Source organism: Taudactylus pleione, unplaced genomic scaffold (genome assembly GCF_031769625.1).
Source record: "Taudactylus pleione unplaced genomic scaffold, aTauple2 ptg000038l, whole genome shotgun sequence".
Taxonomy (NCBI): Eukaryota; Metazoa; Chordata; class Amphibia; order Anura; family Myobatrachidae; genus Taudactylus; species Taudactylus pleione.
This window is the reverse complement of record NW_028284440.1, coordinates 6,625,499-7,660,000: the sequence shown is the minus strand read 5'-3', so window position 1 is coordinate 7,660,000 and position 1,034,502 is coordinate 6,625,499. Positions and strand designations below refer to the sequence as shown.

General features: G+C 39.5%; 1 protein-coding gene across 1 annotated transcript; it reads right to left on the bottom strand.

The window, feature by feature from the left end:
* Nucleotides 1-66,955: 66,955 nt before the first annotated feature.
* Nucleotides 66,956-845,783, bottom strand: TRHDE (thyrotropin releasing hormone degrading enzyme). The gene is given in 21 exon segments (XM_088452538.1): nucleotides 66,956-67,662; nucleotides 69,871-69,952; nucleotides 70,241-70,381; nucleotides 71,253-71,420; nucleotides 132,021-132,128; nucleotides 134,200-134,297; nucleotides 141,186-141,333; nucleotides 179,970-180,025; nucleotides 180,125-180,258; nucleotides 206,906-206,994; nucleotides 221,712-221,899; nucleotides 222,273-222,338; nucleotides 290,231-290,296; nucleotides 391,986-392,012; nucleotides 392,014-392,064; nucleotides 392,066-392,125; nucleotides 428,389-428,502; nucleotides 433,905-434,059; nucleotides 558,888-559,014; nucleotides 722,110-722,383; nucleotides 844,593-845,783. Coding segments are annotated over 21 exon segments (3,060 nt in total). The 5' UTR covers nucleotides 845,354-845,783; the 3' UTR covers nucleotides 66,956-67,515.
* Nucleotides 845,784-1,034,502: the final 188,719 nt, after the last annotated feature.

Below are 1,034,502 nucleotides of genomic sequence, written 5' to 3'. Positions count from 1 at the left end.
TGAGGAGGCGAGTCGGTCGCTGCTTTAGGGGAGGACCAGGTCTCCATCTTATTAAGGGATCAGCACTTTACTAAATTAAGGGGAGATGGTACTACTCAAGATAGCTCGCACTTGGGGGTGGAATCTCCACCCCCATCTTAGTAATACATTCTTCATATGGGCTGTATACGAGTTAGCACTGCTTTTTCGCCACCATGCTCAAATTCAATTACAGATCAATTACAATCCAATTAAATAAATTTGGCTGCAACCTCTTTTTTTGCAAATCTATTCAGTTGTCAGTGTCGTTATTTTAGATGGTTAAGTTTAAGTTAAGTATGGTGAAAATAATAAAACTATGGGTGACTTAAGGCTCTTTTGTATGCATGCACATTATAAACATGTGTACAGTATTTATCACCAAAAAAATATACATATGTCTGACTTTATATCAGACCTAAACTTTATATAGTATATTCAACATATTGCTTCCTGAGATATGCATTAAAAAAGAGAGGTGAAATAGTTTTTATGTAATAGTTCTTGGCGTTCAAGAAATCAAGAATCAACTTACAGTATTTTTTTATTTTGTTATAATGTACCATTCACTTAATTTCTTACAAAGCATTTATTAAAAAAACTGCTTTGATTGAATTCCCAGTATATTTGTTTTTAGTTCACAATGGTTAAGTGTGCTGAAAATGTCATCTCAAACAATAAAAAACATAAACATTAAAAATGCATTTGACTTCTTCATGTAAACAATGATTATACACATTTCATGCTGTTATTGAATATTGTTTCAGAAACCCGGGAATATAGACTATTGAAGGCATTAAACCCATTAAAAAGTAATTTGAAATGTATTTCTTCTGAAATTATTTTTTACCAAAGAGCAACTTATTGCATTTATTCTAAATTACTATATTATGAGACTGTACAAAATGTCCACTTCTTCTGCAAAATGAATATATTTATTTACTTCCCTTCTGCACAATAGAATATTTAGAGAAAGCCCTTTACTGAGTCGAAGTGTTCAGTTTATAATTTTTTTATAGAGTACTGTAAGTGACAGTAGCATATATAATATTTCACTATTAACTTTAATCATGTAAAAGATATTACAAAATATATGGTTTTCAAAGCTGTAGTAAGTGTAACTGTAAGGTTTTAGATAGGAATTTGGAATTCAAATATAGGAAAAGTACTTATTTTTTTTTAAGATTATTATAAACTAAGCAATACAAGATAAACTAATTGAGTTTAATTAGCTGACATGGCAGTTAGATGCACAATTTACACCAAATGATAGACACAAATTATTTACTTTTTATTTGTTTTGTGCCAGTTAGATAATGAAAGCCTGTCATTTGAATGGCTGCTTATATTTATGGACTATTTTATTTAATAGATTGGGCTGGTGCAAAACTGTTAGGTAGCTGAAATTTGCACAGTGCACCACATGGTATTTTGTTGTATCTCTGGACACTTAAATGCTGTTTATTTGTGATTATTAATCCCATATTTGCCTACTCTCCTGGCATATCTGTTTGTGGAGAGTTTTCACACTTCAGAGAAAGTAACTCTTCCTCTTGGATTCTAACTGCTTCCCTAGTTAGGTGGGAAGTCTAGAGGTTTGGTGATGTGGTGCACAGTGCATTGCATCATCAATCATGGCGATACACATCACTCATAATGCCATCATTACCTTAATTATACAATAGGTGAGGGAGAGCAATGATGACATGATTCAGGCACCATGCCCTGAGCACCCCCAATCTGGATCTCCAGGATCTTCTATAGGGCACTAGTAAAAAATTATGAACAGTGCACATCTGCAATGATATATATATATAATATGAAGCAAGCAGTGGCATTGAAAGCAATAGCTAAAGTTTAATAATACTATCCCCAGCTTGCATTGTTTTAGTCTTATGTAATTTTATATTAGACCATTTAAATATGTGAATATTATATGGGAACATAATTCTTTTAGTGATAAACACCTTGCTATATGAAATAGAAAACAATGTTCCTGCCTTAATAAATGCAATATTTCCACCGTTTATCTCCATTTTTCTGTGAAAATAAATAATGGCCTTAATTTCAACAGATGACCATCAGATATGCCCAGAAGCAAGCTTATTGGTACCCATTAGGGATTAAATATAATTGAAAAACAGTCTCAATAATAACTTTTTTTTGGACCACCCATGTCAGGAAGCATGTGAGTTTTGGAGGGGGATTTCCTATAAAGAGATTGGAATCAGTTTAGTTTTTATTGCTTTGATTTTTTTTGCTACAGAGAATGTCTAGGGCTGGACAGTATAGGAGCTGAACATGCTTGTACATGTTTGGGTGACAGTGTTTCATTTTAACCTGTTATCTGATATTTTTTTTAAATCCCCTTTTTAACCAGCATTCATTCCCTCTCACCATATAGACAAAACCAGGTGGTTTCCAGTTGCCCGCAACCTCCCTTTCCTTCCCAATCTGGCCAGAGGCTTGATTGACCACAATAGCAGTTGTTTACAGTATGGTTTTAGTAGAGTTGCAGCCACAGCATGCAGTGTAAGGGACAGGACAGAGCTGTTTCAACCTCAGGCCTACTGCAGAGAACTTCATGGGGCTAGCTGCTATGACAACTGGACCCCTGTGGCATCTGGATACTTCACTGTAACCTGTGGCCCATCACCATTGTGATAGGGCTGGACTAGCTGGTTGTGTCAATTTATGACACGGTAGTCTATTTTCAACACCCAGAGGCTTTAACCACTACCTCACCACTGTAGACAAACAGAGGTGTTTAATCCCAGCTCTACCTCCCCCTAGTCCATATAAGCTACTCCCTTCATCTTGTGGTGTGGGTTTTCCAGTGTGACATCTGCTACCTACCAGATTGAGGACCCCCCTCCTATGCCTGTAGTGGTGACTTACAGATGAAACTTACCACAGCCATTCCCCCTATTCTGACCTTAGGGATCTCTGCTACAGGTGCCCCCATGATGCCTACTGCTCCCAATATACTTTGGTGACTTTGTCCTTGGGACCTCCTGTGCCCACTGTCTATGACACCCAGTGGACCAAAGTCATGTGAAATCTCTGCTTAGCTTTTACCAGGTGTGTGTTTCTAGATCATTATTTCTCTCTGTCTACTGTAAAGTGTATATCTGCTACTTGTGGCTTTATACACTGCTCTTGTTTGACACTTACTGTACATTGTATATCAAATATGTTTTGCTAACATGCACAGTTCAGGAGCTAAACCAAGAAGTCAGCCTTTGGTGAAATCACCTACCATTTTTCTAAAAGCAATAAATCTCTGGTTTCCCAGAATTATTTTTCATTCTTTTTCTTCTTTCTTTTTCTGCTTCTCTCTGTGGACCTCATTCAGAGTTGGTCGAAGCGGCCGCTCGGTCGTACAGGAAAAGGGGCCGGATATGCAAATGATTCCCTCGCAATTTGCATCCCTAAGATCGGTAGCTGGCCGACCAAGGGGAGGAAGCGGCCAGAAGACAAAAAAATACGCCTCCTTCTCGTACGCATTACACATCATCTCCGGGCATATAAAGATTAATCAAGACCATCGGGAACCATCGGAACTGGTCGTAGAGCTTAGGGTTGACCATACCCTCTCTTAAGCTCTACGATCATGTCAGTGTAAAAACCTCCCATGTCACATGTGCCATGATGCTACTTATGCACTCCCATAAACTGTATGCACTCCCATAAAACGCCATTCGCATAATTAGGCATGCCTGCGTTCGGATCTCCACTCCCCTGTTTTCAAGCACCTTCCCCTGTTACCACCCACAAACGCCTCAATATGTCACTCAAACTACTTACCTGGCTGTGTTCAAGGAGAGAGAAATTTCTGATCGTAGCAGCTAGTTTGCGCACGCGCATTGCGAACTTTATGCATGCGCAGTATAGCGAACATCGGTGGCGTACGACCGTGCGGCCGCTTTGACCGACTCTGAATGAGGTCGTGTATCTCTCTGGAATAAATGTTTGCAGAACTTATTGCTTTCCCTCAGTATTGTCCTTCCCCCCTGTGTACATATGCACCACTCCTTTTTTGTTTCACTGATTCCCTGTAGATATTAGCATTTGATGGGTCAAGGGGCTCCCTGTGTGGACATGGTTTTTACTCACTCTTCCCCATTCTCCTTTTGGGCTTTTCTGTTCTAAAGTCCCCTTGGCATTACTTTTTATTATGCTTCCCCTCTTTCCCTTAGCTGGTGCTTCAGAATCATCTGCTAAATCACTTATTGACCCTGTATCTGCACATATGGGCCCCCTAGCCTTATATTTCAGGATACATTTTGACTGTGGTTCTCTCTAGTTTTCATCCTACCCTCCTGCTCATTTGTGTAAACTTTTGAGTTCCTACTGTATGTTAATAAACAATAAATGTTTCATTTGTTTCTATGCATTTACTGTTGTTGCCCAGCTCTCACATCACCATTCGGGAACATCCAGCACCTTGCTTGCGGTGTTTACCTCTTCCCCATAATGACTATGACCCTTGACTAATCAACTGGCTTTCTACTTTCTCTCTTTTGGTGATCCAGAGTTCATTGGTTTATTTATTTCCAATTAATGTCTTTTTAAACAAATGACTCACTTATAACTATTTTTGTGCTGTGTGATCTTTGGCTATATGGATACTGCTTTGTCTGTATTCTCTGCAATTCCCATGGTTTACTGGTGTGACTGACCTCTTAATTTACCTACCCTACATTGCTTGATTGTTCATATTCTTACTTAATTTTTCTTGCCACTACTACCACCCCTTGAGGACTCATGGAGCTTCTGTTATCACCTCTTACTTTTCCCCTATGCACACTCATTCTGTTTTTTTTAACCTGCCCCTCCATTTGATTTTCCAGGGGTTGCCCTGAACCTTGAGTGAATTCCCTTGGGACTGTATAGTCCTACTTTCTGAGTGCTGCCCCTACTGTTTCCAATCTTATTTCTCTACCAATACTAAAAATTCCTCTTATGCCCCCCAGTCTGGGAGACCCATAAGGCTGTTATTAGGGGTTAGAAATTAGTTATGCCTCTCACAGCAACAAAACCCACAGACTTAAACTTGCTCATCTCACTTATAGAATCCAACAACTAGAAAAACTCAACCCAGAGAATGGAACTTTCATACACATTATGTTACCTGTCACAAGCTCAATATTTTGCTGTTAGAAAAGACTGAATGCTCTTTCCATTGGTTGAATCAACATTTCTATGAAAAGAGTAATAAAGCTGACACCATGCTGGCTAAAATGATGAAAATGATGAAACCCTGATGCCAACCACTCCCCCATTATAACCCTGCCATAATGTACCCCATTTTTAAGTCCTACAGTGAAACCCATTATAACACTGACTCTCCGTATGCCCTAGGAGCTGATACTCTACCAACTGTGATCACTGCATATCTTTATGCACTCTGCCCTTAGATGCATCTATTACAGATGAAGAATCATATGAAGCCATAAAAACACATAAATGGCTACCCAATGTCTAACTATAAAAATTTTCAAACTACTTTAGTCCCTTATATGAATGAAATATTTTTACTAAATTATTTTTCTACACATTTTTATCCTGATACCACCACTGCTAGACTCACAGTAATTCCTAAACCAGACAAGGATACTTCACTAATCTAATTACTGTCCAATTTCTCTTTTAAACATGGATTTAAAAATATTTGCTAAAATATTAGCTAATAGCCTGGACCCCTTGCTCCTCCCCTTCCTTCATTTATGAAGATCACGTGGCCTTTGTCCTGCCCATTCTAGCATTCAACAATGCCAGGTAAGCTGTCAAATTTGTCCACCACAAAATACAATTGCTTACTCATACTCTGTACATGGAGAAAGACTTTGAAAGGATTGCTTGACTTTTTATGATTCAAACATTATGGAACTTTGGTTTACAAGTCATTAAAGCTCATTATCAAAATCTTTCTGCTTTAATGTTGGCTGGAGGACTCTTACATGACTGGTTTTAAATAAACAACAGCTCTAGACAGGAATGTCTCCATCTCCCCTTATTTTACCTTGGTAATTGAACCATTAGCTTCCAAAATACAATCCAACTCGGACATCTGTGGCATTAATATGAATATAAATGATCCCTTTTAGCTGATGATATCTTTCTTACATTGACAAAACCTATTGATTCCCTCCTTAAATTGTTTAAAGTACTATATGGTCTTGACAAAATTAAATGATAACTTTTTTTAGGTGAAAACATTACTTCTCCTTAGAGCACATCAATGCAATTCAAATGAACATGCTGCCCACAATTCTTTACCATGGCTGTCCTTGTTTGTTTTATCCAAGCACAACTTTGTCTTCATAAACACAAGCTATCTAGGTTGGCAATAACTTGTTGCTTATGTCTCCCAATATTTCTCAGAATTTATTATGTCACAGGTGTTAGCTAAATGTTGGATGGGTCAAACTACAGTAGAGAATAATGTGAAGCAGGCCTGATCACCTTGGCTCAGATATTTATAAAGGGCTCTTTCTGATCGGTTCTGTCAACCTAACCTTATCTATTTGGGACAAAGTTAACTCTAACCTACAATTGTTGGATTATCCATCTCCCTTACCTCACTTCTAGAATCATACTCTCTTTTCACCTGGTCAACAACCTGATATGGCCCTCACATGATCCTCAGCTGGCATCACCTGCTTTCATCACATCATGAGCAAATTTGCTCCATGCACATTTAGGACAATTTAGATATGGAACCCCCTTTGAATGCTACTGTATGTATCATTCCACATACATAGAATCTATTTACCATTTGTATAATTTCATTCTGACTCCAGAACCCTCATCTTCCCTCACAAACTTTCATGGGATTCTGAATTGGGTCACACTTTAGGGCCAGACACCTAGGTTATCATCTGTTTTAAAACTTTTAAATGCTTTATAAATATAATTATTAAGGAAAACACTTTTAAAATACTTACTCATTTGTATCTTGTCTAAGAACGCCTTTATAAAATGTAACTGCTCATCTTTAATCTTTGTTGGAGGGATAGTGGCCTAGTAGGTACCTTTTTTCATACATTTTGGATGTGCCCTGCAATTGTCCCCTATTAAGCCATGGTGCACTAATAGCGAATCTTACTTATCATTCTTTACCCCTCTACCCACTTCATTTTTTACTATGTGTACCTGTCCCTCAGCTTCCTAAACATTCCAACAAGCTTACCCATTACATTGCCTACACAGCAAGATATCAAATCATTGAATGTTGAAAAATTCATGCTCCTCCTACATAGCAAAAAACACTAAATTGTCTCTGGTATGTTTCCCATATACAATATATCACAAGCCTACTTAATAATATAGTTGGCAAATTCCACTTTATTTGGGATCCCTGGTACTCATAAGAACATTCTCTCTACCACCTCCAGATTTTCTATATTTCCTTCCCAGATTTTTTGTTTCTCCTTCCCCTCCCCTCCCATCCTCAGTATTATACTCACGCCCGAGAATAATTATTTTCTTCTACTTCTCCCTCACCTCATCCGGCATACATTCCCCCACTTGCTCATATTCTGGTTGTCCCTTAACAGTTCTGTTTTTCTATCATTTTGACTATATGTGACTGATATTTGTTTATCAGTTATTTCTTAATTGTGTTCTATTTCTCATGTATTGCATCTAAATATGTATGTATGTTTCCTGTATTGATTAGTGCTTTTGTTTCTCTTTTGAAGAACAACATACACATACAATATATTATTCTACATTTTAAATAAAGAGAGTAAAAACAAATATGATAAATATTTTTTTTTTAAATTATCTAAAGTTAGACTCTGCATGTAGTAATTATGTGGGTGTTATTGTGAGTATTCACATATAAATATGTATTTGTTTCCTGGTAGCAAAATAACCTGACAAACTGGCTCTGTAGGGAGCACTCGGTGAAAGTGACTGGTCTCTGTCCATATTAATTAATAGTTATGCACTGATTGGAAGTTCCAATGATTTTTTTTTTGCCATTTAAACACTTTTTACAACATTGAAGTCTGCACAGATCAGAGTGATCTGTGCAGGGCTTCACCTCTGCAGCAGATTGACAATGGGTTTGCCATCATTCTACTGCAGTACAGGGGTTTCAAAACCAATGAGCATCAACATCAACTTTGAAATGTCAGTCAAAACTGATGCATAGTAAATGCTGTTTTTCTAAGACTGCAAACTGATGTCAATAATCATTTATAATCATTGATTTTGCTTCCAGGAGATACAAGCTCCCTAAGCAGCAGCCTATTAAAGTTTTACACAGAATAGGAGAAAGCACATTGACAGAGTTGATTTTCCTCCCTCTCTGCTGTCAATAGAGGTAGGTTTGCTTTTTAGGTGTATCACTCTATGGGGTAAATTTACTAAGAATTGTATTTGGGCGAGATTAAACTCAAATAGGTTCCCACAAAAACGCATGAGATTTCCCAGACCAAACTCACAAATTTACCAAGAAGTGAGTTATACAAAACCGTGTTTTTTGATGGGCATGCAAACGTGTTTTGTCGTGTGAGTTTTAGACAAAACATGTGTGAGAATGGATGTGATTATATAAAACACACAGGAGAATGAATGCAACATCCTAGAAACATGTTCTGATTGAAGCAGTCACATCATGTACACATTGTCTAAGCATATATAAACACCACAAACAGCCCAACTTTTGAGGGTTTTGTTGGTTTTAGGTTGCAGAGGGAAAGTAAGGAGTGTGTTTAGTGGTGCAGAGAGTTTGTGGCTACTGGAATAGATTGCTGGTTGGTATGTGGAAATTGTTTTGTGCTTATTTATTGTCTTGTCATATATCTGTTTGTCTCATTTTTCTGTCTTTCTTGATTGTGTTTTTTTCTTTTGTCTTATCAGTGTGTTTTGTGTGGCATGTGTTTGGGTAGTAGGAGAGGAGGTTTGTTTTAGTTTGTCTTTTTTTCTGTGAGTTTTGCATTTGTATAGGGAGGGTGAAAGGAATATGTCCAGGGCAGAGGAGAGGCAGGGAGAGAGTGAGGAGGAGGTTGCATCTCAAGAGGCCCTATAGGACAGTACAGGAAACAGTGATGAGGTGCCCAGGCAGAAGGGCAAGACCAAGATGGGATGCAATGTGAATTTTTCTGTGCAGTAGAACATGGTCCGAACATGGTCCTTGTGGAGGAGGTCATGAAATCCCACTCACATGGAATGAATACCAATGGTAGTATATACTGCCATTTTTGCTTCACACAAATCAATGCTGCTGATTTAGTACCTTTAAAAACATCATCATTGTTTTCCCACTAATTGTAACTTGAAACATCTGTGAACACATGCAAACACATCCAAACCCACGCAAACACTCACCTCAGTAGGTCATCTATTTGAAAAGTCAATTTTGTTGCGAGTTTGGTAATTTCTCATGCGAGTTTCAAAACTCAATCCTTGGTAAATTTAAGAGTTGTATGGTTTCCTATGGAAAGTAATTGTGAGTTTAGCTGATGGTGTACAGGTTGAGTCTCCCATATCCAAAATGCTTGGCACCAGGGTTATTTTGGATATCAGAATATTACGTATTTTGGAATATTTGCATATTATAATGAAATGTCTTGGGAATGGGACCTAAATCTAAACACTGAATGCATTTATGTTCTATATACACCTTATACACACAGCCTGCAGGTCATTTTATACAATATTTTTTATAATTTTGTGCATCAAAAAAAGTTTGTGTACATACATGAAAATCATTTATGTTTCATATACACCTTATACACACAGTCTGAAGGTTATTGTATACTGTATTTTAATAATTTTGTGCTTTAAACAAAGTTTGTGTACATTGCACCATCAGAAAGCAAAGGTTTCACTTTCTCAGTCATGCTGAAAATATTCCGTATTTTGGAATATTCCGTATTTCAGAATATTTGGATATGGGAGACTCAACGTGTTTTGTAAACTCATGCAAGTATTGATGTCTGTTTCCTGCGCATTCACATGTGTTTGCCCTTAGTAAATTTGCGAGTCGGAAAAACTGGCTAAACTAGCGTGAGATTGTAAACTAGCCTAAACACGATTCTTAATAAATTTCCCCCTAACTCTGTCTCAACATGTATGCCCCTCTGCACCTAGAATGTATGCATGTATGCACATATACATTCCCTTTGCATGCCTCTTTCCCCACGAAGTCTGTTTCTACTACCCACCTACTATTTATGTTGTTCTGTACCATTCTTACTACCCCTTTTCTTTTTTTCTCTCAGCTCATCTGTACCCAGGAGCCAATTTGAAGTAGATTTCAGTATCCCAGTATCCTGCACAGAATTGCAATAATGCCTTCCTGTTATCGGGCAACCCTGCAGATGCTTAATTAACTTATTTAAAATATTAACCAATATTTAAAAACTTTTATTCATTAAAAAAACTCTATTCAAAAAGGACTGCTGCAATATCTGTATTTGGAAACCCCCTCTGGAAATCCTGCATTTGCCTCTGAGCAGTGTCTATAAAGGAAAAAAACAGAGATGTGTCTAAAATCTGAAGTTTGACACACTTGTACAAAATCTGCCACACCACCCCCAATGCTTTGGGATTGTTGCACAATTCAGATCTTAATCCAATGACACCGGGGGACTGATACAAAACACCCATATTGAGTGCTGAAATGGACAGTTTGTTGGGCTGGAGAAGAAAGAGGAACTGTTGGGTGATCACATTTTTTGCTGATCACCCATGTGTGACTTTATGCAAATGCTGATAAAAAGGCCTTTCCTGGTGTACATCCATTCGTATAAATGTGCAAGGATGGACACATCCAGTTTTAGCATCCGTATGTGCTGTAATACTGCCTGGTGCATCTTTAGACAGCACTATTGGTCGCACCATTGAAAATTGCAATATCCAAATGCCTTGTGCAGATTTACCAACTGAGTATGGCCTCCAACTAAAACAAATGGACATTTGTGAATGCAATCACTTCAGTGAACTCCCTTTGCACGACCCTAAAGCACACCAATCATCTGTTTAGCCATATTTAAGTCATCACCTGGGAACATCCAGCACTTTTCTAAGACAATTCTGATACCATGCATCTCAATCGCAAAATGACCTTTGTGCATACACTTAGAGTTTATAGGGATATTCACGCACATGCAGTAGCAAAACATGACTCAATGTGAACATCTGCATTGTGTGTAGCTCTAAATCAGGCCCCAGATGTTTTATTCACTGAAACCCACAGAATTGCATGTAGTACACTCCTGCACACCACCCAGGGTGAGAATGGTAGAGCCATCAGCACAAACTATCATTTTCATTCACTCCCTGACAGTGATAATTAGTAAAAACAGCTTATTGTAGTAAAAAGACACCCTAATACAATCTGTTTAGTATCTACACTGCATTTCATTTCTGTGTAGGAAAACATTGCACTCAATTTATATTTCAGATCAGTACATCACATTGAACAGTAATACAATACAAATTTGAAACACAATTGTTAAGGTGGGTACACTCTAGAACAGGGGTGGGGAACCTTTTTTCTGCCGAGGGCCATTTTGATATATATAACATTATTCATGGGTCCGGTGCAGGCCACGTCGCCTCCGTGTGATGTCACATGGGGATGGAGCCACAATCGCCAGTGATCACAGCAATGCCTGGAGCATCCTGAGAATGTCCCAGGGAGCTGTAAGGGCAGTGGTGTGACCATCTGAAGCGTCCTAAGGACGATCCAGGTGGCACTGCTGCATAGATTCTGGGCACAGTGTGCCATTATAGGTATATATCCAGATGAGGTTAGCAGAAAAAAGGGGGCCAGGCCAAATGATTCTGGGGCAAATAAAGGCCCCCGGGCCTGAGGTTCCCCATCCCTGCTCTAGAATGACAGATTGGCCATCCGGCCGATCCGCTGTCCTATCTGACAATTGGTAAGTGCATACACACTTACCAATTGTCAACCTGATATGTCGTGCCTGATATCATAACCGAGCAAGCATTTAAATGTGCCCTCCCTTAGTGACTTTTAAAGCTAAATGAGTGTTGTGCTTTGCATTGCAGACATTTGTGTTACAGCTCTCTGATGTTCTAGGTTGAAAATGTATGCAACATAGAACAATTTGCTCATAATCCCAAAACACGATAACTGCATTTACATGTGTCCACCCAGTTGTGATGTCAGTTAACCACGGCCTCTGCAGTAAGTGTATAGGTGGTCGGCTGACCACCTGTACACACAGCATGATGATTTGATATATTGCCCATTGGCTGTGCTGTATAGACAACGCAATATGTTTGTGAACAACATTGTTCACATACATATCATCTGTACACAATGGCTGACACACACTCAATTTATTGGCCGTTCAGGGTGCATCCATCTTAAAACTAATGACCAAGTCTATTCTAATGAATCACTTATACAGTTTTTGCAGTGATTAAAAAGTAATAACCACAAGCCATTGATTATCTAGATAGACATGAGTATCAGAAATAATGGCTCTAAGATTAGATAATAGTGACTATTAAAGCTGTTTTGCTTTGCAGAGGTTTGTGTTACAGCTCTCATGTCAGGTAATAAACGTATGCAACATAGAACAATTTGCTCATAATCTAAAAGCATGATGACTGCACCACCACAAAACTCAAAATATATAGAATATGTTGCACACTTAAATAATTTTTTACACTAGACATTATTTAAAAAGTGTACCTAGAAACAGGGCCGGTTCAACCCACATGCATAGTATGCAGCTGAGCAGGGCACCACATAGTGGAGGGCACCTCAGCTGTAACCATGCGGGCCGTGGACAGACTGTGTCTCTGTGTCACAGCTGCACCACGCGTACAGCACTGACCGGACAGAGTTTAGTCAGCACTACATCTCCCGGCTCCCGCAGTGGGTAATGGGAGAGACGTCATGATGTCTCTCCCATAATGCAGAGCAGCCCGGCCCAGGAGGATGGACGGAGGAGCAGGAATTCAGGTGTTTTTTTTTAAATTGTATTATGAGTGTGTCTACTGGGGGGGCACTACAATGGGGACTCCTGCTAGGGGCACTACAAGTAGGGGACTACTATTGGGGGCACTGCATAGGGGGGACCTCCACTGGAGGCAGGGGACTGCTACAAGAGGGGAGTAATACTAGGGGCACAACAATGGGGGACTACTACTAGGGGGACTACAAGGGGGGACTACTACAAGGGGGGGACAGAGCCAGCCCTAGCTAATTTGGTGCCCTAGGTAAAATTTTGGCTGGTGCCCCCTAGCAGATATCAGGCCCCCAACCTGCCCCCCCCGGAAGTAATGATTAAAACCCTCGCATCCGGGGGGAGAGGGTGGTGATGCAATTCATGCTGAATTGCATCATCGTGGCCCTGCCCCCCGCTTCACAATGCTGAAATTAACATTTAAAATTTGTGATGTCTCTGTTTGTTTAATGTCACAGTGCATACACATGCTCCATAATACACATGCCGTGACACAGTACATACATATGTATCTTTAACTGAAAATAGGGACATTCTTGGTGCTGGAGAAACCTCTGAGAATGAGGACCAGATCAGTCCTTGCAGCAGCCCAACAGGACCAGGAGAAGTCATATCTGCAGAACCTCATGGCTCATTGTCCTACAGCTGGCACTAAAAGTTCTGCACCTACCATACAGCACACACAGTGCACATTATTATTATAGCACATGGCAGAGAGCCCTCCTCTGCACCCTGGCATAGGACTACAGTAAGGTCAGCCATAGAAGTACAACAAACTGGGAATTCAGGCAGCTTTTGGAACATTGTGCATGTGTAGGTGAGTGTCCCTTCCTTGAAGCATTCTCTTATCTCTCCCCTGCCCATATATGAAGCTGTCACTGTCAAGAAGATCTGACAGATCTGCTACAATACATTTAACACCCTCTGCACCCCCTTAGAGTGCAGTTCTATTAACCCATATTGAACTGTGTGGTCTTTCCAGACCGACACACATAACAAAACTTCTGACATATCCTGTTCACAGCCTCCTATTTTTATACAGGACAATATAAGTTTTTGCTGGTACCTGTATAATGTAAGTTGTTGCTGGTTGCAATAGCTGACACAGTGACTGAAATGCATGCCCATTTCCACAGGTAGTGAGGTGGTAAATGGGGTCAGTGGATACACTGCATCACAAAAGCAGAAGCAGAAGCAGCAGCATTCCTCTTCATAGAAGGTTTCCCCAGCAGTACTGGACTCCACTCACTGTTTAGCCGGGAAGCTGTAGCCAGACACTGCTGGTGCTGGGGGGCCCTCGAGGGGGTTGCTGAAGAACAATGCACTTCCTTATAATTTGCATGTATCCTGAAGAGTACAGAGAGGAGGAATTACCCTCAACACCCCCCTCCACTGGCCTGATCAGAGAGCTGAGCTCTTATCAATCTCTTCAGCAGCCAGCAGAGCATGGAATGCCCCAAGGAATTCCAGATGCCCTGGGCATTTGCTTAGAATGCCTATGCCTCGGGTCGGCTCTGGGGGGACTACTACTAGGGACACTACAAGGGGGGACTACTACGAGGGGCACTACAAGGGGGGGACTACAACTGGGAGCACTTCATCAGGGGACCACTACTGGAGGCACTATATAAAGGGCAATACTGGTGGTACTGCATAGGGGGGAAATACAATTGGGGCCACTGTTTAAAGGGCACTGCATAAGGGGTACCACTATTGGGGGCACTGAATGGGGGACTACTACTGGGGGCACTATATAAGGGGCACTGCATAGGGGTACCACTACTGGGGGCACTATATAAGTGGCTTACTACTGGGGGCACAAGGGGCACTGCACAGGAGGGACCACTACTGGGGGCACTGTAAAAGGGGCACTGCATAGGGGGATCACTACTGGGGGCACCACTGAAGCCCTGCATAAGGGGGATCTGTCCTGGGGCACAAGGGGCACTGCATAGGGGGAACCACTACAGGGGGGCACTGCATAGGGGGGACTACTTCTGGGGGCACTATTTAAGGGGCTAACTACTGGGGGCACAAGGGGTACTGCACAGGGGGGACAGCTACTGGGGTCACTGTATAAGGGGCACTACTTGAGGCCTGCATAAGAGGGACCACTACTGGGGGGCATTGCATATTGGGGTTACTGTATAAGGGACCCTACTGGGGGACTGCATTAAAGTGCATAAGGAATTGAAAGGACTGTTCCCAGAGTTACGAGAAAGGGGTATGTGTCATGGGTTATGGTTTTTTCCAGGAGACCATGGCCCCTTAATTTGTTTGGTCATGCGCAACAATATGAATGGGGGCGCAAAAATATATACTCGCTTACCAAAAAAATTGGGCTAGGGCCAGCCCTGCCTAGAAACAGAGAATTTGAAGTGTTTTACAAAAAAATCCTCCACAATAAAATTACTTTCACTATGCTTTATTATGTTATAGTATATTATATTATATATTTTGTTATAGCTGGGGCTGCACACACCCTAAATTAATAGACAATTTATTCTAAAGATACTTCAATGAATTGCATGAGGGCAACACAGATTTAATTGAAAAAGTAAAACAGAAAACATTTTGGGACGGTGCTGTAGATACTTACTTTTATCCACTTATTTAGTTTAAATTACTGTATTAGTATATTGTAGCTATACTGTATCTTAAATTGCCTCAGGCAGTGATCAACTTTGCTCCCAGGGTTATCTGAATTAAGTGAAACATCTAAAGGAGACATACACCATCTGTAGTCATTACTCACACTGTTTGCTAATATTCATTCTTAGGAATTAGAATAATATGGAGCAATAGAATGTAAGATTAAATCCTTGTGAAATATAATTGTCTGTATTATGACTATATTTATTTAACTCATGTTGAAAATACTATAAACCAGGCAAAATATTTTATTCACAATCTTATTAAATATACAGCAAAACGTGTTTGGATTTCTGAAACATGATCCTATGGCACAAACAACCATTTTCACTTAGCAAACACTTCAAAGACATGGGGAAATAAATAAGATGAATAATGAGTTTAAAGAGGTTGGATAACTGGCTGCAACATTGCCTCCCAGAGAAACATACTGACAGATGGCAGCAAAACAAATTATCTACTCAGATTATTGGTGCTGCGTAGGGATTGGCTGTGACAATGTCTGATGACAAAAACAACCACTCTTCCATCCTCCACTTATTGCAGCGCATTCCACATCATACACTCAGCTCAATTTGCAGATGCCGACTAGAAAAACTAATAGGACACCTCGGAGAAAGGTATATAGTTTTTACTTTCCCATTCTCCATTTGTAAACTGAAAAATAAACCACCTTTTGACTTAGTTATTTATAGAGGCAGAATATGTACACAAATACTAATTATATAGGGGTAAAAGAACAGATACACAGGAATCTCAATACTCATCATGTGTATATTTTTCAGCAAGCTGCAGTAGTTATAAACACATCATCCAGAAACTGCACATGTATTATCTCTATATTGCTGTCTACATGTCATGCAGATGAAGACAAATCATTTTGAGCAACGTCACAAATTGTCTAAACATACATAAAGTCAAAAAACAACCCTATGCATGAAATCTAGAATTATTGAATACATTTAAATGTGAATATATCTTTGGATAAATTTGAAATTCAACATTATGCATATGAATTGCACTCACACCTAATAATCCTTAACATCTTTGCTTTGCAGCTGTAATGATTAAAGGCTTCCCTTCACAACTTTGAAATGAATGCTGTTTCACTGTGTGAACAGGCAACTGTGTTAAAAATGATTCCATAAAATATTCAAAGGATAATGTCTACATCTTTTGCCATGCATGCTTGACAGAAAAGATAAAAAGCAAAAAGATACTTATAGAGTTTCTAATAAATAAAGCCTTAATTACTTCAACATGCATTTAAAATGTAATAATCTGCATCATTGAGGGTGTCAGTATAAAACAAAATAAAATCATAAAAGAGCAAGCGCACAAATAGGGACTAATTATTCTCCTTCTACAAAGTATTTTAGACTTACAAAAAAAAAAACCAAGCAACTATGGGGTCTAATGACTCTCTTTCTGCAGATTATGTATGTATTGAAGGCTGGTAAGGAATTGTATTACTATTACGATTTTAATTCTTACATTTCTTATTTTTGATTTACAAGTATTTCTATTGCTTCTAATACCCGTTTTACACCAGAGCTAAAACCTGAGTTATTGCAGGGTTAACCAGGGCAGTTCCTTGGTGTAAAAGGGGACAGGGTTGTATTCTCGGGTCGAGTGACTCAGCAATCCAAACCAGGTAACTTGCAGGGTTTAACACGGGAATGACCCGTGAAACCCTGCAGTATAAATGGCGTGATCCTGGTCATGATGACCTGGAGCGCACCACATGCCAGCTGATTGGCCGACTTTAGTGGAGCTTGGAGATTACGTCATCTCCAAGCATCCACTTCCACGCCGGAAGAGCCGGGTCACTGCAGACCCGGCTCCGGTGTGACTGGCGCCGACTTGGGAATTTCCTGGGTCGTCACCGGAACCCTGTTCCAACCTACGGGTCAGACCCAGAATTTAAGTATAATAATTCATGAACAAAGACAGAGCTGATGTCAATAGTCTGTAATTAAATTAAATGATTGTATGCCTGAGAGGATCCAGTCAGGGGCACCGAAAGTGGGGAGAGCATGTACTATTTACCCTGGGTCGGGTTTGCTAGAGGGTCCTTGCGGGGGCTCGAGCCCGGCGCCGCCCCCCTCTCTCTTACCTCACAGAATCCCAGCACATGCTGCAGTGGGAGATTGCTCACGACTGCTGAGCAGCAGCCGCAGCAGTCTCGTAGGCCTGTGGGGGAGAGCAATCAAACTGATTGTGCCCCACTCTGGATTTGCACTGGGCTAAGGGGCTCACATCGCCCCCCTACCCAACACAAAGAGCAAAAATTTATATTTTTTTAATCCTAAAGGGGCATGGCCATGCCTACCAGATTAGGCAACACCCCTTCCCCTGGGCCCGGCGCTGCTCTCTACGCCCCTGGATACAGTAGCACAAGCATTTAATATACTATATTTACTAAGAATCGTGTCTGGCCAAAATTGCATTCCTGTGCACTTCTTGCCTGATTTTGAAACAAGGATTTTACTAAAGGCAAATACGGGTGTATAAACATGATTAGTTTTGCAAAACATGGCCGAACACACAAATATAAGTCAGTACACCATCGAATTAACTTGCAAGTACTTTCCATAGCAGGGCCGGCCCGAGCCTTATTTTTTTGGTAAGCGAACATAAATTTTGGCGCCCCTTGGTGGAGCTCAGACATATGCTGCGCTACATAAGAAACTGTTAATAAATAAATAAATAATAAAGAGTTTGGAAAAGTAACATGACTAGTGCTATATTACAGATGCACTTATTAATATTGGGCCTGATTAAGAGTTTAATGCTATGCTGAGTTTCATGCAGTTGAGCAATTATCTGTGGTCTGCGCATGCATTAGAGACATATTGCGCACGCGTGGCAAATCGATTGTGATCAAGCTCGCTATGAGGATTCACTCGCAATTGATTGACAGGAAGAGACCATTTTGTGGGTGGTTAGAGGAAGTTCTGGCCAAAATGGCCAAAATGCAGGTGGGTATGAGGCATTTCTTGCACATGTAGTAGCCAGTGTCTGCAATTATGCATGTAGAGAACAAAGTGTCTCAGTTACCGCAGCCAATCTGAGTGACCATAGATTTATTTAACGTGTCGATGTTTTCAGGATCTGTGTCTAACGCTGCATTTGTGTAGCTCTGGTGGGCATCTCAATACAAATTCTGCAGGCTGATGCATTAGCATATTTCAGCAATTGCTAAGCAGTAAAATTTGCTAAAGCATTTGCATTATCATAAAGCTCTTAATCAGGCCCATTGTCCAATAAGGCCAGTCTGACCAGTATGAGGAAGGGGAAGATATATGTGTACTGTAAGCATTGGCCTAATCATACTTTGGGTACTTCCCAAACTACATAACAGTTGTAGTGAAACCCACACCATGTAGTGACTTCAATATTAGCAATCCCCTGATCACAGGGAGTGTTACAGGCTCACACAGAGGATTCTATAGCTTTGGAAGAAAATTATTGACACTTATTTGTGTGACCTCTGCCCTGTAAATGTTTGCACACACATATACTGTATGTATATTTATATATTATAATATAGCATATAATATAATGAATAGTTGGTTTATTAATTTTTGGCCACAAAAGGTTTGCAGAATAAGACTTAAGGGCCACACCTGACAAACAGTATCCAGAGCTGTTAGACTAAACTGTCTGTGAGAAACCAGTTACAAGAGACACAGCAGAAGAGAAGGTTGGGATGGGAGACAAAAGGGGAAGGATGGGTCTAAAAAAGAATACAGCTCATTGATGGCTGGTCCCATGGGAGGGGACAGACACCAGTAAGCACAGCACCATTTTAACAATAAAGCTGCCCTTAAAGATGTGATCACAGTCACTATCACAGTCCTAGACTGCAAGAGCACATCTGCACCTGCCCCCCAGGTCAGCCTGCCACTTTGCCTGGGAGACATTACAGCAGGGAGCTCAGCGAGGGTTTCCACAAATCAACAGTACAATGCCGGCAGTTAGTGTACCAAGGATGGAGGAAGAAGCAGAGGTCATACTGCCAGGACAGTGCATGCGTGCATCCCGTCACAGTCACACTGGAGCTGGCAGTGTGCTAGAGGGGGCAATTGCTGGTGTGAGGTCCCCACAAAAGCATAACCAGCCCTGGTACCCTGAGGCCATTTTGCTACTGGAAAATAGGGGAATAACTGACGTGGAGTTCTACCTATTTCCCTAAAACAAACATCGGGCTGATCAAGACCGTGGGTAATGCAACAGTAGGGAGGACACATTGGGGCATATTCAATTGGGCATGTGGTTTAGTGAGGTACAAAACCTTGTGCCCCTCGTGCCCAATTTTGGACTACCATGGGTATGCACGCTCCCGATACCCACAGTATACAAAAAAAAACCTGAGCCACGAAAAAAAATTAAAGAATTCTTCACTTACCTGCCAGGGGGTCTCCATTGATCTTTGCTTCTACCAGTGGCCTCCCCTCTATCTTCACACTGGAGAGGGGGCTGCTGGGAGACTCCCGGGGCTGGTGGGAGGGGCAAGGGCTGCTGGGAGATGTAGTTCTCCCAGAATCCATTCCAGGGGGGGCACACAGACACTATGGGGGCCACACACACACACAACACTCATACAACTCACCCACACACACACTTACAAACACTAACAAACACTCACACACAGTGACATACTCACCCTGCTGCAGAAGACACGGCTTCTGACGCTGGATGCAGAAGAAGATGCAGAAGACAGCGCTGCAGAAGGTAAGTAATTAAAGACTAATTAAGCAAATTGGAAGCTTCCAATTGCATAATTAGTCCTCATGGGGGGTGCCGCTGGGGGCCCTAAGCAAGTCCCAATGATTTTCCGGAAAAAATAAAGATTTATGAAAAAAATCAGACTTGCTCTGGAGGTGCGTGAAAAAAAACTCCCGGGGCTCTAAATTGAAAAAGCAAGCACCTAATTGAATAGCAAAAATCCTGCACCTGCAGGTAAAACCTCGCAGGTGCAAGATTTTTGTGATTCACGCACCCAATTGAATATGCCCCATAGTGTGGGGTCTTTCTACCAAAGCATTCACCAGCCCCATACTGGTTAGCCCAGGGCTGGCAATCCTCAGAAAGTGGGGTCCCCCACCCAAGGATCCACCGGCTTTTCCCTTCACCCCTGGAGATGGTGGGTGCAAGAATAATGGGTTAAATATAGAAATTATATTGTTCTTCACAGTTGACTTCAGGTCCCACAATGCCTGCCCTGCATCACTTGTAGAACCACAAGTGCCAGAAGGCCACTGGCAGTAGTGCACCCACTGAGAAAAATATATAAAAAAAGATAGGACATGGAGACCAAAGGTTTTAAGCCTTTATTACACATTATCTCATTCACCTGTATGCACCCTACATACTTACCAACTCCATGGTGCTTGTCGGGCTTTTTGCCCAGTAGACATCTGAATACCCATTCCAGTAGACATAGAAATGTTCTATAGAAATACTTTATATACAGTGCTTCCCGGAGACTGACATGACTCATGAGGTTTCCTGCATCTTTACCATGACTGTATAAAATGTTTTTTTTCCCAAAAAATTTCCTGTACCAGAACTGGCTCAGAGGTCCAGGATTGGTTATACCTCTTTTTCTTTGGGGGGGGGGGATTGCCATTTTATTTGTAATATTTAACACTTTACTACACCTATAGCACAGAAGCAGTGCACAGATCATACTGATCTGTCCAGTGATTCTGCTGAACATGCTGCTGACAGACAGGTCTATTTATTTTATCCAAATAAAACTGAACTCACACATGATCAAACATGATTCCATAGACCATTGGAAAACATGATTTAGTAAAACAGTCACGTTACCCAATGATGCCCAGCATACTTAATCTCGGCCAGACACGATTCTTGGCAAATATACCCTTAAGGGGCTAATGCAGTTTGATGAACATATCTTGCATGTTTTAACAGTGTTCAATATCATTAGAAGGGGAAATAATGGGGACGAGAATTTCTAAGCACTGGCAGCAATACTGGTAATGGGGAAGTGAAGGTGCTCTGTGAGAGTAAATGTAAGTACATACAGGTGTTAGAAACTGAAAAGGTTAGTCCTGCAACAGCCTTGACGGCTGGTAAGGTTTGGCTTGTTGCGGCCGTGGAGCAGCATTGAGAGTTGAAATAGCTTGGCTGGTTGTGGCCTGTGGGCCGTAGAACAAGATGCAGCCTTTGGGCCATGTAACAGCCTTGAGGGCTGGTGATCCTTGGCTGGTTGTGGTCTGTGGGCCAGAGGACAAAATGTGGCCTTTGGGCTGTGTAGCAGCCTTGAGGGCTGGTAAGTCTTGGCTGTTTGTGACCTGTGGGCCGCAGAACAAGATGTGGCCTTTGGGCCGTGTAGCAGCCTTGAGAGCTGGTGAGCCTTGGCTGGTTATGGCCTGTGGGCCAGAGTACAAAATGTGGCCTTTGGACCATTTAGCAGCCAGGAGGTCTGGTAAGCCTTGGCTGGTTGTGGCTGATGAAAGATTTGTGCCACCAGGTTGACACAAGTGACGATACACTGGATTGCATACTTTGGATGCTGGATTGTGGCCTGTCCCGCAGGATTGGCACAAGTAGTGGTACGCTGAGTTGCGTACTTTGGACGCTGGATTGTGGCCTGTGCTGCCTGGTTGACACAAGCGACTGAAAGCTGGAGTGCGACCAGTGCCGCCAGGTTGACACCAGCCGCTGGATGCTGGGTTGCGCACTCTGGACTCTGAGTGCACCCTGTGCTGCCTAGATGACACAAACAACAGGTAGATGTTATGCGGACCGTGCCACCTAGATGGTACATACGGCAGGCAAAACCAAAGCTGACAGGATAATTGGGTACTCAACTGGAAAACAGGAGACTTAGCCAGAACCAGAAACATGTAAAACACTATCACCAGCATTGGAGCAGCTTTCGCGGCAGAAGGAAATAGATGCAGGAGCCAATCCAGAATGAAGGATAGGAGGTAGGTGGGGTTCAGCAAATGCTCACCCAGTGTTGGTTTCATCCTGCATTTGCAGTGCGATGGCTCGTGACAACAGGAAAACATTTTCTCTACATAGGTACTCACTATCTAAAATGTACCCTATAATTGATATGCAATAAGACAATATTAATAATATGTCACAAAACAATATACATCAATGTTAAACTTGACCTAGTCCTAATACTAAGGAGACATTTTCAAGTTTCCCATAACCAATTATTAATTAACTACATCAGCCCCCATGTGAGGAGAAATGAAGTCCAGAACTTTAGTTTTAGCTTTAGTCTTTATGACATTTTGATGCCCAGCTGGGCATCTGGAACATCATTTGTGGGCACATAATAAGTTACTAAACATCCCAATTCATTACTAAATAATACATTAGTGGAAATATCCCCAGAAACTCCCAATGTCCTCATCCCGCTTCCACCTATCAATGCAAATAGGCTTGGGCCATAAAGATAGCTTGACTGACTCCAATCAATGTGACAGATTAGACCTTCCGAGGAATTAAATCTTTAGAGTCAACTAATGCCAGGGACATCACAGCTCCAGTATTTCTCAATCCAAATGTGATTGTGTCCTCCATGGTGGCTGAATGTTATCAGTGACAAATGGGCATGGAGGAAATGGTGAAAGAGTATTCTTTTTGTCTGGGCAAGAGAAACCTACATGCTTATGTTTGTTGCAAGTATCCAAATCAAGTTTAACTGAGGTGTAAAGGATTTGCCCTCATCATGATTGCTGGTTAAGGTATTCCCATTCGGCTAATCTCCTATCCAGTTGAAAACCCTGGGTTTCTAGCAATGGATGCTCTGTTGGAATAAGTATCTTTAATCTGTGCTGGCTGAGCACTGGTTCCTATTAACTGTCTAATACATATTGCATTATGTCCACAGAGCACATGTGCATAAATCAATCTTTAACTATTAAGTCTAAGTTTAAATGTTAAAATAATCAATAATTATTTAAGTAATATTTTTTAAAAAATTTTAATATAGCATGTCCTAATATATTTATTATATGCCATTTCAAATGTGGTGTATTAATATTTAAAAACACAGTTTCTCATAAGGTAATAAATCTCTAGTGTAAGGTTACTTTTTCGGATCAAGGTTTATTTTATAGCCTCATAAATTATAAAAAAAAAACTCCTGGGGAACGACTTCAAAGACATCTAGGACTTTGTCAGGTACCAAATACCTGGCCCATTCTACTGGTGGAAACTGATATAGCATGCAAGTATTTTCAAATCTCTGCAAAAAGATATCCAGGTTACCATCCTTAAACAAAGTATGGGAATGTTCCAAATTATATTTAAAAGCTGTTACTGGGCTCGCAATATTGTTTTGAATTGTTATGTCTTTGTAACTGTTGTCTGTAACTGAAACTCTGGGCCTGATTCACAGCACTCGCAAGTGGGTCAATGGTCCCCCACTGTGCATGCGCAAGACCCGGCCAGCTACAGGCACATGATCGCTATGGGTCTTGCACCAAAGCGGGGCAGCTGTTGATTGTGATTGACAGCTTGCCTTGTTTTGCAGGTGGGAGGAGGGGGGTGGCTGGCCAAATGGAGGCGTTCCTGAAGGAACAACTGCCATTTGGGGGTGGCCGCACTGACATCACGAGTGATGTCAGTGGGTGAGCTTCCAGCTCTATTAGAGCCAAAAGCTCACTGGGGCTTGCGGGAACGAGACCCTACCACAAGGGTCTTGTCGCAAGCCCCAATGGTCACGATGGTCGTGACCATTGCGACCAACACCTGGCCGCTTGCTAAAGCTGTGGGTGGTCACCCACAGCTTAGCAAGCAGCCAGGAGGCTGTCTTTAAAAAAAACAGGGACACCCTGATTCAGAGCGAGCACTCTCAAAGAGCATCCGGCTCTGAATCAGGCCCTCTGTCCCTGCTTGGGCTTTGTTTTCTGCCCAGAAATTGTTGCATGATTTGCAGTTTTGTAGCCGCAATACCAATATGCTTTCTGACCATGTGCAAGTAACAATAAAAATAAAGTTGGATTACTACACCAATCTCTCATGTGCTCAAAATTGAATTAAATTATAAATTCAGTAATAAATACATCCACAACTACTGCATAGAATAGATGGAGCATACTTTACTGTACACATATAAACTTAAAGGAATTTTTGTTACAGCACTGTTACAGAAAGTATTAATAGTAGTTTACTATGTATCTATTAATTTTCAGAAGAAAACGATACTAAGGGCCATATTAAATTTGGGAGTGAAAAGTCCGTGCTGGACTTTTTGCTCCACTTCGGAGGTTTTATGGGGATAAAGGATCGGGCGCGCGAAAACGGAACGCGGCCGAAAGGTAAGTATCGGGAAAAATAGGGAATTTTCGGGAATTCATCCTAGGACCCCCCTAAAGATGTCCTGACATAGCGGATCACTGTGGGTACCCCCATTTTTCCCTGCAGAAGGTAATTAGGGTTTTTAAATAGCCACGGCAGGTGTTTTTTCTGACTTTGAAGAAGTGATGAAGAATAACACTTAGGTTTCTTTTGGGCAAAAAATTACTATGCCCATCAAATTTGGGGTACATGAAAATGGGTGCAAGCATATTTTTAAGTCCCTAAAGTGCATCTTGAAAATTCTTCAAAAATGCACCTGCCGCTACCACCCGCATTCTTTTAAACACCTGCCTCATACTTGGGAACCCCCTCTGAATTTATTTTGTTATTTAAAAACTTGTTCCCCGTATTTATGTATTTTTAACCCCAAAATTAAAATTATTTTTTTGGGGTGTCCCTATTTTTTATTTTTTTTTGGACACAGTTCATTTTTAGGGGCTATTCCCAGTGGTGCAGGCTATTTTTTTTTAAGCCTGCACCCCTAAACCCTAATTCTGCACTTTTTTTCACCATGTAAAACATGGTGAAAACTTATCCCTGTTTTCTTTCTAAGACTTTTCGCACCGGCGAAAAGTTTGAAATTGAATACGGGGATAATTCAAACATGCAAAAATTACATCATCGGCAATAAATTATCGCAGATTCCGACTTTTCGCAGCCTAATTGAATATCGCCCTAAATAACCAATTAACTAAAAAAATAAAATAAACAACATAAAATAGGATACTCTATATGTATATTGGTAAAACAGTGGTATACACAAATAATATAAAAATATTGTTTTCTGTAAACCAGTATATTGGACCAGTCATTTTCTGTGTCACAAGCATGGAAAGTGCTTAAAATATAGGATCTGCATGGGTAGCTGTAGATCGGCATTGCTGCACTGTATGTCAGACGTAGCAGCCACTAAGAACTCTCCCTTATATCTAATGCACAAATGCAAAACTAATATTTAGGCTTGTTATATTATATATAGTGTAAATGTTTCAGCAGAAAAAGTTGGCAGCTAGTGGAGCACTAAAAATAAGATGTATTATATAATGTACCCACTTAGAAGTTAATTTAAGCTCCACTTTGAACTCTGTATTGTAGTTGTTCACTACATATCAATATTGCAATACCAAACAGAAGATAAAAAGTCAGTAATAATTATAAAGGGGCTGATTCTCAGGTAGGAGTAAAAAAAAAGAGCAAGTAACTTTGCACCTGGGTAAAACCATGGTGAATACATGTGTGGCAGATTTCAATGTGCAGAAAGATTTACATGTGAGAGAGGTGTGACCAAATTATACTTGCCTATCCACCCAGAACTTTGACTCTTGCCACCCAGAAGAGCATTTAAGTGTCACCCCCAGAGCTTTCCACTTCCCTTGTAAAGAAGGGGGTCCCGGCGGATGATGATGAGACTTTTTCTGAATTGATCCATCATAGCCATGTACAAAGCACTACAATGCTTTTTATGCTGCACCACACCCCCTGCATGCCCTCACCCCCTGCGTGCTGACCTGCCTGCCCCCAGAAAGTCGCCAAATTTATTATCCAAGTATTATCTATATTCTATTCAAGATTGCTGTATATAATCTAAACTACAGTGTTGTCCAAACTCTAGTCTAAGTTGCAGTGTAAAAATAAAGTTGTCCAGCATTTGGGGGCTACATGTAAAAGCAGCCAGTATTTACCCTGGATGCAATATAATAAATGTAATTCTACCCATTGCGTTGCAATATGACTTGTTCCAGATACAAATTTACTTGTTTTTTTTCTTCCCACCTCAGAATCAGCTTCTTGGTGTTTAGAATATTGTTTTCCATATAAAATGTAAGGTACCCACTGTTTCAAGTAACTCAAAGTCCTCTTATGTCCATATGGAGCATGGATAAACATACACTGTGGATGCAACAGTTGCAGTTTCATTGGCCAGCTGGGCCATCATTGTAAGGAGTCCCCCGTAACATGTTATATTAAATAAGTTGTTTTTAACAGGGTGACAAAACAGCATTCTGTAAAGTCCTGTAGTGTGGACAATTGCCATATCATAACCAGGTCTACCTTAGAATAATTGCTTAAACCACACGCTTATACTTGGAGATTTAAAATTAAGTCCAGGTTTGCTGGAAGCAATGCTCAAATAAATTTTAGGTGGGGAATAATTGATTGACAATCATATATTTCAGAAAGGAGTAATTTGATACCGGTTATATTTTAATATTTAATTACTTAAGTGGAGGTATTGTCCCAATAGCATCTCCTATTGGCAGGGTTGGACTGGCCCACAGGGGTACAGGGGAAATCCACGGTGGGCCCCACTGCCTAAAGGCCCCACCACTAGATTTAATGTCAGGTTCCAGACTGTGCACTAAATTTATATATTTCTGTTCCATTAGAGGGTCAGTTACATGGCCTCTAATGTCTGTCCAAGCCTCTTTGGGTCTGGCCTAATCCCCTGTGGTAACTGTCCACACCCCAAAGCATGGGGCCCTTCCACTGCATTCCCCTGGTGGGTCCTTCATGCTCCAGTTCAACACTGCATATTGGAACCATGAAACATTATGGATTTAGCCATTAAAAAACCCTGAAATATATATATATATATATATATATATATATAAATATATATATATATATATATAAATATATATATATATATATATATACAAGGGCTGGCTGGTAACTTTTAGCCTGGGGGGCAAACGCATGCAGGCGGCCCTGGCAGAGGAGTAGCGTGTAGCCAGGGTGCTGGAAGAACGTGAGTGCTACGGCGCCCCCCCCTCAAATGTTTCAGGGAGGAGGCGGGTCCATATGGGATTAATGTAAGGTAAAAATAAAGATTAGGGGCAGCCCCCTGTCATAGTGCCCATATGCAGTGCCCCCATGTGCCACAGGAGAGAACACCCTTATGCAGGCCTCCAGTAGTGCCCCCAGTAGTGATCCCCCCTATGCAGTGCCCCTTGTGCCCCTAGTAGTAAGCCCCTTATATAGTGCCCCCAGTAGTGGCCCCCCCTGTGCAGTGCCCCTTGTGCCCCCAGTAGTAAGCCCATTATATAGTGCCCCCAATAGTGGTACCCCCTATGCAGTGCCCCATATATAGTGCCCCCAGTAGCAGTCCACCCCCATGCAGTACCCCCAATAGTGGTAACCCTTATGCAATGCCCCTTAAATAGTGGCCCCAGTTGTAGTCTCCCCCCTATACAGTACCCCCAGTATTGCCCTTTATATAGAGCCCCCAGCAGTGGTCCCTTGATGCAGTGCCCCCAGTGGTAGTCCCCTCCCCCTATGTAGTGCCCCTAGTAGTAGTCCCCTCCCCCCTATGCAGTGCCCCTAATAGTAGTCCCCTCCCCTTGTAGTGCCCCTAGTAGTAGTCCCCCCCTTGTAGTGCCCCCAGTAGTAGTAGTACCCCCTTGTAGTGCCCCCAGTAGTAGCCCCCCTTGTAGTGCCCTCAGTAGTAGTCCCCCCTTGTAGTGCCCCCAGTAGTAGTAGTCCCCCCTTGTAGTGCCCCCAGTAGTAGTAGTCCCCCCCTTGTAGTGCCCCCAGTAGTAGTAGTCCCCCCCTTGTAGTGCCCCCAGTAGTAGTAGTCCCCCCCTTTGTAGTGCCCCCAGTAGTAGTAGTCCCCCCCTTTGTAGTGCCCCCAGTAGTAATAGTCCTCCCTTGTAGTTCCCCCAGTAGTAGTAGTCCCCCCCTTGTAATGCCCCCATTAGTAGTAGTCCCCCCCTTGCAGTGCCCCCTGTAGTAATCCACCCCCCTGGTAGTGCCCCCAGTAGAAATCCCCCCTGGTAATCCCCCCCTTGTAGTGCCCACAGTAGTCCCCCCCAGTAGAGAGAGACGTACTTTAAAAAAAAAATCACTTAAATGAAACTCCCGCTCCAGGTCCTGCCGCTATCAACTCCTCTGGCTGCTTTGCATGGGAGAGATGTCATTACTCATGACATCTCTCCCATTACCCACTGCAGGAGCCGGAAGATGGCTCCCGCAGTGGGAGCAGCAGCAGCCGATGAGATTCTGACAGACTCTCAGCGGCTGCTGATTACAGCTAACACACAGCTGCCGGCTCCGGTGGCTGTGTGTTTGTGCTGTGTAGCGCTGACCGAACTCCTTCCGGTCAGCGCTACACTCGCGGTGCAGTCTGTGTCACAGTGACACAGACTGCCCGTAGCCCGTGGCCATATGATGCTGCGGCCCAGGCGGCACATGGCACCCTTCCACCCAGCCCAGCCCGCCACTGTGTATATATATATATATATATATATATTAATTTATTAACTTGATCAGCTTAGAATGTAAGCTCTTACGAGCATGGAACTCTTCCCTCACGTGCTTCTCCTTCCCTTACTTATACCATAATTTACTCCTAACTTCCTACAATATACTCCTAACTTCCTACAATTGCACCTAACCCTTGTTGGCTGCTGCCTTGCTGCTTATTTAAGTGTTATGATTGCTAATGCAGCAATGTTTATAAACCATGTCCTTGCCCTGCATTGGTTTGTACTGTTAATAATTGTTTTATTGTGTGCTCATTTGTTCATGTACTTTGTATGGCACTGCAAAACCATTTTGGAACCAAATAAATTATGAATAATAATAATAATAATAATAATAATAATAATAATAATAATAATAATAATAATCAGAATTTAGAATATCTGTTTTTTTAAGGAAAGCTCAATATAGCTGTACTGAGTTACAAATGTTTAACTTTCACATTTTAGGAAAGTCAAGTTTTCCTCTAAGGATGTTGACATCTCCTATTGAGACAATTACATTTTTGTCCCTTGTTATAAAGGTTTTCTCAGCAGACATCAGCTGGAGAAGACATGGTACAGTACCCTACAAACTGTTGACAACAGGTCCTCGTGCTTGTAGAAAATAAATCTACTTGTAGCAGTATCTACAGTAATGTATTACATGTAATGTAATTACATGGTGGTGCGAAAAAAGATCTGATGTTCAGTATAATAGTTAAAGTTTATACTCATGAGTAATTATTTGCACAACGAGCAGACACCTATCTAATATGAACAAAATGAAATATGTATCGCCCAACCACAGTTCCTAAATCAGTTCCTTAATCTTGACTGTCCGGGCAGGACAGATTAAGCCCCATAAGAACCATATTTCTCTCTTCCCTAGCCAGTCATCAACCTGCCCAATAAGTAATTAGTTCTGTTGTACGTAAGGGAAGAAATAGCTGTACAAATCAAAACAAACAGCTGCCAGTATATTTTCCCAGACTGTCCTGACAAGGACAGTGTGTTCTTTTCTCTAATATATTCTGACAAGGATAGGGAATTCTATGCATGGTGACAGGATTTCACTGGGAATTTGGACAGAATGTAAAAAAATACTAATTCAATGTATCCTACTCAAAGTTTGTAAATTGCAAGTAGAAGGTTTATTATGATAATATGAAATTATAACATAAAAAGTGTGATGCAAATATCAAATCCAATTTAGTTTTTTTAAAAAGGGGACTTTATAATAACCTGTAGATATCTCCAAGTACTGTATATAAATAAAAATAAAAGTTGCAGGATTAAAATGCCATGAAAGTCTTGGAAATTTCTGTATGTCTGCAGACTAAAATGTATATACCATTCTACTGTAAACAAATTGTACATTTTAATCCAGGATTGTAAACTAAAATATGAATTACACTTTACAAATTAATAATTAGGTCTGTTTTGTTTCTAGTTAGTTGATCTATTTTTTTATTTTCTCATTATTTAGTGTATTAAAATTCAAACTGGTAGAGATCACTAAACAAATAAATTATACATGCTTTGTGCAAAATATTCACATTATCTAACTTACTTGCTTTTTCAAAATAATCATATTGTATATTTATGTTCAATGTTATATATGAATTTTGAGTTAACCATATTTAATTTGTCTACATAGAACCTATACTGTAGTTTGCAATTTGTATGCTCACATATACTTTTAATTAGATCACTTGCAATTTTAACATCCACATTACAGCATATTAATGAATTCACAAGTAATATGTTAGTAGAATTGGTATGATTTACTAGTAAATACAAACATTTGCAATTCTGAATTTGCATACAGATTATTTTTCTGTCAGTTTCAAGTTGTATCAAATTTGCTTATGTTTTAAGACTCTATATTTATTACAACACATTTGGAAAGATTGTACACATAATAGTCAAAGGATTCGGAAATTATGGAATACGACAAGGCAAGTGAAATGAAATGAAACAGCTGTTTATTACAAAAATAACTTTAATGCATATGAAACCATGACTGAAGAATATTTTATCTTAAAATATATCTTATCTGCATTTAGCTATTTACAATGCAAGATGGGTTACTATGAGATCCAATACAAAACATTGTCACAATATTAGCATTATGCCTTATTTTTTTCAACAACAATAATGTTGTCACATCCATGAAAAACCTTTTTATATATTGTGAGGTATTTCTAAAATATGCTATTTAATTTGCAACTGAGCACATTTGAAAACAGCATCAGCCACACACAGACAAAATTTTTTAAAGAAATTATATCTTCTGCATAACATTTCCTGCTCTTAAACCAATGGCACAAAAGACGCAGTGAATTTATGCTTTACTACTATATTACTGTTGTACTATTGTCTGTTATTATTATTATTATTATTATTTTTTTTTTTTTTTTTTTAATATGTTGAGACATTAATTGTCAACATTATAACATTATAAATTTGAAGTTACCCCCATATTCATCCACCACTCATTTACTTAGAGTAAAACAGTACAAATTTTGTCAGAAATAAAAGCATAGAACACAGAATACAGTTTATAATTGCATAGTTTATACAAAGTATTGCATAATTAAGGCAAATTTCCATGTTTCTTTAGTAAATTTGTAGCAAATATAAATATAGGGAAAGTTACCATTATGTTGAATTAATCCTAATTTTCTCTTTAAATATCAACCTTCCTGGATATCTTCATGGTTTCCAAGCAGTCAAAAACCTTTATATTTAAGCACACCTTTATATTCAAATATATACATTCTCCACTGCATAAAGTTAAAACAAACAAAAAACTTATTATATGAAGTGTTGTCTTACTCACAGCAAAAAATAATGCTTATCCCTTCGCAATGTTTCTCTTAACAAAAGCAAAGGTTTGGTCCATTTTATAAAGGATACCAAATCCATGCAGTTCAGGACCTTTTAATAAGCAGTGTTTTTTAAAAAATGCCATGTATACAGCAGTTTCAGACACTGGATTTAAAGGGGTTGGGTATGAGATCGGGATACCACTGGTCAGAATACCGACAGCAGCATCCCGACAGTCAGAATCCTGACACCCAACCCTTAACCCTAACCTTCCCTCCCCGGTGCCTAACCCTAAATTATCCCCTAGTGTCTAAACCTAACTTCCCCCTCCCTGCACCCTAAACCTAACACTCCCTCCCCGGTGCCTAACCCTAACCCTCCCTCTAAGGCCTAACCCCGCACCCTAACCCTACCTCCAATGGCCGATACTTATCTTCGGGATGCTGGCGGTCGTGATTCTGGGATCCCGATGCTGTTGGGATTTTGGTGCCGGTATTTCACCCATCAGCATCTACCTCCCATTTAAACGCACAATGATATTAGGTATAAACCCGGTCATTTTTTATATTTAAAAACCACCAAAGACACATATTAAAAGAAATGTAAGAAGTAAAACTGAAAAATCTTTTCATACATATGTAATTAACAAAATTATTTTAAGTGTATGTATATATATATATATATATACATAAAGTACAGTGAAAAAGTTTTAGACATTTTGTCTATTAACATAATGCAAAGTAAATGAACAGAAGAGAAATTTAAATCAGATCAATATTTGGTGTGACCACCATTTGCCTTCAAAACGGCATCAATTCTTCTAGGTAGACTAGCAAAAAGTCAGGGATTTTGTAGGATTATAGTCAGGTGTATGACTTACCAATCATACCAAACAGGTGATAATCATTTTCATATATAGGTTAAAAACACAGTCATTAACTGAAACAGAAATACCAGTGTAGGAGGCTTAAAACAGGGTGAGGAACAGTGCCTAAACCTAGCTCTCCCCCTGGTGTCTAAATCTAACCCTCCCCAGGGCCTAAATCTAACCCTAGCCTAACCCTCTCCCTAGTGCCTACCCCTAACAATTATCAAAAATTAAGTGGTTCTGGGAGGAGAGAAAGCCAAAACATAATTCTGCCCCAAAACACTAATTTCACTTTAGGACAGATCTGGCAAAGATTCATCAAACTCAGAATAAGATGATGCTAAACAATGCACATGGCTTTATGCTGCAACTCAGAATCAGCCCCATTATCTTTTTAATCATCATGAATTTGATTTTTAGTTTCCAAACATCCTTTTCTGACTGTGGAAAGAATAAGAAAAAGAAAATGAAGAAGCAGAAGTATTGTACGCAAGCATAAGTGCTACATATTGTATTTTTTCAGAAGCATCGTTTTGTAAAAAGAAATGGGTTTATACAAGAACATACTGTGTGCGTGTTTGTGTATATATATATACAGTCAGGTCCATAAATATTGGGACATTGACAGAATTTTCATATTTTGGCCTCTATTCACCACCACAATGATATTGAAATGAAACAAACAAGATGTGATTTAACTGCAGACTTTCAGATTTAATTTGAGGGTAATTACATCCAAATCAGGTGAACAGTGTAGGAATTTGAACGGTTTCTATATGTGCCTCCCACTTTTTAAGGGGCCAAAAGTAATGGGACAAACTAAACAATCCTAAATCTAACTTTCACTTTTTAATACTTTGTTGCAAATCCTTTGCAGGCAATTACAGCCTGAAGTCTGGAACGCATAGACATCACCAGACTCTGGGTTTCATCCCTGGTGATGCTCTGCCAGGCCTCTACTGCAAATGTCATCAGTTCCTGCTTGTTCTTGGGGCATTTTCCCTTCAGTTTTGTCTTCATCAAGTGAAATGCATGCTCAATCGGATTCAGGTCAGGGGATTGACTTGCATAACATTCCACTTTCTAGCCTTAAAAACTCTTTGGTTGCTTTTGCAGTATGCTTCGGATCATTGTCCATCTACACTGTGAAGCGCCGTCTAATGAGTTCTGAAGCATTTGACTGAATATGAGCATATAATATTGCCCGAAACACTTCAGAATTCATTCTGCTGCTTTTGTCAGTAGTCACATCATCAATAAATACAAGGGAACCAGTTCCATTGGCAGCCATACATGCACACGCCATGACACTACCACCACCATGCTTCACTGATGAGGTGGTATGTTTAGGATCATGAGCAGTTCCTTTCCTTCTCTTCTCTTCCCATTACTCTGGTACAAGTTGATCTTTGTCTCATCTGTCCATAGGATGTTGTTCCAGAACTGTAATGGCTTTTTTAGATGTTGTTTGGCAAACTCTAATCTGGTCTTCTTGTTTTTGTGGCTCACCAATTGTTTACATCTTGTGGTGAACCTTCTATATTCACTCTTGTGAAGTCTTCTCTGGATTGTTGACTTTGACACATATACATCTACCTCCTGGAGAGTGTTCTTGATTTGGCCAACTGTTGTGAAGGGTTTTTTCTTCACCAGGGAAATAATTCTTTTGTCATCCACCACAGTTGTTTTCCGTGGTCTTCCGGGTCTTTTGGTGTTGCTGAGCTCTCCGGTGCGTTCTTTCTTTTTAAGAATGTTCCAAACAGTTGATTTGGTCACACCAAATGTTTTTGCAATCTCTCTGATGAGTTTGTTTTGATTTTTCAGCCTAATGATGGCTTGCATCACTGATAGTGACAGCTCTTTGGATCTCATATTGAGAGTTGAGAGCAACTGATTCCAAATGCAAATGTCACACCTAGAATCAACTCCAGACCTTTTACCTGCTTAATTGATAATGAAATAACGAGGGAATAGCGCACACCTGTGCATGAAATAGCTTTTGAGTTGATAGTCCCATTACTTTTGGCCCCTTAAAAAGTGGGAGGCACATATTGAAGCTGTTGTAATTCCTACACCGTTCACCCGATTTGGATGTAATTACCCTCAAATTAAATCTGAAAGTCTGCAGATACCGGATTCAACCATGGTTTTAAACGTTTGATGACCTCCAAGATCGTGTAAATCAAGCGTTTCTCAAAGGAGGAACTGCATATACAAAAAAGACATTTGGAAGCCTCAATTGGTTCATCCACATTCCTCAAAAAAACTTGATTGGTAGAATCCACTTTAATCAAAGCCACATTGTTTGCCTTCAGTTATAGTGAATTTTTTTTCATTTTGAGCACCCTTTATTCCATCTTTTTTTGTTTATATATATATATATATATATATATACACATATACATAAATAGTTTAAAGAGACATCCTGTTAGTGTAGTAGTGGTAAATAAATAATCAAGGTGCTTAAATAAAATGTGCATACCGAAAATTAAATCTTTAAGACTTATGAGGTAGATTCTGTATTCCGTCAGCTGAAAACCTTAAAGCAGCTCATATGGACCCATGGTGAAGTACTTGTTGTATAAAAATTGTGGAAATAATAATCAGGACTGCATACCAGAGAATGCTGAAATGACAGCGTGTAATAATATACTACTGGAGGTTTATTCACTATCCCTCTAATATTTCAAAATATGTGTGCAGGTAGATGGGTAGCGGGCTTCAAATCAAATAGAAATTATCCCCCAATCAGAATTATTTTGCTACATCAAGCCATAGTGATCTTATACCGGGTGCTGTGCAGAGGCACTGGAGACAGTGAATATATTTACAGTAAAGTTATTTTGAAATTATACTCAAAAGCTGCGCCCTCCATTTCCTTTATATATATATATATATATATATATATATATATATATATATATATATATGTGTGTGTGTATATATATATATATATATATATACAACACAGCAAGTTGTCAAGCACAAATGGATTTTAAATCAATTTAGTCTGTATTACAGTCCAAAAATTATGTCAGTGCAGCACCTTTCTTTGGCCCCAACCTGAGGCCAATTTTACATGTAAAAGAGAAAAACTGAAGGGCACACAATGTGAGTAAATAATCAACAAATCGTTTTACTTGTATCAATGCTCACATACATCTAGGTTCAAGGTGTTCAGTATAAATGGGTTACCTTAGCCTTTAGGGAAACATCCACACTCCTGTCACTGGTTTACATAAGCATGGTTATTCTCCTGGCTACAGCTCAGCATTCCTGAAAGCGGCTCTGGAAAGCATCTCATGACATCATTGCGTCCGTCGCCATAGCCATGCTCAACGCATTTAATCACAATTCTGGACTTCATCAGGGTGTGTGGCATAACCTCAATCTAACCCTATTTATCTTACTCAAGTCTCATTTACATATTATGGACCTTTACAATTAATATCATATAAAATCATATCAGTCTGAGGTACACTATAAACCTCAGTAATTTGGATACATGTCACAAAAAAAGTATAAAAACAGTACAGTTTCTGCATTGATACAAGTTACAAAATACAAGTTAAAAAAATGAAGTTAAAAAATTTAGACAAACTCAAACACATTCATCAAAAAACCACAAGATGTGGTGGCAAAACATTATTCCATCTGTTTCCAACTAATTATACTCTTATTTGTTTCATCCATAATATATTGCATTATCTATTTATCATATCAGGACAACCCAGTACCTTACAAGTTTTGTAACATCTATAATATATGGCAGTGTCTATTTACTATAGCTTAATAGCCCTGTATCTTAAAAATAAAAACAACACACACTTTATTATATAATTAATAAACCAATAAAACTTATTTTACAAGATGTATAAAAAATGTATACTCCCTAGATACATAAAACACAGTCTGCAAGAGTAACTGACAAAACTATATTGCTGCAGCTGGTGAGCACACTTAGCTCCCCTTCTACATTGTGAAGGGGCAATCACCCAATTACAACACAATGTCAGAGAGCTCAAGATCACAAACTTAATGCAAAGAAGGTGTTATGTCATAACTGTCATTTAGACCAAATGGAATCAGCGTCTTTATTATATGTATCCAAAAGGCTTCTCTTTTGGATAAAAAGGTTCTGCAAATCACCTTCTCTTTCATCTAAAATTACATGCTTTATAGCCCTAAAACTAAAATTACTTAATTCCAATCCACAGCAGCTTTAGAAATGGCGTGGGACACTATGATTCCTCACATTATTAAAAATATTCCTTGTGTGTTCCAATATTCTAATTTTCAATTAATGTTTCATCTTACCTACAGTATATATCACTTACCGCACTAACATTCCAACATGTATATCAAATTTGTCATTTGGCAATTCATGATGCCCTTCATATCCCATGATTTGCTATTTGTTGAATTCCAAAACTTCTTTCTTTCTTTACTCACAAATCTATACATTTTGCACTTGTTACATGGAAAAATCCATTTATATTACTAATCCAAGATTATACCTCTATCTTTAGTAGGTTACTAGATGCCAAAATATTTTTCTGAATTTTTGACCTCCTAAAAACCACTTATGGTATCCCAGTGTTTTTTTTATATATTTTAAATTTACCTACTTTTTGTATTATATGTTGTAACAAAGGGAATAAATCGATCATCTTTCTCAGGAATCCTGTTTTACTGTATATTACAAGAGTTCTGATCTATTTACATTTCTTGCTTTTTCTCTACTTTTTATCAATGATGGAGGATACTTTTTCTCAATGAATCTTTTAATTTATATCTCAGCCTGTTCATCATATTTGATTTCATCAATACGATTTTGTCTAAACCGAATAAACTGGGAATGGGGAATATTAGAAAGCCATTTTCTGAAGTAACAGCTCTCATAGTGAACATAGCTATTCCTGGCAACCTTCTTAATGTGTGTGTATATGTATTAATTTGTTTTCCTTCAACCCATTCACTCATGTCCAGCACTAAGTCTATAAATTAAATCTTTTTTTTAAAATTTGAAGTGAACTGTAAATTAAAAGAATCATCATTTAAAATGGCAATACATTAATTAAAAATATGTTCATTTCCATGCCAGACTATCAGTATATTGTCTATATACCGTTTGTATAATTTTATATGTTCGATAAAGGGATTTTTATTTTCTTTTGTTAAGTTTTCCCACTTCCATAGATATAAACTAGCAAAACTTGGGGCAGAAGGTGTCCCTATCGGTGTCCCACATTGTTGGTTATAAATTTGACCTTCAAATTTAAAATAATAATTATTTAATATATATATATAATACATTTCAAAATAAAACTTTTCATATGTTCATTTAAGGTTTCATCCTGCAAAAGATAGAATTTACAGCATCAATTCCTTCCTTGTAAAATATACTGTTTTAGAGCTCTTCATCATCTATTGTACACCAATTATACTCACTATGCCAATTGATTTCTTCAACAGTTTTTAGAATCTGCATAGAATCTTTAACAAATGAGTTCAAAATAACAACATATTTCTTATAAAACAGTCAACAAACTGTGAGAGGTTGGCTGTGGCTGAATTTATGCCAGAAATTTTTGGCCTTCCCAGGGGTTTATTTATCCTTTTGTGTATCTTTGGGATATGGTAGAGTATTGCTATCATCAGGCAAGGATTAGCAATATATCCAATTCCTCCCTAATGATACATGTTTTCTTTATTCCATCTTCTAGCAACATATTAATTTCCTCTACAACTTTACTATTTGGATCATTATCTAATTTGCTATATGTAACAGGGTTTCCGATTCATCACAACTAAACCTCCCCCCTTATCGGCAATCTTAAAAACAATATCAAATTATTTTCCAGTTTTTTAGTTGCATCTCTTTCTTTTTTGTTTAGATTATCTGTCATTTTTTTCTTTACAGAATATTTCCTTAAAGTCCTTTTTAATGAGAGTAGAAAAAGTTTCAATATATCCACCTCTAGATTCTAGGGGATAAGTTTTATTTTGCCTTCAAACCAGTTTTATTTATAACCTCTTTATCTTTTACACTCATATTTGAACCAACCTCATTTTTCCCAAACTGTTGTTTTAATGTTAAGGTTCTAATATACTATGACAGAGTGGGTCTCTCCCACATTCTGAGGAAAGGGTTAACCTCCCTGTAGTCAGGGAGGAACCACACTCATCTCAATTAAGACCAGCTAAGGAAGAAATACCTGGTAAGTTTAATTAGTCCTTGGACATGTGATGGAGAGGTTGCACCTTTAGTAGCTCTCTCTATGCTGGACAATCTGAGCCATGACTCTGCTGGGAATACTCTGCTCATTTGAACTGCTGTCTCATGTAAGCTAAATTATTGTTCCTGAGCTGTGTTTGCCTTATGTAAGAAGTTATTGCACTGACACTGCCTTTTCAAGCCTGGAATAAAAAACTTACTTGTTTGCATCATCTCAGTCACCCATTGGTTGTCTGACCTTACCCACTACATTGTTTTGTCAGAAGTGGGATAAAGAGGGTCCTATGCCAGGGATCCTAAAGAGACCACAATGGAAGCCATTTTGAAACAAATGTTGGACTTTTTTAAACAGCAGCAAGCAAAAGTAAGTACTCCCCAAAATGTAGGCCTCAGATGATGTAGAGGCCTTTCTTACCACTTTTGGTAGGGTTGCTACCTTGCAAGCATGGCCCAAAGATTCCTTGGTTGTACAGATTGCCCCTCTGCTAACGGCGGAGGCCCAAGTTGCATAAGCTGCCCTCTCCCTGGAAAATTCAAACATATATGACCAAGTGAAGGCAGCCATAGCAAATCAGTTTGGTCTCTATCCAGAAGCATACTGGTGGAAATTAAGGTCTGTGTCCTATGATCCAGATGGAAGACCATGCATCCTTGCCCAGAAACTAGCTGCAGCCAGACCTACATAATTCCACCTGACTGGTAGAGCTGGTCACTCTGGAACAGTTTGTTGCACTTCTCCCTGCTTGATGGGTCCAGCTACATCGAGTTGATAATTTGGATTTTGTTGTCTGGCAAGTGAAAAGTGCTTTGCTGGTGCAGGATGGTATGGGGAACCTTTCTTCTTTAATTATGCTGGAGTCTCCCTGTCTGTCTCAACAATGGGGGTGGTCTTGGGATAAGGTGTCCCCACATATGGATTCGGATATGCACCAGTACCCCTCGCAGACAATGGCTCTGGAGATATTGAGGCCCACAGCTTTGCCCTTCTCGTCATGTAAAGAGGGTTTTCAGCCCAGAAGTCATTCTATGGGGAAGGTGATGGCCACCCATTTTCCAGAAGTAGGAGGTCCAGAGTGGAGGACTTCCCCAATAACTCATGCTCAAGTATGTTCCTCATGTGGCCAAGGTGGGGATCAAGAATGGGCATGTCCACAGATGGATTGCTCTTTTTCCTGTGTTTTTAATAGAGACCTGCCCTCATCCTCCTAGATTACAGATATGTGTGCATGTCAGTAATAGACTGGTCGAGGGCTTGGTGAACTCTGGCTCTGCTACTATGCTGATAAAAAGGGATTTGTTATCCCCAGAGATGTTGTTGCCCCTTGAACTAGCCCGGATCTGTTCTGTGCATGGAGATGTTTGAGCCTTTCCTGTTGCCGTGGTCCCTTTGATAATCAGGGGAAAGACTGCTAAACTATGTGTGGGTGTGTGTTCATGGTTACCAGCCCCTATGCTAATAGGTTGTGATTGGCCTCACTTCTGGGCTCTTGTTCTGGGGATGCGGTTAGCATCCAGACAACTGAACCCTGGCATCGGAATCCTGATCACCGAGACAACACCGGCGATGAAATCCCAACATGACTCGGGATGCTGACACTGGGATTCTGGCAGACAGCATCCCGATTGTAAGGACATCAGGGAAAGGTAAGCAACAGCCGCGGAGGGGGAGAGTTACGTTTAGGCAGCCCGGGGGGACTTAGGGTTAGGTTGTGGGAGGGGGAGGTTAAAGTTAGGGTCCGGGCAGGGGGATTAGGTTCAGGCATCACTGGGGGGAAAGGGTTAGGCACTAAGGGGGGAGGATTAGGTTTAGGCACTTTACCGGGAGGGTTAGGGTGTGGGGTAGGGAGGGTTAGTATAAGGGTGGAGGAAAGGAGTCTTAGGAGGTAAATAGGACAGGGGAACATTACTTACCATTCCCCTATCATGATTTGAACCATTGAGATGCCGCTCTCAGTGTACTGACAGCCGGCATGCCATCCATCGGTCTTTCATACTGATTCCCTTGTTCTGACAGAGAAACAGGTGCCTGCAGCAACCTTTGGAGAGACATTTCCCTTCTCCCATGATTTGTTTTTGACTCATGTAAAGGTTCCTAAATCAAAGAAACAAAGGAGAAGAGATCAAAGAGACTTGCTTGCTCATGATGTTTTGTTGGGAAAAAAAGGTCTCTTACCATAATGCAGTGGTCTCCAACCTGTAGCTTGCAGTTTTAATTTTGGTAGCTTGCCTAGCTGTAGTACTGCCATGTCAACTAGGGGGGTAGCTTGCCTAGCTGCAGTACTGCTGTGTCTACTAGGAGCCCAGTAGGTAAAAGTGACCTCTGTTGCATTTCTCCCCTATGGCATCGATGCCATGGGTGGAGCCACAGAGAAGTGAGTCAAGTGAATGTCATAGCTGCTACAATCACCTGACATGCTTCCCCGTGGTTTCATCCATGGCGGCTATACCACGGTGGAGAGGACCAATACGTGACTCCTGCCCAGCCCTCCTGGAAAATCCCACAGCAGCCCAGCCTATATCTTTTGCTTCTCTACTGCACATTCCTCCTTGGAGCCAGTAATGAACAGTGAAATTAGGCTGTTCTTAATCTTTATTTACAAATTACAATGATGTCTTAATGAAATGCATTGTTGTTTTCTATGAAATATTTTTTTCATTTTCATTATATGACCTTCAATTGTTCAGTTATTAACCAGATGTATTTTTTCTATAATTTTAGTAGCTCTTCAGGAGGTATAATTTGTCTTGAGTAGCTCACACCCAATTTAGGTTGGTGACCACTGCCATAATGCTACTGTTCACAATGTGCCTGTAAATGCTGATGTTCCTGTTCATGTCAATGCATCTGATCATTTTGATGAATCTATAGTTACTAATGTGCCTATGCAAGCTGATTTCCATTGTAATGCTGAGAGGTCTAGGAACACTGGGCCTGATTCTGACCCGCTCGTGAGCGCTGAGCGCTCGCAAGCGGGTCGATGTTGCCCAAGTGTGCATGCGCATGACAGAGGCAGCTCCGTCATGCGCATGCGTGAGACCCGAATAACGACGGCCAAGCCGTCATTATGGGTCTCGCACCAAAGGGGGCGTGCTGTCGATGGTGATTGACAGCACGCCCCCTTTGGTGGGCGTGCCGGGGCGTGGCTGCCCAGACGGAGGCGTTCCCATGGGAACGCCTACCATCTGGGGCTGGCCCCACTGACATCACTAGTGATGTCAGTGGGAGTGATTTCGGCTCTGATAGAGCCAAAAGCACTCCAGGGCTTGCAGCAGCGAGACCCTACTGCAAGGGTCTCATCGCAAGCCCAATGGTCATGATGGTCTTGACCATCACGACCATCAGTTTGGCCACTCGCTATAGCTGTGGGTGGTCACCCACAGCTATTCGAGTGGCCAGGGGGCCGCTCCAAAAAGTAGGAGGGACGGCCCTGATTCAGTGCGAGCGCTGTGTCAGAGCGTCCGGCTCTGAATCAGGGCCACTGTGTCTAGCAGCCCACCTAATCCTCATAGCATGGGGAATAATGCTGAGGTTCAATTAAGTAGTAATAATGTACATAGTCAGAGAAAAGAGAAGATTCAGCTGCACACTCCAAAGACTAAACACTGCCAATCAGTGTACCAGTTGTACTTACCAGCATATATCCTGTCATCCTGCAACCTGTTTTGCTTGGTTAATAAAACTAAGACCTGGTAAGTAAACTATTGTGTGGAATGACCTCCATTACACACTGCTGGCACCTATATCAACACATAGGTTCAGGCTTTGTACTTGCCTTCAGTGGTGTCACAAGGGGGGTGTGGGGGGTGCGGGCAGTACAGGGGGTCACCCTCCAAGGGGGCGACACCAAAAATCACACACTCCCCTGCCATCACACAGTTGAGCTGCCTGCAAGACCACTGAGAGGGGGCGGAGCACACCAGTAGCCACTGTAAGGTCCAGGGCAGGGGATTCACCCTCTGCCCGCCCACACCCCCACCCTCTTCTGCGGCTGCCGCTCATCCCGGCCGCCGTGTTTAAAAGGTTTTTTTTTTAAAGAAGGTGCATGACATCATGGCATCAAACTGTGCCACCGCTGCTGGAAGAGAGGAGCCCGCTGCCCACCCACCGCCGCCACTGCTGGAAGAGAGGAGCCAGCTGCCCACCTGCTGCTGCCACTACTGGAAGAGGGGAGCAATCAAAAAGAATGTAAGGGCAGCAAGAGAGCTGGCACTGGACAGAAGTGAAGGTAGCTGGCTGGCTGGGGACAGTAGAGGGGGTGGCTTGGTGGGGGCAGAAGAGGGGGTGGCTGGGGGCAGAAGAGGGGGTGGCTGTCTGGGGACAGAAGAGGGTGTGGTTGGCTGGGGACAGAAGAGGGGTGGCTGCTTGAGGACAGAAGAGGGGGTGACTGTTGGGGACAGAAGTGGGGGTGGCTGGTTGGGGACAGAGGAGGGGTGGTTGGCTGGGGACAGAAGTTGGGATGGCTGGCTGGGGACAGAAGAGGGGGTGACTGGCTGGGAACACAGAAGGGGCAATCTGTCTGGGGACACATAAGGGGGGCTAGCTGGATGTGGCAGGCTGTCTGGGGGCACAGAATGGTGGCAGGCTGTCTTGGGACACAGAAGAGGGGACAGGCTGTCTGGGGACACAGAAGAGGGGCTAGCTATCTGGGGACACATAATGGGGGCTAGCTGCCTGAGAGTACAGAATGGGGGCTGGCTGTCTGGGGGCACAGAAGAGGGACTGGCTATCTGGGAACACAGAAGGGGGCAGGCTGTCTGGGGACACAGAAAGGGGGCTGGCTGTCTGGGGCCACAGAAGTGGGGATGGCTGGCTGGGGACACAGAAGGGGGAACAGGCTGTCTGGGGACACAGAAGGGGGACTAGCTGTTTGGGGACACAGAAGGGTTGGCTGACTGTCTGGGGACACAGAAGGGGGGCTGGCTGTGTCAGGACTCAAAAGGGGGAGCAGGTTGTCTGGGCACTCAGAAGAGGGGAGCAGGCTAGCTTGGGGCACAAAAGGTAGGGCTGGTTGACAGGTTTTGTGAGATTATGTCATTATCTTGTGAGTCAATTTCTCTCTCTCTGCTCATGCACGCCAGCATTCTGGGAGGAGCACTGCATGTGTGAGGTTTTTTTTTTTGGTGGAGGGGGTAGTTGTCACCAGGAGTTATAGCATTCTTTGGGCTTGATTCAGAGCTGAACGCTCTGACAGGAGCGCTTGCTCTGAATCAGGGCCCTCCTACCTTTTTTTGAAGCATCCTCATGGACGCTCGCATAGCTGCAGGTTACCACCCACAGCTATAGCGAGCGTCCATGATGATGGTCGCGATGGTCTTGACCATTGTGACCATCGGACTTGTGATGGAGACCCTGCAGTAGGGTCTCGCTGCCACAAGCCCTGGAGTGATTTTGGCTCTATCAGAGCCAAAATCACTCCCACTGACATCACTAGTGATGTCAGTGGGGCCGGCTTGAGACGGTAGGCGTTCCCATGGGAACACCTCCATCTGGAAGGCATGCCCCCAGCATGCCCACCAAAGGGGGCATGCTGTCAATCAACATCGACAACATGCCCCCTTTGGTGTGAGACCCGGAGCGATGGTGAGCCCGTCGCTCGCCGGGTCTCGTGCATGCGCACGAGCTCCCTCCATCATGCACATGCGCAGTGGGGAACATCAACCTGCTAGCGAGCATCCTGCCGCTCACGAGCGGGTCTGAATGGCCCCCTTTGTTCCCTGCATTGTATTACAAGTATCAGCATGGTAGTACCTCTTATTATGTGTGCAGTCCAATCCCTCTCCCCCTTTATACTGTAGGCATTTAACAGATTCAGACAGTGATGTATAGGGTTACACAGATGGTGTGTGGACAACCAGGAGCACACACCTGTAAATACACAGAACAGTGGGGGGTGGTAGAATATTCACTGTGGTTGTATATAAAGGCCGTCTCTCTACCGAGACTCTCAGGTGTATGTCCTTCCTGTATGTAGGACAAAGCTGAAGACACACTGTACAGGTGCACATTTGCAGTATTGCAGTGGGGTTGGAGGTTGATGTGCCTCCATCACTACATGGTCCCAACACTAATGGGAGACAGGAGCCAGCATAGACCACTGTCCTCTAACAAGACTCAGATAGAAAGATGCCCTGGTCAGCTGATGACAGTACAGTAAAAAAGAAAGGTAAATACCTGAGGTATCAGTGCACATCTTTAATATATATAGCATATTATAAGTCACATGCTCCCTAGATAGTACAACCTGCAAACTCGCTATGGACACACCTGCTCCATGTCTACAGATAGAGGTAGTAGAAATAATTCAGGAGCCCCACCAATTTTTTTAGGTAAGAAAATCTTTTAAAAATATATGTGCATATATTTATCTACTGATCCTTGCATGAGTGAGGGAAAAATTGGAAATTTTGGAATTTAATGTTTTTTATAAATTTTTATGCAAGCAAGAGTTTCCCCTTTTCTGCTTCACTAGCAGCACAGAATAAAAATTTACATAATACACTAAAAAATACTCATCAAAACTTTCTAAGCAATGGCAAATTGTAGTATTTTACCATTGTGTTCAAGAGGATCATGATCAAGATAAAATACTATAATACAATTACTGTATGGGTGCACAATTTTCTGTATGTAAGTTTCAGAACTGAAAAACTCTTAATACAGTATAAATTGTTTTTAATTCTTTTTCTTGTTCTATGAACAACTAAGAGTGTGTTACTTGCCAATACAAAAGAACAGACTCCTTTTCTGATGTGGCAGAAAAAAATCTACAACTTAAGCACAGTTTTGCAATTAAATAATTGACACTTTGCTAGATAATTTCTACACATTTGTCAGTCAGTGTAAATGCTTATAAGCAGCATACTGTGTGATATAGCTGCTAATTCTTTACCACCTACAATGTTCTCTTTTGTCTGTATTCCATCCTCTTCAATTATCTCTTTTTGACTCTATCAATACTAATCAGATCAACACTACATTTATCAGTGTTTGTATGTTCCCTGTGATTTCATTGTTGAATGGGAGAGGGCAATAGTTTGCTGCAGAGGTATGCGGTCGAGTTGCCGATGGTATAAATGCCAACTGTCGACGTCCCAACTGTCTAACCCAGGCAAGTGTCCAATGACAGGCGTCAAAATCCTGACGCCCGTCATTAGACCTATGGCGGGAGCCCAACACCCAGCTTACCGATCAAAGGTAAGCCGGGCGCCGTGTGCAGACAGCATCGGGGGGAGGAGGGTTCCTAAATCACCCCCAGGAGGTTAGGGTTAGGCTAGGGGAAGGGGGGTTAGGGTTAGGCACCCCTCCCGGGAGACTTAGGGTTAGGCTGCAGGGAAGGGGGGGTTAGGTTTAGACACTTAGAGGCACTTAGGGTTAGAAACTTGGGGGGAGGTTAGGGTTAGACACCCCTAAGGGAGGGTTAGGGTGGTGAGGTTAGGTTAGTAAACATAAAAAATATGTACCTGTCTGGATCTTCACTGTTGGGCTTCCGCAGTCGGTATTTGAACTGTAAATCATACTGTTTCTGCTGCAGAGATTACCCTCATTATCACACTGTCTAACCACATAAGGGCTGACTCAGAGTTATACACTAACCTGATGGTTTACATACAACTCTGATATTTGGAGATTTGCTTATGACCAGGACCTGTAGTGCACATGTGCAGATCTCCTTCTGTGACCTCACTCACAGTGCCCAGACACTGCAGCCTGATTCACAGACTGCAGCTATTTGGGGGTGGCATCTGACAGCATCCAAGAAAATGGAGGCATGATGGCCCAGTTTTTTGGATGTGCTGAAGCCAGTGGCTGTGTCCTTGTATGCACCTTCACTGGCTTCTGATGCGTGAAAACATCGCTCTTCCTGAGTAATTTGAGGATTAGGGGAGAGGCCCTAGATTGCACACCCTCAGCACAATGTGAGGTGCTGCAAGCAAAAAAAGGGAACAATTACAAGTGCAAACTCTAACTAGAGTGTACTTGTAACTTGAGGGTTACTCAGATGACCGATGTTAATGCAGACTGATCCGATGGCTGCGTCTTCAGATGTAGCTGCGGATCACATAATCCAGCAGGAGGCATCAATTTATGCAAGATACCTCCTGCAGCATTAACATATTATTGCATAGCTTCTGCGTACAAAGTCAGCTGTGCAAAAGTGGACAACTCTGGATCAGGCCCATAATTACAACAATATGCAAATAATCAAAACTAGGCGCAATTACATACAAAACACTGTCAAATGAGTATATGTAATTGTAATCTAATTAAAGAGAGAAAAAAAACACACCATGATTCAGAGCGAGCACGCGTCTCAGTGAGCGGTTCTGAATCAGGCCCAGAGTCCCCTCCATTTGCATTCAGTTCCAATTCAGATGTAGTCTGCAAGATCTTTCCAGCAAAGGTATCCAGTCTGTTAATGAATGCCTCAGCAGAGTATAGTCTAGCAATTGTTCCAGTATAATTACCCAGCTTAAACTCAGCACTTTGAGGGTCATTCAGACCCACTCGTGAGCACAGGATGCTCGCAAGCGGGTCGATGTTACCCCAATGCGCATGCGCACGATGGAGGGAGCTCCGTCATGCGCATGCGCGAGACCTGGACAGCGACAGCCAAGCTGGTCTCACACCAAAGGGGGTGTGCTGTCGATGGTGACTGACAGCACGCCCCCTTTGGTGGGCATGCCGGGGGCGTGGCTGCCAGACTGAGGCGTTCCCATGGGAACGCCTACCATGTGGGTCCAGCCCCACTGACATCACTAGTGATGTCAGTGGGAGTGATTTTGGCTCTGATAGAGCCAAAATCACTCCAGGGCTTGCGGTCACTGAGACGCTACCGCAGGGTCTCATCGCAAGCCTAATGGTCATGATGGTCTTGACCATTGCGACCATCTTTTTGGACGCTCGCATATGCTGTGAGTGGTCACCCACAGCTATGCGAGCGGCCAGGAGGCCGCTTCATTTTTAGGTAGGAGGGCACTGATTCAGAGCGAGCGCTCTGGTCAGAGCATCCAGCTCTGAATCAGGCCCTTTGTCTCCTTGAGATATTTGCTGGTCCGATTTCAAAGGAAGAGAGAGACTCCTGCTGTAGCTTTTAATCCCTGGACAGCATAAGCAGCAGAACATTCAATGTGATTTACACAGACCTCAGTAGCTAGAAAGTCACTTGCCTTGACATTTGGGTTAGATCAATATAGTGGAACTCCGTTCAGATATCAGAAAGAACAGGTGATGGGAAAATATAAGCCCTTAACGTGTTTCTCTATCCAGGTACATAGATGGTTTTATCTGTAGGTAAGTATGAGATCAGGTAGTCAGTTTGTCGTTAAATACCGCTCTTGTTTTATCATAGGCATGTCTGTGAAATTTCTGATAGGAACCACATGTAGAGGAGTGGTAATTGTTCAACATTTGGGACAAGTTATATATAACACTATAAAAATTCATAATTTTTAGACATTTGACAGCCATACATAACAATAAATAAATTCAAAACATAAAACGATTGGTAAATAAAGATGCACCATATATACAATATAAACATCTTTAATATATCGCTCAAATATGCAATGGACCTAAAGGGAGAGAAGATCAGAGCTACGTATACAACAAAAATATGAGGCTCATACACTTGAGCTCTGATGGCACAGCTGTTAAGGTGCATGTATCAATAATAGAAAGGTCTCTGGATCTAAACCAGTCTGGGACACCAAAATGTTAATATACTTTTAATTTTTTTTATTTTATTTTATACAAGTACTAACATTTTGAAATAATAAAGCAACTACATTTAGCCTTAATCTTTAAAGAGGAAACTGCTCACAGTAGTGGCCCTGATTAGCCCTTAAATGTCCATAATCTTTGGTTCCAAGAATAATAAATAACAATAGAAGTCCACATTAGTTTGGGATGTGCGCTCATCCACCTAAATTCTATGGTTAAGCACCCACAAACATGGAGCCCATACTCACACTTTCCCAGGATCAAATCCAATCTAGTACAACCTCCGAACATCTAATTGTAATTGAAATTTATATATGTATATGTTATAATTAATTGACAATATGCACGCAATCAGCCAATTGTTGCATTCTGCACATGCGTATGCATCGGAGTGCATGAACTAGCCACTGCGAATGGGACTGCGACTGCAGACGCTATACAGACCAATGGCAGAGTGATTGACAGGAAGTGCCATTTGTGGATGGTGATGAGAGGTTGATCGTGGGAACGTAGGCGTGCCAGTGCATTGGGATGGCATTGCATGGGCATGCATAAATTATTCACTGTGGTACCAGATACCACCTGAGGCCTCATAGCATGCGCTAAAGTAAGAAATTCCTGATTGAGGTCTGACCTGCCTTAACTGTGCATATGGGTCCGATGTTACCCAATCATATGTTACTGATTGTTTAGCTAAGTTGTCAAAGCCTATGGATGTGAGTAAGGGGAAGTGGGCGTCCTTATGAGGCATACATTTTGCAGCTACCAGGTGCAACTGTACATGCTAATAACGATGGCACCGACAGCACTTTATAGCTGCTTCCGATTGGCTGTTTGCATATTAGCCCTTCCAGCTGTACTTAATTCATTAGTGTCAATGCTATATTACTGTATATTAAATGTTTTCCATCAATATTGTGAATTCTATTAATACTACAGTAGACAATAACTTACAGTAGCAGATAACAGATTGGATTCAGTTACATGTTATTTTTAAAAAGTAACTTTCACGTGTATTAATAACACTGTCAAGACACTATTTTGTCTTGTGTATAAAGTTTGACACTTCATTACATTATACTTTATTGTGTACAAATAGGGTAATGCAACTTTTGCATTAATAGCTAGCAATATGGGTAATTTAATTAGCCACAGGACTTACTGCGGACTTTTAGCTCTCAAATGCTGCCAGGTGACAAGTGAAGTAATTGAAAAATATTTATATTTAAGGGCCTCGTGTAACATTAAACTACAAAATGGGCAAAGTATAGTCCCACTCTCGCTCCCACATGCAGAAGTAGTTAGCTTACTGCTGCTATTTAACACTACTTCACAGTGCAGCGAGTGGTAGTGTTATTTTACTTGGCAGCATTTTTTTCTTTCTTATGGATGCCAATGAGTGAAGAGGTAAGCAGGATTGAAAGGGCAGACAGGTGGATGGTGGGAGCAAAGACAGAAGGGAGGGGGCAGAGAGTGGGGCTAAGAGACAGAGCTGCACTTCTTCACTATAGGTAATGTCCCAGATATAGGCTTCTTGTTGGGACATTACCCCTTGCCAAAGCAGCTGGATGCCAGGATTACTTTGCAAGTTTTGCCCATTACAACAAGCGGTAAATCAAAGACACCACTCATTGTTCAATATAAAGCACATATTTGTCTATGGCTGGGCGATAGGAGCTGAGGTTCTGCTCACTGCATTAAGATACATTGTGGTATCTGCCTTCATAGATACCAGAAAGGTGCTTAAACACCTTTTTGCTTTACAAATGAGTGATAAATCGCTTATCACTTGTTAGTAGATGGGGCCATAAGATTGAAATCAAACAGAGGAAGGATCGATCCAATTAGTAGACTATGGGCTTGATTCAGCAGCATACATAATTGCAATTATGTACATACATTGGATGATTGTTCACAACTGTGCATGCGTATAAGCCACACTTCAATCACACTGCAATTTCTCGCGCAGAGGAATCTATCGCAAAGTGATTGACAGGCTGTGAGCATTTGGGGGTGGTGACAGGGGAGTGGTCATAGAAATGCAGGAGTGTCTGTACGTTGGAACGCTGTTGCATGGGTGTACAGAAATTAGTGACTGCGATTGCATACACAGCTTGAGTACTCACTGCGAGCGATGAGACTTACAGTTTGTGTGGCTGGTCAGACCTGCTTGTAAATTATGCATGACGAGCCAATGTCCTTCGATGGTACTGATTTATATGCATCTGATACATACAAGCACATGTGATAACTTCTCTCTCTTATTTCTTTGTTCTCTTATTTCAGTCACTAACACATTTTTATGCAAATAGTTTTACCTACAGTTTTTGTCTTAACTTATCAATTTTTTCCATTGTAAAGAAACAATTGTACAACTATACTGTAATCATTGATGTCATAAGATGTTTTGTGATGTTTGTGGTCAGTATTGTAATGATGTTTGAAAAGAACACTGGAATTTCTGCTTCATAGAAAGAGGAACTTATAATTCTCATTTACTATGTGTGATAGAAAAAATATTTTTATTGCTTTTTGGGCTTTTTGGCATAACTCACTTAAAGACATGAATGATCTATTAAAAGGTCTGATTCTGAGTTGTAGACGTCGCACATCCCCACTTTTCCATATGCAAGAGCAGTAGTCATTATTATCATTAGCGATAACACATAGGTGCAAGAAATATACAGTAAGTTGCCTCTCAACATACCCATGACATAGAATTAGAATAGGTACAGTAGTAACTTTGGCAGCATGCCCACTACTCTCCCATGAGTTGGTTCTCTTCCGTATGTATACCCAGTTGCCCCCAAATTAACACCCAGAAAAACCTATTTTACAGATGCAAAGAAATAGGCAAAATGCATCTGACTCTGAATCGCCTGGAGATATTAAAAGAAGCATATATTCACTATGGCACATGTGCAGGTTGTTAAAACTTACTAATTGTGGCCGTATTCTAACTTGTGTACTTTATAAATAGGCTCTAAATGTCACCTGTTTGTCAAAATGTTAATCAGCACTGGATTTCCCTTTATGTGGAGTAGGCATCTTCCTGGGGCACAGTGGATCCTAGGGGGCTCATCAGCCACCCATTTCAGAATAATCTGGATATGTTTGAATAAGCTTTGTCATATAGTCTAGCAGCTCTGATACCATGAAGGGATGTGCCCTACCATATTCCAAGACCACTGCTAACAGTCTGCACTGCTGGATACCAGGATCACACAGAGTTGCTCATAGAATTTGTAAGCTGCAGCAGTTTGGAACATGAGAGCTCCAAAAGTGAACTTTCATCCCTGTTACAGCAGGACACTAATAAGTGATTGCATCAACCTAGTACAGCACATGAAATACTGAAAACACCAATATATTTGATATGATCTAGTCATGATATTCTACTACAATCACATGTTTGAAAAGGCCTTGTATGTGAGGGTGAGAAGTTTGAAGAGGTTTTTGTAGGGGAAGTTGAGACAGTGCAGGGCTTGGCAGAGAGGGGAGGCAAATGTGGAGGGGCCTGAAAGGAAGATAAGTCTAGTTGACGCATTGAGTACAGATTGTACAGTATATGAGTGAGATGGGAGCATGAGAGACCAGTGCGGAGGAGGTTGCAGTAGTCGAGATGAGAAATTATTAAGTAGTGGATAATAGTTTTGGTGGCTAACTGGGAGAGGAAGAGTCTGATGCGAGTGATGTTGTATAGCTGTAAATAACAGGATTGGGTAAGAAATTGAATGTGGGGGGTGAAGGAGAGGGAGGAGTCAAGAATAACACCTATGCATCTGAGTTGAGGAACAGAGGAGATATTGGTATTATTGACAGTGATAGAGAGGTTGGAAAGGAAAGAGACTCTTGATGCAAGAAAAAATCAATGCGCAGGAAAGGGGCACCATATTATTAACACTGGGATTAAATGAGTTATAGAATTTCTCTTTAAGCAAAGGCCACTGGTGACATTCAATTTACCATAGTAAATACTTTACAATGCACTTTTATGAGGGTTCTGTGAAAGTAGCACAACAGTTCAAAAAGATGTATACCTGGAACACATTTCTATTAGACAAATTATGTAATTTGGAAAGATTCTATCGACCAAAGTCATATTCTGCATCACATCAATTGTAACCACTTACTGTATTTAATAGTTAAAATATCAGACTCATTAGAAGAAGCACACAGAATAAGCAAAGGTTCGAAAAAGGCAAGGCTGATCGTGTAATGTTGTATTTTCTTTTGGAAATGTTAGCAAGGCTCATGATAATACCCATATAGCTAGTCATACACATTTAACCTTACAGGCTTATTCAAGTGTATGATCTTTTAGCTAATAGATGTAAAATGGCATTATACTGAAAAAAGTATGGCTATAGCTGACTTTGATAGGAAAGGCTGGGTCTGGGGGAAATTAACAAAATGTGGCTGGATTAACAAATGAACAGCACATTGACAAATTAGAATTTGGACACTTCTGGGATGTACCAGTGGGCTCCACAATTACCCTCATTTTGCTAATAAAATAATTTAATCCATATTAAAAACCCCATTCATTCACAAGAAACACTCTGGGGCAAATCCAATTAGCTGCGGGGTTTCACATGCTGCTAATTGTTGGGAAAAAGTCCTGCGACACGGGATTAGCTATTCAATTAAATAGCTTTTTCCCCTCATCGTTAGAACGGGAATCGCACGCGTGAACACACTGATTCTGCGAGAACTGCGGAATCAGTGTGTTATTCCCTCTCGCACGAGGCCGAATAGGACGGCTTCATGTGGATTTTATCTCACACCTGCATGAGGTGCGAGGTAAAGTCCATCAGCGTGGACTCGCGCACGGGGTCTCGGGGACTCCCATATGTGGAATCCCCGTTAATTGAATCCTGACCAGCGCGACAATTAGCTGCAGGGTAAACTCTGCGGCTAATTGGATATGCCCCTCTGTTTTTAGACAACATACACAAATTATTGCAAAGAATATTCAATCAAACATCTGCAAAAACAAATTTGTTACATTTCTTAAGGATTTTTTTTTCTCTTTGCCAGGTATATTTCAATCATAAATAATGGTTTGAAATTTATATATCAAGATTATACATGTGCCTGGCAGCCCCAGATCACCCCTTCATCCTCAGTATCCCCACGGGTCCTTGTCTCACTAAGCGGATTGGCAACTGAAAAGTGATTACATGCTGACTGTTTAAACTAGCCACCACTTGACACAAACTATAGTGTTCGGCATCTTCAAATGACCCCCCTTTTTGTTCATCAATCATTGGATGCATACTGTTGTATCTCACTGCACTGTACAAAAGTAGCACTTTTTGAAACATTTATGTAAAGTGCAGATACACAGTAGCTTGAAGCAGGCATTATTCTCTAAAGGGATTATCAATTACAGCGGCTTCCAAATTACCAATATATATGGATACATTATGGTGGCCGGATCTATAACACCTTAGTTGCTACAGCAATCAAAAAGTGTTGAGGGAGAACTTAATATTTGTTATACTAATATTTTTTACACTAATTGTTTACTTATAATTTGTACTCTTACTGTTTTTCAAATTAGTCGGACGCGGCTATTTAATAATTTTTTAAATTCTTGTTTTTTATTGTTCATGAGCTCACTTCTGCTCAGTTTGAAATGTGATATGCCTACATGCAGATAGACACATTGTTGATAAAAAAGTGAAACATTGTGTTATATTGCATATATAGAGTCTTAAGTACTGTATCTGCTTCTGACCTGTGATTACTGTTTGCTCATAGATCAAAGGTACTAATATCATATCATATCTTATACAATTATTGTTATTCTCATATTTTTTATTATTAGAAGATTTTGTTTTTATATTGTTTCTTATTAATATTTTCATTTTTGCCATTTGTTTTAACTATCTAGTATAATATCATTATATTGTTTATATTGGGCATTCTTTAAGCGCAGTAATTTCCCTTTTTTCTCTATACATACAGTATGTATCTGTTTGCAGTTTATTTGGCAGTTTTAATTGGCTCCCAGGTTAGTAGTCTATTTCCTGGAGTGAGGTGGGATGGAAGTAGTCCATGACTTGGGGGATGGGGCAGTCTCATTGCAGCACCTCCTCTGCCAGCTTCTGTGCACACCTATGTATATGGTCATGTATTGTACTTGATATATTAAATATTTAATTTAGCTATAGCATATGTGATTTCTATGTTTTAGTGTTCTATACAGTGCTGCTATATAACTTTTTTATTGGTTTTCCTTTAAGGATGTTGGAAACCACTCATAGCAGCATCCTTATAGAAACTATTTATTTCAGCACCTAGGGGTTAATTTTTTACTTGTTGGCTAGCTGACTTGGCCTTTATAAATAAATAAAACTGGTGCTAGGTGATGTTGCTATAGTAAAAAAAATATTAAATTAATAGCCAACAAATTATAAGGCTCTGAAATGGATGTAAAGTCACAATATCACATTTATTACATAAATTGACAATAGAAGAGGTACCAATAAAAATGCAACAGGAAGAGCACAATAAAAATAAATATAGGTGATAAAAGTCACTGCAAGGAATCTGCTAGTAGGGGGACCATGAATCCATAATTGGAGAATGGACACTAGCTGTGTGGGTCAAATGAATAGTTCCAATTAATAGGCACAGCAAATATTTACCAAGTGAAAGATGGATCTCAGTCCTATAGGTGAAAATTGCTGCATAATTTGACTGGATTGGTGTCCACTTATAGCTGTATCTTTAGATGGAAAGTCGGTGTAGTTTCCCAGACAGCAAATTGATGTTTCCAAAATAGTCCAGTGGAATGGTCCAGTGATAGGTCACCCAAAGATTGTAGCACTGTGCAGGAGGCTTAACACGTTTCGCTGGTTGGTAATGTCCAGCTTCTTCAGAAGCACATAACAAATGAAGTGCTCATTGTCCTTATATACCTCTTTCATTAAGAAAATAATAAACACCTGAGTGTCAACTAAAAACAAACAACATATATATACATCCGTTTCATATGATTTGTAATCTAGGTAATAACCTTAGCTAGAGGGCAATCCTATTTCACCAAAATTTGTTTATTATTTCATGAGAACAATACAAAACAAACAACATATAGTTATAAAAATGATACCTTATTCACATTACTTCCGGGTATTCACCCGATCATGTGACTAATATCATAGTCACATGTCGTGAGGATCTGTCAGGTGTTATAGTTTGAACCAATCATGGGTTCCTTAGTATAAAGTTGTCATATTGCTAGGCAACTTCCATCAGCTCTATTAGTTCAGAGCGGAGGGTATCGCTCAGTTCCGGGTATCAGCCAGTCATGTGATTGGTATCCCGGTCACATGGTAGGGGTATATGCTTAGTATGTTGCTAGGCAAAATCACTCCATTCAAATAGCACTTAAGTAACCTCCTACAGCTCTATTAATTCAGAGCGGAGGATAACACTTAGTTCCGGGTTACTCCTGGTCATGTGACTGGTCTCCAAGTCATATGGTAAGAGTGTATGTTTAGTGTGTTGCTAAGCAACCTCATTTAGTTGTAATAACTCCACTCAGTGGACAGAAAAAAACCCCCACAATTAATACATTCAATAAAAAAACAATAAAAAACAAGGATCAGTATTTGTTATGATTATATTATCAGTGCATATCGCAAATCATGACCATCAATCACCTGGCTTCATAGCAACTTAATAATATCAGGCCACTTTAGGATCGATCACATAACTAGTCACAAATCGAATCATATATAAGGTTTGATCAATACTTCTATACAATATATATCTCACATTTATTATATATGATCTTATATTCACAGTAATGGAGAGAGTCATTTATTGTCATTATGGGCATGTATGCCAATTATTCAAAGGTGGATAATATGCTAATGGTATTATAGTATACTAAATGGGTCTATCTATATCAAACATGAAATTGTGTGCATATATATAGATCTTTCATATTATTATTATCAATCAGATGAAAGACGACACATAATATGAACCAGATATAGAAAATTATCTGTATGTATATAAAATATATATGTATACCTATGTATAAATTATTAATGACTAATACAGAACTTTATATAACAGAATTTAGTTCAATGGTTTCATTTAACTGATTGGGGTGTAAATAATCAAATTGTAATGTCCAATAGACTTCTTGATGACATAGCCTATTGTACCTGTCTCCCCCTCTGGCTGTGATAGAGATAGATTATATGACTACAACTGAGAGACACTTGGGGTCACTATTGTGTATCTTGTTATAATGACGTGAAATGCTATGATGGGGATATTTATTAAAAATATTGCACCTATGCTCCATAAATCATACACGTAGGGCTCTAGTGGTATGGCCTATATAATGTAACCCACAACCACATTTCAATAAATAAATAATGAAACATGTATCGCAATTCATAAAGCTTTTCAAATGGTATTGTCCCATTGATGTGGGGATGGTAATATTGGTAGTCTTTCTGTCCATGTAGGTACACATATTACATCTGGACTTCGCACATTTATAAATGCCTATAGGTCTTTGTATTAACCAAGTGGTGTCCTCCGCTATTTTTGATGTTTTGGCAATTTTGAACGGTTTTACATGGCTTGGTGCTAGGATTGTTTTAATGGATCTATTTTTTCTATAAATAATTTGTGGATCACTTGGTAAAAGATCACCATGGATCTGATCATGTCATAAGATCTGGTAATTTCATTTTATAATTCTTTTAATATCACCTGCTCGGCTATTATATTTACATACAAAAGATAAATGGTTGTTATCAATTTATTTTTTCTTCTTCCTATAGGATTTTGATTCAAGTAATGATTTCCGTTCCATCCCTAACACCTCCGAATAAGCTTTTGCCAATAAGTTTTCAGGATATCCACATCTTTTAAAAGAGTCCATCATATCTTGAGCTTGTAACGAAAATACACCTATATCGCTACAATTGCGACAAAGGCGCATAAGTTGGCCTTTTGGGATCTTGGTCTTCCATGGGCCATAGTGGGCACTCTTATAGTGTAGATATGAATGGGTATTAACACTTTTAACATAATTAGAGGTGACAATTTGATTGTCTCTAATATCGAGGGTCATGTCCAGGAAGTTAACACTGGTCTTGTGGTAACAGTGAGTGAAGGACAAATTATAAGAATTGGTATTAAGAGAACCAACAAAAAAAGTGCAGAAGAAATATCACCATCCCAAATAATAAAAAGATCATCAATATAACGGCCATAGAAGACCCCACCTGCTTTCCCACACATGGGTGTTTTCAAATTCACCCATGTATAGGTTCGCATAGCTGGGCGCGTATCTGGTCCCCATGGCTGTTCCCATCACCTGTAAATATATTGTGATAAGCCTTTATGCTTATCTTTAAATTGCTGCACTAAGTAATGCATAAACTTGTGGGACTTATCGGATTAGTTGAAAAAATCACTACTGTCGCTAGACAAAATCATAAGAGCACTATGTGATAGTGGAACAGCATGCTTTCCAGAACCAGTCAATGAAGGCACCACCAAAATATCCACTGATACCTCAGCATGTTCCTTGTTGAGTGGTGTGCCTATTATTACTTGCCTCAAAGATTCCAAATCATCACTGCTGGAGGTCTGCTATAGTTTAGGAGTAACTTTGGTGACTTGCCAACTTCCAGTCAGAACCTGTGAGACATTAGCAGTAAAAGAACACAACAGAGCAACAGGGCTGATGGAAAAAATGGAGGAAGGGGCATGTACAAGAAGGGGTGGGTGTGAAGGGATGGGGCAGGTTGCTCCAGGGCTGGCAGGGACATGACAGCATAAGGATAGGACACCACAGTGGGTGTGGGGTAGAGCAGAAACAGCAGGCACATAAAAATGGAAATAAGGGCATACCAAGCCAGCATGACTAACAAACTAGTGATCAAAATGGTGGAAAGCAGGGGATAGGGCCAAAAAGATGTGATAATGATAGGGGGCTATTTTATACAGGGAAAGTGTCATATGACCATAATTACATTTTGGGAATAAAGAGGGTGGTGCAGCAGATGAAAAATATGGAGACCATATGGAGAAGCAAGGTACGCCAGCTGTATGGCTGCTGGGGCAGAAGAACCCAGGCAAGTCAAAGCTGTTGGAGAGATGTCCAGTCATTGAGCCATATTATTAGGGGAGTCAGCTCCCATTTGAAACCCCAGTCCCAGGGTCCCACCCTCATGTGCAGCTGCAGTATTATTCTGATGTTCAAAGGGGCTTAAAGACTGCTGGCCCTTTGCACTGGTATTGGCAGTGGAGGACAGGAACATCAGATGCACTTTTGGGGCAGAAAAGGAGCAGAGTACTTCACTTGTTTGATTTAAAAAGGCCACCATGGCAGAGGGAGCAGGGCCAGCCCCTGGTTTTGAGTGCAGCCTGTCAACTGCTGCTGGAGTGCAGGGGACCAAACAGGGCTTGCATGTAGGGCTCACAGCACTCCCCATGATCCATATGACCAATGTTCATGGGAATCCAAAGACCATGCTATGATCCTAGCATCTACTTAAGCAATCATCTCTGATGCACCTATGCTAAAACCACCCAGACTCTTCTTTTAGCAGCCAAGAGTGATGGATGGGGAAGAGAGGGGCATGGATGCCTCAACTAAATGGCAGAGGGGAGCATTGTGTTGGGGGCAGGGCATTGTGGGAACTGGACATTTGGGATGTAAAATAATGTGGCCAGCAGCAGCAGGAAATAAAATTAAATTAATAGAGGTGTAAAAGAAATTCGGAATTGAGAACAGAAAGAATAAAGGTTTGAGAACCAAACCAAACACAAGGACAGTAAATAAAGCCAGCCTATCTCTTTTTTGATCACTTAAACAGCAAAGTGTCAAATATTTCAAAGATTCTTTATAATTATTTTTAAGAACATTAAGTATAAGGTTTGAAAGTTATGATAAACATGACTTTCAAGATGAGTTTGTTGATTTTATTCTTTGTGACATTTTCATTAATGCAATATGGTACTGTGTGTATTTGACCATTGTGAATACATTTCATATCCTGAAGATGCTTTATTGTCTCCCTCTGTGAATTCTGATTTTTTGTAATGACAAACACAATAGCATTTCCGGTTACTAAACTGCAGTACTTGATGTTGTAACACACTTGAGGTCCATAGTGTAGACTGTGCAAGACCTATTCATTAAACTAGTGATGCTCAGTTTTATGAAACACATGTACTACAGTGAGTTTTATTAATTGTTGCAAAAGTTGCCAGTTTGTAGTAGGACATTTTAGCCAGTCAACACCCCAATACCACCAAACTGAAAAAATTATATAATAAATTCAGAAGTAATAAAATAATTATCCCCTGATTAAAAATTATTCTTGATTCTTGAGCTAGTACGTGGCAAATCTAGACATACCTAATTGCATCCATCTACCCAAGACATTTCTATTTTGAAACATAGGCAGTTTACTAGAGCAAGAGTTCAGATGGCTCCTAAAATACTTAAAGAGTTATATAATGTCACAGATCTAATGTTATAATTTTAATGGTCATGCCCCCAGACTGAGCACAAGCTGCTGAAATGGAGGGATAGCAACTTGCAGCTTCTTGCCTGTGTAGCTATTGGCAGGTGCTTCTCCAAGTAGGAAAATAACTCAGACTGTGGCATTAGACTATGAAGTGATGGACAGAACTAGACTAAACATCTTACAGAGGATACCACTGTTACCCTATCCACCCCAATCCACAGGAAGAGGTTTGTGGATCTGGACCTGTAGGGGTTGGAGGGATAGGAATGCCAGCAAACCAGCTGTGACCCATCATTCTTGAAAAAAATAACCATACACTTTTAAACAGTTAAAATAAATTGAGGCTTTTAATTAAAACTCTGAATTCTAATTGGTTAGATATAAACAAACAATGCATGCCAGCACAGAATAGCCTTACCATGCAAGACATATCATTTTCCCAAAGAAAGAAACACATTATCTGTTCTTCCATTTTGGTATTTCTAGTAAGAAGATAGACTCATCTACTTGTATTATTTCACTTGTTTTGAAGGAGTGTCATAACAGAATAAAATAGAACATATACTGAATGTAAAAACGCCTTGTTACAAGCAACATCTCTCTTTAAACTTGGTTTTTACAAATGATTAAAATGACAGATGTGTAGAAAACTATTTACAGTGTTTTTGAAATCATTAACTATATTACGTTTTCATTGACAAACCAGAATGAAAATAATAAAACTGTTTAGCGAACCTCCAAATAATTTCTCTAGCAAAATACTGTACATAGGGCCTGAGGGCCTGATTCAGAGCCGCTCATAAGCAGCCGCTCGTTCGCTCCGAGTGATGTTTGCCCAACTGCGCATGCGTACGGATCATTATATGCATGCGCGAACCAGTCAGTGCGGTCGAAAATCGTGTGCTCGCAAAATAGCGAATGCCTGATAATTTGAGTGACTGGAGGAGGCGTATGTGCGTGGTAACGGGGGAAGGTGCTTGAAAACGGGGAGTGGAGATCCGAATGCAGGCGTGCTTAAAGGTCAAAACGGGCATTTTAAGGGTGTGCATAATTAAAACAGCAGCATCATTGACCACGTCACTGGGTTATTTTATAGCCAGAACTGCTCGCAAAATTGTGGTAGCAAAAACCAACCACAAGAATAGCGAGCAGTTCATACCCTGGTCGATGTACTCGATTAATCTAATAAATAGCGGACATGACGTAGGATGCGAGCGGCCAGGGGGCATCATTTTTAAAAAAATGTCCGCAAGTTTTGTTCGCTCATTCAGACCCAGAGGCATGAACATACCGCAAAGAGCGAACGGTTCATTTGAATAGCCACCCCTATTTTCTGGACGAGCGAGCACTAATTGCATCCGGCTCTGAATCAGGCCCAGAGTCAGAGATGGGCACAATGGTGAATACACACACAAATTGAGCAATTGTTTGCCATCACACGTGTGTATAAGCTGCACTGCAATTACGCATGCTCAGAGGAATCTATCGCAAAGTGAGTGACGGGCTGTCAGCATTTTGGGGAGGTAACAGGGAGGTGGTCAGAAAATGCAGGCGTGTCTGACCAGGGGCGCCGAGAGGGGGGGAGCGGGTACAGTTTAACCCTCCCCGGTGCGCAGTGCCGCATTCTATTTTTTCCCCAAGGGGGCGTGGCCACGCCTCTCGCAATTAGACCACACCCCCTCTTTACTGGGGCCTGGCGTGGCTCTCTACACCCCTGTGTCTGACCATGAGGGTGAATAAATTAGCCCTTATGAGCTCCTACATAGCTCTGTGTGTCAGGAGAGCTGCAAAGGCTGTGGCAGGTCAGACCTGCCGCAAAGGAAAGATGACCACTCGATGCGTGTCGATGTTACTGATATTTATGCAGGTAAGTAACGTTATACACATATGAGAGGCAGCAGTGGGCGTCCTTATGCTGGCTGCCCTTTGGTATGTATTAGAATAATTTCACAGCTGTGTTCCGTACGAAATCGCAGCTGTGATCACATTAGCGTCCATCTCTGAATCAGTTCCTTAGTTGTTAAATAAAATATATATTATTAATTAAGGACTTTTAAACAATACTGCATAAATTATATCACATGTTGTATTTTATTAAAAGGCCATCTACATAATGAAATGTATTCAAATGATATACAGCAAACACATTTGTATTATCTTTTCCATTTTTGTAGGAATAGATAGCAGCATGTAAGGTCTTAGTCTACAGTCTACTCTGGCATAGAAAATGCATGATATAGTCTGTGCCCTTTTGTAGGAGAAACATTGAATAATTCATGAGCCAAACTGAGACATATCTATTTCTACATAGGTATTCTGATTGCATTTTACACCAAAGAAACTGTAGCTCTGCACTAGTAGTGCTTTGTTTTCTTTTACAATTGCCGAAATCATTTTATATTTCATATGGATTAGCTTTGGCTTCATATTTTAAGAGGCTGAAGCCTGACCCAGTTTTATGAAATGAATCACTGACTTGTTACAGTAACCAGTTGTATGCCTGAGGATCTGATTATAACAGAACTTTGTCACTCTCAATATGCAATTGTGTGCATGGTTTATATACAGAACAAATCCATATCCAGATCTATAAACTACATTTTTTTAAGACTCTAGAACATAGAAGAATAATTACTATTCCATATCTTTTGAAGTTGAATTTAAATGTTAATAGTGGTTGAATTATAAAGTATATGTTGATACAAAACAATATATGGCATCAAGTAAACAATTCAATGAGGTGAACAGCAACAGTACAGCAAAAAATGCAAGAATATTTTATTCTATACAGGAACTGAATGTAACATACTTTAAATGCATAGTATCTCAAAGAACCTCAAAGCTTATTTTTTTTTAACAATATTTCTGGAGAGACGAATAACCTGTAACAGAGACACACTGATATTTTTGCAATGCACCTCATATTTATTTAGTGACCATGACAACCTATAAACTTAATTGTTTTTTTAATTTATTTTGTATTCTTTACTTCCTTAATATTTGTAACTATTGAGGAAACTTTCTTCATCATTTTATAAAAGAACCTACATTCCTTTATTTTCTCTGTAAATTGATTGTTTAGGAAATTAGACATTGGCATACGATTCTTAAAGGAAAACTCCACCACAAATATAATGCAGTTGTTCACTGCAGTATTCCCTGATGCCTGTCCAGTAATTATGTTTTAGTGTACTGTATGTTAAAACTATTTCACATTTCCTCCCTTTCAAATTTGCCTGTGGCACATAATGTACTGTATGTTTCTGGAGATGAACACATTGAAAACATTGATAAAAGTCAGAGGTGTTTTTAAACTTAGGTCAACTGGGTGCTATGTCAGGTAGCAAGTTTTTGAGGTAGTAAGATGAAAGGTATAAATTGCAACACTTAATTACTTACTGCAAGGTTTCTACCTTGTTGGTATACCTCATTGTGAAGTGGCACTGTTAGAGTGCATAATACAAATATTAATGTTGGTTTACACAAGGATTAAAAGCCATTACAGTTGTGGCTACTAGCCAGGCACAATTGCAAAGCCAACCATAAAAGTTAATTAAAAATAATAAACAAGAAACTAATTAGAATGGCACATTAATAAAGAACTATGGCAATTGCTGCTTATGATAATTCATTTTTGTTATTAATTTAATGTTCTTCTAAAACAGATTTTTTTTTGCTCGATTCAAATACCAGAACAAAAAATAAATATTAGTAAAAGCCTTAAAGCATATAAAATCATGATGACAGATGATTTAAACCATTATAGTTTGCGAGTTGATATGAAATCCTATAAATGTCACAATGCATCCAGAATGGAATATTCAGATTACTCACATTGAGAGCTAAATTAAAAAAATAACTGTCAAATTGGATTTTTATATAAGTTTTGGGTTAACTTTTTAAAACATAATTTGCACAATTTAATTCCCAATAGTTTTTCTACATAGTTAAATAATCAATAGTCTATATTTAACATTGCTATTTTGTAACATGCTGTTAGCACAATTGTCTGTTTTTTTCACTTGCCACCACTTAATATAGGGCCTGATTCAGAAATTTCCGCAATGCTGATATTTACGCAGATCAAGTATTGTTAGCCATTGCGCAAGCGTGAAATCCATACTGTGCACAGAGGATTCATTTGCAAAGTGAGTGACAGGTACTGTAGGTAACGGGGGGTGGCTAGGCGAATGCAGGCACATCAGGACCATTTAAACTCCATTCATGGGCATGCATAAATTAGCCATTGTGATTTTCTTCACAGCATGAGAGCTCTCAACGTGTCAGGAGAGATGCAGTGTTGAGACAGGTCAGACTTGACTTAGAGGCTGTGTGGCTGTCCGATCTGCATTAATGTTTCCGATGTTTACACTGTTGCATATCATCAGATGGATATGAGAATGCAGCAGTGGACATCCCAATGCTCAGGGAACCTTTGGAAGTCATTAGCACATTAGCATATTTTAGCAATTGCGATCCATGAGAGAGCTCAGTTGCGATTGCATTAGCGTTAATCTCTGAATCTGGACCATAGCCTGAAGAATAATTGCTATTCACATTGTAACTGGCTCAGATAAACAATTATCCAAATTTATTATTCTTAAATTTTACCCTGTAATTTCCTTTAAACATGTCCTCTAATAAAATTCATTATGCTTAAAAAAATCTTAGAAACATCCTTTATTAGCATGAGTCTCACTACTATAACCAATAGCTTGCAGGATAAAAATTAACTGTCTTAAACTTAAAAAAAAGAAACAATATCATTGAAACTGTTATTTTTTCGCTTTTTTGAAGTTCAATGCACTTAATCATCATAAAAAAATAATTAGGTTGATTTTCTTGAATTCTTTAGCACTCTTTTTTGCATACTAAACAATTTTGACTTGATTCAGTAGATTTAACAGCTTTCACCCTGAGGCTGCATTGTTGTTATATTGGCTGTGAAAACACAAAAAAACCCACTACTATAGTTAAAATTGCCAGTGCATGCCCTAGCTGCTCATTATTCTGTAATTGATAAACTCAATGTTTAACTAATAAATGGCATGCACAATTTAATAAAATTAAGTAAGCACTTCAAGCTAGTCTTCCAGTTGCAACACTCATCACATTTCTTCACTATTTGGCGCAGAGTTTTCAGTTATAACAGCTGAGTAGTTTAATAGAATGCGATAAATTAGTCTGGAGGAGTTGATTGCTTGTATGAATAAAATAACAGACTATGGGCCTGATTCACTACATATTGCTATTGCCATCACAGCTGCGATTACACACAGAGGTCATCTGCGATAGTATGCTAATCCATTGTGATCGCTTTGCCATCGCAGCATAACATAAGGACACCCACTTTACCTTACACACATCCGTAATGTTTAGCAAGACTGCAAACCATTGGTACATTCGAGTACGATCGCAGCCTCACGCACACTTGCACAAGCTCAGACCTTACTCAGAAATTGCTAACTTCATCACAAGCTATGAGTCCTCAAGCTGTGCAAGGCATTGCAGTGGGTAATTTATGCATGCCCCTGCAATGGCGTTGACAGGCACTGGCACTATTGTATTCTGCCAACCACCCCCCCCCCATCACCACAAACGGCACTTCCTGTCAATCACTCTGTAATGGTTTTGCGTAGTCACTGCGATCACATCCCCGATTGCAGTGGCCGGTTTGTGCACTGCGATGGTAACGCAGTTGCAAACAGTAATGAATCAGGCCCTGTGTTCTATATTTCAGAACAATATCAAAGTTTAAACATTTACTAAATGTATTTTTGGATAATAATTACCCAAATATTATTTACCAGAACTATTTTTTAATTTGTTGTCTGTGACTACGCTCAAAGCAATCATTGTATTCATTCTGTATAGGAGATGAAGGTGAGTAGAGCTAGAATAACCTACACCCAATAAAAGTATTATAATGCATCACAGAGTACAGTATTTAAGTTCAGTACAGATGTGTACCCATGCTCTGACAAGTTTATAGTGGTAGGAATTATCCCTATAGTACATGTAATCAATCTGAGTATTTCAACATCAACCACATCACAGGTAGAGGATCAAACATAACCTCTATATAAAATACACTTCATACATCTCTTTGTTGCTATCATGGTTGACTGCTGTTGTTTGCGGATGCTTGGTCTACTTAAATGTATTTGGATGAGTTTACAGTATAACAATTCCTGTGGGGTTAATAGATAATGTTCTAAAATGCCATTAGAACCATATATTAATGATGCATGTTGCGAAAATACATTGAAGTGATGTCTATTATTCATTCTAACAAAGAGGATCATGTTTTATATCTCAATGGAAATGCACTAATATCTAATTTGAAAAAAAACAAATTTTGCAGCTAATAAACAAGATTACAGTATGCATCTGTAATGGCGGTTTAAATGCTTTGCATTTCTACAAATCTATTAAAAAACTAACATAAATTATTAAAAATACTTTTGACATCAGTTCTCCAAAATATTGACATGGACATAATAGAAAAGCAATATAAATCATTTTAATATGCATGTGTATATTACATCATTTAATTCTCAAAATATTTTGTTGTTTTTAATAGAAATAGCAATCACTGCTAGACAATCTGTTTACTAATACAATGAGATTATGCATATTTGCAGTAATAGTTGACTTGATCTCTTGAGAATAGTTTTTTTTTATCCTTCAGCTTCAATTCTTCATCACGCTGATTGTCATATATAGTCATTGTGCTTTTGCATAATGCCCACTCTTGATGTAACAGCAGTTTAAATACAAAACTGGGACAGTAAGGATAAGCATGCTGGAGTACACAGACGGACTATACAAACATGCACAAAATATAAGTTGAAAAATATACAGTTACATCAACATGCACTGTGTATGTAATGTTTTGCCTGGAAAGCCAGGACAAAATTCTACAGTTCTTGTAATTTCTCTTGAAAAATTTCCATATGATTTGAAAAAGAGCCAAGTGCAAAAATAGAGAAAGACACATTGTGCCCCATTTTGCTGTTTTCAATAAATTTTACAGCATGCATTCTGGTCTTTTCCAAGAAATGTGACTCAGGGTGATGAACCGGATTCAGCGCTTGCAGATTTCAAAGTTTATTGTTTCAAAGTTTTTCTTAACCACTGAAATAGTTCTTCCCTGTATAGGAGTTGCCATCGTACATTTGCCTCTACAGTTTCCAGTGCTCGAGACAAAGGAGACACAGCTGATCCTACTTTATGCAGCTGTATAAAACTTTTTAGCTGAAAAATACAACAAATTATCACATTACTAAGGATAATTGAGAGCAGTATAGTATTGTTACCATTAATAAAAATGTGACTTCTATAAATCAATGTGTTATTAACTTATTATATCATTTGATTTATGAATATAGGGGAGGGGGCAGAGTGTCTACTAATTACCCAGGCCTGGGCTTGGTGGAGGGGCCCAGGTCTGGTGCCGTCCCCTCCCTCCTACCTCACAGCAGCCCAGCACATGCTGCTGTGTGCTGGGCTGCAGTGGGAGACTGCTCACGGCTGCTAAGCAGCAGCTGCAGCAGTCTCCTATCTATGCCTGTGGGGGGAGCAATAAAACTGATCGCACCCCCTCCTGGTTTGTGCTGGACTGTGGGGCAGCTGCAAAAATGTGTTTTTTTTAATTAATTTATCCTAAGGGGATGTGACCATGCCTCCCACGATTAGGCCATACACCCCATGGGAACCACTGCAATTAATCAGTGACAAGAGTTTAAGATATTATAAAATAATTATAATAATTTGCCTCATTTCTCTTTTAATACTTACTATTCCCTTATAATTATTTTACAATTAGGCACGGCCATAGAACTTCTGCATATTTTTTTTCTAAATTACATGACTTGAAAACCCGCCTCTGTTAGTGTTCCTGCATAGTGTACTCAAATGTGCACAGATTATGTATACAAACAGATTAAAAGTCTTCCCAGGTCTAGTATTTTGAGCAGTATATAGAACATTTATATTAGTTTTTTTAATCTATTGTCCATTTGGCAGAACACATTGTAAAGCATATTTAGGGGATAGTGTTTCATAAGGCACACAAACACAACTATTGCTATTTTAGTGAAAGACAACATTTATTAAAAAGTTGTCCAATTTTTGCTTAGATCAGGTTCATTATTAATAATGTTTCATTTTCGTGACAAGTATTGACGGAAGATAAATTGTATAAGCAGTGTTGAGGAACTGCTTTAACAATAATGTCTATATAGCACAAAATTGTCAAAAATTTTATAGCAAAAGTCTAGAAAACTGTTTAATATTTACACTGCTGACTAAAATGTATAAAAAGTTTATACTCTGTGCTAAAATTATGTTATTTTCCATTCACTGAATTATTTGTAGACACGTACATCCATCTGTATAGTTAATATTTTACTCTTATTTATTTTAAAATGTGTTTTACTTAAATATTTATTGCTATAGAATTTGGTAAACTGCCTAAAAGGACCACTAAATGTAACATTTAGGCTTATACTTATATAAAATTATTTTAGTCTTTTCCCTGAACATGGGTATAAAATGCTTCAAAAGCTTAATTGGACTAAAGATACTTAAAATTAATTTTTTATTCATAATCACGTATCAGTTTATTGAGGGGAATTCAATTAGCCAAGGGATATAGGACCTCATTCAGAGCCGCTCGCTGCTGGCGGGTGCTTACTCTGAATGTGGGTGTTTTGTTTTTTTCTCCGGCCACTCACAAAGCTGTGGGAGACCACCCACAGCTTGTGCGAGTGGCCAGGAGACCGTCGCGATAATAGTGAACATCAGGCTTGCGACAAGACCCTGGGGTATGGTCTAGCTGCCACAAGCCTGAGTGGACTCCCTGCCCTAATAGAGCAGCAAACAAATGCCAGGCATTCCTAAGGGAACGCCTGCGTTTGTCCTGCCACCCCCTCTACCCGCCAACAAAACGGGGTGAGCTGTCAATCAACATCGACAGCCGCCCCGTCTTGTTGCGAGCCCCATAGCGACTGAACTTCAGTCGCTCAGCGGGGTTTGCGCATGTGCACACTGGATGAGGCGCATGTGCAGGGCATTAACATTGAGTCGCTTGCGAGTGCACAGTGCTTGCGATCAGCTCTGAATCGGGCCAATAGCCCACAGCTAATTGATAGTGCCATGCAGGTAAAAGCTATTCTATTAAGTAGCCTTCCTCACATGATAAACACTTGCTTAACGCGCACTAACCCATTGATTTCATATAAAATGCTGGATCTGTATTTTACCACAGAGTTTCTGAGGCTGCGAGGAAATATCCTGCACATGTGGTTCCCACAGCTATTTGAATTGGGCAGCGCAATCAATTAGCTGTGGGGTAAACCCAGCACATTTGACAGATAAACTATAGCTGATTCTTCAATTACTTAGTTACCATTTTTTTTGCATTTCTTTTGCTTGACCAAAAATATAATATTTGATATTTACCTCATTTAGTTCTTCTTCTGTATTGAGGAATTCTGTAACTCCACTAATAAGCTTTGAGTTCATAAACAATGCTTCTCCATACCTAAGTAGAAAACCATTATTTATCTCTATCTACGGTAAGTTGCACATAATAAAACATGATTATGTGTAAATCTAAGCAAACATAGCTCTTAAGCCCCAAGAAATATCAATAGATCCATTGGTCAATATCATTAAAGTATGTAACTTTTGTGCGGTTAGTTTTGCTTACATATAACAGTACAGTATTTACACAGTGGCTAATGACAAGATTGACATTCACACTTTAAAGGCAAAGTATTTAGACAATATGGTTACAAAAATTAAATACTACTGTAATGAATTTACATACCTAGCATTTAAAATGTTCCATTTATCCCTGAAGAACTTCCATGCTAAATCCCTTCCATGTGGATTTCGAGCCACATGAATTATCACATCAATGGCATCTTGATCCAGTACCACTTCTGAATTTAGGGACAAGTTGAGAAGCCTTAAAAAAAAAATAACTATTACAAGTTTATGCATAATATTGGTCATAATACACCACCATAAGCCTTAATGAAAAAATAGCCTCTTCTTGAGTTAGAGGAAATAATCACATGAATCTGTACTGTAAGTAGGCTCATACGATACGGTAACTGAGCTTACCAATATATAACATTGCAAAGTTACTAATTCACCCTTTGTTTTAATTCCTGTAAATGTAAGTTAAATTGACTTATTTTGCATTCACTCTGCTGAATATTGCTGTACTCCATCTATGTTTTCATAGGTCCCTATTTATGTATTTTCACATGCATAGAATGTACTGTAGACTTGTTCCTCTCTTTTTTTTACCAAAATGTCACTCATCTTTGTGCTTACTAAAACCACTGACTTTATGGAAGTTAATTAACCTGACCATCATATAAATTACATATAATAATTGACTTCAAACATTAATATCCTCCATTCTATTGAAAAAAACTAATGGCGAAATACTGCATCACTATAACCCTGCACCTTTGTCAAATAAATGAGTGTGATGTGTCACCTTGAACTATGAACTTCAAGAAAATCCTAGATTAGGAAACATTTTATTTTCATTATTGGTACACTACATTGACATTATAAATCAAACACATGTTTTGCAACCTTGTTTTGCCAATGCAGTGACATTTCTAATAGTCTATGTTATATATGAAATGGATAATGCCTCTAGTTCTCATTAAATGGTCTATTTGTTTATCTAGAACTATATGTATGCATTATTGCATAAAAATTATAAACTTTTAGAAAGCCTCTTCTATAAAATAGTACAGTGGGCGGCAATGCAGATGTTTAAGAAAAACACATTTTTAAAAACTCATTTATTCACACACCTGTTTAATAGGTTTCTATTATCACTGCAGGTCAATGCTTCCAATAATATTTTCTTTTCTGAAACAGCTGTGGTAGAATGAAATTTCATCCATATAAACTCCCATACATCTTCATCCATTAAAGAAACTCCTGTGCAGTAGACAATGTCCCGAACATTGGGTGGAATTCTGAAGAATAAATTAAATATACAATATCAGTTTACAATTCATAGGTGCTCAGTGCTAACACTGCATGTGTACAAATCTTATATACTGTAGGTCAGAGTCTTCCACTGATTGCACATCTAAACTTACCAGTAAATGCATGTTAGTATTGGATTTGTTTTGTCTTCCTGATATAAGTGATACCATGTCCAAATGAAAACAAGTGTTGGCACCTGTTTTGGAAGGCTGTTTGAAATACTATGGGTCAGGGTTAAATGACAAAGCAAACACAGGTGTGGTCATTTAAGACATTAGCAATATGTCAAAAAGACTAATCATAATTAATTCTGTATCTTAAGGCGCCATACATCAGGTGACATGTTATCCGATCCTGCGAATGGATCGGAAATGCAGATCTGGCGCTTGGAAATGCCAACTGGTGACCATCGATGTTCTCTGATCTGTTGGGGGATTGGTGAAATTATACATGTTAAATTTCACAGATTTGGAAATCATGATCATATTTATACAGTGATCAGCAAATCTGTGAAATCCAACATATTGGATTTCACTAATCCTCCAACCCAGCATCTGAGGATCACAACATTTCGGCAATCCATCGCTGGTATATGGACTCCTATACTCACGTACTGCAATGTTGATATTACAGATGCTGACAGCTACAGATATTAATAATGTTTTGTATGGAAACCTTGGATTTAAAATATTATTATTATTATTATTATTATTATTATTATTATTATTATTATTCAAATGTGTATTTCCATTGGTCCTGATTAGCCCAGTCAGTGGAGAAGCACTGGAATTCACTGTTGACATGGAGAATACAAATGAGAAGTTTTGGACTTTTTCTATTCCATAAAATTAATCAATAGTCTGTACTGTTCTATGCTCACTTTTATTAGGCTAAATGTCTCAAACATTTAACATTTATCAATGGTGTATGAGAATAGGGAAGGGGTTAATTAATGGATGTCACTGTGTACTTGGGAAATATTTCTGGACTGCACACCCTGAATAAATATATATATATATATATATATATAGTGGGAGGTGCTACTTGATGAGACTATTGCAGGTACAAAAACAGTCAAATCTCAGGTGCACAACTCCTAATTATTAATAATATATAAATGCAATAAATTTTGCAATCAATAGAGGTTTTTAGCATAATATTGGACAATGTTATGGGCCTACCCACCATATCCAGGTAACCTCTGTAGGGAAGGTCCCTAACATACTAGGATTCAAATCCAGAGCACAGGACACCATCAAACTAGCCCAGCTAAGCTGCCCCAAGGCACCTCCATAGTAAGAAAAGTGCAGTGTGAAAAAGATAGTTAGGAGCAGCTACTGCTGCATATAAAGTATGAATATAAAAAGTAAGGTACATATATAATAACAAACAGTGAAGGGTTAAAGTGTGTTATAAAAAAATGTGCTATAAAAGAAAAATGCGGTGCCATGAAACAGATTAACAAAGACAATCCAGGGGGACCCACGCCCCAAATATGAACCAAAGTTGCACTACAGTATATAAAACTTGTTTTATAACCCTTCACTGTTTGTTTGCTTAGCTGGGCTAGTTTGAGGATGTCCTGTGCTCTGGATTTGAATCCTAGTATGTTAGGGACCTACCCTACAGAGGTTACCTGGATATGGTGGGTAGGCCCATAACCTTGGCCATGATTATGCTAAAAACCTCTACTGATTGCAAAATTTTATTGCATTTATATATTACTAATAATTTGGAGTTGTGCACCTGAGATTTATCTGTTTTTGTCACTGTGTACTTATATACTCTGATTGAAAGATATAATACATAGTTTCCAAATGTTTGCCTTTGTATGACAGATGTATGATATATAAGGGTATATTCTGCAGCTAGATGTTCTAGGGCAAATGTTAGGTATGTATATGTATCACAGAACAACATTTTTAACAATACTGTATTAAAAAAGGCACAGCCTATTACAGTTCTACTTAATATTGCAATAATTTTCATAAATTTCAATAATCGATTGCATCCACTTCTCATAATCTGTAATTAATAGGTCTTAATTCTTAATTGAGAAATGGTTTGCTTTATGGATATATGGTCAGGGGTGCCAAGAGGGGGGGGAGAGTGTACAAATTACCCGGGCCCGGCCGTCCTGAGGGGTCAGTCGGGGGCCCGGGTCCGATGCCACCCCCCTCCCTCACAGCAGCCAAGCGCACAGCGTGTGCTGAGCTGCAGTGAGAGTCTGCTCGTGGCTGCTGAGCAGCAGCCACAGCAGTCTCTTATGCCTGTAGGGGGGGGAGCGATCACACTGATTGTGCCCCCCCTGGCTTTGCACCGGGATGAGGGGGCTCAGAGCGCCCTCCTCGCCAGCACACAGCGCCGCTCTGCGCCGCTGTTATTTTTTTTACAGAAGGGGGCATGGCCACGCCTCCCCCGATTAGGCCATGCCCCCTGTTACCCGGACCCGTCGCGGCTCTTGGCGGGTTTGTATATGGTGTCTGTGTAAACTGGATAACATCACCATGTTTTATTTTATTTTCACAAGCAAATACCAAACACGTTTATGCAAGCATCAAAAAAGCATTAGAATGAAACATTAAATATTAAATATTAACATGGAAGTCATGAGATTGATATTACCTCCTGTCTATCATAAACAGTTTTTCAGAATAAAACACATTTGCATTGTTCAATTCACACAAACTTTGAATGAGAAAAAATTGGATGAACAATTGTATGCAAATTTAGTGAACTGTGTATTCAGGCTCTTCAAATGATTGTCCCTACCCTGTTATCATCGGCATTGATAATATGTTTTCATTAAGTATTAGTCTCACCACTAGCATGCTAGCATGTAATCTTAGCTGCGCATTTTAAAGCAATTATCTGCATTTGTTTTAAAATGTTTGTTGACAGAATTATATTCTGTATACTTTTAGTAAGGGGTAGATAATTATTTTGTGTATAACAACATGCAATCAGGCTATGGATTTCTACATGACTGCACATAGAAGTACATTTGAGAAAATGTATGCACAATGTAAAAGTGTAGTAAAGTTGGTGAAATTTGTACAGAAGGAAAATTTGCTATGGGAATTGGACAGGTCGGCATATTTAATGCAAGTCCCTAAGGCAAAACTACAAGTACTAAACCATTTTGCAAATTGCTAAAAATTAATGCAAACTTGATAAATATTCGAAAAAAGCCAGGTGACCATCAGATCTGTGCTCCTCTTTCAATATCTGGCTGTGCATTTCATACTGGGTGGCAGAACAGGGTATGGCAAGTAACAGGATGATTTATGATTTAGTGCAGTGAGAGCTTACTAAAGATCTTACAAAACATGTATGTTATACATATATATATAAATATATTTATATATATATATAGACACACTATGTAGACAAAAGATATTGGACTCTGACAGCAAATTAATCAATGAGATTGTATTGACATCAGTACTTTGTAGGACCACCACATGCAGTGATTACTGTAGACACCCTTCTTGGACAATGGTCCACAAGTTCCTGGACAACAGCAGGTGGTATGTTTTGCCATTACGCTTTAAGTACAGTGGCCAACTGTGACACAGAAGACAGTTGAGCCGGTCTAAAACACACCTGTTGCTCCAAATTGTCCCAGAGGTTCTCATTAGGGTTAAGATCTATACTCTGAGCTGGCCAGTCCATCCAACTTTTCTGTATACCAGTCCAGCATCTACCAGTCCAGTGTCACCCTGGAAACATGACAGGTGGCATTGTCGTACTGATAAAAACATTTGTTGTTTCCGTAGAACTGCAAGTGTATGGGCCTCTCTCTGAAGTGTTCTTGTCAAAGAGCCACATTAGTGGCCACTTGGAACTCATGTGCAATGATATGCATGGTATGCATTTAGCTTGCACGGGGTTTCCAATTACTTTTGTCTACATAGTGTACATGATGCTTATCATCAGCATGGACCTTACATGACCTGTAAAATAATAATCTGATGCAGATTTGAACATACAGTATGCTTGAGTGAATTTGCACTGCTAATGCTCAGAATGTGAGTGTATGCAAATATGAGAATGCAAATGAAAACCATTCTGTATATGTGAGAAAATATGCGGTCTTTTCATGCTCGTTTATTTTGAGTAATATATGCACCATTACTTCCAGCTGAGCATCTGATTTCTCTATTTTAAGCAAAACAGTTGTAAATGTTTACATAATCTCTAACCAAAAATGGGTGCATAATGTTTATCCTGTGGAAGAAAGGTAAAGTGCAGAAATAGACAACCTTATGCATCATCCATTGTGATGGAAAAGTGGAACAGTGGCAGGGATTTCACAAGCATATTTAAATATGGAAGGCAGATGGAAACAGATTCAGCACAAACCTACCAAATTTGGCAACTCAAACCATTTACTGTTTGAAAACTTTGCTTTGCTCTATTTAATAGGAATCTGACATGATGCCATCCTAGAGATTACAAGACAGACATGGCAGACTCGTACATAAACTGGCCACCATGCTTGCTAACCAGTAGCTCCAATAGAATTTTGGATTTCTAAAGTGCATCTTTGACCAAACTCTACTACATATAGGTTGTAGGTTCCTTATTTCCCTTAAGCTAGTACTCAGCCTGCATCAGTAAATGTTACCAGCTGTCGGCCCACAGGAATTATTTAGTTTTCCAAACATAAAATAGCAAGTGGTCATGAACAAAATGTCATGCCACCCCAAGATGTTGAATATTATGTGAATCTAAAATTTTAAGGCCAAATGTAATAGGGTGAGAGTTTAGAAAATGTGAGGGTTTTCTCACACTTTTTAAACTCGGACAATATAATAGAGTCTGAGAACAAAGCAACAGAGCAAACTCGCATGTTTTTCAGACTCAAAAAATTCTCACAATTTAAAATCTCATCCAGATGTTTTCCCATTTTGTAGATAAAACTCGACCAATGTGAGAGATTACTGCTAAGCTCACATTTTCTAAACTCTCACCCTATTACATTTGGCCCTTAGTGTCATTTAAAAAGCGTTGCTCATTCTTAGATGACAATACAACACATTCTTATACTATTAAATTGAAAAGAAATATTAGGTGCTGCTGTGTGCATCTAACTAATGCTGGGCACACACTGTACAATTATAGTCAGATTGCCCAGATAATTGTACAGTGTATTGCCGCAAACAACCACTAATTATCAGTCTGCTGTATGTGCTGATATCTTCCAGCCTGTCCGAAACACTCAATAAGATAGTCTGGTAGTGGTTGTGCTGCCGCGGACAACCGCCCAACATTTTCCCTGTTCCTTCACAGTAGAGGAAAAGAGAAATGGCTCCTTTCCAGGGGAGGAAAGCAGATATTGGGCCTGATTCAGTGTTGAACTCTATTCCATTGTTCACACAGTTGAGTGATTATCGGTAGTCTGTGCATGTGTCACAGCCACATTGTGCATGCACTGCGAATTATTTGTGATCATGCTTTCTGTGAGGACTCACTCACAATTGAATGACAGGAAGGGACCATTTTGTGGTGGTTACGGGGAGTTTCAGCCAAAACGTGGGCATGTCGGGACCATTTCCTGAGCATGTACCAGCCAGAGGTTGCGATCACATACACAAAGAACAAAGCACCAGCGTCTCAGTTACCGCTGCTATTCTGAGAGACCATAGACTCACTCAAGAAATCCATATTTAGAGGATATGTGTCCAATGCTGCGTTTGTGTTGGCAGGTGCGGGCAGCTATGAGGGCTCCAGTGGGCATCTCAATACAAATTCCGCAGGCTGATGCATTAGTATTTTAGCAATTGCTAAGATGCAAAATACGCAAATGTGTTTGCATTAGCGTACGACTCTGAATCAGGCCCATTATGGCCATACACTGTGACATAGCTCACAGCGTATGGCCACAATATCTCATGGTTTCACCTTGTCAGATAAAATGTTTGTCAGTCTGACAAACATTTTATCTGGCAGTATATGCCTAGCATTACATGTTTTTTGAATGCTATACCATTTCACAACTACACTTACAGGCATCTGTCACAAGACAGGATGGTTTCTCTATTTAAACATGGTGCACTCTTAACTGCAATAAAATTTACAGCAACATACTGTATGTATATTGTGCACAAACAAGAGCAGGCTTCCCACCGATGCTATTGCTTATGCCAGAAGCCATATCAGTACCTAATGGCTTCAGTATATGTATATTGTTGTGAAACAACATCCCTAATATACCCACTTCATTGTCACACTTTAATTTTCAATCCTTTACTCCAAACTTGCAATATATATATAAAATATTTAATTTAGTAACAATAATCAAAATATTATACACAAGCCAGATTCATAGTGATAACAATTCACCATAGATATCTTTCTTTGGCTGAAAAAAGATCTTATAGGTTACTTGTGTCCTTTTATTTACAGTAAATTAGGTAAATGAACTAATATAATTATTACTTATCCACACAACAGAACTAGCATTTAGAGGCAAATGCAAATATATATTATAATGGGGCAAGATGTACTAAGCTCTGGAAAGTGATAAATTAGAGAGCCATAAATGACCAGCCACTCAGCTCCTGTCATGTCATAGCCTGTGTTTAAAAAATGACAGGAGCTGATAGGTAGGCAGTTTATCACTCTCTAATTTATCACTTTCCCGAGCTTAGTACATCTCCCCCAATATATGTTTGTAATAAGGTTGACAAATGCTACTACAAGTAATCCTACTCAGTTACATAATGTGTCATGGTTTAAAATTTAGGATATTTTAAGCCTATCTCTGGGGTTCTTTTTTTGTCACTTATCAGCACTTTTAAAATGCATTTGATATTTTTACATATTTATATAGTAATATAATTCTTTATTTTACAAGCTGCTCTATCTGCAATTCCAATAATAGGCCAGCTGAACAACTGTCGGAACAACCCTGCAGCAAACCTGTCATCACTGATCTTTCTTGTGCATGTCTTTTCATCTACAGTATCCTAGCTTACGTAATCATCTGTGCTGTATGTCAAAACGTGCAGAATGCTCAGAACATTTGTATCAGGCATGCTGGCTGGCCTGTGGAACATTTTTACATACTGTACAATAAGTGATATTGTATAGTATATAAAAGTTACTTCTACAATTACAGTATAATTACATTATCATTCTTACCTTTATAATTTCCCTACGAATTATACACCTTTACTATCTATGCTGGGCTTATAATAGTACAATTATTACTAGCACTGCACATGCAGCCTGATTTAGAGGTATTTGAAGAGATAAGATGCCTCCTGCCTGCATCTAAAATCTGATGCCTGCATCTGAAGATGCAGGATCGGATAAACATTGCAGCCATCTCCCTCATTTCCTGGAAAAGCATGCAGCATCACCCAATCCCCACCCTCAAGCGGCAGCAGCAAGTACGCAAACTATTGGGTTTTGGTACATCTCTGAATCAAGGCCATGGTGTGCTAATAACAGTCTAGCTCAGCTAATGCTAGCTGGCTATATGTTCAGGCCTGGGAGCCCAGAATCCTCTTACACATGATTAAATGGATGTAGGACCAGCCCAGTATTGACTTGCATGCAGCAGGCAAGCAGCTCAGAGTAGAGCTGAGGATAAGGCTTAGTGAGACAATTTTAGAGAGAGAAAGAGAGAGAGAAACAAATCTGCAGATACTGTACAGAGATAGAGGGGTCTATTTATCAAGCAGTAACAACCAATCAGATCCTACCTATTACTTTATAGACTGTACTTGATAAATGCTACTTGAAAGCTGATTGGTCGCTATGGGCAACTACTCTACTGGTTCACTTCTCCACACTTTTCACTGCTTGATAAATAGACCCCAGAGTGGCTTAGCTGCCCATTTCCTAAATAAGTATGGTAGTGCCCTGAATTAGGGCTAGGTGCCTATTCTTTTTTAATTCTATATGCTGTCAATTAAGACATTTATAAAAATACTTTATTACCACATTAAGGGCCTGATTCAGAGTAGTGTGCTAATGCCGTCATGACTGCGATTTTATGCAGCTGGTATGTGAAAACACTGGGAGATGTATTGAGACTCCCACCTGTGGATTTGCAAATCCAAGCATCTGCATAAGATGTCGCAGCATCTGTGTAACATGTCACAGTATCGGTTGCAGATCAGTCGATCATTGATCTACAGAGTAATCCTATAGTCCAACAGAATGGGCAAAGGAGCTAAGTTTCTGGCACCAGTTAAGATGCATACAAACTACAAAGACACAGTTGCTGGTTCCAATACTCCTAGAAAACGGATGTGACACTCCTGCATTATTCTAACCACCCCTTGGTTACGCCCAACAAATGGACCATAATTGTCAATCACTCTCTCTGTGAGTGACATTGCAGAGGTACCGGGACACATGCACTGTGTAATTTAGTAGTAAAAACTTTGGCTAACTGTGTCAATATCGCCATAGCATACAATTCTGAATCAGGATCTAAGATAGGGCGGTAAAAGGGCCTACACCTCCTCTACTGACATGAACAAAGGTCACTTTTCCTTCCCACTATCTGAAAACTTATAAAAACTAATTCTCATTCATCAATCTCTATTTCATCACTGCACTTTGCACCTACTCACACTACTTTCTCTCTTTCTCCACATATTATAAAGCTTTCTCCAAACTTATCTTCTATCTTCAGTATTTAATTTCAGGTCATTTCACGCACCTTGCATCTTCTTGTGGCTTTTGGTGACAACAGACCCAACCCCTTGCTCTGTGAAATCCCCAGTATCTGCTTGAACTCTTCATTCCTCCATAAAATAATGCCATGCTCACTTAATAGTTTTCAATCTCTTAAACATTAGCTGCAACTCACCCCTACCCAAGCTTATATTTCATATACACTCCTGAACTAAAAAAAAAGTCTGTTACAAAATTAGATCCACTTGATTTATTAAATTTAAAATTCATCAGTCTCATTGTCTCTACAAAAATCAGGCTTACCTTCAGCTTTATCCTATGATAACACTCACTCAACCACACTGCAAGATTTCGGAAACATTCAAGATGTTAGAGGAGGGATCCTACTTTCTCCTTTATCCATCTGAGTTACATTACTGATCATGGGGTATTTTGAGGGTTTAGGTGCTGGCACTTAACTGGTTTTTCTATTATAATCCTCTACCCATTCAACTCATCAGTTGTAAATCAATTTCTAACTGAGTAGGTCAGCAATGGGTGCCTACTATATATATAATGAGGCAAAACTTCATCTTTAAAGGACATTTTGGCACAGATGTCCTTGAAAGATGGCATTTTATGTAATTCGGAAATATAAACCTGACAGGAAGATCTAAGCCAAAACCAAACTGCTCTCCTCTTATAATATCAATAAGCGTGGGTAAGAATTAGCACCTTCAGTGTACATACATACAGCATACTCTATGCAGTAAAAATGTGAATTTTATGCTCCTCAGAATGATTCTTTATTCCTTAGTCCAAGAAAAATGTATACTGTATGATAGTGTAATACTGATATATCAAATTAGTGCTCTCAAGCAATTTCAAATGTAAATATCCATATACAGAAAAAAATTAAACAATAAACTAGAGACACCCAGGGTGCAAAACACATTAGCCATATTGTTTAGCTTAAGAACCAGCAATTCCAAAAGGTACTATATACTTCGTACTGGAACATTAATCACAAAAGTTTTGCTCAACACAAGAATCTATATCCAATATTCTGTGAGTGCTGCTGAGGCTGATATATAAAAATAGAAAGAGAAAGAAAAGACTCCAATAGTGTAGTAAGTAATATACAATTTTAATACAAATACATAGATGCAAAAGAATATGCTTATCTGCTGCATAGATTGAGGAATTTACCACTGCATTTCATCCGTTGTGTTACATCTGGGGAATAGATGTTGTATATGTAGAATTAGGCTAAACACCATCTTTTACGGACATCTCAGCACAGATGTCCATGAAAGATGTCATTTTGCCTCATTCTGGGATCCAAGCCTGTCCAGAACAGGATTTCATTCTTACCTGTGGCAGTACAAGTAGATTAAGGCAGTTCACCTCACGACTGCAAGCAGACTGAAGCAGGGTTGGAATGGGCCTCACAGCAGGGGATGCTGCCTTCTAGTAGCTGTGGGCTGCAGGTGGAAGTTGGGTGCACAAATCCAGGGGTGGTCCAGTGGTGTGGGACCATTTATCCAGTGGAACCAGAATGGTGCATGCAGGGGAGCTATCACCTGAAGATGTTCGAAGAGCAGTGCTGACAGTAACTGGACACCTGTGGCAGTACAAGTAGATTAAGGCAGTTCACCTCACGACTGCAAGCAGACTGAAGCAAGGTTGGAATGTGCCTCACAGCAGGGGATGCTGCCTTCTAGTAGCTGTGGGCTGCAGGTGGAAGTTGGGTGCACAAAACCAGGGGTGGTCCAGTGGTGTGGGACCATTTATCCAGTGGAACCAGAATGGTGCATGCAGGGGAGCTATTACCTGAAGATGTTCGAAGAGCAGTGCTGACAGTAACTGGACACACTCTATGCATGGCTTCTGACCATTATAGATCACATACAGGTTGGCAACAGGATGCATATGAGAACCAGGCCTTGCTACCTACTGTAAGGAGGAGTGGCTAGATCTATGGCAATGATTATTCATCATGACCCAATGAAAAGGTCAGAGTAGTGGGCAGATGTACACAGGGCCTACCTTTAATGAAAAGGGTTACGCACTGTGGTAAGACTGGCAATTTAGAGAAGTTGCAGCAGATGGAACAGTCCAACACCCAAAAAGAGACCTCATTGATGGCTATCTTCCCATTTCCCCTCAGGAACTTCTGATTGCTAGAGTCTGGGATAAGTGTCTGATAAGTTTCTTATATACTGTATATATCTTATTCAAATATTTTCATGTGTTACCTCTGTATGTATGTTGTGTAGTTTAAACACAGTAAACCCATTTTTACATTTGCGTTGATGCAAAATATTTCTTACTGTATTTAATTTTTTTTTTATAAATGTCATAAAAAGGGAACAGTGCCTGGCATTTCCGATTGTGTTTATGCCCAAAATTTATGATAATGTTTGACTACCAAAACATGGCTAGCAAAATCATTTGCCATTTAAATTGTTGGCATATACACAATCAGAAGTGCTGGGATTTAGAACCTAATGCTTCCTAAATATCCCCTACATCTGGAGGAAATAAGTCTAATTGTCATCATTTTTGCACACATTTTCAGGCTAAATTTCCAAATCCTCGTCATGCTGCCTGTGAGAAGGTCCATGATTCGCGAGTGGTTGTAAAGGTTCCAGTAGGCTCTGTGAAGGAACTGACTTTGGCTAGGTGATTGGCCCTATATATAGCTTCTATTATGAGAGAGAAGCTATCTAGGTTTGTTTCCAGCCACAGTAAAAAGGTAGCAAAAGACCATATGGTTTCACGAAAAATGGACCAGGGTGGGAGACAGACAGAGGATTTTTCTCCTCAGGTGTTAGGGTCCATGACACCAAGGATACCTATCGCCACATACCTATTTGTGAAGGGCATCAGTGCCTTCTAATATATCCAGTCAAAGGAATAAGTTTTCAATTCAGGGCACTGCATTTTGCGTAGTGACAGTTCCTCATATATTTACAAAGATTATGGCAGTCAGTGCAGTACTACTATTACCTATGGGAGTAAAAATTGTTCCTTATTTGGAATACCTGCTCTTAAAAGTAGATTGAGAGCAGTCTCAAAAATGTAATCTTCTAAGGGCTGTGTAAGTACTAGAATCTCATGTCTGTATTATCAATTGGCAGAAGTCCAATATAATTTCCACTCAGCTCATGAAGTTCTTAGGTTTTGTTTTTGATATCCAGTTACAAAGACTCTTTTTGTTGATAGACAATATCAGAGGCTAGATCAAGATTTTTTTTCAGTCCTTGTCTGGTGTAAGAAGTTAATGGGAAAGATGGTATTCTTATTTGAAGCAGTCCAGTATCCAAAACTGCATTCTTGGATATCTCAGGTTAACACTTTGACAAGTTGGCCTCATTCCAGCCATCGATGCTCAGCACAGTTGATCCATCTTTCATGAGAGACAAGGCAATCTCTCAAGTGATGGACCAGGTCAGAAAACTTGAGCTTGGGCTGCAGTTTTCTCAGTCAAGACTGAATAGTGGTCACTATGGACACCAGTCTTCAGTGATAGGGGGGCAGTTATACTGAAACTTCTTTTACAGGAACTTTGGTCCAGACAATAAACTAGGCTTCCAATCAATGTCTAGGAACTGAAGGCCTCATTCAGCAGTGAATGCGTCATTATTAAAAATCTGTGCGTGAACAGGACCCATTCTGTGCATGTACAGAATGGGTCCTGCGTGAACATATGCAGAGTGACAGTACACTGTCAGTAGACTGACAGTCTGCTGCCCTTTGTGGGTGGGGAGGGGTGGTGATGGCATTCATTTCCCAAAATGGAGGTGTGTCGCATATGTTGTGGGGGAGGGAAGAGGTCAAGATCTCTTTCGGCTGACATAGATTTCCTGACCACTTTCCCCTCATCTGCGACGGCTGGCTTGTGTGACCCAGTGGTCACTCAGCCAGCTGAGAATCATGCAACCAGTCCAAGGCTACATCCAAGGATGCAGCTTGAATCACTAATGCATGCATGATGCCCCCTGCTTCATTACCATATTAGCAAGGACGGAAATGCAATGTTGCTTGTGTGCAGCTTTGCAGTTCCATCCTTTGCTGAATTAGGCACTTAGAGAAATTGTAAATGCTCAGATAGTAATTTTGGGCAAGTCTATTAAAATCCAGTTAGACACAGTCATCACATACAGAAATCACCAGGGAAGAACAATTTCATATTTATTTATTATCTGTTACTTATAAAGCACCAGCATATTCCACTGTGTTTTACAATTGGGAAAAAACAGTAATAGAACAAAACTGGATAATAACAGACAGACATAAAGGCCCTTCTTGCAAGCTTACAATCTCTAGGGAAATAAAGATGTGCCCTGCTACATCTTTGCTCACAGCACAGCACTCTGGCTTTCCTGCCACGGCATGTCAATACCTGATATGGCAGACAAGTGCATTATAGTGTGGCATACTGTATGCCACAAAGACTACACACCATGCAGTATACAGTTTAACCGCACAAGTGGTGAATGCTCTATGGATGAAAACTATAGTACTGAATACAAAACAGTAGCAATGGATGGTGAACCGTGAGAGGCTGGCCAATCACGTTCAGGCAGTGTAAACAGCCACTCCTCCAAGTGCTTGAAATTATTACATTGTGTCAAGACTAAACTGGTATAGACATTATATTGTAATCATTATGGGCCATCCGTACTGTATACTGTAGCTACATGGTGTAAAGCCGTCTGACCTACAGATGAATGGGCAGTTTTTCATAAAGAGAGATCATTTCAGCTTCAATACTTTACAGTACTCTCCACAATTTTATACATTTTTCAACACTTTCCTCATCCCTTCATCTTCAAATTATGACATCCAGCTTCATTAGACTATAAACCGCTATTCATATTGTATTGTACACAATACATGGTGTTAAGTTGCACACTAAACAACACATACTCAGCAGGTGGGCTGTTGATACGGTTGGCATGTGTGGGTGAATGGTTAAGGTGAGCACCCTATAGAGCTGGCTCTTTATTCTCGAGGCCTGGAAAGGGAGAAAATAATTTTGTAAATCAGTATTTTTTATTTATCAGTTTTTTTAATCTACTATACAGGTTAAAATAAAAGATTAAATAGTTTGGTGTGTAAGTCCAATGTTGCTGGATGAGGCTCTTCCCTTAAACCCAAACCAATATGAGTCATTCATCACAAATCTCACAGGGGAGTGGAGGTGGGGAAGTTGGCTACAGTAAGAAAGTGTTACACACAGCAATTTGTGCCATGGTCCTTGCAATTTCGGTGGCCTCCAGGAGTGCTATTTGAAATTATCACTTTCCTCATCCCATCAATTCTTAAAGACAGAGCAATCTTTCATTTCTAGGTTATGCCACCCAGCTGCATTTTACTGTAAAATAAGGTACAGTACTGTACATACTGCACCTATTGTGGGCCCTCAGACTCTTCAGTCGCTGGGGGTCCACCGGACTAAATCACTCTATCTCCCTTGTAGCGAGCACACCGTCTTGGATCAGCCATATTTATACAATATGTCATGTTGAGCATTCATATATGCATTGCCCGCCATTTTTTTCAATGTTGTTGGCTAGTGGCTTGTCCGGCCAATGCAGAAGGATGAGCAACTCACACCTGCAATATGGTCTATAGTGAGCCACCATATTGTCAGGAATGAGTACGCACATAGGACTCACGATGGCAGGATGCAGGATGTAATGTGTACAATACAATGTCTAAAGTGGTTTAGCATGACATGCAGCTGTGTGGCATACAGTAGCATAGAAATTACAGGTACTGTAGGAAGTTTGGAGCAATGTATTGAGTTTGTCAGAGTTCCTTAAGAATACTGAACTTGAATTTCTCTGTCTTTATTTAATGCCGGGTGTGCATCTTCTGGCCAACACAGATATGAATTTTCATAAATGACAGACCTCACAAACAAAATAATTTAATTCATTATTTAATTCTGTATTGAAGAATATATATACTGTGTATATATATATATATATGTATATATATATACTGATGTACAAAATGACACTGTCCCTCTCTGGGCCTCGAACCCGCTCTGTAAAGCACTCACGTTACCCACTCATCCACACATGCTAGCTATATCTGCAGTCAAACCTGTTGGGTACAGTGGGCATGATTCAGAGCCGGACGCTCTGACAGAGCGGCCTTCTGTTTTTTTAAAGCGTAAAATGTAGCTGAGTGGCATACAGTAGCATAGAAATGAAAGGTGGTGGGAAGTTTGGAACAGGGGGTTCAGCAGAGTTCCTTAAGAATATTGCACTTGAATTGCTCTGTATTTATTTAATACTGGGTGAACATCTTCTGGCCAATGCTGATAACTCTTTATTTAATCCTGCATTCATGACAATGCTCAGTTTAGTACTACTGTGTATTGTAAAGAATGATAGGTTCTGTCAACCAATCAACAGATGGTGCGACAAAAGCTTCATTGTTTATTTGATGCATGCGCTGTGCAGTTAAGGAAAAGTGACTTCTGGTGGACAGAAAGTTGTATTACAAGCCCTGGCTTTTCCAGCGCTTCAGCACATTGCAGCATAATGTGATATAGAACACCAAGCAGTGACATGGCAGGGTACGACTAGCATGGATCGCTACATGGCATATGGAGCAAAGATGTAGCAGGACACATCTGTAGGCATTGATGTACAAGGATAGGTGCTACCTATTGCATATTGGTCCATCCACATGTTGGCCTAGGGTCAGGAATATATGAAAGTGAAAAATTTTAAATATATAAAGTTATGTGTGGACTGTATAGAGGGGATGCAATTTGGGATGACAGATCCTAGGGGTTATGTGAGTGGTTCTGGAATTTTATCAGCTTGTCTGAAGAGGTGAGTTTTCAGGAAACACTTGAAGGTTTGGAGACTAGAGAAAAGTGTTATTGTGCAGGGATTCATTTCAGATTCTGGGCCCGATTCAGCAAGGAATGCAGTTGTTAATATTCACACAATATGTGCCAGTGTGTTTCAACGGCATTGCAGGGGCATGCATAAATTAGCCACTGCAAAGGCCTGAGGCCTGATAGCGTACGTGGTTGTAAGCAATTTCTGAATAAGGTCAGGGCTTGTGCAAGTGTGTGTGAGGCTGCGATGGTCCTCGATTGAACCAGTGTTTTTGCAGTCCTGCTAAACATTACATGTGTGTAAGGTAAAGTGGGCATCCTTATGTTGTGCTGAGATTGCATTGCAATCGCAAAGGATCAGCATACTATCACAGTTGAACTGTGGGCCTGATTCAGATCCAATCGCGAGCGGCTGTCCGCTCGCAAGTGGGTCGATGGTGTGCACTGCGCATGCGCACAACGGAGGGAGCTCCGTCTTGCGCATGCGTGAGACGCGACGAGCGAAGGACTTTCCTTCGCTCGTTGTGTCTGATCAAAGGGGGCGTGCTGTCGATGTTGATTGACAGCACGCCCCCTTTGGTGGGCGTGCCGGGGGCGTGCCTCCCAGATGGAGGCATTCCCAAGGGAACGCCTACCATCAGAAGCCGGCCCCACTGACATCACTAGTGATGTCAGTGGGAGTGATTTTGGCTCTGATAGAGCCAAAATCACTCCAGGCCTTGCGGTTGAGAAACTCAACCGCAGGCTTCGGCTCGCAGTGGCGATGGTCGCGATGGTCAAGACCATCGCGACCATCATCCTGCACGCTCGTATATGCTGTGGGTGGTGACCCACAGCTATACGAGCGTCCAGGAGGACGCTCCATAATTATGGAGGTGGGCCCTGATTCAGAGCGAGCGCTCTGGTCAGAGCTTCCGGCTCTGAATCAGGGTCTGTGTGCGTATGCAATATTGCATACCATAGTGAATCAGGCCCTCTATTCCCTTCCTTCAACTACCTTCTCTAATGTATACTTTATTCTTTCATCTTACAAAATGATATATCAACACCTCATATTAAAAACTACTCCATAAACCTGTTCCCTCCCACCTCCTCTGCTTTATTTCACCCACTGCATGCATGAAACTAGCTCATCTCTTCAACCTGCCTTTGTCCACTGGCACATCCTTCCGTCTTTAAACATACAGGGGTTTATGAAAGTGAGAGTTTTTAGAAATGGAGATGTTGCCCGTAGCAACCAATCACATTCTACTTAACATTTATCTAGCACCTTCTAGAACATAATAGCTAGAATCGGATTGGTTGCTAAGGGCAACATCTCCACTTTTAAAAACTCTCACTTTAGTAAATATATCCCACAGTATAGTACTTTTGCCAATATAACAATCTAAAACAATCTGAACAGTGAATGTACTGCTCAAGTACAGTTTGACTCATTTGTGCTCGAAATATGCACAGGAAAAGAAGCAAACAGTACAACAAAAAGTACATTTTTTTCATATGTTTAGATTGGTGCATCTCAAGCTCTGAAAAGTGATAGTTTGCGAAATGATAAACCACCAGCCAATCAGCTCCCAACTGTAATTTTTCAAACACAGCCTGTAACATCAGTTGGGAGATGAGTGGCTGGTGGTTTATCACTCTCCAGTTTATCACTTTTCAGAGCTTAGTACATCTCCCCTATATACTTACATGCCACAATAGGCTAGGGTAAGCATAGAGATAGCAGTGTGAGTAGTAAATGCTAAAATTACATATCCTGCCTTGCATACAATATTATAATGTAATGCAATATCATATATACAAAAAAAATGTTTTAAAGTTATTAATACATGTGGCAGTTCCATTATTAAAGAGAGTGTACTGAGCAATGTTTGCAGATTGTATCACATTCTCCTCTGGCCCTCTACATAGCTGAAACCAATGGAGGAGAATCCCATAAGAAGGTGGCTAATGTTAGGCACACTGGTGTGAAAAGCTGGTGGGCAAGCTGGCATGTTAGGGAAAAGCTTGTGAGCACAGAGCATGTAAGGGAAAAGCTGGTTAGCAGCAAAGCACATATGAGAATATATGGTGAGGAGGACACAATTTACAGAAAAGCTGATAGGCAGGGGACACATGAGGGAAAAAGCTCATGGGCATGTGAGAAAGATTGGTGGGGAGGATGAGTGTGATAGAAAAGATGCACACGCAGCAGGTCAAGGGAAAATGTGAGAAAAGAAGGTGGACAGGGTACACGTCATAGAAAAGTTGGTGGACAGGGGGCATGGCAGTGTACTAGATGTGTGCTATTAGTGTGAAATGTATATTGTGATCAGTGTGTAACAGGGACTCAAAAAAAGCATCACCAAAAATAATATGTTGCCAGCTATTGTGACAAGTTGTTTGCTTTGGTGTGCGATCTAACATTTAAAAATCCCTCCCTCTATAAATGCTATGCTTGCCCTTGGACATTATTCTGCATCAGACATCAGTGTATCTGAACTGCAGCGACCAGGGGGAGGCAAGATTGAAAGAAGGGAGAAAGTTCTGCACTGTTAGATCTAACTGGAATATACAAGAATAGTGATAGGGGGAGAGGAGTGACTTAAGTGTGAAGAAAGTTTTTGGAAAGTAACATGAGAAAAATATATTAAGCACTACCCATTGAGAATTCCTGTGTAGCTGCAGTTGGCAATGATAGAATCAGTATGAATATGCACTGCTCTGAATTACCCCAGAATAGTGTGTAGTATTATTATTGAAAGTAGTTATTTAAGCCCTGGCTTTCTCCATTGAAAGGGTCTCAGTTGTATGTCAGGGGATGCAGTTAAGTGACCGGCGCCGGAATGCCAGATAGTGATTTAGGACAGGCGTCAAGATACCGACGCCTGTCAAAATACCAATACCGGAATGCAAAACTATGGGGGCCCGAATGAGGTAAGGTCCTCTTAGCCGCGTGGGGGGGTGTGTGTTAGGTTTAGTTTTAGGGCACCACGGTGAGGGTTAGGGTTAGGCTAGGGAAAGGGGGGGTTAGGATTAGGCACGCCCAGGGGGAGGTTAGGATTAGGCACCCCTAAAGGAGATTTATGTTTAGGGGGGAGAGGGGAGAGTTAGCTGCACTTACCTCCGCTGTCAGAATTTCCTCCCTTCGGCCAGCCACTATCGGGATTTGAACCGGCGGCAATACAGCCACCGGCAATACAATCCCATTCCGTATGTCAGTGCTGGTGTCCTGGACCTGTTACTGTACAGTGCACATAAATCATAAGTGATATTATATTGTTGTATTATTTAAAATCTATGCTGTGAGAAAATATTAAAGTACAGTCAAAATGTCTTCTACTTCTCTTTTAAAGTCCAACAGAGAATGTAAGGAATGGTTATCCTGCACTTTCACTTGAGAGTGTTAGCATATTCTTATTGCAATTTTAGTGCTGCCTGAAGTCCCATATTTTCAATATTAGATGGTAAAGCAGCAGTCTTTTCCAATAAATCTAACTTTGTAATCCACTGTATGATGTAAAGTGTTAAATGGATTATGTTCTCTGTGTATAAAGGATAATGAAATGTTTTAACTTTGCAGCTTTCTTCAGAGATAAGTACACCTCAACCTCTATACACAGAGAACAAAGGCCCTCATTCAGAGCCGTTCGCTATTTGCGGTCGTTCGTTCAAAAACAAGGGGTGGCTATTCAAATGATCCGTTCGCAAATTGCAGTCTGTTCACGCCTCTAAGTCTGAACGAGCGAGCAAAACATACGCTCGTTTATTTGTTAAAAACGCCCCCTGGCCGCTCGCACCATACGTCATGTCCACTATTTATTAGATTAATCGAGTACATCGACCAGCGTATGAACTGCTCGCTATTCTTGTGGTTGGTGTTTGCTACCACAAATTTGCGAGCAGTTCTGGCTATAAAATAACCCAGTGACGTGGTCAATGACGCTGCTGTATTAATTATGCACACCTATAATACGCCCGTTTTGACCTTTAAGCACGCCTGCGTTCGGATCTCCACTCCCCATTTTCAAGCACCTTCCCCTGTTACCACCCACATACGCCTCATTCTGTCACTCAAAATAGCAGGCACTCGCTATATAGCGTACAAACGATTTTTGGCCGCACTGACTGGTTCGCGCATGCGTACTTAAAACCGTACGCATGCGCAGATGTGCAAACATCGCTCGGAACAAGCGTACTGCCGCTAACGAGCGGCTCTGAATGAGGGCCAAAGTCCATAAAACACTTAGCACTGAGATTATTGAAATGAGATTCATGGGAAAGAAGACATATTTTTTATAAATTCCTTACTGTGCAGAGGGTCACAGCCATTTACACACTGCAAAATGTCCTAAATTATGTACCAGATCTGAGCTGGTGGTCTTTTGCTCTTACCCTCAAGTTTAAATTGATCAGTCTACATTGTACACTATGGCAAAAAAAGCTAATTTGCAGTTGCATTCTGAGAAAAGCAATAAATTGTTTTCACATTGCACATAATACCGTATTCATATCACTGGTTCTTATGAGTAATTTAATGGTTTTATTTAAGTCAGAAATTAGGCTACACTGAGAATTTTATATAAATAAACTGATAAGTTTATTTAATTGAAAATGCTAATACTAAAGTAGTAAGAGGTTGGAGTTTGATGTGATGTAAAATTCTTTAGAGTGCATTCTTACCACCTCTCTTCACATCCGGGCACATTTGTAGCTTGCAAAGATCTCTTAAAAAGGGATGGCACAGTAGATTAAGTATAGTTCATGCCATTGCTATTTGCTGTGATGTACTGTATGTGATTAGGTGAACCTTAGAGCTGTATTTCAGGGTTTGTTCTTACTAAAAACAAATTAAAAATACTTAAAAAAATATGAATGTGTTTTTCAATGCACATCAGTAGTGTTGATCTTATCAGGCAGATCTCCCTGTAAGAAATCTTTTGTATTTAAAATTATCTTAGCAAGCTTCAGTCAAATATAAGGGACAAAGCTAATGTGCTCTTCACCTATAGATGTTCTGGTTTTATTTAGAGATTCTTACTAATTGAAAAGATAAGGAGCAAAGCAAAGCAAAGGTCAGGGGAGCAAGCAATCAATTCAAGACAGGTCAGTACATAGAAAATTATAAATAATATACACCTAGGTATCTAATAAGAAAATTTATCATTGCATGACATAATAATGCTAGACATGAAGGTGCATTTATGCCTGAAAACTGTGTAATCTGTAAGCACACTGGTCAATGTGTCTACACAGAACACAAAACAGTAAGGATGCCTAGTGGGGCAGTAACAGGTTAGTGCTAGAACTTTGGAAACTTATAACAATGGACATTTATGTGGTGTTGGGAAATATCTAAATTGTGAATATGAGATTTTAAAATACAAAATAAGGTTAATTTAAAAAAGCCTCTACTAGTGAACAAAAAAAGTTGAATCATTTTGGTGAATAGTGAGACTGGATGGTATAGTTTTAGTAAACATATAAAGTTCACAAATGTAAATGTCCAGTAGAATGAGGACATTGTTATTAAGCCCACAACTGTGCTAGACTGAGCAAATAACAGCTAGTATGAAAATACTTTGCACTGTTTTATGTTCTGCTCTATAAAATGCTTATAAAAGAATGAGAAATTAAATATTAATAAAATTCCTAGTAAGTCAGACACATATTGAAAAAAGACAATTGTTCTGAGCATGAAAAGTTAAAATCACACTAGTCTTCAAGTAGTTAATTTGAAATGAGTTGGTAAACTCAAGGGACACCTCATTGGATAGAGAATTCATGAATGAGTCAGGATTCCAATTACATGGTTCAGTGATGGTTCATAGACTCAACATTCCAGATCCCCTGGGGCAGAAGAAATCATGCACTTCACACTTGCGATTTGCTTTGAAAACATAAAAATTATACTATAAATAATACAATTTTTAGACATTCACAACATTTCAATAGTTCATAATATGGTTTAGGATTGTTACTTTTAAAGAAAACTTTAAATGAAATTGCATTTTCTAAAATAAGGGACACATTTGTCTATTATTTAGAATGACAATTAAATAAATCCAAATGCCACTGGGAAAGAAGAGGTATGCAGGGGGTTTTCTGTATAAAGTATGGAAGCTTCTTTGTCCTGAAGAATAAGCCTTTGGCTACAGTACTCTGCTTCTTCCAGGTCTTAGCTGCCCACCAGGGAGAGGAGAATAAAGTAGGAATAGATAAAAAAGAACTCCATAGGACACAGGATAGTACTCCAGGAACGGAGCTGGGTCAATAGCAATTAATGTAATCATGCTAGAATTGTGAAGCAAAGGCAAAGTCAATGAACAAGCACTTGGATGGGATGAGGACCAATAATCAATTTTGGTGTACAGGACAAGATTGAGAACCATAATCAATAAGATAATGTTAGTCAGTAAGATAATGATAGTCAAACATAGCCCTGAATTATTACTGTGCATTTACTAAGAGCAAATGCCAGTTACAGTGAGGAAATGGGTGCACTAGACCTATTCCATTACCCTTAAAAACAGTGAATGTGTGCTATGCGGCCACAATAATTAAGCACACATGTACAGTATACACATCAGAATATGTTAAGATCAATGCAGCAGAATGACAAAAAGTGAATCTAAAATATTAATGTCTTTAAACTTAAATAGAAACAAATTATTTCAATGAGTTTTAGAATCAGAGTAATTATTTGAAATACACAAATTAATTTCTTAGCCAGTAAAACCACTCATTAAAACATATCAAAGGCTGTGTATTACTGGGCTGAATAATATACTTGAATCAACTAAAGTTTTTGCATTAAAAAATATAAAAAGTTACTCATCTGCACGAGGTTTCTTTATTAGGAGGAATATTCTTTTCTTAGACAGCAGATACTGAGTGACTGACATACAATATTGACAGACTTTGGGGCCTATGTATCAAAGCTTGATGAGAGATAAAATTGTGAGAGAAAAAGTATTAACCAATCAGCTCCTAACTGTCATTTTTCAAACACAGCTTGTAAAATGTAAGTTAGAAGCTGATTGGTTAGTGCTTTATCTCTCACCATTTTATCTCTCTCCAGTCTTTGATACATAGGCCCCTTGATCTTTATAAATACACTGTATAGATTGGTGGATTCATGTGCAGGGCTAGTGATATAAGTGCAGTATCAGGTTTTTAACTGCAACATATATCATAAGGATACAGTGTTTAAGATTTTAGAACAGTTTCAGTTATCTGTAATGTTGCTAGAAGATGCTGGCCATTCGGTATCCCAGTGGTCACAATCCCGCTGCCAACATGCCAACAGGGTTAGCATACCGATACTTGTCAGTCAGTATCCTAACCCTCCCTGGTGCTTGAACCTACTCTCCCCCCACCTAGAGGCTAAAACTAACCTCCCTGCATGCTAAACCTAACCCTCCTGTTTTAGTGCCTAACCCTAACACTCCCCCTAGTGTCTAACCCTGACCCCTAATGCTAATCCTCCCCCTAACCGCAGTACTTACCGTGCTGATGCTGGCACCAGAATTCTGACAGGTTTCAGGATTTAAACACTGGCATTCTAAGTGCTGGCATCCCGGCTGTTGGGATATTGACCAGATCCCATCTTGATCACATCAATGTTGCTTATTAAGGTGCTGAGGCCAAATGAGTACTATGCCCATTGACATAGCATATCCTGCTTAAAATCACTGATGTGCATGAACACAATTGGCTGGTGAGCGGATTCAGTTCTACTCGGTTCCGTTCGGTTTTAAAAACCGAATCATATTGGCTATCCAAAACTCGTGACAGCTGATACCCAATAAGATTCGGTTTTTAAATCCGAACGGAACCGAGTAGAACCGAATCCGCTCACCCTATGCACCCATGCAGATTTGCTTGATTCTGCCACTTACACCTGCATGTGCCTGGATAGTTGTTACTGGAGCATGCTAAGGTAGGTCAAGTACAGTAAGGTGTGGGCCAAATGCTGGTACAGTTTTGAAGATTTACACATTGGGGAAAAAAGGCTTATAGTTCTGAAAAAATTATATAATTTATGAGTGGATTTTCACTGGCTGGTTCAAATAGTGGAAAAAAAATTATGGCGATCTCCAAAACAAGTGACCTGCTTGTAATTATCAGTTTGTTCCGCTGAGAGAGAGCTAAAATTTGGTGGCACTCTGGGATTTTGAAAAAAAGTAAATGTAAACTCCACTCTTTGTCCAATTTGGACAAACAATGGAGTGTGATTTGTCTAATTTAAATACACCCACATGCATATTATAAACATTTAGACATTGCAATGTATCCAGTGTAATTGAACAAAATGTAATTTCTATTTTTATAGTATCCCGTTGGTTTCTATTATGTCTAGTATACATTAACAAATGTCAATAACTGCAGTCAGTGTTTTTCTTTAGTTGTTTTCAACATTTTACAGTACATTGTTTTAATGTTCAATGATGTTGCATTCCTTTGGCTATACATCTCAGGGTAGCACAAGGGGGAGATTGGTAATTTGCAACAAGGATTTATGTCTATGTCATTGAACAAACCAATACCTTTAGATTTATATTGTTCTTTGGCAATTGTTTTATTCTAACTTCTGCTTCACATCTATAATCTCTGGTTCACCTACTGTACACTGGCCCATGTTACAAACAAAGATGGTACTGCTATCCTTTTCTTTGTAAATTATATCAGTATAATGTTATATTATTTTCTATACAAATATACTTTGTTGAAGAATCCCTATATACATCATTGTTCTCCACCAGAAAAAAAGTACCCATAGAAAGGTTATACAAATCTTACAAATGTTGATTAATTAGCATATTTTTAATTTCAGCAAAATTACAATAAAATTATATACATTTGTAAAATAGAAGATATAATTACTTATCTCCTGGGCAAATTGTGTTCTAATTTCATAAAATGTAATTGAATGCATTTTATACCATTCTTTAATTAAGTGGAAAATTGAAATTCCACTTAGAACTGCAACTTTTTAAAAGAAAAAGAATCTAATCTGTGAGCTATTCTTTCACTAGTTTAAATCTGTGTCAGTTCTAAGAGTTATGCATAACAGCTCATTAATATGTATAATAATTTGAAGTGAAATAGTGTAATAAAAATTAAATTAAACTTGCAATCTGTGTATTAAAAATAGGCAATGTATCAATTTTTATTGAAGTTAGGAGATTGCAGTCCAAGTACAAGTGTCTTAACCAACATGTACAGTAATTGCTATGTACTATCAGCCTCTTGACACTAACATTTGAGTGGCAATTATAAAAGTTTTTTCAAATTATATGTTCATGTATTTCTATAATTATTGACTGTGCATGCATGTTTTATTTTGTAATATAACTCTGAGCAAAAGCTAAATCGAAAAAATTATTAGCAGTATAAGTGCGTAGTTAAAGTCAATGGATATACAGTAAATAAAGCATCTGAAAGCAGCAGTAATCACACTTAAATATTTGATATTAAAAGACTATCATTTTGTGACTTTCATTCTAAAAATATATAATGTACAATACAAAGCTACAGTATACAGAAAACGCCTATTGGTCACTCTCTGAAAATAATTATTGTATATGGCAAAAACTTTTGATGCACTGCTCAAAATGCTGTCATATGATCCATAATATAGGTGTACATTTTATCACTTGTTTCATTCCCATTATGAGTATTCTGGGTGAAGGTTTTGCCCCATTGTCTTGATAGATGACTAGTTTGACCAAAGGCAGCATTATGTGTCATAGCAAAAGAAATTTTACCAAGGTAAAAAAAATTAGGCACAATTTTGGATGTTGTTCTAAAAGCTGCTGCTAAAAAAAAGGAGTAGTTTACTCCAATAAACTAAGATCACAATAACAAAATAATTACAGCACTAATCAACACATGGAAAACATAATGTTAATAGATGTAAAAATGAATTCATAAATTTAATAAACCATATGAAATATCTATATGGACATAATCACGTACAATTGCAAGCAATCCTATCTAAAAACAATTGATCACATCAACTATAGCATAAAAGACCATCATGTCCAATAAGCATGTTGCAAAAGACCACTAGATGTGTTATAGCTTGTTCCTGTTAAAATGGAATGAACTAGAAAGGCTAAATAGTCAGTACTTGTGACCCTCTATTCAGTACAAGGGTTTAGTCCACACAAATGGTATTTACCATGTATATCACCATTGGAGGAAATGTCTCGTGAGCTGGTAATTGGAAAATCCACAGGAGTATGTCCTCACCAGGTACACGGTATCTTTATGGTGGAATCACAATAAATTGGAGGATAACGACATCCAGATTGGAGTCCAACTTAAACTTTGCCCATAGTTCAGTCCTGGTCCAAGCGTTCCACAGTGGTCAGCAGTAGGTCCTTACTTGTATGTGGAATTCCACATAACACGTTTCACTGCTATTCTGTGCAGCTTTGTCAAAGGTGACTGGCTGTATGGCTTGACCATTTATATATACCCTCTTCAATTAACAACTTATTTCTATCAAGTGCAAAACATCTACATAATCAAGTACAAATACATTTAAAACCCAATCATCAAATATGTGTGTCTACTTTACTTGAGACTCTTAGCGGGAGTCATACTGCTTAATCATAAAGTAATGTCACAGACGAGTTGGCTATATATTATTGGATATTATAACAAAATTATACATAGTAGGTCTGCCTCAAAGAGGCAATCATACTTGCATTTCTTGCTTGGAAATATCTACATGTGGCCACAGCTATGCAGCCATACCACATCAACCCAACATCTAGTGGAAATACAGTAGTCACCATCAGCATAGCCCTCAGAACATTTAGGGCCTTATTAAACAGTGCATGCTAGAGCACTGCTGAATGCAGATTCCCAATATTGCTCAGTATGGGTCCTGCATGTTTGCACGCAGTTTGGCAGAAGACTGTCAGTGATTTACAGCCTGCTGCCATTTGTGGGTGGGAGGTGGTGGCAATGGCCTCCCTTCCCTGATTCGGAGGTGTGTCACCGCCATTGGGGCTGAAGTAAGAGGCCAGGATCTCTGTCGGCTGATGGAGATTTCCTGGCTTCTTTGGTGTATCTGCAGCAGCCGACCATGGGTCATTCTGCTGGCCAATGTGATTGCAGATTATCTGATGCTATGTCCTTTGATGCAGCTCAGAAAAGTAATGCATGCAAGAGGCATGATGCCTCCTGCTGCATTAACATAATTGCAAGGATGGAATTGCAAAGCTGCTTGCGTGTGGCTGCAATTCCTTCCACTAATGAATCACTCCCTTAGTCTACAAGCAAAGACCATAATGCCATGCAGTCATGCACATTAAGCCACATGTGAAGATAAGACCACAGTTGCCTTAGGTTGCTTATGCTTGGCCATGAAACAAGTGCTGTGCTAAATCTGCTCTATCTGTAAACCGGAGCTGGGTCCAATCCTGCAACAAAAGCCTTTATCTGCAATCTATATCCTGTGAAAAAAGTGCCGGACAATGCCACTGTCAGTAACAGAAAATATAGGAGGAGCTTCTAAAATACTACACTTCATTGCCACTTAATGTAAAATTTTATGAACATGTTAATCCTTCTAGCTGTAGCCACAGGTTTGCTATATTCAATTGCACTGGTTGAACTGGCCCTGAAGTGGGTGTATGAGCAGTGGACTAATCAGAATGTATAATCTCTTCATTAAAATGTCTGATGAGTTCAATTCACACTCCCACTCTACAGGCATACAAGTGCTGAAAAAAGGTAGAAGTAGCCCTGGGAAAAAATAAATGCACATACTGTAGTAGCCCAGATTGCTCCATGCTAGGGCAGGCAATAGTATGTTATCTTCCCTTATAGATTTATATGTTGTTGTGAGAGAGGTGAATAATTAGTGCATAATGAATAACCAAAGAGGGACTATTAGCAGAAAATTTAGTCTTACACAGGATTCTGGGCTTCATTTATCAACGAGATATATTCTCTTGTTACTAATCTTAAATGGGATGCAGTTAAAATACAGACAGAGGGGATTCCGGTGGTCAGAATGCTGGTGCCTGAATCCCGACATCAGTCAGAATCCCAGGGCCAGAATCCCGACTGCCGGAATCCCAAAAGTAAGTAGCAGGTTTAGGGGGAGGGTTAGGATTAGGGGTTAGGGTTAGTCACTAGGGGGAGGGTTAGGGTTAGGCACTAAGAGGGGAGGGATAGATTTAGGGTGCGGGAAGGGGGAGGTTAGGTTTAGGCACTGGGAGGAGGTTAGTGTTAGGCACTGAGGAGGGAGTGTTAGGGTAGAAAGAGGGGGAGGGTCAGCATACCAACCGACAAAGTGTCTGTATTCTAACCCTGTTGGGATGCTGGCATCGGGATTCTGACCACCATGATCCTGAACGCCGGCATCCCGTACCCATTCCTCTTAAATAGTGCTCCAAACAATCACCTCCTAACTGTCATTTTTAAAAAACATTACGGTTAGGATCTGAGAGGTTGGAGCACCATTTAAGATTAATAATGAGTGATAAGAATAAAGTTGGTAAATGAGGCCCTCTATATCTATACATATTATTTTTACCACATTTATGTTTCAAGCACCATTCTGCCAAAACCACAGAACCAGATGTCCTTTAGAGTTTTTACTACTTTTACATTAGAATTTTAATATTTTGCTTTCACACTTGTCATCATTATATTATTTTAAAAGAATACCAATAAAGATTTATCACTTTAATGTGTCATAATAGAGTTGGAAAGTCACCTTACTTAGGAAGTAACCTTCCTTGAATTTGGATTGGTAAATATAGATACTGTATGCCACGGAAAGATTCATTATTTTTTGGCCAAAATTTGTAACATAGGGTACACAACTGGATAATATTACATAAGTTATTGTGTAATGAAGTGAAACAAGCAGAAATATTTGATGAACATGTTTTCTCCCTGCTCTCTTCATGTCTCAAACTGAGCTCCAAATCATAGAAAACATTTATAATCCTTTCTATCTGCCCTTCCCTTAGCACTGGGTCATTGAGTGATATTGTTTTTAACTGTCACTCACTACTGCATGTTGGCTAAGTACAGTATTACAGTGGTTGATTTTTTTTTCCCTTGTACTGTCTTTTTGTACCTTTTTATATTAAATTATGCTTTACTATAATTTTCCATATAAGATATTGCAGAAACTTGGTGGCACCATGTAAATACAAGATAATAATATTCAGGATTTCTTTACTCATGCACAGGTGATTTATTTTAATTGGCTTGGACCATGATTATCCTACCTGTTTCCATGCACAGATATCTTGAAAACATGAGCTAGTGAGGCTACAAGAGGACCAGATATGAGAAACATAAACATATGAGGGAAAACACTGTATTATATATGTTATTTTTCTCTGTTTTAATATTTTTATTACATATTTAGAAAGGGAGGCAATCGGGAAGTTGACTGCCTAAATACCGGCAGCCGGCTTCCCCGACTGTCATTTCCCGGCAAGGGTGAAATGCCGGGCGTCTAGATGTAGACGCCCGCATTTCCCAGATGCCGGGAGACCGGTGCCCGGCATCCCGATCGTAGGGATGCCGGGCACCGCGAGTGGACATCCGCGAGGGGGAGGGTTAGGTTTACGGCTCCCTGGGGGGACTTAGGGTTAGGCACCCCCCCGGGAGGGTTAGGGTTAGGCTAGGGGGAGGGAGGGTTAGGGTTAGGCACCCCCAGGGGGACTTAGGGTTAGGCACCCCCCGGGGGACTTAGGTTTAGGCAGCGGGGAAGGGGGTGGTTAGGGTTAGGCACTTAGAGGGGGGATTAGGGTTAGGCACTTGGGGGGGAAGTTAGGGTTAGGCACCCCTAAGGAGGAATGTTAGGGGGGTTAGGTTAGATTAGTAAATACTTGCCTATCCACAATCAGGATTTCCAGCGCTGTCAGGCTTCCACTGCGTCGCACTCTGCTCTTGTCGGGTTGCCGCTGACGGGAATCAAACCGCCGGCCACATGGCCGGCGGTATTTCATACCAATTCCTTTAGAAACATGCTTATAAATGCACTTTCTATACAAAAACACTTGAACTTCCTGACTACCCTTAACTTGGACTAACAGTCCATGTGATTCTCCATAAATTGTAGCATTGCACAAAAATAAGCTTGTTATGTTACAAACTAGCATTTTAACTGCACTTTTGTACATTTGTCAATGTTTTTTTTTTTAGATTAAATGCTGACAAGCTATATATGCAGTTAGTACACTTTGTAATATACTTATACAGTAGATGAATTTCAAAAATGTATCTTGAACTCAACTTTAGGTTTACATCTATCTATAACCCAAGTCAAGGCACTGTAGTTACTCCAATCCCTGATGTATTATGGGCAAGGATTAAATGAATGGGAATGTAAAGAAATGTGACTATTAAAAATGTAGTAATGGGAAGATAACATTAAGACCATAGGTGATGTGCATTTTGCCATTTAAAAAGTCATTTATTTTTTTCATGGAAATTAAGAAATAACCTGAAAATGACATAAATTAAATAATTAAATCAAACAAATGTCAATGCTTTCTCTACGTACATTGATACAGAATTAGATTTACTATGCATCTAGACTATATTGTCATAACATAGACAAACATTATTACAATTAGTAAATGAAAATTATTTCAACATTGGCAACAATTTTGCCATCTGTTGTAAACCTTCAGCTAAGAGACTCAGATACTAAAAATAAAGTAGCTGTGTGTGTCTCTAAACAAATAATACAATTTATTTATATATTATAATGAGGATCTAGATTTACAAAGAAGAAAATATATTCTCCCCCAAGAGTGGTATACATAGTGTATGTATTATGTACTGTATCTCATTGAAATCTCAAGCTAAAGAGTAGTACAGCATGGTCGGCTGTAAACATTGACCATGACTAGTTTATGAGGATCATGTGGATCAATGCCCAGATGGGGTTGCAACTTCAAGTATGTTATTTCATTAAGAACAGAAGAAATTAAATCTTTATATAGGTTGCCTAATTTTATAGCTCCTTAAAACATTTATATTCATGTGTATCCTTTCATTTTGTATTGATTTGCCTACTTGTAATTGATTCACCATTCATGTATACCAACTGTACTGAAATCTTGTATTCAACAACTGATGGAATATTGCTAGGTGTGGTTTTTAATCTTCCTGTCTGCATTTGGATGATTTTAAATCGATCTAAATCATTGTTGTGTTTCCAGGGCTAAATCACACATTTACTAACAATTAAAAAACCTAATCAAAAATGTTCTGATTTAAATGTGTGATTTAGCTCCAGAAACACAGCATCGATTTAAAATCAATTAAAATTTATTAGAATTGACATGTAGTTAATTTACCCCTAAGTGTTCAGAAAAGCAACTTTGCTTAGTTCCTCTAACTTGATGCCAGGGGCGTAGTTATAATGGGTGCAGGGTGTGCACCCATATTTTTTTATATTTTCCCCTCTGAAGTTCTGCATTGCCTTTAGCACTGCACAAAACAACGGGAAAATGGCTGCCATGGCCATTTTCCCAGTGTTTTGCACATGCGCAGTAGGGAAATCGTCGGAAAAATGTTGGCCATGTCATTTTTCTAGTGACTGCCGAATGCACAGTCGACTCTGGCCACAGACTAGTGCCCATAGTTTACAGTTGCTGTGACATGGCCAGCCAGCAGGGAGAGAGGAGGGGGACAAGACGAGGAATGCACACGGGCCCCCTCCTCTCTTAATACACCTCTGCTTGAAGCAGTCTGTGATTGTAGGACAACATACACTAGAGAAATTAATACTAAAAACAAACTTGAGATAGAAGATAAAAACATACAACTATTTGGGAGTCACTCTTCTGCTGCAAATTCATTCTGTAAGAAGCCTATTGTCTTTCCATAATGGCAAATTTCTAGATTACCATCTAGATTTCAGCAGAATTGTACATCAGTAGTCATTTACTCATTTGAATAGAAATCATCAGCAAAAATGTATATGTTTGAAAAAATTAAGTGATATAGTAAAGTGAATGTCTAGTTTAGTTTCCTCATCCATGATATTCATGTTCTGTATGTCTTCTTTAAATTAAGAAGCAAATAAAGTATTCAGTTGGATGCAGTGTTTTTAACTAATGATACCCATTACGTATTCTCTACTACATCTGTTTCATTTTGCTTTCCAGACTGAAATGCCTACCATAATAATAAAGATAAATAATATATGTTCTTAGAGTTCATATATTCTTTTCTTAGGGTCAATTTATATTTATGTGAATTGCATACATTTTTCTTTTACACTTATGGTTAAAAAAGGATAACATTTTTAAGAATTATGTTAATATAGTAATGGAATGTTCTAACGAGACTATAGATTTGGTGTAATAAACTGATTGGTGCACATTGATTTAACTGCTTTGTGGTCACACATGTAATTTGTTACTAGTATAGGTCATAACCCCTATTTGATACCACACTCCTCAGGGTCTATATAACAAATTACTTTACATCTAAAATTCCCAAATGACCATGATAGATTACTGTGACTCTATATTCCGTAAAACACAGTTACAAGTTTTGTGTCTCTGTTTTAGAATTATAAGGTTGGTGTTATAGGAATGCACACTTTTAATAAAAAAACAAACAGTTGTGATAAATATACTGTACCAAAACATATGGACATAAAGTATCATATGTATAACCTTACTGAATGTTATAAAGATATGACATAAATATGCCTCATCATAGAAGAAGGTAAACTGTACACATAATTATTACCATCACAAGAAAAAAAATGTGTGTCTGTCTATCGGTCAGTCTGTCTGTGCCCACAGCACTGATCCAATTACAAATTATATAAATATACACATATATATATATATATATATCTCCACTTAATGTCCGCACACTCAATTCCAGTGTTTAGCATTGGGGTGCTCCTCTAAAGACACAAAAGCCAGAAAAGGGGGCAGCACTCACCAATCTTCATCCAACAGGTCAAACAACATTTTATTTGCTTACATAATGGCAAAACAAAGTGTCAACATTTCGGTCCCACAGAAGTACCTTTGTCAAGACAGTATCATATCCACACCAACATCACTGTGCATCAGCTCCAAAGGTGCTTCTGTGGGACCGAAACATTGACACTTTGTTTTGCCTTTATGTAAACATATTAAATGTTGGTTGACCTGTTGGATGAAGACTGGTGATTGCCATTTTTTCTGGCTTTATATATATAGTATATATTTGTAAGATGGGTGAAATTACTGACACTACATGCATAAAGATAAGTACAAGGTGAAAGCTGGGACACTGGTTAGGTAGTGGGAAAGTGGGAAAAATGTAAATTTATTCCATGTTGTATTTCACAAAGAATTCGAATAAGCACATGTATTTTTATTGTGTGTTTCTAAAGCAATGCATAATTACAGCTAACCGCCCTGAGTTTGGAGTATGGCCGCTTGAATCCAGTATAATGAATGTGTGCCATACATAAGCCTTTGAAAAAGCTCCTAGCTCAATGTCATCAGGTAGATTGTATTATTTACAGGACATTCTCTCTAATTAGACCTTGTGATGCTATGAACTAAGAATATGTATGGAGAATCAAAATATTTGGGTGAATGTGCTTTATGTGACAAACAAAACCTGTGTATCTTTCTTTAATGAGAATTCCTTGTTATACCATGTACCACTATTAAACTACTTTGATCTTTTCTCTCTAGCCACAATCTGCTACTTCTTACCAGGGGGAAATACTGTAGTACTAGATATTTTGTTCTTTTTTATTCCAATATTTCACTGTATTATATCACTTTTAATAAGGTTTAAGAAAAATGAGTGCATGAAAATGTTAGTATTTCCCACTGCCCAAGTATTTAACTATGTGATATACTGAAGATAGTGTGTTTATTCAAAATTAATATCATACTGTACATTGTTTGAAAGAAAACATCACCATTTTTTTTTATTATATTTCCCAACTAAAGTAATAGGATTTACAAATTATTGCTTTTTTTTCTAATTCCTTCTGGTATAAATAATGCAACAAATCCACTGAGTTACATGAGAATTCAGAATTCACTTGTGTCAAGTAAATAAAGAAATTAAAATAATATTCTACTTGCCTTGATAGTTACAAACAACCATTAGTGGCTACATATCGTGTGCACTCCTGTCAAAAGAGCCAGACTGTTTATGAAGGCTGGGGTTTCCATATTGTGGCCAGGGATTGTTTTGTTTAGGTTTTGATAAAGCAATTATCATGTATGGCAAAATGTTTTAATTATTGGAGCTATAACAGATACTCAAAACTCACTTGGAGAAATATAAATTCATGCAGCTGTGGTATACAAATAAAATCCTGTTGTTCTATGATGTTATAACATATTAGGCATATTACCACAAAAATAATATATTGTAAATATAGAGTAAACACTTTTTTCTTGGTGATTAACTAGTCTCTCCATCTGTTCAGGGTTCGAATGAAATGCTCTACTGGAGAAACTGCATCTCCCCACATTCTGCCCTATCGTTTCCTCGGCTCCTGGTCCTTTAATTTAGGTCATCCATTTATCCTCATATGTATTATGTATTTGTATTTTGCCTTCAGCAATTGTTACGCATGAGAACACTTTAAGAACTTATACTATGTCGGCAGCTGTTGTTTTTATTTTACTTTCCATACTTAAATACACTACAGTACAACCTGAAAAAATATACTGACTTATATTTACTCTATGTATGGTACATATAATCAAACAACTAGAAATATTAAAGTTGAACAGATATTGATTAAATTGAAGCTAAAATAATTTATTTTTGTATTGTGAAAGCATTATTGTATGCTCCATGTCACACATACTAAAGTGTTATATTATTTATTAAACCTACAATCATTTTAGTGTAATGTGTATTAAGGTCCATTAGCAATATCATTGCACATTGAAAGAATCGAGGATCAATACTGCATTGAATTCTTAAAGTAATATGGATAAATTACAGAAGTCATGTAGTGTGAATAACATGACAAAATCAATAAACTGTTAGCCTGTACAAATGTCATAATTCATCCTACAATTTAGATAGAAGTCAACCAGTCAAAAAGTTAGCAGCAGTGAATAACAATTTATGTAGAGGCAAATGTACATAAATACAAACTTATATAAAATATAAAAGTGAACAAATGTTGATAAGCTTTCAGTTAACATATTATGTAGATGAGCACACACACTGCATTGGCTTGATGCAAGGGATGATAGAGTGTGCAGTTCTCCACAATGTGTACAGTTCTAAAAAACATTGTGCAGTTGCAAATCCAAAATGTGTACAGAGGTAATAATCCTATCCAATCAAAGCTCAGTAGACACTCCTCTGACCCCTGATGCTCAGCCTGTGATTGAGGCTGAGCCAGTAGAGACACTGCACTACAGAATAATAGCTTTTGCTGCACTTTTATAGCTGCCGGACAAGTGTCTTCATTCTGCCATCAGCCCTTTAAATTCTGGCCTGGTGCACAATCCAAATTTGCAGACACCCTCTCACCCAGTCCTCAGGCTCTGCCTGCTCATATGGAAGGTTATGCTAATAAAAAATAATTAAATAGTCAACAACAGGTTGATGACAGGCCCCCTAGGAGCCAGTGTTCAGTGTTGTATGCAGTGCTCACTGGAACGGTGCATACAAATGGGTTCAGCATTGTTTCCATTACCACATTATTTTTTCCCCCACTTGATTTGATGCTTCAGAACCCTAATCATATATTTTTTTCCCCATGGACAGGAGAAGCATCATCCAAATGGATTTTGATCATTCATGTAAAAACAAAGCTGCCCAATATTTGTGCACTGCATGCACAATCTGTCTGTATTTTCCACGCATGGTGAAAGTTGGGGGGGGCGGGATGATGAGCTGCTCAGGAATATTTGTACAGTTGTAATAAAAATCCCTGTTTAAAGGCCTGCCCTGGGACTGTCTTTGGAGGCAGGAGTAGACATATTCTGCTGAATGTTTTTTCTGCATCTGTTTTTTCCTGTAATCGTTAATTCACTGACCAGTTATAATTCTGCCCACTGCCAGTAATGGCACCACTCTGTCTCCCATTTACTGATGCTGGAAGTGAGCTGTCTGCCCTGAAGCAGGAAGGAAGTAGATTGGTTGAAGCAGAAAATGATAATCCATTGTAACTCATTTTATTTTATGTCTTTACTTGTTATTTTAAACATATCAAAATATAATGTATTTCATTAACATTAGCACTTTTTTACTTACTGTAATGACTGAGGGTGTAGCATACCTGAGATTCACATACAAAAAAAGCACTCAAATGTGTTGGTAAATACTAAATAAAGGTCAGAAGGACAAAAATAATTTTTATAGAAAGGATCAATACAGAGCAAATCCGTAGCGTGGAGTTGTTAAGCGAACTCAGGCAGCCCTTTAAATATTTATATTATAATTTAACAAGGGAAAATTGAGGAAGGATAAATTACTTACTGTGATATAAATCATAATAAAGGATTATTTAACATTTATTTTCAGAAAAGATCATTTGCAAAGCTTCAATCAAAATTGGTGAGTACTGCCATCCTCATAGCAATATAGAAATTATATATTTTCGAAATGACAAAAAACTTCCAATGCAAAAATATAATTATTATATTTATAATTCAAATCTGCTTACACAGTGTCTAATTTATCATTGATGATGTCATTATATAAGTAGATGCACATCCAGCAGTAAGTAGTTATCTGATTGTATAAACAATTGGAAATATATTTTATGTTATAAATATTTGCACTTAGGGAACCCAACTGATGAGACTTACACCTCTAGCAGGAGTAGCAAAGTCCTGCACAGACTATATGATAAATAAACCAGAATCTAAAAGGTATATCAGCCCCATAATGGGATATTCCTAATGAAAGGGTAATAATAGTTTGTCTGGTGGTGCTCCCCTAGAGTTTGAAGGCAAATACAATAGTAAAGAAAAAGAAATTTTTGTGGGGGCACTCTTAAAATTTAATTAAAACTTAGCATTTAATAGGTAATAAAAATAAAACTGCAAATGACAAACAACATAACAGACACATTTATATACAAACAAATCTAAATGTAAATCAAATCCGTAATAGGCAGCAAGTGTATTCACTGATCTAAATTATCCAGCAGGTGGTGAAGAATAGATATAACTCCAATAAAACAATGTAGTCATCAAAACTGCTCATGTGACTGGACATGAAAGAAATTCCATGACTAGCAACCAGAATTGTCTACAATTTAGCAGCAATGTCACAAGCAGCTATATCAGTTTAACAATTCTAATTATTATCAGGTACTCAGCAAATAGAAAGATAGGAAAGGCTCATTTACCAGGTGCCAGAATTCTACTTTCTATTGTTTGTAAGTGACATTCAACAACAAATGAGAGCATCTGGTCACACTGTCCACAAGTGCAGATAATAAATATAAAGTTAAATACAGTAGGGGTAAAATATAATTACTGTATGAAATGAAAAAGACCGGTAACAACAAATTCTAGACATCTGCTTTTCATTGTCTGCCTATATTGGTTGCATATATGCAGTGAACAATAGAATAAGAGTGTCACATTGCATAAGTGTACATGTAAAACAGCTGCATCTGCTGTCAACTGTCAGTAAGAATTAATGCGCTTCAAGGAAACCAAGTCGATGAGAGTACAGAAGTGGTAGAATAAAGTGTACATGATCTTCTGCTATAGTAATTGTTTTGCAATAGTTTGTGCCCTGGCATGGTCCTGCCGTGAGCACAGCGGGGAGCCCTGTACAAACTTACATATGTTTCACCAGTTACCTGGCTTATTCACAGACAAATCCTAATATTATAATGTCATACTATCATAATATAATTATAAGGATGCCTAATGGAGTGATATTACATTTTGTTTGGTGTGTGTAGTGGAAGTCATAATGGTAAGGCGGGTTAGTGGATGTTATACTGGTGATGGGGATGTGTGTAGTGGATATTATAATGTACTGGGGGTACTGTAATGTGGTATCATATGAAATGTGGCACTGCAATTTGGTCATAATTTTAACAGGGGTCAGTAATGTGGCAAATTATGAACTTGGATTGTTGTAATGTGACACAATACGAACTAGAAGCACTATAATGTGGCATAATATGAACTGGGGACACTGTATTGTGGCATAATATGAGCTGCGGCACTGAAATATGTCATAGTATGGGGATACTGTAATGTTGAAAAGTTTAAACTAGAAACAGTACTGTATACCGTAATACGAACTGAAAGTGCTATAATTTGATATAACTTGTACAGTATGACTGGGGGACACTACAATGTGGCATTATACAAACTGGGTGCACTTCAATGTGGCACAATGTTTGCTAGGGACATGTGTAGCACAATGTGAACTGGGGGGTACCATATTGTGCATTGGCAGTACTAAAATGTGGCACTAGAGGCATTACAATGAGTAATAATATGAACTGGGCGCACCATGTAGTATAATGTGAACTAGGGCAATAATATGGGGTATAGAATGAACTAGGACTTTACTAGGGGCATAACATTTACTAGGGTACTACTATGGTTTATAAACTGAACTAGGGCATAAATAGGGGAGCATAGAATGAACTAGGGCACCATTATGGAGCATAAAATTAATTAGTGCACCACTATAATGCATAAAATGAACAATCATTGTGGAGAGAGGTTTCTTTCTAGAAGCGTTGGGGTGGGGGCACTTCAAAATATTGCTATGAGGCCCACAAAGTTTTGGCTACAGTATTTCCCTGAATGGCAAAACATTATATGCATCTTGTGCACATACTGTACTGTATGTATGTATGTATAGACATATTGTAAAGGCAGGTTAAGAGTCAAGACCACAAAAGGAAGCATGTTACACTGCACATTTTCTTTCTTTTGTAATTTTCCCCATTTCCATTTAGTTAATAATAACATGTTACACAATTATTTTATTTTATTTAGTATGAACACTGCAGCTGTTTACTGTAGCTGATCAATAGAATAGTAATGAACAGCTGTTTGTTAAAGTCAGTGTATGTGTACTTTGTTTAAACATATGTTTATGTGAGATGCTGAGATTTCTCACCCATAGCACTATTCATCCAATTAACCAAACAGATTTCTAGTTAACTTGGTTGGAGGGACAGTTTAGGTTTAATGCTATTACTGGTAGTTCTCTTTCTCTATCAGCCTGATGCCAGGGAGTCTGCATTGCTTTTAAGCTCTGATGTGTACTGCCACTGCCATACCCTGTGCTGCTGCCCGAACCCCTGGACAACTGTATAGAGCCAGCCCAATGCTCACCACTTGGCACCGCCACATTCAGAAACATCTGCTGGCTGCCATATTTGGATCAGTGGCATGTGCTAAGCATGTTAACACTGACATAGTCTGCATTACCATCAGTAACAAATACACTGTAAAAATTAACAATTGCACTATACTGCAACGTTAGTATAGTCACTTTTTTTCTCTTAGTAAGCCATATTCCTGAATATGATGTATGATCATTTTCAATATAAGGTAGCAAAGGATATGCAGTTTTAAAGGAGAAAATCATACTGTTTACAAACACAATATTTAAAAATGTTCAATAAATTTGATTAAACTCATAGAAGAACCATAATACTGATATTATAATGTATATTGCATCCATTTTTATATATGTATTGTGTACTACATGTCTTCCTGCAAGGCTAGAGTTTAAACAATTCATCATGTAGAGGGCCACCAGATAGCAATTTCCCATGTCTAAAAAAGTTGCTAGTTCCTCTCTGTGGCTTCAATGATGTTGAACTGACCTCATGCAACTGCAGGTCAACTTTCAATAAATGGTAGTGATCATGATAGATAACTATAAGTTACAGAACTCAACACAGTTATAGTTCATAAAGGAGTCATGTAATGACTTCAAACCAAGAGCACATCCAAATATCAATAAACGTTTCATTCTATCACTCTCTTTTATGTACTGGCACTAAACAATGATATAAAAAGTGTCACTTTACATAAATACCTTTATTGTCATTGGCCCAATGTGCTATATGTCTAAGTTTTCTTTAAATAGATAAAATTAAATGTAGAGCAAAACATACAAATGTATAATAATTCAGAGCTACATGTTTTAAACTTTATACAACCTACTTCCTTAATATTGGGTAGATTTTGAACTTTAGCCATAAAATACTGTATGTACCTAAAAGCAAGTAATCAGCAAAAATGCTGTATATGTCCCTATTATTTTGACTAACATAATGTGCAATTATTGTAGGGTAGACATGTGTTTTACATTCAACTGACGTAAAGAGAATGATGGTTTTGCTTTTAAATTGAAAACAAAATTAATGTTCACTTATCTTTGATTCAGTAGTGTCTGAAAATGAATATTATATAATGCTTGCTCTTCTTTGGGAATGTCGTATACATTGTCATTGGCTCCAGTACCCAAATGAGAGGGAGGAGATTCAGCTAAAATGTCAAATCAGCCATTTATTTATGTCTATAGTATTGTTACAAAGATTTTCAAGTAAATCATGTCTAATTCAACATATTTTACAAAGGAGACAGAAGCAATTAAAAAGTAGTTCTATCTTTATGAATAAACTCTATATTATAGCTTAATGGAGAAAAAGGAAGTCTAAATGAGGTTACAGTAGTTGGAAGGAAAAATAATTTCAGCAATGTTTAGAAGAGAATAAAAGCAGAATATAATGTCGGCATCGTAAGTAGCATTAGAGTCCCTTGAGGTCATTAATGAAGAGCACTTTAACATCAGTGTATCATTACCTGCCTGTTAATGAAGCAATATGCACATACATATACTTGGATATTAAATATGTTGAGTTCACCTTGTACCATTGAAAAATAACTGGTGATGAATAGGGCACAGGCCCGGGTAACAGGGGGGTACTAAAGGTACCCCCATCCCGGGCACCAAAGTACAGAGTGGCTCCGTGGGGCCATGGAAGCTAAATTTGATTTTACGTAAATACAGAGTGCACAGTCCGTCCTTGTGGCGCGTCGCAACTAGATCCCCTGTGACCCCTTTGGAAGGGGCCCTTCCGCATCTGGAGTGTGCTGCGTACTGCACTGCACATGCAGCATATTAATGACTCGGCATAGTAATGTATGACGCTGCCACATCATTATATATTTATCCCTGCCTCCCTCTTTGCCACAGCGGCCTCGCTTCCCAGGAAGAGAAGGTATACAGTATATAGATATAAATATATATAGTATATATATATATATATATATATATATATATTAGGGGTGTGCATCGGCCACTTTTCGTGTTTTGTGTTTTGGTTTTGGATCTGGATCTTTCTTCGTGTTTTGGATCTGGATTGGTTTGCGAAAACCACCCTTCCGTGTTTTGGGTTCTGGGTATTGTGTTTTGGATCTGTATTTTTTTTTTTAAAAAAAACATAAAAACAGCTAAAATCACAGAATTTGTGGGTTTTTCTACTCCTATGCTATTATTAACCTCAATAACCTTAATGTCCACTCATTTCCAGTCTATTCTGAACACCTCACACCTCACAATAGTGTTTTTATGTCCAAAAGGTTGCACCGAGGTAGATGGATGACTATGCTAAGCGACACGAGTGGGCGGCACAAACACGTCGCCCATCTAAGAGTGACACTGCAGTGGCAGACAGGATGGCAGTTTGAAAAACTAGGCCCCAAACAGTACATAATGCAAAGAAAAAAAAGAGGTGCAAGATTGAATTGTACTTGGGCCCTCCCACCCACCCTTATGTTGTACAAACAGGACATGCAGACCTTAACAAACTAATCATTTCAGCGCCAGGGTCTGCCACACGACTGTGGCTGAAATGATTGGTTCGTTTGGGCCCCCACAAAACAAGCTGGCAATTAATCTGTCCCTGCACAAACTGGCTCTACAGAGTCAAGATGTCATCCTCATCCTGCTCATCCACCGATTCCTCACCTCTTCAATTTTGTGTACATCCTCATCCTCACAGATTATTAATTCGTCCCCGCTGGAATCCACCACCACAGGTCCCTCTGTATGTTCTGGAGGCTGGTCTCCCTGGAAGAGTTGATAATTCATTTTTATGAACATCATCTTCTCCACATTTTGTGGAAGCAACCTCCTACGCCTTTCGCTGACAAGGTTCCCGGCTGCACTAAACACTCTTTCGGAGTACACACTGGACAGGGGGGGCAATTCAGGTAAAATAGAGCCAGTTTGTACAGGGGCCTCCAAATTGCCTATTTTTCCTGCCAGAAGAGGTACAGACTGTCTGACATGCCTACTTGGATGCTGTCACCGATGTAATCCTCCACCATTCTGTCAATGGTGACAGTATCATATGCAGTGACAGTAGACATGTCAGAAATTGTTGCCAGGTCCTCCAGTCCAGACCATATGTCCAAACTTGGTCCTGCCTGCCCTGCATCACCGCCAGCTATTGACGTGTCACGTTCCGCTTCAGCTGACAGTGTTTTCACCAGCAGAGGTATATAAGGACCATGACCACTGCATTTGGGATATGCTTCTGAAGAAGCTCTACACTATTAACCAGCGAAACAAGTTAAGCCTTCTCCATACGGTGACTTATCATCATACTATCTTTACTGGACACTATTGGACACATCAATTTGCTGCCTGGGAATCTACATCCACCATCCATCTACAGCTACAGCTACAAGTGGACACCAATCCAGTCAATCCTTTTGCGGACTTCACCTATAGGACTGAGATACATCTTCTATCCACTTGGTAAATATTTGCTGTGCTCTATTGGAACTACACATTTGACCCATCCAGCTAGTGCCCACTCTACAATTATGGACCTTGGATCCCCCTAATAGCGGTTCTATTGCAGTAATTTTATATAATAATATATATAATAATAATATATATTTTTTATATTGCTACCCTTTTCCTTTTATATACTTTAACCGATATACTATTTAATTTAATGCTTGTCATCAGTTTTTGAAATAAATGTGATATTGTATTATACATCTGTTTCAGCATATAACTATAGATACCTATTTTCATCTTAATACCTAGCAACATTATTTAGTGCCAGTATACACCTATATTTATTATTCCTTATCTAGGGTCTGACAACCCCTTACTGGCTGCTGTCTTGGCAGTGCATTGGTTGCTCTGTGTATCAATGTTTTCACCAGCAGGTCTTTGCACCTCTGCAAGCTTGTGTCAGCCCTGAAAGACAGACACCACATAGGCTTTTAACCTAGGATTGAGCACGGTTGCCAAAATGTAGTGGTCTGATTTCAACAGATTGACCACCATGGAATCCTGGCAAAGTGAATGAAGGGCTTCATCCACAAGTCCCACATGCCGAGCGGAATTGTTCCATCTTAGCTCCTCCTTCACTTTCTCCAGCTGCTTCTGCAAAAGCCTGATGAGGGGAATGAACTGACTCAACCTTGAACAACACGGAAATCATTCTCCACTGCACTTGAGTCAGGTGCATACCCCCTCCTTTGCCTAAGTTATAGGTGGATGTATAGGCTTGAATGGCCTTTTGCTGCTCCTCCATCCTCTGAAGCATATAGAGGGTTGAGTTCCACTGCGTCACAACCTCTTGCTTCAGGTGATGGCGGGCAGGTTCAAGAGTGTTTGCTGGTGCTCCAGTCTTTGGCACGTAGTTGCTGAATGGCCAATGTGGCCAGAAATTTTTTGGGCCACCCAAAGCGTCTCCTGCACTGTCGCTTTTCAGAAAATTCTGCACCACCAAATTTATTGTGTGAGCAAAACATGGGATGTGCTGGAATTTTCCCAGATGTAATGCCTGCACAATATTGGTGGCATTGTCAGATATCACAAATCCCCAGGAGAGTCTAAGTGGGGTGAGCCACTGGGCGATGATTTCACTCAGTTTTTCTAAGAGGTTATCGGCGGTGTGCCTCTTACTGAAACTGGTGATACACAGAGTAGCCAACCTTGGAACGAGCTGGCGTTTCTGAGATGCTGCTACTGGTGACACTGCTGTTGTTGCTGCGTAAGGTGATACATCTACCCAGTGGGCTGTCACAGTCATATAGTCCTTAGTCTGCCCTGTTCCACTTGTCCACATGTCCGTGGTTAAGTGGAAATTGGGTACAACCACATTTTTCAGGACACTGAGAACACTTTTCTGACGTTTCTGTACAGTCTCGGTATCGCCTGCCTAGTGAAGTGGAATCTAGACGGGATTTGGAACCGGGGACACACTACCTCCATCAATTGTCTAAATACCACTGCACTAATAGCAGATACCGGATGCACGTCTAACACCAACATAGCAGTCAAGGCATCAGTTATACATTTTGCTTCAGGATGACTGCTATCATACTTCATCCTCCTCGCTAAGGACTGTTGGAGGGTCAATTGTTTAGTAAAAGTAGTGGTGTTCCTACTTCCTCTCTGGGATGATGAATGACTCCCAGCAGCAACAGCAGCAGTGGCAGTTGTAGGCGTAGCAATGCAGGATCATCCAAAGGAATCCCGGATAGGAGAGTCAGTCATTCCAGTGACATGGCCTGCAGGACTACTTCCGATCCATACTAAAGAGGAAATTGACGAGGAGGGAGTTGATGGTGTGGTTTGCAGGCACATGGATACAACAGGACAAAGGGATTTAGGTGTCCCTGGACTGCTTACGGTCTTAGCCAAAGTTTCTGAACTTGACAGTAACTTTTTATGAATGCACTGCAGGTGACGTATAAGGCAGGATGTTCCTAGGTGGTTAACATCCCTACCCCTACTTATTTAACCTTTACATATGGCAAGACAGTTTTTGTCCGGATTTGGATAGAAATTTTGCCAGATCAAAAAGGTGGAATGTTTGTTCTTCTGCCCAGGCATGACCGCGATGGGCTTTTTCATCCCACGGACAACAACTGTCTCCCCCGGAGCCTGATTTAAACAAACCACATCACCATCAGAATCCTCCTCGCTAACTTCCTCCTCAGTGCCAACTACACCAGTATTCTCATCCTGTTATACTTCAACAGTGACATCTTCAATTTGCATATCAGCAAGTGGACTGTGGGTGCTCCTTTCAGCACTTGCAGAGGGCATGCAAATGGTGGAAAGAGCCACCTCTTCCCTTCCAGTGCTGGGAAGGTCAGGCTTCGCAACCGCCACCACACTTGGACTCTCCTTGGGGATTTGTGATATCTTCTTAAAACACATAGAATGCACATTTCTTCACTGTGCTTTTGCCAGCTTAACTCGTTTGATTTTTGTAGCAGGTGGAGGGCTTCCATCGTTATGTGAAGCTGAACCACTGGTCATGAACATAGGGAAAGACCTTAGCCGTTCCTTGCCACTCCGTGTCGTAAATGGCATATTGGCAAGTTTACGTTTCTCCTCAGATGAGTTAAATGTTTTTTTAAGGACATTTTCCTGAACTTTGTCATTTGGGATTTTATATGCCCTCTACTATGACATTGGGCATCGACCTTGGCAGACGACATTGATGGCATTTTATCATCTATGTCATGACTATTGGCAGCAGCATCAGCACTAGGAGGAAGTGGTTCTTGATATTTCCCTATTTTATTTCTACGGGACAAAGTTTGGTCCTCCATTTATGTTATATTGATTGATATATACGTGCGGCTAAGGCGCACACAAACAGAGAAAATAAGAATTTAAAAAATTTTTTGGAGTGCACTTTGGGGATTACAGCACCCTTTAACGGTCAAGCCAGCCACCCTTGATTTATGACACAGGCGCATGCTTGGCGCTGCTCCTTTGTTGATGGACATGTGGCTACAGCACACACAATTCACAACACAGAAAAGAAGAATTTTAAAAAAAATTTGGAGAGCACTTTGGGGGTTACACGACCCTTTAACAGACTTACGGGACACAGGTGCATGCTTGGCGCTGCTCCTTTGTTGTTGCACATGCAACCACAGTGCACACAATTCACAAACACAGAAAATATTTTTTTAAATTTTGTTTGGAGTGCACTCTGGGGGTTACAGCACCCTGTAACAGTCAAGCCAGCCAGCCCTTGATTTATGACACAGGCACATGCTTGGCGCTGCTCCTTTGTTGATGGACGTGCGGCTACAGCGCTCACAATTCACAAACACAGAAAATATTTTTTTATTTTGGTTGGAGTGCACTTTGGGGGCTTACACCACCCTTTAAGAGATGAGCCAGCTGGCCCTTTGCTTATGGGACACAGGCGCATGCTTGGCGCTTCTCCTTTGTTGATGGACGTGCAGCTACAGCGCACACAATTCACAAACACAGAAAATTATTTTTATTTTGTTTCGAGTAGGGATGTGCAGGCTCGGTTCTACTCGGTTCCGTTCGGTTCTTTTTACCGGATCTTATTGGGTTTCAGCTGTCACGAGTTTTGGATAGCCAATAAGATTCGGTAAAAAGAACCGAACGGAACCGAGTAGAACCGAGCCTGCACATCCCTAGTTTCGAGTGCACTTTGGGGTTACAGCACCCTTTAACGGTCAAGCCAGCCAGCCCTTTACTTATGACACAGATGCACGCTTGACGCTACATGTTGATGCACGTGCGGCTACAGGTCACACAATTCACAAACACAGAATTTTTTTTTTTTATTTTGTTTGGAGTGCACTCTAGGGGTTACAGCACCCTTTAATGGTCAAGCCAGCCAGCCCTTTACTTATGACACAGGCAACGCTTGGTGTTACTTTGTTGATGCACGTGCGGCTACTGCACACACAATTCACAAACACAAAAAAATATTTTTTTGGAGTGCACTTTGGGGGAGCACCCCTGATGGACAGATCACTCTCTGGACAACACTACAGCACCCCTCTAGGACTACAGCCTTTATGGGATGCTGCACAACTCAGTCAAGCCAGCCCCTATAGACTTTGGAGTGGACACAACCCCTATGGACAACTGACTGCACAACACAGCCCAGCCAGCCCCTATAACAGCAGCACAACACAGCCAAGCCAGCCCCTATGGACAACAGCAGCACAACACAGCCCAGTCAGCCCCTATGGACTGAGTGGACACAGCCCCTATGGACAACAGCAGCACAACACAGCCCAGCCAGTCCTAGCTCCCACATTCCCTCTTCACTGTACAAGCCAGAGTGAGAAATGGCGCCGACGCGGGGACCCTTTATAGGATCCAAAACCCGTGAGATCCACAAGATGGGATGATGACGTTTTGCCTCGATTTCAGTTCCGAGTCAGGTGGGAAAACCCGAGCTGGACTCGGTTCCCGACTCGGATCGGGGGGCTCGGGGGGATCGGATTTCAGAAATCCGAACCAGCTCATCCCTAATATATATATATATATATATATTAGAGATGTGCGCCTACCCCCGTGTTTTGGTTTTGGATATGGATCTCCCCTGGTTTTGGATCTGGATTGGTTTTGCCAAAACCTCACCTCCTTGTTTTCTTTTCATGTTTTGGTTTTGGATTTGAATCTGGATTTTTTCTTAAAAAATAAAAAAACAGCTAAAATCACATAAAATGGCCTTTTTTTTCCTACTGTATTAATAACCTCAACATCATTCATTTCCACTCGTTTCCAGTCAAGTTTGACCACTTCACAGCTCACAATATTGATTTTTTTCATCTAGTTATAGGGCCAAAAGGTTGCATCCAGCTTGCTTGCTTAAAACTGTTTGATATAATTATTAATAGAGTTGATAGTTGATATAGTTGGTGCAGCCCCTGGCTATAAAATTCATAATAAATTAATTAAATTTCAATTCATTGGGTGCAGCCCCTGGCTGAATAATTAATAAAAAGCAATTCATTAGGTGCAGCCCCTGGCTGTAAAATTGATAATAATTTAATTAAAAAACAATTCATTGTGTGCAGCCCTTGGCTGAATAATTAATAAAAAGCAATTAAATAAAATTGATAATAAATTAATTTAAAAATAAATGATTGGTTACTAAAACAACCATAACATTAATTTAAAATGTCAGACAGCAATGCCCCAACCAGCACATAATGGAAAGGAAAAAGGTGCAAGATGGAATAGTCCTTGGGCCCTCCCACCCACCCTCATGTTGAATACGAAACAGGACAGTTTAACAAACCAATCATTTCAGTGACAAGGACTGCCAATTGTGCTTGAAATTATTGGTTTGTTTGGACCCCATAAAACAAGCTGCCAATGTGATATGGACATGGAAATGAAAATGATCCCATACACAAACTGCCTTTACATTACTAGTTGTTGTCATCATCGTCATCCCCATCAGTGTGTACATTCTCTTCTTCACACAATATTAATTTGTCCCCGCTGGAATCCACCATATGTGCCTTTGTAAATTTTTCATGTAATTGTTGGTAGAGGTCTTCCTCGTGGAATTTGTAATTAATTTTAATGAATATCATCTTTTCCACATTTTGAGGAAGTAACCTCCTATGCCAATCACTGACAAGGTTGCCAGCAGCACTGAAAACTCTTTCAGAGTACACACTTTAGGGTGGGCAACTTAAGAAATGCAAAGCCAGTTTGTGTATGGGCCTCCAAATTGCCTCTTTTTCCTGCCAGTAGTGAAAGGGACTGTCTGACATGCCTATTAGGATGTTATCTCTGAAATAGTCCTCCACCATTGTGTGAATGGAGACTGATCACACATAGTCACGGTAGAAGACATGTCACTAGTAGTCAGTTCTCTCAGGCCCGACCAGATGTCATTTTTTGGTGACTGATCTGCATGACCAGCAGGCATTCTGTAAGGAAAATTGAGTCTTTTCCTGGCAGCTGCAGAAACTGAAGGAGGAGATGATGGCGTTTCACACGTGCGGCTGCAGCTGACAATTTTTTTACCAACATCTCTTTGCACAGTTTTAGATTTTTGTCTGAAGCTGAAGCATATACATTTAGAGAGTAGAATTCCACCAAGTTACTGCCTCTTGCTTCAGCTGATGGAAGGGTAAATTTAACAGTACCTGCTGGTCATGCAATCTTCGACAAGTGGTAGCGGAATGTCTAAAATGTCCGGATATTTTGCGGGCCATCGTGTCAGTTTTTAAAAAACATTGCACCACCAAATTAATTGTGTGAGCAAAACATGGGATGTGTTGGAATTCACCCAGATGTAACGCTTTCTCAATATTGGTGGCATTGTCCGAAATCACAAATCCTGAGGAGAGTCCAAATGGGGTAAGTCATTTAGCAATGAATTCCCTAAGTTTTTCTAAGAGGTTCTCAGTGGTATGCCTCTTAGTGAAACCAGTTTTACAAAGAGTAGCCTGCCTCTCTATCAGCTGTGTTTTGGTAGATGTTGCTGCTGCTGTTGCTGTTGTAGGCAATACACCAACCCAGTGGGCTGTCACAGTCATGTAATCCTTAGTTTGCCATGTCCCACTTGTCCACATAACAGTGGTCAAGTGGACAGTGGGTACAATGGCATTTCTAAGGACATTGATAAGGTTTTTTTTAATGTCCTTGTACAGAGTTGGAATTGCTGTTCTAGCAAAGTGGAATCTAGAAGGGATCTGGTAGCATAGACCCAGGACCTGAATTAACTGTTGAAAACCCAATGGTAATGGTGGATATCGGATGCACATCTAATAGCAACATAGCTGTTATGGCATCAGTAATCCGCTGTGCTACCGTGTGATTGCTGTCATACTTGTATGCCCTTGCTAATGATTGTTTAACAGTTAATTGTTTTTTTGGAGGATATGCTACAAGTAGTCTTCCTCTTGGTCCCCTTCTGGGATGAAGATCCACTGACAGCAACAGCAGCAGCAACAGGCATAGTCATCAAGGATCCTTCTGAGGAATCATGGATAGGAGAGGAATCAATCATGCTTCGAATGCCAACATTGGATGCAGCAGGACTACTCCTGGTGATGAATGAGGATGTTGATTATGCAGGTGTTGGTGTTGGAGATTGAAGGTGCTTGGATCTCACAGATAGAGAGCAGGTAGGTGACACTGGACTTGTTACATTTTGAGTTTTGGAACTTGGCGACGTACACTTTGATATTTGATGAATGTGCTCCAAGTGACGTAACAAGGAGGAGGTTCCTAGGTGGTTCAGGTCCTTCCCTCTACTCACTCTAGCATGGCAATGGGCCCAACAGTTGTTCGGATCGGGGTGGAAACAATTCCACACGTGATAAGTGGATTTTTTTTGTCTTTTGTCCCGGCATAACAACAATGGGCTTTGGTTTTTTCAATCCATGGGCAACAGCTATTGCCTTACTTACAAAAAGGACATCCTCATCACCAACATCTTCATCATCAACATCCTCATTATCCTTAGCACCTTCAACTACCAAAATATCCTCCTCCTTGTGCAATTCCACAGAAGCATCCTCGATGACTACGTCTGCAAGATGTTGACTGCCCTTCCCCACATTTACAGAGGGCACACAAATGTTGGTAATTGGAGGATCCTCCAGTACAGTATTATTTAGGTCTGGCTCACACATGGCAACCGCGGACACACTTGCACTCTCCTTGGGGATTTGTGATTTCGATTTGTGAGGGCACACAGTTGTTTTTTCCGAAGCGCAATCAGCAGTCTTACTAAAGAAAGACCAAGGCCTTATCCTTTCCTTCCCCTTTTCGTGTAGTGAAGGGCATATTGGCAATGTTTTGTTTATCTAAAGGCAACTTGCCTTTTGATTTTTTTTACTTTACTTGTGTAAAAGTAGCTTTACCATATCGATGGCGTGAATTAAGCTCCAGGGCATGGACCTTCATAGAGGATGAGGAAGTTGATGGCCTTGCACTGCTGGCGGCAGCTACAACATGTGGTTCTTCTTGGCCTTGCTCTCCTGTCATGTGACAGCCCTCCATATTTTCTGCGGTCTTGAAGCAGTGTCACAAGCACCAATAGTGTAGCCAAGGTGCAGTTACAAAATTGACACACATGCAGTCATGCGCACACACTAAAATATTAGACCAAAAAAAGACTATTAGAAAAAAAATTTCAGCTTCGGAACTTGGGCCCAGAGCAGTGATTGATCACGACTGGAGTGGGGCAGCACTAGGTTGCAACAAGTTGCTTTGCTGGCTGGATCTTGTGCGGTACTGTGGATAAGCCTAACACGCATGCACACACACACACACAAAAATATAAAAGACACTTGTGTTTATGTTTTTTGTTTTTTTTGCACACCTGGACTCGGGCAGCACTAGGTTGTGCAACAACTTGCACTGCTGGCTGGATCTTGTGCGGTACTGCAGTTAAGCCTAACACGCATACACACACACACACAGAAAAATATAAAAGACACTTGTGTTGATGGTTTATTTATTTTTTTGCATGCCTGGACTCGGGCAGCACTAGGTTGTGCAACAAGTTGTGTTGCTGGCTGGATCTTGTGTGGTACTGCCATTAAGCCTAACACGCATCCACGCACACACAGAAAAATATTATTACAGACACTTTTTTTTTACAATTACAATATATTTATTTTTCTTGAGAGTCCAGAACTTGGGCCCAGATGGACGTAGCACCAGCCCAGATGTATTCTTCTGCACCAACCCAGATGTATTCTGCACCAGTCCAGATGGACACAGCAGACAGCAGAGCACCAGCCCAGAATGGATCAGCAGCACCAGGCCAGGAGGACACAGCAAACAGCAGAGCACCAGCCCAGAATGGATCAGCACTCAGCACTCAGCAGTATGGTTCACCAGCCCAGGACACAGCAGACAACACAGGACCACTCTCCCAGCCCTACACTACCCACCCTCCCTATTCAGTCTCCACAGCCAGAGTGAAATGGCATCTGCCGCGTGGTCCCTTATATACTACATTGACCATAGAGACGTAAGCTCATGAACTGCGAGATTTCATACTCTATGGTTTTGCCATGGTTTTGAGTTCTGAGGTGGGAAAAATCAAGCATGCTTGGATCCGACTTGTATCTGCAAATTCGGTGGGCTCGGTTCTCTTAGATCCAAACCCGCTCATCTCTAATATATATATATATATATATATATATATATATATACACAGTATATATATATATATATATATATATATATTACCAAGACAGCTACAAGAAGCATTGTGGGCACTCACCAAAGTCCAGCAAGGTGTATTAGTTAGATTCACATAAACTAAATTAATCATTTTGGCCCATACTTATGTATGTGTCAAGACATTTCAAATCAAAGCAACATATAGCAGTAAACAAAACACAGCAAGAACTATCAGATACATGTCCCTAAACATTACCTTGAAATTTATGTGATTCTATCAAATATACCTTGCGGTTTGGGGGTTCAGAGTTTTTAGACTGAGAGTGATGATGTTGGGGTAGAGGGGGTTTCATGGGGGGCCCCCAGAGACATCAGTGTACCGGGCCCCAAGATTTCGGTTGCAGGCCCTGATAGGGAAGAGGACTTATATAACACTAAGCTAATGTTGTTATCTGCCATTGGTTTTAAAGCTCAACATCTGAAAGATTGTCCCTTTGATAAAATGTTTACCTTTTACTTAGAACTAGTGTGCCTAATTTTATATACTGCACCTTACACGCTTATAAGGATGAATGCAGGAACGAAGTGGCAAATATGACATGTATGTAAATTTCACATATATGTTTTGCTTCAGTTACTCAAAAAAAGTGGACTGAAGATATATAGGGATACATTTACTAAAGGTCGGTTTTAATCGATTTTAAATCAATCTAAATGTGTTTCAGGGGCTTAATCACATATTTAAAACAGACGATTATTTATATTGATTTATAATTGTTAGTAAATGTTCGATTTAGCCCTTGAAACACAATTTTGATTTAGATTGGTTTAGAACTATTAAAAATTGATTACAATGGACCTTTAATACATTTGCTGCTTAGTTTTAATGCATCTCTAAATCACTAAGCTAAACTTTATTGAACCAAAAAGATGCACATCCATCTGTATGCACAGTTCAAACTTGATTATTCAGGATCATCAAATACTTAAAAAGTGATTACAAAAGGCACTCACACCCAAATATAGTAAGATGTCTGTGGGGACTCCAGGCTAGAGAGATTAAAAATGTAACAAACGTAAGTGGAATTTTACTACTGAAGCTTGATGAGCTGGAACTCCAACTGTGCAGAGATACAAAAATAGTGATGATACCAGTACAAGTTTCAAATTTACATGTGGTCTCTTTTATATATCTGGTGGAGTGCCTATGGCAATCAACATTACTTAAATAAGTCTCAAGGTAAATCATTAAGCAGGTCTTCACTTATACGTGGTTCAAAGTCAGTCACAGCCTGCATTCTTTTCCCAATGTGAAAAGCTTGTCCATCACCACTATGGAACAGTCTTTGTGCCATTTAGATACATTTCATGCTTCAAACTTATTTATATGCATAATGTGATATAAACAAAAAATAAAATTATAACCTTGTGTCTTTTGAAATAAAGGTAGCAACAATGGCCCTTTACTGTACTGCCATAGGTTATTAAACAAGTAAGCTGCAACAATCAATATATAAGGTTACAAATGATTTATTTTTATTAAGATGGGTCAAATACATTAGCAAGTATATAAAATTTTGCATAGACATCAATCAGTAAATGGGGTGAGGTTTCAATAACATAAAAGTGTAACTGCGTGCATGTCAGGTCTACAGTGATTCCACTGTGAGCTCATCTGAACATGAGCCTGCCCCAGAATATACTAAGCAGAGCAGAAAGGGTGCATCCCCGTTGCTGAGAACATATAAAATTTGCAGAGCCCCATCACGGCAAAAATTGTTGCTATGGAACCCAACAATACAGCTGCATTTTCAATTAAAATGTTGTGAAAATTCTTATTTCTAAATATGAAAAAGTGTAATTTATTATTATTATTATTATTATTATTATTATTATTATTATTATTATTATTATTATTATTATAGTAGTAATTAGTATTATTTCTAGTATCATCATTTTAGTTTATTGTACAGGATAGCCAGAATTCTGAAATGAAAAAAGGAAGATATATACCAGTCATGATAATTGTCTGTGTTTTGTATACTTGCCAACAGTATGAACTATGCTTTGCATTTTAGCCACTATGCTAGACTTTTTTTTTTTTAAGTTTTTTGTATTTGTATTCTAATAAACACAGAATTTTCTGTTCTATACACAAGTGAAATAATTCACTGCACTTCAGCTTTTCAAGAAATACCAATGGGTTTATTAGGCTTACAGCATAATAGCCAGAAAAATCAGCAACTATTAACTAACTGATCATACTTCTGCCTTTTATCAAGCTGTATGTTTCTACACTTACTATACTATTGTATCCACTGACAACCTACTACTATCTACATTCAGAGCAGAGTGATCAACTACTACCTGTTACCTACTACTAACTATACGTATATTTATATTTACACACACATTATATATATATATATATATATATAATTTATTAACAGTTTCTTATGTAGCGAAGCCAATTCAATTGCGCTTTATAAATTTGAATCAAGATTAACATTATACTGGGTTGTAAAAGACATACATACATGACATACATAAGGGTAAGAGGGCCCTACTCGCAAGCTTACAATCTATAGGGAAATATGTGTTGATACACAAGGAGAGGTGCTACATATTGCAAATTGGTCCAGCCCAATTGCAGATATTCTTGGTGGGCTGTATAATCCAATCACACTGGAAAGTTGGCCTAGAGTTAGGAGGATGTTCAATTGAAGAAAGAGAAGATGTGATAGGTGTTTACTATAAGAAGAGAATTAGATAGGGAGCTAGAAAAGGTTAGGTGGGTGGTCCTGGAATCTGATAAACTTGTCTAAAGAGATGAGTTTTCAGAGAACGCTTGAATGTTTGGAAACTAGTGCAAAGTCTTATTGTGCATGGGAGGGCATTCCACAGGGTGGGTGCAGCCCGGAAAAAGTCCTGTAACTGTGCATGGGAACAAGTAATGCGCGGGGATGAGAGACACAGATCTTGTGCAGAACGGAGATGTTGGGTTGGAAGATATTTTGAGATAAGTGAAGAGATGTATGTTGGTGTGGTTTGGTTAATAGCTTTGTGTGTGAGTATAAGTATTTTACATTGAATAAGGTAGAAGACCGGCAGCCAATGGAAGGACTGACAGAGTGGATCAGCAAACACTGAACATTTGGTGAGAAAGATCAACCTCGCAGCTGCATTCAAAATGGATTGTAGTGGGGAGAGCCTGTTTTTGGGAAGACCAATAAGGAGACTATTGCAATAGTCAATGCGGGAAATTATGAGTGTGTGTGAAACAGAGTTTTTGCAGTGTCTTGCGCAAGATATGGTCAAATTTTGGCTATGTTTCTTAGATGTATGTAACAGGATTTAGAGACAGATTGAATGTGGGGAGCAAAAGACAGTTCAGAGTCAAGGATCACACCTAGGCAGCGAGCTTGTGGGGTGGGGTTGATTGTCGAGTTGTCAACAGTAATAGAGATATCATGTTGATAACTGCTATTTGCTGGTGTAAATATAATTAATTCTGTTTTGGATATATTAAGTTTGAGGTGGCGAGATGACATCCAAGATGAAGTGGCAGAGAGACATTCATATATATATATATATATATATATATATATATATATACACACACTAGCTTTGCCGGGTTGAAGAATGGAACTTGAAATACATCTGCAGATTTGATTTTTTACACTTATAACCCCATTCCATTGGTCTCCATTGTTTGATAGGTCCCTTTCAGGGTTTTAGCCCTGAAAGGGACCTTTCTGTCCATTTATATAGAGTATTTAGATACTGTTACCTCAACATTGAGGTATAAACACTGTTGTTTGTTTTCCATTATGAGCCAGAATGAAAAGGCTGTTGGAAGCCCCCACTCTGACTGTTTGGAATGGGTTATATCTGGATCAGTGTGACTTATAGGACATAAATCAGAATAGTTTCCCAAATCACTGCAGTTTCAGAAATCACTGTAGAACAGAAATCAGTGCACAACAGAAATCATTGCCAAGCAGAAATATGTGCAGACCAGCATTCGGGTCCCTGGCATATGGAAATTAGAAACTGTCAATGAAGGTGCAGTGTGACAGACAATGCTCTTCAGTTGGAGCTCTGTTTGCCCTCCACTGGTACATATCAGCGTGCGCCTTCAGATCAGTGTTTTAGGCACTGGAAGATATCATGAACTTGCTTAAACCAAAATTTTAAATCAGAGACTCCTCAGCCAACTTGGTGGGCACCATGTAGACCTCCATGAACCTGATAAACTTCAAACATAGCCAAAAAACCTAATCCTGGTCAAACTACACCACCATGCCAAATTTGGTGGAGTTAGGTACTAAACTCTGGCCATGCATAAAGGACAAACAGACAGACACACACATACACACTTTCTCGCTGTGGACACCTCTATGTAGGAAAAACTACACTACAATTTAAAGAATGCATGGCCCTACATAGGTCGTCCATCAGACTGGCCCTGGAGGGCAGAGATGATGGACAGCCTGTGGCTAGGCACTTCAGGGAACATAGACATGCATTATCAACTCTGCATTATAAGATGATTGACTTTATACCAGAAAATTTAAGAGGAGGAGATAGAGCTAAAGCCTTGTTAAGATGTGAGGCATGCTGGATACACATGTTGAATACTATATATCCGTATAGTATGAATGAATATCTTGCTCTAGCTTGTTTTTTATAAACCTTGATTGCGTTAGCTTGATTATCTTTGTTGCAGTACATTGATGTTATGCTTGCCATATTTTCTTATTCAATTATCCTGATTAAGCAGTATCCTGCTCTTTTGTTCTGACTATGTGTATGTGGTGATGGTATCACTAGTATGTTTACTGTTGCCATAGTAACTTCTGATGGTCTGGCATCACATCTGCTTGCATTGTGCAACGTGATGACGTTGACATGTGATTCAGATGGACTCCGGCTCCAGCACACTTGGGGTAAGATGTATTTGTATATAGGTAAGTGTTTTTCATATGTAATGTATTCCTGATGAAAATCTGTAAAGATTGAAATGTCGAATTACATTTATTGGTCTCTGACCTGTTTTTGACATTATTTTTGACGAGTGCCACCGCTGATTGTGCTGTGTAGTTATTGTGTTGCGGAGGGCACTGCTTTTATATACGTGGATGGGGAGGAGCGCCAAGCCTGTGTTTGCTATATGGGGGGATAATGTATGTTATATTCCTTTGCTGAGGCACCATCCCGGATATTGTTAGTATCTCTGGACTGTCAAGTTCTGGACTATTTTTTCACCTGAAACTTTGTTATTTATTTGGATATGTCAGAACAGCAGGGTACGGCATGATTTGCTAATGTGGAATTGCCCTTAGCGGATCTATTTACATTTTCAAATACAGATGCAGAGAATATTCTATTCAAAGATAATCCGCTGCAGCTGGGGAGGAATCAATTGAATATCATTTTGCGGAATTGTTGCAGTTTAAAAAGTGTGAGACAGATTTTTTCTTACACAAAGTGACCCTGTCCAATTATTTTAGAATACAGAGGATGCCGAGGGGTTTTCACATTCAGAACATACCTACAATTGGACATTTTAACCCTGAATTTTGCCGCAGTGATTTTGAATAAAGCATCATTTGACCTAATATTTTTGGCTGTGGAGGAATCTGCAAGAGAATTTAATCTTGTGAAAGAAAACATAAAAACATTTGAGACAACACATTTTAAAAAATTGGTAGATGATCTTTCGGATGACTGGTTGACTAAGTTGAATACTCAGATTGATAAATATAAGAAAGATCTTATTAAATTTAAACAAAACAAATTAGAGATAGTCAATAGAGATTACGAAGAAAAGAAAGTATATTCCTGGGAACAAAATCCCTCAGGTAATAGAACACAATGTTTTAACATCAACAGACACTTTAGAAGATTTCCACTTGAGACTGACACCTCAAGTGGTATTAAATCCAGTGATTCAGAATGTGCTGGCACAAGTGGCAATACAGTTTATCACAGACCCCCTTTAGGGTTTACCACCAGGGTATGCAAAGACCCTGTTTTAGAACCTACACAAGACAGGGTAAACAGTGCCAAAGGCAAGAAAAAAACAAACAACAATCATTTGTCCTCAAGACTATTATCTGAAGATGAAAAAAACATTTTGCGTAAAGGCCTAAGTTTTGTCACCACAGAGCAGTTTAATTTGTTTGACAGTAAGATTGATATCTATAGACTTGGTAGACAACTAAGACTTAAAGATCATTTTGGTCAGAATGTCACGATTTCTAAAAATAATGTCAGTGATTGCCTGATTAAAACCAAGTCCAATTTTGATCATGGGACTCAAAACCATACTATCAGAAGTTTTACAAAAATCATGGAAAATACCATTGAAGATTGCATTACTTCGGATAATAAAAAACATCTGAATTTATCCAGAAATGAAATGTCAGCTCTTAAATCTTGAAGTGCTGATAAAATTATTGTAATACACCCCGCCAATAAAGGCGGGGGTATTGTTGTGCAGAACATTGCAGACTATAGGGCAGAGGCCTATAGGCAATTATCAGATAATACTGTCTACAAAAAACTGCAGGTGGATCCTACCCCAGTCTTTAAGAATGAATTAACTACCATCTTACAATTGGTGATTGAAAACATCTTTATCACAAAAAGCACATTGTCAGCACTTCTACATTAATCACCTAAGGTGCCCATATTTTATACGCTCCCCAAATTACACAAAGATTTACTTAATCCACTTGGGAGGCTGATTATTTTGTTGAGGGACTCCCTTTCTACAATGTATCAAGATATATTGACTGTTATCTACAACCTGTTATTCAACAAGTGAATACTTATCTTAATGACACTTAATTCTCTTTTCTCAAGAAAATACAGAATTTACGTGACATTTCTTCTGATTCCTGGCTTTGCATGATTGACATCGTATGACTTTACACCAATATCCCGCATAACAGGGGTATCTCTGCTACGAAACATCTAATAACTAATAATCTACATTACCCGGGTCCTGATCATACATTCTTTTTGGAATTGCTGGAGTTAATACTTACGAGAAATTATTTCATTTTTGACTATGCTTTTTATTTGCAGGTTCTGGGCGGCGCAATGGGCTCATATGCAGCCCCAGCTTATGCCAATAGTTTTATGTTTAGCATAGAAAAAGACTTATTCTTATGCAACAGTGAATTTTCTGAACACATTAAATTCTACACACGATATATAGATGACGTGTTCGTACTGTGGGGTGGAAGTAGGGAACAATTTGTGAACATGATAACACTAGCTAATGCTAGTGACCCGAATATTAAATTCACGTATGAAATTAACTAATACACTTCTTTGATGTACTAGTTACATTGAATGAATCTAAAATTATCACGTCTTTATTCAAAAAAGCTACGGATCACAACAACTTGCTCCTAGCTTCTAGACATCACCCTAATTCACTGATAAGTGGCTTACCCTACTCTTAGTACCTGAGAGCAAGGAGGATATGTAGTGATAAGGAAGATGAAGTCCGACAGATGGACTTAATTACAAAGTATTTTGTGATGAGAGGATATTCCTTGCCTCTACTTAATAAGGCTCATAGTAAAGCACTTTCAATACCTAAAGAGAATACCTTTTACTCCATGACACAGAAGGACACCAACAACAAATTGGTGTGGGTTAATAATTATTCCACAGGTAGCAGGAGGCTGACAAATACAGCAAAGCATTTTTGGCCCATGTTAAATTCAGATAAAGATTTACCACTACTAAAAGATATAGGTCTGTTGCCATGTTATAAACGTGATAAAAATCTCTGCGATTGGTTAGAACATACTGATATTACAGGAGTTAAACCTACTCAACCTGCTCATTTTTTGACCAAAAAAGCAGGCAAATACAGATGTCTTGGATGCAGAACTTGTGGATATCTGGAAACTGGCAACACTTTTGTGCATCCCTATTCAGGTAGAAAATTTAATATTAGACATGTGTTGACATGTTCAAGTCAATTTGTTGTAGACTACATCAGATGTTTGTGTGGACACCTGTATGTGTATGTGTAAACTACACCACCATGCCAAATTTGGTGGAGTTAGGTACTAAACTCTGGCCATGCATAAAGGACAAACAGACCGGCACACACATACACACTTTCTCGCTGTGGACACCTCTATGTAGGAAAAACTACACTACAATTTAAAGAATGCATGGCCCTACATAGGTTGTCCATCAGACTGGCCCTGCAGGGCAGAGAAGATGGACAGCCTGTAGCTAGGCACTTCAGGGAACATAGACATGCGTTATCAACTCTGCATTATAAGATTATCGACTTTATACCAGAAAATTTAAGAGGAGGCAATAGAGCTAAAGCCTTGTTAAGATGTGAGGCACACTGAATACACACATTGAATACTGTACATCTGTACGGTATTAATGAAAATCTTGCTCTGGCCTGTTTTTTATAAACCTTGATTGCATTAGCTTGATTATCTTTACTGCAGTGCATTGATGTTATGCTTTCTGTTTTTTCTTATTCAATTATCCTGAGTATCCTGCTCTTTTGTTCTGACTATGTGTATGTGGTGATGGCATCACTAGTATGTTTACTGTTGCCATAGTAACTTCTGATGGTCTGACATCACATCTGCTTGCGTTGTGCAATGTGATGAAGTCCACGCGTGAGTCAGATGGACTCCGGCTCCAGCACACTTGGGGTAAGATGTATTTGTATATAGGTAAGTGTTTTTCATATGTAATGTATTTCTGATGAAAATCTGTTAAGATTGAAATGTCGAATTACCTTTATTGGTCTCTGACCCGTTTTTGACATTATTGTTAACGAGTGCCGCCGCTGATTGTGCTGTGTAGTTATTGTGTTGCGGAGCGCACCGCATTTATATACGTGGATGAGGAGGAGTGCCAAGCCTGTGTTTGATATATATATATATATATATATATATATATATACACACATTCTTTGGTGAGTTGGGACACTTCCAGTAGAAAAAACAAAATTGCAGTTAAGGTTTTCTACAGATTATAAAATGATAGGTGCTGTAACACAACATTTCTACAATGAATGTGTAGTGTATGTGTATAATTTATATTCTCATGACACTACATATATTTACAATTCTGTGGGGTATTTTATATCTGGTGCATGTCCACCTACCTGTTTCTGTTGCTAGATATCCAGTCTGAGATCATTGTTGCTGCTTCTTGATGACACTGTTTGTTTCCAAAACTGCAAGCTAACATAATAACTTCTCTTCTGAGCTCCCTAGAGGACAAAGCAAAAAATTTGCAATGTGCATGTGAGTTTACCATATGTTTTTATAGAATATTATAACAATTAAAATAACTGTTTCGGTGTACAGTTTTGCAATAAACATGATATGACATATGTTTCACTTCAATGCAGTTCTATATTCCAAAATAATCAATTTTGATTACTCCTGACATGTGGCTGTGTTTTTTATAGTACATCCTGGGCTCATTTCCTAATTAACAGTTAGCATTGAGCAGCTACGATTTACATTAATATATTTATCATCTGATATTACTTTGCATTTTATGATCCTTACAGGTAAAATATTAAAGTTGCAGTTTATGGCTTGATATGGTCGTAATTTTAATTTTAATTACGTTAGTTTATTGTTTAAATGTGCATTTGCTAGACAGCAGCTTTGGAGAAAAAAAACAAGCATTTACAAATCGTGATGATTCTTTGTAAATGCAAATCTAGACTTAACATTTTCCATTTTAATTCTCAACAAAGAGTTGAAACAATGCATTTAAAAGCATCGGCAGCCAAAGATGGCAGCACTTCTGCAGTGAACTTTAGATGTAAAAATTACAGCTCGTGAAAGCGTCAAATAAATTCTGACATTTTAAGGAGACTGATTTCACTCTTATCAAAAGACTTTCACTTGAAGACATGTTTAGTACTTTTGTCATTGTACAAACCTGACATTAATGTAACAAGCAATAGGGGTGCAATCAGAAAACAAGCAAAATGTGCTAGTTCAATTTATTTTAGATCAACACATTTCTAACTGAGTTCTCACCAACAGCCGGAATATAAGCACTAAAAAAACAGAGGATTGTGGGTAGTAGACTGAGGCATTATACTAACCATTAGGAATTCATTTTCAAAAATGAAGAAAGATGTTTCTAATCAAAGTGTTATTGGTTAATTATGTTCACATTTTAATTGAATGTGAATTGACATACAGCAGGAAAAAGACACTGTCCATTCAATCAGAAGACTGCCTAGCAAAAAAATAGGTACTGTATATCTGAAGTAGGAATGTAAAGGGATTCAGCATTTGCTGTATGTGCATGCATTCTGGTACCCAGTGATAAGCATAAGTTCAAATCTCAACATCACTTTGTGGTTGTAACTCAAGAGATAAGCAGAACTTTGTTTGCTTTAAAAATGTCATGCAGGGGAATATAAATCTCAAAGATGCTGGGCCTCAGAGAAATGAAAATCAAACAGGAAAGACAGGAAAAAGGTGCCTCACGCTGCTACAGTCACACTGTGTAACACTAATGGAGCTTTCTTCTTTTGAAGCTACATTGTATGGCTTAGTATAAAAGATAAATTCCCTTAGGATTCAGAAGAGTAACTACAGCAGAAAATGTGTGAGGGGAAGGAAAACACAGGAGAAGACAAGTAACGAAAAGCTGTGGACTAATCCTTGTCAAAATATTTTCTGAACCTGTGCATTTGAATCATACATAAATAAGCAGAGAAGTCTTATTCTACTGTCTTGCAATTTAGCAGAGCAAATGCTGTCACTGAAATATCTCAGAGCACAGAAAAGCAGTATTTTTCAATGTAGTACTTAACATATAATGTACTAGACACATTACAGTAAATAGTTATTTTTCTGAATTATACCTCTTTTACACCAGAGCTAAAACCTGGGTTATTGCAGGGTTAACCCCGGTAGCTCCTTTGTAAAAGGGGACAGAGTTGGATTTCCGGGTCGAGTGACCAGGCAATCCAAACCAGGTAACTTGCAGGATTTAACATGGGAATAACACATGAAACCCTGCAGTGTAAACTGCGCGATCTGGGTCACGATGACCTGAAGCGCGCCGCATCCTGGCTTCAGTGGCGCTTGGAGATTGGCCGGCTTCAGTGGCGCTTGGAGATGATGTCATCTCCAAGTGTCTACTTCCACGCCGGAAGAGCCGGATCACTGCAGACCCGGCTCCGGTGTGAACAGCACCGACTCTGGAATTTCCTGGGTCGGTGCCATCTAAATTCCGGGTCAGACCCGGAATTTAGGTATAAAAGCAGTATTATTGTGATAAGTATGAATAAATAGATGATATCATACTCAGTCTGATAAGATGTCTGTATTATTGATCCATTGTGTCCATTAACTGGCCATCCAAGTCGGAAGTACATTGTTGCCACTTGTTTTAATACATATTCCTGAAAAGAACATATACTTTGTATTAATTATTTAGAAATTGTCAAATGCTTGTGCCTCATATAAATATAATGGAAATGCAACAACAAATGTAATCTATTACTTGAAAGCCAAGTATATTTTTTTAATACTTTGTTTAATAATAATTTGTGTGTGAACTTGACTTTTACCAATCTTTAAAAAAAATATATATATTTATACAAAGTTACAGATAACAATTAATAAAAAAAAGAGTTAAAATTTACAGATAACAATTAGTGAAAAATTACAGATAATTACATCTAAGCAAAGTTCTGATCACAAGTTACTTGTAACTGCTAAGCACAACTTGAACTTATTGTGGGCTGAAAAGATGTAATACCTGCCCACACATCCAAAGTGCTGACAAAATGCAAATCCCCAACTACTCAGAGGGGTATGGCAGGAATGATAGTTCTAATTAACAAATGTGAACTGCTGACTACAGTATACCAACCACTATAGTTCATCCAGAAAGCTGTTATACAAATATGTAGTCATTAAGTCATATAAGCCCATTACAGCTGAGGCAGGAGACACTCAGCTAAGATGTCCCTCACTGCATAAACTTGTGCTGCAGTGTCATCAAAGGGAAATGTCAGTGCTCTGTGGTCTGAATAGGCAGTGCTCTAATATGTACATTTTTAATACCTGTTGCAGCTATATGTGGCACCTAAACAGTTTTGGAAACTGCAGCAATATAGAAGTCAAGGAAGCAGTTGTGCCATACTGTCCAGCAAATATTAAAATAGTGCAGAAGACGTCTATAGGAAGAAGACGCCTCCCGACAGCAATAGCAATTCAAGTGCCGTGCCCATAAATGCAGCTTCGGATCACCATTGCGCCAATTGGTGGCTATGTCGGAAGGACTAGCCAGTCTGAGTAAGCTTTATCCTACTAAGGCTGGTAGCTTGCAAGGCCAGGAAATCTGTGTCCAATGATGCAGACCATGGCCATGGCACTCATGAAAAATGACTACCCCCATTTCTGGATACACTGGTCAGCCACACCCCTGCTTTGCCCCTCAAATTCAGCAGCATGTCAATCCTGCTGTTGCTTGAGGGCACTGTGAGTGAGATCACAGGACCTGTTCCGCACAAAACTGGGTCCTATATATGTACAGTTCTCTGATAATTGGAACACTGCGTTAATCCACACATGGAACAACCATCATCTGTAATCTGACTGCGGATCCAGTTGGCTATGGGTTACAACGCGACCCCCTCCCCATGGCCTACGCTGCAAGTGTGCGGGCAGTCGGCTGATCACCTGTACATGCAGCGCGATGGACTGCCATCGACTGTGCAGCACAGCCAATGCGATATGTCTGCGAATTACATCATTCACAGACATATCACTGGTACAAACTGGCCGACTGCCACACAATATATATTGGCCAATCAATTGATCAGCCAATATCTTTGTCAGTGTGTATCCAGCATTAGTGTATATTGTAGTCAGTACTAGACAGCAGTTATTTGTGGTAAAAGCACAGTTTGCTGTTGATTTTAGAACTTCTGTATATTTGAGGAAGCATAGGTTGTCAATTATATATCATTTTAACCCAGGTAGATAATCTGATTCTGTGTGGCAAATTTTCAAAGAATGAGCACAACTAACATTATGATACAATTGGGTTCAACTCCAAAGTTGGAAAAAGCTTAATTTCCTGGTCAGAAATCTGAACAATTGTAAAAACATTGATAATTGTGAAAGAACAGGATGGAAAAATCTCCTGCTGCATTGTATGCTTTATCTGTATATTAGGAACTGAGGGCCTAATTCAGACCCGCTCGTGAGTGCTGAGCGCTCGGAAGCGGGTCGATGTTGGCCAAGTGCGCAAGCACACGACGGAGGCGGCTCTGTCATGCATATGCGCAAGACCCGAATAACGACAGCCAAGCCGTCACTATGGGTCTTGCACCAAAGGGGGCGTGCTGTCGATGTTGAGTGACAGCACACCCCCTTTGATGGGCGTGCCGGGGGCATGGCTGCCCAGACGGAGGCATTCCTGTGGGAATGCCTACCATCTGGGGCTGGCCCCACTGACATCACAAGTGATGTCAGTGGGAGTGATTTTGGCTCTGATAGAGCCAAAAGCATTCCAGGGCTTGCGGCAATGAGACCCTACAACAAGGGTCTCGTTTCAAGCCCGATGGTCGCGATGGTCTTGACCATCGCGACAATCTTCCTGGCCACTCGCTATAGCTGTGGGTGGTCACCCACAACTATACAAGCGTCCAGGAGGCTGCTCCAAAAAGTAAGAGGGACGGCCCTGATTCAGAGCGAGCTCTCTGTCAGAGCGTCTAGCTCTGAATCAGGGCCTGAGCTCAAAAAGTGTATAACTTCATGAAGTGTATTAACTTTTATGCTGTGGAGGTCCTAGCACCCTTAGCTACATACTTGTCTTTGTAAATACACTTATTTGGAGCTAACAAACTTCTATTTGGTCATCTCCTGTGACCACCACAATAGTGTGAAACACTATTTAATTTTCTGGCTGTTCTGGGCAGAGCTCAGTGTCTCCAAATTCCAGAAACATAGCCTGTAAAGTGACAGTTAGGAGCTGATTGGTTGGTACTTTATCTTCATCCACTTTATATCTCTTCAAAGCTTAGTACATAGACCCCACAGTCTGTTATTAGATGGTTATACTTCTCAGTATTTATGGATTATACTATATGTGATAGCAATATTAGTTTTTCACTATAACAGTTCTGCTCTAGGGGGTAAATTTACTAAAGTGAGAGTTTTTAGAAGTGAGTTTTAGAAGAGATGTTGCCGATAGCAACCAATCAGATTCTACTTAACATTTAACTAGTACCTTCTAGAAGATATTAGCTAGAATCTGATTGGTTGCTATGGACAACATCTCTTCTAAAACTCACATCTAAAAACTCTCACTTTAGTAAATGTACCCCTTAGTATCATGGCAGCTCTGTTTATGCTTAGTTCTGTGATATGTGATATATATATTTTATTCATAAAGTCTTTTTAATTAGTTATTATCACATTTACTTGCATAGCGCCAACATATTCTGTTGTGCTTTACAATTGTTCAATTTTTAAAGATGTTTAGATGTTGTCCTTTAGGGTTGTTTAGCCATTTCCTAACCTAGTTATGGTATAAGCACTGATTAAAAAGACATGTATACTCTGTGTACTGGAGATGGAAGCTATCATAGTTAAAGTATGATGCTCTGTCTGTGGGTGTATTGTATTTTGAGATTTGTTATGTGGCATCTTTCCAGTCACTAGCTGCTAGCAATACTTAGCACAACCTTAACTCATCATTATGGGCTGAGAAATACAGTATGTACTGTAACACCTGCCCACACATCCTCTGTGTAGACAAAACATCAATCTTTAACTACGGTGAAGAGACCATTATTCATGGCAATTATAACTCTGCAACTTCCAGTATACTTAACCAAATAAAAACCTGTACATAGGTGCAGGGGTGCTGAGGGGGAAGGAGCAGGCCTGGGCTTGCTAGAGGGGCCCGGCGCCGCTCTCCCTTTCCCTCACTCACACCTCCCACCCACACAGCAGCTCAGCACACAGCTTCTGAGCAGCAGCCACAGTAGTTTCCTATGACTGTGTGGGGGGAGCGATGACACTGATCACACCCCCCTCTGGCTTTGCGCTGGGCTGAGGGGCTCACAGCATCCTTCTGCCCAGTGCACAGCGCAGAGTGGTTTTCTGCTTTAGCTCAAGGGGGCATGGCCACACCTCCCACACTTAGGCCACACCCCCTTCTCCTGGGAGAAGAAAAAGAAACAGTTTCTATTTCTTTAATGTGGAGCACATAAAAATAGACATGACACTCCAGTATACTCTACGGTGACACCAGGGCCGTAACTAGGATAGTGCGAACAGTGCCATGACACAGGGCACCGCAGGGCATGGGCACTGTTTGGCCCTGTCAATTTTCCTGTTTATTATCATTCTCACTTGTAGCTCCTCTTCTTTTATCCCCAGCATCTCCTGGCCTCCCTTATCTCTTCCCTGGCCCTTCCCCATGAAGCCATGGCCATTTTTCAGGTGCACTATCTTATGTCACTATTTAAAAATGGAGTGGGGGGGGCAATGCTCTCTTGGGCACAGGGCACCAAAAAGTGTAGTTACAGCTCTGGATGACACACTTGTAGCCCAAGCCACAGCCCACAGTAATATGAAAATGGCAATTCTAAAGGGCAGAACTGCAATTTCAAATGAAAGAAAAATCTGGTTATTTAAACTTATGACATTATGTTAACATATATTTACAGCAGGACTCATTCTAGGCCTCAGAGTGCAAAGTTTGCACTGTGTTTATTTTGCTAAACATCTCAAGAATGCAAGACTTTACCCTTAGTAACAGCAAAAAATCTAAGACCTGGGGTCAAATGTAATAGGTTGCAAATTTGTAAAAAAATGCGAGTTTAACGCTAAACTCACTTTTTTTACTCACTTGCAAATGTAATAGGGTGTGACTATGGTAAAATTAGCATTTTTCTGAGTTTACTATTACTCACAAAAAAGCATCTTGCATCCAGATGTTTTACCATTCTCTAGATAGAACTCGGGCAATGTAATAGAGTGTAAGTGCTTCACTGGCACATATTACTGACTTAGACATCGCCAAAACAATAGTGAGTTTATCCTGAGCAGGTCAAAGTAACACAGAAACATGTACATATCCATGAGATAAGTGTATGTTTCTGTATGTACATATAAAAATACTTTAAAATAAAAAAAATGATGTGCACCCATCTCCAAATAAGCATAACCAGCCTTTGCTGGTTTTTAAAATACAGGAGACAAAATGTGTAGGGGCCCCCTGTATTTTAACAACATGCAGAGGGCTTTTCTGATCCAGTCCTGGTTGTGTAAATACAGGGGACAAAATGAGTAGGGGTCCCTTGTATTTTCCATAACCAGCACTGGGCTCTTTCTAGTGGGGGTTAATGCCACAGCCACGGAAACCCTTTCACTGGGTCCCAAGGCCAAACCATTACCTCTGACTGTTAGTTAGTCAGCCAGGCCAGAAATCCCTGGGGAGGTGGGGACTGCTAAATAAAGTTGTCCCCCTCTCCAGGGCACCATAGGCCTGGGCTAATAGCCTGGGGCTATCCCCAGCATCCCTGGCCAGTGGGTGACAGGTTGATAATTTCAATGTTTACACATAGCCTTCCTCCATGCGAATGACTGGGACCCATGTATGCCCAGCCATTAAAGAAGCCACCAGCCAATCAATGGGCACCTCCGTAGGAGTTGCTCACTGATTGGCTCTGCACGGTCAGCCTGTCTCCCCCGTAGACTTCAATGGTGGAAAATCTCCATTGAAGTCTATGGTGGCAACTGCTACATTGTAACCAATGATGTAACAGCAAGGTTAATTGAGGTGAACCTTATGATTACCCATCTCCCCAGGTATCCCCGGCCTAGGCTAACTAGCGGTCAAGGGTAATGCTTTTGTAGGGAACCCAGTGAAAGGGTTTCTTTGGATGTGGCCTTACCCCCCCCCCACTAGAAAGAGTCCAGTGCTGATTATGGAAAATACCGGGAAACCCAAATCATTTTGTTCCATGTATTTTTAGAACCAGGACAGGCTTTACATAGCCTGGGGCTATTTATGCTTATTGGGAAGGGGGTGCACGTAATTTTTTTGAAAACATTTTAGGGTCACTTCTTTTTTTTAACAGACAGAAGCCTTCACAGATCTTACTGATCTGTAAAGGCTTCTGTATAACTTGCATCTTTTAATGCTAGTCGCATTAAAAGGTGTGAGTTTACATAGGAGATACTCGCGCACATTCACATAGTGTAGTAGCCTCAAGCTCCAAAGTTTGCATGCTTTTACTGTACCTGCACCAACTCGCACCTTGGATTTTAACTAAAACTCGAACCCTATTACATTTGGCCCCTAATATCTGTTTGTACTTTTCTGTAAAGTATGAGTCTTCATTCTCCCCCCTTCCCCATGTTCTGCTTTCTTTGCATTGCGTATGTCCTATATTCTGTTTATTAATATGAATATCATCTTAATTTGTAATATGACAGATTTTTTTTTTGCTTGTATTGATTTCCTATACAGTTAATAATATTTTATTCATTTTTGTTTTTGTATTTTTGTTTTTAAAGTGTTTCACCCTTATATTTTCATAGTAATATATAGAATGCAAACACAATAGAGCTATAGCATACAACAGGGCAACACAAATAAATAATATTTCCTTTGATAGATAAATGTCTAACACCCACATACTTTAAGAAAGCCAGAAAGACAATGCCGTGTACTTAGTAAAGTATGGAGAATGCCCAGGTTAATAAATGAAAGCTTGAGAAGCCCTTGTATACTTTAGTAACATTCCCACAATACTGCAGCTTCTTTAGATGTACAAACATCAAGAAATTTGGTGGGGTGGAGATTTACTACATTTTAAAAACATCTACAATGCACTATGTACAACATAAACATTGTAAAAGCACAACAATAAAATAATAGTAAACTTTTATGACCATAAACATATGCTATAACTAACTACAATTCAAGTATTTTATATTGCTTTTCAAATAGCAAATATGCCTTGAGGCTATGAATTTATGTCAGCATTTCACAGTTATATATTTCATTCTTACATTTTGTAATTCTATAATGATACATCTAAAAAGTTAATAAACTGCTTTGTTGACCAATTTCTGACTTTTTCATTTATTTCTACTCTTCGTACAATTGGGATATATTTATTTGTCACTAAAATATATTTCTTTGGCATTCATTCACTACAGAAACAGTCTACAGAAATAGCTAAAATTAAATTATGTATGTTTTCATGTGAGTAAAACCAAGGTCTTAACTACATAGTAGAAAATAGTTTATCTTTTACACTGAATATACTGTAGTCTTCGGTTCGGTCCAGCAATTTATCTAGAGGATAAAGTGCTCGGCTTGCAGCATGCCATGGAAGAAAATCCTTTTCTTCAGAAAGGTATTTTATAACCTCCAGGGGAATATTTTGTGTCAGATATCCAGCTCTGAAAAATTAGAGAAAGGAATGTTAAATATGATCTGTTGGAAAAGTTTGTTTGAAGTTATTTTTTGAGGAGCAGAAGAGTACAAGTGACAAGTTCTTGAAAGACAAATGACATATTGAAACCATTTAGGTAAAACTGATCTGAAGAATCATCCAGTGCATTAAAAGGACAATATCAGAAACCCATTTATGCATGTGTGATTAAAAATACTGATGATAAGTACTTTATTCTCTTAATTAGTTTTGTATGATAATTTCCTTTTTTCTTCTTGTTGACACTCATTCTCTTTTTACACCTACACCAAATGTCTGATCTACATCAAAAGGAACATCTAGTGAAATACCTTCCCCTGAACACGCTATCCATTCTGCAGGTAATTATTTCAAATTAATAAGAAAATTTAAATTTCAATGATTTTGCGCCATAGGTGTGTCTATGGCACACTGCTGCCTGAGGCAATGACTGAAAAATAACTGTTCCTATTCAAAATGCAAACATAAATATTTGCATTTGTGTATCATGATACAACACAGTTGTTATATTATTAATCATTATCAAAGCTATGCTACTATTACAGCCACACATTTACTTTTGTATGAAGACAGTTGTAACTGTTTGTCTATTAAATTTCTGCTTATCACATCAGTGATTGCCCGTTACACATGTACATTGTGCAGCATTACTTTACATTCACCTGTAAAACACACTGCGCCCAAACTAATGTGCAGTTTATACTAAAATAAGAAATAAGTAATCAAGGAGGCATTGTGAACAATAACCTTGTGGTAATCAGATAAATACAGATACATGCAGTTAGCAAATACTGTGTATTTTAATTTACACTAAATAAAAGGCATTATCCATTTAATTTTACAGTATGATACATAGGATAAACAAAGGAGCATGAATTTACTGTACAATTGCTCAGACTATCAGAAGTTAATATGGATATGTACTTATGAGGTTGAGAACATTATAGCCAAAAATACAAATGCCCTTGTTAATGTTAAACTCTTTTTTATTCTTATCAACTTTACAGATTGTTGACAATTGTATTTAATGATTGCCTGTTGACATTGTTATTCAGTGATATGGTGTTCCATGCCATGAGGTCTGATATATGCCATATATCTAAACATCTTTGAAAGGGTGACACAAGAAAATATCTATTTTTAACTGGAGTTTCCAATATACTTATATCCATTCCCAACCTACAGTACTCCTCCTGAGACAGTTATACTGGGTACACATTAGCCGATGTGTACCCAGCACGATATCATAGGCGGCGGGTCATGGCAGGGGTCCTGGTATCGACAAGTGCATACACACTTGCCAATGCCGGGGTTGATGGTGTGACAGTGGAGGCCATGCTGCATTTGACAGCACGGCCCCCCGCTGATGATATTGCCCACCGAACCTACATGCAGTCTGATGGGCGATGTCACTGAATACGCCCTGAAGACACAGCAGGTACAGACTGCCTAATTTGGATGATATGTCATCGATCCTCCAGATTAAACAACATATTGTGTAGTGTGTACCCAGCTTTACCTCAAGTTGCATTGTAATATCTATATTAGTGTATTTGACTGCCAAAAATTGGTGCTTGGAATACAATCATTGTTCAGAAATTAAGAAGAAAATGCTCACATGCTGGATCCTGTATCTTCAGTCTTCTATTATGCAACACTAAGACAAATTAGAGCTGAATCATACGTTCATATATGCCAATCAATATGAAGTAAGTAGAAGTTTGACTTGCCTTTGTTTTCAATGATAACATGATCTACTCTAACACAATTAGGGGGAAATGTAATTAGCCACAAAATTACTGTGTGCTAATAGATCCCCAGGGCTATCCATTTAACCTTGAAGTGAGGATGCCTGCAGCACTTGTTGTGGATTTTTTTCAGGACTTCTGCAGGCTCTGAAAAAAATCCCCTATAATTAGCCTGTTTTTGGGAAGGCGCCCGCAAAAACATGAAGGTCAGTGAACCTATCACAGATTCTATGTGTATTTGCCTGAAAACAGATAATATTTTGGGTGCAAAAAATTGGCTCTAATTGATTTCCCCAAATCTAAAAATGGGGATAATTCCCGTTTTTTGCCCCTGAAAAAATATTGCGGATAAATGAATACCCGTAATATTGTTATTTAGTTAGCTCTGGTCATTATTTTTATTAACTGAACCAACACAGATTGACCAACTGTGTGATAGTTGTCTGCAGCTTGCTAACCTCATGAGAGCATGCCAAATGCTATTATCCACCAACAGTAAATTCTCACACAATATAAATGCTTCATGCACTCCAAATGATACATTGATACTTTGATCAAATTCATTAGGCACACATTCTTTCATAGTTGCAATTAGTTAAAATAAACATTTTTCCATTAACTATATATATATATACACACACATGTACTGTAGTCCAATAGAGACAATCCGCACACCTTGATAATATGCCAAAAATCTTTTATAAATCCTTGTATGTATTCCATCAGTAAAGCAGATCTACAATAAAGAGTGCAATAGTGCAAAAAGTGCATTGTATTATGACTTACAGAGTACTTATCATCTCAATATCGTCTTAAGAGAGGATCAGTGGCAGAGGACCGGCAGCTGAACGTGTGTGTGAATTAGCAAATTAGCTGAGCTATTATTGTTTAGTGACACTGCTGGCTAGACCGCAGTTTATCGTCCACGTATTTGTGACTCTGCACTGCAGGTGGTCTGTCCGCACTTTCGCAGGGGTGCTTTGTTGTCCAGAAAGAAGTGGTGCTGTCTGTGTTGTTCATCAATGGGGCTGCTGCCTCGTTCAGGGGTGCTCTTCCCCAGTGTAAAAAAAATAAAAGTGAAAAAATTAATATTATCAAACCACAAAAAATAAACTAAAAGATATTTTTTGTGTGTGTGTGTGTGCATCAGCAACTTAGCTGAGCTGTTATTGGTCAGTGACACTGCCAGCCAGACCGCAGTTTATCATCCACGTATTGTGACACTATAAGTCATAGCACAGTGTGTTATTCTTATTCATAAAAATATTGTGGCACTAAGTGGTAGCGCAGTGTAATATTCAACTTTTCACTTCTTTCCTCAATTGTGAATAAATTATTATTCTACACACCAACTACTAGACCACAACAAAGTGCTAAATAACATGTGCTATATATAAAACATAATGCCATCACTGTAAGTGGCAGCACAGTGTATTATTCTTTTCTTATTCATAAAAAAAATCTTGTGACACTTTAGGTCATTGATACCGCAGTGTAATATTTAAAATTTGGTACAAATTGATGTGTGTGCTGTACCCCACTTCATATGTGTTTGTTGATATGGAGAACGATCAGTTGAGAGGATAGCAGGAACCACATACTAGTGCTGGTGCTGCTGCAAGTGCCACCAGTCATGATGATACTAGTCCATCTACATCATCTACTAAAGCTTATGCCCAAGGGCATATAGGGCTTAAGTCAGGGCATCTAAAATCAATAACCAATCTTTTACAGTGGTAAAGAAAAAACATCAAAGGGAAAGTTAGCTGCAGAAAGACATAAAATTGTCAATATGCCTTTCACCACACGAAATGGTAAGAAAAGGTTAAGGCCTTTATTTATCACTGGCGGTTCTGCCGCTTGTGACGATGTAAGCACAAGTGAATGTGCTGATATAGAAATCAAGGATGAGTCTGTGGAAGTGCACCAGGATGAGCAGGATATTTGTGTAGCTAATGCTAATAAAGATGTTGTTGATGAGGATGTGGTTTATGTAAATCAGGCACCAGTGGAAGAAACATTGTCATGCCTGGCACAAGACAAAAAAATTCACTTTATTATGTGTGAAATTATTTCTACCTAAGTCCAGAAAACAATTGTCAAGCCATCTGTACCCTTTGTAAATCCAGAGAAAGTAAAGGTAGGAACCTTGACCATCTAGGAATCTTCACCCTGTTACGTTATCTGCAGTGCATCCATCCAAAAAGTTTTTTCAAAATTCAGAAACTTTGGCTAAAAAAGTATTAACAAGTAGTCCAGCATCAGCGAGCTCCCTTCTCTCTGCTAGATCCAAGCACCTGCCATCTTCACCACCAACACCATCATCAACAATATCAATCATGAAGCAATTGGTTTGTTTGGGCCCCCACAAAGCAAGCTGCCAATTGGCAGCTGACATTGCTGGCAATGATCTCCATGTGCACAAACTGGCTTTACAGAGGCAAGACGTTGATGCTATGATCATCCAATTCCTCACCCTCATCGGTGTGTACATCATCTTCACACAATATAAATTTGTCCCTGCTGGATTCCACCATTACAGCTGCCTCTGTAATTTTTGGATGTAATTGGCATAGAATTTGTAGTTAATTTTGATGAACATCATCTTTTGCACACTTTGAGGAAGTGTGGAAAGGCTGTGCTGAAAACTCTTTCTGAGTACACACTGGAGGGTGGTCAGCTCAAGTAAAGGAAAGCCAGTTTGTGCAAGGGCCTCCAAATTGCCTTTTTTTCCTGCAAGTAGTCAAATGGACTTCTGACATCCCTATTTGCCATAGGGCGCTATCATTAAAATATGTCAAATAGTCCTCATCCATTCTTTGAATTCTTTGAATGGTGACTGTATCAGATGGAGTCACGGTAGAGGTCTCATTAATTGTGGGCAATTCCTTTAAACCCAACCAGATGTCAAAACTTGGTTGTGTTGACTCATCTGCATCACCAGTGGGTCTTTTGGGAAAGTTTAGTATGCACTTGCAGAAAAAACTGAAGGAGAAACCATTGCTGAATCACATGACACTTGAGCTGAAAATTTGCTTACCAACAGCTCTTTGCATTGCTTCAGATCTGTGTCCATTGGGAAGAAAGACACAACATGTGACTCAAACCTTGATTCTTAAATCTTGCATTTGCTCTGTTCAGCTTGTCCACATATCTGTGGTTAAGTGGACAGTGGGTACAACTGCATTTTGGAGGCCACTAATTAAGTTTTTTAATGTCCCTGTACAGGTTGGGAATTGCTTTTCTAGTGAAGTGGAATCTTGATTGAATTTGGTAGCGGGGAGAAAGGACCTCAATTAACTGTCTAAAACCCACTGCATTATTGGCAGATATTGGACGCACATCTAACACCAGCATTAATGTTATGGCGTCAGTGATCTGCTGTGCAACTGGGAGACTACTGTCATATTTTCACCCCCTTGCAATGTTTTGTTTAACAGTCAATTGTTTTTTAAAGTACTACTAGTAGTCTTTCTGGTCCCCTTCTGGGATGAAAAGAAACCCCTGCAGAGAAACAGAGCTCAAGGATTCTTCTGGGGCAAGAATTATGTAAATGATTTAAATATTTTTTGTAAATGCCTCCCCTCCTCCCTCATAAATTTGCTTCGGAATAAAAAAATTAAATAAAATTTACAACTAATCAAATCTTCCTTTCTCTGCCTTCAACTACATACATGCTCCAACTCCCTCAGGCCTCTTGAATAATAAAAACATTTGTTTCCTGATGTGCCATGTTGGAAGATGAACTGCCACAGCTGCTGCAATCTCAGACATGAGGTTTCTGAATGCCAAAAATGTCCAGAAATGTTAATGACCACAGACAGCATCTACTGCATGCCCCTTTAATTTTTAAAATTATTCTGAACCAACAAGTTGATTTTGTGGGCAAAATATTGTTCACTCATACTCTCCCCTCCTCCCTCCATAAATTTGCTTCGGAATCAAAAAATTTACTAAAATTTACTACCAATCAACCCTTCCTGTCCCTGCCATCAACTACATACATACTCCATCTTCTTCAAGCCTCTTTAATGAAAACATATGTTTCCTTATGTGCCATGTTGGAAGTTAAACTGCCACGAGTTTGTGCCACCCACTGCTGCTGTTTAGCTTAGTCAACCAGATAACGTAGAGAAAATGTTGGGCCTAAACTGGATAAAAACAATATTGTGAGCTGTGAGGTTGTCAAAATTGACTGGAAATGAGTGGAAATTAATGTTATTGAGGTTAACAATACTGTAGGAACAAAAAAGCCCAACTTATGTGATTTTAGCTGTTTTTATGATTTTTTAGAAAAAATACAGATCCAAAACGAAAACACGCAAGGGGCGGTTTTGGCAAAACCAAATCCAGATCCAAAACACAAGGAGATACAGATCCGAAACCAAAATCAAAACCAAAACATGGGGGTCGGTGCACATCCCAAAAATATATATATATAATATCCACAATGCAGCACTCTTCAAATACAGAAGAAATAACTTTGCCGGGTGCCATCCACAGTCAGACCACCAACACGAGCTGCTAAAATATAGACGTCCAAATAGCGGCTCAACGGACTGAAATAACTTGGTACACAGAGACCTGCTTAGAGCAATGTTTCAGCGAATTTATTAGTACTTTTGTCAAGCCAGCATGCTAATAAAGGCACTGAAACATTGCTCTAAGAAGGTCTCTGTGTACCAAGTTATTTCAGTCCGGAGTGTCGCTATTTGGATGTCTAAAATATATATATATATATATATATATATATACACACATATATATATATATATATATATACACACAGGATACAAAATCCGGCACTTCACGTAGACAGCCGAACCTTGCCTTGGTGCCCTCCCCGGGGGATTGAATCCCCACTCACAGGACTTCCAGTCAGGTTTAAATCATAGGATACTCAGGGATCCCTATGGAAAATTTCTAATAAAATAGATTGAAATGATTGAAACCTAACTGGAAGTCCTGTGAGTGCTGCTGTCTCCACTACATGTATATAAATATATATTGTCCAGCTCTCCCAGTAATAAATAAACTTGGGCAGGTGCAAACATAATACAATTGCATACTCATCAACCAGACGTGGCACTAATGGTACCTTATTTCAATTTTAATCCATATAATGTGCACAGCAATGTTTCAGTGCCTCTGCTATACTAGCACTGTCCTTAGGCTAACATAACAGCAGTTGTGCTCAGCTCTCAAATGATGGTCCATGTCCTCAACATGTTTCTCTGCACACCAACGGCTTTTTCAAGAAGCGGAAGTGGCCTCTGCTATACTGGCACTGTCCTCAGGCTAACATAAAATAACAATGCTCACCCGGATGTCACTCAGAGTGTGCCGCTGGTCCGGGTGAGCGGTACTGCGTTTGGCTATGATGCACGAGTCTAGACACGGGTGATGCAATTTAAGGTAGGAGCATTGTTATTTTATGTTAGCCTGAGGACAGGTATAACAGAGGCACTGAAACGTTGCTGTGTACATTATATGGATTAAAATTGAAATCAAGTACCACGAGTGCCGCGTCTGGTTGATGAGTATATATTTATATATATATATATATATATATATATAATAGTCTAGCCTCTTCAAGAAAGAAGAAAAAACACTCTCCAGATTTTCAGCAAGATTATTCAGTATTTAATGATTAAACCAACATCATTTGCCAACGTTTCGGTCCAATATGGACCTTTGTCAAGGCACAATAGCTTCTAAACATCAATGGTTCACTAAAAGGGAGTGCATATAAACAACGTAAGCATTCATAGTCTGACAGGTCCTTTAAAACACATAAGTTCAAAAATGTTATAATCCATGATCAATATGTATATGATATAGGGAGGGGTGTGCCTCATATAACAGTAACATGATATCCAATAGAAGCCCACACTGCAAGAGACTATTCACAGCGGTAGAAAAAAAAAAAATCTTTATGCAGCAACTAGTATTGAGAATACAGGGGTCGAATGTGCGCCCCAATGTAGATTATAATAATAGCAACCAGGTGGAGGGACAATTTCAGAAAGATAGTCATGTATCACACAGCATATACATAAAGGCCAAGTACATGGGGGTATGTGCAGTACAATACCCAGGTGTATATATTACACAAGTATGCATAAGGAGGCTGTGGGAGCCTGGAAGATGAAAAAAAAAGGATGTCTTACCTCAGTGTTGGTCTGTCAGAGAATGTCCTGGTGTGTATAGTCTGATGACAATGAAAGACATCACTCATTGTCTTCACTGCAATTAGTGCAATTAAAAGCTACTGCATCCCCTCTACACAAGCAGTATGAGCCCACCCTTTACATGCAATACACTGGACCCACTCCTGGCCAGGTTTTGACAGCAGTCCTGCTCTGTCCGACTAGCTCCGCCCCCTGTTCACAAGATAGTCACTCTCTGGGTAAAAAAAAAGGAAGTTGCCCTTAGGCATGTGCCTCCCATGTCTAGTGGGAAATCCGTCACTGACTGTGGGGCACATTGTTACTTGTGTAACAACTTGCCCCAAGTGACGTCAGATAATCAAGATGGACATAGTTCGATTTCCATGCTTCAATTAACGATAAAAATGATAATAAATACTGTACACTAATGGTCTGTGATTCTAACAAAATGAATGATAAACCTTTACCTTTAACATTCCAGCCAAGATACGACTTCAAACCTAGGTGAAAAATATTACTTTGGAACAAGAAAAACGACTTTGTTTAGGTACCTTTTACAAAAACATGTCTGCGTTAGCGTTGTTTCGCTGAGCACTGATGGTAACATGTGTAAACTTGTTCCCAGTCTCACAAGCCATGGCTGGTGAGATGTAGGCGTGGTTTTAGATTCTTCATTACAACTTGCCTCTGAAACAACTAGCCCCGCCTTCCCATATATATATATATGCAGTATATATATATATATATATATATATATATATATATTATCATAGAAACTCTGCACTCACTTTTCAAACTAATATTTCTTTAAATACAGGGAATATTAATTCCAATGTATTGTAAAAAATTGTCCAGCTGGCCAACCACGTCACAGTCTTCCCATCTTGCCGGTCCCTACACTGACTCTCAAAAATATGAGCATTGCTCTGCCACTTTTGGCTCCAGCTAACACACAGATTTGAAATACAAATTATGATTCATCCATGAGTATGGGTCCTGGCTTAAAGAGGCAGAACCACACCCAGACATATCACTTAATGAGCACCTGGGAATAAACTGACAAAGTTTGTCTTACATTTGAAAAGCCGTTTCAGTCTCCTGGATATCCCTGAGGAAAATCTCCAATCCAGGAAATTGAAACGTCAGAATAAATGTATATTTACTGTATATACATGATAGATAGATAGATAGATAGATAGATAGATAGATAGATAGATAGATAGATAGATATAGTAACAATACACAGTAAAAAATACTTTGTTTACTTGTATTAACTGTAATAATTATGCATACTTATTGTATCCTGACATGAATATTCAAAGATTATGATTCCCATATGGTCAAAAGTGCATTGCTTGAAGTGAACAGTAAAAACTGCATACATTACAGCTGCATGACTTAAAAATACTATGGGCCTGATTCAGCAAGTATCGCTAATGAGATCACGGCTGCAATCACGTACGCAAGTCTGCTGAGAGAATATGCTAATGTTTGCAAAGCACGGACAACATACAGATGCTCACTTCCCCTCCAGCACATCTTTAATACCTTGCAATCCAGCCAAAACATCGGTAACATCGAGTACCAGCGGAGCCACTCGCACAGTTAAGGCAGGTCAGACCTCACTTATAAATCGCTAACTTTCCTATACGCAGTGAACACTCAAGCTACGTATGGCATTGCAGTGGCTAACTTATGTACGCCCCTGTAACGGCGTTCATACGCACTGGCACACTTGGATTTGGCCGACCACTCTCCATAACCACACATAAATGGTTCTTCCTGTCAAGACCTTTACAATGAATCTGAGTGATCTCCGCAATCACTTTTCCGTACGCAGTGAGCCACTTGCACACGCACACTGAGATGCATACACATGCACAGAGAGTACGTATTAGCATCTGCAATCCTTGCTGAATCAGGCCCTATGTTTGTAGCTGCAGTTTGATTGTTGCATGCTGGTAATCTTATAGGCAATTTGGCTAGTAACCATCAGTTAATATTGAGAGTCTTTTAACAAAATAAAAGACTAGGAAGTTTAGAAGAGAAGTATGATCTATTTATAGGAATAACCCATGGGAGAAGTGTCTGTATTTCTTCATTGCTGAGCATGTATATCCAGTTATCACATCTGGGAACATTTATAATACACTTTCTCACTGTACTGTTATTGGATTGGATTTTCTATGGCAGTTGCTCTGATGTCTCCTACATTATCAGTTGTGACACCAATACTAAATAATAGATTTTGTAAAACCACTAAAGGGGGGTTTTATCATAAGTAATAATATGTGAATGATGGCAAGATCTACAACATAAATACAGTATTTGTCTTTAGGGCCTGATTCAGAGCCACTCGTAAGCGGCAGCTCGTTCGCTCTGAGCGATGTTTGCCCAACTGCGCATGCGTACGGATCATTATACGCATGCGCGAACCAGTCAGTGCGGCCGAAATTCATGTGCTCGCAAAATAGCGAATGCCTGCTAATTTGAGTGACAGAAAGAGGCATATGTGGGTGGTAACAGGGGAAGGTGCTTGAAAACGGGGAGTGGAGATCCGATCGCAGGCGTGCTTAAAGGTCAAAACGGGCGTTTTATGGGTGTGCATATTTAAAACAGCAGCGTCATTGACCACGTCACTGGGTTATTTTATAACCAGAACTGCTCGCAAAATTGTGGTAGCAAAAACCAACCACAAGAATAGCGAGCAGTTCTTACCCTGTTCGATGTACTCGATTAATCTAATAAATAGCGGACATGACGTAGGATGCGAGCGGCCAGGGGGCGTAGTTTCCCAAAAAACGACCGCAAGTTTTGTACGCTCGTTCAGACCTAGAGGCGTGAACAGACCGCAAACAGCGAACGGTTCATTTGAATAGCCACCCCTTTTTTCTGGACGAGCGAGCGCTAATTGCGTCCGGCTCTGAATCAGGCCCTTAGTTCAGCTATAGCTCATGAGCATTGTCACAACCATTACAAAAAATTACAATTACACATAAATAACTACATTTTTAATCAGTTAGTTTAACAATAAAGATCAAATGATGTAACATGTTAGAGATTATGGCCCTCATTCAGAGCCACTCGCTAGCGGCAGTACGCTCGTTCCGAGCGATGTTCGCACATCTGCGCATGCGTACGGTTTTTAGTACGCATGCGCGAACCAGTCAGTGCGGCCGAAAATCGTTGGTACGCAATATAGCGAGGGCCTGCTATTTTGAGTGACAGAATGAGGCGTATGTGGGTGGTAACAGGGGATGGTGCTTGAAAACGGGGAGTGGAGATCTGAACGCAGGCGTGCTTAAAGGTCAAAACGGGCGTTTTAAGGGAGTGCATAATTAATACAGCAGCGTCATTGACCACGTCACTTGTTTTTTTTTAACTCAGAACTGCTCGCAAAATAGCGGTTGAAAACACCAACCACAAGAATAGCGAGCAGTTCATACGCTGTACGATGTACTCGATTAATCTAATAAATAGCGGACATGACGTATGGTGCGTGCGGCCAGGGGGCGTTTTTATCAAATAAACGAGCGTATGTTTTGCTCGCTCGTTCAGACTTAGAGGTGGGAACAGACTGCAATTTGCGAACGGATCATTTGAATAGCCACCCCTTGTTTTTGAACGAACGACCACAAATAGCGAACGGCTCTGAATCAGGCCCTATGTTTCTTAGGGGTGATACATTTAATATTCCCCATAACTGCGTATTTTGATGTTAAATACTGTATCCCTTTGTTCCTTGGCTTAACACAGATACATTATATTTAAAATAGTAAAATGTATGGAAAAAGATGCATGCTATTGCTAACTTGAAAAAAAATGAAGTTTCTCATATGAATAATCTTAATTTAACAATAACTTCTTCAGAGAAGAGATTTACACATGTCTACTGCATGGTACTTGTGTACTTTACGGACTCATTGCAGAGAGAACCCAATGAATGTTTTAAATGTACTTGGGTACTTTATGTACACAAGTACCGAAAGTTGTATACACCTAAAGAAGAAAGTTGTCCACTCGCCACGCTTCGTGCTCGGTGGCTCGCTATGCTTGCCACAAAATTATATCTCCCTTCTATGCCCACTTGGATGGTAGGAAATGATGCTGGACACTGGCAGATGATGTCAGGGTCCTCTCCATGAAGGGGATTTAGGCCCTGATTCAGAGCCGGATGCTCTGACCAGAGCGCTCGCTCTGAATCAGGGCCCACCTCCATTAAAATGGAGCGTCCTCCTGGACGCTCGTATAGCTGTGGGTCACCAACCACAGCATATACGAGCGTGCAGGATGATGGTCGCGATGGTCTTGACCATCGCGACCATCGCCACTGCGAGCAGAAGCCTGCGGTTGAGTTTCTCAACCGCAAGGCCAGGAGTGATTTTGGCTCTATCAGAGCCAAAATCACTCCCACTGACATCACTAGTGATGTCAGTGGGGCCGGCTTCTGACGGTAGGCGTTCCCTTGGGCGTGGCACGCCCCCCAAAGGGGGCGTGCTGTCAATCAGCATCGACAGCACGCCCCCTTTGATCAGACACTACGAGTGAAGGAAAGTCCTTCGCTCGTCGCGTCTCGCGCATGCGCACGACGGAGCTCCCTCCATCGTGAGCATGCGCAGTGCAGACCATCGTCCCACTTGCGAGCGGACAGCCGCTCGTTAGTGGGTCTGAGTCAGGCCCTTAGACATTACTATGATTGATAATAATAATGAGTGTAGGACACTTGGGTTCTCTCTGCAATGAGTCCGTAAAGTACACAAGTACCCTACTGCATTATAAAAGAAAGTGCTTTTTTCTTCACACATAAGCCACTAGCATGTACTGTATTTGGATAAGGCCTTTAAGCTACAGTATGGACCACACTGCTGTTAATGTAAATAAATTATTAAACTACTATATGTCCGATCAGCGGGCACCAAACATGGAGCCTACTGCAGAACCCCAATTGTAAACAAGTACAAACTATGGTCTCCAACGACATCAAGGCTTTCATCTGTTCCTATATAACTTGCAATCTACAGATTTTGAGTCTGTACAGCGACTCAGACAACCAGAGAAAAAGACCGCAAATAACTCCTCTGCCCTATGAGTATACTGGAGAGCAAACACTACAGCTGGTGCAGCAGGATAGCCAGTCAGAAAGCTGAGTTGACCAAACTATCTGGCCATAAATACAAGCAACATAGGATTCTCATACACATCATTCAGTTTAAAACAAACAATAAATTTAAGGCACCATCAGGCATATAAGTAAATAAGAGAAAATTCCTCACAAATTGACATAGTGTGACAGTGGAGCCTCTCCTTTCTGAAGTCTAAATAAATATTGGTGGACATCTTGCTCCGCTATTTTTATATAAATTCAGAGTGCCCTTGATCTAATATAATGTGGCCCAGAAGTATAAGATAATTAGCAATCTGGATACTTTATTTTAGTCACACAACAGGCTTTTGCCCTTTCTTAAATGACAGTACTATAATACATATCACTAATTTGTTTATGCACTAAAGCTACTGTATTTCAAAGGAAAGGTTTTAAAAAAATCTCTGATCATCAAGTGGATTGTAAACCCTGGATAATACATATTATATAAACCTCTGCAACTACTAAAACAATTTACACATGGATGTCAGCCAGGGTGGTAATGATGGGTGAGCAAACAGCACACTACCCAGGTCACAAGGCTAAAAGGGCGCATGATTGCCTAGGTGCACCCTTTTCCACTTTGTGGGGTTTCTGAAGAGTCTTCCCTTTCTATAAATGGGCACAGGACACATCCTAAGGACATGCCTGGCATCCATTCTCCTGCTCCTAGTCTCCCCCGTTGCTTGTTGTTTGGTTCAATGCTATTATGTGTGCTGGTGCTGGAAGATACAGCAATGCTTATATACTATAGGGTGAGTTTTTATTTAGAGAAGACTATGGGCCTAATTCAGACCCACTCACGAGTGCTGAGCGCTCGCAAGTGGGTCGATGTTGGCCCAGTGCGCATGCGCGAGACCCGGATAGCGACGGCCAAGGGGGCATGCTGTCGATGGTGAGTGACAGCACGGCCCCTTTGGTGGGCGTGCCGGGGGCATGGCTGCGCAGACAGAGGCATTCCTATGGGAATGCCTACCATCTGGGGCTGGCCCTCCTGACATCACAAGTGATGTCAGTGGGAGTGCCTTCGGCCCTGATTCAGAGCGAGCACTCTGTCAGAGCGTCTGGCTCTGAATCAGGGCATATATCTTCAATAATTTAATAGAGCTTAGTTAATTAAAATAAACTATTTTTTCATGTGTATGTTGCTTCCACCTACTGCATGTACTAAATCATAGTAGAACACACCTCCTAATACACAAAATCAACATTATCATATAACCAAGGTGTGATTGATCTAACTTTGAATGCTGCCAGCCCATGCTGAACCAGTCAGAATATGCACCTTCATGCAAGTCAACATTTCGACTTCATATCTTGAAGTGAAGTTAACCATGCAACAGGAAATGCATTACATTATAGATGAACTAAGATCAAATGTGGCCAACAGATGCACTAGAAAGATCAACAAATTATGCAAATATCTGAAAACATTGGTAGAGCAGGATATTTTAAACTGTAATGAACTAGAAAAATTAAAAAAAAAACACATGTATACCTTTGTAATTAGACAAAGGAGAATTAATATAAATAACACTAAAGTCTGTGGCAGCCAGAGGCAGGGATTACCTTTTCAAGCAACTATATTTAGATTGTAATTTCAAAGACAGAGTTAATAACGATCTTTGGCCAAAGCTCACAAATGATAAAGAGGAAGTCTGGGCAGGGGCTGGCTGGCAACTTTTAGCCTGGGGGGCAAATGCATGCAGGCGGCCCTGGCAGAGGAGTAGCATGTAGCCAGGGTGCCCGGAGAACATGCATTCAAGTGTTCCACGGAGGAGGCGGGTCCTTATGGGATTAATGTAAAGTGAAAATAAAGATTAGGGGCATCCCCCTGTTATAGTGCCCATATGCAGTGCCCCCTGTGCTCCTGGAGAGGACCCCCTTATGCAGTGCCTGCAGTAGTGATCCCCCCTATGCAGTGCCTGCAGTAGTGATCACCCCTATGCAGTGCCCCTTATACAGTGCCCCCAGTAGTGGTCCCCCCTGTGACTCTAGTAGTAAGCCCCGTATATAGTGCCCCCAGTAGTGGTCCCCCCTGTGCAGTGCCCCTTGTGCCGCCAGTAGTAAGCCCCTTATATAGTGCCCCCAATAGTGGTACCTCCTATGCAGTGCCCCTTATATAGTGCCCCCAGTAGCAGTCCACCCCCCATGCAGTGCCCCCAATAGTGGTAACCCTTATGCAGTGCCCCTTAAATAGTGGCCCCAGTTATAGTCCCCCCCTTGTAGTGCCCCCAGTACTAGTAGCCCCCCCTTGTAGTGCCCCTTGTGTAGTAGTCCACAGTAGTAGTAGTAGTCCCCCCCTTGTAGTGCCCACAGTATTAGTAGTCCCCCCTTGTAGTGCCCCCAGTAGTAGTCCCCTCCCCTTGTAGTGCCCCCAGTAGTAGTAGTCCCCCCTTGTAGTGCCCCCAGTAGTAGTAGCCCCCCTTGTAGTAGTAGTCCCCAGTAGTAGTAGTCCCACCTTGTAGTGCCCCCAGTAGTAGTAGTCCCCCCTTGTAGTGCCCTCAGTAGTAGTAGTCCCCAGTAGTAGTAGTCCTCCCACCTTTTAGTGCCCCCAGCAGTAGTAGTCCCCCCTTTGTAGTGCCCCCAGTAGTGGTCTCCCCCTTGTAGTGCCAGCCCTCCCCCTATAGACACACATAATAAAAAAACAAACACTTACCTGAATCTCCGCTCCCGCCACCGCCATCCGCTCCTCCGTCTGTCCTCCCGGGCCGGGCCGCTCTGCATTATGGGAGAGAGGTCATGACGCCTCTCCCATTACCCACTGTGGGAGCCGGAAGATGGAGCGGCTCCTGCAGTGGGTGCAGCAGCAGCTAGTGAGAGTCTGTCAGACTCTCATTGGCTGCTGATCAAAACAAACACACAGCTGCCAGAGCCGGCAGCTGTGAGTTAGTCAGTTTAGCGCTGACCGATCTCCATCCGGTCAGCACTACACATGCGGTGCAGCCTGTGTCACAGAGACATAGACTGCCCGTGGCCCATATGGTGCTGTGACCCGGGGGGCACATGGCACCCTACCCCCAGCCCAGCCCACCACTGAGTCTGGGTGTCTGGCTGGTCCTCCTGAAATAAGCTTACAGACACACCATGTAAATGGTAGGTTATGTATACAATACCAGCTTCCCTGTTTGGAAAATGAGAAAGTTCATGCTTCTACAAGTAGAGAATAATTATTTTTACTATATCAGGTCACATGCATCAGTGGGTGATCATACAGTGTGTTAGAGTACCATCTATTGAGAATGTATACAGACTTTTTCAAGTGGAATCCTCTTCCTATGAACCACCAATGGTGGTGTCTGAATCGATAAGTGCTCTCTCTTCTGAAATCTGTTAGGCACCCATTCACACCCCTGTTGGGGGATATAATATATTTGTTTAACCCATTTGGTGTGGAGGATGAGTGGGGCTCGTCCTCCAGAAATACAGCAAGATTGCACAGGATGAGCCCCACTGGTCCTCGGCAGTGAAGGGCAAAACAAAGATAAAATCTGACTAACCTGTGTCTCAGTAGTCCTAAAAATTTGTGGGGACCCCCAGGAGCTGCTGGGTTTATTTGGAAAGCAATACTAGCATGCACTGTCGTCACTGTGGTGGTGGTAGGCAATATAAGTACAGTACCTCTGACTTCCCAACCCCACCACCTAGAAAGGTGGGGGAGCTTTCATGATCACCAGGCAATGTTATTATATGCTATAGAAAACATATGTATTCCATGTATGGGGACATGGCATGTAGTGCCCTAACACAATAGATAATGACAGTTGCTCCCATATTTGAAAGAGGGGAGTCTTTACTCAAACTAAGTGGCCTACTAGTAGCTATTGTCTGGTGATTACATGTAATCACCAGACAATATCACCCAGCTCTATGGAAAAAACTGGCCCAAACACATACAGTATGTAGGTATTCTGTTTTTTTAAGAGGGAGTATCCTCTTTAAAATGATATGCCCCATTAGTAGTTGTTTTCTGGTGATCACTAGATATTAACTAAAACCGTGCACAACAAAAATTAAATATGGGAGGATCTAAAACCCATATCTTTCCCATCTTGTGTCAAATATCTCCCAATTTAAGGAAATAGGTTCTCTAGATTTTAAAATGGTAGGCCTACCATATTCTTCCTACATGCAGAAAGTGTTTAAAATGAAACAGCAAAAAAAAATGCATTTTTATTTCAATTGCAGATTTTTATTGTCAAAACCTACACATAGAATGCTACTGTTTACTATTTCTGAAAGGTGGGTAGTTGGCAAAACAAGAACCACATAGTAATCATTTTTAGTTTTTTTATTATTTAGTATAAGACGGGAATTTGGATAATTAGCAAAACAATAACCACAAAGAATTTATTTTTGGTTTTTATTTTATTATAAGATAGGAAAAAAATCACATTGGCTTTTGGTTCCCTTTCCTGAAAATTTAATACTAACAAGTATCTTCACACACATATATAATTATTAGAAACTTCAATTTACAGTGTTACAGTATATAAACAGGACAATGCATGAATGTTACATTAGTATCAGTAAAAAGTAAAATATAAAGAGCTTACAGTAGTAACTGATACTAATGTAACATTCATGCATTATGTGCTGTTTATGTAACAAACTACTGTAACATTGTAATAGGAAGGTTCAAATTGTGTGTGAAAATACTTGCCTAGTATGTAATGTTAGTTGACTCAAGTTGCAGTATACATATCAATCCAGTAGATGGAGAACCAAGACAAATATCATAGAGTCCCTGCTCATGTTACATGCAAACTTTTAGTGTTACTGTAGGTTAAGTAGCAACGTATTTGGGATCTACAAGATAGTGCAGCTGAACTTTATGTGCACAGCATTGCACTGAAAGTTGGTGTTCCGATCATGCTGAACTTGACTTCTCCCATATTACACAACGGATCCCGACTTAAAGTCACTGCTCTACAGAGGAACCTAATTGAGGCACAGATTGTAACAGGATCTGGCGCAGGTGAGACTGTGTTTACACCATATATACCCCTTATTCCCAACAATTTTCCTTTTCAATTCAAACACCTGAAGTTTCCTGTAAGCATCTGCTTCACTATGATGATCAACAAGTTATATGGACAAACACTCAGGGCTGCAGGCATAGATCTTAGGACCAGCTTCTCCCATGTGCAGCCTTACATGGCTTGCTCATGAGTAAACTTTTTGTGTTAATCCTTGAAAGAAAAACTGCGAATAATGTTTACAAAGACAATTTGTGATAAATGTCTACAATATAAAATATACATCCCAATATTAGATGCCACTACTGTCAGAAATCAGTTCTGCTGAGCAATAGCAGTCATCCACACAAGCAAATACACTACAAGTGGCAGCCAGACGTGCCTATACACCAAATTATTGCCGGACACTTTCATCATCTATGTGAGAATACAGTGATGAGCATTTGAATCCATTTTTACCAATTGACTTTAATCAAAATTCAAGGATATTAGTGGAACTATCACATGCTATGGAAATCTTTTAATGGTCCCAAGAGTTGTTGCAACAATATATTACTGTGATTTTATTTTGTATCAAAGAGATACATTCTAACTACATTATATGTTATAGTTTGTTTAATAAATGTTTTATATGATTCAGAAAGGCTTAGGTGTTTCTTCAAATCAATCAAGCACTTATCAAATATACAGCCACAGCAGCGCAACTTTTTCTTTCATTTGTTCACTAGGTGTAGTTATGTCAGATTAGCAACTGACATCAAGTTTTGCAGCGCTGTGTCCTGTATCATTGTAACATTTTATTTACAACCATTTTTTTCATTGTTTAAATTTCAATTACAAACTTTGAGTAATGTTCTTTTGAGCGCCAGGAAAATTGAGGGTGTCTGGTTGACTCACCTCAACCCATTTTTATTGCTTCAACCACACAAGCAAAGCTGCAGGCAAATGCTAGTTCATAAATATAATTAATGCTATATTTTGACCTACAGTACTGTACATATATTGTTTTTTTAAGAATTTGATTGCTGGTGTTTGAGGTATGAGATTATTGGAGGAATGATTGTAGACATTGAAAACTCTGTGACCTTTACAAATTAAATCTGTATATGGTGCAGAATAGTGTAGATAACAAGGTAATGGATTAGCATTCCTGATTTCATCTAGCCTTCATCATTCTCCCAAATCCTCACTCTATTCCTCTGATGCCTATACCATCCATTTTTTCTATACTTCTTTGTTACAATCATCTATTACCCCACACTCCCTATGATCTCTCCCTTCAAATCCACTGACTCACTCTCATCCTTGGAGATTTCAATATCTCCATCAACAACCTTTATGACACTGCTGCATCTCCAGTAAACCAATTTCACTGATTTCATAATTTTGTCAAGTGGCTGTCTTATCCCACCCACAACAAGAGACACCCCTTGTACCTTATGTTAACCAATATATTTTCCATTTCCAACTCCCACTGTCCACACAGTGGCAGCTAAACATTCATGACTGATTAGTTTTATAGCCTTAATTGTAACACTCCTTCCTACTATTACTACCTTGTTCTGCACTTGCTGTCACTGCCCACCTAAAAGACCCCAGAACCAGACCCCGCCACTTACCTTTATGGGCACTGTCCCGCTGCACTCTCTGGCTCCCACGCTGTGCTGCAGCGGCTCTCCCCTCTCCGGCAGGTCGCGCTGGTCTCACCTCTCCACGCTGGTGCCTGTGGTCTCTCAGCTGTAGCAGGGCCAGCATTCCACATGATTAGGCTGCCACTCTCCAGTTCATGGGCGCAGCCATGTTGGGTTTGATCACGTGACTCCGCCTCCACCAATGGATTAGCTCCTTCACAGTCCTCCACCAATCAGCCATCTGCAGCCTCTATAAAGGGATACCTGTGGCAGTAACAAGTTGCCATTGCAACAGGACTCATAGCTTTTGTCAGTGAGCGTCCTTACTGTGCTTCTCAAGAGTGTATTTGCTACCTGTCTGTAGCTGTTTCCATTGGTATCCAACCATCCTCCATTTACTTTGGAGTCCAGTTACTCTCCAGTCCTGCCTGGAGATCCAGCCATCCTCCATATACCTTGGAGTCCAGTTACCCTCTGGTCCTGACCGGAGATCCAGCCATCCTCCATACACCTTGGAGTCTAGTTACCCTCCTGTCCTGCCCGGAGCTCCAGCCATCCTCCATATACCTTGGAGTCCAGTTACCCCCCGGTCCTAACCGGTATCTAGCCATCCTCCAATTTATATATATATATATACACCTGTGGAGTCCAGTTATCTTCTGGTTCTAACCGGAACACAGCCATTCCTAAATGTCAACTCATAGGCTTCTTCATGCTGTTTGTTCCTTCATGCATAGGAACTTCATCAAACCCAGTCTTCTCCAGAGAGCATCTGAGTCTAACAAAACTGATCCAAGATCCAGCCCGGGAACACAGCCTCAAATCTCTTCATCTGTGACACTTGCATTGCAGTCTATTTCTCCAAAACTACACTCACCGCAGAACTAGACGAGCTACTGTAGTTTTAGTCAATTCAGATAATTTCCAACTATAGAAACCCCATCCTTGGGACTCCACACTTAACAAAGACCTGCAAAAGTGCCCCTGCACATCAACCACTGATGGAAAAGTTTTCTCCATTGCTGACTTTTGCACTGTAATGTATCCTGACTCATCTGCCCTCTAATCAAACATACATGAAAATCTGAATATACAGTACATGAACTCCTCTTTTTCTTATTTCTCCTTCCCCATTGACCCCCATCACCTTCCAAAACTCTCACCCTTGCTGAACACATTGTCATATTTAGCTCATATCTTTAAACTTTCTCTTACCAAACATGTGATAATCTCACCTATTCTCCAAAAATAATTTTTTGACCCTACCAGTTTCTCCAACTTGATTCTATTCTGTTACTCTCAGGGCCAGTGCTACCATTGGGCAGCGGCCTAGGGGCACCGGCCGCTGAGTCCACAATAATAAATTAATTGCAGAATTAAATTCATATAATGAATTTGTGGCACAGCTGTGTGGCTTACTATGAATTTGTGACAGTGTTATGGTACATTATGATTTTGGTTCTCTGCTGTGTAGCATATTCTATATAGTATATTATAAATTTGGGACACTGCTGTGTGGCATATTATAAACTGGGGAGACTGATGTGTGTATATTATAAATTGGACTGAGCAGGGGCAGTTGGTGAAATGTTGCCTAGGGTGCCCGGAAACCTTGCACCAGCCCTGGTTACTCTCATACTCTTTGGTACATAGTACTTTGAGAGGCTTGTATATGACCATCTTACAATACCTTCCTCTCCTCTTACTTCCTTCTCTACCCTCTGCAATGAAATGTCTACCCACTGAGCTAAGTAAAAGGTTCACTTTCCATACTCATCCTCATTATCCTCTTCATTGCTTTTGATGCCATTGAACATCCATTTCTCTCGCACACCCTTAACTCTCTTGACTATGATGATACAGTGTCCTACCTTTCTTATTTCTATATCAATGTTTCTACTTCTGGAATATCCTCCCCTCCATCCCCTCTATTTGTTGAGGTTCTTCAAGGTTGTTCTTTGCTTTTCTTTTTATATACAGTATCTTTTTTTGGTGATGTAACATGCTACTTCAGCCTCTACCACTTCTAATCAGAGAATAGCCAAATCTACTTCTCCTCCACTAACCTATAATCTTCTATTTTACCTTTGTATACAATTGGTCTCCATCATCTCCACTTGGATGTCCCAAAATGACATAATACTCAACATGTCTAAATGTGATCCTTTTATCTTCATTTCATTCAGTGTCATGATTCCCAACTAATTTCCCTCTCCAATGTCAGCATCACAATATCCATTCTCAATTCCAATGACTTTGAAGTAACAGTTTTATTCTTTTCACTATTTTCCATTTCCATCTGCACTTACAATATCAAAAAAGGATTATGTGGCCATGCACCTATGTATGTACAAAGCAGATAATCGTGGCACATTTGCACATACCAAAATACATTTCAACCTTACATGTGTTTGAAATAACTCCCATTGTATACATTGTACAATGATTTATCTACCATCATCTCATGAATATTCCTTTGTACTAAATATATATTATAATACAATTCAAATATACATCACTTTCAGCAAGCCAGAAAATCAATTATTTCTGGCAATGCCCAATCAAGCAGCATGGACAACTATATTAATCTCATGCAGTAATACTGTATACTGTATGCCTTAAGTGATACATATTTAAGTTTTATGTAAAATTCTGTGTATTTACTTTTTGCCTTTTAAATATAAATGTAATTCATATACATGACTTGTTTATAAATTATATACACTACCATAATTTCTGAGCAATACAGGCTAACAACATTATCGACATCTTCAATAAAACAGTATAATGTAATTGAGCATAAATCATCATTTTAAATAAAATTATATTATATAAACAAGCTAAATAAATGTGTTGAGTTCATACTAAGTAAAGTGTATTTAATAAGATCCTTTCTAATATACGATTATTGTACTCTGCACTTTCCTTGTATTGATGATCTTATAGCAGAAAAATGGAGATTATACTGCAGTACATAAAACAAAGTGTTCAGAAAACTCAATGCATAAAAGCTGGTCTTTAATTATGCTGTGTAATACAGTCATCATTCACTGCACACAATATCACCTAGAAAAGAAAAAATGGTTCTGGGAAATAGTGGCATACCACAGTTACATATCCTTCTTGTATGCCAGCATGCTCATTTCATTATTAACATGAGCACACAGAAACAATCTATTCTGGTAATATATTCCCAAAGATACTAGAAGGTATAAAAGACACCAAACTCCTTATGTATAAAATAATGTTATAAATGCAGTCTCTTCTGAGGTGCTTTCTCCAGAAATATTTGACCTCTTAACATTCTATTTTCAAACTGCATGAGCTGCTAATGAGACAGACAGAGGTAGAATTAAGCCTCGATATATTCTACAGCATATTGACCTTGCTTTGTTCTTTAAAACAAGCTGCTGAACTCAGGGATATATCCTAGTGGATTAATTTTCCCTCTGGGGACAAAGTAGCAAATGGTGGTATAATTGCCTAGGGAAAATTATCACTGAGATGCGAATTATCTTCACAATAAATTCAGAAAATGTGAAACAAACGCAGGCATTAGAATGACAGGGTAGATTTGCAAGGAGATTGTCCACATCACGACACTACACAATAAGTGTTAACAATATAGTAGCACAGAAAAACCTTGCCTGTAAATTTACCTGTAAAGTTAAAAGGACTAGTAGGAACTTTATTAAAGTCATCAGAAACTTTAAGAGGCTTAAATAATATAGAACCTTTACAGCAATTGACTAATGTATATACTAAATTGCATTATATATTACATTATGTCAGGCTCAAACTGGCCATTAAAGATAACAGATGACCTCCTGATTAGTTTAAAAATTAAAAGGTCCTAAGGGTGTTTGATAAAAGGAAAACATGGAAAATGTAACCGTAATGCCTTCTGATAACCCTTGATAATAACATAAATATGCCCATGTTTTTGACCAATGCTTATTTATAGCATCAAGTTTGTGTGCTACATAGAATAAATAATTTGTAACGCTAGAATAGACCCTTGTAATGACTTCCTATTTACTGAATCACTATGCATATCCCAGTTTGGCCCCATGACACACAACATATAGTTTCCAACCTTTTAATTAATTATCTTATTTGAAAACAGGTGTTACCGAACCTTGGGGTAGATCTACAGTATTAAGCAGTAAAAAGAGTGAAGAAGTGTGCTAGTGGAGAAGTTACCCATGGCAACCAAACAGCTTGATAAATGCAACCTCAAAGCTGATTGGTTGCCATGGGCAACTTCTCCATTGGCAAACTTCTCCACTCTTTTCACTGCTTCATACATCTACCCCCATGTGACATATGTAACTGTATGAATGGATCTTGCTGCATATAATGCAGATCATGCCATGTCATCTAAACTTGTTTATATTGCATGTTTTGAAACATTTCCTTCTGCAATATTATGTCATAAAACTCCCAGAATTTGGAAATATTTTTAGAACTACAGTACTTTTAAAATATACTGTAAAGTAAGAAGTATTTTACTCTAAAGTTGTATAGTACTGGAAAGTGACAATTTTCATGGAGTAGTTGGAAACTGTATAGAAGCCTATAACCTGTATATCAAGTAAGCATTTATGGATAGAGAAGAATACTTTAACCATCACATATTAAGACTTAGGGCTTGATTAATTACAGATTGCAACTGCGAATGCAATAGTGATTACGCACGCAGTTCCACTGCGATAGTATGCTAATCCATTGTGATAGCTATGCCGCCGCTGTACAACATAAGGAAGTCCAATTTACCTTACACACATCCATAATTCTTAGCAAGACTGCGGAGCCATCAGTACGATCACAGCCTCACGCACACTTGCACAAGCTCTGACCTGAATCAGGAATTGCTAACTTCCTCACACGCTATGAGTACTCAGGCTGTAAAAGGCATTGCAGTGGCTAATTTATGCATGCCCATGCAACGGTGTTCAAATGGACTAGCACGCCTGCATTTCAGCAACCACCTGCCCGTAACCACCCACAAACAGCACTTCCTGTCAATAATTCTGAGATGGGTCTGCGTAGTCACTGCAATCACAATCCCAATTGCAGTAGCCAGTTCGCGCATGCGCATTGCGATACATACGCATGTGCAGTACGCAACAATCGACCGATTGCATACATATTAGAAGTTGCTATCCTTGCTGAATTAGGCCCATAGTTCATACCACTGTACTCTGCTATACATTTACTGAAGCTTTCTCAATTGAGGGCATGGAAGTTGAAGCAATGAACCCTTTAATACCTAGATATGCTCTTGCAATGAACATCGCCCGTGGTTTGAACACTTTAAATGCAGTATTTACTAAACAGCCTTCTTGAGTGTCTATTGTCTTTCAATGGTGTTACCCATCATTTTATTTTTCTGTCTAAAATCCTGTCAGATTGCCTCCTTTATGATGGACTTTGCTGTCAAATATAATTATGAATCTGCCTTCAATCCGCAGTAAATTCAAAGTACTGCAAAGATCAGTATGATATGTGCAGGCTGTATTATGTAATAGAGTAAATAAATGGTTAATGTTAAAAAACAAAAATCCATGAGGTCCCACCCCAAAATTATAACCAGCCCTGGACCTTTCAGCCTGGTTTGGTACTAAAAATTTGGGTGGAAAACCAGTGTGTAATTCCTCCAATTTTCCAATAACCAGCACCAAGTTGAACCAGCTGGGGTACACATGCTATACCAGGTAGACAAACTGCATGGAGGCCCCCTGTATAATGTAAACCAACCCCAAACTGGTCAGCCCAGGCCTGGAATCATTAAGAAAGTGGGGACTGCAATGGTGATCAGGGTATCCCGGGGTTCAGGGATCACAGTGGAGCGGGTTATAATTAAGACAAGATGAGCTTTATCCAAGTAGATACAGAAATCCACTAAAAAGCAAGCAGGGTTATACTAATAAAGTCCATGCAAAGTCTTTTCCAGTTGCCCTATATCTAGCCAGTGATGATAGCTGTAAAAGGGCACACAATGGCTGACCCCTGTTGACATTGAGAGGGGAAAACACCCCAAGAGTCAAACTGTACACACACACTTCCCCACAATTCTCTCCTGCTGGACTTCCCTACATCCCCCTTTCTGATTGATGGGCCCTGTTGTCAGTCTTTCCAGAGAGGAAGAAGGAGGGCTTTTTAACAGGAACAGTGTGAGATTACTGCAGACTGATGGCTTCAATTTAAGAACAAAGAACTGGGCCATAGGGTAAACTCTTTCCTTTCTAACATGCAGACAAGTCCTACAGGTCCCTCTCCCTTATCTGCTCACTGGACCTTCCCAAGAAGAAAGGGTCCCCCTCCTGAAGAACCCCCCCTGCACTGCTGGTAACTGATTGTGCAAAGTTAATGGTGTAAAAAATAGATTGTGATATTGTTCTTTGCAGTGAGACTACAGTTCCAAACAAGCCTACCCCAGCATGCTGGCACTTGTGGACTTCTTGTGGAACAAGTGCCAGCATGCCTGGACATTAAGAGCCAACTGGCACCTGCAGTCTGCCTGTAAAGAATGACAGTACACATGCACTGACTGTGGTAGTCCTTTATTAACAATAAAATAAATATTATACTGTACTCACCAAACCCATTGGATCAGCTCCTCTTTGGTCCATATAGAAGTCCTCTAGTCTTCAGAAGATAAAAAAAAAATCAAATATCCAGAGCCCTAAGGACACACTGCACACTCGTCGGTACAGTGCTAGCGCATAATGACATGTCATCTGAGGACATTGTCATAGGAATGAATGGGGAAGGGACTAATTAGCTGAGAGTGTGGGAACCACTCAGAAAATCAGTACTTTCCCAATCATTCTTTTTTTCTGCAGACCAGTAGACTTCTAAATGGACTGAAGCGGAGCCAATCCACTGGGTTTGGGAAGTATGATTTTTTAATTTTATTTTTATACATAAATCATATAATTCAATGATGTTATCATGGTACTTATTTGATATTCTGACTGGAATTAGGATTTCAGTTTTTGGTGTTTAATTCAGAAAGATTTTACTATGAAATTAAAATCATATGGCTGAAAAAAACCCTAATTAATGTCAAGTAGTAATATGCATAAATAAATATAAATACTTAGATGAGAGTGTGCTGCATATTAACTAACCTGTTCTATTTTTATATAATACATGCTGGTCTTAAGATGGGTACACTAGCTCGACCCGCCAACCTATCTGACGATTAGTAAGTGCATATAGACTTACCACCAGATGTGTATGGCCTGATGTTACAACTGGGCAGGCATTTACATTTTCCCACCCAGTTGAGCTGTCACTCACCGCCGGGTCCCTGCAGCATGTGTACAGGCAATCATTACTGTGTGCTAACACTCACCTGTGCACACCAGTAGATGCACCAATATATCTGCAGATATAGCGGCCACCTGCTGTGCTGCACAGCCGATGCGATATGTCTGTGAAAGACGTAGTTCACAGACATATCGGGGGGGGGCACACAACCGCTGACGTGCTCGCAATATAACGGCAGATATATTGCCCAGCTTTAGAAATACAATTATATCAAAAGCTCACAATATAATGACTGATACATTGTGTATACCCAGCTTTAGAAATACAATTATATCAAAAGCTGTGTGTCATCTTCTTACCCATAAAGTTTTCTTTATTTCAGTCATAATGGAAATACTGTATGTGATTATAACACATATATTATATATTGATAAGGATGATTGTTGTATAAGTCTTCCTCCTTAGGCTGTGTGCAAACCTATAGATATATCTATCCAATGTCTGGTGGGAAGGAATATCTAGTCTGTTTTCCAGTGTTTGGTAGCTAATTTCTATTAATTTATTTCTATTCTAGTTATTTTCTCCCATACATTATCAGATTTTCCTTCCCACCAGACAGATTGGACATATATATCTATAGGTCTGTATGCAGCTTTAGGTTATTGCCATGATTTGTTGTGAAACATTATATTGAAGTATCTAGTTATTGGTCCAACATTAGAAACAAAATGAAGCTGTCATAGGAACAGTCAAAATCTCATGTTTACATTTGCAAATAATGACAAAGTAGGCACTATCTCAAAAGGTGATTAGAGAGCGAAGGATCACAGATCATTAAGGGGTATGTTAAAAGTGATCTGATAATAGTTCTCTAATCAGAGGCTATGAATACTCTCAGTTTTTTCTAACCCTATTGTTTAAAGTGTAATTCTGCATTTGTATAAGAGTGGAAGTAGAACAAAGAAGAGTAATAGCATACAGTGAATGCTGACACGCATTTCGCTGTGATAGATTTGACAAGGCATTGACAAAGCTATCACAGCAAAACAAAGAACAATTCACATATAGAAATACAATAAGGACATATGAGGTTGATGGAGAAAGTGAAGACATGAGACAAATGTTCAAACTCATACAGTAAGAACTAGAGGGAGTCAAAAGTAGTGATTGTCCTTATGACTCTCACTCTTATAGACAAGGATTATAATCTAAAATATTTACATCATTCATTTCTATGTTTGATTAAGAGAAAAAAATACTTCTTACTTTTAGTCTTTTAAGACCATTATATAATGTATTTGATAATGTATTTGATAATGACAGTTGTATTTCAACAGAATAGTGGCAATAAATTATTTCTACATTTTAGGGCCGTATCCAATTAGCGGTGAAAAGCCATTTTCGTCGAAAAAGTTTCACTGATGACATCATTTCGCCAGTGGAAATTTATCCCCGTATTCAATTGTGGCGACTAAGTTTGCCTATTAATAGCTGTCGGAAAATAGTGCAAAATTGCAGTTTTGGGGTGCAAAGGTTGGGAAAACACCCTGCAACCTTAGTACAGGTCCTCAAAGGTAAACTGTGTTAAAAAAAAAAAAACACAAAGAACACCCCAAAAATTGACTTTGAAAAAGGGGGCAAAAACTTAAAAACTAGCGAAATAGACTTTAGAGGGGTCTGCAAGTATGGGGGAGGTGTATTTTTGATTGCAGGTGCTTGCTGAAGGTGCGTTTTTAATGCTTTTAAGACCTCGCTTTAGCTATTATTAACCATGCTTGCACCCATTTTCATGTACCCCAAATTTGCTGGGACAACTTATTTTTGCCAAAAAAACCTGCTAAATGCTATTATTCACCATTTGTGCAAAGACGCTAAATATCAGCTATTAAGAGCATTTAAGCACACCAATTACCATCAGCAGGGCTATTTGGGGGTATCCATAGTGATCCCCCATGTCAGTGCATCTTTTTGGGGCTCTCAGGCTGATTTCCCAAATCTGACATCACTTCTCGCCTGTTTGAGTTTCACCGGGACGCATTTTCGCATCTTTTGGAATTGAATTTGGAAAAAAGTGGCCGCACACACGAAAAGAGTTTTCTCCCAAAACACGTGATGTAGGCGGAAAGTCCGGCAGGCGAAAAGGACGGGACTTTTCGCAGCTAATTGAATACAGCCCTTAGTATGATTTTGGATGATGGAAATCATGTTTTCCTACTTGGGTTTAAAATACAATATGGTTTATTGTGTCTCATTACATACATATTGCTGGAGAAATGATTTATCAACCAATACTCTTTATATGTATTTAAAATTGTTAACCTTTTTATATAGATATAAACATATAATAGTGTTTTATGTATTATTGAATACAGTTAACATTTAGTAGCTAACAAAGGGATAAAAACAAAAATCTATTGCCTAGGCAATAACACTGTATTAGGTCACTGCTGTTAGCTTACCTTACTTGGAGGAAACTGCCCTTTTATGTGCCCTATGCTACAGAGATAATCATGTTATAATGAAACACCACCGATTAATAAAGAAACATCACTTAGAAAATATTTAATGAAGCTGGCTGCAGGTTTTAACACACAGAAATGTTATTTAAGTACAATGGTTCATAAGAGCAAATTTCTGAGGGAAGGCATACTCTTGCTGACTGAGAACTGCAGTGAACTTTCCAGAGCCAGACTCTTTTATATATACATTACAGGTAACTAATGAATCAATAAACTGTCTTGTAAAAAGAAAATATGAACAAATAATAATAATTTGCAAGAAATTTGATATTGTTCTCCAATGTTAACTATTATGGTCATATTCCAATGGCCATATTTCAGTCTTAATAACTTTTGTTAGAGGTTTAATTTCATTTGCACATACCTTTTTAATGTATAACTTATGGACTGTCCTGGAATTTAGTTTCAAAGCCACTAGGATTACATAAATAGTAACTGGCTTGAAAAATCAGTTTTTGTCACAAAAAGCAGAAAAAGGTCCAATACAATGCATATAAAATTGGCCACACTCAACTGTTTCAAAGCACCAGTTACCATCCAAATATTACTCCTTGGAGTGTTACCCACATAGAAAATCCATGCAGCCATTAAGAATTTGTTTCTTTTATCACAACAAAAACAAACAGGAAAAATGTTCCACTGCCACTTGATAGTGAATACTATTTTCTCATAGTATATTCTATACTTGAATGTTATACAAATAAAATTTGTATATGTAGCTTGTTGTTCTATATAGCTTTAATAAATAGTTTTATTTCCATAATCACAGATTTATTACAATTTGACATATTAATAAGATTATACTACTGTGTATTTCTTTATATTAATTTTTTAGCCCCCATCGAACATGTTCCACTCCAGTTGTGAGATCTAACATTAGTAGTTGCCAGGCAGCTATCATACATAACTTACTATAAGTAAAGCCAAGCAACATAATATTACATAGTCTGTTCTAGGTATTAGTATATCCATATTCTGATCAAGCCACTCATAGGGGGGATTCAAACAGTGCAATGTGCTGCTGGACATCCGCTATGTCTGGCTGTATACAGTAAGGTTTATTACTTTGCTCAATCTTCAACAATTTTAGCTAAAATGTTGGTTGTGAAGTGCTTTCATCTAAAAAGTTGTGGAGGCAGGTTGAATTGAATTCACCGTTATGGGTAGTGAAGAGTGGTTACTGTTATTTACTGATACTGAACATATCTACTAATTATCATAATAAAATCTCATTTTTGAGTAATACAAAATATGTTGTTCAGAAAAGGGGACTTAGTTAACAATCTAAAAAAACACAGATTCCTACTTGGAGCACACTTAGGTTGTTGATAATAAAATGGATATAAAGTTAAAACATGGCTCTTATTAATACATCTATAATAAAGAAAGGGACAAGGTAGATATCCAGACAACAAAAACAAATCATAGTCTGTTCCTATATAAAAAAAAACACAATAACTCAATCACTGTAAATAGTGCTGCTAAGGTTTATAATGTAAATTCCCTCTATAATATAAGAAAAAAAGATAAGTTAATTAAGAGACATGGGGCCATATTCAATTTGAGGCGAAAAGTCCATTGCCAGACTTTTCGCCATCATCTGAGGTTTTGGAAGAGAAAAAGTAACGGGCGCGTGCCCGCATATCCCCGTATTCAATTTGAAATAGGTGAAAATGGAACCCGGCAGAAAGGTAAGTAGCAAAAAGTCCTGTCACTTTTGGGAAAATCAGCCTGTCACCCCCCAAAATATGCACTAACATGGGGGATCACTATGGGTACCCCGAAAAGCTCTGCTAAAGGTATTTGGGGTTTTCAAACAGTCTCTACAGGTGCTTTAATGAGCCTTTAACAAATGGTGAAGAATATCATTTAGCAACACTTTTAAAAAAATAACTAGTCCCATCAAATTTGGGGTACATGAAAATGGGTGCAAGCATATTTTTAAGTCCCTAAAGTGAACTTTAAAAAATTGTTAAAAATCAACCTGCTGCAACCAAAGAACACCTGGTGCATACTTGGGGACCCCCCCTCAGTGTATTTTGCTAGTTTATAAGTTTGTCCCCCACCTTTTTATTTTCACCCCCAAAACAAAAGTACATTTTTGGGGTGTCCTGTTGAACTTTTTTTTTTTCTTTGACAAAGAATACCTTTGGGGGACAGTCCAAGGGGTGCAGGGTACTTTTTTATGACTTTGTACCCCAACAATTCTAAAAACATTTTCACATATCACCAGTAATATCAAAAATATTGTTGGCATCACAAAGATTGAAGGAAATTGGTGGGTGAAGGATTTAGATATATGTTTGGCGAAAGCAGAAATGAAATCTATATACAAGCTTAAAACTTTAGAACTGAAAGGATTGAAGAGTGACTTTGAGCTTACAGTAAATGGTTCTTATGAGACAGTATATTGCTTCCTTTGAGTACCCTGCTCTTCCGTATATATATAAATGGATCAGAGTGTGGTTCTATACCTGTATGTGAAGAATTTTTTATAAGAATTTTTTTATATTTTTTATATTTTATCCTGCCCTGTAATTTTATCACTTGTGATTGTATGTATGCTTAATTTTAATATTTTATATATTTTTTTATATTTGATATTGGTTGTTATTAACTGTTTGTTATGATGATAATTGATTTTAGGTGATATAGGTTACCCTCAGGTTCGCCCGTATGTAATAATGTCTTGCAGACCGACCAATTTATTCAGTTTTCAATATGTCTCTATTACATATATTAATACCTCATTCTCCTATAAGCATTTTTGTAACTATATCAAGAATATTTGCTATATGATTGCCGCCTTTTTTTCTCCTACACCGGAACTGTATCAATTTTCAGTGACACACTTCCGGCAACATTAACTGACTGAGTGGAAGATGTTGCCCGGAAAAACCAACTGATGTACTAGCCATGAAAACCAGAAGTCGATCTTTCAACCCGTGGAAACTGGAAGTCGCAACAACGGAATTTCCAGTCAGACGGCTTCCACTCTAACAACACGCGGCAGGCCACGAGTGGAACGCACAAGGTAACGCCCCCATCTGATGAAGGGGGTGGTCCAATAATAGACCCTACTTAAACCTATTCAGTGATCATCACCTCACACCTTGACAAAGGCTAATACAAGCCAAAACGCATTGGTGTGATGACTGCTGAACATCCGTTTGGAGCCTTGAGGAACACATGCTGATGGGGATTGAAGGGATTTACCTGGGTTTACCATCTACCCTTTACAAACCCTTACAGTGTGCCTTGCTCTATATGGCCCTATATGGTACACAGGAACCCCGTTCACCAAGGGATTCCTTATTGTTTTCTTGCATTGTTGGTTTTATATATCTATTTATTTAACTTACTAATAAAAAATGTTAACGATATTGCATTATATGGGACTCCCATTATATCTTTGAGGTACTCATCTTATGCAAGAAACAGCCAGAGTGAACCATCTCATATTACTTCAAGTACTGGCATTTGGAGGACCTTACACCTGTGGACTTGAGACCGGAGTAACCAGTTTCTATTTGTGACACTACTTTGATCATACTGACCCTAATTCCTAACAAGAGGAGCGCTTTTACCGAACTTTGTATTATTATTCAGACTTTTCAGGTGTTCTGTGGTTTTCACCTCTGGGACTTAAGCTGCACCTCATTGGCTTCAGGCGCAAAGTGTACTTATCTTGTTTCTTTTTCTAATACAGACCAATGAGTTTTATATATAATACTGATTTATTAAACCGCTGTATAGGAACAGTCTATATTATTCTAACCTTTTGTATTCCTTTGTGGGATCACCTCTTACCTTTTGCAAAGATTGTTATTACTGTACATTAAAAATATTTAAAGCAGTTAAAAGAAGATTTGACCATCGAGTTAACAAAAATCCAGCTATAGTATTAGCTTAAAATTGTAAATGTTCTGCTACAGACATTTGATAAATTCTAGTACTTTGCAAGTGAGCATTAATTAGAAGGCATACATAGAAATTCCAATCTGGTTTGAAATAACCCTAATATTTAGCAGTTCAAAATTTGAAGTTTTGGTTCAGCAATGACACTCAAGGGGCCTTATTCAGCAGAGCTGAATGCAGATTCCCAATGGTGAGGAATCTGTTCAGGCGCCAGACTCATACTGCACATGTGCAGTATGGATCCTGCGTGATCGCATGCAGTCCAGCAGTGATTGACAGTCTGGTTCCACCTGTGGGTGGGAGGGGGCGGCGATGGCCTCTGTTTCCCAAAACGGAGGTGTGTCCTTGCTGACAGATTTCCTGGCCTCTATTTTGTTCCTGCAGCAGCCGGCTTGCATGACCCCATCGGTCGATGTTATCGCAGATTATCCGATGCTGCGTCCTTGGACGCAGCTCAGATAATTAATGCATGCAGGAGGCATGACGCCTCCTGCTGTATTACAATAATTGCAAAGATGAAATTGCAAAGCTGCATGCGTGCAGCTTTGCAATTTCATCCTGTGCTGAATCAACCCCCAGGATTGCATGCACAGTTCATTATTCAAGTTTCATGTTCACAATAAAAACAGCCAAAATGATTAAAATTTTACTTTAATGTTACAAACAGGCTTTGCTTGACCATGTGCAAACAAGCTTGCAGAATGTAAACTAGTTTAAATACTGTCAAATAGGCTCCAACATATTTAAATTAAGCTGCTAGCCTTTTTACATTTTTTAACCTGTTACAAAATTCTACAAACTGCAACTGGTCCAAACATTTCTAGCACTGAGAACACTCAGTGACTTAGAACAGGAAGGAATTCAGAATTCTGACTAATGAAGATAACCATTGTGCCATCTTTCTGTTTAATTAAAAGCTAAACCTTTAAAAAGAGTCCCACTCTCTGATGCTAATCATGCCTCAATTTGCACTAGCAGATTAATTTTTCTGGAGCCAAGTGAATTATTATTTGTACAGTATGGTTCAAAACATCAATGCAAAAATTAATCATGCAAGCAATGAAATCCAATATTACACTCAGAAAGGCAGGTGATCACTTGCATGAGACAGATTTCAAAGATAAATTGCAAGAGACTTGCATAGAATGCGGCTCTTACAGTTATTGTAGCTATCAATGCCTGTAATTTTAGTAGAAAATGTGGTACAGTAGGTATGGGGTTGTATTAGAAGTGTTAGTTGGGTTAGTGTTAATGTATAATAAAACATAATTTTATAATAACTTTAAAAAAAACACTAGAAAAACTTTGACCTTTCAGTGCTTGTTCAATTCAATAGTGAGTTTAAAAACAGTGAATATGGGCCCTGATTCAGAGCTCGCTCTGAATCAGGGCCCACCTCCATTAATATGGAGCGTCCTCCTGGACGCTCGTATAGCTGTGGGTCACCACCCACAGCATATTCGAGCGTGCAAAATGATGGTCGCGATGGTCTTGACCATCACGACCATCGGAACTGCGAGCAAAAGCCTGCGGTTGGGTTTCTCAACCGCAAGGCCAGGAGTGATTTCACTAGTGATGTCAGTGGGGCCAGCTTCAGACGGCAGGCGTTCCCTTGGGAACGCCTCTATCTGACAGGCACGCCCCCAGCACGCCCACCAAAGGGGGCGTGCTGTCAGTCACCATCGACAGCACGCCCCCTTTGATGAGACACTCCGAGCGAAGGAAAGTCCTTCGCTCGTCGGGTCGAGCGCATGCGCACGACGGAGCTCCCTCCATCGTGCGCATGCGGAGTGGGGAACATTGACCCACTTGCAAGCGTACTGCCGCTCGCGAGTGGGTCTGAATGACCCCCATGGTCATTTGAATTATTTTCCAATGCACTAACGACAACACATTTTAATGTTGGCACTCGAAATTCAAACAATGTCAAAATGTATTGTGCTTAATGTGCTAAATGTAATAGGGTTAGAGTATTGAAAATGTGAGAGTTTAGCAGTAAACTCTTACACTTTTTAAACTCAGCCAATGTAATAGAGTCTGAGAATATGCAAACTCGCAAATTTTTAGACTAAAAAAACTCATGATTTAAACTCTCATCCAGATGTTTTCCTATTTTGAAGATAGAACTCGACAAATGTGAGAGTTTACTGCTAAACTCTCATTTTCTAAACTCTCACCCTAATACATTTGGACAAATATAGTTAATCTTTAGTATAGTAATTAGTTAATCTTGAAAATCAGGTAGCAGACAGAAGTGTTAGTGCTGGTTAATGGGGAGGTGGTCAGATACTCCATAAACACTTGCTGGAGCCCCGGCCAGTGGGGTACAGTGTAAGGCTTTCTATGAGAGAATGCAACACAGTCCAAAGTCTTACCCTTTTCCTTATACTAGAAGCTAACATTTTATATTGCATTCAATTATGAAAATGGATAATTTTTAACTGCAACTAATCTACCTTAACATATTCATCTGTATGTAAAAACAGAAGAAGCTGACACATTTATCTAGAATTCCAGTAATTTAAGAAATATACAGTACCCCATACTAATTATAATATAGTTTGGCATTTTAAAATAAACGTAGTCTAACATATTGTCACCAAGGCAGGAGATACACACCTATACAATTCTTGATATCTGGTGATTGAGCCGATGACTGTATTGGTGTACCATTGCAGGAGTGTTAGCTGATAAATGGCTTATAACACTCCTGCCATGGTTGGGATCGGGAGGTCGCATCTTATGTGCCCGTTATAATATTTATCACCCCGACTTCCCAATCCCATATAAGCCATACACACAGAGAGTGTATGTGGCTTGCAGGGGCTCACAGGGGGTCAAGCTGATTATGAGCATTTACTCTATCAGCTGAGTAATTGCATAGGTGTGTACCCATCTTAAGTCATTCTAGCCATACAATAATTTCCATAGAAAACCTTTCAACAGACAAACTACTCCAGGGTATATGGCTTAGGAACATAATATGCAGACCAGAATTTGGTATTTTTAAATAGAATGTAATCCGAGGCATAAAACCAAAATGTGTTTTTAGTAGGAGGGGTTTTGGAAAAATATTTTGTTACCTGGAATTCTCCATTAAGTGTTAGTAGCAACATAAATTAGCCTCTTTATTATAGTCACAGAGTTTTATTTTTAATTTTAAACCCGGATTCCAGATGCAATTATGGTGTTACCACATTAGTCCTGCTAGTTGAACTGCCTGGACAGTTTGCAGATATCCCAATTTAAAATTACACCCCTGAGGAAGTCACTGACACAATGAAATGCTTTGGGTAAAATGGGTGACTGAACTGTGTACTCGGCATAAGATCCACTGTAAGTGTGCACACTCAAGGGGTTCATATTGGACTTGTGACATCTTTGGATGGGAACGGGTATGAAGTCCCGTCGGTTGTATAGCTGCCGCGTCATATCCTGAAGGATGGAAATGCCAATAGTGGTGGTAAGTATGCTAACCCTGCCCCTCTGCCCCTCTCCCCCTCTAACCCTAACTTTCCCTTAGTGTTGCCTAACCCTAAACTCCGGCTGGGGGTGCTTAACTCTAACCCCATTTTCCCACACCCTAAACCTAACCCTCCCCCTGGGGGTACCTAAGCCTAAATCCTTGTCCCCAAAGCCTAACTCTAAGGCCTCCTAAGGGAGTTCCTAACCCTAATCTCCCCTGGGGCCCCTAAAACTAACCCTCCCCCAACGGTTAAAAGCTTGCAGGGCCCTGCTTACCTTTGTACAGGATCCCGGTTGTTGGGATTTCAGACATCGGGCTAAAGATAACTGTTGGGATTTAGATGCCTATCTTTAGTCCCAGTCATTATTCTGATATTGGGACTCTGACGGCTGGCATCCGACCACCGGTAAATTAACTACATCCCCTTTAGATGATGTAGATGTTCAGTACTGTGCTAACAAAAAGGGATTTTAAGTATGAGTACCTAAGTTGTTATTAAAAGTTGTATTGAAAGAGTTGCACAATGATTGGCCATGGTCCTTATTCCTCTGGTGCATTTGGTGGAAGGGTATTCCTAAAGGTTTAAAGTCTACAGGCTAAAATCATTAGTGTGTTAAATGTCATTCATTGAGGACATAAGGCATGATTCACAGGTGGACACAGTGTTGATGTTGGACACAAGCGGCCAATGTTTTCTGTCTGCACATACATCTGAGATGCACTGTGCATGCGTCCTGATGGTCTAAGATGCAGAATAAATGTCGGTGCAGAGAGAGTGATTCCCAGTGTGTATTTCTGGGTGGTAACTGGGAAGTGGCTAGCCAGACATTGGCGTGTCATGTTCATCAACTGTGTCTAAAGACGCAGCTGCAATGACACAGACAGCCATGTTCAGATGAAGATTATCTGACTCCATAAAGCTGGTGCCATCTTCGATGATGTGCTCAATGGTGCATCTTAATATGCACAGCAACAAATTAGTGCGACACCCAGTGGGTGTCTCAGTAGGTAAACCCTCAGCCATGGTATTAGCATAAAGACACAGTTGTGACTGCAGCAAAAAAAAACACAATCACGGCTGAAGCTACAACCACAAATGAATCATGCCTTTAGTGCAATAAAGGCTGGAAGACTTCCAAAAGGTGATTTTCACAGTGAAAAGATCATTCAGATAAGTAATATTACAAGTATTGAAAATGTGCTCCTAATATTTAGCAAACAATTTTCTATGGTGATTGAAAGTACTGCACAATAAGCACAGTCTTGGTTTAAATATATAAAATCAGGCTTATTTATTGTTTCAGTGAATTGAATAATCTCCCTGGAAATGTTGCATGCTATGTGAAAACAAAACAGTGCATTTGAAGCATGAAGGTATTTCCCTTGAAAAATGTAATATAACATCCTGCTCATTTTTAAATCAGTTCATTAGCAAAAGAAAAGGGGGAAGCTCATTAATCTTCGGCATAAACCTGCTGAAAAATTGATCAAGACTTTGAAGCTAAGGAAATACCCTGAAGCTGCTATTGATCAGCAAATGTGGTGAGTGCTTTAGACTGTGGAAGTATGGTGAGGAAAGGAACAAAAGAAGTGTTATGCATGGAGAGTCAGAAGAAAAATCATGCTTCTTCAAGTGTGAAACGTATCCACATAAATTGAAGCAAAAGTGGTGCAGCCCTATTCTCCACTAAAGCTTTCAAACAATAGTTGACAAGATTGCTCATTAAGTTGGACATCTGCAAGAAAACATACCTTGCCAGATTGAAAGCATCATCGATCAGTCCTGCTCGATTACTGACAGAAATGACCTATGAGAAAAATGGGACCATTTAGGATGATAATGCCAGTAGGGAGCTTTAGATCAAAACAAATCCCTGCAAAGCAATTTTAACAAGAACTTACAGTACCTCACAGTTCCTCATTAGCTGGTCAATCAGTAATCTCCAGTTCTTGACATCATAGTTAACCCTAAAGTAACCAATTTGATCAATGTTCCCCAGCACCCAATTGCTTTCATCCAGTGTGGGTATTCGATGGTATTCTAAAAGGAATGGAAATTGGAAATTATTTAGTGTGCTTTAAACTGTGCTGTTTTCTAAACAATTAGAGAAAACATGTTACATTAGAAACAAAAATGGATGATGAACAGTACTTTATGCTCATTAAGCTTACTAATTGTCTAAGGTAATTAGTTAGGCATTAGGAAACGAATTTCCACAGTCTAAATAACGGTGCATTTGAAATTATTTATACAGCATCTGTTCTCACTATCAGGAAAAAACCTACATCAATAATCTCAATTGGTTTAAACTTTCATATCATTCTTGTGTGGTTTATTGTAATTTTACAGTCAATACAATAAGACCCTTTTGCCAGTCTTATTTGTCTATGGCTATCGATCATGACTTATGTGAAATATACACATTTTCATCTAACATATACTGCACAGAAAACAATAATATTCCCTTTTTAAAATAACAGCTATTTGTTTTATGCAGAAAAATACACTAATACTGTGAGTGATGGTTCTTTATTCAATAAGTTTCATGTCTAAAATCTAAAGACCCGATGCTAAGCTGAATGCAAATTGTCTGTAAATGGACCAACATTGCCTGCATAGAAATTAATGCATACATTGCCTATAGGCAGAGTTTTATGCATTGTACGGTGCTTCTGCCCCTATCCATACTCTTAGTTTGCCTTTTGTCATGCTCAGATTCAGTTTAAGAGAGGAGGGAGCCCGTGTGCAGGCTCTAATCAGGGCCCGCTCCTCTCCGACAGTGCAGGAGACTCTGGAATTGTACCAGATTCTACTGCACATGGTCTATGGGAACATGGCATCAGTGCCATGTTCCTTGGACATTGCGTGAATCACTGGAAAATGGCAGCAGTGGCCATTTTCCTTGTGACTTCTGCAGCTCTGCAGCCAGCACCGGGCCAACAGAGCGGTAAGTATATTTGTATGAGTGCAGTGTGTGTGCCCCCTCGACAGGGCCGTAACTAGGGTAGTGCGGCCGGTGCCAGGGCACTGCAGGTCAGGGAGCGCTGTTTTGGCCTGTCAATTTTCTGTTTAATTAACATTCTCACTTGTAGCTTCCTCTTATTTCATCCCCAGCATTTCGTCTAGTTACAGCTCTGCCCCTGGACCCAGGGACCCATGTGCACTGCACACCTTGCACCCATTATAGATACGGCAGTGGTTACGCTCATAAGGACCCTCTTGCACCAGCCTATATACATATTTTACATGTTAGCAGATGTATTAACGCTTATGTCTAACTCTGCATAGCCCACATTTCCTTCTACATGTCCTCACTGAAGTTTGCCTAAAAGAGAGTGCCATGTTACAAAACATTTAGACGTCTTCAGTTGCAAGTGGCGATGCAATTGAAATGCATTCAAAACTACATTACCAGTATTTGTGTATGTTTGGTTCTGGAGCATGCTCAGTGTGAAGACACGCAAGACATGCTTCACAAACAGGCATACATTCAACTAGGCATCTGCCCACACATTTGTAAACTGTTTGGTTCTGGAGCAAGCTCAGTGTGAAAACACCCAAGACACTTCACAAACAGGCATACAGTCAACTCTGCATCACCCCCTAAATATACAGAGTATTTCTCATATAGCTACTAATTAGCTAATGACTGTATACCTGGATATTATATTTAAAGATCATCCTGTGATGTCATTCATTAACCATGCTCCCAAGTTTGGCTTGGCTAGCACAGCTGGGGTTATAAGTTATACCATTGTATCTTTTACAACATGAGGAAATATTGCTTCTAATCTCTTTTCCATTAAACATACTTTCTGATATTATGGCATAATTACTTGTGGTCTGGGGAAATCACCCTACTCCGTGCCACCATAATGGTTACTAATCAGACTAATTTCTGGTTATTATGATCAGGAAGTCTATAAACTGTGACTGCCTTGGAAATATTGGTAGCCATACAAGCTGTCTAGCATAGGTACTGTTTCAACTATTGCTAAAGATTGTATTTAAATATTACAGTTCTCAATTTAATTTACTTCTTACACATTTAGTTTTATTTTTTTTGTTTTTAAAAATACAATCTTATACATAAAATTAATTGGTTTGTATGTTTGTTTGTTTGTGTGTTTGTCTGTCTGTCCAGTTATGCATTCGGACACTTCAGCACCAATTGGGATGAAACCAATGTGAGGTGGTCCAGTTGTATCCTGGTCAGATTTTAGGTGGTTAGGGTTCTGGCTGGACCTTCTGTTGGCATACGCTGTGCAGAACTTTGATCCAGGGAGCCTGTTCTAAGCCTTCCACTGGATAGTGGAAACATTGGACCCCAGAAGACAGGATCAGTATGAAATACCACCAGATGCATGTTCAAATCCTGACACCAGAAGACTGGCAAGAGAAGATCTCGACAGGTAAGTTGTTTTACTATTACTAACCCTCTCCCCCCTAACCCTAACCCTCTCTTAGGGGTGCCTAACCCTAACCTCCCCCTCAAGTGCCTAACCTTAACCCCCCCTGTAAGTGCCTAAACCTAACCCCCCTTCCCGCAGCCTAAAACTGACCCTTCTGGGGGGGTTCCTAGACTTAACCTACCCCTGGGGGTGTCTAACCGTAATCCCCCCTTCCACTAGCCTAACCCTAACCCTCCTGGGGGGTTGCCTAACCCTAAGTCCCTTCTGGGAGCCCGTAACCTGACCCTCCCCCTGCGGATGTCCGCACCCACCGCCCAGCTTTCCTTCATTTGGTATGCCGGGCGTAGGGCTCCCGGCATAGGGATAATAATAGGTGTTGATAATTTGATGCCTACCATTAGACCCTTGATGGGATTAGACAGTCAGGAAGCTGGCAGTTGGTATTTCGACCGTCGGCTTCCTAACTGCATCCACAGAAGACATGCTAGGGGGTTGAGGTCCCGGTCAGACCTCCCATTGGTATATGCAGGACAGAACTTTGACTCAGGGAAAGTTCCAGCACAGGCTCCATGGTATATGCAGGACAGAACTTTAACTCGGGGATGGAACTTTGACCCAGGGAGTCTGTTCTGGGCCTCTCCCCTGGATGAATTTGGATGACATCACATAATTTGGATGAAAACTTCACAGAGTAGTAACATTGGGTCCCAGAAGGCATATTATGGGGTTGAGGTCCTAGTCGGACCTCCAGTTGGTTTACGCTGGACAGAGCTTTGACCTGGGGAGCCTGTTCTCAGCCTTCCACTGGATGCATTTGGAGAAAAATGTCACATTGTGGTAACATTGGATCCCAGAATACATACTAGGAGATTGAGCTCCTGGTAGGACCTCCCATTGGTGTACACTGGGCAGAACTTTGAACCGGGGATGCTATGCAGAACTTTGACCCAGGGAGCCTATTTGGGGCCTTCCACTGGATGGATTTGAATGAAAACTTTACAGAGGGACAGCATTTGGTATGGGATGCCTAATGGAGTGGTTGGGGTCAGACTTAACGGTGGAGTGTGTCGGGCAGAACTTTGACCCAGGGAACCTGTTCTGGGCCTTCCACTGGATGGATTTGGGCAACATCACATAATTTGGACAAAAACTTCACAGAGTGGTAATATTGGAAGACATACTAGGGGTTGAGATCCCGGTTGAATCTCCTATTGGTGTACGCTGGGTACAACTTTGACCTGGGGATCCTGTTCTGAACCTTGCACTGGATGGATATGGATGAAAACTTCACAGAGAGGTGGCAATTGGTACGGGATGCCTAATGGAGTGGTTGGGGTCCCAGTCGGACCTCATGGTGAAGTACACCAGGAAGAGCTTTGACCCAGGGAGCCTGTGCTGGGCCTTTCACTGGATGGATTTTGATGACATCACATAATAAAACTTAATAACTTGAAAATATAAACCCAAGTAATGCCAGGTATTTCAGCTAGTTTAACATAAAAAGCTTTAAAAATAGGAAATTTTTCTACTTGGGATGTGTACTTCTGATATGGTACACAAATCACAAGACAGATTCCACACATAGAATCTTTCAAATATTACTGGTGACTAGAGTTACACAACATTCTCATGCCTCCATTAGATCAGCAATGATGAAATATAACACTAAATAATGACACATAAGTAATACAATTAAAACCCTCAAATGCTAATATATTATATACTGTATATTAAGATATGAAGGTCTATTCACCATAACTAAAGGGTCCATTACACATGCAGAAACACTAGTTTCCATATGTTTCATAATGATCCCATTCATTAAAGGGGCCAAAAAGGGGCGCCTACAGTAGTGTTCAGAAAAACTTAGAAAACAGAAAGTTTGTGGAGCTTGTTTGCAAGAACCAACGCCATCTACAGATGGCCCTGGTTCCCGGAGCCATCTTCTTCCTAAGGGAAGATTATCTGGGCTTGTGAAGAGGGATCAAAGAGAACTTCTCTGCCACCTCCGCACAGCGTGACCTTTGGCTGTGTGCAGGCGTGACCTCAGATCAGTGTTGGGGATCATGTGGTCCAGTGTAAAGATCTACAGTAAAAAGGTAGACAATGTCTAGATAGACAACAGATATTAGAAAGTCAATAGTTCAACAAGGACAAAAGTTTGACAGGGACAAAACATTGACACGCTAAAAGTCAACATGTAAGAAGATAAACAGGTACAAATGGTTGACAGTGTTAAAAGGTCGACATGAAAATGGTCAACACAAAAATGGTTGACACATGATTTTTTTTTTTAGGGTTAGGCACTTACCGGAGGGTTAGGGTTAGGCACTAGAAGGGACGGTTATGGTCAGCCCACCTACCCCGATAGTTAGGCACCAGGAGGGAGAGTTAGGGTTAAGCACCAATGAGAGGGTTAGGGTGAAGATTAGGGTTACAAAACAAAAAAAACATGTGGCAACCATTTTTGTGTTGACCATTTGTACCTGTTGATCTTCTTACATGTCAACCTGTAGTGTGTCGACCTTTTGTCCCCTGTCAACCTATTGACTGTCTAACATCTGTTGTCTATCTAAACATTGTCTACCTTTTTACTGTAGATCTTTCAATCCACACCCATTCATACTGTAATTTATTAAAGTATCAGTGTTGCAATGCCAACTTGCTTTGTAAATAAGCAGCCAAATAGTGTACTTTTATGAACAGAGAAACTTAGAATTACATAAACACAATGAAATCTGATATTAATTGGCACAATATATTGGCACAATAGATTGCAGTGAAGTTTGGAAGAACAGGGGACAAAGTCAAGAATGGAAATTTAGAATGCCTATTTTGCCTGATACAAACACATCCGAATATAGGGGTTTGAGTGGAAGCGCGCCCCGGCTCAGGTCTTCTTGCCAACTTTGGATCCCAAAACGAGGCAAAACATCATCTTCCCGGCACCAGATCTTGCATGGTTTGGATTGCAAAACATGGCCATTTCACACAGCAGATCATAGGTAGAGGGTATGGACTGTGGGCTGAAGCACTGCGAGTCAGTTTCAGGCACTAAAGCCATTATGAGCACTATGTGAAAGAAACACTGTGTGATTAAAAAAAATTAGGAACACTGGGACTGATTCAGAGCCGCTCGCAAGCGCTGCTCGATGTTACCCCACTGCGCATGCGCTGCCTCTGGCGTGCACATGCGTGAGACCCGTCCAGCGACTGCAGCTCAGTTGCTATAGGTCTCGCTACAAGACGGGGCGGCTGTCGATGGTTAGTGACAGCTTACCCCATTTTGTAGACGGGAAGGGGGGGGTGGCTTCACAAATGCAGGCATTCCCTTTGGAATGCCTGTGTGGTCAGCCCTACTAACATCACTAGTGATGTCAGTAGTGGACTTCCTACTCTATTAGAGCAGGAAGTCCACTCAGGCTTGTGGAGACGAGTCCCTACCACAGGGTCTTGTCGCAAGCCTGATGGTCGCAATAATCGCAACGGACTCCAGGCCTCTTGCACAAGCTGTGGGTGGTCACCCTCTGCTTTGAAAGTGGGCTGGAGAAAAATAAAAATCATGTCTTTATTCAGAGCGAGCACTTGCTATCAGTGAGCATCTCTCAATCAGGCACACTGTGTTAAAGGAGCACGGTTTTATTAAAAATGCATATATGTGAGGCACTGTGTTTAAAAAAGACTGTGTTGCATGTTAAGGGCTTCAGGCAGGCACTGTGTTAAAGAAAAGCCATTAGGAGAACAGTGTTAAAGGGGCACTGTGTTATTAAAAACAACACTATAAGAGTGCCATTACTAGGAGAACTGTGAGGCACTGTGTTGTGTGTTCAGGCACTGTGTTAAAAAATAACGTCATTAGGGTGCCACCATTACTAAGAGCCAGTTGTTGTGTGTCCAGGACCATGAGACACAATTAAAAATTTTGAATACAATACTTTTGTGTTATACTAGAGGTGCTGTGTGGCAGTTTGTTGTGTGTTCAAGCACAGTTAAAAAATTTTTACAATAATACTTCTATATTAAAAAATATAACATCATTTCATACTCAGACTTTTTGGTGCACCTTATAATTGTACTATGGGGGTGTGTAACCCAATAAGGAAGGAGGTAGGAGGGCCAGCTTCTCTTGTAACCCTTGTCTGGAATTCTTGGTTATTAACATTGTATTCTTTTATGGCCTTTTCTCTTCTCAGGTGCTGCAAAACGGCTCTTGCAAGGCCACATCTCTCAATTTTAATACCATTAAGGATTCAATCAATGAACAATGCTTTTTTATCTGCCTTCAATTTCCCTGTACTGCCCTTGGGCCTCTGAACTAATTCCCCTCATACTCAGACTCTCTGGTACTCCTCATAAATGTACTACAGGAGTGTGTCACTCAATTAGGAAGAAGGGAGGAGGAGGTGGGAGTATGGCTAGCTTCTCTTGCAACCTTTATCAGGAACCATTGGCTATTAACATTGCATTCTTTTATGGCCTTTTTTCTTCTCAGTTGCTGCAAAATAGCTCTTGCATGGTCATCTCAATGTAATTTTTTAAATTATTCAATCAATCGATCAATCATTCTTTTTTTCCTTCCTTCCTCTACATATTCCACCTCCATTTCCCTGTACTGCCCTCAGGCCTATGAGCTAGTTCATGATTAATGAAAACATTCTATAGCTTAGCATTGTAAAGTTTTTATTAATCTGCTATCTTGTTTGCCACTGCAGTGCCACTCTGTTTCCCAGATGTGCTACAGTAAATTATTTTTTAAAATGCCATGTGTTTGTGCTGCTGTTCTATCACTTACTTTAGCCAGTCAGCTCGCTGCAGCCTTTGGTCAATATGGGTGAAAACAAAATAGTAAGCTATGAGGTGGTCAAAATTTACTGGAAAATACTGGAAATTAATGCTAGTGAGTTTAATAATACAGTAGGAATAAAAAAGGTCCAAAGGACAATGATTTTAGCTGTTTTTTATAAAAAAAAATTAAAAGTAATCCAGATCCAAAACACTTGTGGATGATTTTGGCAAATACAAAACATGATGGTGAATTAAAATCAAAACCAAAACACATGGTCTGTGCACATCTCTACAAAATACCTTACCAGGCAGCTTTGGTGTAGCCCACAAAATTAATATAATACAGTAACTGTTGGTCTTTTTTGTGTAAATAAAAACTAAAAATATATAGTGTGGTTATCTGAATTTATGTAATGCATTAGAACTAAGGGGACACTGGGACTGATTCAGAGATGTACACAAACCAGATATTTTATGCAGGACCCATTCTACACAATGTGTAGAACAGGCCCTGAGATCTTGCTCGCAGATGCTCCAAGCTGCAACAAGATTGACAAGCTCAGCATTTAGGGGGAAGTAATGAGACTGCCTCTGTTTTTCTGTCCTATAGGTAGATGTGGCAATGCTATGCTGGTTATTGTGAAGCTCATACATCAATGTGTCTGAACCTGTGGTTGGACTGCTGTAGTCTTCTTTGTTTGGTCACAGCGAGTGGAAGATCTTTATACATTTCATAATGGCGGGTGAGGAAGATGTGTTTGTGAGATGATGTCAGAGATGTGATTGAATTTTGCATTGAACTTGGAAAAAGAGTAAATGAAACTCATGAACTGTTACAGCAAGCATACTCTGGAGAAACAATTAGCCATGCTGCAGTATTTCGGAGGTGGAAGTGCTTCAAAGAGGGTAATACATGAGTGACTGATGAAGTGTGTTCTGGGAGACCAGCCACCATGGGTTACAATGTCAACATTGCCAAAGCTCTGGAGATGTTGCAAAATGAAAGAAGGTTAACTTTACATGAACATTCAGCTTCACTTGGCATCGCATTTGAACAGTTTCAGCATATTGTGACAAAGGCACTACATGTGTGCCAGGTGAGTACCCAGAAATGTCATAGAAGAGAAGATGCAAGGACGAGTTGAATCATGTAAGAACACCAATCTAATGTCAGAGAGGATACCCGATTTCCAAACATCGATTGTGATGTTTGACAAATTATGGATTCCTCATTATGATCCAGAATGCAAACAACAGTCCAGTGTATGGAAACACGAGTATTTGCCTCCACCCAAAAAATTCCATGTGATTCCTTTGGCATGTAAAATCAAGTATGATCCTACAGAACTGGGTTTCTTGTAGACAGACAATTAATGGTGGCTACTATACAAATGTCCTGAAAACACTTTTGCATGGAGCCATGAGGAAGAAAAGACCACATTTACTGAAGAAACAGTGGTTGTGCTCCAAGACAATGCCTGAGCACATGTTGGCAGCACGGACTGAAATTAGTGGGACAGCACTGGTGCACCCTCCATAAAGCCCAGACTTAGTGCCATGTGTTTTCAGGGCATTTCCAACCCTGAAAAAACAACTACGCAGAAAAAAGTTCTCAACAGATGAAGTAAAAAATGCCACAGCTGCAACACTAAAAGTGATGCACAAAACAATCTACTGCACATCTTTGAATTGTTGTTGAAACGCTGCAAAAATGTATTGAATGTGGAGGATGCTACTTTGAAAAAGAAAAATGTGCAGAGTCATCTGATTCTCAATTAAAAAATCAGTCTCATTACTTTTCAATCAGCCCTCGTAGATATAGAAATTATACAGTATATAACTTTCCTTTTTAGGAAAAAAAAATTTACAGGAAGAACAATTCTTGTGTGCATCAAGGGCTAACTCAAGTACAATCCTATTTGGCTACTTCTGTTGCTAATTGTTACAATAATTACTTTAGATCTGGATCTTGAATGAGCTTTTCAGTATAGTTGGTCTTACACCTTACAACCCAACAATCTGATTGTTCACTTGTCCAATTGTTAATACATCAACATGCATGTGAATGATAAAGTAACAAATACATCAAATTGAAATAGCCAAAGCAATCAGTACTTCAGTTGTATAAGATGGTAAATGTTCATCCAAAAAAAAGATCAGATTGAAGTGATTGTATTATTATTGTACAGTTACAGTCTAATAATCACACACATAATGTAGATATCAACAGCTACTTGTATTGTGTTCCTTTGTCTACCAGAATCTTTTCACACATATCTCATATACAGTACCTCTTTATTCTACCACACCCACATTTTACCGGTGTAGTACCTATACTGTAGCTAGGTTATTGAATTCAGCTTTGAAAGAGGCAACCAAATGAGCAGCGCTTTTGAGTTTACAAAAACATTTGGTTACAACAAGTAGGCCTTTATGACAGGAGCCATAAATCATTACCAGGGATTAGAACCATAGGTCTGAGGTTGATTGTAAAGGGTGGGTTAGAGTATGTTTTGCAATGATGTCAGAGATGTATGAAGTGCAGGAACTGGTAAGAACAAAGAGAGGATGAGAAGCTTGAATTTAATTCAAGAGGAATGGGGAGCTAGTGCGGGGATATTCATAGAGGTACAACCAATATGGAGCAATGAGAGAGGATGATCAATTTTGCTAGAATGCTTAGGACTGATTGTAGTAGGTAAAGACAGATGAGTGATTTACATATTATTGGTAGATATACTGTAGTAATGATAACATTGAAAATGTGCATGTTTTATAGGGGCATATTTATCAACTATTGGAAATTGGTCACGATAATTAATAAGGTTCACCAGGATGTAACATTAATCACATACAGGGACTGGGGCTCAAATACTGTGCCTGTGATATATTAGAAGTAAAGTGTTTACAAGTGATCACTTTACTTCCTGATTCGGGACTCATATTGTCTTCAAACAGTGCATGTTCAAGTGGATTGTTCCTACTGTATGGAACCCACATCCAGAAACTTTTATTGCTGTGCAGCCTATATGCTACAATGGCTAAAGCCATCTGAAGATGGCATTAGCGACCAGGGTCAAGCGAGTTTGGCACATTTGTAATTTTGTTAACATTTCATTAGTGTTTTAAAGATATACTGTACTGTACAGTGGTTCTACAAAAATAAAATCTTACTTGATAATATTAACCCTTTTTATACAGGCTTATTTTTTTGTTGCTAAAATAAACCTATAAGTTATATTCTACATATGCCACATGTACTAGTTTGACTCCATACAAAAGTTCTATGAAATAAGTAATACTACAGTTTTCTATAGAATTATCAACATCACATATAAAAATGGTTTTATGCTACTCATTACTTTTCAAATATATAGTTGCTGCCTTTCTGTGTGTTTCTGATCATGACATAAACAGCCTCCCACATAAACTTGCTATGGAAACTATTTTCCATGTAAAGTAGCTGTCAATGAGAGATAAACTAAAATAAAGAATCAAGGTGAGCTAAAGTGAAAAATAACTTTTTATCAAACAGGATAAGTTCACATTTCTAAAAGGAAAAGGTGTATTTTCTGGGTTCACCTATGTAACATTTTTTGGCACTTTTAAAAAATAATTGTAAATAGTTTGATGCTCTTGCTGGTATTTGAGATATTATTATGGGTCATTTGCCAATCCGTTAAGCATTCTAGCTTTAGAAAAAAGAAAATGGCATTGCTCTTTGTAGGTTAATGAATAATGAAATGGGAGCAAAAACAGCTATAGTAAACAGTAGATGAATAACTACCATTCATTCTGTTTCATTCACATTTTCTCCACTAGATGGTACTATTCTATTGGTGTCTACAATGTGTGAGCTCATAGTACTAAAGTATCTTTAAAAATTATTATTACTAACATTTATTTATATACAGTAGTGCCAGCATATGCTTCAGCACTTCACAAATGGGAGCATTCAGTAACAATGCAAAACTGAGTATAAACAACAAGACACACAGAGGTAAGAGGGACCTGCCTACAAGTTTACAAGCTGTAAGAATGAGCAGTACTGTATATGCATATAGAATGATCCACTTATTTTTAATCACGTAAAGTATGACATTTTCACTGGACCCTTCTGTTCCCCTCTCTAATCCTTATATTTATTAGAATGGGCAAATAATACAAATGTTGCATCTAATGTCATGCAATATTTTTAGACATACAGGCAATCTCCTCTAGTACATACAAGCAACTGAATGGATTATCAAGTTATGTTCTTCATTTAACTTGATAACCTATCCTAATTGTGTTGACCATGCATTGTGTTGGTAAATGTGGCTCATAACTGGGTTGACAGGTGATATAACTTATATAAATGCAAACATACTTGTGTATCTATTCTTCCTAAACTGTCCACATATTGTTCCAATTTTCTTTAATAATACTTAATATGTTATATTGCTATTTACTTTTCATAAACTTAAACGTAATATGACAATTTGACCAATATTAATGCTCTTTGTTGCACAGATGAAACATGACTCGGTATGCCTCAGTAAGCTTACACTACCTGCACAAATTAATAAGTTGATGCAATACAGGGTATAATGTACTTGTGGTTGATAGCATTTGGGATGTAGTTTATACATTTAGTCTGCTGGTCTATATCCTGACAAGGGACTTAAGATAGGTGTCGAAATACCGACGATTATCTTCATCCCGATGCTGGAATGCCGAAGGACGCCGGACCGATCGAGGTAAATCCAGCCATTCTTAGCACTTAGCCACAGGGGGGCAGGTTAGGTTTAAGCACTCCCTGGGAAAGGTTAGGGTTAGTCTAGGGGAATGGGTTCAGGGTTAGGCACCACTGCAGGAGGTTAGGATTAAGCACCCCCGGGAGGGTTAGGTTTAGGGTGCGGGGGGGAGGGTTAGGTTTAGGCACCCTTAGGGGGTATTTAGGGTTAGGCCCCACCCCAGGAGTTTTAGGGTTAGGGATCCCTAAGGGAGGGTTAGGGTTATAGGGGTAGAATGGTAGGGTTAGGGTACTTACATGCTCCATCTGGATTCTCCTCTGTTGGGCTTCCGGCATCGACATTTCATCCCTGCGGCTATTGAGCCGCCGGGATTTCATACCCAACCCGGATTTACTATGTAATGACATGTATACCTAAACTTCCAATCACTCTGGATATGTAACTCTTGTAGTAAAGCATAGTAGGAGTATAGTGAATATAATTGTTAACTTGTAATCTATCTTCATTAAATGCCATCTCAATTAATTATACAAATGGAAGAATTGGCATATCAAAGGACACTGTGATGGTTGCCCTTTGATATGCCAATTCTTCCATTTATATAATTAATTGAGCTGGCATTTAATGAATTAGATGACAAGTTAACAATTATATTCACTTTACTGTGCTTTACTGCAAGAGTTACATATCCAGAGCGATTGGAAGTTTAGGTATACATGTTATTACATAGTAAATCCACATTATATATGGGATATTGCATCCTCTACTTTGAAACATAAGGATATCAGAAGACCTTGTGAAGTTTCTGAACATATAATACAACAAAGCTGTAGACAGGGCCAGGACAAGTCACAGATTCACCAAATATCTCCCTACCCCACATTTGGTAGTGGCACACTGTCCCCCCACTAATAGTGTAACTCTAACATGGAGCAGCAGCCAAGAAGTTCTTACATTCAAGAAGCTGCTGAATACTTTTATGTTATCAGCCAAAACTCCATGTGGTGACAATGTTGGTGATATTGAGATCACTGAAAGAATGACATTATATTATTTATTCTATGTGATGCCTTGGCTATGACAAATAATTAATTCTGTTTAATAGTTGCACTGGCTGCATAGAAAGGTGTGCAAAGCTTTTCTTACCTTTGGGGTTCGGATGCAGTAATAAATATTCTTGATAGAACCACCTTGGTAATACTGTGTGTGGTGTAATTAATGGATGAAAAATAGGAAGAGAGGATGCAGTAGATAATTTAGAAAAGTCACAATAGGCCACGTCTTTAAAGCATAATATGGATGAGGTAAAGAACTCTTAGATGGTGCACATTGACTTTAAGGAAGTGATTTTTTACCAAAGAGTGTAAGTGTAAAAAGTAAGATGGCAGAGTTTGTGAAATCTCTGATGTTTACACTTACTGTTGGAAACTCCGGGCCTGATTCAGAGCCGGAAGCTATTTGCGCTTGCTCGTTCAGAAAAAGGGGCCAGCTATTTAAATTGAGCGCTCGCTCTTTGCGGTCTGTTGACGCCTCCATGTCTGAGCGAGCAAACGAAACATGCACTCGCTATTTTTTAAAGATGCCCCCTGGCCGCTCGCATCATACATCATCTCCGCTATTTATTAGATTAATCAAGTACATCAAAAGGCGTCTGAACTGCTCGCAGTGCTTGTGGTTGGATTTTCCTACTGCAATCATGCAAACAGTTCAGGCTAAGAAACAACCAAGTGACGTGGTCGATGACGCTGCTTTGTTAATTATGCACACCCTTAAAACGCCCGTTTTGACCGTTTGGCACGTCTGCGTTTGGATCTCCACTCCCCGTTTTCAAGCACCTTCCCCTGTTACCACCCACAAACGCCTCATCCTGTCACTCAAATTAGCAGCTGGTTTGTAGAGGCATGTCCTGAGAACAGAGATTCATCTTATACGCACAGCAATGCGAATATCACACAATCAGCTTCTTATGTTGATATTATTATTATTATTATTATTATTATCCTTTATTTATATGGCACCACAAGTGTTCCGCAGCGCCTTACATAGTACATAGAACTAATAAGTGAACAAGAAACAAGTAACTTACAGTACATTACAGTGCAGGACAAGGACACAACTTATATACATTGCTGAAATAGTGATTAAAGCACTCACAATAAGCTGCCGGGAGCTGGCGGTCCCGTGATAGGTGCCCTAATGGGGAGTAGAGAGTAGAAGAAAATGTAAAGAGAAGCACATGAGGGAAGAGGTCCCTGCTCATGAGAGCTTACATTCTAAGGGGAGGGGCAGACAGACAGGCGTGACACAGAAGGGGAAGATAGGAAGGAAAGAGCATGAGGTGGGTTAGGAGGAGTGCTGGAAGGCCTTGATGAAGTAGTGGGTCTTGAGAGCCCGTTTGAAGATTTGTAGAGAGGTGGAGAGTCTGATAGGGAGAGGGAGAGCATTCCAAAGGTAGGGAGCAGCACGGGCAAAATCTCGGATGCGGGAGTGGGAGGAAGTAATCAGTTGGCAAGAGAGGCGGCATGCATTAGTTGAGCGAAGTGGGTGGGTGGGAGTGTGAAGGGAGAGAAGGTCAGAAATGTATGCGGGAGAGGATTTGGTGAGGGCTTTGTAGGTGAATGTAAGAACCTTGAATTGGCATCTGAAGGGGAAGGGGAGCCAGTGTAGGGCTTGAAGGAGAGGGGAAGCAGATATAGAACGTCTGGAGAGGAAGATGAGCCGAGCAGCAGCATTGAGAACAGATTGTAGTGGAGAGAGGTGAGAAACTGGGAGGCCAGCTAGGAGAAGGTAACAGTAGTCCAATCTGGATATGACCAGTGAGTGGATGAGGGTTTTAGTGGCATCCTGGGTGAGGAAGGGTCTAATCCTGGAGATATTTTTTAGGTGAAAACGGCAGGACTGCGAGATGTGCTGAATGTGCGGTTTAAAGGAGAGGGAGGAGTCTAGGATAACTCCAAGACAGCGCACTTTGGGGCTAGAGGAGATAGTTGTGCCATCAATAGATAACGAAATTGTGGAAAGTGATGTAGTGGAAGAGGGTGGGAAGATGATCAGCTCAGTCTTAGACATGTTAAGTTTAAGAAAGCGCTGGGACATCCACGAAGAGACAGCAGAGAGACAGTTGGAGATACGGGTAAGGAGCTCAGGGGTGAGCTCAGGGGTGGAAAGGTAAATTTGAGTATCATCTGCATAGAGATGATATTGGAGGTCAAAGGAGTTAATGAGTTCACCTAAAGAGGAAGTATATAGGGAGAAAAGGAGAGGTCCAAGAACAGAACCTTGGGGAACTCCTACCTTTAGTGGAAGTGGAGGGGAAGAGGAGTCATGAGAGGACACAGCGAAGGAACGATCAGAGAGGTAGGAGGAAAGCCAGGAGAGGGCAGTTTCACGTAAACCGAGAGAGTAAAGGATTTGCAGGAGGAGAGGGTGGTCTACAGTGTCAAATGCAGCAGAGAGGTCAAGGAGAATGAGCAGAGAGTAGTGGCCCTTGGATTTGGCAGCAAGGAGGTCGTTGCTGACTTTCATGAGGGCAGTTTCCGTGGAGTGGAGAGATCGGAAGCCAGATTGAAATGAGTCAAGGAGGGAGTGGGAGGAAAGAAAGGTGGTAAGGCGGTTGTAGACAATACGCTCAAGGAGTTTGGAAGCAAAAGGGAGAAGAGAGATGGGTCGATAGTTTGAAAGTATGTTAGGATCAAGGATAGGTTTTTTAAGAATGGGGGAGACAAGAGCATGTTTGAATGCAGAAGGGACAGAGCCAGATGATAGGGAAAGATTAAGGAGGTGAGCCAGATGGGAACAGGCAGAAGGAGACAAGTGGGAGAGGAGACGGGAAGGGATAGGGTCAAGAGGGGAGGTGGAAGGAGGGGAGGACCGTATGAGGGCCAAGACTTCCTCTCCAGAAGCAGGGGAGAAGGATGTCAGAGTTGGTGAGACAGAAGGGGAGGGGTGGTAAGGGCAAGGAGGGAGAGGAGTGCTAAGGGTCTGATGGGATATGATGTCCTCACGTATGGAGTCAATTTTAGATGTAAAGTAGGTGGCAAAGTCGAGGGCAGAGAGCGAGGAGGGAAGGCGAGGAGGGGAAGGGCAGAGTAGGGAGTTGAAAGTGGCAAAGAGACGCCGGGGGTTTGAGGACTGGGAGGAGATGAGGTTCTTGAAATATGTTTGTTTGGAGAGAGACAGGGAAGCACTGTAGGAGGAGAGAATAAATTTGAAATGGAGGAAGTCAGCCTTAGAGCGTGACTTTCTCCACTGACGCTCCGCAATTCTTGAACACTTTTGTAGGTATCTGGTGCATTTGGAATGCCAGGGTTGTGGTGTGGATCTGCGAGAGTGAGTGGTTATTGCTGGAGCAACAGAATCAAGAGCAGAAGCAAGGGAGGAATTGTACAGGGAAGTAGCTTGTTCAGGACAGGAGAGAGATATGATAGGGGAGAGAAGAGAGCCCAGCAGGGAGGAAAAAGCAACAGTGTCAATAGCCTCAATATTACGCTTAGTAATGGTAGCCTTAGGAGTTAGAGGAGGGCAAGGAGAGAGGGATAGGTTAAAAGAGAGAAGGTGATGGTCAGAGAGGGGGAATGGGCAATTGGAGTAATCAGAAATATCACAACGGTGCGTAAAGACCAGGTCAAGTGAGTGCCCACTCACATGGGAGGGTGAGGAGGTCCATTGGGCGAGACCAAATGAAGAGGTGAGGGTAAGGAGTTTAGCTGCAGAGGATTCTGTGGGAATGTCAATAGGAATATTAAAATCACCTAGGATAATGGAGGGAAGATCTGAGGAGAGAAAGTGAGGGAGCCAGGAAGCGAAGTTGTCAAGGAATTTGGAGGGAGAGCCAGGGGGACGGTAAATGACAGCTACTCTGAGGTTTACTGGTTGGAAGAGTCGTATAGCATGAACCTCAAATGTGGGGAATGTAAGGGATGGTTCAGAGGGTATTAGCTGGTATGAGTAACTGGTGGATAGAAGGACCCCAACTCCACCACCATGGCGACCCCCAGGCCGGGGGGTGTTTGAGAAGGCAAAGCCCCCAGAGGATAGAGCAGCAGGAGAAGTGGTGTCAGAGGGTGAGATCCTAGTTTCAGTGATGGCTAGGAGATTCAGAGAGTTGGAGCTAAAAAGGTCATGGGTGGGGACCAGTTTTTACAGACTGACCTGGCATTCCAGAGGGCACAGGATAGAGAGATAGCATTTGTGGGGAGATGTGAATGAGATTGTCCGGGTTGCTGTAACGTGGAGGTGAGATTAATTTGGGGGACCGATATGAATAGAGTTTAGTGATGGTGCGGGCACCTGAGCTGGAAAGGGAACCAATAGGAGGTGGGCAGGGAGGGAGATGTGGATGGCAGTGGGGTGAAGTGACAGGGAGAGGAGTGTAGGAGGAGGGTTTGGTGGTGGGGTAGTAGGACAGAGGTTGGTAGAACAGGAAGAAAGTGGAGTAATGGGTGAGGAGTGAAGAGTAGGCAGACAGAGGAGGGGGGAGAAGGGGAGGAGGAGGTGGAAGAGATAAGGGGGAAAGGATAAAGGTGGAAGCAGGGGGCAGAATAGAGGATTAGGTAGAGACAGAGGGAAGGAGGGAGTTGATGAAAACCTTGTCATGGTGTTTATAAGTAAACAAGAGGAAAGAAATTTGGAAATGTAAATGAGATATGAGTGCAAGAGATTTGTAGGAATGCAAGTAAGAAAACAGTGACGTATCAAAGAACAGTGTATCAATATGTATGCAGATTAACAAGATTGTTATAGGGAGAAATAAAAGTGGGGTTCTAATGTGTGCAGAATGTGAAAAATAACGCAGATTGTAAGCAGACAGAGGATGTGAGGCTAGGCAAGAGAGCTGAGATAAAGGACAGTGTTTCAAAGTTGATAGATGTAAACTGACATGGGGAAAAGTACGATAAGCATTGAATTGTATGCTAGAATCAGAAGGCCAACATTATGAATAGCAATAGAAGTGTTCTTGCCGTGATTGTACAGGGAGTCCAGTTGTAGTCTGAGTCTTTAGATTGTTGGGGTTTGTTGCATGATGGACCTTTTTCTCCTTCTGTTTTTCCTCGGTTTAACGCAGGTCTAACGCTATGCGGCTTACCTATATTTTGTGTGCGACAGCGGGTGCATCTGCATGCCAAATGCTACGATACAGTCTCAGCGGCTGTGACATATAATCATCAGAAGCTGCTTGTACTGTACGTCCTATTCATATCGCTGTGCGAATAAGACACACTCAAAGGTAAAAAGTTGCATGAAAAGATGCTCGGTGCTACCGAGTCACGCCACAGCATGCCATGACTAGAAGAGCTGTTTAACGTGCAATGAGGCTAGATGTATAAGGACACATCTGTATAGCAACAATTTTATCTAGTTGTATTATATTTAATGTGTGTTGACTAGCTGGATATTTCACAGCTTTTACTATAATAAACCTTAAGTTTCATGTAATTATGAGTGCTATCATACTGAGGTTACTCCATGAGAAGAACCCCTTGGGCGTGCTGGTATTTACATGTCCTCTTCTTACTTAAAACTCATACAGAGAGCATAGATTTTTCCTTTACAGTAGCAGGCAAACAGAGAAAGAACTAAGCTGACAAATTAGCCAAATGAAAATCAATGGTAGCAGCAGTTATTAATTGGCAGAACATAACTGTTTAGCGATTCATTTGGATTGACATTTTAGCAAAAGGCGTCACTTTCGATTCTATGCATAATCACAAGTAATACTTTCAGGAGCACTTGTATGAACATATTTAAAATTAATATCTAATCCAAATGAATTGTTGCTCTTTGCTGTGCCTTCATTTACAGAATAGTAAAGGTCAACATAACCTATCCTTGATGAAGAATAATTGTATTGGTATTCATGAAAAAAAAACAACAATTGGTCCTGTATGTATAATTAAGAACACTCAAAATATAAAATGATCTAGATTGCATACATGTAGCCTCATTTACAGCTAGGAACAAGTCAAACTAAACAGCCCAAATTTGCACCTGGACAAATTGTGTAATAATACAAGGGGTACATTTACTAAAGTGAGAGTTTTTAGAAGTGGAGATGTTGCCCATAGGAATCAATCAGATTCTACTTAACATTTAAATAGCACCTTCTAGAAGATAATAACTAGAATCTGATTGGTTGCTATCGGCAACATCTCCACCTCCAAAAACTCTCACTAAAGTAAATTTACCCCAAGGGGTGCAAATATGATTATTTTATTTGCATGCAAGGAAAATGATTTTGCTTCTTTCTGAAACACACAAATACTTGGCAGCTTTATTTTTGCACTGCAATTTAGTAGTAAGGTAGGGTATGTCTCCCTTCCAACTCTAAGGGGTATATTTACAATAGGTCGATTGGATTTTGATCAATTTTAAATCGATCTTTATCAAAGTTGTGTTTCTTGGACTACATCACATATTTACTAACACTTAAAAAAACAAATAAAAAATTATCTGTTAGTAAATGTGTGATTAAACAACAGAAACAGGACATCAGTTAGGATTGATAACTATCAATCAAAATCAATTAAATTCAACTTAAGTAAAAATACCCCTATCTATTAGAATTTAACCCCTGTAGCTAAACATGGCTTTGCCAGCCAAGGTACAACCTTCACAAACTTTTTATCTCCTAAACTTTGTAAATTAAGTTCCCCCAAAAAAACATTCTTCCAGCTGCTCCTGAATGTCAGAGTTTTCCATAAACTACTTATCAGCTGATGTCAGCCACACTCTCCAGGCAGATAACAAACATACAGAAACTTAAATAATGACACGGACAAGGCCTGGTGGGAAAGGGTCAGGTTTTTAATTTATTTAAAGTGAATGAAAATGGAAAAAGTATGGTGTAGCTGTGCAGTACTCTGGGGACATCACTGTTTACCTGCATACCGCTGCACATATATGACCAGCTATTCCTCTATAAGCATTACCTCCACTACTTGTATTCAGGGGAGTAGGGAGTGTGGTTCCAGTGTCTAAGCTGACAGCCTGCCGGGCAGAGGCGGGCTGGGCCGGGGGGCATGGTGCCATGTGCCCCCTGGGACGCAGAGCCATGCAGGCCATGGGCAGTCTGTGTCTCTGTGACACAGCTGCACTGCGTGTGTAGCGCTGACCAGACGGAGTTCGGTCAGCACTGTGTGTGTAGTGCTGACCGGATAGAGTTCGGTCAGCACTACACAGTGACAAACACACAGCCGCCGGCACCGGCAGCTGTGTGTTTGTTTTAATTAGCAGCCAATGAGAGTCTGTCAGACTGTCACTGGCTGCTACGCCCACTGCTGGAGCAGGGCTGGATCTCACTCATGAGCTCAATTTTCCAGCTCCCGCAGTGGGTAATGGGAGAGATGTTATGACATCATGATGTTTCTCCCATAATGCAGAGCGGACCGGCCCTGGAGGATGGACAGAGGAGCGGATGGCGGCGGCGGGAGCGGGGATTCAGGTAAGTGATTTTTTTTATTTCATTATGTGTGACTACTGGGGGCACTACAAGAGGGGGGACTACTACTAGGGGCACTACAAGGGGGGGGGCACACTACTGGGGGCACTGCATAGGGGGGACCTCCACTGGGGGCACTACAAGGGGGGGGACTACTGCTAGGGACACTACAAGGGGAAACTTCTACTAGGGGCACTACAAGGGGGGACTACTATTAGGGGCACTGCATAGGGGGACTACCACTGGGGGCACTGCATTGGGGGACCACTTCAGGGGGCTCTGTATAAAGGGCAATACTTGGGGTACTGCATAGGGGGGGACTACAACTGGGGCCACTATTTCAAGGGCACTGCATAAGGGTTACCACTATTGGTGGCACTACATGTGGGACTACAACTTGGGGCCCTATATAAGGGGCATTGCATAGGGAGTACCACTACTGGGGGCACTGCATAGGGGTACCACTACTGGGGCACTATATAAGGGGCTTACTACTGGGGGCACTGCACAGGGGGGACCACTACTGGGGGCACTGTATAAGGGACACTGCATAGGGGGAATCACTACTGGAGGCCTGCATAAGGGGGACCTCTCCTGGGGCACTACTACAGGGGGCACTTCATAGGGGCACCACAATAGAGGGCATTGCATATGGGCACCACTACAGGGTGCTGCCCCATATCTTTATTTTTACTTCTCTTTACTTTAATCCCATATGGACCTGCCTCATCCCCGGAACACTTGAGGGGGGGTGGGGGCACCATAGCACGCATGTGCTTTGGGCACCATGGCTACACGCTACTCATCTGCATGTACTGATACTGTGAGTACAGCTGTACATCTGCAAATATCAATAAACCCTCTCTCACTGTGTGGCCCACTTAATATACCAATTTCGCTGGTGTCTACTATTAACTACTTAGTGCATACCACAAATACTGTAGTACGCATATATCAACAGTTTGAACTGAAGCCATGCCCCCTGCCACACTGATCCCCTGTGTGTGAGGCAGAGAGGGGCAGACTGTTTGGACATGCACTGACCAATCAGGGGATGTGGATGCCTGTGTGTGAACAAAGAGAGCAGACATTAATTACATCAGTTTGTGTTTTGTTAGCAGCATGGTGATTATAGTTAGTGAGTTGCCACATGAAGTGAAGTGACTGATAGCCAGATGATCATAGGTGACTGCAGGGCCAGCTTGAGGCATGTTTCATCAGAATGGTCAAACAGGGGAGCCACCCCATAGAGGGTACACCCCTCCCAACCGTTCCCGATTTCAGAGGGACAGTCATGTGTTTCGGACACTGCATCCACGGGGCGAAGTGTCCCATGGATGGTTGGAAGGTTGGGCACCTCCACATCCGCAGCTGTGCGGTGGTGCTCGCCCCAGAGAGGAGGGATGTATATTCAGTGCAGGAAGAGGGCTGGAGGCAGCCCAGCTACTGACATAGTGCTGGGCTTGCCCCCAGCCTGATGATAATTTGAGGTGTACCATATGGGCACGCCCCCAAATAACATAATTTAGGCGTGTGGCCTATGGTAATTAGGCCACGCACCCATTTTCAGCCGTGCGTAGGTAACAGGTGCCTAAGTCCCATTTTGCACAGGGCGTGGCTTCCCCTGAGTGAAGTCACTGATATATTGACTACATCCTGCTATAACAGCTACCAAATGGTCTCTGCTGTTGTAGCACTACAAGTACCAGCATGGCTAGACAACTTTGTGTTTCAGACATGACTGGAATATTTAGCTAATCAATAACAGTAACAATAACATTTCACAAGTCACAGTGATGTGTGCTCCTAGCTGCCCATATACAACCTCTGTAAAAATTGATAAAATATATATATAAGTGCTTTTTTCTAAGGAAGAATATGCACTGCTGACACAGATGTATGTGTGAAAGGATGTTCTAATTGTAGTGATGGGCTAAAACTAAGGAAAATATGCTTCTAACCATTAAGAAATGGTTGATATTCTATTTACTGCACCTCTCTCAAAAATGTGAAGGGGCAGGACTGGAAGAGGGAGGACTAATGAGTGGGGAGGGGAGAAGTCAGGATAAATTCTTAAACCGCCCCCCTCTAGAAGAAAAGTCTAGATATGTCCTTGACTACTAATGTTTGTCTTCTACCATCAGTGTTCCATCCACCTAGACAAAAGGTCAATAATAGCAAAGTTTGAAAGCTGGAGGTCATTAAAGTACCAGTAAGTGTATTGACTTCTAAGGGAAAGGTGGCTTGCTGTAGGTGAAGCAGTTCTAGGAATCTTTCTGTGCAGGTGTTACTCTATTACTTTATTATTCTAACATGCAACAGCAGGTACTGTAGTCGTTCTCAAATCACTGAAGGCAAGGGAAAATTAAATAAATTTTGTGCCATTCCTTGCACTCACTGTGGGAGCGCACAAAGTGTCACATACATGCCCTTATAATAATTTAAATAATATTAACCAAGTTTAGCTCCCGGAGATTTGGAGCCAAATCCTAAATATGCCACTAGTGCTTATTAGCTCTACTGAGAAATGTGTTGGTCTGGGAGAGGGTGCACTTAGTCAAAAGAAAGTGGAATCCTGGGGGGCATGACATTGCAGCTATAGAAGTCACTTAACTGGGGCTCCAGTTACTTCCATACCACTCTGGTGTCCCTGCTGCTCTCTATGCCTGCTGACCGACTGTTGGGGACACTAGGAGACTCTGCACCCTCCACAGCCCGCAATTTGGCTGTGTTCTACCTGGGACTTGGGCCTGTTTAATTTCCTGCATTCTTCAGTTAGTTAATGGTTACAGGCCAGTCCAACTACAGTGCTCCTCCTCATTGCAGGTGGCTGGTTGCACACCGGAGTGCTTCTGCTGGGCACCTTGATGACTACTCCTATGTCCTCCTAACTGCAATTTATTATCTCTGATGCCCGCGGCAGCATCCTGATATCAGCTTGGACCCCTCGAGGACCCGGTCTGCCTTATCATTGACTTACAGAGCTAATGCTGTAATTACTCCACCAGCATGTCCTCACTGCTGCCTATCCTTTGATACAGTGCTGTGATCTATATAGTTAACTTAGAGCATCAATTTGCATTATTTGAACTACCTCTTGAGTGCTGTGGTGCTGGTAAGCTGGACCTCTGTCAGTGGACTTTCTACTGTACACCTTCATGCCATGCTGAGAGTACAGAAACCATACTATGTCTATTACCTACAGGGGATGCGGGGCCGGATTCTGACATGACTTGGGATGCAGACGCCAGGATCCCCGGCAGGTGGCATCCGAATCATAAGGACCCCGGGGAAAGGTAAATATCAGTCACGGGGGGAGAGTTAGGTTTAGGCAGCCTGGAAGGATTTAGGGTTAGGCTCCGGGCTGGGGAGATTAGGTTCAGGCACCACCCGGGGGGGCTAGGGTTAGGCACTAAGGGGGGGGTAGGTTTAGGCACTTATCGGGAGGGTTAGGGTTTGGGTGCGGTGTAGGGAGGGTTAGTATAAGGGTGCAGGAAAAGAGGATTAGAGTTAGGGGGTAAATACAACAGGGGAACATTTCTTACCATTCCCCTGTTGGGATTTTAACCATTGGGATACGCTGTCAGTGTACTGACAGCCACTATCCCGTCCATCGGCATTTCATACTGATTCCACTTACTGTACATTACATACCTACTTTCTATTTTTACCATGATGTCCCCCGCCTCTGATGATATACTCAGCTGTAGTGTGTATGGTTTTCTTACTTTACCATTTATGTGACTGTTGCTGATTATAGAAGGGAGGCTCCATATTTCTTGCTCTCCTTGCCATGTTGTTTTGGTTTTGCTTTTATTGCTTTTTACATTGCCTTTATTGAGGCTCTCTGGCTGTCATCTCACAGAAACATCAGAAATATTATGTGACTCCCAAATCTAATATCCTCTGTGCTTGGGAGAGGTCTGTCTCTCTAGGTAAAATGTATCCTGCTATCAAAACAACTTCAAATTCAGAGAATTTGTCCCATTCAGAGGCACCGCTATAGCTATCGTTACTAAAAATTTAGTGTTGTGACACTCGTTATTTGAAAATTAAAATATAACTTTTAATGAATTTCATTAAAAAAAAATTTTAGTAAACGTTTCATTGTTGACCAAAATACATATCTTTAAAATATACCTTATATTTCTAGCACAATCAATCCCAAAATAATCCTATTCCAATCATTGATGGACAGGGAACTGTCATACCATATGGGAATGTATATAGAGTTTTGCAGTTGTCTAATGGGATATGTCATTAAGCATATTCCAGACATTTACTCAAATCTGGTATAAGGGCAAAAATATTACATTCAATTATAACTATATAGTAAAGACAAAATTATTTACTAAGTCTCTTAGTCACAGTGTGGTACTGTAAATACAATATCGTTTCAGAAATCAAAAAGAGACTCCCACATTATAACAATTAAATGTATGAAATGAGCAAGCAGCAGGTAAGTATTCCCAATGTTTGTCATTCCTTTAAAGTAATTATCCCAAATCATTATAATATTTGCAAATTAATTTGTAATATGTCCACTGTATGGAAATGGCACGTACAGTCAGGGGCATATCTATAATGGGTGCAGTGTGTACGGGGCACATGGGCCCCCTTGTCCAGGAGTGCCCCACACTGCACACCCTGGCCTGCACCCATATTATTTTAAACTTACTTGTCCGTGATCCCGCATCAGGTGTCAGCCATTTTTTCGGCATTCTGCGCAATAGACTCTGGGCACACTCTAGTGCCCGGAGTCTAATAATGCTCCGGTGGCTGGCCAGCCGCGTCTGTCAGCTGCCGGCCACCAGGGAGAGAGGAGGGGCCCCCCACACGGGGAGTGCACACGGGCCCCCTCCTCTTTTAAGATGCCCCTGCATACAGTAATCTGTCTATGCAGGTGATTTAATTAAACTGTTTGTCGTCACTATAGGTAACCACTCAATTACATGTGCAAAAAGTCCAAACAGCACAATTATGTCACACAAAATACATAAGAATGTCAGACAGAATTGTTCCCTTGTATAGACATACTGTATATTACTGACATTTGTAATGCAGGTATCAAAACTCAATTAAGGAAATGTAAAATACACAATTTGCAAATTAACTTAAGTGGGTCATCAATCTTGTAATAGGGCACTCGATTATTACATCCAAACAAGGTCTGCACCATATATACAGTAGTTTATGGTATTGTTCCCACATCCAGATAACCCTTGACTGCTACTTAACAATGCACTGCACCAACAGTTTAAATGTAATAATCCGATGTTACATACATTTTGTCATAGTTCAACACCTCTAAAATGAAACACATATAGTAATCCCCATAAACTCAATAGTTTGTTAGGCAGGTGGAGTGCAAACTTATACCTGTAACACACATGCGCTGTACTATTCACATACTTTAAGTGGATTATTTAGATTGAGAAAGATAAATCAGGGCTATAGGGTACACTGTCCTGCTTCTACTGGTCCTGTGTGTACAACAATGCAGTGAACACAGAGAGTGAGAGGGTATACTAGATGTCCCAGCCAAGACTTAAAAAAAGTAAAAGAGTGAAATCTGCTTTTATGAGAGCCTAGTTCTCCCCTATGATGAGAAGAAATTCCAGTCCAAAGGTAAGGCATACGGGATCACTATGAGATATCTTAGAATAAGAAAGAATAAATGTTCTTAAAATACTCAGTGCATGTCATATGAACAGTTATATATATATTATACAATTATAATAGGAGTCTACAGTCCATAAGTGTTCAACCCAAACAAGATCTGATATAAACTGATGGGCAAAGATTTTTCCCACCAGTTTATATTTTGGAATGTATGAACTGTCCATTAAGACACAAGATTATATTTGGACTATATGAACTATTACAACATTATTAAGCAACAACCTGCCTACAGTTTTTGCCTGCCAGATCTTTTTCAGAAGATCCAACTCTCTACATATACACATTTAAACAACAGTCAAAGAGATATCTAATAATCTATGACACTGATTATTCATGCATATCAATATTAACTATATTACATTAATAACAATAGAGCACTCTTATTCCCTCCCCCTAATTCTCCCCTCCCACTTCCCCCATGCGTCCCTTCTGCTGTACATCTCTTAATGTATCTCTTGTCTTTAAGAGGAGTTGGTGAGTTAATATACAAATGTTGTTTATTGTAAAAAAAACATTATATATTCCAATATGTTTCTTAAGAACTATATTTCTTTCTAGAAAACAGTAAGGCCATATTAAAATTTCTATAAAATTGTTTGTTTTTTTCATTTGTAGATATTCAAACATATTCTCACCTGATTTGTTGAACACCCATATAATTGTCTGGGGGGATATGTGGCTGATATTTCCTACTGCAATAGTTAATGGAATCTGCCAAAGGTAGCTGCAAAATAAATAGAAATAAAATCTGAACATCTCATTTATCAATAAAACAAGTCATACAAATCAAAATAAAGTTTTAAACTTATTTAAACATGATTTTTAAGTTCAGCACTAAATGGATTTTAGTAACTGTACAATCTCAACCAAAGTGAAAAATATACAAACTTCTTATAAAGAGTTCACTATTACCTAGTAACAAAAAAATGAAGAGGTTTTTCAAGACTTAAGGCCTATGTACTAATAATAGAGGAACTGCCACAATTATTAGATCCCAGCCTGGGAGGTTGCAGGCTGGGATCACCATCGTGACCATCCGACGGCCACCTGAGTAATAAGCCTCAGCTTAAGTAGGCTGGCCGGCTTGCGAGGCCAAGAAACTGCATACATGGACACAGCCCCTGGCCTTGCCACTCCCGAACAAACGGGGCTGACATGCCCCATTTCCAGGAACGCCGGTCGTCCCCGCACCCCCACGTAATACCTCTGCCTGTCAAGGGCACAGGCATAGCAGGGGCTGCATGCGATCATGCAGGACCTGTTTTGCATATTCGCAGAATGGGTCTTGCGTACACGAAGATTCACGATAATCATGCAATACTGAATCAGTCCCTATGTACGAAGGGAAATTTGCAGGGACAACTTTTGCGGTAACCGCTGTCCCTATGAGTCAAATCCCCAAACATTTTGTAGAGATCCCTCACATTTGTGAAAGACTTCTCCTGGGGAATCTGACACTGCACATGATTGCCTTCCCTTTCTGTACTCCTGGAATTTATTGAAGAAAAAGAAAATTAACTATTGAAACTAATGAAATAACATGATGATATGACTAAAGAAATCCATACTTTACAAATGCCCTAAAAGCAATCCTTTTTTCCAGCTTTCCTTTGACTGATATTGAGTTTTAGGATGTGTGAAATGTTTTATCTTCAAACACAGCTCTCAATATTCAAATTAACATTTTAAAGTGAATAAAATTAGTCCCCCGAAGCAGTTCTGCATTTTATTTTTGTTGTAAGCTAAGATTTGACCAGTATAAATTTTTATGTGCAGATGTCTTTACATTTTATAAATTAGAAAACAAATTACATGCAGGTGGTATTTCTTAAAAGTCTATTTGTAACTGACGTAAAATTTACTTTTTTTTTTATTCAGGGATGTTTTTTGTTTGCAAATCTAGTTGCAAAGGGAATTTGCTCTATGGTTAAGTAGGCTATTTCAAATGAAATATACAGTAATTAGAAATTATATACCGCTGAAATGGACAAGTAAATAAATATAAATTTGTAATTAATAAGCATACTATGCAGCGCACCAATCTATTTTGTGCTGCATCCTCAGTAACAGCCACCTGTACTGAGATCATATGCATGACACAATTAATTACTTGTTTCCCTTACACAAACCTCATAAGACTGCTGTTGGTAACCTTCACTTAAACCACAGCTTCTTAACATACTTAGAGAATGAGTAAACTCATGTGTGTCGATTGGGTTAAAATTAATATATATATATTTTAGGGGTGTGCACCGGCCACTTTTCGTGTTTTGGTTTTGGATCTGGATCTTTCTTCATGTTTTGGATCTGGATTGGTTTTGCCAAAACCACCCTTCCGTGTTTTGGGTTCTGGGTTTTGTGTTTTGGATCTGGATTTTTTCTTAAAAAATAAAAAAAAAATGCTAAAATCACATAAAATGGGCCTTTTTTTGTTCCTACGCTATTAATAACCCCAATAACAATAATTTCCACTCATTTCCACTCTATTCTGAACACCTCACACCTCACAATATTGTTTTTAGGCCAAAAGGTTGCACCGAGGTAGCTGTATGACTATGCTAAGCGACACAAGTGGGCGGCACAAACACGTGGCCCATCTAGGAGTGGCACTGCAGTGGCAGACAGGAAGCCAATCAGCGTTATGGTGCCCATTTGCATGTAGCACGAACCTGGGAGATCCGTGCTACATGCATCTGTGTGATTGGCACAGAGCAATGACAGGTCCATGAGACCCGTCTGTGCTGCTGTGGTAAAAAAAAAAAAAAAAAACCTGTGTAAAAAAAGAAAAAAATGGCGTGCACCCCCCCAAAAAAGAGCAACCAGCCCCCGGGCATTAGTAACCCAGTGCTGGGTGTGCTTAAATACAGGGGACAAACGACGTAGGGGTCCCCTGTACTTAAGCACAACCAGCACCGGGCTAGTCAGAACCAGCGCTGGTTGCCAAAATAAGGGGGACAAACGACGTAGGGGTCCCCATATTCTGCGCAACCAGCTCTGGGCTCTGATCCGGTCCTGGTTCTGGAAATATAGGGGAAAAAAATTAGTAGGGTTCCCCTGTATGTTCCAGAACCAGCACTGGACTTTTTCTAGCGGGGGGCTGATGCCACAGCCAGGGGAGCCCTTTCACCGGGCCCCCCAGCCATAGCATCAGCCCTGACCGCTAGTCAGCCCAGGCCGGGGATCCCTGGAGAGCTGGGGACCCCCCCAATAAAGGGGTCACCCTCTCCAGGGCACCCCAGGCCCATGCTGATAGCCCGGGGCGGGTTGATTGTGTGGTGTGGTGTAAATAAAGAATATCAAACATTGTCTTTACAAGTAGAACTGCAAGTCCCAGCTAGCCTGCCCAGCATGCTGGTACTTGGAGAACCACAAGTACCAGCATGCAGGGCATTAAGGGCCCACTACTAATTTTTTTCCCCTATATTTCCAGAACCAGGACCGGATCAGAGCCCAGAGCTGGTTGTGCAGAATACGGGGGACCCCTACGTCGTTTGTCCCCTGTATTTAAGCACACCCAGCACTGGGTCACTAATGCCCGGGGCTGGTTGTTCTTTTTGGGGGGGGGCACGCCATTTTTTTCTTTTTTTACACAGGTTTTTTTTTTTTTACCACAGCAGCACAGACAGGTCTCACGGACCCGTCAGTGCTCTGTGTCAATGACACAGATGCAAGTAGCACGGATCTCCTGGTCCGTGCGTGCATCTGTGTCATTGAAATACACAGCAGCACAGATGGGTCTCACTGACCCATCTGTGCTCTGTGTCACTGTCAATCACACAGATGCATGTAGCACGGATCTCACGAGTCCGTGCTACATGCAAATGAGAACCATAATGCTGATTGGCTGAGAGAAGTGACAGACGGCTCTGTCCGCCAATCAGCACTTAGCCCATTAAAGGCAAAGGCATTTTTTTTAAAATGGCCGCTCGATGCAAAACCTCGAGATCTGACAGCAGATCTCAAGGTTTTGCCTCGGGAGAGGGATCCGGGGCAGACAGGGAGATCCGAGCTTGGGCTGGGATTGCCCCGGATCCCCGAAGTTTGGGTGGGTTCGGTTCTCAGGGAACCGAACCCGCTCATCCCTAATATATATATATATATATATATATATTTTGTGACACAGTTAGGTTAGGGGGTCCCTCTCCTGGGTAGAGGACTCCTTCCTTACACACACACAGCAGCAGGTAAAGCAGCACACCAGTCTGGATGCAAGTACAAGCTGGTCGGCGCCAGTCTTTATTGTACAATGTCAGAAATATAAAGAAAACATAAGTATAAATCCTAGCCCTGTCGGGGCACTAACTTCACAGGTAGTTCCCTCACTACCAGAACCTGGCAGGGCCTAATGCCCTCGCCAGCATCAAAAGCACAGCACAACACTCACAGTTAGGTTTCCAAGTGTCTCTGAGCAAACTCCCTGCCTGCTCTCCCAGGTGAGACAATCAGCTATCAACACACTAGGCTTATATTGGCCACTCTCAGGTGGAAACCCTAACAAGCCTGTTACCAGGCTAAGAGAACCAAAACCTGGAGAGGCCATGGGTGGAGCCCTCCCTCTCCGCTCACCCACAACCCCCAGGTCCCAAACCGGCTTTTCAAAAAGCCAAAACTCAAGCCTGCTATACTGCAGACTTTCTCCTGGGGGTCTAAAACACATAAGACAGGAATCTGGGACAAATGTACCTGCCACAGACCACTTTACCAATGATCCTATCACATATCCCCCCCCTTTGTTACGACCTGTGGGGCGGAACAACTGAAGCCCCCAAACAATGAACGCGTGACAATGCATCAGCATTGGCCAGCTGGCTTCATGGCCTGTGTTCCACTGAAAATTTAAAAGTTTGTAATGTCAAGAACCATCTCGTCCAGCCCATCGGTTTGGGGGTGATAAACCAAAGTTCTTAACTGTTCAATTTTGAACAGGCGGCATAACTCTTTCATGACTTTTGACATAAACGGTGTACCCTGGTCAGTTAGTATCTCCTTGGGTATACCCAGCCTGCTAAAGACATGAACTAGCTCTCTGGCAATGGTCTTGGTTGACGTATTGCGCAACGGAATCGCTTCCGGGTACCTGGTAGCGTAATCCATTATGACCAGAATATACTAGTGTCCCCTGGCAGACTTCATTAAGGGTCCCACCAAATCCATCGCTATTCTTTCAAACGGCACCTCTATGATAGGCAATGGAACTAGTGGACCCTTAAAATGTGGCCTGGGAGCATGATACTGACACTCAGGGCAGGATGCGCAAAAGTCAGACACCTCTTTATGAAGCCCGGGCCAGAAAAACCTCTGCATTATTCGCTCAGTGGTTTTCTCTACCCCTAGATGGCCTGCTGTTATATGACCATGGGCCAGATCCAACACTGTTCTTCTGTAGGCTTTGGGAACTATTAGTTGTTCCACAATATCTTCCCCCTTCTTAGTCACCTGATATAACAAATCCTGACACATTGCCATGTGGGGATAGGACAAAGGACTATCAGGGTCTACGGGTTTACCATCAACTACTTTTACATTCTCCCTGGCTTTTACCAAAGTAGGGTCATTCAACTGCTCCATGGCAAAGACCTCTCTTCTGACCTCTAAATCAGGCAGATGATCACCTGGCCCAACAACACTTCCCACCTCAATGGGAGGCACATCAGTTGGCGGGCCACCGTCACGTTCCGCATTCTCTAGTTCGCCAACCATAGTAGAAAAAGGGAATAACTGACTCAGAAGAAACTCCCTCCTCCACTACATCGACAACCTTCTCAAATGGATCAGGGTTGTTCACCTCTGGAACAAAACGGCTTTCCCACAACTTCTAGAAGTGAGCAAAGTCTCTCCCCAATATTGCATCGTACACCAGACCATGCACCAAACCCACAGAAACTATAGCAGAGCTACATGGTGTCTCGATGCTCACCTTGGCCATAACATAATATCGAGTATCCCCATGTATGCAGGTCACACCAACTGTTTTCCCTGTATGCCTCAAGGGGTTCACCAGCTCAGCTTTTATAAGTGTCACCAAGCTACCAGAGTCTAACAGTGCCTCTACTCGGTTGCCATCTACAGTGAGTACACACATGTGCTTATCAGTCTCAGCCTGCCGGTCAGCCGTACAGGCTGTCTGTGCAAAGAAAGACCCCCTGCGGTAGACATGAGCAGTATCACATTGCATAGGTTCAGTTGTAAGCGAACAATTAGCGGCAATATGGCCGAAGCCACCACATCGGAAACACTGAGTCATATTAATGTCTAGTCGTTTACGGGGCAAGAACCTTCCTGGCCTGGCAGGCCTGTCTCCTGGTTCTACACCAGCAGTCTTAGGTACATTCCACCGCCCAGCACCCTTCTCCCCTGGAACAGTCTTACCAGTGTCTGTGGGAGTTCGCCGGTGCGCCATCGGGGCTCGGTGGGGCATACTCATCAGCTCCTCAGCTGCCACGTACCTCTCCACCAGCTCGACCAACTGGTCCATGGACTTAGGGTCTGCATGGCTCACCCACTTGCGCAGAGTCACAGGTAATGATCGCAGGTACCGGTCCATCACGACCCTTTCCACAATCTGTGGTCCCGTCAGAGTCTCGGGCTGTAGCCATTTTGAGGACAGATGGATGAGGTCATGCATATGTGAACGTGGAGGCTTGTCCCTATGGAACTCCCAGTGGTGGACCCATTGGGCACGAACAAAGGTGGTGACTCCCAAGCGAGTTGCGATCTCCTGTTTTAGTTTTTTATAGTCCTTGGCATCAGCCAGGCATAAGTCGAAATAGGCCTTTTGTGGCTCCCCAGACAAAAAAGGTGCCACCAGACTTGCCCACTGCTCCTTGGGCCAACTCTCCCTTTCGGCCGTTCTTTCAAACGCGGTGAGATAGGCCTCCACATCATCGCCCGAAGTCATCTTTTGGAGGAAGTGACTGGCTCGTATGGAGTGAGTGGGGGTGGGAGGACCAGTAGCAACATCTCTGGGCTGGGCGAGCAGGTGTTGTACCACCTCTTTTATGGCCTGGCAGGTTTCCTCGATGGTGACCTGTTGTTGCCTCTGGGCTGTCTCCAAGGCCAACAGTTGCACCCTGGTGGATTCCTGCTGAGCTCTGGTAGATTCCTGCTGAAGTTTATTTGTCTCCTGCTGAGCTGCTGTAGCTTGGAGCAAGGCCTTAATAATGTCCTCCATTTTGTCCTGGGGTGTAGGTTGGAAGCTGAACCTTGCCTCTCTGAGCATTGGCTGATGCCTCCTCTATGGGACTCCAAGGACACAGCGTTATTTCCATACTTACAAATTGGGTGTCTGTCCCTTTAATTTTTAAATGGAAAGTTTTCCTCTTGCTGCAACTTCAGTGTGTGTGGATGCCCGCATTCTCCACCATATTGTGACACAGTTAGGTTAGGGGGTCCCTCTCCTTGGTAGAGGACTCCTTCCTTACACACACACACACAGCAGCAGGGAAGCAGCACACCAGTCTGGATGCAAGTACAAGCAGGTCGGCGCCAGTCTTTTTTGTACAATGTCAGAAATATAAAGAAAACATAAATATAAATCCTAGCCCTGTCGGGGCACTAACTTCACAGGTAGTTCCCTCACTACCAGAACCTGGCAGGGCCTAATGCCCTCGCCAGCAACAAAAGCACAGCACAACACTCACAGTTAGGTTTCCAAGTGTCTCTGAGCAAACTCCCTGCCTGCTCTCCCAGGTGAGACAATCAGCTATCAACACACTAGGCTTATATTGGCCACTCTCAGGTGGAAACCCTAACAAGCCTGTTACCAGGCTAAGAGAACCAAAACCTGGAGTGGCCGTGGGTGGAGCCCTCCCTCTCTTCTCACCCACAACCCCCAGGTCCCAAACCGGCTTTTCAAAAAGCCTAAACTCAAGCCTGCTATACTGCAGACTTTCTCCTGGGGGTTTAAAACACATAAGACAGGAATCTGGGACAAATGTACCTGCCACAGACCACTTTACCAATGATCCTATCATAATATATATATATATATATATATATATATATAGTGTCCTATAGTCCGGCACTCACACATTTTAAGATAGTGTTCAGTCAGGGCGCACTTCAAGACCTAAGTCCATTACATAGAGATAGTATCCTCGAAATTCTTGGATGAAGGCACTCACTTTAAAAGAGACGTTTTTTATTTTTTAAGGTGTCTTGAAAAGGTCTAATTGTAGACCGAAACGTCGACACATATAGAATAGTGTCTGACATGAAGTATTATGTGAATAATTTTTGAACAAAATATCTCAATAAAAAACGTCTATTTTAAAGTGAGTGCCTTCATCCAAGAATTTCGAGGATACTATCTCTCTCTCTCTCTCTCTCTCTCTCTCTCTCTCTCTCTCTCTCTCTCTCTCTCTCTCTCTATATATATATATATATATATATAGTGACAGTGGGGCAGCGGCACTAAGCAGACTTCACAAAAAAGCAGCTTCAGACATGATCCCTTATATCATCAATGTTTCGAGTTTATTGCACCCGTCATCAGGATATAGTAACTGATGACAGTTTTAAATAAACCTGAAATGTTGATGATATAATGGATCGTATCTGAAGTTTTTATTGGGAAGTTAGCTGAGTACCGCTGCCCTGCTGCTACTATTGATTTACCTTTGACTGGCACCCCGGCTTGTGTTAAGTGGATGGGAGTGGCAGCTTTATGGATGTAATACTGTATAATGGATATTTTATATATATATATATATATATATATATATGCAGTATATATATATATATATATATATAATATCCGCACCAAAAGTTATCTAGCAAAGGTATATGAAGATTTTTGTATTTCTACTTCAGTAAAAAATACTTATTTGGATATAAATCAAATGGTGGTGTGCTGGTCTCCTCAAGTTTTGCTCGATAACTTTTGGTGCGGATATTGGATAAATTGACCTGGCACCCACAAATTTCATATGCAGGTGTGTGCGATCTGATACACAGTGGTGGCTACAGGGGTGAGGCTGTAGCATAATCCAAAATTCAAATAGGGGAGCCACACCAACTGCCCGTGAGTCCCAGCCATCTATGTTTGGCAGCATTTGAAATGGCAGTTGGTATGGGTCCCCTATTTGAATTTTGGACCTCTCGAGCCGCCACTATATTTTATATATATATATATATATATATATATATAGGATCCCATCTGTCCTTAGGTGTTTTTAATCAGCACTGGCTCTTGCATTGCTGTCTACATTTAGAATGGACACTATATGTGAGTCCTGGATAAAATGACACAATGTGTTAGTATTAGGGATGTGCTTCTGGGGTGTTGGTAAGAATTGTGCTGCTGGTGTTTTGTTGTTGAATGGGCTGTGTCTGGGTGCTGCTGGAGTATTGTTGAATGAGGGAGTGATTCCTGGATGCTTCTGGGTATTGTTAGTGAATGAGTGCAGGTGTCTGGGTGCTGCTAGGGTTATTGTAGGGAATAAAGTTGGGTTGGTGTGGATGATGCATATTAGTGATGATGTTAGTGGTGAATGGACTGTTGATGTCTGGGTGCTGCTGGAATGTGGATAATGAATGAGGAGGTTATCTGAGTGCTGCTGGGATTTTATTTGTGAACAAAGGGGCTGTGTGGTTGCTTATAGAGTGACAATGGTATGTAAGTGTGTATGCGGGAGGGGGCACCAACCAGTATTTCACCTGGCATGAATTTGGGCCCCTGCTACGGATTCATTAATTGAATTCACCTAAAAATGTAGTACCACTTAAATTTACATCTTAGAAATCTATTTAAAAATCAGTGACAGACAAATCAAATTACATCAAAGGAACAGACCTGAATACATTATTGAATGCAAGTAGACACCACTACCAGGTGTTATGGTGGAGATAACCTATATAATTTCAAATTATGTGGTTGGCCATATTACTATAAATATTGCTGAAACTTCACAGAATTTCGACAAAGTGGTTAAAATAATTTAATTATTTTGTTCTCTGTATGAGTACGCTTGTTTACCCACTTGGGTGCTCTATCATCCTTCTTACAATGAGGTTATCCAAAACTGTACCCAATGTTCACAATGTTGCCTAACTGATGATTTCTACACAAATAATATTGTGTTTGCACTTTGGGCCTGATTCACTACGAATCGCAATTGTGATTACAATAGCGATTACGCACACAGTCTCACTGCTAATGTATTCTAATCCATTGTGATAATTATGCCATTGCAGCATAATATAAAAATGCCCACTTTACCTTACACACATCTGTAATCCTTAGCAAGACTGCGAAACCATCGGTAACATCTGTACTATCGCAGCCTCACGCAACACTTGCACAAGCTTTGACCTTACTCAGGAATTGCTAACTTCATTGCATACTATGAGTACTGTGTATGGCATCGTAGTGGGTAATTTATGCATGCCCCTGCAACGGCTTTCAATTGCACTGTTGAGACTGCATTTCGCCGCCCCCCCCCCCCCCCCCCCCACCGTCACCTCTCACAATTGGTGCTTCCTGTCAATCACTCTGCAATGGGTCTGCAGAGTCACTGCGATCGCAATCCCAATCGCAGTGGCCATTTCATGCACGTAAACTGTGGTGCATACACAGAACACAACAATTGTCCAATTGCGTGCGTAATAACAGTTGCGATCGGTAGTGAATCTGGCCCTATGTGCATTTGTGTGTTGGTCGTAAATGAGGGTTGGTGTCTGAATGCTTTTGGGTGTTGGTAGTGAATGAGTGGGGGTGTCTGGATGCTGCTAGAGTGTTTGTAGGGAATACAGTTGGGTTGGTGTGGGTGATGCATGTTAGTGGTAAATGAAGGTGGATGTCTGGGTGCTGCTGGAATGTGGATAATGAATGAGGAGGTTATCTGAATGCTGCTGGGATGTTAGTTGTGATTAAGGGGGGCTGTCAATATGCTTATAGAGTATTAATGGTATGTAAGTGTGTGGGTGAGGGGGCACCAACCAATATTTCACCTGGCATGAACTTGGGTCCCTGCCACTGACTCATAAATTGAGTTCACCTAAAAATGTAGTACCACTTAAATTTACATCTTAGAAATCTATTTAAAAATCAGTGACAGACAAATCAGATTACATCCAAGGAACAGACCTGAATACATTATTGAATGCAAGTAGACACCACTAGCAGGTGTTATGGTGGAGATAACCTATATCATTTCAAATTATGTGGTTGGCCATATTACTATAAATATTGCTGAAACTTCATAGAATTTTGACAAAGTGGTTAACATAATTTAATTATTTCTTTCTCTGTATGAGTACGCTTGTTTACCCACTTCATCCTTCTTACAATGACGTACCCAACACTTTACCCAATGTTCACAATGCTGTCTAATTGATTACTTCTACAACGATAATACTATGTTTGCACTATGTGCATTTTTTCACCTTTTCAGGCATCCCAAGATTGTATTTGCCATTGCAGTCATTGACTGGCACTATGGATTTTTGTTAACTGCATTTTCCAGTAATTTTCCTGAAACATTGTCTCCAAATGTATTGCATATAGAGTATAACTAGCAAAGTTATTGCTATTTCACCCACATTTATCCATATTAAATTTTATCTTCCATTTTTACATGCCACTGTGCCACATTGTCTCTCTTTGTGTAGCAAGATACTGTACTTTCCAGCTTATAACCCTAGATACATTAGTTTCATCTGCAAACACCTACATTTCTATGCCATCTATAATATGATTTATAGAAAAAGCATATATTCACCCGCTGGGCAGGTTCTAAACAGGAATTTTAATGTTTGCAAATTAGATGCATTTTGATTCTCAATTCACCAGAATTTCTGAAAGTTTAGAACCATTTAAACATTATACTATCTGTGCGAATAACCTTTTATCCCTTTTAAGCCTGTAACATAACAATTTAAACTGGGACAAAAATTGTGAGAGGAAATGTGAGCACCAGTACGGGAATAATACCTTACTGAACCAAATTATACAAAACAACATAAACATATGAGTTGTTTTCTGAATAGTATAGCATGATTGTTATAATACATTGCAATTTATGAGGGACATTAATGTACTCTCTATATCTGTTGTACTCTTTTTAGTGTAATGAGGGACAAATTATAATGTAGGAACTCTAGATGAACCTTTCAAATGTCTGCTAAAATTCCATATTTTAAGACTGACAGACATTAATCAACATGGTAAACTACCAGAGATTTCAGTCACTTAATTCTTTCTATCAATTAATATTAATTGTAATTGACTTGCTTAAGAGATGAACTTAGCTGTAGTAGCTTTTGCCTGAAATTCTTGACCTTTACGCATCTCTAAAACTGTCACCTATGAGGGTTCCGACTGTACTAAGAGTTGGAAGTTTTCCAGTTGTCACTTTTCATAAGTAACATAAGTGTCAATTAATGATGGCTATGATAAATATGCAAGCACTGTCATGCTAATTCTACTGAATAATGTCCTGTAAATCATAGTTCATCTGCCAAAATATGTGACAGAATAATCTTTCCAACATCACATACTTGAACTACAAACTTGTGGAGCCCTTGAATTTGGCACTCAAATATATGTATATATCAGTGATATGCGGTCAGGTGAGGCAGGTGAGGCAGAGCCTTTTCTGTCATACTTAGGTATACTCCAGAGTTTTGACTTTAAAAATTATAAGAAAAATGTAAAGAAAATATTATAAATATCTTCTTTGTATTATTCTAATAATTTTTATAGTCAAAACTCTGAAGTATAAAGTGTATGGCAGGTGAGGCACTGCCTCCCCTGTCTACCTTTTTCACACATCCCTGATCAGCACACAACAAATTTCCAGCACTATATACTGCTGCACCTTTGTATAATGCCCACATGAACCCTCAGGTTCATATATGTATCTGGAAATCTGGCTCTGATGCTAGTAAGTCCTCCCCAGCCATTTACCTCATCGGATGTCACTGGTATATGTACAGTAATAGGTATATAATATGGTTCAGTACAATACAGTACAAACATACACAATGAATGGATCTTTTCAAATGTCAAAGCTGAAGTAGATAGTTTTAGAACTATTCTGTGAGACCATTTTCAAACTATGTAAAAAAGACTGGTACATTTCTTATTTAGGGCTAATTAAGAGCTTGTGTGTTTCAAAATTGGTTATTCTGATAAAGAAACAGTTTAATGATTTTGTTGCAAATATTTATTTTTAAAAATATTATCACAACTAATGTACGTGCCAGTAACTTGTATATGTCAATGACATATACAAATCTGCTTTATACACACTGAGATTCAGTGTGCATAAAGTCACATTACTATTTTTATTTACTCACTTTATTCCCTTTACTGATGAGGGTTTCCTTACCCCTGTGCTGATGCCATTTTTTTAATACAGTGCTCACACACATTTATCTTTTTTCAGCAGAATTTGTATTTTCAAAATATTCCACTAGTCTTGTGCCCATTCTAACATGTCAGATAAAATGTAAGCAAAATGGCCAATAAAATATATTTTTGTATTTTTTTTTTTTTTCAAATTGCAGAAAGTAGAATTTTAGGTGTAAGTTTTAATAAAAAAAATCTGCACTTGAAAATGTTAAAGGATTTTATTTTTTGCTAAGTACAAACATATATTTACTATGTCTAGGAATAATATACTGTAGTAACCCAAAAAGTCCTACCATTTTTTAAACTAGAGATGCTACTGCATTAAATGAAGGGACCATTTTGCTTACTTGGCAAAAGATCCCTCTCATCTGTGGAAAATATAATTTTTTGCATACTATTTTGTCATTGACTGGTGATCACCAGGCAATGACTAAAAAGAGAGCATATCATTTAATAGAGGGAATCCATTTTATTTTTAAAAAAGAGTACCCCAAGTGTGTTTGTGCCAGTATGGGGGTAAGAGGACACAATGTGCCATTCACCATCTATGGAAAAACATATTTTTTCCATAGTACAGGGTGATATTGTCTTTTGTTCACAGGTGATATCCAGAAAATAACTGATACCCTCTTTCAAATATCGGACCGCTACATGAGCAGGTGCTGTGATGGAATTATAGGGCACATGTAGAGCCCTCTGTCCATCTATTGAAAATATCTTTTTTTTCATAATCCAGGTTCATATTACAGAGTGTCACATGTGCTCACCAGACTATGATGAATAATTGGGCATATTATTTGAAAGAAAAACCAGTGACACTACCCACACATGTGTTTTTGCTCATTTGACAGAGATAAGATATATTTGGTGCCCTATCCTACAGTATCTATGGAAAAATGGATGTTTTCTACAGTATGTAGACAAAGGTGATTGGACACTGACAGCAAATAGATCAATAGCAGGCGGTATGTTTTGCCATTCCGCCTTAAGTATAGTGACCAACTTTGACACTGAATAAGGTCAAGTTAGCCTAGAATGCACCCGTCACTCCAATTCATCCCAGAGGTTCTCAATGGGGTTAAGATCTGGACTCTGAGCTAGCCAGTCCATCTGGGTTACCAAATTTTCTGTATACCAGTCCAGCGTCGCCCTGGAAACATGACAGGTGCCTTTGTCATCCTAATAAAAATATTCATTGTCTCCATAGAACTGCAAGTGCATGGACCTCCCTATGAAGTGTTCTTGTCAAAACCTCCACATTAGTGGCCATTTGGAACTTGTGTGCAATGGTATACATGGTATGTATTTTGCTTGCATTGGGGTGTCCAACCTCTTTTGTCAATATAGTGTACAATGCTTGTGATACCAGACAAGCACTAAGGTTCCCCATCATTTGAAAGAGGCAAACTCCTCTTCCTAATGTGGGTGCCCTTAGCAAGACCATGGCAAGGTATAGGTAGAATAGGCAGCTGCCTTAAGTACAACAAGGTTTCAGGGAGATCAGATACAGCACTTAATGCAATAGATTTTTCCTCCTTCAAATTTATAGCAGGAAACCTCAATGTGAAATCTGCATATGACCACCATAAATGGCATAAATGGCTTCCATTGCTTACTTTTCCATATAAACTCCACAATATTGCTGTACAGTGACCTATTGTGTTTAGGTGTACAGGTCTATACAGACAGCCCTGTGATTACATATTTGTTTTAAATGGCAAAAACATTTTTTCTTGTGAATGTCAGCATAGAGGATAAAGGGTAGTGTTAGCATGAACGCATTAGCTGTACATCATTTATTATTATTTTTTATTTGTTATTAATCAGGGCAGAAGAAGTTCTTTAAAAAACATTTAAAAAAAGTTAAAACATACATACAGTTCAAGTAAAAAGCTAATACAGGACAATAAAAAAAATAAATCTACAACAAAAATATACATAATTAAAAATGTAATGGCATAAAATATAATAGTTCATTTATAATTAATGTTTTTATATCTAGTAAAGAAAAATTCAGCCTACTCAGACATTATAAGTAATCATCTAAGACACATTTAGTAATGGATTTAAAAGCTACTTTACTGTACCTATTGTTCATCTGCTCAAGGTCTTGGATATTTGCATCTATATTGTATAAGAAGTGCTGCTGAGTAATTGTTATGCCATCATCCACAGTATCATTTCTTTGCATTGTTATGACAGGATATCCCATTTGAAGTGTCCACTGATCCATCACTTCTTGGATGTTAACAGATTTACCTTCATTTTTCAATACCTTTAAAATAAGTCACATTAGTTTGTCCCTGAAATCAACCACAGTTTGCTTTTACATTGCCTTTTGTTCTTATGAATATGAAGCAATCTGTCACCCATTGTCAGATTATAGCATGCACTACTGTATATAGTGCTGGTAATCCTCCATTTTTCTTTGAACAAAACAAATGAGCATGCAATGATTGTGTATGCATGACTGAGCTATGCAGCTAGTCTATGCTGTAATGAAAGTGAACTAATGGTTCAGGATTGTGGCCAGTGATTTTCTGTGAAATTTTGTACTCAACTCTTTACATGAATCTTTCACACTATGCCATATTGAAGGATGTTTATGAGAAATCTAATTCAGAACATAGCTACAAAATATATTTTACCTTCGAAAGTGTGTTCCACAGGTCTTTCCTTGCTGCGTTACCATACTTATGGGTTGTTAAGTAATCCTAGGAATAAAAATGTATGTTAACAATAATGGAGTTGGAAGTATATAACTAGCAGTATGATAAAGAGTGCTGGCCAAGACAATATTCTTCTAGCAACCCAAAAAGGTCAGCACTACAAGATTGGCTTGTTTGATATTGATCATTTTATTATTCGCTCTCATTTTATTTTAGCTGGTTTAGTAGTATTTCAGTACAATCGTCCAAACGATTTGGCTATATCAAACATATAGGTCAACCGATTATGAAAAGGCATGTTGTTCTATTTACAAATGTGAATGCAAGACTGACATTGTATATAGCCTTGTAATGTTACTCAATTCATGTTATTTCTTATCACAGTGATCACCCATTTTAGGATTTAAAGGAAGATTATTGTGCAGAGAAAAACAAATATCACAGACGTACAGTATTTCAATATCTCCAGTACTGATGTTTTGCAAAGCATTTGTAAATGTTATTTGAAGCCTTCAAACAAATGTTCAATTATATTTTAGTTGCATTGATCATTTAGTTATTGGCCTTCAGATTTGAGGATTGCTATAAAAAATTTATATCGTCTATAAGAATCAAAATATGTTAGTGAAATAAAAGAATATGAATAAGAATATAATTAATATTTAGAAGCATATAAACCTCTCGCAAATATTGCAATATATGAACCAAATAATTGTTTTCCCCACTTTTACAGTGCTCAGGAGCTGCCACGTTACCAGAGATATTGTCCCTGGTACTATGATAAATAAGGGACTCATAAAGCAGGTCCCTGTAGAAAAACTCTTTTTAATCACAGACAATAGCTGGACCCTGTTCTTCTTTTCATACAATTCCTGTAAAGTGGGACATAATTCATCGATTGTACACATTTTCATTTTCTTTATTTAAAGATCACTCTGTTCAGATTTATTCCACTTGTCATCTGTTGGTCTCTGCAATTTACCAACAATCTGGGACTGTCTCATAATCCCTGGATCATTTTCAGCTTGTCTACCTTCCTTGTCTTCTATTTCCCAATTGCTATTATGGGAAATATTTACATCCACTTGCCCAGAGAGCCACAGGTCAGTGGCTTATTTAAATTATAGAGTAGACACAAGGACTAATTACAGCAGGTGAAAGTACTAGAATACTTTCCTGCCAAAGGTCAATGTATTATTATTAACCTTCCACATATGAATTACACAGGATCTGTGGCAGACTCACAGGGACTAGCACCCTCATTCAGAGGCACTCGCAAGAAGCGAGCGCTCATTCTGAATGAGGGCGGCCGCTTCTATTTTTAAGTGCAGCCTCCTGGTCGCTAGCTAAACTGTGGGTTACCACCCACAGCTTAGCGACTGACCAGGTTGATGGTCGCGATGGTCAAGACCATTGCGACCATTGGGGCTTACGACGAGACCCTAAGGTTGGGTCTCGGCAGCCGCAAGCCCCAGGGAGCTTCCTGCTCTGATCGAACAGGAAGCTCCCAACTGACATCACTGCTGATGTCAGTGCGGCCGCCCACAAAACGGTAGGCTTTCCTTGAGCCGGCCCTTTTGTAGTGAGCTCCGGAGCGAGAGAGTTTCTCTCTCGCTCCGGGGCTTGCGCACGCACAGTGCGGCCGCTGCGCGCGCACAGGGCCTAACCATCGACCTGGTTGCCAGCACTCAGCGCTTGCAACCGGGTCTGAATGAGATTAACTGCATCAGTGTTAACTGCATCAGTGAGATTAACTGCATCAGTGTTAGAAATAGCTGCACTGTGCAAGAAGTTAATTTTATGTTAAACTATGAGGTCTTACGTATGTGAGAAAGCTGTAATGGGCATCTCTATGTTGGGCAAGTGGTTGCAAATATTAGCATATTTTCTCAGTAGAACTGCGTGCATAATCACAGCTGTGACCGCAATAGTAATCCATGCTGAATCAGGCCCATAGAGAGGTATAATTCATTGTTTTAACATATTTTAGCCCCCTTTATAGAGGAGGGTCCAGAGTGTGACGGAAGGGACAGGGTGATTAAAGAGTGGATGAGACTACGGTGTGAAGAATGGAGGAGGGTTATGGAGGAGAGAAGGGTCCGGAGTGTGAGGGAAGGAGCAGAGTGATGGAGCAAAGGAGGAACTGTGAGGGAAGGAGCAGGGTGATAGAAGAGAAGATGTGGCTGTGGTGAGAGGAAAGGAGCATGGTGATGGAGGAGAGGATGAGGCCGGAGTGTGCCGTAAGAAGCCAGGTGATGGAGGTTATTGGTGGAGGTCAAGGGGGTGCAGTGTCAGAGACTGTTACCGCACAGAAGCTGCTAAGCACTAGGACCCAGCAGCTCTCCACGGCGGCATAACCTCCGTCATGTGCCACATGCATATGTGCCACAAAGTGCTGCATCCTCCTTTCTGACCCACAAACACTGATGTGACCGAGTAGTCCTGCAAGTGTGGAAGCTCCATGAGACCCCAAAATCCACTGTGCCACCACTGAATGGGGGTGGTGCTGAAAAAAAGGAGAAGTGCTAAATCCGGCCCTGGGTCTACCAACATGTTTTGTACTAATAATCTAAAATGTAATACACAAGTAATAAATAAACTAAATTTGAACTACTATATGGGAAATAAACCTCTTCTGTGTACAGAGTACTCTCATTAGGAGAAATGTTTGCCTGTGATGGAGCAGTCCAAGCTGTAGGAATAGAAGGCATACACCACCGGTGATCTATTTAGGTTTTGGCCAAAAGAATACATTCATTGTTGCCTCACAGAACTGGGGTGTCATGGGTTTGATTCCAACTATGACCTTACCTGTGTGTAACCTGTACAGTATGTTTTCATTGTGTTTGTATGGGATTTTTCTTGGTGCTCCAGTTTCCTCCCACACTAGAGTGGGCAGCACAGATGGCATAGTGTCTCACAGCACTGATGTCATGTATACTGTACAATTCCCCGTCATGGCCCATAACTATGTGGAGTATGCATGTTCTCATTGTGTTTGTGTGGGGTTGCCCTGGATGCTCCTGGTTTCCTCCCACACTACAAAAAGATACTGAGGTTAATTGGCTTCTGACCCAAAAAAATGTACTCCAGTGTGTGCGTGTGTCGGTGTGAAAGGGAATATAGATTATAAGCTCCACTGGGGCAGGGAGTGATGTGATTGGATGAAATATTCTCTGTAAAGTGCGGCATAATATCTGTGCTCTGTATAAATAACTGTTAAAAATAAATAATACTATTAGGTTAATTGGTTTCTAAAACAGTAACCCTAGTGTGTATACATGAGAAGGAATATAGGGGGTCTATGTACTAAGCAGTGATAAGTCTGTGATAAGGTGCCAGCCAATCAGCTCCCAACTGTCATTTTTCAAACACAGCCTGTGAGATGACAGTTGGAAGCTGATTGGCTGGCACTTATCACAGACATCACTTTTCACTCTGTCACTTATCACTGTTTAGTACATAAACCCCATAGACTGTAATCTTCACTGAGGCAGGTATGATGTGGATTATTAAATACTCTCTCTGAAGTGCTTTGAATTATATATGCATTATGTAAATAACCGTTATAAAATCTAGAGCTCACACTTCACCTGTGTCCAAATCAGCAAACTACATAAATGGTGTATATAATAGGTGTACCTTATTAAAGGGATGAGTTGGTATTAGCTATACTTCTATATGCACACCATCACACGTCCAATTAATAATGTCAATGTCCATGTCTTTTAAGAGGACACTGGCTTCAGTGTGTAATACGTGCAATGTACAATAGTTGCTTTTTCTTCTAGTTAACAAAAGGGCACAAATAATGTATATATAAATGACTGTTATTACAGGATGCATCTTAAAAATTAAGCACAAATAACTCAGAGCATTGATTTGTCCTGTTGCCATTGGGATAAGGTCTATACTTTTCAGTTATCATCTTATGGCTAAAATTGCAGGAGCTGATGTCTCCAGAGACTTAAACACACAAAGAAATTCAGTCTCAACCGCAGTCATTTTGTACCTCTGCAAAGGTCAAACTAACTGACCATTACAGAAAACGATATATATTATTGATATATGAGAGGTGTTACAAAGAACTTAATAGAATCATGTTATCACACAATCCCCTAACCCAATTTAGTTCTCTTTAGCACGTAAAACAGAGTTTACATTTAATTAAATAACCATCCCAAGCAAGCTACAACCTGAAAGTTATTAAAGATACACAGTACATTTATACTCATATAACCATAATAATTTTTCAATTCATATAATAACAGATAAAACATGATAGAAAAAGTTCAAACTATTTATTACAAAATATGATATTTATTTTCAGAAGCAACACAAAATACTGAATGTAACTGCACCTAAAGTAATAGTGTCAGTAAAATTAGGCATTACATGATCTCGACCTTCTATAAAAAGAGGGAGGAATAGATATGTGCAAATAGACCAGCTCTTTATTAACAGGAACATCTAAGATAAAAAGTGGGACTAAGAGGGACTAAATAAAAAACTACCAGCCCTGATGACTCAGAAATACTGACTTTCACGACATGTATTTGTAATAAGTCTATGGATGTATTGCCTGGTCTCAGTGTTAATAAAACAACATCCACAATATGGTGTAAGAATATATCAAGCTTTACTTTTTGACGCTTGTAATTAAAACATAGGGCCTGATTCAGACCCACTCATGAGCGGCTGTCCGCTCGCAAGTGGGTCGATGGTCTGCACTGAGCATGCGCACGACGGAGGGAGCTCCGTCGTGCACATGCGCCAGACGTGATGAGCGAAGGACTTTCCTTCGCTCATTGGGTCTGATCAAAGGGGGCGTGCTGTCGATGTTGATTGACAGCACGCCCCCTTTGGTGGGCGTGCCGGGGGCATGCCTCCCTGACGGGGGCGTTCCCAAGGAAACGCCTACCGTCAGAAGCCGGCCCACTGACATCACTAGTGATGTCAGTGGGAGTGATTTTGGCTCTGATAGAGCCAAAATCACTCCGGGCCTTGCGGTTGAAAACCTCAACCGCAGGCTCCGGCTCGCAGTGGCGATGGTCGCAATGGTCACGACCATCGCGGCCATCAATCTGCACACTCGTATAGGCTGTGGGTGGTGACCCACAGCTATACGAGTGTCCAGGAGGACGCTCCATAATTATGGAGGGCGGCCCTCATTCAGAGCGTGCGCTCTGCTCAGAGCGTACGGCTCTGAATGAGGGCCATAGTGCTCTCTGAATGGTGCAATGGTAAATTACAGGCCACGCAGATGCAGAATACCCATTAGGCCACAGAGTTTTTATTCAAGATACATCAAAAATTTACTTTTCCTAGCACATTCTTGAAGGGACTGTGTTTCCCGAGTTTGGGAGAGCCACATCAGGGAAAGGGTAATGGTGGGGCATACAAGTATATCCCTTGCAGAGTAGCAGGTCCTTCCAGCTGCTCTATGTTTAGATACCCAGGGGTCAGAGCTACATCCTGATTGGCAGAGCTCAGCACAAGTTTCTCTAACAAAGGGCCGGGGGCTACACCAGCTTTTGCAGTCCAGGCCATTGGCAAGTAACAAGGAGGAGGGAGCTACTAGTGTCTCCACGTCCAGGTGAGAGAAAAAGGTGAATGCAGGGAAACACACTGTTGTGTGATCAACCATGTATGTGTGTGTCGCTCTCTATATGTATCTCTCCCTGTATATGTCTGTGTTTCTATATGAAACCCTCCTTGTGTATGTATTTGGCTCTACATGTGTCCTTCCTTATATATGTGTATATTTCTATGTGTGATCCTCCTTGTATGTATTTTTATGTACCCTTCCTGCCTGTATATGTATCTCTGTCTCCCTCCCTTTGTATGTGTGTGTTTCTTTATTTCACCCTCCCTGTACATGTGTGTCTCTATATGTAACCCTCCCTTTATATGCATATTTCTGTCTGACCCTCCCTGTATATACAGTATGTATGGGGCATATTCAATTGCAAGCTAAATTTTAATTTTTCCTGTGGCACAAGGTTTTTCCCACAGCCGCTAGGTTTTTCCTATTCAGTTGACTATGAGAAGTTCAGACATGGTAATTTCAATAGGAATTAACACAGCTCAGAGCAGGTGCTAAGTTGGGAAAAAAACACCATTTTAAGGTAAAAATGTCAGGACTCGGTTCTGAACCTCTGGGACACCCCTTCTAATGACTAATTAGGCAATTGGAAGTTTTCAATTAACTTAATTGGTCCAATGTCATTATTGGCGTGAAAAAAGTGGTCTAAATACACAACAAAATAAACTTTATTTTTCTTTTTTGTTTTAATCGTGGGTGAATGAAACAAAGTGAATGAAACAAAGTTTTATAATTTGTTTACATAGTTAAAAAAATTAATAAATCAACCATTTGAAACATTTTTAAAGCTCAACATTTTTGAACAGTAATCAACATCTATACTGTTACCCAATATATATATATTTATTTATTTTTTGGGGGGTCATGATTTGCACATTTTAAAAAAAAAATAATGTGGGCTTCTATGGGAAAAATTACAGCAACCAGTTTTTTCTTTCACTTGGATAATGCGGGAGTTGGGAGCGTGCATATCCACAGTAATTGGTCGTGATAGCTGTAATATTTTTACCTGCAAAAAGACTGCAGGTAACTGAATATGCTCCACAGTGTGTCTCTACCTGTATATGGGTGTCTCTATCTGTGACCCTCCCTGTGTACTGTATGTGTGTATCGCTATATGTAATCTAATCTTCCATGTATATATGTGTCTCTACCTATGCCCTTCCCTGTGCACTGTATGTGTGTGTCGCTATATGTAATCTAGTCTTCCGTGTATATGTGTGTCTATCTGTGATCCTCTCTGTGTACTGTATGTGTGTGTTGCTATATGTAATCTAATCTTCCGTGTATATGTGTGTCTCTATCTGTGACCCTCTCTGTGTATGTATTTTTCTCCAAAATTCTATAAGAATCAAATAAAAAATTAATAAAGTAGATGAATTGTAGAAAACAGTGTTGATATAAATATACATTTAATCATTACAGTAAAAAGCACCAACTGCGATGAATTAAATTTATATCAGAAAAGTTATACAGTATGTACAGTATAGCAAAATATGACATATGCAAAAGGAAGCATCCAATTTACCAACAAAACCAAAACATAATCCTCACTTGCCCAATGTAAATAAAAAAATATAATAAGCTGATCAGTCTTCCACTGCAGAAACAAGAGTCTATCTCCTGTGTTTTCAGTCCAAATACATCCACAATCTGTAAAGTCAATTTGCTACACTTGTACTAGGCCAGGGGCTGGCTGGCAACTTTAAACCTGGGCGGCAAACACAAGCATAAGGCCCTCAATTTTCTACCAAATAACTGCGTTTGCAAAAATAGCATAATAAATTTCTCAGAGGTGTGGTGTATCTAATATAGTTGTGGGTTAAATAGCAATAGAACAAACTTGTTATATGAAAGAGCTATAAACAAATACATAACCCACCAGCCCTATCTGATAAAACAGAATGTATACTAGTCATGTCCTCTCTTCAATACAGAGAACATAACAGTGACCTCTATAGAATAATTAGACATAAAACCAGATCCACAATCTGGCCGCCTCTACTTGCTCATTAAATATCTGCCCCTCCCCGCTTTTTAAATTAGACCCCAGATTAAACTGACCCAAACCTCCATTATTAAAATTCCTACCACAGATGTGACTCCCCACATTCCTGATTAAAAGCTGTACCTCAAATTTGATAACTCCCCTTCTACCTCATGAAATGTCAAACCACAGATTTGCTCTCTCAAACACATACACACACATATATACACACACACACATATATACACACACATACGGTACACACACACATACTGTACGCACACACATACATATACACACACACCTCCCCCATCAGTGGTCCCACAGCATGCATATGTAACTTACCTTAAGCAGTCTTCTTGTCTCCTCTCCTATTCAGAGCTCCTCAGACAGACGACAGCACCATCACCACAGCAATCTTGCAGGGAGTAGAGATTCAGCAGTTATCTTCTGCCAGGGAGCCAGCACAGGCACCTGGAGGAAGTGCCTTACAGGGCTGCCATAGTGGCGCCCCTCCAGGCACTGGCACTCATTATGACCACCCCCCATGTGACTTCAGGCGGTAAAGAGGCACATGCCAGTGCGGAGGAGTGGCTCTCTAAGCGACACAGGAAGGGCTTGTGAAGCATTCTACTGTGCTGCTAGCCAGATCAGATGAATGCTTCCAGTTTGCGTTCCAATGGAATGCAAATCCTGGAAGTGCAGCAGCTGGGAGGCTGTGTCAAATGGGCCGGCTGACACATTGTAAGCCAGCCCAGCAGAGGGGAGATTGGGACCAGCCCAGCGGGAAAAGTCCTGCTTTCCCATGTCCAATCTGCCTCTGTCGGGAAGCATCTTCTCTCCTGGCCACCGGGTATGTGAGGCAGTGTGCAGCCACCCGCCGGCCCCTATCTTTAAAATTGTAGCGGCCCGGGGGGCAGATGACACCCTGCCCCCTGGCCCAGCCCGCCACTGTACTAGGCTATAGTAATATATTGGCATTACATCTACAACATAATATATTTAAACATAGTAAAGCCTATGTAAATGTAAATATATATATATATATATATATATATGTTTATCAGCAGACTATAGATTTATAAATTCTACAGATATCTAATAGGGACATTTTTATAGGCTGAAGGTGCAATGGCGATCTGATGCTGCGTCTTTGGAAAGCAGCACTTAGATCTGTAATGCTTGCAAGAGGCGTCTTTTTTCCTCAGACATTTCCTACTACATTAGCATTTTAGCATCGTGGACATGTCCAAAACTATACGCGGTACATCTCTGAATCACCCCGTATGTGTTTATTGTGTGAATAGCACTTTCCTAATATATGTAGGGTAAGTAAAAAATAGTAGGGTATGAAAGTGTCAGAGGACAGGGTCCCACTGGATCTTAATCTAGATCTGGGGAAACCCTAGAAGAAAATCTTCAGTGAAGAGTCGTCTCTTCCTAATCCCACCTGTTGCAGTTAATGCTCCACCCCTCCTGTTTCCCTAATAGTTGGCTGATACACATTTCCTGGTAATTATACAAGTGCACTGCTGTACAGTAAACAATGCTTATTGAGTATACATGGCCTTTTTTTCGTGCACATAAGCAGTAAAAACAAAGACCTGTCCTTCAGTGGACTTTTGGTTTGTCACTAACAAATAGGTTTAAATGATAGTGATGTACATATAGATTGTAAGCTTGCAAGCAGGGTCCTCTGACCTCTATGTCTGTCTGTTATTACCTTGTTTTGTTCTATAAATGTTTCCAATTGTAAAGCGCAATAGAATATGCTGCACTATATAAGAAACTGTTAATAAATAAATAAATAAATAAATGTACAGGGGTGTCATGTGATGAAAGTCCCATCCTGATGAGTTGCATTGAGAATGTGTTGTTTGTGAAATGGTGAAAAATTCCATTTATTACATTAGAGTAATCTTTAAAGGAAAAAGTGCATGCAAATAAATATTCAGTAGTTTCAGAAACAGGTGGCCAATAGAAAGAATTCATAGAGATATATTTACATTCCTGCAGTAGGGTTACAAATACTGTATGAGAATGAAAGGAAATTAACCACAACAAGAAAGTCGAGATCCATCATTGTCACGTTGCACACAGTATACTACTCCAAAGATTTCTTGCTGTTGAAGGCCTCGCATCATTGTTGAACTTTTTGTAAGTGCTTTTCCATACTCTATAAAATAATATCTGTACTGTTTTAAATGTCACATATGAGGAAAATCAATTATCTCTGCACAATTAGGAAAGTAATTATCCCAGTTGTGCAACTTTTGATATAAAGACTGATTAGAAGATCCTTTAGACTTAATGCTAGTTAAGTATCACATTTATTGGTAGGAACTTATTGGTACAGTGGTGAGCACATTTGCTAATATATTTCTTTATTGTTAATGTTTAACATGAGGGTAATGTTGTTATTTGGTGTTTGCCAGGCCGCACTGTATTGTTTATGGGATAGCTTGGAAATTGTTTTTGTTCGTTGGGAGGAGTGCCACATACAGTAGCAACAGCTGGTGGGTGGATGAGCAAGCCTCCCGAATACCGCTGGAACAAGGTAAAGTGAAAACATTTCACTTACTTAGCTTGTCCCTACATAGAAGGGCGGGGCAAAGCATCTGCTCTCTGAACTAATGGTCATGTGACTGCTTGAGCCCATCCTCAGGTAGATTTTTCTACAGCGCTGACATGGGAGGTAGCTGGGTCTGCTTCTCTGACAGAATACTTATAGCGGTCTCCCATTGCTTTGCCATATTGTGACATTGTGATCTTTTACACTGTTATTTAGATAATCAAAAAGGGGAAGCCTATCTCCCAACATGACCATCTCCAGGAGGGACACAATGCTCTGGTCCTGGACTTCCCTGGTAAGAGGTGGAGCTGCAGAGCAGTTCAAAATTTAAATAGAGGAGCCATACCAACTGTCATTTAACTCGCAGCCAAACATCACTGGCTGGGACTCACTGGCAGTTGGTGTGACTCCCCTATTTGCATTTTGGACTGTACTGCAGCCCCACCTCTGGAGTCGCCACCAATCATAAATTACCAGGGAAGTCCAGGACCAGAGCATTGTGTCCCTCCTTTGAGCTAATATATCACTTGCCATTAACCCCTTTAAGGAACACTCCATCTGGGGTGCTGTCACCTCTAGTGCAGTAACAAAAGTTATGTTCCTACATTCCATAATGCATGCCACTCGTTGGTCCTCTGAGCATACATTTACCAAGCATAATTGGAGACCAACTGATCTTCCAAGTGACCACCAGGTATGTGGTAGTCTGCCCACCAGCCGTTGCTAGGTGGCAATCCTCCTGACAAAAACAGTAGTTTGCAGAAATCTATGACCTGCAAACTTTCTTTGTTCTAGGGAATAGGATTGCCACCTAGCCACAGTACCCACCCTACCCAACCTTTACCTTGCTAGGTCTGCTGGTTGCTCTGTCCAAAGTTGCTTCAGGAGATTGATACATTTTATCTTTTCTCCTGAGTGGGCCAGGGAATCATGACAAGGTATCAACTGCTAAAGACATAAAATAATTATCTCTGTATTACCATTTGGTTGTCCAAATTATGATCAAGTCAGCATCTGTTCTTTCTCCTTCATGCCATTTGGGTCTATATTTGTGCCTAGCCTGTGGATACTCTTCATTTTGCTATGTTTGTACTGTATAATTACTTCATTGCATTTATCAAAACTATGTTTTTGTTACCAGTTCAGTAAACAGTTTAACTGGGAAGATTCATATCAGTTTCTTCTCTCCTGTGTTTGAAATAATAAACTTTCCTTCATTATCTAAGTCTAGTCTTGGGATTGCCATCAGTAGGCTTATGGGCTCAAGCGGTCATATGACCATTAGGTCAGAGAGCAGATTGTCAGCTCCGCCCTCCTGTGTAGGGTCAAGCTAAGTAAATACATTTTTTTAACTTTACCTTGTTGTAGCGGTATTCGGGAGACTTGCCCATTCAGTTGTTGCTAGGTGGAGACTTTCCACCAGTTGTTGCTAGGTGGAAATCCTATTCTCTAGAACAAAGAAAGTTTGCAGGTCATAGATCCAGCAAACTACTGTTACTTTAATTGCAGGCCTACTCAGGTTTGCTATACTTATTATTATATAGGAAAGTCATGTGTTATCATGTATGCGGTTGATAGTAGTAGTCAGCACTGTAACAAGCTGGCCGGGCACCCTGTGCCATCCCCGCCCCCCAGAGCTCATGACATCATAATGTCATGCAGAGGGGGCTGGTGCAGCCAGCACTGTAAAGTGCAGCACTGCCCACAGCATCCTGAGGAAGCTAAGAGTGGCTACACAGACTGCAGGATGCCTGCCTCCAGCATCCAAAGGATGCTCTGGGTGGCACTGCAGCGGCAATACTGACTGCAGGTTGCCATTCCAGACACCTTGCTAGCCAGTAAAAAGGACCATGGGGCAGCAATGGTGCCACCCCCAGAGCCGTCTGCCCTGTGCGATGGCACATGTTGAACAACCCTAGTTACGGCCCTGGTAGTAGTAGTAGCTTATATAGGTAACTTGGCTAAGTTTTATTATGCATTTACATTTTAACATTATTATTTAAACTATTTAATATTGGCTCTTAAGAGCAATATATATTTGTCATGTTATTAAATTTGTTAAATATCCTTTTATTAGACTATCCATTTCCGACAAACAATGTGCCTGACATACATATATTTTTTTTATGCACTTGAAAAATAATATGCAGCATGTTCACATTATTACTTAGTTTTAAAATATAATGGTGAAAGACTTTTATCTCTTTCTCGCTTTTATACTATTAGCTGATGGCTAAAGATGATTATTTTAAACCAAGAGATCTGATTAAAGAGATATCATATATAAGAAGATAAATGCATTTTATATTATATCGCTGTTGGCACTTAACAATTTTTAATTTAAAGTATCTGTGTAAGACTAGCTAAAAAGCTAACTGAGGCAAACCCTAGTGCAAAGTAACATTGGTCACATTGTTTATGTATGTACACCTACAGGAAAGAGAGATTTGCACACACATTTGTCATGCACAGCACACAGAAATGTAAAATTAATCAAAACATACTGTACCATATTCAGTCTAACACAGGGGATGATGAGAACCAATCATAAAATGTTCACATACTCAGTTTAATTTCAAAGTGATGACATAATTATTATTTTCAATAAACAAATCAAGTTTCATAAAGGGAGACTAACAAAACACTGTCTGGCTTCTAATTTGTTTTGTGTAAATACCATTTAAGATATCAAGTAAATAAACTGCAGAGTAAATACACAATAATAAAATCAAGGAGGGCAAACATAAGTAATTCTTCTTTCCATAATCAAATGTTCAGCATCCAACAGAAGCAGAAAAAATTGCATGCAGTTACTGTGTGTGTGTGTGTGTGTGTGTGTGTGTGTGTGTGTGTGTGTGTGTGTGTGTGTGTGTGTGTGTGTGTGTGTGTGTGTGTGTGTGTGTGTGCCTGTGTGTTCATGCATGTGTGTGTGTTTTTTATCTTGACAATGCAAAATGAAAATAAATAAACTGACAGTCAACAAAAGTATACTATTTTCCATTTATATTATTTTATATACATTACAAAGACTGCAGTGACCCGTTAAGTCATCTTTCTTCCATTGTTCACAGTTTCTAAGTAAAGCATATATATGTATATTTGGTATTTGTGTAAATTGATGAAATGGAAATGTTTAACTATATATGGGAGCGCATGCAGCTTAGGATTCAATGGATTTTGTCATTGAATATTACCTTTCCTCCACTACAAAGTTCACATCTGCTGTAAACTTCATGCTAGAGAATGAAAGATAAAGGTACTTGGCTTACCTCTCTGAGTCTGTCTGAAATGTAAACTGATTTTCTGGATACTGGCTGCAGGTCTATACACTTTGTAAACAGTAACAAATGATTAAATGGTGATTTTGTCTCTTTATTTTAATGGAATGGTAATGTGCTGTAAGTGTTATCCCTGTGGTGTGCTGAGTTTTGTTGCCAAGGAAATTACCCTCAGATTGTGCTGATGTGATAAATCAACCAGTTCAAGTTACTAAAATAGATTAGCCTTCTGTCAAGGCATTTGTTTCAGCTCTGGTCCAACAAGTGATACAAGTGTTATATAAATGTAATTAAGCAGATGCAAACCGAAATTTTGCTCTTCAGCCTTCTCCAATCTCTACTGCCTCCTGCTCCTTTGTTAGTCTGCTTACCAGGGATACATTTATAATGTCTCCTGCCCCAACTAAATCACAATGCTCCAAGGCAGACCACAAAAAGAGAGACATTTTACACTATATGAGGGCACCCTTTATTTCATAAATGGAAATGGAAAACCAGGGGGATTGAGAGCCCACCATCACTGCATCTTTTACTGTAACCTCTACTGGCCTGGCAGAACTGACCTCAGCAGCACCACTACAGAATATGCTGACATGGTGCGAGAAATTCTACATACTAAGGACCAAACATTGGGGGTAATTCAATTCAATGCGATGTAGAATAGCTGCGGGACGGAGCTCCCGCAGCTATTCAATTCAACGTGCTGTTTGGGAGGGCAAAGGATTTCTTCTTGCACCCCCTGGGGATGCGAGGAGAGGTCCGACAAAAGTGCTGGGCACACAGCCTTTTGCCGGCTTAGCGCGGTGCTAACAGTCGCGCCCAGCACTTTAGTTGGAGAATGCCGGTTACCGCACCTTAACACCCAGGATAAGGCGCGAGAACCGTCATTCTCTGACTTACTTGCTTCCCGACAAGGTACACAGCGCATTGAATTGAATAGCTACGGGAGCTCCCTCAAGCTGCTATTTATCATCACGCTGAACTGAATTCCCCCCTTTGTAGACCTGCAACCAAACAGAGGTGAAAGATCAAAGGCTCAGGTAATTAATTCAGGGCAGTACTACTCTTTAGCAACACATTTCATCCTTACAATGACAACACCTACAGATGGTAACAAAATCAGCAACTTGGAGAATTGCTCCAGATGTAATACATTTTATTTAATATTCTTACCAAAGGACATTAAGGGTTCTCAGTTTTCTCACTTCAGACCTACTTAACTTATTGAATATCACACAGGACTTATGTAACTTCATAATTGAGCATGCACACTCCCTGGGCCGCACCAAGGACATGGCTATGTCACAGTTCTGCATGTTCATTTTTTAAATGTCTCAAATGCTCTCACAAAGTTACCTTATGGTATACTGTGTGGAATCTTGGCAAGATACCCTGGTATCGCCATCAGCTCCTGTATTTTGAAGACTGCTCCATGAAAGAAACTCAAGATGGGTAGGAGATGTCCCCATGTTCCACCTGCTTGGTCCAAGTGGGCCATAAATTTGCACTCCCATATCCAGCTTGTCTTAAGGTATATGCAGGGCTGGTTCTAGACATTGTGGAGCTCAGGGCGAAAGTTCCCAGTTGTGCCTCCCCCCCCCAAAAAAAATATACTTTTTTTAGATGGCGTTCCTCTGCATGTGCTCAAAGTGCGAGCTTTTCCAGAAAGGGGGAGTGTCTTTGTGGAACACCCCCAATGTATCACACTGTGGAGCATGCCCAGCACTTACGAAGGTGCTGGGCTTCCCCAAAGCTCTCCCCTCATGGCAAATATATGCCATGTGCAGTAATGCACCTTACACAGTATGTCTTACACAGTAATGCCCTTTATAACACATTATGCCAGATGTAGTAATGCCCTGTATAACACATTATGCCACACGCAGTAATGCCCTTTATAACACATTATGCCACACGCAGTAATGCCCTTTTTAACACATTATGCCACACACAGTAATGGCCTTTATAACACATTATGCCACACAAAGTAATGGCCTTTATAACACATTATGCCACATGCAGTAATGCCCTGTATAACACATTATGCCACACGCAGTAATGCCCTGAATAACACCTTATGCCACACGCAGTAATGCCCTGAATAACACCTTATGCCACACGCAGTAATAACCTGTATAACACATTATGCCACACGCAGTAATGTCCTGCATAATACATTGTGCCACACACAGTAATTCCCTTTATAATACATTATCCCCAATTTGAATTACACCACACAGAAGTCCCTTATTCATGTTATGACACACAGTGGTGCCCATTTTACACAATGCCCAAATTAGTGCCCCTTATACACAAGACCCACAGTAGTAGTGCCCCTAAAACAATGCCCACAGTAGTGGTGCCCCTTACACAATGACTCCAGTAGTGGTGCCCCCCATGCAGTGCCCTCATTAGTACTGCCTGCAGTGGTAATGCCTACAGTGTTAATGCCCCCATTGGTAATGTCCCCTATAGTAGTGCCCCCCTATAGATGTGCCTCCAGTAGTAATACCCCCAAGCCAAAAGCTTTTTACATATGGACTTTCATAATTGCTAAGTATTGAGTATTAAATGATCTGATGTACCCTTTTTATGCCTGCATCCTGAGTATTTCATGGTATAGTATCAATGTTTTAATCCTATTTTGACCCCTTTCATTTCTAAATAATCATTCTTTCATTGTGTAGGGGCTTTGTTATAGTTTTCTCAGGAGGCATTCATACACCCTTATGCTCATTTTTTGTAATGTCATTTAATCTATAGAGCTTTGACTCTGATCGATATATGTATGCTGTATTAATTTATACAGTACCATTGTTGTTCACTGTTTAGGACAGTTGCTGTATGGCTCATTCTATAATAGTTATTCCTTTATTCATATTGTTTTGCACTGGGGCCCTTGACTACCAGAACTACTATTATGGAATTTTATATACCAAAGTTGTATCTACATACATGTATCCTCAAAATACAGCAAATAGCCTTATTTGTCATGCAATTAAATATGTGACTAAGCTGCGCCATTTTTTATTTTTTTTTGCTGAATATTTTACTGAATTTCCTTCATGGCAATAAAAGTACAAGGCATGTACTCTGTAATACAACTAATGTATTTGTATGCTATAGCTGTGTGAAAAAGATACTAATCTGAGGAAAAAAAGGCAACAGAGTGTGGGTCAATATGACTGAGCTACTCCATGTTAGGGGTGAGCGGATTCGGTTCTACTCAGTTCCGTTCAGTTTTAAAAACTGAATCTTATTGGCTATCCAAAACTCGTGACAGCTGATACCCAATAAGATTCGGTTTTTAAATCCGAACGGAACCGAGTAGAACCGAATCCGCTCACCCCTACTCCATGTATCACACCATGTAGCATTTTACAAATTTACTCTGCCACATTTGTGAGAACAGAGCAAAACTAAGTCCCCAGTACACTACAAATCTGCTGGTGCAAAAAAGACACTCTGCAGTGCAAAAAAAACAAACCTAGCTATCCGTGGCACCTAAGTCGTGCCAAGTATCTTGCACCATATAGAGCAAAAATGCAAGGTGTATGAGAACACAATTGTAATATGTAATATCTTTCTTATGGCTGTACTGTGTGGCAATGTCTTTTTTTTTCCTTTCTCTTTTTTATACCTTTTTTTCACGCCTAATACTGAGACTCAAAAAGCTACATTTTAGAAGGACAGGCATTTTCCCTAGGCCCAATGCTCTACTCTGAACAAATCCATAAGGACATGGACACTGTGATTCTATACCTAAAACTACTTAAATCCCCATGAGTAACAGTAATTTTTTTACATTTTTAAACTTGCAAGTGATTGAAACCTTAACTGCCCTATTTAGCATTGTTATTACCCCATAATCACTGAATTACTGCCAGTCCAAATTAAATTCTTGCATAAAATTGGTTGATACACAACCTCCTAACATTTAACACCAGTGGTTAATGGGGATTATAAAATTTTCACAACAATTCTGGCAAAAAGTGTGAAATTTCTATACACCATCTGATCCATCCAGATAAAACTAGTTTTGTGTGGTGACAAAACTCAGTAACTAACATCCATAAAGTTTTACTGCAATGCAATCATTGATTGGTCAAAATGCAGGTGATTCCTCTCTGCTATTATCATTAGATACTGAGAAGGCCTTAGATTTGGTGGTATGGGCCATCTGTATGAAACTCTACAGTGTTTTGGCTTTCCCCCTTTCTTTATTGCCCTCCTCTGCACATTATATACTGACTGTCCATCCCAAACTGTGGCAAGCAGGTATATTTGAGAACCGGACCTGCCTGAACTTTGGGGATCCAGGGCGATCCGAGGCGCCCCTCGGATCTCTCCTCCTGCCCTGGATCCCTAATTGAGGCAAAACCATGTGATCCTCTGTTGGATATCGAGGTTTTGCCTCAAGCGACCATTTTTAAAAATCCCTTTGTCTTCAATGGGCAAAGCGCTGATAGGCTGACAGAGCCTTCTGTCATGGCTCTCAGCCAGTCAGCGTTAAGCCCATTGAATGCAGGAAAAAAAGAACAAAATGAAGATGGCTGGCACTGGTTCCCATTGCCGACACACCCGCAGTTGGCACCCCCCACAGCCAACACACCTGCTGCTGGCACCCCCACTGCAGACACACCAGTTGTTGGCACCCCCACTGCTGACACCACCGGCAGCCCCGCTGCTAACACCATTGGCTCCCCATGCTGCCAACACTGCTGGCACCCTGCATTGAGATCACCCCTGTACTGCTGATTCAGTCAGCAAATCTGCACTGAGGACACCGCTGGCACCCCCACTCTGCCAGCACCACCGGTACCCTGTACTGAGGACACTGCCAGCACTCCCACACTACCATTCCATGTACTGAGGACACCATCAGCAACCCCCTGCACTGCCGACACAGCCAGCAAACTTGCACTAAAGACAAAGCTGACACCCCCGCACTGCTGACACCACCGGTACCCTTCACTTAGGACACTGCCAGCACCGCAGCACTGCCATTTCATGTACTGAGGACACCATCAGCAACCCCCGCACTGCCGACACAGCCAGCAAACCTGCACTGAAGACACCGCTGGCACCCCCACTTTTCTGACATCGCTGGTACCCTGCACTGAGGACACTGCCAGCACCACTGCACTGCCATGCTGGCACTGCCATTCCATGTACTGAGGACACTGTCAGCAACCCCCGCACTGTCAACACAGCCAGCAAACCTGCACTGAAGACACAGCTAGCACCCCGCTCTGCTGACACAGTCAGTACCCTGCACTGAGGACACTGCTAGCACCACCATCTCATATACTGAGGACACCGTCAGTAACCCCGCTCTGCCGACACTGCTGTCACAGTAAGTGCACTATTGGTGTATCCAACCCACACTGTATCTGTGTTGGAAATTGGAAGCTGAACTGCCACATGTTAGTGCTGCCCACTGTGTAGCTTAGCTTAGTCAGCCAGCTAGCTAGCTGGATGCAACCTTTTGGCCTTATCTAGATGAAAAAATAATATTGAGAGGTAGTCAAAATTGATTGGAAAAGACTGGAAATAAATGTTATTGAGGTTAATAATACTGTAGGAACAAAAACAGGCCCATTTTATGTGAGTTCAGCTATTTTTATGATTTTTTAAGAAAAAATCCAGTTCCAAAACCAAAACCCAAAAACAAAACATGGAGGTGAGGTTTTGCAAAACTAATCACGATTCAAAACCAGGGGAGATCCAGATCCAAAACACGGGGGTCTGCGCACATCTCTAGTTTTATATTCAAAGTCGAACTTGACAGTTGCTCCTATCCCAGCTATTCTTCATCACAGCATTGGAATCCCTAGCAATTGCCCTTAGAGATAGCCTTAAATTCAAGGGTATTTCTGTAGGATCTCATGAAGTCAAACTGTCCATTTTTTGCTCTTGACATTCTGCTCAAACCCCTTAAACTCTAACCCAGGTTTCTCAAAATAGTTCCTATTTTGGCACTTTTGCAGGATATAAAAGTAATACCCTAAACTCAGAGTTTCTTCCTCTAATACACAAGGACATTGTGCATCATCCTTTTTTCTACCTTTTGTGTGTCTACTGGATCAATGAAGTATTTAAGTTCTATCTAGCCCCTATCCTGGAAAACCTCTATCCCTCTATTATAGAAAAGCTTCTGCACCTTCTCCTCAGTTGGATAAAGCTACCATGCTCTCTCTTGGGCAGAATTGTGACTTTAAAGAGTGTAATTTTCCCTAAACTATTGTATTCAGATGCATACTGCTGTCAATTAGAAATATGCTTTCAGCTGTATGCAAAGTGTGATACAATTAGCTTGGCAGGACAAGAAACCATGAACTGCATGCCCCCGATTTCTTCTTTCTAGACCCAAGAGGGAGGTTGTGATATTATGAAGTTACGGCATTCTCTAGAGCAGCTGTTTCAGCACTCCTTCAACTGCATTTTGAGCTTGGAACATTTCACCAGTAAGCAATTGAAATAAGGCTTATTTCTCTGACATTCATAATGTCGACATTAAAACTCACTGCTGGAATTGCTTCATCTGATGACTCTGTCAGATCTCCATGCTAGCTGACAGTAATACCACAAGACACTGCTGGTGCGGCCAGAGTAGGAAAATGAAACTGCTGCATGTCTACATTCTAATCATTTCAACATCAGTGTTGACATGATGAATATCCACATGCAGAGCATGTCAACATGCTGTATGCTGACATTATGAGCATGTTGACATCTCCTGTCAACATTATGAATGTCGACCAAACAAGCCAAACCTGACTGCTAACCTCACAGCATCAAACTAATATCATATAAAGTTTTTGAGTCAACCAACAAGTACTGTATCTCCTACTGTAGGTCAGATGTGACATTTCAACCAATGATATTGAAATTATACCTATCTGTACTCCTTAGGTATCCCAAGGATATGTACCCTCTTCTTTACTCTCCTCTCTACTCTGTCTCCTAGGGGTATATTGACTAAAGTGTGTGGTTTTCGGAATTGGAGATGTTGCTCATTGCAACCAGATTCTAGCTATTAACTTCTAGAAGGTGCTAGATAAATAAGTAGAATCTGATTGGTTGCTATGGGCAACATCTCCACTTCAAAAAACCCCCACTTTAGTAAATATAGCCCCTACTGAATTACGACTTATGATATGTGGATATTCTATATTTATATACAAAAACTCCCCACCTTCCCACCTTTGTCATAATAACTCTTCTCTTTCAACCTCCTTTTTTATTTTTCATCCTTTTCTGTTTGTTTTTCTTTTCTTTTTCTCCCTTGCTCTCTGCTTATGTTTACTAGTTAAATACCTACAATGCATTACTGAATACTAATGGTTTTAATCTGTTGATATTGCCTCATATCATGTTTTTGTCCTACTTTACATTGTTTAATGTATTTTTGCTGATTTCATACGTCAGTAATATTTATCTGCTTGCCATTTACATGCTTTCGTAATTAAGAGATAAATAAAAAGTATAAGTTGGCCATTCCATAGAAATAGATACACATGGATATATACAAATACCCCATTATTGCTTTCTGTAGCATTCCAGACAGATTTGCTGTACTCAGGGACATGGACCATTTCATCAAGGATCACTGCTTACATGAGGCCCAGTCAGTCTTGATCAGGAGAACACCTTTGATTGTGACTTGCATGAGTTCAAGGCAGGGTGTTGCAAAGAATTGTTCTGTGATTGATGTTCTATTCATATGTTAGCTAAGTATCTTGATATTTACAGTTTTTTGCTGGTGATAAATTGGAAGACTGACCCCTTTCCCAACAAGGCTGCAATCTCTGTATCAGGCAGAACCAAAATATTTCAATACTGGTGGAAAATCCCAAAGATATCCATTTTCATTACACTATGTAAGAAACAAATGTCAAAGGTACTTAAATGGTGAAAATACTTGTAAAGCAATACACATATATATATATATATATATATATATATATATATGAGTACAATCGGTCCGGCACTCTCATGTCCCATCTGTGTCTTATGGCCTGTGCGCCCTCCTTAGAATTGGATGGTAGAATGCAGAAAAAGCAGGCAGCACTACAGGACTTTTACATGAGCAAAGTTTAATGCCAACATTTCAGGACTTCACGCCCCTTTGTCAAGGTTACATACAAAAAGTATTTATATATATATATATATATATATATATATACTTCCTTTATTAGGTTAATCTTTTTAATAATAATAATAATAATAATAATAATAATTTTATATAGCTCTTTGTGGATTTACAGAAAAAAGTACAGTTGATTAAATTGGGCAAATATATTGAGTAAGTGGGAAGAGTGGCAGGAGAGGAATAGTAGACAAGGCGGTCAATGGGGTGTATGGAGAGACTTAGAAAGCAGTCCGTTTATTGCAGACAGAGGTACATGGTAAAATAGATTAATAACAGATGACAAAATGAATGAGGACAGATGCAGTAAGAAGAGTAATAATAATAGTCAATGTTAAGAAGCAACGTGTAGAATTACCAGGTTGGAGAGTGGAATTAAGGAGTAGTCGTATGCAGGTGTTGTACCATAGTGCTTGAGATCTTTTGACATTTTTGAGATTAGAGAGTGAGACAAAATATAGTCCTGATTCAGCTCAAACTTCAATTATAACTCTGCATCCATGAAATGGCATCCTTAAATTGCAGCCTTCACAATCGCTGGCCAATACTTTATTTGCCCCCAGAACAGATTGAAATCTTTGTGGCATGGATTCAACAAATTCCTGGAAACATTACATAAAGATTCTGTGCATTTTAGCATGATGACATTCATGCTGTGAATCTTTCATTCCACCACATTCTAAAGATGCTCTATTGGATTGATATCTGGTGACTGTGGAGGCAATTGGAGAAAACTGAAATCCTTGACATGTTCCTGGAACCATCTTGAATTGACAAGTTTTGTGATATGATGTAGTATCCCAAAATAGTCTTGTACATCTTTGTATACTGTGGCCATAAATATGTCCATGTCAGAAATAATAGGCTGAGACATTTAAACAATGCTTACTTGATGTTAAGGAGCTAACATGTGCCAAATAAACATTCTCCACACTATTAAATCACCACTAGCCTTAACGGTTGACCAAAGGCAAAATGAATCCATGTATTCATATTGTTTATGCAAACATTTTACTCCACAATTACAAAGAACCAGTAACTAGCATTGCACCTGTAATCTATAACTGCCCAGAGCCAGGAAATAGTGCTATACCTGTAATTATGAATTGTCTGGTGCCATGAACTAGCAATGATCCTGTAATCACCAAATACATGGAGTCAGCAAATTATGCTCCACTTGCCTGGAGCCAAAACAAGCACAAAGGCAGCCTGCATAAATACTTTTCTTTGACCACATCTACAATTGTTTGTGACATCAAGTATACACACACATCTAGTCCGCACCTTAAGTTGTTAAGCAGTGACATTTTTACCTTCTGTTTCATGCCGTTATATAACAATAGACACAGTATAATCGGATCAGGCGAAATATCGTCTAATGTGTACCCACCTTTACACACAATTCAAAGTCAGTTTCTGTTTTTAGTGCCAGTCTGATAGCTGTTAGTATTGTTAACTCTGCACATACAATTGAGGAACAGATAACTTATATGTCAATGCAACATACAAGGTTTTGGTCAAATGTACATAGCTGATAGGCTGTTAGTATTATTAACTGCACATACACACACAATTGAGGAATAGTTAGTAGCTCATCACTTCACACTTCAGTGAATCAATTCACTGAATGGAACTGCTCAGACCCCGGCTGAGCATTTCCATTGCCCATTCTGCTGATCTGCACAGCAGATGGGATGATGCGATGAATGATGTGGTTCTTTATATCATGTAGTGTGTATGCATGACTGCACATTAATGTACAGGAGAAACAAATAAATTGATACAATCCCCTTTCACAAAATATCACACTGTCGTTCAGAAGATACCATAGTGTGTACGCTCTATATTGTGTTTTCTGGGATTGAAGAAATTAGGACGACCATCACATCATATGTAACCTCATATAGTGTGTACCCAGCTCAAGATGCACCACTAGACTGCACTGATATGTGACACTTGTGCATCTGTGTGCGTCTAAGTCTGAATCTGTTTGTGAAGTGCCATGATGCAGCGGCCGCAGCTTTTTTCCATGCCAACTTCCATTGTGCTTCCTATACGGACTAAGTCACATTTTGGTGCAAAAACCATGCTCAGTGCAAGCAGATTCACACAGAACCTTGTGGCTCACTCATACCAGGTGTCTCGTGTCGCATGGCGTATTAGGGTTAGGTGTATGAGGACACATCTGCAGCTACCTGGCCTGTAATGTAGAGTCAAAAAATTAACAAACAAATGCATACCCGCCCCTTTCTACAATAGGCTTGGATCCAGGCACCTGTGGGCTTGTGCACCAACCTACCTATATTTATATATAAATGATGTCTGCATCATTACTACTGTACCTTACATGAAGTAATTCCATTGTCTCTCACTTTTTTATAAATCTCCTCCGGGAGGTGTGATTAGCAAAAGTGGTCACAACTATATGATGTAATTACAATGGCAGAAATCTATCTGACCTCCGCCATCAAGGGCAAAAGCATTGAGTATCAGTGACAAACTCTAGCCCTGGCTGTAGAAATGCTTCTTTTCTCAGGAGTCTAGGATGCCACACCATAATTCAGGAGCAGACAACACAAATATTAGTATGACACTATAAACTATGCTTCAGTGATCCACATCCAAACACAGAGCACCAGGACAAGGAGTACCAGCAGGAGCAACACATCATATGAGGTAAGTACACACCATTTCTTACCTACTTGCAATATAGTGTTCACCAGTATCCCTGATACTGTGCTAATGTATTGCATTTGAGGTGGAGAGGCGAGCAAGGAGGTCCATGACAACATCGAGCACACTATAAGAACACCCATCCTACAGATATCACGTTACAAACTTTTTAGGAGCTGCTTATTCACTGAGACTGTGTAAATACTTTTTGAACACAGGAGACAGCAGTTTTTGTGGTCAGTTACACTCCCGGTCAGGGTAAAAGCAACGAACACTATTGTGTCAGAATGCTCTACCTACAGATTGAAAGTTGGGACTTTGTGGTTACTTGTGACAGGACATCGTGTAGTCAATTAGCAAACAACACGCCTCCATTACATATTTTGTCTTTAATTCACCAATCTACACAATATCATTGCCCCAGAGCGCACCACCATTATTCCATTAACCATTTACTTAGAGAGGTGGGGGTACTTCTACTGGTGGAGCAGCTAGGGACAATCCTTAGGTAAGACTAAGAGCGCTGTAAATCCCCACTCTGTTATACAAATATTAAATTATCATAGGGTAAAGCAGTAAAGCAGCAGGAGAATTGACAACAGTGAGGTGATGGTGTTTGTTTTGGTGTTTTGAGGTTCCAGTCTCAAGGTTCCAGTCTAATTCTACTGTAGTACTAAGTAGGCTATACTACTGATCAGGCAGTGTTGGATAATCTCCTGATCTATGGCATGTACTAAAATAAGCATGCTTAGTCAGAGAAAAATGAAAATTGAATGAAGGTGCAATGTTGTCAACATGAGGAAGTGCTGCTTGTTAATCACAGCTTTGTATTCCTTGTCATAACAACTGAGCAGCACTGAAGACAAGTACTGACTCTTTCTTAGCAGTTCTGGGTGTTAAACAAGACAGGTCTCAGAGCTGTTGTTAGCAATACTGTACACAATAGATAACAAGCTTACACTAAAGGCATAGCCAAAATAGAAAAATATAAGACAAAAAAGGTTGACAGAGATCAGAAATGTAATCATCATGTGTAATGTATTAAATGTTTTATTTGAAGTGCAGATTGGAGCTATTTGTGCTAATGTTTTCCAAGATTCATTTAGCACTTTCAATGAGGGAGATAATTTATTTTGTGATCAGTGAATCTATAAAGAAGATGTGAAATAAAGAATGACTTGCAATGCCCCTGGAAGAAGCTGTCATAGTGAAACACATGTTGGGTACAATAGTTGGTCTGTACTGTGGAGAATCAATCAAACTACCCAGTGCACAGCAGCATTCATCATGCTGACTGATATCATCTGAGCTTAAAAAAACAAAAACCTGGAGCAGCTCCTGCTGGTAAATACGAAGAGTATATTTGTGATGGTTCTTGTTTCTGAGATGCATGGGAAGAAATTCACTGTTATTAATAAAAAAATAACCCACTGTTCTCACACACTGAAGCTATTATCCCAAGTGCAAAACCTTAAACACAAATAATTAATTCCCACTACTCTAACAGTTCATTAAAATTTAAGTTCAACATGTATATGCTATCATTAAAAAATAGACATATCTAATCTCCAAAATCAAAGCTGATGCAAACCATTATGTGATAAAGACCACACATCATGGAGCTCATGTAAAGTCAGACACATTTTATGCAAAAAGTGCAGACATAAAATGCAGCAAAAGAAAAAAAAAAGACACAATTACATGTGTAGGATGAGCCAGATGCAAACACTGAATGTCAGGTAGGCTGTAAATGCATCTATATTAGTTCAAAGGTGTCTGCTACATGGAGTTCTAAACCCTTTTTGTACACCACTCCCAATTGCAGTTTGAACATGAGACACTGAATTCTGGCAGGTGCGGTACATAGATGCTTGCGGAGGATTCTGATCAGGGGTGGATGATCAGTTTCCACAATGACTGGCCAACCATAGATACATTTGTGTAACTTTTGCAGTCAAACACCAATGCCAACTCATTTTAAATCTGCATATCTGGATTCAGTCACTGAAAGCTCTGGAGGCAAAAGCAACATGCTGTTACAGACTGCACCGAAAACCGTGCTGAGAGGCATCACCTGATATGAGGGATGAGAAGTGCAGCTCAAAGAAACGTAGAACAGGTCAACAAAGATTTCAGCTGATAGAAAGCAGAGTCAAGACTTGCACCCCAACACCAGTGTTCAAGTGCAGAAACTGACAAAGCGGAACAGTAGCCTCACTGTGTCAAGAACTTTGGACCTGATTTAGAAGTGAATGCTAATGCATGTACACTGCTATCCTGTATGCAACTGTTGTGCAAAAATATGCAAATGCTGCTTGTGTACACAGATGCACCATCGGCGTACATTTGCTGCAGCATCGAGGTTCTGAGCAACCCTAATGGTGCGTATACACGTTACGATAAAAACGCACAATATGAACAATAACTATATCGTACAAATTGTTCATTTTTAGGTGCCTTCCAACCTTCAAACGACAACGATACGCGGGGACGTATGGACGATAATGATATTGTCCTCATCGACCATGAATGCAGGCCAACCTGGTCGATATCGACCAGGTTATATAGGTACCATGATCGTTGATTATGGGTCACTGGCCCTTCGTTGGTGGTTTGGTGTTGTGCTGGATGAATGATAATGATCATCCAGCACACTGGGAAGGTGCAGGATGATCAGTCAGTAATATCATTATCGCTGACTGAATGTAATGTGTGTACGCATTATTAGGTTGCTCAGAATATCCATTGGAAGTAAGCCGCTGAAGCCTTAACCAATACTTACACATTTGCAGTCACAGACACACCCCTGAAACGCTCATAACACACCTGTATTTGAGTCGCCACCCCCGATACCTCCCACAAATGCCCTGTCTGTCAATCACATTGAGTTCATGTCTACACTGCGACAGCTGTTGGCAATAAAGTTGGCGCATGCGCAGTGCATCTCATATGCATGCACAGTATAAAAAAGATCACTGCACTGCACAAACATCAGTATTGCATCCACCTCTGAATCAGGTCCTTAGAGAGGTAATTTGTCATATCCAGTCTTATTGGTAGGATTGGGCTTCACACCATGTGATTGAGCAGTTGACCCATGTAAGAAATTTCTTTGACCTGAAATTAACATTCCTCAGGGTTTTGCTTTATATTAATAAAGCGGATTCGAGCGGACTCTCTGTAGCAGATTTTAGTGGAGCTTACCATGCTCTTGCCCCAAACCAGGATATCATTTACACTTATAATGACATTGTAATTGTTGTTTCTGTACATAGAATTCTTTTTGAGAAATGTACTCTTTGGGACTGTGTATGAACTATGGAAACAAACATTTTTTCTGAATTTTTGTTTGTTTGTCTGTCTATTCTGGCATCATGAAAAATCCTTGGGCTGAATTTGGATTGCATTTTCATTATTGTATAGCTTAGTCCCCTAGCAAGAAACAGGTATGTTTTATCTCAATGTGACATCAGGGAGAGGAGCAATGAAGGAAAAATCAGATGCTTGACAAAGATGTGAAGACTTTAGCATTGGGCAGCAATCACTTGTTCCACAGTTTCAAGGTGGTGATGTGGCCACGTGAGCAACTTATTTAAATGTACTGGGTCAATGCAGATGCACACAGATCCATCCTTTTTTACAGCAGCCACCATGACCAATACCCACTCAATAGCTTCCTCAATAGGGGCAATTACTCTGATTGCAGTCATGCAGTTAAGCTCAGCATTATACTTTGTTCCTCATGACAAGTGTAATACTTTAATCCTAGGAGCACATACTGTAAGTGTTACAGCTTCATTTAGATGCATGTTATAAGTGATGGCAGTTTCTCAATGGAACTATTGACAAAGAGGTCTGAAAACTCCCTGATTTCTGGGACAACTTGTTGAATGACATACTCATAAGCTCCCTTTGTGATTACTGTAAGCCAATGTTTACAACATCTGGTAGACAAAGGAGCAGCTTGACATCACAGTACAATTTGTGAAATTTCAACATAAATCTTGTACAACCATGGCCAAAAGTGTTGAGAATGACACAAGTATTGGTTATCACAAAGTTTGCTGCATCAGTGTTATTAGACTTTTCTTGTTAGATGTTACTATGGTATACTGAAGTAAAATTACAAGCATTTCATAAGTGTCAAAGGTTTTTATTGACAATTACATTAAGTTTATGCAAATAGATAATATTTGCAGTGTTGACCCTTCTTTTTGAAGACCTCTGCAATTCGCCCTGGCATGCTGTCAATCAACTTTTGGGCCACATACTGACTGATGGCCACCCATTCTTGCCTAATCAATGCTTGGAGTTTGTCAGAGTTTAGGATTTTTGTTTGTCCACCAGACTCTTGAGGATTGACCACAAGTTCTCAATGGGATTAAGGTCAGGGGAGTTTCCTGGCCATGGGCCCAAAATTTTGATGTTTTGTTCCCCGAGCCACTTAGTTATCACTTTTGCCTTATGGCAAGGTTATCCATCATGATGGAAAAGGCATTGTTCATCACCAAACTGTTCTTGGATGGTTGGGAGAAGTTACTCTTGGAAGATGTTTTGGTACCATTCTTTATTCATGGCTGTGTTCTTAGGCAAAATTGTGAGTGAGCCCACTCCCTTAGCTGAGTAGCAACCTAACACATGAATGGTCTCAGGATGTTTTACTGTTTGCATGATAATTTCAAATGATTTGTGCCCGCGGAAGTGTGCTTATTTATTTGCTGGAGATGTGTACTCCATTACAAAGCATGTGTGTTACATTACAAGGCATGTGTGTTACATTACAAGCATGTGTGCTGTAATGCATGTGTGTTCTGCATTAGAGGGTATCTGTACCCAAAGTTGTGTGTTGCATTACAGATGATGTGGACAAACTGCATGAACCTGGTGGAAGGAAGAGAGATACTAGAAAATAGTAGAGTGCAGCATAATTTTTATGCAGTCAGAGCTATAGAAAAACATCTTGGATTAGGGGGTAAATAATTTTATGAGAATACTGTTTGGCCATGTTTGCAGGATCTTTGTATGACCTTTGCAGATTTTATTTTATTTTTTACTGTTACAATTAAACAGTGTTTGCAAAACTTTAATACTTGGTGGCTGATTCACCATTGCTAGTGCAATGCTGAATGCAGATACCCTATTATCTGGAGCTCCTCATGTGTAGAATGGGTCTTGCATGATTGCACACCATCCCTGCTTTGCGGGGACAGCTGGCATTACTGGAAATGGAGGCATGTTGCCCCTATTTTCCAGGAGTGGCAGGACCAGGATTTGCATCCATGGACACAGACTTCCTTTCCTCTCAGGCTGACATGACCTGACCAAAGGGGCAACCATTGCGACCGATGTCATACACCTCCTGTTGCATTTGCATTTTTGCAGGACGGAATTGCAAAGCCACTTGTGTGCAACTTTACAATTCCATCCTCTGCTGAATCAGGCCATGGGAGTTTAAATGTAAAATACACATGAAAATAGTTATTCACTACACATTAATAATAAAAATAATAACATACCAAACTATGCAAAATGTGACTGTAAAAAATAAACAAATGTAAAGCACTTTACTATTGATGAAATATTGGCCTTGTACCTTTCTATAATCAGGGCCGTATTAACAATGGGGTGGGTGGAGTTACAGCTCCAGGACCCTTTATAAAAATAGGCCCTTACCTGGGAGCAGACAGGGCCCGGCCAATAAATTAGCTGTGTGTGGATAATTCCCGTACTGTGCTGTAGGAAAATTCTGTATTAGCTGCCAGTGCACCCGGTAGTCACCAGCGGGTGCTGTAGAATTTCTTTTATATTGTTCAAAAATGAAAGTAAACTAGGTGCTGGCTGCTCACTTTTGTCATGATCTGCGCTTGCACCAGCCACCCACTGTGTTTCTAGAGCTCTTCAGGTGGTGGGGAGGCATGCAGGAGTCTTGATGACCCCAGTGCCTCTTCTCCTGCTCCACTAGCCTGCAGTATCTAAACCAGGACACTCCTGTACTCCCCTGCACATGGAACAAGGCAAAAGTAAGTACAGTATATGATATATGTAGCTTCCTTCCCCTTTTTGATTTTCTCTTCTTTCTGTACCAGCCCCTCTGCCCTTTTTCGGCCTATGCTAGCCCTTCTGCACCTTTCCATCATATTATACCCTCTACACTTTTCCTGCTTATGCCAGCCTCCTGTTCTTGTCTGTGCAAGCCTCTCTGCAATTTTACAGTCTATGCCAGCCCCTCTGCCCTTCTCCTGCTTATGCTAGCCTGCCCCTTTTTAGCCTATGCCAGCCCCACTGCCCTTCTACCTATGCCAGCCCCTCTGCCCTTCTCCTACTTATGCTAGCCTGCCCTTTTCTAGCCTATGCCAGCCTCTCTGCCATTTTTCTGCATATGCCAGCCTCCCTGCCCTTTTCCTGCATATGCCAGACTGCCTGCCCTTTTCCTGAATATATGCTAGCCTCCCTGCCCTTTTCCTGCATGTGCCAGCCTCCCTGCACTTTTCTTGTATGTGCCAGCCTCCCTGCCCTTTTCCTGCATATGGCAGCCTTCCTGCCCTTTTCTCATATGTGCCAGACTCACAGCCCTTCTACGGTTTGTGCCAACCTCTCTGCCCATCCTTTCTGCTGTTCTGTCTGAACCAGCCATTATGATCTTATCCTGTCTGTATACCAGGTACCCTTCTGCACCAGCCTCTCTGCCCTTATCTGTCTGTGCTAGCCTCTATACCAGGTACCCTTCTGTACCAGCCTCTCTGCCCTTACCTGTCTGTGCTAGCCTCTATACCAGGTACCCTTCTGCACCAGCCTCTCTGCCCTTTCCTGTCTGTGCCCACCTCTACCCTTTTACTGTCTATGCCAACCTCTGCCAATCCTTGTTTGTGCCAACCTTTCTGTTCTTCTCATATCTGTGCTAGACATTCTGTTCTTCTCCTTTTTGTACCTGCTGCTGTGTCCATCCTGTCTGTGCTTGGGTCTCTGCCATTCCCTTGTCTGTGTCCGTCCACCTTTCTGCTTTGCCCCATTATTATATCTATCCCTCCCAACCATCTTCTGTCATCTTCCCCACCACACATTTTTCTCCTATGCCCCTAATACATTTTCTCTTGCCCTGCAAATTCTTCTTTCACCCCTTCCTCTCAACTTACCCTTTCTTTTATACTGAATTTGTCCTGCTAGTGGCCGATCAGAAGCAAAGTGGACGAACAGAGCGACAATCGTGTCCAACGCTACATTAACAAACTTGAAGATGACAGGTTAGCGCAATCTTATGAGTGCAATAGTTTTTATTGAGCAACTGAAGCAAGTGAGTAGTACATTTTTAAACTAAAGAACTGTTTCAAATAACTCGCTCCTGTGAACCAGGCAAGTAAGTGCTCCAGACAATGATTTTTGTTCACAGCGACACACCTGTGTATAAAAAACAGCAGGTCCAGGTCAAAAAAGGCCATTTTTCTTTTGTAGATTATATTAAAAAAAACAAGAACCTTTCTCCTATTTTAGTGAATCTGCTACTGGAAACCCAAGTTAAGGATTTCAATACAGTATGTATTAACACAGCCAGGTCAACCATAAATAGTGGGGACCTGGAATGATCGATAAGGCAGTAAAAGTATATTTACTAGGAATGACCATTAAGCATCAATGGTTAACCACCAAATGTTCAAGGGTTTTGCCATCCTGTCCAGCATAGGTGCATGCATGGAGCATGGAGCTTATCTCTGTCCCCTGGCCGTGCCACTATCTCCAGCCCCCTTTTCTGATTATATATATATATATATATAGGAAAAACTGAGAAGCTTCCAAACTTAAACTTAGTATACCAGTGGGTGCATGATCTTAAACTTAGTTAATAGCAGCAGTCCTGTTAGAGATGATCAGCACACCAAATTGAATGCAAAAAAGTCTTTATAAAGCACATAACATAACATATATCCCATGATCAGTTCCAGAAAGCTTCCAAGCGTGCAAAGACACTGTATAAACTGCATGAAAAAAGGGAAATACTTCCCATATAAATGTAAAAGCATTAGATACTCATCGCTTCATGTTAAGAACAGTGATCAGGGTAAGCAACCCAATGCCCATGCCCGACAGCAGCCGTTTCGGTGCATACGTGCACCTCCCATCTGGGGAAGCATAATGCATATAGAGCCAGCTCTATCTGATATACACACCAGGCCATCCGTCAACACTATATAATAAGTAATATAATATTATAATAAATATAATAAGTCAACAGTTCATGTGGACAACATTTTGTGAATTAAAGAAATCAAAGGTGGGGAAACCTTTTTTAAAAAATACTTGTAAAACAAATCCTGCGCTTCATTATTCTGAGTTTTATTGTTTTTGTTATGAAAAATATATTGTAAAGATTTTTTTATCGAAATAGATTTTATACTGGAATAAATATATTCATGAACTGTTGACTTATTATATTTTGGGTGTTCTTCCCTTGGTGCGAGGGTTTATTTCTAGTAAAAGGTTATCCACGAAAAAATTCCTTCCAGAGAAAGGTTACAACGTGGATCATACAGTCTCAGAGAAGACAACAAGAATTCTGGGTCATCATCGTATCTCCCTCTACTAAAAGACTGAATCATTAAAAAGAATAGACTGAGATCATTCATCATTTACAGACTGTAAATCATTATTATCGCCCCTTCCTATATATTTGGTGTGTTTTTCTAATCCTTCTAACAGGGGATTTGGTAAAGGGAGCAGCTTGTGAACTCACGAAGTACTGTTATTTATCTTCTATATATTTTATATTTGAAGCGCAAGTTGAAGGCATTGTCTTTGTGTGGTATATATATATATATATATATATATATATATATATATGTGTGTGTGTGTACAGGTTGAGTCTCCCATATCCAAACATTCTGAAATACAGAATAATTTTGGCATGACTGAGATAATAACACCTTTGATTTTTCATGGTTCAATGTGCACAAACTTTGTCTAAGGCACACATTATTAAAAATATTGTATAACATTACCTTCAGGCTCTGTGTATAAGGTGTATATGAAACATAAATTAATTTCATTTCTGTATACAAACTTTGCTTGAGCCACAAAATTATTGAAAATATTGTAAATTACCTGTAGGCTGTGTGTATAAGGTGTACATAACACATAAATGCAAACTGTGTGTATATTTGGGTCCTATTCCGAAGATATTTCATTATGGTATGCAATTATCCCAAAACACGGAATATTCCGTTATCCAAAATATCCCTGGTCCCAAGCATTTTGGATATGGGAGACTCAACCTGTGTGTGTGTGTATATATATATATATATATATATATATATATATATATAAATATATATATATATAAATTCTTCCAAGATGAGCAGCACTCCACGGACTTAATCATCAGACATGAGATTTAGTGATAGCAACGTTTCAGATGCTTTAATCCATCTTTCATCAAGGCTTAAGTAAGACCTATGGAGATTTAATAGAAATCTTAAACTTAAAGAATATTTTTCCGATGCTTTTGCAGTCTTGCTAAGGATTTTGGATGTGTGGGTAAGCTAAAGTGGGCGTCCTTATGTAGTGCTGCGGCAGCATAGCGATCGCAATGGATTTGCATACTATCACAGTTGAACTGCATGCGTAATCACTATTGCAATCGCAGTTGCGATCAGTAGTGAATCAGGCCCACTGTCTGTCACAAGTGTCAACAGTTCATTAATTATAATTGTATCCTTACATTGCAATAATCTCTTAGTATTGGTAAGGTAGTCACATCAAGAACATATTTTATTATAACATTTCTTGAATAGTGACAATTTCTTCAGATACAAATTTGTGAACTGTATAAATTTTTTGAATCGTGGTTTCAGTTGCAGAATCTTCAACTCACATTGAATCAATGAGTTGTGGAGTTGTGATTCTCTGTGTTATTTTATGGAGTGCATGTAGCTACCCTCCTACAAATCAGGAATTAGTCCTAGAGAAGTGTATTTTCCACCCTTTTTTGTGATTTAATAATTTTACTAAATAAAAAATGGCCAGTACTGCATATCATAGCTACAATAGGTACAGCCCACACTTTGCAAATCATACTTTTTCTCTACCCATCTTATTTATTTTTACCTATCCTCCTATCATGGCACAAACAGCCAGTGCAGATGCATCTATCATACTTTGCATTCAAACGAACAAACTGTACTCAGTTCTGTGGAAATATAGGCACATACAGTACACAAAAATGACATCAGAGATTTTGCATCACGCCTGATAAGTTTAATACTTTTTAAAGAATCTTCTAAATATTTATCCCAACATACAGTATCTCAATACTGTATGTTCAGCTAAAAAAATTAAACACAGCAAAAAATATATTTATGTTAAGTATGCTATCTAATTTCTTGTTTAATTTGCATAATACTTGTTTATTTCAAATCAAAGTGATATTACAGTATATCTGTCATAATAAAATACTTTTAATACTTAGTGCTTATTGTTATTTTATATCTTGAGCAGGTGAATGAGTGGTAACTTTTGGAGTTACAGTATACATTGCATATGTCCCCACATTTATGGGAGATACTGTAGTTGAATGCTTATGAGCTGCAATTAAACACACTCAAACAATACAAAAGAATATTAACAGGAAATAATTGAATAATGCAAATTCAAAAGCACTCTTTTTACAGGTGAGGAAGTTAATGGTTGGGAAAATGTTCTTAATATATATATATATATATATATATATATATATATATATATGTGTGTGTACAGGTTGAGTCTCCCATATCCAAACATTCTGAAATACGGAATAATTTTGGCATGACTGAGATAATAAAACCTTTGATTTTTGATGGTTCAATGTGCACAAACTTTTGTCTAAGGCACACATTATTAAAAATATTGTATAACATTACCTTCAGGCTCTGTGTATAAGGTGTATATGAAATATAAATTAATTCAATTTCTGTATACAAACTTTGCTTGAGCCACAAAATTATTGAAAATATTGTAAATTACCTGTAGGCTGTGTGTATAAGGTGTACATAACACATAAATGCAAACTGTGTGTATATTTGGGTCCTATTCCCAAGATATTTCATTATGGTATGCAATTATCCCAAAACACGGAATATTCCGTTATCCAAAATACCCCTGGTCCCAAGCATTTTGGATATGGGAGACTAAACCTGTGTGTGTATATATATATATATATATATATATATATATATAAATTCTTCCAAGATGGGCAGCACTCCACGGACTTAATCATCAGACATGAGATTTAGTGATAGCAACGTTTCAGATGCTTTAATCCATCTTTCATCAAGGCTTAAGTAAGACCTATGGAGATTTAATAGAAATCTTAAACTTAAAGAATATTTATTGGAATCCTCTGCCAATCCAATGGACTTGACACCTGGTCCTTTAAAAAGTAGATCCACTTTTGAACCCATCTCAACGAATGCCTCAATACAATGTTTTTCTCGAATGGTGGACCAGGAGGTGCTTTCTCATTCTGAAAATCTAGATTCAATAAAATATAATCTATCCTGCGATCAACCTGAAGCATTACATACATTGAGCAATGACAAGTCTATTGTCATCCGCCCCGAGGATAAAGGCAGGGCAATAGTAATTCAGGACACCGTATCATATTGCAGAGAAATATACATACAACTTGAGGACACAAAGGTATACAAGCAATTGACTAATGATCCAACTTCAATGTATAAAGAAGAACTGAATTGCACTTTAACTACTGCAGTGAACCACAATTTTATTTCTGAAAAAACTATGAAATCATTAACACAGGAACATCCGGTGGTTCCACTACTTTATACCTTGCCTAAGGTTCATAAAAACCTTGCCTCCCCCCCCGGGTAGACCGATTATATCGGCCTGCAATTCTCTGTACAGTTCAGTTTCCATATATTTGGACTACTACCTGCAACCGCTCAATCAGTTGCTGAGCAAATTGAAACAATTAAGTAATCTACCATCTACTCTACTTTTGTCTATCATCGATGTATGCAACTTATATACCAGCATTCCTCATCAAGAAGGTCTTGCAGCTATGTCTGAATACCTAACTATTAAAGAAAATTACACAGGTTCCAAGACTTCTTTCTTCTTGGAGTTACTTAAATTAACACTCAGCAGAAATTATTTTTATTTCGACGGAAAATACTTTCTTCAACTTCAAGGGTGTAGTATGGCCTCAAATGGAACCCCTTCACTGGCAAACATTTTTATGTTTAAAATTGAGAAACTTTTGTTTTTTGATAATCCTGATTTTGTACAACACATGGAATTTTCTATTCGATACATAGATGACATTTTTGTTATCTGGTCAGGGACAGTGGATGAATTTGAGAAAGCCATGTGTAAAATAAATTCCAGTAATGACACAGTCAAACTCATATTTGAATATAATTTTAATAATATCAACTTTTTGGATGTTGAGATCTTTTGGAATGGGACATTTTTGGAAACAAATTTATTTACCAAATCCACTAATAGAAACACGCTCCTGCATGCTGCTAGTCATCATCCCATCGCATTAAATAAATTACTTCCTTTTTCACAATTTATGCACATCAGACAGATTGTGACTAATGAAGAGGAGGCCAAATTACAAATGGACTTGATGTTAAATAAATTTCATCGCAGAGGTTATTCTTTAAAAGAACTATGTAAATCTAGAGACAAAGCTCTTATGATTACTAGAGACAAAAGTCTCCAAAGGTCCCATAAACAACAAACAAAAAAATAAAATGATTTTTGTTAATACTTATAATGCAGCCAGCAATGAGATTAACTCTACAATAAGAAATTGGCCCATCATAACTACTGACCATAGCCTAAAATGCCTAAAGGACTCTAGAGTTATGCAGGGGTATCACAGAGGTCCTAATTTGAGAGACCGTTTGATAAAAAAATATGTCACGGGATTTACTTCCCCTATAGTGGGGAATTTCCTTACCAAAAAGCCTAGATGCTATAAATGTCTATGTGTAACCTGTCGCTACATGGAAACAGGAAATTACATACTGCATCCTTATTCAGGCCGAAAGGTTCCCATCAAGCATGTTCTCACGTGTACCAGTTTCTTTGTTATCTATGTAATCAAGTGCCAATGTGGGTTGGTTTATATTGGCAAGAGCATAAGCCAATTCCGTGAGAGAATTGCCCAACATAGATCAGCCATCCGGCTGGCCCTCAATGGGAGAGAATCAGATCAACCTGTGGCCCGCCACTTTAAGGAACTTAAACATTCCCTAGCTACTTTATCTTATAAAGTAGTGGACCACATTCCAGTTTCACCCAGAAGAGGTGACAGGGAGACAGCACTTCTCAAGTTGGAAGCCAGATGGATATTTAAAATGAAGAGCATGGCCCCATATGGCCTTAATGAAAATCTGCATCTGTCATGCTTCCTGTAGTCATTTATTATTGTCTGCTCATATAGCTACAGGGCACATTACGAGTGTCCAGTTTATTAGCTTATATTCTATTTATCACATACAGTTTAGGACATCATGACATCATTTATCCTGTTTTCCATATTTATATTTGCTCTTATACACCATTTAGGATGTTTCAGTCTAACACATTCTAACGGATTTATCAGAGGAGTTTTATTGTAGTCATTTAGAGATTAATTTAATATGAAACCAGCGGGACATGATTTCAGTAGCAGGTAGCCAGCTAGTTTTCTTATATTGCCTTAGAGTTCGTTTGTCGCTACTAATATCCTTTTTAGGAGCTTTATCATCTGCTTACAGTTTATTCTGCAATAGATGTGCTTGTGTTTACTGTCTGAACACGTCTGTTTATACCTTTAGGTTTCTATTCTTCTTGAATATGGATAGTTATTGTGTTGGTGATGGGTTAATCAAATTGGTCACCAGACGCTGCCTGGTGTGTGAAGACGTTGCACGTCCTGTCAGCTGGGCGCAGCCTGATGACGTTACCTCCCCCGGCGCTGGTCTCTGAGTGCACTCTACACGGGTGAATGGTTATCTTCCTTTTTTATATAAATGTGTTGTCTTATGTATTTGATTGATCACTGAGGAAAATCTCTAATAAAAGAGATTGAAACGTTTGCAGATAAAAGGTCTTACTATCTCTTGATTTAAATTCATTGGAACCCCTGTGAGTGCTGCCATCTCTACTATATATATATATATATATATATATATATATATATATTTAGGCATACCATACTACCCCTTTAAACTGGTACACTCATGAATTACACAGGTTTTGTGGCTAACTGAAACCAGGTGAAATGCAGACTAGAATTCAGCCAGTCACAGAAGCAGTGTAATTCATGAGTGTCCTGGTGTAAAGGGGTAGTATGGTAAGCCTAAACATATATATATATATATATATATATATATGTGTATATATATATGTATATATATATATATTTATATATATATAAACATTTGTGTTCCTAAAGTTTACAGAGATAACAAATATCTATATAGGCGTATCTATAGCGCCTATCTCACACTCAATAAACATAATACAATTACAGTAATGGATTAAGATAAATAGATGGTCCAATATTTTTTTTCTGACAAAACCACTTGTGTGTAAAAGAATTCAGGTATACATTCTTCTAACAACCACATTTTTAGAAAATAAAAATTAGTGTGGAAACTACAGACTAAATAGTTACATCAATCAAAATCTATTCCAAGATGATTTTCCTCTACATACAGTATACATTTTACCACTTTCACAATTAATTACTAATAAAATGCTTCAGCTCTTGATGACCCCCAGGGAAAATGAGTGGTGTCAGTTTTAGACAGTTGATATATTTGAAATACAAAGTCTATCTCTGATCAATATTTTATTGCTGGTCTCAGAGAAGCTTTGCTAGTCTCATGTATTTAAATCAATAACAGATGTCAATACAAAATGAGAATACTGTAAAGAAGATCAGGTGTAGAGGAATGCATCTTGTGTGATCTGTCTATAGAAAATGTCATCAAAATGTGGTCCTCTCTAAGTTCAATTAGCTTTTCATTTCCATGTTAAAGACTGTGCTGTTCTGCTAAAATCCCCATATTACATTAAATTTACTTTGTCTATTTGCAGAACCAAATTAGCACATGAGATTCTGGATGCAAATACTACTGACGTAAAAAGACTCAAGGAAAATAAAACCACAGATGGGGATTCTACAAGAACTTGAGAACTTAAAGGAATATAGATTTTAATTAGCTGTTTGGCCTTTTTAGATAAATTTTACCAGAGGCAAGAATGAACTTTAGTTCAGTGTCCTTTGTATATACCCAATCAACAGGTTCTGTTCACATGTGTCATATTAATTATTTGTCCATGAGGAAAAAACATACCAGGGTTAGAAAGCTGTAAGAGATACTTATATACTTATAATGTTTCACTTTTAACTTGTTACAGTGTATTGCAACTTCAAGTATTTTATTTATCTAACTTATGCATGTACTGTATGTTTCAATTTACTGTATGTTTTGATTCTATTTCATGAAGTTATATTGGGCTATCACTGTTATTGCTATTCCACCCCTCAAACTCAACCCTTCCTGACTGCAATTTTATTTTAGTCAAGTCTTTATTTCTAAAATAAGACCCCATCTAGCAGGGAGCTGTAAAGATATAGTGTTCAGTTTGGACTATTGCAGCAGTTACAGATGTGCCCTTTTACACTGTGGCTTCAGTCTTGCCAAATAGCACTTCTCTGCCCATTATGTCTCATGTGACTTGGTCAGGGGAAGAGAAGGATGTAAAACCAACCCAGGAAATCTGTGGTAGCAGCCCTAATGAAGGCGGGTCTGTTGAGAAGGCAGGGTCTGTGAAAGGGGGCAGTAAACTCCCTCCTCAGAAGTAAGAGCTGTTTCAACATTGGAACTTCCATTCTGTACCCCAGAGCATGGGGTACACTCAGTTAACAAAAGCAAACAAATACAATTATCCATTTGACCAAGAGATCGACTGTATGTGACTGACTGTCCATGTATCAAGAGAGACTGACTGTCTGACTGGCAGACTACCTCCAAGGTTCTACTGCACAACTTTTGCACTCACCAGCACCTACCACACAGCTGAGATAGAGCTGAGTCTATGTACCATGCCACTGACAGTCCATCCACTGAGTTTGTGGGTATGAGCCCAAACAAAGAGCAGAGCAATCCATGGCCATGCTGGGGGCCAGAGGGTGTCTGTCAGCTGTTTGCAGGTTAACCAGAGATAGTGACTAGCTGACTCCAAAAGCTGACTGGTGTTGGAATGGAGCCACAGGCTACACATAGTTAGCTACTGGAGCTACTACTTAAGTCAGCTACCACAGGTAATCAGTTGATGAGTGCTGTAAGGAGGAGGATGTAGGGATGGCCATCAACCATCGATGATGCATAATATCCATCGATGGTAACCATACCGATGGCCATCCCTAGGAGCATAGGGTCAGGAGCTAAAGTGGGTGTTGGAAGGTGTAAAAGGAGGAGCTCTCAGAGGTAGTCTGCTGGCAGGTGCTGCCGCAGAGAATAAGCAAGTGATGTGAGGAGGAAGAGGAGGAGGAGGAAGGGGTCAGGAGTAGTGGAGCGGACCAGGATCATAACTACCACTTGGTAAGCCAGTGTACCTCATTTTCTGAACTATTATCAATGCACACAATATTAATATACTCCCCCAGTACACCCCACTAACACACACAGAATTAAGAACACCAACCCCCCCAGAAAAAACAAATATACCCCTCACCATTGCATTAATATACCAATGCCCATAGATAACATTAAAACATGTTACACCTCCTCTGGCACTTACTTGTCCAGAAGGAGGATCTGTGTTGTCCCTTATGAGCTCCAGTGGAGGAGTGAGACAGTAGGTTAGACAGGAGAGGAAGGGGCAAGGACTTGGAGTGAGGGGCAGGGTCCCAGGAAGGCATGGTAGGAAGAGTAACATAGGCAGACAGAGAAGAGGAGGGATGGGAACCTGTTTGAAGGGGCTAAGTTTTGGTCAAGCATATAAGGGAGTAGATATAGATTAGAATAGAGTAACTTTAGAGTGACAGGGAGAGTATATATAATGGGGAAGTGATTGAGGGTCTCAGGCAGGGAGGGAAGGGAGGACTTGCCTGGGCATCCACAGTGCAGCTTAGGCACTGGCAGCTAGTTCAGAGTAGGAAGGAACCACCAATCAGTATAACTACTTTACTAGCAGGGCCAGCTTCCAAACTATGCAGGAGGGTAGGTAGCTGCCTAGGGACAGGGGCGCAGAGAAGGAGGTCTGTGTAAGCCACTGAAGGTGCCAGGGATACAGCCTTGAGCTGACTCAGTGAGAATTATCCCATGCTCCTGGATGCCCCGGTCACCCCTGGGACTTGGCTTCACCAAGCGTCTTCTTTTGCAAATGTGCATTATATTTGCAGAAAAAAACAACTGTGAGTGACATTGTTAGCACTGAGGGCCTGATTCAGAACCACTAGTGAGAGCTGAGCGCTTGCAAGTGGGTCGATGGTGCCCAAGGGCGCATGCGCACAATGGAGGTGGATCCGTCGTGCGCATGCGTGAGACCCGAATGACGACGGCCAAGCCGTCGTTATGGGTCTCGCACCAAAGGGGGCATGCTGTCGATGGTAAGTGACAGCACACCTCCTTTGGTGGGCGTGCCAGGGGTGTGGCTGCCCAGATGGAGATGTCCCCATGGGAATGCCGGCCCCACTGACATCACTAGTCAGATGATGGAAGCAGAAATGGAGGCAGGGTCTAGTCCTTGGAGAGCAATATAGAAAAACATATGTAGCCTAAACCATCCTTAGGGTTACCCTTGGTCATAAGGATAAAACAAAAAAGTTGAAAGGGGAGTACAGTACAGAGACATTCTCATGTTGCAGTCCACATTAAAAGACCTGGCAGCAAAGACATATGTTAAGAATTATTGTAAAGGGGAAAAGTCGGTCTAGCTTCAAGACCCCATCATGGTTAATAATTATTTGTAGGAATTGGAAATGTATGGAATTAATCAACAGTACAAAGAACATGTAATTCAACAGTATTTTATTCCAAATATCTTGGTCTATTATTTTTTTTGTTATGAATATATTCAAATATTAAATATTCCTACATTTGCTTGTTAAAATTTTTTAACCAAGTAACACAAATTATTTTAAGAAATTTACATTTCTTAAAATAATTTGTGTTACTTGGTTAGAAAATGGTCACAGTGCAACGATGTAAATATGAAGAAGCAAAATGCAAACAAAACAAATTTTAAGATGTTCATGTAAACCATGGGTTCCCAACCACGGTCTTCAAGGCACACTAACAGTGCATGTTTTAAGGATAGCCATACTTGAGCAGAGGTGACTTAATTAGTACTTTGGTTATTTTGATTTAGCCATCTGTGCTAAGGTATGGATATCACTACAACCAGGACTGTTAGTGTGCCTTACTTTACTTTAAAGAGTGCTTTGCAGTTAACTATTGTAAGTATATGTTTAAACCCTAAGTCAAATTAAATACCTTACCTGCTCTTTCTAATTGGGCATCTGTGACCGGACGCCTTTCATCTAGAACAGCAGGAGAACGGAATAGCGTTTTGCGCAATTCTGTTGGTCGCAGGATACAGATGTAGTAGAATTTAAAGGCAAAAGGTGTTTATTGCTCTCAGTCTTAAAAAAGACCCTCCCTTCAGATTGAAGGGGAATATCAGCATACAAGATGTTACAGGAATTAAACAGCAGGTCTCCTCCACACAGGATTTTCAAAGATGTACACTTTTACCAGGCATGAAGCCTTCTTTTATGCCACTCCAAAACACATTTCTGCAGGGGTAAGCCCGCCCTGTGGTTTCCAACCAATCAATTTAAGTGCATGACCTGTGCATGTGCTAGCCACATGCACGTTTAACATTGTCCTCTATGGACAGAGGGGAGTGGTCACTCCCCTGAGCCTAAGACTACCTGGGGTTTTGGTCGCCACCAAGGAGTGAGCTCGTCTAGGGCTGGGGGAAGGTTTCCCTCCAAAACCTTACTTCCAGGAATCTGCTAATGGACCAAGCTTCCTACCTCTGCCTGAATCTGAGCTCCAGAGGTGGGCAAGCACGGTCCCAGGACATGGTTTCCTGGCCATGGAAGGGAAGCTATTTGAAGCTCCCTAAACCCACTTAGCTGACTGCCTTAGCCAGCTCCCTATGCACCCCCTCATACCACTTCTAGACATGAGGCTGCATAGGGAGACATTTTATTCCCCCTAGGGAGGAGGCTGGGGGACCCAGCAGCCCAGGGAGAGCACCGGAATCCCCTGGACCTCCACAGACCACAGCTAAGTGCACTCTTTACTTAAATTACACATTTAAAATTATACCTTTCACATACAATTTATATACACATTTTATTTAACATTATGTGCCTAGGGGTGTGCTTTTAACTGTGCCCAGCACTCAGTGCTGGGCTTTACTTAACTCAGCCCTTCCATGCTGGGACACTGGGAGCCAGGCTCCCAGTCCCCAGCATAGGGCTCTCAGCTCAGCAGCCTGGGACCATGCCCTGGCTGCAGCAGCTGCACCTTTGTTCAGCAGTGCTCAGCTGCTGCTCCCTTCTTGCCACCCTGGGGCACCAGGAGCCAGCACTCCTGACCCCAGTGCACAGCTACCTCAGTCTCCACCTCCGTGCAATGCACCGAGGGTTAAACTGCTGTCCATGCTGCCCATTGTGCTGGAGAGCTGGGAGCTAGGTTCCCTGCCTCCCGGGCTCAGCATGTCACATCCATCTGGGAGGCTGGGTTGCTGGAGCACCAGGAGCCACCGCTCCTGGTCTCCAGCTTGGAGCCACAGAGCATCTCCCTTGCCCCTGCCCTTCCCCGGTGTGGCTCACTAGGGGTTAAGTCCTTGTGCCACCACAGCAGCTTGTGCCTTTGCAGTCCAGGACAAGCTTGTCCCGGCTGCAAAGGCGTACTGCTGCTCTGGAGTGCTGGAGGTCTGGGGGCCCTGCTCCCATCCCCAGCAGTCAGCGGCCAGTGTACAGTCAGAGCAGTGGGAGCAGAGCTGCCCACCGCCGGCTGGAAGCGCTGAGCGGCTCCCTTGTTTTCCCCCTTTGTGGCACACCGGGGGTTAATGCTAAGCGCCACGGCCGCCTGAGCCAGTTTCCGGCAGCAGCGGCGCTAAGAGCCGGCCCCCAGCAGGCACACACTAGGCTGCCTTGGTCCCTCCCTGAACTGCGGCAGCTACACAGACCTTCCCGCCGAATCTTAAGAGAGAAAAATGGGTAAAAAAGCCTTTCAATATCGCCAACTAATGTAATGAGCTGCTCATGCAATGGGGTTCCCGTACACTGGTAGTGCTGCCCTAAAGCAAAGCAAGCTTCAGCCAAACTGAAAAGGCAGCTATATGCTCTCCACCCAAATCCACAAAAAATAGAACCTGTGGTGAAAAGTTTAAACCCTAAATTATAAAAATGTACACTGAAGACTGCCAATAGCAAACCCAGTACAGTCAATCCACAAGTCAGAATTTGAACATGGAGCTATTCTGGCTGTTGGACAGCTCCCTGCCTTCACTCTGTGCTCTAGCTCTGAATAACTGTTCTACTGATATTCCAGTATATTCTAGCTCCACCTCTTGACTTCCTATATAAGCCTTGCCTGTTCCTGTCTTCTATACCAGATTATTGTGTTCCTGCCAGTAATCTTGTTCCTGTTGATGCATCATATTATCTACTATTCATATACTTACCTCAATTTGTACTCAAATACAACTCTGCTTACACCATTTGCTCTTTTTGCTTCTATGTGTACCTAATCTGGCTGCCATGACCATTTCTGATTTGACTCCTGTCATAGAGTATAAACAGTGTAGGACAAAGCCCAACAAACATGCAGCCATGGAAATTGAGAAACCTTGACCAGGCAACCCTACCTGAACCAAGCTTAGGAAAAAAAAGAAGACAGACACAGAAAGACCAGGAGAAAAAAAATTGATATACTGTAGGCAAGGCACAGTGCAACAGAACACAGATAGAGATCACCCAGCCCATCAACCATACACCATTCAAGCCCCAAAAGGGGAATCCATGATTCAGAATTCCTCAGGGAACCACAACATGATTGAGACACCATCACAGGAAAGGGTATACAAAACAAAAGAAACATATACAAATCCCCAAGCACCCTGCCAAATAACTTGCACCAATGTAAACTCATCTAGAAGTGAACACAGAGAAACCAATAAAGAATAACAGGAGACCACATGCCACCCCCGCTCAAAAATCAGTAATAACTAGACAATGAATAACAGAAAGGTAAGCCAGCCCACTTCCACAGAATACAAACAACTGCAAAGATGGTAAAGAGAACCATAGCTGCCAGCCAACCCAACACGACAAAGACACAAAATGACCACTGTGTTAAATATGCATACCAATATAGAATGTCTGTAATCAAGGTACTATTAAAAAAAATGGAATATAACAGATACCCAAAAGTCTACACAGTCAACTGATTTCCTGCAACACTGCTCGAAGCATACAGACCTAACCCACACAGCTTACAATTAATTGAAACACAGAAAGACAGCAGCAGTAACCCAGCAGAGAAGACAAAAAGTCCAAAAACCATTCCACAGTACAATCCCAGTCAACAAGCTAACTGGAGCCCCTGAGCTCCCCAACACCAAAACAAGACCACAAACAAGACTGCAAAAGATCCACCCATATGACAAAGCGGAAGATGACTGAATAAAAAAAAGACCACAAGATTGCAAAGGTATAGTGACAAGCAAATAATCCAACACCAAACCAACTATCCTGCAATCTACCAGTGAATGCATCAAGAAAGAAGAGCATTGAAATAGGACATAATGAACTCAGCAATGAAAAATTATATTGGAATGTGTAAACTGCAGTGGTGTGCACATGAATCATGTAGAAAAGCTGTACAACAGCAATGTATAGATTATCATGATTACCAGGTACTCACAAAAAGCAACAAAATACAATACAGCACTGCATAGAGAATTAGCCAAACCTGTCCCAGCCTGAGGGTAGCCAACAAACAAATAATCCCAACCACATGGCCAAAGTCAGACTAGGGATGAGGCATCAGCAGGATTCCATTAACAAATTAGGGGCAGCAAGATCTGGGAGTACTGGAGAACCAGGAGGAATCCAACACAAAAACTGGAAGAACATACAAGCACAATGAAAACAATGCAGTACGAAAAAAAACTTCACTAGGATAATATATCCAGGAGGCCAAAACCCAAACAACCAAAGTGAAGGAAACAAATATTAAAGGAAAAATTGATGATCAAAGTAGTCACAGAAACAATAACAGGGCCCAACACTGAAACAGGGCATCATGACTAATTCCAAAAGACCCCAAAAAAGCATGCTACAATCAGTCACAAAATCACTCCCAGCAGTACAGTAAGCCACTAATATTGTCAAAATTGTTTCTGCATATAGTACTTGTCAACTACACTTCTCTGGAAAATGTTGTCCATGATCAAGTGACTCATTTTTATTATATATTAGCTACACAATGAAATCTTTGTTATAGTGAAAACAATTGTAGGTATTTTCTCTTATACTCTGTGCCTAGAAATACAGATACATGCTTACAATATAGATAACAAAACAATATGTGTTTTCTAATAAATTCCACATAACAAAAAAATATTTAACATACACTTTTGTGGTATTAGGGTAAACACTTGTGGCTAACCTATGGATTTCAAATATATCATGTTATAATTAAATATTGATTTATATATCACAAACAAGACATATGTTTATTTGTCATAGCATAAATTCACAGTGTATTTTTTCATTTTTATATTATACATGAATATTTTTAATCCACTTACAGGAAGCTGGCTTGGCAAACAATAGGCTGTCTTTCTTGTTATTCCCCGTATTGAAATAAGCTTATGCATAAAATTGGATTTCCATATTGCTTAAAACCAGCTTTGTGATCAAACAAGTAACAAACAACTGCAGTCAGCACTTAGATGTGGTACTTCAACCAAAGAAGGAGACACACTTAAACCAGTGATAAGTCATCTCTGTCTTTCTAAAAATAGTAAAAGAAGCTGAACATCTCATCCTAAAACACACGTTATTCAAATTAGGTATTAAAATATGCAAAATTCATGCTCAGTAACCAAAATTGCTAAATACAGCATGCAATCTAACTGCTGCATAGGCATTCATTAATGCCTTTTTATTATAGCACTCTGATTCCAGCTTAGGTAGGCATCAGATATCACAGACACCACTATAGCTGTGGAAAATAGTGCAAGTAACTAACTAACTGATAGTCAAAGTATAAATAATGTATAATATTGTAGCTTGTATTTTGGTGCAAAATAATTAGGGCACAATATATTTCATAACTGTTAAATGCTTTAATTTCAGTACTGCCAGTAGTTGAATAGAGTAAACAATAAAGGGCAACAAGGTGAGCTTCTCAAAGCAGCAAAAATCCACCAATAGGAATACCTGGCAACCTGTTTTCTAGGTGTGTTTAGGCATAGTCCCTTTTATATGATACTGCAAACTATGGTTGGTAGGAAAAAAGCATTATACAGCATCTTCCCTGGGGATGTAGTTCATATCCAAGCTGTTGGAATAACTCTCCCCCTAACCCCATCGGGCTAGGGTTAAGGGTTAGTGTTAGGCACTAGGGGGAGGACTAGGGTTAGGCTGCAGGGGAGAGGGTTATATTTAGGCTGCAGGTAAGAGGGTCAGGTTTAGGCTGAGAAAAGGGAGGGTTAGGTTTAGGGGTAGGGATAGGATACTTACCTGCAGGTGTCGGTATCCTAACCCTGTCAGGATGCTGGCATCGAGATTCTGAGCACCGGAATTCTGAGTGCCAGCATCCCGCACCCAACCTCTTCCCTGTTTTACACTTTTCGGCAGAGAAATCAGGCAAAGACCTTTTTGGAAATAATGGCGCAAACCTTGTAGATACCTCTATAATTATACTCTGACTTTAAAACGTAAATGAAAATAGTTAAATACAAAGATATAAAACATATGTACATGTGTATATAAAAACCCATATGTGGATTAAAAGCATCTGCAAGAATGAAATGCATACACACTGATTTTGTAGTCTAATGGCGGTATACAATTAGGACATGACATACTACACAAGAGAAAACAGACGACAACATATAAACAAAAAGTAGTAATAGTGCAAAGTTTCCAATTGTACCTAATGAAAGATAAATGAAAGCCACCCGTCTTGTGAGGGGTAAATGGCTAGTATAAGTGATGACACGCTTAGTGACGTGTTCCTCGAAAAAATAGTTATTGAAAGTGCTGATGTATTAACTTTGTCTGTGCTTGTAGATGGGAAATATTCCTTAGGATTCAGTCTTGTTTGAATAAGTGGAGCCACCCTGTGTCCTGGCTGGCTGAAACCACAAGTCTGTGTAGGTGAAAGTAACACTTGAATGAATAAATAGTGTTATACCTTATATTGCCTGGTTCTCATGTTGTCCTGCTATCCTCTTTTGTTGGATGGCAGTGATGCGCTGTTGTGCAGACAACACAGTCCATCCTGTGCAGTGATAGACAGATTTTCCAGGGTCGATGTGAGAGTTATCATTTCCTCGGGTCTGAAGCTTAAATCCCATCCATGGAGTCCATACTTCCACCCTTTTGAGGGTGCGCTGGCCATCTTAAATTATGGCATAGTTTAGTTTCTGCAGTTTTTAAGCATTTCTGTAGTTTTATTAGTATTTTATAAATTAATACAAAGAAAATATTTCAATTCAATAGTGATTAATTGAAATTTTCACTTATTTTACTTTTTTTTAGATATAGCTATTACCACTATTGTCATTTGTGTGTATCAAATAAATGGGACGTGATACAAAAATTCAGATTTTTCCACTAAATTCAGCATCCCTAAATTATTCACATGCCAGATGCAGATAATTTTACACATTTTTGATGAGTAGTATAATCAATCTTTCTTTCTTTCTTTGTTTAATATATATATATATATATATATATATATTGGGAGAAAGAAAAGCATCCTACTGCACACACTACAGGAGCTGATTTATCATATCCAAGATATTCTTTAGTGCAAAGCTTTGTAGACCAATTCATTCTTTAGTGGCTCTACAATAGCTCAGAGAAGGGAACAATTACATGATTATGGCAGATCCATAAATAGCTTTTATCAGTCTTTAGACACAGAAACAATAATCAATTACTATTGAACTAAACTAACATTATAAAGTTTTAACAACACATCATCTGCATTTGCTTGTCTCTGCGGATGTCTAACTGACTAGAAGGTGAAGGTGAATGTATGTAAATAAAGTAAAAGAGCAGCATTATATAATGTGTCAGAATAATCACACATGTAGACTCTTTATTTCTACATTACATGCCAAAGGATATTCTTAACTACATATTTGCTCTTTATGATGTTGAATAACGTAGAGTCTTTAGAGTTGTGAAGGTCAATTTGTGAATTAACATTATAAAGCAATGGGGCAAGCAACTACATACATGCAGTGTTGAACTGGCCCCACTGTTTCAAAACTCTACCCTCTACTGTAAGGGGACAGAGCCTATACTATCCACAAATTTTGCAAATGACAAAATTAATGATGTTATGACATGTCAGGTGAAAGTAATCAGTCTCAGGAGAAACCAGTATAAACCTGAGAGAGGAAGATGATGCAGTAATGTGTAGGAACTCCCATTAAATGTGCTATGAAACACCCAAGTCATTATTTAAGACCCCTAGAGCCATACTACAAAGGGCTTCTGCCTATAACAACCACCATTTTCCCACATACGGAGATGTGCTCACGGGTGCTGAGGTGCCACCAGGTCCTAAACTCAGGGCAGTAGGGGCTTATACAATCAATGGGTGATCACCGGAGTATTCGCTAAAGCTTATATTATCTGGATTACTTCAGCCAGGATTTGAGGCTATGGTGGCTACAGGCGATAAAATAGAAGCAAAGGGTAATCAAAGCACTGGCTGTGGTAGATTGTAGATGTTATGTGCAGCCAAAACAAAGAGGCAGTGAAAAGGTTCCAGATATAAGGCAGATGTCATCAGGCACCGAAGACATGGCCAGAGCACACAGAAGGAGACACCAGGAATTAGGACACCAGGAACAGGACCAGACAGCTAGACACCAAGACATAAGCTATAACTGGCAATGAGGTGCATGGCTGGCTGCCTTTTAACAGAGACAAGGTAAAATGAGAGGCAGTCAAAGAGTCCAGTCCACCTAATGAACTAATCAGTTTAGCTGGAATGTTGCACATACCACCAGTATCCCAGATGCTAGGTAAGAGCTGGGGCCAGGGTGGACACCTGGAATCCCAGTCGCTTAGCAACCATTTTGACCATAGGGCAGTGAGGCCATAATGATACAGTGTCCCGGTCATTTAGAAATGGCTGGGACCCTGAATGGAGATGAGTATGGCTGCTCATAACAAAAAGGGTGCCATTCCCCTGTCTGTGACATCTTTTCCTCTCCCCTGTCTGCAATGAAATCTTTGAATTTACCCCTTGTGCTCTTACCTCTCTGCAATTCTCCAGTCTGGTACTGTCTCTCTAACCTTCCTTTGTCTCTCTAACCTATCTGCCCCTCCACTGCCTGGGCAGACCTCTCAGTTCTTTCCATGTCTGCAGCAGCCTCTCTGTCCTTGCCCAGTCTGTGAGAGGAAAAACAAGGGTGGGAGTATGGTAGGCAATATACCATACAGATCCTTGGTCTTATCATCAGTGATGCCCCTGGTTAGGAGTAAATTACTGTATATTAAAACTAGAGATATGCACAGACTAATGTGTTTTGGTTTTGTTCCTAATGCATCATTGTGTTTTGGTTTTGCCAAAACCACCCTCATGTGTTTTGGTTTTGGATCTGGATTTTTTTTTAAATGATAGAAACAGCTAAAATCATGTAATTTGAGCCTACTTTTGTTCCTACAGTATTATTAACCTCAATAACATTAATTTCCCGTAATTTTTAGTAAATTTTGACAACCACACAGCACATTAAACATTGTGGCACAATAGTGGCAGACATGCTTGCAGTTTAATAAAATATACAACACCATAGAAAAAATGTGTGAACTAATAAAGAACTAGATCAGACAGAGGACCGAAGGCATTATATTATTATGTAGTGGAAGGCAGGTAAAGGATTGAGAAAATTAATGAGATGTGGTCTTGCAAGAGCTGTTTTGCAGCAACTAAGAAGAGAAAAGGTCATAAAGAAAACAATGTTAATAGCCAAGGATTCCTGACAAGGGTTGCAAGAGTGTCTTGTCATACTGTACAATATTCCCCATCCTCCCTCATTTCTAATTGTACACCCATATAGTACATTTATTGAGGTGCACCAGTGAGTCTGACTATGAGAGGAACTAACTGAGAGGCCAAGGGAAGTACAGGGAAATGGAGGTAGAGTATGTAGTGGAAGGCAGGTAAAAAAATGATCCATTGATTAATAAAAAAAAAAAAAAAATTAAGATGTTGCCATGTATCTTCTTGTTCATATTAATAAATAACACTACATATTCTCCTTAATTCGGTTATTTTTTAAAATATTTTGTGAGGCAGTACATTATTTGCATTAAAATATGCTGCAAATGAGTTATGTGTTAGAGCAATAACAAATAAAAATGTTTGTCTGTGCAAAAAGGACCATCACCAATTGTCGCCCAAAAAAACAGCCCAGAATACAGAGCAAAGTGGTCAATAATGGAATTGTCCTTGGGCCCTCACACCCTTATGTTGTACATTAGAAAGGACATGTACAGTTTCACAAACCAAGCAGTTCAGTGACAGGGACTGCCACTTTTGTTGCTGAAGTGCTTGGTTGTTTGAACCCCCACAAGACAAGCTACCAATGGTCTTAAGGCAGCTAACAGCATTGTTATTCATCTCTACACTGGGAAGATGTCATTATCATCCTCATTCTCCTCATCATCACACGATATTAGCTTATCCCCACTTGTATCCACCATTACAGAAGTTTCTATACTTTGTTGCAATTGGCAGCAAAGGTTCCTGGCTGTGCAAAACACTTTTTCTGAGTACACACTGGAGGGTAGGCAACTTAAGAACAGCAAAGCCCATTTGAACAGATTGCTTTTTTTTCCACCCAGTAATAAAAAGAACTGTGTGACATGCTAATTTGTACATTGTCATTAAAATAATTCTCTATCATCCTATTGATGCTTAGTGTATCAAATTGAATCACAGTAGAGGTGTCAATAAATGTGGGCTGTTATTTTATGTCTGACAAAATGTCAAAATGGTGTTTCATTTTGGTGTGCTAAGTTGACTTATAGGGCCTGATTCAGCAGTGCACACTAGTGCACTGCTAAATGCAGATCCCAATGTTTAGGAATCTGCATAGATGCATGACCAATTCTGCGCATGTGCTGAATGGGTCTGCAATCTTGCTTGCAGACTGGCATGAGTCTGCTGCCATTTGTGGATGGGGAGGCGGTGGTGATGCCATTTGTTCCCTAAAACAGAAGTGTCACCGCCATTGGGGGGATGGAAGAGGCCAGGATCTATGTCAGCAGATGGAGATTTCCTGGCTTCTTCATCTCAACTGCAGCGGCCAGCTGCGTGACTCCATGGGTCACCTTAGCTGGCCGATTTCCTGCAAAGTATCTGATGCTGCATTGGACAATGCAGCTTGGATAAATAATGCATCAAGAGGCATGATGCCTCCTGCAGCATTACCATATCAGCACAGATGGAATTGCAAAGCTGCTTGTGAGCAGCTTTGCAATTCTGTCTGAAGCTGAATCCGGCCCATAATCCACACCCCCAGTGAGTCTCTAGGAAAAGGTCAGCTATTTGCTGGCAGCAACATTTGCAGGAGAAACTGCAGCAGGAGATGGCATCATGTCATGTGTCATTTCAGCTGACAACTTGTTGGCAAGGAGCACTTTGCATCTCTTAATATCTGTGTCAGTTAGAAAGAAAGACATTACATATGACTTAAACCTAGAATCAAGCATGGTTGCCAAAATGTAGTGGTAGAATTTGTAAGATCTTGACAACCCTTTGGACTTGGCATAGCAAATAGAAGTTACTGTAATCTACAAGTCCAACATACTTAGCAAAATTACTTTGTTTCATTAATGAGGAGTTTGATGGTGGAGATTGCATAAGCTGGGATCTAGCTGAGAGCAGGGAGCTAGCTGATGCTGGACAGCTTGTTATTATTTTACGAGGTATTTCCAAAAATATTGCATGAACTCACTGTAAATTACCTAACAGGGAGGAGGTTCCTAGATGGTTAATGTCCCTATGTCTACTTATTTTGGATTCACAAATGGTACAGATGGCTTCACAAATGTCAGGATTTCTGTAAAAATAATTCCACACAAAATAGGTGGCTTCTTTGGTCTTTTGCCCAGGTATGATGATGGCCTTCTTTTTATCATGGGCAAACATGGCTGCCACTTGGAGATAACTTACTTAGACAAAAACAACATACTCATCATCAACATCCTCATCAGTGTCAGATGTACAAATATCCCCCTCACCCTGTTACACTTCCACAGCACCACATGCACACAATTGTTTTTTTACTCATCTACAGTAAGTATATGTTGATTCAGATGCACCTTGTGCTAGCATCTCCTTATGTTTAGTTAAGTGAAACAAGGTGGACTTGCAAGCATTGCAAAGTACAATAATGTATATCTTTTGCTGATGATGCCAATTTTAAACTGCTTTTGGTTGGCTAAATTGATCTTGATCCATCACATTGATATTACTTTTATTAATTTGGCTACTGTAGTGTATATTCATTATTTATTAGAGATTTGCAATCATTCTGCAGCAGGAAAACAAATTCTCATTTGTTTTATGTAAAGGGGTATACAACTGATGTTTTTATCTGTACTTAATTATTGCTTTTATGTTGTACAGTATTTGCCTCTGTAATTAAATGTACTTTACATGGTAAATGTAACTTCTTTATTATTAAAACTCTCCAGACTGATGGAGTCTTATAAATATACATGTGTGATAGTTCATTAAATTACTATTTTGTGTACATTTCAAGCAGAATTGAAAAAGGTGGCCATTGCAAGGAATACACATTACCTTAATTTATATTATTTTTTTATTAAAACATAACTTTTATTTTATTAGTTGTTAATATTTTTGTACTTACATTATTAAAAAACAGTGACATAATAAAACATAGGAAGACAAAATTAGGAAAAGTATTAAAAATGTGAGTTGTGCATCATCTTATGCTGGTTGTTTTGATCTTTTAAACATGTTGTGCATTTCTGATGATCTGTTCACCATATACTGTAATACAATTTCTAATATTAGGATATATTGCTAAAATGCAATAGAAAAATGTCCCATACATATAGTGAAGAAATGATGATAATCTTTGATCTCACAAGGATGTCTTATCCGATGTAGAAAGTCCTCCAGAAATTTGGATTTATAAAACAGAACAGATTACAAAACTGTGTAAATAATCTGAAATAAGATATGAAGAAACCACCATAGGTTATTTTTACACTCACAAAATAAGGGAGACTATATCCATACCAGATGTTATTAAGCCATATTAGATCTCCAAACAGAATGGAATCCAGTTGTTCGATATTGGATGTCAAAAGGACTTTTGGTCAGGATGAAATCTGTCTTCCTGTCACTCTTTCTAGGCATTTCGACACTCACTGACATCTTTTTGTGATGAGTGTTTAAAATGTATAATTTAAAAAAAATAAATACAGAAATTTTTATCTACACCATGATCTTCATCTTTTTTACATGCTCTCAAATCTTTGAAAAAAATTGCATTAAGTGGATAAAGAAACCTTTTTCTGTACCTTTTAAATGCTATATATATGTAAGCATAAAAGTAAGCACCTTTATGTGCTTCTCTCTATACACACAAGGGTGTATGGTTTCCTGAGGAGCACCTTTTTTGAACTGAGGAAGAACTTTTTGGGAACTGAATGAGTATATTTTCACTGCTTAACATTCTGACACTTATGGTGGTTTCTCTATATCTGATATCAGATTATTTATACAGTTTTTTATTCAGTTCTATTTTATAAATCCAACTTTCTGGAGGACTTTCTACATCAGATAAGACATCCTGGTGAGATGATGTGAGTGGCCAAATATTCTCTGTAAAAGCGCTGTGGAATATGTGTGCGTTATATAAATAACTGGTAATAAATAAATAAATAAATAATAAGGATTATCATAATTTCTTCACTATATGTATAAGAAATTTTTCTAGCATATTTTATTGGCCTTTACTCTTTTTGTGTATATGTCTATATGATCTGGTGATTCATTGTTATTGACCATTTTGCTGCTCTGAAGTGTTAGTGATGAGTTTTTGTATACATATTAGGAAATATTAGAGTATTGGTTCTCTAAGATGGTGAATACAGTTATCATTTGATGCTGTATGTGGATGGCCTAATTATGCAGTTCAGCTTGCATTAATACTGAGTATGATATTCAAATTGCTTGGCATGCATAGATCCTAATAGCTCACATAAATAATTTTTCAAATGTAAAGTGTATGGCATGATATATGGTACTGGACGGCCCCTGAAATGAGACACCAAATCACTATGCCATTGTGACATTATCTAGTACAATAGCATCATAAATAAAAGGCATAGAGCTTATACTGTATGACTATACAGTAAGTATGTTCAATATGTACACATAATAATAAGTGATATGATTTATTTCCAATACACTGTGTAATGGGGTTAATACATGTAGCACTTGATGTTTAATGGATAGCAGAATCTCCACTTGTACTTGTACTTGTAATAAATATGTAACAATGCCAGTTTTAAAATGTATTAATGCACTCGCTTTTGGATTGTATATTATACTGTATATTGCTACAGAGATAACAGTGGATAATGTAGTATTATTCTGATCCTTAAATGCATTAGCACAATCCCTTCATTGTCTGTTTCACAGACAGTGATAGTTATAGCTTATTCACTAACAGTGTATAATGTGATCAGAAGCAAGGTTTCATTCACATATTAACCCGTTTGTTAGCTGCTTGTGTAAAATCTGTAAATAGAACAATCAGACACATTATGGCATACACGTATATAGAAATTGTAACACCCAGACATCTAGTCTATGACTTGCGGGCTCAACTTTCTACCTATACTAATATGGCTGGCATCAGCACACACTCTTAAGTGTTAGTAAATAAATGCATACATTTAATACTAGCTGTACCACTGTCAAGACACCTCTTCTGGCATTAATGAGACATATAATACTATTATCTTGCTAACTGAGCACAAGTACAGTAGTCTTATTCTCCTCCAGGTAGTGCTACTCAGTCAGTCAGTTAAATAAAGGTTTATGCAAAGTAAAGTTAAAATAAAAATCTAACTGGAGTGCACTTCAAGCTAAAACCTATTTTTATTAGGATATCATAAAAAATGTATACGCTTTATTAATGCTCTAAAAATTTTAGAGAAATAAGACATACATTTCTTATAAAACTTAAGGTGGATGTATTGATTATTTGTATAGACGTTATAAATGTATTTATTTAAATATCATGGTAGCCATGTGTCCTTTACAATCTAAATATTATGGTGTTCACTTTTGATAACAATGTTTTAATGTCAGTGGCATTGCATTTGCCACTGTTCTGTCTTTGCATAAGACTATATATACAGTGGGTAACAGTAAGGTAGTGAAGAACTTGATAGAGCTCTTTGCTTCTACCCATTGTGAGATGTTTCTTGTGTGACACTTTGGTAATGAGAAACCTTTTTATATGCCATCAGTTGGGGCTGAACCAGCTTATATTAATTTGCACTGACAAGGGGTAGGATTGCTTTCTAATTACTGATAGCTTTCAGCTGGTGTCTTGATTTTCCATGCCTTTTTGCACCTCCCTTTCTTCATGTGTTCAATACTTTTCCCTGTGTCATTTCACATTGTTACACATAACTTAATTTATGGACACCTATGGTTTGATTTCTTTGTATGTGGGGATTGCATGGGTTGTTGCTGACATTTGGTGAAAATGTCATTACAATAGCCCCATTACAAATATATTTACTGAGAAAAATGTTGATGTGTTCAATACTTATTTTACCAGCTGTATATGCTATACTCCAGCACGCGAAATGCTTCCTAAAAGACATATCAGGAAGAAATGTCCACATCTGCTTTCTATCTCAATTACATATTTAATGTAGTCACTGAGTCTTGCCTACCTCCAACCCTCCTCTCTGGGATGTAAGTTAGACAAGTTAGCAATACACAATAATGTATAAATGGAGGTAACCATACAGTTGTTTGGTTTGCATGGGCAGGACAGAAGTGCATATCTTACACAAACTAAGCAGTCATGTGGCTAACTTTGAATTAGAGATGAGCTGTTTGGTTTTGCTGAAAACTGATAACTCCCAAACTTTGGGGTTCTGAGTCAAACTGAGTCCTGACTTGAATCACTTTTGGAGTTCAGAGACGAACCTAGTCCCTGCTCGGGTCTTCCCGCATGTCGGATCTAAAAACTGGATCTTGTGTGTTTTTCATTGCAAGTACGTGCCTCCCTTGTGATTTCAGGTGCCATAATTGGTCAAAGTAGGCTGGAAATTATTGCAAATTAATGTTATTGATGTTAATACAAATAAAATAAGAACAAAAACAGCTCAAGGTTACATGCTTTTAGCGGTTTTCAAAAATTTTATTAAAGAAATTCAAAACCAAAACCGAAACAGAACAAAAAAACTTGGCGGCAGTTTTGACAAAACCAAAACATTTGCGGGTGGTTTTGCCAAAACCAAAACATGGGGGTTCGCGCACATCTATACTTTAAATGAGTCAAGTAAAAATGTATTTGTCCTTGATGCAAACTTTCATATATATCATTATGGCAGCTCTTATACAGAAAAAACTGAGATTATAGATCATTATGTTTAACAGGGGTTGTAATGCTCTCTCTCTGCCATATCATTTACAGATGATGACTATTATACATATGGAAAAAATGGTGAAATAGCGATCAATTGTATACAGTTTATAAATTCACCTATTTGCAAATGATGATGGGAAATGTCTTGTGATAATGTTCCTTAATAATTACATCTAAATGAAATCAAACTACAGTAAATTATTTTCTGTACAAATATTTTAACAATCTATTTTGACAGAATCATGCTATGGAAAATTCTGAATGGAAAAAAAATTAACATATTAACTGACAAAAGAATGGTGCTCCCTTCATTTAGAATAAGGGCTGGATTTCTGAGATGGATGCATTGCTAAGGATTCATACTCAGTCGCACACAGGTATACAAGTGCTGCATTTCAATGTAACAGCACTGTCTCCTGGAGTGTCCTAGTCGCATCACATTGCAACTAAGGCTGGGTACACATGTAAAGATTTTCTGTCCAACCATCCAGCTAGTTGATTGGTTGGAATGAAAATCTGGTAAGGTATGGGAGTAACTGATGATCAGCAATTTGCTCCTAAATGCCAGAAAACAGATGAAAATGGTCGTCAGACAAGTTTGTTAAATGTTTGATCTAAACAATTTGTTCAAACAACAGTTTTTGTCCATTTTCCGGTATTTGGGAGCAAATTGCTGATTGTCATTTGGTTTCATACCTTACCAGATTTTAATTCCAACCAATCAACTAGTTGGATGGTTGGACAGAAAATCTTTACGTGTGTATGCACCATAAGACAATTTCAATGTATGAGGACACATCTGTATTTTGCATGAATTTGCACTGTACATTCTCACAAATGGGGGCACGGAACTAGGGGTGATGTAGAATGTGATTGCATCTTGCGATGTTTACATCTTTGGGCATAGCTGAATATACACACATTTTCCATGCACGTTTCTTTAGAGCAATAGGGCTGATTCAGAGTTCTATGCTTTTAGCATCGCTGCTGTGTATTTGGACACAGCAGCGATGCTACAATGTGCTAATGCCAAAGGAGGCATCTTCTGTAAATAGAGCCTCCAGACGACTTCTGTGATCCTCTGCTGCATTTGAGGGATGCAGCCATCGGACTACTTGCATGAACAATGGCCATCTGAATAAGCTTCAGGTTACTCAGAATGGCTGGTATTTTTATGCAGCAAAGGCCAGCTGCATCGGATGAAGTAGGCAATGGCCTCGGTGCGCCCATTATTAAGATTTTACGCCCCAAAGTGGCATAATCCCACTAGCCTAGCAAAGAGAAATAGAGTAATAGTTTGCATAACAACAAAACATATCCTCTATTGTTTATAACTTATGTTGGGTACTAATCCTTGGAAATTTGATTGATGGATATATAGCAGGCATTTAGGCTTAATATGGTATGTTAAGGAATGTACATGATTTCCTTCAGTTTCTTAGCTACCATATACCCCATTCAAGGTCACCAATAAATGCTAGTTAAGAATGAACTATAAAATAATGAACAGCATAATTCCATAAATGTATAAGCATAAATAAGCCCAGCTTGGTCACCTAATGTATTAAATCATATGTATGTTGATTAATGTTCTGGTCCACTTTCTATCTAATTTCTACAGTATAAAGAAAGTTAGAGGAAACTATATATACATTCACAAGATTCACAACTAGTCTGGGAACAAGTGAATTAAAAAAAAAGTTCTTAATATCTTTAATAAGCTTCCATAAGACAGATGACTAAATCTACAGCCATTTTAATCCTAAAAAACCTGTCTGTAAATGGTAATTTATGATTACACATGAAAACATTAATATTTTAGTTTTCAAATAGAAATTACACATAACTGTTCAGTTGTACCATATACACAGATACACTTATTAGACTCTAATAAAAACATATGGGCCAGGCTGTACACTATGTAATTATTATTGGCATTCATTCACATGACACAAGAAACACTGCCACATCTATTAAGTATAGAGTTTGACTAACAGAAGCTATCACAGATACACAAATAAATGTAAAACATATAGATTATGGTTATTTGCTGTTGACATTTTGAATCTTGTAACCAATCCAAAGACCTATTTATGAGTCTGCTAAATCAGAATTATTTGGTATAAATTTATGTTATCACCCAGGAATCACATAATTTTATGTATTGTTCCTATGTACTAAAAGCACAATGAAGGAGATTTCACAGAAATATCCGTCAAAGTGCTAAATAGCGATGCAGATCACAGTCCCCATTATTATCAATAGGGACTACATTCTTAGCCCTATGTACTAAACTCCAAAAAGCAAAGATGTAACCTACTGTAAGCCTATGGGGGCTCCTGGTGATGGAGATAGATCTTTTGATTTCTCCTCTGCAGCCACCGGCCAGCTCCAGAAGCTGACACTGTGCATATGCACAGTGTCAGCTTTCCCCAGAGAGGTCTTTCAAACCTGTGAAAGACTTCCACAATTTGCCTGGGATATAACTCGATGGGACAGCTGTTACCAGGTTCCCCTTGGTACATAGTGGGGATAATTTCATTAAAAATGAAAATATCCCCTGCAAGAGCGATACATAATAATTGTGGCAGTACCGCGATTATTAGTGCATAGACCCCTTAGTAACTGTCATACTCTAAAATATTGACAAAAATGGTAAACAATGTATTTGACAACTGGTAAACTTCATATAATTTGGCCAAGTCAATCCATATATTATTTGTGCAATTGGGATGAAGGAGCAGATCTACTTCACACATTCTGGATCTGCTCTGCAAGAAACATCTCACTGTAGAAACGTTTAACCATATTAAAAAACATAGGAACCGAACATTGAACTATAACCTGATACTGCCCATTTACACTGTTTTAATTTACCTGATATGTTCCATTTCAATTAAAGCTCCCCAAGTTAACTGTCTAAAGTGGCATATATAATAATAAAACTGTCATAGAACAGTAAACAGATTTAAATATAGAGAAAATGAAATAACCTGACCATTTATTTGCATAATGTATTTAAAAAAATGTGTAATTTGCTATTTTTGCATTGAACACTCTATATTAAGTTGCTTTAAGGAGGTTGTTGCTAATGTTTTCCAGATCAAAAGAAATTCTAATATTTTAAATTACATAGCAAATAAATGAAGTAAGCCCTTCAATTCCATTTATTTGTAAATATTGTTAAACTTCATTATCTACAATTCCAATGAAAATATTTGCTGCAAATGAATAAAAAAAATAGATACAAATCTATCAGAACTTAAGTTACATTAGTGACACTAGTTCTTGTGTGACTTCTCTGAATAAAAAATGTGACAGAACAGCTTAAGGCAAACTGCTGGTGATTGCTATAATGAACACCAGTTATCCCCGTTGTGACTATATATTTGCCTGTTATATTTCAAGAACATAAAGAGTAGTGAACAGAGGCCAAATAAGTGACTGATGGCAAAGATAACAATACAGGTCTATCCTCCTCTGCAATCTGTGGTGATGATATTTATTACTGTGTGCTTTTATACTGTGACAATAAAGGAAAGTGTCCTAAAGAACAACAAACATAAGCCAATCTGCCTTATACAGCAACTATTTTATTTTGTTATTGCCCAATTGTTGTCCTATTTCATTGTGAGTGCTCTACATAGTGCATTCCTTGTGGGAAGCCCCTTTATAGCTTGATAAAGTATTTTACCCTTTCAGTTCTCAGTCTACTGCTGAAAAACAGTTTTCTGTGGCCAATTGCTGGCTTTTTGACATCTGTAACTATATCACACACTATCACACTGTGTTGTTATAACATAATGAAGATACACTTAAGCAGGGGGGGAAACATTGATTCTAGAAAGTTTGGAAGTTGCCTCTTTTGTTTTAGGCCATGAAAAGTTTAAAATACAAATGGGTGCACCCATCCATTGCATTCTGCTATAATAAACTTACTCTGACTTTATGCTAATTGTTTAAAATTTTTATATCACAGCTGACATAAGCAATGCATGTACTTTAATTAAACACACTCTTATTTATTATTATTTGTATTGTTATTATCATAATCATAATCATCTACATGAGTCTGTATTGTGAATAGTAGAATCTAGTAATATTAGCCATAGTTAAAACATTTTTATTATAAGGAATGCTGTCTCGCACCTGTCCACTGATGCTACAGTATACAGTATGCAGTCTCATTTGGTTGACCCCATGGGAACTGCTTTTATAATGCTAGAGGTTATGTTTACTTTGCTTGATATACTTTGTAATCCACAAAAATTATCCTTTTTAAATGTGAATAGAGATAGGCTAACTGTAATCGCCTGCGAGCCAGCGCCGCTGTGGGAATACATGCCAGTATACCCATATTTTTAAAGTAGCAAGCATGTCAAAAGCTAAATCAAGCTGGTTTAGCCTTTAACATGCTTGCTCCTTTAAAAATATGGGCATACTCGCATGTATTCCTGCAGTGGCTCCGGCTCGCATGTGATTACATTTAGCCCATCATACTTCCCAGCAGTCACTGCAAATTTTCAATTCCTGAATATACTGCTAACTTGGTCTGCAAATCCATATGGTTCCCTGCAATGCTATGTGCCATTACAACAAACTAGGTGCAGAACAGCAGTTGTATGGCATCTATTATATAATGCTGGTAATGTCTGTCTAGCAACTGTGCACTAGAAATGAGGGTAGGACCTGCTCCCCTCAGAGAACTTAGTGCTGCAAGAGAGACATAATGCCAACTCCAGCTGCCTCTACCCCACCTCACCACACCTGCCTCTGGCTGCATCCCACTTACAAGCCACAGTATGTAAACATAGTGGACCCACCCCACCTACACTCACCTCTGTAAAGAAATTGTGCCAGCTCCACCTACCCCCCTGCACTATCTCCATCTGGCCCATGCCTTAAAAAAATTGCCCAGTCCATCTCTGTCAAGCCAAGAAAAGAGAACATTTACTTTTTACTTAGTAGCAGCTTAGACACTGCCCTCATTGCATTCTGCATACCCATGTAGTGATGCATATGTATGTCATACTGGCAACACTCACTGTGATAGCATTGGACTGATGCCACAGCCAGTTATTCTTCCATGAATCACCAAACATGGCTGCTCCTAGTGCCAGTACATCTCTAGTGGAGAACCTGCCTTTCTGCTCCCCATCACATGGGTATCACTCCTGTGTTTGTTCTGGCTAATGTCTAAATCATCACAGCCTGCTGAAGTTACTGCTGAAGCTTCCACTGTTTAAACCTGCTTAGCACAGTGAGTCCCCACAGTGAAATGCTTTATATTTGCCTACCATGCTTCAAGAAGCTTGTTGAATTGTTTTAAATTGCTACTGGGACACATTCAATAAGTGAGAACATACAGAAAGATGAGAGAGACTGATTAGGGTTAGATGAAAGGGACAGAGAACAGTGTAGGAATGACCTTTGGCTGTCAATAACCCCGCTTATTCCTGCCCCTTTCCCTGATTGGCCTTTTTATTATATCACTCAGCCCTACCCCCTTCCGTATTTGTCCTGCTGTGTCACACAGCAAGCCATCTAGTTCAAACCATCTATGTAAAACATCAATAGCACCATTGAATGTGACAATTGATGGTTAACCTTTTGATGGCCATCCCTAGAATATAGGTAGATGGGAGTTGGGGAAAGATAATAGTAGGAGATGGGAGGAAGAGTATGGAGAGAGAGACTAGAGGAGATAAGAGAAGCAATAAGAGATGAGATAGAGTGGGGGAGATGAGAGATGGGATGGAAAAGTCAAGTGGGAGACAGAAGAGGAGAGGAAGATGGGAGTGGGAGGGAAACCTGGGAGGGAGAAAGGGAGAAAAGAGGGAAATGGGAAAGAGGGGGATCTGAAAAATAGGGGGAGATAGGAGGGAGAAAGAAAGATGGCAATAATTGAGGGATATAGTAATAATTGGTGGGAGATAGGAATAATAGGTAAAATGGAGGAGGAAAAATATCTCGTAATATGTCAGCATTCACGTGTCCAAAATAAAAGTCATATATAAGTATTTGTGTTTCATTTCTGCTTTTTTATCAAAAAACATAATTCCATAGCACTAAAATAGAGGGAAATGGAACTAAATCTGAGATATAAATTCAGGAAACCAAAATGCATTTATGGATTCTTCCACACCTAGCTCAAATCCCAGTGAGGAGACTGGAATATCAAGCTAGTAAAAAAAAAACACAAATATCATCTACTGTGATAGAGAGGTTGATAATAGTAACTGCTTCCAGCACAAGGGAACATCTAAAACAAGCAAATCATTATTTAACATCAATAAAACAACTTACATATAGTTAGTAAAACAAATCATGTGTGTAAATTATACAAATTTTACTGTTTTAATAACTGTATGCAATTGTTTTAATTATTAAATAGATGGGTATATGTAAATAAGATTTGGTGTTTGATAGAAAATGGATAATTTCCTCAAATTATAGCATAAGAGAAAATTTTCTTTTTAAGTGGAAACAATTGCATTATTACAGATTATTCTACTGTACTATTCCTCTATATAGGGATTGATTCATAATTAATCCACACTAATATACAGTATGATCTAAGCCCAATAAATTGGGCTAACATATTCTAGTAGTTTACTCAAGTAATGATGTAAAGTGTTGAAACATAAATTTAAAAGAAATATAATATCATCCCATCATATTTAACCCCACAACACAAAAGTCCTCATTTAGATTTATATATAAATGTATCTGGAAAGTGCAATTTTGCACAAATTGCTAAATATGTGTTCTACATGCTGAAGCAGGCAAAACAATACATTTGTACCTCAGGTGCATTTTTGTACCATTTAGCTAAATTTACTTCTAGCTCTAAATGAGCTGCAAATTGAAAAACACTTCTTATTTATTATGCAGGTTGTAAAAACACTGTACACCAAAGTTTAAAATAGATTTATATTGTTGGTGAAGTAATATCGTTTACTGTCCACTAATCCTTATCTTATACAATATTACAGCATTTAATGGTTTCTTCGAAAGTATCTGTAGTAATTAACTCTGACAAATCATATTCAAGACAAGCTTCAGAATTCAAAAAAGGTAATTAATGCTTCTCTGAATATCTTTACTACTGTGGATATTTCAGCAACTCCCCCAAAAATAAAAATCATTATGTACAGTTCACTAACATTTAATCAGACATTGGCACCCTTTGTCACAACACAACTCCAGTTCTCATTTAGGCATATAACACACCCAAAATTATATGGCTGTGGCAATGGTAATATTTGCAAAGTCTTTTAATTTTCTTTCAAGTAATTGCAACATCACTTTTGTACTAGAATATATTAAAGTAGTTTAAAATAGGAAAAAGCTAACAAAGCTTTGAATCATAGTTTTAACCTTTTTAGCATGGGAAACAAGTATACTCTATGGGAATTAGTGTAACATTACAATAGCTTCCATGTTTTGTGTCTATAAAAGCTTTAATTAGACTTAGCTTATCAGAGATTCTCATTGTTACTACCAGCTTTAGAAAATATATAATAAGCAGATTTATACAGCAATCACAGCAATGTATTCTAAGAGATTATGGATAGCAGTTCACAAATTGCCTTATCAAATCATATTAAAATTATACATTCCAGCCCAACAAATTTAATTTTCAGTAGGCCATTTTTTGTTTGGCATAACCACGATAATTATTTTCTTTTGTTTATTTGTACATTTTAGTTAGTTTGAGGGCTAAAGTAAAGGTACTAAAATGTGACCTGATCCCAAATATAGTATATTTAAAATTCAAAATGAAAAGCTTACCTAGAACAGATAAGATTGATTGCTCTCTCTATCTTAGCATAATTGTATTTCAGGTGAACATCAATTTACTTTAAGGGACATTTCTAAGTAGCATACCACATTATAAATAATTCATCATCCACTGCAGCCTGTAAAATGATTTCCCCAAAACAGATTGAGAGATTAAATGACTGCCATTGTTTTGTTTATTTTTAATGTTCTTTCTGTTTGTTTTTAAATTGGGTAATATAGATTTGTTATTTCTGAAAACTTGTCATATAGCACTCACAAAACAAAATTTTAGATATGTTGCTCAATATCAACGTAAACTAAATGAATTAGAGGAAGTTGTCCTTATAATGTGTTAATAACAGTAGTAATGAAGATATAAACATCATAAAAGAGTGATATAATGTATTAATGATAGTTTTTAAAACAATGACAATAATAGTTTATTCAATATATGAAAACATATATAAAGTAAGTGGTTAAATAAAAATGAACAAAAAACAGATGGAACACATTTGAACAAATAGCTTGAATAGTGACTGATAAAACGAGGTGGGATTACTTTTCAGTAATCCTCCCTACTTCTGTGAGGCTGGTGTTTTAATCATGCTTCAAACTGTATGTTCTATTATCATCTCATTAAAATTTAATATATACTCCTTTTTTAAATGTATTAATACATTTTGAAATACAATTATAGTAATTAAAACAATTGTACTAATAATATACAATGCAACAAATAGTTAGCAAACAGTATTATTAAAACTCCTCCACCATAAACAATTGACATCATATTTTTCTGTTTAAAGCAAAGGTTTTCAGCCTTTGGGTTGGGACTGAAAACATGAATCACCAAGGCATTTTGGGTTGGTTTAAATAATCCTGTGTTCTAATGTTCCAACTCATATACTTAGTACTCCCTAATTACAAATTATATATATTTATTTAAATATAAAAAATAAATTCAATCTGAATGAATGGTTAGTAAGCTGATTTACATGTGTAATTTGAGGTTTGACTGAAAAAAGGTTAAGAACCATTTAAAAACAAATAAACATAGCATACTGCCAAGTTAGCAAAGGGAAGATTTTCTTTGTAATGTTTTTGTAATGTTTTTATTGACTTTATTAATGTGAAAAGCCCAGGATCATACTGTTCATGTCTTCATTTCTATTACAGTACAAAGTAATTTAATAAAGGCTTACCTATAAAACCTTTTAAATATACATTGGCCATTTTTAAAACAAGTACAGAATTGACAACCCTTTAAGTTCTTTAAAAAAAACTTAAACTAAACCTTGCATTAAGTATGTTTTTTGTGAAATTATTTTTTCTTTTTGCTGAAAATGTCAACCTTCTGAGTTAAATTTAACATCACTAGCTAATTGTTACTTCAACTACCTTGTGGTTCACAGTACACAGACAAGTGAGAAATCTAAGTGACTTTTTTTTACAAAGATAACAACTGCATTCATTTTCTATTGCAAGAAAGGATTAAAACATTTTCATTCACAATTTGTCCTTTACAATATAGATAACTATTCAGTGCTACAAAATTTGACAGTATACTCAAAACTGAATTAAGAATTTCTGTAGCCCTTAATCATAGTACATTTACCTAAATGTTAGTGCACACAAAAACTTTGATAATTGAAATGTCTGTGCAGGATATTTTTTGGATCATGCCAGTCTTATTATAGCCAATGGTTGAAGCCATTTGCCATGACATACTGCTTATTCTTTTTCTAGTGGTCTCTAGTTTTAAACCAACAACAAGTTTTTATGTAACCAGGTAACTATCCAACCCCATTTTTCGTATCATTCATCCTGACCATGGCTAGCACATGTAAGAATACATTAGAATTTACTATTACTAATATTCCTTTAAGATTTTTTTAACAATTGTGTACAATAATTTAAAAAAATACATAAGTGAAATCTAAAATTTAACTTACTTGCAGTCCTCTTTGAAATACTTTATGACCCATAAAATTTGCCAGCATCCGAATTAGGGCTGCCCCCTGTAGATAAAATAGATCAGTTAGTGTTTTAGACCCAGTGACAATAATTCAGGTTCACTGTTTTCTAAAAATGCAGACACAGCTGGCTGAATTCCAAATGCTATATTCAGAAGATTGCTTTGAATGTTTAACCTGCAGCTATTTTAACAGAGTGCTGTTTTATGTAACACCCATATTGCTAACTTAGCCTATTTGCTTTAATGTAATGCCTGAATGGTCATGTGAGCATTCATCTATCTTAGCTTAATACAATATATTTATTTGTTTTGCTTAAGCACATAAGTTATATAAGTAGAATTAAGCTAATGAAAATGTTAATAAGCTATGTAGCAACCTGGGTATTAGGAAATTTAGCCCAAAGACACATATTAAATATGAATGCAAAATAAACCTAAATATAATTTGAAAGTGTAAAGTGTAACCACACACGTACTGCATTATCCAGAATATTTGGTAATACTATGTTCTGTTCCTTGGCTGTACTGCAGAAACTGTGGATGTGGACATATATTTTGATAAATAATTTAACAAATTACCAGCCTACACTGTTAATTGGAGCTTCTTAGCAGAGAAGTGCATATGCAGGCATAGTCACCACTGTAGTAACAGAGATCCAAACAAAATGCAATTATTAAAATAATTAATAAAATATATAATTAAGTGCGGCATGACTCATCCCTCCTCCCTAGAAGTGACTCTGGTTTCCATTATAAACAGGAGATCCCATATTATAGTGAAGTCCAGCCTTTTATGTCAAATAATTTTTTTTTAAATACAGTAGATAGAAAATTAGCTTTTTCAAATACATGTATGTTTCCTAGAATACTCAATAAAAAGCAGGTTCATCACTTTAAGAAAATAACCTTTTTTATTGATTGATCATTACCCAAATGTGAAGAAAAAAATTGCCAATCATTATGAGAATCCTAAAATAACCCAACTCTTCTCTAGTGACTATGGACATATACTGGAGTAAACAGTCATTCAGTATGCTCATTCTGGGGGTAGGCACCTCTTTAAAATGTTAAACACATCCAGGAAAAAAATGTGTCATCATCAGCTGTTGTAACTATGGACTCCATGATTACCTACAGGCATCTTGGGTGACAGACATAGGCTGCATGGGGGACCAAAGGATTGTCAATTATTATTGTGTATTGCACAAAATTATGTTATTGCAATTATTTTTCTTACATGTCATCAGGAGACCCAGTTAAATATCAACATAATCATGACTACAACAAAAATGGGCTCAGCAGGTTCTGTAGGAATCAGGAGACTATAAGAGACCCAGAGAGTGTCCTTACAACAAGTATTTTCATAATGAATGCATGTAACAGGTTAAAATGGGGATGGCCCTCTCATAGCTATACACTCTCATGTCATTAACATTGGTTTCTATTTGAAATAAAGGAGAGAAATTATATCAGTCAGAACTTTGGATGTGCAGTATTGTATTCTCCCAGGAACATTGCGTGGATAAAATCAGAACTAGGGTTTTGTCGATTTACCTTGTATTGGTTTATAGAAAATGTTCTGCTATTTTACCATATTGTGTTGTTAACTTAACATACTGTATAATGAAGATGTTGTTATATATCTATTCTTGTCTGTGTCCCTTTGTTAGAGTACACCTTTTTACCTAGGGAGCTCTGGCACAAATACCCAGGTACCTCTCAATCCACCTCCCTCCCAAAAGAAAAAAAAACTTACTGGCACACAATGGCTGCCACTCTATGCAAAATTACTATAGTGTGGAGTTTCTGGGATTTCCATGTTCCAACCAGACAGTACAAGCATTTTACATGTTGTGATTGGCTGTAATGGTGTGGGAACTGGTTTTTCTCTTTAAAAATATAGCATGGAATTTAATATCCCTTAGCTTTAAACTGATACAGAATTTTGCTGTGGAGCAATCAGCAATTTCGGACACAGAACACTCTTGTATACCTTCTTTACCATTCTACAGGAAAACTCTGGTTTCTTAAACTATCAGCTACAGAAGTATTTGTGCTGCCAGTAACAGAGGCAAGAAGCTTGCCCAGGGACCTCCACAAAGAGGTTTGGGTTTTGCTGTGCTCAGTATGCAGCTCTGGCTCTTAGCATGACAAACTGGTCACAATAAATCTGACAGAAGTCATCAAGCTGGGGTCTGGTACAGTGAGAAGCCACAGGGATGAAGCAATGGAGAGTCAGGAACAAAGCCAATATCAGTACTCTGTGAAGTCAAGCATGCATCATAGGAAAAAGGCAGAATGGAATCAGGAAAAAGCTGAGTCATACACTGGAGCATACAATATCAGAAGCCTCAAAATCACTGGAGAATAGCTGTGAGTCTAATACTCTGGCAGATAAATTAATCTAAAATGGAGTTTATATAGAGAAGCCTCATTTGAAAACCATGCCACCAAGATGTCATCAGTCATTTGACTGTAAAATTAAATCTAGAGAAATGTTGTACTCCTTCCCCTATAAGAGAAGGGAATAGCTCCTACAACACAATTATCATGGAGCATGTGTAAACAGCATGATGACCAGCTACAAAAGGAGCCATATACACAATTAGCATGCAATGTGTGACATACTGTATCATGACAATAGACAAGGGTGCATGGCATAGTTAGATTTTACCTTCTTTAACATTTTTACTTCATGTAAAACTATCATGAACACTATAAACTTGTTTTGTACAGCATAAACAAGAAAATAGTCATTCACATATGTTTGTATGGTGTCGTCCAGTTTGAAAATAGTATTCTGGAACATAACAGGACTTAATATTGAGAAATATTATTTGTTTATTAACCTAATTAAGGAACAGTCTCACAGCAATGTTTATGTTGTAAGAAGTAAGCTCTTGGCTGTACCAAGGGCTGTCTGCATACCAGGCTACTTTCTTACAGTATGTATCCTGGTAAACAAAACCCCTTCAATCTATAATTAATGCAAGTAAGCTGATTCCTAAAATTTGCATTACATGTCTCAGTTGTGCTATTGCATTATGATTTTTCTTTCTTTAAAGTGTATAAATATCCTGCATTCATGTAATTTAACTATACTATATTATAGGGCTTTTTTATCTCTCCATGTGGAGATGTGTCAAAGCTTCTAAAGAGTGGAGAAGTGGGGAAGTTGCCCAAAGCAATCATTAGAAGCTTTCACATCTCTACTGAAGTCTGTTTCCACATTTCGACAAAGGATATTAATAAGGTTCATGATTGATATATGCTTCCTCTGCCTCAATAATCAATCCAACATCCAACTCCAATTGCTTTACTGTCCCAAAACCTAGGCCTGATAAATGCATTTCGATATCTTAATTCATGGGCTTCAATAGTTTCTCCATCTCTTAAATTAAACCTTCCTTATTCTGCTTTTGCCAGAAAGTTTATGGGATTTTTTTTTACTATCCGTCAGTTTGTCAAAGCATCTGATCATCAGCCACTTTGAATAACAGTTTTAAAACAGCAATAGGAATAAAGGCTAAACCAGGCATTTTTAGCATTATTTCCAATTACTGTGTCAAAAATATTGGTCAAAGCCACCAATGATCAGTGACATTGACAAAGTGATTGATAGTAAATATATCCTTATTTAGTTGATAGACTCCTAGATGAGTTTTCTCTGAAGAAACCAAGTAATCTTTGCAATGTGCTCAATATCTGCATACAGCAGACTGTAATATGCATTGAGACAATGTGTCCATAATTAAAGCTCTAACTAATAAGTGGAATGCCACCAAATGTAATAAGTATTCAATGAATGGGGAGAAGGCTTCTGTTAAAACAAAAAAGGTTTCAAAATCTGCTCATAGGTAAAATATGGCAATATACAATGTAAAATGCATGAAAAGGTACAAACAAATGTTCTGCTCTCTGAAGTGCTGTGTGCCTTTTTGATTTTGGAATTAAAATTTTGGGTCAGCTCAGTCTTTTTTTTAAATATGTACAAATATGAATTCTAAACACAATTTGAGGTTTCTCTAAGTTATCTGTTTGTTGGTACCTTTTTATGCATTTTACAATGTACAGCACCATATTTGGCAGAAATAGTTTGCTCCTCACTAAGTAACTATTTCAGCTCATGCATCTTCTCTTGTAGAGTGTTCCTGAAACTTGAAAACACATACTGTAGAACCTTTTCTGGACCATTTGGCACTACTATCAGGGTTTCTTTGAAACATTATTATAACAATATCTCTCTCTTTTACCCACAGAATTTACGTCTGCAACAAGTGAAATGATTTATTTTTTTACTTCCAGCACTCTTGGAGAGTATCAGTTAAGTTTACAACATCATCTTCATGATATCTGTGCTAAAGTTTAGTCAGATTATCCTTCTTTTATCCACTCTCTAAACCACACTGGTTAGGTTCAATTTAAGAGTCTCTTTCTTTTAACAGCAGAGTTTAAATGGGCCACTCTTTCCAGTCATTCTCGCTTTCACTCTGATCTTCCTTAATATACAGTATACTCTTAACATCTCCATTTCCCACTGCTTACTACCATAAGCCACTTATTGAAAAAAAATGATTGCACTTGCACTGCTGTAGACTACTTAATTGCTTTGCACTTGCACTGCTGCAGTCTCTTTTAATAATTCACATTCCTCACAGCACTTAGCTATGAGTGCTGGTTGTACGCCTTTCTCCTTACAAGCAATTAAAAATGTCTATTCATCTTGTTAGCTATGCAAAATACTCTTTTTAGGAGCCTTATTTCACTAAAACACTAAGAGTAAAGATCAAATTGTGTGTTCACAAACTTCAGAGATTCCTGAGGAGAGTCTAAGGGTATATGCACAAAGAGAAAAAAGGAAACTAGTGCTAGTTGCTGGGGCACTCATACGGTTAAAATACAACTTTTATTAAATATAAATCAATAAAATAAATGGTACCATATTTCCCCCCAAAAAATCAGTCTAATGTACATTAATCTGATTAGAGCACAAAATCCTGAGGTAATCCTCTGGCAAAATATTAAACAAGTTATTACCATTCCAATGGGTGTATAACAGTATTAATTAGCAAAAATAAAGATATTTTGCCATAAGGTGGGTAAAGCAAATAGGAGTATGATTGTGGTGCTCTGCCAATCGTCTTTAGGGTCCCATATATTCCTCTTTAGCCTATGGCACCTGGTATTCCCTGGGGGTCTCCCCTCCAAGTACTGGCCAGGCCTATCACCATTTAGCTTCCAAGATCAGACGAGATTTGGCACTCTAGTGATGTATGGCTGTAGTGATAGGCTTATGAGGAGAGGTAGATTATCCCCGCCTAGGCCAGAGCAAGAACACAACCAAATCATATATAAATGTAGGACTATCACAATGAGAAGTCCATTTTTTAATATTAAAATATTGTTTTACAAAAAAAGTTTATGCATGAGCATGCTTTAATTGTTACACATAGATTGTGAACCAACAGTATCAAATAAGTTGTGCAGATGAATATATATATTATGGTTATAATTCATGTAACAATTTTCAAAAGGGTATGATAAATCACAATTAAATCCGAATGGGATATTCACAGTGAATGCATATATGTTACCAGATATCACGCAGTACCCAATATGACTCATCCTTAATAGGAAATGTCATAAGATAGATAATTTCAACTGATAGTGAATATCACAATTACCTAAAAACTCTATTAAGATAGTTGAATTTCTTAACACACATGCGCATAGAGGGTAGCCTGCTATTAGTTAGATAAACACCCAAGAGGTTAAAGTTATATATACTTTACAAAACAGCGTATATATGAAGCTAGCTGCAGGACATACTGATCCTAAAATAGGTGCATGTCATATAAGTATAATAACATAGAGTCATTGCATCCATATAGATATTTAGTGTGTTTTTCAACATATATCTCTAGGTTGCTAGATATACGTGCAACACATGATGAAAGGTTAATTATAGGACACACTTATCCTAATGCAGGAGCATAACACTGTATCCCCTTACGTTGCTCAATATATGTATCATATGCGCATAAGACTAGTTGCAGAACATATTAATCCTAGAGCATGTGCATATCACAGTGGTTTAGTAATATTAGTCTTCGCAGCATGGAATATATAGCCTGCTCCAATAATAAACCCATATATAGCTAAAATAAAGCACATCTATCCTAGTTTAATAGATGTTAACCATCTTGGTTAATACAATACCATTCCCATTGTGGTGGGGCCCAGGGTCCAGTCCGTGCACTGACTGATAGGTTCTCCCACTGTGGTAAATGATGAGAGGACACGCGTTTCGACCGACTGAGGGCTTGTTCACCTCGTGTGTATTACGTCACACACAGCCGCTACTTAAATAGATAGGTTATATATATCTCCCGTCTTCTGGGAGATATCATTGGATAGTAAGACATTACCTGGGGGATAGGCCACGCCCATCGTTTCGTCCCTATGCAGTCATGTGAATGATCCATGCAGCCAATCTAAACACTAGTGGAGTAAAGCATGCTGGTATACGTAGTCTTATTCCACATGGTTAGCTATTCAGAATAGTGGAATGAAGAATTAGTGGAGTAAAGCATGCTGTTATACGTAGTCCTTTTCCACATCGTTAACTATTCAAAATACATTGATTATGATTATGACAATCCATGCAGCCAATCTCAAAACTAGTGGAGAAAAGCATGCTGGTATATGTAATAACAATACTGAATTTGAACCTCTATATATCCCTGCCTAAACCTTCTAATAATCCTTCCTATAAACCTCTAAGGATGATGCTAATTTGCGGACACAGTCATACAGTAAATAGAGACTCCAGACTTAGAACATGTGGTTCCAAAGCACAAAGTATTATTCAAGTAAAAGTACAGTCAGTTACACGCTATTGATCCAGACACAATCCGGCGCAAAGGAATTATACAGACCCAAGTACAGTATACATACGCAGTGCTTCCGGACCAGATGTTAGGCATCAGCAAGAAACCCCTCATCAATCAGCATTCAGCATGAAGACTCAAAACCCAGCACTGGAGCACACATATTTATACCCCCCAGGAATAGACAAAACAATAGAGATGTTTGAAGCTGATCCCATTGGTTCCCAAGGGGGATACATCTGTTACAGAGCGTTTAACAGGCTGATTCAAATAGACCCATCCTAGCCTCTGACAACTGGGGGTCTCTGGATTCCCGCCACATGCAACATCCTAACAGTTGTTCATATTATATACATTTTGTTGCTTGAAGTCTCTGCATCCATAAGTTGAGAATGCATGATGCGATCACCACACCGACAATACCGGAATACTGTGGAAAGAGTACGCATCAGTACAAAACCAAACACGGCTTACTTAGCATGTATAAAACCTTAGTTACCAAATAATCTTTATTTCATAGCATTTATACTAAATGAACGAACTTAAATCTTATACCTTAAACCTTATGGAAACTTGTATGTGGATATGTAATGTGTGAAAATTCGGGTTTTGATATAAAGACGCCAGTTAACTGGAGACAGATGCGTGCGCATTTAGCTACTAAACAGCGTTTTCATATATCTTATGCATTTGCTAAAATGCGACTAGTTAACAGTGCAATTGTGCGCATTAATGTGTATATGAGAAATGATGAAAGATGCAATCGCATGGTGCTTATAGTAATATCGCCATATGTACTAAATTGTGAGTTTATCTAAAATAGCATCTTGCGATCTCCTTTCCAAGATGGTTCTTGCGGCCAGTTGCAAGATGGCATCGCTGCAATTCAATTTTAAACTGATCTTGTCTCAGCCAATTATCCAGCTTCGACAGTCCACCCTTTGATAGCGAACAACATGCTATCACAATCTACTCTTTGAATTTAATTTAGGCTTACATTTACATATTATTTAGTGTTATTATGGAATGGCACATGGTGGTTCTTAATCCATCAATAATGTGTCTCTGGGTGGGGGCATAAAACTACTATTATATGCACACCGCGGATCTTGGAAGATCACGTGAAAGGTGTGGGAATGCACAAGTTTTATTAAAGCAGTCTTGAAGGGGAATTTAGACTTCACATTATCAAAGGTGTTTTAAAAATAATATTTCAATAATACATTCTATGTATTTCTAAATATGATACATTAAATGATGGTATTTCCTAGTTCAGGGTTGTAATGCAGTTCTATATTTACCTCGGCATTCATATTGTCATTTCTTACTACCATCATAGTTTCGTTCTTTTGTTTGTTTTACTCTATTTTTACACTTTCCACAATTCAACACAATAGGAACACACCCGACACATATGCCAATTATTATGATGACAATCAGTATAAGGATCAAGAATTATCCTATGCTGGTGATCACTTCCTGGACCCATTCCCCTAGACCTGAGAACCATTTTACTGGGTTCAGCCATGAAACCCATCCTTCTATCTTTTCCCCTACTTCAGCCACTGAAGCGTTATGGTTATTACGAAACTCCCATTTTAGCTGCAGAATTTCATTCATCTTTCGGTGTATCACCTCCTTTGGGCCGCTAGTATCATTGGTGACGTAGGTGCAACATTTTACTCCAAACTGGGTGGCTAACGTTACGCAATACCCTCCAGTAACAGCGGTTAAATTATTCAACACTAGCCTGTGTTGCACCAGTTCTTTCTTGTACACTTGCAATTCTCTCCCTATATACCTGAATGTGTCATCGTACATCTCGGTGATATTATCTATCAATTTAGCAAGTTCCTGAATATACCTAAAATTTAATGTACCCCGAGCAATCCTGGTGGGATCCAATGTGACTAAAACTTGAAAGCCAGTTGTCTCACTAATTAACTGAGTGGCTTTATGCACGTCACCAGGTATCATATTTCTTTTGCCTCTGTGTTCATATTGTGTGTGTAGAAATGGTGATGGTGTGTTTTTCTTATGTATACCAAGCATTTCAACATGTGTGAGGGTCATAACTTCTGGGACTACTTTTCCCAGGTAACACAAACCTTTGGAACTTGGGGAGAGCCACTTATATGCTTTTTTTCCACATATTATACATTTTCAGGGAGAACATAAGGGATTGTATGCATCATTATCATTAAGCACATTTCTCTTGCAAACAATCCTATTTCTGGGTCTTTCATCTGGTTCATGCAAGTCTATGGCTGTATTATTTTAGCACAATAACCATCTGGCACCTTACCAATAATTTCTTTGGTGGAACTCAATGTATACCGATACCTAAAATGTTTCCCACCAGATTTAATTGAGCGTGACAGATCATGGTTTATGGACTCATTATCAGCTCTTTGTGAGAAGGTCATCATCTGATTATTACCTGTCACTTCCCAACTCCCGGGTTTATTGGGGTTGGTTATGTTTAAACACAAAAGTGATCTATCTACTTGGAATTGATAGAGTTTGAAATGAGGTGGTTTGGATGAGAGGAACTTTCCATCCAATGTTTTCCCTTTCTGTAATTCTAAAATTTCTAATATTCAGCAGAAATGGCACCAACCCTACATTATGCTGTCCCTGTGGCATGTGTGAACACACCCAGAAATCAGTTTGATTTAACATTTTGCCTACCATGCTATGATAATCCTCTAAAGGATACCCACCCCAGTACGGGTTATATTTAGGTTGGCACCGTTGGATACAGTTCTCATCAACTAGGGACCAACAAAGCTCACAAATACAGGAATCTTCAGAAAATAAACCTCCACACCATCCCTGAGTATCCAGAATGATAGCTCTCTTAACAATAACAGTACTAAGATTGGTCAGACACTCCCCTGATTGGCATTGCACTCCTCCTGACTCCACTCCATCAGCACTGCCATCAGCTCCCATTTCCTCAATCAGTCTCCCATCACAGAAACTGGATATTCCCGAACCGGCCAGAATGGTGAACACTCTAAAAGAGAATATGAAAATGAACACAGCAGGCCCGTCCATTGTCACAACAAGACCTGCAAATTTCTCTTAGTTCAGGTATCTCACTATGACCTTTTCAATCCTCCCGGAACAAGCTCGCAAGCGACAGGTCCACGCTATCAGCCTTGTCTCCGACTTGTTTCTCCACCAGTTGATTGACCTTTCTGCAGTGAGTGGAATGGACCAAGGTATCTCTCTCGGCCACGTTCAAAGATGTAGTACTTGTCAGCAGCACCTGGTACGGACCTTCCCACCGATCAGTCAAACAACCTGAATGCAAGAAATTTCTGAACATAACATATTCTCCTGTTTCAACATCATGACAGTTATTTTCAGGCATATCATTGGAAACAATTTCGGTTTCTGCTGCTGTTGTTTTAACTGCTTACTCATTGATATAAGATACTTTACAGTTACCTCGTTGTTACCCTTCAGGTCTTCCTGTGGACTTATAATCAAATGAGGTTGTCTACCGAACAGTTTTTCAAATGGGGACAGATTTAGAGGGGGTCTAGGAGTGGTCCTTATGCTATGTAGGACCAAAGGTAATGCTTCTTGCCATCCTAGTCCAGTCTCTGCCATGATTTTACTTAACTTATCTTTAATAGTCCCGTTAATCCTCTCTACCTTGGCACTGGCTTGCGGTCGGTAGGGGGTGTGAAGTCGGCTATTAATACCCATCAGCTTACACATATTTTGAAAAACATCACCTGTGAAATTAGTACCCCTGTCGCTCTCAATGATTTTAGGGATACCATACCTGCATACAAATTCCTGAACTATTTTCTTGGCAGTAAATGCAGCAGTATTATTGGCCGCTGGGTAGGCCTCAACCCAATTAGAAAATACATCCGTGCACACTAATACATACTTAAGGTTCCTGCAGGGTGGTAATTGTATGAAATCAATTTGTATCACCTGGAAAGGTCCATCAGTCAGTGGAATGTGGGATGGTTTGGTTGGGATCGCTTTACCTATGTTCTTCCTCAAGCAGGTCAGAGAGGACATTGCTATCTTTTCTGCTTGTGAAGAAAAACCTGGTGCATAACAGTATGCTCTCACCAATTTGCACAAACCTTGTTTTCCCAGAAGAGTCAGACCTGTGCTGCCTCAGCCAGCCTTGGGGGCTACTGGCTTACCTTGTCCGTCCCTCCAGAGCCTGGAGGACTCTTGCCCACATCCCTTGGACTTCCAAATGGATTTTTCCTGAATTGAACACAAATTTTGCATCTCAATTAATTTCAGCATATCAACTGTTTGGAAAGACATAATTTTTTTCAGTTGGAGAAAACATTTTTGACCCTGCTGCCCATTTTGCAGCTTCATCGGCTCTGTTGTTGCCCAGTGACACCGGATCATCCTCACATGTATGGGCTTTACATTTAATTACTGCCACCACTTTGGGCAGTTGGATTGCTTCTAAAATATGTTTTATGTGTTGGGAATGTGCAACTGGTGTGCCTGCTGCTGTCATAAAATTTCTCAGATGCAATAGAGCCCCGAAATCGTGCACCACCCCAAACGCATACCTCGAGTGTAAATGTTAGCAGATTTGCCTGCTGCCAGTTCACACGCTCTAGTTAGTGCTACTGACTCTGCCACCTGGGCCAAGTGAGGAGGTCCAAGAGGTTTAGCTTCTATGATGTCTGTGTCATTTACAACAGCATGACCTGTACATAATTCACCTGTGTCTGTTTGTCTATGACAACTCCCATCTGTATAAAAAGTCACATCCACATTCTCTAAAGGTGTGTCATGTATGTCAGGTCTAGCAGTAAAGGTCTGATTCAGATTTGTCATACAATCGTGCGTATCATTATATACGCTGAAATCACCTCCAACCAGCAACTCGTCTTCTTCCACCCTCTGTACATGATGTTGTACGTATGGTAAATACGTTGCTGGATTCAGCATGCTGCAACATTTAACAGTGATGTTTGCGGGTGCGATTAGAGCTAGTTCCCATTTGGTAAACCTAGCTGAAGAGACGTGTCGGGTTTGAGCTGAGTTCAACAGAGAGATACAGCATGGGGAGTGTAGACAATCATATTATGACCCAGTACCACATCCTCACTATTACTCACCATTAGAGCGGTAGCTGCTACACTTCTCAAACAGGTGGGGAGTGATCGTGCCACAGTGTCCAATTGGGCACTGTAGTATGCTACGGGCCTACTGGCATCACCATGTTTTTGTGTAAGGACACCTGCAGCACAACCATTGGCTTCTGTACAATACAAATTAAAAGGTTTTTCATAATCAGGTATTCCCAATGCAGGAGCTTTTCTCAGACTATCCTTAAGATTAAGGAAAGCCTGCTCTGATTCCTCTGTGTGTATGACATGATCGGGCTTTGAGGAAGAGACTAATTCCTGTAAAGGTAAGGCCAAAATAGAAAAACCTGGGATCCACATTCTACAATATCTACACATTCCCAAGAAGGTACGAATTTGCTGTTGATTCTGCAGCAGTGTCATGTTTTGTATGGCCTGGATTCTATAATTTGTCAGATGTCGTAAACCCCTGGGTTAGGCAGTGTCCCAAATATTTTACTTTGGATTGGCACGGCTGTAGTTTGTCATTAGCCACCTTGTGTCCTGTATGCGAGAGATGAAGAAAAGTTTAGTATCATTCAAACATGACATAAACAAGTCAGAATATAGCAATAAATCATCCACATATTGAATTAGAATAGATCCATTGGCAGGTTGAAAGCATTGTAAACAGTCGTGTAATGCCTGGGAAGATACTGGGGCTGTCTTTGAAACCTGGGGGTAACCGTGTCCATGTATATTGTACACCTCTGTATGTAAATGTGAATAGATACTGACAGTCAGGATGGAGAGGCACAGAGAAGAAAGCAGAACAGAGGTCAATGACAGTGAAATGGGTTGCATTTGGTGGGATCTGCATCAGGATGACAGCTGGATTTGGCACTACAGGAAATTGGCTCTCTACTACCATATTAACACCTCTAAGATCTTGTACCAGCCTATAACTCCTCCCACCACTCTTCTTCACTGGAAAGATGGGAATGTTGGCTACACTAGCTGTATGAACTAAAATTCCCTGTTGCAATAATCACTAAATTATTGGAAAATCATTCTACCTCCTGTTTTAGTGGGTATTGGGGAATTTTTGGAGCGTGCCTATCGCTTTTTAAATTTACCATTACAGGGCTTACGTTTGCCATTAATCCAGTGTCCTGTCCATCTTTAGTCCAATGGGAATCTGGAATTTGGGACAACATTTCATCTACCTGAGATGGATTTTCATTTAAACTTGTAGAGTGATACATTATCCTTTGGGGAGAGTCAAATATATCCCACACCTCATGTGCAACTCTCTCTGGGATATCTAAAAATACACCATCAGGGGTGCAATATACAACACATCCCATCTTACATAACAAGTCTCTACCCAGCAGGTTAGTAGGAGTCGCAGCAGCCAGAAGGAAAGAATGTCTGGTTTGCAACGGCCAAATAGTAACCTCTGTGGACTTTGTTAAAGGATAATGTTCCACTTTACCTGTTACACCCATTGTTGGTACTGTCTCGTTGGTCACCTGTAAATTAATGGGAGATTTTATCACTGACCTGGTCGCCCCTGTGTCTACAAGAAAAGGATATTCAGTACCAGCTACATCAACCATCATGATGGGTTCTTCCCTAGTACTTCCCGTTAACCTGACTATCTGTAGACTACAGGTATGACCTGACCCCTAGCATTGGCTAACATTCTCCAATAAGGCATTTATGGCCACAATTGGAGCTGGTGCCTGCTGAACATTTGCTGGTCTCTGTGCATATCCCTTATGGGGATATCCAGGTCTTCCCTGATTTGGGGTTCCTACTCTTTTTACTGTACAGTTTCTACTTAAGTGTCCTGTTTGATTACAATTAAAACATGTCTGTGAATCAGGTAATATGTGTTGTTGTGAGGTTTGAGCAGAGGGTAAAGGTGGTGGATATGGGTAAGGATAGGGAGGAGAAGGGTATTGTGGGGGATATGAGTATGGGACCTATGGTTGTATTGGGTTAGTGGAATAGAGCTGTGTTTGTTGTTGCGTGGGATTAGTGAGGGCATATAACTGTTCAGGTGTAAGTGTGTGTGCAGGTGCGAGTGTGTCTGTTGCCTGTGATGTTACAGTCATTCTCTCCAGAGCTTGGATACTGACAGCCATTATTTTTTCACTCTGGGTCTCTCTCTTTTTTGAGATGTTTCTATCATGTTCTATGGCAGATTATATGAGGGTATCTATTGTGAGTCCCCTCCAGCCAGGCTGTGAGGCCTGAACCCGAGTCTTTAAATTATTTTTCAGACCGTCCATTAGTACCGTGACTATCATTCCCCTGTGGTGAGTGCTATCTTTAATATCTTCTGTCCCAGTGTACTGGGTGATAGCCTGCAGAGCCCGATCGCAATAATCTTTTGCAGTTTCACTCTCTTTTTGCTTAATGGTGAAAATTTGATTCCAGTTAACTACTAATGGAAAATATATACCCAATTGAGTTACAATGCGGGAAATGTTACCTTGGTTTACTTGGTCTGTTAAGGGAATGTCACCATCCAATACACAATCCGTGATAAATGTTGTCACATCGGTATTGCGTGGCAGACAGGCCCTTAACACCACATGCCAATCTTTATTAGTTGGCTCATGTGAACTACCCAAATTTTTCAAAAATCTTTGACATTTGGATAGATCCTTGTTGGGATCGGGGAAATCATTGATGATGGAATTTAGTTCTGCTCTTGTCCAAGGACAATGCATCACCACTTCCCTCGTGCGCACTATACCGTTCGCATCTGCATTTTCATTCAGAACGGTTATTGTCCGAATGGGATGCAGACCGGTAGCGCTGCTACCTTTGACCTGGTTACCTGGCTGGGGGTTTAATCTGCTGCTGCTATGTATGGTATGAACAATTTCCTCTACGGGTGTAGAGGGTGTTAGCACTTCCCTTGCTGTTACCGATGGAGATGGCGGCACCACCCATGATTGTGGTGATGCAGCATCTATCATTTGCACAGCATGGGAAATGGCAGACATTACAATAGGCTCATCTTCCACATCATAAACATTTTCTTTATGGTTGCTTAAGAGAGGGTACAAATTGCTTGTTACATTTTAATGGGTATTTCTGGTAACTGTACTTGCACCTCCATCCACATAAGGTGGGGGAGTTGAGCATGAACTGCTGGCAATACTCTCCACAATGCTACCTTGCTGCTCGTGCATGGCATTTTGCGGCTCTCCCGTATTGCAATTTAGCATTGCGGTTGTATTCTCTGGCAATGTGCTTGCGATGCTAGTTTGCATTGCTTGCACATTTTTAAGCCACGCATCCCCTTCATGCTGCCACAATTTGACACATTCATAATATTTAACCTTTTTCTCTCGGGAGCACATCAGACTGATGTGATCCCAGACATTATCTAATACATCTTTATCAAAACTACCAATTCTGGGAAATGGTCTAACACTCTTCATTGTCATTTTAAACCATACATCACAATACCTTATTGCATAAGTACCATACTTAGTATGCATAATACGACGAGCTGATCCGATTGGCACCTCCATTATCGGCACATCATTGTCTAACATCTCTACTGTTTGTGCGGCTCCCATTCTGAGACAAAATCCTATGCTTTTCAATAAGGATTTAAACTGGTGAAAGACAATCAAGATACTTTTACTTACCTGTGGACGATTTAAGTCGGCAGTGCCCACACACCTGGATAAGATTTGAAAAAGGCAACTTCCACACCCAGATAAGATTTAGTAAGACAACTTCCACACCTATGGAAGTTTTTATGTCGGCTACTTCCACGCACCTTTCTACAACAAAGACAACATGTACACCTGCTACTGTGTATAACACAGTAAACTACTTACCGAGCGGCTAGACTAACCCTTGTACCTAGCCCTTAAGGATCATATGATACCCTTAACTGTAGGGAACAAGTTACCCTTACCAACAAATACTCACTGCTACACACTTTTTTCCTGCACAGAAAAATACACGTTAACCCAGATATTGATAACAATTGAAAAATGTAAACCTCAACGGCTTTATTTAAACATGTGGTGGCACAACCGGAAGTATGTATAAGCTATTGTGCGACCAGTCGCATACACAATAATGTGACTACCACACAACCGTATGACAATTTTTTTTAGCTGCGTACGCAAAAGTGCGTCTTTACTGTGCGCAAAACTGCGACTCAGCCACGTACTCAATACTGCGGCACCCTTTTAAACGCTAGGTTCTATCAACAAAGGAAATGAAACTTTTTCCTCTCTTGTCCCTGGATTCTAGTCAGCTTCCTTGGCTCACACGGAAATGGATAGCGATCTTTCAGCACAAAGTGGTTGCAGGTAAACCCTGCATGTGGCCACTCCACCCTTTGCTGAGATATCGATAGCCATATGTACCGTGTCAGTAGGTAAGTGACTTCACTATGAGCCCCCAACTAACAATACTGAAATTGAACCTCTATATATCCCTGCCTATACCTTTTAATAATCCTACCTATAAACCTCAAAGGATGACGATAATTTGCGTACGCAGTCATACAGTAAATAGAGACTCCAGACATAGAACATGTGGTTCCAAAGCACAAAGTATTATTCAAGTAAAAGTACAGTCAGTTACACGCTATTGATCCAGACACAATTCGGCGCAAAGGAATTAAACAGACCCAAGTACAGTATACATACGCAGTGCTTCCGGACCAGATGTTAGGCATCAGCAAGAAAACCCTCGTCAATCAGCATTCAGCACGAAGACTCAAAACCCAGCACTGGAGCACACATAATTATAAACCCCAGGAATAGACAAAACAATAGAGATGTTTGTTGCTGATGCCATTGGTTCCCAAGGGGGATACATCTGTTACAGAGTGTTTAACAGGTTGATTCAAATAGACCCAACCTAGACTCTAAAAACTGGGGGTCTCTGGATTCCCGCCACATGCAACATCCTAACAGTTGTTCATATTATATACATTTTGTTGCTTGAAGTCTCTGCGGTCCATAAGTTGAGAATGCATGATGCGATCTCCACACCGATGATACCGGAATACAGTGGAAAGAGTACGCATCAGTACAAAACCAAACACGGCTTACTTAGCATGTATAAAACCTTAGTTACCAAATAATCTTTATTTCATAGCATTTATACTAAATGAACGAACTTAAATCTTATACCTTAAAGCTTATGGAAACTTGTATGTGGATATGTAATGTGTGAATATTCGGAGTTTGACATAAAGAAGCTAGTTAACTGGGGACAGATGCGTGCGCATTTAGCTACTAAACAGCGTTTCCATATATCTTATGCATTCGCTAAAATGCAACTAGTTAACAGCGCAATTGTGCGTATTAATGTGTATATTAGAAATGATGAAAGATGCAATCACATTGTGCTTATAGTATAGTAATATCACCATATGTACTTAATTGTGAGTTTATCTAAAATTTCACTTGGGCGGCCATTCACAAAATGGCATCTTGCGATCTCCTTTCCAAGATGGTGTCTTGCGGCCAGTCGCAAGATGGCGTTGCCGCGATTCAATTTTAAACTGATCTTGTCTCAGCCAATTATCCAGCTTCGACAGTAGTCTTATTCCACATGGTTAGCTATTCGGAATAGTGGAGTGAAGCACTAGTAGAGTAAAGCATGCTCGTATACGTAGTCCTATTCCACATCGTTAACTATTGAAAATACAATGATTAAGGTATATGTATATATATATATATATATATATATGTATATACAAACAACATTTTTTGGTCTTAGATAGATAGAGGGATTGAGAGGGATAGCAAAGATGAAAGGTATAACCCTCAAATTTTTCTTATTACTCGGTATAGTTCAATGTATTACAATACTATTTAGGGATAGATGTGGATAATTCTCATATAGATCAACAAGATCAATCATATATTAGAATATCTATCAGAATCCAAATTCATAGATCTTTTATAGTATACATAGATAACATTATAATGTAGTCAGATTGTATGGGTCTCCATCAAGAAATACAGCCCGTGGTCATTAGTAACATAATATATTATGTATTTGCTAAGCAGCAGACATCTAAGGTCTCATCTGCATCTTTTTAACCCTTCATACACTGCTGCTTAGTTTATCAAATTAGTGTGAATACCGTGTTTACTAATCAAATAGTCTGTATAGAGAAAAAGAAAAAAAGGTTATCTATATATTAACAAAAGTTGTTATAACATAGATATTTAATCTTGTCACTTTTAGAGACAAGTTTATTTATTTATAATACAGTGTGGTGGATAACAAATCCTCAGTCAGTGTCACTGACACATAAGTGCATAATAATATATAGAAATAGACAGAATGTGTGAAATATGTAAATAAATGGGTAAGTATTATACCGCTAGTGAAAAATATAAACTTGATTTAACATTGATATAATCAACAAGTGAACATAAGAACATACAGCATGTGGACATTACTAACACAATATATTATGTATTTACTGAGCAGCAGACATCCAAGGTCTCATCTACATCTTATTAACCCTTCATAATCTGCTGCTTGGTTAGCCAAATTAGTATGAATATCACATTTACTGATCAAATAGTCTATGTGTTAGTAAAGGTTAATATAGCATAGATATAATAAATCTTAACTCTTATAGAGATATGCTTATTTCTTTATAATACAATATGGTGAGTAACCATTCCGCAATCAGTGTCACTGACACAGAAGGTGCATGAAAATGTATAGAAATAAACAAAATATGTGAATAATGTGAATAGTTGGGTAAGTATTATACCACTGGTGAAAAATAATAAACTTAATTTATAAATGATATGATCATCAGGTGAACATAGAAATAGTAAAGAAAAAGTTATTGAAGAAGAAATATTTATTAAATAATGTATGCAAGGTGAAGTAATGTGTATAAGACAAAACATAGTAAGCAGGTAAATTGATCAAAGCAATTCTTATAAGTGGTAAAAACAACACGTGAGACAAAGTACACACAGAGAAAAGAAGAAATCTGGTGAACAAAAGAGAAGAGGGGAACGTGAAGGAGGGGGAAGAGAGAGTGACAGATCATGCACCCTTAATCCAGTATGATATTTTATTAAATAAAATCATGCTATAATTTACTAGTATCTATACCACATGTGTACCCACACGACTCTTATTTCTTATTTTTTAAAAGATTTTAGATTAGGTCTAACTAATTGTCAATTATATTTTTGAGCTCTGATCTAATTAGAAAATTATTATATGACCCTTAAAGTCAAAAACCCTAGATAGTGAAGCAAATCTATATCCTCACAATTTAAGTAATGTTATCCTTCGAAAAAGTGTCCTTCTGAGTAAGTCATGAAGGAATTTTATATCTCCAAGATAGTTGACAAGAAAAAGGTGTATTGGATTTGGTTATTTAGAGGAATACGCTGTAATTTCTATATTCGTTCATTCTGTGTGGATTAAGGGCACCCAATTTGAAAGTCCACATGCCTTCTCATCTGATTATTTCTTGTGTTAGATCGCCTCCTCGAATGCCCATATTGATCTTCTCTAACACAAATGCCTGAAGTTCTTTGTAATTATTGTTATGATGTGTATGGAAATGGCGTGCAACTGATGTAAGTTTCTTGAATTTAGCGTTGTCTGAGACAGCATTTCTTATTGTCCCAACATGTTCAAGTACACGTAATTTCAAATTTCTCGAAGTCATTCCAACATACCTGAGATTGCAGCTACAAGTAAGGCAGTATATCACACATGAGGTATTGCAATTGATAAAATCTCTTATTCTGATCTCAGTTCCATATTTATCAATCACTCAATCTTGTTTTATCATATATGGGCATGCCTTGCAAGTCCCACAAGCATAGGATCCTTGTACTTTATTGATACCCTTAGGACATTTCACATAGTGGCTATGAACAAGTTTGTCTCTTAAATTTTTCGATCGTCGCCAACCCATCGCTACTTTCTTATCCAGAATCGATGACAGGTCTTTATCTAAGTGGAGGACTGGCCAGTGTCGTTGAATGATGTCCTGAATGATTCTCCATTCTTTGCAAAAATTGCCGATAAATCTTAAGTCTTCCTTGTTCGTTTTTAGCTTCTGGTCATGTTGTGGTTGTTCATGATCATAAGACATCAACTTCTCTCTAGATGTTTCAGAGATGCATGCTTGTGCTTGTTTTATGCATCTCTTGCTATATCCTCTTTCTCTTAACCTATTCACCAGTTCCAGACTTTTAGTTTTGTACACATGTGCTTCAGAGCAATTACGTTTCAATCTTAAGAATTCCCCCTTAGGTAGATTTTCAACTGTAGGGGGAAAGTGTGCACTGGTCTGATATAGCAGGCTATTTGTTGCTGTTTCCTTTCTATACAGTTCTGTTTGCAAAATATCATCATCGGTTTTGTAGATTTTAAGATCCAAGAATGTTACAGATTCTTGACTGTAGAAATGGGTAAGTTTGATGTTACTTTTGTTATCATTAAGTTCTTGTATGAATTCAACGAGCAAGTCTTCTTCTCCCTCCCATATCATGAGGATGCTGTCGATATACCTCCACCACCCTCCTACATACTGGGTATATTGTTCTCTCATTTCACCAAAAATAAATTCCCACTCCCACCTGCCCATGAAGAGGTTGGCATATGTGGGGGCACAAGCTGCCCCCATTGCCGTACCTCTTTTCTGCAAGTAGAAGCGGTCCCCGAACGTAAAATAGTTCTCAGTCAAGATGAACTTTAGGAGGTAAAAAATAAACTGATGGAATTGAAATGATTCTTCCATTTGGAGGAAGTATTTGGCCCAAATCATGATTAATGCAAGTATATAGAGACACCACATCTAGGGTGACTAGATAATGATGTGTATCCAGTCTTATGTTGTGTAATTTCCTAAGGATGTCAGCTGTGTCTTGTATATAGGATGCTAGTCCTAGTACATGGCACCGAAGATGAAGGTCGATGAAACGACTCACATTTTCAGATAGTCCACCTAGTCCCGATATAGTTGGTCTTCCAGGGGGTTCGCAGATATTTTTGTGAACTTTGGGTAGCAAATACAGAGTGGGTATTTTTGGATTGGACACCTTCAAATATTCATATTCTTGTTTAAGGATAGTTCCTTCCTGTCTTGCTTGATCTAATATGCCATCATATATAGTGATGTAATTTTCTGTTGGATTACAGGTAATTCTTTAATAGCATTCTATATCTTCCAATTGTCTCATTGCTTCTTTCTGATATATTTGTATTGGTCAAATAACGACATTACCACCTTTGTCTGAGGGCTTGATGATTACGTCTTTCCATCATCTCATATTCATTAAAGCTTGAGTGTCTTGTTTACTTAAGTTTCCCCAGAGTTTGTTTAGTATTTTTCATTTTCATATACAATGTGTCCAAATCCCTGGACACCTGTTCCTGAAAAATGTTTACCTCCGGGCTGATGGAATCTGGGGGGAAGAAAATAGATTTTTTCTTACATATGGTCTCTTCTGAACCCCAGTATTGATGACAGGAAGGAACTATCCTTAAACAAGAATATGAATATTTGAAGGTGTCCAATCCAAAAATACCCACTCTGTATTTGCTACCCAAAGTTCACAAAAATATCTGCGAACCCCCTGGAAGACCAATTATATAGGGACTAGGTGGACTATCTTAAAACGCGAGTCGTTTCATCAACCTTCATCTTCGGTGCCAAGTACTAGGACTAGCATCCTATATACAAGATACAGCTGACATCCTTAGGAAATTACATGACATAAGACTGGATACACATCATTATCTAGTCACCCTAGATGTGGTGTCCCTATATACTTGCATTAATAATGATTTGGGCCTACAGGCCATTGAATACTTCCTTCAAATGGAAGAACCATGTCAATTCCATCAGTTTCTTTTGGACCTCCTACAGTTCATCTTGACGTTCGGGGACCGCTTCTTCTTGTAGAAAAGAGGTACGGCAATGCGGGCAGCTTGTGCCCCCACATATGACAACCTCTTCATGGGCAGGTGGGAGCGGGAATTTGTTTTTGGTGAAATGAGAGAACAATATACCCAGTGTGTAGGAGGGTGGTGGAGGTATATCGACGACATCCTCATGATATGGGAGGGAGAAGAAGACATGCTCATTGAATTAATACAAGAACTTAACGATAACAACAGTAACATCAAACTTACCCATTTCTACAGTCAAGAATCTGTAACATTCTTGGACCTTAAAATCTACAAAACCGATGATGGTATTTTGCAAACAGAACTGTATAGAAAGGAAACAGCAACAAATAGCCTACTATATCACACCAGTGCACACTTTCCCCCTACAGTTGAAAATCTACCTAAGAGGGAATTCTTAAGATTGAAACGTAATTGCTCTGAAGCACATGTGTACAAAACTAAAAGTCTGGAGCTGGTGAATAGGTTAAGAGAAAGAGGATATAGGAAGAGATGCATAAAACAAGCACAAGCATGCATCTCTGAAACATCTAGAGAGAAGTTGATGTTTAATGATCATGAACAACAACAACATGACCAGAAGCTAAAAACGAACAAGGAAGGATTAAGATTTATCGGCAATTTTTGCAAAGAATGGAGAATCATTCAGGACATCATTCAATGACACTGGCTGGTCCTCCACTTAGATAAAGACCTGTCATTGATTCTGGATAAGAAAGTAGTGATGGGTTGGCGACAATAAAAACTTGTACATAGCCACTATGTGAAATGTCCTAAGGGTATCAATAAAGTACAAGGATCCTATGCTTGTGGGACTTGCAAGGCATGCCCATATATGATAAAACAAGATTGAGTGATTGATAGATATGGAACTGAGATCAGAAGAAGTGATTTTATCAATTGCAATACCTCATGCATGATATACTGCCTTACTTGTAGCTGCAATCTCAGGTATGTTGGAATGACTTCGAGAAATTTGAAGTTACATGTTCTTGAACATGTTGGGACAATAAGAAATGCTGTCTCAGACAAAGCTAAATTCAAGAAACTTACATCAGTTGCACGCCATTTCCATACATATCATAACAATAATTACAAAGAACTTCAGGCATTTGTGTTAGAGAAGATCAATATGGGCATTCGAGGAGGCGATCTAACACAAGAAATAATCAGATGAGAAGGCATGTGGACTTTCAAATTGGGTGCCCTTAATCCACACGGAAGGAACGAATATAGAAATTACAGCGTATTCCTCTAAATAACCAAATCCAATACACCTTTTTCTTGACAACTATCTTGGAGATATAAAATTCCTTCATGACTTACTCAGAAGGACACTTTTTCGAAGGATAACATTACTTAAATTGTGAGGATATAGATTTGCCTCACTATCTAGGGTTTTTGACTTTAAAGGTCATATAATAATTTTCTAATTAGATCAGAGCTCAAAAATATAATTGACAATTAGTTAGACCTAATCTAAAATCTTTTAAAAATAAGAAATAAGAGTCGTGTGGGTACACATGTGGTATAGATACTAGTAAATTATAGCATGATTTTATTTAATAAAACATCATACTGGATTAAGGGTGCATGACCTGTCACTCTCTCTTCCCCCTCCTTCACATTCCCCTCTTCTCTTTTATTCACCTGATTTCTTCTTTTCTCTGTGTACTTTGTCTCACGTGTTGTTTTTACCACTTATAAGAATTGCTTTGATCAATTTACCTGCTTACTATGTTTTGTCTTATACACATTACTTCACCTTGCATACATTATTTAATAAATATTTCTTCTTCAATAACTTTTTCTTTACTATTTCTATGTTCACCTGATGATCATATCATTTATAAATTAAGTTTATTATTTTTCACCAGTGATATAATACTTACCCAACTATTCACATTATTCACATAATTTGTTTATTTTTATACATTTTCATGCACCTTCTGTGTCAGTGACACTGATTGCGGAATGGTTACTCACCATATTGTATTATAAAGAAATAAGCATATCTCTATAAGAGTTAAGATTTATTATATCTATGCTATATTAACCTTTATTAAAACATAGACTATTTGATCAGTAAATGTGATATTCATACTAATTTGGCTAACCAAGCAGCAGATTATGAAGGGTTCATAAGATGTAGATGAGACCTTGGATGTCTGCTGCTCAGCAAATACATAATATATTATGTTACTAATGTCCACATGCTGTATGTTCACTTGTTGATTATATCAATGTTAAATCAAGTTTATATTTTTCACTAGTGTTATAATACTTACCCATTTATTTACATATTTCACACATTCTGTCTATTTCTATATATTATTATGCACTTATGTGTCAGTGAAACTGACTGAGGATTGGTTATCCACCACACTGTATTATAAATAAATAAGCTTGTCTCTAAAAGAGACAAGATTTAATATCTATGTTATAACAACTTTTGTTAATATATAGATAACTTTTTTTCTTTTTCTCTATACAGACTATTTGATCAGTAAACACGGTATTCACACTAATTTGATAAACTAAGCAGCAGTGTATGAAGGGTTAATAAGATGTAGATAAGACCTTAGATGTCTGCTGCTTAGCAAATACATAATATATTATGTTACTAATGACCACGGTCTGTATTTATTGATGGAGACCCATACCATCTGACTACATTATAATGTTTTCTATGTATACTATAAATATCTATGAATTTGGATTCTGATAGATATTCTAAAATATGACCGATCTTGTTGATCTATATGAGAACTATCCACATTTATCCCTAAATAGTATTGTAATACATTGAACTATACCGAGTAATAGGAAAAGTTTGAGGGTAATATCTTTCATCTTTGCTTTCCCTCTCAATCCCTCTATCTATCTAAGACCAAAAAATTGTGTTCGTATATATATATAAATATATATATACACATATACCTTAATCATTGTATTTTGAATAGTTAACGATGTGGAAAAGGACTACGTATAACAGCATGCTTTACTCCACTAATTCTTCACTCCACTATTCTGAATAGCTAACCATGTGGAATAAGACTACATATACCAGCATGCTTTACTCCACTAGTGTTTAGATTGGCTGCATGGATCATTCACATGACTGCATAGGGAGGAAACGATGGGCATAGCCTATCCCCCGGGTATAGTCTTACTATCCAATGATATCTCCAAGAAGACGGGAGATATGTATAACCTATCTTTTTAAGTAGCGGCTGTGTGTGATGTAACACACACAAGGTGAACAAGCCCTCAGTCGGGCAAAACGCACATCCTCTCATCATTTACCACAGCGGGATAACCTTTCAGTCAGTGCACGGACTGGACCCTGGGCACCTACCACAATGGGTATGGTATCATATTAACCAAGATGGTGTTAACATCTATTATACTAGGATAGATGTGCTTTATTTTAGCTATAGATGGGTTTATTATTGAAGCAGGCTATGTATTCCTTGCTGCCAAGACTAATATTACTAAACCACTGTGATATGCACATGCTCTGGGATTAATATGTTCTGCAAATAGTCTTATGCGCATATGATACATATATTGAGCAACGTAAGGGGATACAGTGTTATGCACCTGCATTCGGATAAGTGTGTCCTGTAATTAACCTTTCAACATGTGTTGCATGTATATCTAGCAACTTAGAGAGATACATGGTAAAAAAAACACACTAAATATCTATATGGATGCAATGACTCTATGTTATTATACTTATATGACATGGACCTATTTTAGGATCAGTATGTCCTGCAGCTAGCTTCATATATATGCTGTTTTGTAAAGTATATATAACTTTACCCTCTTGGGTGTTTATATAACTAATATCAGGCTACCCTCTATGTGCATGTGTGTTAAGAAATTCAACTATCTTAATAGAGTTTTTAGGTAATTGTGATATTCATTATCAGTTGAAATTATCTGTCTTATTACATTTCCTATTAAGGCTGAGTCATATTGGGTACTGCGTGATATCTGGTAACTTATATGCATTCACTGTGAATATCCCATTCGGATTTAAGGGTGATTTATCATACCCTTTTGAAAATTGTTACACGAATTAAAACCATAATATATTTATATATTTGTCTGCACAACTTATTTGATACTGTTGGTTCACAATCTATGTGTAACAATTAAAGCATGCTCATGCATAAACTATTTTTTTTTTTAACACAATATTTTAATATTAAAAAATGGACTTCTCATTGTGATTTATATATTATTTGGTTGTGTTCTTGCTCTGGCCTAGGCAGGGGTAATCTACCTCTCCTCATAGGACTATCACTACAGTCATACATCACTAGAGTGCCCAATCTCGTCTGATCTTGGAAGCTAAATGGTGATAGGCCTGGCCAGTACTTGGAGGGGAGACCCTCAGGGAATACCAGGTGCTGTAGGCTAAAGAGGAATATATGGGACCCTAAAGATGATTGGCAGAGCACCACAATCATACTCCTATTTGCTTTACCCACTTTATGATAAAATATCTTTATTTTTGCTAATTAATACTGTCAAACACCATTGACAGCACGCGCCCTTTGGTGCGAGACCCTTAGCAATAGCTTGGCTGTCGTTATTCGGGTCTCGCGCATGCGCACAATGGAGCCGCCTCTGTCATGCGCATGCGCACTGGGGCAACATCGACCTGCTTGCAAGCGGGTCTGAAGTAGGCCCATAGTTAACATTGTATGAGCATTAAGACTGGGTGAATTGCAAACCATACTATGGTTAGCAAACACAATAAACTTGGTGGTTCAGCATTTCTTAAAAAATTACAGGTCCATGCAGGAGATGCTGGTTGTGACCCCTAAAATTTCTGGAAATTTTCTGCATTCAGCAACTACATATAGAATATTGTAACAAGGGCAAGAAAACATCAATTTGCCATGCCACATTCTAAAGCAAGACATATTAATCACATGGAATTCCACCCTTAGAATGCTTCAGTGACTGGAGGAACAGCAACATGCCATCATGACATACACATCAAGTCATAACATAGGGAGAGGGGGTACATCTTACCTTACTATAGCACACTGGAGAAGATTATCAATATTATGCAAGCTACTGAACTATTTGAAATTGTAACCTATGAAGTGAGTTCAGACACTGCCAGCCTAAATCAGGTTATACCCTTTATTAAACTACTGAAAAAGTTCTTTATTTGCTTTGCCAGGAAAGTAAAATAGTGGGGGAATGTCTGAAGGCTAAGAACTCTATAAGCCCTGAACTACAAGAAGAATAATTTTGCATTATAAAAAGTAACATCAATAAAAGTCACAGGTCAATGTCCTGGACAGGTCATCTCAATACACTGCCTGTTTAATGTTGACAATGTTCAAATAAATGTTTTAATTAATGTATCTACATGACATCATCAGGTTTTACTTCCACAGTGCAATAAATATTTGGGGACCATAACAGGCCATTAAATTACCATAGGTACATTAAAACAAAATGCATCATAAATGGACATATCATTTAAGTATTAATATCACCTTAAGAAATTGAAACACATTTAGAATACTATTAAAATTGTTCAATAAAGGGATAAAATATTTGAGCAATGAATAGAAGAGAATAGATGTGCAAAGTCTGAGCATGAGAAAGGCAACCTTCTAAGTACTTTCTAGGTAGCATTCTGCCTTAGGGATCCTAAAAACTCCATCCTGGTAATTGTTGTGCCTGATAGAATCAGAAAACAGCTAAGCCCTGTGTGGTCTGAATGGGCTGCCTTGCCTGATGTAAGTGAGGACAACTGATATCTCAATTCATTGGCATGACACTATTCTGATAGCTACATGGACATTCATACACACACATCCCTCATGCACCACTTATGGTCACTGCCCACCTTGCTGTATTGGTGTAAAGACTACTAATCTGTTACTATATCTCCATTTACTTGTACTACCCTAAGGCCTATGGTTTTCTGGTTGGGAAAGGTTGATATTATGTTTCCTACTAGGTTGTTACTCTGGCTTTAATCACCAGTATTGGCCTGAGGCCTATGATTTGATGTTTGTATTCAGTTTGCATTTAAAAACTCACATTTGGAAGCTTGTTTTTTATTAATTTGCTCCTGATTTATTTTCCTTATAGTAATACATGCTATACATTCCTCTAAATAGTCTACCTCCAATCACCTGTACTTGCCTTAGGCCTGTGATTTGCTGTTTTTTTTTTGTCAAATCTATTTTATTGACGTATTTTTCATTACATACAAAAACATACACATATAATGTACGACATATCTGGTGTATATAATATGATATAACCAAACCTTTACAGGCAACTTAACAAGTTTAATCTCCTTAGAACCGGGAGACCACAAAATCAGTGAAAAGAACATGTACGCCTGAGTAAAATGCAGGGAGATACATGAGACAAAACAAAAACGTGACACAAGAGGAAGGTGGGAGGGACATGGGAATATTCACCAGACAAATGCTTGGCGAGATATTGACAAACAAATATGCTTAGTATTTTTCGGGAATATGTCTATTCTTTTAAATATGAATATTATTGTATTGAGGAATAGAGTATAAATTATAAATTTACCCCTATGAACACATGGCAGTATCTAATAGATAAATAAACACCTTAGAACATCAATTCTGCAATTATTATGACCATATTCAGTTATTTGATAGCAATAAACTTCTATGCAAAAACCAGTCTGTGGAATTAAATATTTTAAAGATATGCTCTTGCGTCTGTTGATTCAGAGTGTCAATGTATAAGCCCCATTTCTTATAAAATTTGATTACTCCATTGTCAATATCTGGAATGGCGGATCTCCTGTCAAAGTATAATAATTGAAGAACCTTCTGTTTCACTTCGTTTAGGGTGGGGGAAGAGGGGGATATCCAGTGGATGAGTATTACTTTCTTTGCTACAGTTACAAAAATTGTTAGAGGTGGAATCAGAGTTTTCTTTCTAGGTCCTAAGTCCCAATTCTTAAAATTGGAGCAGAGGCATGCTAACCAATCTAAATGTAGGTGCAAAGAAAAGCAGGAATTTAAACTAGTTAGCACTTTAATCCAAAATTTTCGAATTTTATAGCAGTTCCAGAAACAGTGAAGAAACCGTGCATTATTCATGCGGCATTTTACACATTGTCCTGTTTCCAGAGGGACCATGTGCTTTCACTGAGCGGGAGCAATATAAGCTTTGAATATAACCCTTATATGTACTTCTTGAAGGTAAGAAGATTGTAATATTCGCAGTGTGTTATTGTAATGTAGAAATAAATCTTCAGATATAAGTGCGGATGAGGTTGATAAATTTACTAAAGTGGAGTATAACATTTTCGTCTTATAGGGGATTAATAGGATATGTTTTAGTAAGGAGGATATAGGGTCAAGTCGCATGAAAAAAGATATTGTTTTAGGAAGCATTTGAATGTAATGTCTCAATTGCAGGTACATAAAGAATTCTTGGGTAGGAATATGGTATGTAGATTGCAAATTAGCAAATGTAATCACATTGCCTCCTGGGTCAAAAACTTTGGCTATGCTTTTTAAACCTTTCAAGTGCCAATTTAGAAATTTAGCATTCTGGAGAGATGGAGGGAAGCTCGGGTTTCCCCAAATTGGTATATAAGGTGAGCTGAAAGGTTTCTGCTAAGTTTTTTATTTATGGATAACCATGCAGAGTATGTGTATCGAAACATTAGATGATTTAGGATATGGGGCGGGATATCTTCGCATGGAGTATGGAGAAGAGCACCAGGAGAAAAAGGTGAAAATAATTCAGAGTCTAATAAAAAGTCAGTATATGAGTTCTGATCCAATATCCAGTTACTTATAAATCTAAAAGAGGTGGATAGTGAGTATGCTGCGAAATCTGGTATTCCTAAACCACCCCTTGATCTGGTCAAAGTCAACTTAGACATAGCTATCCGAGGACGTTTTCCTTGCCACAAGAACTGGGAAATCATCCCTAAAAGTCGTTTCAAGTCTGCTTTAGAGAGGGTGATGGGAATCATCTGCATTAGGTAAAATATTTTAGGAAAGATTATACTTTTCACCACTGCTAATCTACCTAAAAGTGACAAGGGGAGACATTTCCAGCTCTCTAATAAAAGCGATATTTTAGAAAGCATTGATGTGTAATTTACGAAATATAACTGAGATAAGTTGAAAGGAATATATATCCCTAAATATTTAATCTTTGCGGTGTTAAACCCAAATTGGTTTATGATGGGGATATGTTTCAAATGCATAATTTGGGATAAGGATCCCGTTAGTGGTAAGATTTCTGACTTGTCTACATTTATCTTGTATCCGGATAGGAAGCTAAATGAATTTATTAAGTCAATAATGACTGGTATCGTGTTAATTGGGTTCGAGACAAATAGTAACATGTCGTCTGCGAATAGTGTGACTTTAAGTATTTTTTTACCTATCTCTAGGCCTTTAATGAAATCATGAGAGCATATAGCAAACGCGAGAGGTTTTATTGCTATGGCAAAAAGAAGTGGTGACAGTGGACATCCCTGTCTAGTTCCTTTTTGGATAGGAAATGGTAATGATTTATATCCGTTGCATATTATATGAGACTGTGCTCCAGTATACAGAACTCTGATTATATCAATGAAATGTTGTGGGATACCAAATTTATAGAGCGAATTAAACAAATGGGGCCAGAGTACAAGGTCAAATGCCTTTTCGGCATCAAGTGATATAATAAGGTTAAGGTCTGAAGTTTGGGAGGTTTTTAAATGCTGCATACTTCCCAATACACGTCTTATATTTACAACTGAATGGTGACCAAATATGAACCCTGTTTGATTGCTATGTATTATACTGGGTAAATGAGGCTTAAGTCTCTCTGATAAAATTTTTGTTAGTATTTTATAGTCTAAATTCAAAAGAGATATAGGCCTATTTGAGCTTGGTAAGGAAAGATCTCAGCCAGATTTGGGTAATACTTTTATGGTAGCCATATTAAAGTAAAGTGGGAGAGTTTTCTTTGTTATAATAGAGTTACATACATCAACTAGAGTTTCCCCTATTTTAGGTAAGAGAAGTTTGAAAAAATCACCACTGAAGCCGTCCGGTCCAGGAGATTTATTAGTTTTGAGACCTTTTATGACAGTGTTAACTTCCGTTAGGGTAATTGGCATGTTCAGAGATTGAGCCGTTTCGAGGGGGATTTGAGGATAGACCATATTTTCCCAAATATTAGGGTCAAGTGTAGAGGATATGTAACTATTCTCTGGGTCTAAAGAGGGAGTAGTATGTGAGTAGAGAGTGGCATAAAAGTTTTGCATCATATTAGTAATCTGAGAGTTGGATGAGGTATATGTACCATCTGACATTTTTAGAGGTTTAACTAGCATAGGAGGTTGTGTACCTTTTAATAAATTGGTCAAAAGTTGGCCTGTTTTATTACCAAATTTATGCTATTTATAATTCACAAAGAATAGAAATCTATTTCCCATTGTTTGCAAAAATTCATCGATCTTATTTTTTTCAATTTCATATGTGTGATTATTTATCTGAGTAGGAGTTATTTTGAACTTTTGGAACGCATCCGAGAGGGATGATTGCATTTTAATATATGTAGAAGTGTATTTCTTGTGTACAGAAGAGACGTAAGAGATTATAGCTCCTCTAATTACTGATTTGGCAGCTTGCCAAAAAAGAGGGGGATCCAAGGTGGCGTAAGTAAGATTGTTAACCTTAAATTCTTCCCAAACCATTTCCAATCTGGATTTAAATTTAGTGAAGTGAGCTAAATGTGAGGGAAATTTCCATGTGGAAACAGATCCTTTCTCTACCGCGATATTGACTGTTGACCAAACCAAAGCGTGATCTGACATAACAATTGGTTCAATTTCTATAATTAACACTCTAGGAAAAAGTGACTCAGATAAGAATGTGTAGTCTATCCGGGAAAAGGTATTATAAGTCGCAGAGTGGCATGTGAACTCCTTATCTATGGGGTGCAATGCTCTCCACACAGCCACTAGAAGTAGCTTGGAAGCAAATGAGGTAACTCCTAATTTCGGTAAATTATTTACCTTTGACATATTTTGAGATTTATCTAATATGTTAGAGGATACTAAATAGAAATCACCACATACTATGAGGGGTAAGTCCATAAGGGGAATTAGTTTAGCCAAGAGTGTTTGAAAGAATTTTTTGGAATAGACATTAGGGGCATACACATTACACAGGACATATGAAACATTTTGATAGGACACAAAAGCTATGACATATCTCCCATCAGGATCAGCTTCTACAGCCGATACTGTCAAGTGAAGAGATTTTTTGGCCAGGATAACTACTCCTCGTGCTTTGGAATTATATGAGGCTGCTGCAACCAATGACCATCCCAGTAGTTGGAGTTTATTTGTTTCCGCAAGGGACCAGATGAGATTCTTGAATAAATTATTGAATAAATGTCTATGTTGTGTTTAGATAAGTATATAAGAAGTTTCCTTCTTTTACATGGAGAATTGATACCACCTATGTTTAGGGTCCCCTATAGTCAATTGAGACATATTTGATATATAATGTTGTATAAATGAGGAAGCATATTCCCTATATCGACAAATCTGAAGTATAAACGAGAAGAGGGGGAGGGAAGAGACAGAAGGAAATCAACTACACAATGTTGGAGAGACATACACATGTAACAACAAAAACAAAAAACTGTGGCCAATGGTTTTGGCCAGAGCAAAGAAATTACATGGAACTTCCAGGAGAATACAATACACATAGATAACAGCTGCATCAGAATAAGAAATACTTTCTGGTTAATGCTCCCATTTTTGACCGGATATTAAACTAAACAGGTTATCACCACATTCACATTAGTAATAAAGTACTTTTAAATTTTTTTTTTTTTTGATGTGTTAATCTAAGATCTCATTAGGTAATGTCAGAACACAATAGGTATACATAAAGATCTCGTTACAGAGCAGTTCAATTAGTCTAACCATCTATTTTAGATCATTAGACAGCACACATATATAAAACAGCGTGACCAATCCAGCATAAGAAAGATACAGGCCACTATTGACCCTGTATCTTTTCCAGATATCAAAACCCGTAAACGGGATGCAAGAAGAATCTCAAAATACAGCAATACGTGAGGACCTTTAAGAACCGCGAACTCTCATGATGATAAGGTAGCAGGATCCGATATATCAGGAGCACGTTCATGGTCTTCCTCTTGGAGAAAGGCGTGTGCATCTTCTGGATTGGAAAAATCTAGGTAATTATCACCACGAAAATTACGGAGCCTAGCTGGGTAAATTAAAGCAAATTTCTTCCTTTCTTTGACCAATCGGGAACATATAGGTGAGAATGCTTTTCTAGCTCTTGTCAGTTCAACAGAAAAATCCAGGAAAATGAACAGTTTTTTCCCTTCCCAAACAATAGATTTTTGTTTTCGGGAGGCCCGCCAAATCGCCAGCTTATGTATGTAGTTTAGGCATCTAAACAAAGTCACTCATGGGCGACCTTCCGCTGACCTTGGAGTGGGACCAATGGAATGGACTCGGTCAATAATTAGATCCCGACATTCTTCTTCAATGCCTAATAGCTTTGGAAGTGTAGTACGCACAAATTGGTGGAGTGAAGGGCCTTTAACGGTCTCCGGTAAACCAACCAGCCACGTATTGTTTCACCGTGACCTATTTTCAAGGTCATCGACCTTATTCCAGAGTTGGTGATTGTCTTTTTTTAGTTGTTTTATGGTGTATTGCGCGTCAGCCATATCATGACAAACTGCTCCTATACGGTTTTCAGTATCTGCAACGCGATGTGTAAGAGTATGGATCTGCGCTGTGATGTCTGCTACCACTTGATTTAATAGAGGGGTCATTGTGGTATTTATTGCTGTCACTATTTCTTCATATGAGATAGGTGTGTCAGGATTGCGACATACCTGTGGTAGGTCACTGCCAGCGGAGCTCCCTGCAGCCTTTTTTGAAGCCGGGGAAGATGTCCGGGTATTAGCGTCTGGCGCCATATTGTTATCAGTGCATCGCTTCTGTTGCTGCGGCAGCGGTGCGCTCATGGTGGGCTGATTAGCCAGAAATTTGTCCATTTTATAGGGCTGAAGCCCAATTGTGTGTGATCTGAGGCGAGTCCTGTATATTGGAGTCCGGGAACGGACTTGTATAATGAAAATATTGCCGGCGATGTGAAGGAGCAGGACGGAGCGTGTCTTCACTCCATGAAGCCGGAACCAGAAGTCCCCCCTGTGATTTGCTGTTTATAGTAAGTTTCATGGTGATTTAGTTTTCTACTAGGCTTTCCTGTAGCAACAGTCACCTGTACTGGCCATGAGGCATGTCATGTGCTGTTTGGATTCAGTTTGCATTAGAAAACTCACATTTGGAAACTGGGTTTGTAATAATTTGTTCCATTTTTAGATTTACTTTTCCTTATAGTAATAAATACTTTACTTTCCAGTAAATATTCCATATCTAATTACCTTTACTGACCTTGGCCCTGTGATTTGATGTATTGAGTAAATTTGATGGTGATCGTGTTTTCTACTAGATTTTACTCCGGCAGCAAACACCTTTGCTGTTTAGAGAATTGTGTTGTAATATATTATATTTTATACAAGGCTTTCACTTTTAGTCTATTAGTTCTTGATTAATGATAACATTTTATAGGATTGTATAGTTTATTAACTCGAACCCTATCTGCCACTGCAGTGCCACTTTGTTTCATTGATGTGCTATATTAATTTAAACTGCCAAGAGTTTGTGTCGCTGCTCTGACATTTAGTTTAGCCAGTCAGCTCACTGCAGCCTTTGGCCAATGTTGGTGAAAACAATATTGTGAGCCATGATGTGTCCAAAATTCTGTGGAAATTACTGGTAATTAATGTTACTGATGTTATTAATAATCTAGGAACAAAAACAGGTCAAAATAACATGATATTTGCTTTTTTAAATTATTTAAAAAAAAATCCAAAATCAATTCCAAAAACAATTGAGGGTGGTTTTGTCCAAACCAAAACATGACAATGATTTAGAGCCACAACTAAAATCCAGGTGTCTGTGCTTATCTCTAATAAATCTATATAATGTGACAAGGTCACTGGCATCATAGTGGAAGGCAGGTATATTTGCCCTAGAATCCTGACCTATGTCTTTTGAAACCTCAGGAAGTGTTTGTGTTAGGAGCTTTTTGGGTTATTAGCTTCACAGGAGGCTAATTAGGGTTTTCAGCTGTGTGGCAGTTTTCAGTGCTAGGAGGCTGATCATTACAGGGAGACACTGCCTGGGGAAAGGACAGTCTTCTGTGTCTTGTGGGAGAAACAGGTAAAACTAAACCTGGAAAAAGCCTTCTTATACTTTGTTTATTAGTGAGCTAGGACCACTTCTGTATAGTTAGTGCCAGATGGCAAGGTGTTTATTTCTGTTTATTTTGTTTGTTTGCCTAATAAAACTGGTGAAGGCCTGTTGCACAGTGCCATCTACTCCAGGAGATGGTACCAGGTCCCTGACCTTGCTACATGTGGTGGAGAATGTGGGCATCAATGGTCTGCGCATACGTGAGGACAGCAGCAGCTCTGAGAGTTCTGCAGAAAGCAGGTTTGTGTCTGTCTGGACTGAAATTAAATGTGGCATAGAGTAAAACTGCAGGTGTGATACTGTGCAGAGGCTTTTGCACAGTGGGACATGCTGGAAGCTGTGGTGCCTCACACATAGAAGCAAGTCCAGGTGGTGCTTTGCCTTCAGAGTTGTGGAAACCGGTTCAGTTAAGGGCCCAGACCTTCCTTTATGCTGGAAATTAGTACTGATATATGTCCTTGGTGAAAGAGGCTACAAAGTTGCTGGAAAAGCCCAACAATATGGAGGATATTGTCAAGGCCTTGCTACAAGCGACAGCAGTACAGCAAGAAGCCTCAAGAGTACAGCTACCAGGCAACATCAACTGGAGTTTGAGGAGGCATGGTGGCAACACCAACTGGAGGTTGAAGAGGCATGACGGCAACATCAACTAGAGGTTGAAGAGGCACAGTGGCAACATCACATAGAGGCTGAGGAAACCCGGTGGCAACAGCATGAGGACCATGAGGTCCTAAAAGAGGTGGTGCAGCATCCTGCAGCATGGCCTGGAAAAGCTTTCTCAAATGTTCAAAATGGCTCCATAAGGGCAAGCCATTTTCTTAAAAAATGGACAGAGACTGATGATGTGGAGGCGTACTTGACTGCCTTTGAGAGGACAGCCAAGTGGGAGAGTTTGCCTAAGGATCAGTGGGCTGGATTGCTGCCCACTTTCTCTCCAGCGAGCCTCAAAAAGCATACTTTGACTTAAGCATGGCAGATGCTTTGTACTTTGAAAAGCTGAAAGCATAAATTCTGCCTCGCATGGAAGTTACCTTGTTGGTCTGAGTGCAACATGTGCATTGCTGGGTGTACTACTTGGACAAACCTGCCTGCTCACAAATGCACTACATAATTCACCTGACTTTCCCAGATCTACGACAACGCACTTCAGTGAAACCTGATAAGACTGTTCCATGGGAAAAGGGTCCTGGGCAGTTAAGGGAACTTAAAACGGAAGATATTGTGAGTGCTTGGTTTAAAGATGGGTCAGTGGGGCCAGAAAGGTCTCACATCCCTAAAAGACTTCACAGCTATGTGATTAAATGTTTTAGGAGTGGAATGCCATAACATGTTTTTGCTAATTGCCCAGTTGTTGAAGAAACTATGCAATGTGTTGCTGTCTTTGAACTTGCAGAATGTCTTTCTTTGCCAGGTTGGCCTGTACTGTTACACCTTCAACTGAGTCAGAAAAACAAATGCGTGAGGTGGCTATGGGAGGTAACTGGGTAAAGGCATTGTTGGACTAAGGAAGTGTAACCACCCTTGTGAAAGATGGTGTCATGACACCATGCCCAGCTTGCGCTCCGATATGCCAACCTGACATAGCTGGGTGGTTGTGACGTGGGTGTTACTTAAGCTGCCACCATGAAGAGTATTAAAATAGCGCTCTTACATTCACCAGACACATAAATCTCACTTAAACTCACAGTGATTACACAAATATAGCATAGACCTCTACAGGCACATGAATTAATTAGAGCACAGAGATAACGCTGATAAAGTTTTAGTATTTATTGAGAAATATCTCCAGGGTTAAATTACAAGAAAAATAGGTAAATAAACAAGACATATATATAGTAATAATAATAAATGCACAGATTGATTACATATAAGTAAAGGTTAGAAAGTCATAATCCTAAGGTATCTTACACTGAGATTTTAGGGGATCTGTGTGGAAGGAGACCACCATAGACCGACATGGGGAGCACTTCTTTACTATCAGCTATCCCTAGAAGTGAACACCTAGCAGTGTGGACTGCTGAGCATTATAGTTCCACATGCCCCCCTTTCCCTCAGCTGCCCCCACCCTTCCCAGGCTCAAAAGTACAGTCCTTTGTTCTTGAAGTTTCTTGTGTAAATGCAAATTAGCACAACTACAAGATCTGACACTAATATACTTCTCTGGAGCCTTTAGGGTATTTTATGATAGGAAGACTGCTAGCATGAGGTGTTACAAATGACCCTTCTCGCAGCCAGTGCAACTGCACTGCTCCTTGAGCAGGGCCACCTAGTGTGTGAGCAGACGTTACGTCCCTGAAGCTTTTCTTCAAAGGCTAGGTGTCACATGGCCATTTGCTCTGATTAGCTAAGGCAATCCAATTTTGACATACTGTATCCATTCATGGCAAGCAGCCATTCCAGAAATATATACTTTAGGGAATTATGCTAATACACACACTTTATACAAAGACACAAAATACGTACAGTCATGACATGGGCTTTTGATGAATCACCATAACCCATGGCAATGCTCAAAGATGGGTTGGCAAATGCTTTAAAGGGCCAATGAACAACTGTTGGTGTAACTTGCATACATGGTGACGCCCGTTATTATAATACTGCTGAGGTGAATATTGAGATCCCTTGTGGTTCAGCTGTGGTTAATGTGGGAATGATCCCCTCCTTGGTACATGATGTTATAATAGGGAGAGACTTTACCCATTTTTGGAAATTGTGGAAGTCCCATGTGGTCACAGAGGCGAACAGTATAGAGTCAGTAGACCATCTTGGTGATATTCTGGCTGCAGGTGTAACTCCAGAACCCTCAGATGCTTGCCCTGTTGCTAGTATGGCTGGGGAAGTGGTAGATGATTAGGAACAAAGTGAGGTACCGCCTCCAGAGGAGGCATAGGTGATAGACAGGGCGGAAAGCATACCCCCCTTGAAGTGAGAAAGGATTTGTTTGCTTCTGAACATTTAAAGGACTCCACCTTGATAAGAGCCAAAGAAAATGTGAAAATTGTTAATGGGAACCCATTAAACCCAGATAGCATGCTTACTTTTACAAACATGGCCCATAACAATGAGTTTCTTGTATCAAGTGACAAAATGGGGTGAGGTTAACTATAAAGTATACTGACCAGGCAAAAGGAAGTCTGAACAAATTTACCATGTTAACCTTATCAAACCCTGGAAAGATAGGTTAGCACTATTAGCTGAACCAAACCCACCTGAGCATCAGTCACTTTGGTTCCAGAAGTAAAAGTGTCCGAAACCCTGTCAGCCACTCAAAAGAATGAGCCTAAGGCATTACTTATTAGGAACAGAGATTTGTTTTCAGCACTGCTTGGCCACATGGCCATCTAAAGCATGATATCATTACATAGCCAGGAGTTCAGGTCAATCTAAAGTCATATAGAATTCCTGAAGCACAGTGTGAGGCTGTCTCTAAAGAGGTTAAGAATATGCTAGAACTGGGTGTCATTGAGGAGTCTAATAGTGAATGGTCCAGTCCCATAGTTCTGACTCCGAAAGCCTGATGGCAGCCTACGCTTCTGTAATGATTTTCGTAAGTTAAATGCAGTTTCCAAATTTGATGCGTATCCCATTCCACATGTGGATGAGTTGATAGAGAGGCTAGGGACAGCAAGATATCTCACCAAACTGGACCTGACAAAGGATATTGGCAAATACCATTAACTGAAAAAACAGCCTTTACCGTTCCATAAGGGCTTTTCCAATATAGGATGTTGCCTTTTGGGTTGCATGGGGCCCCCAGTAACCTTCCAACATACAATGGATAGAATTTTGAAACCCCACAGACAGTATGCAGCGGCCTATCTGGACAATGTGCTAATCCACAGTCCAGACTGGGAATCTCACTTAGTCAGAGTACAGGCAGTACTGGACTCAATTAGGAAGGCCGGCCTAACAGCCAACCTTAAGAAATGTTGCCTGGCAATGGAAGAGGTTCAATACTTGGGGTACACCATAGGGAGAAGCTTGATTAAGCCATACAAAACTGTCCCCGTCCTGCAAACAAAAAACAAGTTAGAGCTTTTTTAGGGATCACTGGGTACTACAGATGGTTTATCCCAAATTTTGCCATTACAGCAGTGCCACTGACAGACCTTACAAAAGGGAAACAGTCTACCTTGGTGAAATGGGGCTGTGAGGCTGAAGAAGCATTTCAGGCATTGAAACTGGCTTTATGTTCACAACTGGTGTTGATAACACCAGACTTTTCTCAAGAGTTAGTGGTTCAAATGGATGCCTCAGAAGTAGGTGTCGGAGCGGTGTTGTCCCAAAGTAGGAATGGGGAAGAGCACCCCATTGTTTATCTGAGCATAAAACTCAATGACCATGAATAAAGGTACACTGTTGTTGAAAAAGAGGCATTGGCCATTAAGTGGGCATTGGACACTTTGAGGAACTACCTCTTGGGCAGACAGTTTAAGCTCATAACGGATCATGCCCCATTAAAATGGATGTCAGTAAAGTGAGGCCAAAATGCCAGGGTAACAAGATGGTTTTTAGCTTTGCAGGAATTTACATTTACTGTGGAACATAGGCCTGGGTCCCAACTAGCTAATGCAGATGCGTTGTCCCGCATATTTAGTTTGGTGGCTACAAGTGTTCCGCCCCCTGGGTCGAAACAGGGGAGGGGGATGTGACAAGGTCATTGGCATTATAGTAGAAGGCAGGTATAGATTGCCCTAGATTCCGGACCTATGTCTTTTGAAACCTCAGGAAGGTGTTTGTGTGTAGCAGCTTTTTGGGTTATTAGCTTCACAGGAGGCTAATTAGGGTTTTCTGCTGTGTGGCAGTTTTTAGTGCTGGGAGGCTGATCATTACAGGGAGACACTGCCTGGGGAAAGAACAGTCTTCTGTGTCTTGTGGGAGAAACAGGTAATACTAAACCTGGAAAAAGCATTCTTATACTTTGTTTATTAATGAGCTAGGACCACTTCTGTATAGTTAGTGCCAGATGGCAAGGTGTTTATTTCTGTTTATTTTGTTTGTTTGCCTAATAAAACTGGCAGAGGCCAGTTGCACCAGACCAGTGGACTTTGTGTGATTTCTCAGCTGCTGCGCAGTGCCATCTACTCCAGTTCCCCAACCTTGCTACAATATCTTGGCTTTTTTGGAGGGGTCAAGTGTTTTAATGGTGAACTTTTACTGTACAAAATATCAGACAGAGTAATAATGAATTAGATGGGCACTGTGCAAAAACACTAACTCAAACTATTACCAGTCAGTCCACAACACATTCACAGCATCAATAAACAAGTGGCATAGGTTTGATTGAGAACTATTTCACTTCATTTGATAACTGGCATAATGATGACCCATGGGAGATAAATGAAAGACAGTGGGGTGGAAGGTTGTGCGAGGAGAAAGAAGTAGGGAGGGTTAATGAAAGGTGAGTGAGGGATAATGAGATGTCAGATCTTTATGTCATTAAAGTATACAGCAAGATAAACTCCTCTTGGCTGCAAACTTGTCTTGTGCTGAGTCCTCTTTGCTCTGTATCTTATATTTGCACTATCTTTGTCAACCTCATCTATAATTGTTCTTTTACTGAGTGTGAGTTTTGTATTTTGTATGATTTATAAAACTGAATGTCCAGAATTTTGTGAGGCCTAATAAATAAATAATGATTGTTATATTATGTACAACTGTGCTACTCACCTTCTCCTACACTGCTAACCCCTCCAGGGCATATTGGAGATACAGGGCCTGATTCAGACCCGGTCACAAGTGCTGACCCAGAGCGCATGCTCACGATGGAGCTGGCTCCGTCATGCGCATGTGCGAGACCCGAATAGCGATGGGCACTCCGTTGCTCTGGGTGTCGCAACAACGGGGAGTGGGCCGGGGGGTGGATGCCCAAACAGAGGCATTCCCATGTGAACGCCTGCCATTTGGTGGCGGCCCCACTGACATCACAAGTGATGTCAGTGGAGAGATTTCGGCTCTGTTAGAGCCGAAATCGCTCTGGGGCTTGCGGCCACGAGACCCTACCACAAGGGTCTTGTCGCAAGCCCGATGGTCATGATGGTCTTGACCATCATGACCATCAACCTGGCCACTCGCTATAGCTGTGGGTGGTCACCCACAACTATGCGAGCGGCCAGGAGGCCGCACAAAAAAAAAATAAAACACCCTAATTCAGAGCGAGTGCTCTTTCAGAGTGTCCGGCTCTGAATCAGGGCCACAGTACTGCACTTAAAGGATCTATTTCCCAGGTAAACACAGTTTATATTACTGTTAGCACTTTAATCTGCACCACCCACCTGTATTTCAGAACAAAAAACATTCATACAGTTTGAAGATCAAAATCTTCCAATATATAAAATTATATAGCAGAAAAGAGAAAGAAAATCAAAGTAATTATTCAGAATGCAAGGAATAAGAATTGAAAAAAAAATAGTGGGCCTCAACCTGGGGAGTCCCAAAATAATAAGTTAAAAAAAAGATAAGATTTTTGCTGAAGAACTAGGTAATTCCAAACTATGATTTGACAGTACATCTGTATATTCAGAATGTTATTAGCATGAACATTTTCAGCTACCAAATGTTTGAGCCAATGAGACTTGGAAGGAAACACATAGATTAGGCAAAAGAAATAATAGCTACCAAATGTATAGATTTGTTACCTATTGAAACTCTCTCATCTCTATGCACAGAAAATTCTATCTTTCTCTCAAATATATTGAGTATTACATATTTTAATGTGTTTAATTTGAAGCTATTTTGAATGACCTGCTGTTCTCCATTTATGGTTTGGGTGTCAAGGTCAAGCTATTTCCCTAATAGTATAAGTTTTTATCATTTTAGCAAACAGGTGAATTATTTTACAGTACATATCCAGTAATGGCTTCCTAATTGCTAATCCTAATAGCTTTTGCAATTAGGAGTTAGGGCTTCACTGACTTCTTTTTATGTTTCCTGACCTGCGCCTTTCTAAAGCCTCTCTGGATTTTTGACCTAAGCCTGACTGATTAATTCTAATTACTCCCCCTGCTTTCTGCAACTCTATTGTTACATTTCCAGCTCCTCTGTTTGTTATTCTTTGTCCCAGTGTCTGAGAGTATAGTTTCTCCACTTCCTACTAGTACTTTTCTAATAAATTACAGCACTACATTGCACAGATTCACATTCCTCTACTGAATAGTAACCAAGAGAAAAAAACAACAAATATAATAGTTATATCCAAAAGTACATATAAACACTAATCATTACTGAGATACTGTTCATCTAATTAAATATTTAAAAATAATACAATATGAAATCATCAATTACACTTGTGGGATACAGTTGAGGTCTTGAGGGTTTGGGTGCTGGTGCTCAGAATGCCAGCCCAAGAATACAGTAAGTATTGGGGATAGGTGGAGAGTTAGGATTAGTATTAGAGGTTAGGGTTAAGCACTAGGGGGAAGGATAGGGTTAGGCACTAGGTGGAGGGTTATGGTTAGGCTGTAGGAGGAAGGGTTAGGCTGTGGGGGAAGGTTAGGTTTAGGCTGCAGGGAGGGAGGGTTAGGGGTAGGGTTAGGATACTTACCGACAGGTGTCAGTACCCTAAATCTGTGGGGATACAGGCATCAGGATTCTGACCTCCGGGATTCTGAGCACTGGCATCCCGTACTCATACTAGTAGCAAATCCACAAAAGGATAGTTAAATATCTATATTGTAAATGACAGAGCCGTAACTAGACTTTTTGGTGCCCTGTGCCAGAAAGAGCATTGGCGCCCCCATCATTTTTCAAAGGGACATAATGCACCCAAAAAAGGGCAATGGCTTCATGGGGAAGGGCCAGGGAAGAGATAGGGGAGGCAAGGAGATGCTGGGGAAGAAATAAGAGGAAGTTACAAGTGAGAATGATAATAAACAGAAATTTGACAGGCCCAAACAGCGCCCCCTGACCTGTGGTGCCCTGTTCGATGGCACTGGCTGCACTACCCTAGCTACTGCCCTGGTAAATGGACAGCAATTAATAACCCTGTGTTTCAGAGACAAAGGGCCAAATGTAATAGGTAGTCTGTTTTGGTAAATTGCGAGTTTGGTGCTAAACTCACAATTTTTCACAACTCTCCAATGTAATAGGGTGTCTGTTCACTAAAACTCGCATTTTTCAGAGTTACTAAAACTCTCCATTCTCAAACTCGCATTCAGATGTTTTCACATTGAAAACAATCAACTCGCCCAATGTAATAGAGATATGTACATGTTTCTGTGTGTACTTATGTTAAATGTTATAAACTTAAAAAAAATGACATGCACCCCCTCCCCAAAAGCATAACCAGCCCCGGGCTTTATAAAGCCTGTTCTGGTTCTAAAAATACTGGGGCCAAAATGCGTAGGGGGACCCTGTATATTAAGAACCAGCACAGGGCTTTGTTGAGCTGGTCCTGGTTCTGGAAAATCAGGGGACAAAACGAGTAGGGGTCCCCTGAAAATTTCTGAACCAGCACCGAACTCTTTCTAGCGGGGGGATAATGCCACAGCCAGGGAAAACCATTCACCAGTTTCCCGGCCAAAGCATTTTCCCTGACTGCTAGTCAGTCCAGGCCGGGGATCCCTGGGGAGTTGGGTACCCCCCCAATAAAGGGGTACCCCTCTCCAGGGCACCCCAGGCCTAGACTGATAGCCCGGGGCTATCCCCGGCACCCTAGTGTAAAGTGAAAGTGTAAAATTAAACTTACCATATTGTCTTTATTTGTAGAACCACAAGTACCAGCAAGCCTCCCCTGCATGCTGGTATTTGGAGAACCACAAATACCAGCATGCGGGGCATTACGGGCCCGCTGGCACTTGTAGTTCCACAACTAAAGAAATACGTAAATAAACAAACTTACACCGTGAAAGTATAATTTTAAGAAAACATACATGCACACTCACACATACTCACCTATTATCTGAAGTAATCCATATGGGTGTACCTGAAAAAAAAAAACATACTCACCTCTCCTATGCGTAGATCACGTCCTCTTCTCCAAGTAGGCAATCCAGGGGTTAAAATAAAAAAATGAAAAAAAAAACGATCCATGCGGACTGAGCAAAGGTATGTGTGTACACATACCTTTACTCCGCGTAAATGACCGGGGCACACGTGTGCCCCGTCAGTGCAGGGGCCGCCAGCCAATCAGGGAGCATCTCCGTCGGAGCAGCTCCCTGATTAGCTGAATGCGGCCAGCCTCTGTCTCCCTTAGCCGTCTATGGTGAGAAATCCCCATAGCCATCTAAGGTGAGAGCCGCTACATAGTAACCGCAAGATTAATTGATGTTAATCTTGTGGTTACATCAATGATACAATGTCGCGACATTGGGATAATGCTTTGGCCGGGGAAACTGGTGAAAGGTTTTCCCTGGCTGTGGCATTATCCCCCTGCTAGAAAGAGTTCGGTGCTGGTTCAGGAATTTTCAGGGGACCCCTACTCGTTTTGTCCCCTGATTTTCCAGAACCAGGACCAGCTCAACAAAGCCCTGTGCTGGTTCTTAATATACAGGGGCCACCTATGCATTTTGGCCACTGTATTTTTAGAACCAGAACAGGCTTTATAAAGCCCGGGGCTGGTTATGCTTTTGGGGAGGGGGTGCACGTTTTTTTTTTTTTAACACACACAGAAGCCATCACGGATCTCACTGATCTGTGATGGCTTCTCTAAAACTCGCACCTTTTAATGCTACTCGCATTAAAAGGTGTCAGTTTACATAGTCCTAAACTCACCTGCACTCGCAAATGCAGTAGCCTCGAGCTGAAAAGATCGCAGGCTATTGAATTTGCGAGTTTCAGTACAAACTCACACTTTTTAAAAGTGCGAGAAAGTGCGAGTTTGTACTGTTACTAAAACTGACTACCTATTACATTTGGCCCAAAATGTTTTATGATATATACTGTACAGTATCCTTCTGCATGAAAACATCCAATAAATGATCTGCTATGCTTGCAGTTATAGCCATATACTGTATGATGTAAAGTTTGCTCTCTCTTAGGACTGGTTACCATGGTTGGTTCATAAATGGAAATTGTGGGTCTGATTGAAGTTTTAGCAAACTGCACATGCACCCTAACAAACATAAACATCATTGCGTATTGCTGGCCAAATCTGTTTCTCTCCATCTGTGGAAGAGAACCATCTCATGGGACTGTTGTGGGTAATATAGCCATCTGTGCTGTGTAAATGAAGATACAACAGTAAACCATGTTTATTGCAATGGAGAAAATGCAAACCTCCAGGACAACTACCAAAGTACTCAAACCATAGCATAGAAAATAAATACTTCTGCAAGCACTGTATGGAAAGCAACAGTGTCTACTGAGCAGCTCATTCTACGCTCATGCAGTGCTACCCTCGAACTAAAAGAGCAGTGGCCCTACATACCAGACATGCTCCCACAGAAAAGTAGTTTATTCATTAAACCATAATTAGAAAACCCAAGTTCTTTTAGCCATGTTGGCAATTAGGCACATTTTGTTTAATTCATTATTAATACTGGGTAGTGCAAATTAGCTAAAATTTATTACACAAAATGTTTGCCAGAATTGACTTGATTTTTACAAAAGCATGTAATAATTTGTTTGTGTATGTGTGTGTGTGTGTGTGTGTGTATCGAGATACAAACAGGGTTTCTACTAAAAATCAGTATAAAGCAATTGTAAAAATCCAACCAGCATCTTCAAATGCAATAGGCTAAGTCTCCATATTTGTCCCAATCAATTGCCATTATAACTATTTAAGTAACTGTTTCAAATCCAACTTTTCCCCACAAACTTGCTTCCCTGATTCATCAATTGTCAAACAGAATCCCCCCCCCCCCCCCACCACCACCACTGAACTGCATCTGCTTATTTTTGGTAACCTCCACTGCATATACTATAGATTATGTATGCTCTCCTTGGAAAACTCCAATAGCCATGGTGATCAAAAATTTGCTGCAGAAACCTGGCTTTGTTTTTCTTTTTTTAAATAGTCAGTGAAGCTCTTCATGGTTTTTTTATTTTCCTGGTTCTTGATTTTAACATAATTTTCTTTACTAACTGAATTGTTATCCTTAGTACTTGAAGAGAATTTTGTTTTAGTTTTCATATCAGTTTGCCAGTTGTCATTCTAAGACAAGTATCTCTTTAACACACAGTGTAATATGAACTCAATTGAGAGGAGAGGTAACATAAGCCTTTAAAGGACTTATAGAAGCAATCAAAACATTTTTAGCATTCAACTGCATTAAGAGCTGCAATTATTAACCAAATTAATCAATTAGTCTAAGGATCAATATCAATTTCTAGAGAGAGCCTACTTTAGTATTTGTCGTAGCAATTAAATCCCTTCCAAGGTTGTTTGCATTATCCACAAGGGTGACCACAAAAACTAAACATGTAGATTGACTGTAGAAATAACTCAGTTGCTGAAAAAGATCTTTAAGCAGATTTTCCCATCAGTGCTAAAGTTAAAGTTTAGTCCATTTCAGATAAAGGGGTTTATTTACTAAGCCTTGGATGGAGATAAAGTGAACAGAGATAAAGTCCAAACCACTCAGCTCCTAACTGTCAAATTTCAAACACACCCTGTGAAATGGCAGTTGGGAGCTGATTGGTTGGGACTTTATCTCCATCCACGAATTAGTAAATAGACCCCAAATTCATTAAACTACATCAATAGAGCAATGTATTCAGTGGCAGCAATAGATCAATTTCAGAGCAATAATAATAAAGACTAATGATGCACCTAAAAATGGGTACATGATGCTTTCTCTTATTTGATGTGGCAGATATAGAAATATATCATCCTTCAATAGCATGGGAATAAAAGGCAAAGTTATATGTTTCTTATGAATGCAAGTGAATATAAATACAATCATTTTTTAATTAAAGTAAACTGCATTTTTTAATAAAAGCAATCAACATAACAGTAGCCACTTCCGGTCAATGAAAATAATTATGTGGGGCTCATGTACATTTGCATGCATTGGTGCCCCAAATGTATATAGAGAATTCTTGTAAACACAAGAAAAAAAGCTGACTCCTTTGTGGGGCACTCTTAACAAATAATTACTGTATAGAGAAATAATGATAATATTAAAATATAAATTGAAGTAGTATACTCTTAAAATATATGAATAGTGTTCTATGAATGAACACAATTACGTTGTGTGATTATGTATAAGGTAACATAGAGTTCACAATGAACTCTTAAATATTAATGAAATATGGTGAAAATATTCATAATAAATATTCCTACACTGAAACATAATTGTTCATTTCCCCAATAAGCTGTGTAGGAAATAATTCTCTCAGTTATAAGCATAAATCGAATACCCTCACTTAATGATCTCTAAGCAATTTCATTCTAGTGTACAGATATTGAGGAGACTAAACTACAACTGAAATTACATGAAACATACTGTTTACACACTTAATGATTCCTTGTATTATAATGAATCTAAGATGGTTATAAGACACTTGCTCCTTTCCAAATAGAAATAATGTCAGCATGCCATAGACAGTTTCAACCTGACACTTCCCAGAGGTTTGAGAACAGACCGAAGATTATTAACTTTGTAGAACAGTATCTCAATAAGTGTCAGTTCAAGGAAGCAGTTGGTAACATAGATTGCATTGGAAACATTTGTTGCACTAGAAACATAAGCACAACTGAAATTACATGAAAAATACTGTTTTCACACTCAGGGGTCTATGTACTAAGCAGTGATAAGTGACAGAGTGAAAAGTGATAAGGAAGTGATAAGGAGCCAGCCAATCAGCTCCCAACTGCCATCTCACAGGCTGTGTTTGAAAAATGACAGTTGGGAGCTGATTGGCTGGCACCTTATCACTTCCTTATCACTTTTCACTCTGTCTCTCATCACTGCTTAGTAAATAGACCCCTTAATAATTACAGATTTTGTAATCAATATAAGATGGTTATAAGACAAATGGTCCTTTCCAAATAGAAAGAATGTCAGCATGCTATAGACAGTTTCAACCTGACACTTCCCAGAGTTTTGAGAACAGACCGAAGATTATTAACTTTGTACAACAGTATCTCAATGAGTATCAGTTCAAGGAAGCAGTTGGTAACATGGATTTCATTGGAAACATTTGTTGCACTAGAAATATTTTTGTGAAGACAATAACCAGATGTAAAAAGAATGTGCCCAGTAAAGCTGTCAATAAGCAGCAGGTGTTGCAATAATTCAATTTTACAACGTGTAATATATTGAACACTCAATAGTCACATAAAACTTGCACATTTATACCAGTAATGTTGAATATTCTGTGAGGCTTATGTCCCCTTCAAATCCAAGATAATATTGTCATGTAATTATTCAAGCCCTTATTATATAACAGGTGGAACCTGGCAATATGAGACACTCGTCTCTATGGAGACCAGGAAAATACAAATATATTATCTCAACTTGGAGTTATACTCATCAATAGGGTTATATTAATCATGTCTCAAAAAATCTTGTTAGTACATGAAATTGCAAACATTAACGTAATGTGTCCAATAATAACTATTTTCAACTTGAAATAGATATCAGTAAATGGCACATTGATAGAGATACATAGAGAAAAGTGATTCACAAAAGATGTCACTCCACTTCTGCTGTCACTTCATAAATGAAGTGATGAGAGAGTGAAAAGGACACGCAGAAGCAAATTTAATTAACATTGTTTCCTTTTAAAAAAATATTCTTTCAGTAATCCAAATGGAAATGTCAATTAGGGAATGCAAATGTTTGCACCTACAATATAGCCACAATGCCAATTAGTTAAGTCCTATCAGATGGAGGTCTCAATATGCAATTAGTCAATCAGAAGTGACTAAATAGGTGCTGACAGTCTTCTCCGTCATCATTGCGTATCATTGCCCTCCAACCTGTAACATAACCACCTCCTGATGGGTGTGTCTGCTTCTAGGCCTACTTAACTTGCAATATTGTCAACATGTCTTTACTATACTAGGCCTATACTTGCCTGTTCCTTTCCTCACCTGTCCCACCTCTGTAGGCATAATGTGCTTCAAGTATAAAACACTGCTAAAGTCTGCATATTAATACAGTGCACTGCAGGTAGGGTAGAGACAGGGCCAATGCTATACACTTAGCCAGCCTGCACATCAAGTGGGCACCAGGCTGGAGAGGCGCTGCTGCCTTCTTCAATTGCCGGACTCCTGGTGAAATTTTGTTACCAGCGGGTGCCTGTCAGCTTCTTCCCTACACTCCTGAGCTTTGGCTTCTGGCTCCCACAGTGAGTGTTGGGACATCTCTCCCACAGTGCTGAGCATGAGGAGCTGTTGGATGGTGTTGGGCGCAGGAGCAGTGCTTCTGGTAAGTACTGTTTGTGTGACATTATGTGTAAGGAGCACTATTAGTGTGGGCACTGTATAAGGGGCAATACTACTGTAGACATTGTATATGGGGCACTACTACTCTGTACATTGTATATGGGGCACAACTTCTGTGGGCATTGTATATGGGGAACTACTACTTTGGGCATTGTATAAAGGGCACTACTACTGTGGGCATTGTATAAGGGGCACTACTTCTGTGGGCATTGCATAAGGGTCATGCCAAACTACTATTGTGGGCATTGTGTGTAAGGGTCACTACTACTGTGGGTATTGCATGAAAGGGGCACTACTACTGTGTGCATTATGTGTATAAGAGGCAGTACTCGGGGCATTGTGTGTCATAACATGAATAAGGGACACTACTATGTGGGGTAATGTAAGTCAGGGGCACTATGGCCCTCATTCAGAGCCGTACGCTCTGAGCAGAGCGCACGCTCTGAATGAGGGCCGCCCTCCATAATTCTGGAGCGTCCTCCTTGACGCTCATATAGCTGTGGGTCACCACCCACAGCCTATACGAGCGTGCAGTTTGATGGCCGCGATGGTCTTGACCATCGCGACCATCGCCACTGCGAGCCAGAGCAAGGAAGCAAACCTACAGATGTGTCCTCATACGCCTAGCATCTCTATGCCATACAGAAAGATGCTCAGCGTGGCTGAACCACTCCTAGAAGTGTAGTGTACTCTCTTTTTCTTTACATTTTGCATCGTATTTGCATTGCAGATGGGGTGAAACACCAATCAAAGTGCACTATAAAGGCTGGGCTAAAACTTTAACAGCAAAGGAAGTAGTCTTAAACACATACAAAGTTGCAAATGAAGCACAACAGAACTTGGCACGAGAGTTGGCACATCAAGTTGATCAGTGCAATCTAACAGAGTAGTTTTGTCACTTACAGTTCTTTTATTTATGTGATTAAGATACACATTTTGAATAAGAAAGACAGTTGGAGTGGGTGAGTTGCCCGGTACCTGCCGCGCCAAGAGGGGCTGTTTTCCACAACTGTGGCCACAGTGTATGAGGACACTTTTGTTGGATTTACATCTTTAAGATGGAGACTTTGAGCCTTACTTAGAATAGACTGCTATCGGAGTCCCAGACATAGGGCCTAATTTGGAGATGTACAGTACACTAATGCCACCACAGCTGCAAATTTGTATGCAGTGGCTGCGTGAAAATATGCAAATGCCGCAGCCACCAGGATTTGTATTGAGAGCCCACCAGTGGCATGGCAAATCCAAGATGCAGCTTTGGTTGTAGATCAAAGAGAGGACTACTTAGCTGATATTGTGACTGATAGAAAAAAGAAAACAGAAAAAGTAGGACAGAGAAATAGTTCTATAAGGTTACATAGGTGATTGCCTGTGCATTGAACTGCAATATAGTAAATCAGTGCTATTTGTGGATATTGGGCATGATTCAGTATGGATCACAACTACGATAGCAATAGCGATTACGGAGCCAGTATCACTGCGAATATATGGTAATGATTGCGTCGCAATGCCATATGCAGCCTAACATAAGGATGCCCCATTTACCTTACACACATCTGTAATACTTAGCAAGACTGCAAAAACATCAGTAACATGGAGTACCATCGCAGCCTCATGCACACTTGCACAAGGTTTGACCTTACTGAGGAATTGCTAACCTCATCAAATGCAGTGACAGCCCAAGATGCATATGGCATCACAATGGCTAGTTTATGCATGCCCCTGCAACGGCATTCAAACGCACTGGAACACCTGTGTTTTGCCGACCACCACCCCCAAAGGGTACTTCCTGTCAATCACTCTATGATGGGTCTGCGTAGACACTGCGATTGCAATCCCGATTAAAGTGGAGTGTTCATGCTTACACATGCGCAGAACTCTGCAATCGGCCGATTGCGTGCATAATCACAGTTGCGATCACTGCTGAATCAGGCCCATAGAGAGTTGTCAACCCCTGTACTGATTTAATAAACATATATCGGCAATTTTAAAATAGTATATTGAATTCAGTGAGTGTTATTCATCGTATACTGTATAAAGGAGACATCATCCATGAAGCAAAAGTTCTAGCACAAATCTATATAGTTTAAATAATAATTAAGTGCCTGTAATATAAACAATTAGCCAAATAAAGCAAATATTGCTCTCACACGGTAGTATGCACTTAACTATTTTATAGGAATAATGTGCCATAAAGTGCATGTGCTGTGCTGCATACTCCATAAAGAGCAAGTGCTGCTTCAAGATATAAGTAATTGTAAAGAAATTAAACCAAACATATATGGTTAAATATACCCTTTAAATGTTAAGAAAATTAGTATCTATGCATGGTGCAGGGGTGTCCACATAGGCAAATGCAGGGGTGGTTTCCAGTTGCCTGGAAACCCACACCAGGACCACAATAGAAATAGTAATATAATAGAATTTAACTAGTGCTGCATGTTCTTCTCAGTATCACAATTAAATAGTCGATATTTTAACATGTGTCAGCCAGTAATAAATAGACCTGTGCACCAACTAGGAGATCTGGAAAACATGCACTGTTAGGGATACACTGCTATAGGTCATCAATAGGGCTAATTATTAATACTGTATAAAAATACACTATCCAGTACATAAATGTCCAGAGCAGTGCTAGGTTATTCTACTGTTCCCCGAGACTCCCGGACTGGCTCCAATGCTCTGGAATGGTGCCCACATCTAAAATAAAAACATTCAGCTCAGACAGGATGACCCTTCTGCCACATATAATGGCTAATTACTGTGATCACTGGTCCTGTATATGCTGGAATAATTACACACAATACACTTTGTATAATACATTTTAAAGCTGGATAAGTGCTAGTTATGCCCTCTACATGGACTGGCTACACTCTAAAATCAAGCATCTGGAAACCCCCCTTCTAGAAATCCTGCGTTTACCACTGTGTCCCGTACTGAGCAGTCACGGGGCACCCGGGTGAAGCAATGCACGTTTTCACTGTATGGCTTTTTTTTTTTTTTTTTTTTTTTTACAGAGAATCAACCTAAGCACAGCCTTATTTAAAATGTTCTTATTTTATTACATTTGTTTTACTTTGCTACAATTTTAACGAAGTACCACTAACTACTATGTGGTTATTAATATGAATTAGCAAAAATTTTATTTTAGTGTTACAAATCTGCAAGACTCTCTTTACTTTTTGCTTCATATACTGTAGTTGATACATTGTGTTTGAGAGAACTTGAAGTTTGATCACTCATTGTGGTTTAATAAGTGAAAACAACTAAAAAAATAATTATTAAATGCAGCAGACATACTGTACAGTACTGTTTGTGTCAGATATGTTCGTAAAAGCAAAGAGAGTGGAAAGTAAATATGAGTCTCCAAATATCTGGCAGTTGTTGTAAGTGCCAAGAAGCATTGTATAAGGACTACAGATAAACCCAATAAAAATCCTATAAAGCTAGCCTAAAAGAGACTAAACACATTAAAACATTGTAAAACCACAAATAAAAGAAAATATTGCATAGTCTGTAAAAAAGGTGTTACTTAGACACATTAGTGAAAGAGATATAAAGGGGAGAAATAGTAAAGATAATAACTCAAGTGAATGGATTTGTTAAATTAGACAACGTACAGTAATTGCTGACTGCATACTGTAAATATCTTTTTGTTCGGAATATACTGTTGAACATTCTAAGGTCACCTACAGTATATTAGAAGGGAAAATTCAACCTACGGTACTGCAGACAACTGTATATTTACTACTAAAGAGGTGCTACTTAATCTCTCAAAATGAGCAAATAAGTCAATGGGTCCAGATGGTATATATTATTAAACAGTAATAAACAGTATTAAATTACGCTATATTAAATTGTCTATTATACAATATAGTCTCCACAGTATTAAACTAAGTCTGAGTAGTACCTACAGTGCCATAAACCTCATTTTTTTAAACTATCACTGCAGACAGGTATAATTTTAGGTGACTGAAGAATGGAAAATATAAATCCACTATACAGAAATTGGCAGTAGAATGAGTCTATGTTTATTATAGACCTGCTTTCCTTGAATAGCTTTGTTTTTTTAATATTTCACTATTTAATGCTGGAAGTGTGTATCAAATAACCTAGTAGATTTTTTTTTAACTTAATGTATAGATCAGAGTTGATTTTGTTGATAAATTGTGCACTTGGGGTTTTGTGTCCATTAGTCAGTGCAAATAACTAAATAATAAGATTGTTTTCATCTCTTTATTTAATGCACCAGAGGTATGCGTCAGATATTTTAGTAACAGTAAAGAGAGGGGAAAGTAAATATATTTCTCCAAAGAACTGTCAGTTGTTATAAGTTAGGGGTGGGCAATAAGCCGCTCCCCAGCTGTTGTAGAACTACACATCCCAAAATGCCCTGCCACAGTTTTGCTATTTGGCCATGTAAAACTGTTGCAATGCATGCTGAGATTTGTAGTTCAACAACAGCTGGAGGGCTGCTTATTGCCCACCCCTGTTATAAGTGCTAAGAAAGCATCATACAGTATTAGAACAATAGATAGACCTAATAAAATGAGAATGAGATAGCATATAAAGTTAGTCTAAAAGAGACTAAACACAATTATTTTAGCGGTTTCTTTTATCATTTTCTAGAGGGATCCAAAAGCAAAACTGAAATTGAACCAAAACACTTAAGGGTGCATTCTCCAAAATCAAAACATGATAATGATTTACAGTAGAAGTAAAACCAAAACACTGGGTTCTACGTACTTCTCTAAATGGTACATATAGAGTATTAAAGTTAGAGATGTGCAGATTTGGTTCCCAGAGAACAAAGTCGAGTTCGGAATCACTTTGGGGTACAGAGTCTCGGTTCGGATCTTCCTGCAGTTCGGAACTTGGATTTAAAAACCGAACTTGAGTTTTGGATTGCTTGTAAACAGGTCAAAATTATATAATTTCAGCGATTTATTAAAAATAAAAAATAAAACAGATTTAAAATCAAAACACGTGAGGGTGGTTTTGCAAAACAAAAACACAAAGACAACTCTGGATCCAAACCATAACAGGGGGGTCGGAGCACATCTCTAATTAAAGTATGTCATTTTAAAGTACCTATTAAAGAATGCAGTCTCCACAATATTAGATAATTATGAGTACTGCTTGTAGTGCCATAAACCTTACTTTTCAAGCAGTCACTGCTGACAGGTACAGTATAATATCAAGTGATTGGAGAATCAAAAATATAAATCCACTATACATAAATGAGCAGTAGAAGGAATATTGGCCCTCATTCAGAGCCGTTCGCTATTTGTGGTCGCTCGTTTAAAAACAAGGGGTGGCTATTCAAATGATCCGTACGCACATTGCAGTCTGTTCACACCTCTAAGTCTGAACGAGCGTGCAAAACATACGCTCGTTTATTTGTTAAAAACGCCCCCTGGCCGCTCGCATCCTACGTCATGTCCGCTATTTATTAGATTAATCGAGTACATCGACCAGCGTATGAACTGCTCGCTATTCTTGTGGTTGGTGTTTGCTACCACAAATTTGCGAGCAGTTCTGGCTATAAAATAACCCAGTGACGTGGTCAATGACGCTGCTGTTTTAAATATGCACACCCATAAAACGCCAGTTTTGACCTTTAAGCACGCCTGCGTTCGGATCTCCACTCCCCATTTTCAAGCACCTTCCCCTGTTACCACCCACATACGCCTCATTCTGTCACTCAAAATAGCAGGCCCTCGCTATATTGCGTACCAACGATTTTTGGCCGCACTGACTGGTTCGCGCATGCGTACTAAAAACCGTACGCATGCGCAGATGTGCAAACATCGCTCGGAACGAGCGTACTGCCGCTAACGAGCGGCTCTGAATGAGGGCCATAGTTATTATTAGAGATGTGCGGTTCGTTTCTCCAGAAATCCGAATCCACCTGAATTTCGTGAATCCGGGTAAATCCAAATCGCGGTTTTAATCTTCTGAGGAGATCCGGGTAATCCGGGTTGTGGTTCTTATCTATTTGTGGTTCAGAATTCAGATTTTAAATCCCAATTTCGGGTTTTGGATTGCATACATTACATGATTTTAGCTGTTTTTAAAACTTTCTATCTAATTTTTATTTAAAAAATCCAGATCCAAAACCAAGACACTTGAGGGTGGTTTGCAAAACCAATTCCAGATCCAAAACCAAAACCCGGGGGTCGGCGCACATCCCTAGTTATTACAGACCAGTATTCCTCACATCACTAGAGGGAATGTTTTATTTTTTCGAATAGTTGACTATAGTAGACTATTAATAACAGTGAGTTTATATCAGACATGTATTGTGGACCTGTCATTCCCTGGGTTGCTAGCTATCGAGCTGGGTGCTGCAGGGATTTCTTTTATTCTTTCCCTTCCTCCACCTTCCTATCTCTATCCTCATCTTCCTCCTCTCTGTGTCATACCTTTGATCTCTCCTCCCGTCTTTAATTCTCCCTCCCTATGATTCTCTCTATCTACTTGTCTTTCTTTCCTTTGTCTCTCCTTTCCCTGTATCTATCTCTCCATCCCCATCTCTCCCTTTTTTGTCTTGCTCTTATGCCATATGATATCTGCTTATTAGTCATTGAATGCCATGTTTACAACCCATTAATGGCACTACCGTGTTTTATTCTGCAGAGTCTACAACATGATATATACATGACACCAATCATACTATGTACCCAGAGAGCATAAAAGTCAGAATCGGCTCACATAGTGTACAACTGTAGAAATATTCATACAAATCAAAAACACGTCTCCCACGTTGATGTTGTCTGGTTGTCTGGAGTTTGTCTTCAATGGTCCATTTTGGGATAAGACTTTTTATGCCCTTGTGGAGTTCTTTTGATTTTCATGAATAAATCATATGGTTTTACACCATGCTAGCCTGTTGTTGTTTTGAAGGTTTGTAGGAACTAGATTCAGATACTGATAAGTGTACAATCTGTATAATGCATCTGCTAAGTATAGAAAGGTTTCTAGAAGAAGAAAGATTCACATTTTTTCTTGACTGTTAAACATTTAATTCAACCTTGTGTTTCTTGTCCCTTTAAGAGACTTATTTCTGAAATGAATGATGGCCATTTTCTGCTACAAATAAATAAAGAAAACTATGTACTGTTAAGGTGAATGTTCATGTTTCCTTATCACCAGTTGCTATAAAATATCCACCCCTTTTTATGCACTTGCTGTGCTCTCTCTCAGACACCTTAGACTTTTCAAAATGTATTACAGAAGCATTACAAAAGATGTATTTCATCTGCTGAACTCTGAGAAGGTTTGTCACTGCCATGTAACACTGTTACTGACCATTTTAATCTGTACAGAGGGATATTGCAAGCTGTTTTTAGACAGCAACAGAAGGAGATATTTAAAATTAATGATGATGCAGAGTGAGCCTGATGTGGTTTCTGGCCAGTTGGCAAGAACACCAACCTCACTGTAACAGTCACCTTGACACCTCTTGAGCCTAGTCTATTAGTTATGTTGCTATAAAAGAGTAGGGGGACATGTTTGTACAAATGCCAGTTGTGATGTAACTGCTTATCACAAACTATATCATAAACACTCTCTCTTTCACTATTAACAAAGCATGCAAACCACTGATATGCAGTAAGGCTTAACACAATGTTTCACAACTATTTGCTAGACTGTATTGCACAGGAGTAGGAAACAATTCATACCATGATTTAAGCTATACAATCATATATAACATTTCATATAAATTTTTTAACAGCTGCAATTGCTGCATCATATTTCAAGTAATTTCACGCTATCTACTTCATATGCCTAATACATTTGCTCTATATGAATTATTTTATTGGAATTCTTTAGAATGCTTTGATACTGATCTCTTTATTTTGCCTCATGCATAATAAAGTTCTTTTGATAAATGTGTACATCAGTTCCAAATCAATCCATCTGTTATATCTCTCCCTAATTCATTATGCAATATTACGCAAATCGCCTGACCATCTGCAAGATGTAGCTCACCATGGTAATTTACAGAGCTTTACTGACTAGCTTTACAAAGCATTTCTATTTGTGTTTGACCTTCTTATAATTGTCTCTCTGGCAATTATATTGTTGTAGGTAAAAATCTAGAATTTGAATTATAGGTTGTGTAACAGCAGACACCTGTTTAGCTACTTGTTTTTCTGGTAAAATAAACATCCCAGCATGCCCTGTCACACTTCTGCTATTAGGAAATGCATTTTCCACAGCAGCTGGAGGGCCACATGTTCAGGGATGCTGAGAGGGGGGGGCAGGGGTACTTATTACCCATGGCCCAGGCTTGATGAAGGGGCATGGCGGGGGTACAGATTAGCTGCAGCCCTACCTCCCTCTGCCTGTGGTGGAAGCGTTCACACTGACCGTCCCCTCCCCCCGGATTTGCCTCTGGCTGAGGGGCTCACAGCTCCTTCCCTCCTCAGCATGCAGAGCTGCAACTCATTTTTTTCATTCTTTTTACAAGGGGGAGTGTGGCCACACCTTCCACGATTAGGCCAGTAGAAAGTTCCAGGGCCCAGGCAGGCTCTCTATGGCGTTGCACATGTTAACTATCCCTGATGTAGGAGAATGCAGATATAATTTTATTTCTATATGATAAAGTCTTATACTCAATACTAAGAGATGTCTAGCATGTTGCAGAACTAACAAAGAACGTTACTAATGAAAACCCTCTTTTAATGGTTTTTCAAGGGACAGCGCAAACTAAAATAGAAGATACTAAAACACTTTAAAGTAGCCAAACCTTATGCATATTTTAAGGTTTTTAAGTACTGAGTAGAACTGATTACTTAACTTTTCTTAATAATGTGTTCTGCTGCATGTGTAAAATTGTTTAATAAATAGCAATCTGCGTGTAGAAATGTCTTCCTCTCCTTTGTCCCCGAGCACTATATGATAATGCTATATGTCCCAGAGCAGCAGAGAGCTCATTAGTTCCCCTCTGAGCACTATGGAGTATATTTACTAAAGTGTTGGTTTTTAGAAGTGAAGTTGTTGCCCATATCACTAGAACAGTGGTTCTCAAACTCGGTCCTCAGGACCCCACACAGGTCATGTTTTCCAGGTCACCCAGCAGGTGCACAGGTGTGTTCAATACTCACTGCCACATTTAAAAAAATCCACAGGTGGAGCTAATTTCACTTGGGATTCTGTCAGGAGACCTGCAAAACATGCACTATTTGGGGTCCCGAGGACCAAATTTGAGAACCTGTGCACTAGAAGATAACTAGAATCTGAATGGTTGCTATGGCAACACCTCCACTTCTATAAACCCGCAGTTTAGTAAATAAACCTCTATGAGTCTGATTCAAGGGTGAATGCAAATCATCAAATAATGCTCCCACATTGCGTGTGTAAAACTAAATGCATACATTCAACAGTATGCAGAATATTACTTATCTTTGTGGTACCCATGGCACCTTAATAATGTGTGCGATTAGTTTTATAGCTATCATCATCATTAACAGTGTGCAATTACACCAGGCTATACTTGGTGCAAATGCTATGCCAGGTGCATGTTTTGCATCTGTTCAACTCTATATAGCCTGCATTACTATCAACACACATTCACTGAATTTTGTCTATGAAAAAATATCCTGTTATATGGAGATGCAATTGAAATGCATATAACTCTGCATGACCAGTACTTGTGTACACTCAGTTGCAGAGTATGCACAGCATGAAAACACTCAAGATATACTCTGAAATAGAGTGTATATTGAACTCTGCATCAGTTCCTATATCACAGGTCATGTTCTGCTGTGCTCTGATTATCAACCCCCGCTGAATGTAGAACTCTACTTCCAGTTATGTTAGATTGTAATCCTGCAGTGATTAATTCACTACAGCAGCATGATTCCAGCCTTATTACAATATCATAGCATGATTAGAAGTCAGGACAGACTCCACTTTCCGTACCTGCCTCTTCTACTCTGTAAGGGAAGCAAGGAATAAATGGAAGCAATAAAAAACAAGAGGGGACTTAATGGTGAATACTGAAGGATTGAGGTAAAGGAATGAATTACCAGAGGTTTTGTGTGATAAATACAGAGTAATGATGAATAACTAAAGATACGTAGTTATCAAGAATGGTGATATATAACAGGGATCATGAAGGAGGATGATGAATATTATGGGTGGTGATGAATGAAGATAATTAAGGGAATGATGAAACACAGAGGTGAGGGGGGAAAAGAGGGGACGGAATGAATGAGGTGATGAATAATTGGTGGATGTTTTGAAGGGAATGATAAATAACAGGATAAAGGGACTAAAATGAATATAACGATGAGTTAATGAATGTGTGAGAGGGTAATGAAGAGGCATGGTGGCCAGGCTGATGCGATAAAGAGAAACCACAATATACATATTTAAAACAAATAAATTGATAAAAAAATGATTGTGCAAAATCAAATAAGAGGAATAACTGTAAAGTGAATATACATTATAGCAGTGTCAATCAAAATAATCTATTAGTAATAGGCACGTACCATACATATCAATGTTTGTTTAATCAAATATCAGATTTATTACACAAAATGAAAATACAGATTAAATACACACCATTGGTGGCATGTAAAACATTGATAAGTAGTATGAAAAAAATATAATAGAGATGTGCGGTAAAGGCTTATGAGATATCTGACAGAACTGAATTTAATGGTACCGAGTAGAATCAAATCATGACTCAAATCTGTGTGTCAAAATTGGACCAAGTCACTAGTCAAAATGTGATCTCGGGTGTTTTTGATGACTTAATCCAATCCCAAGATGAAGCAGGTTAAATGGTATTTCCCACAGTTCTCTGCACTTGTAGGCAAAGGAGGAAGAATCACTGTCACTATTACTGAGTCAATGTTCATGGGCTGGCTGCTCTGCATCTATCACTTATTAGGGAGGATAAAGATAATTGAACAGTCTTTCTGCATTAACTTTTTGATACAATAAGACTTCCCATGTTGGGCTCTGGAATTTGTATTACCTATTATTAAGTTACTGTTCTCCACAATTATACTGAGGACACAATAATAATAAGAAATAATATTAAGACTGGATAACAAACTTTACGTAATACAATGAAGATAAGTGTGTTCCCTATGGGAAATTAGTTCTTTGTTACACACAGGAGTAATACTGGGTCCTACAAATTATCTTGGGAAGCATACATATTTAGGGGGAGATATGAAAAATATATGGAATCTCACAAGGAGTCCCTGCCAGACATTTGACTCTTTCAAATAAAAATGCTACTGAAAGCATAAACTATTTATTTACCTGACACTGCAAGCTTTATTTTAATTCACAACTCACAGCTGGAATTTGTCAGTGAAAAATAACCATTTCCAACAGTGTAAAATAAAAATAAAAAATCCTGTACTTAGTCTTCAATATTCATATCCTGTGCTGATTAATATCACAGTTTAACTAGGATTCTGCTAAAGTTTGGGTTGCTATGTTGGTATTTATCAGTTTACTTTTGATCCAAAAAACTCTTATTCACGGTGTTAATAAAAACACCCCCCTCTCCAAAAAAATGTACTGTATCTTTTATTTAGTCTTACATATTGGGCCTGATTCTGATTTGGGAGAAATGTAAAATACACAAATTAACTGTACACCTAGAAAATCCATGTTGCAATGCAAGGGGTGCAAATACAGCTTTATTTTTACAGTACAATTTAGATGTGAGTTTGGACACACCGTTCTCAAATCTACTGTTTATCTCTCTGCACATTTTACATCTGTCCCACCTGCAGTACAACATAACATGGTTTTGCCAATGTGCACAGTTACTTGCTCTTTTTGCTATCTCCCACCTCAGAATCAAGCCCATCGTGTGCTGAGGCCCTGATTCAGAGCCGGACGCTCTGACAGAGCGCTTGCTCTGAATCAGGGCGTCTTTTTTTTATGGTTGCCATCCACAGCTAATGTGAGCGGCCAGGATGATGGTCGCAATGGTCAAGACCATCGCGACCATCAGGCTTGTGATGAGACCCTTGTGGTAGATGGGTTCTAGGACATTTACAGTAGGGTGTAGATTATCATCTAAGAAGGTGAACCAGAGTAAGCCTAGTTTCTATCAATTGCCTGTCAAACAATCAATTGAAGGGGAAGCAAGTATGACAGCCATTGACCTTTTGCACAGCAGATCATCCAAGTCATGACAGCCATGCTGGTACATTATCTTCATCCAATATCTCCAATAAATACAATTTGCCGCTGGTTAGTAGAGGTCATGTACCCCCACTACTGTATTTCATCTCGATTCCATGTCTCTCAAAAATGAATCCCAATCCCATAGTAATACAGAGAGGTCAAAGCCAAAATAATGACTTCCCTTGAAAAGGACAATTTACTCACTATCCACCTAATTATGGATATGTGGAGAAGCAGCATTGGTCAAACAAAAGACTACATGACTGTGACAGCCCACTGGATAGATATATCACTCTTAGCAGCAGTGCCACAAATAGCAGTAGCATATTTATCTGTTACCAAAGCAGTGTTAGCACACAATGCCAACCCATTCACAGGCAAACTACATTATGTATTGCTGGCTTCACAAAGGCACATACCAATGTACACTTATTAATCTTTATAATCCAACTCAATTACATATAAGGGAATACACAAGTTATTTAATAATAACAGTGAACATATTAAAAAAGTGCCTTTCATAGGAAAATCAGCCAGTACAATATTACAGATGAAAACGGCATTATGCACATAAATGATACATTAATTTACAGAAGTAAACATCATTTTGCACATAAATGATACATTGATTCACTAATAATATGAGAAATTGTATAGTCTCTGTATCTTAAAAACAAATGAGTGTCCCAACACCTGTAGAGGTGAGTAATAGACATTTTTCTTGATATCAAGACATAAGTCTCTCCTTAGATTATGAGCATTAGCCAGGTCCCTTTGATCAATAGATGGTGTTATGTTAATCTTTTACCTGCTCCTTGTATAGAAAATGCCCAACAGTGTAGAAGCCAGCTCAGCACTAGTAGGGGTAAATTTACTAAGATGGGAGTTCTATTTAAGAAGTGATGTTGCCCATAGCAATCAATCAGATTCCAGGTTTTAAGGTGCTAGATAAATGAGAAGTAAAATCTGATTGTTGCTATGGGCAACATCACTTCTTAAATAGAACTCCCATCCTAGTAAATTTACCCCATAGTATCTCACTGTGAGAGTTCCATCAAGCAAGCCATCAAGAGCTACACATCTAACCATTATATAATTAGAGGGGAACATGTTACCTTAATGCAGCCAACAGGATAAGGCTTTCAATTGTATGCAAGCTACTCAAGCTATTTGAAAGTGTAACAAAGTCAACTTCTATGCCTAATTAAACTACTCAAAAGGCATTTAGAGATGCTGAGGATATCATGAAAAAGTATGTTGGCCTAGGAGATCAATGTCTTCATTCCCTTTGTAATGACCCAAGGGTGCACAATATCTTGCAAAATTACATCTACATTTTGTCAACCATATTTGATCCTAGTTTTTAGTCATATGCCATGGCTTTTTTTTCCAAATGACCCAGATCTTTGACAGACATGTAAAGAGATCCTTGCAAAAAAGTTGATTGCCCATATCTCAAGTGCCACCTTCTCTATTTCAGCATCTACTAGTGCTGCTAGTAGTAGTAATAATAGTAGTAGTTGTTGATTTAGTAGTATTTGTAATAATGCCAGGAAAAAAGTTTTATGTAGAGATTCACAGATGATGAATCAAAACATTTTTGTTATAACATCTGGGCAGGATTAACATTCTACCCCATCTTACTGTGATACAGTGTCATTTTGTAGAATTTAAAACAATTATAAGATGTTTGTTTTTTTTTGTCCACCTTGCAGCAAGAATAAAACATGTCATGGACTTATATTATATTTCTTTTGTGAGGGTCCTAAAAAACCCAAATACTGTCTGCAATCCAAAAACAAAAATCCATTCCCTCTGTCGGACAGAAGTGTCTGGTGGTTTGTAAATTAGAATTATTATTCCTTTTTAAAATAAAAGGAGGGGGTGGAGGACCCAAAGACCAATCCAATCCATAATTCAAAATGACCATTAGCATTGCAGTTACTTTAGATTCATGTTTCTTGTTGTGACTAAATGTTATATTTCTAAAATAAATACTAAATAATAAGAATAATGTTGCATGATGCTCATGTAATGCTCCCCAGAGCCCTGACTGTCTGCACCCCTACACCCCCCACATCCTCAAAGGCCCTGAGAGGAAGGGGGGTGCTTCAGGTGCTGACAACTAAGGCTCTGTAGACCACTGCACAAGCAGCATACAGCATAAATTTTTAAGAAAAGAGGTGAGGCTAGAACTGCAAGGTGAGAGGGCTCTTTCCACAAGAAGCAAATATTTTAAGTATTATGCATTATTTATAATGTTAGAATGTAGAAGGCCAAAAGCTAGCTAGACAACCATGGCTTATGGATCAAACATGGTGATTGGATTTGTGTCGAGAGGGAGAGGAGGCTGCAAACTGGGTGTCATATTATGAATAGGCCATTTGGGGATTGTTGATGTTTAAGGATCAGGCTGGTTATCAGTTTATTATATTTTTATAATACTCTGTTGCCATCTCTTGAAGGGTGTTTTACAACAGGCAGATACTTCTTGAGCACCAGGGGTCTGCTCTCTGGAGGGAAACCATATAGGTCAGATCCTTGTTCCACAATCTGTAGCTCTTCTCTCTCAAAATCCTCTAGTATAGATGAAAAAATTTAATCAGGGGTATCCAGATTTTATTCCTAAATCTAGCTCACCCATTTTGGTCCGGAAGCCCAGGATGGATGGTTTAAATGAGGAAGGCCTAGCAAAAGATAGGAATGGTCATCATCAAGTTCTGACCCCCTCAATGGATGTACACTAATACCCCTTTCAGACATACAACCTGGGAAATTTCCTGCTCAGACCCGGGAATTTATCCTGTGCAAATTCCGGGGTATTTGGTCGAGATCCCCCTTTCATACTACAATGTCTACCCGGGTAGCACCATTCAGACAAGAGCAGGGTTTTTCTGCTTACCTGCCTCTTCTCTGCCATCTGCTCCTCCTAGCCTATCCCCTCTCTGGCTGATGATGATGTTATCATTCTGCTGCCGAAAGCCGGTGAATCATAATGCAGATTTAAAAAATAAAAAATTCTTATTATTTTTGTTAAATTTCTTTTAATACCCTGGTGGTCTAGCGGGAGTGCGGGTGGCCCACTATGCCTGGGACCAGTCGGCGGTCTCCAGCACAGGTGTTCCCAGCATCCGGCTGGGGTCCTGTGTTGCTGACACAGTGACCGGCATGGCGGGCAGCCATGCAGAGACCCGCTGGCAGAGACCCGCTGGTGGGTGTCCCCACCGTCCGGCTGGGGTTCTCTGTACACAGCCGGCCGGCGCTGGGGGTATGTGAGCAGCAGCACTGAGTGTCCTATAGAATGCTCTGTACTGCCAACTCAAAGCAGCTGCACTGCCAACTCCATGTGAAAGCTGCTTGATGCTGCCCTGGAGTAGTAAATTTCCGGGTAGCACCATTCAGACAGAAGCAGGGTAATTTCCCAGGACTTAAGTCCCAGGACGCGGCTACCTGGAAATTTGGCTCGGGCAGGCAAAATTCCCAGGAATCTCGAGATGTCTGAAAGGGGTATAAGATGTATTACTTTACAAGTTGGCAGCAAGATAACAAAGACCACCATATTTTCTGTCCTTACAATTTCATAATTCAGTTTGTGTCCACAGAACCCAAATCACTAGCTGTCTGAGAACATAAGTGGAGCAGGCACATAACCATAGTGAATTCAGGCAAGATAAGATCCATGAATTCACAGAAAGACTCCAGACAGATAAATAATTTGCTTGTGGTGATTTTTGGTAGTTCCTGACAAAGGTGGGTGTTATAGCCAGATACTTTAAAGGCTGTAACTTTGAACTGTTTTATAGAAAACTTGTGAAACAATCCTTTCCACACTGTAGGACAGGATGCATATATACTTTGAATTTCAGCAACTAGAACATCTGTTTTCACATTCATGTGGTTATAGTCTCATGCCCTGGAGTATGGGCTAGCATCTGTCTCTTTTGTGTTGTGCCCTGGATTATTGACCACCATTTTAAAGTTCTTTCTTGTCATGCCCTGGGGTCTGGACCACCATTTTAAACTTCATTATAGTCCTGCTAAAATTGATTGTAAATGACTATAAATTAACACTTATGATATTAATAGTAATAAAAATGAAATAAAAAAAACTACAAATTACATAATTTTACCAGTTTTAAATTATTTTACCAGATTTTGACCAACCAATACCAAAACACACAAGGAATCTAGGCAAAACTGAAAACAAAACCAAAACACAAAAATAGTTTCAGAGCCAACACCAAAACACGGGTTCTGCACACATCTCTAACAAATATCTGAATGATGGTCTGCCTTATAATGTATAATGCAGAACTATAAATCTTTTATACAGGTGGAAGCAGTATCCCTGGTCTAGCAAACATTTTTCATACTTTCTGTGGAAAACAAAAGTTGAAATACTGGATGTACTCTACTACTCAAATAGAGAGGTTAATGGAAGATGATACAGTGCAGTTGATGAAAGTACTTGTTCAGGTACTGAATAGATATGCAATTAAGACACAGGTGCCTATCTGCAGCCAGGGGCTAGCTAATATGGGAGTGTGGGGTACCTCCATATTTGGATTAGAGGTTAGGAGTCAGGAAATTGAAGTTCATATTCATAGTTGGGAGGATTCAAATGTTCATTTTATGCCAACATTATATGTCAGAACAGGAGCAAAACAAAAAGCATCAATGATTGCCCAATACATCAGCTAATTCACCTAATTTTTGTCTACCCTAACATAGCAAAGTTAAAAATATAATGAAGGTTTTATTTTCTCACTCAAATTCATCAGAAATGGTTTTGTCTGTGTATTACATTTGTTCTAGGTAATGCATGATTAATTACATTGATTGTTGTTTGTGGAGTGCCCACAAGAATATATTTTATTATAGGTTAGTGGAACACATACAGTTAATAAGCTATAAAACACTACATGCTGCACTTTACATTACTAAAAATAAAACACTTTTTACAAAGAAAGCAAAGTTTTGGTAGCAAGATTTATTAAAGCAAGTAAATAAAGTACTTTCACTTTATGTATAAACTTGTTTAACTACTTAAATTACACTTTTTTTTCCCCCCAAAATAGGTTAGAAATTGCTTTTAGAAAATGTAATGTACATGCACTAAAAAGACTCTCGCATTCATGTTTCCACTTCCCTAGCTAGGTGTCATAGCGGGAAATCCAAGGTACTGTAGGCTTCTATAGACTTTCAGGACTAATTCATGTCTTGGTAGCTATAGATTGCACATGTTTTTTTTCTGAGATATCCTTAACACAGAACAGAGACTTATATAAATTGTTCTCACTTTCTAAATTTGCAGGTGGTCTGATGAGGATCTAACTTGAATGACAAAATACAGATTTGCAAATATATTGGGACATAGCTTGCAGAAGGTTTGTGTGGATACAAAACACTTCATCATCCATTACTTCCATATATACTTAGCTACTGAGATGCCTTGCCTAAATATGGGCAGCAAGGAATAAAAAAAGGCAACAATGCAACATATGTGGTTTGAAAGGTCAAATTTAAGATATGATTAAATAAGAGATTTATAGTGGTTCATTGTTGAATTTAATATAAAATTTGAACTCTCGGGAAGGAACTTGAGTATTGCTTCTGAGTGAGCTGAGCGACAACTTTTACAGTAGAAAACATGATATGGCATTAGAGGTCCCTGAAGTGGTGAGAGTCCAGCAGATAGTGTAATGACTGTATGTGCCTGTAATACATGTTGATGGAAATGATACTGAAATATAAAATATGTGAAATTAGCATTTTACCTTTTTATGGATATGATATAAATATGTGAGCAACTAATGTGGTGCAGTTGTGTGGTCCTAAATGTTAAATTGGTTAAAATGTGGGACAATCAAAAGCACTTAGGCAATGAATATAAGCCTCAAAACAGTTATATAAAAAATCTTACAGCACATGGGTTTGATAGGCTCATTGTCAATAAGGCACTGGGAGATGGCAAACAGCACACTCAGGGCCTGATTCAGAGCCGCTCGTAAGCGGCCACTTGTTCGCTCTGAGCGATGATCGCACATCTGCGCATGCGTATGGGTTTTAGTACGCATGCGTGAACCAGTCAGTGCGGCCGAAAATCGTGTGCTCGCAAAATAGCAAATGCCTGCTAATTTGAGTTACAGGATGAGGCATTTGTGGGTGGTAACAGGGGAAGGTGCTTGAAAACGGGGAGTGGAGATACAAATGCAGGCGTGCCAAAAGGTCAAAACGGGCATTTTAAGGGTGTGCATAATTAACAAAGCAGCGTCATCGACCACGTCAGTTGGGTGTCTTTTAGCCAGAACTGCTCGCATGATTGCGGTAGGAAAATGCAACCACATGAATAGCGAGCAATTCATTCGCCTTTCGATGTACTCGATTAATCTAATAAATAGCAGAGATGACGTATGATGCGAGCGGCCAGGGGCGTTTTTTACAAAAAAACGTCTGCATGTTTTGTTCGCTTGTTCAGACATAGAGGCGTCAACAGACTGCAAAGAGCGAACAGTCAATTTAAATAGCCAGCCCCTTTTTCTGGACGAGCGAGCGCAAATTGCATCCGGCTCTGAATCAGGCCCTCAGGCTTTACAGATTGTATAAGGTGTGTCTCTCAGATGTGGGAATGGAAAGTTCTATAATTCAATTTCATGAAACTGTGGAGAGGTTGGGAGCAGAGGCCAATATACAGTAAGTAGTGAAATGTCCTCTTTGTGATGGTTTAAGAGGATTAATTGGTCGCTATGCTTTTCATTGCTTGATACATAAACCCCCATATTCTCTCCACTGCTTTGTACAGTGGAGAGAATAAACTAGGGTGGTGTGGTATGGGTCACCGCACAGAGCGCAAGACAGGGATGGGTACTTGCTTGACAATGCATCTCCTTGCTAAGATCATGGCTCCTGCTCACAAGAAAGCAGGGGCACTGTCAGGTGCACATTACATTTGATTCCCCACTTTATTCTTATGTACAAGCAGCACTGAACCTCTAGCAGCTGGTCCCTCCCTCAGGCTGGTATCAGGAACACCATGGATCGGAGATCTGGGCTGATTCTATCCCATCTGAGACCTCTGCCTCCCCTGTGCCCTTCTTTCTACTCCTCCCTGTCTCCACCCCCTCCCGTCCCTCTCACTTCCCCCTTCAGGACTCAGAGCTGACATGTGTGAGGTATGAGGAGCTGCATCCCCTGCACTGGAGGAGCCCTCTGTGTATTGCACAAGGCAAGCTGGCCACTATAGAGGGGCTGCTGGTGGCCTGCCTCATCTATCTGGGCTGATGTCTGCTGAGATTAATTCATCTGGCTGTGAAACTCTCCAAAGCCAGTCTGTAGGTGTGTGTCTACCTAGTCCCTGCAGGGTTCCGGCAGCTAAAGGGTCCAACAGCCAGAGCCAGATCAGAGGTTGTGGGATGTTTATGTTTGTAAATAATTAGAGTTTTTGTTCCTCTTCCCATTCATCAAAGGCCTGGTCAGGGAAAGGGGGAACCTTTGGTCTTATTACCCTGAGAGTGCAAGCTGATAAACGTGCAGTGTGTTTGTTGTGTGTCCAGCAGATGATTTTTACTATAGCATTACATCAAGGCCTATGGTTCCTTTAGGCAACCTTAGGCAGTTGCCTAAGGACCTGAGGAGCAGCCTGCTGTCTTGCTTCTCCCAAATACCTCTCCTGCTGGCTGAGAGACCTCCTGAAACCTGCCTACTCCAGCGGCAGGCGTCAATCTACACCTGAAGGCAAACCACCTCCCCCTGACATACAAAGTGCAGAGTGAGACAGTGCTACTGCTGGGTCCGGTGCCAGTGACTTCAGGGCATCATCGGGCGGCCTACTCTGCTGCTCCAACTCCAGTATGCTCGGGATCGGGACAAGTGTTTCCCCTCTGGCTGCTGCCTCCCGCTCTCCGAGGATAACTTTTGTTGCAGAGATGTGGCATACCAAGTCCCTTCTGGGGGTCACTGAGCCTGCTCTCCCACAAGGTAATTTGCTGCTGTCCTGCTTCCGCACTCTTCCAGGGCTCCCAGGCAGACAGGTCCTTCAGCTGTTCTGCACTTCTCCTCCTGTGCTCTGCCAGGGATTCCAGGCTGACAGGTCTGCAAGCCAATTAGAGCTTGCGGCCCTGGGAGCCCTAGCAGAGCGCAGGAGAAGAACAACAGAACAGCAGCAGCTTACCTCGGAGTGGCTTAATGTTGGTGTTCCCCCATGGATTTCTAGTTGTAAGGACTCTGCGCTAAAATTTACCCTCCCCACACTATTCCCCACACTTTCTTCATGGCCCACTGACTCCGCCTTCCCCACACTGTTGTCACCCAGATCGAGGTTAGTGTCTTTCACCTGTGTGCTGCCTTTTGCTCTCCAGTCCCTTGGGGGCTCCTGCTGTTTGGGGGCAGGGGGGTCTGTGCCTTACTATCAATACAACCTGTCTCCTGCCTATTAGCTGCTTGCCTGCCTACTACCTACATACCTATCTACCTGCCTACTCTCTACTTACCTACCTACCCTTTGCCTACATACTACCTACCTACTATCTACTTACCAACTGCCCACTTTCCTACTACCTACATACCTATCTAACTGCCTACTCTCTACTTACCTATATACTACCTACCTGCTATCTACCTAACTTCCTACTGTGTACTTATCAACTGCCCACCTATCTACTACCTACCTTACTACTTATCTACAGTCTATCTACTGTAAATACTTACCTACCACTTGCTTACATACTACCTACCTGCTATAAACCTAGCTACCTATTGTCTTCTACCATACTACCCACTTTCCTACTACCTACCTTATTATTTACCTGTATACTCTCTACTTACCTATGACCTTCCTATATACTACCAACCTGCTATTAAAATTACTACCAATTGTCTTCCCACCTTCCACCTACCTACCTTACTACTTACCGATCTACTGCCCACTTACCTACTATCAACTACACAGGAGAGACTGGATTGCTGTGCATGTAGCGGTCTGTGAGCTACAATTGGCTAGCAGACAGTGCCAGATTCAAAATGGCTGTGGCACTGTGCCACTGTCTCTCCATGGATGCCTGCTGGGCCTGGCACCAAATACACACCTTCTGTTGCTGACACATGAGAGGGAGGTCAGCGGCCACTGCTTGATGTGGAGGTGAGAGGATGCTAGTGGAAAACGGCGAAGTAAGAGGCTGCGGGTAAGGGGAGCTTTACTGTGGGGCATAATGTTCTAAGTGGCATTACTGTGTGGCATAGTGTGTAAGGGGTACTAATTCTGCATGGCATAATTTGTAGAGGGCATTACTGTGTGGCATAAAGTTTTATAAGGGGTATTACTGTGGCATAATGTGTTATAAGGGGCACTACTGCTGCATGTCATAATGTGTTATAAGGGGCACTACTATTGTGGGGCATAATGTGCCTTAGAGGTACTACGGTGTGGTACACTACACTAATGAAAAGGTGGCGCATCTTAAGGACACACCCCTTCAGAAGTGACCACATCCCCTTTTCCAGCGCATAAGTATGACCTTATATATTCCATGCCCCCATTTCAAAATTTTCACTTCGACCACTGTATATATTTATGTGTGTATAATTATATATATATATATATATATATATATATATGTCCAAATTCAGCCCGGTACTCCCCTCCAATATCTGCAGACCGCTTGCTCCTGTGCCCTCCACTGGGGTACGAATCCCCCACAATATAGAAATGAAGAACTGGCGGCACTCAGGAGACTTTTGTAGAAATAATGAAAAACTATTTTTTAGATTAAAAGCACTAAGTTTTTCATTATTTCTACAAAAGTCTCCTGAGTGCCGCCAGTTCTTCATTTCTATATATATATATATATATATATATATATATATATATATATATATTTATTTATATTATGTATGTTGGAGGACAGCAGGTAGAAATTTTGCCTCGGGTGCCTAGAAGCCTTGCACCGGCCCTGCATCACATTGTAACACCTGATGTGAGCTGCTTCTTGTGCAATAGAGGGCCCTTATTTGTTTTTTTTCTTTTAAAAGTTGCCAGAACTTCATGAGAGGGGTTATGTTTATCTTTTCAAGCAGTCTTCCCACTAACTATTTGTGTAGCATACTGTTGTGCTATGGTTTAACATATTTTTATACTGGGCTTAGGATTGGCCCTTAAATTGTTGTAGAACTACAAGACCCAGCATGCTTTGCCAGCTGCATGTTTAATAAATGAGCAAAAATTATGTAATAAACTAAAAAAAGACATTTACAGTGAAAATTAAATTATATTCTTGGCAATAACTGCAAAATATTTGAATGTCTGCACCACTTGGCCACAGTTTACCTTGGATCCCTTAAAGGTGCATTGGAAACTTACTCCCATTCTCTCATCCATCAGGGACACTAGTGTCAGCCACTCGCCGCTCTTCATTCAGAACAAAGTAGAGTGTGACCAGCGATTGGCTGTGAGGCGACCTGCTGTAGGATTCCCTTGGATAAAAGACCATGCCCCTTATTTTATTTTTATTATGGGGGACGCCGATGTTCTTCCTAGCACAGGGCACCAAAAAGTCTAGTTATGGCTTTGGTGTCAACTATTATGCAATTTAATGCATATGATAACTGAGGGGTATAAAGTTTACCTGTGTACGGGTCATGGAACAAATTAGCCCTGTAATTCCTTTATATTTTGTCATAAAATAGTGGACATGCTCAGACGTAATTAAAGTGTACCATTTTCCACAATAAATCTGTGGCTAGTATATTTTTCATGTTGCTCAATATAGTATTATTATTATTATTATTATTATTATTATTATTATTATTTACACAGTTATGGCCAAAAGCATGTCATAAAAATATTGTTCCTCATTCAGTGCAAAATATTTTTTATGTAAAAAAAAATATTTAAGTGATATGTTGAAATGCTTATTAAAGATAAAAAATTAAACTGACATGAGCTTAAAGTACAACATACTGTAGATGTCTTATACTTGAAAAGTATGTTTCCACATAAGCTGTAGGTAAATATAGGAAATGTGAAAGGGGAAGATAATAAGATTTAGTGATATTGCAATTTTTACACATGAATAGTTAAGAACAATGTAGATACACCAAATGCTTTCAAAATTTAAACCATAAAAAAACTGTTACTTGAAGCTTGGTTAAGGGAAATATGTTATTTACTATAATATGGGTCCATTCTGTTAAAGTGACTGCTTATATAAATAAGATGCAACAAAAGTATAAGGCATATGAATAATAGAAATAAAAATACAGACAAAATGAAAACATATATGTTCATTATGTTTTTATAATAAATGGGAAATATAGGCAACTAGAGGATGTCAATATACAGGACAGTGTTGAAAAACAGCATTTGACAAAAATATGTAAATGACTTTAAACAACACTATACAATTGCATATGTTGATACTTCTGGCCACCAGTCAAAATTATTTTTCAGACTTTAGACTTTCCAGAAAATTATATGGTGGAAGTCATACAGTATGATCAGTTCATGCATTGCTAGTTGTCCTCTATATGCTTTGTTTCCATGAAAATAGATTTTTATTTTTAATTGGTGTTAATAAGCCTTCTTATTTACTATCAGTGACAGATTGCTAAATATCCTTATTACATTCATTACCACTGACATGAGGACATTACCACTGACATGAGGTTGTCATAAACACAGTGACACACTTTTGTCTCTGACATGTTTCCTTTTCTTGGTGTATGAATGATAGGAGAGTTTTTGTAAGCATTTCTTGGCAGCACACAAGCATTAACGCCCTTTCAGAAGTAAACATATTTATATGTGCCATTTGATTTTCTACACCTATAAAGCTAATCGCGCTAATAACACATACAGTATTTGATTTTAATTTATTTGTTTGCACCAGTCATTACAATGTGGATTGAGATCACAATGAATTGCCTGAGTATTGCTACACCTAGACAGCTACTGTCTCTAATGATAAGTACAGAAAACAATTGTGTTTTGGCAGCCAGTGAGTTCTAACATTCTAACATGAAACAAAATAGAAAAGAGAGGAAACATGTAATCCAAGTCAGAAAGAAAATTATGCAGTATTGTTTATACAATGATGTCACAGTCAAATGCATTGTGCACACCAATATATAGTAGCCCTGGCTATTAATATTCACAAACAGCATCCACAGATATTTTACCCAATGTCAATGCAGGAAGAATGAATGTCAGCTGTATGCCCTTTTTATAAGGATGTAGACATGTATCATTTGTTTATGCTTACTGATTGCATGGAAAATTAAGAAAGCAACACGATTGGCCTCATTCTCCAATGGGTGTTAATTATTTGGATTTTTTTTTTAAATCTGCTTAGATTTGTTTGTTATTATTGGAGGAAGTACTATAATAAAATGTAATGTCTCAAAAAGATGGAAAATAGATGCATATGCCGAAGCTTCCCCAAGGTGATACAACCAGGGGTGCCGAGAGGGGGGGGAGCGGGTACAGATTACCCAGGCCTGGGCTTCCTGAGGGGCCCGGCGGGGGCCCGGGTCCAACACCGCCCCCCCTCCCTCACAGCAGCCCAGCACACAGCGTGTGCTGAGCTGCAGTTGGAGACTGCTTGTGGCTGCTGAGCAGCAGCCAGAGCAGTCTCCTATGCCTGTGCGGGGGAGCGATCACACTGATAGCACCCCCCCTGGCTTTGCTCTGGGCTGAGGGGGCTCAGAGCGCCCCCCTCCCTGGCGCGCCTGCAAATCTTTTTTATTTATTTATTTTTTCGGCAAGGGGGCGTGGCCACACCTCCTATTACCGGGGCCCACCTTGGCTCTTGGCGGCCCTGGATACAACATATGAAATGATAAGCAAGGATCGCTGATAGATATCTGAGGAACAATAGAATCTCAGGACAGAATCTCATAGAAATTGGCAGTTTGGGAAATTAGGAACAAGGGTTTACAATTGATAGACAGAGGAAGACTGATATAGAAGCAGACAACCATTAAACTAAACATCAAAATTAAGATGGATAGCTACTCAGGTCAATACCAGGCATAAAAAAAGCATAAACAGCACACAGAGCCTGATTTAGCAGGGATCACAATTGCAAAGCTGCACGCAGGCAGCTTTGCAATTGCAATCCTTGCTATCATGCAAATGCAGCAGGAGGTGTAAGACACCCCCTGCTGCATTTGCGATCCCTGCACTGTGACAGAGTTGGATGGCACAGGGCCTCCGCCCATTTGAGTAAGCCTTAGCTTACTCAGACTGGCTGCCTTGTGAGCCCAGGACACTGCATTGATCAAGACAGATCCTGAGATGGCCAGATGCATACACTGCTGAATTAGGCCCACAGATGCAACAAAGGATATCAGACAAAGGCTGAACAAGGAATATCACAAACATATAAAAGAGGAAAACACCTGTTACATAAACCAATATGATAGAAACAAGTTCCTACTTTTGGGATTTTAGCAGTTATCCATACCTTTATGAATGCCCTTCAGTACTAAGATGCCCCCAGGACATGGAACAAAACATTGGAACTATTTTAGAGCAAAACTGAGAGTGACAGGTTCAATACACAGAAAATAGGCAATATAGCAGCAAATCACACAAATGCTAAACATCAGGACAGAGAAAATAGGATACATAAGACACAGGTAAATACAAAGATTTATAGCAGAATGCCACAAACTATGATAAAACCAAGGACTGAGACTAATACTAAGACAAATGATTCTCTTTATTAATTTTAATAATATCCCCACACAAAGTAACATTCCATATCATTGCATACAGTGGCAAAATAGATTACTTTTATTATTCTAAAAAGCCTCATTGGCTTTGCAGGTCCCCCATTAAAGGGTATTGAGTTAAACCAACTGAAGGTGGCATTACCTACTTAATATAGCATTTCTATCACTTGTTAAATTGTATAGACACCACTATTCCCACAGCAGATTATAGGGATCTAGTAATCTTCAAACATATAGGGAATGTTATGGAATATAGTGATTTTTTTGAGGTGTAGAAATTTCTGGAATAGGAGAAAGTGGTGGTAGCCCCTTTCTGTGGCAAAAAGAAAAGCTGGAAATAGGGGTAATCACTGTTTTATAACTTCATCCTGAGGTCTAAGACATGGACTTATACTAAAATTAGATACAGCAAGTTCAAATATGAAGACAAAAAGTGGGGTTAGAAACACACTGACAGACCACAAAATGTTCCAGCAAACTGGATGTTCTCATGGAGGTTTATGGTAACTTTTTCCAGTGAAAAAACAACAAAGTAATAGTGACCTGGCACCAGCAGTGGTGTATAAATACTAAGTGTCAAATGCTGCACACCTATACGAGAGAAATTTGCAATTCCTCTCACAACAAAAATCGATAAATTGTGTGCACCATGCATACTCTGCACCAAAAATACGTCCAATATAAAGTGAACAAAGCTCACTTCTGCCTATTGAGAATGCCTCCAAGCGAGGAGAAATGCGTTAATGACACAGAAGGAGCTCTGTTCACTTTATAGTGGATGTGGGACCAAGAGGCACTCCTGTGTATTTTCTGTGCAGAGTATGCATGGTGCACACTATTACAGCTAGAGACGCTATTCTCAGGGTACTGATGCTCCCCATACTTCACGCTGGGACTGGACCTATTTCGCAGCCATTGCTCTTCACTATTGATCGGAGACACCAGAGAGCTATTGGATCACACTGAGCCTCCTGACAGAGAGCCGCACAGCGTGGATGCAATACACAGAAAGCACCTTGGATAATTTTTACTCACTAGTTCAATGTTTATGCCTATGGAGGAGTCCAATTACATTTAAACGTTGATTTGGGACTGAGTATATGGATTCCAGATAAAGTCTGAACTATTACTATACATTTGGAAGAGCCTTAAAATACCATCAAAGATATATATTTTGCTACATATATAGCAGACTGCAGTATTGAGTTAATGCTCTAAATTTACTGAACTGTAGCAGATTATGATTCAATATCAAGTGGTTTGCTCTCAAATTCCTAAGTGTTTCTATAAATGTTTTAATATTTTGTATTTGTATTATTATATGCATGTATTATGTTTAAGAAAATATATTTAATATGATTGTCATATGGTAATTAAAAAGGGATATTGGATCTCTATATCATTGTGTGTCTTTATAGAACCACCTTATACATATATATCTTTTTGTAACTATTCCAGTGAGGCTCATTAAGATGGAGTAGACAGATGTAGAATAAAACAAAAACCTGTAAAAAGGCATACCACACACATAAGGTTATAGATCGGAACATGTTCCATATTTATTTCTGATTTATATGCATACAGTTGATTTACTAGTAAAGTGCAAATGAGCAACCAGCTAAACATCAAGTAGCTCTGATCTAGTATCAATGGTCCCAAGCATTTTGGATGTGGGAGACTCAACCTGTACCACTATATTCAACTATACTTTTAAGTTGACGTCTACAGACAGAAACCTGTCTGAAAAAAGCACACTTCCATCGGCCAATATCAATTGCAGTTAGGACTGCTCTACTAACCCAAGAAACTTAAAGTGAAGAATGAACACACATTAAATATGGTAAACAAACACAGAGAACTATTTCACAGAATAAATACTAATAAGGTTTTAATTGATTCATTTCTACTAACCAGGTGCTGCAATTTATCAGCTATGAAACTATTCATTCAAGCATGTTTTAGCTAGTAGGCATTCACATACTAATGTTTACCTGTTTTACTGTAGTTATGACTCCCAAAATGCTTAACTTAAGTGTTTTTTCATAAACTAATTGCAATGACAAAGTGTTGCATCAAGACTACTTGCATCCTAGTTGTGCTAGAACCACACATTCCTGTATTATTTAATGGGAGCACATAAATATTTACTCACTAAGGGATCTATTTACTACAATCTGCATTTGTAATGCAGATTGTAGTGTGATATTACCGACTGAATTCGCATTGCGAATTCAGGCAATATCACAGGGATTTACTACAAATCCCTTACAGTAACAGAGCTTGCGATAAAGCTCTGTCCCTGCAAATCCCCTCCGCACACTTATCACAGTATTTTCACAAAAAATACCGTGACAAGTGCTGACGCATGTGCCGACCGACCGTTGCAAAGCCCTACCCCCGGCACTGTGCCCCGCCCCCTGCGATCATGGAACCTGCAACCCCTCCATCCCTTAATTACACTTACCTGCAGTCATCGGTGCTCTGGTGATGTCCTTTGGGGCTTCGGTCAGCTGACATCCCATACTGCACTGGTACTCAGTCAGGTGACGACTGGGCACCAGTGCAGGCTGGGAGACCAGCTGACCAGAGGGAGGACATCACCCGGAGCCCCGATCACCGGTCCCTGGACTCAGGTAAGGTTTCTTTTTATATATTTTTTTTTCTCTTTTTTTAGCAGAGATCAGTGTGTGGTCTGTTTAGACCACACAGGTGATCACTGGGGCCAGCTCCCGGCTCTGCTCTGCCTGTTAGAGCGGATAAGGAGTCCAGTAACTGGGGGAGATCCTGGATAATGCCACCTCCAGGTGGCGTTATTATCACAGGGCTTCCCCCGGTATTTTTTCACATTTTATTTTTAGTAACTTTGGCCAGATCACATTTCCCATTACAATTATGGGAAATGCGATCTGCTTACTAAAATAAGTGATAATTAGGGCTTGGAGTAGAATTTTACGAAATCTACTCCAATTGCCCTGTAGTAACTTTAGGTGACACTAAAATAATGTGAAAAGGGTGTGAAAACACCCTTTTTCACTTTATTTTAGTAAAAATAATGTTAATAAATAGAGCCCTAAGAGCTGTAAAATAATAGTACTGTAGATAGATATGAACAAGGGCCGTGGCCAACTCAGTTTAATGTGGACAGCTCAGTTTAATTTCCAGCTATATTAATTTATCATATTGGGATATGCAGGCCACTAGTAATTCCAGATGAAAGTGCTCACTATACAGTAGGATAAATTATATCAATTTGGAACTGGGGAAGCTAAATACAATTTATATTATTATTATTATTATTATTATTATTATAATTATTATTAAACTTTATTTTAGGGTGCCACACATGGTCCACAGTGCCATACAGAGAGCAAACCAGCAAGACAGTACAGGGTAAAACAGTACAGTACAACACAATGGACAAGAAACAATTAGCACTGCAAATCTCAGCACAGTCACTGAGGCAAGGGGTGCAATGGAAAGACTCAGCATAAGCTGGAACTTGTAGCCATTGGCATGGGCGCATAAAACGGGCCTGGGTTGTAGGAGTGGAGTCAAGGGGCAGAGAACCCAAGGAGGAAGTGTATCGTATAGCTGTTGAGCAAGAGAATTAGGTAATGAGAAAAGGAGGGAGGAAAGACCTGCTCATGCTTACAGTCAAAAGAAAAGGATGTGGAGTTTTACTGTAATATTCAGATGTATAAAGTAAAAGTAGATAAAGTAGCTTATCAGTTCTCAGCAATATTAGTTCAAAATGATCAGACTTTTTTTTAGATTTTGTACTACAAAACACAGGGGAAGATGTACTAAGCTCTGGAAAGTGATACATGGGAGAGTGATAAACTACCAACCAATCAGCTCTTGTCATTTTTTAAACACAGCCTGCAACATGACAGTTAGGAGCTGATTGGCTGTTAGTTTATCCCTCTTCAATTTATTTACTTTCCAGAGGTTAGTACATCTCCCCACAGTCTCTGATCTACAGTGTATTAGAAGGGCTAATGAGAAGCAATATATGATAGAGGTGTATTTTAATTATGGGTTTGCCTATGCAGAATTATTTTCACATGTAAATTGCAGAAAATAAAAACTAATTACATAAATCATTGGTCCCTATGACAAAGCTCTTTCACAGTCACACATAATTAACAATTAATCCAGTGTGTAAATTTAGTTGTTTACTTGTTGTAAATTTACAGTGAATTTATTTCTTTACAGAGTGTTGAAGAACACTGCACTTTTGGCCCCTGCATATGAGAAAGCAGTAATTTTAGATATATAGGTCTTTATGGGCTCTAAAATGATACCTTAAAATTTAAAAAAAGTTACCTCCTCTTCATAACATTGTTAAGACAGGTACTACTACTTGTTAGAAATTCACATTTAAATCATTCAGAAAACTTTTAAGATTATGTGCCATGAGCAGTGATGAAAAAGATTTACATTACTATTGTATTTTTAAATGAAGCGCCCCTATAACATCAGCTGCCACTTGTTATAGCTATACTTTTATTTAGCCCTAGTTTTTTCTATTTTCCAATTATTTCTAAAATGTGTTCTTTACAAACCATGCTGTAGCTCACATGAAAGGATTGTCTAAGAAATAATATTGTTTGTTGTTCTCATTTTATTGACACACTGACATCTCAAAATGGTTTGCACAATGATTTTTTTTCCCCTTTGAATGAAAATGATCATTATAGCAGGAAGCAAAAATAATAAAATAGCTTTTAGAATTACTAAATTTATGTTTGATCTAGAATTGTTTTTGTGCACTGCAGTTGTGGAATCTATACTGATTGTATTTTTACAATTTAATTATGTCCCCATTGGTTCGTGTTACAACTTTGTTGAATGTGTTCGGTTCTAACAATACTAGATCAGCACCTCTATACACTCCTTCCTATACCTTCTAATATCCTGCCTATACCTTCTAATATCCTGCCTATACCTTCTAAAGATGACGCTAATTTGCGTACGCAGTCATACAGTAAATAAAGACTTAAGACCTGGAATCTGTGGTTCCAAAGCACAAGTATTATTCAAGTAAAAGTACAGTCAGTTACACGCTATTGATCCAGACACAATTCGGCGCAAAGGAATTATACAGACCCAAGTACAGTATACATACGCAGCGCTTCTGGACCAGATGTTAGGCATCAGCAAGAAACCCCTCGTCTATCAGCATTCAGCACGAAGACTAAAGACCCAGTGTTGGAGCACACATATTTATACCCCCCAGGAATAGACAAAACAATAGAGATGTTTGTTGCTGATGCTATTGGTTCCCAAGGGGGATCCATCTGTTACAGAGCATTTAACAGGCTGATTCAAATAGACACAACCCAGCCTCCAACAACTGAGGGTCCCTAAATTCCCACCACATGCAACATCCTAACAGTTATTTATATCATATACATTTTGTTGCTTGAAGTCTCTGCAGTCCATAACTCGAGAATGCATGATGCGATCTCCCCACTGATATCACCGGAATACTGTGGAAAGAGTACTCATCAATACAAAACCAAACACGGCTTACTTAGCATGTATAAAACCTTAGTTACCAAACAATCTTTATTTCATAGCATTTATACTAAATGAACAACTTAAATCTTATACCTTAAAGCTTATGAAACCCTGTATGTGAATATGTAATGTGTGAGTATGCGGGGTTTGATATAAGGACGCTAGTTAACTTGGTGCGGATGCGTGCACATTTAGCTACTAAACAGCGTTTTTCATTCGGGGTCTTATGCATTTGCTAATATGCGACTAGTTAACAGCGCAATTGTGCATATTACTGTGTTTATGGGAAATGAGGAAAGATGCAATCGCTGGGTGCTTAATATTAATATCGCCATATGTACTTAAATGCGAGTTTATCTAAAATGGCGCTTGGACGGCCATTCGCAAAATGGCATCTTGCGATTTCATTTCCAAGATGGCGTCTTGTGGCCAGTCGCAAGATGGCGTCGCCGCGATTCAATTTTAAACTGATATTGTCTCAGCCAATTTTCCAGCTTCAACAGTCCACCCTTTGATAGCAAACATGCTATCACAATCTACTCTTTGAATTTAATTTAGGCTTACATTTACATATTATTTAGTGTTATTATGGGATGGCACAAGGTGGTTCTTAATCCATCAATAATGTGTCTCTGGGTGGGGACATAAAACTACTATTATACGCACACCGCGGATTTTGGAAGATCATGTGAAAGGTGTGGGAATGCACCAGTCTTATAAAAGCAGTCTTGAAGGGGAATTGAGACTTTACATTATCTGAGGTGTTCTAAAAATAACATTTCAATAATACATTCTATGCACGTCTAAATATAATACATCAAATGATGGTATTTCCTAGTTCAGGGTTGTAATGCAGTTCTATATTTACCTCGGCATTCATATTGTCATTACTGACCACCATCATAGTTTCGTTCTTGCGTTTTACTCTATTTTCACATTTTCCACACTTCAACACAATAGGAACACACCGGATGCATATGCCAATTATTATGATGACAATTAGTATAAGGATCAAGAATTTGCCTATGCAGGCGATCACTTCCTGGACCCATTCCCCTAGACCTGAGAACCATTTTACTAGGTTCAGCCATGAAACCCATCCTTCTATCTCTTCCCCTACTTCAGCCACTGAAGCATTATGGTTCTTTCGAAACTCCCATCTTAGCTGCAGAATTTCATCCATCTGTCGGTCTATCACCTCCTTGGGATCGCTGGTATCATTGTTGACATAGGTGCAACATTTTACTCCAAACTGGGTGGCTAATGTTACACAATACCCTCCAGTAACAGCAGTTAAATAATTCAACACTAGCCTGTGTTGCACCAGTTCTTTCTTGTACGCTTGCAATTCTCTCCCTGTATACCTGAATGTGTCATCGTACATCTCGGTGATATTATATATCAAATTAGCAAGTTCCTGAATATACCTAAAATTTTATGTACCCCGAGCAATCCTGGTGGGGTCCAATGTGACTAAAACTTGAAAGCCAGTTGTCTCACTGATTAACTGAGTGGCTTTATGCACGTCACCAGGTATCAAATTTATTTTGCCTCTGTGTTCATATTGTGTGTGAAGATATTGTGATGGTGTGTTTTTATGTATACCAAGCATTTCAACATGTGTGAGGGTCATAACTTCTGGGACTACTCTTCCCAGGTAACATAAACCTTCAGAACTCGGGGAGAGCCATTTATACGCTTTTCTTCCACATATGAAATATACATTATCAGGGAGAACATAAAGAATGATATGCATCAATATCATTAAGCACATTTCTCTTGCAAACAATCCTATTTCTGGGTCTTCAATCTGGTACATGCAAATTTCTGGCTGTATTATTTTAGCACAAAACCATTTGGCACCTTACCAATATTTTCTTTGGTGGAACTCAATGTATACCTATACCTAAAATGTTTCCCACCAGATTTAATTGAGCGGAACAGATCATGGTTTATGGACTCATTATCAGCTCTTTGTGAGAAGGTCATCATCTGATTATTCCCCATCACTTCCCAACTCCAAGGTTTATTGGGGTTGGTTATGTTTAAACACAAAAGTGATCTATCTACTTGGAATTGATAGTGTTTGAAATAAGGTGGTTTTGATGAGAGGAATTTTCCATCCAATGTTTTCCCTCTCTGTAATTCTAAAATTTCCGAGATATTCAGCGGAAATGGCACCAACCCTACATTATGCTGTCCCTGTGGCACATGTGAACACACCCAGCAATCAGTTTGATTTAACACTTTGCCTACCATGCTATGCTAATCCTCTAAAGGATTCCCACCCCAGTACAGGTTATATTTAGGTTGGCACCATTGGATACAGTTCTCGTCAACTAGGGACATAGCTCACAAACACAGGAATCTTCAGACGATAACCCTCCACACCGTCCCCGAGTATCCGGAATGACAGCCCTTTTAACAATAACAGTACTAAGATTGGTCAGACACTCCCCTGATTGGCATTGCACTCCTGACTCCATTCCATCAGCACTGCCATCAGCTCCTATTTCCTCGATCGGTCTCCCATCACAGAAACTGGACATTCCCAAACCGATCAAGATGGTGAACACTCTAAAAGATAATATGAAAGTTACCGCAGCAGGCCCGTCCACTGTCACAACAAAACTTGCAAGTTTCTTTTAGTTCAGATATGTCACTGCAACCTTTTCAATCCTCCCGGAACAAGCTCGCGAGCGACAGGTCCACACTATCAGCCTTGTCTCTGACTTGTTTCTCCACTGGTTGATTGACCTTTTTGCAGTGAGTGGAACGGACCCAGGTATCTCTCTCGGCAAAGTTCCAAGATGTAGTACTTGTCAGCAGCACCTGGTACAGACCTTCCCACCGATCAGTCAAACAACCTGAACGCAAGAAATTTCTGAACATAACATATTCTCCTGGTTCAACATCATGACAGTTAGTTTCAGGCAGTTCATTGGAAACAATTTCAGTTTCTGCTGCTGTTGTTTTAACTGCTTACTCATTGATATAAGATACTTTACAGTTACCTCATTGTTACCCTTCAGGTCTTCCTGTGGACTTATCAAATGAGGTTGTCTACCGAACAATATTTCAAATGGAGACAGATTTAGGGCAGGTCTAGGAGTCGTCCTTATGCTATGTAGGACCAAAGGTAACGCTTCTGGCCATCCTAGTCCAGTCTCTGCCATGATTTTACTTAACTTATTTTTAATAGTCCCGTTCATCCTCTCTACCTTGGCACTGGCTTGCGGTCAGTAGGGGGCATGAAGTCGGCTATTAATACCCATCAGCTTACACATATTTTGAAAAACATCACCTGTGAAATGAGTACCCCTATCACTCTCGATGATTTTAGGGATACCGTACCTGCATACAAATTCCTGGACTATTTTCTTGGCAGTAAACGCAGCAGTATTAGTGGCCGCTGGGTAGGCCTCAACCCAGTTAGAAAATATGTCTGTGCACACTAATACATACTTAAGGTTCCTGCAGGGTGGTGATTGGATGAAATCAATTTGTATCACATGGAAAGGTCCATCAGTCGGTGGAATGTGGGACGGTTCAGTAGGAATTGCTTTTTGATTTCCCTATGTTCTTCCTCAAGCAGGTCTGACAGGACATTGCTATCTTTTCTGCTTGTGAGGAAAAACCTGGTGCGCACCAGTATGCCCTCACCAACTTGCACATACCTTGTTTGCCCAGATGAGTCAGACCATGTGCTGCCTCAGTCAGACTGGGGTAAAATGCCTTGGGGGCTACTGGCTTACCTTGTCCATCCCTCCAGAGCCCGGAGGACACTTGCCAACATCCCTTGGACTTCCAAATGAATTTTTCCTGAATTGAACACAAATTTTGCATCTCAATTAACTTCAGCATATCAATTGTATGGAAAGACATAATTTTTTCAGTTGGCGAAAACATTTTTAACCCTGCTGCCCATTTTGCAGCTTCATCGGCTCTGTTGTTGCCCAGTGACACCGGATCATCCTCACATGTATGGGCTTTACATTAAATTACTGCCACCGCTTTGGGCAGTTGGATTGCTTCTAAAAGATGTTTTATGTGTTGGGAATGTGCAACTGGTGTGCCTGCTGCTGTCATAAAATTTCACAGATGCCATAGAGCCCCAAAATCGTGCACCACCCAGAACGCATACCTCGAGTCAGTGTAAATGTTAGCAGATTTGCCTGCTGCCAGTTCACACGCTCTAGTTAGTGCTACTAACTCTGCCACCAGGGCTGAGTGAGGAGGACCAAGAGGTTTAGCTTCTATGATGTCTGTGTCATTTACAACAGCATAACCTGTACATAATTCACCTGTGTCTGTTTCCCTATGACAACTCCCATCCGTATAAAAAGTCACATCCACATTCTTTAAAGGTGTGTCATGTATGTCAGGTCTAGCAGTAAAGGTCTGATTCAGATATGTCATACAATCATTCATATCATTATGTCTGCTGAACTCACCGCCCGCCAGCAACTCCTCTCCTTCCACCCTTTGTACATCATGTTGTACATATGGTAAATACGTTGCTGGATTCAGCATGCTGCAACATTTAACAGTAATATTTGTGGGTGCGATTAGAGCTAGCTCCCATTTGGTAAACCTAGCTGAAGAGACGTGTCTGGTTTGAGCTGAGTTCAACAGAGAGATACAGCATGGGGAGTGTAGACAATCATATCATGACCCAGTACCACATCCTCACTTTTACTCACCATTAGAGCGGTAGCTGCTACATTTCTCAAACAGGTGGGGAGTGATCTTGCCACAGTGTCCAATTGGGCACTGTAGTATGCTACGGGCCTACTGGCATCACCATGTTTTTGTGTAAGGACACCTGCAGCACAACCATCGGCTTCCGTATAATACAAATCTAAAGGTTTTTCATAATCAGGTATTCCCAATGCAGGAGCTTTTGTCAGACTATCCTTAAGATTAAGGAAAGCCTGCTCTGATTCCTCTGTGTGTATGTCATGATTGGGCTATGAGGAAGAGACTAATTCCTGTAAAGGTAAGGCCAAAATAGAAAAACCTGGGATCCACATTCTACAGTATCCACACATTCCCAAGCTGGTACGAATTTGCTGTTGATTCTGCGGCAGTGTCATGTTTTGTATGGCCTGGATTTTATCCATTGTAAGATGTCGTAAACCCTGGGTTAGACAGTGTCCCAAATATTTTACTCTGGATTGGCACAGCTGTAGTTTGTCCTTAGCCACCTTGTGTCCTGTGTGCGAGAGATGAAGTAACAAAAGTTTAGTATCATTTAAACATGACATAAATGAGTCAGAACATAGCAATAAATCATCCACATATTGAATTAGAACAGATCCATTGGCAGGTTGAAAAGATTGTAAACAGTCGTGCAATGCCTGGGAGAAGATACTGGGGCTGTCTATGAAACCTCGGGGTAACCGTGTCCATGTGTATTGTAAACATCTGTATGTAAATGCGAATAGATACTGACAGTCAGGGTGGAGAGGCACAGAGAAGAAAGCAGAACAGAGGTCAATGACAGTGAAATGGGTTGCATTTGGTGGGATCTGCATCAGGATGACAGCTGGATTTGGCACTACAGGGAATTGGCTCTCTACCACCTTATTAACACCTCTAACCCCTCCCACCACTCTTCTTCACTGGAAAGATGGGACTGTTGGCTATACTAGCTGTACGAACTAAAATTTTGCTGTAGCAATAATCGCTCAATTATTGGAAAAACCCCAAATTCTACCTCCTGTTTTAGTGGGTACTGGGTAATTTTTGGAGCTTGCCTACCGCCTTTTAAATTTACCATTACAGGGCTTACATTTGCCATTAATCCAGTGTCCTGTCCATCCTTAGTCCAAAGGGAATCTGGAATTTGGGACATTTCATCTACCTGGGACGGATTTTCATCTAAGCTTGTAGAGTGATACATTATCCTTTGGGGAGTGTTCAATATATCCCGCACCTCATGTGCAACTCTCTCTGGGATATCTAAAATTACACCATCAGGGGTGCAGTATATAACACATCCCATCTTACATAACAAGTCTCTTCCCAGCAGGTTCGTAGGAGCCGCAGCAGCCAGGAGGAAAGAATGCCTGGTATGCAACAGCCCAATAGTAACCTCTGTGGAATTTGATAAAGGAAAATGTTCCACTTTACCTGTTACACCCATTGTTGGTACTGTCTCATTGGTCACCTGTAAATTAACAGGAGATTTTATCACTGACCTGGTCGCCCCTGTGTCTACAAGAAAAGGATATTCAGTACCAGCTACATCAACCATCATGACCGGTTCTTCCCTAGTGCTTCCCGTTAACCTGATTATCTGTAGACTACAGGTATGACCTGACCCCTAGCATTGGCTACCATTCTCCAATAAAGCATTTACGGCCACAATTGGAGCTGGTGCCTGCTGAACATTTGTTGTTCTCTGTGCATATCCCTTATGGGGATATCCGGGTCTTCCCTGATTTGGGGTTCCTACTCTTTTTACTGTACAGTGTCAACTTAAGTGTCCTGTTTGTTTACAATTATAACATGTCCGTGGATCGGGTAATATGTGTTGTTGTGAGGTTTGAAAAGGGGGTAAAGGTGGTGGATATGGGTAAGGATAGGGAGGGTAAGGGTATTGTGGCGGATATGAGTATGGGACCTGTGGTTGTATTGGGTTAGTGGAATAGAGCTGTGTTTGTCATTGCGTAGGGTTAGTGAGGACATATAATTGTTCAGGTGTAAGTGGGTGTGCAGGTGCAAGTGTGTCTGTTGGCTGTGATGTTACTGTCATTCCCTCCAGAGCTTGGATACTGACAGCCATTAGTTTTTCACTCTGGGTCTCTCTCTTTTTCGAGATGTTTTTATCATGTTCAATGGCAGATTCTATGAGGGTATCTATTGTGAGTCCCCACCAGCCAGGCTGTGAGGGCTGAACCAGTGTCTTTAAATTCTCTTTAAGACCATCCATGAGTACCGTGACTATCATTCCCCTGTGGTGAGTGCTATCTTTAATATCCTCTATCCCAGTGTACTGGATGATAGCCTGCAGTGCCCGGTCACAATAATCTTCTGCAGATTCACTCTCCTTTTGCTTAATGGTGAAAATTTTGTTCCAGTTAACTACTACTGGAAAATATATACCCAATTGAGTTACAATGCGGGAAATGTTACCTTGGTTTACTTGGTCGGTTAAGGGAACGTCACCATCCAATACACAATCTGTGATAAATTTTGTCACGTCGGAATTGTGTGGTAGACAGGCCCTTAATACCACACGCCAATCTTTATTAGTTGGCTCATGAGAGCTACCCAAATTTCTCAAAAATCTTTGACATTTGGCTAGTTCCTTTTTGGGATCGGGGAAATACTTTATGATGGAATTTAGTTCTGCTCTTGTCCAGGGACAATGCATTACTACTTCCCTCATGGGTACTATACCGTTCGCATCTGCATTTCCATTTGGAACGGTTATTGTCTGACTGGGATGCAGACCAGTAGCACTGCTACCTTTTGACCTGGTTACCTGGCTGGAGGTTTAGCCTGCTGCTGCTACATATGGTATGAACAACTTCCTCTACGGGTGCAGAGGGTGTTAACACTTCCCTTGCAGTTACCGATGGAGATGGCGGCACCACTCGTGATTGTGGTGATGCAGCGTCTATCATCTGCACAGCATGGGAAATAGCAGACATTACTATAGGCTCATCATCCACATCATAAACATTTTCTTTATGGTTGCTTAAGAGAGGGTACAAATTGCTTGTTACATTTTTATGAGTATTTTTGGTAACTGTACTTGCACCTCCATCCACATAAGGTGAGGGAGGTGAGCGTGAACTGCTGGCAACACTCTCCACAATGCTACCTTGCCGCACATGCGTGCCATTTTGCGGCTCGCCCGTATTGCAATCTAGCATTGCGGATATATTCTCTGGCAATGTGCTCGCGACACTAGTTTGCGCCGTTTGCACATTTTTAAGCCACGCATCCCCTTCATGCTGCCACAGTTTTAAACATTCATAATATTTAACCTTTTTCTCTCGGGAGCTTATCACACTGATGTGATCCTGGATTATCTAATAAATTTTTATCAAAACTACCAATTCTGGGAAACGGTCTAACACTCTTCATTGTCATTTTAAACCATACATCACAATACCTTATTGCATAAGTACCATACTTAGTATGCATAATACGATGAGCCGATCTGATCGCTGCCTCCATTAGCAGCACATCATTGTCTAACATCTCTACTGTTTGCGCGGCTCCCATTCTGAGACAAAAATCCTACGCTTTTCAATGCAGATTTAAACTGGTGAAAGACAATCTAGATACTTTCACTTACCTGTGGACGATTTAAGTCGGCGGTGCCCACACACCTGGATAAGATTTGAAAAAGGCAACTTCCACACCCGGATAAGATTTAGTAAGGCAACTTCCACACCTATGGAAGTTTGTATGTCGGCCACTTCCACGCACCTCTCTACAACAAAGACAACATGTACACCTGCTACTGTGTATAGAACGGTAAAGCTGCTTACCAAGCGACTAGCACTTAGCCCTTAAAGGTCATACGGTACCTTTAACTGTAGGGAACCAGTTACCCCTACCAACAAACACTCCCTGTTACACACTTTTTCCTGCACAGAAAAATACATGTTAACCCAGATATTGATAATAATTGAAAAAATGTAAACCTCAATGGTTTTATCTAAAACACATGGCAGCACAACCGGAAGTACGTATACGCTATTGTGCAACCAGTCGCATACACAATAATGCGACTACCACACAACCGTATGACAACCTTTAGCTGCATACACAAAAGTGTGTCTTTGCTGTGCGCAAACCTGCAACTCAGCTGCGTACTCAGTACTGTGGCACCCCTTTAAACGTAAGGTTCTATTAACAGAGGAAAACAAACTTTTTCCTCTCTTGTCCCTGGATACTAGTCAGCTTCCTTGATTCACATGGAGACGGATAGCGATCTTTCAGCACAAAGCAGTTGCAGGTAAACCCTGCATGTGGCCACTCCACTATTTGCTGAAATATCGATAGACGTATGTAACGTGTGAGCAGGTAAGTGACTTCACTACGAGCCCCCAACTAACGATACTAGATCAGAACCTCTATACACTCCTTCCTATACCTTCTAATATCCTGCCTATACCTTCTAAAGATGATGCTAATTTGCATACGCAGTCATACAGTAAATAAAGACTTAAGACCTGGAATCTGTGGTTCCAAAGCACAAGTATTATTCAAGTAAAAGTACAGTCAGTTACACGCTATTGATCCAGACACAATTCGGCGCAAAGGAATTATACAGACCCAAGTACAGTATACATACGCAGCGCTTCTGGACCAGATGTTAGGCATCAGCAAGAAACCCCTTGTCTATCAGCATTCAGCACAAAGACTAAAGACCCAGTGTTGGAGCACACATATTTATACCCCCAGGAATAGACAAAACAATAGAGACGTTTGTTGTTGATGCTATTGGTTCTCAAGGGGGATCCATCTGTTACAGAGCATTTAACAGGCTGATTCAAATAGACACAACCCAGCCTCCAACAACTGAGGGTACCTAAATTCCCGCCACATGCAACATCCTAACAGTTATTTATTTCATATACATTTTGTTGCTTGAAGTCTCTGCGGTCCATAACTCGAGAATGCATGATGCGATCTCCCCACCGATATCACCAGAAAACTGTGGAAAGAGTACTCATCAGTACAAAACTAAATATGGCTTACTTAGCATGTATAAAACCTTAGTTACCAAACAATCTTTATTTCATAGCACTTATACGAAATGAACAACTTAAATCTTATACCTTAAAGCTTATGAAACCCTGTATGTGAATATGTAATGTGAGTATGCAGGGTTTGATATAAGGACACTAGTTAACTTGGTGCGGATGTGTGCGCATTTAGCTACTAAACAGCATTTTTCATTCGGGGTCTTATGTATTTGCTAATATGCGACTAGTTAACAGCGCAATTGTGCATATTACTGTGTTTATGTGGAAATGAGGAAAGATGCAATCGCAGGGTGCTTAATAGTAATATCGCAATATATGTACTTAAATGCGAGTTTATCTAAAATGGCGCTTGGGCGGCCATTCGCAAAATGGCATCTTGCGATTTCATTTCCAAGATGGCGTATTGCAGCCAGTCACAAGATGGCGTCGCCGCTATTCAATTTTAAACTGATATTGTCTCAGCCTATTTTCCAGCTTCAACAGATCCTATATACTTTACAGCAATGTATTAATTTTACAACACAGACAGGAGCAAGTTAAATTAAAATATGATACATATAACATAAATGTGCTGCATTATATGGAAGAATGTGCAGTACTGATACACAAGAATATTTTAAACAAAAGTCTGAGTAGGATAGCATCATCATGGAAATGACCCCAAAGTACTCATCATGCTTACTAAAGAAATTCCGAGTATACCAATGAATAAATACTTTCAGAGTGTAATAAAGACAATAAATCAGACCAATGAAAGGAACATGTCTTATACAAGTCTTCTACAAGTGTGCTATTTTTAAACAAAAGTCTAAATCTTATTGGAATGTATACTGTATATAAATGCAATGGATAATTACAGATAAAAATGATAGCTACATGCAAAGGTTACATACAGATTATATATATATATATATATATATATATAGAGAGAGAGAGAGATAGAGAGAGAGAGAGAGAGAGAGAGAGAGAGAGAGAGAGAGAGAGAGAGAGAGAGAGAGAAAAAAAGGGGGGGTAGCACTCACCAGTCTTCTTAAAAACATCTCTTTATTGCATCTCAGTAAAAATGTTACACCATTTCAAAATCCAACGTTTCAGTCCTGTGCATGGACCTTTGTCAAGGTTAAAAATCAAGTGAAGTACAGCACATATATACCCATGTAGCTAATCAAAGAACTCCTCCCCCAATCACTAGAAATATTTCACCTGTTGAAAACAGCAGATAAATCTAACCAAATAATCATGGCAGCTAAATGAAATGTCAATATAAACAAGCATCATGTGAGGTCAATAAAGTAAAAAATCTACTAACCTCATACATTTCAACAATAATGTGTAGCCCTGCTGGCGTGCATCTCACATTCCTTCCACTTCCTGTGGTTTGAAACACACTGCATCTGGTTGTCAAGGTAACCAGAACACAACTTCCCCTGCACCAGCCCTCTGAATCAGTGACAGAGACACTATCCTTACCAGGGAACTTAACGTCATGATAAGCAACTACAACAGTGTCTGATCTCAGTCATGTGTTGCAAAAGAATCAGCACTATCATGAAACAAACAAGGAACTGATACACATCGCCCATGTGACCAAGTTAAATTTGCCCGCAGTGAATTTGAACACAGCTGATATAGCTAATGCATAACAGGAATTTGTATACTGGTTGCCATGACTACCTGACAGTGCAGCTGTGACCAAGACATTTACTTGGTCACATGGGCACTGGGTATCAGTTTCTTGTTTGTTTCATGATAGTGCTGATTGTTTTGCAACACATGACTGAGATCAGACACTGTTGTAGTTGCTTATCATGACGTTAAGTTCCCTGGTAAGGATAGTGTCTCTGTCACTGATTCAGAGGGCTGGTGCAGGGGAAGTTGTGTTCTGGTTACCTTGACAACCAGATGCAGTGTGTTTCAAACCACAGGAAGTGGAAGGAATGTGCGATGCACGCCAGCAGGGCTACACATTATTGTTGAAATGTATGAGGTTAGTAGATTTTTTACTTTATTGACCTCACATGATGCTTATTTATATTGACATTTCATTTAGCTGCCATGATTATTTGGTTAGATTTATCTGCTGTTTTCAACAGGTGAAATATTTCTAGTGATTGGGGGAGGAGTTCTTTGATTAGCTACATGGGTATATATGTGCTGTACTTCACTTGATTTTTAACCTTAACAAAGGTCCATGCACAGGACTGAAACTTTGGATTTTGAAATGGTGTAACATTTTTACTGAGATGCAATAAAGAGATGTTTTTAAGAAGACTGGGGAGTGCTACCCCCCCTTTTTTTCTACTTTTGCATGAAGAGGATTATTGTGATCCCATATGGGTGTGTCACCCCAGCAATTTACTATTGAAGATGAGAGTGTGGACCTATTTGGACCACACACACACACACACGGAGAGAGTACAACTTTATTTAAAATTTGACCGTCACTCTTACCTCCAATATCATGATACAGCTATGGAGTAAAAAACTTTCCCGCAGTTATGCTAACAGTTCTGAAGGGGGTGAATAAATAATTCACCACTTTGAGTCCAAGATCAATTATTACCTGTGAAATATACTGTAGGTAACCTTCTATTACTGTGGAATGAAACACATGATAAAATTCATCAGTTTATACAAGATTTGAATACTAATAGATGGAATATTTTCTTCACTTTCAATAGAAATGCTAGACATATATGCTACCTTGACATTGTATGAAAAGTTAAATATAATCAAATCATCACTTTGCCTTTTTTTTCCAAACTTGTTGTTTATTAAATTTAATAGTTGTCACTACTGTAAGTCTAAAAGTTATGTTTTCCATTTTCCCTCTTTTTTTTACTATAACATAGCTGAGTGTGACTTCCTCCAACTGTCTGAACAACTATGGGCTGGCGTTTTGGAGCCAGTCCCTAATAAAAAGTGCTTATTAGAAAGCTTTAACATTAGATAGATCTTCACTTTTACTGTGTAAAGAAAATACTAAAAGTAAGGAGGCTGACAGCCAGTGGAAGGTTTTCTTCATCATGAGATATAGCCAAGATAATAAAAAGAACTAATAAACATTGGACCATACGTTCGAATAATCCAGTATTAGGATCATAATTACTTAATGTTAATGTTACAGGAAAGTGAACAACTAAATGTCAAAACTGGCATCAAGTCTTCTTAAATGAGGAAAAGGTATTTAATTGGTTGGGTCAAATTAAGTGGGCATGTAACCTATGTCAGCACTGTTACATGAGGGTTAGAGTTTGATCATGTATTCCCCCATATAAACAGATGTTGCTCCCAGTTTTGTCAATATGGCTACTGAAAGGAACGTGGCTAAGAATTTCACTCATTGTATGCTTGACCTGAGTTTAGATGAACCACCAGAAATATCAATGACACAGTGCTATTGAGCCTCCTTAGGGTTAGCCATTAACATACACTTTTCACCTAATCCACTAAGTAAACTCCAGCTTTTTAATTTAAAGTTTAAAGTTCTGATGTTACAGAAGTGTATTTACACTGATATTTAAAACAATGGAAAACCTATGTAGACTATTCAGATAATTGTAAAAACTAACAGATTATAAAGAAACAATTGGATATGCATTAGCAATGCAAATTAATTGAAGCAACAAACATACAGTTATAATAAATTTGCTCAAATGGAATACTATTAGATATTGGATTATTAAAGATGTTAAAATGCAATATGCAAATTAAACAGTTGTGAGAAAAGAGAATTAAGGGCCTGATTCAGAGCCACTCGTAAGCGGCCGCTCGTTCGCTCTGAGCTATGTTTGCACAACTGCGAATGCGTACTTTTTGGGAGTACCACGACTCCACTCCATGTCCACGCAAAATTGAATACAACATTAATATATTCCCGAGCATTATTTGGCATCACTTACTCATCTCTCTCCCACCCGAGAATAAAATAAACTAGAAAGAAAGGAGAGGAAGTAATGGGGCACTCACAGATTATGATAATTGTGTTTTATGGTGTATAGTTGTATACATCCTTTCAGAATTTTTTTTTAAATTAAATTGTCACTATTATTAATATGAGCAATATATAGAAAAATAAAACATGATAACTATACAAAATATGAAAATTCAATATTGTATGTTATATGACACACAGAAAAATAAAGTTTTTTGATGTTTTCTTTATACTGAACTTCAGATATGATTATTGCATGCTATTATTCCCTAGATTATTTAACTGAGTATAATCTTACAGATATTATGGCACATATCTCATTTACCTAGCCACTTCTTTTCTGTGAATTCAACTTAGGGCCTGATTCAGAGCTGGACGCTATTTGCGGACGGTCGTTCCAAAAAGGGGGCTGGCTATTTAAATTGAGCGCTCGCTCTTTGCGGTTTGTTGATGCCTCTATGTCTGAGCAAGCGAAAGAAAAATGCTCATATTAATAATAGTGACATTGGTCGCGTTGGTAACAATCTTGGTTGCACCCTCGGACATTGCACCAGCCCTCTGGAGGCACAGGAACTCCATCTGAACATGGCCACTGGTGTCAGTGCAACTGTGGCAAAACCGCAGTCACTGATCATGACATGCCCACACCTGACTATCCACCCCTGTTACCAGCCAGAAACACCTAATATAATTGCCTCTTTCTACATCAAAATTCACTCTGATTCATTCAGACTATTATCATCAGGAGGCATGCATGGCCGTAGAGAGCCATCCCAGGTCCCATTACTATTGGGGGGCATGGCCGCTTCATGCGCTTGGGATCGTGGTGCTATGAGCCCCTTAGTTCAGTGCAAAACCAGGGAAGGAGTGTGATCAGTGTGTTCGCACCCCCCCCACAGGCAATGGAGGGGAGACTGTTGCTGCCTGGAAGCTGCTAGTTAAAAGAGGAGTAACATCATGATCCAAAACTTGATATAAACCTTAAGCTCTCTTTTTTCCAGAGCAGTTTGTGGGCCTGATTCAGAGAGGGATGCTATTGCACAGCTGCTGTGACTTTGTACCCCTCAGCTGTGCAATAATATGCAAATGATGCAGGAGGTGTCTTGTGTATTTAGACGCCTCCAACTGACTTCTCAGATCCACTGCTGTGTCCAAAGAAACAGCATCAGATCACCTGCATGAACATTGGCCATCTGAGTAACTCATGTTACTCAAGATGGCTGGTGTTTTCTTGATGGCGGGGCCAGTGAATCTGCATTGGAAGACACAGAAACTGGCCTAGGCACACCTTGGAAGCAGGGCCGGCACGCCCCAATTTTTTAGAACACTGGCCAACGCCGCTCGGTTAATCATGCTGCGACTTGGGGATACTGGCTGTAATCTCGCAATACAAGATCTGCGCATATACAGTGCAGCATCTGTGCATGTGCAGATCTCACAGCACTGGAAGTGTACGTAAACCATCCAACTGCATATCATCATACCTGATTGCTTCTCCTTAAACTTCAGCATCAGAGCTGCAGAAATTCATAACTGTATGTTTTAATGCCTGACCGATTCTTTTTATCTGAATATTGCTGTGACCCTGTCTTTGTAGACATTTGGAATTCCCGACTTTGGCTTGTTTTTGGACTTTGCTATTAGGGGTTGATATGGATTTGGGAGCAAAACAAAACTTTGCATCTTGTCACAACCTAAATACTGTAAATGAGAATAAGAGTACAAACTAAATAATAATAGCGCACTTAAAACACTGCTGCTATAAAAGCAGTAGGTGGCACTCAATCATCTAAAATACCAAAATAATTTTTACTTATAGCTCTTCCAGCGCTATGGATAATGATGAAAAAATCCTATCAATCTTATCAATATAATTTCAGCTCCTACATTTGCCCCCTGGTTTCGTGACAACATGCTTTTGTTGATGCAGTTAGATTATCTTTATTAAACTATGTGCTTGGCTATAGCAGGGCAAAATTCCCCACCCTGTGCTGGCTCCCATACTTGTGATGTCCAAAAGTCATGATTAGGGGATGGGGCCGCTAGGACCAGAAGGCGTCCTCAGTTTGCTCCAGATAACTCTGCATCAGTGACCAGGGCATCTTAATTATGCTCTGGGTGGCTCTTTATGCTAACTATGATAACATTCTTTAGTGTGTACTGTACATATATACACAATTAGTTTTTCAGTTATCTTTTGAGCATTACTTCCTGGAGATGTCACTTTGTTATCCAGGTTGTTGGATATCTTCTAGGTTTCACCTGGCAGAAAAAATTTACTAACTCGTAGATACAGAAAGACATGAGAGCTAATGAGTACTGATGAGCTGTCCCTTCTCTATAGAAAAAGGAACTGCTATAGGTGAACATCTGAAGCTTATTCAAGAGTTTTACATTGTAGCTAAGTACATTCATTGCAACTTTGCATACAATCACTGCAGAAGACCGTACAGGTTGTTGGTCTATGTATTGTGATTGTGTGAGGAACACAGGGCCTGATTCAAACCGATGGTGGCCCACAGCACATGCGCACGATGGAGCCGGCTCCATCATGCGCATGGGCGAGACCCGGCTAGCGACGGACACTCTGTCGCTCCGGGTCTCGCAACAAAGGGGGCGAGCTGTCAATGTTGAGTGACAGCTCGCCCCCTTTGTTGGGCGGGCCGGGGGGCTGGCTGCCCAAACGGAGGTGTTCCCATGAGAACACCTGTCGTTTGGGGGCAGCCCCACTGACATCACAAGTGATGTCAGTGGAGAGATTCCGGCTCTGTTAGAGCCGAAATCTCTCTGGGGCTTGCAGCCACGAGACCCTAATACAAGGGTCTCATCACCAGCCCGATGGTCGTGATGATCTTGACCATCGCGACCATCATCATGGCCGCTCGCTGTAGCTGTGGGTGGTCATGCATAGCTATGCAGGTGGCCAGGAGGCCGTTCTAAAAACAAAAAATACCCGGCCCTATTTCAGAACGAGCGCTCTGCCAGAGAGACCATGTCTGAATCAGGCCCACAGGTCTACACACTTTGGAAATAATATTTTGCATGAAGAAGAATTTAAGAAATAAAATGTTTAAGTTAAAACATATATAAAGGTTATACAGTATGTTTGGAGCCACAGTATTTCAAAAGCATTAACCCTACAAAAGAAATTTACTTTATTATTGTGCCCCCTTTGTAGTATGACCAACTGCACAATGAAATACCTCTTTTTATACATATTAAGGGGCATTCATACCCTCTACTCTTCCTTTTATAATCTTCAGAAGTCAATATTTATTGAAAGGTACAGTACATTGTAACAGAGTGTGCTGCTATTAAACTCAATAAATATGACATGATGGAGACTGTAGTGGCCCAAGTTGCACTAAGAGTGCATCAACAGCAAAGTTTCCCAAATATTTCAAAATGTTGGCAACTATGTTGCATGTTAGGAAAAAAACCAAATATGTTATTTAACACAAGATATTTTAACTATTTGAAATAAATTATTATTTAAAATAAATTTAAATAAATATAAAACATGTAGAGTTTAGTCATTTAATCCTATGTACCTTATCCTAATACTAATTCTCAGAAAGAGAGGACCTCTTTTTGAGATGTTCTTTCTCTGAAACTGTATGAAGTCAATCTGTAATCATCTTAAGCAGCATACATTGATTGCTAAGGCACAAAAATCTGAAGTTCTGATTACAGAACTATAGACATTCACACCGGGCATAATTTATTATAGTCATAGCACGTACAGCCTCTGGATTTCAGTTTTCTCCTGTGGGTACATCACCTCACCACATATAATGATGCAACAAGATACAATACAGTCTCCAAGATATTTCTGCATATTTTGCTACATGCATCTATGTGCCTATAAAATATATATATAAGAATTAAGGGTCTCATGTTTTATTGTATGATATATAAAATATATTCATATTCAGAGGAAGGTTACTTAAGAAATGAACTACAGAAAAATATTTTACGTATAATAAAAATAAACTTCAATATATTTTTTATTCAAAGTAAATAAATTAAGTATCTTTATACATTTGACTGACTTCATGTCTATACAATTAGCAGCACATAATGTTCTTATACTGAAGAGCTTTATTTAAAAAGCATATTTTAGACAACACATAATTAGGTTCATATCCCATCTGTGCTACAGGCTTATACAGTCTGCGTATTTTGTTACTGTCAAATCATATACAGTAGTATGCAAAACGGAACAAGTCCTAGAAGAAACCACTGGGTACTACAGTATAATATTATGGACCTCATCTTTCATTTATTATAATTTTTAATTCCCCGCCCCCCCCAATTTGTCAGTTATACAATACAGAAAAACTCCCTGTGAGGTCATGTTAGCATAAACACAAGTACAAATGGTATAAAAGCAAACTAATTATAGAATGGCTTTTGGTGCTCTTTTTCAGTGTATTATTGGTTTTTAAATTATACCCTCGATGTATGCTTTTTTTTATTTTTATTGTTTAATAAAAGTTTTGCCAGTTTACTTTATACCCAAGACAGAACAGTATTAGCTGGTCTCAGTCAATTATTGTAAGTACAAGTGTCTGTTCATTTTTGAAAGACATAAAAGTACAGTACAGGTCTTAAGTTGCCTTTTACAAAATACAGGAACTCAAGTTATTCTGCATAACTTTAAGCCAATTAAGCACATAAAGATGGGGTTGTTTGGGCCATGCATTCAATGATCGAAATTGTAGCTAGTTTTTCATATTTGTTTTTGTGAGTACAGGGACAATTGGACAGATATGAGGTTACCCACATGCAGGGGCTGTCTTGCAACTTTAAACCAGGGGGGCAAACACAAGCATAAGGCCCTCGATTTTCTACCAAATAACTGCGATTGAAAAAATAGCATAATACATTTCTCAGAGGTGTGGTGTATCTAATATGGTTTTGGGTTAAATAGCAATAGAACACACTTGTTATATGAAAGAGCTATAAACAAATACATAACCCACCAGCCCCATCTGAAAAAACAGAATGTATACTAGTTATGTCTTCTCTTTAACACAGAGACCATAACAGTGACCTCTATAGAATAATTAGACATAAAACCAGATCCACAATCTGGCCACCTTCTACTTGCGATTAAATATCTGCCCCTCCCCCCCTTTTTAAATTAGACCCCAGATTTAACTGACCCAAACCTCCATTATTAAAATTCCATACCCCAGATATGACTCCGCACATTCCTGATTAAAAGCTGTAGCTCAAATTTGATTACTCCCCCTTCTCCCTCATGAAATGTCAAACCCACAGATTTGCTCCCTCAAACACACACACTCACATATACACACACACATATACTGTACACACACATATACTGTACACATATACTGTACACACACATATATACACATATACTGTACACACACATATATACACATATACTGTACACACACACACATATATATATATATATATATACACACACTGTACACACACATACTGTACACACACATACATATACACACACCCCCTCCCCCCATCTGTGGTCCCACAGCATGCATATGTAACTTACCTTAAGCAGTCTTCTTGTTTCCTCTCCTTTCAGAGCTCCTCAGACAGATGACAGCACCCTCATCACAGCAATCTTGCAGGGAGTAGAGATTCAGCAGTTATCTGCTGCCAGGGAGCCGGCACAGGCACCTGGAGGAAGTGCCTTACAGGGCTGCCATAGTGGCACCCCTCCAGACACTGATGCTCATTATGACCGCCTCCCATGTGACTGGAGGCGGTAAAGAGGCAAATGCCGGCGTGGAGGAGTGGCTCTCTAAGCGGCGCAGGAAGGGCTTGTGAAGCATTCTACTGCATGCTAGCCAGAGCATATGAATGCTTCTGGTTTGCATTCCAATGGAACGCTAATCCTGGAAGTGCAGCAGCCAGCAGGCTGTGTCAAACGGGCCGGCTGACACATTGTAAGCCAGCCCAGCAGAGGGGAGATTGGGACCAGCCCAGCGGGTACTGTCCCGCTTTCCCTTGTCTAATCTGCCTCTGTTGGGAAGCATCTTCTCTCCTGGCCACTGTTCATGTGAGGCAGTGTGCAGCTGCAGCCACCTGTCGGCCCCTATCTTTAAAATTGTGGCGGCCCGGGGGGCAGATGGCACCCTGCCCCCCGGCCCAGCCCGCCACTGCCCACATGTCCTGTTGGTTGCTGACCCCATAATCATAACAATATTGCCTATGGGATATTCTTTTCACTCTATGAAATCACTCAAATGTTGATAATTTGAGATTGTTGTTTTGATATACTACAACCTACTAAATGTGCTACTAGCATTACCAACACAGTATCAGAAATATCTATGTAATGTATGTTGTATATGTGGCTATCCGTGAAATGCTATCCTATGCTAGCTATTTAGAATGTGCCAATGGTTTTGCATTCAAATAATGTATCATCAAAATCAGTTTTTTTTGTTTTTTAATGCTAAGAGCAAGGACTTATATTATCATATTTCATAAATAATATAGATACAGTGTAAAGAAGACAAAAGTTCTCTTTCTTGTTTAACTTGATTACATTCTTTGGGACTGATTCTGAGTTGCACACAGATTGGGTCTTCTGATGCAGCCTTTTCTGTGTCTTTATGCTGATGCCTCAGCCGATTTCTTGATATCTGAAATACCCACTTACAGTGTCCTGTACCTGAGGAAATCTGTCTCAGTATATCATTAGATGCACCATTGCAAGCACCACCCTTTGGTATGTGCAGTTTCTCCATCCGAGTACGGCTTCCTATGTGAGTGGTTGTGCATCTTTAGATGCAGTCACTGTCAGTGACATGCCCGAATCTGACTAGCTACTCCCTGTTACCTCCCAGGAAGGCCCACTAAAAACCACACTACCTGCATCCAAATTTAGTCTATGTCATGGTGCAGTAACATTCGGAATGCATGCTCAGTGCACCTCAAAACATCATCATACTGGCATAGCATGCAACTCTGAATCAGTACTTTTAAGTGAATATCTACAACACTTCAGTTTTTACAGTTTTTCCTACCTTTTTATATGCTATCCAGTCAAAGACCTCGATCGATATCTGTAGCCTTTAGAACCTCCTGAGAAACTGGATGCGAACCTGGCCAATCCATCTAATAGCATCACTTCATGTAAGACATCTGTCAGAAACCTTTGCTTTTCCTGAAATATTTATAAAATTACATTTGCATTAGGGTTATTAGCAAGGTCTTGGTGTTTTGTTTTCTGTTTTCTAATACAATGTCTACTAAATACAGCTCCCATTTGTGATAGATAGATAGATAGATAGATAGATAGATAGATAGATAGATAGATAGATAGATAGATAGATAGATAGATAGATAGATAATATCAATTCATGACATTACAACATTTACATAATTTTTATTAGATTTTATTTTCTGTTTTGGGTGGTATTTGTGAAGTACCACCTCTTTACGGTACTGATACCTGTGAAGAGAAATTAGTGAAACCAAATAAATATTTATTGTACCAGTAACAACATTATTATTATCCACATCCCCATGACGGCACTTTTCTGCACTCTGGACAGGCAGTGCAGGTGGAGATGGCAAGAGCACTGGGGAAAAAAACTGCAGTGCAGGAGGAAGCTCCAGTCTCTGGGAGCTGAATCAGATAATATAAGAGCAGTCGCTCACAACAGAAATCACTGAGTCTAACAGTGCAAACACACACTGGGCAATCTGTGTCATCAATTATTATAAACTCTTTATTTATACATCAGTCACTTAGTGGACTGGTGAAGAGGATGAAGTGCTGCCAGGAAAGGGGAGACCCATAAGTCCCTTCTGTTACCAAGGACATGCAGACCAGCTGCGCCCTATGCAGCAGCATATGTTGCACCACACCAGAGGCAGATTTAGACTTCATGGGGCCCTAAGCAAGAAATTATTTTGGGGCAGCAGTCCCTCAACTGCATGCAATTTTAAACACAAACACTGTTATCATAGCCGCACACACACACACTGCCCCATAGCCACACACACTGTCTCATAGTGGCACATATACACAATTCCCTATAGACACACACACACATGGCCCCCAAAGCCGCACACACACATTGCCTCCATAATCGCATATACACATACTGCTCCGATAATCACACACACTGCGCCCCATAGCAACATACATACACGCACCGCCCCCTAACTGCATGCACACACACACTGCCTTACTGACACAGACACCCCTAACTGACAAATAACACTTATTGACAAATACACACTGACAAAAACACTTACTGCCACACATACTGAAAGACACCCCTTACAGACACAGACACCCCTTACAGACACAGACACCCCTTACAGACACAAGAGCAAATTACAGGGTCAAATATTTCTACCTGGTAGTTTGCTGATCAACACAGGTATTTCTTCTGTCTGAAGGGTCAACCCAGGTTGAAATTCCCGGGTCTCTGACCTTGGTAAATTCCTGGGTCGAAGTCCCGGGAATTTCGACCCAGGTTGACCCTTTCAGACAGAAAAACGACCAGTGCTAATCAGCAAATTACCAGGTAGAAATGTGTGACCTGGTAATTTATTTTTCTGTCTGAAAGGGGTATTACTGATACGCACTTACTGACAATGACACCACCCCCTGACACATACACTTACTGACACTGACTGACACAGACATATTCATTTATTATACATTTACAGAGACAAAAAGACACAGGGCTCGATTCAAGTATCTGCGATGGGTGCGATGTGCCATTACAACGGCGTTAAAATGCCAGCAACGGCCCAGCACATCGCACCCTTTTGCAGCCTGACTCGTCACTGAAATTGCCTGACTTACAGGGGATTCCGGGTTGCCATCAAGAACAGCCACTGTCGCGATGACTCGCACACTAATTGGATTGAGCCCACAATCTTCATATACTTGCAGCAAACAAACCCTCCCACTTGCAGAACCCACTCCCCTCCCCCACATCCCCCATAGACTATAGCAGGAGCAGGTGGGTGATGAAAACATCAAGCACTCTCTCTTCCTTGTGAAATAAATTTCAGTAGACAGTCTGAGCATGGTATATACTATACAATGTACTGTATTTAGCTAAAAATGCTACTTCAGTTGTATTTACACATTTATTATTGAGTATTTTGCCCAGAAAAAACAACATTACAACATGCAAATCGGATGATGCCCAATGCCTAAATGTCCACTTGTCTGTGAAAGCCTATTTCTCTTGAGACTGCGGTAATATGGATACTACTTTGGGTATGTAAGCCACAGAGAGCGACCAGAAGGAGCACCAACAGTGCAGCAAACATCTACTCCAAGGAGACAGACAGTGAGTGCTGTGCCAAAAATGATGGCATCCCTAAAACTATCTACTACGTGTTTCCCCGATAATAAGACACTGTCTTTTTTTTCTTTTTTGGTCAAAAAAACACCATAGGGCTTATTTTCGGGGTAGGGCTTATTATAATTAACATTGACAGCAATTTCAATAATTCAATACAATTCTTTACTTACCTTTTATTTTTTTCCTCTTTTTCTCTCCTCTCCTCCGCGGCACTGCTGTAAATGACGCTGCCACGCACGCCAGCTGCTGCACGCTCTCTGTGAGAGAGTGAGACGCTGCAGCTGTGATTGGATGCCACTGTTAAATCTTTAACAGCGCCATCCATTTCATGCGGGGGTGGAGCTGGTGGCATTTTAGTGTAGCACAGGCAGGGACCGGACAAAATGGAGATTTTGTTAGGTCTTATTTTTCGGGTAGGGCTTATTTTGGACCATTTTCCAAAAGTAAGGGTAGGGCTTATTTTTGGCGTAGGTCTTATCGAGGAAAACATGGTAAATGGCTTTCTGTCACAGAAACAATAGGGGTGATTATAACATATAACTGACAATGACACCACCTACTGACATATACACTTATTGACACTGACTATAAAAGCATGATAGATATTTTAGATAGATACATAAACTTGGTTGTTATAAAACTGCTTACAGAATTAAATACAAAAAAAAGATTTACAAATATGAATCTTTTATTGTTGCCTAACAGCAAAAATTAAGCATTGCCCATGCTTCAAAAGAATGTTACAAGTGCATGCCCACCATCCTCATTAACATGGCTGAGTAAGAGAGGCAGATAGATAGAGACAGATTAAGACTCATGGGGCCATAAGCAAGATAGCAGTCTGGGACCCCACTCCTTCATTACATCCAGAATACAATGTATGTTATGTATGTTAGGTTAATGTACTCCATGATCCACATAGAATACATTGAAAAAGACAGTTCCACATAAAATACATAAAAAAAGCCAGATCTACAAAAAATACATTGAAAAACCCAGATCACTTGTACTGTAATATAATGTCCCCACTTTACATTAACCCACACAGTGCCCAAAATTCATATTATGCCACACAATAGTGTTCCCTATCACATTATGCCACACAGTAGTGTCCCTTATTTACATTACACTTCAAAGTAGTGTCCCTAATTCACTATATGCTCCACAGTAATGTCTCTTTATAAACATAATGCCACACAGCTATAGTGTGGCGTTAAGGAGTTTATTACATGGAGTTTATTACATGGAGGCAGATCATAGTCCCTATTGATAATAATGGGGACTGCAATATGAAGTGCTACTTAGCACTTTGCCTGAGATTTCTGTGAAATCTCCTACATTGTGGTATAAGTACATAGGAATGATACATAAATAAATGCAGAAACTGCAGTTTCTGCATAATTTTTTGTAAAAAAAATGACTTGATACATGATTGATTTTAATGATTTTTAATTGATCATAATCAATTAAAATGTACCTTTAGTAAATATTCCTCTGGGAGTCACCATTTGTAAGAGAAACAAAAATATGTTTATTACAATATTAAAAAACCAAGTCATATTGCAATACAGCTACTGTAAGTGTATCCATTCTAAATGTATGAATTACCTCACTGTATTAAATATGCTTTGTTAAAAATGTTTGCTCAGTAAAGCTAAGCAAGTATTCTATGATAATACAGCCACAGAGCCAGTCATTTAAGTACAAGTATCCAGATAAGGGATGTAAATTTTTACTGTCATTTTACAGAACATAAACCCAGTTGAGAAAGAAAATAAATTCCCCTATACTATATATCTCTTTCAATATATGTGGAATTTTATTGGACAATTTCTTTTTAATGTTTATGCTGCTATCAGACATGTGTTTCTGAGCACCTCATTTTCCCAGACAAATTTTCAATCATTCAGACATTGTTACATTCAATAATTCTATAGTATGTGCCCTTGCTGGACAGTATATCAGCATTTCCAATTGTATAATATGTCTATTACAGTTTTCTCATTAGATGGAAAAGCCCAGCATTCACTATAGCTTATGTGACATCCGCTTTGTTCTGCTGACTTTATACATCTTTTATACCAAGCATGAAAAGTACCCAAGAATCTTTCACTTTCTAGGGTGCTCTGACTATAACAACACATGTGTCCATTATGAAGAAACCTGAATGCATACTATCTTTGTTATTGAAGTGTCAGCTTGTACTGGGCAGTACTATTCTAAAATATCCTTATTTTATGCTACACAAAACAATATATGGTGGAAAATCAAATGGAGAAAGACTCGATAACATAATGATCAGGAAACATGCCACTGTTTTTAGCTGTTTTAATGATGCATACAAGTCTTACTTATCAAACAATATTTTAGTAAAGTAGAAAGTAAAGCTTACTCTATAGCTGCAAGAACTAATAGTTCACAATTTTATTAAAACTAGAGACTGATTTTAGAATTTTTTATATAACGTTTATTAAATATTAAAATATGTTTTGATCACGGCAAATTGTGTGATTGAGAGTTAGTTACATTAGTAAAATATGATGCCTGTTTAATATAATGGTATATAGTATATACTGTAAAGTATCAATTTTACTAATAATAATTAGAAGCAATAGTTATATGACTACATACTGTAAATGAGAAGACTGCAAAATGACCGGCAATGTCTATCAAGTTTATTTTTTTTCAAAGTGTGAACTGTTGATTAATAAATGTTCCATACTGAACAGGGTTACAGTAACATACAATGGGCATCCTGTTTTTCAAAATAATGAATTACATGCCATATAGGACACCCCTCTGTCCCAGCTGGGCTGGCCTACAATACTGACACTTTGACTAATTGGAAGCAGGGTCCTGGTGCCATGATCATTCATTATTATAATCAATAGGGTCTCATAGCAATAAATGCTGTGTGCCCTTATGCAGCATCTCTTTCTTCTGGTGCATCCACATTGTTTAATATTTACCATCCTGTTCCTGCACAATCCTGAAAAAACTATACAGTGTGAAAGCACCAGAAGGTTGTTTGTCCTGATGCTGATACTTGGCTTTAGGATGGAACAGACAGGGATAAAACTGTCAAGAACAGACCTTTGTGCAATATATAGTCAGCAATTGGTAGCTGTATTTCTGAATAAAATAGGGGAAGGTCATGGAAGGGATCTCTGTACAATATATTGATGGAAATTGTGTTGGTGCCTCTGTACAATTTATAGTTGACAAGGGGTCGGTTTTCCTGTCAATATAAATATAACTATGAAATGTATGGTTGAAATTTTGTAGGGAAGTTATTTCTGTGAATGTAATTGTTGGCAATGTGGGAATGTACTCTGGGCCTGATTCAGACCCGCTCGCAAGCGCTGAGTGTTCGCAAGCGGGTCGATGTTGGCCCAGTGCGCATGTGCACGATGGAGCTGGCTCCATCGTGCACATGCACGAGACCTGGATAGCGACGGGCAAACTGTCGCTCCGGGTCTCGTACCAAAGGGGGTGTGCTGTCGATGATGAGTGACAGCACGCCCCCTTTGGTGGGCATGCCGGGGGCGTAGCTGCTCAGATGGAGGCGTTCCCATGCATGATTCTGCATGTTCTTCTTCTTCTTAGAATTATTATTATTATTATTATTATTATTATGATCCTTTAATTTGTTATTGCACCACATGTGCTCCAGATTGCCATATAGAAAGGCAATTAACAAGACAGTACATGGTATAACAGTACAATACTGTGACTGTGCCCATTAGCATGGGTACAACTGACAGGTTTAGAGACACTGAAAGAGCTACAAAGACAAATAAGGAGTGGAGTTAAGGAGCAGAGAGCCCAAGGAGGAGGTGCACAGTGTATCTGGTGCAAAAGAGTTATTGGTAATAAAAACAGGAGGGAAGAGAGCTCTGCTTAATAGAGCTTACAATCTAAAGGGAAGGTGGAACTCAAATGGTTGACACATGTGGGTGAGCCACTGTAAGGGGATTTGAGGGCAGGAAGCAATAACTTGAGAGATGGAATATGAAGGAGGGTGAGGTATAATACACAGTGAATTGGTTGTGGAGGACTGATATGCTTTTATGAACAAGTAGGTTTTCAATGATCATTTGAAACTATGTAGGCTAGGGCATGGTTTGTTAGAATGAGGAAGGTCATTCCAGTTGTAGGGGCAGCATGAGATACAATCTTGGAGTTAGGAATGAGACGTGGTTACCAAAGAGGAGTGAAGTCGGCAGTCACTGGATGACTGGAGAGGGCTGGAGGGAGTATGTAAGGAATTGAGTTTGGAGATGTAGGGAGCAGTGGAGTTGGAGAATGCTTTGTGCATGAGGGTGAGGAGTTTGAAAAGGGTTCTGTAGGGGAAGTGGAGCCAGTGTAAGGCTTGGTAGAGAGGGGAGGCAGATGTGAAGTGGCAAGAAAGAAAGATAAGTCTAGCAGTAGCATTAAGTATAGATCAAAAGAAGAGTGAGTTGGTAGCGGGTGAGGCCTGTATGGAGAAGGTTGCAGGAGTCAATATGAGAAATGATGATTGAATGGACAAAAGTTTTGGTGACTTCCTGAGAAAGCAACTGTCTGATACAAGTGATGTTGCGGAGCTGGAAGTGACAGGACTGGGCAAGAGATTGAATGTGGTGGGTAAAGGAGAGGGAGGAGTCAAGAGTGACACCCAGGCCAACAGAGTTGGGGAGCCTAAGACTATTACTGTACTTCTAGGCATTTTCTATATAGAAAGCAAATGTGTTTGAAGCTGCTAATAAAATCAATTTGCTTGATATTATTATTACATATTTGCTGTAGAGGGAACATTTGTCAGATATAGGGTCTTTACATAGTATACTGGTCATCCAAGTAGGATTTTTTACATGAAAAACTGATCACCATTTGATGAGGTAATGTGTAATATACTGATTAACAAATTATGAAGATATGGATACTATTCTGGTAAAAATAAAGGGACTCTACCAGTACCATACTGTATCTAGGAATTGTGATGCCCCTGATAAAGTGAAGGACTTGAATAACTAAACTTTTTACTGAGTTGTGTTACAACATCATGACATTGCACATGCTGAACTTCTAAACCACAACATAATGGAGGCTCTGTTATGGAAGACAAAGACAGGAGCTTGGAGCAAATAGCAAGGTAATTTGCAGAGACTTTCTGGCACTGGCCAGCAGTGGTTGGCTGAATTTGGCAGTGCCCCATGCCACAACCAGTGACTGTAGTGAGTTATATCCTGACTATCTGGTAGGTATAGCTCTGGACTCTACATGGTATGATAATTGTAATGGGATCTCATTCTTTGCAGTTTTTCTCATGCTGTTGTGTTCAATAGTTTCACTTGTGTAAAATCCCATCTACTTCCAGAAATCATGCATACACTTATATGCAATGCATGACAGGAACACACTTTTTTTGCTATGTTCTGGGAAAAATAAGTACAAATGTGTGCTTTAACTCTTCGAAGTTCTAAACTAAGAAAACTTAAAATTAACAATACAATAGATTTAGTATACTTCAGGAAAGTTTACTGTGTGATTCTCAGCAAATGTTATCATATATTGAAGTTGGGAAACAGCAAAAGGGTGGAAGGGAGGCTTGCATGCAGGAACCATTTGCTAGTAGAAGAAAGAAGAACTCTCTACCTGTAAGTGTACATCATGTCCTTAATTAAATTGTCATAATGTGTTAGTATTAGGGATGTTAGGTACCCATCTGATGGTGTTCACCTTAAAGTGATTGATGGGCACATATTTTTAAACTAAGAACATTATTGATACTCCATGGTATTGTACAGGTTATCATAATTGTTTTGACTATTATTATTGTTAGAATATGCACCTGTAATTTCTTTTTCTTGCATGTAATTTCGTTAAGAACCTAATGCAAAAAAAAAATACACTGTCAAAACACTAAGGGGGAGACGTACTAAGCTTTGCAGAGAGCTAAAGTGGAAAGAGATAAAGTACCAAACAATCAGCTCATTTTACAGCCTGTGTTTGAAAAATTACAGGAGCTTAATGGTTGGTACTTTATCTCTCTCCAATGCTATTTACAGCTAAGTTATTTATATAGAATATTATAGTTAATTGTATCTGAGCATATAAAAGAGAGTAAAATGTTGATCTTTGTTGACAAACTGTATATGTGCTAGTTGTTTTATATACTGTATATAAACTCACCTATTTAATTTGAGTCAGATTTTTGCATAAGCATCTGTTTGGCACTCAAAATTGCTACTCACCATCCTGTCTATTCAACTCTGATCTCCTCCATTGCAGCTCATTTAGTGTGTTAGCAACATAACTGTTACGGTTTCCTAGCTGCATTATCTTGCATTTATCTTCTGCACCTTACTTTTGCAACATGCTCAAAGTTTTCCAAATTGTTATTTCCTTTAATATTATTTCCTTTAATAAATTTCACAAGATGACATATTTTCGCTAACAAAATGACTTCACTTTCATAGAAAAGAAGTACTTGATTCATATAGTACTTTATATATTCTCTTACTTGACTTTACCCAGACAATGAAATATTCAAAAAAGTACAACTTTTTACATCGGTCTTGGAGATACATATTACATACATGAGAAAGAAAAATGATAGATAGATAGATAGATAGATAGATAGATAGATAGATGGATAGATACTTTAGATAGATGTTGATGAGCTTATTAATATTTATAGTACAGTATATAAATGTATCTTTAATTTACATTTAATGTAGGACTACTTAGAAAGGGAATTCTTTGGCATCAGGATTTTATTTTGGGTTGGGTACGGAATACTGGGGCTCCCGATGCCGGCATCCCGACAGGGATAGGATACTGACACCTGTTGGAAGATATCCTAACCGTTCTCCTACCCCTAACCCTCCCTCCCCTGGTGCCTAAACCTAATCTCCTCCTCCCAGTACCCTAAACCTAACCATCCCCACCCTAGTGCCTAACTCTAACCCTTAACCCTCCCTCTAACCCTGCTACTTACCTTTGGGATTCCGGCGGTCGGGATGCTGGTATGGGGGATCTGACAGGTGTCGGGATTCAGGTGGTGTTATTCTAAGTCGCTGGCATCCCATGTGCTGGGATATTGAACGGATCCCCTTATTTTAACATGTTTTGCAATATAGGAAACTAATATTCAGTGTTTTTAATTCAGAGCATATCTTGATGTAGCTTTAATTAAATTACCCCTTTACTTCTCAGGCTTTTCTCACACTTGTTCTAAGCCTATGTTGGCACTTTTTGGGCTGGTCACTTTCCATCATCAATATCAGTATTAATTTTTTTTAATGAAGTTTCCAAACAATTTCTACTTTTTTTTAGAATACTGAGTCTTCAGAAGATGGCAAAGAAAATGTACCAAAAATGGGCAAAAAAAGTATTTTCATAGGAATTGCAAGACAGTGACCTGAAAGCAAATGTGTGTATATTATTTTTTCTATCTGGCCGTTTAGGAACAGGATGCCAATGCAATGCTGGAGATAAGTATTATGGATGCCGCTGATTAGCAGCACACACTGAAGGAGCCCCATAGTCACACAAGCCTGGAAATGTTTAGGGTGGTTAATGAGTTTATTGGTAAACCAAAGGAGTTTGAGTACAAAAGAAATAAAGTATACAGTAGAGGTTATAGTCTGTCAGTCAGTCATTAATGGAGATAAGGATAACTGAGTTCTATTTGTTTTGTTACTAATCTTTATTTGCAATAATCACTTTATATTCTTTTTCAAATTAAATTACAAACACCCTTTAGGAGGTATTCCATCATATTCTGTGTTTTGGAATATCCAGAGGGGAGGAAACACAGTTTAATGCACCTAAACTATAGGCAATACAGGTATCTCAGGACTGACTCCTGATGTACACCTGTTTTGGATAAAGAAAAGAGGTAAATGTAAAAGCCTGCATGATGCAGGCCGCAGCAAGTTTTTGGCAACTCTGCCCAATGTTTTAAAGGGGAAATCATTTAAAAGGCAAATATTGTTTGGTTTGACTTTTTAAATGATTGCTCCTTTAAATCATTGGCCAGACTCACTGGGATCTCATGTTTCATAGGCTATTACATTTACCCCAAAGGCTCTGCAGGGACACCACCAATTTTTAAAACCTACTATTGATGAAAACTCCATCAGTGCTATGTGATCCTGCATTGCAATTATCAGATGAGCAGGTGTTACATAATTTTACTTAAAATGTGTAGAAATAATATGTAGGACTAATATGTAGGCCAACCACTCTGAAAATAAATAACCTACTGCATCAAATGAAGGTACCCCTGAGTTTATGTAAGTCAGGATGGGGAGATCTGGGTGTTAGAATCTCCAGATGACTAGACTTTGTAATTCTTTGTGTAGAATATAGTGTTTTTGTCTTGTAATCTCCAAGAAATAACTAGTAAAAGGACACATTTTTTGAAAGAAGGGACTTGATGCACTTGAGTATGTAGTTGCCGGGGGGGGGGGGAGAACATGCATTTTTAGTGCCTCTGCCATCCCCTTGCAGTAATTTCTTCAGTGCATTAATATCAGACAAGAACTCAAACAGGCCACACAGTGTAATTTGAAAGAGGGACCCCATTTAATGTAGGATTCAGCTGACAGGGAAGACTTGCACATGAGTTGGCCAGCTTAATATGTATTGCAATATGGAGCTCGCATTCCCTGTTTTTAACACACAGAGAATAGCTTTAATACAGAGTACAGCTTAAAATACTTTGAATAACATTAATAATTCATCAGGTGAGATCCTTTGATCAAGCTGTGGGACACACAGGGAAACATGTCAGGAGCATTCTGTACTGAATTCTTTTACTGCACTGGGACCTTTATACTATCTTTCAAACACATCATCCACAAAAGGTTCATCTACAACAAGGGACTACCACCATGCAGGATCACTTCTTCTAATGAACCCCATGTGGTTGGACAATAGTGGTAATTATACGAGACTGTATGACTACCAACTGTATTATATAAGTGGCTCCCATTCCATCATTTGCCATCATAGAGAAGCTGTAATAGGAAAAGGTGTTTTATTTCAGTGCACTTCCCAGATGCTGATTTAATATTAAGCAAAAATCATGTTATTGAGATTTTTACATACGACAATATAGAGCTACATTCAGATTCATATTCAGGATATGATTTATGAATGTATACATATTTGTATGGTTTTACTAATCAGTTGTTTTATATTAAATGTGTTTATGCACTAAGGGGATATGTATCAAAGCATGATGTGAGATAAAATTGTGAAATATATATCACCAACCAATCAGCTCCAAACTATCATTTCTTAAACACAGCCTGCAAAATATAAGTTAGAAGCTGATTGGTTGGTGATATATATCTCACAATTTTATCTCACATCAAGGTTTGATACATATGCCCCATAATCCATTCCATTTCTTAAATATTTCACATTGTGTGATATTTCTAGTGCTGTATATTTTCATTTTCAACTTTTCCATACTATTCTGAGGTCTGACTAGCCTCAATTATTACAGCTGCTTCAGAAATACTGCCCCCTGCAGTGCCTGCACCAGAACCACTTGACAGTTCTCCATTTTTGCAAGAACTACAAACAGGCCACACAGTGTAATTTGAAAGAGGGACCCCATTTGATGTAGGACTGAGCAGACAGGAAAGACTTGTACATGAGTTGGCCAGCTTAATATGTCTTACCAGTAAGACATCCAAAAGCAGAAACGAAAAACCTGAGTAACGTGCCACTCACTTTGTTGTTTCAAAGGGTAAACTGTTACCAATCAATCTCTCACTCCTCATAGATGACCATTTGGCCAGGTGAGGAGCAGCAGAGTTGGGAGTAGTACTGTCTCACTGACTATCCTGATACTTCTCTTTATAAGTGATTTATTTGTTCCATGAGTAAAGCATCACACAGATTACCACAATCAGCACATGCACTTTACAATATTTTATGTTGCCATACATAACTGTCACAATTTGATGTGAAATACATGCACACTTATGATGATCTATGCTTAACCTGATGAGTACTAAGACCTTCCTTGAAACAATTGATTTGATGTTTGTACATGCTCTGTACACGAGCACTGGAGTTGCAGGACAAATGGGTTATTTGAATCCCTTATAGTTTAATACTGTTCTATATCTCTAATAGATTGGCGACTATCTCAGGGGAGTAATCATCTCATTGGATGTCCAATGCTTATTACTAAAACATCCAAAAGCAGAAACGAAAACCTGAGTAACGTGCCACTCACTCTGTTGTTTCAAAGGGTAAAATGTTCTCAATCAATCTCTCATTCCTCATAGATGACCATTTGGCCAGGTGAGGAGCAGCAGAGTTGGGAGTAACAGTACTCTCTCCCTGACTATCCTTATTCTTCCCTTTACAAATGATTTATTTGTTCTATGAATAATATTATGAATACAAACTTGGTTTATTATAAATGATGCTACTTAAGCTTTAGGTATGAAACTGATGCTATTTTCATACTTTGCCACATGATTTAGACTGAGGAAGCACATGTACTACATGCTTCCAAGTATCACATATTCTTTATTAGGGTTAATCATTTAATTTATGTCATCTATGCTTTCATTTGCATGAAACTGATGCTATTTAATACCTTGCTATATGATTGAGACCAAGGAGCACATGTACTACATGCCTCTAAGTATCTAATTTTCATTATTTATGGTTAACCATCTAATTTATGTTATTTATGTTTTTTATTTATTTAAATGTAAATAATAGTAAATGTTATGTTTTAATTGATTCCATTTCTCAAGAGTGCTCCTAACAGTTATTTTTGCTCTGCCTCTTTTCACCATTAATGCTCCTCTTCGCGTGTTGCATTTATTTGGGTCTTCCCATGTAAATGTAATGTTGATTAACATGAGAAATGTGTGTACAGTACATGCTGCATATAAAAATACCTCCCGCATTTACATAATCCTAAATATAGGTAAAATTACTCTAGACTGACAGCTTGCTACTGTTTTTCTTTAGTTGTCCTGTGTACAAATTCTGGACCATTTATTTCCATTATACTCATCCTTGTTTGTTTCACTTGCATTCTCATCTGTCTGCTTCATAAATAAATTAGTAAGCACTAATATCTCCATTCAGAAGTCCTGGCAGCTACAAAATAATGCATGAATAGCTTGTGATATTAATAGAAAAAATTGAAAGGCGGACATTACAAAAATATAGTTTTAAGAACTGTTTTACATTGTATTTGCTACACAAACCTTTAATTTGGGGACCTATACTAGATGAAAAAAGGTCATGCTGCTGTAATTTTAAAAAGTAAATAAGATGTAAAGCTGAATATTATATTTAAAAGTTAGATTACATTATAGGTCATGCACATACTTTCTTGGATGACATTCTAAAGCTATCCCCAGTTATCCATTTATATTGTATTCATTATTGGAATTATTATATTGTAATTCAAGATTTGTTCTCTAAAAGATGAACAGCAGTTAAACATTGGTAAATTAAGCAAGTTCACCTGAAATATTTGCTGATGATATGCCATATAACAATGAAATGTAATGCTTTTCTCCAATTATAAATCATTAATATATTTAAACCGAGAAAAGTCATAAAACAGAAAAGTGCAATGACATACAAGCTCAGATGTTCATTTACTCAAGGTTGTACAATGTAATATATGCACACCTTTTGCTAAATGTATTCTAATTTATTTTACAACCTATTTCTAGGCATGTTAGTACAATGTATAGCAAGTTCAGATAATTTTTCTACAAAATGTGTAATGTAATTTATGTTGTGTCAAAGAATAAAATATCAATTATTTAACTAATACTCTATACCATCTAATGCATTTTTAAGACAGTTTGAAAATTGTGTTATAGGAAATGTAGCATTAATGGAGGATAGAAGATTTGGTTATTACAGTATATAGTGAATTTTGATCTTGTACAACATAGCTTATAGGTTTTGAAAGAAAATAACTATGTTGTGTAGACATTAAGATCTTGTTGTTAGGTTTCATTAAAATACTCATGGTACAGGGATGGAAACTAATGTTTGTCTCACTAGAATATTAGCATCTATTGCAGACCTAGACCACCTGGGGCTCTCCCAGTGTAGGGAACCTACAAGTCACAGCATAAACATGCCAGCTGTCTGGCAGAGCATGCTGAGACTTGTAGTTTCACAAAACTGGCTGTCCAGGCCTTACTTTTTGGAACTTTTGCTAAGCTATTTTAAAGTGTAGACAGATTTTATAATGCTGACAATGTATTCTACCCCTATCCCAAATACACACTCCTGGCCACTACAAGTAATTGTTCTACTGTACTCTATTAACTAATATACCATTTTTTTTAAATGTCTTTGTGTTTTGATTGCAGTTATACAGTATTTCCTTTCAGTAGCATTATCATATATTCTAATTATAGAAAAGAAATAGATGTATCTCAGTATTAAACATAAATTATAATGGTCGGTTTAAATATAATGAATATGGATATGGAGGATATAATCAGGAACTTTGACATGGGGAGGGGGTGAGGGGCGACAAGTCATTAACTTTTCCAGGGGCGCCCTGGCTTACAGTTACAGCACTGACTGCAATGCATCTTTATGTGTGCAAGTGCATTTACTTCAAAGTGTTTAGAGACATCTATGTAAAATCATTCTGTGTCTACTATAGTTTACAAATTCCTAGATCAACTTCACAGGGTAATAACAGTAAAAACTTCACATGAAAGAAGAAATGTACTACATGTTTAGGACCACCCATTAATTTGAGCATGCAAAACTGCTGAAATAATCCTCATTTACAACTTTAATTAATAACGTGGTCAGCAAAGATCAGGACTGCCTTTGTTACATATGTGTATTTAATTCTATTTATATGTTAGGGCAATATCCATTCAGATAAGGAGATCCCTTAATGAGCTCTTCAACTATATGCTCAGTATGAAATATAAATGATAATGGTCAGTTTAAAATACAAAACAGTAGTTATTATTATGATATAATGGAATTACATTTCTTATGCAGTTGTATTTTTTTGTATACGAGTGTGCAATATATTGCACATGAACTGCAGTCAGGGCCAGATGTTGGTAAAGATGGCATCAGCCAGGGATGCTAGTGAAGGGGGTGTGCCATCCAGGCCATAAGCACAACTACAGCATTCCTCCTGGCTTGACACTCAACAGGACTCCTCTCAGAGGAGTCACAAAACCAAGGCTGTTGTGCCCCGCATAGGTGGTGCTGACATCTGTAGTCCCACCTCTCCCTCCTCCTTCATTGACCTGCATGATGATAATGAGACTTCACTTGGAAAAAGTGACAGGACGGGAGTCAAGACTGAAGCTGCAGCATATATAAAGATCAGCAACTTAGCAAAAAATAATATTGGGGACAGTACCTCACATAAATTGAATTGGGGACACTAATACCTCTTTTCCACCAAAAACCAAGGTCCAACCTGGGTTTTCAGTCATGGTTCCAACCCAGGTCAGGCCCAGGTCAGACACCATTTACACAGCACCATTGATCTGGGTTATTGTCAGGTCAGCCCCGTTCTCACTAAACCTGTTTCTGCCCTGCTAATCTTGTGAGGTTATAAAAAGTGGGAGGTGTCTGCTCATCAACCACCAATCTGCTCATTTAAGGTATGACCCAGGTTGGATAACCAAGGTTGTGCCATTTAAACTGCACCATTACCCAGGTCCATCCTGGGTCCAACCCTGGTAGCTACCTGGGTTGGATTGCAGGGTCACTTGACCCAGGTTATTTTCAGGGAGCCTTATACACTGAGCTGCAACCTGGGTAGACCCAGCAAAAACCCAGGTTTTTGCTCTGGTGCAAAAGGGGTAAGCGTGTCATAATGTGAATTTTAGAAATACACAGTGTGGCATATAATGTGAATTGGGGCATGCACAGGGTGGCATATAATGTAGCTTGGGGAGGAATATGCAGTATGGTATATAATGTGAATTGTGGAAATACACAGTGTGGCATATAATGTGAATTGGGGCATGCACAATGTGGCATATAATGTGAAATTTTAAAGTAGCCTAACATTTCAGTCTCCACTGTGTATTAATAAAGGATCTAAGATATAGTTCACAATATTAAAGTTATTAAATCTTCTGGTGGCCTTCATGGCCTGGAGGCTCCCAGTTATTCACTTCAAATTTAGATCCCACCATGACAATAATATTTATGGGCCAATTCAATTAATTGCACAAACATTGCTTAATGTGGCTAATAAACCCACAAACATGACTTTTGGCTATTCAACTTTAGTATCTCTGTTAAAATGTGTCTCAATTGGAGTTTACATTGATTTTAGTTTGCAGCCCCTATGTACTGTATGTGAAAAGTAGGGGAAAAATGTTAAGATAAAAATGTGCAGAACTTCTGGTACAGACACCCTCCCCTATAAAAAACAATTTATCCAATTAAGACATGTAATGTTCTGCATAATGCTCAAAAATGGGTTTAATTATGTAGGACTTGTATTTGGGGTGTTGTATAGATGGAAAATTGGTTTTACAACTTGCAGATGAGAGTCACAAGTGTTTTATGAGTATGGATTTGGAGTATATAATCAGGGACATTGACCAGGGGAGGGAGGAGCGTCAAGTCATTAACTTTGCCAGGGGCGCCCTGGCTTATAGTTACGACACTAACTGCAATGCATCTTTATGTGCGCAAGTGCATTTACTTCAAAGTCTTTACAGAAATCTGTGTAAAATCATTCTGTACCTACTACAGTTTACAAATTCCTAGATACACTTGACAGGGTAATAACAGTAAAAACCTCACATCAAAGAATAATGTACTACATGTTTAGGACCACCCAGTAATTTGAGCATGCAAAACTGCTGAAATAAGTCTCATTTACAATTTTCATTAATATTGTGGGTCAGGACTGCCTTTGTGTATTTGATTCTATTTATATTTTGTTAGGACAATCTCCATTCAGATAAGAAGATCCCTTCATGAGGTCTTTAACTATATGCTGCCTTTTCGATATTGTGCTACATGCCCACAGGTACTTGAATGCCCCCAAGTATTTAAGATGTGAGTAGTAGGGACTCCTCGCATCTTAAATACTTGGAATGTGACACTTATTATTGTTGAGGTAGACAGAACATGGTAGGAGGAAGTCCAATAATAATGTGGCTTACAAGTTACAGAAAAATTGGTCCATACACATAATATACGTACATGGGCACACTTAAGGGGATGGCTGCATACAGGACCAAGTTCTGTAACAACCTGAGGTAAGAAGTATGCAGGAGAACGATTATAGTCAGTGGTGGGTAACAAACAAAAGCTAGTCCAGTAAGCAGGTTGAGGTCATGGGGCCTACAGCAATCCAAATCAAGTCTAGGTTCAAGCTGAGATCAGGGGCTGGCAGCACTCAAAATAGTTTCCAGACACCAAGCTGAGGTCTAGGGCAGAAGACAGAAAAAGTCTGAGCCTCAACAGGAAAACACAGGATCAGCAGACTGGTAAAGAGCAAACATTCCCAAACACAAGGCATGGATGTATCCAACTGCATTCAATTCTAATTAACACCCCCACTGCTGCTACAGGTATAATAGTATTGAGTAGCAATATACTTTATAGTGGGTAAATACAAGCACTGGAAAGGGAAAGAATTTATGATATTTATTAACAAAAAAGTTTGTTATAATAAAAACTAATATAAGAAACAAAATATAGATTCATTTTAAAAGATTCCCATCTGCCATTATTTGTCTCTAATATGCTTCATAAAAGATCAAGTCATCTAAATGTAATAGATCCCTTTTGGGTATAAAAAAAATGTAGCCAGTTTAAGGTACTGATACAGTGTATCTATATAAGGAGTTGCTGGTATATTCCGCAAGTAAAATAAATAAATAAATACACATATGTAATATACTCCAAAGCAATAAGATGAAAATAGATTATAAATGCATATCAATACTGGCAAAGTTATGAATGTTTAAAAATCCTAATGGCAGGAGAGGACTCATAAAAAGCTTTTAAAATATATAATGCCAAAGAAATTAGGAAATATCAAAAAAACAAATAACGTCTAAAAACTCAGAGCCATCTTGTCCATATAGGCTCTGCATATATGCTGATAATAAAGTTAGCTGCATCCCGCTGAAAGACCTTACAGGTAAGGTAAAAGTATGTATAGGTGGCTGAAGTTCTGGTGCCAATATACTGTATATAGAGCCCTATGCATGTTGCATTTTGCTGGGTTCCCTTCCAATTAGATGTGCCCAGATATCTGCTGGTCCAGTTTGAATTTAGGGATCCAATAGCAATGTTAGGCAGGTGGCTCATTTTCATCCACTGCATAAACTGTCTTTGCTCCTGCCCACTGGAATGTACAAGTGTCTCTTCTGATCTATAAATACCCAGCGTGATCACGGTTCGGCTTCTACAAGAGTGCAGTGTGCAGCTAAAGAGTCTTACTGAGCAAGATATGGTCGGCTCCGATGATAGTTTAGCAGAAGTGTTGACGATATAAAAGCTTGTACCAAAAGACAGGTAACGTGTTTCACCCCACTGGGGACAATTGTATTCTCAAACACAATTGTACCCCAGAGAGAATGTAGTTACTATCCCAGCAGGCGAGAAGCCAGTGCTCAGAATCCCGTCACCAGATTCCCAACTGCCGGCATCCCGATGTATTAGAGTTAGGGAAGGGTTAGCTTTAAAGTTAGTGTTAAGCACTAGGGGAAGGTTAAGGGTTAGGCTGTGAGGGGGAGGGTTAGGGCTAGACTGAGGGGATGAGGGTTAGGGTTAGGCTGCAGGAAAGGTGGGTTAGGGTTAAGGGGAGGGTTGGGAGTTATGGTTAAGACAATTATCTGATTGGGTCGGGATTCTGACTGTCAGGAGGCAACTGTTGGTATTCTGACCACCAGCATCCCAACCACCGGGAACCTGTACCCAACCCCCCAGAGGAAGCCTAATAAAGTCTGAAGAGTAAATAGTAACAAGCCTATCAATTACATGTCCTGGGGAAGAAGATACTGTATACTAGTAACTGGAGGTGATGTCTGGCTGAGAGACACTAGCAGTCATTGATAAGCACTGCAGCACCAATTGGAACAGATGGGTGAAATTGTGACTGTAAATACACTTTCCTGCATTAATGCAAATGGGAGATACAAAGTAAAGCCCATTGTAACAACCCCTAACACCAGAATGTCAGATAGTGGAGAAGGCAAGATGTTTTTGGGGAATGAGAGACTGCACAGACTTACCATACGTAACAGAGCTGTAACTAGACTTTTTGGTGCCCTGTGCCAGAGAGAGCATTGGTGTCCCCCCTCCCATTTTTTAACTAACATAAGATAGTGCGCCTGAAAAAGGGTCATGGCTTGGGGAAGGGTCAGGGAAGAGATAGGGGAGGCCAGGAGATGCTGGGAATAAAAGAAGAGGAAGCTACAAGTGAGAATGATAATATACAGGAAAAGTGACAATCCAAACAGCGCCCCCTGCCCTGCGGTGCCCTGTTCCATGGCACAGGTCGCACTACCCTAGTTACGGCCCTGATACATAAAGCTGGGAATGCCCTTGTAAATGCACCTTCTCCACTATTATTTTATATTATTTAAATATTCCTTTTCAACAAGATGCTATTTCAGAAAGTAGGTCCCTATCCATACTTAGCAAGTTTTGTCTTCCATCTGCCCTTACTCTTATTGTTCAGTGCAAACAACATGCACTTCCCTGCAAAATTACTTACATTTACAGTTTATATATCAAACTTTCAAAAACCAAGGCTCTATACACCTATAATATGCAATCTTTTAATATAGGGCTAGCAACAATTTTAAATGTGTCAAGGTATTATAATGGAGCTACTATACATAGTACTGACATATAAATAAAAGGGGAGCACAATACATAATAATTATTCTATTACTATAATGTCTCAAAAAAAGACTATTTTGTTTTCTTTACTGACCACATAAATCCTATTTGGGTTTTAGAATTTTGTACTTTTGAATAACTTAATAGATATCACAGCAGAGCACATAATTAAATATATTTTTGTTTTTGAAGGAAAGACATACAACTATAGAAGTAAAGAGACATACAGACCAGTCTGAATATAGGATTAAGCCAGAAATTTACATCGTGATCAATAAAAACTTTTTTTCTTTTAGTTTAGTGAGCTTCATAATCGGAGAATTTAAGGGCACTTTGTCTGTAAATATTATGGCAATGTTAACTTTGATCAAAATAAATGTGTATTATCTCTTCCAGATTATGTTATTCATGATGTTTCCTCTGGAGAGGGAGAGAAACGTGCAAACAGCTGGTGTTTGTCATTTTAGACTAATGATGCTGAAGGTCTGGAAATGTTCTAGCGCTATTAAGAAAAAGAGATCTCCCATACAAAACTCATCTTGTTTTAATCCTCACTTGTCATCGTTGACGTTTCTCAAACAGGTAAAACCAATTCATTTTTTTAAATAAAATTAAAACAGGAATATTTAACTTTCTTCATGTGTGGTGAAGCAGTGTATGATGATGCAGTTGACACTTTCAATAAACAATTCAACAAAGCTTTACAATTTGAATGATTTTTTTATGCATAAGTAGATAGATAGATAGATAGATAGATAGATAGATAGATAGATAGATAGATAGAGTGGCCATACACGGTGAGATTCAAAAGTTGGTCAGTTCAGTTGTATGATTTCCCTTGAAAATTCTTCCCTTCAGATACAGGACGATTTGTATTTAAAATGCAACTATTTCACATAAGACCATACGATTTGATCAATCACATCACATAATGTGTGTCAATTCCTACACGATCAGTTGAGATCTCTCTGCAAAACCATCTGATCTGCGATCCAACTAGACGATGGCAGTGACGCGCATCGGGGTCGCAGAAGTACAACTATTTTCAAATGATTGGTCTGTCCAACCTGTAGAAACTGCCCAAATCGTGTGATCATGCGTCCCATGTATGGCCAGCAATAAATAGATAGATAGATAGATAGATAGATAGATAGATAGATAGATAGATAGATAGATAGATAGATAGATAAAATAAACCTTATACTGATTAAATGGACATATGGATGATCTAGTGTATTACATAAAACCTATTTATTTGAGAGTTTTGCTACTATTCATAACTGAAAATAATTCTTACTTATATGTTCAGGATTTTTCAGGGGGTGTGGAGAATGGATTTTCTTTTAGTAGCATTTTGGATTAAATATCCTATTAAATATATTTGAATACAGCATATATGCATAAATTGGCAAAAATAAGTAAATATACTTTTCCAGTATACTGCCAATGCTCACCCTTATGGTCAAATATTGTGAGAGAACCCCAATATGTGCAAATGGCCCAAAGTCTGATGACTAATTGCAAATAAATGCTTCCATTTTGCTTCACAGAGGTTTAGTTTTCCCTTCATAGTATGTAGTCATTGCACACTGTGCAGGGCAATAGCCAGCATATATTCTTATAGTGGTAATATGATCTAATACATTTCATGACGGAAACCAAAATCTAGAGAATGGCCTTATTTTGGTGTTTTTTGGCCAAATGTATACTACATGATATTGATACATTTTTATATTATGTAGTAAAACATTGACATTGTTGTCTTAAAGAATGGGTTGGGCAGAAACATGGAATATTTTATATATTATTTTATATATTACATAGTTTTCCATATTACTTAACTTGCTGTAGTTATGACATTTACATAAAAAGTATGGTTTCTGACTTCATGGAATTGGGTCTCATGTAAGATTGCACCCCATGTATTTATGTAGAGCCCTAATAATATGGTGTTGATGTACTGTTATTTATCACTGGAAATATGATGGCTGATTTGTTTTTTGGTAATACTGTCCTTAGATATTATTTTTATATTGTAAAAAGCAACATGGGGGCACCATTGCTGCCTCACAGTAATGATTTGTTTCCAAGCCGGGCCCTATGTGTATAGAGTTTGTATATTCTACATGTATAATGTTTGCATGGGTTTCAAAGTTCTCTTCAAACATGGACTAATGTAAGTGACTAAATATTATTTGTAAAGTACAGCCTGATATGTAAGTACCAATCTGTTAATAAATATTTTCTCAGCCTACCATTCGTGTTTCCAAATGAGATCCAGAATATCATTGCCCAACATACATTACATCCCCTCTATTTAATATATAAAGTATGGGAGGCCAAACTCCTGTTCAAGAATATGATGAAATGCCTCTAGTATCGAGTTTCGACTGTAGATTATTGCTAAGGCAAATTACATAATTTGGTTTCCAGACCTATCTGTATAAGTAATGCAAATCCAGTACACTGCATCACTGTGTCTATTTCTACAAATAAGTCTTATGTTTTCTGAGAACAAGCTTTCATTTATTTTATAATCATTTGTTATACAAAGTTATCTATGTTTTCTACACTTGGGGGCCATTACTATCTTTTTTGTTTATTTGTATTCTCTATATGGACATATGCGTGAAAGGGGGAATTAGTTTCCATTGCATATGCCTGCAAATATTAATCATTAAAGTACCTCATCCAGAAAAGCAATTCAAAGTACATTATTTATCTATAAAGATTACGAGTCTTGTTTCTGTGCTTTGTATATTGTCCCATTTCATTTTAGAATCTTCTGAGAATTAAGATTTCCAATTTATTAAAGGTTGAAGAACTGTCCTCATCAAAATAGATAAAAGCTGTTACAATGGCTTAAACCAGATAAGAACTTTATTTATAAACTTTTTGGCACAATATTCACCCCAGCAATGGATGTACACACTAAAAACTTCACCATTTTGCAACTTGATTGATTAGTGGAGTTTGTTTGTTCTCCCTGCAATTCATTAGGTTTTAGATTTTTCTCCAAAAGTCCAAAAACATACCGTTAAATTACTGGTAGGTAATTGTTCTTCTAACAAAATTAACACTAGTTGTATATAAATTGTAAGCTCTACTGGTGCATGGACTAAGGTAAAAAACAAAATTTTCTCTGTAAAGTGATTGGTATTCTGTAGTGCATGTATTTTATACTTCTGGTTTATTTTTATTAAACAGTTAACAATAAAGTTTAGCCTAATGAAATTTGCTGTAAGCAGACAAAATGCGTAAGTAATATCTAGATAACTAGAATTCTCTCTCTCACTGCTATTTAGCACACTGAATGTTCTTCCTGGATTGTCTTCTACAATACTTCTATGAGACTAGGTGCAGGTGTAGATTGACACCAGTCTTTATTGCAGTGAGTAGAATATTAGACACACACAAGAGTAACAAAGATTAGCTGGATAAGTATCCCAAAACAGAGAATAACAATAACACATGGCAGAAATAAGAGCAAGTATGCAAGTTTATCTAAAACTCCTTGCAGGTAAGCCTGCATACTAATGTATCCTATATGTATATCAAACTGTCACTCATGTCTAATGTATAGATAACAATGCATTGGTGCTACTGTAGGTAGTACATAGTAAATACCTTAGAAAGCTTAAGAGTTAAACAGGCATTCATGCTATTCACTGCCTTGAAACATCCTAGGAGGTCCATATCAATAAACATATATACAGACAAACTATACCCAGGTTACACAAGGATACAGTAGATGTCAATAAACCTATATTGTTAACTCTTATGACACATTGTTACAATGTATTATGTCTTTGTGCTCTAAAAGAGAAAGATAATGAAGGCACCAATCTTATTCACTACAATATTATATTATTTTCAGAGGCCAATATTAAGTAGAAGTTACAGGTCTGCAACCTCCCTAGTAAAATCTGCCACTCCCTGTGAGCCCCCAGTGAGGGCAGTGGCTTCATATTGGAAGGAATTTCATCAACTGATTGCATGCTGAACTGGTGGTCCCAAGTGGAGGTTTTTTCTCCCCCTGGGACTGCCAGTCCACACTGCAATTGCAGAAAGTGCTTCCACTGTGAAACCACTTCCCATATGCTTCCATAAACCATACCAGGCTTTTAGGGGCAACTGATGCTGTGCCTAGAAGTCACTTGATTTGTTTTAGGTTACCTTTAGTGACTGAGTGAAACAAAAAGCACCCGGAAACACTTAATACTACTGAAAATGTGAATTTGACAAGTCTACAGCACATTAATGCTCCCCTAGCCCTGAGAGTGAGTCTATAACAGAGAACGGGCACTGCATGGACCTGAACACTGACTTGCATAGCATCCACCTTAAGTCAAAAAGTAGGAGCTGCCATTGATTACATCCTATTGGAAGATTTGATTTAAAGATAATACTTTAGATGGATAATATTGATTACTATTAGATCAAGCAGATAGCCATAATTTCATTAACTTAATCTACAGCTCAGAATTTTGGTTATCATTGCTTGTTACAAATTTTACCGTATGAGGGGAAACATATAAGTGGTTGCAAAAAAGAAGTAAATGATTATGAATATACCTTTAACCTATATAATGTGACATCATAGAAACAACACTGACTATCAATTACTATGCAACACCAGAATTACAACCCTCAATTTAGTATCAGAGAATATCTTCAGGATAGACAACATACAGTTGTAATATAAGTATAATACATACTATACTTGCTATTATCCCTACGTATGTATATAGGAATCTGCTACATTAATCCTTAAACCAGTGATTACTAAACTTTTTGGAATCACGGCGCCCAAGTGTATCAGCATTGTTTTCACCCATAAGTTTAAGTTTGTTATTGAGAAATTCAGAAAAAAATTTAGTAAAATAGTAAAGTGAAGTAAATTGTGCGTACCTGCCATCCTTGGTGAACCTGTTATGTGGTGGTGGACAGGTTTGCACTTCTGTTTGTTCACATATTAACATTACATTAACCATAATTAATTTGAATTAGTGCTGGACCACCAACCTGAGGCACCCCGGCAAGTGTCCCAAGGCACCCCAGGGTGCCACGGCGCACAGTTTGGGAACCACTGCCTTATACATATGTCACAATGTTCAGTAAGAAAGATCATTAGTGATATATAAAAAAATTAACTACTGTCAGTAGCTTCTGAGTTGTGCATTGGTACTGTATAATTTAATTTGGGGTTGGGTATGAAATCCTGGCTGTTGGGATGGCGCTGGTCAGAATAACAACAGTGACATCCCAACAGCCAGAATCCCGACACCCATAGAGAACACCATTGAGTATTTTTCTAACCCCTACCCTAACCCTCCCTCCACAGTGCCTAACCCTAACTTCCCCCCTAGTGCATAAACCCTCCCCACACCCTAAACCTAACACCCCCTCCCCAGTGCCTAAAACCAACCTCCCCAAAGCATATATCTAATAGAGGGAAAGATTAATGATCTTGCTCAAAACTTATATATGCACCATGGGTTTCCAAACCCAGTCCTCATGGTTTACCATTAACAACACATATACAGTACAAAGATATCATGCATGAGCACAGGTGACTTAATTATTATCTCAGTCAGTTTAATTTACAAACTTTTGCTGAAGTCCCTAACTTCTGGAATGCGAGTGGGTCATGAGGACTAGGTTTGGAAACACTGATATACATTTTAAATACAGGGTGGTCCATAAGTGTGGAAACACCCTTATAAAAAGGAAATGACTAAGGAAATATTAATCCAGTGTCAACATATATGATATGGGAGTGGGAGAACATTTTTTAGGGTATGTCACTAGTATGGCAGCCATCTTAAAGTTAGCCATCTTGGATGCAACTCTACTTTTTTAATTGAGATGGTAGCCATGTGACACATCAAACAGATGCAGAATTTCATTAAAAAAACAATGGTGTTCTTTGTTTTAATGTATCTTTATTCATTTTTGAGTTTTATCTGAGTTTTCTTTTGCAGGTAGTGCCATTAATGAGATTGGCACTAAGAAAAACAGAACATGTATGAGATTGTCTTGATATCTGGAGAATAAAGCACACATGCTATTGCAAATTATTTCAACCATAGTCACCCAAATAGGCCACCCATTACTCACTGTGTAGCTGCCAAACTCTTTGCCAAATTTAAAGAAACCAGATCAATTGCAGATAAACCAAAAGTGGCCGACAAAAACTGTTACAGATGAAGCAACAACTGCTGTGCTGGCATAATTTTCAAAGAGCCTACAACGTAGCACTTGTCATCTGTCTCATGAATGTGTGGTTAGACATTTTGAGAATTTTGTCTACACATAAATGGCACTGCTACAAGATTCAGATGTTGCAATACCTGACTGAGGATGACCCAGACTTGTCAGGTGGAGTTTGGGCAACCCAGCAACTTCAAGTGAATCCTCATTTTCCACACCAGGTATTGTTTAGTGTTAAGGCAAATTTCTTTGTCAATGGTGAGGTAAACAAACAGAACCACAGGTATTGGTAAGAGACATATCCCCTCAATGGATGGATGCCTGTAGGGTTGTAGCCTCGGCAAAACATGGTGTGGTTTGTGAGATACCCTTATCGTGGGACCATTCTTCATTGATGGAACATTAACAGCAGCATATTACAAGAGTGTTGTTAGATGAAGAGACTTATCCCTAATTGTTATCAGAGGATGGTTTATATCCTAATTTCTTCAAGCAAGATGGTGCCCCACCTCATTATGGACTCAATGTCAGGGAATATCTTAATTTTCAATTTCTACAAAGGTGGCTTGGCCATAGAGGTCCAGTTCAGTTGCCACCAAGATAACCAGATTTAACTCCCTTATATTTCTTTCTGTGTGGTTACCTGAAGGAGCATGTGTATGCTGCAAAAATATAAGATCGTTATAATCTGCAACAATGAATTGTTGATGCTTGTTTTTATATTCAGCCAGACATGTTGATCAAGGTTTATCAGGAATAGGAAAAGAGAATAGCCCTAACAATGAAACATGGTGAACAGCACTTCAAACAAACCATATAAACTTTATGTTAAAACTCAAGAATTAATAGAGATATGTTAAAACAAAAAACACCATTGTTTTTCTCATGAAATTCTACATCTATTTGATATGTCACATGACTACCTTCCCAGTTGCATCCAAGATGGCTGACTCCAAGATGGCCACCATACTGGTGATATACCCTAAAAACTTTTCCCCCACTCCCATATTATATGTGTAGACACTGGATTAATATATCCTTGCTCATTTTCTTTTTATAAGGGTGTTTCCACACTTATGGACCACCCTGTATATTAAGATATAACTTAGTAACAAATAACCATTGTATGAACAGAATGAAAAACTTTTAAAACCCTTAATAATCAACAATACTGAATATAACAGGTCAGAGAATTACTTTCTAAGATAACTGGCCCAGGACTCTCCAAAAAAGCGTACCACACTCTTTTTGGAAAATATGGTATTTTTTAAAATATACATTTTCTAGATATGCTAATTATTGTCATGTTTTTTTTATCTGTCATGGTCTAATTGGATTTACCATTTTATAGGTAGATTGCCATTTAGAAATCAGACAATTGTGGTCTAATGATATATCAGAAAATGCTAATACAGAATTTAAATTTATGGGAACACAATTTTTATTGTCAATACTGAGAAGAAGTTTGATTGCAACACATTAAGTCATAGTAAAAACACTACATAAATTAATTTTGTTGGCATTTCTTTTAACTAAATAACATGCCTAATGTCAAACAAGGGGTTTAGATAAAATCTAGTACAGTCCAATATCTATTTGCCAGTAAATATAGACCATTGAGTTATAATTGATAAAATACATATCTTCTTGGCCTCCTCTAGAGTATTTCTGTTTTGTTTGATCACTGTGGCTATAGATTTTGTCATGCAGCATGAAGATCAAACTTTTTCTGCCCTCCACTCACCTATATTATGCATTGAAAAGATACAAAGTCAGAACATTGCAAGTGGGATTCACAAAGTGCCCTGGCTCTATTTCTGATGTTAACATAATTATATAAAGGTATTTTTCTAAGATGAAAGTATGCTTTTAGAAAGCCTACTCAATAGAATATGATAATTCATAAGAATTAGAAAATGGCAAGTATTTCAACCAATTTCTCCTTTTGGGGCACAGACAAGGGATGTATTTTGTTAACTCTAATATCTAAGATTGCTATCAAATGCCTAGCATCTGCCATGAATTCAGTTTACCATAATAAAACCCTGTAGACAAAGGAAATATACCTATTGTAGTTGAGCAAATCAACCTGTCCAAAGTTAAAAATTGTTTAAAATATTTTCAAATTTGCAAATTGGGCCTGACAAAAACTGTCACATACAGTATTACACCTTGAGAATCTGACCAATAGTTGTTAAGAATAATATAAATAGCCCATTCCAAAGAAACATTATACTGTAGCACTATAATAGGTATATCTACTAAAGTGCAGGTTTATAGAAGTGGAGATGTTGCCCATAAAAAACAATCAGATTGTAGCTATTATCTTCTAGAATGTGCTACATAAATGATAAATTGAATATGATTGGTTGCTATGGGCAACATCTCCACTTCTATAAACCCGCACTTTAGTAATAGTAAATATACCCCTAAGCCTTTAGAAGTAGATTTTAGCAAGCTTTATACATACTTCTGGGTTCATTTCAGACTTAAAGAGAAAGAAAATTGCTCATCTCATAACCACCTATACATTACTGAAATAGTCACTGAGGTTCGTGTGGTTGCAGATTTTTGGAATTTACTTAATCCTTATTGTGCTAGAAAACTTCCTGACATATGTATGCCTTAAATTGAGTTGTTTTATTTTATTTTTAACTTAAATAAAGCAGCAGAAGTGGTTGAAATTATTTTATTAGAATCGATATACTCAAAATAATATTTTTTCTAATCATTAGATACATAAGGCTTGATTTAGAAATTTTGCAGACTTGTATTTTGAGTTGCACAAAGAAGATATTTGCAGCATTAGATCTATCAAATATTTCAAGTGACCTTATCTAGTCTGACAAGGGAGCTGCTGCCTAACAGAACAGTGGTCAATTACAGGCTGAGGAAAAGGCTGGTTTAGGATCAAAACCAAGTTTGTACAAAAATATGAGATTGAGTTACAACCACTAAGCACACAAAACCTGTTGCTAAGACACTAGTTTAAGGGCTGAGCAGGTGTATACAGAAGTCAAATTGATTGCATCTTCCCATGCATCCAGCTTTTTGAAGTAGTTATCCTCACTATCAGAGCACATTTGCACCAGTCACATCTGTGGTGCAGAAGACCTATCAGAGATCACAAAGATTTCTGCATACATTCAACTCAGTATATCCAACAATTCTGCATACTGTACAAGACCATGACACACCCTCGCAAATGTTAGCCTATGTGCAAATGCCCAATTTCCACAGATACAACTATTCTACCACAATGTGTGAATTTGTTGTGAATTACTCCAAATTGTCCACAACTGCTTCTAGTTGTGGATGCAAGGCAACAGGGAATGTTCAGTGCCAAACTTGCATAAACTGAACTTGCACAACCAAATAAGAAGTAATGTGAATATTTAAAACAAGCAACACTTTCTCATAGCTACTATAATAATATATAGAACTTATAGAAATTATATTAAAATATTGTAACCACATTTACAGCTATATTTGAAAGAGTATCATTAAGTCAGTTGGTATAAAATATATTAAAATAATTTCAGTAACACCTTCTGCTCTCTTAATTGCACTAAAATTATTATTATTATTATTATTATGATCATCATAATTTATTTATATGGTGCCACAAGTGTTCCGAAGCACATTACAAAGTACATAAACAAAAAGTTGACCATGGACTTACAGTACAATACAATACAATACAGGACATGGATAGTATACATTGCAACATTAGTGACCATAACACCCACATAAGAAGCAAGCATAAGCAACCAAGTGTTATGTGCCCTAGGGGGGAGTAAGAAGTAGATGAAAGTAATCTAAGGAGAAGCATAAGAGGGTAAAGGGCCCTGCTCATAAGAACTTATGATTTTTTAAAGGTATACTATTTTACAATAAAAATAAACTACAGTATTAAAATAATTTGATCACATACCAAATATAGAATGTATTTAAATGAGAAACAGGCATTTATTTAAAAAAAAGACAGTGCCCAAGATCTTTCTTCCTACTTTAAAGACAAAATTGATAACATCAGACATGAAATCTTCCTTAGCCAGAAACCTGCTCAGTTGTTTCCCTGAATCTTTTTTTAATTTGATCCCACAAATGAAGATGAAATATCGAAATATCTATTTATTTCCTAAGCTACTACCTATCCTCTTGATCCTTTAACCTCACATATCAGTTGATCTCTCTCTCCTGTGCTTATCCCCCTATTTTAAATTAAATACATTATGTAATATCTCTCTCTACTGGTATCTTTTTGTCCTTTTTTAAGCATGCAGTGATCACACCAATTCTGAAAAAAATAAATTCTTGCCCAAATTCACTCTTAAATTACTATCCAATCTCTTAGCTATCTTGCGCTTCTAAGCTTCTTTTTTCTACATTCGCCTCACATGCTTTCTTTCCTCACAACCTTCATGATCCTCTTCAGTCACACTTTCCTTTCCAACACACCACAGAGACTGCACTGACTAATATGTTCAATGATTTGATCACTGCTAAATCAAAAGGCCATTACTCTCTCAAATATCTTCTGGATCTCTATGCTGCATTTGACACAGTAGGCCTCTCTCTTCTCATACAAATGCTAAAATCAATAGGAATTCAGTGTCCTATCCTGGTTTTCATCCGACTTATCAAAACTCTTTTTCTGGATTAACCTGCTCTGTGCTTTGTTTACAAGTTCCAGTAAAACAGAGCTCAGTCCAAGGTCCTCTGCTATTCTCTATTTATACAATGTATGCAGATGATACATAATTGGATCTCTCACACTCTGTATTAGACCATGTTACTGACAGTCTATGGCCATTACATTTTTTTTACTAAGTATATTCGAAACACTCAACAAAAAATTCACACCTGACACCTCTATCTCTTTTGACATCTCAGCAGTTAACCATACACTTCATCTCACTACCTAGGTGTTATAGTTGAATCTGAACTGTCCTTTTTTTCCCACACTGAATCTGGTACCAAATACTACTACAGACATCTAATAAAAATATTGAATTTATGCATTAATCTCACAAAAGACATTGCTTCTAAAATTTTATTTCATGCACTCTCAGTATCTAATGCATTGGCTGTTGCAACAGCCTCCTTACTGGTCTTTCCATAAACAGACTTTCACCCATAGAGTATATTTTAAATGCAGCAGCTAGACTGTTTTTCCTTGCAAAATGATCTCCTACTGGTGCTCAGGTTGGCTAGGTTTTACACTGGCTGTCTTTATTTTATCATATAAAACATAAAATACATCCACTTATATACAAGACAATATACATATACAAGGTCTACACCAACATACAACTCTTCTCTTGTTTCAAAATATCTCCCAACTTGACTCTTACACTCTGCGTAAAATCTGCATCCCTCATTTACATAATCTCATTACTTTCACCCATTCCTGGTTACAGAACTCTGTGGAATGCCCTTCCTTGAACAAGACCTTACTCCAGCCTACACACCTTCAAACATTCCCTGAAAACTCGTCCCTTCAAATAATATACCTAATTACATCCCCTCTACAAAGTTAAAACAAAATTAACATGTGTTCTTGCCATACTCAAACAACTGTTTGAACCCAGGCCAAAATTGCTGCCAACATTGCAATATATGACTGGATCATACAGCCCAATAAGCACTTTCTGCCCTTGTCAACTGCCGTAATCAGTATGGACTATGCAGCACTTCACACGTCAAATTCCTATTTACCTAGAGACTGTAGGCCTTTGTGCAGGGCCCTCTTACCTCTCTGTCTGCTTGTTAACACCCAGTCTTGTTTTATTATTGTGTAAAGTTCAACACAATATGCTGCCAATATATAAATAAATGTTAATACTTAACTAAATAAATACAGATGTTTTTGAGGACAGTTGGTGTTAACTATATGATGATCATTTCAACCAAACCTGAGATTTATATAAGTGAGTAAGGTCCTTGTAACTGTTTGAGTCAATTAAAAAATAAATAATTAACATTATATTGCTCTTGGCTGCTATCAATACATATCTGTTGATCATTACCGCATGTGCATTTTACAGTTTAAAAATGTATACAATTGTTATTATTCAGGTTTAGAGGGTTGTAGTTCATTGCTTTATTTCATACATTATCATCATAACAAAATGTATGTACAGTAAACTGCAGCTTCCAATGAAAAAAACATAAGACTTGTTAAAAAAACAAACTTTCTGGTAGTAAAACATACTATATAAAATTGTTTTTAACTGTGTGTGAGCCCCTTAAGATAAAGCTACAATCTATTCACAGTAAAAAAAAGTTGTTCCAATTTTTAGAATGTAAATTACACTTACAAAGTTACTTATTACACTATACCTATAAAAAACATACAAGAAGACACATTAAAAGATATATAGAAGTCTATATATAGAGACTTAGAAATGTAGACAGCAATGTATCAAGGAAACTATTTAGTGGACAGAGGCAGAGCTGTGCAAGAATCAAGATTGACTTTTTTATTTTCATACAACCAGGAAAAAATGCGTGAAAGTACAGTAGTTACACAATTTTTTCATGATGAATCATGTGATGAGGATTGCTGAATTGTGATTGTCTCTATTTTTTTATTAAGCTATTGTCCTGATTCTAAAGAGGACATTTGTTGTACCCAAAATTTCATCTAAATCAGGCCTGATTCACTGAATTATTAATGGACCTAAATTTAATCATTAAGTGTATTGATTGGCTTAACTATAATAGTTCAATGAGAAAATAATACTAAAGCTGAAAACTTTTTTATGCTATTTTAATTTATTGTCATACTGAATAATTGCCACAGTTCGAATATACCTCTTTTCCATTATACAGGAATGAAGGGGTGAATTGTGGCCTCTAGAAAATTACTTTATTGCTCTTGTCCCTACAGCCAACTGATTCAGAAAGAACATCCAAGAAATTGTGTTCAGGTCTGCCAGCTATGTTAGGAAGGTAACCACCTACCTTTTTTCTTTATAGCTTCTGACCAGACACACAAAGACCAATTATTTATCTTATGAAGAAGACCACACACTGTGAATTTTATTTTTCTTATCATAACACTCGTGAACAAAAAAATATTGTTTTCTTTGCCAAGGATTTAAGATAGGTGTGAGAGTACTCGCTGATCCTATTTTTGCATTAGATCTTTGCTATAGCTGAATTGGCTCCAGTTTTTAAATTAATTAAAAATTTTAAAATTCAATTATTTTCTCCATTTGAAGTACCTTATTAGTCTGGGTTTGCTTTACTTAACAGAATCAACTTAGTTTTGCTTTTTTAGCTATCCTCTTTGTTTTACTTGTGATAATGTAGCTGGTAGCCACATTTGAGACACATAGTACATTCAAATCTCCTCACTAATGCTGGGAGGAGGCATGGCCAGTGCACTGCTTAGCCTGCTGGGACATCCTCAGACCACAGCCAAGCCTCCTCCCAGCATACAGAGAGGAGCAATGGAGAGGCCCGAGTGACGCAGTTAGCACACCTCCTGTTCCTTTGTTCTTCCCTCTCTCTGTCCCACCAAATCCAATTTCCCACAGTTTGGGCTTGTTTTGTTCAGTACATCCTCAGCTTTTGTTGGAAGTTAACACTGAATGTGGGAAACAAAACATTTTCACCATAAAAATGAGTTCTTCTTGGAGACAGTGTATTAACAACCCTGATGTTTTTTGTTATATTTGTGGCAAATATAGTGTTTCAAAAGAAAGAAAAAATATAACTGCATTTGCAAAATAAGCATATCAGGCTTATTTTGGACATCATATAAGCCAGCAAGACAAGATTTGGGTGCCTCACAAAGTTTTAAAACCTGTATGGAATCACTCCGCAATTGGACTAATGGTGATTGAAAAGGACTTAATTTCAACACCTATGATGTGGTGTGAACCAAAAGATCACTTGAGTGACTGCTACTTCTGTGCTGTAAATGTGAAGGGTATGAATTGATTTAAGAAACGCAAATGGGAATACCCAAGTATGAATTCTGAAAAACAGCCGATACCACATAGCGAAGATTTACCTGTACCACCATTCAGTTCTTTGTGTGAAGTTGAATGTGATGATGTGGAAATGTTAATTTCATCTAGTGCAAGTGACAACATAGATGAAAGTGAGTTTTAAGAAAGTTCCTCTACCCCAAACAAATTTTCTCAAAAGGAACTAAATGACTTCATTTGTGACTTGAATTTATTGAAAAAAGGAGCTGAGCTTTTAGCATCCAGACTTCAAGCAAAGCACGGTCTTGAACCAGATGTTACTATAATGTTGTATCAAAATAGAGAGCAAGCCATACTGCCATTCTTTAGCCAAGATAACAATCTTGTTTATTGCAATAATATTCCAGAATTTCTCCAGATGTTGGGTTTACCAGAATATCGAGCAGAAGACTGGTGGCTTTTTGGATAGTTCTAAAAGCATCTTAAAATGCATATTACTGCACAATGGGAATAAATTTGCAATGATTCCTATCGGTCATTGAACAAAACTTAAAGAAAAGTATGAAAATATCAAGTTAATCTTAGAAAGAATTGCTTATTTTCAGCATCAGTGGTCTGTTTGTGTTAATTTAAATATGGTAAACTTTCTTCTTTGGCAGCAAAGTAGATATACTAAGTATCCTTGTCACATATGCTTGTCGCTTATGGGATAGTCGTGCAAAACAAAATCACTGGCAGCAAACCATATGGCTTACAATAGAAGTTATAACTGTAGAAGAAGCCAACATCATTCATGAGCCCTTAATTGACAGGAAAAAAGTCATACTGCCGCCTCTCCATATCAAACTGGATTTAATGAAACAATTTGTAAAAGCATTGGACAAGTCAGGCAATTGTTTCACGTATATTTGCCGAACATTTCCATCACTTAGTATTGAAAAATTAAAGGCAGGAATTTTTGACGGCCCACAGATATGGAAACTGAAACCAAATCTGAAGTATGGCTGAGTTATGTGTCTGTAATTCAAAAATTTTAGGCAATCACAATCACAAGGCAGACAACTATCATGAATTAGTCCACAACATGCTAAAATGTTTCAAGAAAGTAGGTGCCAACATGAGTATTAAAGTAATTTTTTGTACAGCCATTTTGATCACTTCCTGTCCAATCTAGGAGATTTAAGCGAAGAACAGAGTGGACGGTTCCACCAGGATATTCAGGTAATGGAAGAAAGATATCAAGGAAGGTGGGATACACATGATGGCCGATTACTGTTGAAGTCTGCAGTGGGACTGCCCACAACAAGAATACAAAAGAAAATTTTACAAAAAACTGTTCTCATAGCTTCCTAACACTTATGTATGTAATTATCCTGTGACAATAAAAAAAAATCTTTTAAGCCTTTTTAACATTGTTTAATTTAATGTTTTAAAAATATTAAAGACATATGCATATTTCAAAAACAAGAGCCAAATGAAAAATAAGCATGGCATATTCATGATCAGGAGCAAAATTAATCGAAATCAACTCTCAAATCTCTGGCAACAGATTGACTATTCCACAGTGTAAAGCATTCCAGCCTGGCTTCTTTAGAGAGGAATACAGCACATGACCTCTACAGAACCAGAATTTATTGCATTATCATTACTGTATGTTATTCTGCATATATTGTTAAAGATGGCCCCTCCTACTTATTACACTTCACCAGAAGGTTTATTTACTAAGTGTCCTGCATTTAAAAGGGTAATGCTTTTACTAACAAAGGACCCAGGAGTTTAAACTAAAAACGTAGCATTTTAATTGTCATTATCACCTGCTGGCTGTGTTTTGCAAAGAGTAGTTATTAGAGTTAAAGTACAATCAATTTTATAAGTAAACATAAAAAATTGTAATTAGCTCTCAAAGTATATTTGTGAAAAAGGTAATGGTGGGGCTAAAATTTCCCCAAAAAATATTTATAAATTATTTTGAATCGCACAAAAATTAATTTAAATAATATTTGTGATATATATACTTCTACATAGATGTACATGAGGCAATAACATGGTTCATTGGTAAACATCAAAGCTCTTACCATGTTCCATCCTGGATAGAGGTAGTCTGTTCCAACAAATTCAAAATAGTGAGCTAGGCCTTCCTTTAACCACACATCTTCCCACCATACTGGTGTCACTAGATCTCCAAACCACTGTAAGACAAAATATACCTTGAGAGTTACACATTATAATGACTTTTCAGCTGCTGGTCCTGTGTTGTTGTATTATTTTCATGTAGAGCACATATAATAATAAATATTGTCCTTTTTATATCCTAATAATCAGAGGGATAGACTAAAACCATAGCTAAAGAATCTGAAAGATAGGATTCAATTATTAAATCAAATTTTCTGAAGTGAATAATGACTACACAACTATTCATTGCATGAACTGAGAATAAACATCTGGGGCAGTTACAATGAATGCATTCATACACATCATATTTTCTGTTAGTAACTTTGTGCATATTAAGACAGTATAATTTGCATTATAAATGAGCACCCCTGACCCATATTGCTTGCAGGTACATTTGTGAATGTTCTCTCATTGTCATTTAATATATACATTAACATTTTACTGTAGGTCCATAAAATCAGAACAAATATAATGAAATGCATAAGTACAGTATCCATACATAAACATTAAATATCATAAAATGTAAAGCTATATACTGTATAATTCGGAGAACTAATTGCCCAAAAGTAAATGTGGAAAAATCTTGGAAAAATATTTTTCTTTTTTGATTTCTGATTTCCAAGAAATATCCATAGAGTTAAATATATTTACCTGAAGTAGTATTATTTATTCCTATTTAGAAAGCAAAAAAACATACAGTAGGTGGAGCAGTTTGGTGTTACATGGTTTCTGATTGTAATAGCGCCGAACTTGCAGCTACACCCAGCACTATACAGAAAAGGGCTCTGGTTCCAATAGCCCTGGAGCACACCACCTGGTTGGTGCTACAGACCTGAGTGCCTCTGCATTGGACACTGTTGCTGTCCAGGCTGATCAGTGGAACACAGAAGCAGGATTACACTGAGACAGACATCCAGCATCTCAGCTGCCAGTCATAGCACTGTGAACTAGACACAGACAGTGCTCACTTACACTTTAAACCTGGACCTCAAAGAATTTACATGAAGAGGAGGGTTGTAGTGATCTGCAGGAGCAAACTCCACAGGAAACTGTAAGCTTAGCATGCAGGGGACAGAAAACACTGTGATACCCTCAGGAAGATGCTAATAGATCCTGGGTGTAAGAGTCATCAATACTGCATCATAATTGGGACCCATTCCCAGGAGATACCCCAGAATGAAATCCAGGACAGAGACTATTGTGAGAATATGTGTGGGACACCACATTCATTAATGTATCTCTCACCCCCAAGTTTAGGTCTCTCACTGATAAACTCATAATACATCACACTTGGGAAATGTATGGCACTGACAAGATCATTAGCCATTCAGAAAAATGATCTTTGAAAAAGCATCTTACCCCCACACAATGAGCAGGTGATTGAAGCACCCACACCCTTATACTATCCTTAAATGGAATTTCATCATTTTAATACTGACCCTTTTACAATTGATCCTTGTCTGACCCTATTTATCAATAAACACAAGTAAGGTAAAAAGGCATTCAACAAGGTTGTATTCTCTTGCCAGCTTTATTTAATCTTTCACTGAAATGAAATGATGCAGTTTGGACGAGTCAACAATTGGAGTAAAAATCAGAGGTAGGAACATCAACAATCTACGATATGCCGATGACACGACTCTGCTTGCTGAAAGTAGAAAAGACCTAGAATATCTGGTCAGAAGAGTCAAAGAAAAAAGCGAGAGCATGGGACTGTACCTCAACATCAAGAAAACAAAGGTAATGACTATGGCAAGTGACGATGCAGTCCATATTGCAATTCGATAATGAGGAAGTCGAATCAGTATGAGACTTCCTCTTTCTGGGTTCTAAGATTGATCGCAGTGGAGAATCATCTACTGAAATAAAGCGACAAATTGCACGTGGCCGCAATGCTATGCTAGGAATGACAAAGATATGGAAGAGCAACAATATCAGCAGTGCAACAAAAGCACGCTTGGTCAATGCAATTGTTTTTCCGATCTTTATGTATGCATGCGAAACCTGGACACTCAAAAAGGCAGATCACAAGAGAATTGACGCTTTTGAATTGTGGTGGTGGAGGCTAATGCTGCGCATACCATGGACAGCAATGAATATGAACAAGGCCGTCCTAGAGCGGGTCAAACCATCATTAGATGGCAAAGTCACCAAACAATGACTCTCGTATTTTGGACATGTCATGCAGGCTAATTCCCTAGAAACAGCGCTAATGCATGGATTCATCAGTGGGTCCAGAAGAAGAGGGTACCAAAGAACTCATTGGCTGGACACAATAGAGGCTGACAAGAACATGCCCATAAATGATCTGAATAAAGCGGTCAGAGAAAGAGAAGCATGGCGTTCACTGATCCATAAAGTGTCCGAAAGTTGATGTCGACTAAACGGATAATCATCATCATCATCAAGGTAATACACCACTGCAATTGATTTGGTTTTTAATTTACGTCACATTTTAAGTTGAGCATATATTCCCCCACTCAAAGTATGTTGCCTGCACACAATAAGCGGAGTTATATTTTATTGTTTATTTAATGTCATTTAAAATAAACCTATAGTATCAATAAGGTCTATTTTTTTCTTTTAACAGCATTATTACTAAATTGGTTAGAAATACTTTGTTCTGCAATGAGCTTCAAAGCAAAATACTAAAATATTGTGGCAGTTTGTTCTAAAAAAAACTTATGTTGCATGGTTGTGCATTAATCTAAACAAATGATGTGATTTAATAAACTGTGAAAGCACTCACATGAAAAGAATTGACACAATAAAGGATCAATTTTTCTGTAAATGAATATGTAAACAATTAAAATAAAGAAATGTCAAACAGGTACTACCAACTACATTTACAGCTACTGTACATAAGTGCTACAGTATTTTATATTTAAAAATGTGATAGTCACTTGCAATGCTTCTTTTCAAAGCATTCTGTCTACACTAAAAGGTGGAAGACATGCTGATTGCACAGTAGGATATCATTCTTTTCTGGTTTGGAAGCCTATGATTATGGTTTTTACCTACTAAAAAGAAAGCTTTTTGTCCCTCTAGCAACCTTCCTTAATAACATTTGAGCTTAACTAGATACTGCTAAGTGCACTACGTAAAAAGAACAAAACTAAACTATGTCATAAAATTACTTCTACAAAGCTTATAAAAATCTTTTATACTGTCAAAAGTGGAACATCCTGTGCATACACAAGACTGATGTTTATCAATTATTAATAGAGGTTAGAGAGAGAACATAACTGAGCAACATAAATCTGCTCTTTGAGTTTTTCAGGATGGGTTAATGTCAAGCTGATTTCAGCCAAAACAAAGTTTGACATGTACATGAAACTTGGCCAGCACACTCTGGTGCTGCAATAAATCAGTTTCCTGGACTTCTACTCTGCCGTATCTCAAACACAAATACTATAATTGAGAAAAAGTTAAAGGAACATCGACTGAAATCCACATGGATTGCCATATGATAATGAAGTCCCATTACAGCTTAATAAACAATTTATATCAATATATAGCTATATACTGTACTTGTTGTAAACTTATAGAATTTTTTAAATATTTGTTAAAATTTTCTGTGTGACTATAAAGGGCAATGACTTACTTAAACAATGGCATATATACTGTTAAAACTGGTACACTACGGTGTATTCTGAATCTACACATAAAAAATGACTGATATTTGTTGGGAAGGTATCCCTTAAAAGCAAATGTTTTGATCAGGCTACTCTAAAACATGCTAGGTACTTTCTAAAGTTTGTCATATATGAGTTGACATGGATGTTGCATAGATCTAACAGAGGTGAAAATCTAGGTAGACACTATTCAAGTTTTTGATCAAACCAACAATTGTGGTGATTTTTCAGCAAATTCAGAGATTTGTTTTTAAGTTATCAATTTAGGCCAAGCCACACTGAATTTGCAAAAGTATTTAACATCTGTAATGGGCCCACTAAACATACAGAAATGCTAGTTTCCACATATTTAATGTAATGGGCTCATTAATTATTAGGAGCCCGATAAGGCCGCTTAATATACAGCAAACTCCAAAACTGAACATTTTCAGAGCTTGCATCTGAGAATCAATGCCATCTTCAGATGCAACTGATTTTTGGCAACCCGCTCCTTCCTATGGAAAGGAGCTCCTGGGTTGTGAAGAGGGATCAGAGTAGATCACTACACCACCTCTGTGGAGCATGATTTGTGGTTGAGCACATACCTGACCTTAGGTCAAACATGCGCAGTCAGGTGGCTTCGGAGGAGTAAGTAATGCTGCTACTGTCCCCTGTGCAGAAGTCCCTGCATTGGAGCAATAATAAATTGCTCCAGTACTGGCCCACGATGATGAAGAGGCCCCTATACAATAAATTATTGGTAAATCATCCCAACAATTGTATAGTGTGTGCCTAGCTTGTATTAATTCTACAGGATATGTTAGTAACTGTTGAGAATATGTGTAAAATTGTTTACTGTGTTTTGTAAATTTGTTTGCTTTTATCCCTATTTATTCTTTAGTTTTGCTTTAAAATGAAGAATATTTTGCATCTGCAGACATACTCATTTGAAAAACTTACCAACTGGTACAGCTAATGTAATCACTGACATACTCCATACTCCATATAAAGTCAAATATTGCAGCTAAAAGCTGTTATAAACTACTGTATCAACCTTAGTAACCAAAATACTAAACAACAGAACTACCATGTTTGATATAAATGTAAGAAGTATTTATTTCACATTTCCTACATGTGTTTTTTTAAAAGATTTCTGTAGATATAATTAAGAAATGCAGAAGCATTTTACTCTAGAAATAGCAAGCCAAAAAAAATCATTATTTTGTATTATTTATGCTTCAAATGCTCAAATCAAGTCATGGAATAATTTGTGTTAGTTGCATGAATGCAAATGCACCTAGTCCTTTTACTGTGCATTATCTAAAGACCTCACCCAGTTAGTACATTATACACCAACATAGACTGTTGTACTGAGAACTGAAACCCATTGACATTGTGGATATGGGGATAAGGGGGAGTCTGTAGGGAGTGGAGACAATGTGAAAGTGGTGAAATCTCTTAGAAACCAGTGCCAATAGCATTTTAAAATATCTACAGTAGTTTATTACAACCTGCACTATAAGGCATTTGGAAAATAGGAAAAAAAAAATCTTTGTCTTTTAAGACATTAAGAATGTGTGGCCAATATAGATGATCCTAAAGTTATCTTTTACCTATTTTATATTTATGAACCAATATAACTTTTAACACAGTAATGCTTGACATCAAATAACATATAAAATAAATATGATACATATTGCATAATAGGTTTAATGATTATAACTTAAAACAAAATTAATTTTCTCTCTCTGAAGTAATATAGAATGTTTACAGGTTATTTTACATCATCATTAAATGTTACCTACCTGATGACAAATTTCATGCACGATAACCATGGTGACATCAAGTAAGTAAGATATTGAAGATATTCTTTGATCAAGAAGAATTTTCTGCTCCACAAATACGCTCAATCCCCAGTTTTCCATAGCAGCATAAGGATGTTTAGGTACTGCTAATAAATCTATGATAGATAAAAAAGAACACATTTCAATAGTTTCCAGTTTTTTTTTCAATTTTAACATATCATGTACTGTATATCACAAGAAGACAAATTATACCAATACGATCATGTAAAAACAGAATAGAGGTATGGGATCCTTTACCTGAAAACATGTTATCTATACAATTTTAGTTAGAGAAAAGGATATAATTATTGTTGTGGTAGTGATTGATGAGGGGAATACATAGTGTATGTGTGCATAGATAGATAGATAATTTTTTAATTTATTATGTATTGAGCATAATGCTCCACAAAAATATGCAAACATTTAGATTTGAGAGTATGCAGAAAATAAACACATTTTAATCAGTTTTGAAGCACTAAAGATCTCTCTCTCTCTCTCTCTCTCTTTATATATATATATATATATATATATATTTATTTATTTATTTATTTTTGTTCTGTTATTTTTAAGATTTTTGATAACTGCCGAAACCTCCTCCTCAGTTATATCTTGGGTCAATTCTTCTCTTTGGGAAGAAGACAGCTTAGGCAGCCTTGCTTCATCTAATAAATTGTCATGTAGTTCAGGGAATTCAGGAATAGCAGTATATAACTATTTATAATATTTCTGGAATATAGATACTATATCAGAGGTACCAAAAACTCTGGTTTGAGTAGAGGGGTCACGTATTGCCTTAATAGAATGTTTGGGGCGTTCCAATTTGGCCATGTTTGGCAGAAGGTGGCCTGATCTATTTCCCCATCTATAAAATGTATTCTTAGTATAGTCCTGTTGGGTCCATGTGTTAGCCAACAAAACAAAAAGCTTTCTAGTAGCTGACGGTGATGATTATAGAGTATTAAATTAACATCTGATGGATCAGTCACATAACCCTCGTATGCCTCATTCATTGCCTTATGTAAACTATCATATTTTTGTATGATTTTCCCATTTCTTCCCAGCCATATAAGCCATTATATGGCTCAACACTGCTTTAGAGGTTTCCCAGAATAAGGGTGAATTGTCCCAATGTTCTAGGTTATCATCTACGAATTTGTTTCACTTAGTTGTAAGAAATTGTTTGAAATCATCTGATTGTCCCAAGAAAGATGGAAATCTCCAAAATCTAAAAGACCATCCTGGGGATCTAGTTTTGATATTTAAAGAAATAGGGGCATGGTCCAATATCATAATACTATGGATGTCAGGAGATACTGTTGAGGGGACCAAATGATCCACCACCATTAGATAATCAATCCTAGAAAAAGATCTTTGTACTTGGGAATGGAAAGACTATGTTTTATCCGTAGGATTAAATAGTCTCCAAACATCACATAGGCCATGAATCGAAGTGAACAATCCAATTCCACCAGTATATAGAGGAAGAGGAGGTGAGGAAGAAAACCCAGATATATCCAACGTCTCATTTGCCACACTATTAAAATCTCCTCCCATCACCAGATTTGGAGTAGGTCTCCTCAAAAGCAAGTTAGATATTTTACGTAAAAAATCCGTATTAGGGGAATTCGGGGCATATATATTAAGAAAGGTATAAGGATCTAGTTATCATAACATCTAAAAGTAAATATCGACCCTCGGGGTCTCCTTCTGAACTCAATATAGAGTCATCTAAATATTTATTAAACAGGATAGCAACTCCTCATTTTTTTGAAGTATAAGAAGAAGATATACACACTCCAATCCGAGGCCCACGTAAAGTCCCCTTTTCAGAATCCACCCAGTGGGTCTCAAGTAAAAAAACATCATCAGAATTTAGGCGTCTAAGATGGGCCTCTACCCGTCTCTGTTTAATAGGAGAATTTAAGCCCTGAACATTCCACGAGACTACCCGTACATTGTCTCGCATCTGAGAGAGAGGTTCGGATTGTTCATTATGTAAATTTATCATCTTATTTAAAAAAAAAAGCCTCAGTGGCAAAGAGTATAATTAGTATCCCGCCCCCTTCCCATCCCAGCCAGTGAGAAGTGCAGCAATTAAAAAAAAAAGAACCCTACCGACCACATCCAGCAACCACATAAAATGTAGAAACAAAAATACGTTTGAAAAACACAGTATTCTAATAAGTATGAAACTTTCAATCACATGCTCTGAAAAACTTATTTTTCCAACATTTTCCACCAAAAACTGTAAATGAGAAGTATGTGTCAAATAACATACTTCAAAAATTTCAAAAACAAACATTGACATATAAAATATTAAAACAGGAGAGAATAGAGCCCAAAAATGTGGCCATCTTCCATCCTGACAGATCAACAAATAATAAAAACATAGAAAAATAAACATATGCAATATACAATATATAGTCTCTCTATATCATAGTAAAATGTATGCATTTATAGTAAGTCAAGTAACAAGCCCAGAGGCGGAAGCAGTGAAAATAGACATTGAGCGTACATAATCTTGGGCCTGTTTAGGTTCATCAAACATATGTGTAGTACCATCGTTTGTGATTTTCAATTTTGCAGGAAATAGCAATGCAAATTGAACATGGTTATCATGTAGCACTTTACAAATAGGCGAGAATTCTTAACGTCTCTGGGATACATTAGCTGAGAAATCCTGAAAAATCAGGAGGGAATGACCGTCTACAATCAGAGAGTTTTGGCGACAATAGGATCGGAGAATCAATTCTTTATCTCTATAATTTAAGTATTTAGCAGTTACAGGACGTGGGCGTGAACCAGTAGCCGATCTCTCAGGTCCCAATCTATGCGCCCTTTCAATTATCATAAGGGTTGTTGATGATGTGATACCAAGGGCCACAGTTAATGAGTGTTGCAAGTATTCTAACAAATGCTGCCCTTTAACAGATTCAGGGATCCCAATAAATATAAGATTGTTACGGCGATTCCTATTTTCTAAATCATCGATTTTGTCGATGAGGGATCTGATAGTATCGCCTTGAGATATGGAGGAAGATTGAAGGGATATTAAAGTATCTTCCACGTCACTTGTACGTTGTTCCACCACATCTAGGCGTTTAGAATGTAAATCCAATTGGGAAACCACATTAGTAATAGTATCACGAAATTCTTTAAATTGTTGTTCCATCATGGGTTTAATAACTAACAACATTTCCTGAGCTTCTGCCATTGCTGAGGGAGCAGCTAACACAATAGAGGATTGTGTATCCCCTATAGGGACTAAAGGAGGGGTGTCTGGAGATGACATTGGTGAATTAGGGGAAGAAGGAGTTGATGAAGACATGGATTGTGTCATTTTTGATTGGGAAGAGTTTACCTTAGTAGATTTTCTAGTCATAGTAAAATATTTATACTTAACCTGTAAAATCACATTCAGTATGCAGGTAGTCAAGGGACATCAATATATAGAAACCCAATTTACATTAAAACAGACAGTTGTAACTCAAAGAGCGTAATGTATTCAGATATATTAAATAATTACATTTTGGTATGTATTGTGAGCAAACAACGCAGTCACCACTAGGTGGCAGCAATAAATCAGTCACTTTTTAGCAGAAATAAGCACAAGAATAGTCCAGAGGTGAAATGTGATATCCGGCATTAAACACACCATAATTCAATCGATAAAGCAGGCAGTATGGCTGGGATAGCAAATATTACTCACTCCACTACATATAAAAATAAATATTAATACATATTTAGTGGCACTGCCTGTTTCACACTAATAAATGTCAATCAGTCCAAATAGTAGGGATCACAACAAAAAAATTTCAGGATCTCTCCCATACTGAGAAAAAAAAAAAGAAAAATTGCGCCTCTCAGCATCTGGAAATTACCTCTCCTTTACCTCTGCTCAACCCCCAGCCAGGATCAGGATGTTAAGCAAGTCACCAGCTCTGTCAGAGACCTCTGGCAGCCATGATGAGATGCAACCCTATGGACCTCAGTCGCCATGCAGCAGGGTTTTACTTCAGTCAGCAGAAATGGCCACCCATACAGCACACTGCACCTGTGTTATTATCTGGTCCTCCAACTTCAGTCATCCCACAGTAGGATTTTTGTTCATAGACAGCCATTCAGGTGGCCTCTGGTTTTCAAACCAGCCTTTGCTCCAGCAGATAAGCGGCAACAGGTCGGCAATGTTGGGTATTCCACAGCAGCAGCAACATGCATCGTTACACGCAGAGACCACAGTAAGATGGTGGGTGGGGAGGCAGGAAAGCTCCCAGTAGGTGAAGTAGGATTCCAGGGAGCACAATAGGCATAGCAAGGGCTACCCTCCAGATGGTCTCCGGTTTTCAAGCCAGTCTTCTTAGCTGCAGGTAAGCCTTAATAGGGTGATCGTAATGGTTGTCCTGCATCAGACTGCGTCTCTGGGCCCTCACCGGCACAGCAGTAAGATGGTGGGCGGTGAGGCAGGAAAGCTCCTAATAGTTGGAACAGGACTCCGGGGAGAATACAGTGGGGAACTGGAAATGACCTACAACCAGTTCTCTGAAGGGTCACCACAGCGACCAGCACCATTGGAGAAGTCTGGATCAGCAATTTATTGCTTATAATTCATATAAAAGACCCAGGCATTCAGGAGCTCCTCTAAAACGCGGCTGCATACAAGGCCCGCCCACCGGAAGTCGATCTCTATATATTAAGACTAAAATAATAAAAAGTTTTTAGGACAAAAGGCTCTATTCATTATGTTATTATTGGGGTCTGAACGGACCCTGATAATAAACATTCCAACTCAACATGAATGCTTAAACAATTCATCATTGCTCCAGCGCTGTGATAGCTGATCCTAAAATCAGTTGTCTCCCCAAGTCTTTTCCCTGCTCCTTACAGAGCAGTGAATCTATTCACTGCTCCTTATGTAGCAGTTAAACTAGTGCGCCTGAGTGACCTACAGGTCATACATGTGCACAAAAGCACTGGCGCCTGGCAGAATGAGCCAGATAGGGGTGGAGGGATCCAAATGGATCCCCGCTCTGCAACACAGGACTCCTTTCCATAGAGAAGGAGTGGGTTGCAGGAGCAGACGCTACCTGAAGATGGCAAATGCTCCCGCAGTCAAGCTTCAAAAATATTGTATTTTTGGAGCTTGATGAATTCAGTCCCCGTACTAGTGTATGGGAACAGCGGGCCATTCTGGGAGAGAAAGGTAAGCTGGAGATATCTGTGATATCGCCTGCATTACCTTTTAGATGAATGGCCCAAAAACTTAATATCTACCGAAGCAGGGGAAAATGTTAATTTTCACTGCTTTTGTAGAAATTAATTGATGATGAATAGACCCAAAGAGATCAAACTACATAGTGTTCTACAAGTTGCAAACAAAATTGTTCCTCTAACAAAAAATACACTGACCAGTGTCATTGTTAAGGCTCTTCTGCAACACCAATAATTCTCACATAATCTTCAAGATAAAAGGGTCTTGCCCTTAACTGTCAGCTAGTCTCACAGAAAAGCTCAGAGTAAACTCTATATAAAAGACTGATAATTTCATAACTGAATGCTTATAGGATAGGTGGGAATGTATTTTGTTAACTTATTGGTTAAACTACTGCAAACTTATTGGTTAAACTACTGTACTGCATATACTAGGTTTCAAACACATTGGGTACTAACATTTCTGTGTATTTATACTGTTGGGGTGTTTGTCTGTTCCTTAGCTTTGAATATACAGTATATTTTTAATTCTGAAATGGCTATATTTTACTTTGTGCCTCTCTCTTTTAAGAAAACTACAATTAAATATCAGCATGTTCTGCAGGTCTCTAGCTTAGGCCATTTTTAATTTGAATTTATTAGAATGCCAGCTGAAGTAGTCTCAGCCATTTCTTTTCTATAAAATACAACTGCTGTTAGCTTATAGTTGGTTTAAAATAAGTAAATACTAATCCTTCTACGTTAATAAACCATGCATTTTAAGTGCCAATGTGTAAAAACCACAGCAGCACAACATTATACACAGTAGATAAATAAATAATGCATTAATAAAATATAATTTACCCCAAACCAAAAAAATGTGTATTGAAAGTGGTGGAAAGAGAGTGCATGAGTTTCCAGATGAAAAGTAGGGATGAAGTTGTTAAATAACTAAATATAAATATATATATATATATATATATATATATACACTAATAATATAACAAAGTAAAATAAATTCTTTATTATAATAAAATCAATAGTTTGGTTTTCTTGTCTATTTTAGAAATACTGCATATATAAATACTATATACTCACGTTACTTATTGCTGGCAATTTGATTTCAGCACCATGGACAGTAAAGGCATATAGTATAATAAATGCCTTCCTTTTTTAGGAATGCCTTGATGCATTTATTAAGATTTTATTGCAAAGGTGAATACTTAAAAGTTTAGTGCATTTTCAAGATTCTCTCTACATCTGAAATTAAAATGCTATGATGTAGAGGAATACTGATTATACATACTTATTCTAATTTATGCAAAAATGTCTACACCTTCTATACGAAAAGACTTAGTGAGCTCATTTAATAAGATTAGTACTTAACGTCAATATGCGCTGTTGCATGCTAATGTGACGTATTTGGTCTTTCGTTTTGAATGTATTGAAAGAGATTAATATCCATTTTGATACATATTAGAGTTTGATGGTTCATTCCATCTGAGAGAAAAACTATACAGTAAATGCTAACATTGCATTAGTAAAATTTATGACATATGTTTTCACTTTATCAGATTAATAGTATATAACATCCAGAGGTTTATTATCATAAGTAAGGTTATGTTAATCATTAATCTCAGTAACTCTTATTAATAAGTGTTGTAATGTAGATCTACATAAACATGAATTAGCAGCTGTCATTAAAAAATGGTTACGCTCCTTCAGTCTTTATTGGTGTAGCTGCTCCTGTGGCTTGTAGGGGAAAAATGTCTGAGATCTCATATTATGAGAGCTTTCTAAATGTTTTGATATTTGAGTTTGACTAAGGTCTGAGGAAAGTTGCCACAAGGGTGAGAAAAATAACAGTTATTGAAAACCAAATGTAATAAGACTATTTTTTTTAATTCATAATGGTGATCACTATATAAGAAAACATAAAATACAACTCAGGGTTCATTAATTTCACAATTCCACCATTAGCATATTTGTGTACAGTAGTGAGAGAGAGCCTATGAATAATTTATTATATTCAAACTTGGTACCAAAAGCATTTTATTACCTTAACAACACAATATTATTAGGAATTATAAGGTCCAGGTATAATATGAGTGCAGAGTTAATGGAATAAAATGTAAGCTATCCATGAAAACAGTGATAATTCTATTTTCCCTGTAGTTGGGCATTATTGAAAGCCTAAATCACTTTACAAACTTTTTAGATATGAGTAACTGAAATCCAATGCAAGCTATCAATGAAAGATAAGAGCATTCTGTAATTCCCTTTTGTTGGTCATTATTGAAAGCCTGAATTGCTTCACAAACAAGTTGGATATATGTACTTTATTTCAGAAAAGGATATATTTGACATATATATTGATACCTTTGACACAACAATCCGCCTAATGTACATTAGCAAGGCAAGAGCCTAAGCTTCTTCTACTACTGTAAATCAGTGATTTCTAAGTTGCTTCTTTCTTATTCCTCTCAACACACTGACAGTGCGACATGTGTTCTGCCCTTTATACAGTATGATGCCTACATGAAAAGACAGGTCACTGCCTTTCACATCATCACATTCATCTCCTAAAATATTATTTGCTGCTTCGAACATTCATTTAATCTAAAAAGCTACAGGTTTTTACATATTCATATTCAGCTGCTTAAAAAGTGGGACATTTGAGCATGGATGTAATTTCATGTAAATGTGCCTTTGTCCTCAAAATATTCCTACATCAGTATGACAGGTCCATCATATCACTACTCCTTCCACTACCTATCTGTTAGTCTGTGGATTTCCACTTACAGTATTTATATTCTCCTCTACACATCATGAAACTACCACCCTCATATGCAGCCCTTTCCACACAAATACACTGTTACAAGCCATCGTAGCTCCACAGGTCCAGGTCATTGCTAGGCATCCAGGACATCACAGTACTTCTAGTCAGTGGCTCCCAGCAGCTCGCAAGGCAACCAGGACACCTGGTGACTGTGGGGGGTTGTCTGTTCAGCTTTGAGATGTGAAGTGCTCAGCTGTACTAGATCAATCATCTAGGGAGCTTGTCTGGCCTGGCCTCCAGATTGGCTCCTTTTCCCTATATATTTTAGTCAGCCCTGCCAGAGCTAACCGGTTAGAGCTCTTGCTTGCTGCGTGAGCCCCTGGTCCTTGTTCCTGGTGCCTGTGGTCCTCTGCCTGCCAGTGGTCCTGTAGGTTCCAGTACCTGCATTTGGAGTAGCTGGCCTACTATAACTCTGATTCATATCCTGCATTGCTGGTTTGCCATTCTCCAGCTATAATCCTGAGTATCTAGCCTGCTGCAACTCCTATTCGTATCCTGCATTTCTGGTTTGCAAGCCTCCAGCTAGAATCCTGAGTAACTGGCCTGTTCCAACTCCGATTCATATGCTGCATTGCTGGTTTGCTATTCTCCAGCTAGAATCCTGAGTAGCTGGCCTGCTCCAACTCCGATTCATATCCTGTATTGCTGGTTTGCCATCCTCCAGCTAGAATCCTGAGTATCTGGCCTGCTATAACCCTGACTTGTATCCTGCATTACTGAATTTTCTAAACTCCAGCTAGTGCTCTGCATGCTCACACCATGCCTGCCTCATTTCCTGTTTCTGTGCAAGTACTGAGTGACCCAGCCAGGGGCTGCGATCTTCCCATCAGACACTGTGAAGTCCAAACTTTCTTGCAGTGGTTCTTGGTGAAAACTGCCGGTGGGTTAGACTCTGCGCCTCTGGTCTGGGTCTCCGCCAACACTCTGTGCTAGCCTTGGAGTCCTCAGTCTCTATCAAGCATGACTAGTATTGATGCACTCAGTCTCCTACTCATTGAGGACACCCAACAAATTAACCTCGCCTAATAACCCTAAGGGTCTCGTGAAGATTCATCTGGGTGTTTCTTAACATACACAAGTGGACGAGCCTACTACACAATCAGCAGATGCATCTCCTTTAACAATCTGTGCTGCTGTGTTCAGTCTGATTATCTGATTGGCTATAATTTGTCCTTTCCCTGCCAATTTACAAAGTGCTCTTGCAGAAGAAGAAAGCTGATAAACAAAACAGGTGCTCTAACCCAAGCAAATACACCATAACCAATACATTCAGAATGCAACTAATTTCCTCTGCACATCATTGATATGTATAGCTGAAATGTATTTACAACAGATTTCAATCATAAAACATACCCACAAATTGAATAGACATAATTGAATTAAACATTTAATTTGCCCTTTAATGAAAAACTATTCACTCTTTTCTTAAACAGTTCAATGTTCAGTATTGGCACTTTAAAATACTAGTTTATCATTATCATCAAATCTATAAATTTAAATACATATAACTGATAGGTGAAACTGATTTGAGCGACTAGCGTGTCTTATGTATAATGGTGTTTTATAACCCACTGGGTCAAGAATGAAGTGCAGTAGTGTTTATATATATATATATATATGTGCATAAGTCTTGTAGCAAAGTGTAGTTGTAACGTGCTTTGTGAAAAAAGTGCAGTGTGTGCAAAAATGTGCTACTAAAGTGCTGAAATAGACCAATAATTTAACCGTTTAAAAAGACCCCATCAAAATGGGAATGCTAAAGTGCTTTGTAAATACCAAAAAAATATACAAGTGATATGAACAGAGTGTGATAAAGATAAACATATAGCAATTTATTTATACATGAACAAAAATCCAAAAGCACAGTCTAGCAATGATCACAACCTCTAATCAACCCTTAATGAGTAACCAGGTGGATAATAAAGTGCAAAGTGCTGTGCAAGTATTATTAGACATTAATAAATTATTGGTCTATTTCAGCATTTTAGTAGCACATTTTTGCACACACCACTTTTTTCACAAAGCACTTTACAGCTACACTTTCCATACATAAGACATGCTAGTCGCTTGAATCAGTTTCACTTATCAAACTCATTTCTGTGCCATAAACCCCTACGCTATTATTTCTATTGGTTCAGCTGATGCTCTCAGAACAGAGAGAAGAGTGGCCTTTTCTAATAAATAGGTCTGCTCCTGAATTGGTGCCATTCCATACACAGTTTATATGTATTCACATAATCACATTTTGTTTAGAATTAAGTCAAGTGGTGTGATGCACCATGCTATATGCAGATTAGCATGAAACACAATTTGTGCTGATTAAAACTAAATATGTTATTTTTTCATGGTTCCTTGGTTTATACCCTGGTAATAAGAATACCTGAGTGTGGTTGTAGTGATTTTGAGTGTGTTTAGCGATTTATAACAAGGTTCCTGTAGTCAGCTGTGTCTAGATTGGGTTCACTAAGGCAAATTTGGTATGAAATGGGCCCAACATTGAAAAATAAATCTGAGATATCTGTCAAGACCAAAACTCAAGGAAGTTGTGAAATTATTTGACCTATATAGATATACCTTTAAAAAAAGTTCAAGATTCGAAATGTTTTGTGAGTAACATTAAGTTAGAGTGAACAGATGTACTTTACCTGTGATCTGCTCATCAAAGAGAAACACCACAGAGAACTCCAAATAAAGTGCAAACAGTTATATATTGTATAAAGTTGGAGCCATGCAGCTACAGTATATTTTGAAGTAACTATAGTCTACTGTACTTCTAGAGATCTGCTTATGTAATCGACTTATATTAGGAACTTTTGGGAAGGAAAGCTGGACAGAGGGATTTAGAAACTAAAGACTATCCCTTCAAAAGTAACACACTTGAGAGTTATGCTTTTCTGTTTCAATCATTTTTCATTTAATAAAAGCTCCAAAGTCACCAAGGGAATTTAAACAGAACACTTCTTTGAACTGCTTTAAATTTGGAGCCACTATATATTGTCTCAGCAATAATCTACAGTAATCCATAAAACCTAAATACAGTACTCATAAATGTTACTGCATGAAACACATTTTCATATGAAACTGTAAGGCTTAACCTACATACAAATTTTAACTTATTAAAATTAGACATTCAAAAAGTAGCATATTATTTAAAATAGCATTTTCCACATCACATTTTACACAGTATAGAAGCAATACATCAATTATAAGTGATAATTTATATACTGTACTTTCTCACTAGGGTGTTGTAAATATATACAGGGCAAGACAGTTTAACGTGAAGAGTGCTGAGTTATCAATGTCATTCAGGTAAACTATTCCTTGTACATGCTATTCAACATTTTTAATTCAATACATTCATTATCATATACTAGAACATAGAATAGTGTAAAATAAGTTATCTCTATCTTCAAAAGCAACCAAAGCCCAGCACTCAATAATTTCAAGTGGAATTTTCTGTTGCACATTGAGAAGACAAATTAATGACACAAAGGAGGTTATTGATGTATTTTTATGTTTCCTTAATGCAGCACAAATGCATCACATTACATTAAAAAAATATAAAAAATGGATTGATTTCACATAGCTTTTGGTAAAGGCAGCAGGTCCTGTATGCTTTGATAATTATAAAGTTAATTTTTCTTTATTATGCTCCAGCCAAATGACCACCATTTTCCATTTCTTGTTGTGTCAGTCTCACCATGAATAACCATTTACTTTTGAAAATTATCTAGGCACATTTTTCATTGCTTTTAAAAAAGATGTGGACTTTTTGGGTACAATAGCTGAAAAAAATGTTTTAATTCATGGCTTTTAGAATTAGAGAAAATCAAGAAAGGTCTAATTTCATGATTCTTCCCATAACCATGTTTATTTAAACCCACAAAGTATCAAAATATAACTGTATATTTTTGCTGCTAATTCTTACATTCACAGAGGAATAAATATATGTACTTTTTTGAAGATTTTGCTGAGTTTTTAAATAAATGATATAATTTGTTGTATAATTTATTTATTTTTTCTTACTTTTTAAAGCTGATTTTGTATTTTTTTGTTTTAAGAATTATTTTATTTTGCTATGCACAGTTTTAATAATACATGACAAAAACCTCCAAAACTATGTCATATTTACAAAATCTAAATTTTCTAACCAACAAACTCATTGGGATAAATCTACTAAAGTGAGAGTTTTTAGATTTGGAGATGTTGCCCATAGCAACCAATCAGATTCTAGCTCTTATCTTCTATAAGGTGCTAGTTAATTGTTAATCAGAATCTGATTGGTTGCTATGGGCAACATCTCCACTTCTAAAAACAATTATATACAAATATACCCCATTGTGGAGAGATAATCTAGGACAAAATCTGACCAGAAACATGTAATTTGGAAAAGACAGAACATTCAATGACTGCAGTGTCACCGTGTGCAGGACTTATATAGTATGTAGGTTTGTGCAAGCTTAAACAGTATGTCAATAGGTTGGCACTATTAGCAAACTAGGGACACTAAAGTGCAAGGATCAGATTCCTATTCTTAATTAATGGTACATTTTCTGAATCATTTTGATACAATGTGCATTTTGTTTAGATTTAGATTAATCTAAGAAAGACTTTTGTTTAATTCAAAGTATTTGTAAAAAGGTTGTGATGGTTTTTGATGAAGCTAATGGAAAGTTTAAATGTAATAAAAAGAAGAAAATAAAGTTCTGCTAATAATAATGAGGAATAAACAATTAAAAATTATACATAAGATTTATAATCAGTATAAATTAATAATATTAATAAATTAATAATAAATAAAGTTTCAATGTGTTCCTATTTCCTGGACAATCCTTGTCAACTATATGTTCATGTATACATTTTGTAACAACTGACTTTATTTCCACCTTTCAAATACAAGAACAATTGTTTGTTACTACCAATTTGATTAGCTGAAGACATGAAGGGTGAACTTTAGCACTTTCTTGTGGGGAACTTTTGTTTGGGCAATTTTGATCATGAATTCAAGATCAAGCACAGAATACAAGTCAATAAATATTGTTCAGTCTAATAAAGATTTCATATGAACATGTGAGGATGGGAGGAGCGATTTGTGCTTCTTTTAAAAGTATTTTATATTTATTTTATTAACCATATTACTATTTACTTGTGGCTTTTGTGGAACTAAGGGCCTGATTCAGACCCGCTCGCGAGCGCACAGCACTCACAAGCGGGTCGACAGTCCCCCATTGCGCATGCGCACGCCGGAGGCGGCCCCGGCGTGCACATGCGCAAGACCCGGCCAGTGATGGGCGCTCCATCGCTATGGGTCTCGCACCAAAAAGGGGTGGCTGTTAATTGTGATTGAGACTCGCCCCGTTTTGGAGGCGGGCAGGGGGGTGGCTGGCCAAACGGAGGCATTCCCAAAGGAACACCTGCCATTTGGTGGCGGCCTCAGTAGTGAGCTTCCAGATCTGTTAGAGCCGGAACCTCACTAGGGCTTGCAATGAACTAGACCCTACCACAAGGGTCTCGTCGCAATGGTCACGACCATTGCAACCATCACCTGGTCACTCACAAAAGCTGTGGGTGGTCAACCACAGCTTAGCGAGTAACCAGGAGGCCGGCTCTGAAAAATAAATGCCGCCCTGATTCAGAGCGAGCGCTCTGAAAGAGCGTCCGGCTCTGAATCAGGCCCTAAGTCCCATCATTGCAATTGAACAGAAGTTGAATAGCCATAGGTTGCCTAAGCTTTTCCATTGTTCGATACCAAGAGAGATAGGTAGAAAGCTAGTAATACAAGCTTGATCTCTGATTACTGTTAATGCTTCTCACCAATCAGTTTTGTTGTTATGGTATGACAATAACAGGCTTGCTGTTAACCCTTTCCATGAGGGCTATTATAAAAGATAATTACACAATTATGGAATGTTAAATCAAGATTGTGAATGACACGTACACTATGTAGACAAAAGAGATTGGACACCCCCGCACAACCGAAATGCATACCAGGCATACCATTGCACACATGTTCCACATGACCACTACTGTGGCAGGTTCAACAAGAACACTTTGTAGGGAGGCCCATGCACTTGCAGTTCTATGGAAACAACAAATGTTTTTATCAGTATGACAATGCAACCTGTCATGTTTCCAGGGCAACGCTGGACTTGTATACAAAAAAAATTGGTAATCCAGATGGACTGGCCAACTCAGGACCTGATTCATTATGGATTGCAACTGTGATTGCAATAGCGATTATGCACGCAGTCACTGATAGTATGCTAATAAATTGTGATCGCTATGACATCACAGCACAACATAAGGACGCCCACTTTACCTTATACACATCCGTAATCCTTAGCAATAATGCAAAATCATCGGTAACATTGAGTATCATCACAGCCTCACGCACACTTGCACAAGCTCTAACCTTACTCAGGAATTTCTAACTTCAACGCACGCTATGAGTACTTAGGCTCCATATGGCATCGCAGTGGCTAATTTATGCATGCCCCTGTAACTTTGTTTGAATGCACTGTTTCACCTACATTTCGCCAACCACCTCCTCATCACCACCCACAAATGGTGCATCCTGTCAATCACTTTGCAATGGGCTGTGCAGTCACGATCACAATGGCTAGTTCACACATTTGCATGCAGAGATTGCAACAATCGGCTGATTGCATGTGTAATCGCAGTTGCGATCCGTAATGAATCAGGCCCTCAGAGTCCAGATCTTATCCTCATTGAGAAACTCTGGGATGAATTGGAGCCACAGGTGCATTCTAGGCCATCTCAACATTCTTCATTGTCACAGACAAAATGGCAAAACATACCACCTGCTGTTGTCCAGGAACTTGTGGACAGTTTGCAAAGAAGGGTGTCTGCAGTAATCACTGCACGTCAATAAAATCTCATTGATCTATTTGCTGTCAGTGTCCAATCACTTTTGTCTACATAGGGAACATTGAAACACTGTGTGATAAAATGCCAATCTTAGTTGTTTGCCTGTAACAGCAGCTGCTGCTGTGTCCTGATTACTGTGGCCAGCAGTGATCAGCCAGCATTACTCCCTGTACTAAAAGTAGTAGCCGCGGTTTGGTAACCGTGGCTCCTGCTGTGTCCCTGTGCAGCTGGTGGGAGATCCTCCCACTGCAGATGCTGAGTAATAGTGATCACACAAATGATTAGAAACAGTAGCCGCAGCGCCTCCTGATAGTATCAGTCTCCTCCTTCTGGCCAGCTCCACTTTTTGTCCCCTATTTCCCCTGATCAGTGTGGCAGTGTGTTCAAAAGTATGTGTATATATATATATATATATATATATATATATATGAGATGATATGCGTACCTTGAATATTTGACCTTGCACCCTATTATTCACTACGAAGTGTGTGCGGTTCTTCATTTCATATATATATATATATATATATATATAATGAAGAACCGCACACACTTCGTATTGAATAATAGGGTGCAAGGTCAAATATTCAATGTACGCATATCATCTCAAAACACAAGAGATGGACCAGCACTCCGTCATCAAATGCAAAAGTATCAAAACAGCTTTAATGTGCCATAAAAAGAGTCAGAAACATTGGTAAACAGCTTCATATAATCAATATACTTAACGTCAAACAGAGAACCAAAATTTCAAGACCGTGCGTCTGAGCATTCCGTGGGCCATGCGGAGGCCCAACTGCTGTTTCGGTAATCCCATTTTCAAGAGGCAGCATACACCACTATTCCCAACATACTGGCTTAAATACCTATACCCCACTAAGTGTGCTCACCTGAAGACGTTTCATGGCACCATATATATATATATATATATATATATTTATATGTATGTGTGTATATATACATATATGTGTGTGAATGGTAAAATAAATCGCCAGTTAAGTGGTTAAGGTACTAAAAACTCTATTTTTGTAGTTCGTATAATGGATTATTAAATCCCTCTGGCGTCATGATGTATTGTAAAAAAATATGTTAATATTAACATTTAAACTACCCACAGTACCATAGTCTAGCACTGAGTGAACTTAAAAAGCAAAAGGTAAACATTGCCTTTTGTAGGTCACATACCTTAATGACATGCATTCATGTCTAAAAGGCAAAACATTTACGCAAGCATTCTTTGCTTCAGCAAATTGTAAGCATAAGAATGCTTTAATTGTATTTTATAGCAGTATTCTGTTTCCCACCTGTTAACCAGTGTTTATCCAGAGGGCAAGTACCTTGTATTACCTTTGTACCTATTTATGTGCAGTCAGGGGCAGGCTCCATTTTATTTATTGTAATTTTTTTCTACACTTTGAGCAAATTGCTCCAAGACATATAATTTTAGTTTATTAATCAATTCCAATATACTGTAGATGCATTTTTGTTTACCTCTTTATCTTTTTCACAAGTTTTTTTATAGGACGTCAAACTTGTCTCCATGCGTAAACTGTATGAATTACATGACTAATGCCAAGCGCAGGGGCATATTTATAATGGGTGCACGGTGTGCGGGTCACATGTTCACCCAGGTCCAGGGGGGCCCACACCGCACACCCTGCACCCATAGGTAATTATACTTACCTCTCCACCGATTCCCGAAGTGCTGCTCTGCAGCGCCAGACTGGCACTGTAGAACAGCAAACACTGCGGCCAATTTCCCAGTGATCTGCGCATGCGCAGAAAAGATGTCCCCGGGAAAGTAGGCACATGTGCCATATTCCCGGAGACCCATGCATGTGCTGTAGATTCTGGCTGAGCCACCGTCAGAGAGGAGGGGGCCCAAACGGAGGCTGCACACGGGCCCCCTCCTCTGTTAAAACGCTCCTAGCCACGTCATTGATTTTATAGCTACAGCTTTACACATTATTCTTTAATGTAACAGATTCTAGGATAGACATTTTATTTGTGGACTATAAATTGACACAATAGTTTACTGAAGCAGGGCTCACTTGCTCTCTTGCAATGCCACTCAGTGGTCTCTTTTGTTTTGCTTAAGAGATTAACTCATCTCCATCTTTAATTTTGTTGTTGATCTTAAACTGCATGTAACACTAGATATTGTGTCAGTGATTGACACATTGTGTGAATTTACCTCTTTAGAGGAGAACGCTGCATTGAATGGTGGAATGTTAATAAGGTCACAATTTGGGCACATTTACTAGCCTTGTATCTAATTTAGGTGAAAAAAGGCAGCATAAGAAATCTCATCTCTAGAGACCGAGTCCCTGCTCTGTAAGCACACAGTTACGCCTTTCCTCAAATATCTGTTTTGAAATGTAATTTCACTCAACTGCTACCAAAGAAGGCTAGCTATACATTAAGAAACATCAATGGTGCTTTTAAAATAAATAATTAAAGTCTTATACCTTACTTTTTAACAAACATAGGCAAATGTAATCCCTAAACTTGAATTAAGCAATTAAATCTAGCAAGGTACTTCATTTTCAAGACTCCTAGATAACAGAATTCCAGGATGGGGCCTTTTTTATATGACAATAACTAGAACATATGGATTAGTTTTCATGCTGGAGGGATAATACAATAGATGTCTGATGCTTTGAAGCTAAGCTTGCAAAGTTTCAGGAGAAGTACAGTACTGTATTTTGTTGAAACTGGTCTCATCAAAGTTTTAATTTCCAGTGGACTTATTGTACCTCTTCATCCTATATTGCAGCAATTAAAAAAGGGTCAAACCTAAAGTCGACTCGACAATTTTGGTACAAATAATATCAATTATGATTTTCTTTATAATGTAGGCATCTCAGTCACATGCAAAGTAATGAATAGAAAATAATGTAAATGAATATATTAGATAGTGATTTTCATCCTTTTCTACAATTAAAATCAAATTTCACTGTTATTTTTTATTTACAACAAATCACTTTTCTTTAGTGCCTTTCTTTAGCTTGTTCCATATTAAAATTAGGGGTGTGCACCGGCCACTTTTCGTGTTTTGTGTTTTGGTTTTGGATCTGGATCTTTCTTCGTGTTTTGGATCTGGATTGGTTTTGCCAAAACCACCCTTCCGTGTTTTGGGTTCTGGGTTTTGTGTTTTGGATCTGTATTTTTTTGAAAAAAAGCATAAAAACAGCTAAAATCACAGAATTTGTAGGTTTTTCTGCTCCTATGCTATTATTAACCTCAATAACCTTAATTTCCACTCATTTCCAGTCTATTCTGAACACCTCACACCTCACAATAGTGTTTTTATGTCCAAAAGGTTGCACCGAGGTAGCTGGATGACTATGCTAAACGACATGAGTGGGCGGCACAAACACATGACCAATCTAGGCGTGAAACTACAGTGGCAGACAGGATGGCAGTTTGAAAAACTAGGCCCCAAACTGTACATAATGCAAAGCAAAAAAAGAGGTGCAAGATGGAATTGTCCTGGGGCCCTCCCACCCTCCCTTATGTTGTATAAACAGGACATGCACACTTTAACAAACCAATCATTTCAGCGCCAGGGTCTGCCACACAACTGTGGCTGAAATGATTGGTTCGTTTGGGCCCCCACAAAACAAGCTGGCAATTAATCTGTCCCTGCACAAACTGGCTCTATGGAGGCAAGATGTCATCCTCATCCTCCTCATCCACCGATTCCTCACCCTCTTCAGTGTGTACATCCTCATCCTCACAGAGTATTAATTCATCCCCGCTGGAACCACAGGTCCCTCTGTACGTTCTGGAGGCTGGTCTCCCTGGAAGAGTTGATAATTCATTTTATGAACATCATCTTCTCCACATTTTGTGGAAGCAACCTCCTACGCCTTTCGCTGACAATGTTCCCGGCTGCACTAAACACTCTTTCGGAGTACACACTGGAGGGGGGGCAACTCAGGTAAAATAGAGCCAGTTTGTACAGGGACCTCCAAATTGCTTCTTTTTCCTGCCAGTACAGGTATGGACTGTCTGACATGCCTACTTGGATGCTGTCACCGATGTAATCCTTTAACAGACAGATGCACGCTTGTCGCTGTTGCTTTGAGGATGCAAGTGCGGCTACAGCCCACACAATTCACAAAGACAGAAAAAAAAAGAACAATATTTTTATTGTTTGTGTAGCACACTTTGAGGGTGTCACCACCCATTAACAGACAGATGCACGCTTGTCGCTGCTGCTTTGAGGATGCAGGTGGAATCTAGACGGGATTTGGAACCGGGGACACACTACCTCCATCAATTGTCTAAATCCCACAGCACTAATGGCGGATACCGGACGCACGTCAAACACCAACATAGCAGTCAAGGCCTCAGTTATACGTTTTGCTTCAGGATGACTGCTGTCGTACTTCATCCTCATCGCTAGGGACTGTTGGAGGGTCAATTGTTTAGTAAAAGTAGTGATGTTCCTACTTCCTCTCTGGGATGATGAACAACTCCCAGCAGCAGCAACAGCACTAGGAGGAAGTGGTTCTTGATCTTTCCCTATTTTATTTTTATCGGAGAAAGTTTGGTCCTCCATTTATGTTACATTGATATATACGTGCGGCTAAAGCGCACACAAACACAGAAAATATTTTTTTATTTTTGCTGGAGAGTAGTGCACTCTGTGGGTTACACCACCCTTTAAGAAATGAGCCAGCCGGCTCTTTACTTATGGGACACAGGCGCACGCTTGGCGCTGCTCCTTTGTTGATGCACGTGCAGCCACAGTGCACACAAGTCACAAACACGGAAAATATATATTTTTTTGGTTTGGACTGGAGTGTTCTTTGGGGGTTACAGCACCCTTTAACGGTCAAGCCAGCCGGCCCTTTACTTATGACACAGGCACACGCTTGGCACTACTTTGTTGATGCATGTGCGGCTACTGCGCACACAATTCACAAACACAGAAAATATATTATTTTTTTAGCACTTGGGGGGACCACCCCTGATGGACAGAGCACCCCCTGGACAACACTACAGCACCCCTTTAGGACTGGGACACTGCACAGGACTTTGGAGTGGACACAGCCCCTATGGAGAACTGACTGCACAACACAGTCCAGCCAACCCCTATGGACTTTGAAGTAGTGGACACAGCCCCTATTAACAACAGCAGCACAGCACAACACAGCCAGCCCCTATGGACTTTGAAGTAGTGGACAACAGCAGCACTACACTACACTACACTACACAGCCCAGCCAGCCCTAACTCCCACCCTCCCTCTTCACTGTCCACAGCCGAGTGAGAAAATGGCGCCGATGCGGGTACCTTATATAGGATCCAAAACCCGCGAGACTCGGATGGCGGGATGATGACGTTTTGCCTCGATTTCAGATCCGAGTCAGGTGGGAAAAGTCGAGCCTGACTCAGATCGGACTCGGATCGGGGGGGCTCGGGGGGTTCGGATTTCAGAAATCCGAACCCGCTCACCCCTAATTAAAATATATATAAAATCACCTGCTGTAAAACTGTTCAATCTGTAGTCTTTTCTTCTTTCCAAATCATTTCACTAGCTCTCATTACCAACCTTTTTGAGCATATTTTTTCTTCTCAGTTTTTATCAAGCACATGTTTGGAATATGGTATACTGTATGTTAAACTATTCTACATTATATCACCTAATGTATGTAAATCTATTATTTAAACTAATTAGAATTAGATAGTTTAAGTATTTTCCATGAGATGCAGATATTACTAAAATTCCATTAATCTAATGCAACTGTAGTAAAAAAACCAATAAATATACTTTTAAATGAATTACAGTACTTATTTGTATATTTTAGAAGGCTACCAAATAGCCTACAAGTCAATTACAATTTCTCCCATCTTATGGTGGATTAATTAACAAGGATCTGTTATGTAATAATTGTAACTTTATAATAAAGGTTACGGTCATATTTATCAATATTATTTTTACTAAAATAATGTGAAAAAGGTTGTTTTCACACTCTTTTCACTCACATTATTTTAGTATCATTTAAATGTATTAAAGGGCTTTTGGAGCAGTTTTCATAAAAAACTACTCCAAGCCCTTAAATTTGCATTATTTTCGTAAACAGATTGCATTTCCCATGCTTGTAATGGAAATGCAATCTGTTTCAGATTTACTAAAAAAGAAACTTGTAAAAAAATAATGGGTGAAGCCTTGTGATAATAACGACACTAGTGATAAAATTATTATTCAATTCCTGGTCACATGCAGCACCACACATGTGATATACCTTCTGTATTCCTATTTGGGTTGCACTACATGGGCAAGACAGAAAGGCAATTCAAAGAGTAGATGGCACTACATAGGTCAGCCATCCGGGCAGCGACTACAACAGGCTATAGCGACCAGCCAGTGGCAAAGGATTGCCTATTAGCACGACATGGAATGGCAGATATGGGAGTGAGGATTATTGATCATATCCCCACCAATATTAGGGGGGGGGGGTAATAGAGGAAAGTTGCTCCTGCAGGCAGATTCTAGGTGGACATTCTGCCTTAGAACTTTGGCCCTTAAGGGGTTAAATGAGACCCTCGGACTACATTGCTTTTTATAATAAATGTTGTAATATGTTATAATATGCTATAGTATGTTGCTGAGTGTTTGTTACAACATATTGATTATAGGTTTCAACAACAGGTCGTTGAAAATATATAGTTCTCATTTAGAGTTGTTTATAGCATGTTTATGGAGATAAATTATTCACAGTATAACGATATGCCTTTTGTAAGGAGACATGTATAGTTTTCGGAGAGACATGTAATATAAGGTGAATAAGCATAATATTTTCTCATTATTACTTCCATATCTTTCTAACATTTATATCATTAAGCTTGTTGTGATTTTTTATTCCATAAGTAAAACTCAGAGAATAATCCAGTTAAGTAAGAGGTAATAATAGTGTTTGATATTATATGTGTAAATTTGTAATAAAAGGGTGTTTATGTATTTATGATTGAACATAGCATTTCAGTTGTCATGACAACGGGTGATTACCCGCACATCCGCACAGAGTTGTGATGCTGTGAAGTCACCCAATAGCGACCCCATGGACATGGCGGGCGACTCGCAGTTAGGATGCACAATGGCATTACACAGGTGAGCACGATTAGGGGGTAATAATGAAGGGCTGCACATGTATATATTGACTGTACTTGAGTGTTAATGTATCCTTGATAATGGGCGGACACCTGAAACGTCGGAGAATACAAGATTTTTTGCAAGACACAGAGTGCCGCCTATCCATAATTGTTGTATATCGGAGAATTATCCTCCCAGGAAGTAACCAGTGCACAGAAGGTGGAAGTAATTGGAGAGTGCCGGGAATCTTGCTGCTTAATTATATACAGTGTATATATATATATATTAGGGGTGAGCGGGTTCGGATTTCTGAAATCCGAACCCCCCCGAGCCCCCCCGATCCGAGTCCGATCCGAGTCAGGCTCGACTTTTCCCGCCTGACTCGGATTCTGAAATCGAGGCAAAACGTCATCTTCCCGCCTTCCGAGTCTCGCGGGTTTTGGATCCTATATAAGGTACCCACGTCGGCGCCATTTTCTCACTCGGCTGTGGACAGTGAAGAGGGAGGGTGGGAGTTAGGGCTGTGTAGTGTAGTGTAGTGTAGTGCTGCTGTTGTCCACTACTTCAAAGTCCATAGGGGCTGGCTGTGTTGTGCTGTGCTGCTGTTGTTAATAGGGGCTGTGTCCACTACTTCAAAGTCCATAGGGGCTGGCTGGACTGTGTTGTGCAGTCAGTTCTCCATAGGGGCTGTGTCCACTCCAAAGTCCTGTGCAGTGTCCCAGTCCTAAAGAGGTGCTGTAGTGTTGTCCAGGGGGTGCTCTGTCCATCAGGGGTGCTCCCCCCAAGTGCTAAAAATATAATATATTTTCTGTGTTTGTGAATTGTGTGCGCAGTAGCCGCACGTGCATCAACAAAGTAGTGCCAAGCGTGCGCCTGTGTCATAAGTAAAGGGCCGGCTGGCTTGACCGTTAAAGGGTGCTGTAACCCCCGAAAGTACACTCCAGTCCAAACCAAAAAAAAATTATTTTCTGTGTTTGTGAATTGTGTGCGCAGTAGCCGCACGTGCATCAACAAAGTAGTGCCAAGCGTGCGCCTGTGTCATAAGTAAAGGGCCGGCTGGCTTGACCATTAAGGGTGCTGTAACCCCCGAAAGTACACTCCAGTCCAAACCAAAAAAAAAATTATTTTCTGTGTTTGTGAATTGTGTGCGCAGTAGCCGCACGTGCATCAACAAAGTAGTGCCAAGCGTGCGCCTGTGTCATAAGTAAAGGGCCGGCTGGCTTGACCGTTAAGGGTGCTGTAACCCCCGAAAGTACACTCCAGTCCAAACCAAAAAAAAAATTATTTTCTGTGTTTGTGAATTGTGTGCGCAGTAGCCGCACGTGCATCAACAAAGTAGTGCCAAGCGTGCGCCTGTGTCATAAGTAAAGGGCCGGCTGGCTTGACCGTTAAGGGTGCTGTAACCCCCAAAAGTACACTCCAGTCCAAACCAAAAAAAAAATTATTTTCTGTGTTTGTGAATTGTGTGCGCAGTAGCCGCACGTGCATCAACAAAGTAGTGCCAAGCGTGCGCCTGTGTCATAAGTAAAGGGCCGGCTGGCTTGACCGTTAAGGGTGCTGTAACCCCCGAAAGTACACTCCAGTCCAAACCAAAAAAAAAATTATTTTCTGTGTTTGTGAATTGTGTGCGCAGTAGCCGCACGTGCATCAACAAAGTAGTGCCAAGCGTGCGCCTGTGTCATAAGTAAAGGGCCGGCTGGCTTGACCGTTAAGGGTGCTGTAACCCCCGAAAGTACACTCCAGTCCAAACCAAAAAAAAAATTATTTTCTGTGTTTGTGAATTGTGTGCGCAGTAGCCGCACGTGCATCAACAAAGTAGTGCCAAGCGTGCGCCTGTGTCATAAGTAAAGGGCCGGCTGGCTTGACCGTTAAGGGTGCTGTAACCCCCGAAAGTACACTCCAGTCCAAACCAAAAAAAAAATTATTTTCTGTGTTTGTGAATTGTGTGCGCAGTAGCCGCACGTGCATCAACAAAGTAGTGCCAAGCGTGCGCCTGTGTCATAAGTAAAGGGCCGGCTGGCTTGACCGTTAAGGGTGCTGTAACCCCCGAAAGTACACTCCAGTCCAAACCAAAAAAAAAATTATTTTCTGTGTTTGTGAATTGTGTGCGCAGTAGCCGCACGTGCATCAACAAAGTAGTGCCAAGCGTGCGCCTGTGTCATAAGTAAAGGGCCGGCTGGCTTGACCGTTAAAGGGTGCTGTAACCCCCAAAGTACACTCCAGTCCAAACCAAAAAAAAAATTATTTTCTGTGTTTGTGAATTGTGTGCGCAGTAGCCGCATGTGCATCAACAAAGTAGTGCCAAGCGTGCGCCTGTGTCATAAGTAAAGGGCCAGCTGGCTTGACCGTTAAAGGGTGCTGTAACCCCCAAAGTACACTCCAGTCCAAACCAAAAAAAATTTTATTTTCTGTGTTTGTGAATTGTGTGCGCAGTAGCCGCACGTGCATCAACAAAGTAGTGCCAAGTGTGCGCCTGTGTCATAAGTAAAGGGCCGGCTGGCTTGACCGTTAAAGGGTGCTGTAACCCCCGAAAGTACACTCCAGTCCAAACCAAAAAAAAAAATATTTTCTGTGTTTGTGAATTGTGTGCGCAGTAGCCGCACGTGCATCAACAAAGTAGTGCCAAGCGTGCGCCTGTGTCATAAGTAAAGGGCCGGCTGGCTTGACCATTAAGGGTGCTGTAACCCCCGAAAGTACACTCCAGTACAAACCAAAAAAAAAATTATTTTCTGTGTTTGTGAATTGTGTGCGCAGTAGCCGCACGTGCATCAACAAAGGAGCAGCGCCAAGCGTGCGCCTGTGTCCCATAAGTAAAGAGCCGGCTGGCTCATTTCTTAAAGGGTGGTGTAACCCACAAAGTGTACTACTCTCCAGCAAAAATAAAAAAATATTTTCTGTGTTTGTGTGCGCTTTAGCCGCACGTATATATATCAATATAACATAAATGGAGGACCAAACTTTCTCTGATAAAAATAAAATAGGGAAAGATCAAGAACCACTTCCTACTAGTGCTGTTGCTGCTGCTGGGAGTTGTTCATCATCCCAGAGAGGAAGTAGGAACATCACTACTTTTACTAAACAATTGACCCTCCAACAGTCCCTAGCGATGAGGATGAAGTACGACAGCAGTCATCCTGAAGCAAAACGTATAACTGAGGCCTTGACTGCTATGTTGGTGTTAGACGTGCGTCCGGTATCCGACATTAGTGCAGTGGGATTTAGACAATTGATGGAGGTAGTGTGTCCTCGGTTCCAAATCCCGTCTAGATTCCACCTGCATCCTCAAAGCAGCAGCGACAAGCGTGCATCTGTCTGTTAAAGGGTGGTGTAACTCACGAAGTGCTCCAAAAAATAAAAAACTATTTTTTTAATGTGTTTGTGACTTGTGTGCGATGTAGCCGCACTTGCATCCTCAAAGCAGCAGCGACAAGCGTGCGTCTGTCTGTTAAAGGGTGGTGACACCCTCAAAGTGTGCTACACAAACAATAAAAATATTCTTCTTTTTTCTGTCTTTGTGAATTGTGTGGGCTGTAGCCGCACCTGCATCCTTAAAGCAGCAGCGACAAGCGTGCGTCTGTCTGTTAAAGGGTGGTGACACCCTCAAAGTGTGCTACACAAACAATTAAAATATTGTTCTTTTTTTTCGGTCTTTGTGAAATGTGTGGGCTGTAGCCGCACCTGCATCCTTAAAGCAGCAGCGACAAGCGTGCGTCTGTCTGTTAAAGGGTGGTGACACCCTCAAAGTGTGCTACACAAACAATTAAAATATTGTTCTTTTTTTTCTGTCTTTGAGAATTGTGTGGGCTGTAGCCGCACTTGCATCCTCAAAGCAGCAGCGACAAGTGTGCGTCTGTCTGTTAAAGGGTGTTGTAACTCTCAAAGTGCTCCAAAAAATCAAAAAAATTTTTTTAATGTGTTTGTGACTTGTGTGCGATGTAGCCACACTTGCATCCTCAAAGCAGCAGCGACAAGCGTGCGCCTGTCTGTTAAAGGGTGGTGACACCCTCAAAGTGTGCTACACAAACAATAAAAATATTCTTCTTCTTTTTTCTGTCTTTGTGAATTGTGTGGGCTGTAGCCACACCTGCATCCTTAAAGCAGCAGCGACAAGCATGCGTCTGTCTGTTAAAGGGTGGTGTAACTCACGAAGTGCTCCAAAAAATAAAAAACTATTTTTTTAATGTTTGTGACTTGTGTGCGATGTAGCCGCACTTGCATCCTCAAAGCAGCAGCGACAAGCGTGCGTCTGTCTGTTAAAGGGTGGTGACACCCTCAAAGTGTGCTACACAAACAATAAAAATATTCTTTTTTTTTCTGTCTTTGTGAATTGTGTGGGCTGTAGCCGCACCTGCATCCTTAAAGCAGCAGCGACAAGCGTGCGTCTGTCTGTTAAAGGGTGGTGACACCCTCAAAGTGTGCTACACAAACAATTAAAATATTGTTCTTTTTTTTTCGGTCTTTGTGAAATGTGTGGGCTGTAGCCGCACCTGCATCCTTAAAGCAGCAGCGACAAGCGTGCGTCTGTCTGTTAAAGGGTGGTGACACCCTCAAAGTGTGCTACACAAAGAATAAAAATATTCTTCTTCTTTTTTCTGTCTTTGTGAATTGTGTGGGCTGTAGCCGCACTTGCATCCTCAAAGCAGCAGCGACAAGCGTGCGTCTGTCTGCTAGAGGGTGGTGTAACCCTCAAAGTGTGCTCCACAAACAATAAAAATATTCTTTTTTTTTTCTGTCTTTGTGAATTGTGTGGGCTGTAGCCGCACTTGAATCCTCAAAGCAGCAGCGACAAGCGTGCGTCTGTCTGTTAAAGGATTACATCGGTGACAGCATCCAAGTAGGCATGTCAGACAGTCCGTACCTGTACTGGCAGGAAAAAGAAGCAATTTGGAGGTCCCTGTACAAACTGGCTCTATTTTACCTGAGTTGCCCCCCCTCCAGTGTGTACTCCGAAAGAGTGTTTAGTGCAGCCGGGAACCTTGTTAGCGAAAGGCGTAGGAGGTTGCTTCCACAAAATGTGGAGAAGATGATGTTCATAAAATGAATGATCAACTCTTCCAGGGAGACCAGCCTCCAGAACGTACAGAGGGACCTGTGGTTCCAGCAGGGACGAATTAATACTCTGTGAGGATGAGGATGTACATAACACTGAAGAGGGTGAGGAATCTGTGGATGAGGAGGATGAGGACGACTTCTTGCCTCCGTAGAGCCAGTTTGTGCAGGGACAGATTAATTGCCAGCTTGTTTTGTGGGGGCCCAAACGAACCAATCATTTCAGCCACAGTTGTGTGGCAGACCCTGGCGCTGAAATGATTGGTTTGTTAAAGTGTGCATGTCCTGTTTATACAACATAAGGGTGGGTGGGAGGGCCCAAGGACAATTCCATCTTGCACCTCTTTTTTTTCTTTGCATTATGTACAGTTTGGGGCCTAGTTTTTCAATGCCATCCTGTCTGCCACTGCAGTTTCACGCCTAGATGGGTCACGTGTTTGTGCCGCCCACTCGTGTCGCTTAGCATAGTCATCCAGCTACCTCGGTGCAACCTTTTGGACATAAAAACACTATTGTGAGGTGTGAGGTATTCAGAATAGACTGGAAATGAGTGGAAATTAAGGTTATTGAGGTTAATAATAGCATAGGAGCAGAAAAACCTACAAATTCTGTGATTTTAGCTGTTTTTATGCTTTTTTTCAAAAAAATACAGATCCAAAACACAAAACCCAGAACCCAAAACACGGAAGGGTGGTTTTGGCAAAACCAATCCAGATCCAAAACACGAAGAAAGATCCAGATCCAAAACCAAAACACAAAACACGAAAAGTGGCCGGTGCACACCCCTAATATATATATATATATATATATATGCATTTACTGTATATATTAAACTTAGCAACTTAGTAGTTATTTTTGGAATCTTAAAGTCAAAGTAACTGGTAACTTCCAGGGCTAGGTGCATTTCTGAAAAATGTCTGTGACCTCTGGTTGTCACAGCGACCTAGGGAAAATTTTAGCCTACCACCCCTCTTTCTTCAAATACCCTCACGAGTGACTTTTGGAAAAAATTATAATTCTTACCTGCTCCTGGATGGTGAGGCTGATGTCCAGATACAATGATATCTGGTGCAAAACGCTGTCCATACTCCACTGCTGCTGCTAGATTTTTAGATGGGGGCGGGGGGAGACTAAATGTTAAGACAAAGTGGCAGGCAGTCGTTAAGCTGGGTACACACTGGCCGACATAGTGGCCGTTAATTTGAATGGTTGATTTATTACATTACGCTGGCCGGTGTGTACAGATGTTATATCTGTAAACAATGTCGTTCACAATCATCACGTTGTCTGTGCAGCACAGTCAAAGGCCGATATATCTGCAAATTGTGCTGTGTGTGTGGGCGGTCAGCCGATCGCCCATACACTTGCTGCAGAGGCCACCGTTGACTAACATCAGATAAAACAGCATATTGCCCAGACGGGCGATCCGTGGTTCTAATGTGTACCCAGCTTAAGAAGAGACTTACCACATTAATTGATCACACATGCATATTGCACTGGAAGCCCCATCTATTGCTTCAAGGTGCAGATTCTACCTATCTATCTATCTATCTATCTATCTATCTATCTATCTAATAATATTTGAAGAGGAAATGGGTAATATTTCCTTGAGGGTGCCAGAATATAATAAAAGTTGTAAGTATTGAAAACGGCACTCATCAATGTTTTTAAATGTTTAATTTAATTAAAACATCAGGAAATGAACAGCAATGCCTCAGGAATAATTGTAGCTGCCCGAAATGTTGCTGTTCATTTCCTGATGCTTTAATCAAACACTTTGGTGCTTTTGATCATATTGTGAAGTGCCGTCTATTATATATATATATATATATATATATATATATACTGTATGTATATATATATATATATATTTATATATATTATGTATGTAAAGTTTTATATATTTTTTGAATATATTGAGATATTTAATTTTTTATGAGTGCATCGTATAGTATTTATTTATTAAGTTTTACTTCTTTTATGAGAATTTTATGCCTAGCACTAGTTTATGTTGTCTATATTAATAATTGCATTTCCTATTATATACTGTACGGTGTTGCATCATATGATCATACGCTGCCCAGTTTTAAATTATTTATCTACCACTAGTTCATATCCCGGAAATTGCCTATCCAATTGATACCTAAATATGTGAGACCTCTACAAAATGGTGTCAGCCTGCAGTATGGAGGGAACTACGATAAAATGGCGCTTACATATGGTATTCCACAGACATATAACAAGGAGAGGGTTCTCCCTGTACATATCAGAATTACCCTTTCTGATAGTGCTGGTTTCCACGCACGCGCAGTTAGTAACAGATAACACTAGAGACACCTCTGTAGTCACGCGAGGGTATGGATAACCCGTGCATGCGCAAATGTAATCTGAATATCCGGTGGAACCTTATTTGGTCCATAACTAATTGAATGGTAAAGTATAAAATACCAGGATGTGTACTTTTACTCTAAAAAAACCTCCTGACGAAGTCCAGTCGTCTTTGATGTAGGGAAATGAGACCCCTGCTTTTCTACCTGGTTAATCATCCAGATAAGCCTTTTGAATTTTGCTCTAAATTTAAATATATTTGTGTTGTGTGTATGTAAAAATTAAAATTGTGTTTAAATTACTACACTATGGGAGCACTAGCCTTTTCTTTTTATGTCTGAGCCCTGAGCCTAACCCAAATCAGAATACTGAGAACAATCAGAGGGGATTCATCTGATAAGATCTGCTTCTACATGCTCATTATTTTGAGCCATATGGTACGCATGTATACATGTGTGTTGAAATATTAATTACATCTAAATACTACACTATTAGGCACTGTTCTCCACCTTTTGTATTTCATATATATATATATATATATATATAATTCCCATACGATACTAAAAAGCACCCATCACTCCAGAGACTAACCTTTCACTGAAGAAGATTCTGTGTACTCTTTTTCACATTCTCTGTGTCACCCCACAAAGCTGGCTTGGGAGGAATCCAGCACAGGAGCAGGAATTGGCAGAGGCTTTGGAGGAAGGGGTCAGGAGGGGACTTGGAAGGGCTGGGAGAAGGGACTCAAAGAGAGCAGCACATTAGTGGCTGGTCACGGGGGAAGGAACAGCCACCATGTAGAGGAGGAGGGGACAGGTACTGCTGCTGCTGGCTGTGCCACACAGACATGTCAGACTGTGACATGTCTGCACTGCAGTCTCAGTCAGACAGCAGCAGATAAGTGCAGGGGCAGCGGCAATGGCTTATACAAACCATCATCACTGCCAGTGTTAAGAAAATTATGATCTCAGGTGCCGGCACCCTAGGCAGCTCCCTAAATCAGCCTAATGGTATAATGGTAGTGCCAGCGCTGTGTACTTACAAATTATTATAATGGAGTAGTCTGTATATCTGCACTAAATCTCATCTGCCTGAGTCTTTAGTCATATATTCAAACTATCTCTAAAACATGTGGGTACTGTAGTGCTTTCTATGTAACTTAGGTTGCTGTAGCTATTTCCAGTTAGAAGACTGTGTGTAGTTATACTATCTCCTTATGTTAGTTATTAAGGGTTATTTGTCAAACTCCTACATTGACAGAGAGAATTAGTAGTATTCTTTAGACACATTTTAGTGTCTACCAGGATATTGTGGCTACACCTCATCATTCTGGACTCGGTAAGTACAGTGTACTCCATTGTGAAACAGCATTTTGAGCCCTGGTTACACCTCCACTCTACTACTGTCCCACTTCCTCTCTTATTGGCCCTGTTTGGATACAGCACATAGAGATATTTTCTCTAATATTGGAATCTGTTCTGTTTAGGTAATATATAGAGCACAAGAAATGCACATTAATAATGTTAAACTTGCTATGTTTGTTTATATTTATTTTTGCTTTTTTTTAAATATTCTTGATACTTTTACTGAACATGCTAGAGTCCTGTTTTAATTTGAACAATCCAAAAAATAAAAATCCAAGCTGGGTACAAACCTTACAGATACACAGTATCTGCAGATCAAGTGATCTGCAGATATATCTGTAGATGATGTTTGTTCATACACACTGAACAACCATCATCTGTCACCTGGTCATGGGTTCCTCTGGTTGGGGGAGTGTTGCACCCCCTTCCTCAGCCTCTGCAGCAAGTGTAAGGTCCTCATGGGCCTGGAGCTGAAATGTATGAAGGGCCAATTGTGTGCTTCTGCAGGGGGCGTGATAACTGATATGAGGATGTGACCAGTACTGTGGAGGTGTGGTCTGTGCAGTGGGTTGTGACTAGCACTACGAAAGGTATAGCTACTCGACTACCTTCATCCACCTCAATCTCCCTCCCCTGCTTGCTAATATGAAGCATACAGCACCTATTATATTATTGACCATTGAATAAAAAATAAATAGTAAAAATACAAACTATGGTTATTAATAAAATGCAACAATTTTTATTTTATTAACAGAAATATACCTGATAATGATAAATTTGCCTTAGACATTGGAGCGCCATATAGACTGCATTTAGCAGACTGGCAGAGATCCATTGGATCCACACTCCCCATTCCCCACAAATTAATTGTTTGTCAAAACTCATACTTTTAAATTTATGATACAAGAAATCCAAAAGCTGACACAGACCATATTTGTGCGCAGTAATAGCCACCTCCCAGTCACCGGCCAGGAACCATCAGTTTCCCAAGACAGTTCTGATACAATGCATCTCAATAGCGTCTTTGTGCATATACACAGTGTGACGCATGCTGCATACCAATTTATAATGAGTTTCGTGCATGTGCAGCAGCAAAACATCACTCAAATACATCAACATCGGCATTATGTGCAGCCCTGAATCAGGCCCATGGTGCATTATATCCACATGTATTACGCACAAATATCAGCCAATTTTAAAAATACTTTGGATAAGAAATGCCTTAATTGTCAGCAGTGGTGTAGCTAGCGTATTTGGAGCCCAGGACAAATTTAAATATGGAGCCCCCCCCCGCCCCCTATGTGCGTGCCGAAAAATGGACATGGTCACTTAAAAATGGGGCATGTCAACATGACACACACCCTTTCTCGTCACTCTAAACATTCCTTTCCATTCCATATGCACCTTAATCCAGTGCCCCTTATACAGTCCCCCTATGCAGTGCCCCCAGTAGTTGTCCCTTTTATGCAGGCCCCCAGAAGTGCCCCTTATACAGTACCCCTAGTATGCAATGTCCCCAGTAGTGGTCCCTCTTATTCAGGCCCCCCAGTAGTGCCACTTATACAGTACCGCCAGTAGTGGTTCCCATTATGCAGCCCCTCATTAGTTCCCCTTATACAATGCCCCCAGTAGTGGTCCCCCTTATGCAGGCCCCCAGTAGTGGTCCCCCTTATGCAGTGCCCCATGTAGTGGTCCCCCTATGCAGTGCCCCCAGTAGGTCTCCTTATACAGTGCCCCCAGTAGCTGTCCCCCTTATCAAGGCACCCGGTAGCGATCCCCCCTCTCCAATGCATCTTATACAGTGCCCGCAGTAGTGGTCCCCCTTATGCAGGCCCCAGTAGTGGTCCCCCTTATGCAGGCCCCATGCAGTGGTCCCCCTTATGCAGTGCCCCATGTAGTGGTCACCCTATGCAGTGCCCCCAGTAGGACCCCTTATACAGTGTACCATTATGCTGGCCACCAGTAGTGATCCCACTTATCCAGTGCCCATTATACAATGCCCCCAGTAGTGCTCCCCCCAGTGCAGTGTCCCTTGTGCCCCCAGTAGTGAGCCCCTTATATAGTGCACCCAGTAGTAGATACCCCTATGCAGTGCCCCAGTAGTGGTCCCCTCTATGCAATGCCCTTTATATAGTGCCACCAGTAGTATTTCCCCCTTATGCAGTGCCCTTTATATAGTGCCCCCCATTATAGCCCCCCCATGCAGTGTCCCCAGTAGTGGTCCCCCGATGCAGTGCCCCCAGCAGTAGTCCCCCCAGTAGTGCTCCCAGTAGAGGTCCCCCCAGTAGTGCCCCCAGTAGAGCTCCCCCCTGTAGTGCCCCCAGTAGTAGTCCACCCCCCCATGCCATGCCCCAGTAGTAGTCCTCCCAGTAGTGCCCCAGTAGAGGTCCCCCAGTAGTAGTCCACCTGCCCCCCTCAACAAATACACACAAGTAAACAAAAAAGAAAAATAAATACACTTACCTGAATCCACGCTCTGGCTCAGGCCATTGCTGTTGCTGACGTCTGTATGTCAGTCCTCTCGGGCTGGCACGCTCTGCATTATGGGACAGACATCATGATATCTCTCCCATTACCCACTGCAGGAGCCAGAAAGCAGAGCTCATGAGTGAGCTCCAGCCCAGTTCTTGCAGTGGGCTCAGCAGCAGCAGCCAATGAGAGTCTGTCTGACTCTCATTGGCTGCTGATTAACACACACATCACTGCTGGTGTGTGTGTAAATGCACTAGCCTGAGCCAGCCTCCCACCCTCCACCTGGCGCTTTTGGGTAAGCGCTTAGGGAGAGGGAAGGGGCTCGGCTGTGCCACACAGGACTGCGCTGGGCACAGGGAAGCCTAGCACCGGTCCTGAGTAAATGTATAGTGCTGACTGCACTCACTGTGGTCGGCACTACACTGGCTAACTAGGATGGGACAGGACCATGGCTGGCGGCGCCCTCCGCACCACCGGTCCCAGGGCACGAGCCCCGGTGGCCCTGCCCTAGTTATGCCACTGCTTATCAGTGGCTGTTACCAGCCATCCATTAATGCTAGATAACCACCTTAACAGAAATAGGAAATTGTCTTTCAATGGATACTATAGAGTACCCAGAGGAAAGAAAGACAACTGTAGGGAGAATATACAATCTCCACACAGTAGGGGCCATGGGGGGAAATCAAACCCTGGACTTCAATGATGGGAGGCAGTAATACTGACCGTTACACCATCTGTGCTGCCCCAGAGATATTAATATAATTGCACCCACAGATGTAATATTCAGAATATTAAACCCATGCCACCAGCATACACAGCATTGCTCCCACAAATGTAATATACATAATATTACCCCCATACCAGCAGTATGTACAGTATTGCCCCCACTGATGTAATATACACCATACTACTCCCATAACACTGATATTGGGGTAATATTATTGTATATATTACATCTGTAAAGGGAAATGCTGTTATGAGGCAAACATTGTGTATATCATATCTGTGTGGGCAATGCTGTATTTACAGCATTGGCCCCACATATACAATATACAGTACACAATTTTACCACAGCAGTATATACAGCATTGCTTCAGAAGTATACTCAGTATACTCTAATGCTCTCCAAAATCTTAGTGTTTGTGCCTCAGCCCTCAGCCAGTCAGTCTGCATGCCCCAGTTATGATCAGCAGCTGACCTCACCTCATGCTGATTCTTCACTTTGCTGCCAGTCAGCCTTCACGCAGCTGCCCGTGAGACTGCTTCCTGTGCTGCTTCAGGTAGCAATAGTGGCGGGGCAGCAACATGGAGGCACTGTGTCAATATGAGTATTCCGAGCTGACCTGCGCAGGAACGACTGACATCCTGTATAACCACCGCTATGTGTGCTGCGCAAGACCCACCAGAGACATGAATGGGGAGAGGGGGCTCACGTCTCATAGGTGGGGGGCGGGGCATTGGACCGCTGACAGGCTGTTGTACAGGAAAATAAAATCCTGTCTACACCAGCAGATTAGTTATAAATGCTGTGGGCCTATTTTTATTGGGGGCCTGGAACTGTAGCTCCATCTGCTACATTGGTAATCCAGCCCTGTGTATGTGTGGTCGGCTGACCGCCCATACACACAGCATGATACCCCAATATATCTGCAGATACAGCATATTAGGCATCGGCTGTGCAGCACAACTGATGCAATATGTCTGTAAACCACGTTGTTCACAGAAATATCGCTGGTACACACTGGCCGATGCACAGACGATATATTGGCCAATCAATTGATCGGCCAATATATCTGCCAGTGTATACACAGCATTAGTTTACATAAACACAAATAAGCATCAGAAATCAAAAAGTGTTTTATTAAAAGTCCAGCATATTTCTCTGTGTTTATTAGCAGTAGTAATTTTACACACTAATATGTTTCTACATCTGTATGAATTGTTTTAATTCATTACTTAAGAAATAAGAAAAAGAAGAATGCAGAGCATACAGAGAGCATTCAATATGTAATAAAATGGTTTGACTATGGCTATTAATAATTGAGTGCTTAAGAACTGCTTGGCCTAAGTAATTGAAGGCAGGTGTCTTCATTTGTATTCATTTTTAAAATCGGACTATGTCATTTCTCTCTGCTTCTAGGTGTTACAGCATGTTTTATTGATGTCTTCATTTTTGTCAAACTAAAACAATGGTCACTATTGACTCTCATATAGCATACTGAAGAAAATCTGTTTAACATAAAATGTCCATTTGTAAAGTCACCAGGGTACATCTGGGGCTTAATTAATAAAATGACCAACAAGACTACTGTTTAGCATGACATATTGGTAAGGCTCCCATGGGTACCAATTAGCTTTAATTCAGTACCTTTGTTTTTTAATCTTTAGGGCCCCTGATACACATGTATTAATAGCCATTGTAGGATCTTGTGACTCTTTTGTTGGCACCAAAAAACAATGAAGGAGTTGCAATTATTGATTGAGAAATCATAAAGTCCCATAATTGCTGACTTACTCTTTCAAAAGTAAGGGAACATTCTCCACATTTGAATTAAGGAGTTGGGTATGGGATTCCAGCGGTCTGGATTCTGGTGGTCGGGATGCAGGCGGTCAGAATACCAACAGCGGCATCCTGACAGAATCCCGACCTAAGTAGGTAAGAACCCAACTCTAACCCCTAACCCTAACCCACCTTTCCTGCAGCCTAACCCTAACCCTTCCCCCCTACAGGCTAATCCTAACCATCTCTCCGCAGCCTACCCCTCACCCTAGTGCCTAACCCTAACCCCTAAATTAAACCTAACCATCACCCTCACCCTAATACTTACAATTGGGATGCCTGTGGTCAGGATTTTGGTGCCGGGATTCCAACTGCAGTTGAGATTCCGGAACCGGTATTCTGAGTACCGGAATCCTGACTGCCGGGATAGTAACTACATCCTGAATAAAGTTATCTGTAGCATTTTATTACTGAGGAGATGCAGCAGAGGATTCGGGCACCAGTATCCTGACTGCCAGGATAGTAACTACATCCCAGATAAAGTTATCTGTAGCATTTTATTACTGAGGAGCTGCTGCAAAGGAGTCCAGCAGCGGTATCCTGACTGCCAGGATAGTAACTACTTCCCAGATAAAGTTATCTGTAGCATTTTATTACTGAGGAGCTGCTGCAAAGGAGTCCAGCAGCGGTATCCTGACTGCCAGGATAGTAACTACATCCCGAATAAAGTTATCTGTAGAATTTTATTACTGAGGAGATGCAGCAGAGGACAGTGCACTGTAGCAGACATTGGCAATAAAACCTCCTTTAGAATTATGCATAATATTTTAAACATGTTCTTCCAATAACATATAAACCTATAAACTAAGGTACATAATAATTAGTAAAATGCAGTTTATTTGTCAGTATGCTCTATATTAAAATCTAGCACAAAATGCAGTTGATTTGTTAGTATGCTATATAATATGTAGCACAAAATGCAGTTGATTTGTCAGTATGCTACAGTATATAATATCTAGCACATTGGCAGTAGAATTTTAGATCAGTAATCAAACACTCGTTCCTGAAACACTTAATTAAAGTAGGCAATAATACAATAACGAATAATATATGCTGTTATTTTAACAAAGCTATGTAATAACTGGCCATATCATGCAGTGTAATGAAATGTAAGTTAAATTATAACATCAAACAGATGTGGATAAACACATACATGCATGGCCATGTTTTCTTAGATAGTCAAGAAATGCAAACAATTTTGTCTTCAACCATTTTGATTAAATGGATTAGGTAAGAAATACCACTAGCTCTTGTTAAAAAAAAAGAAAAGAGAACAAAGACAAACACTGCTAAAACCTGGGTTATTGCAGGGTTAACCCAGGTAGCTCCTTGGTGTAAAATGGGAAAGGGTTGAATTGCGGGGTTGAGTGACCCAGCAATCAAACCCAGGTAAGTTGCAGTGTTTAATGCGGGAATAACCCGCGAAAACCTGCAGTGTGAAAGGCGCACTCCAGGTTACGATGACATGGAGCGCATAGCATGCCAGCCTATTGGTCCGGCTTCAGTGGCGCTTGGAGATGGCGTCATCTCCAAGCATCTACTTCATTGCCGGAAAAGCTGGGTAAATGCATACCCGGCTCCGCTGTGAACTGCCCCAACTCAGTAATATCCTGGATTGGTGTTGGGGAAATTTCGGGTTGGATCCGGGTTGGAACTCTGGCCCTCATTCAGAGCCGTACGCTCTGAGCAGAGCGCACGCTCTGAATGAGGGCCGCCCTCCATGAAAATGGAGCGTCCTCCTGGATGCTCGTATAGCTGTGGGTCACCACCCACAGGCTATACGAGCGTGCAGTTTGATGGCCGCGATGGTCTTGACCATCGCGACCATCGAAACTGCGAGCCAGAGCCTGCGGTTGAGGTTTTCAACCGCAAGCTCCAGAGTGATTTTGGCTCTATCAGAGCCAAAATCACTCCCACTGACATCACTAGTGATGTCAGTGGGCCGGCTTCTGACGGGAGGCGTTCCCATGGGAACGCCCCTGTCAGGGAGGCACGCCCCCGGCACGCCTACCAAAGGGGGCGTGCTGTCAATCAACATCGACAGCACGCCCCCTTTGATCAGAGACAACGAGCGAAGGACTTTCCTTCGCTCGTCGCGCCTGGCGCATGCGCACGACAGAGCTCCCTCCATCGTGAACATGCTCAGTGCACACCATCGACCCACTTGCGAGTGGACAGCCGCTTGTGAGTGGGTCTGAATCAGGCCCACTGTTCCAACTCTGGGTCAGACCCGGAATTTCAGTGTAAAAGCGGTATTACTGTATTTTTTCCATTTGACTTGCACATAAGCCTTTATTTGATAAGCACAAAATGATGGTAAATCTACTTAGACAACAAACATTCCTGAGACATATCACCCACGTGATATGACCTTAGACAAGTCAGTTACCAATCTCTCCATTACAAAACAATGTAGCCGATCATTGACATAGAAGTGAATGAGCATGTACTGAGCAAGAATATTGACATACTCTGACAAATCAGACTGCACCCATTAATATCTAGGGTACTGGCCGGATCTTTGCTCTGGGGTCACTTAGAGACAAGTTCTACATCATTAAGGTGGTTATTGTTTGTCAAATAAGGGACGGGGATGCTACAAGTACAAAAGCTTACATTCTCATTGTATCTGAGTAATACATTGGTGAAAATGGGATGTGTGGTGGTGCATTTTTTCAATAAACGACTTATCTATTCATCGTCCATGTCCTAACTTTATTTAATACATTTATTGACAAGTGAACTGCAGGCACCAGAGGTCTCTGGATGCCAGGGAATGCTTGCATGTGTGGTTATCAACGATCCAGCATGCCCTAGCATCCAATTTCATTACAGGGCTTGCTAGTACATGTAGTAGACCAATACATTAAATATTATTGCTAGTACATGTAGTAGACCAACAAATGAAAAATATTTATTTCCCAAACACCCAATTCCAAGGGTGTTGCGGTAAGCCCTAATGCTGGCAATGGAAATTTCTGGGGGACTCTGCTTTTTGTCCTGTTACTATAAATATTTCAGTCCAGATTCAGCAGCTTATTAATATGACTCAGATATTGTGAATGCCCAAAGGAAGAAACTATTTGCCATTATTTTTCTTATTTATCCCTAAATGTTGCTGGTTTAAATCCACAGCTCATCACTGATGCTTGTTAATCTGCAAATTATTTATTAAACTGCTTCAACAATTATGGTCACATTTATGTTTTTGTCTTATTATCCTCTGTCCTGCACTCTACTTTAATTTGTGCAGCTGAATTGGTGTAAAAATTCCTTTTAGTAAAGTTCTCTAAAGTGTTTTAATGTATGGTGGTTCTTGTGCTAAAACATTTGCAAGTGTTGATTTAGACAAGGAGTTCCTAATCCATGAAATGTCTTAATCTCCCTGCATACTGTTGAATTATGTATGAATTCTCTTTAAATCAATATCATTCAGGGCATTTTAATGCTTGTCTTGTCTTCTTGAATCATAAATCCAGGTAACAGCAGCAACTCACAAAATGGTCATTTAATGGTATGCACTAAATTTGCTTAATGACATTTTACATGACAAACATTTCTCCTATATGCATTTAGCCAACAAACACACGCGCACACACACATATTATATAAATAATTTAAAATATATAATCCGACCATGCTGAATTCACGTACAGTTTTTTAGAGGTAAAAATTATCAGGTTCAGGTAATAAATAATTTAGCTTGTAGCAGTGAAAATATATTCTTCATTATTGTCAGGTTAATTGACTTGCTGTATCCTAGAAATTTAGTAAAATGGGTTAATTATGTTTTGATTCAATGTCATTTCAAAGACTGTGGATTTGGTGTTCAATTATTTATTGCATTTCAGTATTAGCCTCACAGACCAATGAATATAATATTACTGTATATACAGTGCATCCGGAAAGTATTCACAGCACTTCACTTTTTCCACATTTAGTTCTTATAGCCTTATTCCAAAATGGAATATATTCATTTTTGTCCTCAAATTTTACACAATACCCCATAATGACAGTGTGTAAAATGTTTTTTAGGAGATTTTTCCAAATGTAATAAAAAAAAACTAAGAAATCACATGTACATAAGTACATAAGTATTCACAGCCTTTGCTCGATACTTTGTTGATGCACCTTTGGCAGCATTTACAGCCTCAAGTATTTTTGAATATGATGCCACAAGCTTGGCACACCTATCTTTGGGCAGTTTCGCCCATTCCTCGTTGCAGCACCTCTCAAGCTCCATTAGGTTGGATGGGAAGAGTTGGTGCACAGCCATTTTCTGATCTCTCCATAGAACAACACGTGGGTTACTTTGACCTAGATTTGAGGAAGTGCAAAGAAGTGAAGGCTCTTATTATGGAGTCTTGATCTAAAGTAGGATTCTTTGTAAATTTGGGTATTTTACAAGGATGTGTCACTAGCCAGGGTCTCAATAAAATGGAAAAGGAAGTTCCTTTGGCAAAAGTGATGTATGTATATGTTAATGTACAGAGAATACACCCCTAGTAGTCACTTTGAAGCATACCATTATTATGGTTGTATTTTGATTTCAACATAATGTACCATGGATAAAGTCCATATAGATGGATAAAGAATAGGGGTCTAAATAGAAGGGACCAGTCTGCAGTTAAAGTTATTAGGCATAGTAGTAATAGTAGGGTTCAGTCTTGTTTGAAGTTGGTGCTGGAGAGAGAAGGAAAAGTACAGTACAGAGGGACAGATGTAGAAGAAGGATCCTAAGGCATCAAGGAAAAGTTAGTTTTACATTAATCCTAAAATCATATTTTTGCAAGTGTGCATATGAGTATTAATTGTTTATGTTTGCAAAAAGAGTTTTGTGTTATGTAATTAAGGAAGTATAAATATAATTAGTATATTTATCACTACTGTGCATTTTCTTTTCTGTTAATTTATCTTACTGGTATATAAAATTAGTTCATAGAGCAGAATTTCAAATCTTAACTTATATTGGAATCATAATTATTTGTATGAAAACTGCATAAATGTTTCAGGCTGCAATGTTGGTATAGTATTAATAATTTCACCCCTTAGTTATAACCCCTTTGTGATCCTGACATAATATATATGAGATATACAAGAGATATACAAATATATTTTAGATATACAAATTAAATATTATCAGATTCCACAATGCTGTGAACGATCTGAAATAAATGACTAATCATTCTGTGCACAATCAAAATAGTTTGTCACCTGTCCTGTCATTCCCTCTAAGCAGGAGATATGGTCATAAGAAGTTCTAATTCCCTGACAGATTGCTGGGAAGGTCCATATCAAGTGTTGCTAATGTCATCAATGGCTGTGAAAGTGAATGAGAAGTCAACGTGCACACCTCTCAATGCAAGATGGTATCTCCTCCTCTATCAGCATTCCAGCCAGCAGACCTGAAAGACTGAGCCCAGATACAGTAAGGGAACCAGTTATTTTCCCTATAGTACAAACCAATGAATCACAATAATGCCTGCTCTGGTCACCACCTTGTGGAGGCAAAGGGCTAACCTGGGGGCTCTCAGGAGTCCTGTTGTTCCACATTATCCAATGAAGGGTCTGCGCCAATCTCAGTATGGAATTTAACATTGTTTTCTCCCAGATTTTTATTTTCACCAGAAAGAGAGGACAATAATTATAAACAGAGGATCATACAGTCCACTTGACAAAGACACTCTAAGGAACAAGTAGCTTACAGATGTGTCCTCATATTCTGTGGCTTCAGTCATGCCAAATAGCCCCTCTTGGCCTCTCTCTGCATGTCAGATTGCACTGATCAATGTACAATTTGTACATGCAACATTTGTACATGTGTATGCAAATGAGTCTGAATCTATATACACAATACTATGATGCAGTGACTGTGGCCTTTTTAAAGATCTTAGGCCCTCATTCAGAGCCACTCGCAAGTGGCAGTACGCTCGTTCCGAGCGATGTTCGCACATCTGCGCATGCGTACGGTTTTTAGTACGCATGCGCGAACCAGTCAGTGCGGCCGAAAATCGTTGGTACGCAATATAGCGAGGGACTGCTATTTTGAGTGACAGAATGAGGCGTATGTGGGTGGTAACAGGGGAAGGTGCTTGAAAACGGGGAGTGGAGATCCGAACGCAGGCGTGCTTAAAGGTCAAAACGGGCGTTTTAAGGGAGTGCATATTTAATACAGCAGCGTCATTGACCACGTCACTTGGTTTTTTTTAACTCAGAACTGCTCGCAAAATAGCGGTTGAAAACACCAGCCACAAGAATAGCGAGCAGTTCATACGCTGTACGATGTACTCGATTAATCTAATAAATAGCGGACATGACGTATGGTGCGTGCGGCCAGGGGGCGTTTTTATCAAATAAACGAGCGTATGTTTTGCTCGCTTGTTCAGACTTAGAGGTGGGAACAGACTGCAATTTGCGAACGGATCATTTGAATAGCCACCCCTTGTTTTTGAACGAACGACCACAAATAGCGAACGGCTCTGAATCAGGCCCTTAATTTCTTATTGTTGTGAATAATGACTAGAAGACATTAAAGTTATTGGGTCTAAAACCTGATATTTGATAAATATGTCCCTCTGCCTCCTTCCCAATCCCTGACAGAATTATTTGTCTCTCCACATCTCACATTATAACCACAATGATAATGTTCCATTATCTACTGTGGTCCTCCACATTTGTTCTCATAGCTCTTATTCACCATATTTACTTGCCATATAACCTACCTGCTTCCCCATGTTTGTCAACTGATATGGTTCCCGCAATATTTTAACCTTAGGAATGTTTCTTGCATTATACTATTATTATTATTATTATTATTATTATTATTATTATCCTTTATTTATATGGTGCCACAAAGGTTCCGCAGCACCTTACACAGTACATAAATGAGCACATAAGAAAAACAGTTATTAGCCATGCAATACAATGCAGGACAAGGACATGGTTTATAGATATAGCTGCATAACACAAGCAGCAGGACATTAGCAACCAAGTGTTAGGTGCCATTGTGGGGAGTTTGGAGTAAATTATACTATAAGTAGGGGGATGAAAAGCACATGAGGGATGAGGGCCCTGCTCAAGAGAACTTACACCTTCTCTTTCACCACTGATGGCAGGGATCTGATTGTTCTCTTATGGGCCTCCTTTCATTTGCACTTGCATGGTTATGGTCTGCATTCCTTTGTGCATAAACAATGATGAACCATCACTGGTTCAACCATTAATGTTTTCCATTAATGACATGCCCTATGATGGACAACCCTACTTAGAAGAACTCCAAGAAGTGCACACAAGGTCACACGGTTAAATGTAACCAATCAGTGATCATAATTAGTCTTCTCAGTAAGAGATACCTTTTGTCACTGTTTAGAGATATTGGGTGAAATCTGCCGAACAACAAACCACTGCATGCTGCATCATGCCGAGTGTTTCAGGTCTGCAGGGTGGTTTAAACTAGGCAGAGAAATGTATTTTATTTTGTATTCATTTATAGCAATCATTATTATCTGTATGGGTTATAGTAATTTTATTAGTCTAAAATGCTATAATGCTCTGTGTAATATTGGTCATGTACTGTATCTGTTGTTCTATAATCTTGAGATTCTTTTCTACTTACACTTAAAACCACATGAATTTCTGTATGATGATGTGATTAGATATAATATGATTTAAAATAACTACATTTATAATTGTTGGTATTGGGTTATTTGTGATTATGGTTGCATAATTTAATTTGAAATAGTTGTTCCTATCTAATGTGGATTATTGGAATACATATTTCTGATGATAAGAAAAGATCAAAAAATGTTCAGGGGAAAGCACAACAGCTCTCTACCCATTGCTTTGGTGAGTAGACAGTGTCAGAGTCACTGAGGGGAAGAAGGGGACATAATACAGGCAGCACCGGTGGTAAGGATAATGCCTGTCAAGCAAACTGAGGGAAAAGTGCTCTACACTAAAGCTTACATTCTAAATGGGGTGATAAACAGTTTGAGGTGAATGGAGAAGGAGAAAAGTTGGTTAGGAGGAGATAGTGAGAAAGGATTTAAGAGGAGTGATGGTAGTCTTTAAAGAAAAGTTGTTTCTTCAGGAAAGATTTAAAACTGGAAATAGTAGTAGAAAGCTGGACTTGGCAAGGCAGAGCATTCCAGAGAAGTAGGGTAGAGAGGAAGAAATCTTCTAGATGTGCATGGGAAGAAGTAACCAGAGTAGAGGTGAGCCGGAAGTTGGGGCACTATAGAGGGTGGGAGGGAGTGTGGACAGAGGTGGGGTTGAAGATGTAGATTGGAAAGGAGTGATTAAGAGTATTTTATTAAGCAGTTTGTACTGGATTCTGTGGTGGATAGGTAGGAGGTTGCAGAGGGGTGAAGCAGATGTAGTGAGGTGGGAGAGGAAAATGATACAAAAATTATACGAGCAGCAGCATTAAGGATAGATTGGAAAGGAAGGTGGATGCATAGAGAGAGGCCAGAAAGGAGAAGGTTACGATAGTCAAGACAGGAGATGATGAGTTTTAGTACCATCTGAGGTGTAGAAAGACCAAATCCTAGAAATATTAAAGTGCAAGCAGCAGGACTAAACAATGGCTTGATTGTGAGGAATGAAAGAGAGTTTGGAATCAAGTGTATTTGGGGATGGAAGTAACGGTGATGTTGTCATTGCAGAGAGAAAGAGAGGGGGAGGTGAAGGCATTCTGTAAAATGGGAAAGCAATGGGTTTAGTCTTCACCATGTTGAGATTCAGGAAGCTCACTGTCATCAAGGATGAGGTGACAGAATGGCATTTACTGTAGGAACATCAGCAATAACAAAGGGAGAGAGGTCAGGGGAGGATGGGTAGATTTCAATGTCATCAGGGTTAAGATGGTATTGAGGATAAAGGAGTTGAAAAGATATCCAAGTGTGTAGGTATAGAGAGAGATGAGAATGGGGCCAAGGTCAGACCTTTGGGGACACCAACAGGTACAGAAAATAAGTTTTAGTTAAAGACAGAGACTGAGAAGGATTAGTTGACTAACTAAGTGTTCTTCATTGGTGGCATGGCCTGGACCTTCCAAAAAAATGGAGTGTGGGTATTGGGAATCACAGATGCCCCAGCTATCTTAATAGAGGATAGATTTGATTTGAGTAAACTTTGAAAAACAGGAAATAGTGTAATACTATATAGGGTGGTCTTAAAACATATAGTACCTGATTCAGAAGTGGAAGCATATGCTTCTACGTACGTTTGTGGTCTCCCATTTGCAACTTTATGCAAATGCCACTACAAAACCCTTCATTGGTGTACATCCATGTGTATGAATGTGCAAAAGCTGTAGATGCTATAATACCACCTGGTGCTTTTTAGATGTCACCATCAGTCACACCATCAAAATTTGCACAAGCCCTATGGCAGGTGTATATTTTCTGTCTCAGTATGAACTCCAATGTGAATGATTAAGCTTCTATATCAGAAAACATTTTAGTGACACACCCGTGACCCCCCATAACATGACCATTAGACAGGCCATAGCCACCTCTCAGTTACTGCTTTTCCAAGACATTAATGATACTGTGCATCTCAATTGCAATTGTGCATTTATAAGTACACACTGTGTAATGGGTATGTGTTCGGTATCCCATCGGTCTGGATGCCGATACTTAAATTACCGGCACCAGAATACTGATGCCAATCAGAATCCCAGCACCAGCATCCTGACTGTCGGGATGCCGAAGGTAAGTAACAAGGTTGGGGGTAAGGTTAGGTTTAGGGGTTAGGGTTAGGCACTAGGGGGAGGGTTAGGGTTAGGCACTAAGGGAGGAGGGTTAGTCACTAAGGGAGGAGGGTTAGGTTTAGGCTGCAGTGAGGGGGGGGTTAGGTTTAGGCACCAGGGAGGGAGGGTTAGGGTAGGGAAAGGGGGATGGTTAGCACACCAACCACCAAGTGTTGCTATGTTAACCTTGTCGGGATCCAGGCATCGGGATTCTGACTGCCTGGATCCCATCTGTAGGTATTACATACCGATTCCATGTAATGCATGTGTCATATGAGACCTTATAGATTCTCAAACACACATAGTAGCAAAGAAAAATTGCTTAACTCCATGAACATTGGCATTGTGTGCGACTCTGAAACAGATCCATAGTGTCATATATACAGACAACATAAATTGGAGTATTAATCAGTGAACAAAATTGAGACTGACATGTTGTTTGTCTGATTCTACATTTGGTCCTAATCAATTTCCCAGTAGGATGGTTAATTATTTTTTAAACTCAGTATAGAGGAAGAAACAACTAAATAGTGTAGTATTTTTACAAAAAATGTAATATCAAATCAACACACATTATGTACAAGAATACTCCTTATCTGGAGTATGTTTTATTAGCTTAGAGCAATTCTGCACATGAAAACAAGCAGAGTAAGGGCAGCCTATAAAACACATGTAATTAGTGTGAATGAGAGCTGCAGATCATTACCAGAATGAAGTGGATGAGTTAAGACCCCCATACACGGTGTGATTCAGAGTTGGTAAAATGAGTTGTACGATTGCCCTTGAAATTCTTCCCTTGAAATTTTTCATAAGATGTGGTCAAATGGTGTACGATTGATCGTTACGATCATAGGATAAGATGCATAGAAGTGCATCACATTGTACACGATTGGTTGAGATGTCTCTGCAAAACCATTTGATCTGCGTTCCAACTAGACGACGGTGGGGACGAGCATCGGGGTCATAGAACACATAAAATACACCTATTTTCACACGATTGGTCTATCCAACCTGTCTTAACTGGCCATATCATGTAAAAAAATCGTCCCGAGTATTGGCACCTATAGAATTTACTTTGAGACAAGGGAAGAAATGTGTGTTTAAACAAATTTGTTAATGGTTTTTAAAATCTAGTTTAAAGTATTTTTTTAACAATAACTTTATTGAAGAGTTTTTTATTTGTATATTGCAAAACAAAGAAGAGGGTTTAGGGGACAGGGTCAGGAGTAGGATTACAACATATACTTGACAAGCAGCCAAGAATTCATAAAAAAAATCAGTACTAGCAGATAATCAGAAATAACATAGAGAAAACATCATGACTAAGGGCCTGATTCAGAGATGAATGCTATTGCAATTCTCAAGTCGAGCGATTGTTTTCCATTGCGCATGCATATACGCTGCACTGTGTGTGCGCAGTGATCGCACCGCAATTGCAGATGCACATAGGAATCCATTGCAGAGTGAGTGACAGGTTGTCAGCGATTGGGGGTGGTAACGGGGAGTGGTTAGAAAAACAGGCATACATGTCCATTTAAAAGCAGTTACATGGGCATGCATATGCAGCCCTGCATGTCAGGAGAGCTCCCAAGGCTGCGGCTGGTCAGACCAGCCACAAGGGCAAAATGGCGCCAATGTGCTGTGATGTTACCAATATTTATATAGGTATGTGGCATCACATGCAGGTATGAAGGCAGCAGTGGGTGTCTCTATGCTTGGCTGATCTTTGCAGACAATAGCATGTCTTTGCAGCTGCATTCCATGCGAAATTGCAGCTGCGATCGCATTAGCATCCCAGCGCGCACCAGGAAAGTGTGCCACATGCCACAAAGGGGATGGCCACTGAAAAATGGGGGCTTGTACACATGACACACCACTGTTTCTCGTCACTCTGGGAACATTCCTTTCCATGCCATATGCACCTAAATGCCCCCAGTAGTAGTGCCCCTAATGCAGTGCCTCCTGTAGTAGTGCCCCTTATGCAATGCCCCCAGTAGCAGTGCCCCTTATGCAATGCCCCTGCAGTAGTGCCCCTTATGCAGTGCCCCCCGTAGTGCCCCTTATACAGTGCCCCCAGTAGTGCCCCTTATGCAGTGCCATTTATACATTGCCCCCAGTAGTGCCTTTTATGCAGTGCCCCTTATACAGTGCCCCCAGTAGTGTCTTTTATGCATAGCCCCCAGTAGTGACTTTCATGCACTGCCCCTGTTCAGTGCTCCCAGAAGTGCCTTATATGAAGTGCCCCCAGTAGTGCCTCTTATACAGTGCCCCAGTAGTGCCTTTAATGCAGTGCCTCCAGTAGTACCCTTTATGCAGTGCCCCAGTAGTAGTGCCCTGTACACATAACTACACAGGCAAAAGAAAACAAGCAAAAAAGATAAAAGTGCACAATTCCCAATAATGATAATATTAACAAGGACAATAACAATAATAAAAATCCTAAACTATAGCTGCTGTCCAAGTATAGGTATATGCTCTAACACCTATATATAAAGAATTAGCAAAGGATAGACAGCGCTCACAGATAGGAACAATTTTAATACATATAATTAAAATATGACATAAATACCATGACAAAATAAAAAAAAACAATAAATACAAGATCAAAAGAATAAGATTAAAAAAAACGACCGGTCAATGAAAAAATAAATAAAGTCCTTCAATTGAGAATGTAATATGGATAAGGCTTCAATGATGGCTACAACGTAGCTTGTGTTAGTAATCAAGCACAGTTCGCACATGATGATTGTTTAGTTGGTTAGTGAAGCATAAACAGCAGTAATATAGCTTGTGTTAGTCATATAACAAATCATCAATCATCCGAGCAACCATATATACTTTATATCTTATAGCAGAGCTCCAGCAAGTGAACAGATGGATGGTTTGGATATAGATCCTATTAGATGTGCGGGTATTTGTTAGTAGCAGCAAGCATGATTAATGCCAAGAAATACTTCAGACAGCGTTGCAGTAGGACTTATTTAGCCACATATATCACAGGTTTGAATCCACCTCTGTGGAAGTATTAGGACCAACCAAATCCAATCCTCAGCTCAAAAAAACGAGCTTGTACTCACAGTTCACCGTTCTCCCTGGAGATGCAAAAAATATATATTTAAACCAGCTGGTTGTATGATCAAGTGCAGTGTGATCAGATGTAGTCTTTCACTTTACGCGTTTCTCTGCCTCCTTGACGCTCAGCGGCTTCCTCTGCCAAACTGTGCATGATTACTAACACAAGCTACGTTGTAGCCATCATTGAAGCCTTATCCATATTACATTCTCAATTGAAGGAATTTATTTATTTTTTCATTGACCGGCCATTTTTTTTTATCTTATTCTTTTGATCTTGTATTTATTGATTTTTTTTATTTTGTCATGGTATTTATGTAATATTTTAATTATATGTATTAAAATTGTTCCTATCTGTGAGCTCTGTCTATCCTTTGCTATTAACTACACAGGCACCCGTATATTTATACTTACCCAAATCCACACTCCTGCACCTGCCACCGTCCGCTTGGCACTTTAGGAGAGACATCATGATGTCATGTGGGAGCTGGGAGGCGGAGCTCATGAGTGAGCTCCAGCCCAGCTCCGGCCGTGGGTGCAGCAGCCAATAAGAGTCTGTCTGACTCTTATTGGCTGCAGTGCAAAAACAAACACACCACTGGTGGTGTGTTTGTTTTAAGGTGTAGTGCCATGGACCACACTGCACTGTACTGGAAGGTGGCCCCGGCAGCATAAAAACCCCACCCCTCCGCCAATGGGTCTGGGCACGTGCCCCGCTCTATCCCCCTGGATATGCAACTGGAATTAGGCCATAAGTTATTAACAGAGAAATTAAGTAGAAATGTATTTCCTTATGTTCAGGCTTAGGGTTTAGAGAGAACAGAAGATCAAAGGACATAGGAATTGAGGCATTATTATTATGCTCGACCAGGGCAACTGAATGTTAAGAAGGTTATCACTTTACTTTTAACTATACTTGTGATGTGTGCAAGTGGACCAAATAGATTTTTCAGTAGAAGAGGGGGTGGATGGATCTGCAGCCTTTTAATAGAGCACTTTTTGTAGTGTTTAGCATAGTTTCTGAGTGTGTTTTAGCACAGGAGTTGTTCATGATAAAAGGAAATATGAGGGTGAGCTATAGTAGGGACTGGATTATTAGTGATAAGGAATATGTGATGATGAATTTCCTTCCACATTGAGCTATTTTTAGGCAATACCAGAATAGAAGGAAAAAAGTCCCTTTCTTGCCTTCTAGCACAACTGAGTGGTAGAAGGGAATATTTTGTAGAGACACTGCAGGACTAGGTAGCAATGCAGTTATATTTTTAGATAATTTTCTCTGATATGGCCAGAAGAAGATAAAGAATCAAGATTGCATATTTCTTTAGGCAGGGTAGTCCTCACACAGGGGAGTGAAGCCAATCAAAATACTCAATTGTTTCTCACTGGTGTAGGAGCCATGGATCTGTGGCTGAATGATAAAAGCTACAAATTTGGAAACATTGATATTGAAAATGCAAGAGAAAATGGTAGCTAGCCCTTGTATTGGTATAAGAAGGGGCTAAGTAAGTAGCAAAGTCAGCCATGTATGATCCATAGTTTGAAACCCAGTGTGAATCTGACCTGGGTGAGAGAAATAGAGGGGAGGATAAAAGGGAAAATGTTTCTGTAGTTTAATCCCTCACACTGTGGAAAAAAATAATGGTAGTTTCTTTTTAATTCTTTACATCTGAGAGTCTGAGAAACCAAGAAGAGCAGAGAATTGGAGACAAACTGCATTAATTCAAACTAAGGGCCTGATTTAGAAATTAATGAAATGGCAATTATGTACGTAGATCGAGCGATTGTTTGCCATTGCACATGCGTATAAGCCGGACTGCGCGTGCCCAGTGTTTGCATTAATATTACGGATGCATATAGGAATCCATCACAAAGTGAGTGACAGGTGGATAGCATTTGGGGATGGTAACAGGGGGATGGTCAGAAAAAAGAAGGTGTATCTTAGTGTTTAAACACCGTTACATGAGCGTATATAAATTAGGCCTTGCGATCTCCTACACATCCTGAGAGCTCTCTGCATGTCAGGAGAACAGCCGAGTCTGCGGCAGGACTGGATGGCTGCTCGATGGGTGTTGATTTTACTGATATTTACGCAGGTAAGCGATGCCGTACACATGTAAGAAGGCAGCAGTGGGCTTCTTTATGCCGGCTGTGCTTTGGCAAGCATATGTATCCAGCTGCATTGCATACAAAATTCACAGCTGCGATTCCATTAGCATTCATCTCAGAATTAAGCCCTAAGTTTTACACAGTCTCATGAAGTTGGGTTGGAGTAAACCCATTGTGTGAGATGATCTGTGAGAAAATAAAGGTGTATGTTAGGGACTCCCAGACAACCATCTTTAGCAGGTTTAAATAGGACCCTCCTTTTTAAATAGTTTTTATTTCCACCAGACCATAGAAAGTGGGACATTTTATGCTGAAGTAAGCAGAATGGAATGGAGACGAGACACACAGGGAGAACTTGTAAGACATAGAGAGACCTGCATAGTATATTCATTTTTACCATATCCCCCCTCCCCCTACAAATAAATAATTTGCAAGTAAAGCTGGCCATCCACTATACAATTATCTGTCAGATAATCTGTCCAAGCTGGCTGGATGGAATGAAAGCCTGGTAATGTATGGGAACAAATGACAATAGTCCATTTGCTCACAAACACTAGAAAATAGCCAAAAATGGTTGTTCAGACAAAATGGTTAAAACACACAAATTTAACCAATTTGAACAATTTTTGTTTATACTTTTTTCAGTGTTTAAAACCATATGATCGACTGTCATTTGCTCCCATACATTACCAGGTTTTCATTCCAATCAGCCAGATTGGACAGATATCTGACAGAAAATTGTATAGTGGATGCTCAGCTTTACAATGCATTTGTTGAGGTCTTCCAGCATAGTGCAGTACAGCTCAGGCTAATTGGCAGAGAAAAAATAGTTACTGAAAGAATTTTAAATTGGGTTCAGTAAGACACAGGCAACTATTATAGGAGCATTAGTAGAAACATTTTTTTAAAGGATAATTTGTTGTGTTCTTTAGCTGCTGCATTGAAAACAAATTTGTAAGTCTGGTTAGAGAAAGACCAAAAAGAATGGAATTAAAAAAGTCACTATAAGAGGATATGGATATATGAATTAAAAAAATGTCAGTGTCTTATGTGAGAGATATTCTGGAGATGATTCTCAGATGTGCGTAACAGGATTTGGAAGCAGATTGGATGTTACAACAAAAGATAGTAAGCAAGGATGATATCTAAGTTGCAAACTTGAGAGTTAGAGTTTTTTATTGTGTTGTCAAGATATATATTAATAGCTATTTTTTTTGATGAGATGACTATTCAACTTGGTGTTTGAAAGTTTGAATTTGAGGTGGTGAAACTATATCCAAGGTTAAATACATTTAAAAACAGTGGCCTAGATACAAGGTGAAAGATCCAGAGTTGACAGACAGTGAAGAGCAGAGGGCCTAGGACTGATCCTTGGTGATACTATAGCTGATAAATCAGATAGGAGGCGGATCCAGAGAAACAAACAAATGAGCAGTTTGATAGGTACAGTAGAAAGATAATCTGCATAGGTAGGATGAGAATCTGCATAGGTAGGTTGAAAATCTGCATAGCACAATGTAGAATTAAGAAATGCAGTATTTTTATGAAAAGTGATGTGACTGATGTGTTAAATGTCAGAGAGTTAAAATAAATGAATGGCCTAGATATAGCAGTTTACAAATCCCTGACCACCTTAATCAATGCAGTCTGACTGAAGGATGACAAATGGAGTCCAATATGTAGAATAAGGAAGGGAAGTGTATTAGTTTAGTGTAGGAAAGTCTAATAAAAAGAGGATTTGAGGGTAATCAAAGAGAGAGTTTGGTCAGAATTATTTTCTTTCTGAATAGGAGCAGTAATGCGCGTGCTTAAATGATGATGGAAAGATACCAATGGAATGAGATTAAAGATACGAGTATTATTAAGGGCTGTGATGAGCACAAGAGACACAGACAGATTAATTAGTGAGGGCATAAAGTTAAGTGGACTGGTAATAGACTGAGAGGATAACAAGAGAGTATGTACTTAATCTTTTTTTTGTCAGATCAAATGAAGAGAAGGTACCAGAGTTCAGGAATCGAGCAGGTTGTTTCTTCAAGAATGAGTATGTAATAATTAAGTATTAATACTCATGTACTCCATTTAGCATTCATTTTATTAAAAATAGGAAACCGATATACAATAGCAGTCAAAGCATATAATAAGATGGCCATAGTAAACAAGATCTATGATGTATGGATAAATGCATGGGTTAATTATAATGGATAAAATATAAAAATGAAAAATATTGTTGACAAACTGATTGGTAGGAGCAAGGATTAGTTTGTATATCTATACATGTCACATGGTTAAATATCTTAATCAGAGGGTGACTTAATGTAAGCAGAGTTAATTTGTGTGGGAGTAAATGTTTATACAGATGTGTCCTCATACACTGTGACTCAAGTCGCTTCAAATAGACCTCTCTGCACGCCAGGTCCCAGGCAACTTGGCTGCACCAAGCTGCTTTTCAGTAAAAATGTGCGTCTTATATGCACAAATCAATATACCGAGAGTAACAAGGTTGTATTGCTAGTGTAGGCAGACTACTGTGATTTGCAACATGTATACATCTGTGTATGAGTGAGGCCCTGATTCAGAGCCGAACGCTCTGAAAGAGCGCTCGCTCTGAATCAGGGCAATTTTTTTTTTTTTTTTGGAGCGGCCTCTGGCATGCGCATGCTCAGTGGCCTATCATCGACCCACTCGCGAGCGCATAGCGCTTGCGAGCAGGTCTGAATCTGGCCCTGAGTCCATAGCTTTGCAAAAAGGGCTCCGATGTGATTAGCTGCAGATTTCCTCACAACAAGAACCATTGTGCTTAATCTTAAACTTTTTATGTGTGTAAAACCATTTACTGTGTGGTTAAAGTCGCAGCCGAACAACTTTAGTAAACTGATTCTGCAATGCATATAAGAGTCAAAATTGTAAGAAAACGACTCCTCTCGGAGCATCTCAATCGTGCCGGCCGTCTCACAGCATATGATGAATAGATGCTAGTTGTTTGAGGACACATCAGTATGAATATATTGAATAGTGTGATAAAGCACAGTAAAAACATATTTTCTAAAATTGTAATTAATAACATATTTAGAAATTTGTCTAATCATGTTTATCCATACTTTTCTAGAAAATAACAAGTGTGCTGTTTTTACTGAAGTGGTTCATATAACCACTTTAGGAAACTTAAAAGGAAAATATGATTTTGCACCGGAACTCAGATATAATATCATATATATATATATATATATATATATATATATATATATATAGCACATCATTGTGATATGGCAAAACATAGTGTAGCTAGCATACGCTCCAAAATTATAGATCATGTGCCCACTAACATAAGAGGGGGAGACAGAAATAAATTACTCCTTAGATTGGAGTGTAGGTGGATTTTCCACTTGAATACAATAGCACCTAAAGGGTTAAATGAAAATCTTGGTCTGCAATGTTACATATAATAGACGATCTTGTGGGTTTAACATCATGTTTCAGACATGTGGTGACTTTGATTCAATGAACCAGCGTGTTTTAAATTGTGGTTTTATTGTATTTTGTTTCTTTAGATTTACTCTGATCGCAATGTATGCTTAATGGATTTCCATAGCAACCCATGTACTGCCTCATTGGATAGCCGGAGGGGCGCATCTTGATGACGTCACCGGATGATCCGTGTATACTAACATAGCGCGAGTCTCCGGTGAGCGTCGGAAGGTGATCCCGGCCGGCTGTCAGCAATCAGGTAATTTCTTGTGTGTATAAATGTATGTATTGTGTCATTTGCTCAGTTTCCCTGATGACGGACTAACCTCCGAAACGTAGGACATTAAAGGCATTTTAAATTTCAACTAAACCAAGTCTCCTAGTGCCGCCGAAATGTTTGCTGTATATATATATATATATATATATATATATATATATACATACACACCAACAATTTTTCTTAGTAAAATCCCACACTGAGATTAATTAGTTTTAACTATGTTGGTGGTGCGCCCAGAGTCAGTAATGTACAGTGGTAGATATTTGATTTTGAAGAGAAGAGAAAGACTCTTTGTTGGGGCATTCTTAATTAATTTAAACATATACACTGATAAAAAGTAACCTCTATCATTTATAAGTTAAAATGTTAATACTAATATCCCTTAAATAAACAAAGAAGAAAAGTATTGTTTTCAAATGTTCTCATATGTTCATTGTAATCCCCTCCAAAATCAACAAATGACACCCTGTGTGATGAGCAGGGAACTGCTCTATCACATTTGTAGGAGCTAGTCATATCTAGGAGAGATAGATAATGAGTGGGATAATAACAGTGAGACCCTTTCCATAAGTGATGGTATAGATTTAGCCTTACATCGATGATGGTGAAAATATTATTTATAGTACAATTCATCACTATATAAATAGTACATTTAAAAATTAAGGATTTTTACTTAATCCCAGGTTTTTTATGTTTGTGTATCAACAGTTGAGGGTATACATAACAACAGCTGGGGAATCAGAAAGGAAATAGCTTCACTAATCACAATTGATTATATACAGCAGAGCAAAATACAATAGTGTGTCTCTTGATAGCACAGTTCGGGTTTAATTGCCGCGTAGAGTAGAATCTAGCCACTATTATCTAGAAACCAGAGTAGAATCTAGCCATTATTATCTACTTGTCTGTGAAAGATATATAGGTGATATAGTGCCAGTGTTGCCATATAGTATAGATCAAACAAAAACTTTCATGGCATCAACAATATTTACATCAAAGGCAACAAATAGCATAACCAAAATGTCAATTTAATTAAACAAATTTAGGGTAAATAGCATTCCTTGCATGAATCTTTGAGTACATTGCTGAATCATATATATATAGAGAGACAGTATATTGCAATAACTGTCAGATAAGGCAGCCAAGTTTAAAAAAAAGTAACTAAAGCAGGTCACAGCTGTATCGGCACTGAACCAAGCACAGAGATGAGTTCACTTGGGAATCCAATGAGGGTCCCACTGAATATGCAACAAGAAATGTAGTAGAGTCAATAGGTCAATATGACCAACGATAACCAAATAAAGTCTGATTTATTACCTGGTGGTGCTAAGATTTGGTACACATGACTAGATAGAAGTACATGCAAACATTGATCCTCTTACATCAATTGTAAATAGTTAGTTAATCTTTATCACAGATGCTTAATTATACAAGTATATACCAGCGTGCAAGTAAGATAGAAAATATAATGTATTGCAAATGGGACCAATTAAGAATAAATACTGCCAATTCCAATTATAGGTTTCAAGATAGAAAAGAGTGCCAATTTGTGTATATAAATTAGATACATATCAAAGATGTAACCCAAAAAGGGAACAATCAACCTGATTGTTAGATAGCTGCGTTAAGAAGCTTAATGATACAGTAACTGTAAGACTAGTTTTACAACTTTGCTGGGCCATTCTTGGTGTATATGCACATGTGTGACCTTGACTTGCAAAATAAATAAAATGTAATAAAAAGAAAAAAAAAAAGAAAAAATAATAATATTCGAAGGAGATGAAGGTGGTATGTTCTGCTTAAAAAAAATGAGATATTTACAGTTAAAGATAAATTTGACATGTGATAGAAATTGGACATAGCACTTTTATCACTAAATATATCAGTAAATAGACTACTAACATTTAAAATAACATTGTTACTATGATCCCTAGGTCATAACACCTTCATCCATTAACCAAAAAGCATTTTTTCAGAAAATTGTTACATATCACCTTTATCCACTCACTTCTTAATTTATTATTTTTCCATTAGTGATTTTTTAAAATAGTTTATTTTAATAAATAAATAATTTTTCTACTTAATACTTCCTGAAACTGCCATCCCGAGATGACACAAGCAAAACAAGGATTTCATCAGTGTATGAATCACCAATAAATGTAATAAATATTGTAAGAGGCTTTCACCAAAAATAAGTAGACAAATTTCTTCACTTGAGGGGCTACTGCCAGTAATAGCATGGCAATAGCCTCTTTTAGTTACGGAGTCCTTTCCTGAGCCTAATAAAGCTCATTATGAGTTTAAAAGCAATACAAATATTTTAAGGATATAGTTCTATAATTGAATAAAAACATACAGTTTTTCAAAGGCAGCAGTAGTATAAGGAAATTGCAGTTATTGAGCATCAAATGTGTGCAGTGACTATAATATTGGTAATTCACAAAGTTGGTTATTGCTTCATACATAAGAATTAACTAATGGTCATCCGAATAATGGGCGCCCGAACTAATGAGTGCCTTAACTAATGGGCGCCCGACTGAGCAATTCAATTGTGCACAACCAACAGCCAAGCATCTAAAACCTTCTAAAGTACCGCTTTGGGCACACAAATTCCCATTTGGAGGAGGCAAGCAGAAATGTGTCTACCATACACATTTCTAAAATTAACATTGGGTGTAGACATTTAGGATTGAGTTATAAAAAAATATATAAAACTATAGTGCATCATGAAGGTAGTGTTGCTGGTTAACTTTAAATTGTTTATTGTAAATATTTTTATAATTGATTTATATCAGCTTTGATGTATTTAAAGTGATGTGTCACTTGTTATATGAGATTAAACTTTTCTGAAGTCATATCTAATTAAACAGCTAAAGGATGGTAAATGTCAGGATGTTTACACTCAACAAGCTTATATTCAGATTTAGGTTGCTTAATTAGACACAATATAATAATTAATAAAAATATCACTTCTGAACATCGCTTTTGGACAGTGCTTTTGTTAAATTCCACCTTTGGACAACCTTTTTGTCACTATTTATATAACCTTTTCTTAAATGAAAATGATATTAACATAAAGCAAATAGGAGTAACACAAAATAGTAAAAGGTTAGTCAGCTTGCACTGAACTATGGGCCTGATTCAGCTTGGATCGCAACTGCTAATCAGCACACAATTGGCCAACTGTTGCACACTGCACATGCATCGCAGTGTGTGCGCGAGCTGGCCACTGCGATCACAGTGACTACGCAGACCCATTGCAGAATGATTGACAGGAAAAGACATTTGTGGTTGATGATGGGGGGTGGTCGGCAAAATGCAGGTGTGCCAGTGCGTTTCAACGCCATTGCAGGGGCATGCATAAATTAGCCAGTGCGATGCCCTACACAGCCTGAGGCCTCATAGGATGCGGTGAAGTTAGCCATTTCTGAGAAAGTCAGAGCTTGTGCAAGTGTGCATGAGGCTGAAATGGTACTCGATTGTACAAATGGTTTCGCAGTCTTGCTAAACATTACAGATGCGTGTAAAGTAAAGTTGCCGTCCTTATGTTGTGCTGCTGCGGCATATCGATTGCAATGGATTAGCATACTATCGCAGTGAGATTGCGCGTGTAATCGCTGTTGCATTCGCAGTTGCGATCCTTCCTCAATAATGACCTATACTATTTTTCCCTGCAACAATAATGAGCTATGGGCAGATTGGGGTATATTTACTAAAGTGAGTTTTTAGAAATGGAAACATTTGGATAGCACTTTCTAAAACATAATAGCTATAATCTGATTGGTTGTTATGGGCAACATCTCCACTTCTAAAAACTCTCACTTTAGTAAATATACTCCATTGAGTTATCCAGCAAACAAGTTTGCATTAACGGTGGAGAAAATTAAAAAATGTCTAGAAGTGTATGGCATAAAGATGTTTGTGCCACATAGTGTGATGCACATGGTGTAACTTTGACACTACACCACAGATAATGATTTCTATTTTTTTTTTAACTTATTCTTGATTTTAGCATGTTATTGTTATTCACATTGTAGCACATACAAAGTCACTTATGAGTTGATTTGTATGTCTATGTTAATCTAATGAAAACAAATAAAAAATGACTGTATAAATCACTGCCCAAATCTCTCATTTACTAACATTCAATTTTAGAAAACAATTTTGAAATCAAATGCGATATGGGTTGATTTTTTAAAGTGTAAAAATGGTCTATTTGGACTTCTGCACTTCAAAATCACCAACAAAATGCAGGGACAAACTCAGGATTTTTACAGAGGGGTTTTTATATATATATATATATATATATATATATACTCATATAGTTTCCGCACACACTTAGTCAATTAGTTTGCTGGGGTGCAGCACCAATCCTTGATCTGGGATAACTCCACAGGAACAAAAAAATATATAATATCTTATAGGGGTGCACTCACCAGACTGATGCAGTGGTTTTCAAAACAAGATTGCTTTATTTCATCATACAAATAGATTCCAACGTTTCAGTCCTCATTCGGACCTTTGTCAAGGTCCGAATGAGGACCGAAACGTCGGAATCTATTTGTATGATGGAATAAAGCAATTCTTGTTTTGAAAACCACTGCATCAGTCTGGTGAGTGCACCCCTATAATATATATATATATATATATATATATATATATATATATATATATATCAGTGCATTGTCACATTAGTGATGCCAATAAAAATCATATTTTGTGTAAGATTGTGTGGCAAGTCACATGGTGTGGTTTAGTTGCATGGTTATTTGAAGATAGGTGCATATACATATACATCTGTAGTTGATTAAGAAGGGAGATAACAGTTTATCCATTTTATGCCTAATATATTTCCAAAAACTGCTCTGAAATTGTCAGGTTTTTTATGACTGAATTTGGTCAAGAACATCTATTTAAAACTTATCCAACATGATTTTATTTAAAAAAAATAAATATATATATATATATATATATATATATATATATGTAAATATATATATATATATATATATTATTTTTTAAACACAGTAAACCATAAAACAGCAATTTCTATATAATGATCAGCAATATTAATGGCTGATCATTTTAAACCATCAATATTTCAACAATCAATGGTTGAGTTCCGCATTAAAAAATTGATAGTAACGATGATCAAGACTGACTAGGGGAAATAGGGACTGCTATTTTTATGCAGTGAGTTGAGGCAGGCTGGCTTTCCCCAGTGGCTGCAACTCTGTATCTGCTGGGTTTACACCATGGGGTGCTGGCTTGCCATGGTGGCTAATCACTTTTAGCCTTTGAGTATACACCCAAGGGGGCTGGCTTTCCCTCATGACTGGCTCCTCTGTAGCCACCGGTACACACACTGAGGGGACTGGCTTTGCCCAGTGGCTGCTATCTTGTAGCCACTGAGTACAGTGTGGAGAGAGGCTTGCTGACATGTTACCCCCACGGCTGCTTCGCTCTGCAGCCGCCATGTACAGTGAGGGGCTACTGGCAGCATGTTTCCCCAGCAGCTGCATCTCTCTGCAGCCGCCGGGTACAGGGAGAGGAACCATTGGCAGCATGTTTCCCCGGTGGCTGCTTCTCTCTGCAGCCTCCGTGTAGACTATGGGGTAGAGGGGCCACTGGTGTCATGTCTCCCCAGCAGCTGCGTTTACCTGCAGCCACTGAGTACAGTGAGGGGGCAGGCACTACTTGCAGCATGCTTCCTTGGTGGCTGCTTTTCCCTGCAGTGAGAGGGCAGGCGCTGCTGTAGCCTGTTTCTCTGGCAGATGCTTTTCCCTGCTGCTGCTGGGTACAGTGAGGGGGCAGGTTCTGCTGAAAGGATGTTTCCCAGTGGCTGATTCTCTCTGCAGCCACTGGGTACAGTGAGGGGACAGGCACCGCTGACAGCATTTTTCCTCAGCAGCTGCTTCTTTCTGCAGCTGCCAGGTGAGGGGTGCAAGTTAGAAGGACTGGGAGGTCCCTATTAGATGGGTGGCTACTGGAAGATTATTTTCCAGAAGCATCCCACTGGGCGTTTCTGACTGGTTGCATCAGAAGTGACCATGTCAGGGAAAGCCGAGCCTGGTATAGTTGCATCTGATGCAACAATTCCAGGGAAGTGGTTAAGTAATTTTCCAAATAGTGAGCCTCATGTACTCTTTTATCAGATTAAGTATTTAACTGAACAGAATCATAGGGTTTCATTCAAAACTTTAGGGTCTACAGTATTTAACAAGTTGCAGTGATAATACACATTTTCTATTTTTTCAATAACTGCTTATCATATCTATATAAAGAAGCTGGATGTCATTAGTAACTCCTCTCTTACCTCTATACTGGGCCAGTGTGGAGTCAAATGTGTATGTACAACTGGCTTGCCAGATCATGCATGAGTACTGTCTGGAAGCCCAGACTATGGCTTCAAGTGCCACTTAAAAAAAAAATCATCAAACAATTAATGTAAAAAAAAACATTTTTAAAAGGGAGAATGGCCGCGGAACACTGAGGATGTCCACTTACACCTATTCCCAAACCTTGGATGTTTTGTAAACAAAACTCATATACAGTATTTTTTATGCTGGGCACACAATTAGCTGTCATGCAAATTAGAAGGATATTTCAAAAACTCTAGGTTTAAGTAAATTATCATTACTGTTTCTAGCACCAGTAATAGGTAAGAGAGTATTAGTGACATTGCCTGTTTATTTTTATTATTGTTTTTTTTAAGAAAAGAGCAAAAGCATTGATAGATAATTGGTCTATGGCAAATCAATAGGTCTCATATATTACATTTATATGCCAAAAATGCACTAAATGAAAGCATCCATTCAGCAATTACTGTAAATGTTAAAGTTTCCGTTAGGTTCAATGCAAATTTTTCCATCTAAATGCAATGTAAAGCTGGGCATCCACTATTCAATTATCTGTCAGATATCTGTCCAATCTGGCTGGTTGGAATGAAAACCTGGTAATGTAGGGGAGCAAATGACAATCTTCCATTTGCTCACAAACACTGGAAAATAGACAAAAATGGTTGTTCAGACAAATTGGTTAAACACGAATGTAACCAATTTGAACAATTTTTTTTGGACTTTTTTCAGTGTTTAAAACCATATGTTGGCCTGTCATTTGCTCCCATACATTAAAAGGTTTTCAATCCAACCAGCCAGATTGGACAGATATCTGACATAAAATTGTATAGTAGATGGCCAGCTTTAGTAAATGTGTCGTAAGGGAATATTTACTAATGGGTGGTTTAGTATCCACTGTAAAATCCAAGTCACAGGATTTATACCAATTAATTCAATAACAACTCATACCATGGAGCACGTGAAACTATTTTTCTTTCTACAGTATTTCAAACACAGTCTAATAGGCAAATATTTAATAGAGTAAATATAACAATGTTAGTTTGTGTGAGAATTACAAATCCACATTATAAACAAAATATAAAAATAAGATAACATGTTATAATAATATGCTGGTGTTTTATCAATATAATTGCTTTTGCACAGAAGGTGAAAGTGAAATTATGCACAGTTGAAAGAAAGTGTAAATTCCACTAGGTCTAAAATTGCACTGTGAAACATTTTATATAGCATGCTGCAGGTCCGTGCCATGTAAATTACAGCCTCACCAAGATTTCTGAACTGAAATAAAAGCTTGAAAGTTGGAATATTTAAATAGGATTCTCAAAAGTCTTCACTCAGCAATGGGGAAAGGTAAAAATAAAAAACAAATATAGATGAAGAGTGTCTCAAATGATATAAAACAAAAACAAGAGCAAGTTAATGTCCCACCACACTGAGAATTATCCAACAGGCATGTTGGTTATAGATCTTAAAACATCTGTGTAAACATATACAAAACAGAGCCAATTGTGAAGCCATGGAGGGATTTTTGTATCTGTATGCAGAAAATCAGACAAAACGTCAAGGAACTGCATGAGACTGTTGCTTATTCATTAAATGCAGCTGTGTAGCTGTGCACGGAAAGAAAACAAAATTAAGTTCAAATAATCAGAAGTTGTTGCTGTTGGGAGTTATTTGGCCTTATGTAGGTCATATGGAAATGGCACTTGAGGTCTCACAAGTAAATTATTTGTTCATAGGAAACATCACACTTCAGATTTAATTTACTAGAAATTTTTGGGCAGCTCAAGTGCACAGAATTCTTATTTGTAAACAGCAGGACTGTGATTGTTGTACTATCAACTGATCTAGTGTTGAAATAACAACAGAATAAGCAATCTCAGGAGACAGATGCAACTCCGCATGAGTAGAGCAAACCACATAGTATACTTTAATATACGGTAAATCACAAATGTGTTATATTGCATTTTCCATGTTTATCTATGAAAAAAACTTGATGACCTCTTAGAACTTTGGATAAATCAGAATGCATGGATTAGTTCCTTCATTTACCATTTCAGACAAATACATAAATATTAGTAGAGCTGTGATATTTATGTAGCACAGTATCATATTGCTGTACCTAACTACGTAGATAATATAAAAATAGGTATTAGCAAAATAAGCCTAAAAGTTATACTAATAATCAAAAGTGTATTTAATATTTACAAAATGTGTTTTTACAAAAAACGACAAGCTCTACATAATAGAGATTTAAATGATATTGTCATGCAAATCAGGAGAATAACCTGGTAAATGGAAAGACAGTAAAGTTAAGCATATACTTACATTAGTTACATAAAAGACTAACCATATTGAACAAACTTGCCAAGTTGACTATTTAAAGACTACAATAAAAAATAAAATACTAAATGTACTATTTAAAAAACTGTATGCAGGAGGCATACATGTGAATTTAGTATTAAGTGCTTGAACTTACAGGTGTTAAGTTTACACATTCAATGAATAAAGTACTGTAATGCTGCAAGTATAAAAAGTAATGTAAGTGAATGGACCTGTACATACAGACTTTATGGTAAGCATTTTGTTTCACTTTATGGGGGGGTATTTATCAAAGACTGGAGAGAGATAAAGCACTAACCAATCAGCTTCTAACTTACATTTCTTTCAAGCTGTGTTTGAAAAATGACAGTTAGGAGCTGATTGGTTATTTTGATACATAGGCTCCTATATCAGTTTTGATTTTATCTGCAGAATTTACAACTATAGTATGTGGAGTTCTGTCAGAGTGCTCAATTAGAATACAGGGCTACATGTACTAAGGGGTATTAGGGGCCAAACAAAAAAGACAGAGAAAAGCCCTGTACATATAACTTCTCAATATGTACTTACTGTCAGCTGTCTCCTATTGCACCAGCTTCATCACCTCTAGCTTCCTTTATCTGCTTCTGCTTACGAGAAGACTAGTGAGAAGCAGGAAGTGACCACTGTCACATTTGTCCGGTTGATAATGAAGTTTTGAAAATAAAGGGCCTGATTCAGACCCACTCGCGAGCGGCTGTACGCTCGCAAGTGGGTCGATGGTCTGCACTGAGCATGCGCACGACGGAGGGAGCTCCGTCGTGCGCATGCGCCAGACACGACGAGCGAAGGACTTTCCTTCGCTCGTTGTGTCCGATCAAAGGGGGCGTGCTGTCAATGTTGATTGACAGCACGCCCCCTTTGGTGGGCGTGCCGGGGGCGTGCCTCCCTGACGGGGGCGTTCCCACGGGAACGCCTTCCGTCAGAAGCCGGCCCACTGACATCACTAGTGATGTCAGTGGGAGTGATTTTGGCTCTGATAGAGCCAAAATCACTCCGGAGCTTGCGGTTGAAAACCTCAACCGCAGGCTCCGGCTCGCAATTTCGATGGTCGCGATGGTCACGACCATCGCGGCCATCAAAATGCACGCTCGTATAGCCTGTGGGTGGTGACCCACAGCTATACGAGCGTCCAGGAGGACGCTCCATGAAAAAGGAGCCCGGCCCTCATGCAGAGCGTGCGCTCTGCTCAGAGCGTACGGCTCTGAATGAGGGCCAAAATCTCATTGCTGAAGCTGCAAGGAAGACCAGAGGTCAGAGTCCAGAGGAGGATAGTTTTCACTAATGCACAGAAGTTAATCATGGTGGCAGAATATGTCTCTGTTGTCACCAGCGAAGGGGTGACTTTACATTTTCTGTCTTTGGTGGGGCTATTTTTAGTAAACTTTGCAGTAGCCACCTCCTGCTTTACAACGTTAACAGGTGAAGTTGGAGCAAATTTTTCTCCATGATAACTAGATTTTTAGTACATGGAGCCCAAAGGGCGCTATGCTGCATGCAAGCTTTAGGAACAAGCTGCAAATGCTGTTAAAAGAGTCAACAAAATATAAGTTTTGCTTCCACTTTAACAAACTTTTCTTTCATAGCACATGTGTATGTGTCCTTATATTAGATTTTGCATTCTCTCAAAGTTTTGGGAATTATTTTGCTCGACTCTCTCATGGTGGGGAGCTCTTCCTTATATAAGAAAAGCATGGAAAGTTGGATTATAGTTAAATTGCCTTGCTATAAATATCAACATATGTGAATGTTAATAAGGACGTGTGAAAGACTTTCACAGACAAAAGCATTGTTACATAAAAATCTATGCTAAATATCTACATTGGAGTTTGCATTTTAAACATGCATGTGACATGCCTCCAATTATTACTAACAAGTATACAGAATCATATATGTGGTCCAACTGCAATTTACCCTATAATATATGCCCCCTCTGGAAGTTCTTTTATTTTAATTATATTAACATATTTAATTTGTCTAACCTATAGCTAAATAGTATTGTTTACAACCTGCCCTCTATCAAAAAAATGCATATCATACAATCCAAACATTATCTTATTTACTGTCCCCCTTAGTCTAAAGAGGATATAAATGTGGTATTCAAACCGAATACTTTGCCATCCTAAAGATCTTGTCCACCACCACCTCCATGAGGGATGGGTAGTGCCATCAGCACTAGACTTCCAAAGAAGCAGGCTTAGAGGACAGCTAGACATATTAATCTAGGATCTTAGGTTTTAAGGTCTCTAACACAAAGAGACGGATTACATTGTGTAGGTGGTATGCAGCCTTTAAACTTTATTATTTATTTTTACATTACAGTTTCTGTAAATAGTCACATGTTCCCCAATTTATTAGTAATCTTGAAAACCACTCTACCATTTTAAATAATTATATTAATTTCACACTTCAATATTAAACCTCACATAGGTCTGCTCTAGTGTACACAAATAATGTCCTAACTGCACATCTTCTCTTATTGACTGATGCAAACATTTTCAATTTGTACAAACTCTGCTATACTGCCCCATAAAGAGAAGAATCAAGGTGTGTGATGCCATAACAAAGGATTTTGCCGTGTGTCTTAATAACTGTATTCATTGTCAATGACATCTGATGTGTTCATATCAACATCCCTTCATAGAATTCTGCTGATGTATTAAACTATTGCAACAAGATAATTGCAGTTGTAGTTCAATACCATATACAATCTAATTTAAAGTTTATTTTAAAATTGTGAGTGGTTTGGTTGTGTTTTAGGCTTTTGCTTCTTAGGGACCCCTGTTTATTTGTAATGGAATCATTGGGTTGACACAATGGTCCCAGTATTGTCAATTAATCTGGCCAACATATCCCAATGAGGTCAAGAACAGTTCACTTTAAATCATAGGACTGGAAGTCCCTGGCAGGGGCAGTGCTGTAGTAAGAAGCTTGAGGACATTTTTCATAATGACAAAAGAACCCCCAAATTGTGGTCTCCCCTTTATAGAGGATAACAGACCAGGCAATTTAGTGCTAAGGATTTGGGGAGAGTGGTGCATTTTCTAATTGCATGGTAAACATTTTTTGTACCAAATGTGCCTCTTTGCTAAATGAGTCCCATTAATATACTGTATATACTTTCATTTTTTTTAATTAATTACTTTTCTTTAAACACTGCCAACCCTATAAAATCAGGGTGGGTGGATGGGTAGGGGTTTGCTATCAATTTTCTAGTTTTCAAATGTGAGCAGCAGACACTATAATTTAGGACATTTGTTGTGAAATTTCGGCAAATTGCTTAAAATAAAATTTTTGTTGCATTTGAAACCTACACATTCTTGATTCATTTTGTCTATCAAAGTGTCAAACTGGCAAACAAGATATTTATTAACCAAATATTTTATTATAATATTGCACTGAATATTGTTCTTATAAAAAAAACATTTAATGGGAATCTCTTCTTTTATGTGGAGAGAAATATTGTTCCTTTCCAATGCATATTCCAACTATAATCTCCTCCTGAACAAATGCAATCAATAACCTTGTACATAAATAGGCTTGGTGAGATAAAAAGGTAATAAACACCTTAACAACATAATAGAACAGATAGCTTATCCTCTGAGTTAATAAAGAGGTTGAATCTGATTTATATGAAAATGAGATGGACATGCACACTAAAGCAGAAAAGTATTTAACTAATAATATTAAATACACACTTTTGTGTTTAATACTTTTATAGATAAAAGTCCATAAAAAGTGATTTAGTAATTGAATGAAATTTGAATATCTTGAAGAAAAGAATGCTAACATAATTATGCAACTCTGAAACAAAAGTGAAATCTGTATGCAGATTATGATATTTGATTGCTCTCACTTTTTCTGCTCTGCAATACAAACAACCTATGAAAAATGGAGTTATGCTGTGTTTATGATAAAAGAAATAAAGGGGTGTACGGTACTAGTCATTAAGGTTTAATTATTAATGCTGTGCAGATAGCATAATGTGATTTCTATCACAGTGACCTATTAACTTGATTTATTGTTGTGTTCTAGAGTTAGGTGCACTGTCAATATTAAGACATGGACTGTATAGTACATTTTAGAATATTGGTATTATAAAATGACAATGTTTAAAGAAAATTAAAATGATCAAATTATTACATTTGGTTCTTATGTATGTTGCTAAAAGCACATTACGCCAATGTATGTTCCTACTTATATTATCATAGTGAACTATGTTTTTCTGTAAATAGCAGCAGAAAGTACTAAATTCCTCTCTCATGCTGCCCGTTATTTGCAGGACAACAGTGTACTGTATATTTGCTTGGTTGCATATGCTAACATAAGCAGTAACAAAAAGTGTGTATCAGAATTTTGAGAGGGGCATATTTATTAAAGAGTTTTTGCCAGGTCTCATTGGCAATAGCTCTTCCACACAAAACACACAAGTACTGCTGCAAAATCTCAGGATGGTGATAACAGAAGAAAGTGAATAACAAAATGCTTTATACTTTGACTTAAGCATATTTCTACCAATAGTCAATGTTTTTAACATTATATATAAATATATATATATATATATATATATATATATATATATATACACACATTTTTACAATAGCATTGCCTAAACAAACAACAAATACTACCCTCGTGGTTAAATGTACTAAGACTCCTCTTATCGTGATGATAAAGCTGCTCCTGCTTCATCTGTTATTGGTGCAAAGCAGTAGGCGGCTTCTGCAATTCATACTGAGACTGGTTCTGCCAAAGAGAGTGAAAGAAAAGTCACCCTCTCGGTGGTGTGTGCACAGACACTAAGGGGTAAATTTACTAAAGTGAGAGTTTTTAGAAGTGAGTTTTAAAAGTGATGTTGCCCATATCAACCAATCAGATTCTAGCTGTTATCTTCTAGAAGGTGCTAGTTAAATGTTAAGTAGAAACTGATTGGTTGCTATGGACACCAACACTTTTAAAACTCACTTCTAAAAACTCTAACTTTAGTAAATTTACCCCTAAGTGCTTCCTGATGGGCTTCTGTGCATGTGTGAATCCCATCCACCAATCAAAATTGATCTACAAGGTTATTAGTTAGCTTTCTTCTTCCACCACCACATGACCTCTCAACCACATGCACAGACATTTTAAATGCTCAGCCTGGCCTCACACTATAAGGAATTTAAGATAACAGTAGCATTATGAGGCAAAGGTGGTGCTGGAGAAACAGTCAGATGGTCAGTGAACATTCACTTTAGTAAGATCTGAAACATTTAGCACTGCCACAGGAGTCTATGGCAGTGTGAAGCACAAACCATAACTTAGCGCAGGTAACTGAACAGCAGTAAAAATCCTTTAGTACATAATGAGAAGCAATATGTAGAGGGACTTACACTGCCTTTTTTTCTTTTTTGACCCTTTTCACCCATTAGAACATAGACACCTTGGTGCAGTATTAAAAGTAAAACTACTGGCATCCAGTCTTAAAAAAAATCCAATAATATCAAGTATAAAAGCAGCAGATTATCAAAGAAAAATGGGAAAAATCCCTAAATGACAGACAACAAAATTCAAACCTGTACTTCACATTATTTAAAATATTATAAAACAAATAAAATCATCTCATAAATACAGTATAAAATATTAATTCAATGACATATATAACCATATAATTTTAAGTAAGGTTTAACAAGTGGTAAAGTACATTAATAATTAGCAGAATATGCTAAAAGATTAATGATGACAGATTGACATTCTATACACAGGTTAAAATACCATAGTTCAAAATTCACAATATAGGAATTTAATTAAGACCAGAAGTGCAAGCTACTGGGAGTACAGAAACTAATTCCGCTGCAACTGGTCAAGTGCCCATAAACATAAAGTAATGACTGCCAGCTACTACTTTTCAGAACTGTTCCTGTAGAACTAGGATGATACCAGAGAAGAATTTTATCCTGTTAAATTTGGATTCAACAAATAGATAAGTGATACCACCAATTGATTCAACTACATCTGCATGTCAGTCAATAATATTAATCTGATAGAAAAGCATAGAGAGATTAAGAAAGTGTCTGAAGAATTTTCTAACCTTGCCTAAAGAGAAGAATTTTAATGGAGGTATGGAGGATAGGGTGCAGTGGGTGGAGCAAGAAAAGAGTCCTGTAATCGGGAATGTGAGCAGGTGATGAGTGTAAATGAGAAGCATAAATTGTGGGCTGATTGGATGAGTCAAGCAGATGGAGATTTTGAGAAAAGGGAAGATATGTATGTTGGTGCAGATTTGTTGGCGTGTCAGTATAAGTATTTTATATTTGTTCCAGTAACATACAGGCAAACAATGTAGAGACTGACAGAATAAAACAGTAGTAGAACATTCACCATTCATTTAAAATGGATTGTAATGCTGAAAGTCTGATTGGGGCAATACCACTAAGGAGACTATTGCAATTGTCTATGTGGAAAGTTTTTGCAGTGTCATGTGTGACATATGTGAGTGGAAGTATGTCTTACAGCAGTTGTAAGTAACAAGACTTGAATGTAAACTGTGGGGTGCATGTAACATTTCTCAGTCAATGATGACACCTAGGCAGCTAGCTGGAAGGACAGACTTTTTTTGTGTCCTGCACTGATATGTTATTGTACAATCCCTGGCTCCCAGTCAATGAGGAAGAGGGGAGAGTCTCTGGGGTGGCCCCGCATCTCCAGGAGTGATGAAAATGGTGGCATGCCATGAGGACCTGCCCCGTTCCCCTGAGAACATGCTCTTTTTCAGACAAACATGTTTGGTGCACTGTGTGACACCGACTCCAGTGACACAACTGCACCCTTGTCAGTTCAGCTTTGTGGAGGATTGGGAACAAAAGTCTGACTGAAGAGGGCCCAATCGGTTGTGTTAGTAAAGGAATCATATGAGGTAAGAGTAATTTAATAGGACAAATGAAAAATCTTAAACAAAATCATGCTACAGTATTAGTATGTACAGTAGATAATTCCTTATTGAGGAACATCACTCTTTCTAGATCTAGACCACAAATAACATTAATCAGAGCCAAAACGCAATCTTTAACACTGATTTTTTCTGAAATTGAATACACAGGTTGAGTCTCGGATATCCAAAATGCTTGGGACCAGGGGTATTTTGGATATTGGAATATGCCGTATTTTGGAATATTTGCATAATATAATGAAATATCTGAGGAAAGGGATCCAAATCTAAGCACAGCATGCTTTTATGTTCTATATACACCTTATACACACAGCCTACAGATCATTTTTGTTGAAGCTGCATAATTGGCTGAGACAAGATCAGTTTAAAATTGAAGCGTGCATGACGCCATCTTGCGAATGGCAGCTAGACTCCATTTTAAAAACAAGAATCTGCAAGATGCCATTTTGCGACCAGCAAAAGTTACAACTCACGAGCTAAGAACAGATGGCAATGTTTTTGATAATCTACCAAGGGCAACTTGGAGAACAGCCTCTTGAGAAAAAGTAAATAGAATAGACAATGCACCAGAAACTGTGAGTGCTTTACATACAAATTGGGAATCCCTGTATGCAGATAAGTATAGTTGTGGCAATTGTAATATAACCCAGACATTGATCTACACAATTGAATGTGTCTGAATCCTAAACAGGTTTTAGCCCCACACCCAGACAGAATGGCCCAAGCTTCACACCTGAAGGTAACACATTTGCATTGCAGTCTGAAACTGTGAGTGAGGAATGATATGTATGTGTATGTATGTACATATATATATATATATATATATATATATATATGATAAGTCCATCATAGAAGGAATCTCATGCATAAACACTACACATTACGCACAATTGAGCTGCTAACATGACGCCCAGTAGCGAATGCTCAAATCCTGCATGCGAATGCTGTTTATTAGCATCATGTGATTGCATATTTCACATACACACATTAATACGAGCGAATGCTTAAGATCCTGTATGAAAACGCTGGTTGTTTGCTTAATGCGCACGCATCTGTCCCCAGTTAACTAGCGTCTTCATATCAAACCCCGTACATTCACACATTACATATTCACTTACAAGGTTCCATAAGCATTAAGGTTATAAGATTTAAGTTGGTTCAGTTAGTATAAATGCTGTAAAATAAAGATATTTGATTACTAAGGTTTTATACATGCTAAGAAAGTCGTGTTTGGTTTTGTACTGATGCGTACTCTTTCCACAGTATTCCGGTGATATCGATGGGGAGATTGCATCATGCATTCTTGAGTTATGGACTGCAGAGACTTCAAGCAACAAAATGTATTAACTGTTATGATGTTGCAGGGGGCGGGTGGACAGAGATCACCAGCTGTTAGAGGCTGGGTGAGACTATTTGAACCAGCCTGTTAAATGCTCTGTAACAGATGCTTCTCCCCTGGGAACCAATGATATCAGCAACAAACTTCTCTATTGTCCTGTCTATTCTGGGGGGGTAAAAACATGTGTGCTCAAACACTGGGTCTTAGTCTTCATGCTGAATGCTGATGGACGAGGGGTTTCTTGCTGATACCTAACATCTGGACCAGAGGTGCTGCGAATCTATACTGTTCTTGGGTCTGTATAATTCCTTTGCGCTAAATTGTACACAGATCATAGCGTGTAACTGACTGTACTTTTACTTGAATAATACTTTGTGCTTCGGAACCACAGATTCCAGGTCTAAGTCTTTATTTACTGTATGACTGCGTAATTAGCGTCATCCTTAGAAGGTATAGGCAGGATATTAGAAGGTATAAAAAGGTGTGTATAGATGTTCATTTTAATATCGTCAGATGAGGGCTCATCGAGTGAAGTCACTTACCTACTCACATGGCACATACGGCTATCGATATCTCAGCAAAGGGTGGAGTGGCCACATGCAGGGTTTTCCTGCAACCTCTTTGTGCTGAAAAATCGCTATCCATTTTCGTGTGAGCAAAGGAAGCTGACTAGAATCCAGGGACAAGGGAGGAAAAAGTTTGTTTTCCTTTGTTGATAGAACCTAACATTTAAAAGGGTGCCGCAGTATTGAGTACGTGGCTGAGTCGCAGTTTTGCGCACAGCAAAGATGCACTTTTGCGTACGCAGTTAAAAAGTCATTATACGGTTGTGTGGTAGTCGCATTATTGTGTATGCGGCAGGTCGCACAATAGTGTATACGTACTTCCGGTTCTACTGGTACGTGTTTAAACAAAGCCGTAGAGGTTTACCTTTTTCAATTGTTATCAATATCTGGGTTAATGTGTATTTTTCTGTGCAGGAAAAAAGTGTGTAACAGTGACTATTTGTTGGTCAATGTTAAGGGTATCGTATGATCCTTAAGGGCTAGGTGCAAGGGTTAGTCTAGCCGCTCTGTAAGTAGCTTTACCATTCTAAACACAGTAGCAGGTGTACATGTTGTCTTTGTTGTAGAGAGGTGTGTGGGAGTGGCCGACATATAAACTGCCATAGGTGTGGAAGTTGCCTTACTAAATCTTATCCGGGTGTGGAAGTTGCCTTTTTCAAATCTGATCCAGGTGTGTGGGCACCGCCGACTTAAATCATCCACGGGTAAGTGAAAGTATCTTGATTGTCTTTCACCAGTTTAAATCTTTATTGAAAAGCGTAGGATTTTGTCTCAGAATGGGAGCCATGCAAACAGTAGAGATGTTAGACAATGATGTGCTGCTAATGGAGGCGCCGATCAGATCGGCCCGTCGTATTATGCATACTAAGTACAGTACTTATGCAATAAGGTATTGTGATGTATGGTTTAAAATGACGATTAAGAGTGTTTGACCATTTCCCAGAATTGGTAGTTTTGATAAGGATGTATTAGATAACGTCCGGGATCACATCAGTCTGATGCGCTCCCAAGAAAAAAAGGTCAAATATTTTGAATGTTTAAAATTGTGGCAGCATGAAGGGGATGCATGGCTTAAAAATGTGCAAGCGACGCAAACTAGCGTTGCGAGCACATTGCCAGAAAATACATCCGCGATGCTGAATTGCAATACGGGCGAGCCGCAAAATGGCTTGCACGTGCAACAAGGTAGCATTGTGGAGAGTATTGCCAGCAGTTCACGCTCACCTCCCCCACCTTATGTGGATGGAGGTGCAAGTACAGTTACCAAAAATACTCATAAAAATGTAACAAGCAATTTGTACCCTCTCTTAAGCAACCATAAAGAAAATGTTTATGATGTGGATGATGAGCCTATTGTAATGTCTGCCATTTCCCATGCTGTGCAAATGATAGATGCTGCATCACCACAATCACAGTGGTGCTGCCATCTCCATTGGTAACAGCAAGGGAAGTGTTAACACACTCTGCACCCATAGAGGAAGTTGTTAATACCATAAGTAGCAGCAGCAGATTAAACCCCCAGCTAGGTAACCAGGTCAGAGGTAGCAACGCTACCGGTCTGCATCCCATTCGGACGATAACTGTTCCGAATGGAAATGCAGATGCGAACGGTGTAGTGCCCACGAGGGAAGTAGTAATGCATTGTCCCTGGACAAGAGCAGAACAAAATTCCATCATAAATGATTTCCCCGATCCCAAAAAGGAACTAGCCAAATGTCAAAGATTTTTGAGAAATTTGGGTAGTTCTCATGAGGCAATTAATAAAGATTGACGTGTGGTGTTAAGGGCCTGTCTGCCACATAATACCGACGTGACAAAATTTATCACAGATTGTGTATTGGATGGTGACATTCCCTTAACAGACCAAGTAAACCAAGGTAACATTTCCCGCATTGTAACTCAATTGGGTGTATATTTTCCAGTAGTAGTTACCTGGAACAAAATTTTCACAATTAAGCAAAAGGAGAGTGAAACTGCAGAATATTATTGCGACCGGGCTCTGCAGGCTATCACCCAGTACACTGGGTTAGAAGATATTAAAGATAGCACTCACCACAGGGGAATGATAGACACGGCACTCATGGATGGTCTGAAAGACGACTTAAAGACTCGGGTTCAGACCTCACAAACTGGTTGGAGGGGACTCACAATAGATAACCTCATAGAGTCTGCCATAGAACATGATAAAAATATCACAAAGAAGAGAGAAACCCAGAGCAAAAAACTAATGGCTGTCAGTATCCAAGCTCTGGAAGGAATGACAATAACATCACAGCCAACCGACACACCTGCACCCACACACACCTGCACCTGAACAATTACACGTCCTCACCAATCCCACACCACAGCAAACACATCCTTACCCCACATATCATACACAACCACAGGCCTCATATTACCCACAAACTTCATACCTCCCACAATACCCTTATCCTTCACATCCTTACCCATACCCACCATTTTTTTCCTCTTGCTCTACTACCACAACAATCCTTTCATCCAACACGTTCAAAAATATGTTTTAACTGTCACCAAGTGGGACACGTAAGTAAGAACTGCAAAGTAAAGAACACCACACAGGAACACGAGTTTCCCATGTGTTCATAAATAACCCCAGTATCTTCTCCCAGGCCTTATATGACTATTTACAATTTTTTCAACCTATCAATGGATCTGTTCTAATGTAAAATGTGGATGATTTATTGTTGTATTTTAGGTCATGTTTAAATGATATTAAACTGTTGTGCTTTATCTCCCACTCATAGGACAAGGTTGCTAAGGATAAACGGCAGCCATGCCAGGCTGAGGTCGACTACTCGGAATACTATCCAACCCAGTGGCCCAGGCATTATTTAGAGCAGTAGCTATTAATAACAAGATTTAATTGCAGGAACCTGTATGCAGATACTATATCCCTAGAATTATTAAAAATGATGGGGGGACTTATTTTACAGGTGATGTTTCCAAGAACATGTGTAAGGTGATGGGTAACAACACTAAGATTATCCCAGACTGTCTTTTCCTTTATTTGCCCCCCTTGGAGATACTGTTCAAACAGGCAGACTCATGTGAAAATATGATAATGATGTTACTGTGCAGGGTCTCATGAAGATGAATGCGAATAACAGAAATTGAAAGTGTTATTAACTAACATATTTAATGCAAGCTGTCATGATGTCAAATCTGGAGAAATTGTTATCATCCAAATTTTTTTTTAGCTCAGGTTGTTTGACTGAACGGTGGAAAGGTCCATATCTGATGATATAGCATACTCAAAGGGTGGCCGAGGAAGATACATGGGTCCATTCCACTCACTATAGGGAGGTTAACCAACCGATGGAGATACAAGGTGGAGACAAGGCCGATAACGTGGACCTATTTATTGCGAGCTTGTGCCGGAAGGATTAAAAAGGTGATGGTGAGATATCTGAGCTAAAGAAATGTGTAGACCAGTGTTTCCAGCAATGGAGTGGCCTGCTGTGGTCATCCTAGTTCTTTTTTTTCCAGAGTTTTTGTCATGATTATCTGTTTGGGGATACTCAGTGTCTGTGATGGAGGACCGATTGAGGAAATAGGAGCTGATGGAGTAGAGTCAGGAGGAGTGCATTGCCAATCAGGGGAGTGTCTGACCAGTTTGAGTATTGTAATTGTTATGTTATTTGGGAAGAATACTTCCAGAAGTTATGACCCTCACACATGATGAAATGCTTGGTATACATAAAAACACACCATCACCATATCTTCACACGCAATATGAACACAGAGGCAAAAGGAATATGATACCTGGTGATGTGCATAAAGCCACTCAGTTAATTAGTGAGACAACTGGCTTCAAAGTTTTAGAGGCACTGGATCCCACCAGGATCACTCGGGGAACCCTAAATTTTAGATATATTCAGGAACTTGCTAAATTGATAGATAATATCACCGAGATGTACGATGACACATTCAGGTATACAGGGACAGAATTATAAGCGTACAAGAAAGAACTGGTGCAACACAGGCTAGTGTTGAATTATTTAACTGCTGTTACTGGAGGGTATTGCGTAACATTAGCCACCCAATTTGAAGTAAAATGGTGCACCTATGTCACCAATGATACCAGCGACCCCAAGGAGGTGATAGACTGGAAGATGGATGAAATTCTGCAGCTAAAGCATAACGCTTCAGTGGCTGAAGTAGGGGAGAAGATAGAAGGATTGGTTTCATGGCTGAACCCAGTGAAATGGTTCTTGGGTCTAGGGGAATGGGTCCAGGAAGTGATCGCCAGCATAGGCAAATTCTTAATCCTTATTCTGATTGTCAGCATAATAATTGGCATATGTGTCCGGTGTGTTCCTATTGTGTTGAAGTGTGGAAAATTTTAAAATAGAGTAAAACGAAAGAATAAAATCATGATGGTGGCCAGTATGAATACCGAGGTAAATACAGAACTGCATTACAACCCTGAGCTAGGAAATACCATCATTAAATGTTTAGACATGCATAGAATGTATTATTGAAATGTTATTTTTAAAACATCTCAGATTATGTAAAGTCTCAATTCCCCTTCAAGACTGCTTTTATAAGACTGGTGCATCCCCACAACTTTCACATGATCTTCCAAGATCCGCGGTGTGCGTATAATAGTAGTTTTATGTCCCCACGCAGAGACAAATTATTGATGGATTAAGAACCGCCTTGTGCCATCCCATAATAACACTAAATAATATGTAAATGTAAGCCTAAATTAAATTTTAAGATCAGATTATGATAGCATGTTGTTCACTATCAAAGGGTGGACTGTCGAAGCTGGATAACTGGCTGAGACAAGATCAGTTTAAAATTGAAGCATGCGCGACGCCATCTTGCGAATGGCAGCTAGACTCCATTTTAGAAACTAGAATCTGCAAGACTCCATTTTGCGACCAGCGTCACTTTAAGTTACAACTCACGAGCTAAGAACAGATGGCAATGTTTTTGATAATCTACCAAGGGCAACTAGAAGAACAGCCTCTTGAGAAAAAGTAAATAGAATAGACAATGCACCAGAAACTGTGAGTGCTTTACATACAAATTGGGAATCCCTGTATGCAGATAAGTATAGTTGTGGCAATTGTAATATAACCCAGGCATTGATCTACACAATTCAATGTGTCTGAATCCTAAACAGGTTTTAGCCCCACACCCAGACAGAATGGCCCCAGCTTCACACCTGAAGGTAACACATTTGCATTGTAGTCTGAAACTGTGAGTGAGGAATGATACGTGTGTGTATGTATGTACATATATATATATATATATATATATATAAATATGATAAGTCCATCATAGAAGGAATCTCATGCATAAACACCGCACATTAAGCACAATTGGGCTGCGAACATGACGCCCAGTAGCGAATGCACAAATCCTGCAGGCGAATGCTGTTTATTAGCATCATGCGATTGCATATTTCACATATACACATTAATACGAGCGAATGCTTAAGATCCTGTATGAAAAGCTGGTTGTTAGCTTAATGCGCACGCATCTGTCCCCAGTTAACGAGCGTCTTCATATCAAACCCCGTACATTCACACATTACATATTCACTTACAAGGTTCATAAGCATTAAGGTTATAAGATTTAAGTTGGTTCAGTTAGTATAAATGCTGTAAAATAAAGATATTTGATAACTAAGGTTTGTATACATGCTAAGAAAGTCGTGTTTGGTTTTGTACTGATGCGTACTCTTTCCACAGTATTCCGGTGATATCGGTGGGGAGATCGCATCATGCATTCTCGAGTTACGGACCACAGAGACTTCAAGCAACAAAATGTATTAACTGTTATGATATTGCAGGGGGCGGGTGGGCAGAGATCACCAGCTGTTAGAGGCTGGGTGAGACTATTTGAACCAGCCTGTTAAATGCTCTGTAACAGATGCTTCTCCCCTGGGAACCAATGATATCAGCAACAAACTTCTCTATTGTCCTGTCTATTCTGGGGGGGTATAAACATGTGTGCTCAAACACTGGGTCTTAGTCTTCATGCTGAATGCTGATGGACGAGGGGTTTCTCGCTGATACCTAACATCTGGACCAGAGGTGCTGTGTATGTATACTGTTCTTGGGTCTGTATCATTCCTTTGCACTAAATTGTACACAGATCATAGCATGTAACTGACTGTACTTTTTCTTGAATAATACTTTGTGCTTCGGAACCACAGATTCCAGGTCTAAGTATTTATTTACTGTATGACTGTGTGCGCAAATTAGCGTCATCCTTAGAAGGTATAGGCAAGATATTAGAAGGTATAGGAAGGTGTGTATAGAGGTTCATTTTAATATCGTCATTTTATACAATATTTTCAATAATTTTGTGTCTCAAACAAAGTTTGTGTACATACATGATATTAATTTATGTTTCATATACATCTTATACACAAAGCCTGAAGGTAATTGTATACAATATTTTTAATAATTTGTGCTTTAAACAAGGTTTATGTACATTCAACCATCAAAATGCAAAGGTTTCACTATCTCAGTCATGCTAAAAAAATTCCATATTTCAGAATATTTGGATATGGGAGACTCAACCTGTATTATACATTTACAGCAGTTTATATTCAGAATTAAAAGGGACAGGTTTTATGTACATAGAAAATGAAAGCATGTTATAGTGACTGTATTTGAGTATACACATTTATAATAAATTGATAATAATACCTGGAGGTTAATGAGAGTGAACAATTTAGCATTTCCTTTGACATAACATAGTAAATTATCTGTGTCAGGGTTGCTGACTCTCTTTCACTAGAGGCAGAATCAAAGCAGCAGCTGCCGAACACCACCCAATTAAGTTACAGCAACATACATTTTAAATAATACCACTGAAGCAGGACCAAAATCAGAACTTTCTTTGGAGTTTGTTAAAGAAAAATTAATTGATTAAAATAACCAAAGGAAGGAAATTGGAGCTGGAAAAGAGACTGTATGTAAGGCTTATTTGTAAAACACAACATATATAGGATCACACAGCTTCCTCAGTGGCATAACTACAGCCCCTGCAGCCCCCGTGGTGGCTTGGGGGTGCGGAGGCTTGTGGTGCGAGGTGGCTGCCTGCAGATTCCATGCGGACTGGCCGTCCGCATGAAATCTGCAGAAAATAGCCCTCCCAAAATGGCCGCCGCCTAGGAGGAGACATATGCTAGAGGTCCTACTGGACCTCTAGCATCTGTTAGTCACCCAGGCCGGGTGGTAGTGTGGATGGCACATAAGTGCCGTCCGCACTACATTACTAGCAACAAACACACAGCTACCGGTGTCGGCAGCTGTGTGTTTGTTTTAGCAGCTGATGAGAGTCTGTCAGACTCTCATCGGCTGCTGCGCCCACTGCGGGAGCTGGGCTTCCAGCTCCTGCAGTGCGTGATGGGACAGACGTCATGATGTCTCTCCCATAATGCAGAGCGGGTCGGCCCGGGAGGACGCTGCACGGAGGAGCATGCCGGAGCGGGGATCAAGGTAAGCAGAGTTTTATTTTCTTTGTGTGTGTGTGTCTCTGGCAGGGTGGGGAGCACTGCTGGGGGGACTACCACTAAGGGCACTGCTGGGGGGACAACCACTAAGGGCACTGGGGGGGGAGGATGGACTACTGCTAAGGGCACTGGGGGGGACTACTACCACTAAGGGCACTGCTGGGGGGGAGGATGGACTACTACCACTAAGGGCACTAGGGGGGACTACTACTACTAAGGGCAGTGCTGGGGGGGAGGACTACTACTAAGGGTACTGCTGGGGAGGACTACTACTACTAAGGGCAGTGCTGGGGGGGACTACCACTAAGGGCACTGCTGGGGGGGACTACTACTAAGGGCACTGCTGGGGAGGACTACTACTAAGGGCACTGCTGGAAATACTACTAGGAGCACTGCACACTGGTGGGACCACTACTGGGGGACACTGCATAGAGGGGGATAACTACTAGGGGCAGTGCTGCGGGGACTAATACTGGGGTCACTTCTGGGTTGGACCTCTTGGGTGGGACTACTACTGGGGGCACTGCTGGGGGGGCTATTACTGGGGGTGTTACTGTGGGGGGACTACTACTGGAGGCATTTCTGGGGGGACTACTACTTAAGGCATTGCTGGGGGGGCTACTACTTGGGGCACTGCACTGGTGGGACCACTACTGGGGGCATTGCACTGGTGGGACCACAACTGAGGGCACTGCATAGGTGAGGATTATTGCTGGGGGCACTGCATAGGTGAGGATTACTGGTGGGGGACTACTACTGGGGGCATTGCTGTGGGAGGACTGCTACTGGAGGCTCTGCTGGGAGGGACTACTACTGGGGGCACTGCTGGGGGGTTAGGACTGGGGGAACTATTTAAGTGGGTCTACTACTGGGGGCATTATGTAAGGGGCACTGCATAGGGGGACCACTACCTGGGGCCCTGCATGGGGGGGGCGTCAGAAAATTTTTTGGCAGGGGGGAGCAAAATTTATAGTTACGCCACTGTGCTTCCTTATTTGTGTAAGTACACATAATTGTCTGCCAAGTGTATATCAGTGTGTATACCCACTTTCTGGTCTTTAGAACCACCCCTTTAAAGTGATATGCATTAACAATGTGCATGGGTGAAGTAAAAACTTCACTGCAACGCCCAGCCTACCATCAATTTAGGACCACAGTTTAATGAATCAATAACTTCTTTCTAATGTATGTTATGTGATTTAGCTTGATAGATTTTTCTTACTGTAAAAGCAGAAAAATATTTTTCTGGTGCTTGTAGTTAGTATGTAATAATACGGTCAGTGCTACATGCACAAAATGAGAAAAACAGAAATTCTCCAAATACAAATAAGCAAACTGAACAATTTTGCACTAGTTGGTCCATGGATTACAGGGCTGTGATGACAGTATAACACCCACATGGAAGATGAATATAAATCTCATTCATTTTTATAGTCAGTAATCACACATAAAAAATTATTTAAAAAAAAAAATCACATAAATAAAAATAACATTAACAGTAGTAAGATATATTAACTGTTATATGAGATTCCTTTATACATTAAAGCATATATCATAAACACGCAAATACATTTCAATACACGCTGTGAGATAAAGTCAGTATATCATCTTGTATTTGGACCCAGGATGACAGAAATTTAAACTGTATGATGAAAAATACCACAAATACAGATAGTCTACAATTCAGAGAATTATCAGACAGTAGGAGACGAATACATGTGGTGAATTGTAGACAAGCTCAAAGTTCTCCAATAGCAGGACAGTAAAAATAGACAAGTGAGTATTAGCTCTGTTTACCAACAACTGTGCTGTGCACTCCATGTGACAGGATAGCGAGTCCTCCTCCTGCCCTGCTTGGCAATTTTACTGGGGACTGGTGTGTACCACCAGATCTTTACATGAGATAGCTTTTGATGGCATTTTGATAACAGAGCAAATGACAATGATAATTGCAGCTGTTTTCCAACTTACCTCAATATAACATATTTGACTTATAGACTCTTTGGTACAAAACTTGATTGTACAATTGTTCTCCTCCAACTGGACTGGTATTGCCTTTTCACTGTTCTGCTCCTAAAATTTTAATGCATGTAAAATGACTCTACCACTGCTTGAATTATATCATTCACTGCTTACTGACAACTTTAACTCTGATTTAACATCATTACATGCACATTGCTAGCTTTATGTCATTCGTACCTTGCTGCCAGGTTATGACTTGCCCTACTCTCATTCCCTTGCCCACCCTTCACACCCCAAAACCTTTCCCAGTATACAATCAACCCCTAACCACATTTCTCCCCATCCATACCTCCTTCTCTCATGTGTCCTTATAAATGCCAGGTCAATTTACAACAAACTGACCTCTACTCATGATCTATTTGTCTTTATATCTACCAACCTCCTCTATATTACTGAATCTCACCAGTTGACACAACTTCTCCAGGTGCTATCTCCTATGGGGCATCTCCTTTAATACCCCTAGACTCAAGGGCATTCATGATGGCATAGTTGTATTCATTATTTTCCCCCACTTTACCTTTGAAGTAATGTATTCCATCACTATCCTCCTCATTTTGAGGTCTATTCCATCTGCCTCATCCATTCTGAGCACCGTTTCTCTGCCAACATCTATCATCCCTTGGTACTGTCCCCAAATTCCTTGACAACTTCTCCACCTGGCTCCCCACATTCTCTACTCAGACTTCTCTCTCTCTATTTCTCATCCTTGTGTGGCCTCTCTCAATGGACCTACTCCAAATTGCTGGCAAAATTGGGGATGCCATTGGCTTAATCTTCTCTTACTTCTGTGCTGCCTACTACTTGAATAATTACCCCCTACACCCCCTTCCCACACCACAACCCCTCTAATATCACTCTCACTAGGTAAAATCTTGACCCCCATTAGCCCCCCCCAGTTTCTATGCTATTTCATTTGGTATCATCTTAACTGATTGGTAATCTTAATATCAAAATAATTGGTTTTAGATTTCTCTGTACGAAGGTGTTACTCCTTGTATATGATTGTAATTATAGAAGGAAATAATAGAGCTAAGGTAAAATGTGCATAAATGTATTCAGGTATTATAATGCACCACTTTGCAGTTATTTATTGTTTGGCTATTTAGTCAAACTGTGATAACCATTTATGCTTGCATTACAGCCCCTTTATAAAATGATCAATATTTAGTCCCCCCCAACATAATGCAGGCTTAATTAATGAAGCAATGTCACAGGTGTCATAAGACTAAAGAATCTCAGCTATGTATACCAATAATATGAGAGGGCTCCCTAGTCAGATCAGTTGTCACTAAGGGGCCTATTCATGTTGTTAATTATTGAGGCCAGAATGGACCCCAATAATTAATATTCTAACACCGCAGACTCTGGAGCAATTAATCAACTCAGCTGTCCTCGCAAGTGGCTTCACTGCTCCAAATCTTTTTCACTGCTCCTTTCAGAGCAGTGATGGAAGTGTTCATGCGCAACCTATAGGTCACGCATGCGTACAAGAGCCCTGATGCCTGGCAGAAGGAGTCGGATATGGGTGGAGGGATCCAAAAAGATCCATCTTTGCAACACACAGTCAAGCTCCAAAAATATAATATTTTCAGAGCTTGATGAATTATGTCCCCATACTAGTGTATGGGGACAGCGAGCTATTCCACAAAAGGTAGGTAAGTAGGAGATTTCTTTGATATTTCCTGCTTTACTTTCTTAATGAATGGCCCAATAACTTCATTTTTACAATTTCAGGTGACAATGATCATTTTCACCTGCTTTTGTAAAAATTAAGTGATGATGAATAGGCCCCTAAGTGGTGTATGTACAGTAAACACATATGCATTTCTGACTTTCCAAGATCTCTGTCCCTATAAAAAAAAACGCTGTAACTGCTCGAATATGTGACAGAAGTGGGTAGAGCAAAGAAATATTTGAAGTGAGAGAGCACACAATGAATGCACAATGTTTCACTGTGGAAGCTATGTCATGCCATCAAGATTCTTTGCCAGGAGTCAAGGTTTAATAATACAGCTTGCCAACCAGCACCAAAAATGTATTCCTTCCAATCAACCCATTTGACAAGATATAATCTGTGTCAGTGTGATATGTGTCAGTGGGGTCTGATTCTGACATGAACTAGAATTTTGTGGATATTGATTGGGGGAGACATGTAGTAAGAAGGCAAATAAACATTTAACTTATTTGTAGACATGTAATAAAAAGGCAAAGACCTTTTAACTTACAGTAATTGGTGCAAAATGTCAGTATGGCACACAGGTAAACAGTGAATATGACTAGGCACAGTACCACTAAGGATTCGAGTTATGTATTTAAATTGTGCTCTTGCACTTATGTCTTGTATTACATATAGTCAGTCCTGAAGGTGATGCACATGTTCTATGCATTTACAAAATTTTAGTGTCTGGACTAAGGGCCTGATTTAGCTGTGCACGCTAGGAATGGAGGCGTGTCACCAACATTGGAGGGGAGGGGAAAAGCCAGGATCTTATTCGGCTGATGAAGATTTCCTGGCCTCTATCTCTCATCTGTGGTGGCCGGCTTGTGTGACCCCATGGTCAATGTTCTTGACGATTATCCAATACTGCATTGACAGTACAGCTTGGATAAGTAATGCATGCAAGAGATACAGCGAAAAGCCACTTAAAGTGCATTAAAGATGCCAGGCTGTGCTATTAACTACACAGGAATTGGTTTTACACATGTACAAACTCGATTAAGCATAACGGAACTTGGAGTGGGAAAAATCTGCATCTTTCCACATAGGAGTCCTTTTTACACAGATACAGAGAGGTTATTTGTTGTGACTTGAGCAAAAGTGTATGAGGACTCATCTATACCTCCACTTTGGCCTTGCATCCAAACTATTTCTTAAAAGTTTTTTTAATATGACAGCTTTTCTCTTTTCTCTATTGTTGTTAGTTATAACCTGTAGGTAGATGCAACAGAATTATTTACCCAGAGCTGTTAATATGGGCGCCCATCTAAATGAGGAGTTCTTGTTTCGGTAGATGTGAATTCAAAATTGAATCAAAATAATCTTTTTTCATATATTATATTATAACACAACACTACAGAGTCATATTCAGAAATTTTTTGTGATCAGTATGCTTTTTTGTTTGAAGCGTACTTGTATGTGACACATTGTATACAATAATTAAATGGCAGTTTAGATATTACATTTATATTGACTTGTGAATTGCAAATGTATTATTATTATTACCAGTTATTTATATAGTGCACACATATTCCGCAGTGCTTACAGAGAGACTATTTGGCCATTCACATCAGTCCCAGCCCCAGAAGAGCTTACAATCTATAGTCCCTATCACATGCACACACACATATGCACTAGGGTTAATTTTGTAGGGAGCCAATTAACCTACCAGTATATTTTTAGAATGTGGGAGGAAACCCACGCAAGCACAGGGAGAATATACTAACTCCACACAGTTAGAGCCATGGTGGGAATCGAACTCGCAACCTCAGTGCTGTGAGGCAGTAATGCTAATCATTACACCGTCTGTGCTGCCCTATGTATTAAATTATATGAGTTGTTTTAATATTTTGAAACAACAGGTTACTTAGAAAAAACAACTCACATGCCTAGAAAATAAGTTTCTTTGAGGAACTAGGCCTAACCACATGAACAGATGTTAGTATAATGCTAGCTTCAAAGGAGACCACAACAATTGTATAATAAAGTGCATTGTGCTACTGTAAGTGTGACAATCCCTCTAGAATGACTTTGTAATTTTAGATTGTAGCTTGGTCTGGTGATCTAATGGGCCTAAAGACCTATTAACCAGTGAGGCATTTTAACATGATTGAAATAACATTGCACAAAAGATACTGTATCATTCAACAGTATTGGAAAAACATTATGTAACTCGCATCAGGTAACATCAAAACAGTATTCTGACTTCGTGATTTCATGCATGTGTATTAGAATAAAGAATGTGGTTTAAGACTATGAAATTTATTTCAGATAGACAACTGGAGACCAGCTCTCAATAAAGTATAACACTGTAATTTCTTTCCCATTATAAGAAATCTAGTTGCATCACTTCCTAGGCTTCTCACTTTATGTAACAGACTATTATGTGGAGCTAGCTTTTGCAAAATCCAAATATGTCACATTAATTCTCTACTTCCATCCTTTACTTGCCTTCCCTTTAAAACTGTCTCCTTTTGATGGTCTTATCTTGGTTGTGTATCACATCACTCTGGAGATTCCCTGATCACAGAGTACAACATTATACATTCCCTAACCTTTCCTGCACTTCATGCCAACCTGATACAGTAACCCTCTACCAAATATATTTCTAAACTATCAAGTTGATTTAATCTTTTAATGTTGTTACAAAATGTCCATATTGTAAAAAAATTATTTGCTTTATATTTTTCTATTGTTATATATATCTAAGTTAAATCAAATATTATAATTAAATGGCACTATTATGGGAATAACCAGGATTGGCACCACAGTATAAAAGAGGTCTGTGCCGGTTAGGAACTGTGGGCCTGATTCAGACCCACTCGCAAGCGGCTGTCCGCTCGCAAGTGGGTCGATGGTGTGCACTGCGCATGCGCACGATGTTGTGTCTGATCAAAGGGGGCGTGCTGTCGATGTTGATTGACAGCATGCCCCCTTTGGTGGGCATGCCGGGGGCATGCCTGCCAGACGGAGACGTTCCCAAGGGAACGCCTACCATCAGAAGCCAGCCCCACTGACATCACTAGTGATGTCAGTGGGAGTGATTTTGGCTCTGATAGATCCAAAATCACTCCTGGCCTTGCGGTTGAGAAACTCAACCGCAGGCTTCTGCTCGCACTGGCGATGGTCACGATGGTCAAGACCATCGCAACCATCATCCTGCACGCTCGTATAGGCTGTGGGTGGTGACCCACAGCTATACGAGCGTCCAGGAGGACGCTCCATATTTATGGAGGTGGGCCCTGATTCAGAGCGAGTGCTCTGGTCAGAGCGTCCGGCTCTGAATCAGGGCCTGTGTTCCAAATCTCGAGTCAGACCAGAAATTTAGGTGGAGAAGGGGAATAAGTATAAGTATTCCACAAATCTCTGCAGATTTTATGTAAGCAAAACTATTGCATCATTAGAAGGGAGAACCCAAACAGCCCAATAATGCTGACTTTCCAATATAGCACAAAGAGAAAAGAAAACATCATGCAAATTATACATATAAGCAGAGAGTAATTCAAAACAAACCAATGCATACCAAGAAAAATATGTAAGACTATTACATTTTAAGTGAGGTCTGATCATTGTTACCTGTTTTTTTCTGAACACTAAGAAAATAAAATTTGCTCCCATTCTCCTATCTACTTTGCTTTTTTACAACTAATAACTTTTTCTCTACCCACCCTGCTTCCAAAATTATTTAGAGCCTAAACACTCTTAGAAGGATGATGAAAAAAGGTTATCTTACTGCAAGTCATACTGAGTACAGAACACAAAATGACAAAATTGTCCAACTGATGTAATATGGCAGCTAGAAGGGGAGTTTTATTGCTTGAGCTTATGCACAAATAGTATAGTACCTGTTGTATTAAGCAATAGAAGGCAAAAATAAATTTAAATGCTAAAGAGAATGACTACTAGTGTGGAATGGTAGGGTGTAAGTGACTGGAGATTTTCTAAATTTGCTCTTTTTATTCTGAAACAACAATATTTAAGCAGAGATAAATTAGGACCTTAAGAAGAATATGTAGTTTATTTTTTTGTAAGCAAAACTCAATGTGAACTAAAAAGGTTATTGTAAAATATGAGAGAGAATTGGACATGAAAGACATTTAATTGATTTTAGCTGTAGCTTTATTTGTAGATAGGAAAAATATGATTTGGTAAACGTCTTTCTTCTTTCTAGGACCCTTTAGACCAGATTTATTGAAGTTTAATATCCATGTGGAATAAAACCTATGTGAAACAACTGCAACCAACTATTGTATTTTACCAGGAACATGGTGTTCTGACAGCTTGTGGTGTTTTCTTATTCATTAATAAAGTGCATTTTTTCACATTTATGCAACATTTTTATTACTTTCTTCTTCCCATGTGAACTGCTATTGTGCTATAAAAATCTCATTTATATGGAGACTGCCACAAAGCAATCACCACTGAAATTGAAGTTTTCCCTAAATTGTCTAAAATTTAGATGTTCACTTCGGGCAATGTTTTAACAATACTCAGTGCTATACTTGGGGTTGTAAGTACTGCACTACATATAATGAAAAAAACACCTAAGTGGATGCTTCATAAAGTAACTTTGCTTTTGCTGGGATACACTGCATTATATTTATCAACACATTGGTTGTTACTAGATTAGATGACTCCAAAATGCATTTGTAAGAGCTGACAGAGTAAACTGATATGTATTAATCTCTTTTATGTCTGATAAAAGCTTAGCCTCATTTTATTTTTTAAAATCAATTCTGTTTATTAATAATATTTTACAAGTTTAAAAAATATACAGAACAGCAAAAAGGAAAGGCAGTACTCTTTTGGTTGGGGCACTAATCCACCAATTTATATTATTTAATAAATATAAAACATAACTTTTAATGAGGCACATCATATAAAACCACATGTGAAACAGAAATAAACATGACATAAATAACAAGAACAAGTATTGTAGTACACCCTTGTAATATGGTCTAATCAATACATATCACGGATCACAAAGGTGCTGAAATAATGCACTGCTATTTTGAGCCTCCGGCGCATATACCAAAGTATGGGATTAAAAGCAAAATAAGTAAATATTATGTCCCATATTCATAGATTCACAAATCTTGCATTAGTTAGGAACAATATGCAAACATACACATAATATATAAATGTGCGGTATGAAAATCAAAAATAAGGAATAGATCAAATTTGACAACCCCCGGTGAAAATAAGGTAGGTTTAAAAATAAATCCACATTCATATCCCAAGAGACAACTTGCCCAGAAGTGAAAATCTTCATGGGCTTAGGGCCTGAGCTCTCTCAACTGATCATCTTGGTGAAACCATGATGCACTGCAGGTGGGGCAGATTTAAAATGTGCAGAGAGATTTAGATTTGGTACGAGTGTTTCCAAACTGACATCTAAATTGTAGAGTAATAATAAAGCTGTGCAGTAATTGTGGGATAAATGCAAAATCAGCCCGTATTTACCCCACATGTAAAAAAATTTATGTATTTACAATATGGTTTGTTCAGGTTCACAGTTGAGAGAGATCTCTCACTCTATTCCCAACTCTGAATCAGGCCCTTTGTCTCAAAAGATCTAAATATCTTATACATAACCACCTAAAAACACAACCACATCACTAACAATTTAACCAAAGAAGAGAGACTAGCACTACAAGAACTCAAAAGATGGGAGGATGTTAGTTTTAAACCCTCCGATAAAGGAGGAAATATATTCATCTGGCCCAAGGAATTATACCTTGCTGAAGCACATAGACAATTGGGTATTTTACAATGCTACAAACACCTTATTTTCAATCCCACTGATACTTTTGCCTACCTGTATACAAGAATGGTGGAAGATGCATACAAAAAAGGCACAATATCTAAACAAGAACTAGAATTCCTATGGGCTGACCACCCAAAAATTCCAACTTTCTACATGCTACCACAAGAGCACAAGGACCTGACCAAACCACCTGGCTGACTAATTGTGTCTGGAATAGGAGGCCTCCGGGAACAAGCTAAACATTTCAGACATCACATCATGAGTTTACCATCATATCTGCAAGACACATCTGATGCACTGAGAAAGTTGTATGATATAATCTTGGAAGAGAACCAATTATTGGTAACATTGGACATAGAGGCATTATAGACTAGTATGTACCACCATGTTGGCCTGGAAGCAGTGAAGTTATTTCTTCAATCTGAAGGCATGGATGACTTCCACAGCTTTTGCTGGAATTATTAGAGTTTATACTCCATCAAAACTATTTCACATTTGATGATAACTTTTACTTGCAAACCTGGGGAACAGCAATGGAAGCGGCATGTGCACTGTGGTATGCCAACTTGTTCCTCGAGTGGTGGGGGAAGGAATATGTCTTCTACGATGCCAATGATAAATTCATAAACCAAATCAACCTATGGCAGTGTTACATAGATTATATTTTACTGATGTGGCAGGGCACAAAAGAAAATCTTTTGGACTTCATCTCTTCTCTCAACCACAATGATCTCAATATATGACTAACACATGACATAAGTCAGGAAACTGTAATTTTTCTTGATCTAAGTATCTTAAAAGATCAATAAAATGCACAGCAAATAAGCAGTCTACTCCATCATGATAGATCCCACTTTCCACTGACTTTGAGGAACATACTAAAAGGGGAGTTTCTCAGGCTCCATTGTAACTGCTCAGATGACAATGCCTTTAAAATTAAAAGTATTAATTTGACCCAAAAGGTTGATGAATAGTGGTTATAGTAGAAGAACCATCAAAAGGGCAATGCACCATGCCTCCCACACCAGCTGGGATCAATTAATTTTACCTCCAAATCAGGATCAGAGAGATGTAGCTAACAAAAATAAAATTCAGTTTGTTGGTGATTTTAACCAAGATTGGCAGAATCTCCAGGCAATCATCAAAAAACTTTGGCACATCCTAATGCTAGACCACGATCTGAAAAACGTTCTGGATCCCCAGCCATTTTTTAGTTGGTGCTACACAGCAAATCTTCATGATAATCTAAGAAATCTGAAAAGACAACCGAAAGTCAAGGGCACATTTCCCTTTGGAGGATGCAAGGCTTGTGATCACATGATAAGGATGCAAAATGTGACAGACAGATTTGGAAACATAGTTAAGATACACCAATTCTTCCATTGCAATGCATTGGGAGTTGTCGATTGTCTTCAGTGTCCCTGTGGATTAAAATATGTAGGCATCACTACACACACTTTAAAACAAAAGATATTGAAACACGTTGGAAATATATCTGTAATGCTATCACTGACACTTAGGGTATGAAAAACATTACGTATTTTGCAAGACATTTCCTAAAAGCACACAAGAGATCCCAGAGTGATCTCAAAGCTTTCAACCTAGAACAGGTCAAACTGGAAACCACTTTCGGTATATACATGTGAGCAACTGACCACAGCAGTTGCAGGCAACCATTGAAAAAGTCCCAGGAGGTGAAATGTATGTTTGGCAACTGGAGGGACTGTAGGCACTGCCACTACCCTCCACAGCAATCACCCAGCACTTTAGGTTCAGACAGGTATCTTTTTCTTTTTCAGCCTGGGCACTGCTATCTTTCTTCCCCAGTAAAGTCTGCACTGCATCATTGCAACAGGCAGCCTAGGGACAGAGTCAGATACAGTATACCCCATTTACAATTTCTATATTCTGGGAGCCGGGGTTTTGTTTAGGGCCACTCACCCCGAGTTGTATGTGCCATTTGCACATACTCAAGGCAGCAGCACCCCAGTCCGGACACTCCTTTTCCACCTATTTTTATTTCTTATTTTTCTGGCACTCTCATTGGGCCATGATACCTTTCACTGCCTTGCATGCAATACTGTGCATCAGACACGCTGTATTAGTATCGGTCCAACAGCAGATGTCACTGACTTTTCTCTATACCCTAATACATTTAAATGTCTGCTCGCATGTCATCACTGCACTAGCATATGGCATGCAGCAGCCACTTGTGGTCTTTGTAAATGAACAGTCTCTTTGGACTCTTTACCTATAAGTACTATTTATTTAATCAGACAGATCTTTATTCTTAATAAACACATATCGAATTAACATTCACCTATTTAGGGTCAATCCACTGTCACCTACAGTAGAGTGGATTTCTGCTCTGTCTAATTACATTTGTATGCTGCGCTGATTACTATGCCTGCATTGACATTTCCTTGTTGAAGATTGATCCACTATTACCTACAGTAGGGTGGCTTTCTGCTCCTTATTTATTACATCTATATGATGTGTTGAGTATTATACCTGCATAATTCATTGATGACTGTGGTGGTTGTTGCTGAATTGACTCAGGGTTTTCCTGCATACCTTGTAACATTACTACCTTATTTTTACTGGGGGATAGTAGAATTTGATCTGTTCCTTATTTTTTTTATTTTCATACCATACATTATATATTATGTGTATGTTTATCTATTGTTTCTAAATATAGCAAGATTGTGGATCTATGAATATGGGACAGTTTATTTACTTATTTTGCACTTACTCCCATACTTTGGGAGTAAGTACTCAAAATAGCAGTGCATTGTTTAAGCACCTTTGTGATCCATGATATGTATTGATTGGAATTGGTATGACATATCGCCAGATGTGAGCCCAGCAGATTTAATTCCGATGCAGGAAGACAGAAGAGTGAAGATCTCGACAAGGTAAGTAAGTATACGATCCCTAATCTTCTCACCCCCTAACCCTCCCTTAGGGGGGCCTAACCCTAACCTCCCCCTAGTGCTTCACCCTAAGCTCCCCCCAGGGGTGCCTAAACCTAACTTCCCCTCCATGCACCCTAAAACTAACCCTCCAGGGAGGGTGCATAAACCTAACCTCCCCCAAGGTGTGCCTAATCCTAACTCCCCCTTCCCCAAGCCTAGCCCTAACCCTTATTCCCCCCAGTAGCCCCTAAACCTAACACTCCCCCCCATGGCTGTCTGCTTCCGATGAACGGCTTACCTTCGTTTGGTATGCTGTGCATCAGGATTTCGGCAGGTGGATAATGATAGGCATTGGGATTTCGATGCCTATCATTAGTCCCATGCCGGGATTTGACAGTCGGGAAGCCGGTGGTCAGCATTTCAACTGCCTGCTTCCTGACCACATACCATATTTATTAGACCAGTGGCTCTCGAACTCGGTCCTCAGGACCTCATACAGGTCCCATTTTCCAGGTCACCCAGCAGGTGCACAGGTGTATCCATTACTCACTGACACATATTAAAACATCCACAGGTGGAGCTAATTATTTCACTCGTGATTCTCTGAAGAGACATGGAAAACATGCACTGTTTGGGGTCCTGAGGACCACGTTTGAGAACCTGTGGATTAGACCATATTACTAGGGCGTATTACCACACTTGTACTTGTTATTTATGCAACATTTATTTCTGTTTCACATGTGATTTTATATGATGTGCCTTATTAAAAGTTAAGTTTTATTTTTATTATATAATATCAATTGGTAGATTAGTGCCCCAACAAGGAGAGTACTGCCTTTCCTTTTTGCTGTTCTGTATACCCTTATTTACTCTCAAGGGAGCACCTCCATGTATTATTCATGGTATTAACTCATAGATATTTTCTAACACATAGTCAATCCAACTTCACCATCCACCTTCAGTGGAGTTTGTGCACCACTGCTCAGGTCTTTTTCCCTTTCCCTTCCCCCTTTATACAAGTTTAAAAAATACAAAACACAAAAAACTTCCCTAAATTAAAAACAATACAAGATGTCTATTGTCCCAAAATCAGGTTAAGGAATGGAAATCAAAAGATGGCACCCCTAAGCATCGGACGATGACACTACCAGGAATTTCACAATATGACAATCTCTTACCAACAGCAAAAAAAAAAATGGGTGTCAGTCACAAATTTTTCACATACATGTTTATGGCTGCATTTAAGTGCAATGTTCAACTTTTCCACCATGTGTTGCAAGATCAGGTTAGGGAGTGCCACTCCTGGGGTAAGCAGCATACCCCAGCCACTCAGTAACACACTAGTCCAGGGCCTTGGTACAAGTTTTTGCAGCTAGTTATATTTGTGTAAGAAAAATATAAAAAAAAATAATACAAGCAAAGCAGATGTCTCCCTATCTAAGGGTGGGAAGACCTAATGCCTAACTCACACAAAACAGCATTTAAATACAGCACTTTTATAAAGCCTTAACAGTGTCTATCAACAGGCCTCTCAGCCTGATCTCTAGATATTGATAGAATTAGGGAGACTGTCACACCCTAAATATACTGATGATCCCGAGCATACCTTATTACATTGTTAAACCTAATCATTAGCTATTCTTTGAAATGAGTCTTCAATAATGGTTAATGAGATAAGCTAAAAAACAACAATGGAGAGCGCAGGAAAGAGGTAAAGAGTTTAATATTCTAATGATCAATATCAAAAGACATACAGTATAAACATAAAATGAACCATAAAATGCTGTATAAATAAAATGAATCCCAGACCAGTTAGGTATGGCACCTTAATTGATTATGAACAAGCAGTCAGTGCGCAGAAAGCAGCATGCAATCAACAGCTGATGGACAAACAAGTAATGGGTTGCAAAGCGTGTCATGCATCCATATCCAGCTCAGCCAGCACAGTAAAGTCAGAGGGTTAGTAGAAAAGAATAGCCTGCATGCATTTGCAACTCCAGCCAATATGCAGATAGTAATGATTAAACAATGAGCCACGGAAAGCCACGGAACTGTATAGATATTAGATGGAAGTGAGTTATTATCACCTATATTAGGTGAAGCTGCATGCCGGCATCCCAGCAATTGCAGCTGCGGAGTAACTGTCCTACCTCTCTACAGATCCAGACATAGTCTGGGGATCCTGCCATCTGGAGAGGAGTCAGATCACGCTGCTCACTGAGTGCCCGGCGGTGTAAACAACGGAGGGTAAAGATGGAGATGATACCTCCGTGTGTGGAAGTCCCGGTGGCTGATGAGACACAGCAGCGTGTCCATCTGTATGCTCGCTGGAGCAATGTGCATGAATCAGCTGGCGTGGCTGTGAGCCAATCGGGTGCTCTCTTGGTCCGAGAGACAGGGGGAAACAAGGGCCATTTCATCAGAGGTAATGAGATAAGCTGACTTTTAAAATGTTACCAGGGATCATGGTGTAGACACCGATGGCAGGATGCACCTTATTAAGATACATCTTTATGAACTCCGTAGCCAGAAAAACTGCTTATTTCAGTGTCCTGCAGTTATGTGACCATGAGCCAGGTCTAACACTGTTTTTCTATATACCTTATGAACTATCAATTGTTCCACAACATCTTCTCCTTTCTTGTACACTTGGTAGAACAAATCTTGATGTACTTCCATGTTATGGCATGACAACCTACTATCAGCCTCTACTGGGTTTCTATTAATCACTTTACATTCTCTCTCCCCTTTCCAGAGTAGGGTCTTTAAATTGTTCTGAGGCAAATATATATTTTCTTACTTCAAGACCAGGCCTACAGCTAACTGGTTCAACAGCACTTTCTACTTTAGTAGGAAATACATCCTTCTAAGTCCCACTGCTGCTCCCATCACTCTCTGACTCCCTAATCATGCTTAGAAGAGTGAACACTGCCACTGTATCAGTAACATTATAAAATGGATCTGGTTTATTTAGTTCTGTAATGAATAAGGTTTCCTACAGCTTCTAAAAATGGGAAAAATATTTTCGCATTATAGAAACATACAAAAAAGAAGGAACTAATCCCATAATTGACTGCTATGAGGCCACACTGTGTTTCTCTGTTCACTCCAGCAGTAAATAATACTGAGTATTCTCATGTAAGCAGCTTACACCATCAGTTTTTCCCTGACATTATAAGGAGTTCAACAGTTCATCTTTGGCAATAGTAACCAGGCTACCAGAATCTAACAGAGCATCTACCCATTTGTCCCCTACAGTGATTATACATATTTGTTTATTAGGCTCAGTCTGACAGTCTGCAGTGCAGGGTAGCTATGCAAAGAAAGTTATTCTGTGATTTACATTTGCAGTATCACATTACACAGTTTCAGAGATAAGCAAACAAATAGCAGCAACATGGCCCAAACCACCACATCTAAAACATGTGATCATATTTTTAACAAGTCTTTTTCAAGGTGGGAACCTTTCTGGCACAGATGGCCAAGCTCCAGGTTCCAAGCCTGCAGTCTCTGAATTTTTAAGTTCATTCCAGGTCCAGCACCCTCTCCCTCTGGAACAATCTTACCAGAAGTCACTGGTGATTACCGTTGAAGGACTATAGGCCTTTTGAGTACATTCAACAGTTCCTCTGCAGCCACATACCTCTCCACTATTTCCAAAAGCAGGTCTTCTGATTTAGGGTCCATGTGGCTCACCCCCAATCTATGTTTACCACATCTCTCCTAACCACCTTTATTGCTAATGGTCAGGGGTATCTATTGCTCAAGCCTTGATAGTTTACCCTGACCAATCCCTACCTGCACCTACATATCAAACCACTGCTGTTTTCATTTTACCTTTACCCTCGTCCCAGAGCATTGTGATGCTAATAAAAGAGATTTTATAACTACATTTCTAGTGGTACTCTTTTTTATATTGATACACTTAGTTAACACACTATACCAATTAACTTTCTTCTTGGCAACTTCACACACCTACAAGTGCATGCAGGCGCAATCCTATGAGATATGTTGAATACATAGAGCTACCAACCTCTTACTAAATAGAGGAAAATGGGATTTCCTCTCTAGGATTTGCTGCCCCCTCAAGTCAATTTAACTAAAAGGAAAAAACCCCAAAATGTGCACCTGGCAACATCCCATATTTGATATCATTGGCATCAGTAAGGCTCAAAATATGCCTTTTGTGGTTCCATTGACAGAAAGGGTGCCAAGTGGCCTGCCCACTGATTTTTAGGTCAACTTTACCTCTAACCCAAAGGTTTACAAATGTTGCACTCAAGGCACCCCAACAGTTTAGGTTTCAGAGATAACTATAGTTGGGCAAAGGTGGTTAAATCAAAGTGACTGAGGCACTAATTAAGTCACCTGTTGTCAAGCATGAATAGTCTTAATACCTGGACTGTTAGGGTGCCTTGAGTATGAAGTTTGGGAAGCTCTGCCGTATGAGGCTGCAGCTAATTGTGATTTCTGTGGAAGCATTTCCAGACAGTGCTGCAAAATGTTGCACTACCTTTTTTAAGGCTTTGCAGTCTCAATGCTGCTGTCTCTGGTTTTCCTCAGCATACATTTTCTGTTGCCTCCAGAGTTCATCAATTACCAATGGCTGCTGCCTCTGGATCTCCTCTACATCCAGATGCTGTTGCTTCCTGGCCTCCTCAATGGCCAATTGCAATACCCTGGTATTTTCCTGCTGAGCTGCTATTGCCTTTAGCAGCACCTTAACCATGTCTTTCATGTTATCTTTGTGGTGTAGATGGTAAGCAGACTTTGGCTCCCCTAAGCATCTGACTATGACACCACCAGTAATTTCACAACATCACAGTCTTTTCCCAAAACTAAAAAAATAAATTGGGTGTATGTCACTTTCACTTTACATTTTTCACATACTGTACGGCTGCATGTTAAAGGTAATGATCACATTCTCCACCATGTGTTGCAGGATCAGGTTAAGGCAGGGGTGGGCAATAAGTGGCCCGCCAGGTGCTGCCACAGCACCCTCCAGGTGCTATACATCCCACCATGCCCTGCCACAGTTTTGTTTTCAGGGCAAGCTAAAACTGTGGTAGGACATCCTGGGATGTGTAGTTTAACAGCAGGTGGAGGGTCGCTTATTTCCCAACCCTGGGTTAAGGAGTGCTACTCCTGGGGTAAACCCCCACAATCTGCATGCAGCAGCCACTTAGTATCATACCAGATCAGGGGCTATGAACAAGTGACTGCAGCTAGTTTTATTTGTGTAGCCTCTTTAAGGGTGGAAGGTCCTAATGTCCAATTTACACAAAGCAAAATTTAAATACAGCCCTTACATAAAGCCATAGTAGTGTCTCTCTACATGTCTGTCAGCCTGCTTAACCAGGTAGTGAAAGACTGACTAAGAAGATTGCCACACCCTTTATCAACCTCTTACAGGTGGTCTGAAAATCATAAGCAATATACAGTATGAATACATTATTTTAATCTATGTACTGTGCCTACTGGATTATTTTTACTATTGTTGGTCACTGTTGATAAACTGCATTAAATTAAATCAATTTTGCTGAAATTCAGCACTACTCTGGTTCAGGAAAAAAAACTGGAGGATGGAAGATCCTTATTAAAACTTTTTTGGAGATTACTTTTGGATAGACAGTAGATTGACTGATACATTCTGTGTTCGGTTTTCTTACTAAATCACCATATGGGGTGCATACTAAAGTCAAACCACAGATTATCCCAAAAAAACTAATTATAACTCACTGTTGAGTGAATACAGCTGACTCTACAACATGACCCCTTCCCTTAAGGCCCCATACATCAGTAATTGATTGCAGCAATTCTGCAATTTGCAATCGATTGTGTATAAAAATCTTTCCCTTTTTCAATCGATTGCAGATTGCCACAATCGATTGAAAAAGGGAAAGATTTTTTAGACACAATCGATTGCATATTGCAGAATTGCTGCAATCAAATGCTTGGAGCCACCTGTGTTGAAACATCCTTCTTAGAAATTAACTAGTTCCACACATGTGACTGCAATCATAAATTAGGTAGGATGTCCAAGAGCAGGGCATTTTGTCCCTCTTGGAAGGGGTCATGTTGTAGGGTCTGAGATAGTATTGTGTGTTTCTATTACTATTAATATACTATAAATACTAAATACTAGAAAATTATTTTTTTTATACGAGATATTATATTTTATTTAGAGAAATTCCAAGAGCTGCATTTTGGTAAATTCATTAAAATTAATATGTTTCAGGACAATTCTAATTGTGACAGTAATAAACACAGTGATGCATAGCTTGTATAGGATTAAAGCTGTTTATGTCTGCTTGACATTTTGCAAATGTGAAAGCAAATTGCATCTTTTCCAATAAAAAATTATGAAAATACATAAAATATCTATGTACGGAACATAATTTACATTTTGAGCATCTACTGAGAATAATATGTAATTTTCCTCACTATGAAAATTATAGTTATTGTTGCTGAGTGCAACTGCAACAAAAATACAGTCATTCTAAATGTTTATTTTTACAAGAGTAAAACCTTAGTGTTCTAAATTCTAAATTGCAATATGGTTTCATCCTGATAACAGGTGTTCCTATTTGTAAAGGCTTTTGTTTTCTCTTTCCCTGTGGTTTTTGTGACATGTAAAAAAATATCTCCTTTCTTTTACTCTTTGTTATACTTTTTTATGTTTTTGGAATTAAATTTTGTTACAAATCTAAAATATAAAGACACATTCCTTTGTGGTAATTTGGTGGATTGAGCTGATTATATTTCAGTAAGAATGCCAATTTGTATTATTTATTATGGCTGCATCTTATACGGTAGATGTGTGACAGTGCATATACAGTACCTGCCAGTCATTCTTATTGCTGTACAATTTGAATAATATAGTTCTGCAGGCAGCAACCATTCAGGAAATCTATGAATCATAGAAATTACTGAAAATGTACTGTATGAATGTTTGAAATGCAAGTACTGCATATTCTTACTACACTGGGGGAAGTTAAAATAAAGAAGCATGGATATGTACAGTATATCCACAGACAATGAGTATGCTGATTGGCAATAACACAACAACTATTGTACAAATAAATATTGCATAACAGTGTGGAACAATATGACTATTTTAAAGCACATTTGAACAGGTATTTTATGGAACAAATTGTCATGCATTCTTAAAATATTCATGTGGATCCTATTACAAAATATATTAGGGACTGCAAAAGTCATAAAAAACAAACAATGAAAAGATTTGAAAAGGAAGAATAAAAAAGGTACATAAAATAAATAAACCAGGACAATATTGTACAACTTCACTCTTGAAGTCTCTGAACATAGTTGGCCTTATGCAAAGTTGGATGTAGATTTGGTATACAGTGTGTGCTCCTACTAAGCACAAAAATACATGCACATACTGTAACTGTCTGTATGTAGCATTGCCCACATTTTGCGGTGCACCAATTGTTTGATTTGCAACTCATCATTAATGAGGACTTGCACTAGTGTAAACTTTTTACTCTACATGACCTGAATGTGCACCAACACTAAACTTTGACTATGTGACAATGCCCCATTACAACCCAGTCCTGCCCATTCTGTAAGTGGAGATGCACTTGAAATGCGTAGGAGTCTGCATTGCCTGTACTTTCATACACTCAGTTCTGGAGCATGTGCAGTGCGTAAACATGCAAAACAACGCTCCGTCAACAGGCATAGTTCAACTCTGCATGAGCCCCATTATCAGAGTCAGATTACAGGGGGGATGACAGGGACGGTCACCCCAGGGCCCCCACACACAGTCCTCACAATTGGTACCCATATACCAAAGAATAGCATTTTGCTGCCTCCAGTCCTGTCTTCCTCAGTGGCTCAGCTGTTATGTACACAATGGCCGCCACGGAGCTTCACTGCAGTTAGATCTCATCAGATGTTGCATCAGTTTTTCCACACCACCAGAGCTGAGTGAGAGGGTAGGATCAGGATATATTTGAACTGCAGAAGGAACAGACCTGAATCTTAGACACGGATGCCCCAGGTGCTCCTCAACTTGGCAATGATGGCATAGGTGTATGGGTGTTTTTGTGGTTAGCTGACAGGCAGGTAAGTTTCACAACTTTAGAAGCACACACATTATATTATATATATACTATATACAAAAAGGTGCAGCACTCCTAGCATTAATAATTAGAGACTCAATTTGTGGCCATTACAGCAGATTAACATTTCAGTGTATAGAAAAGCTTTTGTCAATAAACTGAAACATTGATCTGCTGTAATGGCCGCGACTTGAGCCTCTTATTACTAATTCCAGGAGTGCCGCACCTTTTTACATTTATAGTTTGTATCTGAGAGGGCACCAGCAGCAGCTCTTATTAGTCATTGGGAGTACCAGTCTATGATGGACTTTATATATATTATATAATATATATAGATTTCTGACACACACATATATATGTATCAAAAGATAGATAGTAATTGATAGGGGCCCCAACAAGCTTGTTAATAGGGGCCCCCACAGTCCTTAATCTGGCGCTGCTCATTTTAAACGGTTCGCATATTAATTTATCTATGATCGAGGTCATTTTACAAATGAGCCTGCAAATATGTAAACATTGAAATTTTTACAAATGGTTTCCATTTTTTGTAGCTGGTGCACAGGTGTATTCATTACTAGCTGACATATGTTAACAGATCTACAGGTGGAGCTACTTATTTTAATGTGATTCTGTGAGGAGAACTGGAAAACATGCACTGTTAGTGCTCCCTGAGGAATGGGTTTGCTAAACACTGCTTTAGTGGATCATGATTTATGAAACTGAGCTTTCAGGATAGAGAATGTAGAAACTGAACTTCTCTAAGGCTGGGTACACACCTAAATGACTGGCAATCGTGCCGATGTTCAGGGCGATTTGCCTTCAACCCGGACATCGCATGATTTCCAGTACACACTTAAAAGATTTAATGAACGACGGAACAATCACTGTTCCATCCTTCATTAATATGTACGGCCTCATATGCGATATCACGTGATTGACTGTGCAGCACAGCCAATCACACGATATTGCATGCGACCGTGGGAGCGCACACATTGGGCATACACAGTGCACTATATGCCCAATTTGTCATTATGATTTGGCCAAATCTGTGAAATTGTGCTGATATCATCCAGGTGTGTGGGTACACACCTGAACGATATCGGCCCTATTTGGCCAATTTGGCTAAATTGGATTGACAAATTGGCATATCATGCAGTGAGGATGCCCGATTTGCGCACTCTCACGGTCGCACAGCCAATCACACGATATCGCATATGAGGCTGTACATATTAATGAAGGATGGAACGGTGATTGTCTAGTCTTTCATTAACTCTTTTTAGTGTGTACCAGCAATCATGTGATGTCCAGGGTGAAGGCAAGTCACCATGAACATCAGCATGATTGCAGGTTGTTTAGGTGTGTACCCAGCCTAAGCCTCAATATTTATTTCCAAAACTTACACTCTAGCCATAAAGTGATGCACATTTACTCCTTTGTCTAAAAATACATATAGGAATTCAAACATGATACATTATACAGTAATGAAAAACAGTAGATGAATATACACAGATTTACAAACAAGAAACATATATACTATATATAACATTTCAAATCACACTGGATAACATCCACATTTCCACATCGTAAAAGTGGATCAGGGTTTAATGTAATTTAAGGTAGCTTAAGTGAACATATGTGAATACAGTAACTTTTATTGTAATTACCCAGCATTTCATAGACAGTTTCTCTTTTTATCCAGAGTTTGGAGGTAAAAAGCAATACAGTTTATTACCTGAAGTAACAGACATAACTGTTTAAACTACTGGCTAACAACAAAAGTCACGCAATTTACCTCCATACACACAAAAGGTTTATAGTCTTTCAAATATGACATATGTGCTTCTTTACTTATAGTTGAGAGCTGGAAGGGTCTTAGACTTCATATTGTTATCACTATACAGTATTTAGTTGAGCATGAGCCTTGACAAAGAAATCTCATGGTTACAAAACAACTGTCAATAATGCATTGTAGATAAAAGAATCTGTATTACTAGCTCTGAGTTTTCTTTTGATAAGTCATGAAATTTAAAAGCCATTGAATGCTGTAAAAATTGCCCTGTAAAATTGTTACTTTGAAATCATTTACAAAGCGACTAATTAAACTTTCGATTCTTTTATACTATTTGTCTGGTTTCTGTCATGACTACTTTCCTTAAAGTTGTACATTTCCTTGTGTAGAGCACAATGTACAGTCTGAAATTTCTGATAACACTAGTGTACCCAAAATGCACTTAAATCAAATACATTAGAGTGCTCCCTTACTAATAATGACATAGTTTGAAAGGATGAGCAAAATTGCCTGCACTTTGATAGTTGTAATGATCTCATTGTCAATATGTTTTTATTTTAAAATAATATTGTACAGTCAACATCAAATGTGATATGCTTGATTTAATACTATAAATACTGCTTAGATTAGAGCATTTCTTTCATTTGTGTCCATGCCATTGTGTAAACCAAACATGTTGCTAATAGTCACCATTAAGCCAATACAATAGGATACATTCAGCTCTTTTACTGAATACAGACTAGTGTAAGAATAAATGCATTTAAGTTAATTACACTTAAATTAAAACAGCTATCAAAGTCTAATACATGATCTAGAAGATGCAAAAAGCAATGCAGTGGAAAATTATCTAAACAAAAATCCCTGTAATTGCAAAATAAAAACATAATATTTCCCTTCCACTTATAAAGGAATTGCATTGGCTTCCTAAATTGCATACTGGAGGAAAGAATTCTCAATAGCTGAAAATATTCCAGGGTCATTAACATATTCTAAATTATTTGCATCAAAACAATTAGATGTAACATTATGCTTTTTTTTAAACAACAAACATCTTGGGCAAACACGTATCTGCACAGAAATAATTACTGTTAATTAAGTATTATCCAAACTTTAATCTTTGTACTTTGAACTGTAACTGACTTACTACTACCAAGAGTGCACATCACCAAGCTTAATATTGCTATTTTTAAATAAAATAAAAATATGTTAAAGCAATCAAAGTTCAATAGTTCATATCTATTTCCATTTTATTGGGGAGTTTGATGGCATTTATAATAAAATGTCCTGTAAAACTTGGAACCTAATTGCTATATAAATCACTATTTACTCCCATCAGTATCAAGCCATACTTTATATTAATCATAAACTAAAGGTGCGTACACACAGGGCGATTAGGAAAGACAGTAGGATTACAACATCGTAATCATACAGTCATTCCTGAACCCCTGTAGTGCCTACACTGAATGATCAGTCATTCAGTGCCGACACACTCCATCATTCCTGAACATGGCCAATCTGTCATTATCGTCATATTGGGCTGCATGTTCAGGCGATGGACAATGTCGGAAACGACCAGCGGGAGCATGCATCGCTGGTGGATTCCGACATTATAGTGCACAATGTCGTAATCGTGCAATTGCACAGTAATATCGCCCAGTGTATATGCACCATAACAGTTCTGGTAGACCGAAAATGTTTTTTTTTTCTTCAAAGTACATATGTGAGAAAGAACAATGCATGTTAACAGTAGCAGAATTCCTAAACAAGTTAATTTGATTTGCAATTGTGATATAGTAATTCAAGGTTGAAAAATGGGAAATCAGATTAAAGTTGCTGTAGGGATGATATCTCTAAAACAATGAAAATACATCAACTAATCATATATCTGACTGTTGACACTTATGATAGAGCACAAACATAAATATAGCCTGAACAAAGGCAGACATGAAAAAAAAGCAATAACAATTCAGTTCTATATTTGTTTTTTCCTTTCTTCCCATATATAGTAGTTATTTTGAACAAAATTATTTAATTTAAATTCTAATCATCCTTATTCTATTCATTGGTAATGACCCATCTATGCTCCATTATTTGGAAGGAGAATTGCCTGTCCTTATATATTGAAAAATGTTTGAATAAACTAACTGTGAGCAGAAACTCTTTTAACCACTTGCCTGGCATAGTCACATTGTTTGCATCGAGACAAGGATGTGCATTACCTGACATGGTCACAAACAATATGATCAGTTAGAAATGGATACTGGGTTCTTGCTGGAAGATAATCTTCCAGCAGCCACCAAAGGCACAGGAACCTCCTAGCCCCTATGCATCCCTGCAACCTCTCCCAGTGTCTGTCATGCATTCAATCACCGTTGCTAGGGCAGCACAGTAGGACCCGCCACCTGGAGGCTTCAGAGAAGAACGTACATGAGGTGTATACCTCATGTACAGTGTATACCTGGTGGTTGCTCAGAGCAGCAGCAGCCGCCGGGGAAATGTAAAGTCATGATGTTATGATAATCTGATCATCAATGGTCCGATATATTGATGACCAACATATTACAAATCGATGTTAATGTTATGTTTTTAAAGAAAATAATTAAAGAAAAAAAAGTTTTGGATAAGTTATACTGTAAATAGATGATCTTGCCTATTTCAATCATAAAAAACTCTCCCAACTTCAAAGCAGTTATTGGAAAAAATATTTGCCAGTTAAGTGGTTAAGTAATCTTAAAGAAATACTCTATTCTTACTCATGGGTTGCATGATTTACAGAATATATTTTGATATATTAGCAGCAATAACAAGCAACATTGCAGTTTACACTCATCCTGCTCTATTCCTATTCACATTTTTTAACTACAGTAGCTCAAATAATATTACAAAGTTATGATACAATTGATCATGATATCATACAAAAAAAGTTAAAATGAATAATGTATAAAAAAAATTATAAATTATAATTAGCATTATAATTATAGTAGATAAGGAGATAATAAAGAAATAATAATAAAAAATTTAAAACTTTAGTGATAAGTAGCCCCATAAGTCTTGTTTCAAACATGTTTTTGCTACATATTAGTGACTTCATCAGTGTGCTCTTTCAGTAAGAATAAAATGTAATTCTTAAACAAAAAAGAAAAATTACTTTTACTCTCATGGTCCTATATTTATCCACCACCAGCACACAAAGCTGTCCACCAATTCTAAGCATATTTTATTCTAATGTAACTGATGTAGAATACAAAGTTTATCTACTAATATATATATATATATATATATATATATATATATATATATATAAAGAAGTTTGTTGGCAAATATTTCCACAGCTTTCAAGGTAAAGCTGTGAATTATTACATGGTTATTTAGCATAAAAAAGTAAGCTTTTAGACCACATAGCAACAATGCCACAGAGTGCCAAATCTTATATATAAAATTCATTGGTCTATTTGTTTGTTTATGTGTCCAGTTATGCATTCGGACACCCCTGCATTGATTGAGATTAAACCAATGCACGGTGGTCCAGTTGGATCCTGGCAAGGTTTTATGGGGTTTAGGGTCTCAGTCAGACCTCCTGTTGGTGTACACTGGGCAGAAATTTGACTTGGGGAGCCTGTTCTGGGCCTTCCACTGGATGGATTTTGATAATAACTTCACAGAGGGGTGACCATTGGTCTGGGATGCCTAATGGAGTATTTGGGGTCCTGGTTGGACCTCACAGCGGAGTGTGTTGGACAGAATGTTGACCCAGGGAGCCTGTTCTGGCCCTTTCAATGGATGGATTTGGATGACATCACATGATAAACTTAACTTCATGATTTAAACCTGGGCAATGCTGGGTACTTCAGGTAGCAATGCATATAATGGACTCATTTACAGGTGGACACATGTCTATTTATTTGATGTAATATATATATATTTCTGTACTACTCATGCACACTAACAAATTTGCATGCATACAACCGTATTTACATTTTTGCAAAAATTTGACTTGCATCTCTCTATGCCTGGAGAACGGTAGGCTAGACCAAGTACAATAAGGTAATGTACATGTAATTGTGCCACAATTAGCTGTGGATGCAACCACAAATTTTTTTTAGGTGGCATATTGTTTACACATGCTGAAGGGCAAGTACAACAATACAGAATGATTTTGATAACTATAATAGCACTACTAGTGGTGGGCAGCCAGATAAATGTGAAAGGGCTGAAAGATGGCCTTTTATCTTTTAAAAGGGCAGCACAGTACCCTTATTATCAGTAATAAGCATATACAGTTAATTAGAGACACTTCTCTCTAATAATATATCAGCAGCATTTTAATGTAAGATAAACAAGGGTCTCAAGCTTAACAAACATATCTGACAAAACTGTCTGTCATCAATAATCTCATTGCCTGCTCCCATTCCAGATTACAGGATTTTTCTTGGGTTATATCCAAGGAATTCAATCCTTCATTCCTGGCTTCACTAGCTTCCAGAAATCCAAGAGTTCTATTAAAACTGAAATAATTGGGAAAGCTAATCAAACCTCTTGGCTACTTTACATAATTAACAACCCTGTACAAAGTTCACTTAAATCTTACAATTATTTTCCTTCTGAAACAACCCACTGCCCCCAAAACCAGTCTTTGTGTTACTGGATCATATAGGACCTTTAAAAATGTTTTCCCCATTGCACGCTGGCTGAAACAATATGTTATATGTGGTACCTAACTTTATGTAATAATAACTAGAGATACTATTCTTCTAAAGGTTAGGTGTAAGCATACATTTGAGTTATACAAAAATAGAAATGGTGTAGATCAGGGGTCTTCAAACTTGGCCCTCCAGATGCTATGGAACTACACATCCCAGCATGCACTGCACATAGTTTTAGCATGCTGTTATATCAAAAAGGTGGCAGTGCATGCTGGGATGTGTAGTTCCACAGCAGCTGGAGGGCCAAGTTTGAAGACCCCTGGTGTAGATGATCTTAAGTTCCAAATTTGTTGTGTTCTATGTCTGCAAGAACCGTGATAAAGTTTGCTTGTTAATACACCTACTGTACATAGGCTTAATGGCATGAAAGTGAACAGCAATGACATCCCAATTTAATTTTCTGTCTGTACTATAAATTGCTTTCTCTGAAACATCATGTTGTAGCTTAGCCAATTATAAAAGGTTGTAGTCCATTATAGCATGAGGTACCTAAAGAATGTTAAGTTTTCTCCTTGCAACAAATCTGTTTTAGTTTCAAATATGATTTAATAATGTAAAATTTAGAAAGTTAGCACTCTAATACTGAAGATACAGTTATCCCCAATACCCCACTTGGGGCCTTATTCTGAGTTGCATGTAATGCTGTTGTTCACAGAGTGATTTCTTCCTACTGTGCATCCATCTATGTCCCTAAAAAGTCACACAGTGCATATGCACAGAGGCTCAGTGGTGATTGAAATGCAGAGTATCAGAAAATGGTTCATCTGATGGGAGTTATGGGAGTATCACTGGTTGCGTACACAGATGCCTAATTGCTCACATTGGATATGAAATCTGCACCTACCATTAGGGCTGGCTCAAGTATCGATGTGCAAACGCAGGTAGCCTCTAAAGATGCACCCACTATGTCAAACAAGGTATATTCACATCTAACTTGCTTTTGAGTTAAATCGACTCAAGTGGAAACCAATTTAAAATGTTACCAACAATACTTCTCCCATTACATCCAAACTCTGATTAGCTGACACATTATTATAGTTAACATATTAAAATAGAAGAAAGTGCACTCAAATTCCAAACTAAAATTACCAGTAATATAGACTGATAATCAATACAGCAATAATTAGCATGTACTAGTGTATAGAGGGCAGACTATGAAATGTTAATAGTTAAATGATTAGTAATTTACAGTTAGTGAATGGCATTATCAATTAAGGAAATTTCATTATAATGCTCAAGTATGCACATATTTAAGTTTTCAACTTCTCAGCTGCACACTATTCACTTTCTTTTTCTGAAGCCATGGGTTGCTTTTACATCACATTTGCCTGTTGTTCCAGAACAGAACACAAACTGAAATGTGCTAACATATTGTAAAAGCAAGGTGCTGGATCCCCAATGTTTTCCTTTCACTACAGATAAAAAGATTCAAGAATGCACATGTTGAAGCTAGCCTACATATGTAATGTATTTTTGCTATATTAATTATAAACATAATTGGATAATCTTTCAGAAAGAAAGCATATAACATTTTTATCACTATTGTTTCCTTTTATGCTCACATCGATTATACTTTTTAAAATAAATTTTTTAGACTTTTGCAAAGCATTATGTGTAAAATTTATGTTACAAATATATGTAATGATAATGTGTGGATTAGATTTAAATTTTACTAAAGAAAAGAAAAACACTGTTTCAGCTAGCTGTCCATAAGTACTCAATAAACAAATATTCTACTTTTACAGCAGAACTTCATAACATGTTAAAACAAGTTTCAACACACACAGATTTGAAGACCACCGCACAAGCAAAGTAATTGCATGCTCAAGATTTACCATTTGCCGACTGCCTGATACATATATTAGCAATGATGTCTGAGCTGTTGTTTAATCACAGAGGGACATTAAGAAGAGTTGAATGCAAGTCAGCCATAATTACTCCTGGAATGTATAAATGGAATTAAATGATAATATTTGCTCGTGTACAGTTGTATGCACCTCTGCAGGAAGACCATCCATATCTGTTACCTTCGGTTAATACTCATCATCATGATCAGGATGCACTTGACACAGCTCTATCCTTGGTGCAAAAGATACATCTATAAACTTCCGGACAACTCTGCATATCTGTAATTCCATTCACATGATGTAAGTAAACATTGCCTACAGAAGAAAGCCCAATGACAGCCCTATTACTCCTCCAGTAACAAGTGGACACCAGACTGAAATACATTGATTATGCCTTATCCATACTTGTTTACGCTTAGTTCCTGAGAATGTGCAGAGTGAAAAAGTGCCAGTTATGCTCCACAAGTTCAAGTTCAATTATGCATCAAGCCCCAAAATGTCAAAGTTGCAAAGGTTTCAGCCCAACTGTGGTGCCACTGGAATAAATTGTTTTAGGTATGAGAAGTTTAGACAGGTGTCAGTAACAGGGGCTGGTTATATTTGGCCTCAGGGGAAAACGTGAATATGCAGCACAAGCTACATGGGAAACATGAGAATATATAATCACAGGTGCTTAACTGCACACAAATTACACATCAATACTCTAAAAATATAATATTACACATTTATTAAGTTCAAACAAATAATGCCCCTTTTGCACCGACCTGAAAATCCCGGGTTGATGCATGTGAATGCTCATCAACCCAGGATTTTGTCAGTTTAAATGGATCCATCCGTGTCCAGGGACCGGGGATTCAACTCAGGTACTTTGCAGGGTTGACCATGGGTCGTTCCCGTGTCACTCTGCAGTGTAAACAGCGCAATCCGCGTCATGATGACCTGGATTGTGCCACATGCTGCCTGATTGACTGGCTTCAGTGGCACTTGGAGATGACATCTTCCCCATGTGTCCACTGCAACCAGCGCTGGCTGAGCAGCATAGAGCAGCACACTCCACCCACCCCCCCTGCCTCTGGATGGCTGCGGAGTGAGGTAAGAGGGTTGGGGAGGGGGAGAAACGCTGCTCACCTGTACCAAAAGACCCGGTTCAGTGCTGATCCGGCTCTAGTGTGAACGGTGCCTGGGTTGGCGCAGCAGTGTATTCTGTTCTGGGTCTGATCTGGGTTGGAAACATGTTCCAATTCCCGGGTCAGACCTGGGACTTTGGTATAATAGGGTTATAACAAATCTTTCATGAGTGGAGTATAAAACAATTCAGCAATCTACATGCACTTTAAAAATGTGATTCATAAGAACCAAATTTATAATGAATAAAATACCAACATATAAACTCCTAAAGTCTCAAATTAATATAGTTACCATGGTCCTGGTCAGCACACTTATATTAATGTGCCACAGTAGCTGTCAGCTTGTTACAGAGTTCCTTGATAGAAACAATGTTTGATCCTGCTAGAGGCTGTGGAGACTCTCAGAGGTAGCTGCCATTCTCTACCTAGCTAGGTATTAAAGGCAATCCAGAAATAAATCAGTGTCTTAATACCACATCAGTGGATCCTCAAGTTAGAATAGTAAAGTCATTTACTGCTAGTGCCTGCGGTGTTCAATCAAAAATAGGAATATGAGCATAATCTCACCACAATACTAATGGTATATGTCCTAACTGTTTTGGTGATGCTGCTGTTTCAATGACCCACCGGGACCTGTAGTGCCATATATGCAGGGGCACAGAGAGGGGGGGGGAGCAAGTACAGATTACCCGGGCCTCAGCTTCCTGAGGGGTCCAGCGGTGGCCCATGTCTGACGCCGCCCCGCTCCCTCACAGCAGCCAAACACACAGTGTGTGCTGAGCTGCAGTGGAAGACTGCTTGTGGCTGCTGAGCAGCAGCCACAGCAGTCTCCTGTGCCTGTGGGGGGGAGCAATCACACTGATTGTGCCCCCCCTGGCTTTGCACCGGGCTGAGGGGGCTTCGCAGCACTGAAAATCTTTTTAATTATTACTGTTTTTCAAAGGGGGTGTGGGGGCCTCCCATGATTAGGCCACACTCCCTGTTACCCAGGCCCGCCGCGGCTCTTGGCGGGCCTGCATATATGAGAGCGGTTGTGGACACTTACCTGCAGTAATGGCTTTCAGCTGCAGGAGAATGGTGAACTGTGATCAAGGGAAATTTCTTTTGTAATCTGCAGTGGCTGTAGTTTAAACAGAGGTTTCAAAATACCAATGCTTGTCATAGCAGTGCCCCATAGCGGGTATACCTGGGCAGGCATGTGCAGAAAGCAGAAGCTGGGTCTCAGTAGTGCAGTGGCTGATAAGTCAGTATCCTTCAACATGTTTTGCTGCATCAAGGGCAGCTTTGTCAAGAAGCAGAAGCCCTGCTGACATGGTTTGATTAAATGTAGCCATGAATTGACTGATGATTTATCTATAGGCATATATTTTTTACTTTTCACCTCTAGGTATACATATGCAAGGGGCAAAGAAAAAAAAACATTCCTCCTTCACCCCCACTGGGCCTAATGACCTGGAGAACCACCTCTAGCCACCAGTATGCATCAGGAAGTGACATTGGCAACATCACTTTTAAAAAAAAAATGGTGAGGGAGGGACGTTTAGTCCCTCTAATTGCCTACCCCATTACATAAAGGATGGACTTACCCTCATTTAAAATAGGGGTGATCCATCTTTTAAATGGTGTGCCAAGCATAAGTTATGTCTGGTGATCACACTGAACACTAAGCATAAACCCCCTGCACTACAGAAAAACACTGTAGTCCAGGCACAGTGTAAGATCTTCCCCAACATGGCTACAAATATTTAAGGGGCAACCATTTTATAAAGAAAGGGTGCCTTCTTTCAAATGCTCAGCCCCTTTGTATGTATTGTGTTACCCCACACTATGAAAAACATATGTGCCTACTCACCCCCAATAATTACAGCTGTAACCACGTGGGCACCCACATTTGAAAGCGGGAAGTATCCACTTTCAAATTATGTGGCCAAACTAGTATCATTTTTACATGTACAGTATGTGTACACTAGCCTATGTGAGAAGGTAATATGTCAAATGGTGTTGAATTTGTTTTTGAAGTAAATGGCAAAGCCATGGCGTATGACGTAGGAAGGAAGGTGATGCAGGTCATCAGAGAAGTAATTTGGAATTGGCAACAAGATAACATTGAGTTAGAAGATTGGGTAGATATTAAAGAAGCTAAGTAGCATTGTTTGGCAAGTTAAAGGGCAGCTTATAACATGTATTCATTACTTTGCTTTCTACATCGTAAGAAAAAAAAGAAGCATTTTATACACAGAATTTTGTTCAAATATTCTTTTTATTATTGTGATTATTCTAAGATCTAGATTATTATTTGGTTGTATGGGCAGTACTGTATAATATAAATGTGTGTAGGGTGCAGCTTGTATAATTAATGGTTATTGTGCAAGGTGTTATGATTACATAATTAAGACTTATACTATAGTTTTGGCTCTTTAAACTGTTATCCCAACCCAGATCCAAACAGTAATACAGTAGCTGAAATATTATTACATTAAAATATATTGATTAACTTTACTTCCTTACCTTATCATGGGAGATTTAAGCAGTTTCATTTATAGAACTTTATTGAAACTGTCCAAAAACTCTCCAGTCACCTAATGGGACCATGTCCAATAATGAACTTATTGTTTTTTTGAGTCATGCTATTTCTGAAAACGAACCTCTTTAATGAATCAAATTAAAAATTGTTTCTGTGAGCCTACTTTCCTGGGGGCATATATCTATTTACTTTGGCAGATGTATATTGTTCCATTATTATGTTCTTACCTTGTCAGAATGGACCACCTTCTTTACAAAAAGAATGTAGACCAGAGAGAGGCTATTCAATTAGTTCATTACCACTTAAAGAGGTAAACATTGGATTACAATAATATATCAGGTTATACTTTCTAGGTTTTAGACAAAAGTTATGGATTTACTTACAAACATTCCTTTTACAAGGTGATATGAGAGACCTAATGAAAAAAAAACTTCCTTCTTGGCTACCACAAATAATATTTTTGAAAGATTTATTATCAATCTGTACTAGTTTTCATTTTGTAATTAGAATTCAATGCAACATAATATGGACAGTGCATTTCTGGGATGGAAGCCCTAACATGAAGTATGAGACACCAACAAATAACTTTTACATTGTTGAAATAATTTACAAGTCTGCACATTATAAGCATTACATTTGCAGGATTCCCAATAACACTAAAATATAACACTAAATATAACGTGTATGGCTTGTTGATGTAAAAACCTTTAAAGCAAAGTTACTAATTGAACTTACAGTAAAACAGTGATAACGAACAGATATCAAAGTTTTTGTTAGAAAAAGAAGAAATATTGTGCCGAAAAACTATGAAGCACACACCTAAATGGGATAATTTTTTATTAAATCAATTCCTTATATTTTGACTCCAGTGAGTGTTATTATGCATACTAAATGAGACTGCTACCTTTAAATTGTAAATGAGAACAAGGAAAACATTTTAGTCAATTGCTCTGAGAACCATTAGGGATTCTTCATTAGTGGGTTTTGTTGATGTCTGTTCACTGCACTAATGAGAAATGTTGATATAAAGAAGAATACATCAAACGTGACAATACAATAGTTTAATCAAGACAGTTCTCTACATTAATCTTTTATCTTGAATTTGCTATTCATTATTATTACATTTATTAACTCTTCTCCTGCCACAAAAGAAAAAACACTGTTGTAATCAGCAATATGTTTAATTTTCATCTAGCTGGAAAAAGGGTAATTTAACAAGGTAGAATGCCTTTGCAAGTCCACTGGGAAATGCTTTAAAACCATTTTCAAATGAATTGTCAAGTTTAGATTAGCTCAGAAAAGAATCAAAGAACCAAAATGAATTAGTATATTAAACTTTAGGATTTGGAAAATCCAGTTAATATTTATTACACAGGTGAAAAGGGCAAGTTGCTTAATTAATTCAGAACTAACAAGGGCTGTAGCTATGGAGTTATTTGGATGACCAGTCCCACTACCTCTAAATATTGGGGCTGATTCTAAGTTGGCACCAAAGCAAAAAAGATCAAATACATAACTGTGCATCTTGGCAAAACCATGGTGCACTGCAGGTGGGGCATATTTAAAATGTGCAGAGATTTAGATTTAGGAGGGGCATGTCCTAGCCAGGGATGTGTGGTCAAGGCAGGCAGGGGAGGCAGAGCCTCTCCTGTCATACTTACTCCCCTATCATACTCCCTGTCATGCTCCAGAGTTTTGATATAAAAACTGTGTTTTTATACATGTGTGCCTCCTCAGCCATTGACCTCACTGCAGGTCACTGGCCCTAGCTCAAAATGGTGAACATCTCAAACAGAGGAGAAAGTACCAGACAGGAACATGTAAGAGCAAGACACTGATACCGGGAGAGTCTAATAACCTGCAAATGTAAGCATAGCACAGGAAATGTAAGGGGATCAGTGCATACTTCTAGCCACAAAGTTTTATATTGCTGTGGATTATGCAGTTCTTATTGCAAATTTTATGATGCGTTTTTTGTAGGTTACATTTCATCAATATACAATAATATTGATATGTCTGTTTTGAAAGTAGGATATAATCCTTTATAAAATGCTGTTATGGATCGAATCACACACAAGCATTTTGACTAAAAACATATTGTATTAACCTTAGACTGAGTATGGCCTGCACATATATTGGCCTTATGTGTAAGGAAACCTTTAACATAAAAATTCCAACTGACTAGTAAATGCTATACAGTACATGAATGTTGCACTAACTGTGTTAATCAATGTATTTGAAAAGTGCTAATGTTTAGTACATGCATTAAAAATGTTACCTCACCAAACTGTTTAATGCTTTTCAATAACAATAACCAATATATTGATAAGCATATTTAAAAACAATCAAAAGTAATTCCAATAAAGATATTATTTAGGTTTCTCTATTTAATGTGCTACATTAGAATTATATAATAGATTTAGGGCAAACTGACTACTAATTTAAATTATCTGAAAAGCACCTTCTTATATATGCAATTTATTCAATAAAAATATTAAATACAATAGTTTCATGGAGACTGTGCTGCAGTTACCATATGTGGCATAGATATAAATAATTCATCATGGGCTTATAGTAACTCTTGGTACTTTTTTCTTCTATTACAGGGATATAGGTTATCAATATATAATACAATCAAGCAGTTCAAGGGTCAACAGATTGGCAACATACTGTATGAATAAGGCATTCTGCACAACTGTACTGCAGTTAGTTGACATGCTAGGTTCATGCCTACAGTTTTTCAAATGTGAACAATTGAAAGAACAGTTATACAATATATACTGTATATTCAAATGTGATATGATTTACATAGCTGATATGGTAATGCCAGCAGTCCTATTGTAATTGAAATGAATAACGGTGTGTGAAGTGCAGCCCATTGAAAGGTCAGTATGATGAATTTTGGCTAGGTCTTTGAAAGAGAAGACTTCCCTTAATTTCAGAGAAAGCAATATGCTAATTCCCACATTATAAACATGTGCAACTATGAATAACTGGGAACAAAGTAGTAATATCCTTAGTACATCCATAGAACCAGAATATATGTATGATGTATATCGTGGTCATTTTATTAAAAAAAAATATATATGAAGACAACTACTTATGAAATTTTGGAACATATAGAGTAGGGATTGTAAGTGCAATTGTGCATATAAACCAGAATAGCACATTTTGAAGCCATTTCTCTATTTCCAAGAAGTCAGATGATGTCTATGAATGCAACCATGCAGCAAATAAAATCTCGTCAAAACTGCCCACATGAAGGTGATGAAAACTCCAGCAGGAGTGTATTTATTTCCAGAAAGTATGAAGCACCCCATCTTAAGCTAAGTACACACTATACAATTATTGGGCCTATGTGCCAATAATCAGGCGATCGGTCTGATGTATTTGTATAGGGTGCATGAGCAATCGTTTCAGCGTTTCACTGATAAAATGATTAGAAAACATCCACAAACGCATTCCTTCAGTTATCCGATCTGTCGGTCAAGACCAAAAATCTTGGCCTCAATTTCCCATTATCGTGCAGTGTGTGTGCTTCCTCGATTATCTGCCCATATTGCCAATGTTATTTCCTGATTACCTCTTCATCCTTGTGAATATGCAAATTCACTGTGCAATTTGCCAAGTATTTTATTTAAATTATATAGTGTATAACACAGATATCAGGATTGTGATTTTGTCAAAAAATCTTCCCAATTATCATTTTGATCAAAAATTTGCATAGTGTGTACCTAGCAGAAGTGTCTCCAGAGGCATGTCCACTTCTTTAGGTGCTTAGGTAGCATTGTAGTTTTGAAGAGGTTTATAGTGTTTTGCTTAATAATAGGCAGATTGGGGGTGTTGCATCTATTATAACACAGAACAAATTGTATTTGTGCATCCTGACAATAAAAAAGGGAAATTGTCTGGGCAATCTTGGCGGTCGTTAATGGTGCTATAATTTCAAGTTCTAAGGCTAAGAGAGAATAAGTATGTTTCACATTTACAAGCATGCATTTTATTTTACATGGATTGGCAGAATGTTTCCAGAGATTAGTCATACATGTCATACATGTGTGTAGCAGGGATCCTAAAGCATCTTTCCCAGAGCAAATATTAAATACAAATGGATGGAAAAAGCTGGAGTAATAGATATTCCTGGCACAAAAGGAAAAGGATAACATTCATTAACATCACATTCAATAATGAGATGTCCGCATGTCCCCTAAAGCCAGAAACTACCAACTGATAAGAGTTAAATAATCATCGGCTGGTAGGGCTGGGTTGTATTCCCTTTAACCAATTAAGGGAAGTCGCAATTGGAGGTGACTTGACACATTTAGTTCCTATGTATAAAATCCCCCAAGGTACAGTATAGGAGCAAAATGCATCAGAGGACCTACGATTGTGACTTCCCTTACTTGGGATATGATCTGGTAGATGAACCAGTGTCTAGTGGACTTTGGCCCAGATTCAGGCCCGTTCGCTGCCGGAGGCAGCTCGCAGGTCTGAAGGGCATTTTTTTTTTGACCGACCTTCTGGCTGCTCGCTAAGCTGTGGCTGACCACCCATAGCTTTAGCGAGCGGCCAGGTGATGGTCACGATGGTTGAGACCATTGCGACCATCGGGGCTTGCGACGAGACCCTTGTGGTAGGGTCTCGTCTGCAGCAAGCCCCAGTGAGCTTCCGGCTCTAATAGAGCCAGAAGCTCACCACTGACATCACTGGTGATGTGAGTGGGGCCGCCCCCAAATGGCAGGCTTTCTTTTGGGAATGCCACCATTTGGCCAGCCACTCCCCCCCGACCCACCTACCAAACGGGTCGAGCTGTCGATCAACATCGACAGCCACCCCTTTTGGATGCGAGCACCAGAGCAAGTGATTTCTCGCTCGCTTTGGGGCTCGCGCACACGCCACGCATGCGCACTGCACAGCCATCGACCCACTTGAGAGTGGGTCTGAATCAGGCCCTTTGAATGGTGAGCCACTACATTGCAGTGATCTCTTGTGAGCCTTCTCAATATCTGCCCGGCAGTGCACCATCAGCAGTCTGGAGACTGTGGCCTGAACAATCAAGGACAGCACTGACAGTGACCGGCAGAATGCAACGTTTTAGTGCACTGTTAGCCATCTGTAACCTGTGGGCCGAAGAACCAAAGGCAATGCTGCCATTTAACAATTGTCGGCTGAATTCCAGGGGCATTCCCGAGACAGAGAGGATCTGTTTGCAAGACTGGTAATTATCTGGAGCATTCCCAGAAGTTTTCAAATATATGGTAATTAATTATATTACCTACAGACTCCCTGTGGATCAGATTTCATAATTGTTTAATAATCAACAGCTTGTGGACAAGATTTAAGTTGTTTAATACTGTTATATGGAACTTCCAAAGATATTAATTCTGCAAATGATTGCTACATTATACAGCAACCAATAAGACACTGGATACATTTTAATATGAATAGTAATATTTTACTTATATAGGTGTATGTATTGTATTGGGATGTATTGTTATTTGTGTTAATTGGATTAAATGAATTCCTTAATTATTAACATCTAACAATGTATTTGGTGTAAGATTAACAAGCGCAGAATCTGATTTGTTTTATATTTTGTGTCAGTTTCTGTCTTTTTGATAATTCGCAAGCTCTATGTGGATTCCTTATAGCTGCATCCATTATTGAGTCAACTAATCAGAAAGTTACATTGCAGCAATAAGTTAGGGCCAAAGTTTTCTGTATATTTTATTAGTGAAAATAAAATGGGCAAACCCAACACATAAATGGGCAAAATTCATCTCTTTTTATCTTTTCACTGCACTGAAAAAAAAATGAGAGTGTAATAAGAAAATGTTCATAGAAACTTGTGTTCATAAAGGAAAAAGGCCAAATGGTCGAGGATGTTAGACCAAGTTCTGAAAGCTGTTGGAGTGCACATAAATGTGCTTTGGGTGCAAAAAAAATTAAAGATTTTTTGCATTTGTGCTTTTTCAATTTGACCTCAATTAGTTGCTTTCCCTAGTCTCTTCTTTCAAATGAATAGCTGGGCATTATTCATTGTAATTATTTGTCATAGCAACGTTATATATTCACAGAGTACACAAATAAATTAAGGTTAAAGTATACAACTGCAAACAAGTAATAAACATAATTGTTGTTTTATTGTACAAGTTTTATTATGTACAATGATGCAATGTTTTTAGATATTTATATACAGTAGTTGCCATTTTTTAGGTCTTAGTTATTGTGAGGAAGGTGTAACAAAAGATTTTGCTTTTGTTTCTGTGAATCTTAGAAAATATAATTTTGTTAATAGCTTCAACAAATGTTTTTACATTTTTAACCAGAATGCACAAGAATGATTAAATAATATATGATGAAAGTAAGTACTCTGTCCACAGTAATGAAAATTAAATCTACATAATTATGTAATTAATATTTACCGCAGTCTTTAGAATGTATACATAATGTGAATAATTTAGGGACTTTATTAAATACGGTCTTAAATACTGACATTCTTAGGTTATGATATATAGTATCTCATAGGCTTAATGTATATATCAAAATAATGCAATTGCCTATGACTGCTAAAGCTGGGATACTATGAAAGTCAGAGAAAGGAAAACAGAAGTCAGTGTTAAAAAAATGAGACTTTTAATTTATATGTTACATTGAGCTACCTGTGTTCTACATAACCTTTGTGAAGAGAATTTAACTCTTAACTCCATGCAGATTGCTGGCCTGGATATAAACATCCTGTCAAACTTCAGTGAAGCCTGACAGAATGTTTATACATGTTTGGCCAAATTGTTCTCAGCATCAGAGATAGTACATCAATGACAGCGACTGTTTGATTAGATTCCCAGATTCTCAACAACAATAGTTATTTACTTACATGCAAAAGTGCTAACCCATAGCACAAATGCCATTTTGTGATTAATGATATCAGACAATGGGCTGCAGAGAGCACATTTTAAAGGAGTGTTCCCTGCTTTGTGGGACATGGGGCAAATCAGAATTTTTGGGGGGTCTAATGCCCACTGAAGCTAAATACATACATTCCCTAATGTGTTTAATGCTAGGGCAATGTATATATAATCAGGTCTGAAAATGGATCCCACTGTTTCAAATGATCAATCTTGCATTGTTTCAATGGCAGCTCCTACTGTGCATGTTTCTGCCCATTACGGTAGGCTGATTCAGCTTGCTCTCCATAGGCTGCAAGCAGCATCAGCTTTCTGGAGTTATCACATGGAACTGGCCCAGGAGCTTTCTATCACAAGATGATGTAAACTTCCATGACCAAACTCTGAAAAGTTTTGCTTTTTGGAGTTTGGTACATAGGGATCAGATCATTGGGCCTGATTCAGCATGGATCGCAATTGCGATAGCAGATGCCTTATCGCAGGCAATGCATAATAATAATGGGGACTGCGATCTGTAGTGTTAAATAGCACTCTGCCTGAGATTTCTGTGAATTCTCCTGCATTGTGGAATTAGTACATAGGGATAATTCATAGAATTAAGCAGAAACTGCTGTACTGTCGAAGTCAAATAATTGAATATGATCGCTTACAATTATTATCTGACGATCTGGTCATCGATAGACTGATGTCGAGTAAACCATGATGCTACTTTGCGTCAGTGCAATCCAATGCGCACAAATGCAAATCCACCACACACATACATTGATGCACATAACGCACACACATAAACTTATATGCGTACACATAGACGCTCACACGCGTATTAACATACATACATACAAACACTTCCTATTTCAATATACAGACGCACATATGCGAACGCATATGTATAAAATGGTTCCCATTCACAATAGTTACTAACCAGAGTTATTAAAGGTATTGTTAACTAATAATTATGATGTAATATGTACTTAAATGAGATCTAGGGTTTAGAACATAGTGGACATGTCATGTTTGGTATCATACTAAATCTCTGTTTATTTGCAGACTCCCATTCCAATTGGCAAAGGAGTCGTATCTTGCACCCGCTAGTTATGGATAATAGGGAGTTATTGCATTGAATGTTATTATCTATATGCAGTGTTGTAGCTAGTTTTAACCAGTTGTGTGGTGGGAAACAACACAATGTGACCATGTGAGGACTGAGCCATGCCCCTGATGACACCGTATGGATCAACCAATGACCAGATTATCCAGAAGCAAGAACCAATGGAAACCTGTCAACTAGTTCCTTTGTTAACGTTGAACTCTGTAAGGTATATAAGCAGTGACCCGACTCCAGTGTACAGACATCCTCTTTGATGACCACAGGCTTCTGGATTGATGACTGTATACTGGGACCAGTGCGCATGCGTATGTATCGGCTTGTACTATTATTGATTGCTTTTTACTCTAATTGTTAAATCTTTCATCGTGTTACTTTTTCTTTACAAAAATAACATTTTGTGCTTTGGAACCACATAATTGGACTGTAAAGCAATTCTTTCTTAAGCGACTTGCAGCGCTAAAAAGCGACAAGCGACTATTATGAATCAATAGTACATACATCATTTTATAAAAAATAAGCTTTATAAATAGGCTCCTTAGCATTTTAACAGATGCCTTGAAATGGACAGCTGATGGATTAGCACTGAAACATTTGACCATACACTCAGCTATAAACTCTAGCACGTCTCCTTTAACAAATTTTTTATTTTTCCTCAAGATTTGGCCTTATACTATATACCTTTATGCTATAGTAAGCTGTTGTGTAGCATATTTAAACTCTGCCACCTTGATTTTATATTGTTTGTATACTTTTCCAATTGTATGGCACAGCAGACATTTTGTGGTGCTTTATAAATAAAATAATAATAATAATAATGGGCCTCATTCTGAGTCACACGTAGCAGTGTACTGTATATTGGCAGCTGCTCATCTCTGAGTTTATGTAAATGTCACTACAAAGTTCCTACCTTGTGTACATTCATGAGGGTTCCATACAAAAGATTAACAATGAAAAGGCTGACAAACATTTGGTCGACACCAGAATGTCGATATGGCAAAAGGACGACATGACAAAAGTTACAGCACAAAAGGTCAACAGGTACAAAAGATCAATGGGTTAAAAAGGTCAAAATGCAAATAGTCGACACAGAAATGGTTGACACGTGTACTACTCGCATTAGCATAGTGTATCTTGTGTGATATTGCACTGCGTATGTGTAGAAAAGTGGGCACACATATATGATGAGCCTGTGCAGATTTGTGCAACTCTCACTCTTACGTCTATAGAGCTGGGCAGGGGGAGAGAAGGGGTATTCTAATCTAAGCTAAGTAGAGTTAGGGTGCTGCAAACACATGTAGTCATATACTACTGAGAAAGTGGATTTATTTGTAGGTGCTTAAGGGCACGTGCAAAAAGCAGCATATGATGATGATGATGATGCTTGACAGTGAACCGCTTTTAATTGGCTGTTTGTGAGTGTTCCGCCTACATTGATTGGTGCTATCTTTATTGATCGGGCATATATAATGCTTTTGTGTGGATGTACAAGCAAATTGTTTTTATTGCTTTTTATGCTTGTATGTGAGATGGTGAGTTGTTTCTGATGTATTAGATAAGTATTATTGATGTTCCATGTTGTAAACAAAGAAAAGAAAAAAGGCTGTAAATCTAGGTCATGTATGCCTGGTATAAACATGGTGCATATGCTACTGCAGTCCATATATTGTGATAGCGTCAGATACATGCAATTGCAGCTTTTAGTAAACACAAAGTCCACCAGCATTTTTGGAGCAATTGTAGCCAAATCAGCACCATGCAAGCAGCTGGAAAGAATTACTACCTGCAATAGAGAAGTGGAAACTACCTGGTGAGTGGTATGTTCAAAAGTGTATAAAACTTTTTTTTTTTAAAGTGTGTTCAATTAAAATAAGGCGTTGCATTTTTATACCATGAAGAATTGCAGTTCTCTCAGTAACTTATCACATTTTAGCCAGGAAGCATTAATTTGAATACATTAAAATGAATGAAACTGCAAAAGGTTTAATTTTGTCTTATTGAATTTTCCTTGAAAATCAGAATTCATTGCTTATACAATGACCACATACAGGATAATGATGAGTGCATTACAATGTTTTTATTACTACAGTAGTTTGTAAATATAGAAGTTTGTCTTCTGAGCCTTTGTAACGTCTTACCAATCTGATCAGATAGACTGACACTGCTCAAATCAAAATGGATTTGTGGCACCTAGTGCCTGATACAAAGATGTACGTTATTTCCTTTGCCAATGCGATCCTGTATGCAGCTGCTGTGCGAAAAAATGCAAATGTCACAGATGTTGAGTATTGCATTGAGACACCCACCTGAGGCTTTGCAAATCCAAGCATCTGCGTACAAAGATGCAGCTTCGGTCTCAGATCATTCGATTATCACAATTCTGAGTAACCTTAAGGCTATTTAGAATGGGGATACAGTCAGTATTTTGGCGTCAGCGATGCCAGCACTGATGTTACTGGGCAGTGGAATCCCAATGCCTATCACCATCCCAGTGCCGACATCCCGACCGCTGGGATACCGAAGGTAAGTAGCGGGGTGGGGGGGAGGGTTAGGTTCTAGAGCAGGGGTGGGGAACCTTTTTTCTGTCGAGGGCCATTTTGATATATATATAACATTATTCGTGGGCCTGGTGCAGGCCACGCCCCTCTGTGTAAAGTCACATGGGGGCTAGGCCACAATCGCCAGTGAATATAGCAATGCCCGGATCATCCTGAGGGCAGCGGTGGGACTGTCTGAAGCATCCGAATAGTGCTCCAGGCAGCACTGCTGCATAGGTTCTGGCTGCAGGGTGCCATTCTAGCTACCCTGCTAGCCAGATGAGGCTAGCAGGAAAAAGCTCAGAGGGTCAGACCAAATGGTTATGGGGGCTTTATATGGCCCCTGGGCCTGAGGTTCCCCATCCCTGTTCTAGAGGAAGGGTTAGGCAAAAGGGGGGAGGGTTAGGTTTAGGGTGCGGGGAGGGGGAGTAAGGTTCAGGCACTAGGGAGGAGGTTAAGGTTAGGCACCAAAGAGGGAGAGTTAGAGATAGCATACCAAACAACAAGTGTCAGTATGCTAGCCCTGTTGGGATGCCGGTGTAAGGATTCAGACAGTCGGCATCCCGACTGCTGGCATCCCATACTAATTCCTCAGAATGGCTGCGAAAACTGAGAAAGTCGCTTACGTACATAAATATTGGCATTGCATACATTGTCTATAAATTCGATAATAGGGTTCAACCAAAATATTATTAAGTTCAGGAACACCTCCAAATTGTGCTGATTTTGGCAGGACAAAGCCAATTTTCAGACCTCCAAAGGGGAGGAGCTTACATGAAAATGTGTGTTGTATGATCCAAATGTGAGAGTTTCAATGCAGATTGGGAAGGCTTTGGTAAGATCGGGATTGAGCCTATTTCATTCCTGATTTTGCATGACTATATGTTGAGAGGGATGAAAATGTAATTATTTTGTTGCATGGAAAGTTTTTCATCTATAGAGTCTATCTGTATATATCTAAAACATTTAAATATGAAGAAATTTCCCAATAAGCTAGTCAAAAATACACATAATAGAAATTAATAGAGATAATTACAAAGATGTATCCAATATGGAGCTATGCAAATCAATAACTCAAAGTACTTGGACAAAAATAAGTGTAGCAACTTAAAAATCAATGCCTGTCCTTGAGTGGTGGCGATCCCTGAGTTGTATCTGCTAGAACTGTCAAAGATCCAGCAAGTGATCACCAGGCTATTAACAATTCTCTAAAACTTGACAGAGCCGGGCATGTTTTCTTTTGGGAGAAACTGGGCAAAAAATTCAGCAATATAACACCTAAGTACAAAAAAGTCATAAAGTAGCATAAAGTAGTAGGTGTAAGTAAAGGCTAGCAGTATTTTTTATAAAAAATCATAACATTTAGGAATGAATGCAAATCCATTGTTTAAATGGAAAAAAATCTGATTTAACAATAATGGCTGAAGTGTTTTTAGACCTCATGTAGTTAGACCATGGGGTAGATTTACTAAAGCTTCTGAAAATTAAATGTGGTGGCATTACCCATAGCAACAAGAGTCTACAGTAGCTGTCATTTCTATATTGCATTCTAGAAAATGGTAGACATAATTTGATTGGTTGCTCTGGGCAACACCACCACTTTAGTGAATCTACCCCCATGTGTTTTTCTAGCTACGTACAGTAGCCCTGTTTCTGGCACTGAACATAGAGATGAAATATTGCAACTACTTTGATGCAATTATGTTACAACTCTTCATCTATGCATTTTAATACCTATCCTGTGATGCCCAGCATGTTAGTAAATTTGAAAAAATTATACATTAATGCAGTCCAAACATGAAGGCTTAACAATGTTGTAATTTGAAAACAAGTTACCTATATTGATTTATTTTTCCTTTAATAGACATCAAACAGCAAAAATGTAACACATTTTCTTAGAAAATATGACGTTTGCCAAAGTTTAATTACAGCTTTATACGTATGTGTCTACTTGCAAATAAACAAATAAAATAAACAGAATTACCAAAGCAAGAGATGGAAAGTAGCTATTTTACTACCCAAACACCTCTAATACTGCAGACTTGTTAGTAAACATTTCATTTGGCTAATTTCCTAGTACCTGTTTACACCATTTTAAAGTAACTGTTAAACCAACAAAACATAATCATTTTAAATACTGGATTACACATGTTTCAGTGTGTATTATTGGTTCATAAAATATATATATATCAAAATATATTATCTCCATTATCTTTTTTTATGTTGTGCTTGCCAATATGTGAATTGATGTAGTAAACTTCATTAAAATGTTAAGCAAATACAGAACAGTATATCACTAGAGAAAAAGAATACTAACTAGTATAACACTGTATAAAGAAAATGCAAAACATTGAAAATATACATTTGTTTTCCCTTACCTAATTTTGGCAAGGAATATGCAACCTTGAAATAATCTTCATAGAATTCCAGAAGTCTTTTTGTGATATTAAGTGCATAGTCCCCTGATCCTCTTCTGACTGCGTCAGGTCGTGCATATAATCTAACCTGAAAAGAAATGACACCACCAGTTTAGTAAACTTTTTACTCCTTGCCTGATATGTAACAGTAGCAGAAACTAGTATGCTGAGACATTTATGTGAATGGCAGCTTTGCTGTTATTAGAACCAGTATGATTCCTCCCACACAACATTGTAATAAAATTCTTTTTTCCTCAGTTTCAAAAATGATTTATGCCATTTTACAGTCAAGAACATATTTCAAAGGAATTATTCACATGTGTTAGCAAAAGATATGATGCTACACTGGATTAGCAAAATGGATGTCAATTTTATATGCAGGTAGGGTGCACTGGAACACTCAAAACGAAGGAATTTATTACTGTGCTTTTCCCCCTAATGCTTGAAAATAATAGTTGTCAGGAGAGAAAACTACTGCACAACCTTTGTGATATTTTCCCGAAGCATTTTATGCTTACAGAGCAACACTCTGCCAACAACAAACCATCAATAAACTTGTTTACATTTCTGTATTATCTCACCAGAAAATTAGCATACTTGTTGTGCACACTAGTAAATATTTATTTTTTCTGCATTTTGGTTTTTACTTAAACCTTATTACAAAAATCATTTCCTAAAATAAAATGATTAACAATTCATACAGCACTGATATAAGATTGCACATAGGGGTCTATTTATGATGTTAATTATTGGACCCTGATAATTAACATTCTAACTCAATGCGAGTACTGGAGCAATTCATCATTGCTCCGGTGCGAAGACAGCTGATCCGAAAATGAGCTGTCTCCGCGAAGTGTTTCACTGCTCCAAATCTTTTCACTGCTCCTTTCGGAGCAGTGACACTAGTAGGCATGCGTGACAAATAAGTCATGCATGCGCACAAGAGTCTCGACGTACAGCAGAAGGAGCCGTACACTCGCCATCTGAAAATGGCGAATGCTCCTGCACTCAAGCTCCGAGAATTTGGTATTTTTGGAACTTGATGAATTCTGTTCCCATAATAGTGTATGGGGACAGCAGGCCATTCCGTGAGCGGATGGTATGCAGGAGATATCTGTGATATCTCCTGCTTTACTCTCTTGATGAATGGCCTGATAAATTAATATCTTCAATTGCAGGTGAAAATGTTCATTTTCACATGCTTTTGTAAAAATTAAGAAATGATGAATAAGCTCCATAGTCACAAGCCAAAATAAATAACAGCTTTATATTCCAAGAACAATGTTTCTAAATAAAAGTAGTTTATAGTCTAGAAGGGAGAAAGTATCAATACATGAACACTATGGGACAAATGTAATAGGGTAAGAGTTTAGAAAATGTGAGAGGTTAGCAGTGATCTCTCACACTTTTAAAACTTGTCCAATGTAATAGAGTCTGAGAACATTCAAACTCACATGTTTTTAGGCCAAAAAAACTCTCACAATTTAAACTCTCAACCAGATGTTTTCCCATATTGAAGATAAAACTCGACCAATGTAACAGTTTACTGCTAAACGCACACCCTATTACATTTGGCCCTATGGGTTTGATGTATTAAGCAGTGATAAGAGTGGAGAAGTTGCCTATAGCAACAAATCAGCTTTGATGAAGCATTCATCAAGTACTTGTTATAAAATGATAGGCAGATGCTTATTGTTTGCTATGATCCACTTCTCATTCTTTTCACTGCTTGATACATCGACCTCTACTTTTACACCTGTTATGACAACTGGCAGAAATTCTGTGGGTGCACAGAGCTGAGTGGAACACAGTTCCCAGCCCCACCTTCCAATGCTTCCCTTCTGCCCCCAGACACCCAAAGCTCTACACAGGTCCTTATTCCACATGTGCAGTTGGTGGGCAGAGAAGTTACAATGGTTTTGCTTGGCCCATACCTAAATTTTGTCATAGGGGCCTGTTTCACCCCTGGCTATGGCTACTAATTATTGTTACTACTGTCTTCATATTATGTGTATATTGGAGGATCAAATTAAAACACTGGATTTAGGTTCTCTCACCAAGTAAGTTACATTAAAACTCTAAAACAAAAGCTCTGTAATTGTAAAACCCTTTTCCCATCCATAGTTATGTGATAAGTGATATTAACAGATTCAATTTAATACTGCATTCCTGGTAGGATTTGCGGTTAGCAAATCATCTTGGTGGTAGTTCCCATTCTTAGTGTTACTGGGATACTGCATCATGTCCTGTCCTTTTTCTGGCTTTTTGCAAGTAGCTGGAAATCCTGTCTTGTCTGTGTCCATTCATGGCCTGTCATTCATGTCTGTCTGTGTGTTGTTTCATGTGTTCACTAATTAACTAGCTCTCTCTGCAGAGCTCAGGTGCACACATGCCTTTGATTAGGAAGTGCTCTCTCCAGGAATTGGTTCTGATTGGACCCTGCTTCCTTTAAGTTTCAGCCAGCCTTTCACTTCACTGCCGGTTATATTGCCTGACATCTGGAGAGTGTTTGTGCTCAGAAGTCTGAATCCTTTGCCGGTCTTACCTTGTTCCACAGTTCCTGTATGCTGAGTTATTCTTCCAGTATCCTGCACCTGTCTGCCTGTTTAGGATTAGCCTGTGGACTATACCCTGCTACTGCCTGTGAACTTTCATTCCAGAGTCCAGCCTAGCTGTGTCAGTCTGCTTCCAGCCTGTGATCCTGTCGTGCCAGAGTTCATCTGTCTGCCATATTGCTCCAGACACACCTCACTCTGCATCTCATCTCGGCTCTCAAGCTGCATCTCGGCTGTCATAGCCACACCAAGTAGCATTCATCTAGCAGCCCCCACGCTGCCAACATTCATCATACGGCTTTTTAGCCGCTCCAGCCAGCTCCAGCACCGCAACATCGGCACAAGTACTGCACCTTCGCCACAACATGGGCACAGTTGCCGCACCATTGGCTCTCAAAGCCATTTCCAATCCCTAGTCTGTTTACCTACGGCTATTGCCGCAACATCGGCACCATCGCCACAACATTGGCACTATAGCCACACCACGGTCCACAAGGCCGCACCTTGAACTTGTTGCTTCAGCCACTGGTCCTGCCACTTTGTTGTTCATTGTCTGTCTAGTATTAGCTTGTGTTTTGTCTGTCTAGTTCTTGTATGTATCTTGTCTGTCCAATCCTTGTTTTGTTTTTCTGTCACTCTTGTCGTAGTCCTTTCTTGTCTAGTCTTGTCTTGATATCCTGCAGTATCGAGTCCTGGTCATTCCTGCTGTGCTGCCTGCTTAGGTTGTCCTCTCGCTTCTTGCCTGACTACCCAGCTGCACCATTGTCCCTAGACCTATCATCTGCCGCTGCTAGGGTATCCTGTCACTCACGTCAGTCCCTGTACTCATCATTTGCAGCCTCACTCCAGCTAGTAACAGTACAGGAAGCACTGCCACTCCTCAGCAGTCCTGCAGTCTATCATTGGTTGTGTAAGCCTCTACTGCTGGAGGCGTAAATCCAGGCGGCTACCTAAGTACCAATGTGTAAATAAAGCACTAAGGGAACAGCGGGTGGCTGTTATTGGTAGATGATCCTCTCCCTGGCTCTAGAGGTCTTAAACAACTGTGCGAGTATCGTAACAATTCCTGGACTTTACAATGTTCTCCCTCCTCTGTTCAAGCCCCCACTGAAACCAGTAAAAGGTGGGAATGGGGAAAAAGCAGAAGGACCAATCACAAGCCACAATCAAGAGATCACTGATAAAGTCCAGGTGCTCATGCTAGTATGCTAAGAAAATATATTTTGGAAGCCAGTATAAAAGCTATCGGGTAGCATTATACATTGTGGAAGAAAAACATTTATTTTTGTACATTATATATAAATGTCTTAAGTCAGCATTGTGGTATATAGTATAGCTTTATTAAAGGATCATTAAGCCTATAATGCATGCTGCCATAAATAAAGGCACTATTAATAACATTTACACATATGTATTAGTAGAAGTTTTCATTTTTTTGACAGACCTTGAAGATTAAATGTTTTTTGTTTTTGATTGCTATAGAGCTGAGTGGAAGCTATTGTTCATTTTTATTGATATTATTTAACCACAGACACCCTTTCCCAGTAAATGCTAGTAATTCTCCTCTATTTCTAGAACTTCTACAATCAGCACAAACTGACTTGTTAGCTTCTGTTATATTAAGTATGTATATTCTAAATTTTGGAATGTGTGCACCCAAAATTTACCATTCTCCACTCGTGGAATTGGTGAGCATAAAAATGAGTTTGTCTATACTAACAATCATGTAGCCTTAACTATACCCAAAACATATATTGCCACTTAATTTTTAATTATAAAGTTTATTAATGGATTGTTCTAAAATTCCTAGATTCAATAAAATGCAATCAATGACACATACATCTACATTTTGGCTACATGCAAATGGCAAACTTTTTTAACATTTTGTACTTTATATGCTTTCTCTATGAGAAAGCCTTCGGCGAAAGTAGTCAGAGGTTATTCCATTGTGCCTTTCCAAGTATACTGGACTCTGATTATTCTCTTTGTATTACCTTGCATGTGGGAAGATCTGTATAATGATCTCCAATACACTGGTTGTTAGCCACAGCTGTAACAGGGGTTTAAACCTGCCCAGCTTGCAGCAGCCCTTATCTAGTTGTCTTCAGGCTCATAACATTACAGAGAACTCATGAGCTCACTTTAGTGGGGCCCCTCCTTTGGCTTTATCACCAGTTCCCACATTCACCTTGACTGCACAATGAGTTAACAAAAGTTTTTCCATTTCTTATACATATACACTGATTACTGAGAAAAGGACCCAGAGTGGATTATTATTTGCATTACTGTGACATTTCTGGGAACTGTATACTATACACAAGTCCAGTACTCCATTTACAATAAATGAGAATCTTTGGGGGGAATTCAATTCAACGCGCTATTGAATAGTGACGGGAGGGACTCCCAAAGCTATTCAATAGACTGCGCTGTTTGGCCGTGCTAAGGATTTCTTCTTGCACCCCCCTGGGGATGTGATGAGAAATCCAACCAAAGTGCTGGGTGCGTGGTTGTTTTTCTTCATAGCGCGGCGCTAACAGCCACGCACCCGGCACTTTGGTCAGAGAATGCTGATTACCGTGCCTTAACACCCTTGTTAAGGCGTGATGACCGCGATAACCAGCATTCTCCGACCACACAGCACACTGAATTGAATCGCCCCTTTTATTAGAGATGTGTGGTTCGGTTCTCCAAAAATCTGAATCCACCCGAATTTCAAGAATCTGGACAGATCAGAGTTGTGGTTCTAATATCCTGAGGAGATGCAGATAAATTACAGTTCTGATCTTCCAGCAAGTCGGAATTCGAATTTAATATCAGAATTTCAGGATTTGAATTGCAAAAATTACATGATTTTAGCTATTTTTAAATCCAGATCCAAAACCAAAACACTTGAGAGTGGTTTTGCAAAACTAAAACACGAAGATAAATCCAGATCCAAAACCAAAACACGGCTGTCAGCGCACATATCTAATCTTTAGTTATTATTTCTAATTTATTAGCACTTTTAATGATTCATATTATTGACATCAGTTGTATATAAGGAATTATAATATCATTTCAGAGACATATATGATTATATTCTATTGTTTTTATAATAAGATAAAGCGCATATTTAGAAATTAAGCAGGTAAAATTCAGTTAAAGCCATATTAATTATATAGCAATACACATATTCAGCCTCTGATTAATGTGTGAAGAGGGTGTATCCCATCATACATAAAAAAGAGATAATAACTAAAGCCACTCATAGTTTAAGCAAAATTGAACTTCATTGTCAGTCATATATTTCACATAGATAACCCCCATTGCCAACTTTATGTTGCACAGAAGTTTCCCCCCACACACACATTTCACTTGCTCCCCAAAAGCTGGAATTTATCATACACAGTTCCTTCATATAAAGTACTGGTCATACATTTTGTATTTCACTACACTACCAGTCATCCACCATTGTCAGTCATTTCATTACTTGCTTCATACTTGACTACTTTTATTGGAATGTCCAGGAGAATAACTAATTATTGTGAGTTGCTTGATGTTCCAGGGAGAGCAGCTCACCCTGGTTCTCTCTTTTGAGATCTCCTGTAGGGGATCAGCCAAATATTGGTAAGTATGACTTACTTTAGTCCCAGCAAACATCCTATCTGACCCTCAATGCTTGTTGTTCCAAAGAACCTCTCTATGGACAGTAGGTTCCCTGGTTTGAACCACATTATGGTCCCTGGAAATGTGGGTGTCTGGTAATGTAAGTCTCTACCCTAATTGAAGTTGAGAGTTAAGGTAGGATATTCTCAAATGCAAGAAAAGTACATATTTTCAAGCAAACATTCTAAAAAGAATTATAGTTTAACTTATATATTATGGTTTTATATTAGTGCTTAGCAATTGCTCCAATGATTAATGGTGATTCTTAACAAATACATTTGGAAAGATTTAAAGAAAACCTTTCACAAATGAGCAGCTGCAGGACCAGTGACAACTATTCTGGTTTGCAACACCATTATTAAATTATTTGAGATTTGAATAAAAAAAAATTGCAATTAAAAATATACATACTTTGTGAGAGATTTGTACTGAAAATATATAAACCAAAGTAGAGACAATTAGCAGAAAAACAACATTCACTAAATGAAAATATAAGGTATACAGAGATATATGTCTTCTCTGACCAAGCCAGTGAAATAATATCATGGCCGCCCAATACAAGACATACCATTTTGAAAATGAGACAACCTGTCTAAGGGTACCCCTTTATTTATTGATGGAAAGATGGGGTGATCTGGTCTTTAGAACTCCCCATCTCCGGACTTAATGATTTCTGTAGTATGAAGTGTTATTGTCTGAAGTTCCCCAGAAAAGATCTACTACAGAGACATATTGTTTGATGGGGCTTCCCGCTTTCAAATTAGTCATGGTTCTGAAATCCTGAGGCGATCCGGACAGATCCAAGTCGTGGTTCTGATCTTCCTGCAGTTCAGAATATAGATTTTATATCTGAATTGTGGATTTTGGATGGCAAAAATTACATGATTTTAGCTGTTTTAAAAAAACGTTTTTTTTTCTAAAAATCCAGATCCAAAACCAAAACACTTGAGGGTTGTGCTGCAAAACCAAAACATGAAGATGCATCCAGATCCAAAACCAAACATGGGACTCAGCGCACATCATTTGTTACGCTCATTCCAGTCATCTGAAAACCATTCTGAATAGTGCACCAGTGCTTTGTTCCCACTGGTGGGTGTGTAACCTTCAAACATCCTCTCTTATGGGTATGTAGCACATGTGTAAAACAAAAATGTCTAAATGAATACAGTGCCTGAGTAACATGTGTCTCTAAGATATGGTAATGTTTTCACTTGCTTAAGATATGTGGTTCTGGGCCTCACCTGTAAAACTGCAATGATAAAGCATATGATTAATATGTGCAGATTGACCTTAAACTTGTAAAAATAAACTTTAAAATAAAATTTTGTATACATTTTTTTCTGTATTATATAAAAGATGTACATGAGAACCTAAAATACTTCTTACATTATATTATCTAAGCAAAAATGCAGAGATTAAATATACAGTACAGTAGCACTGAGTTATTTACAGCATTGTATATGCATATTTATGTGTCTGTGATCATGACTGGCATATAGAGAAATACTTCAAGCCTTCAAAACATACAATAAAAAATATATGCTACAATCCTATATATTACATGTCAAAGAAAAGATGCTTGTTGTGTTAGTCAAATATCACCTTTAGTGGTTAGGAGGTACTGTATATATTACAGTTTGGCAACATCAAGATCTCTCCTTCTCTGTAAGCTATTTTGATGTTAATTATTTTAAACAGGTTTAGATTAAAAGCACTGATATACTAATCATCTGTCCAAAGATATGAGCAATTAATAAGACATTTGTTATTTCAGTTTCTTATTTTAATTTTAATTCTGTTAGATATTCCACCAGGAACTGCCTGTATGCTAGTTCATTTACTATTTTCCCCCTAGAATGCACATTTTATTTCTAGAATTTTTAATCTAAATATTTTGTTTACTACCATATAAAAATATCTTTGTTAGAACAAATAAGAGATTAAGCGATATGAGCATCTTCTTACCCAGATGTATTACAGAAGAGTGAAAGAGACAAGTGGTGCTATCCACAATACTGACTGTTTTTCAGAGCTGTTAGCATAGACTAATTCAGCAATTCAAATGCTACTGTAAGTCTGAAATCTCCACAGTTCTGAGCTGTATATTGTAACGATTATGAAAATGTTGGAAATATGTATGTACAGGTACGTGGTATGGCAGAGTTATGTACACACCAGCGGATGCCTTATAACTACAGACAGCCCCGTTGTTTAATCTGTTGAATTGTTTATTTGGAGATATGTGATGTACAGCCATACTCACTGTGATGCACACTGGTTAAGATAGAGCGGGGTTTGATACACCTCACCAGCTGGGGAGTGTATACTGTAATCAGGTAGCAGTGCAGGATGCTGGAATGTTAAGCATTTCAGGTCTCTAATGGAGCTAAATGGGAGATGTCCATCTCCCACTGTGTCACTCTTACACAGTAACAAGATGTGCTGCACATGTGCAGTACAGACCTCGGAGGCCATCTTGTATCAGAGAATATGGGTAGCACTGTTGAATCTCCTTTGGGGGAAAACCCTAAGGGATATTACATAGAATCTCAAATTTGAAGTTCCTCAATTTGAGAAAAATACATTGAGGATCTCTATAATTTAAATATTATTTAAATCATAACGTCATTAATTTGCTGGCAACCATAACTGTTCCTCATCATTAATATGTATATTGAATTAAACTTCAACTTGCTAGTACTGAGCTTTCACTTTGTGCTGTTTAGAACATGCACTATTGTAGTTATAATACATCTCAGAGTAGGTATGTGATGGTGTATTTGGTTGGCATCTGACTCACAGCTCAAAACGGAGCTAGGACATTTGTTGCTGATGATTCCATCAATGAGACTGTGGGGCAGTGGCATATTAACCGTGGGTACAGGGTGTGCAGTGCACATGAACTTCCAACCAGGGGGACACTGCTGTCCACCCTTCAACTACTCTTTTTTCACTACTGCCAATGGCCTGTCTCAAGCCTTAAATGAAGAAATCAGAATCAAACAACTATTCAGCATCTTTAGTTTTAGATAAAACTGCTACTGCACCAGTGTGACTTTGCAGCTCCACCACTCTCTCTACATCTCATGCTGCAATTAGACTCCTACATACTCCTGGACCTGCATATACGGCAGGGACTTGATGATCTGTGCATTCAAGCAATTCCTAAAGAAAGTCTGTTACATCACAGACATAAGTGTATTTTGTTGCTTTTTGGGGGTTCAAGTGAACCAATAATTATGCAGATCACCAAGGTAGGAATAGAGAAAACATTGTGTTCCCTGGGTCCAGCGGCTGAATTAAGATGAGACAAAGAAATTATTCCCAGCGCAAACCTGCTCACACATCAACCCTATAAAATAATAATTATGTCAAAAACCTTCTAGTTTAAAATTGAGAAGTGCAATAAGGTACAATAACCAACTGCTATTCCAATTGTTAGGAGTGAAAGATATGAAATAGAGTCAGCATTAACATATGTCCAATATTTATTGACAAGACATTCAATTCACAAAGCCATAACAATATACTAAAATTAATTCAATTAAAACACTGTAATCAATTGCCTAATTCCAAGCACGAAATTTTAAATAATCATGGTAATATGGATAAAGATGTCTCATATACAAATAGGGTGCCGTTTGGAACAGTTAATTCATTCGCAGTACATATAGATGCTAATAATGCCTAATACCGGTAGAAAGAATTAGAATATCTATATCCGAAAGACCCCATTATACCTGTATACTATCTTCTTCCCAAGATACACAAGGACCCCAGGAACCCGCCGGGAAGACCGATAGTTTCAGGCATAGGTTCAGTAACAGCCAAAATATCAGGCTATGTCGATACATTCCTACAACCAGTAGTGATTAAACAGCAGGGACATTTGAGAGATACAACGCAAATTCAAAATATCTTGAAAAATGTTGTTTGGGAAGAAGATTTTTTGTTGGTAACATATGATATAAAATCACTATACACATGTATAGACCATACAATAGGATGTCAAAATGTAAGAAATAAATTAGTAGATGATTCAGGCTTAATAACCTCACAAATAGATTTCATTATGGAAGCAATAGACTACATCTTAAGACATAACTATTTTTGGTTTAACGGTAAATTTTACCTTAAAAAAAAGGTACAGCTATGGGCACAAAGTTTGAGCCATCTTATGCCAACCTTTTTTGTGGCACAGTGGGAACAAGAAAATATATGGGGAAATGAAAAATACAGAGAAAACCTTAAATTATGGGCCCGCTATATAGACGACATCATTATCATCTGGAAGGGCACAGAAGAAGAACTTTCATGAACATTCTGAACAACAATAAAATCAATCTGGAGTTTACCATGGAAAGCAGTAATAGTAGTATCAATTTTGTAGATCTGACTATTTTCATCAATAATAATATAGTGGAAACAAAGACATATTCAAAACCTACTGATGCTAACAGCTTTTTACATGCTTTTAGTAGCCATCATCCGAAATGGATATCTAACATCCCAGGAGGGCAGTTCAGAAGAACGAGAAGGAACTGCTCGAGGAAGGTGGACTATATAGAACAATCCAAGATTTTGGAAATACAATTTTTGGAACAGAACTATCCTAAAGAAAAATTAGAGGAAGCACGAAAGAAAGCAGAAATTCTGGACCGTAATGATCTTTTACTCTATAGAGATTGCCAAGAGAATACACAAGACCAACCCCTATTCATTTCAACATACTCAGCTCAGAGCAACCTGTTGGAAAGAAGCTTGCGGAAACACTGGCATATTCTTTTAGCGGATGACGAATTGAAAGAAATTCTACTGAAAAGACCTAGGGTAGTCTACCGTAGAGCACCAACGTTAAAATCAACTCTGGTCAGAAGCTACTATAAGACACAAAATAAGAATATGGATAGAGGAATAGGGAACACCTGGCTAAATCCAGATATGAAAGGATTTTTTTAGATGCGAGTCATGCACAGCATGTAAAAAAACAAAAAAAAGAAGAACACAAAAACTGATTAAGGAAGTAACATCTTTTACGAATGCAAATAAATATAAAATAAAGGAGTTCATAACATGCAGTACAAAGGGGGTTATTTATTTATTAACCTGCCATTGTGGCCTACAGTATGTGGGAATGACCAAAAGGAAAATACACACGAGAATTCAAGAACATCTATGCAATATCCATAACCGGAAGGATAACCACAGTATTCCTGTTCATTTTCTGGAGAAACGTAATAGTGATCCATCAAATCTTCAGTTTACAGGTTTAAAAATAGTAACTGCAAACTGGAGAGGTACAAAAATAGAAAAAGCATTGGCGAAAAAAGAAGCTGAAATGATATATACCATGGGAACAAGACACCCAAGAGGTTTAAATATAGATTTAGAAATTACTTCATTTCTTAAGGAATGACCACCAATTAGTTCCTCTTATATTGGCCAGTATTCCTATAGACCCTATAAGTTTTTTACCCTTCTTAAGATTTATTGATTCATTTTAATATTTTATTACATTGATAGGTTCATTGATTATTCATGTATCTATTCTATTCTAATTCAATTCATTAATAATTTAGTCCTCCTAACCCTTCTTTTTATTCTTTTATTCTTTCTTCTTTCTTTTTTCCTTTTTTCTTTTCTCTGTGAAACTCACTATATCCATCAATATTTGTAATTTTTCCTTTCCCCCTCTCCCTTCTTCCTCCCTTTCCCTCTTTTCTCACTTCTAATTAGTGTACTAGTCCATTTTCCAATATATCAAATTTATTTAATATACTCTGTTTCTATCCCATATATACATGAAATGATTATTATTCATCTATAGGGTTTACATGGGCTATCCCATATGTACCAATTAATCCATCACCATTTACTATTCAATATCATGTTACAAGACATTTTATATTGTATTATGTTATAGGTTATATGTTGTCTGTGTGTCTTGCTCTTAAATGAGGTACAAGTCATGCTTGGAATATTTGAATGGTAACTCTTATGACATGCCTCCCCAGAAGGTAAGAATCTGGCATTTAAGGCAAGTACTAAAGTTTTGTTGATGAGCTGTTGGAGCGTGGAATTACAAACATCTGTCACAATTAAGAGACCGCTATATAAAGCTGGACGGAGGAAGAGATCGATCACCTCTGCACTCCTGAGGAAGCCTGTGATCAGGTGAAACGTTGAGGAGGAGAACCACATCGATCCCGCTTCCACCACCCCGATAGACCGGCACGTCTAGCGAACGGAGAAATGGGTAAGTCTGCCGGCAGACATCTCTATTTACTGCCAAAAGCGGATCACCCATACTGTGCACAGATACCTAAAGCCAAGTAAGGAATCACGCACTGCAACAAACTGTGCTTACATCTCCCACTGACGGAGGGTACCTTTTAAAAGCCAGTTTGGCTCACAGGGTTAAGACTGGACATAATCGCGGACTCGAGAAGAGTACCCCATGCCGCAGTTTAACAAGGGTTATTAGACTCAGAAAAATAGGCTGAACATTCACTTGACTACGAGGATTCATCCAGCAGTTTCAAATGGGCTGTTGGTGACTATTGCTAAATACACAATATAATACACAGCCACTGTTTGCCTATCCATTATAACGGGGTAAGGTTAACACTAATAGCATACTTCCCTGCCATCTGGAGGATGGCATATCTAAACAGATTTTTTTGGATGCAACCATCACCATTTGCTAATATTTTTTAATATCTTTTAAGATTTTGAGGCAAATCAAGAAGACTATTTAGCTTATTTATTTTGTTTGTTTGTGGGCATTTGTCTTATGTTGTATACCGGTATTAGGCATTTTTAGCATCTATATGTACTGCGAATAAATTAACTGTTCCAAACGGCACCCTATTTGTATATAAGACATCTTTATCCATATTACCTTGATTATTTTAAATTTCATGCTTGGAATTAGGCAATTGATTACAGCCTTTTAATTGAATTAATTTTAGTATATTGTTATGGCTTTGTGAATTGAATGTCTTGTCAATAAATTTTGGACATATGTTAATGCTGACTCTATTTCATATATTTCACTCCAAACAATTGGAATAGCAGTCAGTTATTGTACCTTATTGCACTTCTCAATTTTAAACTAGAAGGTTTTTGACATAATTATTATTTTATAGGGTTGATGTGTGAGCAGGTTTGCGCTGGGAATAATTTCTTTGTCTCGTTCTATATTTTGGGGTTTGTAATGTCCCCATCTTAATTCATTCCATCAGCAGCAACTGCACTTCTACACATTGCCTATATGTCATAGAACTAGTGCAGTCTCCACCAAAAATTTTCCTGAATTAAGATGCTGTTCCAGCAGATCACTGAATACCTCTGTAATTTCCCACTACCTTCATACATTTTAAAAAAAATTGTGTGAGAAGATGATTATGAGGGAGGTAGACAGTGCTGATCTAAAGTGTAGCCATTTGTAAATTGGGATGAGTGTATGAGCAGACTGTTTAATCAACTGTACGACATGTTTTATTGTACTGCTGAAATAAGAGCTACCATTTAAATTTATTTTTGGAAAGGTCTATTGGACTATTTTAGTTTCCTTCAGTTATTAAGCTTTTCAACAATATGTATAATCATTATTTAAACTGAAGTATAGTTAGAAAAAAATTGGGAAAATATACAGTATTTTTTCTATCAATTTTCAAGAAAAATAATGCACAAACATCTGAAATATCTGAAAAAAAGATGCATGTAGGAAGAAAAAAGATAAAAACAAACATTTTATCGGGTCTTTAAGAGTGAATGTTTTATTACTGATTCTTATTTGTATTTTGTGTTTTTTAACATAATTATATTTTTTGATTTTTTTTCAAATTTATAATACTAAATTTTGTATTTAAGTTTTTCCACATTAGATGATATTTTACATGATTCAACAAATCATGTAAAAAATGTTCAAATCGTGAGTGTCCACTCATGATCACGATACTGATGTGCATACCCACGGGTTATCTGTCATGTCTTCAGATCTTGCCTACGGCAGGCAAGATCTGCCAATCTTGTACATGACGCACTGGAAATTGTTAAGGATGCACAATAGATCGTTGGTCAGATTAGACACTCTTTAACACCATATCATGTCCTGGAGTGCCGGTGGAGCTGCCGGGCAGAGTTCAAGGGAAATCACTCATGATATCGCATCATGAGCACATTGTCTAGTGTGTTCGCACCATTACACAACATCATACAGAACAGGACAGGACAAAAGTATTTCTTTAGATCTTTAGATCTACTACTTTTCTTGCCTAAGTATTCAAAAGTCATTTTCAATAAGTATGTGAAATAGTGATGTCATATTAAGCATCATTTATATCTTAAAATAATGAGAGTGAAAGACATTGGAACTGTCTTTATTATGCATCATCATTGTATATGTTATTTTTTGCATTATATTGATCAAAATGTGTTTCTACTGTACATTTCCCATATAAAGTGTCCCTAGATGGTAAAAAAAAGTGCCCTATTGAAAAGACACTTCAAGCCCAAATCTATTGTCTCAGAGGAAATATTAAAAAAAAAGTCCTTTCACAGTTTGAGTGAAATGCTCTGAGACTGTCCTCAATTCAGGGAATATCCTGTAAATGGGAATTTATGAAACAAAAAATATATGTATAAAAATTAGGCGCAACCAATAAAATACAATAATAACCAATTGTTAGCTATATAGCAGCTCACAATAGTAGTGCTGGAGACACTACTCAATTAAGATCAACATAAACCAAATGAGTACATATATGTATATACACCCAAGGGAGCGCTGAATTAATTGATAATAAATTTAATGCATATATAACATTACATGTAAATACATCAATAAAATTAAGTTAAAAGGTACAGTATAACCACTGATGGCTGGCAAATATTAGTCGCTTGAAATAGGTAATTCAAAGGATCCTTTGGAAATCCACTATTGGTATAGAAACTTGATTAGCAGAGCCAGTATGTTAGCATGATTTGCATCCATATAGTCTCACCACTCTTAGGGAAATCCTGAGCAAAGGCAAAGTCCCCAGATAGTACAAGTGGTAGGGCAATCTTCTGTGAATCACGTTCCTCGTCTGATAATCAGAATCACCGCTTGGCAATGTGATGACATCAGCAGCAGTGAGAGCAACACATCAGTGCCCAGATATGAGAAGAAGTCACGGCTCTTACATAAAAAAATGGAGGTTTGCATCCGTAACACCACAATGTTTAAACAGATCCATTTGTCAAGCAGCCAGTATTAAGTCCACAAACTTAACATGTTTCTCCATTATTAGACCATACAATGGTTTCCTCAGAAGATAAAATTGTGGCTCAGTCAGACCAGATATTTAAACAGTCAGTGTCCAATCACAGTAGACTGTCATTTTGCATAACAATTAATACCAGGTGATTATAATTGTTCAAATCACCAGCACAGCTAACAATACAATAAATTCATCATAAAAAAATATTTATATTCCTATAAAATGTTTTAACAAATCAAGTTTCTATACCACTAGTGGATTTCAACAGGATCTTTTGAATGACCTTTTTCAAGCAACTAATATGTGCCAGTCATCAGTGGTTATACTGTATCTTTTAACTTAATTTTATTGATGTATTTACATGTAATGTTATATATGCATTAAATGTATTATGCCTTGGGTGCATATACATATATGTACTCATTTGGTTTATGGGAATTTATGAAGCCTCAGGAAATATATTCATGATATTTTGGCAATAAATGATAGCGAATTTTATTCATATTCAAAAATAAAATAAGAAAATTACCCACCCAGACCTCAGTCCTGGTTTCACAAGATACTGTACAGTGTAGTTGCATGTTAGTAAAGTAAAAATTAATAAATAAAATGACTTTTAATTAGATCCATTAAACTGAGGATATATGCTGTATCTTCAATAAATTAGTCCTCACAGTGTTAAATAAATAATTTGGCAGCATATCACTCCTCTCTCCCAAGTCCTTAATTACTGCTCTAGAAAGTTATCACATCAGAAACAACACAGTCATGAAAACCAGCACCAGGCTGATCAATGTAGTGATGCTGCCTCCATGGTGAGGGATGCACATAAACTTTAGCAGAGATGTATCAAGCTTTATAAAGAGTGGAGAGGTGGACAAGTAGAGAAGTTGCCAATAGCAACCAATCAGCTACTATCTATCATTTTATAGACTTGATAAATGTAAGCTAGATGCTATTTGGTTGCTATGGCCAACTTCTCCACTCTTTATAATGCTTGATACATCTTCCACATTGTCTACCAGAGGCTACTGATCCCAAGGTGAAGAGCAATGAGGCTCTTCTCTAATTCATAGTGCTTAGGGGAGGTTAGAATTAGAAATATTGAGACACCTGGACTTGCAGTTTTGCTGTTCTATAATTACTTTGGTCGCTAAGATTCTAGTCCACTATACCATTATGTGTAGAATAAATAATTAACCTACTCAATGTAAAAAAACCTTAAATTTATTATTATTATTATTATTATTATTATTATTAGCAGAAGAATGACTTTCACGAGTGACATATTTTTAAGATGCAGGGCACATCATACACCAAATTAAAGGTCTTGGTCTGTAGATTTGCAGAAACAAATTTGTGTTGTAATTGGTTGCTTTAATTCAGAGATTTGAGTCGGCCTGCCATTTACAATGCATCAACATTGTGCTCTGGAAAATGTGACAGTTGGTGAACTCTCCCTGTGCACCTGCTGGATGATCTGGAACATGTGACCTGATGGGTGCTGTGGACACTGTTTTTGTTACTAAACTCTCCCTGTGCATCTGCTGCGTGACTTGGAACATGTGACCTGCTGGGGAGTGTAGAAAATATGACAGATATCAATCACTGACTGCTATCATTATTCACTTCACCTCACATTGTTTACACCATATATGCCTAGAGGCCAGCCTCAAGGATGTCGATGTGGTGGAACCCTTAGAGGCTGCCCAGAGTGTGCAGTTCAAAGATCTTAAACAACATACAGTATAACAAACTCAACTATACGTTGCTTGCATTGGACATTAAATATTCACCACAATACAATGCTTTGGGTCCTGTGGAAATGCAATGTGTTAACTGTGGTGCCCTACACTTCTTGGTAGGGGAGATTAATGGCAATTTTTCAAACTGCTGTCACAATGGAAAGGTTTTGTTGCCCAACATTGTTGTTCCACCTATTTAGCAGGACTCTTTATGACAAATACCTTCAATTTACATACTCATTATCTCCATAATATCCTCAGTAACTAATAATTATATCCTCCATAACTAAGGCGGTTAACACCAGGACTCCCATGTCTATATATTAATAGCAGAAGGAGGTATTTGATGAGTGACACATTTCTATGATGCCATTGTTTGAGCAGGGCACATCAAATTAAAGGTCTTTGGCAGTAGATTTGCAGAAAATTATTGGTGAAGTTTTTTTTATTTTTAGCGTTATGTGGCAAAATGTCCATCCACCATTTACAATGCATCACCATTGTGCTCTCAAAAATGTGACAGTTGGCGACCTCCCCATGTGCACCTGCTGGGTGGCCTGGAAACTCATCCTCCTAATTACATATAATCTTATTGGAGGCACATTTAATATGAGTACATTATATAAATTCCCATACAGTGTTAGCCCTGAAATAAAAATGTGAAGTTTCAAAATAAGGTGTTTTTTTTTTTATAATTAGGTAGGATTCAATTACATCCATTCCAAGTTTCTTAGTGCATATATGTATATGATTAATCACCCATTATTATAGGATCTACTATTAGACAATTTTGTATGACACCAATGGATTGAAATATACTGTAATAGTGGTCAATTTGTTGAAGATGTCAATGTATTTATGGAACAGTTATGAGTTTAGACCAATTAGATGAACAGAAGGATAATAATATTGGAGACAATAAAAAGTCAGTTAGTCAAAATCAGTTTGTTGGTTCAGGCTGATCTTTACAATAACAATTATCCTTTAACTTTATTATTGAAGATTCAGATTAGGTTATATAAAAATTAACAATGATGATATTCAGAACAACATGATCTAACAGTCATAATTTTAATTCACCTTGAAATTTAGTGTCAATTTTTTGGTGATTTTCACAATTTATATTTTTCCTTTGTATTAATACAATTAATAAAAGTAAAGTTTTAAAAATATGAGATGTAGCTAAAGTTCTGTAAGAGAATTATAAATTGAAATCATCTGTGAGTGTCCTATATAAGAAAATTTGTTTCTGTTTTTTTGTGTTGCTATAAGATTTGTTCTTTGGTGCACCTCCCACTTAAGACAAAGTATGATAGAAATTGATAGGGGAATAGATTTCTAAATTAATAGTTCCTGTGAGGATTTATTTTTTTGTTTGGGATGGGCTGGAAACTGTGTCAGTTACTGAACTCTCCCTGTGCACCTGCTGGTTGATCTGGAAACTGTAACAGTTATTTGCAGCCCATATATTAGCGCATTTTGCAAGGACCTAAATCACAAACTGCTGTGTTATTCACTTCTCCTTGCTTTGTTTACACCAAATATGAACCCTTACAGGTCACCCAGAGTGCACAGTTTAAAAATATTACAAGAATATTATTGTCATAACCAACATATAACAAGATCAACTGATATCAATAATGGCACCAATCAGGGTGCCTCTTATCCCCCTTGTGCTGTTCATGGAGGGTCTTGCTAGAGCTATTTAGCAGAATCAAAATATTTCACCCCTGATCAAATGGTGGATGCTCTTGAAACAGCTGACCTCCCACATAAGATACTTGTGGATAGCCTTTCTGTGATCTAATAGGCATCTCTTCACTTTGACTTATGATCCACTTCTCACCAAGATTTGAAGAGACCTGATTGTTTGGAACATACAGAAATTTTTCTGGTTTTAAGAGTAAACATTATCAAAATTAATATCTTCCCCAGAGTGCTTTATGTCCTTCAGATGATCCCTGTGAGGATTCCTCCTTGTTTCCTTGCTGAGCTTTAGAATTTGATCCATACCTTGTCTCTTGGGCTGGGTGGGGGCAACCCAGGTTTAAACATTAAGTTTTAAACTGGCATAAATGCCATGGAGGTTTACAGCTACCTAAACTTGATTGCTATCACCATGCTATTTTTTTATCCCACCATTGGTCCAACTTTGGTGTCACACATTTTGGTCTTAGCCCCATTTATCATGTTTGGCGGTGCCATCTCCTGGTCATCTCTGCTTTGCATGGCAGTCCACAACATTCCTGAGCACTGCTTCTCCACATCTCCATTGTAAACCAACAGTTTGGCTGCATTGGCATGCCATATTGTATTTCAGTCTATCCAGATCCCAGAGGCTGTACTGACATGATCTGTTTATCCAATGGTAACTGCACGCACCCTATTCAAACAAGCTCCAAAATCAAGTGTGGTGCCAGAACAATTAATTTTGTTCTCATAAGGATAGTTACCTGGCTCTGGGCTTCAGTTGCTTCTATGTCTGTTCCTGTGTTTCTCAGCTAGTGCTCCATTTACACTATGTGCCTGTTTATCAGCAAGTGGTTCAATTACACTTAGAGATTGTTTCTCAGCAAGAAATTTGCATTCTCCAAAGTGCCTGTTTCCTGGAAAAAAATCTGTATTTTTCAAAGTGCCTGTCTCTCAGCAAGTGCTCTGCTTATATCACATGCCTCAATTAACCGGTCCATTTGCTAGCAGACTATCAGTGGTAGGCAACTGGTCACTTTATTATGGGAGTCTGATAAGTGGGGCTAGCACTGAGTCTCAGGTTTCATTTCCAGTTCTGTGTATAGTATGAAGGTTCCAGGTCTGTGCACTTGTAGCCAGCTTGAAGTTCTGAGTCAATCATTCCAGCTCATAGGTCTGTTCTTGATTCCAGTTTTAGTTTATTTCATTGTGAGTTCCCATTGGCTGTATCTCTCTGAGTTCTTAGATTCAGGCAGGACTGAGCTCTCCATGATCTGATCCAACATACTGTCGCTGTGGGTTCCAGTTCCATAATCTGGTCCAGTTCTTGGTCTAAAGATTTATTTCCTTCGTCAGTGCTACTCTGGTTCTAGTACTTCATATATGAGCAGAGGTATTATCAAAACTCCCAGTTTCAGGTTCACTCCTGTTTCAGTTAGACCCAAGGGTCCTGATACAAATCAACAAAGACAGACATTCATGACACTCTGCACAAGACTGTCTCTTCAGTTTTTTCTCCCCTCACTTCTATAACAGTATGTTCAAATCGGATTTTCAACCTTGTCTCCTACCAGGTTCATTTGATTGGTGGACCCAAGCAGGGCCTTTGTGAGTCCAACAGTTGGTGCTTCATGGTCGGATACATTCATTCATGGATATACAAAAAAAGATTCTCTCTCTCAGATCATGAATGGTGTAGATTCTCCCAAGACTGCCAGATAGCCGTGGGAGACAGTTGTCTCAATTTAAAATTAAGTGCACACATAAGACTTCTCCAATACCTACAGTACTATCTGGGGAATTTAAAAACATCCTTTTGGAAAAAAACATATGATTTTGCTCTTCACTTCTCACTGGAATACAACCAAAACTTGGGAAGGGGTGGTTACAAATTGCCATGGGCTAAACTCTATCTCACTGTAATTTCTGCCCTGTAATATCCAAAAGTATGCTCCCACAGTTTCATTAGTCTGGGAGCCCACAGAGGTACTCTGTTCTATATTTGGTGGGACTATAATGCTCTTAGGTTATCTTGGATGGAGGTGATTAGGTTGTCTGCTTTAATTTTAGGACATTCTGTTTTAGGCTTCTCTCTCTGATATTCTCATCTCTAGATATAAGAGATCCCTGATCCCTGTTTTAACTCTTGAACAATGCTGTCAGGACTATAATCCTGGTGCAATTGCACTCCTCTTCCCCTCCCATGATAGAGAAATGGTTTTGTCAAATTGATTTTTTTTTTATTTCCATGGGTGATGTGTACCTCAGCAACAGACAAATAAACTCAAGTTTATTGCTACTTAGATGGTTTGGTTGGACTTCAAAGAGTCACATATTTATGGAGACAGTCTTGCAAATTCACTGACCCATGACAGCCTTTTGGGTGAGCTGCCTTCTTTGGTGCATCTCTAGTGCCAATTGCTCTTGACATTGGTTTTCTATTTTAGAGCCCTTGTATGCTTTTTTGGAACCACCTCACCTCCAACTCCCCGCCCGAAATTCCCCTCCATCCTCCTGTTCTTCACTTTGTCATAATGCACATATTTATGCTTTTATGTTATTTGAACCCTTCATTTTGTGTGTTCCATGCTTAGTGTAGTATAATGCTCATGTACACTGGTTTCAAAATTAAATAAAAATAAACTATATAAAAAACCTTTCATTTAATAAATGACCTTGCAATGTTCCCTAGTAATCAGCTTCACTGCCAGTCAATCTTTTTCTCATGCTGACCTAAAGTAGGAATATTTTTTGTAGGATTTTATTAACCTATTTCAAGTTTATTTAAAATATATGTGTGGTCTCCAGTGGTTAAAATTAAATAAATAAGTAAACAAACTGGTAATGCTCAAAATCGAGGAGGAAGATAAATAAAACCTTAAGGGTCCATGGATGTCTAATTAAACCAGTAGATATGGTATTTGTCCATCTAAACATCTATTTCTCCTTTATACAAGAAAACATAGTTATTTATTAAACAAAACATGGACATTAAAATATTTTTTTATGTATTCTGAAGAATGATTAAATAACATACATCTTAGTATTACACATTTAATTTCACTACTATTTTTAAACATTTATTTAGGTTGCTCACATTAAGGTATACACTTTGTAAAAAGAGGATTAATATGAAAGGTTTACAAAATGTTGACTCTGAGAATGGGGACAGTGTGAGTTCGAACCTTTAATGTCGACCTGGTTATAATTAGAGATGAGTGGGTCCAGTTCTCTGAGAACCAGACCCACCTGAACTTCCAGATCCAAGGCAAAAACTGAGCTAGGCTTGGGTTTTTTCACCTGACTCGGATCTGAAAACTCACAAAACGTGTCATCCTCCTGCTGTCAGATTCTTGTGGGTTTTGGATTATATAATGGTCCACGCAATCTGCGCCATTTTCACTCAGGCTGTGGAGAGAGAAACTAGCAGACATAGTCAGTCACTGTCAGACACTCAGTGTGTGTGTGTCCAGTCGGGGTCTTGGCCTGAAGGCTGCTGCTGTGTTTTCTACAAAGTGGCTTAGGCTGCAGTATATAAAGGAGGGCTTCCTTCAGTGGGTGCTGCAGCTGCTGTGTCACTTGTCCTGTCAATTAACTGTGGCTGCTGCTGTGTTTTTGTCCTGTCTATCAGGCTAGGGCTGCAGTCCATAAAGGGGTGTTGTGTTGTCCAGGGGGGTGCTCTGTCAATTAGGGTTGCTCTTCCCCAGTGTAAAAAAAAGAACTATTTTTTGTGTGTGTGTACGTTGGAAACTTAGCTGAACTCTTATTTTATGGTGACACTGTTGCAGTTTATTGTCAACGTATTTGTGACTCTGCAGGTGGTCTGTCTGCACTCAGCAGGGGTACTTTATTGTCCATAAAAAAGGGGTGCTGTCTGTGTTATTCATCAAGGGGATGCTGATGCCTCATTCAGGGGTGCTCTTTCTCAGTGTAAAAAAAATGAAATTAAATCAATATCAATCCACAAAAAACAAAAACAATTTTGTGTGTTTGCATTAGCAACTTAGCTGCACTATTATTGTACGGTGACACTGCCACAGTCCATCGTCCATGTATTTGTGACTCTGCAGGTGGTCTGTCTGCACTCGGCAAGGGTGCTTTGCTGTCCATGAAAAAGACATGCTGTCTGTGTTGTTCATCAAGGTGCTGCTGCCTCATTCAAGGGTGCTCTTCCCCAGTGTAAAAAAAAATATAGTTCAGTGACACTACCGGTCAGACCACAGTGTAAGGAGGATGATCATAGTAAGGAGAGCAGGAACCACATACCAGTCTTGCAGCTGCTGCCAGCAGTCATGATGATGATGCAAGGCCATTAAAGTATCTATGAAGGCTGATGCCCAAGGGCATAAGTCAAAATCAAACAAGCAATGTTTTACAGTGTTAAAGAAAAAAATGTAAATTAAGTTAGCTGCAGAGAAACAAATAATGGCAATATGCCATTTACTACAGAAAGTGGCAAGGAAAGGATAAGGCCTTTGCCTTTATGTATGGCTGGTGGTTCTGCATCTTATGATGATGTAAGCCCTTCTCCCTGTAGAAGTGTCAAAACAATTTTAATCACTAAAGGCACATGAACTAACTGTGTGCTCAGAAAAGTCACAAATCCCCGAGGAGAGTCCAAGTGTGTCCGCGGTTGCCATGTGTGAGCCTGACCTTTTTAATACTGTACTTGAAGAGGATCCTCCTTCCACCATTTGTGTGCCCTCTGCAAGTCAACATGCTGATGTAGTGATTGAGGATGCTTCTGTGGAATTGCACAAGGAGGATGAGGAGGACATTTCTGTAGCTGGCACTAACAAGGATGATGAGGATGTTGATGCCGAGGATGTTGTATGTGTAAATCAGGCAACAGTTGTTGCCCATGGTATGAAAAAGCCCATTGTTGTTATGCAGTGGCAAAATGCAAAAAAATCCACTTCTCATGTTTGGAATTATTTCCACCCAAATTAGTTGTTAAGCCATCTGTAATGTTTACCAAGCAAGAGTGAGTAGAGGTAAGGACCTTAGCCATCTAGGAACCTCCTTTCTGTTACATCACTTGCAGAGCATTCATCAAATTCAAAAGAGTTTTTCAAATTCAGAAACTTTGGCTAAAAAATGTAACAATCACTCCAGTGTCACCTTGCTGCTCCCTTCTCTCTGTTAGATCCAAGCAGCTGCAATCTCCACCACCAACACCTGCATCATCATCAACATCCTCAATCGTGGAAGTAGTCCTGCATCTAGTTTCATAAGAATGACTGACTCCTCTCCTAGCCGTGATTCCTCAGAAGGATCCTTGAGTGTTACGCCTGTTGCTGCTGTGAGTGGATCTTCATCCCAGATGGGGACCAGGAAGTAGACTTCTTTAAGAAGTTTAACAAAACAATTGACTGTCAAACAATACTTTGCAATGGGGAACAAGTATCACAACATTCACCCAGCTGCACTGCGGATTACTGATACCATAACAGCTATGCTGGTATTAGATGTGCATCCAGTATCTGCCATTAATGCTGTGGGTTTTAGACAGTTAACTGAGGTCCTATGTCCCTGCTACCATGTCCCTTCTAGATTCCACTTCATTAGAACAGTAATTCCCAGTCTGTACAAGGACATTAAAAAAACCTTATTAGTGTTCTCCGATATGCCGTTATCCCACTGTCCACTTAACCACAGATATGTGGACTAGTGGGACAGGGAAAACTAAAGATTACATGACTGTGACAGCCCACTGGGTAGGTGTATTGCCTCCAACAGTGCAAACAGCAGCAGCATCTAACAAATGCCAGCTCATTCAGAGGCAGGCTCCTCTATGTATCACTGGTTTCACTAAGAGGCATACTGCTAAGATTCTCTTAGAAAAACTCAGGGAAATCATTGCAAAATGGCTTACCCCACTTGGACTCTCCTTGGGATTTGTGATTTCTGACAATGCCACCAATATTGTACAAGCATTAACATCTGGGAGAATTTGAATACATCCCATGTTTTTCTTACACAATTAATTTGATGGTGCAACATTTTTTCAAAAATTACAGGGGCATGCAGAAGATGCTCTCGGTGGCCCAAAGATTTCGGGACATTTTTGACATTCAGCAACTGTATGTTGAAGACTGCAGCACCAGCAAGTACTGTTGAATTTGCTCTGCCATCAGCTTAAGCAAGAGGTAGTAACTAGGTGGAATTCTAACCCTCTATATGCTTCAGCAGATGGAGAAGCAGCAAAAGGTCATCAAAGGCTATACAATGGCCTTAGACATAGGGAAAGGAGGGTGAATGTACCGAGGTCAAGCACAGTGGAGAATAGTTTCTGTGTTGTGCGCGGTTCTCAAACCCTTTGAACTTGCCACATGAGAAGTTAGTTCAGACACTACCAGCTTGAGTCAGGTCATTCACCTATCACAATTTTGTAAAAGCAGCTGGAGAAACTAAAGGAGGAGCTTAAATGGAGTGATTCCGCTAAGTATGTTGGACTTGTAGCTCAAGCCCTTCATTTGCTTCACCAGGATCCAAGGGTCATCAATCTCTTTAAATCAGATCACTATATTTTGGTGACCATACTTGATCCTAGGTATAAGTCATACCTTGTGTCTTTCTTTCAGATGGACATAAATCTGAAATGATGCAAAGAGCTGTTGGTGAAAAAATTGTCAGCTCAAGTGGCACGTGACATGGCAGCATCTCCTCATTCAGTTTCTGTGGCTGCCAGGAAAAAACTAAATTTTCCTAATGGTGGATGATTATTTTAGTTAAAACATCCAAATAGGCATGTCAGACAGTCCATTTAACTACTGGCAGGAAAAAGAGGCAATTTGGAGTCCCTTACACAAACTGGCTTTGCTTTACTTAAATTGCCCACCCTCCTGTGTGTACTCTGAAAGAGTTTTCAGCACAGCCGGGAAACTTGTCAGACCTTTACCAGCAATTAAGTCAAAAAAATACAGTGGCACCTGTGGATTCCAGTTAGGACAAATTAATATTGTGTGAAGAATAGGATATACACGATGATGATGACATCTGATCTTACCTATGTTGTAAAGCCAGTTTATGTATGGGATTATTGCCACCAATGTCCACTGCGCATTGGCAGCTTGTTTTGTGGTGGTCCTAACAAACCAATCATTTCAGCCAAAGTGGCAGTACCTGTTGCTGAAGTGATTGGTTTGTTAAACTGTGAATGTCCTGTTTCATATATACAACATAAGGGTGGGTGGGAGGGCCAAAGGACAAATCCATTTTGCACCTCTTTTCTTTGCATTATGTGCTGTTTGAGGCATTGCTGCCTGACATTTTTAATTTTATGAATTATGAAAGTCCAGAAATTGGTATGGCCACAGGCAGCATTGCCTGTCTGCCTCTTTCATTTTTTTTCTTTTAAATTCTGAACCACCAAGTTGATGGGGTGGGCAAATACGAGCAGCATTACAGAACATCTTCCTGCCAGGATGTGTGCAATTAAGTGCAAATACGTTTAATACAAAAAGTAGTTGTGTATATTGGTCACATACATACATATTTACATGGTACATACAGTGCGTAAAGCAGACTGAGGTAACCTGATGCATGCCACCTGTTGTTGACAAATAACTTCCCGTAGACCCAGCAAACATCACAGATACTGGGAGTTCTAGTTCAGGCAGAGAACTATTAGATGTATAAAAATTTAAAAAACCTACTCCAGATCAAAAATGTATTTTAGGAACTGAAGAACTTGATCCTAGGTTGATCTTCCCTCCTAATTCTGTTTTAAGAATCAAAACCTTAAAATAAATAAATCAAAAACTAATTATTCCTTCTGTCCTTTCCCTGTCTTCAGTCCATAAACATATTCCAACTCTGTCTGGCCACTGACCTAGATAAGGAAAACACTATTCGTTTTATAAAATCCTAGGGGTCATATAGTTTATTAAACTGCCATCCTGTCTACCACTGCAATGCCACTCTGTGCCATGTTGGAAGCTGAACTGCCACATGTTAGTGCCGCCCACTTCTGTCGCTTAACTTAGTCAACCAGCTAGCTGGATGCAACCTTTTTTCCCTAAACTAGATGAAAAATGTATTGGAAATAAATGTTATTGAGGTTAATAATACTATAGGAACAAAAACAGGCCCAAATTATGTGATTATAGCTATTTTTATGATTTTTATAGAAAAAATACAGATCCAAGACCAAAACATGTAAGGGACGGTTTTGGCAAAACCAAATCCAGATCCAAAACACAAGGAGATACAGAACCAAAACCAAAACTTGGGGGTTGACCAACTTCCCTAGTAATAATGCATTAAAACACATTCTTAGTGTTGACATTTTGATTGTTGAACTGGTAACTCCCTACTGTAAATGTAAAGTGCAGTCTATTTGACTCATCATTTCTTCTCATATAAAACATATGACAGGTACAACAAAAAATATATAAATGGGCTTTAAAGTTTAGACCCTGATTATTTATGTTTTTTTTAAAGTCTCCATTTTTAAATATTAACCAAATGTGCTATATAACATATCTTATTTGGCATATTTATTTAATATAAACAACATCTCACTATATGTTGTTATTCTTTTGGCTTTATAATAAAAAACTTAAATATAAGTTTTTGAGAAAAAAATGACAACTTCCATCATGGTAAATATATATTTTTTACAAAATAACATACTGAGGAAGTTTGCAGTGCCCAGAGATCTGCTGGGACAACACCACATATGACACAAGCACATACAGCAATGATAACCAAAAGCAAAGTGTCCTGAAAATAATATTCAAATGTTGGCAATTAAAAAAAAATAATAATTATACTCTTGCCTACGTTAGTTTTAGATTCATACAATTCCAATTCCATGATTATTAAAAGCTTAAGAATGTAAAGCATTCCAATTACACAATACCATACAAACTTATTTTAAATTACACATTTGTCTAATAAACCTCACAGTTCTTAGTTACTAGATTGTACTAGTAGAAGGTTTGTCTTTCACGCCCACTAATCATCTTAAAAAGACAGGGAAGACTTGAAAGCATGACAAAACTCCCCACAGCATAGAGTTAATGATCCAAAATGGCCACATTACCATAGAAACAAGTAGTATGACAGATCATTTTTATTCACAAGTAAGTAACCACACTGCATCACATAGAGATGTAATTTAATGGTGCAAAATTGTTCACAGTCTTCTAACTTCTTACCACTGTGGATACAGAATATGCTGCCGGCTTCACTGAAAACACCCACCTAGTTTTATAATGAAACTGTATGTGATCTCTGATGTACACAGCAGGGCTGAAGAATGAAACAAAACTGCAATCTTATTTATTATAAATTTGTTCTAGCTAAGAAAGTTTGCCTTCTATTTATGTTGTGATTCATAAAATCATCCAATATTGGCATAAATAATTTGGGATTACATCCAGTTAATTACAAAAAAATAAGGGAAGCATTCAAGTAAACAAAGTTTAAACTTGAATAAAAAAAAACAAAAAACAATTGCTGTTATTTCCAGTTTATCCTCAAGGGGGAGAATATGGATTGAATTTGCTCCACTCTTCTACATCAGAAATATTATATTCCAATCTGAATATATTAAACTTGCTTCACTTGATACCCATTTCAGTAATAAACAGGGGCATAATGTGGGCAGAGCTGGTAGAGCTTGTGCTCCTGGCATCTCCTCTGGCTGGCAGTGTCATCTGGACTGCATTAGAAGTTTTTTTTTCACCCACAGCTAAGTATATACTGTACCACCAGGGACAGTTTCCCAACCCCAAGCAGAATGGAGTAGAGACAATGAGGGGACCAGTGGGAGCACCCCCTACCTTTAGAATATTTAGCTGGCCACATGCTGCCTATTGCACTGCAGCCTTTCCCTGGGCCTGATTTAGCAGTGATCACAACTGCAGCTACAAACGCAGGTTGCACATGTGTATAAGCCACACTGTGTGTGCACTGTGATTATGCACGCGCAGAGGAATCCATCACAGAGTGAGTGACAGGGTGTGAGTGTTTGGGGTTGGTGATGGGGGAGTGGTCGGAAAAACACAGGTGTGCCAGTCCGTTTGAATGCCATTGCTTGGGCATGCATAAATTAGCCACTGCAATTGCCTGTGCAGCTTGAGAGCCCACTGCATGCGAAGAGACTTGCAGTGTCTACGGCAGGTAAGACCTGGTGTAAATGCTGCATGAGTGGTCAATGTGTGTCGATGTTTACACAGAAGAGCGACAGTGGATGGATATGAGAAAGTAGAAGTGGGCGTCTTCATGCCGGCTGAGCTTTGGCAAGCTTTAACATAATTTTTGCAGCTGTGTTCAGTGCAAAATTGCAGCTGCAGTTGCATTAGCAATCACTGCTGAATCAGGCCCTCTGTTACCATGAGGGAGCGACTCTAAGGGGTCTATTTACTAAGCCTTGGATGGAGATAAAGTGAACGGAGATAAAGTCCCAACCAATCGACTCCTAACTGCCATGTCACAGGCTGTGTTTGAAAAATGACAGGAGCTTATTGGTTGGTACTTTATCTCCATTCACTTTATCTACATCCAAGGCTTAGTAAATGGACCCCTTTGTCCCTTTTCACATGCTGCAACCTGCTTTGCCTCTGCTCCTTCCCTTCTGTCATCTGCATATGCAAATTATTTACCTATAATCCATTCTGATTGTAATGTAATGTTGCCACTAACTGCCAGTTTGATTGACCTTAAAGATTCAATGAATGGTGATTAGCATGTTGTAACTATCATGAATGAAAATATATGTTTTAAAAATAAAAATAAAATAAATATATATATATATTCTCCCTAGTCCTAAAAGTGTATGATATATACTACCCCTAAATGTTATATAATTCTCTTTTACCTTCCTCCTTTGTGTTGAATATCTACATACTGTATGACTGCTGTCTATTACTCATGGGGATGGTGAACAGATAGAGGTATAAGGTCATATCAGAAGACATTACATCATTTACAATCAGAGTGGACTATAGGTAAAATAATTAGCATATGCATCCATTATGATTGTACAATGATGTAATGTTTGCACCAACTGTCTGCTCATTGAGATTCAATGAATAGTGATACGCTTATTTTAAGTATTATAAATGAAACAATTAAATAAATAGAACAATTACAGCTTAAAATTTGCATGCCAAGAGGACATATTTGTAGGAGGAAGAAAATTTATAGGATGCTGAACACACTAGCACCGGCCTTGGGGCCAGCCCATTAATATCTCAGTGCATCCATGCTCCCTGTGTGCATGTTTCACTCCACTGTGTGTCTGTCTCATCCTTATGTGGGTCTGTACTTTCTCCTTCCTCATGTGTCTACCTTTACCCCTCTTATTTTATCAGTCTTTTTCCCTTAACTTCTTTTATCATTAGTCAACTCCACATGATTTCCCCTGTTCCGTTCACAACACACTCTCTTTCTTCTAGCTAACTCCTTCTGCAGTGGTAAATCCCCTTGTAACACTTCTCTCCTGCCCCCTACTTTTGGATGTTGTATAGGACCGCATCTACACATCAGGTAGGGAGTAAGCAGAGACAGCAGCCTACATCGGACCCTTCCCAACCCGGCACATAGCAGTGTGATGTGTTTCATGAGATAACATGCAAACTATGTTAATGAAAAAGTAATATTACCAAGGCAAAATCTAAGGGTATTCCACTTGCAACCAGTCTAAGACATATCACTTAATGAAAACTGTTGTATTTTTTACTTTTACTGTATGGTGTATCGGAAAAATCATGCTTTATTTGGCAGTATGGATGGCCTATTGGTTAGCATAACTGAGTCGTGGCACTGTGATCATGAGTTCAATCCCAGATCATGGCCCATCTGTGCCGTATTTGTATTTTTGCTTGGGTTTACTCCAGGTGCTCTGGTTTCCTTCCTCACTAAAAAAACATACTGGTAGGTGAATTGATTTCTGACAAAGAATCTTACCCTAGTGTGTATGTCTGTCCATGTGATTCAGAACATAGATTGTAAAATTCACTGGGGCATGGACTGATGTGAATGAATATCTGTAAAGCACTGCTACATATAAATAACTGTTAATAAATGGATCAATCCTTAGTTTTGCAGGTTTAATGAGATTTGTTATTTGCAGAAATCTTTCTGTCTAAAGGTGGACTATCACTACAATGAATTCAGTCCTATATGCACTTAGTCTTTCATTGAAAAGTAAAACAGCATATATTGTATTAATGTTTAGACTTGTGATACTTATAACCACTTTTGGAAGTACATATGCAGGAGAGTAATTAAATAAAAAAACACATATGCCATTTTAATTTTATTGCTATGTCGCCTTTGAGTTCATTTATATTTATTATACCATGAAAAATTTGTTTGAGAGTCACCTCTCATCTTCAAGTATGCCCTGCATATGTCATATACAGTTGCCATCTAATTAAAGACAAAGGCATTAAGCATTGCAATTATAAACATGTTTAATTTAGTTGAATGCATTCCTGTTAAATGCAAGACAACCAGATCAATAACAACCTAATTAAAACTGTGCGGGACACAGAGTACTGGTGTGGGTTGAATAAGTCCATTTATTCCATAGTAAAGCTGCAAGTGGCAGTGAAAAATGTATCCATTCTTACATTTACTACAATAAATTACAGAGGACTTTGAACAGACCAATCAACATGTTCTGTTGCCTCTTAAAAAAATAATATTGTACAAGAGGTCACCAAGACTCTAGATTAATGTACACTGTTCAAACCGTGATTGGTCTGTCTTTCCGATCAGAACTTGGAATAGGATGGCATAAGGCACCACGTACTAAGTATTGATTTAGTGAGCAGAAAAAGAAGAAACGTTCTGTAGTGCAGTCTAATAAAGAGTCATTTATTTTTCTTTTTCTTCTTCATATGATGATGATGATGTTGTTGTGAAGGGCATTTTTTTTTAATTACCTTACCTTGCTTTTGTGTAAATGAAATGAGTTTTTTGGAGCTCATTAGAACATGACTCTAGGGATGGCATAAACTAGTTACCATCACATGTCTTCTCAGCAACCACTGAGGTGCACTTTCAGATCTAAAGCTTATTGAAATTAAACCACTGTATATTGCCCCTCTAATATAAACAACTTGCTTTAACTTGGTTACCATGATTACAGGGAAATATATGTGGCAGACTTTCTCAAAATCACTTGATCTCATCAAGAATATCATGACATTAATATTTCTGACCCTCTTCTTAATACATAAATCCCAGAGTGGGATTGGCAAAGGTGCCCCCTTTGAAGTGCCTAGTTATTTACCCTATCACCATTGACATTAGAGTGCTGAGGAAGTCCCAGCCTGGATTCCATTGTGGACAAGAAGGCTAGTGAGCTCACCAAATGTCTTGTGACAAGTACTGTTACAGAAACAGTACGGGGATGCATGCTTCCTTGTTAAATGAAATCTACTAAAAGCACAATACAAGTTAGCACATGCTTTATCTTTTTTTAATAACATTTTGAATAAGAATTTTTATACATATCTCGTAGGTATAATGTGTCTAACCTCAAAACCTAAAAAGATAATGATATTAAAAGCAAAACACTATATGTTTGCTTTTCATATTATTGCTGTTTTAAATCTCAGTGTTAAACACCCCAGGAAGCAGCAGGTTGTATGCAATAGCCGCCGCTTAGTTTATTTAACCCAAATCCTCATTAAAACAATATATTTCTTTATGTCCTGGGGGTAAATTTACTAAGATGGGAGTTCTATTTAAGAAGTGATGTTGTCCATAGCAACCAATCAGATTCCAGGTATTATCTTCTAGAAGGTGCTAGATAAATGAAAAGTATAATCTGTTTGGTTGCTATGGGCAACATCACTTCTTAAATAGAACTCCCATCTTAGTAAATTTACCCCCAGGAATCTATTTTAAACCAGCCCACATTTTAGACTTTTTTTATTTATTGAAATAATGTTATTTTATTAATATCTGTAGATATATGGTATTATAGTAAATCACATCGAGAAAAACAATATTCTAAACAAACCGTCATATAAATATACAGGTAGACAAGGACTTAATAATTAAGCAGTTTGCCAGCTCTTGATGCAGAGAACTGACTTCGTAGTGATACAGCAAAGCAGCCTTTTTTCTGTGGATGTAAAATACTTAAATTAGAGTCAGTCAACGAACTAACAGATAGCAAAGGTCATTATTCATCTACAGTGCCTGCCAAGTAATAAGTATTCCCTATATGTTATTATAATCTCATTTATTTAAGCAAGTATTCCTATTGTGTCTGTACCTGCAAGGAACAAAGTGAAGTGCATAGATCAATCTTTCTATGGCTGTAAATGTATTGTTTCAAGTTGAAGCATAATTACATGGAGACGTGAGTCGGATTGAGGTATTTATTTATTGTTACTGTAATGGCCAGCTACATCATTAAATTTAATTTTGAAAAAAAATATGATATATTACCGCCAGGAACAATAATATTCAATTATTTTTGTGTTTTTGCAAGTTACTGAAAATGACAACATTTTTCTAGATTAATTATACTAAGTAAAAAGGAAACCACAGATAAACAACATATCTAAGCTCTTACTTGTTTAATGTCACTCTAGAATTATATTGTTGAGAAACATTTCATATAGACAATTGGAAAACAATAGTGTCATATATGAAAATTGCATTTTGGGCATTTTACTCACCTTATCTCATCCACCTTATTCTCTGTTTACATCTCTTTTCAAGAAAACAGTATCTTCAGGGAATATTTAATTATACATGGGAGAACTAGCATACTTCACTGGACTTGTAATTGCTTAAGTATTTTCACTTATACTGAACTACATAACAGTACCTCCACTATAGCACAACAGACTAATAGAAACCAATGAATGCCTTTATATTACATGTCACAGGTAATAATAGACAAATGTAGGGGACTAAATTACTCAATTTTTTTCTACTCACTGTTAAAGAAAACCAACAATCAATGCACTGGCAGTGTGACTGTGTGCACTGGTACAGCATCTAACTGCCCCTGTGTCATAATGACATCACATAGTAAGCTCCAAGAGTGCTACAGAGAAGCAGGACGGTGGCTACCCTGTTGCTTTCTTAGTAGCAGGGTGCCTCTCAAGGAACCTCACAAGATAAAACAGTGTGGTGGGGTGCCGTCAGGTTACCGGCTGTGCTGCCCCTTTGGGCTTGCGCCTTGTGTAGTGGCACCAGTCACACAACTCTTATCATTAACCTGCCAACAATTCTAATAGAGAGGTGTCCTCATAGATCTAGCCTCAATAAGCCATGCAATGTGACTATCTGGTGTGAGTGAGCTGCCAGGTCCCTTGCCACTATGGTAGTGTCGGGCATCGTTTTTTGCTAAAAATGCATCTAAATCGCAATGTGATGAGAATAAGATGCACCAGCAGACTGTGCTGATTAATTTATTTGTGACACTTGTATATCTGTGTACATCTACTAAAACATATTGGATGGCTTTATGAGTTGTAGTTTGCAGTTCATCACTTCTATCCCATCATTATGTGGTTACACCCTCTATAGTGTTTTATCTAATGTGTTAGCATGAGTTCTCAAAGGGAAAACTATTTTAAATTGTTTTGGCTTTATATGTAAACCTCCTTCTTCTTTGCACCATTTTTCTGTTAATCTAGGTGTGCAAAACTCCAGTGACATCAGACAAATGGTTCTGGTCAGTTTGTGTAGTTTATATCTAATTTCCCTGAAATTATTTATTTTTGAAAGCAAGATACATGAGAAACTTTACCACTTCTATCCTCATTGTAGCTGTTATTGTAATCAGTAGATCATCACACACAGGTTGATAGTGGTCACATTCTTATTATATTTAATAATTTGATCAATAGTAACACAGGCCTGCATTGAAAATGTGCTTGAAAAATGTTCAGACATTTCCATAGATCTTTGGGTGCTGATTTCAGTTAAAATGGGGGAAAAAAATCTGTCACATTTTTTTTCTTCAAATGAAAATTGTATTCATTGCTTTGTCTATTCTTATGTGTAAACCTATTATTTTAATATTAGCCCCTTGTTTACAGAATTTAGTATCATTTGACAAATCTACTGTAAAAATATTATTTTAGAACAAAAAAAAAGACATGGTGGTAGGTAAGTATAGGTACACAATGGCAGCAAGTATGCTTCAGTCCCAGTTGGTCATTCTGTGTACCTGAAAAAGGTTCTCCTGAAACACAAAACATACACAGCTGACACTCATGGTTATATAAATATGCTCTAGTCTAAACATTAGGAGCATTAACATCTCAATGTGTGTTAAGGTAATCAATGTTTATAATTGAGAATGTTCAAACTTTTTTGACAGATACTCCTTGGAGGGACACACTGTCCAAAATATACTTTGGACTCATCCATGTTTAAAATAAAGTTTCCAATCCATTAACTGTATACCATAAGTTTCATTTATACTTTGCAGCAACTGTGCTCCTGATTAGATGTCATGTATTATCATACAAATTGTGCATTTATAGTTAAATAAGTGCTTTTAAGAATTTTATGTGCTGTTTATGCCTAATAAAATATTATCTGTAATAGGATATTGACTTGTTTAAGCTTGATGATAGAAGTAGTTTGTGTGTTCCATTAGATCGTTAAATAGGTGCAGATCCTATTATAAGAGTTGCTTATACCACAGAATAATTGAATTAAGTAATCCAAGAGTACCTTTTGTCTTAGTTTTTGATGATGCTCAAATATAAAGATCAAAGATGGATGATATTTGGTGATCTTGAAATGCTGTCCATGATCCTTGGACAGCAAGAACGATACATAAAGTTACAATGCTTTTTATTTGAATAAACTGGACAAAAACCAATTGCCAAGCAGAGCCTGTTAAAACCTGTATATAAAAATATTATCAAAGAAAGTGGTTGTTCACAATAATTCTCTCCTTCTCCCTCTTCCCATCAAACTAGACTTATAAAACAGTTTGTAAAAGAAGGAGAGTGTTTTAAGTATCTGTTTCAAATGTTTCTGGGACTTTCAGATGCTCAATTAAATAAAGTAATTTTTGTTGGACCACTCATTTGAAAACTCATGACAAACAATAAATTTGAAAGAAAAACAAAAGGTAACAATTGAAAGAGAAACTTGGAATTATTTTAAGGAAGTTGTAAAGAAGTTCCTGGGGAACTTTAGAAATCAAAAAATACAAAGCATAAGGTTGTTTGATGAGCTTGAAAGAGCGCTTTCTGAACAATCACTTGGAATACTTTCCTGAAAACCTTGAGACCATTAATGATTAGCAAGGACACATATTCCACCAAGACATTAAGGAGATGGAACATTGGTACCAGGGAAGATGGAACATCAACATAATGGGAGACTGCTGTTGGATGCTGCACAGAGAACGGCAGGCAGTGTATAGAAGAAAAAGTACCATGAATGGAAAAAGGAAGGACTTGCAAATGTAACTAACACTATAAACTGGTTCATTGTTTCTTTTTTAAATATCAGAATATTTTTTAAAAAAGTTAATAAAGAAAAAATTTAACCAGACTACATGTTAATAGACTATTTTAGAAATCAGTATTTTAGATACTTTTGGAATCCGCTACAGACAATATTCAGTTTATACTCTTAGAGTGCTCATGCACAAATTATTAATATGACACACAAAAAAAACAATAAAAGATTGATAATCAAAGCTAATCGCAATGTATTGATGTGTATTTAACAATTTCAGATAGATCCAAAATATCATCCTGGACCCTTCAATTATCCATCCCTACTGTATTGTAAGCAGAGGTGAAGTGTGTGTAACTAGGAAGCAGAACAAACCAGTCATGTGCTTAGTGTCACCTCTATGTCATTGGGAGGCTTTAGAGAGGAGGGAAAAATGTAGCTGCCTAATGTACAGGGGAAAGCGAGTGAGTACTGTCAGTGTTTCTGTTTCTGCTTTCTCACAGCACTCAGAGCTTTTATTTTAGCACGGTCAGCGTGTCTGCCTGTATTCTAGCACTGCCAGTGTGTATTACTGTAATATGTTTCTGCCTCTCAGCACTGTTAGTGTGTTTGTCCCTCAGTCCTGCTTGTGTTTCTACTTGTACTGTCAGTGAGTCTATGTCTCAGTGAGCCATAATGACTTTTTCTTTAAATTTGCATTGCTGGCCCAGCAAAACACAACTCAATATATACCAGAGATGCTGGGCTGTGACTTTAACCAAACAGGAATTAATTTTCAACATGTACAAAATTGCAGATGAAGCACAATGGAACTTAACGTGCAAAAAAAGCATGCCTGCTGCATTGCAGCACTTCATATACAGATTCAGACTCATTTGCACACATATGTACAAGTGTTGCATATCAAATGAATCAGTCCAGTCTGAATAACCTGTTCACTTACATGATGCTTGACGAAGCCGATTCGCACAGGATCTGGTGCACCAGAAAGGGCTGTTTGGTGTGACTGTGGCAATAGCATATGAGGATGTATCTGTATGTGTCCCAGTCTTGTCAGTAGCCCCTGCACAAGCTAGGTTGCTGTTATAATGCAGAGTAGCAGTTCACCACCAAGCATGAGCATATGTAATATTGACTGTGGTTGTAATATGTATGTTTACATTATTTGGTGTAGCTCACATATACTAAGTAACTATGAAAAATGTAAAACAATAGTTTTCCACTTGTAGTCCAGTCAGTGACATTGACCACAAAGTCGTAACCATACCTCCTGTCTCCATGATAATAATATTTTGCTACATACTTTCTGCAGTACTGAACATTCCTGAAAACACACTGTGTGGTGGATGTAGGCAGAGCCGACCCTAACCAGTTTGATGCCCTAGGCATGATTTAGGGAGGTTCCCCCTAGCATCGGCACTAGTTCTGCCTCTGACCCAGCACCCCTCTCCCAGCACAGAATTAACCAGCAGTACAGATCATAGAAGCAGCCAGCAACATCCACAACTCCTCACCCATTGCAATCCTCATCAACAGAGCTGTAACTAGACATTTTGGTGCCCTGCACCACCAACAGCATTGGTGCCCCCACCCCCCTGTGTGTCTCCCTGCAGACAGGCCCAGCCTGCTGGACTCTGCAAAGGTACATGAGAGGAGGAGATGCTGCTGCTGGGCATGTGCCTCAACCCTCCTCCAGAGGTGATTTATGTTACTGCACACTACCCCCACTGTCTCTGCTTCCCACTCCCACTGCTGCCAGCTGTATGAGATGACACCTGATCAGACCTGAGCTGAGAGCTCTGATCGTGGTCAGACAGCAGGAGCAGAGGCGCTGTCCACCCATCCCATTCTGCCACTGCCCCCTGTCAAGTTGAGCTGGCACTAGGCTTGGAATGCATGCCCCTAGGAATTTGCCTAGTTTGCCTATGCCTAGCGCTGGCTCTGGATGTAGGCAACATAACCACAGGAAATATGTTAAATTATAGTGTGTAAACATCATTTTACCCATTTAAATTTACAGTACTTTTACTCTATCTACAGTAAATAGGACTGCTTGAATCAGCAGAACATTGGAATTCTCTATATACTGTATGTAAAACAATTAACTGCAAAAAAGAATCTGTCATACCGTGCAAGTGTTTCTTTACTTTGTTCCAAAACCACTCTTTCTGAAATCCACTCATAGAAATCCTATATTTGCCCCTGAAAGCTGGGTGACATGTGGCATATTCATTAATGTACCCCTAATGACAGGGTTATATGACCACAGGTGTCAGTTACCAAATCATCAGAGCAATTCAATATTGTTCCTTTGCAGGGACAGCTGTTCTGAAAATGAGCTGTTCCTGCAGAACTATCTCTGCTGCTTTAGTTCACACATTAACACTACCAAAATGGATGCAGGGTGGAGGGATCCTTATGGACCACTCTTCGCAACCAGGACCTCCTTCCCATAGGAAGGAGCAGGACTCAGGGAAGCAATGCCATCTAAAGATGGTAAAGGTTCCCGCAGTCAAACCCTGACATTTTTTTATCTTTGGACTTGGAGGAAGGAAGGTCCCAATACTACATACTACAGTATTGTGACTGAGGCCAGGATAGGAGCTGAAGAGTAAGCAGGAGATATCACTGATACTTATATCTCCTGCATTACCATTGTTCTGAATAACTCTGATACCTGGAGTTTACAAACATTAGTGAAAAAGATAAGATTTTCTTTTATGACTGTTTCTACTTCACTCATACACACATGTATTACATATTGCACATAATGAGGAACTAAACTAGTAATAATAAATCAGCACAAGAAAAATATATTTCAGTGTATAATTATGGCAAAATTGTTATTATGTAATTAGTGTTATTGCTATAACTCAGCAAGGACAGATAAAACTTTTAGAATATATAAGACAATGGGTAAACCAGAGAAGACATATCATTTAATAAGAAAGGGGATACAGCAGTAGCTTTTGCTTTTATTAATCTAAATGGAAATCCTTGCAATGAAGTGATACATTCCCTGCTTATTTCTCATTCTGATCATAGTAAGCCTGGCGTCACTCTCCTGATCTGCAGCTCTGGGCAGCAGTTCTAATCCAAGGCACACATTACCCTGGTCACAGAGGCGCACACACTGTGTTGTTGAGAGGTAGAGATTAGCATTTTTCTCTTTGTATATACATTTACTGTTATTTTAGAGGAGGCTTTACGGCAGGGATGGGGAACGTCTGGCCCACAGGCTGAAATCATTTGGTCTGGCCCTGCCAGCTGTGGCTCTCTCCCCCTCAGCATTGGCAGGCAGTGCAGTGGGCATGCAGAGCTCTCTCCCCCTCAGTGGCAGCAGGCAGTACAGTGGGGCTGTACAGGGCTGTCATCAGCAGGGCCGTGCTGGTTACATCAGTGCTGGACTGAGAGGACCCCAGGGCTGCCCTTTCACCTTGCCTATTACAAAACCATCAGGACTGCCCCTCCAGACTCTGCATGGTGTTGTACAGACAGCCTCCCCCTCCTCTTGGCTTCCTGGGCCCACCAAAGGAGTAAGTGAGATGGTGGTCCACCTGCCCATATTGTGATTCAGAGGACAGTCAGTGTCAGGCAGGCTGGGAGTGTAAACAGAAGCACCAAGGGGGGGTGGGGAGTGGATACTAATTACCTGGGCTTGGGCTTGATAGAGGGGTCCAGTGGGGGCAAGGGTCCAGTGCCACTCCCCCTCTTATCTCACAGAAGAATGTGCTGAGCAGCAGCCGCAGCAGTCTCCTATGCCTGTGGGGGGGAGCGATCACAAACGTGTCCCCCATCTGGTTTTGCGCCGGGCTGAGGAAATCACAGTGCGCTGCGACTTGATGCTACAAAAAATATTATTATTTTGTTTTTTAGCCTAAGGGGGCATGATCATGTCTCCAATGATTAGACCACACCCCCTTCCCCTGGGCCTGGCGCAGCTCTTGATGACCCTGCATGTACATACACATTGCAAAACTGTTATCACACAGTGAACTCCAGTAACTGGATAGGTATTAAAAGTTAAGTGGTGTGACATCCTGCAAATAGCGACTACAAAAAAAGAAAAGTTAATGCAGAGTGTCGATCTATCCAAGAGAAATGGACACATTATAATTTTGAAGTCAAAGGCAAGCCTATGTACCTAGTTTGTGGTGATGGGTTAGCAGTCATGAAAAAAACAATCTGGAGCATCATTACAGCTCAAAACATACTAAAAAACTCAATGAATTGGGAGGCCATATGCATCTGGATAAAATCAAAGCTCTTCAGCGGAGTTTGGAATCACAACAAGCCACGTTCACTAAGCCTTGTTATGACCGAGACAACGTTACACTGGTGAGTTATGTAGTGAGCGAGCTAATTGCGAAGAAGCTGCGGCCTCAGGTAGAGGAAGAGTTTGTGAAAGAGTGCATGGTGGCTGCTGCAGAGTTGTTAGCACCAGAAAAATAAAATCAATTGCGATCACAGCTGCGAAATCACACACAATGCAGCTGCGAAAATATGCTAATGCTTGCCAACGTTCAGCCGGCATAAAGACGCCCCACTTTTACTTTCTTATATCCATCCAATGTCGCTCTTCTGCGTAAACACTGGTACTATCGACACACATCGACCACTCATGCAGCATCTACAACAGCTCTAACCTGCCGCAGACACTGCAAGTCTCTTCGCATGCAGTGGGCTCTCAAGCTGCATATGCAATCGCAGTGGATAATTTATGCACGCCCAAGCAATGAAGTTCAAATGGACATGCACACCTGCATTTTTAATACCACTCCCCCGTCACCATCCCCAAACACTCACAGCCTGTCACTCACTCTGTGATAGATTCCTCTGTGTGTCTGTAATCACAGTGTGATCACAGCACACACGCAGTGTGGCTTAAATGCATGCAGAATGGTTAGCAATCGCTCGATCTGCGAATGTAGCTGCATTTGCGATCGCTGCTGAATCAGGCCCATTGTTCCATATCAAACACACTGATTTCTCACTGCAGCTTTTGAGGTGAACTGTTCTATAGATCTTTTACTAACATGCTACAATTTATGCAAGTAAACTTGTACCAAAATAAATAATCAATGAGTCTTATATTTTTATTGCAAGACCGCGATCTTATATGTTATCCAGACTGGAAAGTTAACCCATGTAGATATCTAAAACAAAAAATTGACATACAGTTTAAAAAAGAAAAGGAGATACAATAGTGTGATATAATATAGAAAGAGTGGAAATAAAAACACTTAGGTAAATATGCATACCAAAAAGGAATCTACCAATACTATTATATACTTCATCTACACTATTATAGCTCATTTTCTCTTTTAAACTATGGGGAATTCAATTAGCGGCATTATTGTGGTAATTTATCGCACACTGATAACCCTTTTACACTGCTGCAAAAACCCGGGTTATTGCCGGGTCTACCCGGGTCGCAGCTCAGTGTAAAAGGGTCCTTGAGAAATAACCTGGGTCAAGTGACCCGGGAATACAACCCAGGGTTGGACCCAGGATGGACCCAGGTAATGGTGCAGTGTAAATGGCGCGATCTGGGTTATCCGACCTGGGTCATGCCTAAAATGATCTGATTGGTGGTTGTGGAGCAGTCACCTCCCACTTTTTATGACCTCACAAGTTTAGATGGGCAGACCTGGGTTCAGTGTGAACTGGGATGACCTGAGATTAAAGGTGCAGTGTAAACGGGGTCTGAACTGGGACCCGGGTTTTTGTGGAAAAGAAGTATAAGTTTTTGCACCCTTCACGCATGAATTCCGCCTATTATGTCTAAGCACGCACCCGTTTTTCATGCAGTTCAATTCCAAAAGTTGTGATTCTTACTGGTTTTACCTGTGATAAGTATTGGTGAAATTGGGGAATCTGCCAGTAGCACAAAAAAAAGGCAAAGTGGTATAGGATAACAAAATAGAAGTGTTTTATTGGCCCTAAAGAAAGTATTATGGGTTCTTAACTTGTGTCTTAAATTGTGTCCAATGGCTGTTATATGCATATTTCTAAATCATTCAAATAATGATAGAAAGCAGGTGTTTTTTGTCAAAATAAATGTGCTTTTTAAATTGGGGGTGCATAAAAATGCCAATAAGTATATATTTGTGTCATTCAAACATACTTTAAAAAAACCTTCAAAATATGCCTCTAACACCCACATGAAATCTTAGAAACACCTGTCCCATTCATACAGCACACCCATATACTTGTCCCACATAAATTAAACCGTTTTACCTGCACTTTGCACATTTTCACCCCAAAAATGATATGTAATTATTGGCTAAATGAAAAAATTAATTTTGCCTAATTAGTAATTAAGTAGGGTGTCCAAGTAGTCCTAAACCAAGGGCCCAATTCAGACCTGCTCGCAGCCTGACGATGTTTGCAATCTGCGCATGCGTATAAGTTGCAGTGCACATGCGCAAACCAGTCCATGCCATCGGGAAGCATTCGCTCGCTGCGCATAGCCAGCTCGCTAGATTGAGTGACAGTACAAGCCGTTTATGGGTGGTGACAGGAGATGGTGAATGGAAACGGGGTGGTGTGAATGCAGGCATGTCTGAGCATCTTAACACTGTTTCAGAGGCATGCATAATTGAAACACAGCATCATAGTACACGTCACATGGTTGTTTTATACACTGCAGCACTCGCAGTGCTTGCGGTAGGGTATGGTCAGCCACAAGTGCTGCGTATGCTTCTGATGGTACTCGATGTTACCAATTGTTGCATACACTTCCTGTAGCTGATGTGGAAAAGTGGGCATCTTAAGACAGGCTGGTGGGCGTCTAAATACACACCACGGTCACTCGCCAAGACATAGTGAGCGTGCTGATGCCTTGCCACGCGCAAGCGGGATTTGCATACTTTGGCTGCTTGCGAACATATCTAGCTAGCAGGTCTGAATTGAGCCCCAAGTCCCAACATTTTTACTTTAAAATAGGGATTTTCCTATAAAAATTAGACATTTTTTCCAAAAAAGTGGTTTATAACGCTAATTGAATTCCTCCCTATATTTAAAATTATTGGAGAACTATACTTCAGTTAATCTTCCCAACTAGAGAATACCAAAGATTGTAATCTTACAAAAATCAAAGTAATACATAAGGGAGTATTCACATAAGGTTAATCCATTTTGTAAAAATGTTCCTATTATTTATGTAATGTTATAAACTTCTGTATTACAAACAGTAATAATGACCATATAAGTAATGATGGTGAACCCGGAAATATCACAAAATCACAAAACAAGAAGCACTCAGTGTTATTAAGCTAAAATGACTACATATATATGGATATGCATTAAAATTAAGAAACTACTGACAGGCAAAACATAAGAGAATAGAATAAGTAGTGATAAATGAATGGATTGTGAAAAAAATATATTAAAATTGCTATTATGTATAAACAATTTTATCCACTAGTAAATATTTAATAAATTACAATAAGATTCCAATATTCACCATATAATTAGGCCATCTTTAATCAATTCTAACTAATTATGGCTCAAAATAATTACATATTTACTCCCAAATATACCCTCAGCTAATGTTCATGATATATACATACATCCTCATTTGACAAGTCCAACCGATTCCGTAATGACATCAATGGTCATTGCCTATCAGACTGACAGGAAACTGATAGAATGGTTTATGAACTTTCCTTTAAAAATCCTACCTAAATTATTAAGTATTCCAACTCAATGTGATTATTGGTTCAGTTTACATCATCCCTGCAATTCATGATCTGACTGTAACGTACCTTCATCTGCAATATCAATAATATCAACTATTGCCAAATGGCCTTTTACTAATATTTAACCTAAACTAGTCTGATATATCACTGGAAAATAATTAAATATCTCTGCTTTATCCACTGACATGAGTGCTGGTCTTGTCCTTATCCTGCATTTTTTTTTCTCTCTCCCTCTCTCTATCACACACATAGAAAAGTCATTTATTAGGCAGTATTCCACAGTTTTAAATGAAACATGTAATGCAGTCTGTTGAATTAAAACATTTCAGATGTTTATTACATCTTTCATCAAAGATCAGCCACCCTATGGTGGTTCAATAAATAAGGTAAAGAGACCTCTCATTGCATCAATTTATTCAACTTGTACATACAGTTTATATATAATCAGTAGTATGGCCTTGGTACAGATTATTTTTCTTCATAGTCCCCATACTTGTCTAAGCATTTTTTCCAACGATACACCAAGGCATCTATCCAGGCATAGAAGAAATCAATGTCTAGTTCTTGAAGCCAGGACATGATGGCTTGCTGAACTTCACTTTTGGTTGCGAATCACCTTCCACCCAGGAGCTTATTCAATGGTAAAAAGAAATGGATATCAATAGATGCTAGGTCAGGGCTGTAGGGAGGATGCTCAAGTACCTCCCAATTGGATGGATCGTTGCTCATTTTTAATGTCTGTCCTGCTGTTATCAAAGGCAATACACGCAACCCAAACCTGTGTGAGGCTTGACATGATCACCGTACACCTCAAGAAGTTTGCAATTAATTTCAGCTGCTGATGTGCCCGTTAGATGCAAAAATCTGATCACACTACACACCTCAATGTACATATATGGAGAGGATTTCCTCATAGCAACCAATCTGGTTCTGACTATCATTTATTTAGTAAATACTGTACTATAAGAACAATATTTTTGTGAAGCTTGTGTGTTCTCTTCATAAATGCATGGATGTTCTGAACCAGGGCTGCCGAGACATATGGTGGGCTTGAGTGCTAGAGGAGGCATGGTTAAACATATGGGTGTGGCAGCACCAACTCCTTAATATTTTGACCTAAAATATTATTCGTCACCATGGTGTGCACCTAGGAGAGGCATTCCACCTCATCCATGGCTGGCCTGAGTTGCCTCCAGACTCTCACAGACAGACCCCTGCCCATGCAATTAGTTCTCTTGTCAACCCCCCCCCCCTCTCTGTGCCCCCTGCTGTGTTCTGGTTTCTTTCCACAGTTCAAACCATACAGGTACTGTAGGCAAATTAGCTCCTCACAATATGGAGCTAGAGTGTGTGAGTGCCTGTGTTTGTTTGTAAAATGATTGATGGCAAATAAAGAATAACAATAATGGCAATAATATTACTTGCATATGATTGAATTAGAAATTTATAAGAGAGAAAATTATTATTCTACAGATGTTTTTTTTACCATATGCTATTATATTGCCTGTGTTTTACATTTTGCCTCTGTTAACTTGATCAAAACATTGTAGTCTTCACATGGATATGAATTTAATAGTGAATATGTTGTTTATAACTCACAAATTATGTAGCAGCAAATCATTTTTATACTGTACATCTATCACCTTTCTCACAATCACCCAAGTTTGATCTAGCATGTCTTCTCCCAAGAATTAGTGTCAAGTGTTTAAAAGCTGAAATAACACGTTTCACCCACTTGCCATAGGCTCATATTGATCTTAATCTATCAAGCTATTTACTTTACAAAACCTGTTTCAGCATTTCTTTCCAGTATTGCACACATTTTGCATCAGATATTGGGTGATGAATTGTACTTGTGATACTGCCATATTGATGTACAAATCCTGTGAAAATAAATCAAATTCTATTTTTTTTTGCTAAATCCTGCACTTTTTAAGGTATGCTGCTCACAGTTGGCCTAACTGAATGGTTAAATACTTAAAGTCGTATATCACTTTGACAGGATAAATTGTATATATATATATATATATCTATATATATATATATCTATATATATATCTCCACAAAAAGAAAGCCTTTAAACTGCGCTAAATTTGAAAATATAAAAATATATAAATCTGAAAAGAGCTTCAATGAAATGATAAATAAATAGCTGCAACCCCTTATTCCCTTGACCCCCTGTTAGAAGGGTCTACACATCCAACACAAGAAAATATATAGAAAAGGGTGCGCTTCAAAGATAATAATAAACAATATTATATATAAAGTCCTTATAACATCACTAAACCTTAAACACAGGCCCAATTAATAATTAATTTTGATTGGCATAAGTTAAAAAATGCTATGATTCCAAATTGTCACTATAGACTAAATTCCAAACGGTCTTTCAAGTAAAAGTGTCCTCCAAAAGTCAAACGTGAGAATGATCTTCTAACGATGTCGATCCAAATCGAATCTTTATGATATTGATGAACAAATATAGCACTCCTCTTTAGGGTAGTGGAACCTTCCTTGTATTTGATCTAGAACAAAAACCCTCTCACCAAGAGAGAATCACCTAAGAAAGCCAAAAGGCCGCTATTAGTGTTGTACAAATATGTAATTTATTGTAACACAATAATTTCAAAATTTAAAAATACATCTTATAAGATGTATTTTTAAATTATTGTGTTACAATAAATTACATATTTTTTGGAGGACACTTTTACTTGAAAGACCGTTTGGAATTTAGTCTATAGTGACAATTTGGAATCACAGCATTTTTTCACTTATGCCAATCAAAATTAATTATTAATTGGGCCTGTGTTTAAGGTTTAGTGATGTTATAAGGACTTTATATATAATATTGTTTATTATTATCTTTGAAGCGCACCCTTTTCTATATATTTCTATATATTTATATATATATATATATATATAAATAAAACACATACACAGACATATTCCGCACTGTTAAAATACCTATAAACTACACTATCATTACTTTATTGTCTCATACAGTAAAACACATATTTACATTCCCATTGTTTTGTTGTTTTTTTAACTAGAGACTAGAGGATGAATCTAAAACACTCACCTATACCTGATGTCATAATATAATGGTAAAATCTTGACTTATGAAAAGAAACATGTTTTTATATTACTAATGTAATGAGTATGACCACACATACATTTTAGTTCTTAAGTTAACTGTATAATACTGTACTTAGAAATAAAAATAAATATTTTCCAATTGTAATAGCAAACAGAAATTAGTTTGGGGAATACAAGTTGACAAAGACCACCTGTGTTCCTATGTTCAGTCACTAACTCTTAACTGGTTCTAATAAATCTGTGAAAAGAATCAAACTGTTTCTGTTGAATGATATAGATTTCATTAAAGGGGAAAACAAGTATCATAAAGAGCTAGTAAATATTAACTAGAATAACATTATTAGGGCCTTAAGGAGGCTGATGTACAATTAGAATTTAAAGGCTGACTTAGGGCCTGATTCAGACCCACTCGCGAGCGGCTGTCCGCTCGCAAGTGGGTCGATGTTATGCACTGAGCATGCGCACGACGGAGGGAGCTCCGTCGTGCGCATGCGCCAGACGCGACGAGCGAAGGAAAGTCCTTCGCTCGTTGTGTCCGATCAAAGGGGGCGTGCTGTCAATGTTGATTGACAGCACGCCCCCTTTGGTGGGCATGCCGGGGGCGTGCCTCCCTGACGGGGGCGTTCCCACGGGAACGCCTCCCGTCAGAAGCCGGCCCACTGACATCACTAGTGATGTCAGTGGGAGTGATTTTGGCTCTGATAGAGCCAAAATCACTCCGGAGCTTGCGGTTGAAAACCTCAACCGCAGGCTCCGGCTCGCAATTTCGATGGTCGCGATGGTCTCGACCACCGCGGCCATCACAAAGCACGCTCGTATAGCCTGTGGGTGGTGACCCACAGCTATACGAGCGTCCAGGAGGACGCTCCATGAAAATGGAGCCCGGCCCTCATTCAGAGCGTGCGCTCTGCTCAGAGCGTACGGCTCTGAATGAGGGCCTTAGTTGCTAAATTATTTTTTTAGATGTGACAAATAGTATTAAATGAAGCTCTAAACATGGTTGGGTACAGAATATCGGCATCCAGAAAGGGTTAGCGTTACCCTACTCCTAACCCTCCATCCCCGCACCCTAGACCTAACCTCCCCCCTAGTACCTAACCTTCCCCCTAGTGCCTAAACATAACCCCTAACCCTCCCCTTAACCCCACTACGTACCATGAGGATGCCGGCACCAGGATTCTGACTGGTGTAGGGATTTCTGGCATAGCATTCTGAGTACTAGCATCCACAAAGCCGGGTATTCAACTACCTCCCTCCAAACATTCTGTTTCCTGTGTTTAATACAAATTTAATTTTAAAACTTAGAAATTACTGTAATTTCCATTTATTTTTTTTTATTAACATTCTGCTAGTGAATTGCAAATCCTTTGGATGCCAGCTCTGAGTCACCCCATTCTCTTCCCATTAGCCATCAAACATCTACAATCTTTGGATTATAGTGAAACTCCGTTCAGTTCCTGTTCATGAACAGGAACTGAACTGAGTTACACCATAATCCTTTTATTTATTTTAACATGTCATATTTATTGCAAGCACTTTAATAGATATTTCTGCATACTATACAAACATTTAAAGATTGAATAAACATTCTGTTTAATTTTTGAAGCTGTCCATCATTGATTTTTGTTTACCTTTTTGCACTGGTATTATATTTATCTTGTTTAATCTGTGATTATTGTTGGGACTGACTACCCCTTTTACCGGCTGCTTTGTGACAGCGTGTCTTGTTCTACTTTTTACTTAATCTACAATCTTTGGGCCTGATTAAATGTTATATGGTATTGTACAGATGCAGGGAAGCTGCTGTGAAATACATACAACTTATATGCTAATGCAGCAGGAGGTGTCTGGTGTAAGTAGATGCCTCCTGATAGCAGAGCAGATCTGAGTGCTGGGTCCATAGATGCAGCATCAGATCTCCAGATCTTCTTATGAGGTTACTCAGATTGCCCCTCACAGCTCCATAGCTGAGGCCATGAAGTCTGCATCAGAAGTCTGACCTTGGCACTCCCAGAAAACAGTCTTCCCACAAATGTCCACAGCCTGCGGCTTTGGGGAACTGCAAGAATTCTCACAGTAGAAGATCCGCACATGCAAAGTACAGATCATTAGCATGAACTGACCTTCTAACATAGTAGTAGTACACAAACCATTAGGTTTCCATACTACTCTAGTCCCGGGGCCCTACGCCCAAATGCTCACCCCAAATGTAAAATATACCAATTATAAGGCCTCATGATAAAGGCACATATATAATTTTGTCAAATGTAAGGCCTCATGATAAAGGCACATACATAAATGCATCCAAATTGAGAGCCAGCTTACCTGGGAGTCACCCCTGGGAACTCCAACTAGCATTACTAGAACCAGCATGCCCTACTAATGCTGGCTCCTTCATGCAACTCATAACAAACAAACAAAAATGGCAGCTGCTCAATCAATCTAGCAGTACTAATCAGGTGCATGAAAGGGAGGGGTCATACCAAGTAGAAAAAGGAGGGGGATTTAACCCCCTATTGTACCTCAGCACACTGAATAATACCTGCAACAATATATGAAGACTATATGGTCATAGAAATTCAGAGATATTAGTTGCATGCATTTGCAAATACATGGGAGGCTGCTGGGCCACGTCACGGCTTCTCTGTTACCAGCAGTCCCTAACACTAAGAGGTTCACGTCCGGGGCGCAGTGCACCCCAAAAAACGTCCAGCCCAGGACCCCCCCAGGGCATCACACGAAAATGGAAAAAGAGTGACAGTGCAGTGTAAAGTATAGCTGTGTGTGAGTAATCATTAAGTGTGGAATGCAACTAATATCTCTGAATTTCTATGACCATATAGTCTTCATATATTGTTGCAGGTATTATTCAGTGTGCTGAGGTACAATAGGGGGTTAAATCCCCCTCCTTTTTCTACTTGGTATGACCCCTCCCTTTCATGCACCTGATTAGTACTGCTAGATTGATTGAGCAGCTGCCATTTTTGTTTGTTTGTTATGAGTTGCATGAAGGAGCCAGCATTAGTAGGGCATGCTGGTTCTAGTAGTGCTAGTTGGAGTTCCCAGGGGTGACTCCCAGGTAAGCTGGCTCTCAATTTGGATGCATTTATGTATGTGCCTTTATCATGAGGCCTTACATTTGACAAAATTATATATGTGCCTTTATCAAGAGGCCTTATATTTGGTATATTTTACATTTGGGGTGAGCGTTTGGGCGTAGGGCCCCTGGGACTGGTCTGGCTGGGCCTCCTCAGGGCATCACCACTTAATATACATAGTTGCTTTTCACATCACCTTTTATGTTTGTTTATTATTCATGTATTTTTTCACATATATTTTAACCTCTCATTCCACACTTAATGATTACTCACACACAGCTATACTTTACACTGCACTGTCACTCTTTTTCCATTTTCGTGTGATGCCCTGGGGGGGTCCTGGGCTGGACGTTTTTTGGGGTGCACTGCACCCCAGATGTGAACCTCTTAGTGTTAGGGACTGCTGGTAACAGAGAAGCCGTGACGTGGCCCAGCAGCCTCCCATGTATTTGCAAATGCATGCAACTGATATCTCTGAATTTCTATGACCATATAGTCTTCATATATTGTTGCAGGTATTATTCAGTGTGCTGAGGTACAATAGGGGGTTAAATCCCCCTCCTTTTTCTACTTGGTATGACCCCTCCCTTTCATGCACCTGATTAGTACTGCTAGATTGATTGAGCAGCTGCCATTTTTGTTTGTTTGTTATGAGTTGCATGAAGGAGCCACCATTAGTAGGGCATGCTGGTTCTAGTAGTGCTAGTTGGAGTTCCCAGGGGTGACTCCCAGGTAAGCTGGCTCTCAATTTGGATGCATTTATGTATGTGCCTTTATCATGAGGCCTTACATTTGACAAAATTATATATGTGCCTTTATCAAGAGGCCTTATATTTGGTATATTTTACATTTGGGGTGAGCGTTTGGGCGTAGGGCCCCTGGGACTGGTCTGGCTGGGCCTCCTCAGGGCATCACCACTTAATATACATAGTTGCTTTTCACATCACCTTTTATGTTTGTTTATTATTCATGTATTTTTTCACATATATTTTAACCTCTCATTCCACACTTAATGATTACTCACACACAGCTATACTTTACACTGCACTGTCACTCTTTTTCCATTTTCGTGTGATGCCCTGGGGGGGTCCTGGGCTGGACGTTTTTTGGGGTGCACTGCGCCCCAGATGTGAACCTCTTAGTGTTAGGGACTGCTGGTAACAGAGAAGCCGTGACGTGGCCCAGCAGCCTCCCATGTATTTGCAAATGCATGCAACTGATATCTCTGAATTTCTATGACCATATAGTCTTCATATATTGTTGCAGGTATTATTCAGTGTGCTGAGGTACAATAGGGGGTTAAATCCCCCTCCTTTTTCTACTTGGTATGACCCCTCCCTTTCATGCACCTGATTAGTACTGCTAGATTGATTGAGCAGCTGCCATTTTTGTTTGTTTGTTATGAGTTGCATGAAGGAGCCACCATTAGTAGGGCATGCTGGTTCTAGTAGTGCTAGTTGGAGTTCCCAGGGGTGACTCCCAGGTAAGCTGGCTCTCAATTTGGATGCATTTATGTATGTGCCTTTATCATGAGGCCTTACATTTGACAAAATTATATATGTGCCTTTATCAAGAGGCCTTATATTTGGTATATTTTACATTTGGGGTGAGCGTTTGGGCGTAGGGCCCCTGGGACTGGTCTGGCTGGGCCTCCTCAGGGCATCACCACTTAATATACATAGTTGCTTTTCACATCACCTTTTATGTTTGTTTATTATTCATGTATTTTTTCACATATATTTTAACCTCTCATTCCACACTTAATGATTACTCACACACAGCTATACTTTACACTGCACTGTCACTCTTTTTCCATTTTCGTGTGATGCCCTGGGGGGGTCCTGGGCTGGACGTTTTTTGGGGTGCACTGCGCCCCAGATGTGAACCTCTTAGTGTTAGGGACTGCTGGTAACAGAGAAGCCGTGACGTGGCCCAGCAGCCTCCCATGTATTTGCAAATGCATGCAACTGATATCTCTGAATTTCTATGACCATATAGTCTTCATATATTGTTGCAGGTATTATTCAGTGTGCTGAGGTATAATAGGGGGTTAAATCCCCCTCCTTTTTCTACTTGGTATGACCCCTCCCTTTCATGCACCTGATTAGTACTGCTAGATTGATTGAGCAGCTGCCATTTTTGTTTGTTTGTTATGAGTTGCATGAAGGAGCCAGCATTAGTAGGGCATGCTGGTTCTAGTAGTGCTAGTTGGAGTTCCCAGGGGTGACTCCCAGGTAAGCTGGCTCTCAATTTGGATGCATTTATGTATGTGCCTTTATCATGAGGCCTTACATTTGACAAAATTATATATGTGCCTTTATCATGAGGCCTTATAATTGGTATATTTTACATTTGGGGTGAGCGTTTGGGCGTAGGGCCCCTGGGACTGGTCTGGCTGGGCCTCCTCAGGGCATCACCACTTAATACACATAGTTGCTTTTCACATCACCTTTTATGTTTGTTTATTATTCATGTATTTTTTCACATATATTTTAACCTCTCATTCCACACTTAATGATTACTCACACACAGCTATACTTTACACTGCACTGTCACTCTTTTTCCATTTTCGTGTGATGCCCTGGGGGGGTCCTGGGCTGGACGTTTTTTGGGGTGCACTGCGCCCCGGACGTGAACCTCTTAGTGTTAGGGACTGCTGGTAACAGAGAAGCCGTGACGTGGCCCAGCAGCCTCCCATGTATTTGCAAATGCATGCAACTAATATCTCTGAATTTCTATGACCATATAGTCTTCATATATTGTTGCAGGTATTATTCAGTGTGCTGAGGTACAATAGGGGGTTAAATCCCCCTCCTTTTTCTACTTGGTATGACCCCTCCCTTTCATGCACCTGATTAGTACGGCTAGATTGATTGAGCAGCTGCCATTTTTGTTTGTTTCCATACTACTCTGAATCATTCCCTTTGTTGCATCAGCAGGCAGCACAAATCAACCAGACAGGGTGCTTAAAGAATAAAATTAAGTATTTTTTTATATTTCCTTTAGTTAGCAGTTTTGTTTGCATTTGGAAAATCATGTTGACTTCTATTTGAATTTTATTAGTACAATAAGTCTTTTAATTATTTAGTAGCTTTTTTAATATTTGATAATTTTCTATAAATGTTAAAGTTCATTTATATTTGTTTTCTTTTTTTTTTGCTATAGGAGTTTGCTTTAAGTAAAAAAAAACAGAACACACTAAATTGTACAGTACCTGCAACAATACTTGAAAACTATATGGTAACAGAAATTCAGAGATATTTGTTGCATGCATTTGAAAATACATGGTAAGCCACCAGATCAACTTCATGGCTTCTCTGATAACTGGTGGTCCCTACACGGCATGATAACAGTACGCCTCTGGGCCATGTAATTTTTCCCTTGCTTGGGGAGTTAAGTGCACAGTTTTAAAATGTACACAATAAATTATTTCTCTGCCTATGCTGACTTAATTCAAGATGGCTTGTCCCTTATATAGAAGCGGTGAAACTAATGACAGTAACAAATACAAATTATGGTGTTGATTTACCCTATATTTTGGTACTTTCGAATCATTCAATGAGAAGAGAAAGGCATATATTGTCTCTTTACATACTTAAATAAATAAATATCACGTGATATTTTGCTCAGAAAAGTATAATCAAAATTTTGTATTTTTGCATGATCTTGCAAATTTTCAACTGTAAAATATACTGCACTTACAGTATTTATATATTGTGTTAAATCAGTTATAGTGAAAGCAAAACAGCATCTATGGAGAAGAAAAAATTAATGTGCCCCCTTCTAGAAGCCACCAGACACACACTATGAAGCACTGGGGATCTTTCCAAACCCATTAGGTTGTTACTAGTTTATAAAGGGCAAAACAGAGATTCAAAAATGTTATTATGATCTGAACTGTCAATGTGGACTAGTCAGTGTCAAGATACACACCCTGTGTGAATATTAATCATAGAACAAAATCCTGAAAAAAGATATAAGATTCCAGCTGTCTCTGGTTCTCCATAATTATTGCAATGTTTAAGGACTAACCTGCTCACATTCAAAGCTGTGCTAAAGAGTAGCCTCTATACATATCTGGCCTTGTAACAACCTTATGGGCCTATGTATCAAAGTTCGATGAGAGTTAACATGTGAGAAACTCGTAAATCACCAATCAATCAGCTTCTAACTTACATTTTATAGTCTGTGTTCAAAAAATGACAGGAGCTGATTGGTTAATACTTTTTCTCTCACAATTTTATCTCTCATCAAGCTTTGATACATAGGCCCCTTAGTTCCTGTTTTCTGATATCAGCTGACTGGTTTTCTGCTGCTGACCCCTGGCCTCCTTTAACTTTACTGATTTCTGGCATCCCTAATAGCAAATTGTATTATGGATATTCTATATCCTGGGTTCCTGGCCTCTCTTTTGTTCCTATCTTGTCTCCTGTTGTCCTAGAAATTCTATCAGTACATTTCCCAGGGCCTGATTAAAGTTTATGGGGGCCCATGGACAACAAACTTGTGGGAGCCCCTTCCAATAAAATCATCAATATGATGTTGGTGATTTAATTAAAAAATATAATGTGTAAATACTCCCAGCACCACAAATGTATTAAACGCACTGTAGTGCCCACAGTCCACACAAAAACCCCAGTTCACATATGCTATAGAGCCCTCCACACTGGTGATGTAGTGGTGTGTAGGCATCCCCCATGTGTGGAAGCCCCTGGGAGACAGTATGGGGACCCCTGTTAGACTGTTTCAGCAGACAGACTCTAATTTCACTGCAGTACAGCCATTACAGCCCTATATTGCATAGTAGAAAAGGGAGGGCTTTTTTTGTTTTTGTTTTATTTGTTTGTGAGCACTATATTGCACCCTTGCTTGTGACAGCTTCTGTTGTCATTATTCTTTAGCCTGTAACCATTTTCCTCTCCAGAGTACAGGTGCATACACATGGTACGATTAAACAGGACAATATGAATGATAATGATATTGATCATATTGTTATCGATCATATTGTCCTGTTTTTGGGCCTTCCAACCCCCAAATGATGGTTGATGCGCGGGCACGTATGGTTGTTATCGATATCGACCATCACTCATGCATGCAGGCCAATCTGGTTGATAATGACCAGGTTAGCATGGTTACTATAGGGACCCGCGATCATCGATTGTGGGTCGTTATAGTTGTGCGGGGGTTGTACATGTGCTGGATGTTCAATATCGAACATCCAGCACATGCAGGATGATCAAACAATGATATCTGATTGTTGTCTGATCACTCCGTGTGTACAAAGCTTACCTGTTCTACCTGGCTACCACATACTGGGCTCCATCCAGCATAATCTGGACAATACAATTCCTGTTCATTCCATTATGTGCATCCAGTAACATTTGAGTTAACAATAATCATAATGAGTACATAACTTTGTGTGTTTCATTTCTTGCTAACAAACCATTACTTTGTCTTAACAGATGTTTGTGACATTTTGGGAGGTACTCTTCTTCACAGAAGTCATCATTCTCTATACAATACATTATAATGTGTTGTCATCGCACTAAGGTTAGCATCCTGAGACCATTCATGTGTGGGGTTGCTTCTCAGCCAAGGGAGTGAGATCACTCACAATTTTGCCTAAGAACACAGCCATGAATAAAGAATGGTACCAAAACATCCTCCAAGAGCAACTTCTCCCAACCATCCAAGAAACGTTTGGTGATGAACAATGCCTTTTCCAGAATGATGGAGCACCTTGCCATAAGGCAAAAGTGATAACGAAGTAGCTCGGGGAACAAAACATCAAAATTTTGGGTGCATGGCAAGTAAACTCCCCAGACCTTAATCCCATTGAGAACTTGTGGTCAATCCTCAAAAGGTGGGTGGACAAGCAAAACCCCACAAATTCTGACAAACTTCAAACATTGATTAGGCAAGAATGGGCGGCCATCAGTCAGAATGTGGCCCAGAAGTTGATTGACAGCCTGCCAGGGCGAATTGCAGAGGTCTTGAAAAAGAAGGGTCAACACTGCAAATATTGACTCTTTGCATAAACTTTTTGTAGACAGTATGTCAATAAAAGCCTTTGACACTTATGAAATGCTTGTAATTTTACTTCAGTATACCATAGTAACATCTGACAAAAGGTCTAAAAACACTTAAGCAGCAAACTTTGTGAAAACCAATACTTGTGTCATTCTCCAAACTTTTGGCCATGGCTGTATATGTAAACTAAACATATTTACCCTAGTTCAGTAGCTAAGAAATCCAATTACATGCCAGCCACTTTTGATAGTGATATATGTAATGAGAATTCTAAGCATTACACTGGTAATTGCTGTGAAAGTATGCAACCTATTTCATCATTTATTTGTATACAGTAGTGTAACCATATTATGCAGAGAAGAGCTTTACAGATAATATTCAATCATTCACAACAACCCCTGCCCCAGCTTACAAACTAAGTTTTTAACACACAAATGTCATGCCCCATATTGTTAGCAGAAAATGAACATGCAATAAGATTTTTTGAATTCTGAATAGAAACTGGAGTACCTGGTGGAAACCCACGCAGAGAGAGCATATTTCCAAAACTGACAGTGCCCTAGGTTAGCTTTTTCTCAATTCACTCAAATAACAAGTCCTAGATCGATGACAAATCCTGGGAGAGTGATTATTGATTTCTCACTTTTCACATTTTAACCTATTTTCAACCACTGCAGCTTTTGCATACTCAAACACATAAACAAAGATAATCCCGCACCAGTATTCTAATTATCCTAATGTACAGATGTGTCCTCTCACATTTTTGCTGCAGTCACGCTGAATAGCCCCTCCCGGTGTCTAGGTCCTGTGAGACTCTGCTGGCGCCGGGTGTCTATTTCGTGTCTTTTTTTGCCAAAAATCCATCTAAGTCGCAATGCAATATGAATAGGACACATCAGGAGACTGTGCTGATTAATTTCATACTGTATGCAACACTTGCACTATAGGAACCAGCATGTCTCTCAATAAGCATGCAAAGTACTATGATGCAGTGGCTGCAGATTTTTTCCATGTGAAGTTCCATTTGCAGACTATGGGGGGTATTCAATTACGGCGAAAAATGGCCGTTTTTCGACTAAAAACTGGAAAAAACTTCTCTCCAGCCTAGGGCAGGCAAATTTTTTTTTATAACCACTAAAAATCTGCCTGCACCAGCCACATGCGATGTTTAGAACACTTGGCGAATCCTTATGGCCCTCCGAAATACCAGCCCCAATACGTTAAACGCATTTTTCACATAAAAATAAATTTTGACCGAAATTTCAGCGGTCATTTTTGCCAAAGTGCGCTACTTACAATTTTTTTTCCGCTAAAGTATCATTTGGGGAGGGGGTCCAAAGGGCTCTGAAAGAAATCCTCACATTTATAGCCAAAAATAGGGATTATGAATTTTTTTTTCACCTGATCTGGGATGGAGAAAACTTTTCTCCAGTTTTTTCTTGCCAATTGCGTTTTCGCCTGTTATTTGGTGAAAATATTGCAGTTTTTTGGCGAAAAAAACTGACGTTTTCGCCGCTAAATGAATACGGCCCTTAGTCGCACGCAGGTATACAATTGTCACATATCAAATTAATCAGCACAGTCTTCTGGTGCGACCTTGTTGCATCACATTGCGATTAAGACACATTTTTGGCAAAAAAAGACGCCCAAACCTAGCAGAGTTGTATGGGTCCTTTCCTGCTCTCTCGTGCCAGGCATGTTGCATACTTGTTTGCTATAAATTCTATATCATTTTAAGTCATATTGAAGTATTTTTTAAAAGCAGTGTTTAAATCTAAAGCAGAGTAAATTTACATTGGTTCATTGTGATAGCATTTTCATAATATTGGCCTGCATGCAATGATTTAAATCTCAAATGTTTATTTTTATTATAGTGTAAATATATTGGATGTTTGTATCATTACAAAATACAATTTGTTATAATTTGTCTCTTTTTCTGCAATTTTCACAAATACAAATGAAGAAGTTTGTAAAAACAGAAATTACTGAATAAATTTGCTCATCTCTATGTAAACGGAGCTAAACAAATAATAATGAAGTTGTATTTTATTAATTCTAGTTATATTTTGTTTACTGGGAATAAGTAATGTACAATTATTTTAAATCCAGTGTCATAATAAAATATGTCACTATTGTTATTACAATCTTAAACAGCATTTTAAACAAAAATTATATTTATCTTTATGCCCTTGTGTGGATGGATTTATAGCCTCTACCTCTTGTTCTGACGAACACAATCCATTATTTATTTGACAGTTTTATCAGAGTCAATCCTTAGTCCATTTCTACTTTGAAAACAGGTGCACATATACCATATCAGTACCCACAGTAAATGTATTTGTAAATATTAAAATAAAATATTCTATTATATTTTGCAGAATACTCCTAGTAAACACTGATCATTATCATATATTGCGTGTAATATAGAGTAATTCCTCTAGAATCATAATTACATTAAAATATCATGCTAAATATGGAGTAAAGAAATGTTTGTAGTACATGCGTGGGAAGCAAATGAAACAATTGTAGGATTTAGAATTACATATGCAGTACAATAATGTAATGTATATTTGAATGATACATATGAAGTGTACTATGCACTCATAATCTGGGATTCAAATTCAAATTATTTATTCAAATTCAAATTATATATTACCAGTTATTTATATAGCGTACACATATTACGCAGCACTTTACAGAGAATATTTGTCCATTCACATCAGTCCCTGCCCCAGTGGAGCTTACAATCTATATTCCCTACCACATGCTCACATACACACACACACACACACACACACTTGAGTTAATTTTTGTTGGGACTCAATTAACCTACCAGTATATTTTTGGAGTGTGGGAGGAAACCGGAGCACCTGGAGGAAACCCACGCAAGCACAGGGAGAATATACTAACTCCACACAGTTAGGGCTGTAGTGGGAATTAAATCCACAACCTCAGTGCTGTGTGGCAGTAATGCCAACCATTACACCGTCTGTGCTGCCCATATGTTAATAGTCAAATGTTACTGGTTCTATGGAACTCCTTCAGTTTACAAATATTCAGCAGCAGATTTCAGCTTTATTATTCACCAGCAATGTGTTGTTGCAACAGCATTGGAATGCCAGCAATGGCACACCTAAAGCCATATTCTCCCCTGAAATCACACACTTTTGTTTGCAACTCCAAAGCAGTGTGTCCAAAAAACGCAATCTTTATGGTACCACTAGGGTGCAGACATCACCAACATAGCTGTTATCCAGTGTTGGCAAGAGGTCCTAGGGGGCCCCAGAGTGTAACTGCTACCTGCACTGGTGCAGTGAACAACAGGATGCAGGCATGTATGGGACCCCTGCTGATCACTGCAGCAGCAATGTAGGCAGCGGTTCAAGGTCTGTCCAGTGGGGAGAAGCTGTATTGCACTGGCAGTGGGTGGTGCAATAAAGTCATGACGGCACACGCTCTGCACCACGGAAAACAGAGGAGCCACGGGAGTTAGACATAGAAAGACATAAGTGTGAGGGCATGGAGGGACATAAAGTGATATTGTGGGGGCATGTAGAGACACTGTGAGAGCATGAAGGGACACTGTGGAGGCATGCAGGGACATTGTGGTAGCTTGGAGGGACACAGGAGCTCATTCAGTCCCGCTCGCAAGATGCAATCACTCGCTGGCCAAAAGGGTCCAGATATTTAAATTAAGCACTTGCACTGCGTCACGTAAGGACACCCACTGTGTGTTAGCAGGCTACGGCAAAGTGCACTCGCAAGTTTCTGAAGACGCCCCCTTGCCTCTCGCAACACACATCATCTCCGGGAAACGTATGATTAATCGTGACCATCGTGAGCCATCAGAGCAGCTCGCAGCCCTTGGGGTTGCCTTTCCCTGCCACAAGCACTGCGATCAGTGTGGGCTGAAATACATGCAGGTGACGTGTACAATGACACTACTTTGTTATTTATGCACATCCTTTAAACGGCTTTTTGGGGGACTGACACGCTTGCGTTCGCAACACCACTCCCCCATTCACAAGCACCTTCCCCTGTTACCACGCACAAACGGCACTGTCTCTCAAAGCAGCGACCTGATAGTGGCTTATGAGCTACCAAAATCAGATCGCAACAAATGGCTTGCGGAAGCGCACTGCGAATTATACGCATGCGCAGATGGGCGAAAATCACTCACAGTGAGCGATCACGCCTTAGCGAGTGGGTCTGAATCAGGTCCACTGTGCAGGCTCCGAGGTTCCCCAGAGAAACCACATATAGGGTAAGGCAGACTCTCAAGCGACTGGCCTGTACCTGCCAGGGCCCCGAGGATGTGGGGCTCCTATAAAAACAGATTTCTGTTTCCAGCCCTACTGTTATCACCAGCAATTGAATTGAATTCTAAGAAGTATATATCCTCTGTGACTTCCTCTTCCAATTACAGTGATCTTCATAGGACAGAAATACATACAGAATAAAACAAAGACAGGAGGTGCTTCAAGGGTGCAAGACTCTTGACTTTTAGTTTGAATAAAAATGCTTTCAAAATTTAAATGTACAAGAGATCAATAAAAAATATATATTATTATAGCAGCAGGATTGTACAATATAACTGCCTTTCTGTAGTAGATACAGTTCGGTCAGGAACAGCATTTTTTTATACTCAGACAAGACATACTGTAATCCAGTCCACACCTCCGATACCTTTCCTCATAGGACTTTATAAGGGATGATAGTTTAGAGTATTCTAGGGCGGGTTTAAATTGAACACTAATTAAGTATAAAGGTAAAGCATAAGTTCTTGTTACATGGCATTACACACACAGACTATAAATCCTCTTTGCAGTATTAAATCACATAAAGGAAAGTAAATCGATGATATGATAGAATAAAATCAAAACCATTTGATATGATAAAATAAAAATAAAAACCATCTTCACCTACCCCTGAAGAAGGTGACACGAAACAGCTGTCGGGACTGAGTGGGTTCATTGAGCATGGCTCCCCACGCACTAGCCCTCTTGGAGGCCAGAAAGCTATATGATTTGTGCTGAGTATTTTTTATATACTTACAATATGGCTGGATTAACTCTGATGGTATTTTTTCTTAAATGTATAGAATCTTTTCCTTAAATGGTGTGCTGGATCTCTGTCTCATGAGGACTTGGCTGTATATATATATATATATATATATATATATGTGTGTGTGTGCTGAGTTATACATATACAAGCCCTCTGAGTGTCGCCTGTTATTTGTATTAAAAATGCTGAGTGATTATTAATTACATTCAATGATACTGAATCGATTATAAGAATTTGTGAGGGTGGAAACTCTCTCTCACCTGGTAGTACGTGAGATCAATCAGTTTACAAGCTTAGAGCTGTGCAGGCAGTGTGGTGGCCACCCCTTCCCTTTCCTTCAGTCCTCTCCTATACTGGGGTCCCCCCAGATTACACAAGGAGTTGCTGCTGGAAGAAGCCCAGTAAGTTATCTCTATAATGGTTTCCTGATGAGGAGAAAGTATTGGTGTGTGTCTGCCCCTTGTCCTAGGGAGCGAGTCCTGTTCTGGACTTCAAAACTTTGCAAAGTGCACTCTTTCCAACAAACAACATATACAGTTTATAGATATGTTCAAATAGTCACATTTGTAATACTAATATGAACTTTGCCAGACACTAATGTGTATTCAAGTCCGAAATACAGTTTACGTCAGACAACATCAGCTAAAATGTGGGGAGCTAACCTGCACACAAAAATTGAAAATAGAAAAAGAGGGGAAGAGAAACCACTGAAGTTTGAAAAGCATTTTACTTCATAAAAATGATACCATTAATAATTATATAGCACAATATAATACAATACAATCAATAAATTAAAATAAAATAGAGCAATTATAGAAAGCACAGGTGCATGAATAAATGCTCAAACTGTGTGCACACAAACAAAAATGTTTGAAAGTACATTAGCTGGTATTCTGAGATGCAATTATTCAGAAAACGTCAAATTATTAATATTTTTTTAAATGAACGAACCTTTAGGTTAGCAAACAGTAGTCACATGCAGATATAAATCCAAGCAGTAGCGTATTCAATGTACAGTCAGGTGCATAAATATTGGGACATTGACAGAATTTTCATATGTCGGCCTCTATTCACCACCACAATGGCTTTGAAATGAAACAAACAAGATGTGCTTTAACTGCAGACTTTCAGATTTAATTTGAGGGTAATTACATCCAAATCAGGTGAACGGTGTAGGAATTACAATGGTTTCTATATGTGCCTCCCACTTTTTAAGGGGCCAAAAGTAATGGGACTATCAACTCAAAAGCTATTTCATGGACAGGTGTGGGCTATTCCCTCGTTATTTAATTATCAATTAAGCAGGTAAAAGGTCTGGAGTTGATTCTAGGTGTGACATTTGCATTTGGAAACAGTTGCTGTCGACTCTCAATATGAGATCCAAAGAGCTGTCACTATCAGTGAAGCAAGCCATCATTAGGCTGAAAAATCAAAACAAACCCATCAGAGAGATAACAAATATATTAGGTGTGGCCAAATCAACTGTTTGGAACATTCTTAAAAAGAAAGAACGCACCGGAGAACTTAGCAACACCAAAAGACCCGGAAGACCACGGAAAACAACTGAGGTGGATGACAGAAGAAAGATTTCCCTGGTGAAGAAAAACCCCTTCACAACAGTTGGCCAAATCAAGAACACTCTCCAGGAGGTAGGTGTATAAGTGTCAAAGTCAACAATGAAGAGAAGACTTCACAAGAGTTAATATAGAGGGTTCACCACAAGATGTAAACCATTGGTGAGCCTCAAAAACAGGAAGACCAGATTCACCACCACAATGGCTTTGAAATGAAACAAACAAGATGTGCTTTAACTGCAGTCTACAGACCACGCATATGTGGTGGCCATTGCCACAGTGGGTTCCAGAGGTGGTAAGTTTTATGAAGTGTAGCCCATGGGCTACAGCAGCACAATGCCATCTTAAGATGGTGTAAGCTATGTGGACCAAGCTTGGTAAATCTGACAGCATTGCATCTGTGTCCTAAATGATCTAAAATGTAACAGCTGAATTATTATATAAAACAGTACCTATATTCTTGATATCTTTATTCAAAAAGTCTCCTTTAAATTAAAAATAATTAATAATCTATTAACTAGTTTATGAACCTTTAGCTAATTAATTCAATTCATTTTTAATTTAAGTTTTAAAGTTTCATGGATTTTCCCTAATTTGTGGATAAGAAAAAAAAACATTTTAATCTAAAGGTGTTGATCTTATGAAACTAAAGATTGCTGTGGGTCATATTTATGAAATAAAATTTGCAGGAAACAGCCAAAACCAGCCATTTTAGAGGGATCCCTGGAAAAGCTAACAACATTAAGAAGGAGGAACCACAGTCTCTCCATTTCTGATAGCAAAAGTAGCCCCCAAATGTTTCTAGGAGGGGCTGCTAAACCATCAGATTTACCAAGCTCCAGATTTACCAAATGTCTTCTACAGGTGATGTTAGCCCATGGAATCCTACGGAAAACTCTAACACATCTTTTTAGACAGGGATCCTCCTGATCACTCTCTGTCAGCCTTGCTGATGTAGGCACAGCCCAGTAGCTGCACAGGCAGGTGCAACATGCTTGCCGAGTCCAAACGCAGATGCAAAGTTTTAGCTGTGGCTATAACTTTGCTTGGGTTGGATATGGGATACCGGCATTCAGGATCCCAGTGGTCAGAATCCTGATGCCGGAATCTTGACTAGGTAACCATCTGGCTCAAGGTAAGTATACCTAACCCCTAACCCTACCCTAACTCTAACCCTCCCTCCCCAGTGCCTAAACCTAACCCTCCCTCCCAGGTGTCTAAACCTAACTGTCACCCCTTATTGCCTAACCCTAACCCTCACCCTTGTGCTTAACCCCTAACCCTCCCCCCAACCCTGCTACTTGCCTTCAGGTTTCCTGCGGTTGAAATGCCCATGCCAATATTCCAATAAGTGTTGTGATTCCAGCATCGGCATTCTTACTGCTGGAATCCCCACTGTTGGAATATTGAACATATTCCCTTTGCTTCTAGCCTTTCTCCAGGACAGAGCTTTTTGGAAGCTTGGTACAAGCCCCCCACCATGATACATACATGTGAAAATATACATTTATGTATATTGCTAGTTGGGGCATAATTATCTACTCAAAGCGTATTAAAAATGCAGCTGGTAAAAAATAGGCGCCATGAAAGATTAAAATCTCGATGGAATTTTTTAAGATTAATATACATTTCATCCTCAATTTTGTTGATTTTCTTATGTACGTCTATTTTGAATCTCCTAAAGGATTCCTAAATTGTATGTGACTACTGTATAAATGAAATCCTAACAATTTTTATATTTTTCAAAAGTCCTTAAAAACCGTATTTTTCTCAAAGAGATTGAATACCAATAATTAAAATATTACTTATAATATGCAATGCCATTCCTTTAAAAAGTCCTATTTAGATTGACCAAAGGTGGGTGATTTTGGATCTTAAGACAAATTAGAATCCTTCATATATTTTTTTAAAACAATAGATCCTAATGTGCCAATCAAATTAAGTCTTTTACTTACACATTTCTATGAGAGGTGGCCCTCTTGGGATACAAAAATTAAATTAACTTATCAAATAGCCTATACAAGTGACCCAACTTTCTGTACTCTACTATGTACTAAATGGCACTGAAAAAAATAATCAAACCAGCTTAACACTGTATATACAAAAAAAGACCATCTAAGAGGATTCAAACCCAAGGAATTTATCTATCATGTTTTACTGCTTTCTAAGTTCAGTAATGTGCAGAGATCTGATGAACCACATGACATTGTTCATGGGTAGGTGGCATTATATCCCTTTGTAAGCACTGACACACAAGTGCAGGTGATAGATAATTTTACATCCAATGATGATATACTGTACACAGAGAAGAGATATTCCAAGAAACTAATAACAAAACAGTTTAGCAAGCTTGTTCACAAAACATGTTTAGAAACACAGATGTCATATTTGTGATGTTTAAGTGAATAATAAAAATAAAAGCTCTAAAATCTTTCTGATTTCTTAGTCTTTCTTCTTGAATGACTATTTCATCCACTATAAGTAATTACAGTAGTCATTATTTCATCATTCTTATGAAATTTATTTTGAAAACTTTGAATAGTGTAATACCTGTAAACAGTCATTTATTTATTTATTCTCTATACAATAACTGTAATCTAAAACACCGTATTGTCATTGACAAGTACATAGTAGAATTTAGCAAAGTTGTAACAGAATTTTGCAATACACAAAATATTGCGGTGTTAAGTTCTGATTTTGCTTTGCTCTCATGATATAGAAGTTTGTATCATTGTTAAACTGACATTTTTCAGAACATTTCTATTATTACAGATTGTACAATGTTCAGTTCATTCTGCTTTGTGGTATTGTTGTGAAAGGACTGTGAAGAATTTTGAAAATTTTGCTCAGCAAAGCTGTAGAAGGGTGCAGGAGGCAGCCTGGGACAGCACTCCCACCCCCATTGCACATGTCAGCATGACAACACAAGTGCTTGCAGCATAAAGATGGATGTCAGGCACATCCTAAGGACACACTCAGCACCTTTCTAAGCAGTGGTATGCTTTGCCGGGGCCCTTGTAAACTTTAAAAGGGTGCAGTTGGGATAGCAAGTATACCAACCTCTTCGACCTGCATTGTGGATGGCTTCATGGTCACCCTCCCCTCTTTTGAACCTTTTTTCTTATCTCTCATATATGATACCATAAAGTGTTGATAACAACTGCCATTAAACTAGGGATGTGCGCCGACCCCCTTGCTTTGGTTTTGGTTCTGTATCTCCTTCGTGTTTATATCTGAATTTGGTTTTGGCAAAACCGTCCTTGCGTGTTTTGATTTTGGTTTTGGATCTGTATTTTTTTCTAAAAAAATATAAAAACAGCTATAATCACATAATTTGGGCTTGTTTTTGTTCCTACAGTATTATTAACCTCAATAACATTTATTGCCACTCATTACCAGTCAATTTTGACCACCTCACAGCTCTCAATATTATTTACATACAGTTGAGGCCCATAATTTGCACCAATCTATCTAGCTGGCTGACTAAACTAAGTAGCAGCAGTGGGCGGTACAAACACATGGCAGTTCAACTTCAAACATGGCACATAAGGAAACATATGTTTTTATTAATCAAGAGGTCTGAGGGAGATGGAGTATGTATGTAGTTGAAGGCAGGGAAAGGAAGGGTTGATTCATAATAAATGTAATTTAAGTTTTTGATACCAAAGCAAATTTATGAGAAAGGGAGGTGGGAAGTCATTTTCAAAGAATATTTGACTCATTCACATCTGTCATTGCCCTAGTTGAGCTCTTGTCGTGGTCCAGTTATAAAAAATTAAAGGGCATGCAGGAGATGCTGTCTGTGGCAGCACACAAAATGGAAGCTCTGAACAGGAATTGGACAGAGGGATTTTTAAAGTCTGGTACTAAACATCTATTATCATTGTGCTTCTGGGCTTATGGATGGGAACACTGGGATGGAAGGAGAAAGAAAATCTCCAGATATCATCACAAAATAGCCTTTCCATTTGGTGTTTGAGTTGCATCTGACTAAACATTGCTGTTTAGATCAAGGAAAAACAAGCCCACCAGGTTGGTATTTACAAATCGAAATTTAAAAATGGCATAAGAGTATTTTGCAAGTATAACTATTTGTGATTTTAGTTGAAATAAATACAGTATAAAACTTTAAAAAAGTAAGCATTAGAGCAACAGCACAAAAGCACAGCAGTTTAAAAAAATCTAGGCTATCTATTAAACTTTTGCAACACAGCAGTGGGAGACAGGATAGCAGTTTCATAAACTATAAAATTAAAATGTCAAACAGCAATGCCCCAAGTATCACGTAATGCAAAGAAAAGAGGTGCAAGATGGAATTGTCTTTGGGGCCTTCCACCCACCCTTATGTTGTATATAGGACATTCACAGTTTAACAAACCAATCACTTTAGTGACAAGGACTGCCAATTGTGGCTGAAGTGTTTGGTTTGTTTGGGACCCCACAAAACAAACTACCAACGGGCAGCTCACATTGCTGACAATGATCTCTTTGTGCACAAACTGGCTTTACAGAGGCAAGATGTTGTCACCATCATCAGCTGATTCCTCATCTTCATCAGTGTGTACAATATCTTCAAACAATATTAATTCATCACCGCTGGAATCCACCATTACAGTCTTAAGTGCCTCTGTAATTTTTGGACATAATTGATGGTAGAGGTCTTCCTCTGGAAATTTGTAGTTCATTTTGATGAACATAATTTTTTCCACATTTTAAGGAATTAGCTTCCTACGCTGAACGCTGACAAGGTTCCCGCCTGTGCTGAAAACTTTTTCTGAGTACACACTAGAGGGTGGGCAGCTCAAGTAAAGCAAATCCAGTATGTGCAAGGGCCTCCAAATTGCCTTTTTTAACCACCAGTAGTGAAACAGACTGTCTGACATGCCTATTTGGATGCTATCATTAAAAAAGTCTTCAACCATTCTTTGAATAGTGACCATATCAGATGGAGTCATGGTAGTGTTCTCATTAATTGTACGCAAATTTTTTAGACCTGACCAGATGTCAAGCTTGGTTGTGATGACTCATCTGCATCACCAGTGGGTCTTTTTTAGGAAAGCTTAGTTTTTTCCTGGCAGCCGCACATCGCTGCATCATGTGCTGCTTGAGCTAACAATTTGCTTACCAACATATCTTTGCATCTCTTCAGATCTGTGTCCGCTGGGAAGAAAGACACAATGTATGACTTTAACCTAGGATTTTGCACTTTTGCCAAAATGTATTGCTCTGATTGGAAGATCCTGACAGCCCTTGGATCCTGGTGAAGTGAATAAAGGACTTGATCTACAAGTCTGACATGCATAGTGGAATTGCTTCATTACAGCTCCTCCTTCAGTTCCTGATTACCTGACTCAAGCTGGCAGTGTCTGAACTCACTTCACAGGTGACTACTTTGAAGGGTTTAAGAACTCTGCACAACAAAGAAAGTATTTTCCACTGAGCTTGTATAAGGTATAGTCCCCCTCCTCTTCCTATGTCATACTTTGTTATGTAGCTTTGGATGGCTTTTTGCTGTGCCTCCGCCAACTCAAGCATATAAAGGGTGGAGTTCCGCCTCATAACTACCTCTTTCTTCAGCTAGTGACTGGGCAAATTTAACATTTCTTGCAGGTGCTGCAATCATTACATGCACCTGCTGATTGGCGAAAATGCCCAGAAATTCCTGCATCTCCTTGTCATTTTTTAAAATAAATTGCACCACCAAGTTAATAGTGCGAGCAAAACACGGGACGTGTTGGAATTCACCCAGCTGTAATGCTCTCACAATATTAGTGGCATTGTCAGAAATCACAAATCCAGAGAAGAGTCCAAGCGGAGTAAGCCATTTTGCAATTACTTCCCTGAGTTTTTCTAAGAGATTGTCAGCAGTATACCTCTTAGTGAAACTGGTTATACACAGAGTAGCGTGCCTCTGAATAAGCTTTCTTGGTGCCGATGAAGGCAATACATCCACCCACTCGGCTTTTACAGTCATGTAATCTTGCGTTTGCCCTGTTCCACTTTCCACTTACCTGCTGTTAAGTGGACAGTGGTTACAACAGCATTTTGGAGGACACCAATTAAGTTTTTTTAATGTCCCTGTACAGGCGGGGAATTGCTTTTCTAGTGAAGTTGAACCTAGATGGGATTTGGTAGTGGGAACACAAGACCTCAATTAACTGTCTAAAACCCACTGCAATAATGACAGATATTGGATGCACATCTAATACCAGAATAGATGTTATAGCGTCAGTGATCCACTGTGCAACTGAGTGACTGCTGTCATACTTGCTCAACCTTGCAAAGGTTTGTTTAACAGTCATTTGTTTTTTTTAATTACTACTAGTAGTCTTCCTTGTCCTTTTCTGGGATGAAGATCCACTCCCAGCAGCAGCAGCAGGCATAGCACTCAAGGATTCTTCTGAGGAATCCAGGATAGGGGAGGACTGAGTTACCCTTATCAAATTGGATGCAGGAATAGTTCCGATCATGATTGAGGATATTGTTGAGGAAAGTGTTGGTGGTGAAAATGCCAGGTGCTTGCATCTAGCAGAGAGAAGGGAGTTAGCTGATGCTGGACTGTTTGTTGCTACTTTTTTAGCCAAAGTTTCTGAATTTTGCAAATACTTTTGATGGATGCACTGTAGATGATGTAACAGGGAGGAGGTTCCTAGAAGGCTAGGGTCCCTACCTCTACTTACTCTGACATGACAGTAAGTACAGATTTAGATAGAAATGATTCCACACATAAGAAGTGATTTTTGTTGTTTCTGCCCAGGCATGACAATGGGCTTTTCCTTATTATGTGCAACATCTGTTTCCACTGGGGCCTAATTTACACAAGCAACATCCTTATCATCAGCATCCTCATCATCAACATTCTTATTAGCATCAGCTACACAAATATTATCCCCATCCTGTTGCACTTCCACATCCTCAATTTCTATGTCAGCATGTTGACTTGTGCTGCTCATCCCCATATTTGCAGAGGATGCACAAGCTGTGGAAGGAGGCTCCTCTATGAGTACAGTTTTGGTAAGGTCAGGCTCACACATGGCACCCGCCAACACACTTAGACTCTCCTCTCAATTTGTACCAATTTTAAATATTACACTGTGGTATCAACGACCTACTGTACAGTGTCACAATATTTTTTATGAATAAGAAAAGACTGTGCTATGATTTATAGTGTCACAATCTGTGGATGATAAACTGCAGTCTGACTGGCAGTGTCACCGAACTATAATATCGAAACTAGCGCACACAAATTAAATACTGAAAAAAATATATTTACTTTTCTTTTTTTGTGGAATGCTAATTTTATTTTACTTTTATTTTTTACAATGGGGAAGAGAACCCCTGGACAATGTAGAAGCCCCTTGATTATCATTTATGGAATGATAATTATTAATTTTAATTAGCTTTTAATATTTTTACACTGGGGAAGAGCACCCCTGGATTGACAGAACACCCCTGGATGATACAGCACCCCTTTATGTAATGCAGCCCTAGCCCCTTGATGGACAGGACAATGCAGCAGCACCCATTTATGTACTGCATCCCCCCTTTATGTACTGCAGCTCCAGGCCCTTTATGGACAACACAGCAGCATCCCTATATTTACTACAGGCGCCCCAGCCCCTCAATTGACAGCACAACAGTGATGCAGCAGCACCCCCCCTTTATGTACTGCAGCCCCAGCCTGACAACACTGCTCTCTTGAACAGACAGTGCAGCACAGAGCACGTCTGTACACTATCCACAGCCAGAATGAAAATGGTGCCAATCACCAGCAGCTCTATAGAATCCAAAACCTGCGAGAATCCGACAGCGTTTTCGATTCCAAGTTAGGCTGAAAACTTTTGCCGGACTCGGAACCAACTCAGATCCCCTATGTTCGAATGGGTTCAGTTTTTGGAAAATCGGACCATCTCATCTCTAATTAAAAATGGTGTGGAAAAAGTAAAGTCTCTATTTTATAGTCTCCATACCACATATGACAGTAAAGTGAGTATTATAAATTATACTGTACATATATGCATCTTACAGCAACACACTATTATATAAAGTCTTTTGTTTGTAATGCCACTCACATATAAATTCCACTAGCAATAATTGAGATTACAGCACTTAATTCATTATTATAGTGATTTTGTTGCTGCAGTAACCATGTGAACTACAGCCCTATGCATATAATTTCATATCTTATTTCAAAACTGTGCTTTCAACATCTAATTCATCAAGCAATGCATTAAGTATTTATAAGCTTATAAACATATACAATGTAGAGCTTTATATTTCCACTTTACTATATTGTATGTTCTTTTTTCAATCACCCTTAAGAAATGCATCTTTCCCACTCCTTGCATCTGTAAACTCTAAAGCAAAACCAACACAAACATTGTCTATTTAGAATTACATCTAAAGTTGGGTATACACTGGAGTAACGGGCATTCATTCTGACATCAGAATGAATGCCCGTCAACCCGGAATGAATGCCCGTCAACAGTGATTGTGTGTCCACATTGGACAACTTTAATGAATGACGCAACAATCTCTGTAATGTCCTTCATTAACAATGCATTGGCCATTAGCGATATCGCTAGGTTTGATGTGCAGCACATCAAACCTGGCGACCATTGCTAGCGACCATGGGAGTGCACAAACATGCATACACACTGAGCGATGTAGGTGATATGTTGTAAAGAAACAGATAATCATCCCGACATTGCTCCAGTGTGTACCTAGCTTTAGTATAGTGCTTAGGAGCCATCATTTTTACCTATTCTGTTTCTATAAAATGTTGCTAAAATTGTAAACCTTTGCTGGTGTCCTTTTAGAATAAATAAAAGCAATGGATCTGTAGATATTTGTATCCCATCTTCACCCACTGTAAGTGGCTTCTGACTTACAAAGTATGCAGAAAGAAACATTATGAACAAGAGTCACTTACAGTACAGAACTATGCAGGATATGGACATAATTTATAAGCATTGCTGCAGCAGCATGTATAATTCCCAAGGGTTCGGTGCAATTGTAGGCAGTGGGGAGGAAAAGATGGTGTGAGTGAGGGAAGACAAAGCACATGAGGAAATAGTGAGACCTTATAGTCTGACACCAACACAGTAGCAGCAGACCCTTTAAGTCCTATGAGTTGCAAGTTGGGGCCTACATGGCTTGGAGTTGTTTTTCCAGCATATCCCACAGATTCTTAATCAGATCTTTTATCATGGCCCTCAAACCATTCCTGAACAATTTTTGTAGTGTGGCAGGTTGCATTAGCCTACTGAAAGAGGCCACTACCATCGGGGTGCCATAAAGGAGTGTACTTGGTCTGCAACAATGTTTAGGTAGGTAGTACAAGTCAAAAGAACATCCACACAAATGCCAGGACCCAAGGTTTCTCAATAGAATATTGCCTAGAGTAGTGGTTGCCAAACTTTCTTGAATCATGGCACCCTAGAGTATCAGTATTTATTTTCATGGCCTTCCTAGGCCCACATTTCTTATTGAGAAAAAAATATTAAATTAAGTAAATTGTGCTTATCTGTCATCCTTTCAGTTATGGGGTGATGGACATGGTTACGCTTCTGTTTGTAAACATTTTTTGATTGGCAGCATGGTTTTACCCATTGCACTGATCATAAATAATTTGATTTGGCCCTAGATCCCAAACCTGTGGCACCCCTGCAAGTGCCCTGAGGCACCCTAGGAGCCACGGCACCCAGTTTGGGAACCACTGGCCTAGAGCATCACACTGTTTGCCTTTTTACCATAGTGCATCCTGGTGCCATCTCTTCCCCAGATAAATGATGCACACAGACTTCCACATGGTCTAAAAGAAAATATAATTCATCAGATCAGGCCACCTAGTTTGATTGTTCCCTGGTCCAGTTCTGATGCTCATCTGCCCATTGTAAGCTCTTTTGGAAGTTAAGAGGGGCCATCATAGGCTCTCTGACTGGTTTGCTATTGCCTAGCCCCGTACACAGCAAGCTGTTTTGTGCTGTGTGTTCTGACACCTTTTTATCATACCAAGCATTCACTTTTTCAGCAATTTGTGCTACAGTATCTACTATGAGAGATATGATCAGTTGTGATAGCATTCACTCCCCATCTGCAGCAATGAACCTTGAGTGCCCATGACCCTGTCGCTGGTTCACTAGTTGTCCTTCCTTGACCCAATTATCGTAGGTACTAACCACTGCATACTGGGAACACCCCACAAGACCTGGCATTTTGGAGATGCTCTGACCCAGTCAACTAGCCATCCTAACTTTGCCCTTGTCAAAGTCGCTCAGATCCTTATGTTTGCTAATTTTCTGGCTTGAAAAAAAGAATATAAAAATATATATACTTTAGATGCTAATAAAACTGTATGGATGTGAAACTTAATTTCCACTGGTTTGAAAAATAAAATTGGAGTGATTTTTACCTATGTAAAAATACACAAATATGTGAAACCATGAATATTAGGCTGCAGTCACCAAATGTAAGTTTGTGGAAACTCACTAAATACTACAAGTGAATGTTAAAAGGAAAAAAGAAGAAACTGTGCCAATTAGTTAATACAATATCTCCATGCAGAGATGACCACTCATGATATCTTTAAACATTGAAAACATTTCATGACACAATCACAATAAAAATATGTACAGTATAACAAAATCCATACAGAGATGACCTATATGAGTATTAATAATTATTCTATTAAACAACTAATATGTTTCTTGTATACAATATAGAATTTTGCACTGCAGAAAACATTAATATATTATGATATACATGCTGATGTACCCGGTTTCACCCACCTACCTACCCAGGGCCTGAGCTGACTACCATGGCTTTCTAATGCTTTGGCCGAGGGACGCGTGAAGTGGGTCCCATGGCTGTGGCATTACACCTCCACTAGAAAGAGTCTGGTGCTGGTTATGGCTAATATGGGGAACCCCTACTCATCCACCATATTTCCACAACCAGAACTTGCTCACTGAGCCTGGTGCTGGTTGATGAATATATGGAGGACCCCTAGGTCTTTTTGCAGGGCTATTTGTGGTATCCATAGTGATCCCCCATGTCAGTGCATCTTTTGGGCTGTGTCAGGGTGATTTCACCAAATCTGACAGGACTTTTCACCAATGTCAGTTTCACCGGAACGCGTTCTCGCATCCTTTGCAATTAAATAGGGCGAATCGCGGTGATGAGCGCAATACTTTTTTCAGAGCCAAAACTTGTGATGATGTTGAAAACTCTGGCATGCGAAAAGTCCAGAACTTTTTGCCGGCAATTGAATACGGCCTTTGAAATTGCTTCATTTTCTTGTGTCTCCCAGCAAACAGATTCATGTAATTTAGACTGTTCTGTTAAGTTTTCCTTTTTTGTTTATAAGAAAATTATTTGCCTAAGACTAATGTTTGTATGTCATTCTTATTAATTGTTTTTGTATATACTTAAAGCATGGTCAAAATCGTTCTGATGTTAAACTTCATTTAATAAGATTGGTTACTGTGATTTTCATCACATCCATCCATTTGGCTGTGGATTTGGTAAATCCATGATAACTGTTTCATAATTGCAATTGCGTAGGGAGATCAAAAAATTCTTACTTGGCGTGTGGTGCTCCTGAAATCCTTTCTGTGGTGGCAAATATTGGGAAATTATTAGTGAATGGGACAGACACTGGGCAATGTAATCATTTCTGTAAGCAGACATGGTTGTTGTTTTTGATTAACTCTGTGTCAGACCCACTTCACGCAGGCCCAAGTGAGTGCTAATCTTGACAAAGCTATTGACAGTAGTTAGAGATTGGAGTATCTTTGAACCGGGTACACACAAACAATTTTTATTACTTTTTCCATAGGAATGCACATACAATGTGCAATGGAAAATAACTGACAAATGTAATTTACTTATAAAACAGTATTTATCACTGCTAACAAGTAGCACAGTGTTACAAGGAGATCACCTTACATTTCGCTAAAGGGATTCAATACACATAAGTCGTGCAAAAAACATTTCTTAACATTGTAATGCTCATTTACCTAAAACCAAAGCAACTAATCTGACACTTGCATTTTTGCTTTTATTGCAATTAGCTTTTATTTGTTTACTTACTCTATACAAATAAATCTAATCGCTGATTACGTTTTGTGGTTTAGTGTAATATAAATGATTGCAATATTAGTAAAAGACCCCTTCAGAAATCATTGTGCCCAATTATGATGTTATCACTAGCACATGATGCAATCACTGTACCTTGACATGATGCCATCTCTGTACCCTTAACTTATTTCCTCACTGCCCCACATGATATTTCTGTATTGTGTCATGTAATAAGGTATCAATATTGCTCCAAATGTTATGACTGGTAGTCCCATGTACAGTAGATGTAACATGCTTGTTATGGGTAGACCCCAATGCAAACAGACATTAGTTCTGCCCAATCACATATAAATTCAAGTAATTACTCAACTACCTTTCTTACCTTTGTGTGAGCTCTCCCAGAGCTCCTTACTGGTATAGAGTGTTGATTTGGATAGCTGGGACAGTGGTGGAAAAATATCCATGCTAAATTATTTAGTATTAATCATAATGTAAGATGTAGCTGCCCATAGGTTTTTTTGGCATATGGTTTTTTAAATCAAATACTATAAATAAATAAAACACCAATGTTCTACCGCTGACAGCATTGCTTGAATATATATTTTACTGTAAAGTTGCATATTTTTTTTGCACTGATTCATTGCTTCACAGATTTGTCTTTTAATAGCACACAGTTGAGACTTATGTTTGTCCCCGTTCATTTTACTTTATACAGCTGGTTTAGCAACCTAATGTATAAATTTAGGTAAAAACAAAAAGTGATCTTAATAAACTTACTTCACCTAGCAATATGCAAACCTAGCAATTAATGGACCAAGGGAATCATATTAACCTAAGGCAACATGTCACTAAAGAATATATAGCTGTGTCTGTAAATTAAAAGTCAAAATAAAATATAAAGCCTGACAGACATGCATCCAAATTATAATTAATGGTATAAGATTTGTTTGACTTAATAAGCATCTTGTAGATCACAAGGGTGTCAGGCAAACCACTTTAATCTTTTTTGTATGTGATTTTCATAATTGTCTTGCTCTTAAAAATTCAGGCTAACAGCAATAGTTATTCTTTGAATTGATATAATGTAACAAAAATCCTAATAATCTACAGTGACAGCCACAGTGTTTGGAATAATTGCCAACTAGAAATTCCTTTCTTGTTCCCTGATAATTGATCAATGGGGATGCCGTTGACAATATTCCTGATAATGCTGCTCTTGAACAGTCTTATGCAAAAATCTCTCTTTCATATATTTTATTATTATTATTATTATTATTATTATTATTATTTTTCACTCTGGGTCTAACATTCTGTTTTTTTGTAAAATCAATTTGATAAACAGTCCAACTGGGATATTTTGTACCAAAATAAGCAAGTATAGGACCTATTCAATAGAATTTCTGAGTTCCATTAAATATTGCAAATAAAATGACATTTTGTATTCTGCACGAATTACACCAATTTTATGAGAAATAAACTTGTTCATGAGTAGTGAAAGCTTACTTGAATGAAAAACTGCTCTCTGACCAAAAGTATTTTCCAAATCATAATCTACACAAAGTACTTAATGTTAGACTGGAAACTGGTTCACAAAACTATATTTTCAATTTTGTAGCAATTGGCTTTTTACTATTTCATGTCTGGTGCTAAGAGGCTTTCTGGATTTAAATGACAGTAGTGATGAAAATAATGGTGGTCTAACATTACCTTAAGGTCCTGATTCAGAGGTACATACTAAGTGCAGGCAATGCTGATGAGCACGTAGTTGAGCATTTATTTACTACTGCACATGTGCAAAATATTCTGAAAACCCTTAAGACGCATGCATTACTCTGAGTGTACACACAAATATACTGTTGCATATAGGACTGCTGCTATCAGAACTGGCAAGGGAAAACCATGGGTATGACTGGGAGGTGGCCTGTAGTGAAGCAAAAAACTGTGTTGCATGTGCGTGCTATGGCAGTGTTTTGGGCATGTCAGTGAAAACTGTTCTAGCCACAGATGGAGTTCAGATGGGAGCACTGCACCTGCCATAGGCTGGTTTAAGTTGCAAGTGTGCGCCAATTGTGGATTGTTCAGAACCACCAGCAGGTTTGCGGGTATTGAAAGTGGGTGTCTCAAGGCTTGCACATTCCAGCCTGTGCTTGAAGCAGCCTGGTAGGGGCCTGGGTCTGATGCCACCCCCTCTCTCTTACCGGTCAGCAGCCCGGCACATGCTGCTCTGTGTGGGGCAGCAGTGGGAGACTCAACAGTCTCCCCTCCTCTACCTGTGGGGGAGCAATCACACTGATTGCACCTCTCTGGATTTGTGCTGGGCCGAGGGGCTCACAGCATGCATATCCCCCAGCACGCAGTAGGTTTTTTCTTTTGTTTTCTAATGTGGCGTGGCCACTCCTCCCCATGAGTAGGCCATGCCCCCTTCCCCCGGGCTGGCTTTTTATGGCCCTGCTGCCATCAGGCCTCTGAGCTAGTTCTTGATTGATGAAAACATCCTATAGCTTAGCAAGGTTTATAGTAAACTGCCATCCTGTCTGCTACAGCAGTGCCACTCTGTTTCCTTGATGTGCTAAAAAAAATGTAAACTGCTTTATGTTTATGATGCTGCTCTGTTGCTTAGTTTAGCCAGTCAACTCGCTGCAGCCTTTAGCCAATATGGGTGAAAACAATATTGCAAGCTGTGAGGTGGTCAAAATGACTGAAAATGATTGGAACTTAATGTTATTAAGGTTAATAATACTGTAGGAACAAAAATAGGCATAGATTCCATGATTTTAGCTGTTTTAATAAAATGTTAAAAAATTCAGATCCAAAACCAAAAATAAAAACCTTGAAGGTGGTTTTGGCAAAACCAAATTCAAATCATGACAATGAATTAGAACCAAAACCAAAACACAGGGGTCCACACACAATTTTCTAATTTGTTGTTATAAGAACCAGAGATAACCCTCAATGATCAACTTGAAAGAAAAACTTTGATACAAGGGGTCTCTTGTCTCTACAGGACATCAGGTGGGCTAGGATAAACATTTTTTATACTCTCCACTTCAAATTTTAAAAATTAAAAGTCCAATTGGGGACTCTCTACCTAGAGCAATCTTAATTTTTCACAGTCCTGGCTTACCCTCATGTATTTCTTAAATTAATCATAAGAGTAACTAAACATTAAGACTATTTTAATTTTATGTGTCACTATTTAGATTACTTTATTGTATTGGTTGAAATGCACCTGGAAGACGGAAAAGGCATTTGACTAAAAGGGCAAAATTTACTAAGCGGAGGGCTCTAAACCCTGGAGGTTTGGTGGCGGTTTTGCTATCCTCAGATTTACTAAGGCCAAAACCGCTGTCAAGACACATTTTAGAATAGAATAGAACAGGGCTAGGCCTAAAATTACTAAGCAGTGGTTTTGGTGTCATTTAGAAACCGCTACAAAACTACCGGGGTTTGGAACCTGCCATCAAACCGCTAGGTTTTAGAACCCATCGCATATGCTGGACATACACTATACAATTTTCTGTCAAATATCTGTCCAATCTGGCTGGTTGGAATGAAAACCTGGTAATGTATGGGAGCAATTAACAGTCGATCATATGATCTTAAACACTGGAAAACAGACAAAAAACAATTGTTCAAATTGGTTAATTTATCTGAACGACCAATTTTGTCTGTTTTCCAGTGTTTAACACCATATGGTTGATTGTAATTTGCTCCCATACATTACCAGATTTTCCAACCTGCCAGATTGGACAGATATCTGATAGATAATTGTATAGTGTATGCCCAGTATTAGTAAATTTTGCCTTAAGTATCTTGATTTCTGTTAACTCTAAAGAAGTACTTTTAACATGCAAGTCCTTCCATGGGAAAAAAGTTGCACCTTGGTCAGATGTATCTTCTTCACCATCTCTTTTTAATATACTGATTCTGCAAAATGAAATATTGTTTTGCATGTAGGGACATAACTAGGCTAATTCATGTGGGAAGACAGAACTCAGTAAACAATGCTCATTCTTTCTTCCAATTGAAAGATACAAACATTTAGCATCTCTCAGACACTGCTATCTTGGCACACAAATCCATTCAATTTATATAAAAATATTTGATTTTGCATCTTTAATTACTGTTTCTTTAATCTCTCGATTTTAACTTTGCTGCAATCTTCATTTTCTTTGTGTCCTGAAAGCTTTAATGAAACTTGTGGTTATATATACAAATGTACATGTAATATTACCTAATTACCATATTCATGTAATATTTTTTTATGAGGTACATTGATTAATTTTTATATTTTTTTTCATCTTTGAATATGTAAATGAATATTTGTTCACATTCTCAACTCAATTCTTTATCATGATAATCTTTTTTTCAGCACTAAAGCATGCTTAACAGAAAAAAATACAGTTTTGAATATGTGTAATATTGTGCCATATAAGTGGTATATTCGGTCTGCTCATTAAAGGCAAAATTGATTTATATCTGGTGTTTCTTAATGGAACTAAATGTCACCTGGTGACACTATCAGCACTCAGTAAAAGCAGACTAAAGATGTGTCTAATGATTAGAACATCTAACAACAGACATTTGAAGATTATTACCCTCCCCTTCCACTAGTTATTCAAATGATCACATTTTATTTTTCCCAATTCTTCCGTATCAGGGACATTTATTTTGTTCTTTATCTAAATTGCTATCTGCCCACAAAATTTGAAAACAGCAGTTTACGAGCAATGACATACTAAAGCTCATTAAATCGCTTCTTCTCTGTTTTGAATTGAACCATCTGTAGCTTAGGAAAACAAAGAATATAAAATACTTTTGGATATGTGTTAAGGCCATACAGGAACACATGCTTCCCAGTGCTAGGAATAAAAACACTATTGAAAATGTTTTTTATTGTTGTTGTCTAGTTGATCTATTACCATTTTTACATTTTTCCAAATTTGACATAAATCTTTCTATCTTGCTTCCAAAAAAGGTGCAAAGATTTACTCCTTAATAACTTTGTCATTAAAATAATTGGTTTTCCTGAAGTAGCACTTTCTCACAAATAAAACTGTTTTGTCTGCATGCAAATTAAGATGAACCCTCCTGAATCAGCTCTATGATTAAAGTACAGTGACAGTTGGCATACTTTTCTAGCAAGTCAATAGCATACTGCTGGGCTGGGTTTAAATGATGAGTGCAAGCAGATTTTCTGTCCCAGCAGTACAAGCAAATTGACCTACTGTACAAATACAAATCTGTATCATTTAGAGGGCCATTTTGCAAACAAATTACACACTGTTAATTTAATAAAGACTCTAGTTATCTGTAAAATGTTCCTTTTCCAATTACTATTTTCAGGAGAAATCATTTTTTCAGTGAATTTCTGCAAACATTTTGAAAAATAAATATGTACAGATTGATAGATGAGAAGCTCAGCGCTACCTCTGGTCATAGCCAAGGACACTAGGACCCACTGTGGCTCTTTCCTAGAGGTCTGACCTCTGACATGCACTGCTGCAGAAAGTGTGCCTTAACTGCATGTCTTTTTCCATTGGCGTTCATGTTGCATGGATGGAGCCCTGAACTCTACACTCCACAAAGACATAGAAAGCCCTACAGTGTACCCATTACCCTGTGCCACCACCACTTACCAATGGGAGCATACCGCTACATACCACCAGGCCATATGCGCTAATACCATGTAGCACACTACAACGCCCAGCATATTGTATATGCTCCAGACTGTATCTGGCACCCTATCAGCAACCTGTACCTGTGATAAACCCCATGTCTCATGCCACCTGTTTCTACTTTGTTAACAATAAATCTTCCACCTGGTTAAGTTAATTATTGCGGAAACTAACTGCCACTCGCACATCCACAGTGCATCCAGTCCAGAATCCCAGCACCCTGCTAACAGATTCTAAGTAAGTCACAGGTGCTATCACTCTGTGAATGCAGATTAAGTATTTAGGACTGAGCACTAACTGAGCTGCTGGAGACACACCTGCTTGCACTGTACTAACTTCTCCAACCTTTTTGGGTTATCAGAGAACTGAACCCACCCGAACTTTCAATTCCGAGCTGAGACCCGAGTCGGCTCGGGTTTTCCAACCTGACTCAGATCTCAAAATGAGGCAAAATGTCATCATCCCGCTGTCGGATTCTCGCGGGTTTTGGATTGTATAAAAGGTTTCCCGCGATCGCCGCCATTTTCATTCCGGCTGTGGACAGTGAAGAGGATGGAGGGGGCTGTGATCGGTGTGCTGACAGGGGCTGGCTACTGTTGACAGTGAAGAGGAAGGAGGGGGCTGTGATCACTGTGCTAATAGGGGCTGGCTACTGTTGTCACTTGTGTCAGGCACTGGCTGCTTAATGTCCATAGGGGCAGGCTGGCTGTGCTGCTGTTGTGTAGGGGGTGCTCCCTGCTTTGTCCATCAGGGGTGCTCTTCATCTTCACCCCCAGTGTAAAAAAAATTGTGTGTGCACGTTAGACACACTTATCAGCAACTTAGCTCTGCAGGGGTGCTGCCTGTGTAATTTATCAAGGGGCTGCTGCCTTGTTCAGGGGAGCTCTCCCCAAGTGCCAATAAAAATTAATCAAACAATAAGTGTTTTTAATTCCGTGTGTGTGCACATTAGCCACACTTAGTACCAGCAACGTAGCAGCACAGGGGCGCTGCCTGTGTCATTTATCAAGGGGCTGCTGCCTCATTCAAGAGTGCTCTCCCCCACAAGTGCAAAAAATAAATAAAAAATCAACTGTTTTTTTTCTGTGTTTGTGTGTGTGCGTGTTAGCCAAACTTATCACCAGCAAATCAACTTTTACCCTGTTATAGAAAAAAAAATCTAAATTTAAGTTAGCTTTAGAGAAACAAAAAATTGGCAATATGCCATTCACTACATGAAGTGGCAAAGAAAGGATAAGGCCTTGGCCGTTATTTATGACTGGAGGTTCTAGTGATGATTTAGGCCCTTCTGCTTGTAGGAGAGGTACAAAAAAAATTAAATTGTTAAGACGAGTAAGACTCTGGAACCGACTGTGTGCTCTGAATAGTCAAAGATCCCAGAGGAGAGTCCATGTGTGGATCCTACTTCCACCATTTGTGTGCCCTCTGCAAATGTGGGGATGAGCAGCACAAGTCAACAATCGGACGTAGAAATCGAGGATGCTTCTGTGGAATTGCACCAGGAGGATGAGGAGAATATTTATGTAGTTAGCAATAACAACAAAGATGATGAGGATGTTGATGATGATGATGAGCATGTTGATGGTGAGGATGTTTGTGTAAAAACTGTAAATCAGGCAACAGTTGTTGCCCATGGGGTGGAAAATTATTTCCATCCAAATCCAGACAACCATTGCCAAGTCATTTGTAACCATTGCCATGTAATAGTGAGTAGAGGTGAGGATCTTAACCATCTAGGAACCTCCTCCCTGTTATGTCACTTGCAGCGCATTCATTAAATTGGAAAAGGTATTTCAAATTCTGAAACTTTGTGGACAAAAATATTAACATTAATCAGGCCAGTTTCACCTAGGTGCTCCATTCTATCTGGATCCAAGCACCTGAAATCTCCACCACCAACACCCGCATCATCATCATCATCCTCATTTGTGATCGGAAGTAGTCCTGCATCCAATTCCAAAAGAATAACTGACTCCTCTCCTATACATGGTTCCTCAAAAGGATCCTTGAGTGCTACGCCTGTTGCTGCTGTTGTGAGTGTATCTTCATCTCAGAAGGGGACCAGGATGAAGACTACTTATAGTTTAACCAAACAATTGACTGTCAAACAATCCTGGTGAACAAGTATGATAGCAGACACCCAGTTGCACAGCAGATTACTGACACCATAACAGCTATGCTGGTATTAGATGTGCATCCAGTATCCATCGTTAATGCAGTGGGTTTTACACAGTTAATTGAGGTCCTTTGTCCCTGCTACTGTGTCCCTTCTAGATTCCACTTCTCTAGAATAGCAATTCCCAATCTGTACAAGGACATAAAAAAACCTTATTAATGTCCTCCAAAATACCATTGTACCCACTTTCCACTTAACCACAGAAAGTGTAAAAGTGGGACAGGGCAAACTAAAGATTACATGACTTTGACAGCAAACTGGGTAGGTGTTTTGCCTCCAATGGTGCAAACAGCAGCAGCATCAACTAACAAATGCCAGCTCATTCAGAAGCAGCTACTCTGTGTATCACTGGTTTAGAGGCATACCGCTGAGAACCTCTTAGAAAATCTCAGGGAAATCATTGCAAAATGGCTTACCCACTTGGACTCTCCTCAGGATTTGTGATTTCTGACAATGGCAGCAATGTTGTGCGAGCATTACATGTGGGCGAATTCGAACACATCCCATGTTATGCTCACACAATTATTTTGGTGGTGCAGCATCTTTTTAAAAAAATTACAGGGGTGTGCAGGAGATGCTCTCGGTGGCCCGAAAGATTTCTGGCCATTTTCGTCATTCAGCAACTGCGTGTCAAAGATTGCAGAACCAGCAAGAACTGTTGAATTTGCCCTGCCATCAGCTGGAGCAAGAGGTAGTAACTAGGTGGAATTCTACCATCTATATGCTTCAGAGGATGGCGGTGCAGCAAAAGGCCATCCAATGCTACACTATGGCCTATGAATAGGGAAAGGAGTGGGAATGTACCTTAGTCAAGCCCAGTGGAGAATAATTTCCATGTTGTGCATGGTTCTCAAAGTCTTTGAACTTGCCACATGTGAAGTCAGTTCAGATACTGCCAGCTTGAGTCAGGTCATTCCCTTAATCAGACTATTGCAGAAGCAGCTGGACAGACTGAAGGAGAGCTGAAATGGAGTGATTCCACTAAGTATGTTGGACTTGTAGATCAAGCACTTAATTCGCTTCACCAGGATCCAAGGGCCATCAATCTATTGAAATCAGATCACTATATTTTGGTGACCATACTTGATCCTAGGTTTAAGTCATACCTTGTGTCTTTCTTTCCGATGGACATAAATCTGAAAAGATGCAAAGAGCTGTTGGTGAAAAAATTGTCAGCTCAAGCGGCACATGACATGGTATCATCTCCTCCTTCAGTTTCTGCAGCTGCCAGGAAAAAACTACATTTTCCTAAGAGACTGGTGGTGATGCAGATCAGTCAGCAAAAACTAATGACATCTGGTTGGGTCTGAAAGAACTGCCTACATTGAGTAACATGTCTACCATGACTTGCCTGATACGGTCACCATTCAGAGAATGGTGGACGATTATTTTATGGACAGCATCCAAATACTAGGCATGTTAGACAGTCCGTTTCACTACTAGCAGGAAAAAGAGGAAATTGGGAGTCCCTTACACAAACTGGCTTTGCTTTACTTAAGTTGCCCACCCTCCAGTGTGCACTCCGATAGAGTTTTCAGCACAGCCGTGAACCTTGTCAGTGATCGTCGTAGGAGTTTACTTCCCCAGAATGTGGAAAAGATGATGTTCATCAAAATGAATTACAAATTTCATGAGGAAGATCTTTACCAGCAATTAAGTAAAAAAAATACAGCAGCGTCTGTAATGGGGGATTCCAGCGGGACAAATTAATATTGTGTGAAGAGGATGTACACACTGATGTGGATGATGATGATGACATCTGATCACCTTACCTATGTTGTAAAGCCAGTTTCTGTATGGGATCATTGCCATCAATGTCCACTGTACATTGGCAGCTTGTTTTGTGGGGGGTCCAAACAAACCAATAATTTCACCACAGGTGGCAGTCCCTGTTGCTGAAGTGATTGGTTTGTTAAACTGTGAATGTCCTGTTTCATATATACAACATAAGGGTGGGTTGGAGGGCCCAAGGACAATTCCATCTTGCACCTCTTTTCTTTTTGCTGTTTGGGGCATTGCTGCCTGACATTGTTAATTTTATGGTTTATGAATATCCAGAAATTGTAATGGCCACAGACAGCATCTCCTGCATGTCCCTTTTATTTTTTTTAAAGAAAATTCTGAACCACCAAATTGATGGGGTGGCCATCTGGCTGACATCACCTCTGCTGGAACAGGATTGGTGCATCCTCCTTTTTCTACCTTGCTGTTGCATTGCTCAGGTGCCAGTGATAGCATTCACATGTTTCCACCAGTTCTGCTGTGAGTCTCCTGTTCAAGTCGAGTATCCAGTTCCATAGTCTGCATTGTTTTGCTCCTGCCATTTGTGTCATCCAGGCAGCATGGTGTGCACTTCCACCACTTGCCATTTGTGTCATCCAGGCAGCACAAGGCGCACCTCAGCACCCAGTGTTTGCAATCCAGTGTGCTGCTGCTTGTGTCAACAAGGCAGCACAAGCCACACTGCAGCATCAATTGTACGCAAGCCAGCATACTGCCGCTTCTGTCAACCCGGCAGCACAAGCTGCACATTAGAATCAAGTGTACACAAGCTAGTGTACTGCTGCTTGTGTCAACCCAGCGGCACAAGTCACACAACAGTGACATTCAACCATGGGTTCTCAGCCCTCAAGGTTGCTACACGGCCCAAAGGCCGCATCCTGCTGCATGGCCCAAAGGTCACATCCCACCAAGAGTTCTCAGCCCTCAAGGCTGGTACACGGCCCAAAGGCTGCATCCAACTTCACTGCCCAAAGGCCACCTGTCATTACTCCTCACCAGCTCTGAAGGCTGTAACGGCTGCAACTTGTCAAGAGTTCCAGCCCTCAAGGCTGTTGCAGGTCTGGCTCCTAATCATAGCTCTGTATTCCTTCCACTACTACTCAGCCCAGAGGCTGCATCAGCAATTAACTGTCAACAATCAGTTCTTACTTCAGCCAGTGGCTGCACCAATTATCAAGCATCAACTCTTCTTTCTTCAGCCAGTGGCTGCGCCAACTATCAATTTTTAGCGAGTGGCTGCACCAATTATAAACTATCAATTCCTCCTTCAGTCAGTGACTGTATCAATTATCAACTATCAATTCTTCAATCCTCAAGGGGTACCCCAACCATCATCTTTGCACCGTCCTCAACTCTATTTTTCACTCAGTTTGAGCCAGCTAGCTGGATGCAACCTTTTGGCCCTTAACATAATGAAAAAATCAATATTGTTAGCTGTGAGGTGGTCAAAAATGTGGAAATAAAAGTTATTGAGGTTAATAATACTGTAGGAGAAAAACAGGCCCATTTTATGTGATTTTAGTTGTTTTTATGAGTATTAAAGAAAAAATCCAGGCCCAAAAACAAAACACGGAAGGGGGTTTTGGCAAAACCAATCCAGATCCAAAACCAGAGGAGATACAGATCCAAAACCAGAGGAGATACAGATCCAAAACCAAGATATGGGGGGTTGGCCAACATCCAGCAGCAGATTGGGGTTTTAAAGTGGCCCTGGAAAAAAACATGATAGTGGCCCCATGTGTGCAATATTGGGTGTGGACTTGTGGAAAGGGGTGTGGCTGCACATGAAATGCTATGCCCGCAAGCCACTCCCCTTGTTTTCATTATGCTGGGGGCATGCCCACCGCTCCTGAAGCTGATGGATATGACCCCCATCCCTCTCTCCAGGGAAAAAACACAGCGAGCATGTGAATAAGTATTTTCTTACCTATATGATTTCTCTGCAACAAGGAACCTCTGAAAGAATTGGACAGCCAGCGTCTTGAGTCAGTATTCACTATGCATGCAGGATATCACATGGTCCGGAAGCTGCCTGTTAGCATAGGAATAAAGACTGTCTTCGACATGCAAGGAGCTGGAAGGGGTCAAGACGTGGTGGCTGCAGCTGCAAGAGGAGCTCAGGATCCACACTACAGGCTGCGCTGGCCACCAAGCAAGGGGAGCTACAGACAAGTGGATCCTTAATACTGCTGGGTGCTGCTGCTGCAGGCTGCGATGGCCATGGGGTGAATGGACAGGTGCTCCAGAAGGAACTGGTCACCAGACTGCTGTACAGGGGAATGGTCCAACTGTGATAGACACAGTGTGGCATCCAAAGCAATGGTAGTGTGCACGGGATCAGGAGGTGGTGGATTGATCCTGAAGCACAGCAATAGGTGGCTGGTCCCTTGGGTAGGAGGGGCCAGCCACCATCAATAAATCAATTTCCATTTCAGCTAGCTGCCAATTAGTGCTGGCCTGGTCATGAAAAAAAAAAAAACACAGAAAAAATTTGCTAATTCGTTTAATCGGCCAAAAAACAGACCGGCCCACCGGGAAAAATCCCACAGAGGTCTACAACCAATCCACCCCTGCCCACATCTCTAATGGATATACTATTAAAGGGCTGTGGAATTAAAGGAGGACTATGAATTAAACACCATAATTATTAAGCTGTGATATACCCTTTTTGAACAGAAAAAAGGGGTTAACAATGTTTTCACCAATTGACTATCAGGGGTATTCAATATGGGAGCGATAACATCGTTTTTGCGTTAATATCGCACTTTTGACGTCATTATTGCAGGTTTGACTTTTACACCGTATTCAAAGACAATTTCAAAGACTTATCGCAGTTTTGAAAAGTCTTTGATAAAGAACGGGGATAACTTTTCACCATTGAATAGGTGTCGAAAAAAAGTGCAGAATTGGGGTTTAGGGGTACAGGCTTAAAAAAAATAGCCTGCACCCCTGGGAATGACATTTAAAAAAGAAATGTGTCAAAAAAAGTTTAAAAAACAAATAGGGAAACCCAAAAAAATTAATTTAAAACTTGGGGTGAAAAAAAAAAATGGGAAAAAATAACCTAAGTGCTCTTCTGCATCACTTCTTCAATGTCGGAAAAAAACACCTGCTGCGGCTATTTAAATCCCTGACTTTCAATTAAAGGCTAAAACGGGGGTACCCATAGTGTTCCCCCATGTTTTTACTACTTTAGGGGGGGTCTTACAATTTTAAGGAAAAATTCGTAACTTTACGCAAATCCAACTTCGGAGTTTCCCATTTTCGTTAATTTTATATTGAATACGGGTATAAGCGGGAGCGCGCCCGATACTTTAACGCAGGTAAAAACTCCGATATGAAACGTTAACTTCGACAGTGAAGTTAACATTTCATATTGAATACCCCTCTATATGGGTTACTGATGAAAAATCACAGATTTCTCATGCAGATCTGTCTTTTTCACAGGTTATTGCATCCCTGTAAAAAGTTAAGGGGAGCGCAGTTTGTGGTCAATTTACTAATCTGCAATAAACTAGCCCTATCACATTTTTCCAAGGAAACATAACACCATCTCTGGATGGCATTATGATTACTTAATTTATGGTGCCCATTTGATGTTTTCTTGTGAAGTACTGCACACAAGTTCAGTATGGAAAATTCAGGGAATTTTTCACTGAGAATGGGCAGCTCTTGCATGCCCAGTATGAAGATGTGAGAAATAATTACTCTTCATGCACAATAGACCTTTAAATGATAACTGCAAAAAAAGAGTACCTCCAGAGCATTATGCTTTCAGCAGAGGCTTTAGAGAGAAAACCTAATTAATTGTGGATTGCTGCAATAATGGGAGCCTTTGTTGAATTGCAGAGGTAACCCATTTTGTAACGCTGTAAAACCTTAGCTACTACTACAGTAATGGATTTTACATAAATGTGTGAAATCTATTTGATTGGGCCATTTGTCTCAAACAATCCTGCTCCATCAACACAATGAGCTGATGTAAAGTGAGTACTACATCAGTTGGCATAGTAGAGCTTGCATTCACAGTACACATGCCCGGAATAGTGGGTACACACATACACTATGCACCCATGCACATTTGGATGACTTTTACCTTATGTCTGGGGCAGTATGGGGGCATTCTAATGCAGGCCAAGTAAACTAAGGCTGGGTACACACCTAAATGACCAGCAATCTTGCTGATGTTCAGGGCGATTTGCCTTCACCCTGGCCATCGCATGATTGCCAGTACACACTTAAAAGATTTAATGAATGACAGAACAATCATTGTTCCATCCTTCATTAATATGTACAGCCTCACATTCAATATCGTGTGATTGGCTGTGCAGCACGGCCAATCACACGATACTGCATGCGACCAAGGGAGCTCGCAAATCGGCCATACACACTGCACAATATGCCCGATTTGTCGTTCCATTTTATCCAAATTGGGCCGATATCATTCAGGTGTGTGCCCAGCCTAAGGGTATGTTTGCACAATTGAAAACAATGCAGACCAGTAAAAATTGCACATACATAGAATTTTTTTTTTTAGGTATCGGGCAGGGGCAAAAAATGGCTGATAATGATGGGCACCATCATTAATAAAGTCCACGTGATTGGCTGTTGTAAAAATCTGTTGACACTGAGTCTTTATTCACCACTCATTCATAGGGCCTGATTCAGCAGAGGATGAAGTTGCTATCGCAGCTGCTAACATAGTAGCAGCTGTGATAGCACTAATATGGTAATGCAGCAGAAGGCATTATACCTCCTGCATGCAGCATCGGATCATCTGGCCGACCCATGAGGCCATGCAAGCCATCCACTGCAGATGTAGATAAGAGGCCAGGAACTCTACATCAGCCGACGGTGATCCTGGAAAGCACTCCCCTCCAATGACAGTGACATGCCTCCATTATAGGAAATGGAGGCTGTCTGTCAATCACTGATAGTCATCTGCCCGACTGAGTGTGGGATCGCAGACACATTAAATTGATAAATGTGGAATTCAGAATTTATAAATATTTTCCTGAATGCTGTTACACAGAAGCGAATGCAGAATGCAAGATTGTGTTGTTAAAATTCTATGGGAACTTTGATCATTTCTAGATAAAGGGATGTGTAAGTATTATCATTCACAATTTGGGGGGAAGTCAATAATTTATGCATTCGAAAAACTGGACTTTTGCGTGTTTTTTTGGACTTTATTGCAATTTTTTTCCCACACAATTACATCTTGCAAAAAATGATCCCTAATGACAAAAAAACACATAGTTCATGGACCTATGGGTTTTCATTTTTGCCATTGCAAAAACGGCCTATTTATCGTGGATTTTTTTCCAGAGCCTGCTGAGGTTCCACAAAAAAAAAAATTCCAGATACAGTAGCTGCGGCCGGGTTGACTTCAGGGTTAATTGGACAGCTCCAGGGGATCAATAAGTGCAAGGTAAATTACCATGGCTAATTGAATTCCTACCATTGACTGTCAAATACTTGCTAATTCTCTCCAAAGTAATTTTTTTAGGGTAAGTTCAATGGAATTGGTATGAATTACCTAAGGCCGGCAGATGAAATACCAATGCCGGCACATGAAGATCCCGACTGAGGTAACTAAAACCCCTAACCCTCCCCTCTCCCCCCTAACCCTCCCTTAGGGGTGCCTATCCTCCCCCCCTAGTGCCTAACCTAGGGGTGTCTAAACCCAACTCCCCCCCTCCCAGCACTCTAAACCTAACCCTCCCAGGGGGGCATGCCTAAACCTAACCTCCCCCCAGTGGTGCCTGACGCTAACATCCCTTTCCATAGCCTAACCCTCCCAGGGGGGGTGCCTAACCCTAAATCCCCATGGTAGTCCCTAAACCTAACCCTCCCCCCCGCGGCTATCAGCTCCCGTCACCAGGCTTACCTACTTTTGGTATGGCGGGCATCGGCATTTCGGCATGGGGCTTATGATATGCATCGGTAATTAGACACCCATGCCAGGATTTCACTGTTGGGAAGCCGGAGATCGGCATTTCGACTGCTTGCTTCCTGACTAAATCCCATGTCCAAAGCATATCTTCCCTAGTTCCCAACATATCACAACCTCTCCAATGCTATAGTGATAGATCTGTATGCATTACAAATAAAACAGTTTGCCATTAAAGAAATACTATGTATATTTATGCCATGATATATACTATTTTTATTGTTATTATCAATTTCTTATATCGCTCAGCAAATTCCATTGCACTTTACAATTGGAAATATGAGTAATATTACAAAATGGGGTAATATACTATAGGGGAGTATTTTAATAAAGAGCAGGTTTTTAGAAGTGGAGTTGTTGCCCATACAGATGGGCCCAGCTAGTTTGTTGCTCATAGTGCGCCATTCAGGCCTCTGTTGCGCCATGGAACATTACGTGATGGCTAGAATTTGGTGTACCGTGGTATTCAACAAAAGATACGCTACGGCATGTAATACAGTGCTTAACCGCTGTGTGGCGAGTGCTCCACTGTTGTAATTTGTACTGAATACCATATGGTTAAATTGGATGGATATCACATTCACACACTGTATTTGCATGTTCGCATAACCAATCTTTTTAATATCACATAGGGGTCTATTTACTAAGCAGTGTTAGGAGACAGAGAGAAAAGTGATAAGGAAGTGATAAGGTGCCAGCCAATCAGCTCCCAACTGTCATCTCACAGGCTGTGTTTGAAAAATAGTAACAATTTAGCTTTATGAGGGTATGTGTTGCGGCGCTCCTAGGGCCTGAACAATAACTGAAGAACATTTAGCAGCCTTGAACCACTTAGGTCCTTTCACCCGTAAGAACCAGGATATAGAATACTATATACTGAAACATTAAATTTGTTAAGATTAGTAGGGGCAGCGCCAGTGAACCACTTACCCACATTTTCATACATTAAGTGTGTTTGAAAAATGACAGTTGATTGCCTGGCACCTTATCACTCTATCTCCTAACACTGCTTAGTAAATAGACACCATAAGCTCTTAGAGCGGGATGCAAATCAGTACACATACTGTACAGTAGTGTAGTTGCCGTGTTGTTATGACAGTATAACCGATACTGTAGATTAATGAGATGCACGCACAGCTTTCAATGAGATGGGATGAATTATTCTCTAATGGTGGGGTACTGTGTATATATGTACTAGTATAATATTTTGAAAGGAAGACACTTTTTTATTAAAAACAGCAGAGGGTGGGTGGAATGCACAAAGATGAGTCCGCTATGTGTGGGCTAGAGGTTAGGTGAATGCTTTGCAACAGTGCTTGTCCTGGGTTCGAGCCCTGGAAAAGAATATTTTTTTTTGGCACTTTTGGCGCTGTACCAGACTTAGACACTATAGTGAAACTAGTAGTGGGCTGTTTAAAAGTGAGGTATTACAAACTGATTGTGTATTTTAAAACGCACACTTGCGGCACTATCGGCAAGTCGTCAGTGTGGTGGCTGCCAGCTCTGGGGGTTGCAATGGGATCTCTGGCGCATGCCCAGAGGAGCCGCTCCATACACCAGTCACGCTATGCTGTGGCGTATGGAGAATCATAGTACTACACATGCCCAGTGGTTCGGAAGTCACACACAGTGCATCCCAGACTTAAACACTATAGTGATTTCAGCTGTGGCGTATGGAGGATCATAGTACTATGCATGCCCAGTGGGACAGAATCACACGCAAAGAAAGTGGAGTATCTGTATTACAAACTGAAGTGCGTTTTAAGATGCACACTTGCGGCACTGTTCTAGACTTGGACACTATAATGATTTTTTTTTACTTTAGAAACTAGTAGTGGGCTGTTTGAAAGTGGGATATCTGTATTACAAACTGACAGTGTGCTTGAAGACGCACACTTGCGGCACTGTCAGTGGTGTCCCAGACTTGGACACTATAGTGATTTCATGACTTTAGAAATTAGTACTGGGCTCTGTTTAAAAGTGAGGTCAATGTATTACAAACTGACTGTGCGGTTGAAGTAAATGTCGGCACAGTCCCAAACTTGGGACTCACGGATTGCATTTACTATACTGAGGTGGCGGATTTTACTGGGGGGGGGGCATTGAATTGCTGGCTTCTGCATGGGCTTCAGAGAAGGATGAATCTTTAGTCATATATACTGATGAACATGATCAGGAATGAAGCATACATGCAGCATGAATGTTCAGTAAACAAATAAAATGTTGGAAGTTGTTCTTGCAGATATGGTTGCACAGTAGATCACAGTAGGTCAATTATAATTTAAGAAAGCCTGGCATCTGCAAGTTTTAGAAATGTATAGAGGCACATTTTTGTAGTTGTGCAGATATACTTCAACTACGAAGTATAGATATGCCATGCATGTTAATAAAGTCCAATGAAAATTGCCATTAGTCTCTAAATACTATAAAAGCCAAAAGGACATGTGGTTTTTTTTTCTATACAAATCTTCCAGAAGGCCTGCACCATATAGATGCGAGCAAGACTGCAGAACACACATTTAAAATCAAACAGTCTGCAGCAGGAGAAAGCTTATTAGTTGCTCAGTGATTTCAGGTCTGACAATTTACACTGGTGCCTGAAAAGACATTTCAATTGAAAGGAACCCATTACAGAAAGGCTGTTCAAAACAGCAAAATAACAGAAACATGTACAGTAAAATATTATTTTGTGTAATATTTTATCACATTAAATGGACAAATGCATTTATTTTTAATTTCTTAATTAGAATATTTGAAACCCATATAAATATAATATTCTCCTTAGTTTTACATTATTAATTCATTTTAGTTCAGAAATGAAATTATGCTGGATACCCACTGGAAGCTCAAAGTCTACTGACACAGTGCGTGAAAACATGAATACAGTAGGTTTGACATGTTGTGGGTAACGAGCACTTGTATGTGTGGGGAAGTAAAGGCATGCCACTGACCTTAACACATTCCACTTGCATTGAATACAAAAAAAGAAACATGCAGTATCTACAAAACTGTGCTGCCCCACTGTGCAAATGCAATGCTCTATTTCACAAGTACAAACACCAATAGGTATGGGGACATTGTAAACTCAGGGCTCAAAGTCACGCACCCACGTTTACATGCAGTGTATTGGTTGTAACAAAAATCTAGTAAATGCATATATTTTAATACTAGTGTATATGAGACCTTCAGGGCACACATTCACACCAGAGACTAAGCAAACTGTTCTGGGTAGATTTCAGGCAACCATTAGAAACTGAAGTGTTTGAAACAGGTTAGCTTTTATTCCAGTATAAAAAAATTCAAGTGTAATGTCTTCTTACACAGGGTACCATTAGTAATTCAGAAACATAAAGTACAGCTTCAAGTAACAATATTCACAGGCGCACAGCAATCAGGTAGATCAGGCTCCATAATGTCCAGCACACATAGCGGTTCATACCCTCCTACTGTAGTTCTCACACTGACTGACCCATACATACAGGATAATATATCTTAGTTCCTCTTAATTAAGAAAAGGTGTGGTTCTCTCCTGAGCCAGCGAAGGTTAACCCTTTCTTCAAATGTGGAAGGAGTATCACCCTGCCACATTCCTCCTTGAAATGCCTCTGGGTAGTGGGTGGCATTATCAACCCACTAGGGGCCCACTAAATCAACCCCTTTTATTTTAAAGGGGACCCCTACAATTGGAAGGGGAATCAATGGATCAAGGGCTGCCCTATTTACTGCTGTCTTCTAAAACTCTAAGCAAGCAGCATAAAACCAAGAGACTTTAGTATAAACAGCTAAACACCTAGCCAAAAGAATCGTGTGGTTCTCGTTTTCACTGTCTTATTATGGCCTAAAATACCCCCAAAAATTGCATGGGCTAAAACCAAAATCTGCTTTTTGAAGGGGCCTGGAAGCACTTAAGGTGCGTACACACCAGGCAATTAGGAAAGACAGTACGATTACAACATCGTACACATACAGTCGTTCCTGATCCCCTGTAGTGCGTACACTATGAGGGGTATTCAATATGGGTGTTTTTTGCATTAATATCGCACTTTTTATCGTTTTTGCGTTAATATCACTGGTTTTAGTTTTACACCGTATTCAATTTCAAAGACTTATCGCATTTTTGAAAAGTCTTTGATAAAAAACGGTGATAAGTTTTCACCATTGAATAGGTGTCAAAAAAAAGTGCAGAATTGGGGTTTAGGGGTGCAGGCTTAAAAAAAATAGTCTGCACCCCTGAGATTGACATTTAAAAAAGAACTGTGTCAAAAAAAGTTAAAAAAAAAAATAGGGACACCCCAAAAAATGACTTTAAAAAATGGGGTGCAAAAAAAAAAATGGGAAAAAATTGTTAAACAATAGGCAAATAGGTTCAGGGCTATTCTGCATGTATGCGGCAGGTGTTTTCTAGAATAGAAATTATAGCGGCAGGTGCACAAATGCAGAATTTTTAAAAAATTACTTTAGGGACATCAAAATATGCTAGTACCCATTTTCATGTACCCCAAATTTGATGGGACCACTAAAAAAAACGAAAAAAATAACCTAAGTGCTCTTCTTCATCACTTCTTCAATGTCGGGAAAAAAACACCTGCTGCGGCTATTTAAATACCCGACTTTCAATTAAAGGCTAAAACGGGGGTACCCATAGTGTTCCCCCATGTTTTTGCAACTTTAGGGGGGTCTTACAATTATTTTAAGGAAAAATTTGTAACTTTACGCAAATCCAACTTCGGAGTTTGCCGTTTTCGTTAATTTTATATTGAATACGGGGATAAGCAGGAGCGTGCACCATACTTTATCGCAAAAAAAATCTCCGATGTGCTCCGTTAACTGCAGCCTTCAAACTGCGAAGTTAACGCATTTATATTGAATACCCCTCTATATGTTGTTCAGTGTAGGCACCCTCCATCATTCCTGAACAAGGGTAATCTGTCGATATCGGCAGATTGGCTTGCTTGCTCAGGCAATGATAGATGTTGGAAACGATCAGCGGGAGCGCGCATCACTGGTCGTTTCTGACATTATAGTGCACAATTTGTGCACAGTTACTGATGTTGTAATCATGCAATCACTCAGTAATATCGTTTAACCCTTTCTACAAGTGTGGGAGAGTTCCACCCTGCCACACAAAACCTATTGTTTAAAACCTTTCTAGGAAAAAAACAAGGGTAGATGCAACATTTAATGTTTAATTTACAGTATCAGCATATAACCAAAATTATGCCACTGTGCATGCTCTATGACCCTTTATACAAAGATTATGTTTAATAAACATATGTTTGCAAATTGTTTTAATGTAAAGTTACATAACTATTGTGAACAATTGTAACAGTCATGCAATTAACTGCATATTTACTGTATTACAATACTGCCAACTACCAGTGATGAGACCTAACAGTACAGAAATATATGTTCAATGTAAACTATAATGAACAAGCCCAGGATTAATAATGGGAGATATGCAGCATATAAGAAAATGAGAACCACATTCAAGAAAATACATAAAACACATAATTAAACAGAACAGGTTCTCCATTTATTAAATACAAGTGTAATAATATAGGGGGTGATTCAGAAGAGGATGGAATTGCAAAGCTGCACACAAGCAGCTTTACAATTCCATCCTTGATAAAATGTAAATGCAGCAGGAGTTGTCTGACACCCTCCTGCTGCATTTGCGATCCCAGTGCTGAGTCCGAGGTCGCAACCTTAGATCACCATTGTGACCATAGGTTGCGATATTGTATGACACTGGCCAGTTAAGTAAGCCTCAGCTTACGCAGGCTGGCTGGCTTGCGAGGCCAGGAATCTGTGTCCATGGATGCAGATCCTGACCTTGTCAATACCAAAAAATGGTGGCATATCAGGAACATAGACCATCACCACCATGTAAATGCCTCTGCCTGTCAATCAAGGCATGAGGCATTTCAGGTCCTACTTGCGATCACCTGGGACCAGTTCTGCAAATGCATAGAACAGGTCCTTTGCATGCACAGATTCCTGATAATCAGGAATCTGTGTTCAGCAGCGTACATAACTGCTGAATCAGGCACATAGTAATAAGAAAGAACACTGTAACTATACTCAGTGGGTAGCAGAGGCTCCAAAGAAAACAATACAATTATTTATTCCTAAATTTGTCCTTATTACTACTTTTGTTTTCTGTTGAAATAGAACTTGTGAATACTTTATGCCAGTAAATAATAAGAGTTGTAGTCCTTACACCAAAATATTTTCCTACCTATTTTTTGCTGGAGGTGGGAGTAGTCCCACATTGCCGCCTCCCAGGTAACAAAACAAACTGCTGGAGTGACATCACCATGCTCTTATAAGCATGCACAAACTCTGTTTGCAACATTGTGTTAGAGTCTCAAAGTGCTGTGTAGATATTCAGCTCATAGCTCCCAGAGACTTGTTATTACTGCCTACCACTATCACCTCATTATCTCTGAGTTTAGGGCTGTTACAATTAAACTATCAAACTGGTTAAGGACATCTGTGTGGACTAACATCCATTTCACATACCATTGACACCTACAGCATTAATGTACTGTAGGTTCTACCAATAGGTTATGGGCCCAGCACCACGAGTGTGAAGAACACAAAAAATTCCTTTATTTGGATCAGAGCGAAAATGTACAGTGTAAGGGTCAGCATGAGCTTTGTAAAACATACATGAGAGGCTCAGAAACATACAGTATGCCACATGGGAATTTGCAATTAAAACAGGAAAAGTTGTGAAGGATTACAAATGAGGAAAGGGAACAATCCAAATCCTGATGAAGTGGAAATAGCCATTGAAAGCATTGGCTTAGCTGTGGAATAGCATGTGTATTTCATAATTCACATGAACGTGTTAGCACACAACATTTGGATATCTCTGCAGGCATCATATGAAGATAAAGATCTGATGAGAAGGATAAATCTGATGCATACACTGTATGGTACCAAACAAGATGTTGTCCATATCTCAGCTATTTACATCAGTAGGATTCCAGACAGATGACAAAAATGTTGCAATGGAGATGATGCAAAATCTGACACCTGAATTCTATTTCTTCATTGTGGATTTGTAGTCCTGTGCTACCAAACTATCAACATAGGTCATAAGGGCCATGCTGCTGCAGTTTCAAGAATGCCAGTTGAACCACATGCTGAGGACTTGTTTTGCTCACAACGGAAAGGCCTAAGTCAATGGTTCCAAAACTGTGCACCGCTGCACGCAGGCCAAAACATCGATCAGGATCTACCAGAGCTCCTGCTGGTAGATTGCGATCAACTTTCCTACAGAAACTGGATCACTGGCCTCTGAAGCTATCAGAGGCTAAAGCATTCCCAGTGATGCAGTACGCGGTAGCATGGGTGACGTCATGACATCACCCGTGCACCCGCGGCCCCACACAATGCATCACTGGGAACTTTTGAGGATCTTGCATGGATCTAGCTTGATCCAGTCAGCGCAGCTGCAGTGGGAGTGACAACAGGAGGAGCTGTCCCCAACGTGAACTTCAGTCAGGTAAGTTCTGCACAGGGATATGGGGCACTGCCTAAGAGGCACTACTACAAGGATTACAGCATAATGGGCACAACTACAGGGGCATTGGATAATGGGCAGTACTACAGGGCAGGGGGCACTACATAAAGGGCAGTACTACAGGGGACATTGCATTATTCTTACATAAGGAGCACTACTACAGGGGGCATTGCATAAGAGGCACTACTACTGGGGGCATTGAATAATGGGCACTACTATAGTGGGCAATGCATAATGGGCAGTACTACAGGGGGCATTGCTTAAGAGGCACTACTACTTGGGGCATTGCATAATGGGCACTACTACTGGGGGCATTGCATAAGGGGCTCTATTACAGGGGGCATTACATAATGGGCACTACTACAGGGGGCACTACATAAAAGGCAGTACTACAGGTAATTAATTTGGCTTAGGGGTGCCTTGAAAAAAAGTTTGGGAACCATTGGCCTAAGTATAAGGGGTAAATTTACTAAAGTGAGAGTTTTTAGAAGTGGAGATGCTGCCCATAGCAACCAATTACATTCTACTTAACATTTAACTGGCACCTTCTAGAAGATAATAGCTAGAATCTGATTGGTTGCTATGGGCAACATCTCCACTTCAAAAAACTCTCACTTTAGTAAATTTACCCCTAAGTGTTTCATATGTCACAAAATGGGAAATAAGGCGTCTAAATGCAGATTGATAGATTTATATGGAGGAGAATTGTATGTTGACAGCCTCTAATTCAAACCAGTCTATGGAGTTGTGGGATAGGTGACTGGTCACCTATGGTAACACAATGTCCAGAAATTCCTTGATGGTTTGGTTACAGGACTAGCCATGAACAATCCAGAACTGGTGTGTAAGAGCTGTATAAGGGGCAAGCAAACCCATTGTTCCTTTGTGAAGTCAGCAAGCAGAGCTGAGGCACCATTTGCGTTGGTGCATACAGACATTTGTGGTCCGATGGAGCTATTTCCTGACATTCATCAATGACTTCAAGAGAATGACACATTGTTACATTACTTCATTAAAGCCAAAATTAAAGTAGTAAACAACATTACAGAATACAGGAGTTTGGTGCAGACTCAAACGGCTCAAAATCTGAAAATCTAGACATCTGATAATATGAGAACAAAAGCCTAGCCATCTTCTTGAAGCAATATGGCATAGTAATCTTTGCATACACACCAGAACAGAATGGTGTCAGCAAGCGGGCCAACCACACAATTGTAGAGAGAGCACAGACTATGCTGAGTGACGCAGGCCTAGAAAATACTTTTTGGGCAGAAGCAGTGTTCATCGCAGTATATTTGAAAAACTGTGATCCCACAGTAGCTGGGAAAAGTAAAACACAGCAATAAAAAATGGTCTGGAAAAAAGCCAAGCATCAATTATCTCCTAGTCTTTGGGTGCAGAGCAAATCCAAACATCCCTAAGGAAAAAAGGTCAATTGAGTGTATAATGCTTGGATACTGTCAAAAAATAAAAGGTACAAACTAGGGGTGTGCACTGGCCACTTTTCGTGTTTTGTGTTTTGGTTCTGGATCTTTCTTCGTGTTTTGGATCTGGATTGGTTTTGCCAAAACCACCCTTCCGTGTTTTGGGTTCTGGGTTTTGTGTTTTGGATCTGTATTTTTTTTTTAAAAAAGCATAAAAACAGCTAAAATCACAGATTTTGTGTGTTTTTTCTGCTCCTATGCTATTATTAACCTCAATAACCTTAATTTCCACTCATTTCCAGTCTATTCTGAACACCTCACACCTCACAATAGTGTTTTTATATCCAAAAGGTTGCACCGAGGTAGCTGGATGACTATGCTAAGAGATACGAGTGGGCGACACAAACACGTGGTCCAACTAGGAGTGACACTGCAGTGGCAGACAGGATGGCAGTTTGAAAAACTAGGCCCCAAACAGTACATAATTCAAAGAAAAAAAAGAGGTGTAAGATGGAATTGTCCTTGGGCCCTCCCACCCACCCTTATGTTGTATAAACAGGATATGCACACTTTAACAAACCAAACATTTCAGCGCCAGGGTCTGCCACACAACTGTCGCTGAAATGATTGGTTCGTTTGGGCCCCCACAAAACAAGCTGGCAATTAATCTGTCCCTGCACAAACTGGCTCTACGGAGGCAAGATGTCGTCCTCATCCTCCTCATCCACCGATTCCTCACCCTCTTCAGTGTTGTGTACATCCTTATCCTCACAGAGTATTAATTCGTCCCCGCTGGAATCCACAACCACAGGTCCCTCTGTACGTTCAGGAGGCTGGTCTCCCTGGAAGAGTTGATAATTCATTTTATGAACATCATCTTCTCCACATTTTGTGGAAGTAACCTCCTACGCCTTTTGATGACAAGGTTCCCGGCTGCACTAAACACTCTTTCGAGTACACACTGGAGGGGGGGCAACTCAGGTAAAATAGAGCCAGTTTGTACAGGGACCTCCAAATTGCTTCTTTTTCCTGCCAGTACAGGTACGGACTGTCTGACATGCCTACTTGGATGTTGTCACAGATGTAATCCTTTAACAGACAGACGCACGCTTGTCGCTGCTGCTTTAAGGATGCAGGTGCGGCTACAGCCCACACATTTCACAAAGACAGAAAAAAAAAGAAGAATATTTTTATTGTTTGTGTAGTGCACTTTGAGGGTTACACCACCCTTTAACAGACAGACGCACTCTTGTCGCTGCTGCTTTGAGGATGCAAGTGCGGTTACAGCCCACACATTTCACAAAGACAGAAAAAAAATAAGAATTTTTTTATTGTTTGTGGAGCGCACTTTGAGGGTTACACCACCCTTTAACAGACAGACGCACTCTTGTCGTTGCTGCTTTGAGGACAGTATCATATGCAGTGACAGTAGACTTGTCAGAAATTGTTGGCATGTCCTTCAGTCTGGACCAGATGTCCAAACCGGCCCTTGACTTATGACACAGGCGCACGCTTGACGCTGCTACTGTGTTGATGCACGTGCGGCTACATCGCACACAAGTCACAAACACTTAAAAAAAATAGTTTTTTATTTTTTGGAGCACTTTGAGGGTTACACCACCCTTTAACAGACAGACGCACGCTTGTCGCTGCTGCTTTGAGGATGCAAGTGCGGCTACAGCCCACACAATTCACAAAGACAGAAAAAAAAAGAAGAATTTTTTTATTGTTTGTGGAGCGCACTTTGAGGGTTACACCACCCTTTAACAGACTGACGCACGCTTGTCGCTGCTGCTTTAAGGATGCAGGTGCGGCTACAGCCCACACATTTCACAAAGACAGAAAAAAAAAGAAGAATATTTTTATTGTTTGTGGAGCGCACTTTGAGGGTTACACCACCCTTTAACAGACAGACGCACGCTTGTCGCTGCTGCTTTAAGGATGCAGTTGCGGCTACAGCCCACACATTTCACAAAGACAGAAAAAAAAAGAAGAATTTTTTTATTGTTTGTAGAGCGCACTTTGAGGGTTACACCACCCTTTAACAGACAGATGCACGCTTGTCGCTGCTGCTTTGAGGATGCAGGTGGAATCTAGACGGGATTTGGAACCGGGGACACACTACCTCCATCAATTGTCTAAATCCCACTGCACTAATGGCGGATACCGGATGCACGTCTAACACCAACATAGCAGTCAAGGCCTCAGTTATATGTTTTGCTTCAGGATGACTGCTGTCGTACTTCATCCTCATCGCTAGGAACTGTTGGAGGGTCAATTGTTTAGTAAAAGTAGTGGTGTTCCTACTTCCTCTCTGGGATGATGAACAACTCCCAGCAGCAGCAACAGCACTAGGAGGAAGTGGTTCTTGATCTTTCCCTATTTTATTTTTATCGGAGAAAGTTTGGTCCTCCATTTATGTTATATTGATATATACGTGCGGCTAAGGCACACACAAACACAGAAAATATTTTTTTATTTTTGCTGGAGAGTAGTGCACTTTGTGGGTTACACCACCTTTTAGCTGGCTCTTTACTTATGGGACACAGGCGCACGCTTGGCGCTGCTCCTTTGTTGATGCACGTGTGGCTACTGCGCACACAATTCACAAACACAGAAAAAAATGTTTTATTTGGTTTGGAGTGTACTTTGGGGGTTACAGCACCCTTTAATGGTCAAGCCAGCTGGCCCTTTACTTATGACACAGGCGCACGCTTGGCACTACATTGTTGATGCACGTGCGGCTACTGCGCACACAATTCACAAACAAAAAAAAATAATTTTTTTTTTGGTTTGGACTGGAGTGTACTTTGGGGGTTACAGCACCCTTTAACGGTCAAGCCAGCCGGACCTTTACTTATGACACAGGCGCACGCTTGGCACTACTTTGTTGATGCACGTGCGGCTACTGCGCACACAATTCACAAACACAGAAAAAATATTATTTTTTTAGCACTTGGGGGAGCACCCCTGATGGACAGAGCACCCCCTGGACAACACTACAGCACCCCTTTAGGACTGGGACACTGCACAGGACTTTGGAGTGGACACAGCCCCTATGGAGAACTGACTGCACAACACAGTCCAGCCAGCCCCTATGGACTTTGAAGTAGTGGACACAGCCCCTATTAACAACAGCAGCACAGCACAACACAGCCAGCCCCTATGGACTTTGAAGTAGTGGACACAGCCCCTATGGACAACAGCAGCACAGCGCAGCACAGCACAGCACACTACTCTGCACTACACTACACTACACTACACAGCCCAGCCAGCCCTAACTCCCACCCTCCCTCTTCGCTGTCCACAGCCGAGTGAGAAAATGGCGCCGACGCGGGTACCTTATATAGGATCCAAAACCCGCGAGACCCGGAAGGCGGGATGATGACGTTTTGCCTCGATTTCAGATCCGAGTGAGGCGGGAAAAGTCGAGCCTGACTCGGATCGGCCTCGGATCGGGGGGGCTCGGGGGGGTTCGGATTTCAGAAATCCGAACCCGCTCACCCCTAGTACAAACTTTGGGATATTACAAATTAAAGGATGCTAAAATCCAGGAATGTGAAGTTCCATGAAAACAGCACCATCTAGTATGAATCTGGAATGAGAACTTCAGCACAAGGGAGGAATGGAATCAGCAAAAGATCAAAAGATAACATCTTTGCCCACTAGGTCCATCCTGCTTGATTTGATTGTTATAGCTTAAAACATTTGTTTAAGATGTCTGCTGATATGTTATTACTTATGTCTTTTTGTTTAATTAAATATATTGCTTTAAATTATTGCTGAGATTAAGAGTAATGAGCAGCCCTTCTGAAGGTTAAAGGTTGGCCTCTGATATCAGGTTGATTATAACTGATTCTATTCTGATAAGAGACATGACTATAGCAAAAGGGCAATATTTTTGGTGTGGTCAGATAGATCAATGATAATAAATATCTCTGTAATATCTGTCATTCAGGAGAAATTCCAATGTGGACTTCGGTTTGTTTAATAAATTAAGAGTCTGGTAATAAAATATCATGTTCCCCGATTTATATTCTGGATGTAATTTTATGCACAGAATCATTCTGCAGTTCTGTGGTGATTTGGTATGACAGAGACTTGACTGTAACAATTTTGAAACATTTAAATGTAATGTTTAATCCGAAAGTCAAGTAAACCCATATTTTTGTCAGCACTTTGTAATTCTCTTTTTAATGTTCCTTGATAATATATTAATATAATGAAAATGTAATGATAATATAATATGTACAGATGGCAAACACATAACGGCAAACATGCACACGCATTGCTCCATGTGACTTGCCACACACGTGTTTGCTAAAGTACGCCAGCCCACAGCAGCGTTCGCAGTATGCAATCCTATAGAGCGTGGGTGCAATTGCAGCACGTGCACCTGGTTGTGGGTGCGTGACTCGCTGCATATGTGGCACGACTTGCTACATCAGCGGGAAAGATACAAGAGGACACATCTGTAGCATAACTTTATCATTTACTCATTAGACAATAACCAGATATTTTGGGGGTCACGGAATAATGGCACACTGACATTTTGTGTTCCAGCAATGATAAAAAAAATAATAATAATTATATATATAATTCCCACTGCTTTATGATGTTCTACAGTTTGACAATGTCCAAAAAAACTTCTAAGGAGCAGAGAGAAATTCAGCAAATTCAAACCTATAATTACTCATGTATGTCTAGAAGATGGCTTCTATCACTAAAATTCTGACAGACGTGTAAAACATACGTAAAAATGTTATCAATCTAAATTCTATTTGTCCATCTTACTAAATAATAATATTTCAGCTTGAAAATCACTAATATTGCTCTGCTTTGTTGAGAGGTTAAAAGTAAAATTCACATCTACAATACTAATATGCAGCAATAGTCTTTTATTTGATATAGCAGCCTGAGCACAAAAGTAAGAGTGTTTAGTGATTTCATTCTAACAATTTACCAAAGGGAAGCATTTATTCCATGCAAGATAAACTTTAATCAGTAGATTTCCTTAGCTAAAGTGGATGCTCAGAAAATACAACACAAACAAACTTACAGCAGCATGAACATTTAAAACAATAACTATAACCATAGGAAGTATAAATTTCCAGCAAGAGAAAAAAAACATATAAACAACTTTTCCAAAATAATACATATACACACCAAAAGTGCTGAAAAAGTAAAATGACAATAATATGTTCACAAACCAATATATATATCGTGATTAAAATAAACTCAAAGAAAACTTCATGGCATAATAATTGAAATGTATTTCGAGTATTGTCAAACAATTCTATAATTGTTGTTATTTATAAAATGTTATATATTCAAAAGATGCAGGCTAAGATAAGCAACTATCTTTTGTTCCACATTCCTCATTATTTAAAGTAGTATAGCATCAGAACTTTAATTGTATGTTTAGTTGCATGCTAACATATATTGTATGTTTAGTATCACGTAGCTTGCCTGATGGCTCAGAAAATGTGTCATTCTCTGATATATCTTCAGAGTTCTCAGAGGTTAAGCCGTATTCAAAATGATTACTTTGAGAAAAAAAATTCATAAACAAATTATTGTAGGACTTTATGAATTTATGAGGGGAATTCAATTGCACCTTTAAGTTAAATGGTCCTAATTGAATGACATTTATTCATGTCAGATGCAATAAAAAAAACTTTATTGAACCAACTGCCAGTGGTGCATTTAGATATGCATCATGGCCGTCAGAGGAGCTGCGGTGTGTAAAAGAGCAGGATGATGCAGCCAGAAGACCCTGGAGAAGGTAAGTGGAACCAGAAGGATGCAGGGGCTGGCTGGAGACACAATGGTTGCTGGCTGGAGACACAATGGTTGCTGGCTGGAGACACAATGGTTGCTGGCTGGAGATACAATGGGTTCTGGCTGTAGAGACAGTGGGGGCTGGCTGAAAACACAATGGGGGCTGGCTGAAGAGAGAGTGGGGGCTGGAACTAGACACAATGGGGTCTGGCTGGAGAAACAGAGAATGGGGGACTGGCAGGGGAGACAAGGGGATGGCAATGGGGGGCTGACTGGAGACAAAGAGGGAGGCTGACTGGAGAGACACTAGGGGTTCTTGCTGGAAAGATAGAGGGAACTGGCAGATGAGACAGTGAGTGCTGGCTGAAGAGACAGAGGGGAGCTTGCTGGAGAGACACTGGGGGATGGCAGGAAAGGGCACTGAGGGCTGGTTGAAGTTAGAGACTCACAGCAGGTCTGGAGCAAGCTAGAGCCTATGAGGGGGAAGGGAGGGCACCACCATCTATTTTGCCTCTGGGCACCTGGCATGAACTTATGCCACAGGAATGCTCATGCAGCACAGGAATGAATGTTTTCTCCAGAACAAAAAGAGGGAGAAGGGTCAGTTGAGATAATAGTATATAGTAAAGGACTAATGTCTTGCCATTTCTATAACAATGAGTGCTGGCTCCAGAGTTGGGGCTACAACGCAGTCCAAAATACAACTAGGGGAGCCACACCAACTGCCAGTGAGTCCCAACCAGGAATGTTTGACAGTGTTCAGATGGGCACTTCCCAAATGCTTTCAAACATTGCTGCTGCAGCCTTTCCTATGGAGCAATCGCTTACAGTGACAGGTTTATCTTCTTTTAGTACAGAGATGGACTGGGGCTGTAGATCAGCCCTAGCAGTCCCCTCTGTGCTCGTGCTGTAGATGCACACTTGTGTAAAAGGGGCTTGACCTTGTTGCATGGGGGTGTGGTTAAATTTCATAAGGGGGTATGCCATGAGTCACAGGGGCCTGGCCTGGCCTTGTGGCACACCCCAGTCTCTCAGTATCCCAGCTGAGCAAAGCATTGGGAGGCAGAGCTGCTTGGCCAGGATTTTAAACCAGACCAACCAATCAGGCCTTTAGCCTTTCTGGCATTTGTCAGAAGTGCCAGATGGCCAGTCTGGCCCTATTCCAGTATCACCTAAATGTATCAGAGGGCCTTTGGTGTAGTTTTTGTAAAACACTCCTCTATACCCTGAAATTTGCATTTCCCAAACCTCTAATGGGTAATGTGATCTGTTCAGATTTACTACAAGCTGGGATATCTGGTGTTGTCTGGGTTGAAGACTGGACCCTGAAGTACACCTGTAGCCTTCATTTTTTACATTGTTCTTGCCTATAACCTGGATACTGTAACTATGCAAATTAGGAGTAAATGACAGGGCAGGCAGACATATTCTCATATAGTTTGGAATTGGGCATATCAGGAGAAGACGGATTTACAGAACAGAAATCGGTATATCTTCCATAATCACTATTCGACCATTAGGAAGTTTAATAGCAAAGAATGTTTTCAATAATCAAGAACAAGGCCAGAGCCCCAAAGGAGTTGGAATATGTTTATGGAATGAAGACATGGAAAGGACAGAAGGATTGATTAGTTTTCACATTTATTAATTTTAATGTTTTGAATCTTAAAAAAATGTGTGGGCTTCTTCTCCCCCTCCAGCACCGATCTGAACTGGGCTTCAGAGTATTACATCATCAGCTACGTCATGGTGAGGAAGTCTGTACGGGCAAAAGAAAAAAAACAAAAATGGCAAGAGGAATGTGCTGCAATAGCAGCTGTGTGTGCCAAGGTGCAAGCAGCCAATCAGCAGGGTGACCTTTTAGGAGCCTTTCCAGTCTTTAAGAAAAAGAAGTTTGACATAATTGGGTCGAATCTGTCTATAGAGTTCTGCAGAGTAACAGATATGGACCAGAAGACTCTAGACTGGGTATTTGAACTCACAAAGACAACTATGCAGCTATATGAACAGAGCAAGTGCGGATGACAGGAGCGGGAAAAGCATGAATAGCTGACAGATTAATGTGCCTGGTACCTTATTGCCAGAGATGAGATTTCTGCACCTGTTGCTTTTGTTCACTTCAGATTTGACGTGGTATGCAGGGATGAGGTTATGAGGTGCGGTTGGAGATCTGTGTCCACAGGAAAGAAGTGGTGAAATTCCTGGTACAAATCTTACAATTGATGGCAAATAGCACCCAGATGAAGAAAGTTATCCTTACACAATCACAGTGCTTACCAATTCTTCAGAGACGCTTTACAGTTTGAGATAGATGAGACCTCTCCAAGTGTTTTGGGGTGCTGCAGTGATGATTGCATATATGAGATTCTGAGCCACAAGACAAAGTTTGGAGACACTCCCCATTCACATTCAGGACATTGTGAATGCTTCTGCCACTGAATAAGGTGGTGGATTGACACATGAGAAATTATGGGGGGGAACAGCGATTATCAATATCTTCTGTTTTGTGGGGGGGTGTTTTCTACTCTTCTAGTTAATTTTTTTTAAAAAATTAGTGATGTTTAAATACTGTGATATTGTGCACATGCATGTGACTTACGTCACCGCAAGTCCTTTTAGCAGTAAATAAATTTTTGTTAGAATAAAAAAAAATTATGAGGAAAGATCAATATAGGATCATGTTTTTCAGTTTATGAAAGACATCTTTGATTTGGGTGAGGTTTTTTAAACATCTAAAAGAAATGCACTGGCCTTGCTTGTGGAGGTGCTGCTATTACACACTGTTAACAGATGTTTACTATGTGCTAATGGAGGTTGTTAGGGATAATGGGACCAAGGCTTGCTTTTTACATCAGAGGAAAACAGCTTGTAGCTCTCTGGTTGAACTAGAACTCCCAGCATCTGTGATGTTTGCAGGGCTTACTGGAAGTTATTTGTCAACAACAGGTGGCGTGCCTCAAGTTAACTCAGCCTGCTTTACCCACTGTATGTAACATGTAAATATATATGTGATGTGAGTGATCAATATGCACAACTAATTTTTGTATTAAATGTATTTGCACATTATTGCACCCTACCTGGCAGGAAGATGCTCTGTGCTGCTGCTGATATTTCTGGTCTCTATCATGACACCCACCATCTACAGTTAATCTGCTTAGAGTTATCAGATGGAGTCACAGTAGAGGTCTCATTAATGGTAGGCAATTCTTTTAGACCAGACCAGATGTCAAAACTTGACTCATCTGCATCATCAGTGGGTCTTTTGGGATTTTTTTTTTTCTGGCAGCAGCACTTGCTGGAGAAAATAAAGGAGGATCCATTGCTGCATCATGTACTGCTTGTGATGATAATTCCCTTACCAACAGCTCTTTGCAACTCTTCAAAACTGTGTCTGTTGGGAAGAAAGACATGACGTATAACTTAAACCTCAGATTGAGCATGGTCGCTAAAATGTATTGCTCTGATTGGAAGATCCCGACAACCCTTGGATCCTGGTGAGTGAATAAAGGACTTGATCTACAAGTCCGACATACTTAGCGGAATCGCATCATTTCAGCTTCTCTTTCAGTTTCTCAAGCTGCTTTGCCAACAGTCTAACGAGGGGAATTAACTGACTCAAGCTGGCACTGTCTGAACTCATTTCACAGGTGGCTATTGCGAAGGGTTTCAGCACTCTGCACAACATGGAAAATAGTTTCCACTGAGCTTGAGTAAGGTACATTCCCCCTCCCCTTCCTATATCATGCTTTGTTGTATAGCTTTGGATGGCTTTTTGCTGCTCCTCCATCTGTTCAAGCATATAAAGAATGGAGTGCCACCGTGTAACTACCTACTGCTTCAGCTGGAGACAGGGCAAATTCAACATTTCTTGCAGGTGCTGCAATCTTCTACATGCACCTGGTGAATGGCAAAAATGCCCCAAAATTTTGCGGGCCAAAGAGAACATCTCCTGCACGGACCTGTCATTTTTTTAAAAAAATTGCACCACCAAGTAAATAGTGTGAGCAAAACATGGGACATGTTGGAATTCACCGAGCTGTAATGCTCTCACAATATTAGTGGCATTGTCAGAAATCACAATTCCTGAGGAGAGTCCAAGCAGGGTAAGGCATTTTGCAATGACTTCCATGAGTGTTTCTAAGAAGTTGTCAGCAATATGCCTCTTAGTGAAACTAGTGATACAAAGAGTAGCCTGCCTCTAAATGAGCTGCTTTTTCCTAGATCCTGCTGCTGCTGGTGCTGCTGAAGGCAATACACCCACTCAGTGGACTGTTACAGTCATGTAATCTTGTGTTTGCCCTGTTCCACTTGTCCACATATCTGTGGTTAAGTGGACAGTGGGTATAACTGCATTTTGGAAGACACTAATTAAGTTTTTTAACGTCCCTCTACAGGCTGGGTATTGCTTTTCTAGTGAAGTGGAGCCTAAATGGGATTTGGTAGCAGGGACACAGGACCTCTATTAACTGTCTAAAACCCACTGCACTAATGGTGGATATCAGATGCACATCTAATACAGCATAGATTTTATGGCATCAGTGATCCGCTGTGCAACTGGGTGACTGCTGTCATACTTGCTCCCCCTTGCAAGGGAATTAACAGTCAACTGATTTTTTGAACAACTACTAGTAGTCTTCCTGGTCTCCTTCTGGGATGAAGATCCACTCCCAGCAGCAGCAGCAGCAGCAGGCATAGTGCTCACGGATTCTTCTGATGAATCCTGGATAGGGGAGGACTGAGTTAGCCTTATAAAATTGGATGCAGGACTTTCCAATCATGATTGAGGATATTGTTGATAAAGGTGTTGGTGGTGAAGATGGCAGGTGCTTGGATCTAGCAGAGAGAAGGGAGCTATCTGATGCTGGACTGCTTCTTGTTACTTTTTTCACCAAAGTTTCTAAATTTTGCAAACACTTTTTATGGATGTGCAGTAGATGGCTAAATAGGGAGGAGGTTCCTAGATGGTTAAGGTCACTACATCTACTTACTCTGGCTTTACAGTGGGTACTGATGGCTTGACAATTGTTGTCTGCATTTGGGTAGAAATGATTCCACACACAAGTGGATTTTTTGTCTTGTGCCCAGGCATGACAATGCCCTTTCCTTTTTTGTGGGCAACAATTGTTTCCACTGGTGCCTGATTTACACAAAGAACATACTCATCATCAGCATCCTCATCATCAATATCCTTATTAGCATCAGTTACACAAATATCCTCCCCATCCTAGTGCACTTCCACAGAAGCATCCTCCATTTTTATGTCAGCATGTTGACTTTTGCTGCTCATACCCACATTTGCTGAGAATGCACAAGTGGTGGAAGTAGGCTCCTCTTTGAGTACAGTTTTGGAAAGACCAGGCTCACACATGGCACCCTCCAGCACACTTAGTCTCTCTTCAGGGATTTGTGACATTTCTGAGCACACAGTTGGTTCCTGTGCCTTAACTATTTTCATCTTTTGATGAAGGGCTTATATCATCAAAAGAGGCAGAACCACCAGTCATAAAAAAGGCCAAGGCTTTAGCCTTTCCTCTCTACTTTGTGTTGTGAAAGGCATATTGCCCATTTTATGTCTTTCTGCAGCTACCTATCATTTTGATGTTTTTTCTTTACCACTGTAAAGTATTGGTTCTTTGATTTTAGATGAACTGACTTAAGCCCTCTTTGTAGATGTCATTGACGGCCTTGTATTGTCATCATGACTGCTGGCAGCAGCTGCATCTTTATTATGTAGTTCCTGCTCTCCTCTCATTTGATCATCCTCCATATCAACAAACTTACACTGCGGTGCGGCTAACAGTGTCACCAAACATTAATAGCATAACCAACGCACACAAAAAAACTTAAAAAAATATATATATTTTTTATATTTTGTATGATAATTTTATTATTTTATTTTTTTTATACTGTTTAAGAGAACCCCTGTATGAGGCAGCAGCTTCTTAATGAACAATACAGCATCCCTTTATGGACAACAAATCACCCCTGCAGAGTGCAGATGGACCACCTGCAGAGTCACAAATATGTTGATGACAAACTGTGGTCTGGTTGGCATTGTCACCGAACAATAACAGCGTAGCTAACACACCAAAAAATTTTTTTTTTTTTTTTTTTGTGGAATGATAATTTTATTTAACTTTTATTTTTTTACACTGGGGAACAGCACCCCTCGATGACACAGAACCAGTTTATGTACTGCAGTCCTAGCCCCGTGATGGACAGGACAACATAGCAGCACCCCTTTATGGACTGCAGCCCCAGATCCTTTATGGACAACACAGCAGCACCCCTTTATGTACTACAGCCCTAGCCCCTTGATGGTACTGCAGCCCCAGCCCCTTGATGGACAGGACAACACAGCAGCAGCCCTTTATGTACTGCAGCCCCAGCCCCTTCATAGTACTGCACCTTTGAACAACAGAGAAAGAAACAAGGATCATATGCACAGACAGAGCAGCACAGAGTACGTATGTTCTGTATACTCTCCACAGCCGGATTGAAAATGGTGCCAATCACTGGGACCTTTATACAATCCAAAACCCACTAGAAACTGACAGTGGGATGATGACGCTTTGCCTTGTTTTGGGATCCAAGTAAGGTGGGAACACCCAAGCCGGACTCGGATCCCGGCCCGGATTGGGAAGTTAGGGTGGGTTCGCACCTCAGAGAACAGGCCACCTCATCTCTAGATTTTATGTCTTCATACTATTGGGGACAGGGGACAGATAGGAACTGAAAGGTAAGCAGGAGATATCAGTGATAGGGACTGAAAGGTAAGCAGGAAATATCAGTTATATCTCCTCTGTTACCTTTATAATGTATATTATAACGTAAATGTTAATTTTCACCTATTTTTGTAGTAAATAAGGGATAATAAATAAACTCCACAGTGTCTAACTTTTGTTGTTTTACAATGTGTTACTACTTTGTGGGCATGTTATAAAATGTTAATATTCATATTGAATGCAGTACAAAACAACTTGTGGATGGCTGCAGTTCTAAAGATCACTACATTAAATGAGAACCTTGAATCACAAAAAGCACAAAATTTTTTGTAACTGTAAAAATGTAAATTCATCAAAACTGCACAATTTTAAACTATAGAATAGTAATGTTAATAGTCAAAGGGGTCAATCCAATTACACGCGATGGCCGGACTTTACGGCAGCCCAAATTCGCATAAAATTGCTCACAGCCCCATAGGGCTCCAAGCAAAATTATGCAAAGTCAGTCTCAGAGTGGGCCGCGATATACATTGCTGTTACTGGCATTTAAATGCCGTAGCAATGGCACATTGCACCCTTTGCAAGCAATTTTATTGAGCCCTTAGATTGAAAAGTTTTATCAATGTTAATAAAACTGTTTACCATTTTTCTTGCATTTTAATAATAATAATAATAATAATAATAATAATAATATTGCTTGTAATAATAATAGCAGTACTGTTCTACCAACATTAAAGTAGACAATTTAGTCTGTTGTGTAGCAGTACACACTCCTATTTAATTACAAAAAAGTGCAAAAACACCTATAACTTCCCACAATTTATGAATAACATTTTTATGTGCATAGAGAATACAAATAGGAGTGCTGCTATAATAGAACTAATAAACTTTATTTTAGTTATTACAGTGGTCTCCAATGAAGTCATAAATTCTGTTCAGTAACTAGTCATCTACTGTTCTTTTGCCAAGAACAGATTTTATACTTCAGTAAAGAAGGTTGCAGTGCAAAAAAGAAAACAGACAACTATAATTAGTGACTAGCAAACCCTCCTCGATATTTTAGTGACCTCAGGGCAAGTCTACAATATATTTAAGAAGCAGCAGATTTTTTGGCAACAATAAAAGCATTCTGTGGGGAATTATGAGAGCATCCCTCCCATCTCTTACAGGACCAGGTTCCAGAAGTAAACATATTTTTTAACAAATGTATATTCTGTCTTGGTTTTGAAACTATCTTGGAAAAATACTGTATATCTTTCCAGACTGTCATATTGCTCAATTTCTAAGGTAAGACGATTTTCACTTTCTATAACCTTTCAAATTTGACTTGTTTCTTCTGAAAATCCTGTATTCCATTTTATAGAACTTCACTTCTGCCCACCCCTGGTGCGCTGTCCCTTATTGAGTCAGGGACCAACAGCACCTTATAATGTCACTGTTGTTCTCCTGAGCTTGTATTCTAACTGAACTCTTGTTCTCCAGGAAATTAAAGTTTGCCTTCTGGAATACATGGTAACCCCATATGATGAAAGTAAAGACATATTTATATAGTTTTAATAACCAACAGATAGGATAAAGATAAGTAATCCCCATCCCATTAACCAGCAAGATTGTTATTCAGTTCCTTTAGTCATAGATGCCATGTCTTAGAGTTTCTTCCTCAGACATTTTTGGAAATATTTTTTAAATGCTCTATCACTGTTACTATAGAATATTGTGTGATTTAGTTAATGTATGAATCATTGTAATTTTAATTGGTTACAGTTGTTTACTGTAGAGATGTGCGCTGACCCCCTTGTTTTTGTTTTGGTTGTGGATTTGGATTCATCTTCGTGTTTTGGTTTTGAAAAACCACCCTCAAGTGTTTTGTTTTGCATCTGTTTATTTATTTTGTATAAATACTGATAAAAAAGTTTTTTAAAACAGCTAGTGAAAAATCACATTTTGCAATCCAAAATTTGGATTAAAATCAAAATTCCTAACAGAGGGAAGATCAGAACCATGACTCGATTCTATCCAGATCTCCTCAGGAGAACAAAACTGCAACTCAGATCTGTCCGGATTCATGAAATTTGGGTGGATTAGGATTTCTGGTGAATCAAATCTCTAGTTTACTGTATACCGTACTTTTACATACTCTATTATTTTAAAACCTACCCAGAAAAAAGTGAATTTCAGTAAAATAGGAAGCACATTGAAAACAGTAAAGAGAGATAACCTTCTCCTCCAGAACTTTCAGGGGCTAATGCAGTGATGGATGCATACATAGGCATTCAAACGTATGCTCTACAAAAGTGCACATAAAAGAAACATAGACATCTGATCATACTGTACATCCACCTCTGCACAAATTGCAAATGTGTCTGGTTTACATCAGGCACACTTACTATACACTCAGATACACCTACAACCAATAAATATTTTGTAACATTTATTTTGATAGAGAAAAATGATTTTTTTTCTGGTTTGATTCACATTAAAACCCCTCTATAATAAAGCGCATGTTATAATCGTTATCAGAGAAAGAATGAAAGTAGCAAAATAATAATGTGAACATACTCCCATTGCAGATGCATTATTAGTTAAACAAAATGCATATAACAGCTTCATAGGTGAATTTACAATTACAAATTCAGGACCTATTAACTAGTGCTGGCACCAGCCCTTAGTGAGAGAAATGGAGATGCTGCCCATCGCAACCAATCAAATTCTAGGTATTATCTTCTAGAAGGTGCTAGTTAAAAGTTAAGTTGAACCTGATTGGTTGCTATTGACAACATCTCCATTTCTAAAAACTCTCACATTAGTAAATATAACCTTTACAGATTGGAAATATTACCACAATATAGAAATACAGTGCTTGCAGAGTACTCTATCACAAGAATAAAAAATGTTTGATTTGTACGTCCAGTGTTCAAAATCCCCTCTAGAAGCTACAGGTGAAACTTATACTACAATTTTTAATGTTCTCCAGCTCAACAACAGAAATCTAAAAATCTGCAAGTAACCTTACAGATGATGCAGTAAATGTATATATATACAGGTTTGAAACATTTATATTGATGATTTATTCACTATCACCATGTTTACTGCCAATGTTTACATTCTGCTGCCACCCACATCCTGTTTACATTAAATACCCCTTATGGCACTTCTTGAAAGATCCAATTGGGTGTTCTAATTTGCAGTTCAGGAAAATAGTCTAAAATTCATCCAGAAAGGCTGGTGATTACATCTCTCTTCATTCACATGTTAAGGAGCAATGGCATAATATTTCATTAGGTCAGCAAGCTGGTTTCCACACTACCTAGTGGGATCATGTTCTCAGTCCATCCATGTAACTGTTAAGAAGCAGATCTCTTTTTTACCCTACTAGTTGGTCATAAAGAAATTCATAAGCCAAGTAAAGCACTAGAACCACACACACATACTTCCACCTATGACTCATACAGTGCCTCATTGTAATTCCTTGCAAGTGCAGCAACCATCAGACAAGTTGACAAATTTAGGTCCGTATTCAATTTGAGGCGAAATGTCGGAATAGTCGATAATTTGTCGCTGATGTCGTCATTTTTCGCTTTTTTCATTTATCCCCGTATTCAATTTTCGCCGGTGCAAAAAATCAATGTGAAAAAATAGGGAAAAATAGGCGAAAAAAAAGTGCAGAATTGGGGCTTAGGGGTGCAGGCTTTAAAAAAAAGCCTGCACCTTTGAGAATGCCCCCTTAAGACGAAATGTGCAAAAAAAAGTAAAAAATAAAAATCGAGACACCCCAAAAAATGATTTTACATTTTGGGGAGAAAAGAAAATAGGGGAACAGTGTTTAAAAATAGCGAAATAGGTTCAGGGGTATTCTGTAAGTATGCGGCAGGTTTTTTTTAGAATAGGCTATTAGTGGCAGGTGCCTTTTTGCCGAATTTTTTAAAAATTACATTAGGGACTTAAAAATATGCAAGTGCCCATTTTCATGTACCCCAAATTTGATAGGACCACTTTTAAAAATGAAAAAAAAAGCTAAGTGCTCTTCTGCATCACTTCTGCAATGTAGGGAAAAAAACACTTGCCGCGGCTATTTAAAAATGCAGAACACATTTTGCAGGGCTAAACGGGGGTAGCCAGACTAAAACCCCATGTCTGGACATCTTTAGGGGGGTCCTAGGAACAAAACCCGAAAATGTACATGACTATTCACCGATCCAGGTTTCGCCAGTTCCCGATTTCACCTACTTTGGAATTGAAAATGGGGAATAGTGGGCACGCGCGCGATACTTTTCCACCTGGAAAACAGGCGAAGGAGGTGAAAAGTCCAGTAGGCGAAAACTCTGGACTTTTCGCCTCAAATTGAATACGGACCTAAGAGGGAAAATAAGAGTCAAAGAGGGAATGGAGCTCTGCCAGACTTTTCAAACTCTTTTGCTAATTTAAGATGGGTACACATTTATACAATCATTGGTCCATTATTTCCATTTAACATTCTTCCGATTCGACCAGATGAGATAGGACCAAAAGTGCAGTGTGTACACACTTTCGACCATTCTTGCGATTCTACACCCACAGCAGCGCTGCCTCTGTGGTTGGCACAATCATTTTCTTTTGATATTTTGGCAGCCGGGGATTGAATTTCGGTACATGTTGAGTGTCCCATATCCAAATATTCCGAAATACAGATTATTCCGAAATACAGAAACATTTTGGCATGACTGAGATAATGAAACCTTTGATTTTTGATGGTTCAATGTACACAAACTTTGTCTAAGGCACAAATTATAAAAAATATTGTATAAAATGACCTTCAGGCTGTGTGTATAAGGTGTATATGAAACATAAATGAATATCATTTCTGTGCACAAACTTTGCTTGATCCACAAAATTATTGAAAATATTGTATAAAATTACCTCCAGGCTGTGTGTATAAAGTTCATATAACACATAAATGCATTCTGTGTGTATATTTGGGTCCCATTCCCAAGATATTTCATTATGATATGCAAATATTCCAAAATACAGAATATTCCGTTATCCAAAATACCCCTGGTACCAAGCATTTTGGATATCGCATACTCAACCTGCAGTATGATTGTATAGGTGTGTATGCGCGTATTGGCACTGTGGTCAGTACTTCCGATTGGAAGTGAAGTTGATCAAACCATCACATCCAAAGAGGGATCACAAAAGTGTGTACTCAGCTTAAGATATAACAAACATGACTGACACTACTTTGCATTGACATAGAAATTGACAACTAAGGAATAGAAAGTTTTTGAAATGTGAAACCATGTGATGAATCATTCTGCAATCTGATTGTTACATTCTCTGTTCTAAATTTGTGAAATTATTTGTAGATCTGATATCAACAATAGACTCTTGAAACTTAAATAATTTGTTTTTTGTCATCTACCTGAGCTATTAGCCATTAGGAGCTGCAATATTGATGACTTTCATCTATAAATTGTAATGCTTCGTATACCATGGGTTAGTTTTTGTCAGTTTCTCCACTTTAGCCTTTCAAGATCTCTTTGACTTGACATGACACCTAACATTTCCCTTTTTCATGCCTATGCTCATTTATGTAAATATATGCGCTGTTCATGTACAGATATAGCCTTTAATGTTGTTCCACATGACATATTGCAAATGGCAATACATTTCTTTTGTATTCCACTCGTAGCTTTTCTGCAATATTGCCTGGCAGGTGGTTTGTTCCCTGCTACTTTAAAGAGTCTATTATTTATTTGAATCCTCCATCTTGCAATTACAGAATAAAGTCAGATGGAAATAATCCTTTTGATCAGTGCTATACTTGAGATAAAAACTGTATGCGTCACATTTTTACTCAGTTGGGCACAATGTAGTACATTCCCTTTACCTTACCTCAAAATTATAGCGTTATGGAGACATAATAGGTATAACAATATATTTTACTGATTCCCAGCATTGCCTATATGTGCATTAGATACTTCCTAACAGTTTCCGTTTTGGCCATCAACTTACACCTTTAGACAATTCACAATTGTCCTACATAAAAATACATTTAAATATCATATACTGCACATGTGGATAAAGCTTTAATGTGAAAACATAATACATTTTAAGATTCATGCCATTGTATACTTACCCTTTTTGTGCTGTAATAAACAAACAAAATTAAAAACTTTCACACCAAATTTATTCTAGGTTACATCATTTATAGTCACATGAATGTGATCATCTCGATTTAAACAGAAAAAAGATTCAGTGAGAGTGTGTATAATACTACAAAATCAGTTCTCATAAGGGGAACGGTCACCAGCATAATTAGTGCAGGTCTGGATCCAATATGGGTTGTGGAAGGCAAAAATACAGCATGCACAGAAAAGTTCTGGTGCTCCTGGTTCTACATGAGACGAGTGTTCTCAATATAATGGAACAAGATCCCTATCACTACTATATACTGTATCTTACCAACACTGTAAAAAAAAAGTAGTATTGTAAAATAAAAGTTAAATTTAGAAATGTCTCTGTTTTTGCAATCCAAACTGAGAAAACATCAAGTAGATGCAACTTTTGGCCATCAGTGCACACTGCTGAGTGTATTATTCAATTAAACTTTCTTGAAATGTTTTTATTTGTTAGTCTCTAACAACATTCCCAATATTCATTGGCAGTCATTGACTAGAACGAACACTGGTGCTTGTGGTTCGACAAACACCAGTATACCATTCCAGTAAATGGATGCCAGTGCATCCTGGAACATGTAATGCCAGAATAGATGGCAGCAATTCTACAATAGCTGATGCTATCAGCAAGGTGGAATCTGCACTGCTTACAGCAGAATGGAAAACTCTTAGGGTTTTTAAAGAATACAAAATAGATGAAATGCAGACTGTGTAATAAATTGTTAAGGGCAAAAACTAGATATACCTTTTTTGTGTCTGAAAATCACAATAAAAAACACCGGATTGATTTATCCATATCCTGAAGACCAGAAACACATTTATTCAACCTATATAAAATGCAAGGTGTCATTCTGTCAACAGCTTTCTCTAGGCTGTTGAAGATGCATCTAAAATATATAGGATTGCCCTGAAGTAACAACACAATTAAATTTAATAAATACAAATATGCTCTGTAATTAAGACAGTGATGGCACATTTTAGTCCAGTAATCTATTAAAAATAGAATCACTTGTCAGACTCTACATACAGTAAAATTTTATGTCTAAAAAAAAGATCCATTAAATGTTGTTGATTTATTACAGCAGTTTTTACATCTAATAACATGGCTGGAGTCCAATGAAGAGAACAGGGCTGTAACTAGGAGAGGGCGAGGGGTGCTGCTGCACAGATCGCAGGGCTCTGTGGGCAGTACCGTTGCCGCCCCATGGCCAAAACTCACAGCTCTCACCCCCTGCCGCTGAACAGTATTGCATGGCACCCAATGTGATGTTTTGCTAGTTATTGCCTGGCTCCTCACTACTTAAGTACGTATCTCCAGGCTCCTCTGTAGCAGAGGGACAGCCATCCAGCACTGCAGCAAGCAGCACGGCCCCTCAGGATTTGTAGTTGCTGATGCTGTCATGCTTCAGCACTCCCAGCAGACTACAAATTTCCATCATGCAGTGCACCATGAGCTCCAAGGCACCTAGACTGGGGGAAGTAGTGTTGCCAGTGATAGTTGCAGTCCCCCCCAGGGGCCTGTCCTGCACACAGTGTGCATTGCCCTGCCACAGCCAGTGTGTTGCCCAGGGATTGGGCATCCACAGGCAGATACATCTAATACTCATTAGATCCCAGTGCTCCCCATCACCTCAGCTACCTGCTGCTGAATTCATCTTGGTAAAGGGTCTAAAGGTGCCTACACACTTAGCGATATTTTACACGATTTGCCCAATTTTGACGCATCGTGACGACAAATCGTGTAAAATATGCCCAAATTGTGAGTGTCCACTCATGATCACAATGCCGATGTGTGTCCCCGCAGGTCGTACATCGCATCTTCAGATTCTATATGCTGTAGGGCAGATCTGATCGTCTCAGTCATGATGCACTGGAATAGTTAGGAGGCACGATATATCATGTATCACATTGGACAGTGTTTAACATCAAATTGTGCCCACGACTGCCGGGGAGCTGCTGGGGAGCACATCGTCAAGTGTGTAGGTACCTTTACCTGTAAAATACATATATGGTGGGTGATATATAGTATCACCCCCACACATGTATACACATACTTTATTTATACTCTATGGCTGCTAAATGGGTATTTCTGGCTGGCAACAATACAAACTCACATAAGAGAAACATCAGATGAGTGTGTCGGGGTGTTTTGTGGGTGTATAGCCAAAGTTACTAACTATTCTTATGCATTCTGGATGCCAAATTCGGATGTATCTCCTGTACCTAGCAAAAGGTAGGTGTAAGTGCCAATGATAATGATGACGTCTGTCCTTGCATAGAGGAAAAAAGTGTGGCGTGAGATCGCATAGATGCGTATATATTCACATTCTGTTTGTAAGCCATTCTCAATCAGAATGCAGACAAATTCAGACCTGTGAGTGACTCTGAATCAGGCCCTTGGACTTTAAAATAAAGCTACAGTATATGTTACCGGTAAGGCTATTTTGCACAGAATCCCCCCATACGTCCTCGGTTTTGCTATACATTGCACACGGATTTGATGTTATTAAATTGAAGATACAAAATTCTGTATTGCTGCAGGAAACACATTTAAACATTAATTTTATTAAGGTTTGGTGGAGTAAAAAGATAATTAAAAACAGTTGCAACAAGGGTTGTTTAAGAAATGGTTTTTAAAATGTTGTGAATTTTATATACTGTATATACTTTATTGTCTGTTATAGGATTCACCCTTTCCTTATAATTAAATATGTTTATTCATAGTTTGTTTTAAAAATGAATGGCCAGGTCTAAAATAGTTAATTGCACTAGATACTTAAATATCAGTCATTTCCATATGAAACCCTTTTTAGGTATAGGTCATAACGAAGTAGAGATGTGCAGGTCCAGTTCTCGGAGACCGAATTGAGTCTAACAGAGTCCAAGTTTGGAACCACTTTGGGGTACCAAGTCAAACCGAGTTCCGGTTTGGATCTTCCCGTGGTTCGGAACTCAGATTTAGAAACCGAACTGGGGTTTTTATTGCTTGCTAACATTATTTTAGCTGTTTTTTTGTATTTATTTATTTTTTAAAAATACAGATCAAAAACAAAACCACATGAGGGTGGTTTTGCAAAACCAAAACATGAAGATGAATCTAGATACAAAACACAAGGGTCGATGAACAGCCATAAATTGTCAAAAGTCAGATTGATGACAATGAGAAGGAGAACAGCATTATGTTGACTACGCAGTAGTTTTTTTCATTTCTATTTGCTGTCAGTTGCCAATGGCATTTAGAACTGCAAAAAGCTACTGACATCGACGTTGGGTTTTAATTGAAGCTGGAACCCACTGATAATAAATAGCCAGTTTTTGCACTTCTAAACAATGGTAATATCCCAAATTGTCTGTCGGTTTTGGTAAATTTACCCACAAGTATCAGATCAGAACTAGGCAAATGCCTATTCTTTGTTTGTTGTTTTTTTTTGGGGGGGCACTGAAAAAAATTGTGTACTTTGCACTAAGCAAACTGCCATACACCCAACTCAAAATGTGCTAATCAGTAAGGAAGAGACAGAATGAGCAGTTCATCTGGACAGTTTAAAGAAATAGTTTTAAGGTTTGGAAGAGATTGTAGCAGCTGTGAAATCATGCTTGATGAAGGAGACATTCATTTGGTAAATAAGAACTAGATAGCTTCCAATTTTCTGGAAATAAGAGTTCTGAAATTAAGCCAAGGACATTTCTCAGAAAATATGTGTTGACTATAGAATTGAATGTAAAATAAAATAAAATAAAAAAATCTGGTGAACGAGGTGTTTTTAATGAAACTCTGAATGAAAGATTAAAGCATGGCGTTGGACGTGGACACAATAATTCTGGAATATCATTAAATGGGCTAAGATTAAAAAGGCAAATGAACAGAAGAAGAGAACAGGCATCGTGGAGATAATATATAGTAGTAAATGATAATGGAAAATATAAATGAAATAGGAAAGATACAAGGACAGGTAAAGAAAACCATTTGGAAGTTAGGAATGGTTTAAATCATTGCCCAATAAATTCCTACAGAAAATATTGACATCAGGTGTGATTATAGCAAGGAGTCAAACTAAAATATGGTGATTATATTAAATTAATGGGTTTTAGGGGCTGATGCAAAGTGAAACCTCAGCCAGTCTGCCAGCATACAGTATGTGCATATGCAGTTTGGAGAGATTCTGACATAATCACCTGCAACTGGAGAGGTAGGAGGGAAGGGATATTCTTATGTAGACTTAGTACAGTAAGTTCATGTTCACATAATTACTACTAGATGCCATCTGGCACACAGACCCATTATATACCATCATATGTAAGTGCCTAGGGGCTGGTGCAAATATGCAATAATGTTAATGACAGTTGCCAGCAAGAGCAAACCATTTCTAAATGCAGTGTCTTTGACCTTCACTTATTTATCTTTTATTGCCATTTATATTTTAAGGTTATTGTTGTAGTTTGGGCTGCTAGTCACACTTTTTTTGCACCTATACCTTATATCTCCATCTACTAGTGCATTTCTAAATGGCTATTTGCAAATGTAATGCTGATACTGATAGGCAGTGGCAGATCTAGACTTATCTTTTAGGGGGGGTGGCTTATCATTTAGTCCTGGCTCCTCCCCTCTCCAGTCCCAACTCCATCCCTCTCCAGTCCCACCTCTCCCCCCAATGTAAACAGCAGAAGCAAGGATGAGTTTGGGAGAATAAGACAGCAGCCCCCAATTAGCTGCAGCATTAGGCTCACTCCCCAGGGGTGGGCATGGCATTTGAGGGTATCTATAAGTTCCTGATAAGAAATATCAGGGAGTGTGTAGCCCCTATAGCTGTGAGCCCAGTACAGGAGCCCCCACCCCAGCAGTCATTACTCCATGCATTTAATGTGCCACTTACCCTTCAGCCCCAGCAACAGCATCCAGATGACCCAGCAGCCAGCACTCCTCATCCACAGAGTGAAGTGAACCCACCACCTGACACCCAGGTGTGATAATATTGCACCAGCCCCAGCATTGAGATGGATGTCAGCACCCTGTTTGGGTGACTGGCGAGATGAATGTCAGAGGCCCAGGAAGGATGCGCACAGTCCAGGTGATCAGGTAATTTGGGTTCAGAGCCTGGGACCCCTGTTGCTGTATGCCTGGTGTAGTCCGCACCCAGCCCGCCCGCCGCCGTCTCCATTGTCCATCCTACAGCCACACGTGTTCCTCCCTCTTCATAGACAGAACGGTCTCCGGGTAACCTGAGGACACCACCTCCCACTGTGCCTGGTCACCAGCCAATAGGGTAAGTGGGGAGGAGGAGGGACACGTGAGATGCTGCAGCAGGGAGCTGAGCCTGGCACCGTGGTACACAGCTGACAGGCCAAATGAGAGAAGGTCTCGGAGAAGAACTGCCAGTCACTGTATGTGACTGCTTGCAGTCACACTGGAAGCAGCAGTGTTAGGGGTGGCGATCACCAAAATCACCCCCCCTGGATCCACCACTGCTTGTGCATGTATAATGTATTGTGTGTGTGTGTGCATTTTTTTTAAATTTTATAAGTATATAATAATGTATAGAGAATTGTTTCTGCTGTATTAGAGAGGTTGTTGGTTTTAAGCCTATTATCATATTCATATTTTGCAAGCAAAACAAATAGTTAAAAACATGAGTGTAATTGTATTAGATAAATAGGATATAGATAAATGCTTGGCAAAAACCTTGTTCATATGCTATTGGTGCAGAAGTACCCTCAGGACCTGGCTGGCCATCTGGCACATCTGGAAAATGCCAGAAGGTCCCTGCCTCCTTTCACTCTGCTTGGCTAGCAAGCATAGAGATGGGGGTATGTACCCCTGTGATGCCTCCTGTGAGGCATGACCATGCCCCCTTTTCATGCCAGCACACCTTTGGTGCACACATAGAGGGATGCTGGTGCCAAATTACATCCCCAGTCCTTCTATGTGTGCATGTATAGTTTCAGCTATGCACATGCCTGAAATTGTGGCCATTGTAGTGAATGCAATTTACACCCGTGATTTGGGATGCAATTTTGTCCAATGCAGTCTTGGGGCCTGATACAGAGGTGTATGTTAACCCGATAATTAACATACATGTCCAATGTTGAGGGGTCCGCGCCTGTGCAGGACCCGTTCTGCACATGTGGAGATTGGATCCTGTGATCAAGCTCGCAGACCCCTTCAAACCACAGCATGATTGGCATACTGTGGCATTTGGGTGGTGGAGCATAGATGTGCCTATTAACTGTTCCTGGAAATGGAGGTATATTTCTCCCATTTTCTGGGAGGGATGAGATGAAGGTCTGCATTGGTGGACGCAGATTCCTGGCCTCTTAATTGACCAGAATTCAGTCAGGCAGGAAGCTTCAGCTCCTGCAGCCTGGCAAAGGAGCAACCATTGTGACCATCGATTCCAAAGGTTGTGATTGTAATCCCAGCCTACGACTTTGGTTGCAGTCCTGGAATCGCAAATGCAGCAAGGAGGTGTCTGACACTCTCTTCTGCATTTGCATCGGAGACGGATAGAATTGCACAGCTGCTTGTGTGTAGCTATAAAAATCCATCCATCTCTGAATCAGGCCCTTAGTCCTTTAGTTACTGCACAATTTGTGAAACAACTTGGGTAGGAACAACAGAGTTATGGCAGACATTGTGGTTCAGATCAGTTTTTTTTTATAAAAGTTGTCAAAATTAAGGTTGATCCGCTTGCATTAAATTCTAGTGCTGTCTAGTACATAAAAGGATGAACAGAATACACAGAAATGATCCAGCGGTAAAAAAAGAACAGGCACTGAGTGGTGAGGTATTTGAAAAGCAAGAATTAGAAAAGTTATTTATTGTAGAGCTAAAAAAGAGGCTAATGGAAACTAGGTAATACAAAAGAAGATTAGGAGAAGGCTAGGTAACACAAGTGCATGAACTAGTACATGAAAGAAGTAGAAGAGAGATTGAACAGGTTCAGAAATACCATTTAATAGATTAAGGGATTATGGAACGCAGTATTTTAATTGAATAAAGATTAGAGACTAGGAGCTAAGAATGATTAAATTAGGGTTTGGACTCATATGACAAGATGGTCATTGATATTGGCTTGGTATAGTGACACACATTAAATAAAAGTTTATATAAGTGGTGAGCAGATTTAATTAGGAAATACAGTACGTATCTCAAATTGAATGAATGCATTACAGAATTTGAAATAATTAATTAATTACTGAATAATACAGAATCAAAGTGATTTATATGAGGATCGGAACTAGGAACACAAAACTAAGTACAGGGTGCTTGATTTAGATGTAATAACTGTGAAGCAATACTAAATGCTCAAAACTTAATTAAAGTGTTTTAATTGATAGAATGATGTATCAGTGAGATGTTACTGCCTAATGGCTGCGGTTGTATAAACAGTTTCAGCCGCTCCCTGTCGCCGGAAAGTTATAAGGATATATTTTCAGCATGTGAAACTTTCCTTCACTGCTCATTTGGCCTTGTCACAAAGTTCTGAACATGATATGGTACATTGGATGCATATAATTTTTATTCTGGGCACATAGATAATATTAGGTAATTCGGCAAGATATCACAGCTCATGTGGCCAAGAAATTACAGCAATATTTGAAAATAATCTGATCAATTAGACCAATGATATCTTGTTTGTAGATGATGTTGCCAGACTTTGGCATGAGGAGCCCACTGAGGGAGTCCAATGATAGAGGCTCATTATATACTGTGTGTGCTACTACTAAGTGGTAGCATGCTGCAGAAGATGCTTTTAGGCAAGATATGGGCAATGTGATCTACTTCAAGGACCCTCCAACCTGTGAAAGAGCTACACATCACCCTTAATTTCAAGAATTAAACAGCAATATTTGCACTTACACATCACTCATCCCAAACTACACTCCCAGGCCTGTCACTTTGTTCAAACTCAAAACCAAGACACTTGAGGGTGGTTTTGCAAAGCCAAAACATGAAGATGAATCCAGAACCAAAACCAAAACACAGAGGTCAGTGCACATATTTAGTTCAGAAATGAATAAAATAAGTATCTGCACACTTATCCAGAGTATGAAAGCAACTATAACTCTTGCATCAACTTGTAACTTTAGGCGAGTACCAGCACTAATAGTGAGTATGGAATCAGTATGAAATACTGACAGCAGCATCCCGATAAATAAAGATCCCCACAGGGGTGGTAAGAATACCATCCCTACCCCTGTCCCCCCCTTACCCTAACCCTGCCTTAGCGGTGCCTAACCATAACCTCCCCCTAGTGCCTAACCCTAACCCCCCTTCTGGCACCTGAAACTTAACCCTCCCAAGGGGGGTGCCTAACCCAAACCCGCCTTGGGGGTGCTTAACCCCCCCTCCCCATAGCCTAACCCTAACCCTCCCCGGGGGGTGCTTAACCCAACCCTCCTGCCCACGGCTATCACTTAACCTGTCCATACTTATCTTCGTTCGGGATGCTGGCTGTCAAGATTTCAGGATGGGGCTAAAGATAGGCATTGGTATTTCAACTCCTATCTTTAGTCCCGGGTCGGGCTTCCACTGCCGGGATTCTGATGGCCGGCATCCCGGCTGCCGGTAATCTGACTACGTCCCATAAGTATAACAGTTTGTCTCTTTCTCTACATCGAAGGAAGAAGTACAGAGTCTGTTCGTTGGCTGGAGGAGGCAGACTGCAGAGGAATTATGAATTACAAAAAAGAAAGACCTCTGCTTTCATTATGGAGTCAACTTACTATTCAGATTGTATTCTCTCCTTCAGCAGCTGCCCCTGCTAATTTTTTCTATTATACACCACATATACACAACATACAAATTTAGGGTCTGATTCAGCAGAGATTGCAAATGCAACCACGTACACAGGTCAAGCGATTGTTAGCCATTGCGCATGCGTAAAAACTGCACTGCTCGTGTGCTGCGATCATGCACACACAGAGGAATCCATCACAGAGTGAGTGACAGGCCGTGAGCATTTGGGGGTGGTGACGGGGGAGTGGTCAGAGAAACGCAGGCCTGTCTGTTTGACCGCCATTGCATGGGAGTGCATTAATTAGCCACTACGATTGCATACGCAGCTTGAGTACTCACTGCATCCAATGAGAATTGCAGTTTCTGCGGCTGGTCAGACCTGCTGTAAATGTGTGTGACGGGTCGATGTACATCGATGGTACCGATTTATATGCAGGAGTGTGAGGTAGTGCGGATGTGAGAAAGGGGTAATGGGTGTTTCTATGCCGGCTGAGCTGTGGTAGGTATTAGTATATGTTCGCAGCTGCCTTCCATGCGAAATTGTAGCTGCATACGCAATTGTGATCCGTACTGAAACAGGCCCTTAGAAGTAAATTTACTAAAGTGCAAATTTTTAGAAGTGAGTTGTAAAAGTGATGTTGCCCATAACAACCAATCAGATTGTAGCTATTGTCTACTAGAAGGTGCTGGTTAAATGTTAAGTAGAATCTGATTGGTTGCTATGGGCAACATCACTTTTGAAACTTACTTCTAAAAACTCTCACTTTAGTAATTTTACCCCTTGGTCTGCAACAAAAACACTCAAGTTTAAGGAAGGGTTTGAAATAATAAAATGTTCTTAATTTGACAAGTAGTAACAGTAGTTACAAAGTAGACATCTTATACTTTGTCCTAACATTAAACTGTGTTAGAAGTGCATTTGTTCCCAGCAGCATATGCTGTGTACTTAATGAACATTCCCATAGGATGCCACTTTACTGTACTGAGCGCTAATGCTTCTGAATGCTGCAGACAACATTGAAATCAATGAGAAGCAAGCGCTTGTCTGAAAGAATCTGGGTACAGGTCCATGTGCTTAATTTTTTTTCTTTACAATTAGCATCAACTGTTTAAAATAACACCCATATGTATGATATCTAACAGTATCACATTCTGCTGTTCAAACATCCAGTGCATGTTCTCCTAAAATAGTGTCTAATATTATGTATAAAGTAAACTCACAAGAGCACCTCATTCTGTTATCTTCTGTTCAAGACTATTCTTTATATCAGCAATAAAGCTCTGTCCCTGCGAAATCCCACTGCATCCTTATCACTGTATATTTCGGAAACAATACAGTGACAAGGTTCAGAACATGCGCGACCCCCCCTTACTTTTAATTATCTCCGGTGAGGTCATCGCTGCTACGATGATGTCCTCCCTCCTGGCTCCTGTCAGCTAGTCTCCCATCCTGCACTGTGACCCGGTCAGTTGTTTAATGCAGCAGCTGACCAGGGTCACAGTGCAGGAGCCGGGAGACCAGCTGACCAGAGGGAAGACATCACTGGAGAACCGATCACCAGCCCTGGCCTTAAGTAAGGTTTTTTTTTTAGCATTTTTTTTCATGCAGTGATAACCTTGTGGTCTGTAGACCACACAGCTGATCACTGGGCAGGCTCCGGGCTCTGCTCTGCCTGTTAGAGCAGAGCAGGAGTTCGGTAACTTGGGGAAAGCCTAGATAATGCCACCTCCAGATGGCATTATTATCACAGGGCCTCCCCGGTATTTTTTCACCAAAATGCTGTCTCTTGGTCAGTGGCCAGGAGCCAGATACTGCACTGTAATGTTATTGTGCAGCACACGGCTCATGGTCACTGAGGTGGAGCCACCAGTGCATGTAGAGTCTCTGGGAGAAGCCAGTATCTCCAGAAGTGCTGGGCATGCCCCAGAGTGGTGAAACAGGGGGGTATGCTGTAAGGCTATGCCCCTTCCCCATAATGCCATTACCTCATTTTGTCTATTTTATCCACTGGGTGTCACCAACCCCAGTGATGCCACTGGGTAAATGCAGATAATTAACTAATGCTGTGTTTCAGTTTGTCTGTTTTCTCTATTTGAGTGTCATATGGAGGAAGCATCCCTAGATGATGGAGATAAAAACACAATATATTATTTTACCCCATAAGTGGACTTATAATCACTTCCATATTGTTTGTTCATACCAGATTATGTCTGTATTTAGATTTGAGTGTATCTTAGACTTGCAGCCCCTTACACCTCGAGAGGCAGAACAAGGTATGGCAAGCATAAGTTGAATACAATAACAACTGCACATGTGATTGTAGCATACCTTCTGAAGATTCAATCTATTGAGGCTAGGAAGCAACCCCAGATGATGGAGATAATTATGATGACACTTTTAAAACTGAAATTTTTGCTGCACACTTTTACGTGGACATTTGGGGCATAAAATGACTGAAAATCTACACCAGGGCTATCATGTTCTTAAAAACACAATATATTATTTTAGTAAATGTTATACACACATATAAATATAGCATGTGCATGAATTGTTCTACAGAGTTTAAATTGTTACTATACTGAAGTGCTTTAAATATTTTTTAGCATTACCATTAGGTTTACAGCAGGGGTGCACAACCTTTTCTAATCAGGGGGCATTGGGAGACTCATTGAAGGAGCCATAATAACATTTTACTTACTTTAACATGTAAAATACATACAATACTCTAGTTAAAAAGATTGTGCAACATGATTAAAAGTCTGTATGGGGACACAAGTGTGTACAATGCCCTAAAGCAGGGTGAGCCGCCATCGCATGTGTAGCCATCCCATTTAGCAACACATTACCATTTTCCAATTAATTTCCTCACCTCTGTAGCATCATCATCACAACCTCATAGCAACACATCCTCTTGCCCTGCCATTGCACCCTCTCCTTTCAGCTCCCAACTACTGCAGGCTTAATAGTGATGCCATCAAACATATGCAATTCTGAGGCTCTTAGAGAATAATTGTGCTCCGTGGGACATTAGATTTTTAAAGGTTTTTTTTGCCTCAGGCTTGTAAATAAACATGGGCTTGCATACTGTGCATGCAAATATCTGCTTTAATGTCCCAGTCTGGCTCTAAATATGAGAATAAAAATAATTTTACAAATCTGTCTAAAATACAACAGAAATCAGCCATTTGTTGTTAGCAAATAACTCTAATTACTTTATGTTTGTTTTTTCTAAAAAAGAAAAACATTACTAAATTGATTGCCTGAGTATTTGGGCTTATTTTTTAATGCAATGTATTATAACTTTAATAATGATTAAGTGTGGATATCCATTAAAAACATACTTACAGTTTCTGAGCTAGAAGCTGTGGCTTAGTCTGTCACAGTAGATCTGGAGCAGGAAGCAGGAAAGCACTTTGGGGTTTAATATCAAGCAGTGAAAAGTATGGAGGAGTGGACCAGTGAAGAAGTTGTCCATACCAACCAATCAGCTCCTACCTATTCTTTTATAGACTGATTGGTTGCTATGGGCAACTTCTCCACTGGTTCACTTCTTTATGCTTTTCACTGCTTTATACACAAACCCATTAGTGGCAGTCTCATGATATAATGATATAATGATGACAATATCAAAACTGAGAGATCTGCGGCCACTTCAGATGCATCGATGCTAACTTTATTGGCTGCCAAGGTACTTGTCACAGGCAATTCCCGGTCTGCAGTCGGGATGCCGACAGTCTAAATGCCAACCGTCAGCATCCCAAAGAACAGCCGGACATGCATCCAGCGGTAAATCATACTGATCCCGCAATTCCCATCTCATTAAGTAATTCACACCCATCTCCTGTTTCCAGTACAGAAACAAAAGACAAATCTTTATAAGAAAGTGAAATTAAATAAACACCACCACAGTTGTGGTCTTGCCTGTGGCTCATCCAGCAGGCAGTATAGAATGTGAGCTCGTGCCTCATTGGCCCTAGTGTCATGGGTTTTGTACAGCTAATTTACAGCATTCAGGTATTAATCATATCCTGGTACATTTATCAAGAATGTGTGCAAGTATGTGCAAAAAAGTGCTAACAATAAAAGTAAACTTGATAAAACCTGACAGCATATCTTCTTTTTTTTAAATAAAAGTTATTAAGATTTCATGAGAAAGGTTTTATTTTTGCCACAATGAAAAGCTTCTCCACATCAGCCGTTCTACATTCATCAGCCTGTTGTGCACCATAAGGGTTATTGTGAGTTGCTGCTGCCCAAGCTGTGGCAGAGGACTGGTAGAAAAGTTATGCAGAGTTTGCAGAAGCTCTCCCTCACCCTCCTGGTGGCTACTCTCTGCTCCCTTATTCTCAGGTCTCCGAGAAGTTGGAAGTTGGTGAGCACTTGTTCTGTGTGCACCCCCTTACCCTCTCACCAGTTGCTCCACATAATAAAGAATGAACTAGCCCAGAAGCTGCAGAATGGGCTAGTTGGTGCTGGGCTTGACTTGGTGCTGGAGGATGCCAAGCCATGCACAGCCAGGGGATAGTGAGGAGGAGAAGCCATTCTCTACCTGCACCAACTCCAAGTTGAGGGCCAAGCTGCACCAGAGGAATGAAATTAAGGCAGGGAACATGGTAGCACCCAAAGGGAAGCATGGAGTGAGAGCTGCAGGTGATGATAGAGGGAAGGACAGAGTGAGAGATGCAGGCAGTGAGAGAGGGAATTTTTGTGAGAAGTACAGTGGTAAAGATGGATGCAGGGGCTGAAAGGAAAGCAGGGAGTGAGAGGTGCAGGGGTTAAGTAAAGGTGATAGAGAAGCAGGTGATCAACACAAAAGAGACCATGTGGAAATAAGAGGGTTGTGGTATGAAGATATGAGCACATGAGGAGAGTGACAGACAAAGGAAACAGGTAAGAGAAAGCAGAAGAGTGGAAGGCATAAGCGAGAGGTGAATGAAGTGTGTTTACCAAACCCAGGGGAAACCTAAGAGATAGATACTATGGGAACATGTGAGACATTAAGGAAAAGTGAACACAGGGTGAAAAGCCTTACATCATATAATATGTTTTATGCTCCACTACATAGTGCTAAAAGCATCTAAAATTAATCTCAAACTCCCTAAAACTTCAAGAACATTTAACTTATCAATAAAAATGTTTTGACACACATAACCCAGCTTCTATTCATAGGTGACACCCTTTTCATTGTGCATGGCTAAAATAGAAGTCTAAGGGGTGGTGGCTGTTATACTTTTTGTACCCTCTTGAGTCTTGACATATTTCCTCTCACATACTGTATAGCCAATAAGGCAAGATGGCATTGTTTTACATAGTCTGTTGGTATTTAACATCCATAAACAGTGCATGAAAATTACTATTGATTCAAATAAATGTCCGCATGATATGGGTTATACAGTCAGGTGCATAAATATTGGGACATTGACAGAATTTTCATATTTTGGCCTCTAGTCACCACCACAATGGCTTTGAAATGAAACAAACATGATGTGCTTTAACTGAAGACTTTCAGATTTAATTTGAGGGTAATTACATCCAAATTAGGTGAACGGTGTAGGAATTACAACAGTTTCTATATGTGCCTCCCACTTTTTAAGGGGCCAAAAGTAATGGGACAAACTAAACAATCCTAAATCTAACTTTCACTTTTTAATACTTTGTTGCAAATCCTTTGCAGGCAATTACAGCCTGAAGTCTGGAACGCATAGACATCACCAGACGCTGGGTTTCATCCCTGGTGATGCTCTGCCAGGCCTCTACTGCAAATGTCTTCAGTTCCTGCTTGTTCTTGGGGCATTTCCCCTTCAGTTTTGTCTTCATCAAGTGAAATGCATGCTCAATTGGATTCAGGTCAGGGGATTGACTTGGCCATTGCATAACATTCCACTTTTTAGCCTTAATAAACTCTTTGGTTGCTTTTGCATTATGCTTTGGGTCAATGTCCATCTGCACTGTGAAGCGCCGTCCAATGAGTTCTGAAGCATTTGACTGAATATAAGCATATAATATTGGCCAAAACACTTCAGAATTCATTCTGCTGCATTTGTCGGCAGTCACATCATCAATAAATACAAGGGAACCAGTTCCATTGGCAGCCATACATGCCCACGCCATGACACTACCACCACCATGCTTCACTGATGAGGTGGTATGTTTTGCATCATGAGCAGTTCCTTTCCTTCTCCATACTCTTCTCTTCCCATCACTCTGGTACAAGTTGATCTTTGTCTCATCTGTCCATAGGATTTTGTTCCAGAACTGTAATGGCTTTTTTAGATGTTGTTTGGCAAACTCTAATCTGGTCTTCCTGGTTTTGAGGCTCACCAATGGTTTACATCTTGTGGTGAACCCTCTATATTAACTCTTGTGAAGTCTTCTCTTCATTGTTGACTTTGACACATATACACCTACCTCCTGGAGAGTGTTCTTGATGTGGCCAACTGTTGTGAAGGGGTCTTTCTTCACCAGGGAAATAATTCTTCTGACATCCACCACAGTTGTTTTCCGTGGTCTTCCAGGTCTTTTGGTGTTGCTGAGTTCTCCGATGCATTCTTTCTTTTTAAGAATGTTCTAAACAGTTTATTTGGCCACACCTAATGTTTTTGCTATCTCTCTGATGGGTTTGTTTTGATTTTTCAGCCTAATAATGGCTTGCTTCACTGATAGTGACAACTCTTTGGATCTCATATTGAGAGTCGACAGCAAATGATTCCAAATGCAAATGTCACACCTAGAATCAACTCCTTTTACCTGCTTAATTGATAATGAAATAACGAGGGAATAGCCCACACCTGTCCATGAAATAGCTTTTGAGTTGATAGTCCCATTACTTTTGGCCCCTTAAAAAGTGGGAGGCACATATAGAAACCATTGTAATTCCTACACCATTCACCTGATTTGGATGTAATTACCCTCAAATTAAATCTGAAAGTCTGCAGTTAAAGCACATCTTGTTTGTTTCATTTCAAACCCATTGTGGTGGTGAATAGAGTCCAAAATATGAAAATTCTGTCAATGTCCCAATATTTATGCACCTGACTGTATGTCATATTTTATTTAATTAGCACTTTGCACTGCTGGTTAAAGTGTGCACTAAATGAAAAAAGCTAAGTAAAACATTGATAGCCTTGTATGAATAATTCTATGCACAAAAAAAATTCCACTGTGGTATTAGTCTTACCTGCAACTACAGAGGCAACTACATGTAGGCTCCATCAAATATCATTAGCATTAGAATTGAGGTACTTTGAAATGCAGCAGTATCTCAGCTTAGCTATAGACATTACAATCCAGAATCAAAATGTGCAGTTATTGTCATGCTAATTACTTTAATGTTGCTAAAGACATGATGTCAGAAGAAGTAAGACAAGAAAAAAGTATATCTTAGAAAAGAAACACTAATATTGCCTCAGCTAACCTTCTCCCTTAACAATAATAAACCTGAAGTGACTGAAGGATATGTTAAAGGCTTTTTAAAATTATCTTGAATAAGTGTTGCTTTCATTTCGGAATTGTTAACATGTTACATTGGAAACGTAAGATAATTGTAACCTTTGGAATAAGAATAATCATTGTTGTCTCTCTCATCAACAGCTTCATTCTTCAGACAGCAATGGATATTGTGTACTTATATCGTCACTAAGTATTTATATAAAAAGGTGTTTCTTTTTCCTCTGCCTTTCCATACAAATCATGTTTTGTTTAGTTTTTTTTAACTGTTTACCCCATTTATAAAACTTTGAAGTCATATACTCTGCAAAGACTGATTTTGTCTACATTTTCACTGGTTAAGCACATTAAATTCTATGTAAAGGATCTTTTACTGTATGTATACTGATCATTCATGGAACTTTTCAATGGGACTTTTTTATTTTCTATTAAATTTCACTTTTGTTGAATTCAGATTATGCTGCAATGGGATTATAAATCAATAATTATGACACATTTTTGACAAGACTTTTTTTCACTCAATAGTTTTTCTCTATTTTGTTGGAAACCTATGAAGTGTAATCACTTATATGGTGAATTAAATAGTAAAGTGTTTGCAGAATATTTCAGAACTGGATATATATGCCACTAAATGTTAAGCAATCATCAATAACATAAACCACCTACAATTAGAACAAAACATTTAAGTTCTGAAAGCATTAATTGCAGTTAAGTAATTAAACTGAATTTCTCATCAGATCCCAGCAATCAAAGAGCTAACCTTTATAATGAGGTTTTTTTAATTAAATGAAATTAACCCATTTTCTCTTAAACATATATAATATCAGGAGCTCAAAGTCTTCCACAGTAATATATATGACAAGTATTTTTGCTGCTTTCTTGTTCAAATGATCAACAGAGAAAGTGGATGGTGGTGGGATGCTTAGGACTAGGAGAAAAGAGTATTCTATGGTCTGATAGACAGTGGGTGAGCTACAGTATTCTTAGTCATTTGTATGTAAGGCAACATTCAGTTCAGCATAACGTATACATTCCTTTTCACTAACAGAGACACTACTCTCCCAAAACATACATGACCAGCTAAAACTATGCACTAGATACAAGTGACAAGTGCAAAGCTGGGCTGCAAAACATTTTCCTCATTCTGCCATTAAATTTCATGTTTCATGGCAGAAATTAGTCTATAGTATGTCCAGTCCTTCCCAAACAATACCACAATATGACTTGCTCTACTCTAAACCTGAATTTACATGACATTTTGCCACATTTTAACTCATCTACTATCTACTAGTTGTGCTAATACATTTATCCATTTCATTTTGGCAGATGTTTCACTGTACTTTGGATAATTGTGTTTAATTATTAATGATATGAACAAATAAATTAATTAACACTAGATATGAGCAGTTAAAATTCCTTGGAATCCGAACACCCCTGAACTTCTGGGATCCGATGTGATTCGAGCTACAGCTTGGATCTCTCTGTCTACCCGAGCCAAAACCTCGGGATCCTGCTGTCAGATCTCACGGTTTTGGCTCAGGCACCAATTTCAAAATTCCCATTGAAATGAATGGGCTGACCGTTGATTGGCTGAGAGAGCTGTCTGTCACGGCCCTCAGCCAATCAGTGCTTCCCCATAGACTTCAATGGGGCAAACAGACCCAAGATAGTGGCCCCCACTGCAGCGAGGACACTGCCACCCACAGTGCCAACATAGCCGGCATCCATGCACTGAGTACAATGCCGGCACCCCTGTACTGTTGACACTGCCACCAATTTTGCACTCAGAACACTGCCAGCACTCCTGCACTGAGGACACCGCAGCCACCCTCGAGCTGCTGACATCGCCAGCACCCCCAAACTGCTGACATCACCAGCCCCCTGAATGGTTGACACCACCAAAACTCCTGCACTGAGGACACCGCCGCCACACCCACACAGTCAACACCACCAGCACTCCCGCATGGCCAACACCACAGGCACCCCTACACTGAGGACAATGCCGGCACCCTCTGTCACAGTAAGTGCACCATTGGTGTATCCAACCTCCACTGTATCCAACCTGCCCTGTACTTGATCTACACTGTAACCAACCCACACTGTATTAGCTTTTTTTGTGAATTTTTGGAACAAATCCAAAACCAAAACCAGTCACAGCATTTTGGCAAAACCAAAACCGGATGACAAATTAGAACCAAAATTAAAACCAGCTAAATTGGATGGCGCACATCTCTAATTAACACTACTGTAAACTGTACACTTGCTTAGAGCAGGGATTCTCAAGTACATCAGTCCAACAGGTTGTGCTTAGAAGATTTACTCAGGAGGTGAATTTTATTTATTTGGGCCATTAATGATACCATCTGCTCCCTTAGAGAAAAATAATCAACATAACACCTGTTGGATGTACAGGACTGAACATGAGCAACCCAGATTTGAAGGATGGCTGTGGTTTAAACAGAAAACATATATATTTAATAATGGATTGTGAAATATGTTAATTACATTACAATAAGTATATGGTAACACAAATCACTTTCAAGTCTGCAAAGAATATAGCAGCAAGGATCAAACAGCGATGCAGTACTGTGCTGCATATGTCACATTGTGTACTGATGCACCAAAGATCACACCATAATGTTGTTTCTGCAACTGAACCATTTGAAAGGTTCTGTATCATGTATATTACACAGAACTATTACCTCAATTTACAGTTCTTTGGTGTTCTTTATGGTTTTCAGCTTTTTAGTGTTGTTAGTACTCATTTGTACTTAAATGATGACTACACCTAAACTACAAGTTGTCTAATAAAATGGAACTGCCGATAACAAGCTTATAGTTATAATTTATGTATAGAGCAGGGATTTATGCTGTTGACTGACAGCCTACAGTATAACAGGTTAGGGCATGAATTTTTCAGGGTCATATAGTAATCCCTGTAAATCATTAATTCTCTTGCCTGCTGGAAACCGTCCTTCCTTCCCTCCTTCCCTTTTGGATGTTGTTTCTATTTCTATTTCTGGTTGTGGTGGCAGGAAGAACGGCTGTTTATATGAGTTGTCCGTTATTCCTTAGTTCAGTATTCTCTCCTCAGCCAATGATATATGATGATTGTCTTGGCATTTGACATTGACCATCCAGGTGTGTCTAATCATGGAGAGTTGTACACCAATGATTGAATTTGGAATGCACCACTGTTTGTTTTTATATTATATTATTATTTTATATCTGTTTTTGTTGTCTGTGACCATACTAACGTTAATTATTTGAAAGAAACGCAATTCATTTTCATATAAAATTTCAACACATTTTCAGCCAACTCCTGTAATCATGTTTTCTTTCAGTAGATTCAGTAGATAAGTATGTTGTATATCTTTATTGGGTATAACTGCATTAATATCAACCATTAGTGCAATTATTTAAAAAAGTACAGTATAAAAGTTATAGCAGCTTTTTTAAGAGCTGAAAACAAGATAATATTCTGGTTGTAAGAAGAGCTATTTTCATGCACAAAGCAGAATTCTTGTCCATAATCTCATTGAGGGTCACATCATGCATATTTTATTATCTGGCCTACAGTAGATCTGGGGAGGACCAGGTGGGATGCTTGGTGTTGTGACGCTACCAATTATGACTGCTTTGTTCCATCCCCATGAGATAATGCAGCATATTTATAAAAGTTTATTTTCAATTATATAAATGTTGCCCAATCATTTTCCATGCACACCAGCTGCATTATTATTTGTTCAGTCTATTGGTAGACATTCATATTAAATACTATGTTTTTTTCCCATAAAGTTCAAAAACAGTAATGGTTAAGTGGAAGTTGTTCCTATTATTTCTAAAATAAAGTGACAAATGAACTAAGAAATAAGTTAGATATTTTATATTGAAAATAAATGATTAAATGTGAGCATATTTTATACATGAAACCATTTAATAGCTTCTATTCAAGGTTGTAGCTATAGCCTTTGGTCCTGATTCTAAGTTAGATGTGTTTACTAAAATGGATGCATCTTTGTCTGCTGACTGCACATACATGAAAAGCTAAATATTGGGTCTACACATTAGCAAGTACTGTAGCTTTTTCCATGCCGCATCTTGAGCAAACTGAGCCTAATATGAAATAGGCATTTCTAGGCAGTGACTGGGTGTGATTTTTTTTGGGATTCATGGAACAGCTGTATCTTGTCGGTGTGACATAGGCATGTAGCCATACTTCAATTTTCAATTTCAAGCATAGGAACACAAATGGGACACCTGTTACAGATGGATCTTTTGTACCAAGCATGTTCCAATACTAATGATGATGTCTGCGAGCATAAAACAGTTGTTGGTAGTGAGTATCCATGCAGATGCATGAATATTCACATAGACGAGCAGATATCTACATTAGCATGCCATAGTAAGTTCAGTAGGCTGCAATATATGTGAAATAGGGCCCATTGTACTGTACCTGTTGATGAATTCAACTAACTGGTTACATACTTAGTTAGATCTTAAAGGACACATCTGCCATTTTTTTGCTACAGCTCTAATATGTTCCTCTTTTGATCTAAACTTCTAAAGTTGTCCATATATATTGCATTTGTAATAGTTGAAGACTTAGCTATTTACAATGTGCCTTGACTGCTTATTATGATCAATATGTTATCAGATTCTTTCAGATTTAGAATTGTCAGCTATAAAATGTGATTAGATAATGACTGTAGTCACCGCTCCGTAGAACTAATCACCCCATATGAACCAGTCATTTTGCCCAAGTACAAAATAGTGTTTTTTTTCTTAAGAATTGATTAACTGTGCACATGGCCAAATCATACACATTTTGTATATTGGCATTTAAAGAGTCCAAAGCTGTATATATTTTCAGGAGGAACATAATTATACATGATAACGCCAAGACCAGCCAAGAGAATTTGCATAGATCTTCTAAAACAAATTGTATAAATTACATTCTCAAACTGCATAATTAATTGTTTATTAGCATTCAATCTATTGACAACAATGGTGCATTGCTAAAGGTTCTAATAAAATAGATTATAAGGGTAATTTAAAATCTGCAAAACAGCAGTAGCACAAATGTACTATTGGCACATCACACGCTAACTTATGAGCAACTGCATGGATTTGCAAGCTACAATGTAGGTGTCTTTTGGGTGTAAACATTTGCACTGGACTTTGTCAGGAGCATGATAGATGGAAGGATGGATGGATCCTTTTTGAGCATGAATTAAGTGTATAAGTGCAACTAGTTTTACACCAGCATGCAGAAGATATTCATTAAATAATAAAGAATGGTGCATTCTCTGCTTTGCAGGGGGCAGAGAGACCGTTATGCTCAGATCAGATCAGATACATTCTTTACTTTCTTTGGGAAGCATTTTATACATTCAAGTTGCACTTTTAAAGGTGGTCTCACATAGCCGATGAAGTCAATAAAATGCTATAAACATCAACAAGTCACACATAATACGATCCAAATGTCACCCCACTTTCAGGAGTAATTTAAGACTGAAACTAAACTAATATGTAGGAGATAAAGGAAAATGTTTCAATTATTGAAAGAGGTGGTCCTGAAGTACTAGTGAGTTGAATGTTCCTTTGGGTTTTTTTTCAGGTGTATTCATAAAGCCAAATAACAGTAATTATAGAGTTGCCTAAATTAGCAGACAAGTAGGCACTTGCACGCATGAGGAAGCATTGCGGGTCTCCATTCGTTATGGTTCATAAATGATTGGTGCTGTTTCAGTATTATTAGAAAGTCATAGGGATGGTGTTTCTTATTATCTTGTAATAGGTTACATCCCACAATTCATATCATTCCATTTTAATTATAAAAATCATGTTTTATGATGTGATATACAATGTAAGCAAGAGTATTAAAAATCTGTTCACTGCAAGAAGAAATAAACTGCCATTCTCATAAAGTTTAAAAAATGTGTGCAATGCTTTTACTTTTACTTATTTTCCTTCACAATTATGTACTGTATTATCAGATGCTGTTTAATCAGCGTGATAATAAAGTTACTGCTTAATGTAAACTTAAAAGGAGAGAATTGATTGAGCAATTTTACTGCACTTCAGACAGTATTAAAAAATGTTTTTTTCTTTCTTTCCTTATTGATACATATTTTACTAAATGCTATGATAACTACATGCAAATAAAAGAAAATGTTATTGTTATTTGTTAAATACTTACAATCTCTTTTCAGAAGCAACCGTATCTGCAAAATAAGGCTAAGTACACAATGGCAAACTTAACCCAAAAAATAGGGGGGTGGGGTGACTCTTTGGATACTACCACCTCAAAACCAGTAAATAAAAGTTGCTTATCTTTTAAGATGCAGATCCTTGAATGAGACTAGTGTTGACCTCCATTACATGACATAAAAAGAAATCATACAACAACCCAAAGCATAATTTAACAGAAAATATGACACATGAAAATATTAAGATCCCTTTAATTGTGCCCAAGACACTAGCGCTACTGATTATCTTGACAATGAAGATCACCCTTGGTTTTTCACTTACTTCAAGTTCAGAATATATTGTATTAAGCATAGGGTGTAAGTCTTAATACAAATTATTTCAACCTCCCTCCTTCCTTTCACAGGGCCTAAGGCCAAATATATAAAGATACAGATGAATCCTCATACACCTAGCTCAATATTCCATGCGGCACAAGATGCCTGGTGTGAATGAACCATGCTGAAGAGTGTAACATAGCAACTTTACTTTAAATTTGTATCTTCTTTGCAATACAGATGCAGCAAAACCCCAGTACATCTGTACCAGAGATATGGGGCTGCGAGTTCAACTACACAGGAATTATTTTTAAATATGTACAAAGTTGCAGATGAAGCACAATGGAACTTTGCATGAAAAAAGCCATGGCCACTGCATCATAGCACTTTGTATACAATTTCAGGGGCCTATACATCATCATCACTAAAGGGCCCGTTATACATGCTGAAATGATAGTTTCAGCATGTTTTACATAATGGACCTATTCATTATCAGGGGCCTTATAGAGCCTCTTAATATTTAGCAAATTCCAAAAACTGAAAGTTTTTGAGAGTTTGCTTCAGAGAATCAACGCCATCTTCAGAAGGTGCCCATTCCCCAGCATCCTGATCCTTTATTTGGGAAGAAGTTCCAGGGTTGCGAAGAGGAATCCAAGCAGATCTCTCTACCGCCTCCGCACAGCACATCCACTGGCAGCTACTGTAAATTATTTAGGTCTGTTCATATTACTTAATTGACACATTTTATTTGGATTGTGGCTCGGGCAAAGATCCCCATTTTATTTTCAAAAGGGAAAATAACAGAAGTTTATAGTTAAATTATAGTGAATTTAACTTATATTTGTAATTCGTATTTGTGTTTTTATATAAGTAAATGTTGAATGATAAATGTATTAATAACTGTCAAGACATTATTCTCTGTTGCAGTTTATTTCATGACTATATTGTGCATAAATAGAGGTCATTTTAGCATTTACTACACACAATATTAAGCCACAAGTATATGCTTTCTCTATGCTAATGTGGTACATAAGTATACACATTGTTGTTCCTGATGTAAACATGGTGCATATGCTAATGATGTACAGCTGGATACATCATGAGAGGTGTTTGGCTGGAAAATATATCCAACTCTAGGTGACCCCCTTTTTGTGTACATAGACTATGATTTAATACAGTATTATTATTATTATTATTATTATTATTATTATTATTATTATTATTATTATTATCATCATCGTTTATTTATATGGCACCACAAGTGTTCCGCAGCGCCTTACAAAGTACATAAACAAATAATTTGACTTAATATGGACTTACAGTCAAAAATAGGACAAGGACATGGATAATATACATTGATACATAAGTGACCATAACACCTAGATATGCAACAGAGCGTAAGCAACCAAGTGTTAGGTGCCATGGTGGGGGGTAAGGAGTAGGGGAAAGTAAAGTAAGGAGAACCACAAGAGGGTAGAGGCTCTGCTCGTAAGAGCTTACATTCTAAAGGGGAGGGGCAGACAAACAGGTGTGACACAGATGGGGTAAACGGAGGAAGGAGCATGTTGCAGCAAGTTAGGATGGGAGCTGGAAGCTTTGATGAAGTAGTGGGTCTTGAGAGCCCATTTGAAGGATTGTAAAGAGGAGGAGAGTCTGATAGGGAGAGGGAGAGAGTTCCAAAGGTTGGGAGCAGCACGGGCAAAATCTTGGAGGCGGGAGTGGGAGGAAGTAATCAGTTGGCATGAGAGGCGGCATGCATTGGTTGAGCGAGTGGAGGGAGATGAGGTCAGAGATGTAAATGGGAGAGGAATGGGTGAGGGCTTTGTAAGCAAGTGTGAGAACCTTGAATTGTAAATATAAAGAGTAGACAGTAAAATATATTATAGAAAACCTATGAATAGCAAATAATATATGAAAGAAAAAGCATATAACTGATTGTAAGTACTTTGAAAAAGCATTGCATTGTGGGTTGGGTATGGGTTCCCAGCGGTCGGTATGCCACCAGTCAGAATACCGACAGTGGAATCCCAACAGTTAGAATCCTGACACCCGTAGGTAAGTATATTACCACTAACCCTAACCCCTACCTTACCCCTAACCCTTCCTCCCTGATGCCTAAACCTAACCTCCCTCCTAGTGATTAAACCTAACCTCCCCCCTAGTGCCTAAATCTAACCTCCCCCTCCCCTCCCCGCACCCTAAACCTTACCCACCCCCCTTAGTGCTTAGCCCTAACCCTAAACCTAACCCTTCCCTAACCCCCGATACTTACCTTCAAGATGCCGGCAGTCAAGATACTGGAGTCGGGATCCAGACGCTGTCGGGATTTCGACCATCAGCAGCCTGCATGCCAGGATGCTAACTAAATCCCTTGCATTGTATACCGTCACAATGTACGGACCATAGTTTTATTTGTACATACCCCTCTGTACAGACAAACATGCCACTTGCACTGATCCAATTGATATTTGCAGATTTATAGAATATACGAAAGCTGCTTCTTAGATTACTGCCCTAACCTCTGCCAATATCTAATTATATGTCATTGAATGCACTTATCATAGTTTACATTTGCTACATTATAAGAATGAGAAAAAAACAAAAACAAACAGAGAATGAGATATTTCACCCTGCATGAGTATATCTCTACTAGTAGCCAAAAGCAATTTTATCTAATGAAATCATGGGCCAAGCTTAGCGACTATCCCTATTCACACAACATCATACAACTACATATTTTACATTTTCCATGAGATGTGAGGTTAGCCCTGCAATCGAGTTAAGAGGATTTCTAACTTAAGATGTCTAACCTACAGGCTAGTACTGTACATGCCATCCTTCAGGGTTTTCTTTTTATAAATTATTTTTTCTTTTTAGTTTCCTTATACATATCCATCATACATTGTTTTTTTTATTTTAGCTATGACACAAAGATGCTCGTTGACCAAAAAAAGAAGTATTTCTGCATTATTGTATAAAGGCATGTCTAAACAGCAAGAGTTACAGTAAAGAAATGTATTTAGTAATAGTAGCAGGACAGCAAGTACAAGCCAGTACATTAAGATAATGTAATAGCAGAAAAACTTCACTTTCATATTTTAATATTCTTGATTTTTTTCTAACCATCTTAGAGTTTGTAACATGGCTTTTAAAATTAAATAAATGAAAAAATGTGTGCTTATTACCACAAAACATGTCTGAAAGTGATGTGGTGTTTTTATTTTAGAAAGTAATTACTTTAGAACACAACCAGAGAATTTAGGATGGGAAAACCTACCATTAATGACATTGAAGATATTAAATGTATATCAAGGGATGTTTTAATTTCAGTGAATATAATTAGTAATGATAAGTACTGTACCATGGTTTAAGGAAGTGAAAGGTCGTGTTGAAGTACCCTCATTAAGGTATCAAGGGAATCTTTCAAGAAAGTAGACTGTCACTGTGAGGTGCTGGGAATGGAACATTTTGCAAATATATGTTTATACCGCACTGGGTTATGTACACATACAATAAATTGTTAAATATTGTTGGTTTTCTTTTTCTAATTTTTTTCAATTAAATGTAATTAAATTCAATGTAATATTTATACACATGTTATGCCACAAATATAAAGCATATAAAACATTGGACTTTTCCTCTTTGAAGTTCACATCATCCATTTACTGCATATATGGTTTTCTAACTTCACGTTTCTCTCATTTGATCAAGTTTTTTTTAATTTGTGGACCTGTTTGCTGCCTGGCGCACATGTTTTGGCCTCACTTGTCTCATACAAATTTTTTTTTATATTTTTATTGGCAATCTCTTTGCTGCCACACTTTTTTGGCTTACCTTTTGGTCTATTATAGTGGACTTTGGTGTTTATTTGGATACATTATAGTTTAAATTAGGGGTGAGCGGATTCAGTTCTACTCGGTTCCGTTCGGTTTTAAAAACCAAATCTTATTGGCTATCCAAAACTAGTGACAGCCGATACCCAATACGATTCGGTTTTTAAATCCGAACGGAACCGAGTAGAACCGAATCCGCTCACCCCTAGTTTAAATAGGTTAATGGATCATTTTGTTTGGTCAATGTGTAAAGTAAATTATAACCAAGTTATCACCATCGCAGCTGTCTGCAACTGTGTAGACATATGCAGCATCGGACAGAGATCATGCAAATATCAAATTCCTGAGTGAGTATATGGTCACTCAGAATGTCTGCTGTAACTGAGATGCCGGAGCTATGCTTACTGCCTACAGGATCACAGTTGTTACAGTAGATGGTACATGTCCTAAATATGATCTTGACATGCCCGCATTTTTCTCCCCACTCCCAGTTACATCCCACAAAATTGCCCCTTCCTGTCAATCACTTGCTAATAAATCTTCTGGGCTGGCTTATTCATAATTCAATCACTGCGCATGCGTATTGTGGCTGTGATGCATGAGTAGCTGGCCAATAATTGCTCAACTGCATGAACATCGGCAACTGCTTTCAACGACACGCCCACACCCTGAGTCACATCGGACAACTAAATGAACTAACCATCTTACTGTCTAAAAATTTTTCATCACCAATGATCTTCATTGTGCCAGACCTGTTTTGAATGGATGTACAGGCTCTATTTCAACAATTTCTGATAAGGACCCTTTGAGGTTAACTTTAAAATTACACTTTCCATGTTTAGATTTGTTATCCTCTTTTTTAAATGTTTGAAATTTCCCTTCTTTTGGAGATTCTGTTGGATAGAGACATGTTGATATGATCCTTGCCCATTTAGTTCAAGTAAGGGTAGAAATACTAACTGGTGTCTGGACACTCTGATCCTTTAGTGTGGAAAGATCACAAGGGGTGGTTTCAATTATTTTTGTAATGCATTATCTATGTCTTTTATGGTTTTATTATATGTACACATTGAAGTGCCATAATATCTATCTATGAGAACATAGCCCACAGCACTAAGAAGGAGTCACTTCAAAGAAATGTCAAATTGATTCATAAGATATTAAGTGTCACCTATGGATTCTCACTGCAGCTGTCAGGTATGCTGTTATTTTTCATAACTAGATATTATTCTGTTATGAAGAGATGTAACTGGTCCTGTCTACTTCTACTGAATCTTTGGTAGAGCCCCATTCTTCATTATCACCCTTGGTAGCGCAGTACAATATACTCTTCTGGATGGGCACCTGCTTTTGGCTCCTGACAGTGACTTAATCTCATTGACATGCATGACATTGACTCTGATGAGAATAGACACTTTGTTATTGTTCCTTTATAATATCCTCTTTGATCTCTGAAATGATGAAGTATTTCATATGAAAATAATTCCTTTTGTGACCCTGTGTTTACAACTGAATACAAACCTTTGATTTCCTTGCTCTATTGCTTCCTCAATTGTGGTATTTCTCTGATTTAAAGTGTTATTTAACCAATAATAATATAGGATAACATAGTTTCCCAGACAGTGCTAATTTGTACATAGAATGTGTTCATATTTTTATCAGTTTGCTACATAAACTATAAGGATTCAATCCTATATTAGTGCTATGCTTCTCATCTTGATGTTAAATATCTCACTGAGATTTAGGTCCAACAAAGCACCAGTACCACTGCTGAAATGATTTTGGCTTTCTAATATACTGCGGAGTTTCACCCTCACCTATTCATAAAATATTCTAGAACACCATCATAGTTGATATCCTCTTGGACCCATAGGGATCCCTGAAACTGTTAAAATTTCACAGCTACTGGATCTCCCTGTGAATATTATCCAGCAGACAAGGAGGCCAAGCAGTGAAACAGCATGTGCAAACATTGCACTCTCTTTGGTGGGGGGCATAGTTTGAGCTTATTATGGTAACAGGGGGGGTGTGAGCAGAGGGGTTGAGGCAGCTCCAGAGGTGGGGTTGCAGCACAGTCTAAATTTCAAATGGGGGAACCACACTAACTGCCATTTCAAACGCTGCCAAACATAGATGACTGTGACTCACCGGCAGTTTGTGTGGTTCCCTATTTGAATTTTGGACTGCACTGCAGTCCCACCCCTGGAACCGCCACTGGTAGTGAGTATGAATGGAGACAGAACAATGTTCAGGAAAGTCCAGTATATTTATCAAATCAATTTCACAGTGCATTATGGAGATACTGTAGTGAATTTAGAAAGGTATAAACTAATATATCTAGAGAAGTATAAACAGTTGCACTACATCCAAAGAGTGAACAAAGATATTCAACTCTGTAGGATGTTAAAATAAACTTTAAACTAGCTAGAAACTATAAAGAGTAGATAGCAATCATGGCTACTTTAGCCTCAAACATGAAACTGTAAAGACGTCAAAACATAAGGATGGACATCCAGAACAAATGACGAGGAACGATATACAATAGTGTTATATAATGCCTATACGTAAATTAAATGGAAATATAGCCTAGAGTGAAAAAAATACAGGTAAAGAGCAATTAAACATTATTGGCTATGGTATAAATTAAAAGTGTGCAAAGCCCTTGTAATACAATGCCATGTCCAAAAAATAAAAACATGTTTACAGTGCTGTGACTACAGGTCTACCCTGCTGCTTTATAGGAACCACTGCATCCTTATGGTTAGTGCCCTCAAGATCTAACACTTTCTAGGCTTTCCCATCATGCTTATTTGTACATATTTGTTTTCCTTTTCTTATTTCATCTATTCTTTCCCATTCTACTGCATTTTACTGATTCTCTATGGATGCTTTACAGTCCATGAGAATACTTTTGAAGCTTTTGAGGAATTAAGACAAGCCCCAGGGGTTAAAAATAACTAGTATACATATATTGAATGAAAAATGAAAAGTATTTTATACAATTAGAAATGACCAGATTTTGCTCTTATGTATTTATTTAAGTATGACTATTTAAAAACTGCTTGAAGTATACAATACGGGCCTGATGCTGAGATTAATGCATACATTTGTAAAGTCGCCCTTATGCAGACTTGTATTAATCTTAGTGATGCACCCATCCCTATCTGTATGCTTGGTTTGATACTTATCATCATCATCATCATCTGAGCACTCTGGGAAAGGCATAAATAGGCTTACAGTACATCCAACTCTGAAAAGCCCATAAAGACCCACCATCTATTAAGTATGCCTATGTGAGAACACCCCAATTAAATCCCAGTTACACATCTTCAGTTGTAAGTGGGGCTTGATTGCAGAACATGTGCAGTGTGGAAACAACGATATGTATGATCCACAAAATCCCTCATTCTCTATATATTTTACAACCAAGCCTTATTTCATTGGTACACAAACATTATTCATAGAGTATAGTTTAAATTGAACAAAATCAAAAGACAATACCCTTTTGAGAAGATAATATTATATACAGAGGAAGAAGGCAAAATTTAAAGGGCAACAATCCAAAGGTAATGAATATATTGACTTTTAAAGTAGAAATGTTGCATTTGATCACAATTGCTTTTTTAAAATCATTTACACATATTGCTTTCTCAAACTGATATACAAAAGCTGAGTACAGCAAATAATGTTGAGCTAAGTTGCGTTATATAGTATATTGTGATACTAACAGGTTATTTTTCAATCAAGCTTTCATGTAGTTTGTTGTTTATTTTACACTTCAATAAATAAAACATAAATATAGAAACTATCACTCAAAACTGTACAATACAAGTTTAACTAATAGTTGCAATAAACATAAAATGCATAAACTTATTTATTAGAAATTAGATTGCATTTGTAAGTGAATTGTTTTCTATACATTTTACAAAATACTGCATGAAGCCAAACCTGCAGTGAATACTATTCAATTTTCAATGTGTTATGTTTAATTAATGTTGTATTGTTTTATTCCTATATAATTGGGCTCTATTGAAAAAGTCCACTACCTTATTTGTCCATCAAAATATTAAAGTACAAATACCAGAAAGTTTGTAGACTGAAAGGGTTATTTTATTTACGTTAACAAAAGAAAGTTACTTGGGGAAATGATTGCTACAATCTCAGACTATTGAGATTTTCTATAAGACAGAGCATTTCATAAAATCCACATTACAGTTGCAGCTCAACTAGCCAGGATTTAAGGGATTTTCAATTTATGTTTAGCAAAACAGGGCCAATATAATTTCTTCATTCAACATTGGATTCTACATTAACTTGGTACTCATTCATTTACACCAGTCAATGGAGTTTAGAATCACCTAATGCAGTTCTGGTATCTCTTTTCTGGTTTACATGGGAAAAATATTTTTTTAGGAAATTGGATAAATATAGAACCAGATAATGCCTCCATTAGTTATCTCTGTATTTTAGCAACAATACCTAATTAATAAATAAAACAAGTGTCCATATACTACACTTACAGACACTGAAGGGTCTCCCCCATCATTCACCATTGCTGTGTCAGCACAGGTCGAACCAAATCTAATCAGTGTAACTCTGTAGCAAAAGGTAATCATTCAAATATATGTCAATATTTGTTAAAGGCAGCCTTTCCTGTGTGTACCCTCATGCTTTTTAACTTGTTCTATTTTATTCCTAAAATGCATGCCATTTTAGAGCATTAACAGTGTTAACAGTATTGCATAGCTGTATCAACAATGAACAGCCTAAGACACTGTAAGCATGCAATTCTGAACTGAGTGGTGCTACAACAATTGCAGGTCACTGCTCCTCATATCATGAAAATCAGGAACATTGTTTAATGATGCGTAAAGAACAGGCACTGCAAGAGTAAGCAAAAAAGTTCTTCTTTTTGAAATATCACTGACAGTTTTTCATATGTGTAATTTTTCTCCAACAAATGAATAGATAAATTAATACATTTAACAAATGTTTCATTATTGTATTTTTACTATACTAATTATTTATGTATAAGGCATCATTTTTTAATATTAAGCAACATGACAATGCAAAATGTTATATTTATCTATAAAATATGCCTTTAAAGTAATCCTTAAAGTGTTCAATAGTTATGTATACTTTTTAAATTAAAAAAACTACAGTATAAGAAGACAATATTTAAGAACTGATACCACTCCTCACCACACTAAATAGCACAAGAAGGTTAGCATTTTATTTTGGTATTAACATTTGTAATTTTTTAAATTCAAATATTATATGAAAAATATGACATAAAGAACAAAAAGTAAACGGGAGAAAACAGGGGAGAAGATGGGGGGGGTAGAATATTCAACATCAAAGGAATACATTGCAAAAGTTGAAGTCACCATCTCAAAACTAATATGTGTGTATTGCAAAAGTGATAAGCAAAATGTTGATAAGCATAGTACAGTGGTGAAATTATGGAGAAGGCTAAAGTGTGGCAATGTATTCTGTATAATATGAAGGTACTGTAACCATTTTATAAAAGCAAAATTGCAAAAAAAGATCTTAAAAACAAATAGTGTCCATATCTTCGCTCTTTTGAATCTTAGCTATAATAGTGGAAATGGGCCAGAGACAAAGAGTTTTTTAATATTGAGCTATTGCTACTCTAGTGGTTATAGGAGGATATTTCATATGACATATCTGTATAAAGTATAAAGCTTTAGAGGATAATGATGTATGAGGGCAGGGTCTGGAGAGCAGGAGACATTGATTTGAATTACTTGCTGTATGAGGTCAAAAAGTTTGTTCCAAAGATTAAGTAATTAAAGTAAACTCTAATATATATATATTAGATATGTGCGCCGACCATTTGTTTAGGTTTTGGATCTGTATCTCCTTCGTGTTTTGGATCTGGATTTGGTTTTGCCAAAACTGCCCTTGCATGTTTTGTTTTTATTTTGGTTCTGGGTTTTTTTCAAAAATTTATATAAACTGCTAAAATCACATAATTTGGGCATCAATTTTTTAGCTCCTATAGTATTATTAACTTCAATAACATTAATTATCACTCATTTCCAGTCAATAGTGACCACCTCACAGCTCACAATATTGTTTTCATCCAGTTTAGGCCAAAAAATTACACCAACCTAGTTGGCTGACTAAGCTAAGCGGCAGCAGCGGGTGACACAAACACGTGGCAGTTAAACTTCCAACATGGCACATCAGGAAACAAATGTTTTTATTAATCAAGAAACCTGGGGGAGATGGAGTATGTATGTAGTTGAAGGCAGGGAAAGTTAGGGTTGATTCTTAGTAATTTTAACGTATTTTTTTATTCTGAAGCAAATCTATGAGGTAGGAGGGGAGGCATATACAAAAATGTTTTTAATCATTCACATCAGTCCTTACCCCAGTTGAGTTCTTTGGTGGTTCCACATTATTTGAAAAAAAAAAAAATGAAAGGGACATGTAGTAGATGCTGACTGTGGCCATAAAAATTTCTGGATATTTTTGGCATTTAGCAACCGCATGTCAAAGACTTCAGCAGCTGTGGCAGTTCAATTACCAATACAGCACATCTAGGAAAGAGAATGGCACTGCAGTGGCAGACAGGATAGCAGTTTAATAAACTATAACAATAATGTTTGTCATCTACACAAATGCAAAGAAAAGAAATGCAAAGAAAAGAGGTGCAAGATGTCATTGTCCTTGAGCCCTCTCACCAACGGGAGAAATGCCATTGTCACACCTGCCCATTTTGATTCTTAAACAGGTGGATGAACTTCTGTATTAATGTGACAGCACACAAAACAGAAGCTCAGAACAGGAAGGGGCAGAGGGATTTAAATTCTGATACTAAACATCTCTTATCATTGTGCTTCTGGGATTAAGTATGGGAAGCCTGGGAGGGGAGGAGGTATCTCCAGATACCATCACAAAATAGCCTCTCCATTTGGTACTTCAGTTGCTTCTGACCAAACATTGCTGTTATGATCAAAGAAAACCATGCACACCAGGTTGGTATCTACAAATCAAGGTTGAAAAATTGCACAAAAGTATTGTGCAAGTATACCTATTTGTGATTTTAGTTGAAATAAATACATTATGAATCAAAAATAAAAAAGTAAGCATCAGAGCAGCTGCACAAATGCACAGTGCTTATATGGATACACTGGGGTACAGCCTGCAGCAGCACAGTGCTTATATGGAAACACTGGGGTATGGAAACATACACTGGGATACAGCCTGCAGTGTCACAGTATTTGTACGGATACACTGGGGTATGGCCTGCGGCATCACATCACTTGTATGGATACACTCGGGTAAAGCCTGCAACGTCAAAATATTTGCATGTATACATTGGGGTATGACCTGCAGCATCACAGTACTTATATGGAATCTGGATACACTGGGGTATGGACAGCAGCATCACAGTACTTATACAGAATCGAAATACACTGGGTATGGCCAGCAGCATCACAGTACTTAAATGGAATCTGGATACACTGGGGTATGGCCAGCAGCTTCACAGTACTTATATGGATACACTGGGGTACAGCCAGCAGCATTGCAGTGCTTATATGGATGCACTGGGGATCAGCACAAAAAATATATCTAGTTTTAACTTTTTTTAACTTATTATTTAATTTAATTTTTTTTTTACTTATCTTGACTTTTTTTTTAACAGCCCCTGGATGAATAGCACACCCTTGAATGGACAGCACACTGGATGGATAGCACACCCCTGGATGGACAGCACAACCCTGGATGGACAGCACACTGTCCATCCCCCTTAGGCTCTTGTATAGCAGTTCTTCGTGAGGTGTCAAATGGAAGCCCAATAGGTCCGATAAGTTGATTATTATGTTTTCTTACCTTTTGTCATTTTTTTTACTTTCCCACTGTGGTCTATGTCTGGTGGGTCTATTCCTTGATTGGAGAGTTTGGGATTTTGTGGTTTTCCCTAAAAAATGTGCAGCAGATTCACATTGATGTCATAGATCACTGATGTCTTTGTTACTCAGTGATGTGTCACTTTCTTTCAAGGGTTGTCCTCAATTGTGATGAAGTCTCTAGTGTTGATAATGTATGTGCACGTGTTTGTAATTTCCATTGGTGCCCATCAGCCAGCACTACACTCTGCATTTGGTTTAATCTTGATGAACTTTGCATAATGTATCTTTTTTAAAGGACAATAAATGCACTCAATGTTTATCTGTGATGTTCTTTAGTTTAATCTACCAGTTTTATGCTGGGTCTGAAAAAGTATTGTTAGTGATTGTGATTCTAATGTGTTGATTTCACTTTTGGCTTTATTGACCTCTCTATCTAATTCTTTAATAACAAGCAGCATGTAGTTCAAATATAATTTATTGGGGATTGATATCCAATGCTTACAAAATTCAGGGTTCAGCCTTTCAATAGTGGATACATTCTGGATGCTAAATTCCCTAGGAATTAACCTAGGCATGGATCTTATAATACAATGCCATACCATCCAAATGGTGGAAAAGTGAAGTACTGTAATATCATGCAATCAGCAAAAAATATTCAGTAGAGTCTATTCCCAAAAAAACAGAAGTGTAAATAAAAAGCAAAAGCAAAAAACAAACAAACAATTAGTACAGACCAACCAACACAGAAAAATGAAAGAAAAAACTTGCTTGATGCTAAGGAAAGTAGTTCTTAAAATGTCTGGGTACTCCACAAAGGGAACTAATAACAACAAAATAATTGTGCACTCCAAGAATATTGTTGTTAATATTGGGTGATATTCTCACACTCCATTTGCTCATTGCTCCTGATGCCGGACAAACTGGCCAGGCGATAGACCAGGGGTGGTGGTTAGCATTAGGGTGCCAGGAGCTGGAAGGTCCAGAGACATTAGCACAAGGAGTGCTGGGACATTTACTTTTATATTTATTTGCTTGTTTTCTGTTATGTGCCTGTATGTATCCATTCTCATGTATGCTATGGTGCAGTGTCTGCTACCATTAAAAGACACTGCTTTACCATGTACTGCTTGTCTGGAGTCCTCATTTTAAGTACCTTTTTTACAGTATACATAAGAGCGGCCACAAACCTTGAATGACATCATGTACATGCACATGGCACAGACAGATATGAGCTTGAAAAAAGGTCCTGTGGGACATGTAACCATGAGAATAATCATCTGTTTAAGCATCAACCTTGGAGTGCTGTTGCTTTTTGTTCTTATATCATACCCCATGTTATAATTGGATGAAACACATTGGAGAACATTCTTTTGCATATTGGACACTCCTTCTTTGGAACGTTTCCTCTCATCTATACTTATGACACAAGCTTGAGCATGTAGTAGCAGTTATCAGGCAAACTTTATTTATTTGAAGTTATGTATCATTATGTTCCAAAGGAGAGTTCTATCATTTATAAAACCTCTGACTACACTATAACTGTTTTTTGTTGAAGGGCACATCTCTTCTAATGTATATTTGAGAAAGGGGGTTTGGGCAAGGAATTACTGAATTTGTAAAGTTCGAACAGGAATTGAAAAATTGTCAGTTTTGGGAGTCTATCTTCTTCTGATGATTTGTCCATACAATCCAGCCTGCACATGGCAGCAAATTGCTCAAAAGAGTGTGAGTGCTATTGCTCTTTCATTTCTTTATATACTGTATGTTCCTGATTCTAAATCATATGCAAGTCCAAAAGCGGATGCAAGTAGTGACTGTTAGCAAACTGTGTATGTGCCTTTCCATGCATGTGCATGCATACACACCTTGACAGAGGCTCAGTGCATAGCCGGTTTTCTCTATCCATGAAATGGGCATTCTGGTCAGCAACTAGACTTGTGAACACACAGGAGAGATCTGTATTGTAGGAGTGTCATGGGAGTGTCTTGGTCATGTAATTAGGATTCCTTGTTATTTTGAGGCACGGGTGTGATGAAGGGACACCAGTTTTTGATGGATATTTTGCACCAAAACATAGAGTGGGTATAAGTCCCAAAATTAATGATGATGGTTGTTGCTATGGATGGAAAACAGTGGGAGGTGCAATTATACACATGAAACTGCTTGAATACTCAAACTAGCATACGTTAGTAAATCTGGCTGTCTGTACTTGTGGCAACTTTGCATGCACCTGTGACTTTGTCATTCTAAAGTCCATTTAATAACATTCTGTAATTGTATTCTTAAATAATTCACATAGGCTTGGTTTTCACAGCAGGGAATAGTTTGGTCCACAGTGTCAGATTTTGAACTAAATATTAGTGATGGCAGGACTTTAAGTTTAATATAGAGTTAGAGATTTCATTTTGAGAATTTAAGTCATTTTTAGATAAACCAGGTGGTTTTGTTTTGCCCTTTCACACCGACATGTGCAGATGGATCTTGCTGTTTCTTGTCATGCCTGAGCTCAACTCTAAATTGCAGTGTCAAAGCAAGCAGTATTTTCCCTGCATGGACAAAAATGCATGTGCACTCCTTGAATAGCAACATTGTTTGTCCAGGTGAAAATTTCCACTCTTTAGTTAGATAATTCCTAAATGCTTAATGAGGTCACTTTTGTAGATTAAATGCAATCTCTTCAAATTAATTGCATGTACAGTAGAAATGTATCCATTATGTAGGGAAGTAATTCAATTGTGCATTCATTCTAAAAATGTTCAAGAGCTGCCAGTAATGTTTAACTGGGAACTGTCTCTCTCTTGAAAACTAAAGAACTTATAACTACAGTACCGTAACTAGAAATTAGTAAAGTCCCTGGTCAGAAATGTGATAGGCCAAACCTAGGCCCAGATTTATCAATGACTGGTATTCTTTTTATGTATCATTCATTACTAATCTTAAATGGTGCTCCAACCAATAACAATGACAAGAGTTAATTGGTTGGATCACCATTTAAGATTAGTAAAGAGAGATAACAGAGATGTCACTTGTTGATACATTTTGGCTCTAGTCCCACAAAGGTCAATTTTACTGGTATAGCTCAGGTAAAGAAACACACAAATTGCAGTACCATTGTAATCAACAATATTCTGTCTATCCAGAACCACCACTGTGCCTCTTTACTAATTTAATACACCATGTGCCAACCAATTACAGACATGCCATAAGACAAACACTTGATTCAATCCATCCAATCAAAACCTTAGATATTAAATACAATCAGGCAGACATTCCCTACCACTACATTACTACTCATAGGAAGCCTGGCTAATTGAAAAATAAATCAGAATCCAAGCCTACCACAGTTATAACACAGCACTACCAGAGGAAATAATTATACAAATCTTGGCAACTTCTTTTCATGGAAATTAAGTTACCATGTCCAAATAATGTACATTAATACAGCTTAGTTACAAGCTATTTAATGGACCGCACTGAAATGCATTACCAATGTTACTCTCTTTCAGAAAATAAAAAAACACTGTCACTGTTGTTTAATAAGATTTAATGGTGAATCATAGTATTACAGTTAGCAAAAAGACAGCTTAATAAGGATATTCCCTATATTATTTTCCTGTTGTATTTTGCATAATTTTAGCGGTGACAGAGACATGGTATTAGATTGCTATTATTTAGCTTCATCCAGAGGGTTAATGCTGTGTGTGAAATCACTAGAGGTCATTTTATCCAGCAGTTAAGGTTTTCACAAAAGGTTATAAATCCTGTAATTTCCCGTGGCTAAGTGTAAGTCATCGGGCCATCACAGTGTTTGCCTTCCTGTGAAGTGACAAGCGATAAGTGTCGGATAATTTAACTGAAAATGTATACTGCAGTTACAGCTATGGCATAATGATGCCACATAGGACTATACGGAACGGGCTACGCCATAAGGATGCCATAGCATCACACATTAAATAAAAAAAAATATATATGATTTAAACAATATCTCTATGTATTTTCCTATGTGTCACAATACAAATTGCACATAATTATTTATTGATTTGGGATAGACAGCCAGAAATTCCATTATTATTGTAAAGCAAATTCTTTTTTATTGAGTTTATTTTATTAAAGTTTCAGTAAAATCTCAAACTTCAATTTGTCAAAGGCTACAAAAATACAGTAACAAATAGTCACTAACCTTATCAAGCTGTAAGCAAAAAAATACTTTCAGAAACATATTAATATATAATGTCATCATGACTTGTCTCTCAGCTTACAATGGTTAAAAAGGACCATGGGTTTGCAGATGTAGATCCACTCTGTCCACATTACAGCTGAACACACTGGAGCTAAGGCCCTGATTCAGACCTGCTCGCTAAGCCATAATCGCACAATGCCAAAAGGGGCCGAGTATGCAAATTCCGTGATCGCACTGTGTGGCTTAAGGACACCCTCTATGTCTTAGAGAGCGATGGCAGTGAGCGTACGCAGGTGTATAAAGCCACCCACCTTTCTCTCTTAGAAGATGGCATCTCCAGGAAGTGTATAAATAATTGGTAACATCGAGAGCCATCGGAGCTGCTCGCAGTCCTTGAGGTAACCCCTACCCCACAACAAGCACTGCGATCAGTTTAGGCTAAAAAATAACCAAGTGACGAGTTTAATGATGCTACTTAGCTAATTATGCACACCCATTAAACTCTGTCTTGACGCTCAGACATGCCTGCGTTTGCACATCCACTCCCCCGTTCACAAGCATCTTCCCCTGTCACCACCCACAAATGGCGTTATCTTTCACTCAAAGTAGCATCCAGTCTGTGTACTATGGGCCTGATTCAGAGCCGGACGCTCTGACCAGAGTCCTCGCTCTGAATAAGGGCCCTCCTACCTAAACTTGGAGCGGCCTCCTGGCCGCTCGCATAGCTGTGGGTGACCACCCACAGCATATGCGAGCGGCCAAAAAGATGGTCACGATGGTCAAGACCATCGGGACCATCGGGCTTGATATGAGACCCTGTGGTAGGGTCTCGCTGCCGCAAGCCCTGGAGTGATTTTGGCTCTATCAGAGCCAAAATCACTCCCACTGATATCACTAGTGATGTCAGTGGGGCCGGACCCAGACGATAGGCATTCCCATGGGAATGCCTCTGTCTGTCAGCCACGCCCCCGGCACACCCACCAAAAGGGGCGTGCTGTCAATCAACATCAACAGCATGCCCCCTTTGGTGCGAGACCCGGAGCGACAGCTTGGCTGTCGCTATCCGGTTCTCACGCATGCGCACGACAGAGCTCCCTCCATCATGCACATGCGCATTTGGGTACCATCGACCCGCTTGCGAGCGTCCTGCACTCACGAGCGGGTCTGAATGAGACCCCATGAGCGCACGATTCCCGGCCGCAGTGACTGGTTTGCGCATGTGTACTTTGAAGCATATGCATGTGCAGATGTGCGATAATCGCCCCTAGCGAGCAAGCGCAGCTTAGCAACCCGGTCTGAATCAGGCCCTAAGCCAGAAAGTGAAAAACAAACAATGTTTGTATTTAACTGAACTTAATCAGTTATTTAATATATTTGCATCTCTATTAAATTGTATTTTAAATGGTAAATGCAACGTAGTATTTATTAATAATCAGGGCCATGGCAGAGCTTTAATGCACCCTGTGCTGGCCCCAAACTTTTTCAGGACCAGCCAGCACCCAGATGTGCGGCACTGCATGAGGCTTCTAGAAGATGTCCCTTGCAGCTGTATACACACCAAGGTACCTGCCTGTAGCCAGGAGCACTGAGAAGGGGGGAAGCAGATACTATTTACTTAGGCCCGGGCCTGTTGGAGGGGCCGGCGGGGGCTCGGGTCCCGGGTCCTGCATCCCACCACATCCACTCCCCTTGCTGCCACTACTTAGGGCAGGGAGAGAGAGGGCTGACTGCTGCTGCAGCAGCCTCTCTCCCCAGCCCAGTACACATGCATTGCTGTCACACTGTCTGCTGGACAGGCTAAAGAAACAGGCTGCTGCAGAAGCAGTTAGCTCTTTTGCATGCCCAGCATTATATCCAGGGGGGGAGCAATTGTGCCCCCATCCCCGGACACATGCACCCCCTGTGCGGCGTGCACGCACCTGCTTCATGGCCGCGAGGACATTATTATTTTTTTTTTTTAGTAAGGAGGGGGTCTGGCCACACCTCCCCATGTTGACCACACCCCCTCCCTGTACCTGGGCCTGGCAAAGCTGTTGGCAGCCCTGCCTGTAGCATCCACAGGATGCTACGGGTGGCACTACCACAACATAACTGGCTGTAGGGTGCTGTATCAGGCACCCTAATTAGAAGCAAGGGCCATTGGGCAACAACCGTTCTGCCCACAGTGCCCTGCATTCTGTGTTGTAGCACCGGTCGCACACCCCTAGTTATAGCCCTGTTCATAACACTTTCCAAACACAGACAGTCTTATGTATATGATACTTCAATAAAGGTAACTGAAGGTTGTATAAGCCTAATGCTACATAAGGGGGATGTAGTTATGAGACCGGCGGACACTCAATCCCGATGCTGTAATCCCAGCAAGGAATTTAAGATAGGCATCAAAATACCAACATCTATCTTAATCCCAATGCTGGAATCCAGGAGGATGCGTGCCCAAATGAAGGTAAGCCGGGGTGCCCTTAGTGTTAGGTGCGGGAGGGTTAGGTTTAGGTAAATTAGCGGGGTTAGCGTTAGGTTTTGGAGGGGAGTATAGAGTTAGGAACCCCTAGGGGGGGAGTGTTAGGGTCAGGCACCATGGGGGAGGGTTAAGTTTAGGCACGAGGGGGCAAACTTAGGTTTAGGCACTAATGGGGAGTGTTAGAGTTAAAGTGCGGGTGGGGAGGGTTAGGGTTAGGCTACAAGAAGGGAGGGATAGGATTAGGAGGAGAAGGGGGGAGGGTAAGTATACTTACCTGACCCCGGTCAGGATACCAACCATTGGGATGCTGCTGTTGGTATTGTGACAGGAGACATCCCAACAGCCAGCATTACATACATTCCCATAAGGGGTTACCCGTGGAAGCTGATGGTTAGTTATAGTATTGTTATATTAGGCATTTACATTTAGCTTAGAGTGACATGTTTAGAAGTGGGTTAGTTAGCCTATGTTAGTGTGGCAAGGGAGTTACTTAGGAATTCATATCAGCATACTGTACCCCCAACTATCCCAATTTCAGCAGAACAGTCCCACTTTTTTGGGCATTTAACCACCCATGGAATGCAGGGGATTGAGTGGACACTCTAGCACTGCTGCTCTGCATCAACACACACTGTGCAATAATTGGGAGAGGCCCTGTGCTGTCCAGCAGCTACCAGAGCGCTAGTCAAGCCCTAAGCATGATGAAAATGGTGTGTGGCACTTTCTGTGAGGCCACACCCCTTGCTGATAAGCCACACCACCTAATTTCGACATCCACCTCATAAACGTTGGAGTATGTATCACAGAGAGACAGGTTCAGTCACTTCCTCTTTTTGCAGGATTTCCCACCAATCATTCCCAATGTATTTTTGTTATTTTGTCATTGTTAGTTATATTATACAGTACATAGTTATAGTATACAGTTATACAGTATTTAGTTAATCAAAAAAGGCTCTATTTGGTAGGAAAGCATTGCTTCTAATCGGTCAATAGGAATACAAGTGGTAGATGCAGGGCAGCTCAGATTTCACAGGGTGAACTGTCTTTGCCCAAAGGGTGGACCTGGGCTTTTACATTAAGGTTGGCCCCCAGTAGTGCAATGCTAATAGAAAGGGGGGTGAAGGCATAGTGCCACCTTTCATTGTTAAGTGTATCAAGGATAGAGTTGAGATTCACAATACTTTCTTAGGCCAACTCTATCCATTCATGATATATAATTAATAAAAGCTGTGACTTTATTTAAATCCCAATACTTGTGTCTAGTCTGTTTATTTCTAGGGTATTGATTATGGTTTATATTATTAGAAGTAACAACTCATGATGTTCTCAGATTATAGACAACTTAAATATTATGTGGGATATGTATCAAGTAGTGAAAAGCATGGAGAAGTGGACCAGTGGAGAAGTTGCCCATAGCAACCAATCAGCTTTGAAGTAGCATTTATCAAGTGCAGTCCATAAAATAATAGGTAGGAGCTTTTTGGTTGCTATGGGCAACATCTTCTGGTCCAGTTCTCCTTGCTTTTCATTGCTTGATACATAAACCCCTAAATTGTCTATGAATTGTGTACTGAAACTTTTAGTACTTACTACTAACACTGGCAAGCATTATCTCCTGGCATAAACCAGGCACATTTTTATCTTAGTGTCAACCTAGTGTATATACCAGTGAAGTGTAGTCAGGTGAGGCAGGTGAGGCAGAGCCTTTCCTGTTATACTTAGGTATACTCCACAGTTTTTACTATAAAAATGTATACTAAAAAATGAAAGGAAATATTATAAATATCTTCTTTGTATTATTCTAATCATTATTATAGTCAAAACTATGGAGTAGAAAGTGTATGGTAGGAGAGGCACAGCCTCCCCATCTACCTTTTCCACACATCCCTGATCAAAACACACCAAATTTTCCAGCACTGTATACTGCTGCACCTTTGTATAATGCCCACATGAACCCTTGGGTTCATATATGTATCTGTAAATCTGGCTCTGAAACTAGCCAGTGCCTCCCCAGTCATTTACCTCACCGCATGTCACTGGTATATACCTTGTTCTTTCCTGGAGTAAAACATTCATAAATAATACCTTTGCAAGGCTGGACATTTAGTGTGGGAAATGACAGTAAAATTTTTACACACCACAGTATCCTCCTTCAATGTAAGCCACCCGTCGTGACAAGGCATGTCTGTTCAGGTGGTCATATGCTACAGTACTTTGGTTCATATATTCATTTATTTCTAAATTGAGAGCCAACTAACAGGGATGCACCCCAGGATGCCTCACATTTCTGTGAAACTGTCATGAAAATCAATTTTTACAAGGTATGCAGCTACTTTGCTCATGTTAACTATGAAAATAAGAATCTTCTTTCAAAGAGGTGAGTCAATTTGATTTGCTTAAACAGGTTAAAAAAGCATAAAGTACTCAATAAAGAATACTAACCTTAATCTTAATGTAATAATAATTGTAAGTCTTTACCTATACTTAAAATTAGTCTAAGCCTTAAATATGAACCAATAATAAACTTTCGTCTTAGACCATGCATAGCTTAAACCTTAATTCAAAGTTAAATATTATAGCATAAATCTGCTGTTGTGCAACCCCTAATACAAGCTTCTAATAATGCCATCTCAAATGATAAAACTATAACTATAAGAATTATGTAAGAAAAGCTTACAAATATATGTAGTTCAACAGACTGTTTGACCCTTGCAAAATAAAGGTCAGTTGCAAAGTGCATTTATCACAAGGGTTAAAAATTAAAATGCCTTGATTTTGCACCAGTACACTTAACTATTGAGTCAGCACAGAACTTGTACAAAAATTCCTTTTGCAGAATATAAATTCCTGGATGCTGATCTGTAAATTAAGGAAAACCTTTATCTAATTTCAGTAATTTTGCACCATAGGATTAAATCTCATATTTGCACTCCTAAGTGTACTGGGGCTTCTAACCCATGCTTTAAAATAATGTTTTCTTACCGTCTAATTCCACCCTTGTGCTGCCGAAAACAATTTTCTGCTACAGTATATCACATCTATTTTGCACATTGAAAATAATCTGCAGTGATGCTTTATTCAGGTTTTCTTTCTATATTAATGTGTGCACTATTCGACAAAGTTAGAAGTTTAGCTGCCAATTTTAAAGTCCAATTGACGAAAAAACATATTGTGGCATATCAACTTAGTATTTATCTCAAATTTCAATCTTTTACGTTCTCCACCTGAAATTTTTCTTTACAAATGTTCACATTTTTATTTTAAGAAATAGTTTTTAAACACGTTTTTACATTCTCTATATACCCACTCTCCATTTTTATTTTCATGGTCAGAAGAGAAGCTAGGGAGTAGAAGATTTTACAAGGCTTATACAAAGCAAGAGGAGAAGGATTCAGTGAAAAAATTATTTAGTCCTAAAATCTGCTGATAGAGGAAAACATGGCACCATACAAGGGTAAAACTGAAAAATGGACAGAAGAGATTATATCAAATATTGGGAGAGGGAGATGATGGGAATGGAGAGAGATAAGAGAGATGGACCAAGCAGGATGGACATAGGCAGGGAAACAGGCAAAGATGAAGATAAGGATACGGGGATATTAGAAAGCTAGTTAAGGTATAGGATATGAGGAGATAGGCACAAAATATAGGGGAAAGGGCAAAAGACATAGAAAGTGAAATTGAAAACACCAGCCAAAAGTACATGTGTCTGTGCATATACAATCATATATATTAGTACTTCTCGGAGGATAATCTGTAATCTTCACTAGTGCATTTGTCAAAATAATATATTTCATACAAATCTGAAAGAAAATACATTTTCTTTCATTTTTATTCATACAAATATATAAATATATAATTTGTACTCGTATTACTTAATTAGTGAACAATCAACAACAAATATATCAGAAAAAATTTATGCAAATATAACAAAATTATGCAAATATATACTTACTACAACACCACTCCGAGTGATAGTTTCACGGTAGGTGAAGTTGCATACTGCCCATGCGAGGTAATATGTAGACATTAATGGGGTTTGTGAAAAATGATCAGTAACCCATCCACCTTCTTCAAAAACTGAGGTCTCCACTGGCATATTAGACAAGGACATATAGGATGTTTGATGCTTGATACTTATTTTGAATGTAGCCTTGTATATCGGTTCATCAAAGCAAGGGAAAGCTTTTCTGGCATGAATAGGGGAAAACTGAGTAACGCCAATTGACCTATGAAAGGAGATAAACAAACAAAATGTAATTATTTGAGAAACAATAAAAACTATGTACTGTAAATTTATGACAATGTTTTACTTTTATATTTAACAGAAAATAATGTAATAGTAAAATTAAGGTTTTTGGCATATACAATAACAGAGAACACCTTGTAAGGGCCCTGAAATCAGTTAAACTCAGCTGTACTAGGAATCTGTAAGTATTCCTAAAAAATTACTACCAACAAGAAAACAATTCAACAGCCCTTGAAAATCAAATTATAAAATTGTTACTGCAAATTGAAACAACTAAATGCTATTTTTAATTGTAATTAAACATGGACAATTTGGAAGTTCACACCAGTCTGATGCATTGGGCTTAACACTGCTTAAAGCTACAGTATATCTAAATATCATGTTTATTATTGATCAACTTTACTGGTCAGACTCAAAAGAGAGAGCTGAATTTTTTAGCAAAGATGTAGTACTCAGGGGTGCCGAGTGGGGGGGGGCGGGTACAAATTACCTGGGCCCGGGCTTCCTGAGGGGCCCAGCGGGGACCCGGGATCGGCGCCTCCCCCCTCCTTTCTTACAGTCTCCTATGCCTGTGGGAGGGAGCAATCACACTGATCATGCCCCCCTGCTTTGCGCTGGACTGAGGGGGTTCAGAGTGCCCTCCTTGCCAGCGCGCAGTGCCACTTTGCGGTGCTGAAAAGCTTTCTTTTTTAAGGGGGCATGGCCATGCCTCCTGCAATTAGGCCACGCCCCCTGTTACCCGGGCCCGCCGCAGCTCTTGGCTGGCCTGACAGTACTGTATGATCAGTCTTGACCAGTTTTATGTGAAAGTCCTCTTTTAATACAGTGGGTCAGTTAGTGCAAATGCTCCTATATTCAACAGAACCAGAGATCAGTCCCAAACAGCTTTAGTAAAACCAAAGGATACAACTACTTTTGTAGTTGTACTGTATAACAACGTAATTAGAGGAATAATTCTCCTTAACCTCATATAGTGTGATTTTGTAATTTCTCCTGCAGCTGTGAACAAGCAGTAAAAAATACAGATGATAGAAGCCTGTAATTGACTGTCATACTGCCACATATAAATATATATATATATAATTTTAAGTTCTGCACTCATGTCTCTATCTTGCCAGGTCCTTCCTTACCACACCCACATACAAATTAAAATAAGATATCGACTCCATTGTTTAATGGATTTTATCATCTATATTCTAATTTGTCCCAGTAGTCTATATTACATTGATTTACTTCCAGAGGAGTCAGAGAAAGGATGGCAAACCATAGGACATCCATCCGCACAGCATTGCAGACCCGGGTTTCTGACAAACCTGTGGCCTGACATTTTTTAGAGATGGACCATCAGGTCTTATCTCTGAAATGCAGGATTATTGACTGGGTCCCCCCTCTGGTACGAGGAGGTGATCGTGTGAAGAAACTGCAACCAAAAGGAGAGTTAGTGGATCAGTCGCCCCAAGAGGCCTTAATGAACTCAATCTCCTAACAGGATTTTTACCATAGGTTTTCCTAATACTCGAGAGTGGTTCAACTAATCGTTATGTCATTTCCTTGACAAATTTTGTCATAATTGCAGATCTTCTTCTATAACCACAAGGGGATCTAGTGTGATTTATCCTTTGGTTTGCACTCAGCCATATTGCGCTATCATATAATGATCACATTATATCATCTATATGAGAATGGATGAGGTGACATTTCTTATTATAGTTAAATTGTAGCAGTGTCCACTCTTATTTGGTAAGTGGGTGATCTGCATCGGTATTCCTTATATTTTGCTGTAGAGCTGTATTGATAGTTTGTAGACATCCAGAAAATCATTAAGAACATATTTATGACTAGTCTTTTAGACTAGTGGTGATATATGTAATAGATGTAGATTAATGAATAACATGTTTTTGATCATTTCTAGAATTATTTTCTGATTTTTTACATATGTATTTTTTTTATTCTTTATTTTTTATGTTACATATGTTTGCTTGTTTTTCTGAACTTAGTAGATGATCTATTTGTATTAAGTATCTGCTTATTTTTTGTCAACTTGCCTGGTCCAGAAATTATGTTATCCCTAGAATTATCTTTCTGATCCATGAGCCACTATATTATCTTGGTTTACTCACTCATGAAATACATGTATATGGTGCTGTATGAATCCCGCAGCTGTCTCACTGCCATATTCTACTATATTGAGCTTAGAATGCAAGGCTTGCATTCCATCTGCTGAGCCCCGTGACTTCCAGGTATGAGCCGAGCTGGCGCATCACATGTTGTTATACTTGGCGCATATGCAGACCCCTGCATTCCAGGAGTGCGATGCTGGGCTCCGGCGCTGCCAGTGTACTAGTGATGCATACGCGATGCAGTGGCTACCATGACACATGAATGGCTGTCATGGCTGGCATGGGCCCGAGGAGTACTATGTGAGTAATTAATTGAATTCAGCTTTACGGATTGTAACTGATGTTTTAGTGGTGTGGTTCTATTCAACACTAATGTGTGGGGAGGGGTATAAATATCCAGGGCCCAGCTAGGCACATTTGTTGATGGTGGTCCGACTAGCATGCAATTTACTTTATGCTATCTGTACTATAACCTGATGATTTGGGATTGCATACCTTGAAAAAAGTCTTTGCTGAGACTGAAACGTTGGTGGATTATGTGCAACCCTGTCTGATTTTTCTATTAAACAAATGGATTTTGCTTTATGTGGTGAGTGCCCTTGCAACTACTCCTAGTGTGTGGTGCCTGTGCAGCTTATATGTGAAATTCACTCTCTTTGTCTCTCTCGAAATTTGCTCTATACTGTAGGAGCGATCATGTAATTGGCAGCTAATTGATCTGTTTAATATTGAGTGGTGAACAAAGTCCTTCAGTCAGAGCTATTCTTGATAATTATGGTTAATTTGTTTCAACAAGCAATACTAAATACTATTAACACATTCAGGAAAACAGTCTATTTTTAAATAGAAATGGATCTTACAGACTGTTCTTTATCACAGATAAAAGCCACTTACTAACTTAAGTGACAATATATAATTCCACTAAATCACACCCTCAAATAATTTTGTACAATTGCAAGTCAAAGTTAACTTAGTGAAATGGCTACATTTGGCTGAATACACCACTTGATTTATGTTCATAGCTCTCAATCAGGCTCAATTACATAGAAATGTAATCTCCTTAATTATTAGTTTTGTCAATAGAGATAATCAATATTAGACAGGGTGTTTTTATGCAGAATTAAGCAGTGTTATAGCCAATATGTCAGAATAGCTTAGGCTTTCATAGGGAAAATATAAAATCTTAAATTTTTATCATTTTTCATTGTTATTAATAAACAAATAATTGCCTTTGACTATTACTAAGAATTTACAGTTACAGTAATATACTTATATTTTTTAATCATTTTAGTTTATGTGTATATTCATTTAATATCTTATATTGCATGTTTTATATATTTAACTAGAAGTGCTGTCCCATGTTTTCTGGTGACCCCCAAGTTCAGAGTAAGTAGCAAATGTTTAACTAGATCTGTAAAGTTCACTATGCTTCAGCCATTGTTTAAGCAAGCATAGTGCAATTATCTAAAATTAGAGTATTCCATTTGTATAGAAAAGCTAATGTGCACTTAGATAATGTATATTATCATTTACAAATGCAAAATGGCAGCAGAAAAATTATAAAGTTTCAGGAACCGTGCAAGAGTTTAAATTTTACGTGCTCTGGTGCAATCCTGCTGAATATATTACATGCAAGATGGTGTCACACACAAATTGTACGGGGGAGATCCAATGCAGTATTCTACATGATGTTGGTTCAGGGACCCCCTTGACCCAGGGACTAGTGTGCGCTGCACACTCTGCACCTATTATAGATATGCAGAGTGAATGCATGCCTAGTGAAGTTCAGATTAGGCAATGGGGTATCATATTGTAAAACAGAGCAGAAATGAGACTACTGTACATTTTGCATAATGAGAATATTCTTATAAGATAAACTGGTATACAGGGCACATTTTCTGGGGTATTCCTTGCTGTGCATTACTATTCCTATTTCACATACAACCTTGTCCCCTCTCATTCATTATTTGTTTAAGGCATAAATTTGGGTAGAAATACAAAGAAATTTATCTTGCGCTAAAAACAAGCACCTGTTAGTAATTATATCAGGTACCTATAGCAGCCAAAGCACCAAGCATGTGGAGAATGCCAGACTCCAAACATAAAAACTAGAAACCAGAAAACATGTGTGGTGCTAAATGGCGCTAAAAATACAAGATATACAAACTCCAAATAATAACAATTTATTAGATAAATGGTATGAATAAAATTCAGTAGAATCACAAGTAAATAGCTCCCAGGAGTAAAGAAATAATTTACAATATAATATTCATAAAGAAGAAAAATAAATAATCCTAAATAAAAATAAAAATAAATTAAACCAGTCAATTCTATAAAAGATACACAAATAGCAATGTTGGGGATAAATGTATTCATAAGAAGCAAAAATAGACTAGGACACAGTAAGAGTCTCTAGCACCAATCTGGAAACATAGTTCTCAAGATATGCCTTTGGTTGTCATTCCATGTTTGAATGGTGTAGAGAAACACTGTAATGATGAAAATTCAAACTCTCTGAACTAATGCCCACTTGGTAAAAATAGAGAATACTCACGAATTAGAGTAGGTGAGTTTCAAGCTCCAGCTGAACCTCTTACTCTAAATGATCAGTGGAAAATGGGAGCTACCTAAATTTGGGTAAACTGGGCAGTATTATAAGAGTAAATACAGAAATATATATATATATAATTGAAATGATTGGTACTATATGTGTAAGAGGTTGGACAATGGTGTGATATGTTTGCATATATTCTAGTACAGGTTGAGTCTCCCTTATCCAAAATGCTTGGGACCTGGGTTATTTTGGATATCGGAATATTCTGTATTTTGGAATATTTGCATACCATAATGATATATATATTGGGAATGGGACCCAAATATAAACAAAGAATGCATTTATGTTCTATATGCACCATATATACACAGCCTGCAGGAAATTTTATACAATATTTTCAATAGTTTTGTGGCTCAAACAAAGTTTGTGTACAGGAATGAAATTTTTTTAATGTTTCATATACACCTTATACACAAAGCCTGAAGGTGATTAAATACACTATTTGTAATAATTTTGTACCTTAAACAAAGTATTTGTACATTGAACTATGAAAATTCAAATGTTTCATTATCTCAGTCATGCCAAAAAATTCAGAATTTCTGAATATTTGGATATGGGAGACTCAACCTGTACGGATTTTTTATCCCCTCCACACAGGAAGGCATACTTTGAGATTTGACGTGAACCTTGAAGTATGCTGTGCAGACCATAAAGTTTCACCAGTGCATAATCTATTTTATTATGTACAGATGGAAGCCATATTCATTATATAAGCCTCACAATCGGGTCCTTGTCATAGAGCTGATCATGCTACCTACCTCCAGAGTTTGACTTAATTTACTTTTATACAATAAACACTAGATGAAACTGCAAAACATTATCCCCTAATTTAATATAGCAATCACAGATTGTAGTGATTTATCCCTGGAAATGTCCCTGTATGGTTACCACTTGCACAAACCAGGCTCTTTATTTCTACACACCTGCTTCAATTCTCACCAGCTATTCTAATTTGCCTGATGGTATATGTTAATACTTACTGATGTCAAATATTTAAAGTGCAAAATATTACTTTATGATAAAGTCCATACAACATGTTATGGTAAGAATTGTAGTGCAAAAAAATGCCATCTGTACAGCACATTTCACTAGCTACTCACAAGCAAATTCTCCATGGAAATTTTTTCAAATTTTGGGAAATATGTAATCTGTATTGTACGAAATTATGCATGACATGAAGATAACTTTTCAAAGAAAAATAAAATATACAGTATCATGGCAATAAAAAACATCACATCAGTTATCTGTATTCAGTATTACTCATGGTATGTCACACTAATTAATCTGAAGCCATGTTTAGCTATCCTGGAAATGTCATGCCATATGTTCACTAAAAGTGCTGCAAATTTCTTTCATCCACAGTATAAAATAATTAAAAGTCTGCTGTCAGTAACATTACAAAACATCATATAGTGTAGTCTAATCATGTTTATTGTAAGCTGCTATAATGCTTCTGTTTAACACTAAGTTACTGTTATGGAAAAAGTAATTGGCCACAGTTAATATTATTTTAATGCACTTTTTAATTTGAAAATTCTGATAATTTATATATTTTTTTACACAGCTAATTATCAAGACATCTAATTAAATATACATGTCTGACTCTGTAAATATGTTTTTTTTTTGTTTCTGAAAGGATACTTAAACAAATGTACAAAGTTATTCATAATAAACTTTAAAGGGAAAATATACTGTGTTTGAAAGTCAGGTTTATCACTTCAGTAAAACAAACACAATTTAATTATTGATACAATCCCATCTGGATCTGGTAGCTACCTCACATCCGGTAACATTACCATACAATAAGAAAGTCTGATCCGGATCTGGTGGCCATTTCAGAAAGGGTAACACTACCATATGATACAATTTGTTCCAGATCTAGATGCCATATAATGTTGACATGGTCTGAATGTTGACATGTTCAGAATGTCAACATTTAACATGTCTATATTCACAATGTCGACACTGACATAATGTGGACATTTTCAGAAACTCAACATTGTGAATGATAACAGAATTTTGGCAATGATATTTTAGCCTAACCCTAACTTTAACCCTACATGCAGCCTAATCCTAACCTTAACACTAATTTCATGTGTCAACATTCTGACTGTTGACCAGTGGCAGCTCCAGAGGTGGGGCTGCAGCACAGTCCAAAATTCAAATAGGGGAGCAACAACAACTGCCAGTGAGTCCCAGCCGGTGATGTTTGGCAGCATTCGGAAAGGCAGTTGACGTGGTTCCCCTATTTTAATTTTAGACTGCGCTACAGCCCCACCTCTGGAGCTGCCACTGCTGTTGACATTAATAATATCAACAATTTAAACATGTTGACCTTATGTCAATGTGAACATTGTGATTGTTGATATGTTAAATGTCAACATTCTACAGTGACAGTTTGGAGCTGATTGATTGGGTTTGTTTTTTTTATCTCTGTCCAGTTTATCTCTCTCCAAGGCTTAATACAAAGACCCCTAAGTGTTGAGTTCCTTGACCTTATGTACAGTAAAGTCATGAAACTTCTCTATCATTTCTAAAATGTTTATAGTGCACAAGAATATCAATATATGTATAAAACCCTGTAAGTAATATCTGTATAACCTGTGAGTTATGATGTAATCACTTATTTGCTTATAACTGGTGAATTCTGAAGTCATTACTTTAGTGTTTGTTAGGAAAATTTGTGTTAATTTGAAAACTGATATATTTTCACTGCTTCCACAACTTCCAGTTTGAAATTTGTGACTCGTATTAACCTTTTAATTCTTGCCATTCTTTGCTCCAACTCAAATTATTATTTTTTATTACACAGTCAGAATAAAAATGATATCTTAAATTATTATAAAAGTGTCTTGACTTTCTTTTAAGTTTGCTGTTTTAGGTTTGCAATGCACATTTAAGATTTGCAATAAAAAATACTAAATATTTCAAATTTCATTTGAACAGTCAAACATGTACCCTATCATCTTTTTCAAATTGTTTTAACTGATTCTAAAATTAGAGAAAGTACTTAGAAATTGTTAATTTTAGGTCTGATTCATTGAGCCTATTTGAAAAATGAAATTATGACCAGTTTAATAATCTCCAATTATAAAAAATAATGCACCCCCTGCTGTAAATTATTTTAGATGTTATCATTTTAATTCAGATTTCTTGGGAATGTATAAAATCACTCAGTGTTGTGCATTTATATGATCAGAAATTTTCTCAGCGACTTCTAATATACATATAAGTTTTAGGAGAAATTGGATAAATTAAACTCTATGGATCTGGGTTGGAAGCAGAGTAGAAACATAAGAACAAACTGCATAGATAAGTGTATTTTAGCTGTAAGATTTCATAGGCAAATGCAGAGGGGTTTCCATCTGCCTGTTTCTATTGTGGTCCTGGTGTGGGCTGGGGAGGGGGGCTCCCCAGCCCACATCATGACCACAATAGAAATAGTAATATAATGGAATTTTACTAGTGCTGCATGTTCTTCTCAGTTTCATAAATGAAAAAAATAGCACCACCTGTGGATCTTTTAACATGTATCGTCCAGTAATAAATAACCTGTGCACCAATTAGGGAATTTTGAAAACATGCACTGTTAGGGATGCACTGCTATAGAGCCCAATAATTACATATATTTCCAGGGTAGTGCTAGGTTCTTCTGCTGCTCCCCCAGACTCCTGGACTTGGTCCCATGCCCTGGAATGGTGCTCACATCTAAAATAAAATCATTCAGCTGAGGCAGGATGGCCCTACTGCCACATTTAAAGGCTTACTGTGATCGCTAGTCCTGTATATGCTGGAATTATGACACACAATACACTTTTGTATGATGCATATTAAAGCTGGATTAGTGGTAATTATACCCTTTTCATGTACTGGCCACATTCACTCTAAATTTGGAAACCCCCCTCTAGAATTCCTGCGTTTGCCACTGGATTTGGCCATATGAAAGTTTGGGTCCATTTCCAACCCTATGATTAAGGGTAAAGAGGCTAGTGATAAAATACATATTACATTCCTATGTGGTGCTCCATCTCCAACTGCAGTTTGTGCAAGACTATATTTGCTGTATTATATATTTTAAAATACTGTAAACTGGTGACTAAACCCATTCACAAATAAGAGTCATCAAGTTGGAATTTATTGCACTTTGAGTACACCTACTATGATTTTATAACATTCAGAAAAGTACATTAGTTCCAGATCAAATTTATTTGCTAAATTTTGATGATCTATGGCATAAGACTCTTTGATAAACTCAGAATCTGCAACTTTTGAATCATGGTTGTTTCAGTATAGGTCAATCTTGTTAATTGTTATGATCTTTGTTTTTGCCCTAATCTAATTTATAATTTATGTTGTTCATATTTTATAGAGAATGTCCTTCAATCAACAGCTTATTAATCTTTTTTAGAAGATCCATACACCAAGTGCTAATTTTCATTTTAGTTTGTGTGCAAGTTTCTAATTTATCCAGTTATCATGCAGGTTGTTGGACTTATTTTGTATAGTGTCATTAATATCAACTACTCTAAGGTGTGCACCCAATTGTTTTAGATACTCCAAAAAAGGACACATCATTGCAAAGACCTTCAAATGGATCACTGTATTTTCATAAATATTTTATACTAACTTTAGCCATGCTAATCGCAACATGAGTTAGTACAGTATATCTACACTTGGTGGTCATACAACATATGGCTTCTAATACAGTATTTACAGATTTAGAGGGTCAAGTTACAAATATGGTTTAGCTTTACATACTTGGCACCAGATATAGATCAATGTATTATATATATATATATGTATTGTATACTTGGCATGAGATGTGGATCAGCATATGGCAGATTTTAACTTTTGGATTTGGTTCTTAGATTTGTTGAGAACTTCTCATATTGCAAGTGCCTTTGAAGTATGGCCTGTTAGCTGTTTACTGAACTTGAGTTGAAATACAAAGCTGTTATGCAGTCTTAAAGAGTCAGCTACTGTTTAGGTTACATGCAGCAAGACAGACTATGTACCAATGGGAAACTTGCAGGAGTCATCTGGAACAGTACTAAAATGTAAGAAAAAAAAACATGGTGGATTGTAATGAATGTCTGTAAATGGTTAACTAAAAGGTGCAATGGGGACATAGTAAGCTAAAATGCTATGGTCATTGTACATTGGCATGGGAAGCATATTGACTTGGAAATACATGTGTTTCAGGATACACAAATTTCCATTTCTGCAGTGCACATACAGGCATCTGCTTAGATATATATGGGGGATATCTATCTAAGCAGATGCCTGTATGCAGATTTTGCTACAATTTACACTTAGGTCTGTTTACACTTGGAGATGCAAGTATATGCCAAGTACAGTAAGAAGCATGTACACATAGTTGTTACTAAAGAAAACCCGGACAGAGAAGCATAAACATCTCTCAGAAGGCACACCTCCTGTGGGTGCTGAATTGCTGGTGCAGTGAAACACAATGATAATAATGGCAATCAATACCACTAGCATCCCATTTTAGATTGCATGATTGCAGATTTACCTCTTGAAGATATAGTACTTAATTCATAAATGTAGCTGCTATATTACATGAAGCAATGGCATTCACATTAGCTCATTGATAATTCCATTTGGACAGTGGCAGGAAAGATCAATCTTATTTGATTTTTAAACAGAGAAAAAACAGATGTTTGGATTTAGTTGAATTTTATTTATTATCATGTATTTGTAGTATGTATTTGTTTTTGTCTTTAATTCTTTTTCTATGCTAAATTAATGAAAATTAGTAATGTACTGTATATGCTAATTCAATACAATATTATCTAGTGTACAGAGTAAAGTGACTTTCCAATGCAATGTTAACACTATCAAGCCATATCTTCCCACTTTCTCTATTCTTTCTCTACACTATTGTGAGGTGTAAGTATATACATTTGTCTCTCCAGATGTAAACCTGGCACATAATGTATTAACGTACTGTTGGATACATCTTGAGATGCATCCAACTGACCATATACACGGAAATGCACATTTCATGTGCTCATCTTATCCTCCATATGGTTGGCAAATACATCTGTCTCTGCATGCGCTCCTGAATGTGTGAATGCAGTGCATATGCATGAATTTAGTAAATAACAAGAGATGTGAGAACCCTTTGCTATGGGTCCCAGTGACTTCTAATTATGCACAGCAAATTAAATAAAATACTTTAAAAGGTCTATGTAATTCAAACATACAAATCAATTAAAATCTGGATATAGGCTTAATTTACTTTTATTTCTGACAGATTTTTGCTAAACATACAATTTGTTTGTGCTTTAACACTGAAATTATTATGTCTCATTAGAGTGCAGAAGTAATGGCTAAGACACAAATTGTAAACATACTGGCAAATACCTCCTCCCTTATTTAAGAGTCTTTAATATTCTTCAATGATACAGACTTACTTAAAGATAAGTTCATTGAATAAACAATGTGTTTCTGGGACTTTTAAGCATCTCCTTGAAAGTTTTTGCATTGTGAATGCTTAGCAACCTTTTCATCTCCAGCATCAGCGTCTTTGTAGCAGAGAGCACATATTCTTAATTATTTGACAATTGTGCTCAATCTGTCCCCAGAGAGTTTACACTACATACACATTGCAAATTGTGTTGGTGGCAAGTTCATTATGTAAAGTTTGGTGGAAGGTGATGAATGTTGAGTTGTCTGCATAAATGCATCCAAAAATTAAGCTCTAAACAGCTATGCATAAAAATAGCATATTTACGCCCATGTGCTACTTTGTTTGCCTTCCAAAGTTTGATGAATTGAAATTTATCAATTTAAGCTCAAAAATGTTCATCGATCAGATGGGTAAAGGCTTGAACATTGTCTAGCAGGCTTGAATATGGTCGAATCTGTTCAACCTCTTTGGAATTAGATTCAATTTTTTATTCTGTCAATACAATTAGAGAAATTCCAGCATTTGTTTTTACTTTTTTCAACCATTTTGGCAAATCTGTTTGATGGACCATACGTTCAATTCAAACATATCTAATAAACATATTAACATTGTGTGCTCTTCTAAATTATTATTCTACATTATGCATATGCTGCATTCAGTTTGCAATGAAAAAGGTCTGTTTACCTTATTAGGAATGAGTATTGTATTTAGGTGCTATTTTAATTGGCATTACATTATTTCCTTCAGTTCTCTCTCCACATTGAATAGAATGCAAAACTTACAGTCTGAAATACTGCTTTTTAACAAGATCAACTTAAATCAATCATTGAAATGTTATTGTGGGACAGAAACAATTTGACAACATTAGACAAAAGTACTAATAACCGAGAATGAAACATTACGCAGATATAATACAAGCAAGAAAGCAAATTCTTAATACTGAAAGACTGCATCTAGAAATGACATTTTGAGTGTGGAAGGAAAATGAGAATTCTCCCTGCCTATCATTCAGTGTCATGATAAGCTTGAGTTTAATTTGATTAGCATCAAATGCAAACTGAATTTTGACCTTAAGCTACTCTATTAGCACAAAAATCCATATTTAGCCACCAACTATTTGGAGATTCATTGCTTATTCCTGAATCAGCATGTTAGTTAAGGAATAAAAATCACTTCTGTACATAAAAAGTCAGGATATTCCACAGTGCAGCTTCCTGGTTTTATGTATCTACTGAAAAAACAGCTCTGGTATTAAAGAAAATAACAAGTGCTTTTGGCTTTGTTTTCAAGTTTTTAGATATTTTCTGAAATAATATAGAGTGCTCAGAATCTATGTAGAAGGAAGAAATGTCTTTAACTTCATTGAGCAGAATTTCAATAAAAATGTGTATGTGATACACTGTAAGGAAACATACTCACAGGTGGTTTAATATCTGCTTTTGGAGCTTTGCCCTAAAATGTGTTCTGCTGAGAGCAAAGTCAGCATCAAAGCTTGCCAAAATAGTGCACTATTAATCTATAATAATATATAATGATTTTTAACTATAGCATTCCTTGTAACTATTTTTAAATACTATGATTACATACTGTATGTCGGGAAGAGCATGGACACTGGATCACAATTAATCTAATTTATTACTATTGTAAAGTACAACATTGAATGGTAAATTATGAGAGGATTATAAAATAGAAAATTAAATGAAAAAATTAAATAACACACGATTAAAAACTGCAAAATATCAAAGAAAATAGCAGTTTCATGATCAGGATAGTTTATAATCAAATGTAGAATTTATAATGAATAAATTCAGTGCTTGTTGTCAGTATAGATGAGTACAGTATATACTGTATGATGCATGGAAGTTATACGATTGGCATAATTATTTAAATAAAATAAGAAGTGACCAGATAAGAATAATAAATATAAAAATAATATAATATATAAAATAATGCCAAATAAGGCTTTGTTACTCCAGTGATCTAGTACATCCTCTCACCAGCCATTTGGTGGATTTTATATATGATTTACGAAGAATTTGTGTTACAATAAATTGTGTTCCGCTACTGTATGTAGAAAACTTTTATCTGTGTTTCATTTTGAGGAATATCACATACTCCATCTAAGATGAATATTAATCCAAAACAAGAAATTGCTATGTGGATTTATTCAAGAAATCCATTTTTGAGTAGTTCCAGCTACATATTGGATATATGTTTAATTTCTTTCAGATATTTTTGATAGAATCCAAGAAACTTCCCTTGAAAATTAACCAGACTGTCCTACTGTATATCTCAATTAGGAAAGTGCTGTACCACACAATTGCTGGTGTTTGGTCCTATGTGGAAGGTGTAGTGATAACTTTTGTGGGATTTAACTGCTCAATTTGGTTGCACAGAAGTTTGCATATTGTATTTGTTAATCCAAGCAGGGGTGTTTCTAGTGGTTGAAGCAAAATAAGATACTAGTGTCCCCCCTTCATATTCTAAACAGGGATAGTCCAAAAGTTATATGTGTGTCTCTAAGAAGGTATGTGTATTCATTATGGGCTATAGCATATGATGAGAATTTTTACCAACTGGGGCAGATTGGCCAGAGTGTCTGGGGTTCCATCTCCCAGGGACACGTGGTGAGGAGGGATCACTAAGCCAGGGTATGCATGGGTGCGGGTTAGAATCAGGTAACTGCAGGTATTTGGGGTACTTCTTATTGTATAATTTTTATGACCCGTATATATAAATTAGGTGTGTGGTTATATTTTTTCAAATGGGACATTTTTCCATTAATGGGAACCAGCACTTGGCAAAAAAATATGTACCACCTTTGTCACCATTACACACAGCATTACACCACACACACACTTCTAGCTCCTCTGGCAGCTCTCTCAGGTATGAAGCAAAAATGGCAGAACTGTCACTGTACAATTAACATTTACATCTGTGACTAAACATCTCTTATATGGATTTTGGAATAAGTCGATTTATTAACTTACCCCTTCTTTCTTGGCTGCCCTAGCGAGGCTGTGCTATTTGTGTGCTACATGTTGCTGGCACTGCACATTCATCATCTGGGGAGTTCTGCTTAATGCATAATAGCCTGGCAAACATCCTCCTGAAACTCCACCCCTTTTACATAAGTCCCGCCCCACTAAGGTCTGAGATTCTGTTTTTTTTATTGCTGGAATAAAGATGCTCCCTTGCCTGTAAGCCCCCAGAGCTTGTTATCCAAGTTACCTGGAGCACGAGCTCTGGGGGCTGACAAAGGCAGGGTCACTCTCCTCACTGGATGGGAGCTGGTTGTTTCACTACCCCCTGGCTGCGTGAAGCACCACCAGGCAGCTCCCCCTGGCTGGCACCCCTGGCAAGTGCCATACTGGCCAAGAGGTAGATATGCCCCTGAATCCAAGTAGTGTGTCCAATGCATGGGTAACAAAACCAGGTATCACCTTTGACTGCTTTCACTTCTTTCCTTGAGAAAAGAGGCAAAACAGGTCTATAAAGCAAGTTTATTAATTTAACACACATGATCAGAGCATCAAAGGGTTGTGGCCTCATTATATAGTTTAAACCAGTATCTAAATAAATTACCATCATAACTTGATCCTAAAGAAGGTAAGCATATGAGAATGGGGAGCAAAGGAAAAACAAAAAGAATAATTAAACAACAGTGGATAGTGAATATCTGAGTATTTGCCAAGAAATTCGAGTCTTGTTATTTTAACACACTGTTCAATTATACTGTTTTGTTTAATACAACAGGATTTATATTAAACATCCACATTAACTTTTTCCTAGAAAAGCCTTGACAGCTTTCATCTACTCATTTTGTAACTGATTTTTTTTTCAATTCCTGTCATCTATAGAATACAAAAACTACCATGATGGTGGTCTAAAAAGTGTATTTGTACAATATGATTTATGACCTAGTTCAGTATATTTCTATGGTGTTACCTACAGGTGAGTACACACCAGACCAAAATATCTGCAGATTGACTGATCTGCAGATATAGCTGCAAACTGACAGACTGCATACAGACTGACCGATGCATCAGGACTGACGTCAAAATTAGGTAGGCATTCACATACGCCCACCTAGTTGAGCTGTCAATCACTGCCAGGCCGAGCAGCAATATTGCCGGGCCATCTGCAGATATATTGGACATCGGCTGTGTAGCACAGCTTATGTGATATGTCTGTGAATGACGTCCTTCACAGACATATTGCTGGTACACACTGGACAACGCACACACACAATATATCAGCCATTTAATTGAGTGTGTACCCAGCATAAACCAATTTTTAGGAGGTCTCTCTCCTGATATGATACATTAGACATCTACACTACAGTAAATAAGAAAAAAAGTTGGAATCGCAGCTTATGAACTCCTAGTTTTAGTAGCATTAGAAGCTAATTGTTTAGTTTTGTTCACAGCATGTTTACAAGTGGGGTATGAATTCCTACTATATATATATATATATATATAAATATATATTTATAAATATATAACCTGCAGGGCAGCAGGGCCAAAAGTCCCTCTGATAGATACCCCTTGTATGGGGTTTCCATATACACACTCCAGATATGGCAGCGCTCAGTTAAAAAGGATCAATATAGGCAGAAATATGCCAACATTTTTATAGTTTATTCTATTGTCATCAGGGTATAAACATACATTATACAACACTCACCTTAAATACCCCATAACCCATGTGCAGCTACAGCATGCCGGAAGTTGGTGAAGATGCCCAATTATGATGTGATACAATGGCTGCCATTGTCATAGTGATACAATGAACATATCAACCATCATAGCCATGGAGTAAAATGTAACAGTTTACAGAATTCAATTACATCATTAAAGCACATAACAAGGCCAGCAAAAAACAGACAATAATGTATTACTATAGGCAATATATGCAGTATACAAAAGATACATTCATAAAAAACAATGCACTCCAAGACTATCATTCAATCATCAGCGTCCCTAGCCTGAGGATCCAAATGGACTCACATCTGAGCAATTTAAAGGATCTGTCACCACCACATTGGGAAACTGGGACATGATCAATTATCATGTAATGAAGAGATGCCAGGTTATGACTGGCCTGCATAAATTGCCATGCCACCTCTTGATTGCTATTCCCAGAGCTAATAGCTGCTCTGATCGATGACTGGTCAAGAGCTTAAACACTATATTGTTGCTATGGGAGGAAGATCCAATCAGGAATGTCACATGCTGGACACTGATGAAACTGTTCCTTTCTTTGAGAAACCTTCTGCATTTTTTTCTCAATAATGGTTCTAAAAAAGACCCTCTCACCAAAGAACACCCAGAAAATTTGACCAATAAGGCCTCACATTAGAAGATATCCAAATATTATTTATTTTTCAGAAATTTTTATTAAAATTCACTAGTCATATGACAAATTTTAAAAATATTACTTTATTACTAAAAAATTTCTTACATCAGTAATGATCCAATGCCACAGTTTGGTAGAAAAAAAGTGTCCTGCTTTTACCCACACAGGGGTTAGATCTTTTATAGCAGGTTCCTCCCTTAGGGCAATAGGATTCCACAGATTAATACCCTATGTGTTTCATCTGAGAGGACTTCATCAGGGATGAACAATTCAAAATAAATTCTGCAACCAATCCTGATTATAAGTTGGTTAAAAGAATATCCTTATATCAGTTGGGACTTGTAAGGTGATCTATATTCACTCCTGTGATGAGCTCTGACCTGTTCCCAGGGTATGTATATGTGAGATGTGCACAGACAGAGTGTTTTGGTTTTGGATCTGGATTCATCTTCACTTTTCGGTTTTGGTTTTGCAAAACCACCCTCAAGTGTTTGGGTTTGGTTTTGGATAAAAAATTATAAAAATCAATTAAAAATCAATAAAAAGTGATAAAAACAGCTAAGATGTCTGAATTCAAAACCTGAGTTTGGTTTTATAAATTTGAGTTCCAACCTGGTAACAGATCCAAACTGGGACTCTGGTCGAACCGAGCCACAAAAGTAAATCTGAACCTTGACCTGGTGCTACTAAGAATTTTTAAATTTGGGTGTGTTCGGATTTCAGAAATCCGGTCTGCACATCTCTAATATATATATTACAGACTGCATGGAGACACATGGAGCCATGATGGTGTGGGCTTCACCCACACCATCATGGCTCCGTGTGTCTCCATGCAGTCTGTAATGTATTGCTCTCATGCACTTATAACATTTAATATGTGACTGAAGGTATTGAAACTCTGGAAGCCATTATTTATATGCACAATGCAATTTTTTCAAACTAAGGTGTGCTGGTTGTCCTGCTTTGGATATGCTGCTATATTACTTTTATAACCTAGCACCCTTCATTCATCACTATCTGTGAGTGTGCGATCCTTGCATTTTTTACTATATATATATAATTTATCATGTCCTGTGCCTGAGAGTTAAAGGGTTAAATTGTGAAACAATTTATCCTCATAGTGTTCCTTTTGGTATATTACATTTCCTGGAGTACTGATGCACTATTGAAGTTAAGGTAATTGTTAGTATTTACAGTTTTACAGTAATTGGATGTATTGATTATATTATCAATAATCTTGAATGATACATCTGGGAAATTGACAAAGGTCCAATTGAATGTATAAATGAAAGTAATGAGTGTGCATAACTGACAAAATCAAGTGGTGTAGAGGATGCATCACAAAACCTAAATAGATTAGCTATATTAAGGCCATATAGCACCAGGTTCATTTTAAATACTCCCCTCTATATATATTTGGACTTTAATTCCCCCATGTAGAAAGTGGAATAACTGGATGCAAACCTTATACCGATGGTCATTCCCATCACTTGCAAATAAAAGGGGTCATTAAAAAGATAATAGTTGTGTTTAATAATAAAGATAATATTGTACAAGATAAACTTTGGTGAGGCATTGTCGAATTGCCTCAATACTTACTTAATGTAAGATGTAAGTGTCGATGCTGACAAATCAAGTATCAAAAAGGCATACATTTCATGATATACTGTACAATATGCTGAACTTGGTTCAAAAAAATGAGTGACATTCTGAATATGAGAATCCAGAGCAGACACCCTATTGCTGCCCATCCACTAGGCGATTATACCTAGCGATTGAGTGATAATGACCATCGTTATAGCTCAATTGCTTGGTAATTGCCCACAAATCAGGCAGTTCAATGTAAAAAATGACCAGTGAAGCGCGTTCCCGCTGGACATTTTTGCCATCTATCATCGCCAGTACATGCTGGTCAACCTGACTATCACGTTAGGTTCAGCATGTACGGGGATTATGGATGTACCTACACCAAATGACTGAACATTCAGTGTAGGCACATCACAGACATAGAAATGACAGTACAATTAAAATGTTGTAATTGTGCTGTCGTTTCTATGTTGTGTAGTGGATGGGCAGCATAAGTTTGTAAAAAGATAGATTAGAAGAATTGATGCTGAAATGATGGGGCACAGGGGCCGACGTGAAATACGTTTTGCAAGGTTATAATGAATAGGAATAGTGGGAATAGAAATGAATAGTAACCTTAGTACTTCCCTGCATAGTACTCCTCAATCTACTGTAGAATCTAAAAAAGGAATTAAAGTTGTTCCAGATTGTCCGAGTTGGATTAATGTAAAGTGTTGTAAAACCTTTGGTATCCTGTAATTGTTCCAAGGGATAATTATTACTTATTTTCATTATCAGTTACTATACAACACACATAATTTATGCAGGGGTTTACAAAGAATCTTTTAGTCATACACATCAGTCACTATGAGGTTTAAAATATATATATTACCTGAACACATATACACTAGGGTTTTTTTTTTAAATCATGAATAAAAATACATATTTTCAGGTTAGTACATGTTTAACAAATGGGAGCTATGTATATATGTATGTATTTTATGGATAGTCTCCTCCTTATACCAAAGAAAAATGTTCCATAAATTACAATTCAACATTAACTGAGAGTATAAAACTAGAAATTATTCTGAGGAACAGTGGCAATTGTTTAAGGTAGACCTAGTGGCTTCCAAGTTTTGGCAAAGCATTGGGAGTTGCAATGTAGATGTTAGTGACAGCTGTCCTCGATCAGTAACAAACAGATGGCAGATATGGAAAATTAGTCCTACCATGGTTATCTTTCTCAAACTATATAGATGCTCATAAAGTGAGTGCACGCATAAACAGCACATGCATTCACACAATTCTGCCAGCCGGGCCTAAATGGGGAAGGGGAGTTCTTGCATGGGTCGAGTACAGTAAAGGGATGATGAAATACACATATACAGTACGCTTGTTAGAAGACATAACTTATAGCAGGTGTAATACATGTTGATGATGATGGCTTGTTTTTAACCAGGTTAACTCAATCCAACCATGGTCCTAAAGGCACACTAACAGTCCTGGTTTTAAGGGTAGCCATACTTGAACACAGGTGTATTTATTAGTACCTCAGTTATTTTGATTTAACCATCTGTGCTCAAGCATGGATATCATTAAAACCTGGACTGTTAGTGTGTCTTGAGGACTAAGGGCCTGATTCAGACCCACTCGCGAGTGCTGAGTGCTCGCAAGTGGGTTGATGTTGCCCAAGTGCGCATGTGCACGACAGAGGCGGCTCCGTCGTGCGCATGCGCGAGATCTGAATAACGATGGCCAAGCCTTCGTTATGAGTCTCACACCAAAGGGGGTGTGCTGTCGATGGTGATTGACAGCATGCCCCCTTTGGTGGGCGTGCTGGGGGCGTGGCTGCCCAGATGGAGGCGTTCCCATGGGAACACCTACCGTCTGGGGCCGGCCCCACTGACATCACTAGTGATGTCAGTGGGAGTGCTTTTGGTGAGCCAAAAACACTCCAGGGCTTGCGGAAGATGAGACCCTACCACAAGGGTCTCGTCGCAAGCACGATGGTCGCGATGGTCTTGACCATCATGACCATCATTTTGGCCGCTCACTATAGCTGTGGGTGGTCACCCACAGCTATGCAAGCGGCCAGGAGGCCACTCCAAAAAGTAAGAGGGATGGCCCAGATTCAGAGTGAGCGCTCTGTCAGAGCGTCCGGCTCTGAATCAGTGCCTGAGTTTGAGAAACACTGGTGTAGATGTATTATTTGCAGATGTCTACATCTCTGCATATTGGTGGAAATCCGCTATTTTTCCATACTCCCTTTTTCAGAGCAATTAAAGCCCATTTTGAAAACAACTACAAATTCCATAGTATTTTAGTGAGCTACATATAAAAAGTTGACTTTAGTGTTCAGTTTATTTTTGCCCAAACATGTCTAATAACCTCACTTATAATCCATGTTTCTTTTTAGAGTTTATCAGGATTTTTTTATCTATCATTGTTCTTAGTACCTATAGAGTGCACCTGCATTCTATGTCCCCTGTATTGTACTACAAGTCCCAGCATGGCAGCACCCCCATATGTTTAAAATTAGGGTGTGCAGTCCAAGCCCCCCCCCTTACTATTATATTTGTGTATATTTTGTACACTTTGAGGTTGAGACTCCTTCTATATGGAATTTGTACCCCACCCATCTGCCCTCAGGTGTTTTTAATCACCAGCCCAGGTTCCTGCATTTCTACCTACATATTAGAATGGGCACTATTATAGGTAAGTCCTGGATAAATTTAATGTAATGTTTTAGTATTAGGGATATTAGGGACCCATCTTATGGGGTTCACCTTGACGAAGTGGATGGGCAAACATTTTTGGCCAAACATTTACTAAGAACCTCACTTATACTCTATGTTAATTGTAGAATTTATCAGGATTTTTTTGTCTATCATTGTTCTTAGTACCTAGAGTATGCACCTGAATTCTCTGTCCCCTGTATTGTACTCCAAGTCTCAGCATGGCAACACCTCCTATTATGTTTAAAATTAGGGTGTGCAGTCCAAGTTCCCCCCCATTTTTTTTAGAACTTTAAAAGAGCCTGAGTATTTGTGTAGATAAGTTGAAGCAGCAGAGAAGAACCAAAAGCACACACAAAGTTCAAGCCTCAACACTCTCTACAGAGTATGCTCTAATCATTTTATCAAATATTAGTTGATAACACAAAACAAGTGCAGTATTGATAATGTATCCTCTTGAGATGTGTGTTGGTTTTGGTATAAACATCCTCTCATGTGGAGAGAACCGATAGGTTTCTGAAGTCAATGGTGGGAACCATTCATTGACAGAGAGGTGGAGGCTCACCTCTCTCAGCCAATGAACACTCAGCCCGGGTATTTCTAAGAGAAATGCTGCAGCTGACCTGTCATTCGGGAAGTACCTTCCTTAGAGAACGGCAATAAGTTCGTGGTTCTGGCTCATCGTTTTTGGAGGTAAGTACGTGTGTGTGTTTGTGTGTAATAAACTTATACTTTCACCGAGTGTCAGTGTTATCTTTATTTTTACATTTCTTTTACTGGTGAAATAGAGGTACCAGTGGGCCCTTAATGCCCCCATGTTGCTACTTATGGTTCTCCAAGTATCAGCATGCGAGGGAAGCTTGCTGGGACCTGTAGTTTGACAGTAAAAGACAATGGGCTGATTCATTACTGATCACACCTTTGATTATACATACAATCAGCCAATTGTTGCATTCTGTGCATGAGTATGCATCGCAGTGCACATGTATGAACCAGACCCTGCGATCAGGACTGCGATAGCAGTGGCTATGCAAACCCATCGCAGAGTGATTGACAGGAATTGACGTTTGTGGGTGGTGACTGGGGGTGGTTGGTGAAATACAGGCATGCCAGTGAGTTTGAACGCTGTTGCATGGGCATGCATAAATTACCCACAGCGATGCTGTACACAGCCTGAGCACTCATAGCATGCGATGAAGTTAGCAATTCCTGAGTAAGGTTAGGACTTGTGCAAGTGTGCATGAGGCTGCGATGGTACTCAATAGTACCAATGGTTTTGCAGTCTTGCTAAACATTACGGATGGGTGTAAGATAAAGTGGGCATCCTTATTTTGTGCTGCAATGGCATAGTGATAGAAATGGATTAGCATACTGTTGCAGTTGAACTGCATGCGTAATTGCTATTGCATTCGCAGTTGCGATCGTTGCTGAATCAGGACCAAAGTTGTTATAACTTTTTTTACACACACTTTACACTATCAACTGGCCATGGGTCCTGAGGATAGCCCCAGGCAATCAACGCAGGCCTGGTGTGCCCTGGAGAGGGGGACCATTTTATTGGGGGTTTATCCACCTCCCCAGGTTTCCCCAGCTTGGGCTGACTAGCAATCAGGTGTAATACTTTGGTGGGTGACCCAGTGAAAGGGTTCTCCTGGCTTTGGCATTACAACCCCACTATAAGAGTTCAGTGCTGGTTGTGCTAAATACAGTGGACATCTACATCTTTTGTCCCCATATATAGACAACCAGGACTGGTTCTGAAAAATCTGGGGCTGGTTATGATTTTATGGGGGGAACCCACGTAATTTTCTTTTTAAATTTTAAACTTTTGAAGCTTTTTACACACAGTTGCATGCACGGATCTCACTGGTCTGTGCATGCATCTGTTTCAGTCTTACCTGCTCATGCTAAAATCGAAAGCATGAAGCAGGTCTATTATTTTGGGGACTTGAAGTTCGATTTTAAGTTTGATTTGGTGTTCCTTTTCAAATCAAATCTTAATAAATGTGGAATTTATATGTTGGTCTATGTAAAAGTACCAGTGTTTTTCCAATGTTCGATTTTGAGTGGGATTTGGTTTTATGTTTGATTTGATATTTGTTTTTGCCTTAGTAAATCTCCATATACAAAATCAAATGCAAATCACACTAAAATCAAAATCTTACATTAGTAAATATACTACCAGATTTCAAAATGGTGTTTCACTTTGGTGCGCTGAGTTGACTCATCATCAACACTTTTAGTGGGTCTCTTAGAAAAAGTCAGTTTTTTTCCTGGCAACAGCATTTGCAGGAGAAATTGATGGAGAAGACATCATCATATCATGTGCCATTTGGGCTGACAACTTGCTGGAATGGAGCTCTTTGCATCTCAAGATCTGTGTCAGTTGGAAAGAAAGACATTACATATGACTTAGAGTAAACCTAGGATCAAGCATGGTTGCCAAAATTTAGTGATCCAATTGAAAGATCTTGACAACCCTTTGGTCATAGCAAATCAATTAGAGAATTTGACCTAAAAATCCAACATACTAAGTGGAATCTCTTTTCATGTCCTCTTTCAGTTTCTCTAGCTGCTTTTCCAGTAGTTGTATTAAGGGAAATAGTTGTATTAAGGGAATCACCTGACTCAAGCTGGCAGTGTATTAACTCACTTCATCAGTTACTACATAAAATGTTTTTAGTAGCTTGCGTAAAACAGAGAGTATTCTCCAGGATGCTGGACTAAGGTACAGTGCATCCAGAAAGTATTCACAATGCTTCACTTTTTCCACATTTTGTTATGTTACAGCCTTATTCCAAAATGGAAGAAATTAATTTTTGTCCTCAAAATTCTACACACAATACCCCATAATGACAATGTGTAAAAAGTTTTATTGCGATTTTTGCAAATTTAATAAAAAAACAAACAAACTAAGAAATCACACATACATAAGTATTCACAACCTTTGCTCAATACTTTGTTGATGCACCTTTGGCAGCAACTACAGCCTCAAGTATTTTTGAATATGATGCCTCAAGCTTGGCACACCTATCTTTGGGCAGTTTCACCCATTCCTCTTTGCAGCAACTCTTAAGCGCCATCAGTTTGGATGGGAAGTGTCAGTGCACAGCCATTTTCAGATCTCTCCGGAGATGTTTAATTGGATTCAAGTCTGGGCTCTGGCTGGGCCACTCAAAGACATTCACAGAGTTGTCGTGACGCCACTCCTTTGATATCTTGGCTGTGTGCTTCGGGTTGTTGTCCTGCTGAAAGATGAAATGTCACCCCAGTCTGAGGTCAAAAACGCTCTAGAGCAGGTTTCCATGTGGGATGTCTGTGTATATTGCTGCATTCATCTTTCAATCTATCCTGACTAGTCTCCCAGTTCCTGCCACTGAAAAACATCCCCACAGCATGATGCTGCCACCACCATGCTTCACTGTAGGGATGGTAATGGCCTGGTGATGAGTGGTGCCTGGTTTCTTCCAAACATAATGACTGACATTCACGCCAAAGAGTTCAATCTTTGTCTCATCAGACCAGAGTGTCCTTCAGGTGCATTTTGGCAAACTCCAGGCAGGCTGCCATGTGCTTTTTGACTAAGGAGTGGCTTCCAACTGGCCACTCTACCATACAGGGCTGATTGGTGGATTGCTGTAGAGATGGTTGTCCTTCTGGTAGGTTCTCCTCTCTCCACACAGGAATGCTGTAGCTCTGACAGAGTGACCATCTGTGCTCATTGGGACCTTCAAAGCAGCAGATATTTTTCTGTACCCTTCCCCAAATTTGAGGCTCGAGACAATTCTGTCTGAAAGGTCTATAGACAATTCCTTGGATTTCATGCTTGGCTTGTGCTCTGACATCCACTGTCAAGTGTGGTACTTTATATAGACTGGTGTATGCCTTTCAAAATCATGTCCAATCAACAGAATTTACCACAGGTGGACTCCAATTAAGCTGTAGGAACATCGCAAGGATGATCAGTGGAAACAGGATGTACATGAGCTCAATTTTGAGCTTTATGGCAGACTGTGAATACTTATGTACATGTGATTTCATAGTGGTTTTTTTTATTAAATTTGCAAAAATCTCAAAAAAACTTTTTACACTTTGTCATTATGGGGTAATGTGTGTAGAATTTTGAGGACAAAAATGAATTTATTCCATTTTGGAATAAGGCTGTAACATAACAAAATGTGGAAAAAGTGAAGCTTTGTGAATACTTTCTGGATGCAATGTATATTCCCTCTCCTCTCCCTATGTCATGGCTTTCTGCATAGGTTTAAATGGCTTGTTGCTGTTCCTCCATTTGCCAAAGCATATAAAGGGTGGAATTTTACCTGGTTACTAACTCTTGCTTCAGGCAAATTGAACTGTTCTTGCATCTGCTGAAATCTTCTACTTGCAGTTGCTGAATACCAAAAATGTACAGATATTTCTCTGGCCATAGACAGCATCTCCTGCATTCCCCTTTTATTTAAAAAAAACAAATTGTGTAGGCAAAACATGGGACATGTTCAAATTCACCCAGTTGAAATGCTCTCACAATGCTACATGCATTATTGGAAATCAGAAATACTGAGGAGAGTCCTAGCAGGGTAAGTAATTTTGCTATGTCATCTCTGAATTTTTCTAACAGGTTGACATTGGTATGCCTCTTAGTGAAGCCAGTGATACAGATAGTAGACTGCCTGTGAATGAGCTGGCATTGAGTGTCATGGAATATTTTATTTGACTAGTACTGCTTGTCCACATATCTGTGGATGCAATGGCAATTTCTAGGTCTAGAACTAATTTTCTATTACCATCCATGTACAGGTGAGGAATTGCTGTTCTTGTTAAATGGAATAGAGATGCAGGGACACAGGACCTGAATTAACTATCTAAAACCAGATGCATTGATGGCAGATATCAGATGAAGATTTAATACTAGCATAGCCATCATGACTTCAGTCATCCGCTGTGCAATTGGAGGGATAATTTTGTACTTGTTTCATTTTGCAAAGTATCTTTTCATGGTCAATTGTCGATTAAAACTAGTCTTCTTGGTCCCCTTCTGGGATGAAGATTCACCCCAAGCAGCAATGCCCTACTGCTCAAAGTTTCTTCTGGGGAATCCTGGATAGGGGAGCAGTCAGTCTTCACAAATTCGATGCAGGAGGATTACCTCCAATCATTAATAAAGAGCATGATGATAAAAGTTGTTGACAGTGGTGATTGCATGAGCTGGAATATAGTGGAGAGCTGGGCCCTAGCTGATGCTGGACTGCTTGTTATCATTTTACCAGATTTTTACAAAAACTTTGCTGAACTCACTATAAGTAACATAACAGGGAAGAGGTTCCTAGATGGTTAACATTCCTACTTCTACTTACTTTGGCTTTACAAACGTTACAGATGGCTTGACAATTGTTGTCAGGATTTCAGTAAAAATAGAGGTGGATTTTTTGGTCTTATTCCCAGGCATGAAATTGGCCATATTCTTATCATAGGCAAGAAATGCTTCCACTGGTGCCTGACATTCACAAACAACTTCATCATCAGCATCCTCATTAATGCCATTAGCTACACAAAAATCCCCCTCATTCTCTTGTTGCACATCAACAGCACCATCCTTAATTTGTATATCACCATCTTTACTTTTGCTGCTCATGCCCACATTTGCAGAGGGTGCAGAAATGGTGGAAGTCTTCTCTATTATTACAGTATCAGAAATGTCAAGCTCATACATACACCCTTAGATTCTCCTCAGGGATTTGTGACATTTCTGAACACAATTTGTTCTTCAGTGTCAGTTTTTCTCAGGACTGATTTGCCTGTTTTACATTTGACACCTCTTCTAGTCTCTGAGTGAGAAGGTGTTGCATCATCATGTGTGGTTACAGAAGAAGATGACTGACTGACAGCAGATCTAGAACCACCACTCACAAATAAAGGCCTGAGCCTTTCCTTGCCATTATATGATGTGTATGGCATGTTGCCAATTCTATATATTTTTTGGCAGTAAAGTTTTATTATTAGAGATGATGTATTATTAAATATTGTTTTGAATTAATGTGCCCTGTGTTAAACCCTATATGACCTTGAACATCAACTTTAGCAGATTTTGAAGGACTAGAATCATCTTCTCTGGCAGCAGCTACAGCACTAGTACTTGGTTGCTGCTCCTGCTCTTCTATCGACTGATCATGATCCATATCAACTCACAGCGCTTCTAGTAATGGTGGCATTGCACCTACTGAAAGTTATTGTTTAACACAGTGCACTGCCTGAATACAAACAAGTTTTAGAACAAAAAAGTTTTTTTTTTTTTAACAAATGACACAAGTTCACACTGCGACTCACAGTGCTTATATTAATGGTGGCATGGCACCTACTGAATGTTATTTTTTATCACAGTGCACGGAAACAAAATGTATTTTTTCACTGTGGCTGCATATAAATTGGTTAAGTTCGACAAACAGTTCAAATATGTTAGGGTATTTACTTTGGTCTTTTTTTGGTGCATAATTAAGACCCTTCTGTAGTAGTCTAATTTGGTTCTCATTAAAGAATTTTCCAGAAAGATTGAATATATTGTTGCTATTTAATCACCCCTTTGTCTTCTTTCGTGATTTCAGACCACTTCCCTCTTGGTCTCAACCCCCTTTGGCTGTTCCAGGAGCAAAAGGCACATAGGGTTTTGAATATGTGAAGTTGCCTAACTGGGGTTCATCTTATCAAAAATCATTAGACCTGTAATAAGTGCTGGTGTATTTGCTTTGTATTTTATTGTTGTCTTTGAGTGTTGGTAGCTGCAGCTTAATTGGTCCTTGGACTATAAGAGTTGAATTTGGGTGATCAAAATTGGTCACATATCCCTAGAGTGCGGGAACTACTGGATCTGTGTCTATTGTTAGGGTTTCAAAAATTTGAGATCAAGCAAAGGAGTGGCATTCCTCGTGTTGGTTGAGGGGGAATTCTTTGTGTATAAGGGGACTGACCTCTGATTCTAATAGGCCCTTCTTTATAGTCTTGATTTATTCATTTTTACTTGTACTATAAACACTATAGTACTACTGTTCTACTACAGTATTTATGTTTCATATTGTTCTGCTATTCTGATGTTAATGCTATCCCTTTCTCTAAACAATGGGGAGTGTTTAAAGATGGACAGATTTTTTTAGTCTCTTCTATTTTGTCAACAGTCTCAGTGACTTTTTTTATCATGGCAATCTATAGAAAGTTACATTCATTTGACAAAACACTTATCTAATGTAGAGTTCTACTTATTGTAGTTGTTAAAGAGGGATCTTCTTGTATGGAAAGTGTTTTTAAAGAGTCTTAGGACCTCATTCAGAGCCGGTCATTGCGGCCGCACGGTCGTAAGGGAAAAGGAGCCAGATATGCAAATGATGCACTCGCAAGTTGCGTCCTTTAGATCGGATCATTAGCTGACCGACCAAGGGGAGGATGCAACCATAAGACAAAAAATACTCCCCCTTCTTGTACACATTACACGTCATCTCCGGCCATATAAGGATTAATCGAGACCATCGGTAACCATCAAAACTGGTCGTAGAGCTAAAGGTTGACCATACCCTCTCTTAAGCACTATGATCAGGTCAGTGTACAAACCACCCATGTCACATGTGCCATGACACTACTTTGTTAATGATACACTCCCATAAAATGCTGTTCGCATAATTAGGCACACCTGCATTCGGATCTCCACTCCCCCGTTTTCAAGCACCTTCCCCTGTTACCACCCACAAACGCCTCATTCTGTCACTCAAACTACCGACCTGGCTGTGTTCAAGGAGAGAGAAATTTCTGATCATAGCAGCTAGTTTGCGCACGTGCATTGTGAACTTTACGCATGCGCAGTTTAGCGAACATTGGTGGCGTACGACCGTGCGGCCGCAATGACCAACTCTAAATGAGGTCCTTAATCCCTTGGGAATTTGTTTTTTAGAAATATATTTCTTAAATTTGACAGTGTCCCACCAGTGATGCATCTCATCCTTAACTACTTGCCTGGCATGGTCACATTAGATGTGACCAATCAGAAATGCCCAGCCAGTGGCTACTGGAAGATAATCTTCCAGCAGCTGCCAAACTCAGAGGGATGTTCAAGCCCCTCTGCATCCTTACACCCTGTAACAGTCAGCATCCCTCACCTGGCGACTGCAGAGAGGAGCTGTCACAGAGGAAATGTAAGTCACACAGCCCTCAGCCCCCCAGTGTTACTTTGGCAACTGCAGAGAGGAGCAGCCACTGAGGAAATGTAAAGTCGCAATGTTCAGATGATTGATATTGCAATATATTATCGGTCGATATTTAAAGGATCAAAATTGATGTTGTATTTTTTTTTTTAAATATTCTTTTAAAAATAAAATCATGTTGGATAAGTTAGAAATAGATGTTCTTGACCTAATGCAATAATAAAAAATTGACAATTTCTGAGAGGTTTTTGGAAAAAATGTTAGCCAGTAAATTAGTTAAATAGCTTTTCTAATTTCATATTTGTTTGCTATTAAATTTCTAAGTGCTTAATTATTATGAAAAGTTTTTATATATTTTATATATATATATAAGTTAACAAACTTAAGATGAAAAAACAAAAAAATTGAATAATGTCCAAGAATAAAAGAATAATATAAGAATAAAAAATAGCAGCCAGACACTATAAAAACAAAAACACAATTAGTGACCAGTCACTGATAATATAATATAGGAGAAATAAATAAAATTCACATAATGCTGTGAACCTATCTCCACCATTTTCATACTAGCAATATGCTGTACTACCACAATAGAAAAGTCATGTGGGTCCCCATTGTGAACCAAAGTGAAGTGTTTAGAGACATTATGCCAGAGTTTCCCAAACACTGCCTTTAAAATTTAGGTTTTAAGGATATCAAAATTGGGCACAAGTGACTTAATTAGTGCCGCAGTCAATTTGATTTAACCATCTGGACTCAAACATGAAAATATTTAGGGGTATATTTACTAAACTGCAGGTTTATAGAAGTGGAGATGTTGCCCATAGCAACCAGATTCTACTTATTTATCTAGCACCTTCTAGAAGATAATAGCTAGACTCTGACTGGTTGCTATGGGCAACATCTCCACTTCTACAGACCCGCACTGTAGTAAATATACCTCTTAGAACCTAGAGTTATATGGCAGAGTTTGGGAAACTGCACTATGCTATTCAAATGTTTTAATGATATTTTAGCGGTGTTCCCTAAACCTGTTTTTATTTGAAGGTATATTCTGCTATAATAATATATCAGACCCAGTTGTTTCATTCATATTTGTTTGCTATTAAATTTCTAAGTGCTTAATTATTATGAAAAGTTTTTATATATTTTATATAAAGATATTACCTATATATAATTATTTTGATGGGTCTTGAATTTGTTCTGCCACATTATTATACTTCAATTTATATAAGTACATTTCCACCAGTGTTTTTTTTTATAATTACACACAGACTTACATTTGCAATTTGCAATGTCCAATTTAATTACACTCACTTTTGTGAATTTTATTTCTCTTATATTATCAGAGCCTGGTCAATAACAGTTTTCTTTGACATTCCAATCATGGCAACAGCAGTGTTGACATGATGAATGTCAACATGGTTATTGCTGACATGCGGAGCATGTTAACATGCTGTATGTTGACATAACGACCATGTTGATATTCACATGTTGATATTAAGAATGACAACATTATAAATGTCAACAAAATATACCAAACCTGTTCTACCAATCTAATAAAAATAGATTAAACTTGATTCTCCTAGTAATATTTTTTTAAATTGCTTTTCTTCTTACTGTTTGAGAATTTCTAACCTACTCCATAGTTTTAATCAATGTATCTTTTCTGTAACTTATTTTCTATTGTATTCTCTATGTTTCAAGATATGTATTCTCAAATCAGTGTGATTTCTCTGTATGTGGTATGACATATTTTTACATGTCCTAGATACAATAACACAATATTACCTGCAATGGGCTTTCTACTATTTTTACACCTGCACCTTTCCCTTCTCAACATACTGTAGGTATTTCCGAGAAATATGCTGAATGTTTATCCTACTTCATGGTAAATCTGATGTTTGCCTGAATGTTATTGATTGCTATATATTGTTCATCATGTTATTGGCAGAAACCAGAGAGAAATTGTTCTTTATCCCACTGTGCAATATATAGTCATGTATATGCTGGAGTAAACCACTCATAGATTTGTAGCAATAGGAATGCAACATACAAAATAAAACAAAAACAGTCTGCGTCAAAGAGAATAAATATATATTTTTTGTGCTGAAATGAAAAAGGTTAAGATTGAGCTATTTGATTATTGAATCATATTAACCAATTTAATAAATATTCATATTGCATTTTAATATAAAATATTAAACATTGCTATTTGGACATTGTGTAACATAATCATGCATGTATCTGAATAAACATTTGCCTATCAACTCTTTTTAATTACACTGTTGAGGTGTTGCAGAGTTCTAAATTGGAAGCTCAGTCACTATGTTTTAAATATAAATAATTTCCAAATTCTTTATCAGAATCAAATTATTTCTCTGACCATACAGAAAATATCACAATATATACAAATGGATGTTTTATGAATTTAGGACAACTTTATATTTTTTTTGTATACTTAATACCAACTTGTGTTCATAAAACAAATTACAAATATTTTAGAAAAAGTTCCAAAATTTGTTGAAATATATCAAGACATTAAAAAACACACTTATAATTAACATATTTTAATTTATTATTTACAACTGGTATGCTATTTGTTGCTCAAAATAACATTTCAAGACAATTTTGTTGCAAATTGTAAAACTTAAAAAGGAGTAAATTGTTTTGATATCTACAAAATATGCATGTTCCACATGTACCGCTGGCGTCTGGCTAAGTGCGGCCGCGGGTGATTACATCAGCGGAAGGAGCCGGCAATGCGATCGGCTTTGCAGCCAGAATAGTCCAGAACTGTTTGCACGTCACCTTCTACCTCCAACGCGTGCCTGTAAGGCATGAAACACATTGGAGGCAGAAGGTGACGTGCAAACAGTTCTGGACTATTCTGGCTGCAAAGCCGATCACATTGCCGGCTCATTCCGCTGATCTACTCACCCGCGGCCGCACTCGGCCAGACGCCAGCAGTACATGTGGAACGAGAGCCAAGGCCAGGATCAGCTCCACGCACCATCTCAGCCCGGACCTGACCCGCAAGGAGAAGACATCAGAGGGATATGGTAGGGACAGTCAGGGCTGATAGTATCACAGCAATAGCGATCTTGAACCGAACTTCACCTCAAACAAATTCTCCTATAAGGAGCTATAAACATATGTTTTTTTAATCTGTGATTTCTTTTTACAGGTGCCATGAGTGTGTTTAACCAATATATAATGGCGCTCATAAAAAGATTCACTTTGGATTATATCTGATGAAGACAAAGTACAATGAATTTGAGTAACTATGATTACTGTAGAAAAACAGTTGGTATGTAAAGGCTGGATAGCTAAGTTAAAGTCAGAACTCATTTGCCCATATGGGATAAGTGAAATTAGAGTTAGTTAGAGTTAGAGTTTCATGCCCCAACTGGGGAGGTAGACATTGGTCCACCACTACAATATAAAATGTGGGACAGAGAATAATCCCAGAACAGAAGAAGTTATTGATATGATCTGAAAGGAGTCTGAAAGAACATACAGTACATAGAGGCAGCATAAATTCGGCATTACCCTATATGCACATGGCAGATAATGTGGCCAATCAGAAAGGATGTAATTTTATTAACATCTAGCCTTATTTCATGGTACTGAAGACCAGGAAACTACACAGTAATTCAAGGCATTAGAGATATTGGTTTAATAGTTTAGACCACTAACTTCTAAAATTAAATCTCAAAGCAATCTGAGCATTTAACTGATCAACAATATTTTGAGAGGGGGCTTAACAGGACTGATGTACTCAGATTGCCATCCAAGCACATTGCTTCGCCTGAGAGCATTTCTGAAGGCCTGACAAAAATGTTTCAGAGGAGCTCCATATCTACTTCTAATTTTACTAGCAGGACTTTTATTCCAAATGGAATCTCTCTCTCACCTTTTGTTCAGCATGAAGTCCTCTCTCGATAAGCCAATAGTTAGTGGTCATTAACTTTGAAACTTTTTCAAAATGCCACAATACCTCAATAGGCATCAATTTAATTTTTAGTTTATAAACAGAAGGCTTACTTAAAGCACTTTTTATGCATTCATATTTGTTTGTGCTCATTTGAAGTTTTTGTTTTTAGCATTAATCGTGTTTTTGTTACATTTACAATATTTATATACTACTCACCCCTAATTGTATCAGCATCTTATATTCTATGGAATTCTTTACTAAATCCCCAGCTAAATCACAGAGCACTACAATGGACAGTTATCATGCCAGTTCTGTGAAATGCAAAAACAACAGAGTGTGAAATTATTTAAATAATGAAACTCAAAGTTTGCATCACTGAAACTTGCACTGCACCTCTGCAAACAGTCTGCTTTTGAATCCCCAAGATCACACCAAATCAGAGGTCAAGGTCAAAATTTACTAAGCGGTAAGCTCTAAATCTCAGCAGTTTGGTGGTGGATTTGCTTTCCTACGATTTACTAAGGCCAAAACCACTGCAAAACCGATGAGAAAGCAGACTTTAGAATAGAATCAAATATCAAAGCACAATCAATATGTTAGACCACAGAAAGAATAGAATAGAAACACCAGAATTATCAAGTGGGAATATTGAAAACCACCTCCAAACCACCCAAGCTATAGACCTGCCTTTTGTAGGCGAGTTTGGAAGAAGCACTACACAGATCACTATGATTTGCGCAGGTTTTGTTATATTTAAAAGTGTAGAAATTGTTAAATTTAAAGAAAAAATTTGTGTGGTCTCTCTCTAATTTAATAACAACCCATGGACCTCTAAGCCTGGTCTGGTATAAGAAAAAGGAGAAAAAATTACATGGGGCTCCCTCTAGTTTCCTCTTACCTGTACGAGGCTAGATAATGATATAGCAGGGAGACACACAGTGTAGCCCCCCTGCTACAACATTAACCAGCTCCAAACTGGTCAAGCCAGGGATGGAATGCCTTAGAAAGTTGGGACCCCCCCTATTTAGCTTTTAGTATGTCAGTGATAGTGATTAGTTAATAACATTGTTTTTTGCATGTGGACTAAAAGTCCCAGCAAGCCTGGCTCAACATGATGGCACTTATATACAGTGGTGCTTGAAAGTTTGTGAACCCTTCAGGATTTTCTATATTTCTGCTGAAATTTGGCCTAAAACTACCTTAGAATTTCACGCAAATCCTAAAAGTACATTAAGAGAACCAAATAAAACAAATGAAACAAAAAACATACTCATTTATTTTTGAAGAAAATTATCCAATATCACATATCTGTGAGTGGCAAAAGTATGCGAACCTTTAGGCTTAGCAGATATTTTCATGGTGAAATTAAAGTTAGGTGTTTTAAATCTATGGGATGACAATCAGGTGTGAGTGGACAACCTGTCTTTTTAAAAGAACAGGGATATATCAAAGTCTGATGTTCACAACACATGTTTGTGGAAGTGTATCATGACATGAACAAAGGAGATTTCTGAGAACCTCATAGGAAGAGTTGTTGATGTCATCAGGCTGTAAAAGGTTACAAAACCATCTCTAAAGAGTTTGGACTCCACCAATCAACATTCAGACAGTTGTGTGCAAATGGAGGAAATTCCAAACCATTATTACCCTCTCCAGGAGTGGTCGACCAACAAAGATCACGCCAAGAGCAAGTCATCTAAAAGTTTGCAAGATCACAAAGGAACCTCAAAGCAACTGAAGGCCTTTACCACATTAGTTAATGTTAATGTTCATGACTCCACCATCAGGAGGACACTATTTAACAATGTGTGCATGGCAAGGAGAAAGCCATTTCTCTCCAAAAAGAACATTGCTGCCAGTCTGCAGTTTGCTAAAGATCACCTGGACAAGCCAGAAGGCTATTGGAGCAATGTTTTGTGGACAGATGAGTCCAAAATAGAGCTTTTTGGTTCAAACGAGAAGCGTTATGTTTGGAGAAAGGAGAACACTGTATTCCAGCATAAAAACCTCATACCACCTGTGAAACACGGTGGTGGTTGTATCATGGTTTTTGCCAGTTTTGCTGCTTCTGGCCCAGGACAACTTGCCATCATTTATGGGACAATGAATTCTGAATTATACCAGAATATTCTAAAGGAAATGTCATGACATCTGTCCATGAGCTGCATCTCAAGAGAACGTGGGTCATGCAGCAAGACAACGACCCAAAGCACACAAGTCATTCGACTAAAGAATGGTTAAAGAAGAATAAATTTAAAGTTTTGGAATGGCCAAGTCAAAGTCCTGACCTTAATCCAATCAAAATGTTGTTGAAGGACCTGAAGCGAGCAGTTCATGGGAGGAAACCCACCAACATAATAGAGTTGAAGCTGTTTTGTATGGAGGAATAGGGTAAAATTCCTCCAAGCAGATGTTTAGGACTAATTAACAATTACTGGAAATATTTTAGAAGCAGTTGTTGCTGCACAAAAGGATCATACCAGATACTGAAAGCAAAGGTTCTCATACTTTTGCCACTCACAGATATGTGATATTGGATTACTTTCCTCAATAAAAAAATGAGCACGTCTAATTTTTTTAATCTCATTTGTTTGATTTGGTTCTTTTTATCTACTTTTAGGACTTGTGTGAAAATCTGAGGCAGCTTTAGGCCAAATTTCAGCTGAAATCTAGAAAATTCTGAAAGGGTTCACATACTTTCAAGCACCACTGTAACCACAAATGCCAGCATGCCAGACATTAAAGGCCTATGTTGCCATTAATGTCACTAGGTGGACAAATAACCATATTTACTGAGTAGAAAATGTTAAAAGAATGCATATTCGGTTACAAAAATGACTTTCATATGTACACAAAGCAGTTTGTTCTCTGATACAGCATGGACAAAGAATATGAAACTGGGTACATTCTTCTGAAGTAGTAATATGCCCAGAAATATGCACAGCAGTCTCCACAACATAAGAAAAAAAACAACCAATATGTACAGCAAGAGTAGTTCACAATAATTTCACATCTATATGCTCAGTGATAACAACTGAAGCCTAATTTTGTGCCCCACATCTGTCTTTTACTTACCCTATGACCTGGCACCAGTCAATATTGTGAGAGTGCTAATCACTTGGGTTTATTTTGCCATGTGCATTAGCTTACTAGGACCTGGTGCCATAAACCTTGTCATGTCAGAGGCAGAAGCAAAGTAGGTGCAGATATAGCCTCAAATAAATCAAATCAGAAATGTATTGGTAAGTATCATAAACTGATTTTTAAAGCTGTTTAGAGTACTTCTAACTGCATCCATTTGCTAAATTCTTGTTGCAAACTCATGGGTGGATAGTAGATGCTAGCCCATACTTTGGGATTGACAAGACCCAGGTCTGAGGCACGGAGTCTAACATACCAGTTATATTCACCAGGGACCCAGCAAAGAGGTTTGGAAGTACTTGGGTCAGACATGCAGGCCATGGCCCTCAGGCTTGGTTCCCTATTACCGGTTCTGGTGTTCTCTGGATTGGAGTAGAATAGATGGAGGCATACAAATGTGGTCGACAAGCCGGGCCTGATTCCCTGCCCTCTTTCCATCACTGGCAGGGACCCCAGTGACACCGGACATGGTAAGTGACGGTCAGGAACACTGTGACAACTCTATTTCAAATGAAAATTATACATGGGAAGGGTTTCCTCTTGCTCTCATTCAGCATCAGGTCCACTGTATGTTAGCTGACATACTAAGGTATCTCAGGGGTAGATTGGATATTCTTGCCAGGTCTCTTACATGGTACCATCATACCATCATGCATCTCTCATGCTCTTTATAGCATCCACTGGGTTCCCTCAGAATAAATACTTATATAACACTTAACTGTCAGTTCACTTGGTAACACAAGCTCTAATATGGTTTATATAGCATCTATATACCTGTGGACAGTTATTACCAAGAATAAATCAAGGGGACATGAAATTTGCAGGATGATATCTTAGCACTTCCACATGATTCAAGTCTCCAGACAGACTTTTTTTTTAGGGATCGGGCTATAATTATTTCTAATACCTAGTAGTCACCACACATCATTAGTCACACAACATAATTGGTCATGTTTAACCTACTAAAGGTCACATGCACTAATCCATCAAAGCGGGGGATTACAGTACATAGTGGTAGTGGGTTATAATGCCAAGTTCTGAATTCAAGCTTGTAGAGTTTGCTTAAAAACGTCTATGTGTGCATTGTTTTGCTAGAGTATATATTTATAGTCTCACATTGTCTCCTGAGCTGCACTGCTCATTGTTTGTCATTCATTCAAAGTAAATCAATCTCAAAAAAATGATTTTGTTCGTCACAACCAAGATATGAATTGGCTTTGATTTATTAACCAATGTACTTCAGTTTGAAGGAAAATAAAGTCTTGTTATAATACAATCTTCTGTATTTTTATTTTCTGCCTGTGGCTATATGCATTATATTAACTTTGTTATATATTCATGCTGTATGTGAAACAATATTGTGACATAAAATATAATAAATAACGTACAATACTGTCAGAAGGCAGATTTCCTGTGAGGTTGTATTTACTTCTTTGTAATGATATCTATGTAGAAAGTGTATGCTTCAGAGAGGGAGAATGTTCTGTGGAGACAAACTGCATCATGGTGCCCAACAGTATAGGTTAAAATATATGATGGCATACCATATTATCTCCACCCATTCACACAGCAGGACCTATATAGTATGTTTAGTGGGGCAAGTCTAAATTTTGTTGAAATGCTGACTTTGGTTTGAATAGAGTTCACTCCATCTGTTTGTAAGAACACATTTTTATCTTGCAAAAGATCATTTTCTTTCTGTTAAGAAATAAAGTTGTAATATGTGGCATGGACCAATGTGTATAATTAAAAGAGGTTGCTTTATTTTTGAAAAAATGGTCTTTATTTTTTAATAATTTTTTCTAAACAGATAACAGTAAGTCTATGAGCAAATGCATTTCAATATTTTTCTACCCGCACAAAGTATTTCAACAGATAGAAATTAATAGTTAATGTCAGCTGGAGCCATATATAACAAACTTGCTAATTGAGTTTCTTAAATTTGACACCCAGGTTCAAGCTATTAAGCTTGGAATTGCTCTAGTCTTGCTAAGATTAATTGAAACAAGAAGAGAGGGACAAGCCTCCATGTGGTAATATAAATAGTGTTTTACTTTTGGTTGAATAAGTAATGCACTTGGAACAAAAATAATGAAACATGCTTATTGCAAAAGGCCTGGCGGTCATGAAATGTCAATAAATAGCTTGCAGAGTCAAGAAATGCACAGGTCAATTTTGAAAAAGAAAGCTGTCAATACTGTATGTATACTGTAGCTGCTGCTTCCAATTTCTTACAACAGAATATATATTAGAATTTCCAGGCTGTAGCCCTGTCCAACCAAAAAGCAATGCTAGCCATTGTTGCTGAGAGGAACTTTCACATTTGCCACATTACAAAATATATTATTATTAACAAAAAATGACATCATAAAATAATATTGCAATAGCAGTATTATTGTCAGATTTCATCCTCATATAGGGATAGGTTAGCTGGGACTCATCCTGTGCCATCAGTCTATCCTCAACAGCCCTGAATCTGCAGGTAAAGTTGTTCTTATTAGTGCGCTCAGCATTACAGTGGCTCCTGTCCCTAGCTAAGATGCACAATGGCTTTTATAGCTGTGGAGCACGTTGCACATTTTTGTTTCTCTAGCCTCCTCCATTTATGTGAGACAAGTCAGGAGGAGTGCCTGTTTGCAACAATGTAACAGTACATTTGCCACATTTAGCTACTGGTGAAAACTGATACTAAAGTTTTGACACAATATTTGAAACTACCTATGCTGAAAGTGGAAAGTCATACCTTAGTGACACAGATTCTCAAACATTATCGTTTCCACCCTGTAAAAAATGCTATACTCTTTTTACTAGTATATTTACTTAGATTGAGTTTAGAGATACCTATCTGTAATAATATATCAGCAGACCTTTTAAACAAGCATTATAAGCTATGACAAACAAATAAGATAGCATATCAAGGAGAAGCTGGGGATTCAATATGAATGCCAGGACCCACAGTTTTCCAGCAGAACACTGTCCAGAGCATCACACTGACTTTGCTGGTTTGCCTTCTTCCCATAGTGTATAGTGCATCTTGGTGTAATCTCTTCTCCATGTAAATGATGCACATGCACCCAACCATCCACATGAAGTAAAAGAAAATGTGATTCATCAGACCAGGCCACCTTCCTCCATTGTTCCATGGTCAACTGTATGTTAGCTGACAATTGGCACTCTGACCAACCTGTGGCTATGTAGCCCCTGTGATGCACTATGTGTTCTGACACCTTTCTATCATAGCCAGCATTAACGTTTTCAGCAATGTGTGCTTCAGTAGCTCTTCTGTGGGATAGAACCAGACAGGCTAGACTTCACTCACCATGCGCATTAATGAGTCTTGCGCACCCATGACTCTTATCAGCTCACCAGTTCACTAGTTGTCCTTCCTTGGAACACTTTTGGTAAGTACTAACCATTGCATACTGGGAACACCTCACAAGACCTGCCATTTTGGAGATGCTGAGACCATTGTTTCCACTTTTGGGATTTTTTTCCTGGTTTTCCTGGTGCCATTGTAATGAGATAATCAATGTTATTCACTTCACCTGTCAGTGGTTTTAATGTTATGGTTAATCAGTGTATATAAAATACATATTATAAGTATCATATGCTTTTCAAGTTTACCACTTAACTCAAATGAAATGTATACTGTGTCAGTGTTGTTTTCAATCATCCAGTTTTCTGCATGAGAGACATCAGAATGCAGCTCATTTTTAAGTTCAGAGATGTTTGTGCTGCACACATACAATCTCAACATTAATATAGACAGAAGCTGATTTAAAGAGTTATTTATCAATATGAAAAAGTATTATATGGATCGCATATGGATCTTCCTGAAAACATTAGCACTAAAACTTGATTAATAGAATACAGTAGGAAGAGCTACAGTATCAATAGTCAATATCCATATTACATTCAACTCTAAATAATACGGCAGATTTCAAATAGGGTTGTTAAGTGGAATGGTTCAGTCAATTAAATAGACAGATCCATAATCTGAAATAATGGTTCTGTCACTAGTTTTGTGGATGACTCTATCCATTTTACATGCCTTCAGAATTTTACAGATGACAAAATAGAGTTTAGTAAGTAGGCAAAAAGTTCAGTAATGACCAGAACCCACATTGGATGTGTCATTTGTCAATTTAAACTTGAGCTTAACCTGCCTTTTACATAATGGAGTAAATGGGAATTTGTGTTTACAACTTACAACGTATTTGTTGAATGTGCTGGCAATTGCGGTGTTGTCAGATACAATTGTGTCACTTTTATTTATACCAGTGTTAGCAAAGAGATATAAATTGATAATGAATTACCTTGCAGATTTTTGCAGGATTTAGAAATGTTTTGATCAAAATTGTTAGAATACGTTTGTGCTATTGCTGCTCATGTTTGAATTACATATGGGAGCTCTTTAGTAGAGCCATTAAGTATCAATCTCTTCTACAAGGCATCTCTGAATTGGTATGTCAATAAAATTAGATGTAACCTACCAAATATGATTCCCCAGGCTCTCTGGAGTATGTGAATCACAGAGTTTAAGAAACTCTGATTGAAAATATGCAAATTCAGAATCAAAGTCCAGTATCAAATAATTATAAACCAGGGAAAGTTAGTTGGGTTACCAAGAAAAAGCACAAGACTTTAGAATTTGATTTAAAAAGTTGGACTTTATGTACACAATACACAGAGGATTGCTCTAAAGCAGGATGAAGGATCTCACTTAAGAGTGAATGATTGTTGGAATAGAGATTGATTTTTTTTTGTTGCTTGGAAAATTAGTAGTGTTAGGTTTAGAGATTTGATTTGGACAATGAATTTGCCACAGTCAAGCAAATTCAGTTAATGGTTTTTGAGAAACAACAGGGAAATATACAATATCAATTAGAGTCTGAACAGAGGTTTTAGGGGTCAATAAATGACAGCACTAATTATTGGATTACAGAAGTGAACACACACTGTTTCTGCTATGTATTCAAATGTACAATAGATGGAGCACATGGTTACTTACCAGTCTAAAATTAAGGGAGTCCTCTACATAGTGAGGTTTAGAATATGTCCTAAAAAATGTTGACTGCAGTGTAAATATAAAGCTATCCACTATTTCAGAGCTATTGTACATGCAAAAGCAGATATTATTTATCCTGTATGCATAAATAAATGTATTTGCTCCGATTGCATTGCAATATAACAAACCTAAAGGAAAGAATGAGCCAATCGAAGCTTTTGAATTAGAACAATATGGTTTTCCAGGTACAAAGTTGCTCTGAATAATCTTCTTAGTTTTCTCTTTCCTAAAAACAAAATATCTGTGATTGCCGACACATGCCCAGTTATAAGGCTCAGCCACATTTCTGTAAAAATGACAACATTAACCTATTGCACAAATGTCCTGGCCCTTATGCTTCATTGAAGGTTTCTGTCCTCCCTGAGCTCGCCTTAAGGACACCCGCATTACAGTTTGGCAGGTGTACTACCCCAGTCAGAAATAGGCTGCATCAAATTTTGATGCAGAGAAGAATTACATATTTGTAGAAATTATAAGAAATAATTTTCTTTGTGTTCTTTTTCCCTTTACTGAGGCAGAAATTTCCATGTGAAATACAGATGTCAAATTTTCAATGAAATTAATTGTAAAGTATCACATGCCTTTGTGATGTTAATATAAAGTTTGCTGTATTTGCACATATACCATGATGCAATATCTCTCAACAAACCACAAGAAGGTACAGTATTTATATATATATATATATATATATATATATGAATAATTGTGACAATGCACTTCGTCCATTCAAAATTATCAGAACTTCATCCTCTTGATGAAGTCCTCATAGTATTGAATGGACGAAACACGTTGAGATATTCCACCTGTAGGACTGTTCCAGGTTTTGCTGGTACTCCTGCTGTCCAGATAAGCTTGACAACTTTTACTTATTTATTTATTTATTTGTTATTACTAATTTATTTTATATAGTGCACACATATTCTGTAATGCGTTACAGAGAGTACTTACAGTACATCCTGAAAGTATTCACCGCACTTCACTTTTTCCACATTTTGTTATGTTACAGTCTTATTCCAAAATGGAACAAATTCATTTTTGTCCTCAAATTTCTACACACAATATCCCACAATGACATTGTGTAAAAAAATTTTTGGAGATTTGTGCAAATTTAATTTAAAACAAAACCTAGGAAATCACATGTACATAAGTATTCACAGCCTTTGCTCAATACTTTGTTGATGTACCTTTGGCAGCAATTACAGCCTCAAGTCTTTTTGAATATGATGCCACAAGCTTGGCACACCTATCTTTGGGCAGTTTTGCCCATTCCTTTTTGCAGCACCTCTCAAGTGCCATCTGGTTGAATGGGAAGCGTTGGTGCACAGCCATTATCAGATCTCTCCAGAGATGTTCAATCAGATTCAAGTCTTGACTTTCACAGAGTAGTTCTGAAGCCACTCCTTTGATATATTGGTTTTGTGCTTAGGGTCGTTGTCCTGCTGAAAGATGAATCGTCACCCCCAGTCTGAGGTCAAGAGCGCTCTGGAGCAGGTTTTCATCCAGGATGTCTCTGTACATTGCTGCATTAATCTTTCCCTCTATCCTGACTAGTCTCCCAGTTCCTGCCACTGAAAAACATCCCCACAGCATGATGCTGCTCCCACCATGCTTCACTGTAGGGATGGTATTGGCCAGGTGATGGGTGGTGCCTGGTTTCCTCCAAACATAACGCCTGGCTTTCACACCAAAGCATTCAATCTTTGTCTCATCAGACCAGAAAATGCTGTTTCTCATGGTCTGAGAGTCCTTCAGGTGCATTTTGGCAAACTCCAGGTGGGCTGCCATGTGCTTTTTACTAAGGAATGGCTTTTGTTGGGCCACTTTACCAAGCCTGATAGGTGGATTGCTGCAGAGATGGTTGTCCTTCTGGAAGATTCTCCTCTCTCCACAGAGGAATGCTGTAGCTCTGACAAAATGACCATCGGATTCTTGGTCACCTCCCTGACAAGGGCCCTTCTCACACAATCACTCACTTTAGATGGCCGGCCAACTCTAGGACGGGTACTGGTGGTTGCGAAAGTTCCATTTATGGACAATGGAGGCCACTGTGGCCATTGGGACCTTCAAAGCAGCAGATACTTTTCTTCACCCTTCACCAGATTTGTGCCTTGAGACAATCCTGTCTCGGAGGTCTACAGACAATTCCTTGGACTTCATGTATGGTTTGTGCTCTGACTTGCACTGTCAACTGTGGAACCTTATATAGACAGGTGTATGCCTTTCAAAATCATGTCCAATCAACTGAATTTACCACAGGTGGACTCCAATTAAGTGGTAGGAACATCTCAAGAATGATCAGTGGAAACAGGATGCATCTGAGCTCAATTTTGGGCTTCATGGCAAAGGCTGTGAATACTTATGTACATGTGATTTCGTACTTGTTTTTTAAATTAAATTTGCAAAAATCTCAAAAAAACTTTTTATACATTGTCATTATGGGGTATTGTGTGTAGAATTTTGAAGACAAAAATGAATTTATTCCATTTTGGAATAAGGCTGTAACATAACAAAATGTGGAAAAAGTGAAGTGCTGTGAATACTTTTTGGATGCACTATATATGTAGGTTTGGATATACACTTCATAAATTGTGTTTGTATACTTTCTAATTATATGCCAATTATTTGTATGGTCTACTACTGAAAATACAAGCTCATGATAGCAAGAATTTGTGGTGGGAAAAAAATACCCAAAAGGTCTTTGCTGGCAAAAATTAAAACCTTTTGCCTTTTCACATGGTATGTGTGTACTTAATTATTTAATTTATCACTAAGAAGAATATATGCATATTGCACTTGGAGGCACTTTTTGTCACAATTATTTTCAGATTCCCAACCAATGTGAGCCATTGTATTTGATCATAGAGCTGCCACCGAAAGCAAACGGGGAGTGCACTATACGGAAAAAAGGACGTATTTATTATATTGTTTATATTCAGAAATTTGTTCACTTTGGGTTGATTTTATTTATTAGCGCCATAATCATCACTGTTTGCACATATATAATACATAAAACATATATATATATATATATAATAAAAAGATGCAAGGATCGCACACTTGTACAATAATAAATGTTCAAAAAGGTACTTGGTCATAGCATGTTATAATATAGTATATCCAAGATAGGAAAACCAGCACAAAATAATTTATATGAAAATAGACAAATTGTATTAGACATATGAAATGGCTTCCAAAAAGTACCTTGAGTCACATATTTAAAGTGCATATGGTGCATGAAAAATATACATTACAGACTGTGTGAAGCCATGATGATATGGAAATAGCCCAACGGCCGTTTCGGTGCACAGCGGCACCTTCGTCACGGGGCACAGAACCACAGGGCACAGGACCAACTGGGTGGTGGAACGAAAGCCATGGAGCTGTTCTGGCGGTACACATGCCCACCAATTAGGTTAATATGTTAGTAATGCCTATGGTCTATAAATAACCTATCAGTTATCCTCCTGATGAAGTCCATAACAATTTGAATGGACAAAATGCATTGAGGTGATGCATGTCATGACAGGTGATATCCTCTACCAGTGACATATGTGATGATACATATCTACAGATAAGCCTTGATATTTTATTTTTGATGTACAGGCATTTGATTTTGCTATTAGTGTGTAATAAATTTATTTGTGTAGTACTACACTATGGTCCTCTCTTTTCCTTCCAACGCATGTTTTGATGAAGTGAAAAATTGAGAAGTTTTAGTTTGTGGAAACCAGAGGACTCCCTTGGTTGTTCATGCTGATATATAAGTGGAGTATTCCACTTGATAAGGTACACCCCCATTCACACAGAGGGTGACCACATCTGGTGAAGGTTACCGATACATAATAATATATATATAAACCCTCCTTTTCTCGAGTAGGTACAGGGCCACATCTAGGGGTGGTTGAGCAATGCTGCAGTACAGGGTGCAGGGCCTAGGAGGTGGCACCCTTGGTTCCCTATGGCACCAGCATTATACATTCAGAGTGCCCAGAACTGCAGCCTAGAGAGCCACCTGTAACATTACTTGACCACTTTATGTCAGGTCCAAGCTTAGAGTGCTCAGCTATTTTCTGATCCCAGTGATCACGCCCCTTATCATAATGTCGCAAGTCAGGGGCAGGGCTGGAATATACCAGAGTATCCCCCTGTACATCTCCCAATAAGTGAACCTAAATTTTAACTTTTAGTCAATTTCTAATTAACTGATTTTCTTATATTTAAATATAAATACTGAAGAAATTTGTATGTTTTTGCTAAATAAAAACTTTTGCTGAACAATTGTGAAAAGTATTAAAAACATTTAACTTGACTAACAGACCAACATATATGCTTAGCAGAGATTTAACCAGCTCTTAAAATCTCTATTGTGCATTCTCTCTGCACAGCTAATTGAGCAGTGAACCAGGGGGTAAACTACTGAACAGAAGTTTCCCAAAAATGCAATGTCTGGCAATGTGTGGCCAGTGTAAGTAAGCAATGCACAGCAGGGTTTTTGCTAAGGAAAGTCATGCAATGATGCCTCTTATGCTTCTGTGCTATAATGATCCTTCCATGATAGCAGAACCAGCTTATATAAAATGGAAAATAAGAAAGAATGCTCTCTTACAACAATACAAGATGTTTGACCAAAGTGTAATATAAATTTATGCAGGAAATGGTATTTGATTTAGTCACAAAACAGAATTTTTCTATTATTGTTGGAGGTACCCACCTGTCTTGCCTTCATCCTTCATCTAACAGGTAGGACTGAGCAGATAGTCACTAGGGCCTGCCGAAGCTCAATCAGACAGGCCTGACCCCAGACACGCTGCTGCACATGCATGACATCTATGCACATCTTTACTCCCTGACATTCCATGAGAATGGATGGACCAAGGAGACTCTCACAGTATAGAGCCACCCTGAGTCGCATAGCATAGTACAGGGCATCACCACCACCATCTGCTGCTGTATTAGTCACTACCATGCCCGGCGTATTAAAATACCCAGCAACACCCTGAGCTCCAGGCTATATATATATATATATATATATATATGTAAAATCTATCCGATCCAATAAATCTAAGGGCTGTTTAACCTGCACCACGTGTGGACTAACCTGCACCAACAACTGCATTACATGTTTATAACACAAGTACCTTGGCAAAGTGCATTATATCCTGGTTTAACTATTGTCTGGGGGACTACTGCTCATAGCACAATCGGCTTCCGCAGTACAGTGACAGCCTACTTTGATTTCAGATCATACCCAGCATGCTGTCCCCCGATACATTGCAGATACTAATAATTATAACCATGTATAAATCATCTTTTCAAAGCAAATGCAGCAAACACTAATTTGACTACTTAGACCAAGACATTTTTCTATAGAGAAACATAATATACATTAGGGCTCGCTGTCAGTGATGACCCAGCAGAGGTAAGCATAGTTACCTTTTCACCAGCCAGTCAAGGTTGTTTTTGTGCATGTATGACCCTGGACAGACATGCTCACTGCACTGCTCTAGAATTTTGCCATCCTGAGACGGCAATAGCATTGGAATACAGCCTTAATAAAATTGATGTAAATGTCCTTCCCTATGCTTTGTATAGGAAAGATATAGCAGGAGTGCCCCTACAATAGCCGTCATTGGCAAAATCCAGTGATGTTTTCAAAGGTCTTAGGTATGCCTTTGATAAATTGTCCCTAAAATATTTTTACATCAGTGTTACAGCGTTCTGTGCTGTTACCATTTAGATAACTAGACCGGCCTAGCCTCTTTCACAGCCACTCTGAATTAACATATGGGCATACAGGAGGTCGCTGAGCTCCTATTAACAGTCTGGTTTATTATTGTCAACAAAATGTTCTCACCCCACTCACTGTATTCCCTGCAAGTCTGTTTGCATACAGGTTTTTTTTTTTTTTTTTAAAAAGCAAACAAGACATTAGAAACTCTATTCCTAGAGAATGCACTTAACAGTTATCTATGCAGAGTGCACAGGAGGAGGGGGTTGTGTCAGCAGTCCTTTTCAAGAAAGAGCTAAGGCTCTATCAGCTAACCACACCCCAGCCAGCCAGTCTTCAGTGGCCTCAGACATATTAATAAATAATTGAGGTCCCAGATGTAGCACATTTGCCATTCATGAAATCCCTGTAAAATGGTCAAGAGGTCTGTAAAAATTCTTACCATTATATCTACACATGTAAAGATAAATATAATACATACACTCCAGCTTTAAGTGTGTAAACTGACTTCCTACAATACTCTTTTACAAAATAAATTACAATTTCAAATATATTGTTGATCTTTGTTCAGTGATATACAGAAGATGAAGATTGAGGATGACAATGTCATTCAACTGATTTAAGTGTATTAATTATGTACAGTAATCTGGATTTGATCTGGCAATAGCAGAGGAGCAGAGTCTAAGGATCCCTGGTCTTCCCCGGAGTCCAAGGTGATTTGGGCTATTCTGCTGGAGGCCGTCATGTTGAGACTTTCAGACATTTTTCCAGTTATGACTTGTCAGTGACAAGAACTTGGAAAATTCACCAAGCCATGTCTGGTACATATATATGCATGTTGAGAATATGCCAAGTGGCACAGTCAAGAAAATAAAGGTCAGAACCAAATGGGCAGAATCAGTGCTAATCAGCAGACAGGAGAAAGGTCAGGAGTCAAGCCAGATCAGGTACATAGGAAATAATATGAGATATGGTAAGAACTTACCCTTGTTATCTCTATTTCTACGAAGTCCATAGGGTTCCACAGGATACCTTGGGGTATAGGTGTGACGTCAGTCGCAGGGCACCAAAGAGTTAAGCTTTCAGCCTCCCAGGATGCACTAGGTCCCCCTCCTATACCCCGCCCCCGAGCCAAGGCACCTCAGTTAGTTACCAAGCCATAGGCCGGAGGAGGAGAAGGAAGAGAGAGAACAAAGATCTGGACACATACAAGAATCACATTCTCACCAGAGGGAGACGGAAAACCGGTGACCAGAGCAAAGCCCATCTGCAGCACAGGTGCGACAGGGCGGGAGTCCTGTGGAACCCTATGGACTTCGTAGAAATAGAGATAACAAGGGTAAGTTCTTACCATATCTCATATTTTCTACTTCAGGGTCCATAGGGTATCCACAGGATACCTTGGGGATGTCCCAAAGCAGTATCCTTTAAGGGTGGGGACGCTCCTGTGCAGAAAGGAGAATCCGCCGCCCGAAGGAAGCATCCTGAGAGGCGAAGGTGTCAAACCTGTAATACCTCACGAAGGTATGGACAGAAGACCACGTAGCAGCCTTGCAGATCTGAACTGCCGAGGCACCACGTCGAGCTGCCCACGAAGGACCCACAGACCTAGTGGAATGAGCCTTCAGAGAAGGAGGGACCGGTAGGCCTTCATGAAGATAAGCTTCAGAAATAGCCATACGGATCCAGGCTGCCAAAGTTTGCTTTGAAGCAGGCCAACCCTTTTTACGGAAGCCAAAGAGGACAAACAAAGCGTCCGACTTCCTAAACGAAGAAGTGCGGTCAACATAAGTCCTTAAGGCCCGCACAACATCCAAAGAGGCCTCACCCACGGAAAGACCCGGTGAGTTAAAGGCCGGAACAACTATTTCCTCGTTAATATGAAACTGGGAAACAACTTTGGGAAGAAACTCGGGCCGAGTGCGGAGCACTGCCCTGTTCCCATAAAAAACCAAGAAAGGGGGTCTACAAGAAAGAGCCCCTAACTCAGAAACACGTCTGGCCGAAGCAATGGCCAGAAGGAAAACAGTCTTAGCTGTTAGCCATTTAAGATCCACTGAGCCCAGTGGTTCAAACGGCGGTCCTTGGAGAGCCCTCAGGACCACAGCCAAATCCCAAGGCGCCACAGGTGGAACAAAGGGCGGCTGAATGCGGAGAACACCCTGCATAAAGGTGCGCACATCCGGGATTGTAGCAATCCTACGGTGAAACCAGACAGATAGGGCCGAAACCTGTACCTTCAAAGAAGCAAGGCGAAGCCCATGATCTAGTCCCGCTTGCAGGAAGGCGAGAATCCGAGACAGACGAAACTCCCGCGGTGCATAACCTCTCGGTCGACACCACTGGAAGAACGTATGCCACACGCGATGGTATATCCTCGCGGAAGACGGTTTCCGAGCTCGTAACATGGTACGCACCACAGAGCTGGAAAACCCCCGGGACCTCAGCATGGCCGTCTCAACAGCCACGCCGTCAAAGACAGCCGAGTTAGGTCCGGGTGAAGGCAAGGACCCTGAGACAGAAGGTCCGGTCGTAGCGGCAACCGCAGAGGAATGTCCACGGACAGACCCTGAAGGTCTGAGAACCAGTGCCGTCTGGGCCACGCGGGAGCTATCAACAGGAGCGTCCCTCCTTCCTGTTTGAATTTCCGGATTACCCGTGGAAGAAGGGAGACCGGAGGGAACAGGTATGCGAACCGGAACGTCCACCGGACGGACAGAGCATCCACCAGAGACGCCCCTTCGTCTCTTGTGCGAGACCCGTACACCGGCAACTTGTTGTTGTGCCGGGACGCCATGAGGTCGATTTCTGGAAGACCCCACCTGTCCACCAGTAGTTGAAAAACGTCCGGGTGCAGGGACCATTCCCCCGGATGAACGTCCTGGCGACTTAGAAAGTCCGCCTCCCAATTGAGCACTCCCGGGATGAAAACCGCTGATATGGCCGGAAGATTGCGCTCCGCCCAAACCAGGATCCGAGAGACCTCTACGAGAGCCGCCCGACTGCGAGTTCCTCCTTGCCTGTTTATGTAGGCCACGGTGGTAGCGTTGTCCGACTGGACCTGCACCGGGCGACCCTGGAGAAACCGCTGTGCCTGCTGGAGAGCATTGAAGACCGCACGGAGTTCCAAGATATTTATTGGAAGCTCCGCTTCTGTCGGCGTCCACCTGCCCTGGAACAAGTGTGGACCCGAAACTGCTCCCCAGCCCCGAAGACTGGCGTCCGTTGTCAACAGGACCCAATTTGGAACCCAGAACGGACGTCCCTTGTTGAGGTGGGTCGTCTGTAACCACCACGTAAGGGACAGGCGAACCTCCTGGGTGAGCACAATCGTCTGGGACTTCAGAGACTGAGTCAGCCCGTTCCACTTGGACAGGATCAGGTGCTGCAGAGGTCTGGAGTGAAACTGGGCGTATTCCACCATGTCGAACACCGACACCATGGAGCCCAGTAACCTCATCGCCGAGTGTAAGGACACCCGGCGGCTGTGCAGACAACTGCGCACCCTTGACTGTAAAGCAGAGATCTTGTCCTCCGTCACGAAGATCCTTTGCTGTCCCGAGTCCAATAAGGCTCCAAGATGCAGAATCCTCCGAGACGGGATTAGAGTGGACTTCTGCCAGTTGATTAGCCAGCCGTGCCGTTGCAGCAGTGCAATGGTCAGGTCCAAGTGGCGTAACAGGAGCTCTGGAGATCCTGCCACCAATAACAGGTCGTCCAAATACGGCAACATGCGGACTCCCTGCAGCCGCAGAGAAGCCGCCATGACCGCCATCACCTTGGTGAAAACACGTGGTGCTGTTGCCAGGCCAAAAGGTAACGCCCGAAACTGGAAGTGGTCGCTGCTGATTGCAAACCTGAGGAACTGTTGATGGCGCCAAAGAATAGGGACATGCAGGTAAGCGTCCTGTATGTCCAATGACACCAAGTAGTCCCCAGGTTCCAGCGCCAGAATGATGGACCGTAGGGTCTCCATCCGAAACTTCGGGACCCGCAAAGACTTGTTGAGTGCTTTGAGGTTGAGAATCGGACGATATGACCCATTGGGTTTCTGTACCAAAAATAGATTTGAATAGAAACCCTGGCCCCTCTGGGAGAATGGAACCGCCACTATAACTCCAGCCTGGAGCATAGTGTGCAATACCTTCCGCAGCTCCGTAGCCTTGTTCCGGTCTGATGGGAGACCCGTGGTGAAGAAGCGAGCCGGGGGTCTGTGCCGGAAGGAGAGGGCGTATCCGTGGGAAACCACCTCCAGAACCCAAGTGTCTGTCGTAGTAGTCGACCAACACTGGGCGAACTGTAGCAGGCGGCCTCCCACCCTGGGATCCCCCAAAGGGAGGCCCGGACCGTCAGGCCGCAGGCATGCCATCTGGCTTGGGGGCCGGACGTCTGGTACTCCATGCCTGCTTCCGGGGCTTGACCGATTTCTTAGGGCCAGCCTGTCGAGGAAACGACTGTGGCTTGGGCCTGCCCTGGGCCCTAGATGACCGAAAGGACGATGGTCCCGAACCAGAAGGAGCAGCGGCCGACGGGAGACAGGCAGATTTGGCTGCCGCCAGCGTGGCCACAATCTTATCCAGATCCGGACCGAAGAGAACTTCTCCGGTAAACGGCAACGCTTCCAGACCTTTCTTGGAATCTGCGTCCGCCTTCCAGGATCGCAGCCACAAGGTGCGACGAGCAGCTACCGCTGCTGAAGAAATTCTAGACACCAGAGTACTAATGTCTAGAGCCGCCTCGTTGATGTAGGTGGCCGAATCACGGAGATTGCCAATCAACTCCGCCTGATCGGCCGGACAGTCGGATTCAAAAGAAGCCTCTAATGAATCCGCCCAGCACTCCATCGCTCTGGCAACCCAGCAAATGGCCATAGCCGGCTGTGCTGCCCCCCCTGCAAGGGAATAAGCGGACTTCAGGCAGATTTCTACCTTGCGGTCCGTAGCATCCTTAAGGGAGGACATGGATGGCATCGGCAATGTGGCACTACGGACAAGACGGGTCACGTGAGAATCCACCTGTGGAGGGGATTCCCACTTCGCAAAATAATTATCCGCGAACGGATAAGCCACCGCCAGGCGTCTCTGCGGCTGGTATCTTTTGCCAGGTTGTTTCCACGCCTCCTCTAAATGGTCCACCAACTGACCCGAAAGAGGAAAGACTGTGGCATCGCCCTTCACATCTTTGAAAAAGGCATACTTAGATTTAGCCGCTGGGGGACCTTCGTCCTCAATCACCAAGGCTGTGCGGACCGCCCGAATAAGTCCAGGAATATATACTTTGGACTTAGCATCAGCGTCCTTAGTATGGAGAGGTTCCTGATCGTAAGGATCTAGAATCTCCCCATCATCAGACGTCCCTTCGTCATCCTCATAAGGAGCGGACAGAGACGCCACCGGCCTTTTATGAGACCGCATCACAGACTCCCCTTGCAACACATCCGACAAGTGCTGTACAGAACTCGTCAGGGAGTTAACCCACGCTGGCTCCTGAGAACCCGGGAGCGGGGAAATAGGGAGACTGTGGGGTACCACCAATTGTCGTGGGAACCCCTGCATGGGTGACGACACCACAGACTGCTGGGACAAACCCATCGGAGTAAACGCGGGCTGCGGAGCTAACTGGCCCACTAAAGCTGTTAACGCCTGAGCGAAACAAGCCCAGGGCGGCTCCTGTACCGGTGCTGTAACCGTAATAGGCCGCGCCATGGACAAACACTGCCGGCAAAGGCCCTCCGCGCTACCCTCCCCCTCCGCTAACGGTACTTTGCACGTGGTACACTGTAGCCGGAGGGGAAAATCACTTTCAGACATGATGGCACCACGTATGTGACCTCTCTCACCAATTAAGTATTAAATAGGCGAGAGACCACCCTGCAGCACCGCACCGCAAGGGCTTTAGCAGAAAGAACAGGGACAGTAATAAAGCTGACAGTTTAGAGAGAAAAGATTACAGGCAGCAGCGCTAGCACAGTCACATACAATGCAGAAAAATAACAATTCCTGCACTAACAGCGCTGATCACTCAACTACACAGACACAGGGCCTGGTAGGACACAGCGCTGCATACACAGACCTGACCACAGCGGAGGAGAGGTATGCGGGGGGACCCAGACCACGATGCTTCCTTCCAGCGCTTCCAACAGCGTTCACCATGCGTTCTGGAGAAGATGGCCGCCGAGGAGCAGAGAGGAGGCTGGCCTGGGGGAGGAGCGCTGCCACAGGACCAGTCGGCAGCATGCAGAGAGGGCTGTGTGCAGCGGGGGAGGCGCCGGCTGTGAGACAGGGAAGGCGCGCTCCCCTGGCATGCATTTAACCCCTGGGACGCCGCAGCGCTACCGCTCTGCTGCGGTCCGCTGTCCCAGGGGGTAGTGGAAGCGCAGGTTGGTCACCTGGCTCCACGCTGCAGCCAGTCCCCAGGGAGCCCCCTGCCTGGGGACTTAGGACCATGTGATCAGCGGGGACCCACCGCGGGACCCCGCTGCTTACCTCTGTCCCCCTTGAATCCGGCCATGGTCCGGAGCATCTGGGGTCACCGCTAGCTGTGACCCCAGACGCCCACCAGCATCCCCGGATCAGTACCGGCGTTCTGGTACCGGCGGGGTGTAGGGAAGACAGCATGGACGTCAGGACTGACTGTCCATGCTGTTCATCCAGTTGTGCAGCCACAGCTGCATGAAGAATAAGCTTCAGGGGCTCTTCTAGCCCCCACTCCAACAGGTGCACCCGACTCCGGCCGGGCACCAAACTAAACTGAGGTGCCTTGGCTCGGGGGCGGGGTATAGGAGGGGGACCTAGTGCATCCTGGGAGGCTGAAAGCTTAACTTTTTGGTGCCCTGCGACTGACGTCACACCTATACCCCAAGGTATCCTGTGGATACCCTATGGACCCTGAAGTAGAAAATCAGAATTCAGAATACGGATAACCAGGACACTAAAACCCAGTCCCTCAGTACAATAACCAATTCTAATCAGCCAGGCCATATGGCATCATATCAATGTGCCAGTCCCTATCGCATGTGGACTGCAATAGAACAATAGCATTGTGAGGAGATGGGCAAAAGAATGAGCATCTAGAACTTGGAGGAGAGAGAAGCACAACAACTGGACACAGTAAGCGAATCCTGGATGTCTTGTCTGGCGGCACCTGGTAGACAATCATAGATGTTGTTTGGAGGAGAGTTGGTTTTGCTCCTTATGGATTTTTATTTTTACAATAAACAAATAAATATTATCGGAATGGGAGTATTGTACAGTGCAGGGGTAAAAATTAGCATCCTTTGAAAGATCAATTTCCACAGGGTCAAAGAGCTTGGGAAACTCAAGAAGTGGCTATTTTATTTTTGTGTCTCGCTCCCCCATCAACTACTTTAGGCTTCTGGCTATGTGCTATGTAGCCCTGGAACAGACTAACTCAAGTGCTGGTTTTAAAAATTTAATGAGTAACCCTTTGTTTTGGTAGTTTATTAAACAAAATTAAGGATATCAATTAGAAAATAAATAAAAAATTCAGTGTATACAGGCAAGCACTTATGGGGGTTTCCAGTTGCCTGGAAACCCCTTTCTCTTCAGCCCAGAAATAGGGAGATGGATTGACTGATAGGCTGATTCCTCCCTCAGGACCATACAATTCACTTTATATGGTCACTGATCACACAGACCCCTTCCTTCCCCTCTGTGTGTGGTCACCTTCTCCTGCTGATGACATGTACATTGTGCGTCACTCAAAACAATATGTTGACCTTTAGGTTGAAGTGTTTCTTAATAGTTAGAGCTTACTGAATCAGCATAAAGGAAGCATGTTCATTTTTTTATTTATTTTCCAAATTATGCTAATTTTTTCTTCTTTCCTCCTCTTTTCTATAGCTCCCTATACACCAATAAACAAGTGACTGTAGTGAAACTTTTCTGATTGGCTTGCTGGTATCATGTTGAACAAACAGACATAATAAAAACCATGGTGAATATTAAACAACCTCGACAGAGGATGAATTCAACAATGGCCTAGGATACTACTATTTAGAGAAAACAAGAAATGTAGAACTGTTTTGTTCAAACTATGGGGGATTGATAGCTCCCAATTTGTAAATCCATTTAGTCTCAATGGGAAGTAACAGACTCTTCAATGCACATGTTATTGACCCTGTACCAGTACATATCTGTGACGGAGATAGGTCTATATCACTGCCATAGGTAGGAACCAATATGTGGTCAATAACCAAGTGTTTCAAAGAGTGTTTGAAACATGCCAAATGGTCAGCTACTGGTTGGTCTCTAATACATGCATTAAGGGTCTTATAATAGCAGATTGATGAAGTGCAATCCTTTCTCTCAAGGTCCATTCAGTTTGTCCCTGCAATATATTTTACTTTGGAAAGACTAGTATATAAATCACAATGCTGCTGAAACAAAATAATAGGTATTTTATCACAATAGGGTTTAGGATGCCCAGGGTGGGTGAATGTATTCCCCCTTATCATGGAGCTACAAGTTATACATTTGACACATCCAGTTCAGCTGGATGATGTGGTCTTGGAGGAAATGGCCTTGTAGATGTGTCTCAAAGAGGATGGATAAGGTTGGATCTCAGGTGTTGCCCATGTTGAAAACTCAATCAATTTTTTAAGTCATATGAGTCCAGTAGGGACTTGTCTATGTTTAGTGCAGGCCAGAGGTTCTTGACTGTCTTAGATAGATTTGCTGATTTAGTGCTGAACTTTGTTACTATAGGAAAATCATTAACCATCCTCTTTTGGTGTGTCTTGGGAATCAGAAGCGACTCCAAGGTGATAACATATTTGATAGGTCAGTTGATTAGTGATCTACTGTAACCATGCTGAATACATTTCTTGACCATCTTGATATCATCTCCTGCAATGCTTGTATCAGAGGTAATCCTTAATATTTGTAAGAACTGGGATCTTGGAATACTTTGTTTGAGCTTGCTTGGATGGAAGATTCAAGCTAAAAAAGTACTATTGACATAAGTGGGTTTGGTTTAAAGGTAAGTGCAGTCCAGGTAAGGGATTGATATCTCAGTATTTGGTTAAGGAGGTTAATAGGTCTTTCCAAAATCAGGAATATATAATTGAGGTAGAGATGGAAGAAACTGATGTGGGGACCATATGTTGAGTGAAAGAAATTTTCTGGTTAAAAAAATACATATAAGTACTCATATACGCCGCATTGCTATTTTGGTGGTTTGAAGATAGAACTTTCCTTCAAAATATTTTTTGGTAAGGACTGCCCTTAATAGCTAAAGCAAAAAGTCTACTTGTGGTCCCTGATAAGTTAGATTGTCTATTATTGGCTTTCTGACATATGTTATACCATACTCATGAAGAATACATGTATATAAGCTAGTGACATCCATAATGATGGTGTCAGTCAGTGTTGGTAATTCCTCCAGAGTTGTGAGGAAAAGGCTAATATTACATAAATAGCTTGGAATATTGATGAAACTGGGCTGTAGTTATGTGTCAATGATTTGTGCTTTTGGCTGATTCAGTAATCCTATAGACAAATATTAAATGACCACTTGGTTTGTCCAAACTTTTATGTATTTTTGGCTATGTGTAAATATACACCTATTTTAGATATGGGACAGTCAGAAAGGTTTTTGAGAGCATTCCATTACTTTTTGGACAAATTTTGTTGTTTTCGACAAGGTAACTCTTCTATCTGGTTAATCAAACATATCAGCAATGTGTTTATGGATGCATTTTGTGTGTGGGTCAAAATTGGACCTTTTTTAATATAAATTCATACTGGTGTCAATAGTCATATTATTATTATCCTTGGTCTTGCCATAGAACTCCCTTAGGTGTAAATTGACCTCCCAGTCAAAGGGGGAAGAATTGTTAGTGGGAATAAGTGATTACTCCCTTTGTAATGCCTTGCACTCCAGGTCTATGAGAGTGTGGTTTAACAAGTTACATATTAGGTCCTCTTGCCCTTGCCTGTTTTTTGGGGTGTATTTCCACTGTCTGCTGTGCCTGGTTGGTCTGGATTTTCGGCCAATTTGGTGTGCTATCTAGAAAACAGGTTAAATTGTCTGAATGAAGACCCATGTCACTGTGGTCAGTCCCACTGTATGAAGACAGGCTGATAACTTGGTCCTGTGAAAGATCTGATGGTTTTCTTTGAAAACATCTGAGGTGATGTCTTCTACTAAATCTGGATTTATTGTCAGAGCTGCCAGTAAGCCACCTGTGCACACAATGTTCACCATAGTCTTGGCAAACTTTGTGCAGTTTGACCTTCTTAAAGGCCAGCAAATCAGCTCTGTGATTCTCTATCTGGTTGGCAATTTTGGTTTGCCAGTCAGTGAATTGTTCATAGGAGTTGGTGTTGCAAATTTGTGATTCCACAAAAGCAATCTCTGTTTTAAGTCTTCCTTATTAGATTCATCAATCACTTACATCATAAGAGGGTATATTTACTAAAGGTTGATTTTGGTAGATTTAGTTGTTTTTTTTTGTATTTATAGGTGAAAGTAAGTAAATTTAGCAAATCAGGGATTTACTAAAGCCAAAATCAATTATAAAATCACCTGAAAACTGGTTCCTGATCAAAATCGACCATCAACCAAAAATTGGCAATTTACTTGTCGCATTACAGGATTCCCTTATTTACTTACAGTCGGATAAGAAATCGACTAAAAATCGACTTCCAAACCAACTTTAAAAGCACCCAAACAATACACCTGCCAGAGGCAGGGGAGTTCGGGAGAAGCATGCAGAGATCACTATGATCTGTGCATGCTTCTTAGGGTTAAAATATGAAAAAGAAATAAAAGATGCAAAAAAAATAAAAACAGTGTGGGGTCTGCCCCTAAACCCATACTTAGCCCTGGACCTTTGAGGTTAAAAGGTCCAGGGCTAAGTATGGGTTTAGGGGCATGGAAAATCAAGAGAAAATCCAACATGGGCTTCCCCCTATTTTCAATTAACCAGAACCAGGCTAACCAGTGGGGGCTGTATTGCCACAGCAGAAGGACACACAGTGTGGGGTCATCCTGCCAAATCATTAAAGCAGACACATGCCATTTTACTCCCTGATTTCTCCAGACCAGGCTAGGAATGGTTATGGATTTAGTAGGGGACCCCATGCTGTTTTTTTTTCTTTTAACCCTTTTTTAACCCATTAGAAGCATGCACAGATCAGAGTGATCTGTGCTTGCTTCCTTTTAACATGATTCATCCTGTTTTTTTAGTTCTATTTGCATTCACTCAAAATCGTATGCATCTCAAAACCAACTCACATCGCTTTTAATTTTAAAATGGGACTCAAAATGAAATGTTTGTAAATCAGTGTTTTGGAGAGTGCATTATAGAGTCTATTTTGAGCCAAATTCAGTCGGTTTCAAAAGACAAAAAAATTGAGCTAAAATAGACTTTTAGTAAATTTAGCACTAGATCCATGGATAATTTTTTTAAAATACAGGTCCATTTTCTGCAGAATTCTGCATTTAATCTTCCAATCATTGGAAAGTTGTTTATCCAAAAACAAGGAATGAGACATACTTTGTAGTGGTCAAAGAGAAATTACATGTACATCTTAGTCCACTTCTATTTTCTTTAAATTAATTAAGGTCAGATAAAAACTTTTGAAACCGACAGGTGAAGTCTGTTGAAAATGTATTTAATATTTATCTTTATATATTCACTGGATTCTCATGTTTTTGTTTATTGTACTAAAAAAGAGCATCATAATAAGGTATGCAATGAAACATAAGCATAAGTAATATTGACTGTTGTAAATATATAATTTATAAAGAAGGGCAGTACAGAATATAACAAGTCATGTTGTACATACAGTAGTCCAGGATATGTAAATTTATGCACTAAGGGGTGGGCTGGCATGGCTAATGCCTGGGGTTCTGCAGCCTGGGTGCAGCCACAGTCACCCCGCCGGTGTCATGTAGTCTCTGGTGGTCAGGCACTGACTACAGCAGTCAATCATTGACTGTTAAGATCATGCCTCCTTACTGTCACTGGTTCAGACACCTTCTCATCTTCCTGAATGTTGGGCATGATGATATCATGCAGCGTGACCGGACATATTTTAAGATTAACAATATACCACTGTTTTTCATGTTATACCTCAGAATATTTATTAGAGATGAGCGGTACGGTTTTGGCTCAGTTCATTTTTCCAAATTTGCACAAGTTTGGATAAGTTCGGATTTATCTTATTGACTATCCAAAACACGTGAGAGCCGGATAGTCATTATGATGCCATTTTTGAGATACAAACATAACCAAGTAAAACCGAACCACTCATCTTTAATATTTAGCTAAATAAACTTCACTCTTCATCTGTACAAACCCTGGCAAAATTCACCAAACCCCACTCAAATCCTCCTTTAAATATAAGTTTTGGATAGCCCTGTGTAGTGTGTGAGGCTATGTGGACAGCATGTGTGTGTGAGGCTATGGGGCAGCATTTGTGTGTGAGACTATGGGGGGTGCTTGTGTGTGAGGCTATGGGGGTGGCATGTGTGATAAGCTATGGAGCATTACAGTATGTATTAGGCTATGGGGCTAGTGTGCGCATGAGGCTATGGGGGCAGCTTGTGTGTGAGGCTATGGAGGCAGCATGTGTGTGATTCTGTGGGGGCAGAGTATGTTTGTGTGAGGCTATATGGGCAGGGTGTGTGTGTGAGGCTATGGGGCAGCTTGTGTGTGAGGCTATGGGGGTAGCATGTGTGTGACGCTATGGGGCAGAGTATGTGTGTGAGGCTATGGGGGCAATGTGTGTTTGTGTGAGGCTATATGGGCAGGGTGTGTGTGAGGCTATGGGGGCAGCTTGTGTGTGAAGCTATGGGGGTAGCATGTGTGTGAGGCTATGGAGGCAGCATGTGTGTGATGCTATGGGGGCATAGTATGTGTGTGAGGCTATGGGGGCAGTGTGTGTTTATGTGAGGTTATATGGGCAGAGTGTGTGAGTGAGGCTATGGGGGCAACATGTGTGTATGTTAAAAGCTATGTATTCAGCATGTTCGAGTGGGGCTATGTGGGCAGAAAGTGTGTGAGGTAATGGGGCCAGTGTGTGTGAGTCTATGAGAGCAGCATGTGTGTGTGTTAGGCAATGGGGCCAATGTGTGTGAGGCTATGAGGGCAAAGTGTGTGTGAGGCTATGGGGGTAGCATGTGTGTGAGGCTATGGGGGCACAGTATGTGTGTGAGGCTATGGGGGCAATGTGTGTTTGTGTGAGGCTATATGGGCAGGGTGTGTGAGTGAGGCTATGTGTATGTGTGTTAGGCTATGGGGACAGTGTGTGTGAGTCTATGAGAGCAGCATGTGTGTGTGTGTTAGGCAATGGGACAAATGTGTGTGAGGCTATGGGGGAAAAGTGTGTGTGAGGCTATGGGAGTAGCATGTGTGTGAGGCTATGGAGTCAACATGTCTGTGATGCTATAGGGGCAGTGTGTGTTTGTGATAGGCTATATTGGTAGGGTGTGTGAGTGAGTCTATGGGGCAACATGTGTGTGTGTGTTAAAAGCTATGTGTTCAGCATGTTCGAGTGAGGCTATGTGGGCAGAGTGTGCGTGAGGTAATGGGGGCAGAGTGTGTGAGGCTATGAGAACAGAGTGTGTGTGTGTTAGGCAATGGGACCAATGTGTGTGTGAGGCTATATGGGCAAAGTGTGTGTGAAGCTATGGGAGCAGCATTTGTGTGTGAGGCTATGTCGGCAGCATGTGCATGTAAGGCTATGTGGGCAGAGTGTGTGTGTGTGAGACTATGGGGGTAGCTTGTGTGTGAGGCTATGTTGGCAGCATGGTGTATGTGAGTCTATGGGGGCAGCATGTGAGTATGTGAGGCTATGGGTGCAGCGTGTGTATGTGAGGCTATGGGGGTACCATGTCTGTTTGTGGGGGGGAAACATCAAAGACACTGGGCTCTACATGGTATAGAACTGTCCCTGCATGCACTCACCCATGCAGTGGCAACAAAATATTTGAACCTCTTGAAATTATCTGGATTTCTGCATAAATTGGTCATAAAATGTGATCTGATCTTTATCTAAGTCATAAGAATGGACAAACAGTCTTCTTAATCTAATAACAAATCTCCGGCAGCAGTGGCAAATGCAGGATTTCTAGAGGGGGGTTTACAAATGCTTGATTTTAGAGCAAGTGTGGCCAGTCCATGACAAGGGTATAATTAGCACTGATCCAGCTTTAATATGCATCATACAAAGTATATTGTGTTGCATAATTCCAGCATATACATGACCAGCGATCACAGTATGCCATCAGATATGGCAGTAGGGCCATCCTGTCTGAGCGGAATGTTTTTGTGCAGATGTGAGCATCATTCTATAGAGTCTGGGGTAGCAGCAGAAGAACCTAGCACTGCCCTGGACATATTTGTACATATTGATTTCCTTATGTACTGGATAGTGTATTATTATACAGTATTAATAATTAACCCTATTGATGGTCTACAGCAATGCAACCCTAACAGTGCATGTTTTCCACATCTCCTATTTTTTCACAGGTATACTTATTACTGGCTGACACATTTTAAAAGATCCACAGGTGTTGCTAATAATTTAATTTGTGATACTGAGAAGAACATGCAGCGCTAGTAACATTGCATTATATTACTATTTCTATTGTGGTCATGGTGTGTGCTGGGGAGGGGGTTTTCAGGCAGACGGAGACCCCCCTGTGTTTGCCTATGGGCAGAGTGCTAATTAGCACTGCAGATCGCATTCCCCAATTATTATCAATGGGGACTATGGAGCTCATTCAGACCCGCTCACTAAGTTGCATACTCTCACTGCTGCCGATGGTATACAGTGTGTATGCATCGCAGTGCACATGCACATACCTTAGTGAAAGTTCACAATGCACACACTCCCTGCTCATAGACAGCCCAGCAGTGTGAGTGACAGGGGAAGCCATTTGTAGGTGGTAACAGGGGCTGGCCATTAAAAATGGGGGAGAGGAGGTGCAAATGCAGGCGTGCCTAAGCTTCTCAATGGCGTTTTAGAGGTGTGCATAATTAAAAGACAGCATCATAGTACACATTACAAATGGATCCAGGCGCTGCAGAGTAGAAATCGCTTATCAATCTCTAAATGGTTGTATGAGGGAGTCAGCCTCATTAGTAGAAAAACATGTAAATGATAAAAAAGGCAACCAAAGAGAGAGAAAGTGTTAAAAAAATCAGTTAAGTGTATATATAAAAATATTAAATTTATTCTAAAAATCAACATAGCCACATGACATCACATGTAATACACAAATCAATGACGAATGCATAAAAGAAGCCCAGAAAGTCCCTGTAACCAGGAGAAATGTTACTTGTATCCAACTGTATCAAATTGAGAAATTAAACAGTCAGTGTTCTTTTGCAATAATAAAGAAAAGTTCTCTTATAACATCCATATCAAATCACAGCCTTTTGAATGACACAGGCGCTCCTTGTGCCAGAATTAGAACTTCAACCCCACCAGTGGGGAGTGTTAGCAATTGAAACTACCAGAGGGAGTTCGTATGCGGTGATTCTTTAACAGCCGCTCATAAGACAGTCCTGTGCTCACCTCGGCTTGTGATCTTCAAAGTCGCAGTGGTGTAGTGGGAGCCGCGATCACGGTGGCTGGCAGGTTAAGCTCTACCCACTCACTTGGGAGCTGATTGGAAGCTGCTCGATGTGCTGTGTAGAGAAGTAGCCAGGCTGGTGTAATGGAGCGTTCCTGAGGCGTGAAGAGAGCATGCAGTCGGGCTCCTTGCAGAAGTAGGCTAACTGAAGGCAAGTCCGCTGGCCGGGTTGAAGTTTTAATTCTGGCACAAGGAGCGCCTGTATCATTCAAAAGGCTGTGATTTGATATGTATTTTATAAGAGAACTTTCCTTTATTATTGCAAAAGAACACTGACTGTGTAATTTCTCAATTGGATACAAGTAACATTTCTCCTGGTTACAGTGACTTTCTGGGCTTCTTTTACTCATTTATCATGAATTTGTGTATTACATGTGATGTCATGTTTCTATGTTGATTTTTTGAATAAATTGAATATTTTTATATACACCTCACTGATTTGTTTAACACTTTCTCTCTCTTTGGTTGCCTTTTTTTATCTTAGTACACATCACCTGGCTTTTTTTTTAACACTGAAGTGCTCGCAGTGCTTGCGGCAGGGTATGGTCAACCTCAAGCGACGCGATAGCATTCAATGTACCGATGGTTGCATGCACTTCCTGGACATGACGTGCACAAGTGGGCATCTTAAAACAGGCTGGTGGGTGTCTGCATACATGATGTGATCGCTCTCTAATAAATACTGGGCGTGCTAATGCATTTCTGTGCGATAACACTGCCTACGCAATTTGCATACACATCGTGCGAGCGATCGCATCTAGCGAGCGACTCTGAATCAGGCCCTATGATCTCAGGGCTTGATTCAGAGCCGCTCGTAAGAGGCCGCTCGTTCGCTCCGAGTGATGTTCACACATCTGCGCATGCGTATGGGTCGTAATGTGCATGCGCCAACCAGTCAGTGCGGTCAGAAATCGAGCGCTCGCAAAATAGCGAGTGCCTGCTAATTTGAGTGACAGGATGAGGCATTTGTGGGTGGTAACAGGGGAAGGTGCTTGAAAACGGGGAGTGGAGATCCGAACGCAGGCGTGCCAAATGGTCAAAACGGGCGTTTTAAGGGTGTGCATAATTAACAAAGCAGCATCATCGACCACGTCTCTTGGTTGTTTCTTAGCCTGAACTGTTCGCATGATTGCGGTAGGAAAATCCTACCACAAGCACTGCGAGCAGTTCAGACGCCTTTCGATGTACTCGATTAATCAAATAAATAGCGGAGATGACGTAGGATGCGAACGGCCAGGGGGCATCTTTATAAAATAGCGAGTGCATGTTTCGTTCGCTCGCTCAGACATTGAGGCATCAACAGACCGGAAAGAGCGAGCGCTCAATTTAAATAGCCGGCCCCTTGAATCAGGCCCTCAGCTTTATGTACCAAACTCCAAAAAGCAAAGCTTTTCGGAGTTTGTCCCTGGTAGTTTACACCATGTTCAGATGGCGCAAGCCACTTTAAGCCTATGGAGGCTTACAAGCAGAAGAGAGATCTGCCAATCTCTCTCCCGCAGAGAGATTGGCAATTTTAAAATCTTAGTACATGTATGAACCAACATTGCTTCACCTTATTCAATTTTTCTGTAATAGTGAACTCTTCATAACACAAATAATATTTTGAAAATTCTGTAATTACTAGATTTATTTTAAAAAAGACCTAATAAATAGAAAATAAGTGACTTATGTATGAGTTATCTAAAAACATGATTAGTAAATGAGAAAGTTCCCATCTTATTCGTTGAGATTTTTTATTCAACCATACTAATATGAATATGGAAATATTTTTAATGCACAGTAAGAAAAACAAATATTTGTGACATACTAAACACAGTTCAAGCACACTTTTATATTGAATGCCATCTGTGGCCATATGTGCGGCCCCAGGAGCAAATTACTGTCGGCAAGGATGCATCTGCCCACTAAGAGCACAATTATGCCTGTTCTAATTATGCGTGGAGTGGGCAGAAGCTTTGATGGACAGGCTGTCTAAGAGCGCAGAGAGAAAAGACGTGTGTACTTGAGGTGTATGCACTTAAAAATTGAGGCTATTATATTATATGAAAGTTGTGGCTATTCAGTGGTATCAGTTATAGATTCATGTAACTGTGAATTTGTAGCAAACATTCAAGTTTAAAAAGCTGTATACAAAGTTAGTGTTGTTAGGATTATTAATCTAGGAGCATGATTAACCCAACAAAAACAGTACAGCATTTAATTAAAATACATGGTCTTTTCTAAAACATACACATTTACAGTCAATAAAAATATTTATTTAACTTTTACATAGTAATATTGGCAGCACTAAATAGTCATGCATGCAGTATCTGCTAGGTTTCAAATTGAGATATGTGTCAGATAGTGTGTTAAGGGCCTTTCTATCAATGGGGGCCGGCTGGTCCCCGATAATTAAGTATTCTACTTGCTGTGAGTTGTGTCGGTGGATACTTAACTACCCAAGCAATTCAGTATTTCCCCAGTGTGGTGACTTCTGCTTTGAAAAGCAGTTGTTCACGCAATCACTAATACTGCTACAAAAGTAGTAATGATACTGACCCATGTCAACCCATAATACTGCACATGCGTTACCTGATTTCACGGATGCACATGGCCGCAGGTTTTGTAGTGTGGAGGCAGTGGAAACATCTGCTTAGATCCCAGTGAGGCTCTAGGAATCAACACCATATTCTTGTATTGGAGTACTTTAAAGAGTAATTTTTTTTTCTATTTTTCTGAGCCGTGAATGACTACATGGAATGTAGACTCCCCATACAGTTGGACTAGGTGAGCATTAAATATGAGAACAAGGGTTTGTTTGTTTAATTCTGTGTTTTTCTTTTTTTTACTTAATTTCTCCATTGAACCTTATATGTTTATATAATGATAAAATAACTGAGCGATAAAGTAAGCATGACAGCATAAAAACCTCAAGGCTGGGACATGTTGTGTGTAATATGTCATTACTTGGGTTCTTATTTAGGATTGTGGTGGATTGTCCGCCTATAGCTGTGTGGTAGGTGGAGATTAATTGGTTTATAGTGGCTATTTGGCATGTGATCTTCCTTTTTGTGATCTTCCTTTTTGTGACCTTCCTTTTTGTTTCTAAATTTCCCTTCCTCCCTCCCTTCCATTTTTTTGGGGGGATGTCTTTTGTCAGCTTTGTAAGTTAATGGCAGGAAATAATGGCAGTCCAGTAGGCATCTTGCTGCACTGGTGATGTGTGCTGCCCTTCCATACACTGGGTAGGCTCATATCACCCTACTGGGGTCAGCTTCCCACCTGTCTGGGTGGGCTTTGGGTTGTGTATTTGGTATAGAAGTCTGAGACTTCTCACTTCTCTGCCATTGTTCTTAGGGCAATTGGCCCATGCAGATGTTGTTTGAAGTGAACTTACTTAAGTCAAGGGGCTCGACTGATTAGTTGGCCATTATTTCTTTCACCACCATACTATTTTATTATAGTTAAATAATAAAGCTGGCCAATTTCACGCTATTTATGTGTCATGTCATTATTTATAATTATATGTTTATATAAGGTTTTCGGTTATACATTAAGACTTTGAAGCAGAAGCTGTCACAAGCCACTAGAACATTTATATGAGAATCATCCAAGCATATAAAAATAGCCTTGTGCTATTAGTACTGGGGTGGTTCCTATGGAATAGAGCCTGGTACTGACCAGCCTAAGGCTGCTTTGTACTATAGCCTCACACTGCCAGTTTCCCTGCAATAGTGCTCCAGCCCTAACTGGCAAAATATTGCCATTACCAGTTTAAACTATCAACACTGGTGTTGGATACACATTTTTTGTAGGGGGACCATTATTTAATTTATTTTGAAGTTCTTTTTTTACAGGTAATGCAATATCATCATCAGACTGGATTTTGCACTGGTAAAAACATTACATATGGTACGGTACGTTAACTAACCCTTACTGTACTTGGGTTATATCAGCCTAACCCTTCCATCCACAATTCCAACCATTTAAGCAAGAGGTGCAATGGGAAGCTATGTCGCAGTCTGCATACAGAGCATACTTCTTTTTACTGTGTTTCTCTGTTGGACATAAATACAGCTCTACATGAGCCTCACTTTGTGCAATGATTGGAGAAGAGATCTAAAATGTATGTAACCCAATGCAAACATACTGTACAGTCAATAGCAGTAATAAACACTGTCTCTCCCCCGTGGCCAGTAACTGATCAACAAAATCATTGATCAGGCTGCAGCCTATGGTGCCAAGACTTGGGGGAGGGGCATCACCAGTGGTGGATTGGCTACAGGATTTATTAGGACTTTATCTAGAAAAACTGTCTGATGTGTTTTTTTTTTTAAATTTGAAATTTTAGAGTTAGTGGATTGTCCAGAGCTGTCTGAATAGATTAATTAATCTGTCCCTTTGCAGGAGCTGTGCACTTTCTGCTACAGTGCATAGCCCTGTCTCATGTCTGGTGGCACTTGACTAATCTCCAAAATTGCCCTTCACCCTCACACACCATGGCAGGACCTGCTATCTCTCATATTATGGCTGTGCTGTGTAACAGCAGCACAGCCAGGAAGATGAGTAGCGACGTGGTATAACTAATGGAAACTACCGATAATAATATATGGTTTGTTAGGATTATTCGGTTTAATTATGAGGGTGGAGAGGTTATATAGTATAATGGGGTTAATTAAGATGAAGGGGTTATTTTGATGAGACTGAAGAAGATAATTAGGGATTTAATGGAGATTATAATCAGTGACTCCCTCATCCTCTTTGCTAATTGACCATTACATCATCAATTTTATTAAAGGGATTAATAATATAGAAATGTGTTGTTACTATAATATTGTGGAAGAAAATTATTTTTGAGTGAAGCTTAATTAATGATGAGGGGATGATATTGCGTGGTGGTCACAAAAATTATCTATTATGGCAATCACAACAATGCACTATGTATTGTATAGAGGATACTATGATGCTCTCTGTATTGTAAGCTCTCATGAGCTTCCCTTATGTGCTTTTCCTTCCCTCACTTATTCCATAAACTCCTCCCCACTGCCAACAGCAGTGCCAAACATTTGGGTTCGGGCAGTGCAGCTTGTTTGTGTATTATGACTGCTGATTCAGTAACATTTATAAACATTGTAGTCCATGTTCAGTAATGTGTTGTACTCTAAGGGGCCTATTCAATTTTTTTAAGGCATGATAATTAATGAGCGCCCAGTGTTGTAATTCAATTGTTCTGGGCGCTCATTAATTATCACCCTCTTCGCCCCGGGTTTAGCCATGTAAAACAGTTAAACCTGTCTAAAGTTCTGGTTATGGCGCGCTAACTGTGGTTAGCGCCCCCTAACCAGGAGGTTTCTTACACATTTCTGCTCGCACCCTCCTGAGGGTGTGAGCAGAAATGCCGGCACCGCCGGCTATCGCTCCCTGATGGAGCAACAATTGAATTGCTCCGTCAGGCATCTTAGAAAAAAAGCCTCCAGCAAAACAATTGAATACCTGCTTAAACTTTTTTTTCTTGTTTTGTAAATACCGTTTCTCTTACTGTGAAAGGTGCTGCAGAACCCTTGTGGTGCCATATAAATAAAGGATAATAATAATAATAATAATAATAATAATAATAATAATAATAATAATTTGATAAATAAGTATCTTTAGCCCAAATATAATTAAAGGAAGCTCCTTGTTTATAGCTGAAACTATACTTCAATAGCATACAATGATTTCAGAGCTCTATGTACATTAATTGTGGCACAAAGCCTCATGTATTATTATGTACTGAAGTATCTGTCTCTTCCCAATGATATCAACACCAAGTTGTCAGCTGCATGGTTGGAGAAGCTAGTGTCTGAATGATGCTTACTCAGAGCTAACAGCTGCAGACTGGTAATACAAAATTAAATTTGAAGCCAAAGTGCATGAACGAAATGGTCACAAGACTGCCTTATAGTGTCAGCAGTAATCAGAACTTTCTTTAGATAACAATACTGTTGCAATAGTATTGGTAATCGTAGATCCATCCATACACCCATACTCATTAATAAAAGTACTTACCACACTTTTCAAAAAGGAACACAGCTGGGAACAGTGTGAATACTAAACTGCATGCACAGCAGCACAATAGGCCCCATCCATATGTTCAGTGCTAGACGGAAGTTGTGGGGAATGTTGTATCATCGAAACGGAATCAGTATGTAATACCACCGGCCAACAGCGGAAACCCAGCAGGGGTGAAAATCCCAACAGCTGAAAAGGTAAGTATAACTAACCATATTCTCCCCCCTAACCCTCCTAAAGGGGTGCCTAACCCTAACCCCCCCTTCCCCGCAGCCTAAACCTAAGTCTCCCGGGGGGGTGCCTAACCTTAACCTCCCCCCGGGGGTGCCTAACCCCCCCTTCCCCTAGCCTAACCCTAACCCTCCTGGGGGGTGATTATCCCTGAGTCCCCCCCCAGGAGCCCCTAACCTAACCCTCCCCCCACGGCTGTCCGCGCCCGATGCCCAGATTACCTTCGATCGGTATGCCGGGCGTTGGGCTCCCGGCGTAGGTCTAATAACAGGCATCAGGATTTCTACATATGTGATTAGTATCTTGCCGGGATTTGACAGTCTGGAAGCCGAAGGTCGCATTGCGACCTTCGGCTTCCTGACTGCATCCCCATCTAAACAGTATGCAAAATAGCTGATTATTGCCATGTCATGATTGGTTGGCAAATATATTATCTTATAGAAGGTGCTAGTTAAATATTACGTAGAATGTGATTGGTTGCTATGGGCAACATCTCCATTTCTAAAAACTCTCACTTTAGTAAATATACCCCTGATTGTTTGTGTATGGGACTTATTACTTACAGCAGCCTAACAAGGCAATTTAACCCCTCAGCAGGCAATATATCAATCTATCAGTTCATAGATTTTATGTACTATTCGCAGGGCTATTTTTCTGGAAAAAATTGGTTCAGGAACTGTGGGTGGAGCTATAGGAAAACAATTATATATTATATATATTATATATATATATATATATATATATATATATATATATATATAATTTAGAAAATATGGTACTCAAAAGGGACTTTAAAATAAAACTTATCTTATGAAAAATACATTTTGGCCCAGGACATTACGTAATTGTTGATGAGAGGTTCAGACACCGAGTTCCTCCTGAAAAATAGCACTGAGTATTGGCAAATATGTTCATTTGTGCAAATAAAGCCCATTAAATGAAAATACCAAAATTCTTGAAAGTCATGTTAGCATATATTCTATTTCATATTAATAAAAATATTCAAAGTGTTTTTTTTTCAATAAACTATATATTAATATTTACTATAGCAAAGCATATCTAAAACTGAAGAACACATTTTGATTCACACAATTGATTTATTCTCATCTCTGTAGCATTTAGATACTGTAAACAAGCAATCTGTGTCAAGCTGAACTAATCAGTGTGACCGAAATCTGTGCATTCTTGCTGGGTACCAACAACAAATTACTCCATATAAATCAAGACCATTACTATCAGATTACTACTATTTTGCTTTCTTATGTTTAAAAAGTGTTCTGTGTAAAAAAAAAATCATACTGTGTTTGGTACTTGAGGCATCGAAAAATAATTGAAAAATGTTCTGCCTTACTGGTTTGTTTAAAGAAAATCTCCTTTTTTGTATGACAGCTTACAAACGTAGAGGACAGATTGTGAAAATATATAATAGATTCTGCACTCATCTTCAATATGAATGTTATAGCTAAGTGGGACCTGAAGAGGATTTAAATAATATCATTCAACAACATGTTCGGCATTAAAGGTAAAGGGAATTTTAGGAAGTAAAAGCATTAGTAAACTGAAATCAGGAGAAAAAAATTTAGTAGACGTATACAAGTATTAAACTATGTCAGCTACTGTTCTGTTTTAAGGTTTATTCTCACCATGGTATACTTGTTGTGTTGAAAATAAAATAAGATGGGCACACATTATCAACAAATATAAAAAATGCATGTTTACAGTACAATATTTCCCTCAGATTTAGAAGGATTTGTAAAACATATGTAAATCTATTTTCCAACCTGTAGGAACACACATTTGGCAACAGCAAACTATAGAATTAATGGAATTTGGAATTTTATGTCTCTGAACATTAATTAGGTCGACATGTGAATGTAAACATGGTCGTTAGGGCAACATGTTCTGTCATCACTGTCACGAATCTGGGTCTTAGCATTGCTGACAGGTGCAGTGATTCATTCATTGCTGTCTCAAAACATCACAGGGATGTCTCCCTGTGATTATTTGCTGCATCTATTCGCTCACCTGATCTGCTAGTCCAATGGCTAGGGAACACTCCTTATTTAAACTAGTTCCTGTGTGCAGCTCATTGCCTGAACAATGTGTTCCTACCCAGGATAGTTCAAGGCTCCTGGTTTACTTTGTATCCTGTATTCTTGTCCTCTGTAACTTCATTGCTACTTCGTTGATTCCAACTATTTACCATCTTCGCTGAGTATCACTCACTTGCTGGCATCACAGGGTCCAGTTGTCAATGCTGTTCACAGACCTGCTATCCATCTGTCACTGTGTCTCCAACACCTGCCATCATTGTAGCGTTCACACTGTCCTCCAGAGTTCCTTCTGCCACTGTGTTCTGGTACTTGTCAGTGTTACAGCTTTCATGCTACACTCAGACCCGCTATCCACCTGCACTTGTGTTTCAAACACAAGCCAGCACCACAGCATTCACGCTGCACACAAAATCACTATCCACCGGCCACTGTGTCTCCATCACCCACCAGCATTACAGCGTCCAGGCAGCCTACCATCTTGAGACCCATTCACCACTGTGCTCTGTTACCTGCCTGTCCTGCAGTTCCCATATTGCACACAGGTCAGCTTAATAATAACACTCCAGCCTGCAAATATACTACTTCCATTTACTTATGAACTGTTACCTACCTATACTAAGTCAGTGTGCTCAGCTGCGGTATTATTTCATCATACCACTGGGACACTGCATGTTAGTTCTCTATGTTGTTCTACTCTGGGCTCAGCAGTTGTCCAGGTATATAATTATACTATTCTGATAAGTGTTATTGGTTTCCCTGCACTGTGTGCTGTAGTCTAGGGCTGGTTCAGCGAAGGTTGCTGGTTCCAGGGCTAGGGTTCAGTGTGAGACATTGCTCAGTAGCTGTATTACTTATCCTAACTCTCAGTTTCTGAGCTCTTTACTGGTTCCAGGTCTTGTGTTACAGCTATACCAGGGTTTCAACTTTCTTAACTTGTATTCTGTATACATAAGACACTGACTCTTGGCCTGAGTTCTGAGTTCATATCTACCAGTAGTTTGCTTTTCTGAGTTCCAGGGTCACCCTTGTTGCTGGAGCATATTCGTGGTCTGGTTGGCCTCATGGGGTTACTAGACGAGGGGTTGCCCAGTGGCCTGGGTAATCACTTTGGTTCCAGTCTAGCATCTTCGCATATCACAAGTCTGTGGTTCCTACACTAGCAATAGTATTCCGGCCTCCTGTTCATACTCATGAGCCAGAGATTGATCAAGCCACCTCATTTTTCATGCACTTCGGCCAGACCCAAGGGTCCCAAACCTTAACCGTAACCCTATTGCTAACCCTAACTATAATCCCAATGGTAATCCTAATGCACATTAACATTTTGACAATGTTGACATTTTGTTATAGTAATCCTAAGAAATTGCATAAAACCTATGGAACCACATAACAGAGGTCTTCTGCCTATAACAACTGCCTTTTTTCCATAGAGAAATCAAACTTGAAAGCACACAGATTAGGATACCAGCAGTACAGAGTATTCACCAGGCACTCAGATCAGCATGTTTAAACAAAGCCATGAAGCTAGAACTGACAGATAGGTGAAGGCCTGGCTCACTTTTAACACAGACCAATAACAAACCATCAATTAAGACCAGCTCCCTGCAAGTGAAATGAGTTACAGATGTGCTGCTGTAAATAGGAGAGCAACTAGTGAAAATCCCAGCAAATAAACACCAGCAGCAGCGGTTACTGATGCTGGAATTCATACCTCCTAGCAACCAGTGGGACCTGAGGAGGGAGTGATATGCAGGGCTGTCCACTGCGGCTCCTAACACATTTTACATGTGGACATTCTGTCAACATTTTAATTGAGTCAATATTAATATTGTGAATGTCGACCTGGTGTCAACATTATGATTATTGATATTGTCACTGTTGACACAGTGACTGCATCCTGATTAATGTAATATTATATAATTAGGCACTGATTCACAGTTGGGAGCAAATAAAAAATAAGCAAGTGACTTTGCACTTTGGCAAAATCCGTGCCGGCCTTGTTGTTGTTGGTCTGAAGAGACGGACTTCCGCTATCTGGTTTTGCACATGCTCCGACCACGCTGTAAGGATTGATTGAACGAGAGCCATCTGTCCCTGCAGTTTTTGGAAGAATTAAGGATTTCCGCATATTACGCCGAATTTTCTTAATGTGTTTCTGCACAAAATGTGATGCTCTCTACAATGCAATATTGTAGGAATTGAGCATTTACAGAGAAGATAATATAACATAATATCTTCTTCTTTAATACTTTCCTACAAAGCTGTAATACTTAAATCATGCAGAAATATCCACCTTGAACTCCTATGCATACTTTAGTGGGCACATTTAGCATCCCTCCCCACTTACTGGGCACACCTAGATCCCCTCCCCACCTTGCAATGCAGACTTAGCATCTCCCCCCTCCCTGGGCCCACTGATGCCCCAGCCAAGTATCTTGGTTTCTGTTCTCTTCTCTCCAGTCACTATTGTCTGACTCACGATACTGCTTGACGGATTGCCCAGCACCTGACATTGAAGGGGATCTAGTAACAACCCTCAAACTGCCATTGGTTGCAAGGAATGCTGGGAGGCATGGCATCATTGCCCTCTCAGCAGGCAGAGAACACACGGAGGGCTGCACTGAATGCAGGCAGAGGTGGCTGGGCACAGGGCAGTGTGATGAGACCATCCCTCTCAGTAGGCCGGAACTAGTGTAATCCTCTCTGTAGCGTGAGGTGAGCGCTTGGTGCAGGGGAGGTGGGCCTGGGGACATGGCTAGGTTGGCCTTTCCCTGTTATATCTAAGGGTCCAGCAGAACCCAGTATAGGTTCAGCCATATTTATCTGATGCCATGCACAGTGACCCATGCAAGCAGGACAGTTAACTGGGAGCAGGCTGAATATGGGGGCAGGCTGAAGATACAGACAGACAGCATGGAAAAGAAGCACACAGTGAGATAGCATATGCAACTTCAGTTTTCAGCACTGCAAATTACTTTAGTGTATTACACTGAAGACAGCTTCTACCATTCACACACTCACACTATCTCTGTCTGATACATGTTGAGGTTGTATTATTCATTAGGTAACACAGGCTCTCATGTGGTCACTGAGAAACAAAGTATACTGTACTATAAAAATATTGTATTTTTTTTTTTTTATCATTGTTAGACAAACAGAAATGGGATGCGGGCTCAAATCTTTAGCATTATTTTCCATTAATTTTCTTATTCTCATAATAACATTCACCCCCTCCCCTACTCATCGTCCCTGCGCTTGCTTGATACTGGGAGGAATTTATCACAGATTGGTTTCCATCTGAGCCTCAGTCTCAGTTTTGTTCTCCAGAATATCAGACAAAGCATTCTGTAAAATCAAATAGATGCTGGAGTCTACTGTCAGAGCAAAGGGCTCATTACAGAGTTTTTAGTGGAAGGACAAGAATGGCACTGGTAAGTTGTACAGTATGTTGATTTATGCACAAGCCTGTGGTGGAAATGTATATATTGTATAAAATTGTTTTATTTTATTCATCAAGCTAAAGATTCCCTTTCGTAGACTGACTAATAAACATTTCTCAGAATGGATTAGTAAACCAATCTATAAAATAATTTTACTATGGTGTGCTATGTACATAACCATCTAATTAAAGACTGTATTGCCTGAGCTGTATTTAGCAAGTGTTTCCTTCTAAATACAAATTCAGACTTTGTATTTATTATGAATGGCTTTATTAAAATCAATAAGGATCCTTCATACGATTTGGGTATGGAAACCCGGCGTTCAGACCTTCTTGTCGCCGAGGTGTGGTGTCCGCAGTGAACGGCGTACACTGAATGTCATTCAGTGAAGGATCCCGACCTCCTATCTCTGATCATGCAGAACCTGACGAGCATTGTCAGGTTGACGGGCAATTTCAGTAGATAGTCGGGGACGGCAAGGACTATCGCTGGTCCTTGCACGCGCATCGCTGGTCCTTGCCGGCTATCCATTACCCGACTTTGTGAACAATGCGACTAAAACCAGGAGGTTTTGGTCGCATTGTTCACAAAGTCGGGTAATGAATAGGCCCCTTAACCCCTAAATTTAACCCTCTCCCTGACCCTAGTTACAATTGGGATGTCAGCGGTCGAGATTCTGGTGCCGGTATTCTGACCGCCGAGATGCCGACTACATCCCCTTCTTACTGGTAGTAGGGGATTTTATTTTGTTTCATATAATAAACATTTTCAGAAAACTATCACTTGAAATAAAACCTCTGTATTTTGTATTTTATTTATGATCTTGCTTTAGTTTTATAATATTTGTGTTTGCTGATTTTGTGAGGTCAGGGACCAGTTATGGGATGCTTGCAATATTAAGTGATGTCATCAGTGATGTAAACAATGATATTATACGTCACATTATTGCAGTCATGTCAAACTCAAAATCCCAATCGTGGCCGAATATTCAAGGTCTAAGAGTGTGTGGGCCACAAGAAAAAAAAAAGTCTTGCAATTTTATATAAATAATATGCTCCAGACCCAATGCCCACATGACATAATATAATAATATGCTCCAGACCCCCCTAAATAATATGCTCCAGACCCCATCGCCACTCAGCACTCTGGTCTTAGGGGCCAACAAACATTGACTTGCAGCCAGGGCTGGTTCTCCCATTACACATGGTACACAGCTGCGTAGGGTGCCACATAGTGGAGGGCGCCTCAGCTGCGTACCATGTGGACCATGGGCAGTCTGTGTCTCAGCTGCACCGTGTGTGTAGCACTGACCGGACGGAGTTCGGTCAGCACTACACAGTGCCAAACACACAGCCGCCGGCGCCAGCAGCTGTGTGTTTGCTTTAGCAACTGATGAGAGTCAGACAGACTCTCATCTGGTGCTGCTCCAACTAGTATTTGGGGCACTGCATGGGGGGACTACTACTGGGGGCACTACATAAGGGACTTCCTACTGGGAGCACAAGGGGCACTGCACAGGGGGGGCCACTACTGGGGGCACTGTATAAGGGGCACTGCATAGGGGGTACCACTACTTGGGGCACTGCATAGGGGGACTACTACTGGGGTCACTATATAAGGGGCTTACTACTAGGGGTACAAGGGGCACTGCACAGGGGGGACCACTACCGGGGGCACTGTAAAAGCGGCACTGCATAGGGGGGTGCCAAAAAATATACTTGCTTACCCAAAAATATGGGCTAGGGCCGGCCCTGCTTGCAGCCCATACTTATTAACTTTTCAATTTTGAAATCATATTGCCCAACATAAAAATGACAACTCAATCTATGTTGCAAAAGCAGAGTAATTGAGAATAACCCAGTACCCTACCTGCCTGACTGGCTGCTTTGCTTCCTGAGATCCAGGCCTCTGCAACTCTGCCTGTCCATCTGCCCTTTGCTGGGTGCTGCCGTTGGTGGGTGGTGGCAAGAATGGCAGTGACACTATCACTGTGGCAGAGGCTGATATGTCTGCTGGGTCCCGCCGGCCCTGGGTTGTGTATACGGGGGGGAGATTGCCACAGGAACAGGCTGTATTTCAGCTTCAACCTTTTAGATTTAAACTACATTTAGGGCAGAATTTACTAAACGGTGGATTCTAAACCCCGGTGGCTTGGTAGCGGTTTTGCTATCCGCAGATTTACTAAGGCCAAAACCGCTTCAAACCTGATGTAAAACCACTGTCAAAACACATTTTAGAATAAAATAGAACAGGGCTAGGGCTAAAATTACTAGTCAGTGGTTTTAGTGTTGTTTAGAAACCAACGTCAAACCACCACCAAACCGCCGGGTTTTAGAATCCACCGCTTAGTAAATTTTGTCCTTAATGTTATCAGCTCTTTAACAATCAGAGAGTATTTGTAAATATTTGTCCCACCACTTATCATGTATCTTATTCATGAGAAGTATAGTGACAAAATACATTATATTTAAAGTTTCCCACCATTCTCTAATTTCTTGTAGCTGTCAAAAAAGAGCTCAGATTTACATACAAGAGATTCTGGTTTCCAAACTTCTTGATTCTTCAATGTAAACATACAATGCAAAATAGTGAAATCCACAAACCTCTTTGAAGCTACTTAAATATTTTATTGAATTAATATGTTAAAGGAGAGATACCAATTTCTTTGTTCAAAAGTTGTTGAAGCCAAAATATAAATGTGCACTGACATTTAACTTTTAACTCAGAAATGAGAATTATTTTAATATACATATGTTACAAATCACTGGAATAAATTTGAAAGAACCTAGTGTGCTTGTTACTTGTGTCACTCAATATTAATTCAATAAGAACATATAAAGAACTGAAACACTACATAAATTAAATAAAACCTCTGGCTGCATTTAAAACTTCATTTGGTTATGTAACCATGACAACATAGATTTTAAAATGTGTTGATTGAGTTTTATGTTGATGTTTCTATGTAGTTTACTAATTAAAGGACAGATTTGCTAAAGGGTTGTAAGGTTGCAGTTATTGTTAGTGTGCCTTAAAACTATATTTTCAATGTTAACATTAAAAATGATTTTAAGCTGTGGTCCTAGGAGCCTCTGGTAGGGCATGTTTTTACCTGTGCTTGAAACCACAATTTGTTTTTTTTCATTCAGTAAAATGAGTTCAAGAAATGTCTTGAATTCATTATGGCAGAAAAAAACTGACTCATTTGTATATTGTTATTGCAATTGTTCTTTCTTGGTTTTTTTCAAATGTAATAATCTGAATTAACCACTTAAGTAGCTATTATTTCTAAGAAAACGTTATCAGAAATTTTCATTTTTTTATGTCACTTTATAAAATGTTAATATTTTGTGCACAGAACACAAATGTAAACTGCATACATGAAGATGGAAGGCAATGGCAGCTACATTTTGAATGAAACAACATCCCAAGACTTTATATTTTTGAATTAGTGAAAGTGCATTCAGTGCTGGGAATGCACCTTTAGGGGTAAAATTACTAAAAGTCTATTTTAATTGATTAAAAATCAATCTAAAATCTATCAACATCGATGTTCTGTTTCAGATAAATCACGATTTATTATGTTGATTTTTAATAGACAGTAAATGTGCGATTTAGCCCCTGAAACACAACATCGATATTGTCAGTTTTGTCATGACTTTAGTATATTGTTTGTTAATCCATCTCACTTCTGTTACACTATTCATATTAGCAGCCCCACCTAGTGGTCAGGACAGTAGCATTTTAAATCGGATCTATTTTGTCCTTCCTAAGATGCCTTAGCAGTCTAGCAATGCATTCTGGGCTAAAGGAGCTGTAAGCAGCCATTTCCTATTCTCACGTGGTTCCAGGCAGACATCACCTCATATGCTCAACCTGGTATAGCATCCGATGTTGAGTTTATAAGCTTCAACTGTGCCATCATAGATCTGCTTAGCCAGTTATGTATGTTAGCTATACTATGTCACACTGCAGTCTATACTTTGCATACTGTATAACTTCATGCTGTTTGCATATTCCATGTTATGTATGTTTGCCTTGCATTTCCATGTGCATATTGTAATTGCTTTTTATTGTTTACATTTACAGTTTTACCACACTCGCTTATACGCACGTATATGTGTACATTCATACAAGTTCCTCTATTGAATAATAAATCTCCGTTCTTCAGATCACATCTGACTGGACTATTGGAAGATAGAGTACTGGTTATGCTGTCTGCTCCAAATTTGCCAGACACTTAGTGAGGGGCAGAACCGTAAAACATCTGGCTGTCAGCGTGTGATGCATATATCTGACTTTGGCCCTCATTCAGAGCCGTACGCTCTGAGCAGAGCGCACGCTCTGCATGAGGGCCGGGCTCCATTTTCATGGAGCGTCCTCCTGGACGCTCGTATAGCTGTGGGTCACCACCCACAGGCTATACGAGCGTGCATTTTGATGGCCGCGATGGTCGTGACCATCACCACCATCGAAATTGCGAGCCGGAGCCTGCGGTTGAGGTTTTCAACCACAAGCTCCGGAGTGATTTTGGCTCTATCAGAGCCAAAATCACTCCCACTGACATCACTAGTGATGTCAGTGGGCCGGCTTCTGACGGGAGGCGTTCCCGTGGGAATGCCCCCGTCAGGGAGGCACGCCCCCGGCACGCCCACCAAAGGGGGCGTGCTGTCAATCAACATTGACAGCACGCCCCCTTTGATCGGACACAACGAGCGAAGGAAAGTCCTTCGCTCGTCGTGTCTGGCGCATGCGCACGACGGAGCTCCCTCCGTCGTGCGCATGCTCAGTGCAGACCATCGACCCACTTGCGAGTGGACAGCCGCTCGCGAGTGGGTCTGAATCAGGCCCTTTGTCAGCAACACTGTCTGTCAGCAAGTGGGACACATACTGACTCACAGATCTGTTATACTGCTAGCCAGAGCTATCTGCATATGACAGCACAAGAGTTTCTATACAGTCTAACTATGGCAGCTCAGCAATAGGAGTACCGCCATTGACTACACAGGAATTTCACACTGTCAGTACAGCCACCTGCATATGACAAGACAACAGTCCCTGCACAGTCAGACAGCCTAACAACAGTCCTAAAACCCTGCCTACTCAGAGATCTGCTACAGTATCAGCTCAGTTACCTGCACATTGCAATACAGCAGCCTCTACACAGGCAAGCATTTGTATTACATCATCATGTCACAGAAAATGACTTCTTCATACAAATCATACAAATCAAGGTCCCAAGTCTCAAATGCGGGCCACCTTTGCCGAACAAGAGATGCAATTGAAAATAGAAAAATCACGTTTAGAAGCAGAGAAAGGAATAGAGAGATCATGTCTGGAAGCAGAAAGAGATATGGAGAGGTCACGTCTGGATGCAGAAAGAACATGTCTGGAAGTAGAAAGAGATATGGAAAGGTCAAGTCTGGATGCAGAAAGAGTTATGGAGAAACAATGCCTAGAAGCAATTAGTGAGAAGCTCACTGCAGAGAAGGAGGCAGCAGCTGCTATAGCCGAAGCACAATTCTTAGAGTCTTTAGAACTTCTTAATATAAGGAGGATCAATTTGCTTGACGCAGAGCTTGGATTGCATAATTCATTGCAACGCACTTCAGAATATGTCAATCAAGCATCCAAAATGGGTAGCAAACCTCAATCAGTACAAAGCATGCATTCAGACTTCATCAGTGAAACAAGCCAAACACAATATGCAGTGCCCCCTCTAGTCAACAGTAAACTGCAAACTTGCAAACAAGAGAATTCTAGACACAGGGAACCCATGAGGGACAACTCTTCCCCACACCAGGTGTCTGATTCTGCAAACTACAACAAAGGCACAACTACTTGTACACAAAAGTGGTATGATACAAGCCAACAGGAACTATACAATCCTAACAGGTATGACCATGCACATGTTAATGCACAAACAGCATCTCCTAGAGTCAATCAAGACACATTATACTTTGCCAAGTTTCTTGCTCACCGTGAGCTGGTCACAAAAGGACTCTCAAAGTTCAATGATGCCCTGAGAGCTTCAGAGCCTGGCAATCCTCTTTCCAAAATGTAATCAGAGGTTTAGGCCTTTCACATAGCAAAGAGATAGACCTTTTAATGAAATGGCTTGGGAATGAATCCGCTGAATATGCATGAAGGATAAGAGTGATCAATATTAACCACCCTGAGAATGGCCTTAAAATGATCTGGGATATATTAAATGAGTGCTATGGCTCACCAGAGATAATAGAAAGTGCACTATTCAAAAGAATTGATGATTTCCCTAGGTTATCTAACAAAAGCTATCAGAGACTGAAATAATTAAGTGACCTACTAATGGAGCTTCAAGTAGCTAAGTGTGAGGGAGACTTACCAGGACTTGTCTTCCTCGACACAGCCAGAGGGATTAACCCTATAGATCAAAAGCTATCTTACAATCTGCAGGAGCAATGGGTCATCCATGGTTCCAAATATAAGCAGCGGCACAACGTGCCATTTTCCACCATTCTCTGTTTTTGGGGACTTCGTGCACCAACAAGCTAAGACCAGGAATGATCCTAGTTTTGTCTTTACCCTGAAAAGCTCAACCCCTATTCTACCTACCCCTAACCCCCGTAAAATGTCAGTCGCAGTTCACAAGACTAATGTGCATTATACAGATTCTTCGCACAGGTCTACACATTCTACTCACCAAGAGAACAGAGATAAAGATCCTGCCAAGCAGTGTCCTCTGCATAACAAACCGCATCATCCTCTCCTGAAATGCAGATCCTTCAAAGAAAAGTCCCTGGAGAAACGCAAAGCATTCCTAAGAGAAAACGGCATCTGCTACAAGTGCTGCTCTTCTACGACCCACCTTGCCAAGGATTGTAAGGTTAGTGCTAACTGCATAGAATGTCACAGCACAGAACACAATACTGCTGTACACCCTGGACCTTCCCCATTGACTATACAACACAATTATGGTGACACAGAGCATGGCGGGGAGCTCAGTGTGGAGCAAAGAGACACTACTGCAGTCATACCAGAGATAACTTCAAAATGTACTGAAGTCTGCAAAGACACCATTAGTGGCAGATCTTGCTCCAAAATCTGTTTATTCAGAGTCTACCCCAACGGCCAACCAGAGAAAGCTGTCAAACTTTATGCAATCCTAGATGACCAAAGTAACAAGTCTCTAGCCAGATTAACCTTCTTTGAGACCTTTAATATCAAAGGACCAAGCACTCCATACTCCTTAAGGACTTGTGCAGGGAATTTTGAGACAATGGGGAGGAGAGCAATCGGCTATCAAGTCGAGTCCATAGACAGAAAGACAAGCCTTCCCTTTCCCACTATCACTGAATGCAATGAGATCCCTGATAATAGGTCTGAAATCCCTACACCAGACGCAACTATCCATCATGCACATTTGAAATGCATAGCACATTTGATACCAGAACTGGATGCACTAGCCCAGATAATCCTACTTATTATGAGAGATATCTTATGAGTCCACAAAGCCAGAAGTCAGATTAACAGTCCACACAATGCTCCTTATGCTCAAAGATTAGACCTAGGGTGGGTCATAATAGGAGAAGTATGTCTTGGAAATGTGTGTATAAACCAGCTACTGTCAACAGCATGCTTACCTGTACTTTGGAAAATGGGCACCCTTCTCTATTCCAACCATGTCACAATCACTCCCTCATAAAGGAACTACCACACTGCACTGTCATAGACTCTCCTAGTGACAACCACACCTGTGACAGCAACCAAGAACATTTGGGGTGCCCAGTCTTCCAAAGAACAAAAAGGGATGACAAAGTGGCAATGTCCATAGAGGACAATCTATTCCTGGAAATAATGAAAAAGCGACTAGTCAAGGATGATGTCAACAGCTGGATTGCACCTCTACCCTTTAAAACACACAGACGGCGCCTACATAACATAGAACAAGTACTTAAATGCTTCTCTTCACTAAAACACAACTTTCACAGGAAACCAGAAATGAAAGATCACTTCTTATCTTTCATGGACAAAATATTTGAGAATAGTCATGCTGAGATAGCTCCCATTCTTAAAGACACAGACGAATGCTCGTACTTACCAATGTTTGGAGTATACCATCCAAAGAAATCAGGTCAGATCAGAGACGTGTTTGATTCCAGTGCCAAGTTTGAAGGTATCTCCGTAAATGATGTTCTCCTGACAGGACCAGACCTTAACAACAAACTCCTTGGAGTACTCATAAGTTTCCATAAGGACTCTTTGCCTTCACAGCTGGCATTCAACAAATGTTTCATTGTTACTTCGTGAAGGAAAGTGACAGGAATTTCCTAAGATTTCTTTGGTTCAAAGACAATGACCCCCCTAATGATATTGCAGAGTACCGCATGAGGGTACACTTCTTTGGTAACAGCCCTTCTTCTGCAGTTGCCATCTATGGAGCTCAAGAGGGTGAGCTAGAGTATGGTTCTGATGTTAAACAACTTCTGGAAAAAGATTTCTATGTAGATGACTGTTTAAAATCTATGCTACGGATTATACAGCAATCAGCCTCCTCAAGAGAGCTCAGGAAATGCTTGCCTGCTCTAATCACAGGCTTCACAAAATAGCTTCCAACAGCAAAAGAGTGATGGATGCCATCCCTTCTCAAGATCATACCAGTGATTTAGATTTAGGAACCAGATCTCCACCAGCTCAACGTAGTATCGGACTCTTATGGGACTTAAAATCTGACTCCTTTACGTTCCAAGTGAACAGTGAGGAAAGAACCTACACCCGCAGAGGTGTCTTGTCTGTTATAAACAGATTATATGACCCCTTAGGATTTGCTGCTCCTGTAACTATCCAAGGTAAAGCCTTGCTCAGAGACCTAACCTGCAAGTCATCCGACTGGGACGTGCCACTGTCTCCTTGGAAAAGAGATTTGTGGGAGGAGTGGAAAGGTTCTCTGTCCACCTTAACCAACCTTTATATTACACATTCAAATGCTCCTGTGCCATCTACAGAAGTACAAAACCAGAGACTATGTGTATTTTCTGATGCTTCAATCCAAACAATTGCCGCTGTTGCATATCTTAAAACTGTGGATATTAGATGTCAGTGTCATATTGGGTTTGTCATGGGCAAAGCGAAGTTAGCACCACTTCCAGAGCATACCATGCCCAGGCTAGAACTTGGTGCTCCAGTGCTAGCTGTAGAATTAGCTGAGCTCATTTCATCTGAGTTGCCAATTGAACTCTAGGGAGCAGAATTCTGCACAAACAGTAAAGTAGTGTTAGGATACATCTGCAATGAGACAAGGCGATTCCATGTTTACGTCAGCAACCGCGTACTATGGATCAGGAGATCCACCAATCCAAAACAGTGGCACTATCTACTGCTCACAATCCTTCAGATCATGCTACAAGAGCCGTCTCAGCCAGTCTCCTTAAAGACATTTCATGGCTCAGAGGACCGGAGTTCTTGTGCAAAACAGATGGGAAAAATCCTCTAGGTGACACATTTGAGCTAGTAGACGCAGACACAGATGTGGAAATCCATCCCCAAGTGACTACGATCCATACCATGATCTCACATTGTCAACTTGAACCACACAGATTCCATAGATTCTCAACTTGGAAATAATTTCTTAGAGCAATTACCTGCCTAACTCACATAGCCCGTTCATTTAAACATGCCACATCTCTAAGGATGACTGAATATAAAGGTTGGCATCACTGTCAAAATATTTACACAGCAGTAGAAACACAACAATCTAAGAGCCTCATTATCCATGGTGTGCAGCACCAAACTTATGCAAGAGAGATCGACTGCATTAGCAATAAAAATCCTATTCCCAGAGACAGCGTCTTAAAAAGGTTAGACCCATTTCTCGATGAAAATGATTTATTGAGAGCAGGAGGTCATCTTCAAGAAGCAGATTTAACATTAAATGAGAAAAATCTGTTAATCATGCCTGGAAGTCACCATGTTACTACTTTGATTGTGCAGCACTTTCACAATGAAGTCAGACACCAGGGACAATAATTTACTGAAGGAGGTTTATGATCAGCTGGGTTCTGGGTTATTGGAGCGAAAAGGTGTGTAAGTAACACAATTTTCAAATGTATTACCTGTCACAGACTTCATGGTACTTCTCAAACTCAGAAGATGGCTAATCTTCCAGCAGACAGACTTAGTACAGACCCTCCTTTTTCTTATGTTGTTCTTGATGTATTAGGCCCCTGGACTGTCATCACACATCACACTAGAGGAGCAAGTGCAAACAGCAAGTGCTGGACGGTTGTATTCACCTGTATGAGCATCAGAGCTGTTCACATTGAGGTTATAGAATAGATGGACACTTCATGTTTCATCAATGCCCTTAGATGCTTCATTGCTATCCGTGGCCCTATAAAACACATCCACTCTGACAGAGGTACTAACTTGTTGGAGCAGCCAAAGAATTACAAATTTGCTCAAACATCAACACTAAAGGTGTAGAGAGATACCTTAGTGAACAAGGTTGTACATGGACTTTCAACCCGCCTCATTCTATTGTTTTTTAAACATGGAGATTTATGGCTAAGGAACATAATAAAGTGGAAACTAAAACTTAGTCACTGCAGGCTGTATAAACCCTAGCACTTCATTCATTATTACTGTACTTATCAGCAATTCACTGTTATACTTAAACTTTGGCTTTTGATCACTCCTCTTACATAAATGACCAGGGTCTCCATACAAACTTGCTGGACCATGAGCCTTAATGAATAAAGTCCATGACAGTTTTTCATGTTTCACTGTTGCTTCAAATAATTACAACCACATGACCTCCACTAGAAGGCAAAATACACAACACGGAAGCACAGGAAATTTAAAAACATTCATTAATCTTGGATTAAGTAAAAACTGAATATTTCCAGAGGCTAAGTTGGTTGTTTTCCTTGGATGTCATGCTCAAAGAAGTTGCTTAATATTTTCACTTTTAAAATCAAATAAATAATAAACAGTGTGCCGAATGCATAGTGAAATGGAAAATATGATGTTTTGCATTATGCAGTGCACAATACATACAATGCATACAATTATACATCTTATGCAAACTAAGTCAGACATTTGAGTTAAATGCATTGAGCAGAATACTAAAGTATTACCACCACCATAAGGTCTACTTATGAATGTTCTACTATAATAAAGAAGATTTTCTTTTTCTGCTTATCGCCATGAATATCAACAATCTGTGCTGTTTATCACAAAATATTGCCAGAGGAGCTGAGTGATACTTAGTTGATCGGAGATACTGGCTGGCAGCAGAAAAAGGAGTCTTATCACTTTACTGGTCAAATTTTATTGGTCTGTATATGTGTGCCGGGGAGGATCAAGAGAAGATGAAGCCTATAATCAGTTGCCATGCGGGCATACCGTATCTTGCCGGCATATGTGTTGAGTAGACTGGTGCTGTGCCAAAGTTTACTGCGCATGCGCAAATCTCCAGGAAGTGGCACCAGTGACATTTCCCTGCTCATTTCTGCTGCATTCAGTGGGAAGGTAAGTATACTGTAATCTATGGGTGCAGGGTGTGTAGTGCCTGCACCCATGGAAGTGATACGCCCATGGTTCACACATGTGCAGTGGAACTGAAAGCCCATGTGAATTCACAGGACACATAGATAGAACACTAGCTCTATTAAAATTATGACTATTATGAGCAGAAATATATATTTTTGGAATCATTTTCACAAAATCATTATTTTCTCTAATATATTTACACATACTTTAAAAGCCTCTTTAGATATAAGAGCTAACATAGCTATAGGTTGCACATTTAAAACTGGATAAATCATGTTACAATGCAAGGGCTCCTAAAGAAAATTAATTTATTTTTTCCATGCATTATTCTTTTGTACATAGTATAAAAATAAGCTGCCCAATATTTATATGCTATGGTTTAGAGTAGGACATATGATTGTCATCAGTCCACACACTATAAATTTCCCCCCTTTACCCTGCAGAATAATAAAAAAATTTCAAGGTGCAAAATTGCTTTGTCTATCTTTAATTATTCCCAACTCTAAATGAAGTAAAAGAAAACAAATTAAAATGATAAGCTTTACCAATGAAAGCAAACTGGGGTATAAAACAAGATTATTCTATGTCAACTGCTAATTCTCAGTTTTATAAATAGGTAAAATAGTAGACAAAAAACAAACTTTCTGTGAAAAAAAACACTTTATACATTGATAAGTATGCCCCTTAGTCAGCAACACACATTGATGCGTATTCAGGAAAAGTGTGAAATACTCAAATTCAACAGTTTCTTTATTTCCTGTGGTAATTCTCTTTCACTTTGATTGTGCTTTAGATTTTATCAGATTCTGCACTGGATTTTTTTTCTATTACACTAATATTTTCACCAATTATTTTGCTGTGTTTATTGACAAAATAGCTTTTTTACAACAAACCTATAAAAGGAAACTACTATACTTGAAATTGTGAAGTCAGTAGTAATAATATGTAGACAGATTGATTCTGACTTTAACACCACCAACGCTTATGTGGGCAATACATCAGCACCCCAATTTCCAGGCCCGATCCTCTGATCAGGTGATCAAAAACGCCAATCCGCGGACATGAATTATCGGCAATCTGTCTGTAAATCTTGGAAATTCAACATGTTAAAAATCCCTGACAAATAGATTCCATCCATTTTCAAGTCAAATTGGGGGAATTGAGGATGTCCAAAATATTGGATTTCTCCAATACCTCAAGCCTTGCAAAATGTGGAATTGTTGCAATTAATCACAGATGTATGGCCCCATAAATACATGTGCTTATCTGGACACAAGTTAAGTAAATAGATAAATAATAAAAACAGTACCGTAAGTTTTTCATCCTCCCCCTTTGATCAGGTGAAAAATTACAAATATCCTAAAAAAAAAACTATTACTTAAACTTAAGGAAACATTACACTGTACATATAATGAGTGCGTGTTTGTGTGTGTGTCTGTGTATTAGCTAAAAAAAACTGGCTTGTCTCTCTTATGATCCTCGCCAGCTTGGCCCTCTTGTGTTCCATGTTGGTTTGTTTCATGGTGTCTCTCTAAAGTTCCCTGTCAGTTTGTCTCTCTCTGTCTTTCTGATGTTCTTGTTGGCTTGTCTTCCTGTGTCTCCCCGGTGTTCCTTGGCTTGTCTCTCTGTGTTTCTGTAGTGACCCCTGTTGGCTTGTCTCATGGTGTCTCTCTTATGTCCCCTGCCAGTTTGTGGGGACACCCTTAAGGGTGATTGATCTGGTGGCTGCTTGAGCGCACTATTGGTTACTGAATTTCCTTTTTGTTTGCAATCAGATTCACATAAAAAGCCAGAAGAAAGGGGAAGTGCAGATCAGGGAGAGCTATACCTATTGGGGACACAGGGATGGCTAGACATAGTGGTGTGGTGGCACAGGGCAGGGAAGTCTGGACCTTAATGGGGTGTACAGTGAAGGGATGAATGGATATGGGTCACACAGGACATGGAAGGCTTAACTGGGAGGGCACAGAGAAGTCTGGGCTGGGGTAGGGGTGGCAGGGCAGGGAAGGTTGGTTGGACTGGTGGGCACAAAACAGGGACTATGTACCTACCAGGCCACCTGGTTTCTGCAGCAGGCCCAGAGAAAGTGGGGAACATAGGTGGCAGTTGTGCAGATATGCACTGGCAGCCAGCGAGAAACAGCATCGGCAGCATTTCAAATATGGACGAGCCAATTACCAGGAAAAAACTCACAAAATGATCGGCGCTTGATCTGGGACATAAATAGTCTTCTAATCATATATTATGAAGTCCCGTCCGGTGACACGGATGCACAGGAACCAAGTGTAAATATCACACACAGATTGAGTGGCTCAGCATATAGGGACAGCTAGCCAGCAGCAATAAGGACAATCAGGCTATAGTGTGAGTTACACTCGTGCACAATATTGCCGTTTTTAAAAAAACAAATCTGCACACTCTAACCCTGCTAACTATTTGGTCCGCAGTCCGCACTGATATTATTGACTTTCTTGATTCCAATGAGACATGATAATGGGAATGAATATCCTGAATATAAGGCTATAATTATGTGAATAAATTGCATATGGAAACAGCAGCGATTTCTATTCTAATGAGACATGAATACGTGGATCAAACACTCTGATTATAAACTCATGTGTGTGATTTAATTACACACAGTAACAGGTGCTGCTGTGACTATCTTTTCAACAAACTTCAAATTGCAACATCTTATCCCAAATGCAATTCTAGGTATTGCTAATATTTGATCACTGAAGGATACATTGTTTTTAACCATTATATTCCAAATGGTCAGTATATATAACAAATGACTGTGACTGGACATTCTTTTTGAAAAATAGAGATTATCACTATTAAGCATCATAAAAAAGATTTTTTATTATATTTTATGTATTATGTGTTTTTGTTTTTACTGTGTTGATTAAAATATGTGTTTTTTCTAACAACAGTATTGGATAGATTTGTATATTTAATTAGAAGACTATTTATGTCCCAGATCAAGTGCTCAAAGCGCTGATCATTTTGTGAGATTCTTTCTGGTAATTTATGGTGAGGGGAGATCCAGGTTCCCCTGACATTATCGGCTGCTGGTAGCAACTTGTGCTAAGAGTGAGGAGAGATTATCTCTGAGTTAAAGGGCCTTAAAGATCAGCGCCTATCCGTTGTGTTTTTTCTGCAAACCAATTACAGCTTGCTGACTGGCAGCCAATCAGGAGCAGCCACTGGAATTAAGCAAAGGAAATACAGTCCATAAACAACCTTTTAAAATGGTTATAAATGTCACTTTGTCCTCCTCTGTTTCCTCCTCCAAGCCAATCAAATGAAATAAAGAAACACAGTGTAGTAATTTTAATTAAATAAAGACCAATGGTGTTCATGCAGGATAAAGAGGTGTGTCCTTATAAGTAGTCTTCAGCAGCTAGAACAAGAATAGTGACAATCACCATACACATCCAGGTCCACTTTGGTATTAAACTTAAGGTCATTAACTCGCATATCACAAATATCAATCCTCAAATCTGTCACCAGAATGTGAGATTGCTGCAACAGGAATCCGACATAGGTATAAAAAGGAGATGATATAATAGTGGGTACCCATTTGAAACATTTATTAAATAAGGATTTATATACTAGTTAAAAATGGGTCTTCTGAAATTGATTGACAGGAAGTGCCGTTTGTGGGTGGTGAAGGGAGATTGTCAGGCAAACAAAGGCATTATAACACTATTATAGGGGCATGCATAATTAAGGCAGTGCGGCGGCATACACAGCAATACCGTAAGCTGTACACAGGAAGTGGCCAAATTCCTGCACAAGGTCAGATCAACCACTATTATACTAATGAGTCTGATGATTCTCGATGTTACCGATGTTGTTGCTATCTTGCGTGCTGATCAGGCTGTGAGTAACAGGAGATTGGTGGCTTAGTATGGGGCTGGGCGTCTGCATCTTGTGCTGTGGTCTCCGTGCGTATGCATTTATTAGCATATTCTTGCAGCAGATGGGTGCGTGCATCTGCATCCATGCATTCCTTGCTGAATCAGGCCTTTTGTACAATCACAAATTTTCTGGGGTAACATCAATGGACTGTGTTATGAGCCATCGTGACAGCTCATAACTGCTGCAGGTTCTGGTCAGATCTTAGAGGGTTAACAGGCAAAGACAGCAACAGTGAGGTTTGGTCTAAGCTGATTGCTCCTAGCTGGAAAGCCTCTGTGGACATGCAGCACTCAGCTGCTCATAGTGGTAATTACCAGAGGCTGGTCTCATTTGCTCACACTGGATTGAATCTGACTTCAGTTATAGGGAATCCAGTCCATTCCTGCCTTACCGGAGATAATTTTTTGTGGAAGTCGTGCCATCTGGGCCCTGTTCCTGTATATGCTATTTGGTATTCCAGGTTCCTGTCCTGGCTCTGCCTTGCATTACCAGTACCTGTTGTTGTAAGTATACCTGGAACATTCATTGTGCTGCAAGTTCACTCTCCAAGCCATTGGTGTTGTGTACTGTTGCTATTTCACCTTGCAATATATGTACAAATCTCTTACTGCTATTATACTCTGCAAAACACATGCTGATTAATATATTGGTATTCTATTCTGCACTATATGTGATTCTGAAATTCCATACTGCCAGCTGCACGTGTATCTGAGTTTATTGATATACCATCTTACAATATATCTGTTGTTTGTGAGTGCCACTATTTTATGTAGTTGTGTTTATATGCAATCGTTACTGTCCACAGTGCATGCTGCTCTGTGGTAATTACCTTGCAATATTATTACTTCGTATTGCTGAAATTCATGCTATCTGTTGTTAGTGTGCATTTTGTCTTGCTTGTGTCAACAGCTGCAGGCTGCTCCATGGTTATTATTACCTTTGTTCTACTACTCCAGTTTTATCTTGCAAACTCCCGCTGTTTGTATAAGCCCCTACTGTCTAGAGGTTAAGACCTGGTGGCATCTTAAGTAACAGTGAGTGCGTCATACTCTATGGGAACAACGGGCGATTATTATAGGCATAAGCCCAACCTATAGTGACTCAGGTGACTTATACATATACAGGGGAGATTCATTACAGACTGGTTGCAGATGTCCAGAATCCAGCTCTCCCATTGCAAACTCATTTCAACATGAAGTCTTTGTCAAGGCAGACTTTGCTCTGACATTTGGTAGGTCGTCTGCCTGACCACACTTATTTTTAACTAGTGTATATAATTGTTAAAAAAAAATTGGCTAACAGGTATACACTATTATATTGCCTTCTTTTAACTTCATATTCTTTAAAGTAATAAATGTATTCTGCTTACATTTATTATAAAACATTGTCTTAAATGAATTCAGTTGGTTGTATAGAAGGTTGCAATTCAGTTCTCATCATTAAACGTCCCCCCGCCCAGTGCCAGATTAAGGTCCACATGGGCCTAGAGCTGAAATTTACAAAGGACCTAAACCCCATACTGTCTATTGGAACATTGCACACATACAACAACTACAACTACAAGGTGAGCTGGCGAAGGCGGAAACAAATACAACAGATGCAACACAGTTTTGCCCTGTGCCGGCTCATTTTAACCTCTGCATAAAATGTTTAGAAATTGGAAAAAATAATGTTATCAAATCCAGTTTAGTAGATCCAAATAAAGTTTTACTTCTACCTCTACATATAAAACTAGGACTGATGAAACAGTTTGTAAAAGCACTGCCTAAAGATGTAGAAACTTTCAAATATCTTTGCACCAAATTCCTTAACCTATGCGATGCTAAACTGAAGGAAGGCATTTTTACAGGCCCTGACATTAGATAGTTAATAAAAGATTTACATTCCGGGCGTGCAATGAATATTGTGGAACTTTCATCGTGGACTTCGTTCAAACAAGTTATTTAAAAATTTTTAGGCAATGGATCCCAATGTCAAGGATCCAAACTACAAAGAAATTGTCATGGAAATGCTTAATAGTTACAGAAACCTTGGATGCAATATGAGTTTAAAGGTACATTTTTGAATTCCCATATTGAGCATTTCCCGAATAATCTCGGAGACTACAGTGAAGAACAGAGTGAACGTTAAAGATGTAGAAAGAAGATACCAGGGTCATTGGGGCATCAGCATGATGGCTGACTACTGCTGGATGATACACAGAGACAACACAGAAAAAGATTATAAGCGAAAAGTGACAAAACGAAGTTTGAAGACAAAAAAAACAAGATATTAACTATTTTTTAAATAATTATGGTTTTGTTTCTATTATTGTTTGATTTTGTTATTGTATTATGTAATTAAGACAAAAACACAGTGATATCATCTACAGTTCTTTGTATTTCACATTAGATATGTCAAAAACAATTGAACTTCTTGTTTTTTCTTAAAAAAATGTATGTAACCCCCTTATAGGTAAATGTGATGTGGTAATTTTTTTCTATGCTATTTCTTGATGTTCACAGGAGTATAATTAAGAATATAAGGAGCTTAAAAAAGCTTTCAATACCTTAAATTTTGCATACCTGTGTTGTCACGGTCAGCGCACCCAATTAGACCAGGTTTAGCAGTGTAAAATGGCTAAACCTGTCTAAAGTCCTCATTGGGGTGCCCAGACTGTTGTGTGGGAGTGCTAACCATGGGTTTATCACACATTTTTGCTTGCACCCTCCTGACGGCTATCGTGCATGACTGGAGCTACAATTGAGTTGCTTTGTCGGGTGACCAAAACAAATAGCCACCCAAAAAACAATTGAATTACCCCCAGTGGATGTAACAGGATGTGTTTTGTGTGAAAATACCCAGAGATCAGAGATTTCTGAGCTGCTCAAACCACCCAGTCAAAGTCACCTGGATTATGGTGTCTGATATGAACAACAACTGAGGTTCCTGACCATGTCAACATGGTTTTATTAATAAAGTTGCTGGCACATGACTGGCTGCTTACATAGTTGTATAAAATGAGCAGATCTCCAGGTGTATCTAATAAAATGGCCATTATATTTATGGAAAGGGAAGTATAAGTACTTATGAAGACCATGTACTTCTTTTTGCATTCATTTTCTGACAGCTGTTCAGAAGGTGCCAGCTTGTACTGACAAGACTTTCACAATAGAGATCAATGATCTCTATTCTAACAGTCATTCAAGCTACAATGACCACAGCTCATGGCGACAGTAACACAGGAGCAAGGCAGCCAATCAAATATATAAACTCTTAACAGTTTGATACCTTTATACTGCTTATTTGATCATTTCAATTTTGATCAATATGACTATCGTGTACAAATGTAACATTTTGTATATATGTAAAATTATAAATTAAATACTGTACAACTATGCTAGCTCCCTTGATTCTGATCTAGCCACTTTTCCTATGTTTAATCTTCATGTTTGTATTTGCAATTACAACATGTATAAACTTTTGCTGTCTCAGATTTTCATTAGACTGTAATGGATGTAAGGCCCATGTATATATCTGCAATTTGTCAGCAGTTATTATTACCTGTGTTTAACTATGGAATGCTAATACAATTTTTCCAACATTACCAGGCAGACTTTTATAAATTCTAACTGACATCAGATGTATTTCTCTGATTAGTTCATATATGGCTGGTTTTATATGAAACTGTGATTTGCTTCCTAAGTGATTTACTTGCCACATGATGGAAAAATCACAGCAAAACAGGGGTGCACAACCTTTTATCTCCAGAGCGCCAGGTCAGGAGATAGCTTTTACTTGGAGGATCGCAATAAAATTTTATTTGCTTGACCATGTAAAATATGTATAATTTACTGGTGGAAGAGAGGAATCTCTTTCCAGATATGCCACAATTTGCAGCAGTGTTAAAAGAAAATCCTATAGGGACAGGTGTGTGCTCTGTAACAAAGCAGCAATGTGCCATCACCAGGGTTATAGCAAACCCATGTAGCAAAACCGTGGAAACAAAACAGAGTAAGAGAATAGTATATATAGATATGTATGGGGCATTTCATGTACCATACATTAGGAAACAATGTTTATCAATAACTAAGAACCAGATGGCAAATGGCTCTATTTCTGTTGATTGCAAGAAATACAGCTTAACAATAGCATTAACAAATTTGACTTGCCATATAACTTTGCTGATTTAAGATTAGAGATGTATATCTGTCATATTTATGTTGACACAGTTAAATGTCCAGCTATGTGATGGTCCACAGCTTCAGCTGTTGGGAGGGGATGCAGTCTGATCCCATCTGAAGCATGACTAGTGCACTTGAGACTTGAGTGAAAACAGAGCTTGCATTGCTTATGTCCAGTGCAATTACTGTACAAAATTTGTGAGCTATTCTTGTACATGAATGCAATTCCACTTAACTTACTAAACATATCTGTAAATTGCATTAAAGGCAACATGACACTGGACACAAGATGTGCACTTATGATCCTTCCCTGGTTCTCTTACATAATGTGGGGGTGAGTGTGTAGTGCACAATGCAGAGGATGCCAGGAGTAAATGGCATCCTCCGGTGTATGGATGGTTTCATGCACTACTCAGGAGTAATTTGTGCTGCAGAAGTAGGGGGTGTATTGTTTTCTGTCAGAATTGTGCTGCGGCCACAGACACTGGTGTGCTACCCGTTCACACCAATCTGAATTGTACAGGAGGCATGAAGGTGTGTCTGAGAATGGTGCAACATATGACTTCTAGTGAATCAGGAGACGTGTGTGTTCAATATATATATTATAAGTCAAAGTAAAAAATATATATATGATAGAAAATAATATTGAATAAAATCGCAGTCCCTGGAGTAGGTTACCCTGTAGATAGACATGAGTGTGCTGCTTCTGTGTGTTGAGCCTCCAGTTGTTAACTTGTACGGGGTCTGCTCTCAAGACCTGATTCAGACCCGTTCACTAGATGCGGCTGCTCGCTCCCAGCGTATGCAAATTCAGCTAAGTGATGGCAAGGCATGCGATCGCATGCCAAGGCATAAGCACACCCACTATATCTTGGCGAGCGATCACTTTGTGTTTATAGATGCCCACCAGAGTGTCTTTAGCCGCCCACTAGCGCACGTCATCTCCAGGAAGTATATACAACCATCGGTACATCGGGTTCCATCGGATCTGACCACAGCGCTTGCAGTTGCCTTTACCCTACCGCAAGCACTGCGAGCATTTCAGTGTAAAAACCAGCCAGGTGACTTGTACAATGACGCTGCCTGTTAATTATGCACACCTCTGTAATGGCATTGAAGCACTCAGGCACGCCTGCGTTCACAACTCCACTCCCCCGTTACTACTGCCCTGCCCCTGTTACCACCCACAAACGGCTTCTCCTGTCACTCATTCCAGAGGGCTGTCTTTGCTGGGCGAGCAAGCGCTTCCCGATCACTCAAACTAGTTTGCGCATGTGCACTATGATGCATACGCATGCGCAAATGCATAACATTGGCCGTGTATGAGTGTGGCTGCTTGTGAGAAGGTCTGAAACAGGCCCTCAGAGTGCAGAGGGCAGATCTGGTGCAAGTCAGCAACCTGAGGCTTAACACCTACTCCAGGGACAGCGCTGACATTCTAACAAAGAGGTAGAAGGTGCGCGCACCTAGTTTACACAAATCAGCTCCTAATCCTGCGCAGATATAGCAGCTGTATCAAGCTACATTATATCTTAACCCTTTTTACATATCTAAAGAGGACAATCTAATACATCACTCGGAGTACAACTAATAACTTTGAGAAGAGCTTTTCTAGACTACCTACTGAGAATATACTGCACTCTAACTTGTCATGTATGAATTGTTTTTCCATACTACTTTCCATACTGTTTTTACTATTGCCCTATATGAATTACATTGATTCCATATGTTTAACACCGATGACCATTATACATTGTGAAATGTCTATATATGTTCAATTTTCATTTTCATTTTATTCTCACCTTAACTAAAAACACTTTTTTTTCAATATTTTCTATCATAAATATATATTTTTTACTTGACTTGTAATAAATATATTGAACACACACTTTTGCAGATTGACTAGAAGTCATATGTTGTTCCATTCTCAGACAAATGGCATCCTCCCCTTGCGTGTCATCTCCCCTCTCTATCTCTGTACCGCCTGTGAACCTCCCATCACCAGGGTTAGTAATTCCAAATCCCACCCACCAGTGACCTATTCATTGAAGATAGAGTAATCAAAGTTGCCACCTGCAGAGACCTTTAAACCATGAGAGCGTGCTGAGTAGCGCAACTCACAATAATATTCAGTGGTGATTTTCCTGAAGGGCAGATCTCTCTTGCAGCCCACACATGATGAAGCTACATGCCGCGGGGCCATGTGTTGTGTATCGCTGGTCTACAACAGCTAAGGCCAGCCAGCAACAATCTTTATCTGCTACATACAAAACCTGTATTTGTCATCTTACTAGCCTGAACAATGTAATTTGCTGATTTCATTCCTCACGCTTTCCTTTTGTTTATTTTCCTTGGTCCCTTTCAACTCATTCAGAAATCCTTATCAAATATCACAATTTTATCTTTTTATACCATCAATCCTTCTGCCAACCATATTCAGAACCTGGCCCCATCTTCTATGCACTTAGGGCCTGATTCAGAGCCGGACGCTCTAACAGAGCGCTCGCTCTGAATCAGGGCCGGCCTTCTGTTTTCTTAGAGCGGCCTCCTGGCCGCTCGCATAGCTGTGGGTTGTCCACCCACAGCTATAGTGAGGGGCCAGGAAGATGGTCACGATGGTCAAGACCATCGTGACCATCGGGCTTGCGACGAGACCCTTGTGGTAGGGCCTTGTTGCCGCAAGCCCTAGAGTGCTTTTGGCTCTGCCAGAGCCGAAAGCACTCCCACTGACATCACTTGTGATGTCAGTGGGGCCGTTCCCAGATGGTAGGCGTTCCCATGGGAACGCCTCCGTCTGGCCAGCCACGCCCCCGGCCTGCCCACCAAAGAGGGCATGCTGTCACTCAACATTGACAGCACTCCCCCTTTTGTACAAGACCCGGAGCGACAGCTTGCCTGTCACTATCCGGGTCTCGTGCATGCGCATGACGGAGCCAGCTCCATCGTGTGCATGTGCACTAGGCCACCATCGACCCGCTTGCGAGCGCTCAGCACTTGCGAGCAGGTCTGAACCAGGCCCTTAATTAATTATATCTATAGAGATGAGCGGTTCATTTTTGCTGGCTGAACACTCCCAAACTTAGGGGTTCCATCTAACTGAGTCCCAGCTCAGATTAATTTTGGGATTCAGAGTAGTCCTGGCTGGGGTCTTCCCAGAAGTTCAGAACTCAGCTCTAAAAACTAAATCTTGGGTTTTGGATTGCACGAAAACAGATTCAAATTACATGATTTTAGCAGATTTTATAAATTTTAAAGAAATCCCAAACCAAACTGAACCAAAACCAAAACAGAAAGAAAAAGTAGTGGAGCACTGACTGTAACTGTCCAGATGATATTAGTTGTTTAAACACATTTATTCAAGTAAAACATATTAAAAGATATATATATAACTGTAGTAGGACCACAGATAATAAAAAAATTCAATCACATAAAAACACAGTCAATCACAGAAAAATATACACTAAACACAACATGTATTGAGAATAAATCTTGTTGAAAAAATGCAGTAATGTCAACCAGGATTAGTTAATATCGACAAATGAATATGTATGTATATTCAGGTCAATATGGTTAGTAGCCAAAGCAAGCCATTTCAGCAGCCATTCAGTTAGTAAGCCATCAGAAAGACCCAGACAGGCATAAGCAATGTCAGTAGTGAGGTCTGGGTGTATACAACAAATTCCTCTAGTGTTGATCAGACACTGAGAAGTTAGTAAACCGTAGGGTGCAGATGCATTCAAGCAGGTTCCATATTAAATCAACATTTCAAGTGTTAGAGATGATTGAACTCCCATAAATCAGCAACTCAGATGTTAATATGGTAACTCCACTATACGGAAGGGGTTACTCACTGTGCACAGTGTTCCCGTCGATATGGCGCCAGTAGCTGACGTTGGGGAGTAGTTTGAAAGACCGTGTCTCTAAAATGCATATGGTCCTCGGTGCTGTGTATGGAACAGCTCATGATTCTGCAGACTCGTGGCTTGCAGCGTGTAACTCTAGCTGCCGATGCTTGCTTCCTGGTTTGACGTCAGGGGGCGTGGCTTAACGCGTTTCCCGGTCTGGCACCATTTCGTCACTTGAGGGTGGTTTTGCCAAAACACGGGGATCCGCACACATCCTCTAATTTTGTACATTAAAGAAGTCACTCAAGCCTCAAACATTTAGTAATACCTTCTTCCATCACTTTCAAAATCCTATAAATATATTATGTGGAATTCATTCCCTTTCAGTAATAAGCTAACCTCCATATACACTATCCCTACTGCATTTCTCCACTTCTCCCATAGCTCATTCCTGGAAGGAGACAATGAGTTGTAAGTAGGCTCCTTTTTTATCCATTTAGCACATTTACAATCTTTTAAACGGTCGCATCATTCATGTTACAATCTTTTGGAGTACTGTACGAGAGTCAAAAATGATACGCACTCTGGCTGTAGAATTTATTTTAATCAACTTTCAGAAAAGACAAGTACATTATTTTTCAACATAATCTTCCTGCTATTCACTATGCTTTGTCCATCTGTCAACAAGTTTTTGTATTCCCTCATTAAAAAATGTTTCAGGCTGGGTTGCGAGCCACAAATGCACTGCTGCCTTCACCTCTTCATCAGACATGAATCTTCGTCTTCTTATGGTGATTTGCAACATAATCCACTTTCACTTGTCTATTCATCAGAATCAGTTCATGTGCACGCTCAATGTTCTCATCAGTCGTGGACATGGATAGGCGTCTGGCTCCTTCTTTATGGTTGACACTTGTGTGACCTCCTTTGAACTTTTCTAGTCATACACATTTCTTTGTGACAAAACACTTTCCCTAAACTGTGCACAAAGGGCCTGATTCAGCAAGGAATGCAAGTGAGAGAACGCACGCACTTGCCCGATGTTTTCGATTGGGTAAGGGTACGCAGGCTACATGCAGTGTGTATGCAGACCCTTTCGATATTGATTGACAGGAAGTGCCGTTTGTGGGTGGTGACGAGGTGTGGCTGGGTGAACGCAGACATGCCTGTGCGTTGGGATGCCATTATAGGGGCATACATAATTAAGGCAGTACGGCGGCATATGCAGCCAGACGACTCGATGCATACAGGTAGTGGCCAAAATTCTGCGCAAGGTCAGGTCATCCTCTATTGTGCATCTGGGTCTGATGGTTCTCGATGTTTGTGCTATCCTGCATACTGATTGAGCTGTGAGAAAAGGGAGGTGGGTGGCACTATGTATTGCTGGGTATCTGCATCCATGTGCCATGGATGTCATGCATATCCATTGATTAGCATATTCTCGCTGCGGCCAGTCCGTACGATCTCTCACATGCATCCCTTGCTGAATCAGGCCCAAAGTCTTTAATAAATATTGGCACCGGACACACCCTCCGACCACAGAAAACTAATCACTGCACGCTTCTCTTCATTCATGCAAATCACAAGTGGGCATCCATTTTTTCTTGCACTGTAGTCACAAATGAACTAATGTAACCTGCACAGCAGTGACTGGGGAGACAGCGATTTATTATGGAAAGCGTTGATAAGACAGTGTGGCAAACAGACATTTTAATGTAACTGGAGTGCGGATTATTGTTGACTCGCCCTCATATATACAATCTGGATCTCTCCAATAATTCCTTGGACATTTATATATATATATATATATATATATATATATATATATATAAATTTATATAGGGTTGTTCTCTGATATACCTGGCTTAACCTTGACTGATTTCAACATCCCAATTGATGCTACACATTCCCATTCTTCTATTCTGTAATATCCTCTCTCACCTCTTCTCTTCTACTTGTGATGGCCAATATTCAAACTTATTCAGGTAAAGAAAAATAGTAAATAACGTAAGCGCTGTCAAAGGTTACATTCAATTTTGAGTCCATTAATGCTCCTTTTACAGTTTAATTTGTTCAACTGGCAATCTTTTCTCCATCCCTTTAACTGCTTTCCACCGTTACTCAGCTATGTTATTATTATAATTATTATTACATTTTATTTATAGGGCACCACAAGAGGTCCGCAGCGCCGTAGATACAGTAAAGGGTACACAGAACATTATATTACAATACAGTAATCAACTTATAAACAGAGCACAAGTAACAATTAGCAACACAATTCTCCATACACAATACAGCTGGGAAGGTGAAGGCTATCATAGAAGTGCTAGAGAAGAAGACTGTGAGACAGTGGGGAGGAGGACCCTGCTCCTAGGAGCTTACAATCTATGTCACCTCATACCTGCAGAAATCTCAGTTCTAATCATTTGATATGTTCCACATCTCTGTGTCAACTTTTCTCCCCAATTTATACTTTGTCTGGTCCTGATTTAGTTGGACAACCTTACTAATCACACCCTAGCACAAGATCAAATAATTCCAGATACTTTTATCTCAGCGCTAGCCACAAAGTTACCTGTAAAATACCTGTAATGTCTTTAAAAATAAAATGTCATTGGTGAAAGTCTTTTTCAAACATCCTGCTCTATATTACTTCTACCCAGGGCCGGCTCTTGGGATGTTCGACTAGTGTGCGTTCGAACAGGGGTGCCACGCCATAGAGGGTGCATCCCTCCCAAACATCCCGATTTCAGTGGGCTACTACTATTCCGCTGTTCCCCCCATTGGTGGAAGTGGCGGTTGGTCAAATTGGGAGGTTGGGGACCCCCACCGCGGTGCCAAACCCCGAAGTAGCTGAATGGATGCTGTGCACATGCATGCGGCATCCATTCAGTGCTGGGAGAGGGCAGGGAGAAGCCCAGCTAGTGACATACTGCTGGGTATACCCCCAGCCTGCCGTTATTTGGAGGTGTGCCGTGCGGGCACGCCTCCAAATAACGTCACTTAGGGGGCATGGACTAAGGGAATTAGGCCTGCAAATGGACTGTGCTGAAGATTGACAAATAAATAAAAATAAAAACTATAAACTTATGTTTGATTGATAGGATTAGTAAGAAGGCTACAAACGGCTTCCTCAGTACCACTTATTTATTTTAATATCAAAAATGCATAAAAATGAACAGCGTAATATATTCAAAATATATCATCACATCAGGAACAGATAAATATCTCTCATATTAGTATACAATTGAATAATAAAATCATCAATTACTAAAATAGGAATAAGGTCACTTTAAGAGAGATACAATCCTAGAAGTATCCACTCAATAACTGCAAGCTTGTAGAGGTTTTATAACTTAATGTTTAGTTGTTTACTCATATAATGAGGATGATCCACGTATGTAGGATGATACTCTCTCGTGTCCAGCAATAGTGAAATGGCAAATATACAATCACTAGTCATTCAAAGCTATTACTGTTAGATGATTCCAGTGAAATGGATATAACACTTGGGTGTGCCTCGATTATAATGCCTGTAGGTATGGCTATTATTTAAGTATATTAACCAGTGTAACAAGGTCACATAAAGTAATTCCCCATTCACTTACGGAGTCCGGCAATATATATGTTGCTGCTCACAAAACCAATGCCGTCGTGGTATAAGACAGATCACAGTCTCCTCTGTATAGCGGGGAACGAAACGTGTATCGTCATACTCTATCGCAAACCCTGCTGTAATGTGAGGCTTACAGCTTCACTGCAAATGGCTTGTCTCTCTTGACAGGTTGTTGGGGGTGTGCTAACCAGCCTCAATATTGCCTTAGTCTTTGTATAGGACTGTTACCACATATGCACTGGGTGCTCAGTAGCTGATAAGGCAGATGCTAGAACACCCAAACAACACAGAAAGCAGTGAGTTCAGATTGAGACAGGGATGGAAATGGAATCTACTCCTCCCAGCCAGTAGAAAAGAAGGAAACCCAGAACCTTCCCTGTATTTGTTATACAGTGCATACCCACTGTTAGAAAGGCATTCCAGGACTTGCAGCAAGAGTTGCATAGAACTTGTGTTTTAGTATTGGAGGGGTTACATTGAAGCTCTAGTTTTAATTGAACACCTTTTGGACTAACAAGAAAGTGGATATGTAGGCATAATTCTACCAATATATTTAAGATAGGAATAACTATTGAATGACCAGTATTTTTGGAGCAAAATGTAAAACTTTAGATAATTAAGGTAGTTATCCAAAACCAGTAGTAAGTAGGACACTTTTACCTTTTCCTACATGCAGACTCCCACCAGCTCAAAATCCCCATAATGCTTATGCAAAGTATATACAGAGAAGTGCCAAAACTCTAAAGAACTAGTGCTATTACTTGTGAACAACACAGTCGGATAGGTGCATATACCTAAAATTTAATTTATTCAGAGCAATCACCAATGTCTCAAATCTCATGTTGCTCTCCTTTCTTTTCCCTTAACACTCAGCCAAGAAAGTGTTCCCACCCCCATTTAGGTTTCCATTTGTATGGAGTTAGGAATATCGACAACCACTTGGCTTGTTTGAAGAAGGTCAGAAGGGAATAGACTGGGTCATTTACATTCAGCAAAGGCACCATTAGATTAAGTGAGACTTTGTTTTTCATTTAACTCCTTGAAATACTTATTCTTTAAGATTATTTCTATTATTTATCCATATTTGTACCTTTTGCTATATACATATAAATATAACAGTATCTCTTTATTACTGAGGGAGAACAATTCAACTATGGAGTTACATTATATCCCAAGATGTATGTATTTACTGTGGATAACTGCTATTTTTTTAGAGTGAAACAGGTTTTATATATTTTATACGTTAAAATGTAGCTTTGTATGCAGTAATAATACATTGCATATACAAAGAAAATAAATCAGAGTTTAATTCACAACATACCTTACATTATCTTTTTGCAGCACTTATTAAACCATAGATTTTTTACATATTTTCAATACCTCTTTGGATGACCCAGTAACATGAATGACAGCCATCCTTTTGCACACATGCACATTGAATACATTATTTAATATTCCTTCATCCATTAAAAAAGAAATATCAGCAACTGATTTTTCTGTAGCACAAAATAACAACCAGCATTGTTAGAAATTGCTATAATCATGATAATGTGGTCCTTCTTTCTTTATTGTGAAATAGCTGTTATCAATTTTCATTCTGTACAAAATTATGACATAAAATGTGTTTCAACCCTTTGAATAAAACATTGGACAAGCCATAAAACAAGTACAGAAATTATAAATCTATCTAAATATGAAACCTTGTTCCATGAAATATTACCTTATTTCAGAATATTTTATTCTAAATGTTCATGATTATATGTATAGGTAATTTAGGCAGAACATACGGACAGTAACTGATACATCTCTTACAATTATTGTTAAAATCAAGAAAGAAAAGAAGGTTGATTATAACTTCTAATATGTTATTGTAAAAAAAGGGTAGCTAACTAAAATTAAAACAGTATGCAAATATACTAGAAAATTTGAACAAAAAGAATTGTTTATTTTTTTTGTCTGGTCACTTTTTTGGCTAAATGATATGGGGATTTTTGATGAATTTGAAATCATCAGAAATCAAGGCAGGATTCTGGAGATTCGTTAATGTCGCAAGGTGTAATAGAAGGTGATTTTGTGACTTACAGGTACATGTACTAAAGGAAGAAAAGTATGAAAAACACTAAGGGGGGTATCCAATTAGCTCTGAAAAAATTTTGGCCATAAAAAACAGGGTTTTTCTGCCGATTTTTTTTATCGTGCTATCCAATTAAACCCAGTTTATTACGTCCAAAAATGTTTTGTTTTTCTCACGAAAATACATAGGATCCACAAAAAGTCACGGACCTATGTATTTTCTCTGCTGCAATCAGGAGAAAAACACCTTCCTATCGGGGATTTGCTGCGGTTAATTGGCTACCCTCCTAAATGTAGAGAAAATCCATGTATATACTGTATCTCGGTGTACTAATGGATTTTTTCTGCTGTTGTGCTTCCTGGACTAGCTAGAAGTATGATTAGCGCACTGCCTTAAATTACATCGCTAAGCATTTTAGATGTTATTAACCTGTCTTGTTACAGACCAAATCCAGTCTTCTTCTGCACCGGCATCGCATCCCCTTGCTGCCATTATCTGCCTCCTCAGTCCCAGGATCAGGGAGAGTATTCACGTGGTAGGGAGTCTTTCTGATGTCTCTGATCCCAGATGATTGTGCAGCTGACAGGTCATGCAGCTAACTGCTTGTGGGGTGCATGCACAGACATCCTACAGGAGACTGAAGGTTGCAGTGAAGACACCACTGAGAGGTGAACTTAACGTTCACCTAGCAGCAGCTAAGTACACATCACAGTAGCTGCCCCTTGCTTCGCAGCACTACCAGGCGAAGCAGGAATGGCTTTAACACCACTGTAGGGGTACTAATAGTACATAAACCTATTAGTATGAAAATCAAGGGTGATTTTCAGCTGGTTTTGGCAGGTAAAAAGGGTATGCAGTCAGGAAGCCGACGGCCAAAACGCTGACCGCTTGCTTCCAGACTGTCATATCCCGGCAAGGTACTAGTGATAGGCGTTGAAATCCCGACGCCTATCATTAGCCTTATGCTGCGATTTTATGCTTCAGAACTAACTGCATGGCATTTTAATTTTTTTATCCTTTTTCTTCAGAGCAAGGTTATATTGTACTTTCTGTTTCAAATCTACAGTAAATGGTAACTTTTGGCCATGCTGCCTGTTAGCTAAGGTTTATGTTACACTAGTGTACCACTCTGGCTTTGCATGGAAAAATTTTGAATTTACAGCTATAGTCTTTTTTAACAGAGGTCTTATAAGATTGCCTTGTAGACGACATCAGTTATTTCCTCCTGACGTCAACATGAAAAGATTTAGTTTTGACATGACACGCAAACGGGCCACGTAAAGTTGTGTATGAGAAAAACAGTCTCAATTTGGGTCAACTTCAGCCATGTTAAGTGTCTATCCCTGGGCCTTATTTATTGTCATGCCAAAGCAGAGTCTTACCGGGAATTTGACTCGTTTGGAATTAAAGAATCATTTTTCACATAATTGTAACAGGAACAGAAATAAAAGGGAGAAACTGAAATTTTGTATCAGTAAACAAGGGCTTACATCAATTTTCTGGAGAAACCAGACAATATGTATCAATCTCTACGTATAAAATAAAGTCCATTATTCTGATATATCTTTAACGGTTTAGGCAGCGTAAGCCAAGAAAGTGCTCAGACGTCAGTTTTTTCACTGACTTGCGTCACTGCTCTGCTCCCTTTAGTCATACATTAATGTTTCATACACCTAAACCTTCCTCGACAAATGCTCTTAAGCAGGGGTTCCCAACCACGGTCCTCAAGGCACACTAACGGTCCATGTTTTAAGGATAGCCACACTTGAGCACAGGTGACTCAATTAGTACCTCAGTTATTTTGATTTAACCACCTGTGCTGAAACATGGATATCACTAAAACCAGGACTGTTAGTGTGCCTTGAGGACTGAGGTTGGGAATCACTGCTCTATAGCATAGTGAAAACTGCATCAAAATTTGTCCAGTGGTTCCCGGGATTAGCCCGAACAAACAGATGCCTATCAGGATTTTATTTATACTATGTATAGATACAGTATATGCCTATTTTAATCCATGCTTTAGAGCTATACATCATAGTTTAATAAATGATGTTTTCAAATATACTCTCTCCACTTCATTACTTCATTGATGGTTATTTCCTATGACTTATTTTGACATCTCAAACACCCAGCACTAAAAAGGACTTCCACTACCTACTATTACTATAAGAAAATATTGAGCTACCTGTGAGTGGCAGAGATGAGCATTACAATCAATATTCAAAGCGCTCCTTTTTCTCTGAGATATACAAAGAGTCTTAGTGTAATAGATTTTTTATTTCTTCTACTGGCTTCCTTCTTCCAATAGTTCCTCAAATAAAGCAGAAGGATTTTTCGTTTGTAATCAAATATTATTTTATAGAATAGAATTTTTCCACTCCTACTTTCATGTAGGTTTCGTTTATCCATCTATTCCCAACATCAAGAGGGCTTCCTATCTTCTTAGTGGACTACACATCTAATGAGGCACACTGTGGGACTCTGTGTTCCACATATGGAGTCTGTGTGACTGGAGGAACTGCAACTGTGGGGTGACTATACCATTTTCAAGAAGTACTACTGGGAGGTGATCTGAACCCAGGCTTCTCATTTCACTGTCTTATGTGTACATGCTTGCCTTGGTTGGAAGGCCCTATTTGGTATGCGCCCATTTTTTAAATTGCTTTTTTTGTGGGGTGATGTTCAAATAAATGTTAGAATACTACACTATGGTCGCTGTTTTGTTCTATACTTTTCTTTGAGGTTTGTTGATTCATATCACTGCTTGTGGACTATATATCATCCGCTAAGAAGATAGGAAGCCCTCTTGATGTTGGGAATAGATGGATAATCGAAACCTACATGTAAGTAGGAGTGGAAAAATTATATTCTATAAAATAATATTTGATTACCAACGAAACATCCTTCTGCTTTATTTGATGAACTATTGGAGGAAGGAAGCCAGTATAAGAAAGAAAATATCTATTACACTAAGACTCTTTGTATATCTCAGAGAAAAAGGAGCGCTTTGAATATTGATTGTATTGTATTGATATATGATATGTGGTGGGGACCACATTGAATTCGAGCTGCCCTTTTGAGAGTTTGTGAGCGCAGGATTTGTATATAAATTGTTTTAGAGATGAGCATTAGATCTTTATCCTATCTATCTATCTATCTATCTATCTATCTATCTATCTATCTATCTATCTATGGGTAAATAATGACTGTTTATAATGTGAATACAAACACTGGTTATTATGTTCTGTTTACAATTTCCAAAGATTCTCACCTCATAACTGTGTATACATCTTGTAGCCACTGCACACTTTAGCTTGCTTTTGCATGAAACATGTGCAGTCAACAGAAGTAGAAGGAAATGCTGCTGTCTTTTATTTCTACAACCTAGCTTTAGATTAGAAGTCAGAGGTGTTTTCTTTCTTCATTTATTTTGCCGATTTTGCAGAAAAGAAAATAATTGTTGATGTTATTTTGTAACATTATTTTTCACATTTTTATACTGTAATTGTGGTTACTGAGACGTTTGCATTCAGTGTTTTATTTTTAAATAAACATGTATAACTTAAACGTACTACTATGCATGAATGGCCATTTTACTCATTAAACTGCAATACAGTTTTAGTATGGTTAATTTGATTTGCCTGATTAGTTGCAAAACCTTTTCCTCCGATTACACATATCCCAGTGTATCTGCATGAATGCTCTATAGTTTCATAAATATTGCAAATGATGGGGCCAATTTATCAAAGGACGAAAGGTGATGTTTGTTTTTTTGCTTCATATGTACATATGCTGTAGAGGTTTTCCCTGGTGATAACTTTGGTATAACCAACTTATGCTGGTTAAGTCTTTTAGTTGCTTTTGCATTGGATAGGCTTTATATCAAGTATAATAGCAGAACCTGTACTACCACAATACTTGTTCAGGTAAAGCCATTTCATAATGGCATTTCCAGATAGGAGGGTGATTCAATAAGTAAGGTAACAAGACCTCTCACGTGAGTAATGTTCTCTATTTCATTCTAATTTCCCATCAGGCCAGAGATGGTAGACAGCTGCTTCTCCTCACGGCCATTAAACTGCGCCTCACATTAGTCATACTGTTCCAGTAACAGTAGTAAGGTGTCAGGACTGGAGGAAACATAGTCAAACATTGAGGTGCATAGTGTAATCAGATTTCTGTATCTAAAGGGAACGTCAGCAGCTGAAATTTATCACCAACTAGTCGAGGTGTACGGTGATAACGTCTTCTCACAGAAACAGGTTTGGGTTTGGTGCACTGCCTTTGATAATGGCATCACAACCACTGAAGATGAGCAACGTGCCAGCCATGCACGTCCAGCACAGATGACAATTTGTGCTGCATCGAAGGTCTGATTCATGAGGACAGACATATTTGAGTAAGTGATTGAAGTGATCATGTCTTGGCTTCAGGCACTTGGCACAGATTTCTTCTATGCTGGGAAATATGCCTTAGTTGACCATTGGAACAAATGCTTAGACAAGTATGGGGACTATGTGAAAAAATAATGTGTACCAAGGCCATACTATTGATTATAAGTTTATGTACATGCTGAATAAATTTACATAAGAGGTCTTGTTACCTTATTTACTGAACCACCCTTGTATATAGTAGTAAAAAATAATTTATTGTTTAGGACAGTTGCATTTAAAATTAATGAGCAAAAAATACTATATAATATATATAATATTTTAGTAGTAATTTAACAAATAGTGGATACCTCAATGCAGAATATAAGACTATTAAAACATGCCTGTCAGAATTTTGGTCATCAGGTTAATTAAGCAGATGAACTCACCACAGCAGAGTCTCAGATACTAATTAACATTGATAGGATCATTTATTGAACCAGGGATCCGGTCGACAGTGACCATAATTCATAATGTCAAAACCTCAAAATGGTCAGGTTTTAGGAAAAGTACTCTTTAGTACGTGTTTCTATCACATTACTTTAGTCAAAATATTTGGGGTGGAACAGTAGCTAGCATTGCTGCCTCACAACATTGTGGTCACAATTTCAAATCCAACCGGAAATAAAAATGTGGAGCTTGTATGTTCTCCACTTGCTTGCATGCGTTTCCTTCAGGTTGTTCAGCTTTTCCCCACAGTCCAAAAACATAATGGTAGGTTCTAATGGGGCAGTTACTGATGTGCATTATACTATTCCTGTATACAATGATTGAAACATGACTGACACTATATAAATTATCATTATACAGTTTCTGTCCATATAAGGAGAGCCAGGGAAATGCAAAAGGCAATCTCTACTACAGCATGCCATGTGGCTAGAGAAAAATACAGAGCTAATCTGTAAACAGAGAAATCATATTTTTACATGTCACACCAAGCTAGGTGCATGATTATGTGCCTGATTTATGAAGTAACATTATGATCAATCTAACTGTCCCATAAGATGACAATTCTTTGAAACTATAGCAGATGTCACCATAAAAATGTGTGCTAGTCCCTCAAAAAGCATGGTATTTGTGGAAAAATGCATAATTGTAGCCCCATTTGACACGTCATGAAAAATGCGATTAAACCAAGCCATGCATCTTTGTGTCTTCTTCGCACTGCTAATGTGATAAAAGCACAAGATACGCATACTTTATGCATGACTAGTAGATTTGAGTGCTAAAAAGTAGAAAAAAGATGTTAATCTGGAAACAAAGGCAAGACACCAGGGAGCAATATGACTGAGCTGCTCCATGCATCCCACAGCATCATGCAAATTTACTGTACACTGTGATTGCAAGAAAAGTACAAATCCTAAGTCCCTAATACATACATTTCTGCTGGTATGTGGCTGTAGTACAAAAAATATGCAAAAGTGCGAAAGTACAACACTGAATATCCATGGCTGGACTTCTAATTTGCGCCAAGCATCCTGCACCATATAGCGCTGAAACGCTAGCTGAGTGTGAACCATCTATGGGTGTAGGCCATCACAATACATAAATTGCACCAGGTACTCATTATTTTTAATTTTCAGAAATGTTTTCCACAATAACGTATTTTGCACAGCTATAAACAAAGCACCAAAGCTCTAAAAACCTTGTTGATTTTATTATAAGATTGGGACATTTTTTCAACCATACTCAAGATCAAAATGTCAGACCGAAAAAGGGCTCAATTTTATTTTGGTAGTAAAACTACTTCTGAACTCTCAGCAGGGGTTATTAATTACAGTGCTGTAGTTTAACCAACACTGAGATGCCTCATATTGAAGTAATTATGTCAAAACTCACTGATTATAATGTCGTGCATAGCTTTTTAGCAAATCAAAATAAATAATTAAATAATTATGTAAACAAAGAGTTTGTATTATTTTCTTCTCACTTTGGCATTCGCTAGTACCTTTTTTGCTAGTAACTAGTATTCTAACCATACTTACCGACTTTAGAAAACTAAATTCTGTTGACAAGTTCGGGGGACAGGGCTGGACTGTAGACGTTATTAGGACCCGCCCCTTTCTGGGAAAAGTCTGAGATTTACAGGTCCATGAGGAGGGGGCGAGGCTAAATGAAATGATTTGCTTCATTTTAGCCCCGCTCCCTCTCTACAGACCCGTAATTTCCCCATACAATCTCCCCATCCTGCCCACTTCGCTAGGAAGTGAGCGGAATGCAGGAGATCTGCCTACACTTCCGGGAGTGCAGTGAAAAATCGTGAGCCTCCCACAACTTCCAGGGAGAGTAGGTAACCATGAGTGTAATAGATGTTATACATTTCTACAAAATATGACACGTCCTTTACGTCATAGTTATAAAATGCAGTATGCTAGTGCTTTTTATATGCACAGTTTTGCCCATTATGCAAATGTAGAACATTTTATCATAGGCTCAGTGAATCTTATCAATATTAGGAAGAGGTATATGCACCCCTTGGGATAGCAAGGAGACCCTATAAAAGGTACACCCTCCACCACTATACTGTATCTATTTACAGAGTTTGGTACATATCTTAGACAGTCAAAATTCAGACATTCAAATCAGAGACATCATATAATGACAGGTACAATACTTAAACAACCAAAATGTTGACATGGACTATATGTAGACAGTCAAAACTTAGTAAAAATCGCGGCCGGTACATAATTTAGATATGGACATAATTTAGACATTCATTATATAGACAGTTTGAAATGTTGATACGGTCAAAATGTCAACAGGTAAAATTAGACACATTTACACATTTAAAATGTCGACATTTAAAATATAGACAAATTATAAAGGTTGACAACCAAAATGTAAACATAGTTTAAAAAGTTTACCATCAAAATGTAAACAGCTAAAATTAGAAATAATGGTGACCAGCAAGCAGTGAGCCTGTCATGCCAGACTGATTGAAATTAGCAGCTTAGATGATACTATCCTCTATTTTAATGCTAATAGCAATGAAACTGTTAGAATAGGGCATACTGGCATGTGTAGTTCCACAGCAGCATACACAAATTTCACTGGCATGTGGGGATGTGTAGTAACTCAATGAAAACTACATTAGGTCTATTGAAGGCAAAATACATGGCACTGTAAAAACAAATCAACTATCTAAGCTCTTACCAGTGGCACAATTTAATTGTAGGTTAGTGAATGAATACAGAGTCACAATGCCACTCCAATCACTGTCAGGCACTGTTTTCATTATGCTAAAGCCCACAGCTAACAAGAGGAGGGAACAGGGGTGTGTCGTGACTGCCCACTTTGATTGGCAGGAGGCAAATTTTTTGGTGTAGTCTCTATACAAGTTTCTATAGAATTGAACCAAGCACCCATGTTCATCCATGGTCCTGCTTCATCGGGTAACTGTCCCTCTAATAGAGTAGAAATGTATAATTCAAGTGCACAGTCTGAAACCTGATCCCTAGAGGAGGGAATGGACCCTCAAGGCAGTGGGGCCAACCGGGGATTTGCCCTGTATCCCTGTCAGCTAGTCCGACCCATGCATTGTAATTTATGTTGGATTAGTAATGTGAATGAGTTGCATATTTTATGAAAACATGTGTGGCAGCTTATTCGCTAATTCCATGATGCGCAAAACGGGGCTATCTAGTGCGTCTTCAGGATAAATGTATTAGGAAACATCTTTACTAAAGGGACCTAGAATATCCTATACTTCATATAGATCTTTAGCTTTCAGATTGTTGCTCCTACTCCTTTGAATTTGCTGCCTCTTACAGTGAGACATGCCTCCTATCTAGATATCTTTAAAAAGAGCCTTAAGACTGATATGTTACAAAAAACCCAATGCTTAGCTTTGTTTACTTGTATGCTGGTTTTTTTTCCCATTTTATGTCAGATTGTACCAACCTTGGCCTTGAAGTAGGTAGGAAGATCAGTTATGGTAATCCTAGGTCAATGTTATAGTGTAAAGAAGATCTCAATATAATAAATAGGAATTTAGGGGTACATTTACTAAGGTGAGAGTTTTTAGAAGTGGAGATGTTGCCAATGGCAACCAATTAGATTCTAGCTATTATCTCTAGAAGGTGCTAGTTTAATGTTAAGTAGAATCTGATTGGTTGCTATGGGCAACATCTCCACTACTAAAAACTCTCATGTTAGTAAGTTTACACCTTGGTCTTAGATTAGAGTCTATTTTTGGTGGTGGCAAGAATTTTGATAGAAGAGGCAGATAATATTATCTTTGTGGAAGCAAGAGAGGTACAATACTTTTGCCAATTTATTTGAATGTCATGGCTCAAATTGTGGTAAAAAAAAATAATTTACAGCACCTTACTTCTAAATTATATGGTTCAGATAAAATCAGGATATTAAAATTAAGTAATAGTCTTTGCTCATAGTACTCATGGGAATGTTTCATTTATTAATCCTGGGATTTTTAATAAATGAATAACCTCAAAATACACCTTAAGATCCAGAACCATATGTTTTACCAGTAACAGATGCATTTCCTTATGCCTACTGGTACTAAGATGCCATCATGAAGTTAGTGTAAGTAACTGTTTATCAATAGTGAGTGTAACTCTAAAGGATAAAAGGTACCAAAATCTGGTCTAATAAAAAATATAAATAGAACAACAGGCAAGGTTCAATGTTAATGCTGCAAATAAAGTAAATGAGAATAGCTATAAGAACAGCTGGCAAGTGGTTCTTCAGCAGCACAACATTCACACAATAATAAGAACAATATAAGCAGGGTAAGCTATCCGACTTTGGGCAAGTGATAGTAAGAACAGTAAATAGTATAATACCAAGTATGAAGTAATGTAAATAATAGACATAAAATAAAACCGCAAAGCTTATCTAATATCAAGGTCTGAGGTCAAAGGTAACTCAGGAACATTCCAAGGTCAAGGCAGGCTGAACAGGATCAAAGTCAGAGTACATGCCAAAAGTAAAAACCCAGAAATCAAAACAAACCAGACTTATCAGGAGCACAAAAGGACACTATTGAGCAATAACTAGAACCTGCAGGGAGGCCTGCCTATCAAAACACACAGGAACCAATGAGAACAGTCACAAACAATTCATTCCCCAGCCAAACAGAATTGATTATGTGACCACTACAGAAATCAGCATATTCTTCTCTAATCAATCAAACCCCCAACTGAACACAAAGTTGTGGTCATATGACTGCTGCAGAATTCAACACATTCTAACACCTGAATGCTTTGGTTAAACTTATGTAGCTTCTTATGCTAAACCAAAACAAACAAAAATGACAAGAATTCCTCTATAAAGCTTGCTCTCTCCAAATAATTAAGGAAGAGTAATCAACTCTGTTATAGGGGTCTATTCAACATTGATTTTTTTTACATAAAAAATACGGAAACTATGATTTCCATATTTTTTATGTAGCTCCCCTATTCAGGATTGGGATAATGGAGAAGATAACGCAATTATCTTCTCCACTGATTCCCATCTCGCTGAATACCGCACTGTAGGGATCAGCCATTGATCTATACAGTGCTTTAACACTTTTTGCTATTCAGCAGAGGAAAAGGTGTTAATTCACCCGATAAATACTTCCTTTATATAACACCATTTCAGAATGGCATTGCATGAAGAAAATACTTATATTTCCCAAAAACTGCAGGGGCAGAGGGAAATCTTCCCATAAGTCCCTGCAGCATCTTGAAAGCCCGCCCAGTGTCCGTCCCAGCTTCCCAGTGATCGGCGGCAGGTAAGTCACTCTAGAGTCTTTTAAACCACCCAATAATTGATTGATATGTGTATACAGGTTTTATACTAGCCTGTATATTTATGTGTGATTATATTTAAAATTTATATATAAAGACTGTTCCCAAGCGCAGGGAACAAACAGAAGGGATTTTTTTCAGAATCCCTTCTGTGGCATCACAGGGACAGCGTGTTACCGCAACCGCTGTCCCTGCACAAAATAATGCTGTATAGCTTACATATTTTATCATAATTGATAAAATATCGTGACTATGTTGCCCGATAATATTCTGGGCAACATCGTCACTCTTGCTGAATAGATCCCATAAGATAAGTCAATATGTAATTCTTGACTTGTTACAAATGGTAAAGTTTAATAAGCATAATCTGATAGTCTTTCCTGTATTATTATTGTTAATGTGAATAGTTCCATCTAGAAAAGAGTTTTTACATTTTATAATTTGATAAAGTTTAGGGGATATTTGCTTTTTGAGATTGCTAAAACATTTTTGTGTTAAGCTGTAAACTAATTAAAATGGTCAAAATCAAACAACTGTTCTCCAACACATCTGTAGGCTTTTCCTGTTTATGGGGTCTCTTCATCACTACTTAATTTCTACAAAAGCAGGTGAAAAAGAACATTTTCACCTGCAATTGTAGAAATTAAGTGTCCGGGCCATTCATCAATAAGGTAAAGCAGGAGATATAACAGATATCTCCTGCTTACCTTTCTCTCCTGGAATGGCCCACTGTCCCCATACACTAGTATGGGGACAGAATTCATCAAGCTCCAAAAATACAATATTTTCAAAGCTTGACTGAAGGAGTATTCGCCATCTTCAGATGGCATTAGCTCCTGCTCGCAACTTGGGTTTGCGAAGAGGGCTCCTTTCAGATTCCTACGCCCCTGTCCGGTTCTTTCCACTGGACATCAGGGCTCTTGTGACCATGTGTGACCTGTAGGTCATGCATGTGTACTTGTCTCACTGCTCTGAAAGGAGCAGTGAAAAGATTCACAACCGCTCGTGGAGACAGCTGATTTTCAGATCAGCTGTCTTCACAACGGAGCAATGATGAATTGCTCCGGCGTTTGCGGTGAGTTACAAATTATTATCGGGGTCCATTCGGATAATGAATAGACCTATATATCACATAACATGAATCTTCTTGATAAAAGCAGAACTGCTGGCTCTACATGCAAATAATTATGTGAAGTGAACTGCAACACATTTAAAAGCATCTAGTGGTGAGGAAATTTGTTTTAGCAGTTATGCCCTTCAAAACTCTTACCTATTGCATCTGAATTTTCTCCAAATTCCTTGTCAGAGGTTATTTATTGTTAATACTTGAAAAGAAAAGTTAGTACAAATGATAATCATCAGTTCTGAAGCAGAAGTGTTATCTTTACTAAAGCTGTCCTCAAAGTTCAACAATATTTGACCTTTTTTGATATTTGCAGTTGTCAAAAAAGATCTCTGTCTCAATCTTTCCCCACTGAAATTTAATGGTCATTAGTTAGCTGTATTCCAGTTCAGAATCTGATGTCACAATATTGTGGATATTTCAGTGAAAAACTCCAACCGGGGGCCTGATTCAGAGCCGCTCGTAAGCGGCCGCTCGTTCGCTCCGAGCGATGTTTGCACAACTGCGCATGCGTATGGGTTGTAATACGCATGCGCGAACCAGTCATTGCGGTTGGAAATTGTGTGCTTGCAAAATAGCGAATTCCTGCTATTTTGAGTGACAGAATGAGGCGCTTCTGGGTGGTGACAGGGGAAGGTGCTTGAAAACGGGGAGTGGTGATCCGAACGCAGGCATGTCAAACGGTCAAAATGGGCGTTTTAAGGGTGTGCATAATTAACAAAGCAGCGTCATCGACCACGTCACTTGGTTGTTTCTTAGCCTGAACTGTTTGCATGTTCATAGGAAAATCTAACCACAAGCCCTGCGAACAGTTCAGACGCCTTTTGATGTACTCGATTAATCAAATAAATAGCGGAGATAACGTAGGATGCGAGCGGCCAGGGGGCTTTTTTATAAAAAATAGTGAGCTCATGTTTCGTTCGCTCGTTCAGACATAGAGGCGTCAACAGACCGCAAAGAGCGAGTGCTCTATTTAAATATCCGGCCCCTTTTTCTGAACGAGCGAGTGCAAATAGCGTCCGGCTCTGAATCAGGCCCTGAGTTCTAGTTGATGCTGATCATGTTTTTTGTATTATCTAGATATTGACTTTTGCAGTGTTTATAGAGTGAACAAGTATATTTTAGAAATAATTTTCATAGCTTAAGTTCTTCTTCATTTTAAAACTTGACTATTAAAGTTTATTAAAATTAAAGCAGCATTAAAAGTACAGTATATAACACAGCAATGTACTGTTACATTACAATATTTGTTCATTTCATTGCCTTATACCAGTGGTTCCAACTCAAGTCGTCAAGTACCCCTAACAGGTCATGGATTTTTATTATTCATGCACAGGTTAGTTCATTCACATATTTTGCTAGGTCAATATTTATCCCAACTCATACAGATACAGGGGCACAAAGAGAGATGGGGGTACTAATTACCCAGGCCGGGCATGATATAGGGGCCCAGATCCACCACTTACCCTGTATCACTTATCTTTCACCGACAGCAGCCTCTCTCCCAGCCTAGCACATTCTGCTGTGTGAAAGGCTGTGGAGGGTCCAGGAAGGCTGCTTATGCTGGGGGAAGTGTTGCCATGCCTCCACTATTTCGTCACACCCTCTCCAGTACCCTCTCCAGTACCAAGGCCTGTCCATGTTCTTTATGGTCCTGGACAGAAATAATTAAAACATGACCTTTTGGGTGTACTTGAGGGTTGGTGTCGAGAACCACTGCCATATCATAAGGAACTACTGACAAAGACTCTTGAAACTTTAAGTTTTCTAATGGTGAGAATAGTTTTGTTCTCTACTAAAGAGCCACGTGCTGTAACAAACAAGGCAAGATTCCATAAAATGTTAAAGATTGCAAAGCTAGAACTTAACAAATAGTTATTTATTAAATGGTGATGGGTGGTTCCCAGCCTAGAAGTTTTTCAATATCAAACTTTACTTTAATAATTAATAGCAATGTGTAAATTTAAAAATAAATAAAACAGATAAATCATTAAAGAATATAGTAAATGTTGTGGTGAATTAGTGATGGCTTTTCCACCAACTGGTATGGTTATATCTCCTCTATTAAGATGTATCAACTATGTTGCTATATATGTTTAAATTTTTCATATCTTGGACTATTGCATACGGTATAACAAAAAAAACTGTATCAACCAATACAATCATGACCCAGTTTGTCAAGGTAGAAACCATAATGTGCGGTCATCATAGTCTTTTGTGTCATTAGTTAACAAATGTAGCAGTTCAAGTTGTTTGCAGGGCAAATAATTCCTATGTTCTTTTACATATATATATATATATATATATATATATATATATATATATATATATACATACATATATATAGAACATTCATAGTAATATACAATTAATATTTAATGCAAATTACATTGCTACTGTATCTTTTTTATGAAGCAGGACAACAGTTTACAGAGCCATTAACTTCCCTTCTGTGTAATAGTAATGGCAATGACAGAAGTAATTACATCATTTGCTACAAAGATTATCTCCTGAATAAGCCAAGAGAAAAGTTTTCTTTTCTATTACAGACAACTTTCACTCCGCATGTGCATTGATTGAACATGCTGAACTATTATTCCATATGATTACTGGAGAGCATTCAGTCTGTGAATTATGTGAATAATCGCTAGACATGTAATTGACCTGTGTTAGTACTATATCCAATACATAGTTGTCCTATAATTGAGCCAGGTACAGAATGATTGATTTTTAGATCAACCTTAGTTTTTTTAAATTAGATGTTGAGGTGTTTGTAGCAACTATTGCAATTATTCACTGGATCCTTAATTCACGCTAGAAGCAGTTTTACTTTGTCTCTACCTCAGGATGTGTATGACGTTTCTTTTTAATCTTATTGTCATTTGAGTTAATGTGTCTGAACTTTAAACATCCTCATTTTCTCACTTTCTCGAATTGTTATTATGGGCTCTATTCAGCAAAAGTGACAATGTTGCCCTGAATATTATCGGGCAACATCGTCACGATTTTTTATCAATTATTACAATTTATGGCTGCTATTCAGCAATTATTTATGCAGGGACAGCGGTTGCATTAACACGCTGTCCCTGTGATGTTGCAGAAGGCATTGTTCTCAGGATTACAAAAACAACGCCTTCTGCTTCTGTGCATACTCAGTCATGCACTTGTGAATAGTCTCCTTCTCTGCTTTGCGGCGACCGCCGAGGGTAAGTTCTACTAGAGCCAGTCAAAACTGTCTAAATTGATTGAAATGTGTACACGGGCTTTATATTAGTCTGTATACATATATATTTATGTGCTTTTATATTTAAAATGTATATAAAAATGTATATACAAATTTTAAATATAAAAGCACATAAATATAATGTATACAGACTACTATAAAGCCTGTATACACATTTCCATCAATTTAGACAGTTTTGACAAGCTGGAGTTGGACTTACCAGTCAGCGGTCACCACAAAGCAGAGAAGGAGACTGGGGTGGAGTTTCAAGATCCTGCAGGGACTTATGGGAAAAATTCCCTCTGTCCCTGCAGTTTTGGGATATTTAAGGATTTTCTTCATATAACGCCATTCTGAGATGGCGTTAAATAAAGTAAAGATTTTGTGAGTAATTTAATGCTTTTTGCTTTGCTGAATAGCAAAAATTGTTAAAGCACTGTAGAGAGCAATGGCTGATCCATACATTGTGGTACTCTGCAATATTGGAATTAAAGGAGAAGATAATTGAATTATCTTCTCCATTATCCGATTGCTGAATAGTGGAAACACTTAAAAATTGCGGAAATTATAGTTTCTGCATTTTTTATGTAAAAAAAATCATTGCTAAATTGACCCCTAAGAAGCAAAGAGATACTACTAACGCTATCTAAAAACTAAGACAGAATGGACGTAAACTAAATTTATGTAGATTAGTTTTAATTTAAATATATCTACCATTTTCTATTAAGGACGTACAGTGTACACATGTTCTTTTGCAATGATCAAATAAATAATTTTAAGTAGAGGCAAAATTATTTTGTTATTAAGTTATCAAATCATAATGTGTCTCGAGGCTTTCCTCGGTAGGTTAATGGTAGTCCAGGCTACTCTCCTGCGGTGCCACCACAGATATACTGATTGGTTCTGGGAAGATTACTGTGAAATAATGAACCTTTTAGGAATCAATTGTGAGGAGTAGCAGTGAATAGCAAATTTTCAATGAAGTTTAAAGGGAACTATTTTAAAATCCCTCTGAGTCTCAAAACACCCCTCTCTAAATTTTACACTGTGTTAAATAAGGATCTTGCTTAATTAGAGGAAACATATATTTATAATTTAATAATGCTCAAAGTATCCTTGCAAAAAAAAACAAATGGGAAATGAAGGCGAGGGGCAAATAACAGACTGAGGGATCTATTTATCAAAGGCATCAAACTCTATGTCCTGTGAAAATGGACTGTTTTCCCTAGATTTAGAACAATTTACCAGTCATGACAACCTGCACTGGTCATCACCAGGTATTGCTGGTGATGGCCATCATAGAGGCACTCCTGTGTTAGCTAGTCAGTGCATACTAAAGAGGGGCAGAGGTGGTACCTGTACCGCTGGCTGTCTTCTGATAATACGGTACCAAGAAAAATGCTTTCTTATTCAAATAATAAATATATATTAGGGCAGTCTGTATGGACTAATGAGGCTTTTGTGTGCACATAAAGTATATTTTATTTTTATTTGTGCTTTCTCTTTTTAATGAGTGCATCTGGAAGCCTGATACCAGGTTCTGGGGCCAGTGCAAAGGTGCGACTCAGCAATAAAAGGTCATGCAAGTGTAGAAGAGACCCTGACTGGTCAGTGATGTGGTACTATATTCTTACTGCTTCCGACCAGTACTGCCAGCAAGTTAAGCATCACTCAGCTGCCCTGATTTTAATAACCCCCCCCAAAAAAAAAAGTTGCTAGCACCACAATAAGTGGCAAAAGAAAAATGGTCTATTTGGGGCTATTTGAAAAATGAATACCTAAGAGTTAAAGAAGGGAATATGCAGGATTCTACAGTGCTGAGTGGTGATGTAAGACTCTGATCAAATGGGTGCAATAAATTTGGTATAGAACTTTTATATTAAACAAAGTTTGTATGTCCAACAATCTTGCATCTGCTTTTAAAGTTTACAGTATTAGCATATTTGCAGATGGCAAAAATCCTTCATTGATGGCACAGTATGTCACAACATATTGCTAAACTCATTTTAGTAAAGTCTCATACACACAGGTACAACTTATGCCCAATAAGACTTTTGCCTATACACTCAAGAAGATGCACTGCAAATGTCTGTTTGATACCTTAGTGGCTCTCCTGTCTACAAAGCCTAATGGTGCATACACACAGTCAGATAATCAGATCTGTACGATAACGATCCTATCGTTAATATCTGACAGCTTTTGGCCCCTGCAAACGACCAAACGATGGTTGATGCGCGACAACATATGGTCGTTATAGACCATCGTCAGTAGTCTGTGCAAGCCGGCATACCTGGTCGATATCGACCAGGTTAGCCTATTTACTATAGGACCCCACGATCATTAATCGTGGGTCGTTATAGTTGTAAGGGGCTTGCAGCATGTGTTGGATGTTTGATATCATAACGATCATTATCGTTATCTGATCGTCCCCCTGTCGTACCATGTGTACGCACCATAAGAAACCACATAAAATAACACGAGGGCAACTATAGCATAACCAATTAAACCATTTATTCAGGTTTTGCTTATTTAAAGGCACACTTTGCCTTTAGTTCCATATAGTTTATTATCTTTTTCTTTGATACCTAATGTCTGGTATTTACATAATTAGTATATGCATATAGGCTTTAGTATAAACTGAGTTATTCTTGAGCAAAGCAATACTATTGGATATAAATGAACTTGACGATGATGATAAATATTCTATTTTGACTTTAATGTGCACTTTTCGTTATGAAAACTTTTTGTAATTAATTAGTCATGTAAATTCTGACATCCCACCACAAACTAGCAAATATGTGCTTGCTTCATACACTGTAGAAAGTGATATGGTTTTCAAAAGTAGAAAGAAAACAATATTATTGGTAGTTTGCAGTATTTATATAGAATATCTTAAATCTATTAAGACAGAGTAGCATATGTTATTTTTTCAACCAGGTTCTATTCTAGAGTCTTCTATATCTATCTATCTATCTATCTATCTATCTATCTATCTATCTATCTATCTATCTATCTATCTATCTATCTATTTATCTATCTATCTCTTGTAACAGCATGCCTGAGGGGGTGTTTGCTAAAAAAAAATCACCTGATGCTCAGGAGAGCCAGGTTTCTACAAACAAGTGCAGCGATAATAATGTAGTTCGGAATGGCTTAACTTGCAAAACTGGGGCAAGGTAGTGTAAATTGTGCTTACGTTTGTCAGAGGCAATTTACAGTGGCTGTCATTTTTACACACTGTGGCATGCACTGTGTGACACTGTGCTGGAGGCTTTTCAATTATATGCAAATTATACAAATTAGGAGTAGTTTATGCAGATTTTGAGAGTCTACCCCAGTGTAGTAATTAAAAGGAAGGCATAGCAAATAAAATGCATGCTAATGAGATTTTGCAGAAAGAAGTTGGTTCTTAACTGTCAGGTGGGAATTAGCAGTAAAAAATAAAAAAAACTGACACTTCTCTTTCATCCCCAAACACATAACGAATCAAATGTTAGTACAAGGAACCAAAATTCCTGTATATTATTATAAGTAAACCAGAAAACACAAGTTAATGAGCTACATGTGTATGTATCTCAGCTCTTGCCACGTGATTTATCACGCTCTCCGATCAGCATGACTATATATGTCAGTGTCAAACTTAGGACAGCCACACACAAGGGCTTGTTTTGTAACTATTCTCTGTATTAGCATGTGGACATCCTCACAGCCTAGAAATATTTGACTAACTTGATACGTCAAATATGCCAGTATTATTACTACCGTACATAACCTGCCTGCCGTACAGAAATGCGTATTAGATAACAAGGATAAAGAAGTGCATGGACCAGACGTGTAGTACAGTATGTAAAGGAAAGATGTTTAACAGTCAACGTTATCTACAGTAGCTAATGAAATTGCACAAAGTAACCTCTCACAAGAAGTTATATATAGTTTGTGTATGTATAGTATAATATATATATATATATATATATATATATATATATATATATATATATATATATATATATATACAAACACACCCAAGTCCAGCACCACTGTGTTTATAAAAGCAATAAGCAGATATAAACCATATAAATCTGCTAAATACCCTGGCACTCTCCATTTCAACCCTGAAATGGGCACTGCTTTACACGCACGCACACACACACACACACATATATATATATATATATATATATATATATATATATATATATATATATATATATATATATATATATATATATTTCCTTACAACATTATTGAAATATGGATATAATTACCTCCTCTCCCCATGTATCACATAAGAGCTACGGAAGAACCCGAGCAGTTCATTTTCTATGATGGCGTTATAAATTATCTTCAGATTGTAACTTTTCTGTGCCTCCAGGGTCCTGTTTAAAACTACCACTAAAACTTGGTTGGGTGGATAAGCAAAGAAGCTGGAAACTTGTACGTCCCCAGCCACCCTATCCTCTGCTACTTGGACTATCTCCACAGTCAGCCTGTGTGCGTGGACCACAATGTATTTACTGGAGTTTAGGCACTCAATCTCCACATTAAGTTCTCCAGAAAAAGTAAAGTTGTCCATAAATGCAGTGATCATCAGGTTATAGTGTAGGGGTCTCAGGTGAGTGGGTAATCTCAGATAAATCCACGGTTTCCAATCTTCCTCCTGGTCTTTGCCTTGCAGGTGGTTGGTACCATCTCCTGAGTCCTTACCTACCTCCAGGTTTTGGTTAAACCTGGCTGCCTCCAGAGTGCTGCTATTAATTGTTCTATTGGAGCCATCTGTACATTCCTCAAATCTAATACTGAGAAATACCGCGATGATAGTCACAACTATCAAAGCCAGAATAGAGATGGCAAAGCCAAGGACTAGCTTCTTGTGCACAGTGATGTTTCTCTCAGTGGTCCTGGGTCTCACGGCCACTGTGTCAGCCCACTGGTCCTGCAGACCTCTGCCGTTCCTCATCCCGGAGTCTTGTATCACCATGGAGCTGAGAAGTAAGCTGTCCTTCTGCTGCTCACTGTCCAGAGCCATAGCAGCTCATGGTGGAACTCCAGTGGGATAGAGGAAGCAAGCGATCACACTGCACAGAGATGTCACCCGCTAGGACGTGGGGTTCCACCAGCCACTTCATCTCGCATCCTAGCAGGTTAGGATATTCCCATTACGCTCCATTGTGCTGGACGTCATCATAGTGAATCCTTCTTGTCCTACTGAGGCTGCTGTCACAGGACAAGAGCTGCAGCAACTTGGTAAGGAATGGCTCTGGTTCTGGGTAAGCCACTTTATAGTGGGATATTCAAGGCAACTCTGAGCCTACAAGGGGGAGGAGAAGTGACAGGACTGCATGACATTTGCCAGAACTCCAATCCAAGGCAAGAAAATCAAACAGACTCCTGATTGGGTCTGTGTCCCCTTTCCGTGCAAATAACACAGATCGAAGACGGAGCGAGAAATACATCCCGGGGAAGTTGCTGTGCTTCCAGCAGGCTGATGTCCTAGAGCATGCCCATCTGCCCAGCACAGCTTGCCTGATCTCACACGGTGTATGCGGATTCCTCTGGCAGCATCTGCTCCTGAGCTCAGGCAGTTCCAGGTGCCGGCTCAGGGTCTCTTCCAGGTACAGTATAATCGCTGAGGGTGTATGATACACCGTGTATCTATGGATTGCGATCTTCGTAAGGACGTGGGCAGAGCTGCATACGATCTAACACTGGCAGTGCCTGGGAGGCACGCAGGATGTTAGCAGAGGGCAGATGAGAGGGAATGACATTAGGAAAGAAGAAGTAAAGGGTGCTTTGTAGTACTGGAGGTAGTAGTGTGGGTTATAATGGTGTAAATAACACCCCCCTCGATTTAGTGACTTTGATCAGCACAGTATATAATGCCCCCACCATCTCCCTATACTATGTCATTATTATCCCTCTCATACTACAGTGCTGAATCTTGTGCATTGCTGAGAGCTTTCCTCATGTACCTCGCCTTCATGCTCACTCCCCTCCGTCTCCCCTATTTATTTCTGTTAATCAATGTTTCCCATTTTCTCCCTCCCCCATATCCAGTTCATGTGCTTATGTCTGGCAATAACAGGATCTGCAGCTGGGGGAACAGTGGGCTCCTGCCTGATACATCCATCTCAGCCACAGCGCTGCTGCTTCTCTTACGGGATATGATGATGTGTCAGACCACAAAACACGTTTCCTCTTTACTCCTTCATCTTCTCTATGTGCAGAGGCATCAGCTATTCTGGCAGGTTGAACATTATTAACAGTGACATTATGTTTCGAACTACTAAATATTTATATCAAACTAAAAACAATCAAACCAAACAAAATGCATTTTGCAATGCCAGTTTCAAGTGACAAATTATAAATTAGGAGACAGGCATGGGTTAATATTAGCCTTTAACCACATCAAACACGGCTATGAATATTGTGTGTACATTTATATTAGTACCTACTGTATATATATCGTATATAAGAGCTTTGCAGAAAATGAGGCAAGCCTGCTGGATATCACATCTGCCACCTAAAGGTTACAAACTTGTATCTGCTCGTCGCTAGAAGACAAACAAGTCACTCAGCCCAGGAGCGATTGGAAATTATCCCTGGTTCAAATGAAATTCAAACAATGAATGTGTTTAAAGAGAACCTGTCAGGATGGGTTAGGGGTCTGAGAAGAATGAATAGCTATGTTTTTACAAGGGAGACAAGTGTCATATGATGATTATAATGACATTTCAAATAAGAAAATGTGCCTCCCTGGCTTAGTTTTTCAAAGTGAGCATACTGTAATATTCTTGTATGTCTGTATCTGTATGTATTTCATACACCCTGGCCTATACTGGATATCATGGCAATGAAGAGGATTATTTAAAATCCATAAATTCAATATAAGTGATGATAGTTTACAGGGAAAATTGGAGATGAAGTGAAAAGTACAGTAGTAGTTAGAGCTGTCAGCAAGTTACAGTAGTTCTCTAACATTATTACATTACAGCCCATTCACACAGATATACAGTTTGTCCTGTGTGAGGTTCTCTGAGCTCCCCACATAAAGTAACTTTTCACAAAGCAAATAGTACAGTAATGCAACAGATTGGATTCACTGTACAGAAACTGTATACTGAATTAATTGCATTTGATATGTCAGACTGAGGAATAAAAACCTTGATTCTCTACTGTACACATCAAAGAAATAAATTGTTGATTTTTGATTGAACTGCATGTAAAAGGGTATTATTCTTTTTGAATAGTACAGCCAAATTCCAAAATTAAAGTGATTATTTTTACATATAATGCATTTGTAAGAATGGTCAACACTGAAATGTTCCTTATGTAAATTCTGTTACTGGTATGCCATAGCTCCCAAGTTTTCTTCTTAATACATAAAAAAATATGGAATGAGATAGAGGTAAGGGCCATTGATCCAGCCTGAACTTTCTATAGTGGTAACAAAGCAGGGACAGTAACCCTCCCACAACTACCTCTCACCCCTGCCAGCTCTCCCGTAACTGTAAGTCTGCAACTGTTTACAGTGTAATTGGGAAAGTGTGCAGCAGGAAGCATGGTTTGCAATCCAGACTAAACTTTTGAATTAAACCCACTGAATGCAACATTTCGCCTGAATCAGAGATGGCCGCAAATGCTATATTGTTTGCCATCGCACATGCATATAAGCCACACTAAGCGTGCTCAGTGAACGCAGTACGATCACAAACGCACATAGGAATCCATCGCATAGTGAGTGACAGCTTGTCAACGTTTGGGGGTGATGACGGGGATGGCCTGAGAAACGCAGACGTGTCTGTCCGTTTAAACGCTGTTACATGGGCGTGCATAAATTAGCCACTGCGAGTGCATGCGCAGCTCTGCATGCCTGTAGAGCTCCCAAGGCTGTGGCAGGTCAGACCTGTCACAAGGCCAAGATGGCCGGCGATGTTACGGCAATGTTACTGATGTTTACGCAGGTATGCGTCGTCGCACGCAGGTAAGAAGGCAGCAATGGGCATCCTTATGCTCGGGTGATTTTTGCTAACAGCATATTTTCGCTGCTGCGTTGCGTATGAACTCGCAGCTGTGATTACATTAGCGTCCATCTCTGAATCAGGCCCTTAGACAAGACTAAGTTTACTGTAAATACAGTTATTTCAGCTGTAGGTAAACAACAGTTTAATTTTTCTTTAAAAAAGAGCAATAGATAAACTTCAGAGTTGCAGGCATCAAGTTCCCTAAATACAGTATTAACTCTGTCCACTCAATAGAAAACCTAATGCACTGTGGTACAGTTAGGGGTGAAAAGTCACAATCAATGCACATTGTGACAGGCACTAAATCGCACTGTTTATCCTGAAGAGATGCGCTTCATCTGTAAATCTATTGGTTTAATTATATACTAGCATAATATATTAATTAGATTTCCAGTAGTGGATTTACTTTACTCAAACAGAGACCTAACACACCAATTAACAAAAAAAGTAACAGAAAAAAATAAACAGTACAAGTTTAACATTTCAAGTGGCAAAAACAATGAATTTCCTGGGAAAATTGACATTAATTACATGAAATGTATGTTATACAGTAGTGTCTAGGTTCCATGCCACATATTATATGCAACTTTAGCATTGTTCAACCTGTCATTTTTCAGAGCACAGTAATTACCAAATAGGCCAGAAAGTCTTGTTCTCCAAATATATCTCCTCTTAACCATTAATCCCTATGTGCTTGAGCAGTCAATAAATGCTAATAAGTTTCACAAGGAATTATGCACTTACTAAGAGGAGCTACAATATTTCTTAAAATACCTTTTAAGATATGCAAGTTTTTTTATTATTTTCTACTCATGTACACAAACATTTTATGCATCCTCTATGACAATAACCGATAGTAAAATGTTTCTATGCAGAGCCCGTTTCCGATATACATTGTAATTAAGGAAGCAGATCATTTGTATAAAGATCAATACCAAGCAATTTATTCAGGACCTTGAGAAACAAGGGGTCATTAATTTTTGTTCTTTCCTGTAAAAAGAATAATTCAGTCTAGAATGAAACAAAATGTTTTCATCACTGGAAGCACTAAAGTTTGTATTTGTATTGTTTATTAGCTAAATATTGAACTACAGTTTTTGTAACATTCTGTATAAGACAGATAACTGCACAGCACATAGTATGTTTAAAATATTGCATTGTATAATGTATACAAGTGTGTACACTCTCTTAATTTTAAGGGTCACCTATTGTTTTTGTTGATTTGAAGAAATGTTTTTATCTTCTGAAAATTCTTTCCTGTTCATAATAAAGCTTGTTTTGTAATTAAAAAAATGTATATGGTTTTCTTATAATATGAATTGGTAAAAAAAAGAAATATATATATATATATATATAAAAAAAATTCCCTCTAGCACCATCTTGTGGGGTAGAGCGAAATACAGGCTGCCAGTACGTATACAGCTGTGCTGGAATAGTGCCAATAGGTAAGGGGTTCCTTGATGTACGTGCGTCAGAGAAAAATGAAGTGTGAGGGACAAGTTTTGTTCTTTTGAAGCAAATACAGAAGATGCATTTGTGGTCAGAAGTGTAGTTCCACTTGATATGTTGGTGTAGAGTTAAATCAGCATTTTGAAGGAGAATATTGCACAGACATAACAGCTGTAACAGATAATCAATACTCAGTGTACAAATACAATGAAGAAAGAATGATAATTGATAAGTAGGTTATCAGTAGAGATATAGGTACTTGAGAAGAAAGTAATGTGAAAATCTTGTCAATGTTCAATATGAGCGGTCATAGCAGTTTAATGGCATTAACAAATAATTTTTGCCTGTTTTCTCCACTTTGGAAATGCTAATCTTCAGGCAGTGGAAGACAGAGAATTTCTAGGGGGGTTTTCTAAATACTTAATTTTAGAGTGAGTGTGGGCAGTCCATGAATAATAAGCACTTAACCAGCGTCATACAAAGTGTAGTGTGTGTCATAATACCAGCATATACAGGACCAGCAATCACAGTAAGCCATTGAATGCGGCAGTAGGGCCATCCTGCCTGAGCTGTATGTTTTTATTTAAGATGTGGGCACCATTCCAGAGCATTGGAGCAAGTCCGGGAGTCTGTGGGAGCATCAGAAGAACCTAGCACTGCCCTGGATATATATGTACATATTGGTTTCCTTATGCACTGCATAGTGTATTATTATACAGTATGGATAATGAACCCGAATTAACCCTATTGATGGTCTATAGCAGTGCAACCCTAACAGTACATGTTTTCCATAACTCCTAGTTGGTGCACAGATGTATTTATTAATAGCTGACACATGATAAAAGATCCACAGGTGGGGCTAATTATTTATTTTGTGATACTAAAGGCCCCATACATCTGCGACGGATCGTTGCAATGTAGCGATGGGATCGGAAACACCGATCCGCCGGTCGCCGGGGGCCTTTCAAATAACATGCAGCACTAATAAAATTCTGTTATATTACTATTTCCTTTGTGGTTATGGTGTGGGCTTGGGAGGCAACCAGAAACCCTCCTTGCGCCTGCCTTTGCCAGGGATGTTAATTTTTTTACATTATTGTCAGAGACTGAGTTTTATTTTCATTGTATTTAGCTATATGCATAGTAATAAATATTGGATTTTTTAATAAACCACAGTGAACTATTGTTACTTCTATCCTTTCCCTGATTCTTGGCCTGCTTTTTTATACATTGTTTCCATTTTACTTGGGATTGACTACCCCATACAGCTCTGTTAAATTAGGGATTGACTCACAAGGGCCTGGGCTAATTTTCTTTTATTGGATCTTAACATTCAGCCAGGGTCGACCGGCGTCCCTGGCACACACAGAGCTGATTGACTAACTGTGTGGATCTACATAGGATAAATAGATGCCTGAGTTATAGAGGTACATTTGCTGGATTTTAGTGTTTTTCTACATAATGTCCTAAAGTGCAGTATCCGTGCTTTGAATTAGAAGTGAAATATTTCCATGTTACTAGTCTAGATGCCTCACTGTTCAGGTGTTGACTTATTTATATAGTGTTTAAATATCTTACTTGTGGAGTAGCATCTGTTTACCAATGAAGATGTCTTTAAGATGCTTTCAACTCAGGCTTTTTTTTAATATACAGTATGCCCTGCTAAACATACTGTAATCTCAAACAATGCTTTTAGCCAGTTTACAAATGATGCTTCCATCCCATTTTTAGCAGATCAACTTACTGTATTTATTAACATTTACTTATATAGCACTGGTATATTCCATTGCGCTTCACAATTAGCTCTGCATGTTGAATGTTTCCCAACTGAGAGAAATGCATTCAGATTATTTTTTGTATGTGCTGCTGCTGCTTTTACATTTACAGAAAAGCTTCAACATTACTTAAATTGCTTTCTCGCAATGAAAAGGGTTTACATTGTATACAAAATAGATATTTACTCATTTATTGAAAAAATGCCAGACCAGCCTCAATTGCTTTAAAATTGTAAGTTTTTGTACCTATAATTGTCCTCCAGTGCTACCAGGTACTGTAGCCTTCTGTGGTCATTCTAGTACAAATGGAAACACTTGGAAAAATCCGATGTTGGGTGGAAGATTGCTTTATCGCAAGGGGAATTTTTTGGCAAGATGCTACTGTTGGAATTGAATGCCAAAAACGTTGTGTAATCCCTGGTCACACAAGTAAGTTTAACAGTCAAATATGATCAAGTAAATACATCCCCTATTCTATTACATGTATCAAAAAATCGGGGGTACTACCACAGACATGTATGTCATAAATCGAACAAAATGACAAAAGAAGAGAAGAAAATGTCCAATGTGTGCACTGAGAAATATAATAATTAAAACAAGCAATATCATCATTAAAACATAACTTTTATTTATTAATCTAATAATAATGTAACTAGCAAAAATAAGATAAAAATCAGAATGTTGTGTCAAGTATAGAAAGAATGTGATTTAAAAATGACATTCGCATTGCGCACTTGTATCTCCACTACTTGTAATAATAATGACTTTTCTTATGTATATGGCGTCCTGATTTCTTTTAATTATTCAGGATTCTCATGTATCGTGAGGTCCTTATAATATTCTTGTTGTGCTTAGAATTGCGGAGTCCCATGTAAAAGAGTCTAAATGAGATCTCTCTCCTATTTCTATTTGTATGGGTCCTATATTTGGGATACCTTTCAGTTCCTCACAGGTCTCTCATGTGATATATAAATTTCTATATAAGGATATCGCTATAGATTAAGTGACATTTGGCATTATTCTATAATCTTGTCCCAAATTGGAATCTTTATATTAGAGAGTTTAATCTGTTATTGTGTTCTCTTGTCATATAGTTGTTACCAGCAGTGTCGGACTGGGACATGAAGGGCCTATCGGGGGAATACAGTGGTAGGGGCCCATGCTTAAAAGGGTGCGGTCATCCACCAGAGGGGGTGTGGCCAGCCACCACAGATGCTTGGCTAACCAATGGGCAAATCTTGGTGTAGTTTCTATAGAAGAGAACCAAGCCCCCATGCTGATCAGTGTTCCTGGTAACTGACCATCTAATTGAGTAACAATCTATAATTTGAGGTCTGGAACCTGACACCTAAAGGAGGGGTGGGCCCACTGGCAGTGGGGCCCACCGGGGATTTCCCCTATTCCCCTGTGGGCCAGTCCAACCCTGGTTACCAGTCTTCATTAGACAAGGAACATCAAACCAAGAGACTGGGATATACTGAGTTATGTAGTACAGAGATATTACATCTCTCAATGATGGTTTCAGACAGTTCTATTTTTGTACATCATCAAACCACTAAAAATCAAGGGCGGGCCAGGGGTGTATCTATAATGGGTGCAGGGTGTGTCAGTGCTGCACAGAAAACCAAAAAATGGCAGCTGCCACCATTTTTGTCCGGCATTCTGCGCATGCGCAGTAGACTCTGGGCACACTCTAGTGCCCAGAGTCTACTGACTCTGCAGTGGCTGGCCAGCCGCTTCAGTCATCTGCCGGGGAGAAAGGAGGGGGCCTGGCACGAGGAATGCACACGGGTCCCCTCCTCTCTTAAGACGCCCCTGGGGTGGGTGTATCTGAAAAGTAGCTGTTTTAATCAAGACAAGTAGTATTAATCCTCACTAAAGTGAGTTGACATATATGGATCATACTATAAATTTGTTAAACCATTAAGCACACCTTAATTTGTTCACGGTCTAGAGATTCCATCATATAAGCATATTATCTGTTTCCCATTACCAGGCCCTGGTGTTTCTGGGAAATGGATATGCAAATTATTCCATATACATGGTTTGGTGCATACACATTTATTAAGAGGTGAATCTGCAGTTTGTACATATGTACTGATCACTGAAATTATAGACTGTGTTGTTAAACAACACTTTGTGGCACGATGCCAAGTTATTTTCCCCCCGTATTTTCACAACCAGGACTGGCTCAGGAGACCGGTGCTGGTATTGTAAATTACCGTGGGAAACTACATTCCTCCCCCCCCGGATTTTCACAACCAGGATGGGCTCAAAAAAACTATTGCTAGTTGAGCTTTTGGGGGGAACCCACAAATATTTTCCCCTTTTTAACCCTTTTTTTACTTTTACACACAAAGAAGCACTGCACAGATCACACTGATTTGCAGGTTCTGCAAACGCACTGTGAGGTGGTCAAAATTGACTCCAAATGACTGGAAATGAATGTTGTTGAGGTTAATACTGTAGGAACAAAAACAGGCCCAAATTATATGATTTTAGCTGTTTTTATCAATTTGGGAAAAAAATACAGATCCAAAACACATGAGGGCGGTTTTGACAAAACAAAAACCTCATGACGAATTAGAACCAAAACACAGGGGTCGGTGAACATCACTACTGGTTTCATAAAAAAAAAAATGTAGAAAATGAAAGTTACGGTCTTTATACAAAAGCTACTTGGTTCCCTAGAACATACAAGAAAACACCATTGAATGGTAATTAGCAGTTCTTACTAGAAGGGCCATTAATACAATACAGTAGTTTAAAGATAACCTTAGAGCTATAAACTTACTTTGAGAAAAGGAATTTTTAAAACTTAGGAAGCAATGAATAACTTTCCCCACTGGAAGATGTAAAATCCCCTGGCCAAGATCAGTTTCCATACATTATAAAATATTTCAAGGGGTTTTAAGTGGTGTCCCTACCTTTTGTAGTACCCGGTGCGGGAAACTAAGCAGTGTGCACGTCACTAAAGCGTCCTGGGAAATAGGGGGCATGACCTGATGACAAGGGGCGTGACCTCACGGGTGGGGGCAGAGTCACACTCCCGAACCCCGGTTTTAGCCTCTCCGGGGGTCCTGTAGGTGCGGGCTGCCCCGGGGACCAATATACTAGTAGTGCCAGCTCCCTTAGTGTGACAGGAGCCGAGTGCTGTACGTATTTCTACAGTGCAGCACCTGGTTCCTGTTACTGAGGGGGAGTCTGCTCTTTGGTGTCACCCCTCGACCGGTGACACCTGGGTGCGGACTGCACCCCCCTTGTGATGCCACTGGGGGTTTTGGTTGTTAAACTGGTAACTCTGTTATCAATGGGCCTGATTCAGAGGAGGATAGAATTGCAAAGCAGCTTTGCAATTCTGTCATTGATAAAATGCATATGCTGCTGCATCTGCGATCCCAGCACTACGACCAAGGTTGCAGCCTTGGATCTTCATTGAGACCATTGGTCGATTTTGGATCGCTCCGGCCAGCAGAGTAAGCCTGGAATCTGTGTCCATGGATGCAGATCCTGGCCTTGCCACTCCCAGAAAATAGGGACATGGCACCGTTTTCAGGAATGCAGGCCATCCACGCCCCCAGGGCTGGATTATAGGCAGTGTGACAGGTGCAGTCAACCCTGGGCCCCCACACTTAGGGGGCCCCCACACACTGTCCTCCAGCCACTACTACTAACAAAAAAAATGGAGTACAGCATATAGCTGTCTCAACTGTAATCCTCGGCAGCTCAGATGTTCTCTTCACTGCAGTTACAGTCTCGTGAGATTATGATGTCAAATCTCGTGAGACTGACATGGCAGACCAGAGCCCAAGCTGCCTGCAGTGCATGACGGTGTGAGGCAGAGCAGCTGACTCAGATGCCCAGCGTTTCCCCAGGCTGTGGAGCAGAAGAGTAGTAAGCCTGTGTGTATGTATGTAAATGTGTGTATATGTACATATATAATGTATAATATACATTATATATGAATGTATATACACTATATATATATATATATATATATATATATACACACATAATGTACAAGTGGCCCGGCACTCTGCTGACCCAAATATGGGTATATATACCTTGCTCCAGGTGCCCTCTGAAGGTGGAGATCAATCCCCTCTATACAAATGTGGCAGGAAAGTCAGCGGCACACATTGTGTGTGTTCCTGAAGACGGGGTCACGTCACCCCGAAACGTCGAAATAAAGACACCTTTTTTTCATTCATAAGAAGTCTCCTGAGTGCCGCTGACTTTCCTGCCACGTTTATATATACATATATATATATATATATATATATATATACATATATATATATATAAACATATACATACACACACACATACACACCACAGTATATATGCACTTTAAACTCCAGTTTATTACATTTGCTTTAAAATGTAAACTACTGGGATTTCACGTTCAAGAAGAATATATATATATATATATATATATATATATATATATATATATATATACACATACATACACACACATACACACAGTGGGTAAAATAAGTATTGAACACAACATTTTTCTCAGTAAATACATTTGTTATGGGGCTATTTAATTAAATTTTCACCAAATGTCAGCAACAACCCCTGCACTTTACACATACAAAGTAATCAAACCATAGATGTCCATAATTTAAGTTAAGTTATGTGTGATAATGTGAAATGACACAGGGAGAAAGTATTGATCACATAAAGAAAGGTAGGTGCAAAAAGGCATGGGAAGCCAAAAAACCAGCTGAAATCTATCAGTAATTAGAAAGCAATCCTGTCCCTTGGTTCAGTCCCAACTGATGGCCTATAAAAAGGCGTCTCATTACCAAGGTGTCACACAAGAAACATCTTATGATGGGTAAAAGCAAAGAGCTCTCTCAAGACCTTCGCTACCTTGTTGTTGCAAAACATACTGATGGCATTGGTTACAGAAGGATTTCTAAACTTCTGAATGGTCCAGTGAGCACTGTTGGGGCGGTAATCCGGAAGTGGAAATAACATAATTTCACCATAAACCGGCCTCGACCAGGTGCTCCTCGCAAGATTTCTGACAGAGGAGTAAAAATAATTGTCAGAAAAGTTGTCCAGGAGCCAAGGACCACTTGTGGAGAGCTTCAGAAAGACCTGAAATTAGCAGGTATAATGGTTTCAAAGAAAACAATAAGTAATGCACTCTACTGACATGGCCTGTATGCACGCTCACCATGCAAGACTCCATTGCTGAAGAAAAAGCATGTTGAAGCTCATTTAAAGTTTGCTGCACAGCATTTGGACAAGCCTGTGAAACACTGGGATAATATAGTCTGCTCAGATGAGACCAAAATTGAACTCTTTGGATGCCATAATACACACCATATTTGGAGGAGAAATGACACTGCACATCATCCCAAAAAACACCATACCAACAGTGAAGTTTGGAGATGGGAACATCATGGTGTGTGGCTGTTTTTCAGCATACGGTACTGGCATACTTCATATGATTGAAGGAAGGATGAATGGAAAAATGTACCGAGATATTCTTGATAAAAATCTGCTGCCATCTACCAGGATGATGAAGATGAAATGAGCGTGGAGATTTTAGCAAGACAATGATCCCAAACACACAGCCAAGGACACTCTCAATTGGTTTCAGAGAAAGAAAATAAAGCTGCTAGAAGGGCCCACCCAATCACCTGACTTGATTCCAATTGAAAATCTATGGAAAGAACTAAAGATCAGAGTTTGTGTGGAAGAATAGGCCCAAATCACATCTGAGTAATGCATGCAACTAGTTTCTCCAACCAGGAGGCGTCTAGAAGCTGTTATTACCAATAAAGGCTTTTGTAAAAAGTATTAAATACATATCATTAAGCGTGTTCAATACTTTTTCCCTGTGACATTTCACATTATTACACACAACTTAATTTATGGACATCTATGGTTTGATTTCTTCACATGTGTGGATTGTATGGGTGTTGCTGACATTTGATGACAATAACATTACAATAGCCCCATTACAAATACATTTACTGAGAAAAAAGTGGATGTGTTCAATACTTATTTTACTCACTGTATATGTATGTATGTGTATATATACAGTCAGGTGCATAAATATTGGGACATTGACAGAATTTTCATATTTTGGCCTCTATTCACCACCACAATGGCTTTGAAATGAAACTAACAAGATGTGCTTTAACTGCTGACTTTAAGATTTAATTTGAGGGTAATTACATCCAAATCAGGAACTGGTTCCCTTGTATTTATTGATGATGTGACTGCTGACAAAAGCAGCAGAATGAATTCTGAAGTATTTCGGGCAACATTATATGCTCATATTCAGTCAAATGCTTCAGAACTCATTGGACGGTGCTTCACAGTGCAGATGGACAATGACCCAAAGCATACTGCAAAAGCAACCAAAGAGTTTTTTAATGCTAAAAAGTGGAATGTTATGCAATGGCCAAGTCAATCCCCTGACCTGATTCCGATTGAGCATGCATTTCACTTGATGAAGACAAAACTGAAGGGAAAATGCCCCAAGAACAAGCAGGAACTGAATACATTTGTAGTAGACGCCTGGCAGAGCATCACCAGGGATGAAACCCAGCGTCTGGTGATGTCTATGCATTCCAGACTTCAGGCTGTAATTGCCTGCAAAGGATTTGCAACAAAGTACTAAAAAGTGAAAGTTAGATTTAGTATTGTTTAGTTTGTCCCATTACTTTTGGCCCCTTAAAAAGTGGGAGGCACATATAGAAACCGTTGTAATTCCTACACCGTTCACCTGATTTGGCTGTAATTACCCTCATATTAAATCTGAAAGTCTGCAGTTAAAGCACATCTTGTTTGTTTCATTTTAAAGCCATTGTGATGGTGAATAGAGGCCAAAATATGAAAATTCTGTCAATGTCCCAATATTTATGCACCTGACTGTCATATATATATATATATATATATATATATATATATATACACATACACACACAATACATAATATTATTTTTATAACATCGCCAATATATCCAACACTTTTCATAATTTTATTGATAGGGGCCCCCACAAGTTTGTTGCCCATGGGCCCCCACAGACCTTTATCCGGCCCTGCACTGCCCCATAAATGCCTCTGCATGTCAATCAGGCAGAGGCATATGGGGCCTGTGTGCGATGATGCAGAACCCGTTCTGCGCATGTGCAGATTCCAGATAATCGCTGAATCAGGACCAATATTCTTGGTGGTGTTCCAATGTGCCCATCTTTTGCCTTACAGATTTCACAGCAGTGTAGTATGTATCGCCCCCGACAGCACACAACACACATTTTCAAATTAATGAAAGTAATTACAAACAGGTTAAGTATGATCACTAATCTATAAATTTCAAAAAGCTTTTGTTTTGGGATAACTAAACAACACCAGTGTGAACATTGGGCCTGATTCAGAGTTGGGAATAGAGAGAGATATCTCTCTCCATCATCTTGGTGAAACCATGTTGCACTGCAGGTGGGGCAGATTTAAAATGTGCAGAGAGATTTAGATTTGGGAGGGAGGTGTCCAAACTTACATCTAAATTGTAGAGTAATAAAGCTGTGCAGTATTTGTAGGCTACATGTAAAAGCAGTCAGTATTTACACTACATGCAAAAAACAATTATGTATTTACACCCCTTGCATTGCAACATGTTTTGTCCAGGTACACAGTTAAGTGCTATCTCTCTCTCTATTCCTAACTCTGAATCAGGCCCATAGTACTTATTAACTTAAGCAAATTAAGCAGACATCAACTTTAATAGCTGAGATCCTGACTGCTGACATTTGTTTGCTTACTTTGAGCTGTCATGTGTGCGACACTATAGGGCTTTGGTTATCCTGACACATTATTATCATGTTTTACGTCACTATAGAGCAAACCCACTTACAACATTATGTTAAACTACCCTGCATGCATTGTCATATTGCTAATAAAACAGTACATGGTTCCCCTTATCTGCTTTATTAATATTATTATTAATATGTCTAGAATACCAGTGCCAGCCCATATTAGAGAAGATCCCCAAATTAGGTGTAGTAAATTAGGAGAAACAGAATTCACTATGCATGTTTGAAGACAATATCCATGTCATATTCACAAAGCCTTTAACAACAGTCATAAATTCACACAGAGAGTTGGCTACTTATGACAATTCTGCTGAATAAAAATGTTTAGGATAAAACATAAGATTTTAAACAACATATTGTAACACATCTTTTGAGAATATTACAATTTAAATTATAGCCGCCCATTTAATGCTATTTTTTACAGGTAAAAAAAATTATGGAATAAATAGTATACACTGGTTAAAACAAATAATTTTTATAAACATGACTATATTGTCTAGATCAGGGGTTCCCAACCACGGTCCTCAAGGCACACTAACAGTCCAGGCTTTAAGTATAGCCATAGCTGAGCACAGGTGACTTAAGTAGTACCTTAGTTATTTTGATTTAACCATCTGTGCTTAAGCATGGATATCATTAAAACCAAGACTGTTAGTGTGCCTTGAGGACCAAGGTTGGGAATCACTGGTCTAGATTATAAGAATACTTGAAGGTCAGAATACCTGTTTTGGGACCTGGTTTATTACAGATCACAACTGCAATAGCATGCGCAGATCAGCCGATGGTGCGTACTGTGCATGTGTATGCATTGCACTGCGATCACCCACGCAGATTGAGTGGCTGAAGAGATGCAGGCGTGCCAGTCCGTTTGAATGCAGTTGCATGGGTGTGCATAAATTATCCATTGCGACGGCATACGTAGCATGAGTACTCACTGCGTGCGACGAGGTTAGCAATTTCTGAGCAAGGTCAGACCTGTTGTAATTGGGCGTGAGGGTCCGATGTTACTCGATGTTCCCGATATATACGCAGGACTGCAAGGTATTACGGATGTGAGATAGTGCTAGTGGGTGCCTCTATGCTGAGGATGCGACAGCTATGCGATTGCATTCATTATCTGCGTGCGTAATAGCAGCCACGATTGCAATAACGATTCATAATGAATCAGGCCCTTGTTATGGAATAATCTACAGCAGTGCTTGAAGTGGGAATTTAGAGGTGGGGGTATGGAGAATTCATCCCCCCCCTTGGGCCCCTGCTTCCATTTCACCCCATTGTACATACTTCTCACCCCCCACCACACATACTTCTCCCTGCCTGCTCCCCTCTCACACCCTGGCCCTCTCATTGATTCCCTCTCTCTTTCACCTCCTACAATACTAACTGCCTGCCTCCCTCTGTCTGCCCCTCTCTCTACTTCCCTCTGACCTGCGCTGGTTGGAATGGATGGAGCAGCCGGGAGCACCAGGTCCTCCTTGCTGCTGCAGTAGTGCACTACAGTTTACGCTAATCCGGCTCCACTGAGAACCAGTGAGAAGCTGCCACTTGGCAGCTTCTCATTGGCTGGAGAACGAGAACCCCACGATTGGCTGGCGGCCGCGAGCCCGTGATTGGCTGGTGGCTGGCAGCCAGTGCGTGCTGCTTACAGTGCAGCTGGTACCAGATGCTTTGTCCCGGCTACATGCTGCTTTGTCCTGGCTACATGCCAGCGTCACCACTGCCGCCGATCGAGATGTGTCCCCTGCGGGACACATCTCTACATGTTGCCGCCATTGTTCCAGTGATGGGATGCCATACTGGTCCCAGCGCTGGTGCATTTTCTACTGTGGCTAAAATGAAGTGGGGCTGGGAAGTGGCGGTATGTCATACCGCCGTATACCGCCCCACTTCGACCACTGATCTACAGTAAATTACTTAAATTTATTTTAGATTACTAATGTTGAATAATAAGGATAGGGAATTCCAAATATTTTTAATTAGTTCTATACCACAATCCTAAGGCAGAAACTAGACAGGAACCTAAAGTGTGGAATCCAACCACTCTAATGGGCCCATTAATCAATTCTATTTGCAAGATAACAGTAATTATGTATTGTTTAGTATTTCCCCAAGATGTATTATGGAGGGACAGCAGCAGATATCTCAGATATTTGCTGTGGTCCCACCCTTTCCAACAGCAGCCACAACACCCCATATGTATTTGCCCATCTTTCTTGTGAAAGTTACATGTGTAATATACATTTTTCACCATTGGGTAGTACAGTACATAGGGCCCCTACAAACTTTTGCTATCGGTCCTTCAAATACCGTTACGCCCCTGTATGTGAACATCGATAAATGGACCCCACATTGTTCACTGAAATTCGCCCGCCATCGTATTTTATTTAGAGATCCAGTGATAACCTTCTCAAATCTCTCACTGACGGTGATTTACCTGTTTAATAACTACTGCTGCAACTAGATTTTTGGATTGAGTAGTCTACAAGGACCTTTGCTTTTAAGCCGGACAACAGCTAGGACGCATAAACCTGTGGGAAGCTGCTACCAGCTGAAAAGAGTTCGTAAGATAAACTGGCTTAACAATAATTTATTTACATTGACGTGATCCTTAACTGCCAAAAGCAGTTTTACACATAGTTGTACTTTGAAGAAACATGGTAGAGTTTTTTTATCACTGTACCAACTAAGACATAAATGCAGGCTTATGGTATATATAATGGAGTAGGAGGAATGCTATGGCTATTTAGCCTTTTATGTGTTTTTCCTGTATTTTATTGATATATTGTTATATTTAATCATTTTGTCTGATTATGAGGCACTTTTATAGTATTGTTTATTTTATATTTTCAAGTTGACACAACACAGGTTTTTACTTTTTTGTTTAGGTTATTTTAGGGACATCATTATACTGTATTCATGTTTTAAACAGACACAAATTGAGTTTTTCATTGTTTTTATCTTACCACCCAAATGGTTATTTTAGAGACTGACTCTTCAGGGCATCTATCATCTTAAAGCAGCTATGTTTACATTTAGAGGCCCATTCATCATCCTTAATGGGCCCATTGCATATACAGAAATACTAGTTTCTGCATGTTTTAACTAAGTAACATACCTATTCATTATTAGAGGCCAAATTGGGGCCACCTAGTATTCAGATGGCATTGGTTCCCAGATCCCTGGTTCTTCTTATGGGAAGGATATTTGTCCTCCCTGAGCAGCTGGCCTGGGTTCTCACTGGTCCCTTCCAAGAGCCACAAGCCTGGATAATTCATAACTGCTCCACCATCCCCTGCCGATTGGATCCCTCCACAACAGTTCGCATCCCTACATAAAATGTTGGGATTTTCGTGCACATACGTGAATACAGACAGACTCGCCAGTGCTAACTTTCACTGCTACCAAAGTAGCAGTGTTAGCTGATTTTCAGATTAGTTGTGCCAGCATATGAAGCAATGATGAATTTGACAGATATTTTAGCATTTACTGCTGCTACTCGCAGTGAGTTGAATACTTAATTATCGGGAGCCCATTAATATTTGAGTGGTTTGTAAGGCAAAATTTCTCTTGCTGTATTCTTAATGTAATATCTTTTTTTCTACCTCTTAAGTTAACCCCAGGAGTCTCTAACATGTCTTCCCTTCGCTTATTATGATTTAACGGGATAAAAAATTTGCTTTAATAGTAACTGATGTCTCATTCAGATAGAAAAATAAGGCATTTCTTAAAGAATTTGCAGCACTTTCAGAACTTGCGACTTAGTCATTCTAAGATATATTAATAAAAAATATCTATATTTTTTCCAAGGTTCCCTGTTTGCAAGGTCTTCTAGACAGAAAGAAAGAAATTGATTTCTATACTACAGTATTCTGACCTCTAAAACATTTCTATATGATTAATTGGGAGAGTTCCTTCCGTAAATAGCAACCTTAGAAACAGGGTCGTGCATATCTGAGAATGCTTGAAAAATGTCAATATGTGTGCAGACTAAGGAAAGTATTTTGTTTCTAATGTATTATATTCCCATCAAGCTGAGAACTATTGTTGTTTGCTGAGAACAATGGACTAGGGGCCTGATTCAGAGCCGGACGCTATTTGCGGTCGTTCGTCCAGAAAATAGGGGTGGCTATTCAAATGAACCGTTCGCTCTTTGCGGTCTGTTCACGCCTCTATGTCTGAACGAGCGAACAAAACTTGCGGTAGTTTTTTGAAAAAATACGCCCCCTGGCCGCTCGCATCCTACGTCATGTCCGCTATTTATTAGATTAATCGAGTACATCGACCAGCGTATGAACTGCTCGCTATTCTTGTAGTTGGTTTTTGCTACCACAATCTTGCGAGCAGTTCTGGCTATAAAATAACCCAGTGACGTAGTCAATGACGCTGCTGTATTAATTATGCACACCCTTAAAACGCCCGTTTTGACCTTTAAGCACGCCTGCGTTCGGATCTCCACTCCCCGTTTACAAGCACCTTCCCCTGTTACCACCCACATACGCCTCATTCTGTCACTCAAAATAGCAGGCATTCGCTATTTAGCGAACAAACGATTTTCGGCCGCACTGACAGGTTCGCGCATGCGTATTACGATTAGGGATGTGCAGGCTCGGTTCTACTCGGTTCCGTTCGGTTCTTTTTACCGAATCTTATTGGGTTTCAGCTGTCACGAGTTTTGGATAGCCAATAAGATTCGGTAAAAAGAACCGAACGGAACCGAGTAGAACCGAGCCTGCACATCCCTAATTACGATCCATACGCATGCGCAGTTGGGCAAACATCGCTCGGAGCGAACGAGCGACCGCTTACGAGCGGCTCTGAATCAGGCCCTATGTTTTTGGGTATGCTCCAAAGTAAACAATTTTGGTAAACAATAGCAAGAACAGTGCAAATAATATTAGGAAATCTCATCACATCTAACCTTATTATCTATTTGCTCGCTAAAATGTGCAAAATGTAAAATCCTTGGGCAATTATTATTTAATAGAGATAAACAGTTCGGTTCTACTCGGTTATGTTCGGATATGGAAAACGGCATGTTATTGACTATCCGTCTTTCGTGGTTTGGATAGCCAATAAATTAAATTCGAACTTGTGCTAATTTGCCGAAAAGAACCAAGTAAAACCAAACTGCTTATATCTGTTATTTAATAATGTGCTCATTACAGCCTGTTTGTTAATGGCCTGATTCAGTGATGGACGCAATGCCAATGTGTTCCCAAATGGCCAATGTTTTTCCTACTGTGCATATGTTGGAGTTGCACGATGATCTTGTGAAGCGGAAGTCGTATTTGCAAAGTGAATATCAGTCAGGGACCATTTCTGGGCAGAAATGGGAGGGTAGTGACTCAAAAGCAGGCATGTCGCGGCCGTATTGGGGTTGTGTCACAGCCTGCAACTGTGATCCCATAGGCAGTTGTTAAGGATCCGGCATCTTAGTTCTGTCAACCATTCTGCCTGACCATATAGTTACTCAGAAGTCTTTTGAGCGACTAATGTGCTTCCTTGTAGGCTAGCAGTGGATCTATGATGCTGCTCTTGGGTATCTCAAAACATGGCTGGCTGCGACATTTGCATATTTTCTCACAGACGCTGCAAACTAAGATTCAGTCATGTCTAGATTTGTGACCGTCTCTGAATCAGGCTCTAAGTGCACTACAATGAAATGATACCAAACCTTACTTGATTGCTCACCTAACACCTACAGGATGTCCTGCTATTGGTCTGCCATTCAACACAAGAGGAGTGATGTGTGGTCAAGTGAGGCAGGGCCTTTTCTGTCATAGTTAGGTGTACTCCACAGTTTTTACTCTAAAAATACAATTTTAAGAAAATATTATAAATCTCTACCTTGTATTATTCTAATCATTTTTATAGTCAAACCTCTGGAGTAAAAAGTGTATGGCAGGTGAGGCACTGCCTCCCCTGTCTACTTTTTCCGCACATCCCTGATCAAAACTCACCAAATTTCCAGGGTATATATATATACTGCTGCACATTTCTATAATGCTCACATGCACCCTCGGGTGCATATATATACTGTATCTGTAAGTCTGGCTCTGATACTAGCCAGTGCCTCCCCAGCCATTTACCTCACTGCACGTCACTGCTCAAGAGGCTTCTGAGCTACTGATCTAGCAGCTACAGATCTGGTTTATATTTAAGTGTGTGTACTGTATAAAGTGTGTGTTTGTGTATAAAGCTTGATATCTGCTGTGTTCCAATGATTAATCTCCATTGGGGCTGTAAGCACATTTCCATTGTGCTTTCAAATAAGTTACTATGCATGGCTTAGTTATTGTTGAAGAGGGATGATCACCATTGACTTCAGGTCAGGAGATCTACTAGGTGGAACAAGGGTATACCCCCAAAGCAGCTATCTTATCATGCCCAGACAGCCCTGCAACCTGAGCCAGAATCCTGACAAGAGATACATAAACTGCCTACCTATGAAAAGGAAATATGGATTAAGGCTGCTGATGATGAACGGGAATCTCTCAAACAGCTCCAGACATGAGTTAGCTCCAGGAAAATATGCAATTGGATGTAACTGGGTTTTTAAGACCAAATGTGACTTTGGAGTAGGGGTGTGCACCGGCCACTTTTCGTGTTTTGGTTTTGGATCTGGATCTTTCTTCATGTTTCTGGATTGATTTTGCCAAAACCACCCTTCGGTGTTTTGGGTTCTGGGTTTTGTGTTTTGGATCTGTATTTTATTTTTAAAAAAGCATAAAAATAGCTAAAATCACAGAATGTGTTGATTTGTCTGCTCCTATGCTATTATTAACCTCACTAACCTTAATTTCCACTCATTTCCAGTTTATTCTGAACACCTCACACCTCACAATAGTGTTTTTATGTCCAAAAGGTTGCACCGAGGTAGATGGATGACTATGCTAAGCGACAGGAGTGGGTGGCACAAACACGTGGCCCATCTAGGAGTGACACTGCAATCATTTCAGCGCCAGGGTCTGCCACACGACTGTGGCTGAAATGATTGGTTCGTTTGGGCTTCCACAAAACAAGCTGGCAATTAATCTGGCCCTGCACAAACTGACTCTGTCGTCCTCATCCTCCTCATTCACCGATTCCTCACCCTCTTCAGTGTTGTGTACATCCTCACAGAGTATTAATTCGTGCCCGCTGGATTCCACCACCACAGGTCCCTCTGTACGTTCTGGAGGCTGGTCTCCCTGGAAAAGTTGATAATTCATTTTTATGAACATCATCTTCTCCACATTTTGTGGAAGCAACCTCCTACGCCTTTTGCTGACAAGGTTGCCGGCTGCATTAAACACTCTTTCGGAGTGCACACTAGAGGGGGTGCAACTCAGGTGAAATAGAGCCAGTTTGTACAGGGGCCTCCAAATTGCCTCTTTTTCCTGCCAGTACATGTATGGACTGTCTGACATGCCTACTTGGATGCTGTCACCGATGTAATCCTTTAACAGACAGACGCGCGCTTGTCGCTTTTGCTTTGAGGATGCAGGTGCGGCTACAGCCCACACAATTCACAAAGACAGGACAAAAAAAAAGAATTTTTTTATTGTTTGTGGAGCACACTTTGAGGGTTACACCACCCTTTACCAGACAGACGCACGCTTGTCGCTGCTGCTTTGAGGACAGTATCATATGCAGTGACAGTAGACTTGTCAGAAATTGTTGGCACGTCCTTCAGTCCGGACCAGATGTCCAAACCGGCCCTTGACTTATGACACAGGCGCACGCTTGGCACTGCTACTGTGTTGATGCACGTGCGGCTACATCGCACACAAGTCACAAACACATAAAAAAAATAGTTTTTTATTTTTTGGAGCACTTTGAGGGTTACACCACCCTTTAACAGACAGATGCACGCTTGTCGCTGCTGCTTTAAGGATGCAGGTGCGGCTACAGCCCACACATTTCACAAAGAGAAAAAAAAGAAGAATTTTTTTATTGTTTGTGGAGCGCACTTTGAGGGTTACATCACCCTTTAACAGACAGACGCACGCTTGTCGCTGCTGCTTTGAGGATGCAGGTGGAATCTAGACGGGATTTGGAACCAGGGACACACTACCTCCATCAATTGTCTAAATCCCACTGCACTAATGGCGGATACCGGATGCACGTCTAACACCAACATAGCAGTCAAGGCCTCAGTTATACGTTTTGCTTCAGGATGACTGCTGTCGTACTTCATCCTCCTCGCTAGGGACTGCATATGTTTGTGCATCAGTGTTAAATCATCCAAGTACTGTCCGTATATCCATTGCCACAATATTATTAGTAAGTGAATAAAAAGAAAAGGAAATAACAACCTCCACTCTCATGGCATCTGATCTAATCTCAGCATGCACATAGATATAAACATAACCTCAGAATATAAAACATCAAACCACACATGCTAATGAGTGCTCTAATTGAGATAGGACTCTCAGAGCTCTCGGTTCCTGTATCACATGAGATTAGTGCTCGTTTAGTGGATGTAGGTATTGGAACAAATGCATATCACCGTCTAATAAGTCACAGTGTCTGCAGGGCTGGTTCTCGCGTCGGCTGGTCCGGCTAAGGTAAATGGAAGAAGACAATCATTTCGCCTGAGTGGCTTGCTCACTTCCACACCAGGAGAGAAACTAAACTCACTTCAAGTGATATTTGCGGATCTGATGTTTTTTGAACAAAACTTTTGCTGTGTATACCCAGAGCATAATTATTAACCTAGTTTGTCTAAATAACTTTTGGACTCATTAATTTAACTAATACATTAATAAAGGTTATATTTTAGCTGAATCATACAAATCAATAAGAGTGCCCCATAAAAAAAAAAAAAAGAGTCTGCTTTCTCTTCTTTTTTTACGAATCTTGTGTATTCTGACTCAGGGGGAGCACCACCATTTGTGATTTAATACAGGTTTTCTGTATATGGAATAGTTTGAGTTGGTTTTTGTGTAACAAATATTTATGTGCCAATTATAGGTTCATCTGTGTAGACCAATATATATTTTTTCTAGTGTGGATTCAGTTCCTTGTTGTTGTTGTATTAACCAAACCACATCAACACACATCTCTTAATTTATCATAAAATATCTAACAACACAAACCTCTCCGCTCTGCACAAGATCTGCTTCTTTCATCCACACACATTACTTGCTCCCACTGATGGTTAAAGGACTGTTTTCGGGCTGCACCCACTATGTGGAATACCCTCCACCCATAATAAGACTTTCCGCTAGTCTCTAAATCTACAAGCGTTCTTTGAAAGCTCATCTCTTCAGACAAGCTTATCAGATTCCAGAACTGCCTACATAACCTTCATAGCTTCCCTATCTAATTACATCCCTTCTTACAGTCCACACATAACCTCACATTTTATCTTCTTCACTTTCACATCCTCATAACCCTAGTACAATTTTACTGTATGACTGGATCATACAGCTCACAAATAACCTCTGCAATCTGGCTGGACCAATATGCAATATGTAGCACCTATCCTTGTGTATCAATGCCTATGTCCTTATAGATTGTAGGTAGCGAGCCGGGCCCTCTTATCTCTATGTCTGTTATTACCCAATTCTATTAATGTTGTTTCCAATTATAAAACGAGACAGAATATGCATCGCTATATAAGAATCTGTTAATAAATAATAATAATATAACTGCGAGACAGAAAATATGTTGGCAGATGTGTTAACAATGGGCCTGATTCAGATCCACAAGCAAATGCCATTGCAGCTGTGATTTCTCATCGATCGCAATTGCTAAAATATGCTAATGACTCACTCACCATCCTGACTTAAAGATTCCCAATGGAAGTATCTCACATCTGCCACTCACGCTTAAAGCCAGAAAACATCGAACGCAGATCAGGTGGCCATCAGCCTTCTGAGTAAGTCTAAGCTGTCACAGACATAGTGGGTCTCCAGGCATACAGAGGTCTCTCCTGCTGTGAGCAAGAACACAGTAGCTAATTTATGGACACCCAGAAAACAGTGTTTAAATGGTCCGACACGCATGCATTTTTCTTACCGCACCCCGTTACCTCCCCCAAATACTGAATACCTGTCACTCACTCGGCGAGTGAATCCTCAGTGTGAGCATAATTGCAATTCAATCACTGTGCGTATGCAATGCAGCTTACACACATGCACAATGGCTAGCAATTGGTCACTGTACGTAAATATCGGCATTGTCTCCACATCTGAATTAGGCCCAATGCCAAACTCAAGGCCAAAGTTTGAGGACATTAGATCCAAGATGGGACTGGTTTGAGAAGCAGTTGTTGAGTGGAGGTGTGTCATGTGTCATTTTGATATTGCAGCTACTGTTCTCAACTGTGTGTGTTTATTAATATGCAGATGTCATCGGTATTCAGCTTCTGATGAAGTTAAATGGAAAATAACTTAACTAGGGGGTGTGTTTATTCAAACTCTGTTATAGCAGAAGGGGTTTCTTCTTTCCTTTCCTCCATGATTGGAAGCACCATGTTAAGTTTGAGGCATGTTTGTTCTTGTTTGTACAAAAATAAAACGTTCCTGTCTGATTATACATTCTGTTGCTCCTATATAGCGTAGCTGTTAACAAATCATAAATTGTTTAGGGGTATATAAAGGGTGTTCTCTGACTGTATATTACAACATTTGTTATACCAATTCTTGCTAAACACAATAGAAAACAGAACTATATGATAAACAGTAAAGTTGTGTAGATGCTAGATGCTAAAATATGACATAAGTAGATGCTAAAATATGATATAAGTAAAAAGTAATAATTAATCATAACATGCAAACAAATCTACACTGCATTTAACTAAAAGTGATAATCAAAGTGATATTAGAATGATATCTTAGTACATAAAGGGGTGTCATTTGTCATTTAACACACCTCTTGTTTCCTAGGTGAAATGGATCTGTTAATGACAGAAATAATTGGCACCCAATGGGGAAATAAATACATTTGATGAACTGGTGTGCAGTAGAGAAGTGAATTGGTCCATCTCTAAATGATGATGTAATGAAAGCTTATCTGAGTTTGCTGATATTTTTCGGTTGTCTTGTTGCAGAGAAAATATGCTGTATCAAAGTGCATCAAAAGAAAAATATCATAATAATGTTGCACATACTGTAAATAGCATACAATATATTAATTGTAAAGAGATATACAATGGCACCCTTATGTAGGGTTCAAGCATGCACTTTTCTGGAATTATCCATGATAAGTTTAAAAGAGAATAAGGTATCTTAGAAATTCCAGAAAATCTATCTATCCGATGTCTCAGCACTTTCACTGTTTAAATATACCTGTGTCTAACAAACTTGGTTATGGGTCAGCACTCAGATCATAACTTCACATAAAGTAGCCAACAACTGAATTCCAGTATTTCAGTGTTTTTGTATTAGGACACTTTCAATAGGGACAAAATAAAAATGTACTACTAACCATTATAATTCTAGCAAAATGTTATAACTAGAATATATTGGGTTAATTAATTTAACAATATGAATAATATTACTAAAAACACACTTCAGCCAAATTGTCGCCACTGGCTCAGACTGATCTAGAACTTTTAGTGTAAAAGAACACTAATTTGATGCCATGTTACAGAGTACCAGAGGCCAAAACCTTAACAACAGGCTGATGAAGACAGATGTAACTAAAATTGGCCAGACTAATATGCCACATTGTCTTACCTTTAATATTCATGGATGTTACCATTGTCCACACTGCATTGTTCAACGGGCAGATATTTATCACCTGGCAACATGATTACCCATCCATTTACTGTAAACAAATGTAAAATTACTTACTTTTTGACATGTACCACACACTGTTTGTGATTTATCTTATCACATGCACATGTGGAAAATGTTATGTTGGCAAAACTGAATGACAATTTAACCCCTTACCTGGCGTACTCACATCAAATACAACCAAGCCAGGCTGGGCTTTCCCTGACATGCTTGCATCTGATGCAACTTATCAGGAATGCCCACTAGGCAGCTGCCAGAAGCAATTTTTTTAGAAGCAGCCTATATCAGAGGAACCTGTTGGTCCCTGTGCGCCTGTAGCTCCCCTCCAATGTGTCCCAATCACTGCTGGCCACAGGGCAACCATTGCTTCAATAGAGGTAGCATCCATGGCTCTTGGTAGCTGCAGCTGCTGTTATGACCTGATCACCGTGGCCAGAAGTGATCAGGCTCCCAGCAGCACCCCCCTCCTTGGTGCCGTGGCTTCAATAGAAGGAGCAGTAAAGGCTTCTGGCAGCTGCTGCTGTGTCCCAATTGCTGTGGCTGGCAGCATAGCTCATCCCTCATTGTGGCATCTGTGCAGTCTGCACTAGAAGCAGCAAGCTCCACTTGTGCCCCTCATGTGTCCCAATCACTACTGGCCGTAGTGATCAGGCAGTGTGCATTGTATTACAATGTGACAAGAGTCACATAGACCGGGTAAAATCCAACAGAAGTTTTATTTCCTCACAGGCAGGTATACAAGATAGTGCAGTGTTCAAATGCAAGATGTTACAGGCTGGTACACAGAATCTTCCAAACAGCAATACAGTTCTTTTAGTGGACTCACATGTCCAGAATCGCTAACACTAGTCACCCCGGGCTTATAACCTGGGCGACTAATTCACCATCAGGATCAGTATCCCAGTGTCTCTGCAGCTCTTTTACCAGCCTCACACAAGTGTCTGTAATCAGCTGCCTTTCCAGATTCAAACTTACACACACACAAACCCTGGCCTGGATCTGACAACCTGCAGTTTTACTACTATGTCAGATCTATCTTGTCCTTGCCACACTCCTTACCCTTTAGCGTTAACCACCCTTGTAAAGCTAACACTTTTTCAGGCGAGCTCTCTGCCTCACCCACCTCTGTTTGTGTCTTCCAACTAGGAATACAATCCTCTACTAGTTTCCAGAGCTCACCTTGCACCCCCTCTTTCTCGCCTAGCTTCATCATATGGTTGCTCAGAGGTTCGGGACCCACAAACTTTCTGGAAAGGGCATTGGGGTGCTGTTTCCCTGCTTGATGCTGTACCTCAAATTTGAATGGCTGTAAAGCCAAAAACCAGCGGGTCACTTGGGCATTCACTTCTTTATTTGTGTGCATGCACTGTAAGGGAGCCTGATCTGTGACTAGCCGGTATTCACACCCCAACAGATAATTCTTTAGCGACCCTACTGCCCACTTAATCGCCAAGCACTCCTGTTCCACAGTTGAGTACTTGCGTTCTCTGGGCAGCAATTTCTGGCTAAGATACAGTATAAGTCTCTCCTCCCCATCTACTTCCTGGGAAAGGATGGCTCCTAAGCCTGTCCCAGATGCATCAGTCTGCAACACAAACTGCTTCTTAAAGTCAGGAGCTTGCAAAACAGGCTCTACACACAAAGCTTGTCTCCTGCCAAGCAGCCTCTGCTGGCCTAGACCACCTTATCTGACCTGGAGATTGTTTCTTAAGGCACTCAGTCAATGGAGCCGCCCTAGTGGCAAAATCACGTATGAACCTACGGTAATAACCCACCAGACCAAGGAATATTCTGAGTTGTGACTTACATTTAGGTTTTGGCCACATGAGGACTGCTTCCACCTTACTGGGTTGAGGTTTAACCTGCCCTCTGCCTACGATATATATCCCAATTATTTTGCCACCAACATTTCAATGGCACATTTCAATGGCACCATTTCAGTTGGCGGTAAACCCATGTGCCTGTAAAGACTGTAACACTGCCTCTACCCTTTGAAGGTGTGACTCCCAGTCAGAGCTAAAGATGACTATGGGCCATATTCAATAGGGGAGCGAAAAGTCTGTGCTGGACTTTTCTCTCCACATCGGAGGTTAGAGTGGGGATAAAGTATCGGAAGCGCGCCAGCTTATCCCCGTATTCAATTTAAAAGGATTAAAAATGGGACCTGATGAAATTGGATCCATGAAAAAAATGGGAATTTTTGGGAAATGTGCCTGGGACCCCCTAAAGATGTCCAGACATGGGGGATCACTATGGGTAACCCCATTTTTGCCTGCTAAAGAAGTCGGGGTTTGTAATAGCCGCAGCAGGTGCATATTTATGGCTATGAAGAAGTGGTAAAGAATAGCACTTAGCAATAGTTATTTTTCCCTAAAAAAATTCTATCAAATTTGGGGTACATGAAAATGGGGGTAACAATTTTTTAAGTCCCCTAAAATGATTTTAAAAAATTCAGCAAAAATGCCCCTGCCGCTACTCCCGCAATGAAGAAAGCACCTGCCGCATACATGGGGACCCCTCTGAATTTAATTTGGCTATTTTAGAAGTGTGTTCTCTAAATATTTTTTTTTTACCCCCAAAATTGAAGTACATTTTTTGGGGTGTCTCTATTTTTTTTTTTTACTTTTTTTGACACAGTTTATTTTTAAATGACATTCCCAGGGGTGCAGGCTATTTTTTTTAATCCTGCACCCCTAAACCCCAATTCTGCACTTTTTTCTGTCACCTATTTCAGTGGTGGATAGTTATCCCCTTTTTTTTTCAAAGACTTTTCGAACCTGCAAAAAGTCTTTGAAATTGAATACGGGGATAATTGAAATAAGCAAAAAAGACATCGGCGAAAAAATATCGCAGATTCCGACATTTCGCTTCAAATTGAATATGGTCCTAAGTTGTCTAAATATGCAGCTGCATACTGCAGCTGCATACTCCCTGTGGGGCCAAAGTAACGTATTCATAGCCCTCTGGAAAGTTGCTGGAGCTCCTTGCAAACCAAAAGGCAGCATTTTGTACTGGAACAAACCCTCTGGGGTAGAGAAGGATATTTTTGCTTTAGCAGCTTCAGTCAAAGTAATCTGCCAATATCCTTTTGTTAAATTGAGAGTGGTGAGATACTGGCTTTTTGCTAGATTCTTCACCAGCTCGTCAACCCAGGGCATAGGCTAGGAGTCAAACTGAGAAACTTTATTTAACTTGCAAAAGTCATTACAGAATCTTAAAGCCCCCAAAGGCTTAGGCACTAAGGGTTATTCCATTCACTGTTTGACTCCTCTATGACCCCTAAGTGCAGTATCTCCTCCACCTCTCATTTTACTACTGCCCATTTTGCCTCGGGTATGCAATAGGGTCTCCGCTTAATTATCACGCCGGGATGAGTAACAATATCATGCTGTATGATTTGGGACTTTCCCGGAATAGCAGAGAATACATCTTGGTTTCATGCTACTAAGCTCACCACTTTCTGTTTTTGGCTAAGACTGAGGGTGACCTCCATGGCTACCTGACTGTCTGGGGATTTTTTTGCCACTACAGAGGGCTGACTGGCACTTTCTGTCCAAAGTTTTAATAGATTTACATGATAAATTTGTGCCTCTTTCCTTCTACCCTCGTGGTGTACCCTGTAGTGTACAGGTCCCACCACCTCTATGATCTCATAAGAGCCTTGCCATTGAGCATTCAATTTTCTTCCAGTAGTAGGCATAAGCACTAGTACCTTGATCCTGGTTGGAAAGATCAGTCGACTGTGGAAACATGGTAATTGCATTTCTAACGCTGCTGAGCTCTATCCATACGTTCATTCAGCAGTGGCGCAATCTGCCTTAACTGGCCATATATTTGGGACACAAACTGAATGATATTAGAATCTTGACATGACTGTTGCTCCCACCATTCCTTTAACACATCTAAAATTCCTCTAGGTTGGCTTATCTGAATATAAGTCTGAAGATATCAGCCAAAGACACCGTATACCAAACGTGTTTTGTCCTGGTGCAAAAGCAGTGGCAGAAGTCAGAGTTCCTCAGGGACATATCACTTGATGAAGCCTGACTGTCAACACTGTGTCTACGCCAGGGTGAAACGTGTTAAGTATATGGTGTCTTTGGCTGATATCTTCCAACTTATATCCAGATAAGCAAAAAAGAGCAAATAACTGTGCACCTGGACAAACCATATTCCAATGCAAGGGGTGCATGTACATTTATATTTTTGCATATAGGGTAAATAGTAAATACTGGCTGATTTTGTATGTAGCCCACAAATGCTGGACAGCTTTATTTCTACAACTCAATTTAGATATGAGTTTGGACACACCCCTCTCAAATCTAAATCTCTCTGCACACCTGCAGTGCAATATGGCTTTGCCAAGGTGCACAGTTACTTACTCTTTTTTGCTTTATTCCCAATTCAGAATCAGGCCCAGCAATTAAAGAAACTAGTAGTACTCTTGTAGGTGAACTTTGTCTTCAAACAATGATCCTAATATGTTCCTTAGAGTTTGGCCTGTCATCTCCTTGAGTTCCTGAATGGTAAGCAGAGTATCTAGGGGTTGATGCAGAGCTGGTAGCAAATTGGGTGTAAATTCTTAAGAAAAAAGTGCACATATGCAGAGCCATAAACATCTCAAGATGTATGTGCCAGTACAGGGTTGGATTATAGGCTACATGCGCCTGTTACTGAAAATTACCAAGAAGTGGAGAAGTTGTGATCAGTGCCATCCCTACACTATCAGCCCCATTGTCTCCTTACATTTGAAAAAGTAGAAATCTTGAACCATTTTGTTAGGAAAATAGACATACAATTTGAATAGTTATGTCTTGTGGCCGACTGCACCTGTTTCTATGTGGAGGTCTGGGGCTGTAGTCCTACCCACCCCATTGTTCATCTGGGCATACACCTGTGCAATGGTATATGTTCCTAATGTACAGTATAACATGTCAATCATCATCATCAATGTATATTTTCATCTGTCCTGTAGCATGTGGAGAAAATGTGCCCCCCTAAAAGATGTATATGTACATAATAACTGAACTTTGTGGGAGCCCTATCACAACCTTATTTCAACCACTCCAATCATAATGATACGGGTCAAATTGCAAACTGGCACATACAGTAGTAGTAACTCGCTTTTAGACACTGAACTTCATCTATATCATTTGTGGACTTGTTAATTCATTCAAATAGACACACTATTTCTCTTTTACTGTATATGCATATATTTGCTTATTAAAGTTTTCTTAAAGTGTCACACTGTATTATATTTATTTCTGATGTTTTATTATCTTGCAAAAACTTATCTTGGATAATTCCAGAAAAATGCTTTATACATCTACTTGATCTCTGTAAAGGATATGATACCATTATTTATACTTCTTTACAATTCATATAATACAATTTATGTACTACACCATGTATTATATTTTTCTTTTACGGCATCGTGATACAGTTTGCTATCAAAAAACATACCGGGAAGCTCACCAGAAAGACATCATCATTTGCTACAAGGCCAATTCACTTTCCTACTGAACATCAATTCATTGATTTTATTTATTTCACCATCAGGTGCCCTTAATTCTATTGTTCACAAAACTGCATGTTAGTTTATATTTGACATTGTACTATTTGTGCTCAGGTTTATTGACAGAATTTGACATAGTATCAGGCTCCTACAATAAAGGAATTAGGTTGGGTACACAATATCGGCCCGATTTGTCATTTAGGGGCATATCGAACAGTGTGTATGTCCGATTGTGCACTCCCGTGGGTCACATGCAATATTGTGTAATTGGCTGTGCTGCACGGCCAATCACACAATATCGAATGCGGGACTGTATAGTATAATTAAGGACAGAGCGATCACTCGTTCCATCACTCATTACATTTTCTTAGTGTGTACCAGCAATCTTACATGGTCCGGGGTGAAAGGTAATAATCCCAAACATTGGCAAGATTGCTGGACATTCTAGTTTGTGCCCACCCTGAGTCTAGAAGGGAAACCTTCAAACGCAAACACATTTGTTCAATGTCAATGTGAATGGTTCCAATAAATAGTTTAAAATTACCCAATTCTGTCAAGTAGTTACAATGTGGTCCCAATTTTTTGGTCAACCTACTTCTCACCATTCTGTACTTTGTAGCTGTAAGTGACATCTGATAACATAATTCAGATTTTTTTTTACAAACTTGTATGATTTAGCTTTCAGTCTCCACATCCTTCCAACTTTATTGTCATAGTTGTTTGTTATAGTTTGTAATACTTGTTTAAAATGTCTGCATTGGTATTAAAAATGTATTTGATTAAATATATTTAGCATATTATTGAGATAAACTGTAATGTTGGCCCTTTTAAATATTAGATAGCCGATGTTGAAGTTTATCAGATCACCTATCACTGCTCTGTACCCTCTTAATGGAGACTTGCAAAGAGCTGAAGTTGTTTCAGGTGGGAACTGTGTTCACTTTAAAATAAAATAGTGTAAATGCAGTATAGGGACAAATAAGGTGACATAAAATGTATTATACATATTCTCAATCACTGTACCCCTTCTATTCCATGTACTCCTTTGCCCACTCATTGATTCAAGTCACATCTAAAACTGCCATGTACTATAGCACACAAGCATAGTGTTTGGTTCAGAAATTATCGATTTTTCATATTTTTGTCGTTGACCTCTACTGGCTTATTCTTGCAAAATTTCAGGGGAGTAGGTGAAATAAATGCAGAAGTCTAGCAGACTTAAATAATTTGAAAAGAGAATTGAAGATATTTTGCCATATTTTACTTTGTCACTAGCCATTTATGAATTTAACAAGATATGAACATTTGGCTGTGAAACACAAGAATTTGGAAGTGTGTAAAATACAAACTATGAAAAGATTGTTTTATGTATAGTCATTGCCACTGCCTTTAGAAGGGAAAATATTGCACAGATGAAGTCACTTTAAATACATTTTCTATCTGGTGTCATTTAAGTAGGCAATAAAAATGCAACTGTTTCTCACATGGTGTAAGGTAATACTTTCAGAGATCAAATGTGTGGCTGATGTGTTATACTGTAGTACATTTTGGTGATACACTCAATATCACTAAAGAGTACACTAGCTTAGTTTTATGTTGTGATTGGGAAGTGTACTGTACTAAACTTTGCTACTGTTTAACAATATTGCAAAATGTAAATTTTTCTTTGGTAAATTCATTGTACAAATAAAGTAACGTTAAATAAATACTAGAATGCAAAGCATTTGGGAATATAGTGTTTGTGGAAACTCCCACAGTATGAATCCAGAGATGCACCTACACTACTACAATCAACACCACATAGGATTCAAAAAAAGAGTTACATGTTCACCCCTGCCTCCAAAAACAGCACCACCAGACTGCACTGCTGTTACCCCACAGGATGAATGCAGAGATACATCTACATCATCACATCAAGCTGCACTGCTGACATCCCACAGGATACATACAGAGACCCATCTATAACAGGGGTGGCAATAAGCAGCTCTCCAGCTATTGTAGAACTTTACATTCCAGTATGCCCTGCCACAGTTGTGCCGTTTGGTCATGTTAAGACTGTTGCAGGATATGCTGGGATGTGTAGTACAACAGCAGCAGGAGGAACGCTTATTACCCAACCCTGATCTATAACACCACCAGTCTGCTCTTTAAACAACAGGCAGGATACATACAGAGGCACATCTCTAGTTCACCATATTCTGCTTTTACCACAAGTGAAGAATATGTTCATTATACCGGGCCATCAGTTCTATTTCAATCAATCAATTCCCAAATCCTTTATTAATGGTCCAAAAATGTACTTTTCATAGTGTTTTGTTTGTATTTAGGGGAGTTTGACAGGGTTGGCAACATGACAGGAGACCTTTTCCTCCTCAGTGTGATATACAAGTGTCACATATCAAATTAATCTGCACAGTCTCCTGGCAGAGTAGCGTGGGAAATGGTGGCTCACTCGCTGCAGGTGACCTGCGCCACAGAGAGAATGAGGACACAATTGCAGATGACTGATGGTAATTTGTCTGTACACATCACAGGTTAGATTAGTTTCTTTTATGGCCATTCTGGTGTTGATCACAGGACCACTGTGCTGTGACCACCGTGGTTTTCCAAGCTGACTATTGCCTCAATTATGGCTGCTTCCACAGTGACCCAGGTGAGACTGTCCCAGTCTTATAGGTAGTACAGACAGTACTCCCTACATACCCGGTAACATGGAATACAATTGCCGCTGATCACTGTGGCTCTCTGATTGCAAAGACAAGCATTGAGGCAGCATACTAACCAAGCCACCGCCGATACATCACAGACTACGAGTGCCGCTTCAGACACCTATTTTGGACACAGTGCCCAACTACAACTACCTATTGGGGGCCTCTTTATCCACCAACACATCCCAGGCTAGTAAGTAAAGCTGGCCACACACTAGACCAACTTACATCCAACCAGCCAACTTGTTGATTGGTTGGAATGAAAATCTGGTAAGGAATGGAAGCAAATGACAATCAGCACTTTGCTCCCAAACGCCAGAAAATGAACATAAACTGTTGTTTGTTAAATGTTTGATCTAAACAATTTGTTCAAACTTGTCTGAACGACCATTTTCATCTGTTTTCTGGCATTTAGGAGCAAATTGCTGATCATCATTTACTCCCATTCCTTACCAGATTTTCTTCCAACCAATCAATAAGTTGGCTGGTTGGATGTAAGTTGGTCTAGTGTGTGGCCAGCTTAAGAATAGCAATCTGTGCACATATATTATTTGCTCTAACATGGGCATTCTTCGGAACTATATACTGCCAAAAATATATAAAAACAAAGTCAGCCACCCAGTGTTATCTACAGCCCATATCAGCCCATTCATTTACAGCTCATTTAGACTTTATTAATACAAGCAGTTTAGTAAAATAATTTCAACAAAACTACAGACTTTGTTTTATGTACACAGAGACTTATATATAAGATAACACTGCAAGTCCTTATGGGAGATTACTGCTATACATGTATTATAGAATGTATATTTATATAAATACATTTATATAATTATGTGGGACTGCAAGTGATGTTGAACATGCAGCCAATTATTTTATAAACTACTTTTGGAGTACCTGCACAATCTTCTCTATTGGCCGCTGCGTTACATCACTCAAATTACTTTGGGAACATTATTATCAGCAGTTTTCTTTTCTACTTTTATTATGATGTGTTTAAAGTATCTGCAGTAAGAATTTATCTAACTTCATTTGCATGATGCATCCACAAATATAGTGCATCTGTTTATAAAAACAACAGCAAGTATTGGTGTCAATTAATACACTTTTAAATGGTATATACCAATATTTTAATTCACATGAAATCACATAATAAACAATTTTCACATAAACTAAGCAGTATTCCTGCCAAACATTTAAAAAATACAGAGAGAGCACCTTATTTCAAAGGTAATACTTCTGACACAGCGTATGTTACTATGTAATGATTTCAACAGGAAAAAACAATTTAGATTATTAGTATCCAGTCTCTGAAGTTTTGTAGCAATACACTTTCCAATACAGACTTGTTTCCATAACATGAGTTATTTCATCACAGAAATTGTAACTAAGTCCCTTTTATGAAGTGCACTGGATATCCAGCTTATTAACACGAATATAATACTCAGTCCAGCGAGTAGTACAATGGGCCTGGACTCACACACATGGGGACAGGTGCTTAATTGCACAAGTTGCCGATGGACAAAGAGAATACTGCTTATTTAATCAAAGCTTTCCCCCTCCTGTGAAAGGACCTTTAACTGGTTTCTTTGGATAGACCACAAAAAGAAAGGTAACATGCTGGTGATCAGGGACTATTAGTCTGTGTCGTCACAATAGTGAATCCGTGTTAAATCATATACAGTAAAAAGGAAGGAACTTCATCATTTTTTCCAACTAAACTGTTTTTGGCTTAATGCTACTTTTTCCTGCACAGGATTATCTGTGGTTATACACAAGTACTACATATGGAGGAAGAGAGATTGCAGTAAAACAGCTTATATTCATATTAATTATCTGAATATCCAGTGCACTTCATAAAAGAGACTTTGTTACAATTTCTCTGATGAAATAACTAAGTCTGTATTGGAAGTGTATTGCTACAAAACTTCAAAGACTGGTTACTTATAATCTAAATAGTTTTTGCCTGTTGAAATCATTACATAGTAACATAAGCTGTGTCAGAAGGGAATCGGTATGAAATTGCGGCCGGCGGTTCGATTCCCGGCAGCGGCAGCCCGACAGATGAACAGATCCCGGCAGCGGCAGCACGACTGCACTGGAAATCCTGATCGTCCTCAGGTAAGTAATAACTAACCTAACCCCCCTAACCCTCCTTTGGGGTGCGTAACCCTAACCCTAATCCCCCCTGTAAGTGCCTAACCCTAATCCCCCCTGTAAGTGCCTAACCCTAACCCCCCCTTCCCCGCTGCCTAAATCTAAGTCCCCCGGGAGGTGCCTAACCCCAAGTCCCCCCCGGGGGTGCCTAACCCTAACCCTCCCTCCCCCTAGCCTAACCCTAACCCTCCCGGGGGGGTGCCTAACCCTAAGTCCCCCCCAGGTGCACTAAACATAACCCTCCCACCCGCGGCTGTCCGCTCCTGGCGCCCTGCATCCCTTCGATCGGGATGCCGGGCGCCTGTCTCCCGGCATCGGGAAAATGGCAGGCGTCTAGATATAGATGCCTGTCATTTAACCCACGCCGAGATAAAGCAGTCGGGAAGTCAGCTGTTGGGATCACGTCAGCCGGTTTTCCGATTGCATCCCGTCAGAAGTATTACCTGGAAATAAGGAGCTCTCTCTGTGTATTTTTAAAATGTTTAGCAGGAATACTGCTTAGTATATGTGGAAATTGCTTTATTATGTGATTTCTTCTGAATTAAAATATTGGTGTATACCAATTAAAAGTGTATTAATTGACAGCGCCTTGAATACTTGCTGTTGTTTTTAGTTTTTTATTGAGTGGGAGGTATAATTCCTACAATTGTTTCCAAGGCTGCAATCATAATACAAAATCAGTATATAATACCATATATCCAGTAGGTTAAGCACCAGTTTCTTTTTTATATCTGTATATAACAATTTACAAAGAAAATATCTCCTTAGCAAATGCACAGATATTCCGATCTGCTAACCCAATTAATTTTATAATAGATGCTAAAGATCCTGATTTACTGCAGATTGCTATTGTGATCACAGCTGCGATTATGCACACAGATCTGCTGTTAAAATGTGCTAATGTTTGCAATCGCAAAGCCAGCATAGACGCCCACTACCACTATCTCACATCCATAAGACCTTGCAGTCCTGCATTTACATTGGTACCATTGAGTAACATTAGCCCCTCATGCATAATTACAGCAGCCCTGACCGGTCTCAGGAATTAGAAACTCTCATCGCACACAGTGAGTACTCAAGTCTGCGTATGCCATCGCAGTGGCTAATTTATGTCACCCAGAAAACGGCGTTCAAACAGATAGGCATGCCTGTACTTCCCCGACCACTCTTACATCACCACCCCCAAACAATGACGTCCAGTCACTCACTCTGTGATGGCTTTCTTTCTGCATGCGTGATCGCATAGCGATCGTAATGCTGTCTCATGCATGCACACTGTGATGCATGTGCAGTACACACCATCGACCGATCTGCGTGCACAGTTGCAATTGCGGTCCATGCTGAATCAGGCCCAAAGTGTGTGGGATAATTACTGGCCCGATGTTAACTGGTTGCAAGTTGTCATCTGGAATCTGCTCTTGATCTGATACGCTGTATTCAGTAGTACTATTGCCTCTTCCTCACTCTATAGTAGAGTGGTAGGATTCCCACCAGCCACAGCCAAAACAGCAAACAGGATTTGTGCAAAAAATATAAATGATATAAGTTTTGAGTTTATATCAAGTTTCCCTAAGTAGTGACTACAGCGTTCACGGGAATTTAAATTACTAATTATCAGTTTGTTCACAAACAACATTTAAATACAGGTTTCAATACTGCAATATCAAAGTCACATAAGTAACACTTTCTATTAAATATTACCTTATTGACTAAAAGAAGAAAATCTTATTGACTGCCTCTTCAAAGATGAATATTATGTGTGATACCCCAGAAGAAATGGATGGGCTGTTAGGGAATAGTTATTCAATCATATAGAGCCTGTTAGTTATGTACAAATTCATTGATGCACACTGTAATATATATATATATATATATATATATATATATATATACTGTATACACACACAAGATGTTGTATGTTTAATGCAATGGCAGTTCATATATGTACATGTTGATGTGGTAATGTAGGAGGGGCTGTAGCAATGAAATGGCACCTATAGCCCAGTGCCCTGATAATGTACTGCTGGTCTCCCCCATCAGCGAGTAATGGACTTTTCTTAAACAGCCCCAGCACGGACTTCACCATAAACTGCAGGGGGGGGACTTGTGCTGGACACTGTAGTGAGGGCTAGGAGAGGTTATAAAGAGGCCTGACAGTTGACAGTTGGGAGGAGTGTGCCTGAGTGTTACCTCAGGGATGTTAGTGGTGGTGTCGAGGGAGTGGTACCTGATCTGTGTTGGTCGGAGGGCAGGACTGGCCCGGAGTGAGCTGCCTGAGGGGACAGGAGAGCAGGAGTCATCGGAGGCTGCGTGAGAGGGTCCGCAGCCATGAGGGGAGTGCAGGAACTGGAGTTGACAGGAATCTGCCGGGTACATAGAGGGAAGTAGCATCCCTAAATCCTTCCTCCTCCAGAGTGACTGACAGCCGAGAGCCAGAGAGGAGGGGAGATTGCTGTACTACAGGGAGTAGGTCTGTCATCTAAATACATATCACACCTCACTACAACACGCTGAAGACATAATACACAGTTATACAGCTGTTGTACATTCCTGATCAGCATTAGTATCGTCTGTCAGTAGAAGAGTCTACTGAAATGATATATCTAGCTTCTAGCTAAATGGCTCAAGTTAAAAATTTCAACAGTAGTAGCTATATTAATGGCAACTCCTCTACTTACCCTATCTACTAAGAAGGAACAGAAGTTGAACAGATCCACTGATAAATGAGCTTGACCTGAGGTAAATTAAAACTGTCAGGAGAGTATAACAGGATCCCTCAGTGGGTAAAACCTAACACCTTACTGCTGCTGTAATATATATATATATATATATATATATATATATATATATATATATATATATAACCTGAGAGACTGTGACAAGAAAGGGAACCTCAGTTTCTAAAGAATTAAAAAAACTGCATCAAAAAATGGAGGATCTACTGTGACAAGATTCAGCTTGATATAAAAAGAACCGTGAGTGAGGTCAGGATATTACGCCGATGCTAGGCAGAGTCAGCTACATTCAATGACAATTAAAAGAGAATATCCATCCTAGGGAGTGACAGTCATCTTCAGGGACAGCATCAGTCTACCTAAAGTAATCTACAGGCCCGAGCTTGCAATGTACAAGAGACAGAGCCAGAGGGCCTGATTCAGACCCACTCGCGAGCGCTATGTGCTCGCATCGGGTCGATGGTGGCCCAGTGCGCATGCGCACAACGGTGCCGGCCCCGTTGTGCGCATGCACGAGACCCGGATAGCGACGGGCAAACCGTCGCTCTGGGTCTCGTACCAAAGGGGGCATGCTGTCGATGTTGAGTGACAGCACGCCCCCTTTGGTGGGCAGGCCGGGGGCGTTGCTGCCCAGACGGTGGCATTCCCATGGGAACGCCTACTGTCTGGGGCCGGCCCCACTGACATCACAAGTGATGTCAGTGGGAGTGCTTTCGGCTCTGTTAGAGCCGAAAGCACTCTGGGGCTTGCGGCAACGAGACCCTACCACAAGGGTCTCGTCGCAAGCCTGATGGTCGCGATGTTCTTGACCATTGCAACCATCTTCCTGGCTGCTCGCTATAGCTGTGGGTGGTCACAGAGCGAGCACTCTGTCAGAGCGTTTGGCTCTGAATCAGGCTCAGAGTCAGTACAAGTGTCGAGGAGCATTACCAACCATCATTCTCATAAAGAAACCTTGTAATCAAATGTGCACCGATGAAAGGGGTATTGGACAGACTTTGAGAGACTTGTGAGCTCACTAAGGACCTTATTCAGAGTCGGTCACGAGCGCTGAGCGCTCGCAACCGACTCGATGTTGGTCCACAGGGCATGCCAACAATGGAGCCGGCTCCGTCATGCGCATGCGCAAGCCCCTGCTAACGACGGGTGATCCGTCATTAGCGGGCTCGAAGCAGACGGAGCGAGCTGTCGATGTTGATTGACAGCTCGCTCCATTTGCTGGGCAGGCAGGGGGCATGCCTGCCCAAACGGAGGCGTTCCCGCCGGAATGCTAGCCATTTGGGGGCGGCCCCACTGACATCATCAGTGATGTCAGTGGGGAGCTTCCTGCTGAAACACAGCAGGAAGTTCCCTGGAGCTTAAGGTTGATGAGACCCTACCCTAAGGTCTCGTCCTAAGCCCCGATGGTCGCGATGGTCTTGACCATCGCGACCATCTCCCTTAGCGGTCGTTAGAGCTGTGGGTGTTAACCCACAGCCTAACGACCGACATGGAGGCGGCCATTCAGGATGCAAGCGGCCGCCCTGTTTCTGAACGACCGCTTGCATCCTATGACCGCCTCTGAATGAGGCCCTAAGTCTTGAAGCCTGTTTGTGCATACTCTGCTAATAGAGTTATTCCGTTATTTGCATGTACAGCAGTTCATAAGCATTAGATTAATCTGTTTTTCCACAGTACAAGATCAGAAGTGTTCCTGATTAATAAAATTCCAAACCAAAATGTGTGAAGCATTGTTAAGGGTGTTATTAGTGTACTTAATGCTATTATTAGTGTAAGCCTTTACTATTAGCTGTAGACTTGAAAGATTATTGTTAATTGTAAATATCATTTACAAGTTGCTGTACTATTAAATTAAACAGCAGAAAGTTCATTCATTTCACTATCCGAGTCTGCGTGAATGTAAATCCTACAACTATCTGATTGAAGAACTCCAAGTAAGCCTCTCTTGATACCACCTAATCTGGTGTGGGTGTTACATACAGTAAATTCCAATAATCCTACAGACCTAATGAACATTTCAATATATTTATACTATTACTTATAAAATAACACATTCACATTAATTTAAATACACGCTGAATACTGTTTGGTTCAATCAAACTTCTCTTAAACAGTTACAACCAGGTTGTGTTTGGTGTTACTGAGATGCATGGAGTTTGACTGTAGTGTAAGTATCTGCTAGACTATTGATAATCGCATTTCTGCTGATCGCAGACTGCACTTTTCTTTTGTTTCTTTGCAGGCCTCCAGCGAGACTCTGTACCACTTCTTATGACACCCAGCAAGGGACCCTGAGGGAACCCAAGCTACAAAAATCTCTGTCAAGATGGCTGCTGGACTCCTCTTGCAACCTGCTTTGCATGTACCCACCTATTTAATGTTCTCAAGGAAATCTGGGGGCTATATACATTGCAACTGTAGTGTACTCAACATGAGATTTTCTGTATAAGTGCCATCATCCTAGCCTATCCTCTAGCTGTCTAAAAGTCTTGAGTGACAAGATTTTTGTACAAATGATCTCTGACACAATAAAAGGGCTGAAATTTAACAAGACTACAGGACAAGATGGCTTCAAGACCACCTATCATACTACATTTAATTTGATAATCTCTCCCCTTTTTGCAAGGTGTTCAATATTGTAAGGTCAGGTAGCCCTTTTTTTAAGAACCCCTTGATGCTCATATAACAGTAGACCTGGAAGAATTGAAGGACACCTCTCATTGCAGCCACTATAGGCCCATCTCATTCTTGAACACCAATATGAAGATTATGGAAAGATCCTAGCAACATACCTAAATTTGGTCTTTCCACTTCTTATTCACAATGATGAAGAGTGGTTCATTCCAGAAAGAAAAGCCAATGATAACATCAGGCGACTATCTAGTCTCATCCATTAAATCAATTCTGAACACACCATGGCCCTTGTGATTTCCTTCAATGCAAAGAAGACCTTCAACAAGTTAGCAGATTAGCAGACATTCAATTTCAGATGAGACATCCTTTGCCAGATCCAGTCCCTTTATTTAATTCCCTCAGCCAGGTCTCGGTGACTTTTCCATTACCATTAATATTTTCACTTTTAATCAAGACTATAGCAATGAGAATCTGTTTATCCCCAAAAGTCAAGAGAGTTCAGATTGGGATAGATAAATACACATGATATTTACTGTATTTTTGGATGATATGCTTTTGTCACTGACTACCCCCCATGTGTCTGTACCAAATGTATGCAGTGTAATCTATACTTATGTCACTTTATTGGGCTACAAAGTCACTTTTTACAAAACTGAGTCCCTGAGTAACCTCCACCAGTCCTTCAGCCTCTGCCCCAAAATTATAATAAGTCATGGTGAACCTCCAAGTTTAAATACCTGGGCATCTATATCACCAATTATTATGAATCCCTGTATGTGACAAACTCTTCCTCACTCTTCTACTCAATAAAAGTGAATCTTCTCCGGTGTCTGAATTAAAATAGTGAACAGTGGCCCTGATTCAGAGCCGGACGCTCTGACACAGCACTCGCTCTGAATCAGGGCCGTCCCTCTTAATTTTTATAGCAGCCTCCTGGCCGCTCGTATAGCTGTGGGTGACCATGCACAGCTATAGCGAATGGCCAGGAAGATGGTCGCGATGGTCAAGACCATCGGTCTTGCGACGAGACCCTTGTGGTAGGGTCTCGTTGCCGCAAGCCCTGGAGTGCTTTCAGCTCTATCAGAGCCGAGAGCACTCCCACTGACATCACTTGTGAACATTTCAGCAAAACAATGATCCCAAACATACAGCCAATGACACTCTCAATTGGTTTCAGAGAAAGAAATTAAAGCTGCTAGAATGGCTCAGTCAATCACCTGACTTGAATCCAATTGAAAATCTATGGAAATAACTAAAGATCAGAGGCCCTGATTCAGAGCCAGACGCTCTGACTGAGCGCTCGCTCTGAATCAGGGCCGTCCTTCTGAATTTTTATAGCGACTCCTGGCCGCTCGTATAGCTTTGGGTGACCACCCACAGCCATAGCGAGCGGCCAGGAAGATGGTCGCGATGGTCAAGACCATCGCGACCATCAGGCTTGCGACGAGACCCTTGTGGCAGGGTCTCTTTGCCGCAAGCCCTGGAGTGCTTTCGGCTCTGTTAGAGCCGAGAGCACTCCCACTGACATCACTTGTGATGTCTGTGGGGCCGGCCCCAGACGGTAGGTGTTCCCGTGGGAATGCCTCTGTCTGGGCAGCCACGTCCCTGGCACGCCCACCAAAGGGGTCGTGCTGTCACTCACCATCGACAGCATGCCCCCTTTGTAGCGAGACCCGGAGTGACGGCTTGCCCATCGCTATCCGGGTCTCGTGCATGCACACGATGGAGCCATCTCCGTCGTGCGCATGCGCACTGGGCCAACATCGACCCGCTTGCGATCACAGCGCTCGCGAGCGGGTCTGAATCAGGCCCAGTGTCCTCTCAATGTTTTTAATATATATGAAAGTCATGTTTTCCATATAATGCAAATAACATCTGTCATTTATTGCTTTATAAATACAGCAGGTATCTTTTTATTTGCAGTAGTCTAAATGGAAATACATGGATAAGCAACCACAACTTAACAGGTTATGTCAGGCTCCATGCCTTCATTGAAAATGCATAAAGAAGATATAGTTTACAGAGTTTCTGAAGTCCCTGACCATGTTCAGTGTATAATAAAAGAACAACTTTATATTCAATAGGTGTTTCAGTACTCCACCCTTACTCCTGTTGACCCTGGATCACTATAATAACTGTACCATTAAAGGAGCCATTCATCTCATATCTAGTGTTATTAAGTAGTCATATATATATATACAGGTTGAGTCTCCCATATCCAAATATTCCGAAATACGGAATATTCCGAAATACGGAACATTTTTAGCATGACTGAGATAGTGAAAACTTTGATTTTTGATGATTCAATGTACACAAACTTTGTTTAAGGCACAAAATTATTAAAAATAAAGTATAAAATGACCTATAGCCTGTATGTATAAGGTGTATATGACACATAAATTAATTACATGTATGTATACAAACTTTATTTGAGCCACAAAATTATTGAAAATATTGTACAAAATTACCTTCAGGCTGTGTGTATAAGGTGTATATAAATCAGAAATGTATTCTGTGTTTAGATTTGGGTCCTATTCCTAAGACATTTCATTATGGCATGCAATTATTCCAAAATACGGAATATTCCGATATCCAAAATACTCCTGGTCCCAAGCATTTTGGATATGGGAGACTCAACCTGTATGTATATATATGTATGTATATGTATATATATGTATGTATATGTATGTATATATATATATATATATATATATCCCTGCAATGGCTAATCTTAAATATGCTGATCTCTGGCACTCCTGACATTGGCCTTGTATATGGTAGTCTTAACACTTGTCAAACAGGTAACTTGTCTATCAGAACTTATTGGCTCCTGCAGACATATTGGAACTGTAAACCTAAAATTAGACTTCCAATTCTGGATTCCATAAAAATGAAAATGAAAATTAGTTTGGTGAAGAATCAAATAAATAAAAATAGAAAACAGATAGAAAATAATTAGTAAAAAAAAACAGACAAAATGCTTCTTTTTAATAAAAAATATTTTTTTTCCTATAGTACCCATGTCTAATGCTGCCTCAATGGTGTCAGCTGTCAGTGGACAGCAGTTCTCTATAATAAAAACAGTCTTCCCCATGTAAAGCATGAGCAAACATCGCAGAATGCCCCCAGTGAAAGTATTCTACCCATTTTCTTTAAGATTTAGGGCTTTTTTCCGTTCATAAATAGACCACTTTATTTCATAATATGGCACTATTGTTTCTTTCCAGCATTAAGTTGGTACTGTTTCAAAATGTGTGTTCTAAAAATATGCAATTTGATGTAATGTTTCACCATTAGTAAATTTTATGTTTTCTAAACTGCACATAAAATGAATAAATTTTGATTTTGACAAACCACACTTACTAAATCTCCCCTTTTAATTTTTTTTATTGTGTTTTTTCCAAATCATTTATCTAGGCAGAGTTATTTTATTATACTGCTGCCCTTGGATATGACACAAAACTGATCTGTTGAAACACTTGTATCCAATCCCCATCTGTATGATATCTGACAGCCGGAAAATAAACAACTCTGCACAATATATTAAAAGACATTTTGGGAAACACAGTTGGATGCTAAATTGTCACAGTTTACTTGCCAACTCTCCCAGACAGCCCGGTAAAGTCATACATTTTGGTGGGCTCTCCTGGACTTCTGTGACAGTAGACTAGCCTCCCATATGCCACCAGTTCCCAATTAAAGTGGGTGGCACACAACTTTGTACAGTGGGGGAAAGGGTGGGACTGCAATCACTCAAACAAGACAGCATCTGCCATGCACAATTACTACATGGTTTGGGTTTTTCAACAGTTGTCAAATATGACTTAAAGTTAAGCATTTAGTAATTGGTAAAGAGGGAGGGAACTTAAATTGCAAAGCACAATATGTTTTTCTTCAACTTACATATATACAAATAGTCCACAAAGAAATGTGTTTTCATGTATAAAATATCCATGAAGGTGCAAAAGAAAAAGAAATCTCACTGAATGTACCTTGTAAGTAGATTTTTGTTGAGCAAAACACTCAATCACTCCTGAAACCTCTATAACCTATCACTCCTGCCTCACAAAACAAAGTCTCATTGCCCCCAGTTATAAATTACACTTACATTCTGATTCAGAGTTGCAGACAAAGCAGCTGTAGTTGCAGGCAGTCATGGAAGTTACTGCAAGTATCTATTCAACTTATACAGTGGGTTCTTGCACCTGGATTCAGAAACCCATGTCTCCCATTGACTCCAGCTGCCAAAATCATCATTAGTATCAATATTTTCATCAAACATGCTAGGTGCAAGAGATCTGATAGAAGCTGATTATGCTCAAAAATTCAACATCTTCAAAATTAGGGCAAGTTGTACATTTCTGAAATGTAAAATCAAAATACTGTGTGTACAATTGTGCATACTTTACATTGCATATTAATGTGGGTGCACAAAGAAGACATGGGATACATTATATTGTCATTAGACACAATAATTCTCTAATGTGGCATGTATAAAAATATTATTTATCCATACCTATATTTAAATTGCATCTTTATGCACCATTTTCAAACTGTGCATTTTAATCAAACTAAATAATACAAATCAAGATGTATTTTTTTAAATAGCCAGATTACAAACCACATTACTTTTTTTTTTTGTTTTTTTACTTTGGATCCATACAGATGCTGCAACATAGGAAGCAGCAGTATTCACAACCTCACAAAAAATAGTTTTAAGCTGCATTTTTCTTATAACAAAAGTTAGTGGCACTATGAAAAAAGCTACCTGTACTCACCTAATTTCCCGGAGGTTCTGTGAGCTGGTAAGTATCTTCACAGTCTGTAAAGTTGCTGGAATAGAAGAATCTGGTAATAAAAGTTCAAAACATTAGTGTTAAATTACACCAGCGATGACGGTAGAAGAAAAAAATTCAGGTACTCAGTACTATTGAGAAGCATCAAATAAAAACAGTAGTTTTAAGTACAAAGACTTATCAAAGTGTTTGCATTATGGTTGATCATGAAAATACCCAAAGTGCTATTATTACAAATCTTATGAAAATTACAACTTTGTATAGAATATACTATACAAAATGATGCAGTCAGACCACAGTTGGAACAGTCAGCTGTAATTAACTTGTATAATGTATATGGTACACCCAAAACATGAGACCTAAAAGGTGTATTTAAAAGACACGTTACTCAAAATTGGATGTATTGTAATTGGTTAAGTTAGAAGTGTAAGGTTTTTTTTACATGATGTTTATTCTAAATCGCATGCAGTTTGTTCTAAACCACATGTTGTTTGATTAATCATCACGCAATTTCCATCTTTTACAACTTCTGTGCCACACATCAGACACAATTTTATGTGCATTTCAGATTAATAAACAATTCAGTATGTGTTTGAAAACTCCAACCAATTGATGCCAATTTTATAATCACATAATAAATCAAACTATGAGACAGCTCACTGTTCTGAATAAGCATCAAATGTGAAAATACAATATGTGAGAGGCAGATTCAGTAGACTTGAGAATATTTTTGCCTGCCATAAAAAAAATGGACCAGACTTACAGTGCATCCGGAAAGTATTCACAGCGCGTTACTTTTTCCACATTTTGTTATGTTACAGCCTTATTCCAAAATGGAATAAATTATTTTTCTCCTCAAAATTCTGCACACAATACCCCATAATGACAACATGTAAAACGTTTTTTTGAGATTTTTGCAAATGTAATAAAAACAACAACTAAGAAATCACACGTACATAAGTATTCACAGTCTTTGCTCAATACTTTGTTGATGCACCTTTGGCAGCAATTACAGCCTCCAGTATTTTTTAATATGATGCCACAAGCTTGGCACACCTATCTTTGGGCAATTTTGCTCATTCCTCTTTGCTGCACCTCTCAAGCTCCATCAGGTTGGATGGGAAGCGTTGATGCACAGCCATTTTCAGATCTCTCCAGAGATGTTCCATCGTATTCAAGTCTGGGCTCTGGCTGGGCCACTCAAGGACATTCACAGAGTTGTCCTGAAGCCACTCCTTTGATATCTTGGCTGTGTGCTTATGGTCATTGTCCTGCTGAAAGATGAACCATTGCCCCAGTCTGAGGTCAAGAGCGCTCTGGAGCAGGTTTTCATCCAGGATCTCTGTTCATTGCTGCATTCATCTTTCCCTCTATCCTGACTAGTCTCCCAGTTCCTGCCACTGAAAAACATCCCCACAGCATGATGCTGCCACCACCATGCTTCACTGTAGGTATAGTTTTGGCCTGGTGCTGAGCTGTGCCTAGTTTCCTCCAAACAGAACACCTGGCATTTACGCCAAAGAGTTCAATCTTTGTGTCTCATGGTCTGAGAATCCTTCAGGTGCATTTTTGTAAACTCCAGGCGGGCTGCCATGTGCTTTTTACTAAGGAGTGGCTTCCGTCTGGCCACTCTACCATACAGGCCTGATTGGTGGATTGCTGCAGAGATGGTTGTCCTTCTGGAAGGTTCTCCTTTCTCCACAGAGGAATGCTGTAGCTCTGACAGAGTGACCATCGGGTTCTTGGTCACCTCCCTGACTAGGGCCCTTCTCCCATGATCGCTAAGTTTAGATGGCTGGCCAACTATAGGAAGAGTTCTGGTGGTTCCGAACTGCTTCCATTTACGGATGATGGAAGCCACTGTGCTCATTAGGACCTTCAAAAGCAGCAGATATTTTTCTGTACCCTTCCCCAGATTTGTGCATTGAGACAATCCTGTCTCGGAGGTCTATAGACAATTCCTTGGACTTCATGCTTGATTTGTGCTCTGACAATCACTGTCAAATGTGGGACCTTATATAGACTGGTGTATGCCTTTCAAAATCATGTCCAATCAACTGAATTTGCCACAGGTGGACTCCAATTAAGCTGTAGGAACATCTCAAGGATTATCAGTGGAAACAGGATGCACCTGACCTCAATGTTGAGCTTCAGGCAAAGGCCATGAATACTTATGTACATGTGATTTCTTAGTGGTTTTTTTATTTAAATTTGCAGAAATCTCAAAAAAAACTTTTTACATGCTGTCATTATGGGATATTGTGTGTAGAATTTTGAGGACAAAAAGTAATTTATTCCATTTTGAGATAAGGCTGTAACATAACAAAATGTGGAAAAAGTGATGCGCTGTGAATACTTTCCATATGCACTGTAGCTAAATTGCAGGGGGTTGCTCTTTTCTAGCATTCTTTCTGGGTTAGCAGTAAACTCTTGTATGTCTTATCAATGGATCAGTGACCTACAACTATAATACAACTCCAATGAACAATGAGTTTGATCATTATACAACCCCAATATACAATAGGGTTGTCTATGTATAATGGTCTAATAGTTGTCCACCACTCAGACCATTATAAAATAGATCATACTTGTCTGCTTTCCAGGAATGTCTGGGGTATTCCTACATTTTTGGAGAGTCCCTATGGACTCGAGGAAGAATAGATCACCATCATACAGGTCACACTTTTCCATGACAATGTGATTTACCCCAGAGTGATCACACGCATCTCCCCTCTGGGAATTCTCTGAGAGGGGATAAATAATTTGTTGACAAGTATGATCTATACCAACTCTCTCCATTATATAAACAAATGTACACATTAATAAATATGGAAAGAATTACAATGCTCCCTTTCTATTTCCCCCACTTTTCTCAACTTTAGTCATTAAAATAAAGCCCATTATTTACCAACTGTCATTTTATGCTAAGGTAAATTCATACTGACTGGATGAAAAGAAAAGCTAAAAGAAAATAAAAGTTTTTTTTTAAATTAAACAATATACTTCATTATGGTTTTTCTTTAAGAGTATTTGTTGACTTCTCTTTTCTTATTTTTTGTACTGCATAACTCTAATGTCCCCAGAACAGTGATTTTTGTTTGGATAGATAGTACATTTACCACTTATTGTATCCCTTGTCTTCAGTTAGATACCACATGCTAGGGAAAACAGCTATGGTAATAAAAGCAATTTTTATTTATTTACTGATTTAAAAAAATAAAAATAACCATTGTAATAATGTAATTAGTGTTACTAATATGAAAAAAAAGAATTAAAAGAAGGCAGTCTGATTTTTTTAATTATTATAACCCTTGAAATGGCCTACCAAATTTACAATTTACAATTTTCATAGTGATATTTATATACAGTATGTGTCTTATTGATATCATGTCATTTTACATGCTTGTCAAAATGTAAACTTCTAGGCTGTGTCAGAATACATTTAGCAGCAAGGGTAAAAAACACAAGGCATGCCCCCTATTTAAGGTCTGATTTATGTAGTCCTGTTGCTGATTTATAATAATGCTTTCTTGATAGGAAGGTCTTTTGCCTCTTTTATAGTTTCTATAAAGTACCCTGTGTATTGCATTGGGTTTTTCCTCTATATTCACTGTCTATTTTAGTTGTTACTAATTTATTTTGCTTTTTATTGTCTGCTATTTATATTTAGTTGTTGTCCTGTCTGTTCCACTATTTTCCTTTTCTTTTCTGCTCAGTTTCTTCTCCAATCTCCTTCTACTCTTTTCTACTTTCATTACCCCTTCCCTTTCTATGTTTCTCTCTTTCTTTCTGTCTTACCTTTATGTTGGGCTTCCATGCATAGTAAACTTATTAGTGCCACCTGCATTTGCATATCTGCAATGCTATCCAGGGGGAGAAAGATTAGCTCTATCACATGTTATGCCATGGGGACAGGCTCACAAGTCCTCTGCCCTCTGGGAGAAATGAAAGTACACAGTATTTTAATGAGAATATTTTGCTTATAATAGTTTTCTATTAGTATAATAAAATATACATAGAATATTTTAATAATATAAATTATTATAATATCATTCAAAAAAAGATCTTATTCAAAGGAAATGCTTACAGATTTAATTCACTAGGAGTAATGCACAGCACTGATAATAGCAATGAGGTGCTTCAGGAGTTATGTTTGCTAGGCCCTGGGTCTTTATGTATTTTTAGACCACATAACAGCTGTTGTATGCAGATGACAGCTTATTATTTATTATTATTTACATATATAATGCCAGCAACATACTGTACTCTGTTGCACTTTACAAATAGGAATAGTTGCTAAATAAACATTTGTCCCCAGAATCTCCCCTGACATGTCCATATTTTTCTTTATTAGCCAACTATAGATTCCTCCTTATGCATATTTGATGTAACTCATGCTGGTTATTCTTATTCACTGGTCTGTATAGATTAATGTATTAATGATGAGGAGCAACAGCGGCTCCTACCGTCTTAGATGAAGGGGGCTATCGCTACCTGCACTGTAGGTTGGAGGAGAGGAGGAGACCATAGTCAGGGCTGGCCCTAGACAATTTGGTGCCCTAGGCAAGATTTTGGCTGGTGCCCCCTAGCAGATAATCCCACCACCAATCTCAAAGTGGGTACACACCTGACACACATATATATATATATATATATCTGCAGATTATGGTTTCTCATACACACTTAACAACCATCATCTGCAGTCCCACTGGGCAGGGGTAACATAGTGACCCCCTCCCCATCAGTCTCTGCAGCAAGTGTGGCTGATCGCCTGTACACACAGCACAATGAGTAGAAATATCTGCCAACTGTTGTGCTGCACAGCCGACTCGATATGATACCGAGGAAAGTAGCGGGATTGGGTGGGGGGGTTAGGTTGAGGGTGTTGGAGGATAGGTTCGGACACTAGGGCGAGGTTAGGGTTAGGCACCAAAGAGGGAAGGTTAGGGGAGGGAGAGAGGGAGGATTAGCATACCGTCCAACAAGTATCGATAAGCTAACCCTGTCGGGATGCCAGCGTCAGGATTCTGACCGTGGGAATCCTGACTGTCGGCATCCTATACCCACCCCGTGTGTACACACTGGCCGAAGGGCACACAATAAATCAGCTGATTAACTGAACAGCCGATATGTTGGCAAGTGTGTACCCAGCATTAATGTTTATACGCGGATGCCAAAAGAAATATTTATTCAGATATATATATATATATATACACACAGTCATAAACACACATACATACTGTATATATTACACATATATATATATATATATATATATATATATATGATATCACATCTACTATACGTAGAGATAAAGGCACTCGCCAGACTTTTGAAGTCAATTCATACTTTAGGCTTTATTAGCATGCACATAATCCATAGTTGCCAACATTTCGGTTCCACTCCGGAACCTTTGTCAAGGCTTCATAAGAATACAAAAGACTAAAACGGAAAGAAATAATAACAAAGAAGTGTCACATAAGGCACAGCAATGCCTCCCAGGCCCTTATCTGGTTATATATTAGAACTTTTAAAAGTCAATACACAACTAAAATTGTGTTATGCTGTAACTAAACTATATCAAATCACATTTACCAAATATCAAACAAATTTAAATGAGATGAAAGACATCCTGTATCTGGTCTAGAGAATCAGTAAATCAATGCTGAATATCACTCATGTAGCAAATGCTTAAATGGCATATATTGGGATATGTTAACCAGAGTGCAAACTCATTTATGTAACAAAAGCATGTATGAGTATATGCTAGCCAGAGTGTATAATCACTTATGTAACGAATGCTCAGTGAGCACATATTAGCTAGAGTGTGATGACATCATACAAACAACCAAATAGAACTAAAAATAAAGGCTAGTATAATAAATAAGCTATCCATAAGAATTAATTAGTGTAATCAGCATCATGTTGTAACATGTGTATATCAGTCCAATGATCTATTGTAAAAATTGCTTAATAGATGACAACACTGTATACTTAATATAATACAATACAGTCAAAAAACTAATACTGGGGAACATAACAATAAATAAGAAGATAAAGAGCATAACAGTACATGGGGAGAGAAAAGGAAAATTATCTTAAATAATACACATACCTGTGGAGCTGAAAGAGTGTATGTGTGCATGCTGGTATGGCTGTGAATGACAGGCTGCCTGTATTTAAACCAGTCATGACAGGAAGTGGTCACAACACAGGAAATGTGGCTTAATATGTTGAAAAATGGTAGACTGCTTAATGTGACTGGCTTGTGGATAAGTGACACTACTCCATGTTGTGTACTGTCACTATAAAGGTGTTTTAAAGTAACTTAGTTATAATGCTGTTACTAGTTGAAGTTAAAATTAAAGAACAGGAAGTGGGGCATGTGTGCAAGAGGAAGTGTGGCATCAGGTATATGACAGGAAGTGTGGCAAAATCATGTCCAACAACAGGAAGTGGGGCTAGGATCACTCTAGGGTTAAAACAGGAAGTGGGGATAGGATCTCACTAGTGTTAAAACAGGAAGTGGGGCATGTGTGTAAGATGAAGTGTGGCATCAACTATATGACAGGAAGTGTGGCAAAATCATGTCCAACAACAGGAAGTGGGGCTAGGATCTCACTAGTGTTAAAACAGGAAGTGCGGCATGTGTGTAAGAGGAAGTGTGGCATAATCATGTCCAACAACAGGAAGTGGGGCTAGGATTTCACTAGTGTTAAAACAGGAAGTGCGGCATGTGTGTAAGAGGAAGTGTGGCATAATCATGTCCAACAACAGGAAGTGGGGCTAGGATTTCACTAGTGTTAAAACAGGAAGTGGGGCATGTGTGTAAGATGAAGTGTGGTATCAAGTATATGACAGGAAGTGTGGCAAAATCATGTCCAACAACTCGAAGTGGGGCTAGGATCACTTTTAGTGATAAAAAAGGAAGTGGAGCTAGGATCTCACTAGTGTTAAAAAAAATTTATGGGTATAAAATGCATTGTCCAACAAACAAGTCAATGTGTTAGAAGCAAGCCACAAACAATGTTTAGTCAGTATAAACTAACATATGTAACTGTTTACATCAGAAATTAATGTTTTTTTATATAATGATGCAGAACTGGTAACTAATGCCAATACATATAATATATTGTAGTGGTAATTGTGAGAAATAACACAGGGGGCCTGGGTAGCAAATAAACCAGGAGATATCACACAAATATAGGTATATTGCAGACCAATATATCACATAATGACTATTGTAATAGTAATAACTTAGCAACTGTACAATAAGTAAAAAGAAAAATTATTTAAGATTTTTTTAATAAAAATATATTGTAAGGAATGTTTTCATTAAGTCCTCTAGGGGACACAGTGTCCAAATGAAAAATCCATTGACTTTCTTTGCGTTTGAGCGCTAATATACGATCACCTCCCCTATCGTGCGGAGGTATCCAGTCTATGATCTTACATTTTAAACATGCAATTTGGTGTCTTTCCTTAGCAAAGTGTCTTGCTACTGGTTTTTCAGAGTCTCCATTTTGTATAGCCTGGCATATAGAGGTGCGATGATTTGCCATACGTTCACGAAAACATCTAGTAGTAAGGCCAACATAATATAGACCACAAGGGCAGATCAATATGTAAATAACATTGTCTAATTTACAGTGTAGTCTTCATTTGATGTTAATGATTTTACCACTATGTGGGTGGGGGAAATTGGGTCCTGGAATAATGGCACTGCATGTAATGCAACCACTGCACTTGAAGCATCCTGGTCGAGATCGCATGAGCTCAATGGTAGTTGTGGTTTTGTATGGATTCATGGTTGGTCGTAGCAACATCTGCTTAAGGCTGGGGCCTCTTTTGTAGGCCATCATTGGTGGATCACTATCACGGAAAGGTAGGGATGAATCAGTCTTTATAATTGGCCAATGTGTTTTGAGTGACCGATTTATAATATGGGATTTATTGTCAAAAGTTGTGACAAACAGAGGTCATTCATTTTTCTTTTTAAGTGTCTGGGGTTGAATAAATTTATGCCTAGCTTTTTGTAGACACTTAGTCAAGAGTTTCTCACTATACCCACGCTGTATGAATCGTGTTATCATTTCTGCAATCTGTACTTCCTGTTTGGATGGCGTTGAATTGTTCCGGCCATCTTTTAGGCCAGATGGATGGTGGCTAGAGGCCATCAGACAAGTGTTGCGGTCTGTAGGCTTATGGTACAGTGTGGTTTCCAGCTTTCCATCTTGCTTGTATACTGTAATATCCAGAAAATTGATACTGCTGTCTGAGATACTCTGTGTAAATTTGATTGGTTCATCTAGTAGGTTCAATTGTGTAACCATGTGGTGAAAGGCTGTTTCTAGACCTTGCCAAAGAATGAACACATCTTCAATAAAACGCTTATAAAATAGAATAAATCGGCCATAGATGGGGAAAATATTTTGTTCCTCATAGTTGACCATGTAGAGGTTTGCATATGAGGGGGCCAGGTTCGACCCCATTGCAGTTCCTTACCGTTGTATATAATATTCATCTTTGTACTTGAAATAGTTCAAGTTCAAAATGAGCCCGGCTAGATCGAGAATGAATTGTGCTGGAGGATCATTACTCCTACTCCCATGCTTGGCTAATGCTTGTTTTAAGGTGTTAAGACCACCAACATGTGGTATTGTTGTGTACAAAGAAGTGATATCTAATGTTGCCAGTAAGGTACTTTCAGTGATATGTATGGTACTTAATTTTGCCAAGAAGTCACCGGTATCTCTAATGTAGTTTGCACTGGCTTGTACAAGAGGCTGTAGAAAGTGGTCTACAAATATCGCCAAAGGTTGTAGAGTAGAACCTCTTGCTGATATTATAGGTCTACCAGGTGGATTGTTTAATGTTTTATGTATCTTAGGAATAGAGTAAATAATCGGGCAAATAGGTTTATCCACTGTTAGATAGGTGTGTGTTGCTTCATCGATCTACCTGGCAGAGAGTGCTAATTTCAGTATATTATCAACTTTGTTCTTGATTTCTGTAGAGGGACTGTACGTCAATTTTTCATATGTGGATTCATCCAGCAATTGCCGTGTTAGTTCTCTATCATAGTCTACCCAGTCCTGTATCACAACGGCTCCACCTTTATCGGCCGGTCGAATGACTATCTGATCATTGCTTATAAGTTGCTGTAGGGCTGTTTTTTCTGCCCGTGTGAGATTATCATACATTTTATCATCTTTGATGTTTCCTGTATTCTGGGTAACTAATCTTAAGTAGGTTTTAATACTTGAATTGCTAGATGGTGGATCAAAGTTGGAAGATGGTTTGAATATTTTCTGTGTATCAACAGCTTTCTTGTCTTGGAAGAATTCTTTTAAGCGTAACATGCGCCCAAATTTGTAATGGTCAATGGTCCATTTGAATGTATTACGTCTATTTGTAGGCACAAAAGATAGGCCTCTTGACAGTAATTGGTTCTCTGCATTAGATAGGGGGTATTTTGATAAGTTGAAAACTAGGTTTAAATCCTTCTGTTCCTCCCTCTTCTTTTTCCTTGTATAGCTACCCCTCCTCGGGTGGGGTCTAGGTTTTCTAGGGCGTCTCGGTTTTTATCCATGGTTTTCTCTAAAAAAGGATCCTTTGTGGGTCTGGAATCGACAAGGTCAGTATACTATGTGGTGCCTGAGGAGCATGTTTCTAGTGGATAGATCGGTTGTCTTCTCCTTTGGCGAAGTTTGGTGTGTCTAGGGTACCACAAATGGGAGGCTGAGTCTCCTATTAGCCAGCGGTAAACCATGTGGTTTTTGTAATCAGCGTTTACAACAGATAACTTCTTGCGCTTAAAGGAAATCAAATCCCTTCTGTAGACATCTACTTGTGTGGTAAGACGTTCAAGCCAATTAGTGGATTTATCATCCTTAAGTATACTCAGTTGAGATTGATTAAATAGCTCCAGTCAATTTTTTACTTTCTGAAGTTCATGACCAACTTCTTCCACTACTAACACAATAAGGTCCATGGAGCACTTGTTGAGTATACTGCACCATTTACTGCAGAAAACCGGGTTGGTGCGTCCGATCTTGGGCATGTTACTAATACAGAACCCTCAAGGGATTTGTTTATTGCGGTAATATTCTGAAAGAAACTGTCCATGGAGCATCAAATCTGTTTCTCAACGTTTGAGTCTCAGAAGAGAGTGGAATATATCTGCTGTAGTTTCTGATGGTAAGGTTGAAAAATCAAGCTTGTCGAAAAGGACTCGGTCAGCCTCATCATCCATGAAGGAGAGAGCCCCTTGTTCAGCTTGAGAGAGGAGGAGTTCATCGAATAATGGAGCTCCACCTACTGCCATATTATTATAAATTGTGGTGTCCTGGTACTGTGGTTATATAACACTAGATTAGGTGTAGTGTTTATCTTGGTGGGTGTCTGGAAAAGGTGGAAATGAATCACAACGTAAGACAAGGTATTTGTGGTCCAGCACTCACACCTTATATCTTGTAATTTGCTGGGGTGCTTCTTTAGAGTTTCCACTGAACTGTGGGTAACCCAACGATTCTCTAGACCAGATACAATATGTCTTTCATCTCATTTTAATTTTTTTGATATTTGTTAAATATGATTTGATATATTTTAGTTACAGCATAACACAATTTTAGTTGTGTATTGACTTTTAAAAGTTCTAATATATAACCAGATATGGGCCTGGGAGGCATTAATGTGCCTTATGTGACACTTCTTTGTTATTATTTCTTTCTGTTTTAGTCTTTTGTATTCTTATGAAGCCTTGACAAAGGTTCCGGAGTGGAACCGAAACGTTGGCAACTATGGATTATGTGCATGCTAATAAAGCCTAAAGTATGAATTGACTTCAAAAGTCTGGCGAGTGCCTTTATCTCTACGTATAGTAGATGTGATATCCTTTATCGTTGGGTTACCCACAGTTAGGTGGAAACTCTAAAGAAGCACACCAGCAAATTACAAGATATAAGGTGTGAGTGCTGGACCACAAATACCATATATATATATATATATATATATATATACCTAAACCTAGTGCCTAACCCTAACCCTCCACGCTACATACATTCGGCATCCTGGCGGTCGGGATGCTGGCACCGGTATTCTGACCCCGGTATTGTAAGCTTCTGGATCCCCTCTGCCGGAAAGCCGAACGCAAACCATATAGACACACAGCAGGGGTGTATATATAGTGGGTGCTGGGTGTGCGGGGCCCATGGGCCCCGCACCACTCACCCTGCACCCATAATATACTTACCTCTCCGAAGTCCCATGTCGGTGCGGGGGTCCGGCACTGTAAAAACATCTGGAAAATGGCCGCCGCAGCCATTTTCCCATTGTTTGTGCATGCGCAGTACATTTTCCCGGTGACCTGTGCATTCGCTATAGACTCTGGGCACACTCTAGTGCCCAGAGTCTATAGCTCCGGCGCTGGCTGCTCACAGCTCACTGCACTGCCAGCTGACGAACAGAGAGGAGGGGGCCCATGACGGACACTGCACAAGGGCCCCCTCCTCACTAGAAACGCCCCTGACCCACAGGGCTATTTTTCTGGACAAATAGGTTGGATAAATAGCACTGTCCCCACCTGTTTGCTCTATATACCCCTTCCTTGTCTGTATGTTCTTTATTGTGCTCATCATCTTCCCTTTTGTTATTTTTGTGTTAGTCACCTCCCCACTTCTGCATGTTCATTAGTAATGACAATTAATATGCCACAGAAAACACCCCCACCCACTTTATTTTCTTTGCTACACCCCCTTGCCCATATGTATGTTTTTTATTACACTAGTCAGCCCCCCTTTTGTATGTTCTTTATTGTGCTTATCTAGACACTTCCCACATCATAATATGCTTTACAACCCCCATCATAAATACACTCCAGACATGCCTCTCCTATCAAAATATGCTCCAGACACCCCATCATAATCATATGCTCCAGGCACCCCCATCCTAGTATGCTTTAGACATCCCCCCTTTGTCATAATATGTTCCATACACGTCCCCTGTCACAAAAAGCTTCTCAATTGGGGGTGCTTAATACCCCCAACTGTCATAACATGCTCCACAAACAACCTTACACTCCCCAGAAATAACATGTTCCATACCTACCTGGCATAACATGTTCCACACCCCCTCTCATAGTATGCTCCACACGTACACCGCCCTGGCATAAGATGTTCCACACACCGATGGCATAGCATGCTCTATACCCTCCCTCCACACAGCATGCTGTACACACACCTTGACTGTAATAACATGCGGCACCCCCCAAACTGACATTACAAACATGCTGCACCCTCATCCCCCTGACATTACACACATGCTGCACCCCACTAACTGACATTACACACATGCTGCACCCCCCTGCCATTACACACATGCTGCAACACCATCCCCCTAACTGACAGTACACACATACTGCACCCCATCCCTCTAACTGACATTACACACATGCTGCACCCCACCTAACTGACAGTACACACCAGCTGCACCCCTCTAACTGAGATTACACACATGCTTCACCCCCCTGCCATTAAACTCATGCTGCAACCCCATCCGCCTAACTGACAGTACACACATGCTGCACCCCCATCCCCCTAACTGACAGTACACACATGCTGCACCCCCATCCCCCTGACATTACACACATGCTGCACCCCCATCCCCCTAACTGACAGTACAAACATGCTGCACCCCATCCCACTGACATTACACACATGCTGCACCCCCATCCCCCTGACATTACACACATGCTGCACCCCCATCCCCCTGACATTACACACATGCTGCACCCCCATCCCCCTGACATTACACACATGCTGCACCCCCATCCCCCTAACTGACATTACACACATGCTGCACCCCCATCCCCCTAACTGATATTACACACATGCTGCACCCCCATCCCCCTGACATTACACACATGCTGCACCCCCATCCCTCTAATTGACATTACACACATGCTGCACCCCCATCCCTCTAACTGACATTACACACATGCTGCACCCCCACCCCCCTTACTGATATTACACACATGCTGCACCCCCATCCCCCTGACATTACACACATGCTGCACCCCCATCCCTCTAACTGACATTACACACATGCTGCACCCCCATCCCCCTAACTGACATTACACAGATGCTGCACCCTCATCCCCCTAACTGACATTACACACATGCTGCACCCCCATCCCCCTGACATTACACACATGCTGCACCCCCCTGCCATTGCATACATGCTGCAGCCCCATCCCCCTAACTGACATTACACACATGCTGCACCCCCATCCCCCTAAATGACATTACACACATGCTGCACCCCCATCCCCCTATCTGACATTACACACATTATGCACCCCCATCCCCCTGACATTACAAACATGCTGCACCCCAATCCCCCTGACATTATACACATGCTGCACCCCCATCCCCCTAACATTACACACATGCTGCACCCCCATCCCCCTAACTGACATTACACACATGCTGCACCCCCATCCTCCTAACTGATATTACACACATGCTGCACCCCCATACCCCTAACTGACATTACACACATGCTACACCCCTCCTAAATGACATTACACACATGCTGGACCCCCTTGCCATTAAACACATGCTGCAGCCCCATCCCCCTGACATTACATACATGAAGCACCCCCATCCCCCTAACTGACATTACACACATGCTACACCCCCATCCCCCTGACATTATACACATGCTGCACTCCCATCCCCCTAACATTACATACATGCTGCACCCCCATCCCCCTAACTGACATTACACACATGCTGCATCCCCATCCTCCTAACTAACATTACACACACATGCTGCACCCCCATCCCAATAACTGACATTACACACATGCTACACCCCCATCCACCTGACATTACACACATGCTGCACCCATCTAAATTACATTACACACATGCTGCTCCCCCCCTAACTGACATTACACACATGCTAAACCCCCTGCCATTACACACCTGCTGCAGCCCCATCCCACTGACATTACACACATGCTGCACCCCCATCCCCCTGACATTACACACATGCTGCACCCCATCCCCCTGACATTACATACATGCTGCACCCCCATCGCCCTAACTGACATTACACACATGCTGCAGCCCTATCCCCCTAACTGACATTACACACATGCTGCACCCCCATCCCCCTGACATTACACACATGCTGCACCCCCATCACCCTGACATTACAAATATGCTGCACCCCCATTCCCCTGACAGTACACACATGCTGCACCCCATCCCCCTAACTGACAGTACAAACATGCTGCACCCCATCCCCCTGACATTACACACATGCTGCACACCATGCCCCCTAACTGACAGTACAAACATGCTGCACCCCCATCCCCCTAACTGACAGTACAAACATGCTGCACCCCATCCCCCTGACATTACACACATGCTGCACCCACATCCCCCTAACTGACAGTACAAACATGCTGCACCCCATCCCCCTGACATTACACACATGCTGCACCCCCATCCCCCTGACATTACACACATGCTGCACCCCCATCCCCCTAACTGATATTACACACATGCTGCACCCCCATCCCCCTGACATTACACATGCTGCACCCCCATCCCTCTAACTGACATTACACACATGCTGCACCCCCATCCCCCGAACTGACATTACACAGATGCTGCACCCCCATCCCCCTAACTGACATTACACACATGCTGCACCCCCATCCCCCTGACATTACACACATGCTGCACCCCCCTGCCATTGCATACATGCTGCAGCCCCATCCCCCTAACTGACATTACACACATGCTGCACCCCCATCCCCTTGACATTACACTTATGCTGCACCCCCATCCCCTTGACATAACACACATGCTGCACCCCCATCCCCCTGACCAGAGCCGTAACTAGACTTTTTGGTGCCCTGTGCCAGAAAGAGCATTGGCGCCCCCCTCATTTTTCGTAATTCACCCAAAAAAGGGCCATGACTTAATGGGGAAGGGCCAGGGAATAGAAAGTAGAGACCAGGAGATGCTGGGGATGAAATAAGAGGAAGCTACAAGTGAGAATGATAATAAACAGAAATTTGACAGGCCCAAACAGCGCCCCCTGACCTGTGGTGCCCCGTGCGATGGCACCGGCCGCACCACCCTAGCTACAGCCCTGCCCCTGACATTACACATATGCTGCACCCCATTCCCCTAACTAACATTGCATACTGTACACACACCTTGTCAGAAAACGCTGTGCAGAAACTGTAGCTGATTTCCCAGCCCCCTCTTCTCTTTTGCCTGCCTTCTGATGCTCTGGTCCGATGGGCGGAGGGCAGCAAATACTGAGGCAGAGCCATGAGTTGTCTGTCACTCATGGCGCTGCTCCGCAAAGGAACATGGGAGGAGTGGCCGCGGCTGGGCATGCGCAGTATACCCTCCTGCAGCCGCGGCCATCTTCCTTGTCCCCTGTAGCCAGCCCAGAGTGAGCTTCTGTGCAGAAGCTCATTCTGATCTCTAGCTGTCACATGACTGGGTGACTACTGAGCTGCCCGATCGGAGCTGAGCTCCGATCGTGACAGCAGCAGGGGGAGGTGCAGAGCCATGGAATGCCCCTAGGCATTCCAGATGACCTAGGCATTTGCTTAGAATGCCTATGCCTAGGTCCGGCTCTGACCATAGTCCTGGCACAATGGATCTGGCAGGCGCTGGGACACATGTGATGGTGGTACTGCATATGCACAAAACACCGGCTTCTACGGACTGCACTGGCTGCAGCCCCAAGAAGCCAGGTAGGGCTGCCCGATAGGCAGAGAAGTGGTTTCCTATTGGAAGCACGCTCTCTGCTAATCAATGCCTGACTGGAAGTCACAGGGGAAGAAAACACCTCCCGCTGAGACTGCCTGTCCTGTGTGTGATTGGCAGGTAACGCTTCCAATGGGAAGCCATTGCCAGTCACAGTATAGCCAGTGCAGTCATGGACTGCAACCGGCTCACTGAGGTGGCAGATTTTACTGGATGGTAATGGGCTCACGGGGGCACTTAGATCCAGCAGGGGGCTCCACAAGGCACACCCTGCACCCATATATATTTATATATATATATATATACAGTATATATATATATATATACTCATCTCTCTAGAGTTTCACTCAGTGGGCAATTTCCCAGAGACCTGCGCATGCATAGACTCCAGCACAGCGCCAAAGTCTACTCTGCGAAAGGGGTAATTGCATATACACAAACCCCTTTCTTTGTTAAACCGCACCTGATTGAGAGATAGATTGATAAGTTTATATGTGTACATGGATGTATATGTGGTGGTATTCATGTATATCTTGCTATTACTATTATTTATATTCAGCTCAGTATGATGTCATAACAGCATACCAATTTACTAACATAATTCTTTTTAAAATGTATTATTATCCTTTATTTATATGTTGCCACAAAATATTTGTAACACCAAATATGTCAATTACAATAAAAATTACCACATAATAAAGGAACAGTGCATAATAAAAAAGAAAGATTTCCAAAAACCTAAATAACAGAAAATAACAATATCAGTCAGTAACTCGGTGCTCTGGGTGGGCAGACAGACAGGGTCACAACTGCTAAGTGAGTGGGGAACACACTGCAGGTGAACCTCATATTGATTATTTTTCTAATACAAATTTCAAACATTGTCACTATTTTGCCCTGAGCATTGTTATATGTTTTTCAGATTCTTTGTACCTTCTATATATATTACACTGCTACTACAACTTTACCGTTACTAGTTAGCTATTCTCCTTCAGTGCTTGTTACACATTTATGCACCTTCGCAGTTTATGTTTGGCAAGTGATTGGGATGTATTCAGGTGTACTGACATCATCTTCATGTTATTCCCCAAAGAGATCAAGCACACACCATCACCCCTGGTTACCTAGTAAATGCTTTGCAGTTCAGCTATGATAATGGCTCTAGGTAGGGTACTATCTCAATTTGCCAAACATAGGTGAGGATAGATTAGGAGGGAGTTGTTTATAAGAGGATATCTCCTTTTAAAGGGCCAGCAAAGCCACAATTTGAAATTAGTAAATATGAAAGGCTGTGTGTGTTATTGAGCTTCATATTACAATGACATATATATAGACTATTTATACTTAATTAGTCTATATATAATTAAGTGTACAATATGTAATCTTGTAAATCATTCTCTATCTCTTTCACTCCTCTGCAGCAGATTGTTATTTTAAGAGTGAGGTATTTCTCTTACTGAGAGTGCTCAGAGGACTGACTCTAGACAGTCTTTGCTTAGCAGTAAAGGGCTATAGCCAGGTCCATATTAGATATACTGTACAGTTGTTGGCTTTTTTCCTCCATTCAAAAAATAAATAAAACTTACCCCTTTTTCCATCAATATGTCTCTTTGTCTTTATTGTAGATACGTTTCTTCCTCTATTTACCTGGTGTAAAAATGTAAGCTGACATCAGCCGATAGGACATATAATGCAGCTAAAATAATACAACGTCTAGCAACCCAGTGTCGGACTGGGACATGAAGGACCCACCAGGGGAATGCAGTGGTAGGGGCCATGTGGTCATCCACCAGAGGGGGTGTGGTCAGCTACCACAGATGCTTGGCTAACCAATAGGCAAATGTTGGTGTAGTTTCTATAGAAGAGAACCAAGCTCCCATTCTGATCAGTGTTCCTGGTAACTGACCATCTAATAGAGTAACAATGTATCAATTGAGGCCTGGAACCTTGCACCTAGAGGAGGGGGGTGGGCCTACAGGCAGTGGGGCCCATCAGGAATTTCACATGTACCCCTGTGGGCCAGTCCAACACTGTAGCAACCCCACTGATTTAGTACTCCCCTTTTTATTTTGCCACTTCATACTTTCCTACTATGACTGACTATTACTGTAAATTGTAAGCTGCCTTTTTCAAGTCTGCATTGGAATTGAATAATAGTTCTTCAGACCCACATTACTAACAACCTTATAAATATTCATTTATATAGCACCAGCATATTCTATTTACATTACCATGATGATCTAACGCTTCCCTTTTACACTATAATGTGCTTCAAATGTAAAATCACTGTAATGAACTATAGAAAATACTAGCTGTAATGCCTGGCATTGACTGGCTTTTATTTAACTCCTCTGTCACCTCCCCCTCTCTCCATTTATCTTCTTCTCCTCTCTGCCCAACTCTCTCTCTCATCTGTATACTATTTCTCTCTCTCTCCTGTGTATACTATTTATCTCTCTCTCTCCTCTGTATACTATTTATCTCTCTCTCCTCTGTATAATATTTCTCTATCTCTCTCCTCTGTATATTATTTATCTCTCTCTCTCTCTCTCCTCTGTATACTATTTCTCTCTCTCTCTCTCTCTCTCTCTCTACTTTACCTCCGCTTTTCTCTCTTTCCACACCAAAACCTTCCAACTTCTTGTTCACTCTTCCCCACTGCATCTCTCTATCACCACCGTAGGTGTGCGCAGAAGCCGGCAAAGGATGGGCCTCTTCTACACTTCCTCCAGGTCAGGGACTATCCTGTTCTCCCCTCCCTCCGGGACATACAATGTTCTGGCTGCCCAGGTGAGTAGTGTATGTCCCAGTGGGAGAGGGTAGGACATGACCCAGTGGAGGGGGATGTGCTTCCACGCACTCCTATGATCACCATCCCCTCACTCCTTATTGTGCATCTCTGACACTGGAGGAAGTGGGGAGTGTTTATACCACTTTAATTACATTACAATGTGACAACGTAACTTTTATTAGCAGTCAATTATATTATATACTAGTAGATAATTGGATGGTGATCTCAGTCCTCTCCCATACCTATACTTATCTCCTGTCCCCAGTGCTCTCCTGTTACGTTGCTGCAGAGCACACATATACATCACACTGGGGGCCTGATTCAGCAAGGAATGCAGATGCTAATACACCTGCAATCGGTCGATGTTTGTACTCTGCGCATGTATATGCATCGCAGTGCACTGGAACGAACTAGCAATTGCGATGGGAACTGCTATTGCTGAGGCTACGCAGACCCAGAGCATACTGATTGACAAGAAGTGCTGTTTGTGGGCGGTGATGGGGGGGTGTGGCGAACGCAGGTGTTTCAGTGTGTTTCAACGCTGTTGCAGGGGCATGCAAAATTAGCTACTGCGTGGCTATAAGCAGCCAAAGCACTGGTAGCGTGCGTGGCTGTTAGCAATATTTGAGTAAGGTCTGGGCTTGTGCAAGCGTGCATATGGGTCCGATGTTACTCAATGTTAATGATGGTTTTGCTATATTCCCCTAGTATACGGATGTGAGTAAGGGGAAGTGGGCACCTATATGTCAGGATGTGATTGCAATGTGAATGCAAACATTTAAATAGCACCACTGATATTAGCAACTGCAGTGCGTGCGTAGAAGAAGAATAGCAATCCATGCTGAATCAGGCCCTGAATGTGTGTGGTACTCACAGTGGGAGCAGGGGCTCATGCCGTTCACCTTAGATGTGATGTTCATGCATGTACAGTACTACATCTGCGATTATGTAATCCCACAAATGTGTGTGATGACCTATTATTTGTCAGGCTCCAATTTTATAATAATAGATATAGCACATTACTGTGTAAAATGTTCAGGAAGTAGGAAAGCTGATTAAAAACATATCACTAATATATATAAAGAACTATTCTAATGTTTCCTCTTAGGAATTAATAGAAGATGTGTGTTATAGAACATTTTGTATCTAAGTGACCTAGCTATTTTACCAGTAATCTCACTGATTATGGTTGTTCCAGATTATGGACCTCATTCAGACCCGGTCGCAAGCGCTGAGCGCTCGCAAGCGGGTCAATGTATAGGCCCTGTGCATGTGCAAGCCCCAGAGCGAGAGAGAAATTCTTTCGCTCCGGAGCTCACTACAAAAGGGGCAGCTGTCGATGTTGATCGACAGCTCAACCCATTTTGTTGGCGTGGCGGGGTGATGGTTTCACAAACGGAGGCATTCCTTAAGGAATGCCTGCCATTTTGTGGGCGGTCGCACTGACATCAGCAGTAATGTCAGTGGGAAGCTCCCTGGGGCTTGCGGTTGCCGAGACCCAACCTTAGGGTCTCATCACAAACCCTGATGGTCGCGATGGTATTGACCATCGCGACCATCAACCTGGTTGGTCGCTAAAGTTGAACAGGTTGAAAAGTCAAGCGGCCACCCTCATTCATAGCGAGCGCTCGTTTCTTGCGACCGCCTCTGAATGAGGGCCAATGTCTGATCACTAGATCACTTTAAAAGATTAAAATCTTTGTCACTTATACATTTTGAAAATAGTTTATAAATAGTTTCTCTTGATCATGGTATTAGTTTATAACATAATTTATTACATTAATGTAAAAGTAATTTTAAAGTGATAAAGTAGTACTACATGAGTAGTACATGCATATAAAAGTGAAGTTAACATTATAAAATAGTATAATAGCTATGGTACGATTAATGGCTATAGGAGTTATAAATAGGCTTCCATGGTCTTCCATGTTAGACTAATGTCTTCAAAACACATCTTACATTTCCTGACTGCAAAATCTACAACGGAAGAGAGATAGTCACAGGAGACTGTTTGGTAAACCATGAAAGTCATAATTAGTCATTAGTGCACATTAAAGTAAATGGTCATTCTTTGATATAGAATCTCAGCATTGAGAAAATCATTATATGTATAGAACAGTTAAGTGATATCACGTTGATGATATTGTATTTTTCTATTTCATATTTCTCAAGCACATTGTTCCTGCCCAATTAAGTGTAATGTATGGTGCATACAACACCAGCCATCTCACTGTTACTAAAGGCCCCCATACATCAGCAATTGATTGCAGCAATTGTGCAATTTGCAATCGATTATGTATAAAAATCTTTCCCTTTTTCAATGTATTGCAGATTGCAGAATTGCCACAATCGATTGAAAAAGGGAAGATTTTTATACACAATTGATTGTAAATTGCACAATTGCTGCAATCAATTGCTGATGTATGGGGGCCTTAAGTTAAAGTCAGCGCACTAATTTATTATTTAACACTGTATGTATACTGCATACATTACATTTTGTATTCTATTTATAATAACCTAGCAAATCTATACAGTTAATTAAGTCATGGGTAAGTTTCTTCAAAAGATTTTTAAAAGTAAAACAAAACTGGGGGTCATTTATGGGAGAGAAGACTTTAACAGTTGCTTATGTGCAAAAGGGTTTTCTTTGAGGAGTAATCTGCACAATCTGGTTATGTACACGATAGACGTACAGGATTATTTCGGTTTTGGAAAAATTACTTTCACAAGTGCATAACTTAATTATTGTGAGAAAGAATATTTTGTTAGGGGCAATATTATTGACTAAATTGTTTTTATATTAATACACAGTGATTAGACCACATAGTAACAAAGCGACAAATATTATATATAAAATTCATTGGTCTGTTTGTTTGTCTGTCCAACGTGACTTGGTCCAGTTGGATCCTCCACCTGTACGTTATACTTCTGCTACTTGTACACCCTGACAGATGTAACCTACATAGTGCACTCTAGATGGCTACCACGGATGCTTCTTTCATGGGCAGGATGAACAAACACGTGGATCTATTTATTCAGTGTATATCACATATTACACATGTTTCATTCACTAGTATATGTCATGCCCAATCTGTATCACTGTTTGCTGTATTTGCTATTCTCTGTTTTGTACCATGTATTTCCGCCCCACTGTGTGCCATGCTGTTGTGCTATAGACTCCACTGAATTACATCCTCCATGGGCAGGATATACTTCATGTGGATCTATTCATACAGGGTAAATCATACTGCCACACGCATGTCACTTTTCCCATATATGCCTTGGGTCCTTGTATGGCTTATCTTCCACAGTGTAACCTTCATAGTGCACCCAACATGGCTGCCTCACCTTGTACACTCATGGATGGGATGAAAAATATGTGGACCTGATGATTATGGTGGGACCCTACTCCTAGCCATAGGACGCTGCAACCATTTTAATCATCTCTTCTAGGCATAACCTATTCCCTCCAGGGTAATCCTATGTAGTGTGCAGGGATGTGTGGTGAGGCAAATGGCTGGGGAGGCACTGGCTAGCATCAGAGCCAGATTTACAGATACATATATAAACCCGAGGGTTCATGTGGGCTTTATACAAAGGTGCAGCAGTAGATAGTGCTGGAAATTTGGTGTGTTTTGATCAGGAATGTGTGAAAAAGGTAAACAGGGGAGGCAGTGCCTCACCTGCCATACACTTTTTACTCCAGAGCTTTGACTATAAAAATTATTAGAATAATACAAAGAAGATATTTATGATATTATCTTTAAATGTTTCTTATAAGTTTTGCAGTCAAAACTGTGTAGTATACCTAAGTATGACAGGAAAGGCTCTGCCTCACCAAGTAGTTTTTATCCAAGTGTTAAATGCATATAATTCCAGATTGGGATTATATGCATGTAACATTTAAATAAAAAAAGTTATTTCCACTTTAATATTGGATGTGCTGGCTACTCTTTTTCCATATGCAAAAGTTATGTGCTTAGCATTCCTTGTGTTTTTTTTGCAGTGTGTGTGCAGTTTGTCTAAATCACAGTATAAAGTATATATATATATATATATATATATATATATAGTCAGGTACATATATATAGTCAGGTACATTGTATTGTATATCCCTACAATCCCTCCCCAAAGTGGGACCTTTAAATGTATATGATTCCCCTTGTACTGTTCCCTGTCTTCAACAAAATGGAGGCCATACATGGTATATGACGATTGAGAAACACTCTAGTGTTAGACCAGCCTTGTGCATGCAATTATGGAGGGAATTTAAAACCAGCTGTCACACCTGGCAGGATTACTCCAGAGATGACACACACTTTCAGTCCCGGCGTGATGCGGACCAGAAGTGCCATCTTCTGGCGCACTTTTTAATTGGGAGTAGAGGGGATTGACATTATATATAAGGCCCCCTGTAAAGAACATGTATTACCCCTGATTAGGGGTGTGCACCGGCCACTTTTCGTGTTTTGTGTTTTGGTTTTGGATCTGGATCTTTCTTCGTGTTTTGGATCTGGATTGGTTTTGCCAAAACCACCCTTCCGTGTTTTGGGTTCTGGGTTTTGTGTTTTGGATCTGTATTTTTTTGAAAAAAAGCATAAAAACAGCTAAAATCACAGAATTTGTAGGTTTTTCTGCTCCTATGCTATTATTAACCTCAATAACCTTAATTTCCACTCATTTCCAGTCTATTCTGAATACCTCACACCTCACAATAGTGTTTTTATGTCCAAAAGGTTGCACCGAGGTAGCTGGATGACTATGCTAAGTGACACGAGTGGGCGGCACAAACACGTGACCCATCTAGGCGTGAAACTGCAGTGGCAGACAGGATGGCATTGAATAACTTGGCCCCAAACTGTACATAATGCAAAGAAAAAAAAGAGGTGCAAGATGGAATTGTCCTTGGGCCCTCCCACCCACCCTTATGTTGTATAAACAGGACATGCACACTTTAACAAACCAATCATTTCAGCGCCAGGGTCTGCCACACAACTGTGGCTGAAATGATTGGTTCGTTTGGGCCCCCACAAAACAAGCTGGCAATTAATCTGTCCCTGCACAAACTGGCTCTACGGAGGCAAGATGTCATCCTCATCCTCCTCATCCACCGATTCCTCACCCTCTTCAGTGTGTACATCCTCATCCTCACAGAGTATTAATTCATCCCTGCTGGAACCACAGGTCCCTCTGTACGTTCTGGAGGCTGGTCTCCCTGGAAGAGTTGATAATTCATTTTATGAACATCATCTTCTCCACATTTTGTGGAAGCAACCTCCTACGCCTTTCGCTGACAAGGTTCCCGGCTGCACTAAACACTCTTTCGGAGTACACACTGGAGGGGGGGCAACTCAGGTAAAATAGAGCCAGTTTGTACAGGGACCTCCAAATTGCTTCTTTTTCCTGCCAGTACAGGTACGGACTGTCTGACATGCCTACTTGGATGCTGTCACCGATGTAATCCTTTAACAGACAGACGCACGCTTGTCGCTGCTGCTTTGAGGATTCAAGTGCGGCTACAGCCCACACAATTCACAAAGACAGAAAAAAAAAAGAATATTTTTATTGTTTGTGGAGCACACTTTGAGGGTTACACCACCCTTTAACAGACAGACGCATGCTTGTCGCTGCTGCTTTGAGGATGCAAGTGCGGCTACAGCCCACACAATTCACAAAGACAGAAAAAAGAAGAAGAATATTTTAATTGTTTGTGTAGCACACTTTGAGGGTGTCACCACCCTTTATCAGACAGACGCACGCTTGTCGCTGCTGCTTTAAGGATGCAGGTGCGGCTACAGCCCACACAATTCACAAAGACAGAAAAAAGAAGAAGAATATTTTTATTGTTTGTGTAGCACACTTTGAGGGTGTCACCACCCTTTAACAGACAGACGCACGCTTGTCGCTGCTGCTTTGAGGATGCAAGTGCGGCTACATCGCACACAAGTCACAAACACATTAAAAAAATAGTTTTTTATTTTTTGGAGCACTTTGAGAGTTACACCACCCTTTAACAGACAGACGCACGCTTGTCGCTGCTGCTTTAAGGATGCAGGTGCGGCTACAGCCCACACATTTCACAAAGACCGAAAAAAAACCAACAATATTTTAATTGTTTGTGTAGCACACTGTGAGGGTGTCACCACCCTTTAACAGACAGACGCACGCTTGTCGCTGCTGCTTTAAGGATGCAGGTGCGGCTACAGCCCACACAATTCACAAAGACAGAAAAAAGAAGAAGAATATTTTTATTGTTTGTGTAGCACACTTTGAGGGTGTCACCACCCTTTAACAGACAGACGCATGCTTGTCGCTGATGCTTTGAGGATGCAAGTGTGGCTACATCGCACACAAGTCACAAACACATTAAAAAAAAATTTTGATTTTTTGGAGCACTTTGAGAGTTACAACACCCTTTAACAGACAGACGCACGCTTGTCGCTGCTGCTTTGAGGATGCAAGTGCGGCTACAGCCCACACAATTCACAAAGACCGAAAAAAAAACAACAATATTTTAATTGTTTGTGTAGCACACTGTGAGGGTGTCACCACCCTTTAACAGACAGACGCACGCTTGTCGCTGCTGCTTTAAGGATGCAGGTGCGGCTACAGCCCACACAATTCACAAAGACAGAAAAAAGAAGAAGAATATTTTTATTGTTTGTGTAGCACACTTTGAGGGTGTCACCACCCTTTAACAGACAGACGCATGCTTGTCGCTGCTGCTTTGAGGATGCAAGTGTGGCTACATCGCACACAAGTCACAAACACATTAAAAAAAAATTTTGATTTTTTGGAGCACTTTGAGAGTTACAACACCCTTTAACAGACAGACACACGCTTGTCGCTGCTGCTTTGAGGATGCAAGTGCGGCTACAGCCCACACAATTCACAAAGACAGAAAAAAAAAGAACAATATTTTAATTGTTTGTGTAGCACACTGTGAGGGTGTCACCACCCTTTAACAGACAGACGCACGCTTGTCGCTGCTGCTTTAAGGATGCAGGTGCGGCTACAGCCCACACATTTCACAAAGACAGGAAAAAAAAGAACAATATTTTAATTGTTTGTGTAGCACACTTTGAGGGTGTCACCACCCTTTAACAGACAGACGCACGCTTGTCGCTGCTGCTTTGAGGATGCAGGTGGAATCGAGACGGGATTTGGAACCGAGGACACACTACCTCCATCAATTGTCTAAATCCCACTGCACTAATGTCGGATACCGGACGCACGTCTAACACCAACATAGCAGTCAAGGCCTCAGTTATATGTTTTGCTTCAGGATGACTGCTGTCGTACTTCATCCTCATCGCTAGGGACTGTTGGAGGGTCAATTGTTTAGTAAAAGTAGTGATGTTCCTACTTCCTCTCTGGGATGATGAACAACTCCCAGCAGCAGCAACAGCACTAGGAGGAAGTGGTTCTTGATCTTTCCCTATTTTATTTTTATCGGAGAAAGTTTGGTCCTCCATTTATGTTATATTGATATATATACGTGCGGCTAAAGCGCACACAAACACAGAAAATATTTTTTTATTTTTGCTGGAGAGTAGTGCACTTTCTGGGTTACACCACCCTTTAAGAAATGAGCCAGCCGGCTCTTTACTTATGGGACACAGGCGCACGCTTGGTGCTGCTCCTTTGTTGATGCACGTGCAGCCACAGTGCACACAAGTCACAAACACAGAAAATATATATTTTTTTGGTTTGGAGTGTACTTTGGGGGTTACAGAACTCTTTAACGGTCAAGCCAGCCGGCCCTTTACTTATGACACAGGCGCACGCTTGGCACTACTTTGTTGATGCACGTGCGGCTACTGCGCACACAATTCACAAACACAGAAAATAATTTTTTTTTTGGTTTGGACTGGAGTGTACTTTCGGGGGTTACAGCACCCTTAACGGTCAAGCCAGCCTGCCCTTTACTTATGACACAGGCGCACGCTTGGCACTACTTTGTTGATGCGCGTGCGGCTACTGCGCACACAATTCACAAACACAGAAAATAATTTTTTTTTTGGTTTGGACTGGAGTGTACTTTCGGGGGTTACAGCACCCTTTAACGGTCAAGCCAGCCGGCCCTTTACTTATGACACAGGCGCACGCTTGGCACTACTTTGTTGATGCACGTGCGGCTACTGCGCACACAATTCACAAACACAGAAAATATATTATTTTTTTAGCACTTGGGGGGAGCACCCCTGATGGACAGAGCACCCCCTGGACAACACTACAGCACCCCCTTAGGACTGGGACACTGTACAGGACTTTGGAGTGGACACAGCCCCTATGGAGAACTGACTGCACAACACAGTCCAGCCAGCCCCTATGGACTTTGAAGTAGTGGACACAGCCCCTATTAACAACAGCAGCACAGCACAATACAGCCAGCCCCTATGGACTTTGAAGTAGTGGACAACAGCAGCACTACACTACACTACACTACACAGCCCTAACTCCCACCCTCCCTCTTCACTGTCCACAGCCGAGTGAGAAAATGGCGCCGACGCGGGTACCTTATATAGGATCCAAAACCCGCGAGACTCGGAAGGCGGGATGATGACGTTTTGCCTCGATTTCAGATCCGAGTCAGGCGGGAAAAGTCGAGCCTGATTCGGATCGGACTCGGATCGGGGGGGCTCGGGGGGGTTCGGATTTCAGAAATCCGAACCCGCTCACCCCTACCCCTGATGAAGCCTTGCAACAGGCGAAACATGTAGGACCTACTTACTTGCACTATCCAGAACCACCTTTATCTAAAGAAGGACTCATTTGGACTTTTCCACAAACTCCAACTAAATGAATTTGGTTATTATACACAATATACTATACTATGGAGGTAATTTATTTGCTCAGATAAGGTTGCTGCAAACTATCCAGTGATTTCCTGAATTCTGAAAGTAAGAGGTGTGGAGGAAGGTTCTTCCAGAGGGGAGTCCAGATTGATGTTGAAAGACAGTTGATACGCTTAACTGAGAAGCATATGTGCGGTATGCATATATATTAAGCACATATCATCTAATAGTGATGTCACACTATCAGGCGCTTGTCTTTTCCTCCACTTGTTCTATTATATATATATATATATATATATATATATATATTAGAAAAAGTAGTAGCTGGCACTCACTTGCTCCATTGCATAGAATGCAATGGTGCCCTCCTCATTTACAGAATTCATGTAACAAATTGCTGAAAAGGCGGCACCCGGATGACTATGAAATAAATGCTCTGTACCCCACAGGTTATTTCATTGTTTCAGAACTCTTTACTTTGGTTCTTTCATCAGGATACAATAATGTAAAAAGACAAATACCTTTATACTATTCACTTCATGAACAGACTTATGAAATCTTAAGCATTGAAATAAAGTATCTAATATCCAAATTGATACAAAAACATTGTTACAAAATCCACTGTCACATCGGACATGTCTAAGATTCAATGCCTGTTTTAACCATCTAATTGCAACACACACCGGGTGAGGCCAAGGAACAAATCGCAAACCTCCACTACCAAAGACAACTTAGTTTTTAACTTATCTAACAGAAGTCTGTCTGATACAGAATTCAAAGTACTATATCTGGGTATATCCTTTGTACTGATGACAAACTTTGATTCTTTTTCATGACAAATAGAGAATTACAAATTGAACAGAAAACTTTGCATTAAAGAATTTATGATAAACAACCTCAAGTGGAAAATAAGGGTAATAAGGGCCTGATTCAGAGCCGCTCGTAAGCGACTGCTCGTTTGTTCCAAGCGATGTTTGCACAACTGCGCATGTGTATGGATCGTAATACGCATGCGTGAACCAGTCAGTGCGGCAGAAAATCGTTTGTTCGCTAAATAGCGTATGCCTGCTATTTTGAGTGACAGGAGGAGGCGTATGTGGGTGGTAACAGGGGAAGGTGCTTGAAAACGGGGAGTGGAGATCCGAACGTAGGTGTGCTCAAAGGTCAAAACGGGCGTATTATGGGTGTGCATAATTAATACAGCAGCGTCATTGACTACGTCACTGGGTTATTTTATAGTCAGAACTTCTTGCAAGATTGCGGTTGGAAAAACCAACCACAAGAATAGCGAGCAGTTCATACGCTGGTCGATGTACTCGATTAATCTAATAAATAGCGGACATGACGTAGGATGCGAGCGGCCAGGGGGCGTAGTTTTCGAAAAACGACCACATGTTTGGTTTGCTCGTTCAGACCTAGAGGCGTGAACAGACCACAAAGAGTGAACGGTTCATTTGAATAGCCAGCCCTTTTTTCTGAACGAGCGAGCGCAAATAGCGTCCGGCTCTGAATGAGGTCCTCAAACAGAGCTGCTACTAAATTTAAAAACGCTACAACCACAATCATCAAATCCTTCCATCAGGACATTAGTAGATTATTGAAGAATTCGATATCTGAACTCACAATTCAACGTCCTAAATATTACGATAATCTTAGCCGACAAGAAAGAAAAGCATTACAAGATTTATAAAAAATGATAAAAACATCGTAATTCGCCCATCTGATAAAGGTGGCTTTATTACAATTCAGAATGTGGAAGATTATAGATCAGAAATATACAGACAACTCCCTGACCAAAATGTATACTTAAAACTTGCAGGAGATCCAACAACTACCTTCAAAAGGGACATAGAGGTTCTTCTGACTCAAGCAGTGAACGATGGTCTTCTTTCCACAGAACTTAAAACTGCTTTAACAGTAACCCATCCAAAAATCCTGTTACTTTATACGGTGCCAAAGGTGCATAAATCGTTAGCTAAACCCCCCTGGCAGACCTATCATTTCTTATTAAATCAGGGATAAGGGGCTGGGAAAGCACTTCTGCACTAGGTTTAGGTTTAAGAAGGTATATATACTTGTGTAATGGCCCCAATTGGACAATTTGTGGTACATATGAAATCATTCTATGGGGGTGCTGCCAAGGACAATAAGTAGGAGTTTACAAAAAAGAGAAGAAAAGGGTATTGTCTCTTTGTTGGCGCACATAGAGGATAATTGTATATAAAATATAACTTTTATTAAATAAATTATTTAAAAAATGTTTCGCCTTATTAGTGAAATATTCCAAGAAAAAAATATAATAAAAACATTGAAACAAATGTGTGTCATCAATTGATATTAAATTATTAATAATTCATTTGTCTCTGTGTCCCTTTCAGTTATGTTTCTGAGTAAAGATTCTATTAAATGTTGTTGTCTCCAGTGTCATTAATCATAACATATATTTATATAGTTGAAATCAATTAGCCCTGCATGTACTACCCACAATTGTAATTAGATATAGACCTATCATTTCTGTCAGGGGGTCTATCTTTCATCCAATAGCAGTATATCTAGACCAGTTCTTGCAGCCAGTGGTGCAAAATGAACATTCCTATTTAAAAGATTCTACAGCTTTGCTAAATATCATAAATACTTGTGTACCACTTCCATCTGAGCTACTATTGTGTACTGCTAATGTTCAAAATGTATACACTAGCATCCCCCACCAAGCTGGGTTAATAAGTAACAACAAATATTACCAGGGATCTGATATAGATTTATTCATACAACTCTTGGAAATGACCCTAACAATAAATATTTAAATTTTGTAGGGAGCTTCTTTTTGCAAATTGCAGGATGTACAATGGGCTCAGCGGAAGCCCCGTCTCTCTATTGTTACATGTCAGTTGTTGAAAGGGAGATCTTTTGTTCTAATGCTGAAATTTTCAGTCATCTATTTGTCTATAAAAGATACATAGTTGACCTTTTAATTTTATGGTCAGGTCCGATAAATGTGTTGGTGGAGGTGTTTGAACATAGGCCCTCTTTCAGAGCTGCTCGCTATTTGCGGTCGTTCGTTCTAAAACAAGGGGTGGCTATTCAAATGAACCGTTCGCTAATTGCGGTCTGTTCATGCCTCTAAGTCTGAACGAGCGAGCAAAACTTGCGGTTGTAATTTTGAAAAATACGCCCCCTTGCCGCTCGCAGCATACGTCATGTCCGCTATTTATTAGATTAATCGAGTACATCGAACAGCGTATGAACTACTCGCTATTCTTGTGGCTGGTTTTTTCAACCGCTATTTTGCGAGCAGTTCTGAGTAAAAAAAAAACAAGTGACGTGGTCAGTGACGCTGCTGTATTAATTATGCACTCCCTTAAAACGCCCGTTTTGACCTTTAAGCACGCCTGCGTTCGAATTCCACACCCCCATTTTCAAGCACCTTCCCCTGTTACCACCCACATACGCCTCCTTCTGTCACTCAAAATAGCAGGCATTCGCTATATAGCGAACAAACGATTTTCGGCCGCACTGACTGGTTCGCGCATGCGTATTAAAATCCGTACGCATGCGCAGATGTGCAAACATCGGTCAGAACGAACGAGCGGCCGCTTACGAGCGGCTCTGAATGAGGGCCATAATTCTCAGATACACCCCAATAAATTTACTGAAACTGTAAATTATCTAGATGTGTCCACCATTAGGAAAGATAATACATGCCGATAGCAACTACTCACTACACCACAAAAGCTTCCAACCAAGAAGCCTTAAATTAGGGCTCCCTTACTCCCTGTTTCTAATGGTGGGTACACACCTGACAGATATATCTGTAGATCGAATGATCTGCACGTATATCTGCAGATGATGGTCATTCATACACACTGAACGGCCATCATCTGTGTCTTGCTGTGGGTCCTGGTGACTAGAGGGTGTATCAGGGGCATGTCCTGGAGGGCGGGGGAGGTGTCCCACCCCTCTCCGTGCGGCTGCCGCTGTGTGGGTACGGGCGGTCTGCAGACCGACCGTACACTTCTGCCGATGGACAGATATGTCTGCAGACATATCTGTCCATCGGCTGTGCAGCACTGCCAATGCGATATGTCGGTGAATGCCGATGTTCACCGACATATCGTGGGTACACACTGCCCAACTGGCAGCAGATACATTGACCAATCAATTGATCGGCCTATGTATCTGTCAGTGTGTATCCAGCTTTAAGGTATGCAGAGTTACCAACAACAAAGACCTAGCAGTGCAGCAATTATATAATATGATAAACAAAATGTCAACAATGAGGGTATCCCCTCAAAGATTTGTTGATATAAAAAGACAGAGCATTACCGAACCCACGTAGTCAATTAATAGAGCCTACAGATAAGGCTAAAAGCAGATCTGATGATAAAATGCAGTCACCCATTCAATGGATCAATCACTATAACCCATTGAGTACATAGATTAACAAAGCAATAAAAAAAAACATTGGCCGATCAAAACTACAGACCCCAAGTTGAAATCATTTAAGAACAAAATATATTATGCAAATGTTTACGAGAGGAAGGACTTTAAAAGACCTACAGTATTAGTGAGAGCTGACATCACTGATCCTCAGAAAGTAAAATCTAACCTGTTACCTCCTAATAATCTGGGCTGTTTTAAATGTAAAGACTGTTTAACATGTAGATATATGTCCAGTGGAGATACTGTCTATCATCCGCAAACTGGTAGAAAATATATGATTAAACATTATGTTACTTGTATGTACATCAATATACATTGTCTACATGATCAGCTGTCATTGTTGCCTTAATTACATCGGTAAAACCGACTGTATGTTCAAAGTGTGGATGGCTTTACACAGAAGTGCCATTAGATTGGCACTACAGAAAGGGAACAGCGAACAGCCAGTGGCCAAACATTTTGTCCAAGCGAGTCATAGTTTGGCCACGCTTAGGTTTAAAATCATTGACCATGTCCCTCCACTAAGGAGAGGTGGTGACAGATCATGCAGTTTATTTAAATTAGAATCCAAATGGATTGACAGATTAAATACACTGTCCCCGTCAAGTTTGAATGAACAAATGGGTTTACAGTGTTTTCTATTAGGTAAGGACTAGACATTATTCATCATGTATATTCTTTATCAAAAGGTTGGGTGTTTAATTGTTGACACTATTGATGAGAACATTCACCATCGATGTTTGATATCAATGTTTTTTCTCTGTCATTAACAGTATATGAAGAAGCTCATGCATCTTGATATACAGAAAGTTGTTTAACAATGTGTTTTAAGATTACTTAGGTAACATATAAGCTTGCATTTTTTGCATTTTGTGTACTTTTTGAAGTCTAAGTGGAAATATCTGTATGTCTTTTGCCCGGCACATTCCCGATTTAAAAAAATAATAAAGATACGACTGGATTGGCGCTGTCAGAGCAGCTGGTTCAAAGAGTTTGTCAGACTCCAAGCAAATATACAGTAGATATAAAAAAGAAGGGAATGAACAGCGCTAATATCAAAAGTATAAACTTAATATTAATAATAACCATGTGGGATACAATAATACCACTAAGACACTTATTGCAAATAGTTTCTAAATACAAATATACAAACAAAAAATAGATAGTTAATACTATAGCATATATAATTACATAGAGGTTCTCCTGATCCAATGATCTAATACGGATTGGTTCAGAAAAAGGGGTATTTAATAATAAAATGATAACATAAATTATACACAAACAAATAAAAACATAAGCACATTAATTAAAAATGTTGATTTGAGATAATCAAATCCTCATGTGGAAGAGTGTAACTCAGTCTGGTGAGTTCATTGTCCATAGGAAATATATGATATATAAAACATGATAATAGTCACTAGTTCAATTAGCAGCAAATATAAAAGAATGGAGTAATATTCCAGCGCAATCCGTATAATTATCCAGCAACAGTATATTGAATTACCAGCCTCATAGGATAGTCCGTTTGGAAACTTGTCTCCTATGTAATAACGGATAACACTCACAGTGGCTTGGAAAAGATGGTATAATTGATGCTGGTCCGGAACCTCCCATGCAAAACTCCAGTTCAAAGGGGAAATCCCGATTTAACTAGTTGATTAATATATGATCTGTTAGTTCACTTGCGTTATTAATAGCAACAAATTTCTCATACTAGTCAGCTGATTTTCATCAGAAATTAGATGGTTAAAACAGGCATTGAATCTTAGACATGTCCAATGTGACAGTGGATTTTGTAACAATGTTTTGTATCAATTTGGATAGTAGATACTTTATTTCAATGCTTAAGATTTCATAAGTCTTTTACATATTGCTTGTCTTAAATTATATACCATGGATTAACGATGCGCTTTTTATGATTCAAAATTGTATGTTTGGTGAAGGGTTACACTGAAGTGACGTCAGATGACTTCCTTAACAGAACCTCTGCCGTCTGTTCACGAGGTGAAGTGTATAAAGGTATTTGTCTTTTTACATTATTGTATACGGATGAAAGAACCCAAGTAAAGAGTTTGGAAACGTTGAATAACCTGTGGGGTTTAGAGCATTTATTTCATAGTCACCTGAGTGCCACACACACACACACATATATATATATATATATATATATATATATATAATTCTAATGAGGTGCGGTATTCCAAACATAAATAACCACTGCTAGACATGGCTTATGAACAGTGTCATTTTTTCATGTTACGTCACACAGTAGTGTCCCTTTTTCACATTACGTCACACATTAGTATCCATTTTTCACATTACATCACACAGTAGTGTCCCTTTTTCACATTACATCACACAGTAGTATCCATTTCTTGCATTACATCACACAGTTGTGTCCCTTTTTCACGTTGTCACATAGTAGTATCCATTTTTCATGTTACGTCACACAGTAGAGCCCATTCACATTATGCCACACACTAGTAATACCCATTATACATTATTCCATGCTGTAGAAGCGCCCCTTATACATTATGCCAGCCACACACAATAACGCTCCTTATAACACATTATGCCACACACAGTAATACCCTGGCATCTGCAGATGGCGTCTGTCACCAGATCATGAGGTCCGCAGATGGTGTGCACATAGATTCCTGCCCGCCCCACGCTTCTTATACCTGGGCCGGCCATGTCCTGACATCACCACGGCTGCATGTGACACTCTCCAGTCTCCACCAACCTCAGCACGGTGCCACTAGGCAGCCCTGTATGCAGGGTTGGTGCTAGATCCTATGTGGGGAAAGGGTCTCTCTGACGTTGCAACCATGTGACCGATGCAGAGGGGCCGGACTGCTCCAATGTTATCATTCATGTGGGCATAGAAGGGGAATATATATTTGTGGCGAGTGCAGCAAGCCACTGTGCCCGAAGCTGACACTTTTGGCCCCCAGTTCTGATCCTTGCCCCTCCCTTTTGGTCATGGGTCATGTGGGTGTGACATCAAAGGTCCTTTGCAGCTCCCACTTCTAGAACTAATCCTGCAGGCAGCTCACAGGAGCTGTCAGAATGGCATCCAACAGGATTACCCCTGGTCCCTGTCCCACCGAGCATCCTCAAACCTGGCCACATCATGATGTCACTACTTCATGACGCGGCTGCACAGAACACTGGGCAGCCCAGCATGTTAGCCAGCTCACAGGAGCTGGCAGAATAGTGTCCGGCCGGCCGCCGCCCATCCAGATTTAAAATTCCCCAATTGTGTGTCACACACGGCTGCCACCCGCGTAATGACGTCATGACGCAGCCGTTAGATACAAGGGGACTATACATTATATCAAAATCAGTTTAAAAATTAATAGATTTCTATTTATCTAGCATTAAGTGCTATAGATATGAAGATAGTTATAAACTGAAATGTTGATGACTATACCACTAGTTGCATCGCCTGGTTTGTTGTCCCTGAGCACTGCACCTTTGTGGATTGTATTTTTCTCGTACTGTGGAGGCACTGGCAAAGGTATTTATTACTGTAATAGAGTGCCAGACCTTCAGAACATAAATTGTTTGTTCTAATGTGTTTCTTCATATAGATTTTGTCACAGGGTTCTGACAAAATCTCAATGAAGAAACGTGTTAGGGTGCTTCTTCTTACATACTGATTTCACTTGCGGTAGTTTACAACTGCCTACTTCGGTACACCTGATTCAGTTTCATTTGTTGCACAATAAATAGATTTATCTGTTTGATGCATGTGGTGCCCCCTTTATTTTGCTCTAATTGTAGAATATATATATATATTATAATTGTGTGTGTGTGTGTGTGTGGTGCAATGTGTTAGTTTCTTTTTCTATCTCTCCCATATCCAGGGGCGCCAATAGGGGGGGTGCGGTTACTAAAACCACACAGGCCCGGGCTTGATGCAGGGGCCCGGCAGAGGCCCATGTCTGGCACCGCTCCCACTCCCTCTTACATCACATCAGCCCAGCACATGCTGCTGGGCTGCACTGGGAGACAGCTCGTGGCTGCTAAAGCAGCAGCTGGAGCAGTCTCCTATGCCTATTGGGGAAGCAATCATGCTAATTGTGCCCTCCATTGACTGTGCGCCGGGCTGAGGGGCACACAGCGCCCCCCTCCCCAGTGAACAGCACCACTTCGCGGCACAGCAAAAATTATTTTTGTTTCTATGGGGGCATGGCCACAGCTCCCATGATTAGGCCACACCTCCTGTCACCTGGGCCCGATGCAGCTGTCGGCAGCCCTGCTTATATCACCCATCCTGAGAGCTCACAGCTTCTCTCTTCTCTATTGTTTTAGTTACCAAACTATTCCATCTATTAGTCTTTGTCTCTCCGCTGTCTCTCTCACTCTCTCTCATATTTTACAGTACCTCTGTGTGTCAGTATATGCAGGGTCAGCTCCAGGTCTGGTAGCGCCCTGTGCGAGAATTTTTAGAATGACCCCTCTATCATTTAGCACCAGATATATACAAAATATAGTGCATAGTGTTTCTATGCTATTTATGACATCATCATCAGGGCAATAAGCAACAATAAAAAAGCATTTACCTTATACAGTAGTTATCCCCATACCATGTGCAACAACAGCGGCATATGGGACAGGAAGTGGACGCCCACAATAGATGTCATCACTCAGTGTCCATTGCCATAGTCGCATACATAAACATAAAACTTTTTTTTATTTTTGTTTAAAAAACCCAAAATACTGAACACAGGAACAATAAATGCAGCACATCTGCAAGTCATAATATTATTATAAAAGGCAGTGCAAAACTAAAATCTCATTTACTAAAAAGAATTGGTGCTACAAATGTCTTAATTGCCTGACATGTCGTTATTTGACTGTGGGTAATTCCTTCTGCCATCCCTGTACTGGAAAAAGATTCTCCATTTGGCATCTATTAAGTTGCACCACTAAGCTTATTTTCTATTTGATACTGTGTCCATGCGGACTAGGATATGTAGGCAAAACAGAAAAGACACTATTGTGGGCATCCACTTCCTGTCCAGGATGCCGCTGTTGCTGCATATGGTATAGGAATAACTATAAGGTAAATGCTTTTTTATTGTTGTTTACTGCCCTGACGATGAAATAAATAGCATTTAAACGTTGGAATTATACCTCCTGACTTATTGTCTTTATCTATTCGAGTTCTGCTGTCTTTCCAAGGTTTGTATTGAGACTCTCTGCTGGAGTCACCTATGGAGGGCAGCAGTATTTTATATTTATTCAATGAGTGTGCCACCCACCAGGTCATTTATATATTTCCTGAACTGCACTGTGTATGCATAAAAAAAAAGACAATGCAATGTACAATACTGACCGCTGATTGGCTGACTGAACCTGTCATTCGGTACGCTATATAGTTGTCATGGATCGAGAGCTGTAATTGAGTGTGTACACTTTTGAAAAACAATTTATAAATGTGTTCTGCCATCATTATTACAGTATATTATGCTAGATACACGTCTCAGCAAGATATCACTTAATTTTAGAAAAGTCAGTGCCAATTCATGCGACATTGTTCTGCAGTGATGTGCGGCACTCACACAGTGATAACATGCTTTAGAATGAACAGTTGGATTTGAAGGGCACTGTAACAATCCACCACTGAACTACAAGTCTCAGCCCAGAAAGAGGTATCTTTAAAATACAAACTCACTGTGTGTTTTATGCCACACTTGTGGCAATGTCGGCACTGCTGTGACACTAGGAGCTTGACACTTATAGTACACAGAACTAAGTTCCGGTCACTGCGGCAGTGTAAAAAGTGGTGTGCGGTGCTCACACAGTGATGGCATGTCTTAGAATTTAGTAGTGGGGTCTGAGCAGTGGTGTATAAAACCATCACTGAACTACTAAGTCTCAGCCCAGAAAGACCACTCGCTCCAAAGATTTCACACAATAGAGTAGTCTACCCTCTCAACAACCACCACCTTTCACTCTAAAGAATACTATAATATAATATTTAAAAATAGAGTATTTTTTTTACTTTGGTGTGTTTCCTGTCAGTATTTGCAGCTAGCACTAAATGATAAATCAAAAAAATCCCTTTTATATCATGTACTGTAATTGTCCCCTTACAATCCTATTCACCATATAAAACATTCTAGAGAAAGCCACTCACACACTGATCATTGACGCATACTGTAGTCTCACCCGCAGCACAACTTGCAACACAGGCACTTGCCACAAATTTGCTCTAGAAAAGGCACATTCAGTTTTTAATCTAAAGGCATCTATATTTTCGCTGAGACTTGTAGTTCTGTGATGATTTTACTGAGTGCCCTTCAAACCCCATTGTTCATTTTTCAGATATGCCATCACTGTGTGAGCGCCGCACACCACTTTCTACAGTGCGACAGTGATCGGCACTTACTGTTGTGTACTGATTAGTGATATGTTTTACAAGCTCATTGTAGCACAGTAGTGCTGACACTGCCACAAGTGTGCAGCAAAAAGCGCACAGTCAGTTTGTAATGCAGCGGCACCTCTTTCTGGGCTGATATTTGTGGTTCAGTGATGATTTCATATAGCGCTGCTAAAACCCCACTACTAATTTCTAAAGCATGCCAACACTGTGTGAGTGCCACACATCACTGCCAAAAATAGCCTGCCATGCAGAATGACTAAAGCACTGTATACTGTATTAAAGACATTGTTTACACTCGGCAGTACTGTACAGTATGTGATTGCCCCACCTGTCAGTACTCACTGTGCTATTGTATTCTGTAGTGCCATATCCATCCACTGCTGTATTATTCACCACTGTAGGTTTAATCAATTGAACACTGACCACCCAGCAGTGAAGCTGTGTATTGCATGCTGTAGATATTGTCAAGTCTCACTACACCATACCACAGCACTCCATGCTATTCTTATGCCTGTAGCCCTTATGACATGCTATGAGCAAAGATGTAGCAGGACACATCTGCATATATAATAAAAATAAAGGGGGGCTTGTAGTGGCTGCAGGATGAAGACACGTTTTGGTCTGCAAGGAGGAAGGGAAGAGGGGCTGTTCTGTTTGTAGGGACTTGGCAGAAAGGTGGATTTCTGTCTACAAGGGGAAGGGGGGATTCTGGCTTTACTGCAGTGGGGAAGGGGGCATTCAGGCTATACTACAGGGTAAATGGTGGCTTATGGCTGCAGGGGGGCTTAGAAGGGCTGTTGTGAAGGAGAGAGAGATGGTCATAATGCGGTGAGGCAGGTGGAGGGAAGCAGATAAATAAACACTGCTCACAGGCAGACTCCTGCTGTAACCAGTGCTGAGCCCCCATTCTTCCTGCAACTTTCCTTGTGAATTTCTCCCACTTCAGTGGGTTCATGGAGCACAAGTGCCCTTACTGAGGAACAAACATCTGGGAGGTGGAAGAGGAATGCCCTTTATGGCCCCACTCTCTCCACATGTGAGGTGGTGGAGTACCTGGGCAGCTGGCTTACAATGCTGTAGGGAGGGAGAATGAGGGCTAAACAAGGCTGTGGGTAGGGAGAAGGTGGGCAGATAATGGTTGCAAGGAGGGAGAAGGCGGGCTTAGAATGGCTGTGGGGAGAGAAGAGTTGGAGCAGTAGGCAAGTGAACACTGCTGGCTGTACTGCGCCACCCAATGGGGTGTTGCCCCAGTTCAGCTGCATTGGTAAAATGGCCCTCGAACTAGCCCTGAGTATGTGCTAGGGCAGTGATAGTCTGTGAATGTCACTGTTCTGGAGGTCTGTGCCATGCAGTACTATGTTGCCACAGAGCAAGTGACTGGCAGAATGCTGTCTCTTTGTTGCTGGGTGCTGCCTGCACAAACATTTCTTTGTGACATTTAACTGATGTAGCTGTAGTGACAGTAGTTATTAAATTCCCACTACCTGATCTCAGCATGGCATAGGGCAGAGATTCAGGCAACTTCTGGACACTAAAAGCAACAGAAAACTTTAGAACACTACTGGGAACCAGTGGAGAGACCCATGCATATTTGGACTTTGATGCACCTGCCGGTCTGTGTGCATTGAATAAAGTGTACTTTCCAACTCTCCCTGATTGTCAGGCAGACTCCCTGAAATAGTAGCAACATCCCTGACTTACTGAAGAATCTAGCAATCTCCCTGATTTCAACTTTCCCCAATTATGTAGCTGTTATATAAAAAAAAATATACATTCTAAGGGATCATTGGTATAAGGCACAGAGATCCCTATGGCTATATGCACTTCTGGAAAGTATCAGTGTGTTGTCATCAACAAGTATATATTACTAACTGATTAGGGGCTCCTGTACATTTGTGTGTAAATTAAGTTTATGACACATCTCTCAGATGTAGCCGTACACGTCCACTTTACCACCACGCTCATAAGTGTTGATTTCACAATCTCCTTGAAATGCTTTTTCAAAAGTAGGTAGGTATGGAATGAAAGTGGCAGGCAAAAGCAGGTGACTGTTAAATGTGTGTGTGCTTGTGTGCATGGCTAAACCATGTCTCAGTAGTGTATGCAGTGGTGCAGGCAGTTTGTAAGGGTTTTGTTTTAAGTCAGCAGCAGGAAGCTGTCAGTATGTGGAAGTTTTCAGCTGCAGCCAGCCTGTAATCCAGCTTTCACTGTGTGTGCAGCTCAGCTGCAAATTAATCTCTAATCAAAGAAGCTGGTTTGCATTGGTTCTTCCTCCTGTTAAATTGCAATCAGTCACAGCATTCCTTGCTGGTGATAGCCTGTCCTAGTGTCCAGTCTGTTTTGGTTCTGTTCTGCTCCCAGTCTCCTGTCTTGTCAGAACCACTTACCTGTGCTAATTCATCTGTGTTCCTGGTCGAGTATCACCCAGTCTGCTGTGAACAGGTTATCAGCCTGCGGTTAAGCAGTGCTACCAGCCTGTGGCCTAACCGCATTATCTATCATCAGTCTACAGTACAGCTGCACCATCTGTAGCCAGCCACTGTTCCTTCCTGTGGCCCAGTCAGCGGTTTCCATTCATACCTGTGACTCTTACCATCAAGTACAGCCCTACCGCAGCATATCTCCATCGCTACCTTTAGTCCACTCACACTTGGTGTGCAATCATATCTGCGGAATGCCTATCTCAACTGGCAACAGGGAACTGTCTTACCAGTTGTCCACTTGCTGGCATATCAGTCCTTGCAAAGTCCATTGCTGGGTAATCAGATTCAACCTCTGCCCAGGTCAAGATTTCCAGCTCAGGTATGTCCCAACTGCATACTATTTTTTCCCATTCAGGTATCAGTAAAATAAGCCCACACTGTGCTGAGAGTAAGTCCTGGCACCAGCCTAAGTACTGGTCTGTGCATATCTAGTCACTAAGGGAACAATGGGTTGGTGTTATAGGCAGAAGATCTCATTTAGTGACTCTGTGGGTTTATCTTGCATCACATTGTAGCATCATAACAAACCTACCAATGGAACATAACAAAAAGGTGTTACCCATGTTCATGTCCCAATTACTGCAGTCCAATACTAGGGAGCAAAACAAAATTATACAATGGTCTAGTAGCCATATGGTGGCTAGTCCAGTAATTAGACATTCCACCAGGGCACTCTGGCACATTGTGTAGTCAGATCAGTTGTTAACAGCCTTTAAAAATGTCAGACCAGTGGCAGCATTCCATAGGGGCCGCAATTTGATCGGATCATGAATACTGATATTACTGGTAGAGGTATTACTTGACCCCCTAATGTGTATGTGACACCACTAGGGTGCTATAGTTGTCATAATTGCACCTAAATATTTTAAACATATCCATTTAGAAAAGAGCTATGTACTTATAATCACTATGACATTTGCTGTGTATATCATCTGGTGTCTGTGTGGCATGAACTACGTAGGCCAAACAACATGGAAATTCTGTGATAGAATGGCACTACATAGGTCGGCCATTAAACTAGCCGTATCGGGTAGGGCAGAGGTTCCCAATCATGGTACTCAAGGCTCCCAAACAGTTTAGATTTTAGAGATATCCATTGATGAGCATAGGTGATGTAATTAGTACCTCAGTCAATTTGATTTAACCACCTGTGCTCAACCATGGATATCTCTAAAACCTGAAATGTTGGAGAGCATTGAGATTTGGGAACCTTTGGGGTAGGGATATGGTTCAGCCAGTAGCTAAGCATTTTAAAACTAGTGGACATCCCCTCTCTACATTAAAATATATCATCACTGATCAAATACCTGAGCCCTCGAGAGGTGGAGATAGAGCCAAGGCCCTTCTCTTGATGGAAGCACATTGGATTTTTAGATTAGATTCTGTATCCCCCAAAGGACTTAATGAAAAAATTAACTGGATCAGTTTAATGTAATAATTTTTATTATTAGATTGTGTTATCTGGAAGAACTGTTAGGCTGTTTTAGTGCATTTTATTGAATGTTTAGGCTCTGTGTGTTGGACCCTCTGTATGTTGGAATGCAATCTGGGTGCTTGCTAGGCAACACTGGCAGGTGGGACCTGGAAGTGTGTCTCATGGGCATCCGCTCACTCGCAGTTGGATTCTGTTGGCAGCCGATGCATGCACCTTTGGTATATATGGTGTGTAAGTGTACATAATATGTTGCCTGTGTTGAAGTGTGTCCTGATGAAAGTGCTGTCACCCTGAAACATTGATAGTCTACTACACTTACAATTTTTTGTACCAAGAATTGTGCCCCTCGAGTGCCTACCTTTTTTGGATTTAGATGGATGTATGTATATATATATATATATATATATATACATTATCAAAGTGAATAGCCACTGATGCAGCAGTACACAGAGCGTCACTCCAGGATTTGAAAAAAATTAGATTTACTTCAACGTTTCGGAACCACTACAGCCCTGTCGTCAGGAGCATACAACAAACACATAACATACAATGCACTCACTTATAAACCCCACCCAGTGTGTAATCAAGCAGAGCTGCATCTCAGCCTGCCAAACATTCCAACCTTACCAGGGCTCAAAAGTATGCTATGCACAACTTACGTCAACATCATTCTATCATAATATGCCCTGCGGACAAAGGGGGAGGAATCTTATTCAGGATTTACAACCATATAAAGAGGAAATTTACAGTCAACTCACTGATCAAAACAAATATGAAAATGATTGTCCAATCCTACAGTTCAATTCCATCAGGAAGTACAATCTTTGTTACAACAGGCACTGTGTGATAAAATTATTGACCAAAAAATGGTGGATGCATTACAACAAAAGAACCCCATTGTCCCCATCATTTACACAGTGCCTAAAATGCACAAAAGTTTAATACATCCTCCAGGATGTCCAATAATCTCTACCAGGGGCTCTATCAGCCAATATCGCTACTATTGGATACTATTATACAGCTACATGTCATGCAACAGCCTACATGCTTAAAGGACACTACCACCTTTTTAAACCTTTTAAAGAATTATCCACAGGTTGAAGATGGCATGATCATGTGTGTTATGGATGTCCAAAGCTTGTATACTTCGATTCCCCATGAAGCAGGACTAGCAGCCATGCGTGTGTTTATTGATAACCTACAGTCTCCTTTAGGTTTTGATAAGGAGTTGTTGCTACAATTGTTGGAATTGACCCTATCACGCAATTATTTTATGTTCAATGGGGAATATTATTTACAATGTTCTGGATGTGCGATGGGGTCCAATGTGGCCCCATCGTACACCAATGTATACATGTTTCAAAGGGAGCAGGAATTATTTTTTAGTCGCCCTGAAATTAAGCAGTATATCAAGCTCTACACACTATATACTGACGATCTCTTTATTTTGTCGTCAGGCGGCTGTGAATTATTCGACCCATTGATGATTGGGATTAACAACTCGGAATCTCCCATTAAATTTACATATAGATAGAACAAAACCAACATTGACTTTTTGGATGTCCAGATCTCCATCACACAGGGAACCATCTCCACAGCAGTGTTTCAAAAAACCACCGATAGAAACACCCTTTTAACTATGGGGAGTCACCATTAACCATCACTGAAACGTGGCTTCCCATATTCACAAATGGTGTGTACTGCAAGAAATACCAGTAACCACGGTGATTTGTCGGGTAATTTGGATGGAGTGGTACACAAATTCCATGCTAGGGGATATCCGTTAAAACAACTTAAAGACACCAAAGGGCAAGTTTTGAAATTCAATAGGGAATATCTGTTAGTATCAAAGCCTAAAGAATTGAAACATGATCGCTTTCCCTGGGTCACGACTTTCCCAACCACTAGCTATGTACTTCCACAAGCTTCAAGAGCTCTTTGGCCTATAGTGTCGGGAGATCAAGATCTTCCTACCTTTCATAACATGCATCCCATGATGTGCTATAGACGAGATTAGAATTTACATGACCTGTTGGTGCATATAGACATCACAGGTTCTTTAGACCAGTTGGACCATAGGACATCTTTTAAAAACCAGGCTTTTATAAATGCCCCTCTTGTGTGACCTGTGTCTATCTCCAAACTGGCAGCTCCTTTCAACATCCACACACTGGCAAAATATATAAAATTAGGCATGTCATCACATGTAACACGAAATTCATGATTTATCTTATTACATGTCCGTGCTCTTTGTGCTATATTGGAATGACTTCTAGGACATTTAAAGAGTGAATGGCACTACAAAGGTCTGCCATTCGCATGGCCCTTAATGGCAGATATGTAGACCAACCAATAGCCAAATACTTTAAGCTTAAGGGACATCAACTTTCTACCCTTCGTTACAAAATTATCCATCACATTCAGGAAATGCGCAGAGGAGGTGATCGTATTGCTGCTTTAGCTCGATTGGAAGCCCAATGGATTAATAGGATGAACACTATACAACCCTTTGGGCTGAATGAAAGGATTGCTCGGAATTCTCTCTTTAAATGATCACAGTTGACTGTTATGGCTTTGGAACCTATAAGTAGTGTTAGTATACATTATTATATGGAATTCATAGCCTAGTTGGATGGAAAGTCATTGAAATTTCTTGAATTACTAACCTCCCTTTTGGGCACTTGCTATAATTAGTTATTTGTTTATCATCAGCATTTTCCTCCAATTTAGGTGTTATTGTTTATGAGTTCTGGGTCTCACCTCTATAAGTGATATACCAGTAATTTCTAGTATCAGCATTCTCACTAGTGTATGTGCGGTTTTCCTGTATCTCTGTTTTTAATATTTATTCAGGGGACATTCATTTATGTGAAGTATGTTTATACCATAGATATTTTGCATATTTATGTAATTTATTTGTATTTATGAGCACATTTGTCTGTCCCATTGCAGAGCATTGCCGGCCACGGAAGCATCTTGGATTTGCATAGCAACCCCCGGAGGTGAGATGGGCCACGTCATTTCCAGCGTGACCCTCGCCCTCCAGTTTCATGAACGCAGCTGAGATGCAGCTCTGCTTGATTACACACTGGGTGGGGTATATATGAGTGCATTGTATGTTATGTGTTTGTTGTATGTTCCTGATGATGGGGCTGTAGAGGTCCCGAAACATTGATGTAAATCTAATTGTTTTTCAAATCCGGGAGTGACGCTCTGTGTACTGCCGCATCAGTGGCTTTTCACTTTGATACTGTGTATACTATATTCGAGTGTGCACCCAGGTCCAATTACTTGGAGAAGAGCATGAGTGCCGGACCTACAGGATTATATAATATATATATATATATATATATATATATATATTATATATATATATATATATGCACATGAATAGACAATAGGGCGGCACTCAATAGTCTTACTTGTAGCCTTTCAAATGGTCCTTTATTACATTCCTAGTACACTCCTAGTGCAGCTCTGGAGCTCAAGTATAAAAAGCACACAATTGAGCTTCAGAGCTGCACAGAGGGAAGGAGAGAAATAGAAGTTGGAAGCTGTACTATCAACTCCCCATTTGGAAGTTTAAAGTTACCTAAAACTGCACAGAAGGAAAGTCAGGTGGGATTTGTTAGAACTGTTTACAGTAGATCTTACATAAGAAACTTTAATAGGCTGAAAAAGTCCAATAATAGGAGTCTGTGCAATTTGAACAATTACCACGTTAGCTACATGAAAAATAGCCAAATAGCAAAACACCCCTGAAGAAGTCATTTGATGACAAAATGCATTGGGTGACTTGTTCAAAATGAATCTGATTGGTTGATAACAAGATAGCCCATGAGAGGGCAACAACATAAGTAAAACCTCTGTTATCAAATAGTGATTTTTATATGTACAGATGGGTCCAAATACATCTAGCCTTCTGGCGTGTTAAACAGCCCTTCTAGTCGTGCCATGCCATGGTGTGTCTTAGTAGCACCAAGCATCTTTTCGTGCATCTTTTTACATTCAAATGCGTCTTATTCACACAACGATCACTGCTGACTAAAATGACACAGCTGCTGACACTGTAACATAGCATTTCACATGCAGATACATCTGCACTTGCTCAGAGAACGTAGGCATGCTGAATATCATTTTAATCAGAAAAAGCTGCTTGTGTTATCTATGCACATCGTTGTGTGATTAGGATGCATTTGAAGGTAAAAAGAAGCACTAGAAAACACTCACACTACCGAGTCACACTGAGCTCCCGCATTATGTGTGACGTGACTTGTAGTGCACAGAGGATAGATGTATGTGGTCACATCTGTATTATACGAGAAAAGCTTTTTAAAAATGTTTTACTGGAAATTAAACTGTTTTATTACTATATTTTGAACTTGAAAGTATTATTGGGTGTACTCTGGAAAGTTGTACAAGATTAAGAATTGTCAAACTCATATCATCAAATAGAAGACAAAGTATACTAACTAAAGGTAAAAGTGGAAAGAGAGCTATATTAAATTGGAGAAACCAGGCAGTCCCCATAAAAAATTTTTTTGTTTGGTTTATATCCCACTGGCAAAGACCCATTTTGGGGGAAAGCAGCCTAGTAGTAAATTCTGACACACTGATAATATTATTCTTTAATTAAGTATAGCACATAAGCACATAATATGTAATATATATATTTAATGGACTACAGTAATTGACTAGGTATAGTACACTTGCCAAATTGTGGTGTGCTCTGAACCCAGGATCTGAGCACACCACAATTTGGGAAGTGTACCTAATGAATTAGTCAATCATAGTAACAACACTTCACCAGTTTTCTATCGGATTGCATACATTCTCCAATTTTGATGTGTACACTCCTGATGAAGTCCTAACAGACGAAATGCATTGCATTGTGAATCTAATCTATTGGTCAAAATGGGAGAAACTTGCTTATTGAATTTTAGCCCTGTATGGGTAACAGCAGGATATATATTGTCATCCTCCTCTGTTAAAACAATGGATAATTAATTGTGTAAGCATTCTTTTATGTCATATTTTTATATGTCAATTGACAAGAAATTTTTATAAATTAATTGTCCACTATATCTAATAGAGGGCCATTGTGCAATTTCTTGGGTGTTCTTTTTGGTGAGAGGGTCATTTTTAGAAGTTTTTCAGAATATATGGAATCAACTATCAACTCCATTGAAGTCTGCCCATTACACACTAAAGAAAAGAGAAGCATATTGTGAACCGGATTACAAACTTCTATTGGATATTCCACTGGTGCCAATTTCGAACTGTTAAAAGATTTAGATTCATATACCACTACTTGTTGCCATAATGCCATAATATACACTTAAGTCACTTGTTCCCTCTAAGTACTATTTATGTGTGTGGGTGTATATATATATATATATATATATATATACACACATATACATACACACACAAATGCAAAAAAGAAGAACCGGCACTCAGTCCAAATGTCTCCAGCAAGCTGCCCTGGTGCCTTCCCAAATAGATGGATACACAAGCAAACAGTCGATTACACCAACGTTTCAGAGCTCCACAGGCTCTTTTGTCAAGGTACCTTGACAAAAGAGCCTGTGGAGCTCTGAAACATTGGTGTAATACAAGCTATTTGTTTCAAGTCCCGGAGTGCCGCCTATGTCTGCCCTAGGATCAACTGTTTGCTTGTATATGCTGTGTATATATATATATATATATATATATATACACATACACACACACGCATCCCATTCCTAAATCACTACTTTTAGACACCTCAATTTTTCACAGCAAACATTATTGTAAGGTGGTCATGTCTGTACAATCTCAGCCATACACTTTTTCTAATCTCACCACAGGATTATTTATTGATTCTACTGGGTGCTATCACACATCCAGCACTCTTATCCTGTACACTTCTAAAAGTAATTTTTCTTATCTGTATAGATGTAGTACATTTCACACTTTCACATGATTTAGTACAATTCAGTTGTTTTTCTTAAATCTGTTTTATACCAAAATTCAGTACAATTGTTATCAGTTCTATGGTACATCAAAGGTAAATTAACAACTAACACAACTGTCTCTACAACATACAATGCTATTATTCTTGTTATAACACGTTACTAATCTTTAATGGTGCTACAACCAATAAGCTCCTGTCATTTTTCAAACACATGACAGTTAGGAGCTGATTGGCTGGAGCACCATTTAAGATTAGTAATGACTAATGAGTGATAACAAGAATATCACTTGTTGATAAATGAGGCCCATTAAATTGTAATTTGTCATTTGTTCCAATGTTGATTATAAGCAATTTAGATTATTATCATTCTGTCTATTTTACTTGATAGGTGCTGCCAGTACTGATGGCACACTGGGGCTGGCACAGGAGTGAATGTGAAACCATGTCTTTATTACTTACATTGAGGTACTTTGTTCACCAGTTCAGTTTCTTGGTACAAGTATCCAGAGCTAGTTTTATTAGCAGAACAAAATAAACAAAACATAAAAGTAAACCCTGGCCTGTCCAGCTCTAACTAAACAAATTATTTAGTCTCTCCGTCCCACTCATAAAAGAGAAGTCTTTAGTACAGTACCTACTTGAGTAATCACAGTGTCTCTCAACAGGCCTCTGACCTGTTCCTCAGGAAGTGAGAGACTGACTGCAGAGACTGACAGACTCTTTATCAATCTCTCACTGGGGATCTGTCAATCCAGGCTGCTGCTGAGGCATATATATCTCCTTGACTACCTTCCCAGTGTTTTGTCGCAATATATTTTATATATCTGAGAAGTCTGAGGGGTTAGATTAGTTAGTGCCACCTAATAATATTACCACAATGGGGGTAGGGGGGGTAAGGTGCGCTCTTCTTGCTAGTAATGGTGATGACTTGTGTGTGTTTGTGAGTGGTGTTAATTAGAATGTTTCTTCTGGTGGTGGTGATGTTTTGGGAGTGAGGAGGGTGTGATTGGGTATGGAGTGTAGTTTGGAGTAATGTGAAAAGGGGAATGGAATAGGCCAGCGAGACACAGTAATTTGGGCAAAATCTTTTATTGAGTAGTCACAATGCTGCTCTGTTAAGATCCCGGGCAGGTGGGTGCGGTTCAGTGATGAGTGGTGATGAGACTGGGGAGGTAGGTGGACCCTTTTAGGGGGCTCCTTCCCGTGCGGTTCAGTGACCAAGCACGTCACCCCTGCTGGACCTATGGTCGACTGTCTAGGAAGTCTCGGGGGTGGGGGGATTTGCAGAGTGGGTTGGAACACCTGTGCGGTGTCCCGCGTGTTGGTGTGAGTCTTGGCAGTACTTACCTACCGGTAGGTTTTTTGTTGTGGTGATGTAGGTCGATGTTGCGGCCGTTGCAGATTGGTTGGAAGCTGCAGGTTTGTTGGTGAGTTGGATCAGCGTGTTGCTGGTGTGCTGCAAGTGCACGGCTGTTCTGATTGGTCTGCGGAGGTCAGCGACCGTAGTATGCAGCTGAAATTGGCTCTTGGTCGTGCCGCTGGTGGTGTGGAGCCAGAGGTGTGGATGGGTGAGCTGCTGGGAGGCTGGGTAGCAGTGTGTGTGCTGAGACCACCCCTGGGGGGTGGTCTGCCCAGGATACTGATTCAAAAAAAGCCAGGGAGGAGGGGGGATGTGGAAAGTGTGACCGGGATAGAGCTGGTCACTGGCGATGTTGGCTGGGTGGACTTGCGGCCGGATGTGTGGGATGCTCTTATCACTGACGGTCCCTCGTGGAAGAAGGCACCTGTGCCAAAACGCGTTGGAGACCCTCACATCAAACCCGACACTGATCCAGGCTGACCTCCACTAAAGATCCCCATCCCCACCAGGGACCACCAGTGCAGAAAACTCTCAGCCCACCCGCCTGCTGGTCCGCACCGCTCACACCTCCAGTGACCGGCTCCACGCCGGACTAGCCCCTCTCCCCCCCTGCTCCCAGGCGTGCTCAGCAACTCACTCCTGGCCAGGTGTGTCTCCACCATCGATCCCCATTTCCACGAGGGACCATCAGTGATAAGAGCATCCCGCACATCTGGCCACAAGTCCGCCCAGCCAACATCGCCAGTGACCAGCTCCATCCCGGTCACACTTTCCACATCCCCCCTCCTCCCTGGCTTTTTTTGAATCAGTATCCTGGGCAGACCACCCCCCAGGGGTGGTCTCAGCACACACGCTGCAACCCAGCCTCCCAGCAGCTCACCCATCCACACCTCCGCACCACCAGCGGCATGACCAAGAGCCAATTTCAGCTGCATACTACGGTCGCTGACCTCCGCAGACCAATCAGAACAGCCGTGCACTTGCAGCACACCAGCAACACGCTGATCCAGCTCACCAACAAACCTGCAGCTTCCAACCAATCTGCAATGGCCGCAACGTCGACCTACATCACCACAACAAAAAACCTACCGGTAGGTAAGTACTGCCAAGACTCACACCAACACGCGGGACACCGCACAGGTGTTCCAACCCACTCTGCAAATCCCCCCACCCCCCGAGACTTCCTAGACTGTCGACCATAGGTCCAGCGGGGGTGACGTGCAAGGTCACTGAACCGCATGGGAAGGAGCCCCCTAAAAGGGTCCACCTACCTCCCCAGTCTCATCACCACTCTTCACTGAACCCCACCCACCTGCCCGGGATCTTAACAGAGCAGCATTGTGACTACTCAATAAAAGATTTTACCCAAAATTACTGTGTCTCGCTGGCCTATTCCATTCCCCTTTTCACATTACTCCAAACTACACTCCATACCCAATCACACCCTCCTCACTCCCAAAACATCACCACCACCAGAAGAAACATTCTAATTAACACCACTCACAAACACACACAAGTCATCACCATTACTAGCAGGAAGAGCGCACCTTACCCCCCCTACCCCCTTACGTTTTCAGTGCGGGAAAGGTACTCCCACACAAAGGTGCAGCACCCCGAAACCACAACACACCACCCCCTGGTCAACGAGAGCGCAGTTCTACCGCCCATCTTCAATATTACCACAATGTTCGGCTGCATACATTTCCGACTATTATGGTAGGTCAACATCATTGATTTTCCTGCGCATCTCTATTGGTTGCTTGGAAAAACTACCAATGCTGTTAGCTATGATGTGCCATTCTGAAACTTTACGTCACAGTCAAGGCACTAATTGAATCGCCCCTTTAGACTGAAGTACAGTGAGACTGAGAAGCAGTTATATTTGGAAATTTTAACCCCTTAATACACATATCTCCCAGAACAAGAAAACCATCCAAATATTGAATGTGAATCCCACAAACCTCCCATTTTAAATTATTACAGGAGCCATTTTGTGGCTGAAACAAGTTTTATAAGAATCAAGCCTATCAATTCAATAGGTACGAGTAACTTTGCTGTGTGATATAGGAGTCTATTTACTAAGCTTTGGATGGAGTTAAAGTAAATGGAGATAAAGTACCAGCCAACCAGCTCCTAACTGTCATTTTACAAACACAGCCTGTGACATGGCAGTTAGCAGCTAATTGGCTGGTACTTTATCTTTGTTCACTCTAACTCCATCCGAGGTTTAGTAAATAGACCCCTTGATGCCCACAAAATATAAGTTTCCATATGAGCACATGTTTACTCTGTTTTAAAGGCTGCTCAACTAAATGTTCTAGGAAATGTTTATTTATTTGTTACCCACATGCTCAAGCAATATAGCTATTATCCTGCTCTTACAGTGTTTTTCTGTGCGTGCTGATAAAGCTTTTATATGTACTTATAGTTAAACTTTTTAATGGCACTACATTTAAACCCACTCTTTCAATTTTTAATAGAAAATCACAGTCACTGATACTGGGCCACAAACCTAATCCGTACATTTATTAGACCAATTATTAGTCTGTTTTGTTTTATTTTGGACTATAATTGTCAAAAATAACCAAATGTTGCCAAGAGGACTAACATAAAGAATTGCTACATTTTCTGGATCTGTATCACCAGGGGATTTTGATCTGTTGTTTTAAAAGCGAACGAGAGTGCTGTAATTTGCGCAGATCTGCTGGAGCACTAAGATATCCCACTGTGCAACTGCTATTTATTATGAATTTAGAGAGGTCAAGTGAAGAAATTGCAAAATTGGCATGGATCACCACAGATTTGTTAAGTAGAACAGGTGTTCTTCAGTCCATAATGGTTTTTGCAAGAAAATACCGAGTTATGTTAGATTTCTAGGAATACAATGATAATGAAAGAATTGACTGTTTCATGACTATTTTTCCATGCTGTGTTTTGAAATGATCACTGCACTTTCTATGCATACTTAACAGGGCTTGATAAAAATAAAAAAGGTAGAATGTATTGACATTGATGTGATGTACATGGGGAGATGGGATATTTATTCATGGTCATGTTTTTTTTTTAAACTCATTATGGAAATGCAACTATCAAATAATATGTTGCCATATTTAAATGTTCAAGATTTGTTAGGATCTCATATGTCAAACTGAGTATATAATACAGGATATATTGAATTTTGTTTTATATACACTAGTTTAATGAAAGAAAAATTAATTAAGCGATCCCATTTTTTTTCTCATTAACATTTCCCCCATTGTGCAAGTAATATACAGCAATATTGTACATAGCTTTATATTGATGAATTTACATATGAATGGCATTGACCTTCTGTCAGTAAACATTTCTATATTCAAAGGTGATTTCCTCTCATTATTCCATGTGTGTTAATCATGCTGCATTCCTTGTAGCTGTTTCTACATTATAGTATTATTTTGCACAGGCCATATTCTTCTAATAACATGTATACAATATTTTCTGTGGTAGCATGAATGTAAATATTTTGCCGCTGCTTCAAGGTAACAATCAGTTGAATAACATGAAAATATGAAGTTTTTACATAGAACAATAACATAAGTAACTGAAGAAATCCTATTTCTTATTCCAGTCTGTTTATTAATAACCTGCTATCTACACAGCACTAGAGATGAGCGGGTTCATATATCTCAGAGATCCGAACCCACCTGAATTTAGAGATCCGGGGCAAGAACCGAACATGCGATTGATTCCCTCGCCGGCCCCGGATCTCAAACCAAGGCAAAACCTCTCGGAGACGAAATCACGTGGCTCACGAGCTTTCGTCTCTGCTTTATAAGGAGTTCCCGCATCGTCGCCATTTCACTCTGGCTGTGGAGAGTGAACAGGGAGGTTGGGCAGTGCAGGGCTGGTGCTGTCTGCTGTGTCCATCTGGGCTGGTGCTGTCTGCTGTGTCCTTCTGGGCTGGTAGCGTGCTGCCTGTGTCGTCAATCGCTGCTGCCTCGGTCAGGGGTGCTCCGGGCCCCAAGCTCTGGACAAAAATATATATATATATAATAAAAGGTGAATTTTTTTTCTGTGTGCGTGTGCATTCGCCGCCCTTATTATCATCAGGCAGCAGCAACCTAGTGCTTCCTGTGTCGTCAGTCGCTGCTGCCTCGGTCAGGGATGTTCTGGGCCCCAAGTTCTATATATATATATATATATATATATATATATATATATAAAACGAAAAAATGGCAAGCACTCCACACATATCCTAAACATGCCCAGGTGCCATCAGAAGTATGAAAAACTTAGAATATACAGAGCAATGCTGCGGCACTCACGGGTCTTGGCAATGCAAGAATGACTCCAACACAGGGACGTTCGTTCAACGTTTCAGTCTTTGCGACTTTTATCAAGAACTCAAAGGAAAAGTGAGACAACACATACCTTTATATCAACATAGCACGAGCAGCAGACCAGTCCACTTTCCGCCTTACTGCCAGCACCACCCCCCAGATGACGTCATTGACGCGCGTCTCAGGCAACCCGGTGTGCGCGATGACATCACGCGCTGCCAGACTGCCGTGCTTCTGATCGACGTCACCTGACAAGGTCAAAGGCACACCCACAGGTGGCGGAAGTGTATGATCGTAAAATAGAATAGAACATAATGCCTATGATGAAACAAAGTGGCACAATAATGTAAGAATCTGATCCGCAATGGTATAGTCAAATTACTACATGTCAAATGGTGTGACATGCAGTGAACAATGGACATGACAAACAATTAGCTGCATAGTGTGTAACTAAGCAACGAGGATAAACTAGACAAACAAACAATGACTACATAAGACACGTGACCCCAACAAAGTGTACACAAACACATGAAATATGTGCAAACCACAAATAACAGTGAAATCCATAAACATATACACAATGAAAAAATAAAAAATAAAAAATCAAATGGGTCAAATAACTACATGGGATGGTGGGACATGAACTGAAAAAATATATGGGTGAACACCTTAAGAGAGAAAAAATATATTTTTTAAATTGCATGGCAACTTAAGGACAATCTCTCAAACCGGATGGATATTGAATGGACGATGTGTTTACAGCACAATTCACACTGGACCGTAATCCAAGTATACGGAAGCAATATGTTGAAAAGGCACCACTGTGACTGAAGGATGTGGTATGGTTCACTTACAACACTTGGAGTTCTAAGGTGGTCTCCCATCCTTATACTAACTAAGCCAACAATGTATTGCTTCCGAGATCGGACGGCAATCGGGCACATCCATTGTTGTATGATAGTAAGTGTAGAGTCCTCAACAAACCAGCTGCCCAGTACTCCAGCTCAAGCATTCCGATACCATACATGTTATATCAGGCTGTATCGGAAAAATATGCCCATGCCGAAATAATTGGTGGTTGGACAGGAAACAGGTCTCCACTAATATAGGTAAAAAAGGGGAGGTGTGGATAAATACAAGTGAACTAAATGAAACAGAGGACATGATGACAAAACAACACAGTAAATGGAATAATGGTCCACCTATGAAACATGTTCACAAAAAACAAGCAAAAGATAATGTTTCGTTGAGACCAAACGGGGAAACAGAATTCATCCTGTGTATCCATCGAGCCTCAAGTTGAAGGAGTCGCTTATCCCTATCTCCTCCTCTCTTGGAGATGGGAACGTTATCGATAGCTTTGTAAGACAACGTTGCTAGCGAATGTCTATATTCACTGTAGTGTCTCGCCACTGGCTGATCAATGTCTTTACCTTCCAATGCCTGTCTAATGGCAGTTCTATGCTGTGCCATCCTCACTCATAGAGTGCACGAAGTCTTCCCAACATATACAAGAAAGAAAGATCCCTAGAGGCTTTTGCATCAAAAATGTGCCTACAATAGGTAGAAACAATGTAGAGTTTTGCAGATGCTGGGTTGCAGTACTCAATAAGTGTTCTCTAGATTTAATATTACTGGTAATAGAAGAATCAGGGAAGGAACTTGTTGGGTTAAGAGAGAGAATTAAGAACTTTGAGGAACTACATCAAACATCCCTGATCAATGATACATCAGGTCAGTGGTTAACTAAACTTAACACACAAATAGAGGAATATAAAAAAGCATTGATTAAATTCAAAAAAGAGAAACTGCAAAAAGTTAACACCGATAATCAGGAACAAAGAGTGTACTCCTGGGCAATAGGCAGAACGTCTGCCACACAGTTTCAAAGATCCAGATTCAGGAGATTTAGACCCACGTTTGATACAGATGAATCAGCAGGGGCAAATTCATCCCAGAGTGACCAAGATTACACTCCCACCCCCTTGACACAAAAACCCCCTTTAGGCGTTTCCAAGCATGCACAAAAAGAACGAGGGCCCGCACGCAACGTGGATGGCAAGGGGAGAGGGAAAGGAGGAAAGAAACCATACAATAAGAAGACATGATTATCAACTTATCTAACAGGCCAATCACTGATATAGAAAGGATAGTCCTTAATAAAGGCTTAACTTTCATTCCCTCCTGTCCTTTTGATAGCTTTCATTGGAAGCAGGACCTATGGCGCTTTAATCGGAATTTAAAACTCAAAGAGTTTTTTCCTCCATCAGACAGTGATAATATGTTACATCATAAAGGCCCCTTACAGAAAAAATCCACATTTGAGCCCCAATCACATAATGCCTCTATTAAAAGTTTCACTCGGTTACTTGATCATGAGGTTACTGCTTACCATAAGAACCAAGCTCGTATGCATCATAATCTTTCCAGGGCTGAATTTATAGCCCTAAAACAATTAAGTAAAGACCCCACCATTGTCATTTGATCAGCCGACAAGGGTGGAGCCTTGGTAATCCAAGACATTGGCCAATACAAAGATGAAATATATAAGCAGTTGAGTGACACTGAGGTATACATCACATTGGATCATGATCCCGCTGCTCTGTATAAAGAAGAGCTTGATAATATTCTAGATAAAGTTTTGCCTGATAAATCTCTTGACACCAATACGGTCAAACAACTGGTAACTAGTCATCCAATAGTTCCCATAATATACACGTTACCCAAAATTCACAAGTCTTTGCAATCTCCTCCAGGCCGTCCGATCATATCGGCCAGGGGTTCCTTGTACAGTGTGGTATCTAAATTTCTAGATTTTTTTATACAACCACTTATCATGAAGGAATCAACCTTCTTAAAAGACATGAACGCCCTCCTGGATAAACTCCATGGATTACAAAATCTACCCAAGGATCTTTTATTGTGTACCATTGATGTGGTATCACTCTATACCAGTATCACACACAAAGAAGGATTACGGTATATGCATGACTTCCTCCAGGATCATGCAAACTATGATGGACCACCTATTGATCTATATATCCAACTTTTGGAAAAAACATTGACTTGGAATTATTTTCTGTTTGACAATTCTTTTTCTCTACAGCTGAGGGGGTGTGCCATGGGTTCACACGTGGCACCCTCCTTCGCTAATACATACATGTTTTCTGTTGAAAAAACTTTATTTTTGGAGAACCGCAATTTCAACCAACATCTTTTGTTCTTTACGCGATATATAGACGATATTTTGGTCATTTGGTCTGGAACACAGGATGAATTTACTACCATTATGAACAACATCAATTCAGCACATGACCACATCATGTTTACTTTTGACTGCAGTCATGAAAAGGTACACTTTCTAGATGTTAACATTGTTTGGACTGGGTCCTCATTTGAGACCACACTTTATAGCAAGCCCACTGATTGTAATACAGTACTCCATGCACAGAGTCAACATCCTATCTCCTTGATCAAGAGCCTTCCCTATTCACAATTTTTGCGTATCAAAAGAATAACAAATGACTCTATTAAAGCAGAGGAGGACATCAATAAGATGATGTTGAAATTCTTCAATAGAGGATACAATTGGAAAGATTTACAAACAGCAAAAATAAAAGCTTTATCACAGATTGGAGCCGGTGAACACAGTGACACTTATGGATTAAAGACGAATAAACCAGTTTTGTTCATCAATCATTTCAACAGTGGGAGTGGCTTTGTGAAATCTACAACCAAAAAACTTTGGCGTATTGTTAATATGGACTCTAGCCTTACAGCGCTTAAGAACACCAAAGTTATGATTGGTTACAAAAGGGGTAAGAACCTCAAAGACTGGCTGGTGCTCAACGATGTCTCCAATTACCCTTCTAATTCCACTGAACACTTCTTAACCAAGAAACCAGGATGCTACCAGTGCACGGGATGCACAACTTGCAGATACATTGAAGTGGGACCAGATGTGGTACACCCACACTCAGGCAAGCGCATACCAATCAGACATGTTGTGACGTGCACAAGCAAATTCATTATTTATATCATCAGATGCTCCTGTGGACTTGTATATGTTGGGAAGACTTCGTGCACTCTACGAGTGAGGATGGCACAGCATAGAACTGCCATTAGACAGGCATTGGAAGGTAAAGACATTGATCAGCCAGTGGCGAGACACTACAGTGAATATAGACATTCGCTAGCAACGTTGTCTTACAAAGCTATCGATCACGTTCCCATCTCCAAGAGAGGAGGAGATAGGGATAAGCAACTCCTTCAACTTGAGGCACGATGGATACACAGGATGAATTCTGTTTCCCCGTTTGGTCTCAATGAAACATTATCTTTTGCTTGTTTTTTGTGAACATGTTTTATAGGTGGACCATTATTCCATTTAATGTGTTGTTTTGTCATCGTGTCCTCTGTTTCATTTAGTTCACTTGTATTTATCCACACCTCCCCTTTTTTACCTATATTAGTGGAGACCTGTTTCTTGTCCAACCACCGATTATTTTGGCATGGGCATATTTTTCCGATACAGCCTGATATAACATGTATGGTATCGGAATGCTTGAGCTGGAGTACTGGGCCGCTGGTTTGTTGAGGACTCTACACTTACTATCATACAACAATGGATGTGCCCGATTGCCGTCCGATCTCGGAAGCAATACATTGTTGGCTTGGTTAGTATAAGGATGGGAGACCACCTTAGAACTCCAGGTGTTGTAAGTGAACCATACCACATCCTTCAGTCAGAGTGGTGCCTTTTCAACATATTGCTTCCGTATACTTGGATTACGGTCCAGTGTGAATTGTGCTGTAAACACATCGTCCATTCAATATCCATCCGGTTTGAGAGATTGTCCTTAAGTTGCCATGCAATTTAAAAAAAATTTTTTTTCCCTCTTAAGGTGTTCACCCATTTATTTTTTCAGTTCATGTCCCACCATCCCATGTAGTTATTTGACGCATTTTTTTTTTAATTTTTTATTTTTTCATTGTGTATATGTTTATGGATTTCACTATTATTTGTGGTTTGCACATATTTCATGTGTTTGTGTACACTTTGTTGGGGTCATGTGTCTTATGTAGTCATTGTTTGTTTGTCTAGTTTATCCTCGTTGCTTAGTTACACACTATGCAGCCAATTGTTTGTCATGTCCATTGTTCACTGCATGTCACACCATTTGACATGTAGTAATTTGACTATACCATTGCGGATCAGATTCTTACATTATTGTGCCACTTTGTTTCATCATAGGCATTATGTTCTATTCTATTTTACGATCATACACTTCCGCCACCTGTGGGTGTGCCTTTGACCTTGTCAGGTGATGTCGATCAGGAGCACGGCAGTCTGGCAGCGCGTGAAATCATCGCGCACACCGGGTTGCCTGAGACGCGCTTCAATGACATCATCTGCGGGGTGGTGCCGGCAGGAAGGAGGAAAGAGGACTGGTCTGCTTCTCGTGCTATGTTGGTATAAAGGTATGTGTTGTCTCACTTTTCCTTTGAGTTCTTGATAAAAGTCGCAAAGACTGAAACGTTGAACGAACGTCCCTGTGTTGGAGTCATTCTTGCATTACCGAGACCCGTGAGTGCCGCAGCATTGCTCTGTATATATATATATATATATACATATATATATACATATATATATATAAAATAAAAAGCGTATTTTTTTTTCTGTGTGTGTGTGTATGCGTTAGCCGCACTTATTATCGTCAGACAGTAGCAACCTAGTGCTGCCTGTGTCATCAATCGCTGCTGCCTTGGTCAGGGGTGCTTTGGGCCTTAAGTTCAGGACAAAAAATATAACAAAAAGTGTATTTTTTTTTCTGCGTGTGTGTTAGCTGCACTTATTATCATCATGAAGCAACAACCTCTTGCTTCCTGTGTCATCAATCGCTGCTGCCTCGGTCAGGGGTGCTCCGGGCCCTAAGATCTGGCCAAAAAAAAAAATATATATATATATATAAAACAAAAAGTGTTTTTTTTTTCTGTGTGTGTGTGTGCATTAGCTGCACTTATCAGACAGCAACCTAGTGCTGCCTATGTCACCAATCGCTACTGCCTCGGTCAGGGGTGCTCCAGGCCCTAAGTTCTGGACAAAACAAAACAAAACAAAAATATCTATATATATATATATATATATATATATATATACATCCAAACTCCGGCACTCACGAGTTCAGCAAACACAATACAGTCCGGGTGCCATCCACAGTATGTGTCTGCATAAAAACCGATAATATATCCCATCTGGCGGCACTCCGTGGTAGAAGAAAAAAATCACATCAGCCGTGCTTCACAAATATAAGCAACGTTTCAGCGCTTTATTGCGCTTTTATCAAGCTTAATATACATATATCAGATACAACACTTACCAACATTAAATAGCACATGGACATAGAAAACACTTCCCCCACATGGGACGCCAATGACCTCCTCCCCGACCGGAAGTCACAGAGACCGGAAGTGACGTCTCCCCCTTCACTTAGCAGTAACCATAGCAACTGCAATATACAAAATACTCGACATGACAAACTTACAAACATTACATGCAAAAGTGTCTACAATGAGTAAAACAACATACAGTCAGGTCCATAAATATTGGGACATTGACAGAATTTTCATATTTTGTCCTCTATTCACCACCACAATGGCTTTGAAATGAAACAAACAAGATGTGATTTAACTGCAGACTTTCAGATTTAATTTGAGGGTAATTACATCCAAATCGGGTGAACAGTGTAGGGATTACAACGGTCTCTATATGTGCCTCCCACTTTTTAAGGGACCAAAAGTAATGGGACTATCAACTCAAAAGATATTTCATACACAGGTGAGGGCTATTCCCTCATTATTTCATTATCAATTAAGCAGGTAAAAGGTCTGGAGTTGATTCTAGGTGTGACATTTGCATTTGGAATCAGTTGCTGTCGACTCTCAGTATGAGATCCAAAGAGCTGTCACTATCAGTGAAGCAAGCCATCATTAGGCTGAGAAATCAAAACAAACCCATCAGAGAGATAGCAAAAACATTAGGTGTGGCCAAATCAACTGTTTGGAGCATTCTTAAAAAGAAAGAACGCACCGGAGAGCTCAGCAACACCAAAAGACCCGGAAGACCACGGAAAACAACTGTGGTGGATGACAGAAGAATTATTTCTCTGGTGAAGAAAAACCCCTTCACAACAGTTGGCCAAATCAAGAACACTCTCCAGGAGGTAGGTGTATATGTGTCAAAGTCAATAATCAAGAGAAGACTTCACAAGAGTGAATATAGAGGGTTCACCACAAGATGCAAACCATTGGTGAGCCACAAAAACAGGAAGACCAGATTAGAGTTTGCCAAACAACATCTAAAAAAGCCATTACAGTTCTGGAACAACATCCTATTGACAGATAAGACAAAGATCAACTAGTACCAGAGTGATGGGAAGAGAAGAGAAGGAAAGGAACTGCTCATGGTCCAAAACATACCACCTCATCAGTGAAGCATGGTGGTGGTAGTGTCATAGCATGGGCATGTATGGCTGCCAATGGAACTGGTTCCCTTGTATTTATTGATGATGTGACTGCTGACAAAAGCAGCAGAATGAATTCTGAAGTGTTTCGGGCAATATTATATGCTCATATTCAGTCAAATTCTTCAGAACTCATTGGACGGCGCTTCACAGTGCAGATGGACAATGACCCGAAGCATACTGCAAAAGCAACTAAAGAGTTTTTTAAGGCTAAAAAGTGGAATGTTATGCAATGGCCAAGTCAATCTCCTGACCTGAATCCGATTGAGCATGCATTTCACTTGATGAAGACAAAACTGAAGGGAAAATGCCCCAAGAACAAGCAGGAACTGAAGACATTTGCAGTAGAGGCCTGGCAGAGCATCACCAGGGATGAAACCCAGCGTCTGGTGATGTCTATGCGTTCCAGACTTCAGGCTGTAATTGCCTGCAAAGGATTTGCAACAAAGTATTAAAAAGTGAAAGTTAGATTAAGGATTGTTTAGTTTGTCCCATTACTTTTGGCCCCTTAAAAAGTGGGAGGCACATATTGAAACTGTTGTAATTCCTACACCGTTCACCTGATTTGGATTTAATTACACTCAAATTAAATCTGAAAGTCTGCAGTTAAATCACATCTTGTTTGTTTCATTTCAAAGCCATTGTGGTGGTGAATAGAGGACAAAATATGAAAATTCTCTCAATGTCCCAATATTTATGGACCTGACTGTATATATTCCCACTAATACTATGTGGTAATCAATATACTATTAATACACAGTGCATAGCAACAACTATGGTCAAGTATATACTGCGCAACATTTATAATGGCATAATCATTTAAGTAACCATAGCAACTACATGAATTTAACCCTAGCAATACCCAAATTGAACATACATATATAATACAGTTCTCAATCCCATATGCATAACTTAAGCTACATTTCCACATCTATAAACTAAGCTCTAACACATTAACCCCTCACAGGAGATAAATATAACTCCTAATATAAAGTTATATACAATCTAGAACCCTAGTAATCCATATAATTTCATCAAAATTTAAACAAACACCACAGCGATTATGTGAAACACAATAACCCCAGTGATTCATTCAATCCTCTAGGGGCTAATGAATCAAGCCTAATGATCCACTGAGATTCGCACTGTAACAGTTTACATTGGCGATTACCTCCCCTAACCAGTGGTGGTACGGGTCAATAATTCTATAGCGCAAAGATGCTAGATTATGTTTATAGGTCGCAAAGTGTCTAGCCACCCACTGTTCGCTGGAACCTGAAATTAAGGCAGCCCTAATGGCAGACCGATGCTGCGCCATCCGCTCCCTCAGTTTACATTCAGTCTTGCCTATATAGATTTTTGAACATGGGCAAGTAATAGCATATACAATAAATTTTGTGGTACAAGTCTCAAAATGATTGATATTATATTAAATCCAGAATATGGATGAAAGAACACCAATCCAGTTTGTAAGGAGCGACATGTTGTACAATTAGAACAATGGAAAAAACCTACTTTAGGATTTCCTAAAAATGTCTCTTTACGGGGTTTACCCATTAACGAAATATCGTTATGGACTAAGTGATCTTTCAAATTTTTCCCTCTCTTATAACAAGACATCAATTTAGAGTTCTGCAAAGGTTTTAGACCTTTATCGGTGGTTATAATCGGCCACAACATTTTAGCCTGTTGGTTGATATAACTACTCAACTGGTTATGCTTATTAACCCACATGTGTCTATCCTTGGCCTTATTATTTGTTCTCTTATTTTTAAAGGTCAAATGTTTCTCAACAGGTATAGCTAAGGCTTTTAATCGTGCTTTATCAAGATCTTTTTTATCATATCCTCTAGCAGTGAATTTATCAAACATCCTATTCAGTTGTTCAATCCCCTCATCTCTATTTCTAGAGATTCTGAGATAACGCAAAAATTGAGAGAATGGCAGAGCATTCTTTAATGGGACAGGATGATCACTGCTTGCCAGCAGAATATTATTCCTATCCGTTGGTTTGAAGTATAATGATGGAACTAATCTGCCATTGACCTTAGAAATAGATACATCCAAAAAATTAACACAAGTAGTGTCAATAGTATAAGTGAATTTAACGGGATTTAAACATTGATTATATCCCTCAATCACATCGATAAACTCTTGTGCTGAACCTCCCCATACGATAAGTAGATCATCAATATACCGATGGAATGCTACAATTTTATTCGCTATATTGGAATCAGAAAAAAAGACATCTTGTTCCACCCCGAACATGAATGCATTGGAGTATGATGGGGCCACATTGGACCCCATCGCACACCCTGACAGCTGTAGAAAAAATGACCCATCGAATGAAAAAGAATTTCTGGTCAAAATTAATTCCAATAATTCACAAAACAATTCTATCGGAGGACCTTTGTAATGGGGATTATCAGTGACTAAAGCTCTTGTAGCCCGAATTCCTTCCGCATGTTGTATACACGTATATAAACTACATACGTCTACTGAACACAGCAAACAATCTACAGGTAAATCTGTTAGATCGGCCAAAGATCTCAACAAACTGTTAGTATCCTTAAGATAGGTGGGTCTTGCCTGAACACATGGTTGGATCAATACATCAACGTATGTCGAAATAGTCTGATACAGCGAACCCCGGGCAGCTATAATAGGTCGCCCCGGGGGTTTCATAGGATCCTTGTGTATCTTAGGGATAAGATACATCAAAGGTCTAATAGGAAACTCAACCTCCAAAGCCTTCCTAATTGCTGGAGAGATCCAACCGCATGTACAAGCAGAAGCCAACACCCCATCTAATTCTTTTTTAAAAAGAGCAGTGGGATCACAAGATAATTTTCTATAGATGTTACAATCACTCAACTGTTTATAAGCTTCTTCTCTGTAGTCGCTCAAATTAAGCACCACCAAGGCCCCACCCTTATCAGCCTGTCTAAACACCACATCATCATATTTAGATAAATTATTTAATGCCAATCTCTCATTTTTATTCAAATTCCAATATTTCGGCTTATAGACAGAAGCAGTGTCACATACGGCTTTATCCAATAATCGCGAAAATGTCCTAATCGATGAATTACTACTAACTGGATCAAACATGGAACGTTCTTGTAATTTAAGCAATTGTGAAGGTACTTCAGATTCAACTTGAGGACTGTCCATAAAATGTTCCTTAATTCTAATACTTCTATTTAGCATATACGCCTCTTTTTTCCATTGAACTTTATCAAAGGGGACCGTCGGAACAAATGATAAGCCTCTGCTCAAAACAGATATTTCACAATCCGTAAGGATCCTATCTGAAAGATTGTATACTAGATCTTGCGGCCACTTGGTGGCCTTCCTCTCCCTTTGATTCTGCCATTCTCGGCGGGTACGATGGGACCCAAATCTAAAAAACGTGCTCGAGTACGCCTAGCACTGGTAGGATTGTGACCTACTGATATTCTCAGTGTCATTCTCCATAGTGGCCGTATGCTCTGAAGCATCAACACCTGGTCTAACAATAGTACGTCTAAATAACGGGCATCTATCAGATTTAGGATAAGCTCCTGTCAGCCAATTATAAATGCGCTGATGTTCATAGTCCAAATCGACTTTCTTTTTCTTATCACTTTTGAATCACACTAATTCAGTTTTATAGGCTTCCATTTGTGATGTTAATTTTGCCAACCAGTCTTGTTGTTTATTACTAGTTAGCTGAGGTAAGTGAACTGCCTCAAAGTTCTTAATTTTTTCTTTAACTATATCAATCTCCTTTTTAGACTCCTCAATGACAAGTAGCAACAAATTGAATGAACATTTGTTAAGTATTGATGTCCATTTTTTGCAAAAGTCAACACTTTTATGGCCTATTGTAGGCACATTTTTTATACGGAAACCCTGGGGAATTTTCTTTTCTTTAAAATAATTTGATAAAGTCAAACCATGATAAAAGAAGTCAACTTCCCTTTTTTTTAGGCATAATAAATCGTTGTAAATATCCTGTATCGATGGGGCAGCAGTATGCTCACTAAATTCCTCTGTAAATACAATGGCTTCAGCCTCAGAATCAGTAGAGTAGCTATAAACTGCTCCCTTTTCCAGAATAATTCTCTGGGGGATATCTCCAGACATCTCACTTGCCATCATATATATGCGCTTAGTTTCAATTCCACAATGGTAATCAGGCTAATTCACAGCCACATCCAGCCTCAGATCACACTGTAAGCATGTATGACACATATAAAAGAAAAAAAATGTAATCAGCTTCCTTTAAAAGCAGGTGAAAAAAAGGGAGTTCTGCTAGACCACTAGCTAGCTCCAATAGACTCAGGTGCCTTGATCATAACTGGAACACAAGTAGGTGCAGCACAGCAAACTACAATCCCTCCAGTCCAGAAACACATCTACATCCAAACTCCGGCACTCACGAGTTCAGCAAACACAATACAGTCCGGGTGCCATCCACAGTATGTATCTGCATACAAACCGATAATATATCCCATCTGGCGGCACTCCGTGGTGGAAGAAAAAAATCACATCAGCCATGCTTCACAAATATAAGCAACGTTTCAGCGCTTTATTGTGCTTTTATCAAGCACACTAGACTTCTGAGAGAGAACTAAGGTCTTAGACTGAGAATTAGCATGGAAGCCAATGCAAGAATTCTTGAGAACTGTAAGTGGGCTGAAGCAACACTCTGAAGGAAAAACACAGAGTAACAATGGTGAGAATCCCAAGTCACTGGAACAGCAAAGTTGAATAGCAGTCTCCTGTTCCTGGAGTCAGACTTAAATACCCCTGGGTAGCTTTGGATCATTGGATCAGCTGAGTGATCATTGGATCAGCTGAGTGACCACAGAACTATCATTGGGAGAGACTAGTCAGGTGATATGAACCAACATGGCTGCGCCCATGCATGGCACTCTGGAAACCAGAACCCATGCACAGAACCCCTAGCGGACCTCAGGGAGAATACTCAGTCACCACTCACCTCCACTCCCAGCGTCTGGACACCTAAGCCCAAGGACACCAGCGCAGAGGTGAGTAGTGGCCGATCCCAGCCCGCATCCTGACATTTCCATGTTGTGCAAGGTTCTCAAACCCTTTTAACTTGCCACATGTGAAGTTAGTTCAGACACTGCCAGCTTGAGTCAGGTCATTCCCCTCATCAGACTTTTGCAGAAACAGCTGGAGAAACTAAAGGAGGAGCTGAAATGGAGCGAGTCTGCTAAGTATGTTGGACTGGTGGATGAAGCCCTTGATTCGCTTCACAAGGATCCAGGGGTCATCAATCTCTTGAAATCAGATCAATATATTTTGGCGACCGTACTTGACCCTAGGTTTAAGTCATACCTTGTGTCTTCTTTTCCAATAGACATAAATCTGAAAAGATGCAGAGATAGTGGTAAAAAAATTGTCAGCTGTTGTGGCACATGACACGCCATCATCTCCTCCTTCAGTTTCTGCAGCTGCCAGGAAAAAACTAAATTTCCCTACAGAATGCCTGCTGGTCATGCAGATCAATCACCAAAAAATTACATCTGGTCAGGCCTGAGAGAACTTCCTACTAATGGTGACATGTCTACCGTGACTATGTCTGATACGGTCACTATGGTGGATGACTATTTTATGGATAATATCCAAATGGGCATGTCCGACAGTCCCATTCAGTACTGGTAGGAAAAAGAGGCAATTTGGAGGCCCATACACAAACTGGCTTTGCATTACTTAAGTTGCCCACCCTCCAGTGTGTACTCTGAAAGAGTTTTCAGTGCAGCTGACAACCTTGTCAGTGATCGGTGTAGGAGGTTACTTCCTCAAAATGTGGAAAAGATGATGTTCATTAAAATTAATTACAAATTCCATGAGGAAGACCTCTACCAACAAATACAGCAATGGTATCAATGGTGGATTCCAGCGGGGACTAATTAATATTGTGAGAAGAAGAGGATGTACACACTAATGGGGATGATGAGGATGATGATGACATCTGATGTTGTAAGGTAAAGCCAGTTTGTGTACGGGATCATTTCCATGTCCAATGCACATTGGCAGCTTGTTTTATGGGGGTCCAAACAAACCAATCATTTCAGCCACAATTAATGATTGGTTTGTTAAACTGTGAATGTCCTGTTTCATATACAACATAAGAGTGGGTGGGAGGACCCAAGGACTATTCCATCTTGCACCTCTTTTCTCTGCATTATGTGCAGTTTGGGGCATTGCTGCCTGACATTTTGAATTTGATTGTTTATTAATGTCCAGAAATTGTAATGACCACACTCAGCATCTCCTGTACACCCCTTTAATTTTTAAAAATGGCCACATGTTAGTGCCGTCACTGCTGTCGCTTAGTTTAGTCAGCCAGCTAGCTGGATGCAACATTTTGGCCCTAGGCCTAACCTAGATGAAAAAAATCAATATTGTGAGCTGTGAGGTGGTCAAAATTGACTGCAAATGACTGGGAATAAATGTTATTAAGGTTAATAATACTGTAGGAACAAAAACAGGCCCAAATTATGTGGTTTACCTATTTTTATAATTTTTTGAAAAAAGATCCAAAACCAAAACACGCAAGGGTGGTTTTGCAAAACCAGATCCAGATCCAAAACATGAAGGAAATACAGACACCAAAACCAAAACACGGGGGTCGGCGCACATCTATACATAGCACCAACATTTTATGCAGTGATGCACATTAGGGAGATCATGTTGCTGATATTTTCTATACATGGTGGCTATAATTAAACTTCCTCTTTTCATCTATAGTTTGATCTTTGGTAGGGAGACTAATTAGGACAAGGGAAGTAGTATTCCGCAAAAAAAAATGAGTGCAAAAAGTTGTCAGTAGAATATAAAGGACACCGGACACTACGCACATACAACTGCTCAATCACTGGAAGTCGAAAGAGGCTTCCAAATCACCTATTGAGGACTCTTAATCAACATCACAAAATATTATTTTACTTTGCATGTAAATAGCGCTAGAATACAATAAGACTGCAAATTCACATCTGCTGATGGCTCCTCCCAGTGAGATTGAACCATTGGCCCCTGAGTTTTAGTGCCCTGTGCAACTGCACGGCTCCAGTGTGTCTTCAGCTGGCCATGAGTCCAGCAGCACTATTGAGAAAGCAACAAGAAAAATGACACAACACATGGTTACAGTGATAGATCAATAAAAGTAACTGAACTGTAGCCCAATTCCCAGCTTTGTTATTACCTGGCTGTTCTCTAGCCTTTTTACATCTTAGTTTCCAAATGCTAAGACCAGACCAGAGCTAAATATGCATATATGTATTAAGAAATGATAATAACCAATAACAGCATTTACTGGTAACAGAACAGAAATTATTGTTTGAAAAGCTATATATTTGATTTACTTATATTGCAGATTTTGTATCTATCCTTCAAACCTTTAAATAGTTAGAATCCCCAGGCAGCATTACAATATTTGTCACAATTGGTTGGGTACTTAGGAGCAACATCACATACATACAGAGCAACGTCATATACATACATACAGATGTGCCTTCATACCCCTAGCATCTATATGCCATATGGCGCACTGTTCCGAGAGGAATAAAGAACCATATTGTTCTTTACATTTTGCGTCTTATTCGCATCGCAGAGAAACACCACTCACAGTGCACTAGAGTTGCTTGGCTGTGACTATCTGCACTGTAATTAGTTTTAAACAAGTACAAAGTTGCAGGTGAAGCACAAAAAAAAGCCACAGTCGCTGCATCGTAGCACTTTGTATACAGATTCAAACTCCGTTGCACACAGATATACAAATGTTGTATATCAACTTGATCAGTGTAATATGTAGCAATCTAGTTTTGTCACTCCCAGGTATTTTATTTCTGCAAACAAAATGCACATTATCAGCGAGCAAGATGCTCAGCGCAGCCAAGCCACCCTGGGTCTGTTGCGCAGTGAGGGGCTTTTTGCAGAGACTTAAGCAAAACAGTGTATGGGGATGTAACTGTAACTGTTTTCATCCGGTAGCTCCTATGTTAATCTGTGAGTCCCAGTGAATTAGCTGAGAAAGAAAGATGGAATCTGTTTGCTACCCATCACAAGAGAGATGACTGCGACAGCTTATGACATTATCAGGCCTGGACTTGCATAATAATGTATACAAGGTGCACATCAGAGAGGGACTACCATTTGACCATGTGTGGGACCAGCTAAAGAAAGTAGTTTTTTTTCTTGTCTCTGCAACAGGCCACAGACTTGTTTTCAGAAAATGGCCCTATAGCAATGTGAATGCCACACCAGTTAGCCTAATGGATTTTCCATTAAATCATTCTACACCTGCACAGAAATGTGGGCACAGTCATATGCATCTATTCAGGTTTGCTTGATTTTGGCTCTAAAACTAACCTGCACCTATTGTAAAGATATTGGGAGTAACATTTTAACATAGGCAGAGTATGGTTAGGGCATGTTTGTAGATGCATAGTGTTTGCGGCTGGTTAAGGCCAGGTAATGTTACGTTTAGTCTTTGCCAAACTCAGCGCTTAGCTGAATTTCAGAAGTTTTAGGTTTTGTATACTGATGGCACTAGGTACACTGGATCATTTTCCACTGTCAAAAAGATCAATCATGTGGCATTTGAGATAAATTTACTATTATCAATGAGGTTCCATAGAGTATTTCAGAGTTTGTTGCTGAAATCAATTTTTCTATCGAGAACCTTTCTGAAAAGACCATCTATGATCATTCTGTGGTCATTGATGGTCATACTGACTTCCAGAAGGAAAGTATCTTATATTAATGAAGAGTCAGAAAGCAAGTCTAGTACTTGTGCACTGGAAAGGGTATGGTCCAGAGGAGAGGTCTTGGGTTCCTATTAAAGATCTGCATCTGGAAAAATTTAGAAAACGATTCCACAATTTGAATCTGTTTAAGCTATCCTATTGAGGGTTCAATGACTACTCCTCAAAGGTGGAGGGAGCTAATATTAAATTTTGTCTCTGTCATTAACAGCGTTTAGCTGAATCTCAGAGGTTTTGGTTTTGTATACTGAGGTTGTAAGTAACCATATTTCACCTTGCCTATTCTGAGCTCATAGGAATTTGTCTGCAGTTGATTTATTAGCACTTGCTAAGCTCGATACTGTTCATCACTTACAGTTTATCAGCAGGACCTGCAGTCATGTATTGCTCACATGATTTCTACCTGGTACCTGATTGGCAAGTACTGCCACAAATACACTCAGTGCCGTTTCTGCCTTGGCGGTGTTAGAATATTCTACTGAGTCTTGTGATTAGTTCCTACATTCTGTAATTCTCTATTTGGATTTTGGACCCACTGTATATGACATCTGCCTGTGCTTTGGTGAAACCCTTTGACTGCTGCATGGCTTTTTTTTAACCGTTACCTATATATTTGACCATTGCTCTTATCCTCAGCCTGCCCTGCCCTGTGCCTGACATTTGACTAATCTCCAATCTGTTTTCCTTTTGACCGTCACTTTCACCTGTCTGTCTCAGTACATATCACAATATGAATAGTCAATCTTGTTGGTCTGGGTGCTTCCATTTTAGGCTGTACCCCTGCTGTGCAAAGGTACTGTTATCAATACAAGCGGGATCAAGTCCTGAGGGCATCTGAGTACTAGTGAACGCTGTAGTTCTGGGAAAAGTAGCTGCTATTGTTGAAGAGCATCCCACACCATACGTTTGAATGCAGTGAAAATCTGTGCAGTATGATTTACAATATAACACGGAGACAAAAAGCAGATGAAGATGATGATGCCTGCCAACTCTAACGAATTGACTGGTTCTAAATGTACCATTGATGCTTAGTGTTCTATTCGTGCATATATTATATTTGTGTGGAAATGTTTAAGCAAATGTTTTTATTTCTTGTATTTGAAATGGGGAGTTGTTTCTGAATAGAGAACCACTCAAAGTTGTATTGATGTCTAAAAGCAATCAATATTTTGCAAACAAATACTCGGTTATAAAGCGAGAATGTGAGTGTGTGTTACGTCTGCTTGGCGTAATAGGGTGCATATGCTACTAGTACCAATTGCCATTTATGTAACAGTTATTGCAGCAGCATATACATGAAACTGCTACTTTTTAGTGACTGTGATTTGTATCTGCATTTTTGGGCACAATTGAAGCCAACACCTAGTTCCAGTATGTAAAAAATTTCGGCAACTGGTCAAATTGTTTTTAATTTTTTTAGCATGCAGGTAAGGATTGAGTTACTGATACATTGAAATAAAGCATAATATAAGCAAAATAGGAATGATAATTACCTCCATTTGAGCCATTGTAAGTCAATTAAATATTGTATTTACACCAATCATCAGATGTTTGCAACGGTCAGACAAGATCAAGTTAGCCCTCAACAGTTGATTTGACCAAGTGCATACAGCAGAGACCACATACTGTGACCCTGACACAGACAGTATTCATACCCAATATTGTGAAGTCCCTGCAACTTTATAATTTTATATATTGTTGCGTCACTAAAGTGGGTGTCACCCAGTGAGCCTACTCTCCTGCATGCGCAACAGTTCTCAGACTGTTGTGCATGCTGAAGGCGCACTCACTGGTGAAAGGGGTGAAAGGGGTGTGACTTTGTTTTTGCTAAGCCATGCCCCCAGATGCATGCCATTTTGGGGCGTGACCACGCACCATGGCCATGTTTTTGGCATGCTATGGGCTTGGAAACAGACAAATCTCAGGTGCACAACTCCAAATTATTAATAATATAAATAAATGCAATAAAATTTTGCAATTAATAGAGGTTTTTAGCATAATCATGGCAAGGGGCGGATTGGGAACTTAAAGTAGCCCTGGAAAATTCCCCGAAAGTGGCCCAAAAAAGGGGCGTGGTTTTGTGGCAAGGGGCGTGGCTATATGCTCCCAAGCAAGTTTGCATTGTGAATGAGTATTTTCTTACCTATATGATTGCTCTGCAATGGGGAGCCTCTGAAGAAATTGATCCTTTCTGGACAGGCAGCGTCTTGAGTCGGTATTCACTGCTCATGCAGGAGATCACATGGTCTGGAAGACACCTGTTTGTGTAGGAAAAAAGCCATCATGTCATCATCATGTAGTGGCTATAAAGTCAATATTCAATAAAGGAAGAGATGGGTACCATGAGGTGCTGGAGGACTGGAAGGTGAGTATGGAGAAAGACGGAGCAGTGCGAGAGAGAGAGACAGGGAGCAGTGCGAGAAAGAGAGGGAGACAGGGAGCAGTGCGAGAAAGAGAGGGAGACGGAGCAGTGCGAAAGAGAGGGAGACAGGGAGCAGTGCGAGAGAGAGGGAGACAGAGCAGTGCGAGAGAGAGACAGGGAGCAGTGCGAAAGAGAGGGAGACAGAGAGCAGTGCGAGAGAGAGACAGGGAGCAGTGCGAAAGAGAGGGAGACGGAGAGGTGCGAGAGAGAGACAGGGAGCAGTGCGAAAGAGAGGGAGACAAGGAGCAGTGTTATACAGACAGGGAGCAGTGTGAGCACCCCATTACCTCACTGCAAGACGGGTGAGACATTCTCACGTACTAGCCAACCTCTGATTGGATCAGCTGAGCACGGCACCTAGATCCAGCACTGCAGCTGATCGATCATGGGGACATAGTGCCCCAGGTAGCAGCCCCCTTTATACAGTGCCCCCGGATAGCAGCCTCCTTTATACAGTGCCCCCAGGTAGCAGCCCCATTTATACAGTGCGCCCAGGTAGCAGCCCCCTTTATACAGTGCCCCCAGCTGGCAGACCCTTTATACAGGGCCCCCAGGTAGCAGCCCCCTTTATACAGTGCCCCCAGGTAGGAGACCCCTTTATACAGTGCCCCCAGGTAGGAGACCCCTTTATACAGTGCCCCCAGGTAGCAGCCCCCTTTATACAGTGCCCCCAGGTAGCAGACCCCTTTATACTGTGCCCCCAGGTAGTAGACCCCATTATTCAGTGCCCCTAGGTAGCAGCCCCCTTTATACAGTGCTCCCAGGTAGTAGACCCCTTTATACAGTGCCCCCAGGTAGTAGACCCCTTTTAACACAGTGCCCCCAGGTAGCTGCTGACAGGCAGCAGCACACAATAAGTGGGCGGGACTTTTGGCAATTGGGCCGGCGGATGGTTGCCCTTATCGCCTCCCCTCCCTTAGATCCACCGGTGCTGAGGCCGCTGTCACCCGCAGCCCCATTGCCCACCCCTGGCCACTGCTGCAGCTAGCCAGACTGTCTCCTCTCCACTCTGCCCTCTCCCCAGGCTGTGAAATTAAACTTGACACTTCACAGCCTGGAGAGGAAAGAGTGGAGAGGAGACGATCAGGCTAACAGATTGCCTGCGCAGCCCCCCACTTCCGCCGCAGCTTACCTCCCTTGATGTCCCGCCGCTGGCCGCGGGTCCACGCCACCTTCCTCTATTGAATCCTCCGCGGCGTGTGACGCCGACAGTATGTTGGGTGGGGTTTAGGCTGCCGCGCTGGCCTCTCTTCTCGCGAGAGAGAGAGGCTAAGCCTTGGGCAGGGGCCGCCAGACAAAGCTGACAGGCAGCCGTGTGCTTATGAAAGCCCAGCGCGGGTGACATAAATAAGGGGGCGGGGCCTCACAGAAAAGTGGCCCCACAACCATGCGGCCCACCGGGATTCTTCCCACAAAAAATACCTGCCAATCCGCCCCTGATCATGGCCAGGCAACCTCTTTCAGGTAGGTCCCTAACATACTAGGGTTCAAATCCAGAGCGCAGGACCCCCCAACACTGGCCCAGCCAAGCCACCCCAGGGCACCACCATAGTAAGAAAAGTGCAGTGTAAAGAGATAGTTGGGAGCAGCTGCAGCTGCATATAAAGAATGAAAATAAAAAAGTGAAGTACATATATATTAAACACACACAGTGAAGGGTTAAAATGTGTTATAAAGGAAAATTAGTTATAATGCAGTGCCCTGCGACAGATAAACCAACGCAATCCAGGGGGACCCACACCCCAAAAATGAACCAAAGTTGCACTACAGTATATAACTTGTAGGACTTACCTAGAATTGTGCCTAATACAGTGTGCATATACATTACCATACTCCATGCTTTGAAACCAATAAGGAAGGGTGCTAGTCCAGAATGAGGGCGTCTCCTTTCCCTCAGAAGTGCAATAAAGCACATTAAATGGAGTATATGGGAAAGATTTCTGGACTGCACAACCTGACTATATATATAATGGGAGGTGCTACCTGATGAGACTAATTGCAGGCACAGAAACAGACAAATCTCAGGTGCACAACTACAAATTATTAATAATATAAATAAATGCAATAAAATTTTGCAATCAATAGAGGTTTTTAGCATAATCATGGCCAAGGTTATGGGCCTACCCACCATATCCAGGTAACCTCTTTCGGGTAGGTCCCTAACATACTTGCATTTATTTATATTATTAATAATTTGGAGTTGTGCACCTGAGATTTGTCTGTTTCTGTGCCTGCAATTAGTCTCATCAGGTAGCACCTCCCATTATATATATAGTCTGGTTATGCAGTCCAGAAATCTTTCCCCTATGCTATGGGCTTGACCAGCTCTCCAGGAACTGTAAGGCAGCTATCAGCCTCTCCCTGATACTCACTGCTGCTCGAGATGGTGACACCAAAATAGCAGAGCAGCTCTGCTATTTTGGTGTCACCCCCTGGGATGGTATTATCCAGTGTGGCTCGTACACCTCTAGTGATGACACTGATGTTAATATATTGATATGCAGCATCATTTTGCATTCACCTTCCTTTATCTATTCAAGACCAGGGAAAACTAGAAATAGAGGGTTTTATTTGACAACCTGAGAGTAAATGTCACAAGAGCAGGATTTTTGGACAAATAGTTATTAAGATCTCTGTTGAATACATGCACAACCCTATTGTATTCACTGTATGGGTGAGATAGAATGGTTATAATCCAAAAAATAGAACTTTTACCACAAAACCTATTAATTTAGCAAATATAAATGTAGCCCATTTGTGGATCTTGATACATTAAAATCATTATCCTAATATGTACTTCACTCAATTGTATGTACTGTATATAATAACCCCATTTTAATATTTGATTTTGTGTGCTGTGCCAATAAAATATATTAAGCACAAATTAATAAAAGTTATTATGTTTTAATTGTAATTGTGGGCCCTGGGCACATGTAAAAATATATCTTCTCTGTCACTCTTTAGCTCAGTAATTACAGGAAGCAGTCAGGTTAGTTATGCAATATATTTCCCTGTTGGGAGTGCACGTGTATTATAATTGTTGTCTTCTGTAATTTCTGAGACTGCATCACTACCATCACTACTCTACAATCTGCTTAACTACATTCCAGGGTATTACTGCACAGGATCCATCTCCAGTGATGGACCACCAGATCTGCAAGTGAGATAAAGGCATTGCTGGGGTGCCACACACAAACATTCATGCTGCCACCCACTGGCATGATTCCTAGTTATATTACAGGTTTGCAACTAGGAGTAGTGATACACTGCAAAGCATGTCACATGTTTAGCCTGCATTATTATTTAAGTATATGCTGCATATCTACTATCTTACTGCTAGTCTATTCAGGAAAGTTGTCATTCATTCACAGCTGCCTGTGTGATTACTTCTCTGTAAATGTATTATGCCCTACTAATGATAGTTAAGGAATTGATTTTCTTTCTCATCTAAATAAACTGATCTTACTACATTTATCTGTGACTATTTTTTATAACAAAATTATGTTGCCTAAAATTGTGTCATAATATGTTCTGTGTAAAATATAAATAATCCAATGCTTGTAATAGAGTAATCTACATGTTTGCCAAAGTTGCACTTGATTTAGTGTTGGCACTGTAAAAGCACTTTCTAATCTTGTAAAAATGTTCCCTTTATATGGATCTGAAAATCACTAGTAAAATAATACAGTATTATATTAAAATGATATGCAAGTTTTCTTTTGCTTAATACTTTTAAGTCATCCAGTGGTTTATTACTCTATCATAACCATTAACCTTAAATAATAGTTGACAAATAAATAAAAAATAACCACATGGACACAGACATTGGCTCAAGTTATATCAATGTACTGATAAAATTAGGATTAGGCAGGGTGGCAGAAAAAGCAGTGCAACCGACAGCCACAGACAAATAAGATACATTTAAATAAATGGGTTCAACTCACCCCCTTATTTGACCTAGTACTGGTCCCTCCATCAGATGGCAACTAATTTCTTCCCTAAGGAAGAGACAAACTTGCCAGTTTCAAAGGGAATTGCTACTCCACCACTCTAGTGCCATTAAAGGCCGCCAAGAAATACTGCTTTCCCACCTAAGCCATGTTCAAAGGACATGGCTTACCACGCAAAAGGGACTTCATAAGCCCAACTATGGGGGGTATTCAATTACGAAAAGTCGAAAATCGGCAATAAATTATCACCGATGACGTCATTTTCGCATGTTTCAATTATCCCCGTATTCAATTTCAAAGACTTTTCGCAGGTTCGAAAAGTCTTTGTAAAAAAAACGGGGATAAGTTTTCACCATGTTTTCCATGGCAAAAAAAGTGCAGAATTGAGGTTTAGGGGTGCAGGCTTATAAAAATTAGCCTGCTCCCCTGCTAATGTCATTTTAAAATGAACTGTGTCAAAAAAAAAAAAATCGGGACACCCCAAAAAATTTACTTTAGTTTTGGGTCTTAAAAAAAAAATGTTTGAAAAAATTATTAAATTAGCGCAATAGCCTTCGGGGGGGGTTCCCCATGTATGCGGCACGTGTTTTCTAGAATGCAGGTGCTAGCGGCAGGTGCATTTTTGCAGAATTTTTAAAAATAATTTTAGGGACTTCAAAAAATGCTTACCCCCCATTTTCATGTACCCCAAATTTGATGGAACCAGTTAAAAAATGAAAAAATAACCTAAGTGCTCTTCTGCATCACTTGTTCAATGTCGGGAAAAAATACCTTGCGCGGTTACTTAAAAACCTGACTTTCTTTTGCAGGCAAAAACGGGGGTACCCATAGTGATCCCCGAGATCTGGACATCTTTAGGGGGTCCTACAATTATTTCTCGAAAATTCCCGTTTTTTTTTCGCCGATCCCAATTTGCCGGGTCCTGTTTTCACTGGTTTTAAATTGAATTCGGGAATAAACGCGCTCGATACTTTATCCCAGGAAAATCTCCGATGTGGAGCGAAAAGTCCAGCATGGACTTTTTGCTCCCATATTGAATACGGCTCTATATAGCAAAAAGCCCCAATAAATGGAACAAGTCGTTCAGCAGATAAATGGACATCATCTGCCTATCTACAGCTGCACCTCCTTGTGATCCCCTCAAAAACTGACACAGAACTATCTCTGACCAAACCACAGATACACAGAGGTTTTTGAGCAGAAAGAAAGCACCTGCAATGGCATTTACCAACTCTATGCCCTTAGAAATACCCAAATCTTTCCCTCACGTATGCATGGACACACAGTCTGCGATCCCAAATTGCATTTCTCCATCCCAGAGACAGTCCAGTAGGCCATTCCAATGCATCTCTCTTATCTTCTACCTAAAGGAAGTTAAATAGCCCAAAAAATATACAAATTACACCCTACTGGACTTCCTGCAAAAACCTGTAATGAAAGATCCAGATGTCAGCAAAGTATTGCAAAGACCAAAATAGCCTGGCCAGGAAGGGTAACATGTTTTGGTGACACAGATGAAGGTAAAAACCACAAAAACCTCTTTCAGTGTAAAATTTGAAAGAACTTCATGCCTCCAAAGTGGCAGATTTCTTATGGCCTTGGGATTCCCAAAAACATAGACTAAACCTGCAACTTAGTCCCCCCATTTTAATGAAATCAATGGAAGAACATGCTGCCACTGAGCATGTCATTTTGACAATTCCAAAAAAGTGAGTACCTTAATCAGCCGCTATTAAACGATGGGGTATATTTACTAAAGTGAGAGGGGTTTTTTTAGAAATGGAGATGTTGTCCATAGCAACCAATCAGATTCTACTTAACATTTATCTAGCACCTTCTAGAAAATAATAGCTAGAATTTGATTGGTTGCTAGGGACAACATCTTCATTTTTAAAAAGTCTCACTTTAGTAAATATACCCCTGTGTGTCCAAACACTTCTGAATATTCTAGAAAGTTGGAATATAGATAAAGAGGTGAAGTCAGTTTTTATGAGCCATTGAGCATCCCCTTTTGGCCTAATCTTGGAAAAACCTTAAGCTAAGTCTAAGACAAACTACAGAATCAGTATGCATATGGAATAGAACCTAACTGGTCTGTCTTTGATTTATGAATGTTGTATAGCAAGACATCCTTTTTGACCAAAATATTAGAAAAAAATATAATATAAGGAGATGAACCCTTATTAACTGCAACTTATTCACCTACTCTAAACAACCCAAAAACATTGAAGAAAAAGGGTACTTAAATCTTATCCGCTGCCACTTTGGAAACTGAATTGATCAAATCCTTTAGCATTTTAAGATCAAAATGTTTTGGAACAGCACTTACACCAGCTTGCTCCCTTACCCAAATCTTCAATGCTTTAGAGAGCAAGGATGATTTGGTAGGAGCAACCAAACCATGAAATGGAGGGCCTGATTCAGGAACGTAGTTGCTAATAGGCATGCAATTGACCGATTGTTACGTACTGCACATGGATTGCAGTGAGCGAACCGGCCACTGCGATCACATTGACTACGTAGACTCATTGTAGAGTGATTGACAGGAAGTACCATTTGTGGGTGGTGATGTGGGGGAGTGATTGGGAAAACACAGGCGTGCCATTGCATTTGAATGCCATTGCAGGGGCATGCATAAATTAGCCACTGCGATGTCCTTCGCAGTCTGAGGCCTGAAAGCGTGCAATGAAGCTAGCAATTTCTGAGTAAGGTCAGAGCTTATGCAAGTGTGCGTGAGGCTGTGATGGTACTTGAGTGTACCGATGTTTTAAAAGTGGGCGTCCTTATGTAGTGCTGCAGCGGCATTGCGATCGCAATGAATTAGCATACTATCGCAGTTGAACTGCGTGCGTAGTCGCTATTGCATTCACAGTTGCGATCTATAATGAATTAGGCCCTTAGAGAGGAACAGATCTGTCCTTATAAACCTAGCCTCAGTATGTTATGTGGAGCCAGATGCCTGCTGCAAGTGAGCTTAACTGAGTGGTGTAGCATCTTTTCCGCAATGGAATGTGACAAAACCACTTCACAAGACTCCACTGATCAATTTGATATGTGACACTTGTATATCTGGGCCTGAGTCAGCAAGGATACCAGACGCAGCCTGAAGTCTCATAGCATGTGCAGAAGTTAGCAATTCCTGAGTGGTGTCTGACCTGCCTTAACTGTGCATATGGGTCCGATGTTACTCAATGTAGATTGTTTTGCTATGTTGCCCTAGTATATGGATGTGAGTAAGAGGAAGTGGGCATCCTTATGTTAATGCGAATGCAAACATTTACATATTACCGCTGATATTAGCAACTGCGTTCTGTGCGTATAAGCTGAATAGCGATCTCTTCTGAATCAGGCTCTCTGTGTGCAACTGAGTCTGAATCTGTACAATGTAACTTGGTGTGAAAAAAAGCCATGGACACTGCGACGTAGCACTTCATATACAGATTCAGACTCAAGTGTCAAATATCCAATTAATCAGTTAAGTCTTGTGAAGCTGTTTTGTTGCATCACATTGCGACTAAGATGCACATTCAAGCAAAAAAGACATAAAAATTCCACTTTGCACAAGCCGAGTTGCACTGGACCTGGCGTGCTGAGAAAGGCTGTAAAAAAAGGTAAAGCTTCTTATATAGCCACTTTAGAATGGCTGCTGTCATAGCAATCCATTAAAATGCCAACATGGGGTCATAAACTATCTTACCCCCCTTACAACTAGATACAAGGAAACCTTGACTGAGGCCATTAAACCAAATGAGGAGACAAAAGGTTGATATGGGGGGCTGGCATGACTTGCGTCCACTGATCGAGTCTTGTGCAGAAATCCATGGGTCTATGCGTGACTGTGGCCTACGCTGTAATGCTGGGCATAAGCATAGCATAAGTTGCAACAATGATATCAATGAGCAATGCATATCATAGCAGCCAGTCCACTGTTGTTTTCTAATAAACTTAGAAATGAATAAATACAAACTAATGGTCTGACAACTATACCTGGGCGCAACTAAACCGGCAGCATGTAATGTTCACAGAGAAAACAAGTCACCCATACTTGTACAATAGGTATGCAAATAAATATAAATATGACAAAAGTCCTTGCACCAGTAGTTTCCAAAAAAGGCAAGACTGTAGTTCTGTATAGAGAACTCTGACGAAAAATACAATCTTATCTTGGAGACACCAATATTTCTCCATAAAAGAAACATAAAACATAGAATAAAAATATAATAAGACATAATATTTGTAAATGTAGATACAAAAATCCAAAATCATGCGGAAGTAGCCAAGGAAAAAAACACTAGGAAACTCCTCCGCTAAATCCTTGTGTAAGAGCCGGTTTCACTTCATCGCAAAATGTGCAACACAATACCAGGATGCTCAGATTAGCTACCTGTAAACAGTATGTGAAGATCATATCAAGGTTTCTTTCACCTCCAACCATAAAGATCATTTCGTAGGGGAATAAATGATGCTCACACAAAGGATTACTTGGGGCATGCGAAGTAAAGCATATAATGGTGTCTTGTTTGTCTCATGGGAAGGTGGGCGATTCCAACACAACTACCAAAAAATAAAAAGAAACTTCATATAGTGTAATATTCCATAAAAAACTGTATTAAAACATGTACTGTCACTAAAATAAAAAGTGGGTACAAACCTCCGTAGCAGATAAATGGCACACACAGATCACATCAATATACACGTCAGCGTTGTAATGAAACTCGGGTATTCCACGGCTGTAAGTATATCAGGATCCGGACTGGTACCAGAGGCTATAATATTCCTCCACCATCACTCCTTCAACACCGAAGGGTGTCTTTTTCAAGAACCTTGAAATTATTATTTTTTTAAATTTATCCCACACACCCCTAGGCCAAAAAATGTACTGCGGCATAACAATGCTTGGAGGGGAACTTTTTTAACACTTTTAGTTTAGGCACATGCACCCTGGAGTGCTGGTCGCATGGCATTATGGGGTGCAATTTTGAGAGTGATGTTGGCAGTTATAGTACATGCTACAACATCAGTCGTAGGGGCCCTGAGCAGGAGGAGGAAATCCATGTGCAGAACGGATTTCCTCCATTACACAAGGGGGATCTGCAGAGACAGCACTACCGCATAAGATGCAACCTGGTTAGGTAACACACCTCATGCGTTAATGTCAGGCAAGTGGCAAACAGAGATATAGGCATGATTTTTTAGTTATTGTTTTATGTTTTATGCAATGTGAATAATATATATTGTTTTATGTTTTATTTTGTATACAACAGCAATTCATATTTTGTACAGTATCAGTATAAAAAAAACAAAGAATGCAGCTGACCATTATTGATGTTTAGCCTGGGGTAGAACTGCCTGGGGTAGAACTTCCCTATTTATACAGACACCTGTGATCATCAAACCAGCCCTCTGATGAAGTCTGGATGATGAAATGCATAGTGGTTTGGCTTGATGCTGAGACAACCTCATGTGGAAGTAGCTGCTTGCCTTTGGTAATCAACTCCATGTCCTTTATACCTGCAATAGTCTGACCGCTAAACTTTGGTATGCGCTTTGTATTTCTTTGTTGTACTGTATGATTGCTTGTAATAAAATGTTTTGATGCATGATGGTGTGCCCCTTTTATCTCATTTGGTTAGATATATAGAAATGTATGACTGCACAACAGTTGGATCTGGCTTAGGCACTACTATAACCATCTGGAGACCTGTGACCATTTATTATTAATTACACAGTGAGGTCAGATGGGGCAGCAACAGGGGATATAATAATTTGCTATATTCAGCTCTGAATCTTTCTGACCCCGGTGTTTTGCCATTGGGGAGAGATTTGATAATAGAGTGGAGCTCATGATAATTGACTACAGCACTGTCAGCATCAGAAGGAAAGGAAAGTCAGTTTTACACATAAACTGCATACCTGAAGCTGCATGCACACCTAAAGATTATCTGTCCAACCATCCAACTAGTTGATTGGTTGGAATGAAAATCTGGTAAGGTATGAAAGCAAATGACAATCAGCAATTTGCTCCAAAATGCCGGAAAATGGACAAAAACTGTTGTTTGAACAAATTGTTTAGATCAAACATTTAACAAACTTGAAAGAACGACCATTTTCATCTGTTTTCTGGCATTTAGGGGCAAATTGCTGATCATCAGTTACTCCCATACGTTACCAGATTTGCATTCCAACCAATCAACTAGTTGGATGGATGGACAAAAAATCTTTACGTGTGTACCCAGCTTAAGGATAGGTCATCAGGGAACATTGCATAAAGGGATTCAGAATATTTCAAGAAATAATTTAAAATGTCCTAAGGGTCTGTGAGGTGCCAATTGGGGTAGGAGATATTTTCAAAAATGTGGGGAAGCATGGTGAGTTCTAATAATGTTAGCCAAAGGTTTCCCGGACTTAGTGTGCCACCTAAACTACCTAATCTTCAAGAAAGTAAGATTAAATTGGGCCCACTCAGTGTATAAGGTGTTATACAATTGGTGTGCGCAGTAGCGGCTCTAAGCCCGGGCAAGCTGAGCCATCGCCCGGAGCGCCATGGTATCCGGCGGGTGCTGGAAATGACCACCCTCCCTCATGGCGCTTTAGAGAATATGTAGCTTCAGGGGGAGGGAGCGGAGGAGGGAAGGGGCAGCAACACAGGACGGCGCTGGGCGCAGCAAAGCCTAGCGCCGGCCCTGGGTGTGCATATACAAAGGCTTGATGTGTGTTGACATTGTCAAACATGGCAGAATATGCAGTCGATAGGTCAACAATTAGAGCTTTGAAATGCTGCTGCAATGACTGCTTTTATGAGTTACATAAAAAGCTAATTTGGATAGAACAAGAAAAAAAGAACTTTCAGGTCAGGGGCAATCTGCCTATACTAAACTCTTAATAGATATGGTTAAAACTAGGTGCTTATTATCAATCACAAAACATTAGGTACAAAAGAAAAGTGAATTTTAATCCCCCAAAAATATAACACAAATAGTGAAGAATGCACAAAAGGTGGGAGGAGGAAACTAAAACAATATTAATGCACATAAAAGGCGAAACATAATTGACATGTATAAACAGGTAATGTTAAAATAACTGGCAAACAGGAAGTAAGGCTATATAGCTTATAAGATATGCTAATGCTTTGATGTAAAAACTGTTCCTAATAATCACACTATTTGCTTGGGTTGACCACTGTGTTGATTATATATCAGAATATGCACCTCAAACATGTACTGTAGAGATCTTTCAAAGTATATACAAGTCAATTTAAGCACCTGGTATAGTTTAAAGGATATTCACCTAGTGTTTATTCTAGCACCCCACACCTGTCACAACCCGTGCAGTTCCTATTTCCTGCCTAGGGTATCACTCTCTGTTCTGGTGCTTCTAGCACATTAATGGGGGACAGAGTTAGGCAGAGTTGGGAGGGTTAGGGTAGGGAAAGGGGGTATTAGGGTTAGGCACCTCTGGGAGGTACAGACCAGAATATGCTAAAAGCACCAGAGAAGAGAGTGACACCCCAGACAGGAAAGAGGAACTGCATGGGTTGTGACAAGTGCAGGGTGCTAGAATGAACACTATATCATCTAAAGTGTTTGTGTCATCTGCATTACCTGGTTAGTTGATAATTTATCTACAGTTAGTGGAACCAACATTAAAATGGGACAGGACTTCCAGTCCAACCATATAAAAAATGACCCAGGCAACATCAGGCACAATTACATAGGGGGAGGGGCCCTAGATTGCACACCCTAAGCACAATGTTAGGTGCTAACTGCTGAGACTTGTAGTGCTGCAAGCATAAAGAGACAAATGCAAGTGCACGCTCTAACCATGCTGAACCTAATAATATAATTGCTAAATAGCATCAAAGAGGTTCATTGCATAATAATGGCCATAATTATGGGCCTGCCCACCACATCCAGGTGACCTCTATCAAATAGGTCCCTAACACTCCCATGGAACAAATATAGGGCACGGGACCCCCCAGGCCAACCCAGCAGAACTGAGCCATGGCATCACACTAGTGTGAGATTTAAAGTGAGGGTTAAAGAATAATAAAGAAAGCCTATGTGTTAAGTCCTACCTAAGTAGGAGGTTATAATAAAAAGTGTATAAAGTGCTACATATATAAAAAACAAACTAAAGAAGTGGAAAAGTGTACATTATGATGCCATGAAGCAGTCCAGCCACACCAGCCCAGAGAGCCCTGCATCCCAATACCAGTCCCAAAACTGACACAACATATATATATATAATAGGTCTTACCCTCAGTGTGCCTCATTAGATGTGCAGTCTTGGAGTGCAAGGACTCCTTGCTAATTAAAAACACCCAGGAACAGGTGGGAGGGGTGCTAATCAAGGTGGGAGGAGTCTCATCCTTCCAGTGTACATAAATACACTCAGTACAAATACATAGGGGGAGGGGCCCTAGATTGCACACCCTAAGCACCAGGCACAATAGCCAATATATCATAAAATCATTTGAAAATACACATTTTGAGCAACTTTAGATTAGCATGCATGGATTGCTGTCATTGTATATATAATATTAGAGGTTTTATCCAGTGTTTAGTTACACTTAATGCTCTTAGTAGTTAATCCAGTTACACGTGATGTACTCAAGGAGGTGCAAGTCATCGCAACAATGGGTGCACTTGATACTGCCCGAATTCACATAAAAGTGCTCGCAGCCCGATAGGGTTCCTAGCAAAATTATGCAAATTTGGTCTCGGAGTCGGCTGCAAGGGTTGCGAGATGGGGTGCTGTGGCCTGCATTTTAAAGCCTTTGCAATGGCACCTCGCACCCTTCTCATGTAATTGGATTCACCCCATTGATGCAATGTATACATTATTATTTCAGTGGATTATGTAAGGTCTTCCTATGACTACATTGTTTTAGGCTAATACAGAGATGGCCGCAAAATTAGCATCATTTACAATAGAAAAAAGTCTCCTGCGAATATAACATTTCCACCTATATGCAGAGCTTTAGAAGGGTTTCGTCTGCAACTGGTTTACAAAGGGCATATGTTACATAGACATGCGAACAGTGCCCATGTTGTAAACCATTTATTTTATATGTAACAAATGCATTAGGCACCAATTTACAAAAATTTCTTAAATATAGCAGAAATAACGTAATCTCACAAATGCCATGAATATTAAAAATAAATTGCTTAGATAAAAGTATAATCTATGCATGAGCGACAAAGAAAGCACCAATGAATGTTAGCAGTCACAATCAGATAATCACAAATGGTTTATTAGTGCTGACAAGTATTAGCATCATCTTATCCTGTTGCACCTGCCTTTGATGACAAGCAAATTTTCCAGCTGTATATGCATATGTTTCCCATTTGCATGTGTTCACAAAGGGATGAATCTCAGGATACTGACACCAGGCATGCCGAATGAAGGTAAGCCGGGAGTGTTAGCATCTAGCCGCAGGGGGGAGAGGGTTAAGTTTAGGGATCCCCGGGGTGACAGGGTTAGGCATCCCCCTGGGAGGATTAGGGTAGGGAAAGTGGGTATTAGGATTAGGCACCCCCCTGGGAGGGTAAGGTTTTGGGTGCGGGGAGGGGGGGTTAGATTTAGGGACTAACGGGGGGAGGTTAGGGTTAGGCACTAGGGGGGAGGTGTGGCACCACTAAGGGAGGGTTAAGGTTAAGGAGGGGGGGTTAGGTTACTTACCAGCCCCAGTTGGGAATTAGGTCCGTCGGGGTTCCGCTGTCTGTATTTCATCCGGCGGCTATTCAGCCACCGGCATTAAATACAGATTCCATTCACAAATGCATAAATACTTCCTTACTGTACTTGGCCCACCCTAGAAGATCCTCATCCAGCCCCATTCCATCCATTCAGGCTCATGCAGAATTCTGGAAATCCACATGGGATATTATGCATGAGCCCCCTTTTCCAGACATGTGCAGGACACTTTCTTGTAACAAACTGTACACAACCCCACTCAGATTTTTACTCTTTAAATTAGTTGTATGCATTTTAGCTCTTATAGAAGGGCGTGATGGTGAAAACAAAATACTCTTTAAACAGTTTTGGTTTGTTCAGTGGCATCATGAGGGGGTTGCGGGGGTGCAGGCTGCACCAGAGTGTCACTCTCGTAGGAGGTGACACCAAAATACTAGCTCTTTTGCAGCAACAGGAGGCGAGTGCTGCAGTGTGACATTCTCCTGCAGCACCCGGCTCTTGTCGTAGAAGAGGAACCGACAGTGCAGACTGCACTGTCTCCAGGGGCAGCCCAGCACCACCGGTGATGTTGGATTGCCCCCGAAGTGATGTTATTGGGATCACTGCGAGGCCACATCCCCTTTATTTTGGCCACACACCCTTTTAGACCAGGCACGCCTCTGGCAGAGAGAAGATATTCAGAGTGTGCACCAGGTGTCACCAGACCTGGTGATGACTCTGGGTTTGTTTCTGTTGCTTGGCATAAAATAGAACATGTGAATTAATCTTATAGATACGGTGGGGCTTATTCTGGGTTGGGAGTAAAGCAAAAAAAAAAGAACAAGTATCTGTGCACCTTGGTAAAACCATGCTGCACTGCAGGAAGGAAATATTTAAAATGTGCAGAGAGATTTAGGTCTGGGATGGGTGTGTCCAAACTCACATCTACAGCAGTGGTTCTCAAACTCGGTCCTCAGGACCCCACACAGTTCTCATTTTCCAGGTCACCCAGCAGGTGCACAAATGTAATCATTACTCACGGACACATTTAAAAGATCCACATGTGCAGCTAATTATGTCACTTGTGATTCTTTGAGGAGACCTGAAAAACATGCACTGTTTGGGGTCCTGAAGGCTGAGATTGAGAACCTGTGATCTAAAGGGATCCTTTAATACCCCTTTTCCACCTAAATTCCGGGTCTGACCCGGAGTTGGAACAAAGGGCCTGATTCAGACCCACTCGCGAGCGGCTGTCCGCTCGCAAGTGGGTCGATGTTATGCACTGAGCATGCGCACGACGGAGGGAGCTCCGTCGTGCGCATGCGCCAGACGCGACGAGCGAAGGAAAGTCTTTCGCTCATTGTGTCCGATCAAAGGGGGCGTGCTGTCAATGTTGATTGACAGCACGCCCCCTTTGGTGGGCGTGCCGGGGGTGTGCCTCCCTGACGGGGGCATTCCCACGGGAACGCCTCCCGTCAGAAGCCGGCCCACTGACATCACTAGTGATGTCAGTGGGAGTGATTTTGGCTCTGATAGAGCCAAAATCACTCCGGAGCTTGCGGTTGAAAACCTCAACCGCAGGCTCCGGCTCGCAATTTCGATGGTCGCGATGGTCTCGACCATTGCGGCCACCACAATGCACGCTCATATAGCCTGTGGGTGGTGACCCACAGCTATACGAGCGTCCAGGAGGACGCTCCATGAAAATGGAGGCCGGCCCTCATTCAGAGCGTGCGCTCTGCTCAGAGCGTCCGGCTCTGAATGAGGGCCAAAGTTCCTATCCGGATCAGACCCGGAATTTTGCTGGCGCCGCTCACACCGGAGTTGGGTCTGCATAGACCTTGCTTTTCCAGAGTGAAAGTGGATGCTAGGAGATGACGTCATCTCCAAGCGCCACTGAAGCCGGACCAATCGGCCTGCTAGCAGTGCACTCCAGGTCATCGTGACGCGTAGTGCGCTGTTCTCACAGCAGGGTTTCACGGGCTACCCTGCTGTTACCTGGGTTGGATTGCCGAGTCACCCGACCCGGCGATCTAACCCTCTCCCCTTTTACACCAGGGAGCTGCCTGGGTTAACCCTTCAAAAACCCGGGTTTTAGCTCCGATGTAAAAGTGGTATTAGTTGCAGTGTAAAAATACAACTGTCCAGCATTTGTGGACTACATCAATCAGTATTTAACCTGCATGCAATAAACATAAATGTATTTGCACTCCTTGCATTGCCACATAATTTGCCCAGGTGCACAGTTACTTTTTTTTTTGCTTTACTCCCGTCTCAGAATCAGGCCAAGTTTTAATCAGGACATACATTTCTGCTTATCCTATGTAAACTAAATAGCATACTTGCTGGAATATTATAGTACCATGAAGTGACTAGCATTTAAATTTATGTTGGGTTGATAGATTACATGGAATTAAATTTTATATATATATATATATATATATATATATATATATATATGGTTTTTTTTTAAATGTAGCTATTTGATTATCAGTTTATCCACATCTTATTTTGCCAACAATCAATACTGTGAATGACATGAATTCAAGTTCTGTTTGTTTTTAAGGCAACAAGCAAATACATTATTCTTAAAGCATAATTCATTGTAGTGCAAGCGACTTCTCATAAGGTATTGAATGTGTGTTATTAGATCTTATAATCAATAGTATTATGGTCAAAAATCAATTGTGCTATCAGTCGTCTGCTCTTTCTGGAACACTATTACTTTGATATATTGCATTCTCTCTTTTGATACCGTGTACATTTTACAACTATAACTAGGCTACCTGTGATATGACCATTTCTCTGGTGCAAACAATAATGGGCTTATTGTTTTATGTGTATTATTTTGCATTATCAAAATGATAAATGTAGTTCAGCACTGGTAAAGTAAATCATTAGGGGAATATAAAACAAATGTGAAGTATATGGACATATAGGCTGAGACTTCAGCTCTAGGAGAAAACTAAGAGGATTAAATGATCAAGCAAACTAATAGCAACTGAGTGTTCAGAAGCCAACTGGCTTGTGATTCCTCTTTAAAGATAAGTGCTTCTGCATATGAAACAAACCAACGGTTTGTAACTGCAAGAAGAGAGTAAGCTCCTGAAAACAAGATAATGCTTTCTAAATGATATATTTCATAATTTGCATTACACTTGTAGCAACATGAAAATTAAATAATCCTTTAAGGTACTTACATTTCATATATAATTGACTTGCAGACTATCAGTTTTGTATTAGTAGCTGAAATGAGCAGATTGTTCACAGCAAACAAGCCTGTAGAACTGCACATTTTGGATATTTTCATAAAAGTATTTGTTTGATTTCCAGGTTGCCATTTGGAATAACCAATGTGTGATAGCATACCCCAATAAGGGTCAGGAGCTTAATGAAGGAAAAGTAGCAATTATTGATTGCACATGGAACTAAAGGTTAAAAAAGGCAATTTGGTTTAAACCAAAAAGCATTTTGTGACATTTATGAATAATGTATATATACATATGACTTTTATAACTTACTATATACATTTGTGGTTCACCACTAAAGACCAGAACTTGTGTGGTACAGGTCATCCAGATATGCACAATGGTGCAAATAGATGTAGCTAAGCCTATACTCACATTACTTGAGCAAGTTCAAGGTCACTATGCATGTTGTCCACAATCATGACTTTGATGGGAGGATTATATATATATATAAATTATATATACATATATATATATATATATATATATATATATATATATATATCTACAATTCCAATGGTCCGGCACTCATTTTGAAAATGTCACTTTGACCAGATGTCCCTTCACAACAGTTGGCCAAATCAAGAACACTCTCCAGGAGGTAGGTGTATATGTGTCAAAGTTAACAATCAAGAGAAGACTTCACAAGAGTGAATATAGAGGGTTCACCACAAGATGTAAACCATTGGTGAGCTACAAAAACAGGAAGACCAGATTAGAGTTTGCCAAACAACATCTAAAAAAGCCATTACAGTTCTGGAACAACATCCTATGGACACATGAGTCAAAGATCAACTTGTACCAGAGTGATGGGAAGAGAAGAGTATGGAGAAGGAAAGGAACTGCTCATGATCCAAAACATACCACCTCATCAGTGAAGCATGGAGGTGGTAGTGTCATGGTGTGGGCATGTATGGCTGCCAATGGAACTGGTTCCCTTGGATTTATTGATGATGTGACTGCTGACAAAAGCAGCAGAATGAATTCTGAAGTGTTTCAGGCAATATTATATGCTCATATTCAGTCAAATGCTTCAGAACTCATTGGACGGCGCTTCACAGTGCAGATGGACAATGACCCAAAGCTTACTGCAAAGCAACCAAAGAGTTTTTTAAGGCTAAAAAGTGGAATGTTATGCAATGGCCAAGTCAATCTCCTGACCTGAATCCGATTGAGCATGCATTTCACTTGATGAAGACAAAACTGAAGGGAAAATGCCCCAAGAACAAGCAGGAACTGAAGACATTTGCAGTAGAGGCCTGGCAGAGCATCACCAGGGATGAAACCCAGCGTCTGGTGATGTCTATGCGTTCCAGACTTCAGGCTGTAATTGTCTGCAAAGGATTTGCAACAAAGTATTAAAAAGTGAAAGTTAGATTTAGGATTGTTTAGTTTGTCCCATTACTTTTGGCCCCTTACAAAGTGGGAGGCACATATAGAAACCGTTGTAATTCCTACACCGTTCACCTGATTTGGATGTAATTACCCTCAAATTAAATCTGAAAGTCTGCAGTTAAAGCACATCTTGTTTGTTTCATTTCAAAGCCATTGTGGTGGTGAATAGAGGCCAAAATATGAAAATTCTGTCAATGTCCCAATATTTATGCACCTGACTGTATATATATATATATATATATATATATATATATAAATAAATAAATAAAATAACAAAAAATGGTATATGGTGCTAGTCCTTTAAAATGTCACTTATAGTCTTTAGATTAAGTGAAGCACTCCCCTGATCTTCAGGGTGGCAGCTCCTTCTCCCAAATACTGTGGTTCCAACAGTTAAATCCTAAAAATCAAAAAGTGGAAAAAGAGCGCCTACTAGTGTAATCTCTTACAGACCATAATACCTTTCACCAATATTGTTCACCTATGTGGTGGAAATAACCACAATTTGATCAGCATAAAAGACTCACTGGCCGTTCAACACTTGCCTTCTTACTCAAAGCGGGATTACTCAATCATATATGCAATAACCTCAACACATTTTGTCCAATTAGAGTTTACGGGACTTCATCAGGAGGATAAAAAATTATCATAACAGAGACCTATTAACACCCTAACCATCCCTTAATTAGTGGGCTTAAGTACCGCCATTCCACAATCAGGATTGCGTTCCAATGACCTGGAAGCAAACTGGGAATGCATTCCACTTTACCAGATATCGATTCCCAGAGGTCCGTTTCTGGACTCACTTAAATATTTCACATGGCCCCTACTGTAAGCGGATCGGCCGCTCAGAGCTCACTGGCATGCTGGATAAGCTGATTAGGTCACAGTGCCCTCAGCTCCAGCAGCCGTGTGTGTCTCTGGTAGGCTCCACTTATTTGTGGTGGCAACCATTTTGTTGTGGATAACCCTCTAGTAACCACTCTAGTGGTGACTATCGCCATTATGCCATAGTCTATATGCTAATAGAATAATAGGAATGATAAGGACAATACAAAATCAAGGTGACCGAGCACCTAACCACTTCTAAACTCTTAATTTGTAGAATCATCTACGTATATATAGGTGGGCACATATAAATAATGATATCAATAAAAATAATAACAATAAAAATGGTCACAATAAAAATAAAAATGAAATTAAAAGCCCTCTTGGGATCATAGGACAGTCAATAGTTAGCAATAGGTCAGTACAAGAAACTAATAATAAACATAGCTATGTGATTAGAATATATAGAACATATAAAAGTATGAATATGAAGAATACATATAAAAATAAATATAGACATCTAAAAGTAGACTAAAAAGTCTAAAAAGAATAAGTACAAAATGTTTTAAAAACTTTAAAATCATGAGAAGGAAGGTGAAAGCATAAAACCCTAGATGCAGCATAAATAATGATAAATTCTAAAATCCCTAAAAACCACATCAGTATCCTAATCTAAAAATGGGGCAATTTCATAATTGTCATTCAAACCATTGGGGACCATTGTGTTAAGGGAATATATCCAAAACATCTCACATCTAGATAATTTATTGTCTAAATTGCCTCCTCGTTCCCCAATAATAACATGTTGTATGGCCTTAAATTTAAAACCATTCAATTCAGAGTTGTGGAACTGTTTAAAATGCCTGGGGACATTATGGTTATCCAATTTATTCTTAATACTGCGCATATGTTCCTGAATTCGCATTTTTAAAGGTCGTTTTGTTTTGCCAAAATTTGTTTTGCCAAAAATAGTCATCAAAATTCCTAAAAGACTTATTGTTAGGATGAATATATTTGCAGATAATACAGTGGCCACACTTGAAGAAGCCTTTTCTTTGGCTCTCCCAAGGATTCACATTTCTCTGTATTTTCACCTTCAGCTGGCTTGGAGTGAGTATACTTTTCAAATTCTTAGCTTTCTTAAAAACAACTTTTGGTTTATCTGGTAGGACGGTATTCAATATACCATCCATTTTCAAGATGTCCCAATGCTTAGTCAGGGTTTTGCGTATCCATTTTTCATCTTTGTTGTATGTAGTGATGAAGAGGACCTCATTCTCTTTATTTTTTTGTCTTCTCTTTATGTTTTAATAGGACAGACCTTTAGTATTCTTTGCTTTAATCATAGAATCATTTAACAGATCATTAGGGTAGCCCATTTAATTGAACCTATCAGAATATAATATAAGTTGTTCCTCACATTTATCTTGTTCACTACAATTGTGCTTAACCCTACAGAATTGTGAAAATGGTATATTTGTTTTCCATTTCAAGGCGTGACCACTTTCAAAATGTACATAGGAGTTAGTGTCCACAGTTTTGATAAAATTTTTAGTATGGACAACATTATTAGTGCTCATTAAAACCATGTCCAAATATTCCACCTGGTGGTCATCAAATTTATACGTAAAGGACAGGTTATACGTATTTTCACCAATAAAATTCATAAAATCGATTTAGGACCCTTCCATATGATTAAAATATCATCAATGTAGCATTGATATAAGATGATGTTAGCACTAAATATATTGTCCCCATAAATGAACACATTCTCCCAACTCCCCATATGTAGATTGGCAAAACTTGGTGCAAAAATAGTCCCTATTGCCGTTCAGCATGTTTGTAGATAAAAATCACTTAAAAATGTAAAATAATTATTGTTTCAATATAAAATCAATTAGGATACAAATAAAATTTTTATGAGATTCACTTAAATCTGGATCTACAAGCAGGAATTCTCTATAGGATTCTATTCCTTTAATGTGATCTATTGACATATATAATGATTGGACGTCAATAGTAAACCCAATGATAATCCTCATCCCAAATAAAATTCTCCAAAATTTTTAATATTTCTGTAGTGTCTTTTGTATAGGATTTCAATTTATATACATATTTTCTCAGAAATATTTCTACATATTCTGAAATATGTGCTGTCAAGGAGTTAATGCCTGCCACTATTTGTCTCCCAGGAGGATTTTCCAAGCACTTACAAACATCCTGTCTATGACTGCAGTGTCACTCCTATATGGGCCACGTGCTTGTGCCGCCCACTTGTGTCGCTTAGCATAGTCATCCAGCTACCTCGGTGCAACCTTTTGGACATAAAAACACTATTGTGAGGTGTTCAGAATAGACTGGAAATTAGTGGAAATTAAGGTTATTGAGGTTAATAATAGCATAGGAGCAGAAAAACCCTAAAATTCTGTGATTTTAGCTATTTTTATGCTTTTTTTTTTCAAAAAAATACAGATCCAAAACACAAAACCCAGAACCCAAAACACGGAAGAGTGATTTTGGCAAAACCAATCCAGATCCAAAACACAAAGAAATATCCAGATCCAAAACCAAAACACAATACACTAAAAGTGGTCAGTGCACACCCCTAATATATATATATATATATATGTGTGTGTGTGTGTGAAAGTGTGTATAAAGACAGCGCACAAACAAAACTTTCCCTCAGAAATATATTTGTTATACACAACGTCAAAATGATAAGTGTGTAGATAAAATGCAACAAAATAAGGTGATGAGTAAAAGAAAAGTCACAAATCGTGGAATTGAAAGGCAACTAGAATAAAGACTGCATAGCAAATAGTGCTATATTTATAGCATGTAGTAGTAACTTTCCAGAAGGTCTCTTGGTATCACTTTAGTTATCCATAGGTATGTACAGGATGGGTGCACAACAAGCTTTAAATCAAATACAAATGATCCCCCATCAGCACATTTAACAACGGTTTTTATTTTGGATACAAGAACAAAGGGAAACAGTTTAGGAAACATAAAATAAAAGGTATGCTTATCTTTTATAATGGTAACCCAGTCCTCACAGGTAACAAAGTCAACAAATGGAGAGCCTGGGTCAGAGGTCTCAATGCGTTTCATCCTATAAGGACTTCCTCAGGGTGATGTTGGGTCTCTGAAGTGCCTGCTATTTACCACCTATATAAGGGGAGGTTTGTGATTGAATTTCATGCTAATACAGCATGTGTGCATGCGCAGTGCATGGTGCCATTTTGTGTGATGTCATTCCTGATATCTGCAATATCCCACAAGGCTTTGGGGTGTTTGGCTACAAACACACATGTGCGAATACCGGTGGCTGTGTTATCAGCCTCATCCTGTCGCACTCACTGTGCAGATGTAGGGCTGATCTCTGTCATGGTCGGGAATCGGGAGCTAGTTAAGAAGGATATATCTGTGTGTGACAGAGGCCATTTTTTTGGTTGGGGATGTACATATACCAATATGGTAGAGGCCATCTTGAATAGATGAGGCGGTGGCCATCTTTTGGGTTATCGCAGAGGAGACCACTTGTCAGATTACAGCACCAACTGCTTATGACAGTGGCCATGTTTTTGGTTATAATAAAACTTAGAAAAACTGTATATACTCCTTCAAAACCTCCCTAAAGCAAATATCACAGATATACAGAAAATAAAATACAAAAGATAATAAAATCTATATAAGAGCAAATTAATCACAAAAATGTCTCCAACACTAGTGGCAGGTTAAGGATAAAGGTGCAGATGATACCAATTAAAATACAAAATAAAAACAATAAAAATGTGATACAAATGCACAGGGATAAAAATGCATAAAACTTAAAATGTGACCATAAATAACTCTAAAAGCAACAAACAGCAGTATTCATGTCACATTGAAGTTAAAAAATACATAAAATTACATGGGATTGATAGGAGCAAGACAGCTTTAAAAACGTTCATAAAATCACTATTTATAGAAAAAGGGCTATTTCATAACTTTCATTTAATTCATTAGTGTTAAATTCAAAAATCCAGAACATTTCTTGTTGTGAAAGTTTTACCGACTCTTAAGCCCAGTTTAACATGGTCCATCCTTCTATACTGTATGTTAAATATTCTGAGTTTGAATCATGGTATGTCTTAAAATGTTTGGACTCTGAGTGGCTTTCAATCTTATTTTTAATGTTTCTAACATACTCCTGGATTCTAAATTTTAGGTTTCTTTTTGTTTTTCCCACATATTTCAGGCCACATGGGCATTCTAGTAGGTAAATAACAGAAGAGGTGTTACAGTTAATAAATTCTTTCATATTTTATGATTTTGAGCCATTGGAGTTCAATAAAATTCAGGTTAAGATGTTTACACATGTTGCATCGTCAACATTTATATGAACCAATGCATTTAATGAGGTCTTTTCTAGTAGCATTAGTTTGCTTGAGCATGATTGGAGCCTATCTTTTAGGTTTCTTGCTTTTATAAATATAATAGACAGTTTCTGGAGTAAAACATCAGATAAAACAGAGTCCATTTTGAGGATCAGCCAATGTTTATTCAGAACTTGCCTAATTCTCTTCTCATCATTAATGTAATGAAGGGGACCATATCCTCTCTTTTATTATTATTTTTATACTGTAGAAGTTCCTCTCTTGGTAGAGCTTCTGTCTTAGATATGGCCTTAGAGATGAGTACTTCTGGATATTTAAACCTCTCTGCATAGACCTCTAGTTGTTTTGAACACACCTTTCCCAGTTTCCCAGTTACCCATAAAAAAAGTTTGCATAACTGGGCACAAATCATGCCCGTGGCAGTTCCGCATAATTGTAGATGAAAAAATTTAAAATAGTTATGTGTTAAAATAAATAAAATAAAGTCATAAATAAATTGTTTATGCTGCATGTCTAAAATAGTATCTTAATTAAAATTATTTTACATGCTTCAATACCTTTGGGATGCTCATTTCAAGTATATAGAGACTGAACATCAATAGTGGCCCACATAAAATCATTATCCCAATGCACTCCCTGTATAAGATTTAAAAGACTTGTGGTATCTTTCAAATATGAGGGAAGCTCTTTTACATATCTATTAAGGAATATAGCCATGTATTCCAATATATGCGAGGTTAGTGAGTCAATGCCTGTTATAATCGGTCTACCTGGAGGGTTTTTCAGATCCTTATGAATCTTTGGTAGATGATTGAAGATTTAAATGACCGGATTAGATTGCATTAAGTATTGATATTTGTCTTTTATTAAAATATCCATGTGTAGGCCTTTCACTAATGTGTCTCTTAGATAATTCATATACTTTTCAGTGGGGTCTTTAGTGAGAGGTTTATATGAGTTCTGATCCCCTAAGAGACGGACAGATTCTTTGGTGTAGTCAGATTCATTATAACTAAACCACCTCATTTGTCAGCTTGTTTTAGAACTAGATCCTTATTATTTTGAAGAGTTTTCAAGGCTTCTCTTTCTTGGTATGTGAGATTGTTTTTTATAAGTTCATCATTCTGAGTATCGATCAAATCCTTTTTAACCATCTCATAAAAAATTAAAATATTACTATTTTTGGATTCTATGGGGTAGTATTTAGAAACTGGTTTAAGACCAGATTTAGATGAAGAATTTTCATAATTAGAGACTATTGTGTCTTTGCAGACAAAGTGTCTGTAAGTTTTGTAACAAACTTGTTAAGGTCTATGAAGGTTTGAAACTTGTTGCTTTTTTGAATTGGTGCAAAGTTAAGACCTTTGCTGAGAAGGGATGTTTCTGCCTTTAATAATTGATGATCTGAAATATTAAAGATGCCCTGTGTTGTTGGATTTTTTACTGTCTGTATGGGTTCCTTCTTTTTGGCTCTCTTTCTACATCCTGCTACTCTTCCTCTCTGTGTCTTCTTTTTAGAGGGGATGCCAGTTGTATTTGCTCCATGAACATAATTATTTTCTGCGTTCTCCTTTGATAAGGAGTTGGAGTAGTAGATAAAAAATCACTATAACTGTTAGAGTCAAGTCTCTCAAGTGCTGTGAATCTATTTCTGAGTAAAGGTCCCTCTCTATCCAGGGGACTTGGTCTGGAGTTATATGTTTTGAATTTTTGGGGGGTTTATTCAAATCTCTATAGATAAGACTGTCATTCTTATATCTGTTCTTTAAGTTGGTGTTATTTTCATAATCAAGCTTATGTCTAATAATTGTTTTTCTCTTTTCTTTTCTTCTCTTTTCTAATGACTTCTTCCTCAGCTCTCTCCAATTTCTTCTGAAGTACTATTTTGTTAGCTTTGAATTAATATTTCTCTTTATGGGGAATTGTTTCTCTTTATGGGGAATGAAATGTGTTTCCTTGGTTTTAATTTGTTGTTCAATGTTTTCTAATTGATTTTTATTTCCATCTATGAATTCATTTTATAAGATTCATAGAACACTCATTAAGGATACTATCCCATCTTTCTATAAACAATGGGTTATCCTGGCCAAAACTGGGGGTTTTAGTTAAATGAAGGCCTCTTGGAATTCTATTGGCCCTCATAGAATATTCCATGCCTTTAATGTCCCACCAGATTTTGGATTCTTTGATTAGGAGTTTCTCAATATCCCCAAAGAATGTATCTATGTCATCATTTTGTTCAGTTTACACACAATTGTTATCTACAGGAAAGGAAAAAAAGGCACTCTCCAGTCTTTGTGTAAAATTTTCAAAAGAAAGTCACACATTTATTTTAACATACCTAGTGGTGCACCAAAAAGTACACCAATGTTTTGGCCCCTCCTGGAGCCTTCTTCAAAGTGGTCACACTTTTAGCAAACACAGGTATTGTTACAATACTGGCAAGATCAAGCATGATCTTGCCAGCATTAAGACAATACCTGTGAGCACCTTGAAGAAGGCTCCTAGAGAGGCCAAAACATCAATGTATGGTGTATCACTGGGTATGTTAAAATAAATGTGTGACTTTCTTTTGCAAATTTTACACAAGACTGGAGAATGCCTTTTTTCCCTTCCTGTAGATTACAATTATATGCATTTGGATTCCCTTCTGAGTTCTCATTGGAGTGCACCCCAGTAATTTACCATCTGATGATGTGAGTGCGGGACTTCCCATATTATATTATATATACACACATTAAAAATGTCAGTGTAGAGAGGACAAATATACTAAATATAGAATAAAATTAGCAAATGTTTATTTTGTATAGAAATGTGATCTCCATAAGTGCTGTGTGATATAAAACAGTTTTAGATTATCCTTTAGGTTGTAAACTGTTTAAGGAAGTGTTAATTAGGCTAGTTAATAATGAATAGAGAGACATATTTAAGAATGTTAATGGAGCAGTTAATTGCATTATTTGCTGGATAAGAATTGAACATGTTTAATAGAGTTGTTCCACTTCTCTTACAGCTGCCTTTAGCACATTTATGTCAGAACATCACTAGATATTATTGATTGATGTAATGATCAGTACAAACAATTCAATGATAAATCAAAATATTGAGTGTCTATTATCAACAAACACAAGCAATAAATATTAAGAAAGTGTATTTTTTATTTTGTTAAGGACATTACATTAAAAGCTCAATATCATACAAAAATAGAAATAACATAAATAATTTTAATTATGCTAAAAAAACAAATGCAGAAATCAAGTCAAGTAAAATAATAATAGTTTTATTTTATGTTACTTGATTTTTTTTTTATGGGTGTTTTTTTTTCTGAAGGGGTAAGATTATAATTGTTTGATGAGTTGTATGATATTACCTGCAGTATTATTAGAATATAAACTAGTTAGAACTAAATATGTGCACAGACTCCCAAGTTTTGGTATGGTTTCTAAATAATCGTTGTGTTTGGTTTGACAAAACCATCCTCAAATGTTTTGGATTTCTTTAAAATTAATAAAAACAGTTAAAATCATGTAATTTGAACCTGTTTTTGTTTTTTCAGTATTATTAACATCAATAACATTTATTTCCAGTCAATTGTGACCACCTCACAGCTCGCATTATTATTTTCACCAATACCGGCCAAAGCCTGCAGTGAGCTGGTTGGCTAAACTAAGCGACAAAGCAGCAGCACAAACACATGGCAGTTTAAAAGAATACAGCACATCTACAATACAGTATGAAACATAGTGTCAGAGGTGTAACTAGGGTCAATGCACCTACTGTATGGCAAATAAAAAAATGTAAATGTTGTTTCAATTTCTGCCCGAGGGTTTCAGTGACATCCTGACACAGACATCTCCCATTACTTCCAAGCTTGCTCTCTGCATCTGAACCAGCAGCAGCACCCAGTTTTCCAGTCAGCCCTGAAAGAAAGCCTCTTACCAAACTTCTTGCAACTTCTAAGCACTTTGCATTTGCAGCCTGGAAGTCCTGGATAATCTTGCTATCCCTTTCTGCCACATTTACTTTGACATCCAGTCTGCACAGAAGCAGAGCTAGTGGCCAACTGGACCACCATGTCCTGGGACATGCTGAGCATGATGCTGAACATAACTCAGCCTCAGCCAGCAGCAGCTCTAGGATCAATTACACAGTCACATTGCTGCCCAGTGGGATACTGCTTAATCAGTGGGTTAAACCAGCACAACCAGTTTGCAGTGGGTATCAACCATAGCCACTGCAAACCATGCTGCTAAAGAAAATGGGTCATGGGTTCAGCTGCTGCACAGTGACAGTATGGTTACTGCTTTGTTGATGGCTTCTGGTGAACACATTGGACTGAAGAGAGGCAGAGGGGCCAGATTCAGTCCTTCCCTGGCATCCCCTATGCATGGGCACATGCCCCTGTTGTCCCAACCATTCATAGTGGCACAGCAGGGGCAGACAGGATGGCATTTTAGTAAACTATACAACCCTATAGAATGTTTTCTTTAATCAATGACTAATAGCCAAAAATGAAAAGCCTTGGGGAAAATATAATTGCCAACACATTTCTTCAAGCAGTAAATCACAAGCCTTAGGCCAGTACAGGTGATTGCTGCTGGAATATAGTCTAGTAGAAACCTAGATGATTATCAACCTTACTCCAAACAGTAAGGCCAGTACCGGTGATTGGAGGAGGAGTATTTAGTGTAAGGTAAAGCATTGATTACTATAAGTAAATGTAAATCAAAACATGGAACAAACTATTAAAAAACAAGCTTTCAGATGTAAGTTTTCAAATGCAAACTTCTCCAACCAGCAAAACATAGGCCTCAGGCCAATACAGGCAATTTAAGCCAGAGTAACAGCCTAGTAGAAATTGTAAATTAATTAATAAGTTAGCAACAAACTTCTGCAACCAGCAAATCACAGGTCTCAGAACAATAAAGTTAACAAGTCAATTCAAGCCAGAGTAATAGCCTATTAGAAATTATAAATTAATAAGCTAATAATAAACTTCTCTAACCAGCATATCAAATGCCTCAGGCCAATACAAGTGATTCAAGCCAGTGTAATAGCCTAGCAGAAATTGATAATTAATAAGTTAATAACAAACTTTTAAAACCAGCAAATCAAAGGCTTAGGTCAATATAGGCAATACAAGTCAGAGTAACAACCTAGTAGTTATTGCTAATTAAACCACAGTGCTGATTTATTTTAGAAAATTGTGAGCAGCGAATTTATCAAAAGGAAATTTGGTTAGGTTTGACCCCTGTGTCATTGAAAGTGTGTTACTGTATCATATTGTATTTCGGTTTGAAACAGGAATATTTCCAAGACAGATCATTGGCTCTTTACATTTTCAACTCCACATTTTCCTACATTGTCAACCTCATCTCATTACACACTCCCTCCCACCCTCACTGGTTGGCCAATGACTGCCGCCTTCCCTCCCATTTGGTTATCACATCTCACTCCAGAATCCAAGATTTATCCCATGCTGCCCTCCACCATTGGAATGATCTCTGTCATTCCATCAGACTATCCTCCAGCCTGCCTTGCTTCAAGCGGGCATTGGAAACCCACCTGTTCATAAAAGCATATCTGTCCAACACTTAATGATGTAATGCTCTCCAATTCTCTCACCCCTGCTCCTGCCCTTAGCTCCCCATACACTGGCTCACTCCTTATGTCTTCCATTTGTCTCCCTTCCATTTAGACTGTAAGCTCTATGAGCAGGGCCCCTCTCCCTCCTGTTCTCATTACCTACCTCTCTTGCAGACCCGCTACACTCTACACCTCCTCCTTGGGCTCTCTGTCCCTGGACTCCACTCCTACAACCCATTTTATGCACCCATGTCAATGGCTACATGTTTCAGCTTATGCTGAATATCTCCATTTCATCAGTAGCTGAGATTGTAGTGCTAATTATTACTTATTCACTGTATTGTACTGTACTATTTACCCTGTACTGTCTTATTGTTTTGACCACTGTACAGTGCTGCAGACTATGTGTAGTGCCTTATAAAAAAGATTATTATTAATAACATAATAATAATAATAATAATAATAATAATAATAATAATAATAATAATAATAATAATAATAATAATGTAACAAGCAATGCTCCCCCACTGACCTGGGCTTTGATTTAGCATCTATAATGTTACAGTGAAGATTGACCTCTACTCCTCCTACTTTGCACTACTTAGCTACTTACACCTAGGGACATTCTTTCACACTCTTGCCCCTCTATACCATACCAAGAGGAGAAAACTGTAGAGGTGAACCTATCCCAAAGCCTCAAGAAATTTGCATATACTGAACCAAAATGGGTGAAGAATGTACTCCTTTAAGAACTCTCTGCTGACTCAAAAAGACCTGCAGTCCAAAAAATTAGATGATCTGTACAAGTGGTCTAAGCAGAGGTCCATAAAGCTGTTAACTCTATCAGGGCTGAACTGAATGATCTCAGTGATAGGACTGATCATCTAGAATCTAAAATAGATGACTAAAGTTCTTCTCAAAATTCCACAGAGGCAGAATATTATAGCCTGTGGCAGAATATGATTCTCCTCCAAGACCAACAGGGTGATCAGGAAAATAGAGCATGCAGAAATAACTTGTGCATTTGGAGTATCCCTGAGGACAATGAGCTTCCCTCACTGGATAACTTCCTCAAGAGGCTCTGCTCCCATCTGTCTCCGGCAACCCCAGAGGACCATCTTCTCTTGGACAGAGTTCACAGAGCCCTTTGGCCCAGGACTCCTCTCAAGCCAGATATGTTTTTCTCCAGTTCCACTATTACACTGCTAAGGAGGTTATCCTGTGTGAGTCCATAAAACATGATTCAATATTGTTTGAAGATGCTACCATACAAATATACCAGGGCATTGCTCTGGCTATGCTTCTCAAGAAAAAAGACATCAAACCTATTAGAGCCCTACTCAGGGATAACAACATGCAGTACAGATGGGGTTTCCCCATCTGTATCCTTCTCTGGGATCTTTTGAAGTCCCTACTCCAGCATCTTTACCCGATACCTCAGCTTCATATCAGGACTCTGGCCATCTTGCTCTGAAGCCTCAGCAGCCTCTTTTGGAATGAATGAAGGTGGCAAAATTGATTAATTCTGCTGCTTTGGGGCAGAAGCCTGAGTTTCTACACAGCTCAACCTCATTTATTGTAGTAGGCTCAGGTGTTTTCTCATTTCTGCATGTTTAATGTATCTTTAATGTTTTATTATGCAGATTGCAACCATATCGCATGTAATGCGACAATGTATCTTCTTTTTTATTATTTTCCTTCTTTGTTCTTATTGTTTATAGCAATTAAGCATTTATAGTGTGCCTTGCTTACTTTGTAATGTTGCAGTAGCTTAATATTGTTATATATTTAATATGTAAATGTCTATTATCTATCATCTGTAATGTTTTATTACTCCTGCCTGCCATTCCACTGTACATTTATTTCCATATGCTCTGTATAGTAGGAAGTTGATACATCTTCTAGGATTCCATTCTGTTTAATTTATTTTCTCTAACCATGATGATTTTGGACCTACTGTAGATAGGAGATGCTTCTCTTTTCCCATGTTCCTGCCCACATTTCATAGTTTTGCTGTCCACACACCCCTATTTGGTGTTTCACTCTCGCCCAGCCCTTGCCTGTTGGTGGCAGTTTCTCCCTTTCCCATTGGCCACCACTATGGATTATATCTTATCTTTTGCACTGGTCTTGACCATCACATCTCTGCCCTCTCTCGCTCTTTTTCTCAGGTATCATGTACTATTTTAGGCCCATGTTGTGTCATTAATACTGTTCTGTTCTTATTTTGTTTCTATCTAGCTTATACAGTCCTCATTGGAGAACCCAAGGTGACTCCCCTTGACATCCTCTATGGAACTTAGGATCCTCTCACAGAACATCAAAGGTTTGAACAGCCCACAAAAATACACTAAACTATTTCTTATACTTAAGAACCAAAAAGGTGATACCATTTTTGCATATTGCCTTCACCCAGAACTAAAATTTAGTTTATACCCCTAGATTTCCATGCTTGTGATTCCAGGCAGAAAAAAATGTGGTTAGAGATATGATTGTCCCTAGCCACAATCTGACCTGTAAACTCCAATCAGCCCTAATCCATCCAATGGTCTTGTCGGATCATTGTATGATTGCGGCAGATCTTTTAGGTCTTGCTTCTCAACCCACTACCCGGAGAATGAATGACTCTCCCATAAAATACAGAATACTTTACTTTCTCCTTAATGAACAGCCTGAAATCTCCCCTGTGACTCTGTCGGATGTCCATAAGGAGGTCATATAGGGACATCTTATCAGCATAGCCTCACAATACAAAAAGAAAAAGTCTTTTCGGCATCTATCTTTATCCATTAAACTCCAAGACCTTGACTGACAGCATAAATTCTCCCCCACCCAGGAGACCTTAGACTTACTCCATAAGGTTAGATCTGACTTGAATATTTTTCTCTCTGATTGTAATGCTAAATATTTTAAACTATTGAAGCAGACATTTTATGAAAAGGGTTATAAGGTGGATAGATTTTTGGCCTCCAGTTTGTTACCATATAATCTCTTGCACTTAAAACACCCTTGGGCGCTCTCTCCTACAGTCCTGCCATCATTAGCAATGAATTCAATTATTTCAAGTCTCAGTTATATAACCTGGACAGTCTTAAAGACAGACCCAGGCCATCAGAAGCTGTTAATGATTTCCTCATGTGTGCCCAGTTCCCTAAACTTTCAAAATATGTAGCCCAACAGCTAAACTTGGAGATTTCTACTGAGGAAATAACTGCAGTCCTTACCAATGGATCTTTCTCTAAGTCCATATCTTTGTCTAATAGAAGCATCTGGCTGCTATAATTAGATATTCTGCTTCCATACATGGAAGGGAGTAAAGGTGGAATCCAGAGATTGTAAAGTGTCCTTATTTGCAGTTGATGTCCTTCTGTCTCTTACTCAACCACATACATTTTTACCATCCCTTGTCTGTCTAATGGATGAGTATAGTTTTCTTTTGGGATATAAAATTAATTTCTTAAAGTATTAAGCTATGCTGCTACATGTTCACCCCTTGCTGAAGCCGCATTTACAACTTAAATCTTTAAATGGCACGATTGTAGTATACGTTATCTTGGTGTGTATATAATTTCTCATCATGATTATTAATATCAAGAGTATTTTCCCCAGCTTCTCACTAGTTTTAAGTGTGACCTTGCTACTTTTGATAGGATATATACTCTTATGGCTGGGTAGGATTATTGCTATTAATTCTCCTATCTGTTCCAAACTCTTACTATTAGTCTTGCAGACAATGTTAAAGTCCTCCTTTTTGAAATTTATTTGGAATGACAAGACCCCCAGAATCTCCTTGACAGTCCTTAAGTGGCCTAGATGTTTTAGAGGTAGAGGGTTCTCATACATTAAATTCTACTACTTTGCGAGCCACTTGAGCCATGTGACAGCTACTTTTGCCCTACATAATACTTTAGCTTGGGTGGACATGGAAGCCTGATATATCAGTGTTCACTTCCTAGCTTCTATATGGAGTTTGTCTAATGGGAATTGGCCTGTCTCACTTAATTCTTAACCCTCCCTTAAATGCTGTATGTATGTGTGGAATATTTCCAGCACTAGATATAACTTGACCTCTCATATTTCCCCTGTAGTTCTACTGTGAATAACCCATCTTTTTCTCTTTGGATTTCCTCTGCTCAATTCAAGCTCTGGATACACTGATTGCTCACAAAGATGCTGGCTGTGCTAAACACTCTTTCCAAGAGCACAATGGAGAGTGGGCAGCTTAAGTACACCATAGCTAGTTTGTACAATGGGCTCCAAATTGCCTTATTTCCTCTCAGTATTTGTAATTTGTACATTATCATTAAAGAAATCCACCACAATTCTTTTGATACTTAATGTATCAGATTGGGTCATGGTAGACATGTCATTATATGTGGGCATTTCTTTTAAACCTGACCAGATATCATAATATTTATATCAGTGGGTCTCTTGAAAATGGTCAGTTTTTTCCTAACAGTAATATTTGTGGGAGATACTGAAGTAGGAGACATGTCATGTGTCACTTGAGCTAACAACTTGCTTGAAAGGAGTGCTTTGCATCTCTTTAGATGTTTGACAGTTGGAAAGAAAGACATAGCACAGGACTTAAACCTTTGATGAGGCATGGTTGTTAAAATGTAGTCATCAAATTACAAGATTTTGCAAAGCCTTTGGTCCAAATAAAGATCTTGATCTATAAATCCAACATACTTAGTGGAATTGCTTATCTTAATCTCCTCCTCCAGATTATACAGCTGATTTTACAGTAGATTAATTAAAGGTATTATCTGACTGGCAGTGTCTGAGCTTACTTTATAGGCTACAAATTTCAAATGGTTTCAGTAGTTTTCATAAATACAGGAGTATTCTCCAGTGTGCTGCAGGAAGGAGGTAACATGCCCCCCCTTCTCCCTATCTCATGGCTTGATATGTACATCATGATGGTGTGTTGCTGCTTCTGTAGTTGCTGAAGCATATAAAGGGTGGAATTCCACCTGGTTACTACCTCTTGCTTCAGTTGGTGGCATGGCAAATTGAACTTTTGTTGCATTTGCTGCAATGTTTTACATGTAGTTGCTGAATGTTGAAAATTCCCAGAAATTATATGGGCCATAGCCATCATCTCCAGCAAGGACCTGTCATTTTTTAAGAAATTCTGAACCACCAAATTTATTGTGTGCGCAAAACATGGTCTGTTTAGAAATTCATCCAGTTTTAATGCTCATACAATATTACTTGCGTTATTTGGAAATGACAAATCCTAAGGAAAGTTTTAGCGGGGTAAAATATTTTGCTTTCACATCCCTGAGGTTTTCCAAAAGATTGACCTTGGTATGCTTCTTAGTGAAGCCGGTGATACAGAGTAGTCTGCCTGTGAATGATCTGGCATTGTGTATTAGATACTGCTGCTGAAAATGATACACCCACCAATTGGGCTGTCACAATCATTTAATTTTTAGATTGACCTGTACTACTTATCCACATATCTGTAGCTAAGTGGATAGTCTGTACATTGGCATTATCTAGGAAAATAAATACTTTTTGTTAAATGTCCCGGTACAAATGAGGATTTGCTGTTATGGTAAAACAAAATCGAGATGGAATTTGTTAGTCTCTGGACACATGACCTCAACTAATCAGGTAAAATCAAATGCATTGGTCACAGATATTGGACACAGATCTAACCATCATGGCTTCAGTGATCTACTGTACTGTGCAACAGGATAAAAGATGTCATACTTTGTTTCTATTGTAAATAATTGTTTCGCAGACAATTGTTGTGTGAATCTGCTAGTCTTCTTGATCTCTTTTATGGTGAACATTTACCCCCAGAAGCAGCAGTCCTAGAGAGCAAGGAGATTTCTTGGGAATCATTGATTGCATTAGGGGAGTCAGTTTGCATTTGCAAATTGGATGCATTAGGACTATCTCCAATCATTAATGAGGAGATTGATAATGAAGGTGTTAGCCATGGAGAATGAATATGCTGGTATTTATCCATGCTGCTATCAGCTGATGCTGGACTGCTTATTATATACTGTATGGTATATATTGGTCTTTGTCCAGGAATGACAATGTGCTTTTTATCATTGGCATGAAGGGCTGGCATTGGTGGATGACTTACTTTGACACAAACAATATCATGCTCCTGAATTTTGTCACCGTCCAACACATTCATCAACATATACCTCATTAGTGTCAGTTACACAATTATTCCCCTCATCCACCTGTTGCACATTTACAATGTCTAAAGTAGCATCCTCAATTTTTATATCTAGACCATCATCATCATTACTTTTACTACTACTCATCTCTAGGATTACAGTTTCAAAAATGTCAGGCTCAACCAAAGCACTTGTTTACACCCTTAGAATCTCCTCAGGAATCTGTAAGGTTTGTGAACACGCAATTTGTTCTTAACTCTTAGTGTTATTTTTGTGCAGTGATTTGTCTGTTTTAGAGGTGACACATCTAGAGGTACATGCAAGGTTACAGAAGATGCCTGACTGTGCTCGATACTTGCTTAAACAATAGGCATTCTAGTACATGAAAAAGCAGTAGCAGGATCACAACTCACAAATAAAGACCATGGTCTGAGGCTGTGCCTTTGCTTGCCACTGTGTATGGTGTATGGCATGTTCACAAATTAAAATTTTTAGCAGTAACTTTTCCCTTTATACTGTAGTTAGAGGTGTTCTTTTTTTGTCAAAAATGTTTCGATTTGCCTTTTTTCCACCTTCTTCTTAGCCTTTGACTTTCTTTAAAAGTAGATGTTAATGAAGTACTATGACTACCAGCACACTAGTCCTGTGATGATACTGTGTTACGTAACTGGATACAGCTGTGAAATTTAGGACCATAGTAAAATATAAAGTGTTTATTGAAACAAAACCATAGTACAGGCAATGCAGAAAGAAACATGAGTGATACTTCAGCCAGACTGAACCAGAGGCTTGAACCAGACTGTAAATGGTGGTAAACAGAAACTTGAAGGTATGCAAAACTGGATACAAACAATAACCATATGCTGCAGAGTGGATAAATCAGATTCACATGCAGCAATAGGAGGAACAGCTGGCTGGAGCTGCACAGATTATGGGCTGGTGATATACAGAATGGATAAAATCAAAGGTGAAAAGCTGCAGGGTAGTTGAAACAGACTCACAGAAAGCAGTGGATCTGCAGCTTGCAGAAATCCAGTAGACAGGAGTGCATGTTCAGGCAAGAGAATACAATCCAGAGATACAATCAATGATTAGTAAAGTGCATGGTGAGGGGCAAGATTAAATAGTATGTGAGGCAAATGCAGAGAATTAAACAGGGGAGTGCATGTCAGGAGAAAATGTCAGAATATATCAGCAGCACCCCTGGTGGCATAGAGGTATTGCAGGCCAGAAACAAATAAAGGACAGAGGGTGTGATTCACTACGGATTGCAACTGCATATGCAATTGCGATTATGCACACAGTTCAACTGTGATAGTATGCTAATCTATTGCGATCTCTATACAATCGCAGTACTACACAAGGACACCCACTTTACTTAGCACACATCCATAATGTTTAGCAAGACTGCAAAACCATCGGTACAATGTTCAATCACAGCCTCACGCACATTTACACAAGCTCTGACATTGCTCAGGAATTGTTAACTTCATTGCACGCTATGAGTACACAAGCTGTCTACGGCATCGCAGTGACTAATTTAAGCCTGCATTTTGCAGACCACCCCCGTCACCTCCCATAAATAGTACTTCCTGTACATCACTTTGTGATGGGTCTGCATAGTCACTGTGATCACAACAGCCGGTTTGCGCACTCGCACTGCGATGTATACACATGCGCAGATCGCAACAATCACCCGGCATGCATAATTGGAGTTGTGAACAGTAGTGAATCAGGCCCAGAGTGCTAACATCCTTTTCTTCTATAGACTGAATCATTATTGATTTACACCAGGACAGCAGTAAAGCTACTGTACTTGAACTTGTAAATGCCACCACACCAAGTGGACGTACAGTGAGATAGGAAAATGATGGACTGTTACCTTAACTGAGCAGTTTATTAAAAGACTTGATCATTTTTAACCACAAATTTTTTTTTTTTCAACTTTTATTATTTTGGGGTGAAGCTGATGGGACCACAACACTGAGTAAATACAGATATGAAATATCTACAGTAAATTGAATTATAAAATATTTGAGATTTAAAAAAATAAAAAACAGAAAAATATGTCTTCTTTGGGGTGCAGCTCACTCAGATACAGCATAGTATTTTTTGGTCAACTAAGCTTTATCACAGTTCTGTCTCTGCTCTCATACACAATATATACTACAGAGTAGATAGATAACATACCCTTGTGAATTTTTTTAAATTAAGTGCAGCTCACTACATGTTCTAACACACATACCCAGGAGCCTGTTTGCATGTTACAGTAGCTAGTATCTGACCTTGACAGACAGATGAAAGATGCCTGCTTTCTCCCTATACTAGTTTGGTGCTTTCATCCTATCAGTGATATATTTGAAAAGATGGCCTTGCACAGGAGCAATCAAAGTCTCTAACACTGTGCCATAGATTTGCTCTACTCTGCCTGCAGCACGTGGGTCCCCAGCTCTTAAAACACCCACGCTGTGTTGAATGGCTTTTTAAATCTTTGACACTTGAAAAAAAGTATACAATAGACTATAGAAATGTTTATAATAAGATTATAGCATACACACATGCTTGAAAAAATGTAATGTTCAAATTTAATTTTTTTTTAAATGTTTGAATCTTTTGAACAATTTTCATAGCATAACACTTACTTGGCTGTATATCCACAATTCTCTCACAAAGGTCAGAAAATAAGGCTCAATGCTGATTTGTCACTTGTCTACTTTTGCAGTTTTTGGCCAAGATGGCATCTGTAGAGATGGAAAAAATTAGCACCTTCTCAATAGAGGAGGTGGGCAGATTGGGCTCCTCCTTGGACTGTGTGTTATGTGTGGGAATACTGGCACAGTGCAGAAATGCATCCTTTTATTCAACCAGATGTCAAATTTGTTTATTGTGGATTGGGGACCTTCCTGCTGTCCAGTACACACCTGAACTTTGGAGTTCTGAGTCGAATTGAGTCTCAGCTGGGATCGCTTTTGGGATTCCAAGTAGAATGGAGTTTCAGATCGGGTCTGCTGTAAGTTCAGCACAACCACTTCTGTGGTGCATTGTTTGTAGCACATATATGTACTAAGAGGAGAAAAGGAGTAAAAACATTAAATGCAGACACAATCTCTGTACATACTACTTCTCAGTATGTTTTAAAAGAATTTTCTCTGCCTGCATCCAGCAAGCACTAAGTCCAGGTTACAATATCGCACTGAACTTGGGTCACTTAGTGCTACGATAGCCACCTCTGGCAGCGCTAAGTGTCTCAGGTGTTACTAAAAGAAGAGGTCATTTACCGTTAGGTGACTTCTCTAGTGTCAGCTTTGCCTCCTCTTGCTGCAGTTATCTGCTTCTCCTCACTGGAGAAGCAGGAAGTGCTCTTTTATAATTTTGCTAATAAAGTTTTTGCAAAAAAAAAAAAGAAAAAGGTCACTGCTGCAGCTGTTGGCTGGGAGACAGGGTGAGTCACACATAGAGCTGTCAGGGGCAAGGGGTCTTACCTGTTACTGCAAAGGGAGTGATTTAACATTCACTCTTCTTGGCAGGTCTATTTTTAGTAACAGTTGCGCTAGCCAGCTCCTGCTTCGCAGTAATAGCTGGTGATGCAGGAACAGCTTTATCTCCATGCTAACTGGAGTTTTAGTAAATAGACCCCATAATATTGGTGTATCATATTTATTCATCTACAAACTAAGAGCAGTCAAGAGCAAGATATTCATAGTTCCAATATAATTTTGTTTTGTCCTATATATTGTATTTGAAAAGGAATCTACTATTACATCACTGTCATCCTTATCAAAACAATTATATACAATTCAAATATTGACAGAGATCAATACATGTATCTTAATAGAACTATAATATTATTTAGAACTACTAAAATGACCCAGCATATGCCAAGTCACCTGAGTCTAAAAAAATAGTATTGAATTTTTTAATATTTCACATTTTCGTTGCCCTCCTAATAAGCTGTGTATACAAATATAAAATAAATCCTTCTGTAATTATATTGCAATGCAAATGACTTATTAAAATCAATTAAAACCACATATTAAGCTTCACTTATGAACAAATACTTTGATAACAAAATTGTGATACATAGGGATAATGTCCATCATTGGGACACTCCAGTCCAAACTTACTGCACAGTATGTTTCACTATTTTCTATGGATGTACTCAGACCACACCAATAGTAGCCCCAGCAAACTCGTCTTCCTCATCCAAACAAAGGTCTAAAGCTCAAACCTACAGAATGAACCAATATAGTGACCAGATTATAAATAGATTCTTGTACAGGTTGAGTTTCCCATATCCAAATATTCTGAAATACGGAATATTCCGAAATACAGAATTTTTTTAGCATGACTGAGATAGTGAAATCTTTGCTTTTTGATGGTTCAATGTACACAAACTTTGTTAAAGGCACAAACTTATTGATAATATTGTATAAAATGTCCTTCAAGCTCTTTGTATAAGGTGTAAATGAAACATTAATGAATTTCATGTATGTACACAAACTTTGTTTGAGCCACAAAATTATTGAAAATATTGTATAAAATAACCTGTAGGCTGTGTGTATAAGGTTTATATAAAACATAAATGTATTCTGTGCTTAGATTTGGGTCCCATTCCCAAGATATTTCTTTATGATATGTTAATATTCCAAAATACGGAATATTCCAATATCCAAAATACCCCTGGTCCCAAGCATTTTGGATATAGGAGACTCAACCTGTAACCATCTGTCCAGTATTAAATATTTTTAGCTTAGGTCCCAGTGATGCTTTGTGAATAAAAGGAGTATGTCTAAATCAACCTTTCTTGATGTGTATATAAGAGTTAAATATATAACCCCATGTCTAGGAATCCTACATTTGTGTCAGATACTGCAGTGGGTTGCTGTAATAGAATAAAATAGCAAAATTATAATAATAATATTCACTTTGCTGTCACTTAGTCAGATGAAAAATAATTACGTAACTAATACCAAAATTATTGTTTATATTGCAATGCAAACCTCCCTGTAATGACACTTGGGCACAAATTAACATATAAAAAAATAAGGTTAAAAGGAAAAAAATACTGATACTTTTAATTTTTAAACCAATTACTGCTTAATACCTTTAACATATGCATAGTCAATTGATGCCTTGGTTTGGAAAATGTATCCATAGCAATTAATAAAGATTTTGATTGAAGTCCTCTTGTAACACTATCTCAGTTTTTGCAAACCCGCAGATGGGCATAATATAGACTATGTACTGTACATGTATCTTGTAAGGGTATAATGATAATCTACACAAAGAGTGACAAGGGAGCTTTATTAAGTAATCATGAATAATATATAAGAGGTCTGTTTCACTCTACAACTCTCCAGAAGCTATTCCTAAGAAACTATACAAGTTATGATATTAAAGTATAAGTGGTCCTATGTAACCAGGTTCTCCAAATGTTTCCAAGTTTTTATCATTGCATTTGAAGTTTCAGTTTAACAATGTTAAATTATTTATAGTACATTAGTACCTAATCGCCTCCACAATTTTAGCAATGCACTTTAGCACATATAATTTAATAAGAAAATGCAGCTACTTCCCAATAGACTATGAGCACTTTTTGTCCCAGCAATTTATGAAACTGGGTTGGGCAAATTTATTATTAATAACTGGATGCAATGACATCATATGTTTTTATAAAAATTTCCTATGACACATTCAGCCGGTCAAGTATGGATTATATGATACATTGTAGATAGGGATAAACAATTTCTATGAAGCATTTTAACCAATGAACTGACCTCATATTCCCAAATAACATAATGATCGATGTTTTAAAGAGTATGATGGAGCTATTATATTATAAATTGTAAAGTTATTATGCATGTTAACTAGTGATCAAAGTGGGAATTTAGAAGTGCAAGAGTGGAAATTTGAAGTGAATGGCCAGGGACCTTAGCCACCAGAAGCTTTAGGGATTTAATAGTGGGAAATTAAGTTTTGTAAAATGTATTTAAAAAACAAAGCTTAATATAGAAACCCCACAAGGCAATAAAACATGTAATAACATACAAGATAAACCAATGCATTTCTGTGACAGAATGAGCACTCAATCAAAGTGATTTCTTATTTCCTACCTTAGCTGCATGAATGCATACATTAAATTAAAAAATGAAAGCTCTATGGGGAAAAGTCAATCAAAAAGAAGTCACTAAGAACAGAATAACTGAGAAGGTTTAGAGAGATTAAACAAACAAAGGGGTAAATATAGTGACCTACAAGCAAAAATTATATAAGTCCAATAGATTTAAACACATATACCAATATAAATGTCATTGTTCTCCCTAATAAATAGTTAAATGACTAAAAGAGTTAAAGTGGCAAAAATAATTGAAAACAAAAAAATAAATAACTTAAATAAAGGTTGAGTAATGATGCCTACACACATAGCGATGTGCTCATGATCCAATATCGTGTATGATTTCCCCTGAACTCTCCCCGGGAGCTCCCCGGCTGTCGTGAGCACAATTAGGTAAAAAAAGCAGCCAATTTGATTCACAATCCCACGATCTATCCTGCAAAGTGTTGGAAGTACAAATCGTGAGCTCGTGTACGACAGATCGTGAGTTTACCAAACAACACACAAGGATCCTCATGATTGGTGGGAAATTTAAATAATGTGTTGGGCTAGCTAGGGGGTATAAAAGCATGTGCCATTTTAACCCTGTTCAAATTCTGCTCTGCTACTAGTGAGGCTAGGTGTATACCTGCTGAACCCTGTACATTGCTACTGTGCTCTGCTTTGTATTTGGCTTGCCTTTTACAAAGTTTGTTCTACCTGCAAGTGTGTGCTACCTGCATCCTATCCTTTTCCTGAATACTGTGCTGATGCATCCCTATCAGTATAAAGTGTTGATTGTCTAAGCTGGGGTCAAGGTGATCCAGGAGAGGGCCCAGCGCAGGAGAAGAGCAAGCTGGACCAAGGAGTGGCTGCTGCAAAGGGATACTTGCTCTCACATGTCCCTGCTGATGGAGATCAAGGAGAACATCCCAGATGACTACCGCAACTACCTGCGCATGGATGACGCCACTTTCCAGGAGTTGCTGAGTATGGTGACCCCCCATATCTAGAGGCAGGACACAAAGTGGCAGAGGGCAATCCCTGATGAAGAGAGAATGGTGGCTACCCTGAGGTACCTGGCTACAGGAAGGTCAGTGGAAGACCTAAAGTTTGGGACCCTCATCTCCCCTCAGTACTTGGGTGTCATCATCCCGGAGACCTGCAAGGCTATCGTTAAAGTGCTGCAGTACCAGTATTGCAAGGTAAGAAAGTGAAAGAAACAAAGGGCCTGATTCAGACCCACTCGCGAGTGGCTGTCCACTCGCAAGTGGGTCGATGTTATGGACTGAGCATGCGCACGACGGAGGGAGCTCCGTCGTGCGCATGCGCCAGATGCGACGAGCGAAGGAAAGTCCTTCGCTCGTTGTGTCCGATCAAAGGGGGCATGCTGTCAATGTTGATTGACAGCACGCCCCCTTTGGTGGGTGTGCCGGGGGCGTGCCTCCCTGACGGGGGCGTTCCCACGGGAACGCCTCCCGTCAGAAGCCGGCCCACTGACATCACTAGTGATGTCAGTGGGAGTGATTTTGGCTCTGATAGAGCCAAAATCACTCCGGAGCTTGTGGTTGAAAACCTCAACCGCAGGCTCCGGCTCGCAAATTCGATGGTCGCGATGGTCTCGACCATCGCGACCATCACAATGCACGCTCGTATAGCCTGTGGGTGGTGACCCACAGCTATACGAGCGTCCAGGAGGACGCTCCATGAAAATGGAGCCCAGCCCTCATTCAGAGCGTGTGCTTTGCTCAGAGCGTACGGCTCTGAATGAGGGCCAAACTTTTTAATTTTTTGTGTTTTTTTTTAACTCTTTATATAACTGTGTTGACAGCCATGAAGGCTGCATTAACAAGACTGTGCCAACAACACTGCGCAGTATTAATTAAAACATTTTTGTGTTTTTTGATTTTAACTCTGTGTTGTCCACCAATAAGGCCGCATTAACAAGACTGTGCCAACAACACTGCACAGTATTAAATACTTTTTTTATTATATCAATTTTAAATGATGTATATAAAATAAAGAAAACAGTATTATCACCAAATTGTATTAATCCCTATATGTAGGCTGCTGTATGTTATATGGTGGGTCAGATGCCAGTTTGAACAGGCCAATACACACATGGCACAAGTGCAGATTGTGGCCCTGGCTTCCATCAATCTGTACTTGCACTATGTGTGTAGTGACCTTGTCCAATCAGCATCATCACCACCCTATAGCATACAGCACCTATTGGGAGTGATACAATTTGGTGATAGTATAGTACAGGCAACAATAATAATAAAAAAAATACTGAACATTTACAAATAATGGGGCAAATCATCCACTACCTTCAGCAGAGCAGTATAAATAGTCTGGCTTGTGGGTGGGGTACTGGTTAGGGGAGTAACCTCCAACTGGGCTGGGGGGGCTCACATAGGTGGTTGGGGTAGGCAAATACAGAAGTGGGTCTGCTATGTAAGTTACTATATAGTGACCTTACTAATATCTCATACACGAGGTTTTGGAAATTTTTCTTTGTTGGGTCATCCATTTTATGTATTCTACTGTTGATATGCGCTGTGAAATCATCAATGTCATCCACCTGTTTTTGAAGGATGCATTCCGTTTGTTGCAGAAATAGGTCCTCCTGCTCTGTGTACTGCTGCTGCTTTTTCCCCTGATTTATTTTTCATTGGGCCTCATTCAGACCCACTCGCAAGCGGCTGTCCGCTCGCAAGTGGGTCGATGGTGTGCACTGCGCATGCGCACGACGGAGGGAGCTCCGTTGTGCGCATGCGCCAGACGCGACGAGCGAAGGACTTTCCTTCGCTCGTTGTGTCTGATCAAAGGGAGCGTGCTGTCGATGTTGATTGACAGCACGCCCCCTTTGGTGGGCGTGCCGGGGGCGTGCCTCCCAGACGGAGGCGTTCCCAAGGGAATGCCAACCGTCTGAAGCCGGCCCCACTGACATCACTAGTGATGTCAGTGGGAGTGATTTTGGCTCTGTTAGAGCCAAAATCACTCCAGGGCTTGTGGTCGAAAACCCCGACCACAGGCTTCTGGTCCCACTGGCGATGGTCACGATGGTCAAGACCATCGCGACCATCATCCTGCACGCTCGTATGAGCTGTGGGTGGTGACCCACAGCTATACGAGCGTCCAGGAGGACGCTCCATTTTTATGGAGGACGGCCCTCATTCAGAGCGAGCGCTCTGCTCAGAGCATCCGGCTCTGAATGAGGGCCATTGTTGGCACTAGGGAAGAAGTTTCCACCTCGCTGTCCCCAATCAAACTTAGGTCCAGCATGTAGGACATATCATGTTCTTAGGTGGGAGTCTATATAAAAAATAAAATGGAAAAACAATATTATAGTCATGTTTTAACCCATTTTTTTTACTATTTTTCTAGTTTCCAAGCACTGTGGAGGAGTGGAAAAGCATCGCTGAAGAGTTTGAACAATGTTGAAATTTCCCCAACTGCGGAGGAGCCGTAACCGGATGATATTACTACAACTATAAAGGCTTCTTCAGCATCATTCTCATGGCAGTGGTGAATGCCAACTACAAATTTTTGTTTGTGGATGTTGGCAAGAAAGGCCGTGCTTTGGATGGTGGGTCTTTCAAGCAGATGGCATTCTATCAGAGACTCGCCAACAAAACCCTCAACTTGCCGTCACTGGACAGGACACATCACGGCCTAAATTATGTTTTTGTTGCAGGCGAGGCTTTTGTTTTACATGAACATGTGATGAAGCCATTTGCACAGAGGGGCCTGACCAGACAGAAGAGGATCTACAACTATCGTCTATCTCGTGCATGGTGCATTGTGGAAAATGCGTTTAGAATACTCAGCAACCGGTTACGCATTTTCCATACCACCATAAACCTACATGTGGACAAGATAGTCTGGCGTGCTGTGTGCTTCCAAACTTTCTGTGAAGAAAAACTACATAACAAGGACCAGTCACAGATTGACCAGAAGACACAGGACATCCAGAGGATATTGCCCAGTTTACATCAGTGACTGCATCTCCAATTCAAACAACATCAACCACAGGTGCCAAATAAGTGAGGGAGGAGTATATGGCCTATTTCAACAGACCAGGTGCAGTGCCATGGCAGGAGGACTGTCTGTAAGATAACTGACTATAGTGGACAATTGGGATTGATCTAAAATGTTTTGGTTTATGAACTGTGTCTCTACTTACCAAAAATTTCTCTGACAGTCCACTCACTACTGCCGCCTCTTCTCCCTCTTGCTCGCCCATCATGACGACACACTGGCATTGTGGCTCCTGATCGCTGATGAAGCTTATCCACAGCGTTGGATGATACACATCGTCAGTGCCTGCTCTAGATCTTTTTGAATTGTCCACTTTCTTCTTCTCCTTGATATAGACCGTATGCAGGTTCTGGATTTTCTGGCCTACTGTTTTCAGGTCAGCATCCGCAATTAACTTTTTAGTGTACTCCAACAACAGCTCTAAAGCTGCCAATTTCTGAGACTTATTATGGTATTGTCTACAGCTTATCCTCCATAGACATTATTTGACTGTAGGATCTCGAGGAATCCAGTCACAAACTTGTGCTCACCATCCATTGACATTCCTAGGAAGAATAAAAAATAAGGACATATACATTTTTAAGTATCATTGTAAATAGTTTTGTGATTTTTAATGTTGTTTATTTATACAGTTTTAAGGATGTTTTAATATGTTTTTTTACAGGATTTTAATTTGTTTTTAATTGTATTTTAATGTTTTTTTTCTATAGGAATGTAATGTGTTTTTTATTTGTATTGTAATAAGTTTTTTTACAGGTTTTTAATATACTTATTTATACTGATGTAATAGATTTGTTTATGTTGTTGCAATACATGGTGTTATATTACAATATCATAAACAAAAATATTACAGCAACAAAAACAAAGGTAATATATTTGTTTATGCTGTTGAAATGTATTTTATGTTGTTGTAATTGATATATTTGTTTATGACATTTTAATATATTTGGAGTGTTTTCATATTTTCTAGGTATTTATTAGGTGGCCCGTGACATTGGTGGGCAGTGAGTGGGTAGGTGGGTGGCACACATTGGTGGACATGGGAGGTTAATGTATGACCCAGCTGCCTCATTTCGGTGGGCGGTGGATGGGTCATGCATTTATAGGTGAGTGGCATACATTTTTGGGTAGGTGGGTGGTGCACATTGGTGTACATGGGAGGTTAAAGCATGACCCAGCTACCACCTCATTTCAATGGGCAGTGGCTGTTAAATGCATTTATTGGTGGGTGGCACACATTGGTGAGCAGTGGGGTTGCATCAATACAGGAGTTAATGCATGACCCAGCAACCACCCACCTCATTTCAGCGGGCGGTGGCTGGGTCATGCATTTATAGGTGGGTGGCACACATTGGTGGGTAAGTGGGTGGTGCACATTGGGGGACATGGGTGGTTAATGCATGACCCAGCCACCACCCACCTCAGTTTGGCGGGCAGTGGCTGGGTCATGTATTAATAGGTAGATGGCACACATTGGTGAGCAGTGGGGTTGCATCAATACAGTACCAATATTCACCAATGTACAGAAATCCAGACTTCAGGTGTGCAGGGTCAATTGTGCGTGCTTCTCCTTCTATCCATGATGCTGCACAAGATGGCAAATGGGCGTGTACAGGGTCCAGTCCATCGAATTCCGCGATGTACGATGTATCGTGATATACATCGTGTGTAAAAAGTACTCATGATCAGCACCACATCGTGTCTCGGATTGGCAAATCTGCCCTACAGCACGGCAGATCTGAAGATGTGGTATACAACAAACTGGGACGTGCATTGGCATGGTGAACGTGAGTGAAGACTCTCAAGATTTGGGCATATTTTACACGTTGTCATCACAATTCATCAAAATCGGACAATGTGTAGGCACCTTAAGATGTGCTGAAAGCAAAAGTGTGGGTAATTTGCATTATATGCATGAGAAGGTACAGTGTGGCAGATGACTGATCCAGTTACAGTACTTAGTTACACTGCTTCACCATTGCCACCCCACACCTGCTCCCACTGAAGAAAACATTGACTACACCTTAATGTACATGGTAAAGATTATAAGAGTATGTTTCCTGTGGTCCCATACTCTCCCTCACCTCCCACCACACACATAAAAGACTTACGGGTAGATGTAGTAAGCCTTGAAGAGTGATGAAGTGAATGGAGATAAAGTACCAACCAATCAGCTCCTAACTGTCAGTTTACAGACTGTTTGTAAAATGACAGTTAAGGTGACAGTAATCGTACAGTCGATCCTGGTCCCCTGCAGTGCCTACACTGAACGATCAGTCCTTCAGTGTAGGCTCCCTCCCTCATCACTGAACATGCACAATCTGTCATTATTGACAGATTGTGCTGCATGTTCAGGCGATGGACAATGTCGGAAACTACAAGCGGTAGCGCACATCACTGGTCGTTTCTGTCATTATAGTTCACAATTTGTGCACGATTAATGAGCGATTGCACGATTATGATTTTGCAATTGCTCAGTAATGTCGCCAAGTGTGTATGCACCATTAGGAGCTGATTGGTTAGTACTTTATCTCTCTCCACTTTATCTCTCTCAAAGGCTTAGTGCATCTACCCCTAATCCTCAATCCTTCACCTGTTACTGAGGCAGCAGTGTCTGTTCAACTAACATGCTTTACAAGCAAAGCAGCTTCAAAGGCAGCAATGAGAAGAGGTATGGGCACATCTATAATGGATGCTTGGTGTGCCATGCACACAGGCCCCTGGGTCCCACACCACACCCTGCACCCATTCACAATACTTACTTCTCCACAAATATATTTAGTGTATAATGCGATCGCCATGTTCCGGAGATCTGCACATGTGCACTACATGAATTACAGTGATATGCGCTGGTGTGAGTGGGGGGTCACATGAAGACTACACATGCCCTCCTCCCTCTCTTAAACCTAAGAAAAAGTGTCACCTAACCATACATGTGTCCACATACATCTTATCTCTGGGGGTTACAATATGTGTTAAACATTTTGTGTGAGCGACGTGCAATTTGGTAGTGCTGAGTGTCTTTTCGTGCGACTTTTTATATTCAAATGCATCTTATTCACAAAGTGATGTGAAACATAAACAGAGCACAAGTAACAATTAGCACCACAATTCTCAGTACACAATACAGATGGGAAGGTGAAGGCTAGAGAAGAGGGCTGTGGAAACAGGAGGGAGGAGAACCCTGCTCCTAGCTGCTTAAAATGATATGCTGCTTGCCTCTATTCTGTGTGCGACTGAGGGTGTATCTGCATGCAAAATGCTATGTTACAGTATCAGCGGCTGTGACACTGGATTGTAGCATTTTGCATGCAGATACAGCAACATTTACACACAAACTATAGCCGCATATCATTTTAAACAGTAGAAGCTGCATGTGTGTTCTATTCACACTGCTTTGTGATTAAGGCACATTGGGCAGATGTATGAAGCTCTGGAAAGTGATAAAGTGCAGAGTGATAAACGACCAACCAATCAGCTCACAACTGTCATGTTACAGGCTGTGTTTGAAAAATGACAGGTGGGAGCGGATTGGTTGGTCGTTTATCACTCTGCACTTTATCACTTTCCACAGCTTCATACATCTGCCCAATTGAAAGTAAAATGTCGCAAATTATTAAGTCCTTTAAGCATGCAAAAGGAGAGGAAGAAGGGTGGTATGTACCAGCTGGTAGTTTAAGACTGTGATCCTTAAACTACCAGCTGGTATATACCACCCTTCTTCCATTGCAGAGGAGCTTTGTGAGAAATAAAAGCTTACTGAAAGGCAGTGGATGGTTCTGACTTTAAAGTGGTGAGAGAAGATTATTTTATCTCTGCATCTGTTATGCTTTCATAACCAACTATGCATGCATGCTAAAAAACGCTAGGAACTTTCTGCATGGCTGTACTAACTAAAATCTGAAAAGATCTCCACCCTTACAAAGTATACAGCTTTTCCTCTCTTTTTGCTTGCTTAAAGGACTTAATAATTTGTTTCACCATCTGCAATAATTACTTGGGCTGACTGCTCTATGAAAATGCTTGACTGACTAAAGACTGCTGAAAATCAAATGATTTATCCTCAAGTTGTTTTTAACCATATTCTCAGCTTATCTTCTATATATCCTATGTGTTATGTATTAGTGTAATAAGGATTTCAAACAATTATAGGATACTATTGATTTCCAAAAGCTTTTATGTCTTTGATCAATTATGGGTTTAAAGTCTGATGTCTAATGCTGGGCATACACTATGCAATTATCAGATATCTGTCCAATCTGGCTGGTTGGAATGAAAACATGGTAATGTATAGGAGCAAATGACAATCGACCAAGTGGTCTTAAATACTGGAAAATGGACAAAAATAATTGTTCAAATTGGTTAAATTCATTTGATTTAACCAGTTTGTCTGAATGACCATTTTATATCTTGTTTTCCAGTGTTTGTGAGTAAATAGTTGAATGTCATTTGCTTCCATACATTACCAGATTTTTCATTCCAACCAGCCAGATACCTGACAGATATCTGACAGATAATTGTAGAGTGTATGCCATGCACAAGTGTTTACTTTTTATGATGTGCTACTAACTAAATTATCAAATTGTGGTCATACCAGCCTGTGTTTTTTATCAGATTATTGATATCTTTTTATATATATATATATATATATATATATATATATATTGAAAAACAAGAGAATTGACAATCAGGCGACTAGTTTGCTAGATGTGTAAATTCACACACAGTAAAATGTACAGTAGATAAGTTAATGGTTTACAAATGTAGTTATACCTCAAACCATATAGAGGGGCGTGTTTCACACTAATTAATAAATATAATAAACCAATAAATAGCAAGGTGCTTAATGCAAAATATGATATATCTGATTACATCTAGATAAAAAAAAAAAAAAATTTTTGTTGAACTCATATGGACAACAAAGTGCTAGTGCAAAAATATAATGAATCTGAAACAAAGTGCTAGTGCCAAGTATAATAAAAATTATGACAATTTATTGAAAAACAGTGCACATAAAAATATATAAATAAATATGACCATAAAAACAACGACTGGCAGTAAATAGATAAAAACAAAGTAGAGGAAAGTTGATATTTTTAAGCAGCTTATCTGATTGAAGGAGAGAGGTAGTTCTCCACAGTGCATGAGGCAGCCAACAGTCCCAACGCGTTTCGTCACTATGACTTCATCAAGTCATAGTGAAGTCATAGTGACGAAACGCGTTGGGACTGTTGGCTGCCTCATGCACTGTGGAGAACTACCTCTCTCCTTCAATCAGATAAGCTGCTTAAAAATATCAACTTTCCTCTACTTTGTTTTTATCTATTTACTGCCAGTCGTTGTTTTTATGGTCATATTTATTTATATATTTTTATGTGCACTGTTTTTCAATAAATTGTCATAATTTTTATTATACTTGGCACTAGCACTTTGTTTCAGATTCATTATATTTTTGCACTAGCACTTTGTTGTCTATATGAGTTCAACAAAAATTTTTTTTTTTTTTTTTTTTTTATCTAGATGTAATCAGATATATCATATTTTGCATTAAGCACCTTGCTATTTATTGGTTTATTATATTTATTAATTAGCGTGAAACACGCCCCTCTATATGGTTTGAGGTATAACTACATTTGTAAACCATTAACTTATCTACTGTACATTTTACTGTGTGTGAATTTACACATCTAGCAAACTAGTCGCCTGATTGTCAATTCTCTTGTTTTTCACTTTTTAAAAATACTCACACTAGTATTACACTATTGTCTCAGAGCGGACGCCGAAAAAAATAATAGGCTAAGTTGCTATACATTTGAATATTTATTTGTTTCACTCAGTAAGTCACACAGGTAGTGGCGCTGTACCCATCTATTGCTTGATATATATATATATATATATATATATTTTTTTTTTTTTCCAATAATATATTATTCCATTTTTTGGTAATTAGCGCTGTCTAGTCTCTTTTTGTATTGTCTGTATTTATAGGGTTGGAGCAATCATCTATTTTTGATAGCTGCTACCTACAAGATATCTAATTATCCATCTACTATATATGATATAAATTGGAGAGCGTCTTTTCTTTCTTTTTTCCTTGACTCTGGGTACCACCTACCAATTTTTAGTACTAAATTAGTGCCCAAAACTATTTTCACATTTTTTTAAAATGAAAATAAAGGACAGGGCTAAAAATTACCAGCATCACAACAGCTTCATCTCTTTTGCTATATCATTCTGTTGTCCTGTCTACTTTATTAACTAGCAGAACTATTTTCATTACATTTTGTTTGTGGTATATCACCAAACAAGGATGCATATTTAAAACATGTAAATTGTACATATTTTACATTTTTAAACAAGTAACATTTTACAGAAGCCACCTCAATGTGTACTGTCCACCAATGCGGCCCTTGGACTAAAAAAAGCTGTGTGCCTGTCTTTTAGATAAACGATGCTCCTCAAGACTTGTCCGACATAAATGTGCCTGCCGCATTAGACCTACTCTGTCACATTGGGCCTGTTTAAGAGCTGGATGCAGTGGCGATTACGGGCACCGATTGAACGCATGAGTATAAGCTGCACTGGTCGGGCGGCTACGGATGGACAGAGGAATCAATCGCAAAGTGAGTGACAGGCTGTCAGAATTTGGGGGTGGTGATGGGGAGTGGTCTGAAAAACGCAGGCATGTCTGTTTGAACGCCGTTACATGGGTGTGCATAAATTAGCCCATGTGATCTTCTATGCAGCTGTGTGTGTCAGGAAAGCTCCCAAGGCAGCGGTAGGTCGGATCTGCCACAAGGGCAAGATGACTGCTCGATGTGCATCAATGTTACTGATATTTACGCACGTAAGCAATGTCGTACACATATGGCAGCAGTGGGAATCCTTATACTGGAAAAGGCTTTGCAACCATTCACATTTTTTCGCAGCTGCAATGCATATGAAATTGTAGCTGCAATCGCATTAGCGTCTGTCTCTGAATCCGGACCATAATCTTCTATGTATCTGACGCACAGCTAGAAGCATCCAATTTGATAGACAGGTTTGGCAACAGGTGTCCGACTGATCCATTTCTTTAAAACGTATTTTTAAATCAGTATAACCAATATACAGTATTTCCTTATTATTTTGTTTGTGTAATATTATTACAATGGACAACATAACCTGAACAGTTTAGACTATCTACACCACAGGATATATTACCTCCTACACACCATACTTTTTCCTAAACTTCTTTTTCTGTTAATATCAAACAACAGCTACTTCATGCTGATTAGGCTATCTATTTCTAGCAGATCAGCTTCAAACATAGGGCCTGATTCAGAAAGGACCGCAATTGCAAAGCAGAACGCAGGCTATAGATATATGATGTGTGCATGCAGGCAGCTTTAGAAATGCAATCCTTGCAATTATGGTAATGCAGTAGGAGGTATCACTCCTCTTGCTGCATTATATATCAGAGCTGCGTTGTCCAATGCAGTATGGGATACTCTGCGGACCATCGGCCGGCTGCATTACCCATGGGGTCCCTCAACCGGCCGCCGCAGATTAGAGTTAGAGGCCAGGAAATCTCCGTCAGCCGAAGGAGATCGTGGCCTCTTCCCTCCCTCCCAACGGCAGCGACATGCCTCTGTTTCAGGAAATGTAGGCCATCGCCGCCCCCTCCCCACCCAAAAATGCAGGCAGACTGTCACTCACTGACAGTCTGCTGGCAGTCTGCGTGCGGGAACGAGTCATGCGCCTGCGCTGATTCCCGATCATAGGGAATCTGCATTCAGCAGTGCACTTGCATGCACTGTTGAATTAGGCCCATAGTTCCAAATGATATACCGTATATTGATTGATTCACAAATTAACATTTTGTTTTAAAAGTTTAAAATGAAAATATAACTTTTAAGCTGCTTTACATAGTAAAATAATGTAAATGAAAATTCACACTTTCTTTTACTACTTTTTTCAATATGTAGGTACATTATGACTATCTTTGTAGCCTGTGCCAACTACCAAACCCCTCACCTTTTAACTCAGTTATAGAATCCTACCCTGCAGGAAGGCAATGATTATACAAATAAAATATAGTGTTCTGACATTTAAACTTCAAATCTCAGATTCATCTATCATTCAGAAGGGCTCAGAGGCACTATTCCAAATAATGTTTCATTTACAAACAGCTAACTCAGCAACAAACTACAGTAGCATAACACACTTAGCGATTTGATAGAATATATAAACAATTGGACACATTCCTGCATTCTAAATCTTATAGCTGTCAAGAGAGAAGAGAAGTGGGTTATTAAACAACAAAAACAAATAATTAAAGTAAATGTACCATCATAATAATATTGGTTTAATTACACATTGAATTGGGATGTGGTAAATTTAGAGGTGATTAAAAGTCTCTACAGCAGAATCTATGGAATGACTCCAGCTCTGCATGGAAATGTTGACATTAGAGTCTCAAATATCATTACCATTGTCTCTTTTTAATTAGGAGAACTTCAGTTAATTCTGCTATGTGACAACTTTCAACACTATCAAGCACCACAAACAATTGCAGGTTGTATTTGTGGGAGTATTCTTGCCCCTTTGACTTTCGATTGTGCTGTTTATGAAATTACTATGTTCATAGTGTAATATAGAATAAATTCAAGTGTCCAGACCGTAGCTGTACATAGGGCAGCACTATTACTTTGCATGCACCAGTACTTAATACTGGGGCAAATTTTAGACTTAATGTGGCCTAGAGCAGGATTCCCTAAATCAGAGGTACCCAAACGCGGTCCTCAAGGCTCCCCAACGCTTCAGGTTTTAGAGATATCCATGGTTGAGCACAGGTGGATAAATCAAATTAACTGAGGTACTTATTAAGTCACCTGGGCTCAACCATGGATATCTCTCTAAAACCTGAACTGTTGGGGAGCCTTGAGGACCGCGTTTGGGAACCTCTGATTTAAGGAATCCTGCTCAAGAATTTTCTGTTGCACTTACTGTAGATTAATAACATATAGAAGAAAACAATTACCAGTGATGTCCTCAGTTTATTAAACTGGAAATGAAGCAAATCAATAGGGCCTACTGTATATGATATTACAGCAATAGTGTCACCTGGCATACTAGCATCACCTTTGATAGACTAGTATTGTCCCCAAAAATACTTATGTAAAATGACTAATCCAGGCAGCAGTCTCATGGAGCAGGATTCTGTGAGTAGTAGAACTTTAGGAATATGTCTAAAAATTTAAATATTGTTGTGGAAAAGGTTTAATATAAGTAATAAAAGTTAAAACCTAGAACCTAAACATGCTTTTTGGTTAAATTAGGATAACGTGCTGCAGCGCATGCACTTATTGCGGTCTCTATGCATGATGCATTTATCCACACAGACACATGAGAATGTCACTTGTCCTTGAGATTTGCTGGGGTGAGTGTCTATCGCAACTTCACAAGGGAATAGTTTATTTATAATTAGGGAACTGGACTGCACTGTTTGATGTTCAACATTTACTCGAGGAATTGCAGAATTGGCCTGTTAAGTAAGTTAATTTCATACATTTTTTATTATTACAATGCTTATGCTTGTATAGATTCAACAGGTTTTGTTTATACTAATACATTTTAAAATATCACTTTTTTATGTGAACAACGCTTTTAAAGGTAAATAGCATAAGTTAGGTAAAAGGGGCCGGGTACTATGGTGGTGTGGCCAGTGCCCTAGACCAGAGCGCACGCTGCCCTGGGGTCCAAACTAGCTGCCGCCGCAATGTCCATTTAGTGGACACCTGCTGTAATGTGTGTAAGCTGTGTACCCGGCACATTCTCTGCAGTCTCCTTCCAGCTCCTGAAGGTCTGTCAGAACTTGATGAGAGGAGGGAGAGTGATTTCTGAGCATGGGGGCAGGTCTATATGGACTGAGCAGCAGCTGTAAAGCTGGCCACACACTAGACCAGTGGTTCTCAAACTCAGTCCTCAGGACCCCACACAGTTCACATTTTCCAGGTCACCCAGCAGGTGCACAGGTGTATTCATCACTCACTGACACATTTAAAAGATTCACAGGTGAAGCTAATTATTTCACTTGTGATTCTGTGAGGAGACCTGGAAAGTATGCACTGTTTGGGGCCCTGAGGACCGAGTTTGAGAACCTGTGCACAAGACCAACTTACATCCAACCAGCCAACTTGTTGATTGGTTGGAATGAAAATCTGGTAAGGTATGAAAGCAAATGACAATCAGCAATTTGCTCCCAAACACTGGAAAATGGACAAAACTGTTGTTTGAACAAATTGTTTAGATCAAACATTTAACAAACTTGTCTGACACCCATTTCCATCTATTTTCTGGCATTTAGGAGCAAAATGCAGATCATCATTTACTCCCATACGTTACCAGATTTTCATTCCAACCAGCCAACTGGTTGGCTGGTTGGACAGATAATCTTTAGATGTGTGGCCAGCTTAAGTGTGTGTGTGATTTCTGCAGTAGAATTAGGGTAAGTGTGTGTGTGTGATTGGGCAATTGAGGTGCTAGCATAACGTGTGCTGAAGAACGTAAATAAACTATCATTGCTCAACTATGGAGCAAGAGCAATTGAGTAGGATGGCGATGCTCAATATTAACTGTGACATGGCACAAAAGTTGGATTTTTTTCAAATTGATTGCTGCATTTGCAGAAAAAAAGCCAGAAAAGCACTTCTAATGAAATCTCCATTAATCCAGTACATCAGTATACATTATGTACATTTTAATAAGTATCAAAATCAATTTAAGATACATTTTAGATGCAGTTTTTTTAAGAATAAGGGGATGGGGGAACTTAATTTGGGTTTCCCTGGGACTCTATAAACTTCTGAAAGGGCATGCATATATATTATTGTTGGCTGTAATGCCCATCATATAGAGTTAGTTTCTAGGACACACAGACTAATGCCCATCACATATATGATACTGTACCATGCCAATGTCAGGATCACAGCAACATTACTTTAATACAATCACAACACCCATTATATGGGCTGCACCAGCAAATAGTCCTGTGCCCATGTAACATCCCAATGTGTCTAACATACTGTGCAATTTGTCACTGATAGGAGCTAGATGAAAGAAGCACAACACTTAGCCATCACTTGATACCTGGTCATTAATCCCCCCAAAATTACCTACTGTACAGTGTGAACCACTCACACACTGGTGTGTCACTCACAGCCCCTAATTATTGGAGGTCATGGTCAGTACCTCTGTGTATTTTGTGCTGATAAGGTCCTAATAGCTTAAATTCCTCATATGTTCACACAGCACATTTGCACTACACAACTTTCCAAACTGGACGTAAACTAATGTGCACCTATTTATCCGCCAGACAGATATGAACATCCACACATTTTAATAGGGTAGTATTTCTTCTATACATTTTTAATACAAAGTCAGGAATGCAGTGTTGGGGAATAATACCACCTACTTTATGTCACGACCCTGTCTAGTTGTCAACTTTTTGCCTTGGGACTTACCCCTGTCAGCTCCCCCATGGATCTGTGTGTGTTATACCCCTTTTACACCGGAGCTAAAACCCTGGTTTTTGATGGGTTAACCCGGGCAGCTCCCTGGTGTAAAAGGGCAGAGGGTTGGATCGCCCGTGAAACCCTGCTATGGGAACAGCGCACTCCGGGTCACGAAGACCTGGAGTGCGCTGCTAGCCGGCCGATTGGTCCAGCTTCAGTGGCGCTTGGAGATGACGTCATATCCAAGCGTCCACTTTCACTCCGCAATAGCCGGGTCTATGCAGACCCGACTGCGGTGTGAGCGGCGCTGACTCGGGAATATCCCGAGTCAGCGCCGGCAAAATTCCGGGTCTGATCCGGATAGGAACTTTGTTCCAACTCCGGGTCAGACCCGGAATTTAGGTGGAAAACTTGTATAATTTGACTGCAGGATTTGCTCTGATTATTGCACCTGGCCTCTCCTCTGTCTGTGAGCACTGCTAGCCCTGATTGGAATCACAGGTGTGGTTCTGATTCTCAGAGCTGCAGAGATGAATACTCTCTCTGCATGTTGTGCCTTCCATCACTCAGAATGCTACTACCAGACCACCTGTCCGTATCCACCAATTGCTGCCAGACCCATGGTATATATATCCTCTCCTGATAGCATTCTGGGCCTGAACATCTCATCTTCCCGTGGTGTATGGTTCATGCTGTTTCTGTGTTCTAGTAAATCCCTGAAACCTGCTACAGCAATCCCTGGCACTATCCAGAAAACCTGTTTCAGCTGTACCTGGCAATCCAGTAAATCTGCTGGCAGCAACCCCCGGTGCTTCCAGAAAACCTGTTACAGCCAAATCTGGCAATCCAGTAAGCCTGCTGACAGCAACCCCTAGTGCATCCCGAAAACCTGCTACAGTAATACCTGGCCTGTGCTCTGCTGCTAGTCCTACTCCTGGTTGGTCCCTGGCACTCTGTAAACCTGCATCGTGTCACCCTGCCTTGCTTCCTGCTGTGGATCAACTCCTGCCCCTTTTACCTACCTACTCCCTCCCTGAACCTAAAATTCCCAAACCTACCCATTCCTTCCTGAAACCTGTTATTCCCAATTATCCTATCCAACCTGCACCTGAGTTCCAACCTTGTCACAGCATTTCCAGATTACCCTGTTTAGTCCTCATCTCAGCATTACCTGACTTCCCTTCAGCCATTGTCACATTCCAGCCCAGAGTCGAGTTCCAAGCTCGTTAGTTCTACCCACGTTGTTCCAGTCCAGAGTCAAATTCTTAGTTCATCAGTTAAATTCAACAAGTCTTCCTGCCGGTCCCAGTCCGGTCCCTTCAGTTCCTGTCATTTATCATCAAAGGCAGTTTTCACTGCTACACAAGTCTTATAAATAGAGCTATCTACATTATCTGTGATTCCAGTCATGCCGGCCTCCGTTGAAACCCGATCACCACCTGAGACAGGTAACTCGCAGACACCAATCATGACACTTTAAATTCACACAGGCAAATAAAAATGTGCAGTGTTCAATTACAGATAAAAATGTCACATTACCGCCAACTGTCTAAATATGAATCTTTCTGCATCTATCTCCAATATCTCCCCTCTAGCCTTCATTTTTTTTACCTCCTGCAAGTGTCATATAATTTGATAATATTGCACTCAATAAGTACTGGTCTTCTAGTTCCTGTTCCTAATCAATTTACCAACATGTTAAATAAGGTTGGGTAGAGTTTTGTCTTATGTCAGGACAATTTAATTGAAAATATAGAAACTAATGAACTGCATGTTAATAAATTGACATTATTGGTTGTGCACCAGAGTTCCTCCCAGTTGGTCAAAAATTCAGAGGGAGTTGACCTACAGGAGCACACAATGATAAAGACAACTAATTAGTGGACATGATATAAATGGGACATGCAATACCCACACATGCCATAAATGGGACATGCCATATCCACATACTGTATGTTGAAAAATATTTTATGGTGCATGGGGTTGAAAATTGTATCATCAGAACCTATAGCAAAATCTAATGGAGTGTTGGGCCACCTCCCTCATACTCTTTAGTACTAGTGTATACTCAGAAGAGACCACCATTCTGCTTTCCATGCTAATACATACTCAGATTTTTCAGGTAGCCCCCGGCATCCCCGGTAGAGTGAGTGGATCTCCTGCATCCTGCCCACTTCCTTGTGAAGTGGGCAGGATGGGGATATAATTACTGGAAATCGTGAGTCTTTAGGGAGGGGGAGGGACTCATTCTAGCCCTGCTAGACACTATACAGACCTGTGCATCACAATTTCCCATGACAGGGGCTGGGCCTAATTAGGTGGAGATACCAGCCCCGCCCCCTAAATGTTCAGCTGCATCTCCTGTCCAGAAATCTCTGAGAGAAGTATGCCTGCAGTGGCTGTAGTTCCACCACTACATGACGTTAAAACTAGAGATGAGCAGTTCCGTTTTGACTACATTTAAAAATGAATAGTGGGTATTCTTATACAATCCATGGCACTTATGCCCTCTGTTAGCAGATATGCTATATTGGAGAAGCAAAATGGATAATCAAACAAGAACTATATTTCTGTATAAACAGGATCAAACACATGCTGCAAACTTAACATGCTTTTAACATGGAGGAAAGGAAAAGAAAGAACACCTTCTGCTACATCAGTCTGGGTGAAACACATCCACTATCTACCTTCTTTTTATATCTAACTTTGGACCTGATTCAGACCTGCTCGCTAGATGCGATTGCTCGCTCCCAGCATATGCAAATCCAGTGCACGCCCAACAAGGCAGGCGATCGCACAGCAAGGCATTAGCACGCCCACTATGTCTTGGCGAGCAATCACTTTGTGTATGCAGACGCCCACCAGCCATTCATAAGACGCCCACTTGCGCACGTCATCTCCTGGAAGAGCATGAAACATTGGTACATCGAGCACCACCTGGCCGCAAGCACGGTGTTGCGATCACTTCAGTGTGAAATACAACCAGGTGACATGTACAATGATACTGCCTGTTAATTATGCATGCCTATGAAACAGCGTTGAAACACCCAGGCACACCTGAGTTCGTACCTCAATTCCCCCGTTTCTAGTGGCCTGCCCCTGTTACCACCCACAAACTGGCTCTTCTGTCACTCATTCAACTGGGCTGTCTATGCTGGGCAAGCGAGCGCTTCCCGATCTGTCACTGTGGTTCGCTCACGCGCATTGTGATGCATATGCATGCGCAGAATGCAAATATCGGCCAGCTACGAGCAATCGCATCCTAGCAAGCAGGTCTGAATCAGGTCCTTTATCAGCATCTGAACACTGGTGACATCTGCATGTATATTGTATATACACAATTGAGAACAGCGATTGCAATATCAAAATTACATCCTCACTATGTTAATTTGTTTGCAGTGCTCCTTACAGTGACTGTCATTCTTTTATACCTGAATGTATGCTTTTATAAACATACCCCAATTATTAATAATTATGTATATTTTTTTTTATTTTTCTATAGCATGCTAGAATGCACACATACTGCTTTTATACCAAAGTTCCGAGTCTGACCCAGAGGTTGGAACAGGGTTCCAATCCAGATCAGACCCGGAACTTCCCCGGCGCCTATTCCCGAGTCAGTCAGCGACGTTCACACTGGAGCCGAGTCTGCAGTGACCCGGCTCTTCCGGTGTTGAAGTGGATGTTTGGAGATGACGCCTGCATGCGGCACGATTCGGGCCATAGTGTCCCGGATTGCACCATTTACACTGCAGGTTGGCAAGGGAACAACCCGTGGCCAACCATGCAAAACATCCAAGTTTACACCGACAAAAATCCCGGGTTGATGCGCATAACATGGAAATGAACTAGAAAAATAGTTTTTTCTAGACATCACTTTTATTTATATTTTCTAGTACTTATTTGTTTTTATATCCACTGAAGGGAGATTCCAGTATTATCGGGGGTATTTATCAAAGGTGGGAGAGGGATAAAATTGTAAAAAATAAATTACCAACCAATCAGCTCCTAACTATCATTTTTTTAAACACAGCCTACAAAATGTAATTTGGAAGCTGATTGGTTAGTACTGTATCGCTCACAATTTTAACTCTCTCCCAGTGATAAATAACCCCTTATATCTTACGTGTCATATGATCGCAAATAAATATTTATATACTTTTCACAATTATAGTCCATTATTTGAACATCGACAGCATACATACCGTATTTTCCACATGAGAATGATTTCTAGAATCCAGAAATACTTATTGAATTGCTGGAAAATACATTTTCTTGCATTCATCCATCTGTCTTACCTTCATGTAGTGACCCAATAGCTGAAGAATACATCACTCAGCAGTACTAAACTTTTGACTCCAAGCTATCCTATTTCATCAGCCGGGTTGTGAATACATGTCCCCTGAATAATAGCTGCAGAACTGAACTATTGTTAGCAGTGTTAGGCTGATACTGATCTGTCTGGAAAAATAGTAAATCTCCTTGTGTTTTAATACATTGTTGGCATCGTGTAGCCACCAAGTTGCCTATGCTAGCTTGCATTTCTCTGAAATATGCTTGCTGAAAGTGGCGTATTATTACTGATCAGCTGAAGCATAAATAAATCTCTCAGCATTTTATTTGAATGTACAGTTCATGTAGGTAGTAGTGCTATGTTGATATGCTTGCAGATATAAATACAGAAGCTTACTGTTTGTCTTAATTACAATCATTTGGATCTGTACTGATACAAGAGTAACTGGAAATAAATTTCTTTAAATCTTTGCAAAGAGACAAAACTACAATTTCATGAAGGAAAAATCTGTCTGTGATCATTTATAAAAACCTGTTACAGAACAAGAAGTACCTTGCAACATGATAGTCACTTCTGGACACAAAGAAAAATCAATAGAACTGTTTCTCATACTAACTGTACTAACAAAAAGTGAAAATGATACCAAGCTGTCATGCAAAGGCATACTCAGAGTCTGGTATTGGAGAACAGAGCAATGGATGATAAGAAAGAGAACAAAACAAATTTGGTGGTGTGGTGTATAAGTTCCACATAGTTCTTCTGTTTATTGGGTTCTGACAAAAGTTTAAGGGGGGTATTTATCAAATACTGGAGAGAAAATCGTGAGAGATAAAGCACTAAAGAATCAGCTTCTAACATACATTTTACAAGCTGTGTTTGAAAAATGACAGTTAGGAGGTGATTGGTTAATATTTTTTCTCTCACAATTTTATCTTTCATCAAGCTTTAGTACATAGACCCCTAAATGCGACTTGTGGGTAAAGAATGACTATGGGGGACTATGGGGGTCTATGGGGCATATGTATCAAAGCTTGATGTGAGATAAAATTGTGAGATATATATCACCAACCAATCAGCTTCTAACTTACATTTTACAGGCTGTGTTTAAGAAATGACAGTTTGGAGCTGATTGGTTGGTAATGTATATTTCACAATTTTATCTCACATCAAGCTTTGATACATATGCCCCTATGTACTACTAATTGTGGAACTGCTGCAATTATTATCTATCCATATCGCAAGGGATATTTTCATTTTAAATGAAAATATCCCTGCTATGTACAAAGGGGAACTCTCAGGGAGAGCGGTTGCGGTAACCGCTGTCCCTGCAAGTTATATCCCTGGAAAATTGTAGTATTCTTTTCAAAAGTTGTTAAAAGAAAAAAAATATCATTCATTATCAATTATTAAGAAAAATAAGGTCTCTCCAAGTAATAAAACAATAGAAAAAAAAAGTTGGTATCAATGTGTATCCGATTGTAGTTGTTTGTGTCTGATACAGTATATTCAAGGACACAATTGTAACATTGTACAAATTTGATTTACAAACATAAGACTTCCTCATTGATACAATAATATTAATATATCAATAATTAATAGGTGGGAACTCAAGCATTCATTCTGAGAAGTGTCAGTGAAATGACAGTGCATGTCTATGATTTGCATTTTACTATTACTGAAGGCCCAACCAACAAGTCCAAATTATAAACTTTTTTTTCATTAATGATGTGCAAATAATTCATACAGCCACATAATCAGACTGACAAACTCATCACCACTTGGAAAGGTATTGATCAGATTTGTTTTTCAGTAAATGAAAAGATTTATATGGCAGATAGAGTCATGAGGGAGTTTATAAATCAGCAGAGCTGCTGGAGCCTAGCACAGGTGCAGAGCAGTACTGGTGCTGATTAAGCGCACACAGTGGTGTATAAATCAGAGAGGAGAACACCAGCTTTCTCCATATTGGTAACAAGCTGGCTTGTTTATTTGTACAAAAGCTACAGGTGTTTAGCAATTCTCCCAGTGCATTTGGGAGTTTGAAGAGCAAAGTTGTATCAAAACTGCAAGATAATAAAATACAGCCTGCTTCTACTGCTTTACAGAATGATAATGTTGTTTTGTTTTGTTCCTGGTCAAAAACCTTGCATATTATCTACCTGAAACAATGATCTATTCATTATAAATGTAATGGTAAATGTCCTCCACCCAGAGACATTTCACACAAAACAAATTTACAGTGATCTGGGGGCCTATGTATCAAAGCTTGATGAGAGAAAAAATTGTGAGCTATAAATCACCAATCAATCAGCTTCTAACTTACATTTTATAGGCTTTGTTTAGAAAATGACAGCTAGAAGCTGATTGGTTAATACTTTTTCTCTCACAATTTTATCTCTCATCAAGCTTTGATACATAGGTCCCACAATCTTCAATTTCCAGTTTTACTTATAGTTTGCTAATACATCTGTGGTGACATATGTGTGAATTAATTGTGATGTGTGGTGTGGTTAAAGGAAATGATTCTCTAAGCCAGGGGTATCCATCCACAGTCCTCAAGACACACTAATACCCCTTTTACACCGGAGCTAAAACCCTGGTTTTTGAAGGGTTAACCCAGGCAGCTCCCTTGTGTAAAAGGGAAGAGGGTTGGATCACCGAGGCGAGTGACCCGGCAATCCAATCCAGGTAACTAGCAGGGTTTAACACGGGCGTAGCCCGTGAAACCCTGCTGTGAGAACAGCGCACTCCGGGTCACGATGACCTGGAGTGTGCTGCTAGCTGGCCTATTGGTCCGGCTTCAGTGGCGCTTGGAGATGACGTCATCTCCAAGCGACCACTTTCACTCCGAAAAAGCCGGGTCTATGCAGACCCGACTCCGTTGTGAGCAGCGCCGACTCGGGAATATCCATAGTCGGCGCTGGCAAAATTCCAGGTCTGATCCAGATAGGAACTTTGTTCCAACTCTGGGTCAGACCCGGAATTTAGGTGGAAAAGCGGTATAACAGTCCAGGTTTTAAGGATAGCCATACTTGAGCACAGATGACTCAAGTAGTACCTCAGTTATATTGATTTAACTATCTGTGCTCAAGCATGTATATCACTAAAACCAAGGCTGATATACTTCTTTTACACCAAAGTTTCCGGATCTGACCAAGGGGCTGAAACAGAGTTCCAATCTGGATCAGACCTGAAACTTAACCCTTACACACTGTGGCGCTGACTCAGGATATTTCTGAGTCAGCGCCGCTCACACTGGAGCCGGATCTGCAGTGACCCGCCTCTTCTGGTGTTGCAGTGGACGCTTGGAGATGATGACATCTCCAAGAGCCACTGAAGTTGGCCAAAAGTGCATCCAAAAGACAATATTGCTCAAAACAGTTTTGAAAACGTTGCTTATATAAATCTATTTCCAACATATCTCACCTGCAGAGGAGCAAGAATATTAATAGACAAGTAAGGTTTTGATTACGTCTATATTAACGTTTTTTTTCTGGGCCATCAGGGTCCAGGGACCATGCGAAACTAGCGGAAACAAACTACTGTATACAGCTTCTGATTGTACCTGATCAAAATATATCCAATCAATGTATTCATAATTATATATATATATATATATATATATATATATTAGGGGTGAGCGGGTTCGGATTTCTGAAATCCGAACCCCCCCGAGCCCCCCCAATCCGAGTCCGATCCGAATCAGGCTCGACTTTTCCCGCCTGACTCGGATCTGAAATCGAGGCAAAACGTCATCATCCCGCCTTCCGAGTCTTGCGGGTTTTGGATCCTATATAAGGTACCCACGTCGGCGCCATTTTCTCACTCGGCTGTGGACAGTGAAGAGGGAGGGTGGGAGTTAGGGCTGTGTAGTGTAGTGTAGTGTAGTGTAGTGCTGCTGTTGTCCACTACTTCAAAGTCCATAGGGGCTGGCTGTGTTGTGCTGTGCTGCTGTTGTTAATAGGGGCTGTGTCCACTACTTCAAAGTCCATAGGGGCTGGCTGGACTGTGTTGTGCAGTCAGTTCTCCATAGGGGCTGTGTCCACTCCAAAGTCCTGTGCAGTGTCCCAGTCCTAAAGGAGTGCTGCAGTGTTGTCCAGGGGGTGCTCTGTCCATCAGGGGTGCTCCCCCCAAGTGCTAAAAAAATAATATATTTTCTGTGTTTGTGAATTGTGTGCGCAGTAGCCGCACGTGCATCAACAAAGTAGTGCCAAGCGTGCGCCTGTGTCATAAGTAAAGGGCCAGCTGGCTTGACCGTTAAGGGTGCTGTAACCCCCGAAAGTACACTCCAGTCCAAACCAAAAAAAAAATTATTTTCTGTGTTTGTGAATTGTGTGCGCAGTAGCCGCACGTGCATCAACAAAGTAGTGCCAAGCGTGCGCCTGTGTCATAAGTAAAGGGCCGGCTGGCTTGACCGTTAAGGGTGCTGTAACCCCCGAAAGTACACTCCAGTCCAAACCAAAAAAAAAATTATTTTCTGTGTTTGTGAATTGTGTGCGCAGTAGCCGCACGTGCATCAACAAAGTAGTGCCAAGCGTGCGCCTGTGTCATAAGTAAAGGGCCGGCTGGCTTGACCGTTAAGGGTGCTGTAACCCCCGAAAGTACACTCCAGTCCAAACCAAAAAAAAAATTATTTTCTGTGTTTGTGAATTGTGTGCGCAGTAGCCGCACGTGCATCAACAAAGTAGTGCCAAGCGTGCGCCTGTGTCATAAGTAAAGGGCCGGCTGGCTTGACCGTTAAGGGTGCTGTAACCCCCGAAAGTACACTCCAGTCCAAACCAAAAAAAAAATTATTTTCTGTGTTTGTGAATTGTGTGCGCAGTAGCCGCACGTGCATCAACAAAGTAGTGCCAAGCGTGCGCCTGTGTCATAAGTAAAGGGCCGGCTGGCTTGACCGTTAAGGGTGCTGTAACCCCCGAAAGTACACTCCAGTCCAAACCAAAAAAAAAATTATTTTCTGTGTTTGTGAATTGTGTGCGCAGTAGCCGCACGTGCATCAACAAAGTAGTGCCAAGCGTGCGCCTGTGTCATAAGTAAAGGGCCGGCTGGCTTGACCGTTAAGGGTGCTGTAACCCCCGAAAGTACACTCCAGTCCAAACCAAAAAAAAAATTATTTTCTGTGTTTGTGAATTGTGTGCGCAGTAGCCGCACGTGCATCAACAAAGTAGTGCCAAGCGTGCGCCTGTGTAATAAGTAAAGGGCCGGCTGGCTTGACCGTTAAGGGTGCTGTAACCCCCGAAAGTACACTCCAGTCCAAACCAAAAAAAAAATTATTTTCTGTGTTTGTGAATTGTGTGCGCAGTAGCCGCACGTGCATCAACAAAGTAGTGCCAAGCGTGCGCCTGTGTCATAAGTAAAGGGCCGGCTGGCTTGACCATTAAGGGTGCTGTAACCCCCGAAAGTACACTCCAGTCCAAACCAAAAAAAAAATTATTTTCTGTGTTTGTGAATTGTGTGCGCAGTAGCCGCACGTGCATCAACAAAGTAGTGCCAAGCGTGCGCCTGTGTCATAAGTAAAGGGCCGGTTGGCTTGACCGTTAAGGGTGCTGTAACCCCCGAAAGTACACTCCAGTCCAAACCAAAAAAAAAATTATTTTCTGTGTTTGTGAATTGTGTGCGCAGTAGCCGCACGTGCATCAACAAAGTAGTGCCAAGCGTGCGCCTGTGTCATAAGTAAAGGGCCGGCTGGCTTGACCGTTAAGGGTGCTGTAACCCCCGAAAGTACACTCCAGTCCAAACCAAAAAAAAAATTATTTTCTGTGTTTGTTAATTGTGTGCGCAGTAGCCGCACGTGCATCAACAAAGTAGTGCCAAGCGTGCGCCTGTGTCATAAGTAAAGGGCCGGCTGGCTTGACCGTTAAGGGTGCTGTAACCCCCGAAAGTACACTCCAGTCCAAACCAAAAAAAAAATTATTTTCTGTGTTTGTGAATTGTGTGCGCAGTAGCCGCACGTGCATCAACAAAGTAGTGCCAAGCGTGCGCCTGTGTCATAAGTAAAGGGCCGGCTGGCTTGACCGTTAAGGGTGCTGTAACCCCCGAAAGTACACTCCAGTCCAAACCAAAAAAAAAATTATTTTCTGTGTTTGTGAATTGTGTGCGCAGTAGCCGCACGTGCATCAACAAAGTAGTGCCAAGCGTGCGCCTGTGTCATAAGTAAAGGGCCGGCTGGCTTGACCGTTAAGGGTGCTGTAACCCCCGAAAGTACACTCCAGTCCAAACCAAAAAAAAAAATATTTTCTGTGTTTGTGAATTGTGTGCGCAGTAGCCGCACGTGCATCAACAAAGTAGTGCCAAGCGTGCGCCTGTGTCATAAGTAAAGGGCCAGCTGGCTTGACCGTTAAGGGTGCTGTAACCCCCGAAAGTACACTCCAGTCCAAACCAAAAAAAAAATTATTTTCTGTGTTTGTGAATTGTGTGCGCAGTAGCCGCACGTGCATCAACAAAGTAGTGCCAAGCGTGCGCCTGTGTCATAAGTAAAGGGCTGGCTGGCTTGACCGTTAAGGGTGCTGTAACCCCCGAAAGTACACTCCAGTCCAAACCAAAAAAAAAATTATTTTCTGTGTTTGTGAATTGTGTGCGCAGTAGCCGCACGTGCATCAACAAAGTAGTGCCAAGCGTGCGCCTGTGTCATAAGTAAAGGGCCGGCTGGCTTGACCGTTAAGGGTGCTGTAACCCCCGAAAGTACACTCCAGTCCAAACCAAAAAAAAAATTATTTTCTGTGTTTGTGAATTGTGTGCGCAGTAGCCGCACGTGCATCAACAAAGTAGTGCCAAGCGTGCGCCTGTGTCATAAGTAAAGGGCCGGCTGGCTTGACCGTTAAGGGTGCTGTAACCCCCGAAAGTACACTCCAGTCCAAACCAAAAAAAAAATTATTTTCTGTGTTTGTGAATTGTGTGCGCAGTAGCCGCACGTGCATCAACAAAGTAGTGCCAAGCGTGCGCCTGTGTCATAAGTAAAGGGCCGGCTGGCTTGACCGTTAAGGGTGCTGTAACCCCCGAAAGTACACTCCAGTCCAAACCAAAAAAAAAATTATTTTCTGTGTTTGTGAATTGTGTGCGCAGTAGCCGCACGTGCATCAACAAAGTAGTGCCAAGCGTGCGCCTGTGTCATAAGTAAAGGGCCGGCTGGCTTGACCGTTAAGGGTGCTGTAACCCCCGAAAGTACACTCCAGTCCAAACCAAAAAAAAAATTATTTTCTGTGTTTGTGAATTGTGTGCGCAGTAGCCGCACGTGCATCAACAAAGTAGTGCCAAGCGTGCGCCTGTGTCATAAGTAAAGGGCCGGCTGGCTTGACCGTTAAGGGTGCTGTAACCCCCGAAAGTACACTCCAGTCCAAACCAAAAAAAAAATTATTTTCTGTGTTTGTGAATTGTGTGCGCAGTAGCCGCACGTGCATCAACAAAGTAGTGCCAAGCGTGCGCCTGTGTCATAAGTAAAGGGCTGGCTGGCTTGACCGTTAAGGGTGCTGTAACCCCCGAAAGTACACTCCAGTCCAAACCAAAAAAAAAATTATTTTCTGTGTTTGTGAATTGTGTGCGCAGTAGCCGCACGTGCATCAACAAAGTAGTGCCAAGCGTGCGCCTGTGTCATAAGTAAAGGGCCGGCTGGCTTGACCGTTAAGGGTGCTGTAACCCCCGAAAGTACACTCCAGTCCAAACCAAAAAAAAAATTATTTTCTGTGTTTGTGAATTGTGTGCGCAGTAGCCGCACGTGCATCAACAAAGTAGTGCCAAGCGTGCGCCTGTGTCATAAGTAAAGGGCCGGCTGGCTTGACCGTTAAGGGTGCTGTAACCCCCGAAAGTACACTCCAGTCCAAACCAAAAAAAAAATTATTTTCTGTGTTTGTGAATTGTGTGCGCAGTAGCCGCACGTGCATCAACAAAGTAGTGCCAAGCGTGCGCCTGTGTCATAAGTAAAGGGCCGGCTGGCTTGACCGTTAAGGGTGCTGTAACCCCCGAAAGTACACTCCAGTCCAAACCAAAAAAAAAATTATTTTCTGGGTTTAGCCGCACGTATATATCAAATCGATATAACATAAATGGAGGACCAAACTTTCTCCGATAAAAATAAAATAGAGAAAGATCAAGAACCACTTCCTCCTAGTGCTGAAGCTGCTGCCACTAGTCATGACATAGACGATAACATGCCATCAACGTCGTCTGCCAAGGCCGATGCCCAATGTCATAGTAGAGGGCACATACAATCCCAAATGGCAAAGTTCAGGAAAATGACCTTGAAAAAGACATTTAAATCAGCTGAAGAGAAACGTAAACTTGCCAATATGCCATTTACGACACGGAGTGGCAAGGAACGGCTAAGGTCGATCCCTAGTATGTTCATGACTAGTGGTTCAGCTTCACATGACGATGGAAGCCCTCCTCCCACTAAAAAAATCAAAAGAGTTAAGCTGGCAAAAGCACAGCGAAGAACTGTGCTTTCTAAGAAGATATCACAAATCCCCAAGGAGAGTCCAAGTGTGGTGGTGGTTGCGATGCCTGACCTTCCCAGCACTGGACGGGAAGAGGTGGCTCTTTCCACCATTTGCACGCCCCCTGCAAGTGCTGAAAGGAGCACCCACAGTCCACTTGCTGATATGCAAATTGAAGATGTCACTGTTGAAGTACAACAGGATGAGGATACTGGTGTAGCTGGCGCTGAGGAGGAAGTTGGCGAGGAGGATTCTGATGGTGATGTGGTTTGTTTAAATCAGGCTCCGGGGGAGACAGTTGTTGTCCATGGGATGAAAAAGCCCATCACGGTCATGCCTGGGCAGAAGACCAAACATTCCACCTCTTTGGTCTGGCAATATTTCTATCCAAATCCGGACAACAACTGTCTTGCCATATGTACCATATGTAAAGGTGAAATAAGTAGGGGTAGGGACGTCAACCACCTAGGAACATCCTCCCTTATACGGCACCTGCAGCGCGTTCATAAAAAGTTACTGTCAAGTTCAGAAACTTTGGCTAAGACCGTAAGCAGTCCAGGGACACCTAAATCCCGTTGTCCTGTTGTATCCAAGCGCCTGCAAACCACACCGTCAACTCCCTCCTCGTCAATTTCCTCCTTAGTCAGGATCGGAAGTAGTCCTGCAGGCCATGTCACTGGCATGACTGACTCTCCTATCCGGGATTCCTCCGGAGGATCCTGCATTGCTACGCCTACTGCTGCCGCTGCTGCT